This window comes from Vanessa cardui, chromosome 6, assembly GCF_905220365.1.
Source record: "Vanessa cardui chromosome 6, ilVanCard2.1, whole genome shotgun sequence".
Lineage (NCBI taxonomy): Eukaryota > Metazoa > Arthropoda > Insecta > Lepidoptera > Nymphalidae > Vanessa > Vanessa cardui.
The window spans coordinates 14135422-15288854 of NC_061128.1; the positions used below are offsets into that span (position 1 = coordinate 14135422).

Here is a 1153433-nt window from a genome sequence, read left to right on the forward strand (position 1 = left end):
GCTGACACCGGCTCCAAATATACCAATAACTATAACTACATGATATAATCGTTAATCGACTTTTAAGTAGTCCAATATTTTTCATTTCATTTAACTTAGGAAGACTCTAAAAATATGTTGAATACGCAATTATTTTTATTACTTTTTCGTGCATATTCATTTGTTTTAAAATAGTGTTTTGTTTGAAATCGGTTTTTCTTTTTGTTAAAATTTTATATATAATTGGAAGGGAAACCACTAAACCACTTTTGACGTAAAATGATATCTGACACATAAGGACAAATATTTCCTAATCACGCCTGTGATTTCTCGACAAAAAAACTCAAAATAGTTTTTACTAGTCCAATCTAAATTCGAACTCTGGATCTGAATCTGCAGCCTTCTCACCTAGCCACTGATCAACGATGAAGTATTTATTATCTGTGTAACCACATACTATGTTATTTATGAATAGGTTGCAATGAAAAAACAATTTGACCTAATCTATCGACAGTAGATACTTATGTGTGGAACCAATATCACATTATGAAATAACCAGTAGTAAGCAATAATCTCACTGAGTTATTATCGAAAGTAATAAATAAAACATACAATTCTTATAATTATTTTTTCTCTGATATTATTGCCCAAGGTTGGAACAGATATATGGAATTAACTTTGATTGTCAGCTTGATTGTCTGATTGATTGGCTCAGTGGTTAGAATGCGTGCATCCTAACCGATGATTGGGGGTTCAAACCCAGGGAAGAACCGCTGAATATTCGTGTGTTTAATTTGTGTTTATAATTCATCTCGTGGTTGACGGTGAAAGAAAACATCGTAAGGAAACCAGAATGTGTCTAACTTCATTGAAATTTTGACACATGTGTGTTCGCCAACCCGCATTGGAACAGCGTGGTGGTATATGTGCCGAACCTTCTCCTCAAAGAAAGAAGAGGCTTTACCCCAGCAGTGGGAAATATACAGGCTGTTGTTGTTGTTGTTATTGAGTGCTTACATTACGTATTGAATAATATAAAAGATCGTACACATGACCTTATCCGCACCGGTGTTAATCCGCGACTTTGTGTTTTCCGAACAAGTATCTGCTGAGATCGTAATTCGAACAAAATTGTTATTAAAATTTTAGGAATGATTTTTCTACTTCTTTAATCATAATGCTTAACACATACAATAACAATAAGTAAAAAGTGAATTTAAGTGTAAGTTTCTATAACAAGCAGATACATGTATTGCTTAATTCAAGAATTTTAGTAATTTAATTATGAATAATTACACTTTAAAAATATCAGTTTATCAATAAAGAAAATGATCTGGTATTTAATAAAATAAATACTCTATGGCACTCAGAAATACAAATGAAAAACTATTTGAGAATACCATAATTAGTTGCACAGGTTAAACATACAAAAAACGTAATTAATCTATTTAAGGTTTTATTATAGTGTTGGAGATTCCTTAAGTCAATAGTGGGATTACGGTGACGACTGTTATATAAGCAGCTGGATACCAACGCCTCCTGCTATTCGGTTTGCATCTGTCGGGCGATATAGACGTGTGTCGTAATTTACGTTTTGTTACATTGTTTTTCGATTGTTATTTCTCTTAATTTTTAAGGAATTTGTTTCATTTCTTTTCAAATAATTTAAATTTATGTTGTAATTGTAAATTTTATTTTTAGGTAATAAATTGTATTTTTTTTTAATTTAAACCGCTTCTGATTTCTAATATCAGAAGTGGGATAAATAATTCATTCCCACTAATATCCTGACGTGATTTTAGCAGTTCTATTTGAATCGCGAAGTAGTTGTTTTATTTTGTTATCTTCATACCCTCTTTTTTTTGTGTATATTTTTTTTTACATATTTTTTTATTTATAAATTGATAATGGATAAACGAGATCGTTCCCGTTCTCCTCAACGCCGTACGCGTGTATCTCGCAATAGATACTCGCGTACCCACCGTCGTGCACGGAATAGTCGTTCACGTAGTGGTTCGCGTATTCGGTCGCGGCACTCCTGTAATAGTTCACGCACACGCACCCCGCGTCTTCAACGTTCACGGGATCGGCACACGCGGCGATGTCACACTCGCAGCGATTCGCGCGGGCACTCGCCGCTCACAAAGCGCTCCAGTGGACGTGTCGGCGGGCACTCGCCGCACACAAGGCGCTCCAGGGGACGTGTCGGCGGGCACTCGCCGCACACAAGGCGCTCCAGTGGACGTGTCGGCGGGCACTCGCCTCACACAAGGCGCTCCAGTGGACGTGTCGGTGGGCACTCGCCGCACGCAGGTCGTTCCAGTGAACGTGTCTGCGGGCACGGCCCCGTACCGCATGATGAGCAGGCGTCGCGCGCTGTGCGCACGCCGTCGCTGTCACCTGCGGCTCTGCCATCGAGCAACTGTGGATCCTGGAACGCTGTACTGGCGCGATTGGAGACGCTGGAACAAAGTTCTCGTATGCCAGCTTCGGTTGGACTGACTTCAACTGCACAAGGTACAGAGCAAATCGTGGAGGCAATTCAATCGCTGAAATCCGTGAGTACCCACAGTTATTATGTCTCGAACTTCGATCCCAGTATTCATGACGTAGATTCTTGGTTCCAAGAGGTTGACAGGGCCAAGTTAGCTAACAAGTGGGATGACCGCGAATGCCTTTCTAAGATAGGTAATTGTCTGAAGGGAGACGCTAGGTCTTGGCTCAATGAATGGGTATGTAATGATCGCACATGGAGTAGCTTCAAATTAGATTTTAAACCTTTATGTGTAAAGAAAATCGACTCGGCAGGAATTTTATATGAAGTCATGTCTTCTAACTCTGATAATTATCAAACATACGCCGAGTATGCCCGTAAGTCCCTGCTAAAATTACGCATTGTTAAGGGCCTCAGCGACGATTTAATCACGGAAATTGTTTTGAGGGGTATTGTCGACCCGCACGTTAAGGCAACTGCGACCAATTCAAATTTGAAACCCTCGGATCTAGTTAATTACTTGTCCACTTTTGTAAAGCCACCAAAAATATCAACCTCCACTTTTCGCTCAAATATCCAGTTTAATAACGGTCGTAACGGTAAACCACATGGTTTCAAGAAACGCCCCGTTGGTCCAGCCAAATGTTTTGGGTGTGGCGATACTAGTCATAAGCAGGCTACATGCCCCAAGCAGGCAAAGCCTACTATTTCCAAAGCTTCTAATTCAGAGCCAAAGCCAAGTGATAAACAATCTAATTCTTCACTTGTTTGCGCTTACTGCAAAAAGCCTGGTCATGACATTAAGTCGTGTTTTGCGAAGCAACGTGTTGATCAGCAGCGTTATAAAAGTAACGTAAATTTCTGTGCAGCAGGCACACAACGTAATGATATTGTCGTAGGAGTCATCCAGGGTATTCCGATTGACCTCCTAATTGATAGTGGCGCGATAGGTGTATCTTTAATATCCTCCTCGGTGGTTAAGTATTTTGTGTGTAATAGGAAACCCACGAATCGCGAAATTAAGGGTGTAGGTGGGTCAATTACCCACATAGATACGTACGTAACATTAATGATCGAGTTGGAAGGGATCTCATTGGAGGTAGACTTATTAATTGTACCGAGTGAGTGCATGAATGCACCCATCATAATAGGTACGGACGTGCTTAATAGGGACGGGGTTACTTACATTCGTACAAAAAACACGCAACGTGTTGTTCGAAACTCTAATCTTGTACTAGTGTCTAATGTGGAGTCAAGCGCACAACCAATAATTAATACCCCGCTAACTGGAGATAATTTGACGAAATTAAAAAGTATTATAGAAAAATATTCAGAGCACATGATTTCGGGCACTGCAACATCCACTGTTACTACTGGGTGCATGCGCATTCAGCTCGACAGCAGTGTTCCAGTGAACTATCGACCTTACAAAATGTCGTACGATGAAAAGTCGAAAGTCCGCGACATCATCCGTGACCTGATGTCCAAGGGTATTATTCGAGAGTCGGAGTCCCCCTATTCCAGTCCTATTTTGTTGGTCAAAAAGAAGGACGGCTCCGACCGTATGTGCGTGGATTTTCGAGCCCTCAATAAAATAACAGTCAAAGACCGTTACCCATTACCTCTAATCGATGACCACATCGATCGCTTGGGTAAGTGTCGTTATTTCACTGCGCTTGATATGGCAACAGGATTCCATCAAATCCGCCTTGATGATGAATCCGTCCCCTATACCGGTTTCGTGACGCCTGAGGGGCATTACGAATACTTAAAAATGCCCTACGGTCTCACCAACGCACCCATAGTGTACCAACGCATAATTGCTTCCACCTTGCGTAGTTTTATAGAATCCGGAAAGGTTTTGGTATACATAGATGACTGTCTAATCCTTTCAAACACTATTGATGATGGTCTTCAATCCTTGGAGGAAGTCCTAGCCACCTTAACCGCAGCTGGGTTCTCGATCAATCTTAAAAAGTGTTCATTTTTGTGTACCGAAATAGAGTATTTGGGGCGCGTTATATCTAACGGGGAAGTGCGACCCTCAACTAGTAAAGTCAAGGCCCTTGTGAACTCTGGCCCTCCACAAAGCGTAAAACAGGTCCGTCAATTTTTAGGATTGGCGGGCTACTTTCGCAAATATATCCCCAATTACTCAAATAGAATGGCTTGCATAACACGTTTGACTCGTAAGGATGTTTCGTTTTCCTGGGGATCAGAGCAAGAGCGAGTCAGACAAGAAATTATTGCTTGTTTGACCAGTGCACCCGTGTTAGCCATATTTGATCCGAGCTTGGCAACTGAAGTGCACACTGATGCCAGTAGCTTGGGCTATGGTGCCGTTCTGCTACAGGTGTGCAAGGATGGTACTAAACGCGTGGTCGCTTACTACAGCCAGGCTACCAAGGGTGCTGAGCCGAAGTACCATTCGTATGAGCTCGAGACCTTGGCTGTGGTAAAGGCTCTAAAACATTTTAGACATTATTTAATAGGATCTCATTTTACTGTAGTTACCGATTGTAATGCTTTAAAAGCAACTCAGAATAAAAAAGACCTAGTCCCGCGTGTGGCGAGATGGTGGATCTTTCTTCAGGATTTTAATTTTACGATTTCTTATAGAAAGGGCATCATGTTGCCACATGCTGATTATCTAAGCCGTAACCCCGTAAATAACATTGATAGACCACGTAACTGGGCTCAGATCGCTCAAGCCGGGGACGATGAAACACGTAACATGATTCAGGCGTTAGAACGAGGAGACTTAGATGTTTCCCGATATTTAGTACGAAATGAGGTGCTTTATTATCGGTACAGTCGGGTCGGAGAGGAGACTCGACTTCTCTGCTATATACCGAAGGGACAACGCCTGAGTCTCTTGCGTGTGTTCCATGATGAACATAGTCATATAGGTGTCGATAAAACTTTAGAATTAATATTGAGACATTTCTGGTTTCCCGGCCTTAGGGCATTCGTTAAGAAGTATATACGTCATTGTGTAACTTGCTTGGCGCATAAACGGGTCCCTCGTACGCCACTTCAACCTATTTCTTCTTGGCCTAAACCTAATATCCCATTCGACACCCTTCATATTGATGCACTAGGCCCTCTGCCTATATCTAAGGGTTTCAAACATGTGATGCTAGTAATTGATGCATTCAGTAAATATTGCTTACTTACACCTATCCGCTCCCAAGACTTACAGGCACTTAAACAAGTCTGTCAAAATGTTATCTCATTATTCGGTACCCCTCGTCTGATTATATCCGATAGAGGCCGAATGTTCGAATCCGCAAGCTTTAAGTCGTGGGCGCAATCTCTGGGCATTTCACTTCACCACATAACACCCGAGATGCACCGTTCCAATGGACAGGTGGAACGGTATGTTCGCACTGTCTTGAATATGTTGAGGATCGAAGTAGCTTACAAAAAAGCTGAATGGGCTGAGGAGCTGTGGCGTCTCCAGCTAATTCTTAATTTGACACAACAAAAGACCACACAAACTTCGGCTCTGAACCTCTTAGTTGGCCATGAGAATGCGACACCAGCAATTCGAGTCCTTGTGCGAGATGTCGCACTGGGCCCTTCCTCAGAAAATCGTGAATCGAGGAGGGAGCTCGTCAGACAAAGGACGGCCGAACGGCTAGACAGAAACCAAGCGGCAATGGACGCTCAAGTTAACCGGGACAGGTGTCCCCCTCGTGTGTTTCAGGAAGGCGATCTGGTCTTTGTAATCAAGTATACCCAGTCTACGGGGAAGCTTGACAGTCATGGCATGCGCGGGCCCTATCGAGTAGTTCGTGTTTTGCCTCATGGACGCTACGAGTTACGACTAGTGGCCGGTTCCTATGGCAAAACAACTTTTGCTGCTGCGCAGTATATGGTGCCTTGGGGTGGCGAGTGGACACCCGAGTCGTGTGCTGGTTTCTTCGAGGGTAAGTGTGCTGGTGCCGTTGACCAACTTTTGTAATACCCTCGAAGAGATATTCTTCTGGGGCAATGTGGCCTTTCAGACTCAGTGGTTATGTTTACTATTCGTGGGAATAGTAATACTGTTTGGCCTTCTGTCAGTGTGGTGCACCCGTTGGGTGTACCCATGACCTCTGGAAGCTGGTCGGCTTTGCAAACCGATCAGTCGCTGTGAGGAGTGTGCTCACAGTGTTCTTTATTAAGCATGCTAGTTATAGTTATTTTTAATCACTTTAGTACCTAAGTTGTCTGAACGTTAGTGTTTACGAGAGCTGGAGTTGTTTCTAAATTACAAGTAAAGAAAACTAGCTAAGCTACGAAGCACCGACGTTCAAACTCTATAACTAATTGTTTATTCTAACACTAATACAAATTAACCGCCATATGGATTTCATGGGCTAGTGCCCTTGCTGTTTAATAATGGTTTAAATTTGACTACAGACAATGACGATGATGACGGTGATAGTTTGGTTGAAAACCAACAATCTCAGCCAGAGTCATCTGCACTGGAACCAGTACAAGGGCCCTCATCAAGACCAGATCACCTGGAACCAGAATCTTCCCGAGGACTTGACATGCCTAACTTGAATTGAAGCCTGGCGATCGGTTTAGACTATCTGACGAGGACGTCAGAATGTCAGGAAAGGCCGTGTTGGAGATTCCTTAAGTCAATAGTGGGATTACGGTGACGACTGTTATATAAGCAGCTGGATACCAACGCCTCCTGCTATTCGGTTTGCATCTGTCGGGCGATATAGACGTGTGTCGTAATTTACGTTTTGTTACATTGTTTTTCGATTGTTATTTCTCTTAATTTTTAAGGAATTTGTTTCATTTCTTTTCAAATAATTTAAATTTATGTTGTAATTGTAAATTTTATTTTTAGGTAATAAATTGTATTTTTTTTAATTTAAACCGCTTCTGATTTCTAATAATAGATATATTAAGTAGTGGTTAAGTTATTTTTAACCATACACTAAAAGAACAATCGTAAAAGTTTTACGCGATAGTAAATATCATACAAAAGAAATGTGAACTAGAAACTCGGATAACAGCAGAGAAAATACTTCGCAGAAAACAGTTTCCGAGGCTCGTCCGCTGTCAATTGAGTTGATGGTAACTTCCGAACTTATTGTTTTACTGCGCTCATCCCTACGATACCTTCTATCTGCTTCCTGGCTTTCGAGACTATTTAGATACCTAAACACATTCATAATCCGTAGATAGTATCCGATATTTGTACTTTATGCCACCTCACTTTTACGTTTGGGGATATCCCTAGTAGTTAGTTTGGGACAAAATTATTTTCAGTTTTCTATATTGTCATGGATCTGGGTGTTTGTGGTACCGCCGTTACTTCTGTTATTAACATAAGTGCTTTAGCTACTAACATTAGGATCAAAGTAAGTGATGCTGTCTTATATTCATGTCTATACATATTATTCAGAATAAGATTATGAAGACAATAAAAAATACGTAATGAGTTTATGATCGATAGCACACCTTGGGAATGAAACGATCGCCTCCTGGCTATTTCATCTCATATTAAATTGTTTATATAATATATGAGACAATTAAAAAAAAAACCCGCTGAGTTTCTTTCGCCGGTTCTTCTCAGGTCAGAGTACTTTCTTTTCCGAACCGGTGGTAGTGTTTCAATTGACCATCAATAAGAAACTGTAATGCTTCTATATTGAATAATGTTATTTGAGTTTGAGTTTGTGTGGAATTAATACTTCCAGGCAAGATAAATTAGAAACATATATAATTGTGATTAACTAACATGACTTTATTTTTAAATGTTGAAAAAGTGGTAGCTTCACTTAAAATACTTAGTTGTTAAATGACGATTCAAAAGTGATTGTAAAAGCCTACTTGAATAAAGTATAATTTTGGTTTTGTTTGATTTGAAAAAAAATAAATATTATTTAGAAAACCGAACAACATTTCTGTTCAAAAAGTTGACCATCAAGAGGTACGAATTAGTATTTATAAATGTCGAGGATACGACATTAATCACGAACCGCCACTTTTTGTTTTGTGTTTACGGCATAGGGTTTATATTGATAACAAGTTAAGGAGCTACGGTATGAAAAAAAGACACAGCTAAACAAAATCGAAGCAATGGCTCGGAACGATAAAAGAACAAAAGGTTTTCCTTTTCTAAATAAAGAATCAAGTTTAAAATGTCATTTGATTTTTTAAATCTTTTCTCTCCTTTAAATTACTGCTCACATTTCTTTATGAATTTTCAGGATAGTCTCAGATGTATGCTGAGATATATTATTCTATAGACCCAGATTTGAGCTAAGACAATATATGACTTATATTTAAACTAGTAGTCGCCCGCGGCTTCGCTTGCGTTTTTTCGTGATAGTTGTCATATGTAAGGCAAAAAAGTGACTATGTCCTTTCTTGATATTCTTCATACCAAATTTCATCAAATTCCGTTCAGCGGTTTGGTCTAAAAGAGCGACAAACAGATATACAGATAGTGTTCCTTTCATATTTATAATATTAATATAGATGATATTATGACCACAGCTGCAAATCTCAAGGAGTATAAGATAAGTGTGTGAAACTCAGACGTATTGTCAATTTCTCTAAATCCAATAGGACGGCAAATCCAACATGTCCGGTGTTCCGGCGCAGAGACAACAGCCTTACGTGCTTACCGAGGCGAAGGTGACAATTCCAGACTTGCGGCTACTACTCAGATTTCTCTGAAAAATTATATCCAGACATTTAATTATGGACCTCGGAATACGGCCTTATAATCACTATAACAAGGAGTTGTTTCTCTTTATGTTCTATTTAAAGAACACAAAGAAGAAATTAATAAATATAATTGAAGCTGTATAATTGTTACACTGTTTGTCGCTAGATGGCGCTGTGCGTCATTTAGATCGCACTATGGTTTGGTTCGTATGGCTAGTAGATATTAACTTTGATTTATTTTATAATTATTGATTTATACTTTTCTCCGATAGATGGCGCTGAGTGTATACTGAATCACGCTATTGTTTGATATTGTAAATAATTAATAGGAATGTTAATTTTATTTGTTTTTATTAGTTTATACTTTTCGCCAATAGATGGCGCTTTAGGGAAGATAAATCGCGCTATCGTTTGGCTTTGCTACTTTTATAAGTAAAGATTTATGTTTTTTGAATTTTTAGTACCCCGTTTGTAATAGTACTCGATTGGTAACCGTACTCGAATTGCATTCGTAGTCGGTCCTGTACTTGTGGTGTGAAATATACAGACGGGTGCCACGATCCATATCACTGGTTGTTTTATTTCGACGCCAGAGGGAGTGAGTGTTCTCCCAGAGACTAGTGGATCGTACATATGGTCCTTCGAGCCGGATCAGTGACCCTACCGTATAAGGGTTCACAACAGTTTGTGAGTCGGCATCGACGTGGTGACGGTTTGTCATCGATGGTGTCAACCCTGGAGATTGGAGCCAGGGATTTCAGCCTGTCAGTGAAGACCAGGCAGTGACGTCAGCGTCAGGAGTGGAGCGGACGAGATCAAGCGGTGACGTCACGAGAAGACCCATGACGACACGACCGGACCAGGAGTAAGGAGTTAGTGTAGTGAGTGAAGTGTGCCGGACAACTGTGAGTACTTTAATCTTAAAATAGTAGTGTCAAGCAAAGTTGGACCTTAAGTCAAGAAAGAAGTTAACTTATAAAAATTAAAGTTAGTGTAGAGACATAGGCTAATATTCGAAGAAAAGTGAACCGACGGGGAACCTATGCCCAAATTTTGTCTATGTCTCAAATTCTCAAACACTTAGAAAATTTTCGTTGTTTACATTGACTTATAAAAAATTGTGAATTTCAACACTTGTAAAATTTTGAAGTAATTTGCATTGTGTGAATTATTGGACATTGAAAATTTACCTTAAATTGGACTTGTAATATTTAATTTAACTTGTGTTTACATTTATTGCCTTTTATATTTTTAAGTAGTTGTTGAGTTTATTAGATTGTTTAAATTGTTTTAATATTATTTGCGTGTCATTAAATTATCGCCATGGAAGTATTTAACAAACTTCAGGAGAATAATAAGGAGTTTATCTCTAAAGGTAAACTCAACTTTAAGAAAGCACCTAAAGAGCGTTTGTCCGTTGCTTATGTGGAAACGCGTTTAGAGGCTTTAGAAAATCAGTGGCAATCGTTTTGTGACACACATCGGCAAATAATTACAGAGGTTAGTAAGACTGATTTAGAAATTTCCAGTTATTATACAAATTCTGTTTATGATCAAACTGAAAATTTGTATTTTGATTATAAAACTGATTTAAAGGATGTTTTAAGTAAATTACAAACAAAAGGTAAACCTGTAGTAGGAACTTCTAAGTTAGCAAATGTTGAAGATAAATCTAATTGTTTTGTTAAGTTACCTGAGATTTCTATACCCAAATTTTCCGGAAAGTATTTAGAGTGGACAAGTTTTAGAGATCTTTTTACATCATTAATACATAACAACAGTAAATTAGATAACGTACAAAAACTTCATTATCTTAAAGGTCATTTGTTGGGAGAAGCGGAGCAGCTTTTGAGACACATTCCCATTACAGATAAAAATTATAATATTTGCTGGACTCAGTTAGTCAATCGTTATGACAATAAAAAATATTTGTCTAATAATATTCTCAGACGTTTCATGAGCCAGAAATCTTTGCTTCATGAATCATCCGGTGCTATTAAGGAATTATTAGACAATATGAACGAATGTTTAAGTGCGTTACAGAACATAGGTGTTAATATTAGTAATTGGGATATTATTGTTATTTACATATTAAGCCAAAAATTAGATCCCGAGTCCCGAAAGCAATGGGAATTAAAGTCGAACGAAAGTGAAGGATTGCCTACCTTATCTGATTTTAGAGAATTTCTTGAACACAAATTTAGATCTTTAGAATTTTTAGACGTTAAACAAACATTAAAACCTACTAATGTAAGAACGAGTGTTAATGTTGTTCATAAAGCTAGTTCAAATAACACTAGTCCCAATATTGTTAATCTCACTTGTCAATTTTGTAAAGATAATCACAAAATTATAAATTGTAAACAGTTTGCTAAGGCTGAATACGACACACGCCGTAACTTTATTCAGGCCAATCGTTTATGCTTCAATTGTTTCGGTTCATATCATTCTGTGTATTCATGCCGCCAATCTACTAGGTGTAAAATTTGTAAACGCAAGCATCATTCTCTGCTACACCCTCCGAGTGTAGTACAGGAGTCGAAGAATGTTGAGTCCAATGATGGAGGTGTAGTAGTTTCAGCAACCACAGCACAACTTTGTGAGAACAAAGCTACAGTAAGTACCTGTTTTCCAAATAGTTCTAGTCAAGTTCTCTTGGCTACAGCTATTGTTGAGGTAGTATCGAGAACAGGTAATACCAGTTTAGCTTGTAGATGCTTGTTGGATCAAGGCTCACAGGCTTCGTTGATCACGGAGTCTGCTGTCCAAGCTCTTGGACTGAAAAAGATTCCCAACAAGGTCTACATTTCTGGAATTGGGGGTAGGAATGATTCTTTAGCTTCTGCATCAGTCGTTGAAATCAAGCTAAAGTCAATTCATAATCCTCAGTTCACTTTGGTCGTCAAAGCCCATGTTCTTACCAAGTTGACATCTTTTCTTCCCGCAAAGAAGGCAAATGTTCAATTGTGGCCAGCATTAGCTCAGTTAAAGTTAGCTGACCCGAAGTTTGACGTACCAAATAAGATAGACTTGTTACTTGGTGCAGAAGTATATAGCCAGATTTTAGTCGAGGGCCTTATCAAGGGTCCTCCCGGGTGTCCTGTAGCCCAGAACACTCATTTGGGATGGATCTTATCTGGTCAAATTCACTCAGATCATGTTGATTATGAGTCGTGCCAAGCTAATAGTGTCATCGTCAATATGTATACCCAGTGTAATGACAATGATCTTTTGCGAAAGTTCTGGGAGTTAGAATCAGACGATCTTTCTATTAAAAAGAAGATGCTTACTGATGATGAACAGAAGTGTGAGGAGATATTTAGAAACACAGTTACCAGAGATGACCACGGACGTTATATAGTGAAACTTCCCTTTCGTAATGCAAACCCAATCTGTAAGAAAGGAAATTTTAAAGATATAGCCACTAAGAGACTTTACCAGTTAGAAAAAAGATTAATAAAAAATAAAGAATTAACAGAACAGTATACAGAAGTAATAAAAGAGTACTTACATCTTAATCACATGGGGTTAGTTCCTGAAGAGCAGCGTAATAAATCGGACGTGGTATATTTGCCGCACCATGCCGTAGTACGTAAGGATAAGTTAACATCTAAAGTAAGGGTTGTTTTTGACGCCTCCTGCTCTGGAACTAATGGAGTAAGTCTGAACAATGAACTCTTAGTTGGTCCACCTCTTCAGAATACTTTGAGACACATCGTTATGAGATGGCGAAAACATCCTGTTTGTTTGGTGGCAGACATCGTTAAGATGTATCGACAGGTAAAGGTAACACGGGAGGATGCAGATGAGTTTCAGCGTATTTTGTGGCGCGATGATTCTGGAACTATTCAACATTATCGAATGTTACGTGTAACTTTTGGTACTGCGTCTGCTCCTTACCTTGCTGTAAGAGTCCTGCAGCAAGTAGCTCACGATGAAGGTAAAAATTACCCTATTGCTGCGGATAAAATTTTAAATGACTTTTACATGGACGATCTTATGACTGGCTGCCAAACTGTCGAAGAGTGCCTGAAAATAAAAGAAGATATTAGTAACATATTAATGAAGGGAGGATTTGAATTGCAGAAATGGGCAAGCAATAAGAAGGAGTTTATGGAGAAAATTGGAAAAGGAAGAGAAGAAAAGGAGTCAAGGTTAAATATAGGAGAAGGAAAGGAAACAGAAGCTATACAGAAAGTATTAGGACTTACGTGGAATAGTTGCACTGATGAGTTTGAATATAGTGTCCAATTACCACAACTGGAAGTACCAGTAACAAAGAGGAGAGTAATATCGGATATTTCGCGATTATTCGATCCTTTAGGGTGGATATCTCCAACTATTGTAACATCTAAAGTTTTTATTCAAAAACTTTGGATGTCAGGAATAGATTGGGACCAAGAACTTCCTCCTTCTTTGTTACGGGAATGGCTTACTTACCGGTCAAATTTAGAAAGTCTTACGAATTTCCGCATACCTCGCTGGATTCACACAAATGCTGACGATAAAGAAGTAGAGCTGCACGGATTTGGTGATGCGTCTAATTACGCATATGCTGCAGTAGTATACGTTCGCATCATAGATAAGAATAATGGAGTGCATGTGAATCTAGTTACGTCCAAGACAAAGGTATCTCCAATCAAACAAGTCTCTATCCCTCGTTTGGAACTTTGCGGAGCCGTTCTTCTTGCCAAGCTGATTTTAGAAGTTTCGGAGACGTTGGAGATTCCCAAGTCAAAAATTCATGCTTGGACAGATTCTTCTGTGGTACTTGCGTGGCTTAGTAGTCACCCAAGTAAGTGGAAAACCTTTATTGCCAATCGCACATCGGAGATCTTGACAATTTTAGACCGTAATCAATGGGCTCACGTGAAGTCTAAAGATAATCCAGCCGATTGCGCGTCTAGGGGTGTAACGGACTATGACAAACTAAGTTTATGGAGACATGGGCCATCTTGGCTAAGCGAATTTAATATTAGTTACAACTTACATGAAGAATGCCAAGACACCAAATTAGAAGAAAGAACTCAAAAACTTTGTCATGCCGTTGATAATGTTGAATCAGATCATGAATTATTTACAAGATTTTCAACACTTCGCAAATTGATCAGAACGGTAGCTTATTTAAAACGCTACTTTACATGGCTACGTTCCTCTCGTAAATCTGTTTTTCCTGCTTACTTAACCGATATAGAATTGAAGGTTGCTTTGGATATATGTATAAGTTATTTTCAAAAGAAATATTTTGCTGGTGACATTGAAAATATTAATAAAAGTGGATTAGTAGCTAAAAAGAGTAAACTCGTGTCTCTTAATCCTTTTATTGATAGCCGTGGTTTGTTACGAGTGGGAGGACGTTTGCAGAACGCTCAATTGAGTGACATGATGAAACATCCTATTTTGATTCCACATAACTCGAATTTGGCACAGCTTATAGTAGCAGATGCACATGAAAGGACTCTTCATGGTGGCCCACAACTAATGCTCAATTATATTAGATCAAAGTACTGGATCATTGATGCTAAGAGCTTAGTAAAGTTGCATGTTCGCAAATGTGTGACATGTATCCGTCATGCATCTCCATCAAATCAACCCATAATGGGTCAGTTACCAACGTCTCGAGTTTCCGCTGACAGACCTTTCCGTCAAACTGGAGTAGATTATGCAGGACCTATTGCGATGAGAACCTCAAAGGGTAGAGGTTATCGCTCCATTAAAGGGTACATATGCCTCTTTATATGTATGGCTACTAAAGCCATACATCTTGAAGCTGTTAGTGACATGACCTCTGAAGGATTTTTGGCCGCATTTAAACGTATGGTGGCTAGGCGAGGTCACGTGGCAGAGTTATGGAGTGACAATGGGTCTAATTTCGTAGGTGCTGAAAAGGAGATTAAGAAATTATTAGTTGCAGAAAGGTCTAGTGTAGCTCAAGAGATCGCTTCTTGGTTATCATCAAACGGTACTACTTGGCATCGAATCCCACCCTACACTCCACACTTTGGTGGATTATGGGAGGCTGGGATAAAATCAACCAAGCACCATCTTAAAAGGGTGATTGGGAACTCAACCCTGACGTTTGAGGAGATGAGTACCGTTTTGTCCCAAATTGAGGCTTGCCTTAATTCGAGGCCACTGACAACTTTAAGTGATGACGCGCATGATCCATACCCATTAACACCCGGACATTTTCTTGTCGGTGAACCTCTTTTACTTGTTCCGGATGCCAATTACGAAAAGTCATCCATAACTAGTCTCCGAAGATGGCAGCTTGTCCAACGAATGACGCAGAACTTTTGGAGACGGTGGTCGAATGAGTATCTTTCGCAGTTCCTACACCGTTATCGTTGGAATCGTCATTCTTCTGAACCTCAAATCGGGGATGTAGTTTTAGTCAAGGAAGAAAATCTTCCTCCCGCACGATGGCTTTACGGCGTTATTGTTGAGAAGCATACTGGTCAGGATAATGTTACGCGTGTCGTCAGCTTAAAATGCAAAGATACAGTCATTAAGAGACCAGTATCTAAAATTTGTATATTACCAGTTAGGAATTAAGTAAGATAATGTGATGAAGGTTAGTTTATGTTTAGTTAAATGTTAAGTTTGTCACAGTAGCCATCTATTTATAATGTGTTAAGTTTAATTTATTGTTTATTACTAAGAATTCTGTATTTATTGTGTTGTGTAATTACTTGATAACGATGTTTATTTTATTATGAACCGTTCGGTTCATGGTGGGCGGAATGTATAATTGTTACACTGTTTGTCGCTAGATGGCGCTGTGCGTCATTTAGATCGCACTATGGTTTGGTTCGTATGGCTAGTAGATATTAACTTTGATTTATTTTATAATTATTGATTTATACTTTTCTCCGATAGATGGCGCTGAGTGTATACTGAATCACGCTATTGTTTGATATTGTAAATAATTAATAGGAATGTTAATTTTATTTGTTTTTATTAGTTTATACTTTTCGCCAATAGATGGCGCTTTAGGGAAGATAAATCGCGCTATCGTTTGGCTTTGCTACTTTTATAAGTAAAGATTTATGTTTTTTGAATTTTTAGTACTCCGTCTGTAATAGTACTCGATTGGTAACCGTACTCGAATTGTATTCGTAGTCGGTCCTGTACTTGTGGTGTGAAATATACATTCGGGTGCCACGATCCATATCACTGGTTGTTTTATTTCGACGCCAGAGGGAGTGAGTGTTCTCCTAGAGACTAGTGGATCGTACAGAAGCTTCAATAGCGCAATGGTGTACAGGCTGCCTAGAAATGTAAAAGTCGTAGGATCGAGCCTGATCTCTTGGCCTATTTTCAGACACACTCCTAAGACGTGATAGGCTTAAAAGCAGGAGCTGACTAGGAATACTAGTACTTAATAGGATTATTAAAATATATATATTGCCTCAATAGTGGTTCATATTGTTCTCCTATGGAGTTAGGTTTATTAACTTTATCTTGTCTTACAATAAAAACATTTGATTGTAAATAATAATTGAATGTAAAAATAATCCCAATAAGCCGAGATTATACGACGTATGTAACGCGTATGTCATAAATAAAGTTGTAATCCAGACAATTAATACTAAGATTTCCCTTGCTTAAATAATATTTATAATGAAATATATAGTTAAAGAAAGAGCAACCATGTGTCTGTTCCTTGGTCTCGCATTTTTTCTCTTTTATACACAAAATTTGTATAAATTATACATTCATAGATTTTATTCAATAACTCAGTATTCGCTGACTTGACTTTTGTGTTTCAATGAATAAAAAATGTACATGGTGGATTAACGAAGACTGCAGTAACCCAATTATGAAAAAAAAGTTGGTACCACTTTCTGCTGTTTGATTTTATAATAATATTATTTTTATATTATTAAGGTATTTTAAGAGGATATCATCAAATCGTATATATTAAGTACATTTGATATTACTTGCTGTTATATTTTTTTTTCAATTCATTTTTTCAATTATTATTATTAGATTTTTTTATCTTCTATTTTCTGTAAATTCAAAAAAACACTCGATTTTTGTATAATATTTTAACGTAATAAAGAACAAAAAAAATGCATTTATACTTATTAAACAAACCTCAAATTAATCCCGTATTAAAAATAGTTATATATAGAATATTTGCTCATATCTCTTACTAGCATACGTCAGTCTAATAAAATTAAAAAAAACACCGCCATTAAAAAAACGCTACCTGCACAACGCTAAAAACATGGGTCATGTGACTTTTGACACTAGCTCGGATTAAAAATGGTTTTGGGATCGATTAAAATAAAGAAAAAAATGTCCATCTTGGGTGTGGGTGCATTTTAAGGTAAAAACGTACCTGTATTTTAAATAGTAAAAACTTCTTTAGAATATTAACCGTCAATAAAAATGTATTAGGTATTAAATTTGCTTCAAATAAGATTTGTATACGGCGACGCTTTGAATTTTTTTTTATAGGGTTCTTATACAGAAATAAATAAAAATTAAAAAGCACCCAAAATGGATAGGTTATTTTCGTTGCGATTTATTTTTTCCTGAACCCAGATAGTTCAGAGGTTACAATATTTGTATATGAGCAGATGATTGCGGGTTCGAGAACCAGTATTCCCATGTACTAGTGTAAATAATTCATCCCCTGCACGTGCCTAAATCAAGATTAATTATAATGAAATTCTGTCCTGTACCCAACACCCCGCATTGGAGAAGAGTGGTGGAAAGAGCTCCAAAGCTTCTTCTCAAAGGACGATCAACAGCGGGATATTACTTAAATCTATCCAACTTACTTTAACAACTTATTTCATAAAATAAACGAATAGCAATATTAGTTTTCAAATACTCTAATAAAAATTTTATACTATCTTAAATAAAAAAAAGTAATAAATTGCAAACTTGTTCAAAATAAATAAAAGCAGATTAAATATAATATACGGTAACGTACTCTCTTGAGAAATAATTTATATTCATAAAATATGACATTAATATTTTTACAGATAAATAAAAATGTCTTTAATATCTGACTATCATAAAATATAAAATCATCGAGAACAGTTTCATAAATACACCTAACGTCAGTGAATGGTAATTGAAATCATAAAGCGATTTCAATTGATCCCTAAAACCGGATTATTAATGCTTGTCCTCCGTGTTGTGCGGAACCCTCCGCTTAGTGCATCACGCACGTGTTGTCAGATTAATTGAATGCCTCAGTCCGCCGCCAACGACCCGCCTGCTTCCCGCATCATTAATATTTGCTTTACGTATCATTTAGACAAACTCGATGAAATCAACAAATTTGTATCCACAGGAAACATCTCCCCTATGCACTTTACGTTTTTTAAAATTGCTTATATTTTTCATACGACGTCTGGGCGCGGGTCGCAGGGCGCGGGCGGGATAAGAGCCGGTCGCGGGGAGGGGCGGGTCGTGTGGCCTCTCGCGTTTAGTACAGCGCTCAGCAGGAGTGTCGGACGCTCGGCTTTACAGTCGCCGACTTTAGTATTCTTCGTTTATTTTCTTTTCTATTCGTTTAATTTGTCGCTCAGACCACCAAAACTAACCGTGTAAAGTTTCGTCGTTGAGTGATTTTTTGATGTTAAGCTGTAACATTAAACATTATTTTATTTTGACAGTGTCACGTGTGGAATTGAATTATTACCGATACCGGAGTTTACAAGTGTTTATAACGTATACGGCCTTCATTTGCCGCAGGTAGAGCCGGCGAGTCGTCAAAAAAGTGTGTTTACATTGTTGAAGTTTCCAGTATTTCTGGATTTGTTGTGAGAACCTAGTTAAAGTGATAACTAGGTGATAAAGTTCGTACTAACAAAAGGATCACACGGATTGGTTCCAATAGGATTCTGCTCAGAAACTTTGAAAGTGTTTTTAGTGCAGCGAAGTCTTGAAGTGTTTGTAACTTACGACATAACCTTATTTGAAAGAGGCGCGTGTTTCACAGACATGCGCAGTAGGGTCCTAAAAAAATATTAATAAGTGGCTCACAATTTTATAAACAAACTTGTGTCTTGTGTTTGTGTGTCTTTAAGTGCATTACTAATACGAAATTCCCAAGTGTATTAAATACGAATAAAGATACAGTGGTCAGTTGTTTCCGTAATATTTTTGGATTCAAATCAAGTTAACGTTCACCTGTGGGATTTCGGTGTTTTTTCTGCGCGCGCACGATTGTCTTCTTCTAAGGTAAGAGCAAAACATTACACGAATACTGCTTATAAATATTCGGTTGGCTTGGTTTATAAAGATTTTTTTTTTAAACTTTTCAATCTATAACTAGTTTATTCTTTGATTCTGACTCCTGACTCTTGCATGACATCATAATAACGTTTAGCATTCCGCGATTTTTGCATCTCACTCGCACACATACAAATTAAACGAAAAATATTTTTAAACCAAAGCTGGTAAGGTCCATTTACGTGATGGTATATTTTTAACTGTTGTTATTTTAAACTTCAATCGGATTTGCTTCGGCGATTTTAATTTTTTTTTTAATAAAGATTAATTTCGTGAGTTAATCTTAAATTAACAAACTTATTTATTGGCACATGAACGAGTTTAAAATTTTTTTATTGTTTCGTAGTTTTAGTAATTTAAATTTAGAAGGTCTATCTATATAAAATTAGATTAAAATTCTTTATTCAATTGTTTCGCGATCGGCAATTGTTTAATAACCTTTACCTTGAAAGAATTGAAACTGAGCTAACACACTTGGTGAATCCGGCGATGTCCAGTAATTTTATTATTCTGGGCAACGAAGCGGCGAAGGTACGGTCAATCACATCCTACCTGACAGCCCAAAAATGCCGTTATAGTGTTTAAATGTTATACGATAGAGTCTATTTTGGAGTGTACATCGAAACAATACTATTTCTTATACCCGACCCACATGTAACACGCATTTGTTAATGTAATAAAGAAACTTACAGCAGTAGTCGAATTTCTTTGAAGCTAATTAGTAAATAGCGCAATCCTATAAGATTTTGAATTTGTACCGATTCTTAATACGCTTATAGTTGTATAGTATTTAACGCTGTCATTATTAATTGGATTTAGTTTTGAAGAACAGTATGCTATTAATTATTTAATTAGTATTGGATTTTTGTTTTGTTATATAAATAAATAATTAAGTTTTTATAAAATTTATGTCGACTGTAGAAACTCGGACTGATTGCTTTATGGTAAGTAGAAATTTCTTCGTATGGTAACAACAATTGGCTATTTGAATGGTTTTTAAAATCCATTTTATATTATTAAGATGATGGTAAGGAACACAGGATTTTTTTTTTAATTTCTAGGACGTATTTGCCGAAGAATATCATATTAAAAATTCCATATTTAAACAGAGCTCGGTGACGTCACTTGCCTGTATTTTAATCTGTGGTACATATATAGTAGGCAAGCAACTTTAACAAGAAAGTGACTTCATCAAAAGCCCGGCCAATCAGGAGCGTTTTGTGTCACGTGACAAACGTTTAAAAAAATGCATTTTTATGTATGGATTTTTGAATAATTTATGTATTATTTTTAACTTTCATTAATAAAGAACCATTTTTCAAATCATAATGTATACTGATTTTTTCGTTTGTCAAATAGCCTAGTTTTGTGATAAACGTCAATCCAAGCGACATGTAAAGGTGGAATCAGACGGTTCATTTCTCGTCTATTTTTGCTCCGTCACTCAAAGTTAGACGTATAAACAAAAAATGAGTAACAAATTTCTCAGCGAACTGATCCAATGGTGTTGGATGTTGGAATTCGATACACAAATGAATATTCACTCGAGTGAACGTTCTTCAGTGAATGAGTCTGATGTAGCCTTAAGATGTGACGTCACTTGTGTCTGTAATTACGTTGGTGGGGTTCCCTGTGACATTGGAACATGATACTTCAACGCCTTTATAGTTGCTTGAGTATGGAGCGTAATAGGGGAGGAAATATTGAAATAGTTCGACTAAGTGATAGAATATTTTGGTTTAAGTAAAGTTCTTACAACTTAATTTGCGAAATATTAAAATATTCTATAACATTTACAGCGGTGATATTTTAGTCGCTCGCGTGAGGGTGATGGAAATCAAACGCTACACTGAACGAAATTAGGACTATGTTCATCCTTATGTTCTCTTCTGTCGCATTCTATAACATTCCAGTCCAAAAAAATCAATCCTTCAATCCAAATCACATTCTCAATTTTGAAAACTATTGCATGAAATATATAACGTCTCAAACAAAACTTTAAACTTTGTTGTTGTTATTTATCCGCAGTCCTCACCGTACTTCGTTTTAATCATTTCGAAACTGCAACGACATTCAATGGGTGCAACTTCAAAGCGGTAAAGTTAAAATATTTTTACAGTAATAAAAAATAACAACACCCCTGCCGACGTCTCAGTACTGTATTCACGAGTTTTACAGATAAGGTAATAATGTAACTTACCTCGCGTATGTGATACGATTGAGTCTGTGCTTGTAGTCGTCTGTGTAAATATGCGGAAAGGGCTCATAATGGATACTCTTTTGTGTTTCTTTTTTTTTTTATGGGAACTTGAAATTTGTGTACAGATCTTTAGAGACAAACGCTCAACTGGCTAAACCTAATGGCTTTAGCCGCGCAAAATTTTTATAACTACTTCGTACCGAATTTTTACCAAATGGTGAATTACAATTAGTAGGTTATCTGTTCCCGAGAATCAAACTATTTCCATTGCATAATTTTATCTAAATCAGTTCAGCAGTTATTTTCGCATTTATAACATTAATATGAAGATATACTTATTTTAGTTAAATATTTATAAAAAGTAATGTTCGCTTTTTATTTAAATAAAAACACTGATGGGTCGGACACGTTGTAAATGGATTTCAGTACGTTATTGTTTTAAAATCTCATACCAATATAATGAAGCCGATTAATTAATTTAAACTCACGCTTACCATTAAAACCCATTAGCAAGTCAAGCTTTTATTGGTCGCTACTGTTTCCAAAATTATATATTTCGACGCCCTGTTTGTGTAACATAAAACGACCTATTTATATACTATTAAATTACAACTTAAATTAAAAAAAAAAACTAATAATTCATGGAATTCAGCAATACATACATATATAATTGTATCTAACTAATATGACTGTATTTTTAAATGTTGAAAAAGAGTAACTACTGAGTTTCTTGCTGGTTCATTTCGGGAGAATTTACTTTCCGAACCGGTGATAGCTTCACTTAATATATGTAGTTGTTAAATGACGATTCATAAGTGCTTGTAAAAGCCTACTTGAATAACGATTGATTTTGATATTTTATTTTGCTCTTTTAACAATGATGGTATGTTAGTTGTGATGGTAAATTGAGTACAAACCTTGGTTGGTCTACTGAAAATGTATATGATTTTTTGTTACAAATTAGTAGTAGTCCGTAGTTTAGAAATGTCAGTATTTACACTTCAAACGAAATATGTTTCCCAAATTCACGGTAGTCATACTAATTGCACACCGTATTTGAAACTACGATGAATGAACAAAAAAATAACTTCTATAATCATGACGAATTTGAGAGTACTAAATCCTAAAAAGCAACGGCGCGTAACGTAAAAACACAAACTATAAATATGTTTTAAGTATCATTCCCAGATAAAATATATTCTTTTAAAATATTAACAACAACTTGAATTTATCCAACCTTGCTTCAGTTATTTTGATAAACGTTAAATAGAACTCGCTTCGCTGCGTTTAACGGAACGCAATTATTATAAGTAATATAAAATATTAGCTTTATTTTTCAGCTTCATCCGCGTTTAAATATATTTTCAGTCTTTGGATAATCTTAATTCAATTACACTGTTTGCGTTTATTTATATACAGGTGTACTTATCATAATAACGCTTGTTCAATAAGCGGGTTTATCGTTTATTAACTTTTTTTTTTCGGTGGGGTTAGAAAATTGCTAAGAAAAAGCTTGAAGGCTGTTCATTTAAGAGCATTGCACATATATTTAGTAAATGCTAATAAAAAAATAACTTCCATACACACGTGTATATATATGTATTGTAATGTGCATTATTATAAAATCATATAAGTGATAAAAAATATTGCGTGCAGTACGTTTTGTTACGTGACAAAAATTTAACGTTATTTGTGATCATTGCGTTTATATATAATGTAGTAACGTTACACACTAATATTTTGTTGACTTTGTAGAAATTTCAACATACATATTTAACGTTATTTGTTTTCGTTGCGTTTATATATACGAAGTAGCGTTACACGCTAATATTTCTTTGAAATTTTAAAGACATTTAACACACATATTTCACGTTATGTGTGTTCGTTGCGTTTATATATACGATGTAGCGTAACACACTTATATTTCTTTGAAAATTTTAAAGACATTAACATACATATTTAACGTTATTTGTGTTCGTTGCGTTTTTATATAATAACGTTACGAATTCGTCGTTGAAATTTTAAAGACATTAACATTATGTCTTTGTCAAGAACTAACGAAGAATTATGAAACGCAAAATGTAATGGAATGAGCAAATAGAAACATGGTCCTACACGAGCATAACCAAACAGAAACGAGACTCGAGAAAATGTCAAGATAATTAGCAGAAACATAAATTCATATAAATAAATAAACTCATACAGTATATACTTATTTCAAGAAGAGCGTAACTAATTTACATTACTTGTCAAAAAATGCCTTTTGTAAGTTAGTCAAGTTTGTTGCTTAATCTAAAATCTGAGATGAATGCTTAGACGTTAAGTTGTTGAAATAAGGCTCGGAATCGTAGGGTTTTGGGTTAATGAACTATCTACCAGACTCAACGATGGTAAATATTTGAAGGCCTCCTGCGCTTGTAGCAATCTCTATCGTCTTTAAAACTGTTGGCTAATATTTAATACGTAACCTTCGTTTTGTATGAATTATCCAGTCTATTAATCTATTGTTTTCATAAAAAGTTGGCATTGCGTGATAAAATCATTTTTTTTAAATTATTATGTTATTGTAAAAATTAAAATAACAATGCCAAAAGTTTTCCTTATAGTAATAATAAAAATTAAAAAAAATAATCGTAATTTATTTATACGTTTAAAGATCATATAACCTTGTATGCGTGTGCAAATGCAAATGTATGTTTTAATCTTCATAACACTTGCACAACCGACTTATAAATAACATCTACAAATAACTATAAGACAGAAATTAAACTTTGTGCATTAATTTATACAGTAGAACATGTGTAGAACCTAATCTGTAAGAAGTATTTCTATTATATTTATATTTTTATTTTTGCCTACTAGGTTTGGAGCTTATTCCACCACGCTTTTTAAATGCGGCTTGGGGAAACACATATTTCCGCACAATGTTATACTATAGACGAGATGGATTATAAACTTAAATGACATGAAAATTTATTGCGGGTTTGAACCTACAATCATCGGTCACGATGCTCGCATCCTAAGCACTGAACCATTCCGGCTTTTTTACACATACGCATAAAATTTATATATAAAAAAATATAAAGACAAAATTATATTACATACGTTTATTATTGTTAGGTAGGTATGTGTATAGATATCATTATTAAACATTAAATATATTTACGTAATATATTCTCAAACAGATTAATGACTACGCGTTTGAGATGCTTGAAAAATATACGTTCACCTACGAGGTCAAATAGCAACGTAACGCTGGTATTTAACTTAATATTAGTCGTCACTTACTAAGCACCTCCATACATAACTTAAAGATAACAAACGATGAACAAGAATTGATTACAATTAATGTATATTTAAATACTATATGTCTTCTGTGGTGTCGATTTAGGGATTAATTGTAGCCTATGTCATTCCTCAGAGTTCAAGCATGCTTCAAAAAAAAATTTTCCAATTTCGGTTCCGGGATATGGGTCAAAGAACAGCTAATAGGCATGCTTAATTTCGTATTCATAATCTCTGTATAGTATAAAACAAAGTCGCTTTCTCTGTCCCTATATCTATATGTATACTTAAATCTATAAACAGCGGATTTTGATGCGGTTGTTTTGAATAGATAGAGTGATTCGAGAATAATGTTTTTATATATAATACATGGAAAATTTAGTAATTCTTTAATGAACACTGATATATATGCCAGTATCAACAAACAACAACAAGAGTAAATTCCCACTGCTGGGCTAAAGGCGTCCTCTCCCTTCGAGGTTTTGAACATATTCCACAACGCTGTTCTAATGCGGGTTGGTGGAATACACATGTGGCACATTTTCTATGAAATTTGTCACAGGCAGGTTTCCTCACGATGTTTTCCTTCACCGCTGAGCACGAGATGAATTATAAAGACAAATTAAGCATTGAAACAGCGGTGCTTGCCTGGGTTTGAACCCGCAATCATCGGTTAAGATGCACGCGTTCTAACCACGCGGCCATCTCGACTCTTTGCCAGTATCATTACATCGAAATACGAGAATCTGTGTATTAACCTTAATATAAATCATAAATATGACCTTTGAGTTAAAAATAATCTCCCTGATTTTCTTTCGCCGGTTCGTCTCATGTCTGAGATGTTTCGTTCCGTGTTAATAATCAACAAGCTAGGGTAGAAATTCAATATTGAAAAAACATTACTACCAGTGATATAATTTCATCAGAGAACGTGTGGAAAAAAATGTCTGACTCTTGGTCCTTAAGTATACGCACACTAGAAAAGTTGTATGACGTTTGGCGAGTGTAAAGATTAGCTGTCACACACACTAAGATAACAAAGTTAGCTCATTAGTTGTAGTTCTTTTGTAGAGTGACACTCTATCTCCATCTTATATCACTCTATATATAAAAATAATCTAAGACCAAACATGTATGGTGGAACTCGTTTCTAACCTATACTTCTATACTAAATATTGTAAATGTGAAAGTAAATCTGTCTGTCTGTCGCTCTTTCACGACCAAAGCGAATTTGACGAAATTTGGTATGAAGCAAATTTTAACTATATTAATTTAAATAATTGTATTTAACTAATATGACTTTGTATTTTTTAAACGTTAAAAAAGAGTAACTACTGATTTTCTTGCCGGTTCTTCTCGGTAGAATTTATTTTCCGAACCGGTGGTAGTTTCACTTAATTGTACGTACAATGACGATTCAAATGTAAAAGCCTACTTGAATAAAGTTTATTTTGATGTGATTTAATTCCAAGTAAGGACATAACCTAAAACGCAACCGAAGCCGCGGGCGACAAATAGTTCTGTATATAATAATAAGCCCCTATGTTCGTCTACCTGCCTAAATTAAATTTGAAACTCGCTTAATAAATTGCAAATAAAAGTATTCATCTGATTATTAAGTAACGTTCTACTTTAACGCTTCAATTAATATATAATCATTGGGGTCATGTTTTGGTAAGTAATACCTACATATGACATGGGGTTGATTAAGGGTCCCTTTGACCCTTATCGATATGCTTCTGGTATATATACATTTTTTTTATTTAATCTAATGTTAATCACATTTGATGTCTCTAGGTTAATTATTTATAGAGGTCTCAGGTTGAAGGATCGATATTTATGATGTATGCATATTCTTTTTTCAAAAATCAGTTTTTTAGTAAAGACATATTATTACTTATAATAATTAATTACAAAATAAGTTTTTATATATATTTTTATAAAACTAATAAAACAAGGTGTATAGATTTGTGTAACATAAATAATCCGTATTTTTGCTGTCATTATCCTGTCATTAGTCAACTCACGCACACTAAGACATTTTATAAGCACGAGCATCACACATACTAATGCAAGTCAATAACAATTTTACTTGGAGGGGTGCGCCTTGGGAGTCTACTTCCTAAATTCGTAGTATTATAACAAACTTCATAAGCAAAAAAAAATCAACTTTATCTATTACTTGGAACTGGTTTATAATTCACTTGCGAAATTTGATACACACACTACTAACAACTAATATTAAGTAATACTTTGTTCAAAGGAATAAATTTACTATTAATATTTTTATTAATCACAATATGGCATGTGAATAGCTTACAATATTTTTTTGTTATATCGTAAAGGTTATATAAATATTACATCACCATGAACGAGTATACCATTGCTATCGTCGATTAAAAATATCTTTTATTTATGCCAACATCGAGGGTAATAAAAATAGTTGTTTCGATTGGGCATAACAACCGGATCTAGGCTCGTCCCGCTGACGATTCCCGGCGGTACAGACAGACGGATTTATATCTTGATGTCATCGATCGATATGGATTTTTAGTACCATACTAATATCAAGCTGAAGCAACTAGAAAATATTTGCAAATTGAACGCGCAAATAAAACTAACTCAACCCAGATGCCTACTTTGTCTTTATATGAATAATGTATTTTATTTTAATATTTTAATACGATACAAAAGATGTTTACGTCTTTTTTAAAATTGAAAAAATTCTTTGTAGAGTTATTACAAAAATAACTTATCTCATTTTAATATTGTAATATACACTGACCTTTAGGAATTCGTTTTTTCTTTGTTAATCAAATTACATTGACGAGAAGGTTATACTTATTTAGCCTTTAATGAGGTATGTTGTATGTTTAAAATGTTCTCTTTGTATGCTTATAAGTATTTGATTATTATGATTAGAAAAAAAAAACAGCAAAAAAAATATTTTAAAGTTCGAAATTAAAATTTTTATTTTTAATGATATTGTAAGGAGTTTTTAATGATATTTAATAGGTACATTATAATATTAACAATTTCTTTGAATCCTCAGTTATCTGTTTATTTTTAATGATTTAATATTTTTAAAGTTTAATTAAATTTAAAAGATTTTCACATTCTCGGCGGCCATTGCTATTGACAGATACTCCATCTGTAGTTCACAGTCACGTCAAATATCAAAATTATAGGAGGGAAGCGATCCATGCTTAGTTAACTTCAATCGTGCAGCGACGGGGGAGGTCGAACGGTAATTAATTACCGCTGTCACTAACAAGCGAAGCTAGGTAACTTGTCTCGCGAAAGTATATACGACGCCGCCGACAAATTGTCAAAACCGTAGAACAATCAAAGACAAATGCATTGTTGGAACTGCAAGGAATTATATAATTATGTATTAATAATAGCATTAAAAATATTACGTATATAGGCTAGTAAGTAGGCTCATTAAAGCACTTTTTCATTTTTATGTTAAATTAATTAAATACACAACTACAATCGGTTCGGAAAGTAGAGAGCGAAAAGAACCGGCATGAAAAAAAAAAACATACAAATAAAATTACTCATTTTATTACATAATGTAGAACCCTATATCAATAAAAAGTAAAGATTATTTCTGGTATCAAAGTCAAATTCAAAAATCTTTATTCAATATAGAAGTGTTTGCTTGCTTATTGATACTCAAAAATCGACTACTATATCTCTTTATATGGACATGATGTCAATGAAAGATAAAACAAGACATATAAATGTTACAATAAATCTTTGTACTTCGGAAGTGTGCATATAATGATATACGACACGATACAATAGGTACCTTGCGAATGAAGTTGCAAAAGTGGGCAACTGAATTCAGTACACCGGTGTAGATACATCTCCAGCCAGTCGAACGTAATGCGCTTGATAATATATTCAGATCGCATTTATCCGCAAAGCCATAGCCGACGAAACAAGGTTTTGTTAGAACATTCGTGAGACAATCCCCGTGGGCTATACTTTGACACGGTTTTAAGCAAAGAATACAATACAAATGTAAACGCTATTCGAAAATAGTTTGGCGGTCACAATGTCCTTTGCGAACTTGTAACTTGTTTTTAAGACGTTTTTATTTCGTTGAAACATAAATCTCGTCCCATATCTACACAAAACCTGCAGGTATAAAATGCATCGAACTTAAAAAATTTGACTGAATCTACGATTTCAATTAAAAATTAACAATGTATACAACTCGAAGCTATACCGTAACAATGCAATTATTATTATTTCGAAATGGGTTTATAATTAAAAAGTGTTGTAGATATAAATTTAAAAATATAAGACATACTAGTTACTGTGGCTTTGTCTATGTTGGTGTATAGAACTCTATTTGCAAAGCTTCATGACGTTTGAGTAGTTAACACGTTAAAGCATTTCTATAAGTTTATTAACATAAGAATTAATAAAATTAAATGCTTAAATATGAACTAAATTTAGTTACTGTATAAATATTGACCGCGTGGAATGGTGGCAAGAATGCTAGCATTTCCCCGTTGAATCGCAATTCCTATCCTCTGGGCAAAAAACAAACCAGCCCTCCTGTCACCAGTGGTAATAACTTTTATAATATTAATCATGCTACAGACGAATCGAGAGCCTCCTCGTTTTGTCGGCTATAAAAAGTAAAATTAAGAGTACGTCAATTGTGATATTATAATACTTGTCACAACTGCGGACTTTTTACGGTGTAAGTTTTGAAGTAGCACTTGTCCTGCTTAAACTACGTAATTCAGGCGGAGTCGCCGTAAAGTTTTATTGAAAATTTAAAATTCTTAGCGTCTCGCTTCTCTCGCAGACAGAAGGAGTCTGTGAGAATATAATATGGCTTTGTATTTTTGTTTTCTATAATATCTACAATTATTTTCCTGATTTCATAAATTTATTGCTAATTGTTAGTCTGTCTGAATATTTCATTATTATTTACTGTATATAAAAATAAAAACATATTATAATAATCACAAATATTTCAGGAGCATTTTTTTACAATTTTTGTCTGTCTGTTCGTTACAAACTTTAAAAAAATTGACGGGACTTTTTAATTGGCACATAGTTTTATTTAATAAGATGTAACTTTGTCAACAATAATATCTTTATAATTTGCGGACACAGCTTGTTATTAATATAATGATGTCCTCCTAATTGATGTTTGTCACGGTGACTTTTCTCAAGGAGATTATAATGTGGGACGTGTAGTTTTAAATACTTTATCCCTCGTTCTGATACTCCAATTGGGATGAAATCTGACACGACCGGAAAAAGAAACCGAAAAACAGAAAAACTAAAGATTTATACGATCCGGTCTCTGAAAATAACCCAACAGTATCTACTTCTAACTTTCTGAAAATGACTCGAAATAGAAATTAAATAACATTAAATGTCATCGCAAAGAAACTCTTCATTGCAGTCTCAAAATGTAGACAGCTATCATGTATACTAATATTATACATGCGAATGCAACTCTGTATGTTTGCTTGTCTGATGCTTTTCCTCGACCAAATCAGCTTTAATTCGAAGCGCATAAGCTACTTACTAACACCTGGAGACTGACCCCAAAAATGAGCGAAGCCACATAACATTAGTTATAATATATAGAGTGATCATTTCCTATAGCTTATATATTTCCCATACCTGATCTTAAAGATATGGCTGGCTCTGTGGAGGTGTATAGTTTGCTAAGCTGATGTTATACTGTCTCAAGTTTCGGTTTGTTTAAATAGGATCGGCGATGTTAAGAAGGTTAACTCTATAATTAGTGAGCTCTTGAATATAATCCTTGACTGTTTGAAGTAATAAGATCAACACAGGTTTATGGTCTGAAGAGAACATAAACACACACACTAATTATCTGAAATATGTTATACGTCGCGAGTCGTGAATTTCGTTAAATTTTCCTTTATGGTATAATATCTTATTATGTGTTTATATGCTATGTTGTAACAGTACACATACAGTAGATTTTAATATCAAGATTAGGGTTAGGATTACAATATTTATCTTAAAAAATATATTTTACTAGAAAACATTATAGATAACAGTTTTATGAAACATTATGTTTGTTTAGCTTGTATGGGAATATAACTTATTACTTTGGATAATAATATTTTTAGCGTTTAAATTGACTTAAAATATTAGAAATTATTAATTGAATATCGAACTTACAATTGGACATTTTTCATTTTAACAGATAGTCGTATAATAATATTTTATTATGTATTTTACTTTAAAATATAGTGTTATTGTGTCACCGTGGTTGCAGAGAAAAACATCGGTCCGGGCGCATTTCGGGAGAACGCTGGCAAAACTACAACGGATAAACCTAAACTTTGTATGAGAGATATGTAGATTTCCAAAATTGCAACAGCCAAACTTTATTTCTAAAACATTTAAAGTTACAAAAAACTAAAATTTCAATTTTAAGAACAAATTGGTGCTAAAACGTGACACATAAAAAGTAGTTAGACTTATTCGTACAGGTGTTATAATCTATATTAATATCATAAATGAGAAAGTAACTCTGTTTGTCCGTCTGTGTGTCGCTCTTTCACGACTAAACTGCTGAACCGAATTTCAAGAATATATAGGCTACTTTTTGCCTTAATCGAATACTGGTCAGTAATAAAATAAGGTTACTAAATAATAAATAGTATAATGTTGTTTTAAATTTTCTCGATTACACATTAAAATAAAACTAGTTATAATGGATTTGAATCGCGTATATTAATTAATATATAATTTATATAATATAAAAACCACGAACGCTGTAAAGTGCTCGAAACGTCGGGATTCCAAAAATAATTAATATACGCGATTCAAATCCGTTATAACTAGTTTTATTTCAATAAATAGTATTTTATAATTTTCTCATAGCTCATCACTTTATTCGAGATCAGGGCGATGAATAATCATCTCTTTCATCCTCTGTCCCTTTCTAGCCATACCCTTTTTACAGATGTCACCTCACGCAGACCGTTCATCTTTTTTCGGCGTTTCTCTTGCCCTTGTATTCATCAACATTCATAACATTATTCTCTTCTTTCGGTGACATTTATCTCTCGATATTACTTTTACTACTATGATAAAATTTTTAGTAATGTCATAAATTAAGATTTTTTAGAGCATAGCAATTATCAAATGTAGATAAAGATACAGCCTTTTTTCCCAGCAAGTATGAACTGTTTAACGTAACACAATTATTGAGGTCTCGTATTTAAACACAAATATTTTATTGATATTCCAATATATAATCCTCTTAAGAGACGGAAAGTACCAATTGATAGATAGTTTATCGTGAAAAGGTAACATAAATAACATTTAATATGATTCTTATAGCACCATATCGTTCCAGACGTATTAACCGTGTAATTTGAAAACGTTATATTAAATACAATAATAAATTTATCCTTAGTTATAATCCTTAGGGAAGATTTATAGAAGAAATTGATAGACGTCTCGCTAAGATCTCTTGTATATTCAAAGTTATAATTGGGAGAATGAGTTGCGATTACGGGTTCACGCCTGTCCCGCGTCCGTATCGAAGGCTGGCGTAAATTAGTTAGTAACTAAGTGATACTTCCATGCTCACGTCTAGTTAGTTTCGACTTAATTGACTATTTCATTTATCGGAACAATCTTCAGGGTCTTTGTGACTGTTTTACCGGTGAAATATCAACTTTAAACTCTTGACACTTCAAGAGACTAAATCCCGGTATATATAAATTAACGTCGTTAAGGAGATGTTTAGTTAAGCAATGTGTTTTAATTTGAATATCAAATTAATGATGATACCAAAATCTAAACAGTTCAAAAGACATTTTCGTTCCTCTCGGTTAGTGACGGGACGGAAGTATGTAACAGGAAACTAGGAAAGCGCGCGCTTTTTGATTTGACCAATGATCACACGCTGCTAGAGATAGGCATCAGATGTCTCAAATCCATTTTTTGAAGGATACAATGTTAATATTGTTACTCGCATGGTGAGATGTCAGATGTTACTTTACTTTATTTTATACCATTCGAAAGTTAAAAGGAATCCTTTCAGACTTTAAAAACAATAATTTTCCTCTTGTGTACTTATTTTATCTCTCTTTTATTTTCATTTTACGAAGTGATGACTCAAATTGTACTTTAAACTTTCGCAGAGTATATTATTCATTTTATTTATGAGGTGGAAAATGGAACTCAAGGTAAAAAATATGTGATCGTACTTAAACCATATTTATGACTCATAAGGTGTTACAAGTTGCTCATATTATGACTTAACACTACAACTATTTGCAAAAGCAATCAACTTTTTGTTTATTGATAATCGTAACTAATAAATGTAATGTATATGGCGACCTCTTTAGAGAAACTCGCGATGCGTGTCCACAAGCATACGAGTGCGCTGGTCACAAGAAACGGATCGTAGGTAATTGACTGACCTCCAGCTATCGTCAAGAGTCACCCATTTGAATAATTCAACGAAATTATTTCTGAGAAAATGTGTAAATAATTTTATGTCGTTGTAAAGGCTCGTATTGTTAGTTTGGTACTGAATTACTAAAGACTGTGCGACAATGTTTGCGTCATCAGCGAAATAACTTGTCTTGTCACTAACTAAAATTAGAATTAATTTCGTTACGGATCAAATTGCTGTCGGTGATAGTGGACAGCCACAAGAATTTTGTCTAAAGAATTGGATACTTTCCAACAATCGATTATTTTCTCCCCAGTTGATAGAGTTTGCAGGAAATCACCATATGACATGGTGTTTAGTTAATTAGCGATTTCAATTGTAGATATTGTGATATTCAATTTATATTAACATTATGAATGTGAAAGTACCTCTGTCTGTCGATCGCTCTTTCACGACCAAACCGCTGAACCGTATTTGAGGAAATTTGGTATGAAGCAAACTTGAACTCCAGGAAAGGACGTAGTCTACTTTTTTACCTTGGACATGACAACCAACACTAATAAGCGAGCGAAGCTGCGGGCGACTATTAGTATATAAATATAGGACTGACTAACAGATGGAGGATTGAACAGCTTGATAGTATCTTTTGCTTAACTATACACATTAGTGTGCATGGGTTGAATCTACGTTGATCCAGCACACAAAGTAACCCTACTGAAATTTAGGCTACTGCTGTACTAAATTAGATTTGTTTTAATGCAAACAGATACAAAAAATCCTATTTTTATTTACATTCAAATAAATATAGGCGAACATTTTAATAAAATCTTTAAAGAAATGTAATCCGTCCGAGGCATTTGAATGCATAAAATAATCTGGTGTTATTTGAGTCGTAATATAGTTTTAGATTTTATTGTTTATTCATTCGATTTGAATTTAAAATCGTTCTCACAGTATCTAGACGCCGTTGTATCATAAATAAGCCATACATCACATGCCTGGCACCTGTCAACGTATCGAGAGATAAGAATTGACAATTTTATCAATTTAACATGTTCGACTTGTCACTTTTGAGCGTCGATATCTGAACTTACTCTCAATATATTGACAAAAAAATGGTCTCAATAATTCGCAAAAACGATACATGATTATTATTATATAATTCTACTGTCCGTGTATAGGTATGACGTTAAACTCCTATTAAGTTAAAAACCACAACGAGGGTAAAACTGAAAATCAGCCTTGGTTTATGGAACCCAACTTAAAAGCTGAATGGTCCGCCCACTTGAGACACGATTGCTTCTCAATTTTTTTTCTCTTTATTGTTTTTTTTTAATTGAATTTTTGCATATAATTATATATACCTAGTGTATTTTTTATTAGGTGTGTATATATTTTCTTGATTGTAAAATATATGTAAATAAATATTAATATACCTAAATCAAATTCTTGCTATGCGACTTAATCTATTTAATTCTTGTATATTTGAGCGGTCGTACTTCTTATTTCATCCATACGAAGTCGGAACGGACAGCAAGATTATAAATTTCAATCCAATATATCCAATCAAAGATCGTTTTTGCGGGAAATTTGCTAAACCTTATCTGTTTCTGCTATCATTGATATCGAATATCAAATTCGAGAGAAAAGACAGCGTTGCTTAACTAATATCCGCTTTGAATAATTGAGTGTGAATTATTTTGTCTTACATTTTTTGTTCTATTTTATTTTTAAAAAAAGAACGACAACAGTTTGAATTATATTTCAGCATAATTGTAATGTAAAATTTGATGATATTAATAAATTATTCGAGATTGGTTGTACATAGTCCTATAATTGGTCTCATTTTATAGTCCAATATTTTTTTAACGCCTTAGGGCCTTCACAGAAAAACTCGAAAAGTTTATTTTTCTTTACTGCGTGGACGACCAATATTGGAAAATGCCGGAGGAAAACTGACGTTAAAATAAACTTTGCCCTACTAGTAGTCTCGTTCACTTTTGACCCAATACTCCGTTATAAATAAGTCAAATATATATCAAATTTCTATTCGCAGTCGACCTTTAACGCTGATTGTTAATACCTAATATATGTTTATACGGAATTTCAGGATTTATGCGAATAAAAAATGCCCAAGAGATTCTAAATTGAATACGTCTTTTTTTTTAAACAAATGAGAAGATTTATCTCTTGGTTGGAGTTTGAGAAAATATTGAGCATATCATGGATTCGGTTGAATCTATACAGTATTCCATTTACTCAGAAAAAGTAACATAGACTTGGACAAGAAAAACAAATACAAACTTAAAAGGAAATCAAATTTGCTAATTTGGCAATTGCTGCTAACTCAACTCTACCAATTGACATATATTTTATAAGAATTACTAAATCCATCAATCCATTGTTATTTTATGTTTCTATACACTGTTTTGCAGAAATGCACCAATCCACAGGAACACTAACAATAGTTATTGAGATTTGAGATTTAAATAATGTAACAAATTTTATAGTGATAATAAATTATGTACGTATATTATGCATATTATGTTAAAGACATTTCATAAAACGTTACTTGTTGGTGTAGGGCTTTGTATAACTTCGCCTAGGTAGTATACACCTACTTATCATATATTCCACGAATAGCCAATACTTAGGATAAGGAACAAGAATAAGGCCAATTGCGACGTCCGCTTGCTATTTCACTAATAAAATTGTCAATATACTCTTCTTGTTTATATCTTAATAATTTGTATTTGTGTGCGCGTTACAAATCCGCTAAACACAGTCCATTTAAGTTTTATGGTTACCATTCAAGCCAATACAACATATCGCATCGATATTAGATCATACTAAAGCACAGTCCATAAGTCACAAGTCTGATATCACACCAACCGGTAGCCTTGTTAATGAACGGTGTCACGACGTCGATCGAGGTCATGCTCCACGATTCATCTATTTATGACTCCTTTAAATAGTCTACACCTATGTAGGTACATAACATTACTAGCTGTCAGTTCTGAAATGGCGAGATGGCCCAGTGGTTAGAACGCGTGCATTTTAACCGATGATTGCTTATTCAAACCCAGGCAAGCACCACTGAATATTCATGTGCTTAATTTGTGTTGTTTAATGTGTGTACAGTCTTGCAATGTTGTTGTTGTAATTCTGACATCGTACGGGTAAGATTAAACTTGAAATTTTCAAAAATAATTTCTAAGCGATCGTTTTCGTCGCGAAAGCTACGCTTAATTTCATATTAATCATACCTATAATTTCAGAGTTTTCGTGATGATAGTTAGAGTTGGTGGCAGTTCGATTATTTGAGAATATACATATATACTTTATTAGAGTATATAAGGTGTTCTATAAAAAATGGTATGGTTCCTATAAAAAAATGGTAGCAATATCCTTTTCTATTTATTTCACCAAAATCCATTGACCACTTATATGTAAGTGCCCCCGAGTTCACTTAGTATTATTATAATTGTAACGAGGAAGTATATGAAGTATGCAAGCTACCCACACAGGTACACACACATAAATGAAACAGCGGGCGGTGGTATATTAGCGCTTAAGAGTGTTATGCCTGTTGCTATCAGGACATACCCCCGAGGTGCGCAAAAGATGTTTTTTTATATATAATTTATTAATTTGCATGTCTCGACCTTGAAGTCCTTGCTGAAATTCTTTGAGGATTCAATCATTTTTTATGTAATGTCACAACAAAGTACTACATTTGAACGTTCAATTGTACAACCTCGTTTCATTTTTTTTCATATGTTATTAAAACTGACATTGCCAAGTCAGTATAATTATAATATAAAGAAAACTATCGATACAATTACTAAATGCAAAAAGGACTTGGCTTCTATGAGATCTCAAAACTTTTTACGGTGGAAAGACCGCAGCGATAGGCTTGGCATTTTTTTACATTTCATGGTTTTGGTGGGATAAACATATCCCGACTTATCATCATCGCCGAACGTAAACTATTACAGTTGGGGTATTGAAAATTAGGGATTAGGATCGTTTTATTGAGTAGACACCCACTAAGGAAGGTAGTTTGGAAATTCTGTCCCTAAAGGGGTGAAATATGGTTTAAAATTTCAGGTAATATAAGAAAAGCCGCGAGCAATAGCTAGTCTTCTGTAAAACTAAAAAAACGTACGAAAGTATTACATTTAAAATTTGCCGTCACTAATATTACGGTGCGCTGGCCACCTGTAATACCTGTCTTGTTATATTGATATCCTATGAAAAGGTTTCATTGTCATCTATCATTACTTGTGCTAATTTCCAAGTTCACAGACATCTTGGGGATGGTAAAGATCACGTTGAAAGTTACCGTTATATAGATACAGTTAGGCTTACGTAAGCTAATAAAGCTAGGTGTAAAAAGCATATGATTAGATATACGATGTTACGGTGCATTGAAAACAAAACTGACAATATCTACTTTTATCTGGGTAATGTTGGCTCGGAAACCTCTGACCGGAGATTTTTCTCCAGCCGCAGTGTATATTAAAAATCCTTTTTATTTTTTATTATCATGAATCCGTCCTCTAATTACAACGTATTAACATATCAAAGTTTTGTCTAAGTTTGTAGTAATGACTCGATATGTGTTGAAGATTTCGAGATCCAAGGTTCGAATTCCAAGTCGGGTCGATAAAACAAATGTGTTGGGTTTTGCCGTCCCATTGGATTTTGGGAGTGAAGATGTGTTTGCACCCTGCTTGCTGGCCTACCTATCAAAGTCACATGACCGATATCATCATCATAGCAGTCTTCCATATCATGCACATTAAAGTCGAAAAATATACTCATAATATTAACATGTGCTTGTAATTATTGCTTGCAATATCACAATAATATTAATCATCTCGTTAAGCGAGATTATTCTATTTTATCACAGCGTCTTCGCAATTATCGTTTAACAAGCTTTAAGTGGAATTATTTATTGGTTGCGTGCTAGTAATACGCGGGTTAGGTAAGCGATTGAGAATGATTTCCGCGTGATGATGATGCAAAGATTTGTTGACTATGATGTCATCCGTCTTAAGTTATTCGGGGCCAGGGCTAATAGGAATTATGAGCACGCTTAAAACCGGTGAGTATTGGAACTTCTTTACCGGATTGAGACGTAACAATGGAGCATAATGCGTTTACCCTGTTTGTACGTCAGCACCTAAATGAAATTTGAAAATAGAACTCTAAATATTTTAAATCCAATAGCTATTTTTATTTTTCTTTTAGCCATACGTGTTAGTTACATTACTCTGATCCCAATGTAAGCAGCTAAAGCACTTGTGTTATGGAAAAACTGAAGTAACGAAGGTACCACAAACACCCAGACTCAAGACAACATAAAAAACTAATGAACTTTTTCTACATCGACTCGTCCGGGAATCGAACCGGGACCTCAGAGTGGCGTACCCATGAAAACAGCTGTACACACTCCTCGACCACGGAGGTCGTCAATATCTACAAAATATCTTATAAAATTTAGAATATCACACCGATGCTGATAAAATCGAACAAGAAAACTTTATGAATGAATTGAATATTTTAAGTTAAGCCGATAATAAATTCCTTATTACCTATCTTCCATCAAAATTCAGTCAGAGTTAAACAGTTTTATGGGATTCCCATTTAGGCGGTACGGGAAAACTTTACGGGGAATTCGTACCGGAATGTTCGGGAAAATTCCCGAAATAGGGAACCGACATCATACTCCTGGGAACTAAGACGTTAAATCCTTGTTACGACCACCTATTGAGCCTTTACTCACTTTCTAAATAGATACAAATTGCGGAATGAATTGCTGTGAGGAATTAACACTGTTTTAATGTCTGTTAAGGATTTGTTTGCGAATCAATAGCGTCTCTGAACTAATATAGAGTATTTTGAATAACTTATATCCTTACTAAAGTGTTTAAAAGCGAACTTATACATTATTTTATTATCTGTCAAATTGTAATTAATATTATGCATATACATAAGTATATAATAGAATTGACTATTAATCAGAAATATTAGTTGTGAATTTATGTGTGTTATTTCTATTACCTTTTAAGGTATAATATTGAATGAAATTGTCGTTTTTCTTGGTTATTTATAAAGTAAAGTAGCGGTGCTAAACGGACATGAAAAAAAGCTCCTTATAAAAATGATATTTTTGAGTTAATTTTTTTCAAGCGGTACATCATACATCAGAAATTCAAAAATTGCGGTGTCATCACAATGGACATTCTATCTTTGAATTGCGAACGTTTATTCAACTTATGCACAACAATGTATATATATACGACAGTATATAATCACGTGAGGTAGATTATTATTTGACGGTAGTTGCAAAACGATGACATATGCACTTCCTATTCTCTTAGTCAATTAATTATATCAATTAATTTAATTATTAGTTTCGGCGATTAACTCCACATACATACAAAATTAACTAAATACTAGCATAGAAAATTAGATTGAAAAATCGTTTGTTTTAGACGGCTTCGTAAAAAAGGTTCTGGTTTGTTATGTGCACTAATTTCGGATTGGCTTGGTGTATTCCTGGTTCCTGGTATTTCGAGCATATTGTACCGAGTGTTGCTTGTTCCAATGGATTTATTGCATACCGCTGGATTACGGAGTTAGCACATTCTAAAGTGGCTTTATTTAATAACACTATATACCTACGTACAGCAACATCCTCTGATTGTTTCATTGGGCAAAGGCCTCTATCTACATTCATCAAAAATAATTTAAATGTTTTAATGCTATTTTTGTTACTTATATAATTATGCTATTATTATTAAAATTAGTTTAGTTAAATTATAATAATTATTAATAAGTACGTACTGTACAAACGGTAGAACAATTATTAAAAAAAAAAACATTGCCAACACAAGATTGCCCCATTCTCTTTGAGTTATAAATATGATCGTTGATATGCCAAGGAGGTTTCATACATAAGTAGCCAGCGCAGAGCTATCTATTGTAAATTCAAACCCTTTGAAGAAAATTAGCAATGACGTCATTATTTTTAAAAAACAATATGTTAACTTACAATGGGTATCCGTCATATATATTTTATATGTAAGATTTTTTAACAGCCTAATATATATTGTGACAAAGATTTAACGACATAAAGCCTCGTGACGTAACAAATAGGATCAACGTGGAGGATTATAATCCACGCTAGTTTAGTGGATGTGGTGTATAATTATGAATATAAAATATATGTGAAAATTAAAAGCTTTTATGAATATACCCACGGAATATTAAATAACTTGTAGGATACTACACGCTGCTCTAATGTGGGTTATACAGGAATTTCATCAAGGTTTTTTCAGGATGTTTCGCCTACACCGCCGAGCACGAGATTAATTATAAAAACAAATTAAGCAAGTGAAAATCTAGTGATGCCTTTACGGAATCCACGCGCTCCCGTCGAGCGTTAGCGTTCTAGAATATACATGAAAATCTTAAGTCTCTAAAGTGAAATACGAACAATAAAAAATATACTTATCAGCTGTTTATATTAAGCGAATTTTTAAAAATCTTTTGCTTATCAAAACCGAGTCATCGAATGTTATACCGCCAAAATGTATACTTCATATTGTTGTGTTCCGGTTTGAAGGGTGTATGAGCCAGTGTATACAGGTACGAGGAACATAACAGGTTAGATTCCAAGGTTGGTTGCGCATTGGCGATGGAAGGAATGCTTAATACGGCGCCAACGTCTTGTCGTGTCATGTTTGATCTCCTGCGAAGTTTGTTGGTACACAAAAAAATGCCTTTATTTTTAACTCAAAATAATTGTTAATTTATTATATTATATTAATTTATATAATTGTATTTAACTAACATGACTTTGTATTTTTTAAATGTTAAAAAAGAGTAACTACTAAGTTTCTTGTCGGTTCTTCTCGGTAGAATCTACTTTACGAACCGATGGTAGCTTCACTTAATTGTAAAATGACGATTCAAAAGTGCTTGTAAAAGCCTACTTGAATAAAGTTTATTTTGATTTGATTTGTTTTATGCAGACCTTCATTCTTCTCGTAGCCGGGAAGGATTGCTATAAGACATAGTTTTAACGTAGAGTGCAGTCAAGGTTTATATTAATTAATTATTGTATACACTGTAAGCGAGGCAGGTGTAATATTATACGTTTTACTTGTACGCATTGGAGCGCGTCCGATTATATTTAACTAGCTGCTACGCGCTCAGAGTTTAAGTTATGATTAAGAACATTCTTATAAATAAGTTACCTTATGCCATATTATACGTTATACTTCAATTAAAGATGAAGTCCCGGGTTCGATTCCCGGCCGAGTCGATGTAGATTATCATTGGTTATCTATGTTGTCTTGGGTCTGGGTATTTGTGGTACCGTCGTTATTTCTGATTTTCCATAACACAAGTGCTTTAGCTACTTATATTGGGATCAGAGTAATGTATGTGATCTTGTCTCATATTTAGATATTAACGTTGTAAGAAGCACTATTACCAAGTAAATAAATATTGGTTTTATAATTTGACGACAGTGGCTACGGCCATATGTTCTCTAAAATGACGACTCAAAAGTGCTTGTAAAAGCCTACTCGAATAAATTACATTTTAATTTCGAACATTACACAAATGTGCAGAATACATTATAACGTGTTTTTGCAGCCTAATAATGTAAAATCACATTTTTACTTTTATACAGCAATTTAAAACGTTAAAGAAATTATGATAAAAATTTATGGCGATATAAATGTTTTATTACTCTTGCGTAATACAATAATATTGTTATTTATAATCTTAGTAACACTGAGATTGTTTCATAGATAAAATATCTGAAATGTAACCGAAGGTCACTTGCTTGTTACAAGGATCATGTGCCTAACAAAAAACTTGAGCATGTGCATGTGTTATATTGAATTGTGTCACATGTGTATGCAATAAATGTAGTCGCAAATAGAACAGCGTGGTGGTATGCTCCAAAATTTAAGAGAGGTAGCCTATCTTATCATTGTCTTGCAGTGTAATAGTAATAGGCTGTCAGGATATATAATTTTTCCTTTCCTTTTATGTAATAGATTATTTTTACGGAATAGATTGGCGGACGAGCATATGGCCACCTGATGGTAAGTGTTCGCTATCACCCATAGACAATGACGCTGTAAGAAATATTAACTATTCCTTACATCGCCAATGCGCTACCAACCTTGGGAACTAAGATGCTATGTCCCTTGTGCCTGTAGTTACACTGGCTCACTCACCCTTCAAACCGGAAAACAACAATACTGCGTACTGTTGTTTAGCGGTTGAGTATCTGATGAGTGGGTGGTACCTACCCGGGCGGGCTTGCACAAAGCCCTACTACCAAGTAAATCCTTATTAAATTATTCGTGTATTTTTGTGTATAGGATATTTTTGGTTTGCAAAGTGAGTTTATTACACGACTTAGGAATGGAATTCGTTTCGTTACGAATAAAACTCGTAAGCCGTCTCGGAATGTAAATGATGTCTTTAAAAACCGTCCGTGCGTTCGTATTGCTAAATTTATTAACAGTGAAAATTATTTGGAAGTGATTTTTCACTGGCATATGGTATGGTTTCATCTCTTGAAACTATACCACAATCGTACCAAGAATGGCACTTCGTAATTGACTTTGATTAATATATATGCACACGCAAAATTCCAAATGTCCATCTTCCAATCTTCTATCTTTGTTATCATCTCAATTCGATGGCACGATGGAAATCCGATACGATCTAAAACGATACGACATGATAAATCTGACGTAACTGATATAATAAAACATAATATAACCCAAGAACTTTGATTCGCACGTGACATTGGTGAAATACCTCTGCGCAAACAAAATCCAAAATGAAAAAAATAAACAGTTATGATTTATTCACATGTTTTATCAACATAAGATTTTTAATTATTACAGTTATTAACTACCTGATATTTAACATGTTTTCTATTTTTTCTCGTGAACAAGACATTCGTTCATAATGTCGAAATATCGAGCTCCGACTTATAAAAATAAAAAAAAATATCCCGTAGTTAATAACTGTAATAGTGTTATCAACATGTTGGAACAGTTAAAATTCGTTTCCAGTACTGCTATAGTAATATATTCGCATGACGTATCTTAAAACGGAGTGAATTTTGTGCAGGTAAGTACGAATTAAGCTCTTAAAAGGACATCGCTCGATTTACATTTCGCTCAGCATGCGAGACTTAATGACAAAAAATACACCGACCGATGCGTCACATTTATAGTCACGGTGTGTTTATTGTTACATTCAGGTGTAAATAGTTGGAACTGAGGAAATCATTGCCGATGGTCGTGAATATTGCAAGTAAGGATGACAAGATCAATAATATTATATATGCTTATCACGTTTGTTTGAATTTAAAATCTTATAACTCTTGTTCAATGACACCGGAACTTTAATATGAAATAATATATCAATACTTATTATCAAAGATTTGTCTACAAGCTCTTTTGTAGGTGCAGTCGATCTGTTTTTGCAGACAATTTAGAAGTACATTGGGCTGTTGGTTCGCACCTGATTGCTCTCCGAGAGTTCTTCATATGTCTTGGGGAGACAGACAAGTATTAACCTTTTCTTGAATCACCGATGTGCCGCTAAGAGATCTCATGTCATGTCTCTTGCGCTTGTAACAACGTTGGTTCAATCACGATTCAAACCCGATCGGTTGAAATTAAATGAAAAACATCTTTAAAAACGTATCACTGAGTCATTAACGTAAGTTGTTAATTTTAAGTGTTTTGTGGTAAGTGGTGTAACTTTTTGAATAAATAAGATCATTTATGAAACATAAAATTTTTATAAATAAAAAAAAACCGCCTTCAAAAATGAACTAAAAAGAAAAAAATAATCAGTTACATCCATATCCAATTAACGATTTTTGAATCACCTCTCAAAGTCGGTGCCAACATTGCTAATATAGGTACATAATACATAATACATACATACAAAAACTAAATCTATTTATTGGCACCGACTTCAAAAGGTGATTAAAAAATCGTTAATTGGATATGGATGTAACTGATTATTTTTTTCTTTTTAGTTCATTTTTGAAGGCGGTTTTTTTTTATTTATAAAAATTTTATTTAATGCTTTTTAGTGTTGTTTTGTTATTTATAATTACAATTGGTAGTGTTTGTCATTCACTTTATTATACTCAGTACATTTCGGCTTTCGACTCTAAACATAACTCAACGCCGTTTCAATACGATGTGGACTGAAATTAAGCGTTACCTAAGTTACAATAGCCTAATGTTAACTGCTCATCGCCAATAAGACAATATCATTTTTCCCGATACAATGCCGTTAAACATTGAGGAATTCTCCTGGTAGTCCACCATCAGCTAGACTTCATCATAGGCATGTTTACTAAAATCAATTGCTTGGCGACTATCTTAAAGAAATAGAACTAAACCCGTAAAATAGTTACTTAGGTACTAATAGGTTCTAATTACCAGTTGTGGTCTTCATCATCAGTTCCACTTCATCAAATGTCACTTTTCGTGAGCATATGACCAAGGCACTTTGAATAAAACCAAAATCACTAAAGGCGTGCCTATAAATTTTGAGGAGTTCCCTCGATTTCTCCAGGATCCCATCATCAGATCCTGATCTCCTGACAATGGGACCACCTGTAAAATATGCCCTTTCAAACAAAAAAAGAATTGTCAAAATCGGCCCAGCCATCTTCGAGTAATTCGGTAACATAGATAGATAGATAGATAGAATATACTTTATTGTACACCACAAACAATAAACTTTACATGGAACAAAAAAATAATAAATTAAAATGTACAAAAAGGCGGTCTTATCGCTAAGTAGCGATTTCTGCCAGACAACCTTTGATTTAGGGAAATTGTGCAGCGAAAAGGTAGGTGGTGCCTTATATATACAATAATACATATATAAATAAACATACATACATATATACATAAATATATATACTAATAAAATAAATGAACAATTACACATATAAATATAAATGAATATATTAAATATATAATATATAAGTCGTCTCAAATTTAATTATGTAAACACAAAAATTTAAATAAGTCACAGTAAGTAAAAAAAAAAGGAGAAACAAAAAAATAAAATTAACAAACAAAACATAAAAACTATACAAGACCATATAGTGACTAAGTTTCCATAGCCAGATAGTGCTCTTTTACCAACCTCTTAAAAGACAATAGCGTTTGCGCTTGCTTAATGTTAATGGGCAAAGCATTCCACAGTTGGATAGCCTGTACGGTAAAGGACATTTTGAAAAATTTTGTGTTATGCACAGGTATCCTCAATGTCAGATTTTCAGCCGATCTTAACCCTTTATTATATAGTCCTAGGAACTCAAATTTTTCCTTTAAATAAGTCGGGGCATTAACATTAAACAAGACGCAATAAAGAAGCGAGAGAACATGCAGATTCCGGCGAAAGCGAATAGATAACCACTTGAGTTTAGATCGAAAGTTGGAAACATGGTCATATTTGCGCAAGCCAAATATGAAACGTATAGCAATATTTTGGAGTCGCTCAAGTTTGTTTAGTTGGTCCTCGGTTAAATTAAGATAGCTTGCGTCAGCGTAATCGAGAATAGATAGGAGTAAAGATTGTGCTAACATAATTTTGGTTGGAATAGGAAGGAAATAACGCAGACGCTGTAGAGATTTAATGGAGCCAATAGTTTTCCGACTCAGTTCTTTAATATGGCAGTTCCACGATAGAGTATTATCTAAATGTATACCTAGATTTTTAACATTTGGACTATAAGGTATTACGGCATTATAAAATTTTATGTTAGGTAAATCAGACCAAACCACTCTCGAAACCAAACTCTGGCTGCCAAAAATAATGGCCTGAGACTTAGAGGGGTTCACCTTGAGACCATGAGACTTACTCCAATGGCAGATCTCTTCCAAGTCATTATTAATGGCAGAAATAGCAAGAGGTAGGTTCTCTAGGGTGGAATGGCGATAAATCTGTATATCGTCTGCATACATGTGAAAGAGAGAAGTGATTTTAGATGTTATAGAATTAATAAATAGTGAAAAGAGTAAAGGTGACAAGACGCCGCCTTGAGGTACGCCGGATTTTACAACACTCCAAGACGAGACAGTCTCATCAATACGGACACGTTGCCGGCGCCCTCGTAGGTAACTGCGAAACCAATCAATAACTGACGGAGATATGTTAACAGAACGTAGCCGACCTAACAGTATATCATAGTCGACAGTGTTAAAAGCATTGCTAAAGTCAAGTAAAGTCATAACTGTTAGGTGCTTATTGTCCATTCCCCAACGAATGTCGTCGGTAACTTTCACCAGCGCAGTAACCGTACTATGACCAGGACGGAAACCGGATTGTAAGGGATTTAGGATATGGAATTGATTAAGGAATAGACTAAGCTGGTGATGGACTAGCTTCTCTAGAACTTTTGAAAGGAAAGGTAGAATGGAGATTGGGCGAAAGTCGGAACAAGTGCTGGGGTTAGCCTTTTTTGGTAATGGAATAATTTGAGCATTTTTCCATGCATCAGGGAATTCGCAGGTATTAACGGAATGGTTTAGGATGTGAGTTAAAACAGGGATAATGATGTCAATGATAGGTAATATCATACTACGGCTAATACTATCGGTGCCGACAGCATTGGACGTGATAGACAATATGTTCTTTTTAACATCACATTCAGTAAATTGATTTAATGTAAACGGTGGATAATTTGGAGTTGACATTAAAGAAAGAGTATCAAGCGTAGATTTTTTATCAGCGCTATCCATTACGTTAGCAGCAGAAAAGTGATTATTAAGATTTTCAATATCCATATTAGAAGAAAGTGAAATTTGAGAATTATTACCAACTCCAAGTGACTTTAAAAATTTCCATGTTCTGGTTGTGTCGCCGTTTTCGACAGATTTGTGAATGTGACGTCGTTGTGCATCTCTACACAATGTATTGCAGCGATTACGAAATTTATTGTACTTTGTGCGATTGGCCTCTGATTGATCTGACTTCAATCGTGCTTTGTAAAGTGCTTTTTTGGCAATCATAGCTTTTAAATCATCACAAAGCCATGGTGCAGGAAGATGTTTAATTTTAACAGGTCTAACAGGGGCATGCGTGTCGTACAGCTGTATTAAAAGCGAGTTGAAAATGTTTACTTTTTCATCTATCGTGGATGCATCAATTACTACTGACCAATCGATTTTACCAGCATCTGTACGGAGACTGTCAAAATCCATTCCACCAAAATTACGCTGCAGAAGTACTCTCGGCTTCGCTTTTGGAGGACGTATTTTATAAGAAAGATAGATGAGATCATGGTATGAAAATGCATCAGCTGAGCACTGACCATACTTAAACACATGATCTAAGGAAGAAACCAAAATTAAATCAAGTAGGGACGGAGTAGAATTTGGAAAATTATGGGTGGCGGATAGGGGCATAATATGCATATTGCAAGCTTCTGCTACCGACTGAAATCTTATAGCACGAGCATCGTTCTTCAGTAAGCAGGTGTTAAAGTCACCCATAATTATGGCATGATCATAAACAGGCATAAAATTTTCCAAAGTAGTTTCAAATGAGTCAAAATAATCGTTAAGGGGAGATGGGCTATAAAAGACACCAAGAAGGATTTTTGTATGGGACAAGATAACTTCAATAAGTATGTGCTCTGCCGCATCCGCAGAGGGGGGTTGGCTTGACGTGCTAATTATAGTAAAAGGAATGTGGGACCTAAGATAAATAGCTACGCCACCACCACCTTTATTGATGCGGTCATTGCGAATGAGATGAAAGCCTGGAAGAGAGAAAGAAGTAGAAGGAAGCGATGGTTTAAGCCAGGATTCAGATACTAGAATGGCGTGAATGTTTTTGGAATCGAAAGACGCAAGCATGTCGGGATAATGGGCCGGAATACTTTGTGCATTTATGTGAATGACGTTAAAATGCTTCTGTAGGTCTAAGAAGTAGGTGTCAAGAGTGACATTAAGAGGTTCAGGGGACGTACTGTGATAACTATCTTCGCTAATAGAAGAGTTATTAGACGACAAAGATATAAATAAATTACTGTCTATACTATCATTGTGGGACGACATTCAGAATAAAAATATGTATAATAAAAATAAAAATAAAATAATAATAATATTAAAATAAAAAATTATATATCAATAATAAAAATAAAATTGCACATACCCAAACCGCCAGCAGTCTTCAGAAATCGACGTAAGATAATTTAATAAACTAATTGCACAAATTGTTATATAACTAAACCAAACAAAACAAAAATATATAAAACAATTTATCAAGACAATATATACCTAATAAGATAAAAACAAAAGTATCTAATATTTATTAAACAATAAAATTCTTATGTGACCCACTAGGAAAAAAAAAAAAAAAAAATGAAATTAAAGTAAAAATAATTGTCTATGGTTACTCATTAGGCTGAATGACGTTTGACATAAAACAATTTAACATGTCATTCTGACATGACAACATTAACTAAAACTGTAAAAGTGGGTAACATATAAATAATAAGTTATCGTAAAATTAAGTTAAAAACAATAAAATTAAAACTAAAAAAAAAAATCTAAGATTAAAATACTAAAATTATAAGAAAAAGTGAAATTATAAATAAACTATGGAATCAAAATAACAAAGAGTATAAGTTTTAAGAAAGTTACTTAAATCATTTTTTCACGTTCCTCCTTGTTCTTAATTGAGACAACTTGTTATCCTTGGAAGCTTGAACAATAGCACTGGCTGTGGTGGGCACTTCCGTGTCATTGTTGGAACTGGGAACCGCGTTCAAGTCAGCAAGTGAAAAAATTCGATGCTTCGACCCGTCAGACCCCACAACAACAACAACACCGTCTCTCGTCCAACACTTGTTAATGCCAAAGCGTTGCCGAGCAGTCAGGAAAGCCTCATGCCGACGCTTAGTCAAGAACTCCGACAAGGTCACTCCAGAGCCTTTCAAACATTTCTTAGAAAACCAAACCTTATCTCGGAGTGAAGTTTCCTTAAACTTGACCAGGATGGCTCTAGGACGTTCAGGGCTAGATCGGCCTAAGCGACGAGAAGTACGGATACTATCAGAGGTCAGTTCAGGAAGCTGCAGCCGATTTGACAATACCTTGACAAGATTCTCGGTAATATTTTCATTTTTTGCTTCAGGAACTCCATGCACAAGTAGGATCTTCTTTCTTGACCGCATCTCCATGTCATCGGATTGCCTGGATAACAGCTCCACCTGAAGTTGAAGATTCTCCAATGCCGCTAGCACAAAGGATCGGAATGCGTTGAATTGTGCATTGATGTTTGAAGTTGGACTAGTAGCGGGAATAGTTGATTTCAACTCTTTTTGAAATTCAGACATCTTCATATTAAAGTGTTCGGTCAAGTCATCCAGTGTTTTTTTTATTGAGTCCATTCTAGTTAAACTTGTCAAAAATTGTAAGTGATAATATTAGGTTTAGTGAATATTATTAGAAGGGAGTAGACGAGCAGATGATTGTTTTGTGCAATAATATATAGTAGCTGGCAGGAATAGGGCTGGTCACAGGTACATATTTTTATGTAAAAATTAAATTATTTCAATTTTTAATTACAGCTGAGTAAAAAACGTGACTTGTCATTTACACTCCTACCCTCAAAAAAAAAAAAAAAAAAAAAAAAAAAAAAAAAAAAAAAAAAAAAAAGGCCCCGACGAATTGAGAACCTCCTCCTTTTTTTGAAGTCGGTTAATAAAACATTATATTTACTTATTGATGTTAGAATTAATTACTAACACCGATTTGAAAAGTGAAACTCTACTCTGACTTGTCAGTTGCCAATTTTTCTCTGAGAATGAACTCAGTCAATAAAGGTGAAAAATCAAGACGTCATTTTCATATGTAGTTTTATGTTGTCAGATATTTGACGGCCGAATTATCTCTGACTTTTTGACTGGGATGACGCACATAACTAAAACACAGATATTGTTTTTTTGTATAAAAATTACGATGCCAATCTTACGAGTATGTTCAAGATTTAATTATATAATAATTATAATTACGATTATAAAGATTTATGTATGATTATTATATTTATTGCCTGAAGTGTCGGGTCATTTTAGTTTTATAATTATGTTTTATAGTTTCCTTTTTTCGTTTTTTTGGTTTCAACACAAACATAATTAGCTCAAATCTACATCAACATACAAAGTATAACACGACTAATACAAATGTATATTACTTTAATAATACAGACGAATATTTCGGGTATTACATATTGCGATGGTTTATCTTAATAACTCGTCTATTATGTGAGTTAATTGAGCAGAGAAACGCATAGTGCTTGACGCTAAGGTAGCTTTAGTGGAGCGCCCTTGAGACGGAAAGATAAGGCAAGGACCGACGTAATCATCGGCCACAGACATCCTTATTTCAACGATACTTTATATAATCATTATAGACCGTAATTCCATGTATGGGTTTATATATTCGATGGAAAGCTAATGCTTATAATTGAAGCATTTATTTACCTGAATATTTCATGTCGTGCTTTGTTTTGATACAGAGATGAAGACGAGTGTGATCGATGGATTGTATGAAAGACTATATGGATGAAATGGGTGTGAGTAATGCTTTCACATTGGTTGAAGATTTCATGGGAATTAGCTGCTTGGCCGCATATTAAACGCGTCGTTTTAACTGAAAACCTCTGGTTTATATCCAAGTACTGATTGAATGTGATTACAAATTATTAGTATTTATAAAAGAGGGAACTTGTAAGTGTTGATTATAACTCGCCCACGTGAGTGTCAGGCACCTTAGCGACGTGGTGGAATAACCTCTAAATCATATAAATAATAGGGAATATGTATCCATGATGCATTATTTTTAATATTGCTGTATGCTTGATATCATTCTATAATATATAATTCATTGAGGTCGTCGAATGACAAGCAGGCTTTTGTTTACCCCGTGGATACGATTAGCATGATCAATAAAGTTAATAGCGATAGTACCTTAACGGTAAAAATGTAAAATAGCGAAGACATACAACACAGGGCTATAAATACAAAGAGGAATTTCATTTTCCTTTGTATTTATAAACCTGAGCAGGAGAATAGAGGCTTATAATTCAAATTTAAATCTGTCACTTAATATATTACATACTATCGACCCGCCCCGGCTTTTCACGGGTGCAATGCTGATACTAAATATACTACAGAAATTAGAAACTTCTAAAACTATCAATATTTTTACTGTATTGTCCGTGTATTTTATACAAAAAAATAGGCCCGAGATGGCCCATTTGTTAGAACGCGTGCATCTTAACCGATAACTGCGGGATCAAACCCAGGCAAGCACCACTGCATATTCATGCGCTTAATTTGTGTTTGTAATTCATTTCGTGCTCGGCGGTGAAGGAAAACATCGTGAGGAAAACTGCATGTGTCTAATTTCATAGAAATTCTGCCACATGTGTATTCCATCAGCCAGCATTGGAGCAGCTCGGTGGAATATGCTACAATCCTCCTCAAAGGGAGAGGAGGCCTTAGCCCAGCAGTGGGAATTTATACGGGCTGATGATAGGAATGTAGGGACAGAGAAAGCGACTTTGTTTTATACTATGTAGTTAGTTATATTACTTCAAATTGATATTTGTTTAAGTACTAATAAACAACAGTCGCGGCTTTCAAATATTTAATTACTAGAAATATATAGTAGTTTACGATTCACGGATCACTTATTGTTCAGCGCTGCTAAGTCTTGCCAATAACAACTACTAACTTTAAATAAATCGAATTAATATACACAAGATTCGACGTTAATTAGTCACATTTATATTAATGAATACAATTAATATTAGATTGTTATTGTGTTTTGAGTTAGGTATTAATAAAGTAACTGCTTGATTATATTGCCTCAAATATAAAAGAAAATTAGTAAAGTAAAAAAAGTAAAGTAAAATTAGTAAACAGCCTGTAAATTTCCCACTGCTGGGCTAATGGCCTCCTCTCCCATTGAGGAGAGGGCTTGGAACATATTCCACCATGCTGTTCCAATGTCGGTTGGTAGAATGCACATGTGGCAGAATTTCAATGAAACTATCTATAGTTTGTGGTTTATTAACCTTTCAATAATACTTAGTAAGGTTGAGTGTGAGTAAAACCAATATATGTATATTCCGGATGGCGAATTCGCAGCGTTGCCTGGCAAGGATCCATGAGTAAGTGTTGGGAAGCGTCAGCCTGCGTGTCATTGCGTCGTGATATACTATATAAGTATATACCATATGTATATACTCAACCTTAGAGGTTGCTTGGTCACAGCTTGCGATTCGTTAAGATTTATGCAAGTATCGCCCATATATGGTAAACACTGTGTATTTTATATACACCTATTACATTAATACATATATCATCTGAATATTTATTTATTTTATTTTTATAGAATATTATACTGTACTTTAAGAAACTTCGATGATTTCAGATAGTATTATAAATAAATATTTTAAAAAATTAGGCATTTACAAATACTTCTTTTTACTTGGCATGGTTGGCCGGTAGTAAACGTGTTTAACTTTTAAATACGCTTTAATTATGGGTACCTATATGTTTATTTGCGCCATTTGTTAAAATAAAATTGCCCTATTGTTTTCAAGAAATGAGCAGAAAGACTTGTACGGGCGAATTGAATTAATAGCCAATACGTTCACGATTCAATTAGTTTTACTACTAATATATTTTATTTTATACGAGCTCCGTGTTTAAATATAGAATAATAAAATCTGGCGCTTTGAACGGATGCTCTCAGTTAACATTTTACCTTTGACTGGCAAGATTTTAATCAAGTATTCAGGTTTAAAATAAAAGATCTTTCATGTCACAAAAGAGCTGCTTGCTTCAACGAAATCGATAGATATTTGGGTCACATTCTAAAACGCTTGGTCTCATTATATTTTAATAGCATACACAAGCGATAACAATGATTGGATTCAGGGGAGCAGAAACCATAAAATTGAAATCAATTTTGCTGTAATGGCTGTACATAAAACACGTTGCTGACCGTTGGTGACCAGCGTTTCTTTATCTTTATTGCTATGATTTTTTTTTATGATTTTTAAACTTTTAATTTGTAATTCTATGTTCGAATACAAATTGGCGGTACATTTTACTTGATGGACTATTTAGATAGTTATACTCGTCCGAAATTCTATAGCAATATGTATTGTAAGTAACTTCAGGGATATGGGAAAATATTGGCCCTTAAGGTTGGTGGCGCATTGGCGCCAAGAATGGTTAATATTATTTACAAAGCCAATGTCTATCAGTTGTGATGAATGTGTATGGTAAGTACCATCAGAGCTCATAATAAAAAATACCTTTTATAATGTTTGATTTTCAATATCAAATTATATTATCTCAATTTTTGTAATTTAAAAGAAAACCTAGTCGAGTATTATTCAATTCAGTGTTCTTTGTATTTAGAAATATTGAATATATATGCTTTTAATTATTTTTTATAATTTTAGAGACCCGTAAAGATGGCCAAGAACCATCGATTTATGAAAAATGTAAGAAATTACAAGTAATCACAGATAATACTAATATGAAATAATAAATAAAACAAAATACGATTTAAGTGATACATAATTATTTAAAAGTATAGCACAATAAAAACTTCTTAACAATCATAATGTCTTTGCGTAAATTAATATATTTTTTTAAACCCATAATGATAGAGTTAGCTTTCAATACAGCGAACATATTTATCGCACGCCTTCCATGATAGCAATTCGGGATTTGTAAAAATATCTACTCCTAAAGTAAAGAAAAACAATTTTGTTCCTCATATGTACTGTTATAGAATTGAAAATGGTGTGAATAAATGGCGGAATTTTGTGTCGTATTTCGACAGGCTCGGTGTGTTACAAAATGGAGCATATGCAGTCGGTATAAGGTCTATTATATATTGACACATTATAATATATTCAGTTCACAAAATGAATTGCGAGTGTTAGTAACTTGGAGCTCGTGAACATATTCTTGGGGATCTGTTGCGTCGGTTTTCTAGTATATTGGACAAGCTCCGATAACAACGTCGAATTCGGTTCCTAATATCATAAATTTTTTTTACATCATTTATGCAATTGTGATTTTTTTTGTCGAATACTATATAAGGTATATACATTGTGTTCATAATTAAATTTCCTAGGTATTTGATTAGAAAAAAATATTTCCTAACAAAAAATCTCCTGTATTGCAATACAGCGTGTTTTTTGTTGACCAACTTTTGCCGTCCTGATTGTTTACCGCCGGCGCGTAAAAGACGCTCACGAAAAAAGATTTATTACTTTTTACGAACAACTAGGGCTTGACCAAAATATGTGTCATATTAATTTTTTCACTCATCAACATCTATCTCACAGTCAATTTATAATTGAATAAATATGAACGTGCTGTATACGCTATTTTTATAATTAATGTCAGCCAAAGGTTTCGGCAAAACGCTGAAGAGAGGCATTAATTCTTTGAGAATATTCATCATTATAGTGCAATATATTTGAAGTAAATAGAACCGTCGCGAGGCATGATTCGCGAATTAATGACTACCACTTTGGTTAGTATTTATAATTGTATATATTTATTTTAATTACTTTTATTTTATATGAATTGTAAGCTATCGTTAATTAAATATAATTTCTGTATAAAAACATAAGTAGGTATAAGTCATTATATACTTAGTATAAAACAAATTTGCTTACCGCGGATTTTGATGCGGTTTTATTTAATAGATAAATTGATTCGAGAGGAAGGTTTTTGTAAGGTTCTAATGTGATGTCTTAAATAAACGAATTATGTAGTATATTTAGTATTAGTATTGCACACGTGCGAAGTGAGGCGGGTCGCTAGTCAAATGATAAGCTTTAAAAAATATTTAAAGTTAGTACCTCATTAGTTAGTGGAGTCGACGTTCTTATTTACAAGTCTCTCGTTGACTAACATCGACTGCAAAAAATAAGTATTTTAAATATTTGTATATCTTTGAGCTTTAGTGTACGTGCATATTTACATTCTTCAAATCTATTAACATATCTACCTAATAACAATATATAGGTATGTTCTAAACATAAATAATTACTTCTCCTTTCAAATTTATTTGTTATGGGTAAAAAAATCGCAAACACTTCAAGCTATTTTTACGAAATGTCATTTAAAACCGAAGTCCACAGTTCTTAAAAATTTTGTAGAGATAACTCATTCCTATTATATCAATATCGAGAATATATGTATATATTATGTATGTTTATTTCAAGAACATGTAATTCACGCTTGTCATGTCAAGTCTATATTTAAAGCGGATGGAAGTGAGAAGCGCAGATTTTAGTGTTTATATTAATATATAAAAAAAATATCCGAAACGCATATAATTTTCTAATATTAGTTATAATGTATATACTCTTAGTAGTATTTGCAGGTACATAAAAATATCTCTTATATACTATATAATATTAGATAGCTTTGTAGGTATATCTCATTAATGTCTTTATAATACAAACATTTCCAGCCCATATATGTATGTCTCAGATCTTATCAAATACCTAGCTTATTAAACAACTCTGCTCCACTGTATATGTAGATCAATATACATATATAGCAGCAAAGCATATGTGCAGGTTTCCTCACATTTATCTTTACCGACGATAATGCGACGAAGTATAAATAAAAAATAAACTTACACGGATTTGAATCAGCTATAGTTTTTATTACCAGATACTCTATATTACTGGACTCGTACAGACAGACATTTGTAACTTATATAATGCTGGCGGTATTTTTATTCCGCTGTAAATAAATGAGCAATTTACCGTCTCATCTCAGCCGTAATGTTGCAAATGACAGTAACGTCCTTTTGCGACATAGCTCGTGCCGTCAAAACCACTAGAAAAATTTACTAAGCAATGTACTTTTATAATATATAAGTGATTGTTATTTCGTAAATAGCCCAAGGGCTATCAACGTTTCAACCGTAAAGAAATATTTCGAATTATTTCCATAATAAGAAACGTTTTCACAAAAATGGGAGCTAATATCTTTATTATTCGAGCCGTATTTTTCCTGCGGTTCTATTATGACTTAGTACTTCAGTAACCTGGAAATGAATTGGTGCCTTGAGGATTGCTCGGCGCAGGCTCCCTGAAATATTTTAAGCTGGAATTTTTCCATAATTGTCTGCTAAAGATATGTGTTTTGTGAAGTTTGTTTGTTCAAAAATATTACAATGAAAGCATTTTAATAAGAATTATACACGATATTAATGTTTTAAAAAATTAATATTAATCAAGATAATTATGAAATAACATTATGCTTTAGATAATAGTGAACATGATAATTATGAATTGGATGTCATTTTACAAACGACAATGATTTTAAATAGAATGTTGGGATTTTAATATATCAAACTAGCGACTCGCCCCGGCTTTGCACGGATGCTATGCTTAAGTTTTCTTATTTCTTTACTATGTTGTCCATGTATTATATACAAAAACCTTCCTCTCGAATCACTCTATCTATTTAAAACCACATCAAAATCCGATGCTTAATTTTAAAGATCTTAGCATACATAGGGACAGACAGCGTTTAGCGAGTTTGTTTTATACTATGTTATGATTATAATGAATGTAATTATGACGTTTGAACTGAACCATTTGTCTGATTGATTTGTAATTTGTTACAGAGTAAATACTTTTAATATGTATTGTGACAATCTGAGAAAGAATAAGAAAAAATATTAAACACGCATTCCGTCCATACGTTAATCTGTACTAATACTATAAATGTGAATGTAACTTTGTTTGTCTGTCTGTCTGTCACGACCAAAACTCGGATTCGATGTAATTTGGTATGAAGCAAACTTGAACAACAAAGGAACAAGACATAGGACCTCAAAGTGGCGTACCAAGAAAACCGGTGTACACACTACTCGACCACGGAGGTCGTCAAATATATCTCTTAAGTTTAAATTTTAATAAACCGATGTGAATATTTAGAAAAATATCAGACGAGCTTTTCAAATTCGTTTCGTATGTGAGTGTGCGTGTGGAAAATTTAATAATTGTCCTGGCCGGTCATCAATCATTGTTATTCGCCTTGCGTTCGTCTGACCACCACGACCGGTGACGTAAAGGCGGAATTTATCGATGCAGACCGATGACCTCGCTTTGTTTGTCTAGACTCAATATTGTATTTCAAAATGTGGTACTAAAAATCGTAATTGAATCATTGTTTATTTAACTCGGTACTTTTAAAATCTTGATTTTCATGACATGACAATACAACTATTTATAAGTTTTAAAGAATAAATTAATTGACTTTATTTTGTTTAATAATATATATAAATATGATTGTACTTTTATCAGTATTTTTTAATGTATTACAATTTGCTGTCAGGAAGTATTATATGTATCTGTAAAGGTTGTATGTCTGTTAATTGTTGGAAATGTTTTAAAATACAAAACGTATTATAGAGATTTTATATGCACAAAATGCAGCTATGAATGCATGTATCATACTTACGTCTTTATGCTTGTGAGTTTAATAATTTGAAAAAATAAATATTATATCAGAACACGTGATCGTACGGAAACCTTTCCATGCCACGTTATATATAGAAACGTCGTACTACAATTCGACTATGAAATTTTACTCACATCGTACCCGAAGAGGTTTTACCTTATAAACGTGATTTTCAACTTCTTAGCTTTGTATTATTTTTATATAATTATTAATAATCTATCGAGATAACTCAGTGGATCGAATATGAGAATCTTAGTGGAGTATTGTGTGTTCAAATCTGACCAATGAGTTTTACTATTTATTTTTGTTTAATTCATCTCTAATCAGTTAAGAATCTCTAGTCAGATAAGAATGAAAAAATCCAGATATCACCTAACGCACTCTGAGTGAAACAAGCTCTAAAACCTCGTTCATACCATCTCCCCAACAGTGGGCCACTTACTGTCTGTTACTTTAATGAATTGTTGATACCGTTGAAATCTCAGTTAGGCACATGCAGATGGCAGCTATTTGTTATTCAAATTCGTACAGACGTCTCGTCTCAAACGCACTGACATCTCGATGAATATGTAAAAACGATTATGGAAAACTTTTGAATAATTCTGAAGTGCTATTTGCGTTTCGTTTGTATTTTTATTTGCGTTGTGATAACACGTTTTCGTAATATTTTTTTTTTCTTCCATTTCAAATAATCTAGCTGTTAAGTTGAGATACGAATAGAATATTTATAATGGTTCCCTTTGAAACGAATATTTTCCGTAATATTAAATAAATAAATATTATGGCGATTTTTTATTGAAATACCCTCAGCATTACCAGTCTTATATTAAGATATAATATATCAATACAACCTCGTAACGTGGCTGTTGTAATTATATAATACGAAATTATCATGACCTATGTATTTTTTATGATAAATATAGTTAGGCGGATACCACCTCATAGGTAGTAGCACGTAAGAAATATAAATAATTCCTCGTATCACTGATGCGCCAAAATTCTAGGGGTATGAGATGTAATGGCAAATGTGCCTGAAGTTACTTTGGCTTTTTTGATTGATGCTTCAATCTGGAATACGAAAGCAGTAAGCATAGTTTCGTGGTAGAGTTTATCAACGCTTGGAATCTAACTAGATAACTTGCACGAATTCCTAAAAAATAAATTGTAGTGAAGTGTATATAAAATTCAATTTAATGGCGGTAAAGGATAAACTTCATGCAGCAATTTTCCTAGTAGGAGTAGTAGAAGAAAATTCACAGTATGATTCTTGATATTTGAAGTAATTTCATTCACTGAATAGACCAAGACTTTTTTAGAAAGAGAGTGAGTGAAAAGAGCTAGATATAGTTGTATGTTTTTAATTGTAAAGTATACGAACTATCAAATTATATATTATGTTTAAATAAAACGTAATTGAAGAGTAATTTTGTATTGTATTTTAAGTATTGTAAGTGGTTCTTTTTTGAAGATGAATTTTATTAGTGTGACCTAATCCTGAATTATAAATTTATTGAACTTGTAAATGATTAGTTTAAATTTTGATAATATAACGTTTCAATTAAATATATGTTTTTTTTTTTAAATTATTTAATTTAGTGTGTAAGTGTTATAATTGTTAATATTACATGTGAGAACATTCATGTTTGTCTTTTAAAAGCGGTGATACTTCAGATCAATAAGAGTTTTGCATCGAGATACATAGATTAGACAGAGAAAGTTTATGTGTCTAGAGACGGATAAAAAATGATTAATTTCCAAGCTTATTTCATTGGTAGTAGATTTGAGTGCAAGTCTTCTAAATTCAATAAAGATCATTACTAACTTAAATCCCGAAAACATCCACATAAGTTAAGCTGAACATTTTAGTACTATCACGTTTTCTAAATAACATTTCAATATTCTACGAGTGCAGAGAGAATAAATATTTTAAAAAAAAGTTAGTTTCCGCCTTCAGACGTCTATGTTAATGGAAAACAATCGTGTTTTATTGAACTCGTAAGGTTTGATAGGCATATAAAAGTGCTCACCTCAAAGAAGGGTCCTTCCTTCACGATTATAGCGGGTTTCCGTACATAAGGCGCCGTTTATGGTTCAGTCACAAAAAATCAACTCTTCATTCATCGAATATTCGGGCTAATCTGCAGATAAGAGATAAAACCAATATATTTACTTTGAGAACAGGTCAAGGATTGAACACGTTTTTTCATGTCAATTTTAAGATAGCAAATTGTTGGTTTTTAGAATATCGCTGTCGATTAGTATATTTGTAATGTTTGTGGATTCGTTCGCAGTAAAGGCGCCGTCATAAAAAAATAGCTTCTGTCCTTCTTTATAGTTAACCCTTGCTTCATACAAAACATCACCAAATTCGGCTCAGTGGTATGGTTCTGAAAGAGAAACAGACAGATAGACAAAGTTACTTCCGCATCTATAATCGTACAGATTACTTATTATAAGCTTTTTTGACTAGCACTGTTTGTTTGTTCTTGTAAATCTTGTAAATCGAATTAAGAACACTTCCTCCTAATAAAATAATTACTTGATGATTCAATCCTAATCAAATCAAAGAGTACGTTCTTTTATGACGATGTATCCAGAATTTGTTCCAGACAGTAGAACTCTTAAACGCCAAGAGCATATCTAATATAAAATTTATTAATTTTTTGGTATGAAAGTAAGATAGTCCCATAACGTACTTATAAATTTATAAGTGAGTCTCGAACTCGATTCTCTCCACATAATCGTGAAATCATAAAGTGATATGTGACAGTGACTACATGCAACAAAACTGCGTATCACCGTCAGTTTTCAATATTCGACGAATGATGTTCGACGCAAGTTCTTAAAGCACAACGTTGATATTTTTAAGTATCTATATTAAATCAGTTAGTGACATTGATCGTAGTATGTTTGTTGAACCATAAAACATTTTAATATTTAATTTTTTTATTACTTACTACAAGTATTTAAAACGGGAAACTTGTAGTAATAAAAAAATGACATCTATGTACTTAATATTTACATTTTTTTTGGTTCTTGTTTACAAGGCTGAGAAAAAATATTTATTTTATTTTATATTATATGTTAGTTATGAAGATTTGCTCCTGGTCACTTAATAGTAAGCGCCCTTAGACTATCACCAATGCGGAATCAACTTAAGGAACTAAGATGTTATGTCCCTTGTCCCTGCAATTACATTAGCTCTCCCGCCCTTCAAACCGGAACACAATACATAGTATTCCTGTTTGGCGGATGGAAAATATACGAAGAGTATATGGGAGAAAGAACAATAAACAATAACTCAAATTTGATTTTCCTCATATAACCATTAAAATATTACTTCCAGGAAGCTTAAATGTAAATAGTTATTTGCTAAACAAACTCTCTATGCACTAAAACACTTTTTATTACGAATTATTATTATACAACAACAACAGCCTGTAAAAATCCCACTGATGGGCTAAGGCCTCCTCTCCCCTTTGAGGAGAAGGTTTGGAACATATTCCACCACGCTGTCAATGCGGGTTGGTGGAATACACATGGTAGTATTTCTATGAAATTTGATACATGCTGGTTTTCTCACCATGTTTTCCTACACCACCGATAACGAGATGAGTTACAAACACAAATTAAGCACAAGAATATTCAGTGGTGCCAAACCCAGGCAACTGAATTTGAACCCGCTATCATCGGTTAAGATGCACGCGTTTTAACCACTGGGCCAGCTCGCCTCTTATTATAAACAAGCATTTAATAAATAACATACACGAAACGTGTATTTAATATCGTTTGCGTAAGTGAGTGTACGTAATAGTGTACTTTGCATAGTAAATGAAACTTGAAAAGTTAAAACAAATTTATTGCCGCCGGTTTTGTAGTTTGAGAAAGTTACGGGTCAAGGGCCTCGGATCCTCGTAACATTCCAAGAAAGTTAGGGAGATATCAGCGAACATCGGTTCAATAGTTAATCGGTCAGAACTCTGAAGGAACGAAGGAACTTTTATTAGCACGATTTCGAGTAGGAAAGTGCATAAAAATGTTTGCAAATTACTTTTTATGTTACAAGGAAAACTTTTCGGAACGGTTTAAGTGACATTATTGTAATCGATTCTTTTTTTCTGTTGGAACCGTTTTTTTTCCGAAGTGTGTAATAAAAAAATACTGGTAGGTTTTATTGCAAAGTAAAGAATAAATAAAATACATGGATCCTTTTTATTGTATGAAATTTTCGCTGTATAAAAAAAATGTAGACCCTTAAAAATTTTAAAAATGGAAAAGTTATAATTTTCGTCCGCTAGTTTACACTACTTTCTGGATAGTGCCTCTTTAACCGAGCCTGCGTGGAGTACGAGTTTCTAGAAGTAACTTCAATTGGTACGAGCGGATAAGCTTGTTATATTAATATAGCTCAAAAATATAAATAAAAAACTTTCTATGGATAAATAATACGGATTAAAACTACAAAATCCCAAATGAATTTGGCGGTATATCAGTACAAATCATTACTATTTCTTTTTATGCTATAGGATTGCGGACAAGCATGATGACCATCTGATGGACCATCTGATGGTAAGTGGTCACCACCGCTTATAGACATTGGCGCTGTTAGAAATATTAACCATTCCTTACATCGCTAATGCGCCACCAACCTTGGGAACTAAGATGCTATATCCCTTGTGTCTGAAGTTACGTTACGTTTTGTTTTAAAAACCTTTTATATAAACTCAGCTACATCTCGCACTACTAAAAGTTTTTGATTAATATACCTTTTATTTATAATACAAAATATTTCACTTAACTACTCATATCCTCAACTTCAATAGAGGGTTTCGTTCAGAAAGGCTTTTATTCGCAAAGTCTTAATGAAGATCATCGATTATTCATCCTCTCGACCAATGATATCGCGTCAATTTATTGTCAAATATTGCTTGTTTGGGTTTTGCTCCCTTAAGGTTGGAAGAGACAAAAATACTCCCATATTTATATATAAATAATCTTATATACACGGGTAGACCGTTTGAAGTCGAGTCGAGTAGCTAGTTCTTATATACATAATACAACTATTAATGTAAACATGTTTTTAATTATTTTTCAGACGAGACTGGAAAATATGGCGGACGTTGTCATGTCTGTGTTTAATATATACTAGTGGTTTGCCGTGAAACTTTGCGTTTGTTCAAAATAATTGAAGTTTGTCGATAACATTTTTCTATTACCAATTTCTAAACGGCCAGTAACTTTTTTTCCTTCTAATATGAAATCTTTTTTAAATCACAAAAATTTCATAAATTGCAATAAAGAATCCACTTTATTTTTCTCTACATATACGTTAACTCTTCAAAATGAGATCATAATCGATTCTCTATGTTCAACTATCGTCCAATAATCACTGCAATTGAAATCGGCTTAAGTTTACACTTACACTTTACATTATTAAATAAGACATAATTTTAAGTTTCATCTTGTAACAAAGTTTAACATAATTGATCGATGTATAAATGAGAGAGCAAAAGTTTCAAGCAGATATACATTTTAATATTCGTATAATCGAATACTTTAAAACGTACTCGTATATATCGATGTTGTTTAAGTAATAATTTTAATTGATAAAAAACCGTTCCGACCAATCGCTATCGATGAGATCGTCGTTTCTCAAAATAAAACACATCCACGTCTGACTATGCGGAACTTTTTAAATAAATCTCGGGACGCTGACAGGGGACCAAACCAATACTATCGTTTTTAAAGCTTCGAAGGCCAGTTTAATTGCAATTTTGATTTTGTTTGTTTTTAAAAGCAAAATCGAAATATTAAGACGGCTTAGGGAAATTCGATCTCGCTACATACTCTTAGCAAAAAATAAAAAGTTTATCGTATATAAAGTAATTCAGTACATTATTAATAAACTAAATCATTTGAATAGAGGACAAAAAGGCTGAAATTTCACAGTTATCATATCAAAATTGGAAGCAATTAATTTGCTTACGGCTTTGTGCAACTGCACATAATTGTACTTATTATTGTTATATAGGCATAAGGGAAAATCACACTAGCTCCTAGGGTTAGTGGCGCATTGGAGTGATGTATAGAATGGTTATTGGTTACTATTATCTTATGTGGTAACCTGGTGGTCTATTTACCACCTGCTTACCTAAGCATAAAATATAAGTATACAGTAGTTTTACGTTGCATAATCGAGATGGTTCAGTGGTTAGAACTAACCACTGAACCATCTCGATTATGCATCGTAGATGCAAATATTTTATGGTTAATAAAAATATGTATTTGCTAATAGTTAAAATGAGTTCCCTTCTAATTTATAGAATGCTAATTAAATGTTAATATAAAGTCTTAACTATTTAAACATACCGGTGTTTTAGATTAGTTAGATAAGTCAAAACAATATTTAAAGCATTCATTGCTGTTCGCCTGAAAATACAGTTCGCTATTACAGTCGGCCGCCCGCGTAACTATCATCCAAACCTGCCCGCCCTGCGTTTGACCGGGTGACGGAGGCTGTCACGACGGTCATTACGGCTCGGAAATAGGCACTTTTCCCCTCGTTAGCAACTCGTTCGCTGTTTTAGCCGTAGCCATAACGAACTATATCTGTACTACGGCACTTGTCTCCACTGTTTTCTAAACCTACACATCCTGTTCCCACAATATAGACAATAAAAGATTGTAGTCCAATTGAAAATCTGTCGGCACTAATGCCGTTCTTTTTTTAAACCGCAATGTGTTCCGAGCAAACTGTTCGATTGTTTTGTTTGAAATCGACTTTTGCTCGAAGAGCATAAGGATCAATTCTTTCATTTTATCTTGAGACCTTACGATGCTATCGTTTTCGTCTTAATTAATGTTCGGTACAGCGCAACGCTTGGATTGTGTATTTTTTTTGTGCAGCCCGTACGGTACGCTTATTGCAGGAGTTTTAATTTCTGTAGTATTAATTATAGGGGTGTCGGCGATTATGAACCTTAATTGCTGGCTTTGTTCTGGTTCAGGAGCGGAAGGGGATTAAGTATTAAATTACGTGTTGTTGGAATAGTCCCTTGCTATTGTAATTTGCAAGACTTTATTGTTATATACTAAAAGCAAACTCATATTAAGGCGAACGGACATTAGTAAAAACGGTGTACAATGAGCTGAACTACTGATTAGGTGTTAAATTTTATTACTAACTTACTTATTACAATGTTAATATTGTTGACAGTTTAAGTTTCCATGGTAAATTTTTGTATATGGTAACATTAAATTGGCTGTATGCAGTGTTACCTTAGTCTGGTCTCGATTTTTTCATACAGACAATATGTATTTACAATTTCGCAATTTGCACTAATTCTATTGCTTTAATTCTAGGTTAGGTTATTTAGTGTACATAATTATGGTTTTATAAAGTCTCACAGTACCATTTACTCGCTTCTTTTTATTTTATCGCTGAGGTTTATTTCCGGAAAATATATTCCATTTTCTAGGAAGCTCGTAATGATGATTTCATTTTTGTTAGTCCGCGGTTAAGCTTAGTCGACTAGTTTTTATGTTGTAATTTCTTTACTTTTCGTAATTTAAATGGACATTTATTAAAATAGTAAATATTTTTTTACCATTTGTTTCGCTTTATTAAAGAAAATCCGACTGTCTTTCTGTTGATCGTTTACGGCCATAACCACTGAACCGAATGTGATTAAATTTGGTTTGAAGCAAGCGTGATCTTCCTGGAAGAATTAAATATACCTGACGGACAACTCCTAGCAACAACTAGCAAGAATATGATGAATAAATGAGTATGGTATCAAGAGGATTCCGGTTATCATTTATTCTTAGTAGTCCATAGAAATCTTTTCATACGTATCATTTTATTAACAAATAATAACCTCAAATACAAAAGCTTTACAAGAATTACTGTTTCGGACGATCCGTCATACAGCTGTGACGGCTAAAAGAAATCCAATAAAAGAGACATTCCGATGCTACTAGCGTCTCATCCCAAACCGGTTAAACCGAAATCCAAGATGGCCGGCGTGGCGGGAATACAATATTTACATTGACATTTTCACGTTTTGAGTTCGGACTCGTTCGCGTTCTTTCGGACGCACGTGGCCTTCGCCTCGATGCGAAGCGCAGGTGAAGTGTGGACGCGTCGAACCGGTTAAAATTTTACTCTACGTATAATATTACAATAAATCATTCGTCATATCCTGCTGCAATTATTTACCTTCTTCGATTTATTTTTGAACGATATTATGATTATAAATTGCGAAGTCCTAGGTCACGAGCCAAGTTATACACAGCATTGCGAATTCCAGAATCGTATATGTAATATTTATTATTAGGAACTGGTGACTAGTCCCATGGGTTGAATGAGTCTACATATAAAGTCGATATCGTGATAGTTATATGTTACTACTTATATTTATAGGGCTATTGGTTTACGCGACGCAGGCAAAATTCCCGAACGGCATATTTTTTAAGACGCTTTCAACAATTATCGCTATAAATCAACCAATTCCATATGAATCATTTCGTTCGGTAGTTTATGAGTTTATCGCAGACAATATTAAATATAAAAGTGTAATATTTTTAATAAGAATATCATATGATGCTTAGGTGCTGAGATTAAACAATTGTTCAAATCTTTCAATTTACCCCGTTTATAATGGTAAACCTATCCAACTTGGAATTTACTTATCATTTAGGTAGGTAGACTAGCATATGAGCCATCTGAATTAACCAATAACACCATTCCTTACATTGCTATTGGACCACCAACATTGAAAACATTATTTTATGTCCTATTTCTCTATAGTTAAACTGCCTCAATCATCCTTCAAACAAGAACACAACAATTTGTTCTGCTTTTTGGCGGTAGAATATTTTATAAGTGGGTGGTACATACCAGACGGGCTTGAGCCTTTTGCTCAACTCTCCTACTACCAAGAAAGTTATTGGTATTATTACAATTAAAATTACGTAAGTAAGTAAGTAACAGCCCGTAAATTTCCCACTGCTGAGAAAGGCCTCCTCTTCCGTTAAAGAGAGGGTTTGGAACAAATTCCACCTCGCTGTTCCAATGCGGGTTGGTGGAATGCACATGTGGCAGAATTTCGATGAAATTAGACACATGCAGGTTTCCTCACGATGTTTTCCTTCACCTCCGAGCACGAGATAAATTATAAAGACAAATTAAGCACATATATATAGTGGTGCTTGCCTGGATTTGAACTCACGATCATCGGTTTATATAATAATTTATATGAAAACAAGACACTCAGTAGATTATGGATACAGACTTAGAGATGTTTAATATTTTAATATTGGTTGGTATGTAAATGTATTTTCAACTTCGAAGTCGATGTAAAAAACCGACTAAAATGTTAGAATAAATTTAAACGTTCGTTTGTCCCGACCACGTGTACCCGAATTAATACGTAAACAAACAAAGCTAACCTAAAAATAAACTCCGGTTTGCGTTCGAAAAATGTTAACAGCTGTTGTCTCTCTGATTGAGCGTATAACGAGGGAACGGACTATGACAACCAACTATTTAGCCATCATTATATTCGAAATAACTAGTTTAAACTAGTTACTGTGGATCCGAATAACTAGTATGAACTGGTTAAAAGTGGATACAAAAAGAAATGTATAAGAAATAAATATTAATGACTAGCAAACCGACCCGGCTTTGCCCGGATGCAATACTGATCCTATATATACTACAGAATTTTTATTGTTTCTTTAATGTATTCCTCTTGAATCACTCTATCTAATAAAAAAACCTCATCAAAATCTGTTGCGTAATTTTAAAGATATAAGCATACATAGGGACAGACAGCGGTAAGCGACTTTGTTTTATACTATGCAATGATTATGAGTTACAAATCCGCCTGTCTGACTGTAATTCAATTTTGAATATCATGCACTACCGCGATTCAAACAATTGCTTAATGTTTTTTCCGTATTTTAATGCTGTCATTAGTATTGTCGTGATAGTCCTATTATTTCGTTTGATGTCTGTCATGACTTAGGTCATGAATTCATGATATAATGAATATATCATTGCATAGTATAAAACAAAGTCTTTTGCCGCTGTCTGTCCCTATGTATGCTATTCTTAAAATTACGCAACGGATTTTGATGCGCTTTTTGTGTACTTGTTTCATGCATTACATGGACAATATAGTAAAGAAATACTGATAATTTTAGAAGTTATGAATGTATGTTTAGTATCAATATTGCACCCGTGTGACGCCGGGGAGGGTTAGGCTAGCTAGGCTAGTAAATTATACAATTCAAAATAATTGTATTTAATCGATATATCGATTTGTAGGTTGAATGTGACCTGGCCTCATAAACCGAGGCATCCTCACGATATTGACTTTTCAGTCGATCGTAGCATCTTGGGTTTTCTTTTGAATAGTGCATTTTTTTCATATTATACTATAGTTTCAGCCTGCGGCTTCACTGGTGTTTGGTCTTAGGTGTTGACGTTGAGTACAAATTTAAACATATTGTTCTTTGGCAGAATAGGTTGCGACTTGGTACGTTGTTCCTATGTAAAAAAAAAAAAATATTCGAAATTCGAAAATCTCTAAAATTATATAATAAAAATTAACATTTTTTTCGATAACTTGTTTGAATGTGTGTTTCAAGGTCAATGGCACACAAATAACGATTCATCTTGAATTTTAAGCATTTAGAGTCTTATCTGCAACCTTGGCGCGTGCGATTACAATCTCCATTTGTAAGTATCGTTTGTCAGTACGTACTGTATTTGAATGTTTGACTTATTGAATGCGTTATCTCGTATTTAGTCGGATATTAATGCCGTATTATAATATCTGACTCAGATGGTTTAGTGGATAAAAGTTACGGATTTTAACCGGTTCAAATCTATGCATCATTGAATTTTCGTATATTATATTGGGAATAGTTTTGTCACGTATACTACATACTCAATAGTAAGTCAGTGGATATACATATCCACTGACTTACTATTGAGTATAGAGGGAGACAGGTAGATTAAATTGCTCTTTTAAGGGACAGATTGGATATACATTATATCAAATAGTAGATCAATTAGGACATACTATTATTGGTTTGCGTAACTTTATAGTGTATTTTTTTTTCATACTAACATATTTATTTATTTAGTTTGCTAGCAGTTTTATACATTTGTCATTCTAACATAAATATGCATATAAGTGATATACATACATTGACTATGTAAAATAATTTAAAAGCAAACACTCCATACAATGAAACTATTAAGTAATTACTATTGCTTGCTACAACAATAATAGTGAGAAAAAAACAACAAAATGAAAAATGAGTAGAAGAGAAAGAAGCTGCATGTTTATCATTACAACGCATATTGCATAAAATTACATGATATTTTCATTAAAATAGCTTAGAAGACGTTGTATTGATACAACATAGCAGAATATAGTCAAAGCTCTATCGGCAGCGTAATTAAGATTACTATGACTACACGCTATCGACACACGCTACATACATGTAACATATACATACACACACGCCGGTTACGTTAGCATGTTTCTTTATCGGGGAATGAATAGCTACACCGTATTAGTAATAGCTTATTACTTTTAAAACGGAGCGTAACTAAAAAACTTTTTTTAGTCAAAATATGTCAAAATATCCTTTATTAAAGTTGACGTAATACGTCTTAACTTAAGTTGAGTTGTCATTTCAAAGAATTGTATCGAAAAGAACGGTCAAGAAACAATTACTATTTTTCAATACAAAGTAATACGAATCAAACACAAATTATATATTATTTTATATTCAGCCTACAAGTCAACCGGTTCTAATGTCATATTTTTTATCATCTGCTTTTAATAAATATTAATAAATAAATATTATACAACATCACATACATTACTCTAATCCCAATGTAAGTAGCTAAAGCATTTGTGTTATGGAAAATCAGAAGTAACGAAGGTACCACAAACACCCAGACCCAAGACGACATAGGTAACTAATAAACCTTCAACATCGGTCTCGGTCGGGAATCGAACCCGGGACTTCAGAGTGGTGTACCCATGAAAACCGCTGTACACACTACTCGACCGCAGAGGTCGTCACATTTTTAATATTGTGTTGAACAATGTGTTTATTTAAAATACGATTTAAGTTTATGATTTGGCATAGTTATAGTATCAGGTTTATAGGATAAATAATATACTAAGTAAGTATATGAGGAAAAGTTATTTGGTTATTTATTGAGTGTCAAAATTATTATTGCCCTTGTTTTGCTCATAGGTCTTAGGTGTAAAAACTATTTCCTTTTATGGAGTTCAAATTTGCTTTGTACTAAATTGATTTAGACCCAAATCCGTAACAGTCAAAGATACAGACAGATTTAACTTCGTATGTATAATAAACGTATAGATGAAAATTTAAGTCTTACATTAAAATTCCAAGTTTAGTTTATATAAGTTATTTGATATATCAGTCCAGAAAGACTCAGGCGAATCTCGAAGTTGAAAAGTTAGTAATGATACACACCCGAGCATTGGAAAAGTGACTGCTGAGCTCGAACTTTCCGGGTGGATTGCTGTCCCATCGGACGATTAGATTGGAGATATACAGACTGCACCTTAGAACACACATTTATGTACAATAAGGTAATATGTGCAAGTGATTAGTCTTTAATCATTGCCGTTATGGCATTAAGACATTCGGTATAGTTTTTTTAAATTATTTATAATATACGTTAATTATATACGAGGTCCATAGTTGAAGCGTGGCGGCCAACTAACCGATATATAGGACCTCTGGAATGCCTCAATTTGAGGTCGTATTAGATGTGTTTGTTATTTAAGTAAGCACCTAAAATTAAATCCCCAAATACTTTGATTAAAGAATATTGAGCATGATGATATCTTTTAATAAATTATTATTATTCTTGAGGTATCTAAAAGTATTTTTAAGTTATCAATTTAAAATTTCATGATTTTGAAAACAAGTTTGCATTTATTTTTTCATTGTGCTAAGTTTATTCAATCTTGTACCGATTTCTTGAAAAACATTATATAAAACCTCAAGAATCCCACTTAATACTTTTCTGTGTCACAAAAGTGTCAAATAAGTTTGTTTGGACACTATTGCTATCTCTGAGAATATTTCACTTTAAGCTTAAATGTAAGAAGGGTTATTTTTAATTTTCAAAATATTTTAACGATGCAAATAATACTCAAACTTATATTGATTTAAAAGACATATATTGTGCTCGAAAACTTGATTTTATTGTTTTGAAGGAACCAGAATTAACGTACAATATAAATTGTTGAAAATAATCTTAATAAAAGAAAAACAGATTTTAAGAAATATACCGGAAGCTTCATATTAATTTCCATATACATACGTATACAGATTATATTTCAAGTATGAATGTTGCCAGAGTTTTTGTAACCATTCCACGCGATCATGATTTGTACAGAAGTTATTTTTAATTTCCTTTTACGTACATATACTTATTTATTGTTGCGTAAATTATACTTCGAATGACGTACGATAATATTTTGGAACGTTTTTTTATGATAGGAGAACTGGCTAATGGGGCTTCTGATGGTAAGTGACTACCACTACCAATGCACCACCAACTTTTTGATATAAGTTACATCTTTTGTACCTGTAAATACACTGGCTCACTCGCCCTTCACACCAGAACACAAAAATGCTATATGTTGATGATTCGTGGTTGACTACCCAGTTGGATGTATACAAAGCCCTACGACCAAATATGTTCCACAATCTAAATGACTTGCAATTGTTTTCTTTCTCAGATTTAAAATTCCACAAAACGTATGAACATTTCACTGATTAAAAATGTAAGTCGAGAGCAAAAATGGATCCGTATCGCAGTCGCATTTATAGTTTTAACTTCCGTACGTTAAGTTCACTTCGTTTCGCTATCTTACCCCCATCGAAATATCGTTAGCAATACGTATAGTACGACACAACTTAGATGTAGCATCGGCAAATTCAATAAAATCGATAACTGCCGATTTACACAACCAATGGAAATAGCTCCCTATCGCAACATTCGACGCTATTCGTCGCTATCGATTCAATCCTTGAAAGCAAGTGCATGTACATCGACGTGTCAAATTAACAAATATATTAGGGAATATGCTATTACCATTTAATACGTTTGTGTAAAGATCATAATCACATAAGAAATAAATATTTATTATATGGTCGGTTTTTCGAATTTATGCCGATGCTACATCTAAGTTGTGTCGTACTATATGTAGCTAAGTGCAACCCTCGGTTGCTAGTTATTGAATTTTATATTCTGGGTCACTGATATTCTATTTTAACAGTTCGACGGGACACCGAAATAGTCCCGCGGGGTTGGAATGTTATCAGTACTAGTTAGGACCCATTTTCAGCGTCACCACTGGGGTGAATGTAAATAGGATTTAAATTTTAAAATAAAGTAAAGGACGAGACATGCTACGTTTGTTGGTGGCTGTAATCTTTGGCTTGTTAATAGATTCCGGTACAGTGCATTCCAGATCACGGATGGTCTGATGCTTAACAAATTACTCATGATTCACTTAACTAATTTAATGCAACGTCTAATTTAATTAGCTTGTAAGCGCTTTATGTTAATATCTTGATAATGTTATCAATACAGATTGCTAGTTTAAGTGTTTGTTACACAAAACCGCTTAACTAGATATGTGAAATCTATATTCATATTATAAATGTGAAAGTAACTCTGTATGTCTGTCTGTTTGTCGCTCTTGCACGACCAAACCGCTGAACCGAATTTGATGAAATTGGTATGCAGCAAATTTGAAGTTCAGGGAAGGACATACGTTACTATTTTGCTTAACATATGACAATCAACCCTCTAAAACGCAAGCAAAACCGCGAGTGACAACTAGTTTCATATATTAGGACATTTGTTTTCATTTTTGTAGTAATGGCATATCTCTCCTTAGAAAAACTTTTCAAAGACAAAAGGAATTACCTATAGGCTTACAACGCATTTTTTTTTCCAAAAAATTATTTACAAAATACTTCATCTGAAGAAAAATGATACAATATTTCTTTCGTAAGTAGTATAAATAAATAATTCACAGTAGTAAAATATAACTCTGTGAATTGATAAAATGGTATAGGCTCCGTCTGTGAATTGAATTCGTCTATCGCGTATGACAATTCAAAATATTCCATATTATGGGCATAGAAATGCCACAGCTCGCGCCCGCCTCCGCCAACATAGGTATATGCACCGACGTAAATCTACTTTAACTGTTCGATAATATACCTAACTCCGTAACCTTCGATACGAACTACGTTGGATTAGTAGGTCTTTTGAACAATAGTATAGTATAGAGATATTTATGCAATATAATCACAGGACATATTAATGAAAACGATCATTAAAATATGAGACAAATATAATAATAAATAAGTATAATAAATATGAGACAACATCTCATACATTACTCTGACCCCATGTAAGTATCTAAAGCACTTGTGTTATGGAAAATCAGAAGTAACGACGGTACCACAAACACCCAGACCCAAGACAACATAGAAAACTAATGATAATCTACATCGAATCAAAAAATGAAAAAATGTTTATTTAAAGTAAGTAGCGTTAGGCAAAAAAGTAGCCTATATACTTTTTTGGAGTTCAAGTTTGATACACACCAAATTTCATCAAACTCGGTTCATTGATTTGATTGTGAAAGAGCGACAGTCAGACAGAGTTACATTCACATTTGTAATATTAGTATATATAAAATGAAAAACTATTATAAATTATGCACGATCCACTTTGCACATTGCGAAGTTATAATCTTTGGACTGTTTAAACTTGTAACACTTGCGACTAATGAGCGTGTGTTGGATATACCTATAGCTGTGTGTGTGTTAGCTCACATATAGGCTTACAAACGCTGCAATAGAAATAGAATAGTTATTAAAGTTATAATTAACAGTTGTCCATTTGTTTGTATCATCCACAATTACATAAGAGCTTAAGATACTTAGTAGGATATTTAATTACTACATTTTTCGTTGGGAGTGATATTTCAAGGTCAAATTTAAGTATCGCAAATTATACATATATTTGTAATGTATATAATGATAATAAATATCTTTGATAGGTTTGACTTCTATCATATGTAAAGTTTCAGATAAAACAATTCGAAACTCACTCAAAAAAACGAGTCAAATTTTCGATGGTGATTTGTGATAGCGATTGTAACTATTATGCAAAACTAATTATGTTTGTTTGTCTGTTGTTCCACGCCTAAACCACAAAATATATTTTGATGAAATTTGTACGAAGCAAGTTTGAACCCCAAGGACGGAAGAGTATTTTGAGGGGTGTTAATGTAAATAAATAAGGGATTGCATGCATGTTCTTTAAGCATTCGTCACAACGTAAATAATATTAAGTTAAATATTTTTTTACAAATAATATCTAACATGTTTTATTTACTGCAATAACGTAAGGCAAACTAGACCGCCTTTAAAAATGTAAAGGCATCGAATGTAATACCACTCGATTCATGCAAATATCTTTATCTAGCAAATAAATAAATGTAAAACGTGCGATTCAAATCTCGCTACACAGACCCCGGAGAGTATCTCCCCTCGTTTCCTGCATAATACGTCACACGTACGTACTTAAACACAAACTGTGTGTTACATTACTGTTTTATGTAATTCAACTGTAAGATAACAGTATAAAGTAAAAAATCAAAAACTCAATGTACGCGTAGTTTTAAAAGCATATCGTAAAGGACAACAATTCACCGAAAGGGTCTATTTCGGTCCCAACCCACTGCGGTGTTCACGGTCTTTGAAATTTTAATCGTTACATTCACCCTGCCCTGATGGCACACAGGAGACTTGCTGCCATGTGCTCATTCTGGAAATGCGTAATACTTATAGAGTACAAAAATAAAAGACGCAAGGGCGTACGACGGGGAATATTCTTTACGGACGATTACAAAAACATCCAAACTTCTATTTAGCTGTTACTAGAGTTGTAACATATAATTTTGATTCATTATTATAGTCTAAGCGAAGGAACAACATTTTTCGATTTAAATAATAATGATTAAATTTACTACTTTTAAAGTATATGCGTCACATAGTTGTATGTCGTAAGCTCATAAAGAATTACATTGATTTATTGATTTGTAAATGAATAAATACAAATCGGTACAGATTATACACTAAATTTTTGTTACTGAGTTTTTGTTTGTATATCTTAACTTGTAGATATTTATCTCAATAATGATTTTCAATGAAGTTTCTAGTAAATGAATTGAGCATGTCTAAAATTTCAGGTATTTATGATAGAGCGTTATTTAAAAAGTATAATCTGATCCGTGAAGCGTTTCCTCCAGTAAATACCGGTATAGGTTCCACTGGCATTTATCGACGTGATCTAATTTCTCGTTAGACATTCTTAGGCGCCACCTTCGCATGATATCGCTCTAATCTCCGCCATTCCGAGCGTAATGGCGCGAGCGAGCTTCACGCCATTTTGAAGCTGAACCTTCATGTTACAAGCTAAGATATCATACATCTCACACAACCAATTATTTTCTCATACACCAAAACCAAAACAAACAATTAACTTTAAACTGTCGAGAGAAATAGCTGAAATATTCTGTAACATTTTGGACATTTTATTTAAAAACAACAACAACAATATCCTATAAATTTCCCACTGCTGGGCTAAGGCCTCTTCTCCCTTTTTGGAGAAGATTTGGATCATATTACATCACGCTGTTCCAATGCAAGTTGGTGGAATACACAACTGGCAGAATTTCTATGAAATTAGACACATGCCCAAGACAAATTAAGCACATGAATATTCAGTGATACTTGCCTGGGTTTGAACTCGTAATCATCGGTTAAAAGCTACGCGTTACAATCACTGGGCCATCTCGTCATGTTATTAAAATGGTTCGTTAAATAAATAATAAGTTGAAATTGTATTTATAGAATGTTATATCAACACTATTCTCAGCTAAGTATTGTTAGTAGAGACCGGCCTTCATGACAGCGCTTGAGAATAGCATTCAGGCGGCGGACGTCCGCAACGCTCCGCTCCGCGAACTGTCGCACCGCACAATACGCCACGACGTTTTGTTTTATTTAATTGAAAATTTTCGTTATATCGCGCCCCATTGTTATGCTAAATAAACGTCCATCAAACGTTATAGATAAGACGTTTTTGTTTTCATAGCGCGCATGTAAAGATTATTTGTAATTTCCGTCATGCTACAGCTTTGTGTTAGTTAACGGTCGGAATAGGGTGAGTTCCTGCTTGAAGTCCATTCGTGTTGTTAAAAATTTATTGAATATTTGACTTTATATTAGAACTTAAACATTTATCTCAATGAACTGAATATACATACTTAAAGGCCCAATTCGAGTTAGTAACAGGGCATGCACACATGAAATTTTGTATTGTTCACAAATGAAAAAAATAAATATAAACATTCTAATTTTAAAATTGATTTCGAACTCCTTTAACGACATTCCAAAATCGATCTTATTTTAAATAAGTCATCACGTCACAACAATTTACGTATTACCTTTATCGTAGCGAACCAAAAAGTATTTATATTTTTTTTCCATATTATGCAATTGCAATATTCTCATATGTGTTTTAATTGTTCTCCCATTCGCTATATCTTTTGTTTTGTACATGCAGAGCCATCGAATGCTTATCAGGCGACGACACGCGGTCCAAGCGGATTTGACACGGAGATGCACACCTATTATGTGAACTCTGATGTACACTTACGTAGACCGTTCGACTACGATAGCATCTTGTTGGGTAGTCCTTGTTATTTCCTAAATAAAACAATCATTGCTATTTTTATGGATAACTGGATGGAAGAGGCATATATTCGTCCTTAAAATTAGATAAAAAAACATTGTTGTTATTATTATAACTAAGGACTATAACGATAATAAATGATAAGTACTGTAAAAGCAACTTCGTACCTAACCGGTGTCCCAAAACGTCTGGCATTATTTTATATGCGATATACACATCAATATTTTGTTGGATTCCAGTCAAACAAATAAATAGCTAACACTAACTGTAAGTTGGAATCAACGGACATAAAATGGACAATTGTTTCTGTATGTCTTAAACATTTTTTTACAAACATATTTTTTTCATTCATATCAGGTTTAAGAAACGATTTAACTGTATAATAAAAATAAAATTTGATGTCATATTAAATCAAATAAGGAATATATATATATATATATATATATATATATATGTGTGTTAGAAAATTCATGATATTGACTTGAAGCATCCTAAAACAGTTAATCTTAGATATAAAAAAAATCGTAAAATTTTTGTTTCATGATATATTGTACCTAGTTTTGATACACTTATTTTTTATTTAAAGTTCACAAAGACTTTTCTTTATTTTCATTCAATGTCCAGGGAATGGCGTGCTTGTGACCGCTTGACGTTGATAATTTGTTTGGTGACAGGACAGTTGCCTCCGTGTTTGTATAATAAGTTCTTACACGAACTCACAAATTCCCAGTGGCGAACGGCCGTAGTTTCGTCCTAGCTTGAATTATGAACAAAGTTGTTCAAGATTGAAAACTGTAACTTTCAACAATGCCAACTTACTTTCGACTGGCTAGGTAATAAGAACCGTTTTTCTTCATCCTTTGGGGATATATCTACAACGGTTGGTTTTTTTTTTCAATTTTAGTTCTAGAGTTCTTTCGAGTTGAAATTCAACGAGGTTTAAGTAATATGCGTTTCCGTTGAATACTGAATTTCAATTGTGTTAAAAGTTCATTCAAATATATGAGTTTGTTAACGATTTGTTTTTGTCAATGAGGATGAAAATAATGTAATAATTTTCAAATAAAAAAAATATACACAAGTATTATTTTGTAAGAAATATTTATAAAGGAAAAAAATTATAATTAAAAAATAAATGAATAGTAATAAATATATTACGCATTATTATCTGTTCCGAAGTATTCGATTGAATAAACGGAAGTAAATTGAAAGTGAATATACATAGTAAGTATTTAAGTGAAAGTGGTACTCCACTCGGCTTAAGTTTTGGGCTTGAAAACATAACAGATTTTGAATATATTATTGTCCTATTGTACCCATTGTAGCTGAGACTGGCCGTGACAATAATGAAATAACTATAAAAAAAAAAATAACGATAAAACTAATAAAAAATAATAATAAATCATATATAGTCTATTACAAACATAAGAGGACAAAAGTCAAATATACTCGTACAATGTTTGATATGGAATCGACACGATATCTTTGGTCTAGAGCTTGGATAATCTATGATGTTCACTATGCTTTCGCTACAAATGACACTTGAAATGTTGACAAGGCTGTTATCGGAACTTTAGAAGTGAAAATAAAGTCAATACAGGTAAGTATTTAGTGTTGCATTATAAATAGCGATATATTAATAGTAGTGTTCAATATATCTGAGCTATTAGCACTTCGCATGCAATAAGTAGAACAGTTTGTTTACTTTTATCTTTTATATATCTTTCATTAGAATGTGGCTATATGTAACTAAATATACATGTGTATTTATACATTTGGGAGAAGTAAAATATTAATTAATAAATGACAATCTTATAATTAATATTACAAAAAATTACAAGATCACGTGTTGATGTCATTATATCAAGATAAGAAAGGAGTAATTCAAATTATGCAAATTAATTCATTGACAGTTCCCACCCCAAGTAGGTAAATATAAACTCCCTAGTAACTACTGTGTTCTAAAATTAAAAAGTGTTATTGATAACTTTCACAAGTCTACTTCCAGGAATGCTTTCCACAAATAAATTGTTAATATATTTAAGTACATAAATAGATACATTTATTAGTACATAGCTGTTTCAATGTACAATATATAAGATATTAAGTTTCGTATTTCTTCCAAGGTAATAAACCATTTCTTTATAGCAGTGTGAAAAGTGGCACTATTTTGTAATTATTTTAACGTGAAAAGCTCAAATTGAAATGAATTTCTTCTCGTTTTCAAGTAGGTAAGTTGAGGCGACTACTTACGGCGCGTTGAGAGCTATAAATTCAGAATGTAGCGTACCTACGGTTTTATACTGTGAATTGGTGAAACCGAATAGTAATACGTCTAGAAGCTAGCTTATGAGGTACCTGATTCTGAGATTTTAGTTTTGGCTTATAAAAGTTTTAAGGAACTTTAGCATACTGGTAGGTGACTAATAACACCTAATGGTATCCATCAACACTTTTTATAGACATCGCTACTTTAAAAAATATAAAATATTTCTCATATAAGTTTTGTCGAGGTAAAAAAAGGTTCGGCATCTTAAGATCTATTTTCGTGTGCTCAGTATGAGCGATAATCTGCTTTACCGATTGAGAATGACATATTGCGTCGCAATGATTTGATGTTTAGATTCAAAAGGTACTAAGATTTAAATACTTGGTAAAGGAATGAATTTGAAAACTGACGAAGGTTTTCTTACTCGTTCTTTACATTTAAAACCTTGGGTAGATAAGATATTGTGGCTATACTTACTTACTTTGATTCATTTACCTTTAACTTTCAACATAACAATACTAATAAATGTTGTTTGACTGTGTAATAATAGGGATGCACAAATTTCTACCATCGACGAAGAAGACCGAATACGTGATCAAAGAACGTTAAGCCGTTCATCTTTGAGGAGAGCTCTTATTGACAGCTTCAATGTTCACTCTTTTATAATTGTCACCCTACGATTCATCGGATAATTTGTTCAGACTTGGTTTGTGCTCGACAGTGGTCGGTATAGTTAAACTTCGGTCAGGAAACATGATATGTATCATATAAAAAAATTAAGACGTTTTAAAAAAATAAGATTCTTATAACATGTCGATCAATACATATTATAAAAGAGGCGTGAACAAAAAAGTATGCTATAAAAAATATATGAAACATTCTAGCTAATTCGTTCTTGAAGTTAATTATTTATTTTTTTGTTTTCAGGTAATGGAAGGACTTTTTATAGACAAGGTTCGTGGGCAATTTTATTACTAAAATATTTTATACTTTGTTATTTACTTTTCATTATAATTTAAATCTCGGTTAATTCTATAATCATTTTAGTGGTACTAGATAAATATAAAAGTAATCTTAGTAAATATACAGAATTAAAGATGTCTTGATCTACACGATCATAATTTTTTAAACGATTTAATGTGATAGAGCTCCGCATTCTTCCATACTAAACCGCCATCCATAATTCATTGCGTGCCTAATATGAACCTCAATCTATTATCTCTAAACGATTTCGCACTGAATGAATATTCATTTAAGAGTAATACCACCGAAAATGGCATTAGAGGAGAAAAAATACTGCGTTGGATCCAGGATCGACGGAAGCTCATTTAAATTTTTGATGGTGGGGGAAAACGCGGTTCTCGTTTGAACGCCGTAATTTTAAGGTCAATAATTTTAATTGTCTTGTCTAGTCTATTAACATAATACTCTTAAAATATGGATGCCTTAATAGTGTCTGTCTATAAAATAGTACTGCTTTTCTATTTAAAATAATAAGTACTGATCTGCTTTGTCTATTTCCTATGCGTTGGACATATATTCGATTGCAATGAAACTTAGCGGTAAAGTTTTCAAGTAAAGTTAAGTGACGTTGCCAAAATCAGAATATGAAGGATATCATAATTTTTGGCCACGACACGTGTAATATAATCGCGATTCGTTCTTTTCGTCGAATCTTGGTTCTTTGTGTGTGTGTTTTTTTAGTTAAGTTTGTTACGAATTGCTAATATTAAAAATATCTGGGAATACAAAACAAGTATCATTCGTCTCATGCGATGTTCGAACAAGACAGGGACATCCAGTCGTCAGTACACGTCGAGGGCTGGAAGACGAACGACCGCGTACTGCACAAAAAGGGCTTTTTCTATGTCATTAGTGGGTTAGACGGTTACGACTAAAAGTTTGCGAACAGAAGGATGTATACACTCTTGTTAACGATGTAGTACAAGCTTAGAAAGTTGTTCTCTACAAGACAGTTACATAAAATGATACATATGATGACAATTATATCAGTCATAAGAATACGTTTCTTAAAAATGGAAATGTTTTTTTGGACTATATCATGATTGATGATCTTATCAATCTTTATATTGGTAGGTCATCTTGACCGGTTAATTTGTCTACATATGTTGTGTCCGTGACATATCTAATGGTAGGTGTAAGTCTTCAGTAGATCAAAAGTAAAAGCAACATTTTAGAGCGCCTGAATTGAACAATAACTGTTTTTTAAAATAAGTTTGTAAAGAAGTAATTCATGCTCAATTTAGAATATTTAGAAATAATAGTTGTACCTTACCTTAAAGGACAAATAATATTGGTTACCAAGGTTGAAAAGATGATTAATATTTCTTACAGGCCAATGTCTAAGGCTGGCGGTGACAACTTATTATGATGTGGCCTATTTGTCTGCCGACCTATTTGCTTGATTTTTAGTGATTTAAATTGACGTCATATGCATCAAGCATATATTGGTGTTAACATTAATATTTTCGTGATCGTTAAACCACAATTATTTTATTTTGCGAACTTTAAAATATTTGGAACACGTAACGTTTTAAAATATTGAGCAACTGGGACGGGTCGAGTGTATAACCTTGGTTTTATTTCGTATTCGATTTGTATCGTTAAAAGTATTACTGCTCGGAAATTTTAATCAGTGATGATGTACACACTGTGATTTATTAACTCAATACGATCGCTTAATATTTAGTCAATAGTATTTACTGTTTTCTGTATTTCTAACATGAACTTTGCTGATTGATAAACAATTAATATAGCAGAATATAATAGCGAGGAATGTTAAGACGTGTATCCGTTATGTGGCTCGATAAGTGTTTCTTATGAATACAGAGATATGAGAGTGAGAAAAAATCTGCAATACAACAAATAGGAATTTATAAAAATACATATATATATTTTTTCCATTTTTTATGTCTTGATTCTTATAAAATGCCTCTGTTCGATGTGGCTTCATTTAAGTTTGTTTTAAGTTTTTCTTAGTCAAGGATCTGTTTACCATTTAGCAATAAAAAATATATCGTCAGATTAATATTTTAGATTAAGAATTAAATATAAAGTGAGGCTGCTAGTTAAAGGTCACCTAGCCGTTTAAACAGATTGGAACATATTCTAGTACGCTGTTCCAAAGCTGGATATGGAGATGGATGATTAAATGAAATTTCTCCAAATAAATTTAGGGATCAAGAATAAGTAAAGTCACTTGTCAGGCACTTCCTAATCTTTTATGGGCCGCTTATGATGTATGGACCCTTCCTGTGACCTTCGACGAAGGCACGACTCCGACTCGAAAATTATTTTCAAGGGTCGCCCCCACTTTACGCATCGTTTACTGTTCTTCAATTATGTGATTTTCCTTAAGTGGTCAGTCCCTTTTTTCTTTCGAAAGCATTGACACGGTTCGACCCGAATTATTTGAGGCCTTAAAGTGAATGAATAAATGTAGAAAACTTATTGAAAAACTTGAAAAACTGTTATTTCTTATTCCTTAATTCAAGATGCTTATACTTGTGGAAATTTAAGGATCAGTGGATTTTAATCAAAGATCGCGAATACAAATTCGACCGAACACTGGCGAGATTTATTTATTCAGAAATATTTCACAGGAACATCTGTCACTCGTACAAATCGTATTATGGTAGAGTTTTTGATTAGGCTTTAATCCAGTGTAATCATAGTTTCCAAGTTGTTAGTATTTTTGGTAAAATGAGTGGTAATTTTTAAGTTTCTTACGAATCCAAGATAACCTATATATATAGGTAGTAGATAGTGATTACGTATGCTGTAAACAAAGAACCCGTCTTAAGAGTCTAGGAGGCTGTTCCCCAACGTAAACGTTTACTGGTTATTACTTTACGTTTTATTAGCATTATAATGGCATGTTCAAACATAATAAAGTAGGAGGTATTTGTTTACGACATACTCGTGCGTGTTAACTTTAGACGTCACAATGTAAGTTTGGATTAAAAATTCAATATAGAGGTGACAACTCGAGTTATACTTTAATGATATTAGCTGTCGCCAACGATTTTGCTCGAGTTTTAGGGATCGGTTGTTAAGTATTAGTCATAAAAAATTGCATATGTATTTCTTTATGGAGATCAAGCTTCCTAAGCTTTGGTATAACCTAATAACACCATATTTGGTTCAGTGATTTAGTTGAAGAGCTACAGAATACACAGTCAGACATACACATGGACCACACACATAGTAAAGAAAAACTGATAATTTTAGAAGTTTGTAATGTGATGTCGTAAATAAACAAATTTGTTAGTAAATTTAGTATCAGTATCGCACCCGTGCGAAGCAGTTGCAGTTCGCTAGTATTAAATATATAAATAGTAAAATAACAAATGGCACTGTATGTGTGAGTTCATACACCATCTATGTTTTCATGCGAACTAGGTCTCAACAATTGATTCACCCACTTGCAAGTACTCAAACGAATCGTATCTCCAGCGCAGTCAATTGAGAGCAATGAATTTGACCTCCGTGCGTCAGTGGGGATGCGCAGATGCTGTGCCGTTATGACTATTTAAGGCAACGTAGGATTTATACTTGTATTAAATATGTATTATTTGTTTTAGTTGAAAGTTGTTGTAAACAATTATCTATGATAATATTACAAACAGACAAAATTTGTAACCTTTTGAACGAATGATCCAATTTTAGAATTCTACATAAATCTGGTAAAAAATTTCTTAATTAATAAATTGCACTCATACGATTTCATGGTAGGTTACTTGTTAGTACCAACAAAAGGTACAAATAAGTAGGTATAATAAATAACGCGACTTATACCTACTATAAGATTACATAGATGACAAAACCAAGCTTTGTCAGACCAGAAAGTAAGGATCGGCTGATGACGTGATACTTTTTTACTTATTACTCTGTAGAATCTGAATTCAGAACCGGCGGTAGTTTTACATTTAACTTATTTTGTAAAATGACGACTCCAATATGTAGGAGCTGATTCAAACAAATTATATTTTGAAGTTGAACACAATGTAAGTAGAAAAATATAATTATGATAATTTAGACACAATGGTTGTCAGTTCGCCGCGTAAAGAATGAATGAAATTATGTACCTACTTGTCATGTCAATGACTTACGACGGTGACCATCAAATGGTCAAGTTTAATGTCAATGGTGAGTTATTTTATGTATTATTTGACTTATTTATTTACCGACTAAAATCAATATACCTAGGTCGATTTTTATATGATTATTTTAATGGGTTCTTGATTTTTCTTTTTGTATGAATTACACTTAAGGCTAGAGACACTTATTATTAGAGAATTATTCATATAAATGACCTTGTAGATATTTCATGCTTGGAATGTTTTTTTATTTCTTTTATGAAAATGAATTTGTAACCAGATTTTAAATTGCCATCAAATTGCGTCTCAAATTACACATGTTCTATTACACTATATTATATTATATTCTAGTACGTACCAGCACATGTGTTCCCCTCCTCTTTTAAACGGTGCCTTCAAAGCATGGCGAAGGCGACTAGTGCAGCTCATTCTTAATGGTCATCTTCGCGTTTATACTCCACTGCCACTTACCATCAGGTCGAGTGGAGTCATATGCCTATCTAACGTACAAAAAAATTAACTTGTGTCACTAATCACTAGATCTAAAATATTATAATTTTATTGTCTGATTACACTAGTTCACGTAACATTTGAAGAGAAAGAACAATACAAAGTTATTTGAAGGTATACAGTAATGCCGACAAATAACTAAAAAATGGGTGGTAAACAAATCCTATATCATGCTTATGATGAGGTTCTACTGAATACCTCACTAAATATGTCAACACGATTCGTTTATCGGCTTAAACGTTTTATAAATGTTGTGGTCTTGTAATTTGTTATTCATGAACTAACTAATGCTTGGCATACATCATGTAAATTGCAAGAGTCCGGTCCTGTGTCCATTGATAGAACTATGTCAAAACAACAAAAACTACACAATAACAACAGTCTGTACATTTCCCACAGCTGGGGTTCAGCCTCCTTTCCATTGAGGATATGGTTTGGTACATATTTCACCACGCTGTTCCAATGCGGGTTGTTGGAATACACATGTGGCAGAATTTATATGAAATTAGACACACGCAGGTTTTCTTCACGATGTTTTCGTTTACCACGGAGCACGAGATGAATTTATAAACACTAATTAAGCACATGTATATTCAGTGGTGCTTGTCTGGGCTTGAACCCGCGATCGGTTAAGCTGCACGCGTTCTAACCACTGGGCCTCTGCTCTACAAAAAAACAACACAGTTTCATCTAAATTGAATGAACGATGCGTGAACGCATAGAATACAAGAGGAACGAGTATCAATTTAAAACGCATTGTTCGTCTCGATTGATCTTTGTACGATTGTTATTGACACTCGCGAGTGACACTCCTTGGGACTCCTTGGGACTGGACGAAGCAAATCCGAGTGGACTTTGAGCTTCACTATCCTGGCATTTCCTCATCGGAAAGTTCAATTGATTTTATTACTTAGTAAAATGTCTTAACGGCTTGAATCAGGCAGTTTGACACAGTATCAACGTTTACTACATGGTTTGTAGTCTGTATGAAAATTGTTTACAAGTAATTTTATACCGTTGTACATTGTATATATGAACAGTGAGTAAAGAGCCCGCCTTATTGCTAGTTTATAATGATTAAATGATGTAGTATGTCATTGAATATTATTTGTGAGTAGCATGCGGGCGTTTTATTTGCTTCTCTTAAAATTGAATGAAGCAATGTATCGAAAAGTTTAATATCAAAAGATTCACACACACATATACTCAGGCATATTACTCTTAAGTTTAGTGTAACATATTTGTTTTGTAATAAAATATTGTATATGCATTTAATTTTTGTAATGAAAGAGCACGCCATCCCAACACCAAGTACTAGTCCTTACTAGTAACTTACTAGGTTTTCATTCCTATCTTGTTATAGATTAAGTAAGTGGTGCTGCTTAATAGCTGTTTGAGATTAGGCGAATCAAAAAATTTACTTCTTTGTAACCTATTTCTGTATAGGGGATTTAAAACAATTTAGTAAATCGATAAAATACCAAATGCTATTTGTGTATTTGTATCGGCTTCTATTTTATTTACGGCATCGAATTCTTCAAAAGATATCCGAGTTATGTTTTAAGTCTTATGTTTTTGTTTTAGAACTTTTGCATTTTATTAATCTTACCTAGATATAGTTATTCTTAATATATGTGCTGTAGTCCGTAAATGGACTAGACTAGGGACTCTTGTCGGAAGAGAGAATATTAGGGGAGTTGTTCCGCGAAGCAATTTCAATGTCAGTGACTACAAAATTGTTAGTGTCATTTGACTCATTTATCAACACGTTTCCTTGAATAGCATAGCATGACAATTGGTGCAATTTATAATAAAACAATATCACTACTCCGGCCGCGTCTGTCTGTCTGTATGTTCGATATAAACTACAAAACTATTGAAAGGATTTTCATGCGGTTTTCACTAATAGACAGTGATTCATGATGAAGATTTTTTGTGTAAATAAGTTGAAATACAATGATGGAAAAAATCAAGCCGCCATGGAGTTTTCGTTTCAATAATAAAGACTCATCAATATATATATATACATATATGTATGTATTAAAAAAAAAGAAAACAAAATTATGTAAAGAAAGGTAAAAATATAAAATATCTTTAATTCCGTGCGAAGCAGGGATGGAGAACTAGTAAATATATAAAACTCAGTGATACTTGTATTAGAATCCACGACCGTTGGTAATATATTATTACCACTGAATCACTTTGGTTCATCTCAAATATAAATTCAATTATTACCACGAGCATAAAAGTCTCGACCTTAGATTTAGGGCGTCATTCACAATAATCCCTCGGGTGCGTATACACATGATGACACATCTGATTTTGGTGAACGTCACAATAGAAAAAGTTAAGGGCATTAATATTTATAACACGTAACCTTAATACCATACAATTATACAAATAATATTAATAGGTAATTTTTATATAATTCTCTTAAAATTTAATAACTTATTGGATTGTAAAAGTGCCTTCAAATATTTTTTTTAAGCTTCACACGTGCTTAAATATGCAACAGCACATTTTTAACTTTCCAGCGTCAATGTTTGGTTAACTTAGTCAGCGAGAAAATTTAAGTTCGCTGCCTAAGCGCATAATGTCAAAAGTATAACACATATTATCAACAATTTTCCCAATCTTAAAATATATGGTATTGGTATGGTATTGGCAAAAGCGATAATAATGTTTTTATTTTAAAAATTGAAAACAATAAATAAATGTGACCTCGGAACGTCATGTCAAAATTTTTACCGAAATAAATAATATTAATTTTAAGCGTTTCCAATTTAGATCAGTGCTTCGATTATTAAAAAAAAAAAATTGAAATATTCGTCCAAAAATACAAAATATTCTTTTTTCAAGTTCACATTTGACAACTAGTACAGTCTATAATTATATAATGAATTAAGTATATGTTTAGATTGTTCAAATTTTTGTATGAGGCAGTTTATATAGTGCGAGTCAGATGTATATTTGTTGTAATTAATAAGAAAATCTTTAAATAATTTAATAGCAGTGTTATTCTGAATTGATGTAATTTCTAAATTAAATTGCATAATTGATGGCAAGCGGGGCTTGATTCCTTAAATAAACAATGTCAGGACTAATCCGGGGAAGTTGGTAAAGTTTGATTACGGGTCGCTCTGTCGGTCCGTGGTCTATGCCGATTCACCACAATGACTGGTCGTGACGTTTCGATTTGTACGATAACTTAAACAGTCATTTCGGAAGATTAAAGATAAATAAATAAATAAATATGAGACAACATCACATACATTACTCCGATCCCAATGTAAGTAGCTGAAGCACTTGTGTTATGGAAATCAAGTAACGACGGTACCACAAACACCCAGACCCAAGACAACATAGAAAACTACTGCTACTACATCGACTCGGTCAGGAATCGAACCCGGGACCACAGAGTGGCGTACCCGTGAAAACCGGTGTACACACCACTCGACCATGGGGGTCGTCATTCTTAATATATATATATAATATGCGTACAATAAATCGGTGTTTTGTTTATTTAGATAAAGCAATTCGAATTATTTTTACCGAGTATTGTGGCGCATTTTTTTTATAAAACCTTTTTTCATGATATAAATATTCGGTTTATAAAAAATAAAAATACAAAGCATTTTTTTCAGTATAAATGTTAGGTTATATACCTGTATATTTAATACGGATCGTATGTCAAAATTTATCTCATGCAAATTATGTAGCGGCATGCGAAATTATTTATTAAAAATCAAAATAGAAAATGGTTTTGCAGAACCCGTTCTTCGCCGACGACGTAAATCGCTTTAATCAATTTTGTATGAGGCTATCTTCATGATTACCTCGAGACCTTTCTCTCGTAAATCAATTTTTAATAAAAATTAATATTTATACTCAGATGTATAACTTGTTGTATTATTAGAATCGATTAAGTTTATTATAATATATGACAATAAATTACATATTAATGGCATTAATTTTAAATTAATATTGTATTAACATTTATTGAAAATTAATTCTGTTAGGATTCAGTGTAATAATATCAATAATATTCCAAAATGCACCTTCATATTTAAACTAGAAGACGCCCGCGGCTTCGCGTTTTATGGTGTTGTTGTTGTCATGTGTTAGGCAAAAAGTGTAGCCTATGTCCTTTCTTATAGCTCAAGTTTGCTTCATACAAAATTTCATCACTTTAAGTTCAGTCATGAAGGCACAAACAGGCAGAGAGACAGAGTTACTTTCATATTTTTTTTATAGGTATAGTATAGATTATATACTTGTATAATGCTATAAAAAGTAAATACTTTCTTTCGTCAGAATTTCGTTTTGATTCTTTGTTTAAATAAAAGCTAAAAGCACTCACAGAATTAAACCGTATTAGAAAGAATGTTTCGAGCGCGTGGACCAATAAGTGTTAACCGGAGAACGATTCCTTAAACCATTGTTGCTCGACCGACCACTCTAGCCGTCACGCGCGGTGAATCACAAGTGGCACGGCTACGGATTCTCTTAGAAATTTCATGGGGCATCTGTATTCATATTCAAGAGTACTTCTGACGCTTTACGAAGATATGTTATGATATCAAAAACAAAATATACTTTATTCGAGTAGGCTTTTAAAGAGCCGAGATGGCTCAGTGGTTAGAACTTGTGCATCTTAACCGATGATTGCGGGTTCAAACCCAGACACGCACCACTGAATATTCATGTGCTTAATTTGTTATTTATAATTCTTCTACTGCTGGGTGGTGTGGAAAACATCTTGAGGAAATCTAGATGTGTCTAATTTCATAGAAATTCTGCCACATTTGTATTCCATCAACCCACATTGAAACAACCTGGTGGATTATGTTCCAATCCTTCTCAAAGGGAGATGAGGCCTTAACCAAGCAGTAGGAAATTTACAGGCTGTTGTTGTGGCTTTTAATTTTATTGAATCATTAAGGGCTGTTAGAAGTCAGACCAATGAATACTTTGCCATATAGGGTCTAAGTTTTTAAGTCCCTTGTGTTTGTAATTACGCTGGTCGAGTCGTCCTTCAAACCGTAACATCAATACCGAACATGTTTAGCGGCAGAATAATTTATGACTAGACCCAAAGCTATTAGTAACATAACCTTATGTGTGATTTTATTGATAGTTTAAAGTTATGTCCATTTTTTTTTTTAATTTAGGCACTTGAAGACCTATTTACAGCCAAAAAATGTTACAAGATTAGAGATTTTTTTACATTCCTTAATGTAGATAATAACAGTATATATATTTAAATAAATAAAATTTACCTTTGGCATTTAAATTTTTATATCATGTTTATTTAACATAGCTTTGATAAATATTTAACTACGTTACTGCAAATAAATTTGTTTTACTGTTGTTATCTACACTACAACATTTCAAAATTTAAATTAAATAACAAACATTTTATAAAAAAAAATGTTTTTTTCAGCCAGGATGCGTTAAACATAATGAACCTTTTTTCTCGAATCTCTTTCTTTATCGATGTAAACCACATTAAAATACATTGCGTAGTTTAAACTATTTGATAGTAGACGGTGCGAAGTGACTTTGCTTTATATCATGTTGTGATTCGTCCAGTGGATAAATTCGTAAAAAACAGAAGGTTGGTTAAAGCTGCTGGGAAGAGTATTTACACGCGTAATTTAGAGTAATATATTATTTATAATGTTCAGTAAAAAGGAAACCTTCGTGAGGAAACATGCTTATCGTATGAAATTCCGGGACATTTTAATTTCCTTCGAACCTTACGATGGGCTATAACCAATTGCGGTATTGTTATGTATATAATCGAAAACAAAGTTGCTTCCTCCAATTTAAAATCTACACCAAGAACGAGTAAGAAATAAAAATATTTATTGTTTGTCATCAAGACTTACGTTTAGTAAAGTAACAACATTTCCCACTGCTGAGATTAGGCCTCCTCTTCCATTAAGGAGAGGGTTTGGAACATATTCCAGTGCGGGTTGGTGAAATGCTCATGTGGCAGAATTTCGATGAAATTAGACACATGCATGTTTCCTCACGATGTTTTCCTTCACCGCCGAGCCCGAGATAAATTATTAACACAAAATAAACACATATATATAGTGGTGCTTGCCTGAGTTTGAACCCGCAATCATCGGTTGATGCACGCGTTCTAACCACTGGGCCATCTCAGTTCTTACTTTTATTTGACCGCAATTAAGTCATCGTTAAATGGTTTGTCTTGTCAATTTAATACACGAGTATCTTTATTACATTTTAATGTCAAAAACATAAAATTGTTTTATATATATTCCCGTATCTAATACTCATTTCTCTCGGCCTCAGTATCCGATATTTGACTGCATCTAATATTTAATACAGCAGTAAAGACCCCCGGTGCATTACTTAGAAATGCTACTGAAATTGAACTTACCAATTCGAAGCATACTTTGAAATAGCGTCTGGTAAAAAGTTGCATTTATATTTTATGGAACATACGTGATTCGATTTACTTACGCCGAGCTGAGCAGTTATGCTTTTATTCTTTATGTCTCGATAGTTCAGTGGCTGGTTATTAGCTGGGTTCGAATCAGCGAGATTTTTTTTAAATTCTATTTTAATACATTATTAGCAGCCTAAAATTCGGATAGAGTCCAGTCTACTTCACTCCTGTCGAATTGAAATGTCGTCCCATCTGAATATATGAGTTAGGGAAAGTACCCGTGCCAATTTTGTCAGGTTACATTGCTATTGATTACTAATCATTAATATGAAATGCCAATCTCTTTGTTGCTTTTTCACGACCAAACTATCTGCTATCGAATTTAATGATATGAAGCAAGCTTGAATTCCAAGGAGACATAGACATAGTAATCCTTTAAACGAAAGTGAAGTCGCGGGTGACTGTAGTTTCATAAACGATGAAATTTATTTTAACAAACTGAAACCTGTTTCGTATTATTGATTTACACTGGAGTAGCATATTACTTACTTACATTTCTTTTTGTACATTTAGTAGAGAAAGTTATATAAACATGTACCAAGCACATGGAATTAGAGAAACAATGGAACCGCGGTAGTTTGATTCACGCTTGCCGTCAACCACTGCCCAGATATTTACGACCTGTAAGTTGTAGATGAGAAAATGAGTCGCCTTACGATGAAATATCGACTCATAATTCTAACTTAGACGTCCTCGATATCGGATTCCTGGTTTAATAGCAAATTGCATTATTGGTATAATAGAAAAACATGGGCTTGGGAGAAATGTATTAAGAAATGATTTGATTAAATTCTTCTCCAACTTTTGACGTATGTTGTTTTGAAATAGTTAAGCTAAAGTCTGGTTTACGGTATGTAGGAACAGCACTTGTTTTCAATTGATATTTATATTGTGTGCTGTGTCGACAGTTTAATGGATGCAGCCTCAGTACATAATGATAAGATACGACGATGTTTAAGCACTGGGCTGCGTGTGGGCCGGTAGTTGTACTCGCAAGAACACCTGTGTAGGTACCATGGAATAGGAATATATGATGAGAGTTTGTTGCGTTAAGTTTAAAGCGTGAATAGGCCAGTTTAACTATAGGAACGAAACATATTAGTTTACAAGGCGCATTGTCAAAATAAGGAATTATTAATTTTTCTTACAGCGACATTGCCTATGTCTACACACATCAAAAAAAAAATCTATTATCGAAGGCGATCTCTTCAACGTAAAACTTGAAACCCATGGCAATCATTTGCATTGATTTGCTTTCATGGTAATCAACTCACACTGATATGATGAATGATAATAGTTTAACTTGAAAGGTGCCTTCATAAGTGAATCTAGATCTTGAATGAATCGACAAAAAGATCGATGTTTTTTAGAACTAAATATTTCGATATGAAATTAAATCAAAGAAGGATATTAGTTAAACATTATCATGCAATATAATTCAATGCATAACGCAGCCACGGCGACAACCGGATATGCTAGTAGATCTATAAAAATATTCAACTCGACAGTTAAAAGCGTCCGGTAAACTCGTCCTAGCGGATATTGTTGCCGGGATCCGCTAATGTAAACATGCCTATTAGAATACGCGCAAGTGACACATTTCGGCGCGATACGCCTTTCGGTCAGATGTAATGTGTACCAGCTTTAAATGTCACAATATTCTCGTTTGATTACATAAATAATTACAGAATATCTTTGATGTATGTAAGACGCACGTGATTCATTGTAACGCAGTCACATCAGAGATCCGCGTGTATCTTAACATGTCATATTTCAAAAATTTCAAGCTTTCCTTTTTTGTTGCGGAATCGCTAAGGGCTTGGTCATGATGACTCAATTATTATATATTTTCAACCGTCTTCAAAAAGAGGAGGTTATCAGTTCGTATGTTTTTTTTAAACATATTTCTTAAAGTATTCTCGTATAGTTTTTTGATAGATATACTGTAGGGTTTTCTTAGCGGCGGCGGTGTCCGCTAAGAAAAGAAGAAAAGCGAAAAAAGAGAAAAGCTCCAAATATAAGAATGATTATAATTACGTTATATAATCGTAAATCGCCTTTTAAGTAGTAATTTTTCATTTCATTTTACTTAGGAGGACTCTAAAAATATTCTGAATATGCATAAATTTGTTTTAAAAAAGTGTTTTGTTTAAAATGACTTTGCTCAGTCCGAGCAACATATATTCCATGTTAAATATATCTCTAAAAGATCATCAGCTAATTTCGAAGACATATTTACCCATCCTTAACGTACGTACTTACAGATCCCGTTCTGTAATAACGGATTTGCAAACATGAACGCTTAAACGCGTGTGTACGCGTCTTAATCTCGAATCTGTACATGTCTTAAGTAAACACGCTCGATTCTGTGTAAGGAAAACGAAAACGATTCCCACATTTTAAACTGCAGACTGATAAATTAGTTTGATACTTTCGACGTCCGCTGCCCGTATCTGTTGGACAACTGACAAGACCCTTTGAATATATTAACTACTTAACTCATACAAATTGAGGCAATTTAAAGTAGACAGATGAATAATAAAACGGGGCAAGACACAAGACTACAATGACTGTCAAGGGTCGAAAACACTGGGGAATTTCTTGCATAATATTTAATTCAGAATTTCTACAACTATCCATTCACAATTTGCGTAACAGCACATAAAATATATCTATTTAAGAAACTGTAAAAGCTGTTTAAATATTCCATAACACTGTCTTTGGCGGATTGAATCGTTACTTAGGTACTGCCAATATATTATCATGATTGGTGGTACGTTGTGATGGAAAAATGCAACTACTTACAGTTCTTATTTGCGGAATGTAAGGTCCGTTTACCTGTATAATGATCGTTTAGTTATTAGTTAATTAATTTGTTATTATTTTATTTAGCTTTAATCTATATAGAAGTATTACACTCTCTTATTGGTTGTAAAAGTTCTACCACAGGTTTGAAAACAAACACGTCAGCAATATAATTTTTTAAGTAGTTTATAAGATTGGTATCTAAAAATGTTACAAGTTGTAGATAAACCTAATAAAAAAAATCATTAAAAAAGATACTCAGTTGACAGGAAGCGAAATCGCAAATGAAAAATTAAAAAAAAAGAATATATAGTCACTAAAAATTCGTTCACGTTTATACTTATTCCATATCTACCTTTTTGTCGAGTTAAATAAAGTCCATCAAACGTATAGGACGATTACTGTGAAATTATTTACTTCAAACTGCTACGCTTTCGTGCATTTTCGGAATAAAAATCCATCTATCCGGGCTATAAACCATCTCTACGTAGATCACATCGCCTGGTTGCTTCGTTAAAAAAAATCAAACTACAAAGCCGTCAAACACTCACACATTCAAAACATTACACTACGGATTTACGAGTATTACACACACATGTACAACATTACACTTGAAAACATATTACATGGACCTTTTTATTCCATTTCCGATAACACTCGAAGACATTGGTCCATTACAATAATAAAATAGAATATCGGCTTAACAAGACCGTATTACTTGGGTGCGTTCGTTATAGCCAATATAAGGCAATTGTCGCATCCTGTAGCAATAAACATCCATACTTGATACCCATTGTGTCCCCCGGGGGAGTCAGAAGTATGATCCGTAATCAATAATTTATTGGCGTCTCAAATTATAGGGAATCGGTAATGAATACTAAAAGCCGGAATCAATTGTACGAATGATTGTTCTATAACAATAGTTTAGCAATTTGTATTGTTTTAGGGTCGATCTTAATTAATAACTGTTTGTAATTATTGTAGTGGGAAGTGAGCAACTATAAGAAATATAGTTAAGTTTGGTTCGAACTATAATATAGCGACCGCCATATTCATATGTAGTTATTTAAATACTAGCGACCAGCCCCGGCTTCGTACGGCTATGACATCCCAGTAGGAACTAAATTGTCCATGTGTTATACACAAAAATCTTCCTCTCGAATCACTCTATCTATTAAAAAAACCGCATCAAAATCCGTTGCATAATTTTGAAGATCTAAGCATACATAGAGACAGACAGCGATAAGCGACTTTGGTTTATACTATGTAATAATTTAAAGTACTTGACTGTATGCTGTTACTAGTGACAGCATGGCCGGGCTTGAAGGGAGTGAAATTCAAACCAGATGTGAAGTGCACTTGAGAATACGCAAGTCCTAACAGTGACTTCTGTGAGGCCGGTCTGGGGGATGGAGTCGACGAAACTAGATTATATTGTCACCGGCAAACTCAAACTCAAATTCCTCTATTCAACATGACACTTACTTATCTATAATCAAATTAAACATTACCGGTTAGAAAAAGAAAATACCTGAGAAGAACCGGCAAAAGAAAATCAGCGGACTTTTTGTTGTAAAATTTATTAAATACATCGATGCTATCGTTTCATTCCCAAGGTGTGCTATCAATCATAGACTCACTAATTGTACAATGTAAAACCTTTCGCACATAAGCGTTCATTCGAGATTTCAACTCAGTTAAATCTGCAACGTTGTTTATGAATAGCCAAATAAACAACAATAAAAAGCATATTAATAATACAGTTGTAATACAAAATGTCACATTCCCTGTATGTTGAGTAGAAAATACAAAATGTTAAATGTAATTAAATGCTGACTTTGTCAAAGTAATGGCTATAATATTACCTCAAAGTTCAAAACGTGACCTTTGACTCTTAATTCTTACAATCGATTCAAATAATACTTTTTATCGCATCACTCGTTAACAGCTGGGAAGTTTATTTGAACATGCTGATCTCAGGAACTAACCATTAGAAACAATGGGAAGATATTATAAACTATTATTACATTGTCTTCACAAAGTAAATAAAAACATAAGAATGATTAACATTAATTCCTTAAACGCTAATATGAATTGAAGATAATTACTGTGTAAATCTTGACCGCGTGGAATGATGGCAAGAATGCTAGCAGCATTTCCCCGTTGATTCGCAATTCCGATCCTCTGGGCAAAAAACGAACCAGCCCTCCTGCCACCGGTGCAGGCAATAAGGCGGTTTAATTACTTACTGGGATAAGATCGTCGTTGTACATTGTCATTATATTATGTACTAATGTCCAATTACTATATTTGTTTATAGGATGAATTAAATGTTACGTAGAATTTTAAACAAGAAGTTATTCAAACACTTCCTTACAAAAATATTGTGTATCTCGTTAGGTTTAATTCATGTAAGGCATATACGACTTTTTTCGAGTAATTCATTAGCGATCGCTTATTGCTATACGATAACGATTCTTTGACTATAGATGGACATAAGTTAATTGCTAGTATGATCTTTTGTGTGGGTGTGTGAATAACAAAAGCAAATAATTATCGTTACGTTGTCCAGTCCAAAATGCTTCGTCGGTAAAATGTATATAAATTATAAGAAGAGGTCAGGTCAATAACATTTTAATGGGTTGAAAAACTTAGAAATAGCCTTGAATCTGGAACGTTGGAAGAATTTACACATCTTGGAAAGCAACCAAAGCCAGGTCTACCTAGACCTACGTTCCATAATTAAATTAAGATATCAGAAAGTGCACCTGAGTTTGTATAAATACTACTATAAAATATTCTGTGCAGTCAAACTTCAAAAATCGGTCAGACGAACATAAAGTTATTTATAAAGGAGGTTCTATATTAATAGAACTATATTATAAAACTATGCTAATTGAACCACATGGCTTTTAACTCAATGATATCAATTTCCATATGCTGATAGTAATTAGTCTTAATCAGGGCATGTGTGCTGTAACAATATCCATAAATAATTTATGTACTATTGTTTAGGGACACTAATTTGTGCCTAATTATTGATTACGTCATGACTACTAGTTGTGGGCTCTCTATTTGAAACATATTTGGGGTTTATTTTAAACTAGTAGTCGCCCGTAGCTTCATTCGCGTTTTAGGTGGTTGTTTTTCATTTCATAGGGAATAAAGTAGCCTATCTCCGTCCTTGGATTTCAAATTTCATCAAATTCGGTATAGACAGACAGAGTTACTTTCATATTTATAATATTAGTATAGAAGTATAGACAGTTTAGATTTATCCAAATTATTTTTAGGTATATCAGTTAGATCTTTATCAAAGTTGAAGTTGATATTCGAATAAGGACACTGTTTTCATGACCTCAATTTTTGACATTTTTCGTCTGTCGTCACTGAATTTGTAATTTGTTTGATATCATCAAACTCAATGGCAAAGCCAATCATACCGGAATCTTATCAAAGCATACGCGAGGAGAGATACCCGTCTGGCTCAGCAAGCCTTCTCTCTAGATTGAATGAAACGAATGTAAAATAATCGGAATGAAACACGCTGTAATGCCCTTTAAGGTAGAGAAGTAAATAAATTTAATTGTAGTTTTTAGCAACGCAAAAAATTGTAAATTATTTCAAATATATTCTTTTAATTATTCGGCGAATTGAGTTGACAAAACGTCTGCAAAGTTTTGTTTATAATTGGGTTAATTGGGTATTTTTTACGCAGCAGTATAAGAAAATTAAGTTACAAGAAATATCATTATACGAGTAATCACGCATACTGGTCTACTTTGAAAAGACTGTCTACGGCGTACAATATCAAAAACAATTATTTTTAACTATTAAAAAATTTCAATCTCATGTCAAAAAATTATTAATAAGGCATATTAGTAAATACAAGATAATATTTAAGATAAAAAAGCTTAGTATTTCATGGTTTCTAGACAGGATATAGAGGATATAATATTAATAGTGCTTTAATGGTGTAATTAAAATTGTGGAAAGAATAAACTACTGAATCTCTTGCCGGTTCTTCTTTCCAAACAGCTTTACATTTAACTGAATACTGAAACATGACAATTCGAATTAAATTATGAGTTTACTTGAATAAAGAATGTTTTGATTAATTGAAGAATTTTGAAGAATCCGTTTAGGAGATATATCTGGCAAAATGTGTTCAAAATTAAAAATGCACTCATTACACTCTCTACAGGACAGAAATCTAACCTGACCGATGATAATTTCTGGACGGATTTATAGCTTCGAGAGTGTAAAACAAGCATCTCCTTAAAACAAACGAGCTATTTCTTTCAACTCCTTGATAGAAAAACTCAATAAAATTGTATTGGACCGACCAATGAGTTTATAAAGTGTGTGAAAGAAAGGTCTGAGTATTGTCAATAGCTTTTAGATACAGTTCCGTTGTTTCGTTCCATCCGACTGTCTATTGAACTATTTAAAGAAAGGTAGGTCAGTATAAGAATACTAACTATTTTTGACTTTATTGACTTAAAATTATGAGGCCAGAACAAAAGAAAGACTAACAACCTGAAAAAATTGCTACCACTTAACGTTGAAGTTGAATCAGAAATTCATACAGATTTGAAATCTAGAACTTAAGACATATAATTGATATATTTGTTTCGTGCTAATTAAACTGAGTAAATGAAAAGTAAAGTAAATACTGTAATCAAATACAAATTTTCCTCTCCGATCGCCAGTTGAGTAAACAAACTGCAAAAACTTTATTAATTGGCCAAGGTTGAAATCTGAATTTTGCGGTCGCTGATTGCTTTAAAAATAGACTTTGATAATGAGTTTGCGTATAAATTTCTTGAATAATAATTAAGACAATGATATACTTAGTATTTAATTTAATTCTTTTTAAATTTTCCTTTGTTAATTATTTAAGCACGACTGACAAGGATATTTGTCAACTCTCTTTTTTCATCTTCAGTGAAGATGCTGCTACCCCTGGTGCTTTTCAAACCTGTGTTCATTCGCCCTTCAAACCGATACCAATATAAAGTGGCATTCACTAAAATGATACCTACAAATTCCTACTACCGCATTTTTTAAGATCAATTAAAGCTGGCCCAAAATAATTTCGTGTAATAAGAAAATATTCTTCAACTAGATACATTCTTAGGAATCGCTAAAACAAACATCTAAATGAAAGCTTTTATCAACTTCGAACAGATTAATCACCGCTTCTGAAAATATTTAAGCCATTTTATCGTTTGTTTTGTATTTGCAGCTGATTTTTTAAACGTATTTATCACTTTTTTATGCGTTGCAGAATTTAAAATTGGCTATTGATAAAACTTATTTGTAACACAGACTCAAAATTTATCGGTCTGTTTATATAAAACAGGCAATTTTATTCGAGGTAACCCAATTAGTGGAACCTCTTTTATCCGTAGCCATTTTGTAACTCAATAATGTTTGAACCGATTCAGTTGATAATTTGAATCGGAATATACATCCGATTTAAAAGCGCACATCCCAACAGCTGTATCTTGGAATTGTTCTGACTTTATGCAAAATCGGCATATCTTTCGAGAAGTTAAATGATATGTAGATTGCTGTCATGACTGAAATATAAAATCGTACAATGTATTCAATGTTAGGTATAAGGAATGTTTTGTTTGTTTTTTTTTTTTTCGAATACGCCATAAATTTTTTGGAAGAGGACAAAACATTGTATGTTTAGGTGATTTGTGTTCGACAAAGATTGTCCTTACAAATCCAACGGTAATCATTATTTACCTGTGACGATGATGTTGATGACTGAAGACCTTGACTGTTTTCGAACATTGTATCCCATATCAGTGGAGATTAACCAACTATGCAGAAAAATTTAGCGCTCAAGTGTGTGACTAAACATAGTACTCTCTATTTCTCTCTCATAGTACGTAAAGTCGGCAATTTCGATACGACTGATAAGATCTCAGATGCAGGACCAATAGCTCTACGTGCTTAAAGGTACAAGAGCGTAACAAACTGCAATCTTCCGGGCTCCTTGTTCCTGATTATTTTCAACAAAAACCAATAACTTTGTCGATCCGACCTTGAGTCAATATTTACCAATACCATTTAATGTGCCACGTCAATTTTTAATAGGAAATTATTAAAGAATAGGCCTTTCCACTGATTTTCCTGTGGCAGTGTTTGTAAGTCGCTGGAGCTATTGACTGAATAGCGAGATTCAATATTGAAGCAAGGTAAGCGCCAAACCTTTGATCGGAATCGTGGACGTTGCGTGGGGTGTGGAGGATCATCGACCAAGACGCAATCTAATTCGGCAAATTCATCGCATATACAAATATTTTTGGAGATTATTGAATATTATTTATTTATCAGATACATTTTCTAGAGGAATATTTACAAATTATTAGACTGACTTGTCTGAATATTAAAGAAACTTGGTCGGATTATTTCAAATATTGTTTTTTTTTATGTGTTCATATTACGCCCTAACCTTTAAATCATTGAAATGAAATTGGATTCGGCATGGGGTGATTTCGGGTAAAATGTTTTGATTAAGATTCGAAACGGTCCAGCGAATACAATACCTATAGTTTAACCAAAGATTCGAAGAGGGGTCAAACCCGAGTAAGCATCGGCGAGTTTTTCCAAGTCTCAAATTACTTCTTACGTTTCATCTGAAACCTGTATAAGAATTTCTTAGATTTTGTGATCCGCAGATGTATTATGATTATATTAAAAATCTTATTCATATGGAATAGATGAAAATATTTCACCACTAGTGTGATTACTTTTTTTAATACATCTTGTGCCACACTAATGAATATAATCAAATCAAATCACATCAAAATAAATTTTATTCAAGTATTCGTCATTTTACAATTAAGTGAAACTACCACAGCGCCGATTCAGAAAGTAGATTCTTCTGAGAAGAACCGGCAAGAAAATCAGTAGTTACTCTTTTTCAACATTTAAAAAATACATTTATATATTATATATGTTTGTAATATAAGCCTGGAAGTCAACAGGTATTAACTCCACGCTTTTATATAATCTATAAAATCTTCTATCGAATAACATTGTAATTTTTACAAACGATTTGAATTTACGAAACGGCAAAGTTAAAAAATTCTGCGGAATTTTACTATCAATTATTGATTTTTCTTAGTAAATCAGTTATAATTGTTATTAAACAAGTACCGAGTCTCGCAATGAATACATTGAAGCAGTTTGTCGTCGGCCATGATTGATAGCGGCTGTAATTAATTTCTCCTCTGATAAGTTGACAGTTGGGACGCGGCGGGCGAGGCTTGATTACGCTTCACACGTAATAAAGCGTACGGCCACTTTATTTATCGAACAGATTTAAAATGCTGGAGATTTTAGACCTTCCTTATGTTTTTTACCAATTTCAAATTTAGCACTACTATGCTCTTAATCCGGGATGGCCAGATGGCTAGAACGCGTTCATCTTAACCAATGATTGCGGGTTCAAAACCAGGCAAGCACCGCTGAATATTCATGTGTTTATAATTCATCTCGTGCTCGGCGGTGAAGGAAAACATCGTGAGGAAACATGCATGTGTCGAATTTCATAGAGATTCTGCCACATGTGGAATATGTTCCGAACCTTTTCTTCAAAAGGGAGATGAGGCCTTAGCCCAGCAGTGGGAAACTTACAGGCTACTGTTGTTTTTGTTGTTGCTGTTGACGCTTTTAAACCTTTAAAGACGACCTCAACTCTCGACATCAAATTTAATGTTAAATTATCATAAGTAAAAAAAATACCTATATACATTTTTGATATATACAATAATTTCATATGTTTATATAATTTAAATAAACTCATCGAGTAATTTATTCTATAAAAGCTTTTAATACGCGATTTGCATCTATTGGTAGGCACATTTCCATGCGAACAATCTACTCTGTATAACAAGTATAAATTTACCTTGAGAGTACTGCGGAACTAAGTTATACGGGAGGAAAATAATGCTTGAAATATATTTTATGTATAAATTTACAGTTGAATGTTATGTGAAAACTTCTGCTTGCTTGTTACAATTGCTTACGATAACAATATTTGTTTTAATTGTTTATTGCAACTAACAGTGGTTGGTTATTTTAAACATTGATTTTGTAATTGGATAAGCACTGTTTGAGCAAATTCTTTGATTATAATAATAAGTAAAAAAGCGGTTTATTCAACTTATACAGTATAAATAAGTACGGCACCTATGCCAGAAGACTTTAGACCTTCCATATCAATATCTTACAACAGCATATATTATAATCGTGTGTTTGTGTGTGTGTGCCTTGCACCTCCATAAATGATATATACACATGTATATATTATTAACTGTGTGCAATAACATAATTCTATAATAATCTGAAAGAAGATTATGGCTGGTTGTTGATAAGCATATTCATAAAACTTGGAATAAATAACACAAACAAACTATCACGTAGGTACATCATAAAGAAAAACATCTATAAACTTGGGCAGCAACAAAACGTTGTGATAACAGTATGATCAGTAGTACTTTGTCAAACATTTGTGGCGGACGTCAGAAGTTGGGTCATTCGTGTTTTATATCCCGCCAGCTTTAGGCAGCGTAAGGCTCGTAATAAAATACTGTTGACAATTTTAAGGTTATAAAAAAAGCCCATGAAACAAGAATGTAAAATTTTATACGAATGTGCCGCGTAAATTTCTAGGAAGATGTTTCAATCATAATAATGTGTGTTTATTTTAACTGATACTTAAATATATTTTACTAAATATATGTAAACTAGCGACCCGCCCTGGCTTCGGACGGTAATACTTATACTAAATGTTCCACAAAATTTGTTTATTTACGACATCATATTAGAAACTTATAAAATTATCAGTGTTTCTTTACTATATTGTCTTTGTATTATATACAAAAACCTTTTCGAATCTCTCTATCTATTACAAAAAACCGCATCAAAAACCGTTGCGTAGATTTAAGCATACAAAGGGACAGAGAAAGTGACTTTGTTTTGTACTATGTAAAGATTTATTTATTTTCTCATAGGAAACCTTCATTCCAAAACATTTGACATGAGAAAGATTAGTTTAATTATATATACACCCTCGCTCATTATTTTCTGAAATTAAATCCGTCTAACGTATCTGATTAATAATACTTATCATTCAAGACAGATATCTGCCAGTAAAATACTGGATACAAATTAAACAGCTTAAAAGCCTTCTGTTTAGAGAGCGTGACGGAATCATTGATCGTAATAATTAAATTCCTTGACGTTTATTTCTTCTATTCGTTTCGGTTTAAATTTTCTTAATTAAATATCGATAAGATAAACCCGAGCCGATATGACCCAGTGGTTACAACGCGTGCGTCTTAACCGATGATCACGGGTTCAAATATAGTCACCACTGAATATTCATGTGCTTAATTGGTGCTTATAATTCATCTCGTGCTCGGCAGTGAAAGAAAACATCGTGAGGAAACTTGCACTTATCTAATTTCAAAGGAATTCTGCCACACGTTTATACCACCAACCCGCATTGATACAGCGTGGTGGAATATGTTCCGAACCTTCTCTTCATAGGGAGAGATCTTAACCCAGTAGTGGGAAAATTACAGACTGCTTTTAAGATAAATTCAATCTAAGGCGTGACTGATATTTGAGTTCGAAATTCAAAAAGTTTTTTTTTTAAGAAATATTTTTTATTTTTTTATTTCCATGTTTTTCGAAACCGCTCTAATAGACTTGTCTATTTCTATTCGTTCATAATAAGCACCTTCTAAGTCAAGACCTTAATTGAATAGATACTCGAATTGGGGTGAATTATTCATTGAGATTTATCGGCCGATATTTATCCCTCTAACTATGGCGATAGAGTATAAATTCATTTGAATTGTTAAGTACAGCACTTATGATGAAAAACAGGTCGTCTGTCGAGGGACTCTACTGACAGTGACGCCTAACTCATGAGATTTAATGTGTGTGTTTTGAAAGAGATCGAAAAATCAAGTATTTTGGCACGTAGGAGGAATTCTGTTTGGAAATAAATTCAACTTGAATTATGTGTAGGTAATATCAGTCAGAGAATTGGTTTCATCATAATGCACACTGACAAACTTTGTTGCTACCATACAAATAGCCAAGAGGTATATGGTTGACAACGTGCAACAAGTTTCAAAAATAAAGACGGCGTCCGCCAGAATCTTTCAATGGAGCACAATTAAGATTCTTTGCGAATCCTGAGCGACTTCATGCATGCAGAGTAGGCATACGACAACGAAATGTGGCAGTTTCACAAGCGATATAAATCTAACTTCACACCGCTCCGAACATCGCGACTGTATTTTGAATAAAAATAAACGATCACCCGACAATAAAGGATTTCGGACCTAATCTCCAGAGCTGCATGACCTAAATTTAAGCGTTGTCATTCCCGTCTAACCGTTAAACGCTTCTCACGTCACAAACTTTTCTATGGCCTGGGTAAGTGATATCGGCTCCTTGTGTGCTATTCGAAATTAAACTTTGCGACGCTTTGCATAGAGTGCAGAAACGATAGGTGTGAAAAAATTCTTAAGAAATTTTTTTTTGGCAAAAAGATTGAATGTCACGTTTTCACAATTTCATCCAACGATACTTGTTTATTATTTATGCAGAGTGCTCACCTGGAATACCAATAGGTTTCGTTTAAGACTCGAACGTAAAAGATTAAGATCTAATTTAGACTTGGAACAAGATATCACCAAGCGTATGAGATTTTCACTTAATCTGAGTAAAGATAAAGTTTTGAAGTATTTTTAGTAAGCTCCGTTCATTGTTGTTGTAGGATTAGTTTTATGAGGTAGGCACTTGTGAATAACATGTTTCTAGATAGAAGTGGCTTATGTTATCTGATAGTAAAAATAGTAATAAAATTATTATTTTTTATTTAACTTGCATTTTGCTATTAAATCAAACCGTTTATTAAAAACAACAATATCACTTAAACTGAAACTTTATTAATATAAGAATTGAATGCATTAAAGATTTATAAATGAGTATTTACAAGATAATATAAATAATACATAAACATGTAGTCCTCAAATTGGTCGTAAGTTATAACTTAATTAATTTCAGTTCATTTGCGAGGTTAATATTAATTTTCATAAATATTGGATTGAAATAAAACAATTTAATTATTTCCAACATTTCTTACGACACCAAGAACCAGGGCAGATGTTTCAAAGTTTTAAAAAGACAATGAGACTGTCTTTGCATCTGACACCAAACAATTTTACTTTTATTTTATATTTGAAGTTTAATTTCAAAAGAAAGCTTGATTTAAAACTTTCTAAAATTATCCGAAGAGATTTTATATGTGACATATTGGGGGATGGATTATTTAAAAAAGAAAAATGAAAAGTAAAGTCAGCCTGTAAATGTCCCATTATTAGTCATAGTTCCTCTTGAGAAGGAAATAAGTTAGTGGATTAGTCCACCATGCTATCCTGATGTGAGATGGTGATAATGAAATTTGTAACACAAATTAAGGCAATAAACATTGTTTGTTTTCCAGGTTTGAACCCCACAATCTTTCTTAAAGATTCACGTAGTCCAACCAGTTATACAATACAGCTTTTCTATTTACCATTTTGTTTACTTTATTAGAATAAATTTAAACAATGTCAAGAAAATTGTAAACTATATCAACTGTAATGTAGAACAATGAACTGACGCCATATTTTAAGTAGCAGAACAATCGACGATTAAAATGTTTATAAATTACATGCCGATATACAGGTTGTTACGATCATATTGTGATTTAAAAGTTGTTTAGCATTCATTGCTTTTCTTTTATACAACACGAATTGTTTGCCTAAACGAATAATAGCAACGATAGCTTTGTTAACATTTTAATTACCTTTTACGATTGCATTCGATCAAGATATTCCGATATCGTTATATTAACGAGAGTTACGATTGGTTTATTCTAATCAATATGTAGGTAAGTATGTAGGGAGGCAACAATACATAATTCAATTCCGTATTGCTCGAACGTCGGTAATATTCCCAAGTGACTTGGGACAATGGTTCGAATAACTGTAACCAGATGTCAACCAGGCAATTTCCTCTTATGTGTTGAGGCTCATTTTATGGTTTGTTATGACTGCACACCATCCGTAACGCGACACCGTTATTCGTCTTTCTAAATGACAAAGAACGTAAGACATGCGGATACGGAATATGGTTACCTTAAGAAACTTAATTAGTTAATTATAATAACAATTATAAATATTATATATGTGTTGCTGGCTAAAGGATTTGTGTTTTGAATTATACGGTACTATTCTGGTTAATTTGCGTCATTTGACGATACATGTTTCGAGAAGATAGCGTTTATTTTATTCATAGAAAGCCTTGTTTGATCAGCCATAAACTGTGTTTTTATAATTTTATTCTATGGCTTACAAATTACAAATAAGTTACGAGACAATTTTTAAAAGTTCAAGCAAATAGATTTAAAGGTGATGGGTTCGGAATTTGATTTGAACAAAGAAATTTAGATCTTCTGAATAAAGTATCTTAGTAGCATTCTGACGGTTTAACTCTGTAGTTATTTAGCACTGTGCGAATTGTTAGTATTGAAAATTATAGATCAAATCAAATTCTATAATCGATATGGAATTTTTACACATATTTATTGAAAGCCGAATTTAAATATACCAAATGTTCGGAATATAACATCGAAAGAAACTCAATAAATATAATTATCGAGTTACAAAAATACCTTTATGTAACGAAAATGTTATTTTTTAGTTTTAAGATAGGGTGCAATAAAGAATAAATAAATAAATAAAAATACCTTTATAATTAGATTATAGAGATTAATTTGATTTATCGTATTATTATCCAGTATGGCGTGACTTTTCTAAATGTTAACGACTAAACGCCGGCCATTAAACAAATTTTGCACATTTGTAAGGCTTTAAGGCCGTGCGTGCGATATGCATTTATTTGCATAATAGATAAATAAGCATTTCAGTCCATTCACCTGTTTTCATGCACAGCGTTGTTAACTAGACAATTGATCACGTTCTCCTAATTATAAACTTTTGTTTGTAATGATCACGCTTATTAGGTGTAGGTTACATAAATAGCTCTGCATGCGATTTCGTACGAAATTGAATTAAAAAAAAAATCGTCAAAATTGGTTCAGCGATTCCAGAGATTAGCCGAAACCAACAGACAGACAGAAAAAAAGTTTATATACAAATTAAAAAACAGAACAAAACAGCCTGTAAATTTCCCACTGCTAGGCTCTTCTCCCTTGAGGAGAAGGTTTGGAACATATTCCACCACGCTATTCGAATGGGTTGGTGGAATTTAGTATAATACATTTAGTGAAAAGCGGTTATTTTTATATTACAAACAGACACTCCAATTTTATTATATGTTCACATTATATATTTGATATAATATTGTTTTTAAACAAACAAAGCAAAGGCTTTAGTTCATTTAAAATTAATATGCTACTCCAATCTGCTCTGATATTTCAGAATTTTACTTTCAGTAACAATGCCTAAATTTAACAATATGAAATGAGATTGCTAAAAAAACGACCTCAACCGAAGTTCACGAGGTCAAATCCACGCGGCATTTTAATTACAATAATTCATCTCATCGTCGCGAAACCTGCCTGTTTTAAATAAAATTCTGTCACGTGTCTTTCCCGCATTCAAACAACGTAATATGTCTCAAATGTTCTCTTTAATAAGACAGGTCTTTGTTAAGCGGTGACATTTATACGATTTTTCTTCTACACGGCTAAAACGTTTACGAATATAAAACGACATATTTAAAAACATGTTAATTAGTTCGAATTTTGAATCAACAGCCCGTGTTCTCTTTTTTCTCACGTAGTTTCACGCAGATTTTATTTGTGGCTAGATCTAAATTCCAATTTAAAATGTATTAAAAGCGGACAAAAATTAAAGAAATAGTGTCGATGTTCTATTTTTAAATTACAAAAATTAGCGGATCATTTAGTACTATTTAGAAGTTTAGTTAAACTGTAAGTTAAGCCCTAGTTTCACCGTAATGTAATCATGTTAAACATTACAAATTCAATACGGTTTCGTGATTCAGCAACTTGCGAGCCAAAAAGCAAATCTAAACAACGTAATACTTGCGTTTAACCCAATAGCAAATATAGACCAACTGTAATAGACGAGATCCCGTATTTGAATTTAGAATGCTTTTATGTAATAAGAAAATTTAATACATTAAATGAAATATTTATTGATATGTAGTATAGTATTTATAAAGCGGTCCGTTTAATATATTTTGAGTTATTTTTAATAAGTATTATTTCTTGCTAAAAAAATTCATAGTCATGATATTATAATTCTCGCGTTATACTAATGAATTAAAACGAATATAATAATAATAATCAATGCGTTTCGTTTTCTGTACTTTTATGTTTTACGTTTTTTAATTTTTTTTATTTTTTCCACAGGTAACTCAGCTTTATACTGGTTTGGTCTCTACCACAGGTATGATGTATAGTGAAAGCCTTGAACATTACTGTAAATCGTTTTCTAAATAAAACAATAAATAAAAAAATAAAATAATAAAGACGAATAAAGACTCGTTATGGATATAGATTAGATAATAACGATATCAATAGTATTCTCTCAGTAAAAAAGAAGTTGTGTGTATGGCTGTTGGGTTCTTTCTACTGACAAACAACAAAATTCGGTTTAAAGTCAGTCAGTATATGTAAAGGCACAAGCGACATAACATCATAGTTCCCAAGGTTACCAATTGCTCGTCCTTCTACCCATGTTATAATTACCAACAACAAAAACCAACTCCAATCTCTTTTGTCATTCATACAGTCTTGTAAAACTATTAATTAATTAGTAATGAGTGTTATGACCTTAAATCTATATTATTCGTAAACTCAGAAAACATGAAGTTATAAATCAAAACGACACAGTATTTTATTAGAGTTGTAAATAAAGAAAATTCAACATTAAATCGTTGTTTTCTCGAACAATTTCGTTATCGGCCGTTCCGCAGCTCGGTGACGATAACATCGGCGCTAACTCGCCTCAGCAAATCGTTTCCTCCACGTAGAAAGCCGTATTTACAAATTCCCGACTCTGTTGCCCCTCGTATAAGACTTGTTTAAAGGTTGTACCATTGATGGATTCATTTGAGAATGTATTTCACGCTCCGTTGATTTGCGTTACGTCGAATGTGCCTTTGTTTAAAATTGCATTCTAAACTATTATTCATATTGTGTCGGCTAATAACGAGACGGGTGCGTAAACACAGTCATTCTTAGTAATTTAGTTAAACTAGCTCAGCTTAATAGTATTCAACTAGTGTTCGAAATGGTAGAAGGTTCATCAGTGGCGGCTCTAGATCGAATCTTAATGTGGGCAAGATACAGTTTGCGAGGCCCTTGTTTTTTTTAAAGTTTCGGGCGCGAGGCTGTGGGCGGTGGTCCACACTGTCCACGCCTTATGCCACCACTGAGGGTCATAAAGATCAGTCTATCCACTAAGTTAAGGCAGATGCATCCTTATGTATTAGTGAGTACCGGATATATATTTTATAGGTGAAAACACGAATCCTTGCTGTTGTCCTAAGAGCTTGAAATTTGTCCATTATATCTACCAAAATGTAATCAATTACCAATTTTCTTTTTTCTGGAGGTAAATTAAAAAAATTGTCATTATATAAATATGTCATTGGAATATCTTTTATCTAACTCTTTGAACAAAATATGAATTATTCCTTGAATTTAGGTTATAGTTTGAAACAGTTTTAAAATAAGATCGTGCTTCCAATCAAACGTTAGCTCGAGTGGAAGTTGGAGCGATATATCAGACGTGGCTTAATGTTCAAAACTTGACTTGATGGAAGTTCCCCATGCAGTGATCCTGTTCCTCAGTCAATCATTTAACTTTAGCAATTAAATGTGCATATTTAGGTGTTACGAAATTGTTAGCTTCCACGTTCAAATTAATTTTACTATTACAAATTATGATCGATTAAACATGATTAGTGGGTAACAGCTTCATATATTTTTGTGGAGAAGTTTTTGAGTTTTATTTTTCCACGTTGCTTTAGTTCTAGCTGGTAGATTTCATGCAATTTAATAGCTTCATAAATTAATAAATAAGCTAATTCAACATTATCTGCGCCCAAATCATAAATGAAACAAAGAATGAGCCCGGCTTTGAATCGGGTATTTTCAGTTAAAATTCACGAGTTCTTTTCATTAGAATATATCGGCTTTTTGTTTATTATTTTTTACGTGATGAAGAAAATAATATATCTCGACTTTCTACTATTATTGCGTCATTTTGAGCTGACTGCTGAACTTCGAAATTCTCAATATCAAAACGTTTTATTCGTGAGTTATGCCATTTGTGCAAACATTTCGCCCCATTCAAATGAAACAGCTTTAATTTGTATGTAATAGCAAGGTCAATAAGCAAATGGGTCACTGGCATTCATTACTTTAACCAGCTGCCATGTTCAATCAAGGTCAATGAGAATTTGGTTGCTAGGTTCCTTGTCTATTTTACAGTTCCATTAAAAAAAGAACATTTTAGTTGTGATTCCTCTGTCAATACTATCTCAATGAGACACCACAAACGTGCAAATCGATTTTTTTTAATTTACTTTTTATGTAGTTGATATGTGTGTGTACACTACATACACAATGTACGCACACATATCTTATACAAATATACTATATAGTTCACACACAATGTATATGAACATTGATGTCTGTATGAATTGTACTATATTATTTGAAGGAAAAGTGACTGAGTTTGTTGCCGTTTTTCGGCTGTTGATGCAGAAAAATTCTTAAGTGGCCAGTAAAGACGCAGCGTGGTCTTGTGAGAGACGGGAAGCCGCTGAATTCGGGTAGCGTAAGATTGGCTTTTGTGGAGATCCTTGGATGATGATAATGACTTTCTTGGCGGTAGTAGCTTTACTCTAAATTTAATCTTGTAAAATGAATCCAAGTGATCTCAAAAAATCCTAGTCGAGTTAAGAATAATTTGATGTTTTGTTATATAAATAAACCAAAAATAGAAATTCTTATGATTTTCTTTAATAGGATAAACATTGTAATGAAAATTGTCGTTACTATAAAACAGATAGCTTATTTTTTTTTTTAGTATTTTTGTTAATACACGTAAATTTCACAAATTAAATTATAAATATGATAAAACAAAGCGTATCTCTAAGACTAAAATATATTGCCCTTATAGATTTTATTAGTTAATGAACTTTGAATAATTTGTTCTGAACGAGACTTAGTTACTTTAATATGTAAATTTATTAAACTATCCCCTAAGACAGTGGCTCTCAAACTTTTTAAAGTCGGGAACAATATATATTACTAAGTTAACTTTGAAAACTGTTTTGGAAAATCAATAAAACAAATCGGATCTAATACCGTTATGGTTTTATTCAACGTGAATTAGTCATAACTTATATATCTCATACAAATTATGTGATCAAAAATCTACTAAATCAAGTCGCATCTGCAACAACAATCTAATAGTGATACGATACATAATATTTACACCGATATACTATGTTATGAGATCATAAAACGTCTAAATATTTGTAAAGTGATTACTAAACAATTTTAACGATTGTGTGTTTAATTTCTCAAAATATTTAAAGTAGCTCTACTATTCACCAGTAACAAAGATTGAGAACCACTGGCATTAGTAATTTCATATTCCGTGATAATGAGTACCCATAGCGACCCGTGCCTTATCTTTGTATCACCTGTCACCATATCGTCGAGTCATTGTCGTCACGAACATTGATGGATGATCTACAATACCATTAAAGTACCATTTAATGAGTCTTATTTAAGGTAAAACTTAACGGTATTTAAGGTAAAACTTAATGATGAGGATGAAGGTTTTTCAATTATAAGTTCACACATTGTCCCTTAAAGAAGACGGATTAACTATAAATTGAAGACAAATATAAACCTTAATATCAATATTAATTAGACTATTTATCGATAGTACACTAATAAATCTTGTGCCCTTACGAACCTAGGCTAAGATAACTGCTAAATCACGCCTTAGAAAATAAATTTATATCTATATTTTTTTGTCATAGTATGTGCTTTACCTGAATCATATTTTATTCGATCTCTTGAATTTAAATCTCAAGGCATTTTTTAATCGTTATTATTTCACTAGAGGCAAGAAACTCACAGTGTTGCTCTTTTAAATAAACAAATCTAAAATTATGTTAGTTAAAACAGTCCTCTATTGAAACCTTCTTTTATATCTACTATCTAGTATCTATCTAAATTAATTCTTTCATTTACAAATGTAACAGTAATTTTATCCACAGTGCAGATTATTCCTAAAAATTATAATATTTATAATAAACATTATAAATACTAAAGACGGGTTTATTAGCATTTTATATGAATGACAGTTTATATGTGCAATTAAAACCAATGGATGGCATGTATGATTAGTAATAAAATATACGAGGTCTTAGGGACATCTCAGTCCGATGTCTTGTTTTCCTAGCAGACAACTTTATCATAGTACGCGTAACACTGTACTCTTTGTTAGAATATCTAGGACTGTTGTAACATATATATGTGTCCTTGTTAGTAAATAGTTATTCAATAATAATATTATAAGGAGGTAAAATGTGTCTGTAGGTTTCAATCACCGGAAATATTGTACCAATTATAAACATGTTTTCAGTTGAATGCTACGTTATCACTAAGAGCAATGTGTATGTTGTATTAAAATCATATAATTTTTTGTATTAATAAATTGTCAATATTACAAAATTTAGAATTTATTTTTTGGATTTTTAAATGTATAAACATTATATATAAATGAACGCCATCAAATTAAAATATTCTTTATTTAATTATCTAAGCAATTATCTAAGCATTGTAAGGCTCTTTCGATGGTAATCAAGCAAGGAGAAATATAGAAGGTATGAACCAGGATATAGCTTAAATTAATGATGTCCTATAACGCTTTCGGTCAAGATATTTGCATGAGAAACCGAGCAGGAGATTATATTACACAAGTGTGAGCACAATCAGTTTCCAAATGCCATAACTTTCATGGTTACCTGAACCCAGGCCTTCATTATCTCCAGCCTAAATAAATGACCATTAGACCATTCCCCTCATGCATCAGACTAAAGTTAAAGATAAAGAATAAAATAAAACAAAACAAAACAACTTCGCTATTCGTAAATTAAACTTTAAAATAATACGCTATAATACTTAGTAAGTATTCGCTTAAACAATTTATTTATCTCTCAGAATTTATTATAATAAAGTTGATTCTCGAGAGAAGTCATAAATTATTTTATAGTTGCATACAGTTATGAAAGTCACTAGAAAAGCATAACTTAATAGCTTTTATGCATTTTCTCATTACGAACGGAGAATAAGATGTCGGCTTCTTTATATGCGCCCGTTCAGCTGGCGAGGACTATAAACAAAGACAGACATCCAGAGGTGAACGTTAATGCTGGCTGTTTTCCACTTTATCACCCTTTTTACGAGCCTTCAGGGCTTGAAGCGTCTCGAAGATTTCTTTAGCCGCAAACTTATGACGGAATAAACTAGAATTTATAAATAGTTTCACCGATCCATTGTCTCTGTGTTACTTTATTGTTATCTCAGTAATTTTATAACTCATTATGACGAATGACAATTAAGTTTTTGTTACAAGTTTTTTTGTAAATTGAGGGTCATTGAGGCGAGATTGCCCAGTGGTTAGAACACGTTCATCTTAACCGATGATTGCGGTTTCAAATCCAGGCAAGCACCACTGAATATTCATGTGCTTAATGTGTTTTTACAATTCATCTCGTGCTTGGTGGTGAAGGAAAACATCGTAAGGAAATCTGCATATGTCAAATTTCATAGAAATTCTGCCACATGTGAAATTCACCACCTTGGAATAGCGTGGTGGGATATATTCCGAACCTGCTCCTCAAATGGAGAGGAGGCTTTAGCCCAGCTGTGGGAAATTTACAGGTTGTTGATGTTGAGGGTCCATTTATTACATTAATCCAACACGCTCTGATGAAGTATAGATAGACTTAAGACACAAATCACCGGTCAAAAGATGGATTATCTATAATTAAGATTATAAATTCCAAAGTAAATCTGTCTATCTGTCTGTTGCTCTTTCAAGGCCAAACCATGGAACATAATTAGATAAAATTTTATATTTAGCAAGTTTGAATTTCAAAGAACGCATACAATATATAATAAGCTATTTTTTAGACTTATGACTTGACGACGAATCCTTAAATTATTGGTGGAGTCGCGGGTTACAAACAGTAATACATAAGCCATATAAAGTCAGTGATGTTTACACGGAATTGTATCCGCAATCCTTACTTAGGATTCACCCGTTCAAGCGACTAGGCGACCTCGGATCTGCCTTTCACACAAAGACTTATTACAAAAATATGTGAGAAATCAAATGAATACATAAACAACATAGCATATATGTACACAATATTGCGTGTGCGCGTAATAATTTAAAATAAAGAAGCATTTAATGAGCTTCGTGGTCGAGTAGTGTGTATACCGGTTTTTATGGGTACGCCAGTCCGAAGTCCCGGGTTCGATTCCGCCCGAGTTGATGTAGAAAATGTTCATTAGTTTTCTATGTTGTCTTCGGGTCTTTGTGGTACCGACGTTTCCATAACTTGCTTTAACTACTTACATTGGCATCAGAGTAATGTATTTGATGTTGTCTGCCCCTATGTATGCATAGATCTTTAATATTACGTAACGGATTTTGCGATTTCTTTTAATAGATAAAGTAATTCGAGCAGAAGATTATTGTATATAATAAATAGGCAATATATAACAAAAACTTCTATTTAAGAAGTTTTAGTTTAAGAAGCAAACAAATTCTGTAGTAAATTTAGTATGAGCATTGCATCAGTGCGAAGCCGGGGCGGGTCGCTATTTAAATAACATCAAGTAAATTAATGTATCAAAAAGTAACCTCTGACACGACAAGGTCGGTACATTAAACGTTAAATCAAGGAGTGGCATTTAAATACTGCTAAAGCATTGACGGTACAATACTGTGATGTAATCGCGATATTTGATTGACGTGCGAGCTATGTCAACTTTCGGGTAGCGCCCGCATGCTGATAGCTGTGTTCGAATCCTTTATTAAGCGCTACCCGCGGTCGGGCTTATGCAATAATTATAGCGATACACGCAAACTGTAATTAGTCTGCCATTAAACCGCATGGACCTGATTTGATTAATGATAGCCGGGGTGCGTCTGAATCGCGACAAGCGATGTGTTGTTTTTTAGCCAGATGTCAACATGTGACACTATACGTTGTGGCACTCGTGTCTTGTACTCGAAATAGGATCTGAGATATAAGATATCAATTATAGGACAGTAAAGATATTTTTGTTCAGTAATATTATAAATTTAAAAGTAACTTTGTATGTCGCACTTTCACTACCAAACCGCTAAACCGAATTTGATGAAATAAGATGTGAAGCAAATTTGAACTGCGAGGAAGGACATAGGCTACTTGTGTTGCCTAACACATGTCAATCAAAGTCAAAATAAACTTTATTCAAATAGGCTTTTACAAGCACTTTTGAATCTTCATTTAACAGTTAAGTGAAGCTACCACCGGTTCGGAAAGTAGAGTCTACCGAGAAAAACTGACAAGAAAGTCAGTAGTTACTCTTTATCACCATTTTAAAAATACCGTCATACTAGTTAAATACATTTATATATGTATGTAATGTATCCTGCATGGAAGTCAACAAGCATGACAACCAAACTCCTAAAATGCAGGCGAAGGAGACAACTAGTGTTTATATATATCTAATGGAATGTATGTTAATTGCTTCGTTAATCGAGTTGCTAATAATCTGACCTCGAGGTTCTGAATTCAATTACCGGGTTAGGCTAATGACTTCATAATTTATTTTATTTTATTTAAGATTTTAATTAATCAATGACTTACTGGTTTGCGCCAACCGTTTCGTCTGCGTTTTAGAGTTTTTGGGAATAAAAAATGTAATTTTTTCTTGGGGTTCGACCTTGGTTCATACATAATTTCAGGTACTTCTGACGGTTCAGACAGGCATATAAAATTATTTTACCATTTATAACATTAGTATTGATAAAATTGTCTGAAAAAATGTAGCCTTGTCTGTTCTTCGCAATTAGTTTCTTTGTGTTATTAAGTCAATTTTGTCATAACTGGCAAGTATTGGATGATGCAATTATTTCAGTCAATTTATTTAGCAAACATTCCAAGGTTATGAAAATAGATTTTCCAAATATCCAACAATGTTTTTTTTCAGTTGTGATTGAAATTAACTTCAAGATTGTTTCGAATAATTTTGGCTTCTAATTTTTCCAGATGCGGCAATCCACATCCTCTTAGATATATATATAATTATATTTGTAAATAAACTATATGTAAACTGCACATTTATGCTTCTTACGTAGCGTGTTAACGCTTCATCTCATAGCCGTGTTTGTAATCCTAATATTGATACAAGTTGTTTGCGGGAGTTGGACTTTGGTCAGCCAAGTTTATATTGACGTGACTATCTACAAACATTATTTTGGCGAATGGAAGTTCTGTTATTCTGGAAAATTATGCAAGAGCGCCAATTTGATGACTAGACAAATGACGACATGAGTAACTTACTATTGTTGCTAAATTATCTACAGGATCATAAACATTTTGGTTTCCAAGGTTGGTTGCATATGGTGGTGGACGATGGTCAGTTTTCATCTATTTGCCAAAATCTATCGGCGTTGGTGACCATTACAACAGGTGGCCCATTTGCCAGTCAGTTTAACGATTTTGTCAAGAGTAGGCAATTTTTGGACATTTTACATTTTCCTTTTGAAAAAAATTCGTTTTACTGTATTGATATATTAATAGTAATGCATAAATGTTTATACAATCCAACATATTTTGTATAATGTCGAGTTTATACAATCTTTTAAAAAAATAAAAATATTTATTTCTATACTTTTTATAAGTTAAATAACTTAAGTAAGTAGAAACATTGATTCATGGGTAGTCAGAAGGACTCCTTAGAAAGTTGTTTTTAATTTACTTGTTTTAATTACAGCTAGCATTCTCACAAGCGTTCCAGACGATTGTTATTTCTAATTTGCATATACTTTTATAATACCTGAAATAAATATCATCTATGTTGTAAAGTTGTAATGACCATCCCGACATCAGACACTTTTTAAATAAATAAAATCCTCGTAACCGATCGTGAATCACAGTTCAGTATTTTAGGAATAAAGAACACACGAAAATAATACTTATATATTTAAAGAGTCATAAAGTTTTTTATATTCATTTTGAGACATCCTTGCTTGTATTATTACATATTTTAATAGATAGAGTGATTCGAGAGGAAGGTTTGTGTGTATAATACATGGACAATATAATAAAGAAACACGAATAATTTTAGAAGATTCTAATGTGATGCCTTAAATAAACAAATTCCGTAGAAAAATATTCTACGGAATTTGTATCATTATTACCCGTGACAAGCCGGGGCGGGTCGCTAGTTAATAAATATAGTTGAGCAACGTTCTAAGCTTTAAATTGAAGACATTATTAGATTCTCTAGGACTTTATTGCGCTAGAAAAATTGACTGAACAATATTGACGAGTGTTAATATTTCATGCATAATTAATTAACGTTACTAAGTTTAGTCGTACCTAATATAATTCACTTAAGAAATTCCATTGATGGACAAACTTGGTAAAGTCGATTCCACCTCAGAGGCATCGAGGGTACCTTATTTTTATTTTAGCGGCGACACAAATTGAGGTCTTTTTTATAAGAATATTCCTGTTACTTGGTTTAACAAACTTCCCAAGTGCCTTTATTGAATTTTCTCAAGTTTTGATAGGTTCTTCGTCGATTTCTAATTTGTTGCTTTTTGTTGGAAAGTTAGTGGTTTTAGTAATTTCGTATCAAGCAATTATAATACATTGTTGTTTAATATATAATTGTGTTTGTTCTCTATGTTATTTTTAGGTGTTTACCTCTATATAACAACAACAATTGATTAGCTTTCAGCTATGCAAAGTCTTGTATTGTACAAATTATCCATTTTGTATTTTAAATTTATTGATTATAATAAGTAAAATCACATGTATTTGATTGATAGGTCTTATTTTTAAAAATACTTATCTAAGTAAAATGTACGATTTTCTTTGTGTTTATTTAAGATACTATTTTTAAACTGTAACATTAAGGATACGTTACGCCGTTGTTCAGACCAACGCAGGCGTCTGAACTATCTCCGGTCCTAACTGATTGTCTTCCTATCAGATTATGAGAGTGACGAAATAAATATTGTACCTGTGCTCGCACACAAGCTTGTGCAAGATCATACCATAACAGTTCTTTGAACTTGTACAGTCTTGTAAAATAGGACACAAAGATTTGCAAGGTATCTAGATAAAATCGTACATACTTAGGCCTTTAGGTGCGTGTAGGGGACTATAGGACGTCCATCCTTTGTTAGGTTAAGTTAGGCTTTTTACAGTTGACCAGACACTATAGCCAAAATATTAGAGGGTAAAAAGGTTTACACTTGCATTTTCAAGGTAAACGAACAATGTACTTCAAAAATGGAAGATTTTCGCATTACTTAGTACTAATGTAGTCCTGAGACCGACTAAAATCGCTGGTCTTTTCAGCTATTTTTAACACCAGTGATCTCTATGCATATATACAACGGAGAAATCATTTGTAAAAAATACATTTATATAGAAGGTATGTTATTCAATATAAGATTATACCGACGATAAAAAAGCGTGGAATTAATACTTGTTGATTTCCAGGCAGGATATATTACATACATATATAATTGTGTTTAACTAACATGACTGTATTTTCGAATGTTGAAAAAGTAACTACTGGGTTCCTTCTCGGTAGAATCTACTTGTCGGTGATAGCTTCACTTAATATGGTTAAATGATGATTCAAAGGTGCTTGTAAAAACCAGGATAAAGTATATTTTGATTTTGGAGGATGAAAAGAAATATACCTGCTACCCAATGCACTTATATATTTATCATACAAGGTAAATTGTCTCCATCAATGTGCGCGATCGTTTTTGTGTTGTAAGCTTTTGTAGAAAATGCAATAAAATTGACCGTCTCGCCGGCAAGCTATGGGTCCGGTCTTTTCCGTTATTTTTCTTATATAACATCGTCCTCTCCTGTCGTATGGGGTTTGGTGTCACGTGACAAATTGAAGGGCTATTGAATTCCAGGAACCTAAATATCTTCACTAACATTACGTTATTACTATAAATGTGAAAGTGTTTCTTGGTCCCTTTTTTTCATACGGCAATTTATCAACGGATTCACGTGATTTCTGCGGTTTGGAATGGACTCGGAAATAATAAAAGATTATTTAATAGAGTGAATGTTTATTAATACTTTTTAATCTTCATAGTACGAGATTAAATTTATTGTAATATTTATATATGACGAGCCGAGATGGCCCAGTGGTTAGAACGCGTGCATCTTAACCTATGATTGTGGGTTCAAAACCAGGCAAGCACCATCATATATATGAACATAATTTTTGTTTATAATTCATCTCGTGCTCGGCGGTGGAGGAAAACATCGTGAGGCAAGCTGCTTGTGTCTAATTTCATCGAAATTCTGCTACATGTGCATTCCACCAACCCGCATTAGAACAGCATGGTGGGATATGTTCCAAACCCTCTCCTTAATGGAAGAGGAGGACTTATCTCAGCAGTGGGAAATGTATAGGCTGCTACTTTACTTTTACTTTGCTTTAAGTATGAGATCCTCCGCCTTATACCGAAAATTACGACCAGTACTAAACTATTAATCTAAATATTCTTACATTATGATAAATCCGATCAAATAGTTACTAATATTTTTTCTTCCAATAGTCTAAAGGCTCTGAAGAGAACCGGCGATTTTTTACATCCCAGGGTGACCATTGCGTTATTGCCCTTAATTACCTATTACTGTGTCTACCTAGGTCTTGTATATGTCATATGGGCCACCCATAGACAATGACGCTGTAAGAAATATTAACTATTCCTTACATCGTCAATGTGCCACCAACCTTGGGAATTAAGATGTTATGTCCATTGTGCCTGTAGTTACACTGGCTCACTCACCGTTCAAACCGGAATACAACAATACAGAGTACTGTTATTTGGCGGTAGAATAACTGATGAGTGGGTGGTACCTACCCAGACGGGCACAAAGCCCTACCACCAAGTGAATTTTCACATATAAATAGACGTAGTATTTTTGTAATAATATTTATCACTTTAACGTTCAAAAATAATATAAATCATTTGAAGCTGCCAAGTTTGTCAGCGACACGTAATTAAGTGTTCACATCATCGCAACTGTTACTTAAACTTAAGTAGCGCTTAACTTGTTAGTATACAGCTGACAAGATTAACGACTGGATATTAAAAAGAAATATACCTAAGTAAAGTAAAGTAACTGCCTGTAAATTCCCACTGCTGGGCTAAAGGCCTCCTCTCCCTTTAAGGAGAAGGTTTGGAACATATTCCACCACGCTGTTCCAATGCGGGTTGGTGGAATACACATGTGGCAGAATTTTGTATGAAATTTGTCACATGCAGGTTTCCTCACGATGTTTTCCTTCACCGCTGAGCACGAGATGAATTATAAAGACAAATTAAGCACATGAATCAGCGGTGCTTGCCTGGGTTTGAACCCGCAATCATCGGTTAAGATGCACGCGTTCTAACCACTGGGCCATCTCTGCTCTTGCTGCTGCAAAAGAAATATACCTAAAGATAAATATTTATATGATTATACAACAACATATTAGATTTTACTTAACATGTTTATCGCACAAAAAATCATTTTTTTTTATATTGTTGCATAATATAAAAAAAAGAAAACCAATAAAACTTATAAGCTTAACACATGTAATACTTCCAATGAAATAGTTAGCAATTGTTGTGTTGGTAATTATTTTGAATTTTACAAACAATCTTTATAAATATTATAAATGCGAAAGTAACTCTGCCTGTCTGTCTGTCTTTCGAACTGAATTTGATGAAATTTGGTATAAATAAATAAATAATATGAGACTACATCACATACATTACTCTGATCCCAATGTAAGTAGCTAAAACACTTGTGTTATGGAAATCAGAAGTACCACCACCACCACAAACACCCAGACTCAAGACAACATAGAAAACTAATGGTAATCTACATCGACTCGGCCGGGAATCGAACCCGGGACCTCATAGTGGCGTACCCATGAAAACCGGTGTACACACCACTCGACCATGGAGGTATGAAGCAAACTTGAACTCCAAGAAAAAACAAAGGCTACTTTTTTAGCTAATACATGACAACGTACACTCTAAAACTCGAGCAAAGCCAAGTTCGACTACTAGTTGTACATAATTGTGGATAATTACAATTGTCACCAATGCGTGTGAAAACTTGATATTTGCTAATTTTCTTATCATGGACACACAGCTTTAAATACGACCGTGATGACGTCATCAGAGAAACATGGCGGAATTTTCTAAGAACACGTGAACCGTAATTATTTATATTACTTATATTAATACGTTGCTAACATTTTTGAAACAGTTTCGTTATTACGATGATATCTATACATATAATAAAATTGAAGTGTCTGTTTGTAATATTAAAAGAGCCCTTTTTTACTCAATGCATATGTATTTATACACGGTACATATACCAAAATAACATTTTTTACAATTTTTGTCGGTCTGTCTGTCTGTCTGTTTGTTCCGGCTAATCTCTGGAACGACTGGACCGATTTTGACGGGAATTTCACTGGCAGATAACCGATATAATAGGGAGTAACTTACGTACACAATTAATTTATTAAAAAATATATATTTTTTTGTTATATTCAAAGGCGTACAAATTCGCGGGCACAGCTAGTATATTAATATAATTCTATATATTAGTATAGGTCGTAGCTTCGAATCAAATTGGAACACATAAAACCGGAACAAATTAAAAAGACAACCAATCAACGTTGGAATGACCGATGATTGGGTACTTCTAGACAGATCAGTATGTTTCCAAAATCACTATCATTTGTTCCACAGATCTGTAATGTAATAACCACATAATATTTCCTTAATCCAGCTGTAGAATAAGTTCATCGAATTGACATTTGATATTTAACTAATAAATACATCATTTTACGTAACTAATTAAACGAGGCTATTTCTATAAGTGTCATTGTTGAAATGATCTATGGCGTGTCATTTCGTTTAAATCTGAAATGAACGTGATTCAAAGACGTATTTTCATTGAAGATTATAATATATGGGTTAGATCTATTTTAACATTCATTTTATGAATATAAAATGGCGTCTTAAATTATTTTGAATATGTTTTGGTTTTTGATACGTAAATAAATTGTAAGAGATTTATCGGTAAAGTATGTCTTAATTTTAATATTAATACATTGTGGTTTCCTATTATAAATGTTTACTATTATAAGTGTTTTTTTATAACTGTAAATTATATTCATGAATATTTTAAGAGAGTCCAACTAACATACACTTGTGGCGTATAACGCTGAACAGATATGGCCTAGTGGTTAGTACACGTACATCTTAACCCATGATTGCAGATTCAAACCCAGGCAAGCGCCACTAAATCTTTATTTCATTAAATTTTCAAGGTAAAGAAAAATATCGTGCTCTAAAATGCTTTACGGTATAAAGCTTATACAAAAGTGATATATTTTTATAAGTACTCTACTAACTCCTGGATATCTTACCTTGAATATTTGCAGAGTGAAGTGTTGTATACGAAAATAAACTATCCGTCTCGATTCATCTATATTCTATCTACATTCGCCTTGCAGGAAACTATAGCCGGATGTCTACAGCCGTTTCGGAAATAGCTTAGTGTAAGGCTGACCTTCTAGTGAGAATTAAGCGATAATCTATAATATTCAATTTGTATGCGTTTTGTAACGTTGCAATACTTTTCTTTAAACAGAGAATCAATATTAGTTAATTACGTATATCTCCTGTGAAATGTTCACAACCGACTTATTGTCAAGTAGCAGTGCCTGCGACCTTGTACGCCGAAGTTACTCCTTAATATATCAGTCATCTGCCGGTGAAAGCCCCATCAAAATCGGTCCAGCCGTTACAGAGATTAGCCGAAAATCAGACAGACAGATAAAAATTGTAAAAATGTTATTTTGGTATATGTACCGTGTATGTACATACATATGCATTGATTATAAAGGGCTATTTTATTTTATATATTTAACAGACACTCCAAATTTATATAGTCAATGGCGCATATTCTGACATTTCAAGCTGGAATGAGTTTCAAATTTCTACCTCATAGAGCATTTCACCCTTAAAACGCAAGCAAAGCCGGGGGCAACAACAAGTAACGTAATGTATGTAAATTAAAACCACTCGAGACATACATCATTATAGTATGCCAGTCATATCCACCATCTTGGATTAAATATGACATAACGTAAACTTTGACACGTGACACTCTAAGGCGGAGTTAACGACACCTCTTTTGTCTAAACATAATAAGTGGCTTAGGGGCTACACGCGAACAGATGGATATACATACATTGAAATTGAATATCATATATATATATATCATATATCATCATATATCATATATATCATAACACTCCATTGTTAATAATAGGTCTTAGTATTTATTGTTAATTTAAAATTAGTTAATTTTAATCTTTATTAATTGTAATATGAAAGAAACACTGTATGTCTGTCGCTTTATCTTAGTAAAAATATTGAAATGAATTTGATGACATTTTATATGAAGCGAGCTCGAACTCCTAAGGAAAAACTTTTTATTCCTAAAACCTGACGAACAAAGCCTAAAACGCTAGTAAAGCCGGGGCGAGATGTGGTTTAAGAAACTGTTAATCCTCTAATTATAAGCAAAATTTTTTATCATTTCGTAAGATCCTGTATTTGGAACCACGTGTAGCTTTATTTGTCATATGTTATCTATTACAACTTTAGTAACTTCTGTTGGATGTACTGAACAAATTAATTAATAAATACTTAGCCAAGATTGTGAGTAAATTACGACTAAGATATTTGGTTGTCAAAACTTTTCAGATAGCTGTTTGCCAACACAAGTCCGAACTCTGTTAAACTCGAATTTTTAATTACGGGAACAATTTTTCAAAGTCGTGATTGCTCGGGTCCAGTTAAAACTTTCCCCCTTTTTTTTTCCAACGGATTAAGGTCACAACCACATCGAACGACTGATCGCGACAAGCGCTCCTCCCATTTTCGTATTTAATCTCTCTAAATTTAGAATTATTGTGGATAAAGTTCGTTGAGTTAAAATTAATGAAAATATTTATGCCAAACTCTTAGACAAATTAGGGACGTAAAAAATGTACAGCGCGAACAAATTGGAACCCGCGAGCTTTATTTAAACCCACGTGTTTTCCCCACTGTACCTCAGTTAGAAGTAATGAGGAGAAGCGTTTATGACAACATTTTACCGCACTGTGTGAAAATTCACTTAGACTTTTATTACTTGCTATCGAGAAAATTCTTTCAACAAACATGTTTAAACAACCGTGCGGAGTCCTCTCGGAAGTTTTTAAGTAATCAACCGCTGTACATTCAATATCAACATGTCTTTTCTGTATTTTATAGAAAGTAAAAAAGTAAAGGAACAGTTTGAGAAGTTTTGGAATTGATTCCACGCTGTTCCTATGTACACAAATGGCACTCTTCTTGGGCATTGTCAAAGACCATGACGTCATAAATATTATTAAGCGACCTTATAAATAAAATTAATAATTTTATTAATTAATTTATAGCCCTCTCTCGGGAGGATGTAATAGTTCCAACTGTATCCCATTGCTATATGATGAAACTTATACATACATACACTCTGAAAATATGTGCAGTCTTGTAATAAAATAATAATTTCCATCAGAACGTAGCAATGTTTTTTTATCAAATATTTAATGATGTTCCAATTTTGAATTAGCATTTATGAAAAATAAACAAATTACGTTGATTTATTTCACGTCATATTAAGTTGGAAACAATTTAATCGAAGTTTTCTTTGTTCGTAACATTTTATTAATTGAACTCCTATGACAAGCAATTTTTTTGATGACAGCGGTGTAGATTTTAACGTACCTCTAGACGAGGTTGTTAATTTGAATACTGAACATTTCCATTTAACTTTCGGATGCCCAACTTCACGACATTCTTTTAGACAGTTTGCGACGTCAGTGGAGGATGAGAAAAATGGAATTTGCGTGGTAATTTTATTTCGAACGCTTTGGGATTGAAAACACTTTCCCTTCAAACTGTTATGTCACACGAGCAGCGTAAACAAAATCTAATATTATAAATGTGAACTTAACTCTGTCTGTTCGTCTGTCTGTCGCTTTTTTACTACCAAATCGCTGAACCGAATTTGATTAAAACCCGTGGTCGACAACTAGTAACATATAATATATATGTAGTAATAATTTCATTTTGGTAAGAAACCGTTACGTAACGCGTTACGGTGCTAGTCTATCTAGCTTCTCATTCTCTTATACATTCTTAGTTAGTTAGTTATTAATGAATTTTGTGTATTTATATACAAACATACATAGCCGTGATATAATTGGTAAATATTCTTTAAAGTATTGTTCGAATATAATATACTAATCGCATTTGTCTAGATAAATTCAATTCATCATTAATCTTATATATGCACACATTCAAACGTAGATAAGCATTTCAGCGCTTCAACAGCGCTATGTTGTTTTTATACAAATAATTGGATTTTTTTTACAGAAAAGCTTAAAGTTGTTAGAATTCACGAAGCAGTTAGCGAAGCGCTACAACTTGATTTGAGTTAGTCGTTGATTTGTTTCGGGAAGGCCTGTCTTTCACAGTGTCAAGACTAATGTGGAAACGTTTACGTTGTTTACATATACTCGTTCCTTTCGTTAAATGTTATTTGAGATATTTTTAACACAACACGAATGTTTGCTAATAAGACTTCTAGTTTTATTACTGAATGTTTTCTCTTGACAGTTTAATAGTTTGACATTCCTCGTTGGTTTAGTGGCTACTTCGGCACTGAGTTTTGGATATGGGTCAGTCAGTAGTCTAGAAATTAGCTTAATTATATGCGCTCTATTCTAACATCGCCATAGAGGACGCGGACTCATGGTTACATCAAAAAATCGTATTGAAGAAGAGAGATAGCATTTGTGCGCATATAATTGTATACTATATTTTGTCATACTCCTCCGTTCACACACAGTTCTCCTACAGGAAACGACGGCCGTCAAATCAGACAAAAGTACATTATTATCACACTAAAAATTATATTTTAATAGTGTTATGGTTTAATGTTGTCTGATGTCCAAATCTCCTAATGAATTAGCATGGTGGAATTAACTCCAGTCTCTTTAACAAGATCCTTGTCCAACTGTGGTATATAAACTAAAACCAAACAATGTTACACGTTACAATTCGATGAGTGTTTTAGGCCAACTTACACGTATGTATAAAGTCGGTTTCAGATATTACGCAAACGTATTGTTTTGTCCTCAGTTGGTATTTATCTAATTGGCGTATTTAGTTGCGCTGCAGACACTAGAGATCTTGTTAGTCAGATATACGACCTTACGGAATAATTGTCAGTTGTGTGCCTCCCAAACAATCAAATAATCATTGTATCACTCAGCCATTATTAAAACGCGTTATTTTTTTAAAAGTATCAGCTCAGCTAATTATTTATGTTAAAAAAAATTTAATGCAATTATCTATAGATGTAATATAATTGGAGTGTCTGTTTTCATATGTATGTGTATACACGGTACATATGGATTTCAATTTTTTGTCTTTTTTCTGTCTGTTTGTTCCGGCTGATCTCTGGAAAGGTTAGATTTTGACGGGATTTTCATTAGTAAGATTTTCAAGAGTAACTTAGGTTAAATACAATACAACAATAACTTTTTGTTGAATTCAAACGCGCGAACAGCTAGTGTATTTATAAAATGGGTTTAATTAAGTATTATCATTACTTTAATCTTCCACCAACCCGCATTGGAACAGCGTGGTGGAATATGTTCCAAACCTTCTCCTTAAAGGGAGAGGAGGCCTTTAGCCCAGCAGTGGGAATTTACAGGCTGTTACTTTACTTTTTTTTTTTATTACTTTAATCAATAATTTGTGAAACTTACTTTTTACGGAATACTTTTAATAAAACATTAAGCTCCGATTTATAACAGCTTGAATAAATACTTCCATACTAATCCATATTAATATTATTTGTAAGTAACTCTATGCGTCTGTGATTTAAAATTAATACATTTATTACCATTCTCTTTCTATTCTATCTGGAAACTAGACAAAGCGTCTCGTTTGAATCAGGTTAATTATTTAGTAATGACAACATTAAAAATGTTTTTTTTTTTAATCTGTGCATCGAGCACGAACCTACCGTACTGTGAATTATGTAATTACTCTTTACTCCATGATTTTCATTTGTTATTTAGTTTTAATACTTTATTCGAAAGTTTACGCTGTATTTAGAATTGTAAATATATCAAAATAGGGTTAGACCCTAGTCTGAGAAACTAGGCTGTCGTAACAGTCAACCCCAAGCGTTAATCCTTACCAAGTTTAGCTTGTTCATGACTAATGTTTTACCCCTTGTCTATTTAGACGTTTCCAACATTGTATTACCTAACCTATGCCGGTTTCGACGAATAAACAAAGTACAGTTCGAAAGAGGTCTTCTTTGTTTTATATTCTTTATTTAAAATAAAAAATTCTTCGTTAATTAATTGATTTCATAAATTACACACACAACAGCTATTCATACACAATGTACAGTCGGGGTAAGAAAAGGTTCGTCACCTTAAGATCTATTTTCGTGTGCTCAGCATGAGCGATAATCTGCTGAACCGATCGAGAATGACATTATTGCGTTCCAATGATTTGATGTTTAGATTCAAAAGGTACTAAGAGCTTAAGACTTGATAAAGGAATAAATTTGAAAACTGACGAAAGTTTTCCATGATTATAAGGTATATGATTTTTGTCTATGTGTGCAGTCACTTGTGCATGTACACAATAACTTTGATGATATCTGAGCATTTCTAACGTTCCATGAAGATAATGATTTTATATTTATTCACTGGTTACTTAGCGCGGGTTCAAATCGCTATGAAAATCCTGCTTATTCTTCGTGGGCGTGATATTAAATAACCTTCGACAATAATTAGTGACCATAATTCACAAGATTTTTTTTATTTATATTTGTATAGAACCGTTTTAATAGACATAATTAAAATACCTTCTTAATTACGGAGAAAGCAAAAAAAATAAATCATGAAAAATGTTTAAGTTCATACTCCACAAATCCGTTTAATAAATGTTGCCGCTATAAATAGATTCTTAATAGTATGTCATTTTATATAAACGTTGACTTATACTCTTAAAATAACAAGTTCAAGTTTCAAACGGATTGTTATTATTTATGTGAATAGAAATTTGTCATTGAAGCTTCTTACAAATAAACTGAAATGAATTTCAAAACAGAACGTTTCGCAATCGGGGTTCCGTAAGTTTATAACGTATACAATACAAATACTTGTTGAAAATAAACCTGCGTCATAAATATATTTATACCATTGTTTGCCTTAAAATCGCGTTTAGCTGTGAATCCAATGTGTATGTGTGTGTGTGTGTGTGTGTGTGTTATTAATAAGCCGTGACGTGGGATATATCACATGCCGCTTTGCACATACAAGTGGTATGTGAATACGTAGCCCGTTCCTCGTGACGTTGCTGGATGTATGCAGAATTCTAGGTCAATACGTAACGAAAACTACGTTTGAAATTTGCTTTTTAATCAAAATATTTATGACACGTTTGTAAATAAAATTATGGGCTATGTATACAAAAATGTTTATGGTATAGGTTGGCGGTCTAGCAAATGGTCAATCTGATGGTATGTTGTCACTAACGCCTAATAATATGTTCCGATATCATCCTTGGGAACTACCTATTTTCTCTTGTGCCTGTAGTTACACATACACTTACCCATTCTACCAGTACTCAACAATACTTAGTATCATATACTACCCCCAAAGAGTGCTTTAGTGGTAGTATATGACGAGTAGTTCCCACCTTTTCCCCCCACACTGGTTTGTTCAGTCGTAGCGCCCAGTGGAAAATCACGTAAAGCTTTTATGTTTTGGATATAAATAACTCGGCTATCAAACGCACTATGTTTCTGTGACGTCATAATGTTAACACAAGAATTAGTTAGCCATTGTAGTTCAAACTGTCGTCATTTTAGTCATTTTGTGTGTTAAAATAATGGTGAAAAAATTAAACAAATGTATAATTCAAATAAAGATGATATCATATTTTTATGTATGTAAATTTTTGGTATGCTGAGTATATTAACGGCTTATTTATTCAAAATACGAGGTGTCATTTTGTCTTAATAATAGTAAGAATTACAGGAAAATTTATATATTGCGTCATAAACATCCAATTTTGACTCAAACATAAAAAAATATTGAAAATGCCGTTTTAATAATGTATTTTATTAAATTTAAAAAGAGTAACTACAGTTGGCCTGATCTTTAGAATCTAACACTCCATTATTGAAACATTATTAAGGCTTATCTTCGATGATTAATTCGCAAGAGTCGAAAATCCGATGCTAATTAATATCTGTGACCTTCGTACTTAGTTTATAAACTACGAGGAATCGCGCTGAACTAAGAGTAAGTAGAACTTTAGCTTACCAAAAATCATTTGTTCAAATCCGCTTATGGCAACACTACATTGTTTAATAACTTATATGAAACCTAATGTATCAATTATTATACTGCAACAAATCCGTGGTGGAAGAAGACGTTTTGTGTCGCATATTAAGCATTTGTGGCTAGTTATAATAGTACCAAGATCCGTGTTAAATCGTAGTAAATCTTTTAAAATACATATAAATCCTAATGCGCACTTGTTAATACGTCTTACGAGTCACAGCAGTAAGTACTCAGCTCGTTGTTAAGAGGATTACTTTGGCCTGAACTCGACACAAGATTCGTCGGAGTCTGCAACCTACTTGCTTTTGTTGCTTGTTAGATTTCTCAGCGGACTTCAAGCTTTTTCTCGGGGAATTTACTGTTTAATGTGTCGTGTAGACGAGTTCATTGGATGGTCCAATTATGTTTTTACTTTTGTGAATAGTTTTTTAGAATAAATCAGTTTAAATTAATTCAAAAAAGGAACGAGATTCTCTGTCTCTCTCACAATTGGCTAGTATTTATATTTGTCTCAGTCTGTCATTTATAAACGGATTTAATTTTTATTTTGTTTAGGATAATTCAAGTTTTGTTCCATTTTTAAACAATACGTGTGTTTTTAAAACTCGATTTTTTTGTAATTACCTCATATATTATATAAATATCGTCATCCATCATCCTTTTGCATTTATCCCAATTTTATTTGGGGTCGGCGCAGCATGTCTTCTCCATACTTCTCATACTTCTCTGTCAGACGTCATCTCACAAGTAAATATAAGTATTAAACTAATAATATAGAAATATACAAAAACAAAACCTACCATGTATAAGGGTAATGTTCTTGTATGGTTCTTCTCGGAATTTAAATTCCACAACCGGTGGTAGCTTTATATCTATAACCTTGTAAATTCAGAAGTACTTGCAAACTATCTCAGTAAAATAAAATGTTATTTTCACATTAAATTCTTAATAAACTGGTACTTAACAGAGAAACTGATAGTTTTTAAATTGGAACTATAATATAGGAAACCATCTCGATAGACCTCTCGTGGCTAACATGGTATGGACATGAAATGCGGAGGAATGAGGATCATATTGTGAGGAAAGCCTTGAGCATGGATGGATTGTATAATCTTTCACAATATATAGTTAGAAATAATATTACTTGTGAGATGACGTCTGACAGAGAAGTTTGGAAGCAGAAGACATGCTGCGCCGACCCCAAATAAAATTTGGATAAAGGCAGGATGATGAGGATGATGACTTAACAGAGAACTGATAGTTTTTAGATTAGAACTACAATATAGGAAACCATCTCGATAGACCTCTCGTAGAATAGAAAAAAATCGTACACGATCCAGACGTTGTAATGTAATGCATATTGTAGTATAGTTTATTGTCTAAATTATCTAACGAAGCTATAATTTGCGTAATGTAAGTACGTTCATGTTTAATGTTTACGACTTGGCACCGGTCTGATCGTTACACGCCCCAGGCGCGGTTATTCCAATGCACTCTATAAAAAATTTAAATCTATTTCCATCATTATGTTATTTCGTTATATGTTATTTATTATACACCTGAATTACTCGTAAGTGTTTAGTAGTAAGTAATAAGCTATGTTTCTATATTAATTGTAATGTAATATGTAAAACCGTTCCACAATAATGAACTGAAATTGTATTTACATACAATGTTAAACTCTTGCAAATACATTTTAGATTTTATATGTTAATATTTTACAGACTATTTTTACATAAAATCTATATTAATTATTAATATTATAAATGTGAAAGTAACTGTCTGTCTGACACTCTTTCACGACCAAACCGCTGAACCGAATTTGATAAAATTTACTATGCAGCAAACTTGAACTCCAAGAAAGTAATAGGGTTTTTTGCCATAATACATAAAAATCAACGATCTAAAATTCAAGCGAATCATTATAATTATAAAGTCCGCTTTCATTAATGTTATTTATGTAGACGTTTGAGAGGACGGTTTCCGTCATCGGACCGGACGCGATTTATATCAAGACGCTGACTTATTTCTTATTTAAAGTTATTGAAATATTATATTGCGAGCGCATGTGTTTGGTTGTTTATGTATATTTGGCTACATATCTCGATGAACGGGGATGCAACCTCTGGTTGGATCATTAAAAGTTTATAATATATTTTTTGATATGTTTGGAAAGTAACCAAGTTCTTAGATTCGTGATATTATCTTTGTGTATTACTTTGATTGCCGGCTGTTAGCAATTAAAACGCGAGGTTAGGAGTTGGCTTTCGATCAAACATCTAAGTATACTAAAAGCGTTCTTTGTTGAGAGCAACGTCACTCACGGGGCACTTCGCCTCGTTTTTACGATTCAAAGTACCAGCTGAAATGGTGTTTGTGAGAACGTTAGTCATCATTCATTGCTCCTCTTGATTAGAAACTAGGGCTAAGTAATGTCAGAGCTGTCGTCACCATAAATTTGTCATCATCATTATCATTAAATAGTATAAAACAAAGTCGCTTATCGCTGTCTGTCCCTATGTACGCTTAGGTCTTTAAATTTACACAATTGATTTTGATGCGTTTTTTTTTTAATAGATTTAGTGATTTGAGAAGGTTTTTGTATATAATACGGGGACAATATAGGAAAGAAATATTGGTAAATTAGACATTGTCTACTATATTTAGTATCTAGAATTGCACCTGTGCGAAGCCGGGTCGCTAATATTAGGATAGAAAAAATCGTATTATATTATTTCACTTTTAAACATTACCACGAACAGTTAATGGTTTTCCTTTGAAACATTATTTATGTTAAACATTATTTTGTTCGCAAGCAGAGCCGCATTAAATAGAATTAATTACTATTTCCAAACCGACACAATATAAATCCCTAAATAACCATTATCACGTTCGTGTATTGCCGTCTGAATAGTTGTCATAGATATTTTAGGACTGTTTAACATCTGTGGCTCGATTTGATGGAATTTACCCGTGGAATAGATTCGTGTGTTGAAATTTGCGTATTGATTTAATTTCTAAAATCATTTATATATAGCTAAGGTTTTAAAAGCCCAACATCGAAAAATATAATGGGTATATTTTATTGTATCCGAACGGGTATATTACGGGTACGTTGGAAGGAAAGTATTGAGTATGGATGTGGATGGATATAGTGGTAGGGAACGACTAAAAACGATGGATGGATTGTGTGAAAGACGATATGGCTGGAAATAATGTTACTTTTGAGATGACGTCACACAGAGAAGTAAAGAAGGAGACATGCTGCGCCGAACCCAAGTAAAGTTGGGATACGGGCAGGAGGATGATGGACGGGTATATCGGTGCTGGCGACCTGATGATAAGTGGTTACAAGTTCTCACAAACATTGGCGGTGTAAGAGATGTTAACAATTCTTTACATTACCAATGCTCATCCAACCTTGGAACCAAAATACAATGTTCATTGAGCCTGTAATGACATGCTCACTGACTCTTCGAACCGAAACACACTAATGCCTACGAATTGTTGTTTGGCGGTAGAATATTTAGTTGTATCTTGTAGTAGTATCTACCTAGAAGGGCTTGCAAAAAATCCTACCGAAATTTATCTATATTCATAAACAATGATAATTAATATTATCTTTAGTGATTACTAGTTTTTTTTTTTAAATATAATCATCGCAGTAATACTAGTATAACAAATTAAAATCATATATTACTGCAATATATATAGAAGTACAAAGTATATACACAAAACATGGAAGTGAACGTATATCGTATCGGTATAAAATCTTTAAAACTTCAATTTCACAGCTTTAAAAGATTTCATAAAACGCTCGCTACCTTCTCCCTTTCGCCGAGAGCTGCCAGCGATTTGATTTAACGATACCGAAAGCACAGTCATTTCATCGCGTATGTAATTATAGCAAAGGAAAAAAAATACCTAGCATTTTTAACTTCGTTAGATAAAATTAATCGGAACAGCTGCGGCAAGCCGTCACCGATATCGCTACAGAAAAACTAAATCCACTGTAAAAAAACAGATGCAATGACAAATGGGCCGTTTCGAAACTTATTTAATTACGTACGAAACGACCTGCTCCACAGACATTTGTTTCCGTTAATATTATTTTAATTTCATGTATGAACCATGAGTCGAGATGGCCCAGTGGTTAGAACGCGTGCATCTTAACCGATGATTGCGGGTTCAAACCCAGGCAAGCACCGTTTCATGTGCTTAATTTGTCTTTATAATTCATCTCGTGCTCAGTGGTGAAGGAAAATATCGTGAGGAAATTTAAGAAAATTTACTTGGTACTACTCACTCACCCTTCAAACCGGAACACAACAATACTGAGCAATGTTGTTCGGCGGTAGAATAACTGATGAGTGGGCGGTACCTACCCAGACGCGCTTAAAGTAAGCCCTACCACCAAAAATGTATTCTATGTATAATTTCATTGAGTAATCCAATGTTCTTATGTACACGTCTAATATATAAAAATATTAAGGTATTTTTTATATAAATTTATAGACGTTTGTATTGACGCCGGTGGTTTACAATTCAACGCTGTAATTCATAAGTGCTTTTATGAGTTCGAATAAAGAATATTGATTGATAAAGTCCTTTAGTTAAATCTTAAAAGCTCGGTGGGTCTTGTTGACTACCTTTACGAAACTCAAACTTTCGATCTTGATTTATTAGACCATTGTGTATCCTATTGACTCGATATAAACTGAACTAAACTAAATGACTACCTCCGTGGTCGAGTGGCGTGTACACCGGTTTTCATGGGTACGCCACTCCGAGGTCCCGGGTTCGATGTAGATTATCATTAGTTTTCTATGTCGTCTTGGGTCTGGGTGTTTGTGGTACTGTCGTTATTTCTGATTTTCCATAACACAAGTGCTTTAGCTACTTACATTGGGATCAGAGTAATGGATGCAATGTCTCATATTTATTTATTTAAATTGTAGAAGAGTAATTACGGTTTCGTTTCTAAACTCGAATATTTACATATGCTTTTAGGTTTTGTATGTATCTTACAAAAAAAATGATCTAAAATTTCGCATGGTCTGTTCTCCGTCTAGAGGGCGATTCATAAGAATAAAGGTAGAAGGGAAGCAATCTCCTTGTTCAGTGACGCGGACGAGGCGTATTCAGCCGTCTAATTGGGCGAAAATTACTTCTCAAGTGCTGGTTGGTTAATGCTTAGGCTTTAAGCCACAATTTCCTTCTTAATATGACTTCGTCATCTTAGATATTCCTCGTTCAACCCTTTCACTCGTGGTATATTATTTAAATGATTTAAACGCCTTGATGATAAGCCGCCTTCTAATTTGTCTATACTCGAACTTAAGTTAGTCTTTACATTTGGTAGATGAAAAAGAGAAATGTATCTTTGTAATATTACTATAACGACTAATATACATATATATCCATTGCTATATAAAACAAAAAGTATTGTCGATATTAATATATTGCTATATATAAATATGGAATATACTTTTAGTTTCTATAATAAGTAAAGTAAAGTAATAGTTAATTTCCCACTGCTGGACTAAGACGAGATGATTATAAACACAAATGAAGTGGTGCTTGCCCGGGTTTGAACCCGCAATCATCGGTTAAGATGCTCGCGTTCTAAACACCGGGCCATCTCATCTCGTTTCTAAAATGAAATATGGAATTATATTTTTATCATAGGGAAGGTTATGAAAAAATTAGCTATATCAAAATAAACGTTATTCAATAAGCTTCTTATAAGTGCTTTTCAATGAACTTTACGTTGACGGCCGTTGATATTAGACGGCTATTACTGGCTAATGCGTGGTACGCGTCGGAATGCCTCATTACGTTTTATTTGTAAACAATTATCGGATGGGACTCATGCGCTACTTATACGTTGATGGAAACTAGAAATACAATTGGATAATCAATTCGTAAAAGCATTTTTTTAAATAGAACCTTGTGGATTTTGTCCTGTCTCATCGACGCATCTTAAAGAGAATAGTATAAAGTTGAAGTACGGCACCAATTTGCAACACAACAACAACAGCCTGTAAATTTCCCACAGCTGAGCCTCTTCTCCCTTTTTGGAGAGAAGGTTTGGAAAATATTCCACCACGGTGTTCCAATGCGGGTCAGTGGAATGCATTTGTGGTCGAATTTCTATATAATTAGTAATTTTCCTTCACCGCCGAGCACGAGATAAATTATGAACACAAATTAAGCACATAAATATCGAGTGGTGATTGCCTGGGTTTGAACCCGCAATCATCGGTTAAGATGCACGCGTTCAGACCACTAGGCCATCTCGGCTCTCACCAACTTTGCACCAATTTGCGCTGAGTATCAATCATCATCATCGTCATTATCCAATAACAATCTGCTGCACACAATCCATTCCCAATGCGTCTTTCGCATCCAATCAGAACCCGTCATTTCTTTCAAGTAATCAACAGCAACAATAAAAATACATTCGATAATATAAAATCCATTTCTATAAAAAAGTAAACAAGTGCCAAGACCATTAATCTCTAACAGAAACATACAAACATCCATTTAATATAAAATATATTTATTAAGCAAGTTTTAAAAATAGGCGCCAGTTCTGGTCTCGTGTTGTCATAATATGGAACATCTGTGATGTACTTCCGGACGGGAATTTAAATCGTTTAATGAATTCGTCATTAAACTTTTACAGCGAAACGTTGTCGCTGAGGACGAGCAAACCTTTTTTTATCTTTAAATTATTTAAAATAAATTCATTCTTTCGTACACTGAGATAGGGAATTTTGTAAATGTATGAATGAATTAAATCATTATCATTACATAGTATAAAAGAAAGTCCCTATGTATGCTTAGATCTTTAAAATTACGGCACGGATTTTGATGCGGTCTTTTTACTAGATAGAATAATTCGAGAGCAAGTTTTTTGTATATAATTCATGGATAATATAGTTAATAAACACTGATAATTTTAGAAGTTTCGAATGTGATGTCGTAAATAAACAAATTCTGTATATTTAGTATTAGTACTACACCCGTGCGAAGGCGGGGCAGAACGCTAGTAAATTATAAAATAACTGTCCCCCATTTAATAAAATTATCTTTTTGATGTCTTAACGAGGCGTATACGTTAAACGGATCGTTGAAAATGTCAACGTAATTTTTACAAATAGTTTTCATCGTCAATAATATTACATAGTAAAAACCAAAGTCACTTTCTGCTGTCTGTCTGTCCCTATAGACAGACCTTAGATCTTTAAAACTACGCCACTAATTTTATATTTCTTTTAAATAGATAAAGTCATTTAAGAGAATTGTATAATCTATATAATGGAGAAACACTGATAAATAACTGATGTTACGCAAATATAGTATTATATATATATATATATATATATATATATAGTACTATATTTGCGATTTTCCATTTATGTTTTTCGAACAGATTTACAAGCGATAAAATATGTATTCCTATGTATATCTATTTTTATTTTTTATATGCTCTTAAACCGCATTCACACGAGTCGATTTTGTGAGATCAATTTCTAAATCGACAGCGACTTGTAACGCCTGAAGAAATTGAAATTGAATCAATAAAAATCGCGTCAATAAAGGTTGGTTATCCTTCAAAGCTTGTTGTTTTTTTATACAATAAACGTTCATCAACTGACGACTGACGACCTCCGTGGTCGAGTGGTGTGTACACCGGTTTTCAAGGGTACGCCACTCCTAGGTCCCGGGTTCGATTCCCGGCCGAGTCGATATAGATTATCATTAGTTTTCTATGTTGTCTTGGGTCTGGATGTTTGTAGTACCTTCGTTATTTCTGATTTTCCATAACACAAGTGCTTTAGCTACTTACATTGGGATCAGAGTAATGTATGTGATGTTGAAAAAAAAAAACTAAAGTTGAAGCGAGTAAATCTATATTATCTATATTAATATTATAAATGTGATATTAACTCTCTCTGTCTGTCTGTTTGTCGCTCTTTCATGGCTTTAAACAAACAAAACTTGAACACTTGAACTAAAACTTGAACTAAAACACGAGCGAAGCCGCGGTCAGCTATTAGTCTTTCAATAAACGAAAATATTTTTTAAAACTATTCAGATTCTATAATGCTACATTTCTAATTCAATGCTAGTAACATATTTCCTTGTCAACAATATGTACTAAGTGGAACGCGTTCTACATTGTACCTTTTTATAGTGCTTTTTGTTACATAAATAGTTACTATAGGAAGCTAGGCCGGAGAATATGCTATCAGATAGCGAGCTGTCATTTCTCTCTTGAACAACACTATGGAACAATGTTGATATTCTTTCCACCTTGGTATTTAAGACTTTATGTACCTATAATAAGACTGGCTGTAAGCGTAAATATTAAGAAAAGAGAAGTATAAAATAAGAATACAGCAATGAAAACTCTTTGGTGATACTTGTCTAATACAGTACAGCCTCGACCAGACAAGCATATCACATTAAAAAAAATGACCCACCGTTTGTTTAAGGCTTCCTTTCCCTATGATAATGAGGATTGGAGCTTACTCTAGCTAGCTTTTGCAAGTGGGAAAATTTCATTGAAATTAGGCACATACATGTTTCCCACGATATCTTCATCACGATGATTGCCTAGGATTGAACCCGCAATCATCGGGTAAGATATCCCTCACAAGAACACGCATTCTAACCACTGAGCTGTATACATATTTATATTTTATATCGATACCAATAAAAAGCAACTTCTTTTCTTTTTTTAAATTTGAATGTAGAAGTATTTTAAAATAAGAATATTCAATTACATAAACTATTCGTTTTTTAAATCTCTTTTGATATCCCATGAAGTGAGTCGAATGTAAAAATAAGTAAGAAGTAATAACGGAGGTAAACGTCGACTCTTCCTGACTTTAATGAGATCGCAATAAGACGAAGGTCGTTTTCTTTTCTATCGCATTACGTGTAGGTTTCGATTTAGTATTTTATTTTCAATATCCGTCGGTCACTAATGAATATTCAAGAAGTTTTTAAGGAATAATCCTTGCGCTGTTAACTTTTTATAATGCCTTCTATTAAGTCACACTTGCCTATGGATAATGGGTCTAGGAGTAATATTTGTCATTGCACCTATAATCAATGCACCACCAACCTAGGGAAGAATATTAAGTAATGTCATGTACCGTAGTTACAGTGACAATTCAAACAGGAACACAACAATGTTGTATTGCTCATTAGTCGAAGAATATCTGATGATTGGGTGGTATCTACGCACACGGATTTGCACAAGGCATACCTACCAAGTATATTGAAATAAAATTTACCCTAGACTAGCGACTCTCCTCGGCTTCAGGGGTGCAATTCTGATACTAAATATACTATAGATTTTTTTTGTTTCTTTACTATATATTTTTTTATAAGTTGGATGACGAGCATATGGGCCACCTGATGGTAAGTGGTCACCATCGCCCATAGACAATGACGCTGTTAGAAATATAAACTATTCATTACATCGTCAATGTGCCACCAACCTTGGGAACTAAGAAGTTATGTCCCTTGTGCCTGTAGTTACACTGGCTCACTCACCCTTCAAACCGGAACACAACAATACTGAGTACTGTTATTTGGCAGTAGAATAACTGATGAGTGGGTGGTACCTACCCAAACGGGCTTGCACATAGCTCCACCTTAATATATGTATTATGTACAAAAACCTTCCTCTCGAATCACTCTATCTATTGAAAAGACAGCATCAAAATCCGTTGCGTATTTTTAAAGACATACATATGGACAGACAGCGATAAACGACTTTATTTTATACTATGTAATGGTAATACATAATTGCCATGGGTATTTTTCGATATAATACCCAAATGACAATTTCATAATAGTTAAATGTTCTTAGCGACACGATTGTATCTAATAAATTACTAAAAGCTATTAACTGTAACACAACTCGCAACTATTAATCACTAAAACAATAACCATTGCTACGTAGGTATGTTTGCGTGTGTCATACCTCTACGTTTACGCGTATACTCATTTGAATAACTCTATTTTGATGTGACTTTCCTTGCTTATATAATAATTATACAATTAATAAAAAAATAAAAATTATGACAATAGAGTTTGCATATGTAATACTAGTTGTCGCCCGCGGCTTCGCTAGCGTTTTAGAGTGTTGGTTGTTATGTGTTAGGCAAAAATGTTGCCAATGTTCTTTTTGGAGTTCATGTTTGCTTCATACCAAATTTCATGAAAATCGGTTCAGCGGTTTCGGTTCAAACACATAGATAGCCAGAGTAACTTTAACATTTATAATATTACTACAGATATAGATAATAAAAAACAAATACATATTTAATATATACGCCTGTGTCCTTAATATTTCTTAATTATCATCGATTGAAACTTTTTTTTTATTCAATCATTTTTCAACAGATCTCTATTATATTTGTTTAGGTATTTAAATAATATACGACGTTAATAGCACGACTTTACTTTTAACGCTTGTGGCTCTTCCTATTTCGCGTTCCCGATACACGGCAATTAATTAACCTTGCGTAATATCATCTAATGTAGCTATCTCAATATGCGCGTCAAACACAAGCGGCTGTAGAGATGCGGAGAGCGCAAACGGGACAGGTATACCGATATATCTAGCAGCAAATAGTACACGTAACAGTTGTCAACATAGCTTTTGTATGTCTAAAATGCTTATGCTAAAGTAGACGTTATTGTTTTGCAATAAACATGAAAACAGTCTGTAGTATTTGTACCGTATCAAAATCGTGGCTGACAGCCGCGCTGCTGCATGGACGCGAAATTAAATTGGCCCAAATTGACTTGTATTAAATTAAGGCATTCAGTTTGGTACGGTCGTCTCCGTAGCGGTTGGGGCTGCAAGTTTAAATCTTTTAAAACCATTTCGAAATAAACAGAGCGTTTGATTTCTCAGGTTATTTTTTTTTGTCGTTTCCTTTCATTGCACGGTGATTCGTTTTATTTTATTAGTTCGGAGTACGACCGATATTTAATTAGGTTCTCTTTGATATTTTATTAACGGATCAATACGTTAATTTGTATTGAGTTTTTTCTTATCCATTGTTTTACTTTGTTTAGATAATGAATCCTCATAACATTGTTCTGAAGAGAAAAAACGTAAGAAGCCGCTTCCCTCCTGAGATATAGGATTTATCTCTTTTGTTACTTTTATTACTTAGAAGAAACTTGTTATAATCATTAAGGAGAGCCTTGCTGAGACTTGTTCGTTTGTTTTTAGTATTGAACTACCAAAAATTATTTGATTATATTTCTAACTTTTATATCTACGAGACCGTATAGTCTTGGTTTGATTAAGAGCTTTCCTTGATTAATGTTATAAATGCTTTAAAAGTAAAATGATTAAGGGTCTTTGTTTAACGTTATTTCATATTAAAAAAAACAAAACGTATAAAATATATATGTGCAAAAGTGTACCTTTTTTAATACATTTTAAATGAAGGAAGTTCGGAATTTAAAATAGAATCTATACCGATAAATATAGATGAGTTTTTTGTATTGTCTAACTGAAGAAGGTACTAAGTTATATAGGTACAGTTCATTAATGATTTAGAACCTATAGTTTTGGTTTTAAAATATTAAGTTCGGTATTCTAGTTATTGGTACGCTCTTGGTGATTGTGCAATTTCTAACTGTAATTGAGGTCATATCACTCAACATATTTGTATGATCAAGATTATTCATAACACTACAATAACGTATGCCAAAAGCACTTCAACAATGTAGTGAATGATTTCGGCAAACTTCAAAGAATACCAAAAGAAAATCCATATCGATATCTGTCATCACAGCCCTATTTCCAAATCTTATTATCATAATCCGATAAGGATGATGAGAGGACAAATTTAGATATCACGAGGCAGGAAATAAGCAGATGGCTAAAGGTTCCGCTTTATATAAATATCTACTAAACCAAAAAGACAGTCAAGCTGTTAACATCAACAACAACAACAGCCTGTAAATTCCCACTGCTGGGCTAAAGGCCTCCTCTCCCTTCGAGGAGAAGGTTTGGAACATATTCCACCACGCTGTTCCAATGCGGGTTGGTGGAATACACATGTGGCAGATTTTTTATGAAATTTGTCATATGCAGGTTTCCTCACGATGTTTTCCTTCACCGCTGAGCACGAGATGAATTATAAATACAAATTAATCACATGAATATTTAGCGGTGCTTGGATTTGAACCCGAAATAATCGGTTAAGATGCACGCGTTCTAACCACTGGCCCACCTCGGCTCTTATAATGCTAACAGTATTTTCAATTTGTACGCAAGCAATTCTCATCGTGGCAAATGCGACAATTAATAGTGATTTGCGAATTGATTAATGTAGCTCCGTGGATTGCATTTAGCGAATGAAATTTATTTGGCACGGTTGTCGGCTGTCATGAGCGCGACTGTCGCTGGCGTATTGCTGTCACTAAATCGTTTCAACTATTTGCTTAACGATTGTTACTCCTTCATGATGAGCGCGCCCTGTTAATGAGCTGTTGATCTCGCTCAATGCACAATGGCAGTGATAAATTCTTAGTTAAATTCAAATATGATTAAATTACTTGTGTATCTATTTACTTACATAGCTCCACATTGTATTAACGACGTGCCTTAGTACGTGATGAAAAGTCTTATTATTTTTTTGCTGTCTGTACTTCTAGACGTCGCACGCACACTAAGATATCGCGAGCGTCACTCATTCATACTAAGGCAGCTTGATAATAAATTAACGTGGAGGGGCGCGCCTTCGTGAGTACAGTATAGAACTATCTTGACTTTAGCGATAATCTAACTCAATATACTAAATATTATTGTCTTTGTCAAATGGTTACTTAATGTACTGTGTGGACTGTAATTGTCTTAAATAAAATAAATTATAAATAATGTTTGTAGTTTTTTTTTTTTATTTTATGTAAGGGAATAATTTTGCTTTTGTAGTTCTAAACTAAATTCTCGGAGCACAGATTTTTATAATACAGACTTATTTGCTTTTACGCCTTATACACGGAATTCACTCACATACTGACTAAAAATATAATCTAATACTGAAATTTGTTTAATTCGTATTGACTTATTTTTGTAATATGCTATAAAAACATAAATTTATACGATACTTCCACCAGTACCAAACTCAATAAACGTTTCAAAACTAGACATATAATATCGTGACTATAGAACATACCCGAACTATTCCATTCCATAGAGCCGGACATGATAAAACTCTGAAGCCGTACAAATTCTTCCTAACTGTGATGTCGGTTTAACATCGCGAGTAAATATAACTACGAGCAATAAACCTGAAAAGTTTTGATCTAGTTCCGTTCGGCAGTCGTATGTCGAATTATTTTTCATTGTCGGTATGTTTGGCCGGCGCCCAACTTTGCTTTTACGATTATCCCGATTTTATAGTTTCCTCAATATAAACGCTTGACGTTACGTTTTGAGAAATAGGAACGAATGGATCAAGATTCTTTAGGATTTGGTGTGACAGAATTAGACTATCAAGAATTTTAGGTGACGACTTGAATACTGTATACACAATCTTAGATTCTATATAAAAATAAAAAAAATAAACTCACCTTTCAATGTAAATAATAAAGAAAACAAATCACTTATCTAATCCACGATCAATGATCAATCTATAAGTACTAAGTGAGTACTACCTTACTAGCATAGTACAATCGTGCACAGCCATTTAAGATCTCTATACATACCCTCACTATAAAAAAATGTCTCGTATAACCTGACACAATTGGGAACACACCTTGGATCGACTTTAGGCTAGTCCCTCGCCTGGAGGATTGGCCAGTTGTATAAATTAACGTTCTCTGAGGGCGGCGATTATAATCCAAAACACTATATTTACTACTAAACAGTTTATTTCCAAATACAACATAACAAAAATCACTTCACACTAATTATTTAATTACATCACTTATTTTGAATACGATCATAAAACGTTTTACATTAAATAACTGATAATATTGCGTCAAAGTTGACGTTTGCTTTGAACAGCACGACAAACTAACGTCATACGTCTTCAAGACCCTTTTTATACCATTGACGTTAACTGTAAAAATAAGGGTACATCGTATTTTATTACAATAGGCTATTTGACAATGCGAAAAATAAATTGTGAATTATTGTAATCAGTGTATATTATGAGTTTAAAAATGGTTATTTACTAACGAAAGTTGAAAATAATACTTAATTTATTCAAAAATCCATAAATAAAAATGCATTTTTTCAAACGTTTGTCACGTGACACAAAACGCTCCTGACTGGCCGGGCTTATGATGAAGTCACTTTATTGTTAACCTTGCTTTTCTACTATATGTACCACAGATTAAAATACAGGAAAGTGACATCACCGACCCTATTGCAGCGTCATATACTCCATGTAGCGTTTTGCGCGCTATTTAAATATGGAATTTTTAATATGATATTTTTCGGCAAATATGTAATAGAAATTAAAAAGATCAACTTTTACTGAGTTCCTTAACTACTACTAAATAATATAAAATTAATTATTGTAATAATTCATATTCGCTACAGTGCTCTAATAACACCATTTGTACGTCATTGTATAAAAATCTGGCAACTGCAGGGGAATGCTAGTGATGAGTTACCGTTCTTATTATGTTTGAGGCACACCAGTCATTGACTTGAATGAACTCCTTGACTTACACTTGATGTAAAATTGAAATATTTCTCGGTCGTAACAGTAAGATAAACATTTTTTTTAAATATGTCATACTTCAATTCATTTAAAGTGGACAAATGTAATGATACGTAATCATAATATACGATATTCACTAGTATTAATAAGGCTTTTTAAAATAATTGTATTAAACGCAAACTTACCACCAGATTCTGCCGAGAAAAACCAGCAAAAAACTCAGTAGTTACTCTTTTCTAACGATTTAAATTTTAATAATTAAACTGAGTCAAAATTACATTTACAGTTAGTTAAGAATTATTAAAATGTATTATGCCGTTAATCTTTGCCCCTAATAATTGAGAATGATCTTTGGCCTTAATAAGTGTTGTTGGAGAATTATATTTAGAATCTAAACACACTATAGCGCACAAGGCACTTAAAGTCGAGTGTTATAATGAAACGGTTTAATTTTGTTTATGGTTATTTCACGGATATGATTTATGAGAGGGTGCCAATGGATTTATAAATACCAGAGCTACAATCACTTACATAAGCACATTTTTTAACGTTTGTTGGAAGTAATGAATAGAACTTTTTTCACTGATCGTCATCTAGATCAGTAGTTCCCAAACTTATTTTTCTCGTGGACCACAAATTTGATTGGTTTCGGTGGAGCTCCTGCTGTTATATTCCTACCACATTCTTAAAGTCGCCAAAAAATAAAAATTGTATCGCTTCTGAGTTCTATCCCCATATTCCGATAGGTAAAATAAAAACAAAAAATGGTACATTTTCTAACATTTTACTTATTAAAAGAATAAAATTACAAGAAAAAATTAATAAGGCAAAATATCTATGCTTACATTTTTGCTCTTTACTATCAAAAGCAAATAAATTTTCGTGGATAGTAGATAGATATATGGATTGGTAGCATAATTAAGGAAAGGAAACAAAGTCGCTTACCGCTGTCTGTATACTATGTAATGATAATTGTTTAAAGTCTAGGTCCTTGGGATAAGCCTCATCCAGCCAATAACTAATGAGACATAACTAAGATAATGAAAACAGCATCATCAGTAATCGTAGTGTGAATTAGTAACTCGTGTCTCGTCTGCAAGCATCGTTCATAAACATTAGTTTAGGCTTCAACTTGTAATGTTTGGCGTTGATCCAAATGCGAGCAGTGAAGATCAGGCCTCGCTCTGTGTTAGTCCGTAACAGGGTTCAAACATCTTGAGTAGATTTTAAGTATGTCTTTTGAAACGTTTAAGCTTTTCAAACGAGGAAAATTTATATTTGATTTTCTTTTTATAAACAGTTTGTTAAGTTACTACTAATGTTTAATTTCGCTTTAGCCCTCTGTTTAATAGTTAGCCTGATCTAGGGTGCATGGAACTATCAAAACCTACATATTTATAATTATTTAGCTTGATACTGAAAGTGCTTGTAATAGCGTATTTAAATTAAGCATATTTTAATTTTAATAACAACGATGACAGTTGTTATTTTGTTGATTGTATCAATCTATGATAATACGAGTATGTTATTATTTTGGTGAGATGTTTCGCGTTGAAAAAATTTCTTAACGAATATTTTAAGTGAAAATATCTAGATGTCTATGATTAAAGTACGAACATCTAATTCGTCATAGTATTTAATTAAAAATATCCTTTAATCTAATTTCTTATCAACCGACTTCCAAAAGGAGGAGGTTATCAATTCGTCTGTATTTTTTTTTTTTTTTTTTTTATGTTTGTTACCTCATAACTTTTCACTAGGTGGACCGATTTTGATAATTTTTTTTTTGTTTGAAAGGTAGTGCTTCCCATGGGGTCCCATTTTTTTTTTATTTTTTTCCGATGATGGTATCCATATGAAAACGACATAAGTCTTAAATTTGCATTATGTATATGCGCGACATATAGGTGAATAACTGAAAATCACGTTAACCAATTTTGACAATTCTTTTTTTATTATAAAAAATATACTTCAAGGGTAATTTGGTGAAAGTTTGGTAACGTTCTGAGCACAGGATCCATGACAAAGTAACGGAACGGAAGGGAACGGAACAATTCTGAGGAGCACGTTAGCGATACTCAGTCGAATCTTTTATTTTTAGGTTATTTGGATATTTGAGTCACCTTCCGTAATCTGGTTATGTTTATGTAATTATCATAGTCGAATATTATAATTAACTAGCTACCCACCCCGGCTTCGCACGGGTGCAATACTGATACTAAATATACTACAGAATTTGTTTATTTACGACATCACATTGCAAACTTCTAAAATTATCTGTGTTTCTTTACTATATTGTTCATGTATTATATACACAAACCTTCCCCTTGAATCACACTATCTTTTAAAAAAAACCGCATCAAAATCCGTTGCGTAAATTTAAAGATATAGGGACAGAGAAAGCGACTTTGTTTTATACTATGTAGTGATGGAACTCCTATTCGGCTCGCAGTTAGGGTGCGATATGGGGCAGAATTTCTTACTATCTTTAATCAAATTTTGTGTATGTGATGTGATGTCATATGATGTACGAAATATAGTTGGTCTTTTTCAAAGTTTTTTTGCTGAGTTCGATTACAGCTCTTTCGAGGGATCCTTGTAGTTTACGCCGCGTGACGTATTAAATCCGCATTTTCGAAAGTCTATTTTTGCTTTATTCGCAAGTTTCCTTTGAAATTGTCCTCGAAGTAGTTTCTGACTCATATAAACGGAACGTTTAATCTATCCATATTAAAAAAAATTAGTTAGTCAACATCAGCTTCACTTAAAATCAAAAAATAAATAAAATTTTAACAAAAAGAAAAACCGACTTCAAACAAAACACTATTTTAAAACAAATGAATATGCACGAAAAAGTAATAAAAATAATTGCGTATTCAACATATTTTTTAGAGTCTTCCTAAGTTAAATGAAATGAAAAATATTAGACTACTTAAAAGTCGATTAACGATTATATCATGTAGTTATAATTATTGTTATATTTGGAGTCGGTGTCAGCCAATAAAACCCTACAGTATATCTATCAAAAAACAATACGAGAATACTTTGACAAATATGTTTTTTACAAATTACCTTTTACACAATAATATACTGGATCAATCAAGGGGCTCGTATCGCTTCTTTCTTTTGATTGTTTGGGCAAGGGCACCGTGGCTGACACCGGCTCCAAATATACCAATAACTATAACTACATGATATAATCGTTAATCGACTTTTAAGTAGTCTAATATTTTTCATTTCATTTAACTTAGGAAGACTCTAAAAAATATGTTGAATACGCAATTATTTTTATTACTTTTTCGTGCATATTCATTTGTTTTAAAATAGTGTTTTGTTTGAAGTCGGTTTTTCTTTTTGTTAAAATTTTATTTATTCTTTCAACAACTACGCATTCTAGATGTATCTAAACTTGTTTTAATTTTCTAAAGAAAGGATGGACGCAACAAATACAACTGCATGGAGGTTACATATAAATATTTATAAACCACCTCTTTGCAGTTGTAATGAATTTTATTACTGTTTAAATTTTCCCTTTAACTTGCAGATATCACTTGTACAGCTCAGCGAAGTGCTTTTAAAATAAAAATAATTATCAGGGAAGTTAACAATTTAATTGTAACAGGTTTTTTTCTTTAATCTTATTTTATATGAAGTGAGAAATGCTGTCTATCGCCGACTCTTCTGAGTTTGTGGTTGTAGTGCTTTGAGCTAACTCGTCTGAATAGGATCGTCTCGTCTGAAATCAACAGGAAGTAACAACAACACAACAATACTAAATATCCGTATTGTTGTTTTCTAGTTTGAATGGTATATGCGCTAGTGTAACACGCACGAGATATACATATGTATATAACATCTCAGTTATCACCGTTAGCGTATTCGTAATGAAAGCTTTAAAACCTATGGTCGGTGGTGACTGCCTACCATTATTACCTAGCAAAACTCTTCATGAATTGCATTAATAATAATTATTACTAAACAAACCTCTAGTATAATCAAGATAATTTAGAAATCATAATTGTATAGAGAAAGGTATTTTTATTTTTTAACAATGTAAAACAATATCGCTCTATTATTTTTATATATTTTATTCATAAAAGTTGAGACAAGGCCTCGTTAAATATAATTATGAAATAAATATGTATTGAATTTCTAATAACATTTAAATAATCTATACATAGTTAATGCAATTTGAATTAACCTTATGATCATATATATGAAATGTTATTATTTAATAGACCTCCTATATAGAGCTATGTATAATACGACACAGCTTAGATGTAGCATCAGCAAATTCAATTAAACCGAATACCGCCGATTTATACAACCAATAGAAATAGCTCCCTATCGCGCCATTCGACGCAATTCGTCGCTATAGATTCTCGCGTCGGTTCAACCCGAGAAAGCAAGTGCATGTAAATCGGCGTGTCAAATTGACGAATATATTAAGATATATAATATACAAGTTATTACGTTTGTGTAACGATCATATTCACATAAGAAATAAAAATTGATAATTGGGAGAGCGTACTTAATGCGGATATCACATCCGCATTAAGTACGGTTCGGTTTTACGAATTTTGCCGATGCTACGTCTAAGTTGTGTCTTACTATATACCCATACGTTCTATTCAAGAATAATATCCGTTGGCATATAAAGGTCTGGCGTACAAGACGCGCATATAGAAAAGTAATATCATATTGGATCTCTTTTCACCAAGGGTTTTCAGGTGTACCTTTAAAACGTCAAAGCTGAATGTAAAAAAGGTGATATATACTACAATGCGTTTAAATAAAAACGATTCTTATTGGTATGATTATAATAAGAATTATTTTTATTTATGCGATGTTAATCCATTTATGTTGATTGTACATACATATATAGGCAGTTGTCGCTTGCGTTAAGATTTCTCATGTTTTACCATAAACGGAGAAGCGATGCACGATACGTCGCGAATCCATAATAAAACTATCTGTTGCCCGCGGCTTTGCTCGCGTAGAAAATATTAATATATATTAACAAATTAACTTGAAATATTACATTGTATTCAATGTGTAATATCATGTGATATCTCTTTGCTTACAAGAATTTTATCCAATTAAAAAGTAGTCTATGTCCTTTCTTAGGCTCTAGACTATTTGTGTAAAAAAAATCATTTAAATCGGTCCTATAATTTGGCGTGAAAGCGAGACAGACAGACAGTTACTATCGCATTTGTAATATTAGTACGGATTGGAGTGTCCGCTTGTAATATTAAAACAAGCGTTTTTACTAAACGTATATGTATATACAGTGCATATACCGAAATAGCATTACATTTTGATGTCATAAAGCTTCTAATAATATAAACTATGTATTATAAACTAAATATTTAAAATCCAAATAGTTACATTTAAATATGCATAACGAATTATACTTTTAAAAATCAGTAAATTGTAAGAAGGTACCATTACATACAGCCAAATAAAAAAAAAATCAACGAACGAAAATACCCAAAAAAAAAACTTTACAAAAGGTGTATAAAAGCAAGAGAAGTATGCTTAACTCGGAGGGAGTTGAAAAAACACGTTCATTAAGGTCAAACCTCAAAGCAGGTTCAAAGAAGTGCCCGCGTCGTTATTTACTCCGACGCCATCGTCGAGAACAGATGCGACTCGCGATATACGCGTGATTGACAATTATTATTGTTCCTTTGTACGTACCGACTAGCGCAATCTAATTTCGTACAATCTCGTCTTGAAATGAGTATTTAACGTTAACGGAAAGGTTTTATACGTACACTTTAATTGGTGGTAGGGCTTTATGTATGCCCGTCTTGGTAGGTACCACCCACTCATCAGTTATTCTACCGCCAAATAACAGTACTCAGTATTGTTGTATTCCGGTCTGAAGGGTGAGTGAGCCAGTGTAACTACAGGCACAAGTGACATAACATCTTAGTTCCCAAGGTTGGTGGCACGTTGAGGATGTAAGGAATAGTTAATATTTCTTACAGTGTCATTAGCTATGGGTGATGGTGACCACTTACCATCAGGTGGCTCGTATGCTCGTCCGCCAACCTATACCATAAAAAAAACACTAGTATAGTACGACACAACTTAGATGTAGCATCGGCAAAATTCGTAAAACTGATCACATCCGAATTAAGTACGCCATCCCAAATCATCAATATTTATTTCTTATGCGAATATGACCTAATATATTCGTCAATTTGTGACATCGATTTGCTTTCTCGGGTTGAACTGATGTGAGAATCTATAGCGACGAATGGCGCCGAATGGCGCGATAGGTAGCTATTTCTATTGGTCGTATAAATCAGCAGTAATCGGTTTTATTTTCATTTCGTTGCATTTTCCGATGCTACCTACATCTAATTTGTGTCGTGCCAGCCCGCGGCTTCGCCCGCCTTTTAAAGTCTTGGTTATCATGTGTCAAGCAAAAAAGTACCCTAAGTCATTTCTTGGGGTTCAAGTTTGCTTCATACCAAATTTTGTCAATTTTTTTCAGGGGTTTGGTCGTGAAAGAGCGACAAACAGACAGTCAGAGCTACTTTCACATTTATAATATTAATATAGATTGTAACGCTTATTAATGCTACCATTATATTGAATTAACGTTATTTGTGTGAAAAACAATTCTGTGAAATACATTGTATGATCATGAATGGCTCGAATAAGGTTTTATATGAAATGTTTATGTATTGAAACATATGAAAAACATTTTTTTTTGTCTATAATTCCATCAGTGCTATTACGATTGATGCAAATATACGAACATTGATTTGATTTATTAAGAATATTCGGCTTTAGTACTAATAAGAGAGATTTTATTGGCGGGGCTTTATGTAAGCCCGCCTAAGTATGTACCACCCACACATCAAATATTCTACCACCACTCAGCAGAGTTGTGTTCCGGTTTAAAAGTTGAGTGAGTGTATGGACAGAGAACTTAACATCTCAGTTCTCAAGGTAGATGGTCCTGGTGATGGAATGCTTAACACACCGTTGTTGTGGTGACCAATTACCATTTGCACGTCCGCCTACCTATATCATAAAAAAAAACAAGTTATCGCCTAAAGATCGACGGCAAGTTGATTAAACAATTACTCCTAGTCCAGGACAATTAAAAAAAGGTTTTAATAACCTTTTAATAGCAGCAAAGATTTTAAGATTCATTATCTCTAATGGATTCTTTACATAACCTTTGTTACGGATAACTAGCCCAATGCCTAAAAAAATAATTAAAATGAACATTAACTACATGCATAGCACTTATTTGGAGAAAATCGGTCCACCCAGTGAAAAGATACGAGGTAACAAACATAAAAAAAATACAGACGAATTGGTAACCTCCTCCTTTTTGAAGTCGGTTGAAAAACAATGTTTACGTGAATAACTTCAAAACACAACACCGTGTTAAGGCCGTTGTGTAATCCCCCGCGTCACGCGCCCGTTCTAAATACCCACAAAACCGACCCATAAATAATGCAACTCTAACGGTGACGTCACCCGCAGAGCCCGTTTGCAAACGAGATCGCATTTGAACTATATGTTATTCGGTCCAGTTTGTTTCTGACGCTCTGTTAACCTTTCTGATGAATGGCTGTATGAGGCGCATCTATAGGCAGGTGAAATATGGACCCGGAATGACTGCCATACTTCTAACTGAAACTAACATACTCTCAACGTGAGTACGTTTGTTAAATGTAACGTATACAAAACAGTCTGTAAATTTTGCACTGAACTAATGCCTCTCCTTATGACGAGGGCTTGGAATCATTTATATAATTCGTCAGTCGAAAGGAAGAAATGCTGATACGGCATTATGGTGCTTTTGACGTTTTGACACACATTAGGCAGATTTTCATCCGACTCCAGCAGATTTCTTCACGATGTTTTAATTCAACACAAGATGAATTGTAACCGAAAATTAAGCAGTTAGACTATATTATTTATTTATGCTTTTTTAAAATGTTTAATATCTATAATTAATTTGACAATTAATTTAATAATAGGGGGTAGGCGTTCGTTTTGATTAATTTAATTGATGATATTAATTGAAAAGAAAACAAATAGGATTAGTACCGTAATTAGTTTATTAATTTTAAGCAAAAGATGAGACAGGGATTTTAATAAACGAATAGAGGTCACACCGAATCGGATTGAATGCTCTTCCCAGATATACTTAGACGTATTTCCTGACTATAAAATGTCAAGTGTTTTCTTAATATTAATTAGCTCTCAAAATAATGTAAAGCTTCTCCGTCTTTTAGCACTTGACTACACTGAAACTGTTTTTGCATCAGCAACGTGACAAATTCATGACAAACCTTATTAATTAATAAATATATTATGGAAGTACTTTTGAATCATCAATTTATGTTAATTAAATTAAATGCTACCCGGTTCAGAATGTAGATTTTACCGAGAAGAACCGACAGTGTACTTAGTAGGTACACTTTTTCATCAAACACACGTGAAAATATTTTATGACTCTATGCTTATATTTTAAAGGAAAGTTATTTTAATAATGTCTAGCAATGACGTCATAACATAAAGTTTAGTATAAAAACATAAACCGGTAACTTTAATAAGCTTTCCAAACTATAAATATAATATGAGTATACTGCCTGTACTATGGAGTATTAGGTATCGGCATTTAATGGAGCGAGTTTTCATATGTTTTTATATTAAGCCGAAACGAGTTTTGAGTTATGAATAATGTTAACAACATCATATTATCTATAATTGACTCGTTCGTAATATCAAGAAAAAGAACGAGTAAGTATTGAAATGGTAAAAAGTTTTATTTATTGAAAGTGATTTTAAAATTTTCCACTGTTGTCCGAGAGTGCTTTCGGTCAATCTCAAATACGCAGGATATATTAAAGCGCACGTGCAAGCAAAACTATAGGTCTCAACATCCGATGGAACGACAAATCTGTCATGATCGGGAGCAGTTCAGGGTTCTCCCTACTGGCCAACAGCTTTTAAGACACGGGAGTTACTGAGAATTTTTTAGCGCAAAAATTGAATAGTCTTTGATTGGTCCTGGCTTTGAACCAGAACTTCACGAACTCGTGCCCTATAACTAGCCTAGTGCCAGAGTAGTGCAATGAGTAGAACGAGTATCTTAAACAATGATTTCAAACCACTTATCATCTTGTGTTGTGTAGTGAAGGAAAATTAATTAAATAAACACTAAAATCACATTTTGATTATATATGGTAAACTGATACTTGATAATTCGTCACTGGGTTACCGAACTTTGCTGCTAGCATTCTTGCTACCATTTCACTCGGTCAAGATTTATACAGTAACTAGTTTTAGTTCATATTTGTATATATTTAAGCATTTAATGTTGTTAATTCTTATGTTAATAAATTATTATATACTATTTTAAGTAGATGCATATAAGAGACTGGAAGAGAATCAGTAGAGGCAGCAGATAGAGATATGAAAGGAATTAGAGGGTTTCTTCTTGTCATTGTCTGATGTCTAAAATCTTTCTGTCTGATTCTTGATGTCTAAAATCCTAAAAAGTTTGGAGAAATCTTTCTTCGTATTCTCTTCTAGATTTTATTGCAATTTGTACAAACGAGTTGTTCTTCAGTTCTTTAAGTGTAATTAATCTCATAAAATGTCTCTATGACAAAGACATTTGTTAGAGCCTACTAGAATATTTAATTTTCTTTCTTTTAACAAGATTCCCAGTTAAAGTATGTTAAGAGCACACAGTTTGTGTACATAAACAACGATCAACGCGTCAAGAACCCTCTCAAACTAATATTAGTTTCGCGTTTCATTGAGCGCGTTATAAATTTTCACACTTTACTGTTTTGGCACTATGCGGTGACAATTATGGCTACCTACATTTTCCAACTTGGAATCGATTTCTATTCAAATATAGGAACGCCTTGGAAAACATAGACCATCTAGATTCAAGATTCAGAGGTAATATTGTTTCGATCTTGGCAATTCTTTTACTCTAATATTATAAAGTAGGTATTTGTAACACTGCCTATTTGTTTTGATTTTACGCTTGGAAAATTGGATTTGATTTGAAGCAACCTTGAAACCAAAGCTACTTTTTACATGGCACATGACGGCCGGGCTGTAAAACGTCAAGCCGTAGGCGACAGCTATTTTTTAATATTTTTTCTTGGAACGTCTTATTTTAGCAACCGATCGAAGTCAAAACCTTTAATTGATAACCCCAAACCTTTAATGTGCTTTCGGATTTCGTATGGGTTATATGAGAATGTTTTTAATTAATTTAAACTTAATCTAAACTATTCAATGACTTATAACAAGACAAATACACGCATAATATTTTGATTATTATCGGTCCAGCCGTACTGAGAAATACCAGTAATAGAAACGCATTTTCCGTTTTTTTATCTAAACTTAAATATAATTATCTAATTAAACAGTTCAAGATTTATTGGTTTAATTACAGTTCTTGGTTTCCATTAAACATGGCTACCGTAAAGTGTGGCCACAGTATAATAGTAGTATGAAAACGTTCATTGTCTTATTATTTCAATAATACGACAAATAGGAAAATTAATCATATCTGTTAATAGTTTTTTGAACGTTAAATAATTAGAAAAAAAAAATAAACTTTTATATAAAATGTCGTGAAGGTCATTCGTCTGGAACCAATCCTGTGCTCAGAATCGGGTCAAGCTTAATAAAAAACCATAAAAATGTCTATCGAACTGTAATCAACATGTGAAACATTGTAAATAACGTCACAAGTTTTGACCTGAAGTGATAAAGAAATATTCGTTAAATAATTCGTCATAAAACGATAATTTCAACGCATACGTATACGGACACGCACGTTGCTAATAGGAAGTAGGGACAGGAAACCTTCAGATTGGCCTGCCGTCTGCACGTTCAATGAACTTGACTCACACTGCCTTTAACCTTGAGCGTATATACACCTGAACGAGAATACGAGTTTAAATTCTACATTGCTGACGCGTTTTTATACAAATTGTTTTCTATAGACTGTATATGTTTGCTCTTTTAGAACTGTGTTTCGAGTTTTTAACATACGTTTGACAATTAAAACATTATTGGCGTTACTGTAAACAATTTACGACTTGTTTAGGATGATTAGTTAAACAATGTTGTGTCGTCGTTTTGATGAAATCAGAGGTGAATCTGTGTTTAGTGTTCCCCTTTAAAATACATACGTGTGAGTAAGGTCGTTGAAATTTAATAAATAAGGTATTATCCTATAAAATTATAACGTAAATTCCCTTAGACTATAGAATGTGTAATTATACGAGTAAATAGGTTATAAATATATTACTTGCCTCCATTACTTTATATTCTTGAGATAAATTTGAAAGGCGCTTGGTTTATATGATTTTTTTCAAAGATTTTTTATAATCACTACTTATTATAATACAAAGTCCCCCGACCAAGTCTGTCTGTCTGTATGTTCGCAATGAACTGCAAAATTACTAAACGGATTTTTTGCGGATTTTACTAGTAAACAGAGGTATATTCACAAAGAGGGTTTGGGTTTATAATTTATTAAAGTTTGTGAGTAAAGAAGTTGAAATAGAACGACAATTGTTTAACATGTCGGAAAAAAAAAACAAAAAATATATGAATAAAAGATAAAAATATTTAAAAAAAAACTGGTGTCCACTCGTGCGCAGCGGACGGTTCGCAAGTTACTTATTATAATGTGATGTCACGAATTACAAATTAACATTTCTTTAATTATAAGCTTGAATTCATTAAATAATTAAATGTATACTTTTGATGAAATAGAGTAATGACTGAATTTCTTGTCGGTTTCGCGCCGGCTTAGATTAAATTTAATCTCGTAAATGGCCTTGTACGTCTTACTAGCATGAAGTACATTTTGTTTTGATACGCTTCTATGTCTTAAAATATGCGAACTTAGTAAAACAACACACTGAACACTAACATAGGTTATTTTATAAGTAGCCTTTATATATCAAGCAAATCTTTAAGTGTTTTAATACTTTTTTTTGCAGTAATACCCTTAAAGTAAAGGCCTGTTGATATCCCACTACTAACCGTCCTTTCCCTTTAAAGGAGGAGCTTTTTATCTTTCCCTACCACGCTCCAATGCGGATACACGTGGTAGATCATCACCATCACGTGTAGGTTTCCTCACGATAAATATGTGTACTGTATAATCAGAGAAGCTGGCCCGGGTTTCAACTCATAGACAACGGTTACATTCACGTCTTGTAACTATTGCGCCCGGCTATATATTATTTTATTATCATAATCATTCTATATTATTAAGTAGTACATATAAATTTGGTAAAGTTAAAAAATGCAGTATTTCTCCAAGAAAGTAAAGTAGATGAGAGCAATCCCATTTCAATCCGGAACGGCGTAAGGATTTTTTTTTATGTCAAGCGCATCCGTCCATATCAACAGCAATTAGCGTCTATCCAACACAGGAGCGGAGGAAGCCCCAAGGACGCCAGTCTAAGGCAGATAACCGGCCTTAATTCTAACAAATTCAATTTCTTACATTTTGCAAATAAATTATACAAAACCTAGATAATTATCAAATACTTGTAATCTTTCTTTATCATTGCATAATATAAAGCAAAATCGCTTATCGCTCTGTACCTAAGTATGCTTAGATCTTTAAAACTACGCAACGGATTTTGATGCGGTTTTTTTTAATAGAGAGTGATTCGAGAGGAAGGTTTTTGTATGCAATATATGGACGATATAGTAAAGCAACACTGATTATTTTAGATGTTTCTAATGTGATATCGTAAATAAACAAATTCTGTGGGATATTTAGTATCAGTATAATTGTACCTGTGTGAAACCGGAGCCGGGAAAAGGACATAGGCTTTTTGACAAATACATAACAACCAACTAATTTTGCCAAATACTTTAAGTGAGCAAGGCCATGGGCTACTACTGTATATGTTACTCTTCTAACGAATGAACACACACATACTTAAACAACTACACACAGATAATCAAATAAACAAGTCTTGTATATTCATAATTATCTTCTTATCTCTTTAGTTAGTTTTGTCTCTTTCAAATAATTAAAGAAACGTGAGATAGAGTCATAAATAGTTAAAAAAATGTTTTTATTGAAAGTTCCTGTATAAAGTCGTTGCCTTATATACGGAGGAATGTAAGCTTTACTTCGAATGGAATTTCGCAGAAATGAAAAGATGCTCTCATTGAGAACACTCGTTCCAAGGTGAACAGTCAAATATGGACGAAAAGTTTTTGGTGCAAATTATATATAGAAAAAATATCTTTACAAGCTATGGAAGAAATTTCATCCTCATATAACATATATTATAGATGTTGTGTTTTATCAACTTAATGAAATAACGCTGAATAACTCTCTGATTCTAAGGAAGAAATCTTGTGTGTTTTTTAAACATGATATTATTAGCAGATATTTATTATAACACGCAGGTGCACTTGAAAGGGTTTCCCTAATGTTTGACAAACCATTTGGCAAATGTAAAAGTTTGATGAACTATTATTAACAAAGTTTTTGCAAATATAATTATCATTATAATAGCCGTGCTTACGACTTTGTGGGCGTTTGAATTTAACAAAAAAGTTATTGTTGTAGCCTATGTTACTCTTTATTACATCGGATATCTGCCAGTGAAAGTCTCGTCAAAATCGGTCCAGCCATTCCAGAGAATAGCCGGAACAAACCGACAAAATTTAAAATTAGAATTTTTTTTGGTCTTAGTACCGACAATACATATCGCAAAAAAAGAATATACGTATATGCATTGAGTAAAAAACAGTCATTTTAATATAACAAGTTTATTTGTTCACTAAAATTTTATTATAACTATAAATAAATTATCATTTGGTAGCACTTTATTTGCACCTGTCAGACTTTGGAAGTGTGCTGAATATGAAATTGTAATTTAAAAAAAAATATGATTTAACGTAACCAATGTTATTACTAAATCAATTCTAAGGCTCGCTGATAATGTGACGTCGAGAGTTAACACAGAATATTTTATGCCTTATTCTGCGGTTGTAAAAACATAGACACGTGCTTTTAATGGCGGAACAGCGACATAAAAACAGTAATGTTTGATGTTAGAATAACTGGGTGGTCTATATCCGGCTAGATCTACAAACAGTCTCTAAATATCCAAACGTCGTTGGAGCTTACTCCATGATTCCTCTTCAATGTGAGTTAATGATAAAATTACATCCAACACATGCTAGCTTTGTCATTCACTATATATTTTTCTTAGCATTATTTTAATACAAATTGTACAGGAAATTTCAGAGCTGCTTGACATATATATAAATCTATATTTTTCTTAAATTAATAACCTCATACTTTACCTACTGACCAAAGTAAGTACATAAAAATTCATATAAATATTTTAGCGCGTCTTATTCTGGGTCAAAGAGCAATAGCTCTATCTCATTTGCATCTCATTAAGATAACCGTGATCTACTCCTCGAGATAAAAAAATATTAATTTAGATTGATTTAAAATGCGTATTCATACAAAATAACAATAAATCGAGTATTTGTCATTCTTACAAAATAAATGAAAGAAACACTGATCTCCCAATAAACACCTCAATTTAATTTAATATATATTCTCGGCGAGATAAAGAAGTATCAAAATCAGAAACAACATTAATTAAACGTGGGCCAATTAAAAATAAATACACTCCAATTTAATATCCATCCATGTTACAGAACAATGTAGTGTACGCCAGTCAGTGGCTCTCAATCTTTTTTACGTCGAGAAACACTAGACTTTGATATTTTGTTGCACAAAGAGCTAACAATATATGTAACCTTTGAAACAGAGACTAGCGACGTTTTTTTTTTTTTAATTTGAAAATAGTTTGCATTAATCATTTCATTATGGTAGAGAAAAATATTACTTGTATGCATTGCATATGAGGGATAGTTGTTGCTTTAAAGAGTTTATTTATTGTTATTTGTCTGTGGCTTTTTCACGACAAAACTGCTTAACCGAATTTGATGAAATTTGGTATGAAAGAAACTTGAACACCAAGACTCCCGCCTTGGTGTTCAAGGTAGGCTTCGTTTTTTGAAAGCACGAGCGAGGTCGCGAGTAACTACTAGTACCAAATAATATCCAGTGGTTCCGCTTGTTTTATAACGGTTATTCATAAAAAGTCCTACGTCCTTCACTGAAGTTCAAACTTGCTTCATAACAAATTTCATCGCATTCTGCTCAGTGATTTGGATTCAGAGACTAACAGACGGATAGACAAAATTAATTTTGCGCATAATAAATTGTGTCAAATCGTCATTAAATAGCCCAAAAATATCGTAACATTCCATCTCAAACAACTTTTAATTGCATTTAATTTTATCGCGGAACATTTCGAGTGTCTTCACGAAGTATGAACCACTGACTGTGTACCACTGGCAGACTATTCCATGCAAATGGTTTATGAACTACGGAGTACAGACGTTAGCAGTAAATATGCAACGTATATTGTTTACATAACCAACACGCAAGTTTGTGCTGGTCCAGTGTACTGCACGCTGAATAAATCTGTCGAATGTGTATGCTTGTGAGACGTTCGAGATTTATTTAGCATCGATATTTGAACCGAGACGACCCAGTGGGTAGAACGCGTGCATCTTAACCGATGATTGCGGGTTCAAACCCAGGCAAGCACTGCTGAAATCAGTAAAAGAAAACTTTCATGTATACAATTTAAAATAAATTCTGCCACATGTATATATCCACTAAACCGCATTCGAGCAAATGGTGAAGTAAGCTCCAACTCTTCTCTCTTCCTTTCTATCTTCTCATCGTAAGAGTCTATAATAAGATGTCTAAGTAATTCTTATAAATATGAATTTTATTTTTTAAAAATTTGGATTTTGTGTTACGTTGATTTTCATATGGGACTTAAAAATTAATTTCAAGTATGTGCAAATAAAGTATTTTTATAATTATATTGTTAACTAGTGAACGGCTTCTTACGGGTGCATATTTTGTGAATAATGTGTAGTAATAATATAGGTATAAAATATATGCGCAGAATTTGATCAGTAGTTACTGAGATTACTTCTACACACAATCAAACAAATTTTACCTCTTTCTTTATACTATTAGCAAAACTATTGAGATTTTTTTTTGCCGGTTCTTCTTGGTGGTTCTTTCTGACCGACGTTAGCGGCTTACCATTCAAAAAAGCCTTCCCGAATAAAGAATATTTATATCGTAAAAATATCAAAATTTACTTTAAGTCTAAGATACTCATATAATGTTTTGTACTATCATATATGTATATATTAAATCACGTAGGGGCACCAATAAAAATTGAATTAAAATATTGTACGTTTGTTTTTAATCAATGACAATTGCTATACTAAATATTAGGCGTCAATAGTAACTTAGTCCTCTTTTAATCAGTAATTAGTTATTTTAAAATATACGAACTGAACAATAACTTTAATGTTAAATTTAAACACAGACAAAGTCGCGGACACAGCTAGTTTAAATACACATAAAACAAAATAGGAATAGTATTTAAATATAAGCTTTATAATTACGTACTTCCTTTTTAATTCAAACTTATGAGTGCAATATTTTCCTCATACGTAACAATGGTCGGGTGCTCCTTTCATAATTTAGAAATTAAAATTCACAAACTAACGAGCACTGTGCTTTATAACACAAGCGAAGTACAATCGGGGCAAAAATTATAATATAAACGAAGGAGGTGGCAGACACAAAAACTAGGTGTAAATATTTGATGGCGACCGCTGATGCGGCCGGACGTTGTTGACTAGAATATTAATTGCTCGCAGTCAGTAGCTTTTAGTGGTCGTTTAAACATGGGGCATGGTGGGTTTATAATACGCGAGCTCAAATATGAACACGACTCGAATGTTCCGTAAAGTCGAGCTCCGATGGAATTTGCGTTAGAGAAGTTTAATGACGAAATATTTGTAATAAATGGGTATGAAATAGGTATTTATAATTTTAAAAAAGTATTCGAATTTTGTCTGTTTATGATTTCATTTAAAGTCTGGTAAAACTTGTTTTGTTTATAAATCTGTTTTGATTTGGTTCCAGCTTAACCAAGGACTAATCTCGATTTTATTGCAGTTACATATTGTTATATGATTAAATGTTTTGAGTATGTTTGTCGAAGTGATGGATTGAAGTTCAAATTAAATTTAAAAACAATATTAAGTACATTTGAATTTAAATAGTTCTTAATGAATTAATTTAAAGGCCTTTCTTCTGTCATTGCATGTTTTAATTATATTTGTGGTAAAATTTATTGATTAATCAGTTTATCAAATTCATTTAAATTATCTTTTAAATCAGGAATCCTGTTTTTTTTAAAAAACATTGAGCATATAAATCCTGAATCAAGAGATTTGATGGATCACAATTTTTTAAAAAAACCTGTTATTTTTTTTTAAACCGCCATATTAATAGTGTTTTTATTTTTCCAGGTAAATGCAACGTTTCACTAACAGCTAGATAATAGAGTAAGTAATTTTTAATTAGTACCAAATTTAGATGGCAGCGCTGCAATCGCATTTCAACCAAGTTTCCAAAGCAGATGGTTGTTATCTAGACGCAGTATTGAAACGCCTACCAAGCGTGTGCTTTACTAGTACCGGTTGATTTTCATAGATGGCGTTAGCAGTTCGACGTGCGTTCCAATTCAAAACATTATTTAATATTAAATAGATAAACTTTTATAAATAAAGTAAGATATATTTATTTAATTTATTATAATGTTATTTTATTGAAATAAGCAAATACGTTTATATCAACAGCGAAACAAAACCTTAAAAAAATGTATCTGAATGTTATCAGCAAACAAACAACATTATGTGTGTTTATGTATGTATATGTTGGAGTGTATATGTTCATATGTTACCCCTCGAGCCAACATACCACAGTCTGTTCGTATCGAGTTTACCTGCGAGCTCTGATTAATTAAAGAGTAATCCAGGGTAATACCCCAGATATTAGGGCAAGCTGAATTTCTATCGAGATGTTGACATTCGATTCAATTTGGCAGGAAGGATTAAAACTTGTTTCTCCTTAGGAATAGGATGGTTAGCTTAATTAAATTTTGTTATCGGCTTTTGGCTTTAAATAAGATCGTGTATATTTTGAATTGATTAAAAAAAACACTCATGACATTATTCCGATGAAATTTATTTGATTACTTTATAACAACAACAACAACAGCCTGTTAAAATCCCACTCCTGGGCTAAGGCCTTATTTCCCTTTGAATTTGACACTTGCAGGTTTCCTTACGATGTTTTCCTTCACCGTTGAGAATGAGATGATTTATATACACAAATTATGCACATAAATATTCAGTGGTGCTTGTCTGGGTTTGAACCCGCAATCATCGGTTAAGGTGCGCGCGTTCTAAGCGCTGGGTCATCTCGCCTCTTGATAAAGCAAAGAGGTTTCATAAAGGTAGCGATCGACTGCATTTACCGAATAATGTAACATGGTACAAAGAACCAGTAGTCAGCGAGCTGACCCACTTTATGTGGGTGACAGCTTTTCCAAAGACTGTCGGTTTTTTTTTTGGTTGAAAACCTTTGAGCTCGTTCTGGTAAAGCGTTATGCCAAGTGAAATATGTCACACGTCCGCGCTGCGCGTTTTGTATATCACCGGGCCATTGTCGAAGCCGTGATATAATTTCACTAGTGCTATTAAAATTTTACGTAATTTTGTCGAACATTTTATACTGATTTAGAGTGTCACAGATTTATTAAAATGTTGTAGAAGCTAGTTTCTTCAAAATGATATACTAATCAAAGCGGGCGAGTTTTTTTTTAATTGTAGCACTGCCGGGGTAAATACATAACTAGCGACCCGGCTTTGCACGATTGCAATGTTGATAATAAATAAGCTGCGGAATGTCTTACAATGTTCACAGTTTTTAAATCATTTTCTACTATACTGTGCGTGTATTATTCATATAAATGTTAAATCAATCTATCTATTTAAAAAAAACAGACAGCGGTAAGCGACTCTGTTTTATACTATGTCGTGATGCCGTTATTTACATAAGCTTAATTATGAGCTATGTCGATGATAAAACCATAAAATTTTGTCCAAAACTAATCAAGATATCAAAAAACCGACTCTATATCGCGATACAGATTTTTTTCTTTTTAATATGCCATCAACAGTGACAAATCGATCAGATGTCAGTTCCGGCATTTTAGTTACATCACGGCAGAGCTGCTGGACGGACTGCCTAATAGATCATTGCCCAAAGATATTGGCGCCTTGAATAATCTAACTCATTCCTTCCAAAACCAATGCACCATCAACCTTAAGAACAAAGATGTTTTATACCTTGCTAGCAACCCACCTCGGTACCTCTCACGGGTACTGATACTAAATATTCTACAGATTTTTTTTATTTACGACATAACACTTGAAAAATCTAAAATTATCAGTGTTTCTTCATGATATTGTCCATATATTATATACAAAAACCTTCCTCTCGAATCACTCTATCTATTGAAAAATACGCATCAAAATCCGTTGCGTAGTTTTAAAGATCTAACCATACATAAGGACAGACAGCGGTAAGCGACTTTGTTTTATACTATGTAATGATGGCTGTAATTACACTGGCTGACCCTTCAACCTGAACATAATAGTAACGAGCATTGCTGATTGGCGTAAGTGACATTATTTCATTCAGTGTAATTACGATTTGATGTTGATTTGTCCTTGATATTATCAAACAATATCATTGGTTAGTTTCAGTTAAATCGTAATTTCATTGGACACGTGTGTAAACTGACGTAATAGTTCAATTGATTTATGAAAATTACAGTGTCGAAGCGTCATCGCCTCATTTTAAAACGGTCACTGATTGGTCCATTTCGAAATTCATTTTTGATATACGAGCTAAGACACTTAATATTGCTTATCAAAATTACTGTTCATAATATAATTTTATTTTTTTTATTTTATAGTATAGGTTGGCGGACGAGCTTATGGGCCACCTGATGGTAAGTGGTCACCATCACACATAGACAATAAAACTGTAAGAACTATTAACTATTCCTTACAGCGTCAATGTGCCACCAACTTTAGGATCTAAGATGTTATGTCCCTTGTGCCTGTAGTTTCACTGGCTCACTCACCCTTCAAACCGGTACACAACAATACTGAGTACTGTTATTTGGCGGTAGAATAACTGGTGAGTGGGTGGTACATACCCAGACGGGCTTGCACAAAGCCCTACCACCAAGTAAAGTGTACGTATAAAACCGTTCCGTTAACGTTAAATACTAATTTCAAGTCGAAATACTATTTATAATGTCATTTTTGTCATACATTACAATTAATATTATTTTGTAAAATAGTGTCGATTTTTGAAATTATACTTCTTTGGGGGCGTTATGAAGAATCTTGAGTGCATTTTTATGACGTGCGCGCACTGGTGATATGAAAGCTACACAATGAAGTTGCTCGCTAAACCGCCAATTAACTGTCAAGTCGCTCGAAATAGACAACTTCACACCTTTTCTTATAAGTTGTCATCCTCAGCTTTGCTCGCGTTTTACGGTGTTGTTGGTCATGTGTTAAGCAAAAATGTAGCCTATGTCCTATCTTAGAGTTTAAGTTTGCTTCATACCAAATGTCATTATAGGTTTCAGATTAGATTATTTTATTACAAATAATAATAAAGTTATTAATTTCGGGAAATTTACCATGTTTTATATTTTTGTTCGGTGGAGCTCCATATTTCGACATGTCTACGAATGTCTTGTTCACGTGACTGAAGTGTGCAGGTAGATGCTGATAATATTAGAGGTGTCCGTATCGAACTACCTCCTTTCTTGTACGTTTGCTACGTAAATTCAGTCTCGTGAACAAGACATTCGTAGACAATGTCGAAATATCGAGCTCCACTGAACAAAAATAAAAAAAACATGGTGAATATCTCGAAATTAATAATTTTAATAATAGTAATAACCATGTTTATTTAAAATCTTATATAAATAATAATAAATTAGTAAGTTGGTTTCTATTGTTAAAAAAATATTTATAATTAATGGTCAAAGTTCAATTTCTCACGCAATCAATAATCGCTTAATTTTTTTTGGAAAAGGTTAGGTTATCCTTTTGTAACTTCACTAGAAAGCACTTTCAGCACTTTATCTCACACAGATTGAGGTATTTCAGAAGTTTTATTTAGACTGATCTGAGATGGATGTGGTTACAACGCGTGCATCCTAACAAATGATTACGGGTTCAAACCCAGGCAAGCACCACTATATATGTGTGCTTAATTAGTGTTTATAATTCATCTCGTGCTCGGCGGTGAAGGAAAACATCGCGAGGAATATTTTCCAAACCCTCCCCTTAATGGGAGAGGCCTTAGCCCAGCTGTGGGAATTTTACAGGCTTGTTACTTTACTACTTTTACTTTTTTATTTGCAATAATTTATCAATAAATATAGTCTTGAAAATAAATCAAAATTATCTCATTTAGAATACGTACGCAGAATGCAAATGGTAATTATATCAATTGAACACCAGTGCGTGGGGTTATGCCTGCGCAAATGATTTTATCTGAAGTGGATATCGAGTACTACAAGGCCATATTGAATGTCGGTTCAAAAAACTAGAGTCAAACAATATTTACATAATAAATAATTCTCTTAATATATTGACGAGAAACAGACAATAATTGGACTAAATCAGCGGGTGACAGTACTGTGGCGAGTGTGGTGAGATATGTCTTTATGCAAAAAACAACGAAAATAACATTAAAATTAAATTAAATTAAGTAATGGATTTTATGTAATTGATGGCAATTTTAAATTTTATTAAGGAAATAAAATTACATGACAATAATAATTCTAGAGAATATATTGACGTTAAGAAGAAGTAAGAAGTAACCCTCATACTTACTATAACCCTCATACTACTTTAAAAATACATATATCATACTTACTTTGCAAAATCTTTTAAACGCAGGATTAAATATTTCATCTCAATCCTTTCCTATAATGTCATGTATTTAAAAAAAATTCATGTACATTTTGATATTAGTCAACAAAGCCTCGTAGATAATGCAGTAACGTACAGCCCAAAAATATACATATATAAATATATAAATCCACAGCTAGAAAATGGCAAGAAACTTAGTACTTTTTTTCAATATTAAAAAAAAAAAAAAAACAAAATCATATTGTATGTAATTATGCCCGGATGTCAGCTAGTATTAACTCCACGCTTTTTATCGTCACTATTATCTTATATTGTACAAATTTATGAAACGACAAAGTTAAAAATGTCTGCGGAATTTTATTAGTCATAGTCGTTTCATCTCTTGAAAAGCTTATTTCACACGAGACAGAATCTCTTGCAGGTTGCCTCACGATGTTTTCCTTCAACGCCGAGCACGAGATTAATTGTACACAAATTAAACACGTGATATATCCGTTGTTTTGACCTCAACAGATCTATTTCATTTCATCTAACGTATCAAACTAACAAGTTCAGAAAATGCGCGGCCGTCTTAGTTTTATGAATAGTTTGATATTCATAAAATACTCTTTACTCTTTGATGCCCTACGGCTTTGTATAATGGGTATCTATAAATAAATATTACAAAGAAATTTTGCGTTTTTCATCCTAGTGAATATAATTCTTTGATTCTTTGTTCACGTTACTCAAGCGCTATAGACATAAAAACATAATCTTGATGTTATATGAACATTATTTTACCGTGATTTATTTGATGTTGGTTAAAATGTGCAAATGGTTTTTAATTTATTGCACCTAATTGATAGAAATAAAATATTGTTAAGTATATAAATAAATATATAAATAAAATTATACATTGCTTATCAAGAATATAACAAAGCCATAAGTTCACTAAAAAGTCAAAAGGACGCATAAATATGTAGAGAAATAAATTACATAAATAAATACTCTTTGTTCTAATCAACATGCAAAATAATGAAATTTCAAACTTAGATCGCTATTAATGATAAAACGTTCGCTTACGAGATTACATCAAATTAAAGAAAAAACGTAAAATGATTTAACATTTCTGGCTATAATTTCAAACTTTCGGCTCTTCTCTGCTTCAACAATTATTTACATATGTATATATATATATATATATATATATATATATACATATAAACCTTCCTTGAATCACCCTGATTATTGATGATATTCTTACTAAAATCAGATACATAGTTAAAAAGATCTAAACGTAGTGACGACGGGAAGTGATTTTGATTTAACTACTACTATTTATAGATTTTTTTTCTTCAATATATATAAAATCAAAATCAAAATATACTTCATTCAAGTAGGCTTTTACGAGCAATATTGAATCGTCATTAAACAACTATTTTAAGTGAAGCTACCACCGGTTCGGAAAGTTGATACATTTATTTATTTATACATTTTTAAATATTTGTTTTATGAATCAATTGAACGTTAATTGATAAAACATAATATTGTGTTCTGAACTTTATCATAATCTCGTTCCGATTGTAATTAAATATGGTCTTAATTGTTTAAAACAAACAATAATAGAACAATGTGTGCTCGTTGGGAATTATTAAAATGTGATAAGGTCTATTTTCGCTTGCGTTCCTGGACGTCACCTGCAAAAGCAATTTCGAGTCTGATTAATTTCATCTCAAAGGTTAATTAAAGCGCATAATATTATTAATTTCTTCCTTAAAACATACCTTGAGTTGAGAGGTTATGAAATTCTTCGTTGTTTCGTGTCGAGGTTATACTTTTATAAAGGCAATTTTAAAAGGCCTCACGTTCTATCTCTTTCTAACATTAGACAAACCGAAAATAATATTATACGAGCGTGCACTTACATTGCAGTTTCACTATTTATTATTTATTATCTCAGCGAATCAATGTAAATATTTTTTGGATATAGAACACACAAATATACGTTAAGTTAAAATGTGTTAATGTTTTTAATTATCGCAATAATATTATTCTTTAAAGCAATTAATTTTATTAAATTGTATTTGAGTTTACAAAGATTATCTATACGTTTAATAAAATTAGAGTGTCTGTTTGTAATATAAGAAAATAGCCCTTTTTTACTTAATAGATATGTATGTAAACACAGTACATGTATCAAAATAACATTTTTTACAAAATATGTCTGTCTCTCTCTCTTTGTTCCGGTTAATCTCTGAAACGGCTGGACCGATTTTGACGGAACTTTCACTGCCAGATAACTGATATAATAAGGAGTAACTTAGGCTACAATAATATTTTGTTAAATTCAATCGCGTGCAAGGTCGCGGGCACATCTATTATCGAATAATAATCTGTATTTTTTATGTTTGTTCTTTAAAATGGTTTGAAAATAGAACATGCCTGAAATTAAAAAAAAATTAAATATATTCCCAACCATACTAGATATACTATATGAACATATATAGTGAACCTTAAAATGAGTAACGTGTCACAGCCGAATGACCAAATCGAATTTCAATATCGTACCCATAAGTAGTCACGAGCGCATTATAGATAAGAAGGTATACAAACAATATGTATTCGAGTATTCCGCTTAAACAGTGAATAAGAAATTTGATACAATGGATGTCACAAATTACAATACTGAATATTCCATTTAAACTGCTTTACATTGTCTCAAAGCGTTCTTGGGGATATCATAACGAATGCATAAGGTCGCCGAGTGAATATAAAGGTTCGAAATATTATAGCAGATAATACACAGATTTTTGTATTCTTATGTGTGTTCTGTTTTGTGATGTCGGCGTTCTTTAGAATTTACAATGTGCATAAATGTGATTTCTTTTCGCCGTTAGAGCGGAGGATACACGCTTAGATTTTTCTTATAAATAATAGTGCTTTGATTTTTTACTTTGTTTAAACTGGCTTCTCATTTCAAGATTATATCCGTTCTTAGTCGACTACTGGACGTATAATTGCCAACTCAGCTTCAAGTATATAACTTTGACCGATTATGTGTTATTTGAATGTATGTTTTCCGCCATCTTATTTAGGTACGTAGCTCCAGAGCTATGATCTGTCTACGAGGAGTTTTCGCTGAAGAAACAATCTGAAATGAATGTTTTTTATTTTCGTTTTTACCAAGATCAATTATTTCATATAAAAAAATATTGTGGCTTGTGTTTGTAAGTATAAATCTATCTGAAGAAAAAATAGAAATGGTTGAGAAATTAAAAATATTTAATCTGGGTCAATCTTAATATTTATAGAAACAAAAAATAATCACGGTAGAGTACGATCAGTGGAGATTGCATCTGAATGTTTCATTTAAGTCGTCCAATGGCTCGGAAATGGTTAAGAGGGCGGTAAGAAAATCTCCTTAGGGGGCATTAAAATATGTAAGGGGCAAAAATAACGGATGGTCTAGCGCCAGCGTAACGAACTGTAATATAGACCCAGTTCGTAAAAGAGGGCCCCGGAGCCCTCAGCTATGTTAGTTTAGGGATGTGTAACTTGTTTGCCAAAAATAATGTTATTTATCTATCATTTTTGTAGCAAATCTGAGGATAATCGGGCACTGTTTGCAAACCGAAGTACACTCAGGACAGAACAAAGAAAGTTTCGTGTAATAATATTTATGCGAATCCAAATCGTTCGATTCGTATCATGAGATGAAATTTAGTACACGATATTTCATATTAAAATGTCCGTTTTACTTGGATTATATTTTAAACATAACATCTTTAATTGTGGCGTGATACAAAGCTACTAGTAATAAACTTCGTTTGACGGTATTTCGACACTAAAAGATTTCCAATTGATTCTTGTCACTACTTGGTGATAGTGCTTTACGCCCAATTCATCAGATATCCCCGATCTTGTGTCCCGGTTTGAAGGGTGTGTAACCACAAACACAAGGGAAATGAAATCTTAGTTTCCAATGTATGTGGCGTTGGTTTATAGGGATTTATTATTTCTTATCGTACCACTAACCATCAGGTGGCCCATTCTTTATTCCGCCTACATATCTATACATATAATAAAATTGTTGTCTGTTAGTAACATTAAAATAACCACTTTTTACTAAATACAGTTATATGTATATACGTCGTACTTATATATAAAATGACATTTTTATAGTTATGTCTGTCTGTCTGTCTGTTTATTCCGGCTAATCTCTGGAATAGTTGGACCGATTTTGACGAGGCTTTTACTGGCAGATAGTTGATGTAATAAGGAATAACTTGTGCTGCTTTTATTTCAGAATGATATATATAATAATAAAATCCCCGCAATCCAAACGCCTCCGAAGTCGCGAGCGCAGCTAGTATGAAATAAAAAATAGTGCCTTAAACTCTTTTTTAATTTGTCGGTATGGCCGCAATGACCGATACTGACCTCCAGTGGCCGACCCCAAATAATAAAGGCAATAATATTTTCGCATGGCAATATTTTCCATATTTGTACATGTAATTACAGTATGAGGATTGGCTTCGTTTATATAAATTAATTATTATTTGTTTAAGTATTATTTATTTTCCGAGTATTATTACATTTTAATAAAAAACAATTCTACCAATGGAATACCTATAAGATCTCTTGGTATTCAATGAAATTGCATTTAAATTGTTTCGAATTCTAAAAATTAATCTACAATTAGTCATAGATTAAATTCAAATATTATTATATTTCTATTAATCTAGAAAGTTCACAACAAATATGTATTTAAGGTCTGATTCAACCGTATTTGCTATATATTGAGTAAAGTTTAGTAGCTTTCCGTAATTTTTAAAAATACCAAGAATAATTGCTATCAACTATGTAATATATGTATATCTACTATTACTAGTTACTAGTACAAAACAAATTCACTTTCTGTTCCTGTATTTATCATTACTACTGTTTGCGACGTAGACTCAACAAGAAAGGTATTTTCGAAATGTAACCTTCAAGGGGATGCCCTATATGGGAGATATAACTTTGAATGACGTTTACCCGTTCGAAGTTAGGACGAGCTGTTATTAGCTATTAAAAAACCTAATTACCTCATATTTAACACGATACTTGTACCGATATCTGTAGCTCTACTAAGTTATAATACCAACGAGACAGCAAATAGAACACAAACATAAAATAATTGCGCATAAAATAATTAATTATGTAAATTAAAGCTAACATACGAACGTAAAGTAAAATTAGTGTAAAACATCAGACAGAAAGTCATTCCCGTATTTACATATAACGTTACTACATACATAACTATTGGTGGGATTACAGCCGCCATTGTAATGGAAGGATGAAGTTAATCCTGGGCTTTCAACAAAATGAATGTGCCTGTAAATCTCATTGGAATATGTTGTGTTTTGTGTCATCTGGTGATGTATTAGGTTGTTTTAATGAATAAAGTTTCGTTGAGAAAATATAGTGTTATTAAAATGTATTCTACGTTCTATTTTTATAAATTTTCGAAACGTTTTGTTTGTGTTAATTTACTTTCATCTGATTGGTGGACGATGACGTAATTTGTGACCAATGAGCGTTCGGCATTTGGTCAGATTATTTTTATTAATCGGATTACAGTCATTTCAGGGATCGACGATAAATATCGTTTTTGAATGTGATTGATTTAATGCATTTAGAAGTACTTATGAATTTGCATAGTAAAATGAATTTAAATCATTTCATTTTATATTTATTAACATACACCGACACGTCTATATCTAGTATATATTTATATAAAACATATTTACCAAGAAATGTAATCACTGAATACAGTTCAACTAATCTTGAATTTTCATGGTGTTATATTTTGGTTTACAAAAACAATTTTAATTGATTCATAGTTTCAGATAAATTTTTACACGATATCTTTTTCCGATTCCTCAAATTAATATCAAATCATTTCATAATTGAAGAATAGGTTTGTTCCTATTTCAAATTTACAAAATGAAGAAGACATTGTCAAAAAATCTGCACTGCCAAATCAGCACACATCAGCCAGAAACAGCGTAGTGAGTTAAGCTCTAAATCTACTTAAGAGCAGATGACACATTCCATCTAGAAAAACATACACAATGAACCAAACCTTAGATTAATTATTTGCAACAATAACCTCACTGATGAAATTGCATTCAATTCAAAAAGTACACAAGAGACACGTGGATCGAGGCCATTGACCTCAGGTTGGGCTTCTTAACTTTTTCATTGTTGTGTAGGGTAAAATCCCTCCGCATTTCGTATCGCTTTTTAAATTGAAAAGAAATAACCAAACCCTCTAAGGTATATTAAGTTATATCCGAAGTGCCTCTATTAATGTGCCAACCTCTCCACAAAACATACTTTATATAGCTAGCTAATTGGTAATAGCGCTTTGTGCTAGCCTGTCTGGGTAGTGTTGGGGGAGTAAGCCAGTGTAACTGCCTATAGTGAAGCGACATAATATCTTAGTTCCCAATACTTACAGTACCAATGTAAGATATGGCCTATATTTCAGTCAATGATTTAATGGTATATGTCTATATCTATAAGGACGTATGTAGTAATTTCAGTATTCAATTATACACCTTACAATTCATCTCCCTAAAAGAGTTTATCGAAAATTCGTGATTAAAGTAGCAACGATCAAGACAGGATTGAAACGGACTTATACATTAAGATTATCTTACATTAGCCTCCCTTTATTTACGTAAAAAAATGTTTTTATTTAACATTTGATTATGCGTGCCACCACATACGTTCTGTAAACAATCATGTCATATCAAACTTCTAAAATGTTGAACAGCAAACGGTAATATGCTATTATGTTGCATGTTACCTACACGATATAATTTATATTGTTATTATAATCAATGTCGCATATGACTTTTTGAAATAAAAAGATTATATTCTGCGGTGAATTTCGCATTATTAAAGAAAACTCCAATGAAATGTTATACAGATACAGTTGTGTCTAGAGGTACTTAAATATAAAAGGCATACTTCCTTAAAGAGCTACAGAGAATTTCTCGACCGAAAAACCCAATAATTTTAAATTGGCGTGACCGGGGGTTTGAACCCGCGTTGTGCAACCTATGGGATCCTTAATCTCATAAGCTTTTAGACTAAGCACACCTAATCTTTATCAATATATGTCAATTATGTTTACATTACCCAAACCTATAACTGGTCAATAAAACTTGTAAATTTAATAACTTCACTAGTGACGAGCAAATGGGCGCTATAATGGTAAGTGGACACCACGGCCCACAAAAAAAGTGCACTGAATGAACCATTAACCATTCTTAACATTACCAATGTACACCAACCTTGGGGACTTAGATGTTGTGTCCCCTGTGCATGTAGTGACACTGACTCACTCACAGAACACAACAATGCTGGATACTGTTGTTTGGCGACAGAATAACTGATGAGCCTGTCCAACGCTAGTACAAAGCCTTCCAAGTAAATAATACTATCTCAGTAATTCGTTCATAATTAAATTAAATTGAAAGTTTAATAATACTATATACCTATCCATGGTTACCCGAATCACTTATTAGTAAGTTGTTATGGTCTTACATGCGTAATACGCCTAAATGGATTGTGGTTCGTGCTTCGACAATCCGTGTCAGGAAGCATCATATGTAGTGGTTTAATGTATAATTTAATATATATTCGTCGGTACATTATAATGGCGTATTAGTTAACCTCGTTACCTCGTGAATAATTGCTATAATGATATTTGAAATTGTTTATATGAATCGAATTAAGTATTAGCTATAAGTACTAGGATCTTATGAGCTATGAAATAGATTTGTATACTGAAGTTTGGGAACATCTGGATTACATTTATTTCTTGGAAAAAAATATGTAAGATGTATTGTTGAATTGGTAAGAGAAAAATTATTTCAAGACTAAATGATAATTTTGGTGCTTGTTACGTTGTTAAAAGGAGATTATTTAATGCTGAATTCTAATATGACCCGATTTATTCGTAAGGGCGTTTTCATATCCATTAAAACACAGAATAACTCACAAAGGAGACGAGCGACCCGCGGAAACATTAGCGAAGGTTACCCCTGACAAATCGTCTTGCCTCGGCTCACTTATTGAATGATTGATTTATTCCTCGCCTCTACAGTCCTAAATGTTTGCTCGAACCAACAGGTGATTCAACTATTTGATTTACTAAACCTTAATGCTTTTCTAATCCTCATTCCTAAGCCTTTCCCTTTTCAAAATGATGTGACGCAGGGCACCTGTCTCATGTGTTTGTGGATTCGGTCCACAGGGACTTAAATGACACGTGTGCTAATAGAGATATATTCCGATGATTGATTTAAACACTCCACGACGGGGTATATGTAGTTTACTTATACCTACTTTACTAATTGTTTGATGTAAGATTAATTTTCGACTTGAACTTTTTTGAAATTCATTTAATTCGAATCGATACATCTTGGGAAACTTCTGCTTTTTACGTATATTCGTATGTTCTATTGTGTATATAGGATTTTTTTATCGTACATGCTGGTAGCATGAGTATGTCTTAGAACACATTGCAGCTAAAAACGTGATATTTCAAAAAATATCAAAAGAAAGATATTACGAACGTAAACGACTAACTTAGACTTTGAATATCGTCATGTCTCATAACGAGATGATAACGAATTCGAAATTTAAAATACTTCCCAATTTTTTTCAAGGTCATATCTTCGATATTACGATTATTATTCCTCTAAATTTTAGTATAGTAAGTAAATAGGTATTTTCGAGATCTCACTTTTATCAAAGCTTCAATAGATGCCTGTTATTATCTTAAAACGAAATAAATATCAGTTCCTATAACAAATGACAGTACAACGACGATGCAACGCGGATATGTTTCCATTAATTCAACAGTTGTTTGAAGCGATGTCTGCGCTGAGTCTTAAACAACCTTAAGAATTTTGTTCAGAGGCGCGCTTATTCAATATAATGAAATGAAATTTATTTATAGTGTAAGTAATATTAATGCGCTGCAGCTCTCTCGGGGCGGGCGTAAGAAGCTTTCTTGGGAAAAGATTGTGAGTCATAAACTACGATTTTTCTCTATGAATATTATGGCAGTTAAGTGCTCGAGACAGACGTCCAGCTATGCCAGAGATATAAATCGTGGTTTATTAAATCAAATATACGCGCCTAACTATACTATAGTTGTAAATACATTTATTTACTGGCAATCACTTCATACATAGATATAACACAATTTATTCAGATAATGACGTCATTGCTACTTAAAAAATATTGTATTATCTGTGTTAGGACTTGGAAGAAGAAACTAAAAATAAAATAAAAATAAACTTTATTCAAGTGGGCTTTTACAAGCATTTTTGAATCGTCATGTAACAATTAAGTGAAGCTACCACCGGTTCGGAAAGTAGATTCTACCGAGAAGAACCGGCAAGAAACTCAGTAGTTACTCTTTTTCAACATTTAAAATTTATTTCGACATTTAATATTTATTCTGCCACCAAATAAACTGCTGCGAGTGAATTTGGAAATTGAATGTATCGATGTTACACTGACTGATAGTAAGAGTTTACTTATATAAGGTACCACCCGTCATTAGATATTGTACAGCTAAACAGTTGTATGTTATTGTGTTTCGGTTTGAAGGGTAAGTGACCTAGTGTAACTATAAGCTCAAGAGACATAACATTTTAGATCTCAAGGTTGGTGAGGCATTGGCAATGTAAGGTATATTTAATATTCCTTTCATCTTTAATATATATGATGACAACTTACCACCAGGTAACCCATTGACCCATTCGCCTACTTTCACAAATAAATAAATACCATATTAGACACCATATTCAGTTAAGTCAGTTATCGTGATAGAGTAACTGGTGCTAGACTCCATACCATACAAACGGGAGTATCAAGTATTCCCAAATCAATCGCAGGCAAAATTACTCGCATGTAATACGACAAAAAAAAAATAGTCATATTCGGTAACCAAGGTCAGAAACACAGGCGATAATAACATAATCTTTATTAAGCGGCGTCGTGATGTTTCTACCAAACATTCACTAAGCCGTGGGCTTTGTCTTTGTGTTCAATAAGAGCGTTAGGCGACGCTAGTTGAATTCTTCTCAGGATGTTGTGAGGGGACAGGGGACATCTGCATAAATAAGGCGGTCACGTTCGAACGCGCGTTTAACGTAGATCGTCTTTGGAATCCGTTTTAACGGTCGAGTGCAGTGGTGCCAGTGATTTATTTATTGTTAACCGCGCCCCGGCTTTGTAGGCTTCCATGCTTATACTAAACTTCATATAGATTTTCTCTTGTTTCGTCTCTATATTGTTTATGTATTACATACAAAGATGACGGACGATCTGGTTAAGCCGCGGGGTATAGCTGGCTGCTACTAACCGATCAAGGTGGAAGTCATTGGAAGAGGCCTATGTTCAGCAGTGGACGTATTACGGCTGATATGATGATGATGATGATGCAAAATATGTACAGAAACCTTCCTCTCGAATCACTCTAAGTATGTACTAACCACATCAAAATCTGTTTCGTAATTTTAAAGATCTAAGCATATATAGGGACAGACAGCGGTAAGCGACTTTGTTTTATACTATGTAATGATCTTTCATTTCGTTTTGTTTCAAGGTTTCGATAAATCGTTTAAAATTTTAAATTGTAACAACATAGTACGTAAAGTTCTGGATCAATATAACTAGGAATGATATTGTAAAACTTGCACGTTTATGTTTGCATGTCAATAGGCAATAATGTTAAGAGCTATGTGTACGATTTGTATATCATATATTTGCGATCTAACTTAGACTGGTTTATGTTTTATAATAGCATGCACGTCACGTTACTTCTAGAAGTAATTATAACAATTGTCAACTAAAATGCTTCAGTGTCTATTTTTAGTTAGAATAAATAAATATTAAATAGATTATAATTCAAATGAAACTTAAATATTTGCAATTAAAAAGAGAATAAATCATTGACGTAACTAAAAAGCGAACGAGGCCGCGTTTAGCTATTTAAAAGCTTGAAGTTATATGTCTCATATACTCGCTATGAAGTAAATTAAACCACTGTTAAGATTATTGTTAATAATCTATTGTTAATTACTTTGAGAAGTACTGAAAGAGATATTTCGGAGTTCCCGTATTATCTATTTTATTGATATCCTAGATTAAATTTATAGCAATTAGGAACATGTATGTATTACTGCTTTTAAAAAAAACAACTGTAAAAATAAAATAAAATGGAAACAAAAAAATTCAAACGTTATTTCTGAGCAAACAGTTTATTTTGTTGGATTGTTTAAATAGTTTAGTGTTCAGTTCATATATTAAAGCGTTGCTACGTGGACTGTGGAGTGCTTTTCACGTCAATCACGACAATTAATCAGCTTTTTCAATGTTTGCGGTGGGCGGCGCGTCAATAGGCGGCCGTCGTTTATTGCTGTTACGCCCACAAATAACGCTAAAATAATTATTTATGTTTATTGTTCCGATAAATACACACTCTTCCGTTCATTTATCAGGTGTAGTACATTCTCGATAGCCGATAGTTTTTAAATTTCGATATTATCTCTTACTGGTCAAGGATACGCCAGTGGAAAGCTTAATGAAATATTTTAGTGTTTTCAGCGATACCGTCTTTGACTTCTGAGTGAATAAGACTTTTTATCATTGACTTGGAAATATTAACTCTTTGAACTCATTGATAGGATGTCCCATAATTATACAAGATACTTCGTTAGTTTATATGTGTGTTCAGTCAGGGCCACTGTGTTCTCTGAGACAGAATGATTACCGGCGTTTTAAGAATAATGCAAGAGACTTTCGAATGTAGCATACTACACACAATATTGGAATATTTGGTTTTTCTGACGTCATTTATTATTGTAGGTAACATTGTCAATGGCTAAATATGTTAATATTTTCTTGGCTCGAATGAAAATACAAATTGTAGTTAAGAATCATTTAATAATTTACTGTAATCATTTCAGATTTTTAAATAATGCATGTCAATCATTAAACAAGGCGATCAAGGCACAAGTCCTACCCCCATTTCTTCTGAGGGAAAGGCACAGGAACTTTTCCTTTCATCTAATCCGTCCAGCCGTTTTTGCGTTACAAGAAAGCTATTACATGTATAGATGTACCAAAATTGCGTTGGAACTGTTTTCTAACTCTTTAAAAATTTTAAAGTCACCGTCAAGTCGACTTGCCCGAACGAACCGTGCACAACTAACGCTCATGTCACAGGGCCTTTATTTTCTATTTCCAGCGACCAGAGAAACACCACGGCTAATCGTCCGCCCGTTACCCGCCCCTTATAATAGTGACGTGATTTTTGGCATCGATATCGATAACACGAAAATGTTGCATTTAACGAATTAAATTGCTTTCGTTTATAATAATATTCTGTTTTGTATGTGTTTATTATTATATCTTTAATGTGATGAGAAATGTTTAAAAACATGTAACACTTATCATAATTATTATCTATAGACTGCTCACCTACGTGAAAATATTTTAATTCATTATTTGCTTCGGAAATAGGAAATTAGTTGCTACCTTTTACAAAACAATTTATTTAGTTTCACCTAAAACAACCGTATAACATATTTGAAAATACGATATCTAACAAATACATAAGATATATTTAGAATTAAATATAATAAAATCAAAAAAATATTTGTTTATAATATCGATAAAAGAAATCCCAACCCTAACTGTCTTGATATGTCCGGGAAGTAACGTGTTCTTTTAGTGGTTTGTTCTACGCTTTGCTACCTTCGCTTCCTCGGAGATCAGTTTACTTAGGTGCTGTGTTTTATACATATGTTTATGCTTTTAGGCACGTTTGTGTATTTTAGATTAGACGATTCAGATCTTTGTATAAGCGGCTCTAAACCGGTGTGCTGCAAAATTGTTTTTTTTTTCTTTCCCCAAAAGAAGTGATTTATTTATTATTGGAATTTCCTTTTACATTATTTTGCTATTTAGAAATCTTATCATAAAGACGATTTTATTTATTTGTTCCATGTATTAAATTTTGGGTCATAATCAAGGAAATGCTGGGAAATGGTCTTGGTCTAATTACACTGGTACTCAATAAGTGTAAACTATACAATTAAACCACCATTCACCACTTATAATAGTATTTAGCTCTATCTGTTATTACACTGTATCTGTTACCCTTAAAACGACCCTGACTTTAAATTTCCATAAATAATGTTTATCTTAGACTTATCTCAATATTTTTTTCCTATCACATACAATACATAAATATCTATCTATCCAATGAAAAACAAAATTATAATTCAGCTTATTTCGTGTTCTCAGATCAAACGATCAATTGGCAATATATTACGATGTGTACGGAAGTAAACAATCTGTGTGACGTTTGAAATCCTTTACTCGAATACATCTTGATTCATATCTTGAAGCGACCACAACTCTAAGAGCCACCTGCTACCGGCTAAATAATCATTTGTCAGAGAGAATGTAAGTTAAAAAGGATGGCTAATATCTCAAGTGGTTTTGCCTGCGTTTTGTTTAAGAATTGAGATTTGTATGTCTGAGTTTCAGTTGAGTTTGTAGCTAATGGCTTTGCTTAGCAAATCCTTCTTGTTTTCGATTAAATTGTACCAAATACAATACTGAAATATTTGGTGTTTGTGACGTCATTACTTTTGATACTGTAGATAACATTTTTAATATTATAATGGCTAAATATATTAATTATTCTTTACTCTGTATTATTGAAATAGGTGTTATTTGTTATTCAAATTAAAATTCTCGTTAGTTTAACTTGAGAATCGTTTAATAATTTACTTATTGTAATGATACGTAAACCTTAATAAAATCACTATGTATGCTTAGGTGTTTATAATTATGCTACGGATTTTGATGCGGTTTTCTTATTAGAAAGAGTGATTCGAGAGGAAGAAATGAATGAATGTTGAAGCAGGTCGCTTGCTATGAATGTAATAAAAACTAAGAATATTAAGACAATCTAGAGTTTAATAGGCGTTATGTCTTATCGACTAAAATTTAATTATGTGGTTTTACAAACGGGTCGTCCTCCGACATTAAACCATGAATATAAAACACTGCTTCGTTCCTGTTGTTTACTCAGAGTCGTAATGATAAAATTGCGTGGCGTGACGTTTTTAATTATTAACTAACTGTCAAAACTTTCTTCCATTATATTAAGTAATTTTTATAAACGTTGAAATGTGTTCTAATTAATTTTCTTGGTATCAACTAGAACTTTGTCCAATGGCAAGCCCGTCTGTGCTATCTCCCACACATAATTATTTTTTCTATCGCATAACCCATTATTCAATATGTTGTGTTTCGGTTTGAAGAGTAAGCCTGTTGTAGTGTAACAGGCGAAGATTGGTGTCGTATACATAAGAAATAATTAACATTAAACGGTTAAGTTAATAAGGTAATTGAAATTATACTATATTACAAAAGATTGCACACTGATAAGTCAAAGTGCTTTATTTCATAGTTTAATACGAAAACTTTGGTCTTTTGACTCGATGTGAAAAACGTCATTTATCATCACGTCATCATTCCTTTGACAGGAGTCACTAAAGCCTGACTCTATTCCTAAGGAATACGGTTTCCGGAATTCCTATTGAGGTTGGTTTTCCGTTATCAATATTGATTGTTGAGGCGCAAAGTACTTTAATGGATGTCTATTTTTTTTCTCCAAGTCGGCTTTTTACACCTACCATGAGAAGGTATGGTTTCTGAGTTGACCTGAGAGATGTTATCACTACATAATATTAAACGATGTCGCCGGGACGCGTCTGTCTGTCTGTGGATTCGCTATAAACTCCAAACTATAGAACGGCTTTTCATGAAGTTTTCACTAATAGATAAAGGGTTCATAAGGAAGGTTTAGGTATTTAGTTTATTAAGTTTTTAGGGTAATAAGTTGAAATACGACAATTGTTAACTATGTCGAAAAAAAGGAAAAAAATTGTAAATAATAGGTAAAATTAGTAACTTGTGGTCACCCGTGCGAAGCCGGGACGGGCCGCTAGTAAAAGTAATAAGATATATATGTCGTGGAAAGCCAATCATTTTGATTAAAAGAAGCTTATTTGATTATTATAGTAGTGGGTAAACGCGGTGACGTCACGGAATGTTAAAGTCACGTGGACAGAGTCGTGTTGGAGAGTATGGGGACTGGATAACGACACTTGCGTTTGAGTAACTGATCAGCCCACACCTCCAAGGCGAAACTGTCGGTTTACCTACTTAAGAACCAAGTTGTAAATCCGTAATAAAACTTCTATCGCTATACCACGTGTTATTTTAATTCATCGTGATGGACCCCGTACCAACGAACACCGAAAAGGACCATTCTACCGCTCAGCCATCGCTGCCGCCGATATATATATTTTCTGAAATTTTTATATTGCGTTTGAAATAAAATTACAACGAATATTCAAATTCGATCAAAAGGTATATTAAGACGTCAGTTCTGGTTGTCACCAAGCACCTAACGTGATTAGGTTGCCGAGTCACAACATGTTCCGTTTAATTAACTAAAGTTTATATGGTTAAGAGCATGGGCGTTGTATGAATTAATTTTATTTGATTGAAATTTGAAATTAGATTGATACTTCGATATAGTTCAAGACGATAATTTATTTTGTCTGCTAAGTTATTTAGTTACTACATTTTTTTAGTTATTTGCTTTTTATGAGAAAAGAACATTTGGTTTATTTAAGTATATGTATACATGAAATTTATGATAAAACAATCCTAGATAACGTATTACAGTTAACAAATTACGTATAAATTTATAAGTTGTGTGGTTATTCTACCGCCAAATAACAGTACTCAGTGTTATTGTTGTGTTCCGATTTGAAGGGTGAGTGAGCCAGTGTTACTACAGGCACAAGGGACATAACGTCTTAGTTCCCAAGGTTGGTGGCACATTGACGATGTAAGGAATAGTTAATATTTCTTACAGCTTCATTGTCTATGGGTGATGGTGAGCCCTTACCATTAGGTGGCCCATATGCTCGTCTGCCAACCTATACCATAAAAAAATCTGTAGTAGGTAACGTTATTTCATAAAAGTAACGTAGGAATGTAACGATAACCTAACCACTTGGAAAACTATATATTATGTTAAAATTAAATTAATTGCAAATATAAATTGTGGAAAAAATAAGTGAAGTTATTAACAATAACTAAGGTTTTAATACGTTGGCTGCGGCATCAATTGTTTATTTTATCCATTCGTGCTGTACCGGGCTTTTTAAACCATGTATGAAAACTAGCATAATATCGGCACAGGGCTTTTTAGACCCCGTTACGTTTAAGAAACTAAAACTCGACACATAGATGTCGTTTTAGACATCGCTCCGCATTGAACGTGTTAACGAATTAGTTGATTTGTTTGAGATTTGAAATACCAAAACTAAGAACTAGCGCGCACTGGTAACTTTTGTCACGGTGACTGTTTCGTCACTCTTGTCAAGTCCGTAAATATGTACAGATGCAGACAGTCACCGTGACAAAAGTTACCAGTGCGCGCTAGTTCTAACACGTTACAAGTAACGCAACATCAAAACGACGTTAGTGCAGCTACTGGTATATATTTTAAATCCTTACGATTTCAAAGGAATTATTTCATGTTTTCGATAGGTCTTAGTCTCTTTCATGTCAAGAAAATTCTTTAATACCGGATGAAGCTTTGTTTAATACTGGTCCTTTGTTAATGACAGCTAAGATAGGGATATTTTTGAACATTAAAAGAAGGAATCGTCGTTGTTATTTTGATAATAAGGGAACATTATAGAATATAATAGATTTTTCTTCATTTACTATACACATTTGGTAACTTTGGTTATATAGCTGGTATGTCCTGGTGGTATGTCCCCAGTACTCATACAATTGTACTCACTCCTCATATAGGAACATAGTAACATAGTAATACAAAGTATTGCTGTTTAGCAGTATTATAAATATTTATTTGGTAGATAACTGATAAGTAGGTTTCTGTTAGAATTTCATCAATCATCCGAACGATTTCTTGTACAATGCACGATATATGTACAGTATAAGTTGTATATAAATTAAGCAATATCATTTATTCTCTATTATTTTGTTAAATCTTTTTTTTTTTTTAAATAAATCACTCAATGATATTTTAAGCTGAGTGATTAATATTACTAACTAGCGACCCGCCCGGCTTCGCACGGGTGCAATGCGGGTACTAAATATACTGCAAAGTTTTTCTTGTTTCATTACTATATTGTCCAAGTATTATATATAAAAACCTTGCTCTCGCATCAAAATCCGTTATGTACATAGGGACAGACAGCGGTAAGCGACTTTGTTTTATGTGTAATGTTAATCTTTATAATATAAATATATGTAACTCTAAGGTTACAATTGTTAGCATTTCTGCAAACAATTGGTGGAGCGGAAATGAATAACAATGTGATATATAAATGAAATAAAACATTCCCTCGCAAAGTCATACCTTACGTGTCTTTCAGCTTGTTGAGGGAAAGTAAACATAAGAACAATCGTTTCGGCCTACACGAAATCGGAGATGAGACTACAGCACACGTTCGCCGTGCAACAGGTAGTCGATTTATCCCGCCGAGGGTGACGAACACTCTAATGGGAAAAAATGTCACGCTACCCGCGATTTTTTAAGAAAATTGAATAGATGAGTTATGAAGTTGATGGAAGATTATCGTAAAGATGGGGATTTGTCAGTTCATTAATTTTATACGATTAAACGTTTAATGGATAGAGGCTCCCATTAACGTCTGATTTTTTTTTTTTTGACTTCTTATTGCTGTGTCTAAGTGATCTTTGAGTTTTATGATGTAACTTTTCATAATGGCAATTTTTTTTCTGCCATATTTTGTGCATTTTTTTTTATTTGACATTTGACATAGCACGAAATAGAATTAGTTTTTACAACATAAGTAAGACATATTATTATTGCCTCTTATTACACTGGTTCATTAACCTTTCGAACCGGAACAAAGCAATACAGATTATTGATTTTTGGCGGTATAATATTTGTTGAGTGAGTGATAACCGTCCAAGTAGGTCTACAGGAAGCCCTTCAATCAGAAGCGTTCATTACTTAAACATAATTTATACGTAACATAACAATAAAAATGTTAATACATTTTACAATTTGTATTAATTTTATTTTAAAAAAAATGTTATCTTTATTACCTTTTGTCATGATGGCAACACTCTTTGTTATCTGGGTTTGATATTACAACAATAACATTTAAATTAGTAAAATCATTATAGAAACTCTTAGTACGTATAACAAGTATCTCTTCAAACCTAAATGTTTGTATCTTTAATAATATAAATGAATTAGACTAGAATTTCATCTTCAATGGCTTTCGAGTTAGTTAGGATTATTATGAATTGTTAGTGAAAGATTTTTGATGTTGATATATCCCCCTCGTATCCTTTGAGCTTGGATCTAACTCTTCATAACAAGTTGGTGGAATTCGTGCTTCGTGAAAAATAAGGGCAATTTTGTTTTCGTGCTCGCCCTTCGCTCGTAGTTTGTATCTAAATCTTTATTTAGATCATCTTTGTGCCGTACAATTAGATATCAAAATAAATCTTGTAATTGAAAACAATATTTCCGAAGTTGTTTTTTACGATATAATTTTTTTTAATTCGTATACATTTAACTGGAAAAAAATATCTTTATCAAACGAACTTTCAATTATAACAACAAGTAAAGCACATCGGTTTAATGTTTGTTAATTAAAAACATACCAAAAGCCCGGAATCAAATCAACTGGAATAAACAAAATAATTTGCATTAACTGTTTTGAAATTAACAATTGATACTTCGCAAATTACATTTATGAACAGAGCAATTATTGTATTCAATTACCGCCACACTTTCACACGAATAAGCACTAATTGAATTAAAATCAAAAATTTTACAAACATACTTATAGCAGGCAATAATAATACAGGTCATTACGCACAATAAGCGATATTAATCGGCTTAAAGCCTATGTAATTATATAATAGATGTACACCGTACATACTGTTTCTACTTGCCATTAGTATATACTCGCTGAATGGGAATTGTAATCAATCGGACGGACAATGGGGTTTGTAGGTGTATAGAGTATCGTTGACAATATGTAGAGACAATGACGTCACAGGCGCACCGTTCTATTACGGAATCAAGAACGGGTTCACAAGACGAATGAACGGTGACCGTATCAGATAGTCCGGTACTAAATAATTCTAGAAATGCAATCCGAAATAATTAACAATGAATTCAATTCAATTGGATATGTAGCTAACTAATAAACTATACAGTATCAACAGATATCTTTTACATAGATATAAATAGTAATCTTCTTATGCATAATTATTCTGAATGTTTGTATATCATTGAACTCCTAAAGGGCTGGGCCAATTTTGCCAATTTTTCGTGCCTTTTTAATAGCTTATTTTAGATAGGTCGTTCAGCGATTCACTCGTCAAAGGTAGGGACGAAGACTAGTATGCTACGTCAATTTAAAATGTAATATTTAATGGTACAGATTAATATAAACACATTAGCTAGAAATGTTAATCAGTGAAATTCGAGCGACCAAGAGTTTCGGCTATGCATTAGTAGATCAAACAATTAGTGAAGTCTTGATTACGGCTTTTCCCAATAACCTACGCGAGATACATTATAGATACAAAATCAATTTGCAACTCAGGTGCATTAGCTGTTCCCTCAAATGCATAATCCGATGGGATGGCAACCCGAAATGACCCTAAGGGTCTACTCAGAAGACCAGGTCTTTGTTTTCAGTCTTTAAGTGTTGTGGATACTCCTGGGCACTACAGGCACAAGGGACATCCTATTTCCCAAGGTTGGTGGTATATTAGCCATATAAAGAAAGATTAACTTTAGTGGTGATCACTTACCATCAGACTGCCTGTTTGACCGTCCGCCAACAGATATGTTATGAAAAAAAAAAAACAATAAAAGAGCTAAAAAGGCTGGTTCGAACTTCGTAACAGAAAAACTAAATAATTTACCGTTGCGACCAGTTGCTAGAACCCAGGACATAAAGAGTTGAGGCGTTACCTAGCCACTATACATCTCGGCATTCATCAATCAAAGACAGACTTGCTACAAAGCCAATGAATATTTCGGAATCTAATCAAACATATGCAGGTCGCCTCACGATATTGTCTTTGCTCTTTGAAGGTAAAATGGATGCAAACACAAACAAATCACTCCTGATCTTTGCTTTAAAGATACTCCGAACAATATCTTATTTACAATACAGTAACAGCCTGTAAATTTCAGACTGGTAAGGCATCCTCTCCCATTAAGGAGAGAGTTTGGAACATATTCCACCACGCTGTTCCAATGCGGATTAGTGGAATAGACCTGTGGCAGAATTTTTTTAAATTAGACACGCACAGGTTTCCTCACGATGTTTTCCTTCACCGCCGAGCACGAGATTAATTATAAACACAAATTAAGCACACGAATATCCAGTGTTGCTTGCCTGGGTTTGAACTCGCAATCATCGGACGCACGCGTCAGATTTATATGTATTTAGTTTTTTTTTTATGGTATAGTTTGGCGGACGAGCATATGGGCCACCTGGTAAGTGGTCACCATCGCCCATAGACAATGACGCTGGAAGAAATATTAACTATTCCTTGCATCGTCAATGTGCCAGTAACCTTGGGAACTAAGATGTTATGTCCATCGTGCCTAGTTACACTGGCTCACTCACCCTTCAGACCGGAACACATACTGAGTACTGTTATTTGGCGGTAGAATAACTGATGAGTGGGTGGTACCTACCCAGATGGGCTTGCACAAAGCCCTACCACCAAGTAAAATAAAATTAATAGTTTTTTTGTTAATAGACATCTAATAATTGTATTCATCACGTCTGATTGACGCAGTGGTTCCTGTACTAATGATTGTGGGTTTGATCCTTGCTCGTGGTAAATATTTCTCTAGGTTATATGAGTGTTTGCGTTTGTGATGTTTGTGTTCCCGAAGCTCCAATACGGGGATTTTCTACCAGCGAGCTTGAAAATCTAAAGCAAAATTATAAAATCAAAATCAGAATATATACTTTATTCAAGTACGCTTTTACAAGCACTTTTGAATCGTCATTTAACAACTATTTTAAGTGAAGCTACTACCCGTTTGGAAAGTAGATTCTACCGAAAAGAATCGGCAAGAAACTCAGTAGTTACTCTTTTGGAACATTTAAAAATACTGTTATGTTAGTTAATTACAATTATATATGTATTTATGTAATTTATCCTGCCTGGAAATCTACAAGTATTAATTCCACGCTTTTTTATCGTCTGCATAATATTGTACTATATAATATGCCTTCTTTACCAATGTATTTTTTAATGATGATTTAAATTTATGAAACGGCAAAGTTACAAATGTCTGTGGAATTTTATTATTTATTTTAAAAATATATGTTTTGACATTGATTTAATTTAACATTAAACAGTATCACTAGAAATTATCTTATGGTTTAAAAGATATACCAAAGCTATTACCATTGGAGAATGCGAAAAAACATATCCGTAAATACTACACAACTAAATCAAAAATCACTTGAAGTTGGTACATTTTTACGAGTATTGTGCACTTCTGACATCAATAGGGTTATCTCGAGAGATTCAAATCTAATTTGGAAGCATCGATGTGCTTAACCTCCAGCCTAATAGGATGTGGCTTCATTTCTGTTAGCGGACGACTGTATTTAGTTTCAATTACCTTATCGCATAATTAGGTGCATTGATTACCTTTGTGGGCCGAGCTCAAACGTCACCGCCGTAATTGTTTGAAACGTGATTAATATAATGTTTACATGTGATAATTAGGATTAATATATTACTGTCTTGGACTTGTTGATTTAAAAATGTTAAATGCTTTTACAATTTGTTGCTATCTTGATGGCAATAAATAAACAATATAATAAATAAATAAATATGAGACAACATCACATACATTACTCTGATCCCAATGTAAGTAGCTTAAGTACTTGTGTTATGGAAATTCAGAAGTAACGAAGGTAGCTCAAATACCCAGACCAAAGACAACATAGAAAACTAATGGTAATCTACATCAACTCGGCCGGGAATCGAACCCGGGACCTCGGAGTGGCGTACCCATGAATACCTGTGTACACACAACTCGTCCACGGAGATCGTCATGGTATTGTTATTAATTTAAAATACTGGTATGGTATACTGGTATACTGGTATTTTAAATTGAATACGAATCATATACCTACTTTATACTTAACTAAACTTAACAAAAAACCGATTAACATTATTTAAAACATAATTAAACGCTTGTTTAAATTAAGATTTATGTAGATACAGTTACATATTACCTTATGAACAGTTAAATTGTGTTACGAATATAAGATGATGTGAATCTATATGCTAACGCCACTTTACACCGACCCACACCCGTCTATATGCAAATGTAATGCTTCTAAAGTAAAATAATGAGTAGGTACATTAAGTCCTCTAAGCCACTACATACGTCTTTAATATCGTCGTATACCTAATACACGGTATGATTTAAAAATGGGGCGTGAATGGCCAAACAAAAATTGTAGAAAAAATACACAACAGACTGATTTTGGTGAAATTTGAAAAACGAATCAATGGATTTTAGAATATAATCAATGTTTCCAGCCAGGAATAGAATCAAATTTGAAAAAGGAATACAATATTACAACGGTCCATTGCATCGCCGTTGAGGATCTAGTTTCGAAATGTAATGACAAATTAACGGATTTTTTTTTTATTTATAAAATTTTTCTAGACAAATTTTACTTAATTCTAAGAAATTTGTAAATTCTTAAATCGAGTCTAACCTTTGTGTGAAATTTTAAATTTGATTTCAGGTTCAAAACCAAGCAAGCACACCATTACATATATGTATATGTGCTTAATTTGTATTTATAATTCATCTCATCCGCGGTGAAGGAAAACATGAGGAAACCTGCATGTGTCTAATTTGTTCGAAAATCAGCCACATGTGCATTCGACCAACCCGCATTGGAACAGTGTGGTGGAATATTTTCCAAACTCTCTCCTTAATGGGAGAGGAAGCCTTAGCCCAGCTCTTTAGTAGTCTATATGTACATAATAACTAATTTTCTCTTTATAAAATCACTCTAGTGTTACATAACTAACAAACTCACCGAAACTCCATCACCAATTTTATCATCCGCGTTAATTTAAACAAAGGCAGAGCGCAATTTCATCCCTAATCTAAGCAAACTCTCGCTCAAATTTTCAATAGCCATGAAAATGACGGGACAGTTTGACAGCTCCCGTAAGTACCGAGGAAGAAAAGGAAGAAAAAAACTATAACAGCGATGAACGAGTGTTGTTTACCCATAAAATAAAAATCGTGGGACCTCTACCTGAGCCGTAACAAACAATGTTAGCGAAATTCAATCTCGCAAAATAGAAAATATTTTTACGGTCAATGAATATCAAAATGTGGATACGCTGTACAATGAAGTTTGCGTTATCTTAACACTAAACTTTAGTGCTAGCTTGCATTATTGTAGGTTCAGTCGAAATAGTTACGGTTTATTTTTCATAAAACAATGTTGTCATAAGTTTTGCATTACTTAAGAGGTTGTCTCTGTTGAATTTGAAACAGTCTTTAAGTTCTATCAGAGTTTATTTTGTGTTGCTAAATTGTTTTCGTACTTATAACGTTTAAAATTCATTATTGATTTACAAATTTATCATGCTTTCGCTGTTAATTAGGAGTATCTATTGATAAATAGACACGATGTAATAAATAAACAACGTTTGAAAATAATTAATTGGCAGTAACAAAATTAAATTTAAAAAAATCAAAAAACGTTTAATAACCATGTAACAGAAAGAGACAGACATATAATAGAAAGAGACAGACGGGTGAACGGATTTTCGTATTGTCCGAGGCACGGAAAATAGACTTCTAAATTACATACTCTGTACTACTGTCATGGCGTATATTTTCAATAGAAGAATCCAATACAATTAACAGATTAATCAGCCTGACCGGTTCTTAAACCTAAAACATCGGGAACTGCCTTAAAACTAAGTAGTAGACCAACAAGATAATATCATGAAGTACTATAATAATGACAAAACCTTCCTTTTAGTCGCACAGTTTGTAGTATCGAGTATTTAATATAATTAAGAATAACAAGACAAGTAGCACAATGATGCTCATAATTAATTCTCTCATCGTTTCGTACTTGGTCGGATCAACAGGTAATTTTTCAGATAGGTCCCATGTTCCAACTTTAGGTACAGATGTTAGACGCTATTGTTGCTTGATTCTTCGAGGTTCTTAGAGGAAAATTCAAAATCGATTCCTGCGCTTTCTTAAGAAAGCAATCCTCTCACAATGCTCGGTTGACAATGGCGCCGGTAATAGCGACGTATGAGGACGGTATCAGTACACCGCGCTTATGGTTCTTACGTACTCGTATTATGCTATTTACGTTCGATATATAAAATTCACGTGACAATTGTTCGTTTCACAATACGAGATAATCATTTCGATGGGATGTTATTTTATTTTATGTTATGTGAACTCGAGGGAAGGATCTAAGTCAATGTACGGTAATGGAATATGTTCAACATCGGCTACGATTCAATCGTTTGTAAGCAAATTTTATTGGCTATACGAACGTGTGTTAAAGTTGAAAGTATATTATGATTAATCTTGTAATAATAAATCCAGTCCTTTTCTCATGTTAGTTTTAATCAATCTTCTAAAGTGTCTAACAAATCATAAAATACTAACAATCTGCATTGGAGTAGCTTGATGGGATCTCTTAATCTGCTCCTCAATTGTTATCTTAAAGTCTAAAAGTAAGACAAATCAAGTTGTTACTTAATCAGTCAAAAGTTGTAGATTATGGTATTAATCCTTATATATTATAAATTTTTTGTTCTTCTTGCGATAGGTCTTTGTATGGTTTTGTCTTTGTTTGGTTAAAGAGTCCAGGAATTGTCATTAGAAGTTCTCGTCCCAAATATTTCTATAACAGAATCAACAAAAAATGCCAAAACATTGTTGTAATTATATTTTATTAAATGTATACTTTTCAAAATCAGTGATTGTTTTGCGTCCAAAATACGTTTGATCCCTTCATTATCATCATTGACTTGGTAAGGAATTATGTATACCTTGTCAATGTCTGAAGACGAGACCAATTAACAATACCCCTTTGATTGTCTTATAAATTGATATTACCAAAAATTAGACTACAAATTTTTGTGTTGTGCAGAAATCTGTCAACCAGCAAAAGTTTTTATTCAAGTTAATATTTGAAACTGTGAATAAAAAAATAGTAAATATTGAAAAAAAATAAATAACATTTTCTTAAAAAAATTAGCGTAACATCATTATATCGCTAGCCCCCGCTGGCCACAAACAGCACAAGACAGAGAAAAATGAACTTCTTTAGAGGATGCCTTCACCTTCATCTGAAGAGGGATTCTTGCTAAAAATACTATAGATTGTAAAAACTAGTATGTATTAATTTTCTTTTTCTTAATAGTTATAATCTTTTTTTTTCGAAATTGTATGTACTTAAAGCAGCATTGTGCAAAAAAAAAGTTTATTTTATTTTATTAACAACACTACATAGTATAAAACAAAGTCACTTTCTCTGTCCTTATATCCTTATGTATGCTTAAAAAGGTTTTGACATGGATCATTTAGTAAAGAAACACTAATGATTTTAGAAGTTTCTAATGTGGTGTCATATCATGGCACCACACGGGGCGGGTCGCTAGTTGCAATATATAACACAAATAATTTAACAGGATTGTCACTAGAAAGTTTCTATTCAACGTTCCAATTACATATAAAAATATCTATAACAAATAAAAAACAATATAATTAACAATAGCAATTACCGTAGAATAAATATACGTAGATAATTAAAAAAGCACTCAAAAGAAAACCATTTAATGACAAACGTATACGGAGCCTTTACAATATCATATACATATTTAACCAGCGACGTTACCCATCAAACAAGTTCTGAATAAAGTACTAATTACTTTGCAGTATTTGTTTAAGCCGACACGTCACGGTTGCCTGTCTCTTAAAGGATTTAACGAGGGTAAATATTTTAAATTGATATTGCCGAGTTTTCGTTACGGATCATTTCAGTCCCGAGCGGCATTGTCTCCTAATGACATTAAAACACAACAGACCTACGAAATGAATGAGCTCAATGACTTAAGTGTGTATCTATTTATTTTATAAACTGTCTTGATGATTTAGTAGCTTGATTATGTCGCTACAGGTTCCGAGGTACTGGAATCGAGTCGGAGAAAAATATGTGTGTGTCTCGGGTGCTTTGGGTTTCAGTGAGATGAGAAGACTATCTATCGTTGTCGTATGCGTGAGAGAAAGGGAAGCCAGACCTGCATCGTAACGCGTTACGTAACAAAGCGGTTTACACATAACTTAATAATAATAACGAATCGTCAATGCGCCAGCAACCTAAGGAACTAAGATGTTATGTCCTTTGTGCCTGTAGCTGGCTAGCTCACCCTTCAAACTGGAACATGCCATTTTTTTTTTAATATTATATAGGCAGACGAGCATATGGGCCACCTGATGGTAAGTGGTCACCATCACCCATAGACAATGACGCTGTAAGAAATATTAACTATTCCTTACATCGTCTAATTAAGATTTTATGTCCCTTGTGCCTGTAGTTACACTGGCTCACTCACCCTTCAAACCGGAACACAACAATACTGAGTACTATTATTTGGCGGTAGAATAACTGGTGAGTGGGTGTTACCTACCCAGACGGGCTTGCACAAAGCCCTACCACCAAGTAAATTACCAAGTATTGCTGTGTGGCAGTATTATATCTAAGAAATTGTTGATCCGGGGCTTGTACATCGCGATAACATAAATAGACCATATAATACAATTCTCCTAAACAAAATCCATGTCTAAAATCCCTACGAACGAGACTCCAGCGATGCTCGTTGCTCAGTAATACGTATCGTCTAAAGAAGTTTTCGAGTAAAAAAATCGCTTTGTCGAACCCTTTTTACTGTTGAATTAAAGGACTCTTAATTCTTTAATAAAATAGTCAGGCTACGGTCCGTTTGTCCGTATTTTTCTCCGCTCCTTTATTTTCTTAGTCCTTGTTACGCAGTCAAAACAGTTCCTTTTTGTTTCGACTGTTTCCTTTCAAATACTGTTAATGTCTATTTAATTAAATCGATTTTTACTTAACATTTTTGTAAAGAACTGTCTTCTATCAAATACTTTTATTGATTAATGATTTTCGGTTAAGCTAAGTACATGTGAGTACACAAGTGCTCCTTTTTGTTTCATATATAATCGATAGGAAGCCAATCGGACACGACCAAAGAGAGTACAGTCGAGACCAATGACTTTATGTGCTTTCTGAAGCACGAGAATGAGGACTAACTTTTTCTTCTACTGATGTCATAATGAGGATTTTTGTTATGTTTATATTTAATGGGTAATCTCCGTAACTACTACATTATTCTTTACTGCTAAATGGTAGAACTAACATACTCGTATATTTACTACATTTATTTAAAACGGGATATTTTTTTATTTTCATTTGGAGCTTGATATTTCGAAATAATCTGCGAAGGTCTTGTTCACAAGACCTAATTTACGGGTAGATGTCGATGTTTATGACCTTATATTTATGTCATCTCAATCTCTTTACTAATAAATTGCTCTTGTGCGAAGCTAGTATCCAGATTAGTCTCAGATAAATTCACTAGGACCTAACCTTACTAGAAAGTTACTAAATCAAAGAGGCGGTCTTTTTATACACATACGTAAAATACGAAGGGGGAGAGCCAAATGAAACAGTGCTTGGTAAGTTCCCAGCCCATAGACATTGGCGTAAGAAGTTTGAACCACTTCTTACATCGCCAATGCACTCCCTAGTAGCTAAAGTGTACCTTATGCCTGGAGTTAATCTTCTTTGTTTTTTAAAAAATATAGGTATAAGACATAACGTTATTTCTGAAAGCTTTGGAATATTTAAATAATTTATTATTACCTATACATACTAACTTTTGTATATAACATGTCTTACTATGCCTATAAAAAATTCTGCAATAAATTCTCAATAAAACAAGTAATGTCGTAACTATACATTCGAAATTATTTTCCTTTGGAATTTTCATTAGAGTTCGAAATAATATAAATAATTGCACTTTTATATAATTGTAAGCCAAATGCGAGAGAATCACCCTAGTTTGCTGTGTAACGTAGCAACTGAGCAAGCAAAGGCCTTGAAATCAGTAATTAATTAACTAATGGCCTTGTTACTTACCAATTACTAAACAGATACGAATTAACGAGCTTAAACAACCGACCATGTAAAATGTACCCTGTTCTAAACAAAGGAAAGCATTACCAATATTATATTTAAATATTATATGCGATTACAAATAGCTTGCTGAAACTATCTTAAGGAATTTTCATTTTCTGCCTCGCACAACCACTTTGTGGAACCAGCTTTCGCCAGCGGTTTTTCCGAACCGATACGACATGGGAACCTTCAAGAAAAGAGCGTTCTCCTTTTTTAAAGGCCGGCAACGCACCTGCAAGCCCCCTGGTGTTGCAGATGTCCATGGGCGGTGGTAGTCACTTTCCATCAGATGAGCTCCTGCTCGTTTGCCACCTATGTCATAAAAAAAAAGATTAATATAATACTTTTTCACTACACTGCTTATTTACACTTTAATTTCACTTCAAAAGTTTTATTACAATTTCCTCTGTAAAAATACATTTTTTGCCAAATATCATTACATAATATAAAACAAAGTCGCTTATCGAAGTCTGTTTCTATGTATGCTTAGATGTTTAAAATTACGCAACGGATTTTGATGCGTTTTTTTTTTCAATAGAGTGATTCGAGAGGAAGGCTTTTCTATATAATACGTGGACGATATAGTACTGTAACAAGAACAATTTTGTAGTATACTTAGTATCAGCAGTACGGGGGTTTGAAGCCAGGGTGCTAGTAAAGAATAAAATAGATCACTCAATATCGACCAATCAAGTCGCGTCATCATGACGTCACAGGTACGTTCTCGTTGCTTCTGTGGTCGTAAAATAAATAATTTTCAACGAACGTAATATTACTCAAATCCCGCTAGCATTAGATCGTGTAATAGCGTTTCGTAATCGGCGAACTCTTTAAACATCCCCAAATATCTACATAGCTAAAGGGTTCAAACGAAGCGAAGCGTAGACTCCGAGATCCGGGAGCGTGAAGCCGTAACCGAATTACAGATATAGAGACCTGGAAGCGACATATTATATTAATTACACGGTTTTATTTAATAATTTCACTTTTTTTCGCCTCTTTTCTTCTCTTACTCATATACTTAAACATTACAAGGATAAATGTTGGACAAGTTAAACAATATATTTTAAAATGTGTTATTTTCAAATATATCATGACTTATTGTATTTTTATTTTATTTGACATAGTGATATATTATTTAAGAAGAAACTCATAACTGACTGCTAAACACGACCGTGAAATGTCATTAGGTGATGCGATGCGATGCGATATTGATTGTAATAATTATACAATTTAAAAGATACATGTATCAAGTGGTGTGTCATTGCGCACCGCAAATACTACTTAAACATAACAAAGAAACGATCTCTTCTATAATATAGACAATATCCCACGGAGTTCAATCGAATCTGTGACGTCATTACTTTTTGAATGATAGTTAGAAAGTGTAGCTAGAATACAGAATGACAGGAAAGCAAAAATAAATATTTTAAAACCAAATATGTGAATAACTGTGATACGAAATCGTACGTTATATTTCCGAACGTAGTTTCGTTTATTAATTTCTCATACTCCTTCCAGTAAAACGTCTGTTTACCAAGGAGTTGTTACAAATCAAACCTTAAAAACTTTTCGAAGATTCCCGATAAACGACCGAGCAGAATAACTTTCAGCCTGTACTTATTCGTACTTTGTTTGTGTTACAACGAAGGTTTCCATCGAATCGAATTGGTATCTATTGCGGTAAATTGTAATGTTTGTAGATCAACATTTAAATTACGTTTTTTAATTTGAACGATTGAACAAATTGCGTTATTTATATCTTTATCTGTGGTACAGTACTTTGTAAACATAGTACTTTATATTGTTCTATATTTGAAGATGTCTTAGTCGATAGTATAAAGAATGTAATGGAAATAACATATATGGATACAACACTAAAAAGTATCAAAATTAGTTTAGTCGAGGAGAATTTAAATGACACTTAGATACATATACGTATTTAATTAAACATTTTAACATTGATTTAAAGAGCTTAAAATAAGTTCAAATACAATACAATATGTAAGTTAGAAAATTTAACAATTAGTGTATTTATAATAATTGCTCCAATTTTCAACAAAAATAATTTAATTTAATAATGTAATATTTTTGTATGCCTGGATATAGTATTATTATAATCTAGTATTGCAACATTAAATTGCTATGGAATTAAAGTCCATATAAGGCGTATTCGTTACACTAATTTATACGTCGGTTACAGCCACATATTTACCTCCAACCACAAAACACGTTTTGAGACTCGAGATGAGTAATAAAATTTGTAAACTGAAACGATACGCCGCTTAACTCCTAACCTGCTGGTACAGACGGTAATATTATGACAGGGACTTAAAATTATATAGTTACATTATTTATTCACAATTCTCCATATATCATTCAAATTTTATTGAATGCTAGGACTTTGTGCAAGCAAGCGTCACCCACTGGTCACAAAATCAAAACATTATTTATTCAAGTAGACGTTTACAAGTACTTTTGAATCGTCATTTAACATCTGTTTTAAGTGAGTGCCGAGAAGAACCGGCAAGAAACTCAGTAGTTACTCTTTTTATATCACTATCATTCATATTTCACTAACCAAGAAATTAGTCAAGCACTGTCAGGTTTGTTTGTTGGGATTTGAACTTACGATCTTCTGGCAAGGACGTTTTCATTTTCCAGGTATATCAGCTGTTGTTTGTATAAATTTAATAAGAGAGCATGATGTATCAGCTGAAGAATTATTCTTCTTTATTGGTAAAGCATGGGTTGGTGGACGAGCAAATGGATTACATGATGGTAAATAAATAAGTATTGGACAACATCACACACATTACTCTGATCCCACGTAAGTTGTCAAAGTAGGATAGGTCGTGATTGCTCATAAACATTGGCGCCCACATCGCCAATGCTTCACCAACCTTGGGCACTAAGAAAACCCGTTCTCTCGCAATTATTGAAATATTCTTGTATATATTACTTGTTTTGTACAAAAGTTTACATTGAAATATTATTAAAGCTTTTAGGTTTTCCAATTATAAATATGATTTTTGTTTAATTCGAGGAAACATAAACAATATTTTTCTTCAACTAATGAACTTGGACATTAAAATTTTAAAATAATAAAATAACAATCCATTTAATAAAAACTCGTATTAAATATCTTTCATGGAAATAGGTTTTATTATTATAATTAAATTTTAAATCTATCCGCCTGGCGTTTGAATAATTAACGATTCTGATTGGGTATTGTATGGGTCGGTTATTTTAAATAAATTTCAGGTTGAAAATGTATGTAACAGGTTACTGAGGAAGGCTCGGAGCTCGTATCATGTAGACTTGGCGGAGAGCCAGATCGCGTTGACAACATCCCCGCACTTGTAAGCCAACTGTTGCGTGCTCTGTTATGGGAAAACGTTAAATCTTATATTTTGTTCTTACACTCTTTAACAAGTCCCTCTTATACGTTCTTGAATTTATATTTTACAAGTTGGCAGCGGCTTCGATCGAATTTTTGGGATATGTTGGCCCATGTTAGACAAAAAAGGAGCCTATGTTATTTACTTGGTGGTAGGGATTTGTGCAAGCCCGTCTGGGTAGGTATCACCCACTCATCAGTTATTCTTCCGGCAAATAACAGTACTCAGTATTTTTGTGTTTCGGTTTGAAGGGTGATTGAGCCAGTGTAACTACAGGCACAAGGGACATATCATCTTAGTTCCCAAGGTTGGTGGCATATTGTCGATATAAGGAATAGTTAATATTTCTTACAGCGTCATTGTCTATGAGTGATGGTGACCACTTACCATCAGGTGGCTCATATGCTCGTCCGCCAACCTATAACATAAAAGAAATGTCCGTCCTTATAGTTATAGTTTGCTTGAAATTCGGTTCTTTGGTTTAGTAGTGACAGACAGACAGATAGACGATCAGAGTTACTTACACATTTATAATCTTAGTATAGCTTTTAGTTTTTATAATCACTACACACACACACACACGCACACGCACACGCGCACGCGCACACACACACACACACACACACACACACACGCGCGCACACACAAATAAGCCCTTTTAGGAGTATTAAACTTACACACTAATGTAGTTACAGTTCACACTAATGCAATTACACTAACTCACTCACCCTTACAACAAAAGGAAAAAAAATAGTTGGTTCATTTTGAGCGGTAGCAATAGTGAGTAATTGAAACTAGTATCTACCCAACCATGTATGAAGCCCAATCACCGAACCATTTTATTGATGATCTTGGAATATCTCGATGTTGATGTATCATGAATATTGTACAGTTATCTAACCAACTATAAATTAATCGTACTAATCACGTGTTTTAATGCGACTATTTTTTATATAAGGTGTGTATTAGCGTTTGTATGTTTCTAAGATCAATTTTGAATGCATTTGAAGATATGTTCCTTAATAATATAAATTTTACAATATTTTCTAACTGACAGTCTTATGTAATTGTTTGATTACATCAATAAAAAAATCTTTGCTAGACGCTTCGGTAGTAAAAATATCAAATCAAAACTAATTTAATTGTTCGATCAGCCGTCATAAATTATGAAAGTTACCAGCGAACATTTAGCAGGTTCATAATTAATCATAATATATTTATGAAGTTTTAATTACGCTTGTTGTGAATGACTGATAGAGTCAGCTCGCTGCAGCAAGTTTGGGTAACATAAAATTGTCATTAATTTCATAACACCATTTCAGGTGATGCATAAAAAATCATTTTATTAATATTAAACATACATTCAAAAAAATTTAACTGTAAAACTCGATGCGTAAATTTCATTTGTAAATGTATATAATATAAATTTATAGAATGATTCGATAAGACTCTTTGTTTAATGTTTATCGTTTAAGCGATTGATATAATTTATATATTATCACCAAATGGTTACAACAAATACATATTTACCGAATATAGGTTCAGTAGTATTTTATGTACCTGCATGTTGGATGAAAATCTTTTATATTTGTAACCACTAAACCCATATGGAGAGGCTTTAACCTAGCAAACAATTGTACAGGTTTTTACCTTAATCTATTTATTTATTAATACTGCATTTACAGATATAAAACGAAAAGAACGCTAACCCCCTCCCGTCTTTGCCAGGGGCTTGTTCAAAATACCTTAGTTTACTAAAAGTATTTTTTTTTCAGAATTGTATTTATATTCGGATATTACCCATACATACAAACAAAATAAATTACCTCTTTATAATATTACTACAGATATAATTAATTTAAATATCAGATGAAAATTACCTGAAGGTAAACTTCGTCTGTTGCAGATACAAGTTATATGCTCAGGTAATGTTAACTACAATCATTATAAGTTTGCTCGGGATGTGCACGGTTATTATCATCTAGAATTCATCCTTCGACGAACTAGATATTGCGTTATTGGCCACAATCGAGAAGTTAATAGCCGCTATAACCTAATACTTCAAATTGCTCTCGGGTAAGCGGACCTGGCTGCTCGCCAACGCCACCTGTTGGCTGTGATAAGTGAAATCTTTTATAAGCACGAGCGATCTGAAACTTTTATCAATTTAATGTATTTTTCTCTGAACCTTTTACGTATAATTTTCTTAAGGAAGTTGAAAATTTGTATTCAAATTAAAATACCGGTATTTATATTAATATTGTGAATGAGATAGTATATATGTAAGTCTGTTGGTCTGTTAAGTTTTCACGGTTAAACAATAAACCAAATTCGATCAAATCAAATGTTTAAAGCGAGCTTGTACCTCGGGGTAAAGGACACTTTTACAACTCCAACCTATGAGCCCTCTAATAATAAAAGCAGTCCAATATAAATGTATGGTTCTTGTAAATGCGACCTGTAACAGATGGTGAAAGATGATCAGTGGCTTTTTTTTAATTTTATAATTGCATTCTCTTTACTAAACCATAACAGCACAGTATTTATTTTGTCAGCAGAGATATCACCGACATCCGCTCTGTGATGGGAACCTATTCTCGTAACATTTCGAACATCACTCGATAAAAAGACGTACGTTAACGAATTAGACTAAAACATGCAAAGTTAGTTGGTAGTCTTTATCGTGTCATATCAGAGTTGGTTCGTTACATAAACGTTACCGCTAAAATTATTTAATACAAAAACACGTTTAATATCAACTAAAAAGTTCCAGTTTATATTTTAATATTTTCGAGATAAAAATATATTTGCTTTTTAATTTCAACAATACAATTTAACCTAAAAAGCGGGTTGGTCGTCCGAAGTTATTCCGCTTTGTATAATTCGGAAAATTCTAATTAAGGTAAGCAGCTGTTTCGCTTTTTTAATTTCGCCGTCAAACTGCGTCGTCAGATGTAACGAAAGATGTTAGGGCTTTTACAACAACGAACTTACGACGTACCTTATCTCGTGCCAAACATTTCATTTTAATATCACGGAGGCAAATTACGCCTTCAAAGTTTTAATATTAAAAGTATATTTATCTTATGCGACAAAACGTCCTTTTTGATACTGATATTCATCGAATAGGTGTTACGGTAATATTTGTCGTAACATAACCTTACTTAGAGAAATATATGATTCAGATAAAAACAATGTTTGTTCAATATGGTTATTTTTATTATTACAGTTATTAATTACGCGTACGTTTTGTAATTGCAATAGTAGTGACGACCGGTGTTTACGCAGCAAACTTACGAGATGGGAGGTAGTCCGATATGGTCACTTCTAACATTATCAAACTACCCGCAAACTTTAGTCTCGTGAACAAGATATTCGTAGATAATGTCGAATTATCGATCTCCACCGACTAAAAATAAAAAAAATGATAAATATCCCGTACCTATTTTATAAAATCAAGTTTTACGAGAAGTTATGAATCAGTATTGTACGAGATTGAATTGTCAAGTTACCGCAGAGTGTAAAAGAACTATGAAGGGACATATAACACAGTGTCTAATAATTGTTTGTGTCTGCCTGGGTTAACCTACGCGCACATCAAGTATTCCACTTCCACACAGTACTTAGTTCCGTTAGAAGGGTCACTAGTTCCGATTTGAAGGTTGAGTTAGCCAGTGTATCTTCACACACAAGGAACTTAACATCTGATTGGTGCACTAGTGTACCATATCCACACATATACAATTGAAATAGATATCATAAAAATTAACAAATAATAGCTCGTATTCTTGATATCTACGCTTATAAAGTTAACAAACATTGAATCCAAAATAAGTCTGTTAATTACAAATCCAATAAGAATGATACATAAAATGTATAATTTAGTCAATTCGAAAGCACGTCACTGCTTCGCTAATGCATTAACATCACGTAAATATTTAATAAAAATATTCATGTAGATTTTAACTTGCAAACATATTTAATCAATAATAACAATACCGAGTAATTTCCTGTTAGTATGCCTAAATAAACAGCTGGTTTATTTGAGAATTTTAAAACAGAACGATCTCATAACAATTTACGTGTTCGCTCTGCATCAACCGAGTTGGGTAGATGTAAATAAAATATTCTTGTTTAAAACAAGCTGGCCTGTTTAAAAACGACACAGAGATGGATGTTACACGAAAATACAGTAAAATAAATATTAAACTGTTATTTCCATTTGATATTTAAATTTAAAATATGAACATAGCAACCATTGCGCGCATTCGATTACCGGTTTTCAATTCGTTTTAACACAACGAAAGCTTTGCCCGAGGGCTTGCAGGAAAACATACAGTTCATAATTTACGAGGTTCGTAAGCGGAAACAATGTCCCGAACAAAATGTATAATGAAAACAATACAATTTCACATCAGAAATTTAATCGATTAAGTACAAAGTTATAAATGCAATCTCGTTGCCGCGATCGATGTGACGTTAACTATACTGAACGAGCTCGCATTAAAAACTGTATTTACAATCCGTGTAAACGATGAAATATGTTTGCATGATTAAAATATCTTTATCTAAAAGTAGGTAGTCGTTTAAATAGGCAGGTCGGTATAAAAGAGACCCATATCTTGTTAATTAAATCAGCACAGTGGGGTTCCTCCAGGCGGGTTGTTCGGATCTTGGCCTATCTTTCTAAAGCTGCCGAATTTCAGACGCAAACGAGGTTTAATTTAAACTTCACTCAAAGGATATTTAAAAACGACAGCGTTTATTTTAACCATACAATGTATTTTCAATGACAAAAGATGTTCGTTTAATATCAACGGTTCTATCGTTTTAACTTTTTTTTTATTACTAACGTTAAATATACTTGTACCGTTTTAATTAGCAGTCTTGTATTTAATTTCATTATTTTTCCCTACATTAAATCTAGTTTAAAAATGTGTTTTTTTTTCGACTTCTTTTTTTATTTTAAATATTCACATTAGAGAAATAAGGGCTTTATAATGCAATGCAAAATCGCTTTTTATATTGTACCTATGCTGCCTTGATAAATAATTTATATACCTTTAACATTATGTCCTCCTGTCCGATTTGTCCGGACAAAGATGTCATATTACAGGACTAAATAACGGAATAGGACATATAGTTAACAACATGTGGTTTATGCTGTCCGTGGCAATATCGTCTAAGCACAGTCAACGTACTAATGATCATATTTTATTGGCATAACCCGGGCAAGAATCTAGGAGCTCCGGATCTCCAACCAAATAATATGGCCTCAAGAATAACAAGGCATAACATTCTATATAATTACGGTTCACAAACATACGTAAGGTCTTTGTTGAATATAATTGTATGTAAATATCCCATCCAAAGAGCAAGATTAAAGATTTATATTTGTAACAAAAGGAACGATAACTGAATTAAAATCTTTTGTAAGGGTGGTCAACTAATGCTAATACGGTACGCCTTTGATGGATCACATTCAAGGTCTACGGTAATAGAAAGCCACGTACATTTTTATCTCGGAGATTCCTTAACATCATAAAGGGCCTTTTGGGGATTTGGGAAAGTCTATCTGTATATTTTCCCTTTCATCGATGTTGAGAACTGATCAAATTGATGTGTATTGATAAAATATGTTTTATGTGAATACAATATAAGTCCAGATATCTATCGGACATGGGTATTTCATTATCAGAAGTAGCATTGTTTACCGCTAATCTCGCAAGTCAACGGACCATTCTTCCGAGAAGTTTTTCGTATATTATATTACACGCGTAAGCCATAAAAAAAGATAATCTGCTTTGATTGAGTTACTTAATAATTATTTTATATGTTACGGACGGGTCGTCTTCACCATGTTGCTTCAATCTGGGTTGGTGAATCTACACCAACTACAGTGGGACGCTTCGGGTTTGAATCCGTAATCTTCGGTTAAGTATAAAAAGTTTTAAGCACTGGGCCATTATAAAATGGATTTTAAAAACCAGTCAAATAGCCTATTGTCAAAAATTGTGTTAATGTTTCGCACAGATAATATATCTCAAATAACACTCACAGATTATTCTAATTAACCTATTGTTGTAAATCAGGAAACATAAATATTAATGTAGGCGTTGTATTCAGTGCGGTTTAAATTCTAATTATGAAATCGTTTGTATACTTGTATCCGATATTATATCCGACTATCGAAACAGTAATCCGCTCAGTTTACTCTGATTCGTGTTCGCCTTAATGGAAGCGTTTACGAATTTTAATACGTGCTCGTAAACATTGTATGAAAATTGAATCACGTTTGCAGTTTTTTTTTTTTTTTAATAATTTGACAAGCAAATGTTACATTTGACAAGTGCCATGCTACTGTAACGAAACATCAACGTATTGCCAACCTAAGAAAATAATTATATGATGTACTTATAGTTACACGATCTACAGTATGGTTTTCTGTGTTTTATTTTTAACTAGCGCCCCGTTCCGACTTCACATGGTTCCAATAATAAATAATATATGTATACAAGATTGAGATCAAGGACTAAATATTAGAAAAAAAATTGTTTTTTTTCAGAAAATAAAAATGATTCGACTTAATGCATACTTTATCTTCAATTATATAATATTTCTCTGTCTATTGATGAAAATCATACTGAAATCCTTGGTGTATTTTAACAAATCAAAGCGTACTGTTTCCGGAAAGCGAGTTTTATTTTATACGATGCACTATTTACTTCGGGGTTGCTATTGAAACGTAACTTTTCGGGTAACTTCGGATTCACTTACAAAATTGAACAATAAAGTTAATTAAAAATAAAAAATAGAGACCAACCTCCATACATTTTATATGTGTGCGTGATGCCCTATCTTTTTTCCTTATTCTCATACTCCGATAAAACTATAGCGAATATAGGTTAGAAATAACCAATATAGGTCAGAATCAGGCGAAGATCCAGAACCTTTCTCGCTTTTATTACGATGAACTTTTCGTCATTATCAGTCATTATTAATCAGGGAGATTGTCTATCGCCTTATAGAGAGGGGATTTGACTGTGACTCCGGGTCCCACCTGGCGCAGAGGTTGTCCATTGCCGTACAGCGTGGAAATGCAGCCTGCATTATGGGCAGGTCGGGTACGAACCAGGAGAGACTATTTTAAATTTGACTATGTATAATGACTGTATATTATATTCAATTATTATTATGTCATTATAATTTATATTTATATTTCAATACATAGACTTATTGGTGGAGTTTTTAGACTGATAAAAGAAACACTATTTCTTATTTAAATATTGCGTTGTGGAAGAAATTTTGAAACGACCTTTGTCTCAGACAATAGTAGCAAGAAATACAAACCTTCTCGTCTACGCCAATAACTATGTCATCGAAGATGTCCTGTCTCTTTTATTACACGGGCTCGCTCATCCGTCAATCTGACATACCATTGTTTCACCCAGTTGAAACGACCTTTGTCTCAGACAATAGTAGCAAGAAATACAAACCTTCTCGTCTACGCCAATAACTATGTCATCGAAGATGTCCTGTCTCTTTTATTACACGGGCTCGCTCATCCGTCAATCTGACATACCATTGTTTCACCCAGTTCTCCACAAATATGTACGATCGATACATTAACATAAAATTAATGTAGCACACAAATGAAAAGTCATTAAAATAATTTTATGATCAAAACCATCAGAATATTATACGCATCATTTGGGTTTGTATACGCGTTTATAATTGGTCGGGACAAAGGCGTAAAAAGAGCGGGCGTGCTGTTTACCCGCCCGCATGCCGCCGCCGCAAGCGCCCTTCGCTCCGATTGTTTAAGTTTATAATTAACACTACATTTTAATTAATATCTCCGATTCATGTGTATTTACGTATATTCCATTGAAGTCTCCTGTTACACTATGGAAGGAGTGGGTCGCTTTTAATAATTATTTGTTTATGTTGTGAGCGAAAAGTGAAAGTGAACTGTGTTATTATTTATTAGAATCTTTCATATTAAATGAAATAATAAGAAATTTAAATTTTTACATTTGAATTTAGAACATCAAAAGTTTTTTTTTTATTTCAGGCCATAGACACTGGCAGAAGTTTTCTTTCCTTCTTTACACAGTCTCTCATTCCCTATCGCCCCTAACCATTCCATGGTCGACTATCTTTCTACGGTGTATCTAGTAAGTTTATTACAGTGACCACAGATGGATTGTGGGTCGGGTCGGGCTGATAAAAAGATATTGAGTAAAAGAACGATACCTTCTTTTTTTTTCAGTAAAGACCGAAGTCTCGAATTTGAAAGCGTATACACTTCTGTGCCTCATAAAAGCACCTGAAGTCGTTGGTACCTTTCCGGTTGTGTCGAATTTTCCATCACATCGGATTATGAGATTGCACCTGTGTTTTCGCATACAATATGTACAGCCTGAGAATTTCCTATTGCGAGGTTAGGAACATATTCCATACCGCTGCTTCAATGCGGGTTGGTGGCACATGGCACAATTTCACTAAAATGAGACACATTCAATTTTCACGATGTTTTCTCGCACCACGAAATGAATTATAAACACAAATTAAGCACATGAAAAGTCAGGCATGAATGCCTGGGTTTGAACCCGCAATCATTATTGTATACGTATTCTAACCACTCATCTCTTTTTGCACACACTTTCTACTCAATAGAATGTCCTGCGTAGTTGACTGGTATCCTTTGAAATTATCCGAAACATAGAAACTATAGCACAGGTAAAAAATAATTAAGTAAATTATATTCAGTAACCGCTCAACTGTTAACTAGTAACGAAACGAAACTCGTTCTATTAACGTCAAAAACAAGAGCGCCCGCAACAATGTTGAAATCAAAACTTGACGTTTGCCCAGTGCCTGTTGACATTAGCCACATTACACAAATTAGAACCCTTGGAATGAACAATAGTGGAAAATGGTTATATTTTGCGTCGGCGAATTAAATGGACATATTACAGTTAGTGCGGCGCACCGGCCTGCGGCGAAACCGGGCACAAAGGTCGGAGCCCCGTTCTATTATTGAAAAGGGGTGATCAAAGCCGAACGATACGTTCCCATATATGGACCTTTTTCTATTTCTGTTTGTGCAGGTGTTTTTTGAATTCCCATTCCGGGTGCAATGTAAAGTTATTACGTCGCTGTATTGCCATTCGCTGTTTCAGTTGCTATGAAAATGGTTTTAAAATCATGGAAATGCCATTTTTTGGGCGTATTGTTCCGTTTGTATGTTCGTGTGTCGATGTTTTTTTTTTAACTTTATTGTTCTAAAATTAATTATGATAGAACATGTTCATTGAATTTTGAATCGAGGACGGACGGACCTGTCAGATGTTGGACGCGTTCTCACGTAAGTAAAACGCCTTATCTCCTCTCCAAGCGACTTTCCACTTTTTTCTGTTTTCCTGCCTCTTTCTATTGTATACAGTTTTACATTTTTTTTTCTGTTGTTTTTTATTTTTTTTGTGTATTTTATTTAATTAATAAAATTTCGTATGTCTTGTTTTTTTGTTAGTGTAGTGTGTGAAAGTTAATCGACTTTCACATCATACTCTTGTTTTAACACGTACACAGTTGCAAGGACTTTTCTGCTACCGTTTTACTAAAATATAATGAAGAATTTTCATCGACTTTGATAATTGTACATTGATGATAACGATATCGTCCATTATCTAGGAGGATTAGCCAACTGTTCGGAAGACGTGAGTTCGTAACCTCTTGTCCGGTTATGAACCAGAAATATCCGGTTCATCCACGTTCTCTGTGTACTAGAATCTGTTCTGTAATAGTAAATTAAAGTCCTTGTTGCGATAAACTAAAATTATATATTTTTATATAGTTGTTTACATTAACAAATTTTATAATAATACTAACCGTTCCAGTTTACAACTATACCAAGAACTTACAGCATGTCGTTCCGTACTATAAAAATAACAAAAATACAAATCAATTAAATATTTTTAAATAAAACTAACAATGCTAATATATTAATATAAGAAGCCGAGTGTGTTTGTATTAAATATAATGGAACACGTAGGCACTAAATTGGAAATAGAATGATTATTACATAAGAGAAGAACGCTAAGTCCATTAACTATTAAAATAATAAGTATATATTGTTGTCGGTAGGGTTTATAAAACTCGAGCGAACGTATGTACGAATTACATTCGAGCAGAGAGCGCTGACAGCGCTGCAGCGCTGCAGCTTTGGCAAATACAGCCATTTAAATAATTACTCGCCATTAGGTGTTCTATGTTCTATTGGCTTTGTCGAATGAAACCAGAGCGTCATGGGATTGGTACACATAATAGATCAACGCCTATACATTAGCGTGTGGCTCCAAGATACATAGATTCTGTCAACGTTTTGTAGAATTCATGCATTAAACAATTTAATTCAATCACTTTGGTTTATACTGATTGATTTGTCTTTTCTTTGTGTAATGTTTGTTAATATGACATGTATTATTAATTGTAAGTCCATTGGGAGTTACGACATTATCAATTTTAATTATTGTATATAGATAGATAAATTTATGAAAGATATCTACGACGGATCATTAAATGTAAGTCTCAATTAAAAATTGTATAGTCTAAAAAAATTAAAACTGCTTATATGCAATGGAAGACAGACATACAAGCGCTATTTTATATAGTTATAGTTACTTATAATACAATTTAATTTATTGGCTAAACTAACTCATACTCAAACGCATTTTAATACTCTCATTTTGTCGATACAGTTTGATAGCGGAAATAATGTTTATGTTGTATCTGTGGTCTCAATTATAATGTTTTTATCAGATAACGTACATTAAATATATTACATAGGATATGGAAAAATAGGCATACTTACGAAATAAAACTGACAAAATCTAGTGTGGTCCAAATATTTCAATAAAGCGGACTACATTGAAAAAATTGCGTCTTTCTCAGAATCAATATATCTATAAAATGTTTATTTTAAGTAATCTAAACAAATCACTGAAGAAAATTGTTAAAATAATTATTGTGATTATTAAAGAAAGTTTCAAGGTTAAGTTGTTGTGCAACCCTTGTAACATACATAACGTTGAACGTTTTATTCAACAACAATAAATGTTATTATTATTGTAAATATTTCGTTTTCTACCTAACGATGTGTGTATTGGTATTACGCGATAAGATGGCCTTATATAGATGATATTATTGTTAGATGTTTTCCAGTTTATTTCATTCTAATCATTATTTCAATACTAAGTTCTTTTTAATCTATGTATGTTGTTCATTAGTCAATTTAATTTTATATTATTACTACTAAAAGCCAATCTAAGGCTTCTTTTAAATATTACATTTTAATTAAAACACAAATGTTTCGTCATCAAATAATAAATACTTAGTATTCAATTATACCGTTTTATAATCCACTTCATAGATAAACAAAGGCGTATAAAACGTATTACATAAATCCAATTAGTCGAACAGAGTCCACAAAATAAATAAAAAAAATACCTAATAAAAAGATCCATCATGCCGGCAGTCGCTAAAAACATTTTCAAAGAATATCCAAATAAACCTAAACTCTACGAAGTTCCCACTCAATAACGTTAAAAATGAGCTCTCGAATAGAAACAAAATTGTTTTTCCGCCCAACAACATCGGTACGATACATCGCCAAAATGAAAAGTTTCCCCATCAAGCACTGACGTATAGCTTGGCGTTTACGTCTTTATAAAAGAAATTCCCGTCGATCATACAAGGGAACTTAGACCTTAAGTGGAGGCTCTACGTGCTCTAAACCACATTTTTGCCCCCTTTCGAATCGATGTTTTCGAACTGCCATCCTGTTATTGGTAAGCAATCCATCATTTATGGAGGTAACTAAGAAAGACGTTACGTTGGGTACATCGCGCCAGTGAGCGTTTCGTCTCTGTTCTAGCAAAGCGGTGCCGTCTATCGGGGAGTGTATCTATTTGAATAGATTCTGATGATATTGAGCTGTAAGAGGAGTAATGCCCGATCTGGGCTCCTATGTACACATACAGAATGGGAGTAATTGCTTTCATTGACATGCCGAGCCCCCAAGCTGCGCGGAGAATGCCTCAATAATTAATCGAACATAACCGTTGATGGAAATCAGTTTATGGGTGATACCATGCAGGACTCAGTATTGGCCTATATACGATTTCTAAGCTCTTAATACCGCTATTCAATATATTACAAGTAGCCATCACTACGTACGAGGTATCTTAGTAGTCTTCGGAAATTCAAACCATTATTCATATTTCGTCTGTGCCTAATACAAAAATAATATTCTGTTTTTAAATTAACATTTGTAATTTTTTTTTAAATATGTAAACCTATATACTGCGTTCCTTTTTTAAATTATTAAATCCAGCCAATCAAAAATTAATTTAAATAAATCGATGACATATTACAAATACATATATATTTATAAACCAATAATTCGATTAAATGTAATATAGAAATTCTATAAAGATAAGGAAGGAACAGCGTCTATTAAAACTTAACAAAATGTGCTTAAAGTTTATATAATTATTACTGTGGCCTCTAGGCTACATTTCTAGCATTAAGTTACCTTTATCTCCTGTTCCAACTGAAATATCTACTTAGACTGAGTACACTTGCCCTGGGGTTAAACGTTGTATCCAAACACAACGTCGTCATAAGCCGAGCAAACGGCACTAGTTTTCAGCTTGTCTTCACTGCTAGTGTATGTAGAAATTTGCTCATCTCTAACTAAACGGTTTCACTAAATTATCCTAAATTGGAATCAAGAAATTGGATTGTTTGTTCAAGTCTTAGTCGTGTTATAATATGTTATCGAACCGTGAAAAATAATTTATATTTACATTTTAAATGTAATGCATTAATTTTAGTATGTACTTAGAAGGCCGTCCTGGCATCTCACGGGTGGGTATAAGTTTTTTTTTCCGATGTTTAACAATTGCTGTTCCATTTCAACTTATTTACACAAAAACCTGAATAAATTATATAGCTAAACCTTCCTCACTAATCATTCTGTCTATTAGTAAAAACCGCATGAAAATCCCTTCAATAGTTTTGGAGTTTTTCTCGAACATATAAACAGACGCGGTTGAGGGACTTTGTTTTATAACATGTAGTGATATATGTGATTTGATTTCCGTATATATTAATAAGACTTCGTATAAGTTCATGTGTCTGTGTCCTTATGTAAGTTTGTATTCGTTTGTTTGTACGTTTAATCGTTTTGTTTTTGTTTATAAGTAATGATGATTTTTAACTCCATTACAAACGGAACGTCGTAAGTCTTAGTAAAGTTCTTGCGTATTTTTTTGTCTAATTCCCAGTACGAACTTGGAGTTCAAACTTGGGCAATGTTACGCTACCGTGTCTGGGAGAGCAGACAAAGCCATCCGTCCTGGACTTTTTAGAGTCCTTTTTAGACTGCTCCTTAACCGGAAATAAGACTCATTACAATTACTCAAATAATCGTTTCTTTATGATTTTTTTTATGTTATAGGTTGGCGGACGAGCATATGGGCCACCTGATGGTGACCACCATCACCCATAGACAATGACGCTGTAAGAAATATTAACTATTCCTTACATCGACAATATGCCACCAACCTTGGGAACTAAGATGGTATGTCCCTTGTGCCTGTAGTTACACTAGCTCAATCACCCTTCAAACCGGAACACAACAATACTGAGTACTGTTATTTGGCGGAAGAATAACTGATGAGTGGGTGGTACCTACCCAGACGGGCTAGCACAAAGCCCTACCACCAAATTGAATAAAACTTAGTAATATACTTGTAATAAAAACAATCTCGTCCCTAATAAAATCCATTTGAAGAATATATTAAATTCAGAAACGCTTAAGATTTTCTCTAACCATTTCAAAGACAAAGAACATAAATAATGTAACGACAAAAGAACGTTTCGTTTAATAGTTAATATTCACAGCGAAATTAAATCCTCCTAGAAAGAAAATTGTAATCATTTGCGAATATGATTCTATTAAACGTATTTCCACAACCGCAATATAACTTTTTAAATTAATGCATGACGAAAACATTTGGAGGGTAAACATAAATTCGGTTATTACAAAGAATATAATACAAGTTGATTTAGCTTTCTCTTTATGGAAAAAGTTCAATCATGTTATTTTTTTTTTTTATTAAATTTTTATTTCGAAAACAAACGGAAGGTACCATAGGATATAAATTAAGTTTGTTCAATCTACTTATATTTGATGACATTTGGTAGCCAATTATAATTCTATTGATAATTAAAAAATAATGTTTTCTTGGTTTCTCTGAATGTTTCTGGTGGAAATTATTTGAAGTATTTTAGCAACACATGTCGGAAGTAACTATTTACCGTAACTAGAGTAAAATAAATATGAAAATTTTCTTTAGAAAATGGACATATGCATGTCTTTATTTCACTTGGTGGTAGGACTTTGTGCTATCCGTCTGGGAAGGTAGCACTCACTCATCAGATATTCTACAGCTAAACAGCAGTACCCATTATTGTTGTGTTCTGAATTGAAGGGTCAGTGAGCCAAAGTAACTACACGCACAAGGGACACACAATTTTAATTCCCAAGATTGGTGACGCATTGGCAATATAAGGAATGATTAATACTGGTTAATATTTCTAATAGCGCTATCGTCTATGGGCGGTGGTAACCACTTAACATCATTTCCATTTGCTCGGCCATCTACATATATCATAATAAAAAGTAAAGGAAATATTTAAAAAGTAACGAAAGTATAAATTTCACTTTGTACTGGACAAAACTAGTTTTAACCAGTTTAAGTGTAAAGACATTGTGATGCGTCAGTCTAATGAATTAAACCAGTTCGCCAGATTAGTTAACGCTTGTTAAGGATTCTCTTTAGAATCGAACTGTGATGTACGTTTCATCTATAAAATGGCGATCTAACTCAAATATATTTATTTTCTTATCGGACTTATAAATGTTGAGATAAGCGGTGAAATATAAAAAGGCTTTTTAGTTTCATAACGACTCATACTTCCTGCTCATACGTCATTGCTCCTATATTTTGGTCAACAAGGTTATTTAAAAAGTTTAAACAAACAGGTATATTTAATAATAATAATTTATTTATTCCATACAAAAATAATCTTTATAAACAGTGACGACCTCCGTGGTCGAGTGGCGTGTACACCGGTTTTCATGGGTACCCCACTCCGAGGTCCCGGGTTCGATTCCCAGCCGAGTCGATGTAGATTATCATTAATTTTCTATGTTGTCTTGGGTCTGGGTGTTTGTGGTACCGTCGTTATTTCTGATTTCCCATAACACAAGTGCTTTGGCTACTTACATTGAGATCAAAAATGAAAAAAAAAAAACAGTTACATGGTTGAACTACGACATAAGTCTCAATGTATTGTAACACGGTCACGGTCATCAAAAGAAACGGAAATCAAGTACTGGCTATCCTAGCTAGGCTAATTAATTAACCTGTGTTTTCTATTAGTAAATATTCTTCGTCCAATCTTATGATTCTATCGAAAGTACGATTTGGGTTGTTAACATTAATTTGATAACTTACTGGACGGTTTTGTTTAATATTTGTTTGTATGTTTGCTTCGTGGTAGGTACCATCCGCCCGTCCGCTCATCTTTTTTTACCGTTAAACAGAAACTAATTACTATTATGTTCCAGTTTAAAAGGAGAGTGAGCTAGAGTGCTTGAGTTACTGTATCCTCAACACCATAATTGGTGATAAACACATGTTCAAATGATATGATATATCAGCCCGCTATCAGCCGACTATGACACATAAGTCCGCCTTTACAAACGTCATTAAAAAATTCGATCACATTACGAAAAGAAAAAAAACTATTTTTATACAAATTTTAATAAGTTGTTATCCGATCCCACTGTTGAGCAAAAATACTTTTATATATATTTTATATACTGACGCATTATTTGTAAATATTTTAGAAATTATCTCATTCATATGCAAGTTTCTCTACGATGCTGTTTTCTATTCGTTGATCACGAAGTGAGTCGTTAACTATGTTATTAGCACGCAAACGCCATATAATTCCTTATATACATTAAACATAAATTGAATTATGCGAAAGCAGGACAGGAAACGAGCAACAACTAAAGACATTCGTTTTTTTTATAAAGGTTTGTTGTGTAACAAATCTCTTTTTTATAGTTTAAATTACTATACTTATTTAATAAAAGCTCACACTTAACCGTGATCATCAGTTAAAAACACTCGCCATTTATAATTTATCAATTTTTTTTTTAATGCCGCCACAATTTCTCATCTTTTCCCCACTGATAAATAATCTTAAAATGGGTCATCATTCAATGCTAGTAGACATATACATATATAAAGTAATTAATATGACACATCATTATTATTTCTGTACGGTTTATACGTAATATTCTAGTCAGGTGAATTCTGTACGTATGTTTTCACCGGGGGTGAATTTCTAGTATTGTCAAGGGAACGTACGTGTGTTTCATTTAAAAGGTAATTGCTTAGAAAAAGTGTCTTAAATGCTGTATTTATGTGTTACGAAATTCTTATTTTTCAGTATTCTTTCGCAGAAACTTTTTTGATTTTTTCCACTTATAAATTGTATTATACTTATTTAATTATATGTGGAATTCAATTTGAATAAATCCAAAGTTATATACATACATATATACTAGCGATCAGCCCCGGCTCCGCACGGCTGCAATGCTGATATTAAATGTACTACAGAATTTGTTTATTTACGACATCACATTACAAACTTCTATGATTATCAGTGTTTCTTTACTATTGTCCATGTATTATATACAAAAACCTTCCTCTCGAATCCCACTATCTATTTAAAAAACCGTATCAAAATCCTTTGCGTAATTATAGACCTCTAAGCATAAATAGGGATAGACAGCGGTAAGCGACTTTCTTTTATACTGTGTAATGATTAACTATATACTTTTTTATGAGCACATACTTTTACTAAATACAGAATAGTATAATATAGTATAAATTTAAGCAATATATATGAGTTCTTAAAATAAAAGGATAAATTATTAACAACCTCAGCTGATAGGCGACACTCATTAGTAGCCTCGAGTACTGATCTCGAGGTCTTAGGTTCAAAGACCGAGTCAATAAATTCACAGCCTATACCTACCAAGTAACAACGCTACGAAAAGTCGTTAAATGCCTGTTTCACACTAAGATATACAAGTAATACTGTTTGCACATTCGTATATTACTACTATTTGTCTTATAGTTTGAATTTATGTAAGTTTGTATATGAAAGTACTTCTGGATATTCAACTGCTAAGTAAAAGCAATTCATGCTGGTGCGCGTGTGAGTTGAGTTTTGCTTATTTGAGCCATTTACACAAGAGCTTAACTCAAACCACATACGGTATCTACGATTTGCTTTGCTCTTACTTTTACAAGGTTTTAAAATTATATATTTGACAGATATATATAAAATCTTGTGATGTCAAATCGAATCCAAACAAATTAGGAACAAGAATGAGCTGAATTTTCCAATAATACACTTTTGATGCTTAATATCTATTATATTTATATGACGTATTGTTGTTGGTTCTGAATTTATGTCAAATTGTATATTTAATTGTTACTTCATTAATGAAACAGTTTGTACATTTGGTCCAACTGATAATAAGTGGTCACCATCGTCTCTGAATATTGATTTTTTTGATTTGATTTTGCGGATCTAGCGGACATATGATGTGTGTGGTATCACCAAATAGGTTTGCATATAGACCTAAATGTTAGTTGATATTTCCATGCTTGAACCGATCTACTTTAACCTAATACCTATTTAATTATCCACATTCTCGTTCGCTTTTGGAAATTCCTAAAACTTTTTCGACGAAGAAAAGAAAATAACAAAGTTTTCGTACTATAATTATTTTCATAAACTGACAATTTAATTATAATTCATTGAATAAAATGACGTACAATTAAAAATTGTTTGATAATTAGTTTGGGAGAAATGTTTGGAAATTGTCTAATTTGTTTGTGACTCCTTAAAATATTTTTATCGTGATAATTCTAATGAGATCAAATTGGAAATAACTTTTGTAATTTTTGTTACATATACATCGTCTTTTTTATAACTCGATGACCCAGTGGATTCATCATCATAATCATAGTCAACCTTTTTTGTCCACTGCTGAACATAGGCCTCTCCAAGTGCACGCCACTGTGGTCTTTCTCCGGCTACTCGCATCCAGCTCCTGCCTGCCGCCTTGCGTAGATCGTCACTCCACCGTGCCTGAGGCCAACGTAGTGTAGGGTGTCCTCAGGCACGGTGGAGTCTTAATGATTGCGTGATCAAATCTGAGTAAGCAAGACATGAGCCTTCATTTGTTTCCTTAATTTGCTCAGTGATGAAACAAGCTAAGCATCAATAAAATTAGAGGAGATAAAATTGTGTGTATAAATATCGTTGCATATTGAGGACCAAAATTCTTCACATTAATGAAAGATAGCCCAGCAATGGGACTTTTAAAGGCTGTTATTATTGTATCAACTATACGCAAATGTAACTTACAAAATTAGTATGTACTAATTATAACATTTATGTTGATATTACCGTACTTGTAATTATATCGTCTGGCAACTTTGTAAGTGTATGTTATTTGGAGGGTATACAATAATTTGGTATCAGCGAACTGATCTGATAATGAACCCATGCGGTAGATAATGGAACTCTTCGGCAACTCATAAGCCTCTCCAATGTTAATTTAAATCCAATGTTAATTTTCTCCAAAATTAATTTAAATAATTATATTAACTAACATGACTGTATTTTTTTAAATGTTGAAAAAGAGTAACTACTGAGTTTCTTGCCGGTTCTTCTCGGTAGAATCTACTTTCCGAACCGGTGGTAGCATAACTTAATTGTCAAATGACGATTCAAAAGTGCTTGTAAAAGACCACTTGAATAAAGTATATTTTGATTTTGATTTTGAATAGAAGTTCATTTGATTATTCTGACATTGCAATTTGAGAAAGCAGTGGTAAGGACTTGCTTAGTTTTAACGAAATATATATTAAACGGCCCCTTTTATATATAAAACATCAGTTAGTAAGTGAAATGTTGCTTTCTTTCCACGCGATCATGATTAATACTGCGAATATTTTATTATTTTTATTTGCATGTAGTTGAGGCGTCAATGATAAAGTATATATAATATAGAAAAGTATAATGACGACGGAAAAAATCAGACATTGATGTATTCAGTAACGGATTACGTAAAATATTTTACGCGACGCCATAACGGACTTGTCTGTCGTCATCTATCATTTACTGGCGTTGTTTGTTAATTTGTCTTTTATGTTGTTTTTTTTTTTTTTTTTAATTTCGAGTCGACGCACTCGTTCTGTTATGCATTTAGTTAGAAATTACAGACGGTAAATGTCCGACTCGCATTTGTGACCAACAACAATAACAGCCTGTAAATTCCCACGGCTGGTCTAAAGGCCACCTCTCCCTTTGAGGAGAAGGTTTAGAACATATTTCACCACGCTGTTCCAATGCGGTTGGTGGAATACACATGTGGCAGAATTTCTATGAAATTTGTCACATGCAGGTTTCCTCACGATGTTTTCCTTCACCGCTGAGCACGAGATGAATTATAAAGACAAATTAAGCACTTGAATCAGCGGTGCTTGTCTGGGTTTGAACCCGCAATCATCGGTTAAGATACACACGTTCTAACCACTGGGCCAAATGAAGGCATTTGTGACCAAATGCCTTCATTTTTCTTGTTGGTTTCGAGATTATTCCAAGATGATGCAATCTTTCGAATACACGCGTGTATTTTTTTCATATAGACGTAAACAAGTAGGAGGCTCACCTGATGGAAAGTGATTACCGCCCATGGAAATCTGCAACACCGGGGGGCTTGCAAGTGCGTTGCCGATCTTCGAAGAAGGAGTACGCTCTCTTATTGAAGGTTCCCAAGTCGTATCTATTCAGAAAAACCGCCGGCGAAAGCTGGTTCCATAGAGTGATTGTGCGAGGTATAAAATGTCTTGAAAATTAATATCCACACGATATTGACCATCACCTTCGTATATGAAATTAATGATAAGCATACACAAACCAACTAAAAACAGTTTTTTTTATATAGATAGTCGGATTAGCAAATTGATCACAAAACGGTAAATTTTCATCATCGCCAAAGGCAAAAATATTGAAAATATTAACCATTCCAAATTTTTCTATCGACTTATCCATTGTTGTACTGTCTCACTCACTCGAAATGAAATAAAACTTTCGTTTGGCGCTAGAATATATTATGTGTTTGCCAGGCTGAGGCTTGCTTACAGCCTTACCAATAACAGCTCTTGCTTGGATTGTTACGATTTGAACCCGTAATCGATGATTTATACATTCGTGTTGTAAGCATTTTGAAATCTCACATTTAGTGATTTATCAAATTTAAAATAGAAATATATTTTATATTGAATTTTATTTCTCACTCACCGCTCATGAAACTTGAATATCATGAATATACATTTAGTATATTCCAATATTTATTCATTATCAAAAACAAAATCGTTTGACGACCTCCATGGTCGAGTATGAATGTGTGTGAGTGTATACACCGGTTTTCCTGTATGTCACTCCGAGGTCCCGGGTTCGATTCCCAGCCGAGTCGATGTAGAAAAAGTTTTCTATATTGTCTTGGGTCTGGGCGATAGTCGTACCGTCGTTATTTCATATTTTCCATAACACAAGTGCTATAGCTACTTACATTGAGATCAAAAGTGTATGTGATGTGGCCCAATATTTATTTATTTATTTACACACATTTAAAAGGCATATCGACTCACAGGCTGGAAGTGAATTCGAATCCTCTTTGCGTTCAAGAACTCGCACGTTGGTAACAAAGTCCCCGGTACGTTTAGCATCTTCCATCACAATAATTAAATATACACATATTGCACGTAGTAATTGCGGAAAGTTATTAAGACAACAAACGGAAGTTCGGCTTGCTTGAGCTGACTTACAATGGGACTTACGGTCCAACTGTTTACAGTAACTTGCAAGTTGCCATGCAACTGCACTGATTGCAACTTAATCGCCAACTTGCTTAGAACAAGTTTGATTCTTAAGGAATTCTGCAAACTAATAGCAGTTCAGATAGCGGAAAATATATCTTTGTTGAGGTAACTATCCGTTCAACTTTATTTAACTTTCTGTTCGTTTGCAATTTTGTTACCGTTTTTGATATAATTAGCACTTTTTTAATTCTTGCCTTCGCACACTTCGTGGAGGCATCGAATTATAAAGTTATGTCTTATTACCGAAACTAAATATTTGAAAAACGAACGAAAGTTCGCCATTTCTTCGTTATTCAAATTAACGGTATGTTTTTAGATTATTAAACATTTGAAAATGGAATGAATAAAAATTGTTTAATATCCTATTACTTATAACTTATGTAATCTGTTACAAATATAAAATCAATGACAATCTTATGTATATAAAACAGGTGTCTAAGTTTTTCTTTATACATAAATATGTATGGATAATTTCATTTTAGTTCGAGTTTGAGATTTATTTATCAATTGCCTCGTTTATACGATTGAGGTAGTATTAAACATTACATGTAAATGATAATATAGGGAGCCGGCATTCATCGGGGTAATGAGGAGAAACCGACCACCGAAGTAATACACCAAAACGCGGGTAGCGTTGAATAGGGGAAAAATTAATCCTCGACTTATAAAGAAAGTTTGGATTCCGATAAAAGAATCGTACCAATTTTTAACTTCCTGTTTGGAAATGGTTCCATCTGGTCAAATATTTAAAAGTTCGCTTGACACATCTTTAACCATGTCGAAGTAAATTAATTCAGTGTTACATAGAGGATTGATATCCTCTATGTAACAAAGTTTATGGAAATATTGGTATCAAATGTATTTGTATTAACATATAGTACGACACAACTTATATGTAGCATCGGCAAATTCAATAAAACCGAATACTGCCGATTGATACAACCAATTGAAATAGCTCCCTATTGCACCATTCGACGCTTTTCGTCGCTATAGATTCTCACGCCAGTTCACCCCAATAATGCAAGTAAATCGACGTATCAAATTGACGAATATATTAAGATCATATGATATTATAAGTTATTACGTTGATAATTTGGGATAGCGTACTTAGTTCGTATGTTTTACGAATTTTGCCGGTGTACATCTAACTTGTGTCGTACTATACCTTAGAAAGGAAACGACCTCAGGCTGTTCTAATTTTAAACATCCATACAAATACAAGTAAGAATGTATGTAAATATGTGTGCGTGAAAAAATAAACCAATCAGATTTAGATTATAAAGACAATGAGATACACACACACACATATCAATGATATAATAATGTATACATATATAGCTACAATAACTAGATACAATCAAAACTAACGAACACAATCGCCAGCATTTCTCGCGGTTCGTTCGTATAAATGTTGGGAAGTTGAAATAATTAATTAAATAGATAGGTAATTAATTAGTATTGGCTATTCAACTCGGGAAGAACGATAAAATAATTGAAACCGTCAACATTATAGCAAAGTAATCGATCTACGTTAATTAATGATAAAACAAGAATTTATTAAAAAGTATTAAAACAACTGGATAAACTTTGTTTTCAATCTCAAAACGACGGTTTTTTTTTTAATTACAGCCTGTATAAAGTGAATATAGTGATGTTTTCCCCTGAAAATTCGATCAGACTGCATTCATGTATGAATAAATATTTGTACGTGAATGAAAATTCATTTTACAGAAGTAAGATATGATTTGGTCGGTTCGGTTATCGAATCACAAACAACTATATATATGACATACGAATGGAATATAAATAAATTATTTCGCTTTTGATTTGTACGTTGCAGCGTTACTTGCCAAAGTCAAAATCTTTATGCAATATCGACGCGTTGCTACCATCGTTTCGAAATACATTTATAGTTAGAGATGACGTGAATTTTTCTCTTTGTTCTTTCTTGGTGGTACCACGCACTTCTTAATATTCTACCACTAAACAGCTGTACTCAGTATCATTGTCTTACGATTTGAACGGTGAGTAAACTAGTGTAACTACAGGCACAAGTGATATAACTTATATCCCAAGGTTGAAGACGCATTCGCGATGTAAGATAGTCATACTTTTTAATATTTTTTTACAGCGCCATTGTCTATGGGCGGTGGTGACCACTTACCATAAGGTTGCTAATGTCCTTCTATCATATAAAAAGCTCAAGTGGCCTAGCTTTATTGCTAGTGATAATTGTTTTTAAAGGAAAAATAAAGATCATATTTATAACTCAACACGAAAAAACTATGAAACATTATACATAGTGTACCGTATACACTATATGTATATGTATACATCATGGAAATAAATTTGAAAACAACTACTTTATAGTCTCTCTCAACGACAGTTTACAATCTGGCGAGATAAAGTTCATAATATATCGGTTGCGTTATAGTTTTGATGATTTAACTGAAATTTACTTCGATAGATTAATCTGTCGAAAAAGGAGAAATATATTACGTTTAAAATAATTCGATAGCTTACAATATTGTGAGATTGTTTATAAACTCGCGGTAACATAAATTTAATGGTTTCATATAATATATGTAATTTGAACTAATTTAATAATTTAAACCTTTGCTGAGAATTGACAGCAATAGATAAATGTTTAAGCAATGATTTGTTTCTTTTTTAGATTTGATGGTATTTAGGTACATATTTACTTATATTTTATATAGACGACGATTTCTTTTGTCAAAAAAGTTTTGTCAAGTACATTTTGTATTCGGCTGGACGCAACCATTTCATTCTGAAGGCGCGTTATCATCTAAAAAGTCATTAAAACCATCAACCGCGAAGAGGCAATAAAATTTTGCAATGAGTTCATGATGTTATCGTCACGTTGAACGCGGTACAATTGTCAATTCCGGACGTGTGTTCAAATTTAGTGATCATTTCAATCGACTTCGTAAATTTTGAAAATATTAACAGTTGTAATCACTTTGTCAATAAATACGAAACGGAGAATGTTCCGATGAATTGTTCGGATTAATCCCGACTGCTGAATTTCACCTTCGGACATCTCGTCAAAATTCGAAGTTTCACACGCACCACTTTGATGTCCGAAAATCCACAACAGCACGATTTAATAAACATTTTTTACCTCGTACAACCTCTTTGTGGAACCAGCTTTCACTGGCGGTTTCTCCGAACCGATACGACATGGGAACCTTCAAGAAAAGAGCGTATTCCTTTCTCAAAGGCCGGCAACGCACCTGCAAGCCCCCTGGTGTTGCAAATGTCTATGGGCGGTGGTAGTCACTTTCCATCAGGTGAGAGTCTCCTGCTCGTTTGCCACCTATCACATAAAAAAAAGAAAAAAAAAACATACTGGGGATTTAAAATTCTATAACAACAACAACTTTTAAATTTCCCACAGCTGGGCTAAAGCCTGCTCTACCTTTGAGGAAAGGGCTTAGAACATATTTCGCCATGGGGTATTCGTATTCCAATGCGGGTTGGTTGAATACACATGTGGCAGAATATCTATGAAATTAGACACATGCACTTTTCCTTCACCGCCGAATACGAGATGAATTATAAACATAAATTACGCACATGAATATTCAGTGGCGCTTGCCTGGGTTTGAACCCTTTGTTTGAAGTCATCGGTTAAGATGCACGCGTTTTACCTCTCTTTCATCTGGGCCACCTCAGCTCATTTAATTAAAACTATAATAATGCTGTATTCCATCAATATAGTACATATCAAAGAGTGAGAAAATCGTACGAATTTGCTGAAAGTAATCGGTAACCGGAAAAAAAACATTCTGTATAAAAAAGGGTTAATAAAAGTTTCCTATACCGATTTGCGTATAGGTAACGCTGACCGCCACTGTCCCCAGAGACAACCCTCCGAACTATGCGTGTGCTGAGAAAGTTGTATCATTATGTCACTTACTAAACTCCATTAATTACTTTAATGAATTATAATCTATAGTTTCGCTTAACTATTTCACCCCGACCGCATTGAGGTGTCACCTCGCTAATATGTTTACCTAGACGCAGATATAAAGTACTGTTGTTATTTGCATCGAATTTTCAAATGACACTTAACATTAATACATTATGTAGGAATTACATTTGGTATGCTTGAAGTGCAATCGTATTATATAATTGATAAAAATATGTTGAAACAGTTTTGATGAGATTAGTTTTTCATGTATTTTGTCTGAGCAGGCTCTTATTAGCACTTTTAAACCATTTCACAAGTTAATAGTATGTAAAGCTACCGTCGAATTGGGAAGAAGATTCTACCGAAATAGCTATCATGACGTAATTACTTTTCTTAAAAGAACATACTAGGACTCAATAACTCAGTATGTAATTGAACGGTAATACCCATAGCAACCTACTTCCATAGATTTATATTAAAATTGAAAAAATGTTTACAATGATTACTCATTCCGAGTATTTTTTCTAAACAATTATTATCCAATACGACCCCCACGTTATTGTACGTAGATGAAACTATTCCATAATCCTTAACACAAATGCTAACGATAAATATAAAGTTCCACATCGAACAACGCATAAATTGTAAATGAAATCATGTATTATTTTTTATATATTTATGTAAAACAATGATGTGGAAGAATATTTATTAGAATATTTATTTTAGCAAGAGAGATAGACATAACAAGTATACTATACAGTGATGAATTTGATTTAGTAAGTAGTAGTTCAAACTATCGACCCGCCCCGGCTTCGCACGGGTGCAAAGCTATGACATCACAGTAGAATCTTCTAAAATTATCAGTGTTTATTATTATATTGTGCACGTGTTATATATAAAAACCTTCCTGTCGAATCACTCTATCTATTAAAAAAAAACGCATCAATATCCCTTGCGTAATATTAAAGATCTAAGCATATATATAGGGACTGACAGCGTTTAGCGACTTTGTTTTATACCATGTGATATAGAATAAACTAAAAATCAATTTAGTAAGAAGCATACTATTCGTATCGGATTAAATATACATATTTATCCATCGAGCGCATCGTTGTCGATTAGATTTTTTGCATTGATAAATGTAGTTTACAAACCGAGTTCGGTACTCGATAAACTATTTACACGAATCGAGAAGTTTATTCGATCGCTTTACGTTACTTGAAAAATTTTACCATTTTATTTCCCTTCGTCTGTTTTCATTTATTTCTCATTGAGTATATTAAAAATTGTATATTGCCAGTATCAATCGTTCGTATCGCTTCTTTTTTTAAATTTTGAATTCATAATTAACTTCGGGATAATGTAATGTAATTTTTTTTTTTTGAAGCCAGTAAATCAGCGTAGCGCAGCTAGTATGTGATAGTATTATATATTAGAACCTTCTCCAAAACGTACGTCATCTCGCGATAGAAGTTTTAGTAGTTTTTTTCAATTAGGCGTTACAAAAAAAAGTTTACTTATTTCAGCATTTTTTTTTTTGAAATATGTTGTTTGTACAAAGTATTAATTTATTCTGACCTTAAAACAAAACATTTCGTAGTGCATATAAGATCCTAACATCGATCTAAGACATCAGCTGAATATTAAGAGTCGATTATAAATCAATAAAAAAATCGACACAAAGATATTCGAAAACAATTCCGAGCCACGTATGAACACGAGGGTGCAAATAAAACATCACAACGTCGCCCTGTCCGTTCGTTCGACGCTCATATTTGTCACAGGCACCGGTAATGCCGCTTGATCTCCCGCGATGTTACATTCACGCCTATATATTATTCATAAGGTTTTCAACTGCCGCACCGGCCCATACGGAATATTAGAGCACATACCGGTTTATATCCGCTTTTCAAATTCATCGCTAACTAAATTGTTTTCGACATTTTCGATTCTATGTAACGTTGGATCAGTGTGGTGTTATATGATTAATATTTTAATTTACAATGAATAGACAATTTTAATCTTACATCGTAGCTACCACCCAATCATCATATATTAATGAACAAAAGGCAGCAAACTCCAAACAACAAAAAGCATAGCAATGTTTCTTTTATGAAAAACATGTAAATAAAAAAATCAAACCATATATCCCAAAAGTATTATTTTGGTGCTTCAGCTCTTCTTCCTCTCTACTATACACATCAAGGCGAGAGTCTTTAAAGAAATATGTAACATATGAAACATACAAATAAATATCTGTCCCATTCTATTATTAACAATATTTATAATATAATAATCTTACTTTAAGATGATTATTGCCACATGTCGTATTATTATAGCGTCAATGATGATAATTTTTTAGCTCGAAAGGTATAGTCGGATAGGTCCAAAAGATAAAATTACCCGTTTTCAAAGTTTTCTGGCATTTATTACAAGCCTATAAATTATGATAAAATAACTACTACGCACGTCAAATCGGTTAACAGATTTTGGAAGTTCCAAAATATATGAAAATTATTGTTAAATTTAATCCCCAGCCCCGGTTTCTTTCAAAACGTTATGTTTGTTTCAACAATAGTAAAAATCAGTCGGAATACTCTTGGAATTGTAAAATTCTATTTCAGTAACTCTCAGCGGTATATGCAAAGAGCCCATACGAAAACTACAAAAGCTCGTGAAAAATGTATAGGAGATTTAAGTACCTATGTGAGAAATTCAAACAGACCAGTAGGGGAGTGAATTTTAAAATACATAAGGGCAAAGTATGAAATACGTCCAATGGATACTCGCGATCTTAATCCAGTGGTGTACGCTAATCGCGGATCGGATTACCACGAAAAGGATTAGATTTTATTTAGAGGATTTCTTTACTTTGAGGTAGGGCTTTGGGCAAGCCCGTCTGTGAAGATACCACCCACTCATCAGTTATTCTACCGCCAAATAACAGTACTCAGTATTGTTGTGTTCCGGTTTGAAGGGTGAGTGAACCAGGGTAACGACAGGCACAAGGGACATAACATCTTTCCATCATCATCATCCCAAGGTTGGTGGCACATTGACGATGTAAGGAATCATTAATATTTCTTACAGCGTCATTGTTTATAGGTGATGGTAACCACTTAACATCGGATGGCCCATATGCTCGTCCGCCAAAAATACCAAACCATAAAAAAAATCCAACTAGAAGGTTGAAAAGACATCCCTCGAAATTACATAAAGCCATTCTTTCTCTTCCAGATCTGACTTAACCTGTCGAATAGTATGCCATCGGACCATAATGTCCCACAAAGCACCATTTGATTCTTACAATATAGTTGTTTGATCTTACTCAGGTTGTGGGTGCATTATTTTGAAAAGACTCTGAAATACACGAATTCAGTAGACCACGAATACTAGATTCGTGGTCTACTGAATTCGGATTAGGAGTATGACGTCTCCAATATGTGCCAATATGTGTATCACAAAAACGAAACATCTTGGATGTTCCACATTTTTGAGGCTGCATTGATTTTTTTCAGTGGCCAAAGTCATACTGTAAAGTGTATCATCTTCTAATGTGTTGTATATCTAGATATGTGTATATCTTTGAGAATAGAATACCGAATTTGAATAATTGTGAATATTTTCAAATATGTCGTTTTTATTTTAGGTTGGCGCAGCTATGATGTCCTGTCCCCTGCCCTTGCCGCTTCTGCCGGCCCTTCACCCTCAGCCCGCTCTGGCGTCTGACTTCCCCATCCACATTGGAATTAAGGTAAGAATTATTTTATATTCATCTTTTCGTCACTTGGTCCCCACTCTTGTAGGTAATTCGTTGTATATTAGGTAATCTTTAAAACTTCTATATTATTTTATACGTAGTTTAGCACTAGTTGACAGCTTTATTTATTAAAACTTATTTCGTATTTATTTATACCAAAATTTTATATTTTCTTAACTTCAGTGTGACAGCGTTATCTTGTATTTCTTTCCCCCGTAGCGGCTATCGTATCTGTTTATAAGAGGAAAAATATATAATTTAATCCTGCCGCCTCCTCGACGAGTTTTAGACAACTTAAATTGCGAATGTATCAAAGCTAAATAATATAAAGTAAGCGAAGAATATTAGGTAACTTCTCAAGGAGAAACTTCACTGTAAAGGTGTTTTCACATAAGCGAAATGTGTCGAAAGTCCTTTGCGAATTATGTGTTAAGATCAAAGAGTTCAAATTTTATAAGGGCTGTTATTTTATCTCTATTTAATTTATTAGGGATTTACCTTGACAGTGCATGTGTATGAAGTATAACATTTTATAGAAAACCGTTTTTCTTACATTTTTCTTAAAAATACGTACCAGTCATTTTGACGCCTTCTTACTTAGAGTCCTGACACACATATTCTCCTATCGTAGCATTAATGAATGTTGCATACTAATCTATCAATTCTGTTAGTTGAGTTCTCATTAATGTTCCAGCATGCAGGACCTTATTTTAAATTTAGAATTAAACTAAATAAGATTAACTTATATACCATAAAAGGCTTTTTTAATTAATATAATTGTCGTATTATTACGGTCTGGTTCGCGAGAGGTCGTTGTGTTTTCAGTTCAGTTGCTTAGTCAACGTTGCTTACGACACTAACTGCCTAGAGATATTTAAGCTTAGTGTTTAGTTACTTATTGTGATTGAAAATATATTTATTTTGTCAAAGTAATATCTCATTTTGCACCCACGTACCACTCTACATGATGATATAGACGAAGTTGTAAACTCGAATCAATTTCTGACCAAATAGCGTACAAATACACATGTATACAGAATGTGCAGTCTGCATTACATTTCCAATTAATTTAATTAATATTAGTTTACGTTTTATTGACATAATGGTAAGTAAGCACCTATAGATACTGCATTACGTAAAACACTGAATGTTCACCGATATTACGTTCCAAGACTTTATATCTCTTGTGGGTGTAATTACACTAGCGCACCCTCCAAGCTGGAACACATTAATGCAGTGTTTATGTTTTTATTTGGTGGAATAAGTGATGAGTTATTAGTACCCCTCCAGATGTATCATGTGAAAGGTTCACAAAGTTCTGCCAGTTGTAGAGTTAACAGTAACTATAAAAATACAGCAGCCTATATATTAGCATTTTATTTGGTGGATAGGTTTTGTACAAAGTCATTTGGGTAATATTTTTATATTCTACTGCCCAACAGCCAAAGCCCGATACTTAGTATTTTGGTAGTAGTGGTATTAGTAGTGTTCTGGTATGAAAGGTCTAAAAAACTTGGTATAAGGGACTTGACACGATTCCCGAGGTTTTCTTTGGTGATGTAAGGAATGGTTAGAACGGTTTAGAGTTTTTATGGGTGATGGTGACTCATATTGCTAGTTTCCCCATTTGTCCATCCTGTTTATTTTATATAAAAAGACAGTTCTATTCTGAAAGAACTTATATAACTTACATGATTCGTTATTTTGACTTCTGTTTACATTTAAATGTTACACCTATTAAAGTTATTTTCGTATATCATCTTCTGACTCTTTAAGGTCATACTCTGTCAAAGTTGAGTGGAGATTCTATTTAAAAAACATCTTAAGTTCAGAATTAACACCAATGTATGATTTGAAATAAGAATTCGTTTTCCAATGCAAATGTGACAAGATATTCTCGTATAAGAACGTCGTTTTACTATCGATATTAAGATGAACTTTTGCTCAATTACCTTTGAAAGCTAAACCGTCTTAATTTATAAGTAGATATCGATTCAACCGAGTTTAATTAGTTTCCAGCTTTGAAACGTTCGCTTCATTTATTTCATTATTTGTGAACAGCCCTCGGTCTGTTACACAATTGTTTTCGATACTAAATTATGTAGATATTTGTAATTGTATAAATTGTTCGAATCGCGATCTACGTGATTAGTAGGCATTATTATTTAATATTATAATAAATTGTGTGCTGTTTACTCTTAACAATGATTGATATGTTCGGCGTGTATGTAAATTATTTTATTAATGCCGAATTTTGTATTATTAAAAGCTAATACGGTTTTTTTCATTTGTTTACTTACTGTAATCGTATGGCAGTGTTGGCCAGTTTGTGGGCGTTTACCAAACAACGATATATAAGTAATATAGTATAAAATTTTCATTTTTAAAAACTCGAACGGCTCGAGTTAAATTTGTTTTATATTAATATTCGCAAACCGGTGTCCCGTTTACACAAGTTAACCGTACGGAGTCATCAAAAAACTATTAAACTGCAACTTTAACGGGCGCTTGAAAACGTGGTATTATCACAAAAACAAGATGAGTGCACGCCTCGATGCATAAGTTTACTCATTAAAGTCCAATTTCCTCAAACGTCAAGAGAGCAAAATATGAAAAAAATTGTTGTTGCAAGCTTACTCCCTCGAAAGACTAACTTTATGGAGTGTACTTGAATAATGACCGGATAGCATCGAAGTTATGCTTCTTATTTCAAATCGAGTTTTTCATCATTGCCCTGTGTGTGTGCCCTCTAATTTGCCCGGGTGATTCAATTTTCAACGGAAGACCATATTTCAGTAGTCGCGGACGAGATTTCAATTCATACATAATATTTGAATAAATAAATATGCATGAAAGCAATTTATAGAGGCCGCTAGGGTCGGCCGGCTGGGCGGCACAATATCGTAGCCTCATTAGTAGCCTGCTACGGCGCTACGATGCTACGGAACTATGTAGCCACTACTCCTTCTGTTGTTTTGACTATTCTACATTCGTTTGTTTGTTTTAAACTTGTAATTCTTTTTACATATTACATTATATTTTTAATTATAAATCAAGAACTAAAAACTATTAAATGATATCAAAAATGTAATGTCTAACTAGAGTTTTTTACAAAACAAACCTGCTATGCTTAATAATAATAAAAAAAAAAAAAACATTTATAAACTAATCTTTATGATCTCGGAGAATTCATTAAAAAAAATAACGTCTTTGATAATAATAAAATAACGCTGCGTAAACATTAGGCGGATATCACTAAGGAGAAGCGACGTCGCTGAAGAAAAAAACGACCAAATATTAGTGCGGTGCGACGCTAAATAACAGGCATTATCTCTTACAATATAAACGTCGCAACTTGCCGTAATAACCGGGCTTGCTAGCTAATGACGATCCGTCCGTCATATAACTGCGCCAACGCCGTCCTTTCTTAGCGTCGATATTACTTGTCAACTTTTGATTGAATTAAAATTAACTGCTATTTACATCGGTTATATTATAATTGATAATATCAAAATATTATTATGTATTAGTATGGAATAAGTTCCAAACCTTCTCCTCAAAAGGAGAAGAGGCATTTAGCCCAGCAGTGGGAATTTACAGGCTGTTGTTGTTGTTGTTGTTGTTGTATGTATTACTAGGTCATAAAAGCACTTTGTATGCGTCATGATAGAGTGCTGATTTAAATGAAGTTACTGCTGGTTCGGAAAGTAGGTCTACCGAAAAGAACCGGTAAGACAGTAGTAACTCTTTTTGGAGCTAGTAAAGTACAATTAAATTTGTATATATATATCTGGCCTAGAAATCAATAACTAATAATTCTTGGTCCATGCCTTATACATCCAATGCGCTAACCTTGGTACTATATTGGTATATCCCTTGTATCTGTAGTTATACTAACTCACAGATAGGACAGAAAAAATCATCATCAACATCTTAAAATCGATTAATTACATTAATAACAAACGAGTTACGATTTTCGGCATCACTACAATACGACGTTAGTAAAATTCCATTAAACATTATCGTGCTCGTTACTAAGTTGGTATATCCCTTGTGCCCGTAGTTATACTGACTCACAGATAGGACAGAAGAACTCAACATCTTAATATCGACTAATTACATTAATAACAAACGCTACGACACTAGTTCCGATTTTCGTCATCACTAAAATACGACATCAGTAAAATACCATGTAAACATTATCTTGGATATATTTGACAACAATCGATCGAAATAGAAACGATTTCGCTCCGTCAAAGTGGTATAATTCATCCACTGAAACCATCGAGGACTGTTGTCAGTTGAAGGCACTTGTCAATTCATCTTCCATCGTCAATTCGGTTAGATGAATGTGCATCTCGTATGTAGTATGCGATTGCAATAACGGCACATGAAACATTACAAGGAACTTTACTAGTCTAATATATCTTGGTAATTAAAAGTAAAATCTCTAAAAAAATAATAACAAAGTTTTTCTTTATTACTATTGTTGCGTGTTTTGAAAACATAAATAAAATTATAAAACAAAATAATTATCCGTAACAAGGCTTTCAGTTCGGCCTTGTTGGGTATTTAATACATTCATTTAAAATACTTTATTGACCAGCATAGAACAAAAGATGGACTTAATGCCGGAAGGCAATCTCTACCAGTCAACCTTTGAACATAATAGAAGCAAAAATCTATACGTATTTTTGTAGATTGGCCAACGCAGGACTTATAGTAGTGCATAAGAGTCATTGGGAACTATTATTCGGCTGTAGAAAACGTGGTACAAATCCAAATGGGATTACATAGAGTCTTATCTACAAGTTATACTAACGCTAATTTTTTTTATGGTATAGGTTGGCGGACGAGCATATGGGCCACCTGATGGTTAGTGGTTGCCATCACCCATAGACAATGACGCTGTAAGAAATATTAACTATTCCTTACATCGTCAATGTGCCACCAACCTTGAGAACTAAGATGTTATGTCCCTTGTGCCTGTACTTACACTGGCTCACTCACCCTTCAAATCGGAACACAACAATACTGAGTACTGTTATTTGGCGGAAGAATAGCTGATGAGTGGGTGGTACCAACCTAGACGGGCTAGCACAAAGCCCTACCACCAAGTTGTATTTTAGCTATTTTAAAAGATTATTTTTTAATATTACGAAAATAAAAAAAACAAGAAAAGATAAAACGTTCTTTAATGAAGATATTGAGATGAACTTGTTCCATAGAATTTTAAACAATAGATAAACAATATCTGACGTTTGCTGGCTAATGACGGACGTTCGTTATGTTTCCAGCGTTCGAATAACATTTATCTCTTACCAAGATGTTGTATCGATGTCCAATCTTCGAATGAAAGTCGAACAAATAACAGACTTCTGCGGAAAATATTGAGACTTAAGGATTACATTTGAAACATTGCTTGAAAAGTTACTTCATTTTGTTTAGTCGTGTTTTCAATTTCGTAAAAATTAATTAAAATATTTGTTAAGCTATTCACGTTGTAAATAATGAGAAACCGATAGCGTCTGATGTGATAGACGATTTATTATTTATCCAACTAAGTAAGACTAGTCGAGATGGCACAGTGGTTAGAACGCGTGCATCTTAACCGATGATTGCGGGTTCAAACCCAGGCAAGCACCGCTGATTCACGTGCTTAATTTGTTTTGTAATTCATCTCGTACTCAGCGGTGAAGGAAAACATCGTGAGGAAACCTGCATGTGACAAATTTCATAGAAATTCTGCCACATGTGTATTCCACCAACCCGCATTGGAACAGCGTGGTGGAATATACTCCAAACCTTCTCCTCATAGGGAGAGGAGGCCTTTAGCCCAGCAGTGGGAATTTACAGGCTATTGTTGTTATAAGGCTATATCTGCGCAGGATCTCGTTGGTCGTGTTAGAACACATAATTGTGCTGTATAATATTTTTCGGCTACTTTGTAAATGTTTATCGTGACCAATATAAAACAAGATCTATAAAATTGAATTGAACATCGTAGATACAAAATAAGTTATTCTATAGATTTTATATTTGTTAGTCAATTTCGTATAGATAACATTCTGTTTTTACCTTTATGTTCTGGGTTGAATTACGAGTTTACAGTATCTGTAAAAACATGTTTTTTTATATTAAAAGTTAAGGAATTACGATTATTATTTATTATGTTATATATCTATATTTGTTTATTTAATCAAATACCTAAACTACAAAAACGTAAGAATACTTGTAATAGTTAAAAATATATATGTTTACGTAACCATCTGCCGTCGTTATGTTTTATTTGTAACACGTACGAAAGCTTTATTTTTCCATACTCCTTATATTGTTGGTAAAAGTTTTCTAATAAAAGCCATCCCACCAGCTAAGTTTTTGTTCTCGCTTATTGCCTACAGGTGACAATTGATGGCAATAGCTCTTTTTAACTGACTTTCTAAAGGAAAAACTTTTTGTTTTTCATTGTCCGAAAAACTCAAGAGACTGACCTTACAAAGCCACTGGACATGAACTTATGTAGAGTTCTACTTTCAAATTATAAGATACTTTTAAGGGTTTAAGTTTTATCTTCTAGAAATATTTCTATGTTACACGATATTCTATAAATGTGAAAGCGCTGAACCGAAATTGATCACATTTAATTTACAGCAAGATTAAGCACTAATAGTAACATGGATATTACCCACTGCTGGGCTAATACCGCCTCTCCCTTTCAGGAGAAGTTTTGGAGCATATTATAGAAGGTTTGGTTTGGGTATGATACACATGGGGCAGAATTTCGTTAGAATTAAACAAAAAGGTTTCGTCACGATGTTTTTTTCACCGCCAATCACGAGAATTTTAAACAAAATTTAAGTATATTAACAAAAAATTCATTGGTGCTAGTCTAGGTGCCTGGGTTTGAACCCGCATTCATCGGTTAAGATGTACGCGCTCTAACCACTGGGCCATCACGACTCATAATGTCTATCATGGAAGAAATCGTCGTAATTTCATTCAAAAATAACATATTAAATAGATCTTTTGCACAACACGGCAGATGGTTTTGCAAGTGGTAGTGCCACACTGCATACCTCTCGGTTGCAGTCGAATGGGCCGGCACGCCCGGGGAAGTACCACTCTCTCACTTAAAATCGGCGTGAAGTGGTAGCTATGCTACCGCGTTTCGTCCGGTAAGTGAGAGTTCCGGAGGCCCGATCCCTCTCCCCCCAAAACATGGTTGTGCAGAATTTGGTGACATTACCCCAGGAGGGTACCATCAGCGACTGCGATGGAGAATCCCTCTCTGGGCATCCATGCTCAGGACGTACACCGCCTGAGCAGGGATGCCCAGGCTGCCCTCCGAATTCTGGGGGGGGCAATTTTGCGCTCGCCACTGTTCGGGGCAAGCGGAGCAGGCATCATAAGGCAACCCCTACCACACTCGCTGTGGACTTCTGCAACATAAGGGGACTCAACTCCAACTTGAATGCCGTTCACTTTCACCTTGAGACGGCGAAGCCGGCCTTGCTCTTTCTTACCGAGACCCAGATATCTTCTCCTGCCGATACGTCTTTTCTCTCTTACCCCGGGTACAAATTGGAGCATACTTTTGTGCCACGAGCTGGGGTGTGCGTTTACGTCAGAGATGATATCTGCTCTCGACGCCTCGGCAGCCTTGAAGGGCAGGACCTATCAATTATCTGGCTGCGCGTAGAGTGCGACGACCATCCGCGAATCTACGCGTGCCTTTATAGGTCCCATAGCGGTAATGCCGAAACCGACCGACTGGTTGAGCACGTCCAATTGGCTACAGATTCCGTGCTGCAGCAGACTCCATCCGCAGAGATCATTATTCTGGGCGATTTCAATGCTCATCATACAGAGTGGCTTGGATCACGCACCACTGATCATGCGGGTAGATCTGTTCTCGACTTCGCTTTGGCTTATGATTTGACACAACTGGTCACCTCGCCAACGCGAATACCGGACGTGGAGGATCATACACCTTCCCTGTTGGACCTTCTGCTGACTTCGCATCCGGACGGCTATAAGATTGTCGTCGATCCCCCTCTGGGCTCGTCGGACCACTGTCTCGTCCGGAGTACAGTGCCAGTTACACGATACTCACGACCTCGTTTCGCGGGCTGTCGTCGCGTGTGGCACTACAAGTCAGCAGATTGGGATGGGATGCGGTCCTTCTTTGCATCTTACCCATGGGGGCGAGTTTGTTTCTCGATGGATGATCCGAGCGTTGTTGCTGACTCTGTCGCCGATGTGGTGCTTCAGGGTATGGAACTTTTCATTCCATATTCTGCGGTGCCCATTGGTGGCAAGTCCCAGCCCTGGTTTGGTCGCCTCTGTAAGACGGCTTCACGCCGAAAATGGGAACGCTACCAAGACTGGGCTAACGCATCGGCGTCTCGTGATACAAACACCAGCACATTCAGAAAGGAATATAACTCTGCCTCCAGGTCCTTCAAAAACGTGATAGCTGAGGCGAAGTCGAAGTACATTGGCAGAATTGGCGAGAGACTGGTGCGCTTCCCATCAGGAACACGTGCGTTCTGGTCTCTCGCTAAGGCTGTCCTAGGGAATTTCTGTCAGCCTTCTTTTCCGTCTTTGCACAGGGACGGTGAGTCATTGGCCCATACCGCGAAGGAGAAGGCCGATCTTTTAGGGTCTCTCTTCGCGTCGAACTCGACTCTGGATGACCAAGGAAAGTCACCTCCATCAATCCCGCGATGTGATACGACGATGCCGGAGGTTAAATTTCGGCAAAGTGCAGTTCGGAAAGCACTTCTTTCCTTGGACATTCACAAGTCGAGTGGACCCGATGGCATCCCTCCAATCGTGCTACGGACATGTGCTCCCGAGTTGGCACCGGTCTTAACGCGTCTTTTCCGGCAATCCTACGCATTAGGCGTCGTCCCGAACTCCTGGAAGACTGCTTTGGTGCATCCGATCCCTAAAAAAGGCAACCGCTCAGATCCGTCCAATTATAGGCCTATAGCCATCACCTCCTTGCTCTCCAAGATAATGGAGTCCCTTATTAACTGCCAGCTCCTGCGGTACCTAGAGGAGAATCAGCTGATTAGTGACCGCCAGTACGGTTTCCGTCGGGGTCGCTCAGCCGGTGATCTTCTAGTTTACCTTACTCACAGGTGGGCTGAAGCAGTTGAGAGCAAGGGGGAGGCATTAGCAGCCAGCTTGGACATAGCGAAGGCCTTCGATCGCGTATGGCACAAAGCGCTTCTTTCGAAGCTTCCTTCTTATGGGCTTCCCGGGAAATTATGCAATTGGATTACCAGCTTTTTGGCAGATCGGAGCATCAAGGTCGTTGTCGACGGTGCATGCTCTGACTTAAAATTCGTCAATGCTGGTGTTCCACAAGGCTGCGTCCTATCACCCACTCTGTTTCTTCTGCATATCAATGATTTGTTGCAAATCGGGAACATTCATTGCTATGCAGACGACAGTACCGTTGACACCTTATACACCGGCCGCGCTAATATTTCTCGGGAAAACGTCGAAGAAAACCGGAACAAACTTGTGTCTGAAATCGAGTCTTCGTTAAACGAAGTCTCGAACTGGGGCCGGCTAAATTTAGTCCATTTCAACCCCAAAAAGACGCAAGTTTGCGCGTTAACCGCTAAAAAAACACCATTTGTCGTATCTCCACGATTTGAGAACATCCCGATAGCCGCTACAGGTAGTATCGGAATACTTGGCGTTGATATTTCGAGCCTCGTTCAGTTCCGCGGTCAATTGGAAGGCAAAGCCAAATTGGCTTCAAAGAAGCTCGGTGTGCTCAGCAAGGCGAGACAGTACTTCACGTCGGCCCATCGCCTAAAACTTTACAAGGCGCAAATTCGGCCTCACATGGAGTACTGCTCTCACCTCTGGGCGGGTGCTCCCCAGTACCAGCTCCTTCCATTTGACCGCATCCAACGTAGAGCGGCTCGAATTATCGACGATCAAGCCCTTTCCGATCTCCTTGATCCTTTGGCTTTGCGTAGAGATGTTGGATCACTCTGCATCTTCTACCGAATTTTTCACGGGGAATGTTCCGAGGAATTGTTCGGATTAATCCCGGCTGCTGAATTTCACCTTCGGACATCTCGTCAAAATTCTAAGTTTCACCCGCACCATCTTGATGTCCGAAAATCCACAACAGCGCGATTTCTTAGACATTTTCTGCCTCGCACAACCACTCTGTGGAACCAGCTGTCGCCGGCGGTTTTTCCGAACCGATACGACATGGGAACCTTCAAGAAAAGAGCCTACTCCTTTCTCAAAGGCCGGCAACGCACCTGCAAGCCCCCTGGTGTTGCAGATGTCCATGGGCGGTGGTAGTCACTTTCCATCAGGTGAGCCTCCTGCTCGTTTGCCACCTATACCATAAAAAAAAAAAAAAAAAAACAATGTATATATTTTTTAAATATTAAAATTACTTTTTATATTATGCTCTTAATAAAAACCAGATTTTTTCGCTAGATGACTTGATAAATAATTATGAAAGCGACTTAGCAATCAGACAAGACGTCTGGCGACCGAGCGGCTCTGGACGCTTGTTTCCGGCGAAGACGGCTTAATCCTCAGTTGATTAAGTACACAGCTTCCTTGAACTTGTAACTCTACGAGAGACAGATTTGTGTCCGAGGTCAATTTATGTCTTTTATTTTTTATACTATTATAAAAGAGAATATAATCATTGGTCCGTCAGTTAGCGATTGCTTAGCTTCTGGTCGACTTTACTGATTAAAGTTATATTCAGATATTTGTTTCATTGAGATTAGTTCACTGACTTGATATCCGATAGATGGCGCAGAGCTATTGATAAACTTCACCAATGTAATATCAGTACATGCCCTCCATACAAACAAACTAACACATTTTATATTAGTATAGATGATGCATTTAATATATATATCGATTCAATCATAAACTATCTTAGTGACGATATTTTTAATGTAAAGCTTCAAAAGAACATCACAAGTGTCTTGCTGATTCTTCTCAGTAGAATTTACTTTCCAAACTGGTAGGTTTAAATATATAAAATATAAAATGACAATTCAATATGCTTTTATGAGCCTACTTGAATAAAGAATATTTTGATTTTCATTTTGAAATATAAATATATAAAATTTCCTCATATCATATAAACTATGATATTTTATTCTGCGGCTGCAGACCCTGAAGCGGTTTCAGATTTATCTTCGATACATAAAATAAAATAAAAGTAAATATTTGAAACATATATTGCTGTATATGGATCTCGTAACATTATGTTTGCATAAAATATTCAAATCGTCGTGGCATGTAATCGTCAATCACCGTACTTCTTTCTTCAGCATTTTATATATAGTTGTTCCACGCAGTTTCATCTTTTAACGAGTACTCCCTGAATGTCATAGTACCATTCACATATAGCCTTAAATATTTATCAATAAATGGGCTATCTGACGACCTCCGTGGTCCAGTAGCGTGTACACCAGTTCATGGGTACGCCACTCCGAGTTCTCTGTTTGATTGCCGGCCGAGTCGATGTAGAAAAAGTTCGTTAGTTTTCTATGTTGTCTTGGGTCTGAGTGTTTGTGGTACCGTCGTTACTTCTGATTTTCCATAACACAAGTGCTTTGGCTACTTACATTGGGATCAGAGTAATGTATGTGATTGTGTCTCATATTTATATTTATTTATTATTTATCTAAGTCAAAGAGATCTTTTCAAATCGTTATCATAGATACAGCTCTTTAAAATAATCAAACGTATCCAGTTTTATCCGATTCAAGCGATACTGCCCAGCTTCCTAGTACTGTAGTGTGATATTATATAGTCTATTTATAAAAAACGCAAAAAGTTTTATTTAATAAATACTTTGAAATGGTTTAGATCTTATTCTACGCGGGTAAAGTCGCATTTTTAGATAGTAGTAGTATAAACATAGATTTACATATATTTTTAACTTTTAATGTAGCTAATGAAACCTTCATAACTACGTCTTTAGATAAAATACGTGCTGCGGGCAGTGGTTTCAAAGAATATCGTGTTGTTAGTTTAGGACCGCACTTTATTAACGTTTTAGTATTATTTAAATACACTATAATATTCTCTAAAATGAAACTAAAATCTCGGGAGGGATGTTTAAGCTTACATTTGCAGATCTCCGAAGTTGTATGTGTGCATCTATGTATTTAATTTGAGAAGTGTGTCTGCTTGCTGGTTTTTGGTATCTCTCACTTTGGGCCAATTCACACATATTTGTATGTCTTCAGTGTGATTAGGTTTTATATGTGTGCGTAAATTTAGTGACGTAAGAATTTATCATAGGAAATTAAAATTAGAATTAAAGAAAATTTAGAGTGAAAATGATTGTGTGGAAATAGTTTTTAAAATTGGAAACCGGTTTTGGTTATCTGTATTCTGATAATTTTTCGAAATTCGAATGTAGTATTTTTTATTAATATAATTTAATGTGGGGTACGGGTATATCGTTTAGAGATCCCGTATAAATACGAGCCATTATATAACCTGATTATATATTTACATGGCGGCTTTATCCACTCGACTTTCATTGTTTTCTTGAGCTTTCCAACTTCAATATTTACCGTTACAGCCACATCTTCTGAGACTTTTTCAATTTTTAATGTTCGCAGCGCCCGTTAAACTTCTCAAGGTAAATCTGCTTGTGTGAAATTGTCGAAGTATTGTGAACGCCTTGAATTTATAACGACATAATGTACATGCGAATTTAATGAGCTAATGGTGGAGCTATAATGCCCTTTCTTAATGCTATAATCTCTGTAAAGTTCGCTTACAATATAATACTTATTAACTTAAAATTTAAGCATTTTTGTTTGAAATTGTAAAGTACATGTACATGCACTTAAGCCGTTTCAGAACTGCTAACCTTGTGATCTAAGGATTTAAGTCCCCTGTCTTCAGTAATATTGATTCACTTCCATTCAAATTGAAACAAAACAAGGCATTGCTGTTTTATATTATTACCCAGAAACCCAGTAAAACGAATTTTCATATAATAATATAATTCTCATAATATTAAACGTAGATACGTCTATTTTAATATAATGTCATTAAAATTAATAGAGGGGCACGTGGAATATATCTGCTGTTATCTAAAGTATTATCGTAATTGAATACTGAATATTCATTTTCATTGTGTTTTTTAGCACCGAAAAAATATTTTAAAAAAAAAAACAAATGTCAAAGAGAAAAAATTAAACTCATTTTTAAATTTGCATTCATAATAAGTTCTTTCATAAACTTCGACACAGTTTTAATTAAACAATTTATTAATGAAACCTTTTCGGTGTTTTATGACACTCGATGATTAAAAGTGATATAGTTGATTACGAAAGTGTTCCAAAGGCACTTATGGGAATTTTATATTATGTTAAAGAAAAAAAATATATATAAGTATAACAAAAGGTGCTCGAGTAATTCTTAAGTTCACGGATGATCTATTACGCGAGGTACAAAAATTTCGCAGGTAGGTATGCTCGTATTGTACAAAAGTTCCGTAATTAGGGCGCCGAAATGGGTATCTTCCCCTTACCTGTTCTTTTGTGACAAATTTTCCTTAATAACAGTTTTTCTTTCTTACATTTTAGCGGTATTATTTCTTCATTGTTTTTTGCTTTTAATATTCTATTAATCGTTGAAGTACTTGTAAATTGAATACGTATACATGCATTTTATACGCGTAGTACATCTTAACCTTATTTTACATTAATCTCTTTGGTGCGATGGCAATAAATCAACACTGCACTCAAAGCGTTAATAATATTGATTAAATAACGTAGAATGCTATGCTAGATGTTTATATGTAGACTAATATGTAGACTACAATAAAAACAAATAATAATAAAAACAACAAAAAAAAATCGAAAATCGAGCAATATTAGTCTCAGACAGGAGATATTACCTACTAAATATAAATGAATTTTACAAATGACGTGTGACGTCATATCGTTGTAAATATTTCATACTTTAGCAGGTTTTGATTTCTTTGAATCTAAAATCGAACTATACCGAAAGATGAACTTACATTCGTGAACTTTAACTAGCCATTAAAGTCTTAAGACACGTTAAAGTATTTTTTTTAAATGGTCCCAAGAAAATGAATTAAATACGTTTCACAGGAAAAGTAAGTCTTATCTATTTATCTATCTAAGTAAAGAAACGCTTTGTTATTAAAACCGACGCTGGTCTGTAGCTCGTAAATGAAATGTACTGTACTGTATCTTATTAAAAAGAAACAAGTTTAGACCGAAACATTACCCATAAGACGAAAATAAATTAATCACAAAACCGATACGAAACTTATTGGAAACAAATCCAATCAAAAACTTCGTCAAAGTTCATAGAATGCCCTCAATCAGAAATCACTAACGACTTCAATTACATCAAAAAATACTCAAAAATATCCCGTTATTTGTATAATGGTGCACGAATTACTCGTCGTAGCGTCGCTTAACTTCTTTAAAGGAATATCCGATCAAACGTTGGCGTAAACTAATTCCGCCGAGCAAACTCGAAACTCGGTTAAAAAGAAAAAAATACTGAGATATCTACACCGGAGTCAACTAAATTGGTTACCTATTTCACTGTCGATTTAACCTGACGACGCTCGTGATACTCTTACCGCAAGTACTCCGTTCGTTCATGAAATAATTATATACATTATATCAAAAAATTAAACTAAGTTATTTATCATCATTACATAGTATTGAACAAAGTCGCTTACCGCTGTCTGTCCTTATGTATACTTAGATCTTTAGAATTACGCAGTGGATTTCAATGCGGTTTTTTTTTTAATAGATAGAATGATTCGAGAGGAAGCATTTTGTATATAATACACGGATAGTAAATAAATACTGATGATTTTTAAAGTCTCTAATTTGATGTCGTATATGAACAAATTCTGTAGTATATTTAGTATCAGCATTGCGCCCGTGTGTAGACGGCGCGGGTCGCTAGTAAGTAATAAAAATGTATTATGTAGTATATATGTAGGCCTTCTATTTGTAATATTTTTTAAACAATCTTTGAAACGACAGTCTTTAACTATTCTTTGTATATTTATACTTGCATTGATGTTGGAGAAGAGAGGAATATTGTAATTAATTAAAGTGTACTTAAAACAATGGTCGGCTTCGATTGATTGAGTGTTTTATTTACGTCGATTCGAAGTTAACTCTTTAATTAATTTTCAGGGCCCGCTATTATCCTGAACATCGTACGAAGACAGTTATATAGACTTTTAAAAGAGCGGTGTGTTAGACCATAAGTGACTTAAATATCGCTTGGCGTAAAGAACGGGTTTGGCGTCCGCACCTAGAGGCCACTAGGACCGTCGCATTACGTGAAATGGTCAAGGTAATAAGAATTCTGTATGAATTATTCACCGCTCTTGAATTACGCCACGCTAACCCTTCTCTGTGTGGGCTTTACTTTGTAAATATGTCTAAATCACCCATCCATCGTTCGAGATTTTCGTGCAATGTGTATCTTTAAATTTTCGATCTTATTTTTTTATCTTATTTCAAATTTCGAATTATAATTTTGAATCGGAATTTTTTCTATCTCGTGCACTATTAGGCTCGCTTCGCATTAGTGTACCTAATTGTTGATTTGTGACGTTTTACATATTGCACTTTCTGTTAATCAATGTTTTTAGGTACGTGTTTTTTATCTTGCTGGGATGTAATAATTCTTGCCATCGATAAATCTTGTAAGTATTGAATGTAGATATAATTTACTATTTCGAATACATTAATTTCTTTTAATCTTATTCGATCACATGTTTGACTAACTATTGTAACCTGTGTTTCACTTTTCTGTAATAATACCATTAACCTGAATGTGTTTTTGTATATATTTACTGATATATTAATTATTTATATAAAAGCAATGAAAATAAAAATGATAAATAAGATAAACTGAATAAATACTTATATAACTAAATGTTCGACTCTTAAAAAGTCAATAAATCCTTCCTAGGGCGAGGTAATTATATCGATAATTAAATTCGGTAGATGTTTGTAACTTTGTCAAACGAAATCAAACAAAATTATATAGATGCAGTGACGTAGCTCGCTTGCAATGGTGTTGATTGGCAGGTGTTAGGTATAAAAAAGGCTTTATATGGAATACAAAAACAATAAGCATGCCTTAAATCGCTCATGCGTCATTTAGACACTATGATTTTATGTCTCTTGTCATGTTTAGACTCACTTCATACCGGAACTAAATAATACCGAGCATTGCTGGTAGAGTATAAGTGGTAATCACAACTGCTCGCAAAAAGCCTGCCACCTATTTATTTACAATGTTCCATTTTATAAAGTTAATATAGTTTTTATGCTTAGTTTGAATGGATATCATGAAAGATGATTCGGAGTCTATGGAACCGCCATTTACTATAATTGTGACTGTGGCATCGTAATGTGAACGACCAAAAGTTAAAAGGTTTGTATTGAAATCGATTTAGTTCGTATATACAAATTTGAAAAGGTTTTTACGACATTTATATTTATATTTAATGTAATTGAACTAGATACTCTGATGTAATTTAAGAAAAACAAGTTAATATATTTTTTAGTTAATTTTATACGATTTTTAGTATATAGTAAATGTCCCACTTTTGGTCTAAAACTTGGATCAATGGAGAGTTAAAGGATATTTAGAAATTCATCCACCATGCCGCTTTTGCATCAAACTCATGCAGATTTCTTACCGGATGTTTCCCTACAACGCTGAACTCGAGAATTTCAAATTAAGAACATCTAAAATAAATATGTGCATTTGTTTTACTATATCTCATTAGCATGGAACCGAGGGTTATTACACACGCGATTGTCTTTTGTTTCTGTACGAAAACATGAAAAACTAATGTCATTCGCAATGATAATTTAAATTGAGAATTTCGAATTCCAATAACTTAATATATATATTAAAACACCAATAAATTAATGAATAAGTCATAATACATCTATATATTAATGTTTAATGTTAATTTAACAAATAAATTGCAAATTAAGGTAATTTATTCGGAATTAAGTGAAACGTTTGAGCGTGGAGCTCTCTCCTATGTCACTCACTTCCCTCTGGGCATGTGAAGGGGGCGGACGTTTCGTAACTGTTATATTCAGCGTGGGGTGGCGTACGGTCGTATGAAATCGCAATATTCGAGACTTCATTGTAATTTACTATCATTTTATAAAAACGTCATTTTTATCATTTTACATAAAAAATATAAATATTGGTAAACATCACATACATTACTCTGATCCCAATGAAAGTAGCCAAATTACTTGTGTTATAGAAATTCTGAAGTAACGACGGTACCACAAACACCCAAACCCAAGACAACATATAAAACTGATATATATACCTCTATATATACTAAAAGTAACTCTATCTGTCTGTAAACTCATAAATCGCGATCGAAGCCGCGAGCCATAACCAGTGGTTGATATTTCTTACATTTCTAATATCTATGGGTGGTTGTGACCACTTAACAATAGTTGACCAATTTGCCTGTCCGCTTACCTAATTAACACAAAAGAGTGTAAACAAATTATCATTAATTAAGTAGTCGATATAATGTTTGAAAGTTAACTTACCTTACCTAAGTCACGAATAACTTGTTTAAAGTTAATTGCACATTTGATGTGTTACGCCGTTATTTATTTATATTTTGGAGGAAATAGAATTGTATTTCACTATTAAATTAATATTAATAATTATTTTATAATGAATAAATTTAGTCAATTCAATTTAAAATTATCATTAAAATTTATTGTCATTGTTTAAAACTAATTTTGTCATGCAGTTGTAGAGGCTTGGCGTTTTAGGGACTTTTTTCGATTTGGAAAGATTAATAATAACATTGTATATTCAATTGATTAATATATCAATTATAAATGTGAAAATAACTCTATCTCTCTGACTGCGTTCTTTCATGACCAAATCAATGAATCGAATTTGATGAAAATCGATTTTTTTTGCGAGCAAGCTTGAACTCCAAAGAAGGACATTGGCTACTTTCTTATCTAACTCATGGAAACCAACCGCGGGCGATAATAGTTTGATACAGGTAGTCAAGCTGAGTAATGGTCTACCTGGTACTTTGTAATCACCCGTAATAAAATACCCACCTACAGTGTGTCGTCGTCAATTCGGCAACAACCTACAACTAATATGCTTTATTCATTGTACCTGTGGTTACTGGCTCTATGATTTACTTAACTTGATGGTAGGGCTTTGTGCAAGCTCGTCTGCGTAGGTACCATCCACTCATCAGTTATTCTACCGCCAAATAATAGTACTCAGTATTGTTGTGTTCCGGTTTGAAGGGTGAGTGAGCCAGTGTAACTACAGGCACAAGGGACATAACATCTTAGTTCCCAAGGTTGGTGGCGCATTGACGATGTAAGGAATAGTTAATATTTCTTACAGCGTCATTGTGTATGGGTGATAGTGACTACTTACCATCAGGTGGCCTATATGCTCGTCCGCCAACCTATACAAAAAAAAAAACCTTTAAACAGCAACACAACTATACTAAGTATTATTGTTTAAGTTCTGTTATTTATTAAAAGTTAGTTTGTAAATATATATCTACATATATTTTTGTTCTATAGTTAGAGACAATTCTGAACAATTTATTTGTCTCATCTAATTCATACAATGAATACGAAAGCTAGTATGATTGGCTGTTTGTTACGCAATCATGCCTGAATGGTTAAACAATTCAAATAACGTCACAAATACCATCAGAACATACTATTTTCGTAAATAAAAATATAAACGATTATATATCAATCAATTCAACTTTTGCTAAGTGTTATCAATATGTACATGATTTTCTACCATTTAATTATATTGTATAGAATAATTATTATGCGACATGTCATGTTTATTATATACAATACATGACATCGTATACAATGCGGAGTAATGCCATCGCCGTGATATCACTTTGATAAAATTTAAATTCAACATTTACAGAATGATTTTCCGGGTACATTATTTTCATTAATATTTACTCTTTATTCGTGGTAAGCTCAAATTACTGGAAAAATATACTTTCCAATAACAGTAATTACAATTAAACATTTTCGATCGCATTTTAGGTACGGTGCTTTGTTTCAATCGTATGTTTGTGTAACATATTCGGTCGTCGCGGTTTACAGGGAGAATTATATTACGATTGCTATTTTTATAAATAAATATAAATATGAGACAACATCACATACATTACTCTGATCCCAATGTAAGTAGCTGAAGCACTTGTGTTATGGAAATCAGAAGTAACGACGGTACCACAAACACCCAGACCCAAGGCAACATAGAAAACTAATGGTAATCTACATCCACTCGGCCGGGAATCGAACCCGGGACCTCAGAGTGGCGTACCCATGAAAACCGGTGTACACACCACTCGACCACGGAAGTCGTCAAAATTTTAAAATTAAAAATCACATTATATATGAATGAAAAGAGACTGTCATACAGTACCCGAGTTGCTTTTGCTATGTATTAAATGTATTCTACCGCATTACTGCAGTACGCAGTATTGTTGTGTTACGGTGTTAAAACCGAGTGAGTCAGTGTGACTACAGGAACAGGGGACATGACATCTTATTTCCTAAGGTTGGCGGCGCATTACTGATGTAAGGAATGATTAATATTTCTTACGTGTTTACCACCAAGTGGCTTATGTACTCATCCTCCCCTCCCCTACCTCCCTACATCATATAAAAAACACAGACGATGAAATTATTAACAATGTTGGAGACGATTTAGATTACAAGCAATAAAATTGTTAATAAGTCACCGGTTTGATTTAAGTATTGTCAAAAAATAGCTTTAAATATTATTAAATGGAAGAGTATATAGGAACTTCCACGCAGGATATATTAATTTAATAATTGTATTAACTAACATTACTCTGTATTTTTTTAAATGTTGAAAAAGAGTAACTATTATGTTTCTTGCCGGTTCTTCTCGGTAGAATCTACTTTCCGAACCGGTGGTAGCTTCACTTAATTGTTAATTGACGATTCAAACCTGCTTGTAAAAGCCCACTTGAATAAAGTTTATTTTGATTTTGATTTTTGATTTTATGGATACAATACAATGAGATAAAGAGAAATGAAGGTTCAAAGGATAACACTACGTTTTGTAAGACGCTTAAAAGACCTTTCAAATACATTCTAAAATAATTAATTTAACCAAAATGACCGTTGCGTTCCATTACAAATGTTTCAAAACTAAATACTTTATTATTGATCTACCTAATATATAGTTCAAAAATACAAGTTCCAAATAAATATAATCTAAATATGAAAACCGGTATCACAACATAGTATACTTCCATATAAAACGCCGTGTAAAGGAATATCAATATGCTGAAAAAATATCGGACGATACGATTGAACAATATTTGAATAGAACTAAATACTGTAAAAATATAGCTCATGATAAAATAAAATGAATCATAACTAACTTAACTGGACCTGTCAATCTCATTACAAAAACACATTCATAAGTACTTCGTATTATTCGTAGATCAAAGATTGTATAGATGGCGTGGCGATTTTCATTTCGTTAACATTTTATTGGATGTAATTTAAATGGTTGATAATTTTCTTGTTGGTTATTCTCTGTGGAGTCAATCCTATAATAACTGTTTTAATATTAAATAAATACAAGTTAGTTCAATATTAAATTGTATTCGTATCATATATGCAGGTTTCCTCACGATGTTTTCTATCACCGCCTAGTATAAGATTAAACTATAAACACAAATGCTCGGTCGGGCATACTCACAATCAATGGTTACGATTTACGTATTATTTGATATTTAATAATAATTATATTCTGGATACTAACAAGTTACTTTGACGTTAGTTCAAGTAACACAAGAGTAAACGAGAATTGAAAGAATTGGAATATCGTATTAAAATAATAATAATAGAAATAGTCTGTAAAATTCCCAACTCTGGGCTAACGCCTCCTCTCCCTTTAAGGAGAAGTTTATAAGCATATTCCACCATGATACTCCAATGATGAAATTAGACACTAGCAAGTTTTCTTACGATATTTTCCTTCACCAACGAACTTGAGATGAATTATAAACACAAATTAAGCACATAAAAAACTCAGTGGTGCTTGCCTGGATTTGAACTCACTGTCATCGGTTAAGATGTACGCGTTCTAACCTCTGGGCCATATCGTTTCATCATGGAAATCGTATTATTGTGTTCGTACAATGTAATAGCATTATGATTTATTAATTCCAAAATGCATGTGATTTATTACAGATGTTCCAGTGATTTCTGTACGTTAGAATATCGTTCGCTCGAACAAACATATTAGTCCTCGTTCCTCCCCTTTGCCTTTCTTTCGACTTCTTCCACACCGTATCACTTCTCGCGAACGCGTTCTTTATCCAATTATCCGGAGATAAATCTCACCTGTGACTGCTGAGGAAATAGCGGATTGAAACGTTGTATTTGGGAATAATAGCCATCTGCAGATTTAGACGATTTTTTTTGCTTTATTGATTCTGATGTAACAACGATTTAATGGCACCTTGCTTTTTTGTATTCATATATTTTGAATGAATACTCTTTATTTGAACAAAAAGTATTATATTTTGAGTTGAGATGGCCCCGTGGTTAGAACGCGTGCATCTTAACCGATGATGGCGGGTTCAAACCCAGGCAAGCACCGCTGATTCATGTGCTTAATTTATCTTTATAATTCAACTCGTGCTCAGCGGTGAAGGAAAACATCGTGAGGAAACCTGCATGTGACAAATTTCATAGAAATTCTGCCACATGTGTATTCCACCAACCCGCATTGGAACAACGTGGTGGACTTTAGCCCAGCAGTGGGAATTTACAGGCTGTTGTTGTATTATATTTTCGATTTTATTCTTGTTTTCTATAATGATGTCATTTATAATGTACACACTAATACTAAGTACTTGACTGCATAGTTGTAGAAATAATGTAGGTAAGATTAAAGAGGTCAAACATTAACGCCTATAAAATTATGTTCAATATGCATCGTGGATTCATTGTATCTAGAAAATGTCAAATCAGTTGAGAAAGTTGAGATCGCGTCGAAAAAATAGTGGCCATCCCTTGGATATCCTTACACACACTATTAAAGAAGTTTGTCGAGTAAAAAGGATAGCTGTCACGCTTCCTGAGATAATAAAGTTGGCTAAACACTTTACCTAAATATATTAATAATATAAGGATACAAAATTAAAAAGTTACACAGTACCAAACTTTTTTAAACAAATTAACATCGTAATATTAAAATATTCAAAGAATATAAAATAAATCTTAACCTAATTTCATTTACGCATCGCTTATCAAATACAGAGTGCATAATGTAAATTTCACTCAATCGTGATATAAACGCAAGTCGTTAAATAAAAATAAATATTATCTCGGCACAATTAACGTCAAACAAATTGATCGAAACGAGCTAACTAGTCGATGTCGTACAAAATATTGCTGATTCGAATAAAAACTGATTGCTATCTGACTTTGATGTTGTCGGAGGAAATGGGATCTGCTTCCGATCCGCGAGAAAAAGGGAATAATCTTCTTCCCGGTTAGGGTTCCTTCGTGGAATATCTTAATTTTATATTAAACGACGATTCATTTATAATTTAAACCTATATCTATTAAACGGTGTAAATATTTCTTAATTATTTATCATATTAAAACCGTAAATTATAACTGGTTTAATTAAAAAAAAAAATGAAAATGAAATGTCAAAAATGTTTTGATGATAATTTATTTTTAAATTTCGAATCATTGTCATCATTGTTCATTTGACACATATAAATTTTCTAGTAAAGATTAATGATATGGAACCAAATATCGTCCAACGATGTTATCTTGACGATTTTTTTAAATTTCCTCGTGATTGCTAAGAGGACGGATAGCGTGAGATCATCTGAAGGGCCCGGTGTCGACTTCTGACCGTTTGGAGTGCCGATCTAATTTGCCGAATCGCGGAAGCATACGAAATTTAATCGATTCACCTGAGTGAAAACGACTTTAAGGAATATATTTACATCTACGTCTGTCTATTGGAAGAGTTCTGCCGCTGTAGATTTTCAGGTCCCAAGTTCGATGCTCGGAAGTTGACATCTTCCACTTTGCGAACAAACTTGCAATACAGTAAATATATTTTGCATTTGCACTACAAATTTCGATGTATCTCTTAACGTTCTTATCTAATATATATATTATATATGTAAGATAACATATATAAATAATAATCCTTGTCTTATGCTGGGAAAATATATTTCCTGTCATTATTTATTTTACACTACTCGTAAAGAAATTTTCTAATTATATTATTTTTATTGTAACTGTATAAGATATATAGAAAGCTATCAATTATAAAGTTTATACGTAATATATTAAAGACATAATAAATTATTAAAAAGAGAAAATATTATAGGTCGAGTTTAATAATGCTATTTCGTAATTTTGAAACAGATGTCGACATTATGACGTATTTCCATAGACTTAAAAAAAATGAGATAATTATTAAATGTATCCGAAAAGTTTCGTCGTATAAACTTTTAATCGTCGGTGCGTCTTCATTAAAACGAAATCAAGAATGACAGCCGTGATTGCAATAGCCCGTCAACGGCGCCCAAATGAAAACAGGTAAATTCAATCGACTTTTAATGATGCAAATTTTTGCGAATTCCATTACGAATCAGTACGCGGCACTGCGTTGATCAAAGGCGTTTAATTTCCATAATCAACAGGTCAAAGTGGAATTCGCAATATGGATTTATGGGGGACATTGATTAAATGAAAAAAATATTAAAAGTCTATCAATTAATTAGTAAGATATATCACTTGATTAGTCTTGAGAATTAGGGCTGCTATCCGCCGTACTATAAAGTCAGTATACACAAAGTTCAAACCGAAATGATTAATAAAAATACTAATGATTGTTAAATATTGAGCTTTGACAATTTTAATTTAAAATTGTATTCATTTAAATAATTGTATTAACTAACATGACTTTGTATTTTTTAAATGTTGAAAAAGAGTAACTACTGAGTTTCTTGCCGGTTCTTCTCGGTAGAATCTGCTTTCCGAACCGGTGGTAGCTTCACTTAATTGTTAATTGACGATTCAAAAGTGCTTGTAAAATCCCACTTGAATAAAATTTTATTTTGATTTTGATATAAATGTAGAGATACTGTCAATGAGAACGCGACGAATAAATAGTGGCAGTTGACTCATAAGTATACAAATACTGGTAAAGTTTTTTCGGGTTACATCGTAATCTTATTATTTATTAGCTAAGAATTAATGACATTAAGTACTCAAATATGAATTAAAACTAGCTACTGTATAAATCTTGACCATGTGGAATGGTAGTAAAAATGCATTTCCCCGTTGAATCGAAATTCCGATCCTCTGACTAAAAACGAACCAGCACTCTTGTCACCAGTGGAGGCAATAAGGCGAGGTGTTATACTTTTGATGAACCCATTTACACCACTATACCAAGTGCCAAATGTTTCGACAGCAAATGAGCCAAAAAAGTAATTTGACATGAGACACGAATATTTAGATCTAGACTTGTAAAGCATTATGATGCTTAGGGATCGTCGCTTACGTCTAGATAATGCTCGGTTGTTTTAGTTCTTTGTAGTGCGACGTCTACATATTATTATCATTATCATCCTCCTGCCCTTATCCCAATTTTACTTGAGGTCGGCTCAGCACATCTTCCATACTTCTCTGTGTGACGTCATAAGTAACATTCTTTCCAGCCATATCGTCTTTCAGACAATCCATCCATCGTTATTTTGGTCGTCCCTTTGTTTAACACGGCCGTTTAATCGTTAGAAGTCCATAATAACAAAGCTTAACGGAAGTCGGATATCACGGCATGGTTATGATGAAAGGATGAATATATTGAGAGCAACGATTTATATGTATGTTGAATGTATATAAGATAGGGGAACAATGAAAATATATATATCGCTCAGTGAAATATGTCAAGAAGTTTACGTTATTGAATAACTTTAGGGAGTATCAAGTAGGTGGCAAATATATCCCGTTAATAGTAATTTATAGATGATAAAAAAGCTTGGAATTAATACCTGTTGACTTACAGGCAGGATACATTACATACATATATCATTGTATTTAACTAATATGATTGTATTTTTTAAATATTGAAAAGGAGTAACTACTGAGTTTCTTGACGGTTCTTCTCGGTAGAATGTACTTTCCGAACCGGTGGTAGCTTCACTTAATTGTAAAATGACGATTCAAAAGTGCTTGTAAAAGCCCACTTGAATAAAGTTTATTTTGATTTTGATTTTGATAGAATAAGATTGAGCAAATCAAAATATTATTTATTGAAATAATTTCATCAAACCACTTTCGTACGGCCACGTTACATTACTGTGTTTCATAAAAGTGTTGAATTAAGACTATATCGGTTCATAAATTAGATCATACCAAGAAAAACCGGCAAGAAACTCTTTTTCCACCATTTTTATAATGGTTCTGTAAATTTCCCACTGCTGGGATAAGGCCTCCTCTTCCATTAAGGAGAGGGTTTGGAACACCACGCTGTTCCAATGCGGGTTGGTGGAATGCACATGTGGCAGAATTTCGATGAAATTAGACACATTTTCCTTCACCGCCGATCACGAGATGAATTATAAACACAAATTAAGCACATATATAGTGGTGCTTGCCTGGGTTTGAACCTGCAGTCATTGATTAAGATGCACGCGTTCTAACCACTGGGCCATCTTAGCTCTTGATGATGAAAACATTTTCACATGTTTCAAGGTATTCAAGAAATCAATATAAAAATGTTCAAATAGATTTTGGTATTAGTAAAATTGCATTGTTTATCTGTAATACGAATATTTAAATGCAATATACGTTTCGTTTCAGATCCTTAATCGCGAAAACAAAATCGATAAAGATAAACATACGCCGAGCTTTGCGAGCAATTGGCGAAGTAACAAATATCATACTTCGCCTCGGGCTTGATTCAAGATTATATTTACGTTATGTTTACAAAAACCTATACATATTATTTTCAACATGAAAATACTTGATTACTATGCTAGCCTCGTAGGTTTATACAGGTGGTTCATATTTTATTCATTTTTTAATATTTTTGTACGGACCCACACAAAGGACGAAATAAAGAACAGAGGAGATACAGTAAGGTTGATATCAAAGTAGATTTCTTTTTACAATGAAAGCTTTGGTTTGGTAAATATTTATGTTATTAATAATACTAATGCTAATAGTTTTCTGTTCGGCCGTTTCTTCGTAAAAACACAATCAATTAAACTTACCCCTAGCGATACGAGCCGTTGTCTTATTAATCGTTAATTAACTTTTATTATTAAATATATAGCTTCTGTTCTTTGTAAAGGCGTGAGGTTTTTAAAAGGTTAATATATGCGGCATTTAAACGGGTGCAAGGATCGTCCAAGCAAATCACACGCGAATAGGCAATCTAATTTCCTAGTCATTAAATAAATAAATGAAGACAAATACATTGGATAACAACACATATATTACTCTGATCCCGGTGTAATTAGCTAAAGCACCTGTGTTAAGGAAAATCAGAAATAACGACGATACTGCAAACACAAAACAATATAGAAAAGTAATGAACTTTTCTAGATCGACTTGGCCGGGAATCGAATCCGGGACCTCGGAATGATGTACCTATGAAAACCGGTGTACACACTACTCCACCACGGAGGTCATCGCATTAGAGTTCAATGACATTTAATGTCATAAAAAACCGTCAAAGTTGAAATGATAGCATAAATTATTGATACCGTATCCCTCAGCGAGAAGTTGTAATATAAGTTTGTTCAACGCATGCGCGGTTTACGTTGACTAAGTGATGTATGGGCGCCCAGGAACCCACATGCGTTGGAGCGGAACGCTTGCTCGAGGAAAGTCTGTCCGACTCTAATGAGTTAAAACGTTTCTGTTTTAACGACTTCTTTTATAGTTGCTTGCATTATTATAAGACTAACAATTTAATAAATATCATCCTGAAAATTGTAAAGAGTTGGCTGTAAGCTGTCTAAAATAATAGGATGCATATTGTTTTTGATAAAACGGTACAAATTATATTAAGTTAATGAGGCCAAGTGAAGCAGAACTGAAATAACAAAAATTTCGATCAAATTTATAACCTCCTCTTTTGAGTCGGTTAATAATAATAACCCAACGTAAAATATTAAAAAGTTTACGTAATATGAACATGGACGATTTTAATCCACTAAGTGCAGGATTTCTCAGAATGTTTTCTTTCAACGCCAAGCAAGAGATGAATTTATAAACACGAATTAAGCAAATTCATTCAGTGACACTTGCCCCGGGTTTGAACTCTCTATCTTCAGTTAAGATTCACGTTTTGCAACCACTGGGCCATCACGTCTCTGGAACAATACATACAGACTTTCATTTATATTTGTATATAGATATATATTTATTATTGCATTTCACATCTCGCTTGTACGCAATCAGAGATCTTATAAAAGGCTTAACTTAATTAATTTAGCTGATGATCTCTATGCAAAATTGAATTAAGGCTTTAGAGGCTCCCAAATTAGTTTGACCTACACAATAGTTACCATAGTGAGATGGTTGTTCAAATATTTGTAGATTCAGTCGGACGGCCGTCGTAAACCAAAGATATGCCGGTATTGTCTCAAAGAGATTAGTTTCCTTACAATTCTGCGTGGTCGTTATGCGGATTAATTCAAGATGACGATGGAAGAGGGTATGTTGTCTTCGATCAAAGATTTTTAGTTTTATTTGAAATTGTTTTAGACGTAGGTATACAGTCCGTATTTAATTTATAATGTCATATCGACTCAACTGAATAGGCTTTATCATATCTAAGCATACATCATTGGTCAGGAATAACATACAAAAAATAAATATCATATTGTCTGCTACTGAGACATTACTAAGAAAACTATACCATCAATTAATTTAAAATTGGAACACTGAATCCTGAAAATTGCGCAAATGCCAACATATTAATATACTGTATATGTGCTACTCTTGAATTTAAATTAGTTATTTCCCGCGACTTCGTTCCCATTTTAGGGATTGGTTGTTATTTATAAGGTAAAAAGTAGTCTATATCCTTCCTTGGAGTTCAAGTTTGCATCGTAACAAATTTCATCAAAATCGGTTCAGCAGTGTGTTAGTAAAAGAGCGACAGATAGACAGACAGATAGAGTTACTTTCACATTTATAATATCAGTATAGATAATATAACTAGGATACTTCCTAAGTAGCTGAATAAAGGTTCGAATACACAAAACGATTTACCTTACGAAGCAAAAAGCTCTAAGCAGTTATCATTATCGCAGCCATTTCAAAATATGCCGTGAAACTGTCTGCAACACAACCCGCATCGTATGCGGGCGCAAGTTTCGCGTTGATTAAAGATAGCAATATCAGTTTCGACCTTTCATTAGGAATGGCACAAAGGCGAGCGCAATTACATCAGCGACATCTGTTGGCCTTATCGTGAAAGGGCTGCATCTTGTGCTACAGAATTCAGATTCGAGCATCGTTTATTATCTGCCAAGATGTGATACCGTTTGAAGTGATTTCTCTGATTACGTTTTACGATGATTGTCATATCGATCTACGGACGGACGTTGGGAGCCCAAAGCGCTCTTAATAGTTTAATCAACTTGATTTTTATTTAAATCTTTTTGTCTTATAATTAAATAACCTTTTGGATTATTTTTTCTGTATTCATAATTTGGTAGTGATTAACTTCTGCGACTAGGCTAGAGCTATGTGATTGGTAAAAAAATCTCTTACTTATAGTTAGGAAGTTATTTTAGGGATGGTTAAATTATCTTACAGCGCTCATGTCTATAGACGGTGGTGATCTTTGAAAAGAAAAAATCCAAATTTAAGGCATATTTTAAAAATATGTCTTAACATTTTTAAAGCATTTCATAAGCTAAAAATTAAAAATTAATTTCATTGAGTTTATCGATTTTTATGTTGCATATGGTAAATAATAAATACATAAAAATAAATCCATGTCATAAATATTCAGACTATTTTGAAAAATGATTCTAAATTAAAAAAAAAAACACAAAACAAAAAATCCAATGAAAAGTACTCACAAAAAAAACATTTAAAATTTTTTCCCAATATTTTCGTACGAATATACCATTTATTTTGCTAGGTTTAGGATATTGAATATTTATTTATAAACTATCAAGAGCTTTACTGATACAGGAGAGATTAAATCTTTCGACTACATTTAATCTCTGTTCCATTACGTCGCTTTCAATAATAAATTGTTAAACCTATTCAGCCAATATTTGACATATCAGTATATAACATACATCTGTTATTGCTTTTTCAACGTGTAATATCTGGTGGTTTGGTTTTTGGGAAATTCGCTTCGATAATAACCCTATCAATATGTATTCTTGGTGGTAGGGTTTTGTGCAAGCCCATCTGAGTAGGTACCACCCACTAATCAGATATTCTACCGCCAAACAATACTACTTGTATTGTTGTGTACGCGGTATGAAGGGTGCGTGAGCCAGGGTGACTACAGGCACAAGGAACATACCATCTGAGTTCCCAAGGTTGGTGGCGTATTGGAAATGTAAGGAATGGTTAATATTTGTATATGAGCGGTGGTGACCACTTACCATCAGGTGGCTCATATGCTCCTCCGCAAACCTATTAACCTATTATAGCATTAAAAAGTAATATTTAATACATTAATGCAAGCCGTCCTGCAAGACAATATGCCCGTTTAAAAAAAAAAAGAAATGCTTTGAAATGTTGGGCATATTGGCGGAGCATTGGCTGTATGCAATAGTTCATATTCCGCCAATGTTGGCCTCAACATCTGATAGCTAAGTCAATTATATTCTTATTCCAAATTTAAAAAAGTATATGCATTATTGAACTGTTCTTTTTTTAAACATATAATACTAATTGAATTGTATTTTTTACAGGTAAGCTGTTTACTGCATTGGACATCTATAATGGTAATGTAGCCTTAACAACGTAATTAATATGAATTTATATTCGTAGCCAAATAAATAATACATATAATTCTGACGTTATTAATAACTTACAATAACTCGAATCATATTCAATGTAAGTTTTTACAAAATAACAAATATACCAATTAGCGATTTTCAGCTAATTAGGCATATTATCAAATAAGCAAACGTCGAAATAACTGAATGCTGACTGTTCAAAACTACACGCGTGTAAAATGACCAGTACGATATTCGTTCATTAGCATTACTCTATACCGTTTATTGTACAACAGTTTGATAAATAATTAACCGATTTAGTTTCCGCTTAATCGGCTTTTTAGAATACGCATTTGACTGGCAAATTGTTTTTGCTTAGTACGTGTTCACATCGAAGGCGATTACGATTAATACATTAATTTATTTCGTTTTAAACTCAATATGGATCATATTTTTAAGCTTTAAAATAAATTTGTATATATTTATTGTATAATTTGTAATAACGACGAGATTGAAATCGGATAATTATAAATGAAACGAAATCACAGTTGGGAGTGCCGGTTCATTGCAATTAATTACAATTCAAAATATGCTTAATTCAAGTAGGCTTACGCGATTCTTATTCAAAACGTTTTATTTAAAAAGTCAAACTTTTATTAATAAATTGATATGTTTCAAGCTATGATTATTAAATAAATAAATACTGGACAACATCACAAACATTACTCTGATCCCAATGTAAGTAGCTAAAGCACTTGTGTTATGGAAAATCAGGTGTAACGACGGTACAAACAGCCAGATCCAAGACTACATAGGAACTTATTAAACTTTTTCTACATCGACTCGGCATCAAAGCCATGAAAACCGGGTACACACTACCCGACCATAGATGTCATTTATTAGACAGCCGATTACGATTAACTGCGATGATATTTTTTTATATCTATGTGAAGAAATGCAAACACAATTGATTCTTCAGCTTCGTAGCGCGTCAAGACAGTAGTACTTCTGATATTATTAAAATTGTGACAGATTTATGTTTAATTGGACTGTGTTAGTAAGTAATATATAATATATTGTTAATAGTATATATTATATTGTTTACCTGGATTTGCATGTCCTGCGTACACGGATGACTAACGTTTGAGAATGATCGCCTCAATACTTAATCAAATTATATAAATGAATGTATTTATGAAATGCAATTACATACATATATAATTGTTATTTACTAACGTGATTGTATTTTTCAATTTTCAAAAATAATAACTATAGATTTACTTGCCGGTTCTTCTCGGTAGAATCTACTTTCCGAACCGCTGATTCGGAAATTAGTTGTTAAATGACGTTTCAAAAGAGTTCTTAAAGGCCTACTTGAATAAAGTATATTTTGATTTTTTGATCGTATTTTGTTTTTTGTATCGCACACAAAATCCCGAATAAGCACGTAAGTCTGAAGTTCCATTAACTTATTATAGTTCTTTATATAAATGACGTTTGTTTGTGTATGCATTTCAGTCATTCATTTTATAAAATCAATCTCGGACCAGGGATAACGGTTTTAATCCCCATGCAAATAAAACAGTGGCTACTAAATAAAGAGATTACAACGGAGGAGCAAAATGGGTAATAACGTTCGGCTTATTTAATGGCAACATTATTAATTTACACCGCAAATATTGCGATTTGTTCGATTTTACGATTGATTTTAGGTTAACCGAATTTCAATTAACGCTACAAATAACTTCATTTAGCGTATAATGAGGTGTTTTTAAAATACATTGGAATATTTCGCGTTCGATATTTGAACATTCTTTTTGATATTTGGTCATTGAAACGAGGTTAGATATGTTTAGTATTCATAAATCATAATGCTATAGAAATTGTTGGAATTATATGAAATTCACGCTTCATCTATAGACGGATATAGCAAATGGTGTGTATATACTTGTATAATGATATTGTAAATTAATTCCTTCTCCGAAACGCGCTGCAGCTTCTGATATAAGTATCATGTAGGTATGTTGGTTTATTAGTTTTATAGCTAAATATAAAGTCATCTCATTGTATTTAATATTGCTTATCAGCAGATCAACATTCAGACCATTTTTGTATCTCTTTCTAAATACAAGTCTAATTCTTATTACCGGTTAAGTCTATACAAAAATAACAAATGGGAAATTAAGTATGTCTGTTTGTTTTTTCGCTTTCACTAAATCACTGAGCAGCATAATTGGTGGATAATAATTTCTCGTTCACATCCTCGGGTTCCACGAGTTACTAACTTTATGTATCACTACATATTATAAAAGAAAGTCCCCCAACCGCGTCTGTTTATATGTTCGCTATTAACTCCAAAATTACTGAACCGATTTTCATGAGGTTTTTACTAATAGATAGAGGGATTCATAAGGAAGGTTTAGATATATAATTCATTAAGGTTTTTGTGAAAATAAGTTGAAATAGAACGACAATTGTTAAACCTGTCGGAAAAACAGTAAAAAGTATAAATAATAGGTATAAATATAAAAAAAAAACTTATGTCCGTGCGAAGCCAGCCGGGCCGCTGTTATAAAATAAATAAATTATTTTACAAATAAACTTGGACCATACAATTCGATTGCAAAATCTTACGCGCTGTTAACTAACTAAAATATATGGTAAATTATTCGTAAGCATCGAATCGACATATTAGCATGTGGTGTATCCGCGGTCATTGTTATTAGATAATGGCACATAATTAATCTCCTCTTTGTATTAAGCATTATGGTTTCGCTACATTGCCTCATCAGTTTAATGACTGGACGTAAGATCGCAGATGTCCTGGGTTCATACCCAAATTGACCCGATGAAAATTGATTGGGTTTTTCTATTAAGAAAGTTGCAGCGTGGAATCTGGGAGATGAAAGGGAAATCCTTTGGGTATTATAAGAGTGTGGTATAGTAAGCTGGTCTTCCTTGAAATCGGCTTAGTTCATGGTTTTGCACCACAATACTTTATTTAAAATAAAATACTTTATTTAGTTCTTCAACATTGTGTACCTTGATTATAATAATATACTTAATTCAACAAAAGAAAAATTATATTTAAAGTGATATAAATGAAAGAAAAAAAAACAAATAGCAAACAATGACCATCTTAAGCTATTGCGGTTTCTCAATGTGATCAAAAGGAAATAAAAAAACTATGTAATAAATATATATAAATTAAATAACAAAACTATTTGTCTTGAATATATTGTTGAGTTTGAACATAAAATACAGACGATAAAAAATTCACAAAGGCCGCTTTATCGCTAAGACAGCGATCTCTTACAGGCTAGGTAGGCTACCTTATATAAAAAGTAACAAAAATGAAATTAACTCCATAATTATATTCTGATATACTGGCTCGGGTAAAGGGGTATGAGAATCTAAGGAATTACGATGTTCTAGTTATTCTTTTCTTTATATCTATATTATATTTTTATTAATATAGTTTGTAAGTCCGTAGGTGTCTGCCTGTATGTCTCCCATTTACGGCAAACCGCTTAACCGACTTATCGATATATAGCTGCAATGTCATGATCCTATACTTCTATATACTTTTCTTTACGCTTTTTCAACCATTTGAAAATTTGGGGGAGAAATCAAAGGGCACCACAGTACAATTCCCGTTTTGTTGCTTCAAGTATAGTACGACACAACTTAGATGTAGCGTCGGCAAAAAAGTTCTTTAGAGACTCAAGAATGTTGTCTTAGTGTTTGATATTTTTTTTCTAATTAAATGCATTTTACATTTAAATTTGGAATATTTATTGTGATAGTTTTGTTTATTTTTCGCGGTTGCCAGCAATAAAACAATTTTACCTACCCAATATATATTTAATAAACATTAAATAAAGGGAAAATTACAGCATTTGTGGATTATCTTACGATAAAGTGTGCTTAAGTGCTCGGACCTCGATTTGCTTAAACTGATTAATTAAATAAGAAAATTTTCTACTAACAATTAACAAAACAGAACGGTGTCCCAATTCAATTTGCGCTATAATTATGATGTCATCGGAGAAGGATTTAATTAAAGACCTTTTTGGAGGCCTTCGAGGTAATTGCTGTTCAATGACTCTTTGTAGTCCGAGATCCCAGTTTTGCTTTTACTTAGTGATTATGTACCTGAGCGACTTTATTAGGGAATGCTCAGTTTTTGTGAACTTAAGTAACTTTAATCAATAAGTACATAAGCAATGCAATGCAGTGATAACACATTCATATCTTATAAATACCAATTGGTTTATTGTGAATACAAAATTAGTTCTTAATCCTTGTATCGCTTAGTTTTCATGTACTAAATATACTATTTGAAAAGTGCTTCTCTTGAATGGATAATTAAAAACTTCGTTAGAAATTCGTTAACAATTTTTAGAAGAGTCTATTCTTATAAATGTTATAAGTAAGACGGGCAGACAAGTAGTAGTAACTGTAGGCAAGAAAATCAGTAGTTACACTTTTTCAACATTCAAGAAAATACAAAGTCAAGTTTGTTAAATACTATTATTTAAATCAATATATCCTGCTTGGAAATCAGCAAGTAATAACTCCACGCTTTTTTTATCCTCCATAAAATATTGTATCGAATAATATGCCTTTTTTACCAATGTATTTTTTATAAACGATTTGACCTTGGATCTAAAATCTGAATCACTCATAATTCTAACGGACTCACAGTACTAATAAATATTTTTGTAAAGTGGTAAAACTTCTGATGAGTGGTACCTAGTGGTACCCGGGAGTAGACGGATTTAAGACGAGACGAGTCGTTTACTTAACAGTAGAATCTTTTTTTAAACAACATTAATTATAGATAAAATTATATCAAGCTCAAAGGAGATGTGTAATCTAAAACAAAAAAGTATGGTGTTTGTTTAATAAGTCTCAATTTAAATAAAATCTGGTTCGAAGCAAAAACTTTAATTTAAATTATAATTAACAACGTCTTTCAGCGCAGAATAAGTAGAATGGCGTCTGCCTTAAATGGAGCAAAAAGATTTTAATATGCGGTGAAAATCTCGGGGCAAGTCGAGGTGCGGTCATTTGCTCAGCAGACATTCTCTTTCTTAGACTCGCTTATGAAGATGTTCAAATAAAAGTATATTACATTTAAATATGTATAAACGAATGATGAACACGCTCTATATGATTTTTTTGTATCGCGTTTTACTTTATAATTTAAAAATAATATCGGGATGTATTCGAATGAAATGAGATGGAATGTGATTTGAAATAATACAAGGAATAATTATACGTAAATTGAGACGTCTGATTAAGGTCTACGCGAATACTACTTCAAATTTGGAACGCGTATTTAATCTGAAAGATATGTAGAAACTTTTTAGTTGTTTTGGTTATGTGAATGTTTTTTTTTTTTTGATCTTGCTATCCTAGTATTATCAACTCATGTAATTTTAGATGATGTAATAAAAATATATATATTTTGGGGATTATAATCAAACATAATATTAAAAATGTATATTTTTCTATTAATATGTTTTGTTGTAAAATTTTTGAATGTATTATGTTATTTACTTCTATAGACAGTTATTCCCAAACGTTGACTGCTAACGTTAATAATTGGTTGGTTTTCTGCCCAATGAGCTATTTGTTGGCCAACCTAACCCAACATTGGTGCCGCAAGAAATTTTAACGAATCCCTATAACACCGATGCGTTATCACTTTGGAACAAAAATATCCTTTGTTCCTGTAGTTACGTCACTCATAATTTACGTCAAAACATAATACTGCGTATTTCATGGGAGAATAGTAATGCGTGGTAGATTAGGTAGAGTTGCCTAGTTATAGTTCTCATATTTTGTGTTATGTTTCGCCGTTTTGTTTAAAAAGAGATTTAAATAAAAGTTTATTTGAACATATTAATATTAATTTTATTACGATTTTAAAATTACAATGGATTCTTTTGTTATTTTCTTTTGTAGAATTTCTAATTGATACAAATTTACATATCTAACAGGACTTTTCCATTATACTTTAATGACAAATATATGTATATTGGCGCACTTTGGGGGTAAGACTTGCGTCTTTTGACGGTCAACACTCATTAATGCCGTCATACCCCCTGTACAGTTCCGCTTTCTACTCCCTTACTCCCTACTCTATATGCTCTAATTATAAAAACAAATAATATGTTGTTTTTATTGACGATTTTTTTTTTATAAATATTATAAATTCATTCAAATACCACGAATGTCGATTTGAAATCACTGCTAACTCTTGGCGAATATTTTTATATTATTTTAATTATTGCATTGTATGCATCTTTAAATGTATCCTTGACAATAATACTACGATCATAAATATATTTTGTCATTTAATTTAAATAACGTGAACGTAGCAACAATCGGTGTAAATTTCTAGTTTCATTGGCCAGTTAGCGCTGTGCATAACACTTCACTTCACTTTGATGGATGGTCATTCATGTGACAAATTTTATAGAGCCCTCGGGTTATTAGTATCAATAGGTATGGTGAACCAACATAAAATAAATTCGTGCACGCAAATTTGGCACTTAAAATTAGCAATATTCGTCGCAAAGTGGAGTAAACCGTTTAGGTTCGAAGCGAGGTTTCATTCGGGTATTCAATGTATGAATTATGAGCCGGTGGTTAGCTTAAAATTTATAACGCTATTAGTAAATATTTGTATGGCTTTAGTATATAGTTTGAATAATTTTACAAATACCAAAGTTTGATTGCAAATATTTCAATTAATATACTTATGTGTTAAAAAAAATTTATTATATTGAAATTATTGTATCAGTGCGTCGATTTCAACTTAGATTTGCTTTTATTCTTGTTTCATTTTTATATCGCTACTAATAGCATGGTCGATGGTTACTTAAATATCTGTTATGTTGATAACTTTCTTTGTCCACGCACATAAAAAAGTAGGAGATAGTTTGCCTTTAAAAATCCTTTACTGAACTAACTACTAAACAGTCTAACTACTAAATGGCGTCTACACTACAGAATGGTGATTTTTTATGATATAGAAATAGCTAAAATGATACAACCTTATATATTCTTCAAGATCCTCAACTAACGAATAAGCTGATTGGCTGACTATGTGCAGTATTATTCAGATTTAAAATTATGTTAGGTAATAATGTTATTCCTTTGCAAGTTTAAATATAAACTGTTAGTGACGTCACAAGTCACTAAAAAGGTTTTTATTAAGAAACCGATGATATCGATTAAATTAAACATCTATATACAAATAAAAAAAAATATAAACGAATATCGAATGAAAAGTAGAATATCAATAAAGTTTAAATTCAGAAATATATTTAATTAAAAGCGATTATTCCGGTAGTTTTCCGTTTTATCGACGTTTTATGGGATATAGTAAATAAAACTTCATTTGAGTTTTGTGTACCGAAAGGACTGGATAGTTTAACGCTCAACCACATGCCAGTCGAGGTATCGCAATCGATAAAAACTAATTAGTTTATTGAAAAACAAATTCATATTCGATACCCTCATTATGTTAAATGAAACCGAATTATTTTGTAGTAATTATTGAACGCGGATGCTTTCGTTTTTTAATATGTTTGTATCTCGAATTGTTACCTTGTAATCTTATACATAATATTATGTTTTTTTTTTTTATGAAATAGGTTGACGGACGAGCATATGGGCCACCTGATGGTAAGTGGTCACCATAATCCATAGACAATGAGGCTGTAAGGTATATTAACTATTCCTTACATCGTCAATGCGCCACCAACCTTGGGAACTAAGATGCTATGTCCCTCGTGCCTGTAGTTACACTGGCTCACACACCCTTCAAACCGGAACACAACAATACTGCGTACTGTTGTTTAGCGATAGAATATCTGATGAGTGGTACCTACCCAGGTGAGCTTGCACAAAGCCCTACCACCAAGTAAACCAAGTAATTTAAAAATCGAACAATAGAACGATATTTATATTTTTCTTAAAAAGATTGATTAGTATGCTATAACGGTTAACGCCCTGACGCTCTTAAATGCTTTTATGTATCGTTATCTACTTTCTTGCTTGTGAGAGGAAATTTTAACAATGAAACACTTCATATTTCAACTCAATCTAATAACATGACAAATAAATATAGGCTCTTTTTATATTTAGTTTAACATAAGAAACAATTCCACTAGCATATAAGTAAGTAGAGCTGTCTTTACGATTGATTCTCATTTTAAACTCAGATAGAAACGTGACAGGAACAGCTCTATATATTTGATCTTTATTAAATATAAATTAATTAATGATTTTTAAAGTAAATATCTTTACATAGTATAAAACAAAGTCGCTTCCCAGTGTCTGCCCTGTTTTTTTTAATTAATAGAGTGATTCGAGAGTAAGGTTTTTGTAGATGATACATAGACGATATAGTAAAGAAAAGCTGTTAATTTTAGAAGTTTCTGATGTTATGTCGTAAATAAACAAACTCTGTAGTATATTAAGTATTAATATTGCACCCATGCGAAGGGTTATATATAATATAAATTAATTATTTTTAAATTAAATATTTTATTAATGTAATGCATCACGTGTCTGACAATTATCATATTACATAAATGATTTTCATTGTAAATATTAAATTATATTTCATTAAATGTTGCGTGGATTGTAAATTCGTTGATGCTTATAATATTTTCAAGTCCATTAAGTAAATCCTTATTGATTTTATAATGTGCATATAGCTTTAGTGAGCTTAGGTTAAATCTGTGTAATTAATAAATGTTTTATATTTGTTAATTTAATAGGAGATTGTTAAAATTGAAATTGAATGAAAATTAATTAATGCATTTAAGTGTTATGCAGTTATAACTAATGGTTTTATCGGATTTTTTTTATACGTAACACTGTCTGCATTTTTGTGCTTATTTTCGTTGATAAAAAAAGTAGAGCTAATCTTTAAGAGCATATTTAAAATTCGAATTCGATCGTTAAATATCAGGAAGCTACAATGACTTCAATAATAATAATTATTAAAGAATACACATTAACATAGGATACTTCAATCTAGATGTTCCGTACAAATATGTTAACCTTCTCGAAAACGGACTCATCTCTTGATATAAGTTTGTGTAAGAATGAATATTGATTTTTGTAATTTTTCAAAAACGGAATAAAAAAAATCGATTTTTGAAATACAATGAAATGTTTTTTTTTTTATATATATATCGTGTCCATTAACTGTAAAAGTAGGAAATACAAATATGCTCTTTGTGTACCAGATTAAACCAGAAATAAATGTAGTAACAGTTAAGTCCATTAAAATAATCCTGATTAAATGTGAATGTATTATGTTGCTATTTATATAAAATAATTCCTTATAATTTATTAATCATATTAATAATTAAGATAACAATAAACAAGATGCCCAAATTAACATCTCAATGACATCCATACTAAGTATTGTTGAGTTCCTTTTTTCAAACTGGATAAGATTTATTCTCCTTGTCTATGTGCAATGATATGACAAAAATATACTGACATACAATAGGGGTGAAGGTTTTTATTTATTTTAGTACAAATATATACGTTTACAAAGTATTTGCCACGATACCCAATCAGCCACAATAATTGGCGTGATAGTTTATATATACTTTCAGGCCAATGAGTAGATGAGGCCAATAGTTGGTAGTTTGTCACCAATATTGTAATATTAATTTGGACCAACTTTTGTTAAAACTTTTAAAAACATAAATTAAAATTGATTTCTTACTTTATACTCCATAAATTTAAATCACGAAAAGTTAAACAAAAACCTTATCAGCTAGATAACGTTACGAAATAATATTTGCACTTCCAGTTCGGAAAACACGGATCGGTAATTTAAATCAGTGGAAATCGACAGTCAATTTGAATTTAGCTTTAAGAGGCTACGTGCGTGATCTTACACCGATTTATCTATTCTATTGGTTTCATCCCTAATTTAACTTTTAAGGGAAGCTCTGGGATCGTTTGAGCAGAAAGCTGTATGTAACCGAAAGGCGATTGATAGACCCTATTTTAGCGGCTTGCCTTGCTTGCCTCATTACGTTTGTGTGGAATCGTGTTATTTCAGTGACAAACTCAGGTTGCCTGAAAAGCATACTATTGGTCTTTCTACTATCGGCTAGATGATAATAATAGTGTTATATTTTAAGTAATGGTATCCTGTCCCTTTCTGAATCTTATTCGTTGAACGTTCAGTTGTGGGATATTTCTGAGTATATATTATTTGCTAAGTGTTACTTTGAATATAAAGGTTTTATACAGTTCTGATATGAAAAAATAAAACTGTGGCTCTAAGATCGTACGATATAACTGATAACTTAACGTAATCGAAGTTAAACTATTCAATACTAGTAGTCGCCCGCGGCTTCCCTCGCTTTTTAGAGTGTTGGTTGTCATGTGTTAGGCAAAATAGAAGCCTATATCCTTTCTTGAAATTCAAGTTTGATTCATAACAAATTTCATCATATTCGGTTTTGCGGCCTGGTCGTGAAAGAGCGACAGATAGATTATAATATGAATATTGTTTGAAAATTGAAATTTGAAGCCACAGATAGACTGTGCCCGTAACGCGTTACATAACGAAGCAGTTTACCCTTCGATAAAATGTTATCAGTTCAAAAAATTGTGTGATTATCGACAGGTAGTAATCTCTTCTCAGCCTTACGGTCAAGCGTAAGAGTTTTCATATATCATGGTCTAATTTTTCTTTGCTAATAGATTTTTTACTTGTTTTATAAAACGCAGTAAACACAGTGATAGAGTTTAATCACGATTTTTTCTTTTTCAAACGCTCCGGGGTTTCGAGGGAAAAACACTCGGAGCCCATTTTGCATAATAACTTATTCTAACATGACGAACACAGATCTAATTGGATTTCATATTTTGTCTGCTTTATTTGTTCCGACGTGGTTCCGCAAAATACGGATTAGGGTTCAGCGGCGAATTTTACACAACACGGAACCATACCGAATTGTGCTGTGAATGATAAATGGTAATATGATTGATTGCTCTTTAATAAATCGAAATGGGCAGTAATTGTTAATGATTTAGCGTTTACGTAAAGTTAAAACAAACACCAGAATATATAACTCAACGAACATTATAAATTATAATTAGCATTGCATATATACTTATTTCTTTTTATATAGTGGTTTTGGATTACAGCAATACTATTGAGTACTTTTGTTTATCAGTAGAATATGGGATGAGGCTCTGTGCAAGCACGTCTGGGTACCAACGAGAAACTATTCTCAATTTAAACTTCCCTTATAACGATAAAATAATATAAGACCTTTAGTAAGGCACAGAAAAAGTCTCTCCTCTTAAGGAAGTTTAATACTTATTCCATGATGCTTCATTGTATGTTAGTGGATACGTCGCCACCAACTACTTAAATTGGCCTTTTAATTAACAGCCTTGTCATTTTGCTAAACACGGCCTTTAACCAGCGCCCTGAACAGAGGCCAATATATCTTCACTTTCACAGAATAGGGAATTTCCTATAGAATCTATTCACGCAAGTCTTCTCAAAGTTTTACTTTAAATAAAGCTAATGAAAATTCAGTGGCGCTTGTCAGCGTTCAAACCCTAAAGTAACAGCCTGTAAATTTCCGAGTACTGGAATAAGGCCTCCTCTTTTATTAAGGAGAGAGTTTGAAACGTATTCCGCTACGCTGTTCCAATGCGGGTTGGTGGAATGCACATGTGGCAGAATTTCGATGAAATTAGACACATGCAGGTTTCCTCACGATGTTTTCCTTCACCGCCGAGCACGAGATGAATTATAAACTCAAATTAAGCACATATATATTGGTGCTTCCTGGATTTGAACCCGCAATCATCGGTTAAGATGCACGCGTTCCAACCACTGGGCCATCTCAGCTACGAACCCTAAAGTTAAAATGCCAGTGGAAATATGAGCGTAGAAAAATAAGCATAGTAATTTTCTTCTGATTTTCTCTGGTATTCTAATATGGAGCCTCGTTAACTTAATGATGGTCGTACTTTAAACGAAATATGTGTTTGATATAAGTTTTGACAAGCCATTTATCGAATACATTACTTAATTAACGGAGCCAAAGATGCCGTAACATCGGAGATGTGTTTTCCAATCTTGTGTATGTATTTTTTTTTATATGATGATTAAATTATGCGTTTTGATAATTACTATTTTTAAAATTTTTAACTAACTTGCCTTGAGGTTATTGTGAATTTGGTACATATATCAAAACAGTAACTATTTCATTTACTTTCAGACCTTCGGTAGTACCTATCTACATTCCAAATCGGTAGTAGTTTAAAATTGAAACAAAGTATTGAAATCTTTTAAATTGTAAATTTTATAATTATGTAAATTGACCATTTTAAATCTAAATTTTTTTTTTTGTGATATCACGAATACTTATTAAATCAAATTCTTAATAATAACGGAAAGTACAACCCGCTACGGTTTTCTGCCGTTGCATATAATATTATAAGTAGCTATGATTCGTAGTTCATCAGCTTCAGACTCTTGTACTTTGTGAATTAAATCTAACCAAAAGCCGATTGCTGACCTGCTTCAAACAAACGAACAACCGTTCCCTTAGCCTTCATAACATTAGTATATTACAGATGAAAGGTTTGTTTCTGAACATTACGCGAACAAACATTTTCTATCTCTTAAAATTCGTTCCCGAACTGTAGGGAGTTAACCGAGAAATATTTAATATTGTATTCGTTTTAAAATGCCCTGTTTTATGGTAATTTTAAATAAGTACCCGACGAGTTGCCTTGCGAAAGTCAATTTGCAGTTTTTGCAGTTCAGATTTTCAACCACAAAGAATTTCGCTGTTTGATTTATACATTTTAAAAAGTATTTACTCGGGCCTCTGTAGTTTATTACGTGTAAAATATATGTATTTATTATATACTGTTTTTCGACTTTAACTCGTATATGGGGTGCTTTTAAATGCATTTTGTTTATTCATCGTCAGTGCATGTAAACAAGAACGTAAGCGCCAAAATGATGCTTTTGGGAAATAACCTTTACTAACTGAACTTTAACAAGCAAGCTCGTCATCATATATTCTACCGCAGAACAGCATTTATTGTTGTGTTCCGGTTTGAAGGGTGAGGAAGCTGGTGTAACTAAAGGCATAAGGGATATAACAACTTATTTCCCAAGGCGATATAAGGCATGGTTATAATTTCTTACCACAAGATTTTGGCCGATGGTCTTGGTTACCATAAGGTGGCATAGTCAAAAATAATCAAATTTAATAAACTCCATGCTGACGGTAAATTCGAATAAAAACTTCATAAAAGATTCACTACATAGTATAAAACAAAGTCGCTTTCTCTGTCCCTATGTCTTTTTGTATGCTTAACTCTTTAAAACTACGCAACGGATTTTGATGCAGTTTTTTTTAATAGATAGAGTGATTCGAGAGGAAGATTTTTTTATACAGGAATTGGATAATATACTAAAGAAACACTGATAATTTTAAAAGATTGTAATGTGATGTCGTAAATATTCAAATTACGTAGTATATTTAGTTCTAGCTGTACCCGCGTTTTTCTACGCGTTTGAATTTAACAAAAAATAATAATATCGTAGCCTAAGTTACTCCTCATTATATCAGTTATGTGCCGGTGATATTCCCGTCAAATTCGGTCCAGACGTTCCAGTTATTAGCCGGAACAAACAGACAGACAGACAAAAATTTAAAAAATGTTCGTTTGGTATATGTACCGAGTATACATTCATTAAGTTAAAAAGGGCTTTTTTAATGGTACAAACAGACACTCAAATTTTTTTACATGTATATGTATATCAGTATTGTACCCATGCGAAGTCCGGACGGGTCGCTAGTAATTATAATGAGTTAGTAATTAGTCGAATTTTCATAATGAAACGTATATCAGATATCATAAAGTTCATGTAATCTAACATAAAGTTAGCTGTTACCAAAATAAGCAAAGTGTAAAGTCTCACTTACAGAATCGACAGCATCTAAGTAATGGATCAGCTAGTTGTTTTAAAGTTGCGCTCGCCGAGCACGTTCCGCCAAACACCCAGACCGATGAAAACCACGTTCTGGATTCTACTTTAAAGAAACTTTATCTTCGAAATAGATATTGTAAATCTAGTCTTTAATCTTTGATACTGGAGTAAATATATGTATAAACAATATGTGCTCAACATTTTTGACTATACTATATATAGCATATATATATATTTTTATTCTTTATTTAAGTAAGGGACTTTTATTTATAAAAAATATATCAGTCCCATTGTTCTCTTACAATTTGTCTTATCAAGACAATGTAAATACAACTTATATCTAAAAATTACATGACTGTTGATTAAATTTATCTTAGATTATCTTTTAGAGAGGCTGCATGTGTGCCAGAACTATATCATAAATATATTTAGCCGATAATGTCGTTGGTTCTACTAGGATACTTTGGAAAACACCGATATCTAAAAGATATATTTAATTTAGAAATTGTTGCAGCTCTCTCTTTTTTGTTCTTGGAACATTCTGTTAAGATGTGATATAAGTCTTCCTCTTTGTTGCAAGAAACAATTGGGTGATTCTACTTTTGTCATCAAATAAGCAAATTTTTTTGATGGATATAGTATATTTAAACGATATGTATTTATACATGTCTTAAAATTGGAATGAATAAATCTATTTGTAATATTACAATAACCTTTTTACTTAATGCATACACGTTATATATACGAAAATAGCATTTTGTTTAATTTTTATCTGTCTCGTTGTTCCGGCTAATCTCTGGAACGGTTGAACCGATTTTGATGGAACTTTCACTGGTAGGTCGCTAATGTTATAAGGAACTTATGCTACGATAGTATTTTTATTTTGTTAAAAGCGCACGAAGTCGCGGGTACTGCTAGTTTACTATATATATTTGAAGTTGTAGCTAGGTTCTGCATGTTTAGATAGGCTACTTAGTGTACGACTTTGTGTAAATCCATCTGGGAACCTGAAATAGATGAGTGGGTTTATCAAACAGCTATGCTTAGTACTGCTAAGTTTCAATTTGAAGAGCGAGTAAGGCTGGGTAACTGAAGACGACGGCTGTATCATACTATATTACTGTGGGGGAAAATATGATATTGAATTGAAGTTCGATTGATATAATAAATGTGTAAAAACTTACGGAACCCCACAAAACAGATTTCTGAAACGCTGGTCGCTATTGCTTTATAAGCTAAGAACACACAAAATCATAAAAGTAAATTTGTATTCTACGTTCCGTGAACTGGAGTTTAGTTTCGTCGACTTTGAAGGTTGATTCAGGATCATTATAATATATAACAACGTTAATATGTTGTGAATAATATATTACACGCTTTGTTAAATTTTTAATTGATATGAAAAGTTGCCTGCGAAACTGACGCAGGTACCTACGGCAGTAACTTGAAAACCGTAAACTTTGCTTTGTTTATGTAACTTCAGTTTCCGAAAGCAGGTAAGTTTTCAAACATTGCGGCTTTAATGATCTAATATTAACGAAGGAGGAGGGTATTAATTAGGGATCCGGAGCGGGTATCGCCGGTGGTGAACACCAGACTAATCAATAATCATTAATTATTGTATTTGTCACAGTTCAATCCATATATTGCATATGTATCAACGTATCATCCCAGTGAACAGACAAATCGGTGCGCCTAAAATCAATTATACAGTTTTTCGATACAATTCACAACTATCCTGATATACTGGTGGATTTCGTGTGGCTTACAATTTCACAATACAAGATTTAGATTTGAAAAGCAATTCTCAATTTTATGTTTCGACTATACTTCCCGCCTCATCGCATTTTTAGTTTAGAACGAGAAAATTATTTTGTAATTAGTTTTTTTGAAAAGAAAATAATTTGAATGCGATGGGATTTGTATTTGAATTCATTATACACGTTACGTTTGAGTAAAATGTACCTAACTAGTGAACCGTCCCGTCTTCGCACGAGTGCATTTTACTAATCAAGAAATTGATGCGACATAAATGTCATTTGTACTTTAAAATACGCAGGTATGGCTTAAACTTTATACCAATAAAATATTTTCTAAGATTCCATAATCAATTCTGAAGTATACAGATACATTAAAACAATCAAATTTTAAATCTTCCAATTATAGATAAAGTTTCTCGTTTGTAAATGTTTGGTTATTTTTTAAATTAACACCCGTTACGCAATTTATGAAATTTAACCCTTAAAATCCAAAAATACGACAATGTAAGCATGTTTGCTGATGACAAGTGTCAAATTTATTGACGTATTCACAGTCGGCTAAGCCTGTTTCAACTAAGATATACAACGAATGGAAGAGATAATGAATTATTACAATAATATAATACTGAACGAATTTCAAAGATTCACAAAAATTGTTACTTTAGTATCTCGTGTTACATGTAAAAAATATATCCGTGTATAAAAATAGAGTTCGCTTAATGGAAACGAATGTTTTTCGGTGGCTACCGATACGGATGAAATTGTAAAACCGACGTGTAAATATTGCACGAAGATTATATTACGGAAAACACAAAAACGAAATAAATGATAAAAAAAAATCGTTCATTATCAAAATATTACAATAAAGATTTCGATATCCGTTTTATTAAGGGCATAGTCGAAAAATATAGAGATTATAAAAAGATATAGATATTATAAAAATATAAACTTCCTTGTGATTCATCGTTGTAATGTATACATATAATAATAGTGTCTGTTTGTAATATTAAAATAGCCCTTTTTTACTCAATGCATATGTATATACAATTTTTATCTCTCTGTCTGTTCCGGCTAATCTCTGGAAATGCTGGACCGATTTTGACTGGACTTCTACTGGCAGATAACGGATATAATAAGGAGTAACTTAGGCTACAATAATATTTAGCTAGTTTCAAATAAATTTCGCTTCTAGGGGAAAAAGAGTCTGTTTATAGCAAGTCGTCATTTATTGGCTGACGCGGTGCCGCTCAGCTAATCCTACTACGTCAGCTTCGTGACCTCCTTAATCCTTCTTCCCTTTTCGGCAAAACCGAAGCCCGCCATACTTTGTTGAGATTATGGATTTTTTTTTTTCGAGAGCTTTAACTGGTGATTTTAAAGTAAGACTCGACGGAAAGAAAAGTCGTAAAGGATTAACTTTTACTACAAACATTTTACGTGAATATTATAATAAAATTGTATTCTGAAGATGCTTAACAAAAAGAAAGATTTATCTGCTTATACATTATTCCGATTATGCGTTAAATAAACGTTTTAAGATTCAATTTTTTAAATATTTGTTTATTAGCCGTGACCGAAACCGACCGGAAGACTTCATCATTATTATTTATAATATTCTGATGTTTTTGACATTTTCATAATTATAGTACTTGTTTTATTTTTAATATTATTGTCATTATTACTATTATTAACAACGGAATCATTAATAACTATAATTCAACAATTATTCTGTTACAAAGTAATAGGAAAAGTAACACTGCTTTGTTGTAGCGTGTGTGTGTTCGAAAAGAGCTCATCGTATTGTATCACACTTGTAATATTCATATTGTTGGTTACATATGTCACGGATATGAAACATGCAACATGCAATTCCTCTCACGATGCTTCACGTCAATTAAGTTTGTATATAAAAGTGGTGCTTGCCCGGATTTGACACCCACAATCTCCGTTTAACATTTTCTAGTTTCTACCACTGAACTATATCGACACATTAATACACAACACGCTTATTTCATTGTTAAATAAGACAGATTTAGATTATATATCAGTCATCTCGAAGTTGCGCTCAAATCGACGATCCAATTAGAGCAGTTCGATGTTTCGGACTACAATATTTGCTTTCCTCTAATACTCCGTAACAAATAGACTAACTCTCAAACTAATACAAGCGATCAATAGGTCTTTTCATCAAATTAATAACGCCACTTAACTAACAACTAGAAACTCGAGTACGGAGTTGCACTACTTACCATACACATGAGGTCCGTTCTCCAGTGTCCCCGAGTTATTTGACGCGTAAGTTGTAAGAAGCTTAGAATATGCTACCCTCCTAATAATATTCGCAAATTACTTGTCTAGCCAATTTCTGTATGTAGTTATTTGAATAATTGATGCGGTTCTCCGGTGAGCCACGGCAAACATTTGCCATCCGCAATCAAAGGTTCAACTTGTTTCTGCTCCAAGAAAGCCGCGTTCGGTTGCTTGTATTTTGGAGGAGACAAAGTTCAGCTCTCCCTCTGTGCTCTAAGTTCAATAAATAATTAATAACGTACCATCTTCGTGTTTGTCTTTTATTTGACCCTTAATTTTCAATATGTAAAATGTTTAAAGTGGGTGGATGATTTATTGATTTAAATTTATATTTTATTCTAAGAATTTTGTAAGACGGATATCAGGCAAGGCTACGTTACGTGACGTTTACGTAAAAATTAAGTTCGGGATATTGTTAAGGGAATTTTATATGCAATCTTGTATAAGTTTACAATATTTATTATTAGTTTATTTTTTAGTTCTACAATATTTAACAATTGACTCAGCATGCAGTCACTTATTACAAGAGCCAAAAAACTTTTATTTTTCAAATAGGTGATCGAACTGTCAATGAATAACCAGATGGTAGGCACCATCATCTATAGTCACTGGTTCTGTGGTAAATGCATCACCTGGGAAGTAAGATGTTACGTCCCTTGTACTTGTAAAAATTGGCCAACAGCCCTTGTGATGATAAAAATGGTGATGAATGGGAACCTACCCAGACACGTCTCTATAAAACCCTAGTAATGTTAATTAGTAAGTAAATATGGGAAGTTTTTATTCAAAACATTCAGATATATATTTTTCTTAAGAAGAAAGCGTTTGTTATACAAAAACTCGTTGTGACTACAATTTTAAAAATCCATCAAAGACCAATTGATTGATTGAAGATGACATATTTGCTTCAATAGTAAACTTTCCATGTATAAGATTAGAACAGAATTTAATGAAAATCTTAACGAGTCTAAAATCACTTAGAGAAGATTGAATAGGTGACCTGGGACGATAAAAGTGTCGTGCCCTCAGCCTGACTCAACATTGTACGAGCGGGAACTCGATGTAAAAGAGACTAGTATTTAGAGACTTCGTATTAAGCAACAGTGTAAGAAAATAACTCGAGTCATTTTTAGTTTTACAGAATAAGTAGTAACGTTTTTGTTTTCAAGCGAGATCACTTTATTTGTGTTTATTGTTGTATATAAAATGTAGACAAACGTAAAAAGTTAAGTCTATTCGAATTCGAAACGGTTATCAATGTCACATTATGTAATGACCATTGGTATACCGTCACGTCCGTAGCCGATGACACAATGGGAATTTGAAAAAGAAAATTATGTTGAAAAGTAATGACTATACTAAGACTTGATGAAGATACTAAGAACTGTTCCACTGGCTCACTTACCGGCATAACATCTTAGTTCCAAAGATTGATGATGTATTGGCGATTTAAAAATCATTACATAGTAAAAAACAAAGTCGCTTTCTCTGTCTCTATATCCCTTTGTATGCTTAAATATTTAAAACTACGCAACGGATTTTGATGCGGTTTTTTTTAATAGATAGAGTGATTCGAGAGGAAGGTTATTGTATATAATACATGTACAATATAGAAGAGACACTGATAATTTTAGAAGTTTCTAATGTGATGTCGTAAATAAAAAAAATTCTATAGTACATTTAGTATAAGCTTTGCACCCGAGCGAAACCGGGACGGCTAGTTTTTATATTTCTTAGAGCTCCATTATCTATGGGCAGTGGTGATCACTTCACCAGGTGGCCCAAGTGTTCGTGCACCTACCAATACCACGAGCTTTATAAAAACTTATTTTAATGTTATACACATATATGTAAAGCAAAACATTTAAAAACACAATACAGTATTATTTACAATGAAAATATGAACTGTACAAGTGTGTAATGTAAACGCTGTGATCGCTGTGTTGGTCTTAGTGTAATACATATAGTTTATTTTGTAGTTTTCCAGTTCGTAACAAGTATGAATAGCTTCAACTGCTGTACGGAAATCGAGTTAGAGTTTCTAGTGTCTGAAAGTGAAACTAATCTATTTGACACAATATTACGACTTTTATTTTTTCTTTTTTTTAGGTAATTTTTTTTTGAACTAGGATTATGATATTATTGTACTCTGTATGTATAAAAAGAGTTCTTAGTCATCCACTTGTGACGTCATACTAAATATACGCTTATTTTTATAAATATTTATTAATAGTATTTTTCAGTGTCTTTTATTTTGTATCATATGAAATGACTTAATCAGAATACATATAAACAGGTCTTACTCGCTGCCTGCGTTACATAGTTAGTCATATATCATACATGATATATATACTATAAAATACATATGTCTACATAACATAGAGTATCTAAGCAATTTAAAGTTTAAAGTAAATAATACTAGAACTAACCTAGCGGTATGTAAGCCAGTGTATCTGAACAATGTAGACACGATAGCAACAATACTAGATCCCATTACAGCGTAACCGCAAGCCGGAGAGGTCTTATCTACAAATTAGTGAGGCCTGTCATTGAAGATGTCTTCGTAATCACAAGCTTCTTGAGGTACTCGTAAATTCACATGCGACCGAATTCTCTTTGATCCGTGTATAATACTTCTCATCTTGCGTTTCATGGTAATTCTTTTATTTTCTAATGTGAATACTCTACTAAGATTAATTGTAATTAGCTCTATGTATTTTAACTAGCAACCCGCTCCGACTTCCCAATGCAATGTTGATGCTAAATATACTACAGACTTTGTTTATTTTCGACATCACATCAGAAACTTTTAAAATTGTCAACGTTTTTTTACTATATTGTCCATGTTTTATTTACAAAAAATTTCCGCTACCTATTAAAAAAAACTGTCTTAAAAATTAGTTTTTTTTTTTTATTTTAAAAATCTAGGCATTCATAGGGACAGATGTTCGAAGGTTGCAGATTTTTCTTTGTCTCAATAGTATTTGCATTCGAGACTTTATGAGTTGAAATATATTGTTTAAGTTTTTCATATTCTACTTTTATATATGTATGTCTATCTATGTATTATATTATTGCACTAGCCACACGTCCGGCTTGGCTTGGATGACTTATATTAATAAAGACAATAATTGGTACCTAATAGTACTCAGTACTAATAATAAGCTTAAGTACTATAAATTTGCTTTTCAAAAAAATGACTTATAAACAAACAAATTTGACCTCTTTATAATATTAGTATAGATCACAATGTGATCACCGATAACAAGTGAAGGTCGTTTGTTTAATCGTACACAAAGACGATTAAGTTCGAGCTAATTTACTATATCGAATTCGACTCTCATGTCTGTCTACCGCATATGATTTAGTATCTAAATTCAGTTCCATATATTGCGCTGTTTAAATTTTCATAATCAGTAAGCCAGGGTTATTATAGAGAGATATAACATCTGTTGGTAGGGATTTGTGTAAGCCCGCCTGGTTAGATGCCACCCACTCATCAGATATTCTATGTACCGGTTTGAAGGTTGGTGAGCTATTGTAACTACAGGTTGGTGGTGATTGGCGCCAATGTGCCAATATTTATGCATATTGGCGAATACTGCCATGTTTCGACGGTACACATTTGTTAATAATAAAAAAATATATTCTATAACACATCCTAGTAATCTAGGATGAAAATATGAAAATTAAAGGTATTCAACGTTTTATAGTTCGTTGTGGAACGATGTGCGCTTTGCTGTGTACTTTTCTTTTACTGAAAATAATAATTATTTTTTCTGATGATCTATCATAAACCTCTACTGTTATATGACATTGTTTATTATTGTATTATTATTTTGGAGAGACTCATTGGTCTAGTGGCAAGTGGCGACGTGGCGGGCACAGCTAGTTTGAAAATAATTATGATTTTTTTGTGATTATATTTCATATATGAAAAGATTGCTTAGATCAATGATATCTCAGTTGATTAATCAAAAAAATGTTTACCTTTTGTCTCGGCAAAGGAATGAACGAAATTGTATTTCTTAAATTCACGTAAACAATAGTCGAGCTCGCATTCCTGCCAAAACATACCGTAGGACGGCGTGCCGTGTGTCGCATACCGACAGCTCGAGCAACAAGTGTACTCTTTGTCTCCCACCGATTCGCTTGCTCTTTATTAGCTCGAGGTATTTTTGAAATATTTTCAATTATTCGAACGTATGAATAATCAGAAATACATATTTCATTCGACTGCAAAATAACGCATAACTTTTGATATTGAATTGTTTTAGATATCGAGAAACGATCGTGGAATATTAGCAATTAGTTTTTTAATATTAAATACCGATGTCGACGTGATATCTAAGTAAATAGAATATGTACATCGTTATCGAAAGATCGTGATTTTAAACTTAATATACTTAATGTGTATTTATTATTAATGTCTTGATCAGCGGTCTGCGAACAAGACTCTACTGCCTCTTGGGGATAAAGCTTGGAGCTTATTCCGCCATTCGTCTCCAATATGGAGATATGATGGAATCTCATATATTTCAAAATGTTTTATTTTTATGTCGAGCATGAATGAATACAAATCAAATAAACGAAAACTCAGTGATGTTTGGACGGGTTTGAACACAATCTTTGATCTGACTCACGTGTCTATTCACTAAAACTATCTGTTCAATAGTAAAATCATCAGAATTCGTTATTATAATATTATTCAAAATCAAAATCAAAATAAACATTATTCAAGTAGGCTTTGCAAGCACTTTTGAATCGTCATTTTACAATTAAGTGAAGCTACCACCGGTTCTACCGAGAAGAACCGGCAAGAAACTCAGTAGTTACTCTTTTTTAACATTTAAAAAAATACAAAGTCATGTTAATTGAATACAATTATTTAAATTAATATATCCTGCTTGGAAGTCAACAGGTATTTTGCACCAATTATATACATACATATGTACATCTACAAACAAGCATTGGAGCAGCATGGTAGAATATGCTCCAAAAACTTTCTTCTCAAAGTAGAGGAGGCTTTAGCCCAGCAGTGAGAAATTTATAGGCTATTACTGTGTGCGTACAAATTATTTAGACTTCTCTATATAATATAAAACTTGAAGTACACAATAAAAGACGCATCATCGTATACGTATGAAGAGGTATTTGTATACAAATTAAAACTTTTGATATTAGGTACATGTTTCCTTAAACTCACCCCGAACAACATCCGTTCATTATCGTATTGTTTAAAAACCCCCTGAAGAATTGGTAACTTAAGTCGGTGGCTTCTCAACGTCTTTCAACATTATCTGTTGCATATGCCCCGGGGGGCAATGCATCGCGATTATTCCGCCGTTTAGAATGTTCCGAACATTTTAACTGAAGAGCGGCGGTCGTTAGGCAGACGTGTCCCTCTCGGTTTGCGCTGCAATATGATAAATTGATGCAAAGACAAATTTCTTATTTATTCCTTTATGTTATACATGTATTTATGAATTGTTTTTGACTTATCTTATAAACTTACCAGCGATCCACCCGGCTTCGCACAGATGCAATGCTGATACGAAGCACACTACAAATTTTTACTATATTGTATATGTATTATGAGTCGAGATGGCCCAGTGGTTAGAACGCGTGCATCTTAACCGATTATTGCGGGTTCAAACCTAGGCAAGCACCGCCGATTCATGTGCTTAATTTGACTTTATAATTCATCTCGTGCTCAGCGGTGAAGGAAAACATCGTGAGGAAACCTGCATGTGACAAATTTCATAGAAATTGTGCCACATGTGTATTCCACCAACCCGCATTGGAACATGTTCCAAACCTTCTCCTCAAAGGGAGAGGAGGCCTTTAGCCCAGCAGTGGGATCTTACAGGCTGTTGTTGTGTTTGTTATATGTATTATATACAAACACATTCCTCTCGAATCACTCTATCTATTGAAAGAACTAGCAAGAAAATCCGTTGCGTAATTTAAAAGATCTAAGCATACATCGGACAGATAGCGGTAAGCGACTGTGTTTTATAGTAACAATAAAGAGCCTAAGTGTGGGCCTTTTTCTGAGAATAATTCACAATAACAGCATCAAAATTGAAGGTGTTAATGTTATAAAAACGTTGAATCCTTGATTTCTATTCGACCATAATAAATTACAGACGGATTATGGAAAGTAGGAGAAATATAGTGATGACATCACGCCACATATGTATCTGCTGTGTAGACGCTAAACCACATTAATGGATTATTAATGTAGGTTACAAATGATATGATTTAGTTATCCTATCCTATTTCAGTTATCCTACCCCTTAGGTAATACTTTATAGTAGTTTGTATCAAATGAGGCACAGTAAAGTATTAATCTCTGTATTATTCTAATTTATTTAGTTATCGGCTAATTTCATTCTCAAATTATGTCGCTTATTAATAATAATTTTCTTATGTCAGATGAAACTAAAAGTTAAAAAACTTTCTTTGAAACTTTCTATATGAAAACTTTTAAGTCACCTATCATCAAAGCCTTTTGCAAGAGTCGCTCGCACTCACACACAATCTTGTATTTTAAAAGCTTAATTTAGCTTAACTTCTTTTCTTAATTTACATAAAGAATAGAATAGAAAAGCTTTATGGCGCACAAGTTTAAAAGGATACGCTAAGCTTGCATAAAACGTAAGCTATAACTTAGCACTTAAGTATTACACTCTTGAGAAACATTGTTACGCTCGTAATATGACCAAATTTTAAATAATGGTCGACTCCTGAAGTATTTTTAATAGACGAATCTAACAATATCGTATGACTACGTTTTATTTCATTACCTTAATATCATATTTAAATACACTTATACTTGGGTAGATTAGAACGCGTGCATCTTAACCGATGATTTCGGGTTCAAACCCAGGCAAGCAGCAGTATATGTATATATGTGTTTATTTTGTGTTTATAATTCATCTCGTACACGGCGGTGAAGGAAAACATCGTGAGGAAACCTGCACGTGTTTAATTTCATCGAAATTCTGCCACATTTGCATTCCACCAACTCGCATTGGAACAACAACAACGACAACAACAGCCTGTAAATTCCCACTGCTGGGCTAAAGGCCTCCTCTCCCTTTAAGGAGAAGGTTTGGAACATATTCCACCACACTGTTCCAATTACAATTACAATCTACTTCGCATTGGAACATCGTGGTGGAATATGTTCTAAACCCTCTCCCTATTAGGAGAGGCCTTAGCCCAGCAGTGGGAAATTTACGGGCTGTTGCTTTATTTTTTACTTTATATCAAGACAAAATTATTATTATAAAAATAATAGTTCAATTGAATTTTAATAGCTTTGCCATTTAATCGGAAAAGAGCTAAATTGTTTTTCTAATATGTTGTTATTATAAATCAGAAAAATGAGTTATTTAGAGACGGACTTATGGCTAGTTATCTCTTTCTAACTTGAAAGATTTACTGAATCTAAGAGAGATTTTGGAAGGTGGGGCAGTTTAGATATAATTATTGTAAACATCCAATAAAATATATGTATGTTCATTTAATTAGTTTACTTTTGAAATAATTATGAACAAACACTAGAAACCTAACAGTGGAATTAAAACCGTTAGATGTAAATGCTTTTATAAATTGTTCTTAGAACTACCACAATGGCGCTGTCTAGGGTTATAGAGCCGTAATTGGTACTCGAGTTCGCTATTGCTTACAAATTGTGTTCCTCGAATCCAATCGCTCGCTTCAATATGGGTTATGGGTTTTGTCTTGGATGATAAAGCGACCATCTGTAAATGATACATACTATGGTACAATTTTGGCTGCGGGGCTAAGACCTCCTCGCCTTTCGAGGAGGTTTGGAACATATTCCACCACGCTGTTCCAATGCGGGCTGGTTGAATGCACATTTTATGATACACTTAAGACTAAGGTTCCATTTTGAGTAACTGCTTGCATTTAAGTAGGTACCACTAACCTCTTTTAATATCGCCAATGCGCCAACAACCGACCGAATTCTCTTTGATCCGTGTATAATACTTCTCATCTTGCGTGTCATGGTAATTCTTTTATTTTCATGTAAATACTCTACTAAGATTAATTGTAATTAGCTCTATGTATTTTAACTAGCAACCCGCTCCGACTTCCCAATGCAATGTTGATACTAAATATACCACTTTATTTATTTATTTACGGCATCACATTAGAAACTTCTAAAATTGTCGCGCTTTTTTAAAATATTGTCCATGAATTATATACAAAAATCTTCCGCTCAAATCACTCTATCTATAAAAAAAAGCCTTATCGAAATACGTTGCGTAATTTTCGATATATATGGACTCTCGTCTATATACTCGAAGGTTGCACCTTTTTCTTTGTCAAATGCCAATAATATTTGAATCCACGACTTTATGAGTTGAAATTGATTGTTTAATTTTGTCATATATATATCCATCATGTCAATCTACGTATTTAATATTATATTATTGAACTAGCGACTCGTCTGACTTCGCTTGAATGACATATACCTATTAATAACGACAATAATTGGTACCCAATAGCACTCAGTATTGATAATAAGCTTTAGTAATATAAATTTTCTTTTCAAACAACTTATAAACCAACAAATTTTACCTCTTTATAATATTAGTATAGATCACTATGTGATCACCGATTACAAGTGAAGGTCGCTTGTTTAATCGTAGACAAAGACGATTAAGTTCGAGCTAATTTAGTATATCGAATTTGACTCTCATGTCTGTCTATCGCATATGATTTAGTATCTAAATTCAGTTCCATATATTGCGCTGTTTAAATTTTCATAATCAGTAAGCCAGGGTTATTATAGAGAGATATAACATCTGTTGGTAGGGATTTGTGTAAGCCCGCCTGGGTAGATGCCACCCACTCATCAGATATTCTATGTACCGGTTTGAAGGTTTGTGAGCTATTGTAACTACAGGTTGGTGGTGATTGGCGCCAATGTGCCAATATTTATGCATATTGGCGAATACTGCCATGTTTCGGCGGTACACATTTGTTAATAATAAAAAAATATATTCTATAACACATCCTAGTAATCTAGGATGAAAATATGAAAATTAAAGGTATTCAACGTTTTATAGATCGTTGTGGAACGATGTGCGCTTTGCTGTGTACTTTTCTTTTACTGAAAATAATAATTATTTTTTCTGATGATCTATCATAAACCTCTACTGTTATATGACATTGTTTATTATTGTATTATTATTTCGGAGAGACTCATTGGTCTAGTGGCAAGTGGCGACGTGGCGGGCACAGCTAGTTTGAAAATAATTATGATTTTTTTGTGATTATATTTCATATATGAAAAGATTGCTTAGATCAATGATATCTCAGTTAATTAATCAAAAAAAAATGTTTACCTTTTGTCTCGGCAAAGGAATGAACGAAATTGTATTTCCTAAATTCACGTAAACAATAGTCGAGCTCGCATTCCTGCCAAAACATACCGTAGGACGGCGTGCCGTGTGTCGCATACCGACAGCTCGAGCAACAAGTGTACTCTTTGTCTCCCACCGATTCGCATGCTCTTTATTAGCTCGAGGTATTTTTGAAATATTTTCAATTATTCGAACGTATGAATAATCAGAAATACATATATCATTCGACTGCAAAATAACGCATAACTTTTGATATTGAATTGTTTTAGATATCGAGAAACGATCGTGGAATATTAGCAAATAGTTTTTCAATATTAAATACCGATGTCGACGTGATATCTAAGTAAATAGAATATGTACATGGTTATCGAAAGATCGTGATTTTAAACTTAATATACTTAATGTGTATTTATTATTACTGTCTTGATCAGCGGTCTGCGAACAAGACTCTACTGCCTCTTGGGGATAAAGCTTGGAGCTTATTCCGCCATTCGTCTCCAATATGGAGACATGATGGAATCTCATATATTTCAACATGTTTCATTTTTATGCCGAGCACGAATGAATAAATCAAATAAACGAAAACTCACTGATGTTTGGACAGGTTTGAACACAATCTTTGATCTGACTCACGTGTCTATTCACTAAAACAATTGGTTCAATAGTAAAATCATCAGAATTCGTTATTATAATATTATTACTTTGCACCAATTATATACATACATACATCTACAAACAAGCATTGGAGCAGCGTGGTGGAATATGCCCTAAAAACTTTCTTCTCAAAGTAGACGAGGCCAGAAGTGAGAAATTTATAGGCTATTACTGTGTGCGTACAAAATATATAGACTACTCGATTTAAATATATAATATAAAACTTGAGCATGGATGTGTACGGATATAGAGGTAGAGGACAACCAAGGAAACGATGGATGGATTGTGTGAAAGGGGATATGGTTAGAAAGAATGTTACTTGTGGGGTGACGTCTGACAGAGAAGTATGGGAGGAGAAGAAATGCTGCGCCGAACCCAAGTAATATTGGGATAAGGGCAGGAGTATGATGAATATAAATACACATTATAAAAGACGCATCATCGTATACGTATGAAGAGGTATTTGTATACAAATTAAAACTTTTGATATTAGGTACATGTTTCCTTAAACTCACCCCGAACAACATTCGTTCATTATCGTATTGTTTAAAAACCCCCCGAAGAATTGGTAACTTAAGTCGGTGGCTTCTCAACGTCTTTCAACATTATCTGTTGCATATGCCCCGGGGGGCAATGCATCGCGATTATTCCGCCGTTTAGAATGTTCCGAACATTTTAACTGAAGAGCGGCGGTCGTTAGGCAGACGTGTCCCTCTCGGTTTGCGCTGCAATATGATAAATTGATGCAAAGACAAATTTCTTATTTATTCCTTTATGTTATGTATGTATTTATGAATTGTTTTTAATTTACCTTATAAACTTACCAGCGATCCACCCGGCTTCGTACAGGTGCAATGATGGTACGAAGTACACTACAAATTTTTACTATATTGTATATGTATTATGAGTCGAGATGGCCCAGTGGTTAGAACGCGTGCATCTTAACCGATGACTGCGGGTTCAAACCCAGGCAAGCACCCCTGATTCATGTGCTTAATTTGACTTTATAATTCATTAGTGGCTCAGCGGTGAAGGAAAACATCGTGAGGAAACCTGCATGTGACAAATTTCATAGAAATTGTGCCACATGTGTATTCCACCAACCCGCATTGGAACAGCGCGGTGGAATATGTTCCAAACCTTCTCCTCAAAGAGAGAAGAGGACTTTAGCCCAGCAGTGGGAATTTACAGGCTGTTGTTGTATTGGTTATATGTATTATATACAAACACATTCCTTTCGAATCACTCTATCTATTAAAAGAACTAGCAAGAATTTCCGTTGCGTAATTTTAAAGATCTAAGCATACATCGGGACAGATAGCGGTAAGCGACTTTATTTTATACTATGTAATAATAAAGAGAATAATTCACAATATTAGCATCAAAATTAAAGGTGTTAATGTTAAAAAAACGTTGAATTCTTGATCTCTTTTCGACCATAATAAATTACGGACGCATTATGGAAAGTAGGAGAAATATAGTGATGATATCATGCCATACATGTATCTGCTGGATACACGCTAAACCACATTGATGGATTATTAATGTAGGTTAAAAATGATATGATTTAGTTATCCTATCCTATTTAAGTTATCCTACCCCTTAGGTAATACTTTATAGTAGTTTGTATCAAATGAGGCAGAGTAAAGTATTAATCTCTGTATTACTCTAATCTATTTAGTTATCGGCTAATTTCATTCTCAAATTATGTCGCTTATTAATAATAATTTTCTTTTGTCAGATGAAACTAAAAGTTAAAAAGCTTTCTTTGCAACTTTCTATGTGAAAACTTTTAAGTCACCTATCATCAAAGCCTTTTGCAAGACTCACTCGCACTCACACACAATCATGTATTTTAAAAGCTTAATTTAGCTTAACTTCTTTTCTTAATTTACATAAAGAATAGAATAGAAAAGCTTTATGGCGCACAAGTTTAAAAGGATACGCTAAGCTTGCATAAAACGTAAGCTATAACTTAGCACTTAAGTATTACACTCTTGAGAAACATTGTTACGCTCGTAATATGACCAAATTTTAAATAATGGTCGACTCCTGAATTCTTTTTAATAGACGAATATAACAATATCGTATGACTACGTTTTATTTAATTACCTTAATATCATATTTAAATACACTTATACTTGGGTAGGTTATAACGCGTGCATCTTAACCAATGTTTTCTGGTTCAAACCCAGGCAAGCAGCACTATACATATTATGTATGTATGTGTTTATTTTGTGTTTATAATTCATCTCGTACACGGCGGTGAAAACATCATGAGGAAACCTGCATGTGTCCGATTTCATGGAAATTCTGCCACACGTGCATTCCACCATCTCGCATTGGAACAGCTGGTGGAATATGTTTCAAAACCCTCTCCTTAATGGGAGAGGAGGCCTTAGCCCAGCAGTGGGTAATTTACAGGCTGTTACTTTACTTTTGGATAGGTTACACCACCACTTATGACATAGTCGACGGTCAAACATTGAAATTTAGTTTTGGTTGAGTTTCGATTTGATGGGAGGTCAGCCAGGGTAAGTAAAAGGGTCGAATTAAATATAAAGTCACTACTTGTCCAAAAAGTAATTAAGTTAGTAAAGAAACTCAGAAGTTACTCTTTTTTACCATTCCAATTACAGCGTATCTTAGAAATAATTGCAGTGTCACTTGGTAGGTTTTGAGCAAGCCTGTCTGGGTAGGTACCACCCACTTACCTATATTCTGCTACCAAACAACAGTACTCAGTAGTGTTCCGGTTTGAAGGGTGTGTGAGCCAGTGTAACTACAGGCACAAGAGTCATAAGATCTTAGTATCCAAGGTTGGCGGTGAATTGACGATTTAAGGAATGGTTTATACTTTTACAGCGCCACTTTTTATGGGCGGTCGTGACCACTTACCACCAGGTGGCCATATACTCGACCTCAAACCTCTACCATAAAAAGTTACAAGCGACATGTCTTGTTAATTCGCAAGGTTCATTGCGCAAAGGCAATTTAAAATGTATTAGTAAGAAATTATATCAAGACAACAATATTATTATAAAAAAAATAGTTCAAATAACTTTAAATAGCTTTGCCATGTAATCGGAAAAGAGCTCTATAGTCTCTCTAATATGTTGTCATTATAAATCAGAAAAATGAGTTAGAAAGAGATGTCTGACTAGCTATAAGTCCTTATGACTAGTTAGGCATCTCTTTTTAATTTGAAAGATTTGCTTAATCGAAGAGGAATTTTGGAAAAAGATGCGCATCTTAGACATAATTATTTTAAATATCCAATAAAATACATGTATGTTCATTTAATTAGTTTACTTTTGAAATAATTATGAACAAACACTAGAAACCTAACAGTGGAATTAAAACCGTTAGATGTAAATGCTTTTATAAATTGTTCTTAGAACTACCACAATGGCGCTGTCTAGGGTTATAGAGCCGTAATTGGTACTCGAGTTCGCTATTGCTTACAAATTGTGTTCCTCGAATCCAATCGCCCGCTTCAATATGGGTTATGGGTTTTGTCTTGGATGATAAAGCAACAATCTGTAAATGATACATACTATGGTACAATTTAGGCTGCGGGGCTAAGACCTCCTCTCCTTTCGAGGAGGTTTGGAACATATTCCACCACGCTGTTCCAATGCGGGCTGGTTGAATGCACATTTTATGATACACTTAAGACTAAGGTTCCATTTTGAGTAACTGCTTGCATTTGAGTAGGTACCGCTAACCTCTTCTAAGATCGCCAATGCGCCACCAACCCTGGGAACTAAGTTGTCATCAGTGACTATACACTGGCTCACTTTTAACTGGTCCCAACAATGTCAAGTATTGCTGTTTGACGGTTGTGTTAACAAATGTTTGAATTTAAAGTCTTAGTTGTTTGTGTATTATCATAAAAGTTTATTCTCGACTTCGCTCTCTCGGATTTCACTAATGAATTTATAATTATGCTACATTATTAATTTGCATCTCGCTTTTAGTGAAGGTTGAAGAGTAGGTCATCCTGATTGATATATTTACCTAACATTACACAAAATTCAAATATTCTGGAAATTAGTATTCATTAACAAAATAATTAACAACATTAAATGCTCAAATAAATGTATATATACAAATATGAACTAAAACTAGTTACTGTATAAATTTTGACCGCGTGGAATGGTGGCAGAATGCTGCAGAGTGCAGCATTTCTTTAAATAAACTAGGCTCTTAAAAATATTTTTGAAAGTACATACTACCGACAAGAATCAAAATCAAAATATATAGTATACAAGTAGGCTTTTACAACCACTTTTGAATCGTTATTTAACAACTATATTTAGGGAACCTACTACCGGCTCGAAATGTAGATTCTATCGAGAAGAACTTAGTATTAACTCTGTTCCATCATTTTAATTATACTCCATAGAGTATTCCATTAAAATTAAACTCTTATCTTCATATAATATATAATTTATAATGAATAAGACATCTTACGGTATATATTTATTACTATTTTTTGATATGAACTTTAAATATTTGAATAAGCTACGTGAAAAATAACTGTAAAGTCTTCTTATAGAACTTTTTTGTACATGTATACTAGCTAAGCAACTTGTCTGCGCGTGTTGTGATTGAAGGATATTTATCTCGTGTTTTGATTTAAACATTTTATTTTTAAATAAAAACTATTATACTTTTCGTGCATTGGTACGGGCGGTGTACTTATGTATTTATGAAAACTGAAATAGTGTAATAGTTGCATGTAATACGATTAATATTTTTTGATAAACTCTTTATAATTAGCAAGTATGTGTGTGTGTGTGTGTGTGTGTGTGAATTAAACTTTGGTTTTCGGTCCTCGCGTGGCTCACGTTTGAGTCAGCTCAGGTGCTACCGCGTTAACGAGTAAATAGTTATATGTTCCAAAAAAAGCCAGATGAGAGACCGTAAATGCTAATTATATAATTATGAGATTTTATGATTATAATAATGACTTTTTTGTATCGAACATCAAAGCATAACAGCGAAAACATTTATCTCGAAATAACATTGAATATTTCAAAAAGTTACCCAAAGTTATATTATAAATAAATTATTGATCGAAATCGCAATCCGATTAAGAGCTGCCATTGGCTGCTCATTTTAATATGAGGTTTTACTTTATAAACGTGATGGCCCAGTGGTTAGAAGCCTTGAATCTTATTGTATTATTCCGAGTTCAAACCCGCACAAGTTCATCTATATTTTCATTTGTGTTTATCGTAATTCATTACATAATTGATAGAGAACTCGAAAGCTTCAAAAAAGGGAGGACAATTAGCCCAGCTGTGGGATATATTATATAGGTGCTATTACGCGTAATAAATCAAATAATCTGAGTTTAATTTATTTAAATATGTTGTTAACGAATAATTAAATATACATAAAACGGTGCGTACGAATTATAATTTAAATAATTTTTAATTTTGTTCGTATAATTTAAATCTGATCCAGTATTATCACTTTTATCTCACGAATTAATGTTCCATTTGATCTGTTCATCGAATTATGTTAATTCTCAAATCAGATAAATAAATTATTCTTTATAAATTAATATATAAAATAAACAAAATCACTCAACATAAATTAATACTCAGTGGTAGGGATTAATTCACGCCACGACTGGTACCACCCGCTCATCAAATGTTCTACCACCAAATGACCTTACCATCAGATGGTCAATTGACCCGTCTCGAGTAACTATAATATTGTTTGTTTAAGAACACTAATCTCAAGATCAACTAGGCGGATTTCGAGACATCATTTTTGCGCTAGACAAATTTGTTAGGCAAGGTCATAGTATGTATAATAGAACGCTATGACCCACTGGCGTAGAACAGTGACACATAACATAGATGGTTTTGAGCAAATAGTTCAATTAAATTTGTAATCTTTTATGAAAATAATCTTCTTTGTATAAATATTTCAAATAATTTTAATTAAATGACGACCTCCGTGGTCGAATGGTGTGTACACCTAGGTTCGATTCCCGGCTGAGTCGATGTAGATTATCATAAGTTTTCTATGTTGTCTTGAGTCTTGGCGTTTGTGGTACCGTCGTTACTTCTGATTTTCCATAACAAAAGTGCTTGAGCTACTTACATTGGTATCAGAGTAATGTATGTGATGCTGTCTCATATGTATTTATTAAAAGAAAGTAGTTCCTCAAAGAATGTGACACAGTTATATTCTTTACATATAATGATTACACGTAATGGGTGAAATATGTCCCGAACTTCACCTCAAAAGGTGTGGAGGCCTTAGCCCAGCAGTGAAAAATTTACAGGCTGCTAATTTAATGTAAATTATATGTAAAGAATTACAAACAGTTTAATTGAACTATTACGGTTACGGGAAACAATTAATTCATTGATTTTATCAACTGATAACTTGTATTTGATCTCGTTAATAGGGGTAAGGTCATTGACCTGTTATGAACCATTTCATTAAGATACAAATTTATGTATCGGTACATAAGTCTTATCTTAAACGTTTCTAAATCAAAACATACATACAATACAAAACTATATAAATATAAATAATGTGACAAGTAAATTGACAGATGAAATACTCTTAGTTGAATTATTTAAATGATATTGAGATCAGATCTTTACAAATCTTAGTATTCGGAGGAACAAATCAGACGAATTGTCAATAAATTATTACTTATTCATAATACGCCGAATACTAGCTTTTAGTTTGAGTGATAGGAGTGGCATTTCGAAATTGTTGTACGACCTTAGCACTACCTGAGTTAAAGCTTCTTTACATCAAAGGGCATAACAAATTCATACATAATGTATAAACGGCTTAATGGAGCTGGCATGAGGTCAGGCCGACTTGGCATTAAGAGCTTTCGGTGAGGCTAGAGGCTAGAGGGAGGGAAGAGGGACCAAAGTGAATATTATAACAGGATAATAATAATATTCCTTGTTTTCCAGCTGCTAAATAAACAGTTGCGGCTCCGGCCTGCTCGCCAGGAAAGGCTTACAGCCGATTCACTAGTCAAAGAGCTGTTTGGCAAAAACTACGTCGTCGCACGCTTTCCGTTCATAAAACAAGTTTATGAAGACGTCACTTAATATCTCACTGGGATTTGAATACTGGATTAATTTCGAATTATTACGTTTAGTATTGTGGTCTTGGGTTTCGTTTCATATTAATGTTGTATAACATAAACCAAGATCTCTGACGGTTAGACTTTTCATTTCAATGCAGCCATAAATTTCGTAAAACTTTGTCATTAATTGCGATAAATACGTACGTTTAATGTTTAATTCGTCACTAGTAAATTATTTAATCATACTATATATTGAAAGTACAAATATATTGATTTTTTTGTTTGCTTTTTTTTGTAGATCCTTTCCTGGTGTACACCTTAAAAAACTACATTATAATCGATTTTTATGTATATCATTGCAAGGTAAAGCACAATCCACAGAGTAGAAAAGATATAGTATTATACAGAGAGTAGAAAAAAATGGTGCGCAAGGACGGTCTTATCGCTTAGAACAATCTCTTACAGACAACCTCCTTCGTTGAAAGAAGTTTAATAAGATCAAGGAAGTGCTGTTAAAAATAAGACATAGTTTTGATATAAATAAACCTAATACCAGGCTTATAAATCAGTATAAATAACATGGTATAGTTGAAACCACGATTCAGGCCTACCAAAAAAAAATTTTTAATTTTTTTTAATCGTAGTAATCCTGTCTATTAACGCTTCTGTTTCAATTATAAGCACCATGTATTATTTTTAGATTACTTATTGCAATTTGCCACCATTGGCAAACTCTACCAGGAACACATAACTATGAAAGAATTTGATTTTAAATATTTTGAAGCCTCTAAATTCCCGAATTTCCTCGCTCATTAGCGGTTTTATTTTTGTTTCTCCTCATTCTATTCATGATATAATATAATGAATAAATATATCGCATTGTTAATAACTTTTACCATTAAAGCTTCGTTATACACTCGAGGACAAGCAAAAATTAATTTCCCAGCTTAGCATTTGAATGAACGTAAGATCGTTTCGTCGGGATATATTTACATAAGTTGTTACGAAACTCTCGAGGTAAACGTAGCGTTCGACTGCCGCTAATTGTACTCTTATTATCTCGGTATGAGAATACCGAAAACACTTACCGACTTTATTTAATATATTATATTATATCAAATCTAGAAAACGGTTTTATATCCTTCCTTATGAGTTTTATTATTCAGTGAAGAAAAGAAAATATTTGTAAAGTAATTGTAAGTATTTTAGTCGTTTTTTTTTGTTAAAAGTAACTAAAACTGGATCTTGAATCAAACTCCAATTATTTCAAAATATTAGTTCACATATGAGACATGATACAACATAAACATCACATACATCTATACATATATACTCTGATCCCAATGTAAGTAGCTGAAGCACTTTTGTTATGGAAAATAAGAAATAACGACGGTACAACAAATACCCAGACAAAAGACAACATAGAAAACTAATAATAATCTACATCGACTTGCTCGGGAATCGAACTCAGGGCCTTAGAGTGGCGTACCCGTGACAACTGTCGTCACATAAATTACCTATCCCAGTAATGTTATAAAACCACGCGCAACTGACTTGAAAAATCTAAACAACGCAGCACTTAGCGCAGATAACTAAAATAAAAAAAAAAGACAAAGGCGAGCATTAACCTGGTTACTAACTGGCTCCATTATATAAGTAGACAACGTTTAAACAAACAATTTAATTAAGAGTTAGATTTTTAAAATAACTCTTCCAACAATTTTAATCTAAACGTAATATGAATCGCGGTATCTTCCGAGTGAACGCACCATTTAAGTACCAATTATAAAGCTTCCTTTGTAAAGATACTCTATTGTACACTTTATAAGAACATAGCCCCGCATATTTCTTAAACTTGTTTCGTATAAGCGAAGTTCAACTTATAACAATGTCAAACAGAAGGAATTAACAATACTATGTAAATTCAAACACAAATAAATTCGCAAAATAAGTACGTATGAAACAGGCCTCGGGAAGGCCCTAAGTAAACCTGCTTTTGAGTCACAGCGGCCACAATATGCGAAGAAACCGTGTTTGGACGTCGGACAATTTCGCCGAGGGCCCAGACAAACATTCATATTTAATTCTATTCAGTCTTTGAACTTGCCTATTAGCAAACAGCTCTCTCATGGACCAATTTTGAATAAGATTAAAACTTTTATAATGTTAATGTTTTATGTTCTCAAAGACCCTTTGATGTTTGTATGTGTTTTATTATTGTTTTCTAATTAAAAATTAATTTAATTAATTAATTAGTATTACGAAGTTTTTTTATATTATATTATATGGGGCGTATTCATATTACTAAATCATAAAGGTTTGTTTTATAATACATTTTTAACTACCTAACTTATTCTATCAGGGGTGCGGAGTTATAAAAACTGAAACGTTATATTGAATATTTGGAAATCTAGAAAATGTCTATCTTTTCACATTCACCTGACATAGATGAGCTAAGTTACTTTAATATTTAAAGTCATACTTTTGTTTAAATTTATGTATCATGAAATATTTATCCTTATCGGAAAATAAATTATTCGTCTAAAGTGTTATCTGCAAAGAAAATTTTCAAATAATTTAAGGTTTAATCGATCGTTTGGTTTGATTTTAAATTAATTAATTATTTTTATAATAAACGGCAAACAAGTAACTGTAATACTTATTATAAACTATTGCGTAAAAGCTTTGGAACTAAGATGTTATATCTCTTGTGCCTGTAGTTACATTGACTTACTCACTTTTCAAACCGGAACACAACACTACTGTGTATTGTTGTCTGCATTGCAGAATATCTTTGTACAACATTCGCATCTATATCAAATATAATCTAAAAAAAATGTTATACCTGTAAATTTCCCACTGTTGGGCTAATGGCCTCCTCTCTCATTAAGGAGAGGGCTTGGAAAATATTCCACCACGCTGTCCCAATGTGGGTTGTTGGAATGCACATGTGGCAGAATTTCAATGAAATTAGACACATGCAGGTTTTCTCGCGATGTTTTCCTTCACCAACGAGCACGAGATGAATTATAAACACAAATTGGGCTCACATATCACTATATGTGAGCCCAATATCACTTTGCTTGCCTGGGTTTGAACCCGAAATCATCGGTTAAGATGCACGTGTTCTAAACACTGGGCCATCTCGGCTCAAACTCAAATATAACTAGCGTCATATTAATCACCATTTTTTACAAAAAAATATGGGAAAAAACAACACACAAGCTGATAATTTTTCGTTATCAAATACACCTTTTTAACTTTGTCAAAATTAATCGCTTCGTAAAACTAACAGGAGTATTAAAACCAATTTAATCATTGATTACATAAATTAAAAGTCTCCGCCGAAATTAATTTTAAACATAATAAAAGCACAAAGTAATTCTGATCTCATTTTGTGTAAAATATAAAGATCCTCGTACAAAATGCACAACAGTAATTTAATAAGCAAATGTGTGTATAGTTAGTTCATTATATTATGTTCAGCAAGTATTCCTTACAATTTATAGTACGTTTTCAGTTAAATTGTTGGTAACTTTGAATGCATCTGCTTACAATTATTGTTATAATTATATGTCACATTGTTAATATTATGTTGGTTACGTTAATACTTTTGTATCTAATGCGAATTGTGTTGACAACACAAAAGTTGGAAATATTATTAAAACGTACCATAAATGAAACTTACCCGATGATCGCGGGTTAATTTGTAATGTTAGTTCAATTAAATTCACTATCTCGGATTTGAAGGAAATCATCAAATCAAATCAAATTAAAATAAACTTTATTCAAGTAGGTTTTTACAAGCACTTTTGAATCGTCATTTTACAACTAAGTGAAGCTACCACCGGTTCGGAAAGTAGATTCTACCGAGAAGAACCGGCAAGAAAAACAGTAGTTACTCTTTTTCAACATTTAAAAAATACAAAATCAAGTTAGTTAAATACAATTACTTAAATTAATATATTCTGCTTGCATCAGAAACTTATCAAATATAATTAATCAAACATCTGTAATGTGTATATATATTATTTTAATAACTGCTTCGTACCCCTCTACCTCTTTTTACATCTGTTTCTTTCGTCTACCTTAAGGTTGCCTGGAAGAGATCACTGTTACAGCAATAACGCCGCCTCTTGTACATATATCTTAAACAGAACAAAACTCTGTATTTACTAGTGTACAATAAAGAGGTATTTTGATTTGATATCAAAGTAAATCAAAGTTTAAGTCTAGTTTTTATAAAAAAATTAACACTTTTTCAATCACAACTATATTTAAATTTAATTCATCTTCATGATATTTTTAACAATTGTTTCCTTCGATTGTCAATTTGTACTTAACATTTAAATGTTCGTAAAATGGAGACCACGCAGCGAACAGCAAAGTATCTTCCAGTCACGTGTCAACAATAAGTACTACAGTCAAACAAATGGGGCGATTTATTTCACATATTCCACTGCCAAACTAGGTAGTTGTGTTAAACAACAAGGTTGTTGTGTTAGGATTTGAATGGTGAGTGAACCAGATGTCCCTCGTGTCTTGTGCGTAAGGTTTGCTTAGAATGATATGAACAATCTATAAATTTAGTTTTATAAATATACTGTGTAATTTGATTTGATTTTACTCAAGTTTATGTGCCGGTATTCATTCCACATTTATAAAGTATTAATCGGGTTCGATTCCCGGCCGAGTCGATGTGGAACAAGTTCATAGAAAACTAATGTTTTCTATGTTGTCTTGGGTCTGGGTGTATGTGGTACCGTCGTTACTTCTGATTTTCCAAAACACAAGTGCTTTAGCTACTTACACTGGGCTCCGAGTAATATGTATGTGTGATGTACAACAATATTACAGAAAAATCTGATATATAATAATTACCTTTTTAGCGAAAAATATATATAAGGTAATAAAGTCGTTCACAGTCAGTTAAATAAAAACAAATATAATTTAACTTCCAACGGCGCGTGATACAATTTATTATTAAAATTTTAAAACTAATTCTATTCTCATTCAGACGACACATTAACTTGCAACCCTTCGTGTTAATCTGAATATACCATTCTGTTTGTGAACGTAAATTCGTGCAAAAACACGGTATGCGGTTAGCCAGTGGCTCTGTTTCAACGGCAACATCCAAAAGACAGTGCTTTAAATATTTAATAACGCCTATAATATATTCTGTTTTTAATTTTGCAATTACGTTAGGACCTTTGGGTACATCCCGGTGTGTTTTGATGAAAGCCTTGAATTCAATTATTTATATTTTATAATTTTATGTTATGTAATTTTTAAATACGACGACGACCTTCATGGTCGAGTGGATTGTATACCGATTTTCATGGGTACGCCACTCCGATGGATCCGATCGATAGTCGATCTAGATTACCATTAGTTTTCTATGTTGTCTTGGGTCTGAGTGTTTGTGATACCGTCGTTACTTTTGATTTTCAACCGACTTCAAAAAGGAGGAGGTTATCAATTCGTCTGTATTTTTTTTTTTTATGTTTGTTACCTCATAAGTTTTTAATGGGTGGACCGATTTTGATGATTTTTTTTTGTTTGAAAGGTAGTGCTTCCCGTGGGGTCCCATTTTAATTTTACCAGCTCCAAATATAACAATAACTATAACTACGTTATATAATCGTAAATCGACTTTTACGTAGTCTAATATTTTTCATTTCATTTTATCTAGGAGGACTCTCAAAAATATGTTAAATATGCAATTATTTTTGTTACTTTTTAGTGCGTTTTTATTTGTTTTAAAATAGTGTTTTGTTTGAAGTCGGTTTTTCTTTTTGTTAAAATTTTATTTATCCTTAACACAAGTGCTTTAGCTACTTACACTGGGATCAGAGTAATGTGTGTGATGTTGTCTCATATTTATTTATTTCTTTATTTATAAATATATATTACATAAGTCATTATAATAGTATTATTATATTTAAATTCCTTATTTTAGAAGCTCTAGTATACATACACTGTGCTCAAGATAATATATTTTAAATTAAAGACACAAATATCAATTCAAGATGTCGGCATTAGTTAATTTTATATCTAGATATTAAGGTACATATATGTCTGTAGAGCTACATTTGTGAAGTAAATCAAATCAAATTAAATCAATTTTATTCAAGCACACTTCACAATGAAGCGTTTTTGAATCGTCAATATTTAAATGCTACCGCCGTTAAAGTAACAGCCTACAAATGTCCCACTGTTGGGCTAAGTCTCTTTGTCAAGAAGGTTTGACCTTACGGATAAGCCAAATGTAATTGAGTATCTGACACGTGTGCAAGTCCACATGCCAAGAAGTTGAATTTCTCAAGGGCTGCACGCTCAGTAGTACGTTTTGGGTATCAAACAGTGCACTTTCATAGCGTTCTGAACTATGCGTTCTCTTTGCCACATTACAACGACCGTCTCACCGACCGTTAGACCAAGTTTGTTCCGAGCGATCGTATTTCCTACACATCGTCTTGTTGGGAAACTAACTGTTCTTAACTATTTATTTATGCTTAATAAAACATATTTAATATCAGTAACGGGATAACAGTATTTGCTTTTATCACTAACGTATTTTGTACAAGTTTGTTTACAACAACAACATCAACAGCCTGTAAATTCCCACTGCTGGGCTAAAGGCCTCCTCTCCCTTTGAGGAGAAGGTTTGGAACATATTCCACCACGCTGTTCCAATGCGTGTTGGTGGAATACACATGTGGCAGAATTTCTATGAAATGTGTCACATGCAGGTTTCCTCACGATGTTTTCCTTCACCGTTGAGCACGAGATGAATTATACAGACAAATTAAGCACATGAATCAGTGGTGCTTGCCTGGGTTTGAACCCGCAATCATCGGTTAAGATGCACGCGTTCTAACCACTGGGCCATCTCGGCTTACTCAAGTTTATTTATTTTATTTAAATGTGTTGGCATTTATTGATTGATATCGTTAAGTCGTAGGTTCGAATCTAGTAATTGTTCTAGTTGGTAATAGTCTCCCGTGATACGGAAAGCTCGTAAGGCCATACATCCTGCGCTCAATCTCTTGTCGATATCCTATCGCCGTTCGATTTGATTACGAAATTGTACCCGAGTACGCAAACACTCGTGCACTGTGATATAATATCAATATGTTAGCTAGTGGTCGAAATTCGGACAGGAAGACTACCTTATTCATCTAATTAGTGCTTTTGTGTGAATCTAACCTATTAATATTACAGTAATGTAATCTGCACAATGCAATCAGAGAATATTAATTAAGCCTAATTAATGTTAGGTATGGAAATGTTTTTATGTAATAATAACACTGCAATAAAGTTTAACTCTAGTTCAATATAATTTGTATATAATATAAATATAATTAGAAAAGCCTCAAATACGATTTACTTGATATATGTATACTAAAACTATAAAACACTAATGATTATATATTTATTTCAATACTCTTACTTCTGATTGTTATATGAATATATAAATTACATATACATTTCTATCATATCAATTTAAAAGCAAAGCAGGGGCGGTTCATTAGTTTTCAATAAATATACCATAAAATATTTGTTCTTAATGATGTAGTAAGGCACCTCACACCGCTAATGCGCCACAAATACTTGATTTGATATATTTCTAAATATCATAGGAAATATAGTGTTGATATTGCGATATATGGCATATTACATATATATTGGCTATAGTTATGTTGTAAAATATCTTAGTAAACTTCAAATTTAACTGAAGCTTAGGTAAGTAGAAAATAGATTTGTAGTAAGAAATCTTGATGCAGACTATGTTAGTTCCGCATAAATAATTATTTACTAATACATTTTACACACATTAACAAATTTATCTACACTGATATTATAAACTAGGTGTGCCCGCAAATTCGTGTTAATTTAGTTACTACTTATTACATCAGCTATCTCCCAGTGAAAGTCCCCTTAAAATCGGTCTAGCCGTTCCAGAGATTAGCCGGAACAAACAGACGGATAAACAAAAATTTAACAAAATGTCATTTTGGTACAAGCGTAGTGTATAAACATTAATAAAGTTAAAAACGGTTATTTTAATATTTCCAAAACACACTCTAGTTTTATTATATATATACCCAAGAATATTTCTGCCTGTTTGTCTGTCATGTTCTTCCATGGAGATTTCATTTGAAGCAAGCCCCAAGGAAAGACTTATACAAAGACACGTGTACCGACAACTACATAGTTGAATATATAGCGATTAATACCCAATACTTATTTATTACTAAATCAGTTGACAGAAACATCTATCATTTGAAAGTTAGGGTGGTGTTGATATTTATAAATAATTCCGTTAATGAATAACAGGGTCAGCTTTCAAAATAATATATATATAAAATATACTATATGCCGGTCTCTCTTTTTGTTCAGGGCTTGAGACTTTCAATAATGGACATCTAGTATTTTATGGAATTACTTAAGCTATTTTTCGTTTTAATATTTAGGTTTCTATGATTAAAAAATAAATATTCTTAGGATAGGTCAAGGTGTATTTACGAAATAAATTTAATAGATTTCAATCATTTTAATATAAATCATTACTCTCCTCGTGGTCAATATTCGTTACAGAGTTAGGGTAGGTTGAGTGAGCCAGTGTAATTATTGATGACGAAAATTACTACCCATTTGGTGGTTCTTATAAAAGGCATTAGGGACGAGAAAAGTTTTAATAAAACAATAAAAAAGTTCATTGTAGTAAAAAAGAATCATTATGATGGATTAAAAAAACTTTTTAATTTATCGATGTTAATGCTTAATTACTTAAAAGGGTTTTGACATGCTTAATTTGATTTTGTTAATTTGACGTCTCCTTGTCCTATTTAAATAATATCTTTACTAATATTACAGTTCATAATAATTCCCAGATTATAGTATAGTCGTCCTTGTCATTAAAATACTGGTCCACAGTATATATATATTGTAATCAATATACAAAAAGTTTTAACACCGATCTGTATATTATTCAGATACATTTTTTATTTTAAGTTTATCTTATAAGCAATTCAATTATCATTACGATGAAATGCTATGCACTTGAGAGCCGAAATGGCCCAGTGGTTAGAACACGGACATCTTAACCGATGATTGCGTGTTCAAATCCAGGTAAGCAGCACTGAATTTTCACGTGCTTAAATTGTGTTTATAATTCATCTCGAGCACGTTTGTGAAGGAAAACATCGTGTCTAATTTCAACGAAATTCTGCTACATGTGAATTCACCAATCCTTAACCTTCTTCTCACTCTCTCCAACTCTCCCTGAGTTGGCCTTAGTCCAGCAGTGGAAAATTTACTGGCTGTTACTGTTCACTGTACTGTACTGCAATGCACTTTATAACAAACGTTGTAATTTTCTTAACACAGAGCTATGTAAATTGGTTTTTATTAATTCAGAACTCTGGATACAGACCAGTGCTCCGGTACCATGACACCTGCATTTCTTACACTTCTATCTATAACGTTCATTCGAGTCTCACGTCCGTTCTCATTTCGATTACACGAGCTATGTTAGGTACTGAAATAGTTAATATACTAACTTATAGTTAATAATTTACTCGAGTTTCGTGGAAATACGTCTTTAAGAGCCACAAATTCTGCCGCAAATAAGCAATACTCGGTATTGTTGGGTTCCGGCTTTAAGGTTGAGTCACTAACTACATGCCCAAGGGCCATAATATCATATATCGGGAATGAATAATACTTCGTACAATACCATGTAATGTATTAGTTACTACTTACGATCTGGTGAAGCTTTTGCCCGTTCTCCTATATATGCTATAAAAAAATTAACAACTTGTGTTGATTATTACACAATTAGCGAGTTATGAACTCATGAAGATAATCCACTTGGATATTGATGTATGTTTCTGTTTCTTTATCTTATTGAAACATGAAAACAATTAAAAAATTTGACAAAAATAGAAGCAAAATGGGCCAGTGGTTAGAACGCGTACATTTTGACCGATCATTGCCGGTTCAAACTCTGGCAACTCACTGAATTTTCGTGTGCAAAGTTGTATTTATAATTCATCGATTCGGTTTCGGTGAAGGATAACACTGTGAGGAAACCTGCATGTGTCTAATTTCAACGAAATTCTGCTACATATGACTCCTGAAAGCAGCGTGATGAAATAAGCTCCTAGCCTTCTCTTCAAAGGAGGCCTCTTAGCCCAGCCGTGGGAAATTTACAGGTTACTTATTATATTTAATATATTAATTCGTAAGTATTTATCATCGGTCTTCGCAGGTCAGAGTATTTTCTTTTTCGAAACGGTGATAATACGTTGACTATCAATAAGTATAATATTCATACAACTAGGTACATTGAATAAATGAATTTGAATTTATGAATCTCGAATTGAAGTCATATCCATTTGAATGTTAATGTAAGGATCCTAAACATTGGAGCATTCAATTTATCATATTCATTTCACGAGATGAAATTTTAAATTTATTTAACTTTTCTATCTTATTATCATTACATAGTATAAAACAAAGTCGCTTACCGCTGTCTGTCCTTATGTATGCTTAGATCTTTCGAATTACGCAATGGATTTTGATGTGTTTTTTCTACTAGATAGAATAATTGGAGATGAAGGTTTTTGGATATAATATATAGGCTATATATTATATAAAATATAATAAAGAAAAACTTACTATTTAAGAAGTTCATAATGTCATGTCGTATACATATAAATTTTGTAGCATATTTAGTATAAGTATTGTACCCGTGCGAAACCAGACGGGTCGGTAGTTATATGTGATTTAAAAGACTTTTCAACCGACTTCAAAAAGGAGGAGGTTATCAATTCGTCTGTATTTTAATGAGAAATAATAGTTTGTTATCATTCAAACAAAGTTTCTTCGATCGTGTATCGATTACAGTTTTAAAAAAATCTTAAAGAAATACTCAAGAAACTGTGTCAGCCACACATACTTGTATCTCATTTGAAGTCGAACCGGTAAACTACAACAAAATTAATACAAAAATATTATTATTATTTATTTTTAAAAACACAACAGCAGCATTAGTAAAAATTAAACCGGATACACTTAGGCTAACATCTTCTATGTAAGCACGTTTCATCCTAAATCACCGCATGAGTCGATTTCGATCGATCAATTGCAAATTTATATAATTAATTTCAATAATAATTTGAAATTGTTTTTTTGTTTTTATCATTTAAGAGTACCTTTTTATGAATCTATATATTTTGGTCAACGAAAACCGAACAATGTTAACTCACTATAACTAGACCGAACAATCAGATACGATTGAGGTCAAGCGCAAGGCCAACTTGTATAAAAGATAAACCAAACAATTAGGTACAAAACAAAACGTACCTAAGTAAAATAATCAATTTATAAACCATAAAAAAATTTTAAAATTTTTACTTATTAATAAATAATATTCTTTATTTTTAAAACTCGAATATGTTGCTCGTGTGTTTGTAGCCTAATCAGAAATTACCGAGGAAGTGCATCACAGTAATAATAAGTTGATATTCGATGTAAAAAGTGCATTACAATCACAAACTCTATATGCGGCTGGCGGCGAAGCGTAAATACCATGGTCACCCATCGTAACAGCGTGATGTGCGATTTTTTTTTCTTCAATTTATGCCTTATTAAAACAATTTATACGATTTCGTTCTCGGATCGCACGGGCGATTTACTTCAGTCACGGGCTGTGGGGAGCCTGTTTACTGTTTTCATATCTTCGTCCGTTATTTTGAATTTTTCCAATGCAGAGCGGCGGTTATTGCTGATCTATGTAAACTAACGTTTGTTGTTTTGTATTTATGTTTATTTTAAACTTTACGTGATATTTATACTTTGCAGTATATTTATCATATTATTTTGCACATATATTCAACAAAATTTTTCTTAAACTGAGGTAGTTATATATAGTATATTATATATTTTTTTTATTTTATGTAATTCAACTGTGTCAAAAATTACTACAAGCATAAGGTCCCCATTTCTCTCAACCTAATGTTAAGGTCAAATTACGTAACGGCCGCCGTAGACGGCTTGGCGGCGCGCGCGCAGGTCATCGACCGGGGCCCGCGCGGGCGCGCCTCTAACTTTGAATTGTGGAATTTGCACATACCACTGCCTACTTGCTTAATCTATTCCTTACTCACACATCTATGCAACATTTATGTTTACTAAGCTACGTTTACCTTTAGACACATGTTATCGTTTGAAATTGAATTTTATTTCAATGAAATAAAATTGAAAATCGTTTGCAATGTGCTTGATGCTGGGATACATCTTATAATGTTTTTATAGTATCGCTAGAGCGAAATAACTCTTGCAAAAGCGTAGGTATAATGTTGAATACGTCACATAAAGACTAATAATTCCAATTACAAAATTATTAATGAAATTTAAATAAAGAACAATTGAAATGTAAAAAAGTCTTCAAAAAGTTTTTATATAAAACGATTTTAATATAATAAAAAGTATTTATACAATTTAATTATCCGAGTCACAACATAAAGGACGGAACCCGTGAGAAGTGTAACACTAATCTCGTAAAGGAAACTGTAGATAAGACAAGGGAATCAACTCTGAACACGTGTCAGTTTACCGCACCCTGTAATTACCTTACCTTGTACATTGATGACAAGAATTAATTAGCACTATCGAAAACAGACGCCTCGCTCGTATCGCTGACACCCAGCACTTATGCATGAAACACTCTAATCATTGGGAATCATACTTGCATTTCGATATTCGCATATATAGCGTACATATATTATTTGATATTTCTAACTTCGTCATTACATAGTATAAAACAAAGTCGCTTACCACTGTCTGTCCCTGTGTGCTTAGAACTTTAAAGTTATGGATTTTGATTCGTTTTTTTTTTTTAATAGATAGACTGATTCGATAGTAAGGTTTTTGTATATAATACAAATATAATAATAGTAAAGCAAAACTGATAATTTAGACATAATCTACTATATTTAGTGATGTATCATAGTTTTATATTTAATTCAACACTGTAACACGGTGATTCAAAAGTGCTGTATGAGTCTATTTGAATAAAAAAGATATTTGTGAGATTGGGCCTGATAAGATCTTACACGAATTGACTGCTGTTGTTGCACTCAGCCAAGTTAAAGTCTTTGTATACATAGAGATTAAAATATATAACAATTCATATTGTTCGAAAGGTCTTGTCGTTTCATTTTTATTTATAAGTGTCATTGAATTTGATAAAGATAGATATGTCATAATTATATATTTTTTTCTTAAAGTATACCGTGATGTACAATCGACTTGTAACAATAAACCGCGTGATGAGAAAGTTACGTGATAATTATATTAGCTGTTTATGGCGTGAATCGGGAAAAACAGACGAATAACTGTTCATTTATAATCGCAGTTTAACTGTTTCGGCTTCGTTGTTACATCAAATGTATGATACAATATATATATATACCCTATTTATGTTAATAATGTTTTTAGTATTAATTATTATTATCCATCGAAAATATTTTATTCTGTCGTAAATTCTTATGTTACCTGTATTTTCAAAACACGAAGACAGCTAAAACACATTAATTAATTCTAAACTTATGGAAACTTGTAACTTTAGTCATTGGTTACATAACGATTGGTATTATAGTTAAAATCCTCGATGTTCTAGTAGCTTATAGGGTTGCAGAGCTCGAGGTTTTATATTCAAACATCGATGCAATAAAAAGTTGTTGTGTTTTCGGACGAAAAATTATCAATTGCAGAAAAGAGAATTTGATTACAATCTTCTGCGTCAGAAAGCATCTGAGTTGAATTCCCTTTATAAATAAAAAGATATATATTATTAAATAAACTAATAACTGTTATTGATATTACGATATGCAGTTACACCTACGTAGCATTCGACCACGTATTGTATGTATTATAATATAAATAATGCGAATACTATTTGCACCAACTTATTTCCATTTTCTGTTTAATGTAAGAAGTCTAAACGTTCAAGTAGTCTTATTGTGATATGAACTACCCACATAATCGAATTCTTGATGTCTTTATAGATAATATGCATATTATCTTAGCTATATACTATACGCATACGCACACATAGACATTACGTCATGATGTTTCGATGAATTAGTAAGCTGAAGTGGCAATGGGCTGGTCACATTTGTCGTAGAACCGACAACCGTTGGGGAAAACGTGTTCTAGATTGGACACCGCGTCTCGGCAAACGTAGTGTAGGACGTCCTCAGGCACGGTGGAGTGACGATATACGCAAGGCGGCAGGCAGGATGCGGGTAGCCGGAGAAAGACCACAGTGGCGTGCGCTTGGAGAGGCCTATATCCAGCAGTGGACAAAAACGGGCTGATGATGTGATGTGTCGGTGAAATGTAAAAAAAATCTAATCTGACATGACATATACAGCCTGTAAGTTTCGCATTATTGATCTAAGACCTCCTCTCTTTTTGAGCTTATGGTTAGATTATTCCATGACGCTCTTCTAATGCGGTTTGGTGGATTCATCTCGTTGAATTTAGACACATGCAGATATCCGTATCATATACGATGTTTTGCTTAACCGGCGAGCACAAGATGAATTATAAATCAAATTAAATACATGAAAATTTATTGATGTTCGCCTGGGCCCGAAATCCTCAGTTATAATATACGTGTTCTAACCACTAGGCCATCTCTTTGCATCGCGTCTCATTAAATTCTCAAATAATCCTTGTTTAGTTCATCATGAACAAGACAAAAACGATCAGATAGAAGTAACACATACATTGATTAATGTTTATACAGCGAGGGCTCCGTGAACAACGTATACGTATTAACAATTTTCAACTATCAACAACAACAACAACATTAAATGTAAATTGCTTGTAAATTCCCACTGCTGGGCTAAAGGCCTCCTCTCCCTTTGAGGAGAAGGTTTGGAACATATTCCACCACGCTGTTCCAATGCGGGCTGGTGGAATACACATGTGGCAGAATTTCTACGAAATTTGTCACATGCAGGTTTCCTCACGATGTTTTCCTTCACCGCTGAGCACGAAATGAATTATAAAGACAAATTAAGCACATGAATCAGCGGTGCTTGCCTGGGTTTGAACCCGCAATCATCGGTTAAGATGCACGCGTTCTAACCACTGGGCCATCTGGACTGAACTATCATTTTATTAATATCACTGAAACAAAAAGCGGTTCAGCGATTCTCGAAATCTTTTTTATCATTTTTACATTCTGATAAAATATTTAATCAATTAAATGTAAATGAATTATAAAAAAAAAGCTATATGATGTGTAGTTAGTTATGTGCGCTTCGAGCGATGAAAATTGTTATAGTTCTGCTGATTAATTGAAAAATTGCTTGCATTTGTTTAATTACAAATAGCTTATATATCGGGAATGCCTATTGTGAATATTTTTCGAGGGTTATTTAATTTAAAATCAACGCAGTTTTAACGCTATTGTGCTTTATTCGGAACAAAGAAAATATATACAAACACAACTCGCAAACATCGGACGTAACGAGTAATATCTCCCGGACTTCGCTTGCATTCTAGGGGTTAATACTAAATCTTGTCAAATTCGATTCAGTGGCTTGAAACCAAAATATATAACCATGATCATGTAATAAAAATTTAGATAACATGTGTGCATTTGCTGACCGCTGGAACTCGGAAATACTGCGCCACCGGATACGGCTATATGGTGTCCAAGAAGGGCGATTATTGTTTTTGTGTTTGTTTCTTAGATGTTTTGTTTGCTTTTATTATTATTTCTTTTTACTAACATTATTTATAAGATTATTAATTACGGGATATTTACTGTGTTTTTTATTTTTATTCAGTGGATCTCAATATTTCGACATTATCTACGAATGTCTTGTTCACGAGAATCAGTTGGTAAATATACATATATTAATAAATGTAGTATTAAAAATAACCACGTTAATTTAAAACCTTATTAGTTATAAGGTTGCCATGTAATACTAAAATTAAAATGTGGATTATGTCTGACAAATGGACAACAGTACAGTGCAAAAGTACGCAAACACAAGTGCATCCCCATCACTCCGATAATGCGATGTGCATCTGACATGACCTGAAAGAGTTAAAATCGATAACTTTATATCGGCCTATGGGGTTCGAACCCAAAATTGAGAGCTGTGACAAAGAAGCAGTCGATCAGTCAGTACAATTATAATACAAACAGGGACATAAGACCTTGGTGTCCAAGATTGTTATTAGATGTAAGAAATGGTTAATATTTCTTAATCTTCTAATATATCAGCTGTGGTGCTGGGGCAATCTTCAATCAATCAATCAATCAAAATAAACTTTATTCAAATGGGCTTTTACAAGCACTTTTGAATCGTTATTTAACAATTAAGTGAAGCTACCACCAGTTCGGAAAGTAGATTCTACCAAGCAGAACCGGCAAGAAACTCACTAGTTACTCTTTTTCAAAATTTAAAAAATACAATCATATTAGTTAAATACAATTATATAAGTATGAAATGTATCCTGCCTGGTGACCTAATATTATTTAAAAAAAAGAACTAGAAATGCTAAATTATTTTTTGAAATTTGAACCGAGATAATTCGTAACGTTTCGCGCTATGAGATAATAAATAAATAACGAAAACACAAACATCAAAAGTCACTTCACAAATCAGAATAACGCTGAAAATATCAACACGTAACGCAAGGTGAAAAGAAAAATGTTTGAATAGTTAACGCTTGTCTTAATGTTAATACAATACTTTCCTCGCATCCCCTTTGATTTACTTCAACAGAGTATCATGTTATTTTATATAAACACGGAGATAACACGCAGTTCTCCCAATTATTTATACATTTGATATTTCTTCTGTTGTTTTACATGTGATCTATTCTTAGTTAACATGTGAGTAACGAGATTACGTAATCTGCGTCTTTTCAACTGAACGTTCTTGTACGAGAAAACATACGAAATCGTATTGCAAACCTTACCGTTTAAATATAAAAATACCGAGAAATAAATACGAATGTTGGTGACTTTACCTCTTTCTGATGACACACGTGTGCTAACTAGAGTATGCACCCATTATTAACTGGACGTAAATATTATATACTTCTGATATAGTTTAAGTGCTTAGACCATTTTTAATTTATTTCTTTGAGGCTCTAACTGGCTCTATATGTATTGGACGTTTCATCAAATATCAGACTTTTACCAATTGATTTTACAAGGATTATTTTATAGTTTAGTATTTCATAACCCCTATGAATAAAATTATTATTTTATTTTACAAAAAAATACTCTGGTTCATATGTAAAATTTATAGTTTTTATTCCGTAAATATTTTCATCGTTATAATTTAATTGAATAGTATAAATTATAAATATTCGTAATGGATTAATTTTAAAATTCCAATAAAGAGGTTATATATGTTTTTAAAAGAGCTCAAGTACTGTACAGATAAAACAGTAATAAAATAACATGTATCATTCATTAATTCGAAGCAGTGGCGAGGCGAAAAACTGTGCCTTGTGTTTTTACTGTAAAAGTAAATAGTGCACGACGGTAAAAGGCGCTTAATGCCCTTAAGCGTATACAATGAGCTTATGCCGGATGCCTCTTGTCATGTCCTCTAACGAGTCCGATTTTCAGGATCAATACAATTTTATGCCCGTGATAAGGCCCTTAAAATAAACCTTTGCTGACTTCGTAACGACAAATAAAATATTTATATCATTTATTCATTATTCGTATTCCTCGTTTCGACTTAGATATCATTGTTATCATGAAATAATTTCCTTGTCATATTATTTTTAATTAAAAAATCTTCAAATAATTGGTAGATTAACAACGTAATAAAGTTCTCACTTTATGGTAAATTCTCATATAATATTTTATAAACAAAGTTTAATAGTTGCTAGTTTTACATGAACAATACAAAATGAGAGTGGTCCATTCAATTAAGTATTGAAGTTTGACTCATGAAAAGTTATGGTTGTCACCGACGGCTCGGAGATACGGCGGTTCGACCGCGGTCATGCACCGACGGCGTTGCAGAGTAGCAAAGCCCGAGGCACGAGGCGCGAGATGCAGAGCGGTCGGAGGCTGAGCGAGCGCGGCGCAAGCGCCCAGGTGAGTCAGGTAGGCCCGCCCCTACGCCCTCCGCGCGCCTCGCGCACCTGCCTCGCCGCTCAGTCCACCGCCACACGCCGGCCTGGCGACTTGTGCTCCGTGCACGCCGCCACTTTCTCCACACTCTCGCGAGCCCTGCGCGTTGTTTCTCGCTTCTCCCGATCGCTCAGTTTCCCGCTCCCGACTGCGACCCGGCCCTTTCCGTATCCGATTCGACTTGCCGCGAAACTTTGTACGAGTTCCCGCGCCGTTCGTATCGTAGAGTTTGTCCGTTACGGGCACTCGAGGAACCGCTCAGATACGGTATTGAGGAGTCGGCGGCGCGTTCAGCCGTCGAAAGCTCGGGGGTCGGCCGTGGATGCGGTCGTGAGAGACGTTGGAGAGGCCTCGAGGAGGCCGTCGGCACGCTGTTCCCGCCGCAGCTTGGGTGCGTGTCCTACGCGACGCCGTGCGCCTGCTGCCCGCCGCTGATCCTGCAGCACCCGCTTCCGTTGCCACTACCTCTCCCGTTGCCCCTAGCCTTTCCGCTCCAAGCCCTTGACCCCCAAGTCGGTAAACACCAACGTCTGCTGCTCTCTAACATGGTAAGTCAGTTCAATGTTTCCCGCCTCTCGGCACGCACTCGACCTCGACGATAAGTTTCCGCGCGTAGAGAGCTCGGCGCTTGCAAACTTATGAACGTGCGAATCTGATAACAACACTCGCGGTTCCGCGACTAATTTATCGCGATGTTATCAGTGTTTTCGTAAGGAGAGTGCTGTTCTATTGTCACAACCCTCGCAGCATCGGACTATATAAACGTACGTCAAGTGACTATTGGTAGGAAATAAGTTGAACATGATAATAGTCCAGAATTATTAGTGATAAGTTTAAGTTTAAGTTTTCGCACGTGTGAGTTAAGATTATTACAGATTTAGTCACGTCCCTAACTTTGAGTATCCCGTAAGACTATCAGAATTAATAACTAAGTTTTCAATCCGAAACTTTAACGAAATAAATTTATTATTTACTTAAAATCGATCAAACCATTTATAATTAGCATAATTAATATTATTATTTAATTATTATTAAAGTTATCAATCGTCAAATATTTTTAATAATAAACATTTTATTCGTAAATCCAGTGATAATATTTGTAAAATAAACTTCTTGATCTTAATATATAATTACATATTTAAAACCCTTGCTCCCATAAGAATATCGGCAATAAAACTTCTTAACACAATTTCAAATGCAATTCGCAAGTTAAGGAAGCGTAGATCGAACAAAGCGGTCGAAGTCGATAACTAAATCAAGTTTTGTTTATAATTCAAAAGAGATTCTTATCTTATTTCCAATGTGCCAGCGACTGGTCGCACCCCGGCCATGAAAGTAAACGGTGATGATAGAACTTTGACTCAAAATGGAAGTCGCATCAAACTTTTCTCATTAAGACCTTCCATCAAAGGTAGTGTGTTTACGTTATTTTAATACCAGCTTATTACATACAAATCTTATTTACTTTTTCGAACTCGCCAACCGAACCAATAAAACATTATTATTATACGAAATATTAATCTTAAGAATTTATTATAACGCTAACAAAAAAAATGTTATTAGTTCTCGATGTGATTTGACCGTTTGTAGATTCATTTAATTCACCCGTATTATAAATAACGCAATTTCAATGCACATACTGAATACGAAGGGAATCAGACGACTCCATTCAATTGATATTCGTTTTAAAATCATTAGTATTTATAACACGTTCATTCAAAATATTATAAATACGCGACAATATAACGGTCGATAAACACCGTAGACACATTACTATGCAAAACTTTTCTTGTTTCTCATAACTTGCTTTATAACGGCAAATATGAAAGACAATGCGGTATGTAAACAATTAATGAGCTTTATGTGCGCTAGAATGTATTACTTCTATTTACTTTTGTAATGTTACATAAAATGATGACGTCAAGAAATAAAAATAGTTTTTATTTTTAATTTTCGAACGCAATTTTAATATTGGTATTCTATATTAATTGTTTTGATTTCGAAGGCATGAGTGATGTATAATTATAGAGACAACTGCTGTGGATACCATCGTTGACGGTGCATTGACTGCCCATAGACGGCAGTAACCACTTAAAATCAAGTGGCAATTCACCATATTATATCTATATGTAATAAAATACAACACCACACAACAGATTAATATCAATCAATTAATTACATACAAGTTAATTCAATCAAATTACTTTATTTACAAATACATTTTTTGGAAAAGTAAAACAACCAACGTTTCGGATAGCTTCTCTGATCGGGCAAAATAAACTCAGCGAAATTTTTAGTTCTCGGTAATCGTTTACAAATGTAGAGACGTATTAGTCTGCAGATCGTTTAAGTTCCAATGTGATTTAAATAACTTAAAACAAAGACATATCTATATCGCACCTCTGGACGTAATATTGAAGCTTGAAATTTACGTTTGTACCGATTTTTTCGTATCGTTTTTTTTTTCGTAATAGAAATCATCGCATGCAGCGTGGCTGACGCTCGTCGTTATATCAGTTTCACCGCAATTTCGCTCGAAAGCGACGACTCAACGCGACCGCGCGAAACGGTATTCACAACACAAATATGCGCTTAATTGCATTCAGAAATCTAACAAGTGTATTAATTTCGTTCCATCAATCAATTATGTTACAAAAACAGTGATTCGACCGCGTTATTTTATACAAGAACTAGCTTCATTGAATTTCAACGCAGCCTAAAACCATCACAATGTAATTTATTATATAATTATATTTAAGTAACATTAGTATTTTTAAAATACTACTGAATGTGTAGCACTTCACTTAATATAATTGTTAAATAACGATTCAAAAGTGCTTGTAAAAGCCTCCTTGATTAAAGTATATTTTGATTATGATAAGACACAAATTTTAGTACTAAACCCATTTTTATATAAGTTCGACAAAGCTTATCAAAACAGTGTGATGAGTTCGTAGTATGAATTGAAAGAACGTATAAACTAAACACAGACACCGTCGCAATACTCTTATATATACATGTCATTAAGTGAGGGCTTTATCATCATATCATTGCGAACTCTGAGAGGCCCCCAAGCGTCATTCAAGAGACTTATTATTCAATTTCAAATATAAGCGATGGCGTTTCTTATACAATAGTCGCGGTCGAAAATTTAAATTTCGTTTTAATTCGATTCATTTTTAAATTTGGAATTCTTATTATTTTCTGTATAATGTTAATGTGTTATAACACTTAAAATATTTATTTGCTGTTTTTTAAGTACAGATAAATAAATAAACTTTGCGAATATTGAAATGTTATTGATATGTTAAAGAGATAGGTCCAAATCACATCGTAGACTTGGGTAGAAAAATAAAAATATTATTCTTACAATTATAGTGTATTAGATGCAAACTTTAATTTAACTCTTCAAATTTTCTTCGACAACAAAAAAATTAAGCGATAACAAACACTTATGTCTTACGAGATAACAATTAATTAGTCACAAAATGTTAATAACGATGATAATTTACATAACCATTCAAGATTAAGTCAAGAGATTCAGTTTATAAAATAACCTCGTTATTTAATACAAAACAATTTTTTGGTATGAATGTTATTTGAAACAAAAATCTTCTAAGTTATTTTTACTATTGTAATAATAATGCAATAACAATCATTAATCTTATATGGAGCAAGATCTATGATATTTGAAATAAAAACTATACATGAAAAAAAAAAACATTTATTAAAAAAAATATTTATATAATGATAAGTTAAAGCCTCTCCTCCGTATCTTGCTGTTCCCAACAGGGTCCATAATGATCTCATTATTATAAGCTCCCTATCTAAGTATCACGGAATGCAATGAGCGATTGTGTATAATAATATATTTTTTGTTATTAGTAAATTATATTGTATACTTCCAACTACTAACACTTCAAAAGTAGTGTAAGTAGCTCCAATTAAATCTATTGCTTATTATTGAGTGATTTAAATTGTGAAAGAAATACCGAAAAATAATAACATCTGTTTTGATGTTCGTATGCGTTGCAAAATAAATTATTTATAATACAAACCGTTATATATTATATAATGATTCACTGCGTCCTATGATCAAATTTTAGAAGAAAAACACTTTTGACATAATATTAGGTCCATAATTAAACAAGTAGTTCCTTTGTAAATTAGTCATACTATAAATAAAAACATTATTAGAACTTATATACGTATGCTTTAAATTAAGAACACAATATTAAATTATATTTATTAAAAAAAAATCTAAATTTAAAAATCGAATTATTTAAACTTTTCAATGAATACTTTATTAACACACCAACGGCTATGTATATTATTATGTAATTACAATTATATCTTATAACGCTAACTTCTGCACTTTAGGCCGGGAATTAATAATAAAGGTCATCGTGCTGGCTTACGAACCGGAACGCCCATAGTCTAACGTGTGGCGAGTAAAAAACTGACTATTGGTTGAAATAAAACAATATTATATTATTAGCTCGATGATACACACCTGCGTTTTTTGTTAAACGTATCTATTGATCGAGTATCAAAACCTTGAAATAGTTAAATAAAGATTAAATAAACAATGAAAATTCGCAAAGAAAACATCATTTGATTGTGGTGTTCTCATAAAATATACTTCAAATACACTGATGACGACCGTGAGAATCGGACAGATTTAATACGACGCAGTTATATTTTGAAGTCAATCAATTAAATTTTTTGGTTTCCTATCAAACGTGCCGAATTCCGGTACAGTTAATTATAGTAATTATTATAATTTATGTATAACTTGAATACGATCGTACAATTACGACTGAGCTTAGTACGATTAAAGAATTTATGAAGATAAACATACTACTTCTCGTGTAAAAAATATACATGCTTTACTGATCTTGTCAAAATGATTGAGATGATTTCAATGTTGAAGGTTTTACTAGACGCCCTTGGAGAAGTGTTGCCCTATACCCAACTTGGTGTTCTGATACGATATATAATTGGTACCCAATTAGAATCATATTCCCCATAGGTAGCTTTACATATAATTTAATTATCACTTGGTGAAAATCAATTGGTTTGGTTTTTTTTTGTTTTTTTTTTATGGTATAGTTTGGTGGACGAGCAGATGGGCCACCTAATGGTAAGTGGTCACCATCACCCATAGACAATGACGCTGTAAGAAATATTACATCGTCGATGTGCCATCAACCTTGGGAACTAAGTTGCTATGTCCCTTGTGCCTGCAGTTACACTGGCTCACTCACCCTTCAAACTGGAACACAACAATACTGAGTACTGTTATTTGGCGGTAGAATAACTGATGAGTGGGTGGTACCTACCCAGACGGGCTTGCACAAAGCCCTACCACCAATTAAACTCCATCAACTGCAACTCCATCTGGGTAGGTACCATCCACTTATTATATAATCTACCGCTAAGCAGGAATATTTAGTATTGCTGATATACGGGGTCAGTGAGCCAGTGTAACAGGCACAATGGATGTAAAATCAGTTCTCAAAATTTGTAGCGCATTGGTTATATAACAAATTAACTTACCATTAAATGGTCAATTTAAAGTCAGTCTACCCAAGACATAAAAATAATCACTAGTACAGAACCAAAATATTTGTATGGGCGGATTCTTTTATCGAATAGAATATTGCATAGCTTAATCTATACAGGCTCATATCAAATTAGATTAATATATATTTGTGAACACACGAGTAAAGCTAATATGGAGCGTGTTATAAAAATCTCATAACACTCGAAGCGTTTTGTTTTTTCTCCTTTGCGATAGTTAAATACGGTACGTTACTAGATTTCAGAGTAACGAATTTTTCTCCCTAATTACTCGGTGTCAGAGCGATTGTGCAGGAAATGCTCTCGCGCCGGACAAAGAGGTCTGCGACGTTCATTAATAAGATCCTTCTTACTGCAATTTCCCTGAATAAAACCCCGGGGTCTCGTTAAAAATATTAATATCGGCGATATACCCACCGCCTTAATGGTGACGATTATTTAAATCCTTTGTCTTGTTTAGCTGTATCGCTTTTAATTACAAATTCATTACGCGGCATTAATTTTAAAGTTTTATTAATAGTAGTAGTGTTATTTGACGACCTCCGAGGTCGAGTGGTGTGTACACCGGGTTCATGGGTACGCCACTCCGAGGTCCGGGGTTTGATTCCCGGCCGATTCGATGTAGAAAATTCATTAGGTTTCTTTGTTGTCTTGGGTCTGGGTGTTTGTGGTACCGTCGTTACTTCTGATTTGCCATAACACAAGTGCTTTAGCTACTTACATTGGGATCAGAGTAATGTGTGTGATGTTGTCCAATGTTTATTTATTTATTATGACACTCCACATATCATTAAAACGCAAAAGAAAATGTGAACATGGCAAATCAATTACGTCACAGAGGAAAACAGAGCATGAAATAGAAAGCCTGCTAAATAGAAAAGGTCCTACAGTTTATTTATTTTTTGTTTTATAACACAGTTTCATTCTACTTATAAATTCTTTTTAATTTTACGTTTGCCACCCATATTTCAACAAAGTCCTCTCGCTTGCTAGATCCGTTATAATGTCTTCATAAAAAATACGTCACGACGAAGAAAGGGTAGGGAAAAAGGTGCTTCTCGCCTCTTTGTGATACAGGTAATGAAAAAAAAGGGGTCATCATAAGATGTTTTTACATAAGCTTATTAATTTAACTTTACCTCTGCATTTTCATAAACGTCCTCCGATACGTTTTGTATCGAATTTACTTTTAATATAATTCATTTAAGTTGAATGTTTGTGTGCATTATTAATTTTAAATTCTAAAAAAAAAATTCGAATTTTAAAATTTTACTTACAGTAGAAAATAGTGCAATCCGTAAAGTTAAATAATGTGTATGGACTTGGTGAATACACTTAGGCAGATTTTCATGCGATATGATGATACGATGTTTTTCTTCCAAGTGGAAAATAATTACAAATAAAAGCTACTTGGATTTGAACCAGCACTTACGGGCCGAGATACACGTGGCCTCACCATTGAAGCATATCGGTTCTCATATAAGTTATACAGTTATACAGTTATACAGTGTGATGTATATACGGTATAATACTTGTATCTGGTTCATTAATACTATTTAATTCTTAAATTTAAAAGAAATTTAATCCGTCATAGATTTACTTTACTTTGGAATACTGAAATTTAAAATTATCAATATCTATTTTCACAATTAAAATAATTGGCTATATAATTGAGTTCTTAATTTGTGTTTAATTTACATCTATGATATTTCGTCAATTGTGTGCGATAATTATTTGTATTGAGAACTTAAATACACACACACACACACGTTAAATTACGTACATATATATTGACGTATTTCTTTACGTGCTCATTAAAAAGTTTTCAAATCTTCCAAAACAAAGGTTGTCTTGAAATTGGTAGCAAGCGATAACAGTATTTTGCATAATATGTTATATAGGTTATAATATTTTTTTTAATATAAAAAAAACTTGTTTTAAATTAAAAAAAGTATATCACCGCTTCTTAGAAATTAGTCAATACACAAAGACAGTCTTTTCCTTTGATGACTTGGATTATAAATATTGAGTGAATTCTGACGTGTTTTCAGCGGACATGCAATCTATATTTAAATAATATATATATAATATTAGCTATACATTACAAGTGTATACAATTTTTACTGGAAAATTTTACATTGTACTAAGAAAATCTTTATAAAATGTTATAGTTTTTGCCGATACGGTAACATTCTTAGCAGTGAGTACACAATGCGTGTGAAAGTGTGCCTGAGAAAGAACCCGCAAAGGGCTATTAGTTCATAAGAGATACTTCACTGTCAACAAAATCCAAGTCTTATATATATAATAATAAAGCACAATATTAAAAAAATGTCTTAAAATTTATTTATCTAAAAATATTGTTGCAAAATTAGATGTGACAAAGAAGTTGTTGAAGTATATTAATAAGAGTGTAATAAGAAAATAATAGCTTGTAAATTTATCCAGCCTCCTTTCAATCCGAAATTTATCAATAGTTTAATCCACTACCTAAAAATTTTACTTATAGTGGGAAATACTGCAACTCATCGAATTAAATAATACGGTATCTAAAGCACAGGGGAAAAACCTTTCAGATTTCGCGGTTGGCAGCATATTGATACATAAGGATCTATATTTTTTACTTGGTGGTAGGGCTTTGTGCCAGCTCGTCTGGTAGGTACCACCCACTCATCAGTTATTCTATCGCCAAATAACAGTACTCAGTATTGTTGTGTTCCGGTTTGAAGGGTGAGTGAGCCAGTGTAACTACATGCACAAGGGACATAACATCTTAGTTCTCAAGGTTGGTGACACATTGAAGATGTAAGGAATAGTTAATATTTCTTACAGCTTCATTGTCTATGGGTGATGGTGACCACTTACCATCAGGTGGCCCATATGCTCGTCCGCCAACTTATACCATAAAAAAACAGTCCTTATTATTGGGGATGTCCAATTATCATTCAGTAATTATTGGAATTGCCGTCATCTGTTTTCATAAATAAAAATATCTTATGCTATCATTTAAAAATTTTTACTTTCCGATCTTGAAATGAATTATGAACGCCTTAAATTAAAAGTCAGTGGTGTTTGTTCGTATTGAAAACGATCTTAAAGATGACAGATGCAGGTTAACAAGTGACGTAGTTCACCTACTGAACTTAACACGGCTGTTTGCATATCAACATATAAATATTATGTATATTTATTTCATAAAATGAATGTAATAATCTCGATCGCATTAATTGCGATCTTATACTTATATAACGCTTATAAATTTCTCATTAGTCACAAGTCTTCTTAATTAAAATATTAATTAATATAACTAATATGTATTCCTTAGTCTTTAACATAGTGTAAAATAATAGTTATTATTAAGTAATCCTGGCTTGTTAACGTAAATATATCGATGAATTTGTTTCTTTTTCGATGCGTTATCATCCGTTGATAATAATAACAACATTATGAATACTTAATCTTGATTTAACAATAAAAAAAACGTTAAATATTTATATTAATGATTCCATTTGAATATGGAACGAAGCCCTTGATGATACCGGCCTCTTAAATACGGATTCTTCTTAGGAAAACATTATCCTATAACGTTGATTACAATGTAAACTGTGGCATATATATTTAAAACAAGAATATACATTTAACATTCATTTGTTATTGTATTAATTCTACTTAAATTACATCTAATGAGCGTTATTTTTTCTTAAATTGTAGCTGTACAAATATATACATTAAAGAAAATTCGAACGTACGAACGTATGATCTATGTATTCTAAGATAAGTAAAGTGTAAACAAGTTACCGTTATGCTTTAAATCATCATTATTTTTATGGTTATTAATTTGAAATTAGAACAGTTCATGTGAACAAAAAAGTTGAAATAAATATCTTATGATGTCCACGTCTCGGTGTGGAGCAGTCTTAACGTTAGTTGCTAAATAATAGTTTTGATATCGTTCGTTACAGCGCCCGTAAACCAATATTGCCTTTAATGGTCGGCCATTTGATTGTTTATACAGGTTTTCCTCTGTAAAATTCGAAACTCATGGTGAGATTTAATACTTTGCTAACAAATCGTTGCTGTTTTCGTGAAACATGGATTGAAAAATATTTACCTTTTAATATTTTAACTTTTAAACGGTACGGATTCGGAAAAATATTTTATAATGTGACTTTTATATGGCGATAAGTTTTGTACTGCATTTTGATTTTTATTCGCTAATGTTATAAGGTTGTTAATTATTTAACAAGTGCAATAATTATTATTGTATGTTCTCATATTAATATCTAATAAATCGCTTATAAGTTATGATTTATTCATAACTAAACAACACAGTTGATACGAGGTTATCGAGAAAATACCGCGTAAATTTTTTTCGAATTTAATTTAGCAGATTCGTGATAGTTTTGTTGTAACACTATAACTCTTGAAACAATGGCGGCTCGCGCCAGGAATAACCGCGGAACACAAACAGACTGCCAGACACCGGCCTCTAAACACTGTAAAGATTTCTATAGCCGGTTATGTGGAGCTTACAAAAACTAATATAATTTTGGAAAGTATGAAATTTTCCTTGAAACTATTTGGCGTTTGTACACATATATGCATTATTGTTATACTTGTAAATATGTAGTTTGTCATAGTTCTTCATATATTATACTAATTAGATAGCAGAAATATAAATTCATTTGAACATTTACAAATTGTATGACTTCAATTTGAACTAACTGTACTTTATTACACATATACTTACATACATTAATATAAGTAAGCGCATTAGCATTTTTATTATTATATTTCTGACGCTGAAACCACATTCAAACCATGGTTGTCGTAAGAATTAAGAAAAGTTTTATGAAGAGCAACCATCAATTGAAACCGTAAGAGCTTCAATCATTGGTTTAGTGGCGGTTAGCCAACTGATCAACCAAATAATTCCCAACGAGGGTCAGCGTCACAAAAGTCTATCTGATTTAACTTATACACAATATCTTTATGAATAAAATTAGGGCGCTTCCGTTGCTAATATTTTTTTTGAGACAATTCCTTTCACACATAATGTGTTCAAATAAGGTGCAGTCTTTCACTACTATTTTCATCAGCGAGTGTATGCCAAAGGTCTCTGGAACTTTCCTTTAGATTTCACTAATTATATAACGGAATTTTTAAGTTAGTAAATATTAGTGATTTTAATATCTTTGTTCATATCACAAAAGGCTTAGAAAATAATGTCCTACTCAAGAGTTCGATCAGTTTTTAGTTGAGATCACTTGCAGACATACTAAGGACATACACTTAATTTTCTCATAGTAAGTTTTTATATATATATATTTTTGGTATGTAAGTAGATTAATAATAAATTTACTTAAACAGAAAAAAAATAGAATTTCAAAAATCGAACGTTTGATCACATTTACTCATAAGTTTATTGTCTGTTAAAGAATCTATGAATACGCAGAGCATTGAAAACGAAAAGTATATTCAACGCTTTCTGAATACAGCTGAAAACAATTCAGCAACCGGATGCGCTGAACTAACTGCCTACAATAGTGTTACATTCCAAACAGGGCATGACTGAAGCTGTTTCGACTTCATAGCTGACTGCGTTACGCGAATCAATATAGTTTTCATAAAACAATAAATTCATTTGTTTCTAGAAATTATTAATAAAACAACCATCACAAATATACCAGATATCAACCAACTAGTCTTCAGCGTTAAGAAAATTTTAGATTTATTCATGTTCTTTATGATATATTAAAAACTGTAGGCTGAAAAAATATTTATAAAATAAATTCATTTAAAATAATAATGACAGTAATCCCAATAAATACTTATTGGTGCGATAATAGGATGGTTAGACTTATGTTATTAAAGATTTGCTAAATCGGGACTTTTAAAAAAAAAGATGAGAGCTTAAAATGAAAAATCTGGACCGAGTTATTACCACTATATGAAATGGTAGGAAAAATGAACTCTTATAGTAAAACGGGGCATGTCCTAATGTAAGCAAATTGCCGTCACAGCCTTTCAACGTCCGGTCGCGGCTATCATTTCCAAGATAAGCGCTTAAAAGCCTGCTGGAAAACGCTTTCAGTAGACAGACTATTACGAGGTGTTTCCATACTTTTTGCTCGTCGCAAATATCATTTTGCACGTACATGTATTATGTATACATTCATATCTGTATTGATCGTCATAATTTATTTTCATTTGATAAATAATTACAAATATTGGACAACATCACATACATTACTCTGATCCCAATGTAAACAGCTAAAGCACTTGTGTTATGGAAAATCAGAAGTAACTACGGTACCACAAACACCCAGACCTAAGACAACGTAGTAAACTAACAAATTTTCTAAGTCGACTCGGCCGGGAATCGAACCCGGGACCTCGGAGTGGCGCATCCATGAAAAAAGGTGTACACACTACTCAACCAAGGAGGTCGTCAGTATTTGATAATATCAACAAAACACGTTCTATTTTTTTTAGTATCAAGTAATGTTAGTGAGACCTTCACCTAAATTCCTGTCATTACATAAATAAAAAAAAGTAATTTTTATAATGTTATTTGTTGCGCTATCGACGAAGAAATTCCGTAATTTACAAACAAAGAAAGAATATATACGAGTATGATGTTAGAATAGTTTAATTATTGTATGTGTTATAATACAAGGAATTATAATTATAATATAATATATATTATAAAGGTTATTTGCGAAAGAGTATCTTTTGTCGGTATTTAATTCGTCTATAATTATAATTCATTATTATATATAATGTTGGATATTTAAAAATATATTTGATACATTAATAAAAAAAAATTTAGCTTTAACTAACTATTTTGACTGTTTTATTCATCAAAATACAATGTACAATTCGAATTAAAATAAGTCGGGAGCAACAGTTCTTTGTGTTCATGGTAAGCTAGCCGGGAAGGAGAGCGTACGGGGGAAAGTTAGGGAGGGAGGGAGGGGGTACTTGCAACGTAATGCCGCTGCACTTGCCCTGGTCAGGAAGCGCGGCGGAATGCCGTCAGTCGCGTTTGTAGGGGAAAGGGGGGTGTGGGGGCAATGCACGCTGCGCCGGCGCAACTCTCGAACTCCCATTCAGTCGGTTTTATTAACTATTCTAACTTTTATGTTTGTTTATTATTTTCGAATCGAACATCAAAATTTTTGAATTACAAACGTTTAAATTTCGAACGCCAGATATTTTCAATAAACATGACAATCAAATTTGTTAACATTAAATTCACAGAAAACCATCGCTATCTATTCCATTTAATATAACCAAAGAAATGATTTTAGGTTTTGATTCGGGGAAAAAAATATATAAGCGACCTTACGTATATGTTACACACAAAACGTGCAAGGAACAGTACACGTCATGCAATACAGATCGCTGCTTTGATGCGATGCGCCGCAATTTCTCTGTGCCGAGTTCGAAACGCAACGGGTACTAGGAGCGCACGTTATATGCACTCTCGAAAGGGATTACCTACTAGTTGGCGGGCAGCGATTAACTGACGCCCGTGGTTGCCTATTGGCTTGTTCCAAACAGTAATAACGTTTGGATTCACCTTCGGTATGCTTTATTGCGTTCTGTACTTATAAAAATTTCTGAGATATTTTTAGAATTATATGACACATACGATGACAGTTATCAAGATAATTTGTATCTTATAATTAACACAATAGAATGTATTTTGTTTTAAATATTGTATAGGTTTCAATCATTTGAATCATTCTTAATTTTTTTCCTTTTCATTTCCAGGTACGTGCGTGTGGTTAGAGAAAGTTGAAGTATATTTTGCATTAGCCGTGCGTAAGTAGTGGATTTATTATGCCTAGATCGCGTTTTGGTTTAATTTCGGTTCACGATGCCTTTAAAACGAACCCTAATAGAGCCTGTATTTTACGTTAATGACCATCGTCGCAACAACGCTTAAGTAGAGACCCGTGGAACTTGCGGAAAACGTCAAAAACTTAGTGGAAACTCGTATTTTTCAACGTCACTAAAACAACGATGCAAGTTTAAAGTAAAGATATTGTCTTGTAAAGGTAAATCAGCCAGGTTCCGTGACTGACTTACGACAACTCTTTAAAGCGTGCTCTTTATTCAAAAATTTAATAGCGATTTGTTTGTACAACGTATCGAACATATGTGATTGAATTATTTTATGCATAATCTTCATCAACAGAAATTTAAACCAATTGGATGGTTTCTACCGTTGCATAAAAGTTATTAGTCATATAACAATTTTACATTAAGATAATTTTCTTTAGCGAATAATATCATCAGAATTAAAAAAAAGTTGACACTACATTAAAACCTATTTGCAATTAATGAAACTATTTCGGCATTTCAATTTGAATTTGGAACAATTATGGAACAAGATTTAATTTATCACATGATGAAATATTCTGTCGGCTGTTCTGTGTACTATTTGCAAAACATTGACGTGAAGTCTATAGAATTTGAATGCTTGTAGTGTCTCTTCGAATAGTGATTACACTTTGGAGCTCAGAACGAGGTGAACAAACAAAAAGGCTTTCAGAAGCAGTAGTAGGTCTGAGCTGCAATCGATCCCGTATTTGGGTACTCCGCGGGTTTTCGTTGCAAATGTTTATCCATATTTGAATATATGACAAATTCTCTCTTGGAACGCAGGTCGATGAAATAAATTCCAATTTCTCACATTTGATATTTGTATGTAAGATGATGTTTGATGATCACGTATTTAATATATACAATATCCACAGACGATTCTAAATTATCTATTCAAGTTGTGTTAAGCGTAAAATTCTGAGTTTTTATCGACGCTGATCGTGATTTACGCTGGCATCGTGGACATAGCAAAAACGCCTCAAACCTTTCGCAACTAGCAATGAAATATGTACGTATTCCAACAACAAAACATGGACTAACTAAAATTTACCGTGTTTCACTGTACTCTGTGTGAAATATCGAATGTGCCAACAGTCCCCAGGTGCGGTTCAAACGGCGCAAGTTTCACTAATGTGCGGCTTAAATGATGACAGCGCTGTAGGACGGTCTCGCCTAAGTCTACTCGGTAGCTGTCCAACTCTATAGGCTTCTAGATATCGACTTTATTTATGTTTTGCTTCCCCCCATTCTAAGCGTTTCAGCTTTTATCTTGCACATTATGGTATGCGTGTTACTTATTTATTGCCACAAGTTTTAAAAGATGTTGCGTATTCGTGTGGAACGGCGGGCGATGTTTTAAAGATGAGATTGCTAAATGATGCGGAATGCTCTAGTTTTAAGTGCTTCGTGCTGAGTCTACTTGATTTAAAACTTTTTGTTTATTTAAATTCATTAAATTATGTATTTATGAAAAAATAAAAAAGTTTTGGATTCGCACATAAATTTTGATTTTCGTTATCTGTGGAAAATATTTTGTAGCGTCATTTTATTTATAGATATGTAAACATCTGTGGACGCCAGTATTTTCTCCCGTGGGAGACAAAACAAGCTACTCGTGATAGAATTCGTAAGTAAGAGTCCAAATGCTTATAAATCGTCATTCTACTTTCGTAGATTTAGGTTGCGCAGTCCTAGCCAACGTTTCATACGCGTTCAAGAACATATTTAGCGGGAGTGTTTAAATACCTGCCACTTGTAGCTTAACGAGAAGATTGCTATGAGAAGAAAGTTTCCAACCTTAAGTAATCGAAGCTGGTGGCAAGAACAAACTAAGTTTTTATCAGCTAACTTCCAAGCTTACAAAGCGTCCATGAAGGATTTACTGTCAATAAACTAGCCTTACATTCAAGTTATTTATTATAAGAACATGTAATGCGTGTTTGCATGCATATTTTGAATTAAGTTATAAGACTGCCTCTTTAAGTATTATATCTGTATCCTTAACTATATTAATTTATCAAATGACGGGTTTTGACGATATAAAAACGATTATATTCAACAAAAAAAAAAGTTTTTAAATCAATCTAATTTATCGAGAAAAATATGTCATATTTTATTTATTCGAAAAACGTTCTATTTTTAAATATGAATTCAGTTTAAATTTTAGACCTATGTAATAAATCTAAATTCATTTGAAAAACGGAAATCGAATGTGAAACAGTGATTTCAGTCGATCTGCTATCTTGTTATTTCGTGAGAACAAACTCGAAACTCGAGATGTTCGAGAAACTTCAGAAAGTGACATTGATTATAAATAAGTCAAACCCTGCATGGATCATAACAGAGTAACCAATGTAATATTTCTCGAATAACTGATTCCTTACAGAACTCAAGATAAATTCTTTGACTTTACGATACACCACGGTTAATTGGGGTACACAAAAAAGTCAAGACATCACTTTGGAACTTCCAAAAGTATCAGTGTCTCTCTGATATATTTATCATGTAATATACATATAAACCGTCCTCTTGAATCAATGTATCTATTACAAAAAACCGCTTCAAAATCCATGGTGTAATATTAAAGATCTAAGCATACATAAGCACAGACAGCATCAAGCGACTTTGTTTTATATTATGTAATGATTCATTCATCAATATCATGTACGCAAGTTTATCTGTATAGGCAACCACTTTGTGGAACCAGCTTTCACCGGTTTTCAACCGACTTCCAAAAGGAGGAGGTTATCAATTCGTCTGTAATTTTTACGAACCGACACGACATGGGAACCTTCAATAAAAGAGCGTACTCCTTCCTTAAAGGCCGGCAACGCACCTGCAAGTCCCCTGGTGTTGCAGATGTAAATGGGAGGTGCAACACTAATCAGTTATTCTATCACTCAGTAATGTTGTGTTTCGGTTTGAAGCATACAACTTCTTTGTTTTGGAAGTTGATCGTTCATTCACCCTTTGCCGATGTTATAAGGAAAAAAGAAATCGCTTCAAATTATCGAACATTTAATACAGGTATATAGAGCACCCAGAAATAGTCGTGTAATAAAAATGGTGTAGCACGGAGCATTAATTGTCACAGGTGTCGATTACCGCCATGACACTCCTTTTTTAAATGTCCTTTTATATTTTTCGATTGTTTGTGTCGAAATTGATATTTTATTGTCTCTGCGAGTAATCGACCATTTTCGTTTGTATTTGCATGTAACTTTTTTCATATTGCATTTTATAAATGAGTTTTAAAAATGGAACGCTTTTTCTATTAGCGATGAGGTGATTTAATTTCCGTTGTTAAGTCTTGAACAGATTTGGTCTAGTCATCCAAATTACAAAATTAGTGAAGGTGATGTTTGATTCTTATTGCTCATAATTCGATATGAGGCAGAAGATCTATGACAGTAAAGATTAAATAGATCAACTTAACCTTCAGAATCAACTCCACAAACTTGAAACTCAATTATTAGTAACTTATATAACTACATATTCAAACCCAAAATCATTGAAACATCAGCACAATGAGAGGCGAAATAGATCGTTATTAGTCAAATAATTAATACGAATTTTAAAAAGCAAATTAATTGAATATTTAATAAATCAAACAAATGACCGCTCGCCCGAATGTCGGTCACGTCGAGCTCAAAGACCGAAACAGGAGGTATTGCACACAAGTGTCTTCGCAAACACGCGTTCTCTCTACTTCCGTGCTTCCCAATCCCGCCGGGACCCCAATATACATAAATATTCAGAATATGTCAATACAGCCTCGAATTCAAACATTTAAATATGGAACAGTTCGCAATGTCAAAATAAAATCTCATTAAGGAGGATGTATATCAGTCAAATAGTAAATAAACTATATTACAAAGGGCCATCAGGTTTTTGTTTGATGACGTCACCGTTATCGTTAATCAGTAGCGTGTTATCACGCTTGTACTCAAAAAGCTGACTTGATAAAAAACCCTGATAAAAATAAAAGTATACGTCCGAAACATCCAATATATTGATTTTACTAACTCCCCTTTTAGTTAGGTTTTATCGTTTTGTTGTATTCGTATTGTACATTTTATTTCCTTTTGTGTTTTCATTTGATTAATGGATCCAAAGCCTATGATATCAGACGAAACTTGTGTGACAATGATGTTGGTTTAGTAAAAATATAAAGTATTACGTATTTCATTGTAATTACCACTAATTCGTAATTATACATTTTTAGCAATAAAATAATTTAATACCTTATTAATAGCGATACTATTTCCTTTTCAATAACAAAGCTTTGTACTGTAGTTTAAATAGAGAGCAAGCTAGTTTAATAACGCACAAGAGAAAATCAAAAACCGTCACGTGTATATTAAAAAAAAATTGAAATATTACTTCCCTATAATAATTGGCTTTCGTTGTTTTTATTGTTATAAAAAATAGATAGTCGCTTTAAAAAGATGGAAATGTCTAGCATGAGAGTTTAAAAAATATTCAAATAACTGTATTTAATTTATTATATAAATACTTTTTACTTAATCTGTATACATCAGTCTATAATATACACATATTATAGACTGATGTATACTATCTTAAAAAAAAGTTTTATCAATATAACTCATATAAATAAAAAAAATTAAATTTAGAATCGAATAATATCAAACGTGTCTCTATAATACGTGATATTGGAAATATTCTCGCTCAACTAGTTTACGTACAATTTAAATAAAAAAAAGGTTTTATATGTTAACATTTTATAAAACCGATGTTAAATCATATAGAAAGCGAATAGATTTGTTAGATTAATTACAGGGCACACTATCTGAGTGTGAGAGTAAGTAGAATCAAGTTGAGGGTAAATCGTCGGTGAATCGGAAGTGATAGACGAACAAGACACTGTCCAAACACACGTAAACGTAAGTTCAACATTCGGCTCGCGGACAGGACCTGCATGCTAACAGTGTGACTACATCTCAAACGTGCTTAATCTGCAAATGAAACATTTCATACTTTAACTATAGGCATACTTGATTTTGTGCGCTATATGAATGTGGAATATTTGTCGTTTGTAAATAAAAGCCGATGTGGCCCAGTGGTTAGGACGCGTGCATATTAACCGATGATTGATGATAATTTGTGTTTATAATTCATATCATGCTCGACGGTGAAGGAGAACATCGTGTGTATGTTCCGAACCTCCTCAAAAGGAGAAGAGGCCTTAGCCCATCAGTGGGAAAATTACAGGTTGTTATTTTGTTAAACAATGAATACCGTCAATCAGTAACTTGATAGTTTACGTACTGATGAGTAGATGACCCTCAACTAGATATCTACCCAATACCCAAACAACACCAGTAGATAAGATACGAGGCATAAAACTAAGTTAGTCACAGTGATTTATTTAATAAATCAAAGCGGGTTTTTTAATATCGATTTGTTTAAAATAAAGGATTTAATAATGACAATTAAAGCGGATGTTAGCACTTTATATTTATTGGCAATTAAGTGTGAAGTCGCGAACAGCATGTCAGCTGGGAAGATAAATGTCATATCTCCATTTATGATGCCTTTATTTATTTACATTCTTGTATAATTAAATCATAATTGTACATGTTTTGCTATACAGTCATCAGGATGATGTGTAGTTCATCACCAGTAAGGAATGGATCAAGCTGATTTATGTTGACAAACCCTCCTTAGAATTATATTTGTTTAATCTCCTGTCACCATAAATGTGGTTCAGATCTTATATGCCCAGTGATATTAATATAATTTCTTTTACAAGTAGCAGACACAGAAAATGGCCAATATGTAAGTAATTCAGAGGAATAGTTAAAACTCTTTTTAAAGATATTATGACACCAAAAGCTGGAGATGTACCTCTTATATTCAATTGTTCCATTAAATTTTATGGTATATAAATGTGTAAAATTTAAAGTTATTTGTATCCATCCACTTATCTTCGCCAGCCAATTGTTTGTTTAGGTAATAGAAAATGATGTGCTTAACGGACCCATCGTGGACATTATGCAGATAGACTTCGGAATCGTTAATTGCCGGTCAAATTATTTCGTAAACGACTTATTTGATTTTATCAAGCGCAAACATTTTACGCAAAATCTGCTATATTACAAATCGCTTAAACCCTTTCAAATAATCATTTCGTTTGTGCAATATATACAAATATTGTATCCACAAAACTTTGTACATGTTTGTTTATATTTTATACCATCATAATTTAATTGTGTATTAAAAAATATGATATAAATAAAATGTTTTAAAATTCTAGATTAATAATGGACTATGGTTATTGGAGTCTTTAGTTTTAGAATCTTCAAATTTATCGGCTTTTACAAAAGGCCTATGTCAAGAAATTGTCTTTGATTGTCTGATATTAGTAATAGAGAAAAAATTCTCATCGAATCCGAGATGACACGTGACCACAAAAATATTTTACGACAAAATAATTGCAATAGCCCAAGTATTACATTTTGCGCTTCAACGGTTCTGTTTTCGAAATTTTCGTACTTCGTTAAATGGGTTTTTGATATGGAAGTAAATTTTAACACATATTTGCAACCTGCCGCTGTACAAACATGCGGGGTTGACAATAGGTGCGGAGCACTATAAAAAATTAATGTGTAGTTAGTTTCACGAGCGTTGTGAGACAAAGTTGTATGGATGATGGAAAATGCCTATTACCAAAAACTGTTTTAAACTATTTCGTACAGAACCGTGTAAAATCGGTATTAATATTAAAATTGATGCCACGAGCGCATATGATATTCAATTATGTAAGGTGAAAATTTTGAATTCAGGGATGGGTGATTGCATTCTGTACTTACTGTTTAATATAGACAGCCTGACGAGTAAATGGGCTGTCTGGTGATCGCCGTATGGCAACTAAGATGTTATTTCCCGTGTTCCTGTAATTATACTGGCTCACTATTCGAAGACCAAAAGCGACATGTACCAAGTGGTATTGGAGCGGCGTGAAACTGCAAAACCCTTCAATTACAATGTTACATTCCTGACCCTTCACCTAAAAATGTTTGCTGTTTAGCGATAGAGTTGTACAAAGACCCTCCATAGCAAAGGGTGTTCTATTTCGATCAACAATATTCAGCAATGAAACTCGAAAAAAAATGACAAGTGTCGCATAAATTCCATCAAAGTTCCTTTATCATTGATCAAATGAAATGCCATTGGGCATTATGTACAACAACAGCCTCTTGAATATATTAAAACTCCAAAAAACGGAAATGTCACTTTATCTTCAATTGACAACGAGATAAAATTGTGTCTTCTTTTATCAATATAAATCACAAGTAGGCATTTACAAGTACATTTGTCATTTTACAGAATTTGTATTAAACATAATACTACCAATTCGAAATGTATATTACTTAAAAGAATCACCAAGAATTTCAGTACTCAGTTGAATGCAATTTAATTATGATAACATATCCTGTCTGACAATGAATAAGGTATTAGTTCCACGGTTTTTAAACTCTACTAATATTATAAAAGCGAAAGTAACATCGATAGTCGTTCTGTCTGTTGTTCTTTTAAATATTCAAATTTCTTTGATCAAACACTAAAACCTCCTTTTATAAATTTTGTTATGAAATATATTATTTATTTTGTTATGAGCTGAAACTCATAATTCAGAGATTATGTCTTATGGGCAAGCCCTGAAACACGTGTAAAGCCGCGGACGATGATTAGATACGTATGTAGTAATGAAATTGTAGGTAAATCATAACACAATTATATATTAATATATATTTATTAAATTAGTACGGAATACAATCGAGAATACGTCTGATTTTGATAGGTGTTTGTCAGATCAAATAGTTTGTATTAATTTCGAATAGTTAGAGGCAAGATTAAACCTTACTTAAATTTAATTACTAACCTGCTTCGGAGTAATGTGGTGGTCATAGCAGCTCATAGCATCCTCCTCAGAGGAAAAGCACGCTAGCCGAGGCGGACCTTACGATCGTCTTTTAAAATTGGCGTTGAAAGAAATATTAACCTTTCCTTACATCGCCAATGTCCCACCAACCTTGGGCCTAAGATGTTAAGTTCCTTGTGCCTGTAGTTTCACTGGCTCACTCAACATTAAATCCGGAAAACAACTGACTTGACTATAGACTATTTGATGAGTATGTAATATGTGGTAGTTGATGACAGTGATAGTGGCAGATGACAGTTCTTTACACAAAGTCATAAGACCAAGTTCGCTACTTTTGATTTTTATTGATATAAAAACTTTTTTCTTTTATTCAATATTAAACGCATGCGTCCGGTGATTCGTGCGTGCAGTAATTCGTGAAATTTATTTGACAGTCATGTTGATTCTGTGATCCGCAAACATCCGTCTCGGATTTCTTGTTTAAAATTGAATACCGAAAAAAATACAACTCCATAAAAACATGTTTGAACATATTAGACAAAATGGAATACACATTGTTTGCAATTATTATTACTGGATGTTAAAACAAACACAGAGGCACCGCAACAAAGACCTGTAGCTATATATGTTAATTATTTATATGACCACTGCACTAATTAAATGTCAATCAAATCATACATTTATGCTACTTAATTTATACTACTTTGAATATTCGCTGACCCAGTTTCGTTGTGTCTGTTCGATTTCGTTTCATTGTTAACATACAATCAAGATATGAAACTAATTGTTGTCATTCCATATTCAAATTTTTTTATTTTTAAATTGATCATGCAGACATTTCTTGGGTTCGAAACGATTCCAGCCAGTGAGAAGTTATTAGGTGAACCAGTTCAGAAGTTCGTAATGTTTACGCTCTTGTGTCACTGTATGCACGTAACTTCTGCGGTTGAACTCTTTCCGATTTTGTCGGATTTGTCTGTCTTTGGATTATGAGAACCAGTCAACATATACTTGGTTATAATCAGTCAGAAATACATCGTCATCTACACTATTGTAAATTTGAACGTATCTCTATGTGTCTGTCTCTTTCAAACCAAACCTTTTGTGAAATTGGTTAATTTTGGTACCAAAAAGCTGGAAATCCAAGGAAGAACAAAGTATACATTTTTCCATACTTAATACCTAACCTACATTTAAAATGGGAGCAAAACTAAAAACATGTGCTTTCACTGCATCGGTGGTCTAGTCTCATTGGCTGATGATCACTCGTGATGCACTCTCTAATTGCTTACAACAGTAATCGTGCATATATTTACGTACATCTTCTTTTCTGTTCCACGGAGCGTGTCTTTGACCAAAGTTGATGGTATTGATAGAGATCTTATAATAATTAGTCTTAAATATCGAGTTATTTTAAGCAATATATCTTATCAATACCCCGAGTTAATCTATCCTATCCCAATTAATTAGTCGCTTTAAGATCAAAGAGGGACAGTTTGCGATCTTCGAGCAAAGATTTGAGCCAAGTTGGTAATGAGCTATACGGCTTAAGTTTTCGAACTCTCCCAAACAATATATCTCAACTTCCATGGAATTGTCCTGCAATAGGGTCTAATTTGAAATGTATTCCATAAACTATCGATGTCGGTAAAGATGTATTAGTTAAATAAATTTATGTGGTATCATAGTTCGGCGAGGATTAGCTCTTGAGGCCTGTACCGTAGTTTTGCAGTTCGGTCGCGTTCGTCGAATACCTGCGTTAGCGAGATTGGCGTTAATCTGTTAAATCGACTGAGGAATGAATGTTAATTTGATCCTTCAGCTCAACATTGTTTGCAAGGTTAGTTGATCGGGATGATAATTATCGTCGCTTGATTTGAAGCTGTAATGGAACTATATTTATTCATTTGTGACAAATTTCTATGATATTTGAATTTGATAGTAGTTTAAAATAGTTATTTTTTGTTCAATCTATATTAATATAAGAAATTTGAAAGTAACTCTGTCTTTCTGCCTGTCTCTTGCTTTTCCACGGCTAAAATGCTGAACCTGATTTGATGAAATTTGGTGTGATGAAAACTTAAATTCCAAGAGAGGACTTTACTTTTTTGCCTGACGCATGACAACCAACATTCTAAACCGCGAGCCGCGGTTGACTACTTGCTTAAAATAAGTTAGTGGAATTTTAAAGAGTAACCTGATGGTACCTACTGTAAGAAGATTACTGTACACTGTAAGAAATATTAATCATACCCAAAATCGTCATACGTGACCAAGTTCAAACTCTGGAATGATATCTAAATTTTGAAAATCGAATTCCTATACAAATAAAAAAAAACAGTTAATGACGTTTTGATTTGAGCCATATCGTATAATGACTTCCACGAAAGTATTACACGATGTTTTCTTCGCTAATCCGCTAATGCGAGCTGTATTAGGTTAGCGGATTCCCGCAATTTCCTCATCGCGATAGCTGTTGAAATTTTACGAGGAAACGTTCACGACGTCACGAAATTCGTCCGAAAGTTTTTCACGCACTAATTTACGTCGCCCGATCCGCCTGTCGAGCAGTCGAACGATTTATCGTCCGACGAATCACTGGGACGGCTCATTCCGGATATTGAAGCACGTAATCTCAATACAGTGTGTCTCCTCGCAATTTATCTGACGATGAATGGTCCTGCCATTATTTTCAACCCTTAACCTACCTACTTATTAATATCTCGATAATTTATTGTAAATTGCATTTTGCAAGAGTGATCCCGTGCGTGAATAAAGGCAAGGGAATGACGGTTAATAAAAGGCTTCCCTTTATATAATTTATTATATTCGGGAGGTTCAAGAATCAATTGTGATGGACCCAAATCTTTTTAACAATGACGATTATTAGTAGTTTATTTTATCGAATATAACCTCCTAATATGATGATATACATATATAAAGTTATTTTATTTCGTATATGTGAGAATGACTTGTTAACATACAATCAGTCAATCGTTTGAAAAATCACAATTAAAACATATAGCGTTACCGCTAGCTAGCGAATAGCGAATGTGAAAATCACTAAGATTAGGCATCAAATCCAGTAGTAATTCGTTTAAATAAATAACATTAGTGTAAATAGTATGCGATCTGCAGATGAGAGATCAAATTTAGCTCAAACGCTTTTTTTCTGAAGAAGATTTAAAAATATAAATAAATTTAATTTGTATTGCACATACATTTATTGCAGATTGCTTTTCCAAATTGTTTTTTTTTTCTAGAAATATATCAATATCATGTTAATGTATAACAAACAAGCGACCTGTCCCGGCTTCTGAAGGGTGCAATACTGATACTAAGTATAATATATAATTTGTTTCTTCACGGTATCGCATTACTAATTTCTAAAGTTATCAGTATTTCTTTAATATATTGTCCATGTATTATACACAAAAACCATTCTCTCGAAACACTATCTATTGAAAAAAAAACTGCATCAAAATCCGTTGCGTAATTTTAAAGATCTAAGCATACATATGGACAGGCTGTAAGCGACTATGTTTTATATTTTGTAATTTCATTATCTTTCTATAGATAAAAAGACATTTATATACATTTAAAATTGTCAGTTTATCGTACGTCTATCACAGTAAAATAACAATGATAAAAAGGTATCATTGATCCAATATCAAAGTTTTAAACAAACAAAAGGCTAAGGTTTTCGTGAGTAAGCAAATTAATATTAAATGCCTTTAATATAATATCTTAAAAGGAAGCTGGCGTTAAACTATGCGCAACTTTGTAAACATTAAAGGGGTCGTTAGAACAAATGAAATGAATGAATTAATAATATTATATAAGAGATCAGTTACAAAATATTATATTAAACAAAATTATAACTGTGTAGGTATATAAAGTTTTGATTGGTAACTTGGTACAGTTGAAAGCGTTGATACATGAACTATATATAAAGTTTTATAATGTAAAACAATTTTGTTTTGTTATTGTTTTAGATAAATATTTACGTATACGTATTCGAAAGATTATATTATTATTTTTTTTTAATTAAAAATTCTATAATATTAAATATCAATAAATAATTTCTAATTTTGACGTCAAAATTGGAAACAGTAATTGAACAAAAAGTAAAGATATAACTATAAGAACGATTTTAGAATTTTCGAGAAATACGTAGACAAACATATGTACATACAAACATACACTTACGAAATTTTGCATACGTGCTTGGAAGCCTAAATGGATCATCATACTCAAATATTATTAAATTCTACCAATGTTACATACATGCATGTCGAAATAATAACCTTTTTTTAGAAGTCGGTTAAATAGCGGCTGTTTTGATTTCGCTCGACTATATTACGGATTCTGTCGTACATGTTTATTGGTGAAACTTAAACCTTTTTCACGCCATACGCAACGAAAACTTTGAAAATGAATAATTTATCCCCATTTTTGCAAGATTTCTCATTGATTCTCCTCTCCTATTGGTCACAGCAGTTTACTTTGGCCATTGAGAGAATTTTTCAATTCGGAACATTTCCTGAGATTAGCTAGTACCAACAAACGAACACTTCATCTTTATAATATTTGTAAAGATTATAATATTGTATATTCTGTACTTCTATACTCAATATTATAAATGTGAAAGTAACTCTGTATGTCTGTATTTTGCTCTTTCACTATCAAACCGCTGGATCGAATTTGATGAAATTTGTTATGAATCAAATTTGAACACCAATGAAGCACAAAGGCTACTTTATTCATAACAATCAAACCCCTAAAACGCGGGTAACAACTAGTGAAATAAATATGGCAAAATCAAATTTACGTCGTGCGTTAACAGCTACCTACGCTGTATATAATCCTCAGCTCGTATACAATTATGCTTTGGTAGTGACGTTATTTCTTTAACGTGTAATATACGCAAATGTTTTTATAACTCAATCATAGTAATCTCGCGTCAAGCTCTTCCCACCGCCAGCCGGGAATACGTCTTACCGTACAGCCGACGTAATTTGTTTTGTGTTTTTCTTTCAAACATGTCTTAATGCTTTTTTTAATTTAAAATACAATATAATGCGGTTATCCATTCGAATTATTTTTGTATGTTTATTATTAATCCCTTCCTTGTTCTGTTTATGGCAAATGATTCATGGATATTATATTTTAATAATAATTTGTACCGAGTGTAATTTCATAGAAATTCTGCTACATGTGTATTCCACCAACACGCATTGCAAGAGCGTGGTGGAATATGTTCAAAACCTTCTCCTCAAAGGGAGAGGAGGCCTTTAGCCCAGCAGTGGGAATTTACAAGCTGTTGTTGTTGTTGTTGTTTGTAATGTCGTTATGGTCATATTTTATAGTCTGTCAAATAAATAGTTAAAGATATTATATAAATAAGTGTTGAATTTAGTCTGAATCTATCCGATAGTGGTACCATAATAATTTAGTATTGAAAATATTTGAATGGAATAAATTCGAATACTCTAATTTTGTATTTTATTTTTTAATATAACACGTCAGATCCGAAAATAAATGTTTTAAAAGTTCGGTTTCTAAAATAAATTCAGTTTCTATAAGCAACGCGAGTTACCAGTGATTTACAAGTGCCGCTTTCGGCGAGTGAAGAACATCAGGTGTATGGTACTTATTATGTTTTAAAAGTAGCCGAGGCGATCTCGAGATAAACATTCGATTCTGTTCTTGGCGCCGGTGATGAGAAATAACTACATCTTACTGTATTATAGAAGCTAGATGACCCAGTCGTTAGAACGCGTGCATCTTAGCCAATGATCGCAACTTCAAATCTAGGCTTATATTATAATTACCATAGCATTAAGCTTCATATTCAATATATGTATTGAATTACTTTACCAAAATACCCGCTGAGTTTATTTCGCCGGTTCTTGTCAGATCAGGGTGTTGTCATTTCCGAACTGGTGGTAGTGTTCAGTTTGACTATTTATAAGTAAGTGACGCTTCTATTTTGAGTAAAGGAATTTGAATTTAAGTGATTTATGTTTAAATTTCATCTCGTGCTTGTGAAGGATATCATTGTAATAATATTGAGGAAACCTGTGTTTAATCACAATGGAAGTGCCACATGTGTATTCACCAACCTGCATTATAACAGCGGGTGGAATAAGCTTCAAAACTTCATCCTCTCCTACTTTACTTTTAACTTTTATATTAGGTCATATGAGTGAATTTTTAGTATCGAAATATAGAGTTTAGGTGGTCTAGTAGATAGAATACGTGAATGTTAACCAAAGATCGAGTTTAAGCTGCTTAAATTTATTAATAATTCATCTCGCGTTTAGCAGTAAACGTGAGGAAACCTGCATGTTTTTAAATACACTATGCCTTAACGTAATATGAAACAAAGTCACTTCCCGCCGCTTGTACGCTTAGATATTTTAAACTACGCAATGTATTTTAATGATGTTTTCATCAATAAACAGATGATTCACGAGGACGGTTTATATGTATAATACATGGGTGTTATCATAACACAGACTACCGACGGGAATTTTCGAAGTTCAAAATGAATTATTGTTTGGCAATCTAGCCGATATAATTGAAGAGCCGAGATTACCTGTAGTAGTGTAGTAGTTCAATCTGATAGTCAACCGACTTTCTTTGTTTTATTTAAAACAATAACAATAATAGGGAGGTATATATTCAATCAAATAATACTATGTATTAAATCACAACGCATACAATAATTATTTTATAACGTCTAGGCTGGTGAATGGACCATCGGCCTATAAATGAAAATAAACTTTATAAAGTAGTCTTTTGAAAGCACTTTTGAATCGTCTTTTGGTAGCTGCAAGATGTCTCCGAACCCTCCTTCTGCACCACGACATCCGTCGTGCGCAGACATTCACAGAGCTAGGTCGTTCGCTGGACCTCCCCATACGGGGTCTCATCCGGTGCGCTTGATCGCTCTGAGAATGAACGGAGGACCAAGAGATGTCTGCAGCACACGCCACTAGGGTAGTTCCACGGAATTACCCGACCCCAACGACCCGTCCGTAGTAGCGGACGGCGAACACCACACCGCAGTAGATAGGGCATAGCCCTAGGAACTGCCATCACCATACCTCAACACCAGAGGGATGAGTGAAGCCACGGCTCGTTGAATCGTCATTTTACAATTAAGTGAAGCTACCACCGATCCGGAAAGAAGATTCTACCGAGAAGAACCGGCAAGAAACTCAGTCGTTACTCTCTTTCAACATTAACTTAACTATTACTTTTTTAATAATAATTCCGCACTTATAACACTGGAACAGAACATTACTCAGTGTCGCTGATTGGCGGTAAAATTTGTGATAATATATCTGGATATATTTAGACGGCTTTGCACATATGCCACCAAGTGAAAATTTTATACTTTGAATCGTTGTTCTCTAGCACCATAGCGTATTGTATTGTAGATACATTAAGGATGCTTTGTAATAAAAAAGCGATACTAAAAGTATAATAAAACCTGCGTACAAAGTTGCAAACCGTTACCGCTTGTAACGTTAGCCCGTTGTAACATTGTCTTCAATCGGTAATATTCGCATGCAGAGCGCATTGCTCTTGCATAATGCAGCGAATAGCCGACCCTATGCCCTTCCGTCGCCTGCGCTGAATTAATAAACACATTCGCTGTTTATTTGTAATTGACAAATCGTACTTTAATCAACACTCTATATTGCTTTACATTTCAATTATGTAGTGTTAGAAATTAACACTATTTTTTTACCAATGTTAAAATTCTCGAAGCATCAAAATGTTTAATTAGGATTTTCTTTGTTGTTGTACATGTGGGCAACGTCTGTATGACGTAGAAGAACAAGTGACAATCGAAAAGTGTTATTATTGGTTCTTCTATTTCCGATATCATCATATCTGATAACGAGTTGGTGTCTAACCTATCGTTATATAATTGATGTGACAAATGGTAATCAACAATAATTATTATGATAATTATTGTTAATAAATTTCAATAAAAACTTTTTAATTAATTTATCCAAATTAAAAATATCTACGGAATTTTACTTCCGATAAATTTGCCCTGAGAATGTATTGACTTTACGGATTCGGAAATCGTGTTTATACAATGGTTGTCCCTGATTCCAGCAACATGATTTAGAATGATTATTTTAGCATATAATTATATATTATATTTATATGCAAATCAACGAATATCTATTATTTCTGCAAATCTAGGGGAACTATGACATTAAACTTTGAATACTTAGCAGGATTTAGGATTGTTTACTTTGGCCTTTAGCATCTGAGAAAAAAATTACGATAGCGCGATTTAATCGACCACTAACGCCATCTAGTTTAAAATTACTATTCGACAACGACTTACGTATGGATAGACAGTGAATTGTACGTGTGATGAGCCCATTTGCGCCTCGCTCATATATCCGTTTCCGTATAAAATTAATTGGGCCATGACATACGGAAGGATGCATAGCGCTAACAACTCATGTAAATTGCTCAGATCTCCTCGTTTCTGAAACTGAGATTGTTGGAATGGACTTGCCTCATTTCGCAATGTAAAACTAAATAATACCTCAGAATTGCAGAGAGTTTCGACGCATTTATCAACGGTGGCTTAATTTATACGAGTATAACATATGCAGAGTTTGTTTTAACAATACATAAACATAACAAAAATAATTACGGGTGTATTTTGTGGATACTGCCGAGGTGAATTATTAAGAAAACTTTTTTAAATTTACTGTCGGTGCAAATATTTTTTATGTTTAAAAAATAAAAAAGTCTAACTGAAAAAGGAGGTTTGTTATGTTACTTATGTATAGAATTGAAAATGTCATAACTTTTTTTAATTATAAACCTCCAATTGATTGATTGTAAAATCAAAACGCAATTTGTATTTAATACATGATTCTTTGAAACACTGCGGTTTACGTTTGTTTATAGAACGATTTAACTATTTTAATGTCTCAAAACGGTCAACATGATGATCCAACACGGTAAGACATGTACAACAGGTCGATATGTCTGTATAAGACAAAAAAAAATATATTTTCACCGCCACACAAACACAGCCCTCTTGATGTATTGGAATATAAAAATATATAAATGAATTTGTCTCAGCTTCTTTCAAAGGAGCTGAATAAACATTAAAGAAGAACAAATTTGGTTATAAATGAAACAGTTAATAGGTATTTTCATTACAGTAAGGAATTTTAACTTTACACCATCCAAATGACTTTTGCCTGTAATAACACTGGTTCACACATCCATTATACAGAAACACCAATTCGCTGAACCAAAAAAATGAACCGCCTGTTAATGTATCTAAAGGATCCTCTCCTATTGATAAGAATGTTTGGAGCATATACCACCACGCTGATAAATAGGCGTGTGTTTGATTTTGTGTATTGGGGTTAGTTTTTATGTGTAAGGCAAAAAAAGTAGCCTATGTAATTCCTTAGAGTTCATGTTTGTGTCATAGAAAATTTCGTCAAAGTCGATTAATTGGTTTGGCAGTTATAGAACCAAGGATAGACAGACAGACAAACAATCAAAATTACCTCCACATTTATAATATTAGTATAGATAAATCTGATAAACAAATACATTTTTTGATGTTCACTTGGATTTGAAGCCACAATATCTCTGGGCCTCTGGTGTACAATTACGATTAGAGCAATATTCGTGCACTAATTCGAATCCTTAACATTAATATGATTAAGTCTAAGCTGTATTATAAACCTGTTACGTCTGGTAACTAATCCTTTGTTAGCTAAATACAATTGACTTAATATACAATATAGCTTTTAAATTGTATTGTCTCAGAATCTGATATGAAATTGACGATTTAATCTTAAACGTAGTTTATTAAATGTCCCAAAAATCTGATTGCTGAACTAATCACTGAATGTAAAATAAAGTTTCTATATTGTTTCTGTTGTCTTTGTTCGCATGAAAAAATCAAATACCAATCAAACTGTATACACCAATGGATGAAGTGAATCATAAGGTTTTGCTAGTTTTAATTAGACAATTGTTGTAAATAAATAAGTAAATATTAGACAACATTACTCTGATCCCAATGTAAGTAGCTAAAACACTTGTGTTATGGGAAATTAGGAGTAAAGACGGTACCACAAACATCCAGACCCAAGACAGCATAGAAAAGTAATGAACTATTTATATATCGACTCAACCGGGAATCGAACCCGGACCTTGGAGTTGCGTACCAGTGCACACGCTACTCGTTGAAACAATTATGAAGGTAGTATAGCCATGCACTGCATAACCTAATGGAGTTGTATGTCCTATATGAACGTTTTATGTGCACCCTGTGCAGTTTATGAGACGACGATAATAATGCCGTGATAAATATATTTTTAGTAAAGCGTATTTACATTTGTATCTAGTCTTGGTCTTTGGTAGTTTAGAGACTAGTTTTGATATAAAAACTTCAAGTTCTGTGTCAATAACCCGCCGGTCAATTATGACGATAATGAAAATATTTCGTGTACGCATTTTTTTTGTTATTTGGAATTAAATTCAAATTATTAGTTTTATTCAAATAAAAACGTTAAAGCTTGGTGACGTTCCGGTAATTAATATAAAAACGTCACTTGAATTTTATTTTCTGTCATACAAACGTGATTGGACGCTGCGGCTGATCTAAAAGACCATACTACGAAGAACACAATATTAGTACAATTAGGTACATAAATACAGGTCCTCTATTACCTCATACTCATAATACGATTACCTAAATAGTAGAATCGACACAACGGAAAAGAGTTCAGGCAGGACCAACTTACTCTCTGAGACACAGAACACACTTCTAAATTCAAAACCCTGGGCTATGATTGAGAATATTTCCATAGAAAGACATATATTTTTGGCTTATATTGAAACTTGTAGGGGTCTAGTAAAGTAACGAGGAGGTCATGTAAGACTTTTTGCTATGGGTTTGTAGATGAGCATATGGGCCACCTGATGGTAAGTGGTCAGCACAGCCCATAGACATATGCCCTTACATCACCAATGTGTTACCAACCTTGGGAACTATGATGCTATGTCCCTTGTGCCTGTAGTAGCACTGGCTCACTTACCTTTCAAACTGGAACACAAAAATACTAATTCCTGTTGTATTGCGCTACCGGTGGTACCTACCCAGACGGGCTTGCACAAACTCCTACCACCAAGTCAAAGGTAGTCTCAAATAAATATACGAAATCACATATATCATAACAGCATTAAGATAATTGTAATTATGTCACGATCGTTTAGATGTATCCATTTCGATTAATTTCCCTCGTACATCTCTTATATTATTTTGTAACATTTTCTCGAATGACAAGTTCTAAGTAATAATATTCATCTCTCTAAAAGGATTTTTTTTTATCAACAAGGAAATAAAAGTTTGAAAGGAGCTAGTTCATAGGTCGTTGTAGTGGACGGAAGCGACATTTTTATTTTCATTTATATTATTTACTAACAGTGCTTGAATCAAAGGGAATGCAATTTTTGTATTTAATACAATAGATTTATATATTACTAGCCCGTCCCGGCATCGCACTGGTGGACATAAGATTTTTTTTAAATATGTTTACTTTTTTTTATTTATTTTTGTTGCTCTTTCCGATATGTTAACAATTGTCCTACGATTTCAATAAATTATATACCTTAACCTTCCTTATGAATTTCTCTGTCTATTAGTGAAAACCTCATGAAAATTCTTTCAGTAATTTCGGAGTTTATCGCGAATATACAGACTGTCAGACACGGCACTCTGTGTTATAATATGTAGTGATTATTTTTTGTTAAACATAACAAACCGTTTTTATCAATTTCATCATCACGAATCTGTGCTTAATATATGTTGCTATCGACGGGACAAGTGTGATCTATAGTCTCGTATATAAAAAAATCAATGTTTTAAATATTCAAGTGGAATTTGTATACTTAAAACAATGTGTGTTTTTATAACCTCACCGCGTATTCTTTAAAGCTAATATAATTAACCTGAGACACGAGTCCAAATGTGTTAACGGGTGCGTTCCAAAAGCCCAAACGTAGTTATCCCGCAAGCCATCCGGGACTCAGTTCTCTCAGCACGAAGGGCGATATTCCCTTGGCCGGCGATCTCATTAGCATTCATTGTACGCTCGCAGCCGCGTTCTCCCGAATAAAGCATCTGTTAAATGTCTCGTGCTAGCTAAAACTTAGCCGTAATTATCTGTTAACATTCCCAAGTTTGACCCCGCGAAAATCTTCACTGAAAATCGAGTATTCGCAAACTCTCCGGAGGCGTTTTACTTCCCTAATAATCAGGTTCATGGGGATTTTTAATGAAAAAGATTGTTCGTCGTTATTTAGAAAGTTATATAAAGGGATCCCGGCTAAAGTTTGTTTTGATTTAGTAGCAACCTTGGTACCTTCATTGTATCCTTTTCAGTGGCTTTATATCGGATTAGGAGTAATTAAAAAATCGCTGATCGTTCTCGTTTCAATTTCATTATATTTTTTAAACTATTGTTACAAAAATGTTACAAAATTCTTCGTTAATTCCATAATTTTGTATGGCTTATTTATATGATTGTAGTCTGTTCCAATTTTAAATTTCAATAACATCGATTCAGTAATTTAGATGTCATGAGGCATAAACAAACAAATATTATAAATGTGAAAGTAACTCTGTCTGTCTGTCTTTCACGACCAAACCAATGAACCGAATTTCATGACATTTGGTATGAAGACGCAAACTTCAAGGAATGATATAGGCTGTTTTTTGCCTAGCACATGACAGCCAACCCAAAAACGAAAGCGAAGCCGCGGACGAAAACTAGTAGTTTTATTCATATACAAAAGCGATTGGGTCGAGATGGCCCAGTGGTAAGAACGCGTGCATCTTAACCGATGATTGCGGGTTCAAACCCAGGCAAGCACCGCTGATTCTTGTGCTTAATTTGTCTTGATAATTCATCTCGTGCTCAGCGGTGAAGGAAAACATCGTGAGGAAACCTGCATGTGACAAATTTCATAGAAATTCTGCCACATGTGTATTTCACCAACCCGCATTTGAACAGCGTGGTGGAATATGTTCCAAACCTTCTCCTCAAAGGGAGAGGAGGCCTTTAGCCCAGCAGTGGGAATTTACAGGCTGTTGTTGTTGTTGTACAAAAGCGATTCATTTCTATTATATTCTTGCCGTATTTTTTTTTAAATATTTAAATACGTTTTCTGTTAATCGGTCAATAGGTATTTAAAAAGTCATTAGAAACAATCAAAGGGGACTTTTGATAGGCGGCTCTGCGGAGTCACCATTCCGGAACAGTCAATAAAGTGTATCGTAACTCTACATTAATCATGACTGACATTATAATTCTGGTCCGTTATCATTCCGAAGCAAACTGAATGTATTTTGATAGATTCAAAGGTGTCCCCATATCGATTTTCAATTAATCTTTTGTTCCCTTTTTCGTTGCGCTTCCATTATTCCTGCTTCGCGGAAAATAAGTGATACACAAAATCGTTAAATACATTCGTATTTTTGGTGTGTGTGTTAGTCTGTACCCTCTGGTCAGAATTACTTTTGACTTGTACACGGTTAAAAGCACTTTTGACTAATGACTTTGGTGAGGTGAGTTGAGGTTAGGTTAGTTTATTTATAAGCGTGTCTGATTGGTTGAAGTGTATCTCATACGTGCATGATCATGTGATAGTTATCAGTTATTGGTTACTTTTATTGTTTATTAATATATTTAAATATTTCATATAATTGATTGGTATGGTTGGATTTCCTTAGTGGCGCTAAAGCGCTCATCAGCTATTCTATCACAAAACAGTAGCTTGTATATCTTACGTTTAGCGACTTTTAACATAAAAATGCGTATTTATATGTAAATATTGGTTGTTTATAATATTAGTTAAAATAAATATAATAAGGAACATATCTACATTACTTAATTGATATAAAATAGTAATTGTTGAGCTTCTTGCTAGTAACTTAGTAAAGTCTATACTCTGAACCATTGATAGTAAAATTTACTAATTTACGATTAAAAACAGCTTGCAGCAGCAACATGTTTAAATTTTTTTTTTTTTTCGTATAATTAATTTCGTTGGTCACTGGCATAAAAAAAATCTAACGAACCAAAATAATTTAAAAAAAGAACACTTAATAGATATTTGATTTTTCCATCGACGTTATAGCTGCCGCAACATGATCCTCATTATTGAGCGAATAATTTGAAGAGTACATTTCCGACTAGCAATAGAAAATATTTTATATTTATTTACAGACTGATATATCTTATTTACTTTCATTGCTTCGTGTTTGCTGCCTGCCTGCACTACAATATCAGTTTGCACGGAACCCGCCTTGCAATATAGCCTCTATGCAAAATAAACACAAGATTCAAATAGTGGAATAATATCACAATGATATGCATTTTATTTTTATTTTCATGTACATGTGTGTACTGATCTTTATTTATTCTGTTTGATGTATTAGAAAAAATAATACCGACTATCCGTTTAATATACATATTACCGATCCTATATTGATTGATCGAGCATCTATTATTATGAACTATGAAAGCATAAGTTTTTTAAATATTTTTATCTCAGAAGAACCAGCAAGAAATTTAGTAGTTATTTTATTCCACCTTTTTAAGTACAGAGTACGTCAGTTACGAATATATCTTTTTATATATATCCTTCCTAGAAATCAATAAATTTTTAGTCCACGATTTTGTCAATTTCTTAAGATTAAATTTCCCACTACGAGTATATAAAACTTTATTTAAGTTCATTTTCACAACACTGATCCTACATGACATCTAAGACGTTTACATATCCTTCACGCCATTGTTTACACTGGCTCACTCACATGTTATTGAAGTTTTGAAGTTTACGAGTGAATAACCCAGACAAGTTTGCACAAAGCCTATCACCGGTGGAAAATCTATTCTGATCAGAATTTTGTAGCATAGGTGTAAATATGAGTGAAAAAAAAAACGCGATGAAAAGATGCCTTCGTCCAATATTGATCGCTATACAAACTAGTCATGCTGGATATTTTAATAAAGACTTTACGTGCTTTGAATTGATGGTATCAGTTTGTTATGAGCTTTTATTTTATTAACAAAAAAAAAAACTTTTATCTATACTTCTATACTATAATTATAAAAGCGACAGTAACTCTGTCTTAAAACGACAGTAACGCCAAAAATACTGGACCGATTTAAAAGAAAATTGGTACACAAATAGTCTAGAGCCTGAGAAAGGATTTATTTTTTGGAAACAGAGGTAAGACCTCTTTGTACCAATCATCGACGTAATATTTTAAGTTAATTTGTAATTTTATTCATAATCTACGCGAACAAAGCCGCAGGTAACAGCTAGTTTTAAATATTCAGACTTTTAAATGTATAAAATGGAATCGGGGAAGGACCTCGATCGCGACAAAACAACAAAATTAAAAAAATATTTATTGTTAAATTAACAAAATATTTTGTATATTTTTGTTGTAGGTAAAAGAGAGTAACAGCTTGTAGATCTTCCAGTACCGAGAAAATGCCCCGTTTCTTCTTCAAGTTTTAAACTCTAGTAGCAATACCCCTGGATGAGGAATTACTAATATTCCTAAAATCAAACCTAAAGCTTATATTAGGGGCTGAATAGCCCAAGGGGTCGGAATCGATCCTGCGACCTTCTTAAATCGCTAGGCGGTCCTTAAGCGATTGCGCTATTGTGTATCACTTTCATAGTCGATCGTGAAAAGAATTCACAATAATCAGATGAAAATTCAGTAGCCCTTCCCCGGGTATGAACCAGCAATCTTTGGTTAATCATCACGTGTCCACTGAACCATCTTGTTTGTTTCTACCTTAGAGATTTTTTTTAATTATATACATTTGGCAATCAATATTAAATATTCCTAAACAATCATCTTCATCATTAGCAGCCCATACTTGTCCACTGCTGGATATATACCTCTCCAAATGCAAACCACTGTGGTCTTTCTTTCGCTACTCGCATCCAACTCCTGAACAATAGTCAATAAATAAAATCAAAGATTAATTATTATTATTTAAGTTCAAGAAAAGTAATGCAAACCCAAAAGTAATTAAGATGAAATAAATTATAAAGGAAATTCGTCGTTTTTCACCAAATAAAAATCCCGATTGCCTCAATAAATGTATATCAGAAATATTGTATGACGAATACCATGTCTAGTAACATTTTCTTATTTGCTTAGTACAACGTGTCTTCAGTCAAGAACTCTTCACGAATTTACACGATTCTCTTGTGTACGGCACTTCCCGAGGAGTCTTTTAGCTCTTTTGTTTCTCATAAATAAAAAAAAAGACGTTACATCCGCGGCGTATTCTGACTCTTCCATTTCGTTCTCGTAACACAAGTATAAATGTATCGTATTTTTTTAATAAAAATATCCGTGGAATTTATGCTTTCGTTTTGAATGCCTGTAAATATTATAAACGACTATTCTCTTATAATCATTATTTCTATGTAAATTACATGGAGGTGTATGAAATGGGATGGATATACCTACATTCATTGAAAAAAGTTTGTGTAACTTTTTTGACTACCATGTTGACAACGCACACATATGTTCAATGTATATACATATTTCATATGAAACATTAAAAGTTATTACTATCAATGAAAACACTTAAAATTTAAAACCCAGTGATGTCTTATTTTAATTTTGTGTTTAATTTTTATTTTAATTACGATAAGGTATCGTCCGGTTCAGCCACATTTTTGCTGTCTTTCGAATTCTTGCATTTTTTATATTTCTATTATGTTAACAAATGTCAATTGATTACGCCTATGTTTTATAGCACACATGTGGACCAGACCTAATCAATATAGCGGACGTGTTGTTTTTATGAAACAATAATAGCACAAATGAATGATAATTGTTATCGAGGCAAACCTTTGCGATTATTTCTCTACGACATGTAATATGTTTTAATGTTTATTTTGCCATCGTAACGTCACTTTTATCGTACCACCAAACATTAATACTTTGTATGGCTACGTTCCGGTTTCAATGGTCAGTGTAATTACAGACAGTGTACATAACATCTTATATCCCGTTGCTTTGACGGTGTAAGAAGTTGTTTATTTACACTTGAAAGTGACCACTTGACCGTGTGGGCTTTTCGCGTTCGCTTTTCCAAAATAATAAAAAAGTTCACTGTATCTATTCACGGTTTCATCACGAACATAATTCGTACCATAATTATAATCGTGATATCCACTCGTATGTCGAGACGGCAAACGGTATTACCCCCTTTTACGCTGCCCCCTCTCAAATTCTTGTGTACGTGCGGCAAAATCAAAATATACTTTATTCAAGTAGGCTTTAACAAGCACTTATGAATCGTCATTAACTATGTTAAGTGAAGCTACCACCGCTTCGGATTGCAGATTCTACCCAGTACAACCGAAAAGAAAGGTCATGTTAGTTAAAAACAATTACATATGTATGTAGTGTATCCTGCCTGGAAGTCAACAAGTATTAGCTCTACGCTTTTTATCATCTATAAATATAATATTATATTGAATAATATGCCTCGTTTACTAAAGTGTATTTTTACAAATGATTTGAATATATGAAACGGCAAAGTAAAAAATGTCTGCAGCGAGTATACAGTTCAAGTAATGACAATAAATTAAAAAAAGTATTTATTTTATTAACTCAATATTTATTTATTGACTGTCTTTAACAAATAACTGCATCCAGAACCTTCAATGTTCTATATTTGCAAGGCGTATTGTTACTGCCACTTTTCATCAATTTAAAATGTTGTAAACATCTGTTGTGATAATTTTAGTTATTCTTTTACATATAGTACTTATTACCTGAAAATCATTCTGCTTATTGTGGATATGTGACGTCATCAAATGTGATGATATAAATGACAATCCACATGAATGGAAATACGAAACAAAATATACATTTGTGGGACCCGTTCTGATTAGAATCTGCGACGTTTGGAATATTCTTCTCGTTCTATCTACCGGACTATCTCGGTTTATTGTAATGCTAATGTGATTTAAGATAACGTTTCAAATAAAGTAACAACATAAAGAAATTCAATAAATTATACGAATACATTTCTTACCTTAAGCCGGATAAATGGACTTTGATTCAGTCGGTATTAAAAAAAATACAAAACATACTTTCCAGGATAATTCATGGTAAAAATACACGTTACTTTATTAAATTCTCCTCTCCGTTAGCCAGGTAGCTCGGTAAGACTTCATTTTATGGCTCAATTTAAAAAATGTTTCACATTACATGGAGATGTTATATATTGTACTTCGCCAGAAATTATATACAAACATTATCTCTTAAAATACTTGTTTCTGTGTTAAGTTTTTAAACTCACATTCGGTGCACATTTACGACTTCTGTGAATTAAAAAATGTGTCAGTTGTATATGTGTAATTTTATTGTTGGTAAAGAGTAATTACTGAGTTTTTCTCTATTGAATGCATATTTATAATCTTATGCAGAGATTTTATGCGGAAGTGTTTGTACAAGGAAATGAAAAAGGTATATTTTAATTTTAGTATTCTTTTTTAATTACTGGAGAACTAAGATTACCTTGACCAAGGAATGCACATAGTTATATAACAGTGAAACATTTATTTCGTTAGTTAAAATAACAATGTAAAAAGTTTCGTTAAATGTAATGAAAAGAAAAGTTTTAAGATAGCGATCGACTAAACGTCAAGTATTCGAAAATTGGTTAGAGAAGTATTTTTTGATCAAAGAGTCAAAATACTTACGTCATCAGCAACCCCCGAAACATTTCGAGTGGCCTCCCCTACATTTTATTTACCCCAAGAATGTGGACTTTGAAGACGAAAAGTAATTTGTAGTTAGTAAAGATGTTGCGTTAGATCTCGTTCGATTAAACACTCATGTAAGACTCTTGTCAAACTATTCTATCGATGGATCTGTATGTACTATCTTTTATTGTATATAGTACATTTATACAACAATGAACATTTTTAGTATCAACTATTTATATTCTCCGCAAGGAATATCATAATCCTGTATGAATATTAAAGTCGGTTTGATTTTCAGAATTTCGATTAAAAATCGATCGAATCGATATCAAAATATACTTTATTCAAGAAGCTTTTACAAGCACGTTTGAGTCGTCATGTAACAACTATATTAGGTAACGCTACCGCTTATTTGTAAAGTAGGTAGGGCCTACCGAGAAGAACCGGCAAGAAAGTCAATAATATTTTTTTCAACATTTAAAAATACAATAATTACAATTATATATGTATGTAATCTATCCTCCTGGAAGTCAACATCAGTCAGTCATTTTAATTTTTTATCGAAAATAAACAAATCTTTACTGTTAATAATGTTCCCCTTACACAGATATGGGTAGTTCCAATCACTAGTTATTCTACCGTCAAAAAGTACCTTGATTAACTTGATTTTAATTAACGTTTTTTTAATTTGAAAGAGTCGCCCCTTTTTTCCAGCAACTCTGTCCAAAATCACTTTTTCGTATTCAATAAAAATATATTCCAAAAAATTCAAGATCTTGTTTCATTTCCATGAGTGAAAAGTCGCGAAAGCCCGCACTTTTTCGATGAACGTTGATTTTTTTTTTTAAATTATAATTGGGAAAGGTTATTTGAAAATATGAGTTCGGTTCGATATCCATTCATTCGCTGGTAGTTCTATAAACCGGATCCAATTGCTTTTGTTTTATTTTTGTCTGTTTTTAACAAGGAAACCTCCTGAAATGCAAGTTATTGCTCCAGAATTTAATTTGTTAACGATCTGTTTTATATCTTCTGCTTTCATCAATTTTTGTTCCGGAGAATCCTGGAAACGTTAAATAATATTCAATTTATTATGCAAAGGTTTTTATATATTTTTATAATTTAATCAATTTTAGTACTAAATAAACTTATAATGGTTGGCCATGTGGGCGGGAAGAGAGATAGAGGAAGAGCGCCGTAACGGTGGATAGACACGGTAAAGTCAGCCACAGGATCCTGTGCCCAGGCTTGCCTACGAATGGCATATAATAGGAATGGCTGGAGGAAGGTGGTGTGAAGTGTTCAAGAGAGCTACACGCATGGTGATCACGACAGACTACAGATTTTAAAATCTGATTATATACTACCTAAAGCTGCGCCTGTACCCGCGCGAATTTTATAAAACTTTACCTATAGCACACAAACGTCACTCTACATTATGCGCCCTTAAAGGGTTAATTAAAAAAGTAGCCTATATCCTTCCCCAATGACATAAAAATCTTCAACGCTACTTTCACATTTATAATATTAGCATAGATAATGGCGATGGTTTTCAAACGAGTGTCCGTTATCTTGTCTAAAGTTATTTGTTTAAAATTATCCATAGACACGTTATTTGTTCTAAACTATCAACTAGACAAAAGTTACAACAAAGAAATGCATACACTTTTAAGTTTGCTAATTAAAAAAGTGTATTTCCAAAGTACCATTTGCGTTCATTTTATTACTAATCCGCCTTCGGCTCACGTCATGCAATGTTCGAAACTTAATAAACTTTAAACAATGCTAGGAAGATGCGAAGTCGGAACTTCGTAAACTCGATGTGAAACAGGGAACCAAAGTTATGCCCTTATTAAGGTACACAATGTGTTTAATGTTCTACGTAATAATGAACGTACATTGTCAATATTTATATAAACATTACGCCAATTTAACGTGTGATGTATTTGTTAGACTTTTTGACGGTCTACGGCTTCGTAGCTCGTAAACGAATTAATCGATTTATTTAAATCGATTGTCGATCTAATCGACATTTTTCACTATTACTTTTGTACGTGTCAGCTCTTTTGACATCAACCCTTTATCCTCAATTAACAAAATACGGATATACTCTTAGCGGTTTATAATAATTTGAAAAATAATAATATTTTAATAACAAAATATTAAAAATAAAAATATTTATTTGATAACTAGCGACCCGCCTCGGCTTCGCACGGGGGTAATGCTGATAACAAAGATAACATGTACTTTATTTATTTACGATATCACATTAGAATCATTAAATTAAATATTAACATTGAAAGTTTCTTTACTATATTTTACATGTATTACACACAAAAACCTTCCTCTCAAATCACTCTATCTATTAAAAAAAACCTCATCAAAATCGTTTGCGTAGTTTCAGTGATTTAAGCATACAAGGATATAGGGGCAGAGAAAACGACTTAACGATTTTATTAAATAGCCTACTGTTTTCATACTTCAGTTCGAAGCTTAAATCATAAAATATTTTCTTAATTTTCGAACTGTTTCAAAATCAATCATTTGTTTTGTTTGAGTGATTACTTATTACTCAAATCATTCTTTATCAGGCCATAAAATGTTAATACGCATTTGATGTAATATTTTAACGATCGTTTAATACACATTTAATTAGGTTCTGGAATAAGTTATTGTTTAATAAAATTTTACAGAGCCGGCCGATTCACTAGCGCAAGCATTTATTACATTTTTTACGTTGCTACTACTGGGGGCGGGACTTGAGTCGTTATGTTAAGAAATTTCATAAAAAGCATTCCTACTTGATAATTTATTTTATCTGTGTAAAATAAAATGTATCTTAGCCTGTTTAAAAAAAAACAAACATATTCGTTGTTTATCGTGTAATTCTTTATTTAAAAATAATTTAAAAAAAGAACGTTAATTTCGGTTTATTTTTTATGTTTGTATTAAACAATATTCTTATTAAATAGGCAGTATCTTAATGGTTTCGTTTAAGTTTTAAAGAAAAATTTTCTACCCTTAGGTTGAATGGGGGTGGAGAACTTAGGGATTCGTTTCCTTTAATCGGTGCTGTCTTATTTAAGTGGCTTGCTTAAAGGGTCTATCCTACCGATCTAGTTATACAAATTGTTATACTTATTTGCGAATAAACATCTAAAAAGATATAAAAAGACTGAGCTCCTTCTCTTGTTAATTTTGAGAAGAAAGATTTAGAGATTATTCCAACGAGCTGCTCCAATTAGTACTCTTAAAAATTATGAGCTATTCGATACGTGATGAATTATATGCTGTACTTCTTAGTTATAATAATTATTACTTTAATTTTGAAATGAAATGTAGTTAATCTCTATTATTTTAATATTATAAATTTATTTTAATAAAAAAATTTACTTAAGTATTGTACCTAAGAATGCATGTTGTGGCCGTCTTAAAGATTCACACACTTTATTAGTAATATTAATGTTTTTATGTAATATGTGTAAGTGTAGTGACTGTTGATGGTCCTTAATAAATAAATAAATAATATTTAAAATAGAAATATCAATTCACTACTCTAGCTGATTTTATAACAGTGTGTATACATCGCATAAAGATCTTGCTTGATGTAGCGCAAAAGGGTGTCAATTGTCGACTTTTATCGCAGAAATAATTTTATGTTTCCTCTGAAATATCAATGTAAATAAATATTTTACTTATATATCGGTTTTGTATAATAGTTGTTCAAATAAGTTTACATCAAGCGATATTTCTGGCTGTTATTGTAACACTATATGGTATCGGACGCCAAACAATATATTTTCTAAAATTTTTTTTTATAAATATTGTATTTAATAGTTTTTCTTAGTTTTATTTGCTCGAAATAAAACTTTTAAAACTTATTTTTTTTTTAAATTTTTACTTTAGTACCACAGACTTATGCGAGCGTGTTTTTTTTCATGCATTTTTTGGTCGTATCAGTCTATGTCGCTATCTTATTGGTACCAGGCGCTTATACGCCATCTTCCGCAAACGAGTTATATACTATACTATATTACATAAATTACAATATATAAACCAACTTCAAACCTTATCATATTATAGTTACATGTCAGTGGAAACGAATTGGAAATTTGTTTGAATGTTATATTTGCCGAGGAAACGCTCGGTAAAATATTAAGACAATTCAATAAATAATATGCGTAATATATATCATATTAAGAGATTAATTAAATAACCGAATGTTTAATTAAAGTAATTACATTAAAATTCTAAGAATCCGTAACTTAATACTCCGTACCCATTATCCTCGGCTTCGTTTTATAGTTTTATTATTTTCTTGTTCGATTTACTTTCAGTGTTATTGTTTATATTTTCCATTTAAAAATTAATGACTACATGTTAAAAATTTATATTTTTAAATTTTAAAATTGGTATCTATCTGTAAATTCAAAAAAAAGAACATATTTATTTCTACAGATTATAAATGTATATATGAATTTTTACCATCAAGGAAAGCTCCTACAAAAATGAAAGGATTTTTGTATGAATATTTTATGAATGTATTTACCAATAAATAGCCTAATTCGCCTTCCATATATATGCATGATAAGCTGCAATAGCGTATCTCTATCAAATTGGGGTTAAATCTATTCAACGCTAAGCTCCTTTGTGAGCCGCGCGCTATTAACGGAAAATCATTTTCCTTTAAACTATGAGCAACTTATGCACCAGTTTCAGCTTTTAACAATGTCAAAGTATAAAATAGAAAAGTAATTTTCTATATTTGAAGGAAATTTTTATTATCTAATAAAATTACGGTACTTATTATTCAATGAGAATATACTTTAAGCGTGCTTTAATAAGCTTCTTTTTAGATATACATGTTCTATCATCTATATTAGAATATAGGAATATTAAAAGCCTATCTATTCTCTTCTTTTGGAGGCAGTAGTGGTTCTTCAAAAAAAAACTCAAATTCCTTTGATCAATATTTTACTTACTTTTTTATATTCAAATTTAACACAACCACCATTTCGGAAAAAAAAAACATCTTGACTTTAGAAGAACCGCCGAAAGAAACTCAGCGTGTTTTTGATATGAAATTTATTAAATACATATATTGAATATGAACAAAAATAGTCTATTGAATATGTTTGTAATACAGTTACGCCCTTATCACAGAAAACACAGACAGACTCGGCATTGTTAACAATAAAAATTTATAAAGATCTTTTAGGTATTTAAAAAGAGCTTAAGTAATATTTACAATAACATTACAGTACAATCTTGTAGTACGTATTAGAATCAAGTTGAACGCAGGTTATACTCCCATTATTTGTTCGACTAATTCCTCGTGCACCACGGGGCTTGGCTTGACCAACAATAGGACGTTTAGCAATTCCCGTAATGAAGTTAAGCGTGGATTGCGGTTTCCCGTCCCCATGAATTGTGCTAAAACAAGGTCCATACAAACGCTTTGTGTTCTGACGAGTTTAATATTCTACGTTGCTTATCAAATAGTTTGGCATATTTCGATACAGAACGATTTTATAAAATCATTGATGACGTTTTTTATTATATGGATTTATTTTATGTTTTTTTTATTCGCTTCTACCTATTCGTAGGTCTTTGTGTCGTGCATAAAAATGCAGCTAGGCATTATTGAACACTGGTTTATATGTATGATTCGTGACACTATTCATTATAGAGAGATATAAATCTACACACACCATAAAACGGTAATGAACCGTGTTTATACACGATACGTTTAAATATTGATACTAAAATTTCTTTTTTCCGATTGGTATGAACCGCTGTATGATTAAGGGATCTGGATGGATTCATTCATTTGTTTATGATTATTTTTTAAAAAACAAAAATTATTTAATATGACCATTATATAGTTACCGGATTGTAATGAACATATTCTTGGTGGTTTGGCTATGCGCTGGCTGGCTATATCTGGCTTCGTCCATTTATCGTGTATTGTATCCAGTAAGTACACTTACATTTTAGGGGACATAAATTCCCAATTCCCAAGGTTGGTGCCACCATTGGCCAGCATTGGCGATGTAAAGAACGATTAATATATCTTACAGCTCCATTGTCTATTGGGCGGTGGTGAATATTTACCATGGGCCTATTTGCTTCTCCGACAAGCAATGCACAACCGGAAAGAGATCACGTGCCTTACGTGCTTACCGAGATACGAAAGTCTATCTCTTTGACTGAAGTATGCAATAACTTTATATACTACTTCTACCATTATAAAGAAAGAGCGATATACCGGTTATATAAAGTAGGTAGTAAAAAGCATAGCTAATTTTGTCAGAATCAGTGACAATCATTGTATAAACATGAAAAGTAAGGGAGAAGTTCCAAGTATCAGAATCCTCAAAGTCAACATTCTCCCGGGGTAAGGTAATCGTTTCCATAACAAAAAAACCTCAGGAATATTTTACTTTGTCAATAAATACTTTTTTTGTTATAGATATTATGACTTTTTTATTATTAAAAAATATCAATGGTAATACAAATGGAAGTATATTTTTCTAGGTACTGTAAATATGTGAATGCTGGCAAATTTGTCCTGCTAAAAAATAAATATTCTTTTAAAATAAACGGAATTAGTTTAATCCGTAAATCAATGAAAACTAATTAATAATATTATTCCGATAATCGTACAATCAACATGTTACGAAATATCTCGAACAAAAGGTACTTCTTATATCAACGTAAGAGCTAAACAGTATGCTTCGTTATGCATAGGTATATATTTTAATGTTATTATTTAACGAAATAATTTGATTGCTGGGTTTGTGTAGAGGATAATGAAAGACACTAACTGGTTCACGATATATTAACGAGACGGTACAATTATACGGACTGTGATGCACTTGATAGACACTCTGTTTTACATATGCAATGCTTCGACTTTTATACATGATATATGTCATGTGGGAGTCGAGATGGCCCAGTGGTTAGAACGCGTGCATCTTAACCGATGATTGCGGGTTCAAACCCAGGCAAGCACCGCTGATTCATGTGCTTAATTTGTCTTTATAATTCATCTCGTGCTCAGCGGTGAAGGAAAACATCGTGAGGAACCACCAACCCGCATTGGAACAGCGTGGCGGAATATGTTCCAAAACTTTCTCCTCAAAAGGGAGAGGAAGCCTTTAGCCCAGCAGTGGGAATTTACAGGCTGTTGTTGTTGTTGTTGTTTTGATATGTCAAAGAATATGTGATACACAGTTGTGAAATACTTTAGTCATAGAATATGTAACTTTACTAACTGTTTACTTTAATACCTATGTGTATATACGGCACAATTTTATATACATTACGTATCGATGTATCGTCGACACAATTGAAAAAACTAAGGTTTTGTTTCGGTCGAAATTTCGTCGTAGTCGGTGCTGGTGCGGCCTGATATTGTATTGCATAACAATTCATTGTATAATTGTTAACTCATTTTCAACTACAACTCATAGTGTATCATTTCTTTATTCCAGGTGAGTGAATCTTCACTACTTGAGTGCAGCAACGGGCGCTACACAGCGTCCGAAACGGTGAGTTAAATTCGCAAGTATATCGGTAGATTCTGATGACTTAAGTAGACTAAGGCTTCAATTAAGGTAATCAATTCCTTATAAATTTAATTACCAATTGTCACATTTATTATGAACTAGTAGTCATCCTTCGGTCCCGTCTTAGGGTATTAGTTGTCACGTGACAGGCAAATAGTAGCCTTTGTTCTTTTTTTATGGAGTTAATGTTTGCTTCATACTTGATTATTAAATTCGGTTCAGCGGTTTGGTGGTTAAAGAGCAATAGACAGACTGAGAGACAGAGTTACTTTCACATTTATAATAATAATAGTGAGCGAGCCAGTGTAACTACAGGTACAAGGGACATAGCATCTTAGTTCCCAAGGTTGGTGGCGCATTGACGATGTAAGGTTATATATCTTACAGCGTCATTGTCTGGTGATGGTGACCACTTTCCATCAGGTGGCCCATATGCTTGTCCGCCAACCTATACCATAAAAAATAATAATATAGATTCACTATAGAATTGTCAGAAAAGAGTAACTACTGAGTTTATTTACAGTTCTTTTCTAGATAGTCTCTGTTTGATGGTAGTTTGACATTAAATTCCGTACTATGATTTAAAAGTACTTTTATTATTCTGCTTGATTTTTGTCTGATAAAAAAAAGCTTTTACGGTTACAGATTCGGAGGTTCGGTGGAGGGTAATAAAAATGTATCTTTTAAATGTTAGATGGCCGGGATTGTTTATAATCTCCAGTCTCGGAGAGCGCGTAAATCTGTCAGTCTATCGCCTGGTCTTACTCCAATCGAGTCAGACATCTTAAAATTATTAAGCATAAAATTAAACATTATGCCAACATTATTTACACATAAATAACTGAACATCGAACATATACATAATATATCTTATATTATCTTTTATATTATATCGACGACCTCCATGGTCAAGTTGTGTGTACATCGGTTTTCATGTCGCCACTCCGATATCCCGGGTTAGATTCCCGGCCGAGTCAATGTAGATTATCATTAGTTTTCTATGTAGTCTTGGGTCTGGGTGTTTGTGGTACCGTCGTTACTTCTAATTTTCCATAACACAAGTTCTTTAGCTACTTACATTGGGATCAGAGTAATGTAGGTGATGTTGTCTCATATTATTATTATAATTATATATTTAAGATACGTTTAAAAAATTGTGTTCAAAATTCGTCCAAAAATATCAACCATAGCAAATCTGACGATTCGAATAAAAAAAAAAGAAATGTCTTTGACTTCCATATACAAACTAGCGTCAAAAGAAAATTTGATAACTTCGGATAAATAGTTGTATCTCGAGTTAAACTTATAATGAATAAATATAACGCTCGGATACGAATGCAGCTATCAGAATATTCTCGAATAAAATAAAAAAAAATACATCTCCGAAGGGACCGAAGAGTTAATCAACAAGATTTTCATACTTTCAAGAGTATCAAAGCGAACTCGAAATCCACAAAGTTATTTGGTCTTTTTGCTTTTCAAACTCCCGTAACTCATGTAAACATTTTTTCCGCTGGAGTTTTCTATACATTGAATTCCTGAATACGATTGTATGAATAGCCACCACAGTTGTATGTGTTTTGTATTTGTGAATGTGACGTAAATATATACATACAAGTAAATTGAATTGTAGCAGATAAAACATATATATACAAGTGAAATGTTTTCGACGTAACACATCTATTACGTCTTGGGGGTAAGGTAACTCGTATGCCTTATTTACCTCTGATTATTTTTGTTGGCCACAAACAAATTTGTAGCCAACTTTTGGCCACTACTTGTAAACTAGTATGGAGATTGGTAAATGCCGAGCATAATTGTCACGCACGCTGAGATAATCAAGTTGGTCCGTTTGGTTTAGTTTTTTTGTAGTGCGATCTAGATATATAAATAATCTAAGGCCGTGACGGGAAACAGCGTGACTCTCTCTTATGCTGTGTGTTGTATTTACGGTATATTCGTCAGCGCTCTGCACGAGAAATATATATTTCAACGGAATTCAATTATTTATTTATTTCACTCAGTATTAATTATTGGTTTACTTTAATTGAAATTCTTGCTATAACAACCAATTTCAATGCTTCACATCAGCGGGGCGTCCTATAACGGCCACGTTTTTTTTTTAATTGATATACGTCCAATGAACAATCGAAGCGTTGTCATAAAAAGTATCAAAGATGTCGGGAATGGTATAGATATGGGCTTTTAAGAAAGATAAACCAACCAATCTAATTTTTCATGTTAATGTTAACAATTATACAAAACAACGCATTTATGTTTTTAATCATAACTTAAAACTCGAACTAGAAAGCAACGTTAAATCGGTAACATGTGTAGAACGTTTTTGACGCGTATATTTGTCCCGAATAAGCGTTTATTGTTCAGATCTGTTTTTTTTTTTAATATTTCATAAAACATAATTCAAAAAATGTATTATAAACTAAAATTCGAAAACATTTTTTGCTTAGAAATAGTTATAACGTGGCACTTTCCACAGAAATAGCGTAGTTGATGTGCACCTATTTAATAGAGGCGTCAGAGTCCGGCGCATCGGGCCTCGCTACCCACTTGACGCTCGCATCTCTTCACGGTTCGACTCGAAAGACTAATTACAGCCGAGTTTTTACCGCCTCGCTCTTACAACGTACCGCACCGTGCCACACTGCAAATAACTGAACATTTATATTTTAAATGAATTCAAACATTACGCCAATCGAATTAAAGTTCAAATTGCTATGTGATGTAATACAAATTTCACACCATCGCGCCTGCGAATTGAATCTAATAAGCATTGTTTCAAGAATAATATTTTCATTTTCACTTGGTGTGTTTGTTTAAAAAATTAAGCCGCTGTATTGAACCCTTTTAATGAAAATTTCCATTTTTGATTTCGTAAAATATGTTTATTTCAATTCTTATCCCAAACATAACCCTTCGCTTAACGCGTTGTACACAAATAAGTGTTATGTTTTGACGAAATAAATTCGTTATTTATTGGAAAACTTTTCATAAAACGCGATACGTATCGCATCCATAATATGCTAAGTATATCGAAAAACGTTTGAGTAATTAAATTTCAATCGAATAGCTATTCAGAAATTCCAGAAGCGATGCGCTACATAACTCGATTACGTGCAATTATACTTTGCAATATATGAATCGAAAGAATTTCATTTTAAAATAGTATACGCGCGGATAGTGAGCAGTCGTGGGCAGTGCGCCGTGTTTACCAATTAGCATCCAGTACGCGAATCGCTTCGAAGAATTACATTCCTTATTTTTCTTGGTAATTGATATTGAATCCAAGATCCCGTACTGTTATCCACTGACGAGCTTTATTCTGTTCCGATGTTTACCGAATTATGACTGAAGTTAATCCAACCTAACAGTTTACTCGTCAAAAATTTCAACGAGCTCAAAATTTCAAACGAATGTAGAAATACAATTGAGGTCGTCGAAGTTTAAAAATATTTTTGTTCGAACCTCAACCGGCACGAATTGTTTCCCTTTTAAGCACATTGTGTTGTATGTAAACAGATAACTGTCTAAATTGCAGAGCAGCTCGTAGGATCGCCTCACCTCTCGTACGCGGAGCGTCGACGAGTTTTTGAATTTTTAAATTACTCATTGTGCGATGGAATGTTGCTAGTCGCGATGTACCATAGGAACATGAGCTGCACAATCAAATGTGCACTCAAATACTTAGGCTTATGTTTCAAAATAAAAACGCCCGCCGGGCACTTGGTACAGTCGGTACCGAGAGCGACGATACGCTTGCAAGTCTAGGACGCGGTCCTCCCGAGAGTGATACTAACGAATGTAGTCCTAAATATTTGATTGTTAAAGTTGAAATACCCTTGGCACTCGAATGCACACTTGATATCCAGCTTTTAAATTACACTGGATGGAGATACATCTGTGTGATCCATAACTTAGATGCGGCCTCTAATGGATCCATGAAACCGTATACAATAATTTTACGTTTTTTATTTATTCACATACATATACATACTTACGATTAGAATGTTCTAGAGTTTCGTGATGTTTTAAAATCGGATAGAATTTCAGCATTCGAATATTCTAGAAAAGCGTTCACCTGGAAGCAGATAGTGAAACAATATAGAGCGTTAGAAAGATCGACGGCTTTCGAGTTTCCTGTGCCGGCTAAGTTACACACACAAAATGGATATCTTTCAAACGTTTTGAAGTATCGTTTCGTTTACGTAATGTTTTGTTTCTGGTATAACTGGTGAGACTCGTTCTGACTTCATGTTTTACTGGTGCATTACATTCATTCGAAGTGATTATCTAACTAAAATTACAGTAATAAATCTATACGTTACATTGAGTAATAAAATGCTTAATTATATTAAAGTATATTAAATCACTGAATAGTTAAATTAAAGCTCATATAACAGTACGTTGATCTATGAATATTGTTGAGGGAGTACTTCGTGAAACAATGGTGTCTTCTTCTTTCAAATGACAAATCAATGTTGATCGAAAGAGATAAAGTGTTTTACATCGTTTTCGAATGAGGTTGTAATATTCAAATTGTATGTCATATGTCAGTTTTGTTAGAATCAAATGTGATTCGCTACAAAAATATTTTTAAATTGTGAGACCAGTTTTGTAAATGTGATCGTGGTAACCATTGTTTCTCATACAAGTAATCGTCCAAGTCATCGACAGAACCCGTTCCACGCCGACGACGTATACCGTCGTAGAATGTTATTACCTCGGCAACCGGGAAGCGCAGACGCAACTGCGTGCAACAGAGAGGTGAAATGAAGAAAGTAGCGAGTGTGAAAGAGATGGCACTCGTGGGAGGAGGCAAGGGGTCAGCGAAAGTGCATTGCCACGGACATTGCGCCGCACCCGATGGGAAAAGTAGTTCTCGTTGTATGTGGAATATTCACCATGGGAAATTGTACGAATATTGCGATACGGCTGCGCTCATCGAGACGGCCATTATTGGGACCTCATTGAATGTTACTTGGCTATTAATATTAAGCAACTAATTTGTTTTTAAAAATAATAATTGTCTCGCGTTTTAGGGTGTTGGTTGTCATGTGTCGGGCAAAAAAGTAGCTTTCTTCCTTGGAGTTCAAGTTTGCTTCACACCAAATTTCATCAAATTCGGTTTATTGATTTAGTCGTGGAAGAGCAAAAGACAGACAGAGTTAATTACACATTTATAATATTAAATGAAAATAAAATTAATAGACTGATGGACGAATAGGCCACCTAATGGTTGTAATATTAACAATTCCTTACATAACCAATGCACCACTTAAACTTGGAGATACTATGTTATGTCCCTTAGTGATTAAGTAAAGTAACAGCCTGTACATTTCCCACTGCTGAGATAAGGCGTCCTCTTCCATTAAGGAGAGGGTTTGGAACGTATTCCACCACGCTGTTCCAATGCGGGTTGGTGGAAAGCACGTGTGGCAGAATTTCGATGAAATTAGACACATGCAGGTTTCCTCACGATGTTTTCCTTCACCGCTGAGCACGAGATGAATTATAAACACAAATTAAGCACATATATATAGTGCTGCTTGCCTGGGTTTGAACCCGCAATCATCGGTTAAGATGCACGGGTTCTAACCACTGGGCCATCTCAGCTCACCTTAGTGATTACACTAGGTCAATATAACTAAGTAACTATTTGTCGGTACCTAGCCAGAATTCACCTAAAAACCGAACACCAAATAAACGTTGAATGAATATATCTTACGCTGCAAGTGGCTTAGGAAATTGTGTTCCATAGCATCTAATACTCATGACGTATCACCGTTTTAATTTCAACGGTGAAATTGTGTCAAGTGAGGTTTGGATCTCATCTCGACTTGATTGTTCAAAACAAAAGGCAAGGCGAAGGTATTCCCCCACGAGTTGGCTGAGATTCGCAATATAAGGAACCACTGCTCGATATAACCTTTAACAAGAGAAATAATGGAATTATTGGACTATTCCTTAGCAAACTTTCAATGATATTAAATCTGAAAAAGAAATAATTTCATTGGTTATTTTAACGTTTTATTTGTATTAAATGTGTATCTTTAAATGTCTCAGTAAATAGAACTCTTATAGTTTTATTTTCGTAATGGCTATTGGGTTTACAAAACTATTAGTTTATGAATTGGAAAAGGGAGGCAAAATCTTATATTTTCCACGGTCGAAAATGAGAATTAAAAGAAATCGGTAATGAACTCGTAACTTTAGTTGAGATCGACAAGTTCTTTTAACTAAACCATATAATTGAACTAACTTTATGGCCTATATCTAAGTTAAACAATAATGACAAGAATATTTTTTTGAAGTAACGTCATAATTTGTTTAAATTCCATTTTTAAATTTATAAAAATCGTTCTTTGGTTTCAAACGAGTGTCATTGAAAAAAATACAAAAAAAGCGACGCGTGTACTATTCTTTAAATACCAGAGGTGCGCAAAGGTTTCCTCGTTAGAATAAGGCTTGGAACTTATTCCAATCCGTGTTAGTTGTCAATTGGTGTCAGGCTTAGCGGACAAATACAAGTATCTTCTGTCAGAACAGCTCATGAATTCATAGCGAAATTACACGAATTCGAACCGGAGAACTTCTATCCACTAAGACATATCACTGATTATACGTAAATGTCGCTTGTGACATTTAAGTTCTTCGAAATAGATTTATCAGCTTCAATATACAAATAATGATCAATCCATTTGAATTCTATCGTTCGTAGCTAATTAACAGAAGTATTGATCAAGATTCATGAGCTTCATTTAAGTAATGACTCTTGAGGCATAGGATTTTTGGCGTAAATTATAAGTGTGTCTGAGCTAAACTTATTAAAACCGTTTAATGATTATTATGTGTTTGGCTGCAAAGGTATTTCCTAAGCTGTCGCCAATGGAGTGCTGTGAAACCAAAATGGTTGTAGTTTTATAACAATTGGATTCAAAACGAGAAAGCCATCGTAGAAGATATATTCAAGTATTAGAAAGAAAGCTGACGTATTCTCAAGATAACAGGCTTTGCAGGCAGGCAGGCGCATCTCTGTATGGTACAGAGATGCTGCCTGATAACTCAAGGTCATCTTGGGAGAGTTACAGCTCAATGTATACAGTCAGCAAGCGTCAGTGTACGTTCCGCATGCCACAATTTATCTATGAAACTACCAGCCCACGTTCATCCTTGTATTACTATCAAAATACACCGCCCATGATATCACACGACTACGGTATATTTATCTATTACATTGTTTTGTCTAGTAGTCCATTGTTCATACGCTAAAAGTTCCGAAACTCGTTCCATGATATTTAATCAGAAGCTGTATTTTTTACCATTAAAAGTCTATTAAAACGGCTGTTCTAATACGCTTTTTAATGTTAAAAACCGCGTCGTGTATTTTTAATTCGAATATACCTATAAGACTTCCATTTTAAAAGTATCGTTAAAAAGCCTCGTTAAAGTTAAATATTTATGGAGTCTGTTTTTCATTTACCACCAAAGTGCTTCACGTAGATATTACAGATGGTTATTCTTCGTTAATGTATTGGTTTTACTTGAATTTCGGTTTCACGGAAATGATTAATTATTGAAATGTAAGTTGACGTAACGCTTGTATCATTTATTCGAGATAATTTTAACTTCGCAAATGTAAGACTTCATTTTGCAGTCGATGCATACTTATCGTAGTTTTTTTTAACTAATATTGAACTTATATTAGTCTTATATTTAATTATTTAAATATATGATTTATTAGGTACAACAATAACAGGTACCTATTTAATAATGCAGCAGTTTCCTTAGGAGATCATAAGGACCATTAATAAATAATCTCAAATGGGAGCCATTCTACCTTTTATAATAAGAATTTGAGAAGAATTATTATTACTTAACCCCATTTCTGCTATAACGATATTGTCATTAAAATTGTAATAGCAGTATTAAAATAATATAATAATTTGCAAATAAAAATCAATTAGTAAATCCCTTATAGCATAGGCAGTAAGATATAAAATACACTCAGTTGTTACGCCACCGACCACGAGGTGACATCGGCTCACTCACCCTTCACCCCGTAAAATAACTGATGAGCGGGGCCCACCCAGTGGGCGCACAAAGCCCTACCACGTTTAAATAATGTATGTAATAAAACAGAAAGCGCAACAATTCTTTTCACATTACCAAAGCCTACTGAATATTTTTATTCAGGTCATTTGCTACAATACATCTGTAATTAGAGCCTACGCTTCGTAAATAAAACGATCCAGTCCTAACCGCGGGTAGCCAATTATAAAATAATCTACAACGGATAACATTACATACAGCTAGGGTACCTCGGACAACTTTTTAATTAAAATTCTTTAACAAATTTTATAACTTTCCTAGCCTACGTTATCAATTTTGACTTTTATACGTATTTATTAATTGATTTAATATTTTTAACATATCATTGCATAATATATAACAAATCACTTACCGCTGTCTTTCCATATGTATGCTTAGGTTTTTAAAATTACGCAACGGATTTTGTTGCATTTTATTTTCAATGTATAGAGTGACTCGAGATGAAGGTTTTTGAATACAATACATGGATAATATAGTAAAAGCAACACTGATAATTTCAGAAGTTTTCAACAAATTCTGTAGTATATTTAGCATCAGTATTGCACCCGTGAAAAGCCGAGGCCGGTCGCTAGTTTACAATAAATCAAAAATACTTAATAGTTGAATTTATCTACGTTTCAATTTAGTTACTTCACACTAAGAAGTTTCCCTTCAAAATTAAGCACAAGTTTCGTGCTTATAATTAGCGTGATATAGGTAGTGTGGCATAGGCTTAGTGGTGTCATTATTCATATGAGTCCTTCCATAATAAATGAAAGCGTTATCATTTATATCTAGGTACCGGGAACTCACCGCTGTCGGGTCATTTTATCTCGGTTTCGACCTCATTCCGTTATATAGTTTTTGTATTATAAATTATGTTTAAGTAATTGTAAATACACTTATATTTCATAAAAAAATATCTAAAGATAGAATTTTATAAAATATCATTCAAAAGAAAAAAATGATTGTCCTTTTTCTGAAAATACGATAAAAACAAAAATATTTCGAAACGACAATTAAACAAAACACCGACTTAGTAAAGATACGCAGAAAAACGAGACATTTTTTTTTTTCTTCACTTTACGTATTTTTCGGTGACGCCCGAGGACCACTCAACCCAATTCTTTTCATATCTATGACAGCTGGCATGCTAGCAGGCTTTTAAAGAAACCTATTCATTTCGACCTCAAGACGGCAGGGAACTTAATAACTGGGGTCGGAAGCCGAACAGTGCGGCGAGTGAGCCGCGTCATTACTACGATTTAATTTCGAGGTAAAACGTCCGTGACAAAGTCTACATTCCCATTATTCTGTTCCGTCTCAGAGGGTGTTTAATAAACAAATGACGCGGGCCTCGTAATGATCTACCGGTCCTTCCTACCTTCCTTACCTGGTAAAGCCTATTTTATGTTCTTTGTTACAGTACATTCCATCGACCACAAGCCAACGAAATTACACCATTACCGGTATACCACTTTGATATTTATGTACTTATTATACAGTTGCTTTTTGCGTGTTAGCTGGCCGAGCTCTTATGTAAATACATATTATGTATGTAGATTAGAGGTAAGGATATTATAACTGGCACTCGGAAAGATCAAAACTTACTAAATCAATACATATATATCTATATTGTAAATTAAAGTTCTCTTCACACGATGTTACTTATTTAAGAAATCCTGCGAAGATTTTCACTCTATTTTCGCGAACAGATAACTGATTTTCGTGCGTAATTATCAAAAAGCTTTCAAAATATAAACTAGTTGGTCATGCAAACCTGTTACTCATCAGATATCCGTCTAACAATAATACTCAGTATTGTTGTTCCGGTTTGCGTGGTAAGTGAATCTGTAGACACAAGAGACAGTCTAAGGTTGGTGATGCATTCGCCGATGTAAGGAAAGGTTTTAAATATATTTTATAGTGACAATAAATAAAAAAAATCAATTGAATAATATTATGTTTTCTGTGAATAAAAGCAGTCTTATTAAATTTTTTCATGGTCCCACACACATAAACAAATACATTTATACAATAGTTGAGCATGATGTATATATTAGAAAAGGAAAGAAAATACTAGCAAAAAGTCTCCATTTTTATTTCCAGTCTGATTTTAAATGGGAATAATTGCTCTCAAGATTTTGTCCTAAGAGCTGTAAAATTACGAAGGAGATAACAGGCGTCTTACCTTCTCCACAATTCCCCCTAATTTATTCGCTGAAGTTCTTGTAGAAAAGATTTTTGCAATAAAATGCTCAAGTAATACTTTCATACGTGTATTAATTTAATCTCCGTGTAATCACGGTGCACTGTTTTTTCTTTCAATATTATTTTCGACTTCTATTTGGTCATCATTTATTTAAAAAAAAGTATTTAATATTTTTATTACAAAGTTGTAATTTGTATTCCACCAACCCGCATTGAAACAGCGTGGTGGCATATGTTCTAAACCTTCTCCTTAAAGAGAGAGGAATACTTTACAGGCTGTTGTTGTTTACAAATTTGTTTGTATAGAGCATTTGTTAATAATTTGAAGGTAGTTTTAAAAAATATTAATGATGAAAATAAATATATAATAAATTCATTGTAACCCTTATAAAAGCTTGTCAGCTCATCAATTATTCTACCCCCAAAGGGAAGTACAAAGGGTGCGATTGGAAGGGAAAGTGAGCCAGGGTAATTAAGAAGAAGAGACAAAACTTATATGCATTATATATTATGAGGTAGATTGGGCTTAATAGAATCACCGGGTGGTACACAAAATTATCTATTATTTATGAGCCCACATTTCACCTACGGATCAATTATCTTAGTCCCATGTGCTGTATTTTTTTATTTTAACAGACTATACTTATTTATTTATCAGTAAATCTATACATATAAAAAAATTCAGTGTTTACACGGTACATATACCAAAATAACGTTTCTTTGTCTGACTGTCTTTTTGTTCCTGCAAATCTCTGGAACTGGCTGGTCCGATTTTGACGAGACTTTCACTGGCGGATAGCTGATGTAATAAGGAGTAACTTCGGCTACAGCAACAGTATTTTTGTTAAATTTAATGCGTTCATATCTAGTTATTCCATAAATGTAACGATGACAATACTATAGACTACTCAACTGCTTTCTCTATTCCTTCAACCAATACAACCGAAGGGAGATAAGACGCAGGACCAATATCTCAAACGCATTGGAGAAAAAATTACAAATGTACAGAAAAATACAATTTATTTTCAACATTTACTTATATTCAACAGGTATCCTTGACTTGTATCTAAGACTTCCATACCTGCTGTTATAAACTAGCCACTAGGCTAATGAGGCACTTGCCTTACTGCAACCCATTCACTGATGTACAATTTCGCTATATTATTGTCTTGTACCGATCTGTAATAATTCTGCCAGTGTCGATCACGACAATGTCCGGGCGGCAATTTTCTCTTCAAACACACTTGCCATTTATTTATCCAATACATCTACACTACAATATACAAACACTATGTTAAGATACAAAACAAATTATGAAAATATATTTTTCATAATAGCAGATCTAATCTTTAAAGAAAGCGTTCTTATTAAAATTTCAAATATAGAACGGTTGCCAAATTATGATAAGTCCTCACTAGCATGCACTAATCATTCCATCGTTAAATTAATCATCCGTCTGTTATTTTATATGCTCAACACTGATATACAACGATATATTTCGATTCAGCGCAAGGATAATTGATTGGGTGGTAGCTACCCAGACGCACTCGAACCCAAACCATCAAGGAAATATATCGTAGAATTATTAAATTCGATCGTGTGGGCGGTAAGAAAAACAAAAAACGTAATGTCGTCGTTCGTCAACATGTATTGTTTACATTACTCGAAATGGATTCAATAATTACGAACATTAGCACCTGTCACGGTGTCGCTTTCTTAATAACAGTGTTTATAAGTAAAAGCCGAAACACGAAAATACAATTTGGTTGAATGTAGATGTTGTCAAAGTAACGCGAGTGAAACATTAAACGGGGCATTCGCGTGCGAGCGGCGAGTTTTACCCGCGATGTTATATACAAATATCGGTGACATGGTAATGCTCGAAGTATATTCTAATTCATATTTTTGTTGCGTGCCTATTATTGTCATTCGATTTTTAATGTAAAACGGGTATATTAGCAAATCAGCTGATCACGACTGCACGTACAATTTCACTTATAACTCTCATATCGAATTCAAAATATACTTTACTAACGACCCGCCCTTGCTTCGCATGTTTGCAATGATATGACATCACAGGAATCTTCTAAAATTATCACTGTTTATTTAATTAATTTGTTCATGTATTAAAAATAAAAACCTACTTTTCGCATCACTCTATCTGTTAAAAAACACGCATCAAAATCCGTTGCGTAGTTTTAAAGATTTAAGCATACATAGGTATATAGGGATAGAGAAAGCGACTTTGTTATATACTATGTAGTGATTCAAGTAGGCATTTACAAGCACTTTTGAATCGTTATTTAACAACTATATTAAGTGAAACTATTATATACGCCACCAACCTCGAGAGCTAAGAGTTTATGTCTTTTTTGACTGTAGTAACACGTGCTCACTAAAGAGTAAGTATTGAAAAAGTCTTCCAGCAAGTAACTTGCCTAATTATCATACGTCAGTTCAAAAATAGCTTATAGGTTGAAGTTTTTCATTGCTACTCTGTCATTTGAGTTTTAAGCGTGAATTTATGTTGCATTTAATCGGCCTTAATAAACGGTCTTTCTAATGCGAAAATATTTATTTAAACCTAGCTTGTAGTTGGTGAGATTAGTGTTAAAACGTTTCCAACTTGTTTTTTCATTCATTTTGCTGGAGTAGATGAATAAATAATTCAAATAAGGGTGCTGTGGGAAATATTAACAAATAGTTGTTGTATGGCTTCGCTCGTGTTTTAGGCGGTTGGTTGTCATGTGTTAGCCAAAAAGGTATCCTATGTTCTTCCTTGGAGTTCAAGTCTGCTTAATACCAAATTTCGTCCAATTCGGTTCAGGGGTTTTGGCAATGAAAGAGCGACGGACAAAGTTACTTTCACATCAATGATGTTAGTATGGATTAATAATTTGACGACCTCCGTGGTCGAGTGAGGTGTACACCAGTTCCATGGGTACGCCACTCCGAGGTCCCGGGTTCGAATCCCGGCCGAGTCGATGTAGGTATATTACTATTAGTTTTCTATGATATCTTGGGTCTGGGTGTTGTGGTGCCGTCGTTACTTCTGATTTTCCGTAACACAAGTGCTTTAGCTACTTACATTGGGATCAGAGTAATGTATGTGATGATGTCTCATATTTATTTATTTATAATTACATAAATACTCCACGCGTTAATTTTTCATACGGTCATTCCAATATACTTAGTAAACAAATTCAATCATTAATCAATGTAGCGCTAAACCTCTTATCAGTATTTCAGCGTGCATCCGATTAGCCAATAAAGGATTATCGTATAAAGTACACGTTTGAAACTCCACAGGACGCAGTCGCGACCACAGTGAGTGTACATTACCAGCTGGTATGATTAATCGACGTTGTAAAGGATTAAGCGTGCCCACACATCGGTGTTTAGTTTAAATAGTCTAACTCCTAGTTAACACGTCCTAATTAATATTCTTATAAACCATTTAAATGCTCTTTATACTTATTTACATACCTTGCATGATTTATTATTGTTTGCTTGTTTGGGGTATTACATAGATTTCATTACTGTACCCGGTGTTCTTCATTTCGAATTTGGTTAGCATGTGAATTATTGTGCTTATAATTAATCTTGATTCTGCATGTGGATCTTACCCACAGTTACAGTACAGTAATTTTATTCTACTAAAGCATCAAAATTATCTGTGTTTCATTAGCAAAAATCTTGAAATCAAGCAAAGAATTAATCGCATTAATGAAAAAAAAAAAGAAAGACCGCAAGGAAATACTTGTAAAAGGAGTATTCTTAACCCTCAAACGCGCAGATTGAAGTCAATACATCACGAGACCAGTATTGGAAGAAAAAATAACAAAGCCTCCAGAGGTCCGGATCTCATTTGGACAAATCGCTCGTAGCGGTCAGGTCAGATACCAATAACAAGGACCACGTGCTATTGTACTCCTAGCCGTCATTAGGCCGCTTCCGTCGAATCCAAATCAAAGCAAATTCGATCTTACTACATATAAACATAAGATTAACTTTCTGTTGTCCTGTACCATTTGGGGAAAGTGAATTTGAAAAATAGTCGTCGACTATGTTGTATTTCATGTTTTAAATGGTTCATGTTGATAAGATATGATACCATAAAGGCTTCAGTAGATTTATGATGATTATTGAACCTTTCTTGTATAACAAGTGTACTAAAATTCTCATTAAAATATTTTGCATATAATTGGTAGAGATTTACAAGCCGATCTTTGTAGATAAAACCTATTTATCACTTGTACTGTCACTGAACATCATTTGTACTATGATCAAGAGATGTGTCACAGATGATATGACTTCGTAATTCCCAATTTTGGACCCAATGTATAATATGGATCCTTTTTATGTCTACTGTTTCCTGTCATTCCTCTCTATTTTAAGTATGATTCATTTATTTTTTTTCCTAAACATCAATGATATCATCAGGTCACCGCTTCTTTGGTTTACCTTTCTTTTCTTTTGATTTTGACCACTTAATTGCTTCTACTGAAACATCTACTAATATTACGAAATATATACTCAATTTTATTAAAGTCATATGGAATGAAAAATAAATTATTATTTCAATGGATATGACAATGGTAACTACAGAATATCAGCTGATCGTGATCGTAACAATACTCGTAGTACAAAAATAAACATTGACCAACGGTTTTCGATTCATGTTATATATTAAAATCTAAAATAATATTAAGCGGAGCTCGTTTCCTGCAAAGGATAAAAAAAATAAAGATTTTAAATACACTTTATAATTAATTAGTCGCAGAACAAGTAGCTAGTTTAACTACGAAAATTAAAGTAGAGTAACATTTGAATTTTATTCACAATTTTAAAATTCATAGCGAACTAGAAAACTGAGCAAACGCTGCTTTTAATATAAATTAATCCTTGAATTATAAAATAAATTAACTAAATTGTTTAAATATTTCAATCTAATCGTACGAAATTATTAGTAAACAGAAAATAATAGACTTTGCATTTATTTACCATAGGATAGGAAAGATTCTGACCTGAGCAATCTAGTTAATAAAATCTATGATAAAGCAAATATATTTATTGTAAATAACAATTATGAAATTAAAACACAATCGAGTTTAATCGGCTTGATTATAGTTAGTCTATTTATATCTAAAGTAATAATTAATAAGCGTTGATAAAAATTAAAAGGATTACATTTGAAAAAAGAATTAATAGATTTTTGTTAATTCAAATCGTTTTAGACATTTCAATTCGCGTTAGAACCTGATCGTGAAAATTCGAAACATGTGAACGCGGCTTTACAGATGTCAAACGAAAATTAATTGCACGAACCACAGCTTAATAGATTCTGTATATATTTTCTACCACATATTTATAATATAATGAATATTGCAGCCTTATAGTTTGATGAATATAGAAGCCTTAGCCACGGGTCGTAATTATTTATATCTTTCCTTACATATTAATTGAACTGTGTTAATAATTATGGACCATATTACAATGAAGTTAGAATACAATTTGGTTTGATAAGGACCCGAAACTTAATGCGATCATGAAGAACTTTACTATCTCCTTATTTAATTCAGCAGCTTCCATAATAAAACACGGGACAGTCGTTTTCGAGAGCAGAGCAAACTTGAACTTGTTGCATTTAAGTTAATTAATCCGAAACTACTACATTAGATAACGTCTGGAATCGACCTTAGAGCCACATTCCTGTATAGTTATTGGTTAAAAGATTATACATACGATAAAAAGCGTGGAATACTTAATAATAAATACTTGTTGACTTCCATGCAGAATATATTACATACATATATAATTGTATTTAACTAATGTGACTGTATTTTTTAACGATGAGAAAGAGTAACTACTGAGTTTCTTGCCGATTCTTCTCGGTAGAACCTACTTTCTCAGCCGGTGTTTGTAATAGCCCAAGTGTTTTTTGATTTGATAGAGGCATTAAAACTAGACTGACCACAAGTTTCAGCCATCGCGAAATATTCGATTTACCTTCAAATATTCGTCATTACCTTTTTATTATAACTGGTTAGATATTTTGGGGGAGTCTTATGGAAATAATTCCTGTGACTGCGGTTTTTGTAATTACATACATATTATAGTATTAGTATATTCCTTTTGCTCCTTATATGTTCCTTTTGTTTATTTAATTCGCACTCTTAAGCTATGGAACATTCTTGTTGTGGTTATATATATGTAGTGTCAGAATGGATATATGTTGAATGTAAAATTTAGGGATTAAGATTTTCATCAATGTAGTGAAAAACAAAACCACTCTGCTTATATTAGGGCAGATACAATAAGACTTTGTGTTAGATTATATTATTTATAGAAGATAGTAAAAGATAAATTTATCTATAATAGATAAGTCTACATTTTAAACATTGTTTGTGTTAAAAATGAAAATAAAATGGCGACGCCAAATTGATCGAATTTTATTTATTTAAAATTATTATATTTAAATTTATTAAGAAAAAAATTTATTTTAGAAATAAAATTGATAAATAATTTACATTTTCTTTGTGAATTCAAGATAGTTTAGCTACATATACATACGTTTCACTACTTGTAACAGTGTTTTCGAAATCATATAATAATTTAGTTTGTATTAACATTTTTATTACTCAATTTCAATAAATATTATAACGAAATTATTGGAAATGCGTGCAGTTAAAAGATACGGAGCAATTCATAAAGTCGGGGCGTGATTGTTGGAAATTAAATCTGAATGCGTGCGACAAGAGACTTAATCCCGCCTCAGCTGAGTCGAGGAAACGGAAGATCATGCAAACTGCCTCTTGATTCCACCCCGCTTTACTCATAATATGTGACGCGGAAAGTGTTGACGCCGCTCTTCGTTATGACACTTAGCTATTTTTCACTGATAATGTCTTTCTGTTTGAATTTCGAAGGCGATAAATGTTGCGAACATAGATATTAGATACCCCATCTGTTTCGTAACTCTCATAGTCCAATGAAACGGCACTATGACACGACCGGGATCGGCAAGCCTTATGTGATTCCAGAGGTATCGGGGTGTTATAATACCTAGGTATTGTTTATATCTTGACTGCTATTAAGAAGGAAATATATTACATTTATACAATATGTTTAATTTAAAATTTACTTGTCAAATTAATAAATTGAGTACTTAAATAAAATATTAACACAATTAACTGTTAGTATTGACATCATCTTACACTTAAGCAAAAGTAACTTTGTATGTCTGCTTGTGACTCTTTCATGGCTAAACGAACCATGGTTGAACTCTAAGAAAGAACGTAGGATTACTTTTGTTTGCTTGATAACGAGCGAAACCGCGGTCGACAATTTATATGCAAACACTTAGTACCAAGCTACGGATAACGCTCTTCAATAGCATTTAGACGTCTTGGGTTTGCCTTTAAATGCAATAACACTGCCTTACATATATTGACTTATCATATATTGCCAAAATCAAATTTATCTAATTAATTTATACACTATCAGATGTCGGAGTGAAAACTTTAGTGGCAAAGCGATAGTGATAACGATCACTGGCAATTAAACCGTCGCTGCGTCACGAGTATGACGTAGGATAATTCACTCCAACAATTAAAACTCGTTAAAGAAACCCCGTTAATTAATATCGGTACTACATAAAGCGTACCGAAAGATATTTAATATGCCCACTAGCGGATTGAATCTCTTTGTGTTTATTCAAAGTAAAAGCGAGCTTTGAAAATAATTCTAATATCCCATTGTACTTCATCGACGATGAAACGTATAGGGCTCGAAAATGAAATATATTTTAGATTCGTACGTATTTTATATTTGCTTATTGGCCCAGTATATTCGAATCCGGCCATCAATGATCATCACGTACTGTTTTATCTTCTATTTATGAATCGGAATTATCCATAGAGTGCAATGAACTCTGAGCCTACTCAGAAGAGACTGTATGTTACTTTACTGATTTAAATTGTTATTTACAATTAATTGTATTCAATAAGTCAAATTTAGTACTAACATCGCCTCTGTACACAATTATTGCACATCTAGCCAATTGTAATTCGTGTGATATCATTATAATGATTTTTCTCTTTAAATGGATACTAAATAAATGTACTTAAATTTGAATTTTTATACATTTAATTAGTCTGCTTTTTTTCAGTACATAGTAACTTTAACACAGAGAATAATAATTTAAGTAGATACTTTTTTGCATATCGATTTTTTTTTTGGTTTAGGCTTAATATAGTTTAAGACGTTATGTGAAATTCCTTTGAACCTATTTAGTATGAACTGACGATAAGTGTTTATTTATTCTATTTCATTATTCATTTTCTCATCATGTTCTTAGGAATATTCCACAAGAAAGAAATGTGTTACAAAGGGAAGCTTATTTCGATCGGAGAGTACTTCCAGCCTGAGGTGTACTCGGTCGAGTTTTTTTATTTTAATAACACGTAAATTCACCTTTATTTTTGTGGAGTTTTTGTGAAAAACAAACATCGCTCCGGCGTCTGATTGTGATGGTACAAAACGGAACTATTTTCGACTTTTTCAATAAACAATCGAACAATGCTTTTATTGTTCAAACAATTCAGTAATCCCATAAGACTATTGTACATCTACGAACAGAAATAAACGAATGGCATGCGACCGGTAAAAGTTTTTCTAAATAATAATAAATTTAATATTCAAATATATTTAACACGAAGTCGCCCTAATGAATTTCGGTAAGGACATAAAATGAAGCAGTTCGAATAACTTAATAAGGAGAGTCCGTAGCGACACCTGGCGACAACTGAAAATGTACATTATATTACAATAAAGTTAATAGAAACAGAAAACTTAAGTGATAGACCCTCGCCGTACCTTACCTGAACCCTTTCGGTGCGAAATCTTAAGGCAAACTTAATTCTCTGCCATATCCCGCACGATTTTCTGACATCTGCGACACCCATAAGTAAAGTTCAAATGTTTAAACAAGGGAATGAAATTCGAGTTCTAATTTATGCTTACCCACACGAGAATATTAAGGGCGCTGAGATGTAGGCAGCAGATATGTGACGGCGTAACTTCCGCACGTATGACGTATGTATTTTTGCTAATTAATAGAATGCCGTAAGTGCCACGGCCGTACACGAGAATATTATACTCTGAAAACGTTCCACCGAAACCTGAGGCAGGAGTCAGTGACTCAATAATTTTGTGTGATTACGCTGATATATTACATTACGTAAATCTTGACAGTACTGAGAGCTCGGGGGTGTTTTATTGAATTCATTAATTATTTAAATACATCTGGACCAATATAACTTTTAATGTCTTAGGGTAGCGAGAATTCCCTCAATTTGACCAGATTTGTTTGCGAAAGTACTTTGTAACCCTAATCTAGATTTTTAGTTTAAGTAACTCACAGACCATAGCAGTTTTTTTTACTCATATATAATAAAGAAAACCCTTTATCTACGTGGTCACTTGTATTTTACATAAGTTATTAGTATACAATAAAAAATCCACCTTTCTAATAACATAGACTTACCTAACAACATAAATTAAATATTATCATGAACGTATAATATTTTTGATTATTTTTTAATAATACGAGTATTTTAATTAATCCTTTATTTTAAGAAGGTAATCATGTTATACTAAACACGATAGGATAATGGCGGGCTAAATTACACACACTTAAAACGCCGTTTGATTAAAAGTGTTCTGTGACCCGATATTACATATTGTGTTTTTTATATAAATAAATCAGTCTACATAAACGACGTTGCTTCTATAAGTTTGTAAGTGAGAAAAACAACCCATACTTTCTATATCTATATTTCTATACTAATAATATTATAAAAGTGAAAATAACTCTGTTTATCTGTCTGACTGTCGCTCTTTCACAACCGAACCACTGAACAGAATTTGGTGAAATTTGGTATGAAGCAAACTTAAAGTCTAAGAAAGGACATAGGCTACTTTTTTGTTCAACAACCAATCTCTAAAACGCAAGGGACGCCGCGAGCTACAATTAGTGTATGTTAAATTATCGGTTTTTACTATTTTTTGGTTTTACCTATCATATGATTCAGATATGCAAAACCATAAACGATCGATCAAAATAAAAAAAAAAAAATATATGCAGACAATTAAACAAATAATAAAATATTATAGAACTTTATGAATGTTAATTAAAAGAAAACTATTTTCGATATTAAATATCTTAAATATTAATAATGGTATCTATTTTTATCTTAGCTACTCTTCGTATGGCAACGTCGTAATTTGACGGACAATTAATTTAGACACCTAGTCCATTTCTGTTAGCTGATAACGTTTAACTGTTTTAAAACGTTTCGAGTCCGTCAAGCGCATAATTCTCGTAGCATTTCAAGCAAGAAATAAACAGTCCTTTTTACAACAACTTAACGCGGGCTATCTAGGCTTTTGTAAGTGGAAATTACTTTTACTTTGTACACAGAGTACCTATAAAAGTGTCCAACCCCGCAATTAACACAATTCTACTTTACCGTGACGGTTTCGAGATAAAAATTGTAAAAAATGTAATGGATTGATGTCTAACTTGCCGTGAAAAATTTTAGTCAATGGGGAAGATAATTTTCTCGGAGCGCAAGAAGTGTTTTATAAAATTTCAATGAAAAATTGTCGTTCCGCTGCGGCCTTGGGGGCGCGCCGCCGAAGCTGCTTTGGTAATTTCGAATCATTTGTTCTCCATGAATATTTATTAGCCGATTCGGAAACAATGGCCGCGTTTAGATTCAATATAGCCTTTGAATACACATATCTATCAAATTTTACATACATATGTAATTCGCACGGCGATTGAAATAAAGAAAAATTTAAGCGATTTAATGAATTAGACAACCTCTGTGGTCGATTAGTGTGTCCATCGCTTTTCATGGGTACGCCACACTGAGGTGAAGTACATTAGTTTTCTATGTTGTCTGTGGTGCTTACATGGGGTAATGTATATTATTATTATTGCTTATTCAATGATCTCGCTTCATCGAGGTTTCATTTTCCGTTTTAGCGGATTTTTTTCAAACAAAAACGAACTACCTAATCGTTTAATAAAATATTGATTTTGTGTATTTGGTATACATGCGCCCGTAAGCTAGAGATAAGTGAGTAAGGGATAACTCCAGTTGATGAGACGATAATGGTTATAGTTTTTACGGTTTTTACTCTCCACTGAGATTTAATTTCGATGCAATAATCAGTATACTTGGCAATCTTTATTATTATTATTATAAATTATCAGTCGCGAGTTGCCTCTCGCGCCGGCACTAATAAAACCGCGTCCTAAAAGCCGTGATATTTAAATTTACCGCGGTGCCAACTTCGTCGCCGGCGACAATTCAATTACAACTAATAGCCCCTGATTCATGTTTGTATTGCTAATTAGTAGCCGACTCAAGTTTTGTCACTCCTCACTTAATGCCGCTTTCGCAGCCCGTGTACTGACTGCCTGTTTCGCTTAGGAGATTGTTCCGCGTCGACTGGTTCAAATTAAACAACGCGGCCTTTTGTTTCACGCGTAATCTATATCTCTGTATGTATTGTGAGTGTGTACGAGCTAATTTTAGAAATTACTTTTGGCATTTATATTTCGGTATTCCCCATTAGACATAATGATTAGTGGAATTACTTATATTAGGGTTATTTTCCGTCACGTGACGTGTTTAAGGATGTTCCTAGTATGTATTTCTTAAATGTGTTAAGTAAACTTAAAATAATGTAGTATTGATATTTTCATCAATAAAAACAAAAACTTTCCTATCATCCTATTTTAACATCCTTTTTCGGTTTCCCCATTAGACATACTAGTGGAAAGACTTATATTAGTTTATATTAAGAGCTTATTATTTGTTAAGAGATGTACAACTATTAGGAATTTTCATAGCATATATTTCTAAAATGTACTAAATTAACTTAAATAATATAGTATTGATATTTAAATCATCGTGAGACTGATATTTTATTTTCCATGTCACATCGGGTCAAATCGCTAGTTAAAATATCACTTCATGAGAAAGGTTGAATACTCTATTAATTCTACCCCAATAGTATAACAGTAAACATCTTTAAGCGGCAAAGATCAAAAGCGAATTTAATAAAAACAATGTTTAAGGTAAGTTTGATAAGCCGTAGCGAACCTTAACCGAAACTAGTGTTTGGTTCCGTAGTAAAACTTGTAAATCCCGTTGTACAACCGCAAGGTACACGCGAACCGGGAATTAAGCTTGCCGTTTGTGTGTTCTGTGTCATCTTATAAACAGCGGTTAACTTTATCTACTAATGTTTCATTATTATCACTGTTTTCTTGCAAGTAAAGTTTTCCTTACAAGAATTTTACTAATTGATATATCTCTTTGATAATCATTTGGTATTTAATAAAGCAAAAAAGATTACATTTGAAATGGTATCAGAAATATTAAATGATGATGATGCGATGTTGATAACGATACCTCAATGGTGATGATCAATGTCAGATGTCGATAAATATACACTTAAAATATATTTTTATACCTTTCAATCGGTCGTGAATAGTTACATTCTGTATAATAAAAAAAAACTTGCAATAACTTATTATTTATCTAGCCACCGCCTAGTCTTCGCCCGGGTGCACATAATTTTTTTTAAATATATTTATTTTTTATTTATAAATTTTTATGCTATTTTTCCACATATTTAACAATAATCATTTTTTTAACTTATTTACACAAAAACTTTAATAAATTTTGTACATAAACCTTCATGTATCTCTCTGTCAATTAGCGAAAACCGCATGAAAATCCGTTCAGTATCTTCGGCCGGCGGTCATTGTTTTATAATACGTAGTGATATTAAATATAAACCATTATAACTTGAAACGTAATACGCCCATTAAAAACCTGCTAATGTCTCTGGTAGAGAAAAAGAACTATGTCTATTAAGAAAACATACGTCTAAAGCACGTAATACTGATCGCAGTCCTCAGTATTGTTATTGTATTGCCAGTGGAGCGGGCCGCTCCAACCTGTTGCTCGGAACTATTTTATTAGCACGAGTGTGTCGGTGGGCCATTCTTTACGGCGCTTTTGTTGGCGTGGCCTGGCGTTTAGTTCACTGCGAGCTCCACGATTGTGATTGGCTCGGTTTATAACGCAAACAGTCGGAATATTTGCAGTTTGTGCCGTTCTTTTGTCTATTGTCATTCGTTCTGTGCTTAAATTCCAATTTCGTTCGGTCCACTCTATGAAATTCCATTCGGGAAAAAATATACGTTTCAGTAGACTAGACGAAGTTTTAAATACATGTCTTAATTTTGTTTTCATTGGTTGTTACGTAGGTTAATACTTGTAGGTGAGTTTAATGTTTCACGTGATGTATTGTAAAATAGTGATGTAGGAATATTGTAAGCTCCGACAGTGAGGATGGTATTGTTCAGCAGTTCCGCATGTCAGGGTTGTCAAGTAAGCGCAAATGCGGTCCCTGCATAAATTGAAACGCAATTGCAACGCAATGTATTTCCCAGAGGGTTTTCATCGCGAAAAAACGATTCATCGGATGCGTTCAATAGTTTGAACCATTGCTCAATATACCATGAAATTTATTAAGTATATTCAATTTATTATTTCTACTAATATTATAAATATGTAGAACTCCTTTGTTTGTGTCTCGTAATCTTCGGACTTTACGATATAATTATTCCATAGTACTATACGGTATAAATTTAACACAAATACAATTTTCTTTATTAAAAAATGCACCCCTTCAAAAGCGGTTTTAGGCGGGTCAGATAAAAACAAAAGAAAGAAAATCTTAAGAAAAACAATAGTGTCATCTTACAAATTTTACAATTACACTTTCAATATTTGTTTATAAACTTTCTAAATATGATAAAAGATTATTGAATCTGACTTATTTTGGAACAAAATGTTCAATTTAATAAATATATTAGTATGGACTGATTGTAGAAGTAAATCTGTCTACGATGATTAAAATTAAAATCAACAAAGTCAAAGTAAATTTAATAAAAATTAAAATTTACATACAACTAGAAGTCTTCCTCGTCTTCACTTGAGTTTTAGTGTGTTGGTTGTCATGTGTCCAGCAAAAAAAGTACTCTATGTCCTTTCATGGACAAGTTTATTTCAAACCAATATTCATCAAATTAGGTTCTTTGGTTTGTTCGTGAAAGAGCGACAGTCAGACCGAATTACTTTCATTGTATAATATTAATATAGATAATATAGATGTAATCTCGTTTAACGTGTTTTAAGATTAACAGTTGAATGATTCAAACGTCCGCCCGGTAATTGTTTGTAAGGTTCCTCGTGTCCCGGCTATGATGTGGTTATTTGCAGTGATCTCTCTAAGCGATCCCATTTGCACGCAACTGCACTTGCTAGGATTGCAATGTCATCACATCTCAGTGGTTGTACGTGACCCTATCTTCACTAATCCGTAGACACCTGCTTTTCGAATTTCCTCAGTTTCTCTCGAGATTTTATTGTAAAATACTTTTAAAGCGTTCCTCTATGTATATTTGAAGCGTTTTCTTTCTTAATATAATTTCACAGTAACGTTATATTGTAACGATGTTTGTTGTAATCATTCTAATGCATAAAAAAACGTGATTAACTGACGTTACACACGGCAGAAAAACTGTTCAGTCAGTGGTGCGTTGAAGGTATTCAGTTTATAAATGGGTGCTTTCATCTAAAAAAATACGGCACGGAACATCGCGTGATGAGATGGGACGAGCGATGCATCGATCGTGACGACTCACAGCATTCCATCCCGATCTTACATTTATACTTTACGTACAAAAAAACAATAGAAAATTCTAAATAAAATATTTACAACGTATAAAACTCAGACATAAATTTATATTTCCACTAGTTGTGGCTCGCGGCTTCGCTCGTATTTTAGGGTGTCGGTTGTCATGTGTGTAAAAAAGGTAGCCTATATCCTTACGAAATTTCATCAAATTTCGGATCAGCGGTTTGGTCGTGAAACACCGACAGACAGACAGACATTGTAATAACAGTATACATATAGATTTACAACGTATAAATCTACGATCTAAATTTATATTAACATCGAAGGCTATATAGCTTATAAAGATTATAATCAATAGTATATGAGTAAACTCAAGTTGGTTCTGTATTCACTCACTGTCATAATCCAATGGACTTGAGAAAGTTCAAGATCGAATTATAACAGTAACGTGTTTTCCGGGGCACGGTCAAATAATTACGAGATCTACAAATCTATTATTGACGTAAATATATCGTAGTTATACCATTTTTTTTTTTTTTTTTTTATTTTTTTTTTCTTTTTTTATGGTATAGGTTGACGGACAAGCATATGGGCCACCTGATGGTAAGTAGTCACCATTACCCATAGACAATGACGCTGTAAGAAATATTAAGTATTCCTTAAATCGTCAATGCGCCACCAACCTTGGGAACTAAGATATTATGTCCCTTGTGCCTGTAGTTACACTGGCTCACTCACCCTTCAAACCGGAACACAACAATACCGAGTACTGTTGTTTGGCGGTAGAATAACTGATGAGTGGGTGGTACCTACCCAGACGGGCTTGCACAAAGCCCTACCACCAAGTAAACATGACAACATTTTACATGTGTGAGGTTTCATTGCATACATTTTATCCAAACGAAGTCGGGACAAGTGATTAGTACAATAATAACATACCCATCACACTATCGAGCACGTTAATCTACGCGCTATGCACGTGAAAAATATAAAGCGACGATAAAATTAATCTTATTTTATTTTTTATCTGTTCTGCTTGTTCATATATAAATAGTAATTTTATAACTGGAATGTTTTTTTTTATTACATATGAAAACTTTTTGGATAGGAACTCTTTTGTTTTCCTAAATAATCATTTTCAAGTGAAGTTAAAAAGTAAGTTTTTGAGGCATGTTTGCGTTGCGTCTAATGTTATCGTGCGTCTATAAAAGGCCTATATTTGTTCTTCCTTCCTTGAACGGCACGTGGTCTTGCACATGTTTCTATATTAAGAACCATAAACAAGAGTCAACGAACCACGCAATGCATTTTATAATTAGCTACTTCAATTAAATTTTACAACTCCTTACTTAACATAATTTACTTTATATTTAAAGTGGTCACACTCGATGGCATAGATGCGCAACGCAAAAAAATGTTGATACGGGATATTGACCCTCGTGTTATTTAATCATTCTTATGATTGTTTCAATATCGCTTATCATAAAATCTCTTTTTACATAATATAGTTTTTAATAAAGTACTACCGAATAGATAATTATTATTATAAAAATAATCTTATTAATAATCTAAAATTTACTTATTAGTTATTTAAACCTATTGTCTTTAGACGTATTAACTTAGCTGAATTTATAATTTGATCCGAAATTAATTAGAAAATTTCATAATAAATGAATTCAGGTAATTAATTAAAGCAGGTATTTCATACTTTTGTTTACAATCTATGACGTCTGAGCAATCTCCTGTAAACAATAAAGTGAGGTAATTAAAGCAGTTTTTGGCGTATTTTGACGGTAGAAATGTAATCAGCGGATACCAGCTCACTGGCCGATGTGGATCGTTCGCCATCACCGTGATTGACACTCGGAAGGCTTATCGCCTAAATATATTAATTAATTAATTACCTACAACACCGCTATAGCACAGCGCCAACTAGATAAATATTTCAGCACATTTATATACGACAGTAAATTTAATAATAATTAAATATTGGACAACATCACATACATTACTCTAATCTCAATACAAGCTAAAGCACTTTTTTTATGGATCAGATAGCGAAAGTATCACAGTCAACATATAAAACTAATGAACTTTTTCTACATCGACTCGGACGGGAATCGAATCTGGGACCTCGGAGTGGCGTATGCATGAAAACCGGTATGCTACCATAGAGGTCATCAAATTAAACAGAACCTCTGTTTAAAATAAATGCATTGTCTAGGTATGCGTGCACTTAAAAAAATGTTTTATAAATTATTTATACTTTGATATATATAAATTCACGATTTTAGTGGAAGTAAATACCTAGTGTGAATTACCTAACGTCATCGCGATTGTTACGTCAAAAGAACGAAAGCTTGCATAGCGGACGATTTTGACACGATATAATAATATGAATCTAAAGAATGTTGGAATTGTTCCTGTCAAATAAGTCTGCGATACTATACGTATATTTAGTTGATATATTTTGTATATTGTTTCTACATAAACGTGCTGTCTTTTATTATATCATATTATTTATAATTTGTTATTTGTCATGTCATATCAGCTGACTCTTTGAAATCTATGACGACGATTCTTAATCCACCCAATAGTCTTTAAGTATCCTTGATAACATTTTTTTGGAGAAACAGCATATAACGGTAATCACAGCAAGTGTACGAATGACAAAGTTACCACATTAATCACACTGCTGATGAAGAGTTATTTTCCAATGTATGTTTTTTCTTATAAAACATTTTAAAGTAAATGCGCTTAAATTTCTATAATAACGTTTAACATTATGTTAGCGAAGCAATTCCACTGAAATCTATTTATAGTAACATATTTCCATTAATTAAGCGTAAAGAAGCGCATCGAATCGGGCAGCTGAGTGGACGATCAACCGGAAATGACGCAGAAAATTGCTCAGCCTCACGTGGACGCAATATCCTACGACGACTTCCAATTATGTAGATTACACCGGTCTATACTTTTATATGTACATTGTTACTTACATAAATGCATTCTGCATTCGTAACGCCCCCAGGAGATATACAAGTTTTCTTTCTGTTTGTTAACGTAAATAATAAATAGCCCGTTATAGTTTCAGAGTTGACTTTGTGCTCATTCCAATATCCCACTAAATGGGACACTAATGTATTTGATTTCCATCCAGCACATAAATGGCCAACTTGACGGTAAGTGGTCACCAACGCTGATCGATATTGGCGCTGTAAGAAAATTAACCGTTCCTTACATAGCCAATGTTTTACCAGCCTTGGAAGCTTGGATGCTCTGGGTTTTTATAGTTCAACGTAGAAATATAACTACACCAATTTTATTAATTATATTTCAGTATGATAGTCATCTATTGAGAAACGTTTATTCCATATATTTTCATACTACGACGTTGAAGCACTAAGCAGTAAATACATCAAACTAGAATAACGGCATGTATAACATCAACGCTGGTCTCTTGTAGTTTTGTTAAAATAAAAATAGGTACCAACGAAAAAATTGAAGGATTAACGTCATATATTTGCGGAAATTAATATTTAGAAATAAAAAAAAAGAAAATCGAGGGACGTATTCAGTACTGATTAGCAGCTTAATATTAATTGAACATTTTTTTACCTTATAAATGAAAAACACGCCTGCTTTGAATTAATTAATTAATTCATCACTCTTGATGATGTAAGGATTCTAACGATTCCAAATCAATATCCAGTTTAAAAGTTATAGTTGATTAACAGATCTCACATACATACATATATATTAAACATTAACACTGCTTTAAAGCAGGTGTATAACACAATAGTTTACTTTTTCGAGACAAGTATTTACAAATTGTATTGTTTATTTAATTAATATTGTGTGAGTAAACAATTTGTGTTATTCATCGTTTCTAATGCACGAGGTATTTGATCCAGGATCGAAGGCGTTTATTAATATCAAGGGAATAGTTGTAAGTTACGTGAAATTGGAGGGCAGTGAGAATAGTTAGAAATGAACTTGTATGTTTGATCTAAGATTTAGAATTCTTGTTTAAATTTTGCACTCGATGCAGCTTCGCCGAGCAGTCGTTAATGAAGATATATGTTATCTGTTCACTTGTTACAAGTATGTTGCTAGTTATCGGTAGAGCTATCGTGTAAGAACTCCAAACTCAACTTAGAACCAGAGTGTTCGATGTTATAAATTTATATGCGACTTTGACTATAATATTTATAGGATACAAGAATCAAAATGGCGTATCACTGGAAATAGACGAATTACCAACGATACCTGAAAACCATTCAGATGATACTATAAGTACGAATTTTTTTTTTTCAAAAATGTTCAAGTCGTTTAAGAAAAGAAAGGCGAAGCAAATCGGAATTTATAACAAACTAGCGACTAGATTCTTTTCGGAATTCGCACGAGTGCAATACTGTTACTAAATATACTACAGAATTTGTTTATTTCAAACATCACATTATAAACTTCGAAAATGAGCAGTGCTTCTTTACTATTATGTTCATCTCTATACCTTAAGCCTAAAACCTTCCTCTTGAATCACTCTTTTTTAAAAAAAAAACAGCACCAAAATCCGTTGCTTAATTATAAAAATCTAAGGATATATATACAGAACAGACAGCGATAAGCGAGTTAATTGTATACGATGTAATGATTTCGATAAATATGACAAAAAGTTTAATCGACATTCCATTCGAATGGCATATCAAATTCTTGTCCTTTATGCATCCGGTAACCACTTCCTCCAGCGAGTGGAGCTCACCGAGATGTTTAGTGAATGCATATGTGAACCGTAGGGCAATCTGCATAATGAGAAGTCGGAGGTTATTGCGCGGATTGGTCCAAGTCGGCAATTTCTCGGCTCAATTGTTATGAGCTCGCCTGGAGCACGCTGCATTGATTCTTGGGAAAGTCGGATTTGTATACGAATCCAAGACGATTACGCTCACAATGAAATTGTTAATATAAAAATATTGTAATTGTTAATTTTATTTACCATTTGAAGCAATAACTTTCGTTTAGATTTTTAATGAATGATTGTAATACTCTGAGATAATTCTAAAGCTTTAGATTGATAACTATCTATAATGTACTGTTATTAATATTAAATATAATATAAATATAAAAAGGTTTATGTATTGATTCATAAAATGTAAAATGAATAGTTTTGTATGTTTATGCATAAATATGATATACCAATATATCTACTAATTAAATAACATTCAGGTTAAAATAAATCAATTCAAAATTAAGGGAAGTTGCATACAATAATTAAGCCAATTTTTTTGTTGGTTAATTTTATAATTGTGGAGTTTCATAATGACGTATTCGGACTTAAACAAAAATATGGGCATCTAAGTTATAAGGAAATAATAAATTGACGAGCATGAAGCTAAGATCCCTTAGATGGTGCTGTGGTGGTATTATATACCGCATTAGGAATTACTTAGCACATTTTTCTTCGAGTAATTTCTGAAAACTAAAATTATTTGTTTTTATTTAATTTCAGTATCCTGTTTCATCGTAATAAAAATCAAGCTCTTTACTTGCTCCTTTTCTCCGAGAAAGACGGACATACTTAATGTCCATTCCGTATATTAGCGTTATAACCGCGATCTTACATTAGTATTTTTTTTGACGTTTCTTTTCGATATACACCGCGACAGCTTAACAAACAACACACTAACAAAACACAAATTCGAATATATTATATTACAGATTTAAAAAGATCCAAAACCTAAGTAACTTAGAGCAATTTTTATTACAATTGAATTTTAAAATGTAATTAGTATTTACATGTGTGTGTGGAATATAATTTTTTTGATCGTACAGTTCAATATAAAAAGTTTTAGCGACGGCTCTCATACCAATTACCCATTACATTTTAGTGCTTGGGCGTTAAAGCCATTAGGTACTGCCTACCTTTATCGCCGATTGGATATAAGTATTAAATGGTCGATAAAAGTTGGCTTTTTCTAGCCTAGGACATAGAACGCCTGAGTTTTCTATTATTATTTTTTTCATATTGGGAAAGGCTGTTCTGTGTGGCCTTATTCGATCGTAAAACTTAATGACTTCGATTTGAATATCGGATTACATTTATTCAATCCTATTATAAAATTCCATATCAAAATATAATTAAATAAGACATTTATCCATCTATAATATCACGTTTGAAATTGATTGAGATATAAATTTGATAGCTCAATAATATCTTACCATCTAACCTACTCGCAGTGGCAGATACGTATCTGTCAAAGTAAAAGACTCGTGATATTTTTAAGACAGGTGATATCATTTGGACGACACTAAAGCCTTCAATTACACGGCGATTGATGTTCGCGATCTCGTCTTGTCAAATATCAAATTTCGTCCCATGCAGACCACTTTACGCCTCCGTCCGACTATAGCCTTCCATTTCCTCGGACAGACGTACCTGACATATCTCTCCGAACCCGCGTGGAGACATTTTATTGACCGGTTATTATTTTATTTTATAGACATCCACTCTTATTTCATAGGCTCTAAGAACGAGTTACGGTTTTTGTAAGGCGATTATTGGAGCAAATCTTTTACCGATTTACCGATTTCTAACACTTTTATTGAAGAGTATTCTGGTTTATATGATTGTCGTAAAGGTTGCGTAATTCAATTCCGTTGCCAATTTTTCTTTCGGTCGATTCATTCGACCCCGTGTAACCGTAAACAATGAAGCCGCTATATCAAATCACCCTTTTATATATTACGTAGTGAGGTTTAGTAAATTATGTGCTCAAACACACATACATATAAGAATCATTTGCCTAATTTAATATAATTAATATGTAATTATAGAATAATAAAAAAAGAATTTGGAGTCTTAACAATTGAATTTCTTTATATTTTTTTAACTAAAGTAATAATTACAAATTTTAATTAAATTGAGAAAAGACGAGGAAACGTATCTTTGAGATGTGTTACTGATAGCACGATATTTGTTTTGGTGAAAATAAAAAGGTTTCCACCCATTGTAGTGTTTTCGATCAAAGAATAGAACGAAAGGCAGCAACGGAGGCGGCGTTACAGCTCGAGTTCCAGCTCAATACAATCCTTTTCGTCGAAACAGATCGTTCCTTTCTCCCCAAATTGCGGCTGTCCCGGCGCGGCAGACACGTCCAGGTAATAACGCAATAAACCACTGAGAGCTTCCTCTGAAAAAGCGATTGAGTTTTCCTTGAACCTTTCGGAAAGTGTTTACCCGATTTTCTTAGTTGATTTACTCCAAAACAAACCTTATTTTCATTAGATTTCTGTTTGTTTTCGCTCTACTGATCGCGCTGTAAGCGGTGTGCAGCGGTCAGGATGCTTGACCACAGCGCTGTTTTTCGCGGTGCAGCCACAGGCCTGCGGCCATCACTTTGTGTAATTGAAAACTCGATGTGCACTTGTACTGAACACCCGTTTATAAATAAATCTTCAGTAAACTCTGAAATAATTGTGTGTATTCATAATTTATTAAACTTTCTAGTATATAATCGTACAACGAGTACTTATAATATACGTATATCTCTTCAGAAATTGACTTGAATTATCGTTTAATTATATTTCTTTATAAATATTCGCTTGGTATAATATTCGTTCGAAATATCGACTAAAATATAATAACGCGAAAGATAAATTATTACAAATACAAAAACAGGAACAAACCTGCTACAGACATGCGTAATATTTTATTGACAACGCATCAATTATTTTCATTTTGTTTATTCAAAAACAAACAATATATTGTTTCAGTGACTAAAATGTTACTCTATATTTTTACTATGCTATATAATGATATCTGAAATAACAGACCTTTTATATTCAAAATGAAATCATAATATTTTCGTCTAATCATATCGTCGGATAAATTAAATTATAGAGACTTGGGATATCATATATTTTGTTAAAAAATATAACGTAATGGAATACTCAAAAAGTGATAATGGGTTTTCGTTTATGAATACGAGTTACAAAGGAACATTTTTAGTTGTGCCAAAGGAAACAGACGTACAGTATTTAATAATCCATTAACTAATCCTCTTCTGCTAATGCACTGGCGAGCATGAAACAAAGTGTTTTAACTGGAAGCATATGTCCGATTTGTCTCAGATTATCTGATCCTATCAGATCGGATTTGGACTCACCTCGTCTACCTTTTTTCTGTTTCATTGTATTCGATTTTCGAATTCGAATAGGAATATTTAATTATCCATTCTCATCTCAAAAAAAATACAAATAAACGAAAAATTTATTTAAATTACAATTAAAATATAATCGCGTTGCTTTCACGGGATGCCCGGCAGATATAAAATTGAGAGTTTAGTTTTTTTTTAAATTGTTTCAATGTATGTTTAATTGTTTTAATTTATGCACAATGCACATATTATGGAGAAGGTAGGAAGTAGAGATTGGAGGCATATGCAAGTGTCATATTGATTGCCGTTATGATGTAGGAGCTAGTTTAGATTCAAAATCTTTAAATGTTTTACACAACTACAACCCATTTATTTTTTATCAAAACTTAGGCCCAATTAATAACAATTAAAGATTCAACTATATTTCCCAGTCAGATCACCATAATGATAGCATATTATTTTATAGACATCCCTATATATATTCTAAATTTGAATAATAAATAAGTACATCACACATACTTTTTTATATTAATTAAATTTTCATTTGTAATTATATTTTGTTATGCTGTAATATTTATACAATATTACAAAAACATTTTGTATAATTAAATACACAAAGCTCACCTTTTATAATTTCATTAAATAAAAGCCTGTATAAATAACTCTATATTGTCAACAGTTACATGAATTCGATTTTTGAAAAGACTCCTTTATAGAGCCATATAAAATTTACGATTCGAACATAAAACAAAAAAAAATACAAGTAACCATTCATTTGAGGCTTTTTTCATTGAAACGGTCGCTTTGGTTCAGCTCAATGTTTGCAGCGGTTAATATATAATTCAGACAAATCAAAAATAAATGCAGAGCCAACACGTAAGTTTTAACTGACCTTTTTTTCTGTTTTGTTCAAACACTTTTGTTAACGCGTATTGTTTCCGGTTGCTGAATTTAAACGCTGCGATTCCGTAACTTTAACGCGTTCTATTTGAAAAGAAAATTATTAATATAACAAGAATTTTTATTTCAATACATCTGAATATGATTTATTATGTGTTGAAATAACTTTTCGAAACGTATCAAAATGTATATTTTAAACAAGTTCAAAGTAAAGTGGCCGCATATGTTTCGAATAAAGTTTCCCTTGCTCAGTCACAAACATATTTTTTATTTTCTTTTAAAACGAGACCACTGCGGTAAATAATCCCTCTATAAAACAAACGTTTCTTAAGAAACTTGTTACATTTTACCAAGTTTCAAATACAGCCCGCGTTGAGCAGACCAGTAAAAATAAACCAAGCTAACTCGATAATCGAAGCCAAAGTATTAAAGTCCCTAGCTAAGGCAGGTTTTAATTAAAGACCATTCTTTGTCAACTGCTCCTTTTAATTTTGATGAATAAAGAAAATTATTTATTTGGCGGCGTCAGCGTTTTGCGTGATTTATTCTGCAAGTTAGAAGACGTTTTAAGGTATCGCGTCCTCTGGGGAAATTTCTTTATCATAAGTTGGATTTGACGGGCCTAATGTGCTTGACGAAGGAATTAAGGCTGATACGTTCTTGGAATTACATATTATTATTGATAAAATTGTTACAAATTTTTTATCACCTTTTTTTGTTAAAGAATAATTTTTACTTTTTGTATTAAAAAAATGAAAACATTCAAATAGATTGTTCAATACTTACAATAATTTTAATGTTTATATACTGTGTTTTAATATTTGAAACTAATAAATATTTTCTTTTTCACAGGTAAGCCATTACGAGAATCTGTCTTTTTTTCTACAGCGGTGAGTCATACAAATAAAGTATCGTCATATTTCCTCATTTTCAAAGATACGTAGCATATATACATATTAAAACATTATGAGTCACTATTTAGCTAATTAAATTGATGTGCTGTAGAACTTGCAACGTAGCCGCGTAGCCCCGTAGCACCGTAGCGACCCCATCCGTAGTAAATCTTTTAATCTCTTTACAATGGTCCAGCATCATAAATTTGACATCTGTGACTTTTTTATTACGATATTCGAAAACGTGTACCTCCCAACGGTATGATAAAATCGTATTTTATGGACGCACCTCCCGCCGGTTCATTATTTTACTTCGTTTTATCTATTAAATTGACAATTAATAATAAATTAATAACACAGCACAGACTAAACCTATCAAGAAATTTTCAATTACCTATAACCAAGTGTAAAGGTCCGTGGTTGAGTAGTGTGTACACCGGTTATCATGGGTACGCCACTCCGAGGTTCGATTCCCGGCCAAGTCGATGTAGAAAACAAATTAGTTTTCTTGGATCTAGGTGTTGGTGGTACCGTCGTTACTCCTGATTTTCCATAACACAAGTGCTTTAGCTACTTACATTGGAATCTGAGTAATGTGTGTGATATTGTCCAATATTTATAATTATTATTATTTATTTATTTAAAAAAAAAGATAAAATTTAAATTAGTATTCATTTTTGTTCGGGATACATAAATCAAATGTATTTTATATTAGTTATAATGTATTCTATTTAGTAAACTTAACAATGAAGTATTTTTGTATCGTCAATTGATTCTTGAGAGTACGATAAATAAACATCTTTTATCCGTTAAAAGAAAACACGCTACCTGTAAAAAAAAATGAAAATAAAAATGCGTCATGAATAAGTAATTTATCTTAACTGCTATTGTTATAAATATTCGGAAGATGTTCAATGTAAAAAGTTTTGATACAATAGGTTAGAAGCAGAGGCTAATGTTCATATTGTGATTTCTATGTATTTTCCTTGAAGTGGTTCTATTAAAGGTCGCAATGGCGAGGGTCCCCGATGAATAGATAATATCCATTCACTTCAGACCCTACCATGAGTCGAAGATTTTGAGAAATCGCAAACAACGCTATTATATTATATTGAATTTATGTCATTATGCCGCTTAGTTGGTATTTTTATTATATTATATGACAAACGTATAACGTATTTATAAATATAAACAGGTTATATGTCATATAAAATAATGAGAAAAGAACAAGACCGTTATTGAATTATTTTATTATTTCTTAGTAATATATTTTCAAGATACTACGTATAAAGAAACCGCTCATTCATTCTAAATGATATATATGTCTTACTTTTAAACTTAATGATTATAATACTATTAATTTACTTTTTACTCTAAGTGTATAAACTTCGTTTAGGTCAAATTAACAACATAACGAATAGTACACTCACTTTGTAAATAAAATAGTCAAATCAGAAATAGTACAATTAAAAGAAACAAATACATATGCATATATATAGTAACAACTGTCCATGAATACGTGGAAAGTAAAACAAATCATTATATAATTAATATTATATCAAGAGTTATATATCATAACAGTTATAACGTAATCTTGATTGAAATTAAATCTCAAAGTAACATAAGCTTTTAAACACAAGAGACTAGATATTGTAGTATAATAGTATAACACATTCCTACCAATTGATTTACGTTATTTCCGAATCACAGAACTATAATACTGCTTTCTAATTTCATGTTACATCTGTGATCTTTAAGTTAAACATAAAATGTTAATTACTTTACTAAAAATCAAATATTATATATGGAGTATACATAGCTATGAACTTAGTTACAAGTATATTAACACATATTATCTTGGATATTTCTCTTGTTTTTCTAGTATACGTATTAAGGTTATAGTGTTCTCTGTATATAATATTCGGCCCTCCCATTCGACGCTATCATTGTAGCTCATTGTACCCTCCATTGCAAATTAACGATCTAAGAGACCGTTCCACAAAATGAGTTTTAGAGAGTGAAGTTGTATTCTGGTGGGATAATGTGATTTCTAATGAAATAATGATGTTTAATGTTTTGATGTTGTTTTTAAATCTTCATTAGATAGTATAAAACGAAGTCACCGCTGTCTGTCCCTATTTATGTTTATATCTTTATGTTTAAAATTACGCAACGGATTTTCATGCGGTTTTTTTTTTGGACAGAGTGATTCAAGAGAAAGGTTTTTATGTATACATGGAAAATATAGTTTACTAAATTGTATTGATGGATTATTAATTGAATATAACTGTGTTTTTATTGTTAATTTGTACTTTGCTTAACTTATAATGGCTGTATATATGTGATGAATAAAGTGTTATCATAAGTGCATCAACCAAAATCCTTCCTTATAATAAAAGATCCCATCAGTGGGGCATTGAAAGATATAAATTTATGGATTATAAAATAATTTATATAGTTGAAGAATGTTTTTCCATACAAGATTAAGGTTACATCGCAAAGGCTCGAGAACTTATCGTAGGTAATGAAAATACACTCTCCTTTATTGCGACACCCTTAATACTGATTTTTCTTTTCTCCAACTCGAGTATTTTTATGTTCATCCCGAAAACTTTTGCAATCCACTTATATCAACCGTGTAACGTTAAGCAAATATAAAAAAAAAAAAGTTTCTATGTTTAATACGCAGACTTAAGGCTTTGAATTATCACGCTTGCGACTGTTTTTAATAATCCTCGGGGACATAATTTTTGTTTATACACAACTCTCGACGAACGTATTCGTAATTTACAATCTTATGATGCCATGCTTCTTAGCTCCTACCCGTGTGTTTCGCTGTGAATTTATTAAGTATATCTTATAAGTAACTTCGATTCGCGGTCTTTGTAAATATATGTAAAGACGATTTTCATTACCTGCCGCTCGTTCGTCGATTATAAATTCTGAGTAGATTTTATTTGATAAATATTTAAGTAATATAATTTTGTTTCGTCATGTTCCAAGTTGAACGAAGGGAGTACTTATCTGCCTCACGCAGCACCGTGATTACAAAAGAAAAGAATACGTTAAGAAGCCCTCCCATGCTTTGTATCTGACGCGTTTATATAATTTACGTGCGGAATATTTGTATTACAACGAGAATTACCTTTTTTTTACTACATTTCTTTATGTTTTTTTAAAGTATGATTACTGGAAAAAAACTAATGTTGGTTATGAAAGCCGAAATTACTTAGAGGTTAGAACACGTCAATCTTAATTGAAGATGTTTATGTGCTTGCTTGCTTATCATATATTTTGTGCCATATGCCAAATTCATATATGCCATTAAATGGGGTGGTTGCTTCATTAGTCTAGCAGTTGGACAAATACAAATTTTATTTTACGTTTTTATGATTAATATCAGTAATACTATTCATTGTTATGTTGGTAAATAAAAATATTCAGATTATTATTCTCTTAATAAACAATATCGTTTTGCATTGGTTTTTAGTACTATAGTTGTTTGTTAATGGCATGGCTTTTATAAGCTGCGACGGGGTAACTGTGGTACAAAAACACACGAGCCCGTTCACATGATGGCGAACCGATGAATCAGTTGCTGTCTGTATGCGGTTTAAATGCAAGTGACGGCTGCACCGCGCCGGGCAACCGTGATTTTTCACCAAGTCCAAAATAACGTTATATTTATTAGAATACTAGATTGCTATCCTAATAACGAACAACACATATTTAATATTACTTTTGTATTAAAGAAATATGTAGTCACTGACCTATTGTAATAGCTTGTTATTATCTCTTCTAGGCTATGTCTTATCTTTCTTTTGAGTAGTTCTTTCAAGGCGAATTAGTAGATATTAATGTGGTACCTGTAGCAGATTCTCATCCACGACGATTTCCTCACCGTGTTTTATTTCATCGCCTAGTACGAGATGAATTATAAACACAAATTGACTTCTGTAGTGCTTGACTTGGACATAAACTCTTAATTACCAGTTAAGATTCACGCCTTGTTACTGGACCATTAAGGCAAAGTTTGAGATACTACACGGATTTTATATCAAATTTTCACGAATCAATCATAGTTCGCTTCGAAAACGACATGACTTTACGTATCCTCGAAGCATGAAATGTAAACTTCTTGTCGATATTTTGCTAGAAAAACATATTCTTTTAACAATCCTGTGATTGAAACCAAAACCTCAAGTTCCTCAAGACCGTGGCACCAAGTTTTCTATGATAAATCTAATACAGTAAAACAATCATATTATATCACGGAATGCAACCATAAATTGGCTATAAGAAATACAGAATCTATCATTTATAATAATGAGTTTAAAAGTTTTAAAAACCCTTTGCGTTGATGATTAAAATCGTGTCCAAATCAATATAATGCTCAGTCATCGTCATCGGCTATTCAAAAGATCACGAATACTTAAATTCAATCGCGAGCTAAGAAACAGTCGCTTGTCTAATGACATTGTAGTTAAAGGTATACATTAGCCTACTTCTGCTTAACGTGAAAATTTGAATAAGTCTATTAATAATGAAAGAAACATAAAACTAGATCACTAAACTTAGTGGATATTCATTTGGATTTTACTCCAAGGTGAGGAGTTCAAACACACGCACGATTGTCATGTCACAAATCGTGGATGAGGGAACGAGTTTTGAGCAAACCCATCTAGGTAGCTTCATTCATAACATATTCTACTACCAAACACTAACAAGTATACCAGTGTAACTAGCGGCACAAGGGACATAACATCTCCCAAACTTAGTTGCGCATTAATAAAGAATGATATTTCTTCAACTCCAATGTGCATTGGGCTGGTGACCACGTATCATCAAATACGACTGAAAAATAATTTTGACCAAAAATGTTTTCGTTTAAACAGACTCTGTGCGAACTTTTCAATTGTTATCGTAAATCGACCTTGAATATTTATACTTTGAGGTGCGTTGGAGGAAAATGGAGCAAAAAGTATTAATTTTAGAAACACGCACGGTCGGTGTCTGGCTTGGTATAGATTATGACAAGTGAATATTCCCCAGACTAGTAAAGATATATTCCGTAAATTGAAAGACCAATACAGTAGTTACTTAATCATCGAGAATGTTATACATGTAGGTGAATAGACCCAGTGGTTCGAAGATATTTTAACTAAAGACTCAAGAGTTCGAATCTGGTAATCTTTAAATTTTCATTCGCATAAGTTGTCTTTATAACGGTTATCGTACTTATCAATACTTATCGCAAGCCTACGTTGTAGCAGTGTCATGGAGCAAGCTCCAATATATCTCCCTTAAGGGAGAGGATATCTTAACTCTGCTTTGATTCATTTACAGGATGTTGCTATCATTTCATACATTGTTTTCATGGAAATATTCTGTACAAAATAGAAAATTTACGATAATCGCTTTCGATTTTATAGAGCTCTTCCTGTAATGCCTTCTAGGAACTACATCGAGGCAGTAATCGTAAAGTTGATAGCGTTTAGTACATTTGGGGTACGGAACGTACATTCAGAAAGTATGGTTTTTCTACTTTAAGTGGATCATCTAGTGAGTTCCTCTGAGTGCAACGGCCCGGTCGATATCAATGTAGAATTGTTATTATCAAGTCTGAATTACCATTTACGTAATTGAAATCAAACAACAATGTATATTAAAAATATTAATTGTAGGACACTAATTAATAGAAATACCGTCATCCAGAAAAAAATATGCCTTAATGGAAATATTCTATGATCTTTTGGTATGAGACCAGTATTGCCTATAGATTAAAGATAATATGAAGCATAGGTGTTCGAATAATTTCTGGCCGTCGCTGTCGGTCGCAGTTATGTGGACTTTATAAGTTGCAAAGGCTGAGGTTTTCTTCCAAGCATCCGGGATCAGGATCAGAAGGGGCCTGCACCGTGATTCGCGATCTCGGGGATCTCGTCTCATGGGAAATATAATAAGTTATCACACTATGGTATTGTGTAGCTAATCCTGTTCCTCTCGGCTACCTGAAACAGGAAACACGTGGCTATGCTTTAAGACCCGAGCGTATTCAATGGGAGAGGTGGGGATGCATTCGCTTAGCCGTCCTGCCGTCCCTTGTGCCTTAAATAAATAACTCGCCTACTTACCCTTCAAACTGGAAAACGCCAATACAATGTAATGTTTTGCAGTGAGTGATTAATGATGAGTGGTACCACTGACATGACTGTTCTATCCCCTAACTGTGAGTAATATCGAATATGCCTCGTTCTGACATGCGATTATGACTTATGTAGGAGTCGCTACAGACATTATACTTAAGTATTAATAAATGATTAATTAAGTATTATCGCATTGTATCTTGTGTTCCTTTGATTAAATTTCGCTTGTGTCTGTCCGAAGCATTAAATTAACCATTCGGCTTAACTAACCTTCCCAGCTAAATTACATTTCAATTATGTATTATGTTATAAATAATTATTAAAGGTATATTTTAATCTTTTAATTTAGATTTTAATTTTTTAATTTTAATTTTAATTTTTTAATCTAGATTTAAGTAAATACTAGCTTTTTAAAATATTTCCACGTTTAATCATTAAGCATTCTAATTTTAAAAAAGTTAAACGCGTTCTAAGTTAACCTTTTCTTTTTTTAATTATTTTGATAATACTCAGCGTTTATTATTATTCAGGCTATCGCCTAAGGCGTAATCTAGGACGTGTTTATTTAACAGTTTTTTCTCTCTTTCTAACATATCTGCTTTGTCATATGAAAGAAAATGATACAAAAAGAAAACGTTCCTTCGAAATTCAAAAATAATTTTCGATTTATTTTTCTAGTTCCATATTTATTATAACAGTTTGAGTATAAGTATTGTGTGGTTTGGGAGTTTATGGGTTTCTTAAGCCTGCGTAATAAATAGGATATACATTTTGTCCAGTCCAATAATTCCAATGCGATCCTCTATATTAAAATAGCTATGTATGTAATTTGTCTGTTAGTAGATATTAATGCATATTTATGAAAGCTATCTAAGAGGCTTAACGGTATTAATCTCCGAGAGAACAATTTCCTTCCTAAAACAATTTAGTGGGCACGAACCTTACATCCGATTCGAGTATGTTTGTCCTTCACATAAACTTGACCCTATTCGAGATGAGATGTTTATTTCCTAACTATGTTACTGTGAAATTACCTTGAAGAAAATAAAGGAATATTTAATTCTTTACGATTTATAATATTGTGTTCTTTTATTTTAAGAGTTTGGTCATTTTGTTCTTTTTTTATGGAATAGGTTGGCGGACGAGCATATGGGCCACCTGATGGTAAGTGATCACCATCACCCATAGATAATGACGCTGTAAGAAATATTAACTATTCCTTACATCGTCAATGCGGCACCAACCTTGGGAACTAGGATGCTATGTCCCTTGTGCCTGTAGTTACACTTGCTCACTCACCCTTCAAACTGGAACACAACAATGCTGCGTACTGTTGTTTGGCGGTAGAATATCTGATGAGTGGGTGGTACCTACCTAGGTGGGCTTGCACAAAGCACTACCACCAAGTAAACTTGTTATATAAACTTTTTTTATATTTTGAAAAAAGAAAAATAAATTGTATATTAATATATGATAAAATTTATGTTCCTAACATTGTGTAAGTTATTTAATGACCTCATAATATCTTATTGATTTTTAGGTCGAATAATAATCAACCCAATCGTTCCACTAACAAAAGTTACAGTCGAACATATAAACTACTTGTAGTCGACGGCTTCGCTCGCCTTTTAGGGCGTTGGTTGTCACGTGTTATTGCGAAAACAGTCCTTTCTTGGAGTTCAAGTTTGCTTCAATAAATTTGATCAAATTCGGATCAGCGGTTTGGTTGTGAAATATCAACAGACAAACAGGGTTACTTTAAAAAAAAAAAAAAACAAAAAAATATATACTTTACTCAAGTTGGGTTTAACAAGCACTTTTTAATCGTCATTAACATCTATTTTAAGTGAATCTGCCACCGGTTCGGAACGTAGATTCTACCGAGAAGAAGCGGCAAGAAACTCAGTGGTTACTCTTTTTCAACATTTAATAAAAATACAATCATATCAGTTAAATACAATTATATATGTATGCAATGTCTGGAAGTCAATAGGTATTAATTCCAAGCTTTTTTATCATCTACAAAATCTTGTATCAAATAATATGCCTTTTATACCAATGTATTTTTTATAAAGGATTTGAATTAACGAAACGGTAAATTTAAGTCACTTAATATAGATGTAAATCGTATAACATTAAGATCTATTTTAAGTGAAGCTGCCACCGATTCGGATAGTAGATTCTACCGAGAATAAAAATACAGTCATGTTAGTTTACAATTACACATGTATTTTACATTTATAGAAATGTTAATAATTCTTTAGTAAAAAACGTCGACGATTCAAGGCTATTAGTGACTTACGAGTACAGACACACGGACACGTCGCCGTCACGAGTCATACGACGCACGTGCTGACGTTCATTAGCGGCCGACGCTTTCGACATCGGAATCTAATCTCACCGCATGCGAACAGTGCAGCCTGTAATTGACAGCCGATTTCGGTGTTTCAGAACGAATAAAAACTCCTTACCCATCATCTATATAAAAATTTAGCATAATTCAATTTCTCAACGATTATAATCACGCATTGCAAAAGTTCCAACTCCTAATATAAGTTGCTATAACAGAAAAACAGTCGATGTAGATGGGTGTTTTTGGTACCATAATTACTTCTGATTTTCCATAACACAAGTGCTTTAGCTACTTACATTGGGATCAGATTAATGTATGTGATGTTGTCTCATATTTATTTATTTATTTATTTCTAGTATTTATATATACAGTTCATCTAAACAGTCAGGATATAGGCATAGTATTCATTATCGAAAAAAAATGTAAACTATTCAAATAATAATTATTGAATCTACCAAGATTATATATTACGAAGTCAATTTAAAATGATTTATAACAATAATTTTAATATGACACGCTATTTTTAGTCTAACATTATTTTTTAATTAAAAATTATTAATATTTTTTTATGCAATTATCTGAAATGACTCGCGTTCTATCTACTGATGAACCATTTAATACCTACAAATAACTTTCACACAAATCCATTCGTTTGAATTGAATGAACGATACGCGAATGCATTGAATACGAACAAAAGTAGCAATTATTTATATGTATATATGTGATAAAATATAAAACAAACATATATATAATAAATATTGGACAACATCACATACATTACTCTGATCCCGATGTAAGTAGCTAAAGCACTTTTGTTATGGAAATCGGAAGTTACGAAGGTACCACAAACACCCAAACTCAAGAGGACATAGAACACTAATGAATCTTCTACATCGACTCAGCCGAGAATCGAACCCGGGACCTCATGAAAACCGGTGTACACACCACTCGACCACAGAGGTCGATATATATACATTAAAATCGTATTTAAATAGAAGATCCAAATATAATATTATAATATAAATATACCTTATAAACGTCAAATATTATATCGTATACAAAAATCTGCGATATAAAGATTAAAAGATTTTGTACACACCTCCGCTCCACTGACTCGCAAGGCTGTTCCACTGTCGTATTGTCAAGTCAACACGGATCACGAATAATATCCGATTTTATTTCCGATTCACTGATCGTTATAATTTTCACTTTATTAAATCTACATAATACAGTCCCGTTGACTATGACTTCAGAAATGGTAATATTGGAAATGTATGTTTGTCCGTTACCTCATAACTACTAAACCATAGGATGACAGTGATGACGACTCAGTTCGTAACCTGCATAGAGAAGTACATTTTTACATGGAAAAAAATTACGGGAACTATTTCTTAAATTTTAGTCTTAAAATTCAGATTTTATAAAATATATACTAATATTATAAACGTGAAAGTAACTCTGTCTGTCTGTCGTTCTTTCACGGTCAAAACAATGAATCGAATTTGATGAAATTTGTTGTGACGCAGAATGAACTCAAGAAGGAAATGAGCAACTTTCTTATCTAGTTCATAACAACCAACAAACTAAAACGCGAACGAAGACGCATGTAACAACTAGTATATTATAATTATTCTTAAAATTATTTTTATAATGTGTCAAATGAAAACATTCAACATTGTTTATTTAATAATTTGAAGAAACAAAACGCTTTGTGCCTTGACGCAATAAGATAATTCGGGTAGATTTAAAAACAGTTGTCTGTCATAATACTACTTATGTAGTTGAAGAAATATGTATTAGATTAGATAGTCCTTAGTGTTATTTGTCTTGTATTATCAAATCGTTGTAACTAATAGTGTTTCAGTGAACAGTAATAATGGTGTTTAGTTTGCGTGATATCTTAACACGTCTGAGATATATTCACGATGAGCGCGACAATTTGCAAGATGATGAGGTTAGAATCATTATTTTTATTTCTATATTTATATTTTCATTAAATTATAAATATATATAAACATATTTGAGAGGAATTAAAAGTGAATAAATAAACGATTAAATAAAGTATCCAAAGCATTTGTTAGTTTAAGATTTTTGTGTAGATAGTACATTGGTTTAGAAAAAAAAAACATTTATAACATTACAGTATCACTCATGAAAGCGAATCGCTTAATGCGAGTAAAGCGTTGCATGTAGTCACTTTTCAATATTCATTATCAAAATTTAATCGTAATTAAAAAAAGATAATAAAGTAAAATTACAAAAATAATTCATTGATTAATGAACAGCTTTTAATAACAACAATGTAATGTTAAGGATATATTGTAAATTGTAGTTACAAGTAGGTAAATAGAAGGGAGTCATGTTACAATGACGTTAACAAACTGTTAGGATGTAAGCATTACCCTTAGCGATGGTTCAAGACTCCATTTGTCTGTACAGGCACTTCGAATATATTTGCCGCGTCACGGACTAAGAATTTATCAACAAATACTTATAAGGTAACAACACCTGCACGCGACTACATTCTTCAAAATGAATACCGTTTTTATATTGAATTATTTAGCGTATATAGCTGAGAATTCTCTTCATTTTTATATATAGGCAGACTGCCTGTCTATATAATTGTAACCGCCACCAAAGACAATGTCATTAGTAGAAGTTTTAACCAAATCTTATTAAGATTTTATGTCCATTTACGGTTATGATAGTCATCTCGTATCTCACTCGTGAGATTAAAAAGCGATTTATCTATTAACTGATTTGTTTTGTAATGTACTTTAAATGCTATAATAGTATATGTGTCATATCAATTTCTGATATATCACGATCGTGTTCGATGTTTTTCTAGTCTCATAGAATAGCTACGAAATTGATGGTTTTAAACAACAGATGTGTTAGTTTTTTTATTTCCTGTATCGTATCTCGTCGATCACTCAATTATAGCGTGCTCTAAATTTTTAGTCAATGTTTTTTAAAATAATGTATATTTGTTTAACAAATGCAATGCGAATATTCACTCAAAAATCATATAAATTAATAAATTCTTTATGTTAACGGAAATTAGTTTGCTTAAATAATCAACTGTTTAAAAGTGAAAAAAAGGAAAGTAACAGCCTGTAAATTACCCACTACTGAGCTAAGGCCTCCTCTTCCATTAAGGAAAGGGTTTGGAACATATTCCACCACGCTGTTCCAATGCGGGTTGGTGGAATGCACATGTGGCAGAATTTCTATGAAATTAGAAACATACAGATTTCCTCACGATGTTTTTCCTTCACCGTTGAGCACGAGATGAATTTTAAACACAAATTAAGCACATATATCCATCTCAGCTCCAATATAACTGTTTATTATGACTTTTTAAAATTATATTATCAGGGTTAATGAAACATTATACAAATGTAAAAAGGTCATGTTTTAAGTTCTCGTATTATATGTTTGTCGTTATTAAATAAAATTAAAACTCAAGTCTAAAATTCGATACGATCAATTAATATATTACAATGTTGTAAAGTATATATTAACTTCAGCTGCAGTAATATCGCGTGACTTTAACTATAAAAAAATATAATGTACCATAATTATTGTCTGGACATTAATAAACGTTTGAATATAGTATCATGGTGTAATTATTAATACTTGCGTTAAAGTACCTAGCCTGTATGGTTGCAGTTTATGAGATCCTAGATTCAAAATTAAATTTTCAAACCATATTGAAACAGCACGGTGCAATTATTGCATAACCTTAAAAAAGGCTTTAGACCAATGTTGGGCTATTAACAAGTTACTACCTTAAATTTTTTTGTCAATAATGCATTAAAAAAATAACGTTATTTGTTATTAATAATATAAAAGTAACGTTAGTATTAACGTAAAAAGTAACTTCATAAATTCAATGAAATATTTTATTTATTACAAAACTTGAGACGTCCGTCAATTACAGTTCATTGTAATTGTAATAGTTTCGAAAGAGTTTTAAATTTTATACTGAAACAATGGGTATTAACGTTTAATGTACCGACAATACGACGAGAGACCCAGTAAAAACTTCGGCACTAGAGACTTGTACGATGTGTCCACATAACTCGGTTATCCAGGACATTTCCCGGTTTATGACGGTTTTGATTCAAAGATTACTTTGAAAACCAACATATTTCATTTGTTACAAAAGTTCCTTCATATCAAATGCGATAATTTGCTTTTATTTTTATATTATATTATGGAGCTAGTAATAATTCAGTTAATATTGTATCCCCTAAAACCTATATAAGTGCATATTATTTTCTAATAATTATTCCTAAGCTGTCAGTATAATGATAAATATTTATAGATATTTACCTGCCTGCCTATCACCATGGCGGTGGTTAATATCTTAAAGAAATGTGATTTAGGATATGAAAAGTAAGAGTTCCTTACCCGGACTTAACATAATCATAATCTTCGGTCAAGGTCACGTTCTGATCACTGAATGAGTAAAAACGTAAAATGTTAAATTTATATTGTATATTAAATAGTATATTCCTGGTAACCCTACCTTAACAGTAAATACGGCTGCACTTCGCCGTCGTTTTAAAAAGTTAATTTCAATAACCCAAGAAGTTTGTCGTAATGTACTTTATTTAGCACTAGTCGACGTTTTCGGATAGATTTCAATATTCTTATTGGTACGAGCCGAGATGGCCCAGTGGTTAGAAGGCGTGCATCTTAACCGATGATCGCGGGTTCAAATACAGGCAAGCTCCACTATATATATATATGTGCTCAATTTGTGTTTATGATTCATCTCGTGCTCGGCGGTGAAGGAAAACGTCGTGAGGAAATCTGCATGTGTCTAATTCATCGATTTTCTGCCACATGTGCATTCCACCAACCCGCTTTAGAACAGCGTGGTGGAATATGTTCCAAACATTCTCCTTTATAGAAGAGGAGGCTTTATCCCAGCAGTGGGAAATCTACAGGGTGTTACATTACTTTTTTATTGGTTCTGCATAAAAATGTAGTTTGTATATATATTAATAAGATACATACACATATACGTGTGATGTAAAAATTCAATCAAAAAACAGTTACAGAACACACATCGCTTGTTAAAAAAAAGTACCGTTTTCAAAAAAAACAACAATATATTTTTGATCATAAACTGTGCCCATTCAAACGTTTATTCGACTAGATAAATCAAACTTGAAATGTATCGAACACAGTCAATACATGTGCTATATACGTAGCTACAAATTCAACGTTTACCCGGCCGCCTGACATTCCACATGCTCAGTAGTTAGCAGTAATTGGTATTCAGTGCAATGGAAGCGCCTGCGTCGGAAATTAAAAATGATTGTATTGCCTACCGTGCATACCTTGACTGTATAAGTTAGCTTTTATTGAGTGCAAGCGATACTCCGTTACGCGTAGCTCCGTTGTAGGCTCGTAGCTTTTAATAGCGTTTTCGTAGCGAAAAATTCAGATTAACAAATGTTTTGATTTGTTCTTGTCTTAAATTTTTTATCGTTAGCTAGTTCTGATGTCGTTAAATGTAAGTACTCTTTGTGTCTAGTTAATTTATATTTCAGAATTACTTATCAATTATTAAAAGTACTTGTTGCTTATTTTGCCTAAATATAATGACACTAGTTATCACAAGCGATTTCGTTCGCGATTTAGGGGTTGGCTTGACACACAGACACGTGTTACTTTCACATTTATAATATTAGTATAGATTACAATAGATAGTTTGAGTTCATAAAGAGTTTATGATCATGGTATTCTCAATTGGTTTAACGAATTATTTATTATAAATTACATAATTATTATTCAACCAAATTAAATGTAGTGGAAATTAAATGAATTCCAAAGAAGTTCTTATACATTAATTAAATCCGCATTAAATCGCTTTACAGCGTACAATGAATACGATGAAAGTTCAAATACTCTGCTTACTTTTCCACCAATTAACGTATTGAGTCAAATACTCGCTACAAAGGGCTGTCATCGTCGAATAAATGCGTAAATGTTGACACAACACGTTGGCCCGTGTGCATCAATTAAAAATATATTACTCGTTTTGTAAAGCGTGCGGTATGTTGGGTAACGTTTGTGGGTATATTTTCAATGGTCGGTTTCATTATGTTATACTAGTTGCCGCCCGAGGCTTTGCTTGTTTTGTGATTGGTTATCATTTGTTAGGTAAAAAAGTAGCCAACGTAGCACACCTAATTGCTTTGGTTATTAAATTTAATTAAATGAAATTATTTTTTTGATACAGCTATATATACATACTAGTGCCGTTCGCGGCTTCGTGGGTGTTTAAGTGTATTGGCTGTCATGTGTAGGGCAAAAAAGTAGCCCATGTCCTTCCGTGGAGTTCAAGTTTGCTTCACACCAAATTTTATCAAAATCGTTTCATTGGTTTGGTCGTGAAAGAGCAACAGACAGACAGAATTACTTTCACATTTATAATATTAATATACATGTATGTTAGTCTCTGAAAAGATAGCTTTTTTAAAAAAACCGATTTGTTTGTGATTGAAATTTTTGGAATCATTGAATTTTTATTTTGTGAAACTCAAACTATAATAATAATTATCTGTTGATGCCTTTATTTCGTCACTGCAAGAGATTCGTTACACTTTTCACTCGATTGCCCCAACTGGGATTCGAATTCATCCTTACCATGTGCCCTACAATTACAATACTTTTTAGTTATTCAAAACAAAACATACATTATAAAACAATACGCTAATTTAAATCTTTAATACTTACTTTTTAAACTAATGAGGTTGTAATTAATAATGAGACGAAATAATTTTGCACGATTACTCTTTTTATTATTTATATTTTAAAAAAAGCAGGTAATTCAAAGCTCGCAAAACGAATTCAATTCCCTTTATATCAAATCATATGTAAATACTCATTAAAAAAAACTTTCTAAAAAAATGTAAAGGCTCTGGAATCACGGGCTCGTTACAAGTTAGTATCATAACGTTGAATCAGAGCGTTTTTTTTGTAAAAAAAAGCCATATTTGAACAACTTTTATTTACGTCGTTTAACTTTCGCTGCACATTTAGCCATATTTGCATATGAATCTGCAGTTTTATGTGACATATTTTAAATTTTTTTTTTATATTTTGGTCGTTCCCTCAACTGCCGATAGAATCAAAACGTATCTCAGTAACGAATAAATTCGAAATATGAGATGAATATATTTTTTTGTACAATTTGCGTTCAGTTGAATGAAATGTATTGCATTAATTCGAATATGTAATCATTCTGATATTCAAATTATATATAGGTTAGTATATAGAAAACAAAAGTCTATTTTTACATTGAAGTGAGATCAGTAACGAAAATGTTACAAAAAATAAGTTATAATCCTTACCAATATGGTGACAAAGGTAGGTTATACTTGCTAGCTCTTCAATCAATTTCATCAAAATCGATTCAATAGTTTGCTAGTCAAATCGAAAGAGAGCGACGGACAAATTTTACAATAGGAATACTGAAAACCTTAATATTGTTGAAAGGTATACTTAAATATCAAAGAAATTCGCAAGTAAAGCCGAGGCCAACACTAGTATATCAATAAAGCTTTTTAATAGTTACCCAGTATTATAATGGACGAGTTTTCCAGCTTACATAATTATTATAAAACTCAATTTAATTCTCAAACCATTAACAACTTTTAAATAATTAATTAATTATTTTACGTAACTTTAGGCATTATTCTTAATTTCGCGGAACAGGTTAGGGTTTTAAGCAAACGATTTTAATTTTATTTTTGACACAACGATACCTTCAGCTTGATAAATGTTGACCTATTCTATTACCAGACACAGTTTCACCTAAAATGTTTTCGAGAACAAAAAACTCATCGTTTCAAAAGGCTTACAACAAATATTTTCTTAAATAGAACAGTAATTGAATCCCGATAGAATTAACCTGGATATTCACTTACGAACTAAAAATATTTTTTTCGGGCGATCGAGCGATATCTTCAAGCCTCGTTACCCCTCCCTTGCCCCGCACCCTTTCAATCGTCCACGTCGCCCTCAGTTTCAATCTGGGACTGACAGCGAGGGTATTTTTACTCAAAATCGTATAGGGCTATACGTTTAAGAATATTTCCTGTCAAGACACGAAAACGTCACTTACATGAAAATACCAGTGATATAAACGTGTGTTATTGTATTTTATGCTAGTAGTCGCTCGCAGCTTCGCTCGCGTTTTAGGGTGATCGTTGTGATGTATTAGGCAAAAAAAGTATGTATGTCCTTTCTGGAGTTCAATTTTGCTTTATACAAAATTTCATCAAATTCGATTCAGCGGTTGAATGTGAAAGAGCCACAGACAGACACGAGTTACTTTCACATTTATAACATTAATATGGATGGGTAGTTATGATTAATCTATAAAAATCATTTTGGAATGCTTCAAGATTATACGTAGGATGTAGTGCTTGCTTTTTAAAAAAAATGATAAATATAAATCCTTATCCGCGTAACCTCTTTTGACGAACTGTCAAAACAATAAATAAAAACCAACCATCCATTAAGCTTCTCATTTGATTCAAACTGAATATCTTGTTAATGAGATAATAAAATTGATATGTTTACGCCTTTATTAAATCTCATAGTGTAAATCAACCCTTATAATGAAAGTCTAAAATGACATTTCGAATGTTCCCGGCAACGCTACGCATGTTTACTCGTATTTTTCAAAGCTTAGAAGTTTACTTTAAACACACCGCCAATACCAGTATGTTTATCTTGGTCTCATCTCGATATATTTATTGAAGCGATCGTGATCTTTCCTTATTGCTTTTATCGATACAAGTAATTATATTTTGTTTGTAACTTTTAATGCACATTTTCGTTTATTGCAAGTAATCATTGTTTGTTAGATGTTTGTGTCTTATCATGTTAACAAGTGCTAAATTTACCGGTCAGAATTTTACGAATCTATTGCCTATTCTTGTGTATAAGCTATATTATTGAAAATTTTCGTTTGACTTCATTCAGTAGTTACGCAAAAGAAATAATAAACATACAAATTTTCATCTTGAGTAGGCTGTATGCGTTAGACTTACATGTGCGTTTCCTATCCCCCCTTTTTATGTTTAAATTCTAGAAACTTCTACTATTCTATAAAATATATTTTCTATTGAATTTGTTGTAAACGACATTTCTAAATAAAGCGCTGACATCTTTTCTTTTCTTCTATAAAACATTTAATTATTATTCTAATATTTAAATAAATTCTATCCAAGTAATTGTTAATTTCTGATTAAATTCGTCATAAATCCAACATGGCGTTTTACAACGATCACGTCAAAACAAATTCTAAATACGATAAACGCATCCGAGCCCTCTTTTGTAATTCCATTGACGGATTCGAATATCATGCGGTCCAAATTTAATTGCTCGATATAGGTGCCAATTAGTACGTAATTATTTTAAATTACATTTACATATGATTGCAAAATTCATGTAGAAAATACAAGTTACACTCCCCAGTGTTGGCTTTTAATCAACATGGTAATCGTGCAATAACATTGCTTGATACGTAGCTGGGACGCACCTGCCTTGAATTAAATAAAAATAATCCATTAAATGAATTCTTGTTGAATAAGCCGTAATGGCGCATTTGTTGGGACACGCGAATCTTAAGCGATGATTACGGGTTCGAAGATAAGTTCGCTGCAATTTTAAACTGCACGTGTCTTATCAAATTTGTCATATGCATCTCCAGAATAAGCTTTAAATTTTCTCATCAAAAGTATGAGTGTCTTAACTCAGATGAGGTAATGATAAACTATTATATTACTTATGACTTAAATGAGGAATTTTAGTACTATGTTTAAAAATGCCTTCAGTTTTGGGTACGTTGTTACGCACAGTCAGAGTGCGTATCGCTGTAAAAAGTTTGCTGAATAGCGATCATTAAAATCTTTGTTGGTTTTTATAATGTAAAAGTATGCGACCTAAACTCAGTTTTAGGGCCCAATTAAAACAGACTTAGAAAATCGAAAGTTATGTAATATATATACATATATATTTTAAATTATTTTACATTTTATGGCCTTATTGTAGGTATGTTTTAGTATTGATACCATACTTATACCGTGACGACTAGCGTTCTCATATTCCATCATGATACTTTAACTCCCTCAGTATGCGTAGTGTATATACTCTTTAAATACGTATATTATTACGATGAAAACATACATATAATATTTTACTAAAAAAGGCCCTCGTTTGATTTAACTCACTCTAAGTTTTTTAAAATAACTATAAATTTTGATGTTTTACATGCGCCAAGCGCCACGTGACAGAAAGTATATTTTATTTAACAGAATAAATACGTAGAATATGATTATTAATTATTAATAAAATAATAAATAAACATCAACAAAGAGAGGCAACGCTATTTCATTACGTGAGGTATTCTGTTAATACTCTAAGCTACGTAAAATAACTTCCCTCCAAAAAAATTTAAATCGGCTAATAGAACTAGCAAACAACAACAAGAGCCTGTAAATTCCCACTGCTGGGGCCTCCTCTTCCTTTGAGGAGAAGATTTGGAACATATTCCACCACGCTGTTCCAATGCGGGATGGTGGAATGCACATGTGGCAGAATTTCTATGAAATTTGTCACATGCAGGTTTCCTCACGATGTTTTCCTTCACCGCTGAGCTCGAGATGAATTATAAAGACAAATTAAGCACATGAAACAGCGGTGTTTGCCTGGGTTTGAATCCGCAATCATCGGTTAAGATGCACGCATTCTAACCACTGGGCCATCTCGACTCATAGGACTGGCAAACGATTAAAATTATTAAACCTTGTTTAGATGAAGTATATAAATTATTCCCAAAAAAAACCCGAGACAATTAAACAAAGTGACCAGGCATGTTTTCGGTCGTAAGTTATATTTACGACACTATATGTTTAACGACAATCGTAAATGTACTCATGTAGACCATCTACCGTAAACTAACTGCAAGCGTCGCCGAGTAGGGTGTGACGTACAGGTAATCCATTCACGAGACCGCCACGGGACCAGCTTAATGATACCCAATAAAATCTTTCCCGGCCAAATGTCCTAACCGTGTTTTTGAACGAAAGTGGAATACTTATTGGTCAATCTTCGCTATTGAAACTTCTGACGATTTGAAAAGGACCCATTTGAAGGGAAACGTGCCAATGGTTTTGAAGCGTAAAGATTAAATTAATAATAATATTAACAATGGTTACACTTTTTAGAAGAATTGTTTGGTTACAACCACAATTTATCGTTGTCGAAGATAGCAGGTTCAATTCCCGTTTTCTTATGTCATTTTATACTTTTTAATATATCTAATAATATTACCTGCATGTAAGTCTAGAAAATCTTCCTTACTAGTTGTCGCCTGCGGATTCGCTCGCGTTTTAAGGGATTGATTGTCAAGTGTTAGGCAAAAAAAGTTATATATTGTTCCTTGGAGTTAGAGGTAACTTTATTGCAAATTTCATTAAATTCGGTTTATTGTGGAAATGAAAGCGCGACAAACGGACAGACAGAGTTACTTTTACATTTATAATATTAATATATAGAAGTTTACTTGGTAGTAGGGCTTTGTGCAAGCCCGTCTGGGTAGGTATTCCCACTCATCAGTTATTCTACTGCCAATTAACAGTACTCAGTTTGTTGTGTTCCGGTTTGAAGGGTGTGTGAACCAGTGTAACTACAGGCACGCGGGACATAACATCGTAGTTCCCAAGGTTGGTGGCACGTTGACGATATAAGGAGTAGTTAATATTTCTTACAACTTCATTATCTATGGGTGATGGTGACCACTTACCATCAGGTGGCTCATAAGCTCATCCGCCAACCTATACCATAAAACAAAAATATATTTTTTTCATTTCGATTTTATTAACGATGTTCGATCGAACTAAAATCAGGATTAGAATAATTCGGTCGTTCGTAGCCATTTTTATCCGCAATATGGCCCCATAGGTAAACATTCGTTGTATTAGATGAACGCACCAGCCATCGATAGTGTGAACGACCGTAGTTATGTTACGCGTAGCGATTTATTGCCGGCCTCTCCAGCGCCGCGGTGCCCAGCGGTCGTTTGGCTGTTTTCACTAATAAAATTTCCTGACGCTTACATTAGGTATAATGTGAGAGGTTTTTCTAGCACTTCGATGCTTTGGTATATATCGATCGTTAACGGTTTTCTTTTGTATCGATGTACGTAACTTCAAACCGTATTTATCCGTATATAAAATTACTAGTATCCGCCCGCAGCTTCACTCGTGTTTTAGGGTATTGGTTGTCGCGTGTCAGGTGAGAAAGTTAGGCTAAGTCCTTTCTTAGAGTTCAAGTTAGCCTCATACCAATTTTCATCAAATTCGATTCAACGCTTTCGTGAAGCGAATAACAAACAGACACAGTTACTGTCCTATTTATAATATTAATATAGATTATGTATGTACATATTTTGATGACGTATTTTTTATGTGTTTATACCAAAAATAATTCGGGACGAGACTTAATAAAGTTTAAATTAAGTTTAATTATGTATCCAAAATAACATTTAATGTTCCGCGTCTTGTTCCTGACCACCAGTTATTTCATTGCAAGTGTACCAACTTAATATTTAATAAGGGAAATGCAGTGCATCCAACATTATAGTGAAGCAACAAAAGCAAATACAAAATCCAAAGCGAATTTAAATTCCACATATAAATAAATAAATCAGCAATTTCTTAATAGGTCTATAATTAATAATCAAAGGGATATATCTTAGTAACTATTTATAAAAATAGGCATCGCTTACGATGTTTCTAAAACAGTTCCCTTAGTTGTTTAATAGATTGATATTATAATATATGAAAAAAAGCCTACTTATATAAAATACAGTTTTACTCGAGACTGTAGGGTTGAACCACTGACCGCATAACAGCTTTCATCATCAGGCTCCCATTTCGAATTATTATTTATGCTTCTATATCTGATCGCCTTGTATTATATACACTATAATACAATTTACGACATGAATATAATATAAATATTTATTTATTAGACTAATATTATAATACGCTTTGTGTATAAAAACGGCTCCTTGTTTTTTATCAGTAATTGTAATTTGCGATATTATATTATGCAAAATGTGCCCGTGACCTTGAACGCGTTTGAATTTGCCAAAAAAGATATTATTGTAGCCTAAGTTACTCCTTATTATATCAGTTATCTGTCAGTGAAAGTCCCGTCAAAATCGGTCCAGCCGTAACAGAGATTAGCTGGAACGAACAGACAGACAGACAGACAGATGGACAAAAATTATATAAAAATGTTAATTTGGTATATATACCACGTAACAGTAACAGATACTACAATTTTATCATATGTATAGATTTAGGTATAAAATGGAATACCCGTGAAATAACTAGTCATATTGTGTTAAGAAATAAATGGTGTAGTCTCGTGGATCAGTACACGCAGAATATTTAATGATATATTAGAATATGTTTATTAACAGAACTATCTCCGTTTCTCTAACGAGGCTCCGGAATGTCACGAAATGACTTCGAAACAAAGCACTGAAATATTATCACGCATTGATATTTGTTTAAAATCTATACTAATTCTATAAATGTGGAAGAAAATCTATCTGTGTATCCTTCATGACCAAACCGTTGAACTGAAATTGATGTAATTTGGTGCGTAGCTAACTTGAACTCCAAGAAAGAACATTTCTTGCCTAACACATGATAACTAACCCCTAAAACGCAAGCACAATCACGGGCGATAACTAGTATTATATAACTGAAATATAAAGTATAATATTCCGATGTAAATACATATTATATGTTAACTATAAGTAACGACTATCATGGCGGCTGAGTGACCGCACGGCCGCTGTCAACCTCAGCCGCCCCGGCTACGTATAATATATGTAACATATAACATATATGTTATATTATTAACCTTGTTCCTTGTACTAAATGCTTAACCGAAATAATTTTCTTCAATAAATACATTAAACATGCGTGGTAAATAATGGTGAGACTATCCATACCCATATTAATATTATAAATGCGAAAGTAACTCTGTCTGTTTGTCTGTATGACTGTATCTTTCACGCCCAAAGTACTGGGCCAATTTAAATTAAATTTATAATACAAATAGTCTAGATCCTGAGACAGGGCCATAGGCAAGTTTTATAATTGAAGAAAGTGTTGTAAACAAAGAAATGTTAAGTTAATTTGGAAATATATTGATATTTTCTACGCAATTGCTTGCGTAGTCACCGCGGCTAACAGCTAGTTTTTATATATACTAAACAAATATTGACAAATAATATTTCATTTTAAGTTCATTCTAACTGTACCTGGCAGTTTTTTTTATTTAATAGCTATGGACTTTTTTATCGATACAAAGGCTAAAAACGCGATTTAAGTGTACAAAAAAGTAGGCTTCATTCAAGGCCCACTGGACTTTAATGAAATTCAGCGTCGACGTAGTTTATGTCCTGGGTCAACAAATATGAATTTTACACTCGAAAACGAATATATATCCGCGCGAAAATCCTCGTTAAAAGTCCACGTAACGGTAACAGTTCGCTCGTGGTGATTTCGCTGAAAACAATTTTTCATATGTTGTCTTTCTACGGAAGTGAAGAAGAAAGAGGCATTTTTTTTTACCGAATGTTAGCATATAAATCATTTCGCGCCGCTTTGTACGTAAACATAAATATTTACGCAAACGGTGCGTGTTATATATTCAAAGCGGTAGTAAAATCACTTTTCACATATTGCGCAAATGTTGACATAATAAAATTCATCTATTTGTTCATTCAATATAGCATCCTAAATAAGCCGAAGCCGTCTAAGCGAAGTGAGATCGGAATATTGCGTCTACTTAATTCAACGAACAGAGCACACGCGCTGTAGTTGCACGAGGCTCATTCCTTTACAAAACCTCCCTTATTATGCTTCTTTGTAGGATATAAGGAAATTGACTCAATAGAATATAAAATATAAAAAAAATCTCGCGTAATCTTCGCGGGGTGTGGTCCCGTACATATCAAATTCGACACTCGTAGCAGGACTACATACATTATCATTTAACAATATTGTTGGACATATAATATGTAGTAAATTACAGGCACTAAAGATATAAATTACATTTGAGAATATTGATTTGAAAATGATTTGAATTAAAATAATAAATTTAAATATTATAAAACAAAACCGTATTCAATTATAGAAAGAGATAGAGTTAGAGAGAAAGGGATAGGTTGGTCATCTACGCCTTTTATAACGCAGCGATAGTCTAACTAAACAGATAATAATTTAATTATGTAGTGATGTAAGTTTCAGCTTTTAATTAAGAGTTAACACGTCCATGTTAACCAAGTTATTTGCGGTGGTCAAAGGGGGTGAAAATATTTTGCGAGCCAACGAATGGAAAGCGTGCAGCTACCTAATAAAGTGCGGCACTGGGATTCCCGAGACGGCGTCGGATCACGACCGGCGGAGCGCCTCGGGACGCGAACTCCCTATCACCTGGAACTTTCCGGCGGTCCTCACCACGCGGTTATGAAAATTCCGACACCGGAATTTAACCTCACACTAGAGATTTTCGCTGAGCACTGCGGTTGTCGTCGGGCGGATTTTTTTAAAGAACCCGAGTCAGTTACGTTTATTTCAGTCTGCATTTTATGGAGGCGGGAATGTGCCCCGCTTTGGTTTATTTGTGGGCCGCCTTTCTCATGAAATTGCGCTGTTTCATTGCTTACGAGCCATTTTGAGATTCTCGTTAGGGCAACATTTTTTATCGTGATGTATTTTTCTTCACAAATTATCTATTGCCGCACCTCGCGCCGGTACCTCGTTTTATTATTCCTGCCCGGCAGAGTAAGCCGATCGACGGAACCCTATTTTGAAGTAATATTTCATAAATAAAATTTTTGTAAAAGCACGAAGGTATATGGTTACGAGTAGACTTTAAAATAGAGGAATATTCGAATATTGGTTTTAGGTCTGGCCCGGGTATCAATGTTACGAATTAATGATCGAAAAACCGAACAGAAATAGAGCGAGGACGATACGAATTTTCAAAACCCATTAACAATTACAAAAGAAAGGTAAGGAATGAAATGTTTTATTCATTCCGTTAACGAGGAAATTACCGAGAGGGCGGAGGATCGGATTGCAAGAGGATGCGAAGAACCTTTAGGGAGAAGTATGCCCAATAAGCTACCTAGATATCTTCACCAATTAACAAAAGCATCTAAAGCAAGCACCTTATTCCTTTATTTCAAAAATTTCACAATTAATCATTTATGCCAAACAAATTGATCGCGATCTAAACGATGTTAATTAATATAAATAATACAGCCTGATAACGGTCGCTTAGATTATAACGATTATAATCATTACAATGTAATAATCATTAATATTGAAGAGAAAAATACATGAATAGTATAATATTATGAATATGTATCAAAATAAATAGCAAGGGTGGCTGAGGGGCGAAAATCTATGAATTTATTAAATGTATATGTCGGCGCGGAACCACGAATTTAAGAAAAACACGTGTCCAGAAATGATTATTTTAATAATTTAAAACTATTTCATTGTTAAATGAATAATTTTTAGTGAATTTTGAAATGTTAAATTACTCTGAAAAATTTAATGTTTGTAAACAACTGTTATCTTGAGTGAATAAGTCTACCCACCTATTTTTGTTATAAAAGATCAAGCGACCGCCGGTTTCGACAGACTTGGTCGAGCCGTCGGAGCGAACGGACAGTCTCATATTGGAATAAATCAGAGAGGATTATTTCCTGACTTTTATTTCATACCACCGAAGATGGTTAAAGATCGAAACTCTGACACTCGTGACGTCAGCTGTGCTGACGTCATGCTTTTTAAAAACGCGCTCGGACATGCTTGCTTCGTTATCAGAAGCGGGATTGGAACAAGCTCCGATCTCTGCTACGTCCTCATCAGCTTCGGTTCCACCTGTCACATAAGGATCGCTATAAGACAGAACCATATTGCGAAGTGATAAGAAGATCTCTAAGCACTGCACACTAACTGCCTGCAACTTCGGTGTAATGGGGCCCATCTATGTGGGAGGACCGCAAAACACGGATCCGATAAATCATTCATCAGCTCCAAGGCCGACAATTGCGGGAGTACCGACTTCGTTAACACTTCAGGCGGCTACAATCAAGAATAATACGCTTCAAGGACATACGCAGTAGCCATGTTGTTTATATGTGTGGATCATCTAAATGGATCGCAGGCGTGATACGAGCATAGCTTCATCTTAATTGAAAAATCAACAAGTGACCATGTGGATCACGGAGAACATGGATATCACGGGGAAATGAGACACTAAGATAAACAACACATCAGGAAACAGCCGAGCAAATGGCCAAGTGGAAAAAGTTATTACTACCCTCAAAACGAGTTAATAATAATCAAGAACTACGAGACCGAACAGTGCATCTAGTATATGGAGTTGCACCACTCTCTTATTAGACAGCATTGCATACCACCTGAACTTCTTAAACCTGATCGACATTAATAACAAAACAGAGGATGTTGCAGCATTTCACAACTACAGCAACGAATTAATCTTGTGTGGAATAGGACAGTCATCGCTTCTACTCTCAAAAATAAAATTAATTATTTTCAGCATAAACATTAATTACTTGTTTTTCGAGATTTACAGGTTTCATAAGAATAACGTCGTATCGCATCGCGAAGGGGGTCGGCAGACGGCGCTTGTGATCAGCTTCGTCGTGCACCGCAGCCGGGCGACCAAGAAATGTGACTGGTGCAGAGCACGCACCATCCCGCAGAATGGCACTAATAACACAACTACAGCAACGAATGACTCTTGTTCGAAATATAACAGTCATCTTTTTTATTCTCAGAAAACTAAAATTAATTATTTTCAACATAAAGATTAAGAGTCCACGTAACCACTATTACTTGATATGACTAATTAAGTGTGCCTTTCGAGATTTACAGGTTTCATAAAAATTACGACAGCGGAGAAGGTGGTCGGCAGAGGGCGCTCGTGATCAGCTTCGCTGAGCACCACAACCAGAAACGCGACCGGTGCAGAGCACGCACCGTCCCGCAGAATGGCCGTGACAGTGGGAGTTGCCATCCATATCACGAGCTGGTCAGTCCGTCCGAGTGGTCAACATCGACGAGAACTAATCATCGCATAAAACTGTGAGGCAAAATTTACTTATCTTACCTCTTCAAATCTAAAAAGAAAAAGAAATAGAAAAAAAAAAACAATAACAAAAAAAAAAAAAAAAAAAAATTTTATTAATTACCATTGAGATTCCTCATGCAACCATAACTAGACACGTACACTCTGGTTTGAGAGTAATACCTCTGAGCTAACCACGTGTTACCCTCGTACTACTCACGGATCCTTGATGTATCCAAAAGTGAACCATGAGATACCGTTGGGAGGCGTTGTGGAGCCGTGGTAGCCATTTATATACCGTAATCTGGAGAGTGATACCTCTGAGCTAACCACGTGTTACCCTCGAGCTACCCGCGGATCCTTGATGTATCCACAGAGAACCATGAGATACCGTAGGGAGACCTTGTGGACCGTGGTTAGACATGTATACACCACAGATCTACGAGAACTTTTAACAGTTATTATGACACAGTTATGAGCATAGTATGCGTAAAATCTTCCCATATTTATTACGATAAAGGTGCATGAGAGATTTCTTTGTGTACTGTTTTACAAAACAATTATCAAAGGTCGATGTGTTGCTTACAGATACCTGCTTCAAAAATATTTTTGATTCGCAGATTTCCAATCGCACAACTTAGGCAGGTGCAGAGCGCGCACCGCCTGTCAGAATGGCCGTGTCGGCGCGGAACCACGAATTTAAGAAAAACACGTGTCCAGAAATGATTATTTTAATAATTTAAAACTATTTCATTGTTAAATGAATAATTTTTAGTGAATTTTGAAATGTTAAATTACTCTGAAAAATTTAATGTTTGTAAACAACTGTTATCTTGAGTGAATAAGTCTACCCACCTATTTTTGTTATAAAAGATCAAGCGACCGCCGGTTTCGACAGACTTGGTCGAGCCGTCGGAGCGAACGGACAGTCTCATATTGGAATAAATCAGAGAGGATTATTTCCTGACTTTTATTTCATACCACCGAAGATGGTTAAAGATCGAAACTCTGACACTCGTGACGTCAGCTGTGCTGACGTCATGCTTTTTAAAAACGCGCTCGGACATGCTTGCTTCGTTATATATTAATAGAATAGTAGGCATCAAACCCGAGTAAGCTCCAGGTTAATTTGCGTTTAACGTAATCTAGAAGAAACATCTGTGTGTAGAATATCACTAAAAATCTGTCTTATGAATATACAATATATCAAGAATGAGGCCCAAAGTTCTTCTCAATTAGAGTTATAGAAAAAAGTTTATTAGTTTAAGTAATTAATTAAAATATAATTCTATTCAGAGATTCAATTACGAAACTCGGAATGAAATTATCTTCAAAAGACCTTTGCCCAGTATTGGGAAACAGGCTATTATTTTATTATCATTATATAAAAAAAAAACCATATCCTTAAGTTATCAAATGCTAACAAAATTCAAGAGCTAATTACATAAAGTTTCGTACAAATTCCGAATGGTTATTAAAGAGTGCGAATTTGCATCGAGAATATTTTTCGTCAACAATTAGCCAGTTAGGCTTTTGTCTGCTGGCAGGGGTTGGTTTTAACGACGTTTTAAAAGATTTCAACCCGCGAGGGCTTATCGCGAACGTGCTCGCCTGCTTGTTACAAAAACCCCTTTATTAACTTTACGATGTCTTTAAAGAATAACAGATATAATAAATACGCAAGGTTCATTTTACTTCGTGGCAGTTTTATGTTTCTGAAATCTTTTTACAATCCTTTACTTTTATATTGCGTAGTAAAAATGTTTAGTGAAACGAATTCAATTTTTCTTGCAATTAGTGTATTTATTACACTTTTAAATTATAACAAAACCTATCTAGAGCTATTCAATGATTGTTACCATGATTAGTAATCATTTGTGTTCTAAAATAAAAAAAGAAATTAATCAATACCGGGCGATTAATGATAGACTCATACTAGACACTCCATACATACATACATACATACATACATACATACATACATACATACATACATACATACGAGGCTTTGTCTAAGAGCCTATCTAAAATTCGGAAGGATCATTTTTAAATATAATTTTCTTGTCCAATGACTTATTCAAAAGTGTTCGTACAGTCTTTTGAAATAAGTACTTTATATCCGTAATTTATATCGTATGTAAATAGTTTTAATTTCCTTTAGCACCTTAATATTAATTCTAAACTACGTAAATATATATCTCGAGACTTAAAATATTCCATAGAAGACAGTCTGAATTACGAATAATCAAAATATAATATCAAAGTTCTCTTCAGACACACATACACAAACACACACACACAAACGAATAGGTGATCAAGAAACAACGTAACATCAATGAAAATCGTTATTGCCTACGAAACCTATCAATGTATTATAAGCATCATACGAAATGCTCTCAGTTACAAACGGCACATTGCATCGACGAGTTTATTATGAGATACAAAAGCCTTTGCACGTCCGTTTCGAGTGGTACTGTTTAATTGGTAAAACGAAATTCACTAGCTCTTTGTGAGCCGTACTCGTGACAGTATTATACTAACTATAAACCAACTAAAGGATGATGCCATCAAGTTTAATAATAACAATTCAACATTGATGGACTTTTCAATTGCATCTTAGTAAAAAAATATATATTGACCATTTCCTTCGTGGAGAAGATAATCAATTGCATATCATTACACATATATCTCATTAAAAGATACATAGATTTACATTTTAAAACGCATGCTTTATGCAAAATCCTTTATTCACACCACTGGGCCATTCCTCCCTATTTTTAGATTATGATAAATTAGAAAATATGATAAATCTATTCACTCGCGAAGCCGCCGCCCTCCATTTTAAATTACCGTATTAATATTAATTGAATAATCTGCTTTGTATTTTTTGCTGTCTTCACTCTCATCAAAGTAGCCTCACGCACACTAAGATTTTTTTATTGACGAGCTCGATGACGTCATAACATAACAGTATATTCACAAAAAAAAAAAACAAACACACGAGAATGTTAATACAATTTTAAGAATGCAATATTATAATAAGCGCGTATATTTAGGTCTGCGGCACTGCTTGTGCGAAATGAAAGTAGAAACACGAGGCTTGGGAGATGGGGATCATTTTCCAAATGCCGTTGGCATCCGGGATTATAAATTATATACCTGGTTATGTACAGGGCGAGGGGTGTGCGGTTGTCATAGACGCTTTGTCGACATTGGCCGGGCGATGTCCGTTGAAATGATTTATACTTGCGAACCGGCTTGGCCCGCAGTGACCACGTTACCAACTACGACGAACTTTGTACATTTTAATGGACAATGTATTCACAAACACTTCCGTGAAGTTCGTGAGCACACGTACTGTAAATATGCTTACTAATGTAAATAACTTTTTTATACACTTACCAAACGTAAATTTATACGACGATGATAGCTGTCCCTTGTAAGGATTGTTATTCTGAACTTTTGAAGTTGTATTGATAAATACTGTTTTCTTACACACCACATTGGAAAAAAATATAAGTAAAGACGTTTGGTGATTCATGTTGTGATTTAATTAAATCAAATCTATTTTATTTAAGTAGGCTTTTACAATCACTTTTGAATTGTCATTTAACTACATTAAGCGAAGCTAACACCGGTTTGGAATGCAAATTCTACGCAAGCCAACCGACAAACACAATAGTTACTCTTTTTCAACTTTTATAAATACAAAGTGATGTGAGTTAAATACAATTATATATGTATGTAATATATCCTGCCTGGAAGTCAAGAAGTAATGTACGATTTGATTTTTTTACCGCATATTTTAACGGGTTGTCTAATGGGCCACATGTTGCCATTGCCAAAAAATGCGCCACCTACCTTGGGAAGTGATACCTTGTGTCTGTGCACTGACTTCAACCTTCAACCCGGAACACAACAATACCAATAATGTAGAAGGTTCAACCTACCTAGACTTGTTTCAACAACCATGACACAGAGTAAATATTAATCAATTCTTTCAATTTATTTTGAAAGCGCTGAACGTAACGTTTATAAAGGGTCAAAAGTGATATACGGTGTGAACTCTAATAATTAATTACAACACTCAAAGGATTCACGCATCAAAATGGCTTATCACCGGCTGTAACAATACAGATTTATTTTTATCATGTTTTAAAGCTTGTATCTAAACATTATTAATGCTCGCTCATTGGTCGAAATTGTAACACAAACGTTATAAGATTATTGGTTGTTGAATTTGATTGGATAATATTTTATTGTTTCTTTTAATGATTACAATAAAATTGTCCATGAATAAAAACGTGGCAATCGTATTTAAGTTTGAAGTTTGTGTGCGTTCATGGTAGGTGGTATACTATAAATGTTTCATGGTATGTATATACTATAAATGCAAAAGTACCTCGGTTTCTCTTTTGACGCAATATTAATGAACCGAATTCAAAGACCGCGAATGAAGCCGCGATTAACAACTAATTTAATAAAGTAAAAAAAAGGTGTAGTAGCAGCCTGTAAATTTCCCACTGCTGGGATAAGGCCTCCTCATCTATTAAGCAGAGGGTTTGGAACATATTCCACCACGCTGTTCCAATGCAGGTTGGTGGAATGCACATGTGGCAGAATTTCGATGAAATTAGACACATGCAGGTTTCCTCATGATGTTTTCCTTCAACGCCGAGCACGAGATGAATTATAAAAAAAATTAAGCACATATATATAGTAGTACTTGCCTGGGTTTGAACCCAGAATCACCGGTTAAGATGTAACGTAATATTATAAATTAAATATTAGGTTATAAATCTAACAATTTTGTACTGATTAAAATATAGCACCAAGCTCTCTGTGTAGCTATTTAAAAATCCCAAAAGCGTATTGCTCATAAAACATTGGTGAAATCACTCTCGAATACTTAGCTATGAATAGGAAGGAAAATAGATCATTGAATAAATGACTACGCATTTGACAAACGAGCATTCACAGCCATATCCCGCGGTAAGCGAGGAGGATGATCCTCCCCGACGTATTATAAATAATATAGAAATACCTCAAGGGGCCGCGTAAATGTACCGGATTTGCTGTGTCTTATACACGATTTTTTGTTTTGTTAGCTAAAGTCTTGACTTACTTCGAAGTTTCCAACTTCGTCTTTCAATAAAGAACCGTTATTTACTCATCGTAATAAATTATTTCAAGTATTTCTTTTGAAATGATATCATCGTTATGGCCAACAAATATACTTCATTTTGAAGCGTCAGCGAGAAGGATAATATAGGCGCACGGACGTAACTTCTTGTATCCTATACTAAGATTCACTTAACTTCACGGTACTCCATGTCTCGCCGTTGAAGGCCTTTTCTCCTTTTAAAGAGGAATGGAGATGTGGAGAAATTTGGAGTTAATTTCTACTACACTACTCCAACTGGTACGCACACATGTGGCCCATTTAGACACATGGTTTCTTCACGATGTTCTTCAACGCGGAAGATTAATTATAAATACAAATTAAGCACATTGAAATTCAATGTTGCTTGCCTGGATTTGAAGCCGTCCTCGATTGAGATATATGCGTTCTAACCACTGGGTTATCTCGGATCTATGCTTAACGTGCAATTATTTATTTATTAATAGATTTTCGAAACACCATCGGCATATTCACAAAGAATTAAGTGAAAGTTAGAAAAAAAGAATTGTACGCTGTGATACACAACTACAGCTTATTAAATGATATACAATTAAATAATTTCAGTGCTTGCAATCGGCGCTTGATCAAAAAATATGCCACTGTCGATCAAACCGAATTTCATTTAGGACATAATTGATAGCTTTAAGATGATGGTGATTACCAAAATGACTACCATTTGCATATACACCTTAATATGTTATTAAATGGATTGTAAGGTAGAAATGACGTGAAAGCGCCGTATATAAGTGATATGGTACATTCATTACCTTCTAAGAAATCGACGGTACTAAATTTATTTACTACAAGTATATTTAAACGTTAAATATTAGCATTAAACCTATTAACGCCGAGCATACCGACAGGGTATAAAATAGAAAATCCTCAGTGCAACCTACAAGTCTCTCGGTAATTCAGGGAACGTGATACGTTATTTCCCATTAAAATATATTTAAATTTTTACTGCTTTATATTTTCTATTCAATAAACCTTTTATATGAAATCAATATTAATGCGAATTTTTAGACATTATTATTCAAAAAAAAGTATCGTAACGGAATTGAAACGTTTTCACGTCGCAAGATATTACAAGTTTTTAAAACGGGATATTTACCTTGTTTTTTTTTATTTGTTGGAGCTCGATATTTCGATATCATCTAGGAATGTCTTGTTCACAAGCCTCTCCTCGTCATCATCCAATTAAAAATAAAAAAACATGGTAAATACTTTTAGCAATAAAATAACCACGTTAATTTAAAATCCAACATTACATATATCGCGCAAACACTTTTCAAATTTGAGATATTCGATGTAAAATTTTAAGTCAATTCTATTAATCGTCAAAACGATAAATTAAATCAATTCTAAGAATAATAAATAAAGTATTAAATTGAAAGTTAACAGATTTCCAATAATTCTCTAAACATTCAGTACTCTCGTTTCTATTTCATAACAAACAGTGCCCAACAATCTTCGAGTCTTATGATTTTATTCATAACTGGGTTATAACTCGAAGTAAAACGGAATGAGATTATAAAACAACATACAATTCGATTCACTTCGTAACACTCGTAACATCTCCTCACAAACCGGTATGTTATTAGGGAATATTATCAAGTAAAGCAATTTTTATGATTTAGGTACAGCAAGGAAAGGATTCCGTCGGTCGTACTTGTTTTTCTTAAATCTCTCTGTGAGCAACTCTATTATGGCGAATCTTGTTAACATTTGAAATCATTTTCTCTGCCCCGGGAATAATGAGTTCTGTGTTTTCACTCGAAACCCCGGTGACTTTTGTTTAATGGAATGATAATACGAATGCTGCCCTCTTTGTAGTGGAGGCCGAGAATATTGTTGTATTTCCTCAGGCGGGTCACTTTAGTTCCAAGGATAATTTCATTGCTTTTCTAAAATTTCTTGCTAATGGATTACGAGATTGAATAATATTAAATTCGAGGTCCCTTTTGTGGGAACTCGGCTAAAATATACATTAATATGTAAATGATATGACTAACGAATTGTTAGTATTTTTTTTAATATTCTGCTACGAAGTATTATAATATCATTTGAAATTTTGTTTCTCTAAGAAATTCACTTATACACACATAATAATTCGTACTAAATTATATTATTAATTCACTATGATACATTCTAATAAACGATCAAACTGTATTACACTTAGAACGTACATGGTCCACTGGATAGAATACGTGCAGCCTCACCGAAAATGAGATGTCCATCAAATCAAATAAAATCAAAATAAACTTTATTCAAGTAGGCTTTTACAAGTACTTTTGAATCGTCATTTTACAATTAAGTGAAGCTACCACCGATTCGAAAAATAGATTCTACCGAGAAGAACCGGCAAGAAACTCAGTAGTTACTCTTTTTTAATATTTAAAAATACAAAGTCATTTTAATTAAATACAATTATTTAAATTAATATATCATGCTTGGAAGTCAACAGTTATTAACTCCACGCTTTTTTTATCTTGCTGCACTATCAAAAAACTTAATAATCAAATCATGCAACTGCTTGTAAAAAAAACAAATTAACGTTAGAGAAAAGTCAACGCCATAAACATGTATGTAATGGTTTGTTTAACCAAAAAGTGGGCCAACTAATAGTAAGTGGTGAGCGCCATATACTTTGACGCTGTAAGAAATATTAACAATACCTTTGACGGTTACTGCGCCCCCAATCTTGCGAGCTAAGATGTTATGTTTCTTCTGCCTTTAGTTGCGCTGTTTCCCTCGCTTTTCAAACCGGAACAGTACTAACTATTGCTGTTTGACGGTAGAATGTGGGTGGTAACTATTCAGACAAATATACCCTACCACCAAATCGACCATTCGAATAACTCCAAAACGTTTTTAACGATAATGAATAAAAGAGAAATCCTCTGATTACTTTTATAAAAAAAAATCATTGCATTAATATCTCGTTAAGGAAGATTTTGATTACGAATCTTTTTTTTATTCCTGCTTTAATGAAGCAACTATGAATATTCTCAAATATAATTCAATCTTTTTGCCCAGCGGCTGCACGTTTTATTTCGCTTTAGAATATGTACGTAACCAAATTTAATTACAGCCTTGAATTAGCCACAATAGCTGCCATCGCCGTGAATGGAAAACTTCGGAGACCACAAGTTTAAACGAGTTTCCCTGCAAGTGGGTCTCACAAAAAGTGTTTTGTAAAAACACCTTTTGTAAGTTCTATCACAAATACATTCACAAGTTTTTTCAATGGACGAAGTGTTCACATTGTCGGGCCGGCTTTATTATTTATTTAACTTATTTTCTTAATTTATTCAACGTCAAATACATTATCGATTTAAAAAAAATACGAGTTTATTTTTCTAAAAGACATACTTGTTCCATTTCTTCAAATATTTATAGTGTATAATAGATATAATGTATACTAGTATTATAAAGAAAAAACTTTGTTTGTTCTTTTTTGTACTGAATAGGCGATTTTAAAAAATCTTTCACTATCCGAAAGCTACATTATCCACGAGTAACATAGACTATGTTTATTCCTAGAAAATATAAGGAAGGTGTAAAAAAAACTTATGTCCACCTTCGCGAAGCTGGGTCGGGCCTCTTGTAATAGTATATAAACAATTTAGTTCCTCAAACGTCAGACGTTACTTTCAAAAGATATAGAAACGGTGCACAAACAAAAAAAAAAGAGAAATATCTGTTGAAATATTTTAATTTACTAGATTATATATGTCTTCGCCCGCTTATGAGTGGGTCGGTTACCCAATGACCTTCTCTGTAGCCCTTAGATACCTTTTTATTTTAATCAGTTAAGAAGTAAACCAAACAAACCGACTTTTGCATCTATAATATGAAATAGGACGATAATGTTAAAACTTTTCCCAAAGTAACAAATGCCGATATTTCGTAAAAGGTTCCGTAGGAACGGATACGTGACACTACATTTTGCGAGATGATTCACAATCACAAACTATGTTATCAATTTAGAAACGATACCCTATTTAATAATAAATTTACGTTTTCCCAGAGGTTTAGAATTCGTGAACCAAAATTACGGTATTGTGTTAAATAAATTGTTATTAATGACCAAAACGCTCCTTACTTGCCGTAATAATAGCTGTCTGGATTTTGTTATGGATATTTGAATACATAGTTGAAAAGGGGATCTCTCTGACTCGCTTCGCTAATTCCTGACTTATAGGTATTTGATAGAAAATTTTACTAATATAACAGTTAAAGCCGAATATTGTTGCTCTCCTATTGTAAAGGTTTAAAGTTGACCACGATGCACTAGAGCCTGTTAGTGGATATACATATGTAGGTATGGTACATATTGCATTTCACAATTTAAATTAAACACATGTACTTAGTACTTTTTTTAAGTTTGAACTCTCAATGATGTTGTCTTAAATTTTGGCGGTAGTTGTTAATAATATTTCCTTTGTTCTTCAAATACACAAATGTCACCTTAGTCTACCCGTGACCACGAACGCTGTAAAGTGCTCGAAACGTCGGGATGTTAAAAATAATTAATATACGCGATTCAAATCCGTTATAGCTAGTTTTATTTCAACTCTCAATGATTTGTTAAGTAAGTATTATTGGCTTTTTGAAATTAAACATTGTTTAAAAAAAATGATTTCAAATTTTATGCTTAAATGTAACTTAAATATATGTGTAAAAAAATGTAGAGATAAAGTGCCTCACGGTTTTTCAGCGTTCTCTTGTCTTAAATATTTTATCGCTACTCGTAGAGGTGGTCATGAAATTTTAAGTGGAAACCACCCGTCGCTTTTTTAAGTTAATTAAAGTTATATTCAAAAATTAATTTTTACATTTTAGTTAATTAAAGCGCAGTCTTTAAACCATGTTTTACTTTAATTTCTTAAAGTATTATTTCGGTTAACAAAACAAGTGAAAATTCGAAATGTATACGGAACCTGTAAGTTATTTATGACTTTCCTTATTTCGTCTTATAGCAAGGTTAAGTTAATGACGAGTTAAATATAAAAATACCTAAACTACATATAACTAACAATAGTATTTTGGTTTTTACATAAAAATATTATTTATTTTTTTATCAACAGTGCAAGAGTTATTGTAACAATAAAACCTTTTTTGAAAATACGTTAAAAGCGTGCTAAAAAAAAAAAAAAAAACAAAACTGTAATACTTAGAACGAATAATAATTACGTTAGAAAGAATACACGAACTAAAACATGTAAAATGAAAAATTATTTATTATTTTACACATCTCGAACAACGATGATTTTTCTTGATTAAAATAATATCCACTGAACTTAAATTATAATTTAGTTATATAAACGATGGTAATCACTCCAGAATGATGAATCGAATGATAGTTTGCTGTACACGCAATCTAAGTATACCTAGAATCAGCCTTTCCGATGTTTGTTCATGTACAGTCAGAGTAAGAAAATCTTCTTCGGTTTTAAAATTCATATAAAGTCTTAAACACTTAGTACCTTTTGGATCTAAACATCAAATCATTGCGACGCAACATGTCATTCTCGATCGGTAAAGCAGATTATCGCTCATACTGAGCACACAAAAATAGATCTTAAGGCGACGAGCCTTTACTTACCCCGACTGTACAATAACATAGGTAGGTATATAGATTTTTAACTTTGCCGTTTCATAAATTTAAATAATTTGTAATAAATACATTGGTAAAGAAGGCATATTATTCAGTACAAGACTATGCAGACGATAAAAAAGCGTGAAATTAGTACTTGTTAACTTCGAGGAAGGACATATTACATACATATATAGTATTTTACTAACATGACTATATATTTAAATGTTGAAAAAGAGTAACAACTGATTTACTTGCCGGTTTTCCTCGATAGAATATACTTTCCGAACCCGTGGTAGCTTCACTAAATATACATAGTTGTTAAAGGACGATCTGAATTGCTTGTATAAGCCTACTTGAACAAAGTGTATTTTATTTTGATTTTGCAATAACAAATATATGTATATATGTATATGCCTACATTAATTCCTAATACACGTGTAGCCATTATTATATCGCTAACGTTTTGAATTATTGCAATGATATTCCAGTTAAATTCAATATTGAAATTGATTTAAATGCAGTTTCCGAACGAGCTTTACTTTTTCTATAAATTTTGATATATATTCTTTTCAAATTCTGCAAACATCTATGTGAGGATGGCTTTAATAGCGGACACGGTGCATGTGTGATGGGCTCGACTGCCGCCGGTGACGGTTGGAGCCCGGTAAACTCTTCTAATATTGAGATGAACTCCACGCGAAATTTTTGAACTGCGACTTTCATTACTTTCAAAACATATATGATATACCTTTTGCTCGGCTATGGGTAACTTTCGAACGTTATATAATTCCATCTTTCGTTCAAAATAAATTTGTTGTAACTATGTAAATATAGCCGAGATGGCCCAGTGGTTAGAACGCGTGCATCTTAACCGATGATTTCGGGTTCAAACCCAGGCAAGTACCACTATATATGAATATGTGCTTAATTTGTGTTTTTAATTCATCTTGGCGGTGAAGGAAAACATTGTGAGGAAACCTGCATGTGTCTAATTTCATCAAAATTCTGCCACATGTGCATTCCACCAACCCGCATTGGAACAGCGTGGTACAATATGTTCTAAACCCTCTTCTCATTAGGATAGGAGGCCTTAACCCAGCCTTGGGAAATTTACAGGCTGTTTATTGTACTTTACTTTTTTTTAATCTAAATATAGAGTTTAGTGCATTCCGTATACTGTCAGATAGAAGTGTAAATATAAAATGTTTATCTGTCTTATGTATGTATATAGTAAGTATTTATCTTTTGGATATTACTATGTGTGTATGTATAGGCTGTCTAGTAGAAATTGCTTCTAATCAATAAGAACACGTATCGGTACAACTGCCAGTGTTTTTGTAATACGTATATGTTTTCTCTATTTTAGTGTACAATAAAGTATTATTATTCGTCGTCTATATCGGACGTATGATTTTGAAAAAGGAACAACCTTCGTTTATCACAAAACGACCAGTACTCCATATGTTCGTAGTAAAAGGGTCGGCCGCACTTTATTCATACTCTTTTACGATTCCACCGAAACACGGCAAACGCAGCCTACAGATAACCCAGAGGCGATGTGAGTGCTGTTGAATTTTACGATTCAGCTAAGCCGCCTTAAAGTCGGGCCCTTCCTGAATATTTTGATTTATTTATAGGCGGCAAAGCGTAGGCGAAAGGGTGCTTCAAAAACAATAAACGTATGCTCATCGACAACGCTCCTTCACCGCGCCAATTTTCATATTCGTTCCACTCTTTTTTTATGGTAATTTTATACTGTGTACTTAATTAACGAATTGATTTTTACCTCTGACCAATAGATGGCGCTATGTCGAATTTAAAATTTTTCTACATCGTGATGGCAAGATTCGCTAATGATTTCATATAGTGTAGTAAACGTCAGTGTTTTATGCAGCATTCTTACGTTCTATTAGAATGATTGTTCACATACAAAATAAACATAAATCTACTAAAATATGTTAAAAGCAATATGAAATAGTAAATAGGCAATTCTCATTTCATTTTGTTTCTGATGAAAAAATTTAAAAACGGCTCGGCTAACTACTACAGGACTAAATTGAAGCTCAAACAGATCGGCGGCTACGAAGTTTTATACTAAATGAATCATTATGCAATAAACTCGTGTGAGGAGACGCGTCTCGCATTAAGCACTTGCCGCGTTCGGTTCTAACACTTCATTGTGATGCTAATTTAGGACAGCTCTATGAATATGGGGGCGGCGCTCCCGACGCGCACTTTTTGCCTCGCAACGCTAAATTAATTTAAATAATACTCCCGATAGGCGAGGAACTCCTCCGAAATGTCTTTTATACGAGTTTCCGACGCGAAAACCTCCATGTGAATGTGGTACATTATTTTCCATCCAATTTATAAAAATCCCTTTAGTGCGTGTTTATGTTTAATAGAATGACGGAAATAGCTTGTTCGTTGATTAAACGTACATTCATTTTTATATAACGTGTTCGATATTTAAATATGTGCTTTTAATTTACGATTAGACGACCTCCGTGGTCGAGTAGCGTGTACAACGATTTTCACGTTCGATTCCCGGCCGAGTCGATGTAGAAAAAGCTCATTAGTTTTCTATGTTGTCTTGGGTCTGGGTGTTTGTGGTACCGTCGTTACTTCTGATTTTCCATAACACAAACGCTTTAGCTACTTACATTGTGATCAGCGTAATTTATATGATGTTGTCCAATATTTATAAATATATTCTAAATAACACACGACGTTTTCGGTGAACAATGTTTTAGTAACTAAAAGGAGTTAAGTGTGTACTAACGTTCCATTAAACAGCCGTATACGTATATGCACTCACGGACGGTATACTACCGATAAAATAAATTTTACTTAGCTCCTAATCACGTCCCTAAAGCGTGAGTGTCCAAGTAAGAGGTAATGGCCCGAGCACTAAGACAAAATTGGCTTAAGCAATCCCGCGCTCGGAGGATATCTGCGGTGCGACGACATACACCAATTGAAATACGGCATGCGCTTGGAACGGGACGAATCCTTATGTCGTACGTGTTCGTCATAGGAATTACTTGAGTAATTTTTAAGTGTGGCTTCTCCGCTGCATCGCTTACCGTTATTCAGCGCCGTGCGCTCATTGGAGCACTTAGAGGAAACGAAGCCAGTCTCAAACAAATGTAAACTCCTGGAGTATCGTTTGTAACCGGCATCGTTCTTAAGCCGATTAAATGAAAGACGCTGAAAATGTAATATTACTCAATGTTAAGTCTTTACATAGGTTTTAGTTTGATATGACGATACATTGTTGTAATATTTGAATTGAGAATATATTTTTGGGAAGGAATGAATATAATAACATAGCCTACTAAAATATTGAAAAGACGTCATAAAGCAGTTTAATAACGACTTTATGGGCCATCAAATAGGGCAATATCACTTTCATAGTAGTAGACACTTTACCTAAACAACCCTTAGCGATAAATTCAGAAAACTTCAATCTAAATATATGTAACGTAGACTAACCAATAAACGCTGTAGGGATGCCTCTTGATATAAATAATTGTTAGTATATAATATTAATTTATAATAGAAAGCCGTGGTCTGTTGGTTAGAATACGTGAATCTAAACAGAAGATCGCGGTTTTAATCCCTGGTAAGATCTACACATTTTCCATGCGAGGCAAAACATCTTAAGGAAAACTATACTAATTGAATGAAATTCCGTGATTAATGTATATACATAACAAATAAAAACAGCGTGGTGGTCAAAACTTCTATTAATGTGAGAGTATTTTTTTATTTTGATATATACGTCATGTAATACTGTAACCATGTATGTAAATTAGTTATTTATTCCCTAAATAAAAGCAAAGCAAAATACAAGCGCAGCGTTCTTCGATGTTGACAGCCAGTTTGGCTAACCACTAAACGGTGCAGCTCTTCCGCAGCTGCTGCAAATGTTTGCCCACAACTGTTTGCTCTCATATTTGCGCTATCTATTATTTGCGCTATGAATAACGCTTGTCGCTTTGTTACTCAAATAACGCCAATGATACGCCTAGTTTCTAATAATTGTTTGTTACGGCTGAGCAAAATTTGCTTAGAAGTTAAACTCGCTGTTTGAAACCGTAATTACACCTGATTATATCATCAAAGCTGTCTGTGGTTTGTCTGTTAAACGTTGTGTTTAATTTTACATGTTACAACTTGTAACATTATTTTTTTTGTTAGTTTATGTATGTTGTACAAAGAGGCAGACCCCGCCATCATATGGGAATTATAAATGTCAAGGAGAGAAAGAGAAAAGAGAGAAGAGTTTATACATGTACTTTAGATTATTTTGCACTACAAACGGGCCAACTTAATTATCATTGTGTGCGTGACATTTACACTTGATACTCGCCAAACGACATATTACCTTTACTAGTGTACGTATACTGTGTTAAATGGTGGTGACTTTTTTTTCAGTATACTCAGCTTCTACAAAAATGACTCATGTGAAGTATGGCAAGAAATATCCTATTGATTTTTTTTTTTAATACAAATTTTAAAAGTCGAATTTGAGATACTATTATTTAATCCAATTTGATTAAAACAATACATTTCTCTTATATCATACATTGAAACTACGTGACATTGGTCAGAAAACGTACACATTTGCCACAAAAATTAAAAAAAGCAATTTAGTTATTCAATTTTAGTTTTACACAGGTACTCCATGCTTGACCATTATCATAGTTATTACTGAGCCCATCAGTATGCAACGCGTATATCGCGCTAAATTACGAACAGTTTTGTATTTACATTCTGTCGATACGTCAGTCAGATCCTACCAATATATCTCGTTAGTATGCTATCTGAAAACATTGTAAATATATAATTTTGAAAAAGGAACAGCATTTTCGTTTAGATTACATACATACATGGCTAGTACGTAATCAACCTATGTATACTTGCTCAATCACCCTTTAAACCGTAACACACACAAAGTAGAGCAGTTTAATGGGTTGGTACCCAGACGGGTTACCACTTAGTTAATCTCATTATTATCTTACACTTTATTGTGTTAGAAAGCTTTTAACTACTCCAAAAGAATACTCATATAGTTATACTTATTTTAGATGCACATAGAGCACTATACTAATTAATAATATCATACGTGTATTCAAAGGGGTCGATGTATTGACGATCGCGATCCGTCAATGAGTTTTATTTCAGATCCACCCCGATCCAGTCCGATCCGGTACGATCCGGATTTACCGCAGATTGTCACCACTCGATAACGTTAATAATAACGAACCGTCGATACTTTTTAAATTAATCACGCGTCCGGTAATTTTGTCGTAACACTGAAAATACATTTCCTGTGTTTATTTTTTTTTTATTTTTCCACATGTTGTTGTGCATTCTTCCTCTTAATTTTTTTTTTAATTACAATGAGGTTTTTATTCTATGCCTTATAAAATTATATGCTTACTATTCTATTATTAATATGTCGGTATAAACTTGTGATTAATTATATTGATTAGTATTTTCATCATCATCCTCCTACCCTTATCCCAAAAATAAACATTCTTTCTAACCATTTCTTCTCTCACACAATGTTTCAAAATGTTATTTATAACACAGATATTGTACGACATTGTTTCGTATCACTAAATGTAATTGTCCATTCGTGTAATCGATATCATTCCATCGGAGACACACACAACATTTTTATTATACATAGATTCAAATCAACTTCCACTGAAAACATTGATATCGAAGCGAGCTGAGCAGCTTAGCCCTAATAACGGTAATAAACATCAACGGTAACGAGCAATAGGCAGCGATTCGTGCTGATGTTACACTGTTTTTATACACGACCGGTACATGGGAAAGCTTTCTAATTGCCGGAACAATGCTGAGCCGGTTATTTGCCGGCGGCATTGTTTTTGTCTGCCGGTTCATTTTACCCCACCTTCCCCCGGTCCGGGAGATTAATGGAATTTGAATACGCATAGCCTTTGTGTTCGACTTTACGCGTAATTTAAGCTTACGCCGCGCCGGCCCCGTGAGTCGACGTTTTACGGCCGATCTTACGATACCGCAGGTGCACCCCTTTGACTCTTAAAATTACATATTGGCCGTAGTGCGCATTGCTCGATATATATTATACGACGATATACGTCATTGTTGATGGCGAGAAAATACTTTTCATCCGCACCTTTCATTCGCATTGTAAACATTACAAAAGTGAAATGAAATATTGTAAAGAAAATAGGCCTTTCATGATATTACACTCGGACTGTTTTCGAGAAACGTTTTTCGAAAAATATACTTTTTTCTTTATATCGTTGTAATGTATTTTTCTCATATTTTCGAGCGGTCCCCGTTCAATAATCGGTATGTGTGCTCAAAACACTATCAATCATCCTGCCGTGCCTACACGCAAGAGAAATAAAATGTATTTGTTTTATTGTGCCGCTATTGATTTTGGATGGAATGACGGATGTCCACAGGCTTCACGGGTTCGTTAATTGAAAAATGTTACTTCGTTAAAAACTTTTCAATTAATATTCTAAATACTGTCGACTACATACGATGATAACATCATGATTAAGTTTGTTTGGTTGTGTAGTTTGTCATCTATTTCTCTTATTGGAAGCAAATCCATTAGCATAATTGAGCGTCTTATGTCCGAGGCACTTCAATGCTGGATCGAAGATGTCTTTGACGCATCCAAGTAATGAAGGACTGTGTCGCGTCATCAACCCTAATGCATATTTACAATGCTCCTATATAAAGTACAGATCTTCTGTGAAGCGATTAATTCACTCGACTCATGCTATATTATGATCTCCTAGTACTTGATTATAAATCAAATATATTGAGTAACGTTTTAAATTATTTATTAGTTTCAGTTCTCAAAGTTCATCTTTTATTTTCTTTTGAATACACGATAAAAGTAAAAAGTAAAGTTACTCCCATTGAGAAAATACCATAGAGCATATTTCACCACGCTATTCCAAACCAGAGGATACCGATGTGGCGGGTTTCGTGCTTACCCGGGTTTGAACCCGTAATGATAGATACTGTGCTATCGACTCACCTCAATGCTTTTAATAAATCAAATTGAAATGAAAAGATTTACATAAATCTGTTAAAAGTAACAAATAAACAAAACGAAATAACGAAAGAAAATACCTTAATTTAATTTAATTACGTTTGAAACGTGACGCAAATTAACCATTGTTCACACAAAAATGCGACGGAACACCGCCGCGTCGATTTATGATATTTTCAAAATCTCAATTTAATTGGGAGCCGGTGTTGCCACAAATTAATTAAAGCGCTACGAGATTTTATTAACTTATTGCAATTATATTTATCGGAGCGATTACTGAGGCGCGGGCCGTAGTCGGCTTTGCCTAATGTCATTGCGTTTACGGCTCGAAATTTGATCAAACTCCGAGAAATCGGGGACAAATAAATCTTACCATTAAAATTAACGGTGACCTCGCTACGCCACTTCCGACCTCTTCAGTAGATTTATAATCGCCTTCTGAATGGCGTCGCGATTATATTAAGCCGTAAAACAGGTATTAGTCGAATGTTACTGTGGCTCCGTTGATTATTAACTTGAAGCCTCTAAAATAGCTGAATGTTTTATCCTACTATGTAATCTAATCTGTATAAGATTTGGAAATTGTTCGCAGCACGTTAAAATTAAGAAACATGTGTTTATTTGGTTTTGATGGTTTCCGTGAAACAGGTCGGGTGAGCCTTCACGGGACCGCCTGACCTCACATTGACAAACGATTCAGCCCACTTCATTAATTGTGGCCGCGTTACACGACCGCCTCTAAATAATTCACATACGATTGCTCGTTGCGAAACTATAACTATAACACGAAGAAGCGTTTGTTTTAATGTATGTAATTAATTTTTATTAGTCTTTTTGTTTCATTGTATTTGTTACTTACTTATTTGTATTCATATATACATATATATACTTAAGGATACATAAACATTACATAAGTATTAAGAATAAAAATACTCAAGAAGTATTATCCAAACACTTTTGAGACCTATAATGAACGAATCATAAGAATAAATCTGGTTGAGTATATTATCAATAATTCAATTACTAATGATCCATTAATCTATGTAATCACATATATATATCTAAAAATCATGTTTATAATGAATACTAGCGAATAAATACATGAATTAATCAAAGACGATAATTTAATTTCTTCGGGACTCAATTTTAAGCGGATTTATTTATAAGTCATTAATAAAAATAGGCTCGATGAATTCATAATGTCTTAATCTGCGGAGTCGGATGTCGATTGCGCAATAACAAGAGGTCGGGATGAGGAAAAGCAGCTGGGTGCCCACTCGCACCGCTCGTAACTAGAGTCGTTACGCAATTCGGGAACAGCCTAATTGATTCCTCGCCCTTTCGACCAGACGGGGCTTCGCATTATCGAGCACAGGTGCTCCGTTTCTCCAATTATTTGCCTCCTTGCGATCGACGACGACATCGGCCCACCTCTGATTTGGGACACTCTGAATTCATTCATTCTTTAATTGTGCATCGGATATTCTTTTCGTGACGTGACTCTATTAGTAATAAAGATCGAACACGACTTTCAAGCGAGGAAATGACTTAATTTTCATCGAGACAGGAGTGTTCGTTACTCGAGCGACGACTTCGCCCCCTATTAAAGGCGTGTGTAAATCGAAGGGGTCTTCCGTGAGGTGAAATATGGTGAATGTTCAGCCGATTTGTATGCGCGCCGAACTCTCTCTAAGTAATTTATCTGAAAGTATTTTTGACGGCGAACGTGAAGCGCAGCGAGAGCGCACAACTAAGACGCGTCTACAGCGTTTCAATTACATTAAAAGCTTAATTAGTAATATTAACGAAGTGTCCTCGTTCTCGGTCAGAAATTTCACTGAAACCGTCCGCCAAAGGCTTCCATACTCTTTCGTAGTTGGTCTCCGTGAATTTTCTCGAGTTTGTTCGCGAAGTCTCCGACGCTGGCCAAAGTTCTGAGATGCTTAGACGAAATGTTGCTTGCAATTAGCGTAATGGAACTAACCTTACCGAGTGAAATTAACGTCATTCGTTTGTAGCGAATGTAAGGGCATACTCGGTACAATTAAGTTGTGGAGTGGAGTTAAATTGCAACAAGTGCAGTGGGCCTCGCCCCGTCCACGGTCCATTTAACCCACTCAGTTTGCGGGCGTTCCGAAATCCGCGCTAACTCGCAGAAGCGTTCACATAAACACCTCCACATATTCCATGCTCGATTAACCTCTATTTTTTAATAATCTTTTTCTATTTGCGCTTTGAAATTTTGTTTCCGTTATGTTAATGCACAATTAGTAAACGCTTTAGGAGTCTTGAACGCCGAAAAGGTGATATCCCATTAAATATGGAAACAAAGAAGTAGACGCACCCTTCATAAGATATGAATAAAAAAATAATTTATCTTAATTCCATTAGGAATTCCATTTGTGGACTGTTAAGAATTCACAATGTTCTTTATAAACGGATGTTTAAATTGATAAAAAAATAGTAATAATTAGTCAAAATCTGATATATAAATGTATATAAAAGCGAACATACATTGACTGACTCATCACGAGGTTGACTGACTCATCTCAGAAACTATAAGTGAAATTAAGCATAGTTCTTTCATGAAGAACTTTTCTTATCAACAACGAATTTTTTGTCATCTCAGCTTCACAGGTAGGGGGTAAATTAAATAATTTTTACCCATAGGAAGTCGCGATGGGATAACGAGCCAAAAATAAATGCAAAACAAAATTGTGAAGATAAAAAATTAAATCAAAATGATGAAATTTATAATTACCTATAGAGTAATTATATTTACCTAACGATTGACATATACACAATGCTAACTGTTTTTGACTTTTTATAGCAAAGATAAAGAGATTGTAAGCCGACCGAACAGACTTACCTTCTTCACAATAACCATTTTTTACGTTTGAAGTTCATTTATAAGTTTATAAAAAGTTTACAAATTTGACTCAATTATATTAATTTTATTAAATAGTTTTAAATAAAACGATCCTGACCGAAAAACAATTGTTATTTTGAGTTGTAGTACAGGACAACGATGACGACACGATAACGACTACGGGACGCGATTTCAAAGGCACGGAATCCACTGCCAAATTTCAAACGACGCTACTTCTAAGAGTTTATTATAAAAACTGTCATTGACTTTCAATTTACCTGATAAGGTCCACTCAAGTATTTAATTTTAAGCGTTTTATTTTTAATTTAAAGTATATTTAGAAATTTTTAAGCTCCCATATAATATAATCACGCTACTTTTAAACACGAGCCAGTGGAACAAATGAGCGTTTCCGCTTTAACGCAATGAAGCCTCACAACGGTGAAATTTACCTTATTAATTTCATTAGCGCGAAATAATCGCGCTGGTTGCTTTCACTGATCCTCAAAATTGTTTATGAGGATACCCTTACACGGTATAACCAAAATATTTACACATAATTTTGTACACTTTCGATACGATAACGCTTTATTGAATATATCTTATATACTTTTATGCTTATTTATAGTTCATATCATCATACATATATTCTAGCGACTGGCCCGGTCTTCGCACAGGTGCTGTACTAAAGATACTACAGATTTTTTTTATGTTTCTTTACTATATTGTATATTTATTATATACAAAAACCTTCCTCTCGAATCACTCTATCTGTTAAAGAAAACCGCATCAAAATCCGTTGCGTAGTTTTAAAGATCTAAGCATATACAGAACAGATAGCGATAAGCTACGTTGTTTTACTGTTTAATGATAGGTATAAACTTTTATTACGCCTTTGAAAGCCAAATATCGAATTGTATAAGGATGTCTTCCCGGTGCACGCATTCTTATCCGAGCCATCTGACCTCGGCGCGGAAACTGCCACAATCTGATCTTTACTGAATTATAGCTCAAAGAACATAATATTTCTTCCACAGACAACCTCAGGACTACCTCCTGTATATTTCTTATCAAAGTTCAAAATTATCATCAGTGTACAGTAATAAATATACTCTTAATAATCTCGGTTCAGTAACTAGTTATCAAATTTAATTCTTAAGAAAGAGCTAACCTCATTCTTATTCCTTCTTACATCGTAAAATTTATCGTAAGTCACTGTAATATACAAAAATTTAGTGACGTAAATTATTCGGTAAAAGAGCAAAGTTTTCCAATTACCTATTCAACGCTCCATTCAGAAGAAATTCGTCGTTCTTTGAACAAACGTTTCTATGAAAAGAAATCATCGAGTAGGTGAGTGCGGGCAAACTCAAGAGTAAATATTTGCGTATGTAAACTGGAATTATTCACGAAAAAAAAACTTTTAATGGCGTCCCCGGAGTTCCCGTCAAACATTTATCAACAAAAGAACGAACGTCCCGCAGGCGATAGAACTTGAAATGTATGGAAATTACCCAGACACGAACCAGAACAATTCACTAACGGCATAGGCTAATATTTTGAAACAGCTTGTTTCGTGCGATTTCGAGCTCTACGAAATATAAACAAATTAATACACAACACTCTATATGCCAGCCTAATAAATACCAGAAAAACAATTCATTGAATTTTTAATAGCATACATTTTAAATTTATTAAAAGTCCATTTATTTTATAAACATAATACAAATAATAAAATTTATATTAAATACTTTTTGTTTGAATATTTAAAATTCATTGACTATAAAAATCATAGATAATTTCGTTATCTCTGAATTCATCCACACTGATGAACTGCTGCTCGTATAATGCAAATAACTTGAAATGAAATAATAAATCGCACGGGATTGTTAAGCAAATTTTAAGATCAACTCATTTTGTGACCAGAGATATTTCTTTTTGAAACAATTTGCCCAGTGCAAACGTAACCGGAATATCTCGTCTTTAACGAGGAACGTTAAGAAATTATGGTTTTGAAGATAAAGTGTAAATATTGATATTATGGCTGTTTAATTTCGAAGATTAACTAAGAATTATAGAATAAATACGTTTCGAACGGACACCGTTCCATTTGCATTTCAATCAGAATGATATAGCCGGTGGGAAAGAAAATCCGCTCCGTCGCCTCACTTAAAGCTTTTGAAATATTCCTATAACTTCTGATTCGACGAGAGAAAAGCCTATTTGAATTGGAAAGATCAAAGCGTAAAAATTTATCGTTACAGAAAAAAAAAACGCGGCAGGAACGTCCAAAAAGGCGCCAGGCACTTATTATTTCAACGGAGTCAGTGTCTCCTCTCATTTATTTGTCTTTTCGATTGTTCCGGTGCATAGTCTCCTCCATTACTCGGCACTGAAAGGAAAGTTTTGTATTCAATTTGGTATTATAATTCCCATTTGAAGTCGCCACGCACCATCGCGCTGACATCGACTATGTAAATGGCTGCTTCCGAAACTTAGTCACATTTTCGACGAAAAAATACGAGAAAATTCTACTTATCTTATCTTTGATTGTTCATTTGTTTATAAACAATATTTCTTAAAAAGATTCTTTATGTAATAAGGATAATGATGCACTATTGAATCGTCACTATGCAGTGTTTAATTAAGCGTAAAGGTATAGCCGATTTGTTTTGATTATATATTCAGTTTATATTAAAAGTGAATACAGTATCGAAAAACTAGTAAATATTTGAGATACCAGGTTTTAGTTCTGTATATAAAACGCTCGTGCCGATTCAAAATAAATAACAGCAACGAAAAATTCCACTGGATGCATGCACATCGCATCATTTGTTTACTAACATCTAAGTTCCTTGCTTGTATTAATATTTCGGTACGCTACGCTGACTGGAATTTTTATTCATCCGCGCGCTGCCCGTCGGCAGACAAGGCAACATTTCAGAGTTTCTCTTCAATTTAAAATGGAAACTTATCCCGGGGCTACCATAAAGTCTACATTTTCCATAGAAATCCACCTAGCTCGCGTATTCTATCCTAACCGGTGTCCGAGTTGAATCCTGGATTTAGAGCTCGTGCACTGGCTGAACAGTCTGCGAGAGGGACTTGCATCTTATAGCGACAGGTTTTATTTTACGAGATGTTTTCCGCGACCGTTTCGCAGATACTAAAATAATAAGAGTTTTACGTCGCCGCGCATTATGTAGCTTTTATGGTCCCCCCGAGCTCGTCTGAAGCGCTGTTACACTGGCTTACGAGGGTTCTTGTGACGAAATAATTAACCCAGCTATGTTCGTATTAGAGTCTGCTTCCATACAGCATCGACTACTTATGTATTTTACATTTTATTACACTCGTTACAAATTTGCATGGAAATTTTATCGCTATTACTTTATTGTATTATGATTTTATTCCATATAACAAGCTATCTATTTTCATCTTATACATGTTTTATGAATATATAACTGTGTCTAACTATAGTAGTTATCTAGTACATTTTCGTTTGCGTGCGGTACAGAGAACGTTTTTGGGTAAAGGTATACGCATATAAATTAAGATACTGGGAAATATAATCAATTTACCAGTTACAAAAAAAAAAGACTAAATTAATATCAAATCTTATTATTCATTAAAAAATTAATTAAAAAAAGGATTCAGGTTAGGCTCGGGATCCATCACAGGACACTGATAAAAGAACAGCATTGTAAATTTGTTTATTTGAAAATAAACGATGCGAGTTTCTTGCCGTTTCCTCTCGCTACGATGGTAGTAGCTTTTCGAAACGTTAGTAGTTTAATTATCGATAATTCAAAACGCTTCATTGTGAAATTTACTTGAATAAAATTGATTTGATTTGAAAAATGAATGTTTAAAACAAAATTAAAAACGAAACTTATTAAAAACATGTAACTGCGCAGTATGTTTACGTTCAAAGCGTCCTAAAGTCCTAAAATCTCGACGAAATAGGTCCGTCCGAACGTCTATATTCAAGCAAGAGACAAGGGACCGATAACAGATTACCCGCAAACACGTTTTAAATTCATTTCCCGACCCGAGAGCCGATCGCTCCGATAAAATGTGAGGACCTTCGGGGACCGCCGGGGCGAGGACATATTTACTTTGTCTCCCTTCCCCGCTCCAGGTAACATACGAAGTGGCAAAATATTTTCCAAGGGATACATGACTGGACTATTTAGATTTAAAAACACTTATAATAATAAGGAAACTATACGGACTCTTTTATTCTAAACGATTTAGTCACACTTTTCGACAAATCATTTTTGCATCGACGGATAAACAAATGATGAGCTACTATCCTAAAAGGAATGACTGTAAAACCTAAGTAATTAGAAAATAATGTATCAATGTATTTCAGAGTTGGATGCATTTGAGTGAATGCTTATTGAAAACAGTATATGAAAATATTTTCTTTGACAAATAAGCAATTGTAAATTGATATCCTTTTCAGTATTTGCAATAATATAAGCAATTAAATACTTCATTGTTTATAAAATAATCCAACGTTGCAAGGTATGCAATCTTTAAAGAGATTTTGCATAAATAGAATTATTGCATGTAATTTCTACCAGACAAACTAATAGGAACTTTCTACATAAATACATGAAAAGGAAAGCATATCCACCCGTAATACATAATATGAAAAAATATATATTAATACATTTATTACGGCTTGTAGATATACAAAAACTTCATGTTAATTAATTACTCAATCATCTGAATCTTCTTTAATATTTTTTTTTTACATACGCGTTCTAAAAACCTTTATAATCCAATGATGACGAAAAATTATTTTTCAATATTTATATTATTTAAAATTTTATGTAAACCTTTACCAGTGAAAATGGGTATTCAATAATTAAAACACGAACGTATCGAGCATGACTGAATAATTAATGTATTAACAAAACATGATCCATCCAGATAACGGGAAAGTCCCTAATGAGAACTCGCACTGTCTACATCGAACTGATTCAATTTCGCATACAAATTGATTATCTAAATTCACAATTCCCTCGCGGTCATAACTACATGCGAGTATCTACCTCGGCGCACGTATTCGAAACTCGTAATACCCTTGTTGTAACCGCAGAACCCTTGCGTACAACTTGTCCACTAGAGCTAACTGCATTAGTGCGTCAAGGATGTTTTGACTCAAGCTATTTTAGAAACCCGGGTCGTACACTCGATGTAATCCGTTCAAAATATTATGCTTTGTAGTTTCGATGTAAAACTTTGCGGTGGATTAATTTAATTACATTTTCGAAAAATATGTGTGTGTTCGTAGTCGCAAACGGCTCCGCTCGTTTTAGTGTGTTGATTGTCATGTCAGACAAAAGTAGCCTATGTTCCTTCTTAGTGTTCACGTTAGTTTCATACCAAATTTCATCAATTCGGTGCAGCGGTTTGGTCCTGAAAGAGCGACAAACACACAGACAGACAGACTCAGTATGTCACCACTCTCTATCACATGAACTGTGCTTGTTAGACAGTTGAAAAAATTTCTACAAAATCAACAAATATACACATAACAGTCATAGCTTTTTTAGTTGTTTTAAATAGATTTACTTGGCCAGTTTTTATTCTGTTTGTCTTTCATAAAAATTATGATGATATATCTATATTGTTTAAGAAGGCTTTTATAAGCACTTTTGAATCGTTTAACAAACTATATATAGTAAAGCTACCACCGATTTGGAATGCAGGTAGCTAATTTTTCAACATTTAAAATATAAAGTCATGTTGGTTAAATAAAATAATATATGTATGTAATATATCCTGTCTGGAAGTTAACAAGTATTTCAATCAGTATAATAAGAAACTATATCGATAATGGGTGTTTTGGATGAGGTAGGGTATGAGCTAAGTTAAGATGAATGAATGGGATCTAACGTCCATCTAGGCAATTACGGGAGAGATCGGAGGCACATCACTCAGATGGGCTGCCTTACAACCTGTATTAGCTGAAACTGTGACTAATGATAATTCGAAAAGTACGGCCTGACGCAAATTATGCTCTCCTAATTATGAAACACGTTGTGATCTATAAATATCGTATGCATTACCTTTATATACATATATAGATATATATATGTTGATTAGTGAAATAATTGTTTGCCTTTGTCTCCAATAACAATTCATGAAGAAATTAATTATTAATTAACTCTCGCTGAATATTACGTTCTAATTTCAAATTAATACGGTACACATGGTCGTAAGTGGTGACCACTGCTTATATACATTGATACGGTAAGAAATTTTAAGTATTTATTTTATTGCATATGCACCACCGAAGAGCTGAGATGGCCCAGTGGTTAGAACGCGTGCATCTTAACCGATGATTGCGGGTTCAAACCCAGGCAAGCACCACTATATATATGTGCTTAATTGTGTTTATAATTCATCTCATGCTCGGCGGTGAAGGAAAACATCGTGAGGAAACCTGCATGTGTCTAATTTCATCGAAATTCTGCCACATGTGCATTCCACCAACCCGTATTGGAAGAGCGTGGTGGAATACGTTCCAAACCCTCTCCTTAATGGAAGAGAGGCCTTATCTCAGCAGTGGGAAATTTACAGGCTGTTACTTTACTTTTTTTACTTTTACTTTTTTGCACCACCGATTGATAACTATGTTGTCATTTCCGCTGTGCCTGTAGTTACACTGGCTCACTGACCCTTCAAACCGGAACACAACAATACTAAATGGTACATGGCGTAGAATATATGATGAGATATCTACCGAGCTAAAGTCAAAGTGATTCTAATAGTGTTTTATAATTGATTACATATAATATTACATTATGCAAAATGAAATAGTAACTTGGTATAATAATCAAAATATTACAAATTAAATTAATTGTTAATTTTTCTATATTTAATGTTGATAATAGAATCACTGACACTTATTAATATTAATTATAAGTTTCAAAATTGAATGACTGAATATTTGCGTACTTATATCGTCGGTAAACAAGAACAAATTATGAATGTGTGTTAATATTAATGATGGTAAAGCAATATCATAGCTACGAAACATCAATATGAATTTACTGTTTCCTCGATACAAAATATATACTTTGCATAATGTACGTTCTCGCTCTAAAATATCATTTCACTACATTCAAAATAAAAAGTCGTCGACTTCTGGATCTATACTTTTATTGAAGACAAGATTTCACAAAGCGAAAATGTGCTCGAGCTTAAAATTTTGCATCGAAACAAAAATTTCAAATAATGTTAATATCTCGTATGTTTTTCGAACGATCGAAAAGTATTTAATCCTTTTTCATAATCAGAGGCTTATTCTGTGAGTTGGTGAAAAAAAAAATAACACAAGCCTCAATTTCATGCGTGTATTATATGTTAGTTATTTCATATAGAATGTTATTTACCTCACGACCGAGAGGAATTCTCTCAAAAGCTTCAAAATATGTACAAAAAGTGTTTAAATTTCAGTAATTTTTATTTATCTTAGCGAAACGCTCGCGGCGTTTAAATATCTGCGGATAGCAGTCATAGAGACATTTGAGCAAACACTGCTCACTGCCTTTGAAACACCATCCTTTGAATATTTGTGTTCATCCCTGAATTATTTTATGTGAATTTATTAAACCTCAATGAAGATTTGTAGAAAGATATTTTTTTAAAACGATACAAACGCACTGGGTTTTTGTTTCGTTTTAAAAATGGAATTACTAATATTGCAATCAAATTTATATCATAATTTTAATTTATTATATTACAATTCTAGATTTATCACATTTTTTAGATTTAATATTCTATAGCATTTTATGATATTCAGATTGAACTTTTTATATGTTGTATATTCAAGAAATACTAATAATTTTAGAAGTTTCTATTGTGATGTAGTAAATAAACACATTCTGTAGTATATTTAGTATCAGCTATGAACCCGTGCGAAGTCGGGGCGGGTCACTAGTTTTGTAAAAATACAAGAAATCTATGACTTTATAATATTTAAGATTTAGTGGCCCTTGAATTTTACAAGATTTTCACACCTGAACATATTCAAAATAAACTGTATTTATTTGTAACTACTCGATCGTAAATTTTAAGGATCGCTGGATCCTAACTTTCGAATCTCTATGAAATATATTTGCGAATAAAGTTATCTCACGGAACTCACATAACGTTGACTTCCGACGATGCAAAATAACAAAAAAAAATTAATATATTCAAGGGGATAAATTATGTCACGTAACGGTTCTCATAACCTCGAAAAAATCGGAGTGTTGTTTGTTTAAATGATACTTCACGTGTCGATCTACTAAATCGCAGAGACGAGGGGCACGAAATACGAACGAAATCGCGGACTTGTATCGGGCTCGGCACAACATTTGGGAGGCAAAAGGAAAATATGAAAAGGCGCAATATTGCTCGACGAAATTACGATCGCTTTAGATTCCGTACGGCCCATTGAGGGGTGAATTGTTACCTTCCTACATTGCTATAAAGAATCTATTTGTTTTCTTTGCGGAGCTAAGTTATCGATTGTACTCTTGCTCGATTGACGGAGGCGACGTACGTGGATTCAATCACGCGCTCAGCGACGCGACGGTTTGCTTTTTTTAATTGCTTTTTCCTTGGCCTTAAAGAAATTTGCTACGTTTTTCAGTAACCATCGAAAATAAATGTTTAAAAAAAATATATAATTTACTTATTACCCACCCACTCATCAGATGTTCTACCGCTAAACAATATACTTGGTATTGTTGTGTTCCGGTTTGAAGGGTGAGTGAGGCAGTGTAATAACAGGCACAAGGGACATAACATCTCAGTTCCCAAGGTTGGTGGTGCATTGGCGATGAATTGAATGGCTAATGTTTCTTACAGCGCCATTGTCTATGATAACACATCCAATATATAATAATAATATGAGACAACATCATTATTCATATATCATCATAACATACATTACTCTGATCCCAATGTTAGTAGCAGAAGCACTTGTGTTTTGGAAAATCAAAAGTAACGACGTTACCACAAACACTCAGACCCAAGAAAACATAAAAAACCAACGATAATCTACATTGACTCGTCCGGCAATCGAACCCGGGACCTCAGGTTGGCGTACCCATGAAAACCGGTGTACACACCACTCGACCACGGAGGTTGTCAAATTTAAACAAAAAATGATTTGTGTGGATAGTCTGTCAATTGAATTGAAGCATAAAATTGGTCTAAGTGTTTTGTTTCAATTTTTGTAATCTTATTTCAAGTTAAATTTCCATCACAATAGTTCTAAAGACATTTAACTAGAAGTCCAATAAGTAGACTCCAAGGAATTGAATATTATTTACAAGACAAATGTGCCGTTCAAGTTTGATAGTTTCGCATTAGAAGCCAGCGTAACAACATTTCTTTATTTGCTCTTCATATAGATCTTATTGCGTACAAAATAAAGTCTAAAATAAAACTAGTCAAACTTTTCATCGACTATCGTTTCATTGCAAAATTCATTGAGATGTTTGCATACATAACTTATGAAGTAGTTATTTTGGGCTATGTTAAAAACAAAATAAGCATAATATATATAGGTCTGAACTTAGACTACTACTGGGAATAATTTGAAAGGAAAACCAAACTCTAATTTATTAATTTACCCGTGATTCGAATCCATTACCTACGAATCAGAAGACTTACAAATTCACCACTGGACAAATAACACTTTGTACATAAAATATAATTAGTAACAGCCTGTAAATTTCCAACTGCTGGACTAAAGCCTCCTCTCCTACTAAGGAGAGGGTTTGGAACATATTCCATCATGTTTTTCAAATGTTGGTTGGTGGAATGCGCATGTGGCAAAATTTCGATGAAATTAGACACATGCAGGTTTCCTAACGATCCTTCCTTTCGTTTCCTTCACCGCCGAGTATGAAATGAATTATTAGCACAATCAAGCAAATATTTATAATGGTGCTTGTCTGTGCTTGAACCCGCAATCATCGGTTAAGATGCACGCGTTCTAACCACTGGGCCATCTAATCTCAAAACATAAGTAACTAACAGATTGTTATTAATATAAAAATAAACTGTACGGAACAAAGGAAAATAACATTTGTATAATATAATGCGATTAAGGAATATATAATAAAAGTTACCTGGAACTGTTTAAAATAAAATAATGGATCACATAAAACACAAGCAATGCTGGCCGCGATATTTATTCAAATCGCCTCGCATGCAAATGTACTTCGCCTTTAAATGCTGCCCTTTGTTCCTCGCCGCTTCTGTTTTAAATCACAATTCTTCTAAAGGCCGGATTAATTTCAGCTAAACGGTATCCCTTTCTAACTGCTTAAGAAACTTAGCCAAATAAGTTAGTTATATAAACTGTAAATTAAATTTATCGAAATTATTCTTTTCAAATTGTGGATTATATTGAGTTGAACCAACAAAGCTAAACAGTTATCATTTTCTATGAATTAAGCAACAACATATTTAAAAATAAATAAATTATACCTTGTCTGAAAATCAATAAAAACTAACCACTTTTTTATCATTTAAATATGCCTTACTTTATAATAACTAAAATGTATACTTCCAATTAATATTTAGACAAGTTAGACATTTTCTTTGACTCCTGTTATCAGTTACTCTATTAAATACTCTGTATTGAATCGTTCCGGAATGATCTGGTTTGAACTGATTTTAAACACAATACAATATTTTCTTTACAAGGTAAGCAATCAGATCGAGAGATACATAGATATCGTAAATTAACTTAGCAATTACGGAAATACAAGATAGGTCTTGAGTATCTTGTATTAGAGCAATGAGCAGGTCAAATATAGCTCAGTTATCGCAGAGCAGAAGTTAAATGGTAGGCGAGTGGGGCCCGACTTGCGGTTACAGTCTGGCATCTCTATTCATTACTGAAGTAACCAGCCTCGATAACTTTGTTCGTGTAAACTTGCTCCTACTTTCCCTATAAAGTAGAGTTGTGACAGCGACTAATGTCTCTTTATATTGTCCCGGGGTTAAGAGGTCTGTTTCTTGTGATGAGAATTGTTAACTTTTACTGTACGAGTATATTCAATTTAGTCGAGATCATTCTTCCTCAATATTTAATACAAGTTGGATGTCTGGAGACTTAAACTTTATATAACTGTGTTATAATATTCAATTTTGTAATATTTGATATTCGACTGGGTTGTTCTTGTGGTTACTTTTGGTTGAGGTGAAAATTAGTTATCGATTTTTTTTGTCAGTGTTGCCATACCCAGATCTCATAGAGTATTTAAATAATGAAATTAAAATGACTCCTGTGTTTTGCACAAACTTTTGTAAATAAAGACAATTAATAATTTGTGTCGATAAAATCTAGAAAATATAACGAATTTATTGATTCACGGTTTCCCATCACTAGTGACTTATCGCAAAGAGTTTCCGTTAATCGATCCCCAGTATCGATTATGAAGTTTGCGCGAAAATCATCCGCTACGGGTGGGTGCTTGACAAATGCCCGTTATAAGCGCCGAACAAATTGGTGTAATTAATTATTTGCGAAGCTGCCAGCGTTAAAGCAACAAATATTATCAAGATCGTTAATTTCGACATCTTATTCCGAGACGTGGTGATATTGGACGTTCGGGATGTGCCATGCATCGTAACTGCGTCGGATACGATTCCTGATAATCTTGCACTTGATTACATTTTCGGCTGTAATACCAGAACTTGAGCTTGATTAAATTAGTTTTAAATTTACACGTTCGAAATTTAAATAATGAATACGTTTGTTTCGAATAAATATTAAGTTTATAAAACAATAAAGTTCCTTTTATATTTCAGGAGCATTCGTACTTTCGTTTTGGAGTTAAGTCGATCCTTTCTGACCCATGTTACGGAATCTTAAGTAAATATCCAACAAACCAATCTTGCAGACAAGTTAAATCCTATCGAGCTTCAATAAAAAAAATGTTGTATTACACACACAACAATGCTCTCCAAGAAACGTTACAGCCTGAAATATTCTCTATGCTGGTAAATGTTACTCTGGAGAGGAGAATATTCCACACTATGGGATACCTGTGTTATATAATTCACTTAACAGGATGACGAGCTAATTATAAACGCTTGAAAAATTAGTCCGGATTTGAACCTGAGATCTTTGATTGAGTCCTCGTGTTATATCCACTGTACCAATACGGCTCGTAGTTTAATATCCCACATAAAAACATTTTACGCTCGTATCCATCGCTAGTTATTAAATTAAATCATAATTTACACGCGTCGAGTTTAATCAGCCTGTCAAGTTATAATGGCAATAAAAATATGACGTTTTTCTTTTGGTTCTCTATCATACCCTTATTATATTTCTATATTAAGTAAAATGGTTTCCAAAAACAATAAAGTCATAAATGCCGAAGCGATTTTTCATTTTCATCGTAAACGTCCGTATTGTCTCGGCCTCGTTTTATTCGGCCAACGGAAACAATGTCAGTCTTATTCATGAATTTCTGAATTTTGTTACGACTGTAAAGTGTGGGGTTTCCTTGAACCAATGCGGCGCCGTAATGTTTTCATATTTTATTTTTCTTATTTATTTGTTGAACTACATATTTAAACCGACAATAACTAGTAACAACCTGTAAATTACCCACTGCTGGGATAATAAGGCGTCCTCTTCCATTAAGGAGAGAGTTTGGAAAATATTCCACCACGCTGTTCCAATGCGGATTGGTGGAATGCACATGTGGCACAATTTCTATGAAATTAGACACATGCAGGTTTCCTGACGATGTTTTTCTTCACCGCCGAGTATAAGATGAATCCGCAATCATCGGTTAAGATGCACGCGTTCTAACCACTGGGCCATCTGAGTCTAGTAATTGCCTGTAATAAAATTAAGTATTGTAACTAAGACGAAATATTACCGTACCGTACAACCTACTTCCACCACTCAACATGTTCCAAACCTTCAAATGGAGAGGAAGCCTTAGCCCAATAGTGGGAAATTTATAGGCTGTTGCTGTTGTTGTACAACCTACAACAGATTCCGTATTCGTTTGTTGTTTTTCAAACAAAATAGCATATAAATTTGATCATATATATTTATAGTATAAGCAAGCGTGCCGCGCTGAGAAAATATTAATATATTTTTATTAACTTTCGACGGACTAAACCGCGTCAGCATTAAGTATCTGTATAAATATATTAAGTTATATCCGTGCAATACGTTCCAAAAAAAACATTACCACTATCATAGATAATTATTTTTTGGAAAATTAATAAATTTTTACATAAAGATAGCAATGCATCTTTTTCTTAAAAGTTCATTCGAATTTATTTCATAATTTTAATCGATATTTAAAACGAGACATCATTATCGAGTATTATTAAACAAAAACCGAAACAAATGAATCGATTAACGCGCGAATAGAGTTAGTGTCGCATAAATATTTCATTTGACGTCGATAGTTGGTTATCGGTCGTGTTTACGACCTTCATAAAAATCGCTACACATACAAATGTTTTATTGACAGTTTATTTCTTTATATCATTTGTTATCTCTCGTATTGTGAAATGGCTTTATTATTATAACCAATGATATATATAAGTATGTATTATATATGCAATGGGAGAAGCACTCTCCGGTTAAGAAGAATTGAGATGGTCCTCCAATACACTAAACCGGTTCTGCAAGTAATCATCAACATCAGCCTGTATTATTCCTGGATGTAGGCCTCTTCATGACGCGCTACTGAGTCCAATCTTCAGCCCTTCTCATAATAGGTCTACCGGTCACCTTCCGTACATCAACGCTCCACCGTGCCACAGGGCATCCTACACTACACTTGCCGATTCTTGGCCTCCGCTCCAGAACCTTCTTGTCTCAACGGCTATCAGTTCTTCTACAGATGTGATCGGCCCACTGCCGCTTCAGCTGGTTAATCCTCTAAGCTATGTCGACCACCTTCGTTTTCTGTCGGATTACATGCTGCATGTAATGGTGCATGTTAACTAAACAGTTTTTACCTGTATTTGTTCTTGCGATCTTTTATTAAAATAAAATCACTAGATTATCTCAGTTCTAATTTTTTTATTAAACCATTAAAAAAGCAAGTGTCAAGTAAAGTTTACTAATTATTTTTTGTGCAATTGTACATCCCAAATTCTCTTTGAATAGCGTATATATATATATCAATATCCTTATCGTTTTGGACAAAGATTTGAATAATCTAAAGTTCAAAGTTGTATTTGTTAAAACGTCGTATGTAAACTTCGAAACCGGATTTGACGAAAACGCGACGAAAATTACACTTGAAATAATATTGACTCAAGCAATCTGCAAAATAGGAGTGCCTTTCTGAAATAACAAAAATATCTCGCCGACCGATCTTTGTGAATTTTCGCGGAACATTTTAATATCACTAATAGATTATTCGTATCGATTGCTGACAATGGGATTTGATACTTTTGTTTGATTAAGAATACATCCGTATATACGTAATGTATCAAGTCTATTTCATCTCGCTTTACATATATTTATTTCGTATTTAATTATAATTTAATGATTGATGAGACGAGAGATCGGAGAATCAAAAGTGTCCGGTTTCCTTCATTATATCAAAATATATTTTAGCGAGAATCTCGATGCGAATGACAAAATAAATATTTTCAAGCGACATTTTATGATGACATATGTTGCTCCGACGAGGCCTGAGGTTTGTTCGACTGATCTAAGTAAACCGTACCTTTCATGTATATTTTATTCTTGATAATATTTTGATACGAAGGGCCCTTGTATCACATTCATTCAAATGACATATTGGAGGAACGTTTCAGTATGTTTTGATCGGAAAATATTGAGGATTTTGCTTTGGAGAGTAAAACTAAATACATTTTCGTGAGAGGCAATATGAGGAATTGATTTTGGACGACGTTCATTCAACGCTAGATCGTATTTTAGTACTGAGGTAAATATTGAATTTTGACTGTTTTCATGTATATCTCCTAATGGTCTTGTGGCTTGAACACATGATTTTTTACTTAAGATTACGAATTCAGACCCGTGAGATTCAATGTAATTATTTTTTGCTTTTAATTCATCTCGTACCTACTGGGAGTAAACATTCACCGAAAATGTACACGTGTATCCGATACGAGTATGACCCCAGCTTGGTGCGCTCCAAACCTTTTCAAGAGATGTTAGAGGCAATTTTTTCTAGTTTTTCTTGAATGGATTTCATCCGTGTGAAACTTATGAAACAATTTTCTGAATATATAGTTCTCATTGCAGTTTAGAATAACTTTCGCGGCATGAAATTGTAGTTTTCTTCTTTGCTCATATTATATTCTTTGTTTAATAAATTGTATGTTATTTAGTTTACCCGTAATCTTTTATATATTATGTTAATATGTTCAAAAGAAAGTTCAATTATCTGCTACTTATAAAACAATTTAAAATCGGTCTCCATTAACTTGAAAGATTATTATGAATACGTAATATTGTCTTGTTTTGTAACGCAATACACATTTTCTTAACAAAATTTCCATCCAAGATGTTCTTTGTTGTGAAAAATGTTATTTAATTTCCAGCAATTATTACACGCGCTCTGCAAAATTACTCCAAGGGATAGGGCTTTCTATCAGTTATTTTTTTTTCCAAGAACGGTTCTTCTTTCTACAATGAACGCTTTATATCTTAAAATGGGATTCCCGCTGTTAGGGTAATCTTTTTATACTTTTATGCAAATTGTTTGGAATATTTCTAAATGTTTACAATTGCTTGTATATCTTTTTATATCATATATATTGAGATTGGCTTATGCAAAGCGGAAGTTGCTTTATAATAGTCTTTTATTGAGTTGTAATTTATATCATCGAATATTATTTATACCTCATCCCAAAAAAAATTATGAATATAATTGTGTGTTTATTCATTTGTGTAAAAAAAAAAACGAACACATATTTTCTTTAGAAACGAAAGTTTTTAGATTAAAGACATTGTGATTCCTTATCCAAGGCTTCGAATTTCGTTGTTTAAATTTAAATTTATATTCATTTTTCTGAGCGCTCAGAAACTCATGCATGTGGAACTATCTCCCAACAATTTATAATCTCCCGAGGCAACGACACGTGCCCGAATAAGTCGGAGAGCGCGATTTTTGCGAGCAATTTCGTCATCAGCATCTGTTTCGTTTTGTGGATAAAAAAAACAAACATTACGAATGACATGTGGGCTTTATTAACTGTCTCGTGTGACGGATAACCGGGTGCCGGCAGGTGCGAGGGAGTGATATTCCGCCACATACAGATTAGCTCTACGAAACACGCTCACGGATCATTGTTCACAGCCTGTCTGTTCTGCTAGACCTTTTGTGGTGTTTTGGTCAAATGGCTTCTAATATTTGACAAGACATTCACTTAAACTGTTACTCATGAAACTACATATATATAACTAAATATATAAGTAAATTAATATATTCAAATCTATGCTGAGATAACGATTCAAAAGTGCTTGTAAAAGCCTACTTGAATAAAGAATATTTTGATTTTAAGATATCGTTAATATCATAACTATAATAACAGTCGACGACGTAGTAGAAATAGTTGACGTCATAAATATATATTCCAATGAGGCCTATAAGAAAATTTTAGATTAATTGTAAATTACTTTCGGATAATGATTTTAATTATATACAAATCGAAAAAGTGAGTGTATTGCTAAACCATGGTCATAGTTAATCTTAGTTTAATAATGTTACTCAAAAGAGTTTAACATAAAGGAGGTATCATATTAAATAATATTCCGTTATATCGTTGATGAAACATTTTTCCCGCGTTTTATCACCGGTCAACAATCATTTCTCGTTTTCATTTAAACTCGAGAGTTCGCGAGCCGTATTGTCTCCGACATTTATATATATTTGCTTTATTCCGTTGGGTGATTTATTCTTGTGCCCAGTGTTTACCTCTTTGTCATTTCGCCTGTCTTAAATTGAGATTGATCCAAGGCAAGGGGAGGGTTGATGTGTCGCGCGATGCTAATGTTATTTGTACAGTCACGGGCACATATGTGAATATAATTGCAGTATATTTATGTCTGAAACATTTAAGCCTTTTATAGGCCGGTGTAGATAATCTGTGGTGACTTATAAAAAAATATCAACATAATATAAATGCGAAAGTTACTCAGTGTTTATGTTGTTCTACGACCAAATCACTGAACCGAATTTGATGTTTTTTTTTTAAGAAATTTAGCTTTAAGAAGTGCCTTTATAGGGTACTATTGTTTACTTAACACCTCACGATCAATAATAAAAATTTAAGTGAAACCGCGGTCCGCAACATGTATTTAAAAAATCTTTCTTTTTGTTACAGAGAGGCTCTGACGAGCTTCTTTCGCAGAGTGGCGTCACCGTCATGGCGCCCGCCGCTCCACACCATGCTGACAATAACAACCAAGACTCAGCCGCCAAGAAGGTAACATTACTTACATATATATATTTGTAGTACGACACAACTTAGATGTAGCATCGGTAAAATTCGTAAAACCGATCACATCCGAATTGAGTACGCTATCCCAAATTATCAATATTTATCTATGTGATAATGATCTTTACACAAACGTAATAACTTATAATATCATATGATCTTAATATATTCGTCAATTTGACGAATAGCATCGAATGGCGTGATAGGAAGCTATTTCTACTGGTTGTATAAATCGACGGTAATCGGTTTCATTGAATTTACCGATGCTACATCTAAGTTGTGTCTTACTATACTTATAATTAGATATCATATACTTCCGGCAGAGTGGTATAACATAATACCAATAAAACTTTACCCAAGGAAGGTGAAAATCTGAAATATATAGGAGTGTCTAACACAGTAAGATAGACCTCTAAATACATTTTATGTTACGATAATGATTCGATAGATTGGAATAATTATCGTAACAAAAAATATACATATATAAATTGTTTATATTATAGATAAAACGTTGTAATGTTATATCTAATTGATCGATCACTTTGTTAATGCTGAAAAATGTTGATATCAAATATTGTAAGTCTAAGGTATCAAAATAAAGGAGCGCTCGTAAAAGGCCAGCACGCCCTAAAGGGACATCCCTAGCGGCTTTAAGAGCCAAATTTTTATTAATCTCTATCCGACTTACAGATAAATTTCTTATATATTGAATAAGAATTGAATTAATAATTTTGAACGAATGAATCTTGAAAGTGATTTCGTTCATAAATCTTTTATCGATGTCCGTATTGGATATATCCTAATTAATTTTCGATATTACAATCAAATTCTTACATTTTTAGTAGTAAAATAACTAAAGTAACAAACTGAAGCATTATGATAATCCCACTGCTGGGCTAAAGCTCGCTTCCTCTGCTAAAATATGTATATAGTAGATTCTCATCCTACATAGTTTCTTAACGTTGCTCTTTTATTTACTTTGAATTGAATGTGAATGAAGATTAAAAATATAAATGTTATGAATTCTATTTGAACATAATTTTACGGTCACTTACAGCATACGAGCGATTTGAATGGTTAATAAACGATTGAATTTTTTGTATCATATGGTTAAAATCATTATTCTACGAGCTAAATCTGAAACGAATTTATTTTTTCGTTTCCTATCAAGGCTTAGAGCTTAGTCCATCACTCTGCTCCGCTGCGGATTTATGGACGAAAGCTTGAAATGTTAACAAGTAAATGAATATTATTTGGAAAGTTTTCAAACAGAGTTAGACCACTCGAACCTCGTCCGAGCTAAATTTCACCTGAAACGTGAAGTACTGTAATAAAAAATAAACAATCATGTTTTCCGTTGCATAGTTTTTTCGAGTGTATTTACATAAACTGGGCGTACGCGGCTCGTAAATGCACATTTTGTTTGGCGCTGAATAAACAAGACAAATATTTTTTTTTTCGGTACCGTCCGATCGCTAAATGGATTGTGTAATCTATTACTAACCTAAAAAGTTTTATAGATAGAAACATATTATATGTTATTTTCTATACAGTTTCGTCTGATTTCTGTAATGGGGATCTATTGGTTTTAATAAGACATGCCGTGTATCTAGATATACTGGCCCACCCAAACCAGACTACAACGAAACTACGAGTAATCATTTGGCGCTAGTAATAATTCATTTTACTGTGTGATCAGCTAATCAGTTATAATCAACAACAATACCATTGCTAAAGTACTATAGAGCATTAGTACTACAACTTCAAACACAAAAATCATAACATCTTAGTTCCTAAGGTTGGTGGTACATTGGCGATGTTAGATAAGAGTAATGTGTGGTGACCACTTACCATCACGTGGCTTATTTGCCGACCTAACTTTATTTCAAATATATATAAATATGTTTTATTATAATGATCACGTAAAAGAAATATATATCTACGTTGAATGAAAAATCTCTTACTTGAGACCCATTCAGCTGTATAAATAACGAAGGGTTATAATTTATTCGATACGAAAACTTATTTAATCATATAGAAATGATTTATATATTTTCAATAAATAAGGTCAACTTAATGCTTTGCTTTTTATTATACACGATATTTAAAAAAAAAAACAATAATTGTATACACGGAACTACATAGAAGGGACAACGTTTAAACATAGATTTAACGAAGAATATATTATTGATTAATTAAATATATGTTAAGAAAGGTAAATAGCGTATACACATAGTACATACGTAACTTTATAATAGTTATCTCAAATTTAACAGTTGAAAATTTAATTGCAAATATATAAAATATGAAATATGATTCTTTGAAAACAATATCGGTTACGACCCAAACAATTTATTGTCCATAAATAATTTGTTAGTATAGAAAAACATAGGTAAGATTTGGCAAGTATTTGCTCTCACTAAAGCACTCTGAAAAGCTCGCCCCAGTAATCTTAATTACATTGTGATCTCGTTACAGGCCAGTCCTAATTCATAATTAAATAGAGTCGTCTCTCTCTTACGCTATTTTATTTGCTTCTTTTATGATTGTACGATTGCGTCCACTTTATTTTTCCAGTGTAAAAATTTAAACATTGCTGTTTTTCAGCCCTTTCTGTTACTTCTCTGTTGCTCTGAATATTCATTTAAAATCCATCAGAGGAATAGCAAGTCGTTTTTTGAAGAGTGTATTTTTTTTTTTCTGTTTCTCCTTTGTCGTCAGGAAACACCTCGCGCCCTGTTAAATTTGAATCAAAACCCTGAAATATTGAAAACAGCTATTCTAAGTGCAAATTTTATTATATTTAATTTTAATTTCTGCAAATGCAAACTGTTTTTTTTTTTGTCCTATTTATTTTCATATTCAATTAAAAATGTACTTATAAATGTTTATTTGGTGACTATGAGGAGGTCGGGATAAAATTTTTGGCAACGTCAAAACTTCGAATTCCAAGATTTTTGTTCAATAAAAATTGGAGACCACTCACCACGCTTATCCATATATTTTTATGATACACGTAGCTGTTTTTATACACCATATGGAGGTTTGGTCATGATGCATTTCCTTCACCGTTGAGGGCAAGATGAATCTATACTAATAATATTAAATATAAAAATAATTCTTACATCTTTTCACGCTTAAACCGCAGAACCGATTTACGAATTACCGATTTCGATGAAATTTGTTAAGGATATAGGGTACTTCCTTTAATGCAACCTTCAAGATGGTAAAATAAGGGAGGTAATGTTTGCTGTGCTAATAAAATTAAAAAAATAGAAAATTTAAATACGTCTCTCTCGTATCTCGTGTGAGAACTCGTAATCAAACGTGTTGAATCAATAATTCCACTATCCGTACCTCTTGGATAACATCATAAATTCTCAATACTTACAACATTTTCGGTTCATTGCAAGTACCTGCAAATTAAAAAAAAAATACTAATATACCTTCGCTCCTCTGAACTGGGTCATTAATGTCCAAATAAAGTAATTAATTATGTTTCGTATTTTTCCTCATTTCCTCGACGCTGGCCTGTAAAAACGTAGAGAACGCTGCGAAGTGAAGATCAATCAAAGCAGAGAATGCTGAACGACTACTTAACCATTTACGAGCTTGTCTAACGAAATTACGACTTTGGACTTATTTACGGTTATAAAAATATTTATTTCCATAAAAATAAACTTTGACTCGGAATGATTTCCTCATTTCTTTATATCCAGTACTATGTGTCCGACCCGTCTTCGTTTGGGTGAAATAAGAATCGGAATTTACCGATCACTTACTCAATCTGGGTCCACCAATTCTAATATACAACGAAAATTAAATCGCAATCGGCCCTTTTACGAAGACCAATTTAGTTACAAACACAAGTACATTAGATTTATGTGTATAAAGAAACATCTGCCTTAATACGCTAAAGTAATACGTTTTGATAATATAAATTTTACTATAGTAGTCAAAATATTCTTTATTCAAGTATGCTTCATAAAAGTACATTTGATCGACATGTTACAATGTTGACTTCAATTCTTCTATCGAGAAGAACCATCGTGAAACTGAAAAGTTTCTTTTCTCCACTTCTTTAATTGCAGAGTATGTCAGTAAAGTACAATTTAATTGTCATACATATATCTTGATTAGAAATCATACAATACTAACGACTACACGATTATTTTTAGTCTCACTTGTTTTGAGCTTTGAATGTCATTTTTTTTAATTTGAAAGTTAATTTTCTTATTAAAACGTATTTAATATATCTTACTATAGGATATTGATGATATGTACATTGCATAATACAAAATACATTTTGTTATTTGCATCGAAACTACAAACGTACTAACCCTTCAAAACAAAAATGCCACCCCTTTGAGGGTTGAAATTTCGAAAACTTTGATGTACATGTTTATCAATTCAATCATGAAACACAAATAGTGAATATCAAGCGGATCGGACCACTTTTTTATTTTCATAGTGACGTTTCTACCCCAATTCTTACATTGGGGTAGAAATTTCCAAAAACGACGAAATTTTTATGCGATTATTTTTTTAAAAAAGACACTGACCCATATATTATTTGTACCCAGAAGGTATATAATATTTCAGACTTCTTAGTTCAAAATTTATAGACTCCTCATATATACTTCTAAAACCTATTTCTTCTTCTAATCTCTTATGGGGTCGATTAAGGAAAAAAATGTACCACATTAACCATAAACTTGTTTAACATATCTCTTAATTTAAAAATAACTAACTCTGTTGGTCTCAATAAAGAACATTCATTTTCATTTCTGTCAAAAGTCCTTTCTAAGAGAGTTTACAACGTAATGGACAAAAAATAAGTCATTCGGACTTATAGTTAATTTAAGACAACCTCGACGACCAATAAAAGCAGAGAACGAAACCACACGCGGCTACTAGTATAATATAAATATTGAACCAAATAACCTCTCCTCACCTTTAAACACGTTAGAAAGAGATAGCAACATTCCTGTCAAATTAATATAGCTCAGAGATACCATTATCTTTCCGTGGGTTCTTAACTTGAGAAAATAACTAAATATGTTTCAGTAAATTTCGGCATGATAATAGGCCCTCGGGTATAGGCGAATTACAATATCTTTATATAATGTAACGTGGAAGCGAATTAAGTCAGCCTTAATGTTCTATTAAAACAAATTGGTATAAAATAAATTTTTTTTGTAACATATAACGACGTTGCACTAATGATAAATTTAAAAACAGAACCATCGTACCCAATTAAATTCGATTGTAAGTAGAAGAATAAATTATATACCGTCGTATTCATTTTCAGAGTTTTTTTTGTAAGCTACGAATAATAACATACGTATATAATATCAGCACGTTTATTATTCTCCATTTCGTCCGTAATATATCTGAAAATAGTATAAATGTAACGGATTATTTCTGAGAAAAATAAACCATTGAATACTTCACAGATGAATTCCCTAAAGGAATATTTTCCGTTTATTAATTAGTATGGAATATAAAGAGCCTTTTGACTTTCTTTCCGTGTTATGTGTTCATGAGATTATTCATTATTTATTAACATCGCGACTAAAAGTATATTTACTCACGTTAATAATTATATTTTTTCTCATTATGTACGCTGAACTTAATTAACTTAACATTACCTTGTAAAATAATAGTGACTAATAAAGATCTGCAGTTCTATTCTAGAGCTGTCCCAGTTAGAATATTAACCGATGATTTCGGGTTTATACCTGCCTTCAAGCTCCACTGATTTTTCATCAAAATTCAGCAGGCAGTCAGTAAATTAGTCATTTGCTTTTACATTTCATCAGAGGTGAAGAAAAATACCGTAAAGAAATCTGCATGTATCTGATTCACATGAGTATCCACTAACCCGCATTGGAGCACGTTGATATTTCATACCTTCATCTCAAATTAAGAAGAGGCCTTAGCACAGGCCGGCTTTTTTTTCGGAAGTCACTTCACTAATGATAACTGACATTTCATGATCTTATTCTGCAGTCAGCTTTATTTTTCTCATCCATTTCTCTATCTCTATTCATATCCCCAGTTACTTGTGTCATTACCAATCACCTAAATTAATTTGTTCTTTTAGAATTGTGGGAATATTCTTTTACGAATTACCACAACGAGATACCATAAACAAGAGGTATCCGGAATTTCTGGACTAATGCCAAATAACCACTAAAAACAAGCAGTGCTCTCTGTTCTAGTAGAGCGCTACTACATTGGTTAAGCATGCTCAATTGAATTAGTATACTCACTTATTTGAGCCAAAAGAGAATTGAGAATTAGAAGATGGAGAAGTTTTCGGCAAAAATAATTGGTAAAAATAAATAAATTTCTTATAATAAATTGCTTTTGATATAACACAAAGAGTTATCTATTTATTTATATTAATATTAATTAATGATAAAATATTAATTTTATATTGAAGGTAATATTAATATTTTAAAAATTCAACGTAAAAGTTATCTGGTCATTTGTTAACGATATTATCCGAAGCCTGCCAATTAAAAGTTTACCGAAGCTGTCTTCGTATTTGTACATAATCTATTAATAAATATGGCAGTTTATAACGTTTCCATTTGATTACTGTGCAAATAAGTTATCAAGATATTGTTCGTATTATACTTGTAATTATAATTATTAAACATACAAGTAATTATAACATTCGCAAATAATGTTCGGCGCGAGAGAATTTATCGTAATAAAGATATACTGGCTTGAGAAAGGTTATATCTTAAAGAGTAGTAGATTCTTGTAATTCGTGACGGTAGGGAAAATATGATCCATGATTTCTTGTCTGATCTTCTTGGAAAACGCCGAGTTGTACCTGCTTTGTATAAAACCATTTAAGCACTTGAACAATATTTGTAGGCAAAGCTGAATACAACCTATGCACATGAATATGATTTAATTTGACTGCCTCGCTAGTATCTATAAGGTCGCAAATTCCGAATCCTGGACTCAAACCCCATTTTGGGCCGATAAAATATTATTGGATTTTCTCGTCAAAAAATTTCAGAGTTAAAAGTATGTACATTCCGCTCTGCTCCCAAATTCTTTCAGGGCATATCAGATTTGCCAACCAATTCGATTTTAAGAGTGAGACAAGAGACAGTTTACCTGTGTTTGGGAACTCACTTGTGCACTAAAATATGCCCTTGGTCACCCATGAAATTGGCTGATTCAAAACTGGAAATTTACAAAATATACCCAAAATCCCCTTAAATGACTCTTTAAGGAAACATCTCAAATATTAACAGTATTTTAACTTTAAGTATTACTTAAAAGGATAATCTGTCCTTAACTATTTATCTAAAGGTAGGATACTCCACATATGGTAGGTTTAAGTTCTTAAGTAAAATTTGAAGATAGATTAATTTACCGTTAAGCTAACAGCTTAGGCCTTAGTTACAGGTGAAAGTTTCAACGTCAAATATTAAGGTACCTTTATAAAATAACAATTTATTACTTAAAAGATTTTAAGTCTATCCTATCTTCTTTGATGTTTATTTATTTTTAATTAACTAAACTCTGGGAATTAATTCAAAATATGTTTATAAATATTTAATTAATAACTTCTTAGACTTCGATAGCATTACCAATAAGCCGTTCTAGGTAGCTCAAGGAATAATATCAATGATAAAGGTATCATCAAGTCGAGAAACTGGAACAGCCTGTAAACATCCAAAGGCTTCACAGGTTTCTTGGAAAAAATGTGATGAGATAATTCCACCTAGCTACACCAATGCAGATTGGTGAATGCAAATAATTTATCAATGCAACACATTCCACTTTCTTTCATGAGTATGAGAAATTATAAAAACATCCTCATCAACCCCTGTTGCTTGCATGGGTTTGATCCTTTAATATTTTGTGTAAATACATCTCTTCTAGCTATATCGACCATCTTGACAGGAAAAAATAATATTTCAATAAACACGATGGACCCAATCACTGGAAAAACTGTCCAATTCCTGGCGAAAAAAATGCCAAGTGATACCTTTTTTTTTTTCAATTCTGGCAACTAAGTCAAGATTTAATATTTATGGATGAAATGTGATACGGCGCGGATGATTTAAAGTGTCTGATGTGGAAATCGTTCCTCGCGGATTTTCTGACCCAGCGATTGTAATGTCCTTTACGTTTTACGTACCGTTTGTTTTCCTTCACGGGAGTAGAAAATATAGAAAAATGTACCTTCAAGGTAGGGTGAACGTATTCCGCGATTTATTCCTCCCTTTGCAACTCACTTTGGAAAATATATATTTTTTATTTGTTTACTTACGGAGATTTGCTTCTTTTGATGTCGATTGTACGAGAATCGTATTGTTGGGATACAAGATGTTGTCTGTATTTCCATTTCGTTAGTGGTTTATTAATGGATTGTTCATGTTTTGTATTATTTGGACAGTTTAAATTTCGAACAATCACGTCGAATATAATATTGTAAGTCAATTTTTAATTAGCCGTAACATTACTTATTCAACGTCTATTAACAAGTGAAGCATTGTTTGGGTTAAACTTATTTGCTGTTATAGCAAAGGAGCTGGCGGGAATTTGGGTGAATTAATTTGACATATTTTATGTCAGTGATAGTTTAATCAATTAGATTCAACTTTGATAAGACGGTGTTGCTGAAACTTGTTTAAGATGACACGTTTCTAAAGATAATCCATGAAAAGTTCTTATAAGTCCAATGGTTGCAGTTGCTATATATTTAATTATGACTTGAATTTTGAGAGAGATTTCGCACATGATCTTCAGAGTGAAGTTTTGACCACTAGTTCCCAAAACTTCATTGGCACAACTAACGTAACATTTCAGATCTAAGGGATGATTAATACAAGCCAGTAATGTCAATGGGAGGTGGTTACTTACTATCATGTGACCCATTAGTCAGACTATCTATACTAATATTATATATGTGGAAGTAACTCTGTCTGTCTGTCGGTCGCTCTTTCTCTGTCAAACCAATGAATCGAATTTGACGAAAAATGGTATGAAGCAAATTTGAACTCCCAGGAATAGACTACTTTTTTTGCTTAACAAGACAACCAACGCCTAAAACGCGAGTATAGTCGCGGGCAACAACTAGTATTACATAATTAAAAAAAAAACAACACTTATTGTTTCGAGACAAGAACTAAAAAGTAACAAATACGCACTTGTTAAACTCACGTGATGAATCAAAAGATATAAGAATCGTCGAACAAGTCCGATAGACGCTCAGAAACTCGTGAATCTTTTTGATAAACTTGTCAATGACCAAGTAACGGGCTCCTCATTTGTCAGACATTTACGCTTCGTTGAAAAAAAGGCGAGCATAAAAGAATGTTTCACGGAATCCCGTAATTCCTTTGGAAAGTTTAACTTTGCTTGATATTCCTCTTCAAGATATACTTATCTTCTATACAAATCTTAACATCTTCATACAATAGTTTCCTTAAACGATTACATTTATTTACTCGGTCTGGGTAGGTTTCTAACAAATCCTCATCTCTACCGCAAAGAAGCGCTACTTAGTATTTTTGTATTCCAGCGCAAAGGGCCAGTGAGCCAGTGAAATTACAGGCACTTGGCTATAGCTTCTCACTTACCAATATTGGTTTGGAATTGGCGTTGGTCAACATTTATTATAGCGCAATCGAATGCCCAACATTGGGGCAAATATTTTACTCCTTATATTTGATTATATTCTTTATAAACACGTATTATGTTTTCTCCTTCTCAAGTAGCGTGGCTATTTTAGTACCTTCCTTCTTTTGTTAATTTATTAAATTAATTGAAATTCGTTTTCAATTATCCTAATTAAAGATTATTAAAGCAGTATTTTAGCGATTACGAGATGGAAAATCGTAATATTATTATATTATTCGCTTTCTTCTTTAATTAGCGTAATTAATCTATTTTTTAATTCAAAATTGTGTTACCGAATTAATTTAACACAATCGTATTATATAATTAACTATACCACATTGTTTGTTTATTTTACTTTCATGATTTTTTTTGAGAATTATTAATAATATAAAAGATTTTTCTTTTCACAAAATGAGCAAATATAAATTTATTACTTCTCTTTCTCGACTTCGCTGGGGTTATTATTTTAAGGGACATTACGCTTTTACAATAAGACCTTAGAAAGCTTTTAATAATAATTAATTTTGTGTGGCAAAGATTAAAAATCTTAATTATGAACCCTTTATGAACAATATTTATTTTAAAATAAATAACCCTCAAAGTTTCTTCCATTGTTTTTTGTCTCAGTTCTGAGATATTTCTATTAAAATAGATGTTACATTTTTGATTATTAATAATCAATATATTCCTACTTTATTAAATAAAGATTTTAATTTTGTCTTTCCAAAAAGTTGTTTCAAAGATAATGAATATAAACTTATCCGAAATTTAAGTACTTTTTCATTAATCTCTTGTGATACGTCCTTAATCAGGTAACTATTTTCACCTACCTAGAAACTGAAGTGTCACACAAAGCTACAATGTATTGGGGGCCCCGGTTCGGGCCCGCCGCCGTAATCAAAAGGCTCTCGGGGGAACAATTGCGCCCACATCGGGTCGGGACCGATAAGCCTCAACAATTATTCTAGATCGACTTTTCAATTATCCAACCGACTCTTCCAGGGAACAGCTTTATTTGTGTATATTAGACCGGTCACTTTGTACGCCATTTAAACGTGTATTCATACAAATATAATTCTCAATTAGGCGAGCGGAATGGGAATCATGTCATCGCTTAAATTAAAAATGCTTCACATCGTTTACAAATTATATTTCCCGTGGTATCTTAGCGTTGTGTCTGGGTGTTAGAAGTGAATTAAAATGGGTGGAAGTATAAAAGTATGTGTTTTATATGGTGCTGTGTACTTTATGTAAACAATTTAATTTGTGTGAAGTATTTATATAATTATATAAATTATCCACAGTCGAATTTTTATTTCTGAGTCTTCACAAATATTTAATTGTCCTTATATTTCTTGTATCTTTATAGTATTTCATTTGAGTTAGTAAGGTGTTGGATATACCATAACAAAGTAGCAAAATATATCAATATACATGAAAGCAACAAAAACATCTGAATACGCAACGATATTCGGAGGTTTTAGTATCTGAAATGTAGTATAATAGTTGTCGCACGCGGCTTTACTCGCGTTATAGGTGTTGGTTCCGTACGGTACAAATATCAATATCCTTCCAAAATTTCATTAAATTTGGCTAAGTGATTTGGCCGTGCAAACCCAACAGTTCGAGTAACATTCGCATTTATAATACGATTTCATATTACTATTATTAAATACATTAATATTATTTTTTATTCTTTCCCAGGTGAAACTGGAGCAAAATGTTGGCAAACCGTCAAGGGTTATCCACATACGGAACATACCAAACGAGACTACGGAAGCCGAGATCATACAGCTTGGTCTACCCTTCGGGCGGGTCACCAACGTACTCGTTCTCAAAGGAAAAAATCAGGTAAAGACGTAAAATTATGCCGAGCTCTTGCAGCCCCGGGCCGTATTGGCTCCGCAAAGTAAATGTTCGTAATATCATACACAACATACAAATATTCGTTATAAACGTTGCTTTGTTTTTACTTGAATAATATTTATTATTTTCTTTGTACTTTCTTTCGATTATTATTTTCGTATTCTGTAACGAGTATTATTAATTTCGTTTCAAATTATAATATGACATATATTCTAATTCAATACATTTACATAATATACATTCGATTTACAAAATTATTTTATTATGAAATGATATATAAAACCTACGTGATTTTCGAAATGATACATTCGACGCACAAGATAATTAAAAAAAAAAAGTTATTTATGCTCTATCGTGTAATAAAATAAATACTAAGAATTAAAATAAAGTTCCGTACAAGATGAATGACAGCAAAATAAAGTTCGTCTCACCGGGAGTGAGTTCGATATTTCTTACCGTCGAGTTGATAAACAACAATAGGGTCGCAACTGCAGTTAGCAGTTTCAAACTAACATTGGATAAAGTGCAAATGTAGTTCTTATTTCTTCTAACTGAAGCCATGGAGTCGGATTATCTGGTGCATATATAATGAACAAATCGCTTAACTTCGACTCTATGTATACTTTACGGCCGAAGAAAGTTTTGACGACTATTTTGCAACGAGCAGTCGCTCTCAGCTCTCTTGAGTAGGCCATTTAATTTGCAGGAATAACGTTTATTTCTTTAAATACATTTTCTATTTTAAAATTCGATATCGTATTAAAATTTAAATCAAGATACTTTAAATACAAATAGTTTTGATATAATACCTATAAAAACGAATTATGTAATTTGTTGTCGTAGAATTTAACTGTCGTAATTTCGCACAATGTTTGTATAAAAACAATGAAAAAAAACTCGATAGAAAAAAGTTACGCGAAGTTCCAATGTGTAAACTCGGTCATAATACAGTACTGCCCTCCACAATAGACGCAGCTATACCGGAAACACAACAAGTGGGCGGGCTCGTCCGCAAATAGGCCGCTAACCATTGTGGCACCGGCCTCCATCTATTTTAACTTTACCGATTCATAATTTCAAATAGTTTGTTAAAAAAACATTAATAAATCAGGCTTTTTATACAACATTAGATTATATAGATGTATAAAAGCGTAGATCAGGCAGGATGTATTAAATTGTATTTACCTGATATAATTTTGTATTTCAAATGGAAAAGAGTAATTATTGAGTCAATAATCGATTCACTCCTTAGAATCTACATTTCGAACCGGTGGTAGCTTAAGACGCTTCTTAAAGACATCGCCATGATTAATACCCATGTATATTTAAAATAGGATTTACAAAATGCTTCTTTTATTAGTAATCAACAATGGCAAATTAATGGAATTAATTCCTCATTTTACAGACATACTTTTCCTTCAATTGGTAATCCACTATCTTTGGGAACTAATATGTTATATTACCTACTTGTGCCTGTAAAACAAATCAAATCAAAATAAACTTTATTCAAGTAGGCTTTTACAAGCACTTTTGAATCGTCATTTTACAATTAAGGGAAGCTACCACCGGTTCGGAAAGTAGATTCTACCGAGAAGAACCGGCAAGAAACTCAGAAGTTACTATTTTTCAACATTTAAAAAATACAAATATTTAAATTAATATATCCTGCTCGGAAGTCAGCAGGTATTAACTCCACGCTTTTTTATCATTTATAAAATCTCGTATCTAATAATATGCTTTTTTACCAATGTATTTTTTACAAACGATTTTAATTTACGAAACGGCAAAGTTAAAAATGTCTGCGGAATTTTATTAGAAATATAGTATATAATGTATGTAGAAACACAATGATGCAATTGATATATTGTAGACTAACTAATGAGTTGGTCTGACCTCTACCGGAATACATTTGTATCTGGTAAAATAACTACTCTATATTGTATTTATTTAGCATACATATGAAAGTTGAAATAAAAGCGTAACACCTACACAATAGTCCATACAATGGTTTTATTAAAACGTTCTGTGTATTTAGTTTCCTTGATGAACTTTGAAATTATATCAGAAAATACACCTATTTTGTTGTGTTTATTTTTATCATGACAATTGTTATTTTTTTTATAATATATACTTTTATACATACTGAGTTTCTTGTCGGTTCTTCTCTGTAGATTTTACTTTCCTAATCAGTTGTAGCTATTAATTTAGTTATTAAATGAAGATTCAAAAGTGCTTGTTTTAATTCTGATTTTGCTAGAATATGTTGGCACCAAGGAATATGTACCTTTATGAAGGCTTTTTACCTTATAGGGTTATTTATTGTGTTCCATTTCCCCACTTGTAACAGAAAAGTATGATAAGTGTCTGATTTTATGTTCGTGTATTTTAATTAATACTTTCAACCCCAAAATATATGCGAAAGAGGGAAAAATTATAATAAATTAGCCTGAATGCGAAATTCCATCAAAATTCTACTTAGCGGAATTCAAGGGGTCGGTGACGTCGGAAATAAATTTCATTTTAGGCAACGAATATCACGCCGCGCCAAGTGTAAATAATTGTTTGTTTTTTTTATATATCTATATATTTAAAAATATATACGAATATATAATAGCTATTTAATTTCCTATATTCCAATTGCGATAATGACCCAACGCTACAAATAATAGACATCACATACATTACTCCGATCCCAATGTAAGTAGCTAAAGCACTTGTGTTATAGAAAATCAGAAGTAAAGCCGGCACCACAAACATCCAAACCCAAGACAACATATAAAACTAATAAAATTTTTCAACATCGACTTGGCAGGGATTCGAACCCGGTACCTCGGAGTTGACATGAAAGCCAGTGTACACACTACTCGACCACGGAAGTTGTATTATTACCAAATAGAATCGAATTTGATTTTATGATTTTCAAGTCAGTTTTTCTCATAGCAATTATATCTGACGACCTCCATGGTCGAGTGGTATGTACACCGGTTTTCATGGGTACGCCACTCTGAGGTCCTGGGTTCGATTCCCGGCCGAGTCGATGTAGATTACCATTAGTTTTCTATGTTGTCTTAGGTCTGGGTGTTTGTGGTACCGTCGTTACTTCTGATATCCATAACACAAGTGCTTCAGCTACTTACTTTGGATCAGAGTAATGTATGTGATGTTGTCTCATATTTATTTATTTGTCTCATATTTATATCATGAACCACTTAATATAAACTGATCTTTAAATTTGTATTAAAAATAAAAAAAGGAAAATATTTCGTAATTATCCCAGCGCTGAACTGTTGCCCACGCTTTGACGTTAAAGAGAATAATTCCGATTCTAATCAGCGGGTCTGTTTCATCGCGCGAAAGTATAAACGTCTCAACAGTTCAAATCACATCAGTAGATAAGTTTAAGTTAAAGTACGTTCGCAGTAAGTAACGAAGATAAGAAAATGCTTCTATATGAACTGAAATAGACAATCGCAGTGCAATCGTGTTTTATTGCCACTTTTCGCGTGATTACAATGATAGCTCTTGCACCTCGGAATTTATGGGCACGTGACAAATTAAAAATAAGTCAGTTTACAGCTGAGAAATGAAATAATAAAAAGAGAAATCTTATTACGTGCACGCGTAGGACAGACGCTACGACAATGTTATCCCATCTAATAAATAGCCCGTATGACATCCGCCCCGTATATATCGTGGCGTGAAGGAAAACAATCTCTCTAGCAAAGCACAAGTCGAATCCCTTTTTTATGAACGGTCACGGTCTACGCTTTTTTTCTTATGAAATTTCTTTCATCTTTTCATTTCTTTACTTGTTGCACAACGAAATTTAAATTTATGTCTTTGTGTCGTATTTAATATTAATCTTTAACTACTTTTATTACTTTAACCTTAGAACGTCAAGTATGGTGAATATAAATTTAATAACTTAGTAAAACAAATTAGGAAATGTTTTACAGGGCTCTGTGAATTAATTTTCTTTATGAATACTTAGTTAATAAACTAAGTTAACACGACTAGAATAACAGTTTGTATAAATATATTGCCTTAACGCACATGCCAGTAAATTCCCTACTTGGTACGTCAGTTTTGAAAAGTTATCACATTCAAACGCACAAACATACAGATAGATAGAGACACATGTTGGGAGGACTTTGTTTCATAATACCTATTGACATCCAGGCAGGATATATTCCATACATATATGATTTTATTAAACTGTCTGTCTCTCTTTTAAACATTTAAAAAATACTTAAATGTTTAAAAGAGTAACTACTAAGTTTCTTGCTGGTTCTTCTCAGTGGAATCTACTTTCCGAACCGGTGATAGCTTCACTTAATTGTAAAATTACGATTCAAAATTGCTCGTAAAAGCCTACTTGAATAAAGTTTATTTTAATTTTTGATTAATATATAATGATACTGGATAATAATGTCATGATGTCATCATGACACTCATTATTTTTAAAACGCTCCAGTCTTAAAGGCGATTTTGAAAATAATCAATAATAAAACACTCGATAGTTGAACAGGCTTTCGACCCTTAAACAGAATGATGAAAGTATCGAAGCTGATGGTAACCGAAGCTAGGAGGGTCCAGTTACAAAGGTGGCATCTATCGAGAGGTGGGCAAACAGCGACGTGAGAGGTGCGGACAATCGCTTCCACTCTCGGTGATTAAAACGAAGAGCCGTTGACACTATTTTACGATCGAACGCCGCGAATCGCGTGCCCGTGTGTTACATTAAATCCTATACCATCACTTAGCATCTTTATTTGATTTATGACTCAAAACAATTAAATGTATTTATGATTACCAATATGACTAACAATAATGAGAAACTATGGGTCATATTTTAAAGTCACCGTGGTGTACAAAATTTAAAAAACGATTTGAAAAATATTTAAACGAAGTTACGTCTACTATAAAAATTTAGAAGGTAAACATAAGTGGTATTATTAATAGAATAGAACTAATATATTAATATACATTAATGTTTAAGGAGTTGAAACTAGATATGCTTGCCTAAAAAGTGTATTATATATGTATAAGTGTGTATTTTATTTGTTATATAAAGAAACTATTGAGTCTTTAACTGATTAAATCTCAGTAGAATCTAAATTCTGAACTCATACCAATTACATTCGATGTCTTCTTTCAAAGTTCTTGACTGAAGAACCCGCAAACGAAAAACGACACGAATTTATTTATTTTAATTTCGTGACAGGTTTCATTTCTCTCGGAAAACACCAAATATATTTTCCCATAATTTTCTATTGTCTTACTATCAAGCGGCACATTTGCCTATCCCTTCCTATTATTTTTTCTATTTAAATAAAAGAGTTAGTCGTATCTTATTGGCCTTTTAAATGATCTTGATTTATTAGTACTTACCCATTATAGGTAATTTAGTTGTGTATCCGTTTTGTATAATTGATGATATTTGTTTATTAATATAATCGTCGTGGTTTTTGGCAAACTAAATTTTGTTTAAAGTTCCACGCGTGTTCGCTTTTCACCGCTAACTATTTGTTTTTTAATTAGCATCAGACAAATTCTATTTAATTTGCGGGTTTATACCGGTGTATTTTGCACGTTGGTCAGCTATGTTCAAATGCCAAAAGCAGAGTTTTGCGGTTATGAATGGAGCGTACATGAAATAGGAAGCGGGCATGTTAAATTTTCCCTCGAAAATGATCGTCAAAATCATAACGCATTTAGAAAGCGATGCAATTCACATGCAGTGATCAGCCCTGTTGTATGGTCACCCGGTTTATGTATGGGGAGTTCGTCAGAGCCGATTAATTGCGGACCATAGTACGACAGACTCGAAACCCTGTAACTGGCACGTTATGCTAACATTGTGTTGAGATTTACCTATGAATTCACTGAATTTTCGACAGAAATACCGGCTCTTATAAACCGACTATACTTACTATATCAATCATATTTTCAATTGTGATGTAAATATTTTTATGTCATTTAAAAATTACGTGTCTATGTTATTTCTTTTTATTTCATTTCATTAAATTATGTAAGTAATTTTATCGAAAAGATTTATACACGCTATCATAACCCACCCTCTAATTAAGAGGTAGTCGCTTTTTAACATACACTCGATCTTATTATATATATTTATAAAGATATAAAAATTTTTTTCCAAATATTGCAAAATAAAGTTAAACAAAAATATTAAGCTATTAATTCAGAGTTACTATTCGTTCTGAAATATATTTATATTAAAACAAACAATTTAATAAGGTAACAAGCGTCACATACAAGTAATAAAACGATGCATAATATTTCATATTTTACTGTAAAATATATACAAACTTATTTTAAAATTAAATTTATGGTTTAACAATTTTCCAATAAGTTATAAAGGCGTCCTGTATTTGCTTGTGTGAGTTTTATGCGAACTCTACGTTCTACAAACGCCATACTAAATTAGGTGACACACCGACACCCAGAGTAAAATATATGGATACGAAATACGCGGTGCGACCTCTCGACATGTCATCCTTCATTCTCATATATTTTACTCCCGGCTCCGAGTATTCGATTAGATTAGATGATAGTCGTAGTAGACCCACTAGGTACTCAATTTATGTGCCTTCTTTGTATTCAATATATTTATTATTATTTATAACTCGATCCAGACGTTTATTTATTATATTTTTTTTTATAATACTAATATTTACCCGGGTTTTAGACGAGGATTAAAATTACGTTTGTATTTTTTTTAATAACAAGTTCGATGTAAATCTTTTTCTTTTATAAGCATATATATAAGTGTTATAAGCTAGTAGCAATCCGAATCAGAATCTAGATTCTATCTAGAAGAACCAATAAGAAACTATGTTATGTGTATACTTTACTGTGCTAATTTATCTTAACGCATAAATCACTTCTTTTTATGTCTCTATTCAAATATAATATATCTTATTATTGTATATATTTTCACATACTTAAATTGTATGTGATATGTTTTGATAATTCATTGTATTTTGATATAAAATGGATCGAATTAAAGTTATTTTTATTTTCAATAATAATATATGTTTCTTTACATACTGTAATACATTTTAACGCGGATATTTTACAGATTTACAAAATTTTCGTACAAACTTTTCGAGTATCGTAATAGTTTGGCCCATACCGCGAAAGAGAAAGCTGATCTTTTAGGCTCTCTCTTCGCGTCGAACTCGACTCTGGATGACCAAGGAAAATCTCCACCAACAATTCCGCGGTGTGATACCACGATGCCGGAAGTTAAATTCCGGCAAAGTGCAGTTCGTAAAGCACTTCTTTCCTTGGACATTCATAAGTCGAGCGGACCCGATGGTATCCCTCCAATCGTGCTACGGACATGTGCTCCCGAGTTGGCACCGGTCTTAACGCGTCTTTTCCGGCAATCCTACACATTAGGCGTCGTCCCGAATTCCTGGAAGACAGCTTTGGTGCATCCGATCCCTAAAAAAGGCAACCGCTCAGACCCGTCCAATTATAGGCCTATAGCCATCACCTCCTTGCTCTCCAAGATAATGGAGTCCCTTATTAACTGCCAGCTCCTGCGGTACCTAGAGGAGAATCAGCTGATTAGTGACCGCCAGTACTTGGTTTCCGTCGGGGTCGCTCTTCCGGTGATCTTCTAGTTTACCTTACTCACAGGTGGGCTGAAGCAGTTGAGAGCAAGGGGGAGGCATTAGCAGCCAGCTTGGACATAGCGAAGGCCTTCGATCGTGTATGGCACAAAGCGCTTCTTTCGAAGCTTCCTTCCTATGGGCTTCCCGGGAAATTATGCAATTGGATTACCAGCTTTTTGGCAGATCGGAGCATCAAGGTCGTTGTCGACGGTGCATGCTCTGACTTAAAATTCGTCAATGCTGGTGTTCCACAAGGCTGCGTTCTATCACCCACTCTGTTTCTTCTGCATATCAATGATTTGTTGCAAATCGGGAACATTCATTGCTATGCAGACGACAGTACCGTTGACACCTTATACACCGGCCGCGCTAATATTTCTCGGGAAAACGTCGAAGAGAACCGGAACAAACTTGTGTCTGAAATCGAGTCTTCATTAAACGAAGTCTCGAATTGGGGCCGGCTAAATCTAGTCCATTTCAACCCCAAAAAGACGCAAGTTTGCGCGTTAACCGCTAAAAAAACACCATTTGTCGTATCTCCACGATTTGAGAACATTCCGATAGCCGCTACAGGTAGTATCGGAATACTTGGCGTTGATATTTCGAGCCTCGTTCAGTTCCGCGGTCAATTGGAAGGCAAAGCCAAATTGGCTTCAAAAAAGCTGGGCGTGCTCAGCAAGGCGAGACAGTATTTCACGTCGGCCCATCGCCTAAAACTTTACAAGGCGCAAATTCGGCCTCACATGGAGTACTGCTCTCACCTCTGGGCGGGTGCTCCCCAGTACCAGCTCCTTCCATTTGACCGCATCCAACGTAGAGCGGCTCGAGTTATCGACGATCAAGCCCTTTCCGATCTCCTTGATCCTTTGGCTTTGCGTAGAGATGTCGGATCACTCTGCATCTTCTACCGAATTTTTCACGGGGAATGTTCCGAGGAATTGTTCGGATTAATCCCGGCTGCTGAATTTCACCTTCGGACATCTCGTCAAAATTCTAAGTTTCACCCGCACCATCTTGATGTCCGAAAATCCACAACAGCGCGATTTCTTAGACATTTTCTGCCTCGCACAACCACTTTGTGGAACCAGCTTTCGCCGGCGGTTTTTCCGAACCGATACGACATGGGAACCTTCAAGAAAAGAGCCTACTCCTTTCTCAAAGGCCGGCAACGCACCTGCAAGCCCCCGGGTGTTGCAGATGTCCATGGGCGGTGGTAGTCACTTTCCATCAGGTGAGCCTCCTGCTCGTTTGCCACCTATGCCATAAAAAAAAAAAAAAAAATAAGTTTGAGCGGTGTTTGCTACGAAAATGACCGGTCTCATATTTCCCTCCTACATTGACATAATATATCTATAACTATAAGATAGAATATACATATATTTCAATGTTTTTTTTAGTCTCGTATTTTTAGGGGGACATCGTTACACGCTAAATACAATAAAAAAGGACTGACTGACTTAAGACTGAGTATGTCTAAATCAGTTTGAGTGCATTATTGACAAATTCATATATTTGAATTACTGAAATACTGGAAGGCTTACTAAGAATAAAAACACCAATTTCAAATAAATTTAAGTTAAGTTCATGTTTTAGTGTTTCTCTCAAACTGTCAACGGACACGTGCTGACAACACGTATGAAACATATTTTAATACATAACATACTATTAAATGATTTATGTAATAAAATATATGTAAACAATGATTTTCGTTCGTATAAATTGCTCAACTTACACCAAATTTTTCTTAATTTTTTCAGTTTATTTCGATTTGATATGATTTTAAATTTTCTATTTAAAATACTCGGGAAAACTTTTATTAAACGCTTCTGTAATTATAAATATAACATGATTACATAAAATATTTATATTTGTATTACACAAGGATGGTTATCAAGGTTGATTTTTTTCAGGCTTTCCTGGAGATGGCAGAGGAAATATCAGCTGTTGCGATGGTAGCCTACTTCGGTGGTTGCGTCGCCCAGCTGCGCGGACGAGCCGTCTACGTTCAATTCTCCAACCATAAGGAGCTTAAAACTGATCAAACACACAGCAATGCGGTAAGTTTTTTTTTAAACAATTCTATTAAACCGCATATTTCTCTTGATCCAACGTCCAAAAAGATTATATATCTATATACTATAATAAGACCTCTTTAGTCTTTGATACTGGCTATCAAAATTCGAATAATTTTTCAGTAGTTGCCAAGTATTTTCTTGTATAATCTTTACACATTCTAAATCTTCCAATCTAAATTATTATTGATAATTTCTAAACAAAAACAATGAAATCATTATATGCCAATCCTCGTATCATTTGAATTTGGAACCTCATAAAATATAACCATGAATAAAATAATAGCAATTTAAACCGTCCGTATCTATTACAAAATATTAATATTATTAGTGTTCAATTTTAATAACGAATTTGGCAAGTCCCTGTATTCATAATGATCCAGCGACAGTTCAATTAGCTTTATTACAACTACAAGCGGATTACAGTGCGGTGTGCGATGGGGGTATTAGGGCGGTCGTTACCAATGGGGAAATTTCGGCATCAGTTTGCGGCCTTCCGCCAAACTATTAATATCATCTTTGTCAGGCTTCCAGAGACCACGGCTTAGATGGATTTATTCAATTCGAACTCGAACCGTGATGTTTTATTAATTTTATTTCGTCTTCATTAATTTATGCATCAGTTGTTAACGACATACAACTAATTAATTAATATATAAAATAAATAATTTAAAATGTTTAACGTTATTTTATACTTGTAGTTGCCCACTACTTCGCTTTAGTTTTAGGATGTTTGCTCTCTTGTGTCAGCACCATCACCCCCTACATAAAAACAAACATAATATCACCCCTTTATAATATTACTATAGGTATATTTAACTGTAACGTATTATATTACTTTAATTTAAACGTATTAAAATATACAATCTGAAATGTAAGTTAAAAAAATGTTGCTTATTCATATTTAAATATTGCAAGAAAAAAGAATTAAGCTCTTTGCATGAGTCAGTTATGACTTATGAATAAGTTAATTTGTTTTTTTTTTCTTTTCGTTCACCCTGACCTGAACCGGCGAAGATTATATAAAATTATGGTCTCCTTTCAACGTCTGCAATAAAAATTACGTTTAACCCTTTTAAAATCTACATTTCATTCATACGCGTAATTTGTTCCTGTTTTATTATGAAATATTTTTATATTCCTCTACTAAATGAAGCTTTGGATTTTGTTTAGTTATTGTTTTTTTTTTATTTTCAACTTACTTCATAATAGGAGAATCTCTATTAGGATGTTTATATTTTTTTATCTTTTTTTTTCGGCCAGAGTTCGTCATGTATGACAGACGGATTTGTTCGAAAGAGGTTTTATTATGAGACGGTCACATTTAAATTGCGTAAAGATCTGATGATGAACTTAAATGACTTATATTTTCTATGAAGCTCAACAAATGTTTAAAAGACCAGTTCCTATCATTACCATCAACACTGGTGATTCATTTCTGTGTCGGACCAAGTTATAGGATTTTTCGGTCTTAAAATTCTGAGTATCAACAGGGAGTTTACAATCGTTATGAATGCCCTTGCTTTGAACTATTTATGGTCATGTTGCAAAACCTTACCTTCGAGAGAATATGTTATAGTTGCACATGTGTGGGCTGTTGGGTTAGAGGACTATAAGTTTGGCTAGACTAGGTCACCTAGGCTGATATTTATTATGATTTCGACCAGGAAAAAATAAATAGCACAACAGAATACGTTTTTGCAGTAATACATTCAACCGCTTCGAATTTCGGTATATTTAATTAATTTTCTTCCCTCAAGAGCAACGGGGAGCAACGGGGAATCAATAATTACAATAACACGAGACCCGATGGCTGAAACAATTAAAACGGTTAATTAAGTTCGTTTATCTTCAAGTCTTATCTAAAACACTCCTCAGTCGTTCGTTCTCTCATAATATTGGCCTAAAATACACCGAGAGTACATTTAAACCGTGGCTTTGCTTTAACATCATTAAATATTAATTAGTAACTTTTAATTATATAATCCATACACATATAATTAAATTGGAGTGTCTATACTAGACTGTCTGGTTGTTCCGGCTTATCTCTGAAATGGTTGGAATAATTTTGACGGGTCTTTCATTGGCAGATAGCTAATGTCATAAGGAGTAACTTAGGCTAATTTTTATTTTAGAATTGTATATAAAATAAGATTAAAATCCTCGCAAATCATACTCTCATGAAGTCGCACAGCTAGTATAATATGTTTTCAATACCAGCCAATTTTGGGATCTAATTTATTGTATCTTATGCTTGCTTGTAGTTAGCTCACACACTTTTCAAACCGGAACACACAAATATAAAGTATGCTGGCTATGGGCACACAGCTATACCAAAAATAAAACCTTTTCAAACTGTTTTTCTTTTACTCATTCTTCTCAGGTCTTAGTATTTTCTCTGAACTAAAAATCATTAAAATAATTCGAATTCGAAAGATAATATATCACGTTTTAATATAATAAGCGAAATTCAAACGTATTATAATATTCATAAATATGAATATACCTTACATTATTGGTCTACAACATTCTATTTACCCTCGGATCCATAAGGAAATTGAAATCTAGGATATCGGAAAGCCTTACTCAATATGATATATGGAGTCAATACCTTATTTACCCAAGTGTGCTTTTATAAAATTATAAAAGACAAGCGATGTCACAAATTGGTATATATGATCGGGAAACACTTATGATCAGCGATAAGCCGCTTTGAAGCACAAAAAAGAATACTACTCTGAAAATACCGCCTCACGTTATATTACAGTAATTGAACGGGAACGACGATATCTAAAACCTCATTGAGATGATATATCATTACCAAATATATAAATTCGACTTGTTTACAGAAAACATCACATTTCAAGTCTCTTGGTGTATATGTGTGTGTAATATTACTGAAATATATTCGGTGATATTTTTGTAATATGTTAGAACTCAATGAGATGGATTTACACAGATTTAACAGAAAAAAATATTATATCTATGAGATGGGTAGTTATTTATAAATAATAACAACCTGACTACCTCTGTGGTCGAGCGGTGTGTACACCGGTTTTCATGGGTACGCCACTCTGAGGTCCTGGGTTCGATTCCCGCCTGAGTCGATGTAGATTTTATCATTAGTTTTCTACGTTGTCTTGGGTCTGGGTGTTTGTGGTACCGTCGTAACTTCTGATTTTCCATAACACAAGTGCTTTAGCTACTTACATTGGGATCAGATTTCTAACTCGAGTTTTCGAGGTAAATGTGGATCTCAAATACGGATATAATTATTCTGTGTTAGTGTTTATTTGACTATCATATATATATATCAATAAGTAAGTATAATGCTTCCATATTGAACAAATAGAATTTCATTTTTATTTGAGTTTGAGATAAATATCACGGCAGTTACATTTTTCCATGCCAAGTCCTAAAAAGACCATACAAATAAATTATAACTCATCCAAATTAAAGAGTCACGTATCTTCACCACTTACAACAGTTAGAACATCAATAGCGTCGGTATAACTATCAAGATTGCTTAATGACGGGAATGGTTTAAGATTTACGATTAACTTAGCATAACTAACGTAAAGTTTAAAACAAACGGATAATAGACACGTAGTTCTATCCCTTTTCAGTTTAATCATCACATTAATTAGCCATTGTGTTTACTCAGACGCGTATTTGCATTGTTGACAATCCGATCAAACAACTATTATACTATGATAATTAAACAACGAGACGCTTATAATCATAACTCGGGTATAATTGCGTACATAATCGTATTATTTGTTTAATTGTAAGCTATATGTATTTAATTGCAAGCGACATCGTTTACAGTATGCTAACGATAATACATCTCGATCGCTTTTTGTTTTTTTTTTTAATCGCGGTCGAATGTAATATTATTTAAAGCCACATGTTTTTTATTTTTTTGTTTTTTTTTAATATTGTAAAATAATCAAAATATTTCATCTGTAAAAACATATATGATAAATGAAATACTTGTAGCTACTTAATTTACGGTGGTAGTTTTACACTAAAATTAATTTTGTGACAGGATCCGAACAAGCTATTTAAAAAAAGAATGTTTTGATTGTAAAGCATGTCGTATACTACTAACAACAATTATTTATGTCGTGACATTGGCTAGGTAATCTACGTCCCCAAGGCACAAAAAAAAGCCAAAAAAAAAATTACGATGACATATGTATGTTGTCATTGGCATATACGACAATATATGGTAACTTAAGCGTGTGTGTCTAATTTATATATTTTTTAATTTTTTAATATATTTCTTTCTGCATTCCATTTGAAATGAATTATTCCAAATTTAATTTCACATTTCACGAGGATTTCGTTAATTATTTTCGTAAAAAGTTTTCACTTATAATATACAGATATTAAGAAAATTAATTTAAACAACAATGCGATCCGTATACCATTATAGGTATTTTATAAAACATCTTACGATGATATTATGACGTTTCTTTGTCAGTTCTATTTCCTCCAGTACTCAAAACGGTACTTCATAATGATCTGATTCGTGCCCTGCGGGGGACGACTCCTTAGAATTATCAAGGACTTCTCGTGATGATTTGAAAAAAAAACACATCTATTATTATTATTAATTCACTTTTGTCGTATCCGTTCGAAGATTTCGACATTGATTTATAAAAAATATAATAAAATAATACGTAAAGTAAAGTAGCCGCCTGTACATTTCCCACTGCTCAGATAAGGCCTCCTCTTCCATTAGGGAGAGGGCTTGGAACATATTCCAACACGCTGTTCCAATGCGGGTTGGTGGAATGCATATGTAACAAAATTTAGATGAAATTAGACACATTCAGGTTTTCTCACGACGTTTTCCTTCACCGCCGAGCACGAGATGAATTATAAACACAAATTAAGCACATAATATATAGTAGTGCTTTCCCGGGTTTGAACACGCAATCAGCGGTTAAGATGCACACGTTCTAACCACTGGGCCATCTCAGCTCAAATAATACGTATAATTAATAAAATATATAAAACTCATGTTAATATCTATACTTATATTATAAATGCGAAGGTAATTATGTCTGTCTGTTTGTACGTTTGCTCCTTCAGATCTAAAGAATTTAATGAAATTTGACTCTTAAAATGAAGTTGTCGTGTACAAAATTATTTACATTATAAAAACACTTGGAGACTAGAAAATTCATTAATTTTTATTATATGTTATTATTACATGAATCTAATATGGCTCATAAAATGATTATAAAAACACACTTTCATAGAGATTTCGTTCTAATAGTAGATTTAAATTTGATTTATCTTAAAAGACGACACTTTAAAAGTGTTACTGAGTACACCAATAAAGTATATTTCGTATTTCCGAAAACGTTCACGAAAAAACTTTCCATATATCAAATTGATGAAAAAAAAACTTCCCTCCCTGCTAAAGTTTGGTAGATTCTACTTTTAAGTCGATAGTTAAGCAAAGTGACGATTCAAAAACAGAAAAAAAAAAAACGATTTCAACTTTTCAATATGAAAACCCTAACCCACATTTATAGATTCGGTTTTATTGAACACTGATGCATTATAAAGATCGTATAGTGCAAGACTTTGATCAATCATGCAATGCAAAAGGTTTTTGTGGCTGAATGGAAGTCTCCAATGGCGGCTGGGGTTATTTTGTCGCATCTACTCGCCTCCGTCTGCCTCTGGTCGCGCTGAAAGATTGTACGTCCTGTGAATAAGACCTTTTAAATAACTCCAGAGTTCGCCACTGCACTTTCCACAATGTTATTGGAAAAATATTTCCAACAAATCGGGATTTCAATTATTCGTTCCTTGCTTTTATATTTTTAGTTTCGATTATGGTAACTTAAGCTAATACGATTCAATATTCCTTTTATTTGATAACTTATTTTCTATTTATATATTCGAAATGGTGCAGTGGATGGTAATTTGATTTTTTATCTACTATCACGAATTAAAATATTGAGTTATTTTTGTATTTTATAAGCCTAATTTTCTGTACAATACATTAGATTATATATATAAGTTTTTTATATTTTTTTTTGTTGCTTTTTTCCGACACGTTTAACAATTGTCGTTTCCTTTCAACTTATTTACTTACAGTTATAATATATATACCTAAACCTTCCTTATGAATCCCGCTGTCTATAAGTAAAAACCGCATGAAAATCCGTTAAGCAGTTTTCGAGTTTGTCGCAAACATACAGACAGGCAGACGCAGGAGGACTTTGTTTTATAATATGTAGTGATGATGATGATTGTAAAGTAAAACAAGACCACGTGTCAACTAAACCCAAGTTGAGAAGAGGGTTTAATAACCTCCAAATTCAATAAATACTGTAAATTATATAAATTCAAATTTCGAACGTAAATTAATATCGATAATAATTATGAACGTCAAACAATGTTTAAAAGATCGATGAAAGAACAAGAGGGAAAGACAAAAGAAAGTCAACATGAATTTGTAGCGGAGCCTTTGGCGTCGACGGCAGGCTTACAGTGACACGTTTAAAGCCTTATTTTTGCGTCTGGCCTGCACGCTTGTCAACTTGTCGTCGAGCACAAAGCCATGGAAAATATAGGATCAAAGAGTGCCGGCCGGTGCGGTCATTATGTCTTTCACCAATGCGTTATATATACTTTAAATACACTTGAAATAAATTTAAACTCAAACTCAAATAACTTTATTCAATGTAGAAACATTACACTTTCTTATTGATTGTCAAATTAAACACCACCAGTTCGGAAAAAGGAATACCATGATCTGAGAAAAACCGGTGAAAGAAACGCAGTGGGTCTTTTTTTTGTCAAATAAATTTAATCAAAATATGTATGAATAGACACAGCTAGGAGGCAATCGTTTCATTTCCAAGGTGTGCTGTCAAACATAAACTCACTAATTGTATAGTGAAATGTATACGTAGTAAGCCTTAATTGTTTATTAAAACGATATTTGAGTACTGGAGTGTAGTTTTGAGTGCAAAACTTTTTGGATTCGGCCTTTTTGTTTCGTACCATTCTCCCTTCCTCGTAATCTTGTCCACGCGAAGCCGAGGCATCTTCAACTCGCTGTTTCCGAGAAAATAACGAATTTCCCGACGATACAGAATAAGTTTATTTAGTTTATGGGCGCCCTTTGTTTGCGGCGGTCAATGTTATCTCGTGCTCTAAGGACAGTCCAAGGTGTGTGAGAGATAACTCCCATTGCGTTCCATTGTGCCCCGACTTATGGGAGATAAGTGGACATATTTATTTTTACGTGACTCTAATGTTGTTTATTCGATGTAATAATGTACTCTTATATGACCCGAGCTTGTTGTAAAAAGATATTTGTAAGGCAATGCTTTTCCTGTCATACAATTCTCTATTTAAACTTGCGATTAATTCTTGTCATATTAAATGTATGTGATATTGTATCTGATCCTAGTTATATATACAGATATATGTTTTGTTCCTTTTTGTTTAAAATCACATTGTTCTTTTATGGACAATTTAGGATATTATTTATATTGAATAGGACGTGATGATCTGACTAAACTAGTAATGGCATACGTTAGTCGATGACTTTGTCACAGGCCTTTGTGGGTTTGAGTCGGAGATCCACTCATCAATTATTCTACCGCGTAACAGCAATACTGATTAATATTTCCGTGTTTCGGGTAGGATGAATGAGACCGTGTAATTACCGGCACAAGGGACTTAGAATCCTAGATCCCAAAGCTATCGCCGTATTGACAATATTAGGAATAATTTATACCTCGTATGCTGCTAATTTCAATGGCCATTGACCACTTTTAGGTAGCCAATTTGCTTGATTGCATTCTTAAAACAAATTTGAAAGAAAATCATTGTTTACTAAAGAGCATGATCATTTTATAATAATCCGTTATTAGATAGATTATGTGAAACAGATTAAATAGTATTATATTTCATTTTCCGTAGTCGGCGTCAGCGCAGGCGGCGCTTCAGGCTGCACAGGCCATTTCAAACAGTGCGGGCGCAGCGCTCGTTGCCGGCGCGGGCGCAGCGCTGCAACCTGCAAATGGTGGCACTGAAATACAGGTAATGACTGTATGTAATTTACAAAATACTATTATTATTATAGCTTAAAATATATTTATATACTAAACAAGCATCCCCTGTTTTAGCCCCCAAATGAGGTTGATTTATAAAGATACATTAGTAGTTCGACTCCACATCATCTATAGACTATAGAGCATACATTTTAAATTTCGAATTTTCTTAGTTAAACAACAGAGGAAATTTATAAAAACATCCAAAATTTTTGAGTTTCATAAATACGTTAGCAGATTTCTACATCCTGTACGGAACCTTTCTACCAAATTTTAAATTTGTAGCTGTTACAGTTTTTGACATTTCGTTATTAATAAGCGAGCGGAATTTCGCTTTTGTATCCGAATTTTTTGGTATTAGTAATCTTTATATAGTCAACAGGCCACTTTATTATCAAACTTAAGTATGAAATCAATATAACTACCTAACTAACCTAAATGATTATATATCGAATACAATTACAGTTTTATTTTGGTCAAATTATTTCAAAATATCAATGCAATAAGTATCGAAATATCAGATTACCATACGATAAAGGCTTGTTTTAATTCAAAATTTTGAAATATCTTGGTAGTAGGGCTGCAGGACCGTCTGGGTAGGTATTGTTATATATTCTCCGGCCGAGCAGTAGTAGTTAGTATTGTTGTGTTCTGATTGAAAGGAAGAGTGAGCTAGTGTAACTACAGGCACAAGGCACATAACATCTCAGTTTCATAGTTGGAGGGCCAAAGGTTATGTAGGAAAAAAATAAAATTTCATGAGTATTAACCACATACCATTAGGTGTTTTGGCAGTGTGCCTACAGATGAATTAAAAAAAAAAAAAACTCAAATATCATTTCAATACCGAATTGAGGACATGTACATGACTGTTTAGGTAAACACAGTGACTATCACTTGATATCTTTGAGAGGAACTTTCCCTTAGAGGAACAACAGATGCGAGACGCAATCTTTACATGCTTTTATCTCATGCGCATTCAGAACATGAACTTCAAACATCGTAACTTCCGACTATCTAAAAATTTTGACAAAACACCAGAAAACTATTACTATTACTTCGACTTTGAATCTATGTCAGAACCTATCCAGCGAGGCAGTTCAAAAATAATATAAAATGCTAAAATTACTAATAAAATATTATAAATATTAAGCAAATAGGTATATTTAAGTTTAAAAGTTAGAACTCTGTCTTTTGAACGCACCAAAACGAACGTAAAACTTCGTCAAAATATTTGACAAAGTCGCCTTATCTTAATCCGAGCACATGGCATTGTTATATCAACGCGTGTTGACAATACAGATGACAATATTCGTTTCTTTCGCGGCTCAACGTATAGTAATTATATTATATATTATCAATCCATTAAAAATAACTAACGACGTTGAGTCAATGCGTCAACAACAGCCTGTAAATTCCCACTGCTGGGCTAAAGGCGTCCTCTCCCTTTGAGGAGAAGGTTTGGAACATATTCCACCACGCTGTTCCAATGCGGGTTGGTGGAATGCACATATGGCAGAATTTCTATGATATTTGTCACACGCAGGTTTCCTCACGATATTTTCCTTCACCGCTAAGCACGAGATGAATTATAAAGACAAATTAAGCACATGAATCAGCGGTGCTTGCCTGGATTTGAACCTGCAATCATCGGTTAAGATGCACGCGTTCTAACCACTGGGCCATCTCGAGTCAATGCGTATATCACCGAAATTCGTGAAACAGCGAGCGAAATGAACTTGAAATTTGATTTAGTTTCTTAATAACATAATATATCATGATAATGGCTCGCTATACATTCGAGGTATTAAATCTTACATTAACGTCGCCTGTGGGTGAAGTAAAGCAAAGAAGATTATCTATTTAGCACTAAACCGAAGCAAAGCTGATTACAAGATCATCTTAAATATTACAAGCCCATACCGTAAATCAGATTTCGAGTCTAGAGGGAGATCCTGCGGCCAAGATATAAATTGGTGGAACTTGTGAGGAAAGGAAAAATTGTTTACTATGCAAACTGATTACTACCGACACCGCTAAATACTTTGCAACAAAAATCTGACGATAATCGCATAATAAACCTTCGCACTCTCCCAGTGTTGCCTTGTTATTACATTAAATACATACTGTTTACAGTTTAAATATAATTAAACGGGTTTCGCTTAGCTCTTTTATATCTGTTTAAAAATGGAAGTGTTATCTTGAGAGAACGTGGAGCCTTTTTCAGTAGGTTTTTCAAATGCGACACGTTTCAGATTTTCTATAGTGTCTGTATATGCAATCTGAGTGAGTTTTGAGTTATTATTTTCCCTTCAAATGTTCATTCAATTTTGGAATTAGGTTGTCTAAGTATACATTTACCAATTTTATTAACACCTATACATATTCGTAATATATTTCCGTATCAAGAATGAGCAATTTATTTTTATGTTTGGCAAGTGTAGGAATATATATGTATGTGATCATTAAGTTTGAGTGAATAAATAAAATGATTATAATAATTGGTATACTGATGCCAGTGATGATCATCCTAATATTGGCACTGAAATAAATAGAAACAATAACAACAACAACAGCCTGTAAATTCCCACTGCTGGGCTAAAGGCCTCCTCTCCCTTTGAGGAGAAGGTTTGGAACATATTCCACCACGCTGTTCCAATGCGGGTTGGTGGAAGCTCCAATGCGGGTTAGTGGAAGGAAATAGATAATATGTATCTAAAATTTCAGTAATTAATGTACAATCATGTAGAAAATATCTGTAATAACGTTTTCTTTTCGCAGGGCGGGCCCAACACAGTGCTGCGCGTCATAATTGAGCACATGCTGTACCCGATAGTGCTCGACGTGCTCTATTCAATCTTCCAGCGATACGGGAAAGTGCTCAAGATTGTTACCTTCACTAAGAACAGTAAGTACTTTTAAAATGTTTCCTTCAATATTCTTTTTTTGTATATTATTCGTCGCGCGCGGCTTAAAAAAGTAGCCGATGTCCTTCCTTGGAGTTCAAGCTTGCTTCATACCAAATTTCATAAATTCAGTTCAGCGGTTTGGTCATTTATTTATTTATTTATTTATTTGTAAGTAAGTGAAACAAACAGCATATTTTATATTACATAAAACTTATAAACCTTAAATAACACACATGCCAATACAGTTTCCACAAATAATTAATCTGGAAGTGAACATATATATAAAAAAGATAAAACAGTAAAATTATAAATGTATGGTAATTAAAAAAAAAAACAAAAATCTAACAACTGTATGAATGTATATAAACCAAACTTATATCATGTGAAATATGAAAAAGGAAAAAAAAGTTAATAACAAATCTTAATCTAATTATTTCTAAGTATCGAGTTAAACTTACTGAGACCGCTGCTGAACAAGTCTATGTGGTTATATTTATCGTTATAGTTGCTACACGATCTTACTATAAAACTATTTTTGTAATAATTTGTTTTATGATTTGGAGTTGCGAAAGTAGCTTTGTACCGAGCACTTAAGCGAGGACAGTTAAATAATATTTTATTTAGGAGATAAGGCGAATCTATAAGGCTGTTAATAATTTTAAATAGAAACAATTGGACAGTAGAATAGGCAAAGCGTGACCAAATTTATATTTTAATTTTTTAAGAAATTTATTTTTAATTGTTTCGATTGCTTGAATATACTTAGCATAACATGGATTCCATACAGTCGATGCATATTCCAAGTGTGATCGAACGTAAGCATTATAAAGTATAATGTGTGTATTAGGGTTCCTAAAGTCAGTACCTTGCCTGAAGATGAAGCCCAACATTTGGTAAGATTTTAGAGTAATTTTTTCAATATGCTTATCGAACACGAGTTGGCTATCAAGGTGTACACCAAGATCCCGTACCTCAGTTACCCTTCGCAATTTAACACCAAACATTGAATAATTAAAAGAGTGTTGCATTTTTTTCCTTGAAAATGTTATAATACAACATTTAGCAAAATTTAGTTGTAAACCATTAGATTTGCAGTACTGTCCTAAACTATTTAGATCATTTTGGAGTTCGATACAATCCTGGTTATCTCTTATAACTTTGAAAATTTTTGTATCATCGGCATAGAGTAAAAACTGTGAGTTTAAGAAGCAGCATGTTAAGTCATTGATAAAGACGTTAAATAATAAGGGACCAAGGTGGGAACCCTGAGGCACACCGGATGTTATAGGTACAAAAGTAGAAGTAAACCCTTTAACTGCGACAGCTTGAGTACGATCACGAAGGTAGGATGTCAACCATCGCAGAAGATCGCCGTGTACACCGATGTTTTCTAGTTTTTTTTGCAACAGATTATGAGAAATTTTATCAAAAGCTTTCGAATAATCGGTGTACACGGCATCCACCTAGTGACCATCTTCCATAGCTTTCAATACTATATCAAGAAATTCACAAAGATTTGACTCAGTTGAGCGTTTATTGATGAATCCATGTTGATTTGGTATAAGTAAAGGCCTTAATAACGGAAACAAGGTATCAAAATAATTTTTTCAAACATCTTAGGAATCACAGACAATTTTGAAATGCCACGGTAGTTTTTAACATTATTTTTATCGCCTTGTTTAAAAATAGGTGTGATTAAAGATTTCTTCCACTCCTGTGGCATACAACCAGTGTTCAAGGACTTTGTAAAGAGAATAGTTAAAGGAGTGCAAAGTGCCTTCATGAAAAAGCGACATACGGATAGAATTACTAACACATTTTTACATTATAGATTGGTCATAGTCTTCTAAATTAATCTGTAGAAAATAAAGTAACTATAAATATCTCACTGCCTCTCTAAGGAAAGATTTCAATGCGCTACAAGGGTCTACAGGAAGTTTCCTGCACCAAAATTAAAATGAATTCCAATTAAACACAAATTAATTACATGATTTCTCATTGTTACTCAGCTTCGAACCCGCGATATATAATCCACGTATTCTCGCCTCTGGGACATTTGTACATCAACGTAATTACGTAACTAAATTACGATCTGTTAATTGCCTTAATTACCAATACACGTTAGCGTCTTCGTGATACAGGAATTCAACACCGACAAAACTGCACGACCTACTTTTAGAATTCTCTTACTGGGATGATCTATGTACTTATGAAGGGTTCATATAGGTTTCATATAGCTGTACAATGTACATAGCAGTAAACACATAAATGTAATTTGTTTTTTCTATTTACTAGCTTTGCTTGCATTTTAAAGTAGTGGTTCCTAGTGGTACACCATAAGTGCAAAGGGCCTCGCGCCCGAAAAAAACAAGGCCTTCGCAAACTCTTGCCCACATTGAGATTCGATCTTGCGCCGCCTCTGGTGTTTCCCATGTGTCAGACAAAAAAGTAGCGTATGTCCTTCCTGGAGTTCAAGTTTGCTTCATACCAAATTTCATCAAATTCGGTTCAGCGTCTTGATCGTGAAAGAGTGACAGATAGACAGACAGGGCTACATTCACATTTATAATCTTAATATAGATATAAATAGTGGAATGGTGAGCCACCTGATGGTATGTCACCACCGCTCATAAACCAGAACTCTGTAAGAAATATGCCTTACATTGCCAATGAGAACATTAAGCTGGTGAAATTGGCGCTAAGGTATTACATCCCTCGTGCCTTTAATTACACTGGCTGTTTGGTGGTAGAATATGTGATAAATAAGTACCTACCTAGAGTTTGCACTAAACCCTATCATTAAGTAAATAAGACATTTTATTTTCAATGATACTAACTGATATTTTATATATACAATCATCGGTTGCAATGATTATAATAATGAAGGGAAATAAATTTTACTAAACCGTAATGACATATGTCGGATTTTTACATTTCTATTTTGAATTAATTGAGGAAAAAATTAATAATGAGAACTGTTGAGTGTGGATCGGATGTTGGGCCGTGTAAAGGGCGAAGAATTGATAAGGACGTGTTCACATGTATGGAGATGATAAAGAACTTACTAAAAATGCTTGGTTGTAAAGTTTGATGACGTAATTACTAAAAAAGTTTAATCAGCGGTAATAACATATAGATTGTCTATTAAATTACAAAGGTTACATATGTTGGTGAGGAATAGCATGTGAGTATTGATGGATAGAAAGGAAGATGAAAACTAAGGACAAGTTGGATGAATTGTATGAATGAACTAACATTAATTTTTATTTTTAAGTGTTGAAAAAGAGTAACTACTGAGTTTCTTGCTGGTTCTGCTACTAATCTACATTTCGAAGTAGTGGTAGCTTTACTTGATATAGTTGTTAAATTACGATTCAATAGTGCTTGTAAAAGTTTCATGAATAATGTATCTTTTGATTTTAATGGTATAGAAATATTCGTTAATGTGGAGGTGCTGACTGACCGGTATAAATGGAAGAAAAGGTGATCTAGAATAATTCAAGTAGATGATGTTTAATTTCCAGTAACATTCCTAAAAACACAGACCAATTGACTTGTATCCTCTATAATAAAATAATTTGCTTAGCGACACTGCCCTACAAGCCTACCAAGTTTTTGTACTTACAAACTTTCGCATTCATAATACAAGTAACACTTTAAACCTTATAATGACAGAGGAAAAACTTTAAAAGAAAACCTAGTTCAAGTTTTCCATGAACTTATGGAAGTAACTCGAGCGACTATCAAATTGAAACATAAAGATGAAACTTAGATTGTGTATACTAGTAATAGATTTACCAAACATAACGGTCTAAAATCCAAGGGCGCAATCCGTTTAAAATTTAAATCGTACCCTCATGCATATCCTAAATAAATCCGGTACACAGGAGGCACGCAGGTAGGAGGATACATATTTGATAAGCTTTGCCCACGGCTGTGCGGCGCTGTATTGCTCACTTTCAGCTAATTATAAACTTCGTAAATACCTAATCATACTGTTTTGCTCAGTTTTGAACTAAGATATATCTTTAGAACAATACAGAAATCTTGAGATTAATTCGCTAAGAATTATTGTAAAACAAGAATTATTTGCTCAGCGTCAGCTGCTTCTCATTGCATGCTCTTCGTTCAAAGTACTGCATATGTAAAAAATATCGCAGTTATTCTGTGACTAACTCTGAAAAAATAAATTGTTCCGCCTTATCAATACAAGACTATTTATAACCTACTATGTTAATCACCTTACACCATCAACGCGCCACCAAGATTACTTATGATTATATGTCAAAGAGGGAATGAAGATAAACAAAATTTATATGAACATATACCATGCGATCAGCTAACAGATCAGCTATATAGTGATTCTTTGAAAATCGATCATTAATATCAGAGATCGTTCATGCTTTCTAACAATGATATTGCGTCTATTCCTGTCAATTTTTTTTAGTTGACTTTTGTCTTTTGTGGTTGAAATAAAGTAGTTGAATATATAATGATTAGTTGGTACCTTCCCAAACGGGCAAGAAGCCCTACCAAATCACCAAGTATCTCCGATACTTTAACTTACGCAGATGTAAGTTTCTTTAAGCAGCTTACTTCTCAAACTGCTCAATGATGCATGCCCTGGTTATCTCGTGGCGAGGGTCGCCTTCTGTCAATTCTCTTGTTTAAATAAATTATGCAACTTATCACCTTTTGTTTATAAGAGTGAAATCTATATTTTTACGATTATTTACGATTCTAGCATATATTCCTTGGTCAAGAATTTCATCACGTCGCAATTTGAATTTTCTCCGTTATTGCATTTTTCTTCCATATAGACTTGTTCGACCGACAAGGAATGACGTCATAGGGTTCTTCATCCTGCTATAATATATACCGCTAATGAGTTCTCAACTACGTCAGTGCTGAGTTAATATTCGTATAACCAATCCGTTATCACTATTCTGGAATACTTGATCTCTCTTCGTATTTTATGGGATTATTAGGTACCATTCAAACTATCTATCTATATAGCATTATATAGCATCAAAGATTATGTCGCCCGATTTCAAAAGAGACTAACTACACAACACATATTATGGTGCACAAGTGTGTCTACACAGTTGAACTCTCTGTTCAATCATTCTCATTATCCTATGGGACGGTAATTCTGACCTGATCGGAAAAGTTCAGGCGCAGGACAAACGGCTTTACGTGCTTACCGAGGCACGGAAGTCTAAGAATCAAGTCACATACCTATTTTTTAATATAGAAGAATTAAATTTACTTAATGATTGTCAAATTAACAACCACCGGCTTGAAAAAAGAACCCTGCCCTGGTTGACACTTCCAACTTCCTGACTCCACTGTCATTGGGTGTCTTTCATTAGAAAACCCAATACCTATCTTTTTACCGGTCCGAACAGAAGTTTGACGTTTGTTCCAAAGGCGTTCTGTATCCTGACGATATAGTCATATAGAGGCAACAATATACTTACTCAACAAAGTAATGTATCGGTCTAAGTTATTAAGTGAACGTCTTAAAAAATCATCTAAAGAGCTTCCAACATAGATACCCTTTTAAGAATTGCGTTTACCACTAAATAAAATCGTTTCATCATTTGCTTGTTTATCAGACCCCTGTCAAATATCTCAAATAAGATAATAATATTTTATGAAGGTTTTCGATATTATTTATTCATTATTATTGGGAAAAATTCAAAGAATTGTAAATGTACCTTTCGAAACGTTGAAAACAAAACTTCTCTCCGACTCGATATAGTTTAGTTTGTTTGAAATGCTTATCGCTCTTTCTTTATTGTTTTTTCTCTTAAATAATACAACGCGGCGCTTGTCAGATATTTCTATATACAAAGTGTTTATGATTTTTTCGTTTTCAATTCAATAACGAACAGGCATTGTGTTCTGTGATACGTGGTTACCTAATTGGAGTGACATTATCCCGTTCCGAAGGCTCATAATTCGTCGGTATCGCGACGTTACCAGCTAATGCAGTGTTTCCAATTTCCGAACATCGTTCAACCCGGGCGCCGTTTCCGAACTATTTGCTTTTTTACCGCATTCGTCATTGTCCAATTGTAAGAGCTTTTGTCTTTGCCCGTTACCGCTTAGTTCCCATTACACCGTTTAGCTTCAAGTATTTAAAGTGCTGCAGCCATTAAAATAATTTACTTACATTAAACTTCGCTGTCTATTACCGTTTTATTATGAAATATTGCTCACTTTTTTTAAATATATATTCTACGTCTTAATAGCACAACGGTATTAAGTCCGTACAATCTTTAGGATCATTTCATTAGGTGTCTAACACAAAACCAGTTTCAGTTTTTAACCACTTTAGTAATTGATTCATATTTAATCACTGAACAAATGTATATAAATATATTTATATAGCCTGTAAATTTCCCACTGCTGGGATAAGGCCTCCTCTTCCATTAAGGTGAGGGTTTGGAACATATTCCACCATGCTGTTCCAATGCGGGTTGGGGGCATGCACATGTGGCAGAATTTCGATGAAATTAGACACATGCAGGTTTCTACACGAATGAATTATAAACACAAATTAAGCACATATATATATAGTGGTGCTTGCCTGGGCTTGAACCCACAATCATCGGTTAAGATGCACGCGTTCTAACCACTGGGCCATCTCAGCATATTACCACAATACTCGAGTCATCATATTATATTATTATATAAGTACCTACGGTTTGCAGTTTACCCTTTGCAGAGTACCATCGCTTTAATTTTCGACTATTGACGTGAACAGCTTGAATTATATGTTCTTATATATGTATAAACGAATGCAACGACTGCCCATGCAATTTCACTCGGTACAAACAAATATACCGATTTTACAGCATAAAACCGAGTACGTAGCAACTGTAGTAGATCGTAGATCGAAAACATATAAATCCCTACTTCAATTATCCTGTTTCGTGGGAAGCGAACACAACACAACTCGTAGACACACTTTCGATTCTGAAATCCTGAATCCTGAAGTTAAGTAACTTATAATATATTGTTCTGTGATATTTATTAATAAATTCCTATACTGTTTTTTTTTTATTATTTGGTATGGCTTTATGCAAGCTTGTCTATCTACTACCCCTTCACGACATATTCTAAGGACGTTTGAAGCCAGTGTCACAATAGGCACAAGGACCATAGTGACGTATTTTCCAAAATTGGTGGCATAATCTCTGGGTTGTGGTGACTTACCATCAGGTGCCTTCTTTTTTTTTCTTTAAGTATTTACCCCTTCTCTCCCTATTAATAACGTCAAACGAAAATAATTAATGTATATAATGTTAATGTATATAAAATAATAATGTTGTATTCTAGCTTAAAAAGTTTAGATCTTATTATCATATATAAAACATATAAAGGTTATATAAATCTAAAATTAAAAGGATACTGAGTTTCCTGGCAGTTCTTCTAGATATCTACAAACTCCAATTCCAAACCGATGGTACCTTCACTTCATATAGTTAGTATTCAAAAATGCTTGCAAAAGCCTACTTGAATTAAGTATATTTTGATATTGGACGAATTTGACTTCGTCTTGAGGTGTTTGCCATCTTGAAACAAAATAGGAGTAATCAATAACGTTAAATAGTATTTCGCAAAACATGAACTTTTGAATGCTCTTTACAAACGAATTCTGAATTCATATTTTGCAATATTCATCGCTTCTTGTATTTGTTTACGTATTCAACGCGGCCACCGAAAATGCTTTATAACTTTAACCGCTCAGGAGTTGTCACCAATTTTGGATTCATGTTGTCTCTCCTTGTTACTTTCGTAAGTTTTGCGAGTTAATCTAATGAATATTCCCTAAGTTTTTATCATATTACAACTAACAAACGAGAGGTACTTCCCAAATTGTCGCGACAAATTCTTAAATATTTAATTAATTTGTTTTGTGACGTCATCGTCGTAATTTTCTTGTCTTGATTCAATTTTTTTGAGGTCGCATATATTGTCCTTGCATGACTTACTAGAGGATTCAAATGGTATTCTGGTGGGTTCCTAACTGTGCCGTGATGACGCTGAAGTTCTTCATTGATATATGTGGTTTCTAAAATTCTTAGTCAGGTATTGTAACCGCCAAGGCCTAAATAAATGGACTTGTGATTTAAGTAGCAATTCCTTTATTTTTAATTATCTGGAATATTACTAATTATAATATAATTATTACACGTATTTGAGTTTTATATGAGAATATTATTTTGACTTTTCATAATTATTAAAAGTAAGTTTTTTTCGAAGATGACAAAATCAAATCGAAAAATAACATTATAATGTATTGTTGTCTGGTTTTAAGGGTGTGCAGTCATATCTTAAAAGGGATGTTACATGCCGTTACTTTCATGAAATCGATATAAATGGTGCTTAATATTTCTTACGACCCATTTATTTGCCAGTAATAAAATGATTGTAAACAAAACAAATACACGTGATATAGTTTACAAGATAGTGTTTCATAATATCGTTAAATCCGAACACGCTTGAATGCAACATATTACGGCTTACAGCGAGCACAGAGATCGCTAAATATCAGTCGCCAGAAATCCTTAATTACGGGAATCCAACATAGACACGACATCCACCGCAAACAGGGGACGCATAATAATTGTAGCGGGCTGGTACACCTTAATAAAGCCAATCGAGTGAGGGCGAGCGAGGGGCGAGCGGGCCGCGAGGGGGGAGGGGATTACCGCGATCTTCATTGAGATTTGTTCCGGGATTAGTAACGTGTGATGGTAAGCCCGCGTTGTTCTTACACGAGGCGTTGACCGTAAGACACGACCATTATTAACGGTTGAAATAATATCAGATAAGTGTATTAATATATCGGATTGTGTAGCTACGTCATCTATAGAATGTTTGTTCAGAAAAGTTGCTTTTTAAATTTGTCAGGTATATTCTATTGCTAGTATCAGCTCTCGGCTTCGCCCAGGGATAGGCTAAGTTTAATCAATTATTTTTAGTCGTGTTAGCGTGATTGAATTACAACTATCAAAAAAACGTTTTCATATATTTTATGTAAGCAACAGTAACATGTATTTTAACATTAGTATTTGTGTGTACTCGTATTGTTTAAATATTGTTCTAAATGATATTGTCACGTCACTACTGAAAATAATATAAATTGTGACGGAATATAAAAAATTAAAAGATTTGTGATGCTTATAAATCTAAAAGCGTTGGTTGTCCGCACGAACTCTCTCGGTTTGTATGAGATTGAGATAATAGAGAAAGAGAAAGCATCCGTGTTGTACATATATAATAGAATATACGTGCACTATTTTTGCACAAACACATTTACGATACAAAATTATATTCTACTTTAAAATAATATTTTCTTAATATATGTATAATGAATCTTGAAATAAAATTATATCAGAATACCATAAAGGGTCCGCTTCAAAGACAGTTCACGACTTCTTATTTTATTTTCCACAAGAGCCTCGGCGTCGCCGGATGAAAGGACGCCTAAATTGCGAGCCAAAATGCATTCAAGTTTGACACGGCACTCGAGCAAAAGCGACAAGATTTAAGATATCATATTATATTGTAATCGGTCGGTGGGCAGACACGAGACATCGCTTAAATTTACATAGCGCAGACCGTGAAAGCAAGCGCTTCTACACTGTGAAACGACTATTAGGAAATTCAATTTACACATATTTAATTTCTGTTAAGTGTATACAATCAAAAGACTGAAAATTAATTCGGTGGCGTTAACAAACAGTTCGTAGATAATGTCAAATATCGAATTCCACCAAATAAAAATAATAATGGTAAATATATCGTGTTAAATAACTGTAATAATTAAAGTAACCATGTTAATTTAAAATCTTATATGAAAATTAATTTCCAAAATATAATATTTATTCTTTTTGATGAAATTAGACACTTGCAGATTACCTCGCAATGTTTTCCTTCACCGCCGAGTACGAGATCAATTATGATCATGAATTAAGCACATATATATAGTGGTGCTGGCCTGGGTTTGAACCCGTAATCATCGGTTAAGATGGACGCGTTCTAACCACTGGGCCATCTCAGCTCGTTTAAATCAAGCTACATTTGAATTAAAAACAGGACATGAATACTAGCTAGAACAGAAAGATAAGTATTCAAGAGCTAGCAATGAACAACGAAACATACATAAAAACATTCTTTCAATGCAGTCGGGTTAAAATAATTGCCTATACAACTTGAATTTTTAATGAAAAAACATTCCGTAGCAATTGATTGGAATCATTTAAATTTCTTGTACACAATCGGAGCATCGTTATTGAATTAGCCCTCGAATATTTTATCTCGAATAAATAAATTCGAATAAAGGGTAACCGGGCAAAGAAAGGATTTAAAAAACTTCCGTTACGGTCATTGTTGAAAAAAATAACGAAATTTTTCGTCGCAAGATTTTTCTACGATCCACTTTGATTTTATTTACTCGATTATTTTATTGACATTCGCTTAAGATAATCATGTTGTTTTATGTATTTATATTTTTTAAGTTTACTAATAACTTCAATAACGTATAACAACAACAACAACAACAACAACAGCCTGTAAATTCCCACTGTTGAGCTAAAGACCTCCTCTCCCTTAGAGGAGAAGGTTTGGAACATATTCCACCACGTTGTTCCAATGCGGGGTGGAATACACATGTGGCAGAATTTCTACATTTTTTGCCTAATATATGACAACTAAACTCGTAAAACACGAGCGAAGCCGGGGCAACAACTAGTTGGACATAATTCGACGAAATAAACTTATCATAAAATACCTTTCAAACAGATATCTGAATATTAATTTTGATATTCCTATTTCGAAGCTATTCGAAGTAAATCGCGATCTTGGGATATTTCTTTTGATAGGTTAGATCGAAACGACGAACGTAAAAAAATATAAGCCTTAAAGAGCTTTTAACTATGTATGAGGAGACAGCCCCTTACTTTTCATTTCCTTCGACATTCTTAGGGGTGACTTTGAGTGACTCTATATTATATATTTTATAACTTTGGAAAAAAAGGAAAAGCGATAATATTTTGAAAGTATATTACTTAACAAAGTTTTTTCTTGTGTCTTGTTTTTCTTTTATTGTAATAATTTCCCTTAATATGATATAAACGTATTCCTTATTTCAACGTTCAAATATACCTATATATTTTAACTTTTCATATCGTGTGTTTTTTTTATGGAATAGATTGGCGAGCATATGGGCCACCTGATGGTAAGTGATCACCATCACTCATAGACAATGACGCTGTAAGAAATATTAACTATCCTTACATCGTCAATGCGCCACCAACCTTGGGAACTACGATGCTATGTCCCTTGTACCTGTAGTTACACTGACTCAGCCTTCAAACCGGAACACAACAATACTGCGTACTGTTATTTAGCGGTAGAATATCTGATGAGTGGGTGGTATCTACCCAGGCGGACTTGCACAAAGCTCTACCACCAAGTAAAGTGTAACGTCAATTTATGCTCCTCGAGTTTAAGATGGGGCCAAAAATACATAAAACTTGTTTCTCATATTCGTTAGAGTGTTGTAGATGATAAAATAGCTGCGGCACACCTGAGTCTAAACAAACTCTTGTAGAGTGGCATCTCATAGCGCTCCACGTTTGGCAATTTCACCGTTTGAGCGAACACGGTATTAGCTGACAAAGATTCAACACTTAATGAACAAGTGTTTCATTACATCATCTTGAGATATTTAATACGAACTAACGTGACTGTTGAACGACGGTTAAAATAAAGATTACTTATTTTATTATTTAAAATTATTAAATTTAATTTAATGAATTTATTTTGTTGTCATGTCTTAGGCAAAAAGGTAGCTTATGTCCTTTCTAGGAAATCAAGTTCGCTTCATACCAAATTTTATCAAATTCGGTTCAACGGTTTGGTCGTGAAAGAGGGACAGACAGACATACAGATAGAGTAACTTTCATGTTTATATTATTATAGATTAAAAAAGTTTGAGAAAGATTACTTTAATATAAAAAAAAATTCAGGAAGATTATTTTTTTACCTTTGAGATAAATTATCTACTAAGTTTCTTGCTGGTTCATTAATAAGATTCAATTTCATTCTCTATGTTTGTATATATGATGATTCTTAATGCTTGATATGTAATAAGATCCTACTTAAATATCAATTCTATATATTTTATTAAGCTATTTAATTTTGCTCGCGTTCCACATTCGAAATAATATACTTAAAAATATTTTATATTTTTATAATCTGTGTACGTGCCAGTATCAACACACGTATAAACCTTATAATATAAAGTACTAGCGTTTTTGTAATTTCCTTTGTTAATTTTACGTTCAATTAATTGGTCTAAATGATTTTAACTTACAAGTTTGTACAATTTGTTGCACTACACCGTTTAACCAACAATTGTGTTATTAGCGAGGTTATTTCGGTGGAGGAAAATCGAATATATTCAATGAAGATCTGCCATTTGTTTTCCAATAAATCTTAGTTGTAAAATTTCTTAAGTCCATGAGCCCATGGGATACTAACGTGCTACTTTATGCTGAACTAGCGGCCCGTCCCAGCTTCGCACATTTCGGGTTGACATACGCTTTTTACCACCTCGGGTTACGTTACTTACGTTTTAATAAGGATTCCTTATCTTTTCTAGAAATAAATATAGCCTATGTTACTCGTGGATAATGTAGCTTTTCAGTGGAGAAAGATTTCTTTAAATCGTTCCAATATTTTTTGACCCTATTAATTAGAAACAAACGAATAAAGTTTTCCTCTTTATAGTATTAGTATAGATTAATTGTTTCTCAATTCACATTTGTGGGTATGAAATTAAACACGTTTTGTGATCATTTTAAACATAAATGCATTTCTTTTTCAGATTCATTTCAAGCCCTAATCCAGTACCCAGACACCGGGTCAGCGCAAATGGCAAAAACGGTGAGTTGTGAATACTACGCTTTTATTTAACTGTTTGTGAAGTAAAGCTATAAAACAAAGTTCTTATTGCCGCACGTTTCATTCAGTTTAATGACTCGCTTTCGAACTATCTGAATGAAGTGACACCGTCTTATATTCTTCGACTAGAGCCGTGTAAAGCTAAGTCTCTGATATTGATAGTTTTTGTTTTGTCACGGGCTTGCGAGTTACGTCCATCTTACATTGTATCGAAACATAGATTGCTTTGTATTTTTTGTTTAAAGAAAAAGGCAAACGTATAAATATGTCCGGCCCACATTATATCTAAAGACAGATATGGTAAATTTTTATTTCTTTTTAATACAGGCAAACGTATAAATGTGTCAGTCTAACATAATATCTGAATATTGATTGTTTCAGATTTTTTTTTAATTATTAAAACAGGCAAACGTATAAATTAGTACGGCTAACATTATATCTAAACATAGATTGTTTTAGATTTTTTTTTAATTTTTAAAACAGGCAAACGTTTAAAGTTGTCCGTCTAACATTATATCTAAACATACATAGATTGTATTATATATTTTTTTTAATTTTTAAAACAGGCAAATGTTAGTTGTCTGTCTAACATTATATCTGAAGATATAATGTTTTGTATTTTTTTTAAAGGCAAACTTGTAATTGTTTATTACTTGAAGACATCGATAACCAAGTATCTATGAAATTTGGTATATAAATACAAGTATTTACACCGGCTTACAGCCCACGCATAGGAACAAGCGATCATCAAACTTTACTTATTCTATAAATAATTCGATTTTATTTAATATGTCTGTATAAAGTTTGGAGTTGTTCTCGCCCACCTTCAAACCATTAATCATTTATGTATAATTCTATTAAATTATAAACACACATACAAAAAGAATATCAGAGTAATATATATGTTAACACACTTGTATATTCGTATATTCGAGAGTCAATTGTTTAAAAATTTGGTACTGGATGTCGGTCGCGCTTATCGTCAAATGTTAAAGCCTATGTCATTACTTGGATTTATTCATCAAAAAAGGTTCAATGGTTTGTCCGTGAAAGAGAAACAGACAAACAGACATATAAACACTCAGACTAAGGCCTCTTCTTCCATTAAGGAGAGGGTTTGGAACATATCCATCACGCTGTTCCAATGCGGGTTGGCCACATGTTGGCCAAACACAAATTAGGCATATGTATATATATTCAGTGGTAGTGGCCTGGGTTTGAAACGGAAATCATCGGTTACGATTCACGCGTTCTAACCACTAGGCAATGTCAGCTCTTAGGTATATATTTTAGTGGAAACTGTCTGGCAGAATTATGATATTTTTATCGATTGGAAAACACCTCAATTTACCTTAACGCGGTAACCCCGGCGTATCGCGTAACAGTAAGGCAAGTCCGCGCCCTAGTCGTCTACTGGGACATCATTTTTCTCAGCTGAACTTTTCTCATTCCCTATTCATTTGCGTTAGAAGTTGAGCGTACTGCCGCCTACTGCAGCGACTGTTTTAACTTTATTTCTGATGCAGCGTTCAGGGCAAATTAAATTTCGTTTTGCGGTTTCCGCAAACTCGCTTTGGTAGCATAATAATTATCGGTATTTGTTTTTCTGTTTCGCAACTGTTATTAATCGGCACTGTCGATACCTTTTTTTTTATATTATTTTATACAGTCGTTAAAATTTTATTACCTTTCATTTTTTTAATAATAATAACGTTTATTGAATAACTTCTCACTGTGAGGCGCGGTTTATTTATATTTTATTGAAGTTATACTTAAGATAATTAATAAAAAGTTTCTTAAATGCAACAGGCGGCCTAATAGCATAATAGTTTTACTTGCATTGAGTATTCCTGTTACCCAATAGTGTAGCGCTGTATTGTTTAGCCTATAAACTATTTTTTAAATAGCAACGATAGTCGTATAGACTCGTGATAATGTACCAAAATACTTGAGAACTAAGACGTTCGTCAACCCTTCCAATCGAAACACAACAATACTACAAAATTGTTATTTCTCGCATATTTTATAACTGCCTTACCTTAGCTATCTTACCTGCCTGTATCAAGAATGGAAGCTATGAAATACAATAAGACTTCAAAACATCTTTATAATATTGGAATAGTTGATATTTTGGAAGCCATACTCAATTTATTATTTATTTCAAGATAATAGCGATTAAATATAGTTATCAAAATAAAAAAACCCTCGGCCATTATTCATTATATTCAGCTTACAACTCGCCCAACAAATTAATACTCCCAAGCGAGGATGCCATAGTAAATTTGAGATATCACCGGCAAAGCGGGGTAGGAAAACTTAGAAACGCTAAGACCGACTCTTATACGCCGGCTCTGATTGAAATTCTACGTAAAATGATGTAACTACTAAACGCAGAGTATTGCAACTGGTCTCGTAGAGATATTATTTTCGATCCATAAATTTATATCTACAGTAACTCCTTCAAATTTAATCTGAACATCGTGAGAACGTTTCGTAATGTTTCATAGTTAATTCGTAGTATGTTTCTATTTGTTTCGAATATTTCTATTATATAATTCTAAAGCTTGGATATTATTCCATAACGTTCTGACACGCGGCAGATCTTCATCGTGAAATATTGACGTTATCTTTCACGAGCATAAATAATCCAAGTCAAGTATTCTAATCAAATTTTCCAATACAAGCTTCGCCTCCAAAGAAATCTTTGTCCAGCACTGGAATTCCGGAACCTACAATGACATTTTGTTGATCGAATACCATACGATTGAATAACAAGACCTGAAGTGTCTTAACTCTATTATTTTTTTTATATTTTTAAATATGAGACAACATCATACATTACTCCGATCTCAATGTAAGTAGCTGAAGCACTTGTGTTATGGAAATCACAAGTAACGACGGTACCACAAACACCCAGACCCAAGACAACATAGAAAACTAATGGTAATCTACATCGACTCGGCCGGGAATCGAACCCGGGACCTCAGAGTTGAGACCCATGATAACCGGTGTACACACCACTCGACCATGGAGGTCGTCGATTTTAAAAACGTATTTATATATCATTCGTCGTAAGAATTTTATAAGAATATTTACCAAACGTACATGAGATATAGATGGTGTTCACTTTATCGAGACGGAAATTACATTTATTCTCGAAGATTTCAGTCGTCATACGAGTCTGATGGGACTGGACTGGACGCGGATTTTTCTTAAAATGAAATTGAAACGTCCCGCAAGGTAAGTGGCAGCAGGAGTAAGAGGTACAAAGTGAAGTGAAGCCGGATAGTGCTCCAACCACAAAGGGCACAGTCGGATGTTGGAGCACTGAAATCCCCCGATCCCCGACTCTATGATCCTTGACATAAATCTCTAACCTCCCCATCAAATCTTTTCAGAGGGCGGCTTATACGCAGACACGAAATGTAAGCTTTTAATGTGCTCAATTCTTGTACCTGTATGTATGTCGTGACGTTTACTACGAAACGTAAATGTGCATCGTTTGCTTCGTAAATTAATTTAGATTCCGTTTAAATACAAGCAGAACGTAATACTTCAGACTTACGTGGTATTTTGTCGGTGTACTCCATTTAATTGCAGCGTGTAGGTGCTGTTCGAATTATTATATAATTCTATCATAATTGTGTTCCCATGCTAAGGATATTATTTCAAACTGAAGTGTAACGTGACTATATGACGATCAAAATGTACAAGTAGTGTACTGTTTCTTTATAAATATATAACATTCTAACCGGTGGATAATGTCAAAAAAAATGCAGAGATTAGTACACAAAATTCCTATGCTAATAGCTCGATTAGCGATTGACTTTCTTTCTCCGAATGACGTTAGGTTTTCCAGTTAAGAAAATCTCGTATTAGCATTAAATGGAATTCAAACTTGGGACCTTAGTTTCTACAACCATACAAGCTACCAGTAAACGTATAAGTTATGTAAATCTATATATTGTGTGTGTACCAAATTCAAATCAGAGTACAGAGTACTCGATCATTACTTTATGATTGATAACTATTGGACTCATTCGGTCCGCAGACACTCCCCCAGGTCTACCTCATCTATATTTGTGAAGATAACCTTCGTTGACGATCGCTCATTTTAAACCACCATCACGTCACTATTATTGTAGGTCGTAGCGATTTTTATTTCAGTAATTACGTAAATAAAACTTCATCTTAAAACTAGCCCATGACTTAGAGCACGTGATTGTGAAGGGTCGTTGTTCCAAATTGTTAGGCTAATTATTACTGTAATGTTTAAATCTTATCTTATATCATCACCTAAATCATCCACTGTGATTATTTACTATAGACCTAGGCTATGGGAACTATAGAAGTGTAGCAGTTATGTTTACTTTGTAGCGTGATATATATTTTGGTTTACATATATCAGAAACTCCCAAAAATATAGGTACATAATACGCTAATAAAAATATTATAAACTAAAACCTCCTTACTAATAGGTTACATCTTCTGCTAGCAGTTTTTTTAAATATTGAAAAAGAGTTAAAAACTACTGATTTTCTTGCCGGTTCTTCTCGATAGAATCTACCTTCCGAACCGGTAATAGATTCACTTAATATAGTTGTTAATTGACGATTCTAAATTTGTAAAAGCGTATTTGAATAAAGTATATTTTGATTTGATTTGAGTTTAATATACACAACCGTCCCTTTATACTATTAGAATATATAGTTACGTAATTGTAGTTACAAGACAATAACTATAAATAATATAGATTAAAGTCGAGGCAATGTTTACATTTTAAAATTGCACTTTGCTCGCGACCGCGACTAAGCGGAGCTTTCCTGTCAACACAAGAGACGTATTCAAACAGCGTATCTGTCGAAAGCGTGATACCTGCGCTGACAAATTGTCTAGTTTAAATTTTTCGAAACAAACAGCTGTTTAGCTAGGATATAATAATTTTGAGGCTGTATATCATATATATTACCTATGTTTGTTATATGACTATGACCTGACGAGCTTATCGCTACATAGTGTAGAACAAAGTCGCTCTCTTTGTCCCTATGTTTCTTTGTATGTTTAAATTTTTATAACTACGTAACAGATTTGGACGCGATTTTTTTTAATAGATAGAGTGGTTCTAGGGGAAGGTTTTTGTGTGTAACACATGGACAATAGAGTTAGGAAAGACTGATAATTTTAGAAGTTTGTAATGTGATGTCGTATATAAACAAATTCTGTTGTATATTTAGTGTCAGTACTGTACCCGTGCGAAGCCGGGGCGGGTGGCTAGTTTAAAATTTAAGAACATGATTAATAGAAAACAAGTCCAAAACTTACTTATAAATTTGTTTGTTTTCGTTTTAAATAATCATTTATTATAGTGTACTAAAATTAATGACATTCCGAATAGTTCGATCGTTTTGAACTTGCAAAATACACAAATATATTTGTGTATTCACGAGAGTAATAATCAAAATGTTTTGTAATAAATAACACAAACTTATACAGTTTTAAACGCATCGATAAAAGTGTTCCGAGAGTGTTCAGAGTGTCAGAACCAATGAATATTAATCGACAAATAAGGGTTCGAAGCCGGGAGAGCACCACTGATTTTTTAGGTGCTTAACTTGTGTTTACAATCGCGTGAAGGAATCATCGGAAAGAAATTCGGCCACATATATATTCACTAACCCAAGTTCCAAGATTTTTCCTCGAGCATTTTCCGAGGAATACTTACATAAACAAATCTGATTTGATACAAAATTATTTCAATTTTCTGAAAACAAATCATTTATCGCGAGTAACGAGAGCAGATCTATAAAGCGCTAGATGGTAAACTATTATTCTTGTTCCATCCTCGCTTCTCCGAATGGACGGTGTTCATTCACCCTTAATAATCAGTCCAGAGTAAGTTTTAAACAAGATTAAATAATTTAATCATAGTTTCTTTGAATACTTATGCTTAAATGGTATTAAAATTTCGTATTCTCAAGCTATTTACTATCGACTGAACTACGTGGTATACGTTATATCTTTATTCATAGGAGCGAGGATCCTCCGTTGCTTAAAATTGCAAGACTGATCGCCCCTGTTTAGATTCCGACCGGTTCTGTCAACAGAGATCAAGCTGCACTCCGCGCCACCTCGTTACGTGTCAAACATTGTTTAATCTTTGTTTAGCTAGTGTCCCGAGCTTGCACGATATAATTACGAACCAATAATTGTACTTCCTCGTATCACTTACATATTCACTTGTGTACCTTGGTAATAAATTATGTGTTGCGCGTAGGTAGCCGGAGTTTACAATATTGTTGGTACAACAATACCATTATGTGGTGAACAATAGTAACAGTAATAGACAAAGCCAATTGAAGCGTTTGGTAACAAAAGTCGGCAACTTCATTATTCATGATGTCAGAATGTAGAACAAACATCTGCGGATTAATCACTAATATTGGGTTTCGTTGGGGGAGCATTAAGGAGCGGTTTTTGAGCAACGGTGGCGCCGATCGTTTTCTATTTATCACCTACAATTAGGGGTTTATCTTTGAGTATTAATTACAATTTCTAATGGAACGAAAACAGTTTGAAATTGAACACGCCCACAAGGACGAAATGTATTGTCGAATAGTCGCGAAGACTGAGGTGTGGTGACAGTTATTGTTATGATAAATTTTCAGAAAATTACTTTATCATCTTACAAGAATATCCTGTATTACGATATGCGCCTGCTACTAAGTTAATCTTATGGGTTAGTTTAATTAATAAGGCTTAGATTCATTCGACCCGGTCGATCAAATTTCAACTTTTGGGACTTTCAGTCGAGAATTTACAATATTAAGAAAAAATCATGCTATTTTAATTATACAGATAAATGTTGCGGATTCTTATTATAAAAACTGACAATATGTTCCAGGATGTTTACTTTTTGGAGAAGCGTACTAGAACTAGGTGTTATAGAATCTGCAAGACGATAGTAAAACTAAATTCCTAACTATATGTATGATATTTTGCAGAATATTCATGTAAGCAACTGCACTCTTTTTTAAATAACTCCTACTTGTTTTTATATTTTTACTGCTTAGAATTTAAAATTAAAAAGTTAATTGAACGATCCGTATTTATCACCGAATCATTAATAGTTAAAATATATCACTTAATTGTTAAAAGCACTTAGCTGTATTTGTTTTCGGAGATTCGTTCGGAGAGACCGACCGGCGATAAGTGGTCTTTATCAGTGACTAATCGAGCAAGTGGTTTCTCGCCTAACACAATCAATTAAACTACATCGCGTTCGAACTGATTTTATCCTTACAATATATCCGAATTAAAACCTCAAAAAAAAATTCAAATATAGAATATTTTATACCATTGCAGCGAAAAATGTATTTAAAAAAAAAAAAGCATTTAGCCGTTGACGTAATCCTTGCACCGGCAACCGAAGCAATCTGAGCGATGTCCGCTCTTATAAATATTAATCGTTGCGAGCTTGGACCCCAACAAAAACGTTTATCTGGTCTCCGTGGAAAAACCACCAGAATTAGCAACAGGGGGTGGATTAAGGCGGACCGCGCTTAATCCTTCTCTAAGAAGGCTTTGCTTAAACGAGTTCTAACGAGCTAAAGATAAAACAATTACCGGGGAAGTGATTAAGAGACACAGGACACTTGTTACGTCTTACGATGATTCCGTTTCGCTGCTGTGACGGCCTCTTTGCTGTCTAAATGAATCTTATTTACCTCGTTTCAAAAGAAGTAAAGCGAAGTCAACTAGATTAATTCCCTCGAAGGATATTTCATTTATTTACTAAATTATGTATATTACTAACTACATTTTCGCATTATAACCAAAGATGTCATTTTACATAGTAGACAATTACATAGTATTAAATAAAGTCGCTTACTGCTGTCCTTCTCTATGTATGCTTAGATCTTCAAAATTGCACAACGAATTTTGATGCGGTTTTTTTAATAGATAGTAGTGATTCGAGAGAACGGTTTTTGTATATAATATAGTCATGGACAATATAGTAAAGAAGCATTGATCATAATGTTGTCTTAAATTTTCGCGATCATTACACATTTAAATAAAACTAGTTATAACGGATTTGAATCGCGTATATTAATTATTTTTGACATCCCGACGTTTCGAGCACTTTACAGCGTCCGTGGTCACGGGTAGACTTAATAAAATTCGGCGGTTGGAGTACCTAAAAGTCAAGCATTGATCATTTTAGAAGTTCATAATGGATGTCGTAAATAAACATATTCTGTAGTATATTTAGTATCAGTGTTGCATCCGTGCGAAGCCGGGGCGAGTCACTAATTTCTTATAAGTGAACTGTGATTTTCACAAATGTACAATGCTCTATATTCACATCATAAATGTACTTGTTTTTATTTTATTTATTTTCTTGGTTTTTTTTTTTATGAGACAGCATCACATACAAAACATTGTTGGCAGTTCGTTGGTGACAAAAGTTGTAGCTTAACAAAAAAACAAACATGTCGGGATCATGTCGGTTAGGCGGTAAACATCAAACGGTTAAGGAATACGCGTGTTTCACTGTGTAAGCTGTGCGGAGTGAGATTTATTACAGTGTAACAGGGACACGGTACAAAACGTCTTTGTTCCGAAGATTGCGGGCGCATTGCAAGGGGTGTTTAACATTTCAAGTAGCGATGTCTACGCTGTGTTGACCACTCGCCACCAAGTGAAGCATTTGCTAATCTGCCTGCCTATATTAAAGAAAATATATCGCCGGCTTCATACATAAAAATAATTATAAATTGAAGCCAATATATGCACATCAGGGCAATCTATATTACTGTAAAGTTTTATCCAAATCCCTTCAGTAGTTTTTTCATAAAAGAATAACAAATATACATACATCCATCCTCATAAATTAATTCGATATATTTGTAAAATGAAAACAGAAATTAAATTGCCTGAATATTTTAATACGATATTAATAAGGATATTTATTGCCTATCCACCTGTGACGTAAATTTATTCATTGCTTATATATTAATACAAGCAAAGAGGGTTACATCTTTCAACGGTGAAGTTGATGATGTTATCTGATTAACCTACATTGAATTAAGAGCGGGTTCACAATGAATCGGACCGGAGTAGATCACATTCCAAATTTGAATTATTCTTTTGAATTTCGAAAGCTTTTTGATAATCAAAATAATGATAACCGCTGGCTAGAAAAACAAAGAATCATTTAGAAAATATAACCTGTGTAAACTCGAAATTTGGCAAGTAGGTTCTTTATAGGATGTAGATACTCTAGATGTAGATAAAGGGGTAAAAAGGGGGAAGTTTGTGTTTTATGGGGGTAAAGCATACAACAACAACAGCCTGTAAATTCCCACTGCTGGGCTAAAGGCCTCCTCTCCCTTTAAGGAGAAGGTTTGGAACATGGTACAGGGTAAAGCATGTTTGGCTTATATTAAATAATTATTTTAATGTGAATATCATAAACAATACAAATTATAAATCGAATATTTATAGTTTGGAGTGAAATGCAATGAGAATGGTTGACAAACGCAACAGAACAAACGATAGGTCTAATGTGAACCAATCCTGAGATTTATTAATATTTCCATTTAGGAATGAATTTTAACGATCTTTGCGTCTTTGGTATTTAAAATCAAAGTATTCTTCCATCCAAATAAGGTCTTATCATCGTCGTTCCCTTTGACTCGTTGTCGTATGATGTCGTACAGGATAAATTTTATGGATATTCGTTGATTTCCGTGTGGTATAAGCATTCTATTTTGTATTTAGGCATCTACGTAATTGATTTGGAGAAAAGAGCAACTTCTGTACTTCTTAGTAGAATTTATTTTACTCATCGGTGATAGCTTTAAATTAATCTGATCTTAGGAAATGACTGAACAGTGCTCGCATTAATATAATTTGAATTAAGAATATTTTGATTTCATTTCATGGAGAGTCGAGATGGCCCAGTGGTTAGAACGCGTGCATCTTAACCGATGATTGCGGGTTCAAACCCAGGCAAGCACCGCTGATTCATGTGCTTAATTTGTTTTTATAATTCATCTCGTACTCGGCGGTGAAGGAAAACATCGTGAGGAAACCTGCATGTGACAAATTTCATAGAAATTCTGCCACATGTGTATTCCACCAACCCGCATTGGAACAGCGTGGTGGAATATGTTCCAAACCTTCTCCAAGGGAGAGGAGGCCTTTAGCCCAGCAGTGGGAATTTACAGGCTGTCGTTGTTGTTGTTTGTTGATTTCATTTGATTTGTCAGTAGACAACAGATTTGGAATACTACCAAGAAGAACCGACAGGGAAAACTCATTAGTCACTCTTTTTCTCCCCGGATCGCATATTATTCAATGTTCATCGAAACAAAATTGAGGTGTGACGTTTCGCAAAACTAATTACGTATCGAACCGATCTTCTTCACGCTTTCTTACGTGCTTTTCGTATTTCCATATAAGTTGAGCTAAAAACGAACCAATCTATTCACGTCTACACATCAGGGGTTCGCATTTGCATATAGAGCAGAAATTTATTAAATCTACAGCCAATATTCCAGCTTTCCGACATTGAACTCTTACTTATTCATTGCGTTTCTGAAAATTTTATTGGATTGTAAAAAGGTATTCAAATTTAACTCCATTTATAGGAAGTACGAGCGTGGTTTAATCAACGTTTAAGAGAGTTTTTTTTTAACCATCGATTGTATTTTTTATTACTTTGCTATGTCGGTGCTTCATTTACGGCCAAATTAAAAGTACGGTAGAGGAAAATGAATGAATAATATAATTTAATTCGAGCAACGATGGTAGGGGCTTTGTACAGGCTCAGTAATTTTACTGGCAAACATCAATGCTATGTATTGTTCTTGTATTGCTAATATTATTTGGTTCCTCCATGGTTCCTGGTTCATGCCAGTGGAATTAGAGGAACAAAAGTATAACACCTTAGATGGTTTACAACGCAGTAAATTGGTGCTTTATAAGTCATGTGGAAAAATATCCACAATATCTTGCCTTGCAAATAAAATATTTATCTCGTACATACTTCTCGTAAATTGTCTAGTGCATACTTAATATACCCATGTAATTCTCGAATTAAACTCGATGGTCTCTGCGAAAGAAAGCAGTTACGTTTATTGATTGAATTAATAATATCGTTGCGGAGATCAGGCCTCGGGCATTTCCAAGTTGACAGTACTGACGAAAATGGTTCACAGGATACGCCTAGGGCGCGATAGCTAAAGCGTTTGAAGTAGCGGACACGACCGGGGCGTTTGTAAAGAAATCGCAAGAGATAAACAGTTAAAAATTAAAGTCAATTTGCGGCGGACAAACTGCTCAGCAGTAATCCCTGTAGCAACATTTATCTTTTCTAAATTAGATAGTGGAGGGTCCCATGTGGCCCGGGTACCTACGTGTAAGAAGCAAATTGATATAATGATGATGAATAAGTGATGCTACCATTTCTTTTCGAGAGGAAATTCTTGTAGATATTTATTTTCATTATGAAATTATCATGTACATATACTTTGTGCCGGTGAAAGGCAAGCATAATGCCCACAGGAGTGGGTTGAGTGCTGTTGCATTTTAATTAATTCTCTTTTCTATCGCGATGGGGTGTTATCAAGCCCTCGCAGGCGCTGTGGACGAACAAATAGCTACCAACGTAGAAAGTAAATATTTTAATACTTCGATATTTTTTTCATCACGATCGTATGGATTTTATAAATACCTATTGCTGTTCGATATTTAAACCGATAAGGAGTCTTTTCTTTACACATTTTATAAAATTAAATTTTTTTCATGATCACTTGGTAGCGCTTTGTCTTGATAGGTCATCTTGTATTCTACCGCCACACAAATATACTTCGTACTATTTTCTTTACTGTTTTAAAGACCGATTGACACATTAAGGAACATAACATCCTATAGTTTGTGGTGTATCGGTGATACGAGGAATGGTGATGGTCGACTGACGGCAGTGGTGACCATTTAACTTGGTTGACGTTTTTGCCATTCCTACCTATATACAACAAACAACAACAACAACAGCCTGTAAATTCCCACTGCTGGGCTAAAGGCCACCTCTCCCTTTGAGGAGAAGGTTTGGAACATATTCCACCACGCTGTTCCAATGCGGGTTGGTGGAATACACATGTGGCGGAATTTCTATGAAATTTGTCACATGCAGGTTTCCTCACGATGTTTTCCTTCACCGCTGAGCACGAGATGAATTATAAAGACAAATTAAGCACCTGAATCAGTGGTGCTTGCTTGGGTTTGAAGCCGCAATCATCGGTTAAGATGCACGCGTTCTAACCACTGGGCCATCTCGACTCCTACCTATATATGTGACAATAAATAAACCCTCCATGTAATGTTGATGGTTTATTCTTTCAGTTAATTAGATACGAATATATAATAACGTTTTCGAATTTGTTCGCAGGCTCTCGACGGTCAGAACATTTACAACGGCTGCTGCACACTCCGCATCGACTACTCCAAGATGACATGCCTCAACGTCAAATATAACAACGACAAGTCGCGGGACTACACCAATCCCACGCTCCCATCGGGCGACGGCGATGCCCACCAGCTCTTGACCAGTGAGTTGATGCCTCAGCGGGCTCGCCTCGCCTTGGCCCTCGCGTCCAGGATGAGTTAGTCTTATACTACCCCACACCTGGAAGCTTGCTACATACACCACTCTTCAATTCACGCCTATAATGTAGTTACACGTAGATGTCACTATGACTATAGTTTCAGTACACTGAATAATTCATATCACTTCTAAATAACAGCCAAGAAGTATATTTGCAGTACAATTCCCCGATGTAGTCGTTTTAAACAATTTTTACAGATATATCGCACATTTACTATTCCGACTTATCCTCCCGTCTTGTTTGTTATTCATAATCAATTCTAAATGTTTCCACAGTGACTAATAACTTATCATAAATCCCTATTGCACCACAGAGGGTTGTAATATATGAGGATTACTCCTCCAAATCCTGTTCTCTGCTTTTGTTATTGTGTACTATCGCTTTATATTTTAGGATCTCTGCAAAAAAGGGACGTACGTTTGGTATGGTTGGTTTTCTGTCGACATTTCTTGCGTTACCGTATCGAAAAACAGACGGTATTTCGTATTTCTAGGCGATACATTTAACCTTTTTGTTCACGTCAAAGAACAATTCTCTATCTAACTAATTGGTATTCTGTGAAGGATGGGAATAAAAAACGTATTTTATATACGGATATGATTATAGGTGGTGGAGTGTTGGCGCCTCCGTTTTTGGGGTTGGGGTCTGGGCTGGCGTCGCCGTATGGTGTCGGCGTTGGGGGCGTAGGTCTGCCCGCGTTCGGAGCGCTGACACTGACGCCGGCTTCGCCTGCACTGCGGGCTCTCGCCGCACCGCCGCTGCCGCTGGCCACAGTCTTGCTCGTGTCCAACCTAAACGAAGAGGTAAGTGCCCACGCAACCGCGCAACCCCTAATATACACAATGTAGACCTCAAAACGTACGAGTAGCCTATCCAACATCAAGAAAAGACACTATGCTTTTAAATTGTTAAATCCAGTCTTAGTTTGTTGAAGATTATATTGTGTGCCACTAGGTTAATCTTATAGGCACAGATGTAGAAAGATTATTTTGTAATATTTTGGTAGTTTAATTGTTTATTGGCAAATTATGCATATGCTAACACAATAGCCGGTAACGTCGGTTCACATCGTTAATGGTTTAATACGATTCTAAGATGGCGACGAAAGACTAATAATTCGAACTAATACATTTGGCGTTACAGGCTATTTACATTTTTATATATTCTACTTAAAACTCCTTAAAGATAAGTTGCTAATTTATTTATAGACATGAGATCAGAAATCTTTTACGACTATTTGTAATACTATCTCTTTCTCTTTCCTATTGTTTTAGATGGTCACGCCTGACGCTCTCTTTACCCTTTTCGGTACGTGTGCACATACATTCCGTATTTTATATTAAAACATTAATACTCCTGCCCCTGTCCGCCTGGAAGACAAATTGTCAGCTAACATTCTCGACTTCTATACTGATAACAGCATCCGATGTTTCGTCGAAGCTTATTTAAACGCTTGTTAACACACATTCTGAGATCATTCTAAACGCTTTTATTAACTTGACAATTTGTTTTTCAGACGTCTTAGTTGTAGCTAAGTTACCGTCAGTTTCTAAAATTTTGATCGAAGTCGGTTTAACTAATCTGACTGAATACTGAACGCTCATTGGTCGCCTATGACGTCATCGACTGGCACCGACCAATGACGATTTAGATATCGAATTAGTTTACCTGATTTTGATCAGCGTTTCAGAAACAGGAGGTTAGTGTATGACCCGGTACTTTTGTTACATAGTTTGTTTTACTTGTAAATTTTGAAACGATTTATATTATAAACATATTTATTGTGACTTATGAGAACGATAATTTTATTTAAGTTATTTTTTTTTTTAATTTCAAATAGGATACAGTTTGAATAATTAATTTGATATTTATTTTATTTTTATTTAAGGCTCCTGTTCCGTTGTAACTGTTTACAATTGGACTTTATACTGTAGTATATCCGCTTTACACAGCCGGCCCTAACGATGGCCGATGCTGATAACCGCTAAGCATTAATCGAAAGCTTATACGTGACCAAAATAGAGCTTGGAGTTATTTCTTTCTTATATCATTTCCTTCTGTTTAGTTTTCAACAAAGTTATATTTTTATATTAATTTATTTGTACTCAAAACCCTCTGATGTCGTGATAACTGTGTTTTAATGTAGTAACTGGCTTAGTTGTAGGTTAGATTTACCTGACGACCCCAACTGTACATTTAAAATTCGAATACTGGTCAAATTTATTTGTAGACTTAGTACTGTTTTTGTTTAGTGTGTTCTAAGTAAGCAAGTATCATTTTAAAGGAACAGTTGAGGTCGTCGTTGATATTTTACGTAATAAAACGAAAACACATATTGTTTTGTTCGTAATGCATTCTTTATCGTCTAGGCGTGTATGGTGACGTGCAACGCGTGAAGATTCTGTACAACAAAAAGGATTCCGCCCTAATTCAAATGGCGGAGCCTCACCAGGCTCATCTAGGTATTGTTACAATTACGACTTTATATCCTAGTGTGTAAGGTACATTATCATTATTACTGGTTTTATTTAGATATGCAGATATCACGTAGTTTTCCTCTGCTTACATTTCATATTGTGTGAAGTGGTAAATCTGAATAACTCGCTTGTACGATAGTTATTATTGTAACTAAATGTGAATTATTCATTCTTTAACGAGGTGGGAAAGGATTTTTTATGTTATTTTAAGTTTAGTAAATTATACCAATGTTCTACAGCCAGGTTTACATACAATGTTATTGAATGGATACTTTAAAAAGACAATTTACTACTACCGGAAAAAATATGCAAGTAAAAAAGTTCATTTCTTGAAAATAATATTGGCTTATTGATAAGCCTATTATACTTCAGTTATCACTCATTCCCACTCCACCCAAAACTATTCAAAAATATTATTTATCCCAGGAAACTTCCCGATAACTTTTCATATAATTAAATACTAATATTAAGGAAATTGTTTGAGGTATCTCTGTCTGTATTTATTTAATTCATACGAAACACAAGAGGTATCAAACGTAGTGATCGAATTTCGTATGTCGGCAAACACACGCGTCCTTTGATTTACTTTGTCATAGTCCGATGGAACTGCATTCCGACACGACCTAAGAGAGATCAGTCTCAAAAGGCTGTACGTCCTTTCGGAAGCATGGAAGTGAAATAATCCTTACTCCGGTCGGTTTGAAATTCTTTATAGAAATCTGCTGAATTAAATAGGCCCTAGAGCAGAATTTCAGTAAAATTCAATTTATTTGACATGGCTCTTGTTTACAGCTATGACACATATGGATAAGCTGCGCGTCTTCGGAAAGGCTATGCGCGTCATGCTCAGCAAGCACCAAACGGTGCAGCTGCCGAAAGAAGGACAGCCTGACGCTGGCCTCACTAGGTAAGTGAAAGCAAACATGTTTTACATGATTAAACTAAATATTCTCGTAGTATTTTTCCTTTTCTGCCCTGAAAAATATACTCTTTCAGAGCTTTGTCAAAAAGTTGAGGGTATTTTTGGGAATATACATATATCCATAAAAACTCATCCAGAATTCTTTGAAATTTTCAAAAGATATTCAATATTTCTCGTAAGCACATCGGTTTCAAGTCAGCAACGCTCGAAGATAATGTTTCGAACATACAAACCAAAATGGAAAATTCCGTTGTGAACAAAACACTTCATGCGATACGAAGGTGAATTATTGATAATATTTAATAAATCTCTATATCCATTTCCAGGGACTATTCCCAGAGCCCGCTACATAGATTCAAGAAGCCCGGCAGCAAAAACTACCAAAACATTTACCCGCCGAGCGCCACATTACATCTCTCCAACATTCCGTAAGTTATTGTCAAATTCCAGCATCCATTTTATTTTCGCGCTCAGATGATTCTATATCACTTACTATTCTCCAGAGCCACGGTGTCCGAAGACGACATCAAGGATGCTTTCACCAAAAGGGGATTCGCGATCAAGGTCTTCAAGTTCTTCCCGTGAGTTTGTTTCTTATTATCTGTGGATTAACAGATTATAAATTTGACTTATGCACAACTGACAAAACTATTTTGCTTTAGTTTGTTTTTGTTTATATGACGACCTCCATGGTCGAGTGGTGTGTACACCGGTTTTCATGGGTACGCAGTGGCGTACCCATACCCGGGACTACAGAGTGCTGTGGTCCCGGGTTCGATTCCCGGCCGAGTCGATGTAGATTACCATTAGTTTTCTATGTTGTCTTGGGTCTGGGTGTTTGTGGTACCGTCGTTACTTCTGATTTCCATAACACAAGTGCTTCAGCTACTTACATTGGAATCAGAGTAATGTATGTGACGTTGTCTCATATTTATTTATTTATATATTTTGAGACTACTGAGATTTGAGTTAAAATAACGAATCTCTTGAAACGTTCCAGGAAGGACCGCAAGATGGCGCTGGTCCAACTGCCGTCAATCGACGACGCGGTGGCGGCTCTTATCAAGATGCACAACTACCAACTCTCCGAGTCCAACCACCTGAGGGTCTCCTTCTCCAAGTCGAGTATTTAAACGCAACGACCAATCGTCCTCGGAATATCACACAAGTCGCGACCAAGGGAGCGACCCGACTAATGCCCTCAGCCTTACGATAACATCGTACCTCTCTCAAGTATCGAGAACTTTACTCGACTGAAAATTTATAATATAATTAATGTGTATTACGCTTACTCGGATCAGTATAGAACTTAAGTGCTAACTCTATTTCACTAGTGATTACGTACTACTGTTACTGTTACATCATAATTTAAGGTTCGATCGTTTCCCGACGGCAGCTAATCGTTCGTTTTTGAGGGTACTCGTTGATTACGGCTTGAGATGTTTTTGTTTTTTTATTAATTTGTGTGATATTCATTCCGTATTTTTGTAATTCTATATATTATTTTTATACATAGTGTTATCGTTTCCAGTGTTAACGACGTATTATTTCAAACGATTTAACATATTTACAGATCGCAATTAGATTGCGCTAGTTATTTGAAATTTGGCAACTTATCTATCTGTAGTGATGTGAAACATCGCCTCGGTTGTTTTGTGGTTATTATTATGACAGGATTATTTACGATAAATATTATTACATTATATATCCAACACTAGAGCACATTGTTGATTAAAGAAAAATGTATTTCCGAATCACTTTTAATTTGCAGTTATTATATTCTAAGATTATATTTTATAAATATATTTTATACTCTATTTTAATTGCACAATTTATTATGGCATTTTTTAAGTAATCGTATTATTTGTGCGCATACACATATTCTATATATTTTATGGAACGCTACGTTTAGGGATGTGTATGTATGTGCAATATTAGTTTTAGAGACGGTTAAGTGTATTTTAAGTATTAACATTGTCTTCTCCATCCGCTGCATACTTCCAATGCTGTTTCTTTATTAGGTAAATATTCCGTTCATTGTTACAGTTGAAGTTACTTCTCGATTAGTTAGTGTAATCACAACTATCACTAACCTAGTTGGTACATCACCATAGTGTTATGTGCAGTGACATATTAGTGACATGATGCATTTATTTTGATGTTAATTTATATTAATGGTAGCTAAAACATAATATAAATGCTCGTGCGTATTCACTAAGCAAATTATTATAGATAATTATTTATTTCACTACGATCGGGGGCCCTGTACACTATACAGTGTGGTCGATGTTTTACGTATTGTTAGAATTATTTTCATTAAGTATAATAAAGAAACTATTTTAATGTTGCCACACTGTTCTCGACACATCGAGGTTTTATATACGTGCTGGGATCGCATCGGCCCTTAGTGACGACATGAACATACAACCTTCCACTACGAATAACACAACAGTATTTTAGTGTTAAATATCTTCGACGCTTTGTAAATAACTCGAGTTGTGTATTCGCTATCGCTCGATTGGTTTTCACACATCTTTGCCTTCTTAAATTAATTTAAAAAAAAAAAGGGTCTAGTCCAATGAAAAGAGATTAAGTCGATGAATTAAGTGAATTAACGTTATGTCTTTAAAATTTCCTCACTAAAATCGGGTAGAGCGCTTTCTAGAGATATTATTTATTTATTGTGAAGTTTGTCTATGGTCGATGTGGGCAACGCTCCGACCGCTAGGACCACACCAAGTGTTCGTTGACACGTCCAGTCTATGATTAGGCAAAGAATGCGTGAACCAGATACCTGAATTGTGACGTTTTAGTGAAACATTGCTGTTCGCGAATGTAAATTATAAATTTTTTTTTTAATAGAAAAATTCCTAATTTTAGATGATGATATGAAGAAAAATAAATATGGAATTCATACATATCCTTTCTCTACACGCTGTCGGTTAGATATTTAGGGTTCCGAGCCGCACGGTTTATTGTAGATAACCTTAGACCTTCCGTGACTACCGGAGTCGATCGACTCCAAGGTGCAAGAGTTCCACTTAGGCCTCGAACGCGCAACAAAACCGTTCGATGAAGTTGACACTAGAAGTCACCTATTTACACTATTATAAATTGTATAATATACATCACGTACCGTTATATATAAAAATAGAGCTTAGTAAGATGGTTAAACTAATAGTTCGTCGTTACGATGTAAGGTTTAATAGATGCGTTCGTACGGAGCGTTTATCTATAACTATCTACGATAAGTACGTACGTAGTTGTTTGGTTTAAATAATGTTAGGCGACCAGGGTGTGGTGATATTTTGCACGTTTTTGAGATGTTTTTCTATAGGGTACAGGTAAACTGTGCCTGTTTTGAAACGATACGCGACTAGCGTCGGTCTGGTTGAGATGGTAACGGTAGTGATCGCAATTGAATTTTATTGTAACGTATTTATTATAAAAACTAAATCACAAAAAGAGATTACATATCCACTGTATTGTGAAATGGCAGCCTCGAAGACTCGCTGTCCGCGGGTGTCGTTAGGGATGCGCATGCGCCGCTTTTCGATTTTTTTTTCGAATTTGGGTTAAACCCGATATCCTTGTGACCATATTATAACTTCAATTTCTTTATCACTCAAATCAATTAATTTCTTTCTTTCTGTATCACTGTCTATTTCCTTGTTCAATATTGAGTATATAAGTATACCCTCCACGCGTCGTGTGTGCGAGAAGAAGCGCTGCACATGCGTCCCGCTCCCGCGCGGCTCGTAAGTTTGACAAGGCGCGCTATACATTCGTCCCGCTCCCGCGCGGCTCGTGCGTGCGACAAAGCGCGCTACACATGCGTCCCACTCCCGCGCGGTTCGTACGTGCGACAAGGCGCGCTGTACATTCGTCCCGCTCCCACGCGGCTCGTACGTGCGACAAGGCGCGCTACACATGCGTCCCACTCCCGCGCGGCTCGTACGTGCGACAAGGCGCGCTGTTCATGCGTCCCGCTCTCCGGCCAGCGAGTCGGCAGCGCTGCCTCGCGAGGAACGCTACATACCGCATCGGTTAATCGGTTTAGACATTAGACGAAACTGTCGCTTGTGCTCAAAACGTAGACGAAGCCGCGCCATCGTATGTAGCGTTTTGTGGCCTAAACTTTCTCAGTAATATCGATATCGACTATTAGATAATTATAGGAATTTATGTGTTTAGAGAAGTATTTTAAATATAATAGGATAATATCGTAATGTAATTAAAAAAAAAATAATAAATCAGTGTTTAGAATGAGATGCCAAATTTAAAAGTCAATACACATTATTTTAGGTAAAATGTAATTGAATTAATCCTAACATTTATTAAAAAGTTAATGAAAATGTTACAGTTAAATTATATTTGAGAGTTTTATTAAGCGCAATATATGTAATTTTATTCATTGTAAGCGAACATTGTTTCAATTTGTTAGTTAAAGTTATGCGTTGATAGATATGAATATTTCTTTCCGATCTTATTTCATTCGTACATTCGCGTTGTTCAAACGCTGTGTAATTGTACGAAGCATTACTTTACTTCGTTACGGCGTAGCCAGGTGGTACGACCCCCTCCAAAGAAAACTTGGTGCATACCCCCCTCAACTCACACAAAAATTGATTATTATAAATCAATCAATTAACTAATTAAAATTTTATTTATCACAGATATAATCATATATAGTACATAAAGTAAATATTACAATAAAAACTTTTTTTTTTTAAATGTATATGTTTATCTAACCCCAAATGTATTTATATAAAGGCTTACGCCTGCTCCCCGAGGCCCCCTTCACAAATCCTGGCTACGCTAACGACTTCGTATCCTATTATCCTTTGCATGTCTCAAAACATATCTGCTCATATCAAAGAGGTTTCCCCACACTTGACCTTTATTCGAATTATTTAATGTTTTGTAAAAGTATGGGTAAATGTCTACATATCAGGGAATATAATGGCTAGAAGCTGTGTTGTCTCGTAATCCAGGACCCAGTCGCTTCCTTTATTATATTAAAAACTATTTTATTTTTTCAATGTAAATTTAAGTGTCGTCTTAATATTTTCCTTTATTTTAGCGTTAAGCCTTGTGTGTGGTTAATTTCATTCTTATTTTTAATTTCATAATTAAACTTTTATTATCATTGATTCTTTTTTTTTATTTTATTTCCTCTGCATTTATTTCCTGCCTACTATTTATTTAAAAAAATATTATTTACACATTACCTCACTTTATTTATACCTTCGTCAAAATGTTAAAAAAACTATTTGTAAATAAAACTCATAAATTTTAAATGGGAACAATATGTACGACTGTACACCATCTAACCTAGACATACTCTTATCTTAGATCTAACCTCCTTGTACAGAGCTGCTAACTACTTAAACGTTTCAATATCTATTTTCAATCTAAGCCTATCGAATTACGCTTGGGATCTACGGACTTGGTGTGTTTAAACAAAATACAGGTCGAAGTAATGGGATAAGGGACACAAATATTGCCAATGGTATGTTATATTTTATCAAAGAGGATATACTGCGCACAGGGTATAATGTGAATATACAACGACCCGAAAATAGGGTCGGATGTTGTCCGCGTAACGTCCCTTATTCCCGCGTCGAAAGAACTGAAACTTATTGAAACGTTGATCTAGAATGAATTCTATAACTGCCAATTAATAGGTGTGTCCTTCAAACTATTGAATTAGATAATGATCAATTTAAATTAAATATATATACGTTTAATAAGTTACCGTACATAACCTATAAACTGGCAGTTATAATCGTGTTAAATTAATGTAAATACACGATGTTATAAATAATTAAATATAAAATTATAGAACTATTACAGATAACATAATCGGTAAGGTTAATAGATAGTATCCTATTGTCATTTCGGTAGTCGCTCTAGTAACCTTATACCTGCCTACCCTAAGGAGGATATAATTTCTTCGTAGTGACTATTATGTACCCATCTTCATGATATTTAAGAATTTTTTTTGTTGAATTATTAAAAGATTAATGGTGTGCAAATTAAAGGGTTGTGTGTAAAATAAAAAAAATAGTTTAATAGTTTATAAATCGTTCGTGTTAACGATAATTGTCTTCTTACTTGTTTATTTATGAAGCACATCCGCTTTTATTTTTATTGTCTATGGTTTGTTAATGAATACGTCAAGTTGTTAAGACTTAAACAGTAATTTAAATCAATATGCCAAAGACCAATCATTGGAAAAAATAACAGGGATCTATCAAATATTATTTTCACTAAATAGAAGATCAAAAATATATCATGATTTAATCAAGCTTTAACGAGCATAAATCGAAAACGATGTATTTTGAGGATTGTTTTGTGTAAGTTCATTTTATGTAAACGTCAACGGGTCGTTGGCTACACTGTCTGTCACATAGTTTATGTGAAATATATAAATATATACACTATTTTAACGTCTAAGTGACTACACTATTAAACTCTAGATTTATTCTTTGTCATTTTATAATAAAATATAGTTGAAAATTAAAGTTTCTAGTATTATTCACCATAGCAACCCTGAAGTGAAGATTTTGATTGACATCCTTGAAGTCTTGAAGGTATTATTCTAATTTATAAGGCGCTAAGCAATATTTGTAATATTTAATTTGTAATATTTAAATCATCTTATCATAATAATAATGGATATATCCAAAAATATTGAAAATTTATTAAAATTCTAATTTAAACCCGATCCTGAAGTCATATCGTCCTATTGCTAAAACAAGAATAATATTATACAAAAGAAGGAGTTAATCGCAGCGATCTTTATAATGCTTTAAGCTGTGGTAAGTACACCTGGTCTCCATAGGTACCTATCACTTTCACTACCGGTAAGTATCAATACTTCTTATTGTTCTGCTCCTACCCAAAATGTGATTGAGCCAACAAAACAATAGACACAAAATACTTCACGGGTTGGATAAAATCTCTTACAAATATCTATAGACTTTGTTAATCTATATATTACCCAAAGCTCTTGACTTTTATAGGGTTGCCTGTATAAAATGACAATTATTAATGATAAAATATATTACCACGTTGACTGTCCAGGCCAAGTCAAACAACCTTCACGTGGCGTCCTGCGGTTTTTTTATTAAAGGTAGTTGGAAATACTTCACATTTAATAAATTTATACTTGAAATCTCCGTCACTGTAATATAACAGTTATTTTCAGCATGTATCACATGTGATACAAGGACGTCTCGTCCTTAATTTTAGTGTATCACATATGATGCAGGGAACGTCGAAGCAAAAAATGTGGGTATTCATATAATTAATTGTTTTAGTTTTCTTGCGGTAGTTGCATAAAAATAATTATAAACTTTAATCATAAATAATCAAGCATCGCAGATCTATTGTTGAGCAAAAATGAGTTCCCGACCTTCTTATCAATATTTTCACTCAGTAAACAAATGTGTTGGTTCATTGGTGTTTTACTTTTCTTAATATATATTCTAGACGTCCTAATAATACTTATTTCCCTAACTCAGACGTCCTCGTCAATAAACGGTGTAGAGTCTGTACGCCTACTTGCATCAGATGTGATGCAAGGACGTATGGTGAAAGATAAATTTGTATCATATGTGATGCAGGGACTGTCAACGTGTTAAACGACAAGATTTAAATATTGTAGGATAATATCGAAGTAATTTTCAATATCTACGTCTATTGTTGAAAGAGTTGAGGGATTTACTAACGCAACTAAGCGCGTAAAAAAAGTTTGATCTTTTTTATCATTTTAGCGTTTAAAACGCTTAAAACGCTAAAATGATAAAAAAGATCAAACTAAACGAGTTGAATAAATGTCAAAGTTATTAAAATAATACAGACAAAAACTTTATCCATTCCAGTAAGTATATTACATGACTAACATATTAGTTTGTTGCTGTTGAGAACTGAGATCAAGAGGAAATGCTGCGACGTAAAGACGAATTTTAAGCACCCTAGATTGAGCGGATGAACAACTGAATATTCTCTACGGCACCTTTTTATTAATGGTCATCAGCCTCTATAATACATATAAGATATCAGTTTGTGTCAGTAGTTTGTCAGATTTTTGCCCCTTATAACATAAAAAATATCTGCCACAGGTCCATAATTATTGCTTATCTATTTTTTTTATTAATTCAACAATACTCTGGAAACAACTATGTTCAAACTTGTGACGTATATGCACATAGGTATTAAAGTAAACAGTTAGTAGAGTTACATATTCTATGACTAAAATGTTTCACATCTGTGTATCTCATATTCTTTGGCATATATCATGTATAAAAGTCGAAGCATTGCATATGTAAAACAGAGTGTCTATCAAGTGCGTTACAGTCCGTATAATTGTACCGTCTCGTTAATAAATATTGAACCAGTTAGTGACTTTCATTATCCTCAACATCAGCCCGGCAACAAACTCAATGTAATCGTAGTTGTACAAATGATATAATATTGTTAGTGGAATAAACTTAGAAGATTATTTAAACAATAAAATTCCGTATGTACTAGTTTAATAGGTAGTACAATTAGAATTTTAAATATAATAATATCATTATTATGATATCTGGCTCCTGGTATTGCTATACAAATGCCTTAAAATACTAAACGATTACGCATATATAACAAAAAAAGACTGAATAAAGTATAGTATTAGATTCAGATCACAAACACTCGAAATGCAAAAAGTGTATATTAAACAAATTTACCTTTACCAAAAATTTAAGAAAACCGTGTTCTGCAATCTCTGGTCAGTCTGACACTGACAATTTACACTTAATTTTTGAAAGTTGACAAATATCATCAAAGACAAACTTCCTTTTATCTTTCATAATATGTAATATATATTATATATCGGTCTTTATGTGAACTAGGGTTACGAACTTTTAAATGATATTATGTGAATATAGATTATTATGAAATGTGCTAATTAAATATAACATAATTATGATCTGGTCACTGAATAGAAAGCTAATATTCGGAACGGCCGTCCGGCTGTCTCCTTCTTTTATAATACCCATTTTCAGTAGTAGAAATGAAAACGATTCTGTTCGTTCACAGACAGATTCTATGCATAAGACAGGATGGGATAGAGTAAGGGATATGTATTCTAAGGAGTAAGTGTGTGTATTATATTAAAGATAGGTTATGGGTTAGCTTTTTGTCATAACTAGAAAGGCAATTGTAACTAAGAAATTATAGCAAATTATTATGTACAGTCATGTAATATCAATTGATTCAATGCCAATAATGTCATAAAACATTTATAAACAATGTCAGATATAGTGGCAGATTTCTGATGGTACAATAAAGTGTGTATAAAGTCTCCTACCAGCTAAGTCTTTGTTGAACTAAGTGAAATAACATATATCATAACAATAACATTAATTCCTCAAATAAATTTAAATTAAGACATTCTCAAGTCATATTACCATGTAAAGCTAGAATTGTTTTGAATAAGACAATAACTAATAAGTTTTTTTGAAGGCAAGAGCTTGATATGTTTATGAACAGTAGTATGGAAGTTAATACTCATGCAACATGTATATAAAATTATTACAGAGTTACTGCATTAATGTAATCTATAAATTGAAAAAAAAAACAATAATTAGTACTTGTAATTTGTAGATTTTTGCACAAGTATAATTTATAATTAAACATAATATTACAATAGACATACAAAACTAAATTTATTTAATTAATTCTTGTATATGTTTCAGTGAATTTGGTGAAGTATCTGTAGAACTACACAATGTCGCTCAAGCAACAATGTGTGGATTTTTTGTAGGTGCCTGTTTGGGTGGATTTGCAAAATCAAGAGATGCCTATTTGCATTTCATTGAAACTAATCAAGCTACCATATTTAATTCTACTATTCAAGCTAAGGTAAATGATTTACTATATAAATAATAAGCTTTGCAGTAGGAATTTGAGTTAGACCATCAGAATAATACAATCATCTTATCAATAATTCTACGACTAAACTTCAATGATTTATTTCTGCTAATTTTAACATTAACTAAGCCAGCAAAATTAAAAGTATGTAGTAAGTACCCTGAATATGTATGTGCTTGCTTGGTGATGAAGAAAATATTGTGAGAAATCGAATGTGTGGGTATAAATTCTACCAAATGTGTATCTACTTACATTGGAGCCATGCTTAGAATAAGCCATAATTCATTGATCACACAGTGCTCAAAAGGGTGGCTCAAAGGCTCAAAGGGATTAGCAAAATATAACAAAATATAATCATATACTAAATAAAAGAAGATTTAGAATGTACTAAAATATTACAAGTAATATTATTCTTTCTCCTGATTATGAATTACATGGGAGGATGTTATGTTAGAAAATAGCTAACAAACATATAATATTTATTGTTAGTACTTTGAAATATATTATGATCATTGTGATATTTTCATTTGTAAATCAATTACATGCATTTTCCGGTATATTTAATTTATTTAAATAGTATTTGATTAATCACTTTGGATATTTCCTTATTTGGTATGAAATATTTTCTATAGAACTTTAGAACAAACTTTAGAACTAATAGAACTTTCCTAGTTTTTTTAAGAGTACAGTATTGTTAGTATTTATAGTATTTAAAATTGTTTTACAGAAAAAATTACAAGATTATGTAACAATTGCTTTTGCCAGAGGAGCTTACCACTGGGGATGGAGACTGGGTATCTTTACCGGAATGTTCAGGTATGTTTCAGAAAATTTATCACATAAAATGGTATCATATTGACATATTTGAAAGTATCCTGTATTCCAATAGCAAAAGGATTTAAGATAATACCTTTTTGGTACTATGTACTATAACCAGTCCTTGTTAAAGATATCTATATTTATAATACATCCACTATTTTATTTCTAAAGTTCCGATAAAATCTTTGCTAACAATCAAAATACCGTTTTCCTCTGAGTCTATTGTCACATATCTGTAATATCTTATATCGCAATCTATTACATAACATCTTAAACAAATGTCATCGCAATTCAGGATCAAATTTGTTTATTTGCCTTGGAATACATTATATTAAGCAAAGTCTTGAAATTAATATCTTTAACCTTTTATTGAATGTAACATTTAGAATTTTATATAACGAAATTTAATAAATTTTTTGAATATGCAAAAAATTGGACCTGAGATGGCCCAGAACAAGTGTATCATATATATGATTGTGGGTTCAAACCCAGGCAAGCACTACTATACATATGTACTTAATTTGTGTTTATAATTCATCTCGTGCTCGGCGGTGAAGGAAAACACCGTGAGGAAACCTGCATGTGTCTAATTTCATCGGAATTCTGCCACATGTGCATTCCACCAAACCGCATTGGAGCAGCATGGTGGAATATTTTCCAAGCCCCCTCCTTAATGGAGGAGGCCTTATCCCAGCGGTGGGTAATTTACAGGCTGTTACTTTACTTTAGTGCAATAACATTTAAACAATAAATTGATAATATTTAATTTCAGTATAATCTCAACAACAGTGTCTGTGTACCGGGACCAAAGTTCACTGGGAGATTATGTAGCAGCAGGAACTATTACCGGAGCAATATATAAAGCTAATTTAGGACCAGCTGCAATGGTGGTTGGTGCTTTCCTAGGTAAAACGGACATTTCATTAATTTTAATAGTTTTTCAATAAAATATCTTATCCTATAGAAGTATTTGGCAAAAGTTTTACATATTTTTTTTAAAGAAAGCTTCATTAAATAAATTTTTGTTCATGCTATCTATACAACAAGAATTATTAACTTTTATTAAGAAGATGAATTTTAATAAATGTTGCTTTGTTACTTTTAAATGTTTCTTTAGTATTTGTATTGCATTTTAGTTTAAAAATTTTGCATTGTGTAAGATTTGGTTGAATTGAATGTTCATTGAAGTAATAGATGTTTGTTTTAACAAAACATGTAAGAAATATTTGACTAATTTTAATATTTTTACTATTTGTAGGAGGTGTTTTGAGTATTATTGGTGGAATACTTATACTGAGTATATTGAAACTGACTGGTGTGTCTATGGAAGATATTAGAAAATCATTTTATAAAATAAAGGAAGCAAGGTAAATATATGTAATTAATATTTTCATAATTTATTGAATGAGTTGTTTTGTATGTATGTAAATGTACATACACATAGTATTATAGTGTATGTAGTATGAATTGCTCACCAATATAAACCTAATGAATCTTAATAGTAGGCATTTAAAATATCCATGGGGCTTTTGGTATTCTGGATAAAAAAGTAAACAAAATATTTAATGTCATACAAAATATTTTCAACAACAATTTTCTGTATATATGTGTAGTGTAATGACTTATTTAGTGGTAGGTTTTGATATTAGTATGTCAAGCTAGATAAACATCAGGGCATAATATATTCACGAAGCAGCAAATTGTTGTGTCCTATTTTAAAAGTTGAGTGAGCCAGTGTAGCTACAGGAAACGGGAACATAATACCCCAGTTCCCAAGATTGGTGGCGCATTGGTTATGGACGCCATTAGTGGTGACCACTTACCACCTAATCTGGTTACTTATATTTACCAAAATTTGTCTTTGCAGATATGATCAATATAAACAGTCAGTGGAAAAAGCGGCAACTGAAAAACATGATAGTCTAACGCTACACCATGATGCCATTGTTGAAGAAAAAGGTGTAAAGAAAATAGAAGAATTACCATAAATTATTTAAATATATATATTGTACAATGTTATGAAAAATAAAACTTGTAAAAATGGATTTTATTTTAATATAAATTTAATATGTAATTAAATTATTAAGCTGAAAAAATAATACATTATCATTCTATGCGATTTGTAATATCTATGCAATATTATGTATTACAGGAAGTTAATTGTGTCTTTATGTACACAGATAAGTAAAACTGAACGTCATAAAATTATCTAATACTCGTATAACAAAAAACAATATCTAAAATTGATGTCTGTTTGTTCATGATGATTTTCGAAACAGCTGGACCAATTTTAACTATCACTGGCAGACAGCTGATGTAATGAAGTTATAACTAAAGTTATTTTTATTTAATAAAAATAATTGGGGTTCCAAGTATCCGTGTAAAAGAAATAAACTCATAAATACATATATAAACCCGCCAACACATCACTATAGACCTCAACTACTTTTGTCCACTTGAAATTTCCTTATATAACTAATTGGAACTTCCAATAATCAACGGCCTTAAACCGCCATTTTTCCGTATTTTTTGTGTTATAGGTGACAAGAAGGACATGACTGATAAAAATAAAAATGGGGAATTAAATAATAAAATAGATATCAAAAAGCATTTATTCATACAACAAAAATACAGGGTACGACCGAATATAAAAATATAATGAAGTACAAGTTTTATAAAGTTGAACTAACATTTGCGCTGTCCATTTTTTTCTAATATATTAATCAATATAACACTAAAAATTTAATATATTAATTAATAGGTACAACACTAAAAAAAGTTTTTTTTTTAAGTAGATCAATATAGTTTAAAACATTAATTCTTCATACATAATTTAGACTTAAATAATATACAAAAGTTAAAATTGGCAAGATACGAAATATAATAGCTGAATTAGTTTTTTTTTTCTTATTTTTGTGCTAACAAATAAGTTATAAACAGTAATGACGCAGGTGTCTTGACTGTTGATGAATTAAAATGACCATAGAGATTAAGAATAAAATACCATAGTGCAATATAATATTTAAATACTAGGAATTTTGTAAAAAATGGTAAAACTAATAAAATTTTAAAACTCCTTAAAGAGCTATTTTTAAAACTTTTGTATGTTACTGTCTATATATAAAAAAAAATTAACGACGATTTGATCGTGGATTTTATCCAAATGAGTCCCTAATAAAAAGGTTAGATGTAGAAAAATAATACATTTATTTTGAAACAATTGTTTTAAAATTTTTATGAATAGAAAATAAATATCGAAATCACTATTTAATAAAAATTAACAGTGATGAATGAAGAAATGTTTACTAAAAAATGTTGATAATTATTTAACTTCAAAATAGGAAACTTAAAGTTATTAAATTTAATAAATGTAGCGTCAATTTAAAATAAACAAAAACATTGATCTGAGTAGAGAGTGCAAGTTAATATTATGTAATCGCGATATATGTCATTGCCTTTTTGGGTAAAAAAAAATATTCTACAATATACGATCATGTAACCTTTTTATAAAAAAAAATACAAATTAAATATATTAAAAAGGTTTTATATATTTAAATTTTGAACAGAGCCGATCGGTTTATTAAAAACAGCTGAAACCAAACGCTTCTTTTTTTAAACATTACATGATGACATTAATATGTAGTATTGTGTACAAAAAATATTGATAATTTTCGAAATACAACTTGAACTATATTCAAATATATTAATTAATCTAAACTCTTAGAGTTCTCAAATTTGGGTGCTCATTTAGAATTTTGCAATGAAATACAATAAATCGATATAACATGTATTTCTAAATAATATTTATAAATGGTGTGACATTGTATCGTACGTTGTATAATCATTGTACGATCGCTTACACTAATGACAGACAAAGTTTAGTTCAGAAATTATTGCACAAAACATCCATTAAGCTTAAGAAATACTGAAATTGTTTTAATACTGCTCATTCATAATTTTATTGCTTTACAACAGTATATTTGTCAATGAACACAACTTATTAATTTACAAGTGACGTTTTAACAAGTGAAATAGCATAACACCTTTTTATATACCAATTTATTATAACCTTTTGATGTTAAATTTTAATTTGACATCTGTTTATTTGGAAGTGTACTTCTCGTGGAAGAGTTACGATCATGTGTGACGTTACCTTAATAAACATTTTGTTATATATGTCAGGCGCACACTCTCGCGAATATCGAAGAACATATTATGACAGTGCTATAAATTAGACACAACCAGGGTTGAGACTAACGACTTTTGAGGCACGGAGTTATCAATATCTTCATAACCCCATCTTCTGTCTCTTATTGAATATTATTATTTGAATAATATCTTGTAATATAATTCTATTGAATTTAAAAAAAAATAAACTATTATATTTCTCGTTGAAATAAAAATTCGATAAAATGTTACAAGAACGGCACTTAACATTTTAATGATACATTCATAAAAAAAATTGGGAAGCTTTTTTAAATATTCACATAAGTATAAGCCAAAAGCATATAAATTCATTATAAATTAGGTTAATAAGGAAAAGATTTACAAATGGCGGTCTTTTTCCTGTCAATGAATATTAACGGCTAAATAAGTTCGCGAATTAGTTCGAAATTATATTTAATTTTTTTTTTGCTATCCGTACCAAAATAATTCAGCCATTTATAAATCTTTCCATATACGTTATACAAATTATTCAAAATATTCTGATATCACAATTGGATTCTCGAAGAAAAGTACATTTAAGAAACAAGACAGCTTAAATATATTTATTGAAATAAAGATAGATTAACAAATTATTGCGTTGACTGTGCTTTTGTTATCCTTTTCGCCCCTCTATTCGGGGGACCTTTTGGCTTCGCGAAAGCTGGCCGATGCAAATTCCTCTTTGGATGAATTTCATCATATAAATACTCCTCAGTTAATTCCTTACCGTCGTCTATTTCCAGCTGTTAAACAATATATACAATACAAGATAAGTGACGTCACCAGATCTCAAGGATACAAGTCAAGGACTCAATAGAGCACAGAATAATAATAATTTATTGAGAAAACTCGTAGCATAACAAAAAAAAGCAATTTTTTGTTATATTTTTTTTCTTATGCTACGTGTATTTTTTTGTTGTTATTTGCAATGTTACTGTGAAATAATCAATCAATGCGCGACATGCATCCGTTCTGTCAGTTCAGAATTTGACCGGCGCCCATCGACAGATTATAATATGGCGAAAAATAATGCGTTAAATCACATTTACATTTCGCGGTTCACAATATTTCGATAGATTACAATCTGACGAGATACATTGTAATCTAACGATGTTTGTAGTCTTACGGTAACACATGACGTCACAGATAGAAAATAAAGAAAAAAATTTGTTAAAACTTCCAAACAAAAGTGACTTTTAAATACTTCAAAATATAACAATCAATATTATAAATCATAATAACTCACTCTCTTTTCCACTACGAGACCCATTTTTTCCATGATTTCTAAGAATTGACCCTTACAACTGGAATACATCATGCGTTCCTTTATACTGCAGCTGTATCCCGGCATTGAGTAGATAAACACTGAAACAGACATTTATTTAACTTCATTAATTACTTGGTGGTAGGGCTTTGTGCAAGCCCGTCTGGGTAGGTACCACCCACTCATCAGTTATTCTACCGCCAAATAACAGTACTCAGTATTGTTGTGTTCCGGTCTGAAGGGTGAGTGAGCCAGTGTAACTACAGGCACAAGGGACATAACATCTTAGTTCCCAAGGTTGGTGGCACATTGACGATGTAAGGAATAGTTAATATTTCTTACAGCTTCATTGTCTATGGGTGATGGTGACCACTTACCATCATGTGACCCATATGCTCGTCCGCCGACCTATACCATAAAATAAAAAAAATATATTATTGGTCGCCCGCCCGCCGTATGTTGTCATATATCAGGCAAGAAGTAGCCTATGTCCTTTCACGGAGTTCGAGTTTGCTTTATACCAAACTGCATCAAATTCGATTCAGCGGTTTGGCCGTGAAAGAGAGACAGACAGACTTTCAAATTTATAATATTAATGTAGATTATATAACTATTTTCTCCCATTTTTTGTCGAAACACTTGGCTCTTGGAGTAGTGGAGCAAAAAGTTTCATTAGAAGCATTACAACTCGCCTTATTAGGCAATAATGGAGGCCCATAGGAGGGCTTTTGACCAGAGAATCTCAATTGCGAATCAACAGGGAAATTCTGCTAACATTCTTTACCATTCCACGCGTTCAAGATTTATACGGTAACTATTTATTTGTATATATTTAAGGACTTAATGTTAATAATTCTTTATGAAATAAAACAGAATAATTTATTTCACTAATATAATAATATAATATAATTGCAAAAGAAACTTATCGTTATGTTTCTTGTGTCTGTAGTTACACTGGCTCACTCACTGACTCACTCACTCTTTCAATCAAGAATAGGCAATAAGTTGATATGAATTTGCAAGCTACCTTTTGGACCAATTACGCCATCAAATCAAATCAAAGTGCTACAAAACCTCAAAATAAGGCAATAAATAATAAATCATCAATAATGCCTCACCCACACTCTCCATGTGGTCGCCCTCGTGTGTGTGCTTGAATATGTACACGTGGTATCTGGCTTGGTCGCTGGGCACTTGCGCTGGCAGCTCTGTCAGACTTATTATTGCCGCCTTTGACAGGCAAATTTTTTCTTCCTCTAAATCTGTAGACAAAAATAAATAGATTAAAGGTCATTTTAATACTAACTTTTATGATTATGAATTGGAAAATGAGTTGGTTCAATAACAGCCTGTAAATTCCCACTGCTGGGCTAAAGACCTCCTCTCCCTTTGAGGAGAAGGTTTGGAACATATTCCACCACGTTGTTCCAATGCGGGTTGGTGAAATACACATGTGGCAGAATTTCTATGAAATTTGTCACATGCAGGTTTCCTCACGATGTTTTCCTTCACCGCTGAGCACGAGATGAATTATAAAGACAAATTAAGCACATGAATCAGCGGTGCTTGCCTGGGTTTGAACCCGCAATCATCGGTTAAGAGACACACGTTCTAACCACTGGGCCATCTCGACTCCTCAGCCTTGCCTTCGATTAATCATAATGAAATCCTTATTTTAAATAGATCACCATTCTTGAGAAAACGGTGTATAAACTGTATCAAAAATTTCTTTTGGATATTAATCGGAATTAAATGACCTTAAAACAATCATAATGTTATCTTAGTATGAAGATAACAAAGATTCATAATTGCTGGTGCGATTGATTCTGTGATTGATTTTGGGATTTTAGATTTGTAACTTTAGTAATGTATAAAAAACAAATCTTGATATTAAAGAAAATTGTTGTCTATGGTAATTTGCATAAAATGATACATACCTATTTTAAACTGTAGATAGTTATAGGAACCACGCTGGAGATCAATTATACCCTGTTTAGCTGATTCTGTTATAGGAAACGATATTCCTCCCATCGTCGATTGTCTGAAAAAGTGAATAAAAACTATGTAAGGATATACTTGTAGAGAGCGAACCAGTCTCTCTAGTAGTATATTTTTATTTAATTAGTGTGAAATAATCCATCGTCAAGCAGTAATATGTTTGAAGGCTGTTACTTGTATGTGTACCCAATAAAGCCCAGTACTAAAAATACTAGTAACCTATTTATGTATTACACAAAAATGTATATTTAAAGCATTGTATACCTCGAGTCTGTGCTATAGTTTGGATCATGTTCACTTTGCCGTAATTCTTTCAAGGCTTCCTCCCTGTCGGTGAGAGGAGCTGGAGCGTTGACACCGCTCACATGAATTTGATAACCTTTCAAACATACTTCTTCCTGTGAATAAGAATTACAAAATAAATCTAAGCACCACGTGAATACACATAATACATAATAATAAATAATAATAATTTATTGACACACCCGAGTAATGTACACATAGTTTTTTTTTATGTTTTTCTCTTATAACTAAATCTAGGGTTTTTACATCTGTCATCTCTGGTAGTTGACCTCTGACTCTAAAATTAATTGTGATATCAGAGTCAGCGATTCATCAACAATTATTTGCGCCCAAGATTTTTTTTTTTTAAAGTAAAAAAATGTTTATATTAAAAGAAGTGAAGAGAACAAAAAAAAGACAAATTAATAAACTTAAAAATAGTCTACCCGTGACCACGAACGCTGTAAAGTGCTCGAAACGTCGGGATGTCAAAAATAATTAATATACGCGATTCAAATCCGTTATAACTAGTTTTATTTTAAAAATAGTTTGTACGTGTGTGTGTGTGTGTCTGTGAGCGTGCGTGTGCGTGTCTATGCGTATGTTCATTAAATATATACTCATAATTATGAACATCATGCCACATAATCAACGATCGAATAATAATTGAATGTTGAATTAAGTTGTAATGTTTAAGTAAAACTTGTAATATTATATCAAACATTTTTCATACTTTCTCTTCGCTCACTTTCGAGTTACTATATTTATTAGATTCAAAAATATATCTTATTTAACAAAGAATAAGGTTCAAAATGAAATTAGTGTCATATGTTGTTCGTTTATAATCGGGCTCGAAGGACCACACTCAAACGTATAGCCTAAGCCTTTTATTTTAATGACTCACTAATTCTTAAATCACGAAACACGAGGTTTTTCAAGTACTACTTATCATATATTCTAACGCAAAGAAGCAATACATAGTATTGTTTTTTTCGGCATGTAACTACAGTCACATGGGACATAAAATCTCATTTTCCAAGATTCTTATTAACTTGGACATAGTTAAATTATCATACAGTGCCAATATCTATGGGGAGTGGTGTTCGCTTAACGCATACTGATGTCAAAAATAAAACCAACTCTACCAACTAACGGTTATAATCAGTTGTTTTGATATATTTGTTATTTATTCAATCAAATCAAAATAAACTTTATTCTAGTAGGCTTTTACAAGCACTTTTGAATCGTCATTTTACAATTAAGTGAAGCTACCACGGAAAGTTGTTCGGAAAGTAGATTCTACCGAGAAAAACCGGCAAGAAACTCAGCAGTTACTCTTTTTTAACATTTAAAAAATACAAATTCATGTTAGTTAAATACAATTATTTAAATTAATATTCTTTCTGCTTGGAAGTCAACAGGTATTAACTCCACATTTTTTATCATCTATAAAATCTTGCATTGAATAATATCTTTTTTCTACCAATGTAATTTTGAAATGGCAAAGTTAAAAATGTCTGCGGAATTTTATTATAGAAATGGCCTTACCTTGCTTGTGGCATGCATTTCATCTTTGATGTGTGCTGAACCAAATTCCTGCTTGAGAGTTGCTTTTGTGGACGCATACAACATTTTCTGTCTTACTGGGGCACTGTCTGGAGACCAACTGAGTAAAAGCCACTCATATCCCAAGGAGTTAGATGTGTCGAACCTTTCAAATGCATATTTAATTATTAAAATATATAAACTTTTTTTTTTGAAATAAACTTTATGCCATTCACACAGAAAGCCACAGAAAGTCCTTTATTCAATTAGAAAATTTGTAAATCTTAAGATTTGAGGGCAATGTTTATAATAATTTTGACTTTATTTACATATATGAATTTATTAATATTTACATAATTAAGATTAATACAGTGTCATATTTTATTGATTCTAGTAATATATTGCATTTATTTTATTAGTTTTTACAAGAATAAAAAATAAATTTTGTAATTTTTGCACTTGCTTTTAAAAAATAGTATTTTGCAGGAAATTGAGGCTTTTATGATACTTTTCAAAAAGTTCACATTTTATAGTAGATGTTTAAGTATTGTACTACATATTTATATTATGAATATCCTTTTGATTATAAAATAAAGCGAAAAATTGAAGCAACAAAAACTAATACAAAACCTGGAACAGATGAAATTAGCAATAGTGAGTACCTTAAAAGTTATTGATTCAATTTACACTACGGGAATTTCATCTTCACTTTTGTTGAAGATAACTCCAATATCAGAGATATTCGCAAGTATAAGCTGCATATAAATAAGTTGTATCATATGTTATTTGATTATTTATATAATTTATACTGACAACATCCAATTAGACTAATGAAGGTAACAATAATATAAACGAAAGTAATTGACATAATTATATCTAGTTAAAAGTCATGCTAGATATACTAAAACCTCACATATACTATGTATCACTGAAATGTGACCAGAATTGGTTAAGAGGTCACAATTATTATCATTCTAGTTGTCACTAGCGGCTTCGCTTGAGTTTAGATAATTTGGTTTCGTCGTGAATTAGCGACAGAGAGAGAGTTACTTTCATATTATATCAACATTACATACAAATTTTGTGTAACACACATAATTTCATTAATGATGAGTACCATAATGGTTTTATATTAATGGTAATTAAAGTAAAATGTATCTTACCTATATAAAATATAACATGGAAGATCTTCTACAATTAAGGATGGGATATATTTATCAAAATCTTGCTCAAATGATCCTTTGACCGATTGATATTTCGCTAATGTCAATTCCTCTGAAACAAACAAATAATTTATATGAAATTTCAATATCATAATGATCCCTGGTAGTGATTGGTTTAATTTAGTAAATAAAAACAATTCAGATATTCCATACATAAAAATATAGTAACAAATGAAAGTTCTTATTTACAATGTATTATGTATTATGAATACTGTACCATTCTCTATGCTTATCTTTAATAATCTGATTTTCCCATCTCGGCATTTACTTATGTACTTCTTTAATTCTGCATTAGCTGTAATAAAATTCATTCCATAATTAATAAAGAAAAAATATATTAAAACACAACTTAAAACATAGCTAATTCATTTATAGTGCACATGCTAGCAACATTAAATATCAATTAGTTACGCTTATAAACATCAGATTATCAGATGCCGACTTTCGCCAAAATGACACGCCTTATTATTATATTTGTATTGATTGATATATTAATAGATTAGATCGCATTGATTTTGTATTAATTAATAACTTGTTTTAGTTACACGGACATTGTTAGAAATCTACTCTTATACATACAGCACGATAACACATTAGGTAAATACTATTTTGGCAACAATTATTCATCGCGAAATCGCAAATAAATATGTACAAAATCATATATAATTAGTACCTTGAATTCCAGTTTGGTGCGACATTTTGTAATGAATACACTGTCTAATATATCTCAAAGTGTTTCACCTATTGAACGGTTATTAAATAGCCAATTTTAAACATATAACGGGAAATTATGTGGGCGCATGCAAGTGCAATTCAATCTAGCCGTAAGGCCCCTTACCCCCACTAGCTGTCAATACGGAGATTAGAAGCAAATCGACTTTGACGTTACATGATTAAGATGTCACTGTCATGTAAAATTTACTTAATTATTTAAGTTTAATAAACGAAAAAGCCATTTATTTAAAAACAAAACAAAAATAAAAAATGTAAATCTTTAATTCAATACGGATATATCTACTTAAAACATACTTAATATTTCAATATTGTTAGATGGATTGTACTCTCAATATGTCAAATGCTGATGTAGTTCTGAGTACCAACAGAGATGGCGTTAAAAATAAGCGCTCCTTTTGCAGAAAACATTCGTGATTCGACCACAACTATTTTAACGAGCACGTCCTGAGCCGGTGTACGATCTAATAGAAAATATCCACTGAATGAACGTAATTCCAAGCCTTATATGGTTCAAATTTCAAAGCGAAGTCTAATAATCCCTACCCTTTGTCCTTTTTCAAACCCCTGACAACGTGTATGTGATAATGACCGGTTGAATAGTTGAGACATGAAAGAGTGACAAAAGACAAATAAACTCACTTTGTCCTTTTGAATATAATTTAGGATTTAGGACAACTAATGAAACTATTGTATTAAATGTATGAGTAAAATATAATAGGATTATAGTAGTAGGTGTAAGTAGGGGTATAAATGTAACAAATAATTATGTAAAATATTACTAATATAACTTTGGTGCTTGGTTTTTAATAGTTTTTTTTTATATTATATTAGGTACATTCCCGCTATGACATGACATTCATGACGTTCTTTATGTATTGTATTGATTGTTAAATTGGAAACATCTGTTGTGATATGATACTACCGTGCATGTATTGAATTTATTCAAATAAATTTTAAGGTGAATAATAATAATTAAAGTAAATATAAATAGTGTATTTGTTTTAGATTTTGTCAATAACGCCAAAACTGCTGAACAAATTCGACTGGAATGCACACTAACTAAAACTAGAATTACCTACATTAAATATATTTTTATATTTATTTTGTATCATAAATAAGTTGATACCTTTTATTGTTATTACTTTTTATTCGAATGTTGTAAAATTCAAAATCTTGTCGCCAGTACTAATTGTGTACACAGTTTCAATTGAATCTGTTCTATAGATCTAGGTAGTTTAAAACGCTTTTGCTAGTGTTGATTCATACCTACTAACATGCACAGATAAATAAAAGCTCATCAAATGAATGCTTCATTCGTATTCTATGCGTTCACACATTATTCATCGGAGTTGAAACTTTGTACAGTCGCTGTTAGCATTAGCGTGAATGTTTCTAGTACCTAACAATATGCAGTAGGTGACAATCGAAACGTGTCGCATTACAATAACTGCTTCAAAAAAGATAACATTGCAACGCATGTCTGGCACTAGCTTGTTATAAAATGAAAATAACATATCATATTTCGATAGGGATTTTCATAGAGAAAGGCGATAGCGCTCTGTGTTTGAAATACATGAATTTCGAAGATAAATATATCTTGCTGAAGACTCGAGTTTTAACCCGAGTTAGTAACATAGAGTTTTTAGGTCCAATAATTGTGTTGAGCCAAGATGGCTCAGCGGTTAGAACGCGTGCATCTTAACCGATAATTGCGGATTCTAACCCAGGCCAGCTATAACAGCTCTAGTGTTTATGTATAATTCATCGCGTACTTGGTGGCGAAGGAAAACTCGTGAGGAAACCTGCACGTGTCTAATTTCATAAAAATTCTACCGCATGTGTATTCCACCAACCAGCATTGGAACAGCATAGTTGAATATGTTCCACAACCTCCTCAAAAGGAGAGGAGGCCTTAGCCCAACAGTGGGAAAATTACAGACTGTTGTTGTGTTGATGAATATGCATTTTGTGCTTATCAGCGAAGGGAAATATTGTCAAGAGATCTACATGTATCTGAAGAATTCTGCGTCATGTATCTACATCTACCAATCTGGTTTGTAGTATCATGGTAGCATTACCCAAATATTTTCAAGAGATTTACATTATATATAGACTAACTAGGTTTTAATTTACGCTGGGAATACGGTCGGAAATTAATTGAAATCGTCTAAGATCGAACGATACGTTTTGCAAGTGTGTGATTGATGGGTTTGTATTCGAAATCCATTGCCGTTTCAATTACAATTCAGCACGTACATCTTAAGCATGTACATCGCCTTATTTGACGGTATTGCGAATTCACAGCGCTACAGGCAGGTAATTCCGTAATTACTCCTACTTGCCATTACTCTGGTGCATTTTGTCAGCTTAATTTTATTTAACAGACAGATGCTTTTTCAATTACTTAAAAATGTAAACTAGCTACATTTGAAATTGCATTTTGTTTATCTATACATATAACAAAATTGGAATATTAAAATAGCCCTTTTAATCAATGCATATGTATGTACACACATACATACATACACGGTACATATACCGAAATGATATTTTTTACAATTTTGTCTGTCTGTCTGTTTGTTCCAGCTAATCTCTGAAACGGCTGGAACGATTTTGATGATACTTTCACGGGTAGATAACTGATATAATAAGGAGTAACTTAGGCTACAACAGATTTTTTTGTTAAATTCAAACGCGCATAAATTCGCGGGCACAGCTAGTATGGATTATATTTATAGATAGTTTTCTTTATTTTATTAATGTTAAAATTCGATTTGATTACCAATTAATTATTTACTTAAATAAGAAAATATTTAATATAATTGATACTTGAATTTACAATTTTAATCGAAAGTAAAAGTTTTATTACTATTGTTAATAAAATACTTTTTATAAATTAGTATTATAATAATTGAATTAAGTTAAGATAAATTTTATTTAAGCCATCTTTAGTAATGTAACTGTACGAAAATATATTTTCCCAGCTTACTTGCTTCAAATTGCCATCTCGTTCCAATTAATTCCTAGCTTACTTAGATCTAGATTAGAAGTAAGTAGTTTACTCAACGGAATTGTAAACTGAAGTCAAATACTATACAATTTAGTTGGAGTTGTACACAGTGTACGGTTTCCTAGTTTCCTTTAACTGTTTTTTTTATTTACATACCAGGATGTAAGTCACATAATTGATAAATAAATTTATTTTTATGAGACTTCTTATTTATTGAATCGACAAATGAATAATATTTAAAAAGCAATTCTGTTTACACATAATTATCTACATTATATATATAACATTATAAATGTGTAAGTAACTTTGTCTGTCTGTCTGTTGCTTTTTCATAACCAAATCGCTGAACCGAATTTAATGAAATTTGGTATGAAGTAAACTTGAACTATAAGAAACATAAGCTACTTTTATTGGCAACCACATGACATCCGATACCGTATTTAACGAGCGAGAGGATCCGCGGTTGACTACTAGTTTTTATAATATTATGAGACATTTCAATAAAACAATGTTTGTCTCGAGATAAGATACTATAGGAACAGATTGAACGATTTATCAATCGTGATTGTATTTATTATATTTTAAAGAATATAAATCGTGTCACTCATGAAATGATGACAGCTGATTGATGATGATACGCCATTCTCATACGTAAATCTTATAAATATCACACATCACATATCAGATATTTCACACTTGTGTTGTAGTATATTTTGAATAGCCCAAGAATCATAATTTTCTCTGAGTGAAGACTATAAAGTAGCTACAAACGGTTTTTGTCTTGATAATTCTGAATAAAGTAACTTTATATATTAGAATTCTAGAAGGAACATTGATCTAGATCAACATAACTATTTGAGAAGAGTTAATTTTGTTATTTATTTTGTGGAAAAATATTAATTCCTGTAATTTTCTTCGCGTGTCAAGGGATTGTACATTTATAATAAATAATTATTTAGTTTCTCATAGTAGATTATACATAATGTGCTCCTAAACTTAAAAAGATACCCTATTAATTTAATGGCAAAGGTGTTAAAAATATAATTGAGGACAATTTATTGAATATCTTAACCCATTTTGATGGATGGATGTTGTTGTGTTCTCAATATAAGTTTTTAGACTCCTTTGAGTCCATAATGAGCCATGAATCCTCAATAGTTTTCAACTTATCTACACCAATACCTACTAGATATTCTTTAATCATTATTTAGAACATTTCATCAAGAAGGTTACGAATTTCTTCCTGAAGATATATTACGTTATCATTGATCCCATGACCTCGAATCTGAGGCCAGCTAGCCAATAGACCACTGAGTCTAGCTAGTAGCCAGTAACTTATATTGACATTTCCAACCCTTTTTTTTTTTTTTTTTATTACGCTGGAAAAACGCTTTGCGCGCTTCCCCCACGTGATGGAAAGTGGGGGGGTGTGTGGGACTCCCCGGAGCCCTGAACGCCTAGTGCGCCCAAGCACACCGGGTTTACCCACTAAAAAACCAGCGGTACCGTCTCCGTCTTTCGGCGGACGCCACGGGATCGCTTACGCATGCTACCGTGACGCCCTGACGGTCGGCCCGCTTATACGGGCCTTCAACAGCTAGGGGGGATTCCCAAGGTACTGGGACCCCCCCTGGTCCCTACGGCGCCTATTGAGGCGGAGAGAGAAGATACGCGTAGCGCCTTTTCCTTCTCCCCGGTCGTCTTCTGCGGAGCGAGTCAGCGGCGGCTTTTTTTTCCCGCTCCCGCTCCGCTGCTTCCTTCTGCGACATGACACTTTCGCAGAAGGAGCGCATCTCTGACCAGCACACCTCGCTACCGAGCATGGTGATGATAACGCTCGGTAGCGAGAGGTCTCCGCCCATAGTCGCCGCAAGGATGTGCCTCTGGGGCCCCCACGCAGCACACTCGTACAGGGTGTGGTACGCCGTGTCCACTGGCGCACCACACTCGTGGCAGGAGGGTGACTCCTCCCGCCGCGCTATCCCGTGCAGGTACTTACCGAAGCATCCGTGTCCGGTAAGTACCTGCGTCATTCTATACGACAGTGTGCCGTGCTTCCTCTCGACCCAGCGACTCAAGTGGGGACGGATCGCCTCCACTGTCGCTAGGCCCGCCGTGGGAGTCCCCAGATCCTCCTGCCATCGGGCGATCAGGGCTTGCTGGGCTAGAGCCCTGATCCGCCCGATCTCCGCCGACCCTGGACGGTCGCCGCGGTCCCTCGCCTCGACCCGGAACCGGTACACTTCCGCGAGCACCTCCGCCTGGAGCTCCCAGGGCGGATCGCCCGCGAGAAGTGTCGCCGCAGTCCACGACACCGTACGGTACCCTCTGATGCCTCTCACCGCTATGACCCTCTGTGGCTTTCGCAGCAGAGCCCGATTTTTAGCGGTGAGGGCGTCTATCCAGATCGGGGCACCGTACAGCGCCATCGACCTCACTACGCCGGAATAAAGACGCCGGCATAGCGACCCCGGCCCTCCCACATTCGGAAGGAGGCGACCAAGAGCGGCAGCGGCGTTGATGAGCCTTGGGCCGAGATGAACAAAATGCTGCCCGAAGCTCCATCGTCCGTCCAGAATCAGGCCCAGATACTTCATCTGGGCCTGCACCTTAATAACCGTCCCCTGGACGGTGATACTCGCCCCTCGTGGGGGTCCTTTTCGTGGACCGTGAAAGAGGAGGGCCTCCGTTTTGGATATGGAGACCCTCAAGCCCAGCATTCCCATGCGGTCCACGGTGAGAGCCGTTCCGACTTCGGCAAGGCGAGCCGCCTCCCGGAAGTCCCGTCCAATCGCCGTGACGAGAGTGTCGTCAGCATAACACAACACCCCCATCCCGGGAAGGACGGGAGCCCGCAGGAGCCAGTCGAAACCGACGTTCCATAGAATTGGGCCGAGGACCGACCCCTGTGGAACGCCACAGCCCACTCGATGGCGGACGATCCTCCCATCGACCCCCGCCCAGAGGATCTCCCTGTCCTGGAGGTACGCCTCCAGCAGTCTCCTCAGATAGGTCGGCACCCCATGGTATCGGAGTGCCTCCCGTATCGTCTCGAAAGGGAGACTGTTGAAGGCGTTCGCCACGTCAAGCGACACAACCAGGACGACCTGCCCCCGGGCCACCGCTTCCGTCGTCCGAGTCTTCAGGGCATTCAGGGCGTCGACTGTAGATCGGCCCGCCCTGAATCCGTACTGCGCCTCCGAGAGACCCGGACCGACCTCCTCGAGGTGCTGAACGAGACGGGCTGCGAGGACCTTCTCGAAGAGTTTTCCCGTCTCGTTCAGCAGCACAATTGGCCTGTATGCCGAAGGGGAATCCAACGGCCGACCTTCCTTCGGCAACAGGACCAACTTCCCTTCTTTCCAAGGCTTCGGAAACTGCCCGCTGCGCAGACACTCGTCGAATAGCTCCCGAAGCCTTGCACCTAGGTATTCCAGGGCGTCGCACAGAATACGCCCTGGAACCCCGTCCGGACCCGGCGCCGTCTTCCTGGCCCTCAAGCGACCGAGGGCCATCTCCATCTCCCGCTCCGTAATCAGTGGTGAAACCACTGGGTCTTCGGTCACGGAGCGGGGCGCCATCTGCGGAGGGACGTGCTCGCCTGGATGGGGGAAGAGTTCCCCAACCAGGCGAAGGAGAAGTTCCGGTGGCATCGTCTCGATGACGGGGGCGCCTTGGGTGCGGAACTTCCCGCGTACACCGCGGTACGGGCGCCCCCACGGGTCTCGATTGAGGCCCGCCAGAAGTTCCTCCCTGGCCTTCTCCTTGGCCTTGCGTATCGCCAGCTGCAGCTCTTTTTTCAGCTGGCGATAGGCGTCCAGCAACTGTCCCTCCAAATCCGTGTCGAGGCCGTTGCGTCTTCGACTACGGACGTAGGCCCTCCGTGCCCGACAGCACGTCGCCCGAAGGTCGGCGATTTCGGGCGACCACCAGTATACGTGTCGGCGCGGAACTCTGCGCCGGGTCCGAGGCATGGCCGCATCGCAGACTTCCTTGAGTGAACTGCGCATCCGGCCTGCCAGCTCCTCTGCGCTGGCGCCCTCCCTCCTCGCTGCGGAACCCCACCGCTGCACGATTGCGGCCTCCTTGACCAGCTCTCGATCGACCTGGCCGAGAGACCACCTCGGCAACGTGGTCGGCACCCTCTGGGGTTCCGCCGGCCTGCGAGAAGTGGAGATCTCAAATCGGATGTACCGGTGATCCGATAGAGTCTCCACCTCCTCCTCCACTCTCCAATCAACCACTCTGCGTGCTACGACAGCAGTGGCGAACGAAACGTCCACCACGGAACCCCCGTGATGGCGAACGCAGGTGTGAACCTGTCCCCTGTTGAGAAGGGACAGGTTGGAGAGCAGGGCCCACACCTGGACGGCCCTCCCTCGCGGATTCGTGACAGGGTTACCCCAGGCACGCGACTTCGCGTTTAAGTCGCCGAGAACCATTATCGGTTTCGGCGCCTGCCTGGCCACCGCAGCTCTGACCAAGCCGAGATAGGTCTCGAACTCAGCCAGGCTGCGGTTAGGGGAGAAGTACGTCCCGACGACGACGTACTCCCCCCACTCCACGACTACGTAGCCCGAACCCCTTTCGATGAGTGAGAGGGGGGGGCCCGTTCCGCTCCTCGTGAGGACCGCTACGGTGTCGTCCAAGTCTCCCAGCCAGTGAGGTAGGGGAGGGACGTAGTAGGGTTCACAGGCCACCGCCAGGTCTACCTGCCACTCCGCCATGGACTGCAGTAGAAGATCCTGAGCCCCGGCGCAGTGGTTGACATTCGTCTGAAGGAAGCTGAAGTCTGCGCTCATGTTGACATTGCAGCTCCCTCCTCAGCCTGGCGTCGTCCGACGTTATTGGTAGTCTGAGTAGCGAGGGCCACCTTACCTTTCGTGATGGGGGGGCTACATTCTTTAGACCCCATCACGTGCCCGGAGGGCTTGCCGGCGTCTGCGCATACTACGCAGCGCAGCTTCCCGGTACATGTAGACGATTTGTGTCCATCAACGCCGCACCGGTAGCAAAGGCTTCCTCGTTCCGCACTGAATGGGCAGAGCAACCTTGTATGGCCTAGACCCATGCACTTGTAGCAGCGCAGAGGGCGCTGCTCCATCACGTACACTCTGGCCGAGCTCCACCCAACCAAAAGACGACCGGTGTCAGCCAGCTTTTTTGCCGCAGTTATTGGACAAGACACGAAGACCATACCCATGGAACCAGGTCCTCGTGAAATATCCCCGCACCTTACCGTTTCAGCGGGGCAACTCCCCTCGCGAACGACTGCGGCAATAATTTTATCTTTAGTGACGGAGTCGTCTAACCCCGTCACCTTGATGTCCACCTTTCTTATGGGGCGAGCAACGTTGGCCACTCCATCCAGCACCGTACGGAGCTTGTCGGCTAGTTTCTCTGCCTGTTCCGTCTGTGCTTTCGGCAGCTCCAACACTCTGGCCCCCGTCGCTGAGCGTCGAACTTTGAGCCCACCATTGATCCCAAGGTCTTGGAGTTTCACGCTCTGCTCAGCGCGCTCCAAGACCTGAGCATACGTGATGCCTTTCTTCTCCGCTTCCGGCTGCAGAGTTAATACCACTGCAGCTGTACGAGGCGCGGACAGCTTAGGCTTAGTTGCTTGTCCTGCCTTAGGCTTCATAGGCGCAGCTGTGGTGGTTGCAACAGTCGGAAGGGAAGCCTGCTTTCCCTTCTTTCCCTTTTTAACCACAGTGGACCAGGACACCTCCTGGACCATCTGTGGCGGAATTATCTCCGACGTAGGCTGGACGCCTGAGGGACCAGCAATAGATGCCGTCGGAACAGCAGGTGGCGCCCGTTTTGGCGCGGGTGCAGCTTTCGGCGGTGGAGCAGGCTGGACAGCCTGCGTGTAGGGCGTAGCAATCTGCTGCGCCACCTCCCGCCTCTTATCCGCAGCTAACGGAGGGCGATGTATTTTTGCGGGAGGCAACCGTTCCTCTAGTGCGGCAAACCGTGCGTTGATCATGTCGCCGACCGAAGAAATTATGGAGGCTTTAAATCTCTCCATTTGAGCATCCTGTGCCGAGCCGGAAGCATCACTTGCCTCTGCCACCTTGGTCCGCATTTCTGCAAACTCGCGGCGGTGAGCCTTTACCTCGGCCTTGAGGCTGTCCACCTCTTTGCGCAGGCGGCCATTATCGGCACGGAGCTTTTGCGTCTCCTCGGCTTCTGTCCGAGCTGCTAAGGCGTCTACAATGCCCTGTAGTGCAGCCGCCGACTCCTTCAGCCTCTTTGCAAAGCCACCTTTTAAATTGGTGGACTTTTGGGCCACCTCCAAAATTAGGGCTGCGCTTCGGCCAGCTTGTGCCCGGAGTTCCTCTGCTCCCATCTTCGTGGGATCTTCGGTGTGTACATCCGAGGATGAGGATTCCTCGGAGTCCACGACTACCTGTGGAGCGTCCTTTCGAAACGCCCGACTACGCAGGGACCGCTCGAAAGCCTCCTCTCTGGCCTCGCTGGCCTTGGCTTTCAGCTCAGCCTTTGCCCGAGCGAGGCCACTACCCCGTCCTTTCGCGGTTTTGCCGCGAATCGCAGGCTTGCTCTTCGCAGCCAACCTCATCTCCGTCTCCGTTTCAGAGTCGGAGTTATAAATAGCAAGGCCCCCATAAGGCCGTTTTCTACGAACTAGGGCGTCGGACGACAGCTCAGTGTCGACGTCCATCGCCGAAAACGAAAAACATCTATAAACAAAACAATAAAACAAACGAAAATATTTATAAACAATAATAAATATTAAACTGAAACAATTAAGATCTAAAAAGATCTATTCCACAACAACAATAGGACCAATCCTTAAACAAAACAAGTGTCCGATAAACAAAGCCAATAGTCCAGATGTTACGCGTCAGAGATAACGAAAACCGGCAAGCAGGTGTCGTTTTAAATCTTCAATCGTAAAATCTTATCGCACAATTCAACACAACCTCAGTCGACGACGTCCGAACGTTCGACATTTCCAACCCTAGCTTAATAGCTTGTTCAAAAAGAGATTACGACAATAATCCAACGGTCGAATAGCGAACTTACGACTTTTACACAGCCCTGTGTTCCGTTAAGCTATTGAGGATATAGGTTTAATATGCTCCACTGCACAGTGTAAAGATTAGGTGGATAATATTTTAAGATTGGCCTTTAACACATCCTGTATTACGAAGCACGTAATTTTTTTATAATAAATAAGCAAATATTGGACAACGTCACACAGATTACTCTGATCCCAATGTAAGTAGCTAAAGCACTTGTTTTATGGAAAATCAGAAGTAACGACGGTACCACAAACACCCAGACCCAAGATAACATAGAAAACTAATGGTAATCTACATCGACTCGGCTGGGAATCGAACCCAGCACCTCGGAGTGGCGTACCCATAAGAACCGGTGTACAGACCACTCGACCACGGAGGTCGTCAGATTAAACTTCTATTATTTCGCAAAGCCAATACATCCATCCTGGAAAATGTATTCCTGTAATAAAAAACATCTATAAACATAAACCTTACAAAATAATTTACACATATTTAATTAATATTTTAAACAGTGAAATTAGATATAAACAAGGAAACCATATCTGTTCTGAAATTTGATTTCGCTGAAAAATACGTCCTTGCTGTAATATAAAATATAATAAAATCCTATGCAAATAAAAGTATTCTAAAAATAGACACTTTTTTAAACTTTATATATTATGTTAGCAGTAATCTGGTACAGAGACGATTTGAAAGTGCTTCAAATAAATAATCCTGAAATGATTAATACTATTGACGCTGCCATGACAGTTTTTGAAAAAAATATCATCGTGAGATTTGGGACAAAGATTTGAAAGTGTCGTTGACATTTGATGATGAAGTTATTAGGATTATTTGAAGAAATTTTACTGACCTGAAGTTAAGAAATTGGCAATATTACATTTCGTTGCCTCGGTAAGCCCGTAAAGCTGGTCATGTGCCCACTCTCCAATCATTTCAGATTGCCCTTACATCGGATTATGGGAGTTAGGGATTAGGCAATGCATCTATGACTACTCACAGGCATAGTTTGAAATATGTTCTCAAATTGCAACAACCCCTTAGGTTCCTCTCTTCGTATGATAAAATTACGATTATTAATATATATATAATATAGATAGTATAGAATTAATAACATTAAATGATTCAATATATACAAATATGAACTAGAACTAGTTACTGTATAATTCATGACCGCGTGGAATGGTGGCAAGAAAGCTGCATTTGCCCGTTGAATCGCAATTCCGATCCTCTGGGCAAAAAACGAACCAGCCCTCCTGTCACTAGTGGAGGAAATGAGGCGAGGTGTTATACTTTTTCTTTTGGTGTCGTACTTTTCTTGGTAAAAAACGATCTCTTCCACTATTTGGAAGCTGCTTTCGGACATGTTCTTAAGATTTGTTTTCAAATATTTTTATATTATGTGGTCTTCAAAATCAAGAAGATAATAAGTCAATTATGAGGTAATATTACTCTTAACCAAATTTTCGGTTACTTGATAACGCAAATTAAATTAATTCATTTAAATATTTGTACGAATGGTAAAAATTTCAATCTTCAGTAGCGTGTCTAATGCGATTGCACAAACACGCTCAGATACGTTTGTAATTAGGAAAACCGTATCTATTCTGAAATTTGATTTCGGCGAAGCTCGCTCAAAGGGAATTGGGAATCAGGGATGAATATTTCGCCGTGCAACATCATGGATTAAGTTTGAAAGTTGATCTGATACAAGGGTTGGGTTAGATCTCCAGTTAATCGATTCTGTTTAAGTAAAAGGAGTTTGATGCAAGTTTCGTTTTAGTTTTAAAGGAGACTGTTAAATAATAAATCTTCATTCGAGTTATTTATTTTGGTACAAATGTTCAAAGATACGGTTACATCAGATTATTATGTTATGTGTGTACGTATGTACACATTGAAATATTATTGATTTAATATATTCAACTGATAGGAATGTCATAATAAACTGATATTTTAATTTTACTTCCTCACTGTCTGTGATAATTTAAAACGACGTGTTTAAATAAAAGACAAAATACACGGCCTAAAATCGTTAAATTCGCTGCTATGTTTGATTTTCGAATTTTATTGTTTTGCAATCTTTCCAATACAATGTGAAGCCACTATATTATTGTTGTGATTTAATTAAAATAAATCATTAACGAGAAATACATCCTTCCTACGTGTTTTCTCCATATGAAGTGGACTCCTCAGCACAAAAAAAATCCCCTCTAAAAGTACAGCGGTACCCACTCTGTCTTAGGGGCGCAACATGAGATTACTTGCGCACAACTTGGCGCCTGAAAAATACATGTAATCTATATCAACAAAACATCTTGAATAGTAACAGGTAAGTTTACCCTAAGGTAAGACTAACCGTATAGAGAGTTTAAACACAATATATTAATTGAATATATCAATTAATGAGATAAAAACACAAACAGCCTTTAATAACATATTCACATAAAATACCTAAACAATTACATTTGGGGTCAGTATTCAACCCCCAGGACGTAAAAATATAAAGAAACCAAGTAGTTGATATCATTGGTGTCTTTTTTTTAATTTTCCTATAACAAAAGACTAAAGTATTTGTAGTATATTGAATATTACAGCCTTCTAAGAGCTGATGAAATTAGGAAACGTTGTCAAAAAAACATAGTTTCCATTCTTAATGCTTTATTATAATTTACTTTCTTACCAAGAGAAATATATTTTGAAAATAGAATCATTAAAATCAATTAACTATATGCGAATACATAGAGTAAGGAAAAGTAGTAGTCATTAATTTTCTAACTTTACATCCTATTATAATGAAATTTTATTCAATGAATAAAACAAAGATGAAGGCCAAATTGATGACTTTCTTCTTCTTGAAGAGGGTGTTCTTCCTTCTTCTAAATATCGATGTTAACTGTTAAAAATGACCATTACCCGATAGCACATTATTTGTGAAATTAAGGCATTCAAAATTTAATTCTTTCAGCAATTATTTGTCATTTATTCGAGAAACAAACAAACAAAGCCTTGCCTAAGCACTCCACTCGAATTGTCTATATCGAGAACAGTGCACTCCAATATATCGGTTTGCAAGACAAGCATGTTTCTTGATTCGATTGGGTCGAAACTCCAAGAATTGGGTCAGGCCGTCTATTGACACAGTCCTCTTAACTAATATGACCAAATCAACTCGGCCTCCTTAAGACTTATCTCTGATGTGCCACACGAGATACTGCTAAAAGATGTCGACGAAAAAGGGGGAATGTAATCTCTTCTAGAGCTATGCTAGTTTATTGCGGAGAATTTTTCAGATCCGGAATAAGATAAGGGATGTTAAGGTTGACGTTTTAAAAGTAAGACGCGCTTATATTTATTAGATCTGGTGTTCTCTGCACATGATGGGTCTCTTTCGTGAAGTAGTGTAATGAATAATATTATAGTTTTATTCATGAGCCAAATTGGTTTATTTCGTGCACGTTTCCTTGATTTTCCATATGATTATTGTTGGTGAAGGATAACACCTTGAGGTTAGCTGGATGTTTTAGATTAGAATTTTCAGTAAATCTTTTGAAATAGATCCCAAAACTCTTGGTGCTAGGTTGGGTTTGAAGTCGCCATCATTAGCTTAGATTTTCGCTTTATAACCACTGGGCCAGCACGTTCATAATCTATATTAATATTATAAATGTGAAAGTAACTCTGTCTGTGTGTCGCTCTTTCGCGACCATACCAATGAATCCAATTTGATGAAATTTGATGTCAAACAAACTTGAACTCCAAGGAATTTTTTGCCAAACATGATAATACTTAGTAAGTCCCTAAAACGCTAGTATTTTATACATTGATATATATATATGGTAATATAATGCAATCTTTAAAACTAGACTGTACTTGCCAAATATCTTTGGTCAGAGTAAATGAGTTGGCCTGAACGTAATGTTATATGAAGCTGGGAGGTATTTCTCATGTTGGCACGTATTCTTCATTCGAGGGAAATGGACGCCAAAGCTTTGCTAATTATGTACTCAATGTTAATTAATGATGTATATGTCACCGTAAGATTACAAAATTCGTTAGATTACAATCTGACGAGGCAGATTGTAATCTGTTGATATATTGTGAACTGTAAAACATGATTGCAATTTAACGTATTTCACTATATTGTAATCAATCGATGGGAAGCCGTAGAACGGATGCATGTCGCTGATTGGTTGAACGTTATGTGCCCCCCCCCCCCTCGTTTAGCGTACAACATTATAAATCGGAATTATAAATACAAATAAATATAACATCGTAATGGTTGAACTACCATTTGGAATATATAATCCAAGTTGAGTCGACAAAAATGAAATTTAATGACTGTAATGTATTAAGGATTTGGTTGTGTCATGAACTTCAAACAAAAGGGGATTTCAGATGTTCTACGTGTCTGTTTTTGTGTAAAAACCGACTTCAAAGCATGGGTAACGGAGTATGATTACAATAAATTTATTACAAATTCTATTATTGAAATGCTAAAAATGATGGCTTGTGTAACGATTATTATCAATTATTGAGATTTATTTTAAATCTTTTTATTGTAAACGACATTAGAAGTAACAATCTATACTGATATTATTAATATAAAGTATCTTCTGTTTATCTTTCACAGCCGAACTTAATTTCGATCCGAATTTCATTTAATTTGTTATGAAGCAAGGTTGAACTCCAAGAATCTTTGTAGTTTATATGCTTATTACATGTTTCACCCCTAAAAGAGAAGACGCGTGAAGTTATTTCTAAACATGCCATATATATGACATATAAAAGTAACAATATTTTCCAGATAACTTTTAGACTCGACATAGTAACAGCGGTTGTATAGTACATAATATAGAACCTTATATGAAAAAAAGAACAATTGAGTTATTTTTCGAGTTTTCTTTTTCAATTAAACAATTTTCACTAATTGTATTTGCAACAAAGCTTAATGTAATCCAGACAGAAACAAACATAACGATCGTCGTAAATCATTAAATGCACCGTACGTTGTAAAAATACTATAAATGAATGAAAAATGCGATTCGGGATATCTGTAGCGGCTCTCATCAATTAAATATTTCTGACCCATTAGCGCAGGTGGCCAGCGTAATGGAAGCCATTAGAGCTGTCCGCTGCCATGCCACGCCCGCATTATATTTGTACATTAGTGCAAATAATTCAAGACTGCTATCACGTCGTCGTCTTGAAAGCCCTCGATATTATCTTATTCATGTACCTACAACTACTTAAGATAGAAAAAATATTATATTTATTTTGGTAAACTTTGTCGCACATGAGCCGAGATGGCCCAGTAGTTTGGAGGGTTACGGGTTTAAACCCAGGCAAGCACCACTGAATATTCATGTGCTTAATTTGTCTTTATAATAATTTATCTCGTACTGGGCGATGAAGGAAAACATCTCGAGGAAACCGGAACATGTCTAATTTCATAGAAATTCTGTCACATGTGCATTCCACCAACCTGCATTGGAACAGCGTGGTGGAATATGTTCCAAACCTTTTCCTCGAAGGGAGAGGAGGCCTTAGCCCAGCTGTGGGAAATTTACAGACTGTTGTTGTTGTTGTCGCACATTTAAACTAAATTACGAGATGAAATCAAAGTAACAGAATGTATATATAAAGAATTAAATAGTGTTCAAAGGAGATCTTATCGCTTAGCGATCTCAAAGGCTGAAAGTTTGATAAGAGAACAAAAGAGGCAAGTTTAGTTTCGTGCGAAAAATTGGCAACCTATTGTATGATATGTTTTACAGAAGAATTATTACATTGAACATTACTCTTTAACGGATTTTGGTGCGGTTTTTTTAATAGATAATTCTAAGTTTCCACTCTGATGTCGCATCGTTGCAAGCGTGCGAATCCGGGGCGGGTCGCTAGTGCAATATATAAAACAAAGTATCACTCCACTTTTAAACGCTGCATTATCGTGTCGATTTCATCAATGATTTCATAAGGATGGTTTTGGTGGAAATTCCATTTGTGTTTTCGTGTTAATTGGATACTATACGATTTGATTACTATACATAATTATATACTATTTGATTCGAGTTTTACGAACCGTCTCTGCCTTTTTTTACCATTTTTATAATGAATTTTATTAATCATAATGCTTTGTTTAAGTGTGTACGGTTTCATTTTTGTTAATGGCGTAGTTTTTACTTGTCAAATAAGAAAGAATCACGGTCTCAAAAGTACATCTGCCGACATAACGGGCTAATCAAAATAACACCTCTTATTGGAAAACCCTTTATATGATTATGATAAATTGGTGTGTACCGCGTAAATTGATACAGTTACATTTATTACTATTCAAAAGTTTTAGGGATAATCTTAGTGTCACTTCACTACATAATATAAAACAAAGTCGCTTTCTCTGTCCTTATGTTCCTTTGTATGCTTAAATCTTTAAACCTACGCAACGGATTTGATGCGGTTTTTTTTTATAGATAGAGTGATTGAGGAAGGTTTTTGTATATAATACTTGGACAATATAGTAAATAAACACTGATAATTATAGAAGTTTGTAATGTGGTGTCGTAAATAAACAAATTCTGTAGTATATTTTTCTTTCTTTCTTTCTTTCTTATATTTAGTATCAGTAATGCACCCGTCCGAAGGTCGCTCATTATATAATATTCGTAAGGATCAATCTTTCATCTATAAAAGTTAATAATATTCTGTCAGAAGATATAATTTCGAATTGCGAGAAATTTCAAATCAATCAATTTAGATACTTGACATAGTATGAAATCAGAAAGAAGAAAAAAGTATCTCAAGCATAAATATTTAACGTATAAACTTATTGACAGTAACTGTCTTGTTTACGGAGAAGGATATATTTTTTTCTTTTACATAAAATATTTCTTTAGCATTATTCAATATTACTGATTTCGGTAGCCTTTGGCTTCCATATTGAATACAGCGTAGAGATAATAGATTAAGAAATTCGTTTGTCAAAAAAATAATCCCTCGAGTATTTTTATTCGTAAGCTTCTGAGATAAATCTTCAGATTATATTCTTTGTTAATTAATTAAAATTTAACGTTTATTAAGCTGAAGGTCACAGAAATTAAAATGTGTCCAACAGGAGAAAAAATATAGAAGACAAGAAAACACAGAGTTTTGTCTTGTTATAATAATAATATATACGTATATAAAAAGCGACGTACATCACACGTATGTATATCAATGTTATGCCGTTTGCCTTCACGGTTTACTTCTATGCAGGATATATTATATACATAGAATTTAACTAACATAACTTTTAATTTTAAATGTTGAAATAAACTTCTCAATAGAATCTACATTCCGAAAAGGTTCAATTAATATAGCTTTTAAAATGACGATTCAAAACTACTTGTAAGAACATGATTTAATAAAGTATGCATATTTTGATTTTGAATGTGGATTGGTCATATTACAAAATGTTTTTATGTCTTTGATTAGGACGCACACACGTACAAGTCTATTAGGTGACAACACACACATTTAAATGATGAACTCAAGTCAAATATGACGCGATATTTTTAAAGTCGATATTACGTCATATGGTATCTTATAAGAGTCAGAGTTAATACAAGCCACGGCATCTTAGGCGTCACGAACGGGATAAATTGCTGCAATCTCTCGACGTCACTGGGCTCAGATCCAACTCGGGATTCCTTTCACTTGGCTGACTTAACGAAACCGCTCGTTCTGCTCTTCTAAGTTTATTCTGTACCCGTTATTATTAGTACTTTCCGGGTCAACTGTTTTCATAGCAATGCAAGAAGCGTGTTCTTTGATAAGAATTAAATTGACGTACTCCTTTGTGCATCAGAACAAATCCACTTGAAATGATTCTGTTCGAGACGTTTCTACTTATCGAAATTTCAAAGGGTTTAGTAACTATTTGTTATCTATACAATGTGGTTATATCTGTTTGTTTGTATACCAAACCATTCGTCTAATTGAGTTGAAACTTTGTTTTATTGTTCTTGACGTTTGATTGATTTTTTTTAGTATGATTGCGACTGTCGTATCAATACTAAATTTAATATGACAAAGCAATTTAAATATAAAAATAATAATAATAAAAAAAAAACTTTAAAATTACATATCGTTCATTTGTTTTTTTTTTTATTTCAATTTACCAAAAAAAAAAAAAACATAAAGAAAGCTCCACTTAAGCGATAAGTTAAAGAAAAAAATTGTATTTCGTTTTAAATTTCACATTACGGAAATCATTATCATCTAATTTATTTTCCTTTGCAAATCTACAAGCATATTTTTCCTTTTTTAAGGCTCGCTAATAGAAATAAATATATTAAATACTAAGTCCAAGTCCATAACTAAAACGGCGAAGACAATATGACATAACATATGTACATAATATCAATCAGAATTGACGAATTCCTCTATTACATTTGATAGTTTCATTTTATGAAAGCGCTTATACGATGACTAAAAATCGTCAGAATCTTCCCGATATTTTCCGATACACGTAATAATACCGGACGCTGGGCTCTTGTAGCAATTGGAAATAAATTATCCACGGTTATCCGGCACAGGCTGCGTTCTGGTGTTAATTGTTTTCATTTTTTCGAACGGAACGCTGCCGAGGTTTGTGCATTGTAAATTTGTAGCTAGAGTTTTTATGGTTGTACAGTTATTTATTGCTTTATGTGCGGACCGCGAATTTGAGTGCAGATTAAGGTTTTATTGTGGTAGCTAATAGCAATTTATGAACTGTGCCACTGTACGAGGGTACGAGAATTTATCTAATTTATAACATTTTTATGCTTACGTGTTTACCGCAGACGATTAAATAATAACTTTTGTAGAATAACAGCGAATTAATGTACCTTTTTTGTGTTGTTGTTAGTAATCGTACTTAGTGGAAATACTCGTATATTTATGTATTACGCGTTTAAAATATTCACTGGTTATATTTTCAAGTGAAAATGTTTAGGATTTGTGTTTGATGATTAATGTAATCGTGATACCAGCATCTGTGGAAAAATTACGTTATTTGTGTAATCAGTAGTGAGCGTACGCCTGTAAATTTCCCACTGCTGGGATAAGGCCTCCTCTTCCATTAAGGAGAGGGTTTGGAACATATTCCACCACACTGTTCCAATGCGGGTTGGTGGAATGCACATGTGGCAGAATTTCTATGAAATTACACACATGCAGGTTTCCTCATGATGTTTTCCTTCACTGCCGAGCATGAGATGTATTATAAACACAAATTAAGTACATATATATAGTGGTGCTTGCCTGGATTTGAACCGGCAATCATCGGTTAGGTTGCACGCGTTCTAACCACTGGGCCATCTCAGCTCTCTCAGGTTGATTAAGTACGTGGTAGTTTTTACTTGTAATGAAATTACTTAAATAAAGACCATAGGAGCAGTTGTTCTTAAAGATTGGGGTAGGGGTTTGGGGGATAATTATCATATTTATTAAATAAATATGGCTTCTATTTTTTGCCACATGTATTTTTTGTTTGACATATCTGTGGCTATCTTGCTTGATCTCAACTAAGTTTCTTTTTGATTTAAAACGAAGCTAATTAATTTTCGAATTTACAATAAATAGCCATATTTGTTTATTGAATTCATGATTATTATATTTCAAAAATTCCTATGTAAATTGACGATATGAGACAATTATGTCTATTTTTAGAAGTTTCGTTTACGATTTGGGGTTGGGTTTGTCATGACCCCTATGACCCCTTTCGGACCGCGCCTGCGGCTCAAGCCGTCTATTTTGCATTAACATAGCATAGCATAGCTATTAAGTTTATAGTATCTATTGATTAAAGATGAGCCATTGTGGCTTAGTGGCTAAGACAGGTGGAAAATAAGGACACAGGTTCAAACACTTGTTTCCACTAATTGTACTGGTACTAGCGACCCGCCCCTATTCGCTCGGATGCAATACTACTACTAAATATAGTAGGTAGATAATTTGCTTATTAACGACATCACATTAGATACTTCTAAAATTACCAGTGTTTGTTAAATTGTTCATGCATTATTATATAAAAACCTTCCTCTTGAAACACTCTATTTCTTATGAAAAACCACATCAAAATCGGTTTCGTAATTTTAAATATATAATCATATATAAGGACAGACAGCGGTAAGCGACTTTGTTTTATACTATGTGATGATTAGCTCTTGAGCATTGATAAGTTGGTAAGGCCGTACCTAAATGAGCAGGTTATATGTTACTATAAGAATCTTTTTTACGTAATTATCTTTTTTATTTGTCAAATAAGTCATATTTACAAGAATTCCGACGTAATCCTGGTACGTTTCAGTTGTTTAAATAATTAGTACATTTTAAAATAGTCGTGTATTAAATTTTTAATTCAAGGAACGCGACGTCGAGGCCAATCTAATGGGAGAGTAAATATCACAGAGCTCCTTATGAATGAATAATAAATATCAGGCGTTCGTTGAACGCTGCAAATTCAACCGTCGGGAATTTCGTTAGATACTTTGGTCTTAGCTCGGGTTCTCGTTATTTAATATAGTCGGAGACTCGGAGTCCTGCTCGCAAATTGATCTGAGTATTTATACCCCTTATCATTTCCAGAAATTTAAATATATATTAATCTCATTAAAACATAAATGTAAAATAAGAGCCAAGTTCAATATTATAATACGTACCCTGTATTTTGAATTCAGCGATAAAAGAAGTGAGATGTAAATGGGTGCCAAGTTCAATTTCCCGAAATTTATTTATAACTACATAAAAAAATTTTTTTTTCGTAATTTAGGATAATGTATTGTAGCCTGTCTGTCTTGACTAGTTCTTAGGATAAGCACCTCAGTGTCCAAGGTGGTAGTGACCACTTACCACACATCTACATACATCATATAAATATAACCGTATACTTACATAACGTAACGTACAAACGTAGTATTTGTATTTTATTATATTTGTTCTTAAATATTTGGGGTTTGTAATTCAAATGAAAGAATTACCAACGTTTGATTGTTATAGAGCCAAAACAAAACATTTGAGGTCACTGACTTCTGTAACAAAGGTTAATTCACCGTTCAGGAGACAGGGATTTCACTAATTCTAAACGTAAGCTATGTTTATTTTAATAGAATTACATAAAGCGCTTTTAAGCTGTGACGAACGCTTACGTAATTTTACTAATAATAAAATACAGCCGCTAACTGCTTTAAATCACTTTTGATCTAGTTTGTTCAGCGTATCAAAGTTTTTGTTTATTCTTCGTGTTTAACTTTGACGTTTGCGTTAGGCAGGTACAGTACGACACAACTTACATGTAGCATCGGCAAACTCAATAAAATCGACTACTGCGGATTTACACAACCAATAGAAACAACTCCCTATCGCGCCATGCGACGCTATTCGTCGCTATAGATTCTCGCGCCAGGTCCACCCGAGAAAGCAAGTGCATGTAAATCGACGTGTCAAATTGACGAATGTATTAATTAGGTCATATGATATTACAAGTTATTACGTTCGTGTAAAGATCATATTCTCATAAGAAATAAATATTGATAAATTGGACTTAGTTCGGATGTGATCGGTTTTACGAATTTCGTCGATGCTACATCTAAGTTGTGTCGTACTATAGTGTTGAATGAAACGTACATTGTTTTCAACGCGGTCCGCGTTAATTGCTCAGAAGTGTTTAATGAACACTTGTTTGCTGTTTGCTGGCTAAGCCATTCGACTGGAATTCTATTGTGCACGATGTAAAATAATAGCAGGTTTGGTTCTGAGTCAGCTATCTCGATTTATATGTTTGATATTTCGACGTCGAAATACGTGAAAGGATTAAGGTTTCGCGAAATATACATATTTCATTGTTATAATAAACCGCTTTTGGATTACGACGATGATCTTTTGATATGGAATATTTGTAAATAATCACATATTGTATACTGGAAAAAAAGACCTACTGAGTTTTTTTTTCTTTCTTCTCAGGTCAGGGTATTTACTTTTCCTGACCAGTGTTAGTATTTAATTTGATAATCAATTCATAAGAGTAATACTTTTATATTAAATAAAGCGATTTGATTTCAATCCGTTTATTTTATATTATCTAACTAAAAAACAACTCATACTTCTATACATAGAACTCATACCAGAAAATGTATTGCGGTATCCGTGAAAATTAGCCATTTTGAATCAATCATAGATAATTTAAAGTATCAAATTTCGCTTTTGGAAAATAGGCTATAATGTTTCTAAATTAAGTCTCATTTTCTAAAAACACCATTTTGGCGCTTACGCGTTTCTTCCCGTCCACTGACGATATGATACACAAATAAGTGTTGTTAACTATAATACATATATATCCCTTATACATCCCATATTGTATTCGAATTATATGTAAAATTGTGTTTTATGCCGTGATATATTAAATAATGAGATAGACTGTAGTACATTATAAAAAGCTGAAGAGTAAGAGGCATTAACCTCAAGAACCCGCTGAGTTTCTATCGCCGTTTCGACTTAGATATTATGAGCTATTTCATTTCGAACCGCTTGTAGAATTTATGACTATCAATAAGAATTCTTTAATCTTCTTTAATTCGGTAGTGAGGCATTTTGTGAATTTGTGAATGGAAAAATAGTACCTGTTTTTCTCTTTTTCTATCGTTATCATAACTACAGAGAGCTACGATGATACGATGATACGAGAGCTGAGATGGCCCAGTGGTTCGAACGCGTGCATCATAACCGATGATTGCGGGTTCAAATCCAGGCAAGCGCCGCTGATTCATGTGCTTTATTTGTGTTTATTATTCATCTCATGCTCGTCATTGAAGCAAAACATCGTGAGGAAACCTGCATGTGCCTCATTACATCGAAATTCTGCCACATGTGCATTTCACCAACCCACAATGGAACAGCGTGGTGGAATATATTCCAAACCCTCTCCTTAATGGAAGAGGAGGCCTTATCTCAGTAGTGGGAAAATATACAGGCTGTTACTTTACTTTATCATAACTACTTAGTATTGTAGTTTGTCGGTTTGAGATAGTGTATCTACAGACAAAATGGACATAACATAAATGCAAGAAGTCAGGACAGGTTAATGATTGCAGCGGACTATTTGCCGATCTACTTAGCAATATTAAAAAGTAATGATCTTACCTAATCTATATTATAATTTTTATAAATGTGAAAGTAAAATCTGTCTGTTTGTCACTCTTTCACGACTAAACCACTGAACCGAATTAGTTGAAATTTGTTATGAAGCAAAATTGAACTCCAAAAAAAGGACATAGGTTTCTTTTTTGCTTAACACACGACAACGAATACCCTAAAACGCAAGCAAAGCCGCAGGCGACTACTAATATATTAAAAACTAGATAATTTAGTCGAACCAGGCGATTTGAAGTCGATGTGTTTCACGAAATTCAAATATTATACGCCGCATTAAAGAAGCTTCTTTGCCCTTACTTACAAAATATGCTTACGGATATTTTCAAATTTATCTCAAGACACTGTTTTCACATAAATTAGCGAACCTTGGCTTAGTAACATAAACTTGTAACGTAAATATATAAACTTTCGCACGCTGTAAGAAGTATTTAGTACCTGACTCTTAGTAACGTTGTGTTGTCTCCTAAACTAGCTTCTACTTTAATTAGTTGGCGTGGGATGCCACGAGATCGTAAATATAAGTCTATTTATTTTAACTGATTAAAAATATACATCTTCCCTTTAATATATTTTACTGGACTACTTATTTTATATAGAACTATCTAAACGCCACAGCGAGCGCTTTGCTTTGTCTTAAAGAACAAGAATTTCTGCTCAACCACAACAATAACAACAACAGCCTGTAAAATTGCCCACTGCTGGGCTAACGCCTGCTCTGACTTTGAGTTCTCTTCAACATGGTTTGGAACATATTCTAACACGCTGTTCCAATGCAGGTTGATGGAATACACATGTGGCGGAATTTCTATGAAATTAGACACATGTTGGTTTGCATGTATTTTCTCACGATGTTTTCCTTCACCACTGAGCACAAGATATATTATAAACACAAATTAAGCACATGTGGTGCTTGCCTGGGTTTGGACCTACAATCATCGGTTAAGATGCACTTGTTCTAACCAGTACGCCATCTCGGCCATCCACAGGGCCAGTTTTTTCTCCCCAAAAAGAAGGAATCTATTTGGGGCAGAGAGAAGAATGTCCGCGAGTCATCAGTCAAGTATCATAAAATCATATGAATAAAATCGGATGAATTTAGGTTTAGAAATTACTGAACAACAAATACAAAATCACAATTTTTTTTATAAACATGATATTTCTATATGGATTAAATAGATGACGTTATATCCAAAAAAGATAATTAAACATCGAAAAGGTCTTAACGATTAAACAAGCTCATAATCTTTTCAGAAAAAATATCCAAACCTAACGAAGGCCAGTCTTAATAGGATTATGAGATCGTACAATGTGATCAAAAAAGAAAATTAGGTATGTTACGAAGCTTGGAAATTGTACGAAATATAGTCATTAATATAATAAGTAATAATATGTATATACTTATAATTAGTCTTAGATATGATATGTTATTCATTATTTTTAAGACGATGTAGTAGGATTATTAACATATTAAAGAGTGAGGAGAGAAATTAAATGAAAGCAAAGCAAGCAAGCAAGCATGGTCGGGTACGCTTCAAACCATAGCCTTAATAGACGAGAATCAGAACCTGATCATTTAATATATTTCCTATAGGAACACAGACTCGTAAATGGAACACCAATTGATAATTGGCCACTGACCATAAAAAGTGACATCACGTTACATTGCCAAGACGCTCCACACTTTGTGTTCTAGAATTTTATGTGCCTTGTGCCGATAATTAGCAGCACAATAAGAAATTTTAAGCATTTCCTTTCCTTCCACTAGCAATCTTGGGTACTAAGTTTGTTATGTCCTTTGTACCTGCTACGCTGCCTCACTCACCCTACCAACAGGAACACGACAATAATCATAACAGCAATCTGTTTGGTGGTAGAGTATCTGAAGAGTGGGTACGTTTCAAGCTTTATTCCACGATTTTTGAGGGTTTAGTGTGAGTTCAGTGTAATCAAATAATGCAAATCGACTCGCCTTCTGATTTAATAGTCGTCGTAAAAAAGTTTGATAATGACTTTATACAAAGTCCAGACTGGATACCTGAAAACAAAAGATTTACATTTTATAATACAATATTGTCTTGCGTTTTTTCCCTATATTTTTTATGCTTGTAATTATTTGTATGTATTGTTTTTCAAATTATGATAAACTAATTATTGTTTTCACCGATTTCGGTCACTGTGTTTCAAAGACCAGTATCCAAGGGTACAAATGACCAAAAGAGCATCAACAATGGTTTTTCGAGGCTAGGGTTTTTTAATATAAAATTCCCAATCCAATAAATTTTAATGACTCGGTCTATCAAATTCGGATCCGTAGGATCGAGATTCTAATAGACACTTAATAAACATGGTAATTTTGTATGATTTTATTGGCAACAAACATAAAAAAGGAAAGCGTCAATTATGAAATTCCAAAAATTCTACGTCACAGAAAGTATAATATTTCTCTGTTCTAATGTTTGTCCATCGGAAAAGCGTGAATTAATTAAGCAATATGATTAGCTTATACCCGGAATGGATATATAATAAATTTAATCTCGGAAAAGATTAAACGTTTTAAGTAGATAATCAAAAAGCCGTATCTCCATTTCGGTAGCAAAAAACTCTTGGCGAAATAAATACCTTTTGGAAATAAAATAACACGAGTTAAGCCGAACATTTCGCTAAAAGATATATAAATTGATGTTAATTTAATTCCTCGACAAATATCGGGTTGTTGGCCTTTATTTTTGTAATCCTTGTTAATATTCAAGACGTCCTTTGTGATGTCAGAAAACACTGTTAAGACATGCCAAGGATCGTGTCTGGATACGTTTGTTTAGGACGAAATGCTACGTCTTGGCGGACGTTAAATATTGTAACGTCTGATGGCATGATTTCTGTGAAATTTGAGAGTCGTCTTTGTTCTCATCTCGCGATTATCATCATTTTGAAACGATATACCTACATACGTTTTGTTAAAAAGGATCGATATTTGAAATACCCATAACACAGGATTTTCCTAGCATGGGGATCATTAATTTATAATCTAGTTAAATGTATTTCTAAGTACTCTGTATATGTCATTAATCTTCTGTACTATTATTATTGGCAAATAAAAAAATATTGTTACTAATAATTTAAATCAGTTGAATGGAATAATTTCAACAACTTCACAGATTTTTTGGTATTTTGGTCTCAAGAATTAGTTATGTAATAGTTAAGACGATTTGTCTCATGTCGTTTTGGTTAAGACAACTCTAAAAGGAGTTAAAATATTATTCTATTGTATTTCATAGATAGAAACATGCTTGTGAAAAAGTTAAGACGAGTTGTCTCATATCGTTTTGGATAAGACAACTCTAAAAGGACTTAAAATATTATTCTATTGTATTTCGTAGATGGAAACATGCTTACCGTGTAAATAATTACACGAAAACTTATGATTTTAAATTTAGAATGCCAATCCAATATTAAAATTGTAAAAGACAAAAATTCCGGCTCTTATTTTAAGAACAGTGGTAGTGTAGCATGTTTTGTATAAAAAAAATGAAAGATCCAGGGACAGCTTCCCCCTGGGAAACTCTGCTAATGAAATCGTCTAGGGGAATGTAAATTAGAAGGAATTGTTTATTAAATAATGGTAACAAGTTTAGTTTGTCTAGGTTTGTTTGATGAGGATCGCATGTTTTTGTCTAAGGTCATATTATATTGTAAGTAGAAGTTTCGTGGTCTCTGCCTTCGTGGGACGATGACATTGTTAATAATTTGTAATTTAATTGTATTGTGGGAGCCCTTCGTACTGTATAACCCTCTTTGTTTAACCACGCACTATTTCAGTACGGACTGAAAATAATGTAAGTGTATAGTTACTGCAACGTAATTGTAATGAACGTGTATTTTTTGCCAAAATTATTAAATTTAGATCCATTTAAGTATTACATTTAAAGTAACAATAACATTACCAGTAAATTCATTTTATCATTCAAATTCTCAGTATTATAATTAGCTATGATGCTCTGAAGATACGTTTCATTTATTTTGCGGTACGTTTTTATTTTATCAGCCGACTTCCAAAAGGAGGAGGTTATCAATTCGTCTGTATTATTTTTTTTTTTTTTTTTTTTTTTTATGTTTGTTACCTCATAACTTTTCACTGGGTGGACCGATTTTGATAATTTTTTTTTGTTTGAAAGTTAGTGCTTCCCGTGGGGTCCCATTTTTTTTATTTTTTTTTCCGACGATGGTATCCATGTGAAAACGACATAAGTCTTAAATTTGCATTATGTATATGCGCGACAAATAGGTGAATAACTGAAAATCACGTTAACCAATTTTGATAATTCTTTTTTTATTATAAAATATATACTTCAAGGGTAATTTGGTGAAAGTTTGGTAAGGTTCTGAGCACAGGATCCATGACAAAGTAACGGAACGGAAGGGAACGGAACAATTCTGAGGAGTACGTTAGTGATACTCGGTTGAATCTTTTATTTATAGGTTATTTGGATATTTGAGTCACCTTCCGTAATGTGGTTATGTTTATGTTATTATCATAGTCGAATATTATAATCAACTAGCTACCCACCCCGGCTTCGCACGGGTGCAATACTGATACTAAATATACTACAGAATTTGTTTATATACGACATCACATCGCAAACTTCTAAAATTATCAGTGTTTCTTTACTATATTGTTCATGTTTTATATACACAAACATTCCCCTTGAATCACACTATCTTTTAAAAAAAACCGCATCAAAATCCGTTGCGTAGATTTAAAGATATAGGGACAGAGAAAGCGACTTTGTTTTATACTATGTAGTGATGGAACTCCTATACGGCTCGCAGTTAGGGTGCGATATGGGGCAGAATTTCTTACTATCTTTAATCAAATTTTGTGTATGTGATGTGATGTCATATGATGTACGAAATATAGTTGGTCTTTTTCAAAGTTTTTTTTTGCTGAGTTCGATTACAGCTCTTTCGAGGGATCCTTGTAGTTTACGCCGCGTGACGTATTAAATCCGCATTTTCGAAAGTCTATTTTTGCTTTATTCGCAAGTTTCCTTTGAAATTGTCCTCGAAGTAGTTTCTGACTCATATAAACGGAACGTTTAATCTATCCATATTAAAAAAAAAATTAGTTAGTCAACATCAGCTTCACTTAAAATCAAAAAATAAATAAAATTTTAACAAAAAGAAAAACCGACTTCAAACAAAACACTATTTTAAAACAAATGAATATGCACGAAAAAGTAATAAAAATAATGGCGTATTCAACATATTTTTTAGAGTCTTCCTAAGTTAAATGAAATGAAAAATATTAGACTACTTAAAAGTCGATTAACGATTATATCATGTAGTTATAATTATTGTTATATTTGGAGTCGGTGTCAGCCAATAAAACCCTACAGTATATCTATCAAAAAACAATACGAGAATACTTTAACAAATATGTTTTTTACAAATTACCTTTTACACAATAATATACTGGATCAATCAAGGGGCTCGTATCGCTTCTTTCTTTTGATTGTTGGGGCGAGGGCACCGTGGCTGACACCGGCTCCAAATATACCAATAACTATAACTACATTATATAATCGTTAATCGACTTTTAAGTAGTCTAATATTTTTCATTTCATTTAACTTAGGAAGACTCTAAAAAATATGTTGAATACGCAATTATTTTTATTACTTTTTCGTGCATATTCATTTGTTTTAAAATAGTGTTTTGTTTGAAGTCGGTTTTTCTTTTTGTTAAAATTTTATTTATACTAGTAATCGCCCGCGACTTCGTTCTCGTTTTAGGATGTTGGTTGTGATGTGTCAGGCTGAAAAAGTTGCCTATTCATATGTCAAATATCATCAAAGTCGAGTCAGTAGTTAGGTCGCGAAAGAACGATAGATCGACATACAGACAAAGTTGCTTTCAAATTTATAATATTAACATAGATATCATTACATAAATATAAAAAATAATACACAAAGAGAAGGAAATGTAATAATAATAATATTCACGACGGCTACATACGCTTAGCGATTCCTACCTTTGGGGGTTTCGGATATTGGAAAATTGAAATGGGGTAAGTTGTACTATATATACCCACACATATACGTTAATAAAAATGCATATGTGTTGCAAGTTTAAGTTGAATCAAATCTTGAACTGTCATTACGTGAACATGGAAATGACGCTTGTGATGTTAATAGTCTAAATTTAAATCGGATGAAATTGCGAAGCGAAGATTCTTTAATAGTATTATGTACTAAAACATTCTTCAAAACAAGCTGCAACTTCTAGTGTAAGATTTATTTGTATAGTTTTTAATTTAGGAAAATTTATAACATATACACAACCTGTAAATTTCCCACTTATGGGCTAAGGCCTCCACTCCCTTTGAGGAGAAGGTTTAGCTCACTTTTAACTGAGTTATTAAGGGATGACTGACTTACTATAAAATATGTGCATGAAACAGGAAATTGAGATGATCTGTCAGTGCACTTATTTAAGAGGAAATCTGTATTCAAAATTGCATATTAGTACATACACACACACACAATTTCTACCTCAATATGACAATCCCACAACACCAATCAAAAATTCAAATTACTAATAATATATAAATAGTTCTTAATAAAGTAAAGTAAAGTAACAGCCTGTAAATTCCCACTGCTGAGATAAGGGCTCCTCTTCCATTGAGGAGAGGGTTTGGAACATATTCTACCACGCTGTTACAATGCGGGTTAGTGGATTCACACATGGCACAATTTCGTTGATATTAGACACATGCAGGTTTCCTCACGATGTTTTCCTTCGCTGAGCACGAGATTAATTATTAACACAAATTAAGCACATGAAAATTCAATAGTGATTGCCTCGGTTTCAATCCGCAATCATCGGTTTATAATGTACGTGTTCCAACCACTAGGCTATCTCAGATAAAAAATAATATAGTTTCAGTTACTTTTCAATTTATCAACGAGTACTTACGATTCCAAAATGACCGATGGACATACAACGTACATAAACCGATGGGTTTAACAGGATAAAATTTCGCACAAGAATTATTTATGGCATCGATTGGCTTTGCAGAAAATCGTCAATTCTGATGTTAGGGATATGAAAATCGGTATTTAGGCTTATGTTATTGATTTACAGGCAATTGTTGCAAGCCTTTTCGGAAATTTATCACTTAAGAGAATTAAATTTAATACGAAGACCTGTGGGTCTTGTGAACGGTATTTGAAATTTGGAAATTGGTGTTTTTTATCATTTATAAAATAATCAGCATGGTGTTCTTCGAAAATTCTCCTCTTACGAATAGATTTTTATTTCTGTCATATAAAATATGGAAATCTGATCCAATGGGATCGTCTATCGGGTAAACTGCTAGCAATTTATATATTTATATAACGTTTTTCTTAAATAAAAAAGAAATAGACTCACATAGACCCCGAAAACTTTGTTATGTAAGGTAAGTTAGGTGTTAAGTTTTCTGGCAGGCAATTGGCCTGTCTAATGCAACCTTTCCTAGGAATCTTTGTTGGGTTGGTTCCCATTAACAAACGGTTGAAGAGCCTACCTTACAATCGCCTATCTTTAATCTTACGATACCCATTTATAGTATAGTATAATAGTTAATAATTAACTATAATATTTGAACTGGTGGTAGGGCATTGTAAAGTTGTCTATGTACCATTTATTTTTCCTAATATTAGTGTTATGTTTTCTTTTTTTATATTTTCTTCCGAGTCCAATCAAAACCATCAGCGAACCCACTTAAACTAACAAATGTAAAATTTCACCAAAATTGGTACATTCGTGCGGAATTCCAGCGACATATACACGTAGAGACAAAATATATACATAAAGATAAAATCAAGACATCGTTTGTACATTTAAGAGATATTCCGTACGTGTGTTGTACTGAAATATGTATAATGTAAGTACCTACAACCGTCCCATTTGAGCTACAAATCCTCAGAGGGGATGATTTGCATCTCAAAGATCTATCTCTATAATGGCTTGATGTATTCATATAGAAATTGTTCGATGTTTATAAGAAGGATATAAACGTAATAGTGTTGTATTTTTGTATTTTTATACAGGATATTGAACTTAAATCTTTCAATTTAAATAATCTTCTATTAAAACTAAAATACTCTTATAAGTGTAAGGAATGAGACTCTTTAAGCTCAACCAAGTGAGGTTAGGGTACTGTAAGGGTTTTACTTAAACTATTATTTAGTTATAGCAAAAAAGGTTTTTGTTACATTTTGATTTTCAGTTTTATTTCAATTGTCCATGTTATGTACATTTAGAGTAAGAAAACCATCGTCAGTATTCAAATTCATTCCTTTATCAAGTCTTAAACACTTAGTACCTTTTGGATCTAAGCATCAAATCATTTCGACGCAATATGTCATTCTTAATCGGTAAAGCAGATTCTCGCTCATACTGAGCAGACAAAAATATATCTGATGCTATAAGGAGTAACTTAGTCTACCACAATCACTTTTTTGTCATAGGTATTCAAATGTTTGAAGTCGCAAGCACAGCTAGTATTACATATAATAAAATCAACCAATCAGTTTCAAAATCAACGAATACTAAATTCAAATTTTTTATCATTTTGAAGAATAGAATAGTAATATATAGAATAGAATATTATTCAGAATATAACTTATTGAAGATATGACTACTAATAGTTTTATTCCAATTTAGAATAAAGAAAAACCCTTCAACCAGTTACAATAATTTGTTATATACTTTTTTAATCGAAAATAAAAGGCAATATAAAAATAAATATACAAATGTTACGTCATACGTTCAGTTGAAGTCTCTTATTTGAACGTCGAACGATGATCGTCTTATATCGCGACATTAGACCCGCTCTGGGACGATTTGCTACCGGCGCAAATATGTGCTCGGTATTCAATCTTGTTCGTTATTGCCCACGCGGGACGCTGGGTCCCGACTTAATCTTTATAAGGTAGGTTAAGTTTGCCTCCAAGCAAATAGATCAATGAAGTCACTTAATTAAAATATACGGGAACGACCAAGATTCAATATAGTTAATCTTAGGGAACACGAAAAATTTATATGAGAGAACATAATATAAAATTGATCCTTGCTATATAATATGTATGTTTGAGCAGGATGATATCAAATATTACCAAATCAATTTTCATACGGTTTTCACCAATGGATGTGATTTACGATGATTTAAGAAATATAACTATGACTGTAGAAGTTGTCGGAAATAACTTAAAGCAATATAAATTAGTTATCATCACTACGTAGTATAAAACAAAGTCGCTTAAATCTTTATAACTACGCAACGGATTTCGATGTGGTTTTTTTCAATATACAGAGTGATTCGAGAGGAAGGTTTCTGTATATCATACATTGACAATATAATTTGAAAACACTGATAATTTTAGAAGTTTCTAATGTGAAGTCGTAAATAAACAAATTCTGTGGTAATTTTAGTATCAGTATTCCATTCGTGCGAATCTGGGGTGGATCGCTAGTATGTATTATGACATAAAATTTGCCCGATGGTTAGCTAGTAATAAATTGGTACAAAAATAACTTCTATATTTTTACTGTTAAAAATGTAATTATCTAGCGTAAAAAGTCGTGCATGAGTGCGCACTAGAAAAGTCTTAGCACAAAGTTGTTGCAAAATAAAATGCAAATGCGAGTAGATAAGAAAATAACGGCTCGTATATTAGAAAAGAGATTAAATAGGACTCAGAATAACGGTCGCCTTAAGCGTTGAATGATTAATCAAATGATTTCAACTTAGCTGTAGCCATTAATGCCTTATATAGGTATGTATGTATGTATACGTTTACTATATTTGTTTTTATGTATGTTAGTCTTCTTTTTTAATTTTTATAATTTGTGTCATTAGTATCAGTGGAAACTTAGCTGATGTATGTAACATTGTATAGTTTTATGACATAAGTGTTATGTCATTGATTGTTTCCTAAAATGAAATAAAATAAACTCTATTATTATTAATATAATCGTTTCTTATTTGAACTTTTTCTATGTAGTTTTGCCAGCAATAAAGAATATTAAATAATATTTTTTTTATTTAATTATATTTAATAAGATTAAATAATTGTGACTTTGAAAATGTGTGGGCATTTCATGTGTTACTGTTCTGTACTGTTCTTCTAATCAGTCAGTATATTAATAAATAATACTATTTCTACCAATATTTCAGCTATAAACATATCGTTTGTATCAAATCAATTATATTGCGTTTATATGATGACCCCAATCAACACGATTTTTTGTGATATCCGATATTGTTGACAATCATCATTTTTTAGCAAGTTTGTTCAAATCTTTCATTGATTTTGCACTGGTTCCTTCAGTAAAAATATGTTCCATAATTATAGAGTTTATCGCGTTAAGACAGACACGATGAGAGGAGTCTATGATAATATGTAGGGATTCTCAGAACGTAAATAAATATAATCGATATTAATATTATAAATGTGAAAGTAACTCTGTCTGGCTTTCCTTCTGTCTATCAGTTGCTATCACGACCAAACCGCTGAACCGATTTGATGAAATTTAACAACACCCTAAAACGCAGGCAAATCTGCGGGCGACTACTAATAACTTATAAAATGTAATACAGAACTATCAGATAGAGTTGCGACTAATGTATTTTTGATACCTTTGATACCTATCAAAAAGTCAACATTTTTATACGGAATATATTTCACAATTAAAATATTATATAGAAAACCAGCTCGTTACTTAGATCTGATTATTATCATAAAGGTCTTAAAGATTAGGGTTATTTCGAGATCAAAGCGACATTATCAATTCGCAACTGGAATATTTACAATATTTCAATTTAAATGATGTCACGCCTAAGATTTTGAGTGGATGATTTACATGACAAAGTGTAAGTAACCAACGAAAGATCAGATAGCAGCGTTCCATCGCAAAGTCCTTTCCGCGCTATTTGCGACTTGGATCCAGAGAGGGAATTATTCCTTATCGATTTCCTCTATTTATGAATTTTAAATCGGCCACTTTGTTCAATTTAGATCGATGAAACGAGCCTTATTAACGACGTTAACTTGAAAGAAATTCCTTTGATAGTATTGCATCTGAATCATTTATGGTAAAAACTGCTTAGGGAAATGCGACCTGCGAATCTCATCGGGATTACAATATAAGGAACGAAAGGAAATTTAACAAATTTTCCGGCTTTTGGTATGTTTCCATCATGAAGAGGTCCAGGAGGAAAATGATCTATTTAGGAAAATATGATAGTGGCTCTTTGGAACAATGGACTCGAGTTTCGGAGAATTTCGTATCTTTTAATAATTTGTTAAACTATTGTTTCCGTGAATACGTTGTATTGTCCATAAAATTGGGTACGGAGTAACTGAAATATTGTGTATTTTCAATATATTATTTATGGTAACAAAAGATCTTGTTATATAATATTTAATGTACTATGTATCTTTGAGTGTATACAATGTGACATTATATTTGGTGGCTTTAGGCATGTCTGAATATTTTACTACTAAACAGCAATTCTTACTATGTACCGCAGACATTTTTAACTTTGCCGTTTCATAAGTTCAAATCGTTTATAAAAAATACGTTGGTAAAAAAGGCATATTATTCGATACAAGATTTTGTAGATACCTGTTGACTTCCAGGCAGGATACTTTTCATATATATATGTATAACTTATATGATAGTAATTTGTAATGTGTGATTAGTAATTTTTTAAATGTTGAAAAAGAGTAACTACTGAGTTTCTTGCCGGTTCTTCTCGCTAGAATCAACTTTCCGGACTGTAGCTTCACTTAATTGTTAAATGACGATTCAAAACTGCTTGTAAAAGCTTATTTTGATTTCGTTGTGGTCCGGTTTGAAAGGTACGAAATAGAAAAATGGTCGGTGGTGCATGATGATAAGGAATGATTAATATTTATTACAGTACCATTGTATTTGGACAGTAGTGACTACTTAAAATCACCAAACACTTAATAAAATTATATCTAAATAAAAAATAAATCGTACTAACCCAAGAGAAAACGTGATAGGTGCAAATATACCATAAAACGATCACCATATTTTATTAGATGCAATTACCGATATTTTTTAAGTATGACAATAATTCATCTGTAAACACTATACTGAAGACCTGGTATAGAGGAGTAAATTCGAGACTCACCGCAAAAAACGAAGTGTCAAATGAGATATTCGAAATTCACCATAATTATTATGAAAATTGTAGGATACATCGGTGAGGTGTCACAGAAGTCAGTTGTCATTCACGAGACGAAAGTGAATTCTTACAAAATTGAACTACAATACCAATTTTTGAAATGTGCTCAAATTACTCTTAGATCAACTGTCCACTTTGATTGGATTAGAAGATAATTCTACCAGATTGTATTTAGAACTAGATTAAATAAAGTGTGTATGTGACTGATACACAGTCCAAACGTACAACTTTATTATTATTTGCATACATTCGTAGTTCTTGCATTATTAAACCGGATAGGTGTCTTAAACATATTGAATATGTTAGCGCATTTTCAGCCGGATTTCACAGGCAAAAAGAAGGTTTTATTAAAATACAGAATAGACCGGAAAATCTTGGAAACATGCCGCAAACGTAATGACCATGTGATCGATATTGAAAATAAAATGAAAATTATGATTGGTACGGACTTATTGACAGGGTATGACGGAGTAGAATACCAGTGAGGGGATTTCAGCGTCCATTTATTATGAAAATTATTCGAAAGAAAATTAACGATTACCAATTCTCTGCGATTTTTTCATCTCGTATTAAGTTTCATAATAATAATAATACTCTTTATTTGCCTTTAAAGTAAAGTAAAGAAACAGCCTGTACATTTCCCACTGGCGAGATAAGGCCTCCTCTTCCATTAAGCAGAGGGTTTGGAACATATTCCACGACGCTGTTCCAATGCGAGTTGGTGGAATGCACATGTGGCAGAATTTCGATGAAATTAGACACATGCAGGTTTCGTATGTTCGTATGTTCATTCGTATACACGAAACCTGCATGTGACAAATTTCATAGAAATTTTGCCACATGTGCATTCCACCAACCCGCATTGGAACAGCGTGGTGGAATATGTTCCAAGCCTTCTCCTCAAAGGGAGAGGAGGCCTTTAGCGCAGCAGTGGGAATTGTTGTTGTTGTTGAAGTTTAATGTAAGGAATTTCTGTATTACAAATCATTTTACGCAATTGTAGTGATCTGAAAAATCCTTCGACTTTGATCACATTGTACAACGCTTTTGGCCGTAGTGGACTTGAGTATGGCAGTGTAGTCTGGAACCCACACTACGATGTTTACGTCAAAAGGTTGGAAAGCATTCAAAAACGTTTCTCATGGCATCTCTGCTTTAAATTCGGCTTAGCAAAATAACTCCCTAATTACAAAGATCGAATAGCCTTTTTCAAAATGAACACCCTTGCCGATCGAAGACGCTTACTGGACAACATGTTCATCTATAAACTAATTAACGGCACCTTGGATTGTCCAGACTTATTATCGCGGATACATATTTCTGCACCTTCCAAGTCATTATGCACTAGAAAACGCACAATTTTTTCAGAGCATATGTCTAAATCTAATTTGGGTCATTACTCCCCTCTCAATAGAATTATGAGAGCCTATAACTCAATAAGCGGAGACAAAGATTTAGATTTAGATATTTTCGGTAATATGAAAAAAATTTAAAAATAAAATATTAATTGTAAATACTCAAAATTGTTTACTTATGTTCTTATCTTTATTTTAATTCATTGTTGTTATGTAAATAGTCTTTAATTAGCCTTTTTTCCTTCTGTTTGTTGTCGCTTAACTTTAATTTTGTGCACCTTTAAGTAAGATACCACTAGTCTTATTTTTTATTCATGTATTTGGAATGTTTTTAGTGTGTATTTTGTTGGTGATCTAATAAATAAATAAATAAATCATTAGGTCCCGTCCTCACAGAAACAATCTATATTAACCTATATTAATATTAAAAATGTGAATGTAACTTTGCCTGACGCTCTTTCATGAATAAATCGCAGAAGCGAATTTGATGAAATTTCATATGAAGCAAACTTGAATTTCAAGAAAGGACATAGGCTACTTTTTGCCTGACACGTGACAACCAACATCCTGAAACGCCAGCAAAGCCGCGAGCGAGTACTAGTAGCTTTATAAAACATAATCATTCCGCAGCTGGTACTGTAATAAAACTACTAACACAAAATTAATTTATGTCACTATATTAATTTACCAATCGATATTATTTATCCGCTTATTGTATATAATTATATCCTTCTACCGCCCATCCACGAATCTAGCTTTTTTCTGCCCTTCTCGTTCAAAATCCACCACCTTTTGTTTTTCTCGTGCCAGGCAGTACCAGCTCGCCACACCACGCCACGAGAGGAAGTGGCGGGAGTCCCACTATACGGTGTCGATAACCGAATCAATTATTATACTTATAAATGTTATTTCAATTAAAATCATATAAGTATATTTAAAAAAATCATGACAGTACTGTTCTATTTTCTAGGGATACATTTTTGGATTTCATTATATGTATACCAAGAATGTATACATATACACCAAGAAGCTAATCCAATTTTATTTGCGAGTGGATTAACTCGAATTTCATCTGACACGTGCAGGTTTCCTTATAATATTACCATTCATCGTCGAATACGAAATGAATTATAAACACAAATTTAGGACATGGAAACCTTTTGGTGCTACCCAATGATCCCCAATCTTCCGGTAATCTCGTCAATAGACCTTATTTGACATAATTAAAGCTTAAACCAGTCTGCATAATGCAAAATTTTTGAAACATACATTTGTATTCCTGTATGGTATTGCCTGTATGGGTTGTATAGTAGCTTTTTAATAAAAACGTGTGCAGTTTGTCGTTCGGACATTTCGAATAAGTAAAGCAGAATGAGATGGACGGACGATCTGATCAAGTCCGCAAAGTATCGCTGGATGCAGGACGCTACTCACCGGTCACGGTGGAAGTCATTGGGTCTATGTTCAGCAGTGGACGTCTTACGGCTGATATGATGATGATGATGAAAGCAGAATGGAAAATTTGATATCTGATGAATATATACCATTTTATAAAGCATCCAATAGTTATTACCCTGATCATGCCTGTAGTTACTTTAGCAACACAACCTTCGCTCATTAAGTCTTTCTGTTGGTGATACAATAAGTGATGATTCTCAGGGCTTATACTAAGCCCTAACACCAGACAAACATAGATTATACGTCGTGTCTGTGTCTTCAAGGGTTGAGTTTTACGAGACCGCAGCGACAGGCACTTAGTGGCTTGTAATTTCGATGGAACATTTTAATTGCCAGATTTATGTAGCTCGTTACAGTATTATTCATGAGTCGTGTAAGCTTATCTAACGTAAATGTTATGCGTTATGTTTTTAGTGTGCCAATCAGCAAATTGCTTTATTGGTCGATCATCAGTCAAACTAAACATTGTTTTAATATTACATTGTTGAATATTGCCCGTGATTGAAGTTATTTCTAACTCCTTTTAAGGCTTTTTATTTTAATATAATGATGAAAAAAGAATATCGTTATAAAGAATTAATTTGTATTGATTATTTTTTGTAACTTTTTTGGAGCACGCTTTAGCCTATTTGCAGTACTTAATATTATTTATTGTGTCCGGAATACAGGTTTGATGGTTGAGATACAGAGTAAATAGAGGCACAAGAGACATAATCTTAGTTTTCAAGAAGGTGCGTTTGAGTGATGTAAAGAACGGATATTATTTCTTGGCAAGAGCCAATGTTATAGTATAACACAGAGAAAGCAACATCATTCTAACTTGGTGTTCTATGATCTCTGTTTTTGTAAGACAACTTGGTTTATTTTCCCTACTAAAGACTTACCTTGTTTTTTGGAAGATTATAAGTCATTTTTGTTTTTAGTAAATTATAAACATTTATATTTTTCCTTCGAATTAAGCGTTTACTTTTTTAAGAGTCGGAACCACTAAAACAGGTCGGGATAAGACTTGAAACCTCACAGGCAGCCCGTAACCGATGAACTATTGAGGTCACATATAGATAAATCTTCTTCTGCCTGGCATTTATTAATCCCGGCTATATTCAGGGTCTGCCTTCAGACAAAGTCTACTCCACTTTTGCACGGTCTTTAATATCATTCTGTGTGAGTCCATTGGCTCGCATGTCTAGCTTCACGACATCCAGCCATCGCTTCCTTGGGTGCCCGGGAGGCCTAGTTCCAGGTACAAATATATCAAAGCACTTTCTCCCGATATAGTCCTTAGGTCGCCGCGCGACATGACCATACCACCTCAGACGACGCTCTTGGAGCTTATCCGCTACGTCACGGACCACGAGACTGCCTCTGATGTACGAGTTTCGTATGCGGTCAGCCCGCGTTACGGAACACATCCATCTCAGCATTTTCATCTCCGTGACGTGTAGCTCCTGAGTGTGCCGAGATAATGCTGGCCAGCACTCACTGCCGTATAGTAGGACCGGTCGAATGATGCTCTTGTATATTTGCCCTTTGAGCTTGAGCGGTATTCTACGGTCACAAACCACACCCGTGACTTCCCGCCATTTGGCCCAAGTAGCGCTTATACGGGCTTGAACGTCGTGATCGATGCTTCCAGACTCGTGCATGACGGATCCAAGGTACTTAAACTTCTCCGACTTAACGGCTGGTTGAAGCCCTATTTGGATGGTGCTTGTGTCCGATCTCCCGCAAGCCATGTACACGGTCTTCGCCACATTCAGTTGGAGACTGCCGTTCTCAAGGGTACCTTTCCATAAGTTCACCCTATGCTTCAGTTCCAGCCGATTCTCGTCAACAAGGGCTATGTCATCAGCATACATCATCAACCATGGCGGCTGGTCCTGGATGAATGCCGAGACAACATCTAAAATTATGTTGAATAAGAATGGGCTAAGAGCGGAGCCCTGGTGGACCCCTACAGTGATTGGGAAAGGCTTAGTATCCCCAACAGCGGTTCTAACCACGGAAGTTGAATTGCGGTACATGTCCCTAATAATGTCAATATAAGCCTCAGGCACACCTTTGAACCGCAACGCCCACCAGATAAATTGACGAGGCATACAGTCAAAAGCCTTCTGCAGGTCTAAGAATACTATATACAGAGCTCTTATTTTGTCCCTGTAAGCCTCGACCAAAGTTCTAAGGGCAAAAATGGCGTCCATGGTGCCGGATCCCGGCTGAAATCCATACTGACACTCAGAGACAGTAAGTACACTCTTGGCGGAGCCTGAGGTCAATCACGCGCTCGAAGAGCTTCATGGTGTGACACATGATCTTGATCCCTCTGTAACTACCACAATCCTGAACACTGCCCCTGCCTTTGTATACAGGTGTAAGTTAACTGAAGCGCCACTAGTTAGGCATGCTTCAGTAAGTATGCACACACCAAGAGAGCCCAACGATATCCACGCTTCGATCGGTATGTCGTCAGGTCCAACCGCTTTATGGTTCTTCATGCGGCAAAGACAATGTCGAGTTTTATCGGGTGTTATTGGGGCAACAAGTCGGAGGTTAGGGGGCGGTTCGGGTGGCAGACTACATGAGTGCTGATTGTTCAGCAGCTCCCGGAAGTAGTCTCTCCATCTCTCCTTCACAGAGGCATAGTTACAAAGCAACGTGCCCTGGGAGTCCCTGACGCAGAGACATTTCTCGATATCTTGCGTCGCTTTCTCTCTCGGGTACGTGCCAGTTTGTAAATGAGCTTTTGCCCCTCCGCAGTTTCTAGCTTATTATATAAAGACGACAAGCTATCGCTACGGGCTCTGGCTACAGCTTACTTGCTAGCACCTTTGGCTGCATTGTACCCTTCTCTATCTTCAGGTAAGTTGGTTAGTTGCCACTCTTTAAACATGGTCTTCTTTTTCCGAATCGCACCCTGGACCTGGTCATTCCACCACCACGTCTCCTTATCGATGACTTTTCCTCCCTTAGAAATACTAAGTACTCGCTTTCCCGCAGTGGTAATCACTGACTGGACTCGATCCCATAACTCCTGAGCAGTTTCGGTATGAGTTGGCAGATTCTGCCTCTCAACCTCTGCTAGAAAGTCCATCCGTATCGGTTCATTCAGCAACCACTACTTTATTCTAGGTTTGCGTTTCTCGGTTAGTTTCTTTTTCGGGGTAATCATACAGTCCATGACAAGGAGTCGATGTTGAGCCATCAGGCTTTCACCTGGAATGACTTTGCACACCCACTCTTATACGTGATAAGGTGTTGTGCATTCTTTTGGAAGAACGTGTTCACGATGGCCAGATCAGACGCAATACAGGTTCATAAAATATGTGCTCCCTCTGCATTGCGGTGACCATATCCGAAACCACCGTGGACACGATCATATGCATCAGCTACCTTACCCACATGACCGTTCAAGTCCCCCCCAACAATTATCGCTTCGGTAGTCTGTATAGCGCGCAGTACCTCTTCAAACTGCTCCCAAAAGGATTCCTTATCAGTGTCGCTGCAGCCTACCTGGGCATAAGCACTGATTAAGTTGGTTATAACTCCCTCAATCAGTACCTTTACCCGCATGAGTCGATCACCGCGACGGTCTCCTTCAAGGATAGCATTCCGCAGCTCTTCAGAAAGCACTACCGCTACACCATTTTTACCTGATGGTGATCCAGTGTAAATCAGCTGGTAACCTTGTCCAATGTTACTGGATTTATTGCCTTTCCAGCGATATAGATAAATACAACTATTAAATACTATGTAATAAAAATAATGATATTAAAAATGATAATAGAATTAATACCAATGTTCTTTACTGCAAAATTAATTTCAACTTTCCAAGAATTCTTTCTAGATTTAAGACCGCATTTATTATCCGAAGCAAATTTGTTGGAAATGCATAAATTAATTTTTATTATAATATGATGCAGACGCCATATATGCTATTTGCAGAATTTATTTATATATATTATTATGCTCGAGCGATGTCGAAACTCGTCACAGACCACGGTCGTGAAATCTTAGTTATTGGTACGACAATATAATAATAATAATAACATTAAGACCATACATAAAAATACAACATTTCAGCAGTGAGACACGACGTGACTTCATACAATATAGATCATAATCTCTCGCTCCCGGAATTAAATTAAGTCATAAAAAGTATTTACGAATTATTTTCTAAGCTGGTGATCTTTTTGATTAAATTTTTTTGTAACTTATAACGTTTAAGCTACCTTCAAAAATAAGTAGGAGGTAAATTATGTTACACAACAGCTATCGAAATAAATAACTCATTTTTATAAAATAAATTATCGTATAAGAAGAATTAGTGTGACTTTCCTAACGTCAAATGTCAGCTGTCAGATGTCTTTCAAACTCATTCAATTTTGGCGGGAGGCTTCGCGAAATACAGTCAGACATATCATTGTTAAACTGTTTTTGTAATAATATTACCGAATCAGCAATTAATTAAAGTATTTTATTATTAATTAATTTATAACATGAATATAACATAATAATAATTATTATAAAAAATTAAAAGTACCTACAATGAGAACAAATTGAAAAGTTATGTCAAATTAGCCGATTATGATTTAATTCAAACGAACATTGAGATCTTTTTAAAAATAAAAATATGCCTAATCCACTTGTATTCCAATTAGTGTATTTATCATTATTCGTACTTGTTGCTAGATTAAAAATAATCTGTCCAAATTTAATAAAATAATAATAGTACTTAAATACAACTCAACTATTTTTTTTTATTAGCATTTTAATTATGAATTGCAGTTTTGATTTTCCGTAGAAAAAATTAAACTGTCATGTTACCAGTAGCAGTAATAAAAAACAAAAATACAAACAATAATCGTTCGAACTTTCGACAAACCGATGGCAATGAGCAAAAATATAATCCGACAAAATAATGTTGTAATATAATTGGGCAGCACATTGTAACGCTACATTTGTAGTTATATACCGGATCTCGTATGTAAATACGAATGAAATTGAGTTGTATCATTTGATTTTACGAGCTAAACCGCTTTATTGTTGGATCGACATTGTTCGATTGAACCAAATTATGCGAATATTCAACGGTGATCCGATGTAAGTGGTTCTTAAACTATACATACGAATACATGTGAAGCACGCTGTCGAAGTATTATATTACGATTATATTGCACTATGGACTGGTAATTATGTAAGGTAAGGTTCTGTTGTCAGATATTCTACCGCTGGGTAAACAACGGTGCCCAGTTTTGTGTTCCGGTTTGAAGGGTGAGAGCCAGTGTAACTACAGGCACAAGGGACATAACATCTTAGTTCTCAAGGTTGTTGACGATGTAAGAAATGGTTAATATTTCTTACAGATTGTTTCTGGGTGGAGCTGACCACTCATTATCAGGTGACGCAGTGTTCGTCTCCCTACCTATATCATATAAAAATTCAAGATGTTTTTGTCTTCCAAACAGAGTAAGCTGTAAAGAGAAAAATACTTAATCTTAGCTTAATCATAACAATATACATCGTACTAAGTACATCCAGGTGACTTAAGTAAAAAAAAAAAGAATTACATTTTCATATTAAAAAAGGTTATGGAGTTAACTCATGCTGGTATACTTCGAGTATAATTGTAACATAGCTCCTTACATTAAATGACTCCAAGACTGCATATTCTAGAAAAGTAAAAGAATTTATAGCCAGGATAAAAGCGGGAAAAGGTGTTCTTGAGAGCTCTAGCCATTGTTTCCTTGAAACTAGGTTAATCAGGGAAAGAAATGTAATAAATTGAACTCGCTTTCAGTAGTGCGTGAACACAAATCCACAGTAGATTTCGATCTAGCCTTGCCTTGATAAATTAGCCAGCGATTAGTGGTTATGTTTAGTTTTGTACATTTAATTCTCACTGATTTCGAATAATATTTGTCCCTTCTAATGCCATTTCGGATTTATTATGAATATAAGATTGAGATCGTTGTTATAATCGCTGGTAGCGTATAAATTAATTTTCGAACTTAAGTACGAATCATACTTGGGAACTGATTGGTAGCTATTATTTCATTATTTTCTTGAACTATGTAATTTTCTTAATCTAAAAGTAACATGTCTTTGCGAGCATGTCTGAGTACTTTCTATGTTACGGTTTTTTATATGTTATACTGGCAAATGGAACCCTTGGGATAATTGATGTGGTCACCACTCCTCATGAACATTAGTACTATATAGCTTTTAATATGACCAACCTTGGGAATTAATATGTTAACCCACTTGTGTCCTTACTTACATTGGCTCATAAATCCTTTAACAAAGGCTCAATACTAAGTAAACTATAATATATACGTACCAATATTAGACCTGTAAATATATATCATTCGTCTACATATAAAAAATATTTGGTAAGCTAATAAGTAATCTCTTAAATTTCTTTGGTACTAAACTTATTGGAGAATTATTGAGAGGATTTTTGATGAAGAAGTAAGACAATCAAAATTCTCTATTTCGAATTGCAGCATTGTCCTTTCAAATATATTTGTGCCAAGAGAATAGGATAATATGTCGAATATATGTATGTTTTATATTGCACGTAAAATTTTGTAGAAATATATACCCAAAATACAAAAACGGTGAACGGGTTAAATGGTATTATATTGAGTATTAATTTAGAAGACGGCATAGAGTTAAATAATAAATAAATAAATATAAATAAGAGACAACATCACATACATTACTCACCAATCCCAATGTAAGTAGCTAAAGCACTTGTGGTATGGAAAATCAGAAGTAACGACGGTACCACAAACACCCAGACACAAGACAACATATAAAACCAATGATAAACTTACATTGACTCGGCCGAGAATCGAACCCGGGACCTCGGAGTGGCGTACCCATGAAAACCGGTGTAGACACCACTCGACCACGGAGGTCGTCAAATTAAATCATTATACTGGAGTTTGCAGGGTTCCGTATCTCAAAAGGAAAAACGAAACCCTTAAAGGATTACTTTGGTCATCCATCTGTCTGTCAAGACCCTTTATCTCGGGAACGCGTAAAGATATCGAGTTGAAATTAAAACAATATATTCATCTACATTCAAAATTGATGGGGTATTATTAATTAAAGTTATTAATTTAGGGATATTTACCATGTTTTTTATTTTTGTTCGGTGGAGCTCCACCGAACAAAAATAAAAAAAATAAATATCCCGAAATTAATAACTTTAATAATAAAAATAACCATGTTAGTTTAAAATCCTATGATGGGGTATTTTCCGTTGAACTAGAACTAAGATATTTCGCATGTAATACCGTCTTATACTGCAAGTCTGAAAATTAAATTTGTGAATCATTAAGAAATACTGCCTTTATTTTTTTATGGCATAGGTTGGCGGACGAGCATATGGGCCACCTGATGGTAAGTGGTCACCATCACCCATAGACAATGAGACTGTAAAAAATATGAACTATTCGTTACATCGTCAATGTGCCACCAACCTTGGGAACTAAGATTTTATGTCCCTTGTGCCTGTAGTTACATTGGCTCACTCACCCTTCAAACCGGAACACAACAATACTGAGTACTGTTATTTGGCGGTAGAATAACTGGTGAGTGGGTGGTACCTACCCAGACGGGCTTGCACAAAGCCCTACCACCAAGAAAACTACCGATAGCTCAAAGTGAAAATAAATCTTACACTGGTTTGACACCGCATCAAGCATTAGCCGCCATCGCGTACATTTTACCATAAATTGTCTGAAATCAAGTCAAGATTGCATTACCATCTTTTGTATTGCGATTGTTTGTGGTCAATAAAGCTCAAACAAATAACAAACGGAAACAACTTCAATACAATAATTTTAATATTGGCTCGGAGCAATCAATTTATGAAAATGAATACTCGAATATATTAACATATATTTTTTCGGAATTGCCGAAGAATATTCAGTCTCTCCAATTTTCTCTCTAAAGTTGGGTACTCTATTGAAATTCACGTGACGATATTGAATATTTCGATCCACCCGTTGTCAGACAGAATGCATATGGATGAGGGTCTTCTTCCATCATTGTTTGTTCACTCATTAGTTAGCTTTTGTTTTCAAATAATAAGGTCCATAAGAATAAATAAACAACAACAGCCTGTAAATTCCCACTGCTGGGCTAAAGTCCACCTCTCCCTTTGAGGAGAAGGTTAGAGACATGTTTCACCACGCTGTTTCAATGCAGGTTGGTGGAATATACATGTGGCAGAATTTTTATGAAATTTGTCACATGCAGGTTTCCTAACGATGTTTTACTTCACCGCTGAGCACGAGATGAATTATAAAGACAAATTAAGCACAAGACTATTAAATTGTCTGGGTTTGAACCCGCAGTCATTGGTTAAGATGCACGCGTTCTAACCACTGGGCCATCTCGACTCTGTCCATAAGAATGCTTTCGGTTAAATGTTATTCAATAGCGAAAGTTGTTTTTCAAATGTCTATTGTCTTAGATTCTATTTTCAAATGCCCTTGAGCGGTTTGCCTGCTTGACTGATTATATCTACAGCTGTGTTTGAACAGATTTCTTTTCAGGCGTATATTTCAGATGCTATGTTAAAAGAAATCAATCGAAATTTTCTAAGAATTTTCTATTTGATTGTCAATTGTTTAAATGTCAATATTGCTTCGTTTTTTAATTTAATGTAGAGATGATCTTTGTTCAGCAAAGAGATATTTTCTATACAACATAATCATGTATATGATACACTAGTATTCGCTCGCGGCTTCGCTTTTGTTGGAGTTGAGATGGCCAGTGGTTAGAACGCGTGCATCTAAACCGATGATTGCGGGTTCAAACCCAGGCAAGCACCAATATATATATGTGCTTTGTTTGTGTTTATAATTCACGTTCTCGTGCTCGGCGGTGAAGGAAGACATCGTGAGGAAACCTGCATGTGTCTAATTTCATCTAAATTTATGCCACATGTGCATACCACCAACCCGCATTGGAACAGCGTGGTGGAATATGTTCCAAACCCTTTCCTTAATGGAAGAGGAGACCTTATCTCAGCAGTGGGAAATGTACAGGCTGGTACTTTACTTACTTTTTTCGCTCTTGTTTTAGGATGTTGGTTGTCATGTGTTAGGTAAAATAGTAGCCTATGTCCTTTCTTGGACTTTAAGTTCATACCAACATTCCATCAAATTCGTTTCAGCGGTTTTCTCATGAAGACAGACAGACATACAGGCAGAGTTACTTTCTCATTTATAATATTAATATGATATTATATAACATATATCATTATATAACATAATCGTGTCTTTGCATAACATTAAGTGTATTATAATCGGACGCATATCATAATGTTTACTAGCTACACCCACACGATGTGTTTAATGCAACCTTAATTAAAACGTGTGTAATTAGCATTGATCTGATGTTCAGTGTGAAATTTGGATGGTACGTCAGTGGTTTGGTTATGGGTTCGAAACAACCCAATTAAGTTCCAAATGATTGTTTTCTTGTAATGATGTCTCTGTTTCTAAGTATAACATATACATTATATTATATAGTCAGCTGATTTCTATGATTAAATGTTAGTTTATATTAATCTTTTTTGTGATAAGTACTCTATTGGCTGACAGTGTTTCTTTTTAATTAAAAATTGTATTGTACAAGATTTAAATATCATCCAACTAGTGTAGATCATACATAGAGCAGAGATGGCCCAGTGGTTAGAACGCGTGCATCTTAACCGATAATTGCGGGTTCAAACTCAGGCAAGCACCACTATAAATATGTGCTTAATTTGTGTTTATAATTCATTTCGTGCTCGGCGGTGAAGGAAAACGTCGTGAGGAAACATGTATGTGTCTAATTTCATTGCAATTATGTCACATGTGCATTCCACCAACTCGCATAGGAACAGCGTGGTGGAATATGTTCCAAACCCTCTGCTTAATGGAAGAGGAGGCCTCGTCCCAGCAGTGGGAAATTTACAGGCTGTTACTTTACTTTTACTTTAGATAATACATAGTGTGTAAGTACGAGGTTAATACAAACAATATAAAAACAACGTGAAAATTTCTCTCATTTTAAAAATAATGATTATGACTTAACCCACCAGGCTATTCCAATACCAGATTGTGAGTACATACGTGGCATAATTACATTCGATACAAACTGGTTTCTACATACACCTGGCACTTATGTTCATTGATTAAAATCCACTTAATTTAGCAACTGAGCCAAGCCGGTTAAATCTACAATTCAAGAATCAAAGTTTAATTTTCTAAGTAACATTAAATAACTAAGAGAAAGTACACATTAGAAACTAAGAGACCGAATTTAATCAATTCATTGAATTTACAGAAATCTCGAGACTTGGATTACAATACTGAGGAGCTATTCAATTATATCGAGTTTACAATACTCTGGGACAAGACACAAAGAACCTATGTAAACCAACTGGTTGAACCTCCTTGGATATCCCTTTCGACCTGATACAAACATCAAAGTAAATAATGATATCTTCTTTTGTTAACGATTATGTAACGCGTTGAAATGTCAGTGTTTGTTTATGTAATGAGATAATACGATGACCTCTGTGGTCGAGTAGTGTACGCCGGTTTTCATGGAAACTTCACTAAGAGGTCACTGGTTCGATTTCCGGTCGAGTCAATGTAGAAAAAGTTCACTGAATTTCTGTTGTTGTCTTGTCGTTTGTGGTACTATTCTTACGTCTGATTTTCCATAACACAAGTGCTGTAGCACTTAATACATGTATTAAATACAACAACCTTCATCTCGAATTACTCTACCTATCTATTAAAAACCGCATCGAATATATTTTGTAATATTAAAGATCAAAGCATACATAGGGACAGACAGCGGTAAGCGACTTTGTTTTATACTATGTAATGAATAAGTATTGATAGAGGTCGCTTATTGTTTGAAATTCACTTGTTATTTATGGTTAGTAAATATATGAACCTTGTATTTTTGATTCAAAAGAAAGGAAAAATAAGGCTGATTTGAACGATACCTTGTCATTTTTCCAAAAAAAAAAACACATGTCAACAGCGTAATTTTTACCCTTTATATGTCGCACGTGACATTGGCGAAATAATCTGTGCCCTCTCGGTACAAATAAAAGCCACAATTTAAAAAAAAAGTTATATGCCGTGTATTGTCATTCTCAGTATGAATGCAAATTTTGAATATTCTAATATGTAAATATGTGTGTGTTAATGTGAGAAACCAATTAAATAGTGCACTAAGTATATTTTCACAAATATAATTGTTTCTGTTAACTATTTTCGCTTTGACACTTAAATGAAAATCACTTCTTATATGGTTTGTTAAAATTGACTGTAGCCCATATGAGATTATGTTCTTGGATGAAGTAATTTTTGCGCTCATTGCAATATCAAACTTAAATGCAACACTAAATCATACATTTCACTGTAGGCATAAAGAATTATGTCAAAACATATTGTAATTTAATTCATTAAATTAAAAACAATATTTATTATTATAACTAAGCCACTAAATTAGTGAATATAAATATATATAGTTCATATCTTTTGTAAAACTATAGCATTATTTCACAAAAAATACTTACCAAATAAATACTCTTTGGTGACTTGTTCAAAATTCTAGAACTGTCAAATATATCACCTATGTATTTAGACTGTTTTATCTGACGTAGTCTACGTATGCATACTTATTGCTACGAAAATCTAAACTACTATAACTAACTCTTTGGCGATGGAACAGCATAACTTTTACAAAACGTGGTATGAAGGAAGTTGGAACCTCAGTAATAACATATACTTTTTTAAATCTGTCGACATCTAAAATGAGCGAAGTCGCGGGATATTTAGTATAGTATAAAACTTATCAGTTAAATCTTGTTAAAATAGTAAGTCTGTAAGTTTCCCACTGCTGGGATAAGGCCTTCCTTCCATTAAGGAGAGGGTTTAGAACATATATACACGCTGTTCCAATTCGGGTTGGTGGAATGCACATGTGGCAGAAATTGATGTTTTCCTTCACTGCCGAGCACGAGATGAATTATAAATACAAATTAAGCATATATATATATATAGTGGTGCATGCCTGGATTTGACCCGCAATCATCGGTTAAGATGCACGCGTTCTAACCACTGAGCCATCTCTTCACCATCTTGTCAAAATGCCAACAATAATATTCCCTATACTAGTATACATGTAATATTATTTTACGAATACTTTTACTCGCGTCAGTCTTAACTATCCATTAAAAGAAAACAGCGGAAAGCGCTTCAGTCGCTTCGAAGTTAAAATCTCGAAGAATTTTAGCAGCTTATTCGGCTAACAACAATTACCGCTCGTAGCTGTGTTCACGCCATTTACGTAAGCCAGGCGTATTGTACAAGTACGGAATTAAATGTAACATTCCTTGGTTATATTGCGTTCAGGCAACGTTTGGGGTTACAAACCTATGTAATAAAATTCTACGATTCCTCCTTTAGAACAAAATGCTGGGGAATTGGTCCTTGTAAGAGCCTTTGAACATATAATTAGGAATATTATTAATGATCAATATTGTTTAATTTATAATACTTGCAACACCACACCACTCTTTCTTTCTTATATCAATATACATATATTTGTCTTCCTCTCTCCTTACTTATTGTGATGTCGTTCGACCAATGAGCGACGTGAATTGTTTCGCGCCAATTCGAAAAACTTCTAGAACGCGGGCGGTGACGTCATAATTATTTATGAAAATATGAAAAATCGTTGATTAACAATAGGAGCTCTCTATAATTTCGAATTTGAAAGTAAATCGTTGTGGATTGTATTCATTCCTTATGCAGGTTATCCAGAACTCTGGAGTAAGCTTGAGACATAATCTCAAACTCAAACTCGCTAAAATCCCACCCAAAGGAACACCCAAGGGAAATTTCTCCATCAAATATTTTCACTGTATAGTAACCGTAAAATTATCGAATTAAAAATCGGACCGAATATTACATACAAACGGTTTTGAAACTTGTAAATATTATATTGTAATTAAAAAAAATAATCATGGAAGATTAATATTAAAATAAATTTATACAGTATCATTTACATTTCGTACTATTTTATTATTGATATAAAGGTAATTGGTGCGCTGAAAAATATGATTTTTCTTAGTATTCTGGTTAAAAACGATATTGCGAACATACACATATGTTTAATTTTAATCTTTAAAAAATACAATTTTATAGAATTCTCGATTAAAATATTTTATTGTGATTCAATAAAAAATAATTTTATATAAAAAAATCATACTACGAATATATGGTAGTTTATTTTTTCACTAAAATAGATAGCCTGCCGGAGTCCGGATAAAATGTAGACTTATTCTTTGGCCCTTTACTTTTGAACGCTAAAGTTAAACCATTCATTTCTGCGACGTTTTAAGTGCTTAAGTGGCAGAGCTCAATGGTGAAATCGTGTTTAATTTTCCCTAGGAACGAAAAAAAATATTTTTTTTAAGTTACTTTAGTAAGTTATGTCTACATTTGTAATGAAATAGTGTCTTTATAAACATTTATTCAAGAAATAAAAACTTTTTAAACATACTTTTTAATATCAATATCACTATTTTACTTGCCGGCAGGGCTTTGGATCAGAGGATACACTAGCCGCCCATCACCATCATCATCACTCATTCTAGCGTTACAACGTACTGCTTTATATTTCAGTACACCGTTCTTAAACTATACACATCAACACCGTCTAGGGATATTTTGTATAAAATTCTTAAACTCAAAAAATCATACCCGGTTTTAAAATCTTTTGATGTAAGACTATTTTGTAAACCTTCTTGGACGATTCTAAATTTGAATTTGAAAAAAATAAATAAAAATAAAATTTTTACGCGACATAATGGTAGCGATGGCCGAAGGTTTCGTTTACCTACCGTCATATTAAGATATTTTTTTGTGTCCAATTTAAGTTTTATGGCACCATTTAACGAGAGAAGAAATGCTAAGGGCAGGAGGCATGCTCCAAGTTGGGGCTACTCAACAGAGAATTGCTGGGGAGATTGGAACAAGACAAAACGTCATATCTAGGTTATGGTCACGCTACCGTGCTACTGGTGAAGTGACTGAAAGATATCCAGGTGGGAAGCGCATAATCAATCAACGACAAGACCGATATTTGCAAGTTGCCGCGAAAAGAGAACCAAATGTTACGGCACTTCAATTGGTTCAGAGGCTTCAGCCAGAGGACCAGTTGCTTATGAGTGACCAAACTGTAAGGAGAAGGCTGCATGAAGCTAACCTTCATGCTCGCAGACCGTTTCGTACTCCAGCACTACGCCGAGAAAATCGTGGACGACGACTAGAGTGAGTTCTTGTAAATTTGCTCTCGGATGATAACCAGTGGTCTGTAGAGCTGTTTGCCGATGAGTCCCGGTTCGGTTTCCATCCATACACGTAGTATTTCCATCCATATCCGATACACGTAGCGTACGTGTTTGGCGATTCCCTGGTCATGATAGCCGTCTGCAAAATCTTCAGAAAGTCCATTCATACCACGGCGGCATAATTATGGTTTGGGCGAGAATTTATCTTGGTGGAAGAACAGACCTCGTTTGGATCAAAAACACCATGGCGGCCAAAAAATGCCGTAACGAGATGCTTGTGCCAATAATTTAGCCCCATAGACTAAAAATGGGCCAAGAATTCACGCTCATGCACGATAGCACCCGTCCGCACACAGCGGGAGTGGTGACGAGATGGTTGTAGGAACAAGACGTATCGGTCTAAGGCTGTCCCGCTCAATCACCTGACCTAAACCCCATAGAGCACGCGTGGGCCATACTCCAAAGTAGGGCTTTGAGGAATTTTCCTGCAAATATTGCGACGGATGAGCCACTTTTTTGCATCTTAGTCGGACCTGGGACAATATACCGCAGCAAGACTTGGATAACTTAATCCAAAGTAAGAAAAATTGTTGCAGGACGTTATAAATGTCCTGGATAGTTTTACAGACTACTGATTTTTCATACGACTGTTAAAAACAATAACTTTTCTACATTTTTCACATTTTCTTGAGACAAACATTAATTGTTAGTTTTACCATTATTTTACGTTTTTTCTTTATTTAAGGATAAAATTGTTTACGCAAAATAATATGGTTTATTTTTTATTCTGGAGTATAGTCAGATAAATGGGCTTTATAAAATTATAAACATGTTGCATGTTATCTTTAATAAATTTTGAAATAATTGAGTAAATTCAAAATATCCCTAGACAATGTTGATGTGTGTATATTAAATTTTTTTCACGCAGTATAATCCTTCACAAAGTTTCTCGGGCTTTTAATTGAGAAACTGGTATTTGTGGGATTCCTACCCAGTAAAGCCCCAGCGACTGCCTTCCCTAGGCACATATCGGAGAGGCTGCGGGAGGCGGGTCACCTTCGTCCCTTAAGCTCTACCAAACCATGAGTGGAAATCTACTCGGCATACGGACCGTGGGTCCCAGGTCCTTAGGGTGGTCTGAAATAGGAAACATGAGGCCCTGAGGTGGCCATGGATCACGGACGTTCTAACGATGGACTATGAATATATTGGAGTGACAAGTATTCGATTAGCGTGTAATAAGCCCTTGTATTGGATCCAGAGTCGGTTACGGAAACAAATACTTTCACGTAATGTAATCGAATCGTACCACAAAAGGTTTATAATACAAAAAATAATAAAAGTGTATTTTAATATATACATTTATTTACAAGATATATAAATTTAATATTAAAATTTATTTGTAAAAATGAATTAATGCGTGTTCTTGGCTTTATAAATAATTCAACGGCACTATGGTTTACAAATAAAGAAGATTTCGAAGTGTCAATGTCAATAAAAACTGGTATTTTTTAAAAGCTGTATAGCTGTATGTTTTAATAAATGTTATTGTAATATAATAAACAAATGTTATTTTTGGATTTCTTATGGTATATTCATTTATATTATAATAGATTTAAGACTTTATAGTTTGAAATTTAATAAGTATTATTTGTATATTCTCTACGTAAAATTGTATATTATAATTTTGTATCACTAGTTATAATTAGATATAAACGATTTATTATGGAAATGATATATTATTACTAATCAATTTCAGGTTGTTTTTTTGTATAGTACTTCTTAATGCTCGTCCTATATTTAAAAGTGCAGCAAATGACGATGTTCCTGAAGATGTAACCGATTTAAATACTAAATACATAAGTATGGAAAGACAATACGATCACCACGATAGATCGTGCAATGAATACAATAAACAAACAAAATTAAAATGTGTTATTCCAATAACTTTATTCAGTCAAAACGACGCAAAGATCAAAAGACAGGCGGAGAGTAAATATTTAGATATAAAAGACTTTGAAACATTAAAAAATATTCAAGATTACCAAAAGTATGATACTAATGTAACACAATCACAAAATGTGGTTACAGAGTCTGCTAACAGTGAAAAACTATATGGATATGACGAAAAATCTACTACCAATACAGACAGTAACACGTCAGATATTTATGAGTCTGTAAATTTGATGGATTTGACTACTGAGCATGGAGTGTTTATGGGGACGGCCGAAATTGAAGCAATTTTGAATGAAATCAAACACAGAGAAATACAAATGATTGCTCAACATGAGCCATCAGTATCGGACTTAATTAGCAGCACTGTTACAGAAACAACGTTCGTTTCAAGTTATCATCCAAAGTTACGAAAAATGTTTCCTAATTTCGCAATTAGTACCATATTATCACTTGATAGACATAACAAAATTATCATTGAGAGTACCTCTGTAAATAATATTGCAATGGATGATAAGCAGCAAAATAATATTCATCCTCGGTCGTTGAAACAAGATGCTACAACGTTAGCATATAATGTTGAAAGTATGTTACAAAAAAAGTGTAAAAATGTTTATAACAAAATAAAAAATAAATTATCAATTGATTCTAAAAAAGTAACGAAAAAGGTTCAAACAACTATCAAAGAAAGCGTTCATAAAATGTGCGAAAAAACAACTCCAAAGCCGAAAAAATTAACTAAAACAACAAAGAAGTTACATAAAAATATTACCACAACTTTAAAGACACGGAAGCCGGTAGCAAAAACGACAACACTTAAAAAAAACCATTATACTCCACATCAAAACAAAAATAAACTAAATTCAACATTACACTCAATACCTGTTTTGAGCGATGATTATTCCATGCTGTCGGTTTTTGAATTACTATTGACTAAAACCCATGAAAATAACATGTTAAATGTATTGTCAACAAAAAACTATCCGATTAAACGAGAAGTTAAGTCAGAAAAAAATGTTGAAAATACAAGTAAAGATAAGAACAATTTTCAAGTGCATGACTATGCAAATGACGATTATAATTATAATGGTTCTACAAACTCTTACGAGCAAAACGATCACTACGATGCATTAGATACAAGTTTTGAGTCTCTTAGCAACAAAATATCGTATAATGATTATGTCAATGGTTTTAAATATTATTTAAACTCTCAAAAAGATCCCGAAGACCTAAGATTTTCAAATGTTATTCGTTATCAAGCCCATAAACACCATAAAGTAGATGATATAGGAAAATATATTCTAAATAAAATCCCTCAATTACCAACAACAAGACTAAAAAGAAAATTTGTTGAAACAGAGACTTTAGATGATCAAGATGTTTCGACTAAAAGTGAAGATTCTTGGTTTAAAAAACATTTCTTTATATTTTTAGACAAAGATACTCCTAAAAAATTTCATTCAGCACAGACAGTGACATTTAAAGATTTTAAAGCACAACATAATAAAAACACTAAAAATTCTAAAAATTTTCTTACTACTGACTTATATGTAGTGAATAATAATATAACTACGCCTATGACACCTTTGATTCCGAAAAAAAGTAATTCAGGTATGTTCATAATTGTTTCAAGGCACTTCACAAATGAATTAAAAGATTCAATATATGTACATATTTCTAAAGAACGCATATAATTTTTCACTTGTTTTCAGTTTTTACAAATAAAAATATAGGAGACTTGAAAAAAAATTACAAAAGAAATAGTATTGGATTATGGAATTTTGATAAAAAACGTAGACTTAAAAGATATCTAGACCATGGAAAAAGATCTCAAGATTTAAAAACAACTTTGAATTCAAAGAACATAGGGTTGGTTGACATTGACTCTGTACAAGTCACGTTAGTGACGGAAAATCCACGGAAATATAACAACAAAATAGTTAACTATATGTTACCTAAATTTCGTAAATCTTACTATGAAAAAAAGAAAGGGAAACGAGAAACTGATTTAAGAGTTCCACGTTTTAATATATTTAAAACATTTAAAGGAACGCGAAAAGTTTCGGCTAAACAAAGTACAGGAAGACAACATCTTTTTGACTACGAAATTTTATCGGACATAAATAAATCTGAACGAAATAATAATAATATTAAAATAACACAAAAAGACGAATACGAACGTAATCATGATAGCAAATATGAAAATGAATCTCCTTTTAGAGTTGATGATATTATGAAACAAATTCCAAACATTACGATAGACTTTCCAACTATATATCCAATCCGAACAGCAAAATACAACAATTTTCATGTTACAACAACGAGATCTGAAGATTATCATAATAATATGGTTAATAATGAGAAACTCGGAATAGATTACTTGACAAATAACTTTTTGAATTTACAAGGTAGTCTTTTGACCATTCATTAATGTACAAAAAGATTTTTAAGTAATTTAGTCTTAAAAGTAGATTTGCACAATTTGCTTAATATTGCCTTGTATAAAATGTAGAGGAAACATAATACGTATCGTTCTATATAATAAATTATTTCATCGGAATTAGCTACAAATGGTTGCTTATTGGTAATTCGCTATTATGTATGCTATACACATACGAAAATTGTGTGTCAGTTCTTTAGTCACAATAGTGTAATGTAGTTATAATTTCAACGATTATTTGAGTATTTTTCTGGTTAATAAAATTTTACTTTACTGTTCCTTAGATAAAAGAACTCTAGTCTTCAAAGACAAGATAAATAAGTATCTTGAAAATCTGGAAGATGACTCAATAAATATGAATGATAAATCAGCTTTGCCTTTACCAAATAATTATAATAAAGAATATTTCGCTACCTTCTCATCTATTTCATCAATGACTAGAGAAGGCATCGGAAAGGAAATTGAGGATTTAAAGAGCAGAATAAAAAGTTTCGATGCTGATAATGGAAACAAGGATGCTACGAGCATAAACAGACAAAGTGATGGTAGATTTAGAGGGAATGAGGTTATAATAAAAGCATATCCCTACAAACAATCACTATTAATCGCTAAATCACCAAAAGTCGTGAAATATACAAGAGATTACAAGCAGTATTTAAAAGATGTTAAAACTTTAGACTCTAATGATATTGATTGGTTAATAACGAACATAAAACATGAATTAAATAAAAACAAACATATATCAAATGTGAATAAGGAACACCATCCTCAAAAAACTACAAAAAATAAAAATAAATCTAAAACATCTAATTCTAAACTTTCACATAAAAACAAAGATTTAATAAATGCGACTGTCACCAAAACCAATAAAATCTCAGATAAACATCGAGTTTATAATAAGAAAGAAAAAATTAAACCAAATGATAAAAAATCTAATTTAATCTTTGTTCCAATGCACAATGATGAACCTGTTTCGTATACGGAAACAATAAAGACAGAAAATTTTGATGATATTTATTTATTAAAATTTACTAAATCAATTCAACCTAACGAAAAAGTTAAACCTGAAGACAAAGTTAAAAATTACTTTGGTAAAGACTATCCAAGTAATGGTAAGTATGTTAAAATCATGCAACAAAGTATACATTTTTTTTTGCAAAGCATGAATAATATATGTTTAAATATTGGGTATTCGTTTCTCAAAAAACATCGGATGCTGTTGATGATGATGCGGACGTATGTAATCGACACGATCTAAGATGGCCCAGTGGCTTAACCGATTATTTCGAGTTCAAATCCCGCCAAGCACCATTTTATATATGTTATTAATTTGTGTTTATAATTCATCTCATGCTCACCGGTGAAGGAAAAAAACATCTTGAGGAAACATGCATGTCTAAGTTCATCGAAATTCTGCCACATGTGTATTCCACCAATCCGCATTGGAACAGTGTGTAGGAATATGTTCCAAACCTTCTTTTTAATGGGAGAGGAGATCTTAGACCAGCAGTGAGCTGGCTACAGGCTGTTACTTTTACTAAGTAATATACACCACAATCCAATGCAGGTACTTGCTAGAGTACTACATTGGATAGTCGCTTTTTCGACGAATACCTTTGAATGTTACGTTTATACAGATCGACGCGTTACCAACAACGGACACTGATATTGCTTCGAATTTCGATGTGATATCAATACTATCAACTGACATCTTACTACGAAAAAACTAAATTGGAGCTCGGTTGAAAAGAGAGCGCATAGGAAGCACTGTATGCAAATGTTTACATAATTTTGCAACTAATGTGGGTTGCTTATGATTTGGGTTCATTATGATACAATTTTAGGCCAGTTTTCAGCATTGAAATTGTAGACATTGTATTTTTATTTTATTGTGATAATTGACAATCAGATCTTAATTATAAATGAAAGTAATCGAAACAGATTGAAATAACAATTTAATTTATTTTTGCAGCTAAAAATAAATTAAATATGAAAAATCAAAAACCAAATGTAAGTATTAAACGCTTATATTATGACTTTGGATCGGTAGAATTTTTTCTTTCATATTACTGTAGTTATTATTTATGTAATATTATTATGTTTTAGAAAAAAACAGGTATCATAAACACTCCACCTGAACAATATTTTAAGACTCCGGTGCCTATGGAAATGAATGAATTCAATAAATTTTTAAGAGATGAAAGTATTGATGTTTTATCCGTAACATCTCCTTTAAGAGATACAGTTTCTAAAATTGTCGAGTCACGGAAATCTACTAGTAGAAGGCTGTCAAGTTTCCAAATATTAAAAGACGATTTGAAGACATCGACGTGTAATGGTATCCAAATACTTTTGTTAATATAATATTATAGGTAGACGGATGGGCAAATTTTTACCATTCTTTATATCGCGAAAGCATCAGCCTTCGATGCTAAGATGTTACGCTAACTGTAGTAGTCACTTTGATTCGATCATCCTTTGAACCAAAACACAGCAATACCAAATAATGATGTTTAATGCTATAATAAAGGTTGAGTTGGTAGTGACAGTCTAAACGGACACACATAAAGTAAAATAATAAATAATTTGCTGTTCTTGTAGTACTTATTTTATAATAGATAACAAAATGAATAAAATTCAAAATTAAGTAAAAAAACCTTTAATTATATCTGAATGACATTATTTATCATCAGCATACAAGCGCGAACAAGATGATCGAAACATATTAATGAAGAAAATTCCAAGATATAGTGCTGATTACACTGATGAAACGACAGTGAATCCAAATGGGGCTCGATTAACACACATATTCAAAGAAAATCGCTTGAAATTCACATTATTGAAATCTCTCCTAACAAACAGCAGCCAAGCTAACTCTACCACCAGTATGAGCGTTCCAAAAAGAGTGCATATGATAGGAGAAAGTTATAAATATGATATTATTTTTCATGGACTAAACAATCGGAACCAGGACCTAGACTGTGAGTATTCATCATTTGAGTTTAATTAAAGTTTAAAAGTTATCATAATAAATTATAAAAATATGTGTTAACAGATGATTCGGGAATAGCATTATCTGCTTATCAAAATATAAATAATAAGTAAGTAAGTTTTATTCTATTTTTGAGAAGGTATAATTTTTAACATTACAGTATAATTGATTGATATCAGATAAATTGTTTTTTATGTAACTGTAAAGGTTTTTATTTCTTTACCAGCGAACTGGCGGTTGATGGATCGCTTGAAGATAGACAACGCGGCCGAAAGGGTAATGATAATGATAAAAAACGATATACTACTAAGATTATTTGTTATTTTAATTCATTTAAACAAAGCAGACGAACAAATGAAAAGTGGTCACCTCAGTCATGGCTGAAATAATGGCAATATAAAACATTCTTTATAAGTAAATGCACCATAAGATCCAAGATGTCCTCTTCTGTGTGATAAAACTGCGTAGCACCTTTAATTGCTCATGAAATTAAACAATAGTTGATGTTTTTGCAAAATAGTTGGAAATTATAAAACTTTTTCATATTTTAGCTGTACGGACTAAAAATATACCGGCGAATTTTATTGAAAATTCACGGGTAAATATTTTTTAATTTAGCTAATAAACTTTTACATATTTAAGTTAATAGGACTATCCTATTTTCCAAACCTTATACAATCCGAATAATTATTAAATTTCTCGAATGATTAATATAAGTATTTAAGATTGTAATAATGTTGATATTTTTTTTGTAAATAATGACAAAATGTCAACGAACTCAGAAAAATTGGAGCCAATAATTGAAGACGTTATAATCTCAGGTAAAATATGATAATTGGTCAAATTTAGTGAAGAAAAAACATAACAAGCGGGACCTCGGTGATCATAAATGTTATACGGCAAAAGACGTTGCCGCCTTAGAAGTCATCGTTGATTTGATGAAAAGTACACCAGGTCTTGAAGGAAGCAAAAAAACTAAAGAATATTCACGAAGTTATAACAATAATTCGTACACGCCTTTATTAGAACGAGGAAATCAGTTAAATTCAATTCAAATTCATATTGCAATTCCACCCAACGCTGGCGATAGAAGGAGGTCTATGGACTCCGTCAATTTTCGTAAAGTATTTTCAGCGATACTATCGACTCCAGTAGATTTAGCATATCAAATACTTACCTTCGATGAAACTACAATTTCTCCAACAACAGTTACGCAAACCATACTATCTCCAGGCTTATATTTACTGGTTGAAAACACTAATACTACTGTCCCTAAGGGTAATTACGTATTAAAGCCCTTAAGCTTGATAGAAGCTTCTAATTTAAATATAAGCCATAAAAAATCAATACAGTCAAAGGCAATAGATTTAATGAACAATACGAAAATTAATTTATTAAATAACAATCAGACGAAAAAATATAATTTAACAACAGATAATTACACCAAATGTAAGCGCAACATTAAAATGGCTCATACGAGCAAGAACTGTAACAGTAGAAAAAAAATTGCAGTAAAGAAAAGAAATCTAGATTTTAATGCAATAAAGAGATTTTTCGGACATGATAGGGTTTGTCGATGTCGCTGTAAAGTAAATAAGCCTATGTGTAAATCATGTGCTGAAAGCGATAAAGTCATTACAGAGTTAATGTTCGAGTTTAATAACTTAGAGAAATATGTAACTGATCATTGCACAGAAGTACAAACATTCTTCTGGATGAACCCAACCGGTGGCAAAAAATTAAGAAGTGTAATTCATAGAATCGATAATTGCTTAAAGGATTATTATAAGAGAGTAAAAGGCAAATGTCAAGGACGAACTTGTCAAATGATATCCTCTAATATTGATAAGAGAAGTTTGCGTGTCAGCGAAAATGATCATCAGCTACTGAAAAATCTAATTGTACTATTCAATAATTTACAAAACATAGCTAATTGTCACGTTGATAACGAAAACATTTTCTTATCAGGTCAAAAATCTCTAAACACAATCAACAACTGCTTAATGAAACACATGTATAAGAGGTCTTTTACAAACAAAGATGAAGAAATACCTGAGAAAAGTTTATATTCACTTAACAATGTAAAAATCAACCTCATATGTAATAAAGATGCAACATCTACAGCTTATCTACCAAAAGACAATTATTTTGGAACTAATACTGTAATGAGTTTGTATTACGATATTACCGGAATAGAAAAAGAAAAGCCGAAGGGGTTGAAAACGTTTTTTAGAAAATTTTCTCGTCGAAGAAAAAGTAAGAAAAAGAAAATTTATAATAACACTACAGATATGAAATCGAATGTACAAATAAAAGATCCCTTATTACAAAAAGAAGAACATTCCCTGTTTAATTATTTTAATGGTTACAAAAAATATAAACGAATGAGTGATTTTCATTTAAAATCTACTCAAGAAAAGCCTATGTTTTATGACGGTACATATATAACCACTAAAGCTCTTAAAAGTGATAATGCAAATGATTCGAATTATGTTTCTAGTTCGAGACAAAATGTAATTAAGGATTTTAAATTATCTGATTTTACTAGCGAACCAACAAGAAATAATGCAATATTAATAAATATGTCATCGACAACATTTAAAATAAGCGGTCCAATTTTGCTGTCATCAAAGACAAATAAAGATGTTAATGCCACCACTAAAAGTCACCACACCACCCAATCAAGAACAAATTTTACAAATGCGTCGAATAAATTAAGCACCACTACCAAAAGTGTACAGAAATTTAAAACTAAATCATCAAATAATTTAATAAAAAGTACAACGTTATCGAACGTCAAAACCAATAGTGCAAAAATAACAAATTCTTCAAGAGATGGCGACAAAAAAGTTGGTGGACATAAGAAAAATTTCAATGTTTTAAATAAACTGAAATGCTTTACATTAAAATGTTTGAAAAATTCGAGTACCAAACGCCATCATGCAAGCAGAGCAATTTTTATGCCCTCGTCACCTAAAAAGTATACATTGACAACAACATTGAAATACAGCGAAGTTAAAGATGACATTTTAACAGATGATACAACACTAAATAGCCCAACAATAATTATATTCGACGATATACCGACTCCAACGAATAATCACGAATATTTTGACATAAATTGTTTATTAGTAAAAAAGAATATGAATGATAAAGAAAATGACGAAATAAATCCATTAAATAAACCCTCATATAAATCGATGGACAACATAACCAATAATATTCAATTAAACAGCCTGATTGAATTGAATAGTCAAAAACCGTAAGTAATTATCTTTAATTCACGTTGTATTTAGCGCAATGTTTACTTTAAAAGTATTATATTTTTTTAAGGATTCTGGACAGAATTGGCGCAGATTCCAATGATCACTATGATAAAACTTATAGCGTTCAAGATAAAACAGTAACCACTTTCAATTATCTTTATGACAAACCTACCAGTCTAAATTATTCACAACATTTATCTCCAAGGGATAGGTTGACGGGAAAATCATCAAAAGGATTATTAGATAAGATAGCTGAGAAGTTTGTAATAAAAATTGTACCGCAAGACAAACACGTGGTTGGTACTGATAAAATGATTTGCCTTATAAGTCGAGAAAATTGTAGTTGTATTTTAAGACGTCATATGTGATATGTGTTTGAAGTGACAATTTCAATCTGATTATTAATTGTTATATCCAGTGCCGTAAATAGTCTTTTCTGCGCCCTGTGCGAGCTTCTATAACTGCACCCTATTTAAGCATACCCTTTGCCTATTTTACTGTCTCATTCACTAAAACGAAACGCAAGTTCACTACTGCAAATGCGTTGCCTATTAACGATAAACACTAAACACAAGCTCGTGCGCTGAAAAAAAAAATGAGCTAGCATGTAAGTACGTTTGTATTGGAATCGAGTACTAGGGGCTCAGCGGAATCTTAACAAGAGCAAAACGAAAAAAACGATAGTCCTTTTCTTGCGCCCCCGAGATTCTACGCCTTGTGCCTGGGCACCGGTGGCACCGCCCTATTTACGCCACTGGTTATATAGTTTATTATTTGATTATATTTATTTATTTGATTATTTTAATTAATATATTATAATGTATATCATACACATGATGCATCCAATTCAATGAATTCATTGAATTCAATTTAATGTGTGATTTTTATTAGTCAAATTTATTGCTTTTAAGGTAAAAAGTGAGAAAGCAACAAGTACGACCATCATGAAACAAGGCAAAGAACAAAAACCATTGCATTTAAATAACAATGAGCAACAAAGTAAGTTTATTTTTACTAAACAAATATTTATTTTTGGTTTTATTAAGAACTGTTTAGATATTATTTATAATTTGATTTTTTTATTGGTGTTGTGTGATTGTCATATTGAGGTTGAAATTGTGTGTGTCTATAATAACATGCAATTTTGAATACGCATTTCCTCTTAAATAAGTGCACAGACAGATCATCTCAATTTCCTGTTTCATGGACATATTTTATAGTAAGTCAGTCATCACTTAATAACTCAGTTAAGAGTGAATTTTGTTGCAGTATTTTTTTTATGGTATAGGTTGGCGGACGATCATATGGGCCATCTGATGGTAAGTGGTCACCATCGCCGATAGACAATGACGCTGTAAGAAATATTAACTATTCCTTACATTGTCACGTGCCACCAACCTTGGGAACTAAGATGTTATGTCTCTTGTGCCTGTAGTTACACTGGATTTTGTATAATTATTGAAAATTAGCTTGTTATACAATTCCGATTTATTTTTAGATGGGAGCCCGTTGTCGACAACAAGATTAACCGTTGTTTTATCGACGTAACTTATTGTTGTGATATTAACGACTAATTTTGTAAGTGGCTTTTTAAATATTTCTTACTCTAGTACGAACGTATGGACGAGGCTCTTAGATACACTTTTAACACGTTCAGTGCGGAGTTAGATCTAATACGCCTCGTATGTACATATGTGTGTATGTCTGCCTCGAGGTGCGGCTAAGAAAAACATAGATTTCTGTGTCGTGCGGATACTGTGACATCTATTTGATATATTGTAGGAAAGTGATAATTATATTTATATGATGCCTGTTGAAAACATAATGCTATGGTGCGTATCCTTTAATACGAGGTCGCTCTGATCACCTACTGCATTGAAGAAACAAAATTCTATCACATCACATCGAGTTTTAGTTTCTTAACCGTAACTGGGTCTATTAAGACCCGTACCGGTATTATGATGGTCATACTAGGTCTTAAACGCCCCGTACCGCAGGAATGAGAACAATAAATAAATTATGCCGCAGCCAACGTGTTAAGTTGTAATTTTACTAGGCAATGTTAAATGTAAAGCCGCGATTATTTCGAAATGTAGATTCTAACGAGAGAAATTGCCAGGCAACTCTGTAGTTACCTGGCAATCATATCTGTTCCACAGATGAAATAATATAGCATGTTATTAAAATACAACTGAATATATTTGTCTTGTCTAAATATTAATAGTAGTATATCTGCTACTAATGTTGTAGTCAAATAAGTAATTTAATAATGATTTTATGAAAAAAAGTTTATTTTTTATTTATTAATTGGAAAAGTTTTAAATTGCGGAATTTAATTATAGAAACGAATACTTTGGCCAGGAAGCGTTTTGCAATCGAAAAGTCGGTCTTACAATTTTATTTTCTTCCGTTGATACTAAGATTGGCAAATTTAACCTCTGCGTTGTTTGTCAACTGCGGCTCGTCGCATTGTCAAAATTTAACACAGAATTAATATTGATAAGTTGAGGAATGCAAATTTATCAACATGCTTGTATCTAGTATTTATACCACAAATGTAAAAAAAATTAAGAGGAAACGGTACTGATTTCCTCTTGTCTATTTACAGAACGATGTTTATGTTCGTACTTTCATACTTACCATATTATAAACATTATTTTCAAGCCATAATAGCTCATCACTTTATAAATCTAACGTTACCATCAACAGCCTGTAAATTTACCACACCAGCAGTGGTAAATTTACAACCTCTTCCATTGAGGAGAAGGTTTTGGAACATATTCCACCACGCTCCAATACGGGTTGGTGGAATATACATACATGTGGCAGAATTTTTTTGAAATTACACACATGCAGGTTTTCTCACGATTTTTCTTACATTGCTGAACATGAGATGAATTATAAATATAAATTAAGCACATGAATATTCAGTGGTGCTTAGCTGGGTTTGAACCTGCAATCTGCAACTGGGCCATCTCGACTCAATTAACTCTATAAACGACATATATTGATATCTACTAATTAACCCATGTTTTAGGATAAAAGTTGTGTCAGGGAAGTAGATATCTTTTGATTGAAATCAATACGGTAACGCTACAGGCGTAAACTCGATCAATATGCAGGAAGCCTGACTGACTTTAAATGCTCGAACAAGGCGATTTAATTATTGAAGGTTCGTAAACGACTAGAGACTGGGATACAGAATTATTGAATTGTTTAAGTGAGTCGCTTTGGTATAACTTACAATATTTATTGTAAGAAATATGTGGAGGTTTCCATTTTTTTTTTCGAGGATTCTTCTTTATGTTTATTTAATATTAATTAGTTATCTATATTCATATGCAAATGTAAAAGTAACTCGTCTGTCTGCCTGTCGCTCTTAAACGACAAAAGCAATTAACCGGATTTAAATTCTAGGAAGGACATAGACTACTTTTTTAGCCATAACGGGGTCTATTAAGCCCCGTACCGGTATTATGATGGTTTTCATATCAGGTCAAGAACGCCCCGTACCGTAGGAATGAAAACAATAAAACGAGAGAAAACCGCGGGCGACACTGAGTTATTAAATAAATTTACATTTGACTGGTAAAAACCCCGTTGGAACACCTGAATCTTAAATGCAGAATGTGGGTTTGAACACCACTGAATTTTCATTTGCTTCATTTATGCTTAGTGATGCTCGGAGACGTAGGAAAATATCGTGAGGTAATCTACATGTATCTGATGAGGATCAGTTACATGAGTAAACTTGAAGCATTTCCAGCAGCGTCTTTGAAGAGATTCGTAGCCAAAAACGAAAAGATGCCTTAGCTCAACTACACGATTTTTTATTTCATTTTTGCAATTAATAGCACTCGTTGGATGTGATATTATTAAATAATATATATGTTTGTAAATTCCTGCATATTTTCACATTTTGTTCATAAAATCGTCGAATCTTACGTAATATCGGATTCTTTTAGAGATTTGTCTAACTTTAATATCAATTTCGCACCTGTCTAGGATTCCGTCAGCTTGCATTCATTGTGTGTAGAATATATTAACTCTAATATAATTTTAAAGAAAGTAGTATTTTATTCATCTTGTTTACGTCCTACTTATATTGGTCCTACATATAAGTTTCTTATCTGACGCGTTGGCCTTGAACCCTAATCTCCAGTGTAATCACTGTTTTATCTCATGTTTCATCGTATAATGTGAAATCGTTACGTTGTTTGTGTAAGGTCCAATATTGCTTGGCAAATAATTTGAATTAAATTTAACCCATTTTTTATTTTTTGTTCGTAAAAATGAGTCGTGACTCATTTTCAAGAGTTGAATCATAATAAAAATCTTAATTAAATCATACTTTATTCGAGTTTGTAACTCCAGCCGGAAGTTCGGTTAACATTCTTTTCCGATAAGCAATTTACATATATTTTGTCACAGTTTTCCTTGAAACGTAATGAAGATCTACAAATATTTAGAGAAGTTTTTGTAATATTTGTTACAAGCGATGCCTTGGCTTTCATTTTCGTTTTAATTCATTCATAATATAAACATATGGTAAGTTCTGGAGAAAACCCTTTACATACAAACAATCAAATTTAACATTACCGATATTAGTATTATCTGTATTAATTTCAGCCGCGCTCGTTTGGAAAACTCCCAAGCCGACATTATCTCCCAACTATACAGGCATTATGCAAAAACTATTAATCCGATTGATATGAAACTTTCCGTTTATGATAGTTTATAGTTTCAGAACATATGAACTATATAGTTGGTGATCAATAGTGTCAATAGTGTGTTTGAAAAATTATATTATGATCATTTGTAAGATTTATGGTTGAAGCGAATAAATTAATTTGAAAGATCTTGAAATTTTCAGTTTACTTTATTATTGATGCTGATAGGGTTGTGCTGTCTCGTTCTTTCATATGTATAATCAATATCCAATGAAAGAGAGATATGAATGTTTAACTAGCATCCTCTAAACTAAATCTATATCTATATTAATATTATAAGTGTAAAGTAATTGTGTCTGTGTGTGGCTCTTTCATGACAGTTTTTGCCTGACACATGACAACCAACATCCTAAAACGGGAGACTACTAGTAAAAAATAATTATTAAGCGAATGGAAAGAAAATTTTCTTAGTAGGATGTTATAGGATAGTATAGGTTACGTATATATCAAATGAAAATCATTTAAACGCATTTGTTTTCTTTAGTAACTATAGTAAGCGTGAACAAAGAAAAGCTTCATGCCTCTGTTTCATTTGTCTCGGCATTGGAAAGAGTATGAATAGACATTGCAGCGTTTTGTGCTCACTCATTGAGTGTGATTGCTATTTGTTACGCTGCTTTGCATCTGTTACGTTCTACATTCGAATGTACGTCGTGGCTCAGTGGATAGAAGAGATGGATGTTAATCGAAATGCCCGGGTTTACATCTGAGTAATAGTAGTAAAGTTTTCGGTTTGGGAAATGATTTGGATCATGTCCAAATCATTGACAAATCGCACAGGATAAGATATTTTATCTTATTTAAATATTCTTATTCAAGTAAGCTAATAAAATAACTTTTGAATCATCTTGTTATAGTTATAGTATTGTAGTAAATATAAATCTACCACCGGTTCCGAAAATAGATTCTACCAAGAAAAATCAGCAACAATTTCAGTAGTAATATTTTTCCACCAATTTAATTACAGAGTATGCAAGTGAAATATGATTACATTTTTATATATCCTGTGCCTTTTATAAATACTAAGTCGCCTATTTTTACTTTGATATTATCTCGTGTTGAGAAACACACCTAATTTTTAATATTTTAAATTTAAAATGTGGAATCTTTGTATAGAAAAGATAAACCATTTTCCAGGAAGGAATTACTGTATTTGTGTATTTACGTATGTCTTTGTATGTGTGAATACGAGTGAATTGTTTTATGTTAAATAATTAATATTCTTTTGCATATATTCCCTTAACGGGTCGTATTGTTTCCGTGAGAAGCCTGGTTAATCTATATTATTATTATAAATGTGAAAGTAACTCTGTCTGTCTGTCTGTAGCTCTTTTATGATCAACCCAACAAACCGAATTTGATGAAATTTACTATGAAGCAACCTTAAACTCTAAGGAAGGGCAAAGGCTACTTTTTTTGTCTAACTTCAACTCAAAAAAAAAAACCAGCAAAGCTACGGGCGACAACGAGTATCTTATATAGCGAAATTAATTCCCGTCTAAACGGGGTCCCCACGAAATCATTTTAATAATATTTTTTTGTTATAAAATCACGAAGTAACCTTTTCTTAAAACATTAATCATTGGGAGCACGGAGCTCATAATTCAAAAGGTTCCTTTCTCTGCCTCTCGACATTTAAATGCTTATCTTTGTTGGTTTTTCTCTCTTTTTTTTTCAGATTCTCGAGAGACCAGATTTGAACCGTGGAAGGTCAAAAATATACTTCCGCTTTCGTTCTATTGACTTTGAGTAAATTAAGAAACGGTAAGACGATTTACTGATATAAATAAACCCGGCGGCCCAGCAGGCATGTGAGTCTTAACTGAGTTTTTGTGATTATATTCGTAATTTATCCCGTGAAGGAAAATCGTGAGGTAACTTGTATATTTGAGTTATGTGTTAATGCTATAAATCTTTTTCTTGAGATGAAATAAGCATGGTTGCGGATTTAAGCCCAAGTAAGCTCTAAATTTTCACGTGCTTGGAAAAACATTGCGAGGAAATATGCATGCGTCTATTTTTAATAAAATTCGGTCATACAACCAAACCTTATTGATGTAAGATAGAGTGAAAAGCTTGAACAATAAGGTAAAAAGGAGACCTAAGCAGTGAGAAATTTATAGGCTGACACTTTTCACTTTGTCTTATATATTAATGTATTTTCGGTTTGTTTTTAAACGAGGTCTGCATGATTTTTAATATTGCACTAACAGTTGTAAAATATTGAATTCAAAATTGCGTGTAAAATAACATAAAATTACGTTTATCATAAAGAAACAAAACTCTTGAAATGAAATGTCTATAATAATGCTATTTATGTTTTAAATTAAAATAATGTTCAAGATAAAATATTATATAAATATGACATAAAGGTTGGTTTCAATTTTCAGATTAAGGTTATACGTTTGATTTGAGATGAAGCATCCGTCTACATATGAAGCCTCGATACGACTACTTTTTAATTTAGACGGATTTTATTTAACGATTAAAAACAACAGCACTCAATTATAAATATGTATTTTTTGTTATAACTCTCTCAAATGTTATACCGGTATAGAATTATAGTGTTTTATATTAAGTGTATTTGTATAAACTTTTGAATATAGAGCGTTATTTAAGAAGGCACTCTAACTAGATTTGTTAATTGAGTTTAAGTGATTTTTTAGTCTATGTAAACTGCTGATATAGTAATGTTTTTTTAAATAAATATAGTTTAAACATTATTACGAGTTTATTTATCATCATTAAATAGTATAAAACAAAGTCACTTACCGTTGTCTGTTCTAGTTATGCTTAGATCTTTAAAACTACGCAACGGATTTGAGAGTGATTTGAGAGGAACGTTTTTGTATATAATACATGGACAATAAAGTAAGGAAACACTGATAATTATAGAAGTTTCTAATGTTATGTCGTATATAAACAATTTTTGTAGTATATTTCGGTATCAGTTATTGTACTCAAGCTTAGCCGGGGCGGGCATCGACAATGAAAGCTACGTACCATATATATGTAACGCTTGGGTTCTGTTAATATTCACTCCGTATCTCACTCGTGAAAGGTTTTAACACTGACTCACGGTGACACGCTACTTGAAAATGTCTATGTTGTAATGATTGTGTTCTGAGTCTGGTTCGTTTTTAATGAATAATTCCACAGCCGTTCTAAATATTTTGGACATAACCATTCAACAGTAGAAAAGTAATGTGTATTTTAATTTAATCTAAGCGTTATAGCGTATTAGTGGGGCATTTTGGGGCGCGTTTTGGTGGCGAACTGTCGTAAAGGATCTAAGATGAAACATAAGCAAATGGACCATGTGTTGATATTAGTTTACCTTCCTCAAACACATTACCAATATTAGAAGTTACATTAACACTCGTAGTAATATCTTATAATCATGTTAACTACAGTAATCTAAAAATATACACACAGTGTGCTTAGTGTTGGAGGAAAATATTGTGAGGAAACCTTGCATGTATCAGATTAAATTATTAAATGATAACTAAAGTTTATCCTTGATAGTAGAGGACGCCGTATGTAAGCATATGATATTATTCATGTAATCTTCTTGATAAAACTGACGGACATATTAATGCTGATGGTGATATCATTCTGGCCGATTTTGATAATGACTGTCTGAGTCTACAAGGAGACCAAACAATTATGCAAGACTTATTTTATTGCAAGGGTAAAAGCATGCACAGATTTACTCTTTCTACGTCTCTCCTTAGTCTCTCTATGGAAAATAGTTCAGGCGAAGGACGAACGATTTGGCGGCTTTCTAAAATATTGTATTGCACATATTTCTACCATTCAGACTTCTGAGTTGTTAATGATGATTTTTTACAGGAAAACTCAAAAATGTTGTGGCTTCTGTGGTCTCAGTAGCTAAGTTAGCTACTGGAAAATGTCAATTGTCATTACTCACACCCTATATCGATTCGCTTAAAGGTATATTTTCCTCAGGATGTCCTTATATTAGATGATTTTTCTGGCTCGTAATTGGATTAATTATCATTATTGGCTAAGAGAAATCGATATTAAATTGATAACTTAATTTCCATCAAGCAAAACGGAACTGATAAATGAAACATGATAACATCGTCATTGTCATAATTACATAAAACAATCCCAGGTACTTAAGTTGGATAAGGTTGTATCAACATTAGTACTAACACAAATTATGAATATCATATTTAATTCACTACTACCTACTATCATGCTTAGCATGTGGAGAATGAGGGTCTGCATATTTTCCGTCAACTTCATGAATTATCATCACATCTCAGCCAATTTACAGAAAATGTAATGAATTATACCCCTAAACCGCTTTCATGAATCACACCATTCGACCATTAGTGAAAACTATTTTGTAACGCATACCATTAACTTTTAGCTTTCTGCAGTACTACTCCATTAAAACCTTAACTACGCCAAATCTTACATTTCTCCGAGCGCACAATATCCTTAAGTAGGGGTACAAAGATACTCTCCACGTATTAATATAAATATTTATCGTTCCTTATATATTATAATATAGTGTAGATGAGCACGCTAAAAGGATGTTCAAAAATTCATCACCTAAGGTGGTTGAATGGGGAATGAAAGTTCGTACGGAAGATAATATACAACATATATAAGCTGAAGTATATAAATATATGTTTATTTTGGAAGTTCACCCTCTAAACGGTTAAATAGGATCCATTATTGAGATGGCCCAGTGGTTAGAACGCTTGCATCTTAACCGATAATTGCGGGTTCAAACCCAGGCAAGCACCACTTATTATTCAAGTGCTTAATTTGTGTTAATAATTCATTTCTTGCTCGGCAGTGAAGGAAAAGATCGCAAGGAATCCTGCATGTGTCTAATTTCATAGAAATTCTGCCACATGTATATTTTACCAACCCACATTAGAGCAGTGTGGTGGAATTTGTTCCAAGCCTTCCGCCTCCCTTCTCGAAAGGGTAAAGGCAGGAGGCCTTTGCCCAGCTGTGGGAAATTTACAGGCTGCTGTTATTGTTGTTGTATTTAAAAATGTTGCCAGGAAAGACCGGAAATTCCATCAGGATTAGTCATAAAATAACTATGAGAATCTCTCTGTTCCATTTACTGGTAATTGGTAAAACATCGAAGTAATTAAGAATGAATAATTCAGCGCTAATTAACATTGAGTTACGCATGTTTAAAACATATTACAAAGCCACTCAATAATGTAGCTCAATAGTTTTCCGTCACTTAGGTTATCGTTCCTAATACATTTCGTCGCCAAAATGTAAAAACGGCCACAGAGGCCGCGTGTTCCACACCAATCAAAGCGTTATAATTAATAACTACAACGCCGTTCGTTTATGGTAATTTAAGTAATTTTTCTTCAACACTAATGCGCCTGAGTTCAACGTGCTTAAAACCCCACTTTGCAATTTCACTGCCTCCGAGATGTTATCTCTATCAATTATGGCCCATAAAACGTAATGACTTCATCATAAATCTTGACTGTACACGACAGAATTTACTTTGTGCTGAATAAATTAGGTCAAATTGCTTTTATGTTCTAATGACTATTGGATCCATGGATTACTAAATTAACCTATTTATTTTTAATTCGAATAATACCTAGGAATATAAACCACATGCTATAATTTTGGAGTTGACTCATTCTGATGAATCTGTATGTAATTGCAAGCTCGTTTAAAAATGGAAACATTAAGCAACAGAAGTTTGTAGATTTGACTTAAAATTTTGGCCACAGGTCCTATCTATATCGTAATAATAATAATAATAATAATTTATTTATTTTCAGACAATAATAGTCCATATTTGTTAGTATACAATTTAACTTATTCTATGTTAGTATTACATAATTAATATTTATTTATTTATTATTATTAATTTCTCAGAACATGTAGTTCAGTGAATCTCCTGTACAAGTCTGAGTCCATTCTTTCACTAATTAAATTCAAAATTTTATTCGAGCTTTCTCGAACACGCCGTACTAATGACGCTACCTTTTTGCGCATAATAGCATAGAAGTCATTAACTCCAGCATCAGCAAACATAGCTGAAGCAGTGCAATGTCGAGGAAGCCAGAATAGAGCTCTAAATACATTATTGTATTGAATACGTAAGGAACTGTAGGCCCGTTGTGTAAAGTTTGCCCATAGACTGCCAGAATAGAGGTTTTGGCAATAAGTTTTAAAAAGTGTTATTTTAATTTCTCTTGTACATCTAGCAAATCTATGTGCCAACATATTACCCCGGACCGACAATGCCCTACGCTCTCTCTCAATATCTTGGTCATCACTTAATGTCTCAGTCATGATATGACCAAGATACTTGAACTCTTTAACTCGAATACGTAATGGAATACGTAATACAAGGATTGAAAGTTGCCCAGCTGTGGGATATAAACAAGCGATGAAACTACTGAAATGGCTTTTGCAATATGTAATAGCAAGAAGTTATTTCGCGACTGTAAATAGTGTCATAACTTCAGCGCTCCTTACTTACGAACAAATTTATGACGAAACTTCTTAAAGTTATGATTATACGGATACAGGTGTCCGAGAGTTACTTAAGGTTGATCCTCACGGCTGTATTTTTTATGTAGAATAAATATGACACTTAATATTTGTAACATGCCAACAAAGTCGCTATGTAAACAAATCTTTGACATCATTTTTTGTCTGTTTACTTGTAATTCGATTCGTTTCGACCTTGCGAATATTTTCGATTCAAATAACAATCTAATAATCTGGTATAGTACGACACAACTTAGATGTAGCATCGGCAAATTCGGTAAAATTGATTAAGAAATAGCTGCCTATCGCGCCATTCGACGCTATTCGTCGCTATAGATTCTCGCGTCAGTTCAACGCGCAAATGCAAGTGCATGTAAATCAACGTATCAAATTGACGAATATATTAGGTCATATGATATTACAAGTTATTACGTTTTTGTAAAGATCATATCCCACATAAGAAATAAATATCGATTATTTGGGATAGCATACTCAATTCGGATGTGATCGCTTTACGAATTTTGCCGATGCTACATCCAAGTTGTGTCATACTATATTATATATCTGATTTCATGACGGATAGAGGAAGTTAATGGTGAACTCTTTAATGGCTCCTAGGAAGCCTTCGAGCTTAGAGTAAATAACTTATTTAATGTGTTTTACAATGTCGAAATCTTATTACTATTTTTTAAGTATCATAAGATTATCTTGGTCTCTTTTTGGCAATAAATATAAACTTATAGTTCGATTATGTATTGCTTCGTAATTGGAAACAAAATCTAACGAAACTATACATTTACAATTTTAAAGAGATTTTAAAGAAAAATCACGAGCTGCTTTCGACGTTATTTCCACGACTATACAAAGTAAAGAGCGATCAAAAAAATAAAAGCAGACGATTACACAGCCGTTTTTATTTTTATTTATTCAACTTTGTAATTACAAGTATTTAATTTTTGTATCATCCGATGACGTTTTCAATTAAAATTATAAATTGTATAATTAAAAGTGATATGCTTAAAATATACTGCAACTGAACTATCTGTATTATGATTATTAATTATTGTAGCAAATTGTCAGTTATTTTTAATAAGTTGAACCTGCGGATTAACGGCGGGAAATTTCTAAAACTATTGCAAAAATAATACCTCAAATTTAACCTTAAGTTATGAATTTGAAAAAGTGGTCTAGTCCTTTCCTGGGACTCAAAATATCTCCATAACAATTTTTTTCAAAATCAGCTCAACATTTTTAGCGTGAAAACGCAACAGACGCATGCTTTACCTTTATATATTAGTATAGTTATTGATTTGTTCTACAAAAAAATACAACTTACATACTTTTACTAGCGATCCACACCGGCTTCCCAAAGGGTGAAATACTGATACTAAGTATACTCCAGAATTTGCATATTTACGACTTCACATTAGAAACATCTAAAATGAATAGTGTTTCGTTACTATAATGTCCATATATTTAGTACAAAACCTTCCTCTTGAATCACTCTATCTAATAAAAAAATCCGTCAAAATCTCGATCTAAACATATATAGGACCAGACAACGGTAAACTGCTTTGTTTTATACCATGTAATGACAATACATTAGTCAATGGAAACTTGAAGCAACTGAAAACTTATTATAAGTGATGGTACTCGTAAAATCGTTAACTTCTTTGAATAATTTAATGTACCGTAGAGGCTTAATCGCTGCAATTGTATGGTACCTTATGTATTTTAGTTTACTTAAACAAGCTTTTATTAAAAGCCGGTGCCAACAGTTCGGGGACATTCTCAACTGTACGTTAGAGCGCCGTAGCACCTGCGGACTGAGTTGGCTGGGCGCCACCAGCTAATGTATAGCGTAACTTAGGCATTTAACATCTTAAATGTAGCTGTTTCTCTTCAAAGTGCTATTTATTATAGAGAAAAATGATACAGATTACCGGGATCCCGGGTCGAAAGTATTTATCAAGTTTATTTAGAATTGTTACGTCGAAAATCGCGTTTGTTGGTGAACTGGTTTGTAAATTGATTTAGCAATTTTGATACTTAAAAATGCCTGGCAATGAAATCAAAATGGCAGAAATCAACCTAGGTACCACCGACTCTTCAATTATTCTACCACCGTCCGACTAACACATCCATCATAAGATAAGAGTAAAAATGTAAGTAGTGGACATATAACATTGTTTCTTGTTCAAATGGGAACACAATAATACTGTTTAAATAAAACTAATATACGCGATTCATCCGTTATAATTAGTTTTATTTAAATGTGTAATAATCGCGAAAATTTAAGACAACATTACAATAATACTGAATATTGCTTTTAGGCACAAGAATACCTGATGACTGGGTATATACCCCAAGTGGCTTGCACAAAGCCCTACCGCGTAAAATAAGGCAGTCATCATAACCTTCCTCGAATATTAATAATTACATAATTTTGTCATGCTGATTGAAACTTTGTCTTGGTTAAGAATATCCTTAATAATTTTCCTCAGTCACACATGGCTGAAACTTAACTATCGTGTCTCCTGTTTTGACAACAAACCGCTTAAATAGTGTTCAAACGTAAACGCAAATACATATATTATTTCTATACCCTTATTTTTCTAATCCTATGTTACAGTACACCTGAATGTTTTTCTTGGACGCTGGAGCCACAAGCATGGTGTTACATAGTGTTATTTTCTAAACATGAGGCAATGAGGTATGTTTTCAATAATTTATTAAAATAATAGATGTGAAAAATTCCTTTCGGAATTTGAAAGCATGGAATCCATTTTACATTTTAGTAATTTGTAAAACCATTAATCATAAATTCGATAAATTTTGTAGTTCAGAAATAAGCTCTGTACTAAATAAACGATTCGCAAAAAAATGTCTAGAATGGTGACCTAAGGTTCGTACCCTAATCAAAGATTCGGACATTAGATCAATAAATCATCTCAGCAGATGGTCCCGAACACTAAACACGTCAAATACTTACCACCCAATAAATATCATAATCCTACAGTGGATGCGGCAAAATTGGTTAAGTTTGTACGACGTAGAAATTGTTTGACTAACTTCATTATGGGAACGACCTTTCCCCAGGCTTCATCATACTCTTGAAATACTTAGCTAATTAACAAGGCATTCAAGTAATAAAAGACGATAACTTGTTAAAGTCTAATATGATTTGATGGCTTATTACTGGTATCGTTCATATTAATTATGTAGAAACTTTGACTCGTCGATATATATATATATATTATACATTTTTCACTTTGCCGTTTCGTAAAATCAAATCGTTTGTAAAAATACATTGGTAAAAAAAGCAAATTATTCGATATAAGATTTTATAGATGATAAAAAAGCGTGGAGTTAATACCTGTTGAATTCCAAACAGGATATATTAATTTAAATAATTGTACTAACTAACATGACTTTGTATTTTTTAAATGTTGAAAAAGAGTATCTACTGTATTTCTTGCTGGTTCTTCTCGGTAGAATCTACTTTCCGAACCGGTGTTAATAATAAGTGCTTGTAAAAGCCTTCTTGAATAAAGTTTATTTTGATTTTGTTTTTAGATAACTGATTCGTTTAGTGTAACAATACTAGGAGAGCATCATGCCGTTTGACACGGAATGAGTCAATCTTACAACCCAGATATGCCGATAGCTTTGAAACAAAAGACATCGGGTTGGTAATGAGAAATTTTTGACGGAAGAGTCCAATAACGTTTGACCGGATCTGGGGTTGGATTCAGGACCCTGGATCAGCGACTATTTTAATCATTAGACTAACAATAATTCTTAGTATTATGTAAACATCGTATCGTATTGTCTTAAATAAATGTTGGGCTTAAATGACAACTTTATCGCGAAACTCTCGCCTTAGGCTCAAATTCATTATTCTTTGTCTAAGGCTAATCCTAGACTTCAAGGTTTGTTCTACTTATCTTACGGACCATTACTTTTCTTGTTTATAGCTCAAATCAAAAATATGCTTTATTTATTCACTTTTGTATGAAAATTAAAAAATAGATATATTCAAAATTGCTTGAAACTAGATTTGCATTGATCTCAATGATATCTTATCTGTTGTACAATTCAATTGATGACCCAACTGGGAATCTTTTTGAAAGGTAGGTACCACTAACTCATCATTACTTCTACACCTAGAAGGGTGACTAAGTCAGTTTAACAATAGTCACACGGAACATAAAATATTGGCTTGCAAAGTTGGGGCCATACTGGCTATTTTAGGACCTTCAGGGGTTTGTCCGTTATTTGTCTACCTGTTTTATATTAAACCGCCAAATAACAGTACTCAGTATTGTTGTGTTCCGGTCTGAAGGGTGAGTGAGCCAGTGTAACTACAGGCACAAGGGACATAACATCTTAGTTCCCAAGGTTGGTGGCACATTGACGATGTAAGGAATAGTTAATATTTCTTACAGCGTCATTGTCTATGGGCGATGGTGACCACTTACCATCAGGTGGCCCATATGCTCTTCCGCCAACCTATACCATAAAAAAAGAAAAAAAGAATAAGCCTAAATTACAAATTAATAAAATTATGTAATTTGCTTACTTTTTTTATAATAATGCTATGATGTTTTTGATTAATACGTAATGATATGTTTCAAAATCATAAAAAAGTTTTCGTGAAAAGGAGGTTCATTTCCTTTGTCTTTAACCAAAGAAAGTTTTGCCACAAAAGCAATTATAGTTCATACTTATATAGTTAATTTTAGTACTTCCAGTTTAATTCAGAACATACTCTTAGTTCTGTTCTGAATAGAGAGAGTTCATTGCACTCATAGCCGGAGGGTAACGTCCAATATTTGGTTTATATATAATATGTATTTTGATTAGAATAGCAACTTCGATATTAATAAGTAACTAGTAATCCGTTCAGACAAATAAAATTCATACGAAATTATCCTTCTTCCCCCTTTATGGCTAAAATTACCAAAAATCCTTAGTTAGGCTTCCACGTTGCAAAAGATGACTAAATAATGTTGTCTTAAATTTTCGCGATTATTAGACATTTAAATAAAACTAGTTATAACGGATTTTAATCGCGTATATTAATTATTTTGGACATCCCGACGTTTCGAGCACTTTTCAGCGTTTGTGGTCACGGGTAGACTAAGGTGGCATTTGTCTATTTGAAGAACAAAATAAATTATTATTTGCAACTACCGCCAACGATTTCTCAATTGGTATCTTGAGTAACGTTCCGGTTCCTTCTGCGTGCAAATAATATTTTCTTGAATTGAAGCAACGGGCTACAACTAGTATTCATAAGAACAAAAAATACTACCAATTAAATAACATACCTATCAAATCTAACTATTATAAAGATCATCACTTGTAAGGGTAAATATTCTTGGCCAGGTGTAAAAATAGAAGTCGAATAAATATATGTTTTAGATAATATTCGGCAACGATACCGTGCGCATTTAAAGTGTGCCGCAGACATGTGAAACCGCAGCTGCTAAGAGCGAAATCTTCTCAGCATTGAGTCACGTATAGCTTGTATAATATCTTGAAATTCAGTGAGACCATCTAAATTGCTTGAAGTCAGATAATAAACGGAGCGGATACAGCTAGTGGGGATTTATGGAACTATATTTAAGTTGGTCGACACTTGATACGTGCTTAATGGAATTTCATTTCGACTATATTTTAGTATTTGATGTAGATGTTATCAAATAAACCGTCTACAGAAATATTTAAATAGAATTAAGCCAAACGTTCGAAATTTAAATGTTGAGAATTAAATATCTGATACAGTCAATCGATCTTATTTGGTGGTAGGGCTTTGTGCAAGCTCTTTTATCAAATAATAGTAATTGGTATTGTTGCGGTTTGAAGGGTGAGTGGGCCAGTGTAACTACAGGCACAAGGGATATAACACTTTAGTTCAGAAGGTTGGTGGCGCATTGGCGATGAAAGTAATGGTTAATGTTTCTTACAGTGCCATTGTCTATGAGCGGAGGAGATCATACCATCAGGTGGCCCATATGCTCGTCCGAGCAATAGCATAAAAAATGTCAAGATATAAGAATGTAAGATCTAAGTGGAAGATTGTTCAAATTCGCAAATCGGTTTTCACGTGCTCGGTATTTATGGATACGATCGTGAGAAATCTTGCAAGTGTCGGATGATATTCTGTCACATATTTATCCACCGAATTGCAGCTGAAGCGCTGCGGTATGAGATCCAAACGATCACAATTTATTTTTAAAAGTTAAACATTTGTTTTAAATTCGATTTATCTCGTTGGAATTTAAACTATAATATGATCTCACTGATGTGGATTATATAGCTCGTAAAGATTCGCTAGTTTAATTTGTTTGAATAATAAATATTATACTATTCAACTTAAAATGAAGATGCTTTTATTGCATTCAAAGTATGAGACTCCTTATTGTTCAATATTTATCATTAAACTGATACAAAGTTACTGTATAGTAATCCAAATTACAATACACAAAGAACATTTATAATCGATATGACAAACATAGCCTCTCTGAATTTCCTCTGTAGAAATTGATTAATACAAATCGAATGACCTAAATGTCGTAATAGCGCAATTTTTAAGACATTTTCTGTTTCGCACTGCCACTCTGTGCTTTCGCCGGTGGTTTTTCTAAACCGATATGACTTTTTTACCTTAAAAAAAAAGAAACATACTCATTTGTTAAAAGTCGGCAACGCACCTGCAAGCTTCCCGGTATTTCAGATGTTAATGGGCTACGGTAGTCACTTTCTATCGGGTGAGCCTTTGCTAACTATAATATAAAAAATTATAAACTTATCGATCTACATTAAGTAAATATAGATAAATAAAAAATGATACATTTTTCTTTACAATTCAAAATCAAAGCAATCGTTGTGATTAAAGAGAACTGGTTAAAACCGGTTCGATGTCAAACATTTGTTTTTTATTACACATTCTCACTTACAAATACATTTACTTTGAGCCTTCGTGTTATATACATGTGCTGCGAACTCGAAGTTATTTGATAAAACTGACTTCAGTACAGCCGAGTACGTGTGCTATGCGATGTATATGCTATCCTTCGTAAACATTTGCCCTGTTCCGGCAGTATGCGGCTAAAGTGTTGCAGTTAGATGAGGTATTCAGAAATTGTATGTATATTCAATAAAGTCACACTGTTTCATGTAAAATGTTTAGGTATGTAACTATATTATGTGACTAACGAGGTCAATGTCCTTTTAATTGTTGCTCAACTTGATAATTTAAATCCTTAATCGTATAATATTAAAGGATTTATTTGTGTCAATACAAAATCCAATATTATGGACGGGCAAATAGGCTGCTTAAAGTTAATTAAACATTGACCACAGGCATTATCTTTGAAGAAATGTCGACCAGTCCTTACATCACTAATGCGCCGTCAACCTTTGGGTACTAAGATTTTATGTCTATGTGCCCACTGTTACATCAACTCCTTCACCCTTCAAACTCTTCAAACAAAGTATTTCTGTTTGACTGTGATTGTAATGGTGAGCGTTTGGCTTAGCACTCAAATAGGTGTGCATAAGTCCCAACTAATAAGTCCGCCACTTGATATTAACGAAAAAAAATATATGAGAAAATCGTTTTACAAACAAAGAAAAAGTTGGCGCAAAAGTGTTTTATCTTTGCCAATACACAAGGACATTAAAATCATATCAATAGTTCAATTAGTTGGTGTAGCCATATATAAATGTGTTGCATTATCGGGTCTAAATTGTATGTGTAATAGTCTACTACTGATTCAGTTAGGTATTACAAAAAGTCTCCTCATTTATAAGCCTAGATAGAAAAATGGATAAGAATACATTCAACTAATAAAAGTCAACGGTGAGGGATTAGACACGAGATCTTAATTTAAGATCTACGTGACCTGTCGACGATGTAATTTCAGCTCAAAATGTATTAATTCTTAAACATTTTTCCGAACTAATGAAAAAATAACTTGTTTAAGTAACCAGCTATCGAGCACCGAAGTGTTTCAACAGAAACTTAATCTGGTTTAGTTTAATCAAGTTTCGAAGTAAAGGATTTTAATTCGAGACAGCGGAATCATTTGATACGAAACCAAAAGTCTCGTTCGAACTAATTACTTTAGATAAGGTCTATAATAAAATCGAATTTCTTAAAAGACTCAAATCTACTGCTCCACTAGAATGTTATTCATTGAAATGTTTATTGAAAATTGACAAAATATCAACGTATTTCAGTAACCATGATTGGGTACTTTTAAATTATTTATAGGGTACAACACACTATTGCCAATTACTCTGAGAAATGCAGGATTATCTCAACAAGTCTTGTATTTATGAAAAACGGCTGCTGTTTTTTTTACAATGCCATAATATTTTCAAGTGAAGACATAACTACCTTCTTGCTATGCTACGTATACATAACTCTGGCCAATGATTTTCTCAGAAAGAAATATTTTGGACTTGAGATAATGTTCTTGGCAAACTTGGTCATTTTTGGAATTGTAGTGGGCCATACTTATATTGGCCCGTGATTTATGATATTAGGATGTCTTCATCTATATGAAAAGCCAATGAACGAAACTAACACGAACCTATGTTCGTGTTAGTTTCGTTCATTGGCTTCACATAGGTAGATGTTAGTTACATAAAGTTTCGATGTAATTTTGAGCATATAGAAATGAAGTGCTGAAAAAGCTTGAAGCCGTCTCTTAACTAAAAATTTAATTTAATGTATTTAATAGTATACTATAAATGGAATTATTATTGTATTTTATGTAAATAGAAGCGCATATAGTAAGTTTATCAATAAGTTTCTGCCCAAGTGCAAAGTGAAGCTTGGTTAACCTATTATGTAGGAGATTCCGAAGTTCTAGACCAATAATTTAGTACGTTTTTCCATGACGTGTTTCCAAGTATCTTGGACTTTGGAATATGGCATTTACACTCCTGATCATTGGTTATATCGATCTTCTTTACCCCCATATTATCAGAGGTAAAGAATGCACCTGTGTTGAATAATACACCTGGCTACTATCTCCATAGTTTGCCAGCCTTTTTTGAGGAAGGCCAATATCGATTTTTGTTTAAATATTTATATTTATGCCATTCATGACTAAGTTCTGAACTATTAGGTGTTTATGTAAAGCAATACAGATGATATTTTGATGCGTTTTTGTATTATCTGTTATAAATCGTCGCTGGAAATGTTTTGACATCTGGCTGACCACTGAAAACCCTTGTTGAAGTTTCGTTCTCAACATCGAGCTAAGTGGCCGACCAGATTGTTGCGTCACGTTGCGTTGTTAGCTGAAATTGTAATTACAATGTTTGCTGTTTGTAAAATTATATTGTTTTCTATAATTACGCCGTTGTTATTGTAAATTTATAATACGACTGTATATTTATAATGACTAATAAACGAATCATATTTATATATTGAAAAATTAAACATATCCTATAGTATATATCCCAATGGCAGGAGAAGAAAAATAAACAAATCTCATCTTTTCATAATTCATGAGATTTACTAATAGAGCTGCTATGTTATGCACAAAAAATAATTATGTAAATTAAAAGTAAAGTAACAGCCTGTAAATTAGCCACTGCTGGGCTAAGGCCTCCTCTCTCATTAAGGAGAGTTTTTGGAACATATTCCAACACGTTGTTCCAATGCGGGTTTGTGGAATGCACATGTGGCAGAATTTCGATGAAATTGGACACATGCAGGTTTCCTCATGATGTTTTCCTTCACCTCCGAGCACAAGATGTATTATAAACACAAATTTATATTTGTATAGTGGTTCTTTCCTGGGTTTGAACCCGTATCATTGGTTAATCATGTACGCGTTATAACCACTGGGCCATCTCAGCTTTGATGAATATCATTATTTATAATACAATTATAAATAATGATATTCATCAAAGCTACCACCACATAAACAATTATATTCATTTTTAATTTTGCGTTAAAAATTGTAACTTAGCCAACTTTCAAAAAGACACGCATTTCACGTATCCTCTGTGAGTTTCTTATTTTATATTTAAGATATAAATCCATGATATCACTTAAGGTAAGGTCAAAATTGTTTATTTAATTATACCCCATAAAATTGAAATCGACTGAAGTGCCTAACAATCCTAAAATATTATGAGCGCAAAATAAATCAATATTAAATCGTTCTTCCGTCTTAAGAGTTCGTTTGTTAAATTTCTAATACCAAGATTCCTATGTCTAACTATTATATTTGATATCAATTTTCTTAAACAAAATTCTTCAATGAAAGAATTTTTCACTTTTGTAAAATCGTTCAAATCGTTGAATAAAGGAAATTCATTCATCCAATAAAATAATCCTATAAGTAGATGTATATAACAATAAAACATACCATTAGTAATGAATATAAAAATAAATAAATACGAGCTTTCCCGAGCAGAAAAACTGACTATTGTATTCGAACATTCAAAGTTTGCTGATTAAGGACTCGGAATCTGCAATGGTTAGGTAAAGATTGGTCGCGTGGTAAATTACTCGATCGTCTAGTTTCATTCAAAGTTAGGAGCAGGCCACTAACTATGAACATCGGGACCGATAAGATCTGTTTGTCGGGAGCCGGAGTCCGTCGTACAATTGATCAACTTCGCTAAACTTGAGCATTTAAAGCTAATTTAGCGGTCTTGCTATCGTGAAATGTTTTGCGCTAGCACATTTAATTATACCGCTCACATACACGTAACTACATCTTAGAACATTTAAACGTCTTACGTATTTTTGAATTTGGAATATAAATTTTTGGAACATATTCCATTATGCTGTTCCAGTTCCGGTTGGTGGAATATACACGTGTCAGAATTTCTATGCAATTAGACAAATGCAAGTTTCCTCACTTTTTCTTTCAACGCTGAACACAAGATTAATTGTAAACAGAAATTAATCACATGAATATTCAGCGGAGCTCGCCTGGGTTCGAACCCGCAATCATCGGTTAAGATGCACGCGTTCTTACTACTGGGCTCGGCATGACTTATAAGTCTGTAATTACACTAAGTCACTCACTCTTTCAACCAGGACACAACAACAATATAACAAACATTACAATATGTAATGTTATGAATGTTATGAATGTTATGAAATATATGTTACATATATATGTATGCCTTCTTGATTAATATATCTTTATTTACACTATAACGCTATTCCACTTAACTACTTTTATCTAGACTCGTAAATGCACGCGTCTTTGCTCGCGTTTTTGGGCGTTGGTTGTCATGTATCAGGCAAAAAAGCAGACTATCTCCTTTCTTGGACTACAAGTTTGCTTTACCAAATTTCATCAAATTTCAAGGCCGGCAACGCACCTGCTAGCCCCCTGGTACTGCAGATGTCTATGGGCGGTGATAGTCACTTTCCATCAGGTGAGCCTCCTGCTCGTTTGCCACCTATCACATAAAAAAAATCGGTACAGCGGTTTGGTCTTGAATGAGCGACAGACAGAATTACTTTCACGTTTATAACATTGATATAGATGTTGATATAGAAGTTGTAACTTAGAGGTAGTAAGTGGATGTTACCTATTGATACGGCAAGAACAAATCTTTAGCACTAATCCTACTAACTTACTAATCCTACGAATATTACAAATGTGAAAGTTTGTGAGGATGGATGTAAGTATGTTTGCTTTTACGAAAAAAACTACTGAACGGATTTGAATGAAATATTATAACCGTAAAAGTAATACATGAAAATAACATATAGGTTATAAATTATAATAATTTTATGTAATTTTGTTTGTATTATAATGATACATGTCAATTACCCGTGCGAAGCCGGAGTGGATCGTTAGTTGAAAATATATAATATGATAACGTTAATACTAATATAACTTTAATCTTTGTAACTAACAATATTTCGCTCATTATAAGTCATAAAGTATACTGTATTACATTTCTCCAATAATGTTCAAATGTTTACTTGTTTTAATATTAACCGTCTAAAATTAAATGAAGCTAATTTTATACTCCTCGTTCGGAAATGTTGTTGTTTCACAATGCCAGCTAATGTTCAGGGTCACGGAACCCTACGCATTCCAATACACAAGTTAGGGTAAGTGTTTAATTAAATCATCAATACGAGTCTCTCGGGAGTCGAGGTCTGGCACCGTGATGTATCGTTTGCCTCGAGGTTAATGTCTTACAAAGGAAAAGAAAAAGGGGCCTTAGGACACGAATTCGTAGCTTACGTATAATTTTTGACCTACTTTAAAGATAAGCTTTTTGTTTAAGAGTGTAGTCACTGAGTGAGCCATCTAACAACCCGCATTGGAGCAGCGTGGTGGAATATTCTCCAAGCCTTCTCCTCAAAGGGAGAGGAGGCCTTAGCCCAGCTGTGGGAAATTTACAGACTGTTGTTGTTGAGCCAATATAACTGAAGACTCGCCTCCTCGTGGCGCACCCTGGGCCACGGGGCCGGCTTGAGCTTGCTCGCCGGCCACGGCTAAGACTGACGCGGAGGAAGGCCGCGGGGTCGCTCCTAGTACTTCTCCGATCGGTGGCGGAGTGGACTGTGTGAGCGACCCCGGTGGCAAATGCGGAGGTAGTGTATATATGTATTTTATGTAAATAGTGTAAATACTTTGTACAACTTGTATATATATGTATATGTATATAGAACGGAGGGCTCTTTATGAGCGTCGAAGGAGGAGTGGTGGTCCACCATCTGATGCGTGGTGGTCCACCTTGTGGTGTGGAGATACACCGATGGTCGGCAGCGGAGCCTGTCATTTTATCCGCCGCCACCAGGGCGTCAGCATTGTTGGCGCCCAGCCTCCAGTGGCGGACTCGAAGGAGTCCGTCACGTTTACGGGACGGAGGCAACGGAGGAAGGCGCGCCCTTAGGCGCGCATTCAAAGATTTGACCGCCTCACGGCGGTCGCCGCGGGGGGGCCGCGGAAGTATGCTTTAGCGTTCCCGTAGCCCCTCCATCACGCGGTACGGTGGAAACCCGAGGAGGTTTTAGTGGGTAGGACAGGGCCTTCTGCCCTGGCACGGGGCCCTTATGGCCCCGGTCGAGTCCCACATACCCGTCCCGGTCCCCCGGCCGGGCGGGAGGCGTAAAAGCCTTTCCTCCTCGTAAAACAAAAAAAAAAGTATAACTGAAGACACAATGATATAATATTTTATTTTCCATACTAATTGGCGCATTGGCACTGTAAGAAATAGTCCAAATGGACCAATATTTCTCTACCATATGGTAGCCCATTGCCTAAACATTGAAAAAGATTGTTAGGAATAAAATACTTCATTCCAGTTTACAATTTATTTTAAAGTAAATGAGTACTTTCTTATATATATAAGTAGCGCTCTATCCCGGCTTAAGACGGGTGCAATGCTGATACTAAGTAATAAGTATACTACAGAATATCTTTTTACATAATGTTTACAGTTAACACAATACAAGCCGTTATGTCCTACATTTTAAATATGTAATGTCTTAAAAATAATCATTTAAATTACATATTGGAGGGCCATGATCTATATTAAATGCACAGTGTGTTTTAGGTACCTACTTAATTTGATAAGGAATAATGCTGCATTGCTTAAAATCGCTCCGTAAATAAACCATAATTTCTCGTAAAAGTAAAGGATAAAAAATGATTGTTAAGAGCTAGGCCCAGTAGATTCAGTATCAAATCAAAGCTGGGCCCTAAGAGACATATAATTTACCATCGCTGACTTTTTTGTACACAAAAATGGAATGCGTGGAATAGGACTTAATATACTGAACACAGTTTATATACTTTTAACGATTTATTCATAAAGAGAGATCCTTGATTATATTAGCTTATGTTCCCACAAATATCCCACAAAATATTGGAGTTCCTTCGTACATAATGAAATAAACAAATGGATGATTTGCCTTGAACACTTCCGTTTGTGACACTGCAAGAGCGCGAATACCTATAACTGTAAAAAATAAAAAGCTTTAAATTTTTTAACGTCCAATTTATTTCACATATTGTTGTTATACATTTGATTGATCAATTGAATTGTTTCAAGTATGAAATGAAATTTTATAGCGACGATTAAGGGAGTTTATTTTTATTGAGGGCCCCTGTATATTCCACAGAATATTGGTGTTCCATTGTATAAGATGAAGTAGGCGAAAGGATGATCCGCTAAAAATGTAGTAACTTCAACGGGTTCTAATACTGATGTTACACCAACTACAAGCGCTGTAAATAAAGAACATATCCATGTATAAGCCTAAAAATTTAGTTAAACAATAAAATTCGGCGTGGCACCCTAAAAAGTTTGAGGATCGATTTTGATTTTGAACCTACATAGGTACTGTTATATTTGGTGCCAGCATTTTATGGGAACACATCAGTGAAACTGGTTTTCACTAGTCTCATGATTAAAATTGACATGGTTAAAAGAGAAAGTCCTTTTCTTTTATGATTGATTACCTATAAACAAGTCATTTTAATACACAGTTACTAAAGAGAAGAAAATCCGAGGTTGTGTCTGAGGCGTGTATTTCTAGACTGGTGGTAATTCTTTGTCAATTAAATAAATATTTTGGCTTTTGACTTTCATTAACCTACCCGAAATATCTGGCTCCTATCATTTATTTTATAAAATACATAGATTCAATTTTGCACAATGATTAGAACACAGTATTAATTTCATAGTCTTTTCATATAATATATAGAAGGAAGAAATTATGGTACAAAGGGTAAAAAAAATTGTAGAAATGCTGAACTAAAGATTAAAAGAAATACAATATCTGATCAAAAATGAAATCATATCTACCGTTCGCTGCTGCTGCTTTTGTACCAGTTTCAGTCACAATTATTGTAGCTTTCTGAGTTGCGGATGACACGAACATATTTTCAGATTTTTCCAATATTCCATCTAAATTAGCCTTTTCAGGTTCAAATATTCCCGTCACTTGTAACTAAAAAAATGCAAGAATGGTTTTTATTATTACTACATATTCACCTTCTAATTTTAACTTTGAAAGCAGTTTTTTGTGTATTTAATTAAGAGTATGCTTTGTATAACTTAATCATGTTACATTATTTTATGAATCCCTGAATTATATAATTCGATTATTCGATAATAACAAGATGCATTGGTACTTTGGACTTTAAAAAAATCCCGTATCCTTACTCGGGCAAACACCACATTCCACTAGATTATTCTTTTGTTTTAATTATGTCTATTGTGAATCTCCAGTGGGAGTACAATTACTGGCTTTTATTAGTCCTTACTCCATAAATGTTAGATTACTGGATCTCTTTTCCTAATATGGACAGTAGATTACTTAGCTATTAAAATATGTAGCAAATTTTGGTAAAAATAGACCAATATAATGCTGTCAACCAAGATATATAAGATTTGATATTTCTTCTGCCTTGTTATACTTAATTTATAATATTAATAATAATAATACTGACCTGACTTAGAACGTTTTTTAAATCAGTAGTAGTTGTTACTTCCATTGTTGGTATCGAAACATCTACCCTTTTATACTTCAAACTCTTAATAACTGTTGTTAGCACTGAAGATGATGGGTCTCCAAGTGTACTGATTAATTCTTCAATACCGTCCTTAGATTTTGGTAAACACACCACAAATGATAAATTCCTATTTGCATACGGTAATTCTATAACCTGAAAATTATTATTATCAATACATTATATTCATATGATATCAGTATGGCTTACGAGCAAAATGAGAAAGGTTTCTGATTGGCACATCCAGACGCTGGAAGAAAGTCACTTACCACTATCCCTATGTATGCTTAGATCTTTAAAATTACGCAACGGATTTGTACGCGTTGTATTTTTTTTATAGATTAAGTGATTTGAGAAAAAAGATTTTTGGATATAATACATAGACAATATAGCATAGATATTCTCTACTAAATTTAGTGTCAGTATTGCACCCGTGCGAAGCAGGGTCGAGTCGCTAGTACAACTTCTTATATTGTCATCGTATTGTCAGGAATAATGTTATGTCCTCTGTGCCTTTATTTGCACGGTATTATAACCGATGAGATATAATATATGATATGGTAAATGTTAAATGATAAAAAGTGTTTAATAATATTAAACTAAACTTTTATTACCTGAATGTTGGATTTCTTTATTTCAGCATATTTAAACGATCCTATTTGATTCATCATATTAACTGTTACATTTTTGTTCTTATTCACGTAGAAATCTTGTTTTTGTGTATTTTCTGTTTTAAACGGGTACAGCCAGTCTCCCTATACAACATCAAAATATGTCTTACTGTATTGATAAATATTATTATATTTATAAGTTTAAATGTTTTTAAGTCTTACCTTGAAATAAATAGCATTCACCAGAACCAGACGCGTGTCAACGCTGAGAGTATCGGGTGACACGAGGTTTTTAATCAAATTCTTCGTTATTAGTTCAACCTAGACAGAAAATAGATAGAATGTTCAAAATATTTCTTCAGTGTTTATAGTTAAGGATTTATTGTAATTGTTATCTATTTCTATTTTATTAGCAACATCATTTAAGTTAGGCTTAACAGAAAAGGTAAGTCCTGTTTAAGATGGGCCTGCCGTCCCCGCATCCAATGACCTCACGTAACCGTATGTACTAGCGAGAAGTAAGTTCTTAAGGAGGCGAGATTACCTTTGCCTGCCTGAGGATAAGGTCGCGCCTAGAGCAAAGCATAGCGACATGGTCGGGGATGCGTTATATCAACAAGATCCCAATAACACATAACGGTCTCCAAAGGAGCCCGATTGAAAAAGGTTTCCTCTCTTAAAAAAAGTTAGGGACTACCACTCCTTGTAGTCAGTGAACCATCTTAATTTTTCAAGTCTTATCTTTATCATAAACTGGTAGTCGATATATCATTTTTAATATTACCAATACTTACCCAGTCATTTATTGTTTTAGCTGCTTGTACCGACTTACTGAAGTCCAAATTTTGTGCTTCAGCTTTGAAAAGATTTTTAGTATCCTGTTCAAACGCTTTGGTTAACTTGTACTGAATGTTTACGTAAACTCGTGCAGCCAGATCGAGTGATACGTTCTTTTGAGAGTTAAACTCATCCAAATAAACTGGTATTGTAGAACGGATCTGAAATTGTTTATCATATAAAAAAGAAGTTACGCAAAACGTATAGGAACACCGACGAGCTACAGAAATATTTTTTCATTATTTACAATGCACTTTGATTGATAAATTTGATCTTTAATCAGTAATTGTTCCCGGATCTGTTAGTTGTTTTCGAATTTATCTCAGACTTGTCTTGAAAAAAGTGATCATTATTTATCAGCAATATTGTCACATTAATCAACCATTCCTTACATTAACGATTGAAACCATGAACCATTGCTTCTAAATGCCATAAACTTCATCTCTAATTACACTGGCTTACTCTGCCATCAAAGAGGGACACAACGATACAGAGTAATAAATAAGTTGAGAGTTTCTATCTAGCATTAAAAATACACTTCTTAGAAGAACTAAAGATGAAAGTACGTACCAAACTCCTGCTCTGCAAATTAAGTGCTCTGAAAATTTGCTGTTCCGAGTTCCCCTTAGTATAAAGGCCTAAAGGTGCCAAAAGGAACAGTAAACTGAACGGCGAGTACACTGCGCTGATTCCACTATTAATTTTACTAGCCACCTGAAAGAACAATGTAATCAATTCAATCAAATCAATAAAAATATTCTTTTAAATCTAGACCTTTACAGTAAATATGAATGCTCATATGACAGGATTTTATCATTATTGAAATTGTCTTGTTTTAAGCTGGCTATAGTTTCACCATTTTCTACTAATAAATTTGTGAAACTATAGTAGTGTATTCAAGATAGAACGGGTTTAGAAAATATTATTTAAGAACCAGGTATTCAAGAAGATTCGAGAAGATAGTTCATTTATTGTATTTATTAATGATTCTTAACACAACTTAAAATGGAATATCATAATCTAGCTTCATACTTCGATCACATAGCATTATTAAAAATGACCTAGAAACAAAGTGAAGTTATTGTATATAAAAACATTACAATATTATAATCTTAAATTTAAATAAATAAATTAAATATACTTACTCGAAGGAATTTCTCAGTAAAGGCAATGTTGCCATCGTTAAATTTCTTAATTCCATTTTCGTTACCTTCAGAAAAGACAAGTTTTAGATTAATTAATCAAAGAAAAATAATTTTATATCTCTGATTATGTATAAAGATAACCTCCCACGCTAAATATTTCGTTACAAAATATGATGATATTTTTTTGTTAATACAGTATAATTTCTTAAATTTGCCATTGCTGATAAAGTTTTTCCACAACAACAACGTCCTGTACATTTCCCACTGCTGGGCTAAGTCCTCCTCTCCTCTTGAGGAGATGGTTTCGAACATATTCCACCACGCTGTTCCAATGCAGGTTGGTGGAATACAAATGTGGCAGAATTTCTATGAAATTAGACACATACAGGTTTCCTTCACCGCCAGGGCACGAGATGAATTATTGAACACAATATTCAGCGGAGCTTGTATGGATTTGAACCCGCAATATACGGTTAAAATGCACGCTTTCTAACCACTGGATCATCTTGGCTCATTTTTCCACTACACTGCCTCAATTTTCCTCACAACATTTCACCTTTAGCACGGAATATGAGATTAATAATACGAACGAATTAATTAAAAAAAATATGAACTGGATTTGAGCCTGCGATCTGTAATTAAGATCCTTCTAGTAAAATGAGGTAGTCATATGTGTATTTCTAGATATAATGAGATGGAATCATCTAACATACAAGTTTATCTACGATATTTTCTTTCATCGCTAAGCACGAAATGAATTATAAACACCAATTAGGGCCATCAACATTCAGCTCTGGTTGCTGCGCCATTTTGTATGAGTTATGACATGGTTATATGTATTGGTATTTGGTAAATATGGATCGGTAGTTCTGAGTCGCCGGTATAAATTTCACATTAATCTATTGGATATCCAGCAGAAGTTCAATATGCAGTTGAAATGTAATTATAGAACTTATTTCGCCTCTGTTTTGTTCTCGAGTAAACCGTCAGGTTTTAATCGACTAAGTATTCTTATTTACGGTTCTTACAAATGTTTTAGATGATTCTTAACTTTTAATTACATTAATTTTAGTTTTTTTAGCTTAAGTGCTTGAAATGTATCCACTTCAGATTACTCTTTGTCAGAACTAAAATACGTAAGTAATCCGAGGGCTTATGTACAGTCAGAGTAAAAACACCTTCGTCTGTTTTCAAATTTATTCCTTTATCAAGTCTTAAACTCTTCGTTTTTTTTATGGCATAGGCGGCAAACTAGCAGGAAGCTCACCTGATGGAAAGTGACTACCACCGCCCATGGATATCTGCAACACCAAGGGGCTTACAGGTGCGTTGCCGGCCTTTAAGGAAGGAGTACGTTTTTTTCTTGAAGGTTCCCATGTCGTATCGGCTAGGAAAAACTCGAAATCGCGATTACCTACCTATAGCACCTTTTGAATCTAAACATCAAATCATTGCGACGCAATATGTCATTCTCGATCGGTAAAGTAGATTATCGCTCATATTGATCACACGAAAATAGATCTTAAAGTGACGAACCTTTTCTTACCCCAACTGTACAAAGTACAAAGCAAGTAGTTATTTAAAAAATCTACTTTCATTTTTTGTTTAAAATATATAGTAATCAATTTTAATAGATACATTAGTGTAAAGTTGTTTATTAGATTGCTTAAATGATCAATGTTGATATCTATGTTTATTAATGTTGGGTTCATATTTAATCTTTAATTATTTCCTGTACTGTCTTAATTTTTTATAAGTGATAATTAACAATATAATGGTAGTGTATCGAGTCGAGATGGCCCAGTGGTAAGAACGCGCGCATCTTAACCGATGATTGCGGGTTCAGATGTTCGGGTTGTTGCGGGTTCAAACCCAGGCGAGCACCGCTGATTCATGTGCTTAATTTGTCTTTATAATTCATCTCGTGCTCAGCGGTGAAGGAAAACATCGTGAGGAAACCTGCATGTGACAAATGAAAAATGTAAATGCATATATTTTACTCACTGGGACATTCGTCTATAGGTATACAAATGTTGTAATCATCGCGAGCGTAGGTATCTTCGCAGTAGCACTTCGGGTTACAGACAATATTGAGAATGGGACAGTTCGTTTGGTTTTCGGTGCTTAACTTGGAACATACATTGTCGCAAGCGGATCCACAGGAAAAGAATTCATTTGGACCGGAACATTGCACTGGAAAGATTGTCTAATTGAGCAATAATACTATTTTACAACTGGCTGTGCCCGCGACCTTGAACACGTTTGAATTTAACAGAAACAAAAATATTGTAGCCTCAGTTACTCCATATCATATCAGTTATCTGCCAGTAAAAATCTCGTAAAAATCAGTTCAGCCGTTCCAGAGATAAGCCGGAACAGACAGATAGATAGACTTAAATCGTAAAAAATGGTATTTCGGTATATATATCGAGTTACATACAAAAGGGTTATTATAATATTACAAACAGATACTCCATTTTGATTATACGTATAGATGATAACATCTAAAATTTCGTAATACATACAACACTGTTCCTTGGATATACAATCTCCGATTTTATTTCTATAGAATCCAGGCTTGCAACGACACGCTGGTTTGCAAACCGCTGCTTCAATTATAGTACAGTTCTTATCTATACTTGAGCAAGTTTCAGGGCAGGCAGTTTGACATCCGACAATTTCATTTTGACCAGTGCAAATAGCTGTAATCAATGAAAAATGCATTTGTTGTTTAAATCTATTTTTTAATTTAATTTAAATACTTTATTGGCCACCACAAAGTAAATAAAACTTTGAAGGCGATAAGTAAAAATAAATAAACAATATATGCATACACTTATAGAAAACTATATACAAAAAACATACATACATATCCACATAGTATCTTTTTTTATTAGATGATTAGATGATTAGATGATAACATTTATTAACATAAGAATTAATTACATTAATTAATAATTAACTATATATATATATATATATATATATATATATATATATATATATATATATATATATATATATAAACTATATACAAAAAACATACATACATATCCACATAGTATCTTTTTTTATTAGATGATTAGATGATTAGATGATAACATTTATTAACATAAGAATTAATTACATTAATTAATAATTAACTATATATATATATATATATATATATATATATATATAACATAATAATAATAGTGCATAACAGAAGTCAAAAGAGCTAGGGGATTTCTGATAGTATGTGTTCGGTATCCAGTGTATTATGTTTTGAAACAGACAATTGATTAGATACTTACGAGGGCATTGTTCAGCAGGAACGCATGATCCGTCTTCCGCCCTTAGTAAGGGTTCTTTGCACCGGCACCCTTCGATACATCCACCTTCTACCAGGTCGATACAAAGCGGTCCTGGTTGTGAACATTTCCATCTACCGCAACCTCCATTCGAACAACCTGAGTATACCTCATCAGGTCTACATACGATTGGTGTTGCTGTTGATAAATGTAAAATATCGATTACCATGAATTTATTGAATTTACTCCAATTGGGTGTGATATTTACATGTCTTTTCAACCGACTTTAAAAAGGAGGTGGTTATCAATTCGTCTGTATTATTTTTCTTTTTTTTTATGTCTTATAAAAGTTACCTCATAACTTTTCACTGGGTGGACTGATTTTGATATTTTTTTTTTAAATTATAGTATAGAAGTTTTATGTCTATTGATTGTCTCATTGAGAATAGTAATCATTATATTTATTGACATAATATTTAATTGCATCCAATTATGTAATACCCTGTGATCAGATATTTTTTGGAGAAGAAATAGTAGTAAACGTAAAAAGATTTTTATCGCTAAAAATAAAACGAAAAAGTAATAAAAAACTTTGAAGGCAGGACTAGATTATTTGTAAATAAAATTAATGATCCAATAATTTTCTCAATCGCCCATAGCATTACGAGTATAAATAAAAAATATGTAAACACAAATGGACATTTCATGATTTTTTCTATTGAGAAAATTTATTCCTTTTATGTTTATGATCAAACAGAATCCTTAAAAATGTAATTACAACAACATTTTATTTTTATCATTGAACTGAATTCACACATACAAAATAAACTCAAAAGATTAGCAATTTCCTTTATACGCCTACTTAACGTACATCATATTTTTAATGTTTTTAATATAATGTTTAAAAATAGGTTTACAAGTAACATTTATGAATTAACTTAATAATTTTAGATCTTTAAAAACCTAGGCTTTCAAAAGGTAGAAGTTGTTTTGTTGATTTAATTCAAAACAAGAATTCAAAAACAAAGATATTGCTTAAATGATTTTGGCTTTCCATCGCCTAAGAAGTCTAAGTAGAATATGCTATTTTTACATCTAACAATAAAATACAATATAATAATATATAAATATAGTTGTCGATAGAAAGAAAGCCAGTAAACAAATGTACAAAGTGACTGAAATTTCAAAACACTTACGACATTGTTCTTCTGGTACGCAAACATTGTTTGAGTTTCTGTAGAAGCCAGGTTTACAACGACACGCAGGTACACACACTGCTGGCTCAATAATAGAGCAGTTTTTACCAATACTGTTGCATGTTTCTGGACACAGAGTTCGACATCCGACAGCTTCATTTTGACCTGTACAAATAACTGCAAAGAAATATGTTAATGTAGGAGTGACAAAACTAGCTGTTTATCAATCTTAAATAGATCAAATGATGATTAATAATGAGTGCTCACGAGGGCATTGGTCAGCAGGAACGCAAGACCCATCTTCCGTTCGGAGCAAAGGGTCCTTGCAGCGACATCCTGGAATGCAGCCACCTTCTACTACGTCGACACAAAGCTGTCCTTGTTGCGCACAGTCCCACCTGCCACAGCCTCCATTAGCGCATTCCAAGTATACTTCGTCATCTCTGCAGATTCCAGGTGGATTTGTTGCTGTTAATAAAAATATATGTACACATACATAAGATTTCTCTCGAGGTAGAACAGACAGATTATTTTTAGACCGCTTCTATGCAAATTGAGAAATTAGCTGTGATTAAAATTAGGAAAATTCGCTGTTTAAATACTCTCTAATAAATATTTTAAAATCAATAATTCGATTCATAGTAAAACACTTACGAGGGCATTGGTCAGCAGCAACGCATGATCCGTCCGCCGCCCTTAGCAAGGGCTCCTTGCAGCGACATCCTCCAATGCAGCCACCTTCAACTAGGTCGACACAAAGCTGGCCTTGTTGCGCACACTCCCACCTGCCACAGCCTCCATTAGCGCATTCCAAGTACACTTCGTCATCTCTGCAGATTCCAGGTGGAATTATTGCTGTTAATTGAAAAAAAATATATAAAAATATTCTTATTCCTGAGTAAGAACAGCTCGATTACTATCCAAAAACTTCATTTGTCGGGTGATTTAAAGCAAATTGTCATGAAATTTCTCAATTTAGTTGTCAAAATATTCCGTAACTCATATTTTTAACAAAAAAATATTATATGAGCGCTTACCGGGACACTGATCGGCAGGAACGCATGTTCCATTTTCCGACCTTAGTAAGGGTTCCTTGCAACGACATCCGGGAATGCAGCCACCTTCTACTACGTCGACACAAAGCTGTCCTTGTTGTGCACACTCCCACCTGCCACAGCCTCCATTAGCGCATTCCAAGTATACTTCGTCATCTCTGCAGATTCCAGGTGAAGCTGTTGCTATTAATAAAAAAAAATATACATACATATACACATTATTCGCTCGAGGTAGAACAGACAGATTATCATCAGACAACTTCATAGCGAACAGATCAATTAGCTGAGATTAAAATAAGCCAAATTCGCTGTTTATATACACTTTAATAAATATAATAAAATCAACAATTCATCATCATCCTAATCATCAGTCTCCCGCCCTTATCGTAATTTTGTTTGAGATCGGCACAGCATGTCTTCTCCTTCCATACTTCTGTATGAGACGTCATCTCACAAGTAATGTTATTTCTAGCTATATCGTCTTTCACACAATCCATCCATTATTTATTTGGTCGTCCTCTACCTCTATATTCATCCACATCCATACTCAAGACCTTCCTTACAACATGATCAACCAACAATTCAATTCATAGTAAAACACTTACGAGGGCATTGTTCAGCAGGAACGCATGATCCGTCCGCTGCCCTTAGCAAGGGCTCCTTACAGCGACATCCTCCAACGCAGCCACCTTCTACTACGTCGACACAAAGCTGGCCTTGTTGCGCACACTCCCACCTGCCACAGCCTCCATTAGCGCATTCCAAGTATACTTCGTCATCTCTGCAGATTCCAGGTGGAATTATTGCTGTTAATTGAAAAAAAAAAATGATAAAAATATTCTTTAGCCTGAGTAAGAACTAGCATATTACTAGCCGAAAGGCATATTTGTTCATGTTGTTATTTTATTTAAGTTATATATTTTTACATCTAGTAATAAAATATAATATATAAATATAGTTCTCGATAGATAGAAAGTGAGAAAACAAATGTACAAAGTGACTGAAATTTCAAAACACTTACGACATTGTTCTTCTGGTACACAAACATTGTTTTCGTTTCTGTAGAATCCAGGTTTACAACGACACGCAGGTACACACACTGCTGGCTCAATAATAGAGCAGTTTTTACCAATACTGTTGCATGTTTCTGGACACAGAGTTCGACATCCGACAGCTTCATTTTGACCTGTACAAATAACTGCAAAGAAATATGTTAATGTAGGAGTGACAAAACTAGCTGTTTATCAATCTTAAATAGATCAAATGATGATTAATAATGAGTGCTCACGAGGGCATTGGTCAGCAGGAACGCAAGACCCATCTTCCGTTCGGAGCAAAGGGTCCTTGCAGCGACATCCTGGAATGCAGCCACCTTCTACTACGTCGACACAAAGCTGGCCTTGTTGCGCACACTCCCACCTGCCACAGCCTCCATTAGCGCATTCCAAGTACACTTCGTCTTCTCTACAGATTCCAGATGGAGTCGTTGCTGCTAATAAAATAAAATATACATCATATTCCTTAGCTTGAGTCAGTATAGGCACAATACTATTCGTATGACAAACTCGCGCATAATGTAAAAACATTTAGTCAATTTTAATAATGCACAAATTTATTGGTCAATTTATAGTAATGACGATATTTTCTCAACCAATTTCGACTTTATTGGGTATTATTTTAATCTATTTAAGTGTAAATGTGTTTGCTCAAACTAATAGGGTGCTAAATCCAACAATCTTCACGAGTTTAGGTGCAACTAATGGGCCAAATCCAATACGATCTTAATGATTTCAGGTGCAGGATCTGAATCTCTACATCTAAGACGACCTGATTCTAAATATTAATATTTTTTTGATTGAAATATTTTCCAATTTTTATTGGCTTGAAACGGACCTTGAATCAAGGCCCCAAAGTTTTACGTCTTTTTATTTAGCCACGAAAGCATTTAAACAGTCACCTGAGATGCCATGTTAGGATATAAGGCTTACAAATAATACACTGCCGTTAAATTATTATGAAATTAAAAAGCACTTACAAGTTCGCTAAATTAATTTTACATTAATGGGTATAAAAATTATGTCATAATAAAACAATTACATGGGCATTGATCCGCTGGAATACAAGTTCCATTGTCAGCTCTTAAATATGTGTCAATACAGTGGCATCCTTGCCGACAACCGTTCTCAGGTAGTTTGATGCAAATTTCACCCGGCTGAGAACAATTCCATCTTCCACAACCACCATTTACACAGCTTGAAATGATCTCATTTGGCCCACAGTTTACAACACCGGCTGCATAGAGGAATGAAACAAAATATTTTGAATTCATGTCACTTGAAGTTAAAATTATTTTGCTGAATACGTACAAATTTAGTAAAATTGTAACAATTCGGTTTGAAACGAGCGATTCTAAGATAGAGTGACTAAAGGTTAACAATTTCAACCTTTATTATATGCCCAAGGTAAATAACATTTTTTGTAAGTCAATTGGAAGACATTGTTTCGTCCCATAAAAATAGATTTCTTACTCATTTGTAAGAGTTTAATAGAAATTATAACGTTATATTTAAAGATTGATCCATTAACACATTTGGTGGTGGTGGTGCGGATTTTTGCCAAGATTTCTTAGGATCTACAATTTTCCAGAACATTATTTTGGTGAATCTAATTGTATTAAGTAAAGTCTAAGTCTATTGTTGACCAGCTTTAAGGATTTGAAAGTAGTATTTAGTAATGAACATCCTCATAGGTTATCCACTTTGTACAAAATCTTATAAAATATGTATACAAACCTTTCTCGTTCATCGTTTTCCGGAGTACCAAATAAGTAATTAGAGGAAAAGAAGATACCGATAGAAAAATGCGACTTTATGATATACTATTTACACGAAACACACCAATATTGGTTTTATACTTATGGTTATTTTATGTACAATTCAAATAATACCTATCTTTAAATATTCACATTACTGTATGATATACAATGGAACGTATATGTATAAACTGTTATAAAAGTACTTACGACATTCTTCTTTTGGTATGCAAGTACCAGTTGCATTCTTCTTATAATTGTCGATGCATCGGCATCCGGGTTTGCAAGCTCTATCGCCCGGTTCTGGATTTTTTGCGCATCTAATTATCCGCTCGTCAACATCGCATCTTTGTGGGGGGCAGGTTGGAGGACAGATGTCATATATTTCATTAACACCACATTCTGTTGCTAAAATAATAAAATTCGTAAATAATCATAAACACTACATAGTATAAAACAAAGTCGCTTTCTCTGTCCCTATATCCCTATGTATACAAATCTTTAAAACTATTTCTTAGATTTTGATGCGGTTTCTTTCAATAGATAGAGTGATTTGAGAGGAAAGTTTTTGTATGTATGTAATACATAGACAATATAGTAAAGAAAAACTGTTTTCCTGTGTAAAAAGAAAAAAATTAAAAGTTTCTAATGTGATGTCGTAAATAAACAATTTCTGTAGTATATTTAATATTAGTATTACACCCATGCAAAGCCGGGGCGAGTCGCAAGTTATTGATAAGTTACTACTGTTAACACTTACCAGGACATTGGTCAGCGGGAACGCAGGATCCATCGTCAGCACGCAGTAGAGGCGCCTTACAGCGACATCCTCCCACACAGCCGCCTTCTACCACGTCGACACAAGCTTGACCCCGTTGTGAACATTCCCATCTGCCGCAGCCTCCATTGGCGCAATCTAAGTACTCTTCATCAGGTCCACAGGTCTCAGGCGAAGTTACGGCTAATTAATTAGGTAATAATTTTGATTAATATAAATATAAAGACTATACTATAATATTATATGTAATAAGAGTATTGTATGGTGTAAAGTGGAATTAATTTGTATAAACTGTTTTAAAAGTACTTACGACATTCTTCTTTTGGAATGCAAGTACCAGTTGCATTCTTCTTATAGTTGTCGATGCACCGGCATCCGGGCTTGCAAGCGCTATCGCCCGGTTCTGGATTTTTTGCGCATCTAATTAAGCGCTCGTCAACATCGCATATTTGTGGGGGGCAGGTTGGAGGACAGATGTCATATATTTCATTAACACCACATTCTGTTGCTAAAATGATAAAATTCGTTATTAAATTAGCTTGTGCTTTATTTTATAGAATACCCTAAATCAATTAAGAAATTTCTAATAGAATATTAGATCTTTACCCCTCCTTTAAAGCTTATCGCTTTTGTTAGGAGTGGTAACGACAATAGCCCAAGGTCTCAGGATCACGATTCTGCGACTTTTACATAGCTAGGCAGTCTGCCGTATATGTCGTATTTGACATGTAGAAAACAATTATCTGAGCAATTGGCAGTATAATAATTTGATACTGTTATATCAATGATGAAGATGAAGCAATTTGACTACCACAAATAGATGATCAGTATTATGTATTTGATAGATTGATAAAATTAGTGATTTATCAATCGTTAAGTACTTACCAGGACATTGGTCAGCGGGAACGCATGATCCATCGTCAGCACGCAGTAGAGGTGCCTTGCAGCGACATCCCCCAACACAACCGCCTTCGGCCACGTCGACACAAGCTTGACCCCGTTGTGAACATTCCCATCTGCCGCAGCCTCCATTGGCGCAATCTAAGTACTCTTCATCAGGTCCACAGATCTCAGGCGGAGTTACAGCTGATGATGTGAAATGAATTTCAATTCATTTGACACTACATTTATTTATCTAAGTAGCAACACTTCACATACGAATGTAGTTATTTTTAATAAATTTAATGTCGATTCTTTAAATATGCTAACATAGAATACTTACGACATTCTTCTTTCGGAATACAAACGCCCGTTGCGTTCTTCTTATAGTTGTCGATGCATCGGCATCCGGGCTCACAAGCTGAATCACCTGGTTTCGGGTTGGGTGCGCAAAGAATCGTCTTTTCATCGACATCACATCGCGCTGGAGGACAAGTTGCGGGACAAATGTCATATACTTCGTTTACACCGCATTCTGTTGCTACAACTACGAAGAAAAAGTGAGAATAATTATTCGTTCCCAATACTTCAGAGTAAAAGACGTTTTTTCATATATGTAAAAGTTCTGTTCCAAATTTATTCACTTGCTATTTCCACAATATAATGGATTCCATTTATTTTATTGCTGCATTTGTTTGCATTACTTATATTTACATATATTATGTGTGTATGTGCAGCAGATCTAACTTCTAAAGGAATTCTATGATAATAGTTCATTTTTCTCAATAAAATTTTAATTCATCGGTATCAATTAAAATAAAGAATATATAAAAATTGATCTGTGCAAAAGACAAGATACATTGACCTACATACATACGTTTACCTTTAGCCTCGATTATTGCTAATGTACAGTTTGTTTAAATCACTAGAAGACCTAAGACAAATATAATTGAGAGTGAATAATCTATGAAATTCATTTTGTAATTTCAAAACTAATGGCATTTTGAACCTTGATGAAGCTGTTGTCGGAACTTTGGGAGTAAAATTAAAGTGGATAAGTTAAGCGGAATTGTGTTTTACTATAAATAAAAATATTTTAATCAAAACAGAAATGAAATTTTGTTTGTATGTATTGTTTCTTCGAATGCAATAGACTACAGACAGTTATGCCCTAATTAACGATATCTTGTAATTCAAATTTTAGATCAATTAGTAGTAAAGATGGTTCCACAGATAGAGATAAGCAAATAGTGTTGCGCAATGGGGGATCAATTAAGTTGTATTTGAAGTTTATTTCCGTCGCCATTTTCGAATATCAATGACTTTTAAAAACTTCATATTTTGGTTATCGACGTGCGGTCTCACAGGCCCCGACAGGTATACGAATTGCTAGTTTACCCCTTTCCCTGCACAATATCAAATCCAGCTTTTCAGTAGCTGCATAGTTTTTGGAATTTTAGATATTAGTTGCTTCAATTCTTATCTTTTAAATAATATTAACACGGGAAAATATTGTGATAGAGATACATTTGTAAAAAAAGGCAACAGTTAGTATTAGATATAAAGCAAATATTTTGTAGCCTAAGGTTGCACGTGAACGTAGAATGAGTTTGGCAAGAGTACTTGAAGCTGTGGAAGTCAAGAATTGTGTCTCCTCAGCTTCATTTTTGCTTTCACACCATCCTAAATTCAAAAGAAAATCGATCTATACATACGATTCGTGTAATCAATGCGTTTGTCTGTAGTTCGCTAAACAAGTGCAACCTGGCAGGGCTTAAAATTTAAGGAGTAGTTGGACTGTGGACGATTTTTTATTCAGAAGGTTTATGTCAATATATTATTTTTTATCTAAGAGTTATATTAGTCATAAGTGAGAAATGCTATTTTTTGCTATTCTGAAATGAGTATGTTTTGTGTTTTGATTTTTTATATCGCTTGTTCTAAATTTTTCCCGAAATTGAAGCCAAATAATATTATTGTGTTATAATTACATGTTTCATAAAGTACACTTTATTTATATGCTTATTTTTTCGTAAAACCCTTTAGTTTTCAACATAATCTAAGGAAAAATATTATATACGCGGCCTCTCAGGCCTCACGTCAGTACTAATGTTACAAAAAATGCACGTCGGTACTTAAAGGTTATTAATAGAAGTCTCTCAGATAATTTTCGTTAAATCTAGTTGCTTTTTTTTATATTATCTTATATTGTCATCATATTTGGGTAGAAATATGAACAGTTTGTCCATGTATCTAAATTAAATTTACATCAATATCTGCTTTTGCGTTGTTTTTTATTCTCTAGATATTATAGTGGATATCTAGTTTTTTGTATCTATAATGTCTAAAAATAAATCTAGCATCTATTTGTTCCCTGGACTTAGTTGCTTGTGAGATTTTATTTGACTTTTGCTTTTCATAGCAAAAACTCTAAACTAAACGAAGACGCGGGATGACGGGTTGAGGGTATGTCCTGAACGACTACAGAGTGAAACGTGATATAAGAAAGGGCTATTTTTTATATATGTTTTTCCACTAAAGTAAATGAGTGAATGAATGAGTATAAATATTGTTTAAAATTAATTCTAAATAATGTATTAAGACATACTAATCTCTTCAAATAATATATAAATTAACAATTTAATTAAGCAAAAATGCCTGCAATTATTCACTTGTAATTTTTGTTTAGAAATACATTTTCCAATTTTGTTTCTATTAAAATCAGACTTGCAACCACACCCACGCATACACGATATATCTTCAACATGCAACAGCTTTACCAAAACCTTCCTATGTTTCAGGACATGTAGTCTGATATTTGACAGGTTCATCATGACCAGTACAAATCACTGTATATAAATATGCCAACTAAATTTTGATATAACTAGTAATTTTGAAGTAACTATTTGTCAATAGTTACTTACCCGGACATTGGTCAGCGGGAACGCAGGATCCATCGTCAGCACGCAGTAGAGGTGCCTTGCAGCGACATCCCCCAACACAACCGCCTTCTACCACGTCGACACAAGCTTGCCCTTGTTGTGAACATTCCCATCTGCCGCAGCCTCCATTGGCGCAATCTAAGTACTCTTCATCTGGTCCACAGGTCTCGGGTGGAGTTACGGCTGATGATATGAAATAAGGTTCAATTCATTTGATGACAACATTTTTGCTTTTTTACGATATCCAAGATTTATTATACTAAATATAATCACATCACATAAGAATGTTGATATTTTCAATTAATTTGGCGACGATTCTTTTTATATGTCTGCACTAGAATACTTACGGCATTCTTCTTTTGGAATGCAAACGCCTGTTGCGTTCTTCTTATAGTTGTCGATGCATCGGCATCCGGGCTTACAAGCTGAATCACCCGGTTGCGGGTTGGGTAAGCACAGAATCGTCTTTTCATCGACATCACATCGCGCTGGAGGACAAGTTGCGGGACAAATGTCATATATTTCATTAACGCCGCATTCTGTTCCTAAAACCACAAAAAACTTACCATAATTGTCAAGATGTCAAGACGTTGTGATGGTGGGTGATTTTAACATAAGTAAATCTGTTTGGTTATATAGTGATGATAACAACTCTCTTAATATTTCAAATCCTTCTATGGATGTTATGACATATCAGTTATCTGCATTTATAAATTTTAATAGCTTGCGTCAGTTTAATCACGTTTTTAATGTAAACGGTAGGTTATTGGATTTAATTCTTTCAAATTTACACTGTGATGTATCTCGTACCGCCCCTTTATCTGAACCAGAGGATGCCCACCACCCTGCTCTCTGTCTTATGATAGATATTTGTTCAATTGAAAGGAATTTAAGACCTAATAGGCGTATTGTTCGTTTATATCATAAGGCTGACTATGAGGTTGTTAGTGCTGAATTAAACAAAGTTAATTGGGAGCTTCAGTTAAATAATAAAAATATAACCGAAGCAGTTGATATGTTTTATCAAATCGTGGACCAGATCATACAACATTTTATTCCATCAAAAATAATTACTGAAAACAATAAATATCCTTGTTGGTACTCTCGGACACTAATTACCTTAATAAATAAAAAATTAAAATGGCATAGGAAGTGGAAAATTTATGGACGAATATATGATTACAATAAATTTTCGGACCTTCGGGCTCAAACAAAAAATATTGAAACTGATTGTTACAATTTATTCGTAGAGAGAGCAGAACAGAATATATATTTCAATTCTAAGCATTTCTGGACTTTCATTAAATCTAAGAAAGGTCATAACAGTCTGCCGGATACTTTATATTATAATAATGAATTCAGTTCTGATGGACAACAAATCTCGAATATGTTTAATCACTTTTTTAATTCTGTTTTTGAATTGGATTCAGGGTCCACGTCGATCATATCGTCTAACAACTCTTGCAATCAGACAATAATAAATTCAATTGAGATTACTAATAACAAAGTAGAGCATTATCTTTCAAAGCTGAATATATCTAAGGGTAGCGGCCCAGATGGACTACATCCTATTTTTCTAAAAAATTGCAGCAAGGCACTTTGCACTCCTTTAACTATTCTCTTTACAAAGTCCTTGAACACTGGTTGCATGCCACAGGAGTGGAAGAAATCTTTAATCACACCTATTTTTAAACAAGGCGATAAAAATAATGTTAAAAACTACCGTGGCATTTCAAAATTGTCTGTGATTCCTAAGATGTTTGAAAAAATTATTTTTGATACCTTGTTTCCGTTATTAAGGCCTTTACTTATACCAAATCAACATGGATTCATCAATAAACGCTCAACTGAGTCAAATCTTTGTGAATTTCTTGATATAGTATTGAAAGCTATGGAAGATGGTCACCAGGTGGATGCCGTGTACACCGATTATTCGAAAGCTTTTGATAAAATTTCTCATAATCTGTTGCAAAAAAAACTAGAAAACATCGGTGTACACGGCGATCTTCTGCGATGGTTGACATCCTACCTTCGTGATCGTACTCAAGCTGTCGCAGTTAAAGGGTTTACTTCTACTTTTGTACCTATAACATCCGGTGTGCCTCAGGGTTCCCACCTTGGTCCCTTATTATTTAACGTCTTTATCAATGACTTAACATGCTGCTTCTTAAACTCACAGTTTTTACTCTATGCCGATGATACAAAAATTTTCAAAGTTATAAGAGATAACCAGGATTGTATCGAACTCCAAAATGATCTAAATAGGTTAGGACAGTACTGCAAATCTAATGGTTTACAACTAAATTTAGCTAAATGTTGTATTATAACATTTTCAAGGAAAAAAATGCAACACTCTTTTAATTATTCAATGTTTGGTGTTAAATTGCGAAGGGTAACTGAGGTACGGGATCTTGGTGTACACCTTGATAGCCAACTCGTGTTCGATAAGCATATTGAAAAAATTACTCTAAAATCTTACCAAATGTTGGGCTTCATCTTCAGGCAAGGTACTGACTTTAGGAACCCTAATACACACATTATACTTTATAATGCTTACGTTCGGTCACACTTGGAATATGCATCGACTGTATGGAATCCATGTTATGCTAAGTATATTCAAGCAATCGAAACAATTCAAAATAAATTTCTTAAAAAATTAAAATATAAATTTGGTCACGCTTTGCCTATTCTACTGTCCTTAAAAACTAGACGAGAACATAGGGACCAATTGTTTCTATTTAAAATTATTAACAGCCTTATAGATTCGCCTTATCTCCTAAATAAAATATTATTTAACTGTCCTCGCTTAAGTGCTCGGTACAAAGCTACTTTCGCAACTCCAAATCATAAAACAAATTATTACAAAAATAGTTTTATAGTAAGATCGTGTAGCAACTATAACGATAAATATAACCACATAGACTTGTTCAGCAGCGGTCTCAGTAAGTTTAACTCGATACTTAGAAATAATTAGATTAAGATTTGTTATTAACTTTTTTTTCCTTTTTCATATTTCACATGATATAAGTTTGGTTTATATACATTCATACAGTTGTTAGATTTTTGTTTTTTTTTTTTTAATTACCATACATTTATAATTTTACTGTTTTATCTTTTTTATATATATGTTCACTTCCAGATTAATTATTTGTGGAAACTGTATTGGCATGTGTGTTATTTAAGGTTTATAAGTTTTATGTAATATAAAATATGCTGTTTGTTTCACTTACTTACAAATAAATAAATAAATAATCCTGTACCACAACCATATTTTTCTGAGACTTAACATTAGTTATATTATGTACGAGCTGTGCCCGCACCTTGTATGCTTTTGAATTTAACAAAAAAAAATATATCGTAACCTAAGTTGCTCCTTATTATATCAGTTATCTGCCAGTGAAAGTCCCATCAAAATCGGTCCAGCCTTTTCAGAGATTACCTGGACCAAACTGGTAGATAGACCAAAATTGTAAAAAGTGCTATTTTGGTATATGTACCGTGTATTCACAAGCATTGCGTAAAAAGGGCTATTTTAATGTTACAAACAGACACTACAATTTTATTATATGTATAGATAAGTCATTAGTGATGTAGTATTGCGCAACCTCGGACCAATTAAGTTTAATTTGAAGAGTATCCCTGTTCGAATTTCTAAAGATACAACCATGTTTATATATTTCGTTTGATAGTAATTTCACGAAATCTCTGATATTATTTTCGCTTGTAATTATATTTTGTTGATAGTATTATTTTTCATATAAACTCTCATTCGACGCGTGGAGGATTTGGTTTAGTTTTTTGGTACAGATTTTCATATTTTCATTTGTCATTAGAGTAAGCGAGTTGTCTTATACGATAAGATATCACCTCTCGAAGTAATAGTCTCTTTTTCTGAATTTGCACTTTTAAGGTAAATTCTTGTAAGCCTTCATTTAAAATTCAATTATAATTGACTTCGCTTCAAATAATACTGGACTAAATGAAGGCCTTGGTTGATAGATCGAGGGTTTACCAGCGCGTCAGCAGGGTGACGAGTGATATAAATAAGGACTATTAATAATTAAATTACACTTATGTCAACGAACAGTTCAGTTACATGTCGTTAAAAACATCTCTTTTTCAAGATCTCTTCAAACGATTACATTCGTAAAGTAATAATCGTCCTTCACTTCTCAATAATCATTTGATTAAGCAACATTGTTTCAATCTATACTAATATAAAAAATGTGAAAGTAACTCTGTCTGTCTGTTTGTCTGTAGCTCTTTCACTGTAAAGCCACTAGACCGAATTTGATGAAATTTGGTATGAAGTAAATTTAAATTCCAAGGAAAGACATAGACGTTTTTGCCTAACACATGACAACCAAATCCTCAAAATCGCGCGAGAAACCGCGGGCGACAAATAGTGTAATTCAATAATTTAAAATAGTGTATTATAGTAATTCTTGTTACTTACGGCATTCTTCCTCTGATATACACTCTCCGTTCTTGTTTCTATAAAAGCCAGGCTTGCAACGACAGCCGCGTTTACACACTTTAGTTTCAATAATGGTGCAGTTTTTGCCAATACTCTCACACGTTTCAGGACAGGCAGTCTGACATCCGACAATTTCGTTTTGACCATTGCAAGTAGCTGTGCAGAAAAATGCAAACTAAATCATGATATATGTAATTATTGATAGTAGTTGTTGACTTATTATTATTACATAGTATAAAACAAAGTCCCTCAATGCTGTCTATTCATATGTATGCTTAGATCTTTAAAATAACTCTTGGTAGTAGGGCTTTGTGCAAGCCCGTCTGGGTAGGTCCCATCCACTCATCAGATATCCTACCTCCAAACAGCAGTACTTGGTATTCTTGTGTTCCAGTTTGAAGGGTGAATAAGCCAGTGTAATTAAAGGTACAAAGGACATAACATCTTAGATCATGGGTTGGTGGCGCTTTGGTGATGTATATACATGAATATTTCTTACAACGTCATTGTCTATAAACGGTGGTGACCTCTTACCATCAGGTAGCCCATATGCTAGTCCACCAACCAATGGCATTTTATATGTAACACATGAACAATAAGTTAAAAACCACTGATAATTTTAGAAGTTTCCAATGTGATGTCGTAAGCAAACAAATTCTGTAGTATATTTATTATCAGTATTGCACCCGTGCGAAGCCGGGGCGGTTCGCTTGTTATTTATAAATGACTATTGTTAACACTTACCCGGACATTGGTCAGCAGGAACGCATGATCCATCTTCAGCACGCAGTAGAGGTGCCTTACAGCGACATCCCCCAACACAACCGCCTTCGGCCACGTCGACACAAGCTTGCCCTTGTTGTGAACATTCCCATCTGCCGCAGCCTCCATTAGCGCAATCTAAGTACTCTTCATCAGGTCCACAGATCTCAGTTGGTGTTACGGCTGATGATATATAGTTACTTTTAACACCCACATCATGGACATCATTTAACATTACATTACATTAATGGCCTGTAAAGTTCTCACAAGGTTTGGAGTATATTCCACTCGCTCCAATGCGGGTTGGTGGATACACATGAGGCCGAAGTTCATTGAAATTAGAGACATGTAGATTTCCTCATAATGTTTTTCTTCAACGCCGAATTATAAACACAAATTAAGCACTTGAAAATTCAGTGATGGTTACCTGGATTTAAACCCGCTATCATCGTTTTAACAACTGGGCGTTCTTGTGTCATCGACACCATGATAATTTATATGCCTTCTTTGTTCATGAAAGCCAGTTAATTATTCCTAATAATATAAAAGTAACCATTAAGCCTCCGGACCATTCTAACGCTAGATACTTACGACATTCTTCTTTTGGAATGCAAACACCGGATTCGTTCTGTTTATAGTTGTCAATGCATCGGCATCCGGACTTGCAAGCTGGGTCCCCTGGATCTGGATTGCGTTGGCACTGAATCGTCTTTTCATCGACATCGCATCTTGGTGGAGGACAAATTGGAAGACAGGTGTCATATATTTCGTTAACGCCGCATTTGTAACCTGATAACAAAAAAATATTAATTTTTTTAAAGTTATACAATATATAAAAGAGCGTGGAAGTAATACATGTGGACTTCCAGGCAGGATAAATTACATACATATATAGTTGTAATTAACTAGCATAACTGTATTTTTAAATGGTGAAAAAGAGTTTCTTTCCAGTTCTTCTCGGTAGAACCTACTTTCCGAACCGGTGGTAGCTCCACTGAAAATTGTTGTTAAATGACGATTCAAAAGTGCTTGTGAAAGCGTACTTGAATAAAGTATATTTTGATTTTTGTTATCTTTTTTTTACTTTTTTTAGTTATCAATTCGTCTGTATTTTTTTCTAACTCTCCCATTCAACGGAGAAATGATGCTAGCGATCTTGCCACCATTCCACGTGGTCATGATTTATAACGCTGACGATTCTTAATTCAAATTTGTATTTATTCGAGGGCTAAATATCATCAATTATTTTTTGAATAAATTTTTAGTGATCTTCTTTTGGCACCATAAGTTTTAACACGGTCGATGTGGAAACTATATAAAATCAAATCAAAATCAAAATCAAAATAAACTTTATTCAAGTAGGCTTTTATAAGCACTTTTGAATCGTCATTTTACAATTAAGTGAAGCTACCACCGGTTCGGAAAGTAGATTCTATGTATATGGAGTATATGGAGTTTGCTCCAAACCGCAAATTAAGGATTTAGTTGCTCGAAATAGACATCTTCACATCAAATCTTAATTTTAATTTACAACGTATATTTTATTACGAAATTTTAATATTGAATAAATTTTAAATAGTAAATTAAATTAGGCAAGCGACTTCAGTCACATTTAAGATTATTATCACTATCATCTGCTTATGGAGTCTAGTATATTTACAAAAAAATTCCCGTCATGTTCAAATGTAAGCCATCAAAAGTGTAAATAATTTCATAATTTATCGTAAGCTGTAATTACTGATTAAGGTTAATTACTTATATATTTGTGGTCTTTCGAATAACTGAAATATATGTTTCAATAAAACTTGCTGTGCTTAAACTTTTCCACGTAAAACTCGACGACGGATCGACGGCTTCTATACAAAGACTCAAAGTAAATATAAATGTAATTTAATATTAAAAACTTAAGTACAGTATATATGTACTTTATGATGTATTAAATATGTAATTACTTTTACTATAATATAGTGAGGTGTAGTATGGTAAAATTTCAAAATGAAAGTAGGAAGGCAGTAACTCTTTGTTTAGACATTTTTAAGGACACTTGAAACGTCACATAGTCTCAAGATGTTAAAGACGAAAGGCAACGAAAAAGGATTCGCAATTATCTTTATTTTTTATTTTACTATGAGATTACGTAATATATCTTAAAATTATAAATGTGAAAGTAATTCTGTTTGTTAGTCTGTCTGTCTGAAATTTGGTATGAAGAAAACTCCAAGGAAGAACATTGGCTATTTGTGCCTTAACCATGACAACCAATCCCTAAAACGCTAGCGAACCCGCGATCGGTAACTAGTTATAAATAAAATAGCTTATATTTCAATCAATTTAACAAACTATTGCAAGGTTCAAAACAAAAACAATAATATGTAAGAATAAAGGAATCCAGTAAGAACTCACTCACAGCTTGACTTAAAAAGTTGATTGACTAATATTTCAGAAAGCGGCCTATAAATGTGATATACGACATTAAATATTAACGCTTTAAAATTATATTATGTCTTAAAGACACAAGGCTCAAATTAGAAAACCCTAAGTCGTCTTTTATGACAAAATTGAGCTTTAGAATTTGTTTTCTCAAGATTATCTATGCGTTCGTAAAGCTATGTACGAGAATTTCAAAGTAAATATCGTAACTAAAATTAAAGTGGAGGCATTGTTATATACAAATATCGAGATATTTTTTCCGATTTCATCGTAAGTCTGGAAGAAGCGCTTTATTTGAGGCTTACATTGTATATAAGAATTTTAATATACCTTTTAATATAATCATCATTACATAGTATAAAAAATCGCTTACCCCTGTCTGCCCCTATGTTTGCTTAGGTCTTTAAAATTACACTATGGAATTTTATGACTATATGTGAAACATATTCACCATTTGGTTGAGAAATAGTGATAATTTTACAGGTTTCTAAAGTGATGTCGTAAAAAACACATTCTGTAGTATACTTTGTATAAGCATTGCACCTGTGCGAAGCAGAGGCGGGTCACTAGTATATACTAAATACCATTATATTATAATAAAAATATTAAATGTCATTCACTTAATGGCTAATGGCTTTATGCAAGCTGGTTGGGTTATGTTAAACATAACTACTTGGTATTGCTGTGTTAAGATTGGAAGAGTGGGTGAGCCAGTGTAACTAAAAGCACAAGCGATATAAAAACTAAGTTGTCAAGATTGTTTGTCTGGCACATTGTCTTTGACAAGGACTTTTGAATCTTCATCTTCCAAGATCATGCTTTTGAGTTTCTTTTAACCTCGTCCACAGCTTATGGGCCACGTCAACCCATCATTAATAGAAAAACCCAGTAATATTTTTTATGAACTGTACATTAGAATACTATATTAAATTTATATAAATCAGCAATCCGAGTAATTTGTATTTATGAAATATCTACCCAGTATTAAATAGTAATAAAAATATATCAAGCTAATAATCCATGATAAATAAATAAATGTAGTTTCCGTAGTTTTAAATCTTAGAATAAACCATCGGTAATTCCCATTGGACGTAGTATCTATAAAACATAAATTGCGGACTTCGATGGATTTTAAATTTACGATCGGAATTTACCTCACGGCTCTTTTATTGGTATTGAAGAAGATTTCTTAAGATAAATTTAATCATGCATTTCGCCAAAATTTAATATTTTCAAATTTAAATACATTTAAATGTGTTTAATTTAAATTTAATTAAGGTTTATAGATGATAATAAAGCTTGGAGTTAATACCCGTTGACTTCCAGGCAGGATATATTACATACATATATAATTGTATTTTACTAACATGAATGTATTTTTTAAATGTTGAAAGTAGTAAGTAGTATCTACTGAATTTATTGCCGGTTCTTCTCGGTAGAATCTACCTTCCGAACCGGTGGTAGCTTCACTTAATTGTTAAATAATGATTCAAAGGTGCTTGTAAAAGCCTACTTGAATAAAGTTTATTTTGATTTGATTTGGTAGTTGTGAAATAAATAATTATTATATTTCTATTTGCAAAATTTCTTTGGACAGGTTTTTAAAAAGTCGTTCCAATGTCAAAGGATTTAGGAAATTGTATATAAAAATACAATTATTTTTATTTTTTAAATTTAATTTATGTTTTATTTAAAACACTTTTTACATAATGAAATGCTACTACATCTTAAACATTACTTTTACTTGGTGGTAGGGCTTTGTGCAAGCCTGTCTGGGTAGGTACCACCCACTCATCAGTTATTCTACCGTAAAATAACAGTACTCAGTATTGTTATGTTCCGGTTTAAAGGGTGAGTGAGCCAATGTAACTACAGGCACAAGTGACATAACATATTAGTTCCCAAGGTTGGTGGCACATTGACGATGTAAGGAATACTTAATATTTCTTACAACTTCATTGTCTATGGGTTATGGTTACTTACTATCAGGTGGCCTAAATAAATATCTTGGCAAATGTTCTACTGTTTACAGGTAGCCTCACCACGCACTATCATATTGCACAATATGTATCAAAAAATTAATGAGTTTGTAGTGATCTATGTTTTCTTTTCAATTGCATACATATGATAACGCAAGATGCGTTATCATATGTATGCAATTCAGTCACAAAGCTGTTTTCGCAAACGTTCTTTATTTAGGGTTCGGTATCCAAAGAGAACCCTATTACGACGATTGGTTAAGACGCACGCGTTCTGACCGCAGAGCCATCTCGGCTCATGGTTACGACACGTTTCCGATTCTATCCCGATAGAACTGTAACTGGTTTGTTGTGTTAGTAGAACAGGAAAACGATTAAACCGTAATGATTACGTTTCGATTCGATTACGATAAAGTGACAGTTGTGGATGAAAATTGATGATGAAAATTTTTTTAGTATTATGGTTTTTTTATGGTATAAGTTGGAGGACAAGTATATGGGCCACCCGATGGTAAGTGGTCACCAACCACCCATAGACAATGACGCTGCAAGGAATACTAACTAATCCTTACATCGTCAATGTGCCACCAACCTTGGGAACTAAGATGTTATGTCCCTTGTGCTTTTAGTTACACTGTCTCACTCACCCTTCAAACGGGAACACAACAATACTGAGTACTGTTATTTGGCGGGAGAATAACTGATGAGTGGGCGGTACCTACCCAGACGGGTTTGCACAAAGCCCTACCACCAAGTGATATATGATAAGGTTTCTAAAACTATACAAATTATACAATTGTGATGAAATATAATATTGTAAGGAGTGTTTATATCTTTATTAAGCACCAGAAGAAACTACCCTAACAAGTAAAGAGACATTTGTTTGTCAACCGACTTCAAAAAGGAGGAGGTTATCAATTCGTCTGTATTTTTTTTTTTTTTTATGTTTGTTACCTCATAACTTTTTACTGGGTGGACCGATTTTGATAATTTTTTTTTTGTTTGAAAGGTAGTGCTTCCCGTGGGGTCCCATTTTTTTTTTATTTTTTTCCGATGATGGTATCCGTATGAAAACGACATAAGTCTTAAATTTGCATTATGTATACGCGCGACAAATAGGTGAATAACTCAAAATCACGTTAACCAATTTTGATGATTCTTTTTTTCTTATAAAGGATATACTTTAAGTGTAGTTTGGTGAGGTTCTGAGCACAGGATCCATGACAAATTAAGGGAACGGGAGGGAACGGAACAATTCTGAGGAGCACGTTAGCAATACTCGGTCGAATCTTTTATTTATGGGTTACTTGGATATTTGAATCACCTTCCGGAACGTGGTTATGTTCATGTAATTGTCATAATCGAATATTATAATCAACTAGCGACCCGCCCCGACTTCTCACTGATGCAATACTGATACTAAATATACTAAAGAATTTGTTTATTTACGACATCATATTGCAAACTTCTAAAATTGTCAGTGTTTCTTTACTATATTGTTCATTTATTATATACACAAACCTTCCCCTTGAATTACACCATCTATTAAAAAAAACCGCATCAAAATCCGTTGCGTAGTTTTAAAGATATAGGGACAGAGAAAGCGACTTTGTTTTATACTATGTATTGACGGAACTCCTAAACGACTTACAGTTAGGGTGCGATTTGGGGCAGAATTTCTTTTTGTCTTTAATCAAATTTTGTGTATATGATGTGATGTCATATGATGTACGACATAGCATACGAATAGCTCTTTTGCAAAGTTTTTTTACTGAGGTCGATTACAGCTCATTCGAGGGTGGTACCTTGTAGTTTATGCCGCATGACGTATTAAAGCCGCATTTTCGAAAGTCTATTTTTGCTTTATTCGAAAGTTTCTTTTGAAATTGTCCCTGAAGTAGTTTCTGATTTATATAAACGGCACGCTTAATCTATCCATATTAAGAAAAAAATGTTAGTCTACATCAGCTTCACTTAAAATCAAAAAATAAATAAAATTTTAACAAAAAGAAAAACCGACTTCAAACAAAACAGTATTTTAAAACAAATTAAAATGCACTAAAAAGTAATAAAAAATAAATGCATATTTAATATATTTTTGAGAGTCCTCCTAGGTAAAATGAAATGAAAAATATTAGACTACTTAAAAGTCGATTTACGATTATATAATGTAGTTATAATTATTGCTATATTTGGAGTCGGTGTCAGCCAACCCTATAGTATACCTATCAAAAAACAATACGAGAATACTTTAAGAAATGTTTCTTACAAATTACCTTTTATACGATATTATACTGGGTCAATCAAGAGGCTCGTATCGCTTCTTTCTTTTGATTGTTGGAGCGTGTGCCTGTGGCTGACACCGGCTCCAAATATAACAATAACTATAACTACGTTATATAATCGTAAATCGACTTTTAAGTAGTCTAATATTTTTCATTTCATTTTACCTAGGAGGACTCTCAAAAATATATTAAATATGCAATTATTTTTTATTACTTTTTAGTGCATTTTAATTTGTTTTAAAATACTGTTTTGTTTGAAGTCGGTTTTTCTTTTTGTTAAAATTTTATTTATCATCAGTGATATGGGACGGACGATGGCGACAAGGAGTGTTGGTTATGATTAAGGTCACGTAAGCCAATTTGATTCTACTAGATGTTATTTTATTATAGGCGTTTGCAGTATTGATTTGTGATATTCTTTTGCATGTTACCTCGCTTCTGAGAAAGAAGACCAACTAATGACCATTCACCTCTTTTGTTTTTTCGACTTTGTCTATTGCCATGGTAACTGTGTCTATCTGTCAGTGTATATGGATGTGATCTCTAACCACAATTATGTGTAAATGTTAGATTTATGTATATTATGAATAATAAAATCTTTTATAAATCCAATCACTCAATAATTAAAATTGATGATCTTCTAATTTAAGCTTATTTGAGTGTAACTTATAATCTTAGTGTTATTCGGGTGTTAACTTTGAGTCTCACTCGTGAAATGAGAAATCAACTTGTATGATACTATTCTGATACGCATCGCCTTATATATAATATGAATATTCAACATGATTACTATAATTTTCACTTGATTACATCACGATTGATTACTTTTAGATATTTCACAGTGATGATCAGCAGATCTTCGAGTTCGTGTGTTTAATTTTATTCTTAGTATTGCTTTCATTTGCATTTGTTAAATATTATTGACTTAATTTGATGACCCCCATGGTCGTGTAGTGCTCACACCGGTTTTCATGGGTACGCCACTCCGAGTTTAATTCCCGGCCGAGTCGATGTAGAAAAAGTTTATAAGATATCTATGTTGTCTCGAGTTTGGGTGTTTGTGGTACCGTTGTTAATTCTGATTTTCCATACCACAAATGATTTAGCTACTAATATTGGGATCAGAGTGATTTATGTATATATGACGGCGCTACTGTATTTTGAGAGTGTCAAGAAACGTCAAAAGCGATAATGACATCTGATAGCGACATTTTAAATTAGTGCGGTTATGACGTTTCTTCCCTCTGACGCGACTTCAGTCTCTTTTGTGGGCGAAGCCAAACGGAAAATAATCCATTTGCATCTCGCAGAAACAAATAGTGCCTGGTGGAGCGTCATTACTTGAGTTGATTGTATTACTGATATATCGTTGTAATAATTATTGGATATTGTAAAACAACCCCATACACATGGTTTTAATTCTCTTCGCCCGACAACCCACGATCGCTCGGCAGCCACGTATGGGTACCTACCAAAAATAATGATAATGGCAATGTGCTGTTATATTATTTATATCAAACCAATGCACAGACTTACTTGGACAATAATCCTTTGGAATGCATATTCCTGTACTGTCGTTTCTCAGATATTCACTCTCACAAATACACCCTCTAATACATTTCGTTGGATTCAGTCTGACGCATTTTATTGGTTTTCCAATATCAGAGCAGTTTCTGTATTCGCATACACTGTTAATACACGATACTTCCTTTTCATTCTTCTTGCATTCTGACAAATTTTTAATGTCTCGTATAATTGAGTTGATTTCTCTACTTATTCAATAATCGACAAAGTCGGCAATTTAAGCAATTATTGGGCTACTATATTTTTAAATTTTTCCATCTTGAAATTTTTGGGTAGATTTGACGAAATTCAATTTTGGAATATATTAAAACTCAAGAGCAGTTATAAGTTATTTAGTTTCGAAGCGAGTTTTCACAATGACATTTAAATTCGTTTTCAAAACTTCAAATTGTGCCACAAACATCGATACACGTTCGAATAACGAACAAAGTACTCGAGAAATAAAATCGAATTAAGAATCGGTAAAACTTTTATAACCAATAATGTATGGCAAATAATTTATATTCAGAATTTCATTTAAAATAATCAAAATGTTATCTATGAAATTCAAGAATGATTGTGTTACAAACACCGATACATGTTCGAATGACGAATAAAGTACTCGAGAAATAAAATCGAATTAAGAAATAAGAATCGGTAAAACTTATAATGTCTAACAAAAAAAATATATTTCATTTTTAATAAACAAAGTGTTATCAGATAACTTCTAGATCATTCTAGAATTTCTCATAATAATTTATTAAAGGCACGTTACTTGGTTTGGATGGCTCGAAGCTGTTGTCCTGACTGCTGTAGCTGGAACTGGATGCACTACTTGAGGAGTAAGATGAGCTGTAAGCTTCGGAATTCGACGAGGCTCTTGATGAAGCAAAACTGCTTGAAAATGAACCTATAATGATAAAGAAGTAGTGTTACAATTGTTTCAAATTCATGAGCAGAGATGGCCCAATGGTTAGAACGCGTGCATCTTAACCGATGATTGCGGGTTTAAACCCAGGCAAGCACCGCTGATTCATGTGCTTAATTTGTCTTTATAATTCATCTCGTGCTCAGCGGTGACGGAAAATATCGTGAGAAAACCTGCATGTGACAAATTTCAAAGAACTTCTGCCACATGTGTATTCCACTAACCCGCATTGGAACAGCGTGGTGGAATATGTTCCAAAACTTCTCCTTAAAGGGAGAGGAGGCCTTTAGCCTAGCTTTGGGAATTTTCAGGCTGTTGTTGTATACATTTCAATAAAGGTATAACTATTTTTACCTTATTTATTCAGACTATATTTCCCAAAACTGAATTGCTTTGGGGATTACATTACCAAACTACTGAACCGAACTTGATGAAATTGCATCGGCAACTAGTTTAGTTTAGTTTATACAAATAATTTAAGTTTAAAAATGTTATTCTTCTTGTCAAATAAATAATAACAGAACGAAAGAAAACGCTTGAACTAAACATCCGCTGTTAGTTTATTTCTGTTTTTTTTTATTCAATTACTGCAAAACCCGCTTCGATAGTTCGTCAAATATATAAAAACTTTTTGATTACTCGGAAACGGCATTGAAACTAATAACTTTGATCTATTCGATGTATAAAATATAAAAAAAATATTATGACGTCACTTGTGAAGTAAATCTTGAATGAAATGAACCTTTATATAGTAGTAGAAAAAATTCTTTCCACTATTTGTTCCTATGTATACACTTTTAAAACTACTTCTTTTTTTAATAGGTATAAGAGAAAGGGATATATATTATGTACACTTACATGCATAATGTAGTAGACAAATAATGATAAATTTAAAGGTTTCTAATAATGATAAAAACACATATATTGAGTTTACGCTACCTTCAATATTTAATATAGCCATATAAAACCCTTTCTAAACATATACTTAATCAAAATTGTACACTATAAGTGATAATTATTTGATTATTATAATTCATTTATTAAATACGTATTTTAATGCTTGAATCGTGAACTTACGTCAATATTTTATTAAGATTTTTATGTCATTCACATGGAATAAAGTGAACGATTAATCGTGTAAAGTGAAATTGCGATCGTATTATGAGAATATCTATAGTCATTAAGTTATTTCACGTGCCATATTTAATCCACGTTGATAATCGAGGAGTTATAGGAGTTTATCCGTGCATATTTTTATTACAATGCAAATAAGATCTTTTTGTATTTACGATGAAGTTAGAACACAGTTCTCATGAACAATTATTAAGACCATAATCATATACAATTAAAAAACAGTTTCCTACATCATTATTACCTAACCTAACTCCTCGGGGAGCAACGAGATCAACGTCTTGCTGGCGGGAGCCTTTTGTATATAAATTGATATTTATAAGTATTATTTCATAGATATAATTTTACGTTTGTGATCGCAGTTATAAAATCGGTAAAAAATCCTAAAATATTAAATAACAATGGATGCTTAAAGAATAGAGCTTCGGAGATATAGTTAGCGATCATTACAAATAAATGTCTGAGTATATTTCCTTAAATTAGATGCAATTTAAATTTCAGAGCAAGAATATTTCAATTAACAAAACATTCAAAATGTTAATATATGTAACTGTCAGTAAACATATTTTTTCTCTTTAAATAATTGAATTTATAAGAAATATAATGAAGCTACAATTTGAGTAAAGGTCAATGTCCGTGTGATACGACTGAACGACTGTCGTCATCCTCAGACAAAGTTCCTCGGTCGCATCGGCTTCGCGCCTTAAGAAGCCCAAACTCATAATTGCAACATCTGTAATTCCATGGAAGATGAACACTTGACTCCTTAATTCCCGGTTAATTCGTTCTGACACAAATTTGACTTGATAGTACGGATTTTAATGCACATTGCGATTTCGTAATGTGATCTCCGTCTTAACATTTCTATTAGGTTAAAATATAATATTGTTTAGGAGAATCCAATCTAATAATGTGTTATTTTCACCTTCATTTATCAGTGACACTTATCTAGTTCATTTTTTGTTTATGATAGCTCGCTGATTGACTTTTGATGGATATTATCAAAAGGTTAAAATTAATAGCAGGACTGAAGTATCATTTTACTTCTATAAAAAAAAAAACCTTGACGTATCATTGTACAGTAATAAAACCAAAAAAATCAAACACAAAAAATGAGAGATAAAGAATGAGTCTGATATGTAAGTATTATTAAAACAAGGAAAAATATGAAATAATTATATATTATTAATTAAAGTTACAAAAAATGACTCATCGACTCTAGATGCACGATACTTGTCTACTCCTCAGCTCGATATTAAGGAAAATCATTTTTGTATATTTTGACCATAATAAAATATGGATATAAAGTTATAACTCTAACTATTACTATTGAATATTACTTTATGATTAAGGTCTTGGCAAGTTTGATTGACTGAAGACTGGTGTCATTGAACTACCGCCAAACAGGATTATTATGCATTGTTGTAATTATGTGTGCAATTATAAAATTATGTGTTACTATGCCAGTGTAACTAAAATCAACAACAACAAAGAAAAATAACTTAGTTCCCAAATTTGGATGGGCATTGAAAAGATGGATAAATATTCTTACAGTGACGTCAGATAACTAATAGTCAGACTTTTGATATGAAAAGAATCTTATTTAAATATAATATATATAATTTCATTTTCTAACCTGTGCTAACGCCCGACACAAGCACGAAGCCGATGAAGGTTAAACAATAAAATAACACCTCCATCGCTTCCAATGTCACAATTAACATTCGTTCTTTTAAATAGCTGTTGCCGTTTATAAACGATTTAACGACATTTGTTCAAACACGTTTAAACACACACATAATAATAACGTTACTATCTGAAATTATAAGACTAATACCGTAAATTCTACTTTTCCTCGATATGTATATATTATCATTATTATTTTATTTTAATCATACAATTTTGTGGGATTTCAACAGGCTTTCGGTTAAGTTGTGAGCTTCTTTGGCTGATTCATGAAGGCCTCGAGGCACTGATTATTTTCGTTAGTTGTTTACCTTCATATAATTCATTGAGTTTTTCTTATAGAGAATAGTTCGTCTAGAGACTTGCAGCTATGAGTGTTGGGCTCTTTTGCTCCTGAAAGTATAAGAAGCTCATACTGAACTTAATTTTTCTGGCTACACTCGTATCTATGCCGTTGGGGTTTGAGATTATGTGAATAGAAGGTGTGCTGTCGTTTGTGAAAACATATGTTCAATATATCTTTTCTAATTGGCTAATATTCGTTGAACATTGCCGTAATTGCCAAAATCGTTTTTTGGATATCATCATCAGATCTATTAATTACTTTCAATAGAAACAGATTAACAAGTTTATCTGCTTTCATGAATATAGTATCTACTTTAGCTTCCTATCGACAATGTCTTTATAACATCTGTTGTAATTCACCATTAAATGGTCTTAACCACCTATATGTTGTGTTGGATTTAAAAATTTGAAGCAAAAGATTTTAAAATGAAATTAAAAGATTAGGAAATGGGGCTACAATCTATGTACTACTATTACGCCTTGAAAATTAAATTAATTCAGCCTGGTATATCGACTTTATCAATCAATTTCGATGGTGCCTTCTCCATCGCACGAGACATTGGTGAAATAATCTGTGGCTTTTTGGCAAAAGAAAAAATATATTTAAAAGATAAATTTAGGTGTTTCTTTTTTCGTAACAGCACTGGCGAAACTTCACGTGTAAGTAATTAAAAGTATGTGTAATTTCACGAATTTTTATTTGATGACTTTTTGAGACTTATTTACGTCATTCAAACGTTGCGTTTCGTCAAAATTTACGACATTTTTAGGGTATAAAATGTTTGCTTTAAATGCTGTTTCATTGCTACGTTCTTTCATTCCTCTTGATTTAGTTAGTGAGCTGTGAGCTACGGACCACGGACTACAAATGGTTGCGGTATTTTTTATCTATTTTTGATCTTGATAGAATACTGACCCGTAACGTCACATCTTTCTTGGTTTCTTGAAATACTAATATAATTGAACATATTTACAAATCCCATTTTCCTTCTTTTCAACCGACTTCAAAAAGGAGGAGGTTATCAATTCGTCTGTATTTTTTTTTTTTTTTTTTTTTTATGTTTGTTACCTCATAACTTTTCACTGGGTGGACCGATTTTGATAATTTTTTTTTTGTTTGAAAGGTAGTGCTTCCCGTGGGGTCCCATTTTTTTTAATTTTTTTTCCGATGATGGTATCGATATGAAAACGACATAAGTCTTAAATTTGCATTATGTATATGCGCGACAAATAGGTGAATAACTGAAAATCACGTTAACCAATTTTGATAATACTTTTTTTATTATAAAATATATACTTCAAGGGTAATTTGGTGAAAGTTTGGTAAGGTTCTGAGCACAGGATCTATGACAAAGTAACGGAACGGAAGAGAACGGAACAATTCTGAGGAGCACGTTAGCGATACTCAGTCGAATCTTTTATTTATAGGTTATTTGGATATTTGAGTCACCTTCCGTAATATGGTTATGTTTATGTAATTATCATAGTCGAATATTATAATCAACTAGCTACCCACCCCGGCTTCGCACGGGTGCAATACTGATACTAAATATACTACAGAATTTGTTTATTTACGACATCACATCGCAAACTTCTAAAATTATCAGTGTTTCTTTACTATATTGTTCATGTATTATATACACATACCTTCCCCTTAAATCACACTATCTTTTAAAAAAACCGCATCAAAATCCGTTGCGTAGATTTAAAGATATAGGGACAGAGAAAGCGACTTTGTTTTATACTATGTAGTGATGGAACTCCTATACGGCTCGCAGTTAGGGTGCGATATGGGGCAGAATTTCTTACTATCTTTAATCAAATTTTGTGTATGTGATGTGATGTTATATGATGTACGAAATATAGTTGGTCTTTTTCAAAGTTTTTTTGTTGAGTTCGATTACAGCTCTTTCGAGGGATCCTTGTAGTTTACGCCGCGTGACGTATTAAATCCGCATTTTCGAAAGTCTATTTTTGCTTTATTCGCAAGTTTCCTTTGAAATTGTCCTCGAAGTAATTTCTGACTCATATAAACGGAACGCTTAATCTATCCATATTAAAAAAAATTAGTTAGTCAACATCAGCTTCACTTAAAATCAAAAAATAAATAAAAATTTTAACAAAAAGAAAAACCGACTTCAAACAAAACACATTTTTAAAACAAATGAATATGCACGAAAAAGTAATAAAAATAATTGCGTATTCAACATATTTTTTAGAGTCTTCCTAAGTTAAATGTTATGAAAAATGTTAGACTACTTAAAAGTCGATTAACGATTATATCATGTAGTTATAATTATTGTTATATTTGGAGTCGGTGTCTGCCAATAAAACCCTACAGTATATCTATCAAAAAACAATACGAGAATACTTTAACAAATATGGTTTTTACAAATTACCTTTTACACAATAATATACTGGATCAATCAAGGGGCTCGTATCGCTTCTTTCTTTTGATTGTTGGGGCAAGGGCACCGTGGCTGACACCGGCTCCAAATATACCAATAACTATAACTACATTATATAATCGTTAATCGACTTTTAAGTAGTCTAACATTTTTCATTTCATTTAACTTAGGAAGACTCTAAAAAATATGTTGAATACGCAATTATTTTTATTACTTTTTCGTGCATATTCATTTGTTTTAAAAATGTGTTTTGTTTGAAGTCGGTTTTTCTTTTTGTTAAAATTTTTATTTATGATTATTCCTTTCCTTTTACTTTTCAACTCTAGAGGTTTTTTCTCAGCAATTTTATAATCTTCAATTTTTTCTATTTATTTTTCTATCTTCTTCCCATTTGGCACGGGGTTCTTTTTCCTCCCCCTATTTACTCATTCCCATCCGATTAAAAAAAATTAGGTAGTATTCTAAAGTTCTTATCAGCTCCTATCCAGCTATACGCTTGATTTCTCTCCGGCCATATGTATGCTGAAAGTATCATAATAAAAAAATTGGAATTACTTTTTTTTCAGGTCGATACCTTAAATAATATTTACGGATAAAACTGGAAACACACCAAATCATTGGAACCGAGTTCGAATCATACTGTTGGCTACTTATTCTTGGTTGAAACTTGAAACAATAACCATGGTAATCATTACTTGTCAGCAGCAAGGTAAGTGGTCTCCTTTAATTTTAAGGTAAAGGCTATAATATCAATTAGAAAATAAATATTCTTTCCATTATGATTGATTTAATATATGAAAGAAAGAGACAGCATTAGATAAGAACTATTTTTATAAGAAAGCAAAAGTTTAAAAATATTTAATACTAAGTATTTATTAAATATTAATTTTATTTGTACTTATATTATTAATATAGAAGTAGCTCTGTCCGTACCGACCTTGATCCGCAAGGAAAGTCAAGGCTACTCTTTATCCCTAATAAATGCGAACAAAGCCGCTTGCAACAGCAACTATATATATATTTACATATGAATATTTAATAAAAATATTTTATGTCATATAGAAATACAGTTTTAATTATATTGTTACATACCTACAAAGAGAACACATTTTTTTATTATTTGCCTTCATTATTTTAAAATGAATGACGTGTGTCATATCTATTGTTGTGAGTTATAGCAACATGAACAAATATTACAGCGGCTAATATTTTATTCCATTAACAGTTTTATTAATCACTAATTATTTATTAATCACTAATAATAACTATTCTGCCACATGTGAATTCAACCCGCATTGGAACAGCGTGGAATATGTTTCGAAGGTTCTCCTCAAAGGGAGAGCAAGTCTTAGCTGAGCAGTGGGAAATTTGCAGGCTGTTGTTGTTGTTGTAATCACTAATTACAGCGTTTGAAATTGGTTAAACACACAGTGAACACGTGACTATAATCCCTTATACCCCGTTAGGTCTGTTGCACTACAGCTATCTTTTCGGTCTTGTAACCTTATAAGCTATTTTTTGGATTTGGATGTAATAAGGCAGATGGACAAAAGCGCCACCTGATTGCAAGTGGTTACCTCAGTGGGGGATTTATCAATAGGTTAAGTAGGCTGGAGCATAGGATGGTAGAGAGGGGCGTCAAATTTTGCCAAATTTTATTAATCTTACAGAAACAATTATATGTATACACATTACGTCCGTAATCCGTATACTAGTCACTACATAGCGGGTAGCAAAAAATGTCTAGTATCTTAATTGTATTATCTATAATAAGGGGAAATGTCACGAGGACGATAGAACTCAGATCATAATGTTGCAATTTCAGAATAAATGTAATTAATATCATTGGGAACTAAACTAACGTATTGAATTTCATAAATCAGTATGGGAGGCAAAAATTTAATAGCCTACTAGCGGCAAATTTTTGCTGTCAGAAATATGAACTGTTCTCGTTATGTAGAGAACAACGGAAATTCAAAGGAATGCTTCATCAATCTTAAGAAATAATATGATGAATACAAATAAATACAAAAGTGACTGGTTTGTTACCCTTTCGCATCAAACGTGTTTTTAGAGCCCTGCTGTCATACTTTCCTCCTAACACGCGGTTGAAACCGCGGGTGGAAACTTGTAATAATTTTGATAATGAATAGGTACAATAAACGGAGACAAAAAGTTATATATAAACATACATATTTCTTATAGAGTCGCTAATATTCCCAAGTATATTTACCCCAGGTACCAGCTACCTACCGAAATACCCACATAGTAGAAGAAGCACAATACTTCGTTACTGTTCGATTATATTTATCCATTATCTATAATAATCGAAGAACCTTACCCGAGGCAAATATGATGCATTATTGATAATAATGAGGGCTATTATGGAACACAACTTGAACATTTATTCACTTAATTATTCAGGAATACAATGCTATTATTAACACACTTATTTTTTCTTTTTATTTCAATTTATAATTTGTACAAAATATCAATGAATATTTTTATTAACGTTTTATAATTATTCATAGTAATTTATCTACATCTTTTCAAAGTATATTGGTATATATAATATGTATGTATTGGTCTATAATTGTTTTGTGTGTATAGTGGATAGATATAAGGCCACAGATCCTCGGGTCCTGGGTTCAAGGTTTAATGAGGCCGATTAAAAGTTATTGGGTTTTTCAGTCTCAAAATTTTCACTAGCAGTTCGAATTATAGAAGTTGGATGAGTCTGCACTCCCGTGCTGTGAAATAAAAGTAAGCAGTCAGTGTTCGCACACACTTGCCAAAATCAAAAATCAAAATCAAAATATACTTTATTCAAATTGGATTTTAAATTCTCATTTATATTATATGAAGCTACCGGGAAAAACCAGCAAGAAACTCAGTAGTTACTCTTTTGCACTATAATTGTCCCGCCTAGTTGACTGGTGTCCTTGAAATTGCCTTTCGACGTCAAAATCACTCAAAACGACATCATTATAATTGTATGCTACACAAGTTGTTTTAGCGAAATAGCCAGGAGAAAGGACTTAAACACAGTAGAGAGATTCGACTGAATGCAACTGAGACATCAAACAACAACAAACACATGGGCATAGCACTCTATTATGATTGGTTGATATTCATGAAATATCTTTTATAATGTAAATTATTCAAATATTCTCCTGTGAAATCCAACATGTATATATCAGACACATAAATCCTTATTTCGAGGTAGACGTAAAGAGGGCGACTGTCGCCTTTCTTCATTTTGATGGCCTTTGTGTCCCGTGACTCCGTATTTACTTCCACATTTTCTTAAGGAAACAAAAGACGACTGGGAGCACTTAAACCAGCTATGTGACTAATTGTTTTAGTTACAATCTAAGTTTTGTGAACTAAGTGCTTTGGTGATGATTCGTTTTAACCACTATCTAAACTTAATTTCTAATGTAAATTGAATTTTATATTAAGTTTTTTTTTATGGAATAGGTTGGCGGACGAGCATATAGGCCACCTGATGGTAAGTGGTCACCATCGACAAAGACGCTGTAAGAAATATTAACTATTACTTATATTGACAATGTGCCATCAACCTTGGGAACTAAGTTTTTATGTCCCTTGTGCCTGTAGTTACACTGGCTCACTCACCCTTCAAACCGGAACACAACAATACTGAGTACTGATATTTGGCGGTATAACTGAGGAGTGGGTGGTACCTACCCAGATGGGCTTGCACAAAGCCCTACCACCAAGTAAAACTAGATTAAAAATAAAATAATATTTGATAATGACATTCCTTCTGAGATCCCCATGTAAGTTTCCGACTCGATAATACTAAATCGTATTTTTAAAGAGACTTTAAGGTAACATTATTATACGTAATGGTAATACTCGTATCTCAATCCCTAACCTTATATAAATTGTCGATTTCGATGAATTCGAAATTTACGAGCGAGGTTTGCCTCAGCTCTTTAACTGTATGAGAAAGTTCTTTAAAGTAATTCACTTTTACGATTTTTCTGAAGTATTTTTTTGTTTTTGTACGATAAATTTACTATATTTTTTTAAATACCAAGAATAGGCAAGTACCTACTTCAGTAATCATTAAGTCAAAATATACCTTCTTATAAATTGTTATTTTACAATATTACATTTGGTTTAAAGTTAACACTAATTCTGTAAGTTGATATAAAACTGGCTTTGGAGCTGTGGAGTGAAGCAAGAAAAAAAAGAAAAAAATTTTTTTTCCTTATCTAATAAAATTGTTTCAATTAAATTTCGCAGTGTAATTTCTCCTTAAGATCCTTCGATAAATCAATTTTATTATATATTGATGACAGTAAATATATATATAATATTATAAATAATGCTTATAACATTATATTTGAATTAAACAATTCAATTTTAATTAAGATAGGTTTATTATATTGCGTTCTAATTGGAACACTTCAACTTGCAATTTGTGTGTTCTTTAGAAATCTTTCGTTACATTGAAATAATTGTTTAATTAACAGAGTTCTCAAGAACGAATATCACTACAGCCTTCGTTAAGGAATGCCAAGTTTTCAACTTACATTTCACGTGAATTGTAATAAGTAAGTACACTTGTGCGAGGCTTGTACAAAAGTTTATTTTCTGTAGTAATACATAGTATATGGCTGTTGTTAAATATATTATTTTTTATAAAGCAACAAAAAGTGTCATCAATGGTACGTTGTAAGCCTCTTTGATTGAATCGGTCCAATTACGGCGACTTCAAACTACAGTTTTTAGTATTTATTTATTTATAAATCAAAGCGAAAATTGTATTATTATTTGTGAAAGTTTTCTAAAAATGGTGTTACAATCACTTTAATTAAGAAAAATGAAACTGCTGTTTGATAACTTATAAGGACGCAGATTTCGAGGTCCAGAGTTTGAAGTTACCAAATATTTGTATTTAGAGAATTTTTAGGAGATTAGAAGGATGACTGGAAATTGGGAGTGATAAATAAATATATTATGCCATTATCCTCCTTATCTTATCTCCTTTTTCGAAATGATATCGTTAAATAACTCGTACAGTGCTCGATCTTCGTTTCCTTGCATAAAATCATTGACGTTGCAGTTCAGAACAGTGAATTATTTGAACATATAAATATAGCAGTTCCCTATAAATATAAAATACCTCGTAAACAAAATACTTTCCACATCTCTGTCAAAATTAATCTTGGTTCTCAATCTTTCGTATGTATTCGAAACACAATACTATTTCTAAGGCCGTTATCAGAATTGTATATTTGTAATGATCCTTAAATTAAAAAATTAAGCTTAATATATTGGAATATTGCCTTTCCAATATGATTTAAATATATTGTTATACAATTGTTAATTTACTTAAATAAAATTATTATAATTGTAACTTTATTTAAAATTCTGTTGAATTAAATCTTGTTCTATTTTAATTTTGTTTCCATTATTATATTAATTTTTAATATAATATTATTATGAATGCTTTGTACACTTGTAATTGTCTGTTTAATTATTATTTCTGGTGCTTTTTTGTTTATGTCCACTTGTGCCATGTATATTAACATGTGTTAGTGTACTTATAATAAATAAATAAATTCCTGTGCCTGGGAATATAAAGCCTTAGTTCTGCATTAGTTCTCTATGCAATTTTCGTCCAGTGGATTATGTAAGTGGATATTGTGAAGAGGGAACAGGTTATCCATGTTTATTCTTGTCAAAATTGACCGCGCCAGAAACCACACTCATCAAAATTGTTTTAAGCATTTTATTTGGAGGTAATTATTTTACTTTCAATATAATCTAATCAGACTGAAACTTTCTCTTTTTTTTTTTAATTAACTCCATCGGAATTACTCGTTTAATTATGAGGTTTTACGTAGTCTAAGCAAAGTTTACTTAGTGTTAAGCAAATTTGAACTGTCGATGGACGATGATTAAATTTAGTGATATTTGTGAACTTCGCGAAATTTAATCATGCATGCTTACTCTGGCTAATGCATTTATGCTACTGCTAATGTATATATCATGAAACAATAATTTAATACTAGTGTATTATAATGCAATTGTTTATTATTTATTTTCATGTGCGCTCATGTGTTTATATTTATCCTTTGTGATTTATGTTTATGTGATTTTCTGCCATCTGAAAATCAGTGCTGTGCATTAGCACAGCTTATACTGAGATGAACCGTTTGCTACCTATACTGTATCCTTTAAATTTTATTATTTTCTTGTCGATGTAATGTATGTGTATGTGTAGCAAAATAAATGGTTTAAATTGTTTCAATTGTTCTCTAATTCTCAGTTTCTTCAAAAGTTACTTCATAATTGAAGTTAACTTAATTTACGATATTAAAAAATCGTTATCAACTTTGATTGGCTCAAGAACGTTTTCACAATGAAATACTTTTATTAAATATATACCTAATATTTTTTTTCTAAGCAATTTATAAATCTCATGAAATTTACTAATTGTTAATTTACCAAAGTTACAAAATGGCCATCAAGAAAAATTGGAAAGAAACTCTGTGGTTACTTTTTTTCTCAAACGGTGAATAGTCTACTTTTCAGCACTATTTTTTTTATGCAATAAGCGGACATCAATACCCATAGATATTGGGTTCCTAACAGAATTTCAACCATTCCTCACATCAATGAACAACAAAGGGGAACTAAGTTGTAACTTGTATCTGTTATTACACTGGCTCACTCACCCTTTAAACTGGAACACAAAAAAAAAAAGTATTCTGCTTTACGGTAAAATGTATCATGGTACCAAACCAGATGAATTTACTAAGCCCTACCCACTGTTCAACTGATGTTAAAAATTGTACAAACAATATATAACTATATCTAAATAAACAATTAAATCTCATGAGTATTGATTGGTATTTGTATCCGATAACCCAATGGATATTCTGGACGTCGTAAAGAACTACTGTTTATCTATAATGGATATTTTATGCAATGTCGCGGCCCCTTACTGTCTCTGGAGCCTTTTTCACGATATATTAACAGTTATGTGCCCTCAATAATTTTAAGTTGGATCGTCTACTTATATCTTTATATTTATGTCACAATTTTAGTCGTACCCTCCATAAAATGTTGTAATATATTTCTTTTAACATATGTTACTTCGTGTAATATATACTTTTGCCGATTTCGTTGCAAACAGGCTTCATTTGTTGTGGCTTTTTAATATGTATATTTTTATTGAGAAAACTATAGAAGAGACCTGTGCAGAGCTTGAGCTTCTCTCTATTGTAGCCATATATAGTTTCTTTAGTGTGTTACCTATATGAATTATCAGAAAATATTCTATAAAAAATAATTCTCATATAATAAACAAATGATTGTTTGTGGAGGATTAAATATAAATCTGCTGCCGAACTAAACAAAAAAAAAATAAGATCTTTGCTAAATTCATATTATATGGTAAACCGACTAGAATCACAGACCCCACAGCTACTTGTATAGGAAAGAAATATGCATCTTATAATTCACAGAGTAAAATTATCATCAATAATTAAGATCACAGATAATACATAATACACGTGCATATAGTTTATATATAAATAACAAACTATGTCTTATATGTGTAAATTTATTGAAATATAATATTAAAGAAACAAAAACAAAAGTCACGTATAAAACTGCTTGTGATCGAACAAAAAAACACACTTTTCAGAATCGCTCTTAGTGTCAAATTTATTCATGAAAAAAAAAAATTAAACAACAATGGAAGGCAGATTTAAGTTTAATTTTATCACGTGATAATGAGTAAAAAGGCGATTCAAAAGTGCTAGCAAGATCCAAAGATTCAACAAAGTATAATTTTAAATTTTTGTTTAACCCGTTCCATGGAGAGCGAGGTCTAATACGCCTTGTATGTGTCCCTTGTAGTGCGGCTAAAAAAACATAGAGCTCTCTGTCGCTCAGAGTTCGTTACGTCTATTTGATCTGTTGTAGCAAAGTGATAAATATATTTATATGATGCCTATTGAATACAGAATGCTGTGGTGAACATACTATAATACGGGATCTCTTTGACAAAGCACCGCACTAAAGAAATAACATCGCCCACATGACATAGAGTTAAAATTCTTAAACGTTACGGGGTCTAATAAGCCCCGTACGAATGGAAAAAAATTAAAAAATAAGCGTTACGGGGTTGAAACACCCCCGTATTATGATAGTTTTCATACGTGGTCTTAAATGCCCCGTACCACAGGAATAGAAAAAAATAAAAGAATACACCGCTGCCAACGTGTTAATTAAAAATATCCGATATGAATTAAATGTTTTCATAAAAGTACCACTATTAATCCTCGGTTTAACTTACATTTATATAAAAGGAAAATGACTTCGGAAAAGTTTATGTAAAAATAAAAAAAAGACAATTCAAAATTTCTTATGAAATTCAAACATTATGAAAGAGGAAAATCTCATTTGATTATGTTACGGCTCGTGCGTCAATATTCCAAGTTAAAATAAAAAGGAGGTTATCAGCTCTCTGTAAATCTTATTTCTTAAAGCCAGGCTCGTTAACTCATTGTGAATATATATTGTTTCATTTACGTCACAGTGTTTGGGATTATATTGATTATAGCGCTTATACAGAGAGAATATAGCATTATTTAAAGTTAAATTGTTAGGAGGGATTTGTGCAAACCTGTCTGTACTGGTGCCTGTGGTATTTGATACCCACTCGTCATATCTCCCAGGGTTTATGATGCATTGGGGATGTAAGGAATGTTTATTTATAAAAGCACCAATATCTAAATGCTCAGATCGCCCGTTGTCCCATCTATATACATATAATACAATTAGATTGTCTGTTTGTAATATTAAAAGCCATTTTTTACTCAATGCATACGTATGTAAACATGGCATATCAAGGTCGTTGTCGACGGTGCATGCTCTGACTTAAAATTCGTCAATGCTGGTGTTCCACAAGGCTGCGTCCTATCACCCACTCTGTTTCTTCTGCATATCAATGATTTGTTGCAAATCGGGAACATTCATTGCTATGCAGACGACAGTACCGTTGACACCTTATACACCGGCCGCGCTAATATTTCTCGGGAAAACGTCGAAGAAAACCGGAACAAACTTGTGTCTGAAATCGAGTCTTTGTTAAACGAAGTCTCGAACTGGGGCCGGCTAAATTTAGTCCATTTCAACCCCAAAAAGACGCAAGTTTGCGCGTTAACCGCTAAAAAAACACCATTTGTCGTATCTCCACGATTTGAGAACATCCCGATAGCCGCTACAGGTAGTATCGGAATACTTGGCGTTGATATTTCGAGCCTCGTTCAGTTCCGCGGTCAATTGGAAGGCAAAGCCAAATTGGCTTCAAAGAAGCTCGGTGTGCTCAGCAAGGCGAGACAGTACTTCACGTCGGCCCATTGCCTAAAACTTTACAAGGCGCAAATTCGGCCTCACATGGAGTACTGCTCTCACCTCTGGGCGGGTGCTCCCCAGTACCAGCTCCTTCCATTTGACCGCATCCAACGTAGAGCGGCTCGAATTATCGACGATCAAGCCCTTTCCGATCTCCTTGATCCTTTGGCTTTGCGTAGAGATGTTGGATCACTCTGCATCTTCTACCGAATTTTTCACGGGGAATGTTCCGAGGAATTGTTCGGATTAATCCCGGCTGCTGAATTTCACCTTCGGACATCTCGTCAAAATTCTAAGTTTCACCCGCACCATCTTGATGTCCGAAAATCCACAACAGCGCGATTTCTTAGACATTTTCTGCCTCGCACAACCACTCTGTGGAACCAGCTGTCGCCGGCGGTTTTTCCGAACCGATACGACACCGATACGCCGATGGGAACCTTCAAGAAAAGAGCCTACTCCTTTCTCAAAGGCCGGCAACGCACCTGCAAGCCCCCTGGTGTTGCAGATGTCCATGGGCGGTGGTAGTCACTTTCCATCAGGTGAGCCTCCTGCTCGTTTGCCACCTATTCCATAAAAAAAAAAAAAAAAAAAAAAGACCAAAATATTTTTTTTTACAATTTTCAGTCTGACCGTCGTATGACGTATGTTCCGGTTAATCTCTGGAATGGCTGGACCGATTTTGAGTCTTTAACTAGCTGATAACTGATATAATAAGGAGTAACTTAGGCTACAATAATATTTTTTTATGTTCAATTCAAGCGCATACAAGGTCGCTGGCATAGCTAGTCTAGTTATAATTTTTTTTATATCCAGGTCAAATTATAATGCACAATTTATACACGTAGCGATTAACGAAACTTCACTGACATTTCGCTTCTTAAGCGTATCTTTTATTTAAGTAATGACGACAAAATCTCAAAGGCTTTCTTAATGTAGTGGGTTGCCTTAAGACTAATCCTTCGTAATAGCGGGGTTATCCTAGCTTAGAGCACCTCTTTGTTCCGTCATCGTCGACGTACTCAGAGATATTACTATTATTTACCAAATCCATCTGTATCATCTTGGACCATTTAGTTGGTTATTATAAATGATTGCGATGCAAGCCAGTGTAATTAGAAACGGGAAACTAATCACAATTAACACAACTATGATATGATGAAAAAAGGAAATATAAATACTTTTTGGTGCTAACTTTTATTTAACTTGTACGTTTGTTGTTTTGGAGTTTGTTTTGGGTAAAATTTTGCCAGCTGGATTAAAACCATGTCCTTCGGAAAGGAGGTTTTACTTATATTCGATTAACAATGCGTTAAATTGCAATCACACATTTTACAATATTTTATTTTTATATTTCACGGTTTACAATATTTTGACAGTTTATAATCTGACGAGTTAGATTGTAATCTAACGATATTCGTTTATCTTACGGCGATATCTATAATTCATCTCGTGTTTGGCGCTGAAGGAAAAACATCGTGAGGAAACTTGCATGTATATTCGACCAACCCGCATTGGAACAGCGTGGTGGAATATGTTCCAATCCTTCCCCTCAAAAGAGAGGAAGTCTAAGGCTAGCAGTGGGAAATTTACAGGCTGTTGTTGTTGTTGTAAATGGCTACAACGCAGGCTTGTAGACACACAAGTAGCAGTATTTCCTTTCCCGCAGGAGAAAAATAACAAATACTAATTAAGCACACGATTAACAATTATGAACCCACAGTCTCCTGTTAAATTTCAATCTACTGGGCCATATCGGCTTATCGGCAATTTGAAAATAGAATATAATAAAAATAAAGTATAAGATAGTACGACACGATAGTAAAACGAACGAGGCATGAATATGGGACGGAAATTTGTGTAACTTCCGAATCGGAAGACTTTTACAACGGAATAAGCAATAATGTATACAACGTAGAGAAGTAAACAGTTTTGCCGTTCGATTGAAACCAACATACTATGTTATTCACGATTTCATTTATATGTAGAACGTGATGAAATAATTGAAATCTAAACTATCTATAGTAATATTATAAATGTGAAAGTAACAACACTGTTTGGCTGTCGCTCTGTCACGATCAAGCCGCTGAATCGAATTTGATGAAATCTATAACAGCATAAATGGTAGGGACGCAATAGTATACCTATTTATAAACAAAGGCGCCTTATGGTAGGATCTTACAAGGACACATTATATTCGATCATGCTTTATAATTTGGGCACTGGTTAATTTGGTAAGTGTCAATTTATATTATGAGTCGAGATGGCCCGGTGGTTAGAACGCGTGCATCTTAACCGATGATTGCGGGTTCAAACCCAGACAGGCACCGCTGTTTCGTGTGCTTAATTTGTCTTTATAATTCATCTCGTGCTCAGCGGTGAAGGAAAACATCGTGAGGAAACCTGCATGCGACAAATGTCATAGAAATTCTGTCACATGTGTATTGCATCAACTCGCATTGGAACAGCGTGGTGGAATATGTTCCAAACCTTCTCCTCAAACGGAGAGGAGGCCTTTAGCCCAGCAGTGGGAATTTACAGGCTGTTGTTGTTGTTGGTATGAAGCAAACTTGGACTCCAAGAAAGACTTTTTTTGTCTGACACGTGACAACCAACACCCTAAAACGCGAGCGAAGCCGCGGGTGACTACTAGTGTTAATATAATTTGCAACAATACAGAAAGTTATTTAATTAGAATTATATACAAAATTCATTAAAATATATATAGAATCAAGGTTGGTCCTTGTCAATCTGCCTCAACTTACCAAGAGAGAAAGCTTTGACGTGAACGATCTCAGGCTCATTGTCAATATAATTCCTTATAATTTATTTATACATTATATATCAATCTTTATACATTTTTTAATATATACCAATATGTACTAAAACTAGTAACTGTAAAAATCTTGACAGCGTGGAATGGTGGCTATAATGTTAGCAGCATATTCCCGCTGAATCGCAATTCCGATCCTCTGGAAAAAAAAACGAACGAGCCCTCATGTCTCCAGTGGAGACAATGATGCGAGGTGTTATACTTTAATAAGCTGGATATTTTCTTTCTCGAACCAAAAATAACTCAAGAATTTTATTAAGAAACAATTATGTCCCAATAAGGCTGTAGAGCTATTACGAAGTCGGACACTAGGTGTTAACTTACTTTTAGTCTTCGTGCTTATATACTACACAATGATTGTTGTTTTCTTACTTTAAAAATAACTATGTTGTCACTACGTCGTAGAAAAGAAAGCCGCTTCCCACTGTCTGTCTCTTTGTATGCTTAGGTCTTTAAAACTACGCAACAGATTTTGTTATAGAATATAAATAGATTTTTTTTATGGTACAGGCTGGCGGACGAGCACATGGGCCACCAGATGGAAAGTGGTCACCATCACCCAGAGAAAATGACGCTATAAGAAATATTAACTATTCCTGACATCGCTATGTGCCACCAACCTTGGCAACTAAGATGTTATGTCCCTTGTGCCTGTAGTTACACTGGCTCACTCACCCTTCAAACCGGAACACAACAATACTGAGTAATGTTATTTGGCGGAAGAATAACTGATGAGTTTGTGCTACCTACCCAGGCGGGCTTGCACAAAGCCCTACCACCAAGTAATTTAAGAGGAAGTAATGTGTAACACATGTTTCTAGGAGAAACCTTAATAAACTTACAGGTTTCTAATGTGATGTCGTAAATAAACACATTTTTTTCATTAACGTTTTACTCGTTGGCCTACCCTACGAGATTAAAATAATGTACTACAGAATTGTACACCTTATAAAGGTCTACAAAAAAGCCTCTCGCTCGTAGGGGTAACCCACAATAACCATTTTTTATCCTTTACTTTATACGAGAGATATTTACGAAGTGATTTTAAGCTATATAGCATTAATCCTTATTCAATTAAGTAGCATAAATACTCTGTGTATTTAATATAGCCCAATAAGACCATTACAGTCTGTAATTTTTGTGTATATTTTCAGACATATATTACATATTTAAAATGCAGAGACACTGTGGTTTGTAATGTCTAATGACAAAAAATCTGTAAGCATTGTATAGAAACACATTCTATATATATATATATATATTCTATATATACATTCTATGTATATTTAGTACAACTTTACTATACCGAGGCGGGTCGCTTGTTGTGAATATACATAAGATTTGTAGAAATATATTGTGACGTCACTGTATATGTACCGCCTCTCAAGTTTCAAGATCATAAATAGATGGGACAGCTTTTATGGTGAAAACCAAGAGTTCCGGCGCCGAATCAATTTACGTGCGTTCTGAGGCAAGAAAGAACATAAACAGCTACTCCTAAATAATTTCGTATTATCCTGAAAATCAGTTATCATAGCAACATTCTGTTATTATTTAATAAGACCTGCATATATGTAGTTTGCCAAATTTTCACAAGGAAACAGCTGATGTAATAAAGAGTAACAATAACTTTTGTTAAATTTAAATGCCCATAAACTTCGGAAATAGCCAGTTTTTAAATAATACATCATAAATATATACATTTAAAATGTAACTTCACTTAAATAGTAAAGGATATTTTAAGAAAACTGTGGGCCGCATAAAAGTGTTACTAACATAGAACTACAGATTGCTTCTACATAAATTAGATTCAATACAGACGCAAAACCCCCTGACACACTTTCCATCATTATAATCATTTCACATTATCCTGATATTTATAGCCATGATTTATTTACAACAGGTTTATAGGCTCGTGATACTATATACATATCTAGTCTAAGATTGTTATTATTATAGTAAATATATATGAACATCACATACATTACTCTGATCCCAATGTAAGTAGCTAAAGCACTTATGTTATGGAAAATCAGAAGTAACGACGGTACCACAAACACCCAGACCCAAGACAAAACAGAAAACTTATAATAATCTACATTTACTCGGCAGGCAATCGAATCCGGGACCGGGAGTGGCGTAGCCATGAAAACCGGTGTACGCACCACTCGACCACGGAGGTCGTCAAATTTTATATAAACAATATACAAATTCAAATATTAAGAGCACTTTGTCGGCACGTAAATAACCACTACAAGTATTCATAGTACAATGCCAAGGCATTTTATAAGAATAAAAATGTTAATAATGGTCTAGTAACCAGTTTTAATAAATGACATATTTGTGGGAGTTGAGATGGCCCAGTAGTTAGAACGCGTACATCTTAACCGATGATTATGGGTTCAAACTCAGGCGAGTACCATTGGATATTCATGTGCTTAATTTGTGTTTATAATTTATCTCGTGAACAAAAATATCAGCACTGAAAATGTGTTAAAAATCAAAGATTAAAAAGTTAATTCGAAGTTTGTAATAATAATACTACTCATGGAGTGTAAAAATGATGATATAAGGCATAAAGATTCCTTTATATTTATATATGAAATATACTGCGTAAGAACGGAAGAGCTTCAGTAAGAACAAATTTGAAACTCACCGAATACTATGGTGGCAACGAAATTGACCTTTATGATTATAACTTAACACTGATACACGCATCAAAATCGTATCACTGGAAATCGTCGTTTACATTTAAACATTCGAAATACGAAATGAGATGATTTATTACAGAACAGCACTTATGTTAATTAAATGACGTGTAAGAAAATGTAAGAGATTTCTTACTTTAATACAAAGTTATTACTAATTAAAACTCATATACTACTTATTTCAAAATGGCGCGAGATAAGACATGAACAAAGTAATGGCGGTAAGTTGTGGCCACATTTGCATGATAAGTGTTGGAGAATATGAACGTCTAGTTCACGACTGTAATGGTTGAACTATTTAAATCTTACTGCATATCTTTATTCAATTTCCTAAAGTCTGCCCGGGTCTTTCAGGCCCCAATAGTCATTATTTTTGGTTATCGTACAACGTGTTTTGCTGCTGGTTGTTTGGTATGGGTGGAACTTCTTGGAAGTCGTTTAGTTCAGTTGCACTTCTATATTCATTGATTTAAAATAAAGTCGCCATGTCTGTGCCTTGGTTGGGCTGTTCTTCAAAAGAGTAAAAGTAGGAAAAGGAAAAGGTATCATCGTTTCAGAGCGGCTCGAGTTATTGACGATCAAGCCCTTTCCAATCTGCTTAATCCTTTGGCTTTGAGTAGAGATGTTGGATCACTCTGCATCTTCTACCGAATTTTACACGGGGAATATTCCGAGGAATTGTTCGCATTAATCCCGGCTGCTGAATTTCACCTTCGGACATCTCGTCGAAATTCAAAGTTTCACCGGCACCACCTCGATGTCCGAAAATCCACAACGGCGCGATTTCTAAGACATTTTCTGCCTCGCACAATCACTTTGTGGAACCAACTTTCGCCGGCGATTTTTCCGGACCAATACGATATGAGAACCTTTAAGAAAAGAGCGTACTCTTTCCTCAAAGACCAGCAACGTACCTGCAAGCGAATTTTGTTAACATGTAAGTTCTGCCCCTCAAATCTTACGTACATTTACCTGTACATCTTATTTTTCGGAATAAATTCCGTCACTTAAAAATTGAAAAAGGAATCTTTAGATTGTACGCGAATGAGCCATTATCAATCATCCCGTGAATAAACGCGGAAGATCGTATCGTCAGTGAAAAATCTTAAGTGGTATATTTATTACTTCTTAAAGAACTAATGAATTGGGGAAGACCCAAAATATAAATAGAGTAATTTTGATAGATATTCGGAATTTCGACTGTGATTTAAAAAATATATTAAGGAACACTGTCTTGTATGCGCAAGGTGATACAAATGGTGAATTTATGATTGTTAGTACACCTTGGGAATGAAACGACCGCCTCCTACTTTTTTATTTTCATATTAAATCATTTTAAATTATAAACTTGATAAAAAAATGAGCTTAATTTTTTTCGTCAGTTTTTCTCAGTTTTTTCTTTTCAGAGTCGGTAATAGTGTTTAATTGACAATCCATAAGTGTAATGCTTCTATATTAAAAAAAGGAATATGAGTTAGAGTTTGATGCGCATTTTTCCGCTAGTATGTAATTTATTATATATATTGATATCACATACCCAATAGTAAAATAATGCTTTTAGTAAAGATTTTTGATTCTAACTTTGGGTTAAATAATACATGAACGGGAAATTTTCAAAAAGGGAATTATTTTTACATTACAATGCACAAACAAAATAGCTAGACAAATGTAATGGCAATGACACGTAAATATTTTGTTAACGTATTGGATTTTTTTTATATCCTCTTAGTGTGTCGTATTTTCTCAATACGAGAGATCAGCCCGATAAGAAGAGCCAGTTAGTTTCCCATCGGTACGCCTTCACATAAAGTTAAATCTAGTAAATCTACTTCGACTTGATACGCTTTCAAAGGGTAAACTATAGGCCCATAACTTCTGTGTACTGTTGCGATATCTCCTGGGATGGGTATTCGAATAAATTACATTAAAGTCTGCCGATTTAAAAAGCGGAAAAGTTATATAGCAGCCGATGTAAGGCTGTGCGTTTTTTATTGGGCGGTATATTCGAGTAATCAAACGAAATGAGGTTTAGAATATTTGATATGGCATTTTTTTTTAAACTATACTAGCGACCTGAATGATAATTATATACTACAGAATTTGTTTATTTACGACATCACATTAGAAACTTCCAAAATTATCATGGTTTCTTTACTGTTGTATAGTTCATGTATTTTTTTACAAAAAACCTTCCTCTCGAATTCACTCTATCTACTAAAAAAACCGCATCAAAATCCGTTGCGTTTAAAGATCTGAACATACATAGGGACAGACAGCAGTAAGCTACTTTGTTTTATACTCTGTAATGATGCTTAAATTGTCATGGAAATAGATATGAGACATACAAGTAGAATATAGCTTCATATAATGTTGTTTCACGAACAAAATTTACATCTTCATAAGTTGTGAACGGTAAAATACGCAACGTTGCATACAAACATTGCCAACAATTTTACAGTTCAAATTTTTGAATTTCGAGCATGATTAAAACAATACACAAAATTAATTATGCTGTCAACATTCGGTAAGGAAATTATTTATACTTACAAAGTGAATGTAGGTTTTTTCACCCTTTTCACTGGTTACCCTTCGGTCTGGCGGCAACCTTTAATGGTTGCGTATCACGAAATACAGGGTGCTCGCAGAAGTTCGGGTACAGGCCCGTGCACGTGACCTGTTACCTAAGCCTTATCTCCTTGTGGTCGTTTTGATTTCCTCTCCCATCGGTCGATGGGAATGATGAAATAGAGTCATTTGTTATATTTGTAGCTACAGTTGTACGGTGTTAATTAAACAATGAAATGAATAAGAAATATTGTCAAAAAGCCTAAAAATATATTAGTACTGAAAGATTTCCATTTACCATATAGGTACCTAGGTAGGTAGGTTTTTTGCGATGTTCTATTTAACAGATGAATATAAGATAGATAATAAACACTAACAATAATAAATAAATATGAAAAGTTTCAGATACTGGGTTTGAACCCACAGTCCTCGGTCTCTGAACCATTGTGGTACCGGCGGGAAATTTCATATTTGATTCAATAACAATATTAAAATCTCTTAAATTATGAGAAATATGAAAGTATTAAGTAACATATTATTACGTTTACGATTTTAACGTATTCGAAATAATTACGAAGTGTAAATTAATTCTCTTTTGTTAAAATATTACCTCATAGCTTGTATTTTAATGAAAATTTGAATTTAGAATATATTTAATTAAGATTTATACGGTTATAGCTGGGTCCTGTCGATAGCGTTGAGCATGGATTACATATGTACATATGTTCCATACATCGATGTATATATTTACATGAATGTTATTGTCTTTAGTAGAATATATCTCGTCGCTAATGTCTATGAGCTATGAGTAAACTCTTAACAACTTAGCGTTGGGTGTGGGTCACATGTTGGACGTTGGCCATTGGCCGTTGGTTCCACATCCGATTTCTCTCTGGCATTCTCAAATATTCCAGTGGACTTTAAAAGTGAGGAAATAAACACACAGATACTTATCCATTATAAAATACTCCTATGGTTGATCATCTTAGTAAAGTAAAATAACAGCCTGTAAATTTCTCACTGCTAGGATGAGGCGTCCTCTTCCATTAAGAAGAGGGTTTGGATCATATTCCACCACGCTGTTCCAATGCGGGTGGAATGCACATGTGGCAGAATTTCGATGAAATTGGACACATGCAGGTTTCCTTACGATGTTTTCCTTCACCGCCGAGCACGAGATGAATTATAAACACAAATTAAGCACATATATATATAGTGGTGCTTGCCTGAGTTTGAACCCGCAATCATCGGTTAAGATGCTCGCGGTCTTACCACTGGGCCATCTCAGCTCAAACATTGTAAATCAAAATCAAATTATAATATCGTAAATAATAGAACTCACTCACCGAATCAGTTTCAATTTTCACATACGCTCTTATTCAGCATGTAATAAACTAAACTGCGAGTGAAAATACCAATAAAGGGAACGAGGATTGAATATAGGATCGAAATTTGTATGACTTCCCGGAGAGGGAAAATCTGTTCGAATGTCTATAATGTATTCTTATTACAATACAAGTCTTCGATGTATTTGAATTCATATTTATGTTCTGCCGAAATAGTTTTTTGTGTTACGTTAATATTTCTTTGTCCATAATGTTGCTACATGTCTTAATTCCGAGTATTCAATATTGCTCTTTTTTCTTTTAACTTATTTATACTACTATATAGCTACTCTATCTTATCTATAATTTATTTTCTTATGGTATAGGTTGGCGGACGAGCATATGGACCACCTGATGGTAAGTGGTCACCATTATACAATAACGCTGTAAGAAATATTAACTATTCCTTAAATCGTCAATGTGCCGCCAATCTTGGGAAAGATGTTATGCCCTTGTGCCTGTAGTTACACTGGCTCACTCACCCTTCAAACCGAAACACAACAATACTGAGTAGTGTTATTTGGCGGTAGAATAACTGATGAGTGGGTGGTACCTACCCAGACGGGCTTGCACAAAGCCCTACCACCAAGTGAAGATTAAGATGGTATTCTAATCGAAAAATTAGCAAGCCACATAAACAACATTTGGCAGAAAAAAGACGCAATATCATTGACCGAGCTTGATAAGTCTATGACATTCTTTATGGATTTGCGAAAAAATGGCCCTTTTCAACTGCGACCAAAGTATTAAATTAAACTATTATAAATGTTTAAGTGCAAAAGTCTTATATTACTTATATTAGGCGTACATCTTAACCGATTAATGCGAGTCAAAATCCAGGCACCACTGAATTTTCACGTGTTTTTTTTTGTGTTTTTAATTAATTTCGAGCTGGATGGTGAAAGAAAACATCGTAAGAAAACCTGCAAGTATCTAATTTCAACGAAATTCCTCCAATCCACATTGGAGCAGCGTGGTGGAATATGTTCCTAACCTTCTCCTCAAAGGGAGAGCAGGCCTTTGCCCGGCAGTGGTAAATTAACAGGCAACATTAGCCACAAACTCTTAAAAGTGGAAACATGCCGGAGTTATTTGCAAATCTCATGATCGAATCAAGCCTTTGTTCATCTTTCTTCCTACATTCTGGTTGACTCCCAATGACAATGTATATTATGGGAAGTATGACGTAATTATATTATGTACTACTCCTGTGCAGTGACGTCAGACGGCATAAGCGTGTCTGATATAGCCGTGAATATGCTGTTGTGATATTTGTGACGTCACTTTGTGCTCACTTTTATTTCGCGTGGCAATAGCAATGAAATATGCATGTAATATGTGTATATTACATGCATATTTCATTGGTACATATTGCTATAAAAATAACAAACATATATTTTATTTATATCATTGCATATTATTTTTTGTATTCATTGATTTTATTTAATTATAAACTATTTCAATAACCGACGATTTCAATTTCGCATCTGTAAGGCGACCTTTATTACCATTTATTAAACGGTTTTATTTGACTTGCCCTGTTAGATGTTTCAAATTTAATAATTGAAATTTTACCCTCGTCCTATTGATCGATTGAGTTACCGGAACAATGACTTAGGTATACATTTAGTTCTGATGAAAATACCAGTCATTATCAATCCATGCCCACTGCTGATCTTAGGTCTCTTTCATAGCTTGTTACTTATTGTAAAAAAATAAACAAAGTAAAGCCCATACATTTTCCAACGCTCGGCTAAGGTCACATCTCCCATTAAGGATTTGGATCATATTCCACCACGCTGTTCCAATGCAGGTTGGTTGAATGCACATGTGGCAGAATTTAGATGAAATTAGACCCATGCAAGTTTCCTCACGATGTTTTGCTTCACCGCCGAGCACGATATGAATTATAAGCACAAATCATCGGTTAAGATGCACGCGTTCTGACCACTGGGCCATCTCAGCTTAGAATATATATAATTGAATATACACAATGTCATTCGAATTTAAAAAAAGGAATAAACAATATGTATACTGATTAGAAAGCATGCTAGCTAGTAGAATATCTAAAATGGCCGCCCATACCAAATGGCGGGTTTCATATTCGGTTCTTTGTATGGTGCTTATTATATGAATCAAATTTGATTTTTGATTTTGATAAGTCATGTTTCTTGTTTCTGTAGGTACATAAATGTGCTCACATACTCTTCAAACCGGACGACAAAACTAGAGTGGGTGGTACCTACCTAGACGGGTTGGCACTAAATTCTACCATCAAATAAACAAATAATATATATAAATTTTCATCGATAAATATATCAGACTAAATATAGACACTATTAAATTATCTGCATTAAACATAAAACGAAATTATTAATTAATTAAATTAAGCTACACTTCAATATAAAACACCACAATTAAATTAAGTAATAATTGAGTATTTAAATTGATATATTGTATCTGTCGTGGTTGTAAATAACATATAGATAATCCAATGGAAAGGGGAATGAAGGTAAATAAATATTCGATTTATGTTATTTATGCGATTAGCTAATCGCTTAATATATATATTTTATGAGATAGGTTGGCGGACGAGCATATGAGCCACCTGATGGTAAGTGGTCACCATCACCCATAGACAATAACGCTGTAAGAAATATTAACTATTCTGTGCCTGTGCCTGTATTTACACTGGCTTACTCACCCTTCAGACCGGAACACAACAATACCGCGTACTTTTGTTTAGCGATTTATAATACAAAAGAATTCCTTTCCTTATATATGATTTTATTTTAAGTTTATGTTATGGTTTTATTCTTAGACTTGTTTTAATTATTATTTATAAAATAAAAGATGTATACAGATATTATAGCAGAATATGTTTATATAAGAATTATACTTGTATTTTACGATCCACATATTATATACGATACTTATTTTAAGCTGTCCTCCTGCCCTAATCGTACCTAAAATCAGTCAACCATCATTATTATCAGTATATCTATACAATCAAGTAAAACCTTAATTTCCATACGACGTCGGAAATAACAACTAATGTATTTATAAATAGAATTTTTTGAAGTAACATAACTGGCCGTTTATAGTCAAACAAAAAAGTATTCACAACAAAGAGGTTTAATTACAGAAAAAGTAACATTGATTCAATCCTGTCTCAAGATTTTAGCTCGTGAGTCAACCGTTAAGGAACATTGTTTGGTCTTGTTCAATGGGTACCAGCCACTTAAGTGATTGATTTTTAAATTCGGTGCCCACGGAGCGCTGGTACCATTTGTTACCGAGGGGTCTATTGTTGGGAAAAATAATGGAAATATTTGGTCATAAGACCAATCATTATCGATGTCCTTGATTATTGGAACAGATATTAATCCTGTAATATTTTATTTTCAACCGACTTCAAAAAGGAGGAGGTTATCAATTCCTCTGTATTTTTTTTGGGACACCGGCCCCGTTAAAGAAATAACTATAACTATGTTACATAATCGTAAATCGACTTTTAATTAGTCTAATATTTTTCATTTCTTACTTAGGAGGAGTCTAAAAATATGTTGAATACGCCTTTATTTTTATTACTTTTTAGTACACATTAATTTCTTTTAAAAAAGTGTTTTGTTTGGAGTCGGTTTTTCTTTTTGTTTAAATTTTTATTTATCATATAGGTACATTTTATATATGCATATTATTCAATACAAAATTATGCAGACGATAAAAAAGCGTGGAATTATTACTCGTTGACTTCCAGGCAGGATATATTATTATATAATTGTAATTAACTAATATGACTGTTTTTTAAATGTTGAAAAAGAGTAACTACTGATTTTCTTGGTAGAATCTAATTTACGAACCGGTGGTAGCTTCACATAATATAAAAAAAAGTTGGTAAATGACGATTTAAAGTGCTTCTAAAGGCCTACTTGAACAAAGTATATTTTGATTTTGATTTTCATATTAATTTAAAGTACATTGAGGTATTAAACTATTCTATAGAATTAGCTCTGCCCTGCGGTTTAACCTACTTAAAATTTGCATGTATATCATGAAACTAACAATATTAATGGAAACAAATACAAAGGTTTTATCGTAAAGTTGGGTTAATTTCGAGAGAGATTTAAGTGTAAATTAGATTGGTTTCTGTGCAATTTAATCAATATTGCTATACATTTAACATGTAATGTAACTGTTGGTTTATAGAAAAATAAAAAAAATGTATTCAGATATATTGTGCAAAAGTGCATACAAATTAATGGGACGGCTTAAACTTTTCTTTTTCGTAAAAACGATGGTACACAGAAAAAGATTCTGCTGACTTACCATCCTTCAATTATCCTTAGGAATGGAGGCAGCTGTTGCAGTTCAACAGCCATTTTTGTAAGAAGAAGAAGACACTCTAATGTATATAAAGAAAAAAAATCTTTTTCAGACGAACGCAGAGCAACTCACTAATTTTCCATGACAATAGTATATGTGATTTTGGAAATATTTTTACTGTATAGGTAGCTGACCTTCCTAAAAGATTGGACCAATTTCGATAAAAAAAAAATAAGTAGATCCTTTAAAATACCTGGATATAATTCTTATTTTTCAAGGCGAACAATTAGTACAGAAAAGATACCTGCTATCTGTATCAATATAAATATCTTTACGTTTGAATTACATATTGATTATCATAACAAATATATTGGCTATCACTTAGCATATATAATGTGCAAGCTAACTATATATCAATGAAATGAACATGGGAATACATCGACTATTCATGAAGTATAATTTATAGTTGTTATCTGACTCAATTCGTTATTTAACATGTACAAGATTCAATGCCTGTATTTATGCTCCATAAAATAATTTCGTACGCATTCGGCTATGGCCTTTACCTAAATCGGTTGGCGGGATTTTTTCACGATTACTTCCGCAAGCACTTCTCAAACTTTTATCGTTTCTTAAATCGACAGTCCGTAATGCGATTATCCATTTACCTCACCTATGTTATATATTTAGGGTACCTATAAATGTTAGTTAGATAATTATATTGGACTAGTTTTCTCCCGTGGAAATGTGTATAATGGACTAGTTTTCTCCAGGCGCTTTGCTCGCGATTTAGAGGTTGGTTGTCATGTGTTAGGCAAATAAGTAACTTATGTCTTTCTTACATGTTCATACCAAGTTTTGTCAATATCGGTTCATAGGTTTTGAAATTAAAGAGCGACAGACAGAGCTACTTTCACTTTAATATTAGTATAGATACCATATATTTTATCTTTTACTTTAAATAAGTGTACTTTTATCAAGCCATGGGTAGCATCAAATATTCTTCTGTCTAACCGCAATGGTTTTATTGTATGTGTGTGTGTGAAAGAGTGTAACAGCCATCACAAGGGATATAAAATCTTGTTTTCCATAATTAATGGTCAATAAACTCTGTAAGGCACAGTTAATAAATCTGAAATTGATTGGAGTTATGCTTGGTGCTATCCACTTACTTTTAAGCAAATCATCTGTTTGACAACTAATTCAAATTAAAAACTAATAATCGATAGAGCGTCTAAGTCAAGTCTGTTTGTGATCTTTAACGTTCTGTAATAGCTGCCATAACAAATTTTAGCTTAGTAAACTGTAGAAAATATTGATGATTCATACATCTGCTATGTCTGCGATTTTTGGTTACACTAGGATCCAAATATACTAGCGATAGCGCAGTGGACTACCTAGACACGCGGTAGCGTATCAAAGTCAAGTACTTTATTTAGGATATTAAGATAAATAGAACGGTACATTCTTTCCTTGCTTTTACTGTAAACATGTTTCATCACGGTACTTGGGAAACTTTCAGGCTAAATAAAATTATCTACTGGTAATTATCAACATTACTTATTGGCTGCGAGTACTTAATTACTCTCAAAGGTGGCTAGTAGAGAAAGAAATCCTTCTGGCATTTAGCATACTTTCATATCACCTACTATGATTTGGTCATTATTATTTTTTAAATGGACGAATTCTATGGTGGTTCCCAATTATTATTGCTTCATTATATGCAATATATCACAATTGATATACTATTGCAAAATCTTGTGTATCTAAATGATTCCTGCCAAGCTTCGTCATGGTTATTTTAATTATTTAGTATATATAGGTACATTTCGCTGTTTGTTTGATAGGAACAATTTAAATGGACCATACGGTGAGAGTGAAATAAAAATACAGTGCACTATTTTACGGTGTAAAAAGTTATAGTATACTAAATATTAGAATATGTCCATTTGTTCGAGCGTGATTGAGTTAGAATGTTGAAACCAGCGTTGGAGTGTCATCCCCCAATATAAACCTGTATGGTAGTTTTATTTTAGCACATTGCGTTGCAGTATGTACGCTAGTTATAACATTGCTTGTAGACCATATGTGATTCAGTGTACTATAAGTACAAAGGATATTAATTAATAAATATTGGACAACATCACACACATTACTCTGATCCCAATGTACGTAGCTAAAGCACTTGTGTGATGGAAAATCAGAAGTAACGACTGTACCAAAATCGAACTCGGGACCTCGGAGTGGCGTACCTGTGAAAATCGGTACACACTACTCAATCACGGAGGTCATCAAATATAAAATATTAATACCCAAGATTAAGCGCTCTTAAGATATGCTCCGTCGCGGGTTCTTGGTTGGTTTGACATAAATAATTTAGTACTAAATGCTAAAAAGACTAAATGTGTTTTGTTTTCCTTGCCAAATGTCAAATCAAATCCTTCTGCAATAACTTTGACAAGTGAAAGGCTTGAGTTTGTTGAGTCGACGGTCTTTTTAGGGATAACCCTTGACTCCAAACTGCAGTGGGGCACCCATTTGTATGCCCTCGCAAGAAAACTAAGTAGTGCCATTTATGCAATAAAAATAATTAGAAAACTCACGGACATAAGTACTGCTAGACTAGTTTATTTTAGTAATCTTCACAGTATTATGTCATATGGAATGTTGTTATGGGGTAATGCAGCAGAGATTGGAGTTGTTTTTATTCTACAGAAAAGAGCTATCCGATCTATTTACAATATTAGCTCCAGGACATCATTACGCGAGAAATTTAAAGAAATAGGTGTATTAACGGCTGTTTCACAATATATTTATGATAATATAATCTTTATACAAAAGAATATTAAAAATTATTCTATCAATGCTGATGTACATACTATTAATACAAGAAATAAGAATAAACTTGTAACCCCCAGTTTCCGTTTGCATACGGTAAATAGAACGTTTTTGGGCAATGGTATACGCATATATAATAAGATACCGGAAAATATAATCAATTTACCATTTTCAAAATTTAAAAATATTATTAAGACTAAATTAATAAATCAATCATACTATTCATTAAAATAGTACTTTTTAGAGAGAAACGCCTGGAGTTAGGCTCGGGTTCCATCATAGGACGCTAATTACTGTCAATTGCATTGTAAATGTGTTTATTTGAAAAGAGCAACTATGCGAGTTTCTTGCCGTTTCTTCTCACTAGAAGCTGCTTTCCGAAACGGTGGTAGTATTTGATTAGTGACGATTCAAAAACGCTTCATTGTGAAGTTTACTTGAATAAAATTGATTTGATTTGATTTGATTAAGGTTCACTGATAATTTAAGGACTAGGCCAAATTTTATGAGCAGTGGTAAAAGTTATCAGGCAGATCTAGATCACGGGGAAACTTCATCAATCAGATACAATCCGAAATTTCCGAAAATAACTCTTACTTGAAAAAGAAATCGACGTAAGACAGAGTTTTTATTCAAAAACTATATACGCTTTTATAATAGTAATAAGTTTTAAGTGTTCAGAATTAACATACACTTTATCATAGAAATGTACACGCGTGGTGGAAGAATGTAATACAGTACTCAAGGGTGTCGTGAGGGCTGAGTAAAGTTTTTGTCGTAATCGTCCCTACCGCCATCACTGGAGACATGCGCGATCATAAATTGAGTATACGACTTAACCACACCACCGAGAATGGTGGCGGAGAACCGACCACACAATAACTATGAAACAGGCAGTTATCAAAACAAAAACTAGAGGTGTTATAGGACACAGTTAATTTGACAATATATTATATTCGAAATAGACATAATGAAATAAATTAACAACGTTTGATACTAATTAAATATAAATACGAAATTTGTTATTTATATTAAACTAGCAAGCCGCCGAGCAGGTTTCGCACGCGTGCAATGCTGATACTAAATTAACTGTATTCCCTCACTTGCTGATCTTCTAAGTATGTAAAGTTAACAAAAAAAAAATCAATTAAAACGTTCATTCAAGTAGAACTTAACAAGGTTTTTAAGGGTCAGTGAATCACAGCTTAGAGGCACAAAAGACATCTTAGTTCCCAAGGCTGTTGGCACATTGGCCATATGAGGAGTTATTTTATAACAGTACGAATGTCACGGGGCGATACCGCATATTATGAAAAAAAAGTAACACACACAAATGTTTAATATGTATATTTGAATTTAAAAAAAAATTACAAATGTCAAGAAGAATTTATTAACTTCTTAAATTTACTATAATTGTATTTTTATCCAAATGCATATTGTTCTGTTATTTGTTACTTATTTTATCATTTAACATCCTAGTTGTCTAATAATTAACAAACTTTTGTAACAATAATATTAATAATTAATACATAATTAACACTCAACACTAGATACTACAAAATGGTCAAAGCATGAAGTAAATTTGATTGAATTTTGGAACGTATCAAATGTATTAACAATAATATTTGATATTACATTGCAATTGCAATATTGGAAAAGTAATATTTTTTGAACTGAAAGGTAAATATATAAAATACTTGTCTATAAAATATATTTCAATTTGTTTTGTCCATTAATTTGTTTAAATGCATCTTTCTCATGTTATAAAAAGTGCGTATAAAATAATTTGTAATTGGTTTACGAAACAAAATACTTTATACAGCGATTTTATAATTTGTAGCACTCATACAATTGGCTGTAATAACGAGCGAATATTTTTCAATCCGCAGCGGATAAAACTTTCAGGTATAAAGAATTAATAACTTTCGTTGCTAAAATTTGAAGTGGAGTTTATAAAACTACTCGTTAGATAAAAACCTTTATTTTGTTTAGTTATATATTTACTTTATATGAATACTAGCTGCTTTACCTGTTTTCGTCCGGGTGAAATAAAAAAAAATTACTTCACACAAAACTGCTTTATTTTTACTGGTGGTAGGGCCTTGTGCAAGGCCGCTTGGGTAGGTACCACCCACTCATCAGATATTCTACCGCTAAACAACAGTACGCAGTATTGTTGTGTTCCGGTTTGAAGGGTGAGTGAGCCAGTGTAACTACAGAAACAAGGGACATAACATCTTAGTTCCCAAGGTTGGTGGCGCATTGACGAGGTCAGGAATAATTAATATTTCTTACAGCGTCATTGTCTATAGGTGATGGTGACCACTTACCATCAGGTGGCCCATATGCTCGTTCACCAACCGATTCAATAAAAATAAAAAATAAACTGCATCGAAATGGTACACTCGTGTAGATAATATTTGTTTGATTTATATGTTCGAACGCGCTAATCTGTAACTTCCAGTCGGCCTTGTGAATATATTTTTGCATTTGATAGTACATTCTTGATGGAAGGATGCGATTGTGCTCTGCCTATTGACGACCTCCATGGTCGAGTGGTGTGTACACCGGTTTTCATGGGTACGCCACTCCGAGGTCCCGGGTTCGATTCTCGGCCGAGTCGATGTAGATTACCATTAGTTTTCTTTGTTGTCTTGGGTCTGGGTGTTTTTGTTACCACCGCGAGGTGAATTCGCGTGAAGTTGCAAGTATTATATAGTTAAGGACGAGTGAGTCACTGGCTGCAGACTCCCTTGCCTTTACCAATAAATATATAATTTAAACACGATTGAGAACGATGCACAAGAGGCAGCCTTATCGCTAAAGTAGCTCTTCCAGGCAACCTTAATGTAGAGGAGAGAAACAGATATGGAAAGAGGGAGGGGTGTACAAAACAGATATAATCATAAAAAATAAATACAGTGAAATATTAATTGATATCAAAAATGCACACATATATGTACTTATCTTATTAGATGTATAAAAAAAAGAAAAAAGTAATTAACAATCATAACATTTATAATTCCTATGTGTTGACGATATAGTGTGAATGATCTTTGTATGTGAGAGGGTGCACTTATCATTGTAGGAACTATGATTTCAAGAAAAATTACAATGAACATAAATTGTATTACATAGAAAAGTTTATCTCTTAGCTTTCTTTCCGCCTAGCCCTAGAGAGTTATTTGAAAAAAAAAATATACTGATTATAACATTCCAATGTAGGTTTAATTTATCATTTTGGGCTAAAATGCTATTCATAATTACAGTTTGGTAACACCTTTAGAAACCTCCACACAAAGACCGACCACGACTGTATAAAGTTTCAACTCAATGGATGCTCCGTGCTTGAGCGTATAGAATAATAACAGGTATTAACTTTAGCCTTGAAATAAAATTATAAACACAAACTCAGAGATGTTCAAGAGATGTGGAAGTTCTTTTTTTAGTTGATCTGAATCACGCTATCCATTAACCAAGGGAAATAGTATTACTTTAGTGACATACATGATAATTAAACTGTTACGTCCGGTGACGCTGTAAAGACCTGTAAACCTAATGCCTAGATTGTAAGATAATGAGAAAATATTATCAGTTAAATTCTAAAGGTGCATATGTATCTACACGTACTTACGTAGTTTATAATGCGTAATTATAAATAATCAACATTTACAACAACAACAACAACAACAGCCTGTAAATTCCCACTGCTGGGATAAAGGTCTCCTCTCCCTCTGAGGAGAAGGTTTGGAACATATTCCACCACATAATACACATGTGGCAGAATTTCTATGAAATTTGTCACATGCAGGTTTCCTCACGACGTTTTCCTTCGCCGCTGAACACGAGATGAATTATAAAGACAAATTTACAATACTAAATCGATTTTGATAAAATTTGGTGGAACGCAAGCTTGGAATTTAAGGATATTTTTATACGCTTAATAATTTTTGAATAAACTTTAAAACGTCTGAGAAGCCTCGGGAGATAACTACTCAACCAATACATTAATATATTATACAAAATGATAGCTACTTAGTTATTAAAAAAATGATACACTTAGAAATATTTGGCTATTAAAAAATATAAAAGTCGCTTGCTACAATTTTTATGTAAGGCTCAACCGAGGCCGGCCTAATAGATTATAGTGTCACCGGCCGACCGTTGTCAGCGGGCAGCTGGGGGCCTGTCACCGTGCCATGCGGAAACAATTTGATACTATACCCTTACCATAAGGCAATTTGCAAGATTTTAACAAGATCCTACCGTTATGTAACTGATGCGAAAAACATTAGTTCGGTGAATTTTTATTTATTCTTTCGCATCTTTGCGTTCACTTAAGTGAACTTTATCGTGTACTATGTTTTTCCTATTTGTAACACGAATACTGTAATCAAAATACGATTCGTTTTGCTTTTAGCCGATAGATTTTTCACATTTATATTTACAATTATTAATGAACAGTGCAGAGATGGCCCAGTGGTTAGAACGCGTGCATCCTTACCGATGATTTCTGGTTCAAACCCAGGCAAGCACCACTATATATATGTGCTCAATTTGTGTTTATAATTGATCTCGTGCTCGGTGGTGAAGGAAAACATCGTGAGGAAACCTGCATGTGTCTAATTTCATAGAAATTCTGCCACATGTGCATTCCACCAACCCGCACTGGAACATATGTTCCAAAACCTGTCCTTGATAGGAGAGGAGGCCTTAACCAAACAGTGGGAAATTTACGGGCTGCTACTACTACTACTACTAATGAACAGTAAATACATTACTGTTCAATATTGAGCCTACATTTTTTAGTAGTCTTTTGTAAGGTTGCTTCTAAATAGTAAAGATCTGTTAGCAACTGAACGATGTAGGTTTTTAAGAAATTAAATATTTGTATTATTTCAAATTTATTTCGACGGAAAGTTTTTTATAGTATCTGTAATAAAATTAACTTTATACGACAAATAATTTTCCTTCAAGTCCTCAAAGAGGGAATCCTTCGGAAGATTTCAAAAGTTTGTCGCTTGCAAAAAGCTAATTGAATGTTATCTGAATTGTTGCTTATCTGTCTTCTTGTAAAAATGGGAAAAAGTTTTCGAGCATCCCGCTACTTTCATTATTACAAAACTTTCCTTTGACAAGCCTCGCAAAACAGGACAATTACTGGATGATATTTATATTTCTTAGTTGTACAATTTCTTGCAACAATTGTATGAATTGTTTTCTTGATTACAACAACGACGAATCGTTGACTATTGCTGAACAATGGGTAGCGAAGTGCTACAACTGCTATGAAATATTGCAACGATATCATCTGTCACGATTCAACTAAAAGGTTTTATTTTTCAAATTATTATGTATGAAAATATTTTCTTGGTGATAGGACTTTGTGTAAACTAACACCCACTATGAGATATTAATGTGTTTCCGTTTCATGGTTAATGAGCCAAACTTCAGGGACAAGGGACATCTTAGTTTACATGGTTAGTGACGCGTTGGTGATGTAAAGAATGTCTATTTCTTACAGCGTTATCTTTATGGACAATGGTTGGTATAGTAGGAAGCCTTTTTGCTTCTCCACCTCCAAGATACATGGATAGCTTTATATCAACAAATTGTCTTAAAGATGTATACAGAATTCAATGAACACAAGAGAAGAAATAGCAACTAGTATGTTCACCTGTCAACCCGTATGGGTATCACCCACTTATCAAATATTCTACCGATAATATCACTGCTGTATGAGTAGATATAGTTCTGAGACAGGATCACGTTTAAAGTATTTCCTGTTAACATTGTCATCAAGAAAGTGAGCATGTGTGTTTTTTTTATGGTATAGGTTGGTGGACGAGCATATGGACCAACTGATGATAAGTGGTCACCATCACCCATAGACAATGACGCTGTAAGAAATATTAACTATTCCTTTGTCGTCAATGTGCCACCAACCTTGGGAACTAAGAGGCTATGTCCCTTGTGCCTGTAGTTACACTGGCTCACTAACCCTTCAAACTGGTACACAACAATACTGAGTACTGTTATTTGGTGGTAGAATAACTGATGGGTGGGTGGTACCTACCCAGACGGGCTTGCACAAAGTCCTACCACCAAGTAAAGTGTAAGCAAACCAAGTAACATATCCTGCATAAGTCTAGCCTTACCCTTGAAATTGGCTGTAGTTAATAGACCAGTAAACACGATGATCATTACATTGTTTAAATTCGTCTGTTAATACGCACGTAGACACTTTAATTTCCTTTTTTTTCCTCTTGTTTTGTTACTGTGTATAGCTTTTTGTTGAATTTTTTTTTCGTCATTTAATCAAAACGTAAAATAAAAATACGCTTTCAAACGAGTATACAAAAACCTTTAAATGTTTTAAAATTTTATGCGTTTTTAGAATAACCATTGTAAAACATCACAAACGTAAATAAATATACGTATTAGTAAAATTTCACAACTGAATTTTAAAACAGTTCCAAAAAATTTAGTTTTCCCGAAAATTGTACTCGATTTAATCGAGCGTACTAAATTTTATTAGTTTTAATACATACACGGATTAATATGATAAAAGCTCGTTGTTAAAAAGCTTTTTTAACACGACAATAATGTATGAATTTATAAATAATCCAATTTACAAAAAGTGGCAACATTGTCACCAAGTAAAGTTTTTAACGTAAATGAAATAAACGCGGAATAAAATCGTACTATAGGCTATTTTGTTAAAGTATTTCTACGAAAGCACAGTAAAAGTGACAACGAATTCCCCTCCAAACGGCATTTGGTTAAATTACAGTCGTTTATCAAATTGTCACCTGCTTTATTTGCAAATAAAGTTCTCTGGCAAAATACGGGCTTTTAGAAACTCAATTAATCTAAATAAAAATAATTGACGGTGCTCGTTTTGAAAAGATTGAGTCGTCTAAGTAATTATCGTTTGTCTAAGGATTGACGAAAGACACACTTTGTGTTATCGTTTTGATAGATCATATATATTAAGTATTTTTAAAGTTATTTATTGTTTTTTAAAGTTTACTAGTTTCCGCATGCGACTTTACCCGCATGTCAGGAAGGCGGTTGAGGCATTGGTATGCAGGTGTGGGTAAATTGGATTTTCAAATTATAGTAGTTGGGTTAATTAATTTTCACTTAAATTTACTGATACAGTAATGTATGAATGCTGTTGAAATGACGGCTTTGGTATTTTTAAATGCAGTAATCGCTACGAAAAAAACTAGTTTGTTTTTTATTTAAAAAGTTATTGTTTATCTCTCTTTTTCATTACAGATTTTACATTTGAAAGAAAAGACACAATTGTTTAACTAAGCAAGAAGAATAGAATGAAATATAAATGATGACAATTGATTAAATCGCTCTTGATTGAATAAATAAAGCATATAATAAATAACGTTTTAACTTTATCCGCGAAACACAAGCCATCTATTTCAAATCAAGTAGATAGCTCCGAAATGTATTACGCCATTTCCCAGCGAAGCCATTCTATTGAGTTCCATACATTTTTAACTAGATAAATGGAAGGTGCAATATAAAGTCATTTTGCGTTACGACTACGGCGTTGTTTAGAAATAGTTCTGTGTACATTTTACTCCTGTGAGGAATGTCTTGCATATATAAACAAGTCGAGCGGGGCAAGTGGTGGCTGTTCCACCACTGTGAATGTTATCGGAAGATTGCGAGTTGAAATCCGGGCGACCATTGTTTGGTCCTATTTGCTTATTTTTTTTTAATTTGTATTTTATTTATGTAGACGGGAGAATAGGCCACCTTATGGTTGTAAATACCATTAGAAGACAGACGGACCAATAGGCCATGGTGATCAATACCATCCAAAGACAAAATCAAAATCAGAATATACTTCATTCAAGCAGGCTTTTACGAGCACTATTGAAATATCATTTTACAAAATATATTACGTGAAGCTACCACCGGTTTGGAATGCAGATTCTACCAATACCGCGAATAAACTAAAATTGACATTTAAACTCTCAACCCTGTACTGTGTACCTTAAGATAGTAAAAACTTAGGCATATACACAATATTCTGCTTCAGGAAGGTACAATGTTATTTTTTTAAATGTTTGGTCGAATATCGCATGCGGGGCGGACACTATTATCCTCCGTCCTTTTAAGGTTTAGAGTCTATCGTGCTGTTTCAATGTAATTTAGTGGATACACATCTGCAAGATTGTCATGGTTTTCACGAGAGAACAGAGAATTATTTAATTGCAGCACTATTGAGTTTTCATGCACTAATCTGTAAGAATTAATTCAAGCCAGAAAACGAGTGTGGAACGTCATATTGTGATAAGCGATATTAATTATAATAATTATAAAATGTACAGTATATAAGTATCAAAATGGCGCATCAATTTAAGTCAATCAACATATCACCAATGAGGTTTAAAGTGAATTCTTATAAATAAATAAATATTGGACAACATAACATACATTACTCTGATCCCAATGTAAGTATCTAAAGCATTTGTGTTATGGAAAATCAGAACGACCAGACACCCAGACCTAAGACAAACTACTGACCTTTTTCTTATAGAATTGCATCATTATCATCATCAACAGCCTTTTTTCGTCCACTGCTGGACTTAGGCCTCTCCAATAGCACGTCACTGTGATCGATCTTCGGCTACTCGCATCCAGCTCCCGCCAGCCGCCTCGCGTAAATCATCTGTACTTTGAATTCATAATCTTCACATCTCGACTCGGACTCGGATGATTAAACTTAAAAACTACAACTACTCTGTTTAATCCAAAACAAATTATTCTCAGCCGCAACAGCGATAAATTGTTGTCACTCATGCGTTTTTCCCAGGGGCGGTCGTCTTCTTAAGCCCAAATATGAATATATTTACTAGCGAACCATTCCCACGGGCGTGTGATTCCCGAACCAACTTCTCTCATAAATCCACGCCTTTACATCATGCTTGTTTGCATAATACAAGACTTAGTCGGCTTTGTTTGGTAGTTTGATAGGTAGGTAACATGTGCCCCTGAGTATATACAAGACCATACGGCGTACTTTACGCTGTTAAATATATTATATTCAAATTTTAAGTAAATTATACGAAATTTTGGTAACAAGTTATATAATTACTTTTTTAATTATCATTAATAACTTTATGAAATTGATTATGTGTGTGGTTTCTAAATCACTTGCAAGACATTTTTAGAACATAAGAGCGTAATTTTAAAACGCAAGAATGTACGAATATAAATATTACAAATAACACTCTTTTAAAATATTAATCATTCCAGAGTTATACTGCGGTATCTATTTCATTTGTTACTCGTTTTATTCAACAAGGGATTTATCTATTTTTAATGTATTATCAGAATTATTAGCCATTGTTTTTGATTTGCTATTTGTTTGAAGTTTAAATTAAAATGTCTTATGAGAACCTAAAAATAGTTGAATACTTGAAAACGGTCGAATTCCTATATTGTTCAACATAATAAGGATCTGTCTCTGACAAATTAAACGAACTAGTATTATCGTTCACTTGTTTCCATTAGGTAAGAATGCTTCGCTAGGTATTATATATAAAAATAAAATTTAATAGCCCATCAACATAAATACTTCATAATAATTGGTCATAGTGTCGTACGCATACATTCAGTAGTTTTCAGATGATTAATGTACAAATATCAAAAACTTTAAATATTTAAATATGACGTGCTTTCGAGATTTCTTCAAGTTTTAGAAAGTACGGCTTTATGCATGGCTGCCTGTGTAGTTACTCATCATTTATTTTACCAAGCAGTAATATTTAGTAATGTTGTGATCCAGTTTGAAGGGTGAGTGAGATAGTGTAAATATAGGTAGAAGGGACAGAACATTTCAATGTTTTTTTTTATGTTTTAATTATTAATATATATGTGAAATTATAGATCAGTGATCGAAATGACAAACTAGATGGGATAAGGCCACTATCGTGCAGAGAGCGGTGTTATGAAACAAATTTAGACGATAGTAATGTTGCGTTTTATCAAAGCCTGTGAATCCTTAATCGTCGAAGACGCCATTCAAGTACAGTGCACTGACAGCTACAACATTTTAATGTTCACATATATTTTTCCAAATTTCAAGTTCATCATATCAGAATAACAATTGTACACACACAGTTGTCCAATGGATTTATATATTAGGTCATATGAAAAGATTCGCACCCATGCGAAGCAAAGAATTGTCGGTAGTAAGTTACAAAAATGATATTTATTGATGAAGAAACATATAATCAAGCTTAAAGTTCTAATAAAAGAAGCCAATGCAGCAGCAACACATTCAAAATCTTACTTAATATACATACTCTAAGTGCTTACGATAATGTCACTTTATCAATACAGAGTATAAAACAAAGTCGCTTTTTCTGTTCCTTTATACCTTTGTATATATGCTTAAATCTTTAAAACTACGCAACGGTTTTTGATGCGCTTTTAATATTTTTAATAGAGTGATTCAAGAGGAAGGTTTTGATATATTAAACGTGGAATTTAGTAAAGAAACCATGATAACTTTAGAGGTTCTACTATAATGTCATAGGGCGGGTTGCTAGTATATAACGACTTAACACATATAATATCTTGAAACAATTGAGATTTATCTACGAAAATATGGGTAATGACAAAGAATCTACAAAAATAATTTAAATATTTCAGTGCACTGTACTTGAATGGCGTCTTCGACGATAGAGGGATCGCAGGCTTTGATAAAACGCAACATTACGATGGCTGCAGTGTGGTCCGTGATTAGGTCGACAATAAGGCACTTGCAGGTTTTTATTCTTGATTTTGGTGCTACTCGCGAAGATCGACATTATTTTGTGTATTTTCGTCAGCTCTTTGGCTACTGATTGAATTTATACTCTATAACACTTAGAAGTAATTTAGCTATCTACCAGTGAAAAGAATTTTATAATTAGTTCTGGATAATACGCCATACATACTAAAAACAAATTTATAACGTTAATATAGATAAACAAGAAACCGTAATTATGTTTCGTTGGCTATGTACATTACCTAGCGTATTCCTAAACGATTTAAACCGGCGCTTCAAATAATATAATACAAATTTTGACAGATTTAAGTACTTCTGATATAAATAAAACGTATTATTAGGAAACTTGATCGCACAGCGCCCTAAATAGGAACAACAGCGAAAACTTGGTAATACCTTCCCTGACGTTTAAGAGGATTGTAACATGACGAGGGTTAGTGTGACAGATGTGATAGTGATGTCACGAGCCTTCAGTCCACGGCGAAACATTGTCACATTAACATAAATATTTCAAATTTGTCAACGAGATAGTTGATAAACGATAAACACACGTGTTTGCATGATTTACGATTCAGTAATGTTATGTTGCGTTTAAGTGCTTTGATGAATTGATATTAATCACAGCACCTGCGTTCTAAATATCGTTCCAGCGATATTTAGGTCCAATTTATGAATACACGAAATTAATTATCTTTATAAAAAATAAAACAAAGCTCGGTACCGGATATGTTTTTATTGTTAATATTTTATTTATATTTGTATGTTATTTGTTTTCGTAAAATATACTGTCCGTAACTATTACATATCGTCAGCACAAATAAAGAAAAACTTAAACGCCAAAATGGTACGTAATGTATAATTTTTTTATATTTTAAATCGCGTTTTATTGCTTTATATTAAAACACAAAAACTTTACAAGACAGCTTACATATTCTGTAATAAGTTTTAAATATATTGATTTATAAACTTTTTCTACTTGAAGCATTACCAAAGAAACAAATCATTAATAGATAGCCGATCGAGCAAATTTGCCACGTGATGAAAAATGTCACCATCGCCCATAAAAATTGGTGCCGTAAGATTTATGAAGTATTTCTTACAATATTAATGCGTCACCAACTTTGGGAAACTATGTGGTGACATTTTGCCTGTAGTATAGATTAATCGACGATTTTAATAATAACATTAAGGCTATTACGCCAATATGTCATTGGCCAAGACAGAACCATTTAGCGTGTTTATTCACAAACAATTAATTACAATTTCCTCTCTCACAATTCTGGGCTCATTTAGCCGATAAAATTAAACGTGATAACTAACTTAGTCATCACAGTAACCTCGATGGTCAATATGAATTATGACAAAATCCCAAGTATTCCGGTTCTGATTTGGGGAGGGGAATAAAAGTATTTCTGTAGAAATCAAGCATCCCGGAATTTCGAAGGTACGTGAAGCCTGTCCTGAGCCTAAGCTATTTCCGGTCTTTCCGGTTCACCCTCGGGACGAATCCGTCATGACCGGAAATAGTTCAGTCACCCATCGTATTATAAGAGCGAGGTAGACTTTCTGTAAGTAAACTTGTGTTTTCGCATACTTGTGTATATAATATACGTGCATAATAAATTTCCGTGTACGGAAAGATGTGGAACCGAGGTGGCATGATGATTTTGAGTTCCAACCCGGGTAATTTGAATTCTTGAATTATTGACTTTTCATTTGCTTAATTTGTGTTTATCGTGAATAGCTGCTTGTGTCCAAACCTTCTCATTAAGGAAAGAAAACAGTTCGAAATTTACGGTTGTTACTTTTCGTGAGGATTCGGTTTAGATAACAGATTGTAATAGCTTTTTATGACAGATTTTTTAATCTGTGTTTTAATTTGAACGCCACACTTCAAATTACCACACAGACAATATACGGATGCAATATATTGACAAAAATAGATATACTATAAAATTATTCATTATTAATAAAATAAAAAACAGTTTGTTTGACAAATTTTGTAACTAGTATTATGCATTGTACTATCAACAAGGAAAATGTAATTTCATTATAATCATTCCCACATCTAAACTATTCTTGAGTTCCAAACGTAATCACAATGAACGTGCCGGAGTAATATTATAGTTAATTTATGCTTTAAAATAGTTTCGTATGAAATGGGATCAAAAGTAGCATTTTTCGTGTCCGACTATCATTAATTATTCAGTATCGGTCAGCGCACGCTTTTGTTATACGAACGTACGCCGACGGTCGATCGTCATAAAAATTTGAATTTCTTTCTGTACGGGAATAAAATTAAACTAACCGGACGCGCTGAACAATTTAAATTATATATCGACTGGCTGCGAACTCGAGCGTCGTTAATAAATCTCGCCTAAACTTTAATAAACCAACAAAATTTTATACAGATGAAAATTATCAACGTAAATTATTATCAAATGTCTAAAAGAACGATTTATATACGCGATACCACAGCGGAGTTATTGAAATATATGTCCCCAAAGACAATGCTTCGAGTAGCTTACGTATTGTTAACGGACATTAACCTTTATTGTGTCGTTAAAAAAGGATAAAATCGTATAAATGTATGTGGCAATTGAAAAAAATCCGTGTAATATATACCGGTAAAATTCAAACAAGAGAAACAAAATAGAAATGAGTCGTTCGCTGTAGTATAAATCCAGCGAATGGCATTTGCATTCTGGGAAGGCTATTCTCTTATTGGTTTTGTTATCTAAAAGACATTATTATACCATACGTCCCAATTTAGAACCGATAACTTCACAGTAGGAAAATATTGTTTTAAATCACAATCCTTAATAAGAAAGATTATCTTTACTTGGTGGTAGGGCTTTGCGCAAGCCCGCCTTGGTAGATACCACCCACTCATCAGATATTCTACCACTAAATAACAGTACGCAGTATTGTTGTGTTTCGGTTTGAAGGGTGAGCCAGTGTAACAGGCACAAGGGACATGAAAGATGCTAATCTTAGTTCCCAAGGTTAGGCGCATTGACGGTGTAAGGAATAGTTAATATTTCTTACAGTGTCATTGTCTATGTGTGATGGTAAGCGGTTACCATCAGGTTGGCCCATATGCTCGTCCGCCAACCTATTCAATCAAAAAAAAACATTATATTTGAGGGATAGTTGGGTAAAGATACAATAGATTTGATATTTGAAGCGCCTTCCATGCAAAATCATCTTTAATCTCTCTGGTTGATTTCCTTCTCTTCACTTGAAGACTTTTTCAAGCTCACATCGCTTCGGTAGCATTTATTGAAATTACATTATTTTTAAGTACCATACCATATCTCATTGGATTAATAGACTATGAAACTTCACCGTCTATACTGGGTTTATACTATGATTACTGTATTGAGTTATTCTATTGAGAAATATCGTATGCCGAAAATCTAATGAAAGCAGTATCAAGGCACGTATACCGCGGAATACAAATAAATCAGTTGGTTATATCCCTGATTCGGACATTAGGATGTTATCAACATAATAATTTATTATTGAGGAAAGCAAAGAAACTTAGCACAATATTTATTGTATAATTATGGTCTTGCTCTTTCATTTTGTAATCCAAGGATGTTTATTTTGATTAATTTACTTTGTGTAGAAAAATATAAATGGAACGCTTGGTGTAATAATTATTGTTTTATAAACAGTCTATTTTGATTCATAAGTTCATTTAAACAAACAAAAGATTTTATAATTGTAAATATATAGTGGCGCATTCCTTCTCCTCTTTCTCTCATCACACCAATGTGCCACCTAGCCTGGAAGACAAGACGTTACGTCCCTTATGCCTGCAGTTACACCGACTCACTCATCCTTCAATACTAATTATTACTGTTTGGTGTACAGCTGGCTCAAAGTCTTATCGCCAAGTAAAATATTGTAAATTCAAAAATTATGTCCTGTGATCTTTTATTTATAGCATCATATTACATACACAAAGGAAGTATATATTAATTGTGTTTTATTAATACAATTATTATGAAATAACTATATAAATAGCCAATAAGCTTCTTGACGATTAAAAATCGCTTCTAAGCGCTTATTTGAATAATTAAATTATTAATACAATAATTATTTTAAAGTAAATAATCCATCAATAATATAAGAAAAAGGAATCACTCGTGAGAGATTTGAACCCCGGACCTCCACTATGAAGAATTTAATTGGCGTCTTCAATACTAAGCTAAGAGACAAATGCAAATAGTAATACTTTATAATAACATCATTATCATTATCAAGGTAATAAAATCTATAACAGCATCAATGGTAATTACGCAATAGTATACCTACATATAAACAAAGGCGCCTTATGGTAAGATCTTACAAAGACACATTATATTCGATCTTGCTTTATAATTTGGGCACTAATTAATTTGGTGAGTGTGAATTTGTATTCATCGAAAATGCCTCATGAAATGCACGTCAGAACACAGTGGTCCTCCTCAATCTTTATGCATACAAGAGGCCGGGATTTGTCGTTTGGATTAACCAGCCCGAATTCCTAACCTCAACCTAATAGCATCCGAAGTGACGAGTGTAACCGACACAATCTGTTCTCCAAAACTTAACGTCATTTCATGGAAATAGAAACGTTTTCCTCAAGACACCATTAGAAATTTCCTGGAAAGCATTGATGCTTCTAAAGATTTGCTTTTGAGTTATTAAATATTATTTTTATATACTGCTCACTTTTAATTTGCCATTTTTGAACGTCATTTATCATTGACTAAGTTAATTAAAACAAAATATATCTTTGCTTATATGATTTTGAGGATAAATAAATAATCGAATTGACTCCAAGCGAACAGGTATTTTTGCTTCTTGATAGATTTTTTATGGAATTATAATGTTTTAATTTATTATGTCTTGTATAATTTTGAATTATATTAATTAGGTCCGGTTAGGGAAAGCGATTTGCTTTGATGATAGATTTTGTGTGCGTCTGCCACTCATTAAATGCTATATGTGAAAAGGTGCTCCTGATAAGACTAATACAGATAGGTAATTGTGACAAGATAATTGTTTTTGAATAAACCAATCATATGAATGCAGATGATGGCACCATCAGTCAGATGATGATAATGATGATAACGATTATTTATTGCGCAATAAAAAATATTATTTACCACTTAAATGTAACTCTTCAATTTCTGGAGACTACGACTTCAATGAGATTATTACATCTTATTTGACCTTTTCAATTTCCTTTCGTTTGAACTACCGTCGAACTATTTGTGGACTGAGTGGGTGCTATGAATGCATTTTAAGTAAAGCGATCCAAGCATTGACTTATAGAGTTATACCCGACACTATTGATGACTGAAAGCAGTGACCTATTCATTTGTTGACATCATTTTGCAACGCGGGCAAACATCACGCGCTTTGATAGGATATACGGCAAATAGAAGAGAAATGACCATGTTAGGCGCCATTGCCTAGCTGAGGCTAATTTAGTGCTCGTCAGTTGACTTATCAAACTGACAGCAAATACATATAGTACGACACAACTTAGATGTGGCATCGGCATAATTCGTAAGACCGATGACATCTGAATTAAGTATGCTATACAGAATTATCAATATTTATTTCTTATGTGAATATGATCCTTACACAAACGTAATAACTTGCAATATCACATGACCTAATATATTCGTCAATTTGACATGTCGATTTACATGAAGTTGCTTTTTCGGGTTGAACTAACGTGAGAATCTATAGCGACGAATATCGTCGAATGGCGCGATAGCGAGCTATTTCTATTGGTTGTATAAATGGGCAGTAATCGGTTTTATTGAATTTGCCGATGCTACATCTAAGTTGTGTCACACTATACCTATGTATAAGCGTCGAATTTAATGTTTCTATGATTTAAGGATTATTTAACGAATTAAATTACTGTATACAAAAAGTATCGATTTGTTCTTTCGACTTGTGTCGTTACTTGTATATAAATAACAGATATATAAAAGACAGATATCATTGGTTGAATTTTGGGGAAGGCTTGCATGATCAGACTTTTAATATATTTAGAAAACAAGAATATTTAGATAGAGACGAAGTTGCTGTCGGAACTTTGGAAGTAAAATTAAAAATTGATGTAATCAGTTAAATATAAGTGATTTGTTATGATTAAGGATATACTAATACTCTTATAATACAACATAACTGCCATTAGCAAATCACATTAGACACGTTATTCTATGGTTAGTTCAAATTCATTCTTTAATTGGAAAAGTAACATTTAAATAATTTGTTATCAGTTAGTTTACCTGATAATAAAAGGTTCTTCAGTATTTAAAGACCCAGCTGATCTGATCGTCTGAAGGTGTTACGATCACATCAAGCCTCCGAACTCTGCTATCATATGAATTATAAATATTAAACAGTAATATTATGATACATGAATATCCTTAAAGGAGCTTAACGCTTCCAAAATGTTGTTGTACTTTGTCATTATTTCATTTACTATGTTAAATTTGTTCTTAGTATGGCTCCTTTTGAATAAAACGATAAGGCTTGCAATAACAAAAAGGAAATTATTGTTCTTTGTTGTTCTATAATATTCACGTATAAAATATTGATATTTTTATTAATTACTTCTTATCTATCGTGACTGATCAAAATGCGTCTTATAAATTGTTTGTTCCAAAATCTATGTAATCTATCAAACTTTTGTTTTCTAAAATAATTCCAGAATAGTTAAGCTTCTTAAAACCATCATTTCAAATTTAACAACTTCTTCAATTATTAACTATTACGACTCATCAAAGTGTATTTATTTCAAATTAACAATATTCGCTTCAATGAAGTCATTTCCTTCGAAATTAACTATCTATTTTTATTTTTTTACTTGTCTCTTTAGCACCTAATTATTAGTACATCAATACCATTTGATATAATCGACTGTCTTTATATTTTCAAGATTATCTATGCACGATATTGTTATTAATCAACAGTGCCTACTTTATCCGGATTATGTTTCGCATAAATCACGGGGAATGCCAACTCTTGTGACAGGTTTATCGCATTGAAATCGTGATCGAAAGCTTTGGATGTATGATGTATTTCGTATAGAATATTTTATACGTGATGTCTCATCGTTCATACGTCCAATAACAGTTTCTGTTCTCCTCAAATAGCGAGGGAAAGCATGAAATAAATCCAATTTTTACCGGCATATATCATGGTCAGTACGCGGCTCACGATTTATTCAGGAAATTATCCTTTGTGTATTTTTATCTTTACGAGCATCGAACCCACTTGGAAGCAATCTTCTGATGCAGTATGCGATGAGTTGTATGTTGTATTTGTCGAATACAAATTTATCTCGAACTTTTTGTAAACAAAACGATCGAAGGAATTAATGTAGGAAAATAAACTTGGGTATGTTTTACAAAGGTTTTTTTATTTCCATTACCACATATTATTCTGTTCAAAGATCCATAGCTTTTTTGAGCATTTCTCCAAATATAAGTGATCCCTTTTCGGCGCATTTCTTGAAAAATGATTGACTGGTCATGAACTTAAACCAGGCTGCAGTTTTAGGGTACCTGTAGCAAAATTAATTTCTATAATAATAAATAGTTAGTAAATAATTTAATTGAACTGTTCTTTGTGATGTGATTATTAGGCATAAATGTCCTTGCAGTGAAGGATCTCTGAATACATGTGAGTAATTTGTTTTTTTTTTCTTTAATTAAAAAAGAGAGGAGCCCTTTGACAATAAATATGTTATTCTAAAAAACACGTGGATAAATAAACTTGTGCATATTCAATAAATAAAATACCCTTAGAGTAATTATCTTACTTGGTATCATCGATAGGAATAATGTGCCGCATTGCTGAAACCGATGACAGAATCGAAATATCAGCGATAGTCATATTATCACCGGCTACAAATTTCGTCTTTGACAGAAAACCCTCCAGGAAGCTGTATCCCTCATGTAAGTCGTTCAACTGTTTTTCTGTTGGTTTTCTGACTCCTTCAATGAGTGCAGCGAACTGAAAGACATTATATTATTATTTTATGTCAGTCTTACCTGTAGAGCGTAGAGATTCCATAAGAAACTCTGCTCAGAAAACGATCATGAAATGTCAAAAAGTGGTAACCATTTATTTATTGAATAAATAAATTTGGACGGCAATGTCGTGAAACTAATAAATGTTGCTGTTGTGTCATGAAACTACTAAATTAAGCTAATTTTTAATATTTTACAAATGAGATACTACTTCTGCAGGTCTTAAGAACACATGACAATTCTAATCATTTTAATGACTTATTTGGTCTAATGGCTATAAGGCCGCAGATCACGAGATCCTAGATTCTAATCTCATTTTTCCTTCGTAATATTCACCACACCAGCTTGAAATCTGGAAGTTGGAAGTGTACACTCGTATGCCTTCTTTCCTTCGTAAATCTGAACTCTTTGCGGCCGTAACGTATTTGTCATCTCATCGGATTATAAGTGTCAAATAATTTAATCGACCACCATGGTCGACCACTCTCACCACTCTGAGGTCCCGGGTTCGATTCCCGGCCGAGTCGATGCAGAAAAATTCATCAGTTTTCTATGTTGTCTTGGGTCCAAGCAACACCCATGTTGCTAGTACCGTCGTTACTTCTGGTTTTCCATGACACAAGTGCTTAAGCTACTTACATTGGGAGCAGACTAAGGTATGTGAGGTGGTCCAATATTTATTTATGGATTTATGTTTGTACACACTTGTTTGTGTCTGTGTGTATTATGTCCTGTATAGTAGCCAAATCTCCCGTGCTATTCCCATCGTGGAAATAGGTCAAAGAATCTTATATTTAGAAGCAGTATCTTATTTTACTTACAGTTATAGAACGGGTACGGTAAAATAGAAGCGTGTCGAAAAATAACTGTTGGTTGACCAAAGCCCTTTTCTGAAGATCTTTGGGGTACAAAGAGTCATCTTTGCCGTATTTATCTGATATATACATCATAATAGCATGGCTGAAAAAAAAATCCTCGTGTATTAAAACAATCAAATTTCGAAACTCGTGTTATAATTATACGACACAATATTATGTAAACTTTACTCATTTAATTACAGCCTGTAAATTTCCTACTGCTGGTTTAAGGCCTCCTTTTCTTTTGAGGAGAATGTTTGAAACATCTCCCACCACGCTGTTCCAATGCGAGGTGGAATACACATGTGGCAGAATTTCGATGAAATTAGACACATGCAGGTTTCCTCACCAAGTTCTCTTTCAACACCGAGCAAGAGAATTATAAACACAAATTTTGCACATGACTATTCAATTGTCTGGGTTTGAACCCGCAATCATCGGTTAAGATGTACGCGTTCTAACCACTGTGTCATCTCGGCGCCCGGTGACTCATTCGGTTCATTAAAAATGAAATAAAACATTACTTTAAATACTGATAGTATGTAACATTTATATTTGTCAAAATAATCATATCTAATCTGTAATTAGCAAATAGTTTATAATCTCGTGACTCAGAAAGTGCTTAAAGTCTTTGCCTATGTGCCGACACTGTATATAGCTGTATTGGGTTCCAAATCTAATCGATTAGCACATCTGTGTGTGCGCATACTCTATGTTCCAGGGAATATTTCATATAGATGGCCAAGCTCTCATGAGAAAATCAGGAAGACGATCATATCATCAATAGAATAAAAATCAATGTACAGTCAGAGTAAGAAAACCATCAGTTTTCAAATTAATTCCTTTATCAAGTCTTAAAATCTTAGTACCTTTTGAATCTAAACATCAAATCATTGCGACGCAATATGTCATTCTCGATCGGTAAAGCAGATTATTGCTCATACTGAGCAAACGAAAATAGATCTTAACGTGACGAACCTTTTCTTACCCCGACTGTACATTATATATGTTTACGAATAAAGTTACACTTTAAACTTATACTTCTGAGTCCTGCTTTTCGTTTTTTTTTTTAATTGTAAAAATCGAATTATACATGTAAAATTAATATGGTTTTTGCTTAAAATACAGTTAGAATTTAAATGCTTTTTGCAATGATTTTTGATTAAGGAACCTATGTACTCAGCTCGTTTCTGAACGACACTATATAGTAAAGTAAAAGTAAAGTAACAGCCTGTAAATTTCCCACTGCTGGGACAAGGTTTCCTCTTCCACTAAGGAGAGGGTTTGGAACATATTCCACCACGCTGTTCCAATGCAGGTTGGTGGAATGCACATGTGGCAGAATTTTGATGAAATTAGACAAATGCAGGTTTCCTCACGACGTTTTCTTTCACCGCCGAGCTCGAGATGAATTATAAACACAAATTAAGCACATGTAGTGGTCCTTGCCTGGGTTTGAACCAGCAATCATCGGTTAAGATGCACGCGTTCTAACCACTGGGCCATCTCAGCTCTTATATCTCTTATATCTATAATACTATATAAAAAATAATTAAAGAATATCTTTACCTGTCGTGTATAATGAAGTCATCGTCTTCCAGCAAAGGTATTGTGTGCATAGGATTTTTCTAAAACAGAAAAAAATTATATTAAAACCCGCTAAAGTTTTCATACTATGCAAAGCAACGATTTCCTCTTTTAACAAAGTATATTCAAATTTATTTTATTGAAGATTTTTGTTCATTTTTTTAAGATTATCTTATTATAATTTAAATGTTATTAATATATTTAATATAATTTTTATTACTATCAACAATACGTCGTATGTATAAATAACTAACTGTGCCCGCTACTTCGGGCGCGTTTTAATTTAACAAAAAAATTGTATTGTTGTAGCGTAAGTCACTCATTATTATAACCGAAAATGTCAGTTAAAGTCCTATCAGAATCGGTCCAGCCGTTCTAGAGATTACAGACAACAATAGTGATAAATGTTATTTTGGTATTGTTATTTTAATTTAAAAAACTGACACTCTGGTATATGTATTGTGTGTTTACATTGCATTCAGTAAATGGTTATTTTAATATTACAAACAGACGCTCCAATTTTATGATAAGTATAAGATAATTATGGCAGCGGTTTAAATCTGAATGCACTACGAAACATAATTTTATTGTCCGCGGTACGAGTACAATTGCTGCTTCTGGAAAAAAACTAATTATCTGTGAAAAATAGCAATAATTGTCAGGAAACGAATTATTTATGTAACGCTAGAATTATATAACGCTTAAGTTATAAATACACAAGATGATTTGTGTTTTGAAACAAAATATTATTTAAATCTGAAGAGGATAATGAGTCTTGTTGAGTGCTGGTTGAAGGTTAAGTGAGCCAGTGTAACAACAGCCACAAGAAACATACTTTACATTTCAAGGTCGGTGGTGCATTGCTGATGTAAGGATTAGCCTGATGGTAAGGCGCCGTTAACTTATTAACCATTCTTTAAAATACAAATGCTCAACCTTGAGACCTGAGATGTTATGTTCCTGATAAAAAAGCGCGGAGCTATTACTTGTTGACTACCAAAATTAAATACAGATAAATTGTACTTAAATAACTAACTCTTGCCGATATTTCTCAGTAGAATCTGCATTTCGAGCCGGTGATAGTTCTCAATATAGTTTGTTAAATGACAATTCAAAAGTGCTTGTAAAAGCCTACTTGAATAAAGTATATTTTGATATGATTTTGTTCTGTCTATTGTGCCTATGGTATCATCTCTGTTAGTTTGCCGGTAACTTCGAAGTTACTGAGTTTAGCACAATCAAACAATTTAATGAACGAACAAACAACGAAATTATTCATAATACTAAAACTATTAGAGATATGCAGATAAATATTATTTAAGTACATTAAAGCGTTAAATGAACAAATTATAAATAGCGTTCATACAAATGACAACAGATTGGATAACAAGATTATATATATGTATATAGATTAGATAAGTTGTTGCTAACGGCTTCGCTCGTGTTTAGGGATTGGTTGTCAACAGTTAGGCAAAGAAGTTTATGTCTTTCTTCGTAGTGAAACATTAATCATACCAAATTTTATGAAATCTGGTTAAGCCGCGTCAGAGCTACCGAGTTATTTTCGCATTTATAATATTACTATAAATAATAAAGATATACTTTTCAAGTTTACATATTTGATTACTATCATTTATTAAAAGTAAATATGTACCATTGGGTGTACATAAGAAGTTTTAGCATGTATTATATGTATAAACGTTCCTCTTGAATCAATCTATTTATCATCAAAATCCGTTGCGTAATTCTAAAGATCTAAGCATACATAGGGACAGACAGCGGTAAGCGAATTTGTTTTTTTCTTATATAATGATTCATATATATAAGTACCTACGTCTGATGATGGACCTTCAACTTTGTTACCCAGAAGATATATCTTTGCAATTAAATACTCATTGCCAAGTCATGAATTAAAATTGTGCAAGTCATTATGATTTTCAACAAACACAAAAACATCCGTCCGTATCTGTTATCTGTTATTATAAATATATTTATCATAATTTGGACGCGTGAACAAATTTCGTATTGTTTTTGAAAATGTTTGGATGAATCTGGAAATAGCTCCGTTGTGTCATGGCTGTGCGTACAGGCTGATTCTATTATTCCGGCTTTGACTTTTTTGTCTCAATTTTTTTTATGTTAGTCAAGCGTCATAATATTGGTAGTATTTAACTGAATTACCACATAAGAGTATGTTAATTACCAAACCGAGCGTGTCTCCTTTTAATACCTCCGATGACGTCATCCTCGTTATTGTTGAGTCATCAAATTATTTAAAAATTAATAATATCCAACTAAGCATCAACAATTATTTTTAACCAGTGATAGGTAATACCTCTTTTATCCGATTTATTACTTTAGAAGAGTCTTTGGCTTAGTCTAAATTGAAAACGTAAGCTCTAGAAGAGAATACATGCTTGGCCAACCGTTTTGATAACAAAACGGTTGGCCAAGTATGTATTTTTCATCGGTTAAGATGCATGCGTTCTAACCAGTGGGCCATCTTGGCTCAATTAATAATACGACGCTAAACCCGCTAAAATATTGCGTTACTTTAATTAATTTAACGTGTACAAAGTCGTGACGTACAGTTACTATAAAATGTAAGTCAATAATTCTTTATGAATAAAATTCGCCACAGAATGAGTTTGTTGAAACGTCACAAGGTGATAAAACTTATAAAGTTATGGTACGTACTGATACATGGTAGTGTCTCCACAAAACATTTTTCGACCACAAAGTATTGGAATTGCGTATCATCTTTGAAATATTAGTATTCTTGACACCATTCTACTATCATGACGTGTGTTTTAACTATTTTAAATTTGTATTCATTATATCAAAATCAAAATATACTTTATTCAAGTGGGCTTTTACAAGCACTTTTGAATCGTCATTTAACAATTAATTGAAGCTACCGCCAGAGTAGATTCTACCAAGAAGAACCGGCAAGAAATGCAGTAGTTACTCTTTTTCAACATTTAAAAAATACAAAGTCATGTTAGTTAATACAATTGTTTAAATCAACATATCCTGCCTGGAAGTCAACAGGCGATACTTGTTGAAAACAGATATGTTTTGATTTACGACATGTATATTAATATTATAAATGTAAAGGTAACTCTGTCAGTCTGTCGCTCTTTCACGGTCAAAATAATGAACCGTATTTGGTGGAAATTGGTATGAAGCAAACTTGATCTCTAAGAAAGGACATTGGATACTTTTTTGCCTAATACATGACAACCAATGCCGTGTATTGTAACATTTTACTATCTAAATATATTTATTTGTGTATAATAGATGTATTAAGTATAACTATAGTGTGTAAATACGAGTATGTGCATGTAATAAAATTCCGCAGTCATTTTTAACTTTGCCGTTTCGTAAATTCAAATTGTTTATAAAAAATACATTGGTAAAAAGGCGTATAACTCGACACAATATTTTGTAGATGATAAAAAAGCGTGGAATTAATACCTGTTGACTTCCACGCAGGATATATAAATTTAAATAATTGTATTAAGTAACATGACTTTGTATATTTTAAATGTTGAAAAAGAGTTTCTTGCCGGTTCTTCTCGATAGAATCTACTTTCACAACCGGTGGTAGCTTCACTTAATTGTTAATTGACGATTAAAACGTGCTTGTAAAAGCCCACTTGAATAAAGTTTATTTTGATTTTGATTACTTTATTGATGCACCCTAATTGTTTATTTCTATTTTTGTTATTATAATTTATTATTTCGTGTTTAATTCTAAAAATAATTTGTTTGTGGTGTAAAATAAAGTATATTTACATTAACATTTGAAGATACAGATGGCATATCAACGTTAGTCGACTTTCGATCTTCGAACGAGTTACGAAGCGACTACACAGACTAGAAATTTACTGCAGATCCCTGAACTCGGTCCTACAAACTTTTCCGTCTGGTAGATATATTTCTTTTGTTAGATAAATCGTAATAACTACTAAGAATGGATTTTGTGGAATTCAACTTCGGTGAACTACGAGAGTAGATTTGGAAATTTATTGAGTGATACTCTTGAAGATAAAATATTTTAGTATACTAAAAATTAATAAACAAGATTGCATATATCCAAATCTGTTCGGAAATTAAAAATGTATAGTGGAATAATAAAACTCACATACAAAAACATACACACACGACACCTTCATTAATCAATAAATGCATTTAAAACTCATGTAAAAAGAAACAGTAATTATAATAGTACGCCACTCCGGGGTCCCGGGTTAGATTCCCGGCCGAGTCTATGTAGATTATCATTAGTTTTCTATAATGTCTTGGGTCTGGGTGTTTGTGGTACCGTCGTTATTTCCGATTTTCCATAACACAAGTGCTTTAGCTACTTACATTGGGATAGAGTAACGTATGTAATGTTATCTCATATTTATTTTCGATTGATAAAAAAGAGTAACTAAAGGCTTTCTTTGCGGTTGTTCCCGGTAATATGTACTACATTACAAATCAAATTAAAATGTGCTTGTATTAGTAACTCGGCATTTGATTAAAGTATTTTATCAGATTGTGATAATAGCAATTTTTATCCGGTTTTAATGAACACGAAACCGCGTTTTATATATAGAATGGATTTCATAGAAATAAACTCCCATGGGAGGCAATGAAACTGGGTCAGAATGTTGAGTTAATCACATTATCTCTGAAACTTTTAGGTAAGTTATTGAATCTTAAAAATAATATATTGATGTAATACATTATTTAATAATATTTGTTAAACAGATTGAATATAGATATTATAATTTATTTGTTTGTATTATATAAATTAAAGTATCGTTTACGTTCGAGTCGAAATATTGTAGATTATCTTTTTGTACTTGCTTGGAATTATTTTGTGACAATATATAAGATGATTTTCCCGAACCGCGTCGGTCTACAATATTATTATTTAAGTAATAACATCAATCTGTACATTAATTTGTACATATAAGGTCATGTTATTTAATATATTTACATCTCAGATAAAATGAGAAAATTTTCATTGTGTTACTTACTTAATATTAGTAATAAATTAAAATTGATCTCAACTTATATTTATACATTAATTTATTATTTTATATTTGTTTGGTCTTATTTACATAATGTAATAAATATATTTATTTTACAAATAAAACATAATAATAATGTACAAATCATGACCGCGAAAAAGGCGACGATAGCAACATTTCCCTTTTGAATCCTTAGCACGTATATTAAATGTACTATATTAATAAATGTATATATATTTACCCGCGCTGTAGAAGTTCGACTATTTACAGATATGGTGCTAATTTGCCTACAATCAGCCGATACGTCTGTTTGCAAAGTAAACAGTACGAGATGGTATATGACTAATTTACATCTTGTTTTCATTTACTATATATGTTTGTAGACTAATATTATTCATATCGGTATGTTTATTTGTAAGCCTAATTGCATTTTCGAACTCAACTCAATTTTGACTATAAATATATCCATGTAAAATTTGATGATCTCGCAACTTGTCACGAAATTATTAATTATGTTCTTTTTTGTATAATAATAATTATTCAAAATAATGTCATTTCTAACTATATTTGTGATTCTTAAATAGCATTGATTAATCATTATTATTGTAATTTATTGTTTACTAGCAACCCGACCCGGCTTCGCTTGGGTTGATTGTGAGATGGAATGAGCTAACATTGCCTCCTACTTAAACAGTTTAAATAATCTCGGACAATATTAAGACAATTATATTATTTCGTTAAAACTAAAATCTGTAGATTTGTGTACGTCATACGAACTGCGTTTCGTTTTAAAATTTAATTTGTGAAATAATTGACCTATAATTATTGTTTATGCCCTCCATAGTGAGACTAACAATGCTAGCAAGCACTCACAGGCTCGTAATGTATCCATGTACAGTGTATATAGACTGATATCTAGTTGGTATCTGATATCTGCTATATTTATAATAAACGTGTATTGTGGAATAAAATATTTAAGATGAATAAAATGATTGCAAGCTACTTATTTCCAACTATTCATGGACCCAAAAAACGTTCAAAAAGTTTCAACCAAATCGATTCGACCTTTTTGCAGATTTATATATTTACATATTCTTATCATTCATCAAACGAAATAAACATTACGAACGTTATATTATATGATTATAAAATACTATACTAAAAAAAATATGTAAATAGGTGATTTATACAATTATTTCAATAATTATCATACAGAAAATCCAATCAAAATTAGATTCAATTATTTATAATATAACTAATTATCTGTTACAGTAAATCGAGTAAGAAACATTTAGGCAGCTGACACGATATTACATAACAAAATATTGAAATAGATATCGATGTTATGGTTGATATCTGAGCGCTTATAAAAAATTTGAACAAGACATCAGTATGCAAGCTTACCTTCACATATTCCGGTTTTAAGTGTTCTCTAGCAAACAGATTTATATCGATCGTTTCAATCGGAACGTTGTGTACATCGCAGACCATTAACGCAGCGCCCACTGGCGGACTAAAGTCCATTTTATGTATCTTCAACGGCATCTGAATTTAAAAAGACATTACTTACTTTCATTAATCAAAATAACAACAATGTATTTACTAACTCCTATTCTAAAGTCCTATATATTTAGTTAAAGATACTATTTCATGTAGTTTATAATATATAACATGTTCAAAAATCAATGTTTTCAATTAAAAAAATCATTGTCATTTTGTTTTGTAATGTTAATTGGAATTGTATTTAATATTAGGATTAATAATCAAAGTATACTCACTGTGAGGTAATTAATGAATTATTAAACAATAGACTATCAGCTGCTCTTTTAATATTGATAACAATAATTTATTTTTAATGTGTCACAACCGTCACGTAACACACTCAGACGGTAACTGACAGTCTAACACAGCCGACACAGCTGTAATTACGATTATGTATATAAATATAGACAAGGACAAAACTGTTAAATACATTTTTTACCCTTTGTTAACCAATCTATTATTTTTTTATTGTATCTGTGGACAGACTTTGGACTTACGTGGTAGAATAAACTACAGTAATCCACCATCAAAAAAATTATAAAGCCTTGAATACGGTATGTTAGTTAATATCTCCTGGTAGTGTGTTTATTTATTGAAAAGTGATTATTGAACTTGTCACTAAAAACTTAAAATTAACAGCTGATATTGGTAACATTCAAAGTGTTACGTATTTAAAGTTGTAAGCAACATTGACTTTCAAATAAAAAACCCAAACTAACGGATATAAAATCAAATTTTAATAATGAATGATTTAATAATTGAAATTGACACGTAACAAAGATGAAATACTGCATTGAGGAATATAAAAGATAAATTTAAAAAAAGAATAACAAAACCTAAATACACTACTTATAAGGTATAAGATCGAACTATGAGATCTTTGGAATGTTTAAAAAATCTGTATACTATTGATGAACTCTTCTTTCGTAATCTAATATTATAAATGTGAAAGAGACATCTATGTGTCTGTCTCTTTCACGAACAAACAACTGAATCGTATTTGATGAAATTTGGCAGGTTTGAATTCCAAGGAAAGACTTTGTACGCTTATACCAGACGACAACCCTCTAAAATAGAGGCGAAGCCGAGGGCAAGTATTAGTTAGAAATAATTATCTCTGAATATTTAGTTTGAAGAAAATCTATTTGTAAATATTTTGAACTCTTTCGTCTCGTACGTGTAAACTTGTTGAAATATGTGGTCAAAAGACCCCAAATTGCGCCATTTCAGCCGACACTCAGCCAGGAGGGTAGGAGGCGGCTTTAGTAAATGCGCCGTGTCGGACGACTGTCCGCATTTGGGCGACCATTACGGAAAGATTAATGGCGTCATCTTGTCCTCACAGACAATCACCGCTCTGAGCAATAACCGCAGCGGCAACTGACTACAACGAATTTAACCTTTGATTGTAATTTATCAGCCGAGTTAGCGCAGTGGTTAGAACATCTTACATCTTAACTGAAGATTGTGAGTTTTGTCTTGAGTAAAATTCCATGTTTCATATGCAAATCTAACGTATTTTTAGCCACCAATCCATATGATAGCAACGTGGTGGAATAAACACTGAACCTTTTCCTCTCTAGGCATACCCTCGGACCAGCAGTGAAATGTTTAAACGCTGTTAATATAATTATTACGTTTGCAATTTATACTTTTATACATCATCAAAGGTATGAACATAATATTTGTGTATTATATAAAAATGACAAACACATAAATCTTAAAAGCATACTGCTTAGTGATATGTAATCCATATATTATCTATATCTATACTTTTATACTACTATATAAATCTCTAGAGAGTAATTTCGTCATAAATATTCATTTGATAACTAACTGACATAATTTTTACCATTTTTAAAATTTTTGTCCGTCTGTCTGTATGTCCCGCTATAACTCAAGAACGGTTGATTCGATCTTTATAAAAATTGGTATACAGGAAGAACATGTGATTGCGCAAATGAAAATCTGTATATATATATAAAAGAGGAGTTGTTTGTATGTATGTCAACCATAGACTCGAAAAGTATTTGACCGATCATTATGAAAATTTGTATATACATGTATCTTTTCACGGAGAAGGTCTGTGTGATATCCCTACCAGGCTCTTCTAAGTAACACTTCTAAGTACGCTTCTATACCGATCAAGATAAGATAATTATGAACTGTATATACGGGAAGAAGTGATTAGCTATTTTGATTATAAGAAAAGAACAATAATCATAATTGTTAAGTATACTCATAACTTCAACACCAATGAATCTTAAGTATAACAAGTAACAGTATAACAAATAATTAGTGCCTTAGTTTTATAAATAGAACTGAAGTTACTCTCTTGACATTATTTACAAAGCCACCAAAGAAAAAAAACCGGAATATCGATGAGAAATGCGCAGTGTCATATAACCAAAATAGCTAATCAAAAACCTGATAAGCGAGTCTAACGACTGGATGATCAACGATTAAAACATTCTAAGTCAAGAACTAGAATCAATCTCAATAAATCTCAGCATTCAATTAGGTACGATAAAGGTTATGATAACAAGAGGCATCGCGATGTGATCATTGTTGCAATGGAAAAAGTATGCCCATATTGCCACGCTATGAATTTTAAAAAAACTGCTAGTATGTGCTGATTATTTGGCAGAGTTAATTTATAATAATATTTTTGTCTTTACTTTCTTTTTTCTTTGTGGTATGTGATAAGTTGTATTTGTAGAATACAAATTTATCTCAAACTTTTTCAAAATCGAAGGAATCAATGCAGGAAAATAAACTTTGGTTTGTTTTACAAAAGGCTTTTTATTTCATTATTATATTATCTTACTATACATATTATATCGTTCAAAGATCCAAAGATTTCTGGAGAACTTGTCCAAGTCCAAGTGATCCCTTTTCGGCGCATTTCTTGTAAAACGATTGACTCTCCATGAACTTAAACCAAGCTGCAATTTTGGGGTATCTGTAACAAAATTATTTGATATAATAATAACACATAAGAAATTGCAGAATTGTTGGCCCAGAAGTTATTTTGAATTCAAACGTAAAAAAGATCATACGTGTGATTAATTAGTTTATTAAATTAAAATAGAGAGGAGGTCTAGCAGCAAAAGACTGCTATCAAATATATTATTACATAAAACAAGGTCACAAAAACTAAGTCTGTGGCTGCAACCCTCACTAAACTATTAACTAACGAACTTACTTAGTAGCGTCGATTGGAATAATGTATCGCATTGCTGAAACCGATGAAAGAATCGAAATATCAGCGATAGTCATATTATCACCGGCTACAAATTTCGTGTCGGCCAGAAAAGCCTCCAGGAAGTCGTACGCCTCGTGTAAGTCTTTCAGCTGTTTTTCTGTTGGTTTTCTAGCTCCTTCGAATATTGCAGCATACTGGAAATTGATTTAAGTTATATTATATTGTTAGGTATATTTTTATATTTGAATCTTAATCTTTAGACCTATTTTATAAGAAACCCACAATTTTATCGTGTAATGTCGTATTTGAAATTAGATTGACTTAATTGGAGAGAAAAAGCCTCTAACAGATTTTAATATTGGGAATTTCATGTGTTCTTTACACTATTTTGGCTACTGAGTTTTTTAGTGACTTTAAGGCTGTAAGATCTAGTCTTTGATTCTAATGCTATGTCGGCCTGATAAAAGGTAATGGGTTTTTGGCTTCAAAATAGTCTCAATAGCAGGGTACAATTCTATGCCTTCGAAAGCAAGTTAAGCATTTGTTCTTGTATTTGAACAAATTTATGGTCTCACATTTGTCATCTCGTCTGATTATGGAGAGTCAAGACCTACAGAGTGTACCTATGTGGATGCACTTGTTTATGTATAAGATAATGTAATCCTGTGTTGTTTGATAGTCTCCCTTGATTATCCAGACAACAAACACAGAACAAACAAAATAATCTCATACTTTTTTGTAATATTAGAAAACATCACATATAATACTCAGATCCCAATGTAAGTGGCTAAAGCACTTGTGTTGGGAAATCAGAAGTAACGACGGCACCACAAGCACCCAGACCCAAGACAACATAGAAAACTCTCTCATACTTAAAAGCAGTGTAACTACGGGCACAAGGGACATAACATCTTAGTTCCCAACGTTGGTGGCATATTGACGATGTAAGGTAATATATCTTACAGCGCCATTGTCTATGGGTGATGGTGACCACTTTTCATCAGGTGGCCCATATGCTCGTCCACCAACCTATACCATAAAAAAAAAAAAAAAGCAGTATCATACTTACCGTTATAGAACGGAAGCGGAAGAAAAGAAGCGTGTCAAAGAATAATTTTTGGTCGACCAAAGCCCTTTTCTTGATATCTTTAGGGTATAAAGAATCGTCTTTGCCGTATTTCTCTGTTAAATATGTGAGAATGACGTGACTGAAAAAAAAATCCGTGTAAATGAAAACAATAAGAGAAAGAGACGGCGAAAGGGTCTCCCTTTTTCCTAACGTGACGATTTGTGCCAGTTTTTTTTTTAAACTGGAATTCGCGTAATAGAACTTTGTTCCAAATATTTAGTTTTTATACAATCCGAATCCAATACGAATTGATATGGACCAGTGGTTAAAACGCGTTCATCTTAACCGATGTTTGCGGGTTCATATCCACTGAATATTTATGTGATTAATTTGTATTTACTATTCATCGGGGGTGAAGGAAAAATCATCGTGAGAAAACCTGAGTCTAATTTCATAGAAATTCTGCCACATGTATATTATCTCCTCAAAAGGGGAGGCGGCCTAAGTCTAGCAGTGGGAAATTTACAGGCTGTCGTTGTTGTTATTGTATACAATCGGTTTTTTAAAATATTATAAATTATAAAATATACAAGTGTAATAGAACTTAGGATGTCTCAAATTCGAATCCAAATTTAAATTCAAATAGCTTCATTCAACATGAATTATAATTATAATTTCTTATCGATTGTCAAGAAACCGCCACCGGATCTCCTCCCAGACCCGGTGATGACCAGCTGTGTTTCCGTGGTATTTATTATTAAAATAAATGATTAAGCAACCCGCTGTTATTTTAATTCAAATAGTTTAGGCTAGTTTTATACATATCACATATCTACGGATTAATCATTTCGATATACATATATCTAATCACGATATATACACGCAACTCACGAATTACATAATAATAATATATTACATGATAATATGTAATAAAGAAATACTAAATAGATAATTTTTTTATGACTCAGAAATAGTATATCCGATCCAAATTTCGCGCCAAAATGAAGTAAAATAAATGGCGCGATAAAAAACATGAACGCACTTTTAATGATGTCAGAATAATAAAGATGCTTAAAGCAATGATTATCCTGCGTAGATAGCTTGTTTCCATGGAGATAAGGTGTGAACGCATTTAACAGTACAGCACTATACAAAAAATAATTAAATTATGAATATATTTACCTGTCGTGTATAATTAAGCCATCATCTTCCAGCACAGGTATTGTGTGCATAGGATTTTTCTAAAAAAGATAAAAATTTTAATTACATTTCTTAACAAAAATATATTTAAACTACTTTTCGCCCGAGGCTTCGCTTGTTAGGGGTTGGTTATCACGTGTCAGGCAAAAAAGTATACCTATGTGCCTGCCTGTGTATGCCTTTCTTGGAGTTCAAGTTTGCTTCACAAAATAAATTATCAAATTAGGTTCATTGGTTTGGTCGTGAGCAACACACAGACAAACAGAGTTACATTTCACATTGATTTATAATATTAGCATAGATATAGATAGTATAGTTTCATTTTATTGAATATCGTTGTTCGTTATTTTGACATTGTGTTATTTTAATTTATACGTTATCAAGAGTCGAGATGGCCCAGTGGTTAGAACGTGTGCATCTTAATCGATGATTGCGGGTTCAAACCCAGGCAAGCACCGCTGGTTCAAGTGCTTAATTTGTCTTTATAATTCATCTCGTGCTCAGCGGTGAGGGAAAACATCGTGAGGAAACCTGCATGTGACAAATTTCATAGAAATTCTGCCACATGTGTATTCCACCAACCCGCATTGGAACCGCGTGGTGGAATCTGTTCCAAACCTTCTCCTCTAAGGGAGAGGAGGCCTTTGGCCCAACAGTGGGAATTTACAGGCTGTTGTTGTATACGTTACCAATGTATAATATTTAATTACTATTAAAACACTATCACAACGTCGGCCAAAATAAAATAAACAATTATTTTAATATAACAAATCAGATAGAAATATGTTTGTGTGCCCGGGTATATGAATAACATATTTATTAGCAGCGAGTGATGATAGGAATTTTTAACATGAAATAATGAAAGGAAGTCGCGTTTTATAAACAGTTTGAATTTCATAGAAATCAAGTCCCATGGGAGGCAATGAAACTGGGTCAGAATGTTGAGTTAATCACATTATCTCTGGAACTTTAAGTCAAGTTATTAATTTTTTAAACAGTATATTAATGCTATAAATTATATAATATATTTTATAAAATCAGACTGAATGTATATAGGTATTATATAAATTCAAGTATTAATCATGTTTGATTTAAAATTTTGTATATGATTGGAAAACTTCTATTTTTTATGGCAATTTATGTAATGTGATGCCCTCGTATCGTCATGAAGGTTTTTACTTATTTAATAATACCGTATAAAAGTAGTAGTAAAATAAAGTAGCAGCCTATAAATTTCCCACTGCTGGGAGCAGGCCTTCCATTTAGAATAAGGCTTGGAACATATTCCACCCCGCTGTTCCAATGCGGGTTGGTGGAATGCACATGTGGCAGAATTTCTATGAAATTAGACACATGCAGGTTTCCTCCCGATGTGTTCCTTCAACGCCAAGCACGAGATGAATTATAAACACAAATTAAATACATATATAATATATATAGTGGTGCTTACCTATAATACCGTATACGAATACATCTACAAATCAAACTATAGATTCATTTAAACAAATGGGAAAATGTTACTTTTTATTGAATATATTTACATCTCATATAAAAGAGACTTTAACTAATAGTTTATAATTTTCTTGTCCTTTAATATTAGGTACACGTATTGCTAAAAACATCCGTCTGTATTGTGTTTTCAACCGACTTCAAAAAGGAGGAGGTTATCAATTCGTCTGTATTTTTTTTTTTTATGTTTGTTACCTCATAACTTTTCACTGGGTGGACCGATTTTGATATTTTTTTTTGTTTGAAAGGTAGTGCTTCCCGTGGGGTCCCATTTTAATTTTATTTTTTTCCGATCATGGTATCCGTATGAAAACGACATAAGTCTTAAATTTGCATTATGTATATGCGCGACAAATAGGTGAATAACTGAAACTCACGTTAAGCAATTTTGATGATTCTTTTTTAATTATAAAATATACCATGACAAAGTAACGGAACGGAAGGGAACGGAACAATTCTCAGTAACACGTTAACGATTATTTGGATATTTAAGTCACCTTCCGTATTGTGGTTTTGTTTATGTAATTATCATAGTCGAATATTATAATCAACTAGCTACCCACCCCAGCTTCGCACGGGTGCAATACTGATACTAAATATACTACAGAATTTGTTTATTTACGACATCACATTGCAAATTTCTAAAATTGTCCGTGTTTCTTTACTATATTGTTCATGTATTATATATACAAACCTTCCCCTTGAATTACCCTATATATTAAAAAAAATCGCATCAAAATCCGTTGTGTAGTTTTAAAGATATGGGGACAGAGAAAGCGACTTTGTTTTATACTATGTAGTGATGGAACTCCTAAACAACTTACAGTTAGGGTGCGTTTTGGGGCAGAATTTCTTACTGTCTTTAATCAAATTTTGTGTATATGATGTGATGCCATATGATGTACGACATATATTAGCTCTTTTGCAAAGTTTTTTTACTGAGGTCGATTACAGCTCTTTCGAGGGTACCTTGTATTTTATGCCGCATGACGTATTAAAGCCGCATTTTCGAAAGTCTATTTTTGCTTTATTCGAAAGATTCTTTTGAAATTGGCCCCGAAGTAGTTTCTGTTTAATATAAACGGCACGCTTAATCTATCCATATTAAGAAAAAATAGTTAGTCCACATCAGCTTCACTTAAAATCAAAAAATAAATAAAATTTTAATAAAATTTTATAATATATATTTTTTTTTAACTATTATTAAATTGATTCAAATCAAAATCAAAATAAACTTTATTCAAGTAGGCTTTTATAAGCACTTTTGAATCGTCATTTTACAATTAAGTGAAGCTACCACCGGTTCAGAAAGTAGATTCTACCGAGAAGAACCGGCAAGAAACTCAGTAGTTAATCAAATACAATTATTTAAATTCATGTATCCTGCTTGGAAGTCAACAGGTATTAACTCCACGTTTTTTTATCATCTATAAAATCTTGTATCGTATAAATATGCTTTTTCTACCAATGTATTTTTTACAAACGATTTGAATTTACTAAACGGCAAAGTTAAAAATGACTGCGGGATTTTATTATATAAACGGATACCTTGCCCCAAGAAGGATTTATTGACTTTGCGGAGTCGGAAACTTGGCGTTATAAGCTTATCCTTACTCCTAGTGCACATACAATGATTATCACTGATTTTATCAAAGTGATCAATGTTACTGTGAATATACATGATATTGTTGTAAATATATTGCGATGCAACAGTGAGTATACCCACTTTGTTAAAAACATCCCGTAGAGAGTCCAAGATTATGAATAAATTTACTAATAAAAAATAAAAATATGTACATTAAAAATGACGGCGGGAATGCTAGCAGCATTTGAATCCTTAATTTATATCATCATACTGCAAATTTCCCACTGCTGGGTTAATGCCTCTTCTCCCTCTTTGAGGAGAAGGTTTGGAGCGTATTCCACCACACTGCTCTAAACAGTATTGGTGGATTTATATAAATATACTATTATAATAAAGTATACACTTTTTAAATTGAGTTTTTGCAAAACAGCCATGAACCCGCGCTGTGGACGTTCTAATATTTACAGATATGGTGTTAATGTGCCTACAATCAGAACATATACGTCTGTTTGCAGTGTAAACAGTACGAGGTAGCTTATGACTAATATACATCTCGTTTTCATTTACTGTATATATGTGTGTTGATAGACTAATATAATACATATCGGGATGTTCATTTGTAAGGGTTTAATTACCCTTTCCTTTTCGAATACAATACAACTCTCTTTCAAGACCAAAACACTTAAAAGAATGATATATATGTGTTACATACTCTACTTTTATTGCCTAATACCTGACGAAACCACAGACGATAAATAGTACGTAAAAATCATAAGAATATTTAAGTATTATCTATATTGGAATGAGAAAGGGATATATTGCCATCATTCTAGTACAGATGGCGTTGGGAATGTGAATTATTTGCTACAATTTATTAGAACAGTTAGTACAGTTGGTTAGAACCAAGGTACGTAAGTGTGTACAAAAGGTTGAGAGTACAATCGCAGATGAGTAAAGAGAAAAATAAAGAGAGAACAATATCGTGCGTGATAGAATGAGCTCCGAAATTGCCCCCTTCTTTAAGAGCATTTTTAACCGACTTCACAAAGAAGGCCGTTATCAATTCGACTGTATGTTTTTTGCGAGCTTATAGCTTTTGAATGTGACCCGATATTGACAAAAAAAAAATATTCGAAGACATTTTTTTTGTTACAATTTTTATTTATTATGTGACATAAACAACGTTTCGTTTTAAAATTGAATATGTTCTGGTAAACACAACAAGTATAATTGAACTGTAATTATTGTTTACGCACTCCGCAGTTAGACTGACAACGCTAGCAGGCGAATGGCACTCAACAGGTTCGTAATATACACACATACAGATTGATTATCTGGTTGATATCTGCCATATTTATACTAGAGGTATATAATGAAATAAAAATTTAAATATTTACAAAAAATCGTAACCGATTAAAGCGATCTAATCTAAACCACACATGGAACCAAAGCAAACAAAACTAACATATCATTGATAACACGATGAAATATACATGACAAAGGTTACATCATATACTGGCTATAAAATATATCTAATCAGTTTTTTTCTACATAAATATGTGATTACTTTTATTTGCGTAAATACTATAATCCAGTAGTTCCATTCAAAATTAGGTTTTATTATTTATAATGATACTACTTAACTACTTGTCTGTAAGAGTAATCTATACTTCTATACTAATATTATAAATGTGTGAGTAACTCTATCTATCTGTCTGTCGTTTTTCCACTAGCAAACCACTGAACCGAATTTGATGAAATTTGATGTTGAAAAAGAGTAACGATTGAGTTTCTTGCAGGTTCAGGTGGTAGCTTCACTTAATTCTAAAATGACGATTAAAAAGTGCTTGTAAAAGGCAACTTGAATAAAGATTTTGATTTTGATTTTTTGATATGAAGCAAACTCGAGTTCCAAAAAAGAACATAGTCTACCTTTTTTGCCTAACATATGACAACCAGCGAAGCCGCGGGCGACAACTAGGTCAAAATATTGTTAACAAAACATTTAGACTCGAAATATTTTACGTAAAAATATATTGTACTATTTTAATTTAGATTAAGTTATTATAGTTGAATTCTGAACGCTTACCAAAGGTAATTAGGACAAGTAATAAATATACCATATTGTTACCTTTACATACTCCGGCTTTAAGTGATCTCTGGCTAAAAGATTTACATCAATCATTTCAATTGGTACGTTGTGGATATCGCATATCATTAACGCAGCGCAGACCGGCGGACTTAAGTCCATTTTATATAGTTTCAACGCCATCTGAGTTAGAAAATAACATTATTGAGTTTCATTAATCAAAATAATAATATATTTACTATTTTCTGTTCAAAAGTACTTACTTAAAAATATTTAGTTATAGGCACATTATTTGTATTGTATTTTCATTCAAATAATTAATTGTCATTTTGTTTTGTAAAACTAATTGAAATTGTGCTTAATAGTAAAATTGTTAAAGATAAAATTATTAAATACTTACTGTGAAGAAATTGGTGAATTATTAAATAATAGACGTATTATCAGCTGCTCTTCTAATACTGATAACAATAATTTATTTTTAATGCGTTATCACAACCGTCACTTAACGCACTCAGATGATGACTGACAGTGTGACACGACCGGCACGGCTGTAATTACAATCATCTATATAAACATAGACAAGGACGAAACTGTACATTTTTAAACGGTTTTATTTAGCTCGACCCGTATGGTATTTATTTGTTTGGGTCAAAATTAGAAATTGAAATTTAAGTACCTTCCTGTTGTCAGATTGATCTGAAATTTGGTACACATCTTTGATTCCGATGACAATACAATAAAGTAATATCAATAACATTGCAAATCTAAGATGGCCGCCGTTAAAAAATGGCGGAGTACATATTTTTCCACAACCCCCTCAATATGGGTATAAAATGAAAGGGCTACACAAGTAGAATACTGTGATTATGACAAAATTTAAAATCCAAGATGGACATCGTTACAAAACGGCGTATTAGATGAGTGCATGAGTAGTCGTGTCCAGAACAGTTTTGTCCAAGATTGTGTGACGTTAGAAGGACAGATAAAAAAAATAGGTGATTAGGTACCTACGTAGTTAGCGGTAGCTTTACCACTCAAGTTAAGGTAATAGGTTAAAACGTGCTGAGGACTGTATGGCATAAGGGTGGATAAAAATATAATATCGTAAGCGTTTTCCCCTCAATCAGTACTTGAAGTATTTGTAGGAGCAAAAGTAATGTTGCGGTCCAACATTGACGTTACAAAGGGATTGGTAAATGGTGCTATATGCCACATTACAGAAATTGTTTGGCCTCAGTTCCGTCGAACCCAAATGTACGAAACAGATGTACCATCAGTTCGGATTGACTTTGGTAGAGACGGCATGCACGTTATTCACCCTAAAGCCATACCGTTTCCAGCAAAATTCAATTATGGTACGGCTGAAAGAAGGATGTTGCCCTTAATTTTGTCATGGGCATCCACCGTCCATAAAATGAAGGGCAGCACAGTCGACCATGCAGTAGTGTATTTGGGCTCAAAATTGTTTGAGGAAAATTGTTGTTATGGTGTGGGCTGCTAAGTTTAGCTACCAAGCAAACCCTGGTGTTAGTTCTTTCATGAACCGCCATTCCGCCGCTGACATGGTTCATGTTATGACGACCACTACCATTAGAGTGAATAATGACCGGGACCACCTACGTAGGTTGATAGGTAAGTAACTATTTATTTATTTTCTAGTTTTCAGTGCATATAACATAATAAAACCGTTTAACTTAAAAGATTTTTTACCGTTTTTTTTTCTCCTATGTTTACCAACAAATTAGTTTACCTCACAATTCAAATGATTGTATCCCTACATTTAAATTACAAGGTAGAACTACTATCCTTATCCTCAATAAAAAAATAGGAAAATAAAGCCTTATATACATGCTGTTCCTTATATCTCCTGTAAATATGTCTATGTTAAAAAAATGGGAAAATGAAATCTTTAAACTTCTATTATTTGTCTATTTATTTGTAATTATTTATCACTATTCTAATAAGAATTATATTCAGAGTTAACGTTATCTTCAAAGATATTGGATTAAGTGAACATGTTTAAAGTATGGACTTTGGTCCGCGATATTCTAATTTATTTAAATAAACATGAAAAAATGACGTGGGTTTGATAAGATTTATCAAAACATTTCGTACGAAGAGAGTGCTTGGATCGATACTGATTGTATAAAAAGTGGTTATCTCGGCCACTTGACATATGAAGCATGGAAATTAATGTTATCTTAATAATTGGCCGAGCTGAGATGGTCGAGTGGTTTGAATGCGTGCAAATTAACCGTAGATTTCGGGTTCTAACCCAGGCAAGCACCACTATCGAAATTCTGCCACCAACCCTATCACCAACACCAAACAACCCACTGGAAGAGCGTGGTGGTTAGGTTCCAAAACCTCTCCTTAATGGAAGAGGAGGCCTTAGCCCAGGTGTCTTATATTTACAGGCTGTTACTTTACTTTACTAATAATTGGTAATTAAAAGTAAAATAACGGCCTATAAATAAGACACCTGGGCTAAGGTTCCCTCAAACCTTTGAGGAAAAGGTAAGCTTATTACATTGAGCTGCTTCAGGGCAATCAATCAAAATATTCTATAATCAAGTAGGCTGTTGGTATATACAAATACTTTTGAATAGTCATTTTACATAACAGTATTAAGTAAAGCAACCACTGATGCTGAAAATTTGATCGAGAAGAACCGATACGAAACACGGTAGTCAATCTTTTTCCTAACTGACATTTGTAATATAAAGTTATGTCAGTCAAAAAAAAACATATATATGTTGGAAAGTCAACAAGGTGTTAACTGCACTTTCTGCACCTATATAATCTTGAGACGAATGCCTTATTTATTCATGTATTTATAAGATATGATTTGAATGGATTGATCGGTAGAGTTAAAAATATCTGCGGATTTTTTTTTATAAAAACGACATAATTATGCTATGAAAATAAAAAAAAATATAGTAGAGCGGGTCGGTGACTGCATATGTGGCAGAATTTCGTTGAAATTAGGCAGATCTAGGTTTCCTCACGATGTTTTCTCTCCGCCGAGCACGAGCTAAACTATAAACACTTAAGCACATGGAAATTTAGTAGTGACTAAGTCAGGTTTGAACCTGTTATCTCATAGGGCCTCCCCCAAGGTGCGCTACTGAGTCCGACCTTTGGACTTCTCATCCACGTGGTAGAACGTGTAACAAATACATTAGAAAATGACGTGGGTTTGATAAGAGTTATCAAAACAGTGCGTATGAAGATATTGTTTCGATCGATACTGATTGTATGAAAGTTGGCTATCGCGGGCCACTTAATATGATATAAAACTAATAAAAATCCGACAATTTTGGTCCACTAACGCTGGCATTCTGAAAGCCATTGTAACACATATATTGAATAAAGATTCTTGACTTTGACTTGACTTTGATTCCAAAAGGAATATGCTATTCCTCAGACCATCAATTGGCCATTTCAGATAATATCTTCCATAATATCCGTATAATTTATAAGTGTGGTCTCATTTTGTGCTGTATCATGCTCTCTCGTTCTATAACGTCTATAACAATCCAAAGAGCTCGTCGGTCTACTTACGACGTTGTAGACATTGTTACAAACTTTGATGGCTTTCTAGTTGCACGTAGTACATAATGCCGAAAGTTTGATGAACGTCATGGTAAAATAACGGAACAAGACAAATATGACCATAATCGTTTTGATATTTGTGTTTGCAGAGCATATTGTTATCCCCAGTTGGGCAAAGAAATCCCTTATTTTTCTTAATGAGAAGTTAGGCCTTTATAGATTCTAAATTATTTTATTAACAGACAATCCCGTAAGGTTAGAATCGTTGTTTACTTATCATAATAATAAGCCTTTTAATTTCTTTTTATACAATAGTTGGTAGTTGTAATATTAAAATAAACACAAATATCATTTTATATATAATTATAAATAAATTATTAACTAACAGGAATCACGGTTTGGGTTTTTCATTTTTGTCGGTCTTTTGCTATGGAACACCAGTTATGCTAGCTGAACTTATCAGATTATCTTCCCACCTGGATAAGGGTTTTCTCTTCCTGATTATTTTATGTGATATTATTATATGTGAAAAAAATTAATAATCTATATACCTATGTAGTTATTATATGAATACACCAAATCACTGACGCAATGTTTTCGAGGCGAAATATTTTACTTATCCTTCATACTTGAAATCTGCATTATAATGAGGGATTTCACGTTTTTCCATATTCAGATACCTTCCCAATATTCTTTCACAAAATAGATAAACGCAAATTAAGCTTATTACAATACAGATATTTAGAAAATCATTCGTTATCATAGTTCCTTCCTTTGAGTAGAAATTTTTAAAAATCCTTTCTAACGGGTATTTTTGTGGCTTCAACAGAAACTATTCTGAATTAATTGTATCAATAGTTTCTAAGGTATAGCGCTAGGTGATAATTCGTTTATCTACATTTATTTTGATATGTATTTTCGCTTTTAGTTTTATTTTATTGCGGATGAACAAAAGGACCACCTGATGGTAAGTGGTCACGACTGAACACAGTCAATGGTGCTTAATCATTGTTTTCATCGCTGATGCGCTACCAACCCTGGGAATTTAGACGTCATGTAACCTGTGGCTGTGTAACTACACTGGCTCACTCGCCCTTTAAACCGGAACACAACAATACTATTTAACGATAGAACATCTGACGAGTGGGTGATACCTATTTTTAGGTTGGATTTGTGTTGTTTTCAACCGAATTCAAAAAGGAGGAGGTTATCAATTCGTCTGTATTTTTTTTTTTTTTGTTTTTTATGTTTGTTACCTCATAACTTTTTACTAGGAGGACCGATTTTGATAATTTTTTTTTTTGTGAAAGGTAGTGCTTCCCGTGGGGTCCCATTTTTTTTAATTTTTTTCCGATGATGGTATCCGTATGAAAACGACATAAGTCTTAAATTTGCATTATGTATGTGCGCGATAAATAGGTGAATAACTCAAAATTGGTTAGCACAATTTTGATGATTCTTTTAAAATTATAAAGGACATACTTTAAGGGTAGTTTGGTGAAAGTTTGGTAAGGTTCTGAGTATAGGATCCATGACAAATTAAGGGAACGGGAGGGAACGGAACAATTCTGAGGAGCACGTTAGCAATACTCGGTCGAATCTTTTATTTATGGGTTACTTGGATATTTAAATCATCTTCCGGAACGTGGTTATGTTCATGTAATTGTCATAATCGAATATTATAATTAACTAGCGACCCGCCCCGACTTCTCACGGGTGCAAAACTGATACTAAATATACTAAAGAATTTGTTTATTTACGACATCACATTGCAAACTTCTAAAATTGTCAGTGTTTCTTTACTATATCGTTCATTTATTATATACACAAACCTTTCCCTTGAATCACACTATCTATTAAAAAAACCGCATCAAAATCCGTTGCGTAGTTTTAAAGATATAGGGACAGAGAAAGCGACTTTGTTTTATACTATGTATTGACGGAACTCCTAAACGGCTTACAGTTAGGGTGCGATTTGGGGCAGAATTTCTTACTGTCTTTAATCAAATTTTGTGTATATGATGTGATGTCATATGATGTACGACTTAGCATACGAATAGCTCTTTTGCAAAGTTTTTTTACTGAGGTCGATTACAGCTCATTCGAGGGTGGTACCTTGTAGTTTATGCCGCATGACGTATTAAAGCCGCATTTTCGAAAATCTATTTTTGCTTTATTCGAAAGTTTCTTTTGAAATTGTCCCCGAAGTAGTTTCTGATTCATATAAATGGCACGCTTAATCTATCCATATTAAAAAAAAATGTTAGTCTACATCAGCTTCACTTAAAATCAAAAAATAAATAAAATTTTAACAAAAAGAAAAACCGACTTCAAACAAAACACTATTTTAAAACAAATAAAAATGTACTAAAAAGTAATAAAAATAATTGCATATTTAACATATTTTTGAGAGTCCTCCTAGGTAAAATGAAATGAAAAATATTAGACTACTTAAAAGTTGATTTACGATTATATAATGTAGTTATAATTATTGCTATATTTGGAGTCGGTGTCAGCCACGGGTTTTATAGTTTAGTATAGGTTGTAGTATAGGTTTTAAGCCTATTAATACACGCCCGTAAATTAAAGTTATGAAATTGTTTGTGTCCATTCTGTTTGTTCGTTTTATAACAGTTTCCGTACTAACATAATTGAATTCGTTTCCTAGGAACTTTAAAATTCGAGAGTATTGTTTTTTCAGTATTCAATGTACAACTAATAGTTAATATAAACAATTATTCTTCTATTCTGAATAAGCCGCATTAAAATTGTTTATTAATATCTGTTGAAAGGAATATTTGTTTTGGAAATTAAATTAATTTTTTTATGTAATATCGTTTTAAATCTGTATGGTTTGAAAAATATTATATTATGATTTAGAATAAATAAACATTAAACTTGTTTATAGTTATTTTCATAGCAATACTTATTTAAATAAATAACCTACTGTTTTTTAATAAAGTCGTATTTGTTATTTAAATAAAAATAATTATAACGGATGAATCGCGTATATTAATTATTTTTAAAAAACATCCCGTGGTCACGGGTAGACTTACCTACGTCTACCCGTGACCACGAACACTGCAAAGTGCTCGAAACGTCGGGATGTTTTTAAAAATAATTAATATACGCGATTCATCCGTTATAATTAGTTTTATTTAAATGTGTAATAATCGCGAAAATTTAAGACAACATTATCGTATTTGTTATTTCGATCTGTAATTCCGGATTTATTATAATTTGAATCAACGCTCGATAAAGACACGTGGACTGTTAATCTAACCCTTGTAACGACCAGATACTTTAAAATAACATACATTTTTTATGATAAACGTGCTTAGATCGACCCTTTGAACCATCAGATAGTAAGTGGTCACAATTACCTTTATACTATGATGCAGTAAAAAATATTGATCATTCCTTACAGCGCTAATTTACTGCTAACCTTGGAAACTATTTTATATTATTTACTTGGTGGTAGAGCTTTGTGCAAGCCCGTCTGGGTAGGTACCACCCACTAATCAGTTATTCTACCGCCAAATAACAGTACTCAGTATTGTTGTGTTCCGGTTTGTAGGGTGAGTGAACCAGTGTAACTACAGGTACAAGGGACGTAACATCTTAGATCCCAAGGTTAGTGGCACATTGACGATGTAAGGAATAGTTAATATTTCTTACAGCGTCATTGTCTATGGGTGATGGTGACCACTTACCATCAGGTGGCCCATATGCTCGTCCGCCAACCTATACCATAAAAAAAACTAAGATTACATGTGTTTGTTACACTGCGTTACTCACCTTTCAAACCAAAATACAACAAGACTGAGTACTGTTTGGCGGTAGGATATATTTTGAATGGTACCTAACTAGAACGACTTGCATATAGTTGTAACAACTCGTAGTAGAAGTAATTTATTATTTTTTTAAGCATTGTTAACACAAATTCAAATTACACATATAAAACGACTCTGAGACGTTTCAGTAAACGGTCATGAATTCCACATAAATTCCGCTCCGCTACTAAAGCTCTGGTTATATAGTTGTGAAACTAGTAAGATAAATAGAATGTTGAGAAGAAATGTCGAGTGTGCACTGCATATAAATTGTCGGAGTTAGAGTTTAGTTGGCAGCTTATAAGACATACAGAGCGATTAAAAATATATTTTATCGTTACATAAGATAGATAAATTCTGCTTTGCAAAAAACAAGTTTTATTCAACGGCACAAGCCAAGATAGTCCCAGAGTATTTTAAAAGTACAAAACAGTTTATTTTCTTATTTCATGGGTACGCCACTCCGAGGTCCCGGGTTCGGAATCGAACCGCCGAAACATTGTAGATTATCATTAGCTTTCTATGTTGTCTTGGGTCTGGATGTTTGTGGTACCGTCGTTACTTCTAATATTCCATAGCACAAGTGCTTTAGCTACTTACAGTGGGATCAGAGTAATGTATGTGATGTTGTCTTATATATTTATATCTGACACTGAAAAATTCATCTGCGAAAGATTCGTAAATATTTTGAACTCTTTCGTCCCGTACGTGTAAACTTGTTGAAATATGTGGTCAAAAGACCCCAAATTGCGCCATTCCAGCCGACACTCAGCCGGAAGGGTAAGAGGCGGCTTTAGTAAATGCGCCGTGTCGGACGACTGTCCGCATTTGGGCGACCATTACGGAAAGATTAATGGCGTCATCTTCTCCTCACAGACAATCACCGCTCTGAGCAATAACCGCAGCGGCGACTGACTACAACGAATTTAACCTCTGATTGTAATTTATAAGCCGAGTTAGCGCAGTGGTTGGAACATGTGTTTCTTAAGCGAAGATTGTGTATTCTAACTCGGTTAACATCTCTTTGTCCATCAATGCATATCCTTGTTTTCCTCACTAGCAGCAGTCCTTTGATGAGCATCACGGCAGCATGCGAAAACGGTCATGTGGCGCCCGCTGAAAAGACGGAGAGGATAGTTCTGGTTTTTTAGTGGGTATTTCGGTGCACGAGAGCACATAAGTGTCGTCCTAGGTACCGGCGATTTCCATATATCCCTTAATTCGCATTGTGGAAGCACGAAATAGGTGATTTCAGCCCTTGGCTCAGTTGGAACATTTAAAGTTACAAGACTACTTTTTTTACGCTGTTGATTGGCGTACGAGCATTTGGGCCAGCCGATGTTACCAACCTCGGCAACTAAGGTGTTATGTCCCTTGTGTAGTTACACTGGCACACCTACCCTTCAAACCGGAACACAATAATACCAAGTACAGTTGTTTAGTTGTAGAATATCTGATGAGTGGGTGGTACCTACCCAGACGGGCTTGCACAAAGCCTAGTACAGTCAGGTAAATGTGTGAATATAATATTTGTGATATATTTTGTGTGTGTGTGTGATATATTAATGACAAACGTAAATAGCTTAGAAGCATATTGCTTAGTGATATGTAATAATGATACAAATTTGCAATTTCCTGAATTTTTTACCGTTGTTGATGAATATCCACTCAACAGCATAAGTTATACGCTTAACTGAAGAGGAAAATAAGTGATTCTCGAAAAACAGACTTTTAAAGGAAATCACTACAGTTCCTTTTCCGTTTGCCCATTATGGGATTCGGCCGATTCACATTTATTTAGGATTAGGCGATTTTTCCGTCTACCGATTGCTATAACTTTTGCCATTTAGAAGCAGTTATTTACATTTTGTTAATGCCATCCCACATCCAAATTTTTGGTAGGTCTTGGCAAGTAGATATACCTTCGGTATGAAGATACCACTGGCAACGGATATCTTGCTGCAAGATGGATGTATTGACTTCGTTGTTTTTGTTGTTGTTGTGAAGTCGAAAACTTGGCTTTATAAGCTTATCTTTACTTCTTGTACACAGAAAATGATTAGCACAGATTTTATTAAAGTGATCAGTTACTATCCTGTTAATAACAATATTTATTATTGTTGTATCAGGTTTGAAGAACGTGTGAGCCAGTGTAACTTTAAGCACACATCACGTTGAAGGTATTATAAGTTTATGTTCCACCATTTACTCATCAGACTTACCTGATTATGAATGACCTTTTCTTTCTGAAGTCGGTTAATAGTATTTCTTACTCTAAACTCTTGGAACGGTTATATTTCAGTCGTTTATTAATGGCATGCCTCGTGTGCAATGTTTTTAAAAGTAAAATACTTTTTAAATTTATCGCTATAAATTAAAAAGTTTTTAGTTCTGTAACGGAATGAATTTTTTTTTTAAACGGACTTAATTTAAATTCAGAATAAAAAATGGTACTTTGAGTTCATGAAATTATGAATAAAATATTAGTGCAGTTTCTTAGAGTAATATATAAGTATAATTGCATTATCTTGAACTATATGTTTCATAAAAGAAAAATACTAACTAACTGACTTTATTGTTTATATTTCTGAGTATGTTGTACTTTCACGACCAGTGGTTGTATTAAAATTAATCATGAAATATAATGAGTAAAACGCTTGCTTTACTTGAAGTATTACCATGAAAATATACTTGAAAATCGAGATATGATTTACGCATACTTTACTTGGTGATAAAGCTTCGTTCTAGCCTGAGGAGATACCACCGACTTCAGATATTCTTCCATCAAACAGCGTTACTTGGTATAGATGTCTTCCGGTTTGATGAGTGAGTGGGCCAGTGCAACTACAGGCATAAGGAACATCTTAGTGTCCAAGGTTGGTGGCACATTGGCGATGTAAGGAATAGTTAATATTTTTTACAGCGGCGTTGTCTATGGTCGGTGGTGACCACTTACCATCAGATGCGCCATTTACTCGTTCACTTATCTATTTCATAATAACAAAAAAAAACATATTGTTAGAAAAAATCTAAATGGATCAAAACCATATGGATATTTATAAATAAATATTTTGTTTGTGTATTTTTTATGTTTATGATAAATTATTAACTTTTTGAAATGCTATGTTTGTTAATTTCCAGGCAGGATATTTATGTACTACTACTTTATTGACATACTCTGTAAATAAAATATTGAAAAGAGCATACTGCATTACTTGACAATTCTTGTCCGTTGGTGTTTCTTTCCAAGCCAGTATAGTATTACGTTGAAAACTGATAGGAACTGTAATGAATATATTGATTTTTTCTTTGTACAACATATTATATAAGTGTAAATATTTACAGTAGCAGTAGTATGTATGTTATAAGCAGTATAAATTTAAGTTTGAAACTTAAACCAGCGTTTTATTATATTTAAATGTTAAAATTGTAAAGGAGAAATTGAAAAATATTTATATTGATAGATGTTAATGTAGTATTAAAAATACAGTAAAAATAAGTAAATAAAAGACCTTAAATGTATTTCGTATTGTATAGCGTATTATTAGTATTAAGTTGTTTAAGCTAAAGATACATAGATAATATTTATTAAAATATGAGCGTGTTCTCGCCAACAAACTGGCTATACAGTTTGGCGAGTATATTATATGAAGTAAAAATTGTATCGCTTTTTTGAATAAATAAATTAAAAAAAAAAATTGAAGAATTTAAAACCTTTAATATTACATAAGTAAGAAGATAAATTTAAGAGATTTTATTCCACTTAACTTTTCACACACACACACACACACACACAAACACACACACACACACACACACACCAGGTCACCAGGAACCAGTGGAACCACCAGTTCAAAAGTGCTTGTAAAAGCCTACTTGAATAAAGTATATTTTTAGTTGATTTGATTTGAAAAAAGTTTTTTCAAAAGATCATCATAATATTTGAGTATAATTAATGCTACGATCTCAAGAGGTATTTATAGATATTTACTTCGTCTACCAAAATAGCTGACGTTCATTTCAGTTCTACTCATACAGTACACTCTCTGAATCTACATCATAATTCAAGAATCGTGTAGTAATTATTTTTAGCTTCATCAACGTTCAAAGAAAAAGATCAAAGTAAAATCTTGTAACGTCTAGAATCTTTTTCTATAATAATTTAATACGACTTCACCTGAAATGTCGTCTTATACTTAGATGTTATTTTTACCGATTTTTAATGGAATGAACATCTACCCTACATACATGTACAGTTTTTTTTGTTTAATGGGAAGGCGGACCGCCAAATGGGCTAACTGATTTTGAGTGGTCACCACTGACCATAGACATTAGTTCAGAAATATTAACCATCCTTTACTTCGCCAATGCGCCACCAACCTTGGGAACTAAGATTTTATGTCCCTTGGGCCTGTAGTTTCACTGGCTCACTCACCCTTTAAACCGGAACACAACAATTCTAAGTATTGACGCTTAGCAGCAGAATATCTGATGATGATACTTACCATCACAAGCTTTCACAGAGCTCTACTACCTAGATATAAAATAAAAACTCAGTTAATTTCGTGAAATGAAGAAGACTTCATTACTCAACTCAACTCAGTTGAAAATAGTCAGACTTGTATTTTACATTCATCCGATTCAATAAATATAGCAGACGTGAAATAAACTGCGGTACAAGAGGTTTCTATGGTAGTAACCAGTGTTAAAATCTTTATCGAATTATCATTTTACAAGATTTATTAACATCATATGTGAGAATGATAATTTGTAAATGAAAAGAAAATTCTATTAGGTTTTTCATTCAGTAATATTTTCGAGCCAAAATTTTATCACACATAATTATTACTCAGACTATGCTAGTCCGTTTGTCCGTTTGGTCTCAATATTGTTTTGTTTCAATTTTAAAGGAGAAATGAGCCAGGGTCGAGATGGCCCAGTGGTTAGAACGCGTGCATCTTAACCGATGATTACGGGTTCAAACCCAGGCAAGCACCGCTGATTCATGTACTTAATTTGTCTTTATAATTCATCTCGTGCTCAGCGGTGAAGGACAACATCGTGAGGAAACCTGCGTATGACAAATTTCATAGAAATTCTGCCACATGTTTATTCCACCAACCCGCATTGGAATAGCGTGGTGGAATATATTCCAAACCTTCTCCTCAAAAGGAGAGGAGGCCTTTAGCCCAGTAGTGGGAATTTACAGGCTGTTGTTGTTGTTGTTGAGCCTGGGTAACAATAAGCACAGTGTACAAAAAATCCTTCATATAGTGTTCATTTTTATCAAGTAGCCCATGTCTATGTCTAGTCCTATCGATTCTATAAATAATAATAATTTATCAATATACATGTACAAAGACGACCGCAGTCCACGTGTTTTATCCACGGTTCTAACAAAAATAAAGTTAGTTAGATTGTCTGAAGAGTCTTTTATATAGATGTTTATACCTAACACCATTTACAGATTTCACTTAATAGAACCTCGCTTCTCCCTTATATACACACAAAGCTTTAAGTGAAAACTAATTTTATCATATTTCACTAATTATAAATAAATAAACATAAATATGAGACAACATCACATACATTACTCTGATCCCAATGTAAGTAGCTGAAGCACTTGTGTTATGGAAATCAGAAGTAACGACGGTACCACAAACACCCAGACCCAAGACAATATAGTAAACTAATGGTAATCCACATCGACTCGGCCGGGAATCGAACCGGGGACCTCTGAGTGGCGTACCCATGAAAACCGGTGTACACACAACTCGACCAAGGAGGTCGTCAAAAAAATAAAATCTACTCATTTTAGAAAAATAGTTTTATTTAAGATCGCATTTTTTATATTCGTACATACACGCTTACGTGCGTTGCACAGAGTGCACGCCTTAATGATAATAAGGACTTTCCGGCAAAGGCCACTTAGTACACTGTTGCTTCCTTATACTTCGTAGATACAAACTGAGAAATTTACATAACAAGGAAGTGTTTTAAGCTTAAAAGTACTGTACTTAAACTTATGCAACTTCTAATATCGACAAAGATAGCTCGGTTAAAAGATATACATAAAATAATTTTAAAAGTAGACATATTTATTCAAACGTCTTGCTATTTATTAAATATAGTTCCGAGGAACATATAATGCAATGCACATGACATTCTATGATACATATTAAGTGTTCTAGGATACGCCTACGTCTTAAGGCATTATTACTATCCGGAATACTAACTCCGTCGCGTAGTATATGCTCCATGTTAAGATGAAGGGTTTATTTTTGTAAAATTATTTGTAATTTTTATGATATTCGCATCGGTGAATAGTATACTGATCCCAATGTAAGTAACTAAAGCATTTGTGTTATGGAAAATCAGAAGTAACGACGGTACCACAAACACTCAGACCCAAGACAACATAGAAAACTAATGATAATCTACATCGGCTCATGATCGATCGACTCACTTGATGACGAAGATTTGTTACCATTTATGTAAACTTCACGTAAATTTTAATACTAACATAATAAATCAAAATGCTTGTAAGATTATATATAAGCTTATTATATAAGAATATAAAGATTACGATCGTGAAATATAATAAAGTTATATTCGACATTGATTATAATAATAATAAAAAAACTTAAATAATACACACATTTATCGATTTCGGTTTCCGAAATTTCACGAGTGAGTCATTGAAGTGAGGTTCTTGTAGAAAAGCTGTAAAATTGCGATGATATAGTTTCAGGCACCGAAGAATCTTTCGGCTGAAATGGATTTGTGGATAGAATATTTTTGTTATAACATTGTCGACGGTAAAATATATGTAATAAACATACCATTTACTTGGTGGTAGGGCTTTGTGCAAGCCCGTCTGGGTAGATACCACAAACTCATCAATTATTCTACCCGCAAATAACAGTACTCAGTATTGTTGTGTTCCGGTTTGAAAGGTGAGTGAGCCAGTGTAACTACAGGCACAAGGGACATAACATCTTGGTTCCCAAGGTTGGTGGTACATTGACGATGTAAGGAATAATTAATATTTCTTACAGCGTCATTGTCTATGGGTGATGTTGACCACTTACTATCAGGTGACCCATATGCTCGTCCGCCAACCTATATCATAAAATAAAACCTTATAGTTATGTTTATAATAATAATATATAATAATCTCCAAGTCTGGTTACTTTTTTTATTTAATTCAATGAAAAATACACGAAATAGTATTCATCTAAGCATTTTACTATTTCTATTTCCAGCGAGTGGTCTTTGCACTAACTTTGAATAAATAATACGCGTAAAAGCTTCGTAACCAAGATAGTATTACTTCATAATATATTATCCTCCTTGGCTAGCCATGTCTAGTTTTTTTTGTATGTTTTCCAGCGAACATAACTGCTATTATGAAAATATCTTTATACGATGCCGATGGTTCTAAGCCTTTCTTTATTTTATTTTAAGTTTTTGCTTACGATTTTAGTTGGGAAAATGCACCATATAATGGTAAGTGGTCACCACAGGTCGTAAGAAATATGAACCCTTCATTAAGATTTTTTGTCCCTTAAGAATTTAGTTAAACACTGGCTCGCTCACACTTCAAACTGTAATGTGTGCAATATGAGTGCGCCGCGCTTCGAAATTAATTAGTGTAACGGACTATTATCCTTCTCATATAACATCACCCATCCCCTGGCGTGTTCTTCAAGTGTGTGAAGACCAAGGGAGCACTCCCAAGAAGAAGAGAGTGTCTTCAAAACCCAGAGCTCAGAACTTGAAGTAACAACTCCCCTTCTTAACCAACTAAAATATACAGTCCACTTATCTCTCGCGTGTACACCACGTGTCCTCGCAGTGAGCTCCAAATCTTCACCAGGAGAGGAGGAAGCTAGTGCCCTCAACGTTATTTAGAGAATTTTACTTTAAGAATAATTTCGCTGAAAAAACATCCAACATTAATCACGTTCCAAATATCACATAACATAATTCAAGTTGTTCGCAGAACGGAAAATTTATTTTTCCTGTTTAAGATCGTAATGTCTTAATTAATATGAAAAATTACATTGTTCCTAAGAAAAAAAAAAAACGTTTGTGAATTGCTTCAACGCAAATGGTTTTATATAAAGCTATTATATATATCGACAACAACAACAATAACAGCCTGTCAATTTCCCACTGCTGGGCTAAGACCTACTCTCCCTTTTGAGGAGAAGGTTTGAGACATATTCCACCACGCTGTTCTAATACATGTGGCAGAATTTCTATGAAATAAGACACATGCAGGTTTCCTCGCGATGTTTTCCTTCACCGCCGAGCACGACATGAATTACAAAGATAAATTAAGCACATAAATATTCAGTGGGTTTGAACCCGCAATCATCGGTTAAGATGCACGTGCTCTAACCACTAGGCCATCTCGGCTCAATCTGTCGACATAAATACAATATTCATATATAAGTTCGAAACATAGATGATACATTTCAAAATCACATCAATGTGAATATAATTCTCTAAAAAATATTGAACCATCGAATAAGTTCCTTGATACCATTGCATTTTAATCAACCGATAAGTTCCTTGAAACCATTGCAATGACCTCGAGCAAGATATTCTTACTGAGTTTGTTTCGTCAGTTCTTCTCATGTTAGGGTATTTCTTTTCCGAACCAGTGGAAGTTTTTAATTTGACCATCAATAAGTAAGTGCAATGCTTCCACGTTGAGTATAAGAGTTTGAGTTGAGTTTGAGTTTGTATAAGGAATTGGGTATTCTATCGAGTCCAGATGGGGTTGCAGCATCAGGTCATGTTTCTCTAAATAACAGATCAGACTTTTTTAATTCTAAGAATATGAATGTATTCTATCAAGTCTCAAACACAAAGAACTAAATCAAAATCGATACAGACCTAATAACTGATACGTATATTTTACGGTAAGCTTTATATTAATAGTTTTAGTATTTTTTTTTCGTTTTTTTTAATAAATAAATAAATATGAGACAACATCACATACATTACTCTGATCCCAATGTAAGTAGCTGAAGCACTTGTGTTATGGAAATCAGAAGTAACGACGGTACCATAAACACCCAGACTCAAGACAACATAGAAAACTAATGCATACAGGCTACATCGACTCAGCCGGGAATCGAACCCGGAACGTCAGAGTGGCGTACCCATGAAAACCGGTGTACACACCACTCGACCACGGAGGTCGTCAATGTTTATAGTATGGGAAATATGCAATGACTAATAATTGTTATATTATGTTAAGGAGCGTTTTCTATCTGCATTGCACACACGTTTGGTTATATAACCGTCGAAAATAAATAAGTAGATCCGGTCAATATTTCACTCCCGACCAATATCCTAAAAGGATTTAAGTAGATGTTAAGATATATCACTAAAAATTTAACTATGTGTGTGTCTTTTAAGATATATATTAAAAAATAGGTTCCTAAAAAGATTATATGGCCCAGTGGTTAGAACGCGTACATCTTGACCGGTGAATGCGGGTTCATACCACTGGATTTTCATGAAAACGTCGTGAAGAAACCAATATTTGACTAATTTCAATAAAATTCTGCCACATATGAAACCACCAACCCGCATTAGAGCAGCGTGGTGGAATATACTCCTAATATTCTCCTAAAAAGGAGACGAGACGCAGTAGTAAGAAATTTACAGGCTGTTATTATTATTATTTATTATACAATATTTGTGAAATTCAGCTAAGCTGAAATCAAAATAGAAAAAATCACAAAAGCTGTATTGATATTAATAATAGTAATCAATCCAATTATTGTACGAATAACCTGTTATAGTATTATTTCTATATATTTTCAGCAATACAGTAGTAGAGTTTCAATATAATATTATAAAATGAAATCAATTAATTTTACAAACTGTATTGGTTTTTTAATGGATGGGTATTATATTTTAATATTACAAAAATATGTATCAAATCAAATCAAAACATACTTTATTCAGGTTGGCTTTTATAAGCAATTTTGAATTGTCAGTTTAAAATCTGTATTGAACGAAACTACCACCGGAATATAAATTCCACTCAGAAAAATCCGGCAAGAAATTCAGTAGTTAAGTATTTTTCAATATTTTAAATACAAAGTTATGTTAACCAAATACAATTATATGTGTATATAATATATCCTGTATATTTATAACAACTGGTTTAAGTAGGTGTCAAGTTGTCAAGTAAAGAAAGATTATTATCAACAAGCAACGCTTTTTGTTTGTGGGTTACGGGTTCAAAGCGACTACGATATTCATAAATTGGTTTAAACTCAAGCAAAAATTGCTACTCTTCATGTGCTTACTCACCGTTACTGTGTATTCATTGTTAAAGATCAACATCGTGAACTTTTTTTTAAATATATGTGATAGGTGTTAAATGAGCATCCGTTTCATACGGCTGAAAGGAGGACGACGGCTCAGTTTTGGCCCCGGACAGCCGGTGTACGCACCAGCGAGGAGTGTGGGGAGGGCGAGACCATTCTTCACCCTCCCATGCGTTGCTCTGCTTGACAAAAGTGGAGCAACGCACGGGAGGGGCAGCGGACGTGCTGCGAAAGGGATTCCGCAGCCTCTCCGTGTCCGTGGTGATTGCGGCCATAGCAGGGTTTTTATTGATTACAATCTCACATAACCCGACATCCTCCCCCAGGAGTCGGGTATCTATGAAGATTATCCCAGCGTTAAAAAAAGGTGTTAAATGAGCAGGAGGCTCATCTCATGGAAAGTGGCTATCACCGCTCATAGACATCTGCAACATCAGGGGGCTTGTAGGTGCGTTGCCGGCCTTTAAGGAAACTGTAGGCTGCTTTCTTGAAGGTTCCCAATTCGTGTCGGTTCGGAAAAACCGCCATCGAAGGCTGGTTCCACAGAAAATGAGATAAAAATTGCGCTGTTGTATTTTTTCGGACATCTAGGTGGTGCGGGTGAAATTTGGAATTTTGACGAGATGTCCGAAGGTGAAATTCATCAGCCGGAAATATCCTAACAATTCCTCGGAACATTTCACCGTGAAAAATTAAACTTTGAACTTAGGTCAAATTAAAGTCTACTAAATTTATTTTATTTTACCAAGTTATGTTAAGCAAGTAAGTTATTATATGATTGGCTATGATTTTTACATGACTAAGGTAATTACGAGTATGATCTATCAATATTAAATTGCTTTTTATTTACAAAAATTGTATTCAATTTTACGTCTTGCGTGTTTGCTAACCACAGACATAAATTTGAAGCCACTCAAAAAATCATAAGTGATTAACATAAAATCAGAAATAAATTTTCAACGGTACGAAACGATGAATTTCAAATATGTATTTTATATAAGAGCATCTCTCGAATAAAACACGATTACGCGGAGTAACCACGCAAGCGCGACCCGGTTGTAAAAATTACAAAACGAAAAAAAAGAAAGATACAAATCGTATACGAAGTTCGTATTAATGATGGTATCTCTCATTTTTATGATGTAACATTATTTTTATACGACGATACGGAGGCTTCTACATGCAATATTAATCGATTGCCCTTGATTTAACCCTTTGTGTATCAAACCTTCGAATAAAAAATTGGACTAGACATTTGCATAACGTTTAACTTTATTTGACGATTATGTAATACCTGGTAAATATTGGCATCGTATTTTAATCGAGCCTTGATACACAGTGGTTAAAATATGCTAGTTTAACAGAAGGTTACAGGATCAAATCCAGATAAGGATCGATTATTTTTATGTGTTGAAAACATCGTGGGAGTATTTTAGAAATTTATCATTCTTTTGGTGCTGTGATCGCTGTGATAGTTTTATTTAGAATGGTTTATATAATATTATTATTTACTTGGTGGTAGGGCTTTGTGCAAGCCCGTCTGGGTAGGTACCACCCACTCATCAGTTATTCTGCCGCCAAATAACAGTACTCAGTATTGTTGTGTTCCAGTTTGAAGGGTGAGTGAACAAGTGTAACTACCGGCAAAACTGGCACAAGGGACATAACGTCTTAGTTCCAAGGTTGGTGGCACATTGACGATGTAAGGAATAGTTAATATTCCTTACAGCTTCATTGTCTGTGGGTGATGGTGACTACTTACTATCAGGTGGCCTATATGCTCGTCCTATACCATAAAAAAGGTTTACGTACAAGTAGTTATAACTGCCCCTAGAAGAAGAGTCAATACAATCTGACTTTGCTGAGGCAGAAACTCGTAGTTAGACGTCTACGTAAATGCTTAATTCATTTAAGTAAATATTCGGATTAAAATTGATGAAAAAAATATGTCAAGAAAATATTATGCAATCGAATTAATTGGCTTAGCGGTTTGATATTTGATACACGACTATAGCTTATGATAATTTACTTAGCACATAAGAATCAACTGAGTATCTTTACCACAAATAAGGCTTCTTATAAACCATCTTTGTCTTATACATTAATAGTTTAAGCCAATTTTTGTCACTATGGGACGATAACTGCACATAAAAAATCAGTTACGGTATCATTTTTGAAAAATTGCTTCATTGCTATTTATTAAATTGCTAGAATTTAACAAAGAATTCATTTAATCTTAAGTTTTATTTGCAATATAAGGGCTGTTATAAAAATACGGTAATAGTTTTATTTTCTATCTGCATGTAACAGCTATTTTCTAGCTGCTTTAAATGCCTTTTTATCCGCGACTGAAATTCTAGTTTACATAATAAAATTTCATTAAAACTTTTATATAAGCATATTTGCAAGATATCCATTGTGCAATGTAATGTAGTTTTCTTTAACTAAATTATGTAGTTCAATGACAACAACAACTAAATTATGTAGTTCAATGACAACAACAACTACAGTCTGTAAATTTCTCACTCCTGAGCTAAGACCTCTTCTTCCTTTGATGAGAAGGTTTGGAGCATATTTCCCCACGCTGTTCAAATGCGGGTTGGAATACACATGTGACAGAATTTCTTTGAAATTAGACAGAAACATGCCAGTTTCCTTACGATGTTTTCCGTCAAAGCCGAGCACGAGATGAATTAAAAAACAAATTAAGCACATGAATATCCAGTGCTACTTGGCTGGGTTTGAACCCGCAATTATTGATTAAGATGATCGGTCCAACCATTGGGCCATCTCATATCAATGATAATTAAATTGATATATTTACCAAGTTATAAAACTGTGCAATATTTTATTAACAGTTTACAACAAAAGTATCTAAAGATTGATTAATTATTTAGTTTGAATCTCGCCTTAATCAGACGTCAAGAATTGTTGTTCTCGAGCATCTTGTTTTGCGGTCTTTACTGGGAGCTTGCAGCTGCGAGTGCACGATTAAACGTTTTTTACAGCGATAAGATAGTTTTTGCAATTTGTATGCAAGTTCCAGATACAGTATAAAAATGAGAAGCGAATAATAAATTATACGAAACGCTGGAATCGCGATTCTATTTTTTAATACGAGTCATGCCTGCGATTCTGTGCACGTAGACTTTAGGTGTAGAAACTGTCTTTTATGGTTGTTTGATTATTTCATTTCCTGGTATAAATTATGTTTATTATATTTATTACTAAGACAAGTTTTACTAAAGGTTGTGCTTAAGTGGTTATCACGTACCGCGATTTGCATTATTAAGCAATTACATAATCTAAAATAAACGTTATTAAAATTTTTATTTAAAATTCGATATTTTAAATAATGATTAAGTTTTAGATTTTTGTGATTTGATATCATATTTTGCAAATATGATAATGATGTTTATTATATTAATAATATAATTACAGCGTTAAGGCTCTGTGCACGTGCTTTAAGTATATATACGTAATTGATTCATCACATATTACATCTAGGAAGAGTAATCGAGTAATCTACGAACACTTAATATTTATATTAATATTCTTTTTATGGTACCAACCATAAAAAGAATAAAAGAAGAGCTGTTGTAACAAAGGCTGTAACATCTTAGTTCCCAAGGTTAGGGGTGCATTGACGATGTAAAGAATTAAAGAATCATGGTGTTTATAAGCGGTCATGACTATTCATCATCAAGCGGCCCATCGAGAAATCTATTACAAAAATAGATCGATAGGTATGGTTTTGTTAAAACAGACTATAAACTTTTCCGTTGTTTTTTTACTAAATAAAAAATTTTTATAGTTAACTGATATATCTATTGTAATAAAGAATTATATATAGTGAAGAAAATAAGTACAAAATACTTCTTAAAATAACAACATACTCTGCTAACTCAGGGTGTAAGATTCCCTTCTATGTATGACAACACTTGTTCTTATAGCCTCCAAAACTAATCAAAATAAGAAAATATATAGAGGACTTACCATTTTTCACCACAAAATCATACATGTTATACATGACTTGTACTACCAAATTATTTGAAATATTTGACTATAATTCAGCATATTTACTTATTTCTTTCTGACATTTACATAAAAATAATTTAAATTGACTGAATAAATAATAACAATAAAGAACGCACATTTTTTGGATGTTCCACCGACAATCTAGAGTAACGGAATAAAGCGAGGAATTTTGTGAAATTTTATAGAAAGCTTAAAATATAGAATCAATTTTAAGAAATTTTATAAATCGAATACCGGCAAAGTAAATGTGATCGTATATAAAAAAATGGAAATTAAATCCTAAATTGTAATAATACTAACCGCGAACGTTTTTTAAAGTATTATAAAGGATTTATGCTTGATGCTTAAACGAAAATTGCGACTGGTCCGCAGTGCAGTGTGTTCTTTTACCGTATAATCTTTGTCCTGTTCAGCATTCGTTCTCGTTATGATTATTTAAAATTATATTTAGGAAAACAAATAAATAACCCTGGTTATTATCTCTCTTCCTCTCTTAAGTCACGAGAATGAACTGGTCAACAAAATGTCTTTATTACAAAGTTATCAAATCCATTAGCTTAACTTATATGTAGCATTACAATCAATTGTTTTATTAAATTTGCCGATTTAGACAACCAATAGAAATAGCTCCCTATCGCGCCATTCGACGCTATTTGTCGCTATAGATTCTCGCGTCAGTTCAACTCGAGAAAGCAAGTGCATGTAAATCGACGTGTCAATTTGACGAATATAGGTCATATGATATTACAAGTTATTACGCTTTTGTAAAGATCATATTCACATAAGAAAAAAATGTTGATAATTTGGGATCGCGTACTTAACTCGGATGTGATTGGTTTTACGAATTTTGCCGGTGCCACATCTAAGTTGTGTCGTACTATAAAAAATAGATGTTATAATAATATATAAAGGATAATTTCTGTATGTTTATCTTTATCTTTTTTCATTAAATATCTTTCCTGTTATAAACACTTTTTAGATGTCTAAGGTTATCTACTCGTGCGAAGTTGGAACGGGAAAAATGATGTATTATATTTTAGTAAAAAAAAAATACATTCTATTTTTAAATATTTTAGAAGCTTCTAGATGCAATTATTATTTATTACGTCCTTAAAACTTTAGTATCGAAACATGGACAACAAGCTAAACTGAAGTTCAGCCTGTTTCATCTCGTTAATATTGAAACTTCATTGTGTACGTTTTAGAACTATGCTAAAATGTTTTAAGGTTTAGTTACATGATGTCACTGGACCGAATTTTGACCAGAGCTTACAAACTCAAAATACTGTGAGCATATACATATATATTCCATTATTATTATTTATATATCTATTTTTTATGGTATAGGTTAGCGGACGAGCATATGGGCCACTTGATGGTAAGTGGTCACCATCACCCATAGACAATGAAGCTGTAATAAATATTAACTCGTCAATGTGCCAACAACCTTGGGAACTAAGACGTTATGTCCCTTGTGCCTGTAACTACACTGGCTCACTCACCCTTCGAACCGGATCACAACAATACTGAGGACTGTTATTTGGCGGTAGAATAACTGATGAGTGGGTGGTACCTACCCAGACGGGCTTGCACAAAGCCCTTTTGCTTTAAAAGCACTTTTGAATTTTCATTTAACAAGCTATATTTAGTGAAGCTACCACCGTTTCGGAATGCAGATTATTCAATATAAAATATATTTTGATTTGATTTGATTTGTTAGCTTTTATTATAGCTCTAAGTGTATATCGATATATCGATATACATATCGAAGTAACCGATTTGACTATCCACCTACGTCCACGTATTCTATAAAAAAAATATTACAAATACAGAAACGTTTTACAGTTCTTAAGATTAAATAGTACTGGTTAATAATTGTTGTTATTTCTTTTTTATTTAAAATAAGATTCTATGCAATACAAAAAGATAAATTTATTAAATAGCACATTCCGTAACTATGTATGTATGAGATGGCGTGTCTATAAAATAGGGTCTTGTTACTGGCACTCTAGCCGGGCATCGCGTCTCTGGTAGCGAGGCGGCCATTTTGATTAAGAGGAAATCGGAATGTCAAGCGCGCTATGTCAGCAGCAATTCCCTATCTAGTATTTAATTATTAGTACTATTTAATGTGTTTATTTATCGCTGGAAAATTGTAATAATTTATTGTTGATAAGGATATATTTTACACTTTTATTGATTGACCCCAATCGACATCCATTATGAGTTTTGGTTAAGGCTATCAGGTGTCCTAATAAAAATTACTGCCTGTGACTTTACCCGCGCCAAATCTATAAAACAAAATCTTCCAACCACCATTTTACCCCCTTAGGGGTGGAGTTTCTTAATATAACTTAGCGAATGTCTACCCCCTATTCATATATTATTTTATTTTATTTCATTATTTTATTATATATAAGAAATTTTATTATACATAAGAAACCTACAGGGCAAATTTCAAGTTTGTAGGTGTTACAGCTTCTGAGATTTTGTGATTAATTAGTGGGTATAATATTTATGGTATCTCAAAGTATTACAAAACTAACTCTTCTGTATATACATAAATAATATTTATAAATTTATTATTATTCAAATTGAAAATAGCAGTACATATTGATAAAGAGAGAAATATTAGTATTCTTATTTCATTGTTTGTCTTTTGTAAACATCGTAAGTGATTTATGTAATATCCAAGAAAATTTTTCAACGTCACGAATCCATGAATTTCTAACATGCTTTCGGATAAGAGTTTTTTTTTATTTAAAACACGATTACGTAGAGTAACCACGCGATCCTGGTCCAATGAAAATTATTAAATGAAATCAAATAAATTTACATTAGACGTTTTAATATATGTAAACAACGACTTACTTGATTTTAAATTAGTTACATAAATACACGTAAATGTTACATTTCACAGAAAAAAAATGTATTTTTTTTATTGTATAAAACCTTTTTAAATAATAAATAATTTTTCGTTTTAATATTAATTAGCTATATTCCACTGGGTTAAGATGTCTCCCGTCGTGGAGAAAAGATTGGAACAATGGTAATACGAGTAGGGTTCCCAGAAGACCCAAGGGGACGGACTGAAACGGGCCAGTGTATACTTAATTTATGCTTATAACTCATCTCGTGCTCGGTGAAGGAAATTATTGTCATGAAACCTGCACTTATCATTTTCATTTTCATCACTTTCATTGTATATACAGCATTTTGGAGTGGATCAGCGTGGTGAATAGAAAAGAGGCTAGTGATGATGAAGGAGCTGAGATGACCCAGTGGTAACAACGCGTGCAGCTTAACCGATGATTGCAGAATCAAACCCAGGCAAAGACCACTGAATATTCATGTGCTTAATTTGTGTTTATAAATTCATCTCGTGCTCGGCGGGAAACCTGCATTTGTCTAATTACATAAAAACTCTGACACATGTGTATTCTACCAACCCACATTGGAATAGTGAGTTGGAATCTGTTCCAAACCTTATCCTCAAAGGGAGAAAAGGCCTTAGCCCAGCAGTGGGTAGGCTGTTGTTGTTTTTGTAGTGATGATGACAACATAATTTTGACTAATAGACCTTCCTAGCTACCAAGTTCAGCATCTTTATTTATATGCTGTCAATGCTTCTGCTACTAATTTATCAATTAGGAATTAGTACGTATAATACATTCATCGGTTTTATAACGTAAAGAGAATCGAGTGAGATGTAAATTTGGTTGCCGTTACTGTTGACTCGGAATATCATTATCCTTTACATACAGTTAAATTGATTCGAGTTAACCTTTTAGGTAGCTTTGTTTTCAAAACCTTATTTACCTCTAATTTGAATTAACGGTTCTAAAATCTAAGAATCGATCACATGTACAAACATGTTGGATTATTGAGTTTGGTTTTTCAAATCATGATTACACTGTTCTTTTAATAGATTATTTAGGGTAGGGTCGGTTCGTCACGGTAGCATGCGTAAGCGATCACGTAGCGTCCACCGAAAAACGGAGAGGGTACCGCTGGTTTCTAGTGGGTAAACCCGCTGTGCTTGGGCGCACTCGCCGTCTAGGGCTCTGGGGAGTCCCTCATCCCCCCCCCCCCACTTTCCATCATGTGGGGGAAGAACGTAATGCATTTTTCCAGCGAGAAATATATACATATAAATAAACAAAAGGGTAGGGTCGGTTAGGTAGTCTACACCAACACGAATTTTCTTCCCTTGGATCGTTGGTGTAATTGAAGAAAGCTTAAGTTATGAGTTATTACAACGTTTGCTAATTGACCAAACCGTGATTAAAATACTGTCTCTAAACTAACAATTACCTTTATTCGATAACAATTATAAAAGCAATAATAAACGTTAATAAAAAAACTGTTAAATAACAAAACATTAATATAAGTCTATGCTGTTAATCGTTTAGAAGTTTCTCTGGAGCTAATTCTGGACGTATAATCGAATCATGCTTGATATATTCATTCTGTAATGTCATCGTCACATGTTAAATATAAACTGCATACCATTTGAGGGAGTAGTAGGGAGTAGTCACCTGAATTAAGTATACATAATGAACACTAGCTATACATCCTGTCTGTGTACATGTAAAAATTTCCCGTGCTATTTTTGTTTATCCAACGAAATATAAACATTTGGCAACCTTTTCATCCATACGGTGCTAATGCATCGTATAACACATTCCGCGAATTTTTAAGCGTTTGTTCAAATACGTATTATTTTCCTCAAAATAATGATCGAGTTGCAAATTCTGAAAGACAATCTTTATCTTTATAAATAAAAATTTTAACAAAAAGAAAAACCGACTTCATACAAAACACTATTTTAAAACAAATGAATATGCACGAAAAAGTAATATAAATAATTCCGTATTCAACATATTTTTTAAGAGTCCTCCTAAGTAAAGTAAAATGAAAAATATTAGACTACTTAAAAGTCGATTTACGATTATATAATGTAGTTATAATTATTGGTATACTTGGAGCCGGTGTCAGCCACGGTGCCCTTGCCCCAACAATCAAAAGAAAGAAGCGATACGAGCCCCTTGATTGATCCAGTATATTATTGTGTAAAAGGTAATTTGTAAAAAACATGTTTGTTAAAGTATTCTCGTATTGTTTTTTGATAGATATACTGTAGGGTTTTATTGGCTAACACCGACTCCAAATATAACAATAATTATAACTACATTATATAATCGTAAATCGACTTTTAAGTAGTCTAATATTTTTCATTTTACTTTACTTAGGAGGACTCTTAAAAAATATGTTGAATACGGAATTATTTATATTACTTTTTCGTGCATATTCATTTGTTTTAAAATAGTGTTTTGTATGAAGTCGGTTTTTTTTTTTGTTAAAATTTTTATTTATTTTTTGATTTTAAGTGAAGCTGATGTTGACTAACTATTTTTTATTAATATGGATAGATTAAGCGTTCCGTTTATATGAGTCAGAAACTACTTCGAGGACAATTTCAAAGGAAACTTGCGAAAAAAGGAAAAATAGACTTTCGAAAATGCGGATTTAATACGTCATGCGGCGTAAACTACAAGGTACCACCCTCGAAAGAGGTGTAATCGAGCTCAGTAAAAAACTTTGCAAAAGAGCTATTATATGTCGTACATCATATGACATCACATCATATACACAAAATTTGATTAAAGACAGTAAGAAATTCTGCCCCAAATCGCACCCTAACTGTAAGCTGTTTAGGAGTTCCGACAATACATAGTATAAAACAAAGTAACTTTTTCTGTCCCTATATCTTTAAAACTACGCAACTGATTTTAATGCGGATTTTTTTACTAGATAGTGTAATTCAAGGGGAAGGTTTGTGTATATAATACATGAACAATATAGGAAAGAAACACTGACAATTTTAGAAGTTTACAATGTGATGTCGTAAATAAACAAATTCTTTAGTATATTTAGTATCAGTATTGCACCCGTGAGAAGTCGGGGCGGGTCGCTAGTTGATTATAATATTTGATTATGACAATTACATGAACATAACCACGTTCCGGAAGGTGATTCAAATATCCAAGTAACCCATAAATAAAAGATTCGACCGAGTATTGCTAACGTGCTCCTCAGAATTGTTCCGTTCCCTCCCGTTCCCTTAATTTGTCATAGATCCTATGCTCAGAACCTAACCAAATTTTCACCAAACTACCCTTAAAGTATATCCTTTATAACAAAAAAAGAATAATCAAAATTGTGCCAACCAATTTTGAGTTATTCACCTAATTATCGCGCACATACATAATGCAAATTTAAGACTTATGTCGTTTTCATACGGATACCATCATCGGAAAAAAATTTAAAAAAAATGGGACCCCACGGGAAGCACTACCTTTCAAACAAAAAAAAAATTATCAAAATCGGTCTACCCAGTGAAAAGTTATGAGGTAACAAACATAAAAAAAAAAAAAAAAAAAAAAAAAAAAAAAAAAATAAAATAAATACAGACGAATTGATAACCTCCTCCGTTTGGAAGTCGGTTGATAAAACGTGTAAAATGAATATGTTTGAATAAATTTTTCCAACCAATTCCAGGTTGGAGCGCAATTCCTGTCCGTGAGGTGTACTTTCAATTAAGATTTTGGCGTTATTTTTCCAAGGTCCAACTGTAAATGCAACGAAGATATTGATTTTTTAACCGACTTCCAAAAGGAGGAGGTTATCAATTCGACTGTATTTTTTTTTTATGTTTGTTACCTCATAACTTTTCACCGGGTGGACCGATTTTGATAATTTTTTTTTTGTTTGAAAGGTAGTGCTTCCCGTGGGGTCCCATTTTTTTTTTATTTTTTTCCGATGATGGTATCCATATGAAAACGACATAAGTCTTAAATTTGCATTATGTATATGCGCGACAAATAGGTGAATAACTGAAAATCACGTTAACCAATTTTGATAATTCTTTTTTTATTATAAAATATATACTTCAAGAGTAATTTGGTGAAAGTTTGGTAAGGTTCTGAGCACAGGATCCATGACAAAGTAACGGAACGGAAGGGAACGGAACAATTCTGAGGAGCACGTTAGCGATACTCAGTCGAATCTTTTATTTATAGGTTATTTGGATATTTGAGTCACCTTCCGTAATGTGGTTATGTTTATGTAATTATCATAGTCGAATATTATAATCAACTAGCTACCCACCCCGGCTTCGCACGGGTGCAATACTGATACTAAATATACTACAGAATTTGTTTATTTACGACATCACATCGCAAACTTCTAAAATTGTCAGTGTTTCTTTACTATATTGTTCATGTATTATATACACAAACCTTCCCCTTGAATCACACTATCTTTTAAAAAAAACCACATCAAAATCCGTTGCGTAGATTTAAAGATATAGGGACAGAGAAAGCGACTTTGTTTTATACTATGTAGTGATGGAACTCCTATACGGCTCGCAGTTAGAGTGCGATATGGGGCAGAATTTCTTATTATCTTTAATCAAATTTTGTGTATGTGATGTGATGTCATATGATGTACGAAATATAGTTGGTCTTTTTCAAAGATTTTTTGCTGAGTTCGATTACAGCTCTTTCGAGGGATCCTTGTAGTTTACGCCGCGTGACGTATTAAATCCGCATTTTCGAAAGTCTATTTTTGCTTTATTCGAAAGTTTATTTTGAAATTGTCCCCGAAGTAGTTTCTGATTCATATAAACGGCACGCTTAATCTATCCATATTAGGAAAAAAATGTAAGTCTACATCAGCTTCACTTAAAATCAAAAAATAAATAAAATTTTAACAAAAAGAAAAACCGACTTCAAACAAAACACTATTTTAAAAGAAATAAAAATATACTAAAAAGTAATAAAAATAATTGCATATTTAACATATTTTTGAGAGTCCTCCTAGGTAAAATGAAATGAAAAATATTAGACTACTTAAAAGTCGATTTACGATTATATAACGTAGTTATAATTATTGCTATATTTGGAGTCGGTGTCAGCCAACCCTATACTATATCTATCAAAAAACAATATGAGAATACTTTAAGAAATATGTTTCTTACAAATTACCTTTTATACGATATTATACTGGGTCAATCAAGAGGCTCGTATCGCTTCTTTCTTTTGATTGTTGAAGCGTGTGCCTGTGGCTGACACTGGCTCCAAATATGACAATAACTATAACGTTATATAATCGCAAATCAACTTTTAAGTAGTCTAATATTTTTCATTTCATTTTACCTAGGAGGACTCTCAAAAATATGTTAAATATGCAATTATTTTTATTACTTTTTAGTATATTTTTATTTCTTTTAAAATAGTGTTTTGTTTGAAGTCGGTTTTTCTTTTTGTTAAAATTTTATTTATTATGGTATAGATTGGCGGACGAACATATGGATCACTTGATGGTAAGTGGTCACCATCACCCATAGACCATGACGCTGTAAGAAATATTAACTCTCTCTTACATCGTCAATATGCCACCAACTTTGGGAACTAAGATGTTACGTTCCCTCTGCCTGTAGTTACACTGGCTCACTCACCCTTCAAACCGGAACACAACAATATTGTACTGTTATTTTGCTGTAGAATAACTAATAAGTGGGTGGTACCTACCCAGACGGGCTTGCACAAAGCCCTATCACCAAGATAAAATAAGAGACGAATAGTGGTAATGCTTTGCTCTAGTTGTTTTCGTGGCGACTACGATTCTTAAACACAATCTATCGATATATCGGATACGAGACGGGGCAAGAGCAGTTTATGTCTCCAGGGATAGAGAGCTTACCTAGGATTATTGCCATCATCACGACTAATTCCAAAGGGATAAATATAAAAAAAATTTTTGTCAGTTAAATTAATCTAAATTAATATCCTCTTTTTTAAAGATAAATATGGTTACTCTGATTTATCAAATACAGATAGGATGTCGTTGACTTTTTTAGACATCTACAAATCTCTTATACACAATATTTGTGGAGGTATCTAGTATAGTTTTGGTGGCATTCGGTTTGAAAGTGCCTGGACCGGTAATAGTATCTTTAATAGGTTAATTTTGGTATATTATATTACATAAAACCTACATATGACACACATTTTTTATGCTATAGGTTGGCAAACAAACATGTCCACCTGATGGTAAGGTGTAAGAAATATTAAACATTCCTTACATCACCATTACGCCACCAACTTTAGGAACTAAGATGTTATGTCCCTTATACCTGTTGCACTTTTCACAGTTCATTCACCCTTGAAACCGGAACACAACAATATTCAGTACTGTTGTTTGGCGGTAGAATATCTGATGAGTGGGTGATACTTATCCAGACGTGCTTGCATAAAGCTACCTAGTAAAACTACTAGTATATATTAAATACATTAATATAATTAAACAGGGAATAGCAGGAGTCAAATTAGGTGTTCGTGATTGAAGCCATTGTGATAACTAATATAATTATTTAATTAATTGTTTAACAAAGGATGTTTCATGACACGAAAAGTGACGTAATTATTCGTCAAACGAATCATTTGTAAAACCAGTGATTCGTACAAGGATGAAAGCATGATTCATAATTTAGTCAAAAGTGTTTGAAAATCGATAAAAAAAAACATCAAACGATAGTAAACAATGACTATTTTTTTATTTTAATATATTATATACCCTATATAATTTAGAGCATATCTTACACTGCTATGCTAAGACATCCTTAGTTTTTTCGAGGAGAATTTTAAAGATTATTTATTAAAGCATAAAAAAAAAATCATAAAATTCTTCGTCATAAGAAGATCCTACATCATCGATAGCCAGTCTTTTGTCTACAAAAAATATATATATGAAAATTAAGCAGTGAAGTATTCGTTTAAACCTTTCATAATACATGACAATGTATCAGTCTATTCACAGAACAAATTTCAACAGGAACAACACATTAAATGTTTTTAAAGCCGTCCATTTAACAGAGCTGCCACGTCCAGTCAAGGAAATGTTAGCTTTAATAGATAAATATATACACTAAGAGTATATCTCCTTGAAACGTGCAAACTGCCACAAAGCTGTGTCCACATCCACTATTGTCCTGCCGGTTTACTGGTGACGACTTGTTTGCTCGCCTTGTATTCAGTGGCTTGGTGGTTTCTCTTTGGAGTCAGCATGACGACACTAATACATACACTGTACTGCAGTTTGAGCTTAACGGTTATTACTAATGTATTTCTACTTTTGAATATATTCCAAATTCAAATTTAAGATCTTGATTCGATATAGAAGCGTTATACCTTAATTTTGATTGAATAGTACCAGTGGTTTGGTAAATACTGCCAAATTATTTTGATGATTATGAAAAAGGTAAATTGAAACAGCTTGACTTTTTAGACGCGAAATTTTGACAGTTAAATTCAATTGATATTTGGAATAACAAAAAATAAAAATAGCTTAATAATATTATCCATACATATAACTATAGAAAACGTTAAACTTTACACGTAACTATTTTAAAATAGTTGACGCCCCTATTACTATCGTCATAGGGGTTGATTTTCAGGTATTGGACATAAAAAAGCAGCCTTCTAGGTTGTCCATCAAGATTGATTCGTACAGTATGTCATCATATTAGGTCAAGTAGTTTGGTCATGAAGGAGGACCAGTCAGACAGACAGAGTTACTTTCTCATTTACAATATTAATTTAGATAAGGGTACATATAACTGTTAAACGAAAACTGAGTGACGTGGCCAGGGAAGTGACGTCACCGGCCAACGACGTGGAATGAGAAAATATATGACATGCAGGAAAGTCATGATCTTCAGTTGACGTAGGAGATATAATTGAATTGTCAATTGCATGTTTTATAGTTCCTTAATAATTTGTCGTTTTCTAGAATACAATTATAAATTTGTTTACTAATAAGTGCTTGTGAATAGTTTTTCAATATTTTAGTGAAAATCGTAGATTATAATAAGTTATAATTATAGACTGAAGTGACAGTTACTTAAGGATTTTCAATGATAGTTATAAAAACACTATATGATATTTACAATTAAGAATTTGACTGCTTCCGTAGTCGTCATGGGTACGCCACTCCAAAATCCCGGTTTCGATTCCCAGCCGATGCAGAAAAAGTTCATTAGTTTTCTATGTTGTCTTGGGTTTGGGTGTTTGTGGTACCGTCGTTACTTACATTGGGATCAGAGTACTGTATGTGATATTGACCAATACTGATTATTTATAAATTGGAAAATATTAAATTCATTCGTGGATTTCTGACAGCAATTACAAAAGACACTCGTGTGGAGCAATCATTGAATAAAAGCTGAAATGCATAGGTCAACGTTTTCGTACGTGTAGTTAACAAAGTAGATGAGAACAAGGCACCGGCTGCAATATGCTCCATTTCAGAGCATAAACAAGATAGAACACGAACCGCTTAACAAGTATCACTTGACATCTTCACCGTGTAGCCGAAGTATTCTGTTGGCGCTCTTTGTGTAAATAGGAAAAATTAATTCCACCAATTGTGGAGACGTAAGATATTAATGTATCTATGCACTCAGCATATTTGTTAAGTTACTCTGTTTAGTAGACATCGAAATAAATATACTTCATTCAATTAGACTTTTAGAATGCCATTTCACAGAACTGTTTTGAATTTAAAGATTTATTAATTTCAAAAGATGATTTGAAAAGCATTTTATTTTGTCTGTATTTATTTTTCATTTGAAAATGAAGATTTTTAGTAAGTGTTAAACGATGTGAAAGAAAGGTCCGAATAACGAATAACCTCGTCCTTTTTGAAATCGGTGGAAAAGAAAACGAATTAAGGAAAACCAAATCGTTATCCTGACTTAGAGCTTGAAGTCAGAACCTCTGGATCTGCGGGTGTGTCTACAAATTAGACCAAAAAGAAAATCGGTATATGAAATATTAAAGCATCGAAAGCTGCCCTGTGAAGTTTCATTTACATCACCTTTTATGCCTTACATAAAATAACCTATATGACTTTGTTCAATTGAAAATTTAACTAAGAAAAAAACAAAAACAAACTCAAATCCGACAGTTAGTTATAGAGATTAGAGCGCCCAAAAACAAAAACAATAAATCCTCCCGATTAGTACCTATAGGTTTGTATGAATAAAATAAAATATTTATAAGTCAGTAGCGGTTGCCTGCGGTTTATTATTAGTCTGATATATTGATTTCACACGCCTACATTTTTATCCTCTGTTAAGGTGGATATCCAGTAAAGCGGTGCTATCACATAAAGATAACTAGCTCATTAACAAAAAAAAATGATATCATTTGGTGTATCGGCCTTAGCACCAGCGACCTATTTACGTATGAAAAACTTTTAAGAGAAAAATAGTAGTAGCCTGCGGCTTCGCTCGTGTTATAGGATGTTGGTTGTCATGTGTCAGACTAAAAAGGAGCGAATGTCCTTTCTTGGAGTTTAAGTTTGCTTCATACCCAATTTCATCAAATTCGGTTCAGCGGTTTGGTCGTGAAAGAGCCACAGATAGACAGACAGAGTAACTTTCAAATTTATAATATATTAATACAGAAATATAGATGAGTTACCTCATATTACAATTTTGTGAATTGTAAAAACACTTGAAGTGAAACAGCGTGCTGCTTTTAGCACTTAGTGGTGGGGCTTTGTTCAAATCTGTATGGGTAGGTACCACCTACTCATCAAATATACTTCTAATGTTCCAGTTTGAACGTTGAGTCTGCCAATTAAATTAGCCACAAACAACATAATATCTTACTTCTCAAGAGTTGGTGGCACATTGGTGATGTAAGGAATGGTTAATATTTCTTATAGCGCTATTGTGTATGGGCAGTGGTGACCATTTACCATCAGGTACTACATTTACTCGTTCTCTTACCTACTAAAATAACTTTTTATTATGAATAGATTCGTTGTGTTCGACGACGAATTATAAAATATCATCAAGAGATATAGCAATGAGTTCTTAATGATTTAGGAAAATAGTATTTTTTCTTAAGAATTTATTCAGTTCATTTATTTATTATAGAAAGCAGTAAGGTAAGGTCACTTGATATTAAGTGGTTACCTTCCATAAACCACTCCCTAAGCCATCAATGCGCCGTAACTCATAGGATTTAAGGCATACCGAAATGAAAATGAACGTACACTTTAATAAAGGAGGAAGTACTTATTAAGACAATTTATTAAGTTAAATCCTACTTATATTATAAATAAGAAGGTAACTTCATCTGCTACCTCTTCATGCTTCAACTGCTGAACCGATTTAGATGAAATTTCGTATGTTGGTTACTTGAGTTCCGGGAAAGGATACTTTTTAGTTCACCACTCGAGGGGGTTAATTAAGGGTGAAGGATTTATAAATTAAAGCGGTTAATTCGCGGTTTCAGCTAGTCACTATACATAGTAGAAAGTCCCTTTCCTCTGTCTGGCTGTCCCTGTGTATGCTTAAATTTTTTAAACTACGCAACGGATTTTATATAAAATATAGATAAAAATAATATAATACAGTTTTGTACACCTGAAAAAGATTTGCAAAAAGTCTTCAGTGGTATATATCTATCTTTTTGGGATAATCCACAATAACCATTTTTTATCCTTTACTTTTTACGAAAAATAATGGCTTATTTACGAAGAGATTTTAAGTAATACAGCATTAATCCTTGTCTTATTAATTACCAAAAATACATTGTGCATTAATATTGAGTAAAATGCGCCATTATAGCGTGTAATTTTAATGAATATTTTTGAAGAAATTACAGTTTTAAAATGCAGTGATATTATTGTTTATATTGCCCAATGAAAAAAAGCTATGAACATTGTTAATGATATAATAATACGTAATATATTTGTTCACTCTATTTATAGAAACAAACAGCATCGTATATTAAATTTACTAATAGGAAGTCAATAGAATTTCCACAGATACTTAATACGTAAAAGAGAATTTCTAATGTATCTTAAGTACGACCATAAATGTACTTAATGGAAACAATGAAAAATCTTTTAAAAATTACACGGAATATATTTCGTTGACTGTTTTCATTAACGATAAAAGTTTCTCAATATGTTTCTGAAACTTATTTTTAAGATTGGAATGTTGGTGTACTCCTAACCAATTTTGGGGTTGGCCACTTTTAAGTCTGAAATGTTAGTAATATTTTGACCAATTTTGGGGTTGGCCGCCATTTTCAACTAGTATGGCCAACTACCGTTGATAGTCTAGTTGAAAATAAAATTAAAACATTTTTACTATAGAAAACAATCATAATGTTCTATGGTTTGATTTAAAAAAGATCGTCAAATAAAATGGTGATAGAGATTATTATAACTTAAAAGATACCATTGGGAACTCGGAAGCGTCTCTAGGGAAAATAAACATTTTATTACTAGTTGTTGATTATTAAATGTTAGGCAAAAATGTAGCCTTCTGAAACTCCAAGAAAGGATACAGTCTATTTTATTGCGTAACACATGAAAACCAATAAATTTAATATGAAAATAAAATGTATTTAGTTTTCAATTAAATTTTCCTAATGAGAATTAATTTTAATTATGAAGGTTGGTTAATTATATTGTACGTTTTCACGATATTATATAATGACATTTAATATGATTTTTAAACTTTAAAGTGTATATTAATTACGAAAATTATCGAAATAATTTTAAATATTATTTTTTAATATTTATAAAAGAGTTATTAATTTTTTTATTCGCTTTTATGATGAACCAATTAACATATTAATTCGGCATCGGCTAAGAATAAACAACTTATTTATTAGACCATTTTGGTTCTAATAAAGTTCCTAATACAACGTTTGCATTTTAATCACTTGAAACCCAGGTAAGAAGCTTAAAAACAATATAATATGGTTTATTGACTAATTTTTATTAATATTATATAACAGATCGCCTCATTGCCCAGATCGGTATTGCGATTCAACGGGGAAATGCTGCTAGCATTCTTGCCACCATTCCACGCGGTCAAGATTTATACAGTAACTAGTTTTAGTTCATATTTGTATATATATAAGCATTTAATGTTATTAATACTTATGGTAAAAAACAATATTAGTTCCAAATATGTCACAAAATATGTTAGTATCTTGATTTTAGAAAACATTTTCTTAGAGTATTATAAGCTAAGCCACGAAATAAATTCGTATGTTGTTTATTTGTTGGTTACAATTTCGTTTTCCTTATTCTTAGTTTCTCATTATATTCCTTAACCGTTTTCCAGTGTAGTCTATTAAATAACTTGCACAGTCCTTAAGTCGGAACGAGTAGAAAAATATTTAGCCAATTTACTTTTATCTCTATTTGCGACATTTGAAAAACAAGAACGAATTAATACGATGTGCAGCGACTTGGAATAGAAAAAACGTCTTAGGATAGTTAGGTTTTTCTAACTTAGAACATGTACAAACTGAATGGTTTAACCTACTACTGAACTTATATTTATAACTAACTTTACTTGGTAAGGGCTTGCACAAAGCCCTACTACCAAGTGCAAGGTAGGTACAACCCACTCATCTGATATTCTACCACCAAACATCTAGTAATTGGTTTTATTGTGTTGCAGTTTAAGCCAGTGTAATAACAGGCACAAGAGACATAACATCTTAGTTCCCAAGATTGGTGGCGTATGGGCCATGAAAAGAATAGTTAATGTTGCTTACAGCGCCATTTTCTATGACCCGTTAGGTGGCCCATATGTTTCTCTGCCAACCATTAGCATAAAAAAATTTCTTCTTAAAAATCTTAGTACTGAAATTAAATGCTGCTCGATAGCGTGTTGGATAATTAGAATAATTCAAATCAGACACAATGTCAAAGAAACATTGATAAATAAGTATGATACACGATACTCTATTTTATTAAAGATCAGAGAGACATGGACTTATTATGTATGAATTTCTGGGTAACTACATACTATGTTTATAAAATAGTGAAAATGAATTTCTTGGCGGTTTTACGGTAGAATCTACTTTCCGATGTAATAGCTGTTTCAATTATTTTAACACCGTATAAAAGCAAAGTTATTTCATATGCTCACTTTAATGTAGAATATTTTGCTTTTGAATTTAATATAATTCCAAAATAGGCAATACACACTCAGTAATACTTACGGCTTGAACTTAATATTTTATGGTAAATTTTGTCACTTTTTAAACACTAGACGTTGATGGATAGATGCATATCCTTCTGTAAATTGTAGAATTAATTTATGATATAAGACGGTTTCAAAGGAAGCTCATAAAACTGTTTTGGTATATTGTATTTATATTCTTGATCTTTACAAAACTATCTTCTCTTGGTGTATTATATAACTGAATAATAAGATTGGACTCGGTGGTGGCGCTGCGATCGGGAAGTGAATAAAATTCTTATTTTACCGAGTCGAGAATGGTTCGTATATAAATATATAATTTTGTACGGGTGTACAGTCGGAGTAAGATAACCTTCGTTAGTTTTAAAATTCATTCCTTTATCAAGTTTTAAACTCTTAGAAAGTTTTGAATCTAAATATCAAATAATTGCGACGCAATATGTCATTTTCAATCGGTAAAGCATATTATCGCTCATACTTAGCACACGAAAGTAGATCTTAAGGTGACGAACCTTTTCTTACCCTGACTGTACTCTCAGACGGCTGGACCGATTTTTGTAATACATTTTGTATGTACTCGTATGGTTTCCTGGATCCATTATTCATTACAATCCACAAGTTTTTGGACAGATAATAACAATTTTCTAATATTTCCCGTACCAATTCGGGACATGCTAGTATTATATGCATTTATACTTGTGTGTGTGTGTATATTTTTTGTATTCCTTTCAGTAAATGGTGTTTGAGTGTCAGTAAAGTTTTATTTTGCACACATTCAAACGTTATACGTACATTTCCTAAGGTTGGCTGATAGAGAAAGCTTTTAGCATTACGGTCCGCCTTTAGTATAAAATACCTATTGTTTTTTGTATTGTGAAATAAAGTATTGTATATATAAATAACAATACTATTATAGCGTATTCTAGTTGAGACTATGTAGATATATAACAATGTGCATGTTACTGGAAAATTGTACATAGATTACAATCTATTTTGTTAGATGATAAACTATCGAAAGATTGTGAACGGAGATTCAACGTACAATGAAATTTAGATAATTTCTTATATTTCATTTAGGTCATAGTTCTTTTAATGACACTGAAAAATGTAAGAAGCAAGTTACGAGTATGTTGCACAATATTCTCTTATCAATCAAATCAAAGCAAATTCAACTTTATTCAAGTACTTAGGCTTTTACAAGCACTTTTGAATAGTCATTTTACAATTAAGCGAAGCTACTACTGGTTCGGAAAGTAGATAGAAGTCTACCTAAATTCAATAGTTATTCTTTTTCAACATTTAAAAAATACAAAGTCAAGTTAGTTACATACAACAACAAACAACAACAACAACAGCCTGTAAATTCCCACTGCTGGGCTAAAGGCCTCCTCTCCCTTTGAGGAGAAGGTTTGGAACATATTCCACCACGCTGTTCCAATGCAGGTTGGTGGAATACACATGTGAATTTCTATGAAATTTGTCACATACAGGTTTCCTCACGATGTTTTCCTTCACCGCTGAGCACGAGATGAATTATAAAGACAAATTAAGCGCAGAAATCAACGGTGCTTGCCTGGGTTTAAACCCGCAATCATCGGTTAAGAAACACGCGTTCTAACCACTGGGACATCTCGACTCTCAGTCTCATACAATTATTTAAATTAATAAATTAATCCTGCTTTGAAGTCAATAGGTAAGGAACTCAATAATATAAATAATGACACTATCAATATATTTAATCCTTTCAGCAGATGAGTGACTCCAACACGACTGGGGCACAATTTCATAATTTCCAAAGAGTTGAGTGCATCCGTTTTTTTCATTTCATCCGCGAGCTCATTTTCATTTTACAGACACCCTGCGCTAATTAGGGTGGACCACATAATTAATTGAATTAAACATTGCATAATAGAGTGAGCGTCGAGGAGTTTGAGATCTGTAGACTCAGAGGGCATTACGAAGGCGAAACGTCTATTGTCAGAGCGCTCGAGATTCTCAACAAGGTACTATTTTATGTATCTAGTTTATGCAAGTAAGGCTCCAGTTTCATCTTTATTTAAATAATTTAGGACTGAATATATTAAGGAGGTGAGTTTTATGTTGCTGCTGACACGTTAAATTTAATAAATTATGATTTATTTTAACACAACGATCGCTTGTTTGGAATTGTCATCTAATATTTCATTGTTGAATGATTATAATCTAAGACCAAAGATTTCTTTGATTGTAATCTGATACATACCATTAATTGATAATAAAATGACATTTATTTATGTAGTTGCAATTATAAAGACCAAACGGAAACATCGCCAAATGATCCAATGATAACTCGTGAATTTTGATTGATAATTATGATTTAAGACCCAGACAAGAGTACTGTTTTTCGATGTGCTTCATTTGTTTGTTATATTCATCTAGTGTTATTTGGTAAAGAAAAAGATCTCCGTTTCAATTAAAATTCTGCCACATAAATATCAACCAACACACTTTGGAACAGCAAAGTGGAATACTCATCAAATCTACCTGTTAATAGGATGATACATTTCTGAATAGTCGGGGATATATAGCCTGTTACTATATTTTAGTGGCATGTACCATTAATACAAAATACATAATTGGGCCACATGATAGTCATTGATCATCAAAAGATATTTGCCTTGTAATAAATATTAACCAACCTTACATCGTCAATGCACCGCCAATCCAGTGAACTCAGAACAGTGAACCGGACACTGTCTTATTCTACCGCGAAGAACCGGCAAGAAACTCATTACTTTTTTAAACATGTAAAAATACAGTCATGTTAGTTAATTATATACGTCGATAGTAAACTAAACTACAAATAATAATTTTACAAATACTTTTATATTAAAGATAGTGTCTCATTACTTAAATTTGGTAAGGTTTCACATTAATTACAGAAAATATAACCACGGTTTTCAACCACGGAACTCGCTAAAACACATTTTATGAAGTAATAAAATACTGACAGCGTTGTTTAAAGTTCAGGGGGCCATAATGAATTAAAATACTTTAGATGCCGGTCGTTTACGAAAAGTTCATGTACTTAAATAAATGCTTGCCCAAAACACACTCATATATTTAATGGTTTCTATAATGACCTCATAAAATAGGATCAGCAAAGCCTTTACATAAATACTTAAATACCTTTTTCATGGGTTAGTATTTTTTTTTTGCATGAATAATGTGGTCCTGTAAAATATATTATATTATTTATTTCAGACTAATAGTATGACCATATATTGTTACAATTATATATACAAATTTTCGTAATGCTATGTGCAAACTCATCTAGGTGGATAGCCACTTGTATATTCTTCTACCAAGTAATTCTTAATATTTTTTGGATGGTGAGCCAGTGGAACTACAGCACATGGTGCATAACATCTCAGTTCTCAGGGTTGATGATGCATTGACGAAAGAAATGATTTAAAAAATACAAAATTTCTATGAAATTAGACTCATGCAAGTTTTCTCACGATGTTTTCCTTTACCGCCGAGCACGAGATGAATTATAAACACAAATTAAGCACATGAATATTCACTGGTACTTGCCTGGGTTTGTTCCCGAGATCATCAGTTAAGATGAACGCGTTCTTACTTCTGGGCCATATCGGCTAAAAAATCATTAAAATATCTCGTTATTCCATTCGTAGTGATTCAAGAATCATTCAGTTAATTAAAAACATAATAATCCGATGATGTAATTATTAATTCGATTTCTTACAACGAAAAAACACGAATTCAGAAATAATTAGTTCCGAAATTCAAGCGTAACAATGTGCTTTAAACTTTATCCGGCCCATATTGGCATTGTCTGAAACTGTTGACCTGTTTTTTTAACCATGATATTAATGTATGAATATTTAAATGGACTTGATATTATAAATGAGAAAGTAACTATGTTTGTCTGTCTCGTTTCCTAAACTTCTTTAACGATTTAAATGAAATTTGTTACACAAATAGTCTAGAGCCTTATTTTCTAGCTGAAAGAGCACGATACGCATTTCCGCACTTGAAGAAAGTGGGGGGGGGGGCTTGTGGGACTCCAGGATGGCCTGGCCTCCGAGTGCGCCCAGGTACACCGAAATACCCACTAAAAAACCATCGGTATCATCTCCGCCTTTCCTGGCGTCCACCATAAAACTTTAAGCTAATTTGTATATATATTCATAATATTCTACGCAAAAAAGCCGCAGGTAACAGCTAGCCAATATACCCTTTCATCGCAATTTAAATCGACCCTCGTGTCTATAAATAGTTACATTTTTATTTATATTAAGGGCATTACGTGGGAGAGCCTCTCGTTAGACAGATACAACGTTTGTGCATTTACCACAGACTGTGATTAAGCAGATAATTGAAACAGGTCCAAGGGATCGACCCATTAATCCATCAGCTATGTTTAGAAATATTTTTTTACGTATAACATGTAAAGCATAATAAATGGATAAATAAAGAAGGAATATATAAAGCGCATGTAATTAATTTAATGAAAAAAAAATGAATATTTTCGCCGGTTATTTTCGGCAGAAAGTTTACGTTAAATATGTTCTTATATGTAACGAATAATTTTTATGTACCTGTAAATATTGAAACGTTTTTATCTTTTAGTTTTATTTGTTATTTCTTAACAAATACGGAAGATTCAATAACCGTAACTAACGGAAAATATGTTCCTGATTGAAGTTTTTCTTTACTTACAAGTTTTTTCTCTTTTTTTTTGTTAGTTTATTTATTTAAATAATAATGATTTATATATAACGGAGCAAGCATGTCCGAGCGCGTTTTTAAAAAACATGACGTCAGCAAAGCTGACGTTACGAGTGTCAGGGTTTCGATCTTTAACCATCTTCGGTGGTATGAAATAAAACTCAGGAAATAAACCTCTCTGATTTATTCCAATATGAGACGGTCCGATCGCTCCGGCGGCTCGACCAAGTCTGTCGATACCGGCGGGCGCTTGATCTTTTATAACAAGAATAGGTGGGTAGACTTATTCACTCAACATAACATCTGTTTACAAACACTAAAATAATTCAGACTAATTTAACATTTCAAAATTCACTAAAAATTATTAATTTAACAATTAAACGGTTTCAAATTATTAAAATAATCATTTCTGGACACGTGTTTTTCTTAAATTCGTGGCTCCGCGCCGACACGGCCATTCTGACAGGCGGTGCGCGCTCTGCACCTGCCTAAGTTGTGCGATTGGAAATCTGCGAATCAAAAATATTTTTGAAGCAGGTATCTGTAAGCAACACATCATGTTGACCTTTGATAATTGTTTTGTAAAACAGTACACAAAGAAATCTCTCATGCACCTTTATTGTAATAAATATGGGAAGATTTTACGCATACTATGCTCATAACTGTGTCATAATAACTGTTAAAAGTTCTCGTAGATCTGTGGTGTATACATGTCTATACCACGGTCCACAAGGTCTCCCTACGGTATCTCATGGTTCTCTGTGGATACATCAAGGATCCGCGGGTAGCTCGAGGGTAACACGTGGTTAGCTCAGAGGTATCACTCTCCAGATTACGGTATATAAATGGCTACCAAAGGTTCTCGTAGATCTGTGGTGTATACATGTCTAACCACGGTCCACAAGGTCTCCCTACGGTATCTCATGGTTCTCTGTGGATACATCAAGGATCCGCGGGTAGCTCGAGGGTAACACGTGGTTAGCTCAGAGGTATCACTCTCCAGATTACGGTATATAAATGGCTACCACGGCTCCACAACGCCTCCCAACGGTATCTCATGGTTCACTTTTGGATACATCAAGGATCCGTGAGTAGTACGAGGGTAACACGTGGTTAGCTCAGAGGTATCACTCTCAAACCAGAGTGTACGTGTCTAGTTATGGTTGCATGAGGAATCTCAATGGTAATTAAAATTTTTTTTTTTTTTTTTTTTTTGTTATTGTTTTTTTTTTTTCTATTTCTTTTTCTTTTTAGATTTGAAGAGGTAAGATAAGTAAATTTTGCCTCACAGTTTTATGCGATGATTAGTTCTCGTCGATGTTGACCACTCGGACGGACTGACCAGCTCGTGATATGGACGACAACTCCCACTGTCACGGCCATTCTGCGGGACGGTGCGCGCTCTGCACCGGTCGCGTTTCTGGTTGTGGTGCTCGGCGAAGCTGATCACGAGCGCCCTCTGCCAAGCTGATCACGAACGCCCTCTGCCGACCACCTTCTCCACTGTCTTAATTTTTATGAAACCTGTAAATCTCGAAAGACACTTAATTAGTCATATCATGTAATAGTGGTTACGTGGACTCTTAGTCTTTATGTTGAAAATAATTAATTTTAGTTTTCTGAGAATAAAAAGATGACTGTTATATTTCGAACAAGGGTCATTCGTTGCTGTAGTTGTGTTATTAGTGACATTCTGCGGGATGGTGCGTGCTCTGCACCAGTCGCATTTCTTGGTCGCCCGGCTGCGGTGCACGACGAAGCTGATCACGAGCGCCCTCTGCCGACCACCTTCGCGATGCGATGCGTTCTTATGAAACCTGTAAATCTCGAAAGACACAATTAATTAATCACATCAAGTAATGGTGGTTACGTGGACTCATTAATCTTTATGCTGAAAATAATTAATTTTAGTTTTCTGAGAATAGAAGCGATGACTGTTTTATTCCGCACAAGAGTCTCTTGTTGCTGTTGTGTGTTGTTAGTGCTGCAAAGTCCTCTGGTTATTAATGTCCATCAGGTTTAAGAAATTCAGGTGGTATGTGATGTTTTCTTTGTGTAATAAGAGAGTGGTGCAACTCCATATACTAGATGCACTGTTCAGTCTCGTAGTTCTTAATAATAATCAAGAACTAATCTTAACTCGTTTTTGAGGGTAGTAATAACTTTTTCCACTTAGCCATTTGCTCGGCTGTTTCCTGACGTGTTGTTTATCTTAGTGTCTCATTTCCCCGCGATATCCATGATCTCCGTGATCCACATGGTCACTTGTTGATTTTTCAATTAAGATGTTCCACACATATGAACAGTATGGCAAATGAGGATGCCCTTGAAGCGTATTGTTCTTAATTGTAGGAAGTAGCCGCCTCAAGTGTTGACGAAGTGAGTACTTCCGCACTATTCGGCCTTGGAGCTGATGCTTGTTTTATTGGATCCGTGGCTTGCGGTCCTCCCACATAGATGGGCCTCATTGGGCTGAAGTTGCTCGTAAATATACCAGGCAGTTGGTGTACAGTGCCTAGAGATCTTCTTATCACTTTGCAATATGGTTCTATCTTGTAGCGATCCATATATGACAGATGGAACCGAAGCTGATGAGGACGTGGCAGAGATCGGAGCTTGTTTCAATCCCACTTCTGATAACGGAGCAAGCATGTCCGAGCGCGTTTTTAAAAAACATGACGTCAGCAAAGCTGACGTTACGAGTGTCAGGGTTTCGATCTTTAACCATCTTCGGTGGTATGAAATAAAACTCAGGAAATAAACCTCTCTGATTTATTCCAATATGAGACGGTCCGATCGCTCCGGCGGCTCGACCAAGTCTGTCGATACCGGCGGGCGCTTGATCTTTTATAACAAGAATAGGTGGGTAGACTTATTCACTCAACATAACATCTGTTTACAAACACTAAAATAATTCAGACTAATTTAACATTTCAAAATTCACTAAAAATTATTAATTTAACAATTAAACGGTTTCAAATTATTAAAATAATCATTTCTGGACACGTGTTTTTCTTAAATTCGTGGCTCCGCGCCGACATATATATTTCATTAAGAACAAAATTAAAAATTTACCAGAATCGTCAGCTTCCGATGCCAAGACTTCGCCTCTGGGCCAAAAACGAGTCCGTCCTCTGGTCCGATAACTATAAGACAGGGTGTTATATCTTTTACAAATCCATTTGCGCTGTTACTTAGAGATCCAAAAATTACAGCTGTAAACATAACTTATATATCATTTGATCTTAGGGCCGAATATTCGAGCCATTTTTGCTTTTTTTCACGGTATCTCCTGCACTTTTTCATTGTTTCCTGGATATCAAATTACGTCAAAGTTTCATAAGTGTATATGTGTAGTTTTAATACGCATTCAATAATGTTTTGATAATACCATCAAATTATAACATCAATTAATAAAATAAAACAAAGAATTATTACATTTAAGACTAGGTGTGTCCGAGATTTCATTGTCGTTGCAACTTAACAACAAGTTATTATTGTAGCCTAAGTTACTATTTATTAAATAAAAAAATCTGCCAGTAAAAGTCCCATCAAAATCGATTCAGCCGTTCCAGAAATCACACCAACAAACAACAGACAAAAATTGTAAAACAGTGATTTTTATTATTTTTACATATGCATTTATTAAAAACTGGTTATTTTATTATTACAAAAAGACAGTCCAATTCTATCATATGTATGCATTCGATGATATCATAACAATTACCAAAATATAATGAAGACAAATAAAGATAGTGAGTTCGAAATAAAAACTGCGTTATACGAGTAATAAATGTACTTTAACAATCCAATACAGTGTACACAACCGCGAAACGATAATTACACCATAAATAACACTGATTAATGTTTCGATAAGGCCGGGACGAATGTACGGTAATAAAAATATCAGATGACTCCATAAGTTTTTATTAAATACTTTATTCACGGGATTACTTGAAAAGTAAACTTACTTCATATAATTATAATGGTGTGGACGGAACTGATACCACAACGAATTGTTTCTGGATATTGCGACGTACAAACAGATTTTTTATGATATCAGTATGCCTACGAGCAAATGCGCCACCTGATGGTATGTGATCACCACCGCTCCGGATAATGGCGCTATAAACTCAAACTCAAATTACTTTATTCAATATAGAAGCATTACACTTACTTATTGATAGTCAAATTAAACACTACCGCCTTGGAAAGGAACCACCCTGACCTGAGAAGAACCGGCGAAAGAAACTTAGAAATATAAGTAATATTAATCCTGCTCTTACTGAGCCTCGTCGAATTAGTCGTGACGATGGTAAGAGACCTGATGGATTAACATTGGTTCCCTGGGAACGAGGTCGGGCCCTTGTGTGGGACGCTACATGTGTTGACACGTTGGCCCCATCTCATATCCGGGAAACAATGTTAAGAGCCGGTGCCGCTGCGGAAAAAGCTGAAGCCAAAAAAATAACTAAATATTCGTGTATTATATCTAATTACTTTTTTGTTCCATTTGCTGTCGAAACGCTTGGCCCTTGGAGTAGTGGTGCAAAAAGCTTCATCAAAAGTATAACACCTCGCCTCATTGCCTCCACTGGTGACAGGAGGGCTGGTTCGTTTTTTGCAGAGGATCGGAATTGCGATTCAACGGGGAAATGCTGCTAGCATTCTTGCCACCATTCCACGCGGTCAAGATTTATACAGTAACTAGTTTTAGTTCATATTTGTATATATATATTTAAGCATTTAATGTTGTTAATCCTCTGTTTATTAGATAGTAATATTAACCATTACTTACATAAAAAATGCGCCACCAACCTTGGCATCAGTCACCCTTCAAACCGGAACACAACAATACTGATTACTGTTGTTTGGCGGTAGAATATCTGATGAGTGGGTGGTACCTACCCAGACAGGTTTACACAAAGCCCTACCACCAAGTAAAGCTTGAATTTGTAACAGTTATACCCGATTGGATAGGTCGTTTGTATGACAATGTACAATTTTTCTAGCAGAATCTCAGAAAGGGAAAAAAAATCTTACAATAAAATATCAACTGTAAAATTTTAATGAATCGAAAGGCTACAGTGTTGAATTTAATATCACGCTAACAAATTAAAAGGATATTCCAGGACTAATAAATGTTTAGGTGATACCCCGGGAATGAAACGGTTTCCTTCAAGCTATTTGTAATAAAAAACAATGTATTTTATTATTGTATTGAAACCCATTATTGTTAAATATTTCTGTTGCCGGATCTTCTCAGGTAAGGTGTTTATTTTTCTAAATGACCAATAATTACTGGCTTTTGAATTGGATATAGATTTTTGTATTAACTTTGTTAGACCATGTGAATCTTAAGCAATGATTAAAAGTTCAAATCTTGCAATTATAATATTTTTTTATTTATATATCATTTCTGGCTCAGCAGTTAAAAGTATTATAGGGAACAATTTCTATATACGTAAACTCGAATGTGACAGATATTCGTCTAGTATATCTGTCACATTGTAGTAGCGTGGAAGATTTAAACCTTCTTCTCAAAAGGAAAAATTCCAATCCCAGGGCCAGATTCTTACTTTACTTTTACTTAGAAACATATATCAATAAAATATCAATTTCTCTCGTTATTGTTCAATATATAGAAATCATCGATTATACTGTTTTAAATTTAGACAAGCAGCACTAAATTTTGTCTGGTCCGATATTGCGTTGATAGCGCGGGGCTAATGTTGATGTTCTGATGTTATAATTTTACTCGCGACGTTTACAATTGCGCGGAACCTATCGGTTCGATTCTATACAATATCACTGACCCACTTCAGTTTAATTGAAAATTTTATGTCCATATTTATGTTTCCTTTTCTGTTCGATGCAGAAAGAAACCTGTTTTTGTAAAATAATTGCCAACAATTTCTTTAAACAAGAGAAGATATCTTCCATTAGTTGTGGAAGATTTCTAGGCTAACCAGCCTGAATCCGTTACAGATCTAACTAGATCTGTAACTGAAATATTGTCCACCTCGAAACTCTGGTCTGATTTTTCTAAAAGAAGAATCCAAATACATTTTTTTATGTTATAGATAGGACGGCCAAATGAAACACTGTTTTAGTTACTATCTTAATAATTCGCAACACAACAGTACAAACTCTTGCTATTTTCCGACGAATTACCTAATGAGTGGGTGTGACCATTTAGATGTGCTTGCACAAACTCCTACCCCAAAGTAAAGTTTTATATTATTTTAGAGCCAGTAATATGTAGTTGAGGTCATTAAGCCAATGGCTGATATCCTCAGTAACAACGATCGATTTCGATATGGCTAACGTGATATTTTTAACCGACATTACTGAAAATTACACAATTGTATGGGGGTATTCCTGATGTGGACAGCTACTGTGAATATTGGCTTAATATGCGTAAGCAATGGATAAAAACATATTCGTTTACGCAAATGTTTTCATACTTGAACAACAGACCGATCATAATTCGATTTCTTTGGCGTCAACGCGAAAATATTGACGATTCATTGATTTAGAAATTGGCTTGTATCTTGGATGAATTGATCCATGTTTTTAATTAAGAGCGTTTGTGTACATAAAGCTTACTGATTTAAATTTTCTTCTACCGTATATTTTTTAAGAGTAAGTAACCAGTGTAACTAAGTGATATAACATCTTATCTCCGGAGGTTGATGTAAGGTATGGTTATATATTTTTGTAATATATTTGAGTGACGGTGATCTCTTACCAATAGATGAATAACTTCTGTCTACCTTTTTTTAGTGATAAAGTCAATTCAACAGTACCTTCACTACGACGAGAACTTTGTACAGCTTTGGGCTTTGTACCGTAATGCCGGCAAGTGAGCATTAGCACCGCTGTCCTAATTGAACCAATGAATGAGGCAACTCAAGTGCTTAACTTGACTTAACTATATTGACAGTTCAGGTTAAAGTATGGATCACTTGAACTGCTACTTAACTTAACATCAAATGTCTCAGGAGTGTAGTTAAATAGTTTTATTAGAATATTTCATTGATGTAATGTTCTTGCGAAGCGGAACTGGGATGGTCTAGTAGAGCTGATATGGCCTAGTGGTTACAACAAGTGCATCTTAACCGATGACTTCTGGTTCAATTATAATTCCTCTCGTGCTCGACGGTGAAAAAAAACATCGTAAGGAAACCTGCATGTGTCTAATTTTATCAAAATTCCGCCACATGTGCATTTTACCAATCCGCATTGGAACAACGTGAATATGCTCCAAACTCTTTCCTCAATAAGAGAGGAGGCCTTAGTCCAGCAATGGGAAATTTACGGGCTATTACTTTTAATGTTCTTGCCTGTAATCAATTGTTGATAATTCTAACACTTGTCATTTCTCATCTATAACCTTGACTGATTAACATAGTCGATGTTTACACACGCTATATCAACACAATTTGCATATTATTATTATTGATGTAATAGCAATGCGATACGGTACTTAATTACAAATTAACACTTAAATGTAATAATATCTGAAATGAATGTGAAGCCACCCTGTGTTAGTAATCACTTTTCATCAACCAACTGCTCATTTTCCACCTACGCCTATATAACGTACGTACGGTCTATAACGGCTACTTTTATGATATAAAAAAATCTATAAATAACATTTTTAATTATGCTTTCACACATTTCCTCCTCAATTGAAATATTTAATGTAAGTTTTCAGAATAGGGTTACGATATAGTGTCGGGCCCTGCTGCGAAAGCCGCAGAGACTCATAGCGGTGAGAGGCATCAGAGGGTACCGTACGGTGTCGTGGACTGCGGCGACACTTCTCGCGGGCGATCCGCCCTGGGAACTCCAGACGGAGGTGCTCGAGGAAGTGTACCGGTTCTGGGTAGAGGCGAGGGACCGCGGCAACCGTCCAGGGTTGGCGGAGATCAGGCAGATCAGGGCTCTAGCCCAGCAAGCCCTGTTCGTCCGATGGCAGGAGGATCTGGGGTCTCCCACGGCGGGCCTAGCGACAATGGACGCAATCCGTCCCCTCTTGAGTCGCTGGGTCGAGAGGGAGCACGGCACACTGTCGTATAGAATGACGCAGGTACTTACCGGACACGGATGCTTCGGTAAGTACCTGCACGGGATAGCGCGGCGGGATTATCAACATCATGCTCGGTCGTGAGATGTGCTGGTCAGAGATGCGCTACTTCTGCGAAAGTGTCATGTCGCAGAAAGAAGCTGCGGAGCGAGAGCGGGAAAAGAATGCCGCCGCTGACTCGTTCCGCAGAAGACGACCGGGGAGAAGGAAAAGGCGCTACGCGCACCTTCTCCCCCCCGCCTTAATAGGCGCCGCAGGGACTAGACTTGTCCTAGTACCCCGGGAATCACCCCTAGCTGTTGGAGGCCCGCATAGGTGGGCCGACCGTCAGGGCGTAACGGTAGCATGCGTAAGCGATCCCGTTGCGTCGCCGGTACCGCTGGTTTTTTAGTAGGTAAACCCGGTGTACTTGGGCGCACTCGGCGTCCAGGGCTCCGGGGAGTTCCACACACCCCCCCACTTTCCATCTCGTGGAGGAAGCGCGTAATGCGTTTTACCAGCGAGAAAAAAAGGGGTTTCATAACTAGAAAATAAACAACATAACATAAAAAAAATGAAAAACGAATTCTAAATTTAAATGACAACAAACAGAAAGTAGTAACAAAGAAAATAAGAAAAATTAATTCGGTTCATAAATAACAAAGTTCTGAAGAACCAGTATTAAAAAATATATATCACATCATCACATGTGATATATATTTTTTAATACTGGTACTACTACTATTAGTATTAAAAAATATATATACATACATATATATAACCTACTTTCTTAGAAGTAGATTAATAAAGGTTAAACATTAAAAGAATATCTGAACTATGTAGTTTAAGATATATGCAAATAGTTTCATTGTCCGCTGTCGTGCTGAGTAATTTAATTTTAAATGACAAACGTCACAAGAAATGTAATTAATGCACCCACAGAATACTCCGTCAAGTTACATTGCACATTGGAGGGGAACCTAAAAGTTCAACTTAAGGTTAAGTCGGATAATGTTTCCTTCTAGCGAGCGTCCCGTTGATTACTTTGGAACTAGTGATAGTCAAAGTGCAAAACTGTGAAATGTATACCGCAAACTTTTGTCATGTTACGGCTACGTAAGAATACTTTGAAGACAACAGACTGGAGGTATACTGTGTTCATTTATTTTAAATCGGTAGACAGATGAATTGGCCACATTATTAAGGCTTTTATAAGTACTTGAGTCATTAAAGAAACTATATAAGACGACCTCTGTGGTCGAGTAGTAAGCCGGTTTTCATGGTACGCCACTTCGAGGTCTTCGGTTCCGAGTGTATGTAAAAAAAGTTCATTAGTTTTCTATGTTATCTTGAGTCTGGGTGTTTTAATACCGTCGTTACTTATGATTTACCATAACACAAGTGCTTTAGCAGCTTACTTTGGTATCAAGCAATACTAATGTGGTTTCATAAAAAAAGTAGTTTTAATAATATTTTATGAATTACTGATAGACATAGGTCTCTTATCGTGTTTAAAAAATGTACAACATTCGTTCGATGAATACATGTCACAAGCTATTTTCTTCTCGAGGCTTTGACCTCGTACTAGAGAAGAGAGTGTAAGGATTTGTTAGGATATCAGAATTACACCTGACTGACAGATACATGGTGTTTTTATTTTATATCAAGCAAGAGTTAATTTAAAAAGCATCGGTTGGTCCTCGTAATATCTTTGGTTCGGATTACCCACTAATAACTTACTCTTGTAAGTATTATCTTTTTGTAGTTACATATTGTTGTATTATATGAGTCGAGATGGCCCAGTGGTTAGAATGCGTGCATCTTAACCGATGATTGCGGGTTCAAACCCAGGCAAGCACCGCTGTTTCATGTGCTTAATTTGTCTTTGTAATTCATCTCGTGCTCAGCGGTGAAGGAAAACATCGTGAGGAAACCTGCATGTGACAAATTTCATAGAAATTCTGCCACATGTGCATTCCACCAACCCGCATTGGAACAGCGTGGTGGAATATGTTCCAAACCTTCTCCTCAAAGGGAGAGGAGGCCTTTAGCCCAGAAGTGGGAATTTACAGGCTGTTGTTTTATATTGTTGTATGTTGTATTTGTGATAAATTATGTCATAATATATTAAAACTAAATATTTGAACTGATATTTATCATAATGACAACAAAAGGTGTTCCGCCTTCCAACTTTATATCAAACTGGACTGCGCAAGTAAGTCGTTGCGTGTATCTGGACCATTAAACTTAACATAATTTATACCAACACAACACCAAAGCCTATTGCCACATGGAGACAAAGGATTAATATTCATAAAATTCATTTCAGTGAAGTCACTCTTAATCCATTAAAATGAAAGTTGATTTAGTAAAAATTTTGTTCACAAAATGCTCATTACCGTTTCGTAACTCATGTGGATAACAGGCTTATGATTTAAGTACGCTATGTATGTTTGTATGTTAAACCTGTTCCCGTATATATTCTGAACTGCACTAAATTAAATTTTGTATTCTCTAGAGGACATAAAGTGCTTAATTTAATCTAAAATATTTTTGAGTGGTGGGCGCCCTGGTTCTCAAGTAAGAGGGGTCAATTAGCTCATTTCAAATAATTTACATGTGTTTGGTAAATGTTATGTTGATGATAAATCAATAATTGCGAATCAACTGATGGTATAACTTTGTATAAGGCCATCTGAGTAGCTTCCAAGCACTCATCAGAGAATGCACTTGGAACTTAGCTGCTGATGATCGTTAAGCTTTAAATCTAATGGATGTAGTTCCGACTATATATTTTATTTTAAATGACGTGGAAATATCACACCGGTCAATAATTTAAGATCAATCCGTAACATAAGTTCGGTTGTTTGCGGCCGCGCAGAGCGCCCTCGGGAAATTAAAGTTCGATGGATGAAGGTCGTAGGCATACGGGAATTTCCTATTAACTGTACTCCATTGTTACCCAAAGAAATGTTTGCCCCATTAAAGATGTACGCAAAGCGTCTCACAGAATTTTGTAGAGCTTCAATACCTTCAATTTGTTTCCTTCTCTCATAAGTGTTCTTTCTATTGTAAGTGCAATTAATGAAAAATTGATGTCAGATCATTTATATTATCCGAGACAAATTATGAAAATAAGTCTAAAATTATAAATCAATGGCAAAGTCGAAATTATAGGACAATTGAATAACAGTAATCGATATATTGGTGTAATAAACCAAAATCTTTATTAAAATTATAATACCTAGCCTTATTGCCTCCACTGGAGATCATTGTTTGCCCAGGAGTTAGGAAATACAATTCAACGTAAAATTGCTACTAGAATTCTCATCCTCATTTCACACAATTATTATTTGTACAATAACTATATATATTTATCATTTGTGTAATTGAAGCTTTAAATTTTATAATTCTTATATGAACAAATAAACTTTTGAGAATGTTTATATAAATTTCGAAAACCTGCACGATATGCTGGTAGAAAGTTCTCTATATATGTATATTTAGCAATCCATGTTAAGCACGGGGGCACGACAAATTTAATAATAAAATAACTTTACTACTTACTACATCACTAAAAAATTATATACTTGGTAGTAAACTTTGTGTAGGCACCACCCTCTCATAATATATTCTAGCACCTACGCCAATACTGTTGATAACATCTTGGTTCACAAGGTTTATGACACATTGTTGATATACGGAATGATTAATCAATAGACAACACTTACCGTCAGCTGGTTCATTTACCAGTCCATCTATTTAAAAGAAAAATAAAATAAACTATTGTAGAAGTACTTAAATGGTCATATTAGTGTGTTTAATTAAATGCAAAGCTACTTGTTTGGAATGCAGATTCCAAAGAAAAGATCCAGCTCAAAACTTAGTAGTTACTGAGTGCTATTGAATGTACATTTGTGTATAGAATGTTATATTTTATTTAGGGGTCAGTTTGTGGTCTCTTTATCTCTCCCAAGTGAACCTGACAGATGATCTTGAATCATTAATAGCTCAGCATACTTTAGTTACGCAGCATTCCACCTGTGTGCTTGCAGTAAATTTTATTAGCCTGCATTATGTATAGCTGAAGGGAAAACTACGTGCTTATTTCTAAATTTAATTTATAATAGTAGTTTTTCTGTATATATAGTAATGTATAAACGCACCACTGAAAATTAGTGTCGGTATGAAAAATCTTGACTGAGTCTGTCTGGTCAGCCTATAAATTTCCCACTGCTGGGCTAAAGCTTCCTCTCCCTTTTGAGGAGACCATTTGGAACATATTCTACCAGGCTGTTCCAATGCGGGTTGGTTCGGGGTGGTCTGTGTGTTCTCTCGTTTTTACCTCACACACCTCTACAATTGATTTTTTTTATTATAGACTTTCTTTTATTTCTTTTTGTGTTAATTTTGATATTCTTGTAATCCCTGTTTTGTGGTGTGTTTATAAATAAAACCTTATTCTGGTCTATTCTATTCACATATTTTGTGTTTATTATTATTGTTCAATTCTAAACAATAATTATAATGTTATTTTGAGCTCATTTCAGCGAGGGCGGATAATGTTGGATGAAAAATATTAATGCATGAGTGTGCGTAAATACACACATGTGTGTTTTTAAATATATCTTATTATACGATGGTAATTTGAACGGAGACACGTGAGCTTTACAACCTGTGGCATTTGCGAAGTGTCCAGGAATATTCAGTATAACGTCTTGTCTCACACTAATCAGTAAGGTAAGAAAGGGTTGAAGAGGTTGCGCTGTAATTTACACGTATTATATATTACTTTATATGGATTTTGACATTATATATCAATGATAATTATCAGGCATTATTCGTCACTTAGCTGAAGTTTTCTTTAGTGCTGTGTTATTTTTAATATCAACATAAAAAATATTTTTTTTTGTTAGATATTTAACGAGCAAAAAATAACTACACACAGTTTGCTTTTTTACATTTTATAATTTACACTTCATTGATATGATTTATATTGAATATTTTTTATGTACATTGTACATTTACATTTTATTTGTACATTGTACATTTTATGTTCATATGTACATTGAACAGCTACTCAGCAGTAGGACAAATAATATTAAGACTGAAACAAACCCAAAAATTAAACAACCCAACCACCAATCATAACTATTTGTAAAATCCGGTAAAAAATATATTCAACAAATTAAATACTTTATTCATGTATGAATTATTAACAAAAATTAAGCATATATATATATATATATATATATATATATATATATATATATATATATATATATATATATATATATATATATATATATATATATATAGTGGTGCTTGCCTCGGTTTGAGCCCGAAATCATTGATACACGCGTTCTAAAAACTGGGCCATCTCAACTCGTGCTCGGCAGTGAAAGAAAACATCGTGAGGAAACCTGCATGTGTCTAATTTCATCGAAATTCTGCCACATGTGCCTTTCATCTACCCGTATTGGAATAATGTGGTGGAATATGTTCCAAACCCTAATGGAAGAGGATCCTTAGCCCAGCAGTGGGATATTTACAGGCTGTACATTATTCTAGATGTGAATGCAACAACTATTATGCTCTTTCGAACTCTTCGAGTATAAAATGACTTATACATTTAATTTTTAAGTTTGTATTGAAATAATATCCCGTAGGTGAGATGAAGATAAGAATCAGTACACATAAATCGATTTCTCGTCTGACGATTCTGAAAGAAAACTTCATTCAGTTAAAATGAAGTCTAAATAAAAAATCCCGAAAGTTGACGGAGAACCAACTTATCCTTATTATTGTTTCGTTTTGTTCCGAAGGGTGAGTGAGCGCCCAATGTTGATGGCGCATTGACTTTTTAAGGGATGGACGTTTTTCCTTACATTGACAATCTATATGGGCTGTGGAGACCACTTCGCATAAGGTGGCTTATTTGTACCGACCCAATTTCTTAAAACAGAGCCAGTTATATTCCTAGTCCATAAAACCTAAAATATACAGAGATCTAGATTTGTTTACCTAGAAATGTTAGTTTTATAAATCGAATAAAATTTTTAAATTACTTTTGCCTTAAAATTAAAGCGTCACATAATTTAAATTTATTCGCCATGTTTAACTTTATGAAATAAAAATATGGATTTTCATTGCTTTGTGGTCACGCACTGGTTTGGTCGTTTTATTACTTGAGAAATTCCTGTTCCTTTTATATTAACGTCGCTTTATCGTATAGCATGCTACGAAACTCTATTTCCTAGGCCATTAGAATAGAGTTATTTAGAAAACTCCTGAAACATTATTTCTACTATTAATAAATTTGTCAAACAAACTTTTGTTTTTGTGAACTTTCGAAATTATTTTTTTATGGATTTCAATAATAATTCCACAAACAATATAAATACGAACGTTTTAGATTATTACCCTAACACCTCCCAGTTTATAACTAACGTCATTAAAAATAATGCGATGGAGCGATAAACGATCAAACATTGAAAACGATACAAAGGAAACTTAAAAAGTCAAGGTTGCTAGAGTCTATAGCGAAAAATTAAATAAAAAATGCCATGGCTTACATAATATACAGCAAAACACTAGCAATTCGCCATTTGAAAGAATTACTATATTCCTATTTAAGTTTAGTGGGAAAGATGTCCAAGTGGCGCTCAATTATGTCTATGTAACACCAATTTAACGTTTCTACAATAAAATATTATAAAACTGTTAATTCCGTTCAAGCCCAGATTAAATGTTACGAATTTAATTCTGAAATTTTCAATTTAACACTGTTTGTTACGAGTATCCTTAATTTTAATTCTACGTGACACGAAATCTTAAATGACATGATTCATAATATTAGTACAAAACAAATTTTGAATGAAATAAAAAAAATAGTTATTTCAGACACAATCATAACTTAAATACAAGAAGCGCAAAACAAATTTCAAAAGCATACTTTACTTTTCTGTTTGATAAAGTTACAATCAAAATCAACTTTGAAATTTTCAAGCAATATTTTTATAAATACCTATATTTTTTACTTTTTTGTACTTTCAAATAATGTTATATTTTTTGGAAGGCTATTTTTCCTCCTTCATGGCCCCATAGTGGCATATGTACAATTACTCTTGGCGGGTAGGCGGTACATATTTATTTGTCAGCAAAATCGCGCTCGCCATTACAGAACAGAAATCAACACGCAATAGTATACAGAACTATCAAAGTCGAGAGTAGCTTATGTTTATATTTCAAACGATTTGGACGATAGTATCGCTATGACCTTTTTAGTGAACAAATATTTTATTTAGGGACAAAGGACATCCGCATTTCTTTGTGAGTGAATATTTATTTCATGAGTTTACAATCGATGTGAAATGTTGATTCTAAACGAGGGACGCGTTCCAAGTTTGAACTTCTTACAAATTAATTATTTACAATTATATCGTTCATCGACTTACAAGTATTTTATCGCTGACACAGTAATGATCTAACGGTTAGTGTTTTGTATTGATTTACTAAATCTATTTTAATCTTTAAATTTAATATTTATAGCTTAGTAGTGGTCGTTCAAATGAATATTATTAACTGTACCTTAATGTATAATTACTTAAAAATCATTTGCCATTGTTACCCCAACTTATCTTTAATTTATAATTGAATTACTGTTTATTAAAAATTTGAAGTTCTAAAAAACATGTTTTATTATTGATTAGAAAATAAATGTAGTCATATATATAAATAAATATTGAAACATGATACACAATAATCTGATCCCAATGTTAGGAGCTAAAACATTTGTGTTATGGAAAAAAAGAATTAACGACAGTACCACAAACACCCGTACCCAAGGCAACATAGAAAACGAATGGACTTTTTCTACATCGACTTGGCCGGAATTTAACTCGGGACCTCGGTCCCGTGTTGGTGGAGTTAAATTGAGTGGCACAATGAAAACCTGTGTACACACTACTCGACCACGGGTTCGTCCAATTATAATTCATACTGAAAGAGTTTTTAATTAAGAGCCACATTTAGGCGCACTAGGTAGCACTACAGATCTACGCACGTTTTTGATGCAAAGACTACATAGGAAATTGAACCGCGCTTGGCATGCGTTAATGGGTTATGCTGCTAACATCAAAATACATCTCAGTTATCCTAAAAGGTATAATATCTACTGAAACTTAAGATAAATATTTTAAACCAAGTTTCAGCAGATATCACAACTACTTAAGATTAGAAGATTAATAAAAACTATATATGTAGATTCACATAGCTATTAATGAGAAAATTGTTATTTGATAATTATTGAACTATGACATACGTAGTACGGTATTGTAGTAACGTATATTTTACGTAGTTCTACGATACAGTAACACATTTGAAAATTACTTTTGTAAGAGGTTTTGCTTTTATAACTATTAGTACTTATTACTTTGATAAAAATCAAATATTATTTATGCAAGAAGGCTCATAAGAGGACTTTTCAGTTGAATGGTAAATTGTTCGTTAAATGTAATGTATCATAGATACTAGATAATATTTAATTTAAAAATGTTAATTTTATTTTAATGGTCTGATTAATTATCATACATTTTTCATTTATTAAAACCGATTACAGACGCGGTGGCAAAATCAAGAGAGATGTCTTTACTACGCAGAACAATTGTTATATAAAGTTTAAATTGTTATATAAGTTATATAATGTTTATTGAAAAAGTATGTGCGCATACACTTTTATTTATTTTTCCTTTTTTATGGTATATTTGGCGGACGATCATATGTCTATGAGCGGTGAAGACCTCTTACCAACGGATAATAGCGAAGTAAGAAATTTTAGACGTTCCTCACATCGCCAATGCGAGACCGTCGTCGGGATTTAACATGTTATTTACCTTGTGTCTGTAGTAACAATAGCCCACTCACCCTTAAAACTGAAACACAACAATACTAAGTTCTGTTGTTTGGCGGTAGAATAACTGGTGAGTGGGTGGTACCCACCCTAAAGCTCGACCACCAAGAAAATTCATTCAACAACTACACTTCAGGCTGCTACTGGGATTTTTTGAAAGAAAACCCTATATTTAAGTCGCCAAACCTGATCCTTAAATCTAGTACCGCAGGATCTACAGCATCATATCAAGCAACAATGGAGTCAACATAGTGCTCAAATATTATTATTAAGTGCACATTTTTCGCCTTCACTATATAATCGGATGGAACGCAATATACGACCCGAATGACCTTGACCCGGGGGTTTGAATCCAGCACCTGTGGCCTAATAAGTCAGCCATTAACCAAACGAGGCAGTCTGAGAAATGGGACAAATCCTTTATACAAGAACATTAAGTACTACAAAAAGTAAATCATACCTTAGACTTTCATTACGTTCGTCACGCCATGTATCGTTTTACGTTATTTTTATTATTTGACAGTATTTTCCAATTTAATATTACGAAATATCGAAATATTCTTCACCAATTGCCGCCCGCGGATTTGCTTACGTTTTAAAGATTGCTTGTCATATAAAAGTAGTAAAGTAGCAGCCTATATATTTCCCACTGCTGAGATAAGGTCTCCTCTTCCATTATGGAGGGTTTGGAACATATTCCACCACGCTGTTCCAATGCGGGTTGGTGGAATGCACATGTGGCAGAATTTCGATGAAATTAGACACGTGCAGGTTTCCTCACGATGTTTTTCTTCACAGCCGAGCACGAGATGAATTATAAACACAAATTAAGCACATATATATATAGTGGTGCTTGCCTGGGCTTGAACCCACAATCATCGGTTAAGATACACGCGCTCTAACCACTGGGCCATCTCAGCTCAGTGCTCGTCATATGTTAAGCAAAAAAGAAGCCTGTGTACTTTTTTGGAGCTCAAGTTCGCTTCATACAAAAAATTCATCAAATTTGGTGAAGCGGTTTGGTAGTGAAGAGGCGACAGACAAACAGAGTTACTTCCACATTTTTTTTTATTTTTGTTTCATCATATTTTATAAGTATTTCTTACGTTTTATATGATATTATGATTTGTTGATATATCATGAGCTTGAATCATGCTACTGATATAAACCTTTATCAAAAGGTACAGTTGTTTTCGTATCAGATACGCTTTTCTAATGGAATATTATATATTCACGACATATTTATTCAATTATAATGTAGATGTCTGAGAAGTTCAGAAAACTTATAAATGTTTTACGAGTTTATCGAATTCTTAGTATGATGTAAGAATCTTGAAGTATCTTGTAATTTACAATTACAATTTTGTTTTATGATTGAAATAAACATTTGACAAGGATTTGGGTCATAGCGGCCAATCAAAAGGACTTAGACACTTAATCTGGGGCTTTGTGTTAGCCCAACTGGGAAGGTACCACTCTCTCACACATATTTAACCCACAAATAGCTTTACTTAGTATTATTGTGTTTTCTTTTAAGGGTCAGTAAACCAGTCCAACTGTATATATAGGGGATATGACATCTTTCTTGTCAAGATTAGTGGCGCATTGGTAATGATCGTGACTTCAGTACAGTGCAAATATCTACGGCCAATGATGTGACTATTCACCATTAGATGGCCTACCTAAATGTGCTGTATAACCCAACTCTTAGAATTTAGAAACTTTTTCCGCAATTCTAAGACAGTAACTTAACACAGACAGGCAGATATTACGTGTGGTTAAAAGTGTTAACGTATACCTTCTAACTTCCAAACGATCGGCTCAAAAGTTTTTCCATACAAACAAATACATATGTTTCATGTAATATCCACCATTTAATACAATTTTCGAATTATTAATATATGAATGAAATGATTATTAATGAGTGCTATTTTTGCTTGAAATCATAGTGACGCATGATGATATTGCAATTGTCTGAAACAACAGTTTTCAGTAATTAATAAATTGAATCGAATGAAACTCGAATATCATTTGTGTACAGAAGTTACCACATCACTGCACTCAAAATTCGTGGAAGTTGTCATTTTTACACGGTCAGCAGTAATATGACCTGCTTCTGTGGTTGTATGTGTGAATTTGGCGATCTTGCATTTCATTTTTTAACCACATTTTTCTGTCTGAGTAATTAGTATAAGAGTTTTAATCACTGGTATTATATAATAATGACTATTGCTACGCTAGTCTACCTTAATTAGAGTAGAATAGAGAGACCTGGTAGAACAAAAATAGGAAAATACTGATTGGTTACCAGATCGTTTACAGGTGAGTTGTCGTGAAGACAGAAGGAAGGTATATTAGGGATATCACTCTGCACCCAAAACTATTTTTTCATTGAGAATGACTGCTTTAGGAAATCTGTCAATAGGGCAGTAAATATAAATACCCATTGTATGACAATGGGTATTTATATATTATTGTTTGTCATGCATGAGGCAAAAAAGTACCCCGTGACCTTCCTCGGAGATCAAATTTGCTTAATTCTAAATTTCATCAAATTGGCTTCATTGGTTTGGTATTGAAAGAGCGACAGACAAACAGAGAGGGTTACTTTCATATTTATAGTATAAGTATTTAAATTAGAGAAAAACATCTGCAAATAAATTATGATGTAAAGGGCGAGACTTTAGCTATAAAAGCCCAATAATACGAATAAGTAGAAAATATTCAAATATAACAGTGAATTCTTCGAAAGTGGTATATTGATACCAGTTGTTTTTATGAACTTTATATAACGGCTATTCCAGCAGGTAAAGTCAACGAAATGTAAGCAGAAAGTATATTTTTACCCAACTACGGTAAAGACCCTAAGGGCCTTTAAATAATAACTCTAAATATGCTAAAGTGAATAGTTAAGTAGGCCAGGTGGCATGCGTCCCCTCTTAACATCACTACTCCAACGAATTATGTGTGGAATTGTAATTTATAAACTTTCTACATGTTAGGTGATAAATAATTGAATACGTTGTAGAAATAATTTCTGACAAAAATCGTTTTCTTCTTTCTTTACTTAAACTTTCTTTAATTTTTTTGTTTTATTAGTATTTTTCCGGTTTTTCCTTTTAATTACATCCATAAAAATTATGTTTATTAGTGAGAGTGAGGAATGAGAGGAGGCCTTAGCCCAGCAGTGGGACGTTTACAGGCTAACTTTTACATTTAAAAGTAATTTTATATCCTAAGCCATGATAAAATATTAAACCTACTTATAATCTATATTAATCTGAAAGTAATAATTAAATGTTAAAGTACTGCCTGTCTGTCTGTGGCTCTTTCACGACCAAACCGATGAACCGAATTTGATGAAATTTTTTTATGAAGCAAAGTTGAACTCCATGAAAGGATATAGGCTATTATTTTACCTAACACATGACAACCAATGCCCTAAAATGCGAGCGAAGCCGCGGGCTACTAGTAGTGATTTATAATATTATATAGAAACTTACTTTTTTACTGTTTATATAAAAGCAAGCCATCATGATTATAATATATCGTTGTTCTTTAGAAACTAGTACGCCGGTTACAATAATATAGTTTCTTTATTGTGGCGGTAGGTTATCCTCTTGGGAAATTAGCGATAGATTGCAACGTCAAAAACTTGATCACATACTGTACTGATTCCAAGCATTGCTTACTCAATACATATTACTCATGTGACTACGTGATTAAATGTACTTTGCTATTAATACAGGCAGGTAACATCCCACAGCTGGGTAATGAGGTGATTTGAAGAGTAAAAAGCTGATAGTAAGTACCACCAAGATACCTGTTGACTTCCAAGCAGGATATATTAATATAAATAATTATATTAACTAACATGACTTTGTTCGTTTTTTTTTTCTTGTTGTTTTCTTCTCAGTAGAATCTACTTTCCAAACCAATGGTAGCTTCACTTAATTGTAAAATGACGATTTAAAAGTGCTTGCAAAAGCCTACTTGAATTAAGTTTATTTTGATTTTGATGCTGTATAACACAAGGACCATTCTTTACAAAGCTGATGTACCAATCTTAAGAGCTATGGTATACCCTTCAAGACTGCCAATGCCAATACAACAATAGTAAATATTGCTGATGAGTGTATTACTGAGTAGAGGGCCACTACCCTAATACAAAGCTCTACTTGAGTAACGAACGCAGTCTTACGCATTTGTAAAACGTATCAATATTTACGAAGTCTGTGTTTCTTGCCTACATCCTCGTTACAGCGTTTCGTCGATTGTATTATGAGTATTGTACAAGCTTTTAGTACACCTGTTAGTGTATGGGAAATAAATCTTTTAAATGAATAGTTAACTGGTCTGATCCACTGCAGCGTTATTTAATTTGCATTCATATTATTTGGTAGTTTTTTATTTGACGATTTATACATTAGATGAAAATCCATTTATTGATAAAACATTTGACTAACCCGACGTCGCACGCGTAAATATCAAATAAAGTAAAAAAAATCCACATTAAAATTGAAATTTTCAAAGATTGTTACCCATTTTACTAAATATCTACGTCGCTATGTTGAATTCCAGTCAATTGTACCAATAATTTTAGAAAGATGATAAGAGATTTGTCTTCTACACATTGCACGGATTTTTTAGGTTAGTATTAGGCATTCGGCTGACATTAAAATGTAAGCCAAAACCCTTAGCAGAATGGGCTCTGATGAATTACAATATTAATATATTCAGTTTCAAAGAGTGTCTGTCAAAAAATGACGTATAACATGCCATTTCCATAACATCCACAATATGAGTATCAAATGAAAAAATGTGGGGCGTAGCGTAACCTGGTTAAATATATGCCACACGATTTTATTTTTGGGTCTGATTAATGCTTAAATTTAATGAAAAGACAAGCGAAGCCTACCTATATGTACTGAGGACCACCCTTCATTTTTTTGCAACTTTCAGTACAAAATTCGCATCATCTTTGTTTTTATCATCATTAAATACATTATCATCATTAATAATACAAAGTCGCTTACCGCTGTTTGCCCCTGTGTATGCTTAGATCTTTAAAATTACGCAACGGATTTTGATGCGATTTTTTAATAGATAGCGTGATTCGAGAAGGCTTTTGTATATAATCATGGACAATATAGTAAAGAAGCACTGATAATTTTAGAAGTGTGATGTTGTAAATAAACAGTCGAGTGCGAAGTCAGGGCGGATCGCTAGGTTTTAATAAAATCGTTTCACTAAAGTTTGTGTGATATTCTAAAAGCGTAGTAAAGTAAATTATTATTTGTTTTTATGGTATAGGTTGCCGGACAAGCATATGGGCCACCTGATGGTAAGTGGTCACCATCACCCATAGACAAGGACGCTGTAAGAAATATTAACTATTCCTTACATGGTCAATGTGCCATCAACCTTGTAACAGTGTAACTACAGGCACAAGGGACATAACGTCTTAGTTCCCAAGTCATTGTCTATGAGTGATGGTGACCACTTACCATCAGGTGGCCCATCTGCTCGTCCACCAACCTATACCATAAAAAAAAATAGTTACACTGGCTCACTCACCCTTCAAAACGGAACACAACAATACTAAATACTGATATTTGGCGGTAGAATAACTGATGAGTGGGTGGTACCTACCCAGGCGGGCTTGCACAAAGCCCTACCACCAAGGTATTATATGCAATACTTATGCAATTAGTTTGCATTCAAAGTAATATTTGTTCCTTATTTGTCGATAAAAGACCGAGCTTCATTTACGAGTTCTTCCATTCGACTTCAATGAACTTTGACTTTCAAGTTTGTTGTATTTGTGGCTTTGGAGTGATGTTCAGAGCTACCGTTAACATTATTCAACCCTACTTCCCTTGCTTTAGAGAAAAACTCTGATACAAACAGTGTATCCAATCTACGTAATATTTAATTAATTATTTTTGAAGTATCGTGTAATTTACTCGATAGTTATATTTAGGTAACTAATTTTAATTGAATTAATAAACGAGTGAGTGTTTATTAAGATATTAGATATGTTCAATGTTTTTCAAGTTAGAGACGTTTAATTTTGAATTTGTTAATCAACAACATTAATTGGTTAAATTATCTTTTTTATATTTTATGAAACTGTAAAGAAAATCAAGCAACTTAGTTGAAGTGACGTCAGATTTATTTTATGCCATTATCTTTATTAGTCCATCCAGTAGCCTTTAGACATAGGCCTGTCCGAATTGGTACTGGTCGGGAGTATCCTATACATTTTTTGTAAATGTATAATTGAAAAGGCACATACATACAAATATTAGGTTTCATTATAACAGACCATAAAAAAGTACAATAAGTATATAAAAAATCAAGGTAACGTTATAATAATTAAGGAGACTTGTTTGAATTCCTAACTCCAAAAATAAATTAAATATATTTAACATAATTACTTAACTTTACCGGTAAAGTCGGGAACCTACTTAATTTACCTTTAAGTTTCGCTTTTAGGGTGACAAGGAAACCTTTTCGTCTTCGCTTAGTATAGGACAATGATACAAATTTAAACAGTGTTTTGCACTTAACCGGTGAGATTCGTTTGGAAGGGTAACATACTTTTGGAATTACTCCGTATATACGGAGTATTTTTAAGTTTCATTCTTTAATTATTTTGAAGAGCGCGCCAAATTCAATCGCCGTTCATGCTTACAGCATTACGGTTAAGGTTTTAGTTTCGACAAAGATTGGAACCACGAGAATTCCAGCATATGTGTAACAAACATATTTTTGTCATTTTGATAAAATAATACTAAAGTTGACTCTACTGAATATATGTACAACAGATAAGAAATATTTTTTCTCCTAATTAAAGAATATAACTCTCGGACTTATGAACACTCTTTATTATTTCAATTACGTTGTTTTTTTTTCGATGTAATTGCAGTATAAGACAAATGCAAACATAATTTGAAATTTATAAAAATAATGGAGAACAGGCGAAGAATTATTGCAAGGTTTTCATTCTTAGGGGCTTTGTGTAAGCCCTTCTGTATAGGTAGCACCTGTCCAAATGAATGAGGTTCATAGGAGATTTTGCCACTAAGCTGAAATATTTAGTATGTTGTCTTCGATTTAATATCAAACCATTGGTGTGAAATATAAATATACGCGATAAAAATCCACATAATTAGATTTATAATTCGAGTATTGTATTTAAAATAAAAAAATTTAAAACATTGTATTTCTATAACAACTTTATTAAATAAAATTAACGAGATAAAATCAACATAGTACGTGTTTGTGACACAGTAGCGTGTTGCCTTGAAATAAAGTCACAGAAAGTTTTTTATAATTTACGCCAAAATATTTTTTTTAATGAATTATATATTCTCCACGATCATATTTGTTTGGTGGGAAAGAGTATCTACTGATATGATTTTGGTTCCTTTGTACGAGTATATAGTCTATACTAGCGAACAGTCCCGGCTTCGTACCGGTGCAATACTGATACTAAATATACTAAACTGAAACTGAATTTGTTTATTTACGACATCACATTACAAACTTCTAAAATTATCAGTGTTTCTTTACTATATTGTCTCTGGATTATAACCAAAAACTTTCCTCTCGAATCATTCTATCTATTAAAAAAAAAATTTAAATTTAAATCAAAAATTTAGGCATTCATAGGAATATAGGGACAAAGATAGCGACTTTGTTTTATACTATGCAGTGATTTCGAAGCGTTTACTTGAAAAAGAGTATATTTGGGTTTGGATTTTTGAGAGTATGAGACATGAAATGAATAACTTTACAACTAAGTATTTCCGTAACACAAATATCAAAAGTATTTGAGTTGCGGTACTTTTAATAGAAAGCCATAATATACAACATTGTGGAGTAAATCCAAACGTCGACTTTTTATCGATTTTCCATGTCGCGTTAAAAGGCCTCATTTGGTTTTATTGTATAAAATGAATGGGAGTGTAATTTGCATTGAGTCAGTGGTCACGCACGTAGAAGGGGGCTACCTTTTTATTGTACGTCTATGCCTTTACCGTTCCTTTAATGTAGGGGTGGGCCAAACCCCACATGGAAGTTAAGGGTTATATCTGACAAAACACTTTTTGCGGTGAATATTTCACACCTTTGTCGTTGAAACCTGCTATTAAATTAACAAAGTAAATATAAAATTCGTGTTATTCGGGATATGTTCGTTCTATATTTATTTACGGAATCGTCAATACATAGTATAAAACAAAGTCGCTTTATTTGGTCCTATATCCCTTAATGTATGCTTAAATCTTTAAAACTAATATTATTATTAATAGATAGTGTGATTCGAGAGGAAGGTTTTGTATATAATAGATGGACAATATAGTAAAGAAACACTGATAATTTTAGAAGCTTGTAATGTGATGTCGTAAAACAAATTCTGTAGCATATCTAGTATTAATATTGCTCCCTTGCGAAGCTAGGGCGGATTGCTAGTAATATTATAAGTTTGGTAGAAATTATCAATCTTATTATACTTTATTCCGATCACACGAGAAGTAACGCAAAATAAACAAATATAATAATATTGACTTGACGTGATATCATTGATCGGGTTCTTGATTAATGATATTCATTACGGATGCACGAAATATGTCGTTTTGAATATCGGCGAAGTTGTTATCGGTACTTGGGGAGTAAAATTAAAGCGGATGTAAGCAGTGAAGTGGGATACTGTCGTATTAAACCTATGTCAAAAATAATAATCATGAACTGTCTCTAGTGAATACTATATAAGATGTATAAGTTTATATGTATGTATGTATGTATGTATGTATGTATGTATGTATGTATGTATGTATGTATGTATGTATGTATGTATGTATGTATGTATGTACGTATGTATGTATGTATGTATGTATGTACGTATGTATGTATGTATGTATGTATGTATGTATGTATGTATGTATGTATGTATGTATGGACTATTTAAATGTTAGGTTTGTTTATCATTACTACTTCATCATGCTGATTCAATGTAAGCGGAGTAAAGGTAAAATATCAGCCCTTTGATGTTTCACTGCTAGCCTAAGTTCTGATCTCCCTTTGAGGAGGAGATTTGGAGTATATTCCAACACGCGGCTCCAAGACTGATTTACAACAAAACCAAACACATACAGATTTCCAAACGACAATATATTTACCATGATACTTTTCTACATATTTACAGGCACACAGCTCAGTAGTGGGTTAGTATTTATATAGCGATACATTCATCGATTACTTCCGGGCTTGAAATACAGTCTTCACTCGAGGTGGTTACGTCGTTGACCTCGATGTAGATTACTTATAAATGTCCCACACAGAAAGCAGAAACTGTGCTGTTGAAAAATATCACAGGTGCGTTTAGCTCAACGTCTCCCGCGCTGGTTTATTAGTCTGATTAAAATATATATTCCTTAAAAATAAACCGACGGTGCCCTTAGTATTGTGTTACTTAATATTCTAATGTAAATTATATGTAACATACATTTTTTCCTGTTAAAGATTACTTAACAGACCAGGAATCAATGTTGCTCAAATGGAGCCATTACGTAGATATATGCTTTCAGTTCCGCATGTCTACCGTACAATTTCGATGTATTTAATGTAATAGTATTAATAAAATAACTATAAAATTATATAAAAATGAAACGATCTGGCTTATTGGTTAGAACGCCTACATCTTAGCCGGTTATTGTGGGTTCGAGGCAAGCAGCACTGTTTTAGTAATGTGCTTAATTTATGTTTATCATTTCGTACTTGGGGGTAAACGGAAACATCATGAGAACACTTGCATGGGTAATTTCTATAAAGTTATACTCCATGTATATCCACCGAACCGCACTGGAGCAGCGTGGTGAAATAAACTCCAAAACTATCTCTTTAAAGGGGTATGAAACCTTTTCAAAGGGGGGTGAAGATTTAGCTCAGCCAAGCTAAATATATACTTATTGTCGCTTAATGTATTTACATAGACAATACCATGACATTGTATATGAATCAACAAAATACATGACTATGATAGATCCAAATATAACAAAAGAAATGGAAACTTCACCGCCCAAATCACGCTGAGCCGTACCTAATGGAGTTAATGCATACAAAACAGTGAACAATACATTTTAATAACGGTTTAATGTATATTCAGACAGTCTATCTAGTCTATTGTCATTTAATTGAATGTTACTTATTGCGAAATTATCATTCTAGAGTTCCATTTAAATATCTAACGCATAAATGACGTTTGAATGATTTTTTTAATTATTTATAATCTGTGCCCTGTTGGAACGAAAGACTAAACTGTGAATTTAAATTAATATATTTAATTGAAAATTAGCTTGAGAAATTACCACCACCAGGTACCACCCACTCATCAGTTATTCAACCGCCAAATAACAGTACTTAGTACTGTTGTGTTCCGGTTTGAAGGGTGAGTGAGCTAGTGTAACTACAGGCACAAGGGACATAACATCTTCGTTCCCAAGGTGGGTGGCACATTGACGATGTAAGGAATAGTTAATATTTCTTACAGCGTCATTGTGTATGGGTGATGGTGACCACTTACCATCAGGTGGCCCATGTGCTCGTCCGCCAATCTATACCAAAGAAAAAATATATATACATCTATTGGCGTGCTTGAGGTGTAAGAGCGAGTCATATGCCATGATTACATGACGCTCTCGTATGCCATCAAGCTCTACCTCGTATGTGTGGGGAGAAAGTCGTATTCCGTGATGACATGACGCTCTCGTATGCCATCAAGCCTGTCTCTGCCTCGTAAGTGTGGCGTCGATACCATAAGCCTCGCTGCTTTTCCGCGGGCGTGTACTGCGTATGCCTCTCTCTTTGATTACACTATATTTACTCATTTATTTTTAATATTTTATATTTGAATTTGTAGTGACAATATTATAATATTAAAATAAAATAATTATTAGGTATTGGGTTTCCTTAACTAGTAAGTAAATATAATATTAACTTCGAAAATGGGTGTCGGGAAATTTTATTTACTATTTATGTTAGCTCATTGGGTAGATTAAAAAAAAAACAAAGCAACAAAAGTCTTTAACGAAGATTACGGGTTCCAGACCGAGAAAGCATTAAAAATATTTTATTACCGTTTAATTTTTATTCGCAATTGTTTTAATTATTTAATTTTCGATTTTAGATAGATTTGCTGATCTCATGTTACTAATATTTTGAAAAAAATAATAATTAATAAACAAAAAAGATTTGTAAATAGCTGGGATATTGATACGGATACTCAGAGTATTTGATAAATCGACCATCATAAATCATTTACACAGACTATTTGAATATTTTTTATTGTCATCAAACTTTCAACCACATGAAACCACGGCTTTACAATTTATAGTTAAAACAATATCTAAAATTCATATTGCTAGTTAGAAGTTTACAAAACAAATCTTTGCTGTCCGGAGAGATTTCACCGATGTTTTAAAATATCTCAAAGGCTTTATATATGGCCTGTGTAAAACACATCGAGGTACCAGGGGAGCATTATTTCAAAGAGTTGCTGAACACAGTCGTAAACCGCTAACGACTGCCCGGCCGCGATAATGAATTCACTCTACACTCAAACCGGCACCACAGTTGATTCTAACGAGGCTCAAAATATTTGAATACACACCCTGATTCTAGCAGTAACATAAAATAAAATGAAAAACATCATTAAAAATAAAATTGCGGGATCTAGTCGGAAATATATAATTTTTTTTTATTTTAACCAATAGACGTGTGAAATTTCGTTTCGATGTTAGGTTTTTTTTTTAAATATATGCGATAGAATAATTAAAAAACGTTCTCACCCGAAAGTTAATCGAATCAGTCGCTTCAGGACGCGATGAAATAAAATACATCGATACGTCTAACTCTGGAGCATAAACTAATTTACACGTAGACCCTCGAAATTTTCGATAGCTCACGCTCGGAACATTTACATCGTCCCTTTTAACATGGCTATAAAATAACAGACCGAATACGGTAATTAGTACACCGGCTAATTAGTTCCCAGTCGTTTCACATCTGTACATACGACCTAGATTTTATTTGAGAGGTCTAATTACCCTAAACTAGTTGATGCTTCCTTTATATACCTCACTGGACCAGCATGATATGGAAAAAAAATATACGAGTCTCAATTTAGAGCCAATTAAAATGTGTTTGTAAATTTAATATTAAAACAGTGTTTAAAACACAATTCAGCTGTTAGCGTGCGGTTGGCAATATGCATATATAAAACCTTCACAGGCAGCCTTGTAACTCCGTCACATAAGTACCCTGTACCACAAAATATGAAAGGCAACTGACTATATTTACTCACATGCTCCGACTTATACGATTATTACTAATAGCAAGCACTGCCTTAGGTAAAATAATTTGCATAAAGCATTTTCCTGCTTTATAGCTTGCGTCACGGCATCTATAGTAACTAAGGAGGTATTTTGCGACGCCTTTAGCTCCGTAATTAGAGTGTGCTATAAAAATTTAAAGTTCTCTCGAATGAGTAAAGACGCTTGAATTTTGTTGCTCGTACTAATTTATCTTCATATTATAATCAACTGGTTTTAGTATGAAATGTATTGAACATAGTAACAGTCTCGAAGTATCCCACTGCTGGGCTTAAAATACTTCTGAAAATTTAAGAAGGTGCGGAGTTTATGTCTTATATCTTATTTTAGCCTATAAGGCTTTAATGTGGGGTTGGAGACAAATTAGGTAGATTTTTATCACGTGCCGGTTTTTCACGATGTTTTTCTTCTCAAACTATGAGACCAATTCCGTGAAAAAATATTCTGTGGTGCTCGACTAGACTCGAACCGACAATCATCACTAAATATTCAGCTATTATAACCACTCGTCTCAAGAATACTTTAATTCACTTATTTGAACATGCTAATGATTTACACGAAATCTTTAACGAAATATAAATACGCATATAGCATACGCAAGCAATCCAAAGGTTTTACAGTGGTCATTCCTATATGCTGCGCATACGTCATACCCCTATAAAGGTTTATATCCATCAGAACAAAATAAAAATATTGAGATGATGATTACCGTTTGGATACGATAGCATAATAAATACTCGAGAGAGCTAACTGTTATGTGACCGCAATTATTTCGATAACAATAGCATTTTCGTAACGGATTCAGGGAGGCCCTTAAAATTTGCATGACATTGGCAAACAGCGAATGCGATTTGTTTCCTGAATGCCCAAGTGAATTCAGACTTGAGCCTCTTATAATTTTATGTATGAATATTATGCGATTATCCAAACCTAAGCCACTTGACCGTGATCCACCAAAACAAAGCAGCTAATTGGATGCGAGGTTAATTCCATTGATGCTCGTGTATTACCATATTAATTATTTAAAAAATATACCAGCAATACGTCTGATACAATCTACTGTAATTTGTAAGTTGATAATATACTGTTTTATATTCAGGATAGATATTCGGTTTGGATACGTAATAGAACAGTTGAGTCAATTAATGTCTTGAGTTTTCAAAAATAAACAGGTAGTGTAATGTAGTCTCATTTAAACACACAATATTATTAATAAATTACTTGGTGGTGGGGCCTTGTGGGAACCCCACCTGAAGACCTTCTATTCATCACTTTTTATGAACAGTACTTAATACCAAGTATTATTGTGTTCCATTTTCAAATCATTATTATCAGGTGGTATAACTTTTTAGTTCCGGAGTTTGGGCGTATCAATCATCAATTTCTATTCACAGTATTGTTAGTACTATTGTGTTCCATTTTTAAATCAGCATAACTTTTTAGTTCCAAATTTGCTGGTATAATGCTAATATTAGGTATGATGAATATTTCTCAATGTTTGCTGTGACAAATTAATGTATGGTATATTTGCTAGACCGCCAAATTATTATTAGTATAGTACCATTAATATTTTCTGAGAATGAAATCAACAAAAAGACTTGGTAATAACTTTCGTAGTTGTATTATATTCAAATTTTATATAAAAATACGTGACTTTTTTCGACGATTTAATGTTGACTAACGCGATTCTAACTAAAAGTCCATATCTCTGTTCACTACATAAATCATACATAAATAAAGGACCTCATAAGCTGTCAACGTAATGCCATTCACGGCAGGTTGGGGTGCGTAATATCATAGAATAAATCACCTAGGTATTGTTAAAATATGCTGCGATACTTACTGTTGAATGTGAAAATTCGTTATAATAAAATAAAACATTTTTTATTCTTCACAACAATAGCTATTGTTGGTATAATTGCTAATTATCCTTCCTGTAATTGTATGCGAAGGAAGATTACATTCTAAATTCATTATAGTTGTTTTACATATGTGTTAAATAAATAATAAATAAATAATGGCCAACATAACATACATTACTTTAATCCTAAAGTAGCTAAAGCAATTGTGTTATGGAAACTCAGAAATAACGACGATACCACAAACATCTAGACCCAAGACAACATAGAGAAGTAATGAACTTTTTTCTACATCGACTCGGCCAGGAATTAAACCCGGGACCTCGGAGTGGCGTAACCATGAAAACCGCTGTATACTTTACTCCACTAAGGAGGTCGTTATCCAGTTATTTATAAAAACTGCTAAACTAATCCTTTTCAACAAAGCCTCACAATCTTAAAATTATTAAGAAAAATTAAAAATTAAATTTAATAATTAAAAACTAAGTAGCAAATTCCCACTGACGTGACGGACTGACGTTTTTTCTTAAACAAAAATGGCCGCCTTGCTATCATAGCCGCGTTTCCCCGCATCATGTATATATTTCATTTATGCTAAACATAATTAATAAATTGATGAAAAAAAAACATTATTTATTCAAATAAACTCATATAAGCATATTTAAATAATCATAATACAGTATTTAATTATGAATCTCCATGATAATGTGGATTATTTTAATAGAAACATTGACAGAAAAATGTATAAACACTTGAAAAACTGATAAAATCAGCTTTCTGTCTGTACGAATTTTATATTTAGTAATCATAATCCTTATTTATCATTTGTTTCGAAAGAACTCAATTTTTTTAATAGACTAAGTTAAAAATAATTGGCATATCATATAGAAACGAAAACGCCGTAGTAAAGTAAATAGTTATCATCAGCAAACAATACAGTATGACAAGTACTTATAAAGTATAAGAATAGTTCATAAATATACAATAAAAAAGGGACCCAAAATCAAACCTTGTGGAACGCTGAATTTTAGTTTAGGCTTAGAAGAATTATTTTCATTAATAGAAACCTGGATTGTTGGATTCGGCTTTTAAGCAATGAGATCAAGATATTTAGTATCATAACCGTAATGTTTTAGCTCGTACAAAATTGTTTCGTGATCTATGCAATCAAAAGATTCAGAAAAATCACAAACATTCCAATAGCATGTCGTGATTTCTCATGTAGTGTCATTTAATGAGCGATCTTTAGTAAAGCCGTTTTTCTATGAAAACTATTTTTATAACATTGTCATAGTGTGCAATATGCTTATTGCACACTATGACAATGTAGGCACGAGCTCATACTATAAATGCACTATAATAATTAAAAATGTAGGGGCGTAAATAATAAACGTTTATAAAAATAATTAAAAAAGCTGTATAACAAACAAATTTTGTGATGTATTTTTTTTTAATTGCTACAAATGACCAAAAACAAATTTGGGTTCTATTCAGAGGATTCAGATGAATTGTTAACTTTTTCGGCTTAATAACATAGCGCTTAGCGCACGCCATGACGGTTTACATGACGACGTATAGCCTTGTCAAGCGAAGAGCAAAACGTAATCCAACACAACCTCAATTACTGTTAGGTATCTATTATTTCCCTGTCAAATACATATACCTGATTATGCCAACTATTAATTTAAAAAAAAACACAAAACATGTATGTCGGTGTTAAACCACGAATTTAAGAAAAACACGTCTCTAGAAATGGTTATTTTAATGATTTACGGCTGTTTGATTATTAAATTAATATTTTAGTGAATTCTGAAATGTTAAATTCGAAGTAATGTCAATGGAAAAAATCGTTAAGAATCCCGCATATATCTATTTTTAATAAAACTGTGACCACCAACCTGCATGGGAAAAGCGTGGTTGAATATGATCCAAACCTTTTCCTCAAAGGGAGAGGAGGCCTTAGACCAACAGTGGGAAATTGACAGGCTGTTGTTGTTGTTGTAATAAAACTGTGGCAACAGTAAATCCCGCAATAAGCAGCGTGGTGGGTATTGCACCAAAGCCTCTCCTCAAAGGGGGAGTAGGGCATGCACAGGGACCACAGGGGTACAGTTACTTTACTTTTACTTTACATATATAAGCAATAAAGAAGTTTTCTGTAATTTGAATCTGTAAAATTAAATAAACAATAATAACACTGAAAAACAATTAATTCAAATAAAATTTATAAATAAATTGCTTAGTCTTTTTTGTTTACTGTAAAATATTGAAAAACAATTTTTTACAGTAAAGTTTAAGTCATCAAGATTGAATAGAGGATATCGCTGTAGCGATAATGACCTCTATCTATGCACGCTTTTAATCTTCAGTATATGAAGTAATCCTGTTCAACCATAATGTGCCATAATGTTTGTGTCAATTTGTCAATGAAGTTAGTAAGTAAATAATATAACAAATATTTATATCCATTCCATATCATTCATACAATTAATGTGACAATTTCAGGTTCCAGACATTATAAGTTTTCTTTGTATGTTTATTGTTTACCTTTATTATAAAGCGTATATGTCGACACAGAATGTGTGTCCAGCATGTACTAGCTACTTTGGGATACAGAGTAATGTAGGTATATGATGTTGTCCAATGTTTATTTATTTATATTTATTATAGTACCAATACCACACAAAATGATCATTCATAGTCGTACTTTCAAGTACTTAAGCTACACACATGTTTTTTTAAGAACAAAAGAATTAAGGCAGAAGAAAAAGGTAATATGTGCCATACATACCTTTTTCTTTTACGAATATCGAGTGTCATTTTAATTTCGATCGAATTCGTCAACTGGGTCAAAAGTATTCAATAATAATTCTTCCTACTTGTATCGTATCCGTTAATTTATTTTAAAAAGACTGGCGTTTCATTGAACAAGAGCTGTTTGTAATTTAACAAATTCATATTTCGTCATAAATATCACATTTCGTATTGTTACGTAAAATACATTAATTAATTATAATATTGTAAGGACAAATTGGATTTTAATTATAATTGTTGAATAAAGATATTTCTTAATGAATATTTATCTATTTTTACTGCGCTATTAAAATTTTCATTCTTTTGCATTTTTTTTTTTAAATTTTAAACATAAATATTTTAAAAAACATAAGAATTGTGACGAATGCCTCATTTTAAGGGATCATAACTATTTCTCTACACCCCTCTAATTATAATAATAATATATAATAAATAAATATGAGACAACATCACATACATTACTCTGATCAGAATGTAAGTAGCTAAGCACTTGTGTTATGAAAAATCAAGAGTAACGACGGTACCACAAACACCCAGATCCAAGACAATATAGAAAGCTCTCGACTCGACCGGGAATCGAACCCGGAACCTCGGAGTAGCGTACCCATGAAAACCAGTGTACACACAAATCGACCATGGAGGTCGTCATAAAAAATTAGGCAAAATTAAAAAAGAATGTTAAGGAACGCTTGTGAGTTGAAAGGTTACTATACAATTAGTGAGTTTATGTTTGATAGCACACATTGGGAATCGATCGCCTCCTGGCTCTATTCACATACAATATGTATTTAATTAATTTGACAAAAAAGACCCGCTGATTTTCTTTCGCCGGTTCTTCTCAGGCCAGGGTGTTCCTTTTTCCGAACCAGTCGTAGTTTTTAAATTGACCATCAGTAGGAAAGTGTAATGCTTCTATGTTGAATAAAGTAATTTGAGTTTGAGTATGAGTTCGGCTTAAAAGTTACTATTTAATAGTCCTCTAGCACTAATCAAATAAGCACTAGACAATATGATTTGGATATAGACAATTTTGCTATTCGTGTTTAATTCGACATTTATTCCTAATTAATTTAAAATTAATTTTGTCTATAAGCTGTTCGAGATTCTAAATTCAAAATTTTTGCGACAAATGTTAACGTATTTCTTTGTTTAATTAAAACAAGCTGCCATGTTAAACATAAGTTACAGCTCTAAAGTATTTCGCTAGGCTCCGTCCGTTACTTAGCAAGGTATTTGTACCAAGTGAAGCTGGCTGCTGGCCAATGGTGATGATATTATTTCTTGTTATGTAGGATACTTAGAAGACAGCTGAAAACCTACAAGTAATGAGCTACATTTAGACGCTATACGTGTTAATAATATAGTTACATATTACACATCTGTGTGTGTCTTTGTACATGTGTGTGTTCGTACTACTTTCTTATGCGCTTTTTATATTAAAGTGATTAGTTCACACAGTAAGGTCGTTTAATACTTGGTGGCAGTGTGCGTAGGGTATGGTAGTTAGCTTCTTACTAATTTATTAACTAAACAAAAAATATTCTTTGAAAGATATACAGAAATAATAACATTCTGTAAGTGTCTCTGATTGACCTGAATTTTGCATGGAATTAAATATGTATATTTTTTAAATCTGGTCGGTAAAATTCTACAGTACTAAGACAGAAATCTTTACGCAAATGTCAACAAGATGAAAACTATACGAAGATTGAAGTGATTCGAATGATTTAAACGTTACATTATCATTGTCACAATATATAATGTAAAACAAAGTCGCTTACCGCTGTCAAGCCCTATGTATGCTAAGATCTTTAAAACTACGCAACGGATTTTTATAATATTTTTTTAATAGATAGAGTGATTCAAGGAAAGACAAAGGAAGGTTTTTCTATATAATACATAGAAAATATAGTAAAGACACTCTAATAATTTTAGAAGTTTCACATGTGATGTTGTAAATGAACAAATTCTGTAGAATAATTGTAAAATGTATCAGTACTGCCCGCATGCAAAGCCGGGGCGGGTTTCTTGTACAGCTATAAAATATAACAAATATACACATAAATATGCGTTACTTTTTATATAAAGATAAATGCAAAAGCTTTCCTTATTGAAAATTAATAAAAAAAGTATATCGTAACTCGAATTTTACTTTACGATACTTTGCGATTTTCTCCCTCGTGAAAATCTCATAGATATGGTCATAAATCGCTTCAGTTGACACAGAGGCGCGAAGGGAACGGCCTCGATTTATGCACGTTTGATTCAGAATGAGCCAAATGATATCATCATATGAACACTACAGGGACAATTCCAAAAATCAATTAAAATCTAAATGTAGATAAGAAGAGTTTCGTCACCTTAAGGCCTTTTGTGGAGTGCTCAGTATGAGCGATAATTAATCTGCTTTACTGATCGAGAATGACATATTGCGTCACAATGATTTTATGCTTAGATTCGAAAGGTACTAAGATTTAGGTCTTGATAAAGGAATGAATTTAAAAACTGACGAAGGTTTTCTTACTCTGACTGTACGCAAGTAATACTTCAAACATATTATAATTTCCATTTCCATAATTATATTTAATGTAAAGCTACTAGTTTTATTACCTCTGAATATTAAAAATACAAGACATTTAGTTCGCATTTGTTTTATTACAAATTTTGTGTGAATAATGTTATGAATGTGAAAATTTGGATGTATTTGTTAAGAATGCCAGAATATCAGTTTAGAATTCGGCACAGGTATAGTCTGGAATAATACATAGGTTTCTTTTTATCCCTACCACATAATCATATCCACACGCTTGTCAAGCCATAGTTGGAAATAATTCCAGTATAAGTCAATTAACTTGCAATTAAATTGCAATTTATGTATAATGATATAAACAGTTTCAACGATATTTTGAAATATGACAATTCGTTCGTCTCACCAGCCCTTAAAGTTCAAAGATTATTGAACCTATTACTTCGTTAAGCTAGCTTTGGTCCTTGGAAGCTCAAATTACGAGCACAGCTATAGTTATTGAGCTTTACTGTTAAGAATGCCAATTAATAGTAACTGAAGATTTGTTAGCTGAGTTTATCGTAGAGAACGAAAAAGCTGTAGGCTCTTAGCTTAATCTCTTGTCAAATCAGCTAGCTTCTCTCTCTAATGGGATGGCCCATTAAGAGGAGAGTATACAGGAGAGAACACAGAGCTCATTTTTGCAGTTTAACTTCCTGTAAGTCTTGAGATTAGCTTTTGTGTTCGATTTTTGATCAGGTAGATTTGTTCTTTGAAACTTTATTTCTTAAAAACTTGGGTATATATAGCACCACAATGATCTGTCGCATTAGAAAATACGAAATTTTAGTAACATTCAATTGATCAAAAGCTAAAACGTTTAATAAGAATTTTAGATATTCGTATTTTCTCGACTCAAATAAAAATATCGTAAAACCAACAGTCACTTTATGTTTCTTTGTCATCGGCATTATTTATGTTATTCATTTTTGGGTTCAATTTCTTTTTCGGATACTTTATATTCGTCGTGAGCTCGGGAAATTAATCATCCAATGATGATTTCGTTTTCGTGCACCGAAATGGGTTCTAGGCAATACAGGGCATTCGAAATTCAGGGCACGATTCAAATTAAGTGATAAAGCGCTGGGAGTACGCCGCCTGCGCCCGGCTGTCACCGGCTAATGCGCGAAGACGCCACGTGCTGTACGACTGTGTTATCAACCCGATATAATGCAATTATCATTCTGTCTGTGAATTTGAAATGCTTTACCATCGCAATAATTAACTGATATCATAAGTCTGAAACGCTACTGCTTGCTCGTGAACTCACATCTCGACAAATGGCAGATTAAACGATTAAAGAGAAGTCTCAGTGTTTCAGGCACTCCTCTCATATCTGATGTGGTTCAGGCTCTACTCTAAGACATTAATAGCTTTGCAATATTTTATGTTGAACTATTGTTGGGAACTTCTTCCCCAGAATCGCAGACCGATTAGAATAATTGTTGCATACAACAACAACAGCCTGTAAATTACCGACTGCTGTGCTAAGGCCTCTTCTCCCTTTGAGGAGAAGGTTCGGAACATATTCCACCACGCTGTTCCAATACGGGTTGATGGAATACACATGTGGCAAGATTAATATGAAAATAGACCCATGTAGGTTTTATCGCGATGTTTTCTTCACCGCCGAGCACGAGATGAATTATAAACACAAATAAAGCACATGAATATTCAGTGGTGCTTGTCTGGGATTTAACCCGCAATCATCGGTTAAAATGTACGCATTTTAACCACTGAGTCATTTCGGCTCTCAGCTTCATTAAAAAAAACTCTACAAAGTTTCATATTTAGATTCTTAACTACGAGTTAAATATTACATGAATACGCTAAATGGAAACCAATTTAATCGAAATCGAAACGACGAAAAGTAATACAATATCCCTTCAATTGTATTACGTTCTATCAAATAACGATTACGAAATTGGGATATTAAAGATTACGGTGAAGAATTTGTGAGAGATAAAAAGCTGTTTATGATTTTACGATACTCTTCTATTTCCCAATATGATACCATAACGACAAAGTGTTACGACTTACCCAACGTGGCGAGGATGAGAAAAAATGTTACACGAACACACGTCTTAGGTATAAAGGGTATAAGGGCTAATGATATTTCCTTTAATAAGAGGAACATCGATGTTGACATCACACCTTAATAACGTGATAAAACGAAAGGGACGTTTGGTTATGTTAGTAAAGCCATACATTGCGTTCTTATATGGTATCATAATTAAATTGATATCGCTTTGCGACACATATTAATATTTAATATATCTAAGAAAAACACGTTCGGTTTCGAGTAACATAGTTATCCCCGAAAATTGTTACTCGAAATATAATAGGGCTAGAATATTTTCCCTTTTTAATGGTATCCATGGATATTGGAATATATGCGAAAGATATTGTATATGTTATAAAAAATATTTAATATCGCTCATACATCCCTTATATAATGAATTGAAAATAACCAAGACGACCCCGCAATACTCGTCCTCTGATCAAACAATAAACTAAATCAACTTAACCTGTAAGATCATAAAAATGTAAAAGGCTCTTTGTGACCCAGGCTAGGTGCGGGGCGAGCGGTCGTGAACTTCACCAAACGTGAGCGCTCAGTCGAGTAGGATCTGTCGTCGCGAGTAGACGTATTCGTTGCTGCGTGTCGCTGTCCGCGTTACGTGATGCTTTTGATTTCGATGTGTTATTAAATTTTGCCTAATTGTGATTTGTGATAAAATCCCAACAATTAAAAAGGGAAATTTGTGATATGTGATCGGACTTGTCGGGTGATGAAGAGGATGTTTGTTTTATTAGCGGTTCTCAGCTTACTTATAAAAGGTAATTAAGTTTTATTTTGAAGTTATTATGTAACACTTATATTTTTTTAATTGATTTTATAATTGGCGCCCAACTTAATAAAGTCGATAGCCACATTTGGGCGCCAATTTTAATAATGACTTTTACTTGGGATACATCTTATACTGTAGTGTTATTACTGTTTCTGATTTGAAATGTTTCCTTTGTTTTCATCGCCATATAAAATATCTTAAAATTTTGTATATAACATAATAACCTAAATCCACAGTATCTAAAATTATGACACTTTTTGATTCTCAAAATTTATTTCTTTATAAACAATATTAGCATATGAACATTATTTAAAAAATAGGTATTATTATTATAACCTCAGTATACACTTTGCTAGTATTTTCTTTACATTAAAAATGTCCACACGTTGTTTATTATCTACGTTTACAATAATATGCCCATACACATCCATCAAGTCACTATAAAAATATATAATACTGATCAGGATATTATTTTTGAACACAACATTGATTTTTTGTAAATACAATATTATATAGATGGCGATAACAGAGATTCCTTTATAATAATACTGTCTCCTTATATCAATCGTATTTATAAATATCATTTCATATAAGTTATACTGAGAGTCTGTTAGGTTAGTTGATGCTTATCTACACTAATATTATAAAGAGGAAAACTTTGTTTGTTTGGTTGTAATGAATAGGCTCAAAAACTACTGGACCGATTTTAAAAATTCTTTCACCATTCGAAAGCTAACTTAATCCCGCATAACATAGGCTAAATTTTATTTTGAAAAAAAATAGGGTTCCCTAAGATATTTTGGGTTTTTCGGACCAAAAAGGAAAAAATCTACCAAAAAAGTTGATTTATTGCGTATGATGCCTAAACTACAAAAGATAGAACTATAAAATGTTCTAACTCCGGTCCTTAGAGGTCATAATGGCCACCGACCTTAAGAACCTCATCAGATTCGTGGCTGATGTTGGTCTGGCTAAGGTGTTGTGATCACGAATTTGAGGTTTATCACAATAGATCCAAGCGCCGGTTGCAGTAATTCTTCAAATGAGACCGTGCCTCAGCAGTAGGGATATTAGAAGACTTATTATGAACAGTTATCTACGCGGGCGAAGCCGCGGGCGACCGCTAGTGACTAATATTTCTCTGTAGTGTGATGTTCGTACAAATAATGATAATGAAAATAATAATTTTTTGAAACTTACATATATAAGTGCGAAGCGAAACAAACTTTCCAATCTTAAAACGTAAATAATTATGTGTATTTTACGTAAATCAAATTGTTAGTTAATAGTAACTTTTGAACATATTTACACTAGCTGTCGCCAACGGTTTCGCTTGTGTTTTAGGGGTTTGGTTGTCATGTGTTAGGCAATTAAGTAAACTATGTCCTTCCTTGGAGTCCAAATTTGCTTCATACCAAATTTCATCAAATTTGGTTCACTGGTTTGGTAGTGAAAGAGCGACAGAGTTACTTTCACATTTATATTATTATAGAATGAAATTAGTATAGATACAATCTAAGATATATTATAACGCGCTGTTATTGAGAACTGATTATGTATCTTACTAATTTGACAAATAAAGATCCGCTGAGTTTCTTTCGCCGGTTCTTCTCAGGTCAGGGAATTTTTTCCAAACCGGTGGTAGTGTTTAATTTGACCATCAATAAGTAAGTGTAATACTTCCATGTTGAATAAAGGAATTTGAGTTTGAGTTTGACCACTGGTGACAGGCGGGTTGCAATTCAACTGAGAAACGGTAGCTTTCTTGTTAACTCTCAATGCGGTCAAATCCTCTAAGTTCGTAGATATTATTTGTATATAATTTTAGCTGTATTGAATCTTTTGGTGTTTAAAGAGCAAACTGGTGCATACATAATGTTTAAGTTTCTAATTGAAATCCTCTTGAATTTTGTTGTAAATATGTTATTATTCTTTATTAAGTTTTCGCTATATTATGTTTTATCAAACGATTTTAATTAATTTATAAGCAAATCTACTTCAGTCAGTTTTATTAAATATTTCAAACTGTATCATAAAACTTCATTTATAATATTTCGTATCGTTTTTTAAAGTGTTTTCCGAATATTTCATCTGTTTAAATTTAAAGCATTTGTACTATTTATTTTATAAAAAAAATAAAATCGTGTAATTTTTTTTTAAAGTTTATTAAGTCCATGCACCTGGCAATAAATTTTAATGTATTTATAGATTGATGAAAATTTAAAATAAGAGTTTCACAAATTTTACTCTTTAAAAAATTTAAAAATAATAATTTCTTACCTTCAGTAATTAAAAAAATTCAATTGCAAATTAAGAATAAAATACTTTATTCAAGTAGTCACATAAACTATTTTAAGTCATTTCATTAGATTGAATTTAATCATAGGGTTCCAAATTCTGCTTAAATTATGTTACATATTAGATATATGGTACTTAACTCTATAACAATAAAATAACAATTCACCTTATTTTCTCCACTAATGATAAGAAGGCTGCTTTATTTTAGAGAATTGTAATTGATTCAACGGGGAAATGTTACTAATATTATAATACTATTCTTAATACTTATTCGTATACGATTATTGTTAATAATTACTATGATAATGTCCAAGTTTTTTATCAACCTTTTATACAAGTTAATGAACACTAATCTATATATTATGTACATGTTATACTATCACGTTATGAGTCTACAAAATTCAATGTTAATAAAAGCACAGAGATACAAAGTTAACTTAATAAATTCTGATCATACTGCATCATAAAAATTGACCTTTGTATCCAATTGCAAAGAAATCCCTTTCTATTTTCATATTATGTTTTACTGTATAAATTTATATTAAAAAATACACGATCGATCATTAAATATTTTACTCGATTAATCATAATATACATAAAATAAAGTAAAGTAACAGCCTGTAAATTTCCCTCTGCTGGGCTAAAGCCTCCTCATCCATTAAGGAGAGTGTTTGCAACATATTCCACCACGCTGTTCCAATACGGGTTGGTGGAATGCACATGTGGCAGAATTTCTGGGCCATCTCACTTCTCATAATATACCCACATAGATTTTAGCATATGTCATTATCAGTACTACTCTTACCTAAAGACATAGTTGTTAGTATGAAATGATTGATCAAACAAGTCATTTAAGAATAGTATTTATTTTAAATGCATTCGCTTATATATAAGTTGTATCAAAACAGCTAGTATTGCTGCAGCATTATATTATATCGATTATTATTTAAAATACGGTGACCTAAGTCGATATAAGATTGAATATATCAATACATGATACTTTATAATAATGAGAATCAATATCCATTTGATGAGATTAAATTATCGTTCACAATAATTAGTGTCTCCAAACACAGATGCACTCAATTGCTTGACGCTAATTGTCCGATACGACGGCTATACGACATCAGACGATACAAGTTTTCCGAGGCATGGGTAAACATACCCGGCTTTATAATATCTTGTGTAAAATCTCTTGAAATAAATAAAAGATTTTGTTTTATTATATGCTTATAGGTTGGATGAGCAAATAAACCACCTGGTGGTAAATGGTAACCACAACCCAATTTGGGAACTAAGATATTATGTCCCTTGTATTTGCAGTTATACTGAAACCCACCTTTCAAACCGTAACAAAACAATGCTGAGTATTGCCGTTTGGCGGTAGAATGTCTGATGAAGCTTTCATAGATTCATCTCTATAATAAATACTAATCTTTGTAAAATTGTAATCATTGCGAATTGCGGTTAAATATACAAATAATAATTATCACTCGCTGTACAATTATAAAATTAATTATTTAATAGATTTGAATCAAATTAACGTACTTATCAAATATTCTAATGCCAGATAGCAATACTTTGTAGCTGTAGTGTTATGGGCAATGTACTAGTGAATCAGTTCACTTTGGTAAAAAAGGCATATTATTCGATACAAGATTTTATAGATGATAAAAAAGCGTGGAGTGAATACCTGTTGACGTCCAAGCAGGATATATTAATTTAAATAATTGTATTTAACTTGACTTTGTATTTTTTTAAAAGTTGAAAAAGTAGTCAGTAGTTACTCTACTGAGTTTCTTGCCGGTTCTTCTCGGTAGAATCTACTTTCCGAGCCGGTGGTAGCTTCACTTAATTGTAAAATAACGATTCAAAAGTGCTTGTAAAAGCCTACTCGAATAAAGTTTATATAGTTGATTTTGTCAATTTCTAAGGTCGGTGGTGATCACTTACCACCAAGCCAATTATTGTCATTCATATTCCACCTACATTAATAAAATAATGGTTTTATATAGGATAGATAGGTTCGGTGAATTGTACGTGGACCGATCCAATTGTAACACGTGTAATTTATGAATAACGTACACACAATATATTTTCATATGGATATATATATACTATTTTAAAAACCATTATAATACGACCCCTGACGATAAAGTTATAGTACGACACAATGTAGATGTAGCATCGCCAAATTCAATAAAACCTATTACTGCCAAATTACACAACCAATAGAAATAGCTCCCTATCGCGCCCTTAGACGCTATTCGTAAAGTGCAGGGAAAACAACGTGACAAATTGACGAATATAAGGTCACATGATATTTAAAGTTATTACCTTTGCGTAAAGATTATATTCACATAAGAAAGAAATATCGGTAATTTGGGATTGCGTACTCAATTCAGATGTTATCGGTGTTACGAATTTTGCCGGTGCTACATCTAAGTTGTGATGCCGGGATGGAAAATTGTGAAATTCCAATGATTTTAATTCGCAATGCAACCATACTGCAGTTTTATTAACTTACATAAATATATAACTTAAATCTAACTTACAACCAGATAATTTTAAGCTCCATTAAGTTATAATAAATCTAGTCAAGACTTTAGCTACTTAAGTTTCTCTTCAAGTGAACAATGTAAAGTTCTTTGAGAAATAAAGTTATTTGAATCTAGATCTGGTCAGGTAAGCTGCTGAAAATTAACCGTCTTGTGTTTAAAATAACTGTGACACACTAACCTTACCAAGGTTAGTTTAGATTATATGACCCAGTAGTTATAACGCGTGCATCTTAACCGATAATTGCGAGTTCAAACCCACCCAAGCACCGCTGAATATTCATATGCTTAATTTGTGTTTACAATTCATCTCGTGCTTGGCGGTAGGAAAACATCGTGAGGAAACCTGCATGTTTCTAATTTAGAACAATAGAACAGCGTTGTGGAATATGTTCCAAACCTTCTCCTCAAGAAGAGAGGAGGCCTTAGCCCAGCAGTGGGATTTACAGGCTGTTGTTGTTGTTATTGTATGTTATATATATTTAAATATATAATAAAATAAACAGTGTTATTGCAATTTTATTTATTTATATTATATATTTTAATTCGTGCTATATTGTGTTAAGTCATTAGTAATAACATTATAATAAATATTATAAGCGTTGGATTGGATACATTTCGATTTATAATAAACGAACCCTACTTATCATTATCTGATAACAGATAAATACTATTAATACTCCATCAACTTCCTAATTTTTTGTTAAAATCTACCTCAATATTTTACTCATTTTATGTATAATTGTTGTCAATAATAATGTTATAAGATCAGAATGCAAAGTGCTGTTAGAAATATAAGTCATTCCTTAAATCGCCAATTTACCAAAAACCTTGGGAACTAAGATGGTATATCCCTTGTGCCTGTAGTTACACTGTCTCACTCATCCTCCAAGCCGAAACACAACAAAATCAAGTATTGCTATTTGACAGCAGACTACCTGATGAGTGGGTGGTACCTACCCAGGCGGACTTACACAAAGTCTTACCAAGTAACATGTTTACATCAAAAGCTATATATAATATTTCCAAAACATACAGTTCATATATTTTGACGTCCTCCGTGGTCGAGTAGTGTGTACACTGGTTTTCATGCGTACGCCACTCCAAGGTCCCGGGTTCAGTTCCCGGCTGAGTCAATGTAAAAAAGTTCATTAGTTTTCTATGTTATCTTGGATTTAGGTATTTGTGATACCGTCGTTACTTCTGTTTTTCCATAACACAAGTTCTTTAGCTACTTACATTGGAATCATAATGTATGTGATGATGTCCAATATTTGTTTATGTATTATTTATTTTATTAAAAAATCATTTTCCAAATATAAAATTTACAGATAGTGCTCAAACTGAGTCACTAAAGATTTTCAATAATTTATATACGACGAGTGGAGTCTAAATGCATTTCATTGAAGTATCTAAGCTTTTCCCCGCCCTTGTGAGTTCGAATGTGAGGTCGACTCTCAATCATAATAAAAATGGGTGCAGACCACACGAGTATTCGTGAGTGTTCATGTATATTCTAGGCCCCTTAGTGGGTTTCGAGAGCATTTTATTTCGCATTTTTAATATAATAATCGAACTGTTAGTATAACATTTCGGTCAGTTCTTGCAACTTCCTTGCAACCTTTTGAGATGAAATTTTGCATATTGTATGCATTAGTATACTAAACTACCACCCATTTACGAAAACTAAGTCGGGTTTAATATAATATTCGAGTAGTCGAGATGAACAAAACAAAAATCTTAATGTGTTAACATATTAAGATTATTTTATCATATATTTAGACTTTCTAAGGTAAAACAGCAGTACGTAGTTTTTTGGTGAAATAATAGTAATTGGTAAATATCTTCGTATTAGGCCACATACCATAGTAAATAACGAGAAAGCCTTTTTATTATATAAAAGTATTTTGACGCGTGTAGAACATCGCGGAGTTATTAGTATAATACAGTCAAGATACACAAAGGCGAATAGTTGCTTCATTGATAACACATTCCACGATCTGATGTATCAGCTTTGTGTTGAGGAATCTGGAGAAAATTCATGTAATCTTTGGGAATTCTGTATGAATGATTTGCAATTTATTTCTCACATATAAATTTATATTATATAAAAATGTAACTTAACATATTATATACATTTTTAACACAAATAAAATAAAGATTATAGTCACGTTGTTTCTTAATAGAAATTTATTGTATCTCCTAACTTAAAACAATAAGTTATGTCACTTAAAAACATTTAAATGTATTTATATATACTACCTGAAAATCAATGACCTATATTAAAATCATGAACACGGAGCAAGTGAAGAAAAACAACACGAGGAAACCTACATGTGTCTAATTTCAATGAAATTCAACTCGCAATTGATCGTGGTGGAATGAGCTCCAAAGCTTCTATACAAAGGAAGAAGAGGCCTTAGCCCAGCAGAGGGAAATTTACACTCCATTAATGTCATGTAATGTACTTATAATTATCATTTAAATAATATATTAATATTGAAGTTATGATATTGGCGGATTTTTTTTATTGAAACAAATATTACCTTTAATTATTGACTTTGCGGAGTCAAAAACTTGGTATTATAAGCTTATCATACATAATTTACATAATTATTTTAACAGTCTTCATCGATCTATTTACAAATTAATATTGCTTAATTAGAAAATTTAAAAGGAATGTTTTATATAGAGATTTAATTTTTCATGTTATATATTCATAAGTAAATGGTTTGGTACAAAAATAAATACATAAAATTCAAGCGATTTTAAATCGCAATAAGGTCAGTTACGACGCTGAGTGAGGTAATGATGTTTTATCAAATTGAATTTATTCAGATGGCCCGTGGCTACAAATTGGCCCGATGATCGCGCAGGCCTTAAAAGTAGGACGATAGTTTAATATCATATGTTTTATAACGTTTATAGCACACATGTATACGTACATGTAAATTTATTACCCTCTTGTTTTCGTTTAAATTCAGATAAGACCCAGATCGATCAGCGGTAATAAGCAATGATTGCAGGTTCAAACTCAGGCATCACTGAATTTTCACGTGCTTTTGTGTTTATATATTATATATATTATTTTTAATTCATCTCGTGCTCGGTGAAGGAAAACATCGTGAGGAAACCTGCATGTGATTAATTTCAAGAAATTTCTGTCACTTATTGTGTATTCGCCAAACCGCAGGAGCAGCTGGTGGAAGATGCTCCAAAACTTCTCCTTAAATGGAGAGGAGGCCTCAGCCCAACATTGGGAAATTTACATGCCGTTAATTTTGTATGTTGTTTCATTTAAAAGACTACAGATTTCGAGATCCCCTGAACTATTCTTCGAATAATCAAAAATTACAATGTTTTGTGACCATAAATTCTCAATAGATGGTGGTTAGTTTGACGGTATTTTGGACGTTATCAAAATCAAATCAATTTTATTCAAGTAAACTTCACAATGAAGCGTTTTTGAATCGTCGATAATTAAATACTACCACAGTTTTAGAAAGCAGCCTTTACCGAGAACAAACGGCAAGAAACTCTCATAGTCGCTCTTTTCAAATAAACATATTTACAATGCTGTTCTTTTGGCATCCTGTACCTGGAATAGCACGTAAAACCGTTAGTCAGATCTGATCTATTTCGGTTATGTAAAAACTTCATTTCATCTGATTTTCAGTGTGAGTTATTACCAAGCACTCGCTATTTTTACGTTTGATTTGTGCACTGTACATCGCGAAAAGTTAGCCTCTTTTTGACAACCGTAGCTTGATATGTTAAATTAACTTTTAATAATATAAACATACTAGCTATATTTAACAAGTTTATCTGTACTATAATATGTCTGTTTTAAATAGTTCTGTTTATAAATGACAAACGCATAAAAATCCTTTACTTTGTTTAAAAGACCTAAGCGTACGTACTGGGGAAAGTGATTTGGTTTTATAATATGTAGAGTTACATATACATATGTTTTCATGCCTTATAAAAGAGCCGTTGAATTTATTTATGTAATGAGAAAATAATTAAAATATTAGCTGTAGGCTCTCAATCTATAAACTTCCCTCAATAATGATATTATCTGAAATTGAATTATTTTCTTTTATGGAAAAATATATTATTTATCGAATCATTCTTTTAATTTATTTATGATTATATTGTAACTGTTTTGTATTATTTCAATTATTTTATAGCTTTAAAGATATGTTTAGACTGTGTTATTATATAAATTGTTATTAATAATAAATGGAGCCACTTACCTGTTGGGTAGAACACGTGTATCTTAATATGAGTTCTTACTTATAAAGCCAGTCATAAATTGACTCAATTTGGGTTGTTTAATCATTTCTTGTTTGGGGTTAAATGTAAACATTGCCAGGGAACCTGCATATTGTGTTTTACGGTATTTTAACAATTATGTTCAACCTGATGAAAACTTCATGCTTTAAATCATAAGCAGAATTTTAGGATTAGATATTACTTGTAAAAGTTTCTCTTGCACACTATTGTTTTTATTGCAATCATTAGTTGCAAATCAGCTTAAGATCAAGATCTTAAAGTATTTTACTGATAATTCATCATAATATTCTTTAAACGATCTAATAAAAGAGTAACTTATGTATGATATATATACGATATATACGGTTAATAACGTTTGTAACATCTATGTCACTCCAATTATGGTACTCAATGTTATAAAAAGAATGGATCCCCATAAAGGAGCAGGAGCAGATGGTATACCTGCATTATTTGTTAAAAAATGCGCATCTGTATTAGCATATCCTCTTTCAATCATTTTTAACAAATCTTTATCTACAGGCACTTTTCCGTCAGCCTGGAAGAAATCTTTAATTGTTCCACTATTAAAAAATGGAAATGCTGAATTAATCTGCAATTATAGACCGATTTCTATTCTCGTTACATTTGCAAAAATTTTTGAGAAAATAGTATATCCTGTTTTCAACCGACTTCAAAAAGGAGGAGGTTATCAATTCGTCTGTATTTTTTTTTTTTTTTTTTTTTTATGTTTGTTACCTCATAACTTTTTACTGGGTGGACCGATTTTGATAATTTTTTTTTGTTTGAAAGGTAGTGCTTCCCGTGGGGTCCCATTTTTTTTAAATTTTTTTCCGATGATGGTATCCGTATGAAAACGACATAAGTCTTAAATTTGCATTATGTATATGCGCGACAAATAGGTGAATAACTTAAAATCACGTTAACCAATTTCGATGATTCTTTTTTTATTATAAAGGATATACTGTAAGGGTAGTTTGGTGAAAGTTTGGTAAGGTTCTGAGCACAGGATCCATGACAAATTAAGGGAACGGGAGGGAACGGAACAATTCTGAGGAGCACGTTAGCAATACTCGGTCGAATCTTTTATTTATGGTTTACTTGGATATTTGAATCACCTTCCGGAACGTGGTTATGTTCATGTAATTATCATAATCGAATATTATAATCAACTAGCGACCAGCCCCGACTTCTCACGGGTGCAATACTGATACTAAATGTACTAAAGAATTTGTTTATTTACGACATCACATTGCAAACTTTTAAAATTGTCAGTGTTTCTTAACTATATTGTTCATTTATTATATACACAAACCTTCCCCTTGAATTACACTAACTATTAAAAAAAACCGCATCAAAATCCGTTGCGTAGTTTTAAAGATATAGGGACAGAGAAAGCGACTTTGTTTTATACTATGTATTGACGGAACTCCTAAGCGGCTTACACTTAAGATGCGATTTGGGGCAATATTTCTTTCTGTCTTTAATCAAATTTTGTGTATATGATGTGATGTCATATGATGTACGACATAGCATACGAATAGCTCTTTTGCAAAGTTTTTTTACTGAGGTCGATTACAGCTCATTCGAGGGTGGTACCTTGTAGTTTATGCCGCATGACGTATTAAAGCCGCATTTTCGAAAGTCTATTTTTGCTTTATTCGAAAGTTTCTTTTGAAATTGTCCTTGAAGTAGTTTCTGATTTATATAAACGGCACGCTTAATCTATCCATATTAAGAAAAAAATGTTAGTCTACATCAGCCTCACTTAAAATCAAGAAATAAATAAAATTTTAACAAAAAGAAAAACCGACTTCAAACAAAACAGTATTTTAAAACAAATTAAAATGCACTAAAAAGTAATAAAAATAATTGCATATTTAAGATATTTCTGAGAGTCCTCCTAGGTAAAATGAAATGAAAAATATTAGACTACTTAAAAGTCGATTTACGATTATATAATGTAGTTATAATTATTGCTATACTTGGAGTCGGTGTCAGCCAACCCTATACTATACCTATCAAAAAACAATACGATAAGACTTTAAGAAATGTTTCTTACAAATTACCTTTTATACGATATTATACTGGGTCAATCAAGAGGCTCGTATCGCTTCTTTCTTTTGATTGTTGAAGCGTGTGCCTGTGGCTGACACCGGCTCCAAATATAACAATAACTATAACTACGTTATATAATCGTAAATCGACTTTTAAGTAGTCTAATATTTTTCATTTCATTTTACCTAGGAGGACTCTCAGAAATATCTTAAATATGCAATTATTTTTATTACTTTTTAGTGCATTTTAATTTGTTTTAAAATACTGTTTTGTTTGAAGTCGGTTTTTCTTTTTGTTAAAATTTTATTTTAGAATGGCATTTCAAACAGGTAATAACCCCATTTCAGCACGGTTTTTTCAGTCGTAGATCGACGTCGACAAATTTAATATCTTTTACCGACCTTGTTACCACTGCAGTCGATTCACGCCAGCTTGTTGATGTCATCTACACTGATTTTAGTAAAGCATTCGATAAGGTCCCTCATACTATATTACTCAAAAAGTTATCCGAATATGGTATCCTCGGTCGTTTGCTTGACTGGTTCAAATCCTACCTTGACAATAGGGAATCCGTAATAGTAGTTAATGGATATGAATCTAAACCATTTAAAACACTTTCTGGAGTACCACAAGGGTCTCATTTAGGTCCTATATTATTTACCATATTCATTAACGACATATGCGACTGTTTCTGTAATTCTAATTATTTCTTATTTGCTGACGATCTTAAATTTCTTCGTATCATCTCCTCCTCCAACGACGTTGAGTTGCTCCAATGCGATTTAAATCGATTAAGTAACTGGTGTGACAAAAATGGAATGAGTCTCAATGTTAGCAAGTGTCATCTGGTCAGTTTCAGCAGATTGAAATCCACTCCACAAAGATCATATATACTTAAAAATATCTGTTTACGAGAATTGACTGAGATTCGTGATCTAGGCATCATTATTGACAAAAAATTACGTTTTTACACTCATATTGATTCCATTTGTTCAAAGGGATTTAAAAGTCTTGGTTTCATTTTACGCAATTGTAGTGATCTGAAAAATCCTTCGACTTTGATCACATTGTACAACGCTTTTGTCCGTAGTGGTCTTGAGTATGGCAGTGTAGTCTGGAACCCGCACTACGATGTTTACGTCAAAAGGTTGGAAAGCATTCAAAAACGTTTCTTATGGCATCTCTGCTTTAAATTCGGCCTAGCAAAAAAACTCCCTAATTACAAAGATCGAATAGCCTTTTTCAAAATGAGCACCCTTGCCGATCGAAGACGCTTACTGGACAACATGTTTATCTATAAACTAATTAATGGCACTTTGGATTGTCCAGACTTATTATCGCGGATACATATTTCTGCACCTTCCAAGTCATTACGCACTAGCAAACGCACGATTTTTTCAGAGCATATGTCTAAATCTAATTTGGGTCATTACTCCCCTCTCAATAGAATTATGAGAGCCTATAACTCAATAAGCGGAGACAAAGATTTAGATATTTTCGGTAATATAAAAAAATTTAAAAATAAAATATTAATTGTAAATACTCAAAATTGTTTAGTTTAGATAGTTTACTTATGTTATATTTATTTTAATTTATTGTTGTTATGTAAATAGTCTTTAATTAGCTTTTTTTACCTTCTATTTGTTGTCGCTTAACTTTAATTTTGTGCATGCTGTTATCACCTATAAGTAAGATACCACTAGTCTTATTTTTTATTCATGTATTTGGAATTTTTTTAGTGTGTATTTTGTTGGTGATCTAATAAATAAATAAATAAATATGATTATTTGATAGGGAATTTAAATTACCTAATAAACTTACATATTTTATTACTCATGTATTGTTGTATTTTTTATGAAGCAAAAGTTGACAGTTTCGATTGCTTTTTTGATTCATACCGAAAAGTAGGAATGTCTTCAATTCATATTAAACTATAAGATAATATGTGTACATTCATATTTGTTTTCTTAATAACAGATAACCTAACACGATAAGAATATATTTCGATTGATGCGAAGATAAATCTCTCTTAATGGTCATGATCTATACGGAAACTTTTCTGTTCGATGCATATATTTATTGAATATTTTATTACAATTGGAAGTTAGGACTATTTCTACTCTATTTTTTTATAGACAAATTGCTTTACTTTTTTTGCTTTTATTTTATGTTTCCCTGTGGACTTTCTCCAATGTTTTCCTTTCTTCCCTGTCATAGGCTATCATATGTTATTATAATATATAAGATATTATAGATTCCATTTTTTGTCATTATTACTAATTTTTAAACAAAAATTGTGTAATGTAGAGCTATTAAAATATTTTTACAGCGCTCACGTTTCATGTTTCCGTCTAACAGTTTTTACAACGGTCGCTTGTAAAGCTTTTGACAATTTTATTTTCAACTACGATGACATATAAACCTTTATTGCATAAAATATATAATACACAAATATACTATGTATACACTTATGTCAATTTTGATTATATGACACACCAAATCTAAGTGTTATAGTGATTAGGATTGAATGATAAGCGAGCCAGTGCAACTACAGGTACAAGGGAAATCTTAGTTATTTACGTTGGTGGCGGATTGATGATGTAAGCAATAGTTAAATTGTGGTAACCACTTACCACTAAGCAGCCCATTTGCCTGATCACCTAACTATGCTACAAATTTTTCCAGATGTATCAGAACCTTGAAAAATACATTTCATTTACAATAACATTCATTATTATCATTCAAAATTAAATGTATGTTATACCAAAAATAATAATTTTAAAAAACATTTTTAAGTTCTAGAAATTATTACGAGAGAATTTGATCATAATTATTTTAACGTCTTGATACCTACAAGTTTGTATTTCAAAGATATTGTACAACTTTATTATGAGGTAGCTGGTTCTTACGTCTGTGTTTACTTACTTTAAATGACTGCTGGGCCCGACCCACGACTACCTCAGGGGAAATAAACGAGAATAGAAATATTTACCGACAGGTCTCTCTGTCATAAGCTTGAAACTACGTTCATTTATTATAATATGATATATTCGTCTCTTTGTTTTCCTTCTGACATTTTCACTGGTAGGACCTAGACTATGAAAGCCAGACTTATACTGAAAGTCTTTCGTTTGTATTAAAAGCGTAAACTTTTATTCGTTGTCATATATTATATACATTTTTTTTCATTATAACACACTTTGAGAATTAAATATTGCAAACATTTCAGCTAAATATATGATTCATTTTACTATAAACTAACAGCCTGTAAATTACCCACCGCTGGGCTAAGGCCTCCTCTTCCATTAAGGAGAATGTTTGGGAACATATTCCAGCACGCTGTTCCAATGCGGGTTGATGGAATGCACATGTGGCAGAATTTCGATGAAATTAGACACATGCAGGTTTCCTGACGATGTTTTCCTTCACCGCCGAGCGCGAGATGAATTATAAACACAAATTAAGCACATATATATAACACACATATAAATACACATATATATATATATATATATATATATATATATATATATATATATATATAAATATATAGTGGTGCTTGCCTGTGCTTGAACCCGAAATCATCGGTTAAGATACACGCGTTCTAACCACTGGGCCATCTCACTTTTTACTGTACGAAAACAAAAATGAATGTAATAAAACTAAATAATTCCGTAGACTGTGTTTCGCCCATTCTTCTCGCGTATGAGATATTTCTTACTGAACCCGTAGTAGATTTTTGATAATCAACAGGTTAGTGTCACATTTCTATCTCGAATAAAGAATTACTGTAGGCAAATATTACTTACGTACGTATACAGTCTATACTCTATATATTATAAATGTGAAAGAAACTCTGTCTGTCTATATGTTGGTCGCTTTTTCACTAACAAACCGTTGAACCGAATGTGATGAAATTTGGTTATTAGTAAACTTGAACTCCAAGCAATAGGGGAATGAAGTCACGAGCAACAATTAGTGACACATAACAATATAAGAAATTTGGATGGTATTTTTAGATAGAGATAATGGTTACAATAAGTTCTTGGCAGTTCAAAATTGACATAGACAAACATTTCTTTTTTGCTGATTTTATTCTTTTTTTTAATAATACGTGTTGGTGGATGACCACTGTTCCACCAGATAATAAGTTGTCACTTCTACACATAGATTTTATCCGTATCTTATGTCACCAGTGCGTTACCAGTCTTTTTGACGACCTCCGTGGTCGAGTGTTGTGTACACTGGTTTTCAAGGGTACGCCACTCCGAGGTCCCGGGTTCGATTCCCGGCCGAGTCGATATAGATTATCATTAGTTTTCTGTGTTGTCTTGGGTCTGGGTGTTTGTGGTACCTTCGTTACTTCTGATTTTCCATAACACAAGTGCTTTAGCCACTTACATTAGGATCAGAGTAATGTATGTGATGTTGTCTCATATTTATATTTATATATGGACTTTTCTGAAAAAGTCCACTGCGGTCAATAAGTCGGAGAAATATTACATTATTAACATTGATTTTTTTTTTTTATTATGGAACTATCGTGAAGCTATACGTTAAAGTATTTGAATCTTTTTTGTGACTTTAGTTACTCAAAAGGAGAAACCTATTTGTGAAGATATTTGACAGAAAAGTTATGTTTGAGTCTTTTTTATATTGCTAAAAGGGTTTTAAAGATAAGCTTAAAGTCAATGTGAACGATCATGAACAATGTAAAGCTTTTTTACTTTATAAAGCCGGGACGGCCCGCCCTGCTTCACCATAAAGAGAAGGTTTAGAGCTTATTCCGCTACGCTGCTCACATAAATGTTGGCGGATGCAAATTTAGTATATTATCATTTGGCAAAAGTAGGTTTTCCTTTGCCACTGGGCACGAAATGTGTAAATTCTCAAAATATACACATGATATCCAAATTTTGTAGGTCAGATATTGACAAATGTTGTTGACGCTTGCGAACAAACTTTAGCCATCGAATCTATTATATATATTCTTTCATATATCAATTTGTATATTACAAATACATATAAAGATTATTATCAATACCCCTATTATTATTATTTATATTTACATGTTCAAATAAGCTTTAGCTTGTGTTACGAGTGGTGACGAGAGTAGCCTTAAGGGTCAGAATCGAACCTTGGACTTTTAACATCGCTAGGCGTCCAATAAAACATTGCGTTATGAAAACTTCGCTTGTTTGAAAGTAAACATTTAAAAAAATTGCCAATCAAATTTTAAAACAAAATATTGAGTGTGCATTATTGATGATTTATATTTTATTTAACTAACGTTAAAACAAAGTAGGACTCGCCATGAATTCAAATTTGTAAAAGTGTAACTAAAGTTCACGATAAATATATTATTTCTACTATAAACAAATAAACTAAAGGAAATCTTTGAATAAGAATTCGATACCGATATATTGATACACCCAAGTGTATCAGCCAATACGCATGCACTTCACATATACATATAAACCTCAACTCACACTAATAGACAGCTCTTTACGACCGAAAAGACGTCAGGCGGAAGACTAACTTTCTAACTCTCCGCTGTGACTGAGAATTTTTCGGCAGAAGAGCCCAATAAATTTTATTGGCTCGACCCAGTACAGCCCGCCGCATAAGACCAGCCATTACAACAAGTCGGCAGTAAATAAAGTTACTCTGTACTTATATGCCGAGATGGCCCAGTGGTTAGAATGCTTGCATCTTAATCGATGATTGCAGGTTGAACCCCAGGCACCACTGAAATTTTATGTGCTTCATTCGTGTTTATAATTCATATCGAGTTTGATGATGAAGGAAATTCTGCTATATCAGCAATTCACAAATCGGCATTGGAACAGCGTGGTGGAATATGTTCCAAAATCTTTTCCTCAAAGGAAGAGGAGACATTAGACCAGTAGTGGGAAATTTACAGACTGTTGTTGTTCTTGTACTTATATTACTTTTATCCTTCACGAGTATATAAAAAATTATGATATGCCTTTATTTTAAGCATCAAGTAAAACTAAAGGGGTGAATAGTATATATTATATCCTAGTGAGTTACTATTTAATGCTTTTGTAGGTACCTCAAGGACGTCCTAAAATAATAAACATATAATCCTGGAATATTCATGTAAGGTTATACTGAGGTTTAAGTACATTTTGTCGAGTAAATTATACGAAAACATGTTATCTGGTATCATATTTATATGAAAACGATCTTTAGTATGTATAATTCCAATGATATTTATTTTAAAATAATAAGTTGCCATCTCAATATTTATTTACAGATGCTTTAAAAGTTTACTTAACAATATAATCTCATGGCTGTTGGTCTGTTCACTGACCAATTAGACTCTCCTTATCCTCTGCCAAGATCTAGTCTTTGGACCATATATGTCCAATATATGGTCCAATATATTGTGACGTGAGATAATTTGACTTTAAATTTAAATATTTAATTGAAATACAATACATGAATGTTGTAGTACAGAAAAACAGAGAATTTTATTTAACCATGTCAATAAAAAAAAAGAGTCAAATAAGATAACTGTATCTTATTTGACTCTTTTTTTGAATATCTTCTTCTTAGTAAAGAACTATCTTTACTGCGCTTTTAATAAATGAAATTATATTTTAAGAGGATTTCATACTTCTGGATTCAACTGAAGATTTCATCGAGATATACTAACAAGAAACTCGATCGTTTTTGCTTTAATCAGACTCTGGCGACATTAGACTGTAATGGAAGTTTCATTACAGGAACATCCGTAAATTATGTTATTGGATTGCTATTGAATGGACTAATTTAAAACAATGACTATGTCATTTAATTTTGTGTGATATCATTTAAAGCAATCGAATTATTTTTAATAAAAATATCTTCTTCGATAAGGTCTTTCGAAGTTATAGAAAAGGATATAATTAATGCAATCAGAATAAAAATACTAGACACCACAAATTATTCGCCTACTCATTATAATACAACGTTTATCTTCTATCTGTTCAACGAGTGTGTGAAGTTAAGATGCCGAACGCAAAACGGTCGTTACCATGGCTACGTTAGAAAAATAAGGGTTACTTCAATCCTTAGAAAAAAATTCAAATGTAAGAAATTATAACATTTTAAAATTATACGAAATTAAAATTATGAAATCAATTCATGTAAGTTAATTATGAACTTTCCGCTGGGAATAACTTTGCAAAATCGATAAAGTTAGCCAGCTATGTCAGCTGTGCTAATTATTACAAAGTTACACAATCACGATTCCAACTATTCCCAGTAATTTGGTTTGGCTTATCTTGCAAAAAGTTGGCCATTTCTGCAGTCATGCATATTCAGAAATTAATCATTTTGCATTATTATATAAGTAATTTATAATTATTGGTGAATGGATTTGGTCTGATCTAAATTTGGATTATAATTAGTCTCCAAAGTCTTGGATTTCCGTCGATGTCTCTAAATAGTCGTCTAATTAAAACGGTTGGTCCGGTCTGTGGGTTGTGGGCTGTCTGCAAAGATATTAATTTCACACGAAGAGGAAACTCTTTGCAAAATATAATTATAACTTTGCCGAGTATACGTATTTGGAAAAGTTAATTTTCTAAAATCACTACGACCATGTAAGCAGTGTGTTGGAAGTTTCTTTACAAACAAGTAAATGTACATTTTATTATTCCGTTGTATATTTGATTGAATTAAAAGACAATATCAACAACAACAACAACAACAGTCTGTAAATTTCCCACAGAGCTGAGGACTCCTGTCCCATTGAAGAGGTTTTGGAAAATATTCCACCACGCAGTTCCATTGCGGGTTGGTGGAGTGCACGTCTGGTAGAATTTCGATGAAATTAGACACATGCAAGTTTCCTCACGATGTTTTCCTTCACCGCCGAGCACGAAATGAATTTAAAAACAAATTATGCACATGAATATTCAGTGGTACTTGCCTGGTTTCGAACCCGTGATCATCGGTTTGCAAGCGTTCTAACCACTCGGCCATCTCGCCTCTAAAACAAAAGAAAGACATCACACATCATGCTCTTAAAAATTAATAGATATTTTGGAGATAATTTTCTTAAACCTATTGAAAACTTTAGAATGTTATAAATTTTGACAAATTACTTAGTTTCTTTACAGGGTAAAGACCGGTTCTCCTGTTTAAGTTTACTGTTTACCCGACCCTTAGTTCTATTAGAAGTAGCATATGGTGATCTAGGTAAAAAATAATAAATAGTTCGGAATGCATAACATAGCTTCACTTAATATAGTTGTTAATTGATGATTCAAAGAAACTTGTATAAAATATATTTTTATTTACTAAGATTTTTATTAACATAAACATAATACTTAATAACATAACAATTAATAACATAAGAATTAAATACATTAAATGCTTAAATATATACAAATATGCACTAAAACTAGTTAATGTATAAATCTTGACCGCGTGGAATGGTGCATGCTAGCAGCATTTCCCCGTTGAATCGCAATTCCGATCCTCTGGGCAAAAAACGAACCAGCCCTCCTGTCACCAGTGGAGGCAATGAGGCGAGGTGTTATATGTTATTTATATGTTTTTATTTTTATTTTGGTACCACTTCTTTGTTCAGATATTGCGCATCCCTCTTAAATAATAATAATTATAGGTAAAACAAAAGTAAGATAAAACTTTTACGAAGGAACGATAAGCTAACCATAATATCATGTGTTTTTTTTATCAGTAGCATTACTTCCAAGGAAATTCCTCAATTCGATTCGAGTAAATTTTCAATGTCTGATTTGATTTAAATAAGTCTTTACGTTACAAAAGCATAATGGAAAAGGTTTCCATTATGCCAAAGTCATGTACTGTAGAGTTTAGCGCTTTAATTATTTTATTTTCCGCTTGACTGGTTTGCGTGGCCGGTCTAATGAGATTTTTAGAAATGGAATTCTTTCTTTTGTTTTTATCAATTAAAAAAAAATACGTTATGCTGTCAAGCTTTAGAAATGTAGTTTAATATGTAATGTGAAATATTTACATAATCTTCTGTATGTCTAGATCTATTTGAATAAGACTGCAGAGACTTGAGACCAAGTACAGAATTAGCCCAGTAGAATAGCAAAATTCCAATAAACTTATCCTGTATCGCAATTATCACAAAATATCCTTGAAGAGATCCTGTGACTCTTTCCCGGCCTCAAATTATATGTTTGACGAGCTTAGCGACGTTCTCGTTTGTGGAAAGACCCTTCGTAAAACCAAAAAGTAGTAAATAATTACTTGTATATAATATTACAATATGTATTGATAAACATTAAAGAATAAAAAATATTATTCTGTTAGATCTATTAGCATATGTAATGATTTATCATAAGAACTTTATGGAATTACCACAAGTAGTACCAAACTAATGTTCTTTATTCAAAATATTTGCACTACCTTCGGTGATTAAATTGGTTTTAGGTACTGCGATTTTCAGGATCAAACCTGGGACTATAGCATCACTATGCATTCCGTTTAGCGTTGAACCATTGAGGCTTGTTAGTTCAAAAAACAACTTATTTTTATGAACGATCCGCCGAGTCAGAGGCGAGTTCGCTTGATTTACCGCAGACACTAATACTGCCCACATATAATAAATGATCTAAAAATAATGACCAGTAAAATCCTTAAGAAGATTAATTTTCTTGTTACAGAATCCTTATTACTAAGGATCGTTCGTGTCTCGATCCCTTCACATCGATTGAGGGGTCAGCCAGCGCAGTTGGATTGTGATTACGAGCTGGGAGACGACACACTGTATTCGGTAAAATGGTACAGAGATAATGAAGAGTTCTATCGATTCATGCCGAAATATGACCCTCCAAAGCATTCATACAAACTCGAAGGGATCAAAGTCGACGTAAGTGCCTTCTTTTAATCATTTTAAACGAAGAATGCTTCGCGTAATAAGTAGGGTAGTTGAATATTAAGTCATTTCAACGATTTATTTCTTGTAATTTATGCTAAATTTAGCGTGAATCTGTACAGTATTAATGTTACTTATGTAAAATGTTTACTTGATTCTGCTTTTTGATTCGATTCTATTTTTAGCATGTTTATGAATAATAATAAGTAATAATATATTATTGGGGCTGAACGCGAAGGTTGAACACACAGGTTTCGTTTGTATGTAAAATTTGAGTTAAGCCCGTTTGAAAGTAATCGGTTTTTGTAACGAAAAATACATTCTCTTGAGCATAATATTTTGATATCAATAATATTGTTAATCTGAAAATTTTACTTAATGTTTGAGAGGAAAATTATTATGTTTTATATATTTTGTAAGATAACATTAAATTTACGACTGTCAATAGTCTGAATTTAAATCAAAAGAAACTTTGTGGCGCATCTACTTATATACTTATTTTCTTTTAAGATATATAATATTTGTATTACTTATGTAATTACTTTCAATTACAGATATTAAAAATCGTCTCGTCATTTATGGATATAGATTTATTTCCACAACAGTTGAACATAATTTTTACAAGCAAAGCTATTTTCCAATATGTTATTATTAATCCTGTTTATTCTTCATTTAATTGATTAACGTGTAGTACTCCGGGTAAAATATTCTTAAGGGTAGAGAATGTACAGTCAGAGTAAGAAAATCTTCGTCCGTTTTCAAATTTATTCCTTATCGAGTATCTCTTAGTTTCAGTCTTGAGTCTAAACATCAAATCATTACGACGCAATATGTCATTCTCAATCGGTTAAGCAGATTATCGCTCATACTGAACACACCTTTTCTTACGTCGACTGTACAAGCAGCGTTACTCTTAAAATTATAACTTTCCATTACATTTTCATGACTTAAATAAGTCTTTAGTAGTGTATATTTAAACAGCTGATCAATTAACTAAAGATATTAATTACAATTTTTATTTGAAAAATATATATTAATTTAAATAATTGTATTTAACTAACATGACTTTGTAATTTTTAAATGTTAAAAAAGAGTAACTACTGAAATTATTGCCGGTTCTTCTCGGTAGAATCTACTTTCCGAACCGGTGGTAGCTTCACTTAATTGTAAAATGACGATTCAAAAGTGCTTGTAAAAGCCTACTTGAATAAAGTTTATTTTGATTTGATTTGATATAATTATTTCTCCATATATTTTATTTTAAGGAAACATTGTTAATAAATTATTTAATCATTCAAATAATTTATATACGTGTAATGTAAAATCAATGTGACTGATACGAAAACTATTATCACATAATTATTTTGCGTCTTTTTCTACATATCTATATTTTGTATAAGTCAACATCGTGTCTCTGTGTTATAAAGTGTTAATATTTTCTGCTTTAATGGGTCAATTGGATGAGGTTGCTATTTATAATGCACTGCTCCTATATTTTGCGAGACATTATCGTACACAGACTTATTAATGCGGCTCAACATTCTAAGTCTATTTATTGTAGTTTAGGCTATCTCTAGTTTGAGATTTATTGTTTTACCAATTATTTCATAGTAAAAAATCAAAGTCGCTTACTGCCGTCTCTATGTATGCTTAGATCTTTAAAATTAAGCAACAGATTTTGATGCGGTTTTTTTAATAGATAGAATGATTTGACGAGAAGGTGTACATAATAAATGTACAATATAGTAAAGACAAGAAAAATGTAGTATATATATTATGTAGTATCAGCATTACAGCCGGGCGAACCCGGGGCGGGTCACTAGTATCATAATAAGAACACGTTCTCGAGGCCTTAAGAAATCGAGTTAGATTTTCGTACTCTCTCTTGGTACATTTAGAGGATTGAAATACCTATCTCACCAGACGATCAGTTCGTCAATTGTTTGATATCACAATCGAGTTTTCTACAGTTTTGGAAAAGATTTAGACTGCTCTGTCTATCTTAGCATTGAGTCCCGTTTTTATTTTGAAATAAAAAACTAAAATTAATTAAGTTATCAATATGCTGTTGCGAAAAATAAGTGGTCATGTGAGCTTAAACCTTAGATCACGAGTTGAAACTCAGACAAAACCTTTCTTCTCTGATTTTTGATGCGAGCTTGTGTTTATGATCTAACTCGTGCTTGAATAAAAATATCGTGAAGAAACAGGAATGGATCAAGTCATCCAGCAGTGGACCAATTTATTTATACTGATTATCTTCGCCTGATGAACGTAGGATGATATCAGTTTAGGTTCAATATCTAACGAGATATAAAATGTTTTGAAAGTGGAACATATTTTGGGCACTATAAAAACTGAGTTTTTGTTAAGGTTTCCTTTTCAAAAAAACCGTAACCACAATAAAATAACTACCAATCAAAATAGTGAATACTTTCGGTTTTTGTATCGATATGCACGGAATGTGAAAAAAATCGCACAAAAGCCAGTTATCTCACGAGGCGTGAGTTCCGTACTATTCTGTTTCCTTGAGGGAATTTGAGGGCAGGATATATAAATTGTTTGGGCAAAGTGTAAGGGAGCGTAAAATATGAATATTTGCTTATGTAATAGATGAATGATCAGACGTAACACCTGATGATGAGTGATCATCACTGTCCACTGACCGTTATTAACCATTCTCTCTATCGCTAATGTACCACCAACCAAACACCTGGTCTTTCACCCTTCAATGGAACAAAACATACTAATTATTACTGATTGACGGTAGGATATCGATCCAACCACGTTTACATAAAGTACTAACACAATTTAAATAGTACAGTCATTAGAATGGTTTATGTTACACTACCCTTTTCCTTTGACACGTCATATAATTGACTAGTATTTAGTAAAAGTAAAGTAACAGCCTATAAATTTCCTACTGCTGGGCTAATAGCCTCCTCTCCCATTAGGAGAAGGTCTTGGAACATATTCCACCACGTTCCAATGCAGGTTGGTGGAATGTACGTGTGGCAGAATTTCAATGAAATTAGACACATGCAGGTTTCCTCACGATGTTTTTCTTCAACGCCGAACACGAGATGAATTATAAACACAAATTATGTACATATATATAGTGGTGCTTGCCTGGGTTTGAACCAGAAATCATCGGTTAAGATGCACGTGTTCTAACCACTGGGCCATCTCGGCTCAGTATTTAGTATTACATTATAAATGTTGTCCACAAAAGATGACTTGCGGAAATCAGAACCTCTTTTGTTCCCATGACTTTCGTTTGCGTTTAACTTCATATATATCATAGTGAGGCTGAGGCAGACTGAGATGAATTTTGTTTTATGGAATTACAAAATCCAAGAAACATTGCTAACATGGCAGTCTAACAATTTTTTTTTCAATTTCCACTGAATTCATTTCATATGCATAAAAATATCGGAGTATTGTTTTAAGAATATATTTTTCAAGGTAATTTAAAAGATAATTCTCTCGACAGCTCTCAAAATCTGATGACAAAAAAGTCGTCCTGCATCCGGTGACCTTGAAATCATCAGGGTTATACCGATGTGAAGTATCAGCTGAAGCGCCGAGTTTCGCATCAGCAGCTGGAGAAAGCAAAATGGAAGTCATATGTAAGTGACTTATTACTTTTCTTTGATCTTTTGAACATATATCTTGCGGTTTGGAGGTCTTCAAACTTTGCCAAGTTTGACGACCTCCGTGGTCGAATAGTATGTACACCGATTTACATGTGTACGCCACCGAGGTCCCAGGTTCGATTCCCGGCCGAATCGATGTAGAAAATTCATTAGTTTTCAATGTTGTTTTGGGTCTGGGAGTTTCTGGTGCCATCGGTTCTTCTGATTTTCCATATCAAAAGTGCTTTGTATGTGATGTTATCCAATATTTCTAGAGTACACATAGAACATCATTTCAACCCCAATATGAAAATGGTGAACACAAAATTTAAAGCACATAAAAGAATTGGTATCCAGCATATGTCGAGTTACAAATCATCTATTTTCAGCCAAATTATTTCCATTTCAAAACCTTAATAAATGCTGAATACGAATTCTAAAATAAACTTCGTACTTCAAAAAGGTTTAACTACTTCAAAAGCCGTCACTGCGTCACAAGCCATGAGCTCTATATTATTTTGCCTATACTCAAGCAGTCAGATATAATCACACAGTCTTCAAAACGCAGCACAGTAATACAGAATATTAAAATTTTGCGATAGAGAAACAAATAGATTTGATGATCTGTCCTTAAAGCGATTGGTAAATGATATAGACACGACGGCTCCTTCTAGATTCAACAAACTTGCTTCAAAGTTCATCAACCCAATCGGACTCCTGAGTAGTATTTATCCAATACAAACATTGGTGTTTCTTGAAGTTATCAAGTACGTTTGTGTGTGCAACGAATAGGACCAAAGCCAATTTATAGGAGATAGTGTTTGTGTTACAATGTCTACAATTCATTGTAATCAATTTTTACATACTGTATCATTTTTCGTGGTGAAGTAAATTTCATGTAATTCTACCATACCAACCTATCCGCATTAAAGAATAGTCATGAATAAATTCCATATTTATATATGATACAATACAATACAATACAATACAATACAGAACAGAAGCAACCGGTGAATTTCCCACTACTGGGCTAAGGCCTCCTGTCCATTGAAGAGAAGGTTTTGGAACATATTTCACAACGCTGTTCCAATGGTGGACTGCATATGTGGCAGAATTTCGATGAAATTAGACGAGATGAATTATGCACACAAATTAAGCACATGAATATTCAGTAGTGCTTCCCTGGGTTTGAACCCGCAATCATCGGTTAAGATGCACGCTGTTTAACCACTGGAACATATCAGCTATATATGATAGTAGAACGATATTTTTCCGGTCAGTTATAGACTGATACAAGATATTGACGTAAAACAGGAATTACTTCCTGAAACTTTATAAGTTTTCAGATTCGCATTAAAGTAATCAAAGTTGACTTAGGCGAATGCCGGAATATGAACCTTACGTGAACGCCTTGTATTTTATTACATAAACGCATATTTCGTAGAAGTTGCAGAAATTTATACGGAATATAAAATTTCGTAATTAAGGAAACAGCTTTGTCATTTATTTTAGGGACCCAAAAATATATGTAAAGTTTTGACTGTTTCATTAAAATGTACATAATATGTTATAATAATTTCAACTAAACATTTTTATTTATTTTTAATGATATTGGTAGGCGGATGAGAACCTGATGGTATGTGGCCACAACCGCCCAGAAACAAAAGCGCTGTAATATTTAAAATTACTTACATCGCCAATGCGACCAACATTAGAAAATAAGATGTTATGTTCCTTGTGCCTGTGTTTACACTTGCTCACTCGCTCTATCTTATATATTAAGAGCGTAAGCTTATTTGTCTCAGTGATTATGGGGCGATTGCTCCACATAAAAATCAGGTACGATCTCATTTTAAATTCTGACCGTTATCTATTCTATTAATATATATAAAGAATTATAGAGTTTCGGGCTGGTTATAGAAAACGTTAAAAGTTCATTTATAAAGGTTTTATCAGTTCAAAATGAAAATAAATGCGTCAAAGGGTATGAAATAGCTACAAAATCTTTTGAATAAACGCGAAGTTTCGCGGGCAACCTATTAATTATTTAGAAATGTCCCAAGAATAACATAAAACGTATAACATAGTATTCCTTTTAGTATCATTACCAATGAAATATAAAAACAAACCTTATCAATGAAAGTTTTTGTAAGAAATAATTTTCATATTATTTGTTAGTAACGTGTCAATGTTTTTAGTAATGTTAGTGGCTCATTGTTAATTAGATTTCATTGTTATAATAGGACAGGTCTGACTCTACATTCAACATTTTCAAGTAATTAACAAAAATAATAAACGTTGAACGCAATTACCTAGAACATTTTAACGATAGTCGTTATTTCAATTAGTGATGTTATTGTATTGAGTATTTTTTAATTATTGTCATCACTGGTGTGTTTGGGGTCATAATAATTTGTTATTTTATATTAGAATATATTATAATAAGACAAGAGTGTACTTATTCCTCAAACGCAAAGCACCTGCAAGCTCCACGGTGTTGCAAATGCCCATGGGCGGTGGTAATCACTTTCCTTGGTAAGCCTCCTGCGTAACATAAAAAGATGAATGATTTTCCAATTGTTCGTTTATATATAACGAGCATTAAACCTGTGACCAAGTATTAATTTATAATAAATATTAACTAACATAAACTGTAAGCTTTTCATTCTTCTGACTAACCCACTATAGGTGCTACTTATTTCATATAAAGTTATTATTTTTTTTTAATTTCGTCAAGCATTATCGAATTTTGGATGTGGTTACTTTGTATACATTTATATCTTGCGAGAAGTCTGCGAAGGAAAACCTGTATGTTTCAAATGAAAGTCTTACACGTACTCGGTATTGGAGCAACGTGCAGTAATAAACTTCAAAACTTCTCCCCAAATTTGAAGAACGCTAGAAGGGGAATATTTTCTTTTCTTACATTTAAAAAAATATATATAGGATTCGTATTAACCATACGATATCTATACATATAACAAAATAAGAGTGTCTGTTTGTAACATTAAAATAGCCCTTTTTTACTGAATGAATATGTATGTATACGAGGTACATATGTATACCAAATATTTTTTACAATTTTCGTCTGTCTGTCTGTTTGTTCCAGCTAATATCTGGAACGGCTGAACCGATTTTGATGGGACTATCACTAGCTGATGACTGATATAATGGAGTAACTTAGGCTACAATATATTTTGTTTTTGTTAAATTCAAATGCGTACAAGGTCGCGGGCACAGCTAGTTTTAAGTAGATTACCTAGAAGTTTTTGTTTTCAAGATAAAACTCCAGCCTTACGACAGTTTTTTTTTTTTTTACATACAGTTAACGTATTGTGATTGATAAGGGTTTTCATAATTCAATCGAGAAAATTATTAAAATATTTCTTATGTTATACAGCTGTGCCTGAAAGCCGGGTATGTTTTAGCGAGAATCCCCTGACACTGAAAAAGTGAGACTTAGCTCATTTGTTGGCTTTTTTCAAATATTTAATTATCTGAGCGCTAATCAAGTCACGTAATTGAATTGTCTTCAAGTAAAAAGTAATTCATGTCTATGGTTGTATTTCAATACACAATTCAAAGAAGAGTTATTTCTTTTTAAACTATAGACATTTTGGGACCCTGTCTTTAATGGTATTTTTTATAACGTAGGTAAGCATATGGGCAAAGGGCAACTTGATGATGTTTACTTACTGTCAATGGGCCAGCAAACATGAGAACAAAAATGTTTATTGTATACTTGGTGTAAAAACAGTACGCAGTATTGTTGCGTTCCGGTTTGAAGGGTGAGTGAGCCAGTGTAACTACAGTCACAAGGGAAATAGCATCTTAGTTCCCAATGTTGGTGGCGTATTGACAATGTAAGGAATAGTTAATATTTCTTACAGCGTCATTGTCTATGGGTGATGGTGACCACTTCATCAGGTGGCCCACATGCACGTCCGCCAACCTATTCCAAAAAAAATCCGCTTTATGTGTAGTTTCATTGGGTCACCCACTTTCAAACTAGAAAAAAAGAAAACAGAGTTTTGCTTCTTGACAATAGAAAATATCATAATGGCTGTGTGGTGCCCAACCAGACGGGCTTGCACAAATCCCTACCAGTTAGTAAACTATTTAACAGTGACGAGTTTTAAAGACAATATTTATGTAATACATATACAGACGGTGATTATAAAAAATACACGCCGTCCATGAGATTGCCCTACGGCATTGTAAACACTAAACGCTGGCACAATTACCATTTGGAATCGCAATGATCAGTCATTAAACAAAGTGACAGCTGGTGTAATCACCACATATTTGGACCAATTTCTTAGAAATAATCTATCGATAATGTTTTATATTTTTTTGATTATTTATTATAATTTGATTTATCTGTGCAGACTTACCACGGGAAGGCCCGAGAATAACAGGCAACGAACAAGAGAACCGACGCGGGGATTCCCTTTTCTTGAACTGCACGTCAGGCCGATCATACCCGGCGACGGTGCTCAGTTGGGACATTGACGGTGAAAAGGTATTTATTCAAGTTGCTTACTAATACGTTAACATATACTGATAGACTAGTTGATTGTAGTTATTACCTTATCAGAAAAACCTTAGATCCTGGGTTTGCATGGATTTAGAACCGTAAATAGTATTGGTTTTTAAACATCACGGATCGCTAATGTAATCTTAGTTATACTTTTTTACTGTTTTGTAATGTGATTAGTAACAGGCTGGACTATAGACTTCGTTTAATAGTCTTTTCATATACATACAAAGGCTCGGGTATTATTATAATCATATGTAATACATCTTTGGTTGCATTGGCAATCTTAATTTATAATCGGTCAAAAGCAGGAAAAGTAAGACAAGGCTGTAATATTTTGTAGATTGGCAATTGGCTTCACTACCAACGTTAGATATTATAATAATTGTGCCTAAAATTACCCTGATTCAGTCACTCTTCAATTCTATTGATATTGCCAGATAGTCTAGGATTTAGTAAATGCGTGTCGGGGTTTACGTACCCAAAAATGCATGCATTAATCCCTGCACTATCATATTTTTTGTATGTATATCATAGTTTTATTTTTATGATATTATTACAATTGTTTATATAACATTTTAGTATTTTAATAAAATTATTATTATTATTTGTACTTACTTTTACTTAATAATAATTCTATTAATCAAAGTTTGGTGGTGGTAGGGCTTTGTGCAAGCCCGCGTAGGTAGTTACCCACTCATCAGAAATTCTACCGCTAAACAACAGTACGCAGTATTGTTGTGTTCCAGTTTGAAGGGTGAGTGAGCCAGTGTAACTACAGGCACAAGGGACATAGCATCTTAGTTCCCTAGGTTGGTGGCGCATTGACGATGTAAGGAATAGTTAATATTACTTACAGCTTCATTGTCTATGGGTGATGGTGACCACTTACCATCACGTGGCTCATATGCTCGTCCGCCAACCCATTCCATAAAAAGTGCTTTATATCAAATCAAAATCAACGAATTTTAACTTAATGATCACCTATGTTCATTACTATTATACTTTATTTTACCAAGAAAATTACATTTATTAATAAGCCTAACTAAACCTTTCTAAGTGGGCTCGAATTATTATACAAAGTTATTTAGAACCATTGACTAGATTAGGAATATTACATTTTACTGTATATTGTAAATGCGCCGATAGCCGTTTGAGACGTACCATAATGTATAATACCACAGACTTACCTTTTTCTGGGTCACAGTGTAATATTATTAGAAATGAATTGAGCTAGAATAACTACCACTTAGAACGGCAATATAATTAGCTAATGATTTAAAGTTGGCTTTTTATGTTACATTATATTATTAACGCACTAAAATACAATGATATCGTATTTTAATCAAGTTTCCAAAATAGCCTTACAACTGGTACAACTGGTACAACTTAGTCATCGTTGCGGTACCATAAAAAGCGATCTTAGTTTAACGGACTTGATACCGGTATCCCGGTACCAGGATCTAGAACTAGGTACACCGGTATCCCCAGTATAAAACAACCAGGATGATTACATTCTGATCAATAGCCAGTGTAACATACTACGCGAGAGAAATGCGTAATGCGTTTTTCTAAAAGGTACCAATTACTCGTTAGATTCTCTTCCGCTAAACAGCAATATAGTGTTGTCATATTACGGTAAGGATAAGTATTTTTATTAAAGTCACAAGGAACATGATATCTTAGTTTGAAAGATAGCGCATTGGAGAAGTAAAGAATGATCTGTATATCTAACAACGCCACTGTCTATGAACAATAGTGATTATTTACCATCTGGTAAGTGGTAGTGCCACGCTGTATACCTTCGGGTTACAGCCGAATGGGCCGGCACGCCCGGGGAAGTACCACTCTCTCACTTAAAATCGGCGTAAAGTGGTAGCTATGCTACCGCGTTTCGCCCGGTAAGTGAGTTCCGGAGGCCCAATCCCCCTCCCCCCCAAAACTGGATGGTTGTGCAGAATATGGTTAAATTACCCCAGGAGGGTACCACCAGCGACAGCGGTGGAGAATCCCTCTCTGGGCATCCATGCTCAGGACATACACCACCTGAGCAGGGGTGCCCAGGCTGCCCTCCAAATTCTGGGGGGGGGCAATTTTGCGCTCGCCACTGTTCGAGGCAAGCGGAGCAGGCATCATAAGGCAACCCCTACCACCCTCGCTGTGGACTTCTGCAACATAAGGAGACTCAACTCTAACCTCAACGCCGTTCACTACCATCTGGAAACGGCGAAGCCGGCCTTGCTCTTTCTAACCGAGACCCAGATATCTTCTCCTGCCGATACGACTTTTCTTTCGTACCCTGGGTACAAATTGGAACATTCCTTTGTGCCACGAGCTGGGGTATGCGTTTACGTCAGAGATGATATCTGTTCTCGACGCCTCGGCAGCCTTGAAGGACAGGACCTATCGATTATCTGGCTGCGTGTAGACTGCGATGACCATCCGCGAATCTATGCGTGCCTTTATAGGTCCCATAGCGGTAATGCCGAAACCGACCGACTGGTTGAGCACGTCCAATTGGCTACAGATTCCGTGCTGCAGCAGATTCCATCCGCAGAGATCATTATTCTGGGCGACTTTAATGCCCATCACGCTGAATGGCTCGGCTCACGCACCACCGATCATGCGGGTAGATCTGTTCTGGACTTCGCTCAAGCATATGATCTGACACAACTTGTCAACTCGCCAACGCGAATACCGGATGTGGAGGATCCTACACCTTCCCTGTTGGACCTTCTGCTGACTTCGCATCCGGATGGCTATCAGGTTACCGTCGATCCCCCTCTGGGCTCGTCGGACCACTGTCTCGTCCGGAGTACAGTGCTGGTTATGCGGTACTCAAGGCCTCGCTTTGTTGGGTGCCGTCGAGTATGGCACTACAAGTCAGCAGATTGGGATGGGATGCGGTCTTTTTTTGCATCTTACCCATGGGGGCAGATTTGTTTCTCGCCGGATGATCCGAACGCTGCTGCTAACTCTGTTGCCGATGTGGTGCTTCAGGGTATGGAACTATTCATTCCTTACTCTGCAGTACCCATCGGTGGCAAGTCCCAGCCTTGGTTTGGTCGCTTCTGCAAAACGGCATCACGCCGAAAGTGGGAACGCTATCAAACCTGGGCTAATGCATCTGCGTCTCGTGATGTAAATACCAGCGCATTCAAAAAGGAATATAACTCTGCTTCTAGGTCCCTCAAAAACGTGATTGCTAGGGCGAAGACGGAGTACATTGGCAGAATTGGCGAAAGACTGGTGCGCCTCCCTTCAGGAACACGTGCGTTCTGGTCTCTCGCTAAGGCTGTCTTAGGGAATTTCTATCAGCCTTCGTTTCCATCTCTGCACAGGGACGGTGAGTCATTGGCCCATACCGCGAAAGAGAAAGCTGATCTTTTAGGCTCTCTCTTCGCGTCGAACTCGACTCTGGATGACCAAGGAAAGTCTCCACCGACAATTCCGCGGTGTGATACCACGATGCCGGAGGTTAAATTCCGGCAAAGTGCAGTTCGCAAAGCACTTCTTTCTTTGGATATTCATAAGTCGAGTGGACCTGATGGCATCCCTCCAATCGTGCTACGGACATGTGCTCCCGAGTTGGCACCGGTCTTAACGCGTCTTTTCCGGCAATCCTACACATTAGGCGTCGTCCCGAACTCATGGAAGACAGCTTTGGTGCACCCGATCCCTAAAAAAGGCAACCGCTCAGATCCGTCCAATTATAGGCCTATAGCCATCACCTCCTTGCTCTCCAAGGTAATGGAGTCCCTTATTAACTGCCAGCTCCTGCGGTACCTAGAGGAGAATCAGCTGATTAGTGACCGCCAGTACGGTTTCCGTCGGGGTCGCTCAGCCGGTGATCTTCTAGTTTACCTTACTCACAGGTGGGCTGAAGCAGTTGAGAGCAAGGGGGAGGCATTAGCAGCCAGCTTGGACATAGCGAAGGCCTTCGATCGTGTATGGCACAAAGCGCTTCTTTCGAAGCTTCCTTCCTATGGGCTTCCCGGGAAATTATGCAATTGGATTACCAGCTTTTTGGCAGATCGGAGCATCAAGGTCGTTGTCGACGGTGCATGCTCTGACTTAAAATTCGTCAATGCTGGTATTCCACAAGGCTGCGTCCTATCACCCACTCTGTTTCTTCTGCATATCAATGATTTGTTGCAAATCGGGAACATTCATTGCTATGCAGACGACAGTACCGTTGACACCTTATACACCGGCCGCGCTAATATTTCTCGGGAAAACGTCGAAGAGAACCGGATCAAACTTGTGTCTGAAATCGAATCTTCGTTAAACGAAGTCTCGAATTGGGGCCGACTAAATCTAGTCCATTTCAACCCCAAAAAGACGCAAGTTTGCGCGTTAACCGCTAAAAAAACACCATTTGTCGTATCTCCACAATTTGAGAACATTCCGATAGCCGCTACAGGTAGTATCGGAATACTTGGCGTTGATATTTCGAGCCTCGTTCAGTTCCGCGGTCAATTGGAAGGCAAAGCCAAATTGGCTTCAAAAAAGCTGGGTGTGCTCAGCAAGGCGAGACAGTATTTCACGTCGGCCCATCGCCTAAAACTTTACAAGGCGCAAATTCGGCCTCACATGGAGTACTGCTCTCACCTCTGGGCGGGTGCTCCTCAGTACCAGCTCCTTCCATTTGACCGCATTCAACGTAGAGCGGCCCGAGTTATCGACGATCAAGCCCTTTCCGATCTCCTTGATCCTTTGGCTTTGCGTAGAGATGTTGGATCACTCTGCATCTTCTACCGAATTTTTCACGGGGAATGTTCCGAGGAATTGTTCGGATTAATCCCGGCTGCTGAATTTCACCTTCGGACATCTCGCCAAAACTCTAAGTTTCACCCGCACCACCTTGATGTCCGAAAATCCACAACAGCGCGATTTCTCAGACATTTTCTGCCTCGCACAACTACTTTGTGGAACCAGCTTTCGCCGGCGGTTTTTCCGAACCGATACGACATGGGAACCTTCAAGAAAAGAGCGTACTCCTTTCTTAAAGGCCGGCAACGCACCTGCAAGCCCCCTGGTGTTGCAGATGTCCATGGGCGGTGGTAGTCACTTTCCATCAGGTGAGCCTCCTGCTCGTTTGCCACCTATGCCATAAAAAAAAAAAAAAAAAAAAGTGATCCTTTGACGTGTACCCTTATATCATAAAATATATAAATATATACCAATCGTTCATTATAATGCATATCAATGCAGACGATGTTACAAAATATATGATCTTATCAAAATAAATATAAAAAACGAATTCTATGAACAATCATGAACACAAATAAATATTTAATTCATATCTGAAAAACATGTATACCGGCTAAAAATATATTAATTAAGACCGCTTTATCAACCGACTTCCAAAAGGAGGAGGTTATCAATTCGTCTGTATTTTTTTTTTTTTTTTTTTTTTTTTTTTTTTTTTATGTTTGTTACCTCATAACTTTTTACTGGGTGGACCGATTTTGATAATTTTTTTTTTGTTTGAAAGGTAGTGCTTCCCGTGGGGTCCCATTTTTTTTATTTTTTTTTCCGATGATGGTATCCATGTGAAAACGACATAAGTCTTAAATTTGCCTTATGTATATGCGCGACAAATAGGTGAATAACTGAAAATCACGTTAACCAATTTTGAAAATTCTTTTTTTATTATAAAATATATACTTCTAGGGCAATTTGGTGAAAGTTTGGTAAGGTTCTGAGCACAGGATCCATGACAAAGTAACGGAACGGAAGGGAACGGAACAATTCTGAGGAGCACGTAAGCGATACTCGGTCGAATCTTTTATTTATAGGTTATTTGGATATTTGAGTCACCTTCCGTAATGTGGTTATGTTTATGTAATTATCATAGTCGAATATTATAATCAACTAGCTACCCACCCCGGCTTCGCACGGGTGCAATACTGATACTAAATTTACTACAGAATTTGTTTATATACGACATCACATAGAAAACTTCTAAAATTATCAGTGTTTCTTTACTATATTGTTCATGTATTATATACACAAACCTTCCCCTTGAATCACACTATCTTTTAAAAAAAACCGCATAAAAATCCGTTGCGTAGATTTAAAGATATAGGGACAGAGAAAGCTACTTTGTTTTATACTATGTAGTGATAGAACTCCTATACGGCTCGCAGTTAGGGTGCGATATGGGGCAGAATTTCTTACTATCTTTAATCAAACTTTGTGTATGTGATGTGATGTCATATGATGTACGAAATATAGTTGGTCTTTTTCAAAGTATTTTTGCTGAGTTCGATTACAGCTCTTTCGAGGGATCCTTGTAGTTTACGCCGTGTGACGTATTAAATCCGCATTTTCGAAAGTCTATTTTTGCTTTATTCGCAAGTTTCCTTTGAAATTGTCCTCGAAGTAGTTTCTGACTCATATAAACGGAATGCTTAATCTATCCATATTAAAAAAAAATTAGTTAGTCAACATCAGCTTCACTTAAAATCAAAAAATAAATAAAATTTTAACAAAAAGAAAAACCGACTTCAAACAAAACACTATTTTAAAACAAATGAATATGCACGAAAAAGTAATAAAAATAATTGCGTATTCAACATATTTTTTAGAGTCTTCCTAAGTTAAATGAAATGAAAAATATTAGACTACTTAAAAGTCGATTAACGATTATATCATGTAGTTATAATTATTGTTATATTTGGAGTCGGTGTCAGCCAATAAAACCCTAAAGTATATCTATCAAAAAAACAATACGAGAATACTTTAACAAATATGTTTTTTACAAATTACCTTTTACACAATAATATACTGGATCAATCAAGGGGCTCGTATCGCTTCTTTCTTTTGATTGTTGGGGCAAGGGCACCGTGGCTGACACCGGCTCCAAATATACCAATAACTATAACTACATGATATAATCGTTAATCGACTTTTAAGTAGTCTAATATTTTTCATTTCATTTAACTTAGGAAGACTCTAAAAAATATGTTGAATACGCAATTATTTTTATTACTTTTTCGTGCATATTCATTTGTTTTAAAATAGTGTTTTGTTTGAAGTCGGTTTTTCTTTTTGTTAAAATTTTATTTATTAATATTTGTATAGCTCACATTGATAAACCATTTTTTGTACTGTATATTAAATCATATTTTCAACCGACTTCCAAAAGGAGGAGGTTATCAATTCGTCTGTATTTTTTTTTTTTTTTTTTTTTTTTTTTTTTTTTTTTTTTTTTTATGTTTGTTACCTCATAACTTTTTACTGGGTGGACCGATTTTGATAATTTTTTTTTTGTTTGAAAGGTAGTGCTTCCCGTGGGGTCCCATTTTTTTTATTTTTTTTTCCGATGATGGTATCCATGTGAAAACGACATAAGTCTTAAATTTGCATTATGTATATGCGCGACAAATAGGTGAATAACTGAAAATTACGTTAACCAATTTTGATAATTCTTTTTTTATTATAAAATATATACTTCAAGGGTAATTTGGTGAAAGTTTGGTAAGGTTCTGAGCACAGGATCCATGACAAAGTAACGGAACGGAAGGGAACGGAACAATTCTGAGGAGCACGTTAGCGATACTCGGTCGAATCTTTTATTTATAGGTTATTTGGATATTTGAGTCACCTTCCGTACTGTGGTTATGTTTATGTAATTATCATAGTCGAATATTATAATCAACTAGCTACCCACCCCGGCTTCGCACGGGTGCAATACTGATACTAAATATACTACAGAATTTGTTTATTTACGACATCACATCGCAAACTTCTAAAATTATCAGTGTTTCTTTACTATATTGTTCATGTATTATATACACAAACCTTCCCCTTGAATCACACTATCTTTTAAAAAAAACCGCATCAAAATCCGTTGCGTAGATTTAAAGATATAGGGACAGAGAAAGCGACTTTGTTTTATACTATGTAGTGATGGAATTCCTATACGGCTCGCAGTTAGGGTGCGATATGGGGCAGAATTTCTTACTATCTTTAATCAAATTTTGTGTATGTGATGTGATGTCATATGATGTACGAAATATAGTTGGTCTTTTTCAAAGTTTTTTTGCTGAGTTCGATTACAGCTCTTTCGAGGGATCCTTGTAGTTTACGCCGCGTGACGTATTAAATCCGCATTTTCGAAAGTCTATTTTTGCTTTATTCGCAAGTTTCCTTTGAAATTGTCCTCGAAGTAGTTTCTGACTCATATAAACGGAACGCTTAATCTATCCATATTAAAAAAAAATAGTTAGTCAACATCAGCTTCACTTAAAATCAAAAAATAAATAAAATTTTAACAAAAAGAAAAACCGACTTCAAACAAAACACTATTTTAAAACAAATGAATATGCACGAAAAAGTAATAAAAATAATTGCGTATTCAACATATTTTTTAGAGTCTTCCTAAGTTAAATGAAATGAAAAATATTAGACTACTTAAAAGTCGATTAACGATTATATCATGTAGTTATAATTATTGTTATATTTGGAGTCGGTGTCAGCCAATAAAACCCTACAGTATATCTATCAAAAAACAATACGAGAATACTTTAACAAATATGTTTTTTACAAATTACCTTTTACACAATAATATACTGGATCAATCAAGGGGCTTGTATCGCTTTTTTCTTTTGATTGTTGGGGCAAGGGCACCGTGGCTGACACCGGCTCCAAATGTAACAATAACTATAACTACATGATATAATCGTTAATCGACTTTTAAGTAGTCTAATATTTTTCATTTCATTTAACTTAGGAAGACTCTAAAAAATATGTTGAATACGCATTTATTTTTATTACTTTTTCGTGCATATTCATTTGTTTTAAAATAGTGTTTTGTTTGAAGTCGGTTTTTCTTTTTGTTAAAATTTTATATACGTGCTCTCAATTTATTTATCGTTTGTTCAAAATAGTCAATAGACAATAGCGCCGTACAAAAATGAAACATACCTTATATCGCCAATGCGCCCCCAACCTTAGAAACTAAGATGTCTCTTGTATAACTGACTTACCCTTCAAACCGGAACACAACAATACTGGGTACGTGTTCGGCGGTAGAATATCTGATGAGTGGGATCAATATAGATTAAATAAGAGTTTGAACGAATGTAAACTATACTGGAGTGTTCGAAGAACTGATCAGATATGAAAAAAATGTTTAATCTATTTTGAAAGGGTCTCACCAAGGGTTTGGGTATCGTCATGTAAAGCTGCATATATAAATCTTCCGTACTTGTAAATGTTCTAACTGATAAATTCTTTTGTTATGTAAAATATTTTACGTCCGGATAAACGAGTTTTAAGTAAAATACAAGTGAGGGATGTACAGCTTATAGTTTATGAAAACAAAATCAAAATAAACTTTATTCAAGCGGGCTTTTGCGAGCACTTTTGAATCGTCATTTAACAATTAAGTGAAGCTACCACCGGTTCGGATATTAGTACATTAGTACGATAGTATATATTAGTGCATATCATTAATAATAGTACAACATAGCTATCAAAGATATATGTACATTCCAAAACAAAAAAATAAGTGTAATAAGAAATGTCCGTGCCATTAAACTACTTGCCTTCTGGATTAAATAAACTGATAAGCTCATGAACAATTCATTTTATTGACATGAACTTATATTACCATGTAAACTGTCTTAACAAAACGACAGCCCTTTTAAAATACTATAAATGCTGACTATACAATTTTATGGAAATAAAGCTAATTAAGATTAAACTGAATATTTTAGACAAGAAATAAATATATTAAAATTACAAACAATTCCACCACGCTGTTCCAATGCGGGTTGGTGGAATGCACATGTGGCAGAATAGACACATGCAAGTTTCCTCATGATGTTTTCCTACACCGCCGATCACGAGATGAATTATAAACACAAATTAAACACATAATATATGCATATAGAGTTGCTTGCCTGGGATTGAACCCGAAATCATCGGTGAAGATGCACGCGTTCTAACCACTGGGCATTCATGGCTCAATTCAAATAATATTTTGTATCACATTCGTATTTCTAATATTAATCGGCAATTAAAATGTCCCAATGACGTCATTATTGATTTTGTATACCAAATTTTAGTAGAACACGAAAATTCAATCTTTCAACACACATAAAAGCTAGATACGTAGTACATACGTAAAATTCATTATTTTGATTAATGAATGAGTAAAGGTCAAATTCAAACATGCTTTTCCATCAAACCTTTTTGATATATTGATATTTTGTCCTACTAATATTATAATGGTTTTATTTCATTATCAGATAAACTACTAATTCAATTGATATCGATGTTCTATTTCTTATAACTTGAACTTCAAGGACACACGAAGATAGAGAAAAACTGAAATAGAGAAAAAAAGAAGAAATGAGAAAAACTCTAATTAATTAATCAAAAATCAAAATTAAATAAATTTTTCAAGTAAGTTACAAGCACTTTTGAATCGTCATTTTACAATCAAGTGAAGCTATCACCGGTTCGGAAAGTAGATTCTACCGAGAAGAACCGGCAAGAAACTCAACAGATTACTGAGCTGAGACAAGATTTTTGTATTTTTTAAATGTTGAAAAAGATCTGAAAAAAGTATATTTCCTCAAAAAAAAAAATAGTGAAATTAATTAATATTGAAAATATAAGTCACCGTTTTTATTTCCACATTTAATAGAAATGGAAAAAATATTAATTTCGTTTGATAATTAATACGAAGTAACCGATTCTATCTACATAAGTGACTGAATTCGTATTGTGAATAAACTGTGATATGTTTATATCTAACTGACATTTGTGTTGTTGTTGATTAATAAAAATAGAAATTGAGAGTTTGCAATTTGCAATTTTCAATTAGTAGTTTCGTAGAAAACATTCTGGTTTTATAAAATAATATACCAGAGTTAGTAACTGGGTGTAAATAGTGCGAAAATAGAAAACTCTTTTTCCTAACACGTGTTGGCGGACGACCAAATTGACGTCAGTGGCGCCGTTAGAAATTTAAACCATTGCTTACATCGCCCCACCAAACTAGGAAATAAAGAAATTATCTCCCTTGAGCCTGTAGTTACACAAGCTCACTCACCGTTCAACAGAATAAAACTAATAATTGCTATTTGGTGGTAGAATATAGAAATGGTACCATCATCCTCCTACCCTTAATCCAATTCTATTTGGGGTCGGTCCAGTCACAGCATATCTTATTCCATACTTCTTATCTGACGTTATCTTATAATTAACATTCTATCGAGCCATATCGTCTTTCACACAATCCGGCTTGGATTTCTTTTTTTTCTTTCCTTTTCCTCTTCTTCCTCTATGTTCATCCACCTCAAAACCTTGAAGACACCAAGTAATTAATTACCACTCGACAAACAGCCTATTGTACCGCACGTGTGCAATACTGAATATACTACTGAATTTGTTTATTTACGAAATCACATTAGAAACTTCTAAAAGTGTCAATGTTCATTTACTGCATTTTCCATGTATTACACAAAAAATTTCCTCTATAATCACTCTATCTATTAAAAAAAACCACATCATATTCCGTTGCGTAAGGTCTAAGCATACATAAGGACAGAAAGGTATTTGCATTTATTTATTTTATATTTACATAAGGATTTTGTTTTATACTATAAAATGATAATGATAATGAAGTCGAGCTGAGATGAGGCATATAGATTTTTATTCGTGTAAAGTTGGGTGGGCTAGTAATATGTGGGATATTATGTTGATAGAATGGATTAAAAGTATATTATACTTATATGACATTCTTTCATAAGTGAAAAGAAAAAAATGGTCTCAGAAGGATATCTCAACAAATAGCTTAGGAAATTATGAGGTAACGACTCGAAAAACGGGCTGCGGCGAGGATAATTTAGATTTTTTTCTTGGGTTTAACTTTTAAAAAGTTTTGAATACTTTTCTGATTAACAATCTGATAATGGCTATAATCTTTCCGAAGTTCTATTGTTCGCGGAGCCTGTACGACCTTTCGGCTCTTATTAAACTTTGGAGTTTGATAAATTCTTTTGTTATGTAAATGGGTAAAATATTTTACGTTTGGATAAACGAGTATTATACATAATACAAGTTACATTTTAAGCAGAAGTCTTTACTTATTATATTTATTATTATTCATAAATTTGTAATGTTTTTTTATGGAATAGATCGGACGAGCATATGGGCCACCTGATGGTAAGTGGTTACCATCACCCATAGACAATGACGCTGTAAGAAATATTAACCATTCCTTACATCGTCAATGTGCCACCAACCTTGGGAACTAAGATGTAATGTCCCTTGTGTCTGTAGTTACACTGGCTCACTCACCCTTCAAACTGGAACACAAAAATGCTGTTGTTTAGCGGTAGAATATCAAATTTGTAATTGAATACTCAATATTACGTTCTTCTAACTTAGCTCTACCAAAATTTAGATGGATGCCTTTTAGATAAAAAATGAATTGTATAAAAAAATAATACAAATTAAAGATAAAATAAACATAAGACACGAGAAACCTGTCAGTCATGCAGAGCTACAGCTGACTAAGACGTAACGCCTCATGTGCCTTTACTTTCACTGGTTCAATCACCCTTCAAACTGGAACACAATACTATGTATTTCGGTGTATTCTCATAATAATGAAACGAGCTTGCACAAAGCCTTAATACAAAGCAAATTTAAAGTCATGAATTATTATTTGTTCACAGACAATGATAATATCTTCGTACCAATTCCGACCCTAGCGCTCTTTTTAAAAGATAATATTATAAAAGTGCACAATTCTATTGCCGCGCTATTATTAATAATTGTAATTTAAAGATCAACAGATTTGCGTATATTTTGAGGTACAGAAATAAAAAAGCTGAGATGGCTCAGTGGTTAGAACACGTGCATCTTAACCGATAATTTCGTGTTCAACCCGCTTTGGAACAGCGTGGTGGAATATGCTCTGAGCCTTCTCCTTAATGGGAGAGGAGGCCATTAGCCTAGCAGTGGGAAATTTACAGGCTGTTGCTTTACTTTTTTTTTTACATAAAAAACAAAATATCTTGCTCTTCAGGGCTATTCTCTAACAAGAAAATGAAATCAGAATGTGAAATGTGACCTTGAGTATTATTATTATTAAAAATGTATACGATACAAGTATCAAAATATCATATTACTGTATGTATGTAGGTTGTCAACATTTCACGTGTTATATACGAAGTTAATTCTTTCAGAATTGCAGTGCTGACCTCGGATCTACATTTAGGTAGATTATTATATTTTCAGACTCAAACTCAGACTCAAACTCAAACTCAAATTGCTTTATTCCGAATAAAACAGGTTTTAAACCGACTTCAAAAAAGTATATTATCAAATTCGACTATATTTTTTTTTTATCATGTCTGAGAATATTTTCTGATACAGATAATTTATAATTTGTTTTCATTAACATATCAATACAATAAATTAAAATACCCGGTAAACGTTAATTTTATTTTATAAAAATTTCTTTTGTAATGATACGAGCAGAACTATAATGACATAATAAATATTGAAACGCCATTAAAATTTAAAACAACGTATCCTGAACAGAACCTCCTTTCCAACAATGCAATATTATATTCATATCAGTTCAATCGCGGCAGTCGGGCGAATTGATAACCTTTTCCTTTATTCAAAACCATTTTAAAAATAATAAACTTTTGCCGTAACGATTTTATATATGTAACTGTGCTCAGGACTTTGCAAGTGATTTATTTTAACAAAAAAGAATATTTTTGTAGCCAAGTTACTCCTTATTATATCAGTGAAGGTCACGTCAAAATCGGCCAAGCCGTTCCAGAGATTAGCGGATCGCGATCACGTATTAAGTAAAAAGCGGCTATTTTAGTATTACAAATAGACACTCCAATTTTATTATATATATAAACAAGTAGTAGTCGCCGACGGTTTTGCTCGAGTTTTAGGGTATTGGTTATAATTTGTCAGACAAAAATTAGCATATCCTTTGAGTTCAAGTTTGCTTCTTACCAAATTTCATCAAATTCGGTTCAACGATTTGGTCCCAGTTACTTTCACGTTTATAAAATTAATATAGATTTAAGGATGGATCGCGATTAACATGATTTGTTTTTCATTGCATCACAGGTAACAGACCCGAAGCTGCTGGTGGAATATCCACCAATCCAACACGCGCATGGTCTGCTGTCGACGGCGCTCGGTCTACGTGTGCCGACGGGAAGAACTATGCAAGTACGGTGCACAGCCCGAGTGGCCCTCGCGTGGCGGGAAGGCAGCGAGGCTGTCGTTGGCAACAGTCAACTTGCTGATAGCAAAGAGGCAATGTTATTAGGTAAATTTAAAGCAGCTTGTTTTAGCTTTGTAATATGGTACTGTTATAACCCTACACTGTTACCCATTTTGCTGACCGAAACTACCGACTCATCACCTTTTCCCCCAGAACCTTCAGTAGCTCGCTCCTCAGAGTCAGTCCTACTCCAACCTCCGATTCCGACGGTCGCGTTTAATAATTAATATTGTTATTATTCTATTTCAAGGACTCACCCCTTAACCCTTACTATTTCTAAGTTTAGTTTTGTGAACACTTTTTTTTAAAAAAACTTCAAGTCCGTACCGTATAACATTTTTGGTGGCAGCGGTGGGATCCGGAAATTCTAGTGCCCTATTCTATACGCTGAATCGATCTGGAATCCTATTTAAAGTGAAAATCGGTACGGAACCCGTCGTGAGTGTTAAACTGAAAGTGCTAAAGTGTAACGTTTATCCACGCCCACACAAAGTGCGTGAAAATTTGTGAAACCTTCTATTCTCTGGGTCTGCCGATCTACTAAAGATCCATTGCAAAAATATCATCACGTCCAAGTAACATCGGGCCAAGCATCAGCTACTGCGGGCCACTACTCACATCGCGAATCTGTTGTTCCTGGCTACAACGAGTATCATCTACTCGACGCGACTCTCACCAGGCTGCAGCGAAAATTCTGCGAAATGATAATGGTCATAATTGCGCTCTCCGTGTGCATGTGAGTGAAATTTTTGGTCAATAGCGGTTCTCAAACTTTCGTGCTTTTCTTATCTTATTTTGTTTTCGTTGTTATTTACTGTGTCTTATAATCTTAGTCAAAATGTCCGAAAGTAGAGCTCTTAGCCCAAAACCTGAGAAGGCCGAAACAATTGTAACGGATACAGAGGAAGATATTTTCTGTCCTCCTGGTCCAACCACTAGGTCACAGGCAAAGAAAAAAAATTACGCCTAGCATCAAAGTCGAGTTAGATTTAACGACACTACTCAAATTTATTAAGCCATACGATGGGACTAGGGAAACACTAAACTCATTTCTCGTGAACTGTAACAACGCGTATAATTTAGCGTCAGACGCACAGAAAGACATATTATTTAAATATATTCTATGCCAATTACAAGGAAAAGCACAAACTGCTTGTTCCATAAAAGAGTTTTCCAATTGGGCTCAACTCAAAGAGTTTCTTAAAAGTCAATTTAGTGAGAGAAAGCATTATGCTCATTTGCTCACTGACCTTCAAGAATGCCGTCAATTGAATAACGAAACAGTCAGCGCATATGCCCTTAGGATCGAGAAATGTCTCTCACAGCTACTCACAGAAATCTTTATATCTCATAGCCATAAGGCAAGGGAGATACCAGGTCGAACGGCTGCTATGGAGGAATTAGCACTCCATCACTTCCAAATGGGTCTGTTAACACGGTTATCTAACATTGTTAGGTGTAAATCACCTAAATCGCTCAACGAAGCGATAAATATAGCGATCTCGGAGGAGAAAATACAACAATACCTCTATAAACACAGTTCGTCTGTTTCAAAACCAACTAATACAGAAAGGCCCAACTTCCAAAATTCGAGACGCGAACAACCTCAAGCAGGTCCGAGCCAACCTAGGACAGCATTCCAGAGTAGGTCTACTAGTTCCAATAATGCTTTCCAAAACTCAGGTACCCCCATTTGTAGATACTGCAAATATCCTGGGCACACAATAGAACAGTGCCGCAAACGACAATTTAATAACAACAGACTTAGAGTAAATCAGAATTCATCAAGGACACCACAACGTGTCAACTTCGTTTCCAATTTCCCTGAACAGCAGTATCCAACCGAATCAGACGAGGGTTATGATACTGTTGATGCCGAAACAAAAAACGAGTAAGAGTCTCGTCCCGGTGTCGTACGGGAACTCAAAATTTTAAAATTGACACCCCAAGCGTCTATTCTAAAACAAGATTGCCTCCTTTAAATGGAAAACAATCTTTACCAAATCTTACTAAATCCACTGTGCCAAATCTTACTAAATCTATTGTACCAAATCTTACTAAATCCACTGTGCCAAATCTTACTAAATCAATTGTACCAAATCCTACTAAATCCACTGTGTCAAGTTCTACTAAATTTACTATACCAAAACTTAGTGAACCTACTAAGTTCACTGAATCCACTGAATCCTTCGAATCAGCTGAGTTCGCTGTATCTACAAAGTTCACTAAAAATGTGAAACCGAATATATTCAAAATAACTACTAATCCCTCACTTATGTTTTTACCTCATGTACTCGTCAAATCTTCTGTATCGGAGCTTCCATTAACACTACTCGTAGATTCGGGATCTTCTGTTAGTTTGCTGAAAAATTCTTGCATCTCAAAACGACCTAAATTGATACAAGAAAAAATTCAATTAAAAGGTATTGATTCCTCGGAAGATCTCATCGAAACTTGAGGTCACTTCCAATTAAAATTACAATTATCTAAATCCAGCTTAACTCATCAATTTCATGTTATCGATGAAATACACCTACCTTACGATGGAATAATAGGCTCCGATATGCTTAATGCGCACAACTGCAACATCGATTACAATAACGATTTATTGCAGATCGGTAAATCGTCTCTAAAACTTTACTTCAATGATCCTACTTATTTGATACCTGCAAGAACAGAAACCGTCATAGAATGTTCCGTTAAAAATCCAGAAGTGAAAGAAGGTGTTATATTATATCAACATATATCAGATAACATTCGTATATCTAATTGTCTAGTGAAAGTGAAGCCCAATAACAGAGTTAATATTTCTATCTTAAATACATCAGAAATACCAGTCGAAATTAAATCGAACTTATGTTTAAAGATCGAATCTCTCAATAAATACGATTATAATCCCATTACAAATTGCAATAATACACTAAAAAGAAGTCAAGAAGTTTTAAAATCTCTAAGAACTTCTCACTTGAATCAAGAAGAATCAGACGCGCTTTTAAACCTTTGCCATAACTTCTCAGATATTTTTCATTTGCCTGAAGATAAGCTTACTTTCACTTCTGCTATTAAACACCAGATTAAAACAAATTCAGATACTCCAATTAATACAAAATCATATAGGTTTCCGCAATGTCACAAAATGGAAGTACAAAATCAAATTCAGAAAATGCTAGACCAAGACATAATTGAACCATCTTTATCCCCTTGGTCTTCTCCGATTTGGGTTGTCCCTAAGAAACTGGATGCTTCAGGGGAAAGAAAATGGCGTGTAGTAATAGATTACCGCAAACTCAATGATATTACAATCGGTGAATCTTATCCAATACCTCAAATCAATGAAATTTTAGACCAATTAGGTCATTGCAAATATTTCAGTACATTAGATTTAGCTTCAGGTTTTCACCAAATTCCAGTAGATTTAAAAGATGCTGAAAAAACAGCATTTAGCATCCCAGAGGGACATTATCAGTTTAAAAGAATGCCATTCGGATTGAAGAATGGCCCCGCCACTTTTCAACGATTAATGAATAATGTATTGTCAGGCCTTCAAGGAATACACTGCTATGTGTACCTAGATGATATAGTCATTTATTCATACGATCTTAAAACTCATATTGAAAAACTTGAAAAAGTATTCCAAAGATTACGTCAATTCAACCTTAAACTACAACCCGATAAATGCGAATTTCTCCGGACAGAAGTGACTTATTTGGGTCACATTATAACGAGTGAAGGTGTTAAACCAAACCCAGAAAAGGTCAAAGCTGTAGAGAACTTTCCAACACCCAATACTCAAAAAGATATCAAATCTTTTCTAGGCCTTATTTCTTATTACCGCCGATTCATTCCACAGTTTTCAAAACTTGCCAAACCCCTTACGACTCTTTTAAGAAAAGACAATAAATTCAATTGGGATAATGAACAACAGTTGGCATTTGAACAATTAAAAAACAAACTGACCACAGCGCCTATTCTTTTATATCCAGACTTCTCAAAACCTTTTGTACTAACTTGTGACGCCTCTGGTTTCGCGATTTCCGCGATATTATCTCAGGGCGAAATCGGAAAAGATCGCCCTATAGCTTATGCGTCTAGAACATTGAACAAAGCGGAAATAAATTATAGTACAACAGAAAAGGAATGCCTAGCAATTATCTTTGGGACTAAAATATTCCGCCCTTATTTGTATGGAAATAATTTTACGATAGTCACTGATCATAAACCACTTCAGTGGTTATTTAGTTGCAAAGACCCTGGTTCACGACTCGTAAGATGGCGTCTGAAGTTGGAAGAATTTAATTATGATATCAAGTATAAAAAAGGTAAAATAAATGCCAACGCCGATGCTCTATCTAGATATCCCGTAAATCCTATTCTTCCCGAAAATAAAAACGATTTACAGTCGAACTCTTCTGACGATATTAATCTAAGAGCCAATGACCAAACCTCATCAGAGCAACAGCTTCCTAACATTCCCCAAGAAAATCTAGACGAAATACTGGGAACAGATTTTTCTCCTGTGGGAGAACTAGAATTAGATTTCGTACCGCTGAATCCTCCTACTCCTATTGAGCTCGTAAACCCTGGAATCGATACGGTTATTCCTACCTGCGTAGATCCTACAATTACTCAAACTCCTCCTATACTCGAAGATCCTCTCGCGGTACCATCTGCACTACATCCTGAAGCAGAATTAGGAACCCTTCCTTTAGAACATACAAACTTACCTTTACCTAACGACCCCTATGATGACGCTCCAAAACCATCTACAAGCACAGATCCTACCACCGGTACTGACACTTATCAGACCTTCCTTAAAGCTATTTCAGATAAAAATAAAAATTTTAGTACAGTAATCGTGGAACATAATGAGAATCTGATGAAATGCCCTGCTAAAGTCATACTTGTCCCTACGTCAATAGACCTAGACGAGTCTAATCCTTATATTCAGGAAGTCTTAGATATTCCGGAGTTGAGCAAATTAATGCTCAGTACCGAAAGGCAACTTTATTCATTTCAAAGAATCATGAAAGATAATAAAGCTTTCTATCTTATGTTCACAAAAGTCCATCATTTCGATGAGTCATCTTATCCAGAGATTTTTCAGACTTTAAAAACTGTCAGGAATGATCTAATTTCCAGAGGGAATATAAATAATATTGGAATTTCTGATATGAAGAACCCATTTGACAAACATTCATTTGTTAAAATTTACAACATTATTTGCTACTTGTTTCACGACACCGGTATTAAAATTGATATCTATCATAATAAAATCATTTACCCTGTTCCTACTGAAATAAAGAAAATTTTATACGACAATCACAATATCCCAACAGCTGGTCATTTAGGTTCTTCTCGTATGTATAATAGAGTTAAGGAGATGTACTACTGGAAAGGCATGCGAAGCGACATTGAATCCTATGTAAAACAGTGTAAAGCATGTCAACAAAATAAAGCACTGCGTAGAGTAAACCGTGCTCCCATGCAAATTACTAGCACTTCCACTGAACCGAACCAGCGAATATCTCTGGATATTGTGGGTCCTTTGCCAGAAACGGGCACCGCAAAATTAAGATTCATTCTCACTATCCAAGATGACCTCACTAAATTTTCTACCGCATATCCTACTCGAAGTACAACAGCTGAGGAAACCAGTGAGTGTCTTTTGCATTACATATCTATTTTTGGCATACCTAAAATGATACTTACCGATCAAGGGACCAATTTTACGTCTGATCTATTTAAAAAGACCTGCGAGTTCCTAAAAATCAAAAACCTTTGGTCCTCTCCATACCACCCACAAACTCAAGGTGCTCTAGAGAGGAGCCATTCCACGCTTAAGGAATATCTTAAATCCTATATCAATGAAGAACAGACAAATTGGCCTCGGTATGTCTATACTGCCATGCTAGCTTATAATACATCAGTTCATACAACGACTCACTTTACACCTTACGAACTAATGTTTGGCAATAAACCATTTATTCCGAATTCCATTTACAACGAACCTCCTGGAACTACATACCCTGAATATGTCCGTCTGTTACAAAATCGATTAAAACACTCAAGAGAAAAAGCTTTGGAATTTATAAGAAAGTCCAAGGAATCGTCAAAATTATATTACGATACCCACACTTGTCCCGTTAAATATAAGGTCGGAGACTACGTTTATCTTAAAAATCATGTACGAATGCGGAAAGCTCTTTCGCCTCTCTGGAAAGGTCCTTACAAAGTGGTAAAAATAAACGGTAACAATACGCTTACCTTATTAATAAACAGACGTCACATTACCCATCATTTTGACCAGGTCAAACCAGCAGCCGACGTAGACCTTAATCTGTGAATATATATGTAAAAAAAAAAAAAATTAGATATAGCTAAATATAAATATAAAATGAATAATTTCCTGATAGTAGACTTCGCCTACTGAAAAGAAAACACAATAGTATTATACTATTAGTTAATAGCAAACCCAAAGTCTATGTAATTAATTTAATTTTATGATAATACCTACCTTCTTTACATCTCGTCCTAAGGCATCATCTGGCTTATTTGTTATTTACAGGGCCTCGTCCCAAGGTCAATCACAGCAAAGCTATCTACAACCTCTCATCTCGAGTCCTGGAATATACTTTGACCCGATTGGAGAACTCAAAATGAATGTTGGTCACTTAGACGTTGTCACTCCATATGATATATCATATATCTTACCTCATATTCAAAATATTAATGAGGTATTAGGTACAATTCGATTCCTTTGCAATCAATTTCAAAATAATATTACCTTCGAACTTGAATGCCATAATGTTCTAGAACCATTAACTATTAGATATAAAGATATTGTTTCTGCATATTCTTCTATCACTCACCTGACAGGCACCAATAAATTCAAACGTAGTGCCTGGATAAGTGGTGTAGGCACACTGTCTAAAATAATATTTGGCACTCTAAACGAGGACGATGCCGTCAAATATGATAACGCTATACAAGATTTACACGATAACCAGAAAAAATTAGCTTCTCTGACTAAAGAAAATATTTTGGTTACAACATCCACATTTTCCAAGTTTAATGAATCCTTACATACAATCAAAATTAACGAGATTATACTTAACGAAGGAATCGAAAAATTAACATCGAGATTCAAGAATTTATCACAAGCATATAATCATATAGAAATTAAGTCAAATATTAATTCAATATTACAAAGTTTAGAAGCCGCTGTACTCACTTTATCATTCCAATTAGATGACATCATTAATGCTATCATACTCAGTAGCCAAAACATTCTACACCCAGCTATACTAACTCCCACGCAATTATTCCAGGAACTTATTGATAATCATAGATATCTACCTATCAACCATAAATTACCAACTACTTTAGAATTAAGTCATATCCATGTATTAATGAATGTTTCTAATGTAATGTGTTTTAGCTTAAGGAATAAGATAATTTTTATTTTAAGAATTCCTCTTGTATCTTCTAAGGAATATAACCTGTATCATAATATTGCATTACCTACGCCGCACGATAGTTTGAAACCTAACTCATTTATTTTTGTAGTACCTAAAAGTAAATATATCGCATTGACCAAAGATAAATTAGAATATTGCACCTTAGAATCAATCACGGACTGCAAGAAGATAGATTCCCATGAATTCATATGTGATGTAATTACGGTGTATTCGACAAGTGCAAACCCTAGTTGTGAAAGTGAACTCTTATCCAACGTAATAAGTGCTTTACCAGAACAGTGTCAAACGGATTTTATCTATGGACAATTAGATTTGTGGAAACAAATTAGTAATAATAGATGGATTTATATACAGTCACAGAGTAACAAATTGTCAATTGAGTGTAATAATAAAGAAAATTCAGAGCTAAACATACTTGGTACGGGAATTATTACAGTTCCAATAAATTGTTATGCATATTGTAAAAGTACGAGGTTAATACCCAAAACTGTTAGTATTAAGATAAATGTTACTACTATTCATCCCGATTTTAATATAATATTAGACTCATGCTGTACTTTAGATAAGTTTAAAAATGAAATAAGTAATGGACCCCTTTTCAAATTACAAAATATAGATCTTGACTCATTTACTCCAGAAACAAAATATAAATTAAAAGCGTTAGCAGAGGAAACACAAAAGATCTTAAATCAAAAATCTATTATAAAATATGGGGATCATTACTCTATACTCTTAATTATAGTTATTGTCATTATTATAGTTTATGGTGTGTTTAGGTTATTTTTGTTTATTAAATCACGTGGCCGTCTTACCTACCAAATCCCTTTTGTCATGCAGACAGTTCCTGCAGATCCACCGAATCCAGAACCTGCAATTCCTATTCTAGATCCTGTGGTTCCTATCCAGGTTAATAAAGCTAACCAGACTCCAGAAGATTTTCCACCAGCCAGCACCAGAAGGCACATTTAGCTTCTTCTTCCTAAACTTCGAATTTTAACCCCGAAGTTTAGTCTACCCCGGGGAGGTGTTATAACCCTACACTGTTACCCATTTTGCTGACCGAAACTACCGACTCATCACCTTTTCCCCCAGAACCTTCAGTAGCTCGCTCCTCAGAGTCAGTCCTACTCCAACCTCCGATTCCGACGGTCGCGTTTAATAATTAATATTGTTATTATTCTATTTCAAGGACTCACCCCTTAACCCTTACTATTTCTAAGTTTAGTTTTGTGAAAACTTTTTTTTAAAAAAACTTCAAGTCCGTACCGTATAACAGTACGACACTTAGATGTAGCATCGGCAAATTCAATAAAACCGATTACTGCCGTTTTATACAACCAATAGAAAAAACTCCCTATCGCGCTATTCGAAACTATTCGTTTCTTTATATTATTGCGTCAGTTCAACCCGAGAAAACAAGTGCATGTAAATCGACGTGCCAAATTGACTGAATAATTTGGGACATACTTAATCCGTATATGAATAATTTTATGAATTTTGCCGATGCTACATCTAAGTTGTGTCGTATTATACAATACATCTTTAAAAATATAACTTTCTTCAAAATGAACGGTTATCTCTTTGGCCGATAAGCTCTCATTCTCATATCATCATTCATACTCTTGTTCAAACAGGTATCACCCCAATAATTGATACTCCTTCGGGAAAATTTGGTTATCATGAATAAAATTGGTCAAAAGACCAGTGTAGCTATCATACATTGAGTAAATACAATTTCAATCAATAGCATCGTCCAATATTTAGACGATAGCCAACATTGGCACCAACTATTAAATTTAAAGATTATTGTGAAGACACAATGTATAAAAATTACAAACTAAGTAAAATATCTAATATAAGATGGCTGTTCATTCTTGGAATGAGGAGGAGTTTTCATTATTATTTTAAAACTATCGTAATTGAAAACACAATGTTATGAAAAATTCTTTCGACGTCGTAAGGAAGACTGTCTTCATATAATATAACGAAGACGTTGTCATTTTTCTCGGAGGATCGTTTCAACATCGATCGACAAACCATTTTTAACTCTTCTTGGACTGAAATAACAAGATAGATAAATTATGACGCTATACTTTATCAGTTACTCATTTTTGAATAAGATACAATATTACATGTCAATATTTATTTGCCAGATATTTTTTACTAGGTATGTGTTGGTAAAATGGATAATTCCAGAATTAATATAGAATTTTGATTACATTTAGTTTGATGAACAAATTAATTTCTTACATAAGCTTAGTATAACCATTATTTAGTTTGAATAGTCTTAATTTTTTTAAATTGTTTTTTATTAAAAAAAAGTTTTTATGCTTATTTATACCACGAGAAATCTAGCTTAAATTTTTAGGTTATTTCAAGACAATCAAGATGATTTTCTTCATCCAGCATTGGATTTTTTTATGGTATAGGTTGGCGGACGAGCATATGGGTCACCTGACGGTAAGTGGTCATCATTACCCATAGACAATGACGCTGCAAGAAATATTAACTATTCGTTACATCGTCAATGTGCCACCAACCTTGAGAACTAAGATGTTATGTCCCTTGTGCCCGTAGTTACATGAGGATGAATATACCGTGGATATATTAAGCGGAACTAACCCGCGATCGTCGTTTGATAGCTACGTTTTCTACCTACTCGACCATTTCATAAATTTCATGTACTTATTTTATAAATTGCAGCGTTTTATGTGGCTTTGTACCTCACATCGATTTATCAAATCGTTTTCTCAAGTTTCTTAATCTTCTTCGAGAAATACCCGACTATAATACTTTTATTGACGCTATAGAAATATTGTTATCTTACTCGTATCTCCTGTGTGTGAATGAGATAGAATTTATCATTCGAACATATTCAGGCAATATTTGAAACTAGATCCGACTCTATTATGTAACTCAGTGAAACGAGTTTCGGCTTAGAAATGAACTATATTCCTTGTTACGAATGCTAAAAATAATTTACTTCTTTCCTACCAACACGGTAGAATTTTTTGCTAGCGAATCTGAGTTTATGTCACCTACTCCTCATATATTCACAAGTGAACTATTTCTTTGCTTCTAAAAGATGTGGCTCTTTATAACAAAGACTACGGGGTAGCACTAACAGCATCTTAGGTATGATCTCTAATAGACTGGATTGTATAAACGTCAACAATTGCTGTGCCATTTCAAGTGGCACAGAAAAATAATAAAAATACTAACCTAGGAAATATTATGTTATTGTTACTAAGAAAATGAATCGTTACTTGATAAAATATAAATAAAATAAAAATAAATAATATATTATACAGCGACAGAATTATTGTTTTGTTCCGAGTAAGACAACAAACGATTGGCACAAGGAACATCCCTATGTATGTAACTCCTTATTTCAAAAGTTATGGCACGTTGATAATTTATGGGATAGTTTATCATCTACCTTACCAATGTTGGTACATCATCACCAGCTTAAGTAGTAACATAGAGATACTTAAGCCACATTTTACATCATTATACTACTTTTACCAAGTTATATAGACGTATCACCAAAACTCAACCTGATCTAATAATAGTAATCAGCAAAAAATAATAAATAATGCGGTTCTTTAAATTTTGCTTTTTTATAGCATTTTATTTGAAAGGGATTTGTGTCAGTGTCGCAGTATTCATATTATCAACACTTCGTAGCGTCCGCCTTTCATAAAGAAGATATTCAACGCTGTTTAGAAATGTATAGCTATTACCTTGCAAAGTTAAAAAGATGCTATTAAAAGTTGCGGATGATATTACACTGAACTCATTTTTAAATTTACGATATTATATTCTGTTATTTTCGTTAATTTGTCATGATTGATAGCACATCTGGCTATCGTTTGTGTAGTAGCTATACTGTAAGGTTGCAGATTCGTAATTCCAAAGTTCAATTCTAGTAAAAACTTATGAGGTTTATGTCGTAAAATTGTTCATCACATCTCAGAGTATGGATGATGGTATAGCATCTTAATATTGCCATATAAGATTTGCCCTTTTAAGGAATTATGTGAAAGAGTACAGCCTGACTCCATCACATCATGTGAAATATCACCAGTAATATATTTGCAAGATTTTTTTCTCATATCACAACTAGAATCACAGACAAAAATAAAAATCAATTTGATTCAATTTTACTCACATGAATCCACAAATTCAAATTCAAATGCTCGCATTGGAGAATCTACAGGAATAGTTTTATCCTCTACGACATAAATTATCTCAATGCATAAAGGCACATCGTTTTGTTTCTTCAGTTTCGCTTGAAAGGATAAACCGACATCAAATATTCCCATTTATAATCTGAGAACTAATACCCATTCTTATCAACAAAATGTATTTGTGCTTTATTTTAATTCATCATTCAATTTATCTTCCTTTGTTGTCAGGAACTTCTATCACCATTTATATTTGCACGATTTCTTCAGCTTATAATACGCATACGATAACAAAGTTAACATCAAAAACAGCTGTTCTTAGTAAAATTTTATCCAAAGATAACGTTCAACTTATTAGCTTCTCCAACAAACTCTTAACGTGTAAACTTATTGAAATTTAAAGAGGCCACCGAAACAAAGTTTCGAAAGCAGCTATTACTATTATATTCACCAAAAGTACGCCCATTAGCGTTAATAATAATTGTCTTATTTGTTACAGTGCGGAGCTCAAGCGCGGTATCTACGTTAAGTATATTATTATTAACACTTTCTGTTTTCCGAGTTTTTAGTTCTATTGTTATAACGCAAACGTGATAAATTATGTTATTTCTTATTATTAACTTCGTTACAACACTGTCAGAGTCACTCATCCCTTGAAGGACAACGTTTACGCACGTCGGCTAGTTATGTTAGTAATTACTTAGGTTAAGTTAATTTCTCCAGAAGACTTAAATGTTTATATCCAGTAACATAGATAGCTAATCAGGGATTTTTCTTTTATGTAAATTGTCATATCGAACACATATCTTGGTATAAGTCATCAATGCTTATTTATAATCATGTAAAATAGTTTATTTTAATAAAAAAAAATTGATTAGAAAATGAAAAAGTCAATTGTTAAGTTTTGTAATTCGATCAGTAAGCTTTTTACTATGTCTTGTGGTTGTACATAATACATCTTTAGAAACGCCTTCTTAGATAATACTATGAATGTTGTAAATAAAATAGATGGAGTTTTTTTGTATTATTATTGCAATATATTAGTCGATAACTTTACGTATATATTTATTGGAAATGTTGACGTAATTTTCATATGTGTTTGATCTTTATTATTTTATTAAATATAATGAAATAAGACTATCATTTCGTTTTAATTCATTCCTTTTAATATTATATAAATGTATCAAAGTATATTATTTGGTATATTTTAATGGTCCAGTATCTAGTAAAGAACATATCTGTTTAAAATTTTTCAAAATTCACATCTGATTCATATAAATGTTAGCAACAATAATAACTATGTCTAAGGCCTCCTCAAAGGAAGAGGAGAAAGTTTGGAACATATTTCACCATACTGTTCCAATGCGGGTTGGTGTAATAGACATGGGGCAAAATTTCTATGAAATAAGACACATGCAGGTTACTTCGCGCTGTTTTCTTTCACCTCCGATCAAAAGGATAATTTATAAACACAAATTAAACACATGAATATTGAGTGGGGCCTGGGTTTGAACTCACACCCATCGATTGAGATGCACGCGTTCTAACCACTGGGCCACCTCGGCTAAAGTTTAGCATGATGCTTAATTCAATATTGTCAGTAAAAATAATCCTTTTACTGACAATGTTCAAACACATCTATTTGTGTGTTGCATAAAATAAAATATTCTTCGAAGATATTACAAAGAATGCATAACTTTACCAATATTAAGACAGTCGACTGCTTCGCTTGTTTACGTGCTAGCTTTTAAAGCTTGGGCCATAATAGCTTTTTCATTTTTCAGCTAAGAAATTCACAATAGCAACTTGGAATCTGGAAGTTGACCTTACACTCCCAGACCTAGAAAGGCCGTAGTCATTGGTTTTTCGCCTGAACTATTTTCGATTGAGCCTTCTTATCAGATAAGGTGAGAGTAGAAAAAAGATAGCGTAATAAACATGTGCAGTTATATAATCTCTGATGAGAACCGTTGATCCGTTGAAAAAAAGTGTGCATTTAATAGGTACTTATTGACTTCCAGGCAGGATATATTATATACTTATATAATTGTCTTTAACTAACATGGCTGTATTTTTATGTTGAAAACGTAATATACTACTGAGTTTCTTGCCGGTTCTCCTCTGTAGAATCTATTTTCCGAGCCGGTGGTAGCTTCACTTAATATAGGTAGTTTTTAAATAACGATTCAAAAATGCTTCTAAAAGACTTTTTGAATCCAGTATATTTTTCTTTGATTTGATTTGTTGCCGTCATAATGAGGCAGGTAAGAAAGTTATATCGTGTAATAAATGCTTCGTAAAACCGCACATTTATTTCAGCATGTGAAGTATTAATTATATTCACGTGAAACGAATGTCGTGCATTTTATAACAAAACATGATATTATATCGATGTCCGCAAATACGACATCAATTATTCAAATTTACGATACTCGTTTCTGTATACGTTTTGTAAATCCAATGAAATTTGTTTTAATTGGAAATACATATGGAGGTATTGTGCGTTATGGACGCTATTTAAATTTTTTTGTTTTCTATTAAATTGTCGGTAATTTATGATGGATCGGCAATCTCAGCTAAGTAACTGATTGAAAAAAGTACATTCAGCAAAAAATGTAAGCTTATACAGTAAATGTTTGACAAAAGTACAGTCAGCAAAAACTGTAATTTAAAAAAAGGCTTTTACAAACTGTTGTATCTGATAAATTCTTGTTGTATAAGATACGGGGTGTGGTGTGTTTATTTGCCTGGTGGACGAATTACATACACTATTTACGAAGGCATCGTCGATTGTTATTTAAACTAAGAATAGTGTTTATTCTGGATGTTCATAAAAGGTAGGTTTTATTGTATATATTTATTATATTGTGCAAATATTTAATGTTTGTTTTTCTGATATAAATATTCAGCCTCATGGTCAGTAGTCACTACCACCCAAAGAAATAATATGTATAAAGATAAATATTAACCATTTCTTACAAAACCCATGCGCCACCAACCTAGGGGACTAAGATGTTAGAGAGAGAGAGAGAGATGTTGCTATATATTTATTATATTGTGCAAATATTTAATGTTTGTTTTTCTGATATAAATATTCAGCCTCATGGTCAGTAGTCACCACCGCCCAAAGAAATAATATGTATAAAGATAAATATTAACCATTTCTTACATAACCCATGCGCCACCAACCTAGGGGACTAAGATGTTAGAGAGAGAGAGAGAGAGAGATGTTGCTATATATTTATTATATTGTGCAAATATTTAATGTTTGTTTTTCTGATATAAATATTCAGCCTCATGGTCAGTAGTCACCACCGCCCAAAGAAATAATATGTATAAAGATAAATATTAACCATTTCTTACATAACCCATGCGCCACCAACCTAGGGAACTAAGATGTTATGTCCCTTGTGCCTGTAGTTTCTCTGGCTCACTCACCCTTCAAACCGGAACACAACAATACTGCTTACTGTTGTTTGGCGGTAAAATATCTGATGAGTGGGTGGTACCTACCTAGGCGGGCTTGCACAAAGCCCTACCATCAAGTAAATATCTGACGAGACAGATTGTAATCTAACGAATTTTGTAATATTACGGTGACATATACATACAATGCACTATATTCAGTGGATTAGGTTGGTTTTAGTATAACATAAATGTACAAAATAAGCTACATTCAAGTTAAACATCATTAAAGTGCCTTCAGTCACGCAAAGCATTAGCTCTATTAAAATATCTTGATGTAAATATAGTATATACTATTTTATAGATGAAGCCGATAAGATTTTATAAGATTACTTTGAATTTCTTTTAAATAAGTTGTTACCTGTTCCTTATACATAAAATTACGAAACAGTTCTTAATATTTTTATTTAAAAATATATTTTCTTGCATGTTCTATAATACCTTTTATAACTGTGATTAATGAAATTAGTTTTGTGTATGAATGTATTTTTATATATAAATATATTATTAACTGTAAGGCGAAGTGGCTTAGTAGTTAAAACTCGTGCATCTTAACCGATGATTTCGGGTTCAAACGGGTAAATATGACCTAAATGGTACCACTTCCCATAGGTATTGGTATGGAAGAAGTATAAGGCATTCCCAATCATCACCAATACGCCACCAAACTTAGTAACTAAGAAGTCCCCTGAATTTGTAGTAACACTTTATATATGACTAATAAAACCCATCCTGCCATATTAGGATACTACCAAAATGTAAGTAATAATGCTTCTATAATTATACTCACTGAAAAAGCGATTCAATTTGATACTTTAATCCGGACCGCATCAGTAAGTTCGTTCGAAGCTTGAAGCCTCACAAAAACGTAAGCTATTCAAATAAATGATTCGAGTCTTATAATTTATCCATTAGATTAATTAAGAGTTTCGGTGACAAAACTTAAGTTATAAAACGCCACTAACTATTTTATCTTTATCTATTATAAGTGTTGGAGATTAATTAAGTTGTATTCGGTTTCCTTAATAAGTATACCGATAATTATTTTGAATGTAATTTATCATGTAAAGCATTTTTAAGCCGATTAAAAACGCTAAAACTTAATCAATCTTCTCAATTTCAGATTTGCCTATATTTTAATATTTAGGCGCACTGGAATATAGGTCATCTAATGGTAGGTGGCCAACATTTACATCGCCAATGCACCACCAACTTTGGCGACCTTTTGAAACCGGAACGCATCTATACTAATTGCTTGTAATTAACAAATCAGAGGATAACTTTCAATTCAAATACTCTTTTATAATGATTTCAACGATTATAAGTTTGAACATACATATATTTAACTAACATGAATTGTTTTTTTTAAATGATGAAAAACCGTAACTAAGTTTCTTGCCAGTTCTTCTCGGTAGAATCTTCTTTCCGAATCGGTGGTAGCTTCACTATTAAATGACGATTCAAAATTGCTTGTAAAATCCTACTCGAATAAAAGTATATTTTGATTTAAATAACATATAATAAAAACACTTCGATTTTTTTTTTATTTTCTTCAAATTACTAAATATACTCGGCGCTACATACTAAGATCTGTTAAATCTGAAGTTAGAATCTCATTTAAAATTATATTAAACTTTTGCTTCCACTTCATTACTTTATATCGGCGAACCTACTCTGGCTTTAACCGGTAAAATATACATCTGCTATTTATATTAACATAAGTTATTTTGTAAATCAGTTCATTAATACAACTATAATTGCTTAATTTAATTAATTACATACGCCTCATCAAATTATGTGTAACCACGATGTTAAATTAATAACATATATAATTATTATTTATTATTTCATTTTATTAATCCACTATATAGATTATATATCCAATGTGATTAATAATTAATTACCCTTTACATAAATCTGTTATTTTCTCTTTAAAATCAGATAAAAATTATTTGTACGATACATAATGTTCAATTGAATACAATTTAATTTTAGAATTTACTAGTAGTAGCTCGGTTTCTCTCGCGTTTCAGGGTGTTGATTGACATAATTATGTTAGGGAGAAAAAGTAGCTTATGTTCTTTCTTGGGATACATGTTTGCTTCATACCAAATTTCATGACGTTCAGTTCGAAGTTTGGTCTTTAAAGAACGACAGACAGACAGATAGAGTTACTTTTACCTTACCTTAGTAAGGTAACATCCTGTACATTTCCCTGAGTTAAGAAAAGGCCTCCTCTTCCATTGTGGAGAGGGTTTGGAACATATTCCATTCACATGCAGGTTTCCTCACGTTGTTTTTCCTTCACCGCCGAGCGTGAGATGAGTTATAAACACAAATTAAGCACATATATATATAGCGGTGCTTGCCTGGGTTTGAACAATTAATAGAGATATGGGGAAACAGCATTTACTTAATGGTGGAGTTTTGTCTGGGTATGTACCACCCACTCGTCACATAGTCTACCACCTAATAGTAAAAGTATAGACTTTATTCCAAGCTGATTTACGAACATCTGTTTTTATTTATACTTCTATACGTTTTTTTATAAATAAAAGTTCATTTCAAGAACTCAACGTTTTCCTGTCAAAATTTTAACGATAAAAATTCCTTATAGGATTTTCTTTGTTTGCTCTTGCTATTCTAAGTTTAAAAATGATACGAATTTTCTTATGATTTTTCCATTCAAACTTGAACACCTCTTTTTGCGCTTTAAGGAGTTAAAATATTCAGCATGCATTATTCAGAATTTCGTGGAGTATTCGTGTAAAGTTCATACGAATTGGTCTTGCGGTTTCTTATATTAACTTACGAACCAATTTTAGAGGTTACATCAAAATGAAATTTAGATTTTACGATGATAAATAATAAAATCATAATCTTATGAAAGTTATAAACAAAATTATTATTAATCAAAATCAAAATAAACTTTATTCGAATAGGCTTTTACGAGCACTTTTGAATTGTCATTTTACTAGTTAAGCTACCACCGGTTCGGAATGTAGATTTTACCACAGAGAGACAAGAAAGAAACTCAGTAGTTACAGTCTGTTAAAAAAATAAAAAGTCATGTTAGTTAATACAATTATTTAGATTAATATATCCTGCTTGGAAGTCAACAGGTATTAACTCTACGCTTTTTTATCATCTATAAAACAATCCTGACCTACAAGTGGATATCGACTGATTGTTTTAAACAAATTGCGTGTTAGCTTGTGTGAGAATTAATTCTTGTGGGTAATTAAAAATGATTTCGAATTTAAATTAAAAAAAAATAACTATAATTTTTTTTGTTTACGATTTATGTTGGTAGTTTATAATTTCTTGTTTGTTGTAAGAAACTCTTGAAAGAAAAACGATTTTTTTTTAAATGTATGGTATTGTTTGGCAGACGAGCAAATACACCTGGTGGTAATTGATCACCACCACCCATAGATATTAGGGCAGTAAAAAATATAAACAATATATTATCAATCCGCAACCAATGTTAGGAACTAAGATGTTATGTTGTACCTGCACTGGCTCAACCACTCCTTTGGCGGTAGAATAACTGATGATGATGATGAAATGAGTGGGTAACGAACCACCAAGAGAATAATAATCTACTTATTAATATTAAAATAATGATTATTATTGTAGGTAAATTATTATTACACTATTACAACATCTACAGAGTTGCTCATTCTATAAAATAAATACCGTAACATAAAATAAGGTGTGAAGTTGTCTATTTCGAGCAACTCGACACTTAATTGGCGGATTAGTGAGTAATGGCGATGTAGTTTTATTTTTACGAATTACAAAAAAAATTTAAAATTAATTAAAAATTAAAAAAATTTACCTTAATGATTTTTTTGAAACAACAAAAGAAGTAGAACTTTACTTGGAGGGTTTTTGTAAAAGCCCGTCTGGGTAGCTACCATCCAATTATCAGTTATTCTACCGCCAAACAACAGTACTCAGTATTGTTGTACTCTGGTTTGAAGGGTGAGTGAGACTGTGTAACTACAGGCACAAGGGACATAACATCTTAGTTCGCAAGGTTGATGGCGCATTGACGATGTAAGGAAGTTAATATTTCTGACAGAGTCATTGTCTATGGGTGATGGTGACTTACCATCAAGTGGCCCATATGCTCGTCCGCCAACGTATTCCATAAAAAATCTCCAAGAATATATAAGTGGTACATCAGTAAATAATTTTAGAGCTGAAATATTTAAATTGATCATTCATATATAATAGAAGAAAAATTATACTCTAAGAAGAATATTTATATACCATTAGCGTTCCGTTCGATTTTTTAGAGATTCGAAGAATGGAAAATGGAAAATTATTTGGCAGATTCATATGGCTCATACGGCGTGGTTTGAGATGGAGTTGCTCAATTCAATTCTTTCGGAATTATAATAACACTTATCGATAACTAAACTGCCACGTTTCATATACCTTAGCTGTTTTTATTAAATTACGTTGAAATTTAAATACTTAGACCTTGAAATAATATTCATTTAAAATATAACTAAGTATTTCCACTGGTGACAGGAGGGCTGACCCATTTGGCACTTGCCTCTAAATATTTTTAATTTTTTTTTAAATTAATTAATTATAATATTCTATCCAATTATAATCTTCAATTGTTAACTACATAGGTACGTCGTGAAGTATCCTTAAAAACATTTAATAAGCCAAATCTTATCTAGGTAAGGATAATTTGTAGATATAAGTTTTTTCTTTTTCAGTGATACAAAGACACACATACTAAAAAACGTGAAATACTAAATAACCTTAATCGTAATAATAATAACAATACAACTATGTCGAACTAAACGGTTACATACAAAAAAAAAAAAAACATTGCTAGATGGCGTACAATAGCGACACTGAAATGACATTTACAATATAATTATATGTGTGATACTTTGACAAAGTAGTAAAATGCCGGGTAGGGCCAGTTAGAACAGTAATAACAACTCCCCTCGACATGTCGACCGTCCCTTTTAAGTGACGTGTCGGGGCCCTATTGCGTGACAAAACACGTCTAGCTCATAATCAAATTGTATGATCATTTGGTCTTCTCGCTTGTTCACTGCGATCGTTACCATTTTCTCTTTATATCATGCTTTATTTTTTATTTATGTATCATATTCACCGAATAGAATATTCGCCGTCTTTACATAGTATGAAACAAAGTCGCTTACTGCCGTGTCTATGTGTGCTTAGATCTTTAAAATTACGCAACGGATTTCGATGTAGTTTATTAGTATATGGAGTGATTCAAGAGGAAGGTTTTTGTATGTAATGGATAATATAATAAAGAAACGCTGATAATTTTAGAAGTTTCTATTGTGATGTCGTAAATAAATAAATTCTTTAGTATATTTAGCATCAGCATTGCACCTGTACGAAGCCAACTGATCTCTAGTTATTAATAAAAACAATGTAGAAAGATTACAATTGAATTGAAATGCGAATTTATCCATCAATCGACATTCTTATCGTCAGTTTAAGTGGCTTTATTAATGACTATCATAGTATATAATTAACGATTTTTAAAATTTTTCAATAAATTCAAGAAAGAAGATTAAAATATATAAATATAAATATAATTATATAATTATAAAGCAATTATGAACACATTCTCTTCCTGAAACAAATAAATAGGCGCGTAATGAGGTCGCAATACACCTGTGAACCAGCGAATAATTCGTCTTAAAATTACAACAGTTACGCCTTTTTACGCATTTGTTTGTTAAGTCAGATTTATTACCTATTTGGTAAGTTTTAAAAATTGAATATACGACTCAGAATTAAATCAGTATGTTTTGCACTATTTATAATGCACTAGCTTCCCGTCCCGGCTTCTCACGGGTTTTATTTTTAGATACGTTTTATTTATATTTTTTTTATTGCTTTTTTCCATGTTTCATATACCCCACTACATGAAAATTCGTATAGTAGTTTTAAAGATCCTAGCATACATAGGTAGGGAAAGAGGTAAGCGACTTTTTTTTATATCATGTAATGATTTTACAAAACTTCAAGCAACTCCAAATATTTTTTTAACTTACTTATATCAAGTTTAATACGTTCTTAAATAAACACACCTGTATATCAAATTTTCCAACTCGAATGTTTTAAAGCCAAGACCAGCGTTAATACCATTTAAACTTTTAGGGGAGTTACCGTTATCTTAATAAAACACAGTTATTCGCACATTTAACACATAGAAATGACTACCCTTCGCGTGACGGTGGTTATTAGCTCACAATCCGTGTTGTAAGACCGTATTAATTTGACCCCTCACGCTCATCAGAGCTAGTTGTAAGTTACGACGTAACTACAAAGTAGAGGGATCAACAGAAGTGGTTGGTTAATTAAATTATTCTGATGGTTCCCGTGGCACCTATGTTGCGTTGGTGCGCGTAAAAGATTTTTCGCGTGTCGACTTGTATCGAAGGCTCTAAGTGTTTATCACATTAATTAACTCAAGAGTTTTGTTTGAAGTTTTATAAAGCATGACTGATTAGTTTAGTTTTATATAAAGTCGAATTATGTTAGGTATTTAGGTGATTTTTTTATAACAGGATATGAAATATTTGTAGCGGCTTCGCTTGCGTTTTAGTGTGTTTGTTTGTCATGTGTTAGGCGAGAATTAGCCTATATTTTTTTATTTTATTTTATTTTATGGAATAGGTTGGCGAACGAGTATTTGGGCCACCTGGTGGTATGTGGTCACCATCACCCATAGGCAATGACGCTGTAAGAAATATTAACTATTCCTTACATCTTCAATGTGCCATCAACCTTGGGAACTAAGATGTTATGTCCCTTGTGCCTGAAATTACACTGGCTCACTCACCCTTCAAACCGGAACACAACAATACAGAGTACTGTTATTTGGCGGTAGAATATCTGATAAGTGAGTGGTACCTACCCAGACGGGCTTGCACAAAGCCCTACCACAAGAAAATATCTTGGAGTTCAAGTTTGCTTCATACCAAAATTTAAGAAATTTGGTCCAACGGTTTGGTCTTGATGGAGCGACAGATTTACTTTCACATTTATAATATTAATATAGGTCTCTATTTTATATATATGTATATTAATATAGGACATATAGATATCTATTTATATATATATATATATATATATATATATATATATATATATATATATATATATATATATATATATATATATATATAAATAGATATCTATATGTCTTTGAAAACTTAGTATATTGTCATTATACAGGTCACCCGTCCCGGCTTTATATGAATAAAATAAGTATTGCATGTATGTATAAAACTTTCTCAACAGATTTATTCGTCCATACTGTGCTAATATTTTAATTTCTTGCAATATTTGTAAGCCTGCCAATCAATAATTTGCGTAGTATAAAAGGTAACTTGCATAACAAACATTATGAAGGCCTCGTCAAACAAATCGTCCATACATAGTTCGTGTGTGTCTGTTATAGTTTTGGCACCTCCGCTTTAAAAACGTTTAGACCGACAGTCTTTCTTTCAACTGAATATGCAGCATATTATGGATTAATAGTGATGCTATTATTTTTGCCAATTACAGTGCAGTAATTATAAACTAGAAAAATAGCAAGAAACAAATATCACTTACATATTATTTTAACGATTTATTTTATAAAACCAGCTGAACCCGTTATTTTACCCGCGGGTATAATCTTAAGAAAAAAAAACTCTAACTAACCCTGTTGTAAAATTATGTTATTTCTTTTTTCGGAACTTAAGCTATCTTAAATCAAATTTCATATTAATCGGTTCAGTGGTTTAAGAGCAAAGGTTTGATAGAGTTACTTCTGCGTTTATAATATTGAAAGACCAGGGCTCGATAATCATTTAAAGGCGTCAATACTACATATAACAGTATAGCAGTAACAGTTAGTAAATTTCTCACTACTGGGCTAGGGCATCCTCTCCCTTTAAGGAGAAGCTTTGGAGCTTATTCCACAAACCTGATCTAATGCGAATTGGTTGATACCCATATGAGACTATGAAATTATTAATAAAAAAAGTATTCCGTATATTTAACCGAAGTAACTACTCATAATGAAGAGACGATTAATCGTTTACCTAATTGACCTAGATTTTATAATATTCAAATGTTCCGTTAACCGACGGAGAATGAATAAAAAAGAAAACTATCAGAATATCAGCTTTTGGTTTGGCAACGAGAGCAAATGAACTTTAGCTTCCAGTCATACTGAATTTATTAGATAACCGTTGTATAATTTTCCCTTAATTTTTAACATTAGTTCGAGGTTTTTGGCTCAGTTCCACGGGATCGGGACAGAGTACAGTCGTGAACGAATATTATAGAGCAGTTGTGTTAAAGTATCGTTGCGGAGAGAAATAACAAGCCGGTGCAATTTTAATTTCCATTGTCTGACAATACTTTGTATTGTTAGTGTATTGATATATGAGTGAAAAATGACGATGATAATGATGTCTTCGTCATTGGTTTTTATAGCTGATATTATTATTTTTTTTAAATGTTAAAAAAGAGTAACTACTGAGTTTCTTGCCGGTCGGTAGAAACTACTTTCCTAACCGGTGGTAGTTTTATTTAATTGTAAAATGATGATTCAAAATTGCTTGGAAAAGCCTACTTGAATAAAGTTTATTTTGATTTTGATTTTGAATATCGGCAAGTCAATTCGATAGGAAATATTATAGATTTATGTCGGAGGAGCAGGATACCGAAATGGGTTTGGTGGTTGTTCTGACATTTGGAAGACTATGTGAGCAAAATGGGATTTGCAAGATACCATCGCATTCGAGACGTTTGTCAAATAATAACGGCTCGCGTTGCCATGATACTTACAAAACCATTCGGGGTGACCCATTCTTAAAAATAAATATCATCTATATAATATAAAAATCATCAAATATTACAGTACATATACACATTCTATTTTAGGTGGCAAATGCGCAGGAGCATCTGATGGAAAGTGATTACTAGGGCCCATAGATATCCACGGACGCTGGTAATCACTGCAAGTCCCAGTGTTGCACCGCACCGGGGGCTTGCAGGCATTTAAGAAAACAGTATGCTCTTTTCTTGAAGCTTTTCAAATTGTATCGGTGTCAGAATACCACCAACGAAGGCTGGTTCCATAGTCTTTGTTCGAAGCATTTTATAATACCATACTTAACCTTTCGACTTTATAATTCAATTTTATTATACTTCATGACATCTCATCAAGATGCTTCGTGTTATCTTCCATAAAAACGAAAAATGTTTCTGCAGTCAAATCGCAGTTCCATGCTAAATATCGTTATGTTATTATAGTATGTGCACAAACACAGTAAACTTTCTATTAATGCAATGGAATGAGGCGATGACTGGTTCGGGCTCAGGAGTGACGAATTTACCGAGGCACATGAATATATAATCACGTTGCCGACTTCTAAGCCCCGGGCTGCTATATACGAGCATATTGTTAAAAATACCATAAAACCTCTTATCCTATGCAACCATGGAATTACTTGACAAATACAATAATACCTTTGATTATCAAGGTTGATTGTTATGGCCTCTGAGAAAGATGGCCCTTTAATCTTTATTAATATAAATACTTTTAACCCTATATATTAATATTACGGATAATATTTAACACGATAAGTCAACTAATTAGTCTATGTTTACATGAAAAACTAAATAAATGGCAGAGCTATTATAATATTATCATCCAGCAGAACGAAATAATTGTTTGAACTAAATAATAATGTAAATTAAAGTAATCTGCCGATTTACGAATCGGTGGGAGGCAGGAGTTGAATGCGAGTAGCCGGAGAAAGACCACAGTGGCGTGCACTTGGATAGGCCTATGTCCAGTAGTGGACAAAAACTGGCTGATGATGATGATGATGAAAGTAATCAAGTAATATCCTTTAAATGTTTCACTGGTGATGTCCCTCTATTTCAGAAACGGCTTATTTCACCATGCTGCTCCAATACAGCATGCTGGATACATGATGATGTTTTCTATAACTGCTGAGCACAAGATGAATTATAAACACAAATTAAGCACATGAAAATTTAATGATGTTTGTTTGTATTCGACCTCACTATCATCAGTTAGGATAGTATATCGAGTACATCGTACTAAACACTTAGTCGTACCAGTTTTTCACTAAAAATAATTCTTTCAATTATAATGACAAAAAGAATGACCGTAACTGGTTCTTATATAATTTGACGGTTAGCTGAACTTGATAAGTTTTAGAATTAATGAGATGTCTGTGAACCGTTACATTAAAATGATTACCAAAATAATTACTATACGACCTCATGTTTTCATTTTGGCAATAACCCAATACGAGCTCAGGCCAAATAATCTTTCGTCGATCCTCTATACTCGCAGATAAGCTGAGCGAAATGTTTTCATTGAAATTGTTGCTAAACACTTATATAATTAAAGTATAAATCTGTTCATTTGATTAAATACACGAGATGGCCCAGTGGTTAGAACGCGTGCAACTAACCGATGATTGAGGGTTCAATCCCAAGCAAGCACACTGAATATTTATGTGCTTAATTTGTGTTTACAATTCATCTCGTGTTTGGCGGTGATGGAAAGCATCGTGAGGAAACCTGCATGTGTCGAATTTCATAGAATGTGTATTCCATCATTGGACGCATAGGAAAGGCGTATTGGAATACGTTCCAAAACCTTCTACCCAAAAAAAGGGAGAGAAGGCCTAAGCCCAGCTGTGGGAAATGTACAGGCTGTTGTTGTTGTTGATTAAATAAAAGACATTCACATAAAAAAAGTTTAAGCGCTTCATAAAACATTTATCGCGTCTTTGCTCGCAAAAAATAAAGGGCACTTAATATTATTATATTCTTTTATTATCGATATCGAATGTTATGACGCAGTAACCCGACATTTTCTGGCCGTTACCAAACTGAATCTTAACGAAAGGTTCCGGATCCAAAATCGAGGCACAGTTTTTTTACAATTGAATAGGTTTTAAAGTTTTCGGATATGTTAATATACATGTAGGTTGGGGAAAAAGTCTTTTCGCATATAGTATGTATGAACTTGTAATAAAATCTCTTTGGCTATACCATTTGTATCTGGCTGGTTTTGGTATCATTAAAAAGTTTTAATTTTAAAGAAGGCCAAATTCAAATTAGGAATTTGTGTGATTTTCATTTGTTTTTGTTGTTGTTAAAATGAGTGAATCTAAAGAAGAATATCAATACATTTTAAAATTTTACTATAAAAAAGGTAAAAATGCAACTCAAGCCGCGAAAAAAATTTGTGATGTTTATGGACCTAATGCAGTATCTGTGAGAGTAGCGCAAGTTTGGTTTAAGCGTTTTCAAGCCGGAAATTTTGATATCAAAGATGCATCTCGCTCTGGTCGCCCTGTTACGGACAAAATTGATGCCATTTTTGAAAAAGTGGAGCAAGATCGGCCGGCATATTAGTAGTTACGATGTAGCTGAAGAACCGGAAATTGACCACAAAACGGTTTTGACTCATTTGAATAAAGCTGGGTACACAAAAAGCTCGATATATGGGTGCCTCATGAACTCACTGAAAGAAACCTAATGAACCGTGTACTCATTTGTGATTCTTTATTACGACGTAATGAAACCGAACCATTTTTGAAGAAGCTGATAACTGGTGATGAAAAGTGAATCACATACGACAAGAACGTGCGAAAAAGATCGTGGTCAAAGGCCGGTCAAGCTTCAAAGACTGTGGCAAAACCCGGATTAACTCGCAACAAGGTAATGCTGTGTGTATGGTGGGATTGCAAGGACATCATTCATTATGAGCTGTTACCGCCCGGCAGGACCATCGATTCAGAACTGTATTGCGAACAATTGATGAGATTGAAGCAAGAAATTGAGAGAAAGCGGCCAGAATTGATCAACAGAAGGGGTGTGGTTTTTCACCATGACAACGCTAGACCTCACACATCTTTAGCCACTCAACAAAAATTACGAGAGTTTGGCTGGGAGGTATTAATGCATCCGCCATATAGTCCTGACCTTGCACCTTCAGATTTTCATCTGTTTCGGTCTCTGCAGAATTCCTTAGGCAGTGTCAGGTTAACATCACGAGAGGACTGCTAAAACCACTTGTCGCAGTTTTTCGATCAGAAGCCCCAAAATTTTTGAAGAATGGGATCATGTCACTACCAACAAGATGGCAAAAAGTTATGGAACAAAATAGCACCTACATACTTTAGTCAAATGTAAATAAACTATAAAAAAAACTTTTTGAATTTTCATATAAAATACGAAGAAACTTTTTCCCCAACCTATTATGTGTGTACAATTTTTTTTAAACTTATTCAGTCATCATCCTCCTGCCCTTATCTCAATTTTATCTAGGATCCATTCATTATCATCATTAGGTTTCATACTTCTCTGTCGGACGTCATCTTACAACTAACATTCTTTCTAACCATTATCGTCTTTCACACAATCCATCCATCGTTTCTTTGGTCGTCCTCTACCTCGATATCCATCCACATCCGTGCTCAAGACCTTCCAAAATGGTCCTTATTCCTCCAACCTATTTTGTATTAGTATAAAAAAATGTAATCAGCAAAGCCCTAAAAACGAATTACCTACTTTATTCCTCTTTACCAAACATGGAAATATTGAATAAGTCCAAGTTATTTGGGTAGGTTCTGTTGTAAATGAGGTTAACCTCGTAGGTATTGTGTTAAACTTATACAACACACACCAAAGTTCTCAAATACAAACCGGTTCGAGCTATTAAAAAGTTAACTTTAATCAAGTAGACTCGTATAACTTTTGATTCGTTTTGTTACAGCATTCAATTAAATCTAAAACTACCGTCATATCTGAATATAATTTTCAATTGAAATATTAGTAAGTATTCTATTTCTTAAATGAAATGAATATTCAAGTAATATATTCCTTTCCTTTTCCTAATTTGTAACTTATACATACTTATGTTTCAGACCCTTCTAATAGTTGAAAGTTATTAGATACAAATTATACAAGCGAAAAGATCAGGTAAGCCTTCGTTCATTATAATAGATAATTATTTTTATTTGATTTGAAATTATCTTTAAAATTATTATTATTGATTTGAAATTTCAATCAACAACAATTAATTAATTTTCAAAAGATATGTCCTCATTTTACATTCAACCGTACAAATCATATGAAGTTTTGGCATACGAAAGAAATCTACCTAAATATTACTAACGCCCTGAGCCGGGATGGCCCAGTGGTTAGAACGCGAGCATTTTAAAAGATGATTTCGGGTTCAAACCCAGGTCACTGAATTTTCATGTATTTAATTTTCCTTTATAATTAATTAATTCATACCTTTCTTCTCCTCCAAGCATACATCGTGGGGAAATCAGATCTAATTTCAATAATATTCTACCACGTGTATATCCACAACCCGCATTGGAGCAGCGTGGTGGAATATGCTCGAAATCCTCCTCAAAGATCGAGGAGATCTTAGGCCTGCAAAAAAATTACAAATTGTTTGAAAATATCATAACAGATTTTCGAATATGATTATTCCTCATATTGTTAATAGAGTTATTCATGAATTACTTTTCCACAGCATCCTGTATCAGTAGATCATCAAAAGCGCATATCAATGAGATGTATAAATAGAATATCACTTTTGTTATTCGAAATCCGACTATTGTGTCTTTGATTAAGGTACAAAGCAATTAATAATGTTCATGCTAAGTGACTGCGAGCGTTGTAATTAAATTTAATTGCTGATTCCATCTCAATTAAACAACAAATTATAGTAGATTGTTAACAGGATATAATAGAATAGTTGATAATATTAGAAAGTTACTCAGATGTAAGGCAACAAGTTAGTTTGCGAAGGGCATAAGTCATTGTCATGAAATAAATACTCTGTATTGTATCGCTCTGGGGAATATGTTATGATTTGAAATGCGTGTGAACCAGTGATTTCAGAGGTACAAGGAATGTCTCTGGGTAGTGGTAACCACTAACCATTTGCGTACTAGCCCATTTGATATGAGTGATGTGAATATCGACGTTGCTTTTTTTTAAATGGCAGATTCTTCTACGTATAGACTAGATGACCCAGCGGATAAAACGCGTGCATCTTAACCGATGATTGCGGGTTCAAATCCAGGCAAGCACCACTATGTATGTGCTTAATTTGGTTTTAATAATTCATCTTCCAAATTTTCCACTGCTGGGATAAGGCCTCCTCTTCCATTAAGGAGAGGATTTGGAACATATTCCACAACGCTATACCAATGCGTTTTGGTGGAATGCACATGAGGCAGAATTTCGATGAAATTAGACACATGCGGGTTTCCTCGCGATGTTTTCCTTCACCGCCGAGCACGAGACGAATTCTAAACACAAATTAAGCACATATAGTGGTGCTTGCCTGGGTTTGAACCCGAATTCATCAATTAAAATGCACGCGTTCTAACCACTGGGCCATCTCAGCTCTTAATTATTATAATTATAATTTATTTTATTATTCTACAATGTGTATCCACAGATTTTTAATACAAGATAATTCGAGGTATTTAATAACAAATAAAGTTAAAAATACCTGCGGATATTTTATTACAGAGACGATTATTTTGCCTCGGGGAGGTTGTATTGAGTGCGGAGTTGGAAGGGTTATATTAAGTATTTTTCTTCCCTTGTTTATATAATGAATGCCGCTTATTAAAAATATTTATACATAACTAATATTTACTTATATCATGTATGTATGTGTATCAGCTGTTGCATTTGTGCAGTCCATCTATCTGTATGGAGTAGCAAATGCATTACCTCACTGTAAGTGCCCATCAATCTCTATAGGTATACACATTAAATGAATTTATAAAATAGAGTATCTACTGAGTTTCTTGTCGGAGTTTTTGTTGAATCTACATTCCAAACCGGAAGTAGCTTCACTTAATATAGTTTATTAAATTACGATTCAAAAGTAAAAGCGTAATTGAATAAAGTATATTATACCACCAACCTTGGCTCACCACCACCACACTGTCTTACCCTTAAAATCCGATCACAACAATACTAGTAATTGTATTTCCAGTGAGTCTCACACAGAACCCCACCACCATGTACTTTTCCAGGCTTGAACCCAAGAATTTCGGCTAAGATTCAGGTGTTCTTAACCACTTTATCATATCTGTATTCCAACCTAATTAAAGTGTATAATAATTATAATGTTGTAGGTTTCTAGGTAAGAATAGTTTTCAATTTATTTTATAAATCTTAACTAATACAGACTCAACTGCATCTGCTCTCTCAAGCTTAGTCGTGGACGCAATTTTTTTCTTTCTCTAAAGGTACTTCAGACGCTTTCACATTTCATAGCACGCTATTTTTTAATTAAATTACTATTACGTTTTCTGGTATAAAATTATATTAAAAAAAAAAAAAACAAAAAAACATTTGAACTGTTATTCTATTTTTAAATATTATGTAGGAAAAATATTAAGTTCCTCTGTGTATATTGTGTATCACTTTTTTGTATTAATTTTCGTTTCGAGATTTTCTATTACTATGTTTTCTTTTCTATATTTTATTTTATTATAAAAGTTCGTTGACTATTTCAGAGACATTGTTTCACGTTCGATATTTAAAAACAGGACGTACATTTTGTTTCTTAATTCCATACATTGTATGGAATTTTTAGTCTATGATATTTTGTAATAAGTTGACTGTTACAAGGAAAATATATTTAATTTTAGCATATATTAAAAGGCTAGAAGATTCTGCAATAATATGAGGGAGGGTCGTGTGCCACCCCTGAAATGTATTACATAATATTTGATTTTAAAACATACATATATTTATTTCTATAATTTTTTCATAGAATTCTATTTAATTTATTATTAATGGTTTTTCTTGTTACTATTTTTGTAAACTCTTATTAAAAGATCATACATGGCTATTTATTTTTTAATTAATTTATAATTTCATTTACCAGTCATCAAAGCAATTGGTATTAAAAATTGCATTTACGATTATTTGAAATATGTCATAATGTCTATAAAACAAACTTGGTGATCTATATAGATATAAGAATATCGGATTTTCTATTTGTAATATTAATACGACCGTTTTTTAATCAATGCACATGTACGTACACTCGGTACATATCCCAAAATAAAAAAAAAATACAACCTTTGTCTGTCAGTCTGTGTGTATTTTTGTTCCGGCAAATCTAGAACGGCGGGACCGATTTTGACGGGACTTTCACTTGCAGATAGCTTATGTAATAAGGATTAGCTTAGACTACAATAATAATGTTATCGGTCAATTAAAACTAGTCGTAAATATATGTAAATATATTATAAGACAACAACATCACATACATTACTCTGATCCCAATGTAAGTAGCTAAAGCACTTGTGTTATGGAAATCAGAAGTAACGACGGTACCACAAACACCCAGACTGTCTTGAAACTAATAGACCCATGAAAACTGGTGTATACACCACTCGTACACGGAGGTCGTCATAATATCAATATATTACGAGAAACACGTAATTTTTAATCATGTTTTATAATAATCACCACATTTATTTAAATTCTAAAATATATAATTAAATATAATGTCATTCTTCGTAAAATAAATATAAGTCTATTGCACGACACAATGATAATAGTCCCCTTTGTCATTCCTTTGCTACCAATAACAGGATTTATTTCGAAATTCAATCCGATGTCTCAAGTCTTATTACCGAGAAAGTCGTTGAGTTAAAAGAGTAAATCCCTCTAAGGTTCACAAAGAACATTTTTATCCTGACCATCTCGTACAAATCGCTGAAGCTCCGTCTCTTTGGTTTCTTTGTCAGCAATCTTGCACACTTGCGTAGAGGCTATTTGTTACACTTCATCGGCTGACTTCATTTTTTTATATAAATATTTTATGTTTTATATATATTGTTGCATTTTTTTTGCAACAACCTATTGATTTCTATTGAGGTATTATGAATGCCATGTACATACATACACTTTAGTAACACGTTTTTTTTTCATTTAAACAGTTTGAGAGATTGCCCAGTGGTTAGAACGCTTGCATCCAAAACGATGTTGCGGGTTCCAACCCAGGCAAGAACTACTGAATTTTCATGTGCTAAATTTGTGTTTATATATCATCTTGTGTGGTGAAGGAATACATCGTGGGGAAACCTCCATGTGTCTAATTTCAACGGAATTATGCCACATGTATATTCCACCAACCTGCCTATCTCAGCCTGCCTCAACAGCCTGTAAATATCAGTGGGAAATTTACACGCTGATGATGATGTTGATGAGCTTTTAAATTTTCATTGTGTTGCGTCCACTACATAGTGAGTTAAAAGTTACTTTTTCTAAATCTTTAAAAAGCTCTAATCACAGTTCAATCGTAAAAAACTCAAGAGATCACAATGAAGATATCAATATCTAATATTACGATAGTATATTTTCATGTTTATCTTGCAAATCTCACTATGACTGATGAGATTATTTTCTATCCAGTATATTAAAAAATAACATCATTTTATTTGCTAATGCAACTTACACTGTTAACGCACACCTACTGATTATAATTTAATAAAAAGGAATGATTTATGAGATTCTGGGAAACAGAGTATCGTTATTTAAGCACGCGTCTGTTTTCAGTACATAAAGATAATTAAAATATGTCTGATAATATAACATTAAAAGAATATATATATTTTTAAATTGTGTACACTAAACTTTCGAACTGACTCGAAAGTCACTCGGAAGAGTTTTATTCGTGTACCTTCAATTCACTTTTATCGGGCATAATGCTGCGCACACACTATACGAACTAACGCAATCAGATCAGACGTTGTTCCAGGTACTTCAGTTTTATGAAATTTATAGTAACGGTATGAATTCGCGTTATTGTGAGATATTTTTGTATCTTTATTTTATTCGCAGCGTTCATTAATAGTTATGTGACGTAAGTTATGTGACGATTAACGCAAGCCGGCTGGCAGGAGCTGGATGCGAGTAGCCGAAGATCGATCACAGTGACGTGCTATTGGAGAGGCCTAAGTCCAGCAGTGGACGAAAAAAGGCTGTTGATGATGATGATGATGATTAAAAGTTAGTTCGTAGATAAAACCACAGGCAAACTATAAAGGTTTAAAGTTAAAGTTTTGACATGGGAACCTTCAAGAAAAGAGCGTACTCCTTTCTCAAAGGCCGGCAACGCACCTGCAAGCCTCCTGGTGTTGCAGATGTCCATGGGCGGTGGTAGTCACTTTCCATCAGGTGAGCCTCCTGCTCGTTTGCCACCTATGCCATAAAAAAATAAATAAAAATAAAGGTATGATCACAGTAGAGTCCCGAGTGTGATCATAATGAACCGGCTCTGTCAACTATTTCGATGTGACACTTCAAATTTAAAGAAACGATTAAATGCGCTTTCGTAGAATAGACTTCATTAAATTCAGATCGTTGATCTGGACTTTTCAATCTATGATGTCAGCAGACTTGTGTGCTTCAAGGGGTTGGGGGAGGAATCCCGAAAACATTTTTTTAGTATCTTCTCAATAAAACGAACCTATCACCAAATTTCATTGCCTTAATTTTAATGGTTGCTCGGCGATGATCAATAATGATGAATCAATCAGCCAGTCAGTCAGGATATGTTATTTTATAAGTATAATATATTCAATTAAACGAACTCGACGAATATGTCGAGTAGTATGTACGACGACCTTCTTGGTCGAGAGTGTGTCCACCGGTTATCTACATTTTCACACCGGTTTTCTACATCGACCCATGTCGATGTAGAAAATTCATTAGTTTTCTATGTTGTCTTGGGTCTGGGTGTTTATGGTACCGTCGTTACTTCTGATTTTCCATAACACAAGTCCTTTAGCTACTTACATTGCGATCAGAGTTATGTAAAGTAGTAAAGTAACAGCCTGGTAAATTTCCCACTGCTACCCTAACGCCTCCTCTCCCATTAAGGAGAGGGTTTGGAACATATTCCACCAAGCTGTTCCAATTCGGGTTGGTGGAATGCACATGTGGCAGATTTTCGATGAAATTAGACACATGCAGGTTTCCTAACGATTTTTTCTTTCACCGCCGAGCACGAGATAAATTATAAACCACTAATTAAGCACATATATACATATAGTGGTGCTTGCCTGGGTTTGAACCCGAAATCATCGGTTAAGATGTCCAATATTTATTTATTTATATAAGAAAAAGTTTGATAATATAAAGGCATATTACCATTATATTATAAATGGAATATAAAATTTCATAGTATAATATTAAAATCAAAATAACTTTATAACACGAAATAAAATAGCTGAATTGAAATTTTCTCCGCATTTTTCTACGATCAGTATGAGAACGCATTCGACCGTAATGTAAACGAGAAAGTTTAGTACATTCGGAGCTGTGATAGCGGACGAGTTCGCTAGCCAAATGGCCAGATAATCTGATTACAAGCTTGTTGTGTCTTGTCACGCAATATGCGACGTGACGGTGAATAAAATTCGTTGACCGTTTTTATGTCTCGCGACAGGACATTATGAGGAGAAATAGTCTTCTCGAATGTTATGACGTCAGTGTGTCAGATCCGTTTTGAATTTATTTACTTTGGCGAGAGGTTATGCATTTTTTTTATTATATGGGTACTCTTTCATACTGATAAGGTTTTGGCTTAAGATATATAGTCAGCCGCCTGCTTTACACCAATCGTCCTTTAGTGTTGAGCGTGAATGTGGAAGGATATAAAGGTAGAAGACGACCAATGAACCAATAGATGGATTGTGTGAAAGATGGTATGGCTGGAAAGAATGTTACTGGTGAGATGACGTCAGATAGGGAAGTATGGAAGAAGTCATGCTGCGCCGACCCAAGTAAATTGATATAAGGACAGGAGGATGATGATGATGGGTATGCGTACGAGCAATACCTAATGACTCTCTAAGCAATATTTCCCATACCTTACCACGGCAATGCTCCACTAATCTTGGGAATTAAGATGGTATGTCGTTTGTCCCATAACACAGCAATAATAATTAGTACTTTTTGACGGATATGTGATAAATTGGTGGTATCTACTCAGCCCTACAACAAAGTATAAATACAGTCAGGTGTATCACTGTTACACTATTTTGTAATAACATTCCCATCCCAGATATTGATAAAAGTATTTTGTTGTTTATTAAGATATTATTTTAATAAATTTATTAAAAGTAATACCGTTTTGTAAATAATACGAATTTGTATTTAAATTCGTGGAGCAGCCTCAACTAAGATATATGTTAAAGTAATTTTATTTTTGTAAGTAAAAGAAAATTTTGAACTACAAGAAATACAATTTTTAGTATTTCCCATGTCGATCCCGATAAATACTATTTAAAAGATTAACAAAATCTTATGGGCAAATCTTTTAGAGCGAATGCTTATGAACGGTGGTAATAACACACTATCAAGTTATTGACGTATCAGTATGTGCAACTATTCTACGGTTAATAATATTGTTGGAATAAACAAGCAACATCAGCGTCAAGTCACAAAACTTCCTTTTTTAAAAAAAAAGGCGGGAGATTCGTAGTTGACACATTGAGAATTACAATTATAATTATTACGGTGTAATGTGATTATTGATGGTTATTTGTGTTGTAGACTAAACATTTTTCTTTTGCGGTAGATTGATTGTTATTTTAAATTAAATATAATTGTTTTGGAGGTTAACCTACTTCCTACTTCTGGTTCTAAAAATATTAATAATTCAAACGATTCAGAACATTCAGAAGCATCTCTGATATAGGATGTTGGCAGCTTTACACTCTCGTGCTTCAGAAAATAAGACGTCCTGTTCTCACTTGTCATGTTGGATTGCCGTTCATTTGTCTTACAATGAAAATTTATCTGTTCGCCCTTAAATTTTAACTGTAATATTGGATTATTATGTACTTAAATTGTGTCCATTACAGTCTCTGTGGATGATTTTAGGCCAAGAGGATATTACATATAGTTTCCTCATTTCAATTAGTGTCACTAACTTATTATTAAGACATTGCAGTCTGCAAAGTTTCACATGCCCAAAGTGTGTTTATAGCGCATCTCGTGCATTGAAACCTGCACATTATCTATAAATATAATAAAATTGAAGTGTCTATTGAAATATTAAAATAGCCCTTTTTTACTCAATGCATATGTATACACGGTACATATACCAAATAACATTTTTTACATTTTTTGTCTATCTGTCTGTTGTTCCGGCTCACCTCTGGAACGGTTGGACAGATTTTGACGGGACTTTGACTGGCAAATAACTGATATAATAAGGAATAACTTAGACTACAATATTATTATTTTTTAAAAAAACAAACGGGTGCAAGGTTGCGGGCACAGCTAGTCTCGGATCAAAATTGTCTAATGTATATCTACCAATCCAGTTTAAACCTTGGTAGAAAAAGCTTACTAACATAATACGAATACTAGTCTTGCTCGATAACGTTATACAGCGCAGTGGAACGTTTTTAACTTCAATTAGCTTCTTTGATACTAAGTACACTAATTGCACAGCCAGACTTGTATCGTATTTGTTAACAAGCTCTCTCAGTTGCTCTGACGACTATAATTTCACGCAATGAATCTAATGTAAGTCTTAACGACACCGAGCCAAAAGCATCTTATTAGTACGAGACTCATAGTTCTAAGTAAACATAAATTTACCGAAATTCACGAATATATTCATTTTGAGCAACAGCAGCCTGTAAACTTCCCACTGCTGGGCTAAGGCCTCCTCTCCCTTTGAGGTTTGGAACATATTCCACCACGCTTCCAATTCGGGTTGGTGGAATACACATGTGGCAGAATTTATATGAGATTTGAAACATGCAGGTTTGCTCAAGATGTTTTCCTTCACTGCCGAGAACGAGATGAATTATAAACACAAATTAAGCACGTGAATATTCAGTGGTGCTTACCTGGGTTTGAACCTGCAATCATCGGTTAAGATGCACGCGTTCTAACCGATGAATCATCTCGCCTCTTCGGCGAATTTATTTTAAAACTACATCATTACCACAAAATATTTTCAGTTTTATACAATGTAACTATTCCACTCCATATTGATGACTACGTTACTTTTTTAAACATTAAAACCGCCTTCATCGAAACTAAATCGATGGCGATTTAAATCGACGGAACAGTCTTCCAAAACAAATAGAACCAATACTTTATTATGCTTGTTGAATATCCGATTTGACAAATAATAAAACTTTAAAGTTTCATTTGTTTTTAACTTTCGATTTTCAAAATGTGTCACTTCTTCTGTTTCTTATCAGTTATCACAGCACTGAAACTATAGTATAAATATCACATTCTATCTTGGATTCTATTTTAAAAATAGATTTTTTTTTTTAATTGTTTGGTAAATTCATTACTACCACGACATATCTGATAAGTAATAGGTCAAATCAGAAATAAATAATAGATATTTTCTTCATGTATGTTTACACCAAATCGAAATAGAAAAATCTTATGAAAAAATTACTGATTTCACATATTATTTAAAATTTCAATAAAAGGTCTGATATATAAATCCACGTGTGTGATGTCATTAGCCTCGGATAGATATAAATATAATAAATATTGGAAAACATCACATTCATTACTCTGATCCCAATGTAAGTAGCTAAAGCACTTGTGTTATGGAAAATCAGAAGTAAAGACGGTACCACAAACACCCAGACTCAAGACAACATAGAAAATAATAAACTTTTTCTGCATCGACCCGACCGGGAATCGAACCCGGGACCTTGGAGTTTCATACACATGAAAACCATCAATCATTGAAATAACATTAAATTACTTAAGATTTGATTTAGCAGGAATAAACTTCATAATTATTATAAATAATTTATCTCGAATTTTCTTTTTAAATAGCTAACATATTTATTAGCGAAATTCTTGTAGTAATTAATATTTCATGTTCAGGTTTCTTAAGTCGTTTAATATCAAGCCTGGAAGCTTTACTGTTTACTTTAAGCTTAATTAAATAATTACATATTAAATAGGTTACATTATTTCATTTATTTACTCTAATATTAATTTTGTTTATATATTGGAAAATATTTTTAAATAAGTTCGGTAATTTATTAAGAATTCTTAAATACTATATAATATAATAATTCTAGGTCTTCGAAGTGGCACCTGTGTGTAAGTTTTAAAGCAGGTGGTTTCGTGCTGAGCACACAAAGGTTCTGTATAAAATAAACAATGCTGATGAGAGGATAATAGACGAGATCAGTTTTAAATTAATTCCAATTTTATTGTTCTTTTCAAGTCGAGATTACCCAGTAGTTAGAACGTGTGCATCTTATCCGATGATTGCAAGATCAAGTCCATTGCTGCATTTGTAATTCCTTTATAACTCAGTAAAGCCATCCTGATGAAACCTGCATGTTTTAAATGTTAATAAAGTATGTCTATCGTACTTTCAACCAGCGTACCTTTTCCCAACAGTGGGATACTTCCAGACTGTCAGTGCTACATTACACGTGGTTTCTAATAAAATCAAATGAAAAGATACATTTTGCCTTTGTAAATCGAGATATATAATATGTTTCTATGTCACATATATTCGATTTCTCTGACGTCATATACGAGGAATTATTTTCTTTGTGAACGACTTGCGGGTATCACGTTATATTAGAAGCCGACAGAGAAATACGTCTTTTTAGATTTCGGAATTCGAAAATATAATATCAGTTAATATCAGTACATATGGTATTGAAGATACATTTTATGATATATTTAGTACGTATTCAGAGATGTGATAGAAAAAAACTATTACATTAATTGAAAAAAGCCACCTCTAAGAGAAGCGATAGTTTTTATCAAGAGGGGTTTTTTAGATTGAAGGAACAGGGGGATTTCGGTTTGTACACATATTTGAGCCAGATCAAATCTCTTACATAGTTTGTAAAGAATAAACACTAAATAGTCGCCATGACAAAATCGATCAAAATAAGAAGATAATAACTTCTCCTATGAGCTACATATTCATCAAGAAAATTGCGCATACAACATGTCCAAATAACTAAAGTCAGATTCCGCTCATAATAAGCCAAAACGTACATTAAAGCGCAGTTGCAATATTAATTATAATATATCCTATCCTTTTCTTTCACTCTACCCTATATTATATTTCTCCTTCGTGTAACGAAATGTGCTGGATAGTAAGGCGTGATAAAATTGTACCCCCAACTGTGATACACTTATAAGTTATCAAATTTCTAACTATAAAATAAGAACTAATTATATATACGTTATCTCTATTTACATAAAACAATATCAGGTAGGTGGTTATTATAATTAGTTAAACAAGTTATAAATACATGTTTGTTAATCGTATCCAAATATACAACTCGTAGAAGTTCGTCGTAGCTGAATGTAAGTTTGATTGCCTCTGGGAGTTATTATTCCAGATTGTGTTTGATAACGATAACTGTATAAATAGATTCTCGTATTAAATTTATGAAGGCAGACTATCTAGAGGCTGGAGTAAATTATTGAAACGAAGATCTTTAACGCAGTTTACAGAGTGACCTGGCAAAATTCGGATATAAGGAAAGTGCCTTTTTTTAATTTTATATATAGGTGGACGATCAATAGACAATGCGTCACCAACTTTCGGAACTAAGATGTTAAAATCCTTGTGCCTTTTATGCTGGCTCACTCACCCTTCAAACCGGAACACAAAATTGTGAATATCATTATCAGTATCATCAATTGTTTTTTTTTTTTCGTTATATTTACAATTCGCTGTAGTCAAACCTAAACTCGAAGTGCTTGCTGTATATCGCTGCATTTGAGTAGCCTGGTGAAGTAAATTTGAAACCTTTTCCTTGGGCGGGAAATAGGCTTTAGCGCAGTCATGATCTAATGTTTACTTTTGACTAAATTCTACTGACAGTAAAACGAATTTACTCGAATATGGGAACCTAGCATTATACCATAACACGCTTTCGTACGTTTTAGTAAGTTTGTAATGTGCAGCGTTATGCAATGTCTGTTTATAGTTCCATGACACCAGTATGACGGTTGCCTCGCGACTGATTCAGCGCCAGCTCGTGGAACGAAGCCAAGTCAAAATTTATGTCGAAAGTTTAGAGGGAATTTCTTATTCAAACTTCTCCTTACATGGAAACCAAAAATACATTCATATGACTTTAACTTTTTGAATAAAAATTAAAATAATTTAACAAAGAACGAAACTTCTTTATTACACACATAACACTTTTAAATTTCACGTATAATGGGAGCCTAAAATGGCCCAGTGGTAAGGAAGCGGTTATCTTAACCAATGATTGTAGGTTAAAAGTTTAAAACCCAGGCAAGCACCAACGAATTTTCAGGTGCTTAATTTATGTTTATCATTCATCTCATGATCGTAAATGAAGGAGAACGTCGTGCGGAAACCTGTGTGTGTATGTGTCTAATTTGAATGAAATTCCACATGTGTATCCAACAACCCAATTTGGATCAGCGTGGTTGAAAGTGCACCAAACCTTCACCTCAAACGGAAAGGAGGCCTTAGAGTAGTGGGAAAAAGGCTCTATTTGATAAGACTGTTAACAATATCCCCAAACGATGATAAAGTCTGTGATCAAGGCTTCAAACCGAATACATTCACAATTATAATAATTAAGCCGATGATTTTTATTCGATATGATATAATAATCATTTACTTTATTATATTATCAGAGCTAAGCTGGAACAATGATTGATACACACGATTTTTTGACAGTTTATTTGTGTTTATAAACAATCTCACGCTCGAAAAACATACATGTTCGATGAAAATCTACCCTATAACTAACCACCAACACTCATTAAAGCAGCGTTTATAAGCTTTAAGCCTTCTCCCCGAATGGAGAGGCCTTAGTCCAGGAGTGGGATAAACAAAGGCTATTTTAAGTAACGTTATGTACCAAGTTGAATGTGATAAATCCAACCAGAAGTAGATAGATTGAATTCTAGCAATTTTCAGTTCTTTGCACGCGCTACAAGCGAGTAATCACGTATACTGTGAGCGCCTTGCGGGCTTCACATTGTATTCGAAACACAAAGACCGATTTGTCTCATAAAGCACTCTCTAAAATGAACATCAAATTTTTAATTATTTCAATGAATCTATTTAAAGTTAAAGTATTACTTTATTATTATTATTATTCTAATGATAATAATACAAAAGAATAATAATAAATAAATAATAATAATATGAGACAACATCACATACATTACTCTGACCCCAATGTAAGTAGCTAAAGCACTTGTGTTATGGAAAATCAGAAGTAACGACGGTACCATAGACACCCAGACCCATGACAACATAGAATACTAATTATAATCTACATCGACTCGGCCGGGAATCGAACCCGCGACCTCGGAGTGGCGTGCTCACCACTCAACCACGGAAGTCGTCGTCATAATCAATCTTAATTATAGCAACAAGTGTACCCTTGGTATTTATAATATTAAATATGGTGGTAGGGCATTGTGCAAGTGTAGTTACAGACACAAGGGCCATAAAACCTTAGTTCTCAAGGTTAGTGGCGACTTGAGGAATGGTAAATATTTGGGAGGTGGTGACCGCTTACCAGGTGGTCCATATGCTCGTTCACCAACCTATACCATAAAAAAGTATGATGCAAAATACTATTGTTATATTTCGGTTGTAAGCAGCACTACAAATAGTATACATAAATTGATACAAAAAACAAATTACGTTCCATTTAACAAAAATATTTCTATAATATGTAACTTTTCACCTACGACAGCACACGAATTATTTATGAATGTGATTCGAGTTAGTAATCTTAAAATTATTCGGTTCAAACATCAACAAGTATGATCAAACACATAAATCATAATATATTAACCAATACAATCTACATTATAAATGGACCGCATTTTCTTTTCGTAAAATAAATAGAAATGAAAAGTAAAGTAGTTGTAGTTATTCCCTTTTTGCTGCTAAACTATCAATCACAACGTTATTTATTATTGAGTTCAGAATAAATACTAGAATATTGTACACATTTTAACTATAAAGTTACACCCACCCACGTGCTCCACAAATCGGCACACTACAATACTTACATCCAACAATACTTCTGTTTGATGTGACGTTAAAAAAAGTATTAAAATCTCCCTTCAAATTAAATTATGTTTTATACAAAATAGTCGTAAGTGCCTTCTAAAAGAACGTTAGAATATATTGTGAGTTGGTGGCCCAGAGTTAAATGAGTGAGTTGAGTGTCTGCACACCTTGAGAATGAGATGATCGCCTCCAGGCTATTTCAAATAACAAAACTATGTTTGTTATTGTATATGTATGCTACAAAAAAAAAAATAGATCCCGCTGAGTTTCTTTCGCCGGTTCTTCTCAGGTCTGAGGTGTGAAATTCCGAACCAGCAGTAGAATTTGGCTATCAATAAACAAGTGCTTACTTCTTTTTTTTTAATAAATATTTTTGACTTTTAATTTAAGTAGTTATCATAAAAACTATATTATATCATATATACTATAATTAAGTATTATATATAATATACGCTCTATCTATTTTTTACGGTATAGTCGTAAGTCATTTCTAAAAATAATTCCATGACACTATGTGTCCATCTAATTAGCTTCACGTGCAACGAGTCGGGCGCCAGTTGACTTATAAATTCTTTTGATATATTTTCACCAATTATATTTAATTCCTTTGACAAGTGACCCAAGCCAAAGCTCTCATTAAATGCTCTCATTAACCATCGAATAACCTTAACCGCACTCCAGACATCGACCGCTCTTCTAATTACGAGCACTCTCGTGGTATGGTACTTAAAACTAGTCGATATAAAACTTTTAATCCGAACTTATATATCAACTTTATCTATACATATAAACTTGTTTATAATTAAAAAAGAAAAAAATAACATATATTATGATCATGAAATTCGTGGATTAAAATCTCGACGTATAACTGAGCTTTTAGAGGTCACAAGTATTCAGAGGATATTTGAAACTATTGATGTAATTGTGATGATTATGATGTCACAGAAACAAACTAAATTTCCTATTTCTGATCTAACGCTTTTTCTTCATTTAAGGAGTGGATACATATGTGGCAGACTTTCGTTGAAATTAGACATATTATGCAGGTTTCCTCGCCATGATTTTCCTCACCGTTGAGCAAGAGATGAATTATAAATAATAATTAGACACATAGAACTGGTGTTCACTGTTGCTTATTTGGGTTTGAACCCGCAATTTCAACACTTCAGATGTAATAACCACTGGGTCCTCTCGGCCCCAATAATAATACTTCGTTCGAATTTAAGTTCAAGGATAATATTGGTTATAGCTTGGAGTAATTCATAGTAGCACATTCCTTCAAAGCCTGATCAACGTTGGTTCTTGGTATGCTAACTGATCTTTCAGTTCGTATCAGGCTATCCATCCATCGGACTTTAAAGAGAATCGTGTGCGTGGTTTTGTTTAAGCATAACTTGAGCACTATATTTACATATTATATAGACTGTCCATTTGACTTGCCTCCATTCGAAATGGATATCGGTCAGAAGGAAATCACATTACTTTTTAGTTCAACAGTGAAAGCGGGTCAAAAGTACACAAAAAACCACTTTCGTTGCTAAAGGGCAATTCGTGTGAAAAAATGTGTCCTTAACGGTGTAACTCAAGAATAGTGATCAATGGTAAGTGGTCACGCAGATGTGTTGCACGCGACCAACCGCTCATTCCTTAGCTCACCTTCAGACACTTTGTTTTGTAGATTACGGACGTAAAAATACCAGCCGAGCCTCTTCATTACAAACTACTTAATTTAATAGAACTGTATTTGTATTTATACCTCAGAACAGAACAGAAACTGTATATGGCATCAGTACTCAATATAAATAGACATCTATTTACTGGTGATATTCGTAAAGGTTCTCAGTACATACCATATTTTCATCAGTTATTCTTCAAGAAATTATATTTATTGCTATAATCCTAACCTAGTCAGAATATCAGGTGAGAAATCGTTATTTTTAAGGTTCTTAGGGAATAAGCTTTCGCACTGATGATTTTATATATCATGAAGTCAACAAATTATGCTAAGATATTTTAAATAAACATCACTTTTTTTGGACAGGTACCATTATTTATCTAAATTCTTATATTTATCTCATTTAAACTGTACTTTTTATATAAAATTCTAAGTAAATATAATACTATAGATTTATAACTATTTATACTAGAAGGCTACAACAACAGACGCTTATTAAATAACGTAAGCATCCACTAAGAAAAGATTTTTGGAAACTTCAACTTAAAGGCGGAGAAATGGGAGGGTTAACTTTGCATGAATATGAGGCTTACGAATTCGGGGTTGGCAACAAGTTTCTAATATATCTATCTATCTATCTATAAATTTACCTCCGTTACCAAGAAATCATAACATCTGGGGTCCTATTCTAATACGGCGGTATCAGTTTTAACTGATATTTCTTGTGTTTTCTTTGTAACTTTTGTTTCTGTATTTATAAATGCAGGATCCATTTGTTCACCAAATGGTACTTGCAAAGATTATTATTTACTGATTGATACCTTTATTTATTTTTTCTATCAAAAGTGTTAAGAATACTTAACTTTCTTATGATTTAAGATCGCAATGAATTTCAATTAATTTAATTATTTTAAGGACATTAAGCGTATATATTTATTGCTATAGAAATAGATTTTGTAAGGTAAATATAAAAAGTATTTAATTTTAGGTAGCCTGTATTTTATTTATGTGAAATATATACTGTTCAGTATGATCCAGAACGATATTTGGACAATGGCATTATGTGCGTGAAATTCCCGTTTCCTTAATATATTTTAACTAAACGCTAAACGATGTATGTTTGAAGTCATTACCAAACTTATATTGAGTTTAAAACTCGAGCTGTACATAATTTCGTCTCATAAGAAATTGAATACAAAACTTTAAATTTTTGAAACACATAAATTATTTAATAAACCTTAACATACATATATTAAAAGTAATTAAAATGAATGTTATATTAACAGTAAGATAATTTAAGAGGAAGTTAAAAAATATGTATATAGCATTTGATGGTCTGTTTTAACTACCTCCATGGTCGAGTGGTGTGTACACCGGTTTTCATGGGTACGCCACTTTGAGGTCCCGGGTTCGATTCCCGGCCGAGTCGATGTAGATTACCATTAGTTTTCTATGTTGTCTTGAGTCTGGGTGTTTGTGGTACCGTCGTTACTTCTGATTTCCATAACACAAGTGCTTCAGCTACTTACATTGGGATCAGAGTAATGTATGTGATGTTGTCTCATATTATTATTATTATTTATTATTTATTTAACTTGAAACGTAAGTATTGGAACTAAAAGAAATTTAAAACAGTTCTTAATCTATAATATCTTTCCAATGAGGTCATTACACAATCCCCCTCAAATCTGAACACAGATTTATAGATAGTAGGCGGACAGGCAGTGTAAGTAAAATTTCTAATAATCGTCAATCCGTCGACTTTGAGAATTGGGAATTGAGCGTTGCTTGTGCCTGTAGTTACACGAAATACAAAAAATCTAAGCATTGATATTATTCGGTAGAATATATGTATGATAGGTGGGTACCTAAATATAGAGTATTGTATATATTAGTTGTTAAATAATTGTAGAGCTGACTAGCATACCTACAGACAGACAGTACTTCAATAAGCCACAAAACTAGACTACCACTTCATAAAATCGTATTATATGTACGTCATAATACAATGTTCATCTTTGTATTTTAAATCCCAAGTAATTAGGCCTTAAAATTGATGAAGTTGTTAATTATATTGGAAATGATACGCGTCTCAATATTGTAGTTTAATTTAAATATTCACACGCCCTGGTTTCGCACGGGTGCATGGCTGATACTAAATATGTTTAGTATATCTATGAATAACTATAGAATTTGTTTATTTACAGGATCACATTAGAAACTTCTTAAATTGTCAACGTTTCTTTACTATATTGTCCATGTATTACATACAAAAACCTACCCCTGAAATAACTCTATCTATTCAAAAAAGGAGCATCAAAATCCTTCGCGTAATTTTTAAGATGTAAACATACATAGTCATAGACAGCGGTATGCGACTTTGTTTTATACTATGTAAAGATAACATAGGTGCAACTTCCACAATACTATTTATTCTCATTCCTAAGTGAGGTGGTAAAATGGTGGCGTGGCGAATAGCTTCATTGCATACATTTAAGTAAGATAGAACTCAGTCTACGTAAAGATTGTTTGGTCTGCGGTCCGGTTGGGTTCCTGCCAAATTCGCGTAGACGCGTTGGCGTAATTATTTTGTTAGCGTTATTCTTTTAATTTTCGTTGGTTTTATTTAGAGAATACAGCCTCACAAGTATATTAAGATAAGAGATGATTATTGAAAAGATACTACGTTTTCTTTTGTCACATGTTAAATAAATGATCGCAGAAGTGATAATTTTATTTGTCGCTTGAGCATCCGCTATACAGCGTTTTTTAAAAAGTCTGTTGGGCTAATTTATATTATATTACATCGTACTATGTAATGCTTTAGATTATCTTATTGTTTTGGTATTCCAAATATTTTTATACCAGTAAACCATTTTACCTTTGAATATTATTATAACTAGTTTAAATTAAATTTTGACATAGACTCTGAGTATAGATACATAAATAGATACAACTACGCTTATAAATTTAAGAATAATCATACACAAAAACATCAACAAGAACAGCCTGTAAATTCCCCCTGCTGGGCTAAAGGCCTCCTGACCCTTTGAGGAGAAGGTTTGGAACATATTTCACCACGCTGTTCCAATGCGGGTTGGTGAAATACACATGTGGCTGAATTTCTATGAAATTTGTCACACGCAGGTTTCGTCACGATGTTTTCCTTCACCGCTGAGCATGAGTTTAAATTAAATTTTGACATAGACTCTGAGTATAGATACATAAATAGATACAACTACGCTTATAAATTTAAGAATAATCATACACAAAAACATCAACAAGAACAGCCTGTAAATTCCCCCTGCTGGGCTAAAGGCCTCCTGACCCTTTGAGGAGAAGGTTTGGAACATATTTCACCACGCTGTTCCAATGCGGGTTGGTGGAATACACATGTGGCAGAATTTCTATGAAATTTGTCACACGCAGGTTTCGTCACGATGTTTTCCTTCACCGCTGAGCATGAGATGAATTATAAAGACAAATTAAACACAAGAATCAGCGGAGCTTGCCTGGGTTTGAACCCGCAATCATCGGTTAAGATGCACGCGTTCTAACCACTGGGCCATTTCAGCTCCAAAACATACACAAAAAAAAAAATTCATTAGACGCCATTCGTTTTGTTTTTTAAGTATATCGATATAATTTACTAAGTAGAGAAAACGAAGAGATCCGGCAACAAGCTCTCTTAAAAAATATTAAATAAAAATATATTATATATTTTAATTAAATTAAAGTGGACTATTATAAATCCTGCATGAAAATTAATGAAAAGTAACTCTTCGCTTTTTTATAATCTATACAATCCTTTACCGAGTCATATTAAATGAACTGGAAATATTCATAATAATATTATACATTAATCCAGATGCACTTACGATATTAACCGAGAAAAACTGGGCGTTGTTCAATAATACTACAAATCCCATCATTATAGAGCTATTACAAAAGCAAACAGTACTTCTCAATTAACATTAATATAATAAATGTGAGGATGGCCCAGTGGTTAGAACGCGTGCATAACCGATGTTTTCGGGTTCAAGCCCAGGCAAGCACCACTGTTTATATGAACCTGCATGTACGCATGAAGGATAAAATTTTAACAAAAAGAAAAACCGACTTCAAACAAAACACTATTTTAAAACAAATGAATATGCACGAAAAAGTAATAAAAATAATTGCGTATTCAACATATTTTTTAGAGTCTTCCTAAGTTAAATGAAATGAAAAATATTAGACTACTTAAAAGTCGATTAACGATTATATCATGTAGTTATAGTTATTGGTATATTTGGAGCCTCAGTTTATATGAGTTAGAAACTACTTCGAGGATAATTTCAAAGGAAACTTGCGAATAAAGCAAAAATAGACTTTCGAAAATGCGGATTTAATACATTACGCGGCGTAAACTACAAGGATCCCTCGAAAGAGCTGTAATCGAACTCAGCAAAAAAACTTTGAAGAAGACCAACTATGTATATTTCGTACATCATATGACATCACATCACATACACAAAATTTGATTAAAGATAGTAAGAAATTCTGCCCCATATCGCACCCTAACTGCGAGCCGTATAGGAGTTCCATCACTACATAGTATAAAACAAAGTCGCTTTCTCTGTCCCTATATCTTTAAATCTACGCAACGGATTTTGATGTGGTTTTTTTTTAAAAAATTGTGTGATTCAAGGGGAAGGTTTGTGTATATAATACATGAACAATATAGTAAAGAAACACTGATAATTTTAGAAGTTTGCGATGTGATGTCCTATATAAACGAATTCTGTAGTATATTTAGTATCAGTATTGCACCCGTGCGAAGCCGGGGTGGGTAGCTAGTTGATTATAATATTCGACTATGATAATTACATAAACATAACCACATTACGGAAGGTGACTCAAATATCCAAATAACCTATAAATAAAAGATTCGACCGAGTATCGCTAACGTGCTCCTCAGAATTGTTCCGTTCCCTTCCGTTCCGTTACTTTGTCATGGATCCTGTACTCAGAACCTTACCAAACTTTCACCAAATTACCCTTGAAGTATATATTTTATAATAAAAAAAGAATTATCAAAATTGGTTGACGTGATTTTCAGTTATTCACCTATTTGTCGCGCATATACATAATGCAAATTTAAGACTTATGTCGTTTTCACATGGATATCATCATCGGAAAAAAAAATAAAAAAAATGGGACCCCACGGGAAGCACTACCTTTCAAACAAAAAAAAATTATCAAAATCTGTCCACCCAGTGAAAAGTTATGAGGTAAAAAACATAAAAAAAAAAAAAAAAAAAAAAAAAAATACAGACGAATTGATAACCTCCTCCTTTTGGAAGTCGGTTGAAAACATCGCGAGGAAGCCTGCGTGTGTCTAATTTCATCGAAATTCTGCCACAGGTATATTCCACCACCCCGCATTGGAACAGCTTGGTGGAATATGTTCCAAACCTCTCCTCAAAGGGAGAGGAGGCCTTTGCCCAGCAGTGGGAAATTTTCAGGCTGTTACTTTACTTTTTTTACTTTTAATAAATGCGAACGTCGGTTTGTTCGTAATGCTTCCTCGTTTAACCTCAGATATCATTATCAAACTTCGCCGAGACACTGTCAGGGACATAGAAATTGAAATTTGAGTGGTAATTTCTGCTTTTTGCCACCAAACCACACATAATTTCGTTTTGTTGAAGTTAGGGTATTAAAGTTATACTAATTTAGCGTCCAACTTCGTATGGTTAATGTTTACAAATATACCAAATCATGGCCCTTAATGGCATCCTTCTAAATTAAATAATATTAGTTTTTTTTTTTTAGATTCAGTAATTATATTCTTAAATAGCGAGTCAGGATAATTAGATGATTTTATTTAGTTAGGAAAACATTGTGAGTAAACCTGTAAGTGTCTATTTTCTTAGAAATTCTGCCACATGTTCATTCCACCAACCCGCATTGGAACAGCGTGGTGGAATATGTTCCAATCCTTCTCCTCAAAGGGAGAGGAGGCCTAAGCCCAGCAATGGGAAATTATCATTACAGGATGTTGTTGTTGTTGTACGAGATTACACAATAATATACATATAAATCCTTTAACCTTAATTAAACGTGTGAAAAAAAACCTTTTAATATTTTCCATTGGTGCTTAACATTTTTTATTTAGTATATTACATTCAGTAAGTCTCTTAGCCAATTACTGAGGAGTTCTTACAATTGTTGATTCCCTCTTTGTTTTGCGGTAGGCGGCGCTCATTATAAAAGCATCGGATTTATCACTGATAGGACTGTATAGTCTGCTCAACCGCTTAATTTAATGAAGCTTTGTTACGTAATTTTCATTATAATCTGTTAATTTAATTATTTCAAAGACAGCTTAACAACTTAATGTCATCAAAGTTATAATTTTTTAATTCGTTTATGACTTTGAGTTTTAATTATAGAATTGAAACTCAATTATGTCATTCTGTATTATTTTTGATGATTGTTTAAAAACTAATTACAGTTTCTGGGGTCAGATTTTAGTTCAGATCAATAAAGTTAGTGGGTTTTTTTTCGAAAATTAGTAGAACCCTCTACGTTCCCGTGACGTAGGAAGTAGGAAGTCTGAAGTCTACAGTTAAATCGGATTTTCCATCCCGTGGATTATAAGTGAGGGAACAGACAAAGGAGAGATTTGTGTTTTTTTGTATGACAAATTTTGGCACTATTATGTCATGAGATTAACTTGTTTCCATTCAGATTGTTCAACGTGACAAAAATCGATCAGGAGAACATCATCATGCATTACTTATACATACATATTATGCTTCATATCTAAATATCATATTTCAATGGAATGAACATGACATGACTTTAGCAAGACCGAACACAAAGGTGGTACTTGCTACTTGGTGGTAGGGCTTTGTGCTAGCCCGTCTGGGTAGGTACCACCCACTCATCAGTTATTCTTCCGCCAAAAACAGTACTCAGTATTGTTGTATTCCGGTTTTAAGGGTGAGTGAGCCCGTGTAACTACAGCCACAAGGGACATAACATCTTAGTTCCCAAGGTTGGTGGCACATTGACGATGTAAAGTATAGTCAATATTTCTAACAGCGACATTGTCTAAGGGTGATGGTGACCACTTACCATCAGGTGGCCCATATGCTCGTCTGCCAACCTATACCATAAAAAATGTCATATGCCATCCATATATAATTTATTTATAGAAATAATCGATAAATTATCTTAGCTTCCAGAATCTGACCAAGAATCTTAAAAGAGTATTATATTCTTGCTAGACCAAGGAGACAGTTGACAAATACAAAGCATAAGCAGATCGTGCTTAATAATGTATGAATTTTAAAGTTTAAAGCGTAAAATTCTTTGTGAAAACCCTTCAAGTGATTTATTCATTTCTCATACTCATTAAAATTTCAACGGGAGTCTCGCGTATAAATCCACACGTGTGATGTCATTAGCCTCTGATCACATTAAATCTACACTAACCTATATTAATGTTATAAATGTGAAAGTATGTCTGTGTGCCTGTCAGTCTTTCAGGCCAAACCAATGAGCGGAATTTGATGAATTTTGGTATGAAGCAAACACAAACGCGAGCGAAGTTGTGGGCGAAAACTAGTATAAATATAACAAATATTGGACGTCGCATACATTACTTTGATTCCAATATAAACTTGTGTTATGGAAAATCAGAAGTAACGACGCTACCAGCAACACCCAAAACCAAAACAATATAGAAAACTAATGAATTTTTTCTACATCGACTCGACCGGGAATCGAAAATCGTGCATCTCGGAGTGGTGTATTAAAACCGGTGCGCACACCACTCAACCACGAAGATCATCATTACATGGTAACGTAATACTATTTAGTTATATATTTAACTCCAATAACTTATAATATTGACATATTATATGTTTTGTTTAGTACGTAAAGGATGCATATGTTGTAAGGAGTTTTGTCATATTTTGGAAAACCTTCATAGAACAAGCTTCAAGTCTTCTCCTCGAGATGGAAGATACCAGATGTGGGGTATTTTTAAGGTTTTTTTACATAATATCATAAATTCAAAGCTATTTTCAACTGTCAGTAGTCTGACTAGAAATAAAGTCTTTGTTTCATTAATAGCACATGAGACCCACTTATAAATAAAAGATTTATTAATGGCTGATCTCGTTCTGTCTCACTAGCACGGTATTCTCATCTCTGTTACACCTTTTAGGTTAGAAAAAAGTTCACGAATATAAATCAGTTGAAATTTGCATTTGTCCCTGAGCGGTAAGTGGTATAAAATCGTTGGAATGATTTCTCATGAAAAGGGCAAAGTTGAACCTTGAAACAAGACAACCATAACTATATAATATATTAAATTATATTCGTATAATATTTAGAAACAATTGGAACCAAGATCTTATTCTTATATATAATGTATTAATGCAGGAACACCGACATTAATTAATATATCTTTAGAGATTTTTAATTAATGATTAGTATACTGTGTTGTCATGGCTTGGGTCTTTATGTTAACGTTGTTGCTTCTGATTTTCCATAACACAAGTTTAGCTACTTACATTGTGATAATGTATCTGTTATTGTAATCTTTTTAATTTATAATAATTACAATATTATTGCACTGCTAATATAAAGTCATTACTAATATACTCGTATCTATTCGAAGTACGTATGTTAATATTTAAACTCTCAAATTTGAAGAAAAATGTAGTCACCTTCGAAGTTATAGACATGCTTCACCCAAGCTTTCATCCTAGTTGCTATATATGTAATCATAGCCTTAGAAAAATTGAGAAAATTAAGCATACGTACAAGTATGTTAGTATGCTCTTAACTTCTGAAGCCATAACAAATATGATTAAAATAATAAATAATTGTAAAAACATATGTATTATTTTTATTTATAATATTATTTATAAATAGTAATTGATTTTGATAGAAGTCTGTAGCCATGCGAATGACTTCTGAGAGAAATTTGAGCATTTTTATAGACCACTGTATCGAAAATTTATTGAAAAACCGCAACGGCATTAAATATTTTATCATTTATAAAATTCACGAATAGCCTCTGCAGGTCGAGATCGTATTTATAGCGGCTGCATTATCCTAAAGTAGAATGTCATTGGACATTTTATTGTGAAGTCAACTAAAATATAACGACGCAATTCTACGAGTGTATTGGTTGAATGTCTCATTTTTAATACCAAATGCTTCTCTATCGAGATTACACCAATTTTATTAATACTCGATTCGGAAAAATCAAGGATCATAGTCCTAGTTTAAAATAAAGTATTTTTTAATGAATACGAAATATTATACTTATTAACATAAGAATAATAATAATAAATATAAATATGAGACAACATCAAATACACTAATCTGATCCCAATGTAAGTAGCTAAAGCACTTGTGTTATGGAAAATCTGAAGTAATGACGGTACCACAAACATGCAGACCCAAGACAACAAAGAAAACTAATAATAATCTACATTGTCTCGGCCGGGAATCGAACTCGGGACCTCGGAGTGGCGTACCCATGAAAACCGGTGTACACACCACTCGACCACGGAGGTCGTCAAAAATTAATAACATTAAGTGCTTAAATATATACAAATATGAATTAAAATTGTTATTGCATTACTATTGACCGCGTGGAATAGTAGCAAGAATGCTAGCAGCATTTCCCCGTTGAATCGCAATTCAGATCCTCTGGACAAAAAACGAACCAGCCCTCCTGTCACCAGTGGAGGCAATGAGGCGAGTTGTTATATCTGTAATGAAGCTTTTTGCAATACTACTCCAAGGGCCAACTAATTCGACAGCAAATAGGACAAAAAGTATTTAGATTTTTTTGCTACAGCTTTTCCGCAGCGGCACCTTTATTTATTAATATATATTTTAATTATAATAGGTAGACAGACTGGCCGATCGAGATGGTAACTCAAGAACTTTGTACTGTGCGAAAAAACCACCAACCCAGACGCATTATTTAAAAAAATAAATATATATCTATTTTTAGAATAATTTTATCTCACTATACAGCAATCCAATTCTGCAAATACAGACATAACGCTATACAGAATTTACTTTGAGCAAAGTCGAACAGAGAACATAATTAAGTGAGTGACGCACCAGAGAGTGATGTTCATACAAACAGTTAACAACAGACGAATAACACGATGATTAATATACTCATTACTTCTTTACATCATCATTACATAATGAAACTAAGTCGCTAACCTCTGTCTGTCTCTATGTACGCTTACATCTTTAAATTACGCAACGGATATCGATGCGGATTTTTTAAATAGAAACAGGGATTTAAGAGGAAGGTTTTTGTATACAATGGACAATATAGTAAAGATTCGCTGATAATTTTCGAAGTTTCTAATGTGATGTTAGATAGATAAGATACATTATTTTTGCTTATATTGCAAACGATCTATTAATTTGTACCCGTGCGAAGCCGGAGTTGGTCGATGGTATATTATAAACGTGAAAATAACTGTGTGCCTCTCTTTTTCTTCTTAATACATTCACGTGTAAGCCACTGAACTTATTTTGATGAAATTTGCTATGAAGCATACTTGAATCCCAAAGATATAGCGATCAAAACCGAGTGTGATGATGATAAGAAGACGCGTGAAAACATTATTTTGAACAGCGTGAGAAAAATACGTTTAAACTTATACTTAAATGACTTTCAGTGTTGGCTTTAGTGACCGAGAAGTTAGTTACTTGCAGACTCACTATGGAAGGACTCGAAAAGAAAATTAGTTTCAAAGAGAAACTCGATGTACCTAAAAGGTTATCAGCATCACATGATGTTATGGTATGATAGTTATGGTTGCTGCGTGCTAAGCTAAATATCTATTTGAGGTATTTAGTGGATAATTAATCTCATGAAATACAGTTTACTAAATACTGTAAAGATTCTGCGACGTCACAGACTAATCTAGACACGCGGTAGAGTGTCAAGCCAAGTACTAGCAACAGAACTGGCGAGCAGCACCGCATGTAATAAATATTTCCTATATCATCAACGAACTAAAGATCTTGCCAGTTTTCTTCGTTCAACCCTTTTGGAATTAGAATACTAAATTGCAAAATTGTACGGAATCAATATCTATATTTAGTTGAGTTGATGGTTTTTCTTGATATAAAAAACTAATTAGCTTAGCTAAGATTTATATGAAACTACCAGTAACAAAAGGTGTATCGAGTTTCGGAGAAGGTTTTTAATATATAAGCTCTACTAATATTATAAAAGTAACTCTGTCTGTCTGTGTGTCGCTCCTTCACTGCTTTACTCTGAACCGAATTTGATGAAATTTACGATATTTTTTGAGTACGTACACGTAACAAACTCCTGAAACCCAGGCGAAGACGTGAGCGACCACTAGTATTATCGTATAAGTAGGATCGCTTCGCAGATTCACTAGCTTTAAATTTAGAATAAAGTAATATTTTAGTGAGAATTTTTTACCTTTGTAATGTACAATATTTTGTACGTAGCTCGTGAGTACTGATTCTTTTCAGTTAACAAAAATGTTAGAATACAGTTCCATAACAACGTAAGGTAAATAAAAAAGGAATCTAAAACATTTTTACAAAAAAAAACGAAAGTGTTTCGTTCCATGAAGATATCTATGTCTAAAACAAGAGAATATTTTAAAATTACAAATAAGTTTTTAATGTTTTAAAAAATATTCCGTTTCTTTTTTTTAATATATTTTATAATACTCGTGTTATCTCTACTGAGATGGCCCAGTGGTTAGAACGCGTGCATCTTAACCGATGATTTCGGGTTCAAGCCCAAGCAAGTACCACTATATATATGTGCTTAATTTGTGTTTATAATTCATCTCGTGCTCGGCGGTGAAGGAAAAAATCGTGAGGAAACCTGCATGTGTCTAATTTCATCGAAATTCTGCCACATGTGCATTCCACCAACCCGCATTGGAACAGCGTGGTGGAATATGTTCCAAACCTTCTCCTCAAAGGGAGGCCTAAGCCCGTGGGTAATTAACAGGCTGTTACTTTACTTTACTTTAATTTACTTTTAGTGTTATCTCGGCTTCGTACTGATGTAATGCTGATACTAAATAAAGAAATGTCTTACAACGTTCACAGTTTTTTGTCATTAAACAATACAAACCGCTATGCCCCTATGTAATATCTTTTAAACTTAAATATTCATTTAAATCACCTACTTTAAAGACACATATTGATCTATATTAAATGTACAATGTATTTAAGGTACATAATTAGATAAAGATTAATGCTGTATTGCTTAAAATCGCTTCGAAAATAATCCATTATTTCTCGATAAAAGTAAACGATACAAATAATAAATATGGCATATTCCTAAGAGATTGCCTAATACCTGGTGGTAGGGCTTTGTGCAAGCCCGCCTGCCTAGGTACCATCCACTTATCAGATATTATACCGCTAAATAACAGTATTCAGTATTGTTGTATTTCGGTTTGAAGGGTGAGCGAGTTAGTGTAACTACAGGCACAAGTGACATATCATCTTAGTTAATATTTCTTACAGCGTCATTATCTGTGAGTGATGGTGACCACTTACCATTAGGTGGCCCATAAGTTCGTCCGCCAACCTATTCCATAAAAAAATACCATTGCGGATTATTTTGAAGACTTTTTTAAGGTGTGCAACACTGTAGTACCTTGATTTATCTCGTAGGGTTCAGCGTTTGCGATGTATATATGTTTTATACGTATAAACCTTCCTCTTTAATCGTAATAATAATCTACCGAAGAAAAACGCATCAAAATGCGCTTTGTAATTTAAAGATCTAAGCATACATAGAGCTGTAAGCTCCTTTGTTCAAACAACTATAAATATTATAGTGTGTGAAGATTAATAATACTGAAATATATTAAATACAGTTATACAAAAATACAAAATGTCTCTTAAGATTGCTAATCGTAGCGACTTCGCTAATCTCCTGCGAATGGGGATCACACGATCATTAACAACTGAGCCGCACTTAAGACGATGCTTACTGGGCGACTCCTTTGTAATCTTCTATAATTAATAGACTTAATATTTCATATATTCGTTAGATTTTCATTAATCTCCTTAATATTATATTAAGAAGGTTTTAAAAGAATAACGCTTGATGAACTCATCGCATTTAATAAAAACTTTGTAGACGCTTAAGTTTTGGCTTTCAATCTTGTATAATTAATTTCAACGCTTAACAAATATGACATGAAACTGACTTTCGGACGCGATAAACAAATTTTTGTATTTCATTATTGAATAACAGTATATATATATATATCATTAAATAAATAAAAAAAATATTAAGTCTTTATTGAAATTATTTTTTGTAATTTGGGTATATGTTTTTATCCGGTATAACATTTTAATATTCAAGCAGTTTTGCAAAGTACCTATAGCATAAAATAACACAGTTAATTTAATTAAGTCTATTGTTTAGTAGAATAAGGGTGAAAAGTTATTTGTACTTCTTATTTATATTTCTTGTATCTTAAAATTGTTCACTAGATACAACGTTTATATTTCAAATAAGACTGGCAAATGGGACTGGTGCTAATTTGTTAAATATAGATTCTCCTCATCCCACCAGCGCCACCAACATTGGGAAATAACGTTATTTCCCTTGTGCCTGTACACTGTCTCACCTTTCAACCCAAAATACAATGATAAGTATTACAGTTTTGGAATATTATGAGTGGGTCCCACTCTAGAAGGGATGACACCAATTATAATCACCTAGTTAGACTAAGTAAGTTCTTTAGTAATTACGGAAATAAATCCTCAATCTCACAAACGTTTATAATTTTACTATTTACTAATTCTACAAATTTCCTATGAAATTCACCGACCAACATAAGCCTTCCCTAACCTACCTTCTTCTCCTCTGCAATTCAAAACTTCTATCTATCCATAAATAAATTCTTTCCATGAAATAGAATTTATTAAGCTGACAATAAGCATCATTTGCATGTTACTTAAGCTGTTTTATATCTGGAAAAATTATATTAGAATAATAAGTTTAAATAATAAGAAATATTTTAACGTACACGATTCTTGCGAAATTAATTAAATAAGTAAAGTACGTAGCTTATTTCAACATTTCAAGGACGCTAATAGACTTATTACAGTCGATTGCAACATTAAGTAGACTTATATGAAATTCGATACTTACCAAGCTGGTTTATCAAAGTCTACGGCACGCAACGACGATACCGCAATAGCTTGGTATGATAAGGAATTACGAGGGATCAGGTGTCTAAGTTATTTATATTAACGTCGATTTGACGCGTTTTTCAGTGTCACTCTTAGATAAGATTAGATAGAATAATGGTTTAGTTTTTCTTATGAATTGTAAAAGTTTTGAAACTCTAACATTAGTATCTGGTAAGTTTTTACATTTATATACTGACCGGTAATCGTTAACTTCGAAAAATTTTATTAATAATAACGTTTAGATAGGACTCGTGGATTAGCGATCAAAGTTAGAATTTCAATTCAAAAAATATATCTAAAGATTTTAATATGTGTTCAGTAGTAAAACGTATGCTATATCTCGATTTAGAAACATTGTATCCAATTTTGAATGAATTAATTATTATTGTATGTACGAGTGTGTTAAGTACTTTACTTTAAAAGTTTCTGATACTGAAAATTTCACAGTCCTAAAAATATTTTTAAAAGCGTTCTTTATATAAAAATTAACGAAATTAAAACCATCTTGTAACTGTCAAAAATAACAACAATTCGCAATGATTTAGCTAAAAATATTTATTTGATTAAAATAAGTTAATATCTATGATGATTTCGATTTTCTCAAGCAACTTAAAAGTAACAACATGTAATCTTTAAAATTCTTAACTTGAATACTTGTGGAAATTAAAAAATTACACTTATAAACAGGTACGATATAATCATAACTCATAAGTAATCAGTTTTGTACAACAAGTTACAATTATTTAACTAAAAAGTAAAGTTTGCTGTATAATGTTTGTTAGCTTTCTACGGTACGTTTTAATCGAAGCTACATTGATTAAATAATCAAATGTACGTACGAAATTGTTTTGTTTTGATTAATTACTAGCGATACCTTCCGGCTGCCAATCCAGTGTGATCCTCTGACCCGGACTTTGCTTCTTCTATTCCGTTTTCATTTATTGGTAACAGTTTGCTTGATTTCGGAGTTTCAAAAAAAGTGATATAATTAATATAAATATAACTGTATTTTACTTACATAACTTTGTATTTAAATTTAGAAAAAGAGTAACTGATCATGTTTATATTTATCAACTTATTTTATTAGTTGTCATTAATATATGGCATTAGTAGGATTTTAAATCGCGCTATAGATGTTTTCGTTTCATTACAATATGTACAGCATTGTTCCAAATAAAATTTGAGTTTCCTGGATCAATAGTACTTTCATTCGTCATCTAACAGTAACAGAGTTTCTTGTGTATTCTTCTTAGTAGAATATACATTCGGAACCGGTGGTAGATAAACTTAATATAGTGTGTAAAAGGACTATTCAAAAGTGCTTGTAAAAGGCTACTTGAATAAAGTATGTTTAGATTTTGTCTTTTTTTTACTGCCTTAGACTTTAGCTAAGGCTTCAGCCAATTATAGGCGAACGTCGACTATCGTAAGTTGAAATTTATACACCTTGTGTAAAAATTTAAGATACGAAAATATATCTTAGTCATGTAATTCTAAAATGTTCCCAAAATTGTTTCATACTTTCAAATAGTTTAAATATGTATTTGCTATTTTATTCGTCGACGTTTGTGATAAAAAATGAACTGCAATGCATGTATTAAGTATGTATCTTGAGGGTTTATGCTGTAAATTATTTAGTATGAGACGGTCACGTATTTTTCGAGTAGCTTGAACCCGTTTTAGTTCGCTTTCTCTTATGAATAAATAAAAAGAAAAATGTTTCGAGCAATTGGAGGAAAGTTCGCCGCAAGTTGTTTCTTTTTAAATTTCGATAGCTTTCGTTTATTGTTTGGTCTGGGCACATTGTTTCGTAGAAAATTTAAGCCAACAATAGGTCTATCGAGTAAGCGGGATTTGGGAATACCCGAAAATTCTATGCAAATGAAAGTCATTTTGAACGAATTGGTCCTTTTTTTTATCAACATTAACATTCATTGTAACACATTTCCCTTCTTACGATATGCACGATTTCAATAAAGTCTTACTGATGTACTAGTACTAATGATTAGATGTTCTTGTATAACTGCTGTATTCAGTACATACTGTGTTGGGAATCGATGCTGGAAAAAGGCTTTATATTCTCTTCGAGGCACGCGAGTGTAACTGAGCAAACTTACTAAGTTTCTATTGAGAATTCCTTGACAGAAAAAACTCATTATGATTTGAACTGACTTCAAAAAAAGAAGGTTCTTATGTTTGGTAACGGGGACCGTCACTTATGTACCGATTTGAAAACTTTTTTTGTTGTGATAAGAAACAAGGAGAGTGTACTTACCGTTTGGTCCCATTTAGTATAAAGTATAAATAAAGTTTTCTTTTTTAATTTCCTAGTATTTTATATAAAATATTTTTTGTCTCAAAGTATTTTTAGAAGTCAGTGTTTAAGGAACGAAGTTTTGAATGCGGCTTAGAGTAAGTGATCTGGCACAAATCGTCACCAAAGGCAAAAGGGTTATGACCCCTCCAGGCAACTTTTCCCTCTCATTGTTACTTCTTTCTAATTATTATACAATTTTATTGAAAAACATCTTTTGTTGTTGCTTTAATTGTACACAGTATTTTTAATATCGTTTTTTTAAATCACAGTATGTACCACCCACTCATCAGATATTCTACCGCCAAACCGCAGTACTCAGTTTTGTTATATTCCGGTTTAAAGGGTGAGTGTAACTACAGGCACAAGGGACATAATATCTTAGTTCCTACAGTTAGTGGCACATTGTTGATTAAGAAATGGTTAATATTTCTTACAGTGCCATTATCTATGGGCGGTCGTGACCACTTACTATCAAGTAGCCCATTTACTTACTCACTAGTCTATCGATTTTAACCCAGCTGCAACGTTCATATGGGCTTAACTTTTACTAGTATGTATGACAGACCGGCTATTCCAAACCCCAAAATAAAGACCTATATTAATTTAAAAAGAGTTATTTTTCAATCAAAGACAAACGCTTCAATTTATTAATATGATAGACTTTGATAACGATAGTTTTCGCGAACGTTAAAACTAATTTCTTAAGTCAAATAATGCATTTTCAATTCATCAAAGTCGACGTGACAAGTATATTGATAGTTCATAACGGGTTGAGATCATGTTATACAGCAGGATAGAGCTACGCCTTCCGTGGGTGTTATAAACGCTTACTATGGGATTTTTTGCTAAGCACATCCATCTATCAACGTGAGAGCCTTAACCACTCGTTTCGTTGCGGGAAACTAATCTACCAGTAGAAGTATTCCAGAGAAACGGCGTCAGATTATTGTCATATATTGGAATAGAGAAATCAATTTATAAGTAACGTATACACTTGAAATACCCTTATATTTCAAACAGTCATTTATAAAGTCAACTCTTTGTTTCAATTTGAACATTATCTATATTAATATTATAAATGTTAAAGTTACTGTCTGTATGTCTGTCTGTCGCTTTTTCACGACTAAACCGCTGAACCGGATTTTATGAAATTTGGTGTGAAGCAAACTTGAACTTTAAGAAAGGATATTGACTATTTTTTTTACTTTTTAATATAATATCAACGTCGAGTCAAAATAATACCCATAAAAGAAAAATAAAAATATGAACATAAACGAAAAGAATTATTTGAGACACTAAATACTTGTACAATATAGTTTTGTGAATTATTAAAATATTGTATATTTCCACTATATTAAAACAATGAAATAAGTCGGCCACAGAAGTAAAGAAAATTATTATATTACCTTTTTATAATGCAATCGCGGTAAAATATTGTCGAAGTAATAATTTTGTTTTAGCCACAAAGGCAGTTCTCATTAAGGAAGTACAAAGCCGACTCTTAGTAAAGCCAATGGAGTATCGAGCATAATTTATGTTTTTATTATTAATTAACGTTTTATCGAAGCCAATATTATTACCTAACTTATATTAAGAATGTGAAATTTAGTTTATTTATTCGCAGTTAGGTTAGAACACGTGCATGGTTAGAGCACGTGCATCCTAACCGATGATCGCGGGTTCAAACCCAGGCAGGCATCGCTGATTCATGTGCTGAATTTGTCTTTATAATTCATCTCGTGCTCAGTGGTGAAGGAAAACATCGTGAGGAAACCTGCATGTGACAAATTTCATAGAAATTCTGCCACATGTGTATTCCACCAACCCGCATTGGAACAGCGTGGTGGAATATGTTCCAAACCTTCTCCTCAAAGGGAGAGGAGGCCTTTAGCCCAGCAGTGGGAATTTACAGGCTGTTGTTGTTATTCGCACGTTAAGCTTTCAGGTTATAAGTAATAAGGCGTTGTAATTTTACATACTCGTCACTTCAGATACGGACTGAGGGTGCCTTATGACTTGGGAGTGAAACCACAGACAGATACTAGGAGGATGTCCATTGTAAAATACTGTAACTGTTTAGAAACAGAAGTTAAAATACCAATATCTATATTTATAACATAAAAGGTACTACTTAGTAAATCATCTTTCATCCCCAATTTCATCTTCATGAGTGATGAATTAAGAGAAAAATTGCAACGGTTTTGTTTTATTTTTAAACGTAAGCCAAACCCCGGAAAACACAAATTTCCCTATAAAATTTCATGCTTAATTTCACCCCCTCCTTCAGGTATTTTCAAAAATACTTTACTTATCATATATATAAACAATTTCCATATTTGAAGCAATAAACCGTGATCCCCCATTTAACTTGCTTAGGAGATACATTTTGAATTATCTTTTCTCAGTGCCCCCTACTATCTATAACAAATTACCTCCCAATATTTCATCCTTTTAGCCCCTTCATTTAGGTATCACGTTTATGTGAGTCATTTAAATATTTATTTAAATGTAGGTACCACCCACTCATCAGTTATTCTACCGCCAAACAACAGTACTCGGTATTGTTGTGATCCGGTCTGAAGGGTGAGTGAGCCAGTGTAACTACAGGCACAAGGGACATAATATCTTAGTTCCCAAGTTTGGTGGCACATTGACGATGTAAGGAATAGTTAATAATTCTTACAGCGTCAATGTCTATGGGCGATGGTGACCACTTACAATCAGGTGGCCCATATGCTCGTCCGCGAACCTATACCATAAAAAAAATTGTAATAGTAAAAAGCTATTACTTTTAAATATTTACTTAGATAAAGCATTTACTCTTGAGAGGTAAGTTCACAACGGCCTCCACCACGCTACTCCGGTGCGACTTTTTAAATATTAATCATAAAATCAAAAACTTCATGAAGACAGTTTTCTGTTTCCATCGAAACACAACGAGCAAGCAATCATTTCAATTACAACTTATTGTGATATTCTTTAAAAATGTAATGTACAATTCATGAGGTGATACTCCAATTAGCTTAAAATATAAAAGTAAATTAGTTGCAAGCGATTCATATGTAACTTCTGACACGTATTATGATACAAAAAAGTCCTTATAACTTGTAACATTAAATGTCACGAAATTGGAAGCCAATGGACCACCTAATGGTTCGACTACCACTCTTTGGTACTGAAAGAAATAGAAACCCTTGCATCTCAAACACTAACCAACCTTAGGAGTCAATTAACCTTCAAACTAACACGACTAAAGTGAAGTAAAGTAGTAAATTAACAGCCTGTAAATTTCCCACATGTGCCAGAATTTCAATTAAATTAGACACATGCAGCTTTCCTCGCGATGTTTTCCTTCACCGCCGAGCACGAGATGAATTATAAACACAAATTAAGCACATATATATATATAGTGGTGCTTGTCTGGGTTTGAACCCGAAATCATCGGTTAAGATGCACGTGCTCTAACCACCGGGCTATTTCGGCTCACAACTATACTGATTATTTATTCATGTTTGGTGATAGATACCAACCTACATATACTTTCACAAAGCCCAATATACATACTGAAACCATAGCATGAAAATGTACCATTCGAAATGTAACATAATACATAATACTACGTATTGAGTAAAAGGTAGTACACACAAATCAATAGATACAGGCAATGATGTTCATATCAAGATTATTTATGCCGGCTCTACGGTTATAACAATCGGAAACTTCTAGTAGTATTACAGGGGCGAGCCAACCTCTATTGCTTCTCAAGCAAACAATGATGCAATAAACCCTACAAAGACTTCTCCGTTTCCATTGTCATACGACTATTTCTTAGCGTTTGTATCAATTGAAAAGAATAATCGAATCTTATGAAATAAAAGGCAATCAATACTTTTTAATTTATTCTTGTTTTTGATATTATAATGATACTAGTTATCGCCCGCGCCTTCATTGGCTTGGGCTTGGTTGTCATTTGTTAGGCAAAAAACCACCCTATGTCCTTTCTTGAAGGTCATGTTTGCTTAATAGTCAATCAGTCCAATTTCGTCAAATTCGGTTAATTGGTTTTGCAGTTAATGACAGACGAGAGAGAGCGAGAGACATACAGAGTTTCATTCCGAGTGAAGAAGATGATCATATATTTATGATAATTTAGTCTAGCAGAATATTTAAATGTTGTAGTTATACTTAATTATAAATGTGAAGGTAACTCTGTCAGTTTCCTCGTCACGCCTAAGTTGCGAACTGATTTTGGTAAAATTATAATAACAATAAAATAATCTCAGCATATTATAACAAATAATAATGTTTCATTGATCGGGCCTTGTTCAGTCAACATAGGCCTGCCTAACACTGCTTATATTTAAAACTTTAAATAAGTCAAATCAAATTAAAGTATACTCAATTCAAGTGTACTTTTTTGGGACTGACATTTGAATCATAATCTTACAGAATTATACATGTGAAGTTATCACCGGTGAAAGTGAAAAATCGATAGAAAATACAATAGTTACTCTTTTCCAAAATTTATAATATTTTTAGAGCTGAGATGGCCCAACGGTTAGAACGCGTGCATCTTAACCGATGATTTCAGGTTCAAACCCAGGCAAGCACCACTATATTTATATATGTGCTTATAATAATAAGTGTTTATAATTCATCTCGTGCTCGGCGGTGAAGGAAAACATGAGGAAACCTGCATGTGTCTAATTTCATCGAAATTCTGCCACGTGTGCATTCCACCAAGCCTCATTGGAACATCGTGGTATTCCACCACGATGTTCCAAACCCTCTCCTTAATAGAAAAGGAGGCCATATCTCAGCAGTGGGAAATGTACAGGCTGTTACTGCACTTTACTTTTATAATATGTTTTGGCTTGATTTTTGCAATTGACTTCAGAAACTTGACGTTTTGAGCCGATTTCAAAATTGTGCATGTTATTGCTAATTTATTAAACATACTAAAATATAACCCTTCGTAATATCAATGGTCTCGTATCTTTCATTTACAATATTACTTAACGAATAAAACAATTCATTGCAAAGATATCGTTGACTGGGCAAAACATAGGGTATGTTTTAGTTTATTTCCTGGCGAATAAATTAAACTGAAAACGTCTGTCCGTTGCTGTAACAGTTTTTCTTACTGTATATTAATGAAGTCCCGGGTACACAATCCGAAGAGATATCTAAATAATTTATTGCGAAACCAGGTGTCGCCGTGAAAGCTGAATATATAGGCAGGGAGCAACGTTCATGACAGGCGACAAACTCTATCGAAATATCTTCCGCCCTGAATATAATATTACAGACTTTAATATCTGTAAGTAACTTTGTCTGTCGCTGAAACAAATTTGATGAAATTTACTATAATGAATGCTTGAACTCCTATGAAGGATATAAAGACACAAGGGAAGCCGAGAGTGACGATTAGTTACTTACAAATCTGTTAAAATATTTACGAATATCATATTTATTTGTCGGATTAATATTAAGAATACACATGTTTTTCTGTGTGTAAACTCGATCACTTATATTTAATTCGCATCGATACAGAAATGTTGATTTCAACAACAGTTTTAAGCACATAATTTAATGCTTTAACTGAAAAATAACCGAATCTTTTAAATATGCACGCGACAGGATGCGACTGTTGAACGGAGAGCTTCAGCCTACCTGGGAAGATGTTTATGACAAGAGTCAACTGCAATATACTAATAATTATATCCATACATATAATACAATTGGAGAGAATTTTCACTGGCAAATAACTGATATAATAAGGTGTACCTTAGCCTACAATAATATTATTTTTTTAATTCAAACGCGTACAAGGTCTCGTATATTAAAAAAGCTAGTATATTAAAAAATTAATATATAATTCTTAAATATGTCTAATATAGTCTTATAATTTTTCAATATAAATCATATACAAACAACATTGTATTATTCACTACATAAAGTTGCTGTCTGTTCCTATGTATACTTAGATCTTTAAAATCACGCAACGGATTTTAATCCGGTTTCTTCTATGTATAGAGTGATTGAAGATGAAGGTTTTTGTAAATAATTTATGGACAATATAGTAATGAAACACCGATAATTTTAGGCGTATACGTGTACGTACCTAATATGACGTCATAATAATCAAATTCTGTAGTAAGTTTAGTATCAATATTGAAAGTGCGAAGACGGTGCGCATTGCTAGTATAATCTAAACGAAACAATATTACCATTGGACGTTGTTTGAAAGACGCGAACATATTTTTTATTTCTCTTTTTTTTTCACATTTTCACAGACCATAGGGACAAATGTACGCAAGACCAAGCCAGCAGACATAAGAGCCACTCTTGATGACAAGAGCTTCAAGTGCCATTTTGACGGCACTAAGAACCCACTCGAAAAGTTCGCGTGTATTCTCAGTTTATTTATGCGTTTGTTCAAAATAACAATAATGAACAACTTAAATACTTAGTTACAATGTTATATTATAATTAAGTGTACTGATATTGTAAAGAGTTTCGATGTTTGTTTTTATGTACATGATGATCTATGCAGCTAATGATTCAATTGTATTTTTTTATTGGTTGAAAGCTATATTATTCTTCAATGTTTTATGGTATAAATTATATTTATGTACCACTAAAATTACCAGGGTTTTTTTACTACATTGTGCATACACTATATATGTAAACCTACTTATTGAATCACTCTATTTATTCAAAAAACCGCCTCAAAATTCGTTGCGTATTTTAAAAGGTTTAAACTTGCATAAGACAAACAGACAGCGAAATGGGACTTTGTTTTATATCGTGTTGTCTATATTGAAAGTAACTCTGTCTGTCTACATGTCGCTGTGACACGACCAAACTGCTGAAACGATTTTGATGAATTTGGTATGCAACTTTAACTCCAAGAAAGGAGATACTCTTTTTGCCTAGCACATGACAACTAGCACCCTAAAACACGAACGAAGCCATAGGCGAGTACTAGTATAAACTAAATAGTCCATACACTCTAGAATAATTTTGATATTTACATAAAGCTTGTGAGGGTTGGGTAAGTGGTTATTTTGATGTTTTGATATTACAGTATATAATAATGTTTTGTTACCGAAATATATCACGACTTTCTGTACTAACTAATTATTAATGTATTTGAACTGACTCTATAATAATGTTAGTAATATTAAATACGGAGAATTCTTCGGTGCGTAATAAGAATTGTTAAAAGTCATAAAGATAACAAAGATATATTTATTAAAGTCAAAGTAGTAATTAATATAGACTCAATAATAAATGCATATAGACGCACGCGCTTCATTAAATTATATAAAATTGTTTTTTTTTTTGTCATTTATTTTACTATAAGAAAAAAGGCTTGGAACATTATTTCCAAGATGCGCTGTTGTCTTAAAAGTTATTCTTTATACAAAACTTTGAAGCACAAATGTTCTTGCTTTTGCCATTGATAAACTACTTTAAAAGGCAGAAAAAAACAGCTGATGACTACCTTTTTCGTATTTTTTCGTCAACCAATTATAATAAATACTAAAAAAGAGGTCGTATAATCGAAAAATTTCTTCGGTTGAGTAGTTACTACATGAAAGCATAACAAGCAAACAAACATCTTTTCTCGGTGGTAGGGCTTTGTGCAAGCAAGTCTGGGTAAGTACCACCCACTCATCAGTTATTCTACCGCCAAACAACAGTACTCAGCATTGAGTGAGCCAGTGTAACAGGCACAAGGGATATAAATAACAACTCAGTTCCCAAGGTTGGTGGCACATGGACGATGTCAGGATTAGTTCATATTTCTTACAGCTTCATTGCCAGGTGATGGTGACCACTTACCTTCAGGTGACCCATATGCTCGTCCGCCAACCTTTATCAAAAAAAAATCATTCAAATTAATATTATATATATTATTATAATAGTTAAATTATTATTAAAATAATATAACGAGATAACTTTATAAGGCAAGAAATCATTATCTTGACATGCGGCAGGGCAATGACTTCTCTCGTAATAAGAGTTCACACCTTCTATGGACTGAGTGAACTTGCTTTAAAAAGTCTACAGAGACTTGAAGTACTTTGAAGATAAAACGTCTGGCGTCATTATGAATTCAAAACTAAACATACGTATAATAAAATTAAAAAGTTTAATTTGAGATTCATAAATTCAGATATTCATATCGAATAAAGTTAATAACTTGCTTTTTGATTATAGACGACATATATATGTATATATATATATGTATGTATGTTCAAATCAAATCAATCTTATTTGAATAAAATTTTTGAATTGACGATTTTTAAATATTACCACCGTTTCGGAAAGCAGCTTTCAGCGAGAAGAATCGGCAAGAGAGAAGAAGCTTCCAAAACAATAAATAATAATAACTAGTGTCCTGTGATCCCGACCATAAACACAGGCGTTGTTTATTAAAAAACTTTTTAAATTTGTAAATGTTAAATTGATCATAAACCTGTATATTATTATATATCAAGTCAAAGTCAAAAACCTTTATTCAAAATAGAAGTTTTACACTTTCTTATTGACTGTCGATAATCTACCACCGATTCGGAATATAATACCTCAGACCTGAGATGAACTGGCGAGAGAAACTCAGCGGGACCTTTTTTTTTAATAATGTCAATTTACAATATACAGTAATCATATTCTTGTTATTTGAAACAGCCTGGAGGTGATCATCTCATTCCCAAGGTTTGCAGTCAACTAGAAAGTCAAAAATAGCATATACCATTGCATATGCGTTGAAATATGCGTATACTATTGCAGAAAATCGTTCTCTGTACCGTATGCAAACGGAAGGTAGGGGTTGTCTTTTTACGGCGAAACCTTTGAACAGAATTTGATATATAATTTTATGTGGAGCAAGTTTGAATTTATCAACTTCGAATACAACTTTTTACAAAAACGCAAGCAAAGTTGCGGTCGATAACTAGTAATATACAAAAATGTAATAACATTCTAAATAATAATAATAATTATTTCAATTTCAGTTAGCACGGTTGCAAATAGATAGAAACGAATATTAATTATAATCCTGATCTAATACGAATAGATGATAAACCCATTACACTAATGGATTATTTTCCGATTTGCTAGAGCGTTCATCCCGCTTAGGGATTAGAGGTTTCAATAATTTCAGACTCATTATCGTTAAAATTATAACTTACTAGTGATCCGTGTTCAGTGTACACTGTTTTAATTATAATGATACCACCATAAGATCACTCCGTAGAATCAGCTTTCGCCGGTGGTTTTTCCGAACCGATACAATTTGGGAACCTTCAAAAAAAGAGCGTACTCCTTACTTAAAGGCCAGCATCGCACCTGCAAGCCTCTCGGTGTTGCAGTCCATGGGCGGTGTTGACCACTTTCCATCAGGTGAGCCTCCTGCTTTTTATGTATGTCAGATTAGAATAACTAAGGTTGAAACTGCATCTTAAGCGATGATTGCGGGTTAAAATTCAGGCAAGCAATACTGAATTTTCATGCGTTTTATTTGTATTTATAATTCATATCATGATAAATATCGTGAAGAAACCTACACGTATTTAATTTTAACGAAATCCTGCTACCAATCTGCATTAGAGTTTGGTGGAATAAGCTACAAAAAAATCATTTAGAGAAATACTTCTTAATACGTATTATACGTATTAAGAAGTGTTTTTTTAGAATTAAAATAATATAACGAGAGAAACACTTCTTAATACATTTAATATTCACGAACTTAATTTATTTTTATTTTTATTAATGTAACTCTGTTAGTCGATGATTGCCTATAACAAATTTCATGCTGTAATTACCTGTATGTAAAAGAACAACAACAACAACAACAGCTGGTAGATTCCCACTGCTGGGCTAAAGGCCTCCTCTCCCTTTGAGGAGAAGGTTTGGAACATATTCCACCACGCTGTTCGAATGCGGGTTGGTGGAATACACATGTGGCAGAATTTCTATGAAATTTGTCACATCCAGGTTTCCTCACGATGTTTTCCTTCACCGCTGAGCACGAGATGGATTATAAAGACAAATTAAGCACATGAATCAGCGGTGCTTGCCTGGGTTTGAACCCGCAATCATCGGTTAATATGCACGCGTTCTAACCACTGGGCCATCTCGACACTAAAAAAAACGACTGTAAAAAAACAATTGAAATGTATTACTTAAAATTACTGCTGTACACGAATTATTGTATCTTTTGTTGGTACTTCTAAATAAATAAATAAACGCTACATATGTTGACCCTGTTTTCTTTCACACAAAATCGAGCTGTCCCGTCTATTTATGATGTAGGAAATAGACACTCCCTTCAGGACCTCTGCAAGTTCCGATACTGGGCCTTTATAACCGACTTGAAGGGGGCTATTGATTCGGTTGTATTTTTGTTATTTTAGAACTGCGTCATCTTTATTTTGTATCTAATTTGGTCTTATCTAAATTTATTTATTTATTTTAGGCACACAAACAGAATATAATTCGGGTTACATTTGAGTTACAGTCTAAAATTATTTTTAGCTTAATTATATTCCTAAACATGTGTACACGGCATACTCATATTAAAAAAACAATGTTTTAGTCAGGTGCTACATTAGTTAGGTACAATTCATAAGTAATGAATAAATAAGAACATATAAATTAAATTCAATTACTTAGTTGCTGATACAAAAAAAATTAAATTAAATTAAAAATTGCTTAAATTAAAAATTACATTAACAAACATTAGAAATTAATTTAAATTACATTCATTAAGATAACAATAATAAAAAGGAGCAAAAGATACATTAGATACATTCAATAAAGATTGTGTAATAAGTATAATTAAAAATAATAAATAAATTGTCAAAATTATAATACAATTCAATAAAAACTACATGGCAATTAAATGGCAAAAAGTAAGAAAGAAAAGTCATTGGAGAGTTAATCATTGAATCATCGATATAATATGCCTTACCCTATTTTTAAAACTAGTAAAATTGGGATCAAATATATCTAACATGTCACTGTGTTTTGAGAGTAAATCATTGTATGTGCGGCAGAATCTAACAATTGGATTATAATATGATGTATTATTGATGTGAACGCTGAGGACGAAGGTATTTAAATGTGGATGACGAGCAGGCTAGCTATTTTGTCGCCCGCGTGCAATACCTATGATGCCGCCCTTTTTTTTCGCTGCAAAAACGCATACCACTTTTCTTCCGCATTAGGTGGGGGGCGGGGTGTATACCTGCTAAAAAACCCACTCCGTCTTTTTGGAGGATCTCACGAGATCGTTTGTGCATACTAGCGTGACGTCCTGACAGTAGGCTCACCTCTACGGGGTTCCACTTCCTAGGGAGTTCTCAGGGTACAGAAACCCTTAACCCCGGGACACTTATGGCGGGAGGAGAAGACATCCATACCGAAGACCCCTTCTTCTGGTCTTCTTGGCGAAGCGGGTCAACAGCACCGTTCTCACGGTCCCGTAAGATAAGAGCCTTGTTACGAGCATTAAGGGAGTCCAACCAAATAGGTGCAATTTCCGTCCAAGTACAGAATCAGCAAACAAATCCCATACCATTGCATCGAGGAGTGAGACAAGGGGACGTTATTTCCCCCAAATTGTTCACTATTGCAATGGAGGATATGTTCAAGACGCTGAACTGGAAAGGACGTGGCATCAACAACAATGGCGAATACATCTCTCACTTGAGATTTGCAGACGACATCGTCATCGTGGCAGAAACGCTGCAGGACCTGTAGGCTCGTTCAGCATTTGTTGTAACAAATGCTGAACGAGCTGGCTGATTCTTCTGTGCGCATCGGCCTACGAATGAACTTCGATAAAACTAAGTCATGTTCAATGAATATGTTCTACCGGAACCGATTGCGATACACGGTACCGTCCTCGAAGTTGTCAAAAATATGTCTACCTTGGGCAGACTTTGCGATTAGGTAGAAACAACCTTGAGGACGAGGTGAAAAGAAGAATTCAGCTAGGTTGGGCAGCGTTTGGAAAATTTCGTCGAATCTTTACATCGTTGATCCCACAGTGCCTTAAGACGAAAGTCTTCAATCAGTGCGTCCTACCCTTCATGACATACGGAGCCGAAACGTGGATACTCACGATAAGGCTGGTCCACCAGTTTAAAGTCGCTCAGCGTGCTATGGAAAGGGCTATGCTCGGCGTTTCTCTGCGGGATCGAATCAGAAATGAGGCGATCCGCCAATGAACCAAAGTCATCGACATAGCCCACCGGATTAGTAAGCTGAAGTGGCAGTGGGCTGGCCATATTTGTCGCAGAACCGATAACTGTTGGGGGAAACGTGTTCTAGAGTGGAGACCGCGTCTCGGCAAACGTAGTGTAGGACGTCTTCGGGCACGGTGGTGTGAAGACTTACGCAAGACGGCTGGCAGGAGCTGGATGCGAATAGCCCAAGAACGATCTCAGTGGCGTGCAATTGGAGAGGCCTATGACCAGCAGGGGACGGAAATGGGCTGATGGATTGGATTAGATTTATCGATTTACAATAAATAAAAAAATACAATGCCATAGAGCGCACGCAGGCAAGGTGTTTAAGGTCGCCCTACGTTGGCATTGATGAGCTTCAAGCTGAGTTGGACAAAATGTTTCCCGAAGCTCCAGCTACCATCCAGGATGAGGCCCTGATCCCTCATATGTATCTGCGCCTTAACTACCGTCCCTTGGAGGGCGGTAGACGCTCCTCGAGGAGACCTCAGCGAGGACCGTGAATTAGGTGGGCCTCCGTTTTAGTTAGAGAAACCCTTAAAGACCAGCATCTCGATTGAGCGACACTCCGACCATAGGCCCTCCCAAAGGATCCTGGAGGTATGCCCCAACGGCCCTCTGAGATAGGAAGGCAACTTGTGATATCGAGGTGCATCCCCTATGGTCTCCTAAGGACGACGGTGAGCTTGAACTCCAGCGAATATCTGCTGATGTTAAGTAAAAATATTAAATATAAAACGCCAAAGTGTATAAATGTAAAATATAAAAAAGGCATGGGTAGCTATGAGCCCGAGGATGTCATAAATTAACTTAAAAAAAAAGAAAGGAAGACTATTAAAGTCGTTCGCCACGTCCGGTGTAACCATTAGGACTACGTTCCCTTGGACCAAGATGAGAAAGACCCGGACATTGGAGGCGATGTCCGGGTCTTCAGGGTGTTTTAGGGCATCGATGGTTGAGTGTCCCGCTCTGTTTCCCGGAAATACCTCCCCGACCAGTCGCGGGAAGATCTGGCGGTAGTCATTCCGTATCGGGAGCGCCGTGTGTCCGGAGCTTCCCTCGCAAACCACGATAGGGGCGCCCCTTTGCTCTTTGTTTACTTTACGCCTTTTCTAACTCCTTTTTCAACTGGCGATATGCGGCCTACAGCTGTACCTCTAAGTTTGCGTTGAGCACGTTGCGACTGCGACAGCGAACGTTTGCCCTCCGCGCCCGGTTTGACGGTACCCGTCTCATAGTCTAGTCTCAGCATAGCTCTGCTATTTCGAGCGGCTACCAATATACCTTACGGCGCGATACCCTTCAAGCCACCCTACGACAACGCCCTACTACAAGTAACGAATGTCTAATCTACCAATTGATAAAGGGGATAAGCTTAAAGGGGATTCTCCTAACTTCGACAGTACTGTTTTTCATAGGATAACAGACGACGAACTTTTAACTTTACTCAGTGCGATATTTTTCGATGCTTTGAATAATTTATTCTACTTAAGGATTTGTGGGAATTATAATAATGACTTGAATTAGGTACATGATGTATTGCTCAATTTGCCGCCCCCAGGGCGTGCCGCCCGCGTGCAGTGCACGCGCTGCACGCCCGCTTACGGCGGCCCTGATGACGAGATCTAAATTTGATGTTGAAATTAATGAGCGATAACAAGGCCGATGAGTCGATTCTAGAATGAATTATTTTGTGCAGTGTATAAAGTTCATTACATGTACACATGTACGTCTTTGTTTCAGCGTAAGCATATTAAAATAGCTAATTCTATCTTCGTAACTGTTTATCTTACTTTGCAATCCAAATTTGCGGCACAAGAAGAAAATAAACCTTTTTTGAACGCGTTCGATATTGTCACTGTGGATAGAATAGAAAGGCGACCATATTGTCGAGTTGTACTCTAAGATGCTACAAATTAAAGATCTATACAGATGAAGAAGGCTACAAGGGTTTTTGAAGTTCTTTGCGACTCTATAAATTAAACCGAGAATTTGAGTACTTTTCACAGTTAAGTATACATAATGATCGCAAAAACGCAACTTTTCATCGAAAATTATGCCTAAATCTCTAATTGTCATCTTCCTTTCCAGACTAATACTGTTAAGACTATATTCAAAATTGATTCGTTGCCTCCTATGGCTAAACGTTATGACGTTGCACTTATTTACATTCAGCAACATATTGTTTTCCTTGCACCATTTATCCACACTATCCAAATCTGATTGAAGTTTTAAAGCATCTTCGACATTATTGACAACAGTATATATCTTAAGATCGTCAGTATATAATAAACAAGGGCATGTCAATCTCTCCACGAGATCATTAATAAATATAATGAAGAGCAAAGGACCTAAATGGGATCCCTGTGGGACACCGGAAGTAACTTTAACTGGAAGAGAAACTTCTCCCTTGATTGCGACTAACTGACTTCTATTATTGAGGTACGATTCCATCCAACGTAGTAGGTCACCATGAATACCATATTGCCTTAACTTCATGCACAGTATTATATGATCAACTCTATCGAAAGCCTTTGAGAAGTCAGTATAAATAGAGTCGACTTGCGATCGCTTGCCAATAGCACTGCACAGGTAGTTTTTATACTCCAGAAGATTAGAACATGTGGATCTATGTTTAATGAATCCATGTTGTCGGGGAGAGATAAAAGGTTCAACGTGGTGGTATAGCGCATCATAAACAATGGATTCAAATATTTTTGCTAAGCAAGACAATATACTAATCGGCCTATACTTTTCGCAACGAGATTTATCACCTGACTTATGTATCGGTATGATATGTGCAGTTTTCCAAGCAGATGGGAAAATACCTGAGTGAAGAGATTTCTTAAAAATTATTGAAAGAGGTAAACAAAGCTCTTTGCCACACATTTTGATAAAAAACGGCGGCAAACCATCAGGCCCTGCACCTTTGTTGCCGTCAAGCTTATCGATTTTGCGAGCAATTTCTTTTTTATTTATTTTAATAGTATTGAGAACGCTATTATATTTTTCGGAGGATCTGGAAAACGATTTATTAGCATTAGCATGTAAACTATCTGAGTGCAGTTGATAAATTGAGGCAAAATAGGCGAAAAATAATTCACAAACGCCCTTATGATCTTGAGAGATAAGATCGCCGTATTTCATTGTTTGTGGAATAGACTTGTTTGCCTTTTTGTTATTAACAAAGTTCCAAAAATGTTTTAATCCATTCGCAAGTGATGATTCTACTGAATTGACAAATGTATTATAGTCTTTATCCATAAGTGTCTTACATCTAGCACGAAGCATAGAGAAGGTGTCGTAGTCTCTTGGATTGCCATAAATACGATGAAGACGATGGTATTTAATCTTACTTTTCATATTTCGTTTCAAAGAAGCAGAAAACCAAGGTGGGTGATATGAATCTCTATTTTTAGAGTAAGGGGTAAATTTGATAATAAGTTTTTCAAGGATATTATAGAACTCCTTAACGCATGCATCAACGTCATCAGATGACAAGATCCCTTCCCAATTCATAGTTTTTAACTTGGCCTTCAATTCATCGTATCTACATTTGAAGAAATTAAACTTTCGGGATTTATTTAGCTTAAGATGTTTAAAATTGGAACTTTTGAAATCAATAACCAGAGATGGATGATGAGAGTCTAATTTACTAAGCGGTTCCGACTCAGTGACTAGTAGCTTTTTGCATGTTGAAAGTACAAGATCTAAGTACCGGTTGTTTTTGTTGGGCGTGTTGTTAAATTGATGCAAGTTACACAAAGATAAGGTTTCAACAAGGAGACATGCCTTCCGGTCACAAGGTTGGGTTGGGGCTAAAAAAGTAGTGTCTGGTGAGCTAAGCCAGCTTATAGAAGGAGTATTAAAATCTCCAATTAACAAGGTATCATTTTTACTATTTAGAATAACATTTTGGCAATTTTCGTAAAAAAGTTGGATTGAGTCCAGATGCAGATCTGGTGGGAGATAACAAACACATAAATTAAGAACTCTTTTGTAATTCGGATAAATAATATTCAACCAGATATCCTCCAGTTCAGTTTCCCACGACGATTGCCGAATATGGAATAAGGATATCTGTGGAGAATAAAAATTAAAAAAAAAATCTCGAATCCTATTTATAATTTATTATCACAGAGTATCATTTAATTATGCTGTATGTGTGTTGATGTAAACACACATTTGGCAGATTTTGATCTCCACACAGCAGATTTTGATCCACACATACAGATTTCCTCTACAGTATATAAATACAAATTAAACAAGTACATTAAAATTTAGCGGTGATTTCTAATAGCTTTATAAATAATCGTAAGATCAACCCTTTAACGTTTCTCAACTTACCAATTAAGACGATAAGTCATTTATAATTTAATATCTATCAACACTTTATTATGAAAAGCCGGGCTTTCCTGTAAAAAAAAAAAAAATTAAAATGTATTCGAACATATTGAATGAAAATGTTCGTAACAAAGTTGGGAATTTTCGAATCGATACGTACTTAAACTTTCGTACATGTCTCCAACTCCATTCATTACGTCTGCATATTGTTCCCGATCTCGTTCGAAACCAGACTTTTTCGAACTTTTATCAATTATGAACATTATTAAAATCAAATATCATACTTTTTTACTAGCTGTTGTTCGTGGCTTTGCTTGGAAATATGTTATAAATAATTTAACAGTCTACTTTGAAGTATTACGTTTTCATTTCAGATCTCTCTGTAAACACATTCGTGGTTCAACTTTTGGCTCTTTATAGAATTGATCAAAATTCTTTCTTAGCAAATGCCTATGACATAACACATTGCTGCATGCCAAATATCAGCCCGATCCGTCCAGTGGTTTGGCCTGTGAGTTGATAGATCACTGTGTCAGTCAGTCAGATACTTGAGTTATAAATATTTAGATAATAGGAGGGATGGGCTAATAAGGCCAACAGTTGGTGACTACTATCCACCAATTGTTGGTGTTGTAAGATATATTAACCATTACAGCGCCAATGTTCTGCCAATGGAATCTGCCGTGGGAACTAAGACGGTACCTTCCTTGTACCTGTCGTGACACTAACTTCTTATCAAAACGGATCACAAAAATATTGAATACTGTTGTTTATAGAAAGAATTACTCATAAGTAAGTGTATATATTCATATAACTTTATTTATGTTATAATACACTTGTAATCGATGTACATATCAGAAGTTGTTTTTCTTTTTTTGGATGTTGTGTAAGCCATCAATTAATATGTATTATAAGTCGAACTTATTGCGGGTAGTTGGTGTACCTTCCGACTTGTATAAAAACGACCGCTCGATAGACTGCAGGTCACTTTCTCATCAGTCGTCGGTCGGTAAGTTCACTAGTGTCGGTACTTTCACTACTTAGCAGTAAGATCGTTTATTTATACTTGTGGTTTTGTGTTTATTTATGTGTTTATCATATCGGAAATTAACGGTTGCTTGTGATTGCTCAATATTTTGTATTACTGATAAAAATTAAGATTATTTTTAAATAGGTTGTGTCAATTGTTTTTTTTTTTTTTTTAAATTATTTTTCATTCTGATTGCTAAAAGTACTGCAGTGTACTTATTAAATCAATTAAAATTAAATACCCAGTACGTTTACATATTTTGATCAGGCGTGCATGTGTTATATGATTTTATTTCAGACATTTTTGAAATTGACGTTTATACACGTCGTGTTTGCTTAAAAACTATTTATATAATCTGTACGTAGTATTGGATTCGATGCAAATTGGAATTTTTTACTAAAAAGCGGTAACAAAACTAGTTTAATGTTATAAAAATAATACTGTGACGTATATAAAAAACTTAATAAAACGACTAACAGCTATAGTCCATTAAAAAAAGTAATATAAATCAATCTAAAGTTGAACGTGAACAGTGTTTTGTAGTTTTTCTATTCCTATTTTAGACAAAAGCAAAATAATTTGTATAACAACAACAAACAACAACAGCCTGTATATTTCCCTCTGCTGGATTAAGGACTCCTCCCTTTTGAGGAGAAGGTTCGGAACATATTCCAACACGCTGTTCCAATGCGAGTTAATGGAATACAAATGTGCCAGAATGTCTATGAAATTAGACACATTAGATTTCCTCACGATGTTTACCTTCACCGCCGAGCACGAGATGAATTATTGCCACAAATTAAGCACATATACATTGGTGTTTGCCTGGATTTGAACCCGCAATCACCGGTTAAGATGCACGCGTTCTAAAAATTGTGTAATTATGATTAATCATTTAACTAGAAAAACAGTAGTGAGTGTGTATTGATAAAGTAATTAACAACAATCCGTGGATATAATCTAATTACCATAAATTACCATATTAAATACAGTGAATTAAGGTTGCTACTATTGTTTGTTTATGTGACACTTTTAGCACCGCAATCACGGCATAGTAAATCGAAGGTTGCGTGTTACAGAAGTATAAAATGTAACACCTACCAAAGACATTTATTTTCGTTAGTTACTGTACTTCTTATTAGCGGAGATAGAGGGCAAGCACGCGAAGCAATGAACGCTGATGAAGAAATATTACTTTTTGACGGACAAAACTAGGATGTACTTTTATAAGCTAGTGTATATGTTACAGTTAGCACTAGTTTCTAGATAGAACGCGTTATTCCTAGTTGTTACTGTATAAAGTTATAGTTATTAAAATATAATTATTAACTATTATTTTTTTTATTTTTTTATGTGATAGGCGGCAAACGACAAGGAGGGTCACCTGATGGAAAGTGACTACCACCGCCCATGGACTGCATCTGCAGCACCAGGGGGCTAGCAGGTGCGTTGCCGGCCTTTGAGGAAGGAGTACGGTCTTTTCTTAAAGGTTCCCATGTCGTATTGGGTCAGAAAAACCGCCGGCGAAAGCTGGTTCGACAAAGTGGTTGTGCGAGGCGGAAAATGTCTTAGAAATCGCACTGTTGTGGATTTTCGGACATCGAGGTGGTGAAAATATATTGGGTTCACTATTCAGTTTTGCCATCATTCATCTTTGTTCATTATTTATACAAATTATATTTTTATTAATGAATGAAATTCAACAAATAAATGAAATTTCTAGATACATACTTCAGTAAAACGAGATAATAATATATGTAAATACAAGTATGAGTGGGATCCCCGGCGGCTCGAATAAAGCCTTATTTTCACTGGAACTCTTCACTACAAAATGTATTTAAAATTCATAAATATATACATACGACGCTTGATAATTTATTAACTATTTATGTATGGGTAGACTATCCGTCGTATACGAGTATGCGTCGATAAAGTAGTATATAATGAGTGGACTGTAAGTACACAGACATAAGTAAAGTTTTATGACATTTGGTGAGCGTCAAACGTACCTGTCAATTACACCAAGTTAATCGAGTTGGCTCGTTTATTTTAGTTCTAATGCGGTATGAAATATATATCTAGATATATAATTAGTGTAAGTACATATATTAGAAAAATGAGAGATTTTTAGCACTTTTTTTGTAATAAACTATTAACAAAACGTAATTAGAATCTGTCAATCTTCACCATGTCTTTTTACGCTGTGAGGAAATCTGCTTATATTTTAACGTATGTGTGATCGGAGTAGAATGGAGTATTGAGTCTCAAAACCTTTTCAAAGGGAGAGCGAGACCTTAGCTCAGAAGTGAGAAATTTACAGGCCGTTTCTGTTTTTTTTTATTCATAAAAATTACCATATCTACAAGGCCCTACAAACCTCCTATTTCAATTTTTGGACTAGAACTCGAATTTGACAAAATACAACTACAATACAAATACCGCATTCTGTACATGATAAAATACAGTTTTAATAATTATTTTGTTGAATAGCCCAATTATTGAGCAAGTATGCTGCTCAATAATTGGGCTATTATATTTAAGTTCACGCTACGGCCAAAGGGCGTGTCCAACCACGCAGAGCAGCATGTATTATATAAAGATAAGCACTGAAGCTTTTTTGAACTCATAACTCCATATTTACGCTAACAGTTGTGACTTTTACGGACCAGAAGTTAAGCGATAAATTGCTGCAATTAACATCCGGTGATAATTCATGATGTTTGTAAAATTTGTTTTAACGATCTAACCCATATATTAATGCATGAGTTTGTTTTGTATTCTTTTTTTTGAATATTAATCATGAAAATTTTTATTCTCATAGATATTACTTTAGTACCCGAAAATATGACCGAACCCAGAGAGTTAAGTAAGTCTTAATTATCACTATAACATAGTCAAACTCAAACTCAAATAACTTTATTCAATATAGAAGCATTACACTTACTTAATGATGGTCCATTGAAACACTACTACAGTATAAAAGAAAGTCGCTTACAGATGTCTTTCCTTATGTATGTATCATTAAAATTACGCAAAGAATTTTGATACGGTTTTTTTTAATAGATAGAGTGATTCTAGAGGAAGGCTTTTGTATTTAATATACTACAATATAGTAAAGAAACAAGAAAAAATCTGTAGTATATTGAGTATTAGCATTGCACACGTGCTAAGCTGGGAGAAGCTGGGAGTTACTTAATAAACAACATATCACTTTTCCAACTGTATCAATTAAAATTGTATTTTCCAAATATAAAATGCAATTTTAAATAATAACTTTAATAGATTCAGCATTAATATTTAGAACCTTTAAGGCATATCCCAAAGTCCTGTCAGTTTCATTAGAAACATTTTCAGCACTCAGTCTGGAAGCTGGAATCGGAAACTACACACTCCCTGCCCCGGAAAATACGTAAAGCAGTGAGTGCTGAACTTTTCCGGTCGTGTAGGATTTGCTGTTCCATCACATTGTGTAGAGATGAAACAAACAGTTTACCTATGAGTTTACCCTTATGTGCACACATAAACTAATTGTTTCATTTATATCCTTTAATTTGTTACATGTTATTATTATGATAATTTTCTGCACTTGTTAATTGTAAAATTCATTGTTTAATTTTTGAAATTTAATGTAGTTTAATCTCTAGTATTTATAGTAATATAAAATTATTTTAGTAAAAAAATAATTTGTATTTTATACCTTAAAACGCATGTGGTGGCCGTCTTAAAGAGTAGCACAATTTATTTCAAATATAATAATTATGTTTTCAGTATATCTTGTGTGAGTGTTGGGACTGCTGATGATCCTTAATAAATAAATATATAAATAAATAGTAGATCCTACGTAGTTGATTAGTCTCCCTTGAGATTATTCACTGTAAACCCTGGCGCGCCTCTGAGTTAGGTCGCCTCTACACCAACAGCCGCTGGCCGTGGTGAGCCACGAGCGTTCCCGCAGCCCTACCGCCTTGCGGTGAAACGGAAATCCGAATTTTTAGTGGGTAGGACGAGACCTTCCGCCAACGGGAGTCCCACATATCATTCCCAGTCCCATAAACCGAAATGCGTGAATGCATGCATTTAAAAAAAATGGATACCGTCGACATAATTATATTGAACAGTAAACTTTGTATAAAAGGCGTAGTATTATATACGAAGGTGAGGAAGAGACATAATCCTTGCCGTAATCACGGATATACCCTTGAATTATTTTCTGCATGATATTGAAATTATTCTGAAAATTATATAAGAATATGTGTATTATAAATCCATACGAATGAGATTTTATTAAATTTCATATTTTGCATATAATCCTATTAAGCCGTAATCGACATAATCCGTTAGTTGATACGGTTTCTTTATCAATGAGTTTTATAAAATCTGCAGACATTTTTTCCTCGCAGAGTACTAATAAAAATATCTTTTCATTTTACGATTCACCGATTCACTGACGTACGTGAACGGTTTCTATGTGTGTGTGTATAAATACATTCAAATGTTAACGTTCGAAATTTCGAATGACATTTATATAATTTGCTTAACGCTATTTTATAAAATTCAACTGTAGTAGCCGAATTTCATTTTCTTAGCTTGGGTAGGTATTTTATCGTTCTGGTAGATCAAGTCACACTCAGACAAATTATGCCCAAGATATTCAGTTTATTAAATAATAAACTACATACATAAATATGTAGGAAGACGAATGGACAAGTGGATAAAGTACAAAGATATTTAACGAAATTCGCGTCTTCAAAGTCGGAAAAGCTTTTAATAATCAGATTTCAAAATGGCATGGAATCGCATTTACAGCTGAAATTGTACCCCATGTACAGCCAACTTTTACTGTAACAACATGACAGAATCAGCTCTTCCAAGCTTTTTCTTAGGCATTTGTCACATAGAGACATAATAAAACCCTCAAAGAACTTTCTTTTTTAATTTATGTTTGTTGACCAATTAAATAACATCCAGTAAAATTTATCTTATTTTAATATGTCACACCTAAATACATACATTAAAATTAAACATTGATTAATGACTACTGTGACAAGAAATCATTTGTTGCTTTCATGCCTAAACAGAGCCAAGAATGTCCTTTTTGTCGAAAATAAGGAGAGTTTTCTCAGAGGGGCTTCGTTAGATGGTTTTACGAGGCGACTACATTCTAGTGGAGGGAAGATTTCCCCGAGGTAACGCATATTTTATATGCTTTGTAATTTAAGTGGCTACTGCTTTATTATGACGTCTATGGAGAGACGTGTTTCACTCCATGTTTTATGGCTGATGCAAATGTTCCTGACACTTTGAGATAAGTTTTATGAGATTCCTTTTTATTTATTTTAGAAAGGCTGACGCAAATGGACTTTATAGTCTATTAAACTGGTACAGAAAGAAATATAAAAGTGAATAATGACCTGTAAGTGGCACGTAATGAATTATAGAAGAGATTTCGAGGTTTTTGCATGATGCTCGAATGCTGTTTGGTGAAGAATGTGATTCAAATTCATCATCTCAAATCCCTGGTTTAAACTCACAATCTTTGCATAATTATCTCCTGTTTAATAATCGAAGTTCCTGTTAACGACTTTCAAGGTTGAAATTAGTTCAGGAAGGACCCCACATCAATGTTAATGATTGATTTCATCGTGTTAGTTCCAACAGCAACAGACGTGTATATTTGTTATGTAGTCCATCAAGTACTTGATTTATACTTGAGAGTTCGATAAACCGTATTTAAAGTACACTCAAGGATTCGAAATTCGAATTTCATATACGAAAAGGTTTTTGCAAAGCACGCACCCCTATACCGTGTCTCTGACGTAGAATAATGGACCAGTCGCTTACCAAATGGAAATCCGGATTATGATAAATCACAAACTTTTGAAATTTGCCGCCTATCCTGTTGATTTATTTGCCAAGTATACAAAGCGATATGTGATGTTTTGCTCGCAATCGCTATTTCATCTCCAAAAACGGAGTCGAAATTGAATGATGTACGAATAATGGTCCCGTCGCTTCGGTAATAGAATAAATATTAGCATTACGAAATGCTAGCGAGCGTACTTATAATATACATTTTTTTAAATCATAATCAAACCATGTTTTATTAGAATACTTTTGAATTCTTATTTCAAATGTTGATTATGATGAGTACCGAAATAATAGGAAATATCGAAAGTTGCAGTTTGAACCTAAAATTAGATCATATACTAATTGATCTGAAATACGAGTATGTCAATACATCGTAAAAACTATACATATGTTTTAATCAATCAAACGATTAGTGAAACTTGAACTATTGAGATTATTGTTCTTCTTGATAAAATGCAGTTGGAATGAGTGGTAATTTTTACTTTACTAATAATTAACAAGTGCTGGTAAAGCCAGTACTATGTATATCTCGGAAATGAAGTCATAATCACAACTATTGGAACGCCAGCTCCATCTATAGGAGCTTGACAGAGCCTACGTAGTAGCATTCCTCCGGGCTGAGCTCAGTTCTGCTCAGTCAGCCGGACAGCTCACTTCTAGAAACTGTCTTGCGCTCTATATGGAGTGTACATAGTGGAAGTGAAGTGATTTAATTTTAAATAAAGAAGTTAGAGTCAGTGTTGTGATTGAGTGATAACTAATTCTAATTGTTGTAATAAAATAGTGACTTCTAATAAAATCCTTGATTATCAATTGTTTGTTATTTGAACCAACACTTCACATAAAGTCCACAGTATGTATTATGGATCATACTCGAGAGATCGAAAATAGCGATAATCCGATATATATAGATTTGAACGACTACTTGTAAATTATGTTGTTAGTTAAAAAATCAATGACAATTGTCTGCTATAGGGTCTATACTTTAAAACTGCTGGATATGTATAATGCTGAATTTTTTAGGCTCTATTCGTTTAAAAGTTTTCTTTTTATAGAGACTAATGACTCTCTAGTCTATTTGTAATTAAAATCAGGTAAACGTACGTCCTTTTACGAGTAATCTTTATTGTCCTCCTTCTATTTAAATAAATTAAATATATATAGTTGGTGTAATAAAAATAAAATGAACTCGATTTTATAAGCTTGTTCTGAGGACTCGTCAAAATCAGCGAATTGGCTCAAATTTAACTATTAACAATTTTTGAGTCAGACTAGTCAGTTCCACTAGTCAATTAATTTGATGGTACCAAATTATTTACTTGTATCCATATTAACTGATACTACGTTTAGATTTATTAACATTACTTAAAACTGGAACGCAATGACACTGAATACTACTGTTCAGCGTTAGAATCTGATGAGGTTTCTACGCAGATGGGCTTGCACAAAGATCTACCATACCACCAAGAAATTTAACATTTTTTTTATATTAAGTAGTAAGAGATACTATCCGTTATCATTCATAAATATAACCAAGTTATAACTCTTTCAAACATAATTTTTTTGAACGGTCAGTAATAATTAAAAATTACTCAATTGTGTTTTTATACCGCGGACGATAAAGTACAAGTCAATTAGTTTTCCATTAGCTCCATTATTTCTCGTAGAAAATTTGAATATCTAGTTTCCGTAAAATAAATGAAAACTATTTGTTATATTTTTTTGGAAAAAAGTTAAACAAGATTACTAAGCTGTTGTATTTCGGTTTGAAGAATAATATGCAAGATGTTCATACATACAATATACAGACTGAAAGAACATAACATCTTAATTCGCAAGATTGATGAAGCATTAGTGATATGAGGAATAATTTCACTTTTTAAATTAAATAACCAATAAAAATAAACTAATAATGATTTTTTTTTATGGTATACGTTGGCGGACAAGCATATGGGCCACCTGATTGTAAGTGGCCACCATCGCCCATAGACAATGACGCTGGAAGAAATATTAACTATTCCTTACACCGTCAATGTGCCACCAACCTTGGGAACTAAGATGTTTTGTCCCTTGTGCCTGTAGTTACACTGGCTCACTCACCCTTCAGACCGGAACACAACAATACTGAGTACTGGTTTATTTGGCGGTAGAATAACTGATGAGCGGGTGGTACCTACCCAGACGGGCTTGCACAAAGCCCTACAACCAAGTAGATAAATAAATAATTTAAAGTAATATTTGACTTGGTGGTAGGACTTTGTGGAAGTCAGTCTAGATTTTGCTCGAGACAGCGATACATAGTATTTGTGTTCTAATTTTATGGGTACGCCGATGTAAATAGAGACAAAAGTCATATATATATCATAATTAAAAACCCAATGTAAAGGATCATCACCACCAGGTATTCAAATGGCCAGTTTGACAACGTATACAAAATAAAAAAAATCTTTAATATATGATTTTCGAGTATAATTGTTTTGACGTGCATTTGATTATGTTAATTCATTTATTTGACTACACCAATAATTAATTCAACAAAATATACAATAATTCAAAATATTCATAGTGTTATAGACATTGGTAATAATAACTACCAATTGCAAGGAGACGTATCAATGGAAAGAGGTTGCATAATACAGTCGTTCTCTCTTTGGGCCGCTGTGATTGGCTACGGTCGTTAGTCATTGCCCAAACTCGTGGTGGCCATTGTCCTCGCAAAACAATGGGATATAAGCCGTGCCTTATTGTTGGATAGCATGCCATTTGATCTGCCGCTGAATAACGTCGAAATGTCAATGTGTTAGATGAGTGTGACCATACACTAATGACGTTTTAACATGTCTTGCAAAAGAAATATATCTATTAAAAATATTCTTTAGAGCGTAGCATCCAAACTTAAGACTTCGTAGAGCGCCTCTACGAAGGAGTGTAGTAAATAGACTCCCATATCTCACTATGTCTTTTTAACTTTGCAGTTTCAGAAATTAAAATCATTTGTAAAAAATACATTGGTAAAAAGCATATTATTGATCACAAGATTATATAGGTGATAAACAAGCGTGTCGCTAATACTCGTTGAATTCCAGGCAGGATGTATTTTATGCATATGCAAATGTATTTAGCTACTGAGTAACAGAGTAAATCTACTTTCCGAATCGGTGGTAGCTTCACTTAATATAGTTTGTTAAATAAAAATTCAAAAGTGAAAATAAGATTTTGATTTTACACGTATTTTGATTGCGAGTAAGGTCGACAACCACTTATATATACCAATCATATATATCCACAATACATACACATACATAATATATAGACACTACATAGAGCTACAAGATTCCATACACTTAAGTGCATCAAGAATCTAACCCTCAATAACGTCATAACAACAACTTATTAATAGTATACGGTAAAATATGATAATAGATAGTAAAATTAAAACACGTTTTAAAATGCTAAGAGACCAAAGTAGGCTGGAAAGATTATACCATTTCACTTATTCTGGACATTGCCAAATTATCTCCCAGGTGATTTTACAAAAATGGCCTTAGAACGACCGAATTCAACAGCCTTTTTAACCCAACTGAATCAGGCTGAAAAAGCCTAAGGTCTTGAAAATATCTACTAATACGCTTTTAAAATAATAAAGCAATATATAGTTCATTGTAATAAAATGAATGCCCTTTAGATTGAATTTATTCAGTAAAAAAAAATATAAGAATTTAATTTGCAATATTTTTAAAATACAATAAATATTATTATTTAAGAATATTTTATGATGTAAAACAAAACCTAACAATCAAATCAATCAAAGGATTAGTAAACGTGTAATTATCTGTTAATCTATTGAATCTAAATGAACCGGTTATTGGTTTTCGGTATTATCACACGTGTTTGATAAGGATTCGATTCAAGTAACATATTATTTGAATATAATTTGATGAAGATCTAAACACATATTTGATCTTCTATTTAAATACTAAGGAGCGTTTATTTTAACATAACACTCGTTTACACTGGGCTTGTAATAAAATGGCTGAGTATATAATAAACTGTCTTTAAAACCCTATCTTATTATACTTCTTCAACTTTAAAGTGAATTATACGACTTCAAAGTGATCTCTAAAAGGTAATGAAATAATTTGATTTAAACACGTATTATTGAAATCGGCCGATCGTATGTAAATATTTCTACATTTTGTTTTTCACTCAATATCGTCTGACTTTCCCAGTCCAGCAATGGTAAATTTACAGGCTGTTGTTGTTGTAGAGTAATCAAGGTAAAAGGCATTATCTAATATCCAGTAGTTTGCTGTGCATTGATATGGAGAACTGGTTTATGTTTCCTCAGTGCCAATGTCTATAATGAGAGCCGAACCATCACTCAATCTATATTAATTAGTTCATTGTGCAATAACTGATATAATTAATTGAAATCAGTGGAGCTATTCTGTAAGTAACTCGAAACTCATCACAGAACACGAACATGAAATGGCTGAATGTGATACGACAGTGACTAAAACAAATATAAAATTTATAGATATATTAAAATGGCGGTACCGTAAAAAGATTGTCAATTTTTTCGAGTGAGATTCGAAGTGAATTATAACAGAATCGCCCTGCAGTTCTATCTTATATTCATCTTTCTTCGATTGTAAGTCTCGAATGATTCAATAATGGATTGAAGTTGAACTTGCTTAAATTAATAATTAAAGATACTTCCATATATTTTGAGTGAAATTTCGAACGGTCTAGGGGCTAGTCATAAAAATTCAAAGATTTTGGATTTGGAATAGACTAGAAAAAGTTTTTAAATATGCCTAAATAGTTTTTATTGTCGGTAGTTGGAGTGAGGAACATGGTTTTTCGAAAAACTCGTAATGTCATTTAAGTGCTTAATTGTCTTGGATTGTGTTATATTGTAAACTAATAAGGTGAATGAACCTCTGAATCCACGTTGAAATTCAGTGTACCTATTGTGTTTCTAGGTTTAAGATAGACATTGCTCGTTAGGAAACATTAACAATATGTTACAAATTATTGATCTGTATATTTCCAGCCAAAAATATTTAAATAAACTATCAAATTTTTATACTAGGATCACGATTGTAAATTATTCAATATATTAAGTGAGGTGTTACAACTATATCTACAGTTGTGATACGTCTGCAACTGAATGAAGTTCCGGCGATACTCAGTTCTATTTCCGTTTCCGCAAATGGCCGGAAATGAATTCAAAACACCCTGCAGTGGCATCCGATCTCCAGCAAGCCATCTAAATATCTAATATTCATGAACAATGACACGCACTGGCGAGCGATGTCGTTCGAATAGAAATTTTAAAAGTGAAGCGTGACTTCATTTAATTATTAGGTCTTGAAATTTAAACCACTCCGGCTTCGAACGGACGCAATGATGATACTAGATATGCTCAACGTTCATAGTTTTTTAGCCGTAAGACAAAACAAACTGTTAAACTATATATCGGACCGAAACCACGAATTTAAGAAAAACACGTGTCCAGAAATGATTATTTTAATAATAATAATAATTTAAAACTGTTTGATTGTTCAATTAATAATTTTTAGTGAATTTTGAAATGTTAAATTAGTCTAAAATATTTTAGTGTTTGTAAACAGCTGTTATGTTGAGTGAATAAGTCTACCCACCTATTTTTGTTATAAAAGATCAAGCGCCCGCTGGTATGGACAGACTTGGTCGAGCCGTCCAGAGAGGATTATTTCCTGAGTTTTATTTCATACCACCGAAGATGGTTAAAAATCGAAACCCTGATACTCAGCAATGCTGACGTCATATTTTTTAAAAACAGAACATCCTGTTTCGTTATATACATATAAGATTTTAAATTAACATGGTTATTTTTATTATTAAAATTATCTACGAAGTAGTCTAGTAGTTTACGTGAACAACAAAGATTGTGAACAAGACATTCGTAGTTAATGTCGAAAGATCGAGCTCCACCGAAAAAAAATAAAAAACATGGTAAATGTCCCGAAATCAATAACCGTTAACTATATCTCTGCGTTATAGTCTATAATATAAGTCTGTAGAAATATTTGAAAATTTTCTTATTAATTACATGCTGTAAAGAACCATATTAATCTATATGCAATGAATAGTGTATTTAATAGACTTAATTGGATAAGGATTGATGAGGTAAAATGTAAAGGAGTAAAATTTATTTTTGTGGGTTATCCCTAAGAGATTGTTATACCATCACTGATTTTGTTGAAGATCTTTTTAAAGTTTACAAAACTGTCGTAAATTATTTTGATCTATCTCCTGAGGTACAACCAGCGTTTGCAATTTAAGCGCTAACGATGTATTTATATACATCACTTTAAATGTCTAAAATTATGAGTGTCTTCTACTACATTGTGCATTTATTGTAAATTTAAATTGCTCCTAACTCAATCTATCTATTAAAAAACACCGCATTAAAATCTGTTGTCATCATAATAAAGATCTAAGCATACATAGAGACAAACAGTGGCAAGGGACTTTGTTTTATACGATGATGATGATGATATATCATAACGTATAATAATATATTAAATCTTATAGGGTTATACAAAAAAAAAACAAATGACAGTTCAAAAGCTGCGTGGCAAGAGATCGTGGTACTTCCAGTTGAGATGCTTAGTGAATGACTAGATTAGCTGGAACACCTGCTTAGGAACTGCTCAGTATTGCATCTCGAGCAACTAACTTATTGAGATTCCTGGCTTTTGTGTCTATTAGAGAATACCCACGTACACCCACGCTATGCCATAAAAAACGACGACTTTAATCAATATCATATATATGCTACAGATATATTAAAATTGATATTAAATATTCTGCGAAAACGTATATCAATTTATTCAAACTGATGCAAAAAAATTCACATGGACTTTTAGATTAAAAACATAATAATTATATAGTTTTTAACCTTTTGGGTTTACTTGGAACAGATTTGCGTAAGGGTAGGTATTATTTATTGTCATTTATGCTACCGCCAAGCAATACTTAGTGTTATTGTATTCCGGGCTAGTGTAACTTTCAGCACAAGGGATAACATGTAAGTCCCAAGGTTGGTAGCGCATTGGCGCTGTTAAATATGAATAATATTTCTTACAGTGCCAATGTCTATAGACGGTGGTGACCACTTATTCTTAATTGGTCAAATATTACGTCCAATTATCGAAATCATAAAAGAATTATAAGCATTGATTGAATGACGTCAAAAAATTTTGACTAGTCAATAAGAATTTAAAAAAGAAAAAACAAAAGAAAAATATATAGAAAGCCAAATAAATCTTAAGATTATTCTCGTATGAAATTTTAGCCGAGAATCCTCGTTTAGTGCAAATTTCATGAGCACTGAAAACAATTACAACGGAGGTTGAACAACTTACGGCAACTAAATAAATAAGTAATGCCTCCGAAACTCTCGACTTAGTGAGATAAAGTTCCTTGTCTTCAAAGCCACCACTAATCGAGGCTTACACTGTAAACTTTAGTTTTCTATCAGAACCCGTCGATAAGATCCTTTTACATCTTAAGCGATAATCGGAAAGTCTTACAAACGACGTTAGCATTTCGAAAGTGAATTATTTATAAATTGATTACTCTTTTCTGTATAAGTAAAGAAGTCATTCTGTTGTAAAAGATTCGAAAAAACGTGTTTATAATATTTTCTATTAACATGGCTTTTGTAACCGACTTAAAGAAAAAGAAAGTAGATCTCAATTCAAATATTAAAGAATAGAAAAAGAAAATTGATTATTAAGTTGTATACGCATTTTTTTTTCTTTTAACATATTTATTAATAGTGTTATTTGCGTATTAGGTGTGTTAGTCGTCAAGTGCTAGACACTAATGTGTGTGGGGAATACATATGAGACAGAATTTCTATGAAAGTAGACACATACAGGTTTCCTCACTATGTTTTCCTTCACCGCCGAGCTCGAGATAAATTATAAACACAAAGTAAGCACATGAATATTCAGCGGTCATGCCTGAGTTTGAACCCGCAATCATCAAAATAAACCACTGGGCCATCTCGCTATGACATTTCATTTCAACGTGCCATACAATGTATGACGATACAAATCAATTATTTTAGCTCTATAGTTCCGGTACAATAAAGCCACTCGATCTTAACCCGAGGGAATGGTGAACCTATTGATAGATACGTTTAATAACCAGAGCAAGAGCTTCCTCCATTTGTATAGTTGCGTAGAACCTATCGTCTTTCAATATCAAAATCAAAACTTCATAACTCGTGTAATATACCTTTCATTTAATTAGTAAGCCTTTTGAAATAACATTTACAAAGACAAGTTCATTGTAATGCGTGTAGCTTTAATTTGATTCAAAATGTCAGTAGGGAAAATGCAAATATAATATTAAGAAAATGTTGCCGTTAAAATGTTAAAAAAATATAAAAGATGGCCCCCTGTAAGGTAGTCCCTTTAAAATGTTTACAAAAAAGTATCTTAATGGTCGACAAAAAATTCATAAGTATGAATACCAGTGAGCGAAAAGATCAGTGGGCCAGTGACAGACAGCAGTGACGTCATACGTGTAGAACCGTTTTCGCGCGAAAATTTAAATTGACATTAGGAAACCGCATTTTTTGCAGTAAATTACAGAACTTTAGATTTTTAATATATTATATTTGTGTTCTATTCTATATGGAGTTCTTTAAAGTAAACACAAAAATAAAAATATCGCATCTTCCCTATTACATCGAGATAAATAAATAAAATAAACTCTTTTAGAGTATAAAATATATCCTAAAATATATCCTAAAATATATCCTAAAATATATCCTAAAATATATCATAAAAAGTATCCTGTGTACTTTCTTGAAGTTCGAGTTGGCTTCGTACCAAATTTCATCAACTTCAGTTCAGCGGTTTGGTCGTGAAAGAGCGACGGACAGACAGAGCTACTTTCTCATTTATAATATTAATAATATAGATTAAGTTATGTTCCGTGTGGGATATTAACGAATACAAAATCCAAGATCTTTAATGTATATGTTACCGTAAGATTACAAAGTTCGTTAGATTACAATCTATTTCGTCATATTGTGAACTGTGAAATATGTAAAGTAGTAAAGTAGCAGCCTGTAAATTTCCCACTGCTGGGCTAATGGCCTCCTCTCCCATTAAGGAGAGAGCTTGGAACATATTCCACCACGCTGTTCCAATGTGGGTTGGTGAAATACACATGTGGCAGAATTTCAATGAAATTAGACACATGCAGGTTTCCTCGCGATGTTTTCCTTCACCGCCGAGCACAAGATGAATTATAAACACAAATTTAGCACATATATATAGTGGTGCTTGCCCGGGCTTGAACCCGAAATCAGCGGTTAAGATGCACGTGTTCTAACCACTGGGCCATCTTGGCTTTATTACAAAATATGATTGCAATTTAACGCTTTAGTTTTCGCTATATTGTAATCTATCGATGGGAAGCGGTCATACTGTGTCATATCTCACGAGATAGATTGTAATCTAACGAATTTTGTAATTTTATGGTGACATATATAAGCAATTTGTTTGTTTGTAAATTAGTAGTGACCTTCTGTTTTTATTATTGAAACAAATTATAGCTAACCGGTTAATAAACAAGCTCAAAATAAAAGGGATAAGCTTATTCTGTTAATCCGTTTATACTTTTTAATCTTACGATCTTGTTCAACTGTCTTTCCTGTGATTTTTTAATATCGAGTTAAGCTTTAGTTATTTTATACAAAAATTATAAATGTAAAAGAAAAAATATTTGACTGTACGTTGGTAAGTGAATTATTACATTTAGTTTAAAATAAATGGTGGCATTGCTGTCGAAACGCTTGGTCCTTGGAGTAGTGGTGTAAAAAGCTTCATCAAAAGTATAACACCTCGCCTCATTGCCTCCACTGGTGACAGGAGGGCTGGTTCGTTTTTTGCCCAGAGGATCGGAATTGCGATTCAACGGGGAAATGCTGCTAGCATTCTTGCCACCATTCCACGCGGTCAAGATTTATACAGTAACTAGTTTTAGTTCATATTTGTATATATATATTTAAGCATTTAATGTTGTTAATTCTTATGTTAATAAAGATTGTTATTATTTTAATTCTTATGTTAATAATGGTGGTAAACCTTCCAATCATTAACATATAAAAAATAAATAAATATGAGGCAACATCACATATTACTCTGATTCCAATGTAAGTAGCTAAAGCACTTGTTTTATGGAAAATCAGAAGTAACGACGGTACCATAAATACTCAGTCCCAAGACAACTTTGAAAACTAATGGTAATCTACATCGACTCAGCCGGGCATCGACCCGGGACTCGGGTACCCATGAAAACCGGTGTACACGCCACTCGACCACGGAGGTCGTCAAATCATTATCAATGTATTAGTGACAGCATGAACATTTCCCATTGCTGGAATAACATCTTCTCTCCCTTTGAGGAGAAGGTTAGAGCATCTTCCACTACGCTGCTCCAATGGGGGTTGGTGAATTCACATGTGAATTAATTTCGTCAAAATTTGACTCATGCTGGTTCCCTCACGATGTTTTCCTTAACCGCACATGAAAGAACAGTCGTGGTTGCATGGGTTTGAACTCGCAATCATCGGTTAAGACGCACGCGTTCTAAACACTGGGCCATCTCGGCTCAGCTTTATCTATAAAAACATCGTATTAATAAATTTATATTACACGATAAGTAAGTACAAAAGTGATTATGTTATACTTTTGCATGTACAGATAACCAAGTTTTAAGTTAGCATTAATTAAACGCAACAAGTAAGTCAATACAAATTAATCTATTATCGCTGTGACGTTGATAAACTTGGTTTATGAAAGGTAAGCGTCAACAATACAAAATTGAAATTGATAATATTCATAGTTTACATAGATATATTCAAACTCTGCTACGAATATCACGACCCCATTAAACCAATAAAGTCCTTAGCTTAGAAGTTAGTTTTGAATCGTGTTGATTTCAGACTTGCTCAAAAGGTACTTGTATTTTGTTACAAATTAACAGAGCTGTAGTATTGCTACCGTGGTTATGTTATAAGGCCTTTGTGTTCATTTATTATTCGAAATAAATTAAAAAAAATAATCGGATTTCAATGAAACTTTCGCATTGTAATAGTTTATAGTATGTTAATAGTGTTTATCGAAAAAAATCGTGTGGTAGAGTGATTCTATGCAAACGTTGACGGAAATATAGCAAGTATGTATTAAAAAGGTAGGATCTATAATGTGGTTTCGGTGTTGATGAACTCGGTGTGTACCACACAATTATAAGTAATCACCACCTACCATAGACTCATACATTATTTCCGTAAGAAATATTAAGCATTCCTTCCATCTCTTAGGGAACTAAGATATTATACCTCTTGTAGTTACACTGGCTTACTTACCATTTAAACTAGAACACAAAAATACCACAAAATATTGGTGACGGGCTTTCAAAAACTCCTACCATGCACATGACCACCATATGGGCCACCTGATGGTAAGTGCTCACCATCACCCATAGACAATCACGGTCTAAGAAATTTTAAATATTCCTTACATCGCCAATGCGCCACTAACTTTGGGAATTAAAATTTTATGTCCCTTGTGCCTTTAGTTACACTCACTCACCCTTCAAATACTGAATACTGTTGTTTGGTACGAGAATATCTGATGAATAGGTGGTACCAACCCATGCGGGCTGAAAAGTCAATGACAATGACAGTCAATGACCAAATCCAGTATATGTTCGGTTTCGGTTTGAGAGTGAGTAAGTCAGTATAATTACAAGTTCCCAAAGTAAAGACTGATTTAATAAAAAAAGGACAAAATTTACTTACATTTAATTTAATCAGTTACAAACTTGTAAACGTCCGTAAATCTTAAAGTATATCCACTGATCTGCTTATATACTTTATAGATGAAACTTAATTAATAGCTGTTTTCCTTATAATCTCGATGTACTTTCACGCCAGTAATCTGATTTCATTAGTTCATCTTTGCAGTTCGTTTGACCGGCTTCTCTCTGAGATCAGATTTTGCTTGAAGATTTTCTCATTTTAATTTTTTTTTTTAATAATTTTCATCTCTTTTTTTCCTTGAGGTATCTCAAGACGTAAACAACTCGTTTTAAAATTAACAAACGTATTTAATAAACGTTGTTTCCTTGTTTGTCAAATGTTTCTAATTAATATTGTTAATTAATTTTGTTGTAAATATTATTCGTGTATCAACACAATTGTTTTTACCTTAATCTAATATCGTGAATACTCATTACAGCCATGTTTTAATACAAGATTTTATTCATGGAAGATATATTTCTACTCATACCAAAAATATTATACTGCTCTTTTTCTAAATTCAAATATCGAACACTGTGCTTTTATCAATTGAACAAGAACAAAATATATAACAAAGTTGTGACGTCACTGACTCAATATCGACTGTTTTAATGTAATTGGCATTGATAAAATAATTAGATATCTTACTACTGCTACTGTAGAAATCATGACATTGTGGAGTAGTCACAAGAACTGTAACAGCATTTCATAATATAATCGCCGTAATAGAGTACCGGACTCTGAAGGAAGAATTGACAACCTCTCTTATTTTCTACTAAAGAAAACAAGCAAGACATTTCATATTTTTTATTGAGACATATAACAGACAGTAACAGTTCGTAAATTTCCTCCTACCTTTTTTTTGAGGAGAAGGTTAGAAGCATATTCTACCATGCTGCTTCAAAACGATTTGGTGTATTCACATGTTGCAATATTTCATTGAAATAAGAAACATGCAGGTTTCATTCACCGCCGGTAGTCGATATGAATTATAAACACAAATTAAGCACATGAAAATTCAGTGGTGCTTGCCTGGGTTTGAACCCGCAATCATCAAATGAGACAAACGTGTTCTAATCACGAGCTATCTCAAATCGTTATCGTCGCTATTTAAACGTCGCTGATCATCGATATTTATACATATATGTATGTTTGAACTAACAACACCTTGATATTATATTATAATATATTATGCTTAAATCATTGTACATATAAGTTAATATTTTATATAATATATCAGAACCAATGTCAGTTATTAGTTGCAGTATATAATGTAGTATGTTAGTGTTCCTAATTAGAATCCAAAATTAGTAACAGTGTACTGGGCTCAGAGAGAACACTTATTTAACCTCAATTATATGACTGAATTAATACTTCAATTAACGAATGAATACCGCATACAATTAGCAAGCTGATAGATGATTATAATATATAACGGTTTTAGTAATTGTCGTATATTATATTGTAAAACATGAAGTGTTGTATTACTGTTTGTTTTGTTAAATAGTAGATAAATAGATGTCAAATGTGTTTACAATCTGGTTCCACCCGGGAAAATTATAGCGAAATTTAATGTGATTAATTTGGGCTTGTAATTCATCATGACGATGAAGGAAAACGTCGTGAGGAACCTGCATAATTCGGATGTAAGTCTGCCTTAAGTGTTTTCACCAACCCTTGTTGGACTAAGCTCCTTCCATCCTCTACTAAAAATATCCTTCTCCATCTTTCTACTAAAAATATGAAAACTAAAAAGTAGGCTACCTGTAATACCAGGGTTTTCTATTTTTTTTTAATTTATCCTTCTTGCACAAAGTATTAACATCAATAAAATTACATAGTCACATTAACAGCCTGTAAATTTCCCACTGCGGTGATTTAGCCCTTTAAGGGTTCTTCTTCTTTCAAGGAAAAGTTTTGGAGCATATTCAACGATGATCCAATGCGTGTTGATGGATAGACATGTGGCAAAATTTCGTTGATTTTATACACATCCAGGTTTCCTCACGATGTATACACACGATATAATTTATAAACATATGAACCTGCAATCATCGATTAAGATCAACGAGTTCTAACCACTGGGCCATGTCTTTTTTCATTTTCTTTTTTTTCAATTGGACTTGGTATAATTGTTTTTTTGAAAAAAAAATAGATTTTAATTGAAACATTTTTTTAAACAAATTTTTGAAGTTGCATTTTTGATAAATTTAAAAAAAAAACTAAAAAACGTAATAACTTAAATATGGTTCACTTTTGGATTATGCATATAGGTTAAATTATATAGGTTAAAATTATTGCAAATAGTCACCCCTATCACCTCCTAATAGATATACGTCGAGTTACCAATAACCCTGTATAAGAATTAGTGCATTCAACCAGTAAACCCGAGATTGTCCATCTGTTTGCCACACCATTTACCCTCGAATGTTTTCACAGCACACACTGGCTGGAGTAAAATACATTAATTAATCAGATCTCGACACAAGCAGACGATCGTTTATAAATCCACTCAGCGAGAGCTCCAGTTCGCCCTGGTCGATATTGATTGCGTGGCTTAGTAGATGAAATCTAATTATACGCAGTCATTATTGGAGTGCATCTTGCTTAGGCGCGTTAATAGTAAAACATTGATGAGATGAGGCTGTGTTAAAATTCACTTTAAGCGAATCTTATTTAATTGCGATAGATACATATGTAACACTAGCGGTCCGTCCCGATTTCGCACTGGTGGATATAAGTTGTTTTTATCTTTTTTTAATGCCGTTCTATTTCAATTTATTGACCAATGCGGGTTGGTGGATTATAGATGTGGCAGACTTTAGATGTCACATGCACGTTTTCTCACGATGTTTTCCTTCACCGCTGAGCACGAGATGAATTATAAAGTCAAATTAAGCACATGAATCAGCGGTGCTTGCCTGGGTTTGAACCCGCAATCATCGGTTAAGATGCACGCGTTCTAACCACTGGGTCATCTCGACTCTATAATAGACGTTTAATATAAAATAATATTAACCGTGCAAAATAAAAACGGGTAACAGTAACGTATAATGAATCGAAAGCAAACCGTGTAACATAACAATACAAACAGTACGAGTAGGATCGATACAATTGTAAAATGCAATGTTGTTCAGATTTTCATCAGTTTTAAAATCGAATAGGCATATCGCTAATGTGAGAATTCGATCTCACGGTTGGACGAGCGATGCATATTTGATTTGTTTTCGATTTACCCTCGGTAGCATTACGCTAAAATGGATCACAAAAATCTGCGAATACAATTTTTAAATTCTCTTCTAAAATAAATAGCTTTTACTTTTAACAAATAACAATGTTTTTATTAAACTGCACTTAAATTATTTATTTAAATAATATATAGTGACTTGTTTATAGCCTTATTCAGTTGAAAATACAATATCCTAGTGTTACGCCGAAATTTCGATTATTTTATTACATTTTAACAATATTGCTACATCATATCCTGATGTAAAGTAAAGTAACAGCCTGTAAATTTCCCACTGCTTGGTTAAGGCTCTCTTATTAAGGAGAGGTTTTGGAACCACCACGATGTTCCAATACGGGTTGGTGGAATGCACATGTGGCAGAATTTCGATGAATTTAGACACATGCAGGTTCCCTCACCATGTTTTCCTTCACCGCCGAAAACGAGTTGAGTTATAAACACAAATTAAGCACATACGAGTATATATAGTGGTGCTTGCTAATAAACTGCGTGGGTTTGAACCTGAAATCATCGTTTAAAATGCACGCATTCTAACCACTGGGCCATCTCAGCTCAGCTCATATCCGGATGAACCCTGTTTAATCAAATTGGTGTGTTTCATTTGTGTTTAAATATCAACATGTTCTCGGAGAAAAACTGTATGCATTGAATTAAATTCGGCAATTTATTCGAGGACAACGGATTGCTTAATTACTAATCGTAGTATATACTCTTCAGTTAAAAAAAATCGAACAATTAAAACAAACAATGAAATGAATAATTAATGCTTTTTATTTGTAACAAAATTAAAGTTATCTTAATTTGATTTTGTACTGTGAAGAGTTTTCTGAAAGAAGTATTTTTTAATCTTTGACTTTAATTTCCATACTTTTTATCAAACTCGAACCCCATATGCAATAAGCCATCCAGAGGGGCCCGCTGACGCCCTTCTGGTAATAAGCCTCACTAAGTATCACTCACTTTCCTTACTTCGTCAATTAAGTCGTATCTGAGATTAGCGCTAGGAAATAAAAATACATCAACAAAGTTGATTTTATTTCCGCACCTCCAACAACTACTCAGCAAATTAAGTACAAACTTTTACAGCGCTTCATTTCACGTGGCTTCGTTGAAAAAAAGTTTTTTAGTTATTTAGTTTATGCTGCCCTCTTTATCCTCAAATAAATATTTGGTACAGCATATATGTGTATAAGGGATGCTAGTGCTAGCTGCTAGTAATGATAGCTTTGTAATCCATTATCAGATCTATCCAATACCCATATTCAAGTTCCAATGTCATAATTGTTATTTTATATAATGGAAGTTTTTATTAATCAAGATTTCAAGGGATGGCCTCCTGTATGGAATATTATAGTTTTATTTTTGCTTTATTCGCAAATAAGCAGTTTTGAATATCCCCCTGGTTAACTTGTGTTTTAATTTTAAGTAAGAAAGTAAACTAAGCAACTAAATCAGTTGCCTAAGGAAAATCAACAACTAGCCAGTTGAACCTACAACCTTAAGAAATTTCAACCTTAACAAAATTCTTCTGCCAGCATAGAAATATTCCATGGTTACATTTGCTATGTACAATTGATATCCAAAATATTTTTTTAAAACAAAAAAAAAAACAGATGAGTCAGTACGTTTCAATAATTAATTCAAATTAATTTATTCAACCAGTTGATATAGTCCACAGATTCCACGTTTTAATCCGAGCAAGCTCCGGTGAAGTTTTGTATGTTTAATTTTTATTATAAATAAAAATGATTAAATGAAAAATGAGTCGAGATGGCCCAGTGGTTAGAACGCGTGCATCTTAACCGATGATTGCGGGTTCAAACCCAGGCAAGCACCGCTGATTCATGTGCTTAATTTGTCTTTATAATTCATCTCGTGCTCAGCGGTGAAGGAAAACATCGTGAGGAAACCTGCATGTGACAAATTTCATAAAAATTCTGCCACGTGTGTATTCCACCAACCCGCATTGGAACAGCGTGGTGGAATATGTTCCAAAACCTTCTCCTCAAAGGGAGAGGAGGCCTTTAGCCCAGCAGTGGGAATTTACAGGCTGTTGTTGGTTGTTGGGAAATGAAAAATACCTTTTTTAAAACAAGTTTTTATTTAAATGCTCTAAAAAATAAGCATACACACATGTGTTGTTCACCTACACAAGTAAATATTGAGTAAAGTAAGCTCTTTTATTTGATACCTATTTGATATTGAAAAAAAAAATTAAAGATATATCCGCCATATTGTTCCGCCATGATGACGTCATACACTTAACCAAGCATTGTCATCTAAACTGAACGTGCATACTGAATTTCAGCTCAGTCGATTAAGAGTATCAGTTTCAGTTGAGTTACAAACTTATATTGTTTTGCTTTTTTCCGACTTGCTTAACAATTGTCATTCTCTTTCAACTTATTTACACAAGAACCTACTTCATGAATACCTCTGTTTCTTAGTGAAAACCGTATAAAAACCGCTCAGTAGTTTTGGAGTTTATTACGAACATATAGACAAACAGACGCGGCCGGGGGACTTTGGTTTATAATATATAGTGAGTATAGCACGTTTATTCCAGACGTTGAGTTATTACATATTGCTAATAATTCTGTTTTCGAATTTCATTATAAACTCAACTACGGGTTAGAGGATTACGAATATTAGTTATTTAATAATATTGTTCGTTTATAAAGTCGAGTAATTGAATGTTGGAGTAAACGATACTTGAAGCCTGATTTTAGTTTGGAAACGATATTGTATTCAGATTTAAATTTAAACTCGTTACTTATATATTAGAACCAGTTTATTTGAATATTGGTTTTGTTTCTATAATTGTAAAGGCCAAACAGTACGAATGTTTTCGAAGACGAAATTATCGTTCTAGAATTACGAATAATTTACATTTGTTTTATTTCTTCTTGAATTAATGTCCCTCGTGACTTTAGTTACACTGTCACTCACATTTCAAACGGTAACATATTAATACTATAGTAGCTGCTTTAATGGTGAAATTTATGGTTAATCCTCAAGGTATTGTAAACTTCTTAAATAGATCTGAAGAATTAATTCGTGATTCTTTAATAATGCTACTGGTTCAGAGGTCCAAATCTAGTCTTTTATCAAGTAGGAGCAAAACTTAGTTCTAAATATTAAAGCAATCTTTTCGGGTTATAAGAATAAAAGAACACAAATGATATTGAGAGTAGCCGTTTATGCAGTTGTGCTCGATTTTGTCGCAAATTCGTCTGATAAATTATTTTACTATACTGTATTTCTATTTTACTATTGACGCAATAGATTCTCATCAGTAATGATACATACTGGTTTCATTGAATCAATTAATTTTTATAATAAACAACTACGTCATTTTACTAGTATAACTTGTATACCTTTTCCGAAGCCTACTTTATCTTCTGGTTAAGTTTGATGTATATAAGTTTAGTCGTTTTTTCACTGACCAAAAAAGCGTCACTTATCTTTTTAATATTTATTTAATAGTTTAATTGATGGTCACACTTTATGCTAGCTATTTGAGTTGATGTCACCCACACTTAGTATTGATATTCAGGACAAGTAACTCAGTAACTACAGACTAAAAGAATAGTAGGTATAGTACCTATCTTGGTATCCAAAGTTGGTACCATATCGATAATATGCGAGATATCTTCAAGACCTAGAGACAGTCCACTTACCACCATAAAGCCCATTTACCAATTATATTATATATTAAAATACCGACCATATTATTTATAAATGGTTAGATTATAAAGTCAATATTAATCTAGTTATCAGTAGTAAAACTAAATTAACTGAGATAAATCAATAACACATTAAGACCAAAGGAATTAACCATACGGATGAATTTATAAACGATCACTTGCTTATACGGAGGTACTGTTAAATTAACGTATTTTAGTCACAGAAAGCGTTTGCAATACAATTGTTCGAGAGTAAATGGTGTGGCAACCGTACGAGCTACTGGCATTCGGGTTGACTGGTTGAATACACTAATTCGAATGCGTCTAGCGCTTTTCATTCTCCCTGTTTAGTTTCGAATGTATCTCGAAGTTTAACAAAACCGTTTCGATAATTTCGTTCAATGTTTTTGGAACATGGTATGTTTGAAATGATAATTATTGTTCTTCACCAATATTTGAAAATTAAAGCCTTAATTATATATTATTAAAGTGCTTTTTTGATTGCTTTGCTTTTATATGTTAAGAAATTTAGCAAAATTTTGTCAAATAACAGAGCATAAAGTATCAAAATCTTTAACTTCTACACACGATCGAAGCTGAAACATCGTTATCTATACATATAATAAAATTGGAGTGTCTGTTTGTAATATTAAATTAGTCATTTTTTACTCAATGCGTATGTATGTATACAAACATATACCAATATAACATTTTTACAATTTTTGTGTGTCTGTTTGTTCCGACGGGACTTTCACTGGCAAATAACTGTTATAATAAGGAATAACTTAAACTACAATAATATTTTTACGCAGCTAGTTATTTTTAGTCATAACTTTTTTATTCACACAAATATGGACGATCTGATCATATCGCTAAAATTATTCAGCTAAAGCGTTCGATTTTCAAAATTTAAATAAAGATTTGCTCGTGCTATGATACTGGTGTGCAAATGAAAAACAAATAAGGCTTCCATACGTCGAGTTGTACGTTCCAAAAATTGTGCTGCAAGATGAATGGTGTATTTAACATCCATACATCGTTGTCGTTGGCTAGCACATTTGTTATGCATTGTTTTTAAAACTGCGCTCCCACGTCAAACGGGGTTCCACTGCAATGGATGTTACTGTTTAGCGATTTATAGCGTTGTCTAGAGAATGTTTGTAGGTAGTATTTGTACATTGAATAATTTGTCTCACGAACGACGGGAATTGGGAAGAAAAAACGGAATGTATTCGAAAATCTCGGGCTAATTTCATCGTTTATGTAATTGTTTTCATTTTGAAATATGCCTTGATAAATATGCCTTACAAATCGCCTGCAGATTTGTAATATTGTTTTAAATAAAACTGTGCTTTCTTTCAGGTGAGACGGCCCAGTGGTGGATGGTAGAACGCGTGCATCTTACCCTGTGATTTCGGGTTCAAACCCAGGCAAGCACCACTATAGATATGTGCTTATAATTCATATCGTGCTCGGCGGTGAAGGAAAACATCGTGAGGAAACCGGCATGTGTCTAATTTAATCGAAATTCTGCCACATGTGCATTCCACCAACCCGCATTGGAACAGCGTGGTGGAATATGTTCCAAGCCTCTCTTTAATGGAAGAGGAGGCCTTATCTCAGCAGTGGGAAATTTACAGGCTGTTACTTTACTTTACTTTACTATTATTTTTTGAGAACATATGATTCATCCTGACCCCCAAGGAAAACTAATGGTATGTATGTGCGTCTTAACAAAAATCTGTTTATAACAGCCACACAAAATAATTGTCGCCTTTAGTGTAATCCTAATTGAATTTTAACTGATCGCATATCTAACTTTCCAATATATTTTTAAATATTAGAAGGCTTCCCGTCAGAGTTTATGTGATTTATTTTGTGCACAAAATTTAGCAAATCCCAGCGATTGCTCTTCGACTTCGTAATTTCACGTACTCATCTAATTCTGTTGGCTCTATCACGCTGTACTTCACGAGTCCAGACATGATGAATCTTCATTTTGAAGTCTTTATAAAGATTCTCTTAGCAAGCCTTATAGATAGAGTGTAAGTGGCAGCAAAGAAAATATGTTATTCCCTCTCTGGGCGGGCGGGTCGCTAGTCTTTACATACAATAAGATTGAAGTGTCTGTTTGTAATATTAAAATAACCGTTTTTTGCTAAATGCATTGTATGCATACACGGTACATCCAACAAAATTAATATTTTTTCAATTTCGTTCTGTATGTTCGTTCCAGCTCTACCAATTTCATTTACTGACTCTTTCGTTGGTAGCTGATGTAATAAGGAGTAGCTTAGGCTACAACAATAAAGTTTATTTAAAACACAAACGGGCACGAAATCTTGAGGCACAGCTAGTACATAATATAAAGCAAAAACAAATTCATTCCGCCCGAGTTTCTCCCAACACATCTCTATTTTATTTCCAATTATAGATTCGTTTACACTGACTCAGTCTAAGTATTTTTCTTATCGATTTAAATAATACTAGTTGTCACCCGCGGATTCGTTCCCATTTTTCTAGTCAGCTATCATATTCTAGTCGAAACGTCGGGATGCCAAAAATAATTAATATACGCGATTCAAATCCGTTATAACTAGTTTTATTTAAACGGTTATCATATGTTAGGCAAAATGTAACCTATGTCCTTACTTAGAGTTCAATATTGCTTAACACAAAATTTCATCAAATGAACCGACATTGGTTTGGTCATGAAAGAGTGACAGGCAGACAGACAAGAGTTTCTCTCATATTTGTAATTACAATAGATAAAATACTTCAAGATCAAGATCTTATAATACAGACAGAAATATTGACAACCCGTTAATCTTCTGGAGGCAGACAAAGTTTTTACTGCCACTATATGGATCGTAGCAGAATTTTTCTATCACTAAAATCGATATGATTCATTAAAACTAATCAAGCTCGTTATATTCAGTAGATTTTCCAGAATTAAAGCTCACGACCGTTTTAAATCCACTTATTATATTCAAATTTACGACACTGAAGACTCTATCAATATACAAAAGGCAAGGTCAAAATAGTTCAATATCCTTTTCTCCTCTGTTTGTTGAACCTTTTAATAAGATTTAGACATGTGGCCCGGCTTCGCTTGCTGATTAATGATTGATTCTTTTACAATATCCAAATATGACTGTATTGTGTGACTCCACTCCTGTGTTCTTTATAAAGTACTTTTTTATTTTGTTTTTGATTCCTCAAGTTCAAGCCATGGTATAGGTTGGCGGACTAGCATATGGGCCACCTGATGGTAAGTTCACCATCACCCATAGACAATGACGCTGTAAGAAATATAAACTATTCCTTACATCGTCAATGTGCCACCAACATTGGGAACTAAGATGTTATGTCCCTTGTGCCTGTAGTTACTCTGGCTCACTCACCCTTCGAACCGGAACACAACAATACTGAGTACTGTTATTTGATGTCAATAAATGATGAGTGAGAGGTACCTACCCAGACGGGCTTGCACAAAGCCCATCACCAAATTCGGCTCAGCAGATTGACCGACAGTCAAAGACAGAGGTACTTAATTTTTTAATAATGATTATGATCGATTTTTGGCAAACAATAGTTGTCATACTACGTTACTTATACTAGAATTATAAATGCGAAAGTAAATCTGCCTGGGTGTTGCTATTTCACGTTCGAACTACTTTAGATTTAATCCTAGGCTACCTTTTTTAACGGACTTCTTAAAAAGGGAGGTTGTCAATTCGACTAGTATGTAAGTATCATTGTTAGAATTAAATAGTATTGGAGTATGATGGTCCATTTAGGCTTCCAAGCACGTGTGCAAAAATTCGTAAATGTTTGTCTGTATGTATGTTTGTCCACGAATTTATCGAAAACTAAAAGTCGTATTGAGATGATCGTTTTTAAATTAAGTTAGGTTCACTTGAACGTGTAAATTTCATTAACACTGCTCGTGTAGTTTCATAGATGATTTTTTTTTATTTTTTATATTTCACTAGCTGTTTCTAATTTTAAAGTTGGGCTAATTTTTTATAAACTTTTTATTTACCTAACAGATCAACCTCTAAAACGCGTGTGAAGCTGCGGGTCATAACTAGTACAAGTATATATAAATAATGTTTTGAAATGTTATCTGTAGCACCACAAGTCACGATCGTAGCTGGAGGCTATTTGTCGTGGCGGCGGATCAATTTGCATTCTCGCCGAAACCGATCGTGAGGCTGTTTCGTCAGCATCCGTCTCATTTCCTGCGTATAGTCGTGTAGCCTGACTCAGGTGTCAATACTGGAATGTCAATCTCTTAAGAGGAATACAAATATTTGAATTGAATTCTAAAATTATTCGCTTGATATAGAACGTGATAAAAAATTGTGTGTGACGAAATATAAACAGTGTTATTTATTTTTTAATACATATCACGTGTAGATTATATATATAGATTTATTACTGTTCGAATCCAGTTCAAGAATTACGGTATTTACGTTATTTTTACATGTTAATTTGAAAACGTTCTAATTACCTTATTGGTGTGTGGGTTTTATGCAAAGTAGATACTTCTTAGAATTGTTGTGTTATGATTTGAAATGTGCGAGCCAGTACGGCCAAGGAACATCTTAAGTCTCAATGTTGATGATGCATTAGGAGCAACAATAATTAATATTTGTTTAACGAATCACTGTGAGCAGAGGTTACGACACATCTTTCTTTATGGTCTATTTCCTAGTCGACCTATATATAAGACATAAAAAAATAAAGTTACTTTCTAAACAATATAAATACAGCAAGAGTATAGGTATTAATTAGACCTCCGTGGTCGAGTGTATACACCGGTTTTCATGGGTACGCTACTCCGAGGTTCCGGAACGATTCCTGGCCGAGTCTATGTAGAAAAAGTTCGTTAGTTTTCTATGTGGTCTTGGGTCTGGTGTTTATGGTGCCGCCACTTCTGATTTTCCATAACACAAGTACTTTAGCTTCTTAAAATGTTATCAGAGTAATGTATGTGAAGTTAAAAAGAAACACTGTATATATATTATTATTGGTTTGAAATATGTCGGGAATAAAATCCTGTTTTACCCATACGAAGTCGGGACCCAGAGCTGTTTGCGAACATTCCTGTGTCCTCCGATTAATCGTCAAGTTTGCGCTAGAAACGGGAACGCTAATAACCCAAGGGACCGGGATCGAACTTGCGACATTAACATTGGTAGACAACCCATTTAGCATTAACCCATTGAAGCTTGAAATCGTGTATCCACATACATATATCATGTGAACTCGTATAAAATGTACATTTTTATATTTGTATTATATAAATCGTTGATCTTTACGATATGGAAAATATCCGATCTGAAATCAAAATCAAATCAAAATATTCCTTATTCAAATAAGTGATACTCAGATATTTTACCGCCATGCAATACTTGGTATTTTTGTGTTGCAGTTTGAAAGGTGAGTGAGTCAGTGTAAATGCAGGCACTAGGATCATAACTTTCGTTAGTTTGGTGGCGCATTGGCGAAGTAAGGGATGTTTAATATTTCGATGCTAATGTCTAAGGCCTGAGGCATGATGTGGCCCATTTGCAGGTCCGCCTACTTATAACACAAAAAATGTCGTACACAACGTCATACCGGATAAAGAGCCAATGCTCGAGCATTTTATTGGCGTACTGGTTAGTCAAGTAAGGCTAATTAAATAGATATTCTTTTGTTTTCATTTTGTTTTTGTTTATGTTTTTTTTTTCATTGTATATTTTTTAGTATTTGTACACTAATATAGTTTTTAAGTTGCTATTGTTACTTACTAGTGGACTGTAATTATTTTAAATAAATAAATCAAATCAAATCAAATCAATTTGAGAAGAAGCGTTTTTGAATCGTCAACAATTAAATACTACCACCGTTTCTGAAAGCAGCTTCTAGCGAGAAGAAATGGCAAGAACCTTACATAGTTGTTTTTTTAAATATTATTATAAAAACAATTTAAAGGTATTCGATATGTTTTATAAAATGGAAAAAATAATAATTTGTCGCCATGAGGCTAACGATTCACCATTTTGTTAATTGAAGCCTCAATTCCGTCACGCGAAAAGCCGATTATGGTCTGTCTCGGTCGTGAATTGAGTGGGACTAATCACGAATACAAATGATGAATGACTTTCGTTCGCGAAGTTCAATCGCGTCTAAAATAGTTTATCTGAATTAACTAATAGCTTTAAAACTTCGTCTTTGTATTTAAATTATATCATGCCACAAGAATATGTAATGCAATCTCGTTGAAGGTACTTAACGAATTTATAGAAAAAAGGGATTTATTTTGTTTTTTTTTTTATTTTATGGTATAGGTTGGCCGACGAGCATATGGGCCACCTGATGGTAAGTGGTCACCATCACCCATAGGCAATGACGCTGTAAGAAATATTAACTATTCCTTACATCGTCAATGTGCTACCAACCTTGGGAACTAAGATGTTATGTCCCTTATGCCTGTAGTTACACTGGCTCACTCACCCTTCAAACCGGAACACAACAATACTGAGTACTGTTATTTGGCGGTAGAATAACTGATGAGTGGGTGGTACCTACCCAGACCGGCTTGCACTAAGCCCTACCACCGAGTAAATATATTATATGGTGTGCCATGCAGTTTTATTTCTGTGCCTATATATACTAGTCAATCAATCAGAATAAACTTTATTCAAGAGGGCTTTTACAAGCACTTTTGAATCGCCATTTAACAATTAAGTGAAGCTACCCCCGATTCGGAAAGTACATTCTACCGAGAAGAACCGGGAAGAAACTCAGTGGTTACTCTTTTTCAACATTTAGAAAATACAATCATATTAGTTAAATACAATTATATATGTATGTGTTACCTCCTGCCTGGTAGTCAACAGGTATTAATTCCACGCTTTTTGATTATCTACAAAATGTTGTATCGAATAATATAATATGCCTTTTTTACCAATGTATTTTTTATAAACGATTTGAATTTACGAAACGGCAAAGTTAAAAAGCTATAATAAATATAACTATAGGTTCAACCTTCCATATTTAACAGTACAATATCATGTATGTTTTCTTCTTCTCTTCACACACACATCTTCATTCATATTTAGTTTTGTGTTTTTTTAGTATAAATAACTACTTAGGTAATGTACAGAATTTATTTTTAATCTTGGTATTTTTATTTTTTATATTTTTTTTCTACACTTTTATTTTTATAGATAGTATTCATTTACATTGTCAAATAAATAATTTATTATGTATACAATACAATACGCGCTGAAATTATTGAAATGTACATTTTTTTTATAAATGCAATAAAAAAGGTAAATATTACACAAACGATATGCACTTATAAAAATAAATGAATATTATTTATTCAGTAACATAAATTCAATTACTATATAATTACATAAAGCAATTAAACGAATTTATAAAAATCGGAAATTAAAGAACAAACGTTGCCGATTGTATGTAAAGCCTTAAAACCTTATAAGTTACACGAACACAACAAGTAACTATAAGGATTTTTATGCTCATTTATTCGTTAATATTACACAGTATACCAAAAAAGATGACACATTTATAGCATTTAATTAAACATTTATTAAATTATATAGACATCTTAAGATACATAAACAGTCACGAACAGTAATTTATTCTCAGGATCATTGTCGATTATAAATGTAGATAGCCTGCCGTAAACTTTCAGAGGTTAATAAAATAAGAGCCCAGTGAAGCCAATGAACTTCAAAAACATGACGTCATCTAACGAGATACATCGGTAGACAGGCAGCCAGTCTGTTCGTTACAGGAAATGAAAGGCTTACTGGCGAAATAGCTTTACTGCCGTTTTGATCGAAAATTCAAATTATTATACCAGCTACATGTGTTTTATATAACATAAAGTATGTAATAAGTAAGCATATATTGTAATAAAGTTTCAGCTTGTGAATGCTACTTAATCCCACTGTTGGGATCGTGAGCGCTTTTCCTTTTTTGAGGAGAAGTTTACGAACTTTTACTTATTCAATGCAAATGTTGATACATACATATGAAAGATTACCATCCAAAACATGCCTTCAAGATAAAAACAAAAATTACACAAAAGAATTCATTCAAAAGAACTCACGACGATATCCGCAATAAATTTATACTCCTATAAACAATGTATTTACTTACGAGTCTCTACTTATTTAGAACTCAGATTCTCCAATACCAAATACTATTACTATGTTAAAAATACACTAACTAATATTTTCCAATATTCTTTCACAATCTGATTTGAAAATTGATTTGGAGAACAGAACTGCAATATATTCGTTATATATTGTCGATATATAATATAAACATTGAATCATAATAATGGTGACAATAGTAAATAATAAATACTCCCTATGGGTGAAATCATTCACATTTAGGTTGAAAAAATCCCTATGCAATAATAATATACCTGTGATGATACTAACTCATTTATCCTTTAAGCCTGTAGAATAAATGATGAGTAGATGGTATCTTCACAGACGAGAGCACAAAGTCCTACCTCTAGTAGATTGACTCCGTTTAAGCTTATTAGAAAATGTTTTTTCAAGAAGTTATAAATTAAAAATGAAACAGTTTAATGTAGAGTTGTGCAAACACAGACGCTTGATGAAAAGAAAGAGGAAATAGTCCAAAGCTCTCGGATGTCCGAAGAGAGTGCGAGGTTCAGACATAACAAAACATTTCTTTACCAATTGATTCGAACCCGCTTCCTTCGGGTCTGCATAAGCTGGTTACTATAGCAGTAAGTCAGTTATACATGAGTTACGAATCATTCGACAACTATTTGTATCCATTATTGTGACATGTGTTCACTTCAATATCTGACTGGATTTATGGTCAATATATAATATTATATACAGCGTGAGCTCAATCGATAAAATCATACAGTGCGATATTTAGGGGATTTTCCACCTCTATGGAACCAGCTACGACTACGAATTACTACGAAGCAGATACTTGGGTACCTCCAAAAATATCCGACTTATTATCAAATGTCGTAAACATATCTGCAAGCTCCCCGGTGTTGTAAATGTCCATATGAAGTGATAAGTCGAGATGGCCCAGTGGTTAGAGCGCGTACATTTTAACCGATAAAACCGTTCAAATCTAGGCAAGCACCACTGAATGATCATGTGTTTAATTTGTGTTTACAATTCGTATCGAGCTCGGCGGTGAAAGAAAACATCGTGAGGAAACGTGCATGTGTCTAAGTTCAACGAAAGTCTGTCACTATTGAATCTACCAACGCGGACTGTAGCAGCGTGGTAGTATATTAATCTAACCTTCTCCTCGAAAGATCATTAGCCTGTTACTATTATTATATAGTAGAAACTGCTAGTCACCTTCCATCAGGTGATCACATTAAAAAAAGAAAATTTATTTGAGTTTGCCCGGAACTGAACCGCAATCACAAACATGTTCTAACCACTGAACCATCTCCCACATGCACTAATCGTAATTGATGAGGAATTTATTTCACTCAGGAGATACTAATAATGGTTAAATGTTAGACGTCTAGTGACGGTCCATTCGCTCGTTAGCCCTCCCTCGCTACGCACTCCAGTAATCCGATTTCATTGGTAGTTCCGACAAATTTGCGGTCCGTCGGCTTGCCTTTAAGGCCCTATCGGATCTTTGTTCTGGCTACCCATCCCTTTTCGATTATAAGCACGTGAAAGAGATGGAGCATTCAAATGTTACGTGTAATCTCTATGGAGTTATAATCTCATATTGTATGTTTATTATATTTTATGTTGATTTTGTTTACTGTCTGTTTATTTTTTTTGTGAGTATGTAAATAATAAACGAAATGTTTTTTTTTTGTTATTTATTTTAACAGACTAAATGAATTGATTATCAGATCTTCCAGCGATTTGTGTATTATATACTTTTTAAGTATGTACATAACAAGAGACTCGCCTCGGCTTCGCACGAATGCAATACCGATATTACAGAGTTTGTTTATTTACGACATCACATTCGAAACTTCTAAAATTATCAGTGTTTCTTTAGTATATTGTCCATGTATTACATACAAAAACCTTCCTCTTGAATCACTCTATCTATTAAAAAAAGCCGCATCAAAATCCATTGCGTTATATTAAAACGACATAGAGGGGACAGATAAGTAAGTGACTTTGTTTTATACTTTGTAATAATTCTTCAAAACGTGTATATATGACTGCTTAATGTAACTCGTTCTAAGCTGTTGGAACATTTTGTCGATTTTAAAGTATATTTGACTGTCAATAGTTTAGATCGGACCTGGTAAGTGACGCGGTAACCCTGACAAAGTCAGTGTAAGTGATACTTTCGTTATACAAGAAAGGATTAATATTAGTTAAACCATCATTATCTATGGTCAGTTGTGATCACTTACCATCAAGCTGCCGATTAACCACTACAGTCCGATTATTTAAAATATAAAAAGTAATAATACATCATGAAATTTATTTGCAAAATATATTATCGAACTATAAAATTGAAATTTTAATAAGCTCCTAATCTCTTTAAACCACGAAGTGTGAAATATTTTCAGTTTTAATGTCAACTTAATTAAACAAATAAATTATAGAAGTAGCCAGTTATCATTAATATTCATTTGAAAATATATCCAACGTTCAATGTACACATAAATACAAATTAAGTGAACACATCGGAATGATTTACGACGCGTTCACGATTAAATCAATATCGACCATTCGTACAATTGATTAATTATTTAGTAAGTTCGATTATTTTAGTTAGAAACGTTTATTATATTTATCGATGCAGATATAATCTAAGTTATCCGGTTATCTAGGCACGGTATTCGATTCTAAAATAAGATTTCATGACTATTTTTAACTTAGCCTATTAAAAAATTAAAGCCCATAAAAACACATGAAAAAATATAGCATATATCTTAATACAATTTAATACTATAAATACTTATGGAAATAAAAATTTGATAGTAATTTACTGACATACTCTGCAATTAAATTGTGGTTAGATAATACTCATTTGTAATCTTAAAGTTTTACTTTCGTCTTTAGAAAAGCAAAGAAATCTTAGTTCCAATGATCTTTAAAAACAAACTATAAATCTAAGGGCATAGGGGGAGTATTTTTATTTGTGATCACCATCACCCATAGACAATGACGCTGTAAGAAATATTAACTGTTCCTTACATCGTCAATGTGCCACCAACCTTGGGAACTAAGGCACAAAGCCCTACCACCAAGTGAAATTCCCATTATGCGGTAAAATTTCCTGCATGGGTTTTAAGATTACCCAACAGTACCTAAATTAAGTTCGGTTGGTAGTATATGAAAGGTTTTGCAAATCCGATGAAATATAAACACGTCATAGAAATACTCATGGACCTTTCTGTAAGTCTGGTCTATAGAACAAAGGAAAATCCTCTTTGAATTCCTAAGGAAACGACAATTAATTCTTATAAAGTAGGAATGCGTACAAAATTTACAAGCTACCTTCTTCGCGTGATTTCGACTCGATTTTTTTATTCTTTACTTTAAAAAAGATATGTATGTAATGTGTTATACCCAGGCCCTACTTTGTGTTCTAAACTGGAATTCTGAATCGAGATACAGTTATAATGATGATGCCCTTATTCCTTCTGGCTCATAGTTACGTACGTGTCGCGTACGCTCGGCAGCTATTATTATTATTATTATTTCTATATATATAATTGTATAAACCACCATAGTGCATGGAATTCGTGCCACGTCCAGTAGAGTATAGAGTAGCGTAGAATGAGTGCAACAAAAAGTATGTAATAGACTCCAAGCGAAGTGGACACGCAGACACTTTCAGTTATAAGATTCCTATTTTCAATTAACTTGATAAGAACACGCACCGTCGACTGTCATCATCGGAATTTTAATCATCAACTACGATCAAACGGAGTGGCGTTAAACCGTCCGCATGATGTAATCGATAATTAAATGAACAAATTGTACAAATCCTTTAGCGATGGACACGTTTAACAATTCACTGGTATCATGTGTCGGCGATAGTTCGCCTTATCACGTGTCGCTGACAGCGCTCCGTATTATTAACGCATACATGAATTGAAATGCGCTAATCGGAATTCAAATTAGCGGATGCAACTCAACCCTGAATCTGACCAATCCCTTGTCACACTATTGCTCGGAAACATTTTTGTGACATTATATTATTATCGCGTAACATATATTAAATCTGCAAATATTATATAGAGAATATATATTTTTTTAATATATAAGACAAGAATGAGTATTTCAAAACTATTGTAGGTCATAGAAAGATTATGGAACTACTAGAGGTCTCTACTTTGATTTACAAATACAATAGAATTTAAGTCAATTAAATTATAGAAATTTTTAGAAAAAAAAAGGTGAATATATAAGAAAACAAAAGTCTTTTTTATAAAGAAATAAGCTCGTACTTTGTGGCAAGCTGTAGGGGGCCTATGCTGGGAAGCAAGGCAATCTTGGCGAAACTGAAACTTATAGTTTAAAAAATATGAAAAATTGTATTTAAGAAATAAATATATTATGTAAGATTGTTTAACATAGGTTCTTATTATTATTATTATAAAAACAGTAACATTATGTATATTTGTAGGGTAATTCGTGGCATAAGTATTATATATTTACAACTTTCGTAAGTATTCGCTTATGATTATCTCCCGCTAACCAACTTAGTAATGCAGGAAAATTTTAGTTTTACGACAAGATCCCATATAATGATCGAATGGTATCTTCACTTAATTGTTAAATGACGATTCAAAAGTGCTTGTAAAAGCCCATTTGAAAAAAGTATATTTTGATTTTTTATTTTTGAACTCCCTATGTTGGTAAGTTCAAAAATTTAAATTTGAATTGTATTTGATGTGTTCTAGTTCCCAGGAAGAGACAGTTGATTACATGCGTTTAGGTTTGGCGGTTGTATAATATAATAAGTGGCTACTGCCAGAGAAACTTGTACAGACGTACTGTCAAAAGGACCACAGGTGAATTGTGATGTATACATACATAATTTGAAGATTATTATTAGTCCCAAATGCTACCAGAACACTAAGAATTTGGAGTACTGGTGCAAAAAACTTCATTAATTATATAACACCTCGCCTATTTGCCTCCACTGGTGACAGGTTGGTTCATTTTTTGCCCAGAGAATTGGAATAACGATTCAACGGGGAAAAGCTGCTAGCATTCTTGCCGATATTTCATGCGGTCAAGATTTATACAGTTACTATTTTTTAATTTATAATTGCCTTGATGTAAATAATTCTCATGTAAACAAATGATATTTGACGATATACTATCCTGTCGTCAAATATTCCTTAATAATTCCTTTGCTGTTTGGCTAAACTCCAAGAGGGACCTAGAAATTTTCAGCAGCAGACCAGAGGCTACATCTGACATTTATTACTGTTCCGCTCCTTTCAAACTACGTAAAGATGCTTTTGGCGAAGTCTCTAGAAAAAGTCCTTATACCTGCGAATACGTTTACATGCACGCTTTAGTATTGTATGCTTCAGCCCAAATAATAAAAATACACTGATTTGACTTTTAACGAAGTAGAATGGCAGATGGCGTGGTAAATCGCACTAACGAAACATCGGGGCGCAAAGTCGACAGACATTTCTTGGTCGACAAGCGATGACAATTATTGTGTTTTTATTACTTCCTAAAAATCGAAAATATTACCATGTCAGATACAAAAGGCTGCATTCTTGGCGATCTTCCAACTTGCAATTTTAAATAGAATAGTAGCAATGCCCAAAATCAATTAATGAATTACTAATATGCCTGATTACCCTTTGCCTTTTGCTTACAAGGTGATTTTATGACCTGTTGAAGATTGCGGGAAGTCGGAATCCGCTGCTTGCGAGTTGCACAGACTTATGCCTACTTACTTATGCCAGCAGTAGACGTTCAACGGTTAAAATGATGTTGATAATGGTGACTTCCTTTTAAGTTTCACTTGTGTTATTGGTTAAGACAATATCCCAAGAAGTCAATGATCAAGTGACTTTTTACTTCGCTATGCGGCCCGAAAACCATTTCACTAATGACGCTATTCCGAGTCCAGAATGTCACACAAAAACCATTCAGGAGAATATATAATTGCAAATTATTATTATTCATATTTATTTATAAATAGAAACATTGCATTAGAGTGAGTGTAATTAAAATAATTGAATAATGACCCGTAAATTATGATAATAAACGTTAAATATATTCAAATATAACAATTGCCTTCAGCAAACTCTGTAGCTGTGAATTCAAATAGGTTTTAGTGAGAATTATTAGTTATTTGATTTCATTGTGATGTACATTGCAATCAAATAACTGAGAGAAATAGTGTTAGTATTGAATGTAATGTATAAATTATATTAAAATCAAATTATATTTTATTCAAAAACGCTCTTATAGTGAGTGAGTGAGGTGTCAATTAACAAGGTGTAAATGTTCTTATATTTATCAACAATCGACAACAACAACAGCCTGTAAATTTTCTACTGCTGAGCTAAGGCTTTCTCTCCCTTTTTGAGGAGAAGGTTTGGAACTTATTCCACCGCGCAGTTCCGATCTGGAATGATGGAATACACATGTGGCAGAATTTATATGAAATTGGACACATGCAGGTTTCCTCACGAAGTTTTCCTTTACCGCCGAGCACAAGATGAATTATAAATACAATTTAAGCAATTTCATGAAAATTCATAATTTCTTGCCTGGTTTTGAACCCGAAATCATCGTTCTAACCACTAGGCAATCTCTACTCGAGGTATACTAATAAACAATCGATTTAATAGAAAAAAAAGTAATTTTCATTAGTTTTCAATTTTACTGTACGTCAAATGTTACTTAACTAACTGCGTTACGTAAATTCCCTAAATGTGTTACATGCACGTTTGAACTGGTATTTTTCAGGATCATCAAGTTCAATTATCGCTAAGCTATTGCTGGTTTGGAATGTGAATTTACGAGGATTGATCAAAGATCAGGACAACAATTGTTTAAAAAAAAAGGTCAAATATAAAACTATAAGACCAGATAAGAATTAAATTGAAAATTAAATCTAAAATTTAATCATATGTTTTGAAAAAAAAGAGTAATTTTTGAGTTTCTTGCGATTCTTCTCGGTAAAATCGACTTTCCGAACCGATACACTTTATTGTAAATAACGATACAAAAGTGCTTCAAAAAGCCTACTTGAATAAAATTTATTTTGATTTTATTTGATTGGATTTGAATCTAATAACCGTTCTGTAATCCATAACAGTAGTTATTGATGAATATACCGTAATAATAATAAATATTATAGCAGTCATTTATTTTGAATCAAAGAATAGTCTTCGAATAAAAACAACGAAAAATTATGGATATTTGAACGTGTGAAAGTGTTCCTTAACATATCACTTTTGAAATTTCGAATGCTGGCTGAAAATAAATATGTTCAGGCACATTAAAATTACAGCCAGTAAAATAATAATTTTTCAACAGAAGCACGGACAACACGACTGCGGAGATATGATTATTTAAAAAAAATATATAAAAAAATCTTCAAGTCTCAAACGGATGTAGTACTCTCTTGAAATGAAAGAAATTATAATTTATACAATATAGCCTTCCTCGAATTTAAATTTAAAATTGAATATTAATTTCTCTGATTCATTTTTTAAATTTAAATAAAACCAGTTCTTAAAAATCAAAACCTAAAGTAGTAATTAGTACAAAAATGTTAATCAAAGATTGCGCTAATTAATTATAACATTAATACTTGATTCAATAAACTTATAGACTAACTAGCTTATAGATAGAAAGATAGATAAACTTCTTTATTGCACACACGTAAAGTTGACAATAAGTAAAAGAAATTGACAAGAGAAAACATTAGTATGCAAAGGCGGTCTTATCACTGTTAGTGATCTCTTACAGACAACCTACATATATACGTATATACCAGCTTTAATACGCAGTCAACATTAATGACCATTAATGATACTGGACCTCGTATAGTATAGTTATATTTTGTAAATCTAATCACAAACTTTCAGATTGTAAAATTGTTATTCATCAAGACTTCATCAAAATATGTCTATTATATTACCGATAATATTGCTTTACGTTATAAAATATTTACAATATCACTTGATCGTAATAAAAGGTTTTACTGCGTTTCAATTTGATATGCCTGGGTAGTTACCACCCACTCATGAGATATTCTATAATTACATATCACGGTATCACCCAAGGTTGGTACCCTGTTAGGGATGTAAGCCCTAATAGTTAAGTGCAGTGTCCCCTTACCGTCTAGAGGAAAACATAACCATCCAACTACTTATAAAAAGAATAAATAAATATTTTAACAAAAAGAAAAACCGACTTCAAACAAAACACTATTTGAAACAAATAAATATGCACTAAAAAGTAATAATAATAATTGCGTTTTCAACATATTTTTAGTATCCTCCTAAATAAAATGAAATGAAAAATATTAGACTACTTAAAAGTCGATTTACGATTATAAAATGAAGTTATAATTAATGTTATATTTGGAGCCTGTGTCAGCAACGGGCACGGTTTTTCTTTTGGTTAAATTTTTTATTTATTTTTTGATTTTAAGTGAAGCTGATGTAGACCAAGTATTTTTTATTAATATGGAGAGATTAAGCGTGCCGTTTGTATCAGTCAGAAACTACTTCGAGGGCAATTTCAAAATAAACTTGCGAATAAAGCAAAAATAGACCTTCGTAAATGCGGATTTAATAAATGCGGCATAATCTACAAGGTATACCACCCTCGACAGAGCTGTAATCGACCTCAGTAAAAATTTTTTTGCAAAACAGCTAATATATATCATATGAAATCACATTACATACACAAAATTTGATTAAAGACTAAGAAATTATGCCCCATATCGCACCTATTTGAACCGTTTAGGAGTTTCATCACTGCATAATGTAAAATAAAGTCGCTTTCTCTGTCCCTATATCTTTAAAACTACGCAACGGATTTTCATGCGGTTTTTTAAATGAATAGTGTAATTCAAGGGGAAGGTTTGTGTATATAATACATGAACACCATAGCAAAGAAACACTGATAATTTTAGTTTGCAATGTGATGTCGTAAATATATTAAACAAATTCTGTAGTATATTTAGTATCAATATTGCGCCCGTGCGAAGCCAGCCAGTAAAAAGCCAGTAAAAAGTTATGAGGTAACAAAAAAAAAAAAAAAAATACAGACGAATTGATAACCTCCTCCTTTTTGAAGTCGGTTGAAAAGATAAAGCATCAAGACTAGATAGGTTGAACTAAACGCTTTTGATGCTTTATTCCAAAATATTCTCTTTAACCACAAAACAATATAGAGGACTATTCTTAATTACATTTCACTTAAAACCAATAAACTGTCCCCTGCTATTTCATTCCATATAAGTGCGTTATTATTTTGAAGGATTTGCATATAATTTTCTATAATAAATGCCCGCAATAACGTGACTGTGGTCACAATTTATGGGGATACCGGTCATTAAATAGGGATCTGGGAAAACAATTTGTTGTCTTAATTATATCAAACTGAGTTCGAAGTGTTTTCGACAATATAACTTTATACATAAAATTTAATTAGAAATAATTAAAGTGGGTACATTTCCCACAGCTGGGAAGAGCTTCTGACTTAAATATGGGAGCCACGCTACTTCAATACAGGAGTTTTCTTCGTGGCTGAATACAAACAAATGAATAATCTTTAAACCTCAATTGAAGTAAAGGAAGTAAATATGAATTATAATCAATTAAATAAATCTTTAATCGTTGAAAATTACATATTAACATTTAAAGAAATATAGGAACTACTATATATTCCGAAACGAAGGAATTCCCTCTGACACGAGTATGTATCATGCTCACTAGAGAGACCCAACACTTAATTCCAAGTGTTCAGGATAACCAGCTTACACATCACTAGATGGTCCATAGATTCTCCTGAACTAATTCTTGTCATATAGTATCCCTTTACATTTCAAAAATTAGACAATAGAAGGCACCTACACACGTGCAAATTAGCAATTATTGCCTATAAACGTTAGTTCTGTAAATATTAATCCTTCCTCATATAACCAAAGCGCCTCCTCGGGAACTAACAAGTCCCCTTTCCTCCTCCGTCCCTTGTACCTTCAGTTATCACTGAACTGAACTCACTTACTCAAATCTAAAGACAACTATACTAACTATTGTTATTTGGCGGTGGGATATATTATGATGCTTATTGTTTAATAACTTTTGAACAGGACTATTATTTGTTAAAATCAACATCCTTTAACAAATTACTCACAAAAATTAACAATTCAAAGCAATGTAATACAATATTACAAAGTTAACAAAAGCATGTATACGTTCAAAATAGTTTTGTAATATGTAGTATGTTTTTAAAACAACTGTGTAGCTTACGGAATACGTTGCTTCATAGAGTCTCCAATTTGCTTTGTCTAGCATTGAGCAGGAAATAGGAATGTTACTGAAAACATCGCCCAGCGGTCCGTTTTAGTCGAGCATTAAATTCAATCTCACTTCGTTGAGGCTTAAAACTTCGAATTTTGATACAATGCTATGAGTTTCTTGATTACGAACGTGCTATGGAATGTGGTTTCATTTAAAAGTATTTGTCCCTTGATGAAAACTATGATTAAAAAATAATTACTTTCTGTTTTCATTTATTAAACATATAAAATTATTTAACGCCATAAAAATAAAGTCATTATTTTTATTTATTTACATTGATATTTACGTATTTATGTTTATTCATATTTAATAGACTTAGTCATCTTTTTACTATTGTTTTTAAAATCCAAATAAAAATATTTTTCATTCAAGAACAGCCCATTAATGCACTTTTCGATCGTCACAAACAACAAAATTATGTAATTCTTTAAATTAAAATCTTACAATTTTAATAAAGATATATACGTGATAGTAAAAATAGCAATTATTATTTTGTATACGTAGTTATTAATTCTTGTGCAAATAAAGCTATTGAGTAAATTCAAAATTTCATAAACCTCAAAGAAAAAAAACATACGTATGTTATATTATGTGCGGATTTTAGATATATATTTTTTACATAAAGTCACTGGTGAGAATTTAGCCATCAAATAGAAGAGTTAAAAACGACATATACAAAGCAAATATTAATATTTTTTTGAACTAAAAATTGTTTGCAATAGCGTGCAGCAAATTTATACCTAAATAAAAAATACAGATATCGATGGTGAATTTTACATAAGCGCAGTTAAAAATTGAAATTCACTGTTGCCCTGATTCCGAGTTTAATAAAAAAACATAACGTTGAAATACAGCATTTACTTTAAAAATAACGGAATGAGAAAAATGAATCGTAACAAAAACTCATATGGAGATCTCGAGGACTTGGGTTCAAGCCTTGAGTGGGATCATTACAATTATATTAAGTTTTTCTGATAGCGAATTCTCGGCAGAATAAAACATATCGATTTTGGCTGTAGATTTGACTTTTTTTGGCGGTTAGTCGGGATCGATACGACTTGGGATCCTTTAAGAGCGTAGTCCTTAAAGGCCGGCAAAGCACCTGCAAGCCCCCTAGTGTTACATATGTCCATGGGCGGTGGTAGTCACTTTCCATCAGATGAGCCTCACGCTCTTTTGACATCTATAACATAAAAAAATGATGCGTGTGACACTTCGCATATTCTGTTTTACAGAATGATTTAATTCTGCAGTTGCTCAGAGAAGAGGGGAATATATCTCTATCCCTCAGAGACAAGTTCCGCTGAACCATGAGTTATGTAATTGATACATATTCATTAGTCACTTTTATTATATGTCATTTATAACAGTTATTCCTATCATCAGTAGATGATAGGAATTGTGAAAAATAATCCATCGGCTAATAAAGTATCATTAGCCGATGGATTATTTTAACTCAAACGAAGCTACTATTGCAACGTCTATAGTGTATATATACTACTCACTGATTAAGTTTGAAATATCAAAAACTATAACACCTACAAACTTATATTTTGACGGGTAGGTTCCTTAAATTCGATTAGAATAGGGAGTAACAACAACAACAACCTGTAAATTCCCACTGCTGGGCTAAAAGCCTCCTCCCTTTGAGGAGAAGGTTTGTAACATATTCCACCACGCTGTTCCGATGCGGGTTGGTGAAATACACATGTGGCAGAATTTCTATGAAATTTGTCACATGCAGGTTTCCTCACGATGTTTTCCTTCACCGCTGAGCACGAGATGAATTATAAAGACAAATTAAGCACATGAATCACCGGTGCTTGCCTGGGTTTGAACTCGCAATCATCGGTTAAGATGCACACGTTCTAACCACTGGGCCATCTCGACTTTTCTTCTCGAATAGGGAGTAGGGATTTATAAAACCCCTAAAGGGGTAAAACGAGGGTTGCAAGTTTTTTTAATTTATAAATTTCGCACGAGTAGAGCCGCAGGTTTAGCTAGTATAAAATAAAATAAGTAAACATTGAACAAGAAAGCTTTTATTATTCTGTTTAAGTCACGCTTCACAATGCCCGCAACATTGATTATATTTTTCATTCACACAGAATATAATTTATTCGTTTTTCTCCCGCGCTAATTGTTTCTGACTGTTTTACCGCCATGTTGACGCATGCGCAGTAGTCGAATATGAAAACATTAATTAATTGGCGTTATATTTAATTAATAGTCATTCCGAGTTTCAATTAAAAATTTACACAAACAGTTTATTTGTATATTAAAAATAAAATGATATTATATGTGTTCCCATACCAGGGCTGCAATATTGTAATATTATATAATAAGTATTATTCTTTTGTTGTACTATTTTATACGTCATAAGTGCTATGGCTTAAATCATCAGATACATACGTCTTTCTCAATTTTTCATCCTCACTTCACCCGCAAAAATGAAAGTTCTTAAATTTAAATAAGTAAATCGTTGAAATGCATATATGTATTCTGTGCAATACCTAATAACACAACAAACTCTAAAATTGATGCAGGCAGTGCGAGAATATAAAACGAGTAACAACAACCGAAAATATGATCCTTTTTATTACAGCCATTTAAAAATAATAAAAACTTCATTCATAAAAAATATTTACATATATATTTTTTACCACTTCGTATTTCACAAGATGATACAACATCACATCACATTACTCTGATCCCAAATTAATTAGCTGAAGCACTTGTGTTATCGAACCAAAAACCGAACCCGGGGCCTTGGAGTGGATTACCCATGAAAATTAGTGTACACACCACTCGACTACGGTCGTCGAAGATAAATTCAAATAGTCATGGTTTTGTTCAAACCATCGCTGAGTTAATTATTAGGTAAATTAAAGTTTTAATGGTGGCAGCGCAGGGCGGCACAATTTAATAAATATATTTTAATTTATTCAATAAGACTCCTCGTCGGTAACCATTACAATGAAGGCGAAATTAAATATAGAGCCTTCGGAATTGATTAAAATTTTCTATTGTCTAAGTAATATTAACATAACAAAATCTATTTTGTTATGAAAAACATATTTCCCTTTATATATACCAAGATAACGTGTCATGTAAAACATAGATTCTATATTTAAATAAACAAAAAAATATAATTACCAAGTTTTCGCCCTCAGCTTTGTTCACGTTTTAGGGGTTGGTAATGACCTTATGTTTTAGAGTTCATTTCATACTGAATTTCTTTAAATTTAATTCTGCTTGTGAAACGGCCGGAGTTATTATACGATTTTACACTTCACAGACATAAAAAATATATAATATAATAAGAAATATAGTAACAGCTTTCAAATGCCTGTTACCTCGGGATCAAAGATGTAATGTCCATGAGCCTCTAGCTACAACTTCTCACTCTTTGCACCAACCACTACACTAAGTAACACCCACGCTTAACAACAACAATTATCAATAACAATAATAAGAAAATACATGATGTGTGGGTGGAATATCCCAAGCGAGCTTTCACAAAGCCTTACCGCCAAACGAGCGAGTTAGATATATGTATATGTACCTGGTTGAATGTAGTTCTATTTAGTCCATTCAGTGAATTAAAGTGGCAAAGTTTGTGCTGTCTTCAAACCAGTGGTCTCAGCTGATAAACATATTTATTCATAAAAAAAGTAAATTAAAGTAACAGCCTGTCAATTTCCCACTGCTTGGTTAAGGCCTCCTCTTCCATTAATTTATTTATATTGTGACACAAAGCCTCTGTATTTTTTTTATTTGTCTTATGTCTGTCTCTTTTGGTCTTTGGTCAATAAAAGTAAAGTAACAGCCTGTAAATTTACCACTGCTGGGAGACGGCCTCCTCTCCCATTAAGGGGAGGTACACGCTGTTCCAATGCGGGTTGGTGGTATTCACAAGTGGCAGAATTTCGATGAAATTAGGTTGCAGGTTTCCTCACGAGGTTTTCCTTCACTGCCGAACACGAGATTAATTATAAACACAAATTAAATATATAGTGGTTCCTCCCCTGGGTTTGAAGCTGAAATTATCGGTTAAGATGCAGGAGTTCTAACCACTGGGCCATCTCAGCACTTCTTTGGTCAATAGCTGCATGACTTTTTTTTAATGCAAGATGAAGCTCCACGACGTTGGAAACGCCGCTCTATTTATAATGTTTCATAGTCTTCCTTCTCTTTCGAACACCTTTGTTCTCCGACTTGCACTTTCCGCTTTTAAACATCGTAATTTGAAATTCAGATATTTTTTAATGTTTTAAAAGAATACATTTGAAATGCAATGTAAATGTATTCTAGTGTCCTTCTTATAATAAGATTCTACAGAATTTTTAACTTAATAAAACATGAATAGGCTTGTCACTATTCTGGTATATACATGGTGAAAAGCGTGGAGTTCGTACGTAAAGGTTGATTTCCATACAGAATTCGACTCTATTGGACTGAGTTTGTATAAAGACATTGTGCACATCGCTGTGAAAAAGTTATTATGTCACTTGCACCTATTAATAAACACAACCTTTAAGTTGAATCCTACATGTGAGTCATATCATTGAATATTTCACCAATTCTCGGAAGAATACACAATCCCAACCACAACCAGCGCTTGACGATTTTGCGGTACTCATAATAACTATTCTAATAAATAACTATTTTAATAAACAAATAAAATACCTTGACTCAGCTCACGAGGTTGTCGACATGTGGGAAGTGGATACAGCAGTTATTGTGCTGATAGTCATTTCAGCGAATGGCCTAATGGCCTCTCGTTAGGCAGCTGGGTCAAGGGCCTGATGCAGAAGGCAGTACTCCTCGGCACGGCGCGTATTGTGAGGAAGTTCCTCTCGCTGGAGCCCTGACCACTGGTGGCTTGGACCCGTATCGGGCCACTGGTTGGCCTCTGTATTTTATATTTTAAATATATTTTGTATACTTTGTATTTTATATTTAAAAATTTATTATATATGAGTAAAGAAAAATAAATAAGAAATTATAATAAAAACTAAACGACCTTGCAAATATCCTAACTGATGGTAAGTGGTCACAACATCCTGTAGATATTGAAGTCTTGAAAATGAATGAACGAATGACAGCATAACAGAACAAATACGATCATAGCTTTAGGGTTGATTGCAAATAGGAGCAAAAACAAATATGTCGAAGCTAGTAATATAAACCTTTGAAAAAAATCAATTAATAATAATTTATTTTAAAGATGGAGTTTTCTTTTAGAAAATGCTACCCACAGCCATTTGAAAATATTAACGACTTAAGATCGTTCTTTCCATTATATTTAAGAGCGTGTTTGAAAAAGGGTGTGCGATATCTGGTGGTTCCGTTACCATAATAATATGCGTGACACAAATGATTGAATGCGTTTAGCGAAAATCCTTAGTCATCGTTGATCACACGACAATACTTCGTATATATACATGTACGTATATATAACAACATTATATTGTGTAATAATTTTGTATTTAAAACTTATAATGTCAACCGATTAACATATAAATGTTACAGCTATGTTTTAATATATTTTTATATTAAGTCAGAACATTTTTAAAAGGTAATCGAACTTATATTATGCTCAATAATAAATCATTATCATTACATAGTATCAAACCATGTTGTTCCGCTGTCTGTCTCTATATACATATGCTTAGATCTTTAAATTAGGCAACGGATTGATATATACTCGTATATATTTTTAGAACCAGGAATAGAAAGTAGGCTAACTTAAACAATTATCTTTAATTTACAATAACAATCAACCACATAAGAAAAACGTTTAGTCTACAATACAAATAACCATTAATAATTTAAATAAAACTAATTATAACGGATGAATCGCGTATATTAATTATTTTTAAACATCCCGACGTTTCGAGCACTTTGCCTACCCGTGACCACGAACACTATAAAGTGCTCGAAACGTCGGGATGTTTAAAAATAATTAATATACGCGATTCATCCGTTATAATTAGTTTTATTTAAATGTGTAATAATCGCGAAAATTTAAGACAACCATTAATAATCACATTACACAGTAATAATCATAATGGCGATTCAATGTGTCAGCCGCAAAACTCCCGCATTTTTTTTAAAAGGGAATTTATATAGAAAACAGTATATATAGCCAGTAAATACTATTAAAGACCTAATTATTGATAAGTCATTTTGTAAGACCCAATGCTTTATGACACTGTTTATATTAGATAGCTCCAATAGATTTTGATGTGCTCTTTATGGACAGATAGAGTGATTCGAGAGGAAGGTTTTTGTATATAAAACATGGACATTATAATAAAGAATCTCTGATAATTTTAAATTTTAAAATTAAAATTTCTAATGTCATGTCGTGAATGAAAAATCTGTAGAATCTGTACATTACATTATTTATATTTTACGGGTGCAAAGCCGGGATAGATCGCTAATAATTCCTAAATTTAAATAAAAACCTTTTTTAGTTCCCGTATCAAGACAACCCACGACTTCAAATGTAATAGCTATTTGTAGTTCCAAAGTACATATATAAACGGCCTCGCTTTTGCGCTATTCTCTCGCTTGTGTCAATTCACGTGGAATAAATTTCTATCTTGGTTTCTCTGTGTTTTGACGTTGTTTTTCCACGTCTTTTAATGCCTTTTTCCATTTAAAACACTTTTGTTTTTACTGAATTTTCATTTGGAAATATATGCAACTCATCGAGTGTAAGGTTCTTAGGAAAACCGTCACGTACGCGATTGCTATCATCAGAGTCGCTTTCCATCCATTGTGTGACTTATTCGCAGGGATTGCATTTTCATTGAACGGATACCTACATGTTTCTTATAAGCCTTTCTCTTTCACGGAGGCATTCAAATGTATAAACATGTAAGTAATGCGATAAAGATGACGCATATTTTCATTTTTAAACTTTTCATTTGTTTTTTTTTGTGACACGATTTTTCGGTATTCGACAACATCATACACAATTATCCTGATCCCAATGTAAGTAGCTAAAGCACTTGTGTTATGGAAAATCAAAATTAACGATATTACCACCCACCAGACTCAAGACAACTTAGAAAGCTAATGAGCTTTTTCTACATCGACTCGGCCGGGAATCAAAATTAGGCCCTCGGAGTGGTGTACAAATTAAAACCAGTGTACACTCGATCACAGAGGTTTTTTGGTGTTACATATAACTTCTTTAATTTATCACATAACTAGCGATTCGCCCCGTTTTCACACGGGTGCAATACTCATACTAAATATTTTCATTTTCTGCCTGCACAACCACTCTGTGGAACCAGCTTTCGCCGGCGGTTTTTCCGAACCGATACGACATGGGAACCTTCAAGAAAAGAGCCTACTCCTTTCTCAAAGGCCGGCAACGCACCTGCAAGCCCCCTGGTGTTGCAGATGTCCATGGGCGGTGGTAGTCACTTTCCATCAGGTGAGCCTCCTGCTCGTTTGCCACCTATTCCATAAATATATATATATATATATTACAGAATTTGTTTATTCACGACATCACATTGCAAACTTCTAAAATCTAATATCAATGTGTCTTTACTATATTGTTTATGTATTATGTATAAAAAAACTTTCCCTTGAATCACTCTATCCATTAAAAAAAACCGCATCAAAATTCGGTGTGCAGTTTTAAAGATTTAAGCCTATTTCCCTTACATAGGGACAGAAAAAATGACTTTGTTTTATACTATGTAAAGATAATCTAATATATTTCTAGAATCGTTAACACGAATAACAAACATTAACCCACACTGTTGCAACGTTATTAAATAAATTTAAGACTTTCTATATAAGTCGAGGATTTTCCCAAATTTGTTACATTCATTAGCTGTTACAATAATACACAGGGCTGGGAAACACTAATAACCTCGCAGGGCAATCTTACGAACATCAGGAACAGCAGTTTTTGTTATGAGTTTTTATAATTAATCATATATATTTTACTTTCCAGCTAAATTTGTATTTAAAATAGCGTTATGTCCATCATTAATTCTAATCGATTCTTACACTACTTTGGTTCACAGTCGAATGATCTGTACTACAATTAAGCATCCCTTTTTATTTATAAATAAATCATTACAGCAAATAATAATATTTAGAAAGTATGAAAGCTAGATTAATTGCGATATTATAAACTAGTTGTTGGTCGCGGCTTCGCTTGCGTTTTAGGATTGTCATGTGTTATGTAAAAAAGTTGCCTATGGAATTTCAGATTTCAAGTTTGCTTTAAACCAAATTTAATTAAATTCAGTTCATTGAAACCGCGACACACAGACAAATTGATAGAGTTACTTTCACGATCAAATAAATTCATTATACTATTACTATTGCAAGGCAATGTCTGGGTTTTGCGTAGAAAGGGGGGGGGGGGGAATCGCGATATATTGTAAACCTTATTTACCTACTCACTAGTTAATACAGATCCAAAATGTGTCAGAGAAACCACACAAAGAAATATTTTGCTAAATCTATTTCATTAAACTTAATAAGTCTGACAAGACTATGTTTCACAAATAACTCTACAGTGATAAGATTATAATCAATATAAATATATTACATAATTTATCATTATACATATTACAGAAAATTAGTTACAGTAAAAACGAAATAACAGCTGTGCAAAGGCTGCCTTATCACTAAAGAGCAATCTATTCCAACCTTAGGGCAAAAGAAATGGTCTAATGAAGATAGAGATAGTACGTCTTATTAGACACGACCAAGATACATATAATATGGTACATTATAATTATATATATGTTACAGTTAAATTGTAAATACCGTTAGATTATAATCTATCTCGTTACCTACTGCTTACACTTTAACGTATTATTATTTGGTAGTTTATAGCCTATCGAATAAATTTCAATTATGTTATAAAAACTAACTAACCTAACCTAATTGAAATATTATTAACTTTCAACATTGTATTCGTTTTATTGTAAGTCGAATGAATGTTATATATGTAACATTATATATACTATATATATCAAATATTGCAGAAGGGCACGTCAAAGATTTAAATAAAACTCACATACATATATCCGGTCAGTCTTAAAATTATCCAAACTTTAAATTTTATCAAGATGGTAAAAAAAAACAGTTTTATATGATTATGTTATTAAAGGCATACATACATTTACATACATTACATACAGACATAGAGTATATAATATACATGATATGATAAAAAAAAATCCATAAAAAAAGATCTGTTATTAAATGATATATCCTTACAGGTTTAGTCTTTTCTAATTAGAAATCCTTAATTAAGAATAAGCGATAGCATTTAAACCCCACTAATTAACCATAATTTTTAGAAATATGATATGTGTCGTAGTAATTATATTTGAGTTGCTATAATCCCCTTTCATAAAATATAATGTAAGAGCCTCTTACGTCTCTCAAGAACATAAAATTTATGCATAAAAGAGAGCTTTCAAATAACTAACATAAAACTTGGTAACTTGAGTGCATTAAGAAACTAAGGCTTAAGCCACAATGAACTGTCTTGTCAACTACAATGAAAAACAGTATAAGATATACTTCCTTAAAGTAAGTGACTTAAAGAATAAAATAAGGTAAATATAGAATATGAAAGCAGAATAAGGCATTAGCAAATATTGCATACGTGAAGTTTCATTCAACTATATATTTAACAGACGATCATTGTTGACATTAAAGCCTTAACACATACAAATGAGAGCTGAGATGGCCCAGTGGTTAGAACGCGTGCATCTTAACCGATGATTGCGGTGTCAAATTCAGGCAAGCACCACTATAAATATGTGCTTAATTTGTGTTTATAATTCATCTCGTGCTCGGCGGTGAAGGAAAGCCTGCATGTGTCTAATTTCTTCGAAATTCTGTCACATGTGCATTCCACCAACCCGCATTGAAACAGTGTGGCGAAATATGTTCCAAACCCTTTTCTTAATTGAAGAGGAGGCCTTATCCCTGCAGTGGGAAATTTGCAGGCTGTTACTTTGGTTTACTTTGTATGAAAATAAGAATTTAAAATAGCTACTTTAAATCATGACTTCGTGATGGCAAGAATGCTAGCAAAATTTCTCTGTTGTATCGAAATTCGAAAACTATGGGCCAAAAATTAACCAGCTATTCAGCAGTGGAGGCAATGATTCCAGGCGTTATACTCTTAAGTAAGGGTTTTGTATTTTAACTGCAGTTGTTGACTTCGTTTAGCTATTTATTTACGAATATAAATATGTACTCACATATTTATTTATCTCTATTATAACTTAATGTTATTTTTACAATAATTCTATTAAATGTAAATAATTATAATATATCTATAATTAAAATAAATGATAACTGTCAGAGTTCATGAGAGTACTGTTTTGTCAAAGTCCGCCCACACTGAATATGATACTTTAAGTGTCTGGAATTAAAATTATTACTTTAATTTATTTCACGTTAAATATAATAATTGTTTTAAGAATAGAACTTACGTAACGAAAATTATACGGAGATTAATTACTCTTTAATATAAATACTAACCTATTTGGTGGTAGGGCTAGGTAGGTACCACCCACTCAAAAGATATTAACAAATTGAAATACTTTGTCGAGTTTCTTGCCGGTTCTTTGCGGTAGAATCTATTTTCCCATCCGGTGGTAGCTTCACTTGATTGTAATGACAATTCATAAGTGCTTGTAAAAGCACTAATGAATCGTCATTTACTTACGGCAATAGACATATTTGTGTTCCAGTTTAAAGGATGCGAGTCAGTGTACCACTGCACAGGGATATAACATCTCAGCTCCTAAGTTTAACATTGTGTTGGCAATGGATAACATTTCTTATAGCTTTATCTAGATACACATTCGGCTTGTTTATTAATGGCCGAGTTTTTTACATTTTATTTGTTATAATAACATATTGTCCTATGCTCCAATTTTATGGTAAGATGACAAAGAAAACAAAACTGTATCTCTCAGACGGTTTGATTATTTGAATAAATAACTTGAAAAGTAATTTTCATTACTGTAATAATACTAAGGGGTGAAATTTGTACAGTTATAACACAAGTTATATATGTGTATATGTCTCTATAGTTTTAATGTATATCGGCGGTGGTTCAATAATGAAATAAACAATTACAAATTACTTTGTAATCATTAAATTAGTAATTGATTTTCATTAATTATTACGTCATAACTTTATAAATATATATTAACGACAATGTAGATAATAATTAAATAATATAATTATAAATACAAAATTAAATTTAGGTTATTATATTGCTGAAAAAATTTAACATTAATCCAAATAACTATAAACTAGATAGATATATATTATACATATATGAAAATCATTTCAAACAGATTATAGAATGTTATTTTGGAGTCGATTGGATTTAAATAAATAATGTTCTGAGCGATTATAATATGTCCTGTGTAATATACACATAAAAAAATACTTATACAGAATGTATTATGGTTCATATTTGTGTGCAAGTAATAATTGTTAATTCTTTATATTAATAATTGACAACCTGTAAATTTTCTACTTTTACATCACACAATTAGTCGTGTAATGTTGAACCAGTAATTAGAACACGTGTAGCTGAATCGAAGATTGTGCATTCACACCCAGGCAAGTCACTGAATTTCCATATGCTTAATTCGAGTGAAGGAAAACACCGCGAGAAAACCTGCAAGTGTCTAATTTCAGAGAAAATTCTTCCACAGCTGTATCCAACCCGCATTGGAGCAGCATAATAGAATTTCCTAGAAAGCTTCCCCTCAAAGAAAAAGTGCGTATAAGCCCAGTAGTGTGACGTTTATAGACTGGTACTTTACTTGTGAAAATGCAAGTAAAGAATGCCATTGGCGAGCTATTTCATTGTAATATTTAAAGGGTATAGCGTATATATTGCAATTATATGTCGGCGTGATTTTTATTACTTGAATGACATTGATTTGATTTTAATTATTATTAACAACGTATTTGTGGTCACGTCACAATACATTTGCAACAACATATCGTTTACAATATTAACTGTTGTGTTAAAAACAGCAAATATTCTATTAACAAGAAAAATGCTTTTCTTTACTAAAAAGACAATTCATCTTTCCTTGTCTTTGCGTCTATAGTAAAAATCTCAATTAGTAAATTACAATAACACATTAAGAAAGCTCATATTACGACGCTTTTTATATAGATCTCTTCGCGAGATACACTATATAAGAAAATTATATATTCAGAAAATTCCTTTATTTAAATCCTTATTATTTATTTTTGCTTTTCTTAAATTTTAATCTATTTTAATATCGTTTTCGATGTTTCACATCTGGTTTTTCTGTTAAGACTTGCTTTTGCTCAAGAGAATTAGCGAAACGAGTCACATGTATAACCCTGTTTCAAGCGCCCACGCCACTTAGTAACCATACATAGGTACTATTTTTCAATATAAACACGCAAGCGAGGTTTAGCGAACGCCCTAAGTGAAACATAATTACGTAGAAATAAGTATTATAGTCTAAGATCCGGCAGCAAAATCTAGTGTTTGCTAAAAACCCAAATATTTACACATATTTATGTTTACGAGAATTTATATCTACCAGGTTGCCTATCAAAATGTAGACGCTAGTTTTTTTAATTAAATTATTAATAATTCATATTTCGTCAAATATTTCAGGGACTTATTTTTTCAATAAAATATCGTCTAACGTAAGGCCACACCTAAAAGACTCAGAAAAATCATGTATATACACAGGTATGATTTTGTTAAACTTATTCTGCAGCCGGATCTCGTTCTATTATATAATATACAGGGTTATTGGTAACTCGACGTATATCCGTTAGGAGATGATAGGGGTGACTATTTGCAATAATTTTAACCTCCATATGCATGATCCAAAAGTGGACCATTTTTGAGTTATCACGCTTTTTAGTTTTTTTTTTCAAATTTTGTCAAAAATTCAACTTCAAAAATTTATTTAAAAAAAAGCTGAAATTAATATATATTTTTTCTTTTATTTTATAAAAACGATTAAACATTGAATATTTGTCAATATTTAAATAATAATTATCGGTCCAAAATTAAAAATGCGAGACAGAATACGAAATTATTTCAAAATTTTTTAATTTTTTTTTTCTTCAAAAATGCCTTAAAAACTAAAAAAAACATTATGGAACTTGACCTGCAGATTATTTTAAAAACATAACCGTTTTCTTAGCTTTCCAAAAATGTATAAAAAAAAATAAAATTAATTCAAATCAATCGAAATAAAATGACCAGAAAGGACGCTGGCGGAAATTGGCGGAAATAATTTTATTCTTTTTATACATTTTTGGAAAGCTAAGAAAACGGTTATGTTTTTAAAATAATCTACAGACTAGGTTTCATAATGACTTTTTTAGTTAAAGCATTTTTAAAGAAAAAAAATATAAAAAATATTGAAATAATTTCGTGTTCTGTCTTGCATTTTTAAATTTGGACTGATAATTATTAATTAAATCTTGACAAATATCCAGTGTTTAATTGGTTTTATCAAACATAAGAAAAAAATAGATATTAATTGAAACTTTTTTTTAAATAAATTTTTGAAGTTGCATTTTTGACAAATTTTGAAAAAACTAAAAAACGTGATAACTCAAAAATGGTTCACTTTTGAATTATGCATATGGGGGTTAAAATTATTGAAAATAGTCACCCCTATCGAAATGATAGGGGTGACTAAAGGATATATGTACGTCGAGTTACCAATAACCCTGTATCTTTTAAAGTTCCCTTGACTTGACTCGCGGTAATGTTAACATTATCCGTGTTACAAATGACTGTAACTCATCAAACTCACAATTTGCTAATTAATGGCTTTAAGTGCTTTAGACAAGGTAATGTAACACCACTTCGTTATTCTTGAATTGATGCAATTAATGGCGGTAACAATCAAATACTTTTCATTAACCTGGATTGGAGTTTAACCTTAAAATTATTTAGATAATTCGCTAGAAACTCTGACAGTACGCCAAACGAGTTTGGTTCGATAGTTTAGATTAAAACCTTTTTTTAATAAACATTGTGTTGAGGTTTATTTCGAAGGAAAAATTGATATTGCTAAGAAATTATTTATGTTTCAAAAAGTTTATTACTTTTTAAACAGTTGACCTTGAAATAAAATAATACGCTACCGTATACTATCCAGACTAGCAAAGGAATCCAGAAACCCAAGAAGCTAAATAACAGGCCCAATACATTCCGAATTTCCGACTGGAGTCTGCGACTTCTTTGCAGAGAGTTATTTGCATATATTGCTTATTAATACCACATATACAAAAATATCCTTAAACTCTAATTATGATTCTCTCTCCATAAAATTTTGAATGTATATTTGAAATATATATATCTATTGTTATTTATATATTGTGTACTATTATATTATGTATTTATACTACATATATGTAAGTAAAATGACTTAAAGTTACTGTACCCTTCCCATTTATGTCAGCGTTATGAATTTCTACCCAAAGGTTGCCTGGAAGACATCGCTGCTTAGCGATAAGGTCGCCTGTTGCACCTCACGTAACTTTTGTGTATCAAAAATGATATTTTTATTTTTAAGATTAGGTGCTATATAGAATAAATAAGTAAATAAAGTATTTATAACAATTAATTCGTCAAGGTTTTAAGGTTCTTACAACCTTCTAGGTAGGTTATAGCCTTCATCACATATTCAACACCTAAGCAGCAATACTTTATATTGTAGCATTTCGGTTCAAAGGATGAATGTCTAACGTAATAGTAGGCAAACTAAGTTGCTATGTCCCATGGGAGTAAATTTATCTAATAGCAGGAACATTGACGTTGTAGTCACTGGTTAAAATTTATAACAACGATAGTACCCATTAGGAGGTATATTTAATTTTAAAAAAGGAATTTAAATAAGTTTTGTAACACATGAATGCTACATGATTATAGTAGCTACGTTACAGTGAGGCTTGAGTTCAATCGTTTTTCGATAGTGCAGGTTGCAAGTTGCTTGGAATGAACAGAATATATCCAATGTTTAATTTTATTATACACAAATAAGTTTTACGAACTACTATAATACGTTTGCTTTTCGAATATAAATTTGAAAATGGTAGCATACTCGAGATGCTCCAATGAAACTTATTTTAGATATTAAAAAGCGCATCTCAGCTATTAATCTCTAGTCGTTCCTATGATCATAATTTTTAATTTTTTATTTACAAGCATTTAAAAATCTTTGTCATTAATATTATTAATTTTATAATCGAAATATGAGGATCATTTCTTAAAAATGATTCTCAATTTTTTAAATACTATTATCTTAATAAAAAAACATTATCTACTTAATTAAAAGCTTTTATAGAGCCTACGCATCATTAATTGCAGGTTCAAGCAAGAACCACTGAGTTTTCATGTACTAAATTTGTAATTATGTATAACACACAAGCAAGGAAGCCATCGAATCTACATGAGTCTTATAAAAATTTTTCATTGGTATCTCTACCTTGTCAACTTACGTTGGTGTGACGTGGGTTTAAAAATCTCTTCAAAACACAGGACACAGGAACTGAGGCAGATTGTTACTTAACAAATTATATTTCAGAACAGATAATATTCCCAACGGCGCTCTGCCCTAATATTGACTACCGGCTCGTAGAACACTAAATGAATTAAAAAAAAAAAAAACAAGTTGGCACTTTCTCACTTAATAGCACTTTGCTGATCTCGGTTTATGAGGCAACGATTCGAATTATTTTCATTCAATCGAGAAAATTAAATCAAAATATACTTTACCAAGAATATCTTCGAGGCACTTTCAATTGTAACGAGATTTGATTAAAATTTATATTCATTTATATACTTAGGAACTCCAGCGTACGTTGAGGCAAAAATCTAAAAGTACCAGTAACACCGATCACAAGATAAACGCCAATAGTGGCAACGCTATTAATGTTCCAAAAAGTATCAGCGCATCAATAATAACTTGCTTTAATTCCTGCAGAGAACTTTCAAGAAACTGACTAGTTAAGCTTTGCTGTAGGTGTGTTATTTAATTTTCCTAAGCAATACTTTTTCTGCATGTTATTTAAGGAACTTTTTCTTTACGATTTTATTTTTATTTTTTATTATTTTGTTATACATAACTAATAGTGCCCGCGATTTTGTGCGCATTTGAATTTAACAAAAAAGTTATTACTGTTTGAATCGGATCATTCATTCCAGACATTAGCTGGAACAAACAGAGAGATAAACAAAATTGAATAAAAAAATATTTGGTATATGTACCACGTATAAATAAATCGGTTATTTTAATATTACAAACGGACATTCAAAATGCTATTATATGAATAGATAAAGGTAGACGAACCCCCCAATGGGCCAACGTTATGTTATGTGTTCACCACTGCCCGAGATATTGGCACAAGATGTATTAATTATTTCTTACAACGCCAGGTGGAGCTGTAAGTAATCCTTATCAGCAATCTTGGGAGCTAACACAAAGCCGATCACAAAATTCCAAAGTATTACTGTTTTCAGTGGGTTATCTGGGTAGTAGTTGGTAATAGGGATTTGTGTGATCCCGTCAGGTTAGGTTTCATCCACCCTCTGGAGTATACCACTCAGACATTACCTTAGTATTATTGTGTTCCAGTTTATAGAATGAGTGAACTAGTGTGACTACAGGTGCACGGGACAAAGCATGTTGGCCAAATTAAAATGTGCGTTGGTGTTGTGAGGAATGATTAATATTTCTTAAAGCGCCATGTCTGTGGGCAGAGGTTATTACTTAACATCTGGTAGTCCATTGTCTCGTCCGCCTACCTCTTTTATAAAAGAAACGAGCTTTCAAAATATTTATAACACAACTTTATAAATACATACACGTGTATACAAAAATAGTGACGCATTTATGCATTCCTTTTAAGTTTAACACCGCAATATTTACGGGGCGCATTATCATTACATAGTACAAAACATAGCTTACCGCTGTCGGTCACTATGTATGCTTAGATTTATGAAATTACGCAAAGGATTGATGCGATTTTTTTAATAGATAGTGACTCGAGATGAAGGTTTTTTATTACATAAGAAAATTCTACTATGATGTCTTAAAGAAATACATTTTTGCGTGGTCATTGCTAATGGCAATGACCACGACTGAACCCTACGAAATAGATCAAAAAAATGAACCACGATTTTTTTACACATATATAAAAACTGTGGTTAATTTTTTTATGGTATACATTTTTCTCTAAGGCATAAACCACAATAACCTTTACAGTATATATGTATAGATACTATGGATTTAAAACGTAGGCACATTTACATGGTGGTAGAGCTTTGTGCTAGCCCCTCTGGGTAGGTACCACCCACTAATCAGTTATTCTTCCGCCAAATAACAGTACTCAGTATTGTTGTGTTCCGGTTTGAAGGGTGAGTGAGCCAGTGTAACTACAGGCACAAGGGATATAACATACTAGTTCCCATGGTTGTTGGCACATTGATGATGTATGGTGACTACTTACCATCAGGTGGCCTATATGCTTGTCCGCAAGTGAGCTAGATAATATGTACTCACACTTGCAACACATGTATACTTGCAAATAATGAAAAATACTAAGCATTGATTAAGAAAACCGTATACCAGCTCAATGTATCGCTTTCCATTCCAGATATGATATGATTGAAAAATTGCAAAAGTATTTATGACATTGTGTAACGGTTATCGTTTCTTTGGAATGAAATAGAGGGCACAAAGTGTTTCAATATCCATTCTGCATGCGATACAATCTCCGATACGAGTAAGACGTCAAATAACTAAAAGAATATTCCGTCTTTTAAGGAAATACAGTCTTTTGAATATTATTTGAATTTAAGAAACCACAAAAATGCGCATCTTTTATTAAATGTGATTTTCCTTATAGTCTTACAGTCTTATACGAGTTCCAATTACTATTATTCATTAAATATAATTAGTTATTAATATTAAAAGATATACATTGCATAATTGATCAAAAAGATATAGGTCTTAATAAAGTATGTTTTGTATAAGAATTATATAAGTATTACAGCGGTTTCATAATACGACGAAATCTGAAAATTTAATTATTTTTTTTATTTTCTGTAAATTTTCCAATGCTGGGCCTAAAGCCTCCAATACCTTTGAGGAGAAATATTTTTTGTTAAAATTAGAATGATTATTCCTTCACCGTTAAACTAAAGATGAACTATAAACACAAATGAAGCACTTGAAAATTCAATGCTGCTTGCCTGGGTTTGAACCCGCAATCATCAATTAACATGTATGCGCTCTAACCACTGAACAACTGGGCAACAGTTGGTCTCAAGACAACACTAATTGTTTTGTACAATTTCATTAGTAAATCGTGAATGAACTCAACGTTTCATTGGCTATCGGGTTGGTCTCTCCCCTGAACTTTTTCCAGTCTAGTCTGACCTGTCATCTCTCATCTCACGACAGTAAATGGAGAGTGCACCTCTATGTGCGCACTTTATCACTATGAAATGTCCCGAGCAGTTTGTTATCTTCTTAAAATTGTCTGCTGTCTTATAAATCTAAGTGACATTTCTTTTTGTGACGCTACACTTATATACAGTTAGTATTGTTGTGTTCCGGTTTCAAAGGTGAGTGAGCCAGTGTGCTACAGGCACAAGAAACATAACATCTTAGTTCCCAAGGTTGGTAGCGCATTGGCTATGTAAGGAATGGATAATATGATCACTTACTATCAAATAGTCCATATGCTCGTCCGCAAACCTACAGTATAAAAATATATCAGCTTTAGTTATCAATACTCAACATTGATAAAGTTTGCATTTATTCTCCGTATCGACCTGTTATTGCATCTTTCGAGCGTTGTAATGATACGAGCGTACTAGACACTTCCTTTGCATTGTACTCACGTACATCTTTTTCCCAAAGTCACCCTCTGTATTCCAAAACATAACATAGCGCTCGGAATAAATTTATAGAAGTCGACCAAAATTACCTACAATTTGCTAGCGAGTAAAATATACAACGCACAGAAAAAGCTTACAAAGATGTGTCTATGGATAGCGTTTTTTTTTTTAGATTTTTTTCTACTTTTTCGCGTACGTCTGTGACCTAGTAGTTTTGAATTATAGATTATTTACTTTCTTTTGTAATAAAACCCAAAAGAAAAAAAAATATAATTCTTAAGTATTATGTGTCAATCATTCCGTGACTATAATTATTTATTATTGTTATCAATAAAAACTACCTTCTCTATTATACTGTATGCAATGATGAATACTTTCAAAACTTACGTTACTTAAATAATAAAAGTTATATGTATAATTTTTAATTTGTTCCATACAAAAAAAATAGAGTAGAACTCGTTATAGTGTGTTTGGTGATTTTTATTCTACGAGTGTAATTGAGATTACACTATGTATGTGTGAAATAAAGATATTCTATTATACTTGGATATACATATTCAACAACTAAATACTTATACTCCGATATTCATCAGGGTCAAAACATCTTAGTTCCTTAAGTTGATTAGCATGAGTGCTGTCAGAGATTTCTTACAGTGACAATATTCCGTTTGGTAGTCTGCTTACCTCTTTATATTGATAATAATTTATCATCGAAAATAAATAAAATCACATCATTTATAGTAACAAATAATTACGGGAATAGTAATAAGCGGTTCGGAAAAGTGTCAATAAAACAATGTTAATACTTTACCGATAACAATAAATAAACAACGCTTTATTACATTGTGATTAATTATGTTGTTATATTTTATAAAACGATACAATATTGTTCAGATTAATGAGGCTTCTACGAATCTCCTAGTTAAAACAATTAAAATAATTGTTTGTATTGCACGAATTTGTATTGCAATCGAGGAAATCTAAATAAATGCATTTATTGTTGTAAGCAAATTATTATATGACGGTAAAATATATTATAAAAATTAATTTGTATGTATAAATTTGAAGTGGCCCAGTGGTTACGACAAGTTAACCTTAGTCTAATATTACAGGTTCAAAGTCACTGCGCGACACTGAGACTTATGGTTTAACATTTAAATTTATACTGTAAATTACAGCAAAATTTGTGGTTTTTATAATCTGCATTCAAATAACGCGAAGAAATTTGCCCCAAAAATAAGGACGCCTAGATACATAAGTCAAAGTCACGTTGAAACTTTCTTTCTTTTTTTAACACGCAATAATTACAAATCAAATAAAGTATTGACTCGCATATAAAAACAGGTTTAGATAAAAGCTTGAATAAAGATACAATACTTCGAATACGGTATAGATTTTTTGTGCTATCTGTTTTATAAAAAAACATGTTTTCGAGTACGCCTATTTAATATGAAGCTCACGATATGGTGTGTAAATAAAAGTGTATTTTATAGATTTTTTTACTGTTTTAAATCGGTTGAATTTCTAGCATATAGGTGAGTAGCAACATATATATTCGGAATATACTTGTTGTTACTAACTTAAAAAGTAGGTTCTATTCTGGCACAAATCAATTGGCTGTACTTTTTATTGTTTGGTAAATTTGAAATTGGTTATTTTTTTGTTAAGTAAAAAGAGTTTTGGGGTAAATGTTCAATCGAGGTACATCTTGTTTGAGTCGTGTGATTTTCATAAATAAACTCCACGTTTAAATAAACAAATCTACGTTTCTATCTGCACCCTTCGTGTACATTTTCCATTTTTGTTTACCTTTAGTAAGTTGTATTTGTCATGTATATGTCACATACATATATTTTATATTTTACGTATTCATAATATATATCAATATCTCAAATTAGACGATCATCAAAATCAACAAATACACAAGTGTTTTTAACGAGTATATTATTTTCTATTTACAGCAAATAACTCTGAAACGTGCTAATTATTTTCTTAATTCGCTTTAAACTGCCAATTTAATGTATTATTAACGAAAACGCAGTCAATTAATGAATTATCCATTAATTTCAAAGTTAATTTCACCGGCCATTGTGTTCTGGGTTTGCTCGTATCATTGTGGTCAAATTCTGTCATAAATTTGCGTTGTAACATTACAAAATTAAAACTGTCACTCTAACTACATAAAGATAGACGAATAATTATATCGACTGAAAACTACCACTATTACTGCGTGTCATTTGATAGAACCAATAATTTCATTCGTGTAATATTTTTTTTGTAATAACAATTTTGATGTAAATATATCTGTTATTGTAGTTACAAAAAACGTTGATGATATAAAATTAAAACAAGTAAATATGCGACAGGCAAGACTTACACATCAGTACTATTGTATATTGTTATTTGGTTTATTAGTTGCATCGATCGAATTAAAAGGGCTAGACGCTCAAACACACATATAGGACTGGAGCACCACTTCCTCCTTGTACTCAAGATAGTGAAGTCCATTATCAATAGGTAGCTCTCAACGGCATCTTGAGGAATACCAACTGACTAGCGACTCCCTGTGCGGTTACCTTCGGGATAGACTGGTCTCGCCTGTTCAGACTGACTACAGCGCAATCCTAAGATTGAGTATGCATAAATCGTTTGTTTCTAAGCTTTTTTTCAGAGATCTTAAGGAGAAATTATTCTGAATAGCTTCGTTTTTGGTGGAGTTACGTGTACAGTAGGAGTTTTTTAGTTTTAGTAGGAGTTTACGAGTATGTCATCGTTTTTGACGATACTTGCTCTTACTAAAATATTGTCAATTCTAGTGTTTCATAGGCTGCGTATGTTCTTATAGTCTTTTTCTTCTACATATTAATGCAAAACGTTGCAAGAAAACAATTTCAAAGTCAAATTTGAGTTGTGCGGACATTTTTGAGCAGTGTTAATGCAGAAATTACAACCTAGATTTATAAAAACTGAGATTCAGGAACAAAAGATTCTCTTGCGAAATAGAAATAGAATAGAATAATAGAAACGCTTTGAACAATGGTCATACGGTCTGATTACATTAGTGTAGTTCAAACGCAGCATTAAATTAGAAATAAAGATGAAAAAGTGTAATGGAGGTAGACGAAGAAAAATCGCGCAGTCGACGTAGCACGCGCGTAGCTCCCTAATAGTTCGTGCGCGACAGCTGCGTCTCGGTCAAAACAGTGGACGAAATAAAAAGGCTTTGATCATGGTTCAACCCCGAATATAAAATGGAAAGCCTACTAAATCAATATAACTTTAAAAAATTCACACTTTCGCAAAGTTCACAATTCTTATAATCTTAATATATAAAAATCCAGTGTCACAATGTATGTTCCCAGTGAACTCTTCACCAACTGAACCGATATTGATGAAATTTGGCATTTATGTGTAATTTAGTCCAACTTAAGAGATAGGATAGCTTTCATTTCGATTAATGGCCTCAATGATTTATAAATAACAATAAACTGATTATCAAAGTTGATTGTTGTTATTAATTGTAAGTTACGAAAATTTCGAACAGATGGCGCCTCACATAGGATTTTTTACAGAAATTTGTCAGACCGTTTATCATTAACTTATCATAGATGGCGCTACCGTTGAATTTTAGATTTCATTTTCCACTACACGTGGTGCTGGCCATTTTTTGATCGATACTCTCTGTGACATCGCTTTTAAGAACAACAAAATAATAGTACAAGGAATTTATTCACATAAAATTTTTAGTAAAATGCCACCAAAATAATCTAACCTCAACAATGCCCGTAGCAAAGAAGCTCGACAACGGCGTCTTGAAAGAGCTCACGAATCAGTCGAACAAAGAGCAGAAAGAAATGAAGCTCAAAGAATTCGCATAGCTGATATTCGTGCGCATGAATCAAGAGAACAGCGTGATAATCGTCTCCAAGAATATTTATTGAGAACAAGAGCCGCACGTGGACAACACATAGATTCAATTAGAGAACGAGACCGAGAAAGGCAGCGAACCAGTCGTGCATTAACACGTGTATTCCCAGATATAATAAATAACTATCTAAATCATAATTGGCTTAGTAATCGTGCTATTATGGCAGCGAAAAATGTTGATGTAGATCTAATTAACTACCAGATACAACAACTATTACCAGGTGATTTGATGTCGTTCGTCGTCAATCGACACTACTGTTGATGAAAATGAAGCAGTGAATTTTCCAATTGAATTTTTAAATTCTTTAGACATAACATGAATGCCTCCACACAATCTTCGAATCAAAATTGGATCACCGATTATTCTTCTGCGTAATTTGAACCCCCCTAAACTATGCAACGGTACACGTTTGGTAATAAAAAAATCACCGGAAATGTTCTCGAAGCAACTATTTTGACAGGAAAGTTTAAAGGAGAAATCGTTCTGTTACCACGCATTCCAATGATACCGTCATATTCTCCAATACCATTTAAAATACTGCAATTTCCTATTCGTTTAGCTTTCGCGATGACTATAAATAAGTCACAAGGCCAAACAATGTCTATTTGCGGCTTAGATTTAGAGAATCCATGTTTCTCCCATGGGCAATTATACGTGGCCTGTTCACGTGTAGGAAGACCATCAAGTTTATTTGTGCTAACAAAAGACAGGTTGACCAAAAATATTGAACATCGACTGGCTCTTCAGTAAACTTTAAGGTGATAAACTGTGATTTATTTTAATTAAAGGTTATCAGAGTATTTATAAATAAAATGAAATTAAAAATGCTATGTTAATTTGTGTTAAATTTTGCCTTTTAAATCCGTCCTTAATCACTCAGCCACAGCAACGCGTGGCCGGGTCTGCTAGTTACTAATATATTATTTACAGTTCAAATAGAAATGTTATTATTAATTGTAATGTTTAAAATAATTTTTCTCTTTTATAGGTATCTCTTTGAAGTCTGAAATGACTGCGCTCGAATACAAACAATTTTGAAATGGATTCTCACCGCGACCAGTGTTTCGTAATTGCAGGCCACAACAGTGCGATACCGGCGACAATAATAACAATAATTACACAGTCATAGCACACTTCCTTTATACATAGACAAGCGGCCCGTCCCGGCTTCGCACAAGTAGACATAAGTTTTTTCTATATTTCTACCTTTTATTTCTATTTTTTTGCATGTTTTTGTGTGACATGTTTAACAATTGTCGTTCTAAAATTGGAACTTATTTACCCAAAAACCTTAGTATATACTAAAACCTTCTTTAATCCCTCTCTCTATTAGTGAAAACCGCATAGAAATCTGTGCAGTAGTTAGAAATTAATCACGGACACGAAGACGGACAGACGCGGTCAGGTGACTTTGTTCTATAATTTTTACTGATAATATGAAGATCACAGTGTTGAACTTATTCATATATTTTTATTTATTTATTTTTAATTTGAGACAACATCACATACATTACTCTGATCCCAATGTAAGTAGCTGAAGCACTTGTTTTATGGAAATCAGAAGTAACGACGGTACCACAAACACCCAGACTACAGACAACATAGAAAACTAATGGTAACCTACATCGACTCGGCCGAGAATCGAACCCGGGACCTCAGAGTGGCGTACCCATGAAAACCGGTGTATACACCACTCGACCATGGAGGTCGTCGTCGTCGTTTTTGATTTATAATAATAAAAAAAGGTTGAAGTAAAAGGTTACACAATTTAACTTTCATCTTAATATAATTACATCTATCTATAATTACATCATGCGTGTACAAGTAAGTTTATCTATGTAAATAGAGGTATAAATGAAAATATTATCATTATAATATAGGCTACGAAATGTAGTAGTACGTAGCAGACGTAGCGCCGCTACGAGCATTAACGATTTCACAGGTATTTCACGTTATTTGCTTATTGCCAGAAAATGAAATATATTTCTGTGTATTTTCTCAAATTATTTTGACTTCGTTTGTCTAGATATCAGGTAGATCCCAAAAACTGACCCTACAACGGCCGATTATCAGTTATTGGGGTTTTTTAATTAAAAAATATTAGTAGCAGAAAAAGGCGTAAATTGAATTTGTGAACACCCCCAGTGCTTCGCAGAGCGGTTAGTTCTGCAACTTTTCGACTTGTTTCGGATTTGCCATCCCATTGGATTTTGAAAATAAGGGAAGAATGAACCTGTATTTCCACATACTTGCGCGATATAATAGCGCTTGAGTAGTGCGCTAATCTCTCTTATGATTAACCTTGTTCGAAATTAGCCACGAAGATGTAATAAAGATTATTTAAATAATTGAAAGATGATTTATAAGAAAACTTATAACAAAAATAATAAATTAACAGATTAACGCGTACTAATTAAGTTAAAAACATGCAATCAATATTTAATAATTGTTCATAACTACACTCCTCAAGTTTTTCGTTATATTTTAATGAAGCAAATGGTTACTCTGTCATTTCATTCCAAAAAAAATCGAGCCCATTCATGGCTCGATTGCTATGTAAATGACACACTAATGAACATAATACCGTTATGTACCAACACAAATAGCATAGGGTAGTTAGTATAAAATTTTAATAAAATAAAGTAATTAATTTTATTTTAATCATAATTATTGGCCTTGTTACTCGGCGCTCGAGAAACGTCTTTGAATGAAAAGGAAAAATAATTTATTATTTGCAAGTCAACCACAACGACGATTAATTAACGTTTAAGATCAAGGGAAGAAATAACGTTATGGCGTGAACCGCCATAACATAACTACATAAAGTAATAACTCCAGTGAGTTGATTTCGTCAATTTCGAAATTACTAGACATTCACTTTTTAACTAATAAATGTTTAACTGTCGAGATGACCCAGTGGTTTGAACGCGTGCATCTTGACCGATGATTGCGGGTTCAATCCCAGGCAAGCACCGCTGATTCATGTGCTTAATTTGTCTTTATAATTCATCTCGTGCTCAACGATGAAGGAAAACATGGTGAGGAAACCTGCATGTGACAAATTTCATAGAAATTCTGCCACATGTGTATTTCACCAACCCGCATTGGAACAGCGTGGTGAAATATGTTCCAAACCTTCTCCCCAAAGGGAGAGGAGGCCTTTAGCCCAGCAGTGGGAATTTACAGGCTGTTGTTGTTGTTGTTGTATAACTTTTCGTATTTGCATTTGCACTATTACTTTTAACACGTTCAATGCGAAACGAGGTCTTATTATCCACGTATGTGTGTCCCTTGCAGTTCGGCTAAGAAAAACAAAGATTCCTTTGTCGTGCGGAGGCCGTAACATGTATTTGATATTTTATAGAAACTCGATAAATATATTTATACGATGCCACATTTGTAATATCGCATATACGCCACTAAGCCAAGAATCTAAAAAAAAATATTTCGAGTCAGGGTGACCATGCCAGTTATTAATTAACTGACTCAATCACCCTTTAAAATACAATATAACAATACAAAATAGGGCTGTGGTATATATAGCAGCAGTTGGTGTTTCCTAGCTATACCGATCTACACACAATCACCGTGAATTTCACCTAATTGTAATTCTGTCTATATTTGTGATTTTTAAAAGTAATGAAACTATTACAAATACTCTAATTTTGTATCAACGATTTATATACTATATAAAATGAGTATGCACAGAAATGTTAGTTTATATTCGAAGGATTGAATATAATCATAGTAAGTGCTTATTTGACATTATAGCTTAATGGTGCGGAATCTTTTTCTGGGCATCTATAACGTAACCAATACAACTTTTACAGACGTCAAGTGGGCGTCGACGACAGTTGTTCTCTCGCGATAATTGTGAAATTAAATAAGTAAAACTATTATAAAGGCGAAAGTTTGTATATATGGATGTATAGATGTTTGTTACTCTTTCACGTAAAAACTACTGAATGGATTGAATGAAACTGTACCACAATATAGCTTATACATCAGAAAAACACATATTTGAGGTTTCTAATGTGAGGTCGTCAAAAAACACATTTTTCCGCTTACATTGCAAACGCTGACTGAATCCTACAAGATAGATCAAAACAATGTACCTACTGCAGTATTGCACAACCTCAAAAGGTCTACAAAAAAGTGCGTGATGGTATATGTTTATCTCTTAGGAATAACCCACAATAACCATCTTTTATCCTTTACTTTGTACGACAAATAATGGCTTATTTACGAAGCGATTTTAAGCGATTACTACACTAGACGAGACGAACCTGAAGTCCACGCGAACGAAGTCGCGGGCAAAAGCTAGTTAAATCAGTAAAACTATTTGTGCCGCTGTAAAAACTATAAAAAGTGTTAATATAAGACATTGTTCAGTGAAACAACTAAAAATTAGTCTCAAAAACTGTTTAAATAGTGCAAAATAACTTTTTATCTAAACAGTGAATTGGCAAACAGAACATACCTACCCGCATTTTTTTTTTTAATAATTACTGTTGTGTTACTAATTGCCGTGGTCTGTTTACTGTGCGTAGAAACAATATCTTATATATTAAACATGGCTAATAAGTGTTCGTTGTGCGGAAAATTCCTATCGGGAACAGAGGGCACCAAATGCGGAATGTCGAAATGTCGGAGTCTCAAGCAAATACCCTTGTGTAGCAAAAATGTTATGAGTTATACATCCCCCTCTAACTCGCCGAGTACTGTTCAGGAGGGTAAAAACGGAACACCGACATTAGCACAGGAGTTACACCTCATGAGACTCGAAATGGGCACCATTGCCTCGGCTATGACGTCATTCAAGGACGAACTTGGACGCCTACATACTGTCATATCTACAGTCAACGATCGGTTGAATAGTGCTGAACTTCGTTTGAGCAATTTGGAGGCGGCGAGCCGCGAGCCACGAACGATGACAGATGATAAGGATGCTTTAGAGTTGATCACTCAGTTGCGATTTGATTTGAACGAGCGCGACCAAGAATTGCTCCTCAACGACGTTGAGATAACCGGGTTGGAGGAGAAGAGTGGAGAAAATTCGACACATCTTATTATGTCGCTAGCTAAAAAGCTAGGAGCACGATTCAAGCGAAATACGGCGCATTCGTTCCTCAAGTGATATTGAAAAGTTTTTTGGTGTATGTGTGGTTTGATTTTAAACTACGCTTATATTATAATTCATTTTCCTAAACATATACTATATATACAAACAAATACATATAACCAGATGCAGGTACTTTCACTGGGTACTAGTTTATCGTTATTTTTTATTATATTAAAGTTCCATATCATACATTTTACAATTTATTTTAGATTAAAAATTTTATATAAATTTTCTGGTTCCAGTATAGTTTTTATAATAAATATGGGTAATAAAAATGAAATTACTATGATTCATGTCTATTTATTAATGATTTGCTTATTATTAACATATTTCTACTTATCAAAAACTTTTTATGGTGATTGGTGGATTCTACATTATTTTGGTACAGATTTCATAATAAATACCAACAATAGTTATACGGTCATCACTTTGTTAACTAATTTTAATACTATTAAGTTCTTCAAATTATTGTTGCACAGCCGTGTCTTGTTAACAATGTACGTTGTTATTAATTTATTTACTACTTTATTATATTATTGTAATATATTATTTATTGTTATTAAATATATTATATTATCGTTACTCTTGTGTCAAATAATATGTACAAGTTATCCAAGAAATACATTATTTATGGTGAAATTAAGTATCTTATTTATTTTATCTTTTAAGATTTTACTTCGTTTACAATTAGTATTAAAGTTACAAATAAAATATGTTAAAAATAAAAATGACGTCTAAAAATCTAAACTTTGGAATTGGTCTTATAAATAAGGGCTCACTGGTTACTAAACATGACGAATTTTGCGTAGCTATGGACCGACACAATGTTGATGTGATGGCTGTCAATGAATCATGGTTGAAAGACGGTGAGGAAGGGCGCGCGCCCTCAGTACCCGGGTACATTCTCCGCCATATACCGCGCCCCGCCACAGTGCCGCGGAACAGAGGTGGAGGAGTTGGGTTTTACATCAGACGTGGTATTTGCGCGCACACGATCCCTCATCCAGAATCTCCCATGGTCGAGCAAATGTGGGTGAGTTTAAAATTAAAAAATAAAACCATTGTAATTGGAACCGCATATAAACCGCCATGGTTAAGTACTCGCATATTCTTTGATGGACTTATGGATACATTTAGTTCTTTGCCATATTATGATCATATATTTTTATTAGGTGATTTTAATATTAACCTTCTGGAAGCTCATAATCATAATTCAACAATTCTAAACGATTTTCTACCTGTAACACAAATGCGACAATATGTGAATACTCCTACACATTTCACTAATCACAGCGAGACTCTAATTGACTTGATATGATGTTGTCTTAAATTTTCGCGATTATTACACATTTAAATAAAACTAATTATAACGGATGAATCGCGTATATTAATTATTTTTAAACATCCCGACGTTTCGAGCACTTTGCAGTGTTCGTGGTCACGGGTAGACTAAGATGACATTTGTCTATTTGAAGAACAAAGGAAATATTATTAACAACTACCGCCAACGATTTCTCAATTGATATCTTGAGTAACGTTCCGGTTGCACGCCGAAGGCACTAACTGTATCTTTAGGTCTTGCAGTCTGTTGGATTTGGGATTTTAAATTTTTAATAAGTGGATCCCAGGTGTTAGAAAATCTCCAACCATCTTCTCTATTGAAGTTCGGATGTTTTTGAATTTCAATAGCCTCGCGTATCATTCTAGGAATGAATCTGTGTTCTCTAGCGAGGATCTGTGGTTTATCAAATCGGATAAAATGGTTAGGTTTATCCAGAGCATGTTCACAGACTGCAGACTTAGAAGAACGCCTATTTTTGACATCTCCTATATGTTCCTTGACCCTGGTACCGATGCTTCTCTTTGTTTGGCCTATGTAAGATAAACCACACTCACATTCGAGTTTATATACTCCTGCAGTTTGTAAAGGGATATTACTCTTGATAGCTCTCAAGAACTGGCTCACTTTCTTATGAGGCTTGTAAACGGTTTTAATCGAAGCTCGCTTCAAGATGTTGCCAATCCTGTCTGTAACTCCTTTCACATATGGTAGAAATGCAGGTTGTCGCTCAACTGTGGGTGGCTTGATACGGCTTCTGCGATGCTGGCGAGGCACGGGCAGCTTGTTCTGGTGGAGGGCAAGCTTGACCTGACGTAGCTCGTCCTCTAGGTGTTCAGCATCGCAGAGATGGTGGGCTCTCTGAAACAAAGATTTGCCAACGGTAGCTAACTGACTAGGGTGGTGGTGCGAGTCACCATTGAGGTATTTGTTGGTGTGTGTGGGTTTCCTATAAACTGTGTGACTTAATGTATTATCAGGATTCTTGATAATAAGGATGTCAAGGAAAGCTAAAGAATTATTTGCCCCTTATTCCATAGTAAATTGAATGTTTTTATTTATAGAATTAAGATGTACTAAAAATGCAGATGTCAGATCACTAGGTAATATTGTGAAAGTGTCATCTACGTACCGTTTATAAAACCTAGGTGTTATAGGTCCGGAGCGAAGAGCCCTCTCCTCCAGGTCTTCCATGAATAAATCGGCGACCACGGGGGATACTGGAGAACCCATGGCTACCCCGTCAACTTGTACATAGAATTCATCATTCCACAATAAATAACCAGATGTGAGGCAGTGATGTAACAGGTCTGCATATTCAATAGGCATGTTGTGTGTCTGTAGCTTCCTCTTAACAATTTCGATGCAGTCTTGTATGGGTAAGCATGTAAACAATGACTGGACATCAAAACTAACCATTGTCTCGTTGTTGGTTAATTTAAGGTCTTTGATTTCACCAACAAACTGGTAAGAATCCTTGACATACGCCGCAGTGTGTCCTCGGAGGGGTGATAATATCCTTGCTATGTGTTGAGCCAATCTATATGTTGGTTTATCGATTTGGCTTACAATAGGACGCAGCGGAGCACCAGTTTTATGGATCTTAGGTAACCCATACAGTTTTGGCGGCTTTGCACATGTAGGCACGAGTGATTTTTTTTTTTTTTTTTTGTTTTTTTGAGACCTATCATGAGTAATATCCCTTTACAAACTGCAGGAGTATATAAACTCGAATGTGAGTGTGGTTTATCTTACATAGGCCAAACAAAGAGAAGCATCGGTACCAGGGTCAAGGAACATATAGGAGATGTCAAAAATAGGCGTTCTTCTAAGTCTGCAGTCTGTGAACATGCTCTGGATAAACCTAACCATTTTATCCGATTTGATAAACCACAGATTAACTACACACAGCTATTGAAATTCAAAAACATCCGAACTTCAATAGAGAAGATGGTTGGAGATTTTCTAGCACCTGGGATCCACTTATTAAAAATTTAAAATCCCAAATCCAACAGACTGCAAGACCTAAAGATACAGTTAGTGCCTTCTGCGTGCAACCGGAACGTTACTCAAGATATCAATTGAGAAATCGTTGGCGGTAGTTGTTAATAATATTTCCTTTGTTCTTCAAATAGACAAATGTCATCTTAGTCTACCCGTGACCACGAACACTGCAAAGTGCTCGAAACGTCGGGATGTTTAAAAATAATTAATATACGCGATTCATCCGTTATAATTAGTTTTATTTAAATGACTTGATATGTTCCAGTGCAGATGTTGAAAAGGTTTTGGTGGATTATATCTGTACGCTCAGTCATCATCATCATCAATCGTTCTGAGTCCAGACCTGTCGTCACAGGTGTCCCTTAGGGATCAATATTGGGACCTCTTTTATTCATTTTATATTGCTCGGATATCACTAGACACATAAAAAATTGTCAATATCACATGTACGCTGATGATATTCAACTTTACATATCATTTCGACCGGATGATGTTAATGATGCTGTTGAAAAGCTAAACGCTGACCTCGCGAGCATTTTTCAATGGTCACTTTCAATTTGTTTGGTTCTTAACCCTCGAAAAACTAAATTCATGGTGTTGGGAACTAAAAAGCAGATTGAAAAGATAACAAGGGTAGATCCGATAATTAAAATAAATGATGAAGTCGTGCATCGTGTTAAGGTAGCAAGAAATCTTGGTGTATTGATGGACGAGAACCTTCGATTTGAGAAACATGTTCTTAACACTATTCAAAACTGCTTTTACCGATTGAAGGTTCTTTATCGTATTAGACCTTTTCTTAGGTCTGATCTACGCGTCCGTCTCTGTGAGGCATTAATTTTGTCCAAATTAAATTATGCTGACACGCTTATTGGGCCAAGGCTGCTGCTGGCTTATACTAGAAACCATATCCAACGAGTTCAAAACGCTTGCACACGATACTGCTTCAATATACCTCGCTATGCGCATGTTACACCTTACTTAAATCAAGCAGGTATAATGAAGATGGAATACCATCGGCAACTTCACTTCGCTGCACTTTTGTTTGGTGTCGTAAAATATCAAATACCACAGTATCTTTATTGCAAGCTGGGCTGGCTAAGTGACGCCAATAAGCGGTATCAAACCAGAGCTTAATCCTATTGTATGTCAGTACCACAGCATCATTCGGCAGCGTTTAGAGGAAGCTTCAAATTCTCTGCTACCAAGTGCTGGAATGACCTTCCACCACCGTTGAGGGATCTAAAAACCATTTCCAATTTTAAATTAAAATATACAAAAATCCTTCTTGAGAAGCAAAAATGGAATATGTAATTATTTACTTTTTTTATTACCAGACTACAATTCTTCTGCGAGGTAGACCACATTCCGCTGCCGTTAAATATAATACTTAGCTATGCAACAAAAAGCAAATCATTTAAAACCTGTAAAATATATTTGATTATTATTCGTTTTAATTTATTTTATTACAAACAAAATATATAAGTATACTTAATTTTATTTATTTTAAAAATACTTACTTCAATATATATATTCTACTCATTATTCTTCTTTTATACCCACAATTCCTAATACAATCTGCCATAACAATAGACTAAATATCACGAAATTTGTGAGTTCTCGAGTGACGTGGCGTACAGTAACAATAGTGCATCATACACACCTTGATATACTTTTTTTATTGATATTATATTAAAATTATACAACAAACATAATATTTATAGTAATAATATTTTATATAAGTAAAGCTATATATTTATCGTCTTTAAATAATATTATTTATTCAAACTGTCGTTGACGATCTCCGACGTAACTGTCTAAAGGTGATCGCTGAAAATCAGCGCTGACACCTGGGGTATTACTATTCCAGATTGTCAGCACATGCTAAGCGATCTTCCTTTTATAGCAACACACCGCTGTGCAAACAACTGATTATCTTTTGTATTTTTTTTTTCTCATCTAAATAATATGTACATCTTCAGCTGTATTGTCTAAGTATAGAAATTATGTATAGTGTGTTGTTGTAAATAAAGAATTATTTATTTATTTATAACTTGGAAACCTACATACCTATATCATAAAAAATAGGTTTATTGTTATATCCAATTCTAGACAAAGGCGAAAAGTGACAACGCATGACAGCCTTTGCTGTTGTTTATCAATCTGGACAGTGTGGTCAGTTAGTATAGAGGTTTGTTCTCGGTATTCAGCTTCTATATGACACGCTGCACGGCTCGTATAACTCGTAGTAATAAGGCAGTTTGTGATACGACTAGCGCTTGCCAACTATCTTGTTGAGTAGATCCAATGCATACATTGAGCAGAGTTGGCCCAGTGGTTAAAAAGCGTGTGTCTTAACCTATGACTACGGGTTCAAACCCAGACAAACACCACTTAGTTTTTTTAGCTTAATTTTGTCTGTCATTCATCTCATCACACACACATCAAAACATCGTGAAGAAACCTGCATGTGACTAATTTCAACGAAATTGGAGTAGCGTGGTGGAAGATGCTCCAATCCTTCAAAAACAAAGGCATTTAACCCAGCAGTGGGAAATTTACAGGCTGCTAATGATGATGAATGCACACATGTTACACAGAATCTTTGAAATATATTTCAACATGACGCATTTAAGGTTAAGTAGACCACGTGTCAATTAGTAAGTAGGATTAATTTGGTAATCATTTTATAGATATAATAATATATGATTCATAAATAGTTATCCAAAGAACATCAGCAGATGTCAAATAGGTAACATTTCCATTAAGAACTGCAGCTTGAAGTTGAGTTAAGAATCACATTCTGATCTGATTCACGCATGCTCGTGTAGAGTAACAGATCAGAGCTTGTTTCGTATAAAGCTTCGTTAAGCCCCTAAAGGGGCATCTTGTGTTATCACTATAACCATTGCAGCTTGTCATACAACGCTACCGAGTGCGGGCTAATCATTGAGAATTGTGAACGGGGGCCGTTCTTTAATATTATGTATGTATATATTGTTATGTTATCTAACTGAATAAATATTAATAATCTACGTGGTAAATTTTCATACAATAACTATTTTTAATTCATATTTGCATATATTTAAGCATTTAATGTTATTAATTATTTTAAGAAATTTATGTATATACTAAAAACAAAAAGAAATAATTTAACTTCAAAAATATTTATAATATTTTTGATTACATAAATTATAACGTTACCAATATCATGACTATATAATGTTACTATGATTCTTAATTGTAATCAACATAGTGTTAGTGTCTGTACAGTATATTAGAGTACATGAAATATTTTATACGAAATTAATATTAGTATTAGTACAAAGCGTTGAAAAGTACACACACAATGGTAGAGTAGTATCATGTGTTTGTGTATGTCAAGTGTTATAGCTGATATGCACACTAAGATAACCCAATTGGTACGTTTTAGTTCTTTCGCAGACATTCTATCTCGATATATAAATAATATAAGATTAAAAGCTAACTGTCTGTCGTTTTGTTGTATTTGTGAGGTAATAGAGTCGGTAGGGTGAATGTTTTATAAGGGGATGTAATTTATGTAACTCACGTTAGACAGGCTAATCAAGTTTTATGTGTTTATCCGTTGGCTATGTAAATATACATGTATGACTGTGTATATATGTTGTTTGGAAAATATTATATATTCAGCATCGTGTAATATGATATAAAAAAAAACTTTTTTGGATCACTATATTATAAGATTAAAATTTATGTAATATGTTATTATGTTTGATATAACGTCACGATTTTATACATCATATAAAAAGTCGCCAACAGCTGTCTATCTTTATGTATGAGATCTATCTCTATCTTTAGATCTTTAAAATTACGCAATGGATTTTGATACGGTTTTTTTATAATAGATAGATTGATTCGAGAGGAAGGTTTTTGTACATAATACATTGACAATATAGTTAAGAATACTGATAATTTTAGAAGTTTCTAATGATGTCATAAATAAACAAATTCCTTAGTATATTTAGTATCATTATTGCACGCGTGAGAAGCTGGGGCGTGTCGCTAGTTACTATTAAAGCATTAAAGCGTCATATTCTCGTCGAAAAATTTAACCGAACGTGGTAGCGCTATGTGTGCAATCATCATTCTAATTTGTCACTTGTATCACAGTGGTAGTTAGTAATTACAATGCGGCTCGCTATAATCTGGAAAGAGGCAATTATTCGACCGATCCCTAAAATTAATAATCCAATAGAACTAAAAGATCTTCGTCCTATAAGTATTTTACCATGTTTTTCCAAGATACTAGAAAGGATCGTACACAATCAACTCGCTGGATTCCTCGAAACAAATAATATCCTACCTATAAAGCAATCTGGCTTTCGCAAACATAGAGGCACAGTAACGGCATTGATCGATGTGGTTGATGATGTCCTCAGTGCCCAGGACCAAGGCGAAGGTACAATATTGGTTCTCTTGGATTATTCACGAGCATTTGATACGATAAATGTTCCATTATTGCTTTCGAAATTGCATTTCTACGGCTTCAGTCCAGACACTATTGAATGGTTTACCAGTTATTTAAGTTGCCGTTCCCAAGTAGTGGAGATTAAAAATGATGATGGTTCCATCAATCGTTCTGAGTCCAGACCTGTCGTCAGAGGTGTCCCTCAGGGATCAATATTGGGACCTCTTTTATTCATTTTCAACCGACTTCCAAAAGGAGGAGGTTATCAATTCGTCTGTATTTTTTTTTTTTTTTTTTTTTTTTTTTTTTTTTTTTATGTTTGTTACCTCATAACTTTTCACTGGGTGGACCGATTTTGATAATTTTTTTTTTGTTTGAAAGGTAGTGCTTCCCGTGGGGTCCCATTTTTTTTATTTTTTTTTCCGATGATGGTATCCATGTGAAAACGGCATAAGTCTTAAATTTGCGTTATGTATATGCGCGACAAATAGGTGAATAACTGAAAATCACGTTAACCAATTTTGATAATTATTTTTTTATTATAAAATATATACTTCAAGGGTAATTTGGTGAAAGTTTGGTAAGGTTCTGAGCACAGGATCCATGACAAAGTGACGGAACGGAAGGGAACGGAACAATTCTGAGGAGCACGTTAGCGATAATCGGTCGAATCTTTTATTTATAGGTTATTTGGATATTTGAGTCACCTTCCGTAATGTGGTTATGTTTATGTAATTATCATAGTCGAATATTATAATCAACTAGCTACCCACCCCGGCTTCGCACGGGTGCAATACTGATACTAAATATACTACAGAATTTGTTTATTTACGACATCACATCGCAAACTTCTAAAATTATCAGTGTTTCTTTAATATATTGTTCATGTATTATATACACAAACCTTCCCCTTGAATCACACTATCTTTTAAAAAAAACCGCATCAAAATCCGTTGCGTAGATTTAAAGATATAGGGACAGAGAAAGCGACTTTGGTTTATACTATGTAGTGATGGAACTCCTATACGGCTCGCAGTTAGGGTGCGATATGGGGCAGAATTTCTTACTATCTTTAATCAAATTTTGTGTATGTGATGTGATGTCATATGATGTACGGAATATAGTTGGTCTTTTTCAAAGTTTTTTTGCTGAGTTCGATTACAGCTCTTTCGAGGGATCCTTGTAGTTCACGCCGCGTGACGTATTAAATCCGCATTTTCGAAAGTCTATTTTTGCTTTATTCGCAAGTTTCCTTTGAAATTGTCCTCGAAGTAGTTTCTGACTCATATAAACGGAACGCTTAATCTATCCATATTAAAAAAAATTAGTTAGTCAACATCAGCTTCACTTAAAATCAAAAAATAAATAAAATTTTAACAAAAAGAAAAACCGACTTCAAACAAAACCCTATTTTAAAACAAATGAATATTCACGAAAAAGTAATAAAAATAATTGCGTATTCAACATATTTTTTAGAGTCTTCCTAAGTTAAATGAAATGAAAAATATTAGACTACTTAAAAGTCGATTAACGATTATATCATGTAGTTATAATTATTGTTATATTTGGAGTCGGTGTCAGCCAATAAAACCCTACAGTATATCTATCAAAAAACAATACGAGAATACTTTAACAAATATGTTTTTTACAAATTACCTTTTACACAATAATATACTGGATCAATCAAGGGGCTCGTATCGCTTCTTTCTTTTGATTGTTGGGGCAAGGGCACCGTGGCTGACACCGGCTCCAAATATAACAATAATTATAACTACATGATATAATCGTTAATCGACTTTTAAGTAGTCTAATATTTTTCATTTCATTTAACTTAGGAAGACTCTAAAAAATATGTTGAATACGCAATTATTTTTATTACTTTTTCGTGAATATTCATTTGTTTTAAAATAGGGTTTTGTTTGAAGTCGGTTTTTCTTTTTGTTAAAATTTTATTTATATATTGCTCGGATATCACCAGACACATAAGAAATTGTCAATATCACATGTACGCTGATGATATTCAACTTTACATATCATTTAGACCGGAGGATGTTAATGATGCTGTTGAAAAGCTAAACGCTGACCTCGCGAGCATTTTCCAATGGTCACTTTCAAATTGTTTGGTTCTTAACCCTCGAAAAACTAAATTCATGGTGTTGGGAACTAAAAAGCAGATTGAAAAGATAACAAGGGTAGATCCGATAATTAAAATAAATGATGAAGTCGTGCATCGTGTTAAGGTAGCAAGAAATCTTGGTGTATTGATGGACGAGAACCTTCGATTTGAGAAACATGTTCTTAACACTATTCAAAACTGCTTTTACCGATTGAAGGTTCTTTATCGTATTAGACCTTTTCTTAGGCCTGATCTACGCGTCCGTCTCTGTGAGCCATTAATTTTGTCCAAATTAAATTATGCTGACACGCTTATTGGGCCAAGGCTGCTGGCTTATACTAGAAACCATATCCAACGAGTTCAAAACGCTTGCACACGATACTGCTTCAATATACCTCGCTATGCGCATGTTACACCTTACTTAAATCAAGCAGGTATAATGAAGATGGAATACCGTCGGCAACTTCACTTCACTGCACTTTTGTTTGGTGTCGTAAAATATCAAATACCACAGTATCTTTATTGCAAGCTGGGCTGGCTAAGTGACGCCAATAAGCGGTATCAAACCAGAGCTTCATCCTATTGTATGTCAGTACCACAGCATCATTCGGCAGCGTTTAGAGGAAGCTTCAAATTCTCTGCTACCAAGTGCTGGAATGACCTTCCACCACCGTTGAGGGATCTAAAAACCATTTCCAATTTTAAATTAAAATATTAAAAAATCCTTCTTGAGAAGCAAAAATGGAATATGTAATTATTTACTTTTTTTATTACCAGACTACAATTCTTCTGCGAGGTAGACCACATTCCGCTGCCGTTAAATATAATACTTAGCTATGCAACAAACAGCAAATCATTTAAAACCTGTAAAATATATTTGATTATTATTCGTTTTAATTTATTTTATTACAAACAAAATAATAAGTATACTTAATTTTATTTATTTTAAAAATACTTACTTCAATATATATATTCTAGGTACTCATTATTCTTCTTTTATACCCACAATTCCTAATACAATCTGCCATAACAATAGACTAAATATAACGAAATTTGTGAGTTCTCGAGTGACGTGGCGTACAGTAACAATAGTGCATCATACACACCTTGATATACTTTTTTTATTGATATTATATTAAAATTATACAACAAACATAATATTTATAGTAATAATATTTTATATAAGTAAAGCTATATATTTATCGTCTTTAAATATTATTATTAATATTATTTATTCTAACTGTCGTTGACGATCTCCGACGTAACTGTCTAAAGGTGATCGCTGAAAATCAGCGCTGATACCTGGGGTATTACTATTCCAGATTGTCAGCACATGCTGAGCGATCTTCCTTTTATAGCAACACACCGCTGTGCAAACAACTAAATAATATGTACATCTTCAGCTGTATTGTCTAAGTATAGAAATTATGTATAGTGTGTTGTTGTAAATAAAGAATTATTTATTTATTTATAACTTGGAAACCTACATACCTATATCATAAAAAATAGGTTTATTGTTATATCCAATTCTAGACAAAGGCGAAAAGTGACAACGCATGACAGCCTTTGCTGTTGTTTATCAATCTGGACAGTGTGGTCAGTTAGTATAGAGGTTTGTTCTCGGTATTCGGCTTCTATATGACACGCTGCACGGCTCGTATAACTCGTAGTAATAAGACAGGTTGTGATACGACTAGCGCTTGCCAACTATCTTGTTGAGTAGATCCAATGCATACATTGAGCAGAGTTGGCCCAGTGGTTAGAAAGCGTGTGTCTTAACCTATGACTACGGGTTCAAACCCAGACAAGAACCACTTAGTTTTTTTAGCTTAATTTGTGTCTGTCATTTATCTCATCACACACACATCAAAACATCGTGAAGAAACCTGCATGTGACTAATTTCAACGAAATTGGAGTAGCGTGGTGGAAGATGCTCCAATCCTTCAAAAACAAAAGACTTTAACCCAGAAGTGGGAAATTTACAGGCTCTTAATGATGATGATTGAATACATGTTACACAGAATCTTTGAAATTTATTTCAACATGACGCATTTAAGGTTAAGTAGACCACGTGTCAGTTAGTAAGTAGGATTAATTTGGTAATCATTTTATAGATATAATAATATATGATTCATAAATAGATATCGAAAGAACATCAGCAGTTGTCAAATAGGTAACATTTCCATTAAGAACTGCACCTTGAAATTGAGTTAAGAATCACATTCTGATCTGATTCACGCATGCTCGTGTAGAGTAACAGATCAGAGCTTGTTTCGTATAAAGCTTCGTTAAGCCCCTAAAGGGGCATCCTATGTTATCACTATAACCATTGCAGCTTGTCATACAATGCTACCGAGTACGGGCTAATCATTGAGAATTGTGAACGGGGGCCGTTCTTTAATATTATGTATGTATATATTGTTATGTTATCTAACTGAATAAATATTAATAATCTACGTGGTAAATTTTCATACAATAACTATTTTTAATTCATATTTGCCTATATTTAAGCATTTAATGTTATTAATTATTTTAAGAAATTTATGTATATACTAAAAACAAAAAGAAATAATTTAACTTCAAAAATATTTATAATATTTTTGATTACATAAATTATAACGTTACCAATATCATGACTATATAATGTTACTATGATTCTTAATTGTAATCAACATAGTGTTAGTGTCTGTACAGTATATTAGAGTACATGAAATATTTTATACGAAATTAATATTAGTATTAGTACAAAGCGTTGAAAAGTACACACACAATGGTAGAGTAGTATCATGTGTTTGTGTATGTCAAGTGTTATAGCTGATATGCACACTAAGATAACCCGATTGGTACGTTTTAGTTCTTTCGCAGATATTCTATCTCGATATATAAATAATATAAGATTAAAAGCTAACTGTCTGTCGTTTTGTTGTATTTGTGAGGTAATAGAGTCGGTAGGGTGAATGTTTTATAAGGGGATGTAATTTATGTAACTCACGTTAGACAGGCTAATCAAGTTTTATGTGTTTATCCGTTGGCTATGTAAATATACATGTATGACTGTGTATATATGTTGTTTGGAAAATATTATATATTCAGCATCGTGTAATATGATATAAAAAAAAACTTTTTTGGATCACTATATTATAAGATTAAAATTTATGTAATATGTTATTATGTTTGATATAACGTCACGATTTTATACATCATATAAAAAGTCGCCAACAGCTGTCTATCTTTATGTATGAGATCTATCTCTATCTTTAGATCTTTAAAATTACGCAATGGATTTTGATACGGTTTTTTTATAATAGATAGATTGATTCGAGAGGAAGGTTTTTGTACATAATACATTGACAATATAGTTAAGAATACTGATAATTTTAGAAGTTTCTAATGATGTCATAAATAAACAAATTCCTTAGTATATTTAGTATCATTATTGCACGCGTGAGAAGCTGGGGCGTGTCGCTAGTTACTATTAAAGCATTAAAGCGTCATATTCTCGTCGAAAAATTTAACCGAACGTGGTAGCGCTATGTGTGCAATCATCATTCTAATTTGTCACTTGTATCACAGTGGTAGTTAGTAATTACAATGCGGCTCGCTATAATCTACGGTAAAGTTTGCTAACCAAGTGTAGCCATTTATTCGTAGTTTATATTTTGCAGGAGAGATGGTAAGTACAATGATATTCTAATAAATAAATATGTTATACCCATACTAAACAAAAGAAAAAAGTGTGCCGCTCCAGGGACCGTTCATTTTACATTTCGTTACAAGTAAAAAGGACAGCTTGATAAAAACAATAAGTAAAAGGGATAACTAGATGTTTTAATTACGCAAAACGTATTACTACATAATTATGAGATCTAATAACGTATTACTGGCTTAATTATGATGAAAACGACTAAAGGCAAACGTACCAATTAGGACGTTTTCTAGTCTTCACTTTTTGCGCGTTAATGACATATCTGTTTACTAGAACATCATTGGGTAAGTATGATTTTAAAACCTATTATTACATTATACGGCTTATTATTTGAACTTATGTTTGGCAACATTAATTTTACTAATGTTTGTAAATAGGAGCAATCCTCTTAGTTATGACAGCTTGACGAATTGCAATAATAAGACACGTGTGTAAGCCTATTTTGACAAGTATTTGTGACTTCCGTTTAAAGTAATATATTATTCAAACATAACAATTTCATGTACAGTCAGAGTAAGAAAACCTTCGTCAGTTTTCAAATTCATTCCTTTATCAAGTCATAAGCTCTTAGTACCTTTTTAATCTAAACATCAAATCATTGCGACGTAATATGCTATTCTCGATCGGTAAAGCAGATTATTGCTCATACTTAACAAACGAAATGGATCTTAAGGTGGCGAACCTTTTCTTACCCCGACTGTACATGCCAGAAGCCGACAATTAGAATGTGTTGTGAAGAGATCTCCAAACCCACAGAAAAAAATGATAGTTACTAAGATTTAAAAGAAACGACTGCTGTGAAACGATTTTAATAAATATGAACTCTAAAGATCACAAAACAAATATTTAGAACTTTTCCCCCATTATTTTATTTTTTCTTCTATAAGTTTAAAACCGTGTATTCAATTCGTTCTTAATTTAAAATCAAACTTTTATTTTATAATATTTTTAATTTAGAGTGATAGATAACAATGGTTTTAAAGATATTTTAGATCTGTTTAGTGGCGTGTCTGACCACTCATAAGACATTAAGTATCCTCATACTTATTTGTATACAGTTAATGTCAAAATTAACGACCTGTATGTAACTTATGTACAATTTTAGTAGTAATTTGGATTCAGATTTCAGGAAAGCAATAGTTTGAATATATGATATATGAAATTTATTTACCAAAGACGATATGGGAGATATATTTATAATATAACTTACGATAACTATGTGGATTAATTCCACAACTTAATAAATAACAATGAAAACAAAAGCGCTTTTAAAGGTATAATATTGAAAATATTTACATTCCCTCGGGTTATCAAAAATGTCGAAAAGATATATTTCAGATTAAATCATTTTAAGCATTTCTCTTTCCTCAGGGATCGAGTTCGAGGTATATTTTGTTTTAAAAGCTAATTCGAACAAAGATGATGATGATGAAGAAACAAACTAAAAACATGATAACAAAATTAAATGATCGATATGTTTTTTTAACCAACTTCAAAAAAAAATCCTACCACCGGGTAGAATATTTAATAAACATTTATCCAATACTTAAATCCAATACATAAATTTACTCAGGCTTTTCTCCCATTTATTTTAATTAAATTTAAATCCACATAAGTGTATTAGTTATTGCTTAGATTTAAAATTACCGTTTTTGACGAGGTTATAATATTCTTTGATTGGTTAGAATTTCGTTGAAATTAGACATATTTCTATACATACTTCGCCTCCGAGCACAAAATGAATTACAAACACAAATTAAGCACATGGAAATTCAGTAATGTAAGTTCAAGGAAATTCAGTCAAGTTCACTTGCATGGGTTTGAACCTGTAATCCAGTTTTCACAACTAAGTTACTTATTTCTTCTCCTGATGTTGCCGAGTCATTGATGAAAGAAAATGTAAGAGCATGCAATTCTAACTTTAATTTTACCCTTGTAAACCCCAACGACATAATACGTGCCTTTAAGTCATTAGACATCAAGAAAACGGCTGATTTATGGGGTATTTCTCTAAAGGTGATAAATTCGATTATTGATGTGATTGCACCTTATCTTGCTTTAATATTCAATAGTTGTGTCCAACGTGGTATATTTCCTGACCTGATGAAACATAGTAAAGTTATTCCAATATTTAAATCTGGTAGTTCTTCAGACCCCAACAACTATAGGCCAATTTCAATTCTACCTACCCTGAGCAAAATATTTGAGAAAATAATTCTAAATCAATTATTAGAACACTTTAACAAACATAATCTGCTTCATAGTAAACAATTTGGCTTCACGAGGGGTCGCTCGACTACAGACGCTGGTATCGAGCTTATTAAGAATATCTATGAAGCCTGGGAGGAGTCACGGGATGCCTTAGGGATTTTCTGTGACTTATCCAAAGCTTTTGATTGTGTTCAACATGAGACTCTGGTCAGGAAACTTTATCACTATGGAATTAGAGAATGTGCGCTCGACCTTCTGACTTCCTATCTTAACAATAGAATTCAGAGGGTTGACGTTAAAGGAAAAAGGTCTACTGGGGTCTCAGTTGGTATGGGGGTCCCTCAGGGATCAATTCTTGGACCTTTTCTGTTTCTCACATATATAAATGACTTGCCCTTTCTTGTTGGGAACAAACATGATATAGTATTGTTTGCTGATGACACCTCCTTAGTTTTTAAAATTAATAGAAAACAGGTACAGTACGACGACGTAAACAATGCTATAGCTGATATAGTACATTGGTTTAGCGTAAATAATCTTAAACTAAATAATAATAAAACTAAAATTGTGAAATTTAGTACGCCAAATGTACAAAATGTAAAAGCCGATATACTCATCAATGGGGAATCGATGGATCCAATTGATTCTGCTGAGTTTCTTGGCCTTACTGTTGATGCCAAGTTGCAATGGGGCCCTCATATTGACGGATTGGCGAGTAAACTGAGTTCTGCGGCATTCGCGGTCAAAAAAATTAGATTATGTACCGATGTTGATACGGCTCGCTTAGTATATTTCAGCTACTTTCATAGTATAATGTCATACGGTATTGTGCTGTGGGGCAATGCAGCCGCTATCCATACCATATTTGTGCTACAGAAGAGGGCTATTCGCGCAATCTACAACCTAGGAGCTAAAGAATCGTTAAGGAATAAATTTAAAGAAATCAAGTTATTGACTGTTGCTTCTCAATATATATTCTCTAATGTTATGTATGTACGAAAAAATATTAATGATTTCATGAGAAAATGTGATACTCATAACATTGGTACAAGGAACAAACACAAACTTGTTACTCCTGTTACTCGACTGCGTAGAGTCAGTAACTCCTTTGTGGGGCAATGTATACGGTTTTACAACAGGATCCCAGAAAGCGTTCAAAATGCCTCTGTTGCCAAATTTAAAAAAATTATTAAGGAACGCTTGTGTGTAAAAGGTTATTATACAATTAATGAGTTTATAATCGATAGCACACCTTGGGAATGATACGATCGCCTCCTGGCTATTTCATCTCATATTAAATTGTTTATTTACATAATACATAAGACAAACAAAAAAAAAAAAAAACCCGCTGAGTTTCTTTCGCCGGTTCTTCTCAGGTCAGGGTATTTTCTTTCCGAACCGGTGGTAGTGTTTCAATTGACCATCAATAAGAAAGTGTAATGCTTCTATGTTGAATAAAGATATTTGAGTTTGAGTTTGAGTTTGAATCATCGTAAGATGCACGCGTTCTAACCACTAGACCATCTCGGCTCTTAATCTTATGTTAACCTTAATATAAATTTATCATCTGTATCTATTGTATATATATTTAATTTTCATTTTCATTGCATCGAATAAAGACGCGTTTTAGAAATACGAGACTCATAAACTAGGGAATAATTGTTTCACAGACTAATTTGAAACGGTATCCGGCAGCGGGTATTGGCGTCCAATTAAACGGATTTGAATTTATTTAAATGGAATGTAGAAAAAACTGTAGAGCTTTTTCGGATATATTAATACTAAAATGTACATCAATGAAAGTTATTTACTATTCATATTCATTACGATTGTCTGATGTAACGATGTTTTATTGCATTTTTGTTTTGTATATTTATGATGTCTGTGAAATTTTAGCGTTTGTTATATAGATTTTTAGTGATTTCGAAACCTATGATGGCTTTTGTCTTTATTTTGTGACTCGTCTTAGCGCCAAAGTGATGAAATTTCTTTTGAATGAAATTAATGTCAAATAGTATATAAGTATATTACTCACTCTTATATTAAATATTTTTTAAATCGTAACATTTTAATTGCAATCGAAAATCCTGTTTATGTTTCTGCGCATTTCTGTATACATATAAATCTCACCAAAAAAACTGATTTCATTCTATTAGTTCAGCCTGAGTTTGAACCTGGAATACGACGTGTGTGGCTTCATAAGCTAGTCACCATAGCCAGTTTATTTTCGTCCACTGGTTAGATAAGCACTTGAGATATACTTAAAGAGTTATAATATATGTGTCATACATTACATTATTTTTTTAAATCGTATAATTTCAAACTATTAACTGTTTTCAATCCAAATAACAATAAATTAATAATTTTCTATTTTTATCTAATATGCTTTATTAGACTTATATTTACACAAACTTCCAGGAAAATCCTTTCATATTAAGTGCAAAGTAACAAGGTTCGAAAATGGTCATAATAGCAGACGTCTCGTATAGACCGCCTAGTTTCACATACAATAATTTATTGTATATCATGATAAAAATAATTGAAGAGTATTTTAAAATACAACTATTACAATAAAACAAAGTACACTAACTCTATTATTTTAGATCGAATGTCCATTTAAAATGTTTATTTACTTTAAAGAATATTGTGAACAGTAATAGAAAACAAATGAAAAATATAATAGGTAGTATTTATTTTTAAAAACAATCACTACATATTATATAACAAGGGTCACGGCCGCGTCGGTCTGTATGTTCTCGATAAACTCCAAAACTACTCAACGGATTTTCATGCGGTTTTCACTAATAGACATAGGGATTCAAGTATCAATTTTTTCACACGTGTATCCTACTAACGATAACAGTGTACCTCCTGAAAACCACCTTATTCTCAAAAGGAAGAGGACTTAGCCTAACAGTGGGACATTATAATTACACAGGATGCTTTTGGTGGTTGGTATTTATTCTTCATGTGTTTATATTGTTATAAGAAGTGTATTTTCGACGTGTTTTCTTGGTCTTTTTTTGAACAATATGTTTAATTGAATAATACACTTTACAGTATTATAATTATAGTAGTATGATCATGTGAGGCCAGATATACCTAAGTGGTTAATATTAATGAATACGACATAATTATAACAACTCAAATACAGCACAGTGCAGTGCAGAATGAGCTTGAGTCTGCACGCGTACACACGAGAATGTGCGCAAATGCGCAAATTTATTTGTGAAGGTTATTAGACGTAGCCCGTTTGCTCGCGCATATGGGTTCCTGTGAGGCCGTTTTTGCGCAGCTAACCGCTTTCATACTTGGTGTAGCACTTTTATTTATATCAGATTTTTTTTAATTTAAGCAATTTCTCAATAAATTAGCAGTGTAAAAACTCTGCTCTTCGATTGGCCGGCGCACGTCGGTACTTTAATAACATTAAAGTCAATCATGAAGGTAATATGAATTTAACTCACCAATTATTAAATTACCAGAATCGCCACATGTAGCTTGGAAAGTATCGTTTTAAATATGAATAGTTTTATTTACACTTTTATGAATATATTTAAATAACAGATGTTCGTATTCGATGTCTAATGGATTGACGTATTTCTCCAAAAACTTTAACACAAGAACATCTATTGACAAATAATAATAGGTATTAAAGATACTACGCACTTTTATTTTTTTGTCATATATTATTGATATAAAATCAAAAAGTTCTTGATTTGTTTATGCTGATATATGTTTAGCTGTTCAGGTTTATTTAAAATCGTTTCTGTTAATATTTGTCAGTTGGATTTAATTATATGTTGACAATTTCCTTTTGACCTCAAACTTTTGATTTCAAGGGCAGCCAGCCTGCACAGGAAATACTCACACATACAGATAGTCCACGAGTGACTGTGTAATACAGATTCACACACACATATACACACTCATAATCTGATGAAATTATAAATCTAATATAACGTAGCTGAGAATATTTCTGAAAGACTCAGGATCTTAAGCTCTGCCTCCCACGCTATTGGGTAACAGCGCAGTCAATTAAAAATATATTGCTATTTATGGAGAAAAGTTATGAACTGCATGCAACAAACCTGACATATACACATAACCCAAGACCCAAGTAGCTAGTATGTAAAATGTATATAAATTGGGAACGGGTGCGAAATTTAATCTCAATTATTTTGGCGGGCTTGGTTTAAAGTTCACTCGTAATATTTGCCCGTATGAGTACATTTTTTGTTATTTAATAAGAGCTAGATTTTTTTTTCTATTTTTACCTTTTATTTATATATTTTTGTTGCTCTTTTCCGACACGTTTAACAATTGTTGTTTTATTTCTAATTATTTACACAAAAACCTTAATAAATTATATACCCAAACCTTCCTCATGAATCACTATTAGTGAAAATCGCATGAAAATCCGTTCAGTAGTTTTGGAGTTTATGGCGAACATACAGACAATAAAAACGCAGTCGGGAACCTTTTTTTATAATATGTAGTGATAATTAACTTGGTAGATCTTTGTAGAAGCCCGTCTTGATAGGTATCGCCCACTCAACAGATAATCTATAACTGAACAGTAATATTTACTGGTGGGTGAGCCAGTTTACTAATAGTATAAAGTTTCAAAACAATTTAGTTTCAAAAATGGATTGGCGATCTAACCGCTGACGCGAAATTTCGACACAAATCAGATGTAGCATCGGAAAATGCAATGAAATGAAAATTAAACCGATTACTGCCGATTTACACGACCAATAGAAATAGCTCCCTATTGCGCCATGCGACGCTATTCGTCGCTATAGATTCTCGCGTCAGAGAAAGCAAGTGCATGTTAGTCGACCTGTCAAATAGACGAATATATTAAGTCACATGATATTACACGTTATTATGTTTGTGTAAAGATCATATTCACATGAGAAATAAATATTGATAATTTGGGAGAGCGTACTCAATTCGGATGTGATCGGTTTTACGAATTTTGCCGATGCTACATCTAAGTTGTGTCGTACTACACATTGTTTTACGTTTATTTTATTCGCTAAACACTTCGCCGTTCGCACCGCGCGAATATTCGCATCCGCGAATTTCCCGTGGTCAGGCGGTAAAAATAGGTTAAAATTTCTTACTGCGACAATTACTATAAGTAATTGTGTCTCCTTATCATTGGGTGTATGCCGGTCTATCTACAAATTATATACAAGAAAAATCTTAACTGAAGATTGCGGGTTCAAACTCGGATAAGCACTACCTTATTTTCATTTACTTAGTTTATGTACATTATTCGTTTTATGTTCGGCGGTGAAGGAGCCTGCCTAGCAGTGAGATATTCGTATTTACATTTAAATTATATAATGAGATGCCTCGCTTAAATTATTTTTAATATAACCTTTAAATGGTAAATGAAATGTAAATTGTATCAACATTTATATGTATGTTCAACATATCGCTCGACTCGTAATGGGTGTGTTTAAATAAACGGCTTTTTTTATATGGCAATATATTCTAGGCAATTAACTTCATGTAACGTAAGTTTATCAGTATATTACTAAATTATATGTATTATCTTTATTTGGTGGTAGGGTCATTAGATATTCTACCGCCAAACAACAGTGCTTGGTATTGTGTTCCAGTTTGAAGGGTGAGTGAGCCAGTAACTACAGGCACAAGGGACATAACATCTTTGTTTCCAAAGTTGGTGGCGCATTGGCGATAAAAGAAAAGGTTAATGTTTCTTATAGTGCCATTGTCTATGGGCGGTGGTGACCGATGACCATCAAGTGGTCCATATACTCGTCCGCTAACGATTAACATAAAAAAATCTTGTCATTAGAAGATCTCCAAATGTTATCAAGTATTGTATAATCAAGTTATAGAACAGAAAAAATATGTTGCGGTATTTCCTCAACGAAATATTATGTAATTACTTTTAGAAATGCTATTTTAGTTGTGAAAAAAATATGATTTGAAGCATACCAAGAACTCGAAGTATAGAGCATGTTATAAAGACCGTCTTTGTTATCACAAGAAATGTTAACTATTATCATATAAGTATAATATAATATAGTATAGTATAAGTTACTTGTCATTACGATTTGACTGACTGTGTTTCAATATATTGATAAAAGTATTTTTTTTTATATTTCTGCTTTTAACCCCTATCCGATCGATAAATTAAATAGTTAATAAAAAGCATAATAATTATAAAATGTCGATATTAAACTACAGGGCAAGTGAGGGTGATGAATGAGCGTCGAATTAGTATTCATTACACATCAGGTTCTAACAAAACCTTTGTATTATCAGTACATATATTATACTAATTTGTCGACATGATGATGGTATTGAAATGCCGCAATGGTTTCTTGGGGTGAAATCCAATCAATTAAATTATATAAAAGTTCAAACATATGATACATAATTTCTTGTCTTTTAATCGCAAACATGGATGATACCTCTAATGAAGCCCAGTCCGATATGTATATTAGAATAAATATTTTAAAAATTAAAAATATAATAGTCGGTATGAAAGATTAAGTTATTAAGTTTTACAAGCCTGGTAAGAAGTCTATATGAATTAATTTATGCAAACTTGAACAAAGTTTATTTTATAATTTGCTTTCAACAGTACCTTCAACAGTATAACCCTAATAAATCTACAATCAAACCTCCAAGAGCCAAGTAAAAAAAAAAAACAAAAATAATATATTGATGTTTTAAAATTACTATTATTGGATTTGTAAATAAAAATAAAATGGCCCAGTGGTTAGAACGCGTGCATCTTAACTGATGATTTCGGGTTCAAACCCAGGCAAGCACCACTATAATAAATGTGCTTAATTTTTTTTTATAATTCATCTCGTGCCCGGCGGTGAAGGAAAACATAGTGAGAAAACCTGCATGTGTCTAATTTCATTTGAATTCTGCCACATGTGCATTCCACCAATCCGCATTGGCACAGTGGTTTCCAAATAATGGGAGAGGAGACCTTAGCCCAACAGGGGGTAATTTACAGGCTGTTACTTTACTTCACATTTTTACTTTACATAATATATAGTACCTATGTAAATTGTTATTCCTGTTGTAAATAATAAATGCATGTATTTAATTGATTATTCACAAAAGGATTTATATAATTGTAATGTTTAGAATAGCTGTTAGAGTTTGGTAATCAAACGACCCGCCTAATTTCGTTAAGTCCATCCGTAATATTCTCACAATTCCACAGTCGTCGACTGATTTGCATGAAATATTCAAATTAGACCCTTCGGATTATTGCAGAAAATTTGATTATTGAATATATAAGATCTTGAAGAGATTAGCAATGTGTTACTTTGGATTTAAATTTCAAATGCCCTTTAAATTAGAATTATAAGAAAGATAATATCAACCTTTGAGAGTTAATAGCTTGATTCCTTTCATTAACTCGTACTAGCTTAACCTGCGGCTTTAACAGAAGCCTCGAATTTTACTCCTTCAAAAGGTATATTAAATGTTCTTCCCTGGGAATTAAACTATCTTAAATCGAAGTTTACGCATGAAGAGACAAAGTTACATTTGTATACATTATTATTATTATTCAATATCAATTGAGACTAGTTTGTAGGAAATATTAAGTTGGGATAATCTGTGTGTAACTTCACTTTCACTTTGCACTTTCCCATCACTTATCAAAAGCAATTTGATCATAACCAGAAAGTGTTTAGGTGTTAATTGTATTTTTTCATCATCGAAATTAAAATATATTTTTTTATATTTAAGTGTAAGCTCTAATTTGTATAACATATTATGTCGCAATAAACAAGATTTTAGAAGTAAAAAAAAAAACACAATAATTTTTACTTAAAAAAAAATATATGATTATGCGTCGGGTACATTCAATTTAACATTATCAACGTCATTATAATCATAAACGTATTATGAACAATTAGCAACCTAATCTATGCTTAATTAGTTAATTAAAAATCCCTTATTAACAACAAGAAGAACGATTACCTAATTACTATTTCTTTGTTATATAGAATACTGGTTTTTGACAACGGATTCGCCCACGTGTTTGTGAAGGCATACAAAAGTATCTTATGACCTTTCTCGCGATTTAAGCTTGATTCGTATCATAGTATATTAAATTCAATTTAAGCAGACATACATATAGATTTACTTTCTCATTTATAATATTAGTATACATTTGTAAACAAGCACAAATTAAAAATAAACCCCGATGTCTTAGTGATCTTCTCAGATCATGTTATTTATACTTTTAGAACCAGAAGTAGGAAGTAGGTTAACCTCTAAAACAATTATCTTTAATTTATAACAACAATCAATCTACCACAAAAGAAAAACATTTAGTCTACAGCACAAATAACCATCAATAATCACATTACACCGTAATAATTATATTCGCGAAAGTAATAAATATATTACACCGTAATAATTATATTCTCAATCTGTCAACTACGAATCTCCCGCCTTTTTTTTTTAAAGGGAAGTTGTGTGACTTGACGCAGATGTTGCTTGTTTATTCCAACAATACATTATATTACATATATATTTTGTTTTCAGGTTTGAGTTCGATAAGTATAATTTATTTTGAATTTCGTTAGTAAATTACAAATATATAAGACGCTTGTTCATATAAACGTCACAACTCAGTTGCTATAGAAAGAAATATATTAATAACACAGAGTCGTGAACGAGGAATTGTGCTAGAAATGTATCGAAATCATTTCTTTACAGTGTGTGGGCGACGGTATACGAATAAAATTCATATGCGAGAATCTCAACGGATAAATTATTATTATTTTATTCCTAGAAAAATAGAGGCAAAAGTGAAATCGTAATGTGGAAGCCTTGAAAAGCAAAATGAAACCGTCTTTTTATGGTTGGTAGGCGGACAAATTAATGACCATTTGTGATCGATCCCCATCGCTCATAGAGACTGGCGCTGTAAGAAATATTAACTCTTATATCGCCAATATTTGAACCAACCTTGGGACCAAAACGATGTCACTTTTTTGTAGTTGGGTTAGTGCTGTAAGAATTATTACCATCACCAATGTTGGGACCAACATTTGGAACTAAATTATGTCCCTATTTCCTGTGGTTGGCTCATTCAACCTTCATTGGTTCGGGGAAGAATTTTTGTTGAGTGGATGATTACATTAGTAAGTAACTTACAAAGAAGGTTTTTTGAGCATATTCTAACGGTCTCATAGAATAGATTTATTATTAAAAGATACGTATATATTTTCCTTTTATTTAATCGAAAGTTTTATTGTAGTATATTTAGGTAGTCATTGAAATTTATTAACACTCCTACAAAACATAACAGACAGACAGAAGTGGATTTTATGTTTTTCAAGTAGTTTATTATAACAATACATACTTACGAGTATAAGATTAAATGCTTGTTCGTGCTATACTAAATGAGTCGAGATTTAAATAACTTTTCCATTGTTTTCAGAACTCAAAGTTTGATTTGATATCCAAACGATTTTCTTTAAGAGCTCGTAATGTACTTCTAAACTCAGACGGATTATGTTATACAATAATTGATTGTTTTCATTTACAATATATGAGTATATATTTATTACCAACATCAAAAATAGAGGCGGTTTACAATTTATCTATAATAGGTCTCTCCGTTTCATCAGTGTAAGACATGACAAGACAAGTAATATTGTATTTAAAAGAAAAACAATCTTTTTTAGGTTACCTTCTTTTATTTTTAACAGTATTTTTGTTTATAGTGTAACTTTGTCATAGTCGAAAGTATTTGAACTATTCCAATTCCTTACTTATAATATATTCATGATAAAATTTATCCGTAAGAGATCACGTACGCCATACACCCGTTGTACTTTTAAGCTTTAATAAAATTATTGTTTTATAACTTTTTATAACACCCGAAAAGCGACGTGATAGTTATTAGTGTCGGAAAAGAAAAATCGTGAAACACTAAGCTTTAATTTATTTACTAAGGATATCTTCGTGACCAAACTACTGAATCTAATTTAATTAAAATTGGTAAGGAGGCTTTAACCACAAAGAAGAACATAGGCTATTTCTATATCTACCGGCCAAACGCGAGTAAAGCCGTGGGTTATAATTAGTTCTTTTTTACATTGAAGATATACTATATATAATTACTTGGTGGTAGGACTTTGTGCAAGCCCGCCTGGGTAGGTACGAACCACTCATCAGTTATTCTACCGCCAAATAACAGTACTCAGTATGGTTGTGTTCCGGTTTGAAGGGTGAGTGAGCCAGTGTAACTACAGGCATAAGGGACATAACATCTTAGTTCCCAAGGTTAGTGACACATTGATGATGTAAGGAATAGTTAAAATTTCTTACAGCGTCATTATCTATGGGTGATGGATACCACTTACCATCAGGTGGCCCATATGCGCGTCCGCCAACCTATATTATAAAAAAAGATAATTTCGATAAACTAAAAGAATCACGTGGATATGTTTTTGTTTTCCCTTTTGTAAAACACATCACATTCTCTAAGACAACATATTTTTATATTTCAAAGTAGACGAGAAAAACATCAGGATACAACAAATGTTTTTGTAAGAAAGTAATAAAAGGAAATCTATTTTCCTGCCTGAGTTTTTTTTATCCACGTAGACAAGATGTATAAAACCTTTGTTTTATAAACAAATACAAACGATTGAAGTTTATTTATTCAATGGAATTGGTCAGCCTCACTGTTATAAATAAAACAGCCTTATATATTTATTTTAAAGTACAGTTGGTAAAATATAATCCATACAGATTCATTTACTTATGCAGTACATTCAACGGATGTTGAAATAGTTATAATATAAAAAAAACTGCCACTAATAAACATTATTTTAATAGATAATAGATATTGGCGCTGTTAGAAATATGAACCATTTCTCACATCGTCAACGCACCACAAATCTTGGGAACTAAGCTACGTCCCATATTCCTGCAGTTACACTGGCTCACCCTTCTAATCGGAACTCACCAATATTAAGTATTGCTGCTCGACGATGGTATCTACCCAGATACCTGCCACCAAGTAAATATATACATACACGTATTACACAATTCACACTCAAACAAATAACATCTCCATTACATTCTATATTATCTTTATCCTGCTATTATCCGATCAGATTCTCAATCTACAGGCTACCATCGAGAAATTCTTGACAGAAAAAATCCAATGACTATATTTTCCCAAGAAAAACCTTCCGAATGCCATACAAGTCAGCCACTATCAAAGAAATGTGATAATAACCTTGCTATAGTAAAGTGCTTGTCATTGTTTACTTGTAAATCTACTTTCTTGTAGCGCATATATAACGTCAGTAGAGAGGAAGAAAGACTTAAGCGACAAAATTGTACTATTGGAAATTGAGACTTATTTATAGTCTTCAAATACTGTATGTATGTGTACTCTATACTACAGTTATATTTATAGTATTATATGTAACGCCTAATTACCTTGGTGTGATGCGACAGATATGTATTATTCTGTATTAATTTCCGAATTCATTTAACAAAAGGAAAATCTCCTGCTCTCTTTATAGTCTACTAACGAGAAACTTTATTTAAATATGATCGAATCATTGTATACACAAGAGAAGTTCTGATTACACTAGTTATTTTAAAGAACAGTACTGTAAATCTGTTTATTTGAAAAGAGCAAGTATGCGAATTTCATGCCGTTTCTTCTCGATAGAGGCTGCTATCCAAAACGGTGGTAGTATTAAATTATCGACGATTCAAATACGCCTTTATTGTGAAGTATACTTGAATAAAATTAATTTGATTTGATTATGACTCAAAATTTTCATGACCACAATCTTCATATAGGTATATCTTATGAACTATATTTCTCAATACAAGTTAATTATATTAAATCGTTAAGGATACATACATTTAAATGCAACGAATTAACATATCTCCGTAATTTAATTCGAGGAAAGGAGTAGGTAATGCAATTCGTGTAAGTTATTCCCGGTATAATCTACGGTCTGAAATGGTAACTTTACATTTTGCAAAAAATATAAAACCAAACGGATGAAAATTTATTTTAATTGTAACAATTTTTTATAAAAGACTAATAAAAAACGAATAAATTAATATGCCGCGAAAATCACAGTTTTTTTTAAATTAAATAAATGAAATAAAAATGTCGTTTTTCATCCGGTTAAAACGAAGTTACTTTCATTACATTATGTATTAAATAACAGATGCAGTGAAATAAATAAACATAGTTTCGAAATAATTGGATTGAAGATATAACATTGTTATTAAAAATGAATATAAATAGACCACGGTTGGTTTATGAAGCCAAATGATGATATGGTGAGATTTTTCAGTTAACTAAGAAATATTAATTTATTCATTATTATTATTATTATTTGTGGTATAGGTTGGCGGACGAGCATATGGGCCACCTGATGGTAAGTAATCACCATCACCCATAAACGCTGTAAGAAATATAAACTATTTCTTACATCGTCAATGTGCCACCAACCTTGGGAACTAAGATGTTATGTCCCTTTTGCCTGTAGTTACACTGGCTCACTCACGCTTCAAACGGGAACACAACAATACTGAGTACTGTTATTTGGCGGTAGAATAACTGATGAGTGGGTGGCACCTACCAAGACGGGCTTGCACAAACCCCCTAATAAAATTAACAAATACATACATAATATTCATAACAGGCAGACTTTCCTTAATGACCAACGTCAGAATCTTACCACAAATCAAGTTCTTAGAAGAATACCGTTGACTAATTGTAAAATAACCAATAATATATTCCGTAAAAACAGTTCACACGTCGCGAGAGAAAACAACAGAAATGTAACGCTTTAAGGTGTAGTGGGGAATGTGTAGCTTTGTGGTAAATTTGTCTTTGCTATGCTAATGCTGAAGACACTGAAACTCCAATGTAAATGTTCCCAGTACAAACTCCATCTCTGAAAGTAGATAAATGTTAATTCGATTGATGGGTTAGCTGTTTGCGAACGGCTTGCCGTGGAAATACGTCGTATATACTTAAAAACATTATGGATTTTTTTAGAAATGGTGACGTTTATTGTCTGACCAATAACAACAGAAGATTGTAAATTTCTCACTGGGCTAAGGCTTCCTCTCCCTTTGAGGAGAAGGTTCCGAACATATTCCACCACGCAGTTCCAATACGGGTTGGTGAAATATATACACATGTGGCAGAATTTCTTTGAAATTAGACACACACAGATTTCCTCGCGATGTTTTCCTTCACCGCTGAGCACGAGATGAATTATAAACACAAATTAAGCACATGAATATTCAGTGGTGCTTGACTGGGCTGAACCCGCAATCATAGGTCAAGATGCACGCGTTCGAACCACTGGGCCATCTCGCCTCAAGCACATAAACGGACGAACGGAAAGAAACAAGCATGAACTTCTAACTTTAATTATCCGCTACACAGAGTTAATTATTTTTTGGAACAATATATACGCTTTCCTCCCAGAAAACGTTAAAAATATTCAATTGTAAATTTAAAAGAATCGTCAAACAGCGTTTGTGTGCTGACTGATATTACACAACTAATGACTTTTACGTATTGATTGCACACGTTGCAAATGAGATGATCGCCCCGAGGCTACTTCAAATAACTAAAATGTATTTTTGAATATTGCATAAAAACTATAATGTAAAAATACCACATTAAAATAAAATCTATTCTTTTCAGGTCCTAAATGTTTATTTACGAACGCTTCTTGATTGAATACAGATTATGTGACTTTCATTTTAAGTATAATCTGTTATATGAATAAATTTAAGTTAAATCGATAACAATGTAAAGCTATGTTTTCGTTTATTAATACCAAAAATGATATTAATGAAAAATCAATAACTTTATTTAAAAGTTTAAGTTTGAAACATCAATAGTGCAATGGTTTACGGGCCGTCTACCAATGACACCGACTCCAAATATAACAATAATTATAACTACATGATATAATCGTTAATCGCCTTTTAAGTAGTCTAATATTTTTCATTTCATTTAACTAAAAATATGTTTTCTAAAAATATGTTGAATACGCAATTATTTTTATTACTTTTTCGTGCATATTCATTTGTTTTATAAATAAAATTTTAACAAAAAGAAAAACCGACTTCAAACAAAACACTATTTTAAAACAAATGAATATGCACGAAAAAGTAATAAAAATAATTGCGTATTCAACATATTTTTTAGAGTCTTCCTAAGTTAAATGAAATGAAAAATATTAGACTACTTAAAAGTCGATTAACGATTATATCATGTAGTTATAGTTATTGGTATATTTGGAGCCGGTGTCAGCCACGGTTCCCTTGCCCCAACAATCAAAAGAAAGAAGCGATACGAGCCCCTTGATTGATCCAGTATATTATTGTGTAAAAGGTAATTTGTAAAAAACATATTTGTTAAAGAATTCTCGTATTGTTTTTTGATAGATATACTGTAGGGTTTTATTGGCTGACACCGACTCCAAATATAACAATAATTATAACTACATGATATAATCGTTAATCGACTTTTAAGTAGTCTAATATTTTTCATTTCATTTAACTTAGGAAGACTCTAAAAAATATGTTGAATACGCAATTATTTTTATTACTTTTTCGTGCATATTCATTTGTTTTAAAATAGTGTTTTGTTTGAAGTCGGTTTTTCTTTTTGTTAAAATTTTATTTATTTTTTGATTTTAAGTGAAGCTGATGTTGACTAACTAATTTTTTTTAATATGGATAGATTAAGCGTTCCGTTTATATGAGTCAGAAACTACTTCGAGGACAATTTCAAAGGAAACTTGCGAATAAAGCAAAAATAGACTTTCGAAAATGCGGATTTAATACGTCACACGGCGTAAACTACAAGGATCCCTCGAAAGAGCTGTAATCGAACTCAGCAAAAAAACTTTGAAAAAGACCAACTATATTTCGTACATCATATGACATCACATCACATACACAAAATTTGATTAAAGATAGTAAGAAATTCTGCCCCATATCGCACCCTAACTGCGAGCCGTATAGGAGTTCCATCACTACATAGTATAAAACAAAGTCGCTTTCTCTGTCCCTATATCTTTAAATCTACGCAACGGATTTTGATGCGGTTTTTTTTAAAAGATAGTGTGATTCAAGGGGAAGGTTTGTGTATATAATACATGAACAATATAGTAAAGAAACACTGATAATTTTAGAAGTTTGCGATGTGATGTCGTATATAAACAAATTCTGTAGTATATTTAGTATCAGTATTGCACCCGTGCGAAGCCGGGGTGGGTAGCTAGTTGATTATAATATTCGACTATGATAATTACATAAACATAACCACATTACGGAAGGTGACTCAAATATCCAAATAACCTATAAATAAAAGATTCGACCGAGTATCGCTAACATGCTCCTCAGTATTGTTCCGTTCCCTTCCGTTCCGTTACTTTGTCATGGATCCTGTGCTCAAAACCTTACCAAACTTTCACCAAATTACCCTAGAAGTATATATTTTATAATAAAAAAAGAATTATCAAAATTGGTTAACGTGATTTTCAGTTATTCATCTATTTGTCGCGCATATACATAAGGCAAATTTAAGACTTATGTCGTTTTCACATGGATACCATCATCGGAAAAAAAAATAAAAAAAATGGGACCCCACGGGAAGCACTACCTTTCAAACAAAAAAAAATTATCAAAATCGGTCCACCCAGTAAAAAGTTATGAGGTAACAAACATAAAAAAAAAAAAAAAAAAAAAAAAGAAAAAAAAACATACAGACGAATTGATAAAATTACAAGTGGATCGCCCACAAATCTTCGCGTTTATTTAACAGATTTTTACAACAACAAACAATTTCGAAACCTATGACTTCATTTCATACTAAACAAGTCATTCATCTACATTTGGCTCCAAAATCATGTTTTTTTTTTTTATTTTCTGCACCTCCACAGCCGTAGAAATCTTTAAAATTAGACCATAACCAATTTTTAATATTCAGCTATAGTCTCATAATAACTGGTACAAAAATCGCCTTACTACATTAATACACAGGATTTATATTTAGAATTAAGCTAGACACTGACAATGATATAAAGTTATTATTAACATTTAAATAAATAAAGCATGAATAAAACATAACGAGTCGAATTGAATAAAACGTTTCAGGCTCGGTTGAGTTAGTTTCGTGATTGTTTGAAATCAACGAACCGTTATAACACGAGTTAAAACACATATATGTATCGATATAACAAAATAACAAGCACATAATGCTGCTTCGCCTGTAACAACACACTAAAATATAATATTAATATGCTGAAGCATCAGTATCTGTTCTTATTACAACAAACAAATTAAAATAAATTCAATCAAACACCAACTGACAAATCAATAAACGGCACCAAATTTGACCAGTTTGGGTAACCTTGGTTCATATTATAGAGGGAACTCATATACTTGTTGTCTAATGACTTTCAGTACCTGCACTATAATCACGATAAAAAATTGTGTTAATGTAATTCAGTTGAAATATTAATAATGAACAGACGAACCAAGTTGTTTATATAATCTGTTTTTATATCAATTTTGGAAATTAGAGGAAAATTTATGTAAATAAATAAACGAATTTATAGAAATGCTAAATATAGCTAGTTAATTCTCTCATAAATGCTAAAAACTTTTCACATAATTCAAACTAAGTTGGCACTACTATTTTTCTATACCAATTAGAATTAGAATGATTCTAGCTGAGCGAACTATGGAATCGGTTTACTATTGAAATTTCTTTTTATTTATCGACAGATTTCAACCTATAGCCTGCAGGCTGCACTCCAGAGACTATTCATAAATTAGAAGTGTTTCGTTGATATAAATTAGGACATATTATGTATAAATTTTATAATTACGTTTGGGTCAACGTTTTCACTAAATTTTAATAGTTCCAGTTATCAAATACCTTTATTAAGTACAAGGGATATAATATCTTATTTCCCAAGATTGAATTAGCATTGATTGTAAAATTGAATCTTATATTATGATTCTTGAACATTGTATAGGTACACATTTCATTATATTTATTACAATAAAAATATGAGTGCAATACTAGTGCAGTGCTTTTCTGTAAAAACTCACTTCGATTTCACTTGTGATATGTTAAAAGCCGACTAAAAGTTATAAGCCATTACGAAGCGGGAACATTAACTTATAATAAAATTAAAGATAAAAAAATAGAATAGAAAATGCTTTATGCATAAACATGAAATAAAAAATATTTTCTGCTATTAATAACAATTGATATTACTGTGGACTATGATGGACTATATAATGTGTCTTGTCGGTAAAAGATCAATATCTTCCAGACAGCCTTTTGTAAATGGAATTAATAAAACTAAAACCAAAGTCAACAGGTATACAGTCTGAACAATTATAAATTATTTAACTATAAATACAGCTCTTTATAATAATAATATGGAATAGTACAATGAACAGTAATTATACTTTGTTTATAGAATATATTCTAACATTTAAAATTAAACAACTTTCCATAGCGTCTTATATTTTGTTGTGCCTTTAAAACCAAGTAACAATGGCGAATTATAAACTTAACCCCGCTTCACTGACATTTTGTATAAACGAGTCTTGAACGAGAAGTGTGTATTGTCTTTAGAAGATTACAGAATTGAGTCATAATACGCTCTTCTAGAGCAGCTATCTTATGAGGCTTTAAACTAAAATATTAAATTATTCAAAGATTAAGAAACAGCCTGCCTGCGGATCAATACACAAATATTATTTTGATTATTCAAGATGATTATTATTATTAAGTATATTAAGTTTTTTCTTTTAATTTTCACTTGGTGGTAGGGCTTTGTGCAAGCCCGTCTGGGTAGGTACCACCCACTCATCAGTTATTCTACCACCAAATAACAGTACTCAGTATTGTTGTGTTCCAGTCTGAAGGGTGAGTGAGCCAGTGTAACTACAGGTACAAGGGACATAACATCTTAGTTCCCAAGGTTGTGGCACATTGACGATGTAAGATATAATGTAAAAAAAATGTATACTTAGTTTGATAGGCAAATAGACTACTTGATGTTAAATACTTTCCGAATATTCGTCATTCGAGTCCGTCAACTACTACTATTTCAGGAAGTAGATTCTACTAGGAAGAAGCGAAGATAAACTTAGCAGTTAGCTTAGTAGTTATTCGTTTTCACCGTTCTGATTACAGGGTATGTCAGTAAAGTACAATTATTTTTTTATATATATGCTGCCTAAAAAATATTAATACAAAGTCCAGGCTTTCTAATCTATATATATACAAGTAGGTATAACAAAATTGGAGTGTCTGTTTGTAATATTAAAATAGCCGCTTTTTACTAAATGCTTAATATGTAACTGTAGTACATATACCAAAACGCCATTTTTTTTCTTTGTCTATCTCTCTATAAGCTATAAGGAATAGCTTCACCGATTCACCGAAAGACCGACAATAACGACTTTTTTGTTTATTTCATGATATGACTTCATTAAATGCAGAGCTAGTCACTATTATAATCTTATATTGAGTATTATTTATTTACATAAACTTACAAAATTTTAGTAGGCCAAATCAAGTATTCACAGCAACGCATAGAGATTGACGCTGTACGAAATATTAAGCATTCCTTACATCTTTAATGCTCCGCCAACCTTGGGAGCTGAGGCGTCATATCCTTTGTGCCTTAAGTTACACTTTCTCTTTCACACATTAAACTGGAACACAATAATAATAGTGGTATGTACACCGGTTTTCATGGGTACGGCATTGTGAGCTGCCGGGTTCGATTTCCAACCGATTCGACGTAGAAAAAGATCATTAGTTTTTAATGTTGTCTTGGTTTTTGGTGTTTGTGGCGCCGTCGTTACTTCTGTTTCATAACCAATTACGTTGGGGTCAGAGAAATGTATGTGATGTTTCAATATTTTTTTACAGATATATATATAATGTATGTTGTATAGGTTTAGACATGAATGATATATGTAGAATGTTATATACATAAGTGACAGAATACCTTATAAGTGGGTGGTATCTACTCAGACGATCTTACACAAAATGCTTTCGGAAATGAAAAATCTGTAGAAAAAAATTGCCTATATATAGCTAATATTATATTCCATATATGGCTAATTCATAAAAAAAATAATTATTATTAAATTATCTAATTAGTTAATAATTAACAAGACAGTGGAAACGAAAATGACCTTTAGTAATGTTTCAAAGAGATGGAAAATGAAGCCATACTAGTACAAAACTATATTCCTAGGTTTCAATAGGAACTCATTAAAATCACTATGACTTTAAAATGTAGATTCTCTTTGAGCTTCAGATATTATTTCATTAAAATAAATTTAATTGAACGCCAATTGCTAACGGGTTCCGTTTCAAGGAGACTTTAAAACAATTGTTTTTCTGCGATCTTACTTTCAAGTTTTTTTTTGTTAAGTAATAATTACATACCTATATGTAATAGATTCTCAGAATTCAACATGCATTTATTGTGAGTCGAGATGGCCCAGTGGTTAGAACGCGTGCATCTTAACCGATGAGTGCGGGTTCAAACCCAGGCAAGCACCGCTGACTCATGTGCTTAATTTGTCTTTATAATTCATCTCGTGCTCAGCGGTAAAGGAAAATATTGTGAGGAAATTTGTCACATGCAGGTTGCATGTGACAAGCTTCATAGAAATTCTGCCACATGTGTATTCCACCAACCCGCATTGGAACAACGTGGTGGAATGTGTTCCAAAACCTTCTCCTGGGAGAAGAGGCCTTTAGCCCAGCAGTGGGAATTTACAGGCTGTTGTTGTTGTTGTTATTGTTATTTATTGTAAGTCAAAATGATAACTTACGTCAGAACTATTCATTGGAATAACTTATGATGATTTAATTTAAGTTTAGTGTATCGCAATTTTTATTTTCTCACTTGGTGGCTGGGCTATGTGCAAGCCCGTCTGGGTAGGTACCACCCACTCATCAATTATTCTACCGCCAAATAACAGTACCCAGTATTGTTGTGTTCCGGTTTAAAGGGTGAGTGAGCCAGTGTAACTACAGGCACAAGGGACATATCTTAGTTCCCTAGGTTGATGGCACATTGACGATGTAAGGAATAGTTAATATTTATTACAGCGTCATTTTTCTATTGGTGATAGTGACCACTTACTATCAGGTGGCCCACATGCTCGTCCGCCAACCTATACCAAAAAAAAGTCGCTTTTTCACACGCCCGAAATGCAAATTACAAAATATAGATGTCAACTTTTTAAAACGATTGCTTCAAATAATTTTCATTGTTTCAATTTCATTATACAACCTTGTTATTCTGACTGGTTAAATGTTATAATATTTTGCGCAGTATCGCAAAGTATTGACATTTACCAAAATGAACTGGCTTGCTGCATTTCTCATTGCACTGCTGCAATTCCGCAGGGGATGTAATTTATTGTATCACGAACAAGGAACCGTTTCCGTTTTGGTTTCTAAGATAAAAACTTTTTGTTGTTCCACAATCGATACTAAATACATTCCTTTAATAGTACTACTATTTAAGCTTTGAATTAGGAACGCAAGGAAGTTAACTCGTTTTATTATTTCTATTTAGTTACACACGTGTCTTGGATTAAATTATTTTCTTAACACTAGTGACGTTATTATTATAAATTCAAAAATCATAACGTGATGTACAGTCGGGGTAAGTCTGCTTTACCGATCGAGAATGACATTGCTTCGCATTGATTTGATGTTTAGATTAAAGAGGAACTAAGAGTTTAAAACTTGATAAAGGAATGAATGTGAAAACTGACGAAGGTTTTATTACTGTGACTGTACATTAAATTTCTCAGCGTCGTAGGTCGTTAGTTTATAGACAAATAAAAAAAGATCAAGTGCTATTAAATATTGATATCGGTACCGCGCCCCTTCTATGACGATGAGAGCTGTAGTCATCAAGATTCATGTCAAGCATTGCTCGATATGTAATGCACGTGATACTAGAATACTTCAAAATAATAATTACAAAAAGTCTTCAATAAAGTATATTACAGGTACGATTTTGCGATGTAGACTCTCTCTGAGAAAAGGGGTTTGAAAATTTCAACTTGTAAGTACTATGTGAGTTTGTTAGGTTTTTACCTGTACAAGATCAAAATGGGCGGCCTGTGAATGTACACAATTTATACTTATATATAATACGAATGAACACACAAACTACTTGCAGGATATTCTCCGTAGAATCTGTATTCCGAATCGATGATAGCTTATTTTAATTATAATTGAAAAACATATTTCATTAATTATACTTATACCTAGGAGCTGAGATGGCCCGGTGGTTAAAACGCATGCATCTTAACCGATTATTTCGGGTTTAAACCCAGGCAAGCACCACTATATATATGTGTGTTTAATTGGTGTTTGTAATTCATGTCGTGCTCGGCGATGAAGGAAAACATCGTAAGGAAACCTGCATGTGTCTAATTTTATCGAAATTCTGCCACATGTGCATTCCACCAAACCGCATGGGAACAGCGTGATTGAATATGTTCCAAACTCTCTCCTTAATAAGAGACAAGGCCTTAGCCCAGCAGTGGGAAATTGACAGTCTATTTTGATAACTATTTAATTGATTAAATTTCTACACTTAAAATTGCTCTATATCTAACTTAAGTTAATAGATTTATTAATTACACGAAACAGAATGTATCAAGTACACTAGAATTGCAACTTGAAGCATAATTTCCCTGCGGGTGGCCGTCAAGTGAAACGCTTCTGAGAGTTCTAAGTTATTCATATACAGTGTCTCGTTCTTTAGCGCACAAGACGTGACTGCAGGTGTAAGGACACTAACTTAAGATAATTCACGGCTTATATTCTTATAAAACATTCACGTTTTGAGATGTCGGAATGTTTTAAAGTTGAAATTATATTTTCGGTTGTAGTTCAAATACTTTCGAGTTAGATGTTTTTAATCATTTGTATAAAATAAATAAAATCTTCAGTAACGGTACAAGTCATCTTAATTTATTTTTATAAATATCCTATTATAGAATGTTACTTTAATAAAATGTGTATGTTTCAAGTTCTATGTTCAAAACGCAACTGAAAAACTTGTCTTGGTACCAGCCACTCATCAGATACTCTGCTACCCAATAGTAATAGTGAGCCAGTGTAACTATGTGCATACGACATATTACATATTTGTTATGATGATTGTTAGAGTATTGATGATGTTAAAATTGCCAATTTCTGCTGCTAATGATATATGGCATATTAAACATTAGCCTTTGTGATACTGAGTATTGTTGTGTACCTGTTTGAAGGTGAGTAAGCCAGTGTAATAAAAGACTCAACGAACATAACAACGGACATAACATTAGTGGCGCATTGAAGATCTGAGGAATAGTTAATATTTCTTACAGCGTCATTGTCTATGGGTGATGTTGACCTCTTAACATCAGGTGGCCCATATGCTCTTCCGCCAATCTATTCCATAAGAAAAGTATTTTTACACCCCATTTTAATATACCATGTAATATAAGGGTTTTATAAAGTTTGTTTTCAAATAATTCCAAACATATCTAATATTAAACTAAATAGAGCATTTTATTTGTGAAACGTTTTTCATCGACCTTAAAATAGATGGAGATATTCAATTAGACATATTTATTCGTTACGTCGAGCGTAAGCCGATTTAAATAATTATACGCACACAATTATATGTACAACACAGTTTTAAGAAAAAAACCCACATGTTTACAAGTATTCGATGTTTTCCAAAAATAGCTAAAAAACTTATTGTTAGTAACTAGGCAAATATTTCATATATTATGTTTCTAATTTCTTTATATATTCTACGTTATCGGATTCTTGTATTTATTTTATGGTTTTTATTATTCACTGAAAGTAAATTACAATATTGTAGCTGACACTTTTGAGCGTTAATAGTGTAAGAACTAGCGCGCACTGGTAACTTTTGTCACGGTGACTGTTTCGTCACTCTTGTCGAGTCCATGAATATGTATGGAGGTGCGCGCACATTACGACGTGACATTTGTGTCTGCATCTGTGTTACCTGTGCGCGCTAGTTCTAACAGTGGAAAGACTGCCTAGCGATGTAAAATATCGCAGTATTCGATCCTTAACACTTGAGGTATTATCGTCTCCACTCATACTGACGTGCTACTAAATTTTTATACAAAAATATTCCTCTTTATCATCATAAAAATGGATACTTTTGTACGATATGTAAGAGACAACTAATAAATATATTTATTTAAATAAAGATTCGTTATTTTTAATTTCGTCAATCTTTTACTTGGTGGCACCTTCCACTGATCGAAATATATCTTACCGCCAAATAATAACACGTACCATTGTTGTAGCTAGTGCAACTCCGTGTGGAAAATTGAATGGCGTTAATTTTTTTTAAGTATTTTATGAAAATGGTTGGTGATAACGAATTAGCATTGTGTAACACTACTTATTTTAAATATAATTATATTTATTCCAGAGTTTTCAATTTGAAGTTCATGATATTACAGCCATTTATATATTGTTATATTTATCTTACACACCCTGTTTTTTTTTATTTTCTGTCACAAAGGTTTCCCGGAAGAGATCGGTGTAGTGATAAGGCCACGTCTGCACGCTTTTAACTTATTGTATATCCTGCTCTGATGATCTATTGTGTTCGTGTGCAATAAGGTTTATAAATAAATAAAAATATATATATAAATGCAAAATAAAAATAAGTGAACGTTTCGCTACTTGGTTAAAGGCTTTATTTGATTATTGCAACAACATACTATACACGTAAATGATAATCTTTAATCTAATAGTAACAGCCTGTAAATTTCCCACTGCTGGGCTAAGTTCTCCTCTCCCATTCAGGAGAAGGCTTGGAACATATTCAACCACACTGTTCCAATGCGGGTTGGTGGAATGGCATGTGGTAGAATTTCGATGAAATTACACATGCAGATTTATGAACACACAATAAGCACATTTATATAGTGATGCTTGCCTGGATTTGAACCCGCAATCATTGGTTAAGATGCACGCGTTCTAACCACTGGGCCATCTCGGCAATCTAATATAAATAAAATAATAAATAAATATGATACAACATCACATACATTACTCTGATCCCAATGTAAGTAGCTGAAGCACTTGTGTTATGGAAATCAGAAGTAACGACGGTACCACAAACACCCAGACCCAAGACAACATAGAAAACTAATGGTAATCTACATCGACTCGGCCGGGAATCGAACCCGGGACCTCAGAGTGGCGTACCCATGAAAACCGGTGTACACACCACTCGACCATGGAGGTCGTCAAAAAGGAATATATATACATATATTCGAATTTCCACACGATGTTTACCTTCATGACTGACCACAAGATGACTATAAAGTTAATGTCACTTACCTGGGCTTGAACAACTGAGTTACCGACGCTCAAATAAAGTTACAAACATACAAAAATATATGTATATATTCGGATGAGTCGCGTCGCGTTCAAGCTTGAACGGATGAAGATGATACTTATTTATTTATTTATATAAAATGTTACAATACTTTTATTTGTTGAACCGTCAACTGCCACGGCTTCGCACGGGTGCAAAGCTGATACTAAATGTATTACAGAATGTGTTTTTTTACTATATTGTCCGTGTGTATAATATACAAACCTATACCTATACCTCTGGAATCACTCTAGCTATTAAAAAAACCGCATCAAAATCCTTTTCGTAGTTGTAAAGATTTAAGCATACAAAGGGACATAGGGACAGAGACAGCGGTTTTTTTAAACTACTACGTTATGACTAATATAATTATTTGCTTTTAATTAAAGAGATTAAAATAATTTAAAACTCATAAAAATATTTTAATAATTATTTCACTAATATTTGATCCTCCGCTTTTCTGTATTTTTTCTTTTTGAAGACTCGAAACTTTGTGTGTATATATACTAAAACTAATTGATTTATTTAATGCAATTCTATATTTATTTATTTAAAATACTTTATTGCACAACACATGAATACATAAGAGAAACACAAAATATCAGATAAGTGCTGCGCAAAAGCGGTCATATCGCTCATTGCGATCTCTCACAGACAACCTTTGGTGATAGAAGCATAGATATATAATGTGTGTTTCTAATTTAAAAAAAAAGGAAGTCATGCAAAGTAATACAAAGTTGGGTTTACAATTAACTTTATAATTGGCTAATATCACTTTGAAATCATAAAAAATCTATCTTCGACGATTAATAAAAAGTTTTCAAGTGTCGTAGGCGGTTTTCAGTTTCCCCGACGGCGCGGCGGACCGAAAGTTTTTTCGTAAATATTCATATCATTACAGCAAATGGTCGCTTGTGCCTTCTAACTTTCTCAGTAAGTACCTTTTAAACATCTGAGCCAAGAATGTTTTGACTGTTGAATATGTTTCTTTCCTTCGCTTACTTCGCCGGAATTTCTGAACAACTTTTCATATAAATCAAAAGGCGCTGCAGCGAAACCTCACATAGCATTCAAGGCATTGTTCTTTGAATCCTGCTTGTTCTAACATTTATATGTGCTTAGAATTTATTTAGATAAAATATTGTATTATTGTTATCACTACATAATATAAAACAAAGTCGCTTTCTCTGCTTATATCCCTTTGCATGCTTCAATCTTTAAAACTACGCAACGGATTTTGATGCGGTTTCTTTTAATAGATAGAGTGATTAGCGAAGAACATTTTTAAATATAATACATAGTCAATTTAATAAAGAAACACTGATAATTTTAGAAGTTTTTACTGTGATGTCATATCATTGCACCCGTGCGAAGCCGAAGCGGGTCGCTAGTAGTCCTTTCTGTTTTTTCCGAAGACGAAATTACCAAATAAATTAAGCGCATAAAAATTACCAGTTTGCCGAGGTGTTTTGTCTGGGTTTGAATCCGCAACTTTTGGTTACAATTTACGTTTTCAAACCACAGGTCCATATATGTGTATATATTTTTTAACTTTTTATAAAACATCGAACAAGTAATTGTTTTCACTTTATAAATCAATTATGTCTGTAGTCCGTATGAAAAAAACAAATTTCCATCAATTGTCAGCGAATTGGAAATGGATCGAGATCTAAATCCATAACGAATAAGAGTCCAGCCGTCTGCCAGCTTTTATTGAATAAATTAACTTTTATTAAAATCCTGTTTGTGGCTGCGGCCGCCATCCGGGCCTCGATTCAATTTACCTACTTATTTGAAAAATAATATTAATAGCGGAATATATTCATACAGTCCCGTGGATATTACGTAGCATATGGACCAACGTTTGATCAAGCATCACAAACATTTGTGATGTGAATATATTCATACAGTCCCGTGGATATAACGTAGCATATGGACCAACGTTTGATCAAACATCACAAACATTTGTGATGTGAATATATTCATACAGTCCCGTGGATATTACGTAGCATATGGACCAACGTTTGATCAAACATCACAAACATTTGTGATGTGAAGGTTCTTCCGGGTGGAAAACTTTAATTAAATTTATTGGTGTAGGCATGTTTGGTTACCACTCATCAGTTAAGGTGAGCTTGGTTTTAGTTACAAGAGTGAGTGAGATAGTGTAATTACAGGCTCAAAAGATATATTTGGCAAGCGCGTTTGGCGGCAGTGCCAATAGCAGATGATCAATTACTGTAAAGACGCTCATTTGTTTGTCTTTGTTTAAGTTATATTTATATATGGAATCAACCAATTACTTCATGAATTGAGAGGCTAAATACGTGGAAGATTTAGAACGATATCCTACCTTTTTTTATAAATATTTTTGTGTACTTTTATATATGTATGTGTGTAAATGTACGTATCATGAATAGTAATTTTTGTTCCCATATTTAATTTCAGTATTTAAAAGCAAATCGGATCTATCAAATTGGTTTAGGGAAAAACTGTAGGTACTTTACTATAGATCATATGTTATATGCGTTATAACGCTAGATAAGAAAACCTAGCTTAATCATCGCATAAAAATGAAAATAATTTATGATATTATATTAATTTAAATAATTGTATTAACTAACATGACTGTATTTTTTTAAATGTTGAAAAAGAGTAACTACTTAGTTGCTTGCCGGTTCTTCTTGGTAGAATCTACTTTCCGAACCGGTGGTAGCTTTACTTCATTGTTAAATGACAATTCAAAAGTACTTGTAAATGGTCACTTGAATAAAGTTTATTATGATTTGATTTGATTTTGATAAACCTACTAAATAAATACAATTTTACATTCCATATTAAATATATATTGATTTCAATGCAATACTTTACATTCACGCTATCTGTTGCAATATGAAAACGCGAAACAGATTAAAATTAATTGAACATACATTGATACACGTCGTACGTAATGGTTGCAAGCGACCGGTAGATTCGATGTGGTTGCTTGCACTTACATAGTTAAACTATTATATCAGTGTGATCGGACTGTGATATAAAATGTACTATTAAAATTAAACACGATTATGTGACAATATAACTCATTTTTAATTTGGGGGATATTCCCAACGTATGCTGAGTATTGCTGAGTTTCTTTCTCCGGACTGTTTTATTTGACCATTAATAAGTAAGTGTAATATGTTGAATAAAAGTGTTTGAGTTTGAGTATAGATAGTCATTTTATGCGGGAGAATTTATTTGTTTCGATAATTAAAATTCTAAATCAGGATAAGTTTTGTTCTAGTTTTAAAATTTTCAATTATCATTACAGATTTTGCAGAAGAGCCGAAAGGAAACTGAGAATTTATTCTTTTCTAACATTACAAATACAAAGTTATGCCAATCATGCCAATCAAATACAAATAGTTGAGTAACAAATGCCTAATTTATTACTGTTTTTATTTATTTAATAAAGATATCTTTCAAGTTATAGGTTGGCAACGTTAAAGAGTAGTGCTCATAGTAAGATAAGTCATAAGCGAAATCTCACCCTCTATTATAACTCCAGTTTGGTATAAAAAAATCTTGAAAAGAATAGCCATGTGTGTACCTTAGCGTCAATAACAATCAGCTGTTTGTAATATTACTCGTTATTTTAGTAATTACAGAAATACTAATATCTCTAGTGATGACGTAACCTTCGTTGAACAAAACGCGCAAGCTTCATTATATTATTCTCAGCAAAAAAAAGTATTATCTTCAAGCGATCTAGCTCTGTATATTTAATACTTTGATTAGATTATATTTTGAAGAATTAGTGCTGCAGCGAACGTTAGTTGTAACCCTCATGGCTAAATTGGTTGCATGAAAGTCTATCTTAGACTATATTAGGTAATTGCTTTGACTAAACATTTTTTGATATCTTTAAAACTACCGTTTTGATTTTTTACAGTTTCAAATAATAACAGCGCATTCATCTAGTTGAGTTTTCACTTAGTTCTGCATGAAAAAAAAAAAATTTTAAGCCAAAAAATGTTTTCAAGAATTCTATAAAAAAAACACCATCACGGGAATCCAGCAGATGTAAATAATCGAAATCGCTTGTTATTGCAAGAATTTATAAATAAAGAATTCCAGTAAATAGATAGACATAGATATATCATATCTATAAATATGTTTTTCTTATTATTTTACTAATACATAGCTTAAAATAAATACACACATACAAGAGGCGTATAGGCGCGGTAACTGGAAGCGTCATATACTTAGGACATACGAGTCATTATTTCTTACAAAGCATATATATGTATGAGAAAGGATGCGCTTCGAAAAAAATCTCAAGATTTATAAGAATAAAGTGAATACTTGCCTATTACCTTAAGTTAGATAGAGCCTCAATGGCTTGGTTTTGGTTTTGTTTTAGTCTCTTATCAATCAACTCAAAATGTACATTAGTTTTGGAATAAGTCTTATTTAATGGTGATAGGATAACTTACCTTTCATATTCTCAAACGGTGGGAGGACTTATACCCGCAGAGGGAACTTTCTTTTTTTACTTATATGTAAAGTATATGTATATGGAAGAAGTATTTGTGGTGAATCCTTTATAAAAAAGCTCTAATATATTTTTAATCTTTGCTTGAAGAACAGTCACTTCGACAATTTTTAGTTTTCGTAACTTGAAGGGCTTTAAGTAGTCTTCGAAACTGTAACTTCTCGTAATGTTTAAGGTCTAAAAATTTAAATACTAAAACAAAATTATTTTTTTTAATTAAAATATTACAAAGTGATGCAATATTATAAATCAATGAAACTTAAAATTACAATACATCCAAGAATTACGAACAAGAAATAGAGCTAAAAATAATGTAGAGCTCTTAAAATATATAAACATTAACACATGAAAAGTAGATTTTTATTTAAAGAAGACAAATGAAAAATCTATATAAAATAGGAAGAGTAATTTTATTATTACAATTATACATATGTATATAGCAACGAAATACAGAATATAAGGATGTAGACAGCGGCGCCGGAGAGCACTTGTCTTTGTCTGTCATGAGACTATGCCGTGTCGTTTACCGCCACGGCACACGAGTTTCCATTACATTAAAATACAAAATAACACGTTGAATTAAACTTCAAAAGCGACAGATAAACCAACATCCACGAGACAGGCAAGCCGAAAGTATAGCAACTCGAAACACTCTTACGGCGCTGCATCGCCAAAAGTTACTTGACGTTGAATTCGAACGAACGTCGCCAGAGAGTCGTTTGAATAAAGTTAGCTCACTGATTTATGTGGAAACTTCGCTAGCCGGTCGACAAAATAATACATGCCCACGTATTGTGTTCATTCGCGAGCTCTTTACACATTCATATTTGTTATCATTCGAAGTAGTCAACTTAAAGTTTTGCATAACGTTATATAAACCTAACAACCTCCTTTCTCAATTTGTATGCATATTCAGGAGTATAAATTATATTTTGTTCATATTTCGTGCCATTATAATGGAAGCTCATATAACGCAGAGGCGCTAGAAGCGTGTGCTAAGTCTGAGGAGTGAGCGCTGCATATCATTAAAGCAATTAACGTTAATAATTAATATTGTATTATTATAATTTTAAAGTTTATTTAATGCTATTTTGTATCTTATGTTTTAAATAGTTCATTTAATAATAGTGTAATGTTGTAACGATTCGAAAGAGGTTATAAATTTGTAAGAATATTTTTAAGGCAAACTCTTTTTGACGCGTTATGAAAAAAATATTAGAGAGAATTATAATTATGCGCGAACTGGGTGACATTTAAACTACATGATGAAGTCGCTAAACCGCAAATTAAGTGACAAGTAGCTGGAAACGAAAAGAAATTACATTTATCATGACAATAATTATTATTAATAAGTTAACTTTTATTAATATATTACAATTAATTATTTGCATGCAATTAAAAACATTTTTATTTAACATTAAAATATACTTTATTCCAGTAGGCATTTGCGTAATTTTACAAGTAAAACCATTACACTGATAAGTCACACAGATATGTTGTTCCTCACTCGAAAACACACTCAATTTTTATAATGTTTACTTCAGAACTTTCTTTTTTATTTTGTCTTTTTCAAATGTAATTTTTTTTTACATTACAATCATTAGCTATAACAAGAATAACTTTCAGGCAAAAACATAAAAAAAAAACTTCAAAGATTCACATTCTTCAAGAAACATCTTAAAAATTTAAAAGGTAATTTGCAAGTTTTCATATGCCGTGAAAATTACCCAACTATTTAGGAAGTGCTCGTAAGATGGCAAGAAGAACGCCTCTTGAGGGACAATTTACGGCCAAATCCCATCCCGTCGCCGCTTTAATTCCAGAGAGCTGCCAGATAACCGCTCGTAGTCGATTTATTGCTTTAATCAAACCTACGGCGTGCTGACAAAAACTGCGCGTAATGTAATATTGGGGCATTGGATACACGCGTAACGTAAGCGTTGATCGAATCAAATTGCCTATTCGATGTACTTACTGTTTAAATTATTGGTACATTCCAGCTACAACTGCCCAAACTCAAACTAAAAAGTCTTTATTCAATATAGACATCACTATTACATTCAATTATTGTCAATTTTAATACGTCAAATTAAAAAAAAACATTATCTGAGAAGAACCGGCGAAAAAAACACAGCAGATTTTTGTATCAACTTTATCATCAACTATTATTCAATATGAAAAGCTTGTATGAATGGACCTAAAAATAAATTTGACAAATTTTCAACAACAAAAATACGTGCAGACAACTAAACAATTATTATACAAGTACACTTATATAACTGTTAGTATAAATATTTAGTTAAACAATTTTAGACGGAGGAGCATCAAATATATATCCATACTTCGCCCGCAGCTTCCTAGGGTTTTAAGCTTGCTCCATACCAAAATTAATCAAATTTGATTCAGTGTTTTGGCCGTAACTAGTAATATACAAATGGACAGACAGTAAGACAAACAGACGGTCTAATATATTTACTATTGATATTGAAATGATTCTTTGTTTATTCCCTTTACGTCTTTACATAGTGTGATTGAGTTGAAACCCTGTATATTGTTGATAGTTGAGTAAGTCATATTGAACCACTAAGGATGTAAAATTACTCTCTGAATAGCGCTGACTCATTTAAAAGCCTTAAAAAGGTATGTACGTAATAACAAAATTTACACTTATGTATAAGAAAAAAAAAACGTGCTTTAAAATGACGACGTTAGCAAAAATATATGCATTTATACACAGATAGAAGATAAACTCCAGCTAAAGTAACGCGTTAGATATTGTAAATATTTTTGTAAGTTGTTAGTTCAAATGTATGCAAATGAATGAAGCCTTTTAATTTTTGTTAGGAATATTATTTCAATGACTATACTTATATTCTGAATATAAAATATAAAGAAATAAAATTTAGAAGCGGTTTGCCTTTTGTAATTGAAATTTGCATCGTTTTGATTTTACGAATGACATAAAAATTATAAAAAATTTACATACTGAATTTTATATATAAAGTCATATTACTTTTTGATACGAGACAAATTATTGCGTAAACTCTCATACATTCGCTTCTATTTTTTTCTTACTACCGTATCATTGATCTTTGCTGTGCTTTCCTCGTAATTTTGCAGATTTCGAAGTTTTAGATTCTAACTTCCGTTAGGGTAAGCATACAGTTATTGTGTTTCCTACCTAAATCCACCAACCCGCATTGGAGCAGCGTGGTAGAATATACTCCAAACCTTCACCTCAAAGGAGAAGGCGTTAGAACAGCAGTGGAAAATTTACAGGCTGTACATATCATTCATGGCATGTCTACGGAAAAAAAATTGTAGCGCCGTACATGAGAAAACAGGTATTTGGCTATTCAGAGATAAGAATGTTATATTCGTCAACTATTAGCACATAAATGTATACATATAACTTGTAGTACAAAAAGACACATTTATCATATTAAATAACGCTAGTTCCTTTAGAACTAACGAACAAAACGAAATATAAAACTCTAAACTAAATGCAAGAAATGTAGTTATTTAAACACTAGTCGCTTCTTGCGTATCACCGCTCTTTTTTCCTCATAAATACATTCGAGTAAATAAGTAAACGGGGTAAAGTAATCGAGATTAAAAGCGAGCATTTTACTTAGTTGAAAATTTCGTATTCAGCTTATAACATCGCTTCGTTACGAGGTATTCATTCCGAGTCAGCGGTTAGCGCCTAGCTATTCATTTTATACCCCGACCCATATTTAACGTGCAGGATACAGGCATTAGTTAAAGGTTTTAAACCAATATTTTATCTCAACTCTTTTTATAATGTTCATTCTAAATAAATGCGATGTGTTATATACAAATGTATTAATGAATGGATTATGAGATAAACATTTATTATATATTAATAATTGTAAAACATATTCTAGGAGCTAACCTCACCAACACCGTTGCCTGATAGAGATCGCTATGTAGCGATAAGGTTGCTAAATTTTTCGCCTCTTTTATTAAGGCTAAATTTATGTTGTAGTTACTCCTCATTATATCAGTTATCTGTCAGTGAAAGTCCCGTCAAAATTGGTCCAGCCGTTCCAGAGATTAGCTGGAACAAACAGACAGACAGACAAAAATTGTAAAAAAAATTATTTTTGATATATGTACCGTGTAAACATACATATGCATTGAGTAAAAAGAGCTATTTTAATATGACAAATAGACACTCCAATTTTCTTATATGTATAGATTTATTTATCTTCTCTGTGTTGTGTGTCTCTGTGTCTTCTTAGACAAACAAACAACAGTTAGATATTGAGATATTTATTGATTCCACTTAGCAGTCTATATTTTAAGCTGGTGCCTTTTATAATACCTTCAAACTTTAATACATTTCTTTGATTGAACTGAACTTAATACTGAAAGAATAGAAATTAAAAATGAGTAAATGAAAAATGTTTTAACATACAGACCGTCACTACATATAATAAAACGAAACCAAGCACGTGTGTCTATCTGTATGTTCGTAACTCCAATAATATTGAACGGATTATATATGATGAGGTTTGATAATGAAGGTTTAGGTATATAATTTATTAAAGTTATTGTGTATATGTTAAAAGACAATTGTTTAGAACGTCGGAAAAAAAACAACAAAAAAATATATGAATAAAAAGTAAACACATAAAAAAAACCTATGTCCACCTTATGGCCTGTATGGGTCGTTAGTTATTCTGTAAAGAGTTCTTTTTTCAGATTTACTAGAAAGATACACTTAACCGATGATATATATACATAGACAGCAAACAATTATAAAAGATTAGAATTATTTATAAAAGCAGAATGCAATTTAAAATTTGAACTTTCTTCCTTTTTAAACGAGACTGCAATTTCCTATCCTACAGCGCTAACTGTTCGCCTGACACACTCATGCTTTAAATTATATTGACACAAGCGTCACGTACTGCGTCGGATTAAAGCCGCATCGCTGCGGCTCCCACAACCATTCTCCTTTGTATTGCAAAACTAAAAACTTTTACCTTGAGCAAAAGAATAAAGAATTTCGTTTCTAATTTAATAAATTACATCAGAATTGATTATAAAGAAACTTTTACATTTATTCGATATTACATCTTTTAAATTGTAAGATATTAATTTAAATAAATAAAATAGATTTAACAATACATAATTTGACGACCTCCATGTTCGAGTGGTGTGTACACCGGTTTTCATGGGTGCGCCACTCTGAGGTCCCGGATTCGATTCCCGGCCAAATCGATGTAGATTACCATTAGGTTCTATGTTGTCTTCGGTCTGGGTATTTGTAGTACCGTCGTTCTGATTTCCATAATACAAGTACTTCAGCTACTTACATTGGGATCAGAGTAATGTATGTATGTGATGTTGTCTCATAATTATTTATTTATTTATTGTTAATAAAAATAAATAAATGACCTTCAAAATTTGAGCTATCTATATTAATATTATAAATGTGAAAGTAACTCTTTCTGTCTGTCGGTCTTACACGACCAAACCGCTGAACCGAATTTAATGGTATGGTATGAAGCAAACTTGAACTCAAGAAAGGACATAGGCTACTTTTTTGCCTGACACGTGACAACCAACACCGTAAAACCGCGATCGAAGCGGCGGGCGATTACTAGTATTATATAAATGCTAATATCATTTAAAAAATGCTGGGTCATAGATGATCACCAAATAGATATGAGCTGAGATGGCCCAGTGGTTAGAACGCGTGCTTAACCGATGAATGCGGGTTCAAACCCAGCCAAGCACCACTATATATATGTGCTTAATTTGAATTTTATAATTCATCTCGTGCTCGGCGGTGAAGGAAAACATCGTGAGGAAAAATGAATGTGTCTAATTTCATCGAAATTCTGCCACATGTGCATTCCACCAACCCGCATTGGAACAGCGTGGTGGAATATGTTCCAAACCCTCTCCTTAATGGAAGAGAAGGCCTTATTTCCGCAGTGGGAAATATACAGGCTGTTACTTTACTTTACTTTAAATATATATAGTATTTTCCAGTGACAAGAGAACAAAAACCAAATAAACAACATTGGACATTGAATTGGCGTGCCATCGAGAGCTTGAATTATCAATGATATTTATTATGGATTGGCGAAAAGACGTTTCGATCGAAATAAAACTAGCTATCCAGAGACCTATCAAGAGTAATATTCCTTTACAAACTGCGGGAGTATATAAACTCGAATGTGAGTGTGGTTTATCTTACATAGGCCAAACAAAGAGGAGTATCAGTACCAGCGTCAAGGAAGATATAGGAGATGTCAAAAATAGGCATTCTTCAAAGTCTGCAGTCTGTGAACATGCTCTGGATAAACCTAACCATTTTATTCGATTTGATAAACCACAGATCCTCGCTAAAGAACACAGATTCATTCCTAGAATGATACGCGAGGCTATAGAAATTCAAAAACATCCGAATTTCAATAGAGAAGATGGTTGGAGACTTTCTAACACCTGGGATCCATTTATTAAAAAATTAAAATCCCAAATCCAACAGACTGTAAGACCTAAAGATACAGTCAGTGCCTTCTGTGTGCAACCGGAACGTTACTCAAGATACCAATTGAGAAATCGTTGGCGGTAGTTGTTAATAATATTTCCTTTATTCTTCAAATAGACAAATGTCACCTTAGTCTACCCGTGACCACGAACGCTGTAAAGTGCCCGAAACGTCGGGATGTTAAAAATAATTAATATACGCACTTCAAATCCGTTATAGCTAGTTTTATGTCAATGTGTAATCGGGAAAATTTAAGACAACATTAGGCGTTTCGATCGTCGACAAAACTGTTAACGCAACTTTGACAGTAAAATTAAAGTAGATTTTAGTTGTTTATGGGAATAATGTTGTATTAGAAACAATATATATATATATATATATATAGTCAATGTAGTGCACAATACAGTTGAGTATTGCAAATTGCGTCGCATACGTAAATTTAATGTTTTCTTCTTTTTTCCTTCCTTCTTCGATTGGAAAAATTCAATTTAGCCATTCTCATGCAACTGTACTCATCTAAGCATAACACATTATAGTACGCAAGTTCACTTCACTCTTTTAATCTAATAGAACAGCAAATTTAACAATCGAAAAGAATTATAGAATGGATTTTGTTTATGGCGATTTACTAAAGTCAATTGTTACAGCCTATATAAATTATAGTAATAATATCATCAGACTACTTTTCAAGGCTGTAATAAAAATGGCATTTGGAAGTGGGGATAGTCCCGTTCCTCCAAAATCACGTAAAATCCTTGGTCCTGCTCCTAAACTCTTCTCGATCGTGTCGTCTTTGTAGTCCTATAGGATTATATACATACACATAATTGTAATTAACTAATATGACTGTATTTTTAAATATTGACAAAGAATAACTACTGAGTTTCTTACCGGTTCTTCTCGGTCTTTCTTTCCGAACCGGTGGTAGCTTTACTTTATGTAGTTGTTAAATGATGATTCAAAAGTAATTGTAAAAGCCTACTTAAATAAAGAATATCTTGATTTTGATTTTGTTTTTATGAAAGTTTGGTATAGAGAGTGCATCTGTGATTTTGCAAAGTAATATGTTCTGCATGGTTTTCTGATATCCCTTGAGTTTGGGCACTGTAGCCGCAATTAGAATCACGGTCAGGATCGATCAAAATCACACAACGATTGCGTACAACATATTTAAGAAACTTCATGCAATAATAACTTTAACAAGCGTCTAAGACTGTACACTTTCATCTTTTGGACAATTAGTATTCAGTTGACAGTTTGTGCCGTTCCTTACTTCTTAAGTTCTTGAGCTAAGTGTATAGTTTTAATCTCTCAATGTTATTCAAAGATCTTTTCATAAATAACATTTTATTTATTGATTATATAATATAATTATTTAATGTTGAACGATATATATATATCTATAAATTTCAATATTTTTGCTTAATTTTTGTATTAGTTCCTAAATGGTCTTGCTGATAGAATACACACAAAAGGAATTCTGTTATCTAAAAATCTGAGAGAGCTTACTTCATTTTCATAGCCTCTCTGTAATTTGTGTCTAACGTAATTTAATTTTTTTATTAATAATAACATGGGTCAGAGGATTTCCTGTGTTGAATGAACACTTGTCAATAAAACCGCGAGGAAGGGCACAACGTGACAAAAATCTTGCCCTGGACAGCAAGGCACTCGACTTTTCTGCAACTCTTCTAGTATGAATCTGTGGATCTTTTAATATACTATAAGAATCAGTAGTGCTAATTTATTAAAAAAAAACTACCGACAAAATACGCTCATTTTATGTTTTATCAAAATAAATTATTTCACAATAACTTTTATTTAACTAGCTGACAATAATAACAATTAGCGAAATACTACCTAACGTACCGACAGCATGACGACCGTCTAGCGTGAGCTGATAAGTGGGCTCTGGTCTTGGAATCGCAAATCTTATATAGGCTGTAGCAAGTAGGATAGTGTGGAAGGGATGACACTCCTTAAAATACATTTTTGAAAGTGCATATAAATTAGAGACCACTCAGGGTTGATGTAACACGCGTGGATAACGTTCGAGCTTGCTCAACCGCTAGAAAGCCGCTCCGGTGTGAGAAATCACGCTCGCGGCGGTCCGCCAGTTGACACTACAAACGCCGCACTTTATGTCCAGCTAAGTACAGAGCTAGGAATTCAGTTACGAATTTAATTCTATTTTAAGTTTAAAGTAATAATTCAAAGTCATTTTAAACATTGGAAGCCACAATTAGTCATATCAATTCCTTCCTGACCTTCGAAATGACCGTAACTAAATGCAATACTGAGTTATTTAAAAGTTTACTATGTTTTGCTGAGTTTCTTTCACCGGTTTTTCACAGGACTGGCTAGATTATTTTTTGAAACAGTGGTAGACTTTAATTTAACAATTTATAAGTGTAATTCCTCTATGAATTCTATATTGGATAAATAAATTTGTATCTCATATTCATACGTTCATGAATAGCAGTTTAGGACTGGAAAAAGTTTAGGTGAAAAACGTATGTGTTTTTCGAGGCCCCGAACTCAATGACTTTTACTGGTCCAATCAAATCAAATCAAAATAAACTTTATTCAAATAGGCTTTTACAAGGACTTTTGAATCGTCATTTTACAATTAAGTGAAGCTACCACCGGTTCGGAAAATAGATTAGACAGAAAATAGATACCGAGATCAACCGGCAAGAGAAACTCAGTAGTTACTCTTTTTTAACATTTAAAAATTCAGAGCCGTGTTAGTTAAATACAATTATTTAAATTAATATTAAAATTACAATAAGGGATTAAAAACTTTGGATCGTAGTTGTGGGTCGCTTATGAACATGACGGGCGAGAATGACCGAAAGTCGCCTCTCATTTATATATCATGCACATTCATTATTGCAAACATTCTTCATCAGTCTTAATGTTCATTAATGTTGAAAACCTAACCCATTATAAAGTTGAATCGGTTTTTGACAAAATCGAGGACATACCAATAAACACTAAACACACAACAGAAACTGCTTTTAAGTTTTTCAATTGATTACTATTTCAGCTCGTCGGCAATGAGATGATCCAAAAGTTTTTCAAATTCAAATGTAGGCTATTCTAATTTATTATTATAATATTAAAACAGTTTTCCCATTAGAATAAAGATATACTATAAGACTGTGAATAATGTGTCACACCACACAAAGGATGCCATTAGACGTCACGACTTACGCATTAGTTAAAACCCAGAAGCCTATATGTAGCAGTAGGTACACAAGCCTTTAGCGACCTATGGCGGCACGGATTCAGATGGAGTAGCTATAAAACTTAAACAAATATTTAAAGTCACAATAAATCATATTTATCATCGAAATCTACACTGACAAGGCCTCAGTTGACTTTCTGTTTTATTAAATGATTCGAGTCTAAAGTGCGAGCACTTTTAATACCACTAATAGCCGCCTCGCGTGGTTATAACTCCTGATTTAAAGAAAAGATTGCAATAATTCTTTATTATTTTAAATTTACTACGTCTAATACGACGTCATTTCTTATTATAATTCACAAAATGTCAACTTACGGTGACCCAGAAAGCGTTTTTCTTGATTTGATATTCATTCAACGTATTTGAATAGGCTTTTACATCATGTGCAGGGGTAACTTTACAAGATCCTCGTTAATTAAGTAGATTCTAACGTGTAGAACGGGTTTATTTTTCTATGATTAAATAAACAAAAGCAAAGGAGCCGTAAGAAATCATGCGCCATAAATCTAAGGGAATATTTTTATTCCCTTGTTCCTGTAATTACCCATACTCTTTTACTCTTCGAACCGGAACACAATAATGGTAAGTATTGTTGTTTCGCGGTAGAATGTGAGTGAAGGGTGGGTATAGGTCGTCTTGCAAATAGCTTATTAATAATTTATTAAAATCCATGTTTAAATTATTAATTAACTATTTATTGATAATATAAATAAATAATAAACATCAATAAATATATGTTATATACCACAGACCGGCACTGGCTTCGGACGGGTGCAATAGTTGTACTAGAAAAACTACAGAATGTTATTATATAAATATGTAATAGGTACCTTCTATTTATTAACCTTAACCTCCTATTATAAAACAAATAAATATGCACTAAAAAATAAAAAAATAATTGCGTATTCAACATATTTTTTTAGAGTCCTCCTAAGTTAAATGAAATGAAAAACATTAGACCACTTAAAGGTCGATTTACGATTATATAACGTAGTTATAGTTATTGTTTTAGTTGGAGCCGGTGTCGACGAATTGATAACCTCCTCCTTTTTGAAGTCGGTTGAAATGGTCAACTGCGTTAAATCGTCCCATTTTGCCTGCAAATTTGTCCTGTTCAACAGAATGCGATTAAGTACATTTTGAGATGACAAGGGTTGTATCGATTTCACCCTCTGATGGTGAACGAATAAGTGTAGATACTTGAAATTCAACTACTAGCGATAGCCTGCTCTATCTATATGCCGTAATTTCTGTGGTCTACTTTATTATGGCCCAGTGGTTAGAACGCGTGCATCATAACCGATGATTGCGGGTTCAAATCCAGGCAAGCACCACTATATATATATATATATATATATATATATATATATATAGCATGAGATGAATTATACACACAAATTAAGCATATATATATATATATACCTGCATGTGTCTAATTTCATCGAAATTCTGCCACGTGTGCATTCCACCAACCCGCATTGAAACAGCGTGGTGGAATATGTTCCAAACCCTCTCCTTAATAGAAGAGGAGGCCTTATCTCAGCAGTGGAAAATTTACAGGCTGTTACTTTACTTTACTTTACTTTACGTTATTATTAACCATGAAACAAGCTGTGCATTTTTTTATTTATTAATCTTTTGTATTATGATTAGATATATGTTTACTCATCAAGGTTTGTGTAACGGGGGGAGTAATAGATTCTTCGTATAGTAAAAAAAAACAAACAAAAAATAAGTTATGACAAAATTGTTTCATTCAAAAAGAGGGTCCGTCGAGATGGGGGAGCTTCAATGGCGTTTACAAAGACTTTATAACTTTACTAACTTTAAAAGATTGAAAGATTTTTATTTAACTTTAGTGACGAAAATAAATACCTTCACCTTCATATGATAGGGAGGATCAGACTATCTACAGTTAGCTGAAGAATCATTCACGGAATTCAATTTGATAATCGTATCGTTTGATTATCAGGCATCATATGATACCATCCTCATATCGGACCATCATAACAGAAAGACTTGCACCCTTTGATTAGCAGAAGATAGATCTTTTTATTACACAAGTAGGTGGACGGACTAATGAGGGACCTGATGGTAAGTGGTAACCACCACCCATAGACAATAGCGTTTATAACAGCTTGTATTAGTGAACAAATTTTTATTACTTATTAGACGATAGAGCTGAGATGGCCCAGTGGTTAGAACGCGTGCATCTTAACCTATGATCGCAGGTACAAACCCAGGCAAGCATCGCTGAAAATCCATGTGCTTCATTTGTATTTATAATTCACCTCGTGCTCAGCGGTGAATGAAAACATCGTGAGGAAACCTGCATGTGTCTTATTTCATCGAAATCCTGCCACATGTGCATTCCATCAATCCGCATTGGAACAGCGTGGTGGAATATTTTCCAAACCCTCTCCTTAATCGAAGAGGAGGCCTCATCCCAGCAGTGGAAAATTTACAGGCTGTTACTATACTATACTACTATAGGGGATGTAACCCCAAATTAATTAATTCTTAATTTCTAATACGAATTTATAACAAAACTTTCTTTGAAGTTCGAAACATAAAAACCAACAAATCAAGTGATGTCAATACGAATGTGTTCCGTATAATTTACGCGTAATACTGGAATATTCAGTTTAGGCAGGAAATCGTATTGTGCCAATGTTGCCTAATGTCGTATTTATGTCGCCTCTACGCTGTCGGGCCACGATAAAAGGTTTAAAGCTATGCGGGCGAATTTTGGACGTTCTTATCTACAATTAGGTCTGAAATTAACTCGTCTATATACGCGACGTATAGGATTATTAACAACGCAGCGTTACATATATTACACGATACTAGCTGCTCGTCCTGACTTTGTCAAACTGAATTAAATCATAACAAAATATACTTTATTCAAGGCATTTTATCATCATTTAAAAACTACATTATGTGAAGCTACCATCAGTTCGGGGTGTAGATTTTACTGAGAAGAACCGACAAGAAACTCAGTTGTTACTCTTTTTCAACATTCATATTACACAAAGTCATGTTAGCTAAATACTATTATATATGCATGTAATATATCCTACCTGGAAGTCAACGAGTATTAATTTTACGCTTTTTTTATTATGTGTAAATTTGTATTGAATATGCCTTGTTACAAATGATTTGAATTTATGAAACGGCAAAGTTAAAAATTTCTGCGCCTTGTTGCGGTTATCGCCTTGCCTACTTTACTTCACATCACATCATCAGCCCGTTTTTGTCCACTGCTGGACATTGGCCTCTCCAAGTGCACGCCACTGTGGTCTTTCTCCGGCTACTCGCATCCAGCTCCTGCCTGCCGCCTTGCGTATATAGTCACTCCACCGTGCCTGAGGACGTCCTACACTACGTTTGCCGAGACGCGGTCTCCACTCTAGAACACGTTTTCCCCAACGGTTGTCAGTTTTACGACAAATATGACCAGCCCACTGCTACTTCAGCTTAGTAATCCGGTGGGCTATGTATATGACTTTGGTTCTTTGTCGGATCACCTCATTTCTGATGCGATCCCTCAGAGAAACGCCCAGCATAGCCCTTTCCATAGCACGCTGAGCAACTTTAAAATGGTGCCTACTTATACTATGTAAAAAAGGCCAAACCAACTCTCCCATATATAATAAATGTTTATTGTAATGTAAGTAGTTTTTTATCATCTTACACCTAAAATCAGCTTTAAAGAATAATGAAAATAGCGCGCCAAGTTCCTTTTCATTCTTAACTACTACGAATACTATTAAAGACAATTAAAATTCCAGTTCTTTTCCTCTAGTTGCTCGCTTGTTCAATCTAGAATCTACAATAAAAACTAATTTTAAAATATATTTCTTTAATAAAATATATTTTTGGTTTATGATTTTTCAAGGTGAAATAACCATTTAACGCTTTTTTTAATATGGTTCTTATAAAAATTAGTTTTATTTTATTGCAATTGCCTTATCGCTATTAAATATGGAATTTTAAAGGCATTGCGTGAGATTTTCTCGTGTTTGGTTAATAGTCCTTACCAAAAAATCACGTAATCAGCTCCACCCTTACGAATTCAGATGAAACGGCTTTATGCCACTTTACCGGAACTACGCAACTTTTAAATAATAACTATAAATATGAACGATAATAAAATTTTGATTTATTGAAACCGAGGTGGCCCAGTGGTTAGAACACGTTCATTTTAACCTATGATTGCGGGTTCAAACCCAGGCAAGCACCACTAAATATTCATGTGCCTAATTTGTGTTTATAATTCATCTCGTGGTCGGTGGTGAAGGATAACATCGTGAGGAAACCTGCATGTCTCTAATTTCATAGAAATTCTGCCACATGTGCATTCCACCAATCCGCGTTGTAGCAGCGTATTGGAATATGTTGCGAAACTTCTCCTCAAAGGGAGACGAGGCCTTGGTCCAGCAGTGGGGAATTTTCAGGTTGTTACTTTACTTTTGTTGTTGTTATGAATTTTTTGCAGTCATGCTCCTTGGCTAGTCATAAATACAAACATAATATATCAACTATAGGAAAACACCAGGGGCACGGAATAGGGGACGTAATTTAATGTGATCATGTAATTTATATTAAATTTATATTTATTTATACATGTGTTTGCCTCCTAACAGAAATGTGATTATTTTTTAAACTGTAAGGTAAAATAAGAATTGAAAAAGCGTCTTTACAAAATTAGTTAACAGATTTACGTAACAGATAACAAATGTGCCAGTAAACTAATTAAAAATAGCTAAACTACTAATTAAAACAGAAATTCATTCTTTTAATATTTCTGTTCAACGTTTCGTTAAAGCATTAAGTGCACTTTCTAATTAAATGAACTATGTTTTATAAAGGAAAAATTATGGAAGTTAATAATTAAAAACTTTTGTAAGAAGAAGTTGCATTGGTAACTTTTTTTAATAGCAAGCGGAACATTAGTTCCTTTTGTAGATGGTTGTTTGGTTTCCGTTAAAAGTAGTCCCTTTGCACAATAATCACTTTTAACAACGCCTTGATATTGGAAATTTTATGGATATCGACCCGACGATCTTTCCAAAATCAAATAAATAAATATTGGACATCACGTGATCTTTTAGGCTCTCTCTTCGCGTCGAACTCGACTCTGGATGACCAAGGAAAATCTCCACCAACAATTCCGCGGTGTGATAGTGCAGTTCGTAAAGCACTTCTTTCCTTGGACATTCATAAGTCGAGCGGACCCGATGGTATCCCTCCAATCGTGCTACGGACATGTGCTCCCGAGTTGGCACCGGTCTTAACGCGTCTTTTCCGACAATCCTACACATTAGGCGTCGTCCCGAATTCCTGGAAGACAGCTTTGGTGCATCCGATCCCTAAAAAAGCCTATAGCCATCACCTCCTTGCTCTCCAAGATAATGGAGTCCCTTATTAACTGCCAGCTCCTGCGGTACCTAGAGGAGAATCAGCTGATTAGTGACCGCCAGTACGGTTTCCGTCGGGGTCGCTCTTCCGGTGATCTTCTAGTTTACCTTACTCACAGGTGGGCTGAAGCAGTTGAGAGCAAGGGGGAGGCATTAGCAGCCAGCTTGGACATAGCGAAGGCCTTCGATCGTGTATGGCACAAAGCGCTTCTTTCGAAGCTTCCTTCCTATGGGCTTCCCGGGAAATTATGCAATTGGATTACCAGCTTTTTGGCTTTTTGCTCTGACTTACAATTCGTTAATGCTGGTGTTCCACAAGGCTGCGTTCTATCACCCACTCTGTTTCTTCTGCATATCAATGATTTGTTGCAAATCGGGAACATTCATTGCTATGCAGACAACAGTACCGTTGACACCTTATACACCGGCCGCGCTAATATTTCTCGGGAAAACGTCGAAGAGAACCGGAACAAACTTGTGTCTGAAATCGAGTCTTCATTAAACGAAGTCTCGAATTGGGGCCGGCTAAATCTTGTCCATTTCAACCCCAAAAAGACGCAAGTTTGCGCGTTAACCGCTAAAAAAACACCGTTTGTCGTATCTCCACGATTTGAGAACATTCCGATAGCCGCTACAGGTAGTATCGGAATACTTGGCGTTGATATTTCGAGCCTCGTTCAGTTCCGCGGTCAATTGGAAGGCAAAGCCAAATTGGCTTCAAAAAAGCTGGGCGTGCTCAGCAAGGCGAGACAGTATTTCACGTCGGCCCATCGCCTTAAACTTTACAAGGCGCAAATTCGGCCTCACATGGAGTACTGCTCTCACCTCTGGGCGGGTGCTCCCCAGTACCAGCTCCTTCCATTTGACCGCATCCAACGTAGAGCGGCTCGAGTTATCGACGATCAAGCCCTTTCCGATCTCCTTGATCCTTTGGCTTTGCGTAGAGATGTCAGATCACTCTGCATCTTCTACCGAATTTTTCACGGGGAATGTTCCGAGGAATTGTTCGGATTAATCCCGGCTGCTGAATTTCACCTTCGGACATCTCGCCAAAATTCTAAGTTTCACCCGCACCACCTTGATGTCCGAAAATACAGAACAGCGCGATTTCTCAGACATTTTCTGCCTCGCACAACCACTTTGTGGAACCAGCTTTCGCCGGCGGTTTTTCCGAACCGATACGACATGGGAACCTTCAAGAAAAGAGCGTACTCCTTTTTGAAAGGCCGGCGACGCACCTGCAAGTCTCCTGGTGTTGCAGATGTCCATGGGTGGTGGTAGTCACTTTCCATCAGGTGAGCCTCCTGCTCGTTTGCCACCTATGCCATAAAAAAAAACATACATTACACTGATCCCAATGTAAGTAGCTAAAGCACTTGTGATATGTGTGTCAGAAGTAACGACGGTAGCACCAACACCCAGACCCGAGACAACATAGAAAACTAAACTTTCTACATTGACTCGGCTGGGAATCGAACCCGGGACTTAGTGTCGTACCCATGAAAACTGGTGTACACACTACTCGACCATGGAGGTCGTCATCAAATTTTCAAGGTTGTTCATTAATCTATTTAATATAATCGATAGAAATTAAAATCCGTTAATATTTTTACGTAATGTTACACTGTTATTCAAAGACTTTCAAGGTGTATTCGTCATTTTCCATTTAGAAAATGTATTTTTCTTCAATTGTCGGATACGTCCCATTGGGGATATAAGGGTAATCTTCTTTTTCGTATAACATAAAAGATTCTTTAAAATTCCGAGACTAAGCTTAGAACATAAAACCTTTATTACAGTTATAATATATTTATATATATGTTTTGGAGCCATTAATGCACGTTAGTGTGACATGATCCTAAGTCAAGCTTTTCCAGTGTCAATTAAGACCTTGACGCTCCCAAGCGATTAATTGTCAGACAAGTTTTATCAATGAGCTAGTGCTTCGTAAAGTACTCGGTTTTTAAAGAGCACTGGAGATTTATGCTCCGATTTTTTTCAAGTCATTTTTATGAACTTTATCAAAGATGTAGTTTCGTAATGAGTTCAAGAAATAATTATAATTTAATTAACAAAGAGTTAAGGTAACTATTTGGGATATATGTACATATATATCTGACGACCTCCGTGGTCGAGTTGTGTGTACACCGATTTTCATGGGTGCACCACTACGAGGTCTCGGGTTCGATTCCCGGCCGAGTTAATGTAGATAACCACTAGTTTTCTATGTTGTCTTGGATCTAGGTGTTTTTACCGTCATTACTTCTGCTTTTCCGTAACACAAGTGCTTTAGCTACTTACATTGGGACCAGATTAACATATGTGATGTTGTCTCATATTTATTATTTATTTATATATAGTGTTGACTGGTATCTTCGTATAATCAATGGTACCAAAAAATATAAACCACTCATTACACCGCAGATACGCCGCAAAGCGTTCTTAGATTTTACACCCCTTCTAATTACACTGACACACTAACCCTTCCTCCATTACGGCTGAAAGACGGAAGCTATATATTGATGTTTTGAGGTTAAATAATTAATGAGGGTGTGGTACCCATGTGAGCACAAAGCCCCCCACCGGGATCTTATAACATATTCAGCTGATTTATTTAATTGTATCCTGCGGTTGATAGTTTGTCTTCGTAATGATAATAATATATTATTAATTAATTCGTTGTCTTTGAATCACTAACGCTGAGATGGCCCAGTTGTTAGAACGTATGCATCTTAATCGATGATTGCGGATTCAAACTCACCACTGAATATACTTGTGCTTAATTAGTGTTTATAATTCATCTCGTGTTTGGCTGTGAAGGAAAATATCGTGATGAAACCTGCATGTGTCTAATTTCATAGAAATTCTGCCACATGTGTATTCCACCAACCCCCATTGGAACAGCGTGGTGAAACCTTCTCCTCAAAAGGGAGAGGAAGCCTTGACCACTGTTGGGAAATTTACAAGCTGCTGTTGTTGTTGAATCACTAACGATATTTATAAAGGAATGTTTTCATAGCATCGTATCAAAAAGCGGACGCTTCACAAATCTCACTAATAATATTATGAATGATGTACTCGTAATCGACCGTGGAGCCCCGGCATAGAATAAGCTTACCCCGTATCCCGTGGGCGTCATAGAAAGCGACTAAGGGATTTTGGGGACGTTTGCAGATCATCGTACCGTCGGTCCCCAGAGCGATAGCGGGTAAATCAACGTTTCCAAAGGAGTGTGGGTGTTAGACATGCGGTCGGCCGTAAACATATTGCCAAATCCTTTTTGCAGCGTGATCAGTTGAACTAAACAAGCGATACGGAAAAGAAGTAATGATCCTTGTTACTGATGTTAGGCTACAACATTCTGAAGAGAAGTGTGCACCCTTCTGCTCTGTGTCCTGTGCGGCTAACAACACAGATGCCATTGCATGTTTCTTATATTATGATAGGAGGGCAATACGATATAATAGTCTTCAGGCACATAAGTGGTAGATAGTGGGAGTGATAACACTGCTATGTTCCAGACTCCGAACTACTGTTGAATATTTCCTGACATAATCCAATATCATTTCATTTTCTCGATTTGAACATCGATTCCAGGACTTTTGGTTGCATGGTAATATATACTATAAATAATAACGGTGTAGTTAACAGTTTTATCAATACTGTCTTTACTGAAAAAGAAAATCCAAGCTAATCTACAGCCAGTATAAAATAAAAACATACCATTTTTATTACAATTGAGTAGTCTGTGCACTCGCTCGTAAAAGTGGACCGGACATATTCTGTTATAAAAGACATTTTCAGTTGCAAATGGGACCACTGAGACACCATATATACGACGTTGTATTCAAGTAAAATATGGCGTTTTGGGACATAAAAAACAATAAAAAACTGATTTTGGTGAATTCGTTCTTTTGTAATCGATGATAGATTCGATTCAATTCAGATCGCTGATGAGATTTCCTTAATCTATTCGATACAATTATTTCAAATAAATCAAAAATAATATTATAATTCGGGTTAAAATCAGTTACAGCTTAAATTTTATCAAAACCACTTATATATTTGAGATAAAACTGAGCTAGTTCTATTAAAAAAAAAACAAATTCAATTTAGATAGATGGATTTTCTATAGACAAAATAAATTTTCTAATTATTGATCAGGGGTTATGTAGGTGTAATGTGCAGATTATATATGAAGTAGGTACTGCCAGTCACAATTATATACCCTGAACTGGACGAGAGCGTCTCACCGGTTACCGTTACTGGATACCATTCAGTCTTGTCTTATAGATTTTCACATCAAAAATTTTAACTGTATAAACTGAAACTGAAATTAAATGCAATCATTACATAGTATAAAACAAAGTCCCCATGTATACTTAGATCTTTAAAATTATGCAACGGATTTTGATGCGGATTTTTAATACAGGTTGATTCGAGATAAAGGTTTTTGTACATAATACATGAATAATATTAAAAAGAAACAAGAAATATACTGCAGTATAAGAAGTATCAGCATTGTACCCGTGCGAATTCGGGGCGCTAGTATAAATATAAAGTACAGTAATATCAATATTTGAAAGGAATTGGTTTCATACATGTATTAAATTTTACAGTATATTTAAACGGAAGATTAATTTCCTCGCAAACACCATTGTGTATCGTGTGTTTAATTAGTTTATAACTCATTTCCGGCTCAGCTACAAGGGTCACCTCAAGGTCACCAGAAATCGATTAAAACCTTTTCCTTAAAAGGTATTACTTATATAACCTTAAAGGATCGTGGAATTATTTATTAATTAAGTTCCATTTAATTATTTGGTGGTAAATGTTTACCACCAAATAATAATAATTACCAAATATTGGTAAAGGTTTGTTTAGTGTTGGTGATATTAATATGCCTTGTAGGACCAATTTCTAAGGGTAGTTATGAACGTTTCCTATCGAATGGCCCGCTTACCAGTCAGCATATTTATATAACAATGTTACTATAGATATATAATAAAACAAGATAATAATATAATATAGTAATATTGGAAAACATCAGATACATTACTCTGATCCCATTGTAAGTAGCTAAAGCACTTGTGTTATGGTAGATCAGAAGTAACGATGGTACCACAAACACTCAGACCTAAAACAACATAGAAAACCAATGAACTTTTTCTACATCAACTTGGCCTTCTTGGGAATCGCACCCGGCACCTCAGAGTGGCGTACCCATGAAAACCGGTGTACACACTACTCGACCACGGAGGTCGTCAAATACATACAAATAAATATTTTAATAACTGGATATCAAAAGGTCAATGAACTGTGCGAATATGAAAATGCGAAAACTCTTGTTAAACGTAAGCTTAAGATCACAATAATTAATCAAGTACACCTGCTCCGAAACGATGAAGTTTATCATCAGATCGCATGCTACAAGATTAATAGCCCAATTGTATTGTGAAGATTTTCGCAGACATTTTGTGAAGTTAATGTATTAGTTAGGTACCTAAAGTAAAAACTGTACGATAAGTATTTACTTACTCATTGACATAAATATATTTTATGCTATTGGTTGGCGGACGAGCATATGGGCCACCTGATGGTAAGTGGTCACTATCTAGAAGTCTAGACAATGGCGCTGGAAACATTACCCATTCCTTTTATCGCCAATGCACCATGAGCCTTGGGAAGTATGATGTTACATCTATTGTACCTGTAGTTACACTGTCTGACTTACCCTTCAAATCGGAACATAATAATACCACAGTACTAGTACTGTGTATCTGATGAATAGGTGCTACCTACTCAGAGGATTTCTTTATGGAGTGTCCTGCACAAGAGATATTACGTTTATTTTCGAAAACAGTGCCCTTGTGCAAAATTTATATTCAATCAATAAAACCCCATCTAGTGGCAGAAATCGGAATGTCGTGACATTCCGATTTCTGCCACTAGATGAGGTCATTTATGGTCATTTATGAGATTGAGTTTTTACCTCGCCGTTAACCGGCTTTGAATATGGAGTCGTACTCGAAAGTGACAGCGTTTGCGCCCGTGGTTGGTTGTTTCCACTATTTTGCGATTACGGGCGGTAATTTTGACAATTTACAATGGTGCAGTTATCTGAGTGTCCATTGTTGCAGGAACAGATATTTTGTGATCAAATTTTGGCAGAAAACTTTAAAAATTTTGATAAGCCCCAGATTAGAGCCAGGTCCTCAGGATCTGTTGCAACTAGATCTAGAAGAACGGAGAGTGGAAACAAACAAAAGTAAGGTACGTGTATATTACGAGTATAAATATAAAATTATGTTAAGAGCTCGAGCTCCCGTTTGTATATAAAAATCTTTTAGTTAAAAATATTTTTTGTTAGTTCAAATTCTGAACTGAGATGGCCCAGTGGTTAGAATGCGTGCATCGTACCCGATGATTGCGGTTTCAAAAACAGGCAAGCACCACTATATATATGTGCTTAATTTGTGTTTATAATTAATTTCGTGCTCGGCAGTGAAAGAAAACATCGCGAGGAAACCTGCATGCGTCTAATTTCATTGAAATTCTACCACATGTGAATTCCACCAACCCGCATGGGAACAGCGTGGTGGAATATGTTCCAAACCCTCTCATCAAAAGGAGGCCTTATCCCAGCAGTGGGAAATTTACAGATTGATACTAGTTCAAAATCTACACAATCTATAGTATCAATACTATTATACATACATACCAGCAGTGAGTTTTATCATTCTTATAAATAGAATTACATAAAAGCAACTAAACCAAATAATATGCAGTAAATTATTGAAGGGTCGAAATGATTCGTTCAAATAAACGCTTGATTTCTATTCTCGTCATTACGAGGCGCCGTCATTTGTTCTCAGACCCGCTTAAAAAGGAAACTTATTAAAATTTTAATTAAATCTCGATGTAAATAATTACTCATAATTGTGTTAAATGAAACTCAGGGCGGAAATGTAACAAATAGATAGAAAATGATTAGACGCTTGTCATGTCAATAACGATTAATTAATATTAATTAAAAGGGTGTAACTGCAAAGTGCAAATATTATTGTATAAATATATTACAGGTTTAATAAGTGTACGTTGGAAAACATAAAAATGCTAAATCTGATCTTTCTGTAAACCCTTTCAAGAGCTATCATTTTCTAGTAAATTTTGATGTACCTCTTTTCCAAGGTTCCATGTTATAGCAGCGTTATAAAATAGAATCGTACTCAGCTATTTTACACTATTTAATCAAAGTCAAAGTCAAAAACCATTATTCAAAATAGAAGTGTTTACACTTTCTTATTGATAGTCAAACATCTACCACCGGTTCGGAATTATACACCTCAGACCTGAAAAGAAGCGGCGAAAGAAACTCAGCGCGATCTATTTTTTTTAATGTCATGTTACAAAAATATTTTTGTTATTGTATATGTAACAAAAAATGTTTTTTTTTTTTATTGTAAAATGTCAGTTCTCATCCTTGTCTTTATCCCATTTTTTAAGGGTCGGCGCAGCATGTCTTCTTACTCTATACACTGTCTGACGTTATCCCACAAGCAACATTATTTATAGTCATATCGTATTAATTATATTTTAAATAATAATTTCATTTTCTTCAACTTAGTTTTATATGCACGCTTACCAAATCTATCATTCTTTTTACTAATAAAAACTGTATCAAAATCTGTTAAATGGCTTAGAAAATAAAGGTAGATATATAATCAAAAAGAAAAACGATTTTGTTTTAAACTATTTGTACAACAGATATGTTTCTCTATAGCATTAAATATAATATGCAAATATAATCACGCAGATATTTTAATTACAATATTAATATTAATCATTTATAATACCACTGATTATTATATATAGTTCAAACAAATTAAATTTGAGGGGATTACCGTAGTAATATACTCGTAGCAGTGAAAATAAATAAAACAAAATAATGATTGGACAAAAGACCTTACCATAAGAGCGGTTTACACAAATAAATATCATAATTTTAATGCTCAATGCTCTGGTCGCTAGTTTATAAAGCCGGTTCGATAGACCAACGGGTCCTAGAGGTAAATAAAAAGCTATTGCAATCTGACAGTCAATTCTCATTATATGTTTGACCTTGAGCGATCTCCTTGGGATGCCGTTTGTGGTTTTCCCTGTCTAAAATACAGATGTTCTGACGTTTAAAGTTGTACAAGTCCATCGGATCATGAGAGTGAGGAAGCTTGTGAGTTTACAGACAGGTTTTTGCAGTACAATATATTAGGTTGGAGACAAAGTTTTGTCGTATTTTAAATAAGCAGGTATTTTTTTTGTAAATAAAAGTAAGAAATCTGACTGGTGAGTCATTACGATTTTTATCTGAAAGATGGCAGCAAGTTGTAACAAATAATAATATACATATATGAATTGAAATAGTTTCTTTAAAATACCACAGAACATTCCCTTCAACCTATTATTTATGCAGTAGGATATCCTTCATTGGGAATGGCTGACTTTGCTGTTCTGATAGATGAAGAAAACATCACACTTATTTTATTACTAGTTCTAAAATATTCTATAAATTTTTAACTTTAGTGATGAAATTGATATCATAAATGAACTCTGTGACGTGACGTCACGTCAGCTCGTTAATATTCTGAATAAGCCGTAATTAAATTAGACGCAGACCCGAATGAGGTCGAACAAAAATTACGAGATCTATAGCAAATGTAAATTTATGCGGTAATAAATAGTAGATTTTTACGTAAACATCATTATAATATGTAATGTAAACATAATCTGATGAGTATCTATTTGGTAATACATTTTTCCAATTTCAGTAAGTTCGTCAGTCAGTTATATATATAAAACAAATTCAAACAAAATTGATTTATTTGTCATTTAAAAAAAATCTGTGTAAGAAAACTTAAATGTGATGGATGAAATTCAGGCACATGTGGGCCCTAAGCCTCAAGTAGTAACGTAGAGAATGAGATTCAAGCCCTTTTCTTACAGGGGAGGCCGTTAAACAATTGGATACTTTCAAGCAATAACTCAACATTTAACGTTTAAATGAAAATTTATTTAAATACGAAATAAAATGAAAAATATAAAAGCTTGAAGGTAAATTAACTGTCAATATTGGATATAACGACCCTTTTTTATATGATTGATGGTTACAATAAATAATTTATTGATGAAAACATTCATTATTATAAAATATAAGCAACTAGTTGGTGCCTTATACTTTATTTGGTTTATAGATTTTTGGTCGTTAAATTTTGTAAAAATATCTTTTGTTCTAGATTGGAGTTTAAACATGCTTCTTACCATACAGACAGAGTCACTATCATATATGTTTGTCTTAAAAGTACAAGCTTGTAAATATTCAGTGTCTGTCAATAGCTTTCACATTCTCTGAAAACTTTTCTAAGTTTCTTTTGTAAGTCACTTCACCATATTTTCACGAAAAGAGCTTCATGTTGAACCCACAATCTTTCGATCAGGTACTCGTATTCTAACAACTGAGACATCGCGGTTCAATTATATAACTCAGTGTGCTCAAAAGAATGGCACTTTAAGCGGATCGTTTGGATACAGTAGAAAATTGAGGGGTGTAGCCTTTAAAATATGCGTCATTATGAAACGGTCCCTACTCTCCCTGTACTCTCTAAGTTCAAGTTGTGTGCTGATAATGTCAAAACATTGCCTTCAACATCATAATAACCAACGTTCAGATATATTCATCTGGAATTATTTAGTGTGATTTGCTGTTCATATAAACATAATATTAAAATACTGAGTAATGTGTTAATTATTCAAACTCAAACTCAAACTATTATTTTTTTCTAGAAGATTCTGAAATAACATAATTTAAATTAACAAATATATTCATCTTTATGCATTATTTTTGGTTATACATAGAAGACTACATGTCTCTCATGTTTTAGGGGACTGGAGCAACAGTCAGACAGATGGACTTATTTTCGCATTCATACTATTGGTATCGATGTTTCTTTTTTATAATTTATCATCAAAGAGTATGTTACGATATAATAGAAAAATAAAATTTATAGTCATACGAAAACCAAACGGTTTAGCGTGCCATTGACGTACCGTTCTCACTCTCTGACAAGTCGTCACAGTAATGCTCTATAATTATTAGCTCTAATATTTATAACCATCTTTTTTCCATTACCTTCCAATTACAAAGCTATAAATTAAATATAAATATTAAACAACTAGATAGACCAAATATCATCAAATTCTCTTAATTGGTTTGGTCATGTCAGAGGGACAGACAGACAGAGTTACTTTCACATTTATAATGTAAGTATAGAGTTATTCTCACTCGATAATTAAGAATACTAGATTTTAGATATCGTAATAAAAAATAATTGGAGATATATCATAACGTACGAAAATAAAATATTTGGCAGCTCTACAAACTCGTTGCCAACGCGCCAATCAGCTACATCAGCTGGAGTGCATGTTTATAGATTTATACGACTTATGATATCACCAGATTCAAATGCATCATATTAAATCAATAATTTTAAAACGTTAAATATATATATATATATATATATATATATATATATATATATATATATATATATAATTATATTTGCTGATAAATCTCGACTTCTATACAGAACTATATAGATTAAATCATAAATTTATGACTCTGTATTTCATTCGTAAAAACACACACATATAACAAATATATAAAAATGCATCATCACAAAGTATAAAATAAAGCCACTGTCTGTCCTTACGAAATTTTAGATCTTGATCTTTTTAATAGATAGAGTGATTCGAAGGTTTTTGCATATAATACATGGACTACATGGTAAAGAAACACTGATAATTTTAGATGTTTCTAGTATGATGTCATAATTAAACAAATGCTGTAGAATATTTAGATTAAATATTGTATGGTGCGAAGCCAAGAGGGTCGATACTGCTTGATAAATATAAATTTAATTGTATTTATTTATTAATCTATGTAAATTGGTGTAAAAAGGAGCTAGTAAGTTCTTCAAGTACAAATTTTTCTCAGAAGAATTCGCTACACCGAGTCGATGATATCTTTGCAATTAATTATATATCATAACTATGTATGTAACAAGAGCTACTATAGAATATTTTGATTTTTGATTTTGAATATATAATCGTATACTATGTACTATCAGATATTTAACCTATATAGCAATGTATTATGGCGCTTTGTTCAGGTTTAAACGGTCCGTTAGCCAGAGTAATTACAGGCACAAGGGACATAACATCTTAGTCCTCATAGTTGATGGCACATTGATGATCCAAGGAATGGTTAATAATTCTCAAAGTGCCAATGCTTTGGGCGATGCTACACACTTATAAACACTCGAATTAATATTGTGTATAACACAATAATAATATTGTCATGCTTTATTCCGTCAAAAGACAGTCCATAAAGTTTATACCAAATATTGAATAGCAAAGTGGTACAGCTTTACACGTCACAAATTACAATTTATAACACATCTCAGGAGATGAGAACCATAACATTGGATCCAATCAAGCAGGATCATGTGATTTGCAACTGTCTTCGACGTGAATCTATCTTGAATCAGTCGAATTAGATGCTGTTGTCATGCAAAGCAATTACAAGTGTTTGCTGTTCGAATTTCAAGGATTAAGTTTATTTACCTGTTTCAGAACGCATCTTTAATCAAAGAACATATAAGAATATCCGATTTATTTGCTGATTATTAATACTATATTTACATAATTAAACGTAGGTATTCTAATATTTAAAACTGATGAAACATAATACAGATTTTAAGCTGTAGACTTTTATTCTATTAAAAAAAATTAAAATATTTTTGTTTACATAAAAAAAACATATGTAAAGATATTATAGTAATTCATTAGTTACTAGATATTTTTAATTATTAATAACATTTTTGGTAACACTTAGGATTGTATTACATGCAAATAAAATATACCAAAATATGTAAAGAGAGTCTTATGTTATAAATAACTGGCTACCCGCCCCGGCTTCGCTTAGTTACTTGATATGTATCGTTATATTATGACAAAATGACGTAAAATCATTACAAATTGTTATTATTGTTATTCTGAAGTATAACCTATATTACTGTAAAATTTTATCCAAATCCGTTTAGTAGTTTTTTCGTGAAAGAGTAACAAACAAACATACATATATCGTCACATTTGCATTTATAATATTAGTAAAGTTAATAATAAAACACTATTCTTTGCGTATGTAGTTATTAAAACGATGGTGAAAAAGTAACGCGTTTTATTACAAGAAGATCTAGTATTCACGCCTCGTCGCTTTAACTAAAAGTGAAATTCGACAGACGTAGAGTGAATCTCGAAGGATAACATTTTTAGCCTGGATGAGCATCTAGTGCGAATCATATGTGTAAAAATACGGCCAATTTAGTACTTTAGAAAATAAAAACATGCACTGAATGCTCTTTATAACTAAAACCTGTTTCTGTTCTTTTAAACCGACTAGTTAGATCGATATCGAAACTGGCTCATCATAATTAATTTATTTGTTAATAAATGCGCAATGCCTTACTGAAAAAATACTAAATCAATATTACTGTATAATATGACACAAATTAGATGTAGCATCGGAAAATGCAATGGAATGAAAATAAAACCGATCACTGCCGATTTACACAACCATACCACCATAGCTCCCTATAGCGCCATTCGACGCTATTCGTCGCTAAAGATTCTCGCGTCAGAGAAAGCAAGTGCATGTAAATCGTCGTGTCAAATTGACGAATATATTAAGTCATATGATATTACAAGTTATTACGTTTGTGCAAAGATCATATTCGCATGAGAAATAAATATTGATAATTTGGGATAGCGTACTCAATTCGGATGTGATCGGTTTTACGAATTTTGCCGATGCGACATCTAAGTTGTGTCGTACTACACGTAGTATCTGGAAAACCGAGTTTCGCTCAGCTTATATTTTGTACTAGCTGTGCCCACGGCCTTGTATGCGTTTGAATTTAACAAAAAAATATGATTGTAGCCTAAGTTACTCCCTATTATATCAGCTATCTGCCAGTTAAAGTCCCGTCGAAATCGGTCCACCTGTTCCATAGATTAGCCGCAACAAACAGACAGTCAGACAGACAAAAATCGTAAAAATTTTGTATTGTATTGTTAAGTCAAACCTTCTCCTCAAAGGGAGAGGAGGCCTTTAGCCCAGCAGTGGGAATTTACAGGCTGTTGTTGTTGTTGTTGTTGCTTTTATTTTGGTATATGCACCGTAAACCGTCAACATTGATTGAGTAAAAAAGTCTATTTTAATGTTACAAACAGACACTCCAATTTTATTATATGTGTAGATGTAAATGGTCTATTTTGTTCCGTATAATTAAATGTATACACGTCCTTTTATTTCTGAAATTGATTGAATCTCAAATATTATATATAGAAATTATTTTTTAAGGGTACATTAGTCACGAATCGCTCATTTAATGCTACAAGTTAAATAGCTTTACGGAAAAGGTTTTAGTATATAATATCATTATATAAGTAAGTGCTGCGCTTCGCAGTTGAATCCGCTTTCAATTAATACTATTGACGCGACAAGCGAATTTCTTGTTTACATAATAATTATGATCATTAGCGTCTCAATTATACAGAAATATAAATTTAAAATAGTAACTTTACAAATCGCGTAGAATGATGACAAGAATTATAGCAGCATTTTCACGTGAAAATGGAACATCCTTTTCTCACCAGTAGAGGTGTAATAAGGCTTTAATACTTCAAGGCTCATGTATTTCAAGTGCAAATGGGGCAAAGATATAATCATTACATAGTATAAAACAAAGTCCCTGTACCCTTATCCCTGTCTGTCCCTATGTATACTTAGATCTTTAAAATTAAACAACGGATTTTGATGCGGTTTTTTTTTCAAAAGATAGGTTGATTCAAAGGTTAGCTACCGTTGGCAAATCTTTGTTTCAGAGAGCCCACCATCTCTGCGATGCTGAACACCTAGAGGACGAGCTACGTCAGGTCAAGCTTGCACTCCACCAGAACAAGCTGCCCGTGCCTCGCCAGCATCGCAGAAGCCGTATCAAGCCACCCACAGTTGAGCGACAACCTGCATTTCTACCATATGTGAAAGGAGTTACAGACAGGATTGGCAACATCTTGAAGCGAGCTTCGATTAAAACCGTTTACAAGCCTCATAAGAAAGTGAGCCAGTTCTTGAGACCTATCAAGAGTAATATCCCTTTACAAATTGCAGGCGTATATAAACTCGAATGTGAGTGTGGTTTATCTTACATAGGCCAAACAAAGAGAAGCATCGGTACCAGGGTCAAGGAACATATAGGAGATGTCAAAAGTAGGCGTTCTTCTAAGTCTGCAGTCTGTGAACATGCTCTGGATAGACCTAACCATTTTATCCGATTTGATAAACCACAGATCCTCGCTAGAGAACACAGATTCATTCCTAGAATGATACGCGAGGCTATTGAAATTCAAAAACATCCGAACTTCAATAGAGAAGATGGTTGGAGACTTTCTAACACCTGGGATCCACTTATAAAAAATTTAAAATGCCAAATCCAACAGACTGCAAGACCTAAAGATACAGTTAGTGCCTTCTGCGTGCAACCGGAACGTTACTCAAGATATCAATTGAGAAATCGTTGGCGGTAGTTGTTAATAATATTTCCTTTGTTCTTCAAATAGACAAATGTCATCTTAGTCTACCCGTGACCACGAACACTGCAAAGTGCTCGAAACGTCGGGATGTTTAAAAATAATTAATATACGCGATTCATCCGTTATAATTAGTTTTATTTAAATGTGTAATAATCGCGAAAATTTAAGACAACATTATATTTGTATATATTTAAGCATTTAATGTTTATTAATTCTCAGGTTAATAAAAATTTACTACATCAAGATTGTATATAATAATATATTAAAATAAATTAGTGTAGTATCTGTGGACAAACTCAATAAAATGAAACGTCATGAATATTGCAAGCGTTGAGTAATTTTATTGAAAGTTTTCGACATGCCCGCAAAATTATTCTTACACTTTATATATGAAAATCTGTTTCAGATTAAAAATTCTTCAATCAACACTATTTGGCCGGTCACCGTGAAATATTGTTCATACATATTGTATTTTTTATGGAGACTGTTTTATACATCGACGCCAGGTTTTTTACAATGATTAAATAATAATATTTTCTTTATTGCAGATTTTTGTAGAGGCTGGTGTTTTTTTATTGCAAGTTTTTCTACAGAATCTCTAGTTTAGTAATCCAGTCAACCTCAATTTCTCTACAATCAAACTACAAGACTTCGTAACAACAACAGCCTTTAAATTTCCCACTGCTGTGGTAAGGCCTCTTTTTGAGGAGATGGTTTAGAATATATTCCACCACGCTGTTCCGTAGGTTGGTGGAATACAATACCTATTCGAATAAAAATCCTCATGATGTTTTCCTTTACCACCGAGCACGAGATGAATTATAAATACAAATTAATCACAATATTCAGTGGTGCTTGATAGGGTTTGAATTCGCCATCATCTGTTAAGATGCACGCGTTCTAACCACTGGGCCATCTCGCTCTCTCAGCACTTTGTATTGCTGCATTTCAATTGCAAGATTGTGTGAGCCAGTGTATTTATAGTAACAGCCGGCATGACATCTAAGTTTTCATGGGTGGCGGCACTGTAGCTGTTCTATTATTGCAGAGCCAGTTCCTTTAGCTGACGGTTACCTACGCCTCCCTAAACTAAAATTAAGAGTCGAGATGACTCAGTAGTTAGAATATTAGAGGAGAAATAAATGCAGATTTTCTTATGATATTTTCATTTATTACCAAGCACATGATGAATTATAAACAAAAATAAGCACATGAAAATTCAATTGAAAATTAATTTTAATTTTGGAAGAAATAAGAGGAAATAGATTACCGGTTAAACATAGACACCTCAATTTTCATGTGTTTAACTGAGGATATTTAGGTACTTATTATTTTTATCATGTTATAATCGGTGAATACTGATAAAAATGTTGTGTGTGATGAAAATCTGCCACATGTGTATGTATCAACCCGTATCGGAACAGCGTGATGAACAAGTTCCAAAGTTTATTTGAACCCATAGGATAAGAAGCCTTATACTGTAATAGAACATTTAGTATAGCAAGTAACTACTTTTAGCTTTATCCATTAAAAACAAACGCGAACGTAATCAAAAGAAATATTTTTATATAAAGTTTTAACAAGTCGAACTACTCCGCGTTACAGTCCGCGGGTTAGTGCTTTCGATAAACACACCATACAGAAATGAAGTGCTTGCCCTACTTCTAGGATACTGCGAAACAAGACTGCTGAGTCTTGGGAATTAAGAACGCGTTAAGTAGAAATATATTTTATTTTTATTAAAAACTAGCTATGCCCGTCACTTTATGCTCGTTTGAATATAACGAAAATGAAATTATTGTAGCCAGTTGTGAAGTTACTTTTTATTGCGTCACTTGCCAGTAAGATGCCGGTCAAAATCGTTCCAGTCGTGCCAGAGATTAGCCGACACAAATAGACAGACAAAAATATGTTATTTTTGGTATATGTCCTGGGTATACATACATATATCTTTACTATAATATTTATATCTTTAATATTGTAACAGATATGAATATATTTTTTAACAGTAAGCGTTAAGTTGAGTTTGTTAAGTTGGTAATAACTTTTAAATTGACGAATAAGAATAAGGCTAATATATATAATAATATCATGAAACCGAAAACCTTAAAAACTAATACATTGCGGATTTCAATGAGCTCACATAGAACGAGAGTTTTTAATTGATTTTCGTAGCACAGCGTAGCGATTTCGTAGCGTAAGCATCGTTAGCGCGGATTCCACGACTGTATCACAAATACGCTAATGAGTATTAGTAATTAAGGTAATTAATTAATTAATAGTAATTTAGTAATGTTATTATACATGTAAACAAATTAATGTTTAACATTGGTATAAATATGAGCCTAAATGACTTGATAATTAGAACACATACAATCGCATATATAACCAAGCAGATATCCATGGACGGTGGAATAACCTAAGTGGAGACTGTGGGATCAAACCCGGATAAGTACCACTAATCGTTTATCATGTTAAATGTGTAGGTTTCTTCTTCATATACATATAGATAGGCACATAAGTATTAGATTCAACGTAATTAACCATTTTTATATTGCCAATTTGATAGCTATCTTAGGAACTAACATGTTTTAACTTTGTGCCTGTAATTAGACCAGCTCAGTCATTTTTGAATTTAGAACACAACAAAACTAAGTACTGTTGTTTTTCAATAGAATCCCTGATGGGTAAATCGTGCCTACCCAGACGTACTTGCACAAAGCCTTAGTACTTTATACTAATAGTACTAATACTGTTATACTTTTTAAGTAGTAAATTAAATTTCATTAGAAAGAATCTAAATTAAATGTACCGAACGTTCCAAATAAAGAAAACCCAATAATTTAAAAGCAATATGACAGTTCGTATTTCTAGAACTAATGGGTGTCGCTTTTAGTCTAGCTGACGTCGTAAATAATTTTAACGTTTTATTTCACAAATATATATCCAGTGCTTAAATTTACCGAGACTTTGTATCTTCGTAATTACTGTAACTAGCCATCATACCCTGATATTTTGTTAACTCTTTTCATTTTCGATTTTGTATCTAGCTTATTCATGAGTCATATAAATTGCTATATAATGTGAACTTTATACATTAAAAGTAAATCAAGCATCATATTTCACTATATTCAAATTATCGAATCATGTGATTATGATCTTCGTTAGACGACTTCTGTGGTCGAGTGGGTGTATACCAGTTTCATGGGTCACGCCACTTCGAGGTCCCGGATTCGATTCCCGGCCGAGTCGATGTAGATTACCATTAGTTTTCTATGTTGTCTTGGGTCTGGGTATTTGTTGTACCGTCGTTACTTCTGATTTTCCATAACACAAGTGCTTTAGCGACTTACATTGGGATCAGAGTAATGTATGTGATGTTGTCTCATATCTTCGTACAAATAAACATTTTTTTTATGCTTTAGTGAGCAAACGAGCAGGAGCCTCGCCTGATGGAGAATGATCAACACCGCCCATGGACATCTGCAACACCGGGGGCTTGTAGGTGTCTTGCCGCCCTGTGAGGCCTGTATTTTTTGAAAAAAAAATGAACATACTACAAAAATAACCTGCCAGAACAAATGCCTTCAAACCCTTGTATAGAAGAAAATCCCGAAGTCTAAACAATAATAATTCACATTTTAAATTTGAATGAATAGCCTTAAATGAGGTTCTAAACATGTTAACATAGACGATACAGTAGACAACGAATAAGTTCACCGACTATATCTGGAAAGATCCAATTCGATTAAAAGGTCAATCAATGCATTCAAATAGGTTCAGCTTAAACGAGAAATTGTAAAGCTTATTCCACCACGTTGCTCCTGAGTGGATTGGTGAAACATGTGGCGGAATTTCATTTGACGTATTATAAACGTATACTCATGATTATTTCCTGTACCATCGAAAACGAGATTAATTATTAAGATGAATAAGTATAAAAACTCAGTTGTGCTAATGATTTGAAAAAAAATATAAATTAAAAGGTCTGTTTGCTCTATTCCGTTTTTAATCTCACCGGGATTAGGTCACTATATTTTAATACTAGTTTTAAAAGCCATAGCAAACAGATTACATAAGATTAATTAAAAGTTTTCAAATGGACTTCATATGGCAAAGTAAATCAATTAAATTAACCGAAATAAAATAGTCAAATGAATGAAACGGTTGGTGTGCGAGCAGATGGGCCACCTGATGGTAAGTGGTCACCATCACGCATAGACAATGACGCTGTAATAAATATTAACTATTCCTTACATCGTCAATGTGCCATCAACCTTGGGAACTAAGTTGTTATGTCCCTTGTGCCTGCAGTTACACTGGCTCACTCACCCTTCAAACCGGAACACAACAATACTGAGTACTGTTATTTGGCGGTAGAATAACTGATGAGTGGGTGGTACCTACCCAGACGGGCTTGCACAAAGCCCTACCACCAAGTAAAAAGTTATATAATACTATTAAACAAGCATTAGGAAGACTGACCCAGAATAGTTATTAATATGTTTTTAGTATATAACATAATAATTCGTAATTTTATAACGAATTTTATTCCATATATATTTGTAATGACATAACAATAGATACGTTGCTAAGGAACTATATTCTAAAGGATATGACAGTTATAAATACATATTTCCGTAGACTCCGATATTTTGTCCAAGATTATATGAAAATAAGATTAATGATGTAATAATGATTAATCTATATCTTTACTGTTACAACAGCAGGTACTTGCTGTTTTTGTAAGCAACGGAAATGACAGCGAGTAAATATCCTAGTGCTTAGGCCTCCTCAGAAATAAGTTTTTGAAGCTAATTTCGCTAATATGGACGCTTGCAATATAGATTGGTGGAAATACAATAAGTGTATAGAAAGAGGAAGCGAGGAAAGTGGGTTTGTTCCCCATCAAAGACACCACCCCTAGATAAATTAATAACATGAGTTAAGCTCATAAAATTCAGTGATGAAATTAAATCCAGATTTTAATCCACAATATTCTGTAAAGATATTTGTTTTTTAACTACTGAGACAGCTCAGCTCTCAAGCTGTTAGCACAATACAAGACCAAAAGCAATATTAAAGCTCACTCGCTAATGCAGCTGTCACGAATTGTTACGAGCACTGATTACGTTTTCACATTAAAATATTTGACGCTATAAACATAAATTGTAAAACTATTATACAAAACCATTTTGTATATTTGTATTATATTTTTTGCTATTCTTAAATGAATCAATCGTGTGAACTATATATCATTCAACAACAACAACAACAACAGCCTGTAAATTCCCACTGCTGGGCTAAAAGCCTCCTCTCCCTTTGAGGAGAAGGTTTTGGAATATTTTCCACCACGCTGTTCCAATGCGGGTTGGTGGAATACACATGGAGCAGAAATTTCTCATGATGCATGTGACAAATTTCTGCCACGTGTGTCCTCACGATGTTTTCCTTCACCGCTGAGCACGAGATAAATTATTATATAAAGACAAATTAAGCACATGAATTGGTTATCGGTTAAGATGCACGCGTTTTAACCACTGGGCCATCTCGACTCTTATCATCAAATCATTCAAATAATCATATTGTATATAACTAATATGTATTATACAAAACACTGGGTACACTACACCCAGTGTTTTGTATAATACATTTTAGGTTAGATTTTTTCAAATCAGTAATCACTTTTTATTTTTCTTAACCGAATCATTTATCTTAACCGATGATTTCGAAATGAAACGGAACAAAACTCCTGAATTTACATGTGTTTTTAATTTATTTCCGGAATATAAGCAGTCAGTAACTTGTGAATGTTAAGGTAACGAATAAAAATCTTCCCCTAACAAGGAGCCCTTATCTCAACAGAAAGACATTTATGTACTGTTATTTTTACTCTATATCTGTTTCATATAAATAAAAGCAATGAATGCTTTCGTAAAATAAACTTTTATCATATGTTATTATTGTTACAATTAAACGAATTGTTAATAATGAAATATTTTACACTGGCATACGCTTGTATTTCCCCCTGAGTCAAATCAACTCCTTAAAGGTTCCATAATTGGTGGGAATTCGGATCACGTCGCGTCGTCACGTCGGGCGCAGATACAGACCGATAAGGTAAATTCCGTCCTCTGATTCATATTCTGCAACAAGTCAACCTCGCTTGAAATAAATTAAATTTAAATAAAATCCTATCGCATTTATAAAACAGCGATTTTTCATATTTTATTATTTAAGAATTCATTGTTTGTGAAATAAAAAGCTTTTGTAATAATTGATTTTTAAAATATACATATTCAAAATAATATTTGTACAATGCGAATTTGTTCATTGGTCAAATTTAAATAGAGAGTTCATTGGATCATTGTTATCTTGGTTTTCATGATTGGTACTGACATGAGAAAATCTTAATTATAGTAGTATAGAGCCTTCATAGGTAATTATAGAAACAAGATTCAGTGTGCGTATCCCGATGCTGGATACTGAAGGGTATTATGTGCGAGATAAACTCTATTTCATGATGATAATACTATAATATATTTTCTTTCAAAAATCTCTACTATTATATATGTATATACATATTAAAAAAACAGTAAAATTAGAGTATCTATCTGTAAATGAAATAACCGCTTTTTGCTTAATGCATATTTACATATGTATACATGATACATCTACTAAAATAATATAACATTTTACATATTTTGTCTGTCTGCCTCTCTGTTTTTTGGTTCCGGTTAATCTCTGGAACGGCTGGACCTATTTTGACGGAACTTTCATTATTAGGATATAGTTATAGTTTCATTAGGATATAGTAGGTAGTAACTTAGGCCACACTATTTTTTTTTGTTAAATCCAAACGCGTACAATGTCGCGGGCTCAGCTAGTTTGTATAATATATGAAGAAGTTATTTTAATGGATACAATTACACTCTACAGGAACGGCGGCATGTATATTGAATGTCAATATAAGTCCGCAACTTTTTGTGAGTTTTAATTTATTGTTTTTAAACAATGGTGGTAGGGAAAGCCCTACCATTACCTTACACAAAGGTGTAAGCCCGTCTGGGTAGGTATCATCCACTCATCAGTTATTCTACTGCCAAACAACAGTGCTCAATATTAGTGTGTTCTAGTTTGAAGGTTGAGTGAGCCAGTGTAACTACAGGCACAAGGGACATAACAAGTTAGTTCCCGTAGTTGGTGGTGCATTGACGATGCAAGGATTAGTTAATATTTCTTACAGAGTCATTCTATGGGTGTTGGTTGACCACTTACCATCAGGTGGCCCATATACTCGTCCGCCAACTTATACCATAAAAACTACAACCAGACACTCCATTTTTATTATATATATGTCGTGTAAAGTCAATCATTTTGATTAAAAAAAGCTTATTTGATTATTATAGTAGTGGATAAACGCGTTGACGTCATGGAATGTAAAAGTCACGTGGACAGAGTCGTGTTGGAGAGTATGGGGACTGGATAACGACACTTGCGTTTGAGTAACTGATTAGCCCACACCTCCAAGGCGAAACTGTCGGTTTACCTACTTAAGAACCAAGTTGTAAATCCGTAATAAAACTTCTATCGCTATACCACGTGTTATATCAATTCATCCTGATGGACCCCGTACCAACGAACACCGAAAAGGACCATACTACCGCTCAGCCATCGCTGCCGCCGATATCAGAAGTGGGATCTGATTCCCACTGGCGCACGATGTTCGAGATTCAGCAGAAAAATATGATACTGATTGAGGCTATTCGAACACCAGTATCGACACCCAACATATCTCTGCCGGAATTCAACCCAGAACAACCAGATGCTGATTCACGTGCCTGGTGTGCTACGATTGACATCTGCGTTATTGAACGTCCTCTGGAAGGTGCATCGCTTATCATAGCTCTCAGTAAGGCACTAAAGGGCACCGCCTCGTCATGGCTGTCACAAATCTCCCATGCGGGTATGACTTGGCAACACTTCCGTGACCTGTTTCTCGCACGTTACGATTCCACGGAAACACTTGCTGCGACGCTTATCGGAGTGTCTCGCAGCATATGCAAGCCGTGTGATGACCTCGCTGTCGACTAGGTGGAAGGATTTAAGTCACGAGGAAATCGCTACGTCAAATGTGCTGGCTCATATCGCCCAGTTCGATTCGCGTCTGTATCGCTTAGCGTTTACAAGTGAAATTACCACACGTAACAAATTACTGCAAGAAGTGAAGGCAAGTGCAAGTTTGAAAAGAAAATATGATCGGGTTAATGGTTCTGCTTTACGAACGGACGGGTCGGACGTGAAACGTTTCAAGTCGCATAGTGCTAGTGCTACATTTAAGTGTCATAATTGTGGTAAACCAGACCATAAAGCCGTAGACTGTCGTTCTAAAATCATTAAACCAACTGTGCCTTTCGGCAATAAGGGACAAGTGACATCGACGGTGACACCTGGTACCAGTAAACAAGTGATTTGTTTTCGTTGCGGTGTAAGCGGTCACGTAGCTTCCAACTGTCATCGTGGCAACGCGGGCGCGGGCAGCTCGTCCTTGGAGGGCCGAGCAGGCCATAGCAGCGGAGGCGGCGCTGTAGCGGAGCGACGCGTGGATGTCTGTACGATGGCAGGCGTTTGTGGAACATTACAACAATCCGGTGAGTCGTACTATTTTTATTTTGATTCTGGTGCCGAATGCTTTCTCGTTAAACAAACTGTAAGCCGTAACTTCATAGGGGAACGTACATTCGCGACTATTTGTATACAGGGTATAGGTTATGCTAATGTAGATTGTACTGAACAAATTCTTTGTGATGTGTTGATTAGTGGTAGCCTCATATTGATTTTATTTCATGTGTTGCCAGATGATTGTTTGAAGTATGACGTAATGATTGGTCGAGAAATTCTAAAACAAGGGTTTACAATTAGTATGTCTGAGTCATCTCTTATTATTTCAAAGCCGAAATCTGTTGCTACCTGTACCTACGAACCGGAATCTATGTAAATCTTGATAATGTCGATCCAGATGTTCTGAATAAAGAACCTTTGTTATCCTTGCTTAAAGAATTTTCCCACGCTTTTATTGATAGTTTACCCCGCACACGTGTCACATCTGGTGAACTTATAATTAGACTACAAGACCCAAATCGTACTGTTTATCGTAAGCCTTACAGGCTCAGTCCCGACGAAAGGCATATAGTGCGTTCTAAGGTCAGAGAGCTTATGGAAGCTAACATCATTCGCCCCAGTCGGTCTCCGTTCGCGAGTCCTATACTACTTGTGAAGAAGCGTCCATCACGCTTCTTCACAAGTAACGCATCACACCACAAGTTCGCGATAGTCCACGACCATACGATCAGAACCATTTCTGATCGTATGGTCGTGGACTATCGCGAACTAAACTCTAACACGGTGCCAGATAGGTTCCCTTTGCCTCTCATAGCAGACCAAGTGGCTCGATTATCTGGAGCAAGTTTTTATACGTGCTTAGACTGCGCAAGTGGCTTTAATCAAATACCCATTAATGACCCTGATAGCATTGAGCGTACCGCTTTCATTACACCTGATGGGCAGTTTGAATACCTTGCAATGCCTTTTGGGTTACGAAATGCGCCTAGTGTTTTTCAAAGAGCTGTGTCTAGTGCCTTGGGGGACCTCGTCTTCTCGTATGTAGTACTGTATCTTGATGATATCTTGATACCATCAGTGTCAGAGGACCAAGGCCTCTGTAGGCTCTTGAAAAGGTATACAAATATTATTGGTTCAAGCACATGGCTAAGTATGTGCGTAAGTTTGTTGATGGGTGTATTACCAGTAAAGTTTCAAAATCCCATTCGGGTCGTGTGCAGGCTGAACTTCATCCAATCCCCAAGATAAGTGTCCCGTGGCACACAGTGCATGTAGATATAACAGGCAAGCTAAGTGGTAAAAACGATTCTAAAGAATACGTCATAGTTTTAATCGATGCCTTTACTAAATTTGTTCTCATGTACCATACTCTCCGTATTGATGCAGCTAGCGTGATTAAGGCTCTGAAATCTAATGTGTCCTTATTTGGTTCTCCAGCACGAATCATTGCTGATCAAGGTCGATGTTTTGCCAGCAAAGATTTCAAAGATTTGAGAAACATGGTATTTCTTTACACTTAATAACTACGGGTTCTAGTCGTGCCAATGGCCAAGTTGAAAGGGTTATGAGCACGTTAAAAGGTATGCTGACTTCTGTAGAGGCTTCTGATAGGTCTTGGCAAGAAGCATTAGATGATGTCCAATTTTTTTTTTTTATGGAATAGGTGGCAAACGAGCAGGAGGCTCACCTGATGGAAAGTGACTACCACCGCCCATGGACATCTGCAACACCAGGGGGCTTGCAGGTGCGTTGCCGGCCTTTGAGAAAGGAGTAGGCTCTTTTCTTGAAGGTTCCCATGTCGTATCGGTTCGGAAAAACCGCCGGCGAAAGCTGGTTCCACAGAGTGGTTGTGCGAGGCAGAAAATGTCTAAGAAATCGCGCTGTTGTGGATTTTCGGACATCAAGATGGTGCGGGTGAAACTTAGAATTTTGACGAGATGTCCGAAGGTGAAATTCAGCAGCCGGGATTAATCCGAACAATTCCTCGGAACATTCCCCGTGAAAAATTCGGTAGAAGATGCAGAGTGATCCAACATCTCTACGCAAAGCCAAAGGATCAAGGAGATCGGAAAGGGCTTGATCGTCGATAACTCGAGCCGCTCTACGTTGGATGCGGTCAAATGGAAGGAGCTGGTACTGGGGAGCACCCGCCCAGAGGTGAGAGCAGTACTCCATGTGAGGCCGAATTTGCGCATTGTACAGTTTTAGGCGATGGGCCGACGTGAAATACTGTCTCGCCTTGCTGAGCACACCGAGCTTCTTTGAAGCCAATTTGGCTTTGCCTTCCAATTGACCGCGGAACTGAACGAGGCTCGAAATATCAACGCCAAGTATTCCGATACTACCTGTAGCGGCTATCGGGATGTTCTCAAATCGTGGAGATACGACAAATGGTGTTTTTTTAGCGGTTAACGCGCAAACTTGCGTCTTTTTGGGGTTGAAATGGACTAAATTTAGCCGGCCCCAGTTCGAGACTTCGTTTAACGAAGACTCGATTTCAGACACAAGTTTGTTCCGGTTTTCTTCGACGTTTTCCCGAGAAATATTAGCGCGGCCGGTGTATAAGGTGTCAACGGTACTGTCGTCTGCATAGCAATGAATGTTCCCGATTTGCAACAAATCATTGATATGCAGAAGAAACAGAGTGGGTGATAGAACGCAGCCTTGTGGAACACCAGCATTGACGAATTTTAAGTCAGAGCATGCACCGTCGACAACGACCTTGATGCTCCGATCTGCCAAAAAGCTGGTAATCCAATTGCATAATTTCCCGGGAAGCCCATAGGAAGGAAGCTTCGAAAGAAGCGCTTTGTGCCATACACGATCGAAGGCCTTCGCTATGTCCAAGCTGGCTGCTAATGCCTCCCCCTTGCTCTCAACTGCTTCAGCCCACCTGTGAGTAAGGTAAACTAGAAGATCACCGGCTGAGCGACCCCGACGGAAACCGTACTGGCGGTCACTAATCAGCTGATTCTCCTCTAGGTACCGCAGGAGCTGGCAGTTAATAAGGGACTCCATTATCTTGGAGAGCAAGGAGGTGATGGCTATAGGCCTATAATTGGACGGATCTGAGCGGTTGCCTTTTTTAGGGATCGGATGCACCAAAGCAGTCTTCCAGGAGTTCGGGACGACGCCTAATGCGTAGGATTACCGGAAAAGACGCGTTAAGACCGGTGCCAACTCGGAAGCACATGTCCGTAGCACGATTGGAGGGATGCCATCGGGTCCACTCGACTTGTGAATGTCCAAAGAAAGAAGTGCTTTCCGAACTGCACTTTGCCGAAATTTAACCTCCGGCATCGTCGTATCACATCACGGGATTGATGGTGGTGACTTTCCTTGGTCATCCAGAGTCGAGTTCGACGCGAAGAGAGACCCTAAAAGATCGGCCTTCTCCTTCGCGGTATGGGCCAATGACTCACCGTCCCTGTGCAAAGATGGAAAAGAAGGCTGACAGAAATTCCCTAGGACAGCCTTTGCGAGAGACCAGAACGCACATGTTCCTGATGGGAAGCGCACCAGTCTCTCGCCAATTCTGCCAATGTACTTCGACTTCGCCTCAGCTATCACGTTTTTGAAGGACCTGGAGGCAGAGTTATATTCCTTTCTGAATGTGCTGGTGTTTGTATCACGAGACGCCGATGCGTTAGCCCAGTTTTGGTAGCGTTCCCATTTTCGGCGTGAAGCCGTCTTACAGAGGCGACCAAACCAGGGCTGGGACTTGCCACCAATGGGCACCGCAGAATATGGAATGAAAAGTTCCATACCCTGAAGCACCACATCGGCGACAGAGTCAGCAACAACGCTCGGATCATCCATCGAGAAACAAACTCGCCCCCATGGGTAAGATGCAAAGAAGGACTGCATCCCATCCCAATCTGCTGACTTGTAGTGCCACACGCGACGACAGCCCGCGAAACGAGGTCGTGAGTATCGTGTAACTGGCACTGTACTCCGGACGAGACAGTGGTCCGACGAGCCCAGAGGGGGATCGACGACAATCTTATAGCCGTCCGGATGCGAAGTCAGCAGAAGGTCCAACAGGGAAGGTGTATGATCCTCCACGTCCGGTATTCGCGTTGGTGAGGTGACCAGTTGTGTCAAATCATAAGCCAGAGCGAAGTCGAGAACAGATCTACCCGCATGATCAGTGGTGCGTGATCCAAGCCACTCTGTATGATGAGCATTGAAATCACCCAGAATAATGATCTCTGCGGATGGAGTCTGCTGCAGCACGGAATCTGTAGCCAATTGGACGTGCTCAACCAGTCGGTCGGTTTCGGCATTACCGCTATGGGACCTATAAAGGCACGCGTAGATTCGCGGATGGTCGTCGCAGTCTACGCGCAGCCAGATAATTGATAGGTCCTGCTCTTCAAGGCTGCCGAGGCGTCGAGAGCAGATATCATCTCTGACGTAAACGCACACCCCAGCTCGTGGCACAAAAGTATGCTCCAATTTGTACCCGGGGTAAGAGAGAAAAGACGTATCGGCAGGAGAAGATATCTGGGTCTCGGTAAGAAAGAGCAAGGCCGGCTTCGCCGTCTCAAGGTGAAAGTGAACGGCATTCAAGTTGGAGTTGAGTCCCCTTATGTTGCAGAAGTCCACAGCGAGTGTGGTAGGGGTTGCCTTATGATGCCTGCTCCGTTTGCCCCGAACATTGGCGAGCGAAAAATTGCCCCCCCCAGAATTCGGAGGGCAGCCTGGGCATCCCTGCTCAGGCGGTGTACGTCCTGAGCATGGATGCCCAGAGAGGGATTCTCCATCGCAGTCGCTGATGGTACCCTCCTGGGGTAATGTCACCAAATTCTGCACAACCATGTTTTGGGGGGAGAGGGATCGGGCCTCCGGAACTCTCACTTACCGGACGAAACGCGGTAGCATAGCTACCAATTCACGCCGATTTTAAGTGAGAGAGTGGTACTTCCCCGGGCGTGCCGGCCCATTCGACTGCAACCGAGAGGTATGCAGTGTGGCACTACCACTTGAAAAATTATTAGTAAACAATTAGCTTTAAATTGTTCTGTTCATCGTGTAATTGGTGCTAGTCCCCTCGAGCTTATGATAGGGCGTGTAGCAAGACCGTTAAATCTTTTAACTTATGATGATACTGAACCGGAAGTAGACATTAACAAAACGAGAGAGCAAGCGGCTAGGAACATAGATAAGAGTGCGACTTACGATAAAATCAGATTTAATAAAAATAAGGCTAAAATTGTAAAGTTTGACATTGGTGTCTTGGTCTTAATTCAAAAAGAGGAGAGAAATCAAACTAAGTTAGATCCTAAATACAAGGGACCGTTTAAAGTTGTAGAATTGCTTGAAGGTGATCGCTATCTATTAAAACAGTTATCTGGTAATAGAACATATAAGTATGCTCACGATCGCTTACGAAAGATTCCTCTTACTGATGTAAGTACCTGCTGAGTTAGATTTGTTGGATGATAGTGAAGAGGGAAGCACCACTAGTAAATAGAGCACATACCATGGCTATTGGTCGCACCACACGCACTAGTCTGTAGTTGTAACTGCAACTCGCTCGGGTTGTTCAGGGCGCGATGGGCAGCTAGTGGTGTGGCGGGGACCTGGGTCTCATAGGAGACTATTGTTGTGTTGGTCATGTATTGACCTGGGACTCGTAGAGTCTAGATGAAGTGTTGGTCGTATCACACGATGTGATGACGATATGGGTGACAACAGTTTTGTCACTAGCTGCTGAGTCAGCCGGGCCATGAGCGTTGTATGTGATCTCAATGTGTTAATGAAGTGTGTAACAAAAAAACATTTGTTTAATGACTGTTAGAGGAACCTCTCGTCTGCGAATTAATAAGATAAATAAGATGTTTTATTTGTGAATAATTTTAACTGATGAATAGAGATAATAGATGAATGTAGCAATGTAATTTCACGTTACGGTCAGGTTGGCCGAGGTTTGAAATTTGCTTCAAAATAGATAATTTTGTTACAGATACACACGAGGACGTGTAACTCGTCAGGCTGGCCGTGTCGTGGAAAGTCAATCATTTTGATTAAAAAAAGCTTATTTGATTATTATAGTAGTGGGTGAACGCGGTGACGTCATGGAATGTAAAAGTCACGTGGACAGAGTCGTGTTGGAGAGTATGGGGACTGGATAACGACACTTGCGTTTGAGTAACTGATCAGCCCACACCTCCAAGGCGAAACTGTCGGTTTACCTACTTAAGAACCAAGTTGTAAATCCGTAATAAAACTTCTATCGCTATACCACGTGTTATATCAATTCATCCTGATGGACCCCGTACCAACGAACACCGAAAAGGACCATACTACCGCTCAGCCATCGCTGCCGCCGATATATATATATATATAACATCAATTGCCGCTCTATGAAAATCAATTCGTATGCAGTGACGATAAATGACATCTCTACACAAATACAGAAGGCATGCATTTCATATGTATGTGTGCGTAGACTACACGTGATTTTATATTATTGTAATAAAAAAGAAATAAATTATATCGAACCTTTTTTAATTTATTTTACCCGATACATATCGGGTAAAATAAATTAAATAAATTAATTGTTTTCTTTCATTATCATTGTGTTCAATAACCATGTCCATGGGATCTTGTATGGGAATGCATACAATGGCAGGGTGTTTTTAAATTTGTGAAGTCGCAAACATGATGCATTTAATATAATTCTTTTACTGCATTTTCATTTATGATAGCAAATCAAATTAAAATATGCTTAATACAAGTGAACTGTCTTTTACAAGTATTTTTGAATCGTCATTTAACAAACTATATTAAGTGACTTACCTTTCTCAACATTTAAAAATACAAAGTCGTGTTAGTTACATACAATATGTATGTAATATATCCTGTCTAGAAGTTACAAGTATAGCTCTACGCTTTTTTATCATCTACATAATTTTGTATTGAATAATATACCTTCTTTATTAATATATTAACGGACGGCAAAGTTAAAAATGTCTGAGGAATTTTATCACACAAACGGACATTTTACCTCAAGTAACTGTTTTTTTCTTTTTAAATTCACAGTGAACTGATTGGATAAACTGCAATATGAAATACAAAACAAAAATATGCGCATGTTATGTATATTGAAGACGTCAAAATTATTATACGCCAGTGAATTCATTAGCAACGGTAGAGTAATCAATGGCGCAATACAATGTGAAATAATGGCGGCCTTCAGAGATTGTATTTCATTAAACAACGAACCTTCAACTGAAATGGAAGTTGAACACCCGTACTGATCAATGTTTATCTCGTAACTAACTTGTAATGTTCTTGTATATGATTGAGTTAATACTTAAATGCATTAATTATTACTTTTTGACTACATTTTGAATATTTACTGCTGCAGTAACCCGCCATTGCCTCGCTTTGCTTTCATAAAAAATTTAATAAATATTATACCTCCATAAATTAATACTAGTAAAAATAATTACATATTTAAGACACTTTCATTGAAGCATGTGAATACTACTTCTGAGTACCAAAAGAAGAAGTCGTGGGAGTGAGTTTGGGATTTAACCAGAGTGCAGGTGATTTTATAGGTGCAGCGTGCGCTCTGAAAATTATTTGATCAAAAAGTGATTATTTTTCCATATTCATTATGTTACAATATACATTGATATTTTTTAATAATTTTTAAGTAAAAAAATAAAATAAAGTAATAGCCGGTAAATTTTCTCATTGCTGGGTTAAGGCCTCCTCTCCCTTTGAGGAGAAGGTTTGGAACATATTCCACCACGCTGTTCCAATGCGGCTTGGTGGAATGCACATGGGGCAGAATTTCTATGAAATTAGACACATTCAGGTTTTCTCACGATGTTTTCCTTAACCGCCGAGCATTAAATAGTGGTGCTTGCCTGGGTTTGAACCCGATATCATCGGTTAAGAGGTACGCTTTCGAACGATTAGGCCATCTCAACTCAATTATTAAGTAAGCAAATAAAATAAACACTTAACAAGTTAATAATTCTGTAAGAAGCTAGCTAAGCTTATATTTGAATATTTAATCTTATATATATTGAGTAAGGAAAGGTAAATTGTTGTAACATTATATAAACAACCATTCTGTAAAGATTTGCTTCACAATAAAAAATAAAGACTCGTGAAAACATTTTAAACATACGTTTCTTTATTATTTAATAATAAAAACATAGATAAAACTATACAAAGTAATTTATCGTAACTTGTTTAATTTGATTTGATTAATAATTAATTACAACACTGTGAAGTGTTAAAATCATGACCGCGTGGAATGGTGGCAAGAATGTGAGCAGCATTCCACTTGAATCGCAATTTCGATTCTCTGGGCGTAAAATAAACCCTCCTGACACGTGAAAATAATGCGGAGTGTTGTACGCTATATAATTTAATTTTCTACTGTTACTCCAAAGCCCGATAGATATAAAAATACAAGATTAAAACGTGTAGAGCTATTCCGTGAGAATTAACACGAAAGTCACCGAAAAACACGATCGTGAAAAATCAGAACATATTCAAAATCAAAATTAAAATATAATTTTGTATGTAGAAGCACTGGTAAGAAACTTATTAGTAAATCTTTTTTAACATTTAAAAACACACACATGTTAGTTTAGTTTAAAGAATATAAGCATCAAAATAACGTAGCAATGTAAGTTTCGTCGTTTCCGGAGTGAGATACGGAAAGTTCACAGAATAACACTGCTGTTTCTTAATTAGTTCCAGCTGTGTCATGATATAATTATTACATATGTGACATACGACGTTGTGACAATTGACATTTGACCCTTGACGCTTTCAGCTACGTCTTAATAGCACCCGATAAGCGTAAATATTTGTTAAACCTGATGTGTTTTACGTCAATACACTTGGATGTATGGCTTTGTTTTAGATAATCTCTAAGTAACGGCCACTTCACATTTTACCATTAAGACTGTCTTTCAATTAGACAACCTTCGTGATCGTGTAGTGTGTATACCAGCTTTTATGTGTACGCAATTTTGAGGTCCCGGGTTCTATTCCCAACCGAGTCGATGTAGAGAATAGTTCATTAGTTTTCTACGTTGTCTTGTGTTTGTGTTACTTCTGATGTTCCATAACACAAGTACTTTAGCTACTTACATTGGGAATGATCCCAATGTAAGTAGTACTCTGAAGTAATGAATGTGATGTTGTCCAATATTTACAAAAAACACGATGCTTTTATGTGCCAGTCTAACTAACCTTCATGTCTTAAAAGTTAATAAATATAGTCTTTACTAAAATCAAACGTTTAATTAATTATCCGATGTAAATAAAATTGAAACTTCAATTGTTTGAATAGATTCTTCGTGTATTGTTTAAGTGTATCCGACATAAAAGGTTTTTGTGACGCTCTTCGTCTTTTGTCAGCTATTCATTGCAATCGGCTATTTCACTAACCTAAAACCACATTTGTATAGTAAGAATATAAAAATGATCATCTGTCTCTTTCTCGCGCCTAACTTTCTCCATCGATCTCTCATTTATTATTTCTATCAAACTACTGATAATAAAATTTGTGTGACATCGTAAAACGAAAACGTTGTAACGGAACGTACTAAAAACCGCCCATGGTGAAATGTGACACGTAATTTACACTTGTGGACATCATTGTGGAACATAAAAAGGCTGAATTGTATTTCATACATTCAAGTTTCATACGTGAACAAAATAAAATGACATATAAACGTTATATCATCCAGCCGAGATGGCCCAGTGGCTAGAACGCAAGCATCTTAACCGATGATCGCGTGTTCAAACCCAGGCAACCTGAATATTCGTGTGATTAATTTTTATAATTCGTGTCGTGCACGGCGGTGAAGGAATACATCGTGAGGAAACCTGCATGAGTATAACTTCGTAGAAATTCTGCCACATGTGCAATCCATCACCGCTTTGTAATAGCGTGGTGGAATAAGTTCCAAACCTTCCTCAAAGGGAGAGGAAACTTTAGCCCGCAAGTAGTACGCAATTTTCAGGTTGTTACTGTTGTTATATTATTCAACTATATTTTTCTGATATAAATTAAGATATTTACATACAAGAGTGTATAGTGTTGGCATAAATAAATTGAGTTTGAAACAGTACAAGTACCGGCCAATTGTTGCTGCTACGCTGCGGTCATTAACCTCTGACGCATCGAATGAGCAATGAAAAAAAAATTGTCAATAGGTATAGTATAATATTTTTTTTATCTTTATCATTATAATTACGTAGTATAAAACAAAGTCACCGCTCTCTCCCTATGTATGCTTACATCTTTCATATTACGCAACGGATTTTGATGCGTTTTTTTTTTTAAAAGAGTGATTTAATTGAAAATATAGTAAAGAAACACGAAAAATCTCTAGTATACTTAGTATCAGCATAGAACGCGTGCAAAGCTGCATCGGGTCGCTAGTGAGAATGAAAAACAAGAAAAGCTGGTGATGCAAAAGGAAATACAACAATAAGACACCAATCTTATCTGATAAAAGAAATACTGTGAGGAAGTATACTCCAACAACGAAGGGTAGCGAAAGTGAACCACAGTTTGAGAATTTTTTAAAAGTTTGATTACTCAAACTATCCTCACTCAGAAACTAAAATATGTAACAGCAATGCGCCGGAAGCAACTATCGCTGGAAAGAAATCAACGGACACTAATATTTAAAAGGAAGCCCTATCAGAAAGAGACAAAAAACTTTCGAAGAACATTTCAGCTGTACCTGTATATACCTCTCCAATTGCATTCAAAGAATTTATTTCTCATAAAAGCATAAAGTTCACTTATAATGAGATACAATCTATTTATTCTATGAAACTTTGATTTAACTTTGATTGAATTGTATACACGTGTTCTTTTAATTTATAAACATGCTGTCCGTTCCTTTGTCATGATTAGATAGATTAATATATACATATGTAGCTCCACTCCCTCAAACAGTATGGTTTTTTTACTCAACTTTGTCCGTACACCAGTTAGCCTCAATTTATAAATATTTCTTAAATTGTGTTTAGTTATTTTCTCATAAAATTTGATGTTTGACTGTATTGAATTGTTAATAATGTTTCTTATCACTATACGTTAAGTTAATTAACAGTTTAACAGATTACAGATGTATACAAATTAGGTATAGAAGACGTGTGTACTTCTGTATACACTTAAGTCTATTGTCTTCTGTGCAGCTTACAACTGTTTAAGGATTAGAAGTAGATGGATTCCTTAAATTTTAACTATTTTCCATTTTAAAGCGAATCAATAATCAAAAGTCAAAAATATTTATTGAAAAGAACAAACAAAATAAGGTACACTAACATACAAAACTACTTAAACAACCCGGGAGAACTGACCAAAGAAAGTATCATGAATATATTTTTTCATAATTGTTTTCACACAGGAACAATACATATTTTTTCGTCGTTTTAAACAGTCTGGAGGCGATCGTCTCATTTCAAACATGTGCAATTGGGTAAAATAAGATAAGTTTTATAATATCCTTTATAAGGCACTTTAACAGTTCTTTCATATTTGACTATTATTCCTGTTCAATATGAAATTATACAAATATTTATTTACACATTTTTATTGATCATTAGGTGATTAAAGATAGATAGATATTCCCCTCCTTTTTCTTCCTCCCTCAAGTCCAGTCTTCCTGCCATGTTTACCACACTCCTTTAAATTACTAAGAAGCGACATAATTTAGACGATTCGAAATGAATATATCCTTGGGAGCTTAGTTTTCATACAAACTTGTATCTTCCTAGATAGGCAATACTTCGAACTTAAGCTTAGCATGTGAGTATTTTCTAAGATCTTTGGAACCTTAAATTCTTTGACATATTGATTACTTATAAATGTCTGTGAAAGCTTGAATGAAGCTAAAATTATTTAAGTCATTAAACGCCAAAGATCTATGGTTAGTGAACTCTGTAAAACTTGATCTATAATTGACTATAGCGGGTTCGAGTCCATTGAAACACTAATTTATTCCAGTGTCTTTTTATAAGTAACACATACATATTAATAATAACAATAATAAATATGAGACAACATCACATACATTACTCTGATACCAACGTAAGTAGATAAAGCACTTGTGTTATGGAAGATCAGAAGTAACGACGGTACCACAAATACCCAGATCCAAGGCAACATAGAAAACTAATGATAATGTACATCGACTCAGCCGGGAATCGAACTCAGGACCACACTACTTGAACACGGAGGTCGTCAAACATAGTATGGAGATCATCTTGAAGTCGAGCATATACATGCAGGAAGTTTGCCAGGGGATGGCGATGTAAAACATACTTGCAAAATACCTTTAAAATTATCTTGTACAACTACGAAGGTGTGCTGATGACCTTTGTGCTTTAGACTGTCTTATGTAATATAACAAGTTGAAAGTTAGAACCTAGTTTAGTTGTTAAAGTTCACCATCGTACATTGTTATAACTATTTGTACTGCAATGAATTTATTATTATTATACCTATTTAAGCAGGAAGCTATAATAAAAACTAAGATTTAATTTAAAACTAAGAAAATTATATTATTATTTCAATAATTATAGATGTTTTTTTATTAATAATTATCTTTACATAGTATTAAACAAAGTAGCTTCCCACTGTCTGTTCCTATGTATCGTTAAAATTACGTAACGGAGGTTTTTGTATATAAAATATGTACAATATTGTAAAAAAATGCTGACAATTTTAGAAGCTTCTATTGTGATGTAACTAAACAATTTCTGTAGTATATTTATAGTATCAGCATTGCACCTGTGCGAAGCCGGGGCGGGTAGCTAGTTTGATTATCACGGGTGCAATGATAATACATCACTGCGGATACTTATAAAATTATCAGTATTTAATAAAACCTTGTTATCGAATCACTATATCTATTAAAAAAAACCGCATCAAAATCTGATTTAAGCATACATAGGAATATAGGGACCGAGAAAGCGACTTGGTTTTATACTATGTAGTGAAGTAATTGGGAAGACGAAATTGTCACTACTTTATAATTTAAGGAAAGTAAATGGAAATAAACTTATGTGGGCATAAATTTCGGACCGATCGACGTAGTCTAATGTCGTATTTACGTCGCCTACTCTGCTGGTCGGCGATAAAAGGTTTAAAGCTGCGGATGTATTTTGGACCTTCTAATCTGTAATTCGTTTCGGAACAGAGACTGTTTTATGGTCACTTAATGCGAACGCATTCCCGTCCACGTAACAAATTATCTAATATTGAATTTGTATCGTAACTTTAGTTGTGAAATAAGTTTTACTTTACGGAATTTAAAATGTTTTATATGACCATCATATAAAACCCTATTCCCGGTAGACCATATTATGGCACGGGTCTAATTTGTTTTTAATGACTATCACAAACTTCGGTACAAGTTGAATAAAATTCGTGATAAAACGTTTTTTATTTTTATTTTAGAAAGTTTACCTATTAGGTGCTCGATAGAAACTACGTCAAAAATGTTTTCAATGAAAAAACTTAGCGAGCGCTGGGAATATTCTAGTTGAACTTTGAGATTGCTGTGTTTAAAATATTCATTTTTTCATATTATATACAATCGATTGAATGGGAGACTTTATTAATGTCTGATTAAATTAATAGTTTTAGATTATGTAATATTTGTTACAGTTGCTTGAGTGAGCCAGTGTAACTACAGGCACAAGGGACATAACATCTCAGTTCCCAAGGTTGGTGGCACATTGACGATGTAAATGGTTAATATTTCTTACAGCGTCATTGTGTTTGGGTGATGATGACCACTTACCATCAGGTGGCCCATATGCTCGTCCGCCAACCTATACCATAAAAAAAGTAATGTAAATAAGACCAGATTAATTGGATTAAACAGGTAAGTCTTAACTAAATGTCTGCTAAGCTAAGGTTTTAAATGCTTCATATATTTATAATTCATCTCATGCTCAAAGAAGCAAAATATCATGAGAAAAATTAGCATGTTTCGGATGATATTCTGACACATTGGCATGCAATGCACACTTGCGAGAGAGTTTTCAGGGGGAGCCTCTTAGCTGGAACTCCAATGAGCCAACGAAACAACACGGAACGACAAATTCATACCTGAACATAAAAAAATCTAAATTGAAATATCCTTTATTCAAGTAGGCTCATAAGATCGCAAGTAACGCTACTATCGAGAAGAACCGATAAGAAACTCAGTAACACTAATTTATTAGTTCAGCTACGTCATAATAGCACCCGATAAGCGTAAATATTTGTTAAACCTGATGTGTTTTACGTCAATACACTTGGATGTATGGCTTTGTTTTAGATAATCTCTAAGTAATGGCCACTTCACAGTTTACCATTAAGACTGTCTTTCAATTAGACAACCTTCGTGATCGTGTAGTGTGTATACCAGCTTTTATGTGTACGCAATTTTGAGGTCCCGGGTTCTATTCCCAACCGAGTCGATGTAGAGAATAGTGCATTAGTTTTCTACGTTGTCTTGTGTCTGGGTTGTCTTGTGTTTGTGTTACTTTTGATGTTCCATAACACAAGTACTTCAGAGTACTACTTACATTGGGACTAATCCCAATGTAAGTAGTACTCTGAAGTAATTAATGTGATGTTGTCCAATATTTACAAAAACAGAAAGCTTGACGTGCCAGTCTAACTAACCAACGTGTCTTAAAAGTTAATAAATATAGTCTTAACTGAAATGAAACGTTTAATTAATTATCCGATGTAAATAAAATTGAAACTTCAATTGTTTGAATAGATTCTTCGTGTATTGTTTAAGTGTATCCGACATAAAAGGTTTTTGTGACGCTCTTCGTCTTTTGTCAGCTATTCATTGCAATCGGCTATCTCGAAATATCCTTTATTCAAGTAGGCTCATAAGATCGCAAGTAACGCTACTATCGAGAAGAACCGATAAGAAACTCAGTAAAACTAATTTATTAGTTTCACTCCTTTCGTCAACGGGAATCCAAGGATTGGGGTCCAGGTAGCAACTTCAAATTTATATTTATTGAACATGCATACCGTAACAGACATAGCTAGGAGGATCAGCAAGCTGAAGTGGCAGTGGACTAGCCATATCTCTCGTAGGACCGATGACCGCTGGAGCAGACGAGTCCTAGAGTGGAGACCGCGTCATGGTAAGCGTAATGTATGACGACCTCCGACCCGCTGGTCCGACGACATTCGCAAGATCGAAGGTGGAGGCTGGATGAGGGAGGCAGAGGACCGAGCAGCGTGGACGATCTGAAGCCTATGTTCAACAGTGGACAGCAAAAGTCTGGTGATGATGATGTATACCGTTGAACTATTTGGGCTAACATTTTTTTTTTACAATTTCATTTGACATCAATAATAATCAGTAATACCAAATGTTCGTTTTCTATTTCCAGAGTAAATTAGCAAATTCAAAATGAATACACCCTTAAATACACTGGATTATACCTGAATTCTAATTCATTAATCCGTAGCTAATTGTAAACAAAATGTTTTAGCTGTGGTTGTTTTGCCGGATGTAAATATTATTTAATTGGATGCAATCGGCTTAAAATTTACTAATATCTATAAATATATTGGATCATGTTTACAATAAGAAAACGTTTCAAAGGCTAATCCACTTAACCACGCCATAGGCATATTGCAAAACATATTGCAAACACAAATATACACTACAGGTACATTTTTTATGGCTTTTATTTGTGCCAATAGGGCACAGATTATTTCGCCAATGTCGCGTTCGATGGAGACTGAACGGTGCGGTCGCGGAGTTACATTTTTATATCTTTCATGTAAGATCTGACACTTCAAAACAGAACAGATTTATAATTGCTAAATGTACCTTTCGAAGCATGGACGTATATAATAGAACCATCTTATGACTTAGGATTTTTAAGTTAAGATCTAGATGTACGCCTAGAATGCCGTCACCTTTAGAAGATTAAGCAGTTTTTCTCACAATTGAAGTCTTTAGAAAAAGGTTACTTTATAATATAAAATCAATAATGTCAATAATGTCAAAGAATTAACAGAGTTACCTATCTTACCACTTTTATATAAATATGCACCTTATTCCCTTCTATATAATCAATAATGTTGTTTAAATTTGAAAGGTCGTTTATTATTTTCTTTTTCAAATTATAACTCACCAATTATAACTTTTCTGACCTTCCTTCAACGTAAAACAACGTTGACCTGTTGTAACTTAATCCGGAGATTCTAAACGATTGTTTAAGAGGCGCGTTTATTAATAAAGGTATCTTTATCCTTGTCCTTGAACCACATCGCGCTGCTATTAACGGCAAATAAATTATACGGTAACTGATAATATAATGGTGCTGAAAACATTTTTACTCGATTGACAAACGAACGAGCAACCTGCCTGGGTTTATTTTTCCTGATAAATCAAACCCAGGAGCCTTTAAGATTGAACAGGTTTCTTTTGGATGGACGTATCCCACTTTCCATCAGATAAAATGGCAAATGCTTATTACATTGCAACTCTATAACAAAAAAAAAAAACAAAGTGTCCCGTGATCACCAAATTCTTACAATCTCATAAACATACAAGCTTTACAAATTATTTGACGATTTAGAAGATCATTACCAATTCAGTTTTATGTGTAACTCGAAACGTTTGCTTGTAACAATTTTTGAGATGAACTTAAATCTCTCGACTCAAACAGCTTAGTGGATAAAAGTGAACTGAAAGGATCTCGTTAGTAGTGAACTGATTTTTACGCTCCGGAAAATATTATCAAAAACTTATACGTAGCCCATAGTTTTACTGAAACATTTAAAATACTATTATGATCAGCGTCATACTCATCCAGAATACCGTCTCTTGTGCATGACCCATTTACAAAAGTGGGTCAGAGATGGCCGAGTGGTTAAAACGTGTGCATCTTAACCGATTATTGCGGGTACACACCCAGACAAGCACCGCTGAATTTTCATGTGCTTAATTTGTATTTATATTTCATCTCGTGCTCGGCGGTAAAGGAAAACATCGAGAGGAAACCCGCATGTGTCTAATTTCATAGAATTTCTGCCACATGAGTATTCCTCCAACCCGCACTGGAACAGCGTGGAGAGAAGGGCTTAGATTTTACAGGCTGTTGTTGTTTTTTTTTTATAATATCCGGTTAGGCATATGATTCCACTCCACCTGATGGTAAGTGGAAATGGAATCCGAACGCGAAAAAGACTAGTACGCACATGTTGTTATTATTTGTTTATGTTATTGGGTTCGGCAGCCTTGCTCAGCTCTAAACCGGGTTCAGCCCACGACTTTATTATATCATTTATTTGCTGCTGGAGGGTGAATATTTCTGGACCAGTTGTTAGCTGTTATTTTACTACCTTTCTTGTCCTGTCTGTCACCAGTCATCTTTTTCCAATTCGGGTATTCTTCATTCCTTGTATAGCAGCTGATAAATTTGGATACATTTTACCTCTAATAAATTATTCTACAGCAAAAAAAAATTCTGTATTTTGATTTGAAAGGTGACTCAGTGTGATTAATGGATCAAAATATATAGAACCTTACTCGGCATTAATCACTAGCATTGGATCCGCATTAACGTTAAGACCACTTTTTTTTTTAAATTAATCTTGATTATTTGTAAGACATAATTGATTTGATTTACTGATAAATGCGGTAGTTGTGTGTGTGTGCGATTGGATCTGAGGGCAGCGGTGATGAGGGACTGACATTTGGAAGTAAAAACAGTTGTCCGCCGGTTGTCGAATCAATCAGAGATAAGTATTGATATTGATGATCTTAAATCCGCAGATAACAGAGTATTTGGAACAGGTGAATTTTAACTGATTTACTGCAGTCTTTTAATTTTCACATGTCACAATTTGTAACTCATGTCGCATTTGACGAAAAAAATATCGTGATGTATAAATACCTGATAATTGGAAATTATCATCAAGAACATTGACAGGTTTGCATAAAAAAGGCATATTATTCGATACAAGATTTTGTCGATGATAAAAAAAGCTTGGAATTAATACCTGTTGACTTCCAGGCAGGATACATTACACACATATATAATTGTATTTAACTAATATAATTGTATTTTTTAAATGTTGAAAAAGAGTAACTACTGAGTTTCTCGCCGGTTCTTTTGATTTTTATTTTAACTATAAACACTTTAAAATATGTTATTCAATCGTGAAAGCGATAAAAATCCTTGGATACATTCAGAACTTTTTAACGGGAGACGTCAACATATAATACGAAATATTTAATAAAATATTTATCTAACGCGCAGTTCGAAGCGCGGTCTCACGAGGCTAAAGTTTTTCCTAAGCGCCGCGTTAGCGCTTGTTGACGTATGTCAATCCTCATAAATAAATTGACCTGAGCCGTGATGATCGAAATTGGCTACTATATATATATATATATATATATATCTATATATATCTAATCTAAAGATGGCTCAAATCTTAACAAACATCGATTATCCTATTTTCTTGTGATTCAGTGAAAAATATGCTATCAATTTTAAAAGAGGCTTCTTAATAATATAGTGGATTAGGATTGAGCCTTATATTTTCCTAGTAAATAATTATTCGATGTGCTATTTACTTAATCAGTCATATAATAAGCTGTATGATCTGTAACTATAAAAGGTACTATACAGTTGAGTGTAGTGTAGTGTGTTATATTTTCTTAATATATCTATAGTGTGTATCACTTGTTTGTTTCTTTTTTATATAATAATTAGTGAATACGACAAAAAAAAACAAAAAGCTACACCAGGCCTGTTGTTAAAGGGCCTCTTTTTATTTTTATTTACAATTTTCGATTTCGAAAGTTTTTAATTCGATACGTGCATATTTTTATCTTTATTTCTATCAGCTGAACAGAATAACAGTTATTACATGTATATAGGAGCTGTAATGCAACAGACCCACATGTTAAATTCATAATACCTCATGAATTAAGCTTGGCAAAATTGCCTCGAATCTGCTGTATAAGGTGTTCTATCAACCAAGCAATAGGTTCCAGCTATATGCAAATGCAAGTGCTTGCAATAAAACGACATTTACAATTTCATTATATGCAAGCAATGGAACTACACGAAAGTACGCTCAATCGTAAACGTGCGACCGGACATTTGCTGCTATAAAGGACGCTTTCGATTGCATACGGGTCGCGGGGGCACTACAGCGACTTTATTTACATACGAATATCATGAAATTCGGATTATGATTTTTCTTAAAACATGCATTAATTTCATTTTTAATTCATATTTATATACATTTAAGGATTTAATGTTAATAATCATTATATGATTAAATTAACAGATGAAATACACTTTGTTATAACATTATATTTAACTCAAAATTTTATTATATATTTTTATATACGGCAGTTTTTCATTAAAAATGAGATATTATAAAAATCTATCCCATGCATACATTGTTATACCTACGTGCTAAGCTGTATGACACTCGATTATAGTCTAAATGGTAAATTAAGTGTAATAATATGAATATAACAATATCTTGGGTGGGAATCTTGTAAAATCTTGTATGAAAATCGCTAAGAAACGAGTCTGTTTATAAATAATAATCGAACACCTAAGACTTGGTAACACAACTTTGGAATATAATATTTTTTTTATCGTTTTCTGGTCATTTTAATAAGAAGTATTATTAATTGTATTCTAAATATAACATTTGAAAACAAAATGTATAAAATAAATAGAGCCTGAGTTATTCTGAGATATTTCTTTCCGAAGCGGTGGTAGATTATTTCGACAATCAATACGTAAGTCAATAAAAGCTTCAATTATTGAAGTATATGGTATTATTATACTGAATAAAGGTCTTTAATTTATATGTTGAACACTTTTTATTAAAATTACATTTTACCATTTACTGTTAAGAGCCGAGATAGTCCAGTGGTTAGAACGCGTGCATCTTAACCGATGATTGGGGGTTCAAACCCAGACAATCACGACTAAATATTCATGTGCTTACTTTGCGTTTATATTTCATGTCACACACGGTGATCAAGCGTGGTGGAATATGTTTCAAGCCCTCTTCCTCTTAAGGAAGAGAAGGCTTTAGCCCTGTCGGAAGCTTACAGGTTGTTGTTGTTGTTAATTTTTATATTTATAGGATTACAGGTGAAATTAAATTGTATAGATCGTATGTTTATGTCAATGGTTTGAAAATTCGTCCGGACGTGATCGCATTACCAGTCTGGCTCTATCGAGTAAAAATGTTTCAAGTGCCGTTAGATGTTCGCTATCCGCATCATTAATCTTCCGCTAATGGCAGCGCGACGTACTCTAATGGACAACGACAAAAATACGTTTATTAATGAACGCGCCACTTTGACAAAGCTAAAATAAATTTACCTCAATTAAATAGATATTACATTTGATATTTCTGTAACATGTAAAGCGATAATTATTTCTTTAAGGAGTACTATATTTGCTCGTCAAACAGCAATATTTAGTATCTATATGTTGTATTGATGGGTAAAGTAAAAAAAAGTAAAGTAACAGCCTATAAATTTCTCACTCCTGGGATAAAGCCTCCTTTTCCATTAAGGATAGGGTTTGGAAGATATTCCACCACGCTGTTCCAATGCGGATTGGTGGAATGCACATGTGGTAGAATTTCGATGAAATCAGTCACATGCAGGTTTTCTCATGATGTTTTCCTTCATCGCCTAGCACGAGATGAATTATAAACACAAATTAAGCACATATATAAAGTGCACGCGTTCTAACTACTGGGCCATCTCAGCTATTGATGGGTGGGTGTTTGCAACAAAAGCACAAGAGGCACAAAATCTTACTTTTCTGGATTGCATTGGGGACGTAAGTATTCGTTTATATTTTTACGTGTATTTATGTCACCCCCTTATCATCATATATGTCAAAGCTACAACACTTAGTATTGTTGTGTTCCGGTTTGAAGAGTGAGTGAACCAGTGTAATCATCTTAGCTGCTAAAGGTGATTATGATGAGAAATGATAAACACATTAATGTTTCTTACTGTGCTAATTCATCGTTTATCATCAGATAGCCCATTGGACTTTCTACCTAATGACATCATAAAAAAAATCTTACAACGAAAATAGTGATAGTCAATCGGCCAGTGGCACTATTTTTTTTTTTTTAAATATATATGAGGTATAATATATCAGGGAATATACACATAATACGTAATACATTGTCAATTTTTTTTTTTAATTTTAAAAATATGAAAGTCAAAGTGGCTAATTATAAATTAGAGTCATATTAACGTAATGTATAAAATATGACAACGTATTGTAATAAATAATACAATTCTCCACATTGTCACAGCAAATGAAAGCTTCCGGAGTATTCTTTGTGCCGGACTGGCCCGATTTTTCGATGTACAATATCTCCTGCAGACGAGAGTTCCGCACGCAACCCACGTGTGTCTGACGGATGGGCTCTGAAACTTTTATTATCCAAACTTTAATAACGGCATTTCATTTCATTGTTTTCTATGAAAAATGTAGTTTTTTACTTTTCCATTTTTGAATGAAAAACACAAAAAAATTTTATTTTCGTTTTTATAAACGAGAGTGGAGAACAATTTTTTACGCAGTAAGTGTGGTACTACACAGCGACTCTACAACACTACATTTATCAAATATGATATTTTATAGGAATATAATTGATGTATCCAATTTTTACATACGTACACGATGGTTACATGTTAAACGAACTGACATCGAAATCTATTAATATAATAATAATAATATTAATATAAAAATTTATTTATTCCATACAAAAATAATCTTTATAAACAGTTACATAGTTGAACTACGACAAAAGTCTGAATGTATTATAACAAAAAAAATTAACAGCCTATCAAATTCCCACTGCTGGGATAAGGCCTCCTCTTCAATTAAGGAGAGGATTTGGAACATGTTCCACCACGCTGTTCCAAAGCGGATTGGTGGAATGCACATGTGGCAGAATTTCGATGAAATTAGACACATGCAGGTTTCCTCACGATGTTTTCCTTCACCGCCGAGCACGAGATGAATTATAAACACAAATTAAGCACATATATATAGTGGTCTTGCCTGAGTTTGAACCCGCAATCATCGGTTAAGATGCACGTGTTCTAACCCACTGGGCCATCTCAGCTCGTAACACGGTCATCAAGAGAAACACAGATCAAGTACTGGCTATCCTAGCTACGCTAATTAAATAACCTGTGTTAAGGATAAACAGTCCTCTCCCCGAAAGTTGAGATATTTAAAATACATTACAAGTATCACCTAGGTAGGATAATATAAATATTATAAATGTGAAAGTAACTCTGTCTCTGTCTATCGTTCTTTCACGACCAAACCTATGAACCAAATTTGATGAAATTTGTTATGAAACAAATTTAAACTCCAAGGAAGAACATAGGTTGCTTATTTTTCCTAACACATAACAATCAATACCCTCAAAAGTGAGCAAAGTCGTGGGCAACTACTAGTATTGACATATTTATAAAATACCTCGTTTCAAAACGCACAACCGATTTTAGTAGTTGATTGATGCATGCGTTGGACGAGTCAGGATATAATACGTTAGTGTTGCGTCACTGACGACCGGGATTGGTTGCGGGATAGGGATGTGTGATGCGGGATCACGGGGATACAACCATCACTCTCAATTGTGAACATTAAGCGTGAAAACCAATAGACTATAATATATGGCCTCTAGTTAGAAGCGTGATAATTCAGCGTTAGTATAAAACGGTAGATTTATTGCATAATGTAGACAATACAGCTACGTTGAATTTTATCGTGGATCTACGGGGTGTTAATAAAGTTGATTAATATTTAATCTTCAATATACGGCTGTAGATGGCTGTGATGGATTACAAATGAATGCTCACTGTGACAATAATTACTCGCTGATCTAAAGTGTTCTGTCGAGACTGTGTAATCAACGGGGCTCAGACATGCCTTCGGAATCACTTTGATGTAAATGGTCAATCGAAAATAAATTTTATTTTATTTTCATACGCGGATTAAGCTATAGAAATATTATTCAATGTAGCTTTAAATTTAATACAATTCTGTAAAATGACAAACAAAATTGCTCGTAAGTTTATTTAAATTATGTACTTATATTTAGGTTTTTATTATTCAACATATCATTACATAACTTTTTCGTTGGACTAGTGACAATTTATAAATCCTCATTTCAAATAAGAGGTCGAAGTATTAAATGGTTATTGGGGTTTTTCTATCAAATTCTCGGTAACAACGGGCTCTGTAAGTTAGAGGTGTACAGTTCTGTACCTTGGAAAGCATATAAAGCAGTAAGAGTAGAGTAATGAATAGAGAGTACCGCTGTGTTTCCGTACACACTTTACGTCCTGTAGTGGGTTGCTCTAATGAGATTGTCCGGCCGTTATAGCCGCGATGACGTGCTCTGACGAGACGAGATAAATGACCGGAATATCTAGTGACGAAAAGATGAAATTTAAATGGAATATGGAAACATCATTCTTGTCTTCGGTGTCTATTTTTATTCATGTTCTTTTTCCTAATTTAAATCATATATATGAACAGTAGTAGCCCGTGGCTTTGCTGGCGTTTTAAGGTGCAGGTTGTTGAAAAGTAGTCTATATCCTTTCTCGCAGTTCAAGTTTGCTTCACACCAAATTTCAATTTTACAAGATTTTAAAAAAGCGACGGACAGACAAAGTTATTTTCACATTTATAATATTAATAATATAATATAGATTGTTGAAAAATGTGACATCATAAATATATGAGGACAAATTTTTCCATCACCACCGAGCATATTATAATCTAAGATTATAAAGACTAATTTAGCGATTGAATATTTTAGTGGATTTGAACCACCCAACGTCAGTTAAGCTGTACGCGACTGAGCCATCTCGGCTCTTTTCTCCCATTCAGTGAATACCAATTAACATTATTCCTTTTGACGGTATTAACGATATATTCGATACCGTAAATTGGATGGGGAAGATGTGAGGGGCGGAAAATCATTTGTAATTAATAGATAGGGCAATATTAGCAACAAAAAATATTCGAGTAATAACGAACGAATACGCCGGAGAATATACAAAAGGGACAATGTCTTTATGAAAAAACCTTCATTCTTACAAACGAACGTGATACTTTTTCGTATTAATTATGGTCAATATGATATGTGCTTGAGTGGGTGTCTACTGATTACTTATTCTACCATCGAACATTAATAGTGAGCCAGTGTAATTACTGGCCCAAATGCCATTATGCTTAGGTTCCATGCCCAGCGCATTGATTGTATAATTAAATAAAAGTTTGACCGTCATAGCTATAAGAAATTTAGAAGTTATTTCTGAAACACAAATTTAGTATAATTTCTATTTATAATATAAAAAAAACTCTAAAAACTATTGGGTGTATGAACCTAAACATTACCACAAATGTAATCAAAATCGATTCAGTGGTTTAATCGGGAAAGCGAAATAAATATACACATAGACTTTTTCATCAATCAATATATTTAAAACTGTTCCGTTGCTGAGTGACTGACAGACAACGCACAGCCTAAACCACTGGACCTAGAGACATGAAATTTGGCACAATATGCCTTGAGTGTGCTAGAGGTGCACTTAGAAGGTATTTTTCAAAATTCTCACGGGATTTATATTTTCGAACCAAATTAGCTCTATCTCCGTAACTATAATTATTATGGGTTTCAAATTTAGCATGCAAGTAGGTTATAACAACAACCAAAAAACCGTTTTTAGGATATTTCAGAATTCCCAAGGGATAGGCAATAAATGGAACTTGTTTAATATAAGCATTGTACCTGTGCGAAGCCGGGGCAGATCGCTAGTTTACTATATTAATAAAGATGTATTGAAATAAACAAATACTTCTTACAATGTAAATGAGTGATAACAACTATAAAATAAAGAGGACGTTATGTAAAATATGTAATCTTATGGACGATCGTTAATCCGTTTGAGGTTAGGTTAGGGGGTGGCAGGGCTTTGTGCAAGCACTGGGCAGGTCAGTCACGCGTCAATTATTCTACCGCTAAACACTAGTTACGGCCACCGACCGGTGAAGCATGTCTGTGCCATTGTAATTACATGCACGTAGTTTTTTAGTTTCTAAGGTTGATGGCGCATTGACTATGTAAGTTATGAATATTTCTTACATGACTTAATATTGGTGGTGACCAATGGTCCATACAGATAGTTTTTCTTATCTTTTATATCGTCCACGTTTTTTTAACTTTAACTTTTTTAACTTAATAATCGTCACTATTTGTTACCCTTCTGCAATGTTGGTCATAGGATAATTCATATTCAAGTATAAAAGTATAAAAGTAAATTTTTACCTGTATTATTCCTGAAGATTCAGGGTCAATTTGTTAATAGGTTGTAAGTATAAAAAAATATGTCTATGTTACCTACATAGACATATTTTTTTTATATGAATTGTAGGTATAGGTAGGTGTGAACTAAGCTTCACCTTCCTTAAGGTGTAGCTTAGTTCACAGTTCACACTACATTTAAACAAATCAGTTACAGTAATTTATTCTGAAAGACAGAAGGATCTAATTCCACATTTGATATAAGTTTTATCTAATGCAAAAGCAAGTATAGTACTCATGTTTAAATATTTACTCCATAAATATTTTTTTTTACTTCATAAATGAGTGGCTGACATCAGTCAAGGCAGGCAGTCTCACTCGGCACAAGAGTGATATATTGGTCGGGTCTCACCTCCTTGACGGTTTTCATAATGCTATTTCTTATAATGGATAGACGTGGATTCCAAGTAATCTGTAGGTGTCCGGGAGTTCTTCGATGATTGCCTTCAAATGGTTTTCAATTTAACTTTCAGATCCAATTTGAAGTTTGATAGCTTAATGAAGGTCAAATCGTGTTAATGATTTCGAAGCCTGCACGAACGTAGATTTTATAGAAAATATTTCTCATAAGAAATTGCGTGAATAGAGTTTTAATTTTAATAATGAGAATGTAATTAAAAAAAATTCGTTTGTTCTTATAAATGTTATTCAAAATGGAATATCATATCACATTATTATTCTCTACATGATAAATAATCTTACGATTATACAATATTAATGAATTAATAATATCTTCATTTAATATAAAAGCCAAGACGAACTATGATTAAAAGTTGATTGCGGGTTCAAACACAAGCATGCACCATTAAATAAACGTAAATTAACCTGCATGTGTTTTATTTCAACGAAATTCTGCCATTTGTTTATTCCCCAAACAGCACTGGAGCAGCGCAGTGGGATGAGCTCCAGAATTTCTCGATTAATCTTGAGAAAGATGGATTCAATTTTTGTGTTTTCACTACTTAACGTGTATGAGCAGGCTTTTTTTTTATTTGTGAAATTTCGTAAAAAATGATATACATATGTAGGTATATATATACCCATTTGACATCTCATAATGATCAAAATATTATTACAACTCGAAATCAACGCAAACGAAGCCACTGCTTCAGCTGCAAGAGTACGTGCAAACATTATGTACCATAACATAACTAAACATAAACATTTGTTCCATACAAAATCCTGTTTTAAGTAATCAAGAAGTAAAAACGCTTAAATGTAAAAAGAAACATTCAACATTTCACGTATTCACAAAGACAAAGGCATTATCACAGCCCAAAGGGGTCGCGAGGCAGCCTTGTGCCTCTTAATATAGATTAAAAACATAAAACACCGCTTTCTCGACGCTCGCCACTCACATGCCGTCTTATCAAGCAGCTAAAGAGCGCTGCGGCCGCGGTAGGCGTGTCACGCGATACAGCGATTAAAACAATTCTTAATTATATCGCTTTTTTTAATTATTTGCTTACGAAAGCACGCTTAAAGTTTTAATGCGATAACATTGCTGTTTTAATTTTACATCGGCGGATATTAACCTATGTGGTCGCTGTTTGAGCTATTTAAATTTTATCGAGCCTGACAAAAGCTTTAAACAGAACTTATACGACCGAAGTGACAAATAATTCGATTATTAAGTAATTAAATATGTTTCGAATGTAATTCGTGACGTGTTTTAGATAAGTAAATAATCCTGTATTTATATTGTTATGCAATGTTACAAAATGTTGTTAATAATCGTACAAATTTTCAGGCACAACAAACTAATGTTAATCCAACTAATGCACATATTAAAGCAGTCTGCTTTATAATTCTAACTTTCATAATTTGTACAATAAAAGTTACACAATTCTCGAATTTGAAGTTAGTAACTATGGTGGAATTCAAATATATTTTTATTCGTCTATTTATACAGCAACAACAACAACAGCCTCTAAATTTCCTATAGCTGGGCTAAAGCTCCTTTTTTTTTTTGAAGGGAAGTTTTTGGAACATATTCCACCACGCTGTTACAATGCGGTGATGGATTACACATATGGCAGAATATCTGTGAAATTAGACACATACGGGATTCCACATGTTTTCCTTTACTGCTGAGCACGAGATGAATTACAAACACAAATGAAACACATGAATATTCAGTGGTGATTACTTGGGTTTGAACCCGCAATCATCAGACGCGATGGACGCGTTCTAACCACTGGGCCATCTCGGCTCTCATTTACACAGTGTGATCTAAATTATTCGTTATGTAAACACATTTAGACGAGTCAGCTATTAGTACCGACACTTAAGGCTCAGGAAATTACTGAATAAATTCGATTGACTCCACCTGCCCGGTATTGGCGCCTGATCACCGATTCGCGTGTCCACCTTATTTCGTCGTTGAAAATAACTACGTCATGACGATATACTTCGCTCAAAATAGCGCGGTATTTTGTATGGAGTTATGCAAATGGATGACAAATATGGGTTCCGTGACAACTTTAAACACATTCCTGTCTCATTAACTGTAAGCGATTTTGTGTTATAATTACATGGTGCTCGATTCGTCATTAAATCTCTTTGTTCGTGAAACTTTTAACAAGCATTTTGTCGTTTTCCTAGATAGATTTATGTTAAACTTGTTTCATTAATTAGTAAACTATATTTGTTACAGGTACATGAATGTAAAAGTTACTCTGTCTGTAACCACGCTTTAACAGCTGAATTGATTTCGATGATATTTAATTTTAATATAGTTTGTGCCTTAGAGTGACAAAGTGACATATTTTAGTTTTTATCGTGGAAATCTTAATATATGGATGTGAAAAAGGGTGAAAGTTAATATGGGGAATCAATAATTTCCTAACTAAAAGTAATGTTGTCTTAAATTTTCGCGATTATTACACATTTAAATAAAACTAATTATAATGGATTTGAATCGCGTATATTAATTAATTTTTATTTTTTAACATCCCGACGTTTCGAGCACTTTACAGTGTTCGTGGTCACGGGTAGACTAAGATGACATTTGTCTATTTGAAGAACAAAGGAAATATTATTAACAACTACCGCCAACGATTACTCAAAATATCAAATCCGTTATAATTAGTTTTATTTAAATAACTAAAACTAATTATTATTTTGAGCATTCTTTACTAATCAGGATAATCTTATAAATGGTCAAGTAAGTTTCAATTTCTTAAGTTTAATTAATAATTAAAGTAAGATCACGTTTGACATATTCATAAAAGCCGTTTTACCAGCACCGGAAATTTGTATTCGCTTTTTTTGCTTCACTGTATTATTTCTTAAGCTGCTTTTTTCTTTTATAATCTAAGACGCGGGCGTCATACATGGAATCCTCCATAGCATTTGACTGTCTAGTAGAAAATATTCATTATTCATGTCAGGTGTTTTAGCGTGACGTGTTGATATCTGATTCAATACGAGTACAAGACATATTGAAACAAATTTAATCAGCGACGCCTTCAAATAGCAATACAAAATAAATTTAGTTACAATGTATTTATTGAACATTGAAATTTAGCTTGACTTATTTTCTATGAATTTCTTAAAGTCGTGAGCGGTTATGGTCTGATACATCATGGGTTCAAACTGTGTTAAGCATCAATAATGAACCAATTGAATTTGGACAACTTTAACATTGGACAACATCAAATACAGTACTCTGATCCCAATGTAAGTAGCTGAAGCACTTGTGTTATGGAAAATCAGAAGTAACGGCGGTACCACAAACACCACACTCAAGTTAACATAGAAAACTAAAGAAATTTTTCTGCATCGACGCGGCCGGGAATCGCACACGGGACCTCGGAGTGGCGTACAGAGATGTTTGTTGAGAGTAAAATTAAACCTTATAACTAAACAAATACGTCGCAATGAGCGGTAAAAGTGATAACTTAAAAAAAAACAGTTTTCCAAAATATGGATAGCGTTGTGAGTTACAGTGAGAGAGAAGAAGCCTGCCCACTGCTACCGTGTACATAAGAGAAGGATGCCAGATAGACTGGAGTTGTAACGCGTTACGTAACGAAGTAATTTACCCCAAAAAAAACGGGATAAGAAATTATCACTTCAAAATGTTTACGTTAAGTTATAACTTCGTAACGCAAAAAGTGTTGTTACAGTTGCTAATTATATTGCTTAGGCCAAACGAGTTCGCGTGTAAACTCCGTTGCATTTGCTTTTCAGTTAACTGGGCTTCAAAATTTAATTGTGTTCATTACAATTACACGAGTAGCGAATGAAATAGAAAACTGTTTTTGTACTATTTACTTTAAAATTCAATAACGCTATTTTCGAAACAACGTTAATTTATATTTTTTTGTTATAAAATAAGTCAGTAAATTAGCCACTTGATGTAAGTAAGTGGTGACCATCGCCAATAGAATTAGCACTGTAAGGAATATTAACCAATCCTTATATAGGTCATGCGTCGCCAACCTTGGGAACTAAGATGTTATGCCAATTGTGCTTGTGAAGTCAAAAGTCGAATATCTTTATCCAATATAGAAATATTAGATAGTCAAAAATCTATCATCGATATGAAAATAAAGACCTCGAAGATTGCGCATTTGTGATATAGGAAATGGTTAATCTTTCTCGCAGCGCCATTGTCTATGGGTGGCGGTGACCACTTACCGATACTTACAGATGGCCCATTTAGTTGTCGGCCTACCGATGCCATAAAAAGAGAATATTTTAAAACTATCGTTTTTTACAATAACAAAAATTGTAGTTTTGTCATTTGAAATGCCTGAAAAAGTCATTAGTTAAGCTCTAACTTTTAGAATACCATTGCTCTTTAACGATTATTTTAAATTTAATATTTTTGAACGTTTTCTAGGATCCTATTTACGTACATATTAGGTTGGGGAAAAAGTCTTTTCGCATATAGTATGTATGAACTTGTAATAAAATCTCTTTGGCTATACCATTTGTAACTGACTGGTTTTGGTATCATTAAAAAGTTTTAATTTTAAAGAGGGTACTTCCTAATTCAAATTAGGAATTTGTGTGATTTTCATTTGTTTTTGTTGTTGTTAAATTGAGTGAATCTAAAGAAGAAATTCGATACATTTTAAAATTTTACTATAAAAAAGGTAAAAATGCAACTCAAGCCGCGAAAAAAATTTGTGATGTTTATGGACCTAATGCAGTATCTGTGAGAGTAGCGCAAGTTTGATTGTCGCAGTTTTTCGATCAGAAGCCCCAAAATTTTTACAGCAATGGGATCATGTCACTACCAACAAAATGGCAAAAAGTTATGGAACAAAATGGCACCTACATACTTTAGTCAAATGTAAATAAACTATAAAAAAAAACTTTTTGAATTTTCATATAAAATACGAAGAAACTTTTTCCCCTACCTATTACATATACATAACATTATGAAAAAGATATTGAGAAAAAAATTCTAGTCCTTAATCCCTATTTCTTTAAATTTGCATCTTAATTAATCTTTTAAGCCAATACTATCGGCTGAATTACATAAGACATTATTCTGTGGAAATAACTAAAATACACTTAGCGAGTCGTGTCAACATCTGCATAACCGAGTCCTATCGTCAATATATCGGGAGCTAACTGTGTGACAGTAAGTTATCTATATGTATTATGAAATTGGAGTGTCTGTTTGTAATATTAAAATAACCATTTTTGACAAATTTTATGTGTCTCTCTGTTTGTTTTGGCTAATGTCTGGAATGACTAGACCGATTTCTACGGGACTTCACTTATTTAATAAAGATTAACTTAGCTACAACAATATTTTTTTCTTAAATTCAAACGCACACAAAGTCGCGTGCAAATCTAGTTAACACTAAAACAATGTACTATTTCAGTCAGAGCTTGTTCATTTGTCTTTTATGTAATACATCTATTTATTTTAATAAATGAAAAAGTATCAGAATCTTCAAGTATTGCTCTCGTATTTATCATTTACGACAGTCCATTTGTATACGATATTAAGTATCAATGTTTAGTTCTATATTGTATGAGGTATGGGTGGTTCCTATCCGAACGGGCAACCCATACACACTCTTTTTTTATGTATATATTTTATTTATGTAGGTTGGCGGACGAGCATATCGGCCACCTGATGGTAAATGGTCACCAACGCCCATAGACAATGAAGATCTTAGAAATATTAACTATTCCTTACATCGTCAATGTGCAACCTTGATTGAAGATGTTACAACCTTGAAGATGTTATGTCCCTTGCGCCTGTAGTTACACTGGCTCACTCACCCTTTAAACCGGACTACAACAATACTGAGTACTGTTATTTGGCGGTAGAATAACTGATGAGTGTGTGGTACCTACTCAGACGGGCTCAAAGCCCTACTACCAAGAAATTTACCATCAGGTGGGCCATCTGTTCGACCATCTATACCATAAAAAATAAAACGGTGAATGGTGAATTCATAATGATCGTATAGACAAATGCCAGCATTACACGACTATTTACATGGACACTTTTGAAATGAAATTAAAGTGAAAACGTAGACCGGTCGATAGTCCATTGTTTTTATTTTGTTTGATCTTTTATCCCGGAAGCAAAAAATATGATTTCAATTATAATGATGATATCCTTCTGAACAATTTTAGCCTCAACGGCTTTTCTCATACAAGACTAGGTGTCTGCTCAGGACGTATCATAATAATTGTATGTGTAAATAGAAGTACATTCTGTTACTTGATAGGATGACAAATCTTGATGAATGAGAAAGATCAACCGCTTTACTTGAGTTCTGAGGTAAGAGAGTGTACCAGCTTTTAATTTCTGAGCTATTACTGAGATTTCGACAAAAAACGCTTCTCATCAGTTCGATCTAGTACATCGAACCTTGAGCCTTGTATTCTAGAACAAGGCGTTGAAGGCAGTTAAATCTACGATTTACTCTATTACTTGATCTAAATAATACTAGTTCTAGCACAAGTTTAAGGTCTTAAAGTAAAAAAAGTAATGTAACAGCCTGTACCCACTGCTGGGCTAAATCCTCCTCTCCCATTAATGAGAGGCTTTGGAACATATTCCACCACGCTGTTTCAATGCGGGTTGGTGGAATGCACATGTGGCAGAATTTCGATGAAATTAGACATATGCAGGTTTAGTCACGGTGTTTTCCCTCACCGCACAAGATGAATTATAAACACAAATTAAGCACATATATGTATATATCCAAAATCATTGATTACGATCCACGCGTTCTAACCACTGGACCATCTCAGCTCTTATATTGCTCATAAAATTATGAAAGAAAAGTAATAGCTCTTTAATGTCCCACCGACCTCCTCTCCTCTCCACACGGAGTTCATTACTTATTCTATCATGAGACTCCTGCCTGAACTCAAACCGAATCAAAATATACTTTATTCGAGTAGGCTTTTACAAGCACTTTAAAATAGACTTTTAATAACTACATTAAGTGAAACTACCGCTTAAAAAAGTAGATTATGCCGAGAAAAACCGGCAAGAAACTCAGTCCTATTCTCAAAAATACCAAAAACGAGACTGTTCATATACACAAAATAAGTGTAGTATGTTTTAGTTATAACACAATCTACCGTTGCAAGCGAAGTGTCAGTACTACATTGGTGTTTTATGGTTTGCCGATGCCGATTAATGTTTTATGGTTTGCTGGATTAGTAAGCTAGTGCATCTGTCGTTTCAAAGCACATAACATCTCAGAAATAGGAGCACTTTGTCCCAAATGTACCTATTTACAGCACACATCCGTTGTGCCTGTAATTAATCAGTTACTCTTCAAACCGTAACATAGTATCTAATACGAGTATTGACGTTTGGCGGCTGTGTGAATGATGAATGGCTAGAACCCACTCAAGCGAGCCTCATAAAGCCTCACTACCGGTAATTATATTATATAATCTGGTCAACGTGACTGTAGACATTTTAACTAAAAAAATTCCACCGCACGTTAACAAAAACAAAGGCAGTTTAAAAAACATTTTTTTAAATGTAGAGATTCAGTCACGTTTTTTTCAAATATCCGCCTACGTTGGCTGAAAAGTTACCGTATGTGAAGCCTTATATAAAACGAAATTATATACATTACTTATAAAGTTACAATTGTTAATAATTTGCCGTAACAACATAATGAGTGAAATTGAAACTTCGAATTTAATGTGTTTTATAAACAGAAAAAATGTCTACGTTTCAAGACATACTAAAATTTACGAACTCAGCGTTTCAAGACATATTACACATAGATAGAGTCTTTTTCTTAATTCTCTAGCTGAGAAACTTGTGCACGATTAACTGAAGGCATATCAAACAGTACATTAAAAACAGTTACAACAACAACAGTCTGTAAATTCCCATTGCTGGGCTAAAGGCCTCCTCTCTCTTTGAGGAGAAGGTTTAGAACGTATTCCACCACGCTGTTCCAAAAACAGTTAACAAAAAAATAATTAAATAATCGAACCAACCAAATAATAAATTACATATTTTTCAATACTTTTTGTCTGTGCTACTGCCGATCTCTCAAGAGAAAGTCTCAGTGTCTTCCGGTAAACGTTGGTAAACGAATCCAGGATCACATGAACTGAAATAATGGAAGCCGGCCTCCAGTCAGATGTACTAGTTCGGTCTAAAAGTATGATAAGTTAATAATATTAATCTGACGTAACAAAAGTAGAAAACAAAGAACTTTATAATATATGCGGTCTTATAATAAAGACTGTTATTGCTAATCATAGCATTTTACATAAGTTATTTTCAATTTTTTTTTTAACAGATTTCGGTAAATGAAACTATCTAAAGATAGCGAGATGTAACCGTACAGATACACTCAGCCATCTAATTACGCTGAAGAGGGGAGACTACTTCACTAGAAAATTAAATGAAAACACTCTATCCCGGCTGTTTCCCAAACGTCCGGGTAGGAAAAATATTGGTCTATAGATTATTAAAATTATGATATACCGCTGGCATTGAATTGAGTTTGCTCTAGGAAAACGATTTATTTTTAATTTGCAAAGGGTAATCATAAAAGTCTGTTTATTTTTTTGATTGATGAATAAGTTGACTGGGATTATGCCAGTTCTTTCAGTAGAGTATAATCCGTAGCAAGAGTGACACTTAACTTGTAAAATTACGATTCGAAATGTTTTCAAAGCCTAATTGAATATAATATGTTACCAATAAGCAAATTAAAGAGTTATTCTTATAGTAAAGTAACAGCCTGTATATTTCCCACAGCTGGGCTAAGGCCTCCTCTTTCATTAAGGAGAGGGTTTGGAACATATTCCACCACGCTGTTCCAATGCGGGTTGGTGGAATGCACGTGTGGCAGAATTTCGATGAAATTAGGCATATGCAGGTTTCCTCACGATATTATCCTTCATCACCGAGCACGAGATGAATTGTAAACACAAATTATGCATATATATATAGTGGTGCTTGCCTGGGTTTGAATCCGAAATCATCGGTTAATATGCACGCGTTCTAACCACTGGGCCACCTCGGCTCTTATTCTTTTAGTATACAATAATATCAAAAATCTTACTAATATATTTTTTTTGTCAATCTCTTCAGTTCACTGTTATTTTTTTGCTATTTGCACCCGCGGTTTTGCTCGCCGAAATACCTCAGTATTACAAATATTAGCCTATGTCTTTTTCCTTGGGATTCAAAATTACAAATACTAAATTTTATCAAATTCATTTCAATAGTTCAGCAATGAATACGTAACGGACAGTCAAAGTTTTCCCATTTATAATATTAGTAAAGATTATTTGCAAAATACACTATATGTTAAATTGCGGGTTACAATTCAATGAAGATATATTTATTTTTTATATCTTATTGTAATTTAAGTAAATAAAACTTAGACACTAGTCTTTAAGAAGTACCGGCAATACGCTGCCAACCATGATCTAAGATGTTATGTCCCTTTTACTTTTAATTAATCTGACTCACTTACCTGTAACTCTATTCTCATGGTATTAAGATTCAAATTTGCAATTGTAATAAAATTCATCTGTATTATTTTTGCTTTGCTGGCAAATACTGATTTTTTTTTCTTTTATGATAATACATTTCAATTCACCATATTTCAACAACCAGGACGACCTGAGAAGCTCATAAAGATTGCTGATCAAGCCTAGCTAAACCCCACCAGCCAAACGTATTGCACGGAGGTTTCAGTTGTAGTGGATATATGTATGTAGTATACAACAAAATTTTGTTCTATATATGCAGGTTTCCTCAGATAAGAAATACCTTTATTACAAAAAGTGATTGACGAAACAGACATTCAAACCGTGCATTATTAATAAGTTTTTAAAATTTATTACGTATTTATTTATAACTATTATAGACACTTATTTCTTATTTTAAATACCTATTGAAAGAACAATATCTAATAATCATATTTTTTTTATGTACATGTACCAACCCACATTGTTATGTAAGATGTTATGTCTAGAATTGAAGAAATAAAAAAATAAAACCTTATTCAAAATTCGAAAATAAGTCAACGACATACTTTCAACATTTACAATTAAAAAACACTGCATTGTATTCTGGTTAATTATTATTTTGGTCAACTGTCTTGGATACTTATTATAATTAATCGAGTGTGTACTATCCACAAGAGCCATTAAATACGTCTTCCGATGTGCACTAATTATGTAAATGTGTGTCACTGAGTTTGTCAACAAGCTTTGCGCTTGTAAACTTCTCGATTCTTCGATATACTCGCTACAAATGTGTAAACGTATCATATAAATCTGCTCTCTTATCTCAATTTAAAAGATCATAATTAGTTGAATTGCACATGTTATGTTAAATAATATGATGTTGTTGTTGGAAGCCAATAGAAGAGAGACCAGGAATAATTAGTATGTGTGGAACCACAGATGCACAATATTCTCTTGCTATCGTCATCCAATGACATGAAACATTCAATGCTAATAGAAAGAGTCCAATCGTAAATAAACAGTTTTACGTGCTGTCCGAGGCACGGTTTAAAGTGTACGTACACTTCAAACTCCAGACACCAAGTTGCTTCTGAAAATTGTAAATTTTTGGACAGAAACCAACAAAGCGTTCTGGGTGTTAAATCCAGGATATCGGGGTCTGAGTTTAAAATTCACGAGTTGTAATTGTCTGATGTATTTTGCCTTTTCATTAATAAAACATGAAATAATTATTATCTAGTGTATAATATATTAGTACTGATAGATTCAGTCTTACCACCTTTTAGTTGTTTTACTGTGCCGATTTAGAGGATAAGTAACCCAGTCAAGAACTAGGTATACAACCATCAGTAGGCTTGGATTGTTAATTTAAATTAGATAAAGATAAATTAAATTGAACCACCCTTTTGAGAATCTATTGAGAAGAAAGCTCACTAGATTCTGTAATAAATCATTTCTTGTATTTTTGGGAAATAAAGTTTACGGTTTTTACTTTTAGTAATTTCCCAATAGTAAAATTTCGGCGCTTTAACTGATCTTCCTTTCCACTGACAATAATACATATCTATATCCCGTATGAAAATTAACGAATACTATCTATAAGCCCTTTTCATCACATGCGGAATATTTTTAAAATAATAGTACTTCTGCCTTCATGTGAAAGTGTATATCACAACGTAGTAACTTCAAATATCGAACACAATTTAATTAAAAATAATGTATTAAATAATAATTAACACTACGAACAGACTCGTTAATAAATGATAGAGCTTAATAAACACGATAATTCAAAGCAATTCTCCATTCAAGGCAGCTTGCAATTAAAATTGTGAAGATGACCTAATTATTCTCTCTCTTTATTCTAGAAACAATAATAGAAAACGTTTAGTGAATATAATACAAGATAAATGAATAAGAGGTTACAATTAATTAAAAGAAATATTATAGAATGTTCCGTAATGAGGGCATAGTAGTCTAGTGGTTGGAGTTCCTGAATCTTAACCTAATAATGCCGGTTCTAAAACGGGATTACTGAGTTTGTGCTAAATCTGCTAATTTAGATTTACAGGGTGATGAAATAATACATCGTTGGAAAACCTGTATTTGCCGGTAAAATTGTTACAATAATATATTCAAGTCGTGGTGGTAGGGCTTTGTGCAAGTCCGTCTGGGTAGGTACCACCCACGCATCTGATATTCATCCGCCAAACAACAATACTTAGTATTGTCGTGTTTTTGTTTGAAAGATGAATGTGCCAGCGCAACTACAGGCAAAAGGACGTAACATCTTAGTTCTCAAGGTTGGTGGCGCATTGGCGTTATAAAGAATGGTTAAAAATTTTTACAGTGTCATAGTCTATGAGTGCTGGTGACCACTTACCATGGTGGCCCATATCCTCGCCATATCATTCGCCAACCTATAGCATAAAAAATAAAAAAAGTCATTATGTACACCGCAGTGTCATATTACAAATATATGTTAGACTATAACTAAGTCCTAAAAAATATTGTAATACCATACAATTATTGGAATAACAACTTCATTAGCCAAAAACTTTGCCGGAACAATGTGTCAGCTTTTTTATATCTCTTAGTCACCCAATTCCGCGTTACGTAAGTTAAAATAATACCTCGGTACATTTTTGTTTTAATAAAGCTGAAAAGGCAGAATGCAGTGTCGCAGGCTACGTAGAGATCGTTTCGGAAACTGCGGTTCACCGCAGCGAGATACGTGTAAGTAAATGAATGAAATTGCTGAAAAGAATATTTAAATTTCCGACTCCACGCCGGCCACTCCCTCTTAGTCCGGAGAGACCGCAGACAATGTTAGCATTGTCTGTATTGAAGTGTACTGCAATTTCGTTACCGTTTTACGACCACGTCCGTTACTTATTGAATATATGAATATTTATACCAGACACAAGGGATACGGTATATGTACAAGCCCGTTTTGGTAGGTGCAACTAACTCACCATATATCGTCAAACAGTTGAACTTTGTATTGCTGTTTTCCGATTTGAAAGGTGAGTTATCCGATGTAGTTACAATCACAATAATAAATAATAATAAATATGAGACAATATCACATACATTACTCTGATCCCAATGTATGTAGCTGAAGCACTTGTGTTATGGAAATCAAAAGTAACGACGGTACCACAAACACCCAGACCCAAGACAACATAGAAAACTAATGGTAATCTACATCGACTCGGCCGGGAATCGATCCCGGGACCTCAGAGTGTCCTCATGTGTCCCCAGTGAGCGTACCCATGAAAACTGGTGTACACACCACTCGACCATGGAGGTCGTCAAACAATTAATATAAACATGTTAGTTCATCGTCATCATCACTAGGTCCATCAGCGTATTGTGATTGCACAATACACTGATGGACATAGTGATCTTGAATAGTGCCTTAAAGCTCCCGGTTCTTCTCCTTCCGAATCCAATTGGAACAGCTAATGGGTTTCCTGTGTTATCTCCACTGGAGTACTCGTCTGCCTCAGGTCATCGATCTAGTCCAAAAACCAAGAGTTGCTATAAAAAACTGACAGAAAATCAGAACAACATTTTATTGAAAAAAGAAAATCATAGTAACTTCTTTCCCTCTCGTTTACGTATATTCTTATGTACATGAAAACTTACTGCTGTGTGCCCGAGATTAAATCCATGTAACTTGTGATCGGACCATTTTTAGGTCAAATTCATTTTTTTGGAATGATTAATATTTCATATACTGATATTGTCAATGTCACCATCCTATACCAACACAGCATTAGCTTCCTCCCTTCCTATATTTAACAAATAATTCTCACTAGAAATATCCCTTGCAAATATAATCTTCACAGATATATTACAGCAATATTTATTACGTTTCATTCCCGCCGTCGTTATTAAATTAAATTTACTCATAAAAGCAGAGTGTGTGACGAGGCAAAGGAAAACATGATCCAAAAAACCTCGTACAATTCACAAATAAAGTGAACATAAAATTTTGTTATTATTCGTATGAGCATAAAGGGGAATTCGATATGCACGGAGCGTCTGAGGGCACCCACTCATCTTTATTTGTTTTAGATTACTTTGGGTTTGAAGAAGTTGGGACGCGGACCGCGAGCTCATACGCGGCTTTGTAAAGGCCTCGTGTGTAATAAACTTGCGCGAAGCTGAAAAAATAATGACAAAGTTTTTCAATTCAATGCCACTGCTTATGACGACATATTTTAAGACGCCTTTTAGATGTAAATGGCAAATGAAACAAACCCAAAAACACAAAGTATATATAAGTATCACGAAAATGTATAGAGCTATTATCATAATACATAATATAAAAATAAGTATACAAACGAAAAAAAATAGTAATAAATAATGATATTATTTCTGTAGATTGATTTTTCAGATAAAAAATTCAAACGAAAAATGGCCAAAAGCACTAAGTAAATAACGAAAATATATAGTACAATTATTATATATATCTAAAATAAAAATAGGTGTAGGAATGAAGAAAAATAATAATTTATCACATTATTTCTATAGATTGTTTTCGCAATATAAAAAATTAAATTAGGCGAGCAAAAACACAAAATTTTCATGTGAAATTTGTATGCACAGTTATCTATATCAGAAAGATATAGCGTTTTAATACTGTCGTGCCATTCTGTGCTCTATCTTTATTCATATTTTCAATTCATTTTCCAGTTCATGAATATTTAATTAAAAAATACTTTATCACACGCTATTCCGAAACTGCGTCTATTTTTCTATTTCCTGAAGCCTTAACGGGACTCCTTTTTATTCCAGCTCCGTTTGAAAGTGTTCAGCTTCATGCAAAGCGACGAAGGTGGAGAATTCACAAATTAAGTTAGATAGCAACTACGGAATTCGAATCTATATTATGTATAATATTGGCAATTTGTGATTTTACTCAATAATTTTTTTTAGAAATACGCAGTACTATTATAGTGTTTGTGCTCATGATTGAACGTATTGACTTTTTAAATGTTCTTTTATCATGAGTAAATTCTCCCTGACTTTTGCTGGCACAATATAATAATAATATATTTATTAAAGCTATTCTCAACCGACTTTGATAATGAATTGCAAAAAAGAGACAGCCTGTAAATTTCCCACTGCTGGTGTAAGGCCTCCTTTTCCATTAAGGAGAGGGTTTGGAACATATACTACCACGCTGTTCCAATGCGGGTTGGTGGAATGCACATGTGGCAGAATTTCAATGAAATTAGACACATGTAGGTTTCCTCACGATGTTATCCTTCACCGCCGAGCATGAGATGAATTATAAACACAAATTAAGCACATACATATAGTGGTGCTTGCCTGGGTTTGAACCAGCAATCACCGGTTAAGAGGCACGCGTTCTAACCACTGGGCCATCTCAGCTACACCACCACAATGATTTGTACTTATGAATAAAGATAATGGTGATATACTAAAAGCTAATAAAATAACGATACAAGTCGGTATATCATTCTATTTACTAATCTAAGATATTGATCAGATTTAAAAATAAAATCGTGAGGGACAGCGCAACCTGACTAATTATACGTAACGTGACTGCGGCTAGGTATTTATATAAGTAAAAAAAAGGTGTAGGATGGCTGCGATGCCCAAGATTGGGATGCTCGGGTGTTCTATGGGAGGCTTTCGTCCAGCAGTAGATGGTAAAAGACTGAAAATAAAACTGCATTTCGTTACCTAATATTTATCATTCTATGCGATTTAATTTTATTGTCTCATAAGGTTTATTTTAGTGTCAAATTGTCATCGTCTAACTCTTTATATATATCTTATAATAGTCGTTTCAAAGACAAAACTCGGCTCAGTGCCATGTGAGTTTCTCAAAATCAAAATAAACTTTATTCAAGTGTGCTTTTACAAGCACTTTTGAATCGTCATTTAACAATTAAGTGAAGCTACCTCCGGTTCGGAAACTAGATTCTACCGAGAAGAACCGGCAAGAAATTTAGTAGTTACTCTTTTTCAACATTTAAAAAATACAAAGTCATGTTAGTTAAAACAAATATTTAAATTAATATATCCTGGGATATATCATGGCCTGGGTTCTCATCATATGAGATCTTCTTGATAATGACGTATTCTGTGTCAAAGATTACTTTTAAACACAATATACATAGATCTACGAATTAAATAGCAATACAATTCTGAAAAAAATTAAGATTTCTTATAATTTTTAACATTAAATCAGAATGAAATGTCGTTTCCGTGAATCGATGAAACTGTTGCGTTGTATTCGTAAAAAGCCCGGAGCACTTATGAGGAAAATCGCGTAATGTGATAGCTGAGGCCGGTAGCGCAGTTCATTTGAATATTTCATAGGCTTGCGGCGGCAGCGTTTGCCGTAAGTGATTACCGGGCCTGGCGGAAACATTCTCAAACGTAACATTTATCCTTTCAAAATAAATTATTGTTATTTTAAAAGTATTTTTTTTATTATCACAATCGACCCGTCGCGGCCTCATACGGGCGCAATACTGAATACACAATAATAAAAACAGACTTTGTTTGCTTACAACATCACATTAGAGACTTCTAAAATTATCAGTGTTTGTTAACTTATCGTTCATGTATTATATACAAAAACCTTCCTCTCGAAACTATCTATAAAAAATTCCATCAACTAAATCCGTTGTGTAATTTTAGAGATCCAAGCATACATTGGGACAGACAGGAAGCGATACACTATAAAAAAAAATGTATAAATGAACGTTATTTTAAATATTGCATTAAATATACAACTACCGCCTGCTCAAAATGTAATTTCCACTAAAAAGAACGGGCAAGAAAATCAGTAGTTAATCTTTCCACACTCTGGCGTGATGATTTCCTCACCAGAATTTCCTTTCAATCGAACACGAGATGAGACTAAAAACATAAATTAAACACGTGGAAGTTACGAAACTTTCTCGAATTGTAAATAAGTAATAGCTAATAAATGTCCCCCGGACTAAAGTTTTCTCTTTTCTTGAGTGGAATGTTTGGTGCGTACTCCACCACGCTACTTATGCGAGTAGGTATACTTATGTGAAAGAAAAATATAGGACATTTGTGACATTCTCACGATGTTTCATTTCAACGCTGAGCTCAAGATGAATTATAAATACCAATTAGATACTTGAAAAATCTGTAGAAAACTTAAAGATATCCTCCATATTTTATTTATTTTAAATTAATTTGTAATGTCAAAGCCTTTCCTAAAAACGAACCTTTTTACCGGTTATTGTATAGGTAACAACAAAATAAAATTTGACTGCTAACTAGCCTAGAAACTATTTCGAAACTAATATTATTGCACTATTGGAATATTATTTTTATTTATTTACTTTGTGGAACTAGCTTTACCAGGAAGTCGAACCGATACGACTTGGAAACCTTCAGAAGAGCTTACTCCTTCTTGTAAACCGGCAACGCACCTCGAAGCCCCAAGATGTTGCAAATGTCCATATGGACGGCAGTAATCACTTTCCATCATATCATTTGCCACCTATAACAAAAAAAAAACATCAAACCCATAAAAATATCTAAATCTGTTCTTAATCTGATCTAATTCCGCTTTGATAACCTCCTTCTTCCATTACAGTCGGTTAAAAAGAGTTCCAAATGTTCGCATTTATAGTATTAGTAAGATTAAAATTGATTCAACCGATTGACAGCCAGAAAACTGGCGCATCGTTCTCATTAGCGGTTGTTGCGGCTTTAAAATAAATATATCCATCTTCCGAATCCCCATGAAATCCCAGTTTGCATTGTAGCGTTAAAATGGTCTCAATTACAAACACAGGTAAATATTTATATGTCAACAGATACGATTCTTTACCTTAATATAATCAACAAAAGGATCATTTTTCAATGGACAATATGTAGTTTACCATGTCGAGAGTTTCCGAAAAATGCCACCTAAATTTTACAGTTCTACGCCAACATTGCTTCAATTTGTGAAGTGGTTTTATAAAATTTCGTAGTATTAATAAATAATATATTTATAACAGTATTCACTTCTCCGTTGTGTTCGTGGAAAAATTGTTGCGTCACGATACATTATTTTTTTAATTATTATACATTGAGACATGGTGGATCTTTGGGTATTACAAAAAAAAATTAAGCAGATCAAGATTGTTCTGCGGAAAAATGCAAGAGCCCAAAACAAACAAAAACAAATATAGGAATACTAAAACTACTTTAGAAAAGTCTGCTCCTTTATCTATATTTTCCTCATGCTGGCTTAACGTGCTATCCGTGGCACTAAAATGTACTACCAAATTCTAGACTTATAAGGCATTTACTGATTTTTTTTCGATAGATACCAAAACCTGACGTGATCTGTAGTCTATACATATCTACTAGATCATCAGGGTTTATTTAAATTCGTCTAATATGAAAGTGTAGGTCAAATAAAAGTAATTCCAATATATCACCAACCGTAGAAAGTAATCTATATGTCGTTTGTTACTATAATTACTCCGGCTCACTCAGCCTGCCAACCGATAAATATAATTATTTTGAGTTCCACGAAATATATAGCAATTACAGTAATATTATATAAACCAATTTATTTACTAAATACACTGCAAACATAGTACCAATTAATATTTATCATGGCGGTACTATCGTTTTGATTTATTTGGTATTTATATAATATTAATATACGAACATGGAATATTATCGAAATTCGCTTTTCGTTTTGGAAAGGAATTTATATACTATATTTTTGGCAATAAAAACAATAACAAAAAATAAGTATCAAACTATTACAATTAAAAATTATAAGTTTAAAAAATTACTTTAAAACACTAAAGTAACTGAAAATAACTAACCAGAATTAATAACAAGAAAAGTTGCAAATAACAAAAATGGATTGAATATTATTAAATTTTCATAACCAATTAATATGTCACCTGCTATTATGGTTTTAGAATATACTGTGAATTATTAAAGTTTTATTGTTGCGCATTTAATATACGTCCAAAATTATAAACAATAAATTACCCACTGCTGGGATAAGGCCTCCTCTCCCATTAAGGAGAGGGTTCGGCACATATTCTACCACTCTGTTGCAATGCGGGTTAGTGGAATGCACATGTGGCAGAATTTCTATGAAATTAGACACATCGATCCTCACGATTTTTTCCTTCACCGCCGAGCACGAGATGAATTGTAAACACAAATTATGCACACATAATTATATATATTGGTGCTTGCCTGGGTTTGAACTCGAACTCATCGGTTAAGATGCACGGCTTCTAACCACTGGGCCATCTTATCTCGTGCTCGGCGGTGAAGGATTTACAGGCTGTTACTTTACTTACTTTATAAAAAATAATAATTATACCAATAACATATTGAGTATAAAGATTAAAGTTCGACACCAAAGTATATCGATAGATTTCATAATAGCCTTTCAAGATGGCTGATATTAAATTACGACATTATTTCTAAACGCATAAATAATTAGATTATAAATGCTCTGAGATTAATTGATCGAGATAGGAAACGTTCTGAATAATTCGCAATGCATATAATTAATTTAAACGTGAATATATTGATATAAAATTAATTGTATTTGAAAGAACCATATATGTATAATCAAAATACCACAACAAGGTGACCTATGGTTTGAAAGCGTGCATCTTATGCCAATGCCAATGATTACGAGTTCAAACCCAGGCAAGCACCTTGTTTATAATTCATCTCGTACTTGGCGGTGAAGGAAAACATTGAAAAAACCTGCATGTGACTAATTTCTGCTACCTGTGCATCCACCAACCCACAATGGAGCAGCATGGTCGAACACGCTCATAACCTTCTCAAGTGCATTCAGCAGTGGAATTACTGTCTGTTAATGTATGATATGTTTTGTGTTGTATGACAATCTTATAAAATATGATTTTTTTCATTCATCATTCCCTTTGTTCTAAAAACGCATACACCCAAAAAAATGACACACACAGTGATAACAGCTGTATCATATTGTAACGTTACATGATAAGACTAGTAATTTGCATTTCGATTTCATTTCATTATAAAACCAAAACTTTATCATAAGAATTAACAACATTGAAAGCTTAAATATATATACAAATATGAACTAAAACTAGTTACTGTATAAATCTTGACCGCGTGGAATGGTGGCAAGAATGCTAGCAGCATTTCCCCGTTGAATCGCAATTCCGATCCTCTGGGCAAAAAACGAACCAGCCCTCCTGTCACCAGTGGAGTCAATGAGGCGAGGTGTTATACTTTTGATGAAGCTTTTTGCACCAGTACTCCAAGGGCCAAGCGTTTCCACAGCAAATGGAACAAAAAAGTAATTAGATATAATACACGAATATTTAGCTATTTTTTTGGCTTCAGCTTTTTCCGCAGCGGCACCGGCTTTTAACATTGTTTCTCGAATATGAGATGGCGCCAGTGTGTCAACACATGTAGCGTCCCACACAAGGGCCCGACCTCGTTCCCAGGGAACCAATGTTAATCCATCAGGTCTCTTACCATCATCACGACTAATTCCACGAGGCTCAGTAAGAGCAGGAACGTCGATGGTGGCAAGAGCCCTTTTTATTATGTCATTAAGAGAACCGTGGCGGAAAAGCTTACCTGAACTCCTTGGGCAAGAGAGACCATGTAAACCGAAAGAGTCCTTTCCACACGGGCATCTGTGCTCAGAACACAGAGGTGTTCCCAGTCGGAGACCAATCGATATGCGAAAACATTCATTATCTAAAAGTGTCCCAAGATTTTTAGAGGGTAATGAATTCAACCAGTGACTAGACTCTTTAGATGATAACGCTAGAAGCCTGGCACGGTCTTGAGCACTTGTTAAATTTTGTGTCAAACTGTGTAGTGTAGCGTGAACCAATGAAGAATCCCAAAGTTTTTGTTTTGTAACTTCCTTAGGGATATCATCATTAGGGCACTTTACCTTCCAGGTCTCTATTGCCTCAGTAGCATTCATGATTTTTACTGATTTTGATTTTAAAATTTCTGAACAAAGGTCTGAAATGCTATGTACAGAAGAAAGAAAGGCCGGGAGGGCAACACTTGAAATTTTTCTCACGCCGATGCCACCAAAACGAATGGGAAGTGTAGCTTGAGTCCAAGAGTATTCATCAAGAGATAAATTTAGAATTTTTTCTAAAGCTTTTTTAAGGGTGGCATCGATTTGATTGGTAAGACTAGGATATTTCCAGATTGGGCTTGCACGTAGAATGTACATTAATTTTGGAACAAAAAGGCAATGTTTTAAGATGGTATAAGCTATATGAGAATTTAAAATGCCCAGTCTGTCAAAATTATCCGAAAATATTTTAATTTTATCGTTAAGAATAGGCTCTATGCCCTCATCAAATAGTGGTGCACCAAGGAGGCAAAGTGTATCTTTATGAAGAATTTTTATATTAGGTGCAATTTTATTAAATTTATCTATTGCCAAACTAATATTTTTGTGAGTTAAATTGTCCGTAAAAAAAATTTCACATTTTGAAAAATTCAGTTTAAGACCAATTTTATCAAATTGTTCTTTAATTTTAAATAAATCTTCAATAACGTCATCTACTTTACCTCCTATAGTTCCATCATCTAGATACCAGATGTTTAATTTAGATTTTAAATTCGAAATGCAGCTATGAATACCTAAGCTAAAAAAAGCAGGACCCAATGGATCTCCTTGCTGAACGCCTACATTAGAATGAATTGTATCTTCACAAAAAAATAATTTGGATGGTGAACTATAACATTGCCAAACATATGGGTAAATTTCAGGTAGATTAGAGAAGACTTCGTTAAGCAAGGTTCCTCTATCTAAGGAGTTAAAAGCATTCTTTACATCAACTTTCAGAAGTACCTCGGCCTCGTTTCCTTTTAGAAAGGTACGAGTAGAGTGTACTGCTGCTTCACAACCACCTCTGCTTCCAAAACCGAGTTGAATTGGTTGAAATTTGGTTTTTAGGGTGGAGACTATGTGCCTACATGCTAATTTAGATACCAAACGGCGAAAAGTGGTCCCGATTGCTATTGGACGGATACTTCCGTCTTTTTTATTAAAGGCACAAAGTCTTGCACCATAAAGATGTGGTAAAAAGGATGAAATCACCTTACCAGATAGCATAAAATTGCGAAGATTAGTTATGTCACTTAATAGGGCCCTGCCAGCGTCACCGGCCGAGGCACTCACAAGATCTTTAAGATGTTGTGGAGTGATACCATCAATGCCACTAGCAAACCCGCTAGAAAATGACATAATGGCGGCATAGGTATCTTCATCCTTAACCTGTAAAAAATTGTTCTGTGTAGGCGGAGCCGGAAGCACAGTCGTTGGGTATGGCAAAGGATGCTTTTCTTGCAAGGATTCTAACGTTATATCATTAAAAGGTGCGATGGTATCGCTAGAAAAAAGAATGCGAGCTGCATTCTTAAAATCTCCATCCATTGCTTTATTCTCAACATTTTTCTTTAAATCAAATTTTTGAGGTCGTGATAAGTATTTTGGAATTTAAATTTGGTCAATAATAAATAATACCATGAATTCCTTATTTGAACAACGTGATAAGTTTTTGAATTTGGAACAGTAGTACAAAATTATATACGGCTTAAATCAAATGTCAGCAGACAGATACAATTCACACGCGTCTCACACATCTGGACCGTAGGGTCAGATGCATCTGATGCGAAGTGGATATATGAAGTAATAGTTCTAAATAATATTTATGTCAACTGTCATCGGCAGCGAACTCGATTGAAATGCAGATAACGTTCAATTCGATATCAAGTACGTTTCTCGAGGAACGTTCCGAAAATGTTTTTGGTATATATTTTGATATAATGAAGCAGTCAATCTCAAGTGAGACCAGCTAACTATTAAATGTATAAGACATTCTAGGCATACAAGAATAGGCCTAATCACAGATTGACTCTTTATTCACATACTTACATCCGACACGATTCCAAAGAGTTCAGACGCAGGTCCAAAGACTTTCTAAGACACAGGAGACTACCAACTTTCAGATTATAATTGAGGATTATTCGACGCAAAATCTCCATAAAATACCTCAAATCAATACCTTTATTCAATACAGAAATGTTACTCTACGTATTGATAGTCCAATTAAAATGGAATTAATTTGCAACAAAAAAAATTAATATGTCAATTTCTTCAAGGTGTGCTATCAATCATACATTATTTAATGTGTAGCCTTTCGGACACAAGTTTTCGTTTTTGGCGTCGATATCGAATAAAGGAATTTCAGTTTGAATTTAACGAATAGAGTAATTATTAACTTTCATAATTCCAATACCTCCTACATTACCCTCTACGTAACCTCCAAGGCTAGGATTCGACTCAAAAATTGTAGATCTAACGCCAGAAACAATATGACATCGGAGAAGAAATCAATATCCCTCGTATTCTAAAATATACATGTTTTCTTGTTGCAAATTATTTCCATTTTTCATAGAGAAGTTTTCGATTTTTTTGTATGAATGCAATGTGAGCTCAGTTTATCCGGTGGATCCGGTTGGCCGCGTGGATTTTACCGATTTTTTATGTGCTTAATTTGTATTCAACTATAATAAACCTTCTATTATGCTCTTAAGAGCAATCAATCACGAAAATCATGACTCTAAATCTGAAACAAAAGTCTGCGCCTTTCGATAAAAATGTTAACACATTTGACCAATACGGAGGAATAGGATGGTGTAACCTCATTTGAGATGATGGGCGCCCTCTGCTACGATGCTAAGGCAACGTTATAGCAACAAGATACTCCATCAATTTTTCACTTAGATCGAAAATTCATAAAACATTTTATATCGTTATAGTTTACATCTCATCGGAAACCGGGTGTCGTAAATCGAAACAAGTTTCAAATGCACACAAATTGTTTCAAATCCGTAATTAAATGGTGTCGTAACCAAAATTCAGAGCGTATGTATATCGATGTTGTAACGACTTCGAATATCAAACTCCAACAGAACTAAGAATTGGCCTCAAAGGAGATCGGAATTATGCGACAAATGTGCCAACTGCTAAGCGTTTTACGGCTGAAATGACGCGCTGAATCGGATTTGGATCACGTTCTCGAACGAAGACGGTTTGACGTGTTGTCGTCGACTTGCATAAATTTGCAAGATTAAGCAGACCTCCCTCGACCTAGACTCCTTTGTACTTATTTACATAAATGTATTCCCTTATTGTGTTCCCTTGTCTGCGCGTTCCACTAGTATTCTTCGTTAATGTCACAGAAACCTACTTCACCCTAAGTTACTTTTGTAGCGATTTGACACCATAAAATATTTTAACCAGTAAATTTAAGCATTGTATTCGCCCCACGAAAACTGTGTATGAATGTCGAGTGATTGGTTCTATTTTCAAATTTATATCAAATATTAAATCTTTATTTATATTAAAATCGTGATAATTTCGAATGGAACTTGCGTCGATTCTTGAATTATGATACGAGGTGTTATCAGAAACAAGTGACGAGCGTTCCATTTTTATCATTTAAAGTTATGGAAACATTACATTATATAACATTAATAAGGAGTTTTATTTGTGTCCATGTTTAAACTATTCATTGTATTAAAACTTCAGTTCGTTCAGTTTCACGATTCTAAAGCTTATTTGAATAAATTTATATTATATTTTGATTTTTTGATTTACTAAATAGTACCTTCATCGTTAATCTTGTTGAATTAAAATAAAAAAGTACAAAACTTGTAATAAATATATTTTCGATCTATTTTACTTTAAAAATTAAACAAACAAATAAGTAAATAGTAATCAAACTGAAATTTGTTGGTACGTCCATTTTGAGCGCAATATCTCGCAACACAAATTATCGGAGCTGCGGTCATGTTCAGTCAGTTGCAGCGCTCCGAAATGAAATTGCCGAAGGCATAACATACATTAGTCGCAATAGCTTCTAAAAGTTGCATAAATCTAAATAAAAACCTTTTGTTTTATTTCTAGGAATTTTTAGTGAGGAATATTCGACTATATTTTTTTATATCATGGAGTAAGGATATTTTTTGTAGGCATTCATTTACGGTTATATTTCATTGCTAGCAATATCGATCAAAATGTAGTTTACTTCGAGTGAAGATTAAACCAGTTTAAGCCTTAGATCCCGTATTGATAATGATGTTTTGAATTAGTTTATAAGCAAAAAAAATTAGTACCTACTTTCTTATCACTGCAACAAATAGGAAAATGCCTCCATTAGTACATTTAAGACTTAAATCATATTTTAAGAGCGTAGGGCTGTGTGTTAGTCATGGTAATTACCACATGCTCCACAGATAATATGGCAAGAAATCCATAGTGTTCTGGTTTCAAAAGTCAAAGAAACGGTACCACACGGGACATAACATCTTAGTCTCAAGGTTTGTTGTACATTGACGAAGGATGGCTTATATTCCTCACAACGCCAATGTGCTACCAACAATTGTAGTCACTTGGCACTACTCACTAGGCATATAAACTCCTTTAATCACATTCGAACCTCATATTATCAGACATTACTCAAATATTTTTTTACAGTCAACTTCACTTAATCGAATTAATAATATCCTCAGCACATTTGAATATAAACGAATATCATTGTGTATCACTGTTATGGTACACAATTAAACGTGTAATTGTTCCAATGATGCAGTAATTCACTCGAAAATCCAGTATTATCGGTGTCGATTGCGCATTGAATTGTGAACAGAGCGGAGAAGTCTAAACTTCCGTTAAAATAAATTAAACTTCGACGAATGAATTATTCCAAAATCGTATACTATTTTGTACATTCAATAAGAGCTCATCCTGGTTTCCTACATATGGTTTTCGTGTACTCACAGCCTACGTGATGAAAACACACAAGTGCTACTATTTTTGTCCAATTAATATTCGAATGAGTTACGTAGTGATTTACTATTATTTCAAAAATGGTGTAATTATTTAGACATTCTCTAATACCAATCCATCAATTGTGTAAACCAAAATAAAAAATCAATACAGTAGTCCTAAAATTACCGCGAAATATACAGATGTATGTACATAGGTGGTAAACTAACTAGCTATTACTATATAACATTAAATTGATTTTAGTGTTTTTTATTATTTTTGTTATTAAACATGATGAGATCAACCGACTCATTGGTAGTCTTCAAATTGGTGGGTTCAAATCACAGTCGGCTTAATTAAATCTTCATTATTGGTACCATAAGTTTTTTTATGGTATAGGTTGGCGGACGAGTATATGGGCCACCTGATGATAAGTGGTCACCATCACCCACAGACAATGACGCTGTAAGAAATATAAACTATTCCTCACATCGTCAATATACCATCAAACTTCGGAACTAAGATGTTATGTCCCTTGTACCTGTAGCCACAACAATTCTGAGTACTGTTATTTGGCGGTATAATAATTGATGAGTGGGTGGTACCTACCCAGACGGGCTTGCACAAAGCCCTAACACCAATCCAACGTAGTCAGTCAAGGTACTAATACCTGTCCACTATTGCACCTAACATGAACTATTTACCCAGAATTAATTATAATCACAAAGTGACCTGGTATCCGAAGCCCTTTGTGAAAACTATGTAATTTATTACGTTCGTAAAAAAATGTTGAAGGCGCATGTAACATATTATGAGTATAATTATGCACATAATTATATGTTCATTCATTTCATGCACACGGCCACCTGATGCTACGCGAAACTGATACCGTTGATCAAATTAAAAGTAAAAAGGAAAATATTTATTTTACACTTGAAAGGTAGTACGAGTCAGAAGGATGGTGGTACACATGTACATTCCGTGGTGCTTTCCTGGGTTTGAACCCGCAATCATAGATTAAGATGCACGCGTTCTAACCACTGGGCCATCAAAGTACAAAGCCCTACCACCAAGTAAATAATTCTCTACTTGGTACCAATTAAAATAATCTACATTAGTAAATGAAAATAATTATAAAACATTCTCGCTGATAGAGTAATATGTGATGCTATTATATAAATCTCATACTATCATATATATATACACGATTCATTCAACGTTAGACAGCTTAGTTCGGTAAAAATAATTAAGCTACAATTATGAAAATATTTTCAAGTTAATATTACATTAAATTCGGTGTAATGCATAAGATACACATTTGCATTTAAAAGTAAAACTTACTTTAATTAAGAACATCTAACATAACATAGTTTATTTTTATTTAAATCCGAATTCATCTACGTTTCAAAAGCTTTACAAGTCGAGTATTTATTTAAATGAGGGATTTGAAGCTCAAAGAGATAAACAGAGATAGAGAGATATTAGCGCTACGGAATGAGATTGTTTATCTCGTTCCGTTATTATAAGGAATCGTTTTAATATTATAATTACTTATAATATTCGTTAATTAATATAATGTAAAATCTGAGTGAATCGTTATCAGTGAAATATCATTGATGTAAAAGGACCTCTTAATGCGGTTGCATTTTAATTAATGTACGCGATGAGTAGGCCTAGGTTTATTAAAAATGGATCAATATAATGCAAGAGAGACGAATATACGGCTCTGCGGGCAGCCAGCGCCACTCACTCGTCAGCGCCTCAGAATAATGTGATAATCGAAATTGATACACCAATACGAGATGATACTAATTAATGCATATTTATCAAAAAACATGTCCTGTCTGATTCATCATCGCCGATCGTTAACTACTAAAGTAAGGCCATACAATTTGGTGAATAGAATTTTTTTTTTGAGTAGAGTGACTAAGGGGCCATAAATAGGAGTTGAAAGTTTGTATCTAAATCCATCATTTTTCAAGTTAGAAGCATGTAATTTTACTTTTGGGCGTCTGATTAAAAATGGGTAGATATGTATTCAATTATTCATGCATTTCTGGTTATTCTATCCTGAGGTTTAAAATAAACACCAGTGTTATACAAAGTGTGGTAAGCCACGGGCATAAGCTAGTATTTCATGCATATGTTTATACTAGTAGTTTTTTATTTTAGTAGTTCGAATTGTAGAATATGTATGTCATGTATCAGGCAAATAATAGGCTATGTACGGACTTTGGTATAAAGCAAACTAGAACGCCAATGACCTCAAGTTTGCTTTATAACAAATTTTATCTATTTCAGTTCAGCGGTTTGGTCGTGAAAGAGCGACAGACAGATAGACAGAGTTACTTTCAAATTTTAATATTAAAGGTAATTTGAATTATTTTTAAAATTTATCGAAAAACATTTATTCTTAGTAAGCGAATAGATATTTTGACTTAACTAGAGATCAATGATAAAGTAACATATCATGTCGAATAAGTTTAATCGCATGTATGTCATCCAGCAAATAAATTACAGTGGTAGAATAAAGTCATAACCACCCTGCTCAATACTCTCTCATATCTATAAAAGACAACATCTATGAGCTGATACAAAGCTACCATTCTATTGCTTTTTCACAATTTCATAAAACTCACACAAGCTTCTTTATCTTCCTTCTTGTATTCGTTGATGCCATTTCTATTAAACGAAGTAACTCTCTGTTCTTAGGTAAACACTGAGATAGGTAGAAGAGATAGCCTTCCAACGACCCCAGTCTCCAATTAGGTCGCGGATTTATTTACAGAATTTTCGCTAATTTATAACAATTTCAAAGTGAATGTTTATAAAATACTTATAAAATTTGAAATGAAAATGAAAAAGAAATATTAACGGAAATTGAAACAGTGGTAATTAATTGAACATATAACTTTATCATAATAAGTATACCAGTATATATGTATATTAATTAATTAAAATATTAATTTTCTGTAAAAATGTAACGAAACATTCCGGAAATGGTTGGAAAGATTTCTAATAAATAAATATAAATAAATAAATATCACATACATTACTCTAATCACAATGTAAGAACCTAAGGCACTTGTGTCGTGGAAAATCAGACGTAATGACGGTACCACAAATACCCAGACCCAAGACAACATAGAAAACTATTGATAATCTACATTGGCTCGGCCGGAAATCGAACCCGGAACCTCAGACTGGCGTAGACATGAAAACCGGTGTACTCACCACTCGACCACGGAGTTTTCAGTAAAATATTTGTGTGAATTTGAGTGTACAACTGAATGAATTAAATTGGAACTGGAAGGTGGCGCTGCGGTCAGACGAGGAAATCAGGAAATGCATTAACATTAAATAATAATGTATAATCATTCATTATACTCCTCTTACTGTAAATTCTATTGTATGTTTTTTTATGGTATAGGTTGGCGGACGAGCATGTAGAGCCACCTGATGGTAAGTGGTCACCATCACCCATAGACAATGACCCTGTAAGAAATATTCACTATTCCTTACATCGCCAATATGCCACCAACCTTGGGAACTAAGATGTTATGTCCTTTGTGCCTATAGTTACACTGGCTCACTCACCTTTCAAACCGGAACACAACAATACTGAGTACTGTTATTTAGCGGTAGAATAACTGATGAGTGGGTGCCCTACCACCAAGTATAAGTATGTACTATTGTAGAATCAAACACAGACAAACACCAACAATTTTTCTGCTTGATGTCTACTTGGAATCTCTACCAGCATTCGAGTAGCGCAGTAAAATAAGGTGTTAACCTTCTCCACAAAAAAAAACACAAGCCAAAGGCACGTGGATGATATTATCAGACTGATTTTTACGTCATTAACAATTTCATTTTTATTATTATTGAACATTGTATACTGACTGTCATATAGCCTGCATGTCCATTCTGCCTGCCTCGCACATTCTTCATATATACAATACCAATAGTGTATATATAAATAATTACAATTGTCAAATCATAGTAAATTTTGTATGTTACATAATTATCTGAACCGAGAGTACGACGGGTGTTATACCATTAATCTTTATATATTATTTTGCGAATGCACTATATAAATTAAAATAACATAATCCGTTTAATAACGCCTTTTAATTTAAATAATTTAATACAATTTACACTTAAATATAATTAATGATAGCGAATGAAAAAGCATTAATCATGACAAATAACAGGTGAGTGGGAAGCCTACACAGATAGGCTCGCATAATAATATTATACCATTATATTACATAAATTTAAAAAATAAAACTCGAAGCAGCTCTTTGTTAAATAAACATTTTCATTTTCATTGATAAAATACATGTACTATAATAATTACATATGTAGTATTAAAGAAATCGCTTACCTCTGTCGCTATGTTTGCTGAGGTCTTTAAAATTACATAATACAATTATGTGTTATAATTCATCTCGAGCTCGGCGGTGAAGTAAAACATCGTGAGGAAAACTGCATGTATAATTTTAAACATTTGTCAATAGATGTCGTTGTTCAAAAAGTATGATTTTCTAAATCGCGATATCCTTTGTCAAAGGAAAATATATAACACTGGAAAATACAAATTAATAAACTGTCTTTGTCTTGGAAACGAGTGGTGTTTTATTCATGGTCGTATCGAGTCGGATAAAGTGTCAATATAAATATGGCAGTTAAGTGAATGTGATTGTGTCATAGAAGAACAAACTGTAAGTAACTAATAATAAAGTAGTGTACAACCAAGCAAGCATAGTGAATTGGGACTTAGAAAAAATTTACTTATCGTGACGTCTGAGGAATCCATTTTAAATTTCGTCTAAGTCAATCTTTCAAACATTTACAATTATTTGTGAATATTGGACTTCGAAAAAACGTGAAAAGTGAACTTAGAATAATTTACTAATTTTGGACTTTAAAAAAAAAAGAAAATTGAACTTAGAATAATTTGCTAATTTTAGACTTAAAAAAAACTACAGCAATTTTATCTTAGCAAATTTTAACTGTCAAAGAAATTTTCTTGAAAAAATAAAATGGATGCCTGGATCAGATTACAAGATGACATTATTCAAAAAATAGAAAGAAGCTATATAAACTTTAAGAAATCTCCAAAAGATAGAATTACAATGAGCTACATTGAAACAAGACTGGAATCTTTAGAAAAGCAATGGTTTTCATTTGAAGAAACACATCGTAAATTAATTGTTGAGTCTAAGAAGGAAGAATACATGAAGTCGGAGTACAACACAAGTAATATGTATAGTAAGGGTGAAGATTTGTATACAGATTATAAAACAGCAATGAAGGATCATCTATACTACCATATCAATACAACCACTTCAGATTGTGTGAAAGCTGACGGTAACCAGAATTGCGTGAAGTTACCTAGAATCTCTATACCTACATTCTCTGGTCATTACTCTCAGTGGACTACCTTCCGAGATCTGTTCCTGTCTCTTGTACACAAGAATAATTCGTTGGATGACGTACAGAAGCTCCATTATTTGAAGAGTTATCTAACAGGCGAAGCTGAGCAACTGTTGCGACATCTACCGGTTACCAGTGAAAACTATCTAACTTGTTGGAATACTTTAGAACATAGATTTAATAATAAGAAATTTATAACTGATTGTATTTTTAAAAGATTCTTTAGTCAAAAAACTGTAACAACTGAATCGTCTAACTGTTTAAAAGAGCTTTTTGATACCACTAACGAATGTCTTAATGGTTTAAAAAATGAAGGTGTTAATGTAGACAGTTGGGATCTCATTGTAATTTATATATTGTGTTCTAAATTAGATAACGAATCTCGCAAGCAGTGGGAAGCTAAGGTTTGTAGTTTTAATAATGAATTGCCAACATTAAAACAATTTTTAGAATTTATAGAGCATAGATTCAGGTCGCTTGAATTTTTATGTAGTAAATTTACAAAAAGTAATGTCACTAAGTCTCATCACGTTGTCAATAATGTCAGTAGAAATAAAATGTCATTATGTATTTATTGTTCTGACACAAATCACAAGCTCGGGACTTGTAAAGAGTTTGCCAATGAAAACTTGCCATCACGACGTAACTTCGTGCAAAAATCAGGTTTGTGTTTCAATTGCTTAGGAGCTAATTATTCTGTAACATCGTGTCGTTTGCCCACGCGTTGTAGAATTTGTAAACGGAAACATCATTCCTTGCTGCATGAAGCAACAATTGATAACACCAGTACCAATATGTTAGTTAACGAAACACCAAAAGACGAGACCAAAATCAACAACATTACCACTTGTTTATCTAACACTAACTGTCAAGTTGTATTGGCAACAGCTTTAGTGAAAGCTGTAGCTAGCAATGCGTCGCACTTTACATTAAGGTCTTTATTAGACCAGGGATCGCAGGCATCATTTATTACGGAGTCTGCAGCTCAGTTGCTTGGGCTTAAGAAAACACAATGTAATAGTGTTATCACTGGAGTGGGGGGTGAGGAAACTTCCTCACTTAATTCCAAATACGTAGTATTTATAAAGCTTCAATCGCTCCACGACCCTACTTTTACCATACAAGTTAAAGCACTCGTGTTAAGTAAACTAACTTCATTTCTCCCTGTAAGAAAACTTGAGGTCCAACTGTGGCCAACTTTACCAGTTTTGAAGTTAGCGGATCCAATGTTTAATATACCAAATAAAATCGATCTTTTACTTGGCGCTGAAGTCTACTGTCAGATTATAACTGAAGGATTGATGAGAGGCCCACCTGGAACACCAATTGCACAAAACACCAGACTGGGGTGGATTTTATCGGGAAAAGCTAGTTGTGATAGTGAAACCAATACTTCCTGTACTATCGCAAGTTTGCATACCAACATAAATAACGAAGAGTTTAACCTTAAACAATTTTGGGAACTAGAATCGGATAATTTCACGCTGGAGAAACAATTAACTCCGGATGAAAAAAGATGTGAAGAGATATTTCAAGAAACAACCAAACGCGATGATTTTGGCAGGTATATTGTCAAACTACCATTTAAGGAAGCTGATCCGAGCTGTAAATATGGAAATTCACGTGAGATTGCATTTAAAAGATTTCTAATGTTAGAAAGAAGATTTATTAAATCACCACATTTGAAGTCTGAATACACTCAGGTCATTTCAGAATATCTACAACTCGGTCATATGGAAGAAGTACCAACAAAAGAAATAAATAATCCCACAGCGGTTTACTTACCTTATCATGAAGTAGTACGAGAAGATAAAAAAACTACTAAATTTCGAATCGTGTTTAATGCTTCAAATCGTGATAACAATGGTGTGTCCCTTAACAGCAATCTCCTTGTAGGTCCAACCTTACAATCGGATTTAAGGCACATCCTTATGAGGTGGAGACTTCATCCCATTTGTTTAACAGCTGATATAGTCAAGATGTATAGACAAATAAAAGTGACAGAACAAGATGCAGACTATCAACGATTGCTGTGGAGAGAAAACAATACCCAGGAGATACGACATTTGCGTTTAGTCCGAGTCACATTTGGAACCGCGTCAGCACCCTACTTAGCTGTGAGAACACTACATCAAGTAGCCTATGATGAAGGAAACCAATTCCAACTAGCAGCTTCAAGAGTATTGCATGATTTTTATATGGACGATTTACTTACCGGATGTCAAACTGTAGCCGAAGGAAAACAAATATTCCTAGAAACGAATAAACTATTAGAAAAAGGAGGTTTTGAATTACAAAAATGGTCAAGAAATAATGATGAACTACTTAATGAAATAAGCAAAGGGAATAAAGCAACAACAAGCAATATCGAATTAAAAAATGATGATGTAGTAAAAATTTTAGGACTTACCTGGAACCGACGAACTGATAACTTTGAGTATTCGGTACAACTGCCGCCTATTAGTAAATCTGTAACAAAAAGAAAAATTATTTCAGATATTGGAAAACTGTTTGATCCTATGGGATGGCTATCACCAGCAATAATTAAAGCAAAAATAATTATTCAAAAGCTATGGTTAAGCGGAATAGATTGGGATGATGAATTACCATCTAAGCTTTTAAATGAATGGACACACTATCGGGAAGAACTCATTGAACTTACAAATTTTCGTATTCCACGATGGATTAATTTTAGCGAGACAAGTAATACAACAGAACTACATGGATTCTGCGATGCATCCAATGAAGCATATGCTGCTGTTGTTTATATGCGTATTGTAGATGATATTGGAAACGTTAATGTCGTAAACGTTGTTGACTGCAAAAACAAGAGTAGCACACATTAAACAAATCTCAATTCCTAGGCTTGAATTGTGTGGAGCTGTTCTTTTGGCTAAATTATTACAGGAAGTTTCAGCAGTATTAAAAATATCAACAACTTGTATCCACGCATGGACAGACTCTACCGTAGTGCTAGCCTGGCTAAGCGACCATCCAAGTCGTTGGAAAACATTTGTAGCCAACCGAGTTTCAGAAATCCTTAACATCTTAAATAGAGATCAATGGTCACACGTATCATCTGGTGACAACCCAGCTTATTGTGCTTCGCGCGGGTTAAATCCATCTGAAGTAGCAGAATTTCAGCAATGGAAATCAGGTCCAGCATGGTTGAAAAATCGATCAATAAAATTTGATAGAACAAGTTCAATAGACACTAACTTAGAAGAAAAGGCTACTAGAGTTTACTGCGTAATAGAACAAAATCAATTAGAATTATGGACTAAATTTTCTTCTCTGCGCAAATTAGTTAGGGTTTTAGCATACTGCAGAAGATTTATAAAGAAGTTAAAATTATTGATTAGTCAATTTCCAGCATGGCTAACTAGTGATGAATTGAATGAGGCTCTGAATATTTGTATTAAGCAATGTCAAGCAGTGAATTTTCAGCGGGAATTAAAGGATATTAAAGATAACAATAAAGTATTCAAGAAGAGCAAACTTACTTCTTTGAATCCATTTCTAGATAAAGCAGGTATCTTGAGAGTTGGTGGGCGACTAGAACAAGCTGAAATAAAAACTGACACAAAACATCCAATAATACTTCCTTCAAAATCTCATCTTACCAACCTAATTCTGACAGAAACTCACATGAACACATTACACGGCGGACCACAATTAATGTTAAATTATCTTCGAAGTAAATACTGGGTTCTTGATGCAAAAAACCGCGTTAAAATGGTTGTTCGTAACTGTGTGGTCTGTGCACGACACGCTGCACTGACAAGGAATCAATTGATGGGGCAGTTACCACCGGTTCGTGTAACGCCAATTCGAGCATTTTATCGCAGTGGAGTAGATTACGCAGGTCCTATACAGATCAGAACTTCTAAAGGTAGAGGTATGAGGGCCTATAAAGGCTACATATGTTTATTTGTGTGCATGGCAACAAGAGCCATTCATTTGGAAGCTGTGAGTGATCTCACTTCACAAAGTTTCATTGCTGCGTTCAAACGTTTCGTTGCCAGACGCGGTCATTGTGCTGACTTATATAGCGACAACGGAACAAATTTTGTTGGTGCCGCACGGGAACTCAGAATTCTGTTTGCTCAAGAGAAGTCGACATTGACAAAAGATATTGCTGAGGCTTTAGCAAACAACGGTACAACTTGGCACTTTATTCCACCGCATTCCCCGCACTTCGGCGGACTTTGGGAAGCTGGAATTAAATCTACTAAGCATCATCTTCGACGGGTAATAGGTAATGCGACATTAACCTTTGAGGAAATTACGACTTTGCTCTGTCAAATCGAAGCTTGCTTAAATTCCAGGCCTTTGTCACAAATAAGTTCAAATTCACAAGATCCCATACCTCTGACTCCAGCACATTTTTTGATAGGTGAACCGATAAAACTTGTTCCAGAGAAAAATTATGAATTATCATCTATTTCATCTTTAAAACGGTGGCAATTAACACAAAAAATGCTACAACATTTTTGGCGTAGATGGTCGAGAGAATATCTTACTCAATTTCTACATCGTTACAAGTGGGCAAACAAAAATCCTGAACCTGAGATAGGTAATTTAGTTTTAGTAAAAGAGGATGATCTCCCACCAGCTAAATGGCTTTTAGGTAGAATTATAGAAAAACCTCCTGGTTTAGACGATATTACGAGGGTGGTTACGTTAAAATGTAAAGGTGTCTTGTTGAAGCGACCAGTAACTAAAATTTGTGTTTTGCCTATTACTCAGTAAGATTATTTATTTGTTATAAATAATTGTTGTTTTGTTTTAGTACCATAATTTGGGTTAAGATTTTTAAGTTTTTGTTCTTAACCACCTTTGAAAAAAAATACGATTATATCTTATACAGTCCATTTTTTCGAATAAAAAGTTGATCAAGGTGGGTGAGAGCAATGGACATTCTGTCCATGGTGGGCGGAATGTATAATTTTAAACATTTGTCAATAGATGTCGTTGTTCAAAAAGTATGATTTTCTAAATCGCGATATCCTTTGTCAAAGGAAAATATATAACACTGGAAAATACAAATTAATAAACTGTCTTTGTCTTGGAAACGAGTGGTGTTTTATTCACTGCATGTGTCTAATTTCATCGAAATTTTGCCACATGTGCATTCCACCAACCCGCATTGGAACAGCGTGGTGGAACATGTTCCATACCCTCTCCTTAATGAAAGAGGGTCTTATCTCAGCAGTGGGAAATGTACAGGCTGTTACTTTTAAAATTACATAAGCATGTTGTGATGGGGTTTTTAATAGATAGAGTGATTGGAGAGGAAGGTTTTTGTATATACATGCACAATATAGTAGAAAAACACTGATCATTTCAGTTTCAAAAGAGATGTTGTATACAAATTCTTTGGTAGGTAGCCAGGGTAGGTCGAAAGTACATAATATACTTTATTTCTTGTATATCATGAAGACACTGACAGCTTTTGTGATTTCGCATAGCTAGTATATTCTCCTATATTACAAACGAGTATCAAATAAGGACCCAAATGAAATTCAAATAATTATACATAATAAATAAGTATTAAGGAAATGAATAGACCGTTTACGAGGTTATATACACTCAAGACGCGCCCCTCCGCGTTAAATTGTCGTTAAATTATTACAATTATAATATAATTTGAATTTTTTTGCTGTCATTATTCTGTTAATCGCTTCACGCATACTAAGACATCTTCCAAGCAGAAGCGTCACTCGTACTTATGCACGCTGATAATATAACAAGGGCGGGTTTTCGTAGCATTCATAATAGCTTTACATTTTTTATATTCACATAATGACGTTTTTTGGGAGATATATTTCCCTCGTTTGACTAATTTTATGGGTAGAACTGAGATGGCCCAGCGGCTAACGCGTGCATCTTAACCGATGATTTAGAGTTTAAACCCAGGCAAGCAATACTATATATATATGTACTTAATTTTTGTTTATAATTCATCTCGTGCTCGGCGGTAAAGGAAAACATCGTGAGGAAACCTGCATGTGTCTAATTTCACTAAAATTCTGCCAGATGTGCATTCTGCCCGCATTGGAACAGCGTAGTGGTATATGTTCCAAGCCCTCTCCTTATTGGGAGAGAAGGCCTTAGCCCAGCAGTG

General features: G+C 33.5%; 9 protein-coding genes across 22 annotated transcripts; 5 read left to right on the top strand and 4 right to left on the bottom strand.

Moving 5' to 3' along the window:
* Positions 1 to 18600: 18600 nt before the first annotated feature.
* LOC124530653 (polypyrimidine tract-binding protein 1) lies at positions 18601 to 525088 on the top strand. 10 transcript variants are annotated; one of them, XM_047104894.1, is made up of 17 exons: positions 18601 to 19363; positions 79999 to 80025; positions 227205 to 227309; positions 458534 to 458635; positions 470009 to 470155; positions 479724 to 479870; positions 487845 to 487973; positions 490757 to 490883; positions 503792 to 503850; positions 516320 to 516533; positions 517143 to 517339; positions 517811 to 517844; positions 518906 to 518998; positions 519806 to 519920; positions 520262 to 520363; positions 520439 to 520516; positions 520936 to 525088. In XM_047104894.1, the coding sequence occupies exons 2-17, from the start codon at positions 80002 to 80004 to the stop codon at positions 521066 to 521068; spliced, it is 1806 nt and encodes a 601-aa protein (XP_046960850.1). In that variant the 5' UTR covers positions 18601 to 19363; positions 79999 to 80001; the 3' UTR covers positions 521069 to 525088. The 10 variants fall into 10 exon arrangements, with proteins under 10 accessions (XP_046960850.1, XP_046960853.1, XP_046960851.1 ...); XM_047104897.1 differs by having other exon boundaries at positions 516320 to 516479; XM_047104895.1 differs by having other exon boundaries at positions 487845 to 487964.
* Positions 525089 to 528744: 3656 nt separating this feature from the next.
* LOC124530293 (RPII140-upstream gene protein) lies at positions 528745 to 532695 on the top strand. The gene is made up of 6 exons (XM_047104396.1): positions 528745 to 529078; positions 529682 to 529847; positions 530584 to 530672; positions 531448 to 531581; positions 531934 to 532042; positions 532543 to 532695. The coding sequence occupies exons 1-6, from the start codon at positions 528909 to 528911 to the stop codon at positions 532661 to 532663; spliced, it is 789 nt and encodes a 262-aa protein (XP_046960352.1). The 5' UTR covers positions 528745 to 528908; the 3' UTR covers positions 532664 to 532695.
* A 2390-nt stretch (positions 532696 to 535085) lies between these two features.
* On the bottom strand, positions 535086 to 542054 carry LOC124530591 (twinfilin). The gene is made up of 9 exons (XM_047104821.1): positions 541867 to 542054; positions 541411 to 541488; positions 541134 to 541245; positions 539974 to 540136; positions 538408 to 538541; positions 538083 to 538186; positions 537264 to 537407; positions 536128 to 536246; positions 535086 to 535624 (listed from the first exon to the last, which is right to left on the bottom strand). The coding sequence occupies exons 1-9, from the start codon at positions 541889 to 541891 to the stop codon at positions 535472 to 535474; spliced, it is 1032 nt and encodes a 343-aa protein (XP_046960777.1). The 5' UTR covers positions 541892 to 542054; the 3' UTR covers positions 535086 to 535471.
* A 55204-nt stretch (positions 542055 to 597258) lies between these two features.
* Positions 597259 to 602378, top strand: LOC124530511. The gene is made up of 6 exons (XM_047104695.1): positions 597259 to 598168; positions 598372 to 598965; positions 599282 to 600109; positions 601691 to 601978; positions 602053 to 602098; positions 602216 to 602378. Exons 1-6 carry the CDS (start codon positions 597259 to 597261, stop codon positions 602376 to 602378), a joined length of 2829 nt encoding a protein of 942 aa, XP_046960651.1.
* Positions 602379 to 603871: 1493 nt separating this feature from the next.
* Positions 603872 to 612661, top strand: LOC124530410. 5 transcript variants are annotated; one of them, XR_006966470.1, is made up of 6 exons: positions 603872 to 605251; positions 605323 to 605551; positions 606167 to 606254; positions 606754 to 606833; positions 611664 to 611796; positions 612376 to 612661. XR_006966470.1 is itself a non-coding variant. In XM_047104574.1 (5 exons), the coding sequence occupies exons 1-4, from the start codon at positions 603993 to 603995 to the stop codon at positions 611726 to 611728; spliced, it is 1641 nt and encodes a 546-aa protein (XP_046960530.1). In that variant the 5' UTR covers positions 603872 to 603992; the 3' UTR covers positions 611729 to 611749; positions 612376 to 612661. The 5 variants fall into 5 exon arrangements, 2 of the variants coding, with proteins under 2 accessions (XP_046960530.1, XP_046960531.1); XR_006966471.1 differs by having other exon boundaries at positions 611664 to 611749; XR_006966469.1 differs by lacking the exon at positions 606754 to 606833.
* Positions 612662 to 630498: 17837 nt separating this feature from the next.
* On the bottom strand, positions 630499 to 664837 carry LOC124530514 (zonadhesin-like). Its single transcript, XM_047104697.1, has 32 exons — positions 664774 to 664837; positions 661854 to 661988; positions 661052 to 661243; positions 653413 to 653610; positions 652804 to 653004; positions 652289 to 652314; positions 652039 to 652234; positions 647930 to 648127; positions 647565 to 647765; positions 644984 to 645187; positions 644647 to 644847; positions 644072 to 644269; positions 643744 to 643944; positions 643194 to 643391; positions 642269 to 642463; positions 641460 to 641663; positions 641193 to 641369; positions 640777 to 640977; positions 639771 to 639971; positions 639384 to 639584; positions 639117 to 639293; positions 637924 to 638118; positions 637156 to 637332; positions 636635 to 636823; positions 634631 to 634695; positions 634011 to 634199; positions 633443 to 633646; positions 632871 to 632969; positions 632652 to 632792; positions 631978 to 632193; positions 631331 to 631475; positions 630499 to 630750 (listed from the first exon to the last, which is right to left on the bottom strand). The coding sequence occupies exons 1-32, from the start codon at positions 664835 to 664837 to the stop codon at positions 630617 to 630619; spliced, it is 5523 nt and encodes a 1840-aa protein (XP_046960653.1). The 3' UTR covers positions 630499 to 630616.
* Positions 664838 to 711862: 47025 nt separating this feature from the next.
* On the bottom strand, positions 711863 to 721895 carry LOC124530257 (glutathione S-transferase 1-like). The gene is made up of 6 exons (XM_047104313.1): positions 721744 to 721895; positions 721370 to 721510; positions 714921 to 714979; positions 713316 to 713454; positions 712284 to 712477; positions 711863 to 712026 (listed from the first exon to the last, which is right to left on the bottom strand). Exons 2-6 carry the CDS (start codon positions 721508 to 721510, stop codon positions 711909 to 711911), a joined length of 651 nt encoding a protein of 216 aa, XP_046960269.1. The 5' UTR covers positions 721744 to 721895; the 3' UTR covers positions 711863 to 711908.
* Positions 721896 to 724289: 2394 nt separating this feature from the next.
* Positions 724290 to 732744, bottom strand: LOC124530258 (glutathione S-transferase 1-like). The gene is made up of 6 exons (XM_047104314.1): positions 732565 to 732744; positions 732207 to 732347; positions 726964 to 727022; positions 725782 to 725920; positions 724713 to 724906; positions 724290 to 724469 (listed from the first exon to the last, which is right to left on the bottom strand). The coding sequence occupies exons 2-6, from the start codon at positions 732345 to 732347 to the stop codon at positions 724352 to 724354; spliced, it is 651 nt and encodes a 216-aa protein (XP_046960270.1). The 5' UTR covers positions 732565 to 732744; the 3' UTR covers positions 724290 to 724351.
* Positions 732745 to 814019: 81275 nt separating this feature from the next.
* On the top strand, positions 814020 to 870595 carry LOC124530704. The gene is made up of 6 exons (XM_047104960.1): positions 814020 to 814229; positions 835122 to 835327; positions 838827 to 838962; positions 843357 to 843490; positions 857633 to 857837; positions 869957 to 870595. The coding sequence occupies exons 1-6, from the start codon at positions 814181 to 814183 to the stop codon at positions 870049 to 870051; spliced, it is 825 nt and encodes a 274-aa protein (XP_046960916.1). The 5' UTR covers positions 814020 to 814180; the 3' UTR covers positions 870052 to 870595.
* Positions 870596 to 1153433: the final 282838 nt, after the last annotated feature.

Coding starts and splice junctions, on each gene's coding strand:
- LOC124530653 (XM_047104894.1), top strand. CDS start 80,002: ATGGAAGGACTTTTTATAGACAAG. Junction 227,310..458,533: donor CCATCCACATTGGAATTAAG/GTAAGAATTATT, acceptor TTTTTGTTACAG/AGAGGCTCTGACGAGCTTCT. Junction 516,534..517,142: donor GGCCCTCGCGTCCAGGATGA/GTTAGTCTTATA, acceptor ATATGATTATAG/GTGGTGGAGTGTTGGCGCCT.
- LOC124530293 (XM_047104396.1), top strand. CDS start 528,909: ATGATCTGGTCACTGAATAGAAAGCTAATATTCGGAACGGCCGTCCGG. Junction 530,673..531,447: donor ATCTTTACCGGAATGTTCAG/GTATGTTTCAGA, acceptor ATTTAATTTCAG/TATAATCTCAACAACAGTGT. Junction 531,582..531,933: donor GGTGGTTGGTGCTTTCCTAG/GTAAAACGGACA, acceptor TACTATTTGTAG/GAGGTGTTTTGAGTATTATT.
- LOC124530591 (XM_047104821.1), bottom strand. CDS start 541,891: ATGTCGCACCAAACTGGAATTCAAG. Junction 540,137..541,133: donor CCATGTTATATTTTATATAG/GTAAGATACATT, acceptor TGCATTTGAAAG/GTTCGACACATCTAACTCCT. Junction 537,408..538,082: donor CTATCTACAGTTTAAAATAG/GTATGTATCATT, acceptor TTTTGTCTACAG/ATTTAGAGGAAGAAAAAATT.
- LOC124530511 (XM_047104695.1), top strand. CDS start 597,259: ATGTGCGAAAAAACAACTCCAAAGCCGAAAAAATTAACTAAAACAACA. Junction 598,169..598,371: donor TCCGAAAAAAAGTAATTCAG/GTATGTTCATAA, acceptor AAAGATATCTAG/ACCATGGAAAAAGATCTCAA. Junction 601,979..602,052: donor TCGGAACCAGGACCTAGACT/GTGAGTATTCAT, acceptor ATGTGTTAACAG/ATGATTCGGGAATAGCATTA.
- LOC124530410 (XM_047104574.1), top strand. CDS start 603,993: ATGAAACACATGTATAAGAGGTCTTTTACAAACAAAGATGAAGAAATA. Junction 605,252..605,322: donor GAATTGAATAGTCAAAAACC/GTAAGTAATTAT, acceptor TATTTTTTTAAG/GATTCTGGACAGAATTGGCG. Junction 606,255..611,663: donor AAATAACAATGAGCAACAAA/GTAAGTTTATTT, acceptor TTTTTTTTTCAG/ATTCTCGAGAGACCAGATTT.
- LOC124530514 (XM_047104697.1), bottom strand. CDS start 664,837: ATGGAGGTGTTATTTTATTGTTTAACCTTCATCGGCTTCGTGCTTGTG. Junction 653,005..653,412: donor CATTCCAAAAGAAGAATGTC/GTAAGTATCTAG, acceptor ATATATCATCAG/CCGTAACACCAACTGAGATC. Junction 632,194..632,651: donor TAAAGAAATCCAACATTCAG/GTAATAAAAGTT, acceptor AATAATTTTCAG/GTTATAGAATTACCGTATGC.
- LOC124530257 (XM_047104313.1), bottom strand. CDS start 721,510: ATGCCGTTGAAGATACATAAAATGGACTTTAGTCCGCCAGTGGGCGCT. Junction 714,980..721,369: donor TAAAACCGGAATATGTGAAG/GTAAGCTTGCAT, acceptor TTTCTGTTTTAG/AAAAATCCTATGCACACAAT. Junction 713,455..714,920: donor GACTTCATTATACACGACAG/GTAAAGATATTC, acceptor TTTTTTTTTCAG/CCATGCTATTATGATGTATA.
- LOC124530258 (XM_047104314.1), bottom strand. CDS start 732,347: ATGGCGTTGAAACTATATAAAATGGACTTAAGTCCGCCGGTCTGCGCT. Junction 727,023..732,206: donor TAAAGCCGGAGTATGTAAAG/GTAACAATATGG, acceptor TATCTTTTTTAG/AAAAATCCTATGCACACAAT. Junction 724,907..725,781: donor TCCGCTTCCGTTCTATAACG/GTAAGTATGATA, acceptor ATCAATTTCCAG/TATGCTGCAATATTCGAAGG.
- LOC124530704 (XM_047104960.1), top strand. CDS start 814,181: ATGAAGAGGATGTTTGTTTTATTAGCGGTTCTCAGCTTACTTATAAAA. Junction 814,230..835,121: donor TCTCAGCTTACTTATAAAAG/GTAATTAAGTTT, acceptor TTCTTGTTACAG/AATCCTTATTACTAAGGATC. Junction 835,328..838,826: donor TCGAAGGGATCAAAGTCGAC/GTAAGTGCCTTC, acceptor TTCTCTCGACAG/CTCTCAAAATCTGATGACAA.